General features: G+C 52.9%; 339 protein-coding genes across 339 annotated transcripts in view, besides 1 other annotated feature; 175 read left to right on the forward strand and 164 right to left on the reverse strand.

Moving 5' to 3' along the window:
- Positions 1 to 739: 739 nt before the first annotated feature.
- Positions 740 to 4926, forward strand: PG985_012168 (uncharacterized protein; the record flags this gene model as incomplete). The annotated part of the gene is made up of 3 exons (XM_066831935.1): positions 740 to 759; positions 1040 to 3674; positions 3730 to 4926. The coding sequence occupies 3 exons, from the start codon at positions 740 to 742 to the stop codon at positions 4924 to 4926; spliced, it is 3852 nt and encodes a 1283-aa protein (XP_066679985.1).
- A 5268-nt stretch (positions 4927 to 10194) lies between these two features.
- Positions 10195 to 11406, reverse strand: PG985_012169 (uncharacterized protein; the record flags this gene model as incomplete). The annotated part of the gene is made up of 2 exons (XM_066831936.1): positions 10195 to 10957; positions 11045 to 11406. 2 exons carry the CDS (start codon positions 11404 to 11406, stop codon positions 10195 to 10197), a joined length of 1125 nt encoding a protein of 374 aa, XP_066679986.1.
- Positions 11407 to 18113: 6707 nt separating this feature from the next.
- PG985_012170 (Acyl-coenzyme A thioesterase 8) lies at positions 18114 to 19788 on the reverse strand (the record flags this gene model as incomplete). The annotated part of the gene is made up of 5 exons (XM_066831937.1): positions 18114 to 18161; positions 18237 to 18387; positions 18631 to 19277; positions 19539 to 19625; positions 19684 to 19788. The coding sequence occupies 5 exons, from the start codon at positions 19786 to 19788 to the stop codon at positions 18114 to 18116; spliced, it is 1038 nt and encodes a 345-aa protein (XP_066679987.1).
- Positions 19789 to 20490: 702 nt separating this feature from the next.
- PG985_012171 (P-loop containing nucleoside triphosphate hydrolase protein) lies at positions 20491 to 21639 on the reverse strand (the record flags this gene model as incomplete). Its single annotated transcript, XM_066831938.1, has 1 exon — positions 20491 to 21639. The coding sequence occupies one exon, from the start codon at positions 21637 to 21639 to the stop codon at positions 20491 to 20493; it is 1149 nt and encodes a 382-aa protein (XP_066679988.1).
- Positions 21640 to 22895: 1256 nt separating this feature from the next.
- On the forward strand, positions 22896 to 24026 carry PG985_012172 (P-loop containing nucleoside triphosphate hydrolase protein; the record flags this gene model as incomplete). The annotated part of the gene is made up of 4 exons (XM_066831939.1): positions 22896 to 22975; positions 23036 to 23234; positions 23335 to 23639; positions 23738 to 24026. The coding sequence occupies 4 exons, from the start codon at positions 22896 to 22898 to the stop codon at positions 24024 to 24026; spliced, it is 873 nt and encodes a 290-aa protein (XP_066679989.1).
- Positions 24027 to 24647: 621 nt separating this feature from the next.
- On the reverse strand, positions 24648 to 24933 carry PG985_012173 (uncharacterized protein; the record flags this gene model as incomplete). Its single annotated transcript, XM_066831940.1, has 2 exons — positions 24648 to 24743; positions 24829 to 24933. The coding sequence occupies 2 exons, from the start codon at positions 24931 to 24933 to the stop codon at positions 24648 to 24650; spliced, it is 201 nt and encodes a 66-aa protein (XP_066679990.1).
- A 64-nt stretch (positions 24934 to 24997) lies between these two features.
- PG985_012174 (uncharacterized protein) lies at positions 24998 to 26295 on the reverse strand (the record flags this gene model as incomplete). Its single annotated transcript, XM_066831941.1, has 3 exons — positions 24998 to 25171; positions 25207 to 25980; positions 26056 to 26295. The coding sequence occupies 3 exons, from the start codon at positions 26293 to 26295 to the stop codon at positions 24998 to 25000; spliced, it is 1188 nt and encodes a 395-aa protein (XP_066679991.1).
- A 741-nt stretch (positions 26296 to 27036) lies between these two features.
- PG985_012175 (myosin heavy chain) lies at positions 27037 to 34388 on the reverse strand (the record flags this gene model as incomplete). The annotated part of the gene is made up of 3 exons (XM_066831942.1): positions 27037 to 27525; positions 27579 to 33872; positions 33927 to 34388. 3 exons carry the CDS (start codon positions 34386 to 34388, stop codon positions 27037 to 27039), a joined length of 7245 nt encoding a protein of 2414 aa, XP_066679992.1.
- A 1266-nt stretch (positions 34389 to 35654) lies between these two features.
- On the forward strand, positions 35655 to 39541 carry PG985_012176 (uncharacterized protein; the record flags this gene model as incomplete). The annotated part of the gene is made up of 3 exons (XM_066831943.1): positions 35655 to 36474; positions 36535 to 39219; positions 39321 to 39541. 3 exons carry the CDS (start codon positions 35655 to 35657, stop codon positions 39539 to 39541), a joined length of 3726 nt encoding a protein of 1241 aa, XP_066679993.1.
- Positions 39542 to 40531: 990 nt separating this feature from the next.
- Positions 40532 to 41194, forward strand: PG985_012177 (uncharacterized protein; the record flags this gene model as incomplete). Its single annotated transcript, XM_066831944.1, has 1 exon — positions 40532 to 41194. One exon carries the CDS (start codon positions 40532 to 40534, stop codon positions 41192 to 41194), a length of 663 nt encoding a protein of 220 aa, XP_066679994.1.
- A 593-nt stretch (positions 41195 to 41787) lies between these two features.
- Positions 41788 to 42638, forward strand: PG985_012178 (uncharacterized protein; the record flags this gene model as incomplete). Its single annotated transcript, XM_066831945.1, has 2 exons — positions 41788 to 41831; positions 41924 to 42638. 2 exons carry the CDS (start codon positions 41788 to 41790, stop codon positions 42636 to 42638), a joined length of 759 nt encoding a protein of 252 aa, XP_066679995.1.
- A 227-nt stretch (positions 42639 to 42865) lies between these two features.
- On the reverse strand, positions 42866 to 43343 carry PG985_012179 (uncharacterized protein; the record flags this gene model as incomplete). Its single annotated transcript, XM_066831946.1, has 2 exons — positions 42866 to 43099; positions 43242 to 43343. The coding sequence occupies 2 exons, from the start codon at positions 43341 to 43343 to the stop codon at positions 42866 to 42868; spliced, it is 336 nt and encodes a 111-aa protein (XP_066679996.1).
- A 1316-nt stretch (positions 43344 to 44659) lies between these two features.
- Positions 44660 to 47527, reverse strand: PG985_012180 (histidine kinase group protein; the record flags this gene model as incomplete). The annotated part of the gene is made up of 1 exon (XM_066831947.1): positions 44660 to 47527. One exon carries the CDS (start codon positions 47525 to 47527, stop codon positions 44660 to 44662), a length of 2868 nt encoding a protein of 955 aa, XP_066679997.1.
- Positions 47528 to 48987: 1460 nt separating this feature from the next.
- PG985_012181 (bactericidal permeability-increasing protein) lies at positions 48988 to 51219 on the reverse strand (the record flags this gene model as incomplete). Its single annotated transcript, XM_066831948.1, has 1 exon — positions 48988 to 51219. One exon carries the CDS (start codon positions 51217 to 51219, stop codon positions 48988 to 48990), a length of 2232 nt encoding a protein of 743 aa, XP_066679998.1.
- A 5199-nt stretch (positions 51220 to 56418) lies between these two features.
- PG985_012182 (methyltransferase domain-containing protein) lies at positions 56419 to 57739 on the forward strand (the record flags this gene model as incomplete). The annotated part of the gene is made up of 6 exons (XM_066831949.1): positions 56419 to 56439; positions 56507 to 56616; positions 56688 to 56812; positions 56876 to 56998; positions 57056 to 57116; positions 57178 to 57739. 6 exons carry the CDS (start codon positions 56419 to 56421, stop codon positions 57737 to 57739), a joined length of 1002 nt encoding a protein of 333 aa, XP_066679999.1.
- Positions 57740 to 58818: 1079 nt separating this feature from the next.
- On the reverse strand, positions 58819 to 60828 carry PG985_012183 (uncharacterized protein; the record flags this gene model as incomplete). The annotated part of the gene is made up of 5 exons (XM_066831950.1): positions 58819 to 59581; positions 59633 to 59974; positions 60024 to 60429; positions 60485 to 60618; positions 60677 to 60828. 5 exons carry the CDS (start codon positions 60826 to 60828, stop codon positions 58819 to 58821), a joined length of 1797 nt encoding a protein of 598 aa, XP_066680000.1.
- Positions 60829 to 67070: 6242 nt separating this feature from the next.
- PG985_012184 (uncharacterized protein) lies at positions 67071 to 73756 on the forward strand (the record flags this gene model as incomplete). The annotated part of the gene is made up of 9 exons (XM_066831951.1): positions 67071 to 67265; positions 67330 to 67386; positions 67440 to 67527; positions 67593 to 67658; positions 67712 to 67914; positions 67991 to 68231; positions 68295 to 68647; positions 68702 to 73482; positions 73621 to 73756. The coding sequence occupies 9 exons, from the start codon at positions 67071 to 67073 to the stop codon at positions 73754 to 73756; spliced, it is 6120 nt and encodes a 2039-aa protein (XP_066680001.1).
- A 1508-nt stretch (positions 73757 to 75264) lies between these two features.
- PG985_012185 (uncharacterized protein) lies at positions 75265 to 77036 on the forward strand (the record flags this gene model as incomplete). Its single annotated transcript, XM_066831952.1, has 4 exons — positions 75265 to 75580; positions 75679 to 75818; positions 75882 to 76067; positions 76095 to 77036. The coding sequence occupies 4 exons, from the start codon at positions 75265 to 75267 to the stop codon at positions 77034 to 77036; spliced, it is 1584 nt and encodes a 527-aa protein (XP_066680002.1).
- Positions 77037 to 77609: 573 nt separating this feature from the next.
- Positions 77610 to 80099, reverse strand: PG985_012186 (uncharacterized protein; the record flags this gene model as incomplete). Its single annotated transcript, XM_066831953.1, has 5 exons — positions 77610 to 79027; positions 79082 to 79142; positions 79196 to 79450; positions 79517 to 79902; positions 79994 to 80099. 5 exons carry the CDS (start codon positions 80097 to 80099, stop codon positions 77610 to 77612), a joined length of 2226 nt encoding a protein of 741 aa, XP_066680003.1.
- Positions 80100 to 80532: 433 nt separating this feature from the next.
- PG985_012187 (Molybdopterin biosynthesis MoaE) lies at positions 80533 to 81184 on the forward strand (the record flags this gene model as incomplete). The annotated part of the gene is made up of 2 exons (XM_066831954.1): positions 80533 to 80662; positions 80712 to 81184. 2 exons carry the CDS (start codon positions 80533 to 80535, stop codon positions 81182 to 81184), a joined length of 603 nt encoding a protein of 200 aa, XP_066680004.1.
- A 3031-nt stretch (positions 81185 to 84215) lies between these two features.
- PG985_012188 (uncharacterized protein) lies at positions 84216 to 86791 on the forward strand (the record flags this gene model as incomplete). The annotated part of the gene is made up of 4 exons (XM_066831955.1): positions 84216 to 84467; positions 84528 to 85546; positions 85608 to 86064; positions 86123 to 86791. The coding sequence occupies 4 exons, from the start codon at positions 84216 to 84218 to the stop codon at positions 86789 to 86791; spliced, it is 2397 nt and encodes a 798-aa protein (XP_066680005.1).
- Positions 86792 to 87712: 921 nt separating this feature from the next.
- PG985_012189 (dolichyl-diphosphooligosaccharide-protein glycosyltransferase 48kD subunit) lies at positions 87713 to 89311 on the reverse strand (the record flags this gene model as incomplete). The annotated part of the gene is made up of 4 exons (XM_066831956.1): positions 87713 to 88135; positions 88186 to 88901; positions 88967 to 89077; positions 89170 to 89311. 4 exons carry the CDS (start codon positions 89309 to 89311, stop codon positions 87713 to 87715), a joined length of 1392 nt encoding a protein of 463 aa, XP_066680006.1.
- A 713-nt stretch (positions 89312 to 90024) lies between these two features.
- On the forward strand, positions 90025 to 90345 carry PG985_012190 (uncharacterized protein; the record flags this gene model as incomplete). Its single annotated transcript, XM_066831957.1, has 2 exons — positions 90025 to 90214; positions 90302 to 90345. The coding sequence occupies 2 exons, from the start codon at positions 90025 to 90027 to the stop codon at positions 90343 to 90345; spliced, it is 234 nt and encodes a 77-aa protein (XP_066680007.1).
- A 521-nt stretch (positions 90346 to 90866) lies between these two features.
- PG985_012191 (uncharacterized protein) lies at positions 90867 to 98866 on the reverse strand (the record flags this gene model as incomplete). The annotated part of the gene is made up of 5 exons (XM_066831958.1): positions 90867 to 90899; positions 90967 to 95252; positions 95305 to 95782; positions 95834 to 96225; positions 96286 to 98866. The coding sequence occupies 5 exons, from the start codon at positions 98864 to 98866 to the stop codon at positions 90867 to 90869; spliced, it is 7770 nt and encodes a 2589-aa protein (XP_066680008.1).
- Positions 98867 to 102374: 3508 nt separating this feature from the next.
- Positions 102375 to 104034, forward strand: PG985_012192 (Subtilisin-like proteinase Spm1; the record flags this gene model as incomplete). Its single annotated transcript, XM_066831959.1, has 2 exons — positions 102375 to 102746; positions 102820 to 104034. 2 exons carry the CDS (start codon positions 102375 to 102377, stop codon positions 104032 to 104034), a joined length of 1587 nt encoding a protein of 528 aa, XP_066680009.1.
- Positions 104035 to 105025: 991 nt separating this feature from the next.
- Positions 105026 to 108124, forward strand: PG985_012193 (uncharacterized protein; the record flags this gene model as incomplete). The annotated part of the gene is made up of 1 exon (XM_066831960.1): positions 105026 to 108124. One exon carries the CDS (start codon positions 105026 to 105028, stop codon positions 108122 to 108124), a length of 3099 nt encoding a protein of 1032 aa, XP_066680010.1.
- A 689-nt stretch (positions 108125 to 108813) lies between these two features.
- PG985_012194 (uncharacterized protein) lies at positions 108814 to 111574 on the forward strand (the record flags this gene model as incomplete). Its single annotated transcript, XM_066831961.1, has 4 exons — positions 108814 to 108897; positions 109145 to 109527; positions 109609 to 110916; positions 110995 to 111574. 4 exons carry the CDS (start codon positions 108814 to 108816, stop codon positions 111572 to 111574), a joined length of 2355 nt encoding a protein of 784 aa, XP_066680011.1.
- Positions 111575 to 111944: 370 nt separating this feature from the next.
- On the reverse strand, positions 111945 to 112757 carry PG985_012195 (uncharacterized protein; the record flags this gene model as incomplete). The annotated part of the gene is made up of 1 exon (XM_066831962.1): positions 111945 to 112757. One exon carries the CDS (start codon positions 112755 to 112757, stop codon positions 111945 to 111947), a length of 813 nt encoding a protein of 270 aa, XP_066680012.1.
- Positions 112758 to 114712: 1955 nt separating this feature from the next.
- On the reverse strand, positions 114713 to 115186 carry PG985_012196 (uncharacterized protein; the record flags this gene model as incomplete). Its single annotated transcript, XM_066831963.1, has 1 exon — positions 114713 to 115186. One exon carries the CDS (start codon positions 115184 to 115186, stop codon positions 114713 to 114715), a length of 474 nt encoding a protein of 157 aa, XP_066680013.1.
- Positions 115187 to 116372: 1186 nt separating this feature from the next.
- On the reverse strand, positions 116373 to 117844 carry PG985_012197 (aspartic peptidase domain-containing protein; the record flags this gene model as incomplete). Its single annotated transcript, XM_066831964.1, has 3 exons — positions 116373 to 116887; positions 116951 to 117445; positions 117499 to 117844. The coding sequence occupies 3 exons, from the start codon at positions 117842 to 117844 to the stop codon at positions 116373 to 116375; spliced, it is 1356 nt and encodes a 451-aa protein (XP_066680014.1).
- A 1490-nt stretch (positions 117845 to 119334) lies between these two features.
- Positions 119335 to 119736, forward strand: PG985_012198 (uncharacterized protein; the record flags this gene model as incomplete). The annotated part of the gene is made up of 1 exon (XM_066831965.1): positions 119335 to 119736. One exon carries the CDS (start codon positions 119335 to 119337, stop codon positions 119734 to 119736), a length of 402 nt encoding a protein of 133 aa, XP_066680015.1.
- A 691-nt stretch (positions 119737 to 120427) lies between these two features.
- Positions 120428 to 121265, reverse strand: PG985_012199 (uncharacterized protein; the record flags this gene model as incomplete). Its single annotated transcript, XM_066831966.1, has 2 exons — positions 120428 to 121162; positions 121224 to 121265. 2 exons carry the CDS (start codon positions 121263 to 121265, stop codon positions 120428 to 120430), a joined length of 777 nt encoding a protein of 258 aa, XP_066680016.1.
- A 342-nt stretch (positions 121266 to 121607) lies between these two features.
- PG985_012200 (alpha/beta-hydrolase) lies at positions 121608 to 122675 on the forward strand (the record flags this gene model as incomplete). The annotated part of the gene is made up of 3 exons (XM_066831967.1): positions 121608 to 121999; positions 122063 to 122449; positions 122510 to 122675. 3 exons carry the CDS (start codon positions 121608 to 121610, stop codon positions 122673 to 122675), a joined length of 945 nt encoding a protein of 314 aa, XP_066680017.1.
- Positions 122676 to 124765: 2090 nt separating this feature from the next.
- Positions 124766 to 125883, forward strand: PG985_012201 (uncharacterized protein; the record flags this gene model as incomplete). Its single annotated transcript, XM_066831968.1, has 2 exons — positions 124766 to 124943; positions 125006 to 125883. The coding sequence occupies 2 exons, from the start codon at positions 124766 to 124768 to the stop codon at positions 125881 to 125883; spliced, it is 1056 nt and encodes a 351-aa protein (XP_066680018.1).
- A 307-nt stretch (positions 125884 to 126190) lies between these two features.
- On the reverse strand, positions 126191 to 127409 carry PG985_012202 (uncharacterized protein; the record flags this gene model as incomplete). Its single annotated transcript, XM_066831969.1, has 4 exons — positions 126191 to 126700; positions 126818 to 127089; positions 127139 to 127301; positions 127356 to 127409. The coding sequence occupies 4 exons, from the start codon at positions 127407 to 127409 to the stop codon at positions 126191 to 126193; spliced, it is 999 nt and encodes a 332-aa protein (XP_066680019.1).
- Positions 127410 to 128122: 713 nt separating this feature from the next.
- Positions 128123 to 130042, forward strand: PG985_012203 (uncharacterized protein; the record flags this gene model as incomplete). Its single annotated transcript, XM_066831970.1, has 7 exons — positions 128123 to 128347; positions 128402 to 128497; positions 128550 to 128613; positions 128725 to 128886; positions 128948 to 129162; positions 129212 to 129700; positions 129767 to 130042. 7 exons carry the CDS (start codon positions 128123 to 128125, stop codon positions 130040 to 130042), a joined length of 1527 nt encoding a protein of 508 aa, XP_066680020.1.
- Positions 130043 to 131569: 1527 nt separating this feature from the next.
- On the forward strand, positions 131570 to 131962 carry PG985_012204 (uncharacterized protein; the record flags this gene model as incomplete). The annotated part of the gene is made up of 1 exon (XM_066831971.1): positions 131570 to 131962. One exon carries the CDS (start codon positions 131570 to 131572, stop codon positions 131960 to 131962), a length of 393 nt encoding a protein of 130 aa, XP_066680021.1.
- Positions 131963 to 133638: 1676 nt separating this feature from the next.
- PG985_012205 (uncharacterized protein) lies at positions 133639 to 134199 on the forward strand (the record flags this gene model as incomplete). Its single annotated transcript, XM_066831972.1, has 1 exon — positions 133639 to 134199. The coding sequence occupies one exon, from the start codon at positions 133639 to 133641 to the stop codon at positions 134197 to 134199; it is 561 nt and encodes a 186-aa protein (XP_066680022.1).
- Positions 134200 to 134698: 499 nt separating this feature from the next.
- On the reverse strand, positions 134699 to 136384 carry PG985_012206 (uncharacterized protein; the record flags this gene model as incomplete). The annotated part of the gene is made up of 2 exons (XM_066831973.1): positions 134699 to 136093; positions 136157 to 136384. 2 exons carry the CDS (start codon positions 136382 to 136384, stop codon positions 134699 to 134701), a joined length of 1623 nt encoding a protein of 540 aa, XP_066680023.1.
- Positions 136385 to 139879: 3495 nt separating this feature from the next.
- Positions 139880 to 141070, forward strand: PG985_012207 (uncharacterized protein; the record flags this gene model as incomplete). The annotated part of the gene is made up of 1 exon (XM_066831974.1): positions 139880 to 141070. One exon carries the CDS (start codon positions 139880 to 139882, stop codon positions 141068 to 141070), a length of 1191 nt encoding a protein of 396 aa, XP_066680024.1.
- Positions 141071 to 141458: 388 nt separating this feature from the next.
- Positions 141459 to 143650, reverse strand: PG985_012208 (sphingomyelin phosphodiesterase asm-3; the record flags this gene model as incomplete). The annotated part of the gene is made up of 2 exons (XM_066831975.1): positions 141459 to 143437; positions 143491 to 143650. 2 exons carry the CDS (start codon positions 143648 to 143650, stop codon positions 141459 to 141461), a joined length of 2139 nt encoding a protein of 712 aa, XP_066680025.1.
- An 8652-nt stretch (positions 143651 to 152302) lies between these two features.
- Positions 152303 to 154143, forward strand: PG985_012209 (uncharacterized protein; the record flags this gene model as incomplete). Its single annotated transcript, XM_066831976.1, has 5 exons — positions 152303 to 152408; positions 152466 to 152522; positions 152676 to 152747; positions 152895 to 153143; positions 153428 to 154143. The coding sequence occupies 5 exons, from the start codon at positions 152303 to 152305 to the stop codon at positions 154141 to 154143; spliced, it is 1200 nt and encodes a 399-aa protein (XP_066680026.1).
- Positions 154144 to 155448: 1305 nt separating this feature from the next.
- Positions 155449 to 156416, reverse strand: PG985_012210 (uncharacterized protein; the record flags this gene model as incomplete). The annotated part of the gene is made up of 2 exons (XM_066831977.1): positions 155449 to 155990; positions 156086 to 156416. The coding sequence occupies 2 exons, from the start codon at positions 156414 to 156416 to the stop codon at positions 155449 to 155451; spliced, it is 873 nt and encodes a 290-aa protein (XP_066680027.1).
- A 6924-nt stretch (positions 156417 to 163340) lies between these two features.
- On the forward strand, positions 163341 to 167470 carry PG985_012211 (PAP/25A-associated-like protein; the record flags this gene model as incomplete). The annotated part of the gene is made up of 4 exons (XM_066831978.1): positions 163341 to 164520; positions 164572 to 164643; positions 164707 to 164925; positions 164982 to 167470. 4 exons carry the CDS (start codon positions 163341 to 163343, stop codon positions 167468 to 167470), a joined length of 3960 nt encoding a protein of 1319 aa, XP_066680028.1.
- A 1215-nt stretch (positions 167471 to 168685) lies between these two features.
- On the forward strand, positions 168686 to 171658 carry PG985_012212 (uncharacterized protein; the record flags this gene model as incomplete). Its single annotated transcript, XM_066831979.1, has 2 exons — positions 168686 to 168719; positions 168849 to 171658. The coding sequence occupies 2 exons, from the start codon at positions 168686 to 168688 to the stop codon at positions 171656 to 171658; spliced, it is 2844 nt and encodes a 947-aa protein (XP_066680029.1).
- Positions 171659 to 173295: 1637 nt separating this feature from the next.
- PG985_012213 (uncharacterized protein) lies at positions 173296 to 175081 on the reverse strand (the record flags this gene model as incomplete). Its single annotated transcript, XM_066831980.1, has 2 exons — positions 173296 to 174979; positions 175038 to 175081. The coding sequence occupies 2 exons, from the start codon at positions 175079 to 175081 to the stop codon at positions 173296 to 173298; spliced, it is 1728 nt and encodes a 575-aa protein (XP_066680030.1).
- A 4831-nt stretch (positions 175082 to 179912) lies between these two features.
- PG985_012214 (uncharacterized protein) lies at positions 179913 to 180446 on the forward strand (the record flags this gene model as incomplete). Its single annotated transcript, XM_066831981.1, has 1 exon — positions 179913 to 180446. The coding sequence occupies one exon, from the start codon at positions 179913 to 179915 to the stop codon at positions 180444 to 180446; it is 534 nt and encodes a 177-aa protein (XP_066680031.1).
- Positions 180447 to 182927: 2481 nt separating this feature from the next.
- Positions 182928 to 184442, forward strand: PG985_012215 (uncharacterized protein; the record flags this gene model as incomplete). The annotated part of the gene is made up of 2 exons (XM_066831982.1): positions 182928 to 184268; positions 184374 to 184442. 2 exons carry the CDS (start codon positions 182928 to 182930, stop codon positions 184440 to 184442), a joined length of 1410 nt encoding a protein of 469 aa, XP_066680032.1.
- A 397-nt stretch (positions 184443 to 184839) lies between these two features.
- PG985_012216 (uncharacterized protein) lies at positions 184840 to 187317 on the reverse strand (the record flags this gene model as incomplete). Its single annotated transcript, XM_066831983.1, has 1 exon — positions 184840 to 187317. One exon carries the CDS (start codon positions 187315 to 187317, stop codon positions 184840 to 184842), a length of 2478 nt encoding a protein of 825 aa, XP_066680033.1.
- Positions 187318 to 190132: 2815 nt separating this feature from the next.
- On the reverse strand, positions 190133 to 191025 carry PG985_012217 (GTP-binding protein RHO3; the record flags this gene model as incomplete). The annotated part of the gene is made up of 3 exons (XM_066831984.1): positions 190133 to 190608; positions 190712 to 190812; positions 190973 to 191025. 3 exons carry the CDS (start codon positions 191023 to 191025, stop codon positions 190133 to 190135), a joined length of 630 nt encoding a protein of 209 aa, XP_066680034.1.
- A 3547-nt stretch (positions 191026 to 194572) lies between these two features.
- PG985_012218 (uncharacterized protein) lies at positions 194573 to 195070 on the reverse strand (the record flags this gene model as incomplete). The annotated part of the gene is made up of 1 exon (XM_066831985.1): positions 194573 to 195070. One exon carries the CDS (start codon positions 195068 to 195070, stop codon positions 194573 to 194575), a length of 498 nt encoding a protein of 165 aa, XP_066680035.1.
- Positions 195071 to 196429: 1359 nt separating this feature from the next.
- Positions 196430 to 197631, reverse strand: PG985_012219 (uncharacterized protein; the record flags this gene model as incomplete). Its single annotated transcript, XM_066831986.1, has 3 exons — positions 196430 to 196521; positions 196611 to 196950; positions 197032 to 197631. 3 exons carry the CDS (start codon positions 197629 to 197631, stop codon positions 196430 to 196432), a joined length of 1032 nt encoding a protein of 343 aa, XP_066680036.1.
- Positions 197632 to 200673: 3042 nt separating this feature from the next.
- PG985_012220 (uncharacterized protein) lies at positions 200674 to 201054 on the forward strand (the record flags this gene model as incomplete). Its single annotated transcript, XM_066831987.1, has 1 exon — positions 200674 to 201054. One exon carries the CDS (start codon positions 200674 to 200676, stop codon positions 201052 to 201054), a length of 381 nt encoding a protein of 126 aa, XP_066680037.1.
- A 1842-nt stretch (positions 201055 to 202896) lies between these two features.
- Positions 202897 to 204345, reverse strand: PG985_012221 (lactonohydrolase; the record flags this gene model as incomplete). The annotated part of the gene is made up of 5 exons (XM_066831988.1): positions 202897 to 203139; positions 203209 to 203374; positions 203423 to 203643; positions 203709 to 204121; positions 204339 to 204345. The coding sequence occupies 5 exons, from the start codon at positions 204343 to 204345 to the stop codon at positions 202897 to 202899; spliced, it is 1050 nt and encodes a 349-aa protein (XP_066680038.1).
- A 1042-nt stretch (positions 204346 to 205387) lies between these two features.
- PG985_012222 (uncharacterized protein) lies at positions 205388 to 205840 on the forward strand (the record flags this gene model as incomplete). The annotated part of the gene is made up of 2 exons (XM_066831989.1): positions 205388 to 205591; positions 205619 to 205840. The coding sequence occupies 2 exons, from the start codon at positions 205388 to 205390 to the stop codon at positions 205838 to 205840; spliced, it is 426 nt and encodes a 141-aa protein (XP_066680039.1).
- A 379-nt stretch (positions 205841 to 206219) lies between these two features.
- Positions 206220 to 207624, forward strand: PG985_012223 (uncharacterized protein; the record flags this gene model as incomplete). Its single annotated transcript, XM_066831990.1, has 2 exons — positions 206220 to 206492; positions 206557 to 207624. 2 exons carry the CDS (start codon positions 206220 to 206222, stop codon positions 207622 to 207624), a joined length of 1341 nt encoding a protein of 446 aa, XP_066680040.1.
- Positions 207625 to 208833: 1209 nt separating this feature from the next.
- Positions 208834 to 210784, reverse strand: PG985_012224 (laccase-1; the record flags this gene model as incomplete). The annotated part of the gene is made up of 4 exons (XM_066831991.1): positions 208834 to 209182; positions 209241 to 210033; positions 210099 to 210658; positions 210723 to 210784. 4 exons carry the CDS (start codon positions 210782 to 210784, stop codon positions 208834 to 208836), a joined length of 1764 nt encoding a protein of 587 aa, XP_066680041.1.
- Positions 210785 to 212827: 2043 nt separating this feature from the next.
- Positions 212828 to 213391, reverse strand: PG985_012225 (uncharacterized protein; the record flags this gene model as incomplete). Its single annotated transcript, XM_066831992.1, has 5 exons — positions 212828 to 212957; positions 213021 to 213111; positions 213171 to 213200; positions 213252 to 213278; positions 213337 to 213391. The coding sequence occupies 5 exons, from the start codon at positions 213389 to 213391 to the stop codon at positions 212828 to 212830; spliced, it is 333 nt and encodes a 110-aa protein (XP_066680042.1).
- A 1284-nt stretch (positions 213392 to 214675) lies between these two features.
- On the forward strand, positions 214676 to 217107 carry PG985_012226 (FHA domain-containing protein; the record flags this gene model as incomplete). Its single annotated transcript, XM_066831993.1, has 2 exons — positions 214676 to 215872; positions 215935 to 217107. 2 exons carry the CDS (start codon positions 214676 to 214678, stop codon positions 217105 to 217107), a joined length of 2370 nt encoding a protein of 789 aa, XP_066680043.1.
- A 658-nt stretch (positions 217108 to 217765) lies between these two features.
- PG985_012227 (uncharacterized protein) lies at positions 217766 to 218695 on the reverse strand (the record flags this gene model as incomplete). Its single annotated transcript, XM_066831994.1, has 1 exon — positions 217766 to 218695. One exon carries the CDS (start codon positions 218693 to 218695, stop codon positions 217766 to 217768), a length of 930 nt encoding a protein of 309 aa, XP_066680044.1.
- Positions 218696 to 219473: 778 nt separating this feature from the next.
- PG985_012228 (putative COP9 complex subunit 2) lies at positions 219474 to 221007 on the reverse strand (the record flags this gene model as incomplete). Its single annotated transcript, XM_066831995.1, has 2 exons — positions 219474 to 220905; positions 220967 to 221007. 2 exons carry the CDS (start codon positions 221005 to 221007, stop codon positions 219474 to 219476), a joined length of 1473 nt encoding a protein of 490 aa, XP_066680045.1.
- Positions 221008 to 222029: 1022 nt separating this feature from the next.
- Positions 222030 to 223178, forward strand: PG985_012229 (uncharacterized protein; the record flags this gene model as incomplete). The annotated part of the gene is made up of 1 exon (XM_066831996.1): positions 222030 to 223178. One exon carries the CDS (start codon positions 222030 to 222032, stop codon positions 223176 to 223178), a length of 1149 nt encoding a protein of 382 aa, XP_066680046.1.
- A 471-nt stretch (positions 223179 to 223649) lies between these two features.
- PG985_012230 (glycosyl hydrolase family 3 N terminal domain-containing protein) lies at positions 223650 to 224312 on the forward strand (the record flags this gene model as incomplete). Its single annotated transcript, XM_066831997.1, has 1 exon — positions 223650 to 224312. One exon carries the CDS (start codon positions 223650 to 223652, stop codon positions 224310 to 224312), a length of 663 nt encoding a protein of 220 aa, XP_066680047.1.
- Positions 224313 to 225111: 799 nt separating this feature from the next.
- Positions 225112 to 225657, forward strand: PG985_012231 (Dehydratase aurZ; the record flags this gene model as incomplete). Its single annotated transcript, XM_066831998.1, has 2 exons — positions 225112 to 225279; positions 225394 to 225657. 2 exons carry the CDS (start codon positions 225112 to 225114, stop codon positions 225655 to 225657), a joined length of 432 nt encoding a protein of 143 aa, XP_066680048.1.
- Positions 225658 to 226058: 401 nt separating this feature from the next.
- On the forward strand, positions 226059 to 227238 carry PG985_012232 (PTK9 tyrosine kinase 9; the record flags this gene model as incomplete). Its single annotated transcript, XM_066831999.1, has 3 exons — positions 226059 to 226077; positions 226194 to 226777; positions 226846 to 227238. The coding sequence occupies 3 exons, from the start codon at positions 226059 to 226061 to the stop codon at positions 227236 to 227238; spliced, it is 996 nt and encodes a 331-aa protein (XP_066680049.1).
- Positions 227239 to 227539: 301 nt separating this feature from the next.
- On the reverse strand, positions 227540 to 228744 carry PG985_012233 (mitochondrial carrier domain-containing protein; the record flags this gene model as incomplete). The annotated part of the gene is made up of 4 exons (XM_066832000.1): positions 227540 to 227696; positions 227774 to 228482; positions 228565 to 228612; positions 228684 to 228744. 4 exons carry the CDS (start codon positions 228742 to 228744, stop codon positions 227540 to 227542), a joined length of 975 nt encoding a protein of 324 aa, XP_066680050.1.
- Positions 228745 to 230906: 2162 nt separating this feature from the next.
- Positions 230907 to 233191, reverse strand: PG985_012234 (WD40-repeat-containing domain protein; the record flags this gene model as incomplete). The annotated part of the gene is made up of 3 exons (XM_066832001.1): positions 230907 to 231685; positions 231837 to 231970; positions 232029 to 233191. The coding sequence occupies 3 exons, from the start codon at positions 233189 to 233191 to the stop codon at positions 230907 to 230909; spliced, it is 2076 nt and encodes a 691-aa protein (XP_066680051.1).
- A 2077-nt stretch (positions 233192 to 235268) lies between these two features.
- PG985_012235 (MFS allantoate transporter) lies at positions 235269 to 239723 on the reverse strand (the record flags this gene model as incomplete). Its single annotated transcript, XM_066832002.1, has 5 exons — positions 235269 to 236443; positions 236510 to 237209; positions 237261 to 237719; positions 237774 to 238555; positions 238625 to 239723. The coding sequence occupies 5 exons, from the start codon at positions 239721 to 239723 to the stop codon at positions 235269 to 235271; spliced, it is 4215 nt and encodes a 1404-aa protein (XP_066680052.1).
- Positions 239724 to 241384: 1661 nt separating this feature from the next.
- Positions 241385 to 242473, forward strand: PG985_012236 (uncharacterized protein; the record flags this gene model as incomplete). The annotated part of the gene is made up of 3 exons (XM_066832003.1): positions 241385 to 241554; positions 241597 to 242069; positions 242133 to 242473. The coding sequence occupies 3 exons, from the start codon at positions 241385 to 241387 to the stop codon at positions 242471 to 242473; spliced, it is 984 nt and encodes a 327-aa protein (XP_066680053.1).
- Positions 242474 to 243626: 1153 nt separating this feature from the next.
- PG985_012237 (uncharacterized protein) lies at positions 243627 to 245201 on the reverse strand (the record flags this gene model as incomplete). The annotated part of the gene is made up of 5 exons (XM_066832004.1): positions 243627 to 244160; positions 244232 to 244345; positions 244414 to 244505; positions 244560 to 244917; positions 244995 to 245201. 5 exons carry the CDS (start codon positions 245199 to 245201, stop codon positions 243627 to 243629), a joined length of 1305 nt encoding a protein of 434 aa, XP_066680054.1.
- A 1916-nt stretch (positions 245202 to 247117) lies between these two features.
- Positions 247118 to 249109, forward strand: PG985_012238 (uncharacterized protein; the record flags this gene model as incomplete). The annotated part of the gene is made up of 7 exons (XM_066832005.1): positions 247118 to 247316; positions 247366 to 247645; positions 247722 to 247812; positions 247867 to 247982; positions 248038 to 248311; positions 248390 to 248710; positions 248792 to 249109. The coding sequence occupies 7 exons, from the start codon at positions 247118 to 247120 to the stop codon at positions 249107 to 249109; spliced, it is 1599 nt and encodes a 532-aa protein (XP_066680055.1).
- Positions 249110 to 249229: 120 nt separating this feature from the next.
- Positions 249230 to 250630, reverse strand: PG985_012239 (uncharacterized protein; the record flags this gene model as incomplete). Its single annotated transcript, XM_066832006.1, has 1 exon — positions 249230 to 250630. The coding sequence occupies one exon, from the start codon at positions 250628 to 250630 to the stop codon at positions 249230 to 249232; it is 1401 nt and encodes a 466-aa protein (XP_066680056.1).
- A 973-nt stretch (positions 250631 to 251603) lies between these two features.
- PG985_012240 (uncharacterized protein) lies at positions 251604 to 253167 on the reverse strand (the record flags this gene model as incomplete). The annotated part of the gene is made up of 5 exons (XM_066832007.1): positions 251604 to 252033; positions 252354 to 252409; positions 252483 to 252549; positions 252621 to 252928; positions 253018 to 253167. The coding sequence occupies 5 exons, from the start codon at positions 253165 to 253167 to the stop codon at positions 251604 to 251606; spliced, it is 1011 nt and encodes a 336-aa protein (XP_066680057.1).
- A 12563-nt stretch (positions 253168 to 265730) lies between these two features.
- On the forward strand, positions 265731 to 266985 carry PG985_012241 (carboxy-cis-cis-muconate cyclase; the record flags this gene model as incomplete). The annotated part of the gene is made up of 2 exons (XM_066832008.1): positions 265731 to 265925; positions 266005 to 266985. The coding sequence occupies 2 exons, from the start codon at positions 265731 to 265733 to the stop codon at positions 266983 to 266985; spliced, it is 1176 nt and encodes a 391-aa protein (XP_066680058.1).
- A 141-nt stretch (positions 266986 to 267126) lies between these two features.
- Positions 267127 to 268417, reverse strand: PG985_012242 (uncharacterized protein; the record flags this gene model as incomplete). The annotated part of the gene is made up of 4 exons (XM_066832009.1): positions 267127 to 267285; positions 267383 to 267607; positions 267717 to 268104; positions 268176 to 268417. The coding sequence occupies 4 exons, from the start codon at positions 268415 to 268417 to the stop codon at positions 267127 to 267129; spliced, it is 1014 nt and encodes a 337-aa protein (XP_066680059.1).
- Positions 268418 to 269257: 840 nt separating this feature from the next.
- PG985_012243 (uncharacterized protein) lies at positions 269258 to 270169 on the reverse strand (the record flags this gene model as incomplete). Its single annotated transcript, XM_066832010.1, has 2 exons — positions 269258 to 270004; positions 270071 to 270169. The coding sequence occupies 2 exons, from the start codon at positions 270167 to 270169 to the stop codon at positions 269258 to 269260; spliced, it is 846 nt and encodes a 281-aa protein (XP_066680060.1).
- A 1094-nt stretch (positions 270170 to 271263) lies between these two features.
- Positions 271264 to 272028, reverse strand: PG985_012244 (short chain dehydrogenase; the record flags this gene model as incomplete). Its single annotated transcript, XM_066832011.1, has 1 exon — positions 271264 to 272028. The coding sequence occupies one exon, from the start codon at positions 272026 to 272028 to the stop codon at positions 271264 to 271266; it is 765 nt and encodes a 254-aa protein (XP_066680061.1).
- Positions 272029 to 273038: 1010 nt separating this feature from the next.
- PG985_012245 (pectate lyase-domain-containing protein) lies at positions 273039 to 273843 on the reverse strand (the record flags this gene model as incomplete). Its single annotated transcript, XM_066832012.1, has 2 exons — positions 273039 to 273387; positions 273458 to 273843. 2 exons carry the CDS (start codon positions 273841 to 273843, stop codon positions 273039 to 273041), a joined length of 735 nt encoding a protein of 244 aa, XP_066680062.1.
- Positions 273844 to 274975: 1132 nt separating this feature from the next.
- PG985_012246 (zinc carboxypeptidase) lies at positions 274976 to 276325 on the reverse strand (the record flags this gene model as incomplete). The annotated part of the gene is made up of 1 exon (XM_066832013.1): positions 274976 to 276325. One exon carries the CDS (start codon positions 276323 to 276325, stop codon positions 274976 to 274978), a length of 1350 nt encoding a protein of 449 aa, XP_066680063.1.
- A 956-nt stretch (positions 276326 to 277281) lies between these two features.
- On the reverse strand, positions 277282 to 278100 carry PG985_012247 (uncharacterized protein; the record flags this gene model as incomplete). The annotated part of the gene is made up of 2 exons (XM_066832014.1): positions 277282 to 278040; positions 278095 to 278100. 2 exons carry the CDS (start codon positions 278098 to 278100, stop codon positions 277282 to 277284), a joined length of 765 nt encoding a protein of 254 aa, XP_066680064.1.
- Positions 278101 to 279526: 1426 nt separating this feature from the next.
- Positions 279527 to 280630, forward strand: PG985_012248 (uncharacterized protein; the record flags this gene model as incomplete). Its single annotated transcript, XM_066832015.1, has 4 exons — positions 279527 to 279812; positions 279870 to 280141; positions 280193 to 280506; positions 280582 to 280630. The coding sequence occupies 4 exons, from the start codon at positions 279527 to 279529 to the stop codon at positions 280628 to 280630; spliced, it is 921 nt and encodes a 306-aa protein (XP_066680065.1).
- A 222-nt stretch (positions 280631 to 280852) lies between these two features.
- Positions 280853 to 281425, reverse strand: PG985_012249 (uncharacterized protein; the record flags this gene model as incomplete). Its single annotated transcript, XM_066832016.1, has 2 exons — positions 280853 to 281014; positions 281114 to 281425. The coding sequence occupies 2 exons, from the start codon at positions 281423 to 281425 to the stop codon at positions 280853 to 280855; spliced, it is 474 nt and encodes a 157-aa protein (XP_066680066.1).
- An 848-nt stretch (positions 281426 to 282273) lies between these two features.
- PG985_012250 (uncharacterized protein) lies at positions 282274 to 283870 on the reverse strand (the record flags this gene model as incomplete). The annotated part of the gene is made up of 2 exons (XM_066832017.1): positions 282274 to 283617; positions 283688 to 283870. The coding sequence occupies 2 exons, from the start codon at positions 283868 to 283870 to the stop codon at positions 282274 to 282276; spliced, it is 1527 nt and encodes a 508-aa protein (XP_066680067.1).
- Positions 283871 to 284789: 919 nt separating this feature from the next.
- On the reverse strand, positions 284790 to 285326 carry PG985_012251 (uncharacterized protein; the record flags this gene model as incomplete). The annotated part of the gene is made up of 3 exons (XM_066832018.1): positions 284790 to 284903; positions 284956 to 285099; positions 285141 to 285326. 3 exons carry the CDS (start codon positions 285324 to 285326, stop codon positions 284790 to 284792), a joined length of 444 nt encoding a protein of 147 aa, XP_066680068.1.
- Positions 285327 to 285819: 493 nt separating this feature from the next.
- On the reverse strand, positions 285820 to 287414 carry PG985_012252 (uncharacterized protein; the record flags this gene model as incomplete). The annotated part of the gene is made up of 3 exons (XM_066832019.1): positions 285820 to 286737; positions 286793 to 286847; positions 286906 to 287414. Coding segments are annotated over 3 exons (1482 nt in total), but the record flags the coding sequence as incomplete, so codon positions are not given.
- A 2521-nt stretch (positions 287415 to 289935) lies between these two features.
- PG985_012253 (uncharacterized protein) lies at positions 289936 to 291141 on the reverse strand (the record flags this gene model as incomplete). Its single annotated transcript, XM_066832020.1, has 1 exon — positions 289936 to 291141. The coding sequence occupies one exon, from the start codon at positions 291139 to 291141 to the stop codon at positions 289936 to 289938; it is 1206 nt and encodes a 401-aa protein (XP_066680070.1).
- A 1263-nt stretch (positions 291142 to 292404) lies between these two features.
- Positions 292405 to 293985, forward strand: PG985_012254 (homoserine O-acetyltransferase; the record flags this gene model as incomplete). The annotated part of the gene is made up of 1 exon (XM_066832021.1): positions 292405 to 293985. One exon carries the CDS (start codon positions 292405 to 292407, stop codon positions 293983 to 293985), a length of 1581 nt encoding a protein of 526 aa, XP_066680071.1.
- Positions 293986 to 295028: 1043 nt separating this feature from the next.
- PG985_012255 (uncharacterized protein) lies at positions 295029 to 295388 on the reverse strand (the record flags this gene model as incomplete). Its single annotated transcript, XM_066832022.1, has 1 exon — positions 295029 to 295388. One exon carries the CDS (start codon positions 295386 to 295388, stop codon positions 295029 to 295031), a length of 360 nt encoding a protein of 119 aa, XP_066680072.1.
- A 374-nt stretch (positions 295389 to 295762) lies between these two features.
- Positions 295763 to 296936, reverse strand: PG985_012256 (uncharacterized protein; the record flags this gene model as incomplete). The annotated part of the gene is made up of 5 exons (XM_066832023.1): positions 295763 to 295790; positions 295846 to 296441; positions 296496 to 296571; positions 296633 to 296734; positions 296788 to 296936. 5 exons carry the CDS (start codon positions 296934 to 296936, stop codon positions 295763 to 295765), a joined length of 951 nt encoding a protein of 316 aa, XP_066680073.1.
- Positions 296937 to 298005: 1069 nt separating this feature from the next.
- On the reverse strand, positions 298006 to 305924 carry PG985_012257 (Protein kinase rad3; the record flags this gene model as incomplete). Its single annotated transcript, XM_066832024.1, has 12 exons — positions 298006 to 300235; positions 300287 to 300770; positions 300829 to 301303; positions 301351 to 302592; positions 302638 to 302883; positions 302939 to 303415; positions 303472 to 303568; positions 303617 to 303772; positions 303825 to 304229; positions 304281 to 304555; positions 304604 to 305253; positions 305306 to 305924. 12 exons carry the CDS (start codon positions 305922 to 305924, stop codon positions 298006 to 298008), a joined length of 7356 nt encoding a protein of 2451 aa, XP_066680074.1.
- A 537-nt stretch (positions 305925 to 306461) lies between these two features.
- PG985_012258 (Cytochrome c oxidase assembly protein COX16) lies at positions 306462 to 306886 on the forward strand (the record flags this gene model as incomplete). Its single annotated transcript, XM_066832025.1, has 2 exons — positions 306462 to 306728; positions 306806 to 306886. 2 exons carry the CDS (start codon positions 306462 to 306464, stop codon positions 306884 to 306886), a joined length of 348 nt encoding a protein of 115 aa, XP_066680075.1.
- A 3569-nt stretch (positions 306887 to 310455) lies between these two features.
- Positions 310456 to 311088, forward strand: PG985_012259 (uncharacterized protein; the record flags this gene model as incomplete). Its single annotated transcript, XM_066832026.1, has 1 exon — positions 310456 to 311088. The coding sequence occupies one exon, from the start codon at positions 310456 to 310458 to the stop codon at positions 311086 to 311088; it is 633 nt and encodes a 210-aa protein (XP_066680076.1).
- A 3185-nt stretch (positions 311089 to 314273) lies between these two features.
- PG985_012260 (uncharacterized protein) lies at positions 314274 to 315603 on the reverse strand (the record flags this gene model as incomplete). The annotated part of the gene is made up of 2 exons (XM_066832027.1): positions 314274 to 315063; positions 315155 to 315603. 2 exons carry the CDS (start codon positions 315601 to 315603, stop codon positions 314274 to 314276), a joined length of 1239 nt encoding a protein of 412 aa, XP_066680077.1.
- Positions 315604 to 316107: 504 nt separating this feature from the next.
- Positions 316108 to 317038, forward strand: PG985_012261 (short-chain dehydrogenase; the record flags this gene model as incomplete). Its single annotated transcript, XM_066832028.1, has 4 exons — positions 316108 to 316290; positions 316361 to 316522; positions 316573 to 316943; positions 317005 to 317038. 4 exons carry the CDS (start codon positions 316108 to 316110, stop codon positions 317036 to 317038), a joined length of 750 nt encoding a protein of 249 aa, XP_066680078.1.
- A 1401-nt stretch (positions 317039 to 318439) lies between these two features.
- Positions 318440 to 319577, forward strand: PG985_012262 (uncharacterized protein; the record flags this gene model as incomplete). Its single annotated transcript, XM_066832029.1, has 4 exons — positions 318440 to 318461; positions 319003 to 319029; positions 319153 to 319427; positions 319482 to 319577. 4 exons carry the CDS (start codon positions 318440 to 318442, stop codon positions 319575 to 319577), a joined length of 420 nt encoding a protein of 139 aa, XP_066680079.1.
- A 1944-nt stretch (positions 319578 to 321521) lies between these two features.
- On the forward strand, positions 321522 to 323909 carry PG985_012263 (uncharacterized protein; the record flags this gene model as incomplete). The annotated part of the gene is made up of 1 exon (XM_066832030.1): positions 321522 to 323909. One exon carries the CDS (start codon positions 321522 to 321524, stop codon positions 323907 to 323909), a length of 2388 nt encoding a protein of 795 aa, XP_066680080.1.
- A 213-nt stretch (positions 323910 to 324122) lies between these two features.
- PG985_012264 (NAD(P)-binding protein) lies at positions 324123 to 324842 on the reverse strand (the record flags this gene model as incomplete). Its single annotated transcript, XM_066832031.1, has 1 exon — positions 324123 to 324842. The coding sequence occupies one exon, from the start codon at positions 324840 to 324842 to the stop codon at positions 324123 to 324125; it is 720 nt and encodes a 239-aa protein (XP_066680081.1).
- Positions 324843 to 326350: 1508 nt separating this feature from the next.
- PG985_012265 (uncharacterized protein) lies at positions 326351 to 327451 on the forward strand (the record flags this gene model as incomplete). The annotated part of the gene is made up of 1 exon (XM_066832032.1): positions 326351 to 327451. One exon carries the CDS (start codon positions 326351 to 326353, stop codon positions 327449 to 327451), a length of 1101 nt encoding a protein of 366 aa, XP_066680082.1.
- Positions 327452 to 329346: 1895 nt separating this feature from the next.
- On the forward strand, positions 329347 to 331112 carry PG985_012266 (uncharacterized protein; the record flags this gene model as incomplete). The annotated part of the gene is made up of 3 exons (XM_066832033.1): positions 329347 to 329634; positions 329705 to 330098; positions 330160 to 331112. The coding sequence occupies 3 exons, from the start codon at positions 329347 to 329349 to the stop codon at positions 331110 to 331112; spliced, it is 1635 nt and encodes a 544-aa protein (XP_066680083.1).
- Positions 331113 to 334441: 3329 nt separating this feature from the next.
- On the forward strand, positions 334442 to 336233 carry PG985_012267 (uncharacterized protein; the record flags this gene model as incomplete). The annotated part of the gene is made up of 3 exons (XM_066832034.1): positions 334442 to 335096; positions 335150 to 335943; positions 336012 to 336233. 3 exons carry the CDS (start codon positions 334442 to 334444, stop codon positions 336231 to 336233), a joined length of 1671 nt encoding a protein of 556 aa, XP_066680084.1.
- A 562-nt stretch (positions 336234 to 336795) lies between these two features.
- On the forward strand, positions 336796 to 337750 carry PG985_012268 (uncharacterized protein; the record flags this gene model as incomplete). Its single annotated transcript, XM_066832035.1, has 5 exons — positions 336796 to 336837; positions 336915 to 336949; positions 337015 to 337136; positions 337223 to 337399; positions 337509 to 337750. The coding sequence occupies 5 exons, from the start codon at positions 336796 to 336798 to the stop codon at positions 337748 to 337750; spliced, it is 618 nt and encodes a 205-aa protein (XP_066680085.1).
- A 308-nt stretch (positions 337751 to 338058) lies between these two features.
- PG985_012269 (uncharacterized protein) lies at positions 338059 to 338520 on the reverse strand (the record flags this gene model as incomplete). The annotated part of the gene is made up of 2 exons (XM_066832036.1): positions 338059 to 338245; positions 338354 to 338520. 2 exons carry the CDS (start codon positions 338518 to 338520, stop codon positions 338059 to 338061), a joined length of 354 nt encoding a protein of 117 aa, XP_066680086.1.
- Positions 338521 to 340183: 1663 nt separating this feature from the next.
- Positions 340184 to 340414, forward strand: PG985_012270 (uncharacterized protein; the record flags this gene model as incomplete). Its single annotated transcript, XM_066832037.1, has 1 exon — positions 340184 to 340414. The coding sequence occupies one exon, from the start codon at positions 340184 to 340186 to the stop codon at positions 340412 to 340414; it is 231 nt and encodes a 76-aa protein (XP_066680087.1).
- Positions 340415 to 340827: 413 nt separating this feature from the next.
- On the forward strand, positions 340828 to 343992 carry PG985_012271 (SNF2 family N-terminal domain-containing protein; the record flags this gene model as incomplete). The annotated part of the gene is made up of 1 exon (XM_066832038.1): positions 340828 to 343992. One exon carries the CDS (start codon positions 340828 to 340830, stop codon positions 343990 to 343992), a length of 3165 nt encoding a protein of 1054 aa, XP_066680088.1.
- A 1225-nt stretch (positions 343993 to 345217) lies between these two features.
- On the reverse strand, positions 345218 to 347959 carry PG985_012272 (uncharacterized protein; the record flags this gene model as incomplete). Its single annotated transcript, XM_066832039.1, has 3 exons — positions 345218 to 346140; positions 346221 to 346341; positions 346415 to 347959. 3 exons carry the CDS (start codon positions 347957 to 347959, stop codon positions 345218 to 345220), a joined length of 2589 nt encoding a protein of 862 aa, XP_066680089.1.
- A 428-nt stretch (positions 347960 to 348387) lies between these two features.
- PG985_012273 (uncharacterized protein) lies at positions 348388 to 350229 on the reverse strand (the record flags this gene model as incomplete). The annotated part of the gene is made up of 1 exon (XM_066832040.1): positions 348388 to 350229. The coding sequence occupies one exon, from the start codon at positions 350227 to 350229 to the stop codon at positions 348388 to 348390; it is 1842 nt and encodes a 613-aa protein (XP_066680090.1).
- A 371-nt stretch (positions 350230 to 350600) lies between these two features.
- PG985_012274 (uncharacterized protein) lies at positions 350601 to 354212 on the forward strand (the record flags this gene model as incomplete). Its single annotated transcript, XM_066832041.1, has 6 exons — positions 350601 to 350823; positions 351335 to 351829; positions 351893 to 352102; positions 352589 to 352600; positions 352655 to 353541; positions 353607 to 354212. The coding sequence occupies 6 exons, from the start codon at positions 350601 to 350603 to the stop codon at positions 354210 to 354212; spliced, it is 2433 nt and encodes an 810-aa protein (XP_066680091.1).
- Positions 354213 to 354454: 242 nt separating this feature from the next.
- PG985_012275 (acyl-protein thioesterase 1) lies at positions 354455 to 355329 on the reverse strand (the record flags this gene model as incomplete). The annotated part of the gene is made up of 3 exons (XM_066832042.1): positions 354455 to 354545; positions 354606 to 355039; positions 355135 to 355329. 3 exons carry the CDS (start codon positions 355327 to 355329, stop codon positions 354455 to 354457), a joined length of 720 nt encoding a protein of 239 aa, XP_066680092.1.
- A 687-nt stretch (positions 355330 to 356016) lies between these two features.
- PG985_012276 (Extradiol ring-cleavage dioxygenase- class III enzyme- subunit B) lies at positions 356017 to 357091 on the forward strand (the record flags this gene model as incomplete). The annotated part of the gene is made up of 5 exons (XM_066832043.1): positions 356017 to 356058; positions 356117 to 356289; positions 356367 to 356527; positions 356596 to 356912; positions 356966 to 357091. 5 exons carry the CDS (start codon positions 356017 to 356019, stop codon positions 357089 to 357091), a joined length of 819 nt encoding a protein of 272 aa, XP_066680093.1.
- A 910-nt stretch (positions 357092 to 358001) lies between these two features.
- Positions 358002 to 359441, forward strand: PG985_012277 (uncharacterized protein; the record flags this gene model as incomplete). The annotated part of the gene is made up of 1 exon (XM_066832044.1): positions 358002 to 359441. The coding sequence occupies one exon, from the start codon at positions 358002 to 358004 to the stop codon at positions 359439 to 359441; it is 1440 nt and encodes a 479-aa protein (XP_066680094.1).
- A 747-nt stretch (positions 359442 to 360188) lies between these two features.
- Positions 360189 to 361633, reverse strand: PG985_012278 (uncharacterized protein; the record flags this gene model as incomplete). Its single annotated transcript, XM_066832045.1, has 2 exons — positions 360189 to 361455; positions 361542 to 361633. 2 exons carry the CDS (start codon positions 361631 to 361633, stop codon positions 360189 to 360191), a joined length of 1359 nt encoding a protein of 452 aa, XP_066680095.1.
- A 637-nt stretch (positions 361634 to 362270) lies between these two features.
- On the forward strand, positions 362271 to 362824 carry PG985_012279 (uncharacterized protein; the record flags this gene model as incomplete). Its single annotated transcript, XM_066832046.1, has 3 exons — positions 362271 to 362282; positions 362344 to 362670; positions 362738 to 362824. The coding sequence occupies 3 exons, from the start codon at positions 362271 to 362273 to the stop codon at positions 362822 to 362824; spliced, it is 426 nt and encodes a 141-aa protein (XP_066680096.1).
- A 1222-nt stretch (positions 362825 to 364046) lies between these two features.
- PG985_012280 (uncharacterized protein) lies at positions 364047 to 367403 on the forward strand (the record flags this gene model as incomplete). Its single annotated transcript, XM_066832047.1, has 4 exons — positions 364047 to 364773; positions 364838 to 365801; positions 365970 to 366218; positions 366278 to 367403. The coding sequence occupies 4 exons, from the start codon at positions 364047 to 364049 to the stop codon at positions 367401 to 367403; spliced, it is 3066 nt and encodes a 1021-aa protein (XP_066680097.1).
- A 252-nt stretch (positions 367404 to 367655) lies between these two features.
- Positions 367656 to 369248, forward strand: PG985_012281 (uncharacterized protein; the record flags this gene model as incomplete). Its single annotated transcript, XM_066832048.1, has 1 exon — positions 367656 to 369248. One exon carries the CDS (start codon positions 367656 to 367658, stop codon positions 369246 to 369248), a length of 1593 nt encoding a protein of 530 aa, XP_066680098.1.
- A 607-nt stretch (positions 369249 to 369855) lies between these two features.
- PG985_012282 (NADH dehydrogenase- alpha subcomplex- subunit 2) lies at positions 369856 to 370377 on the reverse strand (the record flags this gene model as incomplete). The annotated part of the gene is made up of 3 exons (XM_066832049.1): positions 369856 to 369956; positions 370044 to 370150; positions 370292 to 370377. The coding sequence occupies 3 exons, from the start codon at positions 370375 to 370377 to the stop codon at positions 369856 to 369858; spliced, it is 294 nt and encodes a 97-aa protein (XP_066680099.1).
- Positions 370378 to 370924: 547 nt separating this feature from the next.
- On the forward strand, positions 370925 to 371769 carry PG985_012283 (uncharacterized protein; the record flags this gene model as incomplete). The annotated part of the gene is made up of 3 exons (XM_066832050.1): positions 370925 to 371148; positions 371375 to 371527; positions 371607 to 371769. The coding sequence occupies 3 exons, from the start codon at positions 370925 to 370927 to the stop codon at positions 371767 to 371769; spliced, it is 540 nt and encodes a 179-aa protein (XP_066680100.1).
- Positions 371770 to 376683: 4914 nt separating this feature from the next.
- Positions 376684 to 379407, forward strand: PG985_012284 (Chitin synthase regulatory factor 3; the record flags this gene model as incomplete). Its single annotated transcript, XM_066832051.1, has 3 exons — positions 376684 to 376942; positions 376997 to 379201; positions 379271 to 379407. The coding sequence occupies 3 exons, from the start codon at positions 376684 to 376686 to the stop codon at positions 379405 to 379407; spliced, it is 2601 nt and encodes an 866-aa protein (XP_066680101.1).
- A 1065-nt stretch (positions 379408 to 380472) lies between these two features.
- On the forward strand, positions 380473 to 380997 carry PG985_012285 (uncharacterized protein; the record flags this gene model as incomplete). The annotated part of the gene is made up of 3 exons (XM_066832052.1): positions 380473 to 380517; positions 380575 to 380779; positions 380876 to 380997. The coding sequence occupies 3 exons, from the start codon at positions 380473 to 380475 to the stop codon at positions 380995 to 380997; spliced, it is 372 nt and encodes a 123-aa protein (XP_066680102.1).
- Positions 380998 to 381753: 756 nt separating this feature from the next.
- Positions 381754 to 383251, forward strand: PG985_012286 (Ribosomal lysine N-methyltransferase s.t1.c11; the record flags this gene model as incomplete). The annotated part of the gene is made up of 2 exons (XM_066832053.1): positions 381754 to 381873; positions 382028 to 383251. The coding sequence occupies 2 exons, from the start codon at positions 381754 to 381756 to the stop codon at positions 383249 to 383251; spliced, it is 1344 nt and encodes a 447-aa protein (XP_066680103.1).
- Positions 383252 to 383823: 572 nt separating this feature from the next.
- Positions 383824 to 385002, reverse strand: PG985_012287 (RRM domain-containing protein; the record flags this gene model as incomplete). The annotated part of the gene is made up of 1 exon (XM_066832054.1): positions 383824 to 385002. The coding sequence occupies one exon, from the start codon at positions 385000 to 385002 to the stop codon at positions 383824 to 383826; it is 1179 nt and encodes a 392-aa protein (XP_066680104.1).
- A 2026-nt stretch (positions 385003 to 387028) lies between these two features.
- Positions 387029 to 387562, forward strand: PG985_012288 (uncharacterized protein). Its single transcript, XM_066832055.1, has 4 exons — positions 387029 to 387063; positions 387155 to 387266; positions 387344 to 387373; positions 387515 to 387562. Exons 1-4 carry the CDS (start codon positions 387034 to 387036, stop codon positions 387553 to 387555), a joined length of 213 nt encoding a protein of 70 aa, XP_066680105.1. The 5' UTR covers positions 387029 to 387033; the 3' UTR covers positions 387556 to 387562.
- A 405-nt stretch (positions 387563 to 387967) lies between these two features.
- PG985_012289 (uncharacterized protein) lies at positions 387968 to 390156 on the reverse strand (the record flags this gene model as incomplete). Its single annotated transcript, XM_066832056.1, has 4 exons — positions 387968 to 388167; positions 388265 to 389719; positions 389783 to 389971; positions 390033 to 390156. 4 exons carry the CDS (start codon positions 390154 to 390156, stop codon positions 387968 to 387970), a joined length of 1968 nt encoding a protein of 655 aa, XP_066680106.1.
- A 1136-nt stretch (positions 390157 to 391292) lies between these two features.
- Positions 391293 to 393514, forward strand: PG985_012290 (uncharacterized protein; the record flags this gene model as incomplete). Its single annotated transcript, XM_066832057.1, has 5 exons — positions 391293 to 391401; positions 391465 to 391547; positions 391606 to 391701; positions 391764 to 392265; positions 392325 to 393514. The coding sequence occupies 5 exons, from the start codon at positions 391293 to 391295 to the stop codon at positions 393512 to 393514; spliced, it is 1980 nt and encodes a 659-aa protein (XP_066680107.1).
- A 423-nt stretch (positions 393515 to 393937) lies between these two features.
- Positions 393938 to 394430, reverse strand: PG985_012291 (uncharacterized protein; the record flags this gene model as incomplete). Its single annotated transcript, XM_066832058.1, has 2 exons — positions 393938 to 394256; positions 394369 to 394430. Coding segments are annotated over 2 exons (381 nt in total), but the record flags the coding sequence as incomplete, so codon positions are not given.
- Positions 394431 to 395811: 1381 nt separating this feature from the next.
- On the forward strand, positions 395812 to 397443 carry PG985_012292 (MYB DNA-binding domain-containing protein; the record flags this gene model as incomplete). The annotated part of the gene is made up of 1 exon (XM_066832059.1): positions 395812 to 397443. The coding sequence occupies one exon, from the start codon at positions 395812 to 395814 to the stop codon at positions 397441 to 397443; it is 1632 nt and encodes a 543-aa protein (XP_066680109.1).
- Positions 397444 to 398446: 1003 nt separating this feature from the next.
- On the forward strand, positions 398447 to 399544 carry PG985_012293 (40S ribosomal protein eS4; the record flags this gene model as incomplete). Its single annotated transcript, XM_066832060.1, has 3 exons — positions 398447 to 398460; positions 398619 to 399041; positions 399193 to 399544. 3 exons carry the CDS (start codon positions 398447 to 398449, stop codon positions 399542 to 399544), a joined length of 789 nt encoding a protein of 262 aa, XP_066680110.1.
- Positions 399545 to 404353: 4809 nt separating this feature from the next.
- PG985_012294 (glycolate oxidase) lies at positions 404354 to 406319 on the forward strand (the record flags this gene model as incomplete). The annotated part of the gene is made up of 5 exons (XM_066832061.1): positions 404354 to 404653; positions 404714 to 405116; positions 405207 to 405425; positions 405477 to 405875; positions 405946 to 406319. The coding sequence occupies 5 exons, from the start codon at positions 404354 to 404356 to the stop codon at positions 406317 to 406319; spliced, it is 1695 nt and encodes a 564-aa protein (XP_066680111.1).
- Positions 406320 to 407562: 1243 nt separating this feature from the next.
- On the forward strand, positions 407563 to 411579 carry PG985_012295 (uncharacterized protein; the record flags this gene model as incomplete). The annotated part of the gene is made up of 1 exon (XM_066832062.1): positions 407563 to 411579. The coding sequence occupies one exon, from the start codon at positions 407563 to 407565 to the stop codon at positions 411577 to 411579; it is 4017 nt and encodes a 1338-aa protein (XP_066680112.1).
- Positions 411580 to 412199: 620 nt separating this feature from the next.
- Positions 412200 to 412888, forward strand: PG985_012296 (NAC domain-containing protein; the record flags this gene model as incomplete). The annotated part of the gene is made up of 3 exons (XM_066832063.1): positions 412200 to 412260; positions 412364 to 412537; positions 412659 to 412888. 3 exons carry the CDS (start codon positions 412200 to 412202, stop codon positions 412886 to 412888), a joined length of 465 nt encoding a protein of 154 aa, XP_066680113.1.
- A 428-nt stretch (positions 412889 to 413316) lies between these two features.
- On the reverse strand, positions 413317 to 414788 carry PG985_012297 (uncharacterized protein; the record flags this gene model as incomplete). The annotated part of the gene is made up of 3 exons (XM_066832064.1): positions 413317 to 414185; positions 414249 to 414538; positions 414619 to 414788. 3 exons carry the CDS (start codon positions 414786 to 414788, stop codon positions 413317 to 413319), a joined length of 1329 nt encoding a protein of 442 aa, XP_066680114.1.
- Positions 414789 to 415402: 614 nt separating this feature from the next.
- PG985_012298 (60S ribosomal protein eL24) lies at positions 415403 to 416279 on the forward strand (the record flags this gene model as incomplete). Its single annotated transcript, XM_066832065.1, has 3 exons — positions 415403 to 415453; positions 415723 to 415866; positions 415992 to 416279. The coding sequence occupies 3 exons, from the start codon at positions 415403 to 415405 to the stop codon at positions 416277 to 416279; spliced, it is 483 nt and encodes a 160-aa protein (XP_066680115.1).
- Positions 416280 to 417503: 1224 nt separating this feature from the next.
- Positions 417504 to 418224, forward strand: PG985_012299 (redoxin; the record flags this gene model as incomplete). Its single annotated transcript, XM_066832066.1, has 3 exons — positions 417504 to 417627; positions 417734 to 417936; positions 418051 to 418224. 3 exons carry the CDS (start codon positions 417504 to 417506, stop codon positions 418222 to 418224), a joined length of 501 nt encoding a protein of 166 aa, XP_066680116.1.
- A 989-nt stretch (positions 418225 to 419213) lies between these two features.
- PG985_012300 (uncharacterized protein) lies at positions 419214 to 419778 on the forward strand (the record flags this gene model as incomplete). Its single annotated transcript, XM_066832067.1, has 2 exons — positions 419214 to 419314; positions 419388 to 419778. 2 exons carry the CDS (start codon positions 419214 to 419216, stop codon positions 419776 to 419778), a joined length of 492 nt encoding a protein of 163 aa, XP_066680117.1.
- Positions 419779 to 422117: 2339 nt separating this feature from the next.
- PG985_012301 (uncharacterized protein) lies at positions 422118 to 423582 on the forward strand (the record flags this gene model as incomplete). The annotated part of the gene is made up of 3 exons (XM_066832068.1): positions 422118 to 422303; positions 422362 to 422779; positions 422855 to 423582. 3 exons carry the CDS (start codon positions 422118 to 422120, stop codon positions 423580 to 423582), a joined length of 1332 nt encoding a protein of 443 aa, XP_066680118.1.
- A 1155-nt stretch (positions 423583 to 424737) lies between these two features.
- On the forward strand, positions 424738 to 426599 carry PG985_012302 (Pantothenate kinase; the record flags this gene model as incomplete). Its single annotated transcript, XM_066832069.1, has 3 exons — positions 424738 to 425121; positions 425258 to 425540; positions 425680 to 426599. The coding sequence occupies 3 exons, from the start codon at positions 424738 to 424740 to the stop codon at positions 426597 to 426599; spliced, it is 1587 nt and encodes a 528-aa protein (XP_066680119.1).
- Positions 426600 to 427581: 982 nt separating this feature from the next.
- PG985_012303 (uncharacterized protein) lies at positions 427582 to 429151 on the reverse strand (the record flags this gene model as incomplete). Its single annotated transcript, XM_066832070.1, has 2 exons — positions 427582 to 428196; positions 428267 to 429151. 2 exons carry the CDS (start codon positions 429149 to 429151, stop codon positions 427582 to 427584), a joined length of 1500 nt encoding a protein of 499 aa, XP_066680120.1.
- Positions 429152 to 430068: 917 nt separating this feature from the next.
- On the reverse strand, positions 430069 to 430671 carry PG985_012304 (uncharacterized protein; the record flags this gene model as incomplete). Its single annotated transcript, XM_066832071.1, has 1 exon — positions 430069 to 430671. One exon carries the CDS (start codon positions 430669 to 430671, stop codon positions 430069 to 430071), a length of 603 nt encoding a protein of 200 aa, XP_066680121.1.
- Positions 430672 to 431288: 617 nt separating this feature from the next.
- On the reverse strand, positions 431289 to 432057 carry PG985_012305 (uncharacterized protein; the record flags this gene model as incomplete). The annotated part of the gene is made up of 2 exons (XM_066832072.1): positions 431289 to 431498; positions 431596 to 432057. 2 exons carry the CDS (start codon positions 432055 to 432057, stop codon positions 431289 to 431291), a joined length of 672 nt encoding a protein of 223 aa, XP_066680122.1.
- A 1190-nt stretch (positions 432058 to 433247) lies between these two features.
- On the forward strand, positions 433248 to 434207 carry PG985_012306 (uncharacterized protein; the record flags this gene model as incomplete). The annotated part of the gene is made up of 3 exons (XM_066832073.1): positions 433248 to 433701; positions 433811 to 434040; positions 434124 to 434207. 3 exons carry the CDS (start codon positions 433248 to 433250, stop codon positions 434205 to 434207), a joined length of 768 nt encoding a protein of 255 aa, XP_066680123.1.
- A 2531-nt stretch (positions 434208 to 436738) lies between these two features.
- PG985_012307 (uncharacterized protein) lies at positions 436739 to 437975 on the forward strand (the record flags this gene model as incomplete). Its single annotated transcript, XM_066832074.1, has 3 exons — positions 436739 to 437600; positions 437688 to 437793; positions 437873 to 437975. The coding sequence occupies 3 exons, from the start codon at positions 436739 to 436741 to the stop codon at positions 437973 to 437975; spliced, it is 1071 nt and encodes a 356-aa protein (XP_066680124.1).
- Positions 437976 to 438026: 51 nt separating this feature from the next.
- Positions 438027 to 439484, reverse strand: PG985_012308 (uncharacterized protein; the record flags this gene model as incomplete). The annotated part of the gene is made up of 2 exons (XM_066832075.1): positions 438027 to 438219; positions 438280 to 439484. 2 exons carry the CDS (start codon positions 439482 to 439484, stop codon positions 438027 to 438029), a joined length of 1398 nt encoding a protein of 465 aa, XP_066680125.1.
- A 3643-nt stretch (positions 439485 to 443127) lies between these two features.
- Positions 443128 to 444144, forward strand: PG985_012309 (Ras family protein; the record flags this gene model as incomplete). Its single annotated transcript, XM_066832076.1, has 6 exons — positions 443128 to 443157; positions 443264 to 443296; positions 443401 to 443459; positions 443548 to 443728; positions 443787 to 444019; positions 444078 to 444144. 6 exons carry the CDS (start codon positions 443128 to 443130, stop codon positions 444142 to 444144), a joined length of 603 nt encoding a protein of 200 aa, XP_066680126.1.
- Positions 444145 to 444958: 814 nt separating this feature from the next.
- PG985_012310 (uncharacterized protein) lies at positions 444959 to 445960 on the reverse strand (the record flags this gene model as incomplete). Its single annotated transcript, XM_066832077.1, has 1 exon — positions 444959 to 445960. One exon carries the CDS (start codon positions 445958 to 445960, stop codon positions 444959 to 444961), a length of 1002 nt encoding a protein of 333 aa, XP_066680127.1.
- Positions 445961 to 446853: 893 nt separating this feature from the next.
- On the forward strand, positions 446854 to 448475 carry PG985_012311 (uncharacterized protein; the record flags this gene model as incomplete). The annotated part of the gene is made up of 3 exons (XM_066832078.1): positions 446854 to 447104; positions 447158 to 448370; positions 448431 to 448475. 3 exons carry the CDS (start codon positions 446854 to 446856, stop codon positions 448473 to 448475), a joined length of 1509 nt encoding a protein of 502 aa, XP_066680128.1.
- A 302-nt stretch (positions 448476 to 448777) lies between these two features.
- Positions 448778 to 449348, reverse strand: PG985_012312 (uncharacterized protein; the record flags this gene model as incomplete). The annotated part of the gene is made up of 2 exons (XM_066832079.1): positions 448778 to 449027; positions 449146 to 449348. The coding sequence occupies 2 exons, from the start codon at positions 449346 to 449348 to the stop codon at positions 448778 to 448780; spliced, it is 453 nt and encodes a 150-aa protein (XP_066680129.1).
- Positions 449349 to 451198: 1850 nt separating this feature from the next.
- Positions 451199 to 451966, forward strand: PG985_012313 (uncharacterized protein; the record flags this gene model as incomplete). The annotated part of the gene is made up of 2 exons (XM_066832080.1): positions 451199 to 451595; positions 451701 to 451966. The coding sequence occupies 2 exons, from the start codon at positions 451199 to 451201 to the stop codon at positions 451964 to 451966; spliced, it is 663 nt and encodes a 220-aa protein (XP_066680130.1).
- A 172-nt stretch (positions 451967 to 452138) lies between these two features.
- Positions 452139 to 454475, reverse strand: PG985_012314 (uncharacterized protein; the record flags this gene model as incomplete). Its single annotated transcript, XM_066832081.1, has 1 exon — positions 452139 to 454475. One exon carries the CDS (start codon positions 454473 to 454475, stop codon positions 452139 to 452141), a length of 2337 nt encoding a protein of 778 aa, XP_066680131.1.
- An 857-nt stretch (positions 454476 to 455332) lies between these two features.
- PG985_012315 (Coenzyme Q biosynthesis protein CoQ4) lies at positions 455333 to 456310 on the forward strand (the record flags this gene model as incomplete). The annotated part of the gene is made up of 1 exon (XM_066832082.1): positions 455333 to 456310. The coding sequence occupies one exon, from the start codon at positions 455333 to 455335 to the stop codon at positions 456308 to 456310; it is 978 nt and encodes a 325-aa protein (XP_066680132.1).
- Positions 456311 to 456626: 316 nt separating this feature from the next.
- PG985_012316 (uncharacterized protein) lies at positions 456627 to 457249 on the reverse strand (the record flags this gene model as incomplete). The annotated part of the gene is made up of 3 exons (XM_066832083.1): positions 456627 to 456909; positions 457045 to 457160; positions 457226 to 457249. 3 exons carry the CDS (start codon positions 457247 to 457249, stop codon positions 456627 to 456629), a joined length of 423 nt encoding a protein of 140 aa, XP_066680133.1.
- Positions 457250 to 457635: 386 nt separating this feature from the next.
- Positions 457636 to 459099, reverse strand: PG985_012317 (uncharacterized protein; the record flags this gene model as incomplete). Its single annotated transcript, XM_066832084.1, has 1 exon — positions 457636 to 459099. The coding sequence occupies one exon, from the start codon at positions 459097 to 459099 to the stop codon at positions 457636 to 457638; it is 1464 nt and encodes a 487-aa protein (XP_066680134.1).
- A 2494-nt stretch (positions 459100 to 461593) lies between these two features.
- PG985_012318 (uncharacterized protein) lies at positions 461594 to 462914 on the forward strand (the record flags this gene model as incomplete). The annotated part of the gene is made up of 3 exons (XM_066832085.1): positions 461594 to 462039; positions 462164 to 462217; positions 462269 to 462914. The coding sequence occupies 3 exons, from the start codon at positions 461594 to 461596 to the stop codon at positions 462912 to 462914; spliced, it is 1146 nt and encodes a 381-aa protein (XP_066680135.1).
- Positions 462915 to 463332: 418 nt separating this feature from the next.
- PG985_012319 (uncharacterized protein) lies at positions 463333 to 464146 on the forward strand (the record flags this gene model as incomplete). Its single annotated transcript, XM_066832086.1, has 2 exons — positions 463333 to 463510; positions 463611 to 464146. The coding sequence occupies 2 exons, from the start codon at positions 463333 to 463335 to the stop codon at positions 464144 to 464146; spliced, it is 714 nt and encodes a 237-aa protein (XP_066680136.1).
- Positions 464147 to 464533: 387 nt separating this feature from the next.
- On the reverse strand, positions 464534 to 465794 carry PG985_012320 (protein phosphatase 2C family protein; the record flags this gene model as incomplete). The annotated part of the gene is made up of 3 exons (XM_066832087.1): positions 464534 to 464937; positions 465004 to 465174; positions 465269 to 465794. 3 exons carry the CDS (start codon positions 465792 to 465794, stop codon positions 464534 to 464536), a joined length of 1101 nt encoding a protein of 366 aa, XP_066680137.1.
- Positions 465795 to 466368: 574 nt separating this feature from the next.
- Positions 466369 to 468667, reverse strand: PG985_012321 (kinase-like domain-containing protein; the record flags this gene model as incomplete). Its single annotated transcript, XM_066832088.1, has 6 exons — positions 466369 to 466887; positions 466949 to 467029; positions 467409 to 467511; positions 467683 to 467782; positions 467895 to 468060; positions 468215 to 468667. 6 exons carry the CDS (start codon positions 468665 to 468667, stop codon positions 466369 to 466371), a joined length of 1422 nt encoding a protein of 473 aa, XP_066680138.1.
- A 600-nt stretch (positions 468668 to 469267) lies between these two features.
- PG985_012322 (uncharacterized protein) lies at positions 469268 to 470455 on the reverse strand (the record flags this gene model as incomplete). Its single annotated transcript, XM_066832089.1, has 1 exon — positions 469268 to 470455. The coding sequence occupies one exon, from the start codon at positions 470453 to 470455 to the stop codon at positions 469268 to 469270; it is 1188 nt and encodes a 395-aa protein (XP_066680139.1).
- A 1904-nt stretch (positions 470456 to 472359) lies between these two features.
- Positions 472360 to 473357, reverse strand: PG985_012323 (uncharacterized protein; the record flags this gene model as incomplete). Its single annotated transcript, XM_066832090.1, has 5 exons — positions 472360 to 472541; positions 472595 to 472700; positions 472751 to 472796; positions 472858 to 473035; positions 473090 to 473357. 5 exons carry the CDS (start codon positions 473355 to 473357, stop codon positions 472360 to 472362), a joined length of 780 nt encoding a protein of 259 aa, XP_066680140.1.
- Positions 473358 to 473777: 420 nt separating this feature from the next.
- PG985_012324 (aspartyl-tRNA synthetase) lies at positions 473778 to 475629 on the forward strand (the record flags this gene model as incomplete). Its single annotated transcript, XM_066832091.1, has 3 exons — positions 473778 to 474551; positions 474607 to 474900; positions 474952 to 475629. 3 exons carry the CDS (start codon positions 473778 to 473780, stop codon positions 475627 to 475629), a joined length of 1746 nt encoding a protein of 581 aa, XP_066680141.1.
- A 671-nt stretch (positions 475630 to 476300) lies between these two features.
- On the forward strand, positions 476301 to 476516 carry PG985_012325 (uncharacterized protein; the record flags this gene model as incomplete). The annotated part of the gene is made up of 1 exon (XM_066832092.1): positions 476301 to 476516. One exon carries the CDS (start codon positions 476301 to 476303, stop codon positions 476514 to 476516), a length of 216 nt encoding a protein of 71 aa, XP_066680142.1.
- Positions 476517 to 476530: 14 nt separating this feature from the next.
- On the forward strand, positions 476531 to 477968 carry PG985_012326 (uncharacterized protein; the record flags this gene model as incomplete). Its single annotated transcript, XM_066832093.1, has 2 exons — positions 476531 to 476811; positions 476897 to 477968. 2 exons carry the CDS (start codon positions 476531 to 476533, stop codon positions 477966 to 477968), a joined length of 1353 nt encoding a protein of 450 aa, XP_066680143.1.
- Positions 477969 to 478395: 427 nt separating this feature from the next.
- PG985_012327 (ER membrane protein complex subunit 1) lies at positions 478396 to 481376 on the reverse strand (the record flags this gene model as incomplete). The annotated part of the gene is made up of 2 exons (XM_066832094.1): positions 478396 to 478437; positions 478500 to 481376. 2 exons carry the CDS (start codon positions 481374 to 481376, stop codon positions 478396 to 478398), a joined length of 2919 nt encoding a protein of 972 aa, XP_066680144.1.
- A 488-nt stretch (positions 481377 to 481864) lies between these two features.
- On the reverse strand, positions 481865 to 482110 carry PG985_012328 (uncharacterized protein; the record flags this gene model as incomplete). The annotated part of the gene is made up of 1 exon (XM_066832095.1): positions 481865 to 482110. One exon carries the CDS (start codon positions 482108 to 482110, stop codon positions 481865 to 481867), a length of 246 nt encoding a protein of 81 aa, XP_066680145.1.
- Positions 482111 to 482263: 153 nt separating this feature from the next.
- On the reverse strand, positions 482264 to 482840 carry PG985_012329 (uncharacterized protein; the record flags this gene model as incomplete). Its single annotated transcript, XM_066832096.1, has 2 exons — positions 482264 to 482753; positions 482785 to 482840. The coding sequence occupies 2 exons, from the start codon at positions 482838 to 482840 to the stop codon at positions 482264 to 482266; spliced, it is 546 nt and encodes a 181-aa protein (XP_066680146.1).
- Positions 482841 to 483225: 385 nt separating this feature from the next.
- PG985_012330 (FAD-binding domain-containing protein) lies at positions 483226 to 483612 on the reverse strand (the record flags this gene model as incomplete). The annotated part of the gene is made up of 2 exons (XM_066832097.1): positions 483226 to 483474; positions 483562 to 483612. 2 exons carry the CDS (start codon positions 483610 to 483612, stop codon positions 483226 to 483228), a joined length of 300 nt encoding a protein of 99 aa, XP_066680147.1.
- A 165-nt stretch (positions 483613 to 483777) lies between these two features.
- Positions 483778 to 485171, reverse strand: PG985_012331 (uncharacterized protein; the record flags this gene model as incomplete). The annotated part of the gene is made up of 3 exons (XM_066832098.1): positions 483778 to 484425; positions 484499 to 484976; positions 485128 to 485171. The coding sequence occupies 3 exons, from the start codon at positions 485169 to 485171 to the stop codon at positions 483778 to 483780; spliced, it is 1170 nt and encodes a 389-aa protein (XP_066680148.1).
- Positions 485172 to 488293: 3122 nt separating this feature from the next.
- PG985_012332 (aldehyde dehydrogenase domain-containing protein) lies at positions 488294 to 489721 on the forward strand (the record flags this gene model as incomplete). Its single annotated transcript, XM_066832099.1, has 1 exon — positions 488294 to 489721. The coding sequence occupies one exon, from the start codon at positions 488294 to 488296 to the stop codon at positions 489719 to 489721; it is 1428 nt and encodes a 475-aa protein (XP_066680149.1).
- A 421-nt stretch (positions 489722 to 490142) lies between these two features.
- Positions 490143 to 490829, forward strand: PG985_012333 (uncharacterized protein; the record flags this gene model as incomplete). Its single annotated transcript, XM_066832100.1, has 2 exons — positions 490143 to 490341; positions 490411 to 490829. The coding sequence occupies 2 exons, from the start codon at positions 490143 to 490145 to the stop codon at positions 490827 to 490829; spliced, it is 618 nt and encodes a 205-aa protein (XP_066680150.1).
- Positions 490830 to 491141: 312 nt separating this feature from the next.
- PG985_012334 (D-arabinitol 2-dehydrogenase) lies at positions 491142 to 492343 on the reverse strand (the record flags this gene model as incomplete). The annotated part of the gene is made up of 2 exons (XM_066832101.1): positions 491142 to 491439; positions 491532 to 492343. 2 exons carry the CDS (start codon positions 492341 to 492343, stop codon positions 491142 to 491144), a joined length of 1110 nt encoding a protein of 369 aa, XP_066680151.1.
- Positions 492344 to 495480: 3137 nt separating this feature from the next.
- PG985_012335 (uncharacterized protein) lies at positions 495481 to 497256 on the reverse strand (the record flags this gene model as incomplete). Its single annotated transcript, XM_066832102.1, has 1 exon — positions 495481 to 497256. One exon carries the CDS (start codon positions 497254 to 497256, stop codon positions 495481 to 495483), a length of 1776 nt encoding a protein of 591 aa, XP_066680152.1.
- An 812-nt stretch (positions 497257 to 498068) lies between these two features.
- On the reverse strand, positions 498069 to 500359 carry PG985_012336 (hsp70-like protein; the record flags this gene model as incomplete). The annotated part of the gene is made up of 5 exons (XM_066832103.1): positions 498069 to 499147; positions 499229 to 499607; positions 499679 to 499844; positions 499930 to 500107; positions 500317 to 500359. The coding sequence occupies 5 exons, from the start codon at positions 500357 to 500359 to the stop codon at positions 498069 to 498071; spliced, it is 1845 nt and encodes a 614-aa protein (XP_066680153.1).
- Positions 500360 to 501394: 1035 nt separating this feature from the next.
- Positions 501395 to 504629, reverse strand: PG985_012337 (glycoside hydrolase family 47 protein; the record flags this gene model as incomplete). The annotated part of the gene is made up of 2 exons (XM_066832104.1): positions 501395 to 504358; positions 504417 to 504629. The coding sequence occupies 2 exons, from the start codon at positions 504627 to 504629 to the stop codon at positions 501395 to 501397; spliced, it is 3177 nt and encodes a 1058-aa protein (XP_066680154.1).
- Positions 504630 to 507188: 2559 nt separating this feature from the next.
- On the forward strand, positions 507189 to 508196 carry PG985_012338 (uncharacterized protein; the record flags this gene model as incomplete). Its single annotated transcript, XM_066832105.1, has 4 exons — positions 507189 to 507242; positions 507316 to 507692; positions 507762 to 507835; positions 507889 to 508196. 4 exons carry the CDS (start codon positions 507189 to 507191, stop codon positions 508194 to 508196), a joined length of 813 nt encoding a protein of 270 aa, XP_066680155.1.
- Positions 508197 to 510669: 2473 nt separating this feature from the next.
- PG985_012339 (uncharacterized protein) lies at positions 510670 to 511039 on the forward strand (the record flags this gene model as incomplete). The annotated part of the gene is made up of 2 exons (XM_066832106.1): positions 510670 to 510782; positions 510853 to 511039. 2 exons carry the CDS (start codon positions 510670 to 510672, stop codon positions 511037 to 511039), a joined length of 300 nt encoding a protein of 99 aa, XP_066680156.1.
- Positions 511040 to 517504: 6465 nt separating this feature from the next.
- On the reverse strand, positions 517505 to 518856 carry PG985_012340 (uncharacterized protein; the record flags this gene model as incomplete). The annotated part of the gene is made up of 2 exons (XM_066832107.1): positions 517505 to 518104; positions 518173 to 518856. 2 exons carry the CDS (start codon positions 518854 to 518856, stop codon positions 517505 to 517507), a joined length of 1284 nt encoding a protein of 427 aa, XP_066680157.1.
- A 10-nt stretch (positions 518857 to 518866) lies between these two features.
- PG985_012341 (uncharacterized protein) lies at positions 518867 to 519507 on the reverse strand (the record flags this gene model as incomplete). Its single annotated transcript, XM_066832108.1, has 2 exons — positions 518867 to 519166; positions 519235 to 519507. The coding sequence occupies 2 exons, from the start codon at positions 519505 to 519507 to the stop codon at positions 518867 to 518869; spliced, it is 573 nt and encodes a 190-aa protein (XP_066680158.1).
- Positions 519508 to 529104: 9597 nt separating this feature from the next.
- PG985_012342 (uncharacterized protein) lies at positions 529105 to 531531 on the reverse strand (the record flags this gene model as incomplete). Its single annotated transcript, XM_066832109.1, has 3 exons — positions 529105 to 529394; positions 529509 to 531165; positions 531301 to 531531. The coding sequence occupies 3 exons, from the start codon at positions 531529 to 531531 to the stop codon at positions 529105 to 529107; spliced, it is 2178 nt and encodes a 725-aa protein (XP_066680159.1).
- Positions 531532 to 536431: 4900 nt separating this feature from the next.
- Positions 536432 to 539978, reverse strand: PG985_012343 (uncharacterized protein; the record flags this gene model as incomplete). The annotated part of the gene is made up of 2 exons (XM_066832110.1): positions 536432 to 538356; positions 538409 to 539978. 2 exons carry the CDS (start codon positions 539976 to 539978, stop codon positions 536432 to 536434), a joined length of 3495 nt encoding a protein of 1164 aa, XP_066680160.1.
- A 739-nt stretch (positions 539979 to 540717) lies between these two features.
- On the reverse strand, positions 540718 to 542061 carry PG985_012344 (lipid-binding protein; the record flags this gene model as incomplete). The annotated part of the gene is made up of 5 exons (XM_066832111.1): positions 540718 to 541349; positions 541437 to 541620; positions 541688 to 541821; positions 541872 to 541932; positions 542005 to 542061. 5 exons carry the CDS (start codon positions 542059 to 542061, stop codon positions 540718 to 540720), a joined length of 1068 nt encoding a protein of 355 aa, XP_066680161.1.
- Positions 542062 to 544073: 2012 nt separating this feature from the next.
- PG985_012345 (uncharacterized protein) lies at positions 544074 to 547715 on the forward strand (the record flags this gene model as incomplete). The annotated part of the gene is made up of 3 exons (XM_066832112.1): positions 544074 to 544670; positions 544725 to 545831; positions 546117 to 547715. 3 exons carry the CDS (start codon positions 544074 to 544076, stop codon positions 547713 to 547715), a joined length of 3303 nt encoding a protein of 1100 aa, XP_066680162.1.
- A 1240-nt stretch (positions 547716 to 548955) lies between these two features.
- Positions 548956 to 550697, reverse strand: PG985_012346 (Serine/threonine-protein phosphatase PP-Z; the record flags this gene model as incomplete). The annotated part of the gene is made up of 3 exons (XM_066832113.1): positions 548956 to 548985; positions 549057 to 549209; positions 549267 to 550697. 3 exons carry the CDS (start codon positions 550695 to 550697, stop codon positions 548956 to 548958), a joined length of 1614 nt encoding a protein of 537 aa, XP_066680163.1.
- Positions 550698 to 555433: 4736 nt separating this feature from the next.
- PG985_012347 (uncharacterized protein) lies at positions 555434 to 556468 on the forward strand (the record flags this gene model as incomplete). Its single annotated transcript, XM_066832114.1, has 1 exon — positions 555434 to 556468. One exon carries the CDS (start codon positions 555434 to 555436, stop codon positions 556466 to 556468), a length of 1035 nt encoding a protein of 344 aa, XP_066680164.1.
- A 3803-nt stretch (positions 556469 to 560271) lies between these two features.
- Positions 560272 to 561216, reverse strand: PG985_012348 (uncharacterized protein; the record flags this gene model as incomplete). The annotated part of the gene is made up of 1 exon (XM_066832115.1): positions 560272 to 561216. The coding sequence occupies one exon, from the start codon at positions 561214 to 561216 to the stop codon at positions 560272 to 560274; it is 945 nt and encodes a 314-aa protein (XP_066680165.1).
- Positions 561217 to 563287: 2071 nt separating this feature from the next.
- Positions 563288 to 564253, reverse strand: PG985_012349 (uncharacterized protein; the record flags this gene model as incomplete). Its single annotated transcript, XM_066832116.1, has 2 exons — positions 563288 to 563632; positions 563786 to 564253. The coding sequence occupies 2 exons, from the start codon at positions 564251 to 564253 to the stop codon at positions 563288 to 563290; spliced, it is 813 nt and encodes a 270-aa protein (XP_066680166.1).
- Positions 564254 to 566520: 2267 nt separating this feature from the next.
- Positions 566521 to 567636, forward strand: PG985_012350 (uncharacterized protein; the record flags this gene model as incomplete). Its single annotated transcript, XM_066832117.1, has 1 exon — positions 566521 to 567636. The coding sequence occupies one exon, from the start codon at positions 566521 to 566523 to the stop codon at positions 567634 to 567636; it is 1116 nt and encodes a 371-aa protein (XP_066680167.1).
- A 253-nt stretch (positions 567637 to 567889) lies between these two features.
- Positions 567890 to 569885, reverse strand: PG985_012351 (uncharacterized protein; the record flags this gene model as incomplete). Its single annotated transcript, XM_066832118.1, has 3 exons — positions 567890 to 567998; positions 568061 to 569685; positions 569781 to 569885. 3 exons carry the CDS (start codon positions 569883 to 569885, stop codon positions 567890 to 567892), a joined length of 1839 nt encoding a protein of 612 aa, XP_066680168.1.
- Positions 569886 to 572129: 2244 nt separating this feature from the next.
- PG985_012352 (putative cyclin-dependent kinases regulatory subunit CKS1) lies at positions 572130 to 572568 on the reverse strand (the record flags this gene model as incomplete). Its single annotated transcript, XM_066832119.1, has 3 exons — positions 572130 to 572192; positions 572259 to 572403; positions 572459 to 572568. The coding sequence occupies 3 exons, from the start codon at positions 572566 to 572568 to the stop codon at positions 572130 to 572132; spliced, it is 318 nt and encodes a 105-aa protein (XP_066680169.1).
- Positions 572569 to 574452: 1884 nt separating this feature from the next.
- On the forward strand, positions 574453 to 577205 carry PG985_012353 (bromodomain containing protein; the record flags this gene model as incomplete). Its single annotated transcript, XM_066832120.1, has 6 exons — positions 574453 to 574545; positions 574910 to 575004; positions 575102 to 575821; positions 575875 to 576133; positions 576186 to 576741; positions 576793 to 577205. 6 exons carry the CDS (start codon positions 574453 to 574455, stop codon positions 577203 to 577205), a joined length of 2136 nt encoding a protein of 711 aa, XP_066680170.1.
- Positions 577206 to 577994: 789 nt separating this feature from the next.
- Positions 577995 to 579478, forward strand: PG985_012354 (uncharacterized protein; the record flags this gene model as incomplete). Its single annotated transcript, XM_066832121.1, has 2 exons — positions 577995 to 578273; positions 578351 to 579478. 2 exons carry the CDS (start codon positions 577995 to 577997, stop codon positions 579476 to 579478), a joined length of 1407 nt encoding a protein of 468 aa, XP_066680171.1.
- An 817-nt stretch (positions 579479 to 580295) lies between these two features.
- On the reverse strand, positions 580296 to 582865 carry PG985_012355 (uncharacterized protein; the record flags this gene model as incomplete). The annotated part of the gene is made up of 2 exons (XM_066832122.1): positions 580296 to 581076; positions 581130 to 582865. 2 exons carry the CDS (start codon positions 582863 to 582865, stop codon positions 580296 to 580298), a joined length of 2517 nt encoding a protein of 838 aa, XP_066680172.1.
- A 2302-nt stretch (positions 582866 to 585167) lies between these two features.
- PG985_012356 (uncharacterized protein) lies at positions 585168 to 590354 on the forward strand (the record flags this gene model as incomplete). Its single annotated transcript, XM_066832123.1, has 2 exons — positions 585168 to 588565; positions 588620 to 590354. The coding sequence occupies 2 exons, from the start codon at positions 585168 to 585170 to the stop codon at positions 590352 to 590354; spliced, it is 5133 nt and encodes a 1710-aa protein (XP_066680173.1).
- Positions 590355 to 591062: 708 nt separating this feature from the next.
- On the reverse strand, positions 591063 to 593903 carry PG985_012357 (uncharacterized protein; the record flags this gene model as incomplete). Its single annotated transcript, XM_066832124.1, has 2 exons — positions 591063 to 593591; positions 593673 to 593903. 2 exons carry the CDS (start codon positions 593901 to 593903, stop codon positions 591063 to 591065), a joined length of 2760 nt encoding a protein of 919 aa, XP_066680174.1.
- Positions 593904 to 595140: 1237 nt separating this feature from the next.
- On the reverse strand, positions 595141 to 599817 carry PG985_012358 (hybrid signal transduction histidine kinase K; the record flags this gene model as incomplete). Its single annotated transcript, XM_066832125.1, has 2 exons — positions 595141 to 595227; positions 595312 to 599817. 2 exons carry the CDS (start codon positions 599815 to 599817, stop codon positions 595141 to 595143), a joined length of 4593 nt encoding a protein of 1530 aa, XP_066680175.1.
- A 4885-nt stretch (positions 599818 to 604702) lies between these two features.
- On the forward strand, positions 604703 to 605626 carry PG985_012359 (uncharacterized protein; the record flags this gene model as incomplete). Its single annotated transcript, XM_066832126.1, has 3 exons — positions 604703 to 604947; positions 605002 to 605298; positions 605368 to 605626. 3 exons carry the CDS (start codon positions 604703 to 604705, stop codon positions 605624 to 605626), a joined length of 801 nt encoding a protein of 266 aa, XP_066680176.1.
- Positions 605627 to 606097: 471 nt separating this feature from the next.
- Positions 606098 to 607929, reverse strand: PG985_012360 (Beta-glucuronidase; the record flags this gene model as incomplete). The annotated part of the gene is made up of 3 exons (XM_066832127.1): positions 606098 to 606995; positions 607072 to 607699; positions 607761 to 607929. The coding sequence occupies 3 exons, from the start codon at positions 607927 to 607929 to the stop codon at positions 606098 to 606100; spliced, it is 1695 nt and encodes a 564-aa protein (XP_066680177.1).
- A 1653-nt stretch (positions 607930 to 609582) lies between these two features.
- On the forward strand, positions 609583 to 611282 carry PG985_012361 (Glutarate-semialdehyde dehydrogenase; the record flags this gene model as incomplete). The annotated part of the gene is made up of 2 exons (XM_066832128.1): positions 609583 to 609714; positions 609804 to 611282. The coding sequence occupies 2 exons, from the start codon at positions 609583 to 609585 to the stop codon at positions 611280 to 611282; spliced, it is 1611 nt and encodes a 536-aa protein (XP_066680178.1).
- A 424-nt stretch (positions 611283 to 611706) lies between these two features.
- On the forward strand, positions 611707 to 612945 carry PG985_012362 (uncharacterized protein; the record flags this gene model as incomplete). Its single annotated transcript, XM_066832129.1, has 1 exon — positions 611707 to 612945. One exon carries the CDS (start codon positions 611707 to 611709, stop codon positions 612943 to 612945), a length of 1239 nt encoding a protein of 412 aa, XP_066680179.1.
- A 253-nt stretch (positions 612946 to 613198) lies between these two features.
- On the reverse strand, positions 613199 to 614172 carry PG985_012363 (ribosome recycling factor; the record flags this gene model as incomplete). The annotated part of the gene is made up of 2 exons (XM_066832130.1): positions 613199 to 614030; positions 614096 to 614172. The coding sequence occupies 2 exons, from the start codon at positions 614170 to 614172 to the stop codon at positions 613199 to 613201; spliced, it is 909 nt and encodes a 302-aa protein (XP_066680180.1).
- A 1181-nt stretch (positions 614173 to 615353) lies between these two features.
- On the forward strand, positions 615354 to 616339 carry PG985_012364 (Isochorismatase hydrolase; the record flags this gene model as incomplete). Its single annotated transcript, XM_066832131.1, has 3 exons — positions 615354 to 615650; positions 615713 to 616171; positions 616280 to 616339. 3 exons carry the CDS (start codon positions 615354 to 615356, stop codon positions 616337 to 616339), a joined length of 816 nt encoding a protein of 271 aa, XP_066680181.1.
- A 3330-nt stretch (positions 616340 to 619669) lies between these two features.
- On the reverse strand, positions 619670 to 620080 carry PG985_012365 (uncharacterized protein; the record flags this gene model as incomplete). Its single annotated transcript, XM_066832132.1, has 1 exon — positions 619670 to 620080. The coding sequence occupies one exon, from the start codon at positions 620078 to 620080 to the stop codon at positions 619670 to 619672; it is 411 nt and encodes a 136-aa protein (XP_066680182.1).
- A 2941-nt stretch (positions 620081 to 623021) lies between these two features.
- Positions 623022 to 624783, forward strand: PG985_012366 (NCS1 nucleoside transporter; the record flags this gene model as incomplete). Its single annotated transcript, XM_066832133.1, has 3 exons — positions 623022 to 623300; positions 623383 to 623599; positions 623687 to 624783. The coding sequence occupies 3 exons, from the start codon at positions 623022 to 623024 to the stop codon at positions 624781 to 624783; spliced, it is 1593 nt and encodes a 530-aa protein (XP_066680183.1).
- A 1188-nt stretch (positions 624784 to 625971) lies between these two features.
- Positions 625972 to 627442, forward strand: PG985_012367 (uncharacterized protein; the record flags this gene model as incomplete). Its single annotated transcript, XM_066832134.1, has 3 exons — positions 625972 to 626023; positions 626131 to 626658; positions 626718 to 627442. The coding sequence occupies 3 exons, from the start codon at positions 625972 to 625974 to the stop codon at positions 627440 to 627442; spliced, it is 1305 nt and encodes a 434-aa protein (XP_066680184.1).
- A 1563-nt stretch (positions 627443 to 629005) lies between these two features.
- Positions 629006 to 629023: a sequence feature (Short protein (PG985_012368, KAK7914665.1) was converted to a misc_feature.).
- Positions 629024 to 629191: 168 nt separating this feature from the next.
- Positions 629192 to 630257, forward strand: PG985_012369 (NMRAL1 protein; the record flags this gene model as incomplete). The annotated part of the gene is made up of 4 exons (XM_066832135.1): positions 629192 to 629272; positions 629334 to 629471; positions 629550 to 629601; positions 629674 to 630257. Coding segments are annotated over 4 exons (855 nt in total), but the record flags the coding sequence as incomplete, so codon positions are not given.
- Positions 630258 to 631274: 1017 nt separating this feature from the next.
- PG985_012370 (TOS1-like glycosyl hydrolase-domain-containing protein) lies at positions 631275 to 632777 on the reverse strand (the record flags this gene model as incomplete). The annotated part of the gene is made up of 3 exons (XM_066832136.1): positions 631275 to 631899; positions 631957 to 632480; positions 632544 to 632777. The coding sequence occupies 3 exons, from the start codon at positions 632775 to 632777 to the stop codon at positions 631275 to 631277; spliced, it is 1383 nt and encodes a 460-aa protein (XP_066680186.1).
- Positions 632778 to 637774: 4997 nt separating this feature from the next.
- PG985_012371 (uncharacterized protein) lies at positions 637775 to 639076 on the forward strand (the record flags this gene model as incomplete). The annotated part of the gene is made up of 1 exon (XM_066832137.1): positions 637775 to 639076. The coding sequence occupies one exon, from the start codon at positions 637775 to 637777 to the stop codon at positions 639074 to 639076; it is 1302 nt and encodes a 433-aa protein (XP_066680187.1).
- Positions 639077 to 639968: 892 nt separating this feature from the next.
- PG985_012372 (importin-beta domain-containing protein) lies at positions 639969 to 643148 on the reverse strand (the record flags this gene model as incomplete). Its single annotated transcript, XM_066832138.1, is given in 3 exon segments — positions 639969 to 642544; positions 642556 to 642922; positions 642984 to 643148. 3 exon segments carry the CDS (start codon positions 643146 to 643148, stop codon positions 639969 to 639971), a joined length of 3108 nt encoding a protein of 1035 aa, XP_066680188.1.
- A 703-nt stretch (positions 643149 to 643851) lies between these two features.
- Positions 643852 to 646024, reverse strand: PG985_012373 (importin-beta domain-containing protein; the record flags this gene model as incomplete). The annotated part of the gene is made up of 5 exons (XM_066832139.1): positions 643852 to 644431; positions 644496 to 644779; positions 644890 to 645621; positions 645764 to 645824; positions 645888 to 646024. 5 exons carry the CDS (start codon positions 646022 to 646024, stop codon positions 643852 to 643854), a joined length of 1794 nt encoding a protein of 597 aa, XP_066680189.1.
- Positions 646025 to 647616: 1592 nt separating this feature from the next.
- PG985_012374 (uncharacterized protein) lies at positions 647617 to 649029 on the forward strand (the record flags this gene model as incomplete). The annotated part of the gene is made up of 1 exon (XM_066832140.1): positions 647617 to 649029. One exon carries the CDS (start codon positions 647617 to 647619, stop codon positions 649027 to 649029), a length of 1413 nt encoding a protein of 470 aa, XP_066680190.1.
- Positions 649030 to 650176: 1147 nt separating this feature from the next.
- PG985_012375 (uncharacterized protein) lies at positions 650177 to 651221 on the forward strand (the record flags this gene model as incomplete). The annotated part of the gene is made up of 2 exons (XM_066832141.1): positions 650177 to 650590; positions 650676 to 651221. The coding sequence occupies 2 exons, from the start codon at positions 650177 to 650179 to the stop codon at positions 651219 to 651221; spliced, it is 960 nt and encodes a 319-aa protein (XP_066680191.1).
- An 11-nt stretch (positions 651222 to 651232) lies between these two features.
- Positions 651233 to 652177, forward strand: PG985_012376 (uncharacterized protein; the record flags this gene model as incomplete). The annotated part of the gene is made up of 2 exons (XM_066832142.1): positions 651233 to 651543; positions 651604 to 652177. The coding sequence occupies 2 exons, from the start codon at positions 651233 to 651235 to the stop codon at positions 652175 to 652177; spliced, it is 885 nt and encodes a 294-aa protein (XP_066680192.1).
- A 5207-nt stretch (positions 652178 to 657384) lies between these two features.
- PG985_012377 (adenine phosphoribosyltransferase) lies at positions 657385 to 658425 on the forward strand (the record flags this gene model as incomplete). Its single annotated transcript, XM_066832143.1, has 2 exons — positions 657385 to 657928; positions 658280 to 658425. The coding sequence occupies 2 exons, from the start codon at positions 657385 to 657387 to the stop codon at positions 658423 to 658425; spliced, it is 690 nt and encodes a 229-aa protein (XP_066680193.1).
- A 1444-nt stretch (positions 658426 to 659869) lies between these two features.
- Positions 659870 to 661645, reverse strand: PG985_012378 (uncharacterized protein; the record flags this gene model as incomplete). Its single annotated transcript, XM_066832144.1, has 3 exons — positions 659870 to 661036; positions 661089 to 661287; positions 661350 to 661645. 3 exons carry the CDS (start codon positions 661643 to 661645, stop codon positions 659870 to 659872), a joined length of 1662 nt encoding a protein of 553 aa, XP_066680194.1.
- Positions 661646 to 673436: 11791 nt separating this feature from the next.
- On the forward strand, positions 673437 to 675918 carry PG985_012379 (uncharacterized protein; the record flags this gene model as incomplete). Its single annotated transcript, XM_066832145.1, has 4 exons — positions 673437 to 673931; positions 674001 to 674189; positions 674242 to 674596; positions 674654 to 675918. 4 exons carry the CDS (start codon positions 673437 to 673439, stop codon positions 675916 to 675918), a joined length of 2304 nt encoding a protein of 767 aa, XP_066680195.1.
- Positions 675919 to 676619: 701 nt separating this feature from the next.
- On the reverse strand, positions 676620 to 678527 carry PG985_012380 (lysyl-tRNA synthetase; the record flags this gene model as incomplete). The annotated part of the gene is made up of 1 exon (XM_066832146.1): positions 676620 to 678527. One exon carries the CDS (start codon positions 678525 to 678527, stop codon positions 676620 to 676622), a length of 1908 nt encoding a protein of 635 aa, XP_066680196.1.
- A 609-nt stretch (positions 678528 to 679136) lies between these two features.
- Positions 679137 to 679520, forward strand: PG985_012381 (protein transporter tim10; the record flags this gene model as incomplete). Its single annotated transcript, XM_066832147.1, has 2 exons — positions 679137 to 679234; positions 679322 to 679520. 2 exons carry the CDS (start codon positions 679137 to 679139, stop codon positions 679518 to 679520), a joined length of 297 nt encoding a protein of 98 aa, XP_066680197.1.
- A 2380-nt stretch (positions 679521 to 681900) lies between these two features.
- PG985_012382 (adenylate kinase) lies at positions 681901 to 682710 on the forward strand (the record flags this gene model as incomplete). Its single annotated transcript, XM_066832148.1, has 1 exon — positions 681901 to 682710. One exon carries the CDS (start codon positions 681901 to 681903, stop codon positions 682708 to 682710), a length of 810 nt encoding a protein of 269 aa, XP_066680198.1.
- A 1710-nt stretch (positions 682711 to 684420) lies between these two features.
- PG985_012383 (mannan endo-1-6-alpha-mannosidase DCW1) lies at positions 684421 to 686382 on the forward strand (the record flags this gene model as incomplete). Its single annotated transcript, XM_066832149.1, has 1 exon — positions 684421 to 686382. The coding sequence occupies one exon, from the start codon at positions 684421 to 684423 to the stop codon at positions 686380 to 686382; it is 1962 nt and encodes a 653-aa protein (XP_066680199.1).
- A 710-nt stretch (positions 686383 to 687092) lies between these two features.
- On the reverse strand, positions 687093 to 688304 carry PG985_012384 (ER lumen protein-retaining receptor A; the record flags this gene model as incomplete). Its single annotated transcript, XM_066832150.1, has 3 exons — positions 687093 to 687809; positions 687878 to 688231; positions 688290 to 688304. The coding sequence occupies 3 exons, from the start codon at positions 688302 to 688304 to the stop codon at positions 687093 to 687095; spliced, it is 1086 nt and encodes a 361-aa protein (XP_066680200.1).
- A 2303-nt stretch (positions 688305 to 690607) lies between these two features.
- PG985_012385 (uncharacterized protein) lies at positions 690608 to 693121 on the forward strand (the record flags this gene model as incomplete). Its single annotated transcript, XM_066832151.1, has 1 exon — positions 690608 to 693121. One exon carries the CDS (start codon positions 690608 to 690610, stop codon positions 693119 to 693121), a length of 2514 nt encoding a protein of 837 aa, XP_066680201.1.
- A 771-nt stretch (positions 693122 to 693892) lies between these two features.
- On the forward strand, positions 693893 to 696255 carry PG985_012386 (AT hook domain-containing protein; the record flags this gene model as incomplete). Its single annotated transcript, XM_066832152.1, has 5 exons — positions 693893 to 693902; positions 693954 to 693993; positions 694055 to 695729; positions 695784 to 695954; positions 696016 to 696255. 5 exons carry the CDS (start codon positions 693893 to 693895, stop codon positions 696253 to 696255), a joined length of 2136 nt encoding a protein of 711 aa, XP_066680202.1.
- Positions 696256 to 697739: 1484 nt separating this feature from the next.
- On the forward strand, positions 697740 to 698041 carry PG985_012387 (uncharacterized protein; the record flags this gene model as incomplete). The annotated part of the gene is made up of 2 exons (XM_066832153.1): positions 697740 to 697817; positions 697943 to 698041. The coding sequence occupies 2 exons, from the start codon at positions 697740 to 697742 to the stop codon at positions 698039 to 698041; spliced, it is 177 nt and encodes a 58-aa protein (XP_066680203.1).
- A 1406-nt stretch (positions 698042 to 699447) lies between these two features.
- PG985_012388 (uncharacterized protein) lies at positions 699448 to 700182 on the forward strand (the record flags this gene model as incomplete). The annotated part of the gene is made up of 1 exon (XM_066832154.1): positions 699448 to 700182. The coding sequence occupies one exon, from the start codon at positions 699448 to 699450 to the stop codon at positions 700180 to 700182; it is 735 nt and encodes a 244-aa protein (XP_066680204.1).
- A 625-nt stretch (positions 700183 to 700807) lies between these two features.
- PG985_012389 (uncharacterized protein) lies at positions 700808 to 702511 on the reverse strand (the record flags this gene model as incomplete). The annotated part of the gene is made up of 2 exons (XM_066832155.1): positions 700808 to 702349; positions 702422 to 702511. 2 exons carry the CDS (start codon positions 702509 to 702511, stop codon positions 700808 to 700810), a joined length of 1632 nt encoding a protein of 543 aa, XP_066680205.1.
- A 673-nt stretch (positions 702512 to 703184) lies between these two features.
- PG985_012390 (uncharacterized protein) lies at positions 703185 to 704162 on the reverse strand (the record flags this gene model as incomplete). Its single annotated transcript, XM_066832156.1, has 1 exon — positions 703185 to 704162. The coding sequence occupies one exon, from the start codon at positions 704160 to 704162 to the stop codon at positions 703185 to 703187; it is 978 nt and encodes a 325-aa protein (XP_066680206.1).
- A 912-nt stretch (positions 704163 to 705074) lies between these two features.
- Positions 705075 to 705801, reverse strand: PG985_012391 (40S ribosomal protein uS17; the record flags this gene model as incomplete). The annotated part of the gene is made up of 3 exons (XM_066832157.1): positions 705075 to 705143; positions 705202 to 705440; positions 705624 to 705801. 3 exons carry the CDS (start codon positions 705799 to 705801, stop codon positions 705075 to 705077), a joined length of 486 nt encoding a protein of 161 aa, XP_066680207.1.
- Positions 705802 to 706644: 843 nt separating this feature from the next.
- Positions 706645 to 711271, forward strand: PG985_012392 (Spc7 kinetochore protein; the record flags this gene model as incomplete). The annotated part of the gene is made up of 4 exons (XM_066832158.1): positions 706645 to 706851; positions 706925 to 709870; positions 709929 to 710550; positions 710607 to 711271. 4 exons carry the CDS (start codon positions 706645 to 706647, stop codon positions 711269 to 711271), a joined length of 4440 nt encoding a protein of 1479 aa, XP_066680208.1.
- A 2482-nt stretch (positions 711272 to 713753) lies between these two features.
- On the forward strand, positions 713754 to 716061 carry PG985_012393 (uncharacterized protein; the record flags this gene model as incomplete). The annotated part of the gene is made up of 3 exons (XM_066832159.1): positions 713754 to 713831; positions 714150 to 715021; positions 715212 to 716061. 3 exons carry the CDS (start codon positions 713754 to 713756, stop codon positions 716059 to 716061), a joined length of 1800 nt encoding a protein of 599 aa, XP_066680209.1.
- Positions 716062 to 718798: 2737 nt separating this feature from the next.
- On the reverse strand, positions 718799 to 720436 carry PG985_012394 (uncharacterized protein; the record flags this gene model as incomplete). The annotated part of the gene is made up of 1 exon (XM_066832160.1): positions 718799 to 720436. One exon carries the CDS (start codon positions 720434 to 720436, stop codon positions 718799 to 718801), a length of 1638 nt encoding a protein of 545 aa, XP_066680210.1.
- Positions 720437 to 721097: 661 nt separating this feature from the next.
- On the forward strand, positions 721098 to 722007 carry PG985_012395 (uncharacterized protein; the record flags this gene model as incomplete). Its single annotated transcript, XM_066832161.1, has 4 exons — positions 721098 to 721655; positions 721717 to 721775; positions 721831 to 721895; positions 721952 to 722007. The coding sequence occupies 4 exons, from the start codon at positions 721098 to 721100 to the stop codon at positions 722005 to 722007; spliced, it is 738 nt and encodes a 245-aa protein (XP_066680211.1).
- A 381-nt stretch (positions 722008 to 722388) lies between these two features.
- PG985_012396 (kinase-like domain-containing protein) lies at positions 722389 to 723756 on the reverse strand (the record flags this gene model as incomplete). Its single annotated transcript, XM_066832162.1, has 4 exons — positions 722389 to 722963; positions 723022 to 723147; positions 723209 to 723440; positions 723514 to 723756. 4 exons carry the CDS (start codon positions 723754 to 723756, stop codon positions 722389 to 722391), a joined length of 1176 nt encoding a protein of 391 aa, XP_066680212.1.
- A 1286-nt stretch (positions 723757 to 725042) lies between these two features.
- PG985_012397 (LETM1-like protein-domain-containing protein) lies at positions 725043 to 726602 on the forward strand (the record flags this gene model as incomplete). Its single annotated transcript, XM_066832163.1, has 1 exon — positions 725043 to 726602. The coding sequence occupies one exon, from the start codon at positions 725043 to 725045 to the stop codon at positions 726600 to 726602; it is 1560 nt and encodes a 519-aa protein (XP_066680213.1).
- Positions 726603 to 727008: 406 nt separating this feature from the next.
- PG985_012398 (uncharacterized protein) lies at positions 727009 to 727526 on the reverse strand (the record flags this gene model as incomplete). The annotated part of the gene is made up of 3 exons (XM_066832164.1): positions 727009 to 727036; positions 727122 to 727248; positions 727325 to 727526. 3 exons carry the CDS (start codon positions 727524 to 727526, stop codon positions 727009 to 727011), a joined length of 357 nt encoding a protein of 118 aa, XP_066680214.1.
- A 367-nt stretch (positions 727527 to 727893) lies between these two features.
- On the reverse strand, positions 727894 to 729954 carry PG985_012399 (uncharacterized protein; the record flags this gene model as incomplete). The annotated part of the gene is made up of 1 exon (XM_066832165.1): positions 727894 to 729954. One exon carries the CDS (start codon positions 729952 to 729954, stop codon positions 727894 to 727896), a length of 2061 nt encoding a protein of 686 aa, XP_066680215.1.
- A 1426-nt stretch (positions 729955 to 731380) lies between these two features.
- On the forward strand, positions 731381 to 732625 carry PG985_012400 (glycoside hydrolase; the record flags this gene model as incomplete). Its single annotated transcript, XM_066832166.1, has 1 exon — positions 731381 to 732625. The coding sequence occupies one exon, from the start codon at positions 731381 to 731383 to the stop codon at positions 732623 to 732625; it is 1245 nt and encodes a 414-aa protein (XP_066680216.1).
- Positions 732626 to 732809: 184 nt separating this feature from the next.
- Positions 732810 to 733742, reverse strand: PG985_012401 (uncharacterized protein; the record flags this gene model as incomplete). The annotated part of the gene is made up of 2 exons (XM_066832167.1): positions 732810 to 733241; positions 733308 to 733742. The coding sequence occupies 2 exons, from the start codon at positions 733740 to 733742 to the stop codon at positions 732810 to 732812; spliced, it is 867 nt and encodes a 288-aa protein (XP_066680217.1).
- Positions 733743 to 735793: 2051 nt separating this feature from the next.
- On the reverse strand, positions 735794 to 737578 carry PG985_012402 (uncharacterized protein; the record flags this gene model as incomplete). The annotated part of the gene is made up of 3 exons (XM_066832168.1): positions 735794 to 736887; positions 736965 to 737327; positions 737404 to 737578. The coding sequence occupies 3 exons, from the start codon at positions 737576 to 737578 to the stop codon at positions 735794 to 735796; spliced, it is 1632 nt and encodes a 543-aa protein (XP_066680218.1).
- Positions 737579 to 738690: 1112 nt separating this feature from the next.
- PG985_012403 (vacuolar protein sorting-associated protein 9a) lies at positions 738691 to 743648 on the reverse strand (the record flags this gene model as incomplete). Its single annotated transcript, XM_066832169.1, has 3 exons — positions 738691 to 742808; positions 742861 to 743299; positions 743355 to 743648. 3 exons carry the CDS (start codon positions 743646 to 743648, stop codon positions 738691 to 738693), a joined length of 4851 nt encoding a protein of 1616 aa, XP_066680219.1.
- A 595-nt stretch (positions 743649 to 744243) lies between these two features.
- On the forward strand, positions 744244 to 745413 carry PG985_012404 (uncharacterized protein; the record flags this gene model as incomplete). The annotated part of the gene is made up of 1 exon (XM_066832170.1): positions 744244 to 745413. One exon carries the CDS (start codon positions 744244 to 744246, stop codon positions 745411 to 745413), a length of 1170 nt encoding a protein of 389 aa, XP_066680220.1.
- A 649-nt stretch (positions 745414 to 746062) lies between these two features.
- On the reverse strand, positions 746063 to 747581 carry PG985_012405 (uncharacterized protein; the record flags this gene model as incomplete). Its single annotated transcript, XM_066832171.1, has 2 exons — positions 746063 to 747218; positions 747277 to 747581. 2 exons carry the CDS (start codon positions 747579 to 747581, stop codon positions 746063 to 746065), a joined length of 1461 nt encoding a protein of 486 aa, XP_066680221.1.
- A 4589-nt stretch (positions 747582 to 752170) lies between these two features.
- Positions 752171 to 753293, forward strand: PG985_012406 (peptidyl-prolyl cis-trans isomerase h protein; the record flags this gene model as incomplete). Its single annotated transcript, XM_066832172.1, has 5 exons — positions 752171 to 752208; positions 752427 to 752452; positions 752685 to 752830; positions 752888 to 753025; positions 753093 to 753293. 5 exons carry the CDS (start codon positions 752171 to 752173, stop codon positions 753291 to 753293), a joined length of 549 nt encoding a protein of 182 aa, XP_066680222.1.
- A 930-nt stretch (positions 753294 to 754223) lies between these two features.
- Positions 754224 to 756030, reverse strand: PG985_012407 (uncharacterized protein; the record flags this gene model as incomplete). The annotated part of the gene is made up of 3 exons (XM_066832173.1): positions 754224 to 754915; positions 755115 to 755744; positions 755817 to 756030. The coding sequence occupies 3 exons, from the start codon at positions 756028 to 756030 to the stop codon at positions 754224 to 754226; spliced, it is 1536 nt and encodes a 511-aa protein (XP_066680223.1).
- A 654-nt stretch (positions 756031 to 756684) lies between these two features.
- On the reverse strand, positions 756685 to 758279 carry PG985_012408 (vacuolar protein sorting-associated protein 33; the record flags this gene model as incomplete). Its single annotated transcript, XM_066832174.1, has 2 exons — positions 756685 to 758093; positions 758195 to 758279. The coding sequence occupies 2 exons, from the start codon at positions 758277 to 758279 to the stop codon at positions 756685 to 756687; spliced, it is 1494 nt and encodes a 497-aa protein (XP_066680224.1).
- A 669-nt stretch (positions 758280 to 758948) lies between these two features.
- On the forward strand, positions 758949 to 761870 carry PG985_012409 (centromere protein Scm3; the record flags this gene model as incomplete). The annotated part of the gene is made up of 1 exon (XM_066832175.1): positions 758949 to 761870. The coding sequence occupies one exon, from the start codon at positions 758949 to 758951 to the stop codon at positions 761868 to 761870; it is 2922 nt and encodes a 973-aa protein (XP_066680225.1).
- An 839-nt stretch (positions 761871 to 762709) lies between these two features.
- PG985_012410 (uncharacterized protein) lies at positions 762710 to 764296 on the reverse strand (the record flags this gene model as incomplete). Its single annotated transcript, XM_066832176.1, has 6 exons — positions 762710 to 762820; positions 762885 to 763304; positions 763359 to 763553; positions 763717 to 763895; positions 764018 to 764059; positions 764224 to 764296. 6 exons carry the CDS (start codon positions 764294 to 764296, stop codon positions 762710 to 762712), a joined length of 1020 nt encoding a protein of 339 aa, XP_066680226.1.
- A 1403-nt stretch (positions 764297 to 765699) lies between these two features.
- PG985_012411 (uncharacterized protein) lies at positions 765700 to 766433 on the reverse strand (the record flags this gene model as incomplete). The annotated part of the gene is made up of 2 exons (XM_066832177.1): positions 765700 to 766329; positions 766395 to 766433. 2 exons carry the CDS (start codon positions 766431 to 766433, stop codon positions 765700 to 765702), a joined length of 669 nt encoding a protein of 222 aa, XP_066680227.1.
- A 625-nt stretch (positions 766434 to 767058) lies between these two features.
- On the reverse strand, positions 767059 to 768057 carry PG985_012412 (proline-specific peptidase; the record flags this gene model as incomplete). The annotated part of the gene is made up of 2 exons (XM_066832178.1): positions 767059 to 767311; positions 767387 to 768057. The coding sequence occupies 2 exons, from the start codon at positions 768055 to 768057 to the stop codon at positions 767059 to 767061; spliced, it is 924 nt and encodes a 307-aa protein (XP_066680228.1).
- Positions 768058 to 768750: 693 nt separating this feature from the next.
- On the reverse strand, positions 768751 to 770129 carry PG985_012413 (uncharacterized protein; the record flags this gene model as incomplete). The annotated part of the gene is made up of 2 exons (XM_066832179.1): positions 768751 to 769943; positions 770000 to 770129. The coding sequence occupies 2 exons, from the start codon at positions 770127 to 770129 to the stop codon at positions 768751 to 768753; spliced, it is 1323 nt and encodes a 440-aa protein (XP_066680229.1).
- Positions 770130 to 771282: 1153 nt separating this feature from the next.
- On the forward strand, positions 771283 to 774018 carry PG985_012414 (uncharacterized protein; the record flags this gene model as incomplete). The annotated part of the gene is made up of 1 exon (XM_066832180.1): positions 771283 to 774018. One exon carries the CDS (start codon positions 771283 to 771285, stop codon positions 774016 to 774018), a length of 2736 nt encoding a protein of 911 aa, XP_066680230.1.
- Positions 774019 to 775044: 1026 nt separating this feature from the next.
- PG985_012415 (uncharacterized protein) lies at positions 775045 to 776389 on the reverse strand (the record flags this gene model as incomplete). Its single annotated transcript, XM_066832181.1, has 3 exons — positions 775045 to 775533; positions 775586 to 776051; positions 776109 to 776389. 3 exons carry the CDS (start codon positions 776387 to 776389, stop codon positions 775045 to 775047), a joined length of 1236 nt encoding a protein of 411 aa, XP_066680231.1.
- A 3439-nt stretch (positions 776390 to 779828) lies between these two features.
- On the forward strand, positions 779829 to 781662 carry PG985_012416 (uncharacterized protein; the record flags this gene model as incomplete). Its single annotated transcript, XM_066832182.1, has 4 exons — positions 779829 to 779890; positions 779961 to 780045; positions 780092 to 780586; positions 780661 to 781662. The coding sequence occupies 4 exons, from the start codon at positions 779829 to 779831 to the stop codon at positions 781660 to 781662; spliced, it is 1644 nt and encodes a 547-aa protein (XP_066680232.1).
- Positions 781663 to 782416: 754 nt separating this feature from the next.
- On the reverse strand, positions 782417 to 786343 carry PG985_012417 (uncharacterized protein; the record flags this gene model as incomplete). Its single annotated transcript, XM_066832183.1, has 1 exon — positions 782417 to 786343. One exon carries the CDS (start codon positions 786341 to 786343, stop codon positions 782417 to 782419), a length of 3927 nt encoding a protein of 1308 aa, XP_066680233.1.
- A 4455-nt stretch (positions 786344 to 790798) lies between these two features.
- On the forward strand, positions 790799 to 792237 carry PG985_012418 (cutinase palindrome-binding protein; the record flags this gene model as incomplete). Its single annotated transcript, XM_066832184.1, has 2 exons — positions 790799 to 792017; positions 792080 to 792237. 2 exons carry the CDS (start codon positions 790799 to 790801, stop codon positions 792235 to 792237), a joined length of 1377 nt encoding a protein of 458 aa, XP_066680234.1.
- Positions 792238 to 793879: 1642 nt separating this feature from the next.
- PG985_012419 (uncharacterized protein) lies at positions 793880 to 794128 on the forward strand (the record flags this gene model as incomplete). Its single annotated transcript, XM_066832185.1, has 1 exon — positions 793880 to 794128. One exon carries the CDS (start codon positions 793880 to 793882, stop codon positions 794126 to 794128), a length of 249 nt encoding a protein of 82 aa, XP_066680235.1.
- Positions 794129 to 794715: 587 nt separating this feature from the next.
- On the reverse strand, positions 794716 to 795720 carry PG985_012420 (ClpP/crotonase; the record flags this gene model as incomplete). Its single annotated transcript, XM_066832186.1, has 1 exon — positions 794716 to 795720. One exon carries the CDS (start codon positions 795718 to 795720, stop codon positions 794716 to 794718), a length of 1005 nt encoding a protein of 334 aa, XP_066680236.1.
- A 2058-nt stretch (positions 795721 to 797778) lies between these two features.
- On the forward strand, positions 797779 to 798303 carry PG985_012421 (uncharacterized protein; the record flags this gene model as incomplete). Its single annotated transcript, XM_066832187.1, has 1 exon — positions 797779 to 798303. The coding sequence occupies one exon, from the start codon at positions 797779 to 797781 to the stop codon at positions 798301 to 798303; it is 525 nt and encodes a 174-aa protein (XP_066680237.1).
- Positions 798304 to 799194: 891 nt separating this feature from the next.
- Positions 799195 to 800392, forward strand: PG985_012422 (uncharacterized protein; the record flags this gene model as incomplete). Its single annotated transcript, XM_066832188.1, has 5 exons — positions 799195 to 799237; positions 799545 to 799715; positions 799835 to 799977; positions 800070 to 800123; positions 800219 to 800392. 5 exons carry the CDS (start codon positions 799195 to 799197, stop codon positions 800390 to 800392), a joined length of 585 nt encoding a protein of 194 aa, XP_066680238.1.
- A 968-nt stretch (positions 800393 to 801360) lies between these two features.
- Positions 801361 to 802638, reverse strand: PG985_012423 (uncharacterized protein; the record flags this gene model as incomplete). The annotated part of the gene is made up of 1 exon (XM_066832189.1): positions 801361 to 802638. One exon carries the CDS (start codon positions 802636 to 802638, stop codon positions 801361 to 801363), a length of 1278 nt encoding a protein of 425 aa, XP_066680239.1.
- Positions 802639 to 803450: 812 nt separating this feature from the next.
- On the forward strand, positions 803451 to 804281 carry PG985_012424 (uncharacterized protein; the record flags this gene model as incomplete). The annotated part of the gene is made up of 1 exon (XM_066832190.1): positions 803451 to 804281. One exon carries the CDS (start codon positions 803451 to 803453, stop codon positions 804279 to 804281), a length of 831 nt encoding a protein of 276 aa, XP_066680240.1.
- A 1084-nt stretch (positions 804282 to 805365) lies between these two features.
- Positions 805366 to 806412, reverse strand: PG985_012425 (uncharacterized protein; the record flags this gene model as incomplete). Its single annotated transcript, XM_066832191.1, has 1 exon — positions 805366 to 806412. The coding sequence occupies one exon, from the start codon at positions 806410 to 806412 to the stop codon at positions 805366 to 805368; it is 1047 nt and encodes a 348-aa protein (XP_066680241.1).
- A 6060-nt stretch (positions 806413 to 812472) lies between these two features.
- On the reverse strand, positions 812473 to 815869 carry PG985_012426 (Conidiophore development regulator abaA; the record flags this gene model as incomplete). The annotated part of the gene is made up of 3 exons (XM_066832192.1): positions 812473 to 814997; positions 815088 to 815348; positions 815425 to 815869. 3 exons carry the CDS (start codon positions 815867 to 815869, stop codon positions 812473 to 812475), a joined length of 3231 nt encoding a protein of 1076 aa, XP_066680242.1.
- Positions 815870 to 816748: 879 nt separating this feature from the next.
- PG985_012427 (uncharacterized protein) lies at positions 816749 to 819504 on the reverse strand (the record flags this gene model as incomplete). Its single annotated transcript, XM_066832193.1, has 2 exons — positions 816749 to 818227; positions 818455 to 819504. 2 exons carry the CDS (start codon positions 819502 to 819504, stop codon positions 816749 to 816751), a joined length of 2529 nt encoding a protein of 842 aa, XP_066680243.1.
- A 1223-nt stretch (positions 819505 to 820727) lies between these two features.
- Positions 820728 to 821124, forward strand: PG985_012428 (dynein light chain LC8-type; the record flags this gene model as incomplete). Its single annotated transcript, XM_066832194.1, has 4 exons — positions 820728 to 820752; positions 820820 to 820881; positions 820936 to 821005; positions 821060 to 821124. The coding sequence occupies 4 exons, from the start codon at positions 820728 to 820730 to the stop codon at positions 821122 to 821124; spliced, it is 222 nt and encodes a 73-aa protein (XP_066680244.1).
- Positions 821125 to 824083: 2959 nt separating this feature from the next.
- PG985_012429 (uncharacterized protein) lies at positions 824084 to 824974 on the forward strand (the record flags this gene model as incomplete). The annotated part of the gene is made up of 3 exons (XM_066832195.1): positions 824084 to 824247; positions 824484 to 824518; positions 824796 to 824974. 3 exons carry the CDS (start codon positions 824084 to 824086, stop codon positions 824972 to 824974), a joined length of 378 nt encoding a protein of 125 aa, XP_066680245.1.
- A 3839-nt stretch (positions 824975 to 828813) lies between these two features.
- PG985_012430 (uncharacterized protein) lies at positions 828814 to 831046 on the forward strand (the record flags this gene model as incomplete). The annotated part of the gene is made up of 2 exons (XM_066832196.1): positions 828814 to 828987; positions 829223 to 831046. 2 exons carry the CDS (start codon positions 828814 to 828816, stop codon positions 831044 to 831046), a joined length of 1998 nt encoding a protein of 665 aa, XP_066680246.1.
- A 4948-nt stretch (positions 831047 to 835994) lies between these two features.
- On the forward strand, positions 835995 to 836831 carry PG985_012431 (uncharacterized protein; the record flags this gene model as incomplete). Its single annotated transcript, XM_066832197.1, has 1 exon — positions 835995 to 836831. One exon carries the CDS (start codon positions 835995 to 835997, stop codon positions 836829 to 836831), a length of 837 nt encoding a protein of 278 aa, XP_066680247.1.
- A 1118-nt stretch (positions 836832 to 837949) lies between these two features.
- On the forward strand, positions 837950 to 839047 carry PG985_012432 (uncharacterized protein; the record flags this gene model as incomplete). Its single annotated transcript, XM_066832198.1, has 2 exons — positions 837950 to 838681; positions 838748 to 839047. The coding sequence occupies 2 exons, from the start codon at positions 837950 to 837952 to the stop codon at positions 839045 to 839047; spliced, it is 1032 nt and encodes a 343-aa protein (XP_066680248.1).
- A 1337-nt stretch (positions 839048 to 840384) lies between these two features.
- Positions 840385 to 841235, forward strand: PG985_012433 (uncharacterized protein; the record flags this gene model as incomplete). The annotated part of the gene is made up of 3 exons (XM_066832199.1): positions 840385 to 840428; positions 840612 to 840888; positions 840987 to 841235. 3 exons carry the CDS (start codon positions 840385 to 840387, stop codon positions 841233 to 841235), a joined length of 570 nt encoding a protein of 189 aa, XP_066680249.1.
- Positions 841236 to 843548: 2313 nt separating this feature from the next.
- Positions 843549 to 843794, forward strand: PG985_012434 (uncharacterized protein; the record flags this gene model as incomplete). Its single annotated transcript, XM_066832200.1, has 1 exon — positions 843549 to 843794. The coding sequence occupies one exon, from the start codon at positions 843549 to 843551 to the stop codon at positions 843792 to 843794; it is 246 nt and encodes an 81-aa protein (XP_066680250.1).
- Positions 843795 to 843902: 108 nt separating this feature from the next.
- On the reverse strand, positions 843903 to 844589 carry PG985_012435 (uncharacterized protein; the record flags this gene model as incomplete). The annotated part of the gene is made up of 1 exon (XM_066832201.1): positions 843903 to 844589. The coding sequence occupies one exon, from the start codon at positions 844587 to 844589 to the stop codon at positions 843903 to 843905; it is 687 nt and encodes a 228-aa protein (XP_066680251.1).
- A 1084-nt stretch (positions 844590 to 845673) lies between these two features.
- PG985_012436 (Cullin-domain-containing protein) lies at positions 845674 to 846607 on the forward strand (the record flags this gene model as incomplete). Its single annotated transcript, XM_066832202.1, has 3 exons — positions 845674 to 845728; positions 845883 to 846037; positions 846356 to 846607. The coding sequence occupies 3 exons, from the start codon at positions 845674 to 845676 to the stop codon at positions 846605 to 846607; spliced, it is 462 nt and encodes a 153-aa protein (XP_066680252.1).
- A 92-nt stretch (positions 846608 to 846699) lies between these two features.
- On the forward strand, positions 846700 to 847576 carry PG985_012437 (uncharacterized protein; the record flags this gene model as incomplete). Its single annotated transcript, XM_066832203.1, has 2 exons — positions 846700 to 846838; positions 846891 to 847576. 2 exons carry the CDS (start codon positions 846700 to 846702, stop codon positions 847121 to 847123), a joined length of 372 nt encoding a protein of 123 aa, XP_066680253.1. The 3' UTR covers positions 847124 to 847576.
- An 85-nt stretch (positions 847577 to 847661) lies between these two features.
- On the forward strand, positions 847662 to 847877 carry PG985_012438 (mitochondrial matrix Mmp37-domain-containing protein; the record flags this gene model as incomplete). The annotated part of the gene is made up of 2 exons (XM_066832204.1): positions 847662 to 847726; positions 847754 to 847877. The coding sequence occupies 2 exons, from the start codon at positions 847662 to 847664 to the stop codon at positions 847875 to 847877; spliced, it is 189 nt and encodes a 62-aa protein (XP_066680254.1).
- Positions 847878 to 848950: 1073 nt separating this feature from the next.
- Positions 848951 to 850489, forward strand: PG985_012439 (uncharacterized protein; the record flags this gene model as incomplete). Its single annotated transcript, XM_066832205.1, has 3 exons — positions 848951 to 849129; positions 849323 to 850163; positions 850223 to 850489. 3 exons carry the CDS (start codon positions 848951 to 848953, stop codon positions 850487 to 850489), a joined length of 1287 nt encoding a protein of 428 aa, XP_066680255.1.
- Positions 850490 to 851172: 683 nt separating this feature from the next.
- On the reverse strand, positions 851173 to 853707 carry PG985_012440 (uncharacterized protein; the record flags this gene model as incomplete). Its single annotated transcript, XM_066832206.1, has 7 exons — positions 851173 to 852208; positions 852271 to 852682; positions 852736 to 852901; positions 852949 to 853110; positions 853163 to 853261; positions 853319 to 853529; positions 853586 to 853707. 7 exons carry the CDS (start codon positions 853705 to 853707, stop codon positions 851173 to 851175), a joined length of 2208 nt encoding a protein of 735 aa, XP_066680256.1.
- A 4119-nt stretch (positions 853708 to 857826) lies between these two features.
- Positions 857827 to 858225, reverse strand: PG985_012441 (DNA-directed RNA polymerases I/II/III subunit 10; the record flags this gene model as incomplete). The annotated part of the gene is made up of 3 exons (XM_066832207.1): positions 857827 to 857878; positions 857980 to 858066; positions 858131 to 858225. The coding sequence occupies 3 exons, from the start codon at positions 858223 to 858225 to the stop codon at positions 857827 to 857829; spliced, it is 234 nt and encodes a 77-aa protein (XP_066680257.1).
- Positions 858226 to 858811: 586 nt separating this feature from the next.
- PG985_012442 (uncharacterized protein) lies at positions 858812 to 861863 on the forward strand (the record flags this gene model as incomplete). Its single annotated transcript, XM_066832208.1, has 4 exons — positions 858812 to 858832; positions 858906 to 859183; positions 859240 to 860036; positions 860089 to 861863. 4 exons carry the CDS (start codon positions 858812 to 858814, stop codon positions 861861 to 861863), a joined length of 2871 nt encoding a protein of 956 aa, XP_066680258.1.
- Positions 861864 to 862644: 781 nt separating this feature from the next.
- On the forward strand, positions 862645 to 864052 carry PG985_012443 (uncharacterized protein; the record flags this gene model as incomplete). The annotated part of the gene is made up of 2 exons (XM_066832209.1): positions 862645 to 862844; positions 862987 to 864052. 2 exons carry the CDS (start codon positions 862645 to 862647, stop codon positions 864050 to 864052), a joined length of 1266 nt encoding a protein of 421 aa, XP_066680259.1.
- Positions 864053 to 864469: 417 nt separating this feature from the next.
- On the reverse strand, positions 864470 to 864951 carry PG985_012444 (uncharacterized protein; the record flags this gene model as incomplete). The annotated part of the gene is made up of 4 exons (XM_066832210.1): positions 864470 to 864542; positions 864636 to 864706; positions 864789 to 864863; positions 864943 to 864951. The coding sequence occupies 4 exons, from the start codon at positions 864949 to 864951 to the stop codon at positions 864470 to 864472; spliced, it is 228 nt and encodes a 75-aa protein (XP_066680260.1).
- Positions 864952 to 865447: 496 nt separating this feature from the next.
- On the forward strand, positions 865448 to 866345 carry PG985_012445 (uncharacterized protein; the record flags this gene model as incomplete). The annotated part of the gene is made up of 3 exons (XM_066832211.1): positions 865448 to 865553; positions 865612 to 865744; positions 865799 to 866345. 3 exons carry the CDS (start codon positions 865448 to 865450, stop codon positions 866343 to 866345), a joined length of 786 nt encoding a protein of 261 aa, XP_066680261.1.
- A 1395-nt stretch (positions 866346 to 867740) lies between these two features.
- Positions 867741 to 869081, forward strand: PG985_012446 (uncharacterized protein; the record flags this gene model as incomplete). Its single annotated transcript, XM_066832212.1, has 2 exons — positions 867741 to 868438; positions 868508 to 869081. The coding sequence occupies 2 exons, from the start codon at positions 867741 to 867743 to the stop codon at positions 869079 to 869081; spliced, it is 1272 nt and encodes a 423-aa protein (XP_066680262.1).
- Positions 869082 to 871081: 2000 nt separating this feature from the next.
- Positions 871082 to 872077, forward strand: PG985_012447 (uncharacterized protein; the record flags this gene model as incomplete). The annotated part of the gene is made up of 1 exon (XM_066832213.1): positions 871082 to 872077. One exon carries the CDS (start codon positions 871082 to 871084, stop codon positions 872075 to 872077), a length of 996 nt encoding a protein of 331 aa, XP_066680263.1.
- A 1041-nt stretch (positions 872078 to 873118) lies between these two features.
- Positions 873119 to 873664, forward strand: PG985_012448 (uncharacterized protein; the record flags this gene model as incomplete). The annotated part of the gene is made up of 1 exon (XM_066832214.1): positions 873119 to 873664. The coding sequence occupies one exon, from the start codon at positions 873119 to 873121 to the stop codon at positions 873662 to 873664; it is 546 nt and encodes a 181-aa protein (XP_066680264.1).
- Positions 873665 to 874958: 1294 nt separating this feature from the next.
- Positions 874959 to 875819, reverse strand: PG985_012449 (uncharacterized protein; the record flags this gene model as incomplete). The annotated part of the gene is made up of 4 exons (XM_066832215.1): positions 874959 to 875334; positions 875408 to 875560; positions 875636 to 875721; positions 875799 to 875819. 4 exons carry the CDS (start codon positions 875817 to 875819, stop codon positions 874959 to 874961), a joined length of 636 nt encoding a protein of 211 aa, XP_066680265.1.
- Positions 875820 to 876571: 752 nt separating this feature from the next.
- Positions 876572 to 877453, reverse strand: PG985_012450 (uncharacterized protein; the record flags this gene model as incomplete). The annotated part of the gene is made up of 3 exons (XM_066832216.1): positions 876572 to 876849; positions 876905 to 877000; positions 877054 to 877453. 3 exons carry the CDS (start codon positions 877451 to 877453, stop codon positions 876572 to 876574), a joined length of 774 nt encoding a protein of 257 aa, XP_066680266.1.
- Positions 877454 to 879096: 1643 nt separating this feature from the next.
- Positions 879097 to 881658, reverse strand: PG985_012451 (uncharacterized protein; the record flags this gene model as incomplete). Its single annotated transcript, XM_066832217.1, has 1 exon — positions 879097 to 881658. The coding sequence occupies one exon, from the start codon at positions 881656 to 881658 to the stop codon at positions 879097 to 879099; it is 2562 nt and encodes an 853-aa protein (XP_066680267.1).
- Positions 881659 to 887081: 5423 nt separating this feature from the next.
- PG985_012452 (uncharacterized protein) lies at positions 887082 to 888253 on the forward strand (the record flags this gene model as incomplete). Its single annotated transcript, XM_066832218.1, has 2 exons — positions 887082 to 887189; positions 887462 to 888253. 2 exons carry the CDS (start codon positions 887082 to 887084, stop codon positions 888251 to 888253), a joined length of 900 nt encoding a protein of 299 aa, XP_066680268.1.
- A 619-nt stretch (positions 888254 to 888872) lies between these two features.
- On the reverse strand, positions 888873 to 891010 carry PG985_012453 (glycerol: H+ symporter; the record flags this gene model as incomplete). The annotated part of the gene is made up of 5 exons (XM_066832219.1): positions 888873 to 888979; positions 889062 to 889923; positions 889983 to 890564; positions 890621 to 890688; positions 890755 to 891010. 5 exons carry the CDS (start codon positions 891008 to 891010, stop codon positions 888873 to 888875), a joined length of 1875 nt encoding a protein of 624 aa, XP_066680269.1.
- Positions 891011 to 891964: 954 nt separating this feature from the next.
- On the reverse strand, positions 891965 to 893200 carry PG985_012454 (uncharacterized protein; the record flags this gene model as incomplete). Its single annotated transcript, XM_066832220.1, has 1 exon — positions 891965 to 893200. One exon carries the CDS (start codon positions 893198 to 893200, stop codon positions 891965 to 891967), a length of 1236 nt encoding a protein of 411 aa, XP_066680270.1.
- Positions 893201 to 895652: 2452 nt separating this feature from the next.
- Positions 895653 to 896808, forward strand: PG985_012455 (alcohol dehydrogenase GroES-like domain-containing protein; the record flags this gene model as incomplete). The annotated part of the gene is made up of 2 exons (XM_066832221.1): positions 895653 to 895822; positions 895878 to 896808. The coding sequence occupies 2 exons, from the start codon at positions 895653 to 895655 to the stop codon at positions 896806 to 896808; spliced, it is 1101 nt and encodes a 366-aa protein (XP_066680271.1).
- Positions 896809 to 897540: 732 nt separating this feature from the next.
- On the forward strand, positions 897541 to 898361 carry PG985_012456 (uncharacterized protein; the record flags this gene model as incomplete). The annotated part of the gene is made up of 3 exons (XM_066832222.1): positions 897541 to 897853; positions 897963 to 898047; positions 898103 to 898361. 3 exons carry the CDS (start codon positions 897541 to 897543, stop codon positions 898359 to 898361), a joined length of 657 nt encoding a protein of 218 aa, XP_066680272.1.
- A 2049-nt stretch (positions 898362 to 900410) lies between these two features.
- Positions 900411 to 902191, forward strand: PG985_012457 (transcription factor IIA; the record flags this gene model as incomplete). The annotated part of the gene is made up of 3 exons (XM_066832223.1): positions 900411 to 900530; positions 901099 to 902054; positions 902107 to 902191. 3 exons carry the CDS (start codon positions 900411 to 900413, stop codon positions 902189 to 902191), a joined length of 1161 nt encoding a protein of 386 aa, XP_066680273.1.
- Positions 902192 to 903371: 1180 nt separating this feature from the next.
- Positions 903372 to 904199, forward strand: PG985_012458 (Trans-aconitate 2-methyltransferase; the record flags this gene model as incomplete). The annotated part of the gene is made up of 1 exon (XM_066832224.1): positions 903372 to 904199. One exon carries the CDS (start codon positions 903372 to 903374, stop codon positions 904197 to 904199), a length of 828 nt encoding a protein of 275 aa, XP_066680274.1.
- A 14602-nt stretch (positions 904200 to 918801) lies between these two features.
- PG985_012459 (WD repeat-containing protein) lies at positions 918802 to 920680 on the reverse strand (the record flags this gene model as incomplete). The annotated part of the gene is made up of 2 exons (XM_066832225.1): positions 918802 to 918926; positions 918988 to 920680. 2 exons carry the CDS (start codon positions 920678 to 920680, stop codon positions 918802 to 918804), a joined length of 1818 nt encoding a protein of 605 aa, XP_066680275.1.
- A 997-nt stretch (positions 920681 to 921677) lies between these two features.
- PG985_012460 (uncharacterized protein) lies at positions 921678 to 924045 on the forward strand (the record flags this gene model as incomplete). Its single annotated transcript, XM_066832226.1, has 2 exons — positions 921678 to 922146; positions 922202 to 924045. The coding sequence occupies 2 exons, from the start codon at positions 921678 to 921680 to the stop codon at positions 924043 to 924045; spliced, it is 2313 nt and encodes a 770-aa protein (XP_066680276.1).
- Positions 924046 to 927628: 3583 nt separating this feature from the next.
- PG985_012461 (uncharacterized protein) lies at positions 927629 to 929960 on the reverse strand (the record flags this gene model as incomplete). The annotated part of the gene is made up of 4 exons (XM_066832227.1): positions 927629 to 927817; positions 927881 to 928061; positions 928151 to 929200; positions 929317 to 929960. 4 exons carry the CDS (start codon positions 929958 to 929960, stop codon positions 927629 to 927631), a joined length of 2064 nt encoding a protein of 687 aa, XP_066680277.1.
- Positions 929961 to 937830: 7870 nt separating this feature from the next.
- Positions 937831 to 938550, forward strand: PG985_012462 (uncharacterized protein; the record flags this gene model as incomplete). Its single annotated transcript, XM_066832228.1, has 1 exon — positions 937831 to 938550. One exon carries the CDS (start codon positions 937831 to 937833, stop codon positions 938548 to 938550), a length of 720 nt encoding a protein of 239 aa, XP_066680278.1.
- Positions 938551 to 940684: 2134 nt separating this feature from the next.
- Positions 940685 to 942256, reverse strand: PG985_012463 (kelch domain-containing protein; the record flags this gene model as incomplete). The annotated part of the gene is made up of 1 exon (XM_066832229.1): positions 940685 to 942256. The coding sequence occupies one exon, from the start codon at positions 942254 to 942256 to the stop codon at positions 940685 to 940687; it is 1572 nt and encodes a 523-aa protein (XP_066680279.1).
- A 2085-nt stretch (positions 942257 to 944341) lies between these two features.
- Positions 944342 to 946719, forward strand: PG985_012464 (uncharacterized protein; the record flags this gene model as incomplete). Its single annotated transcript, XM_066832230.1, has 3 exons — positions 944342 to 944550; positions 944625 to 946571; positions 946632 to 946719. The coding sequence occupies 3 exons, from the start codon at positions 944342 to 944344 to the stop codon at positions 946717 to 946719; spliced, it is 2244 nt and encodes a 747-aa protein (XP_066680280.1).
- A 143-nt stretch (positions 946720 to 946862) lies between these two features.
- PG985_012465 (uncharacterized protein) lies at positions 946863 to 948464 on the reverse strand (the record flags this gene model as incomplete). The annotated part of the gene is made up of 1 exon (XM_066832231.1): positions 946863 to 948464. The coding sequence occupies one exon, from the start codon at positions 948462 to 948464 to the stop codon at positions 946863 to 946865; it is 1602 nt and encodes a 533-aa protein (XP_066680281.1).
- Positions 948465 to 949563: 1099 nt separating this feature from the next.
- Positions 949564 to 950973, forward strand: PG985_012466 (uncharacterized protein; the record flags this gene model as incomplete). Its single annotated transcript, XM_066832232.1, is given in 3 exon segments — positions 949564 to 949762; positions 949819 to 950234; positions 950245 to 950973. 3 exon segments carry the CDS (start codon positions 949564 to 949566, stop codon positions 950971 to 950973), a joined length of 1344 nt encoding a protein of 447 aa, XP_066680282.1.
- Positions 950974 to 951932: 959 nt separating this feature from the next.
- PG985_012467 (uracil-DNA glycosylase) lies at positions 951933 to 953244 on the forward strand (the record flags this gene model as incomplete). The annotated part of the gene is made up of 2 exons (XM_066832233.1): positions 951933 to 952309; positions 952434 to 953244. The coding sequence occupies 2 exons, from the start codon at positions 951933 to 951935 to the stop codon at positions 953242 to 953244; spliced, it is 1188 nt and encodes a 395-aa protein (XP_066680283.1).
- Positions 953245 to 959440: 6196 nt separating this feature from the next.
- Positions 959441 to 962728, forward strand: PG985_012468 (uncharacterized protein; the record flags this gene model as incomplete). The annotated part of the gene is made up of 3 exons (XM_066832234.1): positions 959441 to 959639; positions 959702 to 962551; positions 962622 to 962728. 3 exons carry the CDS (start codon positions 959441 to 959443, stop codon positions 962726 to 962728), a joined length of 3156 nt encoding a protein of 1051 aa, XP_066680284.1.
- Positions 962729 to 964401: 1673 nt separating this feature from the next.
- PG985_012469 (uncharacterized protein) lies at positions 964402 to 966382 on the reverse strand (the record flags this gene model as incomplete). The annotated part of the gene is made up of 3 exons (XM_066832235.1): positions 964402 to 966042; positions 966108 to 966264; positions 966327 to 966382. The coding sequence occupies 3 exons, from the start codon at positions 966380 to 966382 to the stop codon at positions 964402 to 964404; spliced, it is 1854 nt and encodes a 617-aa protein (XP_066680285.1).
- A 5739-nt stretch (positions 966383 to 972121) lies between these two features.
- Positions 972122 to 976167, reverse strand: PG985_012470 (transcription initiation factor TFIID subunit 1; the record flags this gene model as incomplete). The annotated part of the gene is made up of 4 exons (XM_066832236.1): positions 972122 to 972233; positions 972498 to 972707; positions 972770 to 972826; positions 972878 to 976167. The coding sequence occupies 4 exons, from the start codon at positions 976165 to 976167 to the stop codon at positions 972122 to 972124; spliced, it is 3669 nt and encodes a 1222-aa protein (XP_066680286.1).
- Positions 976168 to 977656: 1489 nt separating this feature from the next.
- PG985_012471 (uncharacterized protein) lies at positions 977657 to 979427 on the forward strand (the record flags this gene model as incomplete). The annotated part of the gene is made up of 3 exons (XM_066832237.1): positions 977657 to 977827; positions 978112 to 978246; positions 978312 to 979427. 3 exons carry the CDS (start codon positions 977657 to 977659, stop codon positions 979425 to 979427), a joined length of 1422 nt encoding a protein of 473 aa, XP_066680287.1.
- A 464-nt stretch (positions 979428 to 979891) lies between these two features.
- Positions 979892 to 981394, reverse strand: PG985_012472 (uncharacterized protein; the record flags this gene model as incomplete). The annotated part of the gene is made up of 2 exons (XM_066832238.1): positions 979892 to 981273; positions 981343 to 981394. 2 exons carry the CDS (start codon positions 981392 to 981394, stop codon positions 979892 to 979894), a joined length of 1434 nt encoding a protein of 477 aa, XP_066680288.1.
- Positions 981395 to 981964: 570 nt separating this feature from the next.
- On the forward strand, positions 981965 to 982717 carry PG985_012473 (uncharacterized protein; the record flags this gene model as incomplete). Its single annotated transcript, XM_066832239.1, has 1 exon — positions 981965 to 982717. The coding sequence occupies one exon, from the start codon at positions 981965 to 981967 to the stop codon at positions 982715 to 982717; it is 753 nt and encodes a 250-aa protein (XP_066680289.1).
- Positions 982718 to 983060: 343 nt separating this feature from the next.
- Positions 983061 to 986751, reverse strand: PG985_012474 (MICOS complex subunit; the record flags this gene model as incomplete). Its single annotated transcript, XM_066832240.1, has 7 exons — positions 983061 to 983108; positions 983174 to 984940; positions 985008 to 985136; positions 985964 to 986257; positions 986317 to 986535; positions 986602 to 986621; positions 986676 to 986751. The coding sequence occupies 7 exons, from the start codon at positions 986749 to 986751 to the stop codon at positions 983061 to 983063; spliced, it is 2553 nt and encodes an 850-aa protein (XP_066680290.1).
- A 1208-nt stretch (positions 986752 to 987959) lies between these two features.
- On the forward strand, positions 987960 to 990135 carry PG985_012475 (synaptojanin-1; the record flags this gene model as incomplete). Its single annotated transcript, XM_066832241.1, has 2 exons — positions 987960 to 989894; positions 989965 to 990135. 2 exons carry the CDS (start codon positions 987960 to 987962, stop codon positions 990133 to 990135), a joined length of 2106 nt encoding a protein of 701 aa, XP_066680291.1.
- Positions 990136 to 992302: 2167 nt separating this feature from the next.
- On the forward strand, positions 992303 to 996055 carry PG985_012476 (uncharacterized protein; the record flags this gene model as incomplete). Its single annotated transcript, XM_066832242.1, has 1 exon — positions 992303 to 996055. The coding sequence occupies one exon, from the start codon at positions 992303 to 992305 to the stop codon at positions 996053 to 996055; it is 3753 nt and encodes a 1250-aa protein (XP_066680292.1).
- A 1667-nt stretch (positions 996056 to 997722) lies between these two features.
- On the forward strand, positions 997723 to 1000036 carry PG985_012477 (uncharacterized protein; the record flags this gene model as incomplete). Its single annotated transcript, XM_066832243.1, has 2 exons — positions 997723 to 998090; positions 998239 to 1000036. 2 exons carry the CDS (start codon positions 997723 to 997725, stop codon positions 1000034 to 1000036), a joined length of 2166 nt encoding a protein of 721 aa, XP_066680293.1.
- A 143-nt stretch (positions 1000037 to 1000179) lies between these two features.
- Positions 1000180 to 1004201, reverse strand: PG985_012478 (uncharacterized protein; the record flags this gene model as incomplete). The annotated part of the gene is made up of 3 exons (XM_066832244.1): positions 1000180 to 1003772; positions 1003834 to 1003917; positions 1003991 to 1004201. 3 exons carry the CDS (start codon positions 1004199 to 1004201, stop codon positions 1000180 to 1000182), a joined length of 3888 nt encoding a protein of 1295 aa, XP_066680294.1.
- A 957-nt stretch (positions 1004202 to 1005158) lies between these two features.
- Positions 1005159 to 1006872, forward strand: PG985_012479 (permease of the major facilitator superfamily; the record flags this gene model as incomplete). Its single annotated transcript, XM_066832245.1, has 2 exons — positions 1005159 to 1006019; positions 1006102 to 1006872. 2 exons carry the CDS (start codon positions 1005159 to 1005161, stop codon positions 1006870 to 1006872), a joined length of 1632 nt encoding a protein of 543 aa, XP_066680295.1.
- Positions 1006873 to 1007591: 719 nt separating this feature from the next.
- Positions 1007592 to 1008191, reverse strand: PG985_012480 (uncharacterized protein; the record flags this gene model as incomplete). Its single annotated transcript, XM_066832246.1, has 1 exon — positions 1007592 to 1008191. One exon carries the CDS (start codon positions 1008189 to 1008191, stop codon positions 1007592 to 1007594), a length of 600 nt encoding a protein of 199 aa, XP_066680296.1.
- Positions 1008192 to 1008261: 70 nt separating this feature from the next.
- PG985_012481 (uncharacterized protein) lies at positions 1008262 to 1009034 on the reverse strand (the record flags this gene model as incomplete). The annotated part of the gene is made up of 4 exons (XM_066832247.1): positions 1008262 to 1008329; positions 1008548 to 1008621; positions 1008696 to 1008793; positions 1008918 to 1009034. 4 exons carry the CDS (start codon positions 1009032 to 1009034, stop codon positions 1008262 to 1008264), a joined length of 357 nt encoding a protein of 118 aa, XP_066680297.1.
- Positions 1009035 to 1010795: 1761 nt separating this feature from the next.
- On the reverse strand, positions 1010796 to 1013495 carry PG985_012482 (Protein sel-1-like 2; the record flags this gene model as incomplete). Its single annotated transcript, XM_066832248.1, has 4 exons — positions 1010796 to 1011166; positions 1011223 to 1013178; positions 1013235 to 1013384; positions 1013468 to 1013495. The coding sequence occupies 4 exons, from the start codon at positions 1013493 to 1013495 to the stop codon at positions 1010796 to 1010798; spliced, it is 2505 nt and encodes an 834-aa protein (XP_066680298.1).
- Positions 1013496 to 1014134: 639 nt separating this feature from the next.
- Positions 1014135 to 1015368, forward strand: PG985_012483 (WD domain-containing protein; the record flags this gene model as incomplete). The annotated part of the gene is made up of 5 exons (XM_066832249.1): positions 1014135 to 1014441; positions 1014504 to 1014603; positions 1014658 to 1014724; positions 1014786 to 1015126; positions 1015179 to 1015368. 5 exons carry the CDS (start codon positions 1014135 to 1014137, stop codon positions 1015366 to 1015368), a joined length of 1005 nt encoding a protein of 334 aa, XP_066680299.1.
- Positions 1015369 to 1015404: 36 nt separating this feature from the next.
- PG985_012484 (uncharacterized protein) lies at positions 1015405 to 1016278 on the reverse strand (the record flags this gene model as incomplete). Its single annotated transcript, XM_066832250.1, has 2 exons — positions 1015405 to 1015837; positions 1015905 to 1016278. 2 exons carry the CDS (start codon positions 1016276 to 1016278, stop codon positions 1015405 to 1015407), a joined length of 807 nt encoding a protein of 268 aa, XP_066680300.1.
- Positions 1016279 to 1016741: 463 nt separating this feature from the next.
- PG985_012485 (uncharacterized protein) lies at positions 1016742 to 1017952 on the forward strand (the record flags this gene model as incomplete). Its single annotated transcript, XM_066832251.1, has 3 exons — positions 1016742 to 1016790; positions 1016853 to 1017005; positions 1017075 to 1017952. 3 exons carry the CDS (start codon positions 1016742 to 1016744, stop codon positions 1017950 to 1017952), a joined length of 1080 nt encoding a protein of 359 aa, XP_066680301.1.
- Positions 1017953 to 1018477: 525 nt separating this feature from the next.
- On the forward strand, positions 1018478 to 1019137 carry PG985_012486 (uncharacterized protein; the record flags this gene model as incomplete). The annotated part of the gene is made up of 1 exon (XM_066832252.1): positions 1018478 to 1019137. One exon carries the CDS (start codon positions 1018478 to 1018480, stop codon positions 1019135 to 1019137), a length of 660 nt encoding a protein of 219 aa, XP_066680302.1.
- A 605-nt stretch (positions 1019138 to 1019742) lies between these two features.
- PG985_012487 (uncharacterized protein) lies at positions 1019743 to 1020347 on the forward strand (the record flags this gene model as incomplete). The annotated part of the gene is made up of 3 exons (XM_066832253.1): positions 1019743 to 1019764; positions 1019842 to 1019874; positions 1019941 to 1020347. The coding sequence occupies 3 exons, from the start codon at positions 1019743 to 1019745 to the stop codon at positions 1020345 to 1020347; spliced, it is 462 nt and encodes a 153-aa protein (XP_066680303.1).
- Positions 1020348 to 1020827: 480 nt separating this feature from the next.
- Positions 1020828 to 1022483, reverse strand: PG985_012488 (uncharacterized protein; the record flags this gene model as incomplete). Its single annotated transcript, XM_066832254.1, has 2 exons — positions 1020828 to 1022359; positions 1022423 to 1022483. The coding sequence occupies 2 exons, from the start codon at positions 1022481 to 1022483 to the stop codon at positions 1020828 to 1020830; spliced, it is 1593 nt and encodes a 530-aa protein (XP_066680304.1).
- Positions 1022484 to 1023637: 1154 nt separating this feature from the next.
- Positions 1023638 to 1027372, forward strand: PG985_012489 (uncharacterized protein; the record flags this gene model as incomplete). The annotated part of the gene is made up of 4 exons (XM_066832255.1): positions 1023638 to 1023768; positions 1023789 to 1024143; positions 1024199 to 1026349; positions 1026401 to 1027372. 4 exons carry the CDS (start codon positions 1023638 to 1023640, stop codon positions 1027370 to 1027372), a joined length of 3609 nt encoding a protein of 1202 aa, XP_066680305.1.
- Positions 1027373 to 1027802: 430 nt separating this feature from the next.
- Positions 1027803 to 1029847, reverse strand: PG985_012490 (RNA polymerase I specific transcription initiation factor; the record flags this gene model as incomplete). Its single annotated transcript, XM_066832256.1, has 2 exons — positions 1027803 to 1029554; positions 1029617 to 1029847. The coding sequence occupies 2 exons, from the start codon at positions 1029845 to 1029847 to the stop codon at positions 1027803 to 1027805; spliced, it is 1983 nt and encodes a 660-aa protein (XP_066680306.1).
- A 421-nt stretch (positions 1029848 to 1030268) lies between these two features.
- PG985_012491 (S-adenosyl-L-methionine-dependent methyltransferase) lies at positions 1030269 to 1031866 on the reverse strand (the record flags this gene model as incomplete). Its single annotated transcript, XM_066832257.1, has 7 exons — positions 1030269 to 1030284; positions 1030356 to 1030590; positions 1030647 to 1030754; positions 1030831 to 1030957; positions 1031024 to 1031175; positions 1031271 to 1031409; positions 1031483 to 1031866. Coding segments are annotated over 7 exons (1161 nt in total), but the record flags the coding sequence as incomplete, so codon positions are not given.
- A 624-nt stretch (positions 1031867 to 1032490) lies between these two features.
- PG985_012492 (pescadillo) lies at positions 1032491 to 1034518 on the reverse strand (the record flags this gene model as incomplete). The annotated part of the gene is made up of 1 exon (XM_066832258.1): positions 1032491 to 1034518. One exon carries the CDS (start codon positions 1034516 to 1034518, stop codon positions 1032491 to 1032493), a length of 2028 nt encoding a protein of 675 aa, XP_066680308.1.
- Positions 1034519 to 1035115: 597 nt separating this feature from the next.
- Positions 1035116 to 1036470, forward strand: PG985_012493 (GPI transamidase subunit PIG-U; the record flags this gene model as incomplete). The annotated part of the gene is made up of 2 exons (XM_066832259.1): positions 1035116 to 1035278; positions 1035347 to 1036470. 2 exons carry the CDS (start codon positions 1035116 to 1035118, stop codon positions 1036468 to 1036470), a joined length of 1287 nt encoding a protein of 428 aa, XP_066680309.1.
- A 578-nt stretch (positions 1036471 to 1037048) lies between these two features.
- Positions 1037049 to 1038662, reverse strand: PG985_012494 (folylpolyglutamate synthase; the record flags this gene model as incomplete). Its single annotated transcript, XM_066832260.1, has 1 exon — positions 1037049 to 1038662. The coding sequence occupies one exon, from the start codon at positions 1038660 to 1038662 to the stop codon at positions 1037049 to 1037051; it is 1614 nt and encodes a 537-aa protein (XP_066680310.1).
- Positions 1038663 to 1039416: 754 nt separating this feature from the next.
- On the reverse strand, positions 1039417 to 1040863 carry PG985_012495 (uncharacterized protein; the record flags this gene model as incomplete). The annotated part of the gene is made up of 2 exons (XM_066832261.1): positions 1039417 to 1040555; positions 1040719 to 1040863. The coding sequence occupies 2 exons, from the start codon at positions 1040861 to 1040863 to the stop codon at positions 1039417 to 1039419; spliced, it is 1284 nt and encodes a 427-aa protein (XP_066680311.1).
- Positions 1040864 to 1053610: 12747 nt separating this feature from the next.
- On the reverse strand, positions 1053611 to 1054895 carry PG985_012496 (uncharacterized protein; the record flags this gene model as incomplete). The annotated part of the gene is made up of 2 exons (XM_066832262.1): positions 1053611 to 1054362; positions 1054658 to 1054895. The coding sequence occupies 2 exons, from the start codon at positions 1054893 to 1054895 to the stop codon at positions 1053611 to 1053613; spliced, it is 990 nt and encodes a 329-aa protein (XP_066680312.1).
- Positions 1054896 to 1055255: 360 nt separating this feature from the next.
- PG985_012497 (uncharacterized protein) lies at positions 1055256 to 1058254 on the forward strand (the record flags this gene model as incomplete). The annotated part of the gene is made up of 3 exons (XM_066832263.1): positions 1055256 to 1055305; positions 1055371 to 1057719; positions 1057777 to 1058254. The coding sequence occupies 3 exons, from the start codon at positions 1055256 to 1055258 to the stop codon at positions 1058252 to 1058254; spliced, it is 2877 nt and encodes a 958-aa protein (XP_066680313.1).
- Positions 1058255 to 1061372: 3118 nt separating this feature from the next.
- PG985_012498 (uncharacterized protein) lies at positions 1061373 to 1062350 on the forward strand (the record flags this gene model as incomplete). The annotated part of the gene is made up of 3 exons (XM_066832264.1): positions 1061373 to 1061563; positions 1061647 to 1062059; positions 1062115 to 1062350. The coding sequence occupies 3 exons, from the start codon at positions 1061373 to 1061375 to the stop codon at positions 1062348 to 1062350; spliced, it is 840 nt and encodes a 279-aa protein (XP_066680314.1).
- A 2223-nt stretch (positions 1062351 to 1064573) lies between these two features.
- On the reverse strand, positions 1064574 to 1066210 carry PG985_012499 (uncharacterized protein; the record flags this gene model as incomplete). Its single annotated transcript, XM_066832265.1, has 5 exons — positions 1064574 to 1064657; positions 1064714 to 1065122; positions 1065177 to 1065464; positions 1065512 to 1065795; positions 1065914 to 1066210. The coding sequence occupies 5 exons, from the start codon at positions 1066208 to 1066210 to the stop codon at positions 1064574 to 1064576; spliced, it is 1362 nt and encodes a 453-aa protein (XP_066680315.1).
- Positions 1066211 to 1066824: 614 nt separating this feature from the next.
- PG985_012500 (60S ribosomal protein eL20) lies at positions 1066825 to 1067831 on the forward strand (the record flags this gene model as incomplete). The annotated part of the gene is made up of 3 exons (XM_066832266.1): positions 1066825 to 1066828; positions 1067251 to 1067612; positions 1067673 to 1067831. The coding sequence occupies 3 exons, from the start codon at positions 1066825 to 1066827 to the stop codon at positions 1067829 to 1067831; spliced, it is 525 nt and encodes a 174-aa protein (XP_066680316.1).
- Positions 1067832 to 1068300: 469 nt separating this feature from the next.
- Positions 1068301 to 1070772, reverse strand: PG985_012501 (uncharacterized protein; the record flags this gene model as incomplete). The annotated part of the gene is made up of 1 exon (XM_066832267.1): positions 1068301 to 1070772. One exon carries the CDS (start codon positions 1070770 to 1070772, stop codon positions 1068301 to 1068303), a length of 2472 nt encoding a protein of 823 aa, XP_066680317.1.
- An 817-nt stretch (positions 1070773 to 1071589) lies between these two features.
- Positions 1071590 to 1072306, forward strand: PG985_012502 (GNAT domain-containing protein; the record flags this gene model as incomplete). Its single annotated transcript, XM_066832268.1, has 1 exon — positions 1071590 to 1072306. One exon carries the CDS (start codon positions 1071590 to 1071592, stop codon positions 1072304 to 1072306), a length of 717 nt encoding a protein of 238 aa, XP_066680318.1.
- Positions 1072307 to 1073001: 695 nt separating this feature from the next.
- PG985_012503 (uncharacterized protein) lies at positions 1073002 to 1073552 on the forward strand (the record flags this gene model as incomplete). The annotated part of the gene is made up of 2 exons (XM_066832269.1): positions 1073002 to 1073071; positions 1073125 to 1073552. The coding sequence occupies 2 exons, from the start codon at positions 1073002 to 1073004 to the stop codon at positions 1073550 to 1073552; spliced, it is 498 nt and encodes a 165-aa protein (XP_066680319.1).
- A 945-nt stretch (positions 1073553 to 1074497) lies between these two features.
- On the forward strand, positions 1074498 to 1076516 carry PG985_012504 (hydroxyproline-rich glycoprotein DZ-HRGP protein; the record flags this gene model as incomplete). The annotated part of the gene is made up of 2 exons (XM_066832270.1): positions 1074498 to 1074743; positions 1074909 to 1076516. 2 exons carry the CDS (start codon positions 1074498 to 1074500, stop codon positions 1076514 to 1076516), a joined length of 1854 nt encoding a protein of 617 aa, XP_066680320.1.
- Positions 1076517 to 1077746: 1230 nt separating this feature from the next.
- On the reverse strand, positions 1077747 to 1079555 carry PG985_012505 (uncharacterized protein; the record flags this gene model as incomplete). The annotated part of the gene is made up of 1 exon (XM_066832271.1): positions 1077747 to 1079555. One exon carries the CDS (start codon positions 1079553 to 1079555, stop codon positions 1077747 to 1077749), a length of 1809 nt encoding a protein of 602 aa, XP_066680321.1.
- Positions 1079556 to 1080416: 861 nt separating this feature from the next.
- PG985_012506 (DNA polymerase ligase-domain-containing protein) lies at positions 1080417 to 1081956 on the forward strand (the record flags this gene model as incomplete). Its single annotated transcript, XM_066832272.1, has 2 exons — positions 1080417 to 1080956; positions 1081018 to 1081956. The coding sequence occupies 2 exons, from the start codon at positions 1080417 to 1080419 to the stop codon at positions 1081954 to 1081956; spliced, it is 1479 nt and encodes a 492-aa protein (XP_066680322.1).
- A 184-nt stretch (positions 1081957 to 1082140) lies between these two features.
- PG985_012507 (RNase P subunit p30) overlaps positions 1082141 to 1082293 on the reverse strand; it is a gene marked incomplete at both ends in the record, with an annotated part of 1071 nt that continues 918 nt past the window's right edge. The window contains one exon of the mRNA XM_066832273.1: positions 1082141 to 1082293. This exon is cut by the window's right edge and continues 918 nt beyond it. Within this exon, the coding sequence (XP_066680323.1) occupies positions 1082141 to 1082293 (153 nt within the window).

Raw genomic sequence — 1082293 nt, forward strand, 5'->3', positions numbered from 1 at the left:
TGTCTCTCTATGTATCAGGGCTATCACCAATGTACAGACGCTACCTACCTTAGCTGGGAAAAAAGTACGGGGGCCGTGGATGCCGTCATGCGTACACCCGATGCAACGGATTTGCATGACTCGTAGTCGCATTCTGGGCTGAGGGCTGGAGCTGAGAGCCAGGACGCAACGTTAAAAGTGACTGAAATATACCTAATATCGTTGATAAGGATACACACTCATCTATCTACACCTGTATTACCAGAACTTGCAAAGTATGACGACAGTCTGGGAACGAATTCGATTGAATGACAGAAATTGATCAAGTGTTTGTTTGTCGCACAACATACCAAGACGGCGACTCTGCAAATGCACGTAGTCCAACGGGGAACTATTAATTTCGTTCTCTTTATCTTCCTGCCGCCAACCAACTTGAGCCAATAAGGACCGCAGCGACAGCTCGCTTGGTCCGTGCCATGACGTAGAGGGGCAGCCAGCAGCCCTCCCGCTTTCCATCGATCCTCATATATCGACCTGGCCCTTTTACTCCACCACTAAGGAGGGCGGGCACCTGGACCGACATAGCACGATTCAAAGACAATAGGCAAGGCAAGCCAGCAACGGTCCTCATCCTTTTTCTAACCTACTCCATGGCTTTCGCCGTCATCTCCCTCGCTCTCAACATTATTTTTTAGACTTGAACCCTCCGCTGTTGTTGTTATTGTTGTTGTCGTGTCTTGTACACACCCCATTCCAGACCATGTCTGATGCCGGGGATAGGTGAGTACATATTCAATTGCCTCGCTCCGGCCCGTCTTGTCAAATCTACCTGCGCAACGCACGTCAGATTTCAAAACCTTATCATGCTGTGTCTTCTGATCTCTGGGCGGCGTTTTGGGCGTTGCCATCGTCTGGGTTCACGCCTATGTATCTGTCGAGTCTAAGTCTACTGTACTTGTTAGACTTATGGCGACCCAGAATAACTCAAATATCGGGCGGAGTGCCTTGCGGCCCTTGCCAAGAGAGCCCCAGAGCTAATTCATGCATACGTGGTAAACAGTCAACATAAGCGCTCGCGCTCCTCCGCCCTGAACCTGCTGCGTCGCAAAGACAAAGACAGCCGCTCAGCAGTAGGCGACGACGAAAACGCCTCCGAGGACGCCTCTTCCAACTTCGCTTCTGGACTCGCGTCCCGTCCAACCACCGCCCAGTCGCCCATGGGCCCTAGCCCCTCAATCAAGGGCCACTCGTCCAAGATGTCCCTCGCCCGAGTGCCGTCCCAGCCGCAGCAACAGGCTGCTCCGAGCGCTTCAGTGGCCCCCAATCGCATGAGTATGGCGGCCGGCGATCGCACATCAACCATCGAACAATCTGTACGCAAATTCCGTATAGTCGAGGCCCTCCGAAGTGGCAATACTGCTGCCATCTCCAAGGCCATCCGCGAAACCTCCGAGAATGCGAATCGAGCCAGCATCTCCTCTCTGGGCGCTGCAAGCGTAGGGCCTCTGGAGGATACAACCGTGCTGCATCTCGCCATACAATGCGCCGAGGGCGACGTCATCGAGTATGTCCTTTCGGATGGCGCCGGTGTGATTGATATCAACGCTCGGGATAAGGACGGAAACCTACCCTTGCACATCGCTGCAACCCAGGGCCGCGCGAGTGTGGTACGCCTACTTTTGGAACAAAAAGACATCAACGACGCCATCGCAAACAACCAGGGCAAACTGCCGCTCGACGTGGCCCGCAACCCCGACATCTTCCAGATGCTCCAACTCTCCAGGACACTTTTCGTGCAGGACAAGGTCAAGCAGGTTCAAGATTTGGTGAAGAGCGGGGCATATGATACCCTGGGCGAGGTTTTGGAGGAGCCCCGCGTAAAAACAATCTTGGATATCAATAGCATCGAACTTCCCTCCGATCCGTTGGTTGTGCAGGCCGGAGGCACTCTTCTTCATGAGGCCGCCCGTAACAAGGACGTGAAGCTCATCCAGGCCCTGTTGCTCCACGGTGCCGATCCCTTCCAGCGGGATCGCAAGGGCAAGCTTCCCCAGGATGTCACCAAAGATGACGTAACGCGGGCCATGCTGAAGAAATCTCCTGCAGCGGTGGCTGCCCAGCGCGGCATCCAGGAAAAAGCCGTTCTGGGCCATGTCGCCTCGCAAGGAGGAGCCGCTCCCGCTGCTTCTGACTCACTGGGCAGCCGAGATCCCACCATGAAAGGATACCTCAAGAAGTGGACAAACTACCGAAAAGGCTACCAGTTGCGTTGGTTCGTGCTCGAGAACGGCGTTCTGAGCTACTACAAGCACCAAGACGATGCGGAAAACGCATGCCGCGGCGCCATCAGCATGCGGATCGCAAAACTCCACATGAGCCCCGATGAGAAGACCAAATTCGAGATCATCGGCAAGTCTTCCGTCAAATACACACTAAAAGCCAACCACGAGGTGGAGGCGAAACGATGGTTCTGGGCCTTAAACAACGCCATACAGTGGATGAAGGACCAGGCGAAGGAGGAGGTCAAGCAGAAGGCCCAGAAGGACGAATTCCTCCGCCAGGCCAAGGATCAACTCACAACCACCAGATCAGCGGACCCCTCGATCTTAGAACCCGCTATAAGCGAGTCTCCCAGCGTCGCCGATAGAAGCAGTGTCCAGCTGTCCCGCATGCCATCGGCCGCCAAGGCCTCTACCTCACGTGTCGGGCTATCTAGGGCGAGCACCACGGGCAGCTTAGAAGACGAGTTCGCCGACGCTGCAGGGGATGACATGTCCAAGGCTCCAAGCAACGGGGGCACGCACGCTCTCCCAGGCGAGTACGACGATGACGATGAAGAGGAATCGAGTGGCGGCGGTGAGAGGCCTACCGCGAGTAAAGATGCATTCAACATCACCGCCCAATCAGCCAAATTACAGCTTGATACTCTTGCCCAGGTCAGCTCCGCATTGCTTGCAGAGGCCACTCGCAATCCAGACATGGCAATTGGTGATCCCAAAGCTTCGCAAGCTCTCATGGCGTACGATGCGGCCATCAAGAGCCTTAAAGGCCTTATGGGCGACCTGTTGAGGATTTCAAAAGACCGTGACGCCCATTGGCAGTATCGCGTAGATCAGGAAATCGAGATGCGTCAAATGTGGGAGGAAAGCATGGCCAAGGTCGCAAAAGAACAGGAGGAGCTTGAGGAGCGGGTTGGGAAAGCTGAGATGAAGCACAAGATGACGAAGAGGGCTTTGCGTGAAGTGATGGAAGGCAGCAATAATAACAGCCGCCCTGTCAGCAGTCACAGCATTGTGGTCCCGGTACCTGAAAAGACGGCAACTACCGAGGAGGGCGAGCCTGCTGAGCCTGCTGAGCCCGCTGAGCCCGCGAAGGCTACTGAGCTGGTCCCGCCCACCACGGCTGCCGCGCCTCTCAAGGCACCGCCGATGCTCAGACGACCGACCGCTCTGTCGCAAGTCGTGGACATCTCCGATGACTCGGAGTCAGAACAGGAGGAGTTCTTCGATGCGGTAGACGCTGGGGAAGTCGATGTCGAGCCAATGCCAGCCTCGGAGATTTCGCAGCTCGACAGCCAGCACGAGGTTGTTGTTTCTGGAGCGCTGGACATTAGCAGCTCCTACAAGGGTTATGAGAACGGCATACGAAAACGTCTCAAGATCGATGCAGACAACAGACCGAAGATTTCTCTATGGGTACGTTCTGGATACGATTCCGCAGTTTAGAGTGACCGACTAACGCGCATTACAGGGTATTCTCAAGTCAATGATTGGCAAGGACATGACGAAGATGACGCTCCCTGTTACTTTCAACGAACCTACGTCCATGCTCTACAGAGCTGCCGAGGACATGGAGTATGCCGAACTCCTGGACCTCGCAGCAGAGCGCACAGACTCGGTTGAGCGACTGCTGTACGTTGCCGCGTTCGCCGCCAGCGAGTTCGCCTCCACTATTGGCAGAGTTGCGAAGCCTTTCAACCCTCTCTTGGCCGAGACTTTCGAATACGTACGGCCGGACAAGGGCTACAGATTCTTCACCGAGCAGATCAGCCATCATCCTCCGATTGGAGCCGTACACGCCGAATCTGCAAACTGGAGCTACTGGGGCGAGTCCAACGTCAAGTCCAAGTTCTACGGAAAGTCTTTCGACATCAACCATCTGGGCACGTGGTTCGTCAAAATGCAACCGAAATCGGGTGGCAAAGCGGACTACTACTCTTGGAAGAAGCCCAACTCTGCTGTCGTTGGTATCATTACGGGTAGTCCCACCGTCGACAACTACGGTCCTGTGGAAATCAAGAACTGGACAACGGGCGAGGTGTGCCATCTTGACTTCAAGCAACGTGGATGGAAGGCGTCAAGCGCATACCAAGTTGCTGGCAAGATCGTGGGCCCCGACGGCCGGGTGCGCGTCAGTATCGGCGGACACTGGAACTCCAAGATTTACGCTCGCTACACGCCTGGCTTTGAGGCGACTGTCGAAGAGCCGGCCGATGGTGGAGCCGCGATCCGCGGAAGCATTACCGACACTAGTAAAGCCTTCCTCGTCTGGCAAGCCAACGAACGGCCACAGGGCATCCCCTTCAACCTCACTCCTTTCGTGCTGACCTTCAATCATCTGGACGACAACTTGAAGAAATACATTGCAAAGACGGACTCGCGTTACCGACCAGACCAAAGGGCCATGGAGGATGGCGAGTACGACATTGCCGCCACAGAAAAGGAGCGCCTCGAGGACGAGCAGCGTCGGCGCAGGAAGGCCCGCGAGGAGCGCGGCGAAGGGTACAGCTCGCCCTGGTTCAGCCAGGCCACGTGTGAGATTACGGGCGAGTCCTACTGGAAGTTCAACGGCGAGTATTGGCAGCAGAGAGAAAAGTTCGGAGAAGGGGACGAGCATGCCTGGGACAAGCTGGAGCCTCTGTTCGTCGAGCAGCCGGAAGAGTCATAATGGGCGGATGGGACTGGGAGGCTACCGGGGCTTATGTGCCCCAAGTCAGGACGGAAGGAAGGCCGGGAAGGCCAGGAAAGGGGAAAAGAAAACCTAAGTGCACATAGACCCGCTGGGTCATATTATTGGAAGAGTGTTGACGGGACGGGTTTAGTATGAGGCTCGTGTATATATCCTATACCAAGAGACATTCTTTGTTAACCATCTACCCCTCTGGACCCCTCTTGCAAGTAAAAAGCACATGTTGGTGTTGGTGGTTGGTTTCCTCCCAAATCTCATGATGCCCATTGGCATCGTAAACATGGTAGCATCAAATAGGGTTGGTGCTTGAGGTGTCGTATTATGACAAATGACACCCAAGGCTATGGGCCACGGTCAGTCGGGGATGATCGACGGTACAGCCGCGGTTGAGGGGACCCTTACTTTACGATGCATCTTTCTCTTGGCAAATTCCTAACAAATGTACCTACGAGGTCGCGAGAAGTTCCTCCCTTGCTTTTCCCCAAAGTTATGCAAACAAAAACTGATCTCACCCGCCGAGGTTTCTTCTCTTTGTTTTCTCTGTTCCGTTTTTCTGCGGCGTCGTCATCTTTGTCATCTTGCGGGGAGACAGTTGGCCCCTTGGCCGACTCGGCACGCGGATTTCTCTTGCTAGCCGAGCCCGTGTACGATCGGAGGGCATAGTGAGGCTTTTGGGGGGACACGCAACTTGAGGGCTTGGGTTTCCGATCGTCTATGTGGGGGTCAAGGGGGGAGCCGCTATACATAAATTTGGGCTCGGATTACGAAGATGGTCAGAAAGCGAGACCGGGGCCCTGAGTGACTGGGTAAGGTATGCAGAAGGAATCACTCACTTAGTCAAAAAGGCTTCTGTCTTATGTAAGTATATGTTATGATGCTGTAAAAGAAGGGTCGTGGTTTTCGGATCCGATTTACTACCTGGAAAATACCGTGGCTTGCATAACTACTTGCATCTACTCACAACATACAATACCTCTACTTCCCAAGACAAAGTACCTACCTACCCTACCCCGAGCTGTCATGGCAGACAGGGGTTCGGTGTCACAGCCGCGTCGACCCAACGACTCGGGGTTTGATAGAATCCGGCCGTGCTGCTCCCTTCTAGACAGGTACGGATTTATCCAGGGGCAGGGTTTTCCTTCCCGGAATTATACGTAAAGCACACACACATGCACGCAAGCGAGAAAAGGCGGAAGGATGATCTGCGCAACGTTAAAATGTCCGATGTAAGTGGCAAGTACAATGCATAAGTTGGATATTAGATTTTAATCCTTTCTTGAGTCCCAAACCACGTTTTCAGAAATTGCATTTTCGTTTTTCGCCCAACCCGTTTTAAGAAAACAAGGGCTAGTTGTCGCGGCGGCGGACGTATTTGGTTTACTTGCCCGTCCGCCGGCTTCGCCCAGGATGATGACACTACATCGGTGCTTCTTACTCTGCATAATCCCCTCATCCCAGCAGCATGTATCTCGGCCACGTTATGCTGGTACGCCGTATTCAAGGGCGTTGACCCAGCAGCAAATGGAACTCAAAAGACGAGAAGGGTTTCATATTATGTAATGCCGGTTCCTCGCTTACACGGGTGATTGGTCATCTGGATAAGGGACGGACCAACAACGTGCTGTATACAAGTGAAATTAATAACAGAAAAGAATGTTCCTTCCGGAGGAATTAAAAAGTCAGCCACCACGAGGGAGGATCAATTTCCCCGCGTCTCTCCTTGCCTGCTTTTTATTCTTCTGTTCCTCCGGAGTTAAGTGGAAAGTTGAAGCTGCTGGCAACTAGAGTGAGTCGGCACCGAGTGCGTGCAAGTTCAAATTTGTCAGCGCGCCCAAGTCGTACTCGGGGGGTATTTACTCGGGCCCACCTCCCTCTCTTGTTAGAGACAAGAACGTTGCCGAAAGGAGCAATGTAAGCTGCCAAGCCCAGGTAACGAACTGCTAGTACCTGGTTAGACAGAGGCGCAGTCTTTCTTGGATGCGTCTTGGTATTGATCGAGTAATCAATTAGGCACCGCGTTTATGACCGCGTTACATACGGTTTTAGCAGGTTAAATGCCAAATGCCAAATGCCAATGGCTCGGGTGGTTCTTGGTTTGGGGGCTGTGAACGGGGGACGGGGAACGGGGTTGGAGATGACCCTCCCAGCCCGAATCCCGTCCGCGTTATGCAAGTCTGCTTACCACGCTTACTTCTATCCGTCTCGCGCTTCGTAGACTCTAGGCAATGAATTGGAATAAAATGCAGCAGATAGGGACTTGACCTGGCATTCGCGCATGTATCTGTATCATATCGTTGAAAGGCTGTGAATCGCGAGGCTTGTAAGATCGCTCTTATCTACGAGCCGATCCTCCTTCTATTCCTCCTACTACTGTGTGCGTGATATGAGGTAAGTGTGCAGATACGCCGGTCATCAACACATCGTGGACCGGACTTAAGAAGTCTTACTTGTCCGTGCCTACCCTAGAACAACCATGAAACTCGCGATATACCAGGAATTGTAGATTTGAGCATGAGGAAGATATTGCCACTTTGCTGATGATCCACGGCCGTATAACGAACGCTACATACTGCTGTGCTTGCTGTTGCTATGGCCAGGAGCCTGCTTAACCTGCGAGTAAGCAATGCAAGGAAGGGCAACTATTCCCTCTCCCCAAAATCCACTGCAGATAGATGTCTCGCTCGATCGAAAACGTGTTGCCTTTCCGCCACGGGCAAAGGATGTATATATTAAATGACGATCGAATCAGGACAGAAAGCATTGCTGACCGTGCAGCCATGCAAAGTAGGATTACCCGCGCCCCCCTTTCCTTATGATTACGGGGGTGGTGTGTGTGTGTGTGTGTGTGTGTGTGTGTGTGTGTGACAGATAGCACAAAAGATGGATGGTCGTCCATCCGATTTCCTAGTGCAGGTAATAATAATGCAAATACTCCAACCGTTTCCATTAGCTCGGCTCGCGCCTTTGATTACCCGCGTTACTGCGTTGTCACGAGTTGCAGCAAGGAACCCTTGAAGATCGGCGTTGCGGCCGGGGGTGGGCGGGCTACTACTGTATGCGAACCGCTTCCGACCAAAAGTTACGAGGGGATATGGGCTCTTGTTAGCTGTTGTCATCTACGCCATCTACTCGCGAGACACAACACTAATGGTCCATGATTCGCGATCAACTCATTTCGGAGGTTTTTTTTTTTTTGTTTTTGTTTTTTGGATTCACGAGATATATGGTACAGCCTCGTCGTGGCTATCGTATTTCGAGTAGTACAGAATTCGAGTGCCAATGATCTGGGGCGGCTGCGCGGGGACGGATCCCAAACCCGAGTCCGAACGGGCGGGACACAAAGGGGCGAGCGCGCCAACAAAACTACACGGCATGTAGCTACATACATACCCTGCCTGCCCTTACGCCCTTACGTCCTTACGTGGGACCCCTCGACACCTAAGGTTCATCCGTGTCGTGGCTGGGCAGGGAAGCTGAGAAGGCATAAGCCATCTCATCTCGTAGGTCTTGGTTGTACATATTTTTGTGCATTACTGTTGATTTAGTCGGGTTATCGGGGCATTTCCTCGTTCGCATAGTTTATATCCGTGTCGGTCTCCGACAACCCCCCATCCCCCATCCCCCGCCCTTTACTGTACATGCCAGTCAGACTTCGAGCCCAGCCATGCCCAGCCCCTCGGATCGACAGAACGGCCCAATACTAATGCCAAGAATAATGCCTCATCCAGATTGAGCATGGCCAGAGCTGCGTAGCTACCCCTACCTCATTGTTCGTTCGGGCGGTGTGATTTGCCAATTACCCAAACTCTCTTTTGCCTCTCCATCTTCTATGACCACATACTGTAACCTACTGTACTGACCTGAGTGTGACCTGCGTTATCTTTTCTTAGTGGTAGATGCCTACCACTACATACCAATATGGCGGCGGAAATAAGTAGTACCTTGGAGCATACCCGCACTCTTATATAACCCCGAGCGGGGTTTCTCGCTCGTCATGCCAGCAGCGCAGCAAGCGACCCGACGGGCACCAAGTCGTCCAAAGCCACTTCCCGCGTGTGGGATGGAGCGCCCACAGTCAGCACACCCGCGCATGTCAGCCCTGCTGTTTCCGGTCCACTAGTGTACCCGTGTGGCATGAAATGGGATGGGCGGTCCCATCTTATGTACATACGTAACAGCATGCATACCGGTACAGTAGTAGTAGGCAGCTGGGGTAAGAGGGGAGGGGTAAAGGTGGCTCGAAGGAAGGGGAAGGAGTATGGCATGGCATGGCATGGTATTGTCCAAAGTCTCGCATCAGAAACCAGGAATGGTGAAAGCGTGGCACCCAAGCCTGCCAAGATCTTCTCGAAGGCAGGTCATTGCCCCTGGGGATGATGCCAAGTCAAAATCCCAATCTCTCTCATTGGCTCATCTGTCGCCGAATCGCATAACACTCGCGGCGTACCTCTCTCCCGTATTACACGTCCATCCCGTCAGACGGTCGACAAGAGATGAGGCGAGATTCCTAAGATGAGATGATGGTATTGAAGAATGATGCTCGCCCGAGTGCGAAGAAGCGTGCGTGTGGCTTAGAGTCAAGATTTCTGATCTCACTTATACACCGCTTCGCAGGATGTATTTTGCGCAATCTCAGCAGAGACAGAAGCTGGAGATAAGCGAGGTCCTTTGGAGGTACTTTTTTATTTTGGAATGATTGAGTAAGCACGCCCAGAAGACGCCAGATGCAATCCTTCCCAGGGGTGGTTCATCCGACCTTCAGAGCTAGCAGTGGTCAAGGGTCAAGGATCAAGGGGGCCGAGTTTGTTTTGTGACGGTTGATGGTTCTTGAATTCAGGGTCTCATTGAGTCATTGCTGTACAACATGCGACACCTATCGCGTCTGCTATGTAAAAAATGCCGAAAGAGGGCATCGATGGTTCCGCCAGCGCCTAATGCTAAATGCACTACACTCCGTTTTTGAAGGCCCAGCAGTATCGTAAATGCAGTAAATTCGGAGACGCATTGAACATTTCGTCAATCCGGCTGAAATCTATTGGCCCTTTTGCCTCACAAACCTCCCTTTACTAGAGAGTAGCTGGGTGACCTCAAGCCGTACGTGTGTGTTGTGTGTGTTGTGTGTTGAAGTGTGATCCGTATCCTGTAAACGCCCATTGCCTTCCAAGAAACCCCATGTGACCAAAGACGTAAAGTGACGTAACCCGTAACCGTATCTATAATTGCCATCCGAAAAATTCCCGTCTAGAATCAAGACCGAAGTGACTCCATATTGTAACCCGAGTATATCATCGGATCTCCGACTCCGAGCATAACTTCAGGGTTGGGACACGAAAGCATATGGGGCTTGATGGTGCCAAACTCCGATTCCACCAGGCCTTGGTTGAGCATCATCTCGGCCATGTCGACGTCCATATTTTGTATATATTGCGGCGGTGGCATCTCCATCGAGCCAGGTCGCGTCATGCTCCACGACGGGTACGAGGTAGGTCCAGTAGGTGATTGCACAGGGAACATGGCGGCCGCGGGGTCGAAATCCGTAGTAGGCACGGTATTCGGGTCGAAGTCGTTGTAAGATGTAAAACTTTGCGGAGAAAGCGTTTGGACGTTGTTGCGACCGTTCATCAAGACCTTGCGGTAGTCCTGTTCGAAATCGGAGTGGTCCAATTCAGAGGAGCTGGCCCGGTCGGTGCGGTTGCCCGTTGAGCCCGCCTCGGACTTGACCTCGACTGCTGCCTGCGATTCCCTTTCCTTTTGCTGGACTTCTAACTCGGCAGCCAACTTGGCCAGGCCTGCTTCATCCTCGGGAAAGACTGAATGGGGTGGTAAATCCGCATCCGCATTGGGGCGGATGCATCCGAGCTTCGTCGCAATATCATGTATGACAGGTTGGCCTCTGTCATTGAACTCGGGCTCGCCCAAATCCCATTGCTGACTACTCCGGACCATGGCGTACAACTTGTGTACGGTTGCAATCAGTGCGAACTGAGTGTTCTCTAATACCTCGGCGTAGCTGATGGGAACTTGTTAGTAATTGTCCACGTCTCCGTCTTGTATACTTCAGATGCCAATGCACCTGCGTCTAGTGTATAAGACTCACCCCCTAGGTAATTGCTTGTATTCCGTCTTCTTGCGTGTTCCGGCTGTGCATACCAAGCCGTCGTCCTTGCACCTCTTACAAGGGAACTCGCCGTCGCACTTGGTCTTCTTCATTCGACAGCGTTCGCAAGCCTTCCATACCCGCTTGTGTCGGTCCATGCCGGAGCCGCTGTGCGGCGAAAGGGGTGAGTGGTCGTGGACGGGCGACTGGGTGGCGTGGGTGTTTGAGCGTTTCGCGCTGCGGTGCGCCGGCTTGGTGACTTTGGAGCTGGTGGTATGCCTTCGTGCACTGCTAGAGCCGGAGCTAGTGGAGATCTTCAAACTGCTGTCCTCCATTGGAGGCGTTGGCATCCCTCTTTCCATTTTCGGCGATCCTAACTGGGTGGACTTTTAAATCGTGAAAGTCTTGGCGGGGTAGATTTTTGGGGGGCGTGTAAGTGCGCAGGTGCGTCTGAGCCGGTCCGGGGAGGTATATGGATATGTATGGTCAAGTCCCAAAGCTATAGGAGTGACAGAACAATAACACTTATTAGATAGACGGAAAGGCTAAATAAGCGAAGAGGAAGAAAAGGTTGAGAAAGACCAGAAAGAAGGGGCAGGGCAGGTAGCTGGTTGATAAGTAACCCAGACGTCTGTGTAGAAAAGAGCCCCGGTGGAATATGAAATATCGAATAGTTGGATTAATAATAGACCCAGCAGGCGCAACCAGGCTAATACGTGACGATTAGGTGATGCGGTGCGCTCGAAAACCCCGAATCCTCTCTCTTCAAGTACCTAGGTAGTAGACCAGGGATGGGGACTGGCTGACCATCAGATACCCAGAATGGATACAAATGGGAATAACGAGGATGTGAGGAGCTTGTATGTGGTGTAAGAGAGTCGTGGGTGTGGGTGGGTTTCTGCGAAGTAGCTTCAGAACCGACTCGAATGGGTTGGTTATGTCCGAGGCGCGGGTCGAATCTTTTTAAACGCTGACGGTAGGATGTTCGCTCTTAAGTCTCCGAGAGCGAGCCTGGAGGTACATGAAATGTCGAAGGGGAAAAAAAAGCAACCCACTCCGACTCTGGAATACGGAGCCTGTTTTGGCAACTGATCCTTGTTGGGAACTTGTGCCAATATGTCAAACTTGCTGCATGTACACTCTGTACTGTGGGATCTTCGTCTGGCAGTCACCAAGAAGGGTTGATCACGAACTGGTCCCGGTGCGGATGTTTGGCGCCAAGCAGATGAGATAGTATGCGAGTAGGTATGCAGATGTGATTATAAGGGTCGTCCTTGGGCTACAGTGACGAAATAAGAGATAGGAGAGGGCCTGGGAAGGTTTGGTGGAGCGGTTGAGTGACAGAGTCTAGGAGTAATAGGCTACAGATGCCGGCAGGACAGTTGGGAGGATGTGTTTTCTGTCATGGCGTTTCCATCATCTTATATTCGGCACATGTCAACGTGTCTAGTGTGGCTTTGTTGATGCCAATGCCATCCATGATGATGCATACCCGTGAGTACGTATGTATGTATGTAGGCAGGCATGTATGTCTGTAGGGCATGGCCTTGGGTCCTTGGGTATACCTGTATAGGGTAGCAGTCGCGGGCGAGGACGAGTATCGACGGCCGACCGTTTGCGGGCATCGTCGTGGCACCCCTGGCCCGGATGTGATTTAATGTTTTATGTAGCTCTCCAGTCGAGATATGCAAGAGTACGTCGCAGGTACAAACAGAGACCTGCCATGATCTCCATTTGGAGGATCTAGCACTACTGTGCAGGACGCAGCAGATCCCTGTCGTAGGTAAGCCTTGCTTGCAGGGAGCAGGGGCCAGGAGGAAAATAGGTGCCAGCTTAAGAGTCCGAAACAACGAATCCCATCAGGAATCAATAGGTGGTCGCAACCAGTGGTAGTAGCCGTGGAACAGCTCGCGCTGCGCTGTACAATCGGTGAACGGGTATCGGTCGACTCCAAACACCGATGTGAGCAGCGGCCAAAGATCCATTCAATGCATGTCATGCGCCTGATTGGTTGATCTCGCAGTCAGCAGGCTTGGAATGGTAGGGGTGGACTGAATGCCCCAGGGAGTGGTAGACGGAGAACACAAAACTTAACTCCATGGCATAGAATAGCCCAATTGCCCAGGCAAGAGGGCGGGCAGTTATCCTTCCGACTCTTACTCGTCAGGGATTACATTGTGCCGTAATTCCATTGCCTATCAGAGAAGGGAGCTTCAGTGACGACATGATGTACAATGGTCGGAGGCAAGCGTTCTTCTCTCGCTCCACCGATGCAAACTTTGGTAAGACCGGAGGAACATTGCTACAGTACGGGCGTACATAAAATCCCATCCCACATGCTGTCAACTTGACAGTCAAACTGTCAAGGAAGAGGAGAGGAGGAGGTACCCAACAAGAATAGTCTAAAATATGCAATTGAATTGAATTGGGACAAGTGGGGTTGTGAGTGGGTGAACAGAGTCCAGCGGTGGTGGAAATGGTTTCGTGACGGTTACTTACGCCTGCAATTGTGCGGCCGCACAGCATTACAAATCTTCATCTACCACTAGCTATGCCTTATGGATAGCACAGGCGTCTCGGCAGGACTAGCTCTTCCTTTTGGTGATGCCAATCTATAAGAGGTAGGGCAGCCAGATCAATCATATTGTAGTGAATCATGACCGGGTAACATCTTCTCCCTCTAGAATTGGAATTGGGTGCATGCCCCTGAAGAGGGTGGGAGGTTGTACATGTCAATGGATGGATGTGGTATGCAAAAGAGAAAAAGGACCCAAACCCCACCATCCAAGAAAGGTACCATACATTAGGTACGGAGGTAGATAGCGATGTCTTCCCTCGAGCAGTGCAGGAGTGCAACAGTCTAGAGCCTTCAGATCATTGGCCTCGATTGATGCTCGTACGAGTCAAGCCAATCAGGTTTGTGACCAGTTTCGAGAATTGGCTGGGTGGTGGGTGACCTGAACGAATACTCACCCCATTTTCCCGAACCCGACCCCTCGTACTTCTGCTCGTACACTGCGCCTTGTCCTTGACCGTCGAGTGTTTTCCCAGGAGCCAGGCATAGTTCCTCGGCATCGAGACTATTTGTCAATAGAGTTGGCTCCTCTCACCTCTTGCCCAACGGACCCAAGTTTACTGCAGTAGTTACCCAACCACGGTGGTGGGGGTGAGCTGGGCTAGCCCCGACTAGAAGAGCGGAAGCCGTTCCGTGCATCATTTCACGGTAGTTATCATTAGAACAGAACTTTCTTCTAGTCGCCAGGTGCATGACAAACCAAGCCCAAACAGCCAAGCCCTATTCACTTCTAGCTGGCCGCTATCGTCTTGACAACAACTCGAGGCTTTCGTCCCATGTCCTTGTCGTCCGTACTGCTAGGTTGTTTTACCACGCCCAATGGATTATTGCCTCGACCAACTCAGCATTCAGAGTTCCACTTGACAGGAATCACCGCAGGGCGTGGCAGCAGGGGTAGCCAAGAAGCAAAATTAACAAATAAGAAATGATAGTCATCAGTTTCTTGGCAGCTTGACAGGCCATGATATCATCGTCACCTCAAGCCGTTTTCGTGAACGCTACAGAGATAGATTCGAGAAGCAATACAAGCGAAACTTCGCGCCTCGCTTGCTGTAAACGCGCAAGACCATGTTGCAACGGCAATTGCTGCCGTATAGGGAAACTCCATCACGAGTTAGGTGACTCTTTCTTTTCAGAAGTGGTTTGATCCTCATTTTTAGCACTGCATTTCACCTACGGAGTACCTACAGTAGCAAACCTCGGCAGGCGAGACTTGGTGGGTCTGTCCTCGAATCGATCGGCCGATGGGTTACAGAAGCCACGATTTTCTTCGATGGGGTCTTCTAGAAGCAAGAGTCCGAACTACTGTCTGAACAGGTCGCCAGGGTCACATTTACCTACATACCTAACCTACTATAAGAGCGAGATGAGCGAGAAGCCCACAATATCTTCGGCTTCTACGAGCTGCTGGGAAATATCAGGATAGCCTTTCTTGGTTAACGCCAGCTCCGGAGCACATTCGGTTGTCGGAGCATGATATGAGACTGCATATCGGGACCGGCGCGGCAAACTTTCGGACAGTAACAATACATTCGTATGACTATACGACATGCAGTTCGAGATGGACAGCTAGCAGTTGGAGTAGGTAGTAGCACTCAGCCCAGGGGACCCCCAGCTGGTGCATTCTGATGCGCCCTAGCTAAAGGGCAGCAGCGCGCTTTAATTCACTCATCTGCTTCCCACGTTGGCGTGCGCACTGACGAGGGTAGGCCCTGTACATTCTTGAACCTTCAGCCCTGTATTGTAAGGGTTTCCATAGGCGTCGCAAAGTTGAAAAAGAGATCAGGGCTCTCGGGGGGACTATACTGTGCACACGCGCCAATGATCATCTGTGCTATCATCAATCGTCGCCATTCCCGGTATGCGATCCGTATGCCCGTCATACATAGATATAGCACGGGGGTTAGACCTAATCTGGACAACAACGGCGCGAACTCCGTGCAGAGAGCCGCGACGATGCAGCATCATTATGACTCGAAGAGTCGGCGACAAGAGATCAGTTCGGAGATGTGGACGGTCACGCAAAGCGGGTGGCGGGATTGGGCAAGGGAGAATTGGGCATAGCGCAGGCAGTTCAGTGCCAGAAAACCAGATAGCGCATACCAAGCGTCGTGGTCGGGCCCGGCTTAATCTCGCGTCCCGAAGATCGCCCCGACAAAAGGCGCCTGTCTCTAGCAGGACCCCCCCTTTGAAACCCTTAAGATCTTTTCGGGGATCTTAAGGGGATGCATGGCATGAACACATGGGCAAATGGGAAAATAAGGGAAGGGGAGTATCGAGAAAGGACAGTGAGAGGACAGAAAAAGCCTCACCACCATGCGTCAAGCCCCTGCAGGGGAGTCATGCCATGCCAACCAATATTAATCTGATCCCTTGTTGCGGTTCGATATGGGGAACGCTTGGTGTTGTATTTTCAGGACGCTCTCCGAATCTCCGGGTCCCCTTGCTTACAATGTGCCCACGGGACAGAAGGACGTATTTCGGGGTTTGGCTGGCTGCTAAACGCCGTTCGGGTTGCACATGCTTACATACCACCACCGATCCGCATGGCTTGGGTGTGCTTTTGGGAGGTCTAGACGATCAAACTAGACTCTGGACAGCCTAGCCGGTCTAGATAGAACCGTCATCATCCTGGCTTTCCTGGCTTCGTCTTTTCGCGCGCTCATGATTCCGGCGTAAATCACGGCCGGACCGCACTCGTGCTGTGCAGACAGTGCACAACTGGTGCATAGCGGGGTGCATAAAATCTGGAGAGTACTGGTCGATACAAGAGCGCTACTAGGTACCAGACAAATGGTATCACGTCCTCGCGCCCACACTGCACTTTTTAGCTTCAAGGACTAGGTACCGTCCCGACATCAGACCTGGGCCTGGAATTCAGCAAGCTCCTACCAAAAGGCTATTTCTGTCTCGGGATCTACGACTACTTCTTCGCACTTACACGTCACAGTCACAAATTGAGGAGTCGGGTCATGCTGGACATTGACAGACAAACAGTACTCGGGGCAGACTCTCCTCCACGCATAGGCAAAGACCCCCAAAAAGCTAGGGTTCCCCTAGTACGGAGCTTCCTTTATTGAACCCGCCCAGGCAGACAGGCACACTTAAGGAACAGCCAGCCCTGTGACCGGCAATCATCTCTCCCCTTGAAACAACCAAGGACAAAGCTCGAGCAGAGGGGGGGGGGAAAGGGACCTGCAAGTGTGTACACTTACATGCGTACAGCCTCGTCATACCCCTGCGCCCTCCAGCGTGACGCTTTTTCATGCAAAAGAAGCGTCGATGCGCTGTCGCGTCGCGACAGTACAATCAGGCACTCTAGAGGAAGACAAAACATTCATCCACTAGAGAGGGTCTACCCGCCTTGGCAGGTATGGAAGGAAACAAGGCTGAAGGAAGGATGGTGCCAGCTCCAATGCCGGACGACCATGATATGCCCGAGGCTGGTTTTCCGCCTTTATGCTGGTGACTGACTCGCAGTCACGGCAACTGTTTGAAGCCTTCCCTGGCCCTCGTCACAACAGCCGGCTGCCGGCCTCAATGACAGCATCGCAGTTGTCGGTCACCACTCCGGGATCGGCAGATCTGCATTACCAACTTGTTTCCCATCCAAGATCAACCAGCAAAATCGCCGGACATTACTCAGGGTTTATGATATATCGTCTCCAGCCTGACGTATATGCCCCCAAAACATAGAGTTCATGTCTCGCTCCTTGTTACGATTTTTTCGTTATCACCCTTGTTCGTTTGCTTTTTCTGTTGGACAAGACCTCAACAGTTCATATCCCTCCCCGGCGTTGCTATGAAGTTGGCAGTTCTGCATACGATTACGTACAGCAGCCTCTCCGCGACGACATTGCCCCATACCAGACCCTGGCACAGAGCGTGCATGAATCAGATATCAGAGATCCGACCCTGCTCACAGAGCGAGAGGGCCAAGAAGTCCCCGTCAGGTACTATCTGCTGTATCACCTCATGAGTATACTTGAGTGACCTCGAAAGATAGGATCGTGACTTGCCATTCATTGATGTGGGCCCCAGCGCCAGCTGTGCACTTCCGCGCCGGAGCAACTTCCGCAGACCCTGGCCAATGATCACCGCCAAACAACGTCACTGGCTGCATACGCACACGTAGCCCCGTGAGACCACACCCATTTCCTTGGATCAGAGTTTTGTGCTTCGTGGATATGCACGTGGTATGCGGTGTTGACGCGCGCCTAAGCTTTCGTATGCCTGCAAAGGGGGCCGGGGTGTGACGTCTATGATGCTATTATGCTACTTGGTGATACAAGAGAAAGAAAAAAAAATGCGCGCAAGCAACTCTTGATGCCCTTGGGTGGGTTCCGCGAGCGTTGATTTTGCCTGGGATACAGACTTGCGTCAAACCAGATAAGGAGCAACCGATCATCTATCTAGTCTCAATACCAAACCGGTAATCGTCTTGCGCAATGGTAAGTTCTGAAACAAGAAAGGGAAAACTGTCATACTCTGTCTCTAGAGCTTGGCTTTGGCATCTTCCTTCTGTTTGATTCGTACGACACCCTATAGAAACCGGAAATTTTGTCAGGATTTCCGTAGTGTAATGCGTGAATGGGTGCGCCGTGGGAATGAACTCACCTCCTGAAAGCACGTCGCCAGTAATGTGCCGTCCTTGCTGAAGAGACGCTGGATAACCACGCCGCGTCCGTCGCCGGACCAAGGACTCTCCATCTCCGTGAACATCCACTCGTCGGCGCGGACCTTCTTGGGGTTGTGGAAGTATATCGTGCTGCAGATTCAGGAATGGACTTATTAGCATGCGTCTCTTATATGTGAAATCTAACACTGCTTCTCAGGCCTCTGTCTGTCGATGGACGCATGAACGACCACAACAATGAATACCTCTGGTATGCAGAGCAAACACTCTCCTGCACCAGCCGATGTATGCCGTGTAATGACGGGAACATGACTGCGCAATGAACAGGAGATGGGGAGGGGGTGCATGTAAATGACGCGAGGGTCTGCTACTCACTGGTCTAGCGACACCATCATCCCGATGGACGGTTGCCCCTCCATCTCCTCAATCGGGCCCTGGCCCTCCCACTCGTTGAGGGCGACGGTGCGGTTCCGGACGTGCTCGGGGACCTTGCCGAGGTCCTCGTAGGGGAAGGGGAACCGCCAGAGACGGTGGATGCGGCCGACGGTGCCGATGAAGTGGCTGTCGCTCACGTAGGCGAGGGCGCTGAGGTGGGCCTGGTGGCCGCCCGCCTCGCTGATGCGCCCGCGGGCCCGGACCCAGTGACGCGTCTTCTTGCGCTCGGCGGGGCCGTTCCGGTCCGTCACCTCGATGCGGTAGGTCTGGAAGGGGCTGTTGCCCGCGCCGCCGGAGCCGCCAAACTCCTCGTCGTAGTCGTCGGGCGGCGCCGTCACGCCCTCGGGCATCGCGGCCGCGTGCCGCACCTGCTCGGCCCCGCCGCTGCCCGTCTTGGTGAAGGACATGGTCACGGTGAAGATGGCCTGCCCCCGCTGGCGGGCCTGCACCGTCCGCGTGCAGAAGGACCGCCCCTCGCGCACGCGCTCCACGTGGTACAGGATCGGCGTCGAGCTGTCGCCGGCCAGGACGAAGTAGCAGTGGTAGGAGTGCACTACGAAGTCAGCGGGCACCGTACGCTGTGCTGCCTAGAGGGACACGAGGGTGGGTTAGTCTGAAGTAGTAATTGCAATGCAAGGTAGAACCTCGCCCCCTGATCTGCCTGATGCCGTCTCCAGCTGTCAGGTGTCTGCCATGGGCCGATAAAGGTTTCCGGCGCGTCGATGATTTCATCTTTGGCTAGGAAGCGCGGGAATCTTGCCGACGGCCATGAGAGTTCCTTCGGCCATGCTTCTTCTTCTTCCTCCCGACGTTTTGTGCAGCACTTAAGAATCATGCGTTATACTTACTGCGAGCGTCTGCGCTATAACGGCACCGCCATATATACCACGGGCCCCGGGCGGATGCCACAGCTCACGGGTATTTGTGAAGATGTCCTGTGTGCACGTTAGTGCTCGTGGAAATGACAATAAGAAGTGCTGGATAGCTGCGTACTGGGCCGATGACACTCAAATCCGTTAGTTCCAGAGCATTCTCGATCTGCGCCTTGGTTGAGTCCAGCGGCGGTGGCTTGACGAGCGTGGGACGGTGTTCCGTCATGGTGGCTGCACAAATGCCAACAAGTAGCTGCTACTTCAAACAGGGTAGGCTTTTCAACCGTCGCTAGGTCCCTGGAGATATTGGGTATTTATCTGTTGCCTGACTGTTTTAAGAGGGACAGTCAATCGCCTCTTTGGATGATTTGACACTGGGAGACGTGAGCTGAACGCGCCGCGCTAGGCCTCTAGTTATGCGCTGAGATGGCCTGACAATCGAGCACGGCCGATGATGAAATGGAGCAAGATTACAATGTGTATGTACGGGTAATTCTATGTCTAGCGAGAATAAGCCGAGATGGTTAAAGAGATCCCAAGGAGTGACTGTTTATTGACAAAGTTGAATACATGTTTCTAAACTTCTATCCGTCCATGAGATGACGGTCGGGCGACAGCCGATCCGTTAGGCGTGAGATTTTGCCGAGGTTCGATCGGGCGCGGCATCCCTGTCCAAATCGCCAATCGCCGTTTCAGCACTCCGGCCCAAGCACATGAGAATTGTCAATTGGGGTGCATGCGCATATGCTAAAAACAACAAAGGCCATGTGTATTTGGTGACTTCGCGATTGTTACACACTGGATGCGTCTGCTGTTTGTATGTATTATATGTCTGTTTTTGTTTTATCTTTAATATACACAATTTTGGTCTGAAATGGGAAATATACAGGCATCAACAATGCAACACGGTCTCTAAGTAGTACATAGTTCATGCTCCGCCGTCTCGTGCCGCCTTCTTAGCGAGACCTCTGACCTTGCGCGCCTCTTTCTCACGTTTCCGCGCCTGGTTCATACTGATCCTCTCGTCTCCACCACCGCCAGCCTGTCCCTTTCTGGACCAACTCTGCAGGCTCTCGTCGTCGATCTCGTCCAGACAGAACTTCCCCAGGTTGCCCTTACGGAACTGCTGCACGATCCAAGTCGCTGCGAAGTCCCGAGAGGGCGCGCCGCCCTTCTCGAGCTTGCCCGTACGCGTCGCGACGGCGTCTAAGAAGTCGGCCGCGCTGTTGGTGGGCGGGCAGAACTCTCCGTAGAGGCCCGGGTCCCGCAGGTTCATGTGGAACAGCAGGTAGTCGGCCAGGATCTCCCACGGCACGACGCTGTCCTTGACGCAGCCGACGAGGCTGAGCTTCAGCATCGCGTCGACCTCGCCCACGTAGGGCACGAAGACACCCGGGGTGTCGACGACGAAGACACCCTGGTCAATGCCCCCCTCCATGTCTTCCGCGATCACGCGGACGGGCGTGGACAGTTTCCTCGTGACGCCTGGCTGAGCGCCCGTCCTCGCCGCCCTGGCCTTGTTCATGCCAACCTGTCGCATCGAGTTGAGCAGCGAGGACTTGCCCGCGTTAGGCATGCCCACGACCAGGGCGCGCAGTCCCGTCAGGGTGTCTGCGGACCTGGCACGATCCTTCATGGCGTCCAGCAGCGACTGTATCGACTTCGGCTGGGTCTCATCGGTGAAGACGACGTGCGTGTTGCTAGCGGTCACCTCGTCGGCATCGAAGGTGCGGCCGCTGCGCTCGGCGTGCCATTTCTGCAGCAGGTGTTTCTGCTTCTGCTTGAGCCGCGACTTGTTCGAGAAGAAGGTGAGGCTACTCTTGGTGTAGACGATGATGCGATCGCGCCCGGCGAGCGACTGTTCGAGCAAGGGGTTCGTGGACGTCAAGGGGACCCGACTGTCGCGGCATTCGATGACCAAGCCGATGTTGGACAGGATCTTGCGCATGGAGTTCAGGGCGCCTTGGTGGTGGCCCAAGAAGTAGGATCGCACGATGGAGGACGAGACGTCGAAAGTGGCGCGGGGAACAAAGCCGTTAGCCACGGATGCGACCGCCGTCTTAATTTGAGCAGCCATGGCGGCTCTGCGGCTCAGGGAGGTTTACTGTGATATGTAGCAGACGGTGCGATGTTCATGGCTGATCGTATAGCCTTGCATTGTAAATGGCTTCTTCATCCACAAAAAGACCTGATGCTAAGTACCGCTGCGGATAACATTTCTCTTGACGCAACCAAGAAATTATCATCACTTTCAGTACATAGGACAAGGATTCATTGATAAGATAAGGGATCTAGTTTGCAGGTACCCAGTAATACCCGTAGCAACCCCGCTAACCACTAAGACGGGACCGCTTCCTATCATCGCTCTGCCTTAGACGAAGCCAGGTACGGAGTATTCAGTTACATGCTCTACGTCACCCGTTACTTATGGTCATCATCCGGACACTCTTTTCCTTTCCTTGACCACGTAGCATTCGGAACAATTCGACTCTTATCTGGAGGCCAATGGATCGTTTGGCCCACGTTCTCAGTGCTGTAGGGGAAACAATCGAGGCTTTTGTAGGGGACTCGAGTTAGGTCAGTGTCAGCAGCAATGGAGGCTAGGCAATAACATCCACGCTGTCAGTTCCCAGCAGCAGGCGAGTGCGACTAGTCTCGGATGATCTCTCCGTGGCAAGGACCAGACAGTCACCCCCTTGCGGAGGATTTCAACCCTGTTGCCTTTGCCAACGATGCATCCCACACGGACAGACTGAGAGCATCTCCTACGCTAGTGCTGATGTTGCAACCAATTGCCAACAGCATGCTCGGGCTATGTTGCCACCACCTTGTTCTATCACAACATGATGGACTGGTTCACGTCGGTACCATGGCTCGCATTCTGATGTCAAGCCTGGTGCCTGGAAAGGTGACGGGCGACCCTCCCTTGCTTGGTAAAGAAATCTTGCTGTCAGCACTTGCTGGAAAGGGGGGTTCATACTCCGCTTCGACATTACCACGACCAACCGTGGCGGTTCCGTTTATACGCCATGTGCTGTGCCCCTTAAAGTGACCAGCCCCCTGGAAAAAGTTACAAGAACTACAATTGCGTGACGGGGGGTCATTTGATGCGAATGTAATGAGCTCCATGGTTTAAAACGCTGCAATGGCGCTTTTGTTTGGAAGCTGGACGGACGACTTGTACATCTTACAGCTACCAGCAGGAAAGCACTGGTTTACCATCGAGTATTGTCGCTCCATAGCAGGACTGCTTCCAGCTACAAACACGTCGGCCCGTCAACCCCCAAGCAATATTGTCATTCGAAATACTTCTACAAGCAGAGAACATCAGAAATGCCTCGTCTTATTGACCAGTTGCCCGAGCCGGCTGCCAAGGAGCAGCCCCCCAAGCTCTTCGTGATGAGCGCTCCTCGGTAAGATATCGATTTGCATACGGAGGGTCATTCTAACTCACGCCACCGCGCAACTACCAGGACGGGCACCTTCGGACTATATAAAGCGTTCAAGATGCTCGGCTACCGCCCGTACCACATGAACGAGGTCTGCGAACACGGCGTGTCGCACACCAAAATCTTCCAGGAAGCCATTAAGAGCACCCACCCAGCCTATGCCTCCTCCGAGACTAAGCCCTATAGGAGATCCGAGTTTGACAAGTGGTTCGCCGGCTACGATGTGAGTTCTTCCCGAGCGCGCAGACGTGAACCGTTCTTGCTATAGATAGTCTTCTTTCTCCCTCTCTTGTGCCTCCGTCGGTGGCTTACCTCGTCCATAGGTCATCATAGAAATCCCCTCCTTTCTCCTGGATGCTATCTATCAAGCCTACGGCGACGAGCCGGACGTCCGGTTTCTCCTGACGGAGCGCGGCCCCGACTCCTGGGTCCGATCCGTGACCAGCGGGCCCGCCGAGCTCCTCACCGCCTTGGACCAGCCGGGGCCTCTTGGTCTGTCGCGCCACTTCGACGCCTTCAACGATGAATTCTTCAGCCTCGCTACTCTCATGTACGAGTCGATGGCTGAGGGCAAGGGGCCGAATGACCCGGGCGCACAAGACACGCTGCGGAGACATTACGTCAAGTAGTAAGTGACTATTATTTATCCGCTCCCATCTGCCAAGAGAGTGTGTGTGTCACCACAATGCATGAGGGAGTTGTGGTATGCTAATTCCGTAACCGTAGCATCGCCAAGGCCAAGGCTGCAGCACCTCCCGGCAAAATACACGTCATCAAGCTAGAGGAGGGCCTCGACTGGGACTCCATCTGCCCGTTCTTGGGCCGCGAGGTCCCCGGCGAGCCGTACCCCCGCGGAAACGACCGCGGAGAATTCAAGCAGATCATGGGCGCGTTTATGGCCCCTGGGATTAACAAAGCCATCATGGGCGTCTCTGCCGTGGTGGTCCCGCTGATTGGTCTGGGGGCTTGGGCCCTGGTGAAATATGGTCCGCTCTTTATGAAGAAAACGACCTAATGTAGGTTCGTTTTTAATGGAAAGGAACACCTTGTCTAGGATACCTTGGATACCTACCTTGTATGAGAACGGGCCTGTGTGCCTGTCTCGCAGAGTTCAAATGCAAACTGTTGTGATCACCTTGAGCCTGGTGACTCTTGTCGCAGTATATCAACTGGGCATTTTAGTAAGACAAGGAAATACTACTTTACACCTTCGCAACACCTAAGATACATGCCAGACTTGTCTACCTCCCAAACTACCGATCATCAGTCAGAGTGCCACTTCTTCTCATAACCCCTCTTTCCGCCCCCAATCCTATGCCGGCTGCCCCTTATCTCTGCCCCGTCCGGTCCCCGGTCCCCATAGCCTCGCGAACCCTGGTCAACTCTGGCCCCGTCATCTGCTCGGCTCCTCCTGTTGTGACCACGGTCCATAGAGGCACGATTATATCCTTGATACCCAGGGCCTTCCGAGGATTCCGCTGCCGTCGCGGGAGGGCGAGCGGAATACTGATTCGGACCGTCGCCCCAGTAATAGTACAACGCGCCACCACTGTACATATTGTTCCGTCCCGGGTCACTTCTAGAAGGCGGTGGCATCGGACTGCTCATGGCGGGCTCACCGGCATCGGCGTCGGAATCATGCCACCGCCGCCGACGCTGGTTCTCGGCATATTTCCAAAGCGCTCTGCTCGCCGGTGCCGTCGGTGCTTGCTGCTGCTGCTGCCACGAGCCCCTATAGCCGGGCTTTGATTTCATCAGTTAGCCAAAACTCGGCCATTCGTTGCTTTGGCAGTGGGGATGATGACGAGTCAACATACGCGCGGCGGCGGCTGAACCGCAGCGGCCCGGCCCGGCTTGCCCTTCTTTGGAGCCCGGAGGATGCCCCGTACTGGCCCCGCCGGCTTTTTAGGCGCTTTCTTCATCGGAGGGGACGGCAGGTTTTGAGACGAGAACCGGACGTTCTTTCGGGCTTTCTTGGATTGCACGCTAGGAGCCGGGCGTGTTGGGGACGGGATCGCCGGTACAGTGCCGCCCGATGTCTTCCTCGGGGTTGGTTTCGCGGCAGGTGCGGGTGCTGTTCCGGGGCGTGCGCGCGTCGCTTGGTTGCTGCTGGTTCCCGGGCGTTGAACTACGGGCGGGACTGGCCTGGGCCCCGTGGGTCTTCTACCTCTTCTTCTGCGAGACCGTCTTCTTACTAGCAGCCCATCGATATCTCTGACGTCGGGACGAAGGGGATCAAGGTCGCTGCTCTCCTCGGAACTAGAGCCGGTACTACTGCTGAAAGTGCCGCTGCTACTGCTGCGGCTGCTGCTGCTGTCACTAGTGGTTGTGGTCGTACTGCTGCTGCAGTAGGAAGAGCCGTAACCGCGATGCCGGGACTTGGAGTAGAACGGCCACAGCTGCCACATCTTCCGGGTGCATATGTTTCTATCGACCAGAGCGGATGGATCGCCCCTTTTCAAGTAGCGCTTGATCTCTCGATAATCATCTCCTCCCGCGTCGGCGGGCCCGAATCGGAGACCGCCCTTGTCGCACGAGAAGAGGTTGAAGGAGAAGAGCTTCCGCGGCCGGGGGCTTCGCGCCTTGGTGCACTTGCTGCAGATGCACTGCAGATCCAGCATGTCCTGGTGATAATCTTGGTTCATCCGGGCGTTCTCGTTCTTCCACACATACTTTGCTAGCCGCTTCGTCTTCTTATCTGACTGTTTCTGCAGTCTTTTGCCCATTTTCTTCATCTTCTTCCTTGTGGCCCGTTCCCTGTGCTTCTTTCTCTCCTTGCTGCTTCTACTTCTCACGGGGATGTAGTCTATGTAGCGCGACTCCTCCTCTGCTCCCTCTGGCTGCTCCCCATCATCGTCAGTCGACGACGAGTCCTCTGGCAGTATCTCGGTAGGGGCCATCGCGTCTCCCGGCGCCATCCCGTAGTCGGGGGATGCCGGGTACGAGTATGACGGGTAGGTATAGTCCCACTACAGCAGTGGTCAACAACTACTATAATACTGCTTATGCGAGGGCGGATAGTGTTCTTGGCGAAATATGCTTACGATGCCATCTTTAGGCTTGAAGTAGTCGCGGAGCTTGCCGCTCCAGCTCCTCGAGTCACTTGCCCCCTTCTTCATGTTTCGCCGATCTACTATCTCATAGTACTCAGCGTAATCGTCGCAGCCTGGGCAGAGGCACTGCCTGCAAGTACAGCCACCGCGGTCGGCGTACGTCGTATAGTACTTGCCCCAGATATCAAAGATCTTCTCCCCCTGTTTCGGGTGCTTGAACTTGGCATACATATGATAGAGAAGCTGACGTGGAATCTGTCGTTTTGGTTATAGCAACTTCTGAACAGTAGAGGATAGTTGGAGATAATGATTTTATGGTTCGATTTAATGAAACTCCTTCTCGTTTCCATCTATATCACAAACATGTACAACTGTAATCGTCCTCGCAATGGCCCCCCTTCATGACCCGACACAAGACGCATTCAAGCCCACCCAAGCTATTCGTGCTGATTGCCTCACACGCGAGCCTCACTTCAAAAATGTTCGTTTTCCGCTCAAGGAGCACGTGTGAACTGATAGCCCTGTTTCGGTGAGGCTCTGATAGTGGTGCGGGAGAATGCCCCGAGTATGTAGGTCATTAAGCAAACAACAAGCACTTGAAGTGAAGTCGTAAAACAAACGTCTCATCTACGATGGCCGCTCACCCCCAAATGAAGATGACTGACTACCCGATGGGAAGTCCCTAATCGAGTATTGGCATGGCCCACAAAAATGCAAATAGGGGGTGTAACGTAGCACCAGGCTTCTTCTGCAGCCTGTCCTAACAGGTAATTCATTATCAACCCCCATGTCTCTCTCTCTCTCTCTACCTCTTGTAACTCATATCACAATGATGTACATAAACATGTTACACGTAGCCCCAATACCAATATGGCATACAATCATCCTTCGAAACGCCCTTAACAATGCCCATCCCAGGTATCGTATCATCTCATCAGCGTAGCCTCGCTCGCCTCATAATTAATGAATCAATCACAAAAACCCCTTGGTCAAACTGGGTGCCCGACTGATGCTGCTCTTGCGCTTGGGCACCTCAACTCCGGTCCCACCCAGGCTCGCAGTGTCGTCGTTCATCCATATACCTGACCTGCGCCCGCCTTCAAGGCCGGACATACTGAGTCGTACACTTCCGTTGACACTGCCCTTCTCCATCCGGAGGCCCTTCCATCCATCTAACTCACGTTCCAGCCTCAGCGCCCTCTCCTTTTCTTCTTGGAGCTCTCTCTCTGCTCGCCGAGCAGATATTTGGTTGGTAGACTCCGAAGCTTGTAGTTCGTCAATTGTCTTCAGGAGCTTCTCCATCTTGTCGCGCAGTCTGGCGGCATCCTCGGCGGCTTGGGTAGCCTGCTTGTCTTTCCGATCAATCTGTGACTGCATGTCCTTCACGATGCGGTCGACATTGCGAACTGAGCGTTGCGACTTGGATTTCTCAGTCTCCTGTTCTTCGAGTTGTGACTCAAGCTATATATTGTGTTAGTATGTGATTATGTTTGTGTGCGGATTGGTATGCTCACCTCTTGGATGCGTTTGTGCAAGAACTTAATATCGTGGCTACTGCTCGAGTAACCTTTCGTTTCCAGGTCGACCAACCGAACTTGAATCTCGTTTAAGCTCTTCTCCAGCGCAGCCTTTTGCTTCGTGAGTTCGGTACCGATCTCGCGCTCGACTGCAATCTCCTTCTGGAGCTCATTCGCCAGAGACTCGGACCGCCTCATCTTCTCAACAGCCGCAGTCGCGATATCCTCCTGTTGTGCCAAACCGGATTTCAGCTCGAGGATGACTTTGTCGGTGCTAGCAGCATTGCGAAGCGCCGGGCTTTCACTATTGGCTAGATCGTCAAGGCCTGCCTTGGCCTCCTCCAATCTTGCCTCAATGCCGCGCTTCTCGCGAATAAGGCCATCGCGTTCTGCCGTGATATCGTCGACCGAAGTTCGTAATGTCCTGACTTGAGACAGCAGCGAGACCACCTTGGCTTGAGCCTCGTTATGGGCAGTAACAGCTTCATCTCGAGATGCAACCACATCCGAGAGAGTAGATTCGAGGCGTGCCTTCTCCTTTGACCAGGTTGAGCTGTTGAGGACCTCATCATCCCACTTCGACCGTAGGTCATCAAGCTCCTCGCGCAGGCGAGTGATCTCGGATTGCTTGTAGAGCTTCTCTTCGCGTGCGAGGTCGAGTTCCTTGGTGAGAGTGGCGAATTCGGCTTGGTACTTCTTACGTGTTTGCTCCATACTTGATTCCTTGTCCTCGACGTCAATAGCTCTCTGGTTTCTGTAGTCCTCAAGTTCGTGCTGAAGTCTCTTCTTGGCCTGCGTGGCGGCTTCGTGGTCAGTGGTAATGTCCTCGAGCTTCTCCTCCAGTCGCTGGTTTTGACGCTGCAGGTCTTCTAGAGTACCATCGATACTCTTCTTCTCTGCCATCATCTCAGCACATTGCTCATCTGCTTCCCTTGCTTGGGTCTTTGCGAACTGCTCAGCCCGGGTAGCTTTCAGTACAGCAATCTCTGCCTGTTCAAGCTTGCTGAAGTACTCGTCGGCTCGGCTCTTATACAGGGTGAGGCTGGATGTGACATCCGCCAACTTGGAAGACTCGGCATCGAGACGAATCTGGAGGTCTGCGAAGTCCTCTAGCAGTTGGTTACGACCAGTCGCTTCCTGTTCCCGGGCAAGACTCATCTCTTGGAGGTCAGACTTGGTGTCGCGGAGCTCCACCTCGAGTGAAGCACGTTCTCGTCGCATCTTCTCGAAATGCTCTTTGACGTCCGTCAATTCTGCGACAGCGTCATTATGGCTGTGCAGCAATGACCGGCGCGAATCTTCCTGACTATAGACAAGATCGAGAATTTCTTCGTGCGACTTGGCTTGGAGGTCTCGCAAAGAAAGGTCTCCGGTTCTAATGGACGATTCCAAATGGGAAACCTTCTTTGCTGAGTCGTCAAGCATATCGTGCAATCTGCTGTTGGCCTTCTCCAGCTTCTGAACCCGGCGCACAGATGGACTCTCGCCAAACACATCCTGATCTTGGGTCGGCGTAGATCTCTCAAGTTGACTTTGCAGGTGGCGGTTCTGCATTTGCGTCAGCTGTAGCTGATTCTGCAGCTCTTCAACCTCAGTCTTGAGATCTTGGCGGTTATTAAAGCTGAGAATGTCTGCAGTCTTGTCGGATCTACCGGAATCCTGGACACCATCGTTATCATTACCGAGGCGGCGAGTTGGGGTCGTTGCGCCCGAGTGATTCCGACCATTAAGCTTAGGGCGTCTTTGTACCGGAGAGCCATTGAATGGAGCCTCGTTAGGGTCGATCTCCTCCAGTTTCGGTCGCGTTGCCATGTCGTCTGCTCTCGAAGCCCGCATCTCGGCCAGCTGAGCCTCGGCATTGGCACGGCCTGCTGCCTGTATCCGCATGTTCTGTTGCAACTCCTCTATCTTCCTAATCATCTCGAAGTTCTTGCTCATGATCTTATCATGGCCACCTTCTGCTGGAATCGGAGGAACAATTTCGGGATCCACGGCCTTCAATACGCGCAATAGCTGTGCACGAAGTTCTTCGATCTCCTTGCCCCGTGAATCAAGAGTACCTTGCATCGTACGGACATTCGTTTGGGCTTGACTGCGCAATTGTCGTTCTGATTCCAGATTGCGGTTCAGCTCTGCCAGCTGCACTGTCGACTGCGAGGACATCTTCTCGGCATTGCGGTTCGACTTAGTCTCTTGGGTGATCTTGTGATTGAGATCCTCAAGGTTGAGCTGGAGCTTTTCAACCTTCTTCTCAAGCCCGGCGATCATTAACTGCGAGTCTCCGAACTGCTTGTTGAGCTTGCCGTTTTGCTCTTCGAGTCTTGCCTTCTCACGCTGGAGGCTTGTGACCTGCCCACGGTTGGCTTCACTAGCCCTCGAACTCGAGCGGGCAATCTCAAGACCTTTCTGCTGGATCTTGTTGAGGAGGGCGCGGTTATCGTTCTCAGAAGCCGTAAGGCGACCTTTAACAGTGACCAACTCCCGTTCCAGTCGCTCTTTGGCCTGGTCATTCTTCAGGCCAAAGTCACCAGAGTCGATCATAAACTTGTTCAGGTCCTCGACTTGATGGTTGAGCTTTTCGCATTCAGCCTCAAACCATTTGAGTCTCTCGTGAGAAGCGTCAAGGTCTCTTTGCAGGCTCGCCTCCCGCTCACGCGCGGCTTTGGTGGCCATGCGCTCCCCTGCCTCTTCTGCAAGCACCCTCGCTTGTTCTGCCTCGGACTTGGCCAGGCGAAGCCTTTTGATCTCTTCCCGGGCTTCGTCACGTTCCTTCTCAACTGTTGCGCGAGCCTCGATAGTACGGCGCAGCTTATCCTGTTGCAAATAAAGCTCCTTCTCAATCTCGATCTTGTGTTCCTTGAGCTGTTCATGCTCCTCCTTCAGAGACTGGAGTTTGTGCTCTGCTAGGAGAGCAACATCGTCACGCGACTGGCGCTCTCGGCTGAGGTCCATCTGGATCTTGTACAGCTGCTCCTTGAGGTCTTTGATTTGTGACTCTAGTAGCTGTAAGTTTTGGTTCGCTTGGGTATCCTCAGACAGCCGGGTCTGCAGGAGTTGTTTCGCATCTTCTGCTTCTCGCTGTAGCTGAGATTGCTGGGATTTCATGGCCACCATTTCGGCTTGGACTTCACGGAGGCGACTAGCGGTCTTGTCCTTCTCAGCCAGAAGAGTCTTCTTCTGTTCCTCAAAGCCTCGTTGCTCCATCTGAAACTTCTTATTGTCACTGCGCAGAACCACGAGTTCGCTTTCCTTCTTTCGCACGAGATCCTCATAGTCAGTCGAAGTTTTAGATAGTTGAGACAGTTGCTGTTGGACATCCTTGTTTTCTCGGGAGAGGTTTTGCTCGCGAGACCGTAATGTTTGAAGCTCTTTCTGGGCAGTCGCGAGCTTGAGATCGGAATCCTGGTCAGACTTGAGGAGCTTGCTTTCTAGGTCTCGCACTTTGCGATCCTTGAGAGACAGCTGACTTTGTAGCATCCTCACTTCATCCTCGAGAACCTTTTCTTGCGCACTCCGGTCGGCTTGCTTCTGAGAAACCTCGCGAATCTCAGCTTCCAGGCCATTGACCCGCCCGTCAAGAGATGTCTTCTCTTCCTCCAATCGAGCTATCAATGCAGCAGCCTGTTCGAGCTGTGACCGGTACTTGTCGACTTCGGCTTCTGCACGCTTCTTGGCATCAAGGAGGTCGTCAAGTTGGTCTTCGAGCCTCTCCTGGTCCTCGATAGCACCCGCTAGCTTGTCTTCGAGCTCAACTTCACGCTGTTGGAGTCGCTTGAAGATTTCCTCCTTGTCTAGTGCCAGTGCTCTCTCACTCTCGAGAGTCTGCTGGATTCGCACTAATTCAGTGTGGCAATTGCGTCGTTCATCTTCCAGACGTTGGCGGTTATCTGCTTCTTGTTGCATCTGTTCGTTAAGAAGCTTGATCTTTTCGTCTCTTCGCTTTACCTCGATAGCTGTACGAGTTGTGCCCAATAGGGGCTTCATCTTAATAAGAAGCTGCCACCATGGGTTTTCGCAAAGGTCTAGGTACACGTTGAAGTTTCGCTGGATGACTTGGGTGGCCTCGGTACGATAAAGACGTTTGTAAGCTGCACGTCGTTGGATGTACCCGCGCGCAACAGATTGGAAGCGAGACATTATCTCGGCGATCAGGGCATCGCGCTGCTCTTCGAGTTCTGCCAGCACTCCGGCTCGGAAGAAGACTTTAGTTAATCCCACTCGGTAGAGTGATTTGTCCAGGGAGAGCTTGCCAAGGATCATTGCAGCGGCAGCCTGTCCCTCAACATATCCTTTTGGCATATCCTTGCAAAGGACCTCGTACCGTTGGCGGAACTCGGCGAAGGGCAAGCGGTTGGGGAAACCGGTTCTGGCAATTCGAATGCCCTCGAGAACACCGTTGCACCTGAGCTGATCCAATACAAGGAGCGCATTAAATTGCTTTGGGCGCTTTTTGTGATTGGGCAGTATACATCGAACGAAATGCGGGTGGGTAGAGTGAAGTTGAGCCATGAGACTGGATAGTTGTTCCTTATGTCTCTGAGCTACAGTACGGAACAGCCCCTTCTTGACTCGGCTGCGGGCACCTCCGGTGTCGTCTTCAGAGTCTGCGCAATCTGCGAACAGGGTCGCCACATGCTTATCAGTGGAAGCGGCCAACAGTCGAGTGATGTTGTCGTTCAGCGGGTCCTTGTTCTTCTCCAGCCAGCCCTCGGTCGAATATTCGACTTCAGCAGCATAGTGTGTCAAGATGAAGCCGTGCTTAGGGCCTGGTCTTGAAGTTCTATACTTGTTGGATTTCCGGTCCCAGAGAGAGTTCAGCTTTTCAGTGAAAGACTTGTCTGTTGCCTTGGGCATGACGCAGTCTTCGTCGAGACATGAGAAGATACCGATGGGATTGGGCAACTCGATGAGATCAATCGTGGGCTGCAGATCACGACCAAAATCAATAAATTTCCATTCGATCTGCTCCCGGGCGTACTCCTCTTGTTCCAGAACAAACATATGGTGGTTGAAGAACTGCTGCAGCTTTTCATTCGTATAGTTGATGCACAGTTGCTCGAAGCTGTTCTCCTCGAAGATTTCGAAACCGGCAATATCCAATACACCAATAAAGTGGGAATCATCCAGGCCCATGCCAGAGCGGTCGAGTTGGCGGTTAATTCTCGTAACCAAGTCACCGAATCCACGCTCGTAAATACCTTTGGCGAGCGCATCGATGCTGAGTCGCACCTGATCAGGGGTCTGCTCTTTGGTAACCCACTCGCGGCCGGCCTTGACCTTTGGATGCAGCAGGCCTTGCAAGAATGGTTCCAGCGGGATCCCAAGGAGCTGGCACACTTTAGCCGCAACCTCTTTGGCATCCGAGGCGAGCCGCGCCTGGTCGGCCATCCGGCTTTCCTTGATTACCGTGACATTGCCAAGATGCAAAACTGCAGCAATGGTTCGTAGTATGGAGTCTTGCTCTGTATCGGAAAACCCCATAACGTTGAAAGCTTCGAGCAGAGAGTTCCATTCATCGTCGTCAGACACTCCAATAATGGTATCATGGCCGTCTCGAGTGTAGGCGAAATCTTCCACTCCCATCCCGTCAAGCAAGTAGTCGCTCCTCATTTTCCGATCGGCTCCCTTCAAAAGCTGGTAGAAGATGTGGTAATTTCGCTCTTGAGCATTGATATGGACAACTCGCGACTTTTCAAGTAGATACCAGTCGATGAAAGCACCGGCGATTGCGCCCGCGCGGGTGAATTCGATTCTGATAAACTTTCCGAATCGAGAAGAGTTGTTGTTCCGGACCGTTTGGGCGTTTCCAAAGGCTTCCAGGATCGGGTTGGCTCGTAGGATTTGTTGGGAGAGATTGGAATGCTGCCCGCGGCTCTTCACAGGAGAGTCCGAGTGAGCCACTGCCGCCAGGTATTGGATGACCTTTTTGGTGTTTTCTGTCTTGCCAGCACCGGATTCTCCTGTAACCAGGATACTCTGGTTCTCGCCTTCGTCGACCAGATTCCGGAAAGCTTCGTCCGCCATGGCGAATATGTGGGGTTTCGTGTCATCGCGGTTCCGGCCTTTGTACATGTTGACGTACTCGTTCGTGTATATCGGCAATGGGCAATACGGATTCACCGTCACTAAGAAGAGCCCCGAATAGGTGTATATGAGATCGGCGTGGTACCTCATGTGGAGATTGTACACTACCGAGGCTTCGTTAAGGTGTGTAAGCTCGGCCATGTCGTTTGCCTTGTCGAATTTGGCAGGGTTGACCTTATCCACGCTCTCGGCCTCGACCTCTCGTTGCTTCACGTCGGGTTAGCAGGTGGATGGTGATTAGTGAGTCGACATTGGACCTACGCTGCCATCGTCGCATTGGACAAGAATCTTGCCGTCCTCCAATTCCTCGACAACCCAGCCTTTGACAAAGGCGGCTTGCGGATCCTTGAGCCAGACGTATCTCTTGCCCGAGAAGTCATTTTCTCCCTCAATACCTTTGACGACATCTATACTCCTCCTGAGGTCCTCGGTTTTGATGAACGAGGGGGCGAATGTGGAGGTGCTGGGTGTGCTGCTGCGGGAATCGCTGCGAAATTGGCGCGGCCCGCCGCCGCCAGCTGCTGGTGGTAGAAAGCCGGGGGGCATAGACGAGTGAGACTGGGCTCGAGCATGGGCCGGAGGCGTCGTCTTGCTGGATAACGGGGAACCGGGAGAGAATATTGAGGATTTGGGCCTGGCAGCCATGCCGATACTGCCGACAGGACTCGGGCCTGGCGACGTCTGGCCGGCCCGGGCGAAAGGGTTGTTGCGCCGCTGCGACATGGCGGGCTTGTCGAGGGCAGGCTGAACTGGTTATGCTGTGGTATGTGTTAGGTTCAGCAAGCGGCAGCCAACTTGGAGTTGACTAATTCCTCCTATGCAGGTCCTGCGTGCGCCGAAATGCAAAAAGGAAAAGAGATGGCGGGTATTGCAAAATCATGTGTCCGCTGCACCTCGAAGGCCATGAAGCGGAATGACAGGTGGTTTCCAAACAAGCAGGTTTCTCAGAAAAAGCGAAGAGCTATCGTCAATGTCATGGTCCTCGTGAGTGCGTAAAGTGGTTTCAATTAATTCATTGGCAGTAGTCCGGGTAGGTAAGGTAGGTGTGCAGATAGGGCGGCCGCGCAGAGAAGACTCTCAATCATCAATTGATGGGTGGTCTCCCAAAAAAGATCCGAGATGATGTCGGCCCAAACTGTTTACAGAGCAACCGATGTAAACAATCGAGGCAGGTACACACCGCTTAAGGTTAGTTGGGTTAGTTGGGTTTGGATTTGACACCATTCGGCCGCCGTGCCTTACCCTGCTTGTCCTAGCTGCCCCTCAGTTTGCGTTCTTATGTATTGCTGCTGAGCTCGAGATTCTGCCCAGATCGCCTCTACTGGGCATTTTGTCTAGCCCGATCCGTGCTAGCACCTTTTATTTCAGCTACGGTGACGCTGCTGACTAACGCCACCCCAAAAGCTTCACGTTTTTCCGACTAATTTCCATGTTCGGGCCGCCAAGGTTCAGAGGCTGGATTGAATTTCCATTGGCGATCAAATTGTCCGTTCGACCAACACCACACATCATCATCAACGCGAGGGCGCATAGCACATGTATAACGCGCCAAGTTCATCTACCCTGGATCCATCTCCAGCTTGTTGCTGAAAGATTGAGACGATCGAGTTGTTCTTGCACAAACTTGCCTCGACTGATCCATCATCGCGTGGACACGACTTCCCTACTACCCATCTGTAGTGCCCCAACCTTTTCCTCGCGCCATCCACCCGGTGAACGAGGCAGCCTATCCCACATCGCGGACGGTTTTGCCGTTCACTCGGGAATTTGCCATGCACGATCTGTCCATACGAGGCTTGAATTGTTTATATCTGACAAACAGGATTTATTGATCGCGACATTGGCGGACAAACAAAGAATTCATCCTGAAAGAATTCACGTTATGCTGGTGGCGGCGTTCAATTATAATTAATTTTGCCTCGCCGCGGTCGCACTGAATCTCGAACATCCCCTCCCCAATCGAATATCGTTGCACAAACATCCTCGAAGATGTCGCAACCGCCCTACGCGTATGGCCAGTATCCCGGCCAACAACCGCAGCAGAACTATCCCTATATACCGAACACCAGCCAACCTCCGGGTTTGTCCTACGGAGCAGTGCCACAAGCACCCAGTTCTGCTTTCATTACGGGTAACTTTGCTGCTATCAACAGCTCATTCGAACAGAATGGTAGCAGAATACCAGGTCTGGGCATGAGTGGTGGTTTCCCCTCGTCGGTAGCTGCGCCTTCCTACCCAGCTGTGAATGATTCGCTGTGGCGTCAAGGGAACGTGAGTATGCTCAAGGGCGCTCCTGCTACTGCTCCCGCCGTCATTCAGCCGCAGAAGATAGTCCACCAGCAAGCTGATCTCCAGGCTTCTGCTCCTGCTCCTGCTGACGCCTCACATTTCGGAGTTCGCTCTGCCCAAACTGCTGGCAGTAGAGATATCCTGGAAGAGGGGGAACTAAGCGAAGGCGAGTTTGAAGACTTGTACGAGCCAAGACACTCTACCAATGCTACAAAAACCAAGCCTTCCCAAGCCTCCAGGCCATCGAGCACGGCTCTTGACAATCAAGGCAGTACGGGCGATGCCGATGAATCCTCCATCTATGACACGGGGTCCAGCAAGGGAGAAATCAACAATGATAGTACTTCGGCCTCGCTCCCCGCCGTCGAAGAAGATGATGAGGAGTATTCACCCGGTGAGTATGGTGAGTCTGATGCTGTGAGAGTTAGAGACCGCTCTGGGTCTTATTCGCCATACCTTTCCCCAAGAGAGGTACATAAAGATGCCCCCACTATTGCTAGGGCACCACCCAGGACAGAACGTAAGTCTATGCAAGTCCAGTACACTTAATTTCTGCCTTCCTCTAACTGACATGATGCAGGCACCGTCTCTACTCCCAATCCTGTACCGTCCACCACTCGAGGCATCTCCTCAGCACACAAACCTGTAGGGCTTGGGACACCAAGTGGGCAAACGTCGAATCCAGCACAGTCGCAATCTGCATCCGGCACGCCCTATAAGTCGGTAACTGAAGCGAAAAAGAAGGCCCAGGAAGCAATTCTGGGGCTCTGGCCTCTGAAGGTTCGATATCAAAATTACATCGACGAAGGGGTCGACCCAGAGGTTGTCAAAACCTTGTTCGCAGAATTGGGGCTGGATTTGCCAGTGCAGAAGGCGCCCATGCCAGCTGTGGATTCAGGCGCCCAGAAGGCCCGAAACACTGCAATCCAAACATCACCTTCGGAGGTTACATCATCCGCACTCCCAAATCGCAGTGCCAACCAGCCTGTCAGCAAGCCATCCAGTGCTGGAAGTGTCAACATGGCCGACAAGAAGGCGGAGGAACGGAAGGATAAGATTGCGCGTATGTTGGCAGAGAAGAAGCAGAAAAGCGTTGCTGCACAAGATACAACAAAGACTACGGCATCGATTTCACCTGTCGTCGCAGCTGTTCCGGCCCCGAAGCCTACCGAATCGTCCCCGGCGCAGCTCAAGGCCAAGACGAAGGCCGAAAACACGTTGAAGCTGCAGCAAAAACTTGCCGCACTTCGAAAAGCCCAAGAGGAGGCAGAAGCTAAGAGAAAGCAGGAACAGACTGTCCCCAAACAAGTTCCAGCCAATGTGGCGTCGCAGGTGCAGTCTTCAGATAGGTCCGCACCCAATTCTGCGGCCACAACCACGCCGCAACGATCCGGCCAGAATTCGCCCAAGGCCGATGCGCAGGCTGGGTCTCCTCCAGCCACCAAAGTTGCCGGTCTTGCTCTGCCCACATTATCCCAACCAGGCGCGCAAGCACGCACTTTGAAACGACCTGTCGCGTCCGATTTTGATGGTTATTCCTCTAGTAACAGTATGCTTAAACGTACACGTACGCAGGAGCGGTTGATCATTGACGTCAGCGACGAAGATGACGATGACGACGAAGATGTTGAGATGGATATCGGGTCTCCGATCGACGGGCCTCCTGGTGCTGCTATCCAAAGTATGGGTGGCGACACCCCCAGCCGGCCCAACTCGCTTGGGACATTTCCGCCTTTGTCAACTGCTCCAGCATGGCGGCACAAGTCCAGTCCAGTCCAAACTCCTCCGGAGCATAACCACAAACTCGACCATCTTCACAGGCAGATCGAAGAGGCCAAGAAGAGAATTGCAGAGGCTGAGGCCAAGAAGGCTGCTAAAAAGCCTAATGGTTCAGTCACCCCAGTGATTGGCGCTACCCCGGCCCCGGCATCAAATTCTTCACTCAAGTTGCCGAAGCTTTCTGAGCTTGCCAAGGCTACCCAGAGGGCAAAGAGCGAGAGGCGTGAGAGAATTACCAGTTACCACCTACCCATCGTTGATGCTGCATTGAAAGAGAAGCAAGATAGGCTGAAGCAGCTTCAGATGGAAGCGGCCCAGGTGGAGCTCGAGGTACAGGCAAGACTCGAAGAGCGGAACAGACTCAACGCCGAGGTGGACGCGCTGAAGGACGCAGATACAGACTCGACCAATCCTATGTTCCAGTCTCCACTCCCAACGCCAGATCAGTCTTTTGCCGATGACTACACTCGGTCCCAACCTGCTGCCCAGTCGCCCATCCCAACTGCAACTCCCCGATCTCCAAGGATACCTGAAGCCAACATAACACAAGCTCCTACCTCCGCTTCAGTAACAGCAAACGTCAACACCACGCAGGACCATTTGACCAAGGAACCGGAATCTCAACCCGAAGCAACAGAAGAAGACCCGGCCTCTTGTAGTGACAAGTCTGATATGGACATCGATTCGTCTGATTCATCCAGCGATGAAGGAGAGGATATGAACATCGAGCCGGTCGAGACTGGTGAATCAGCTGCCTCTTTGATCAAAAAAACCAGTGCCGCATCAGTAGAGCAGGCGCCATCCCACGCCAAGGAGGCTTCGAGGGCTTCTTCGCAGGAAGCCGCGCAAGAGAAGGAGATGGATGAATCGGACACAAGCCTTTCCATGGCTGGGTCACAGTCTCAAACGGCCATACAAGTGGCCAACGATGCCGATGCGTCGCTGCAAGCTTCCGTTGCTGACGTATCGGTCGATGAAGAGGATTCGTATGAGCCGGTGCTGGGCCAAATCTCGAGCACTGACAAATTACAGGGGTCGGATGAGGAGGATGGAGAGGTAGATACCCTCTCGTCGTTGTCGCATATGATTCTCACCGCTAGTCAGATCCCCGATGATGATCCATACGAGCCGAGCCCGGCTCAGCCCGTCGAAGCAGCTTCCGAACCTAACGCGAAAGCTACCAGTGGCGAAGTACAACTCCGCTCACCAGGGGAGCGCAGGCTACTAACCATGGCACAGGCTGAGGAGCAATCGCCCACCTTGTCGTCAAAGGATCTGCTGTCGTATGAGAGCCCTCTGAGGTTTTTCCGAGCTTACAGGTTCCACCCAAAGTATATGAAAGAAGTACGCGGGGGTCTCAGATCCAAGACGTACAGCTCGCGAGTTGACTGCAACACTCCTCTTTGCCCATCTTCTGAAGAGCGGAAGTCGTGCCCCAACGGGCCCAGCTGCCAGTACCAGCACTTTTCCGACATGCTTGCCTCAGGTGAGTCAAGGCGGTTTAATATACGTTGCGCTGCACACCACCTGGACCCCGGATGTTTCCCCCCTTTGGATGACTGACCTCAAACCTCTGCTGGATTCTAGACTCGGACATCATTGCCTCACTGGGTTCCGTCGACTCGTACAACGGCGAGCAAAAGGGGCGCTTCATTGAAGGCCTCAGAAAGGTCCTGAGCGACCTGAAAAGCGATTCCAGTCGTCTCAAGGACTTCGACTCCATCACATCTGCTATCCTCCAGTATCGAAGACAGTTCTTTGGTGGGGATGAGACGAAAGTGTTGCCACTTGAAGGTGTCGCCATCTAAGTAAACGCAACACCACCTAACTTGACAGATCTGGTAGCTACCGCGCTATCCCGAGCCTTGTAGTATTATCCTCCATTCAGCCACCCCCAACCCCGCCCGCCCCGCCCCTTTTCATTTGGTCTGCGGCATATGTCGCGTGTGCAGTCTCAGTGCGGACGAAAGTCGCATACGACGCGCTGGGTCGCCAGCGGCAGCGTTTCTTCGTAGATGATTGCATTTTGGCCCATCACGGAAAGAGTTGGAAGGCGTTGGTATTTATGGTTTCATCGATACCCCTGTGCAATAATGTCAGCGTACGTTAGAGCAGCTTCAGCTCCTCTGGGATTGCAGTTCCCAGGGTCGGGCTGGTGAAGAGGCCGGTTTGGCAGAAGAAACAAAGAAAATTCAAGGGGAGAGCCATGACAGAAAGATGCCGTGAGAGCACAAAACCATTGAAGTGAAGACGACGGAGGCAGTTGTAATGTGTACCCGGTACTGGACAAGATTTAGGGCTCCAGCATGCTTTGCAGGAAGCATTAGGAAGGGGAATCGTACACTGCTTAGCTACTGCTACGATAGGTGAGACGATGCCGCCCGGGGCATAGACTATCCCAAGGTGAAGCCATTCAATAATAATATGTTCTGAGATCTTGTTCTCCAAAAATGGATCGGTGAATTATCAATTACTGGTCTTGTTTCTAATGGCATGGCGGACGTGTAAAACCAAAGGTTTAGAAGCCCATGTAGGTACGCCTGGGCCTTTGTAATAGGCTCTCTGCTAGGGCGGGACGAATGTGTGTACGCCCTGCAACTGATTAACAGCCATCGCCATTACTTTCCATTAAACCAGCCCCCACTGCCATCATTCTTTCGTGATTAGGCCATCAAGTATCAAGCAGAAAATATTAGAAAACGCCAGAGGCTTCGTTTTATCAATCGCTTGTAGTGTTTCAGACTCTACCTCCACTTTTAGAAGGAAGAAGTGAATACTTAAACAAAAAACAAAGCACCATGAAGCCGACCGAGATCCCGCTGGGCCAGGCCCCGACCTTTGCGGCCGAGACCATCCCCACGCCCACCTACGGGCCCGGCGGCTCGTCCACGGCCATTCTCTCGACCGCCATCGCCGCGCCGCCCGCGGCCTGCCTGGCCGTGGTGCTGGACCCGTCCACCTACCCGTCGTGGAACAAATGGATCCCCCGCGCCGTCGTCGAGACGCCCGCGCCCGCGTCCGCCCTGGACGAGGTGCCGGCCGCGTTGGCGCCGCACCTTGCTGCCGCTGCGGACGGTCCCCTGCTGCTACTCGGCACCCGGTTCTACTTCGAGGTGCACATGGACCCGGACAGCGCGTCGTCGCGGACGACGCATCTCGAGGTCACGCGGCTCGAGGAGTTTGTGCGCGAGGACGGCGGGCAAGGTCGCAAGGGCCTCCGCGTCGCGTGGAAGACGCAAGGGGACCCGTGGCACGTACGCGCCGAGCGCGTCCAGGAGTTCGTCGAGGACGGGCAGGGAGGGTGCGAGTACTACAACTACGAGACGTTCTACGGGGTCCTGGGCTGGACTGTCCGGGCCTTCGTGGCGGGGCCGCTGAGCAACGGGTTGCGGCTGTGGATGGAGGGGGTGAAGAAGGAGGCGGAGGCTAAGGTCGCGACGACGGTGTCTGCGGATGCATAATGAGAGGATGAGAGCCGTTTAATATGTTCAAACTCGTTTGTTGAACGACACTTGTTGAATGGCTTTTGTAATGTTTAGCGGTGTTGCGACCATCTTGTCACTTCAAGAGCTAGGATGATGAGATTCGTGACACGCCAGTCCCAACCGTACTATACTTAGCAAACCATACAGTTCAAATCAGCAAATACGGGATGTGATGCTTGACATATGAAGAAGTATTAACAGATAGCATAATCGAATGATGCATTACTGGAAGTAGCCCAGCTACGTATGAGCCACTCCGCTACGTACAGGTCATGTCGGCATCTCTCTTTCGTCAGATGTATCCGGCGTGCGGGGCCGATTTAGAAGCTCCGGCTCACGTCTCGGGCTAACGGCATGTGACGATCATCCCAAGCTTCGACAACAACAACAACAACAGTGTGGTTCCACGTACATGCAATTTACTTGTCTCATTGTCGACACATATTACCTACCACTCGTTAGACGTTAACTTGATGATTAGATCTGTTGTGTTCTTAAACTTTAGAAGCTTCACAGACAGTTGCCGTTCCTATTCTCAGACTCGCAAGCTCAGCAGCATGGCCGCCACGATGTCTCAACAAGACATCATCAAGGCACTTCAGGATTACACAACGTACGTACGGCTCACGAACCAGCCGATCCACCTCTCAAATGCCGTACAACTCAAAACGTATGACCACTCATGATGCTTATCAACCATACCAGATGCGATGTCTCGGATGCGCTCTGCAAGCTCAAGTACCACAACGGCGGCTTCCTTCCTGGCCTGACCATGTGGTCGCCCCAGCGCCAAGACGGTCCCACCAAGATCGTGGGCCCGGCCTACACGGTCAAGTACGTGCCGGTAGACGACCCGGCGCCCAAGCATCCTACCCATTACGTACGTGCCTCGACTTTCGTCTCTTATCTTCCTCGTCCCGTACGGAACGGAACAGCTGACATCAAAGACACGCAGATCGATAGCGTCCCCGCCGGAGCCGTCGTCTTTGTCTCGGCACCGGCTGGCACGCCTAATGCCGTCTACGGCGGCCTGATGTCGACCCGGGCGCGGGCTCTGGGGGCCGTCGGCTCCGTCGTCGACGGCCGGTTCCGCGACGTGCAGGAGCAGCGCGCCTTGGACTACCCCGTCTTCGCCCGCGACGTCGGGACGGCGCCGCCGGCGCCTCTCCTGAAGGTCGCGGGGGTCAACGTGCCCGTCACGCTGCAACAACAACCACAGGGCGAAGAAGGAATGCTGCTGACGGTCCGGCCGGGCGACTACTTGATTGGCGATGTCAACGGTGTCGTGGTGTTGCCGGCCGAGGTGGCGGAGCAGGCTCTGTCACTCATGAGGAAGCAGGTCGAGGCGGATGAGCAGATGGCCGTGGCTATCCAGGGGGGGATGGGATTCAGTGAGGCTAGCAAGAAGTTCCGGTCATAAGGGCGGAGTTTGGCACAAAGAGGGAGAGAATGGATTTCCGCGTAAGTACAAGACTCCTTGGACACATTGAAGATGTACGTTATAGCGTAGTCGGGCAGTGTGGGATTTATTCTTCTATATTGCGTAGACCAGGAGTCGAGAGGTCTTGATGTGTTTCATGGCTAAAACCATGGCTTCCCATTCTACTAATTTTTACTGGGATCCCCTTTTCCTTCCATACTCTTCTATCACAGGCTGGCCCCGGCCTCATAGTACACCGTCATGACACCCGAGGGCCCGCCTTGAATCCCGAGACCCTTGGCATAGCTCTTGAGCGCGGCGTGGGCCTCGCACTGCTCGTCATAGTACCGCATGTCCTCGAGGCTCGCGAACTCGGCCTTGCTGACGACGGTCCAGCCCTGCGACCGTGGGTCCTCCATGGCTTCGCCGGCCGTCATGTGGATGATGTAAGGCTTGCCGTCCTGTATGTTCTCAGTAAGGGTGTTTGCGTGCGTATTGTGTGTCAAAAGAATGAACCGGGAGGGCAGGTCACGAAGGCTGGGTGGGGGCTATCAGGAATATGACACTCGTTAATCGCCGGGCATCATATTATCGTTGACTGACCTTCTTCTGATCCTTGAGCAAAGTCGCGTATGCGTCGATGAGCTTCTGCTGGGCCGTGGTATCGGGCAGCTTGAACATGGTGACTCTGTGGACGGGCGCCATCTTGGTTCGTGAGTTATAATATGTCGGTTTGTTTTGAACAACGTCAAATATGTTGTGAGCTATGAATACGATGCTTGGTTTATGTCTGCTGGCTACTTGTGTGGATGCTCCTCATAAGGTTTGAAGGGGATGGGACGGTGTCTTTATATACCCAGCGGGAAGTGAACATATAGTGAGCTGTAGTTGGCAATTTTACCACCTGCTACTCCTACCTACATCCTTCGAATCCTCCCCCCAGTCCACCCGGTCCCATGGCAAGGAAGGTGTGGCCTACAGCCAAGAGTACAAGGCGCCATGTTTTCTTGGGCCTCGGGTGCTGCTCGGACGGACGCCTCCAACGAAGGATAATTTGGGATGGATGCGCGTAGTAATGCCCGGCCCCCCCCCCCCCCTGTCCTTTATTCCCCTGCGACGATAATGCACGCTAATCTGTCTTACCCGAGCGGGATGCAGATCCATCCCGTCTCTGCGGTGTTCGAGATATGCAAACGAGAAAACTATTAGTGGAAAGAGAACACCACGTCATGTCGACGACTCAACTCGCAACAAGCCCGGAAGTAAAGCCACTGTTTGCATGGCGCGCCTGGGATGCCAGGTGCGTGTCCCTGCAGTAGGCGTAATCTGCATGAAACGGGTTAAAGATCGTCCCGCTTACATGCTTAGACGCTCACACACACACCCACGGACATGAGTGTGGGGGTTCGCCGGACAGGAGGGCGCGTGGCATCGGAAACACCGTCCTTAGACGGTGAGAAGAGAATCCGGAAACACAGCATAATCCATCGCCTAACCTTAATCCTGCCAGACTCTGGCAGGCAGCTCTTGGGGGAGGCCGATGAAGAAAAAAAGAGAAGCTCCGGTCGCTATGGTGCGGGGCCACGAATACCAGAGCCCCTCGGCGGTTCTTGGCATCGAGAACAAAGAATGCGTACGCATCGCCTCGATAATATGGTTCAGAATATTTCTTATTCACCAGTGGTCTTCCCATGAGTACAAGAGTCAGGTACAGCTGCCAAACCATTCACAGCCACATCAAATCTTCTTCCACAGGATGTACATCCGCACGCCAGTATACCCTTCAATCAAGCTCACACATCCATATCGTCGTCCCTGCAACTGCATATCCTCGACTTTCGCACAGGGGTATCTAATCAAACAGCAACGCAACCAATGCAGTGTTTTGACTCTCCGTTCCTGTAAAATATCGGGTTTAGACCATCTAGATGTGCAACAGCCCCCTCGATTCTCCTGAACAGCATCGGAATTCCGTCCCTATGTACTGATAGGAAGCCCGAAGGCATAATAATAGGCAGCACTTACTTCTCCATATCCTCCCCCTTTTCTTGCTTGCTCGTGTTCAGCCTGCGTACCGTCTTCTCCATCGTGGTAATGAGCTCCGGTATCCGATACGGCTTCACCAGAACGTCATCGCATCCCGCCGCCTTGGCCTCTTCGATCTGCTCCGTCCGCGCGTTGGCCGACACCGCAATGATGGGAATCCGAGGCGACTTGAGCTTACCCTCCTCTTCCATCTCCCGAATGTCCCTTGTGCAACTCAGCCCGTCCTTGATTGGCATCTCCATGTCCATCATGATCACCGACAGGGGGAAGTCGCCTCCGCGGCGATCCGTCTTCTCCAGTAACTCCAACGCTTCAAGACCGTGGTTCGCAACCTGCACGTTGTAGCCCCTTTCTTTCAAGGCACGTTGCGTGATCCTTTGGTTGACGAGGTTGTCCTCCACTATGAGGACCCCGTGGATCAGTTTTTCCTCTACAGGGGTACCGTCGTGAGTGAGCATGGTCGGCGTGCCAGTGGGAGTCTTGAGTATCTTCTCGAGATTTCGGTTCGTTTCCCGGGCCTCCTGAGCTGCCGCGTCGCTGGGAACGTGCGCCTCGATGTAGAAGGCAAATGTGGATCCGTGGCCAGGTTCCGATGCTACCCCGATAGCCCCGTTCTGCATCTCAGTCAAGCGTTTCGATATGAATAGGCCCAGCCCAGAGCCGCCGTACTTGACGTGAGTCTTGGGTGACGCCTGGACGAACCGCTGGAATAATGACTTCTTTTCGGCATCATTCAGGCCCTGCCCGCTGTCCTTGACTTCGAACATCAAGAAGGTGCTCTCGACTCCAATCTGTACTCGCTGGGGTTGCTGCGGCTCCTCCAACGTGCGTGGAATAAACTGCACAGATGACGTTCCATCTCGGGGCCGCCTCTTGGAAGCGCTCATTCTTATCGACACTTCCTTTTTGGCCTGGTTTTTGGTGAATTTTAACGCGTTGGTCAGGAGGTTGATGAGAACTTGTTTGAGTCGCGAAGGATCGAGGTCGAGAAATTCGATGTTCAGCTCGGTATAGGACGGGTCCACGGTCATCGTGAGGTTAATGTCTACGCTCCGAGCCTCTACTCGGAACATGTTGAACGCTTCCTTTACGATCAAGATGGGATTGACCGTTGTTGGGGTCACAGACAAGAGGTTGGAGTCCATTTTTGACATGGTTAAAATGTCGTCCACGATGCGACTCTGATGCTGAGTACAGCTTAGAACAGTCTCGGCACTCTCGATAGTATTTTGCACCAAGTACGAGGCTCGCGAAATGTAATCTGAAACCGCTTGAGTGGCCGACTTCTTAGGGAGCTCAGAACGCAAAGTGTTGAGCAGCTCACTCACTTGGGTCTGTGAAGCAAGGATGGAGTCGCCGCACTGTATGATCGCACTCAGGGGGTTCCTGAGTTCATGGGATGTCATGTCGATGAAGTTTTCTTGTTGTCGTTTCGACTCAATCGCTTCTTCTTGTCGCCTTATAGCTTCCTGTTGGCGGCGGATGGCCTCTTCTTTGTGCTGTCTCTCTGATGCAATCCGCCAGTTGTGCAGAGACATGTCAACTAAGCAGCCGGTGAAGGTCTGGATAGTGTCTTCCGAGTTCTTGACGGGCATAAAAGTCGCTGATGCCCATCGCGGCGCCTTGATCTCATTCCCGGAGCTGTCCTTTTCAGTCCAGGTTTTCTTCAAACGGATCTCGGCTCTCTGCTCATTGCGGCCACCGGCCACCAAACGGTCCAAGGATTGTTGAATGAGCGGCAGGTCCTCCTCGACTACACAGGACTCAAAGGGTTTGAGAGAACCATTGGCAATGTCGGCCTTTTCCAGGCCACACATTCGGTAGAATGTGGTGTTCGCCCATTGCAAGTGGCCGGCCATGTTCAGTTCATACATGCCAACGGTTGCTGATTCGGCCATCTCCTTGAAATTCTGATGCTGTTGAGCATGGCGCAAAGCCTCCTCGAGCGCCAACTTGTAGAGGGTGACATCCGTTAAACAGGCCAAGACGCGCACAACCGTGCCGTCGGGCGACAGCTCGCCCTTCAGCGCTGCGGATATATAACGCGTCTTGGGCTTCTCTGCAGTGAAATCGAGTCCGGCTTTCTCCAGGCTCGGAGAACTTCCAATGGGAGGGTGCAGGGGGTAGTCACTATCGCCGCGAACGCGGAATTCAATGCTGACTGTGCCCGAGTGCTTCATTTCAGACCAGGCTCGAGTTAAGTTGTGCCTGTCTTCCTCGAGGATGCGATCCATAAAGATTGATGATTCAAGCGGAGTAGATTTTGGTACTCCTATTATACGATACCACGCATCGTTAGCAAATGTGATGTTTCCTTCGCGATCCCCAAAGCAAGCGCCATTTGGAATGAACTCGGCAATGGACTGGAACTTGGCAATCGACTCATTTGCCTCCTTGGTCTTGACGGCGATCTGCTCCTTGACGAGGGCCTTGTTATGGGCCACCTGCTTGTTACACCCCACGATGACCCATTTCTGGCGGAAAGGTGTACGCGACCAGCAAATGTCGTGGTGCATAAAGGTCTTGGACTTCGTGTCTCCATCTAGCGTGTCGTTGCCTCCGATCCAAGACAAGAATCTCCCATGGCCACTGGTGGTGACCCTGAGCACTTCCTCGTGCAGACCCGGTTTCGATTCAAGAGCCGGGTTGACATGGACGACGTTGAGCTGCAGGCCATGCTGGTCGTCTGCGTCCTCTTGGCCCTCCTGGGCTTGTTGGTTTTGCTGGTCCTGCTGCTGAGGGGCAGATGCGGATTCGATAATCTCGACAATAAAGGTCGGCCGAATGTCGTTCGCTAAAACTTCTACGATAGTGCTATCGAGACGGGTTTCGGACTGCGCCATCATGTCGTGACTAGCGCGGATAATCGGGTGAGCATGCAGCGGAGCAGGCGAAGATGCATCATTGAACCCAGGGTAGGGTCAGGATACAGCGCTCGCCATGCGCCAGCCCCGGTTGAGCTGGGAAGAGTTCGTCGTGGTGGTTGTTCGTCTGAGAACGAGAGAGGGGAACGGGAGGGAGTGAATGGTGGCTTGGCCGCGGTAACATGCACGGGGACGCACAGGCACAGAAGAAGTATGGTTAGTCGAGCAGAGGTGACGGGAAACAACTCAGGGACGGACGGCAGGCAGAGATAGGTTTGGAGGAGTTAACAAAATGCGGGTGGTGTGCACAAATTCCGAGGTGCCGGGGCGTGCCACCACAGTGGATCAGTGATCAATCAGATATGTCAGGTAGACGCTACTTTGCAAGGCTTGGCAGACCTCACTGGACGATGATGATGGGACAAGGGGCCGAGGGGGGTAAGAAGGGGGGGCAAGTCCAGGACGCTACCCACTGTTGATAGGTGGACTTCAGGGTGGGCCATTATCTCCTAACCTCCTTACGCAGTGATTACCTTCCATGCCTTAGCACGCTAGGTCAGCCTAGGTGGAAAACTGGCTGACAGGGTACATGGCACAATTGAAGTGGAAGGAGGAATGCGCAGTGACACACCTGACAGCAAGTCCGGTGGCCCGCGTGCTTCTGCGCATGGTAACCCAGCGTGCCAGTCAGGGTCTGCGAGGGGTGATGTTGTAGCGCTCAGATCAAGTGCGCTACTAGCGACAGGGCTCCTTAACGTGCCTTCCCTCGTGCCTGGCTGCGCCAAGATACTGTGGCGTCCTTCTAGAGGAGTTCTAGAAAGAAAAAAAAATCCAATCCTTTCAACGGCCATCTGAAGTCATGGATTAGGTTATGTGGTATCTCCATGCCACAGCACGGCGATGCTCCATCGGTACCAATCATTTCGCAGCTAGTGCTGTGGTTGACCTTTGGTACGATGCGGAAATGTGATGCGAGTTCGTCAAGTGCATCTTTATGAAAATCGCAGTTGCATTGGGGACATACCTACATAATTCATGTAGCAATTGGTGGGAACTGAAAATGTCAGCGCAAGTAAATGGGGACCTCAATCAAAACTAGCCTTGCTTGCTAGACGGGCATATGTAACACTTCCAATAGTGAGCACACGGGCATCTCGAGTTCAGCGATACGGGAAAACGATTGAATTGAGAGACCAGGCTCTCTTCCCACCCGACTCCTCAGTAATTAGTACTTGATGTATTGTACACAGCATCATTAACTCCATGATAATTGAGCCCAAGCAGAAATCCCATCAACGCCCATAGTACCGTAATCAAGCTCCGAATGACGTAACAAGGTGGGTGGATAAGCATTCGAGTATTTTTTCTTTCTCTCTCCCTTCTTTTTAATTTCAGTAGGACCACGGCAAACCAAAAGCCGCGCAACTTGTGGTGATTCCTTAAGTAAGCGCTCGCACATGGGTATCAAAGACTTCGTTGCGCCAGCCGCCAATCTCGTACTCTTCGATCCGGTCTTTCGCCCGCTCTGCCTCTTCGTGCCACAGCTTCACAACACTGGCAGGGGTGTAGACACCCTTGAAGACGCCTTTGCCAGGCTCGTCGACGCCTACTCGCGTGTATAGATCAGGGTCTTCCTCTGGTAATATCCTTGTGGCTACTGCCTTAAGGAATGTCATCAAGTCGTCAGGGTTCGAAATCCTCGTTGCTCGCAGCCTCTCTCTGGCGTACAGTAGCTCGCGATTGGCCGCGTGGAGGAAGTCGCTAATGGCAGAGGCCATCTGTACCTCCATAGTCGCCTTCAGTATTGGCCGGAGCAAGGGTTTGATGAGCCAGCCCAACCACGAGAACCTGCTCTTCTTGAGGCTGTAATTGAGCTTATGCACACGAACACGAACTGCCTTCAAGGTTAGAATTTGCTCCAGACGTTCGCGGCAAACCTCAACCTCGAGGTGAACATCGATGCCGCGCTCGTCCAGGGCAAACCCTGCTATTCCCTGGTCGGCAAGACGGAACAGCCCGCTGTGGGCGCGCAGCCAGAACCCCATTTCATCCGCGCGGCAGGAGAGACCATCAATCTTGATCAACAGCAAGTTCTTGGTGCTCGTAGCGGTGCGAAATCGTGCCTTGCGAATTTCAAAATCGTTGTAGTTTTCGACTTTCAGTCTGTAGGGTAAGAAGGATGTATGATTGACAGTCTTGCCCGGTTCGACAATTAGATTCTCTAGAAGCAGATCGATCTGTGGTGTGCTGACTTCCAGGCGTGGGATTGGCAAGTATTGAATAGCAGATATCGCCAACGGGACGAACACACTGAGTGCATCCTGTATCAAGTCGGAATTGGCGGTCATATCAGTGGGCGATAAGACACCGAAGATGCGAAGAGTCGTTGTCATCAAGTTGTGAACATCCTCGTCCCTGAGAATACTCTGGTAGGTAACTGACAGCTGGTGCAGGAGCTCGTCAGCGTCATGGCGTAGGCTGCCTTCTGCCCCGATCTTCTTGCTCTCCTCGCGCAGGTCTTTTAGCTTTTGGTCAGCATCGTTGAAGAACTCGGGATCCGTGAGGAGACGCTGTAGACTGTCGCCCAGCTCCTGCATGAAATGTTCGAATTCGGGGTCCTTGTCCTTATGAGCCATGACCTTCTTGAAGAGCTCTTCGCACCGATCCCATTCCTTCTGGTCGCCAAAACTCGTGACGAAAGCCCATATGTTCTTCATGGCCCGGTCAGTTTCCTGATTTTCGTGGACGTCGTCTTGAGCAACCTCGGCAATCTCCTCAGCTGCCCGGGAGTAGACCATGGCATAACGCTTGATGAGGAGACCAAGCGTGGATACAGAGTCCGAATAATCCGTGCGCTTTCGGAGGTTGAGAACAACCTGCTGTAGTCGTTTGAGCAAGTTCTTGCCCTCGTCTCCAGATAGCTTGTCTTCTGCGCTTTCTACAGCGGCCTGGGCGACATCCTTGCCCTTTGCTGCTACGATATCGGCAACATCCTCCACGTCACCCTGCAGTCCCTTCCCGGACGGTGTCTTGCCATTTGTCGCCGGCCCATTCGGCTTTGCAACGCCTGCATGCTCCTCGGCAGAGGGCTCGAGTTGTTTGCCAGCTTCCTCGGCGGCGGAACTCAAGGCGAAGGCCGAGTCCTTGAAAATCTCCCGGCCCACAACGCCGAGGTCGCCAAGGAAAACGCGGAAGTCGCGATTGGTGAAAAGTAGCGATCCAACGGTTTGCAGACTCTTGTAAGCGGCGGCGGCATCGGCCTTAGCCTTGGATTTTTGGGCCCGAGCCTGCAGGTCTGCGACATCTACCGAGATTCTGCTCTTGGTCAGGAACCAAATGAGATCCTGCAGCTGGTCCTGGTTGTTCTTGTTTCGTAGAAGCGTGATGAATTGGTGAAGCCACTGCTTAGTGAGGCGTACCAGTCGCCTGCCACTGTCTGATAAGTCTGGATTGTCGGGATTGAGGGCATCGCTTGCCATAAGAGTGCGTAGGTTGATGATTGTCTGTTCGGTGCTGGGCATGTATCCTCGAGTCAGGGCCCGTATCATCTGGTAGCTGTGGAGCTTGCGCTGAAGCTCCCGTTGAAGATGTGTATCCTGCTCATATTGTGGCAGAAGAGGCTCGCGCTCGGCATCGCTGCCTTTGCCCCAGCCAAAACAAGAAGACATCATTTTGGTAGACGCGGATTGAACACACAAATGTTTGTGCGATTATCGCATTGTTCTCGATGGTGATGTGCGTGGGAGGGCGTTGTCTGGTTGTTTTAAGAAAGCATGTCGTATGGGCACATGCTGTTCGACAGCTGCATCCATGCTTGTAGCTCTCACAATGACGTACGTGGTGGACGAGTGGCTCAACTCTCAAACTGGTAGCGTTGGCCAGGGCGGACATTATTGGCCGGACGGCATGCGATCCCTGTCACGACTCACAAGTTCGACGTAGCGCTTCGATTTCTAACCCCATGCCTACTGCCCATGCCGCTAGGTTCGATGCTGGATGCTAGATGGAATAGTGGCTACCAAGCATGCATATCTGGTTCGCGATACAACTGCTACGAGACGTCGTCGGCGATTTCGAAACAAAAATAGACATTGTTTCAATTAACCGATCTTTTTACAGTCATTGTATGCGTGCCAAGTGCGACATTGGAGCGTGACAGATGTCTACAGCATCAGCAAAGGGCCGAGAAGATCGCGTCCTGCTACACCACTAACGATACAGGCTTGTAAATTTCGAGGTCCTTCCAACCTTCTCGGACTACACACGACTGCTCGGTTCTGCACAGCTTTGACGATATCATCGCACAGGTATATAATGGCTTGTGACTCGTAGATCGCGCCAGGATCTTACCTTCTCCGCCTAATCCATCCGGGGAAATTACTGCGATTGCCTGTAGTCCTAGGGAATCTACTATGAATGCTAGCTTGATTCATCCATCAATAGCATGTCCGAATTCCCAAAGCATCTCGTCCTAGACAAGGCATCTCATCGATAACCAACTTCTCTGCACCATGATTTTCAGTCCCGACCTCGTGAAACCCATATCTTGGAGAGTAACACTGGATTGATTGAACCAGTTTGCTTCAAAATTCGAAGGGCGACGGTCAACAAAACAAATCGGATGCAAACAAACGACCGCATATTATGATATCGCGACAGTAGAGCAATCTTGTTGTATGATGGGATTCCATCAGATGACAGACTCCTACGTTTGGCGTCAACCATGTCTGGGACATACCATGGCCGCTTCACGACATTAAGTGCCTCTAACGCTCTTCTTCATGACGATGCTCGAAACACCGAATCATAATGAAAAGATGGATTGCACGAAGCAATGATGACAACAAAAATTCCACCGAATACGACCCCGAAGGATAGTATAGGAAGAGAGAACGCCGCGCTGTGCAATGCAGGTTCCTCAACCTGGCCCAGGGAATACTTGATCTCCCCAAGCCCCGGCAAGGTAAGTATGAAGAAGGAAAGGGAAAGAGAAGACTGAGAGAGTGGGAGGGGAGTGAAGTATTTATAGCCCTTCCAAGGGCCTCGGTGGGGCCTGGCTGATCCAGGCTACTAGGTGGGTGTCTCAGGTAGGTCCACTAAAATTCATTTGAGCTCTGTGGGTGCCTAACAAGCTCAGGTAAGCGAATTTTCTGATTGGCCAGTAAGAGCTCTCAATTGAATTGACAATCCATCCCCAGTGCTGCATATCTCGTTGTTTCCTACCAGGTAGCCAGGAAACAAACAACCTTGATAGGCATTGGCAGGTGCCTGCCTCACTTTTGAGTCATGCTGTCAATGACCTTGCCTTCAATTGCTGTAAGTTGTTGTTCCCATGCTTATCGCAAGGTCTGGACTACGATTGCAACTGCCCCAGGCAACCGAAGCAATACATACTGAATCTTCTATCTAATTGGCCTCCATCTCGGTGCACCTAAGACAGTGAAAACTTACCCACAATCAAACACGATGGTATTTCCAACTCATTTTTGCAAAGGGCCACACAGGCTCGGCAGCGGGCAATTAAATGCCATGTGTGCAGAGTGACGATGACAATTGCGTACATGTAGGTCAACATTAGTTTCAACGTTCTGTCATCTAATCTTCAGGGCATGTCTCCCGGTTGCTGCTTACTCGTGGAACAGCCATCTGATGGCCACAGCTCGCAAGCCGCAACACCACCTGGCACATGGTGACGACGACCAGGCAGTTCCAATTCCCTCTTCATGGCTGTCATGTCTCTTCCACACCGTAAAAGGAATAAGTGGCTGTATCCCCCCCTTTTGGACGACCTCGGACATCGCTGGATGTAGCCTGGTGGTACTGACCCAAGACTAAGACGCATGGTGAACTCATATGTTGATCAACTGCGGCTGCCTTACCTGAAGTGCCCTTTCGTATCCCAACGAGGTAAATCGCAACACAAGACCATTGACGCGGCGCGCCCGGTCTTCGTGTATGAGATCCTTTGGTAGAGCGATGCTCTATTCCCCCTTCCCACACCGTCACTGTTGTATTCGTTGAGCGTTATAAAGCCAGAAATGGGCTTGGGCACAAGTATCCAGTCCATTTTTCTACCCACCTACGCGCAGGTGTCACGACTTACCTCCATGGCAGAATATATGGTGAGAAACGCCATTAAGCACCTACGAATCAATGCGAAGGTCCGAGGCCCTGAGTTAGGTGTCGGTCAGGTTTCAAGCGCGACATGCATGCAGGACACCATTCTAACCGCTGGTCTAGTATTCGCTACCTATGTACGAGAACCCATTGTTGGTACGCTACTCGGTAAGATGAGCCGAGCTCAGGTCCACCGATTCGGGAGCGAAACTTCATTCCAGCTATGGCAGCCCCATCAACCACGACTATGAGCAATGGCCTAACGACACGGGCGCATAAGGCACGAAGACGTACACAGCGAAGATGCAGGCGCCTAACAGCATCAAGGCCTACCAGAACTGGCGGGTCCAGGGTAGCAGTCCATTCTTGTGGCCATGACTGTCGTCGATACAAACTGGGGATGATTGGCTGACCATATTACATATGCAAGCATGGCGGTCGCTTTGGCTAGTCAGCTGCATTGCCATTCAACTCAAACGCTCGCCACATCATCAAGGAAATGAGCCATGCTGCATGCAGAAAACCAACAATGTTAACCTCCTGGACCGACTATATCCTCGACTCACCACTTGGTGTCCTTCCATCCAAAAGGGGCCCATGTATTATATACATACCTACCAAGCCCGTAACTGCATTGCCTCATCGCTGACTCCAATTATCATCACAACCTTAAGCATGGCGAACTCACCTCTCTCTGGGAGCAATCTCCGACAGCGATCTGCATCCATGCCAACTCCTACGGCCCTTCTCCGAGTGAAAATTAAACAACCAACTCACCGGCGGCCACGCGGCCTGCTGCCAAACTATCGATAGCCTCCGCTTTTCGGTATTGTACACCGGTTATTTGCTGGTATGATCGGTCCTACTGCCTGTATCGGGTTGAGTTGGCGCCCAACATCGCATTTTGGGTTGGCTTCTCGTTGAGTCACGTCGGCCTTCTCGGCGTATACGCCAGGATACGGCGGGCCCTCACTTCAACCCTGGCCACACGCATTGGTCTCGCTTGCGAGGTCTTGGGATGCGCCGGTCGCATCTTGAGCGGAAGAACCAGTGGGTCGAAGATGGGTTTCTCATGCAAACCATATGACTCATTATTGGCCTGGCCATCGTGGTCGCCGGTGTCTGCTTCTGCGCCCTGAAGATTGTGTTTACACCTTCGGATCCGAGCACTCGAGGCTGAAGTGGGCATGTACCCTCGCTCTGATAGGTGCTCTGGGCGGAAGAGGCAAGGCCAGATGATTTACCAATAAAGGGCGGCTGACCGCGTTAGGCAGTCCATTTCTTCCGACGTTGTCTCTTCAGCCCGCCGCTAAGTGGGTGGCGGCAACCTCACGCCGGTTGTCTTCCATACCCGGCGATGAAATGGGTACTGGCTCGCTCAAGTTGCGTGGGGTAGCGTGGCTTTAGATCAGAGCCCAGCTGCCGTCGAGATTCGCAACCCCTTTATATCCAGAGCCCGTGTTATAGATTTCGTGGTATACACTTTCGCCAGCTTCCGGTGCAGTACGCTTCGCTCCACCGAGCTCGGCTGCCAGCGGCAGCTGGACCGTCGCCCTCATACGCGAGCAGGGCCTCTAGTATTGCATTAAAAAGGGCAATGAACGCGGTGTCTTGTGTCGTTCTCGGTAATTCACACCCCGTGACCTGTTTTGGTGATGTGATAGGTAGCCCCGCTAATGGCGTGAAAAGGGATGTTTTATCTACTACTGCTGCCCGCAAGATCAAGCCGTTGGCGCGCGTAGAATCCACCGACGTCGAGAATAGATGGCGATATAACAGTTTATGCCAGACTCTTACAACCCTGCAGATAGCATGCAGCCATGGAATGACACGCCTTGCGATAAGAGAACTGCGCCAAAACTTCGTGCAATGAGCGTGGAAGACATTATTACTAGCAGTTGTTTGAGAGTTGTCGTCCGATCATAATTCAAAAATGACGTGCACCATGCTTCAACCACGTGGGGGGCGCGACCCGCGGCCTTGGTTTCGGGTCCCAGGGGGTTGGCTCTGCAGGGAGATAACCAATCTCGTCTTCTCATGGCACCGGACCTGTGGCCGCTGTACTTACGTGTATCACAGGTTGAGGAATCTACCAAGGCATAATTGACTACATGCCCAACAACTGCAATTTGCATAGGTAGGTACATTGTTGGGCAGAGCGACATGTTACACCAGTAAATTGCAAGCTGATGAACCATCTACTGGAACAGGCAGTCCGCAAGTGCTTGTGTCACGAGTCTAAATTCCCTTGGCGACATCTGACACCAACTCCCGTGCTGATTAGGCCCTTCTTATGGCGGTGCCAGTGATAAGATTTCACGTTCTCGGAAGTGGTAGGATACAATGGGAGGCTAGCTGGCTGTCAGAGATGGAGGGGGTGAAGCTCCCTCCATTAGTTAGCGTGCCATCTAGCGGCAACTCGGCGAGACCCAAGACTCAGTTGTAGTCATCATAGGTAATGGATCGGTACAACGAGGAACTGCGACCGACTCCGGGCCATTCATGTCCACTTTCCAGAGAGACAATCAAAGACAGTTTGGGTCACTGATAGCAGTGTTTGATATTTCTATGATAGAGGAAGAAGAGCAACGAACATCGGCGACGACTTATTGCTGTTGCGTCTCTGATATGCTGTCCAAGGAAGAGGCACAGTAGCACCATCTCTGGCCATCCAGAACTACCCCTCTTGGCAAGAGGATCTGGTTTAGGCCTCATGCAAGCTGATCCTCCCGCCAATAGTGACTCCAGAAAACATGGACGAACCCGCCGGCAGCGTAAGAACCCGAAACACCTAGCCTCTTACGAACACCATGAGCTGAATACTACATCTTACGAATGCAGGATGCCACCATGGTGGATATGGATATGAATCGCGACGCAGAAGCCGACCAAACGACTGACATTAGCGAAAACGACGACAAAGACTCCGCAGTAGAAATGGGAAGTCACGGGTAGGTGGATGCGTGTTGTCCCTATCGGCGCAAACTGAAAAAAACGTATGGTGACTTACTGCACGCGACAGGACGTCAACGTACTCGATGACTTCGAGCGTCGCAGAGCGGTTGGAAGAGAATGGCAGGACATACCATTCCTACAAGGATGGGAAGTACCTACTTCCCAATGACGAAGCCGAGCTGGATAGACTGGGTATGCTGTTTTTCTTGATATTGTATGTTTAATGCCGGACGACGGTTCTCTGACCAGCAGCAGACTTGCAGCACAAGATGTGGGAGATCACCCTCGACGGCAATCTTCACTTGGCCCCAATAGGGCCGTCGCCTCACTATGTTTTAGACATCGCAACTGGTTCGGGGATCTGGGTGATAGACTTCGGTAAGGCGCCGTCTCTTTCCTGCTAGGCTGGGCCAACCCCATCTGACGGCAGAACAGCGGAGGCCTATCCATCGGCTGTGGTGATAGGGACAGATCTGTCATCCATCCAGCCAGAATAGTAAGACAACCTGGCGCAGAGGACCCCGAAGCGACGAGCATTGACAAAAGCCGCCAACTAGCGTACCACAGAACTGTGAGTTCCTGATCGATGACGCCGAGGACGAGTGGGAGTTCTCGCGGCCGTTCGACTACATCCACGGGCGCGCGTGCGCGACGTGCTTCAAGCGGCCGCAAGAGATCTTCCGCAAGGCCTTCGACGCGCTCCGGCCCGGCGGCTACTTCGAGATGCAGGACCTGAACCTGCAGACGTCCGAGGACGGCAGCATCGAGGGCACGACCCTGAAGGTGATCCAGGACGAGATCCACGGGGCCCTGGCCTCGGTCGGCATGCGCTGGGATAACGTGCCCAACTACGCGGCCTGGATGCGCGAGGTCGGCTTCGAGGACGTTACCGAGGTCGTCCTGCGCTGGCCCAGCAACCCCTGGTGGCCCGCCGACCCCAAGGAGAAGACGCTCGGCACCTGGTTCCTGGGCCAGCTCCAGACGGGCCTCCTCGAGAGCGTCACGACGCGCATCTTCATGACCAAGCTGGGCTGGAGCAAAGAGCAGCTTGACGAATTTCTGGCGAGGGCGAAGCGCGATCTGCAAGACCCCAAGATCAAGGCCTACTCTCCCGTGTGAGTTGGAAGGTGGTCCTCCATATGCTATTTTGCTTTTCTCCCTGGTGCATTAACCGGTGTCGAATTGACTAATGAATGGTGGCGTCGAAGGATCTGCTAACAGTTTTCTCAAAAGCCACGTCGTGTACGGACGCAAACCCCAAAGTCCTTCGGTAAGCTTGACCAAAGACCATGTCGAGGTCGACTAAGCGACACTTGCAACCAACGGATGCGATTCCATTGCAAGGGGACAAGTATGACCCGCCACTCCGATTACACGTGGTAAACAGGAAGCAGTGCTCCTAACCAATTAACCCATACTACTCATGACCAACGTTACTCCTCAGATATGGGATTTTGGGAGAAGATGGCACAGGGCGGTGTTGAGCCGCGTGTCAACGCGAGCATGCATGTGCCTATATATATAGATTTACCGATCAATGTTGGGCGAGACTCTGCCAGGCTACACAGTATCACAGGCAGCAATCACATCATCCCGCCCGATGCAGCCATCCATCCCCCCTCGCATCTAGATACTCAGACGCGCATATTATGGCGAATGGCAGACCGATAGGCCACAATCAGGACAATTGCAGCCGGCGTTACCTTGAGCATTTCTTAGATTGACCGCACGCCTAGAACCACATTGCCCAGGGCCGTCCTGTTGGGGACATACCAGACTTTGCATGTCGGATGATATGGTGATCAAATTCCTAAATGATCAGCGCATCGGTGTTTCTATTTACGGCAATGGACCTCGAACAGGGGTATTGATCCATCGAATCTGCAAGTGTATACACAGAAATGTGTCTAGCATACAGGACAGTTTATGTACAGCGAAGTTCTCATATTTGCAAGTGTTCAGAGAAATGTCAATCCGTTTCGTCAATCCCAGCAACTGGACCTCTTCGCGCATGCATGACAGCCGGCCTCAACTTCGGCCTCTGCCCAAAGATCCATCCCCCGACGTTGGCCGGTGAAGGCAGCATACCTGTTCTAGAGGAAACCCCGACAACATTGAAACTCCAGGACAAAGAGTGAGCCACCCAAATGCATGCATTCAAGACTGGCAAGACAATTGTACATCGAAGACATGTCTCATCACCGGCGTTGATGCGACATGTCTTCGAGTTCTGTCTCGCTCAGAGCTCCGCGAGGTGTCTCCGATTCCTTGTTAGTCGTCCGTTGAGCGCGGGGCATAGGGGGCGGGTCGCGCTCGTAAGTGAAGAGGCTTGCGATGACCCCAGCAGCGGCTAGATAGATGAATATCTTGAGATCGTCGACGAATGCAGCGGCATAAACACTTCGAACCAGCTCCTTGGTCGCTGGCGTCAGAACTGCTCCGAAAGCAGGGCTCTGTTGCAAAGCCTGCAACTCCTTGGGATCCAGGTGGCCGGTGAGCTTGTCCTTCACTCCATGGTTGAAGACCATGCTGCACAGCGCGATGCCTATGGCACCACCTAAGACGCGAGCCTGAGCAATAGCTCCCTGGGCGACGGCCAAATTACCGTGGTCTACGTGCACCGACGTGAGCATTGTGGCAGCAGCAAATGTCAGACCGACACCAAGACCGAAAATAGCCTGGTAGCCGTACTGGGGCTGAAGCGAGCTGTTCATTTCAGAGAAGGTCGAAAGCAGCCCAACACCAACAAGCTGAAGGATTGCTGCAGCAATTAGCGTGAATGAAGTGTTGTTTCGCTTGGATGATATAGCGCCAGCCAGGAACGATCCAAACGCGCAAGCGCCTAGCATCGGCAGAAGATGGACGCCTGCCATCAAGGAGTCTTCTTCATTGATGATCTGGAACCGCTCTGGTAGGATGATGATGGCGGAAAGGTAGATGAATCCAGTGAGTAGAGTGAAGCTTGATAGACGGTTAGTAACATTGAGGACATCTGGAAACCGGCAAACTTACATCAGGGCTGCCATGTATGGCCGGAGAGTAACGAGCTTAGACGAGAACAGAGCTTGTATGCCCATGTATTTCTTGGTTTCCAGCAAGTACTCCCAGACTGCAAACGCTACCCAACACATGGCTGCTATTGTCAGTGTCGCGACGATCACAGGGCTGGCCCAGCTTATGTTGAAAGATCCGGCTTGCTGAAGAGAGAAGACCAACAAAGTCGAACCTGCGATGACCAGGCAGATGCCTGGTAAATCGAGCTTCTTGTAGGTTTCGTTCATGTTTGATCGCGGGCCATCATGGCTGGGCCAGGCAAGTACAATTCCCGCCAAAGCAACGGTACCGAAGGGGATACTGGGACATCATCAGTCAAGTTGAGAAGCAAAAGGTTCCAAACACTCACTTAATGAAGAATATCCATCTCCAAGAGGCAAGGTGTGATATTGTACCGCCGAGTACAGGACCAAGAACAAACGAGACCGCCAGGGTCATACCGATGAGCGCCCCCAGAAGACCTGGCGAATGCTTCGGGCCAACCTCGAAGAGCCCGATTTGTGCAAGGCTATAGAGACCGGAGCCTCCGATACCTTGGAACGCGCGGAATACGATGCTTTGACCTTGGTTAGCGCATTCGAAAAGGGGTGTGGGAAATCGAAAAGACATGGAGTCATACAGCTGTGTCATGTTCTGAGCCAAACCGCATCCCAGCGAAAAGCCACCGAATAACAACCAGGAAAGTTCGACGAGAGCACGGCGGCCGTATATGTCGCTCAGCTTTGAGAATGCGACCGCAAAACCTTTAATCGCCCCTGATGTCAGTGTGCCTCTTCGTTGCTGGCTGGATCCAATCGACTATAGGCTTACCAAGATATGCGAGCATGTACGAGAGCGCAACCCAAGGAACAGTAATGAAATCTTCAAGGTCGATCGAGATTGACACGAGAGATGTCGAGACGATCGAAGCGTCGAGACTTGAGAAGAGCAAGCCGAGAAGGAGACTATCAAAACAATTAGGACTTCCGGAGATTGGCAAGGGGTGTGTCGAGGGTGCAGTACATGGCAACCAAGATGGTCTGGCGGAGGGGACTCAGAGAGTGGCCATAGTGGTGGTCTCCGTTGGCGGCCGAAGACGAGTGCAATCTCTCCTCCATCGAGTCGGTGCGGCGTAGGCCGGGGATTGTGCCGGTGTCGTCATATCGAGCAGCCATGATGCAAAATGGTATTCTACAGGACTCGGGGGATAACGGAAAAAGGGACTCGGAAGTTTCGTGGTGACAGAGTTGTTGTTGGCGACAAGCCCTGTGCTGCGTAGTAGGTCCGGAATCCAAGTGGCAGATTTATTATTTGTCCCCACGCAAAGCAAGTACCCAAGGCTTCCAAGGTGTCGCCGTGCCGAGAACGGGGCTTCCCGCGGGGCTTCTCGTGGCTGGTAGGCAGACTCGGTGTTATGATGTAAGGTTAGTCTCGGGGGGCAGTTGCTCGGCAAAAGGGCAAGTAGGACCGGGTGTGAGTGTGACGATGGCACTTGCAACTTTTAACAATGTGGCGTGGACCGCTCTTTACAACAAATAGGTAGACAATCTCTTAACCAAGAACAACAACTCTGCTTAAGCCTAAAAGCTTGTATTTAGTTATGGTGAACACATGAGAGAATGAGTAGTGTAGTGTATTCAAGTCGGTGAAATCGTATCACTTTATTGCATTACGCTGGCACGCTTGGTCAGCTCAAAGACTACTGAGTTCAAGGGTCATAGATAATTGGGAGACATGTTGCATGGACATACATGTTGCCGAGACACCCATAGCCAAAGGAGGATGGGAAGAAATCACCATATATGTCAAAGGGCGTCGGGTGATTATGAGAGGCTAATGGGAGGATATATGTTGCAAGATGAATCAAGGCTGGACCAAGACAAGTCACCTCTATCCCATGTGCGTGAACGTTGGTGCTACGCCCCCAGAGGCAGAAAGGAGCATTCCAAAACGCCCCCTCGTACTTCGAGCCAAAGAAATAACGGGCTGCCAGAGAAAGCAATGTTCCACGAGCAACTTACAGAGCTGATGGCGGATACTTGTGAAAGGTGTGACGAGACATGGAAGCCGGCCGAGACGAGGGAGGGGTGGCTCGGGAGAGCAACGAACAATGATGGCCTTGACCGGCGACTTTGAATGCTATTTCATTGACACTTGGCGTTTGACTACCTGAGGTAGAGAATGAATCATCACGTTTGGTCTGATTTCACCCTTCCGAATCTCATGTTGTGCTCTTTGCTTATATCATGATTGTGCCTCAAAACCAAATCAACCATGAAAAGGACCTTAGCTTTATCATTAGGATGGCAATGATAAGTAGAAGTGAGTTGCTGCGTGCTTCCACTTTGAAATGTCAGGCAAACCCCAGTCCCTAGGAGGGGTGCGCATAGTTTCCTTGCTTTCAGCCTGTCCAACTGCATGACAGCAGACATATGCCAGATTGAGAACCTACCCTATCCGTGGACGCACTCTAACCACCCCGGGCCGTAGCGGCAGGCTTGATCCAGCTTCTTTCGAGACTCATTAGTCCTCGTCCGCCCCGGAGCCATGTGGTGTTGATGCATATGTGTCCCGCAGTCGACTGAAGTATCGAGGAAACCTACGAAACACAGCATCCATGATCTGACACCCATATACATATGTCCCGAGAAATGGGAACCTTCATAATGGTGTGTGTGTGGTATTTGCATGAGTGGCTCAATCCAAAGGCACAACATAAACATGCTGCTAAAGACGACCCCTACTGCCAGGCGTAGAGCGCTTGAGTGAAAGAGATCAGGCGGGAACCCGCGCGTGTAACGTGGTACAAAGCACAGCTGCATGACGACGCAGGCATTTGGATGCGCCAGGTAGCTGTGCTGCCACCCAACAGAGCAAACTACAAACAAGATAGACGAGAGGATCCCTGAGGCTCCCAGGAGCGCCACACCGCCCTCTGACCGACCCAGCCTCGTCAAGACACCCAGTCAAATCGTATGCAAGGGCCGATGCGACGGTCGGTCCGAGCAGGAGGGTCGGCTTCCCTGTGAGTCTTTGCTGAAGATGTCGGCTAGCTCTCTCCCGTCTTCATCTTAATATGGATGAGGCAAGGTGCTTCCGAGACATGAGGCAGTTGGGTCGCGGTGCGGTATACCGTAGATTAACTGCAAGCTTCCTTCCCTTCTAACCAGACAGCTGAGCTACATTGATCCATCTGGCATTACAAGGGTGGATGGGGTAGAAGCCAACATCGAGCAAGTTTTGACATCCATGACTGTGGCAGGAGCGTCGGAACTCCCGACTTATGTACCTTTTGAGCTTTCGGCTCACCCATGGGGCCGCAAAACAAGAAGTCAAAGGTGACTGTCCAGCACGTTACATGTAGGTTGTTCGAGAGAGAGTCCTGGGCCAAATTGTGACACTTTCTGTTGTGATTTATGTGCATGTTGAACCCCAACTCGACTTGGCGTGGGCCGTCTCGTCGTTTTGGTCCAACAACGCCGTAAGGCCGTGTAACACACCACCCCCAGCTTCAAGATCGAAGGAGATTGGGAGAAGCCTCATGCCACTTGTTGGTCGAGATGCGGGCTTGCATTGCATGATACCTCAGATCCGATAGGGGGATTTCAGCTCCTTTCGAATCTCCTGAGCATTTTGTGGTTGGCCTAAGCGATACCCGAACTTGGAGGGGCGCTTGCACCTGCTGCACATAAATAACAACATAGATCCTGCAGATACAGAGACTGTCAAACTGAGTGGGGTGCATTGTCTTTCCTCGTCTCTCTGCACTATTGAATGCACGCAGTCATCACGAGTGTCAGACTTCTTCAATTCCATAGGGATGACAGGTAGCTGCTGCTTTTGCCAAGATATGATTTGGGCCGAAGCGGTATTGGAAACTCCCTGGTCAGTAAAAGCAATACGTGTGAAATAGCACGCGTGCAGTGTGTTTTGCCCAAATCTTGGGGACGGTAACGCCCGTCTTGCTGATGTGAGATTGCGTGAGCCAACGCGAAGGATGAAGATGTCAGCACTACAACACCCGCCCAGCCGTGCTTAGCGCTCGCTTGGCAGATATCCGACATCAGGTCTGGGAGGGTGATGGTTAATGGTCCGTGATGCAACAACAAGATAGACGACTGATGCAGCTATCTTGCTTTTTTTACCGCGGCATGAGTTCAGCTGCCACCGATTGAAAAATCCTCCAATCTGTCATCTTTCAAACTGAAAGTTAGGAAGCACTGGACTTTTTGGTTGGTCATTTTTTACACCAACCCCCTTCAGTGACCACAACGTAACTTTCCAGGGCCCTGAAGAAAAAGCACCCATGCACCCAACGACGAAAATAAATGAAGATTGAAGAGCGGCTGCATTGTCTTGTTTACTTCAGACAAGCAAAATCTACAGATCCTACACTGGCACCATATGCTGTGATTTGTAGGGGCCGTACCGTGCCATTGCTGATCGACATCAATGTGTCTGCGACTGTGTGAGCCTGTAGGCTGGTACTCCTCCAGGATTTACAGCCCGAGGTGTTCTTTCCATTTGGCCGGAGCCAAATGGCAGCAACTGTTGTGGTATGTTACCTCCCAGCATGTTCGCTCATGCTTCGCTGAGACCACACACAGTGTGATCGCTGTTGTAGATAGTAGAATTCTCCAGCAAGCATCTTGTGGGAATCTGCATCATGCTACACGGCCTCATCGCCCACGGATACTTTAGGGTTGGCGCAAGCGACGAGAGTAGCTTACCAGTGCCCAACATCCCAACTCTGCGGCCCATCTCCTGTCGCCGTGGTTGCTGTATGGGAATCTGTATGCAGCATCCCGAGCTAATAATGGGGGGACATCAATCGCCCAAGTACCTCCTTGGCCAATCTGCGCAACCACGATACTTTCTTACCCGGAACCCAACAGGCCGTTTGAAGTCTTAACCCTTGACAGCCGCACACCGCACCAGCCTTGGCTAACAATAACAGCTGCCTACAGCATGCTTGGAACTACAGCTTAAGCAGCAGGTGATGTGTTGGCTCCACACTGAAATATCGGTAGGGTGGTCAGATTATGCAGAATCCTTCCAACATGGGGAGCCAGCCGGCGGTTATCCGACCTCGACATAGCCCACTATTGCTGGCTTTGGTCATTGAGATGATGTATGAGTGTCAGCGTCTCGCCGGTCACTCCACTACTAGGTATACACTGCCAACAACACTCAATGTGGGCTCGGGCTCGTGCCAAACCCCATCTTCCTCTTTGTCTGCTTTTATGGGACTAGGCAAATGGCGCTGGCCTCTTGGGTTATCTGCCGACTTTCGGCCATATGTCTGATATCGGGTTTCGGGAGAGATGATGCGGCCAGACCGACTCTGGTGAGGCTACTCTGGTGCTTCACCATCACTGGTTCATCAAATACCATGTGGCAATAGTTGTATTCCGTTACAACCAGGCCCTAGTCTGACTACGACCCTCCCCATACTTCCTGTTAGCTGCGTCAAACGCCACAGGCTCTGCCAAGGGCGGGAATTCCATATCACCCCAGGCATCATGGCCACCACACTTTGTAATATGAAGATGGGATTGGGTCAGCGTTCAATACACTGGTATCTTACTTGCATGCGCACGATTGCTTTGATCTTTCATTGAATATACGGGTGTAAAGGCTTGGTTTACTTGCATCGTCCTATTAATATCGCTGGTCATCACAACAGAACTTCCTCCTTTTAATATGCAAGCGAGGCTTTGATCATTGAACCACATCGATCGGTCAGCACTCACATCACAGCTTCGAAGGAGGTTGTGAAGGAGGACAGTTTCGTGAGTACCCCCCATGTAATTTTCAGGCTGAGTGGCATCGTTTGTTGCTGGCCTCCAACTTCACCGCTCTTGTTGGACCAGTATATGCCGTGTTTGAAGACCTGAATAACTGGCCATGGGAAGAGGTATCCACAAGTCGATAGATACTAATCTTTGGCAGAACTGAAATCTCGCAGCAGTTGGTTGTTCGGCTCCATGTTTACAGGCTGTCACAACCAGGCCGGCCTGATCTTCCAAAAGGCCAGAGACTTGCTTCTACACAAGAAACTCCCTTGATAACCACCCTTGCACGACATAAAGGCCTCACGGTATATAAAGGGGCTGTGTGGAAGGTTTCTCCATATCCCATCTGGGCAGGCTATCGTCCATTTCGCCACTCCCTGGTTGTGATTCTACTGAAGGTGTTGAGAACACGGGCATGGTGGCATCTCGGTCTATGGTACATCGGCGAAGCTCAAGTAAGTCTTCGTGTTGACCCAATTTTACCCTGGTCTCCAATGACTGACTACCTCCCGCCTTCAAGATTTCGGGTGACAGTTCTTATGCTTACTTTTGATGATACAGACGACTTGGCCCAAGATATAGTAGGCTTTGACTTATAGTCGATTCGAGAGATCTTACCTCCGTCTCGTAGTATACAGACGTCTCGGTCTACGGGGAAACGGATGAAAAACCAGCATTCACTCTTGAAACGAAGGCGCAATTACCGTTCGAATTACCTTATCACTGCGTAAGGGGAGTTATACTAGACTCACTGCCGACCACGTGAGTCGCAAGGTTGCTTGGTTTCAGGTTACTAGTCAATGCATACCCTGAATTATCGCCGACCCCTATTCCATTCAGCTATCATAAGAATAATCATTTACAGTGCCCGGACAAGAAGACCGCGACACACTCTTACTCTCTCACACTCTCTTCACTTTTGTTCTTGTTACTGAACCCGTTGGAGGTTCTTTTCTAAGGAGGCCTATTGTATGTATCTCCCACTTGAACACTTCAGTCCCAACAATCGCCGACCCCTATTCCGGTTGAGCTTCCCGGCGAGCTTCCCGGTGAGCTTCCGGTGAGCTTCGGGGTGAGCTTCCCGGCGAGCTTCCGGTTGAGCTCCGGGTGAGCCCCGGCTGACGATTGAGCTCCGGTCAGACTTCCGGTTGAGTAACCGCCCACTCCCTCAAAGAGTAGCTCTGCCGCCGCTGGACCCTAGCCCATTTTTTTTCATCGTCACTGGAATTTTCACGATAGTACTCCAAAAACTCCAGCCCACACATCGTTGACCCCTCTCCGCAATTGTTGTCGGAGTAATCACGTACCATCCTTAGCAGAGGTACCTAGGTCTACGCACCTTCCACCCCGAGAATTCTGTAACGAAACTGACCTAGAGCGCCCTGAAATTCCCGCTTTTATCCATCAGAACACACACATGACCAAGACCAGACGACACACTTGCACACACATGACCCGATTCCTCTTCGCTCACCCCAACCCTTCACTGTACCAGTGAAATTCCTCCTTCATCTCAACCACCCTCATGTTGTCCCTACTTGTCAATTCCTGTATACATCAAACTGACATTCGTTAATTCATTCAAGCTCGCCTGCGCTTTCAAAGGCGATCCTCAGTCCACGATGGCTCATTCCGAGCCGGACAAGATGGAGCCCATTGCCGTCATCGGCATGGGCTGCAGATTTCCGGGCAACGCAACGTCACCCAACAACCTCTGGCAGATGCTTGTATCCGGAGAGAGTGCTTGGTCTACTTTTCCGGAGGACCGTGTCAACATCGCCAGCTATTTCCACCCCAGTGGCAATAGACAAGGCAGCGTAAGTCTCATTTACAGGTTCCCTCTCCGTACCACGTACCTCGACAACCTAACGTGATCACCAGATTTGCTTCAACGGAGCACATTTCCTCCAACAAGATGTGGCAGCTTTCGATGCGCCGGTACGTAGAATGCAAAGCGCCCTTGGTGTGGGAATCAGACCTAACTTTTCCAGTTCTTTTCCATCCCTACTGATGAAGCCAATGCTACTGACCCGCAACAGCGCATGCTTCTCGAGGTTGCCGTTGAAGCTTTGGACAGCGGTGCGTCATTCCATTCCCACATTACTCCGTATGTCGCATATGGCTTACTGACATAACCAAAATAGCTGGAGTTGATCGAGATGCCTTGCGCAAGTCAGAGACAGGAGTTTGGGTCGGCTCATTTGTCAAAGGTAATTGTCCGATCGTGTCATTACCCCCTGGTCCTGTGACTTACCTCCTCTAGACTACGAACAGATTGCACTACGTGATCCTGATGACTCGCCGAAATACGGCGCAACGGGCAATGGAATTGCCATCATGTCAAATCGCATTTCCTACTTCCTTGACGTCAATGGCCCAAGTATGACAATTGATACTGGCTGCAGTGCCAGTCTGGTCTGCCTCCACAATGCCTGCCAAGCTTTGCGCAGCGGAGAGATCGACATGGTGAGTCCTCAATGCATTCGTTCTATAACAAAGTTGTATGTTGATTCGCAAAATGTCTCTAATGTTCTGCTCCCAGGGATTGGTTGGCGGTGCTGGATTGATTCTAACCCCTAACACTATGATGCCGATGACTGCCTTGAACTTCCTGAGTCCAGATGGTAAGTGCTATACCTTTGATGAGCGGGCCAATGGCTATGGCCGAGGAGAAGGTATAGGCATCATAGTGGTGAAGCGTCTATCAGATGCTATTCGCGATAATGATAACATTCGCGGCGTCATTCGCGGCTCTCGTGTAAACCAGGACGGACGCACCTCAGGTAAGCATCTACATCCTACACCCGTCAGATTATAGTTGTTTTCTGACCAGAGCGGAATCCTAGGCATTACTCTACCCAGTGCTGAGGCACAAATTCGCAACATCCGCAGCGTCTACGATCGTGCCGGCTTGACTCCTGACCAAACCGCATTCGTTGAATGCCATGGAACTGGAACGCCAGCGGGTGATCATAGAGAACTCCAGGCAGTGTCGGAGTCACTTTGCCAACAACGCTCAGCCGAAAGTCCTATATACGTAGGCTCTGTTAAAACAAACGTCGGCCACTTGGAGGGATGCGCAGGCGTCGCTGGCATGATCAAATCCATACTCAGTCTTGAGCACGGTATCATACCTCAGCATTTGAACTTCCAGGCACCAGGTAGTCACCGAATCGATTTCGCTGAGTGGAAAGTTAAGGTATGTTCCTCGAAGCCTACCGCTCTCAAGACAAGTTACTGATACAACCTTTAGGTGCCTCAGAAGAACACGAAGTGGCCCGTTGATGGCCTCAGACGTGCCAGTGTCAACTGCTTTGGATTTGGAGGCACTAATGCGCACGTTATTGTCGATGATGCTGCCCACTACCTCTCATCACGCAACATGACGGCGCACCACAGTTCTGCTATCTTTCCCGAGGACTCCTCGAAGGATCCTTCGATGAACCCGACCGTGGTTTCAAATACCCTCAGCCAGATTAAGTCTCGAGCTAAGACTATAAAACTAGTCGCGAAGGGTCAGCAGATCCCAACACAGGATCGCAAGTCGCAGCTGTTCGTGTTCTCGGCTCATACAGAGCGGGCGCTTCTCCAGCTACTCCAGAACCAGGCCAATTACATCCAGACAACGGAGGCCAAAGACTCTGTAACGTTCATGGAGGACTTGGCCTACACATTGGGATGTCGCCGTACCAAGATGCAATGGAGAGTATCAGCGGTAGCTCAGAACCCTGAGGAACTCGTCACAAATCTACGGCACATCACCAAATCCGACTTTGTCCGGCTGCAGGAGAACAAGTCCCCGCGGATTGCTTTCGTTTTTGGAGGCCAGGGTGCGCAGTGGTTCGCTATGGGTCGAGAACTTATGGCCTTTGACATTTTCCTCCAGTCCCTGGTATCGGCTTCGCAGTTCATGGGTCGCCTCATAGGTGACCACGTGAGCTTACTGGACGAGCTACTCCGAGGTAAAGACTCCTCCCGGATCGATGAGCCCAGGATCGCCCAGCCAGCTACTACAGCTATCCAGGTCGCCCTGGTGGACCTGCTTATGTCATTCTATGGCGTGTCTCCTGCGTTCGTAGTTGGCCATTCCTCAGGAGAGATTGCAGCCGCTTACGCAATGGGGTCAATTTCTCGCGAGACTGCTTGGGAACTAGCATACTGGCGCGGCATTTGCGCGCAGGACATGCTGGCGAATGACGATGAGGAACACAAAAAAGGGCGAATGCTTGCTGTTGGCCTCTCGAAACCTGCCGTTATGCCTTATATTTTCCAGATTGACAAAGGCAAGGTTGTTGTTGCTTGTATCAACAGCCCGAATTCTGTCACTCTATCGGGCGACGAAGAAGGTATCCTTCAGATCCAGAGCTTACTCGACGGTGACAATATCTTCAACAGGCTCTTAAAAGTCGAGACCGCCTATCATTCCGAGCATATGCTAAGATGTGCGGGGAAGTACATCGCATGTATCCGGCACCTTCGTCCCCAAGAGCCCGCGATCGCCACCGTACCACACCCCCATCTCGCTGGTAATATGATAACAACCGCGGACATTGAACCTAACCAAGCGCGTCGCGAATCTATTCCTTCGGATGAAGTCCCGATCATGTGCTCATCCTTGTCCGGAACTCCCGTTTCATGGGAAGACTTGACTCCTCAATACTGGATGGGCAACATGGTTTCTCGTGTACGGTTCAACGACGCGATGACCGCAGCACTTGGAGGATGTGGTCAGAAGAAGCCCGACGTCATTCTCGAAATCGGTCCACATAGCGCGCTTCAGAGCCCCGTCCAGGAGATAATTGAGTCGATGCAGTATCGGGGCCCGAAGCCAAAGTACATATCCATGCTCCGTCGAAACAAGGATTCCGCCGTGACAGCACTATCAGCCATTGGAGAACTCTGGTCTCGTGGCGTGAGCCTTAGCATGCCGTGGGTGGTTATGAGGAACATTCAATACCACCAGCCGAAGGTTCTGAATGATCTCCCAAACTACCCCTGGAACCGGGAGACGAAATACTGGTTCGAATCACATCTTTCTCGCGCCAACCGGTTCCAAGTACACGGCCGGTATGATCTTATCGGTCGACCCACGGCAGACTCAATCCCGTTCCAGCCCAGATGGCGAGGCTTCTTACGTCGTTCGGAAAACATTTGGACTGAACACCATCAAGTCCAGAAATCGCCTATTTACCCCGCGGCCGGAATGGTGGCTATGGTGCTTGAGGGCGCGAAACAGCTCGCACAGGGGCCCTGTGAAGGCTACGAGGTATCGGAATTCAGAATTGAAAAGGCGATGCTCATACCTCTGACCGAACGAGGGCTCGAGTACGCTGTGAACATGAGTCTCCGTGAGCACGCACCTGCCAAGTATGAGTTCTCCATCTACTCAAAGCCACTTGATGGAGCCTGGCAGCAACACGGCACTGGGTTTGTCACCATCCATCCCAACGCCCAGGTCACAGACCAACACTACCAGGAGTACAGCGAAGTCACGGAAGCTACTGACGAGAAGGTCAACCCTCGACAATTCTACGAGACCTTAGAAGTCATCGGAATGAACTATGGTCCCCTTTTCCAGAACATAACCTCCCTGTCCAAGGAAGAAGGTACATGTTCGTATACCGTATGTATTCCCGACATCAAGTCTTCGATGCCTGCTCAATTTGAATACTCTCACCTGATCCATCCAGCAACGCTGGACAGCATCTTCCAGACGGCCTCCAGCCTTGGTGATGGCTCAATGGTGCCTTCCTATATCGGTAGCCTTTACGTGTCAGCTCAACCGCAACCTCCAACTGAAGCAGGCAAGGAGCTTGTTGGATACGCCAAAGCCGAACGTCGTAGTCCACGAGAGGCTTCCGTGACCTTTGTTGCATCCGACGAGTCTTGGAAGCTCAGTCACGGAGAGTCGGCATCCAAGGCCCTCCTAGTGGTAAAGGATGTTATATTCACGGCTCTGGAATCAGGAAGCACGTTCCTTCCGAACCATGCCAATCTATGCTCCAAGATTATCTGGGAGCCCGCGGAGTTATCGCATGAAAGTGTCGCCCTGAAGGAGAATAAAGCCAAGGAGCAGATAATCAAGCTGCCCGGCGCTATTGTGATTCTTGTCCCCAACCTCATGAGCCCTCTCCTGGCACAGCTCTGCTGCGACCTGGCTGATCAGATTCACTGCCAAGTCCAGACCCTAGCAGCCGCCATAGAGCAAGGACAGCCCGCTTACTACATCTCTTTGCTTGAGATGCTGACCGAGCATCCATTTGTTTGGGACTGGTCCGAGCAGGACTTCCACGCCTTCAAATCCCTCATCATACTGTCACGGGGTATCTTGTGGGTTACTCGAGGCTCCCAATTCGAGGTGGCCAATCCGCGGGCCAGCCTTGTTCAAGCGCTCGCCCGAACCATACACTCGGAGAATCCACAGAAGAAGATCGTCACCCTGGACCTGGATGCCCATACCGAATTCGACATGGACTCCAGGTCCGATACAACCGTGCTTGTCTCCCCAGGAATGGGGGTAGAGTCCCTCCCAGATACCGAAATGGACTCGACTTCCGACTTGTCGCCGGATTCGCCTTCACACCCCGTTGTGGAAACGCTTACAGACATGGAACCGGACTCTCCTTCGGACTTTTCCGTGACCTCGACCTCAGGTGGCGAGGTGAACTCCATTTCGGGTACAATTGTAGACCTTTTCACGAAAGCATTCACAGGCCCGAAGGAGGTGCAGCCTAGGGATGTCGAGTATGCCCTTCGTAGAGGCCAGATCATGGTACCTCGACTCGTCCCCACGGAGAACCTGAATGCCATTGTTGAAAATAGCATTTCGATTGCTCAAGAGAGCATCAAGTCCGTCCGCGATTCGATCCGCCCTGATGCCACTTATGTTCTTGCCGGACAGGGTGGTCTGGCGATGGAAATTGCCAAACTCCTGACTAAAAACGGTGCACGACATATTGCACTGCTTTCGCGATCCGGCGGCACCTCGGACGAGTCTCGAAGCCAGGTCGCCTTCCTGAAGAAGCGAGGTGTCAGTGTGAATGTATTCAAAGTCGACATTTGCAACATGGCTGCTTTGGAGCTTACAGTGAATACAATTGAACAGACCATGCCGCAGATCAAGGGTATCTTCCAGTGCGCTGCGACAATCCGCGATTCGGTGTTCGACAACATGACCTACTCGGACTGGCAGACCGCGATCCGCCCCAAGACGATCGGTTCTTGGAACCTCTACAACCTGTTTCCCTCAGACCTGGACTTCTTCATCTTCCTGTCCAGTTCGGCTGGTGTGATCGGGAGTCGTGGTCAGGCGAACTATGCCGCTGGCAACGCTTTCCAGGACGCTCTGGCACAGCACATCAACGCGACCAATACACGGGCAGCATCCATCGACTTGGGGCCCGTCTTGGGCGCGGGCATGTTGGCCCAGGACCCGCGTACGCTGGACATGCTCAAATCAAGCGGCTTCTTTGGCATCCGACTTCAGGACTTCCTGTGCGTCATCGAGCGCGCCGTTGCGGGATCCACGACCGCCACTGACACTTTCCCCTCTCAGGTCGTCATGGGCGTCGGAACGGGCGGCCTAATCCGCCAGAACAAGCCGGCGGACCCATACTGGACCCGCACCGCGCTCTTCTCGCGACTCAACCTGGTTGACTTTCCCGAGGATGACGGCTCACTAGAGCTTACCGCCGGAGGAACAGGCGAGGAGCAGCAGAGCGTCAAGTACCTTCTTGCACAGGTCGAAGGAGACGCCGACGAGGCGCAAATGATTGTCAGCAATGGACTGCGCAGCATGATGGCCCAGAGCATGAGTCTACGGGGTGGCGCCGACGAGGTGGACGAGGGGCGGACGCCCGCGGCTTACGGCGTGGATTCGCTCGTGGCGGTCGGTGTGCGCAACTGGGTGTTCCGCGAATGCGGAGTCGACGTCTCCGTCTTCGAGGTCCTCAGTGACATGAGCATCTATGACTTCAGCGGCATCATTGTCGAGAGAGGCGGTTTTGGTGGTGGTGGTGCCACGGAGGAGGATCAGTGAGTCAGCAGGCACTCACCGGGAAACCAACCAAACAAAAAGACAGCCGGTCGGCTACATTCATTGCAACAATGTGGTGGTTTGCAATGTGCGAAGCTGCGTACAGTCGTCTGTTGCCTATATAATCCTGCGTGTAGGATTGCCACTCTTGGGGGTCGTCCACCGGAAAACGCCAAGGAGATGCTGCTTTGCGAGGAAAGAAAACGGGACTTGTTGCAGTTGATGTTTGGCAAGATGTCGGATATTGGCCCAAGGGCTGGGAACAGAGGCTGATGGTCACTGTGCGTGGGCAGATCGAGCCTTTCCTGCCTTACTACATGTACAGAGAACCGGGAGAAGTTGTGTGTAACATGTAGTACCTACCAACCAATGCATTTGCTATAGTAATAACTATGAGAGTGAATGTGCACTTGATACGAGGTTGGGCTTTGCCGATGAAGCCAGCCGTTGTGGTGAATGGGAATAAGTGCAGGAAGTTGACTACTTAGTATACAGGGCCTCGGGGCCTTTTGACACGACATGCACTGCATCTGCAGCTTTAAAGAACACCACCCATCTGACCCGAGCCTCTTGCCACACAGGACGGAGGGGTTTCCGGGGTGAGGTGCAGTTCTCGGCTGCCTAAGCGATTGGAGAAGGACCGGGGATCTGCAGTAGGAGTTGCTATTTGCAATGCCCCTGCAGCTGCAATTACTGTTACGTCAACAGGTGGCTTGCATCTGCATTTGCAGAGAAGGCTCGATTAGGAAGACCCTTTTCCCTCTTTCTTCTTCTACCTGAAATTAGCCAGCTCACCTGCCGCTGCATGTTCCGCCACAACGACTAATATTGTGACCTTTTCGGCATACTCTCATCATGATGATGGGTGAGTGTAAATGAGCCAGGTAATGGATGGTAGATGGGCTCGCAATCTGTTTCCCATGGCGACCCAGGGCAATTACGACCGATAGCTCAGAATAGGTACCTACTTTAGTCTTGGCCGCGCCTGCGATGGGGAAGGAGGGAAGATACGGAGTACGTAGGCAGGCAGGCCTCTCGACATGGACCCTACCAAACTGTGTTGACCAGGGTCGATTACCAGATCCAGGAAATCCCACATCACCAAGTCTGTATGTCAGACGCCTAGAACATATTGCCACAATCCAGACATTTCTTGCAGTGACTCGAAATGTAACCCATACACCAGATGCGCAAGAAACCTATGAGGATGACAAACCCTCCTTCATCCACCCATCCACTCGATCTTTCGGTAGTACACAACAGAAACTGAGACGCGTTGCTTGGTATCTTGGCAGAGTGCTCCCGTGGTATGATTTTGAGTGTCACTTAATTGCTGCTTTCTTGACATCCCACGGCCAAATCATCGGGTCATCCTCCATAAACTCCTAGATGCTGGAAGATGGTATACCTGAATGTACTTCTAGTGTTTAGTCCTCCTGCTTCTTATCAGAGGCCGCGCAATCGTATTTGATTCACCCCGGAACAACAACAATATTGACAAGTGACTTCAAAAGAGGTCCTCAATTCGGACTGCATTGCCCCTCTCACTAGACCCAGTTCTTGTTCGATCCGAAAGCTCCCTTCACGGAATTCTTCGTCGCTGGAGGTTTTCACCACCTTCGGGTCCTGTGTCACGTATTCGGGGCCCCCAATCTTACCGATCGGCACCTGGGTGATTTGGGGGATCGTTATGCGCTAAGACTTTTCGGCCCTCCGTGTCGTCGATCCCCGCTGCTACTTACGGACCCGGCCTCGAGGAAGAAACACACGCCTTCGTCGCTATGCAGGTCCATGTCTTCTTCGCGTCTGTAGTGGGCGTGCTCGCCACCACCGCTGCTGCTTCCGCCCAGCGGGTGGTATCGTTGAACATCAACAAATCTCCTGTAGACCCGCAACTGATACGTCGTCGACGGGACATCGGCAGCTATTCCCAGGTGGTCACCAACAATATGTCGGCTTACAGCTACTATGCTGAGGTCACCATCGGAACGCCGCCGCAGCCCATCACCTTGGTTCTTGACACCGGATCCAGCGATACCTGGGTGGTCGACAAGAGCACCGACGGTTGTGAAGGTGGAGATCTATGCCTGACTCCCTGTAAGTGATTTTGCCTTGCTATTTCGTGGATTACTTTGATCCATCCGCTCACTACATACATTTCATATTTGCCTACTGATACCATTCTATCGTATTAGACAACTCTAAAGCTAGCTCCACTGTCAAGATGTTGGACAACACTCAATTCGAGATCACATATGGTGACCAGTCAAATGTTTCTGGTACCTGGATGAAGGATAACTTAGCCATTGGCGGCGCTGCCACCAAGAATCTACAAGTAGGTGGTCAACTACAGCACATATACTCTTGTGCTTAGAACTAAACCAGGGTTGAAAAACAGATGGGTATTGCCACCACCGTGAACAAGGTCTACACAGGCATCCTGGGTCTGGGCCTGCGAGCGGCTGAAATCCCTCCTGGGAACTACCCCAATATCATGGACGTCTTCTACGACCAAGGTCTTATCGGGACGAAAGCCTTTAGTCTGTATTTGGTGAGCAGTTTTATCGACAAATTTGAGATTATTGTCAGCCACTGACTGGTTGTCTACAAGAATGCAGTAGAGGCGCCATCCGGGACCGTACTGTTCGGCGGCATCGACAAAGCGAAGTTCACGGGCGAACTGCTCGCGGTGCCCCTGGTGCCGAATTCAGCCACCCAGAGTTCCTCCTTCTACTTTGTCACCCTGGACACTTTTTCCATGACCTTCGGCAATGGCACGAGCAGCGAGCCTTTCTCCGGCGCCCCCAGAGCCGTCCTGCTCGACTCGGGCGCCACGCTGACGTACCTGGCCAACAGCACAGTACAGCGCCTCTACAAGGCCCTTAACAATACCGTCTTCGAGGACGGAAGCCAAGTAACCCAGGACGGCGAGCTAGCCTTCGTGAACTGCGATCTGCTCGACCACGAAAGCCCGCTCAGCAAGGCGACGTTTGACTTCCGCTTCGGCGGACCCAACGGCCCCCTCATTCGCGTACCACTGAACCAAATGATCATCGATATGCGGCCGTACGGCGCCGAGCATCCGAGAGAAAAAGCCTGCATGTTCGGCATCGTGCCTAACAGCGACCCAGAAAGCGAGATATACATCCTAGGTGACAGCTTCCTGCGAAGCGCCTACGTCGTCTATGACCTGGCCAACAACCAGCTCGCCCTCGCGCAGGCCAAACCCAACGTGACGGACGAGTCCGACGTCGTCGAGTTCAGCAAGGACGCCACCGGCATCCCGGGCGTGTCGGGCGTCGTCGACGGCGTCAGCGCCACGCAGACGGCAACCGGCCTCCCTAGTGGCGTGGGAGCGAAACCTTTGCCGACCGTCACTGTCACCGGCAGTATTGGCGCGGGAGATGCTGCGGCGACGAGCGCTACGGGCAACCCCGCCGCGAGGTCAGTACCGGGACCGGACCCGTCAGTGCTAGGCATGGTCTTGGCGGTGATACTGACGACTGGATTCGGCATGCTTACCGGAAGTATGTGGTTGTGCCTACAGATATGAGTAGATGGCCGACAAGGGAGGCTTAAAATCTTCAAAATGGCTGTCTCGTGGTAATGCGGAAATGCGGCATAAAAGGGGTGGCGGACCTGGCATTTCGACTGGGATACGAGATGGTCTAATGGGTGGGCTGCCTGGATGGATCATGAATTGGCTCTTCCCGCAAGAACCGCGTTGCCTTCGTTCTACTGTGTAAAAGATTTGCGTGGCTCGTCTTGATTGCGTTCCCTTGATACCCTAGTTTTCCTATTAGAAGTGCCCTCGTAACAAGCTTCCATTCTGTGCGTTCCATCCGCGGGTATTTGCCGTAATCCATTTACTCTCGTTCTGAGAGGACCCCTATGAAGGCTCTCGGAGCAGTTTGCACACAAAACTAATACAAATGGATCGAAACTTAAGAGCCACTTGATAGGCATTGTGATTCTGCTAGACGACCTAGAAACCTCCTTAACGAGGATAACAGCTAAGTAGCCTATCCGACAGTTTCCAGTCAACACCCGGAATAAATAATACATCTAACTATACGTACAGCCAGCCATCAGCTAGGCACCCATCGTCAACAGCCACGAGAAATGCTCAACCCATCTTCTCGTACCGCTCCCTTGCCTTATCCTTGGCCTTGGCCACGAAGTCGGAGTAATCGTTCTTGGTTGCCCGAGCCGCCTCCTCGGCCGCATCCCCGATCTTGCCACCCTCGGCACCCAGACCGACACCCGGCGCATACGCCGCCGTCTCAATGATGTTGGTCCGACCGGCGCCTTCGGCACCGAGGCCAGCTCCCGCGCTCCAGCCCATCTTGGCCAGGAGACCGGCGCCCTTGGACATGGCGGCCTTGCTCGGGGTCGGCTCCTTGGCCGGCTCGTTCTCCTTGGCCGACGACTGCGGTTTCTTCCGGGGCAGATTGTTGTTATTGGGCTTGGGCTTGTTCGGCTGGTTGTGCACCAGCCGGCGCTCCTTGGCGCGGTCGCGGTAGTTGGAGGTAGGTTCCTTGCCCACGGCCTTGAGGTCCCGGACGGCCTTCAGGACGAGGTTCTTGTCTTCGAGGTTCTTCTTGTGGAGGTCGCTCATCTGCTCGTGCCGGCGAAGCGAGGGCTCGCTAACGAACTTGCGTCTGCAAAGTAGACAGCAATTCCGGTCCAGATCGGCGTACGATTCGCTGGGCGGCGGCGGCGACGGAGGGGAGTCAACAGAATGCGAACCGATACTATTTACCCCTGTGACAGGAGGCCCCTTCTCGTTGTTATCGGGCTTCTTGGCTCCATTCTTCGCGCCGCGGAGCTCTGCGTGTTTGTTTGCCCATTTGGCGAGCTGCGGGGCCATCGCGATGACCTTCTTGCCAGTGGGTGCAGTCAATTCTTTATCTGCTTTCCGCTTCTTAGAGTCCTTAGCAGATGCAGCTTGTTCTGACCGGGGCTCGTCGGTCGATTTTTCCTCGTATAGATTCTCGCTGAAGATAGTAAACTCGCTGGCATACACCGACGGGTTCCAGTAGCTGAGAAGCAAGGATGGGTTATGAGATACTGTGAAGGTAAACTTTCGGTCCTGGTCGGTTACAGGCTTGAAGTAAGGAATGAAGACCCCCGAATGGATGTATGCCACCGTGACAGGTTTGGAGCCGATGGTGAACTGGGGGGAAGCGTTGAACTTGGCCATAGCTGCCCGTGCATCATCCAGAGTTGCGAACTCGGCGAAGCCGTAGCGGCATCCGGCATCGTTATATCTATCTCGGATCATGAAGACTCGTGACAGTGAGCCTGGCTTAGCTCCGAGACCTGTGGTGTTGCCAACAGGTGCGGTGCTCTTCAGTTTTGGCGGCGCCCCAGCCGCTTGCTTTGGCTCGTCCTCTTTGGCAACGTAGAGTTTCTTGACGCCAACGGCCAAGTTGTTCTCGCTGATTGTTGGTGGCAGGTTGCGAATGACTAGAAATTGAGACGGCGTCTGTTGCGGGCACTCGTCGCTCTTACCGTCCAACTGCATATCGGCCACATTTTCGGCTAGGCAGGGTGGTAAGTAGTCTGCTTTGTGATGCCGTATCGTGGAATTCTTACATGATCTAGGGGCTTTGCATTGCTTGCATGTTGCTCGCCGTGAAAAGTTCTCATAATGGCACTGGTCCGGTTAGAATGTGCCACAAGCTGTTACAATCAGAGTTGGATTCTCACCATAGTGCATTGCCAGTCGTCTGGATTGGTAGGCTGCCGACGTTCTCGGCTGTATGCAATGGGGACGTATGCATTAAAGCCATCAGCAGCAGTGAACTCAAGAGCAGGATAATGCTTCTCGAGGAAGTCGATGGAATCTTGGTCCGACGCGAACTCAGCGAAGGCGTAGCATCGACGATCACCGGCTCTATCGTCAGACTTGATCCGAACCTCCACCAAGCCACTAGCACCCAGGCCTTTCATGATACTATCCACCTTTGCAACTGTTAGCAACATCTATTCTGCAGATGACATGTTGAGCTGATGGGTGGCAAAACCTACCTCCTGAGAGCTTATGTTTTCGGGGAGATCATCCATCTTGATAGTATGGTACGGTCGGCCAGGTCCCGATCGGTATCCTCCATCTCGATAGTACGCATCGTCGCCAGCTGGCTCTGGCGAAGAATATTCCCTTGGGCTCCGCCGACCGCGCGGTGGTTCGTAGCCTGGTTCTGTCGCGCGGTCCTCACGGGTGTTCCCAGGCGAGTGGCGGCGACGATAGCTTCTGTCGCCGTAGCCGGTTTCGGAGCCGCCTTGGTAGCCGCCGCGCCCTCGATCGTATCTCTCTGTTGTTCCCGCCGCGTGTTCATAGCCGCGGTCCCAGTCACGGCTGCGATCCCGATAAGAGTCGTCCCCTCGCGGAGCTCTGGGAGGCGATCTGGAAGAGTCTTTCCCCATAGGAAAGTCAGCTCAAGCTCAAAAAACCAAAATGTCAACCCAGCGACATTACACAGTCCTCCACAGGCGATTCGTTTTTACCATGCCGCGAACGATATTGGCCGTCCCTCGAGGAAGGGGATCTGCGTCTGTAACCGCTGCCGCGCTCGTCGCGTTCGCGCGCCGGGTGGTCGTAGTCGTCGTACATGATGACAAATTGAGAGCCGGTCGCGTCCTCGTGGCTTCTATGTCGATGAAAAAGTTGCGCGCATTCTTTGTCGCAGTTGGCAGGCCGAATGCGCAGCGCCTTGGTTCTGACGGAGGTAAAGAAACTCAAACGTTTGGGGCAAGCAGAAGGTTTCTTGTCTTGCCTGCTATTGACGGTAGCTGAATGCACCTACAAGCTCGGAGTTACAGGCGGCAACCACCGGTGGAGCTTGACGTCGTTGCTTACCTAAGGACCACCCAATGCGCTTGTAATGACTGATACGTCCAGACGCAACTCTTGTTATATAGCCCTGCTCAATCAAACCACACTTCCAAGAGCGGATATCTATATTTTGAGAGCTGCTGTGAAAATCTCCGGTCAATATTTCATCTACGAGAATTCAATTTGCGCAAACTCGTCTCAGAAGCTCCCAATGGATTCTCAAGCAACAGAGACCCAAGGAGAGGGGTGTTACGTCGGTCTTACTCACGACCACCTCAATGCGCAGGATATCATGGATCGTGTGCGCAGTCCACAGGCCGGTGCCATAGTGTTATTTGCAGGTTAGTTACACCGTCTTTTTGAATGAGTATGGTGTAACACAATTACCAGGTACCACCCGTGACAACTTCGGAGGCAAGCCCGTCAAGGAACTGCAGTACTCGGCATACAATCCCTTAGCACTCCGGACGATGATGTCCATTTGTAAGGAAATGCGGGAGAAGCACGGCCTCAAATCAATAGCCATGGTACATCGGCTAGGGCCGGTGCCCATTGGCGAAGAGAGCATATTGATCGCCGTCTCCTCGCCCCACCGGCAGGCGGCCTGGCGTGCTGGCGAGGAGGCTCTGGAGGAGTGCAAGTCACGCGTCGAGGTCTGGAAGCGAGAGGAGTTCGGCGGCGATGAGGGAGGGGTCTGGAGAGCCAACAGAGATGGCTTGCAAGGCGACCAAATTCCAGCCTCGGATCCCACGATCCCGCAAGATAGTGGCGAAGGGCCCTTCGGCCCGGTGATACGACCGAGGAGGCCTGGAGAGAGGGGTCATGGCGCTGTCGTCAATCCCAAGCCCGGCCAGCAGGGCTGACTGGGTGGAGATATGAGCTTCATGAGATAGGCTGAAGCAAAATCAATAGACAACCACAAGATAGCAGTGTTGCCACTTCAAGCTCGGTGGGTTTTCTTGACCCAACCAAGCATTGATACTAACGGACAAGGCAAGGGTGACAGGGTGCGTCGTATCGTGTCACTGAACATCTCAGGCGCCAGGGCGCCTTAGCTCGAACGCGAAAGTAATTGAGACAGCCCGAGACGACTGTTCTACGGGGCCCTATCCAAGGAGCACTGCCCTTTCTTGCATGAATCCGCGTGTAGGGATACTCCGAACCCAGGTAATTTGGCACCCAGTCGGCCATATCTCATGAAAATGGACCTGGTTTCTTATCAGCAGCATCCACATCTCTAATCCATTTCCCAGCCAGCTGGATAGGTATGCATCCATGGCCGGAAGCCATGGCCTCCTGGATTATACATCCCTGTCAAGTCCGGTGTATGGTGTCTGGATCAATGTGTCAACGACCATGTGTTGCCCTGTTGATCTGTTGCGCTGAATAATCTATGGTACGCGCGGGCTATGCCATGTGGTCTAATCTCTTTGCGTATGCGTGGCGATTTGGGCGCCAGTAAACTGGACAGTCAGTGATATTTGTGTCATGGCATGAGAACAATTTGACGAAAAAAAGGGATCGGTATAATGGGCAGAACGAAACAATCCCAATCTATTAACCGCACATACTGTTGTCGTCGTCGCGGACTGGGAAGCAACCGCTTCTCCCATTGCGGACTCGCCACTTGCCCCGATGTTACTAGCGAGGCGGTTTAGTACAGGCCGGGAAGGTGTGACAATCATGAACGACCGTTGGTTGTTCTGGAACCGCCAGAGAAACGAATCACAAAACTACCACCAGCTTTGTATGCCCCCACGATGAAGGTGGTCTGCCGCATACCCGGGTATAACCCCAGTGGTAGCCTATTGAAACAGAGCATCCCGTATCTGAACAAACACATGCAAGTTCGTAGCGACTAATGAGACACCATCCAAATCAGGTAATATCCTGAAATGATACTCGCGGTTCTCCGTGGTGCTAGATACCACATACTTCGCGATAGCCCAATTGGGCCGGAGAAGTTACCGCTTGCGAGTATACAGGGGTGCTCAATGATATACACGTAGCCTACTGGGCTGACTGTAGACCACGCATTGACGGACAGCCTGACCAATGATTCGGGCAAATTGCTGTAGCAGGGTAGGCAATTGCGGATGGAGACAGGATGGGCGTTGAGCCAAGATGTCAAGAGATCAAGCTTTTGGAGGCGGCCGGGTGTTCAAACGGGTGGTGGGAGTGGTGAAGCTTGCCTGTTCTTGGGACCTTGGCCAGTTGGCTTGTTTGCGGAGAACAAGGGTTGTTTTAGGGGGCGTCTCGCTGTTGTTCTGTAGAAGTAGTGACATTCTGGCCTAATCAACACTCGCCGCTAAAACCTGGGCAACTAGCTGCCCGACTTGGCAAGTGGGATGGCAAAAGCTTAGCCACTACATTCACCGTGATATACTCGGTAATAGTATCTTTCCAACATATCGCGATATGATATCAAGGATGCCAATTCCTCCAGAGCCCCTTACATTAGATGATGTGTAAGTCACAACTCGTCACAATTGAAATCGTGCAGAGTATCGACAGGGAGGGTCCCAGCTGATCATATTATACATGTAAGTATGACAATCCGCCTGTGGGTTGCTGACCACCCGCACTCTTACCTCGGTTGGGTCATATCTGAATCCTTTGTGTATCTGGATCGGCGCTAGTCCGCCAGGTATCGTAAAAAGTCCATGTCAGATGTCGGGTTCCTTGATAAGACACGCGAGGGGAGCAAGGGAAGGGGCAGATTCCAGAATAGTCGTGGTGGGGAGTGGTTGCCCGTGTTAGTGGAGATGAGATAGGCGCACCTTTTTAGCCGGCCTTTACTTTTGCCGAGCGTGTTCTCCTTGAACTCGCATTGATCTCTACGTAATTCTGGGTGAACATGGAGGGTTACTTCACTTGTTGTTCGACTTCCTTACTTCTTTCAATCTAGTGCAACAATGTTACTGGCTGCTGGCTAGGCGACATGTAGACTATGCATCCTACATCCAACAATTTGGTCAAATACGACGCCAGTACGCCTGAAGTCGGGCCACCCTTGCCCAGGGCCCCAGGATCCAGCATCCAGTATCCAGCGTCCAGCGCCGTGCCGTGCCCATGCAGAGAGATAAGCACCATATCTTGCAGGGGGCATATTCGCTGGGTTTTCCGCACGAGGTTATTGGCTACTGGCACGATTGCTTCTCTTTCTTGCCACATCCCGGCCTCGCTCGCTGCCCTGTCTACCGTCGAGTCAGGGTAATTATGATGCTGTGTCTCAAGTCTTGTGTAGGACGAACCAATGGGGGGGGGGGCAAGACATGGCAATAACGAAGGGGCTGCAGAGTGTCTGTCTGCCCGTCTTCCCAAATAAAGCTTACCTTGCCTGTTGTCTCACCATACCTCGCAGGCAAACGCCTCTTCCGCAACGATTGAGAGCTGAGTTCACAATGCCTAGATGTATGCGCGGGCATGCCCCTGCTTGTCGAAGGGGCGACGGCCTTCTGCTTCCAACCCATTTAGGAAGGTATTCTATCCCTGGGACCAAATCGCATCCTCCGAGATAATGGTAATATGGGGTACATGTCCAGATTGCGGATTGTGGCGCCAGCAACATTACATTGCGGGCTCTTGCGGCTGTCACCGTGACCAGATGGTAGGTATTGTATTCACCAATTCCCTAGAATGCTACGATCGGCAGCCATCCGGCATGCCACCCTCCAGGTTGACACCCCTCATGCACCTGGCTCGGCACCATGGCCCCCCCGGTCTCGTTCTTCTTTAAATATCTAAGTCATAATCCCGTCGCTGAATCAAAGACCTCGCTCGAGACCTCTGCCACTTCAACGTGACTTGGTACCGCCAGTTTCGGGGATTGTTGCTCGGGCTTTTCTCTGTTCCCAAATACACCCATTGGCACGGTGTATTGGAAGAGCAAACATGTCTTTCTTCAACCTGCGCAAACGTAACGACCACTCCGAGGTCACTCCGCAAAGCGGCAGTGACGATGCCGGAGCCACCGGAGTCGAGGCCTTGAACCACCTCCAGACTTTTGAGAAGCTGCACAAGCTCGACCCCAATCTTCCACTCGACGAACTCAATGATGTCGGTGCCGTTCTCGCCACTGGCAACCTCGAGAAGGGTGTCGAGATTGAAGCTACGCTTTTGGAAGAGAACAGCCCATATCCGGAGGTGAGTAAACTGTCTGCCCTGCGCCGCTAAAACTGTCCATATGCTTATACGCTCGACCAGGTCCGCGCCGCTGTGAGAAACTATGACGAAGACATGCCAGCCAACACCGTCCGCGCCTGGGTTATCGGCATGCTTCTCTGCACCATTGGTTCTGCCGTGAACATGCTGTTCTCATTGCGAAATCCCGGCGTCTCCGTCACCACCTATGTTATTCAACTTGTTGCCTACCCTCTCGGCCTTGGCTGGGATCTCATCTTTCCTGATCGAGTCTGGAATGTCTTCGGCCTCAGGTTCAACCTGAAGCCCGGCAAGTTCAATTACAAGGAACATGTTGTCATCACTGTCATGTCAAACGCTGCTTATGGCGGCGGTTTCCTCTATGCCACGGATGTTTTGATTGCCCAGGAGTTTTACTACAAGCAGCATTTCGGCTGGGGCTTCCAGCTGCTGCTTGGAATCACCACCCTCTGCACAGGATTCGGCCTCGCCGGCCTCGCCCGTCGATTCCTGGTCTGGCCAGCAGCCATGATTTGGCCCTCCACCCTCGTGAACGCGCAACTATTCTACACACTTCACGACCGCCCTCAAGTCGACACGTCGAAGACCAACGGCTGGAAGGTGGGCAAATATAAGTATTTCCTGATCGTCTTCGGTGCCTCATTCGTATGGTACTGGTTCCCAGGCTGGATTTTCCAGGGCCTTTCTTACTTCACTTTCGTCTGTTGGGCCAAGCCGGACAACGTCGTTGTGAACAAGCTCTTCGGAGGCCTCCACGGTTACGGCCTCATTCCGTTGACCTTCGACTGGACCGTCATCAGTGGATACGCACTCAGCCCTTTGATTCCGCCCTGGCACGCCATTGCCAACACACTTGCCGGTGTTTTCGTCATGTTCGAAGTCGTCTCGATCGGTCTTCACTTTAGTAACGTGTGGTATGGCCAATACTTTGTACCTCAGTCTTCGTCCTCATTTGACAACACCGGGGCTAAATACAACGTATCGAGGGTACTGGACGAGAACTTGCAATTTGTTGAGAAGGCCTATCACGAGTATTCTCCGCTCTTCCTCAGCACTCAATTGTAAGTGACACGGGACTCTGGTTTAATTCTACCAGAAATGGACAAGCTAACCTCCGTGTAGTGCCCTTTGCTACGGACTCTCATTTGCTGCGGTTTCCGCCGTTATCGTCCACACGGCACTCTACCACGGCAAAGAGATTTGGGCGCAGCTGAAGCAGGCACGCCACCAGGAAGACGATGTGCACCAACGCCTGATGAAGAAATACCGTGATGCCGAAGATTGGTGGTACCTTGCCGTCTTCCTTGTCATGATCGGTCTCTCCTTTGGTGTTGTTTGCGGGTGGCCTACCGGATTCCCGGCCTGGGCATATGTCATTTGCATGATCATCCCGATTATCTGGACCATCCCCATTGGCATAGTGCAGGCTATCTCCAACATCCAAATAGGCTTGAACGTCCTGACCGAGTTCATCATTGGCTACATGTTGCCGGGACGTCCCTTGGCCATGATGATGTTCAAGAACTATGGCTATCTGTGCATGTCACAGGCCCTGTACTTTGCCCAAGATTTGAAACTGGTGAGTTTTTCTAGTTTCTTCATGTTGACTGAAAACTCCTACTAACCAGCTTCAATAGGGGCATTACATGAAGGTTCCTCCGCGTGTGATGTTCTGGTCCCAACTTGTTGCTGCTTTCTGGTCCGCCATCCTCCAGATTGGAGTCATGAACTGGGCTCTGGGCAACATTGAGGGTATCTGCACTGACGATCAGAAAGACTCGTATACCTGCCCTCAAGCTGGCGTTTTCTACACAGCCTCCGTTGTGTGGGGCGCCATTGGCCCTGGTCGCATGTTCAGCCCTGGTGCGATGTACGCCAACCTCCAGTGGTTCTGGCTGGTTGGTGCCATAACGCCCGTCATCACCTGGTTCTTCGCCCGTCGCTACCCCGGGTCCTTCTGGCGCTACGTCAGCATGCCCCTGTTTTTCGGCGGCTCTGGCATGATCCCGCCTGCTACAGACTACAACTACATTAGCTGGGGCATCGTCGGTCTGACGTTCAACTACTGGATCCGGAAGAAGTGGAACGGTTGGTGGCTGCACTACAACTATGTCACCTCGGCTGCCCTCGATTGCGGCCTCATCGTGGCCACGGTCATCATCTTTCTCACCTTGCAGCTTACCAACGCCACTCCGCCTCAGTGGTTCGGCAACCTCAACGTGTTTGAGAACCTGGACCAGACGGGCAAGGCCATCAGCATGCACGTAGCAGACGGCGAGACGTTTGGGCCGGCTACCTGGAAATAGAGCGGAGTTTTTTCTTCTATTTTCCATTGCTTCGGAAGTGGTATCCTGGATAGAACGGATACGGATACTTAGGAGCTCTAGGTAATAATAGTTGCCTACCGGTGTGGTGCAGGTCAGCGATTTATTCTCTCCTTGGAAAACGGGTCGACCGGCCGGACAAGGTCCTGTTATATAGTGCGGCGCAACTGTAATGAAAGTGCACATACATTCTCATGCTTTTCCTCTTGCCCCTTCTTGAAAAAGGCTGTAATGCTAAACAAGGCGCTTACCGTCGAGTATGGCTCTCCCTTCTACTTCCTCGCACCCATGGTCATTCTGAAGTCCTCATCGTAGGCATTAGTAATGAAGGGCATTGCTTTTGAGTCTTGAGAAGTCGAAAATGCTTTACTTTGCTGACTGCTTTGGCTAGTCAAGGGCGTTTGAGCCCCACGTAATAATCGACGGCCAACAAAAACAGCAGAATGACTATCTATCCTGTACTGTGCCGCCAATCGCGTGTATCTTGAACCTGCACCCTCTGAGATTTCCGACCATCGATTCGGACCAGAAGTCTTTACCAAAGACATAGCGCTGAGATCGTGGGTGATTTACACCAGTGTCGTCAGTTCACTAAATGGACCTTGCCCGTTTGTCTTTGGGTTATTTATTACAATACGGCACGATCTCCGCAAGGCTAGCATCGAGCATGGCTTCGGTACACAAGTATGTATGTGTTGTGCTATCCATGACAGCAACAGTGGTTTCATGTCATTCCTCTGTATTTAGAACCAGGCTTTTTCTCATAAATTTACATGCATCGAACCACTTTTCTATGTGACCCGATACTCTCATACCAGCGATATGTAGCTCGTATATGCTCCTTGTTGTGGTGAGAGAACCCGATATCCCCGTTCTCCATTATCACACCAATGTGTTGCACGATTACCTGTTCTTCTTGCTCTCCCCCTTTCCTGCGGGCTTGCTGTACAGCCAAATCGCAACAAAGAAGAGCCAGCCGGTTACGGTAGCGCCGATGCCCGAAATCCAGGGCCAGGCACCACTGATCGCGTAGCTACGAGGCCACTCGTCGTGGGCAAAGTGACGGACGGAGACGGTGTTCTTCTCCTCAATGTTGTTGAGGAAGGGTCGCTTGTGGTTGATCTTGAAGTTGAAGATACCGTGTTGATCAGGCAGCTTGAAGTTGGTGCTGTATGTCGTGCTCTCCTCGGAGCTGACTGTGGGCTTCAGAGACAGGCGATGGAAGGGCGAAAGCATGCTGAACTCGAGCTGCAGATCGTCCTCGGCTGGCACCTTGAAGGCGGCCCAGTGATCCCACTCGTATTCGGACAGAGAAATTGAGTAGGTCTAGGGCACGTTAGTGGTATTTCATGTGTCGTGCTTTGAGGTTTACTTACCACATCGTTCTTGATACGATAGATCTTGGGGTTGCTCTGGTTGCCCTGGCCCTCCTCGTTGAGGTGGTGCTCAATCGAGTTGACCTTCAGGACACCGATCTCATTGAAGGTCCAGCCGGAAACTCGCTTGGCGAATTCACGGTTCACGGTAGCAATAGCCGCCTTCCCGTCAACCTTCTGGACCTTGGCATCGAACCACTTATCACTCAGCATATCGGCGCTTCCGATAACGGTGAGGCGCGCAGAGTTGCGGGCCTGGACGGTGGTGACTAGGGAAAGCTGCTTTCCGGCCGCAAAGAGGTCATCGCCCAGGACTTCCGACTCCTCCTTGGGGTTGTAGCTGTAGGCAGTGGCGGGAGCTCGGAGGATAGGGGTGAGGAGGGCGCCGTTGCCGAGGACCTGGCCAATGGCCTGGGGAAAAGCGATGACCTCATCATTGGGAGTAGCGGGAGAGAAGAAGTCCTTGACACCGGGGCGCAGGGCGCCGGGCGTAGGCAGCAGCAGCACATCGTGCTTCTCGTCGGCCGAAGTGACGTCGTAGTTGAAGTGGTCAACGACCAGGCCAGTCCTCTCGGAAGGAAGGTGGATGTCGAGCTCTGAGAGGGCCGCGACGATGGCGGTAGGAGCCTGTTTCTGTGCTGAGAGGGCCAGCAGGATGTTGCCCTGTGCATCGATAAACTTGAGCAGGAGGTTGGCAGTCAAGTTGGGACCGAGACCTGGCAACAGGCTCATGTTAGCAGGTGTTCCCTAGCAAGGCCAATGCTCGTCTGGGTGAGAATACCCTTAGCTTTCGTGGGGAAGAATAGAATGTGATCGTAGGATCGCTCTCCCAGGTGGAACAAGCTTAAAGATTCGCTCTTGGGAGTCTCGTATGTGACCTCGAATCCCCGACCTGCAAGATAGACAGTGAAGTTAGTATATCGGCGACCAGTCTAACAAATACATATAGATAGTAGCAAGCAAGGGGGGGTTTTGTTTGCGCACCTTCTAGGTCGCCCAAGAACTTGGAGTAGTGAGCCTTCTCGGCGACATCTTCCAGGACGACGAGGAGCCTCGAACCGCTGGAGCTGATGGCCTGAGCAACAGCTGTGAACAGCAGCAGGAGGAAAGAGGTGAGGGAAGTCATTATTGCTCAATGTCTATACCGAAAGAGAGCGAAAGGAAAAAAAGACAACGAAGCGACAGCTACAAGTTGCTGCGCATTGGATTGAGCGGATTGAAGGTTCTAGGAATCAATTCAATGGGCGTGAGGAAGTGAGAGAGCTGTCTCAAAAGGTCGTTGTTCATCGGCATACACACGCACACACCCGGTCAATCTACAATCTATCAAAGCTGGGGAGCTTGGGTCTTTGGTGGTGGGCTGTGGTCTATCTGGTCTGGCATACGTAGCCCGTTCCTGCCAAGACTTTACTTGAGCAAAGTGGCATGGATGGGTAGGCGGGCTGGTAGGTGAAAGTACTCAAGTACCGCCTGTTAGCGCTCCTTCTGACGGCTGAACACAGGCCCTTCTCCAGTTCTACCAGACAGGTGCAGCAGCAGCAGCTATTTCTCCGGCATTTTGCCAGACAAGGCCGACCGACCGACCGACGACGGGAGCTTCCAATTGACGATTCTCTTTGGAGATATCAGTTGAAACGAGCTGCAATCCACGCCAGCATAACACCACATCCCCCACGTCCTTTGTGCGCCATTGCAGCAGCCCAATTGAGTACGTCCGACCCTTCTTTGCCCTTCCAATTGGTCCGGCAGACTGGCACCTCGTCTTGTCTTCCTCCGCGACGACCAATTTCCAAGCAAAAGCTAACCTCACGACGTCGTCGTCGCGCGCGCCCAACAGCAATGTCGAACCCTACACCACGCTTCTGGGCCGGCCCCCTCCGGTACTTGCGCTGGTCCGCCCGCGAGCGCCCGGCCTACTTCTACTCGGTCGTCATCGGTGCCGCCGGCCCTCTCATGCTCGTCACCGTCCCGCCGATCCAGTCAAGACTCGGCTACACGCGAGCACCCCCGGTCCCCATGACATACCCAAGTGCGTTCTTACTGCTTTGCGGAATCGCATGCCTTTGCCGCCCCCTTTGTAACGCAGGCACAAGCTAACAAATGCGCATCGCAACAGTCCCGACGGGTCCCCGGAAACAGTTGAGCGGGTACGACGATTAGGTGAAAAGACGAACAAAAGGGTGCATGGTGAAATTCCGCTAGGGGCTAGCAACGATATAGGGGGGCCGACAGGGAGCAATGCTTCTCTTGTACATACGATACCGATGGTCTTGCTTCGATGCTTGGACTTTTACGTGCGCAGTGGAAAAGGCTGGCCTGCATCGACACAATGGAACGGCGACAACTCCAAGCGTTAAAAACACGAAAGATCTGTTGAAGCCAAGCTAATTGCATTTGCACGAACCAATGTATTGTTCCGCTGTTCATACGCCTCGCTCGCTATATGTGAACACTGCTCAATTCCTTGGAGAGGGGGGTATCTCGACTTGCCAACCATCTATTTCTCTTTGAGCAGAATCGGTTGTGGGACCTCATCATCAAATGTCATTTCCAACTATATGAAAAATGCAGAATCTCCCTCTAACGCCTTGCCTTCTATTCCTGCATGACTAACGCTCATAGCCCCTTGTTTTTTGTTCAGATGTCTAGTCGGAGCAGGTAGACATCCACTTGGATCTGTTCTACTTCTCCCTGTGGATCAGATTCCACTCATACTATTAGGCACGTTAGCATTCCATCACGCAATCATGTGGTGGTCAAGACTGTTTGTATTGCACTTACCACGCGGCCGTCATCGTCACCCGTGTAGACAAGCTGCGGCATGGGTGTGATACAAGTTATGGCAGCCTCTGTGTTGGCCCTCGATTCGCTTCTGGCATCGGCATGGTCGAGTTGTCGGATCAGTTCCAGCGTCCACTTCCCATTCTTAATGGTTCTCTGCCATATCTTCACTCGACCTCTCTTGTGGCCCGTGAAGACGAGGAAGCTCTCCAGCCACTCACTGCCCGACCCCTCGTAAAAAGCGCAGGATTGAATAAAGTCATCATGCTCCTCGCACACGTTCTGGTCCAGAAGGAGGTCGCCATTCACAGTGTATAACACCACGTTTGGCCCGGAACAAAGCATGATCTCGCCCGAAATGTCGTTGATGCGTGCACATTCGACCGCGCGGTTGCTGGGTAGTTTGCGCACGAACTCGAGCCTATTCAAATCCCATAGGAAGGCGTGGCCATCCAGCGAGACCGTCAACAACGTGCTGAAAGCCTTGGAGGCTGCAATGGTGGTGACTGGAGTCTTATGTCCGAACAGGCTTGACCGATTCGCCAGTTCAACCGGCTTGCCGGCCGCTGTTTGAATGCTATGAACAGACACTACGCAGTCCTCTCCTGCCGTCACCAGCGTTTTGGAGTCTGCAACGAAAATGCACGAGATCTGACCCGTGTGTAGATTTTCATTCACCCCTGCTACCTTCCTGTTCTCAGTGAAGTAAAACCGTATGCTGTGATCAGCATAGCCCCATTCCAGGTACTTGTCAAAGAACGGGGGAAGATTAAGTCGGAACGGCGACGAGCAGAGCAAGCGATCTAATTTGGGGGAATAAATCAGAGAGGCGACTCGCTCATGGCTCTCGAGCAGAGGGTGTGGGATCCGGGAGAGCGCATAGCTCGTAGTGTCGAGCCGCTTGGCGGGGAACTTCATATTCTCGCGCCCAGGGTGAGGTTTGGTGAAGACTTGGTGAGGTGTCTGCCCGAAGTTGTAGATGACACTGGTCGCATGCTCTCTCTCATCAGCACTCGCGTTGTCGAGGTCCATGGCACCGCGGTAGGAGAGAGGCGAGAACACGTTCACATTCTGCACTGCAGCCTCCCCTAGTTGTTTGTAGCCAAACACCAAATCTATCCAGGACTGGAGATTCTGGCTGACGTAAGGGCTTTCGAGCGCTTCGCGATGTTTGGCAATAAAGATCTTCGGGTCTCCCTTCGCCCAAGGCGGCAGAGCAACATCATTGACCTTGCCTCCTGATCCCTGACGAGTACCAAAATCGTAGCCATTGATATTGGTCAAGAAATCGGGTAGATAGAAGAATTCCGGAATCAACTCGCGCACATCAGAGCCTCGCTCACGCGACGCGGAGTGCCACGTCCTTTCCACCGAGTAGAAGAGGCGATCTGCATGGTCGAAAGTTCCTCCTTGCATTGTCACATGGGACTGCACGAAAGGAGGCAGGCGGATCAGATAAGACGCCACCACCATGGCCGAGGAGTAGTGTGTCCCATAGTGGAAAGGGGCCTGGTCTTCCATCTCTACAGCCGCATTATACCGTTCCATGGCGTCAGAACGTCTGCTTGGTGTCTGGGCCCCCATTGGCTTAGATAAGTCTCGGTATGTGGCCGGGTCTTCGAGATCTAGTTCGTCACTGGTATAGTCTGCCAGAATCCAAGGGAAGACAGGATACTGTGTAAGATCGTTGAATGTTCTGCCTGCCATTGTGTTGACCAGCATTAGGTAGTGAAAGTTTGACATTTCTCCCCTTTGCCACTTGCGCAGCGAAGGGTTCCATGGCGAAGAGTTGAAGAAGCCTCCGAATTTGGCCCCGAGACCTTGTGTCGGTTCTTCGTGGATCTTGAGGGACTCAAGCCGCCAGGCATCTTCTGGGTTTGGAAGCGTTGCAGCTCCAGCGGTGTGAGGCGTTTTACTCGCCAGCCTGAGATACATGTCATCCCTGATTGCTGGATTGATGGTGGTAAGTAAATAACTCCGCCCATCCGTGAAGAAAATTTCGATGGCCACATCACGGAACAAGAAGCGGCGCTTGGATACGCTGATCACATCTTGCCAACGCCAACTGCGAGAGTCCTGTGCCCCCCGCCGTGACGAGAAGCCCTTGGTGTTGGTCTTGTCGTTGGTGATGATTTGTACGAAAGGATCACGGTCGCCAGGGGCGGCCTCCCAGATGTTGACGATTTCGCCTTCTGTACTCTGGAAATAGTTGTCCATGATGTACAAAGCGTTCTTGCCGACAAGCAGAATCCCCTCACAGACCTCCAAGCCAACAATGCGCGAGATGTTGTATACTTGCTGGACAAGATCTCCACTTTCCAGGCGACGCATGACCCTACGGTTTTTATCTTCAAACGCTTCGTCGGGCTCAGGGTCGTTGGGGTCATCTACCATTTCAAAGTCGTCGTCTGGGGCAACTGTCTGCTCTCCTCCTTTGGGTTGCAGAGAGGCTTCGCCGTCGTTATCACCTCCAGAGTATCCTTGGGTTTCGGCAGACGACGCTTGTCCACTTGCCATGGCATCTGGTGGTCTCGAATTGGCCACATTGGCACCCGCGGCAGGAGTTGTAGCGGGAGGAATCCCGCGAGTTGACGCATCAGTGTTTCTTCGTTTAGGCTGGAAAAGCTCTTTTTGTGGCTCTGTGTCGGGCAGCAGGCGGGCACGCATCCTGTCTCGACCCTCAGTCCTATCAAGCTTCCATTTGATGACACTGTTTTGCTGCAGCACAGCCCCCGGGCGTGTTAAATCTTGGCTCATTCTCAGGAATTCCGATGAATGGAACAGTACGTCGTCCTGCTGATCTTGGAGTAGCCTTTGATGCTTGAAGTGTTCCGAGCCATATATCGACTTCATCCAAGCAGAGTTGGTCATGTCGTGGCGTAAAACTGCACTTTCCTTTTCAGCATTTTCTAATTGCCACCGCTTGAGTACCTCCCGGCGCTTAGCAAGACGGGACTTGGCGGTTTCAGTCGTTCTAGAGTTCTCCAGTCGTACGAAATCCTCCCATGAGCGTGAGAGGCCGTTGACAAACAGTTGGTCAAGAGAGGTCCTGTGCTCCGTAACCCATGCAACGAAGCTTTCGTTGTCGAGTTCTGTCAACTTTTCAAACTCTGACACTAGGTCTGTCTTCTCTGTGGAAGTGAACTGCTCGAATATGCCTTTACTTTCTTCCGGCTTCTGGACAAGCATAATGCGCCAGAGATTGACTGTTGCGAGGCTAACGGCTTCACGCGTATCGACAAGTTTGACGTAGAATTGAAACCACAGAAGCTTGGTGTTGTCATCGTCAACAGAGAGTGAGTCCAAGATAACCATCTGCCAATACAATATCTTGTTCAAAGACGAGATGGCCTCCGAGTCTGAGCTTTGCGGGTCATCCATTTCGGAGAGCTTTAGAAGCACCAACCTCAGGAATGATGTTCTGATGGTGGACACGGCCTGACTGCAAAGTCTGACGCTCTTAAGCTTGGAGACATCCGGCTTGTTGAGATACTCCAAGAAAAAACCGAGGAAGTCGAGCATTGAATCGGCCCCGTTCATGAACCATCCCTCAAATATGGCTTCTACCATGTGCAGACTGAAACGGGCCATGTTGGTGAGTACCCGAGGCTCGATCAGCAGATTCCAGTCGAGTTTGATGGTGTTTGAGAGATGAAGGATAGTGCTGCGTAACACATGAGACTCGAAGTATGCCTGGTGCTCTTGGAAGCCCGGAGGGACCTTCAGAAACAAGCCAAAGCCAGGGAACTCCTTGCGCTGAAAGAGCTGGTCCAAAAACACGTTGACAATGAGCTCCATAATACCTTCGAGTACTGCATGACTTGTGTTTTGCGAATTCGTCTTCTTCTTGGGAGACATGGGATGTGTTAAGCGGGCAGGGCTAAGCTGGGGCGGCTTTTGGGAAGTCAGCAGTACAAAAGAAGATGCCTTGCGAAGGGGCGAGCCTCGCAAGCTATCATTCGATGCTTGCAATGCAGTGTCGACAGCCTTGGAGGTTCTGACTATTGGTGCTGGTGCAGAAGTGCCGCCTATTGGACGTATCATTACGTCACCGCCCTCGAATGTCAACACCGAGTCTCGAGATTCGAGCTCCGTTTCAGGACGGACAGCATCAGTACTGACGATAACTGGATACAAAGCTGCCAGAAGTAGCTTTACGTATTCAGAAGAAAGCGCAAAATCCTTGAAGTTCATCGACCGGCTGTGTATATCGGCCAAGAAGCGAATAACAGTCTGCAAGACAGCTGCGTTGCCAGCTACCTTCTCTTGGGTAGGCTGTGGAGTTTCTGGTCAAAAGTTAGACGTCGAGAAAGCACAACGGTAAGGGGGGATACTCACGCCTGCTTTCCAGCTCCTCAGCGAGTGACATAGATCGACCTCGAGGCCGCCCCTTAAACGTACTCGAGTTGCCAATGGTCCCTATCGGCGAGGCAACTTCGCGAGGCGAAGCCGGATCTTCTTGATTCCGCAAAATGTTCTTGAGGCCTATCTGAAGCATGGAAGTAATGATCGGCAGTGTCTCCGGGTACGCGATTTTGCATTGACCAAAGGTTTCAAGCAGACTGAAGAAGTCGAAATTCTTGTCGAAGTCTATCTCTGCGACATCGTACCCAAAGAGTATACTGAAGCAGATTGGCCAGATTGTTGGGATGTCCCACCACCTCTTCAGTCTATGGGCCATGATGTGAAAGCCGCCTGATTTGCCAGAGAATTTTCCCGCGTAGCTTGAGCCGTGCGTGACGATTAACCTTGCGAGTATCTTGCTTCCATACACGACAATCTCGGGGTCATTTTCTGTGAGGAGATAAAGCAACCACTGCGCCATCGTCAGTGTGGAATTACATGTTGGCATCCTGGAATCAAGTACCTTATTGGTTACCGTCTTGGCAAATCTCCGGATGTAGTTGAGGTTTCCTTTCTGGCATAAAAGCTCGCTGTACATCTTCAAAATCTTGACACCGACCTGCTTCCTGTTCAAAGTTGTGTTGAGGACGTAACCCGCTCGGCTCGTGTCAACAACAGGCCGAGTGGGAGTAGCGGAAGGTGGTCTCGCAAGGGTTGCAGAGCTCGGTTTTGGCGTCCTGGGAAGAGATCCGGGCGAGGCATGGAAGGCGTAAGTGATGAACAAGGCGAGTGACCGGTGGACCTCGGTGTTGTAGCTGCACTGTACCAGTTCTTGGAGAGCATCAATAAAGAATGGCACGACCGCAACAGCTAGAGGCTCAGCCTTAAGCGCGTCCAATAACCGTTTTACAACACCTTATAGTTTTAAGATTAGCCACGAGCAAAAGAAAGGTCGGAGGGAGAATGGCGACTTACGCATTCTCAGGAGTCTTCGATTGTTGTACTCGTGATACTTGCTGTTCCTTGCGAAGGTCACGAATTGCCTATAGTACAGCTCCTGTACAATAGGCACACATCTTCGCCAAACATCAAAATCGACTAGCAGGATACGATATGCAAGAGGATTCTTGATAATTGAATTCAGCGAGTTTTTGTGATCGTAACCCACGAAGTCAAGTACGAGGCTGAGAAGCTGGAAACTCAACCTGTCCTTCTCCACATCGTCCAGAGAAAGACGAGCAGTAATGTTCTCGGCCCCTGTAGGTGCAAGCCCGAGTTTGCATTTCAGAAGCATACCCATAATGTTGTAGCCACTGCACCTTTCCATTGCTTCACTATTTCGCCAGCTCGAATTCACACAGCGGAAGACCATCTCAACAGCTCGAATAACGGACTCGGCGTTTGATGCTCTATCGACAATCTTCAAGGCTAGAGGGGTGAAGCCAGCAAGTTGCCACATGGCATCATCGAGATGTCGAGGCAAAGCAACGACGGGTTCGCCGGAGAGAACAGCGACGCCACTAGAGCGAAGGAGGGCATCGTTGACCGATGGCAGGGCAGTATTGATTGCGATACCAGTACCACTCTTCATCGTCATCTGACCCAGCGCATGTGATGGCCCACGAGATAGTGCGCGGAACAGTTGAGAGTCACTAAAGGAGTCCCGTTCTCTGATGGTTGAAGAAGGCATCAAGCTAAGGAGAAGCCTATTTTCTGGCATAACATAACCAGCTTTGTCTCTGATGACTCTAATCAGGTCGGAGCCCTCCTTCCCTGCGGTAACCAGATCATTTCTCAGACCCAGGTGCGCAGAGGCTTCGTAAGTCTGAAAGGCGCCAAGACAGTCTTGGAAATTGCCCTGATAGCGCGGCCCGAGACGACTAGGAACAGCCAGATAATCGTCACTCAAAGCTTCCTCGAAAAGATGAGCAGTGGCTACAGACCACTTGGAGGTGACAACCCCTGCACCGAGATGGGATGATAATTCCCTAGGAGTGCCCAAAAAGGCCTGGACTGGCATTGTCTTGTTGTTACTCGAAGCAAATGAAGCAAAGCTTTCTGTGCTTCCGTTCGCCAGGGGTGGAGGCGATGGGAACGTTGCTTGGAGGTGTTCTACAAGTTCACCATCCACATATAGGTAGGCTTTGTTCGCAGACATCGTCTTGCGGCGATGAACGAGAGCTATGTGATACCATCTCTTTTCCTTGAAGGCGAACGACTTGAACCTAACACTCGGCCTCCGTGATGTGACTGATGTTTGCAGGATGAAGTTCTGTGTGTCCTTTTCCAGATACAACAGCAAGAAACATGTTTGTGTTGCGTCAAAAACTCCGAATATCGTTGTATGAGACTTCGGGTCGAATTCATCCACCCGAATCCATGCCATGAACGTGTACCCATTCGATGACGAAGGAGGAAAAGATCGACCGAGACTGGGCAGATCGATAGAGGAATGGCCATGGAGTGAAAGATCAAACTGTATGAAAGGAGGATCTTGGTGCTTCTGTACCATCTCCAAGCAGTGCTCGGAAGCTTCTGGTGACGAGTTCATGAGCAGCGCCTGCGCATCGGCGAGTCGCTTCACTCCAAGAGACATCAAGGACCTGCATATATCCATAACCAGCTTGTTTTCTGCCCCGCTCAGACCAGCACTACTGTCAAAGGAAATCGCAAGTAGACGAGAATGCACAGTAGTGTCGTGTACCAAGCAGAGGTTGTGCGTTGAGGCCGTGATTACCTGCGCAATGACGCTCAACACTAACAAGGATACTGTTATTGATTGCGAATCTGCACCCTTCGGCATGGAAATCCAGAAGTCCACAGCCGTTCTGATTGTCTCGGGATATTGCAATTTGGTCGACGGCCCAATAACTGTGCGCACTGCATCCTGGATTAACGCTGCCTGCTCCTCGGGATCGGGCGCTTCCTCGTTTCTTGACGCATCGTCGCCGAGATCGCCCTCCCCAATGATGACAGGCATGTCTTCAAATATTGTCTTTTGGCAGAAATCAGCCAGCGTTGGCATTTGTAGTGAGAAGGCGAGCAGTTTTCCGAAGAGCTGGCTGCTAGTCCAACAGTCCAGATCACCACCGCCAAGCCCAATGCTTGCTATCGACTGCTCTAATGCTTCCCAGCCGCCACTTTCGACTCGCGTGCGGAAGTAGCGCATGTTCCCTGGGTGGGCGTTGAATGCTACTGATAGCACACCAAGCACTGCATCGAGTAGGCGAAACAGGCTCTCTTTCTCATTTTGACTGTGTTTTTGTGGGTTGTAGTAGCCGGAATAGGCCCGGAGGATATCGAACAGGCGCTGGAAGCCGTGGAGGTGCCGGAAGTCATCTTGCACGGAGCTCGGAGGTTTCGCTGCAGTGAGGTGCTGCTTGATTTGATCGAGGCGGGCTACTAGTTCTTCTATGTTGGGATATGGATCTTGTTGAGTCGATAGCGCGGCAGCCACGGAATCGAGCAGCTTCTGTTGGACCTCCAGTGCCTTGGACACGGACGAGGGCGTGGAGGCCGACGTGGAGGAACGGTATCTGCTTGGTCGGGTAGACATGCTGTCTGGCTCATCGGCGAGATCGGGGTTATCGTGATGGGTGCCTGCTCTTCATGATTTACCCACCCCGTTAATTGCACCCTGGTTTGGGCCTTCTCGACAACCGATATTCCGCAACATCGATAGGCGAACCCGCTATATAATGCTAGAGGTAATGCTGCTGAAATGCGACGATTTAGCAGGCAGGCAGTGCTAAGGGATGCTTTTTCAGACAGGCTCGAGCAAACAATCGACGTGTCGCAGCGGGGGGCACCGGCGCCGGGCGCGAAACTCAATGCAGACTACAGAAACAGATATGACGTCGCTCGTGGCCCTCCAGAGCAAGAGTAATGATTTACTGGAAGAGAGATGCTGGCGTTGAACACAATCGCGTCGTGGTGGGCCGGTGCTTCTGGTTTCAACGAGATATTCAAAAAGTGTCAGCCTTGAGATGTGTGGCTTGTGCTGCCTTGTTAGGTGCCCAGGTCATCATCCATCCCACTTGTGCTAAATTTACAGCCGCGTTCGAAGGCGCGCGCCCAGCGACCCCGTATTGACATGGATTCGTCCAGGGTTATCGTGCAGATCCGCCCAAGTTCTTTGTTACATGCAACCTCAAATGGAACATGATGAGTGTCGAGTGTTTATGGCCTGGTGTTTCCAAGAAGATTAATAGGCTCCTTGTTTCAATCCAAGTGTTGCCAGCTCCGAACCAGACCCCGACCGTCCACTCACCATACCACGCACGTGCACAATAGGTAATCGTCTCGCGGAGGAGGTAATGGACAATAGTCTATCAAATGCTACAGGTATGACAGACTCCGACGATCCTGATTTGAGTTGCGAATGGAACCTTTCGGCTCTAGGAACTGCATGCCGAGCTGCATGCCTCACATACATAGTTTCCTGGGATTGGACTCGTTGCTGCAAAGTGGACCGCAGTTCATCACCTTATGTGTTGAGATGCAACCTGTGAGCCAGCCCATAGGGGTGCTTGACTACAATGTATTGCGATGGGATGAATCAGGACTTGCAAACCTCTTTACAAATAAGTAAGGTACAGTAGATTTGTAAGAGAGTGCGCTCCAGAGGAGGTTGGCATTCACGGCAACTGGAGCAATTCCGGAATATGGCGATCAAAAGACTGGCTGTTTCATCGACTGAATACCTACATAGCTGACAGCAGTCTTAAAGGCTGGCGATGGGATATAAATAATACTTACCGACAGTGACGTATCACAGCTGCCACGAAAGCACCAGACCGACTTTCATATCGATAGTGCCAGCGGTCGCACAGTCCATTCCCCTTTTCCGAATCACGCCTCGCTTCACCTCAATGGTGTGCTATTAATCATAATTACAGCTTCAGGTCGGTATCTGGTCAAGCTGTCAAGCTCCCCCTTGTCAGTCGTCATCCGGAACACAAATGCGCAGTTACTAAGGCAGCCAGCCAGGCCGCGTCAACAGAGGCGATGAGCCCCACCATCCCTCAAGTAAGACCTTAACGGAAGACGGATAAGACAAACATGGGAAAGTTGCACACGTGCCAGGGACCGAATGACCGTATTCTGTATCAATAGTTTGGACGTGGTTTCCCACCCTCAGCTTGTCAATCAAGGAGGTAGGGAGGCAGGGCCACAGGAGAGATATCACCTGGCCGAGCTCGGAGTCCGCATGTTGTCTGTCGATCTGTCGAGGCGAGCTAGGTAATAATTAAAGACAATACCAGAGGGGAACTGTCTCTGGGTTTCTCTAGGCAGGATTGGGAAACGCCCAAGCTTCCTATTGTGTCATTGCTTTTACCTGCCTGGCAACACAGTCAGCCGCCGTCTGCCATACCAACCAACATCATCAAAGCTACTGGTACAAGTATCGCAAGATCAAGAGACCGTAGGTAGTACAACGTAGCGCATAATAGGACATCTGCTACGCACTTCAATCTTATCATTCCCGGTAGGAAATGTAGCATAGTATAGTTGGTTTACAAGCAGCAGCAGCAGCAGAGCTGTAGTTTAGCTCGCTGAACGCAAGTTTACAGTATGTTAGGTACATAAGCAAGCAGCAGTGGAATAAACCGTACTCTGTTCATTGGCAGGCAGCATGCACCTATGTTGGCTGCATTTCCCTTACTCCCGATTACATAAAGGGAATACATGAACTGTAATAATACCTATTAAAACTCCTTATTTTCGAAGGAGACTTGACCGGTTCATTCACGCAGGGGTTTGGTGGGTGGTATTCCAGGGTCCAGAGCACATCTCTGGGCTACATAATTAGCCACAGATAAAGCTCCGTTCGATCTTACATGCCCACTTGCGGTCTACGAGGGCATGACGTGTTAAAACAATAGAACGATGTCGGCCTCCCGAGGGCAGCTGTCTGAATCTCGAGGACCATGGTAATTCAAAATCAACGGAGGTGTTGTCAAGCACGTCAGTAAGCCATAATATTCACCAGCATGTGTGTCTGCTCCCGCGCTGGCTTTTCTTGTACGTAAAACGCCAGTCAGGTACAGCATTGGGCGGACGCAGCTAACGCGGGCAAGCTCCAGGAGGGCTCCAGATTCCAGAGCTCCCGTTGCTCCCGTATCTTATCGCTGTGCATTGCCTCGGAAACCTTCCTAGCGTTTAGCTGCGGCGCCAAGCGAGCCATATCAGGTCACTTGTGTTTGGGGGAGTGCGTACCTTAGCGAGGTACCTAGGTATCGCTATCCACCTATGATTGGTTGATTGATAGCCCTGCACTGGCCGAGCCTGTCGCGAGCGAGCTGCTGCCTCTTGCGACTCGCCGTGGCTGATGGCCTGACTGGGTTGCGCAGAGATTCTGAATATCATGAACTTATCCCTCGCGCGACGACGGCCAATCTTGAGCGCCCTTACCGTAGCATACGCAAATGGAACCGTCCGATCCGAGTCAGACTGCGTTGCCGTGAAGAATTCCAGCATGCCGCGATCCCCAGAAAGGCCGCCGCGCGCTTTGGGGAAGCTTGAGTCAGTCTGAACGATCGCAGAGGTGCTTACCGGATGCGGCTTAGTGATCTATTAATGCTAGCGCAGCCATTCTTCCTTCACATCCCCTTCTGCCTCACTCTCCACAAGCCCAGCTGCGATCTCCCCTGCCCCCAGTTGTTATCTTGCACCCGCCAGACTGCCGCTACGCAAGGTGCTCCACTCTCTTGCTGGGAAGCAGCGTCACACGCCCATCGACCTGGACGGAGCAGGAAGGCAGCCGACACACACCACTGTGCGCCTTGCCTTTATCTGTGAGCATCATCTTCCTCTTTCCCTCTCTTCCCTTCCTCCCTTCTTCTCTCCTCTCCATCTCCATCATCAATCGTCATCTATCTCATCGTATCGTCGTTACATTAACTTTGTAACGACTTGTTTACTTGGGCATCTGCTGTTGATTCCCAGGCTTTTCTTTTCCTTGATTCCCATTGCTTAGACCTACTAGACAGTCGCAGGTAGACTTATCAGTTGGTCAATCCAGTTTGCACCGCACCTACACCCACCCTCGCAAACCATCCAACATGAGGGGCGTCATTGCTCTCTCGCTGGCTTGCGCCGCCAGCGCCGCCCCGTCCTTCAGTTACGAGACGATCCACGATGGAGCTGCACCCATCCTGTCGTCGTCCAGTGGCGACGAGATCCCCAACCAATACATCATCAAGTTCAAGAAGCACGTGACAGAGTCATCTGCCTCGGACCACCAGTCGTGGATTCAGAAGATCCACGGCGCCCGCGAGGATGAGCGCATCGAGCTGCGCAAGCGCGGCCAGTTCCCCATGGTCGACGATGTTTTCAGCGGCCTGAAGCACACCTACAAGATCAGCGCCGACTTCATGGGCTACTCTGGCCATTTCGATGAGGACACCATCGAACAGGTCCGGAACCACCCTGATGTGAGTACATTCCCACACCCACCCCACTGCCAATTTTGAAAGGCAATTCACTGACATGCGCTTTCTCCCACAGGTCGAGCACATCGAGCGGGATCAGATTGTCCACACCATGATGTCGTCGAAGGACGAGCCCGAACTCGAGAAGAATGCCCCCTGGGGTTTGGCCCGTATCTCCCACCGCGAAAGCCTTGGGTTCGGCAACTTCAACAAGTACCTGTACGCCGCCGATGGTGGCGAGGGTGTTGATGCCTACATTATTGATACTGGTACCAACATTGAGCACGTCGACTTCGAGGGCCGTGCCAAGTGGGGCAAGACCATCCCTAACGGCGATGAGGACATTGACGGCAACGGCCACGGAACTCACTGTTCCGGTACTATTGCTGGCAAGCAATACGGTGTGGCCAAGAAGGCCAATGTCTACGCTGTCAAGGTCCTGCGCAGCAACGGCTCCGGTACCATGAGTGATGTGCTCAAGGGTGTCGAGTGGGCTGCCTCTGCCCACATGAGCACCGTTCAGGCCGCCAAGGATGGCAAGCGCAAGAACTTCAAGGGCTCTGTCGCCAACATGTCTCTTGGTGGTGGCAAGTCTCCATCCCTGGACCAGGCTGTCAACGCTGCTGTCGATGCCGGTATCCACTTCTCTGTTGCTGCTGGCAATGACAACCAGGACGCTTGCAACTACTCCCCCGCTGCCTCCACCAAGGCCATCACCGTCGGTGCCTCCGACCTCGGTGACAACCGTGCTTACTTCTCCAACTGGGGCAAGTGCGTTGATGTCTTTGGCCCCGGTGTCAACATCAAGTCTACCTGGACTGGAAGCAAGACTGCCATCAACACCATCAGCGGTACCTCGATGGCCTCGCCCCATCTGTGCGGCTTGACTGCCTACTTCTTGTCTCTCCAGCCCAGCAAGGACTCCGAGTACGGCATGGCCGACATTACTCCCGCCAAGCTGAAGACCAACCTGCTCAGCATTGCCACCAAGGGTGCTCTGTCTGACATCTCCAGCGGAACCCCCAACCTGCTCGCCTTCAACGGTGGCGGTAGCTCCAACTACAGCAGCATCATTGGCAAGGGTTCCTACACTGCCAAGAAAGATCAGTCTGAGAAGACTATCACTCTTGAGGACCTGGAGAAGGCCATCGAGAAGGACCTTAACGTTGCCTCCGGCACCATCGTCAAGGGTGTTTCGTCCTTCTCCGACAAGGCCGAGAAGATCTCGGAGAAGATTCACCACATGGTTGAGGCGGAGCTCGAGCACTTCTTTGAGGAGTTCGAGTCCTAGGTATCGGATGGCGCTTACATGCCCACAGAGCCACACTTGTAATTTTGCCTATTAAAGGAGTTTACATACGTAGTCTGGTTTCAATAAGTCGGGTTACGTTACTGGGTTGTAAGGACTTCTCCTTGATAGTTTCTTAGGTTTTTCTTGCTATACGGCAAATACAACAAGATTGAATAAGATGAGACTTGAAACTGCGTGACCTAACGACCTCACCTTTGTGATTTGTTTATTGCGAACTTGCTTGACGATCAGTACCGGTTGGTGGGGGAGGTACGGCATACGTCAATCGGTGTGGATCGAATTGAGTTCAATACATGTAAATTGGTCTCAGTGCAGTATGCCCTGTCTATTTTCCCCCATCTCCCAACCAGATATACTGACCATACCCTTACCCATTTAGAGGTACCACTGCTCAGGCAATCACAGATGTGCCAATCAATGTCTGTGTACTCGATCAACGATGTCTGTTGGTGATTGTTTTGTGTTCGTCTACGCACGCGTCGAGGCAATGGAGAAGGGCACAGACAGACAGCATCAGTCTATGGCGGCTTCCTTGGGAAGCGAAAGCCAGGATGGAATCGACCAGCGTCCTTTCCCTCTCTCTTTGCAACCGACCGAGATGTCACTACACAGTACCTTCCATTCACATGCGGCCATCAATTGGAAACTCTGCCCGCCTCTGAATAGGGCTATCTTCGGAGCGAGCTGCCATCTCTGAGCCATTGCTTCTTACTCTAATCCATGCATACTCACATCATCTTACCACGAGTGCAGACAGTTTCTGGCTTGTGAACAACATCGTTGCGTCCCAAAAACCGGTCACTAACCTTTGCCGTCTTTTGGTTATTGTGCTGCTGCCAACTCGAGTCGTCTTGCTCCCCCTTATCTGCATCATCCGTTATACGATCACCTCCGTATGTTGAGGGTCTTTAATCCGAGCATCACTGGGCACGACATCTCTCTAATAGCAATACTCGAGGCTCGCGTAGCCATGCAGCGACGCAACAGTACCAAATCTGGCGCCCTTGATCGCAGGAAGTCAATTTCTTCAGTGAAGAGTGTCCAGCTGCTTCATATGTCTACGGAACAAGCTGAGCGAGATGCTCGAGTCGCTGCCACTCAGGCATTTCGCCAGGCGAGAGAGCGCTCTGCTACGGAGTCTGCTTTGTGGCCACCGTCACGCCAGCCCACCAGGCCGAGCCTGGACCGGCACTATAGCTCCCCAGACCGACGGAGCAACGAGTCTGGCAGCTGCAAACAACAAAGTGTGCGCTTCGTCAAGCCGAAGCTGTCCGGGGGCTTGGCCCAGCTACGAAGGCAACATGACAAAACTCCAACAAGAACATCGGGCACGGCAAGGCCGCGAACTTCGGAAACCGATGCCCCTCGTCCATGGCCAATACCCCACAGAACATCAACGTCCAGGATGACTTCTCCTGCCAAAGGTACTACAGGTAACTACATCGACGCACTCATTACTAGCGAGGAGTACTATACGCCTGAAGATAACATCGCTTCCGAGCCCTCTTCCTACCGCCGCATTCGCAAATCAAGATCACTCTTCTCGAGTTACGACGGGATAGCGTTAGGAGCGAAAAGCCCAGGGACCCAACTCCCTGAGAATCTGTCACCGTCGTTTGTTAGTTCCGCTTACTATCCGCCAGTCGAGAATGTTGGGCTTCCAACATTGAATGCCCCTAAGTCGATGAGCTTCTTGAAGAGCCGTCGTGAACAATCTCGGCCGTTATCCGCCCGTCGCGATAGCATGCCCCTGGTTACGAGGGCAGCCAATGCCATCCCACTGCCATCGACCATGGAACAGTCTGTGTCGTCACACTCGTCTCAGCATCTCGGCTCTAAGTCTCATAAAGCAGGTAAAGCATTCAGGAGAACTTTGCGAGACACAAGCGATACTACCGAGTCAGAGAGCCTCAGTCTCACCGAAACTGTACCCAAAGACAAAACCATCGGCATAAAAGCTCGCAAAGTGTCGCATACCTTGAAGACACGGATAAAGAGCTTTTTCAATTTAGCAAAGGCCGATAATGACGAAACAGACTTTCCGCCACAGCAGATCGAAGCCCAGAAAACTCACGTGGTAGAAGTAGAGAACGAAAACCCAGTCACTCACGCCGCTCCATCGGAAGACGCAGCTCTTTCTCGGGTGACATCGGGGGTCCCTTCGCTTCACGCCGTACCGTCTGAACAGCAGCTGAGATCACAACAAGTGAGTCTGGAGAGTCTTCGGAGCGAGAGGAAGCTATCAGATGAAAAGTCACGGGTGACTAGTTGGACCAATTCCGATGTCCACACATCGACCGCTACGAGTAGCCAAGGAAGAGAGTGGGAAAAGCAAAGACTGTCGGTAATCAAGGAGAACGGGGCACATATCTCTTCTGCGACATCTCGACGTCCGGACTTGGCTCGTCAGTGGACAGAACGGAGCCCCTCCGCTAACTTCCCAACGGAAGAAGTTCCAACCGACACATCCGCCAATGTGGATAGCCAGAGGATTTACTCGGCCTTGATGAAGAGGCTCAGCGAGACTCGAGAGGCCGCGCTAGCTCTGGAGAAAGGAAACAGACGTGGCCTCGGACAGTCCTCAGAGGACACTGCTTCACTGAGAAGTTCAGTGGCACCGACCATCCGCCACGTCGTCTCGGACGAGAGCATTGGACAAAAGGCAACCGACGTGGAATCAGGTCCAGCATTTACAGAAGACCACAGGCCTAGTTCTGGATCCTCGAATGAATCCGACTGTGATACACTCTCACACGCACACCAAGCAGAAATTACGTCTAGCCAAGCTGGTGATGCAGAGGACGCCCCTCGAATGCGAACTTTGTCGGCTCGCCCGTCGGCGTTCTTTGGGAGTCCAACTTGCCATCTCTTCCGTACCCAGAGCCCTTACCGGAGAGCACTTCAGGGCTCGATTTCTACAGCAACTGACCTAATCGGCTCTCCCAAGTCATCCGAGTTCAACCCATTCATGCCGTCGTTGAATAACTTGCCCATTCGCAGCGTGAGCAGATGCGACTCGGATGTAGATGGCAAAATGCACTACTCAGAGAGTATCTACTCCAATGAAGAAGCAAATTCTAGGCCTACCTCTGATACCCGTCCACTGATGGACAGTTTTCCCAGTCCACCCAATAGTCTTGGGGCAGTGACAATATTTGTTGATCCACCAAAGCCGCAAATTCCCCCCAAATCCCATCGCCGTCTTACTTCTACAGCCAGTTCCGTCGAATGGAAAACATGGTTATCTGCCAATGTTTCTAAGCTTGAAGATTCGGCACTCGCAGACGACCAAGGTGATGGTGAACAAGACCTGTCCTTGACACGATTCCCACCAGTATCTGGTCACCTTAGAGAAAAAGCTCAGATCAGCGACTGCGACGAGGAAGACGAAACTACAGAGCCCCTTGCCCCAAGCCAGTCTAACAATGCCCTTGGGAACTTGGAGCTGCACGCTTTGAACAACGCACCCCGACCAAAGCCGGTGATGGCGAATATGGACGCTCTCTCAGATAAGGAGAACAAGCCCCCACCCATCCCTCTGAAGAGTGCACTGAGGTCGACCCCATCAGCAGCAAGTCTGGGATCTAGCACGGAAAGATCTTTTGTGTCAGTAAATGAGTCAGGGGAAAAACCACTGGATACTAGGACACCTAAGCCGTTGACGCATGCTCGACCTACAGTTCCGTTAGGTCCTCAGCCGCAAAACCGAACACCATCACCTGTGAAGTTGGTGAGACGACAGCAAAAGTCCACAAATAATGCTGCCCATGGGCACATGTCTGGTATCGGCGAGGCTGTTGAAAAGCAATTTGGGAAGGTGACCCAGCCGCCAAGCTCCAACAATCTACCGACCGGTCAGGGGGCGAGAGGGAGCGAGAACATCTACCCAACAAGGCATACAGTTAAGAGCGAGCACTCAGAAGGGCAAGACAACTTATCGCAGGTTTCAAAGGAGAACACCGACCCCCAGGCTATGGGGAGCAAGCAGATGGTTGACCTGTTCCTGAGCAGCCGGCGGAGAAGGATCGCTGGCAGCGATGAAGAAGGCCATGAGCCCGCATTCGTGTGAAACAGATATCATGGTTGAAGAGTTGGATGTCGGTAGTCTAAACAGTATATCTTGATTAGCTCCTGGAGGATAGGAGGAGGCGTTATGATTCGAACATTCTTTAGTTGGGGCCGTTTTGGTTGCAGAAGGGGGTGTATTACAATTGGTGGAATATTGCTGGGTTATTCTTAGCAAGCCATCGGCGTTGGAAGCAGATTCTCAGTGTGGTTATGCCTATAATAATAAACAAACTTCGAAAATCCCCCAACCACAAACCCTCCCTAAGTATGCGAGATCCAGTCGATCCGCCGTTTCAGGCTGAATGCTGTGATCTCGGTAGCTTAACCGGTGCCCTGATTTCCCTGATACAGTACTGCGGCCAATCCTGCGCGAACTCGATATTGCTATTCATTTAGACTTGCTCGGTTTACGACATATCGCCTTCGGTTGCACAGGTAGTTACCGACCGATGATATCGTAGGTGCCATTCGTTTAAACTCGCCAACATGGAACGACGACAGACTCCAACCCCTTTTACCTCGCCAGTCGTGGAACTGGAATCTCTGCATACTTAGCACTCGGTACATTGAGCCCCAAAACGGGTATAAGTAGGCTGGAGGTGTCCTAAGAATTGCGGGATATCTCGTCGTTCATGAGTGCCTGGGTTGCTACAGATAATACCTACTCAAAACAACAGAAAAGTATCCACCATGGCATTACTCTTGGTAGCAGGTATCATCTTGCTGGCGGTCTCTGTATTGGCCAGAGACTTCCCCGACTGCCAGTCCGGGCCTGTAAGTTGTGTGACGTGGCGTGGTATCTGGCATATATTGTTTAAGTTGTGATGGCTGATAAACAGTGTTAGCTGTCGACCAACAAAGTATGCGATACGACTCTCAGTCCTTGGGCCAGAGCTTCAGCGGTAAGTCCCAATTTCTTGTTATTGGAACTGCAAGCCCCTCTACATGTAGGATCATCAAGCATTATACCGAGAATTTAGACTGACTAGCTGGGACCAACGCAACCCCTCCCTGCCTACAGCTCGTCGCCGAGTTCACCGTCCAAGAAAAAATCGCCAACTCCGGCGACAATTCCCCCGGGGTTCAGCGCCTGGGCCTGCCGGCCTACGAGTGGTGGCAGGAGGCGCTGCACGGGGTGGCCGGCTCGCCCGGTGTGAGCTTCGGCGGCGGCGGCGGCAACTTCAGCTACGCGACGTCGTTCCCGCAGCCCATCACAATGGGCGCCGCGTTCGACATGCCTATGATCCGGGCCGTGGCCGACGTCATCAGCACCGAGGCCCGGGCCTTTAGCAATGCCGGCCGCGCGGGGCTCAACTTCTGGACACCCAACATCAACCCGTACCGCGACCCGCGCTGGGGCCGGGGTCAGGAGGTCCCGTCCGAGGACGCCTACTTCGCGAGCCAGTAGGTGAAGCACGCTCGCCACCTTCCAGGCTTCTCTCCTGTTCTCCCCCTCTCGGTGGCTGCTGACGCCCAAGATGATAGGTACATCAACGAGCTGATCCCCGGGCTCCAGGGCGGTGGCCCTTCCCGTGACGCCGACAACCCGTATTACAAGCTGGTCGCCACCTGCAAGCACTACGCCGGCTACGACATCGAGAACTGGCAGGGAAACCAGCGGTACGGCTTCAACGCCATCATCACGCGGCAGGACCTGCAGGACTACTACCTGGCCCCGTTCCGGGCCTGCGCCCGTGACGCCGACGCGCAGAGCTTCATGTGCAGCTACAACGCCGTCAACGGCGTGCCGACGTGCGCAGACCCCTGGCTACTGCAGGACGTCCTGCGCGACCAGTGGGGTTTCTCCACCAACGAGGACGACGGCGAAGGCGACCGCTGGGTCACGTCGGACTGCGACGCCCTCAAGAACGTCTGGAATGACCACCACTACGGCGCCTCGGCCGCCGACGCCGCGGCGCGGAGCCTCAACGCGGGGACCGATCTCGACTGCGGCAGCTTCTGGCCCCAGAACCTGGCCGCGGCGCTGCGTGACAACCTGACGACCGAGGCCGCCCTGGACCGGTCGACCATCCGGCGCTACGCCTCCATGGTGCGCCTGGGATGGTTCGACGCCGCCGCGGGCCAGCCCTACCGGCGGCTCGCCTGGGCCGACGTGGCGACCCCCGAGGCCAAGGCTCTGGCACTGCGCGCGGCCGTGGAGGGGATCGTGCTACTCCAGAATAAGGGCGACAACACGCTTCCCCTCGGCTCGGAGCCCAAGAAGGTCGCCGTCATCGGCCCTCTGGGCTCGGCGACGACTCAGCTGCAGGGAAACTACTTTGGTCGGGCCCAGAGCGTCACGAGCGTCGTGGCCGCCTTCAAGACCGCTGGTTGGGATGTCTCCGCCGTCCAGGGTACGACCATCGCCGGTTCCAGCACCAGTGGCTTCGCCGCCGCCGTCGCCGCGGCCCAGGCAGCTGACGTGATCGTCTACGTGGGAGGCATCGACAACACGCAGGAGTCGGAGACCCGCGACCGAAACGCCATCACCTGGCCCGGCCAGCAGCTGGCTCTGATCAGCCGCTTGGCCGCCGTAAAGGAGGACAGACCCCTCGTTGTGGTTCAGCTGGGTACAATGGTGGACTCGTCAAGTCTGGTCTCCGGGAATGGCACGGTCGACGCTCTGGTATTGGCCGGCTACCCCGGCCAAAGCGGCGGGCAGGCGGTGGTGGATATCTTGCTCGGCACGAGCGCGCCGGCGGGGAGGCTGCCCGTTACCCAGTACCCGGCCTCCTATGTCGACCAGATCAAGATGACCAATATGGATCTCCGTCCAGGGCCTGGGAACCCTGGGTAAGTAGAACCAACCACCATATCACATGCCGTCTGAACCAATAGCAGATATGCAGTACTGACCAAAGACCATTTTAGCCAAACCTACAAGTGGTACAACGGCACCACCGTGTTCCCCTTCGCCCACGGCCTGCACTACACCACCTTCAACGCCACCTTCTCCAACCTCAACGCCCTGCCCTCGACCTTCTCAACCGCCGACCTGACAAAGACCATCAACTTCAACGTCACGGGCCCGCCGGGCTCCGGCAACTACCCGGACCTAGCCCCGTTCGCCACCGTGTCCGTGACCGTCTCCAACACCGGCACCAGCAACGTGACGTCCGACTACGTCGTCCTCGTCTTCGCGCGGGGCGAGCACGGCCCCGCACCCCGCCCCAACAAGAGCCTCGTGGGCTTCGCCCGCGCGCACGGCGTCGCCCACGGCGCCACGACCGAGGTCGCGCTGCCCCTGACGCTGGGCGCGCTCGCCCGCGGCGACGGCGGCGGCAACCTCGTGCTGTGGCCGGGCCGGTACACGCTGGCGCTCGACGTGGACGAGCGCGATACGTGGGACTTCGAGATCACGGGAGACGAGGTGGTGCTGGAGAAGCTGGCGCCGGCCCGCGTCCCGGACGATGGCGGCGACGGGTTATCTACCAGGAGGCCAATGGCATAGGTCCGGAAGGGCATGGGTCTCTATGTTGGAGTGAGTCATGTGCTGAGGTAAAAAGAAAAAAAAGTAGCCCGGTGAAAGTAGTAGGGATCAAGTAATGCAACGAATGTTGCTCCAGTGCGGTGGCGTTTTGAGTAGCCCAGGCAGTGATGTTACATTGGAGTAGTTACTGGAGAATGGCCATCCAACTGAGAAAGAATGACATGGGACCATAGCTCCTCGTGAAGGTGTATAATTGAAACGAAAAGCCACATATATCTGAATGCAACATACATATTGAGAGATAGTGCCGAACAATCCCACGTACAATTGCCTTCCACCATCGATATAAACTTGTATGTCTTTTTTGAGACTTCCAGGAAACCATCTTGTCTCAAGGGTTCTTTACATCTACCACTCGCTCCGATGCTGCCGCAACGAAACGTACCGCCGCCATAACGATGTTCTTCCAGACTGCAAACTCCCCTTCGTCACGAGGGGCGTAGATCAAGACGTAGGACCATGGCATCCCGGCGGCGGTCTTGCTCCCAGTCAGTGGGTGCCGCTCGGCCCAGCCCAGCTCAATAAGGCGCGCCGCATCCGTCAGACTGAAGATACCGTGTGAGCTGCCTTCGCGATGGGGGTGAAGGAACTCCCCCTTGGTGCGCCGGAGCATAGGCGGGATACCATCATCGCTGATGTCGTCTGCAGCCAGCCACAGCGCATTATGAGTGCGACCCTCTAGCATCGACGGCTCAAGTCGCAGCAGCGACGCGTTGGCCGCCACAACAGCCGCGACGAACGCCTCCTGCCTCGCGAACATGGACGCAGTAGCCTGCTCCGTTATCTGGCGCTGAGGAATGACGTATGAGGGCACATCTGGCCTCGCACCGGATCGGGGCGGCGGGAGTGGTGGACCATCATCACCGTTGCTGAAAAAGGAAACGTGGCCCAGGTCTCCGTACATCGGCTTTTGGTCCTCCATGTTGTAGGGCGCAACGACGCGGACGTCAAAACGAGCAAAGGGGCGTGCGAGTATATTCATGAGCCAACCCGTCACGTTGTATGGCACGCCGCCCGGTCCCAAGTCCAGCCAGCGGCGGTAGCTATCGACGCCGCGGTATATGCACGCGGCACCGATGAAGCCGAGCGCCAGTTTGGCCAAGCCGGGTTGGTCTCGCGGGTTCCAGCCCACACGGAAGCTCATTTTGATGCAGAATGTAGTGTGACTTCTTTGGCAAGATATCTGAGAAAAGGCTGTGAGAGCGAAAGTCCTCGATTTTGTTGCTGACTGGTAGTATCTCGCCAAAGAAACAATCGGTCTTGCTGTGCCGTTTGCCGCGTGAGATGGCTGTCGGTTGAAGAGTGGTAGGTTTCCGTAATCGTATGTTGTCGGTTGGGGGAGTCCGCCACATGTAAGCCCTAGCTTTCCCTAGCTACCCCTCCTCAAGTAACTAGCCAACACGCACACAATCTACTATCCCCCAATCACTTGGTGTTAGTAGAGTGGTCTGGGAATGTGGACTCTTATATGCCTTGTGCTCGTCGGCCGAGCGAATTCCTGACGGCTCCGAGGGACGATAGGGGTCGGAGTCGGGGTAGAGGCTGGGGTCAATCTGGAGCAGTGCCAAGCCACACGGGCGGGACGACGTATGAGGTGCCTCATATGCCGAAGCAGACATCGGCTCGCCTGCGGATAGGACGATTGGCTTTGTCTCTGGGACTCCAAATCTGATATATGGCTGCTCCTCTGTGAGATTGATGAGTGAGGGCGGTAGCTTGAAAAACGGCTTGCCTGGGCAAATTTTGGACTGGGTATCATTTGGCGGAAGATGCCCCCCAAAAGAGACAGTGCAATGGCTTCTCGCATATCTGCATCCCTAGTGCCGAATTCATACCAATTGGTGAGATAACTCGAGGTCTGTTTCTCGAGAGCGAAATAGGACGTCGAAATTGTGTGGTGGCCAAGTTTGCATATTGGGCGACATCACAAGCTGTGAGAACGGGTGCTTGTTTGAGCGGGAGGGAACCCCCCTAGCGGCACCCCTCTAGATCTTTAACAACTTCGATAGCTGTGATCGAATATCAAGATCGAGACAGTCGAGCCGGGAATGTGCGAGAATACGCGGGGCCGTCTTATCGACCATTGGAAAGTTGTAAGACGTGGTTAGTGTCGCGAAAAAGGTGCGCGTTGCGATAGAGTCCTGACGGTTCTCTTGTTACGTGAGAGGACAGAGCGTTCAATGCTTTTGATTCTACATGGATTGCTGTTTGTAAGCCTTTCGCGTATAGTTAGAAGGCAGTCACGCTGGTGGAGACGGTGCGGTTGCTTCGAATGTTGTTAGCATTTCAAACTCGGAGGAAACAGCAGTGCAGCACATCACGTACAAGTACAAACCATGAACTATCATTGAGCATATGATATGAGGCCTGCCTAACAACAAACGGCAAGCACATCCTTGTATTCCGGGACTACTTGTGCGAAGTTGTACTACGGTTTTAGAGCATGGCGTCACTGACGACTACCTACTAGATGCATGCTACGATTTACTTTCACGATGTCACAATGGAAGTCACAAGTCAAGTACGTTTGGTTTGTGTGAACAAATTGGTATTGAAAAAATAAACAACTAAAAAACACACAGTATGAGCGACTGTCCCCAAGAGGAAGCTTCTTCGGCACCAAACCCCTTGAGACCATTTGCATCGCTGATTTCCTTCATCAAATAATCCAACATCCCAATCTCTAAACTCTCATGCTCCTTGTACCCTATATCTCCAAAGAATGTGTGTGTGTGTGTGTGTTGTATCAACAACTTGTGGTATATTTGCCTGGTTGGCGAAGTGAATTGGAGATTGTTTGAAAAACAGTATAGGGTGTGTGTTTGTTTGTTTGTGTGTGTGTGTGTTGGAGTCGAGAGGCAGAGAAGTTGTTTGTTTGCAACCAGGACTTGAAGTGTGTGTGTGTTTGTGGATGTGGATGTGTGTGTGTGTTATGATGATTTGGAATGCAGTCCATGTCCATCAGGGAGAATTGTTTGAAGGACAGGATAGTGTGTGTGTTATGATGATTTGGATTGTAGTCCATGTCCATCAGGGTGGTAATTGTTTGAAGGACAGGATAGTGTGTATCTGGAGCGTGTGTGGTGTGGTGTTGTTGCTTCACAGATCGTCAGAGACGTCGACCCATTCGCTGTCTTGTGCTAGCTTAGCTTCAGTTTCAGCCAGCTTCATTGGGTACCACATTTCCCTTGACAGTTGAGTCTGAGGCACATGCTCTCCATTGACAATGTCGTGAGCAAGTTCAGTGTGCCAGACCACAGCCTTCTTGGGCTTGTCGTGGTCTTTGGTTCCCTTGGGCTCTTTGAGAATGCTCTTGGGAGTGGTTGTGGATTTGGTTGAGACAAGAGGTTCCCACTTGTTATAGATGATACTGAAGTCATCGCGGAATTCAACCTCAAAGTCGTCATCATCAGAGATCTCATCTTCTTGTGGTAAGAGAGTGTTTGTGTAGTAAGAGGGACGAGCCAGACCGGAGTTCTTGGTTCCCTTGTGTGTAGGAGAAGTAGAAGCCAGACTGAACGCAATGTTCATGACAGAAGTGGCAAAGTTGCCGTTGCTAGCAAAGGTGGCCATCTTGAAGTTCTTGAAGTAATCAAAGAAAATGCAAGTGGAGAGAAGCCGATGCTTGAGGTAGCAAGAAAGTAATGCTTGAAGCAAGGCTTGGAGTAACCAGAAGCAATGCTTGAGCTTGAAGTGGTAAAGAGTAATGCTTGGTATAGCAAAGAGTACTGATGCTTGAAGCAAGAGTATAAAGTAAGAGTGTCTGAGGTCTGGTGTCTGGTGTCTGAGGTCTGAAGATGAGAGCACTTGTCTGATGAAGAGGGAAAAAAAGAAGAAGAATCGAATTAAGCTGGGAGGAGGGGAGGTATTTATAGTCCCCAGAAAGAGCCCTCATTACTGCTGCCTTGACTCACCCTTTACTCTAAGTTTTCGAGTTTTATTAAACAAAACCATTCTTCGGGCCTCTACCATGGTTCCTGTCGAAGACCCGGGTCTCGTGTTGACTTGGGTTCAGACTGCTCATGGTTTTGTGCTCGCTGATGACTCAACCAATGCTGCGAGATAAATATAATTTCGGTTCAATTGGTTTTATCTTCTCGTGACGTCTAGACGAATAGCTGCACTGTTGAGACACGTCCTTGGCCCCTGTTTGTGTCCTGATCTGGCATATGTTCTGTGCGAGGACGATACACTACGGAGAATTGGATGACTGTATGCATTATTATACTAGCGGCTTGAAAGGGCTTCAAAATGGTTCTATAAGCATGTGTTACGATATGATAGCCAGTATATTATACTATACTGAGTGAGCGTTGAAATAGGGGGGCGGGCCTAGTGTTTTGGGGGATCGACGTTAAAGTTTCCACCCCCCTGGGTCAACTATCCGAATATTATGAGCAAGTTTCTTCCCCTCAGTATTGTCCAATTAGACTTTTCGGGCCTGGGGTATTGGCCCGTGGCCCGACAATCGAACCTACAGTATAGACTTTTCGATTATGACCAGATTACCAACCTCCCAATTTACAAAAAGTGAGTCATATAGTGGTGATGTAGAGTCATCTGAGGCTATACGGAAATATTACCGGGTTGAGCAAAACTATATAAATACGGTTTGAACTCGGGCCTCGAACAGTGAAGACGAGATGGAGCCGTAGAGAAATAGTCACACTGAGAACGAATATATCGAAGTAGGTAGCGACACACAGTACTAATTAAGGAACCCGTCTTATTTGATATTAACACTTTCTACTATATGTAATTACAGTGGTTTCGCAGCGAAACCAACCTGCTGGTTGGCGCCGTGAAACACGACGAACTGGGACTTCAAGAAGATGTCGCCATAGATGGCGTATGGAAACCCGGATGGGACCTGTTGGATGCCTCCGAAACACGTCGTGGCAGTCTCGAAGGAATTGCCATCGACAGGGGCGTACTTGATAAAGTCGCCAGGGATGACGCCACGATAGTCCCCGATGACAGCCGTGAAGTTCGGCAAGGACGTTGAGCAGGGAAACGTGTACCCGCCGGCCCTGGCGTTGTTGGTGGCCCCGGAGACTTTGGAGTAGTAGGCCGCGGCAATATCCGCGGGGATCAGAAGCAGAGTAGTACCTGTGTCGGCGATGGCGGCGTGCGGCGCAGACACAGTGGCCTCATCGGCAATGGCAAAGCCTGAAGCCTCAAACTGCCAAAAGCCAGTTGAAGCATTGACGGGGACGAAAGAGATATCGCCGGTAAACTCGCTCCGGTCGATGAAACCGAAGTTGTAGTTCCCAGCTGGTCCGTACATTAGTACGCTTGTTTTGTTTTGATGCAGGTTGGATGTCGGGTGAAACTTACCTTCGCCTTTCTTCAGGTTGGCAGTGAAGACTGGCATCGCCAATTCATTCAATGCACCGTCGAAGAACGTCTTTTGTTGGGACGGACGGACGGTATTGATGTTGCTGAAAGCCAGCCCGAGCAATCCATCCGTGCTTGCTCTCTGCGTGAATTGAGCCGAGACTTGTCGGGCTGACTCGACGGCTTGGTTTTTGACTGTCACTCCTCCAATTGTGACCGTGTCTGTATACACATTGCCGCTGGAACTGCTACCGTCGCCGTAGCTAATCGACCATGAAGCACCCGTCATGAGCTGGGCCGTTGAGCTCTTGGAGATGTCATAGATGGCCTGGCCATTGACTTGCGACTTGGGTGTTTCCGAGGAGAACACCCACAGGTCCGAAGAACCCGTGTCGAAGTCCAAGTTAAGCGTCTGCGGAGGCGTTCCAATCTGAACTGGACAGAGGTACTCCGAGTCGAAGAGTTCAGGTAGAGCAGCAACTTCGCCTAGAGAAACTGTCAGAATCATTTTTTCGGTCGTGGTACAATTATGTTCATTCTTCACGTACCTTGCCCGCTCGTTGAGTTTTTATCATCATTACCTCCAACACCGTTACCAGCGCCGTTGTTGCTGAGACCCAACTCCTCCAGGAGCTGCTCTATAGCAGCCAATAGATCATCTGGAAACGCGACACCATACTTCGAGTAAGCCCTTGCCAATGCCAATGATCCTCTTCGTATACCGGTATACTTCTGGTTTGGCTGTTGAAGAACTCGAAAGGTCATACCACCGAGAGTCGTGATCTGGAGAATCTCTTCCAGTGTTAGGTGAGCGGTGGTAGTGGTAGTGGTAACCACGACATTCTGAGAAAGAGCGGATGCTGCAAGGGCAGCAATTGTGATGAACTTCATCATTATATCGTTGAAATGGGGACGAGCAAATGAGCGTGAAGAAGTGAAGGGCCAAGGTCAAAGTATTAGTCAAGTTTGTATAGAGCCAGCTCTTGCTACCAAGAGTCTTCCAGTGACCACGATATGATATCGAGCCGGCGAACGAAGACGAAGGAAGAATGGACGAATGGCGTTTCCCGTCGTCGCAGAATGCAGAAGGAGAGAATAGACAAGCAAAAAGACCCAAGGCCTCTCACGGCAGAGACGGCAGCCATTGTGCATACATATAAGTACGACCACTCGTTTCAAACAACCCTCGGCACCCCGGACCTCATCAAGGATCGCAATGGTACCGACGGGATCGATGTGTGAGGACTATCGGCGGCGGTTCGAGGCCAAGCCATCCATCGACAAAGCTTAAGCAACCTTGTAGGAAAGCTTGTTAGGCGGGTACTTAGCAGTAGGGTGTCTTGCTTGGAAACGAAGGACAGGGGCTGCATCTGATGGCAGATCATTGATTGGTTTCTGTTACACAATCCCTGCCATCGTCATGCCCTGCCACTAGGAGTCTCGAATCGCTGCCGACAAGGCAGGCTTCTCCATGTACGCAGAGACCGCAAGGTCATCAACGGAATTGAATTGAAGCCGAGCCATCTTCTGTAATTGGCGATACCAGATGAATGCCAGCTCCATGGTAGTTTCCTTTTCGTTTGGTGCCTTGGAGAAGATTCAAGAGGTTTGGCATACCTAGCAGCTCGGAAGACGAAAAATATCTGGAGGCGACCGCTGCGTCCCACGGAATATGTAAGATCAGCCTAATATAGTTTGTTGTACGGGTAGACATCGTAGCTTGTGAGCTGGAGATCGCCAAAAACAAGAATATGCAATCTACCTTATTGACTGGTCGAACTGCCTCCCGAAGCAAACGACTAGGTACATCCCTTTCAAACTAGATGCGGGGTACGATCTCTATATAAGATCGTTTACGCACCCACTTGATGTTGGATTATCTTCATTGTCGATTGACTAATATGTCATCCTCCTATCTGCTTAGTGCCCTTCTATTATGGCTCGTACGAAGCAAACAGCAGAGAAGTAGGGAAAGGGGTAGTTACCTGGACACGACTCTACCTACCACTTGAGCAGGAGTGGCCAACATGGCCAGTAACCCATACGGATGTGCATGTCGGCCCCCTTGAGGTCGTTGAAGGTGTTTCGAGGGTATCTTTCCTGAGTGGCCTTTCGTAAACATAGTCTGGCGAACGCTGGATAACTTGAAGAATTCCAATTCCTCTGCTGCCTGCGCCGATTTCTTGCAAAACCTGCCCGAGAACGACGGTGTATTGTAAGATTTTTTCGAGTCTGGCTCAGCCCTGAGATACCTGACCTTGGACAGCGCTTAATCGTCGACGTCACGATTTCTTACCTTTGAACATATCCACCAGACCCCGAAGGCGGCCGTGGAGGGCCGTGTGACCTTCACTGCCTTCCTAGTACTGCAGAAAGACGATTCAATGAAGCAGACGTGGTACAATAGCATGAAAGATGTGTTTGGCCACTTCCTCCCTCGCGGCACTGAGTCTATCAAATTAAAGCACCGTTTCCGCTGGCAATATTTGACCGTGTGGTGCTGGGTGTTTGCGGAAGACTACCGGGTGGAGAACAAGTTTGGGAAGCTAGAGGAAAGCGAGCAAGACTTCCAGGGTCGGACAATCATCTGCGAGTTTCGCCTCTGGCCACATTCGTGTGGTGTCACTCCAGAGGACGAAGAAGCATCGGCGACGGATCGCAGGCGAAGGAGTCGTGGGACCAGCGCAATTGATGCCGCCGGTTACGTCCTGGGGACAGAAACGTCGGGATATTCGAGAAGTGCCGCGTTTCTGGCCCTCCGAAGAGTGGGATCTAGAGGACCTTGAGTTACCGGGATGAATTACTCGAACGTGGCGAATCGGCAGGATAATGAATAATACTCAGTAATGATGCCTCTGGAGCAGAAAAATGCATCGTACGTATCCAGGCAGGCGCGTACTGGCCTACGATACGACAAGACACTGGACAAGATCGCGGAGTCGGAATCGGACGAAGCGAGCGTCAGATCAAGTATCGGATCGTAGTTCTCATCAAATAGTGCTTGATAGAACAGCTCACCAATCGTATCGTGGATCGACAACGCGGCGGACGGAAGCACCTTGAACCACAGCTTCCGGGGTACCCGGCAATGACATGACTAGTGGGGGGTTTCGGTTCAGACGACGATTCAGATTGAACTTGGAGGCTTTAGAATTGAATTGGAAGAAAAGAGAAACCGAACCACTGCCACAGTCAACAGGTTAATAACGTCGAACTCGCACGCCAGATACCCGAGACCGAACGGCAGTCTCCGACAATACCTAGGTAGGTATTCTTTCCTTCTACTGAAACGACCGACGACCCGAGCTTGGACGGTAACCAAGGCAATTGCTCACATCGTCTCTGTTGATGCCGTGACCGAATATCTCATGTGTAGGGCAGCCAAAAAGTTAAAAGACGACATACAACACCGAGGATTCCCAGGTCGTCGCCGACCCTAGTACTAGCGTAGACACCTTATTAATTAAATGACAAGTATTAATTAAATGACAAGTATCTATAGAGCCATAAAATAACCAACGCAATTAGTTGCGTAACGGTCGGGTTCGAGTAGATAGCCTCCCTTTCTATGAGATCCGCACGCTGCTCGGACTTGATAATAAAAGCGTTGATCACGGTAAGAAGCGACACAGCCTGCAGGCTGTCCAGCCCGAACTCGAAGAGATTGTTGTCATCCTCGAGATTGGCAATGTCTAGGTTCTCGGCTAGCGTGTCGTAGATGATCCGACGCAGCCGTCTAGTGGCTGCACTGTTTACATTGCCATTCGCGCCGTTTATGGAACCATTCAACTGTTGTACCTGTTGCGTAGTAGTATCAAGGGCCGAAGAAACAGTTGTCGAGCGGAGCTGGTCAGCGGCCGCCTGCAGTGCCGCTGCGAAGCGATCCAGGGCTGCCGAAACTTTGCGCTCGACGATGGCCTCGATCATGCGGTTCATCTCGTCAGATGCCTGGGGCTCGCCGCCCTTGGTTCCCCATGATTTGGCCGGGTCGAATCGCGACATGCGCTCGTACAGGGCTTTGAACTCGGCCTCGTACAGCTTGAACACGGCATGGCGCTGCACCGTGCCCTTGCTCGCGTGCGGCAGGGGCTTCGCGGGGTCGGTAAGGATCACGAATCCCTTCATGATGCGGCCGTGGGCGGGACAGTCCCGGTTCGCCTGGGCGACGCTCGGCCAGACCTGGTCGATAAAGGCCTGCTCCGCCTCCGGGCCCTGCGGGTACTCGCGGGGTTCAGGGGGGGGACGCCTGGAACTGGCCCTGGCCGCCGATGACGGCGGACCGCACGAGCGGGTGAGCCCGGATGGTGCTCTTCATCGTGGAGGGTTCAGCTTCTCGGCCGTGTTGAAGGAGATGATGTCGTCTGCCCGGGCGCGGAACCGCCGCAGCCCAGGCTTGACGGGGTGCGGCTCGAAGAAGCCAGGAGTTCTGAAGTCGCACACGGCCCACCAGAAATCTGCCCCCTTGCATACATCAAATAGTTATCCCTTGCCTTAGCCCCGCTCCCAACCATGACCTCACATATGATAGAACCAACTGAGAGAGGCTTTCTTCGTTCCTGACTTACTTGGAGGCGGGTTCCCTTGGCGTACCTGTCTTCTCGCTCAGTCTCAGTCAAAGTACCATCACCAATTGCAATCCTTCTGATTCCATTTCAACATGACTTCCACTGTCGCTCTCCCCTCCAAGCCAGACGCCACTTTGGCCTATGAGCTGATCCCAGGAGACGATGCAAGCAACCTGCTTGTCGTCTTCTTGAACGGCCTTGGTCTCGCACAGGGCGTTTGGAAACCGACCATCGAGCTCTTCCGGCAGTCGAGCGTTTCCCCAAAGCCATGGCTGCTCACCTACGACCGCTATAGCCAGGGCGCTTCGGCCCGAGATCCTCGAGAGACCTGGCCAACCAAGGATCCCGGCTACGCCCACACGCTGGATGATGTCACCGACGACCTCCACGAGCTGATTCATATTCTATCTCGGGATCGTAACTCGCGCATTATCTTCGTGAACAACAGTATCGGTGCGCACGTCGCACGACGATATGCTGATAGGTACTGATCCAACACTTTGCTGGTTCAACTCGCTATGGCTAATTGCTTGTGCCTTCGAGCTAGATACCCTACTGTCGTGGAAGGAATCCTCTTCCTGGACTCCAACCCGGGCAACACTGACTATGAGAGCATCTGGCCGAACCCGAAGGACCCGTCCTTCAACCTGGAGACCATGGTTCCTCCCGGCACTGCGCGTGATGTGTACCAAGCCGCCTACACCAAGATGACTACCATCTTCTCACCCGCAGCGAAGAACCCGGAGGGCTTTGACCGACGGGAGATCAAGAACATGCTTCCTGACCCATCCAAACCCAAGCTGAAGGGATCCAAGACATATTCGGACAAGGGCCCTTGGATTACCGTCGTCGGCCATGAGCTTGAGCAATTCTCCAAGGAAGAGTGGGTCATTATGAAGATCCCTATTGGCATGGCTGCCATGTACACCCAGCCGTGAGTGAGCGCCTGATTTCTTACGCGCATAAGCGCCCACTGACCCCGGCACGCAAACAGTATGTGGCAGAAGTACAACGAGGGTCTCTGCCTTCTCACCGACCCAGACCGGGCCAAAGGGCCACTGATCGCCCCCGGTACCGGACACTTCGTCCAGAAGGATAACCCGTCGTTCGTCGCCAAGGAGCTCGAGGAGCTGGTCAAGAAGGTGGAGGGCTCGGCTTAATGCGGCAAGCGCGGTGACGGGAAAAGCTGCAACGGCTTCCACGCGGGGACTATAGTTAAGATTTAATTAGCACAGCGTCCGCTTTCAGCGGAGGGCAAGAATACACCAGTTCTCCACGGCCACATGCGTGTTGGAAGTTGGTGTATCTAGTGCATTTCCCGCAGAACGAGAAATCTGGGTCGATGTTGGTACGCTCAACCAAGCTTTCCCCTTCCGGGCTTGACTGGTATTGGCTCCGTCGATCTGGTCTTGGCTGTGGATGGGTGAGCAGATGCCTCATCCGGTGTATTCCTCCGGTGTATTCCTCCGGTGTATTCCTCCGGTGTTGGTAAGCAACACCGTCTAAGTGATGTTATTGCGCCACGGGAGCGCGGATGGTAAGTTTTTGGCCAGTCGACGTCTGCGCCTCCGTTTCCTTCACTTGCTTTTCTCAGCAATTAAGTAGACACAGAAGTACAGATGGGCACTGACTAGACTCAGGGAACTGTCGTGACGCGCAACAAGGACGTACGGGACTCGATCGCACTCGTGGCACACACTAGCGTCTCGAGCCTCTCCATCTTGTTCGCGCGGGCGCTCCTCACCTCCCCGCAGTTGCCCGACCTATTACACCGGAACGCGTCGCGGCTCACGGCGGCGTACGACCGGGTGTAGGCGCTCTTCGAGGACAACGCTATCGAGTATCTCCCGTGCGAGGCGGCGACGTTCGTGCTGGCTCGGCTGGCGCCCCGTAGCCAGACGCGGGCCGACGAGAAGGCCGCCGTGGCCTTCTACCAGAAGCGCGGCGTCCTGTTCTTCTCGGCTACGGACGACGGAATGTCCCCATAGTACAAGGGCTGGATGCGTGTCTCGTTTGCTGTGGAGCCGGAGAGACTGGAGATTGCCTTGGGTCGGATAAAGGAAGCCTACCAGGCGTATATGGCCGGTGGCTCGGTTTAGGATGAATGTATCCCTCTTCCTCTGTTCGATGCCGAGTTATTAGCTTAATAGTGTTTGAAAGCTATCTGTCGACTCAAGTACCACAATCTATCTTCAGCACCACCTTAAACAAGAGGTTCCCTTCATGGTAGCTCTCGCGTCTGCGTGGTGATGGTCAGATCGTTAACACGGTTATGGAACAAGGACATCAGGGCAAGCTCTTAATAGTATTTCTCGAAGTTAGCAGATGACACGAACTTTTCCATCTCCGACCTTCAATTGTCATAGCCGATCCGAAAGTGATGGGCTTCTAGTGGCACATAGTCGCCCATGCGAAGTTGAAGATGAGCATCAATTATGAGTGGCTCCCGTTGATGGCGGGGGCGGGGCACTGACCTCATTAACGGTGCAAGGCCCCTGTAGCGTTTGTGTCGTTATCAATAATCTGTACACTTGCAAGTCGAGGTCATTATTCACACTGCAATAGTGGACTAGGTATATACTATGTATATCTAACTACTCGAATGACGCTATTTGAATTGAGAAGAAGAAAAAGCAGATCAAACCTGAAGAACATGTCGATAAGGGTGCGAAAAGCGACTGTGTAGTGGCATATGATGAGGTCTTATGGGTACAAAGAATTCCACTGTATTGTCTTAGAAACTTGAAGGCTTACCTGGGCACCTAAAGATTGACCAGCCAGTTGGCTTCGACGTTCATGGTTCTCCAACAGTGCCCAAGGACAGTGGCCTGAAAGTGCCTTGGTGCTAAAAAATTTAGCTTTGCCACGACAGCCTTCGCTGGGCGATTGGTAGGCAGCCCTTGTTACGCGTACCTTGTCATCCAATGTGTAGGCGTCAACGGTATCTAAAACCAGGCTTCTTGCAACTTCGAAGCCTGAGTTGTCGGTTGTGCATCTCCTTCATTCACAAGACAAAGAGCTTGCGCAACAATGTGATGGTCTTGTCGTTCTCAACCAGCCTGACTGAGTTTTCTTCATTTCTCTGTGTGGAATTTGATTCTCTCTTGTTCAGTTGGTGTCGGTGGCTAGGTATTTAACGCAACACCAACAGCACCATTTGTGCTCTAACTTCTCTCCGGTCTGGACACCGGTGTTTGCCCGTATTCACTTGCATCCAGCAACAGGCTCCGTTGGCTATTAGTTCGTCATCATGCCGGAAGTCGATCCGCTCATCTTGTCGTTCTCGCATCTTGCGAAACTTCCTCGGGCGAATGACGCACTCCAATCGCTCAAGAAGATTGCGTCTCTCGTCAAACCTATCATGAGAAATCGCCGCTGGAAGGTCAAAACTCTTGCAGAGTTCTATCCGAACCAGCAAAACTTACTAGGTTCGCAGAGACAGATTAGTGATTCCTGAAAACCGCGACTTGGAGGTGCTAACATGATCCAGGTCTGAATGAGGGCCGCGGCTACAAAATATGCCTTAGACTGCGGTACCCGGGCGACCAGAACCAGTTCTTGCCCTTCGAGCAAGTTCTTGACACGATGCTCCACGAGCTTGCCCACAATGTACATGGGCCACATGACGCCAAATTCCATGCACTATGGGACCAGTTACGCGATGAGCACGAGTCGCTTGCTATGAAGGGGTACACCGGAGAAGGTTTTCTGTCAGATGGCAAGCGGCTAGGCGGCAGGAGTGTGCCCATGCAAGAGGCCCGTCGTATGGCTCGCGCCGCCGCCGAACAGCGCCGCGTTCTCTCCTCAGGTTCGGGTCGGCGGTTAGGTGGGCGAGCTGTCGGACCCGGCGAAGATATCCGCAGGGTCATTGCTGATGCGGCCGAGCGTCGAACCAAAACTCTCAAAGGCTGTGCTAGTGAAACCCTTAAAGAGGATGAGGTCCGCGAAATTGCAGCAACGGCCACAAACAACGGCTTCCGTACCCAAGCAGAGGAAGACGCCGCAAACGACGCCGCCATAGCCCAAGCCTTGTGGGAGCTTGTTCAAGAAGATGAGAAATCCAAATATGGCGCTTCGTACGTGCCACCGTCTGCCGACAACCCTACTGGGAATGGTGGAGGCACGATACTATCGGATGGCAACACGGGGGCGCCGACGCAACAGCTGACGGGCCAGTCTCGGCCGCCAGCAATCCCATCTTACTTCGCTCCAAAACCAACTTCTTGGGCTTGCGAAGTCTGCACACTGGAAAACCCCTTGAACTACCTTTGCTGCGATGCTTGTGGAACGGAAAGACCGGAGAAGGTAACTCGCAGTCTCGTCGAGCGTGCAAGCAAGCGACAGCGGGTAACCATTGATCTAACTTGACCAACTCTCGTCTCAAACATGCGAAGGGGCTTCAGGCCAAGGAAAGTTGGCTTCAATCAGGTCCGTCGCCTGTGGAGTACTCCCACGACCTAATGAACTAACGACTGATGAACAACCTTGATTTGATTGATATGGACTAGGTTTGCACCGTCTACTGTACGATGCAGCTTGATCAGCAAATTTGGCCCTTGAGTTAGGCCTTATTGACACTTCTATGGGTGTACAATGCAGAAATTCACGCAGAGGTATAGCGTATATGCAACTATGTTAGCTATGGAGTCAGGGGTATGCAGTCAGGCCGAGCCATTCAGGCGCCCAAGGCTTCTCTGCGGCTCTTGCTGTCAAGATCCAGATATGGGGCTTCACCCAATGAGCAAACGCGGTCACCAGCTCTTGCTGCGTCATAGTCATAAGTTGCGCAATGGAAGGTCGATCTGTTATCCCATATGGCACAGTCATTCTGATTCCATTTGAACCTCACCTGGGCATCATGGTTTTGCGTGACGAGGTTGAATAGGTAGCTGAGCAGCATGTCGGACTCATCCTTGGAGACGCCTTTAATTCTCTTGGTGAAGCCTTTGTTGACGTACACTGACTTCCAGCCAGTTACTGGGTTTGTACGGACCACCGGGTGCTGAGTGCGCAACTCTCCACCCTGGTTCAACGGGGAGCCGCGGATGCCCTTTCGAAGGGGATTGCCGAGTCGCTCGGCCTCGTCGTTGAAGAAGGTCGCGTCGTGTGTGGCTGTGAGGCCTTCAAGGAATGCCTTCATCGGGGCGGAAAGACGGTCGTATATTTCATAACCCGAAGCCCACATCTGGTAGTGGGGTTAGCTATGTGATCTGAGTATATCCTCATCGCGGAATATACTTGCCGTATCACCCCCTGTCTTTGGAAGAGTGTGGATTTTGAGCATGGCATAGTCTGAGGGTACCTTTTCAAAGGTAATGTCTGAGTGCCAGCCCGCGCTGGCGAAGCGGCTCACGTCACTGAGTTGATGAGTCAAGCCGCCACCTTTCTTCTGCTTCTCGCTCGAGATGACACTGATCTGGTCTCCCAGCTCACTGCCCTCCTCAGTCAGAGGATGAACATGGAGGCTAGAAGATTCAGGGCATCCAGCCAAAGTCGAAAGACGCACGATGAAATCCTTCATCTCAATTGGGGTCACATCCTGGTTTCTCAGAAAAACCACGCCCCGCTGAGAGACTTCATTGTATTAGCGTGAGGCTCTGCGGAACCTGGCAGGCGCGCTTACTGGTTGCGGCGAGGTCTTTCATGTGCTGGTCGTCCCATTTTAGCAGATCGCGAATCTGCAGGCCGTAGAACTCGCGGCCAATCACAGGCGTGAGATCATTCTGCTCGAACTCGTCTAGGGTTCCAGAGTAGACAAGTGGTTTTTGCATACGGGTTCGAGACCCCTTGCACGTTCCATTAGTCTTGGCCTTCAACACAGTTACCGGTCAGATTCTTACAGGGTGGCCTCCGAAGAGGTTGCAATCAACGGGGTCGATGCTGACGGAAGGCATATTTGGGAATTGATAGCGGTGCTTCTTCGGTATGAGTTTAGATGATGAAATCGTACCCCTGATCTTGCAACATAGGATGGGACCAATGAGGCGTTCCGCTTTGGGCTAGTTGCTCGTCTACTTCTGTGTCTTGGGCGAGGGCAAGCAAGGAGCCGTGCTGACCTATTTAACTCCATGGGCCTGGGCTGCATCGAACGACATCCGGCTCCATGATGTCGTGATCGTAGCTTCCGAGATAATCCATGTCTCCGAGGATTTCTCCGTGGACGGGAACCCCGCAATCTCGGGGTAGACCCATCGCTTCATACCCAATCACGCTAGCGGATCATGGGATATCCTGTTTGGGAAGGCATATGATTTGCTCAGAGAGCCGTGAGGCATGGTTTTCGTGTCTTGGATACTTGACAGCCATGGATGTGCCAGTGGGACAAGCCGCTAGCCCTTGCCTCTTGAAGCTGAGGTGTGATTTGTTTGGGTTAACGTCATGACACCCCTGGAATATATCCAACAACCAACGCGTTCTTCCTTATGCCGCGGCGCGCAAGCCGCATCAGGTCTAGACCCCCCAGCGAAATGGTATAACTTGGAGGGCGCCCGTTGGTCGATGAGCCTCGGTCTTCAATTGCTGACTCGGAGCAATCAACATCGCCATCTCAACCAAGCGGCTCGACTCAGGGATCGAATAGCGAACCGCGGTATTACCATCCGGCATCATGGGAACCGACGATATCGAAAACCAGCCGAAAATCGACACCGAGTCGATTCCGAGCAAGTCACAGGTTGAAGCGGGCCGGGAGAACCTTCATCATGCCATCCGACCTCATCAGAGCTACGAAGGCGGTCACCGGTGGGATCCGTATGTCACCTGGACGCCCGAGGAGGAGCGAAAAGCTGTGCGGAAAACTGACCTGATGCTTCTCTCATGGCTCTGTGTCATGGTCAGATCCCCACCCAGCGCATACCTCGTATGATTTGTGCTGACACTGGTCCAGTTCTTCGGTCTTCAACTCGATCGTGGAAATCTGTCCAACGCATTGGCGGATACTTTCCTGGCGGACTTGAAACTCACAAGTGATGATTACAACAATGTCAGTCTTGTGTGTTAGCATCCAACCTTGCAAATGTACTCACATCCACTAGGGCACTACAATTCAGTTGGTCTGCTTCATGGCTGCCGAGTTCCCCGTCCAGTTCCTGACAAAACGTACGTTATGCCACACCGAATTCGAACCCGGACTGATTTAAGCAGGGTACGGTTTCAAATACGTGCTTCCTACGATGATGATTCTCTGGGGGACCGTCTCTTAGGCACAAGCCTTCATCACCAACAAGGCATCCTTCTATGTCACACGCGCATTCATCGGCATGTGCGAAGGTGGCTTCATCCCGGGTGCCATTCTGATGGCAACTTATTTCTATACGAGTCGGGAGCTGTCTGTCCGCCTTGCTGCATTTTGGTCCACTCTGAATGTCGCCCGTAAGCATCAATCCCGCGGTTGCCGTCTGGTTGCGCGAGTTGTCACTAACACAATGAATAGGGGTTATCTCCGCCATTCTCGCTGCCGGTATCCTCGAGATGCGAGGAGTGGGAGGCCATCCGGGATGGTTCTGGCTGTTTCTGCTCGAGGGACTCCTGACCGTGACGATCGGTATTGTGTCTCTCCTCTTCCTCCCAGGATCCCCCACCGCTACCAAGTCCATCCTCTGCCCAAAGCCTTGGTATACCGAGAGAGAAGAAGTTATTATGATCAACGTGAGTTGGCCTGCATTCGATACAGCTGTGTATATACTGATGGTTATAGCGTATCCTACGAGATGACCCCGCGAAAGGTCTCACGGCCCTCCGAGAACCTGCCACCTTCCAAGACGTCAAGGATGCTTGGTCCGACAAGTCGGTCTGGGGCCTGTACTTCATCGGGCTCATCGCCTACATCCCGGCAACGCCCGTCCAAGCCTACCTCACCTTAACGCTCAAGAACTTCGGCTTCTCGACCTTCGCCTCAAACATGTTGACTGCCCCCTCGGCCGCCATTCAAATCATCACGATGCTGGCGCTCGCATACAGCAGCGAGTACTTCAACGAGCGTGCCTTCCACTGCTTCTTCGGCGAGTTCTGGCTGGTCCCCCTCTTCACCGCTCTCCTCACGATCCCAGATGGGGGCAGGGATTGGGAACGCTTTACGTTGATCACTCTGGTGTCGGGCTACCCGTACTTCCACCCCATCGTTTCGTCCTGGTTATCCGAGAACACCTTTGACGTGAAGAAGCGCGCCATCACAGCCGCCACATATGTAAGATCACAGGTTCCTTTTCACACCTTCCACTGAGCTAGTACTAAAACCTTACCTGTTTCCTAGAACGTCATTGTGCAGATTGGCTCCTTGATTGGCAGCCAGATATACCGCACGTGGGACAAGCCCTACTACAAGACGGGCAACAAGGTTCTCGTTTCCATCTGCGCGCTCTCGCTGGTGACGTTCCTTGCCCAACGGCAGTATCTCGTCCACCTCAACAAGAAGAAAGAGAAAGTTTGGAATGCCATGTCGTCAGAGGAGAGAGCAGCGTACCAAGCTGACCAGGAGGCTCGCGAAAAAGAAGGAAACAAACGGTTGGATTTCAGGTTCCAGTACTGAGAATTGCGGACATTGTCCATATTACTTGCAATGTGAGCTCAGCAGTCAGCCAGCTGTTTAAATCCGCCTGGCGGCAGATACTCCTAGTAAAACTTGCAGAACTCCGATTACATACTCACGGGCAATATGCAATCTCGTTGTTTATCATGCCCTTAGATGCTTCGTAGCACTTGCACTATCGCGGAGTGCGGCTTCGTTTCTGATCCAAGCGTTGTAGACAACAACACCCAGTGCCCACTTGGTCGGTCGGTAGGTGCGGGTGGAGTTGTTGATCTTTCTTTGTTGTTCATGGACTAGCCAACAACAAAGGAAAGTGCCTTCAAGCAATTGAAATACCAATTTGGCAGCATGATGGACTTGAAAGAATCCTGACTGTTTCTTGTCATAAAGTCATTGTCGTCCATCCACATGTTCTGAGAAGCTTCCGCCAGACAGTATATGATTAGGCACGTTACTCTCCATTCCCGCAATAACAACATACGTCACCCAGGCATCACGGCTTATTCACGACTCTTATGATTACGGTCGCATACATTCGGTGTATATTCCAGCCTATTCATTCTATTCGTTCATTCTATTTTCTTCTACTGACCCATCCCGAAATGATCATCACAATATCGAGAGGTTTCGTGTGCCGGGTTCTCATCCCTCTTCTCATCATGGCGATCTTGGGTTTCGGCGCACCGATACCTGAAGACACTTTTAGCTCGAGCCCAACGACAGTTACGACGACACCGCCGCATCGTCACAGTGCGAGGGAAGAGGTTTGGTCGGTGATTGCCTGGCCGCCTCGAGACGACAGTCTGGCATTCTGGATTGCCTTTCTCAGCACTATCCCGGCCTTGCTGCTCATGCTATCGAGCTGGACCCTCTGGTGGGTTACCACGGGGCGGAGGAAGCGTGACAACTGCTTTTGATGTGGCACGAGTGGCAAGGTCGGACCAATACAAGCCAGGCGAAGCTGAAGTTCAAAGGGGGTGCCACGTTCATGACCAAGCCGAGCAACGCGATTCACCTTCTCGGTGAGATTCGCACTCAGACAGACCAGCGTTTCAATGGCGAAAGGGGATGAGCAGGGAGAAAAAGGCACGACTTGAGGAGAACCAAATTGAGCAATGATGATATTTGGTCAATCGCGTCGCACAAATGCGCAAAAGCCAAAATACGATTCGAGCTCGGAATGCCGAGAGATTTCGATATCCTCACAGCGCCATTATGGTTCGCTGGAAGGGGGTTGAGACAAGCGATAGATGTGTCTTACATAACTTGGGGCGAGAGATTCCCATGCCAAGGCCCTGAAGATCACCATATATCCCTTGGTGGACACAACTGGGACTCGTCATTCGAACAGTACGCATACAGCTATGCATATATAGCGACAGGGTGCTTTCACCAGAATCGACAATTGAATTAATCAAGCCAGTTCACCCCATTCTCTCGTTCATTCATTTTGCAACTAACTACGACTACTCCTCAATTTTCACTTTCGTATAAGCAACTGCCTCCAAGTCCACTCATTCATCCACCATGAAGTACTCGCTCGCTCTCATCGCCACCGCCCTCTCACTGGTCGCGGCTGCCCCTGTCCCCGGCCTTCCCGGCATCCCCGCTCTCCCTGTCGACTCTGTGCTGAACGAAGTCGGCAAGTCGGCCGGGCCCGCGCTGGGTGAGGCCGACCAGCAGCTCGGCTCGGCCCTCGGCCAAGTCGACCATACGCTGAGCGAGCCCGTGCCCATGCCCGTGCCCGACGCAGACGCCGCCTCCACACTTCCTGAGGGCGTGGCCGCAAGCCCCAGTGCCAGTCCCAGCCCGATCCCGCAGCCAAAGCCAAGCGATGCCGGCTCGGACGGCAAGGAGGGTGATAAGGGTGGTCTGCTAGGAGGGCTCGGCGGAGTCGGCGGTCTTCTTGGTGGGCTCTAGGGTATTCGCAGGTCTGCTGCTGTTGGTGAGTATCCTATATGTATATCTATCTGGTACATAATCAAAGTACTGACTCCTCCAAAGTAATTGCCTATGTCCTTGGATAAGATGGCAACTCTGGCCAAGCCGAAGAAAACTTGTCAGGAAAGGTTGATGAGGGGGTCTAGAATCTGATTCAAGGCCAGACAAAAGGGGCAAAGAGCGATGCGACTGTGCGGTGTGTGAAAGTTTTGAACGGTTTCTGCTGGCGCAATATCATTATCTGTTGGTTTTAAATGATAACATCTTTTCGTGATCCTCATAGTGCAAAAAGAGTTGCTTTGTCCAACAACATCCACGCAAGAGGACGGATAATGTGCTGCCACCATTCTGAAACCCATTAGCTATCGCCAGTAACATGATTTCCACCCATGTTTAAATCCCACTTGATTGTGTTGATACCTATAAGCCATAGCCACTTTCCACTATGTGGCATGTAGCCAGCAATGTGCTCGTGTAGCGTCTGTACTGGATGACCGTGTGACGGGCCTGTCAAACCGAGGCTATCTGTTGGAAGCATCTTGTCCTTCGTGTATTCACAGACTGGTGGCCCTTGCGGGTTTTGGGGGCTTCGCAACGAGGTAGCCATCCATCAGGATTGTTCAACATGCCGGCAATGCGAACCAACAAGCCTCGACAGAAGAATTCCTACCGTTGTTGCTGGGAGTGTCAATGATATGTACAAGGTCAAAAACGCTCATGTTTGGGACCGCAGCAAGTTACGATAATAATTCAAATGCAGTAGGTAGACAGACTTTATTCAGTATGACGAAAGCCCGATTGGCACTTGTTCTATTAGAAGAAAAACGGTCACCAGAAAGATGTCCATTCAGACAAACAACGATGTTTCCGTATTGGATGGTAGGTTGAGCTTCACTTGGGACTCGACTGGCTGTCAATGATGGGAAATATTTGTCGCACACGTTTTGCAGGATTGAACGCGCACCAAAATCTCCCAAAAAAGAGCATCCGATGGCTTTCAGGCGTGCAACTATGGTGAGATGCATCCTCGTGCGCAACAGAATCGACAAAAGCAAGTGATGGGGACCGCTAGAATGAATCAATGAACGAGATGCGAAAGGGGAAAAAAAGTGAAAAAAAAAATTGGTAGCTATTCTTTGATTGAGCGTGTCATCCTTAGTGCAGGGGCCATGCTACTGTATGAAAGTTAGTAAATTGTCACAAGTTGGATTTGAACGTGGGACCTTGCGGTACTTACATCTTCTCTGTATCGTTTCAATAGACCAAATGCCCGAAGGCGAAAGAATTAAGTGTCATTTAAATCTATATACCTAAGCCATTGGTGCCAAAAAGAGTAAAGGTGGGGCTAGTGTAGCTTAAGTACATCTTACTTATCCACCCACCTAGGCTTTGGTGGACCCTGCCACTTACCTCTGTGATGGACCTTGCTTACATCGCTCAATACTGTGCATAATCATTTGCTCTTTGTCTGGAATTCTGGAAACGGACACTACTACCCCTTCACATATACTTCGCCTCGTATCATCTCTATCGATGGATAATACCACTTGATCACAATTTTTGTGATGGCGGGTAGAAGAGTCACTGCTAGTTTGCGCCGTGCGCAAGGTCTATCATCAACGGTACAGCCCAAGACATCGAGTTTCAAAGATCCCATGTTCTTCAAGTCTCCATCCGCCTTCGAAGCCTGGCTCTCGCAGAATCATGACATCGCGTCCGAGGTGTTTGTAGGGTTTTACAGGAAACACTCGGGAAAGGTGGTCATGACATGGTCCGAAGCTGTCGACGAGGCCCTCTGCTGGGGCTGGATCGATGGCCATTGCAAGAGCCTGGATGGCGAACGTCACGTCAGGCGCTTCACTCCCCGAGGAAAGAGAAGCCACTGGAGCCGGGTCAATGTAGACAAAGTCGCCACTCTCGAAGCAGCTGGCAGAATGCGCGAGCCAGGGAAAGCGGCGTATGCGCTTCGTACTGAAGACAACACGGCTCAAATGAGCTTTAAGCGCGAACCATTGGCTCTTGATGGGGAGTCTGCTGCAAAGCTAGCTGCAGATGCAGCTGCATCCGAATACCTGGAGCAATCCCCGCCCGGCTACAGAAGAACCGTATTCGACTGGGTAATGTCTGCGAAGCGCCCCGAAACTCGCGAGCGCCGCTTGGCCGAGTTGATTGAATGTTCTGCCCAGCAGCTCAAAGTCAAGCAGTTCAGCAGATGACTGCATGCCAATTGTGACAAGCAAAATACCTGATTTACTATTGAGTCCAACACTGCTCAACCACGAAGAAACAATGGTCGCCCCCTCGTTACAGTTTGCCGGCAAGGTGTCCTGGTCCCCAAAGCATAAACGATGCCCTGCACGCCTTGAATGGCGACTGTATCTTAAGAGGTTGGAATTGGTGACTGGAATCGAATAGCCTGTGAAGGATTAAAGGGTCGAATTCCAAGCCGGGCCATATGTAAGTTGCCTACACTTTGAATAGCTGGACCTCAAGGCCTTAACACACATCCTTACGCATGAGTATCCTGGTATCGCTCCCTACCTAACTTACTCAACGCCTACCTATCCTAAGCGACAGCTGGATACTAAACATGTTTCTTACCAGTTCCACTCACAAATTTCTTCACAGATACACGCATCGCCTTTCAAGCAATAGCCTCGAGGCACCGGACCCTACATTGCGGATTTCAGTTAGTGTATGTATCTTATTGCTACACTACTGCAGTATGGATGGCCCGATCGTATTAAAGAACCGGCAGCGCTCTTGTGTATTGTGGTCCACCGTTTCCATGGTCGTTACGCCTTCTGTCTTGAACAGCAATCGCTGCTGCTCGGCCCCTGTCCAACGATCCCATTGAGCCGAGCCGGGATATCTGTGCGTGTTCGGATCCAGCGTCCGGATAAAGCTCGTCCAATACGCTTGGATCACAGGAACGACTTGCGCGTTGATACCTCCGGGGAAGTAACTCTTCGGTGCATTCCCGTTAACGCTTTCAGGCCCGAAAATCGCATTCAACTCCGCCACATGTGGTACCCCGAGTCCTTGATTCACTTCCGTGGGGTCATGTACATCGTATCGGTAATTCCATGAGTCTTGCACATCGCAGGACTCAATTTTCGACGAGATGTACAGCCCAGGACACATATAGCGCATATCACCGTACGCGTCGCTGACTTGCCGCCAGAAACAGCCTGTGGCCGGACACGAAGCGTTCAAGTTCGGGTAGAGCTTGTTGATGGTGGTGAGCTGATCACGCTTCAGATATGGAAACTGGTTGTGAAGAAACTCGTCACTCTGCCGAAGAGTCGAGGTGTCCCTCGGGGTGAAAATCGTGCCCCCATTTGTGTCGTCGCCGATTAACATGGGCACTTTCACAAATCTGCCTTGTGCGTACGCGTTGTACGTTACGTCGTGCAGGAGATCGCCGTCCACCACCGGATTCCACGTAAAGAGCGGTGGGCCGCTCGCGCCTGGATAGGGAATGTCGTAGTTATGGGCCTGCAGCTGGAGTGCCGATTTTGATCGCAGACAGGCCAGCGAGGAGGTGACGCTTCGATCCTGACCCTTGGCACAACCCAACCGATGTGTGAAATTGTCGTACTGGTACTGCGACTGCTCAACCGTCAACACAGTCGCGAACGAGATGGATTCCGCCGCTGCGCCATGAAACAAGCCAAAGTCTTTCCCTCCGTATGCTGCGAGCTGCAGGCTGATGCTCGCTGCGCCAGCTGAGGCGCCGCCGAGGACGACATGTTCTGGGTTTCCGCCGAATTTTTCGATGTTGGTCTGCACCCACTCCAACGCCTTTCTCTGGTCCCGCAGGCCGTTGTTCGGGGCAATCATGTCACCATCAGTGATGAAGCCATACGGGCCCACGCGGTAGTTGAACGTCACAACGACGATTGAGTGATTGCTCGCGTGGATGAGGCCATGTCCATCCAGATTCGGATTGCTGAGCGCATTGAAGCCGCCGCCTTGGATGAAGAAGAACACGGGTAGCCGCGAGGTCGTGCTGGCGTTCGTTGGTGCAAATACGTCGATAAACAAGCAGTCCTCAGACGTTTTGGGATCCCTGGGAGAGGCCCCGGTGGCCAGACAAGATTTCCCGCGCTGGGCTGATTGTTAGTCAACGTGACTTTCGGTGGATTTTTGTTATGATGTTTTCGCACTCACCTGAAATGCTGCCTGTATCCCATCAACGCACTGTGGATCTTGCGGCGGCTTGAACCTCAAGTCCCCCACGGGTGGTGCTGCAAATCGCATTCCCAACCATCTGGTGATTCCATCCTTGGCGTTGCTTTTGCCCTCGTACACGCCACAATCGGTTGGCACAACAGTCTCGACGCCCAGTGTGCAAGATACCGCGAGGCTCAGAGCCGACAGAACGAAATTGACCCTCATTCCGACAATTGCAGACGCGTGCTATAGTGCTTCTGGCAGATCTTGAGAAGAGAGATGACGGGAACAGTAAAATAGCGAAGTGTTTCCCTCACCGATCATGCCTATGCCTTTTGCAATCTCTCCGGATCAATAATTACCGTATGGAAGGGAGATTTCCGAGTCATTGTGGCTTGAACTGCCGATATTTATTCACCTCTGAGACACTGCCCATTCGCAGGGCAGCTCTCGTGTTGTGGGAACGGCATTGAATACATTCCTTGAATACAACACGGTGAAATGAGCCTCTGCTGCAGGAGTCACAACTTATCAACCCAGCCCAATCTTCGGCTTCCCGCGTTCCGGCCTTTAGCTTGGACCCAGGTCATATTTTCGCAATAGACGTCCGCATGGAGTCAAAATGCACTATACGTTCGCTGCATACCTAGTCACATGCATGCATGGTATGCATGCAGTGACTACTACCATACAAGTGGGGATTCCGTGGCTCGAGTCGCGGCAGTTGGTTCGCATGTTGTGCGAATGTAACTAACGCAGCCACCGCCATTCTGGTGGGAAGGGGAAGGGGGAGGGAAGAAATCTGGCAACATGGTTGGCAATACAAAGTTATCGTAGACCCGTCTGGGGGTAATTTAAAGTCGCGATTACATCTGCGGTAGGCGGGCTGAAAGGGGTATCCGATCGGCAATTGGTTATGAGTGGCTGATGAGGTTATAAGACAGCCCTGGCTTTTTGTCAGAAATCTTCCGATTGATTGCCAACGGTTCTCTCCACTCCCGCAAGCGGCTGTCCGTATTTATTGAGAAGAGCAATATAAATAACAGATGCGATCCCCGATCCGATCCGATCCGACCCGACTCTCCCTACTGCAAGGGACTGCCGTAACACCAGGTCCTATTTTTATCACCGCGATGCCGCCCCCGATGTTCGGCGGAAGGCCTGGTGGCTTCGGAGCCCGATTCCTTGGCATCTTACATCTCGCATCTCGCACCTCGTATCGGTCGTCTTGTGAATGTTCCTGGGTATCTGTGCATTGTCATATCATGATATGAGCAGCTGGAAGTACTCGGGTTCAACCGCAGTCTGTACTACTCATCCCATTGCCATGCAAATTGCAGAAAACACACGTTTGCCTGTGACGGCATTCACTGTAATACCTTCTCCGGAGGACAAGATGGTACAGCTAAAAATAGAGCTAGATCTTAAGGCATCTCGTGCCCAGTATCAAGAAGCGTAAACCAACCACTACACACAAGTTTCTCATGGTTTCACCACTTTGGGCTCGAGACCATTGCTGGCGAGGACAAAGCAAACATGTGGTGATGGTTGTTTGAGACCGTGCCGCGCCAGGAAGAGTTGGCGGCAGTATTCGTTTCGGCGAACTTTCAAGTTGACTTGTTTGGGTATGGTCCTGGTCATAAATGTATGTACACCTATCACTATCAGAGGTCTTGAATAGGATATGTAACTCTGTCCACTGTAGTTTTCTACACGAGTCCTGGATATTTTTATATTCATATCATGAATTCATCAATGGTCTAGAATAGAAGCCGCGAAATTCTCGAGACAGTGAGGACGGTAAGTGTTCATGCTACCACCATGATTGGACAGGATAGCCTATGTGTGGCAGGTTAGGCCGCTCGAGCTGTCGAGTACATCACAATCATGGATATGCTTCTTTGGCATAATTATTTCAGAGTGTTAGGCGCTTTGGGCTTCCCTTTCCCTGAAGCCAGCGAGACCTGATATTCTCAAAGCATAAATTTGGAACGTAACCCATTCGTCAACGTTCCTGATAGAGGTAAGGGGTTATTGTCTTCAATATTATTACTCAAGCAATGCTTTCAATATGACATCTAACAGAATATGTCTGATTCCACTTTGAAGAGTCACCAAAAAATGTGTAGTTCTCCCAAAGATGTTTCAGGGGCAGGGGGTCATCCAGTATCTATGTAGATTGAAGCTATCTGTGCCAGGACCCTTCAACTTGCTTGAATAATAGATACCACCAGCTGGCAAACAACAGGAAACACATGCGAAGGAAAATCACATTTGAGGCTCAGGGCCGGACAACTTTCACTGTCAAACGTCAAACCCGGCCGAAAGGAAATGGGCGCCTTCGGTTCATCCAGTACGAGTGCAACCCCCACGCTCTGGTGTTCAGTGTGGCGGGACGATAGGTAAACATTAGGTTGTGATATGATCAAGAAGAAGTTGTACTAGCATCTGAAGCGATATCTACAGCCTATTAGATCCATTCGACGTTGTCCTGCAGCGGTCGTCGTTGCCATGTGGTTGATGACAACTGAGTCTAGATGCAGCCTCGGCGGTTTTAGTACAAGTGCGATGTTTGGCGTCCGACGAGCTGAAAAAAAAAAAAAAAGCTGTCTAGTTCCTTCACTACCTTCACTACTTGCCTCAGGCAGTTCGTCACACTGAAACATTCAGCTCCCACTACATAGTATTTGCCATTAAGTGCTTTCAATGCACGCAATATTACAGCCATGCTTTCGTGGTCACTGTGAATGGGATTTTATACTTGGATCGTTTCTGTCATCAATCCGGGGCAAGAGTTCTCATCATTTGGAGCTGGTAGAGTAAAGCAAGCAGCAAGGGCACGTGCCGGGCTCCGAGCCTGACACCCTGCGGAAGCCACCGATGCAGCTAATGGGCAAGCAAGTACTGTTAGGTGTAAGGGTTGGAGGCTAAAGCTGACATCCTTGAAGCACCAGCTCCAATGGGAGAAGCCGCATATCTAAGTGACAGATGAACACTAAGATTCCCTCTCGGCTTCATGTACAACTACAGTTCGAGTATTACGGTAGATAAGTTGACAAGGTCATCGGTGATTGCCCACGATGCAAGTGGGCTACCCTGCGCGCCATCACCAATCGAACCGCTAGTTAGTGGCGACCCACGGATCTGGTTGCGCTTCCAGGTGAAAGTTCCGCAGAGTTGGCCCCGCCTCGCTGCCACCCTTTCAACGCCTGGCGCATTCTGAGTGCGCTGACAGGCCCAGCTAGCTCCCAAGCTCCCCGGCAGGCCCTACAGGGAACGGCGCAAAGTGGGCTGGAAGCATACCTACCATCCACTACGACCGACCCAGACCGAGTGGATAGCGTTTTTTTTTTTCTCTTTTATTTTTGCTCCTGGAGATTGCATGCTATGAGGAGACTACCATTTCATCTCGAGTACAAGAATCGTCTGTTCGTCGGTCAAGTGGAACGTCGGTGAACTTTCCCAATCTTTCAAAGCGCCCAAACTGATTAGATGTGCCTGGCTTCTATCTTACTATCAATCAGCATCAACTGGAACACGGATTGATGCGCAGTGCCGCATCACGGTAATACAGCAAGCGACTTCATAGTCTTTGCGCTTGCTTTTGGGGACGCCAGAAAGACTTAATTAACCGACAAAACTGCTGCAAAAAGAAAGCAGCATAATCTATTCAAACCACCTTTAAGGATCTCAGCGAACAGTACCGGACGGAAAAGGAACATGGAATACGACAACAAGAATGCTAATGCCCTCGGTACCACCGTGACGGCGACGACCGGAAGCCATGCCGGCACCGAGAACCCCGAAGTCATCGAGACGGCCATCCACCAGATCGAGGCCAAGAGGGTCCATTGGTATTCCTACCTGGCCACGGCCGACTTTTGGTTGGTCGTCCTTCTAGGCCAGATTCTGGCGCTGTGCATCACGGGTACCAACACCTTCTCCACCTTGCTGGTGAACAAGGGCACTTCCATTCCCGCCTTCCAGACCTTGTTCAACTACGTCCTCCTCACCTTTGTGTACCTGAGCTACACCATCTACCAATATGGTTTCAAGAAGTGGGCCAAGGTTGTCGCGCGTGATTGGTGGAAATATGCCATCCTCAGCTTCTTGGACGTCGAGGGAAACTATTTCACGGTACTGGCTTATCGCTATACCAACCTCCTGTCAGCCCAGCTGCTCAACTTCTGGTCCATCGTCATGGTCGTCATCGTCTCCTTCACCCTCTTGAAGGTGCGTTACAAGTGGGCCCAAATCGCCGGTATCCTGGTTGCTTGTGGCGGTATGGGCATTCTCCTTGCTAGCGACCACATCCAGGGCAGCAACGGCGGGCCTGGTGAGAACCTTCTCAAGGGCGATCTCTTTGGTCTTGCCGGTGCCACCCTGTATGGGCTTAGCAACGTGTTCGAGGAGTGGTTCGTGAGCAAGCGTCCCGTGTACGAGGTACTCTCGTTCCTGGGACTGTTTGGAATTATCATCAACGGCGTGACGGGCGCCATCTTCGACCGCACGACCCTCTATGGCTCCACCTGGGACGGTGATGTTGCCGGGTACCTCGTCGGCTACACCTTGGTCCTGTTCATCTTTTACTCGCTGGCCCCGTTCATCCTGCGCATGGGCTCGGCCGCCTTCTTCGACATCTCGTTGCTCACCGGTAACTTCTGGGGCACCATCATCGGAATCCACGTCTTCGGCTACGCCATCCACTTCATGTACCCCATCGCCTTCGTGTGCATCATCATCGGCCTCGTGGTCTACTTCTTGGCCGGCAGCATGCTTGGCGACTCCAAGAAGCCCTGGCTGGGCGACAGCCAGGCCGACGGTGTGGCTGGCTTTGGCACTGCCAAGCTCAAGGCTCTCAACCTCGCTAGAAAGCAGGGTCTTGCTGCTTCTGAGGGAGATAGAATTTAAACACTTCATTGCTTTCAACAGGATATCACAAAAAGCTAGAAGGGGACTTCTCTATTTCAGAGACACCATAGAAAGTCGATGTTCGTCTTCTCAAAGACGAACCCATCGGCTTTCTCTATTACATTATCGATCATTACGCGATCACGAAAGTTTACATGCAAATGATACCATCTTAATACTATCTTATCACTTTATACGTCACTCATCTCGTGTTTCTTCTCTATCCTCGTTCGCACGTTCGGAAGCCATTGGATATTGTGTGTCTGCAACTTGAATGAGCTCGCCAGAGCAGGTTTTAACTATCTCAATTCTAACCATTCTCAGATGAACATTACGGGATTAGACTAAATGCCATATGTCATACTCTCATGATGCTACCTAAGCTAGCCTAGAAGTTCTTCCCAAAATACGGGCTCTGCACCGAGCCAAAGCCCTGGGGGCAGAGCCTGCCCAGGGGCGCGGAACCGCTGCGCATGTAGCAGACCTTGGCCTCGGCGCACGCGTCGCTCGAGCAGTTGGGGCTCCGGACGCTGCTCTTGCCCTGGAACCCGTTGACGACCTCGACGAGCGTGCGGTTGCGCTCCATGGCCTCGGTCACGCGGTGCCAAAAGGTGCCGTTCAGGGGCGCGTCGGCCGGCCAGCCGGCCTGGGCCCCGTACGCCTCGCGGGTCGAGTACTCAAGCTGGAAGACGGGCCCCGCCGGCGAGGCCGGGTCCAGCGACTGGAAGGCGTCGACGTCGGCGTAGAAGGTGTAGGCCTCGTAGACGTCCCAGGTGCCCGTGTCGACCTCGTAGAGGCGGTAGCCCGAGTTGACGTTGGTCAGGGGCGTCAAAGAGGGGCCCACCCAGGCGCTCGTGACGGCCGTTTCGGCCGAGCGGCCGCCGGGCCCGGTGCCGTTGCCGGCGTAGAACACAAAGGCCTGGTCCTCGTGCGTGTGGCCGAAGAAGACGCCGGCCACGACGTGCGGCGAGTACCGCTCGATGATCTGGTACAGCAGGTCCGAGCCGTTGGGCATCGGGTTCGTGCCGTCCCAGCCCGACAGCACGTGGCTGACGACCCAGGCGCGCTGCCCGGCGTCCTCGGCCTTCTGCAGCTCCGCGATCAGGAAGGAGAACATGCCGCTGAAGTCCGGGTCCGCCGCGTGCAGGTACGCGAACGGGTTGTTCTTGTAGTACAGGTCCCCGTTCAGCGTGATGATGCGCAAGCCGCCGCCGCTCATCGGGGGCACGACCGAGTAGGCGGCGTAGTGCGTGGCGGCCTCGGCGGCGGTCGCGTTGTCGAGCCAGCCGTAGTAGCGCCAGAGCGACGAGACGTGGTCGTAGTTCCAGGACAGCTGCCGCCCGAGGGTGCCGTTCGGGCCGTCGAGTCCGTGAGGCGCGTCCAAGTTCTCCGGGCTGGTGTCGTGGTTGCCCAGCGCCGAGTAGACGGGGCCGCCGATGTAGCTCTTGAGCATATGCCAGACGGAGAGTTCGATGTCCTCGATGTAGTCGCGCGAGATCTCGGTCTGGGGACCGTGGGCGACGAGGTCCCCCGTGTAGAGGGCGAAGGCGGCTGGGTTCTCGTTCGAAGTGCCGGTCAGAGGCCCGATGGACTGGAGTGCCGCGAGGGCCAGGTAGTAAGGTGAGTCGCACCTGTAGTAGCCGTACAAGGGAGCTGGAAGCTGGATGGGAGCGGCGGCGGCGGCACCAGCACCACCTGTATGCGGTCCAGAATGGCGGCAGCACATGCTCGATGTGCAGTTAGCTTCGGAGCCAGCCTCGTATCGTGGATCGAGGTGCAGATCGGAGAGGTGCAGGACCTTGACCGTCTTGTTGCTCCTTTGTGGCTGCTTCACCTGCAGGGGTTTGGGCTTGGGGAAGACGGCCGTGAAAGTGTCCGTCTTGTTGGGGACCGGGCAGTAACGGCCCAACGATGCACAGATGAACTGGCCATCCAGCCCAGTGACCTCAGCATGCGATAGAATCTGCGTCCAAGTGGCGCCGAAGCTGCCTGCTTCATACTGTGTTTGACAGGTGCTGTTGGACGCGAACCCGGTCTCTTTGCAGAACGCGACCATGGCATCGGGCAAATACGTCGGGGCCATTCTGGCCACCATCTGGCCGACGGACAGCGCAGCAACACATTTAGAACAGTTGGAAGCCAGGCCAGTATGGTTCGCCTTTACGATGCCCAGTATCTCGAGCTTGGCGGCATCAAGGACCGCTGCGGCGCTGGTTTCGTTCAGATCGGCTGAAGCTTTGGGGTAGTATACCGGATCTGTGTCGTGGGTGGGGATGTTGAGGGGATCCGTAATGCCCATTCCAAACGTCTTGTTCAGGACAGGGTCGTACAGAGCTGGCTGGGGTTCCTGTGTTGGACCCGGCTTGACTGGATGATCGATTTAGCACGCGACGGAATGTTCCATGATCCAATCCACTCACCGTAATAGCTGGAGAACACCGAGGTCGGGAAAGCCGCTGGGACAGTGAAGGAAGCCAGGCCCGGCATCGACACGTTGGCCGTTGACGCCAGGACGATTTGAGCCATCGCCAGCACAATGACAGTGTGGCCAATGGCGGTGCAAAGCTTGGATGTTGCCATGATGTTGCTAGAGACGGCCAAACGAGAATACACCCGGTACGGAGCATGTCAGCTCAGGTGCTTTCCTTGAAAAAGCAGGGTCTGATGACATATCCCCCCTCGCCGTTTCCTCCTCATTATATACCACCTGTAGGGTTGATAGGCGAAGATAGATATGCATGTTCCACGCATCGATGCATGTATGACTGGGATCCAGGTCCGTTGTGTCTTAGTTCCTCGCACAAGAAAAAGGTTTTGCAATTTCTTGTCTGTGTCTGTATGACCGCCACATAGTAGTACATGTAAGCAGGCAGGAATAAGCGACAGTAGCGATTGCAAGTGCAGCATCTAAAAGTCGAAAACGTGCAGGTCATGTCGCCTCGCATTGGTCGGTTACTCGGATTATACCGACAAGCCCATTCGAGCTAATAATGCGCCCATCTCACGGCGCCGGCCCCGCCAAAACTGACGGTGCATGCCACTCGGTAAGCCAAATTGAAGGTGCAGACCTCGGCCGGGTATGCTGGGTAACCAGACCGGACAGGATGCTGTGCACGGGTGCCGTCGAGACCGCGTCCCGGGGCTTGGAGGCGTACGATCTCTCGGGTGGATTTCGGTCTAAGACTAGGCCGTGGAAGGACAGGAGTTGCTCAAGGAAGAAGCTCATCTTCCCCAGCCCACTATGCTAGAGTGTATAGGTGACCATCTCAAGTTACCTCGAGATATCCAGGAGTGGGTGCCCGATACACCTGCGTCATCGAAAGCACCATACCTAGGCACGAGTGTATGTGTGTAAGTGATTTCGTGACACCGCCATCATGCGGGGAAATATGTTCTTGACCAATTTCATCCGGGACCAGAGATCCTTCAGACCCCCGGTGACTACAGCTTCTGCCACAGGCAAAGCAAAGATGTGTCAAGTCTCGAGCCATGTTCAATACTATTACCTTCTTTTCCTGGCACGGAGAGGTTCCCTCTGGGCCACTGCGGCGATTCAATCTGCATTACTGATCGGACTTTGCAAGAGAGCCGCCGAGTGGGTAGAGCATGCGCCGGGTAGTGGGCCTGGCAGCGGGAGGAGGCGTACGGACACTCGTCCATCCGGCCCCGGCCGAGTCCGAGACCCTTCGGCAGTTGCCAAGCCTGAATATCCCACATCTATACTGTGTCCCTTCTCCAGCAATGGCTGGCTGGATACCTGAGTGGCTGGGTGGTTCCATCTTACATAACCAGTCTTATGAATATTATTGGCAAGGCTTGCATCGACTGGCACGAGCCAACCAGACCAAAGGTAGCAGGGTAGAGAAAGTCTCGTAGATGCAGCTCGCGTGGTCAGAGGGCTGGGCTGGAGCCCTCCAGCCCTCCATCGCCTCAAGAGTATGGATGGCTAGGTTCTGTTGTCGTGCATGCAATATTGAAGTTATTGGGTTCGTGTCCACCTATAGGGAAAAAGTGCCAAATGGTTCCCCATGTGAGGTTGGTTGAGTACTCCGCCGTCGCCGCACACATGCATATTTCACACCATCCCGGTGGGACAGACAATGAGATCGTTCCACTGGCCGCCGAACTGACGTATGCTTGCCCATCCAGCCTTGCACTTTGCTGGCAAGCGCCAGCCAGCCGGTTTCTTTCCCCACCAACCTGCCCGCCTTTTCGCCTTCATACTCACGCCACACGCGAGCGAGCAAGTGTATATATACACCGGAGCGGAGAGGAAGCGGTAAGTATCACACCGTTCGGCTGCGTCGGGGACCCTAGGTACATCGGTGGCAAGCGCCGCAGCCACCTAGGAGGTTGCGGACCCTTTTCCTGCTCGGTTGAAATCCGGCAAAGGGATTCATTAAGTAAGAGGAGGAGCCATCGTCATGTAACCCTCAATCACATCCTCCCGCGCCTGGGAATGGGAAGGGGAAAAGCTTGGGCAGCGTGGAGAAGATTGTGCCACCCACTGCGAAAGAGGGGGTCAAGTTTAACGGAGCGGGCGGGTTGGCCTGGATTACAACCAGATTTGGGCCGGCAAAAGTCTTACCCTCCTCTCGGCTCGGAGGCATACGTTGCACACTTGCGCGCACATATAAAACAGATGGTTGGACTCGTCACCGTAGCTGATAATCATGATGATGGCAATGATGATGCTGTTGATGATGTGGCCAGTCTTACCACTGCCCACCACATCCCCTTGTCAATTCTCACAAAGAAGCTTGCCCTGCCCGTGGGGTCAGAAAAAGATGGCCATCGTCTCATGAAGTCTGCCTTGGCAAGTGTTCGCGGGAAGCACCGGGATGTCGGGCAGTCAGTCCAGTTGATGGAAGTAGTAGAATGGCAACAATGAAAGTGACCAAAAGCAAACGCCTGCAGCAGTTCTTGGTAGACAGACGGCACGCACGTACTAGGAAAGGCTAGACTGATCGGTGCGATACATATGTACAGTCGGGGTTTGTGCTGACTGCAGCGGGCGAATTGCATACGGGCTTACTTGGGCAACTAAACCTACCTCCCGACCTACCGTTTCCCTGATAATGCGACTTTGGAGCGAAGTCGACCCGACTGCATGTCTCACTTGACTGAGTCCCAGTTCCGTGCCTCTGGGATTGGGTACATGATGTACCCAGACGCACGTGGTTCTCCTACTCGCCGAGCTAGCACTGGCGGCTAACGAGTAGAAGCAAGGCGCCGCTCACCCACTTGCCATGCTCCAAGGCCGGTCGGTAGGAGTTGCCTACCCTTTCAGGAAGCTGAATATGTGCCTTTGCCTGTTCCTTCATTGTTCTTGGTGTTTTCTAGTGTAATGATGACAATACTACGTAGCAGTAGTTTTGTGTGATGGACTGGCCAACGGAGCAGCGGGATTGGATCGGGGAAAAGCAGATCACCACCGAGACTTCCAAGGGCGGCGCCAAAGTTCTTCTTCTCCTGTAAGCAGATCCTTAGGTTTGTCCCTGAAACATTCGGGCAGAGAGGGAGAGGGGGGAGAGGGGACGCTAGACGACGGCCAGAAGAAGAAGAAAGGGTAACCTCATGCATGATCAGATGTCAGCCATGGCATACGGTTTCCTGAGAGGGCTGAGGAGCAAATCTTATTATACTTCTTCATACCTGGCGCGGCCAAGAAAGAAATGTGTGGAGAGTGGGATCCATCATGTTTACTTCTACTCTATCATGCCATGTGAAAAGTCATGTAGAAAAGCAAACAATTTGAGAGTCTACCTGCGTACACCTTCATGTACCTTGGGCAGGCAATAAAAGCAACCGCTACCTCAGCTGGAGTGCCATACACCAACAAGCATATAGAGTTGGTCAGGCGGCGTTAGTGGCATGCAGGACTTGTTCCCAAGCTTTCGGGACTTTTATTACCTATTTCAAAAGGCAAGCCTCCCCGGAATAACGAATGAACATACACCGTAGAAAAGGTAGCAAGTAAGCTTAACAGCCAGGCCAGACAAAGCATGCATCCTGTCCTAAGCAATATTCTGGAACAGGTGGGAATGTAGGTCTGCATCCGTACCCAGAGGTGACGTAGTTTGCCAGGCCTAGCTCGCCCGTTGTGTGCCGGCCCTCTTGGATGGAATTCTGGAAGATTGGTGGGGTTGGGGGGTTCCTCCAGGGCTCCGCGGCGGCAACCATTTCCGACAAGAGCGTCTGCTTCCGTCCCGGAGGACCTCTACAGTGGCAGATGGAGCACTCCGAAGCCTGTCAACTGTCTTGGGTGGGCAACAATCCCCGACTCTGGGCCTTGGATCACAACTGGTGACCGGCGACCGGGACCCAAACGCATCATCTCATCACATGCGACAGCTTGGTTTTATTCCGTGGTTGGGGAAGGAGCCTCCTGGTTTATTGGCTGCGCAATAAATTGGCATATGTTTGTCCTGTGTCTCGGCCCGGGAGGCTAAATGGCACCTATTGCCCTGTAATGCCACAATTGAAGTGAGGGAGAGGAGGCCGAAAGCCACTCGCCCCCACGGGTCAATCATCATTATTAATCTTGTACAACATACGATTGGGCCCCATTGGCATCCAATTTATTATTAGCTACAAGGAAGGCCTTGCTTGCAAAATATAATGGGGTAAAAGCTATGTGTTGGCGATTAGATCGCGTAACAAGTACAGGGACAAGCGTCCGGCTAGACCAGGAGCTGGGCCTGGTGTAATTCTCCTTGGCACGATGGGCCGAGACGGACCAGAGAGCGAGCAGCCACTAGGTCCGCGCCAGTTCGCGTGCTCAAGTCGCCAGCCTGGGGTGGTGGTGCAACGGGGCTAGATATGAAGGGCTAGAGAAGATGAAGAATATGCATGCGCTTTATTTTAGCTGGCGACGGGCAAAAACCAGCACGTACGACGCAGCTGTGTAGATACAATGCAATCCTGCTCTGCTCCTCCGGTACACGGGGCTGGGCTGGAGGGCTGCAGATGGAAAAAGGGGCTGGGTTACCAACTTGCGGTAACGATTCGGTGCGGGGGACTACCGACCATCTGACGATACAGAATGTGACGAGTGGAGGGGACAAATAAATTGACGTTTTGGCCCATTCAATGGCCATTGGATTGGATCAGTACTCCGTACCGGCCAAGCTTATCACCCTGCAACCTGCCCGTGCAGTGACCAGGTCGAGGAAGGGCCAGATGGCAATCCTTTCAGCCTTCACGCGCCTTCTTCTTCTTCGCGCCGCTTCAAACGGCAGAGGCGCTCGGGGCGTTGTGTACCCAGAGCCAATGTCCGGGGTTTTCTCATCACATGCAACATTGATACATACATACATACCTACCTACCTTTAATTGTCGATGGAAGATGCTAATTGTTATTCTGTCCAGCATCAGGACTGGTGTTAGAGGATAGATATGTTCAATGCTAATCTCCTTCGGAACACGTTAGCGCGTAGAGCAGCGGCTGAGAAGGCTAAAGGAGAGGGCCAGAGTGCCGTCAAGGACCGGCCTTTGCCCTTGAATGCTTGGGTGCTGGCCTGCTTACGTACTACGTGCACTTATAGTCTACACCCGTACTCCGTACTGAGGTCATGATTCCGAATCCGTTGGCGTCTTCTGCCCAGGCTCATCAAGTACCGGGTCCATAAGCCGGGCCGGCGAGATAGATACTGATGAAAGAGAGAATTGCAGATGGAAGAAGAGCGTGAAGAGAGAGGAGAGAGGAGCCAATCTCCAACAACGGAAAGCATTGGCCTGTCTCTCTAGCTCGCCCGTCCACGGCGCCCTGGTCCACAAGCAGCTGGCCCGCATCACTCAATCAGCCGTAATGACTGGCAGATCTAGCGGGAATGACTAAAAGACGCTGCTTATTCCTACTGCGGACACGCGGGCGTCCTGGAAATCTCAGCCGATGGGTGTAATTAAATCCTCGCTCCATGGCCGATCGCAACCTAATGAGCCCAAGCGAATTGCTGGAGGCTACACTGATTTTTGTTGTTATTACTTTTCTCTTCTCGTGTACATTGCCTGCCAGAAGCTAGCAGAACCTCTGGGCGAACCACCCGGTGCGGTGCGATGTGTGGGTGGGAGCAAGCATCCCATCGGCATTGTGCGCGCCTGGTTGGCGACTTGAGACGATACTGTTTCTGCTGTGGTCGGGTGCGACGGTTCCAACAGATTGGGTTCCTGCCTGTTTCTCGATACCTGATCCTGATCCTGATCCTGTCCCGACCTACAAGTACCTTACCTTGACCTGCCTTAGGTACTGTATCATGCATGTAGACACCTGCTTTGCAGTGCTAGCCACATAAGCATCATATGTACATAGACAGGTATGGTGCAGCAGCAACAGCAGCATCAGGCAGATGCCAAATCCAGGTATGGATATCGAACGGATGGCCTGTTACGGGCAGCGGTTGCGCCCGCATTCTTCAATTAGGTAACAGGCTAGGATGGGAGCCACCGGCAATGTACAAGTACTACTCAACCCATGTCTGTACACAACACCTACCTACACTACATCTTATCAACTCCAGGTCCCTTTCAAAGCCCCTTGGTGCTGACTACCCTGAGTATGTATGTATGTATGTATGTATGTATGTATGTATGCACGATGTCAAGATGCAGGCGACCAATTTGGGATAGGGAGGGCAACGTTCGAGAGGCCTGCCTTGCACCCATATTGGCGTCACTCAACGACGAACTACGAAGAGTGTGCACTTGGTCAAGCCATTCAGATCCATTGAGCTGATTGCTTCTAGTGTTGGTCGATGCCTGTAACTACATGTACACCCATGCACACAACGTACCTCACAGCGGAGGACGGATTCAGGCCTCATTTGACTCGAACATCAACCTCCAACCTCCGAGGGAACACACGATATCCCCTTAGATCTAGAATCCATGTCCCCCCTATCCTTATTTTCGTTGGGTTTGTCATCCAACGCTGCAAGACAAGCTGCCAAGTTCTCCGTAAGAAGCAGGTGTGCGCGGCTTGTTGTTGCTCAGGGGAAAATGAGACCGGCACGTCCCTCCGGTCTCACAGACAATCACAACAACATCAAGGGACACCCAGGCCGTTGCCTTCATCCCGCTACGAGAATCCCTCTCTCAGGTATGTGGCACAGTTGAAGTAAATAACAGCGGGTAGACCTTCAGGTTTCGATTGGTTATGTTGAACAGCCCGCACCAGCACGACCAGCTATGTGATGTGCATTGCCATTTCGGAGGCACCAACGCCATCCTGGACGGGAGGTCGAGCACACTGCACTAGTAAATTACACCTCTAGGTAACCTCACCTCTAGAGCCAATGTTCTCCTTAGGCACTGCTTCGTACCGGTACTTGGCCAGCACTCATATTGAGTGGAAGCTAGACAGGGACTTCTCCACAGACAAGTAATTCCACACGCTCCTCTCCTTGTAAAAAAGATAGCGGGCTCCCCACCCTATCCACTTTTAAATATCCATTTGGGATTAATCGTCGTGGAATCGAGTTGGAGAGGGAAGAAAAAAAAAAAGTTGAGGAGGGGGTTTTTTGTCCGAGTCTACAATTGTGATTGCATTTCAAGAAAAACGATGGCACGTCACGTACATGCGTACATGAGGAGGGATTCCAAAAAGAAAGTCGACCATCATCATCACCACTTACTGCTGCCACTATCACCACACATCACCACCACTACCAACATAGGTGAGATGCGTTGCCAAGAGAAAAGAAGTAGAGCAAGCAAGTAGAGATAGGTAGGCAGACAGATGTAGTAGATGGTATTAGCAACGCATTTAATTGATTTTATCTTCACCCTTCCGTGCCTATCAGAATCCAGCATATCATCACACCCAACATAATCAACCCACGGGCCTGCCAATTCTCGACAAGCGTTGTTACGTTCTGTTTGCCAGAAGGCCACTCTCAGTCACTCCATCCAATCCATTACAGTACCATAGTGCCGCACACATAGCAACCCCATTTTGACCCATGCGGTAGATCTGCTGCTACAATCGTCGCTTTCTTTTACTCCGATAATTCCCTCGGCAGGCGACCAAAGACTTCTCTACTTTTCGAAGTTCCCTTTCTTTCCCTCCCCGTCTCGTCTTGGACGTCCGTCACCCTCTTTGAAACCGCAACCCCCCAAAATCCTCACGGCAGTCTTGCCCCCCTTCTGGTTCTTTGTCGCCCACTGCAATCTCTGAGATTTCCATCTGCAGACCTTCCTCCTACCGGGTATCCTCTCAAGAACAGCGCACCGGGTCTTCTGACAATCCCTTAGTTGGTTTTGATTGTACGAAATTCTGCCTGCCTCGTAAACACTACGGCTACCACCGATAGCGCTTTGGTTGGCGACGCCGTTTTATAAAGTGCAAGCCGTTATTTATTTTTTTATTTTTTTGAATTAGGAACAGCTGCTACTGTATCCTTTCAACGGTTAAATTCGAGATTTCCGGGCTTCTCAAGTATTTTTGGTAAGTGGCATCCCACTCGCGTGCGATTGATGAGAGACATGATTTCTTTTTATTTTTACTGTTCCCCCTTCCAAGTTGTGTCCTAGTACCAAACAGCGGGCAAAGGGGAAAACCAGTTGCCTGTACATTTTTTTTTTTCTCGTTTCCCCCCAAAAGGCGGCAAGCGGCGTGCGCGCGTGTGTGCGTGGGAGAAAGGCCTCAGACATTTTTGTCTGAACCCAGGAATTGCTACAGAAAACAAACAGCCATTTGAATTTCTGCGTCATTTTGGGGCTTACACTTGGGGCAACTCTTCGCGTCGCGTGCAATTAAGCCAAACCAGCACGGCAGAATCCAGTTCTGAGGCCAAACGACCAAGAGTTCTCTTTTTTTCCCTTCCTTGTAGCAAGCGCATCGTTGGTCGTTCCCTCAGCAGCCCTCTGGTACATATACCCGATCGCGGTGGATTCACCCTGGCGCCGCTGCTTGACTTATTCGTGCTGCGTACCCAGTGCTATGCCCACTCTTTTCCCACCGATTTCTTCCCCTTATTGCATATTCTTCAGAAGACTAACATTCGGTCTGCGAAGGGGATCCTTACGAAACCGACAAACTACCTACCGACCTTTACGACTCGCGTAGGAAAGAGGTGGTCGACGAAAGCGAAAGGAAGTCTCACGCCACTTCTGCTTCTTAACCACCCCGAACCGAGAACCGTCCATTCGAGTAGCGAGTATTCGTTCGCCTCTCGAATTTCTTTTGGCAGGCAGTCGCAGCAGCAAGCAGAAGAGAAGGGTCTCGATATCGACATGTCGCAATACTACGGCGAGCAACAGTGGCCTGGTGCAGGTGCTGGTGGTCAATCAGACTGGAACCACCAGACACCGCCGCCGCCTCCTCCGCCCGCCCGGTCTGGTGAGTTGCGGATGATTCAAGAATTGGAAGTACGAGTTGACTGACTGTTGTTCACAGGCGCAAGCTCGACCGTCCCGCGCGAAGAGTTGGCTGCGTTCTCGCATCAGATAGAGGGTACGTCGAAATGGAGTCCTGGTTATGATGGAATTTGCGCGATACCTTCCCCGCACGAACCACGATTGCTTGCTACTTGCTGCACCATGCGAGGCGGTGTGCCTCAGATGCAGATGTCAAAGGGAGTCACCAGCTAACGATGAGCGCTTACAGAGGTCGAACGGGCCATCGACAATCTCGTTAAGAGCGGAAAGATGTTCTCTGGTCCTCCGATGCCCATGCGACGTGAGTTGGTCCCCTTTCAGCAGGGCCCGAATTCCGGCCGATTCCCAACCCCACCCTCACGAGGACGAATGTCGGGTTCGATGATGGGAGGACGAGGACGCGGCCGGGCATTATGAGAAGGATCAATGGTGGCTAACGGGATTGCAGACGGCCGTGGCTCTTCTGGACCTAGCGGATCGCGTCATAACTCGGTCGGCGGAGAGTTCGGAGACGCGCGCCTGGGCAGTGGCAGCAGCCACTCCGGCGGCGGCCTGCAGAACTTCTATGCTGCCCAGCGACACCAGTCATCGCGCGGTTCCAATGAGGCTGAGCAAATGATGCAGGCAAAGCGGAGATTGGCAGCCCAGCGGGAGCGAGAGCTGCGCAACTACCATCAGGAGCAGCAGTACAACCGAAGTAGGCCGCCCTCTTCTGTATAGCACAGCCAACCCTATCTACCTACCTATCATACCACAGACGAGTCGCAGAAAAGACAGTGTCGTGCAAATTACAAAAGAAAGAAAGAAAGAAGATCCCTCAAGGGTGGAACCAACTGTTTTCTTTCCTCATGTTGCTGCAAATTCGAGCAAATTTCGTGTTGATGCGTCTTCTCCATCTGCCTGTTACCTCTATTTTCTATCCCAATTCACCCCTCACAATCGTCGACGGCTTGGAGAGTTTACACTAACTAGAGTCCGTAGCTGTCCTATCTGACGTGTCCTACCCCGCCAAACCGGAACGAGCTCTCAGCCCTGGCAACATGTCCGAGGATGAACGCCGCGAACTGATCGCACGTCAACGAAGCGCACTCTATGGTGGCGAAGGATCTTACAGCGAGAATGGCGGATACGCCGACGAGGCCAATGGTAGTCGACCTGGCGGACCTGGTCTGTCCACCGGCCCTTCCAGCCACCGAGGCCCTTCCCCTCTCGCCTACGAATATGCGCGTGGCGGCCCCGACAACCATGGACAGCTTCAGGATCTTCCGGGGTCCCGAGCCAACAGCAATGCGAGCCCTCAGTCCAACCCGGCCAGCAAGGGACCTTTCGATGCCGCCGTGCAACAAGCCAACCGCACCAGCAACTCGTCCCCCGGCGGGTCTCCTCCTCGCCAGGGAGGTCCCATGGGCCAAGGAGGTAGTGCTGTGGCACCCATTGGCACTCGCCCATCTGTCAGCGCTCAAGCTCAGAACCCGGCGCTTAACAAGCGCTCCACCACTCCTTTGCCGTCCCCATTGAGCCACGGCTTTAATGCAGCGGGCCATGGTGACGAAAACGGACAAGGACTTCCGACCTCTGGAGCCCCTTCCAACCCGCCAAGTGCTACACCAGACGGCTACAACCGGTGGGCCAACGGATCCGGTGTCTGGGGCAAGCAGTCCTCCGGTCTAGGTGTCCAGGCCAGTGTCTGGGGTTGAGTATTGGTTCCATCACCGTTGAATTCGAGCACCGCCTCTATCGATGACATTGACGACATTGAATAATATCATTTCCAGCACAAAACACGGTGTTCAGGTCAGTCGGGTTTCATGCACGAGGGAAAGCGTTGCCAGCATCAGCATGAGGTGTTCAGGGCCCTTTTATGGAATACGGAAATGGGGGTTTGATTCAGACCTGGGCGGGCATTCCCCTGATTCGGAGTTATCTTTCGCTTTTCTCTCTTCTTCTGCACTGGAACATATTCGGCCCATGTCGGCCGACATGGACGTCCAGACCCCAATCCTCGATATATAAGGGTCTTGTCTAGTCGATGCGGCATGTTCTGGTTTTTGTTTTCTCCCTTTTCTTTCCCTTTGTTCGGTCGGAAGAACCAGTGGTGGGGTTTTGAGGATATGAAAGACTGAGATTATTGATTTTTGTTACGGCTCTGTTGCGTTGCGGGGACCCAGGAAAGGCATATGGTTAAGGAGTCAACATGTTGTGGATTCGATGTGTTTTCTCGCGTTGGCTAAACCCGGACGGAAAGGAGTTTGCTCATCACTATAATATTGCAGTACTGGGAGTTTGACAGTTCTTTTGGGGCAGCGTTTTCCCACAACACAACAACAAAACTGGCGGTAATGGGTTGTCGTTTTTGTTTCTCGGTGGTCACGAAAGGGTTGGTTTTCTCTAGCGTACGCTTGTTTGTTGGCATGGGGCTCGTTGTAAAGCATTAGGAGGTATCACTTCTCGGTCTGCGCGTAGGGGAGTTTGGTAAGCTCGGGGGGGCTTTTGGCAAAGAAAATGGATCAATACACACTTTGGGGCACCTACACGTCATTGGTCTCAAATGCTCTTGAAGGTTGCGTGATACATGGCACTCAGTGTCCCGAGTTTTCAATTTAAAAAGGGCCGTCTTGACTACGTTGCCTTGGGTTTGATCCTTCGGGTTGGTCGCAAGATCTAGGGTGTAACGAGGCATCAGACAAGCTGAATTTAACTCCTGTGTTCCGTGTTACGATAGGTGGTGAAACTTGATCCCTCCCGAAGCCGAGATGCTAGTGTGAGTGAGCCCGTCCGGAACAGCGGTATTGCAAGCAAGCCGGGCGATGAGGAAATGTAATAGAAACCCCGAAATTGCATTTTGCAGTTGGTACGCCTCGCTCTTAAATACAAAAAAAAAAAAAAAAAAAACAGATCCCCTCGCTTCACCCGAAATGTTGTACAACGCCAACATGCATATACACCTCTGTCGTGGCCCTCTTTAGTCCAATCCAGCCGGACCAGACACCGGAGAGGTACGATCAGAGACCCAAAATCTGGACGGCGGCGTCCAGATTCATGACATCATCTGCCCTTGTAGCCTTTTCGGCATACACAACCGTTCCCCGGCCATCAATGGCGAACACGCCGGCCTGCTGCCACTTGTTTCCCAGCGCCGTACTGGGGCCCTCATCCTCCAAGTCGTCCTCGGCCCCGGCCCCTCCTTTTGTGTTGCTGTTGTTGTTTTTGTTCTTCGCCGCACCCGCGCCCGCACCGTTGGGCCCCATGCTCTCCGTCCGGTTGATGGACCCCGCGACCTTCTCGCCGAGCCACCCCTTCTCCTTCCACCCCTGCGAAAAGGTCGTGGGGTTGAACATGTACCAGACGGACCCCAGTCCGAGCCCCCACGCCGCGTAGATGGCCCGGTCCTCGTCGATGAGCACTTCGACGTTCCACGCACCGCCTAGCAGGTCCATCCACTTGCGCGTCGCGTCGCGCGACGAGTGCGAGACGGCGACGCAGGTGATTTTGCCCTGATGGCGGTTCGCGAGCGCGCGGAGGGCGAGGAAGGACTTTTGGGCGACTGTTTTGCGTTTTCATATTTGGGTTAGCTTCCATCTGGCTCGTCCTTGCATATGGGGAGGGGAGGGGAGGGGGGATGGATGCGATAAAACGTACAAGCACAGCCAACGCAGCGCAGGAACAGCACGACGATGCGCTTCCCGCCGCCAAACTGAAGCTGCCGGTCGCGGTCGAGGGGCGCCAGGTCGCCCACCTTGGGGCACTCGGCGGCGATGGGCACGGGGGGCGGGAGGGGCGACAGCCAGGCCTGGGCGGTCAGCGGGAGCTTCTTGACCGTCATCCACTGGGGCCAGCCGCCGTTGGCGGACTCGTCGGGCTCGGGCGCGCCCTTGGAGCCGTTTTTGGGCGCGGGCGAGGAGAAGTCGAACGTGTCGCTCTTGATGCCGACCTTGCGCATGGCAAGCTTGGTCGTGAGGCTGGAAAACATCTTGATTGAATACTTATCACGGGCGGAATATATTCGTTGATCGTGTAGTTCTATGACGAATGGGCAATCCGTATAGTGGTGGTAGCTACGAGAAACAAAGACGCAAGGGATCGACTCGAGTTCAATTTCCAACCCAGCGGTAGATCAATAAAACAAAGAAAGAGGGAAAGGCATTCACGTGGGCAAAAAAACTTATAGCGAACAACAAAACACATAGCGAGATATCACCAGAGAAAGAGAACATGAAACAGGCCTCGGTTGACCTGTAATGGCACGAGGCTGAAACATACGCGCTGCTAGCTGTGGTTGGCGTGCTTTCTTTCGCCTGCTCATTCGGGGCCTTTTCTTTTACCGCCCTCTACCCCTAGAGCCCTAATGCTCATGAGACCCTAGTTTAGCCACTGCTCTCCGAATCGCGTCGCTACCAGCTTGGAGCTTGACACAAAGGAGTCGTCTCATCGCCTCTGCTGTTCGAAGTTGTACCAGATATCCCTGAGTTCTCCACCCGTCCGAGAACCCCTGTGGGGGGATTGCAGTTGGCAGATGGTACTTGTAGTAAGTAGTAAGTAGATGGTCGTTGGCCGCTGCGCTGCGGTCGGTGCTTTGCGCCCTGACCACTCCCCCAACCCCTATGTAACATAAGCCAATTGGCTAGGTAACATTTGGCCAGGGTTTTCTCAAAAAGCCCAATTGGGGCGTCAACGGTCGCTCGCTTCCTTCTTAGCCCCTCCCTTGAGCACTAAACTTGGAGATTCGGGATTAGAGTCAGGGGAGTGACGGAAATGTGGCGGGGCGGCTTTTGGGAGGGTCACATCCATGATTGATTCAGAAGCACCCAACCTGCGCCCGAGAGTGATGCGCCTTGCTCGGGGCGCTGACGTGTGAGCCCTGGTGGGCAGCCTGGGTCGTTATCACCAATTTGGGACGAACTCCGTCTAATGGGGTCTGTCTGGATCGCCTATCATTTGGTTGAGGCTGCCCAGACCGGGAGGAGCTGTATGTATTGTAGTTCTAAAGGCGATGTGCCGCGGTCGATGCGCGATTGGTCAAAGACGAGGAATAAGAGATCAAGCCAGCCATGCCGTGATGATGTTGACGGGGCACCTGGAGGTCCGTTCAATACGTTCATGTAGGTAGTATGGCGGCTCGTGCCGTCTCGGAGGCAGATGGCCCGGCTCCTGAGTATCGACATGACCGGCCTCCCCTCCCCTCATTCGGCAACGAGGACGGACCCATTCCAAGGCATGAAGTCGGGGCTGTGGACGTGACAGCAGTAAGGAGGGAAAGTCGAAGATAAAGATGATAAAACCTGTTCAGTGTTTTTCCCCTTCCTTTTTCTCCCTTTCTTTTTTCTTTTTCACTTACTACAGGTGGAAACGGCCTTAGCCAGCAAACCAAGTAAACGCATCTGAGAGACAGTGCAGGCCCAGAACCCCCTTGCTTGAAGTATCGAGTTGCTCAGAGGGATTAATCTTAGCCTGGGCCTAAAGAGTCATAATGGTCCTTCCGATTTGCTTACTCCGTACCTATACAAGCAAACGTGGGATCCAGGGTGCACCGCTCAGTTCGCGATGCACAATTCTTCAGTATAGAAGAGCCCGCGAAGCCGACTTGGGCTAAGTCTGCAGCAAGCGCACGCGTCTAGGTTTTCGAACGACCGGACCGTCTAGCCACGGACAACCCATCGTATATAGATTGGACGACAACGAGTGACGGGGCCAAGTCAATATAAGTCTCCTTCGGGTAAAGAGGGAATTCTGGTCTTGGCAGCCCATCCGTAAGGGGTATTGTTCTCGACACAATTTTTCCGTGTTTTCATAGTGATGCAAGGCCCCCAAGAGGAACCGAAAACGTGCGGATGATGCTGATTTCCAGATATAATTAGAGGATGGATAGGGCGAGCCCCCGGCGTATGGGTATTTCACCGGGAGGATGACCAGAGGTGTTACGAGAAAATATCACGTGGACCCGAAAGGTCTAGATACAAGGGTGCCTTGGTGGATGGCTATTTACCCCGGATTCTGAGAACCTCTTCTAATTATGGAACACGGCAAGTGGCCGCACCTGCGCGCAGATCCTATGTTAGACAGCTATGGCCAAGCTCTCATATTGTCTCAGTTCTTACCTTGTGGTTGTAGCCGTAATACATATCCATCTGTAAATGATGCGGTGTAGATAGCCAACGCGTTTGCTCAGTTTAAGCCCTACTACGTGCGCTGCGGACACAGGCAAGGGTGCAACGGAGACATTAGCTGGACGACGAGCGCATTGCTCGGCTTGCGATCTTGGCTAACCGATTTGGTGGACAGGAATGTCAGCAGGCGGCTTTGGCCCAATGTTATGTCTGGCATACGAGAAAAAATGCAAGGCGGTTCAAGCTTGTCAAAGTCCCCTGAGCTGACCGCTGTACGCAAGTGCCTCTTAGATCACCCCATCACCGTGGCTCAGAATGGTTAGTGGCAGTACTCCGATGAATGGAAATCGGCTTGGACGACTAAGCCAGACTCCGACCGTTGCTTTTTCTCGCGCGACGATACTATCAAGACCGAACTGACATCAGATCGATCGTTGGCTGAGCAAGGCGATCTGATGGTCTGCTGATCGAAGTCCTGAAGCGAAGATGGCTGAGAGCGAGAAAAGTACCGGGTTTACAGGAACAGCCAGCATCATTCGCCCTCAAGGCGCCAGTGACGTTTCTCGGTCGTCTCGCATGTTCAAGCTGCGGGTGGCTGTCAGCGTCTTCCGCACACTAATGCCTGAACAGATAAGTGACGTCATGTGAGACAGGCTCGAGGAGGATGCTGTGTATCCTCTCTTCAAGTCAGAATATTTGGCTGGTTATGCAGCCGCTGATCCCATTGACCAGGAGAATCGAGACTCGACCAGAAGCAATGTCGACCGAGGTTGACGAAGTGATCGACTAAACATGCCGTGTAAGGCGAGACCTGGCAAACCGAAGACCAGAAGAAGCGAATAGGAACGACACCAAAGACTTGCGCTAGCCCCTTGTGTTGGGCTGCTGACGGTGATGAGTATCCTCAGCCTTCTTAGTCGTATGAGCCTGTGGTGGTTGCTGACGGTTCCACGAACTTGGTAAGATGTGCAGGACAGTCTTGGGATTTGATTTGCCAACCTAGGCTGCAGAAACTGTAGGACGGCATCGTTAAGCGTTAAAATCTGACTGGCCGCTCATTTCTCATGCAGTGTGTCTCTGCGGATCACAGGGCAGGACGGCTGAGAAAACTGGATGGAGGCTGAAGGAGGTCGAAGGCAAGCAAGCAGATGATTGCCGCGGCCGAAAGAACGTGCGTCGTTGCAGGTGGACCATTGCTGGGGGGCATTGGAACGAACCCTCAAGAATCATCACTCATTGCTGAGAGAGTACCTACCTCGAAATATATGAAAAGTGAACGGCCATATTATATTGCCAAGACAGCATCAACTGTGCCGGCCAGAAAAGACCGGATATCGCGATGCATGCCAGCGACCGGTTTGACTGATTGTCGGGTACCGATGTAGGGAGAGTAAGCACTTGGCTAAACCGACCCGCCTCGTCGCTGGTATGCATGCATGCATGCATGATATCAGACGAGAGTTGAAGGAGCCAAACAGGGGGGGGTGACAGGAGTCAGCAACTTTTGGCAGTGATGGCTGGTTCATCCCCTGGGATTCGGGACTTTGGGTAACAACAGCAGGAGCAGGAGAAGGGGGGGGAAAAGGAGTTGGGAGGTGGTTTGAGTGGGGAGCAACTTCCAGTCCATGGTAAGATTGGAGTGGCTTGGGTTGAGGTACTTGAGATGCAGCTGGCTGGAGCTGGAGCTGGCATTGAAACAGTTCACCATGATGGGCCAGGTCCGGGGCATGTGGAATAATGTCTCGGTCGAGTGGTGACCCAGACGGGGACCGTTCAGATCAACACGACCCTGTCGCCAAAAAGAAATGATAAACCCACCGGAGTTGCTGTGTCAGTGTGCCTTCGAAAATAGAACATCGACCAAGGAAGTTCCGGCTAGCCCACTTGTAGCCATGGGCCTAGTTGTAATGTCGATAATGCATGCCTGCTAGCTGGGGTCTCTCGGGGTCTCTCCATCACGGAAAGTAGGTGTTCGTATGGATGGTGGAAGGATGAAAGAAGGATTCGGGGAATATTGATCGATCTCAAGCTCAAGGGTTCAATCTCAATCGCCATTTCCTTGCGATGGGCATTTCGCGGGTTATTTCAAAAATGCATATCTAAGGAACAAGGTAGGCACACATTTCATCGCTGAACACGACCGTTAAGGAAGGTAGGTACATACATATATATACTGCAGGTAGCTTTGCCATTGGATACCAACCAGGCGGGGGAGACGGGCACTACCATTGATTCCCGTGCCCATGATGACGATGACTGCTCTGTCTGGTGAAAGTGAGAGAATTTGTTTTTCTCCTGGCAATGTTTGGCCCAACCAACCGCATGTCATGTTTCGATGTTTGACTTCCAGCCAACTGCGAACCTCCTGTCATTTGGCAGATTGTCCCAAACTCTACGGGGAATTTGTCTCGGTAAATGGTGCTGCCATTCATCATGATGGAAGCATGGCACAGCACAGACTTGGCTGGCCGCTCGTGCTTGACTTTGCGGCTGTCTCCTCTCCTGCCTCTGAACGTTCTCAAGGCGTTCCTGATGACCTGATCTTTCCCCTCGTTCGGGCTGGGTTGATCCACGGATGCATGTCCAAGTAAAAGTCAGAGTCGTGCCCTGCTTCCTAGGCGGGCTTGCTTGCCCTTTTTCTTGTCCAACACCAATATTACTATTGCCGCCCTATGCCAGCTAGGGAATGATGAAATTCTGGAACGATGAATTGGCATTTCCCGGCAATAAAAATACATTGACGTATAATGTAATCGCAGGTACCTTGACACCCCATGGCATAAGAAGTACCTAAGGCATTTTGGGTACCTAGCATGCTTATAGACCCGGCACCTAGCTTAATTATCAATTCGATGACCAGTGGAAATGGCACAACCAACGTTGAAATGTACCATGCCTTGTACATTGTCCCCTCAGCATCGGCGCTGATTGAGTTGGGCCAACTGGCCCCAATGCATACATACCTATATTGTATACCTATTGTTTTGCCCCAGGAGATGCGAACACCATGCGTGGCAAGTCAAGTGGTGACAACATGTTTATACCAGGTTAGGAAGAGCACGACAGTGGCATTGCTTCATTCTAAAGGGTTAAGGGTTCCGGGGGGTTCGGCATTGTCCAAGCATTGTTCAGCACTGTCCAGCTGAGTCGGCTTTAGCATACAGCCCCCCCAGTGTTTGCGTGCATGCGTCCTGACTTCATTGCTGCCCGGGAAAAACCACAATTGCACCGAATTCTAAACAGTGTTTGATATCCGTCCTATTCACTGTCAATTTAGCAATAGTGCTGCATCAGTCGCCCCGTTAGCGCATCGTACAGGCTGTACGTACCTATATGTAAATGGCGTGGGCAGACTACCTAGTCTGGTCGCGAGAGCCAGAGCACGAGCACACAGCACACGGAACTACTCGTTTCCATACGGGCACCGCTGGGATTTGGACCCCTTCAATCAGTAGGCAGGTTAGAAGCGTAGCAGTCAGTTAGTCCATGTCGTTCGTGACCTGGGTGTGTAACCGTGCCCATTCTGATCCATCCGTCCATTCATCCCCCCATTTGATCCAATCAACCACTCATTCACTTGATGTGACTTTGCCCAGGGCCTACCTACCTACAGTACGTATCACGTCTAGTTAGTCGGGGGTTCTTGTTCGTATTCCACTACTTCCTGGAGACCGTCACACACATTCTCTCTCTCTCTCCCTCTCTCGTCGTCCTGTCCTGTCCTGTCCTGTCCTGTCCCGCACGCAACCTCTTATTCTCAGAAAGTCGATAGTCGCCCTGAGAGTGAGGCGTGGCACATTCTAAACTACTGAGAACGGCGGACGGCTCGAACAGCGGAACACATAGCATCTTTCTTCCCACCATCAATTTGCCCCGGGCTCCAGGCGCCTCGCGACAACCCACCCCTATAGAGCATACCACTCTCACACTCTCCCACCCACAATCCACGCCCCAGCACATACACACGTCGATTCGTGTTGTTTGTTCCAATCGTTGTTCCTTCCTTCTTTGCACCACGTATTTCAACCCTTCGCGTAGCACCATTTGCTGCCCATTCACTTCTCTCCTTGACAGGCTTTGCTAGGATGCGATAGAAGGAAGCGGCGTGCATACTACCATTCGGCCGTGTTCCTCGACTTGACAGTCGGACGGCACCCCTTTGCGAGCGCTCTTGTAGCAACCTCGGTAGACGAGCGAACGATTCGAAACGTACTTATGTCCTTAGCTCTCCTCTTTTCTTAGCGACCGATACACTTGCATTCCCACGCGTATATCGATACCCTTCCTCTCGGCGACGAAATCATAGCTGCAAACCCCCCGCAGGAATTGTGGAATAGTTCCGAAAAGAGGCACAGGAAAGCTGAGCAATAGAGTGAAGTAGGAGCAGAGCAAGCGCGCTTTGGTTCCTGACGACCCCGAGGCGAAGAGCGTCCAGTGTATTTGGTCATTGATCCCGAAGCGAGTGCCGATCCTCCGATAACTGGGCTTTTGGACTGATCCATACACTCGTTCGAACTCCATAGTCTAGGGCTACTGTTGCTGGTACCTACAGCACCATTGGCTTTGGACCACCAGCAATCGCCGCTGAATTCGGCCGATCTCATCACGGGAGTCTACTTGGCCTTGCCTTGCATTCACTCATCTTGACAGCGGCTCGGCGATTTCTAAAACAGTCGTTCACCAGGGGCACAAGTCGAATCACTCGGCTCGCCGCGCTTTTTCCCTCCCTGCCTTAACGCCGATTGTCTTTCAGCTACAAAGGCTTTAATTTAGCCAGTGACCAACTTTTCATGGACGCCAGGCCAACCACGGCAGACTCGAAACATCATTATCCCCCAAAACTACTTTGGAGTCGCTCAACGTCCAGTCCTGTTGTCCCGAGACTACACTCTGTTCTCTCGCCGACACCCCCTGCCTCGGCGACGCCACTGAGCCCCGCAGCGTCGAGCAAGTCTCCTCACGGCGGCCAGCCGCATATCGACTTGATCCCAATCCTTTTCCCACAACAGTCCTCGCTGTACCAAGCCCAGCTTCTGCAGTACAACAAACTCATTGCGCCTAGCAGGGGTAGAGGAGGAGGAGCAGGAGGCCTACAAACGCCTCCGTTGCCGCCCATTCTGTCGACACCCACCATCCACATCGGAGGTCATCGATCTCGTTCGACGTCCAAGGTGCCGTCGAATAAGGACAAGGATTCTACACGCTCGAAACCGGGCTCGCAGACTTGCCATGGGAATAGAGGCGTGCAGAATTCTACCAACAAAGCCGGTTGCGCTGTTATAACAGGGAAGGAACCTTCTGCTTCCCTTTCCATCCCTTCACCCTCCAACAAGATGCCGCAAAAACCGCAGGCACGGACAACTGCGGCACCGTCGGCACCAGCGCCAGTGGCCTCCAATCCGAACCAAAATCAAAAGAAGCAGAATAACCTGCCTGCGCGCCCAACCGCCGCCTCGACGTCCCCCGCAACGCTCGCAAGTATAGCGCCACCAACGCACTCGAATTCGGTGCCCTCGACGCCCCATCAGCACGCGCGAAAATTCTCCTTCGAATCGCGGGAGCCATCGCCGACAGCCAATCATGGTCATTCGCCGCGCTCGGCGTATTCAGAAACCAACGGTAACCTACCCTCACTAAGGCCTTTACCTCCTCGCAGTGGAGGATGCCAATACGAGACTATACCGGAGCGCTCTCGGCGACGAATGCCGTACAGTATAGGGAGCGACCGACTAGACCGATCAGATCTATCCAAGGTCCAAAGCAAATTGAGCGAAGACGTCGAAAAGAAACTCAGCACAGACATTGAAGAGCTTTACGATCGGTTAAAACCGACGGAGGGAGTCGAAGTGAAGCGAGGAAAGCTGATTCAGAAGCTCGAGAAACTCCTGAATGACACATGGCCGGGTCATGATATACGTGTCCGTCTTTTTGGATCATCGGGCAACCTGCTGTGTTCAGATGATTCTGATGGTAGGTTATAGGATGTTGCCTACAAGATAATCTTGTGCTAACTAGGCTTAGTGGACATATGTATCACAACCCCCTGGAAAGAGCTCGAGGGTGTCTGCATGCTTGCAGACCTCTTAGCTAAACGTATGTTGGAAACGCTCTTCCTTGTAACTTGACGTCATCTTGGCTTGTGCTAATTCCTTCCAGATGGGTTCAAGAAGGTGGTTTGCGTGTCTTCTGCGAAGGTGCCCATTGTGAAGGCATGGGATCCTGAGTTCCAACTTGCTTGCGACATGAATGTCAACAACACGCTCGCGCTCGAGAACACTCGCATGATCCGGACGTATATCGACATCGATGACCGGGTGAGGCCCCTGGCGATGATCATCAAGTATTGGACACGGCGGAGAGTGATGAATGATGCTGGTAAGTGGACACTTCTGGCGACCAAGTGATAAAACGGGTGCTAATAGATATTGCAGCATTTGGTGGCACACTCAGCTCGTACACGTGGATATGTATGATCATCGCGTTTCTACAGCTGCGCAAACCCCCAGTGGTTCCCGCCCTTCACCAGCAACTTCAATATAGGCTTCCGAAGAAGGAAGGAGAGCCAAGTCCTTTCGCCGACGACGTTGAAAAACTGCGTGGCATTGGTGCCAAGAACAAGTCGACATTGGGTGAATTGCTGTTCCAGTTCTTTCGATTTTATGCTCACGAGTTCGACTACGGCGAGCATGCCCTGAGTGTCCGATCCGGAAAGCTGATGAGGAAGACCGAGAAGAAGCACTGGCACCTGGCCATCAACAACCAGCTGTGTGTGGAGGAGCCGTTCAACACAATGCGCAACCTTGGCAACACGGCCGACGACACATCGTTTCGTGGCATCCATCTCGAAATACGCCGCGCTTTTGATTTGGTCGCAGAAGGGAAATTGGGTGAGTGCTGTGAACAGTTCGAGTTCCCGAAAGAAGAGGAGCGGATATTTCAGAAGCCCGTCTCCGCACCCCGGCCTGCGCTGCTTAGAAGTGCGTCGCAGCAAAACAACCGGGGAGGACGAGGCGGCAACGGCAGGGGCGGGAGGCAACAGGGCCAGTACCGAAACAACAACCACGGAAACAACCGCAGAGCATCATCGAGCACAGCATTTGATAACGGTGCAAATCAGATGTATTTCCCGGGTTATCAGTTTGTCGCGCCGCAAGATGGGATGGGATACATGTCACAAGATGCACTGGCACAGACATTGTCAGCTTTGCAGCAACAGGAAAACAACCTTCGTTTTCTGCAATACACTCAGAACCAAGCTTTCGCGCAACAACAGGCCTTGGCACATGCGCAGAGGATGCAGGGAGGAAACGCCTCACAGCCCCAGACGTCAACTGAGAGGTCACGAACAAACTCGATCGAGAATCCACCTCTGACGGCTCCGCTGCGCCCGGAGATGTACTACTGGCCATGGCAAGGACAACAGTTCTACGCACACCCAGGCTTCACTACCTATCCATCATCGCCATCCAACGGCCAAAGCACCGAGCCCCGCCGCAGCCCTCATAGAACGGTCGCCGCAAGCGAGACTGGGGCAACGGCCTCTGGAAGCTCATTGCGATCTCAGTCTCAGCCGGCGTCGCGGTCATTATCGGTCGCGCAGCCTATACCGGGTGTGCCGGGAGTTCAGCCTGCTGTGAACGGAGGGACACCAGTTGGTGCTGTTCCTTCGCGGCACGCCAAGGCACGACCCATCCCCAGCTTTATACCAGATGAAACGACTGATGCTGATGCAAACCGAACACCAACTACCACGCATGCCTCGCCCGCGGATGATAAAAGCTACGGTTACTACCTCGATCCTAATGGCTCTACCAGGGGGCCAGTGGCCGTGACAAACGGAATGCCCGCTTTCGGGGACCTTGGTCCTCAGGGGTCCAATTCAGGTCGGAGGCGACTTTCGTCAGACCAGTTTCCGCACAATATCTTTGACAGGATACAGAAACGGACGTCGCGTTCTCCATCTCCATTGGGTCACGGTAGAGCCTATTCCGTGGGGACCAGCCCAACACCGCTAGTTGCGTCGACGTTCCCTGCAACGGCCAACAAACCAGTTCCAGATGGGCAACCGATAGTTGTTAATGGGTCAGGGTATAACCCGACAGCCTCTACGCCGAAACGTGAGCAGGCAGTACCGGCAGGAATGCCTCAAGCAGACGGATCTTTCGAAACCCCGCAGCAGGCGACCCAACCCCGAGCAAATGGCATCCCATTACAAGCACAGGCGCCACTAACCCAACCCCTGGCACCCTCTTACACAACTCCTCCGAATCCAGAGCGCCCCCTCGTCGTTAACGGTTCTTCATCAGCTTCGCAACCGCCCAATTACGTGCAGTCAGCCCCCCGATTTACGAATGACATAGTGACGATGACATCTGATGGAACACTCGGTGTCGCCGCCTACTCGCCAGAATACACAGGTCCCGTCATGGATCCCTCGGCTCCTTTCCCCAGGTTTAATCCACGCGGTCCACCAAGCCAGCTTATTGCGCAGCTTGATCTGGCCACTGGAGAAAAGACGCCGACCACGGACTTGCAGCACCTGTCACCTGTTTACGAGACGGTGACGCCTTCGCCCACCTTGACCCGTCGGTTTGACTTGCCTCTACACCAAGCACCAGTTCATACAAATGCCCCGGTTCAAAGTCAAGATGCCAAGCCGGAGACGAAGGCTAAACCAAAGCCTCGGGCCGACGTGGCGCCTTCCAAGGCCGAAGCTGCACACTCAACGAACCCCAGGATTAACGGTCTTGCGCGGGAGAACGGACACGCCAAAGGGGGCAAAGGAGAGCACGAAAACGGCAGTGGTTGGCAGAAAATCCCAAAGGGTCGGAAAAAGGCCGCCGAAGGGAAGAGCAAGCAGGAGCTGTACCCGCAAAGTGAACAGCCACCAAAGAACGATCTCGAGAGAAAAGGGGGCTGAGGCATTGGCTGTGGTCCGCCTGTGAATGCCCTTGAACCTCCAACACAGCCCTCCATTCTTGGATATACGACATATTTGGCATGTTCATTTGATCATGGCATACACGGTCCATCTTAAAGCGCCTTGAAGATATTGGATGGCGCTTTACAGTCCAGGTTACTTAAATCAATGGCCCAAAGATACCTTGAACAAGGATATGACGAAGGGTCGAAGACACGTCCTGGAAACAAAGCCCCTGGTCGTGTCGGCGATGGTCGGCTCAGAACGACAGACGTGACAATGACTTGGCTGATTTGACCAGCCGTGCAATCATGGAAGGGGCGGAGAAGTGGCATGCGAGCCTTAATATGGCATTTTTCACGTCAAGCAAACCTATTCGGTACTTGGTGCCAGTTACGGAGACTGATGAATTTCGGATGTCAGCTGACTTGGTTTGACGTGAAGGCGTGATTCTGAATTACGGATCTTGGAGGCAACAGGGGGTTTATAAGCAACGAAGGGAGCACGGAGTTGTAGGGCTTATATATTATATTATTGTATGATTTTGAAGAAGGTGGCTGAGATATCCCGACAGAGAGAGAACGACAGAAACGAGTCGTCTATGGGAGGCGACGAAAAAGCATGCAGCGAATGGAGCGCAACGATATGGTCATGGCCTCAGGTTCTTTATCCTAGGCAAGTCAGCATGCGGCCGCTGGTTTTAGCAAAAAGTTCCCTAAAATAGACGGACTTATAGAAGGCGTAGGTATGGAACAAAAAGCAAAAGCAAGAACAAAAGGCAAAAAAAAAAATTTACCAAAAAAAATACCAAAACAAAACAGCCCTGTATATACAGCAACCGGTGATAACCTAGACTGAATGAATGAAGCGCTTTGTAGTCGTAATATGATTTAATAGCAGCCCCTCGGGTTTCTCTTGGTTACCAACTGCCAACCCATTGACAGATGACGGCCACCTGGCGATTTCAGTAGACAGAGTGCTGGGTCATCTTAGGTATGCATACTTACCTAGGTACGCAACTTGACCTTCCCAGCCATCAATCAGCAGGCAGCCAGGCCAGACAGAGGCCAAGTATCTGTCGCCATCCCCTTCATTTGCAGTAAACTGGAGTAGGATACAGTTGAAAAGTGACGACGCATATAACTTCTCCCCATCTTTTCTTTTGCTTGATATATTTAGAAAGAGTCATAGCGACAGAGTGATACTGAAACCACCATGTCATGGTCGTCTTCGCTGAGTTCGAACGCGGGTCCTAACATAAGACTCAGGACTCGGGATCGCACGAAACCCTCGGTAGAGAAATGGCAAGTTGGGTTTGTCAATAATACTATTCATTTCGTGGGTGTTCTCTCATTTACCTCTTCTTCTATATCTTAAGCCCCGACGCCCATCCCTTGGGCTCAGGCGTCTTTCCCTTTCGTGGCCCCCATTGACACTTTTGTGGCCGAGCAGGCATCATCATCATCATCACCTGAAAGCCAATCCGGCTCTGATAATGACCAATTGGTCATTCGTCCTGATGTCACAGCTTTTGCAGCCCCCTCGACTAGCTGTAGCCAACTACTCAGTTGCACACGGCGCCTGAACTCAACTCTCAATGCCCATCATACTGTAGACGCCGCTTCCCAAGCTTACAACACCCTGGGCGAGACGCCACGGCTTCTGTGCGAGGCTCTTTTGAAACCTCCCTCGGAAGTGCCCATATTAGGCCCTCTTTCTGACCTTGCGGGATTGGAAAACAGCTTCAACAGCCTGAGCCTGGACCTGTCTGATCATGGCGGGCAGTCCAAGGGTAAAAACCTGGCTCGGCACAACGAACAGGGGAATGCATCTGCCTACTTCCCCGAGAAGTATTTGGAAGCTATGCGCGGTTGGAAGACGTGTCTACGGGATCTGCACGACCGGCTCCAAGCTTCGCTATTAAGCACTTACTCGACATACGAGGAAGAAGTTACAAGCTCTATGGCTGAACAATTGTTCAATAGCGATGTGTTCCGTGCCGAAGCCGTCCAGAGAATGAAGCAGGCAAAATCCCCGTCGTCTCGATCGACGCGCGGAGACGACGGCCTACCCACCTTCGAAACCCGCTTCTGCACCTATGAGAGCGTCAGGCAAGACCTGGCCTACGTTCACTCCCTGCTTCAACTAGGTGAGTCTGGCATATCTCTGGGCAGGGCCACACAAGACATTACCATATCGGAGAGGGGCGACGCCGTGCTGGAGTTTGCCAATAATGAATCCGATAGTCACCCTGTCCTACGGTTCAGAGTCTTGTCGCATATGTTGTCGGAGACCTCGCCCCTTTTCGCACGCATCTTCGAGTCTGTTGTTGGTGGTGATGACTCAGGTGATGTGCTCAAGGAGGGTTTTGTTCCGGGCTTGCCCCAAAGCCCTGTCGAGTACACCTGGTGTGATGGCGCTCAAACAAAGCTCTATCGAATGCCTCAGCTCGAACTGAACGCACACGGGTCGTTTGAGCTCTTGCTGCATGCGGCCCATCTACACAACCAGTCGATCCCTCGGGAAATCGAGTTTGAGACCTTTGTCGCCCTGGCCAAGGCTTGCATGCGCTACCAGTGCACATCCCCCGTTGAGATGTTTGTGGAATACCGCTGGCTACCCCAGTGGATGCACAAGGCCATCGACGACATGCCGGACGGGCTGCTCCTGATCAGCTACGCGTTTGGGCTCCGTCGCCTGTTCACGCGCATGTCCAAGACGGCTATTCTCAACGTCGTCGACGAGGACGATCTGCAAGCGAAGCCCTGGCCGCAGAAGATGAAGGACAGGATCTGGGCCGTCCGCAGGGCCAAAATGGATCAGGTATTCACTTGCTGTAGTAGTGCTTTGCAGGAATACCTGCGCGGCCCAACGACGCCTTCCGGCACAGGTGATGGCAGTGATGATGGAGGTTATGACAAGATCCCAGCTATGGGTGTAGGAGTGGTGCCCTCGTCGAAACCGCGGTGTCCCAAGGGCAATCAATGGTGCGACGCCATGAACCTGGGTTGGCTCATGCTGGTATTTGCCCAGCAACAAATACTGCCGCACATCATGCAATCGCCTGCTGTTGCCCACCTGCCACCACCTCCCGGGCGCAGTCTGAACCAGATCTTTGATAGTCTACGAGCCATCGTCAGCACGCCGCAGGGACATGGCGGCGTATGCGAGTACGCACCCGTCTTCCGCAGCGCAATAAACGACATCTACAACAGCGTGCAAGGCCTGACTCTTTTCGAAGTCAACGGTCAGCATGGCTGGGCCCTGAGTCGGCACAAGATCGACCTGCCCCAAATCACATTCACGGCGACGAAGATTGCGTCCCCACCGGCTGCCGCCGCTGCCGCCGCCACTTTTGCTCCCACGACAGCGGCGGAGGCGCGGGAGACGGCGATGGCGAAGGTGGCATTCCGGATCATGGAGTATGTTGATGATCCGCGGGACCTTCGTAGCGTCGCCATGGTTTCCAAGGCGTTCTACGCGGCATACTACGCAAACGCAGGTGATCTCTCCCAGCGTATGGCTGCTGCCGGATCGAAAGACGTCATGGCGCCGGCACTGTCCAACAGCCACGAGGAGAGGGCGCTCATGAATCACGAGACGGGGATAACCAACAACGACCTTCCTAAGAATCTGGCTGTGTTTGAGGCTGATGACGGTTTCAGGAGAGACCAGCAAAAGGTCCTCGTTATCGATGACGGGGATGAGGAGGATGCCGACGACAACAGCACGACCGGAGATCATGACCACTTCTTTACGCTTCCACCTTCAGACGTCCACGATGATGACCGGCAGCAGCAGCGCACGACCAAAGTGTTGCGCGCGGAATCCGAACGGTTACTGTGGGCCGCCCAGGACAATAACGCAGATCACAACCCTCCTGGACCCGCCGTTTCGCTTTACCCCACGAAGCTTCTTGACTCGGCAACGACTGTGAGTGGCAGTACAGGTAACAGCAGCGACGGAAGAGCACCACAGATTGGCCAGGTATGGAAGCCGCGAAACGAGGAAGGGACCGAGAAGTTCCTGGCGAGCGAAGTGGCCTTGCACTTTGCCGCCGTTACTGCTGCTGCTGCTGTCGCTGTCCCGATCGAAGTGGCACCGCCGGTGGAAGACAAGAACCTAGTCGTCATGGAGGACAAGAACTTGCGGGAGCAGAGGGACCGCAAGGTTGGCATATTGTTTTAATCGCCCGTTTGGATTCACCGACTTACGAATATCATTTCCGTTTGATGGCGCAGGCGCCTATTTGGGGAGAGGCATAGGCGAGGTGTGTGTGGAGGTACAATTCCTATTATATACCCGTATACCCTTATGACTTACTGTATTATACATTTGTACCAAGTGTATTGAATCATGACCAATAGATATTAGCCATACACCACGTGCTATATATAATATGCATATGCATATATAGTAATGCAGGGGGCATGACCATGGGCGAGACTGGTCACAGGTTGCAACATCCGTGTGACTATGTAACAAGGCAATCTTTGACTGCTGGTATATGCACCTGAATATACATATATCTATATCTACATATCTATAATGCACGTAAGACTATGTTGCACACATGAAACGAGTGGGTACGATTGGCTCGCCGTCGTCATGATGCCTGTCTGCTACCCGTGCGCACACCAGCAAACCAGCGCGAGCTAAACAAACACGACCAAAGAACGGCCGGCGATGGTTCGGTGCGGGTTTTCGCGTCGATCCTCCGGCTGTCATGTCCGATAGGACAAGGGGGGGCTCGTGCACGCTTTTTTTTTTGTCTGTCTCTTTTTCTCTTTCGCTTTTTTTGGCCCTTCCCTCTCTTTGCCTCTCTTTGGTTATTCATCGCCCCGTGTCCTCTCCCTTGCGCCTCATGAATTCTCCGACGCTGCCCTTCTAATGTTATATACGTGTAATCGCTTACGTACAGCTCGGAATAACCTGGTGACCGGATTTGTGCCTGGGAGACGGAGAATACAGTCCGTCGCCCGTCCACGGGGAGACGAAGAGGAAGGGGAAAAAGGGTCGTCGGTTGTGTTTGTGCTGTGGAGCTGTGGGGGGTCGGCTACGAATGACTACTAATGATAGTAAAGGAGGAGCCAACGACCACCACACCCCCCAGCTCATAACGCGATGGATGGGACATGGCCACTGGCCAAGGAATGTCGTCTTCTTTAACGGTCTTATTAGGGCCAAAAGCCTTGGAAATTCTGTCCTACGGGAAATTTACCTGGGTCGGGACCATGTTTGACTTCGGCTGTCGGCTGGTCGTCATTGGCAATTGCGGCAAGTGCCGTCAGTAATAGTCTTTGATGAGTTTCAGTGCGGGTACCGCGTCAGGTGGTGCGATGGACTGACTCCTCTTCAATGGATCAAGGCACACAGTAGTACATGTAGGCAGGGAGGCAAAATGATAGATAGGAGTTTGGAATGTTGCATTCTTCGTCTCCATGGGTGAGTGGGAGCTATATCTATATAATATATGCATCTGTAGCATTAAATCCATAAAGTAATGATCCTCGGGAAGGTTGAGGTATCCACCAACTCGCTAATTCGTTGACAAAAAAGACATTTCCCTCTAGGCGGGACCAACAGTAAAAGGGAAATAGGTATCAAGATGCAGCCGCTTTGTAGCGTATAACCGAAGAGAGATGTATGTGACCAACCCAATCAACACCGAAATGCATGTCCCTCCCTGGCATTCGAATCTTCCGTATGTACGGCCGTTAGTATTGTGACGATATGAAAAGATATTAAATATAAAATAAGATGAGGGGAGGCCGTTGTCTAGCCTTCAGGGGGCCCAATCATTCAAGCATAATGTGGGGGTTCTTCTAGATGAACCCAGTGCCGAAATCGTCGCCCACAATGGCCGGGTTTCGTAAGCCGTAGAGCGGTGCAGTTTTAGGGGGTGATTCCGTCCGTAAGCTCGTAGTGATCGTGATTTCCGTCGTCTTGACCGGCGTGCCGGGCCTCGCGTTGGCCCCGGTCCACGGTCGGCTGAAAGATGGGATGCCGAATGGCGAATCGGAACGAGCATCCGGTAGCTGAGGAGGCCTCTGCGACGCACTGCCCGACGATAGCGGCCAGTTCCTGTGTGGAGCGTCTTCTGCCAGCGCAGACCAATCCGGAAGATCACACTCGTATTCGGACACCTCGCTAGGCTGGCGAGGTAGCTTGGCCGAGGGCAGCGCTGGTCGTGGGCTGGCAAGGGGCCCGCTGAGGGGAATCACCGGGCTTTCTGGTGACTGGGGTGGCGACTCGTAAACGGAGCTGCTGTAGGAAGCCCGCACAGCCGAGTGGGTATATTGGTGACGGCTTTGGCGGTGGAAGTCTTTGCTATTTGACCTCGATGATCGAGTCAGAGCGGTGATGGCAGCAGACACTGGCGGTCCAGTTGCTCGTCCGGGATACACACGGGGCTGCGTCAGACCAAATGTAGGACTATGCGGTGCTACCTCGAAAGACTGATGCGGCAAATCAAGATTGAGTGCTGCCGGTCGTCGATTCGTCTGCCTAGACTCATAACCACCCGATGTCTTGGGACGCTGAGGCGGCAATGAGCCATCAGTCATTGCGGGGCTCTCAACCTTCATCTTGAGACTGCGCTGCCTTGACGCCCCAACCGTCGCCCTATCCCGTTTCGCGTGAACATTCTGGATTACAGGCTCGGCCCAAGTACCCGCCGACGAGCGTGAAGCATCATCACTGGTACGAGATATTGAGAGAGGAGGTGATGGGAGTGAATTAGACCCAAAGGCACCTGGAAATACTGGTCGGGCCTCGTTGGCTTTTGTGGCATTCCTGTTGGAGGCTGGACTCGGTGGCCGCTCATCTCCTGCACTGGTTTCAGCGAATTTTTCGATGCTGAAGCAGGAGTCCAATTCCTGTGTCGTTCTGATATTCCGGTTGATGGACCGAGGCGGGGAAGGGGGGTTCCTCCTCAAGGGGCTCCGGGCAGGCAGGGCCGGTGCTGTAGGTAACGGCGGGGCGGCAAGGGTCTCTCTCTTTGCCAATGGTGACGGACGAAGTCCTTGAGTGGGCTGGACAATGGCCGAAGCAGACGAGTCGCGCCTGCCAAAATGGATATCCAGAGGGTTCACCCAGGCCTTTTGTCTCGCCGATTTAACTGATGAAACGCTTGGCCTCCGTGACCCTGACCCAAGTGCCGGGGGAGCTGCCAGGTCCGCAAAAGAGCCGTTCCATGGTGAGTTGAAGCCGGCCGTCGGTTTGGAGAAGGGTGCATATGAAGTGGCCGGACGTGATCCCAGATCGTGGTAGGCAAGGGTGGCAAGGTTATGAGGCTCATTTGTATAAACAGACTTCTGGCCAGCAGACTTTTTCCGTCTATGGAGTGAGTAGGACGAACCAGGCCGCACATTTGTTGAGTATATGCTCGCCTCGTATGTCCCAGGGCGCGTCAAATCATTCCCAAAGAATTGGTCGTTATCCAGTGTGCTCTGGTCGATCTTCTTTCTGGACTGTGAGTCGCGGTGGTCGTTGTTCTGACCAGATTTCCTGGAAGATGTTAGTCAGAATCGAAGTGAGCAAGCATCAGTAGCATTGGAGATCGCACTTTTTCTTATCGCCACCGAGCTTCAGCCCAAAGAACGAGACCATGATAGCTGAAATGGGGCAAAGGACGATGACCAGGTTATAGGCGTGCACGTCGACAGTACAGGCCTTGATTAAGCATTAAATGAGTGTTTTTGTAGGAAGGGCGAGTGAGCAAGTCGGTCAGCTGTCTCCTCTCCGAAGGCCAGCCTCTTTGGATTGGATAGTAAAGAGTAAAAAAAGATCTGGGGGCGGGACGGAGAATTCAAGAAGCAAAAACCAGAATGGAAAATGGATCTCGAATCGCGACTAGGTCGGTTGAGGAGAGGGCAGGCAAGGGTCCGATGTTGATACTAGAGAACCATGTCGATCGTAATTGCGGTCCCCCAACCCAACGTCATAAGCAGTAGAGGCTTATAATAGCATCCAGATATCCCCTTCCCCTGATATGGGAATCCTGGGCTCGTTTCAGAGGTTCAGGTGAAGGATTGGCCACTTGGGAAGAGAGATGTGACAGCTGGTTTTGGTTGGCCACACGGCTTGGTGATCTGCAAGTCGCGGCAGGTTGTCGAGAGATGGTAATTCGGAGTGAGGTCCGCGCCGAACCAATGTTAAATACGAACGACCAGGGTGAGATATCGAAATGGTCGGGCCTAACAACGGCTCTGGAGGAAGCTGGAGTCTTGGCCTCCCTTGGTCGTCTCTTCCTGTATCCTACGCTTTGGTGAAGGATGAAAAGGCCTATGGCAGGTATAAGAAAAAAAGCAGTCTTTGGGTGGTCGAGTGCGCCAAACAGCAACCTCGCTCTTCCTAACTCGACAACCGGGCGGATCGGCAGGGCATAAACACAGACGGCAAAGAGAGTGTGGTCATAAACCCTTGATGCGCGACGATGCTACATTAATAGAGCACGCGCCCATTTGGACTGAAGGTATCCCGGGAGATTGGCAGGCTCAATGCGGCATCGTGTGGCTAGCGCAACGAACTACCGCCTGAGCGGCGCAGCCGACAAAGAAGGAAAAATACGCTGTGGGACTGGCCAAGCAGACTTGCGATGTCAAAAAGATGGAGAGAATGCAACCGTGCTGCTGGGTTTTCTCTTCGCCCCCCTCTTTTTCTGCTTCTTCACCTACAGTAGGTACTTACCTACCTGCCTAGTAACCTGGCTGGCTTGGAAGATGCATGGCTGAGTAGATTTGGAAGGTTTTGCTTCTTCCTCGTTTTCTTCCTTCTTCTGTTGTTGTTTATTGACCCCCAGCCATGGACAAGATGGCTGGCGGAGAACCCCCGCCGACCAACAGTGTGTATATTTCCGGGGCAGAAAGACATCAGCTGCCATTGAGGCTGACAGTGCGCTGACAGGCCCGGTAGATAATAGGGGGTTATATAGGGCAAGGGTGAAGAGATAAAATGCATGGGTGGCAGCCGGAGAGGGGTTGGTGACCGGAGAGGTTGCCAGAGCCACCCTGCCAGAGCAAGTGGTGGTGGAAGATAGCAGTGTCAAGGACATGGACTCCAACCTGAAGGGGCATGGCATGTGACCAGTCAGGTCGGTTGCTTGCCGAGCCAAAACAGCCCCCACTCGTTTGTTACTGCACCTCTTCTTAGCTCAACCAGAGTGTCTCCCGTTCCTGTGATTTTGCTTCCTGCTCAGACTCGTCACTCAACCAAAAGTCCAAAGTTCCTGTTCAGCAACCCCCCGGCACCCAGCGCCGTTGCTGGTGCTGACGCGATTAGTCTGTACTTAAGAGAGGGGTCCCCCAAATTAGCAAAAGGACAGAGTTCTGGGGCGGCTGTCCAAGCTTCTAGATCCAATTGTCGTAATCATAAAATTAGGAACAATTTTGGACAGCAGCCAGCAGCTGCATGCCCTCCTACAAGCCACAGGGACACAGGCAGCAGGCTCAGCACGTACAGGCGCTTTGCTGGCGTTCCCTGTTACCCCCGGTATCCCTGCGTCTCCAGCGGCTGACTGGCTGGTAAAACTTCCTTTTCTCCTAACCACCTGCATGGAAAATCGAAATCAAAGACACCACCTACCCCACTATCGTGCATCAAATATCTTCTGGAAGGAAATTTGGAAGCAAAAAAGGAAAGACGAAAACCAAGCCGAGATGATTCATGATCTCATGCTGCATGTCGCTGTGCCACGCTGCCGTTTCTTTTCACCGCCTATCAGCCTGATCAAGGCCTTACCGTACCTGCCTGCAGCAACTCCAGCTGAGACAGCACTGCCGAAGCTGGCCTAGGCGTGTAGGGCCAATCCCACGCTATCGACCGCATGAACTGCTTTTTTAAAGGTATTGATTACGCTGCTTGTTTATTACTGCCTAGACTATGCTCGGGTGATCCGCGCCCGGGGCGATTGATTAACTAGATGTCTGCATCGGGCTTGGTAGAGGTCAAGGCAAGACATTGCATGGACGATACAGGCTAAGATCTCAGGCACGCCCCAAGCTAGCGACTAGCTAATCCGCCTTCGTACCTAATGTAGATAGCCCGCGTCCAAAAAAGACCCTGATTGCTGGCGCGCGCGGGGTAGTAGCGTTCGCTCTTGTACCGTATCCGGCTACGTGGACTGGTGGCAATCGTCATTGCTTTGCTTTTCGCTTGTTATTACTACGATCCATCCCGCCCAGCAACGATCAGCCTGTATTTTTGTTGATTTCCAAGCTGCCTTGTGTTAAAACGGATGCCAATCCGCCCGCTTGTTGCCAACACCGGTAGCTTTCAGCTTCTGACGCCGACGCGCTAGGATGCCCAACGATCACGATCATGGATTTTGCTCACGGTCATGCTATCACGGTCCAAGTTGGATCGCTCGGTGTTTTCTTTCTTGCATATGATGTGTGCGCAATGTCTATCGTCGTGTCATAATAGTTTCGCAAGGTGGAAGCTTCAGCTAGACTCTTGCATTGGCCATCCTGTAAAGCCGAAAGCCATGCCCGCAATCCCCAGCTCCGCAGGGCAGTAAGATCTGGCATTGTACTCACTCCGCATAGAAAGATACCATAGTGAAGCCAGTCTGTCGAGACGAGGCATTTACAGTCAATACGCATCATGAGGAACCGGCCGACCTGTCTCAGGCATATGCTGAAGGCAGCGCTTGGAGTTGCCTTGGCCCTTCAAAAGCTCTACCCTCTAGATCTTGGACACATAGCACAAATCATAGCAATCTAGACCACAGCCAGAAACAATATGGGATTGGATATCTTTGAGTAGCAATACTGATTCTGCTGGGTGATGGAAGCCCTTTCGGAGTCAATCGTGGGGTGCTCGAAGAAATACACACGATACGGTAGATGTTCTCGCATCATTCATCAAAGGCTGCCTGCATCTTTATTAGTAAGCAATACTATTCTCACGTGCTTTCTAACGTTTCAATATTTCTTTGGATCTCCCATTCCAACATACGGGTGCTCCCTGAGTCTACGAGTTTGGTAAGGGGTACGCTGCTTACTTTCCACCAGCCTCTGTGCTCCACGGCTACGTTGACGGTCTCGGTGCTTGGCCAAGTGTAGTTGGATACCCAGTAAACATGATGTTGAGCGGAAGTGCCTGCATGGCTTCAATCTGCTCCTATCTCCCCCGAAGTGATCAATGTCTTGATGTCCAGACTGACGGGGATATGGGACTACTCGGCACACAAAGAATCTATTCTTGGAATCAATGTTCATGATAATGGTCCTTTCAGATAGTTCCTAGTGATAATATGAACACATGTCATAGCCCACCTAATATTTTATACAACAAAGCTTTCTTCCATGAGCTTCCATTTCAATAGGAGAAATAGATTGATGCTTTGAATTTGACTCGAGTACTTAGATACCCAGCAGATGGCACTCATTTTATGTTCAATCTTATCCAGCCAGTCATTTTTTCGGTTCTCCTATCTATGCTTTTATCAATTTTGGTAGGAAATAGTTACTATCTCAAGTGTTAGATAGAAGTGAGTCTGTGCCGTTGTTTCATATCGTGGGCCAAGGAATATTGTCCAGTGGGGGAAACGCAAGAGCCGCAAACTCATGTGCCGATGAAATCAATCTATATCTGATATCAAAATAATCACCTGCTGCAATCAAGGTATAAGAAAGTATCCATCAGAAGACAGGGAGTCCAAAAACTTATTCAATACAGGATGATATGGAAGCTTTTGTTGAGTTGCTGGTTCTCACGAGCAGCGCCGACGTCCTGAACTACTACTCAGACAGACAGCATTCCCGGAGATATCGTGGAGTTGTATGAAGCTGTATTAGAAATTGGTTATCCTTGCTGGAAAAAAAAAATACAAAAACGCAGAAGTGTCACCAACATGACACATATTCCAACAAGTAGAAAGGGCAATGGAAATATTTGATGCCAACATGACGGAAATTGCAAGTCCCTAGAGCAGGAATCTAGAGAAGTGAGCACTGTCGGGCCGCATACAACGAAAGTTGTATCCTTGCTCTCGCCAGTTTATAAACAATGCTTGCCAAGTACGATGAACAAGGGAGTCAAGTGGAAAGGGAAGACATTATCTTGAATGCTGGTGTGCCAAAAGTCGTGTGTCGCCAGAGTGACAATCAAATCACCTTTTCACTCACCTGATAAGAGGTGCACACAACAATCACTGCAGGACGCTCTATTGAACAGTGAATTAGGCGTGTGACCTGCCCAAGTGAAGTTTTAGGCAGGGCAATCAACGCTCAACCAGCAACCACAAAACATCCTCCCCCCAGACACCATCCATCATTCATATTTTTGTTCTTGGGCATACCATTTCCACTCCAGACAAAACACAATCCTCACAACTCCCATCACCCAACACTCGGCATCGCTTTGCCTCAAACCACACGCATCTTGCATAACACCCAAACACCCAACACCAATCACTTCACCTACACCATCAACCAATATGCCTCCCAAGAAGAACGCAGAGAATGGTGACGCCAGCACTGCTGGCATCTCGGGTGTGAACTGGAAGCTCGTCGACGCCGTCTTCAAGTTCTGCCCTGCCGGCGCCAAGCCCAACATCGACTGGAACGCGCTGGCCCTCACCACCGGCCACAAGAATGGCAAGTCCGCCCGCGACAGCTTCCGTTCCGCCTGTGAGAAGTTCGGCTGGTTCAAGGCCGCCGAGGGCGATAACTCCGCTGGCGCTTCCGCCCCCGCCTCTGCTGCTAGATCCGCCAAGACCACCAGTGCCCGCAAGAAGAAGGCCGCCCCCAAGGACATCGATGACGATGCTTCTGACGACGAGGTCGAGACGCCCACCAAGAAGCGCAAGGGCAGCAACGCCACCAACGGTCTCGAGACTCCCATGAAGAAGACCAAGCTCAACAACGGCGAGGCCAACGGTGAGGTCAACGATGAGGTCAAGGAAGAGGTCAAGGAGGAGACCACCGAGACCATGGATGTTGCCAAGGATGAGCATGATGGTGAGATCTGAGGATCTCACTTGCCACCAAGGACATTGGAATGGGGTTGGTTAATTCTATTTCCTGGCACAATTTGATATTGAACGATGTCTCTCAGCTTAAGACGCTGGAGTATTTACAGTCAAGTGGTTGGATGGTGTCCCATAGACGGGCTTAACTCAACGGGAGACGACATATTCTGGGGTTTGACTTAATGAGGTACCACTTGATCTGATGATTTCTTGCCTCACTCACATGAAACTCGCCACACTTGTTCCAGCTTCATATGTGATTACTTTGCTCCTTCATTTCTCTTGTTGCCTAGTCAGGTTCATGCAGTGAACCAAACAAATACCTGCCGTGAATCGAGAGCAAAGAAAATGGTTGACGTACCCCCAAAAGCTCTGGCTCTGTAGAGATGCCCTTGCTTTCTAGCATCCAATAGCCACGCATTATTATTTCTATTCGTTGCCATTGCCGAATAGAGGCGTCCAGTAGCCAAATGTGCCAAGACAGGCGTGGGCTACGTCAATCGACATTGTTCTACTTACTTCTGAGATCTTTGAAGCCAAAAGAAAACAATACAAATGCAATTCAATGTAGAAAATTGGCAAAAAGAGAAACTCATGATTCGGCTGGGGCTCGATCCCAGGACCTTCAGTGTGTTAGACTGACGTGATAACCAACTACACCACCAAACCAGTGATTATTTGTTGAGGATCGGCGACGAATGGGAACCTATATTATAGACTGAAGCGCTCTGGAATGTTTTGCGCAAAACTGGAACTAAGCCAACCGTCCGTTGTTGGTGGTATGGTCGGCGTCGGGTTCGCGGTTTGTATGAGAATGTGCTTGCTGTAGATTATCATCGTGGTGGGCGACGCTCTCGACCTCGGCGTCCACTGAATCACTGCACCACTCAGCCAGTGGATATGCGCCGTCAGAGCATATGATGGCAACCTCAACTTTTGTGCCGTAATATCGAGAAATAATAGCAATGCGGCAACTGGTAGAGTCGTGGGACGGGTTTTGTAGAATGCGAGTGTCCAACGTATGAGGGATGGGATCAATGGATGTCGGGATTGGGAAACAGGTAGGTCCAGGCCCCGCCTGCCAAAGTGACGTATGTACTCTACATAGGTACCCTCTTTACTCGGCACAACAAAAGCAAATGCCAACAGCCAATTCATGCAGCACTTCTCGTGCCTGAAATTCAGGGACGTAACAGTGTGCCATGGCAAATACCACGTCGGCCTGGCTTCGTAGCAATATTCTCCACCTCGGTCCCCTGGGCCTCCGTTTTGGCCTGTTTTCCCACGAACAGGCGTTTCTTAGTCCCCAAACCCCGATCGCCAATCTCGGAGCCCCGCGCTCCAGGCCTGATCTGGACTATCTTGTGGCCATGAAGCATTCGGATGTCGAACGACATGCCCTCCGCTCCGGTCACCATGATCATCAGAGGAGCCATAGCCTTCTGGGATGTCTCAATTCTGGTAGCGACCCAAATTCTCCGCCGCCCTACGCAAGGCCCTACTGGTTTATACGAGTTCTGTCGTGGGAACTATGCCATTGGTGCGCGTGGACATGGAGATCCAGTTCGTGTCCTGTGCTTGCAATGCACCTCTTTAAGTCCCGAGGCTAGGTAGCATTGGCCTGTAGCCATGAGGAATATGCCAGTTCGCCCTGCATACCATGCCCCAACTATGCCCCAACAAGTAATGCGTTTGCCCATCTCTGGCTATACCCACCAATAAACACAGAGCCCAGGCCTGCCCCCGCGGGGACCGACAGTAATAAGGAAACATTGAATAAACATTCGATTATATGCGAGTATGTAAGGAACCCAGCCCCCGTCGTTGTTGACGGCATGGGACTTGACTTGAGTATCTGCGCTCGAGTTGTTCCATGATGGTCTCCCACAAGACCGTAATCGTACTGGCGGCCAGCTTCGCCCAAGCCGTTTTTGCTGCAGCGCCCCTGTACGGCCAATGTAAGCCAACACCAGGCGCCAAATACCGTCGAGTTCGGCAAGACCAAGTATTGACATCTATCAAGGTGGCGGTAGCGGTTGGGGAGGCGACACCACTTGCGTGTCGGGATCTTGCTGCCAGGTTTCCAATGAATGGTAAGTATAGGGAAACGACATCGAGCCTCGTTCGCACCTTGAGTCGACAGGAGCATGTGTTGATCTGATGTCTTCTAGGTACTCGCAATGCCTTCCATGCAGCGGTGGTGGCGGTGGTGGTAACCCTGCGCCATCTCCATCTACGACTGCCGGAGGAGGGGCTACTACGTCAACTGTGAGGACACCAGCTGCCACCGGATCCTTCAACAACCCGGTTCTATGGGATGACCTTGCTGATCTAGAGTAAGTCAATGTTCGCAATGTTGCAGTGCCAGGACGTTATCCTCTAGTAAAAGAGGTGGGACTCTACATGAGATGTTGAGTTGCAAATCTAACAGAGCACAGCATTTCCCGTGTGGGCGATGCATTCTACTACTCGGCATCGACCATGGCTTACTCACCAGGGGCTCCCATTCTTCGTTCCTACGATCTCGTTAACTGGGAGTACGTTGGTCACTCTGTGCCCAAACTGGACTGGGGCTCCAAGTACGACTTGGCGGGCAACACTCGCGCCTACGTCAAGGGCATATGGGCCTCGACTATGAGATACCGGCCCAGCAACAAGAAATGGTACTGGATCGGCTGCATCGAGTTCGGAAAGACTTACGTCTATACCGCCCCGGACGTCACCGGGCCGTGGTCGCTTGCGGGTACCATGAACACCTGCCTCTACGATGTCGGCCTGTTTATCGATGACGATGACTCCATGTATGTGGCTTACGGCAACACGCTACTCCGGGTCGCCAAGTTGGCCTCCGATGGCCTGTCCATTACCAGCGACCAGCAGATCTACGATGGCAACAGCGGTGGCCAGTCTACCCTTGAAGGAAGCCGCATGTACAAGCGCAACGGGCAGTACTACGTTTTAGTGACACACCCCGCCAACCAGGAGTGGACGTTGAAGTCGAGCAAGCCCCAAAGCGGTTACAGCATCAAAGTCCTCGCCAACGCAGTCCGACCTCCTGTCAGCGGCGGCGGCAACCCCCATCAAGGTGGACTGGTCGACACTCCCAACGGCGACTGGTACTACATGGCCTTCGAGGATGCATACCCTGGAGGCCGTATCCCCGTCCTGGCTCCCGTGACATGGGGCTCGGACGGCTTCCCATCTCTGGTCACATCGAACGGTGCCTGGGGTACGAGCTACCCGATACCACTGCCCGCCAAACCTGTCGCCTCGTCCATCGGGACCGACTCGTTCAACGGCACCGCCCTCGGCGCGCCATGGGAGTGGAACCACAACCCGGACACGAACCGCTACAGCGTCAACAACGGGCTCATCCTGCGCACCGCGACCGTGACCAACGACCTGTACCAGGCCCGCAACACGCTGACGCGGCGCATCCGTGGCCCCGTCTCGACGGCCACCATCGTCCTCGACACGGCCAACATGGCCGACGGCGACCGCGCGGGGCTCTCCCTCTTCCGCGACCAGACGGGCTGGGTCGGCGTCCGCAACGACGGCGGCACCTTCACCGTCGCCATGGTCAACGGCATCAACCTCGACAGCAACTGGAACACGGCTAGCACGGGCACCACCTCGGCCACCGCCGCCGCCGTCAAGGGCAAGATCTGGCTGCGCGGCACTGTCGACATCCGCCCCGGCGGCACCCGCGTCGGGCAGTTCAGCTACAGCACCGACGGCACCTCGTTCAAGCAGCTCGGTAGCGGGCTCACCCTGAACAACAACTGGACCTACTTCATCGGCTACCGATGGGCCATCTTCAACGTGAGTAATTCTAATTCTCTTCTTGTTCTCTGATAGGACTCCCTTTCGTCTTTTCATTGGCCCCGATGAAATCGACCGACTAACTGACTGGGTCTTGTTATATAGTACGCTACCAAGGCATTGGGCGGCTCTGTGAGCGTGGCTTCGTTCACGCAGACTGTTGCTAATGCTTGATTGGGATATGTTCTGGGTGGCACCGGGATATCGCTTCTGCAAATCGGACATAGTTTTAATTCTACGCTCGTCCATCTAGCGAACCATGTAGATGAGATATTTTGGTAGATGAATGCACATATATGTGTTGTGGTCTGAGCCCAAGATCCAGAGCAATCCAATGCGATTTGCCAAGTTTTGCGAAGCTGAAGGGCACGGAACGCATCATAAAATCAAAACATTGGACTTCTGATGACTGCTGGGTTAATCATTCTCATTAAGCCAACTAGGGCATATCATCACTAAAACCAAATCATTGGCAATTTCAGGGGGGTATCTACTCGTCACATGCGCCATTCCCATAACCGCTGAGTCCTCATCGCTTACTCCCTCCCACCTGCTCAAACACATTCATCTATCAATCAATGACCTTGAGCATCTCATAGGCCTTGTGGCCGATTGCTCTCTTCAAGGTGGTCATGGGGTCCATCTTCTGCTTCTTGCTTGGGCGTTTGGCCTCGACAACCTCGATTCCGTCCTCGTCGGTGGTGGTCTCGGGCACAGGTTCTTCCTCCTCTTCAGCGTCGTCAAACGAACCGTTATCCAGGAACACCTTGAGCATGCCCTGGGAGTACCCGCTCACGATCGCGGTACCCTCCTGGTCCGCCGTGACCGGCTTGGGCGCAGTGGGATCGCCCAATTCGTCGGGTTCGTCCCATCCACCATGATAGCCGGCGCGACCTCCGGCTAGGTTCCAAAATACCAGCTCAGGCATCTCGTACCCAGCATCCGAGAACTTCTTCTTGATCCGCTCATACGACGTGCCCCAGCAAGGACTGTCAGTACTGCGGGTGCCACGATAGTAATCATAGCCACTCTCGGCTTGGTTGAACTGCATGTCACTGAAGACAAAAATTCGTTTTACCATATCCTCTGGCTTCAGGTTGTTGCGTAGGGCCATGGGCAGGACGAGGTCCTCGAACACTGCCACGAAGTTGGTACTTCCTCCCCAAGGCGCTCTAGACATGTCTGCATATTTCTCACGCAGAGTCTTAGTCAAGTCTACCTGCTCCACGGTGGGACTCTCAGAGAATGTGATAAAGGTCCCACCGAATGGGGGCGCTGTAACTTCGGCCAACAGCAGGGAGAGACCAATGGAACTGTCCATTGGACATGTTCGGTCGGCGAAAACTGGACTCGACATGGAGCCAGAGACATCACAAACAGCCATACTGGACTCGAGGTTTCCCGAGTCCTTGATACGCTGCACCAAGCTTTTCCACTGGCCATCGACGACTTTGCCATTGAGTTCAGCCATCTTAGCCTCGACAGCTTCCTTGACACTCTTACCGGAGGCGCGAGTAGTGTGGCCGCTCTCACGTACTGCTTTGATCAGGGTAGAAGGCAGCAGGGTCGCCCCACTGATCTTGGCCTTCCCTTCTGCTACCTTGTTGATGTACGTCTCGAAATGCTCCGTATCCTTTTCGGCAAAGATCCCAGCGTAGTTGTTCATCGCAATCGATGGCACGCGATCGTATTTGATCTTGTCCAGTGTCTTGGCACTGAGGTGACGCTCGACGATATCAAGGTGGCCGCGGAGAGCAGAAATATCCTTGCGGTAGGCCTCTCGAGCATGGCGGAGGCAAATTTCGCGGCCCATCCCTTGCAAGATATGTTCGGGGTGCATCAGCTCCGCGATGGTAGAGACGATAAAGGTATGTTTGTCGTGGAATCGATCATGGGAAGGCGCCCATTTTGCACACAAGGAGATGCGTCTTTTCGCTTTGGCATCATCGCCACGAAGCAAAGCCAAGTCAGACTTCAATTGTTCGGAAAACAGTCGGGCAATGGCCATGTGCAGAGCTCGATGGACTGGTTTCTCGTTGAAGGAGGCAGTGGCACGTTCATGACGCTCATGTCGAACTTCATGTCGCTTCGTTTTGGCCTCGGCTGCATCTACATGCTTCTTCCGGCCTTGTTCATGCTTTTCCCGTGTAACGTTCAGGATATCCTTGGGATTGGCCAGGACAGTCAGCTGCTCATTCACAGACAGAGCAAGGATATTCAACAGGTCTTTCCAGTAGCCGTGGGAGACGCCATTCTTGACATCGAAGGCCGAGGCGTCTTGGTCATCTTTGCCGTGCTCAGGCTCCACCATGACAACGTCATCGCCCTCCCCTTCTGGCTTCTCGACCTTCTTCATGATTACAGGTCGACTTAGCCAGCGTAGGTTGGCAACCAGGGTAGAGGGATGATATTGAGCCAACCAACCCGCACAACGGTAGAACGTGGTTCGCGAAGCCTTTCCGAGATGTATCGATCGGGCGTTGTAAATGATCTTGAGTGTCATCAGAGGATCTTTCTGCCATGACATGTTGAGCAACTCGTACAGACGAGGGCCAGAGATGACTTCTTCCAGCTCCGCGAATAGGTCAAGAAGGGGTTCCTTGGTGGAGCGGAATGCTATATCGTTGTTCTCGGTGCGCATGAGGTTTTCGCTGTCTGCTTGCTCCTGTAGCTGTAGCTGCTCCTGCTGCTTTCTGGTGTCTGCCTCATGGGACAGGAGGCCCTTCATGAAGGGTTGAGTAGGTGCCTCATCTCCATCTGGCTTCGTCACGGTAGCATTAGCTGGACCATCGTCAAGGCTCAAGCTCTCGGTGGCACCCCGCAGCTCTGCAGTGATTGATGGTGGAGTTAGGAGGGTGAAAGACTCAGACTCGGTCTCCTTCTTGTCTGCAGGCTTTGCAGGGGCAGAATGACTGATCTGTTGTCCCAAGTCTCTCTCAAGGAAGCCATTGAATTTCGTATCAGAAAGAGTCAAAGCAGGATGAGAGGGGAAGGTGATGGGGAATGTGTATTGGAGGAACCAAGCCTCCTTCTGCGGCTCGGATTCCATGGTCTGTAGGTCGCTGGGATGACCGGCAACCTGAAATGATAGTCGGACAGCGGAAGCAAGATATGGCTTCGGATGTGAGAGATATCTTGGCCAGATCTGCCTGTACGCACGTAACCAGAGTGAGCGAGCTACTGGACTTATCAGGCGGTCGAGCAAGTGTAGGACGAGCAACAGTTAGTTGGCTGAGAAAAAAAAAGAAGAGAACCAAACATATTAATACGTTGATCAATGTCGATGCAGCATGTCAAACAGAAAAATGACCTCACCGATTGACGTTACGCCGATCCAAAGTTCTGTTTGCTGTCGGTACCTTCACTTGGTAACCTCCCCTTTGAGTCACTCGCCGAACCCTTCCTTCCCCCCTTTTGATTTTTGAGGGCTAACCTTAGTGGCTGGGCTAACAAACAACCAGCAGCTCTCTGCCTAGAGCGACCCACACACGGCGAGCCATTTGGGGACAAAGACCGTCGTCATATCCTGCAGCCAACGTACAGTGTGCAGCAGAAAAAAGAAAAGAGAAGAAGGAAAGTTGACAGGTAGCATACGGATATGCTCATGTCAGTCATTCGGTTACCTAACTTCCTAGCATGGAGGCTTCGATTGCGCCAAAGTACGGAGTTGGAGTTGTCGCAAATCTCCCTCTGCCACCCGACGGCTTCATGGCCAAGCACCCCTGAGCAAAACATATCTGCATCATATCTTGTACACTTAAAAACTACCAAGGCAGCGCAAGACTTGCAAGGCCTGGATCTCAATGCATACCGAAGGTGATAATAATACAATTGCATGTTGTATGTTTGAATAGGCAATCAACTCCTAGGCACTTGTCATCTTTCTTGAGGGGCAAGCCAGGGATACTAAATGGCCATGGCCCCAAACACACGCTACACCCAACCGTGCAAGGACAGTGTGTAAACCCAACCGAAAAAAAAGACAGACACGGCTTTATTGTAGATTCGAACACGGGAACTATACTGCTACCCGGTTTCCATATGAAATGCCATGATTACTTCCATTGAGCCATGTGGTAGAGTCACGGGGGACAGGACGATCTGCTTGCTACACGGCCGTCACCCTCCCGTGAAGGCCGGCCCAGGCAAAACTTCACATGTCATCGTTCTTGATGGCAAAAAGCGAAGTTGTTTGGTGTCCGAAGACGGTGGGATGTTCTCAATGCTGAAAACTGGCTAGCTTTTGTGAAGCTACTTCGCTGAGAATATCTCGTTTTGTTAAGAATTATATACGGCTACCTACCAAGACCATTTTCCTAGCTGGCGGCTCTCCAGGCTACAGTGGGTGGTGGGTCGAGCAAGCCCCAAATTCTACATGTGGCTCTAGTTCTACAGCCAATCAGGTGTAACACTTTCGCCAATCTTGGGTCATTTGATGAACGTGATAGAACCGGCAACGAGACCCAGAGGAAAATTGGATGGCGTCACAGGTAATCTCTATGCTCAAGGGCTTGGGCACGAAAAGCCTGAAACTCTCCCAATCAATGATTTCCCAGAAGTAGGACGAATATGAAGCTCCGTGCTGCCTGTGTACTTACCTAATTGCAATCACTTGAGTCAACGAAGAATGCAAGATGAGTAGGAAGTAAGCACATCCATGCATGTGGGACACACGAATGTCGATAGAAACCAGACCATGTCCACCTCCTGCTCCAACAGATCAATCATATATGACAAGTTATATGTTACCAACATTGGCTGCGAGGCTATGCTTGTTTCGACTGAATATGGAGTAATGCGGGGGGTTCTCTTTCCAGCTTTTGCATCGTGCAAGACTGCAAGGAAGAGACACGAGTAGCAGATTTCCCTGGGCATACAGGTAATACTGTGGAGCCTCGACTGAAGCTTGCGAGCATTGGGACACAAAAAGCTGGCCGCTCCATCTTGTAAGATCTGCTCTGCTTTACCAATGTTAGGCGCGCTACCTACTTACGTCCCATTATTAGTGAATCTGATTTTCCGTTCAACCCCAGGGTGGGCCCGGGCGTTGGACAGGACAGTTGTTACCTGAGCAATGCGAAATCCGTCTTTGAAAACAGGAATCTGACAGATACAGCCCGGATGAGACAATATCAAACTGATCAATTTCTTCGAGGCACAGGCGGACGCGAGACATGAGTGGAAGTCAAAATCGGGTGTCATTGATACATCCCGAATTCAATCCGAACACCCGACACTCGTACCACTTAAAAAGACAAGGTTGTTTGTAATTTGTCGCATTCAGTATCTGTAGACCTCGCCCTTTTCTCCGACCAACAGTCGTACCAGTCGCCTAAGGGGAAGGGCCCCTTTCCCCCAAACACAAAATCCTCGATATAGAACAAATGAGAAGCATCAGACCTGCTCGGTTTGATCGCTCGCCGGCTCTTCACTTCAGTGACAAGTGGTGCCCCAAAACGCAATAACGGGGAGAAAGTGAACAAGAGTGAAAAGAGGGGGCAAAAGGAACACTTGTATGACCGCTTGCTCTCTCCTTTTCGGCCCCCATCTCGCCCTCTATTACAAAAGAATGGTACTTTGCGTGGAAATGCATATGTGCAAGGCCAAGTGGATATATGTACAGACGAAAAAGAGGCCATCCTTTCCGGAAAGTTGTATAGGGCAAAAACGCTCGCGCAGCAAAACAAAATAGAAAGAAGAAACCCCGACAGACAAAACGCCACTGTGCTAGTGGTGACACAACTTGTCCATATACACATGGTCCGCTGCCCCATGTCCCTACCAATCACCTTGGCTTTCAGGCCCGTCTGTTGCCAGTCGTGAATGAGGGACTTCTACACCAGACTCGCATGTCTTGGCGATGCCTACATGATGACACACTTGGAATCCTTTTCGCCGCTGGGCTTCACGCTGAGTGCTACTCGCGCAGCTTCTGTGAATGCTTCATTCACGCCCCGGTTCTTCATCGCCGAGCACTCCAGGTATCGCATGGCTTTAATCCGTCGAGCCACCTCCAGGCCTTGGTTGTAGTCGATCATCGGCTTCTTCTCCCGTTGTGCACCGTCGGCAGCTCCGGCTGCAGGCTCGTCTTCGTCTTCGTTGTTTTCGCGCAAGTCGCACTTCAGAGCCACCAGAACCAGCTTGACTCCGGGGCAGTTCTCTTGGATCTCTCCAACCCATTTGCTCTCAACGTTTTCCAGGGAGTCTTTGCTGTCGACACTGAAGCAGAGTACTACCACATCTGTGTTATCGTAGGAGAGACTGCGCAGTCTGTCGAATTCTTCCTGTCCGGCTGTGTCCCATAGCGACAGTTCAATATGGACACTGTCAACGAAGATATCTGGACACCCACCAGTCAGCAACGGTTCCATCATTGCGCGTATTGGCTTTCTTTCCCAGTGCCCTCTTCTGCCAAGGCATTGTTCATATCATTTGCGACATACCGTGTACGTAGTTCTCGAAAACAGTAGGCTCGTAGACAGTCGGGAAATAGCCTCTCGTAAAGACGTTGAGTAATGATGTCTTTCCGCTTGCACCATCGCCACTTTCGCAAGGAACCAATTGTTAGCAATCTTGAAGCCGGCAGGTGTTGGGGATTGGTGGAAGATATCGCGTGCCCATGTTGACCGAGAAGGCGGTACGCGAGGGATTGTCGCCGAGGGCATGTCGCGGGGAGCATTGGGGCCGCAGGAGGGAGAACATACAGAAGCACCAGCTTGCGCTGGACCGTCTTCGAACCACCACAAAGAGCAGGCATCTTGACCGAGTTTAGAGGCGAGAAGAAGAAAGGATCTGGCGAATAGATCTGGAAGAGCGGTATAGAATGAAGCAGTGAGAATAGTTGGAAGCAAACAAGCGTGACTGTGACTGTAACAAAGCCGGCGAGTGAAAGTTGCTTTTGGCGTTCGGTCAGAGTGCGCGACGTTGCCCTGCGTGTGAACAGAACGAGAATCGAAGAAAAAAAAAGAAAGTGAGCGTAGAGTGGCGGTCGAATCAAGCCAGCAGCGAATAGCAGTTGGTTGATTATGCAGTAGCCGGGCAAGGTCGGTCGGCAGCAGGTGTATGATATAATCCAGATATGATCGATGTGATCAATACCAAAGATGATGGGGAGGGATTGGGGCGACGATAGGCTTCCTTCACGATGGGGATTGAGGAAAGGGAAGCAGGGGGGAGATTTCGAGGCGCATGGAATCCATCAAGGAGCAGTCATTCACCTGTCGCTTCGGCATAAATGAAATCACCCTCTGGGCAAGATCCAGCGCTAAAGTGGCTTGCGCCAGGCTTGCTGCACATTGAATGTCTAAAAAAGTAGGCACTCCCACGTACCACGCCCAAGTACCAGAGGATAGGCCCCGCTGTCAACCCCCCAGTGGCCCCCCAGTGGCCCGCTCCCACCCTTGCCAGTCATCTCTTGGAGTCTTAGAACGCCACGCACGAGCCAGCCTCATGCACCTGCATAACCCTGAAGGAGCCCAAATGCCAAATCCCGTCGCCCACGAACCCATCCACTTCTTGTCTGCTTTTCTAGAATATAAGGAATACAACCCAATGGCCACAATTAATATATATAAGGCAGACCCAGCTCCTGGTGCCGTGGCTTCGATCGGCTACCAGGGAGCACGTCGCCTGGTTATGCTGGTCAACTTTGGTCAACTTTGCGACAGAACTCGTGTTCTCGGCGAGAAGACCACCTGCGGTGCATGCAGTGCAATGCAAGAACGCTGCTAGTGGCTCCAAGGAAATTGGCTGTGTGTCTGTTGTCGATGGCCTGCTCCATGGCGGCCTCAACCCGCGGCCTTTAGAGTTTGTCGAGCTCAAGCAGCAAGTGAGACGCGAAGTGAATATTTATCTGATAATTGTCTCAACAACCTGCACAATACATACTACTAGTCGTAGTGTTGATAGAAACAAACAAACAACATTGATGTGTGAATATTGATATTGCGCCGTAGGATAGGAGTCCCCGGCTCGTGTGCCCATCAATTGAAACGGGGTTCATCTCTTCCCTGTGATTTGTTTGGCCTTGATCTTCAATTGCCCTACTTACTCGATGATGGATGCACCAGTACTACCAGCCTGCGAACTGCATGTAACGCGCAACAAGCAACGATGCAGACATGTGAAGTAACATCTTGGCACACCTTGATGGGTTTGATTAACCTTTGTTCTATCTGAAGTGATGCTACCTAAGGTTCCATTGCCCTCTGGTTGCGCAACTTGAGTTGAGGTCAGTCTCCAAACCTAAGGTACCTTGAGCGTCAGCCATTGTACCGTGAGGTAGGGGTTCCAGTCTGCCAAGTCTTTCAACCAACGGTTTGCCAAGCTTCAGCTGCACAACTTGGCCTGAACATCTCTGTAGATATCTGCCAGGCTCCCAGGGCAATAGACGAACCATGACCAAGTCTCAATCTCGGCACGTCATTCTCTTCGGGTGGCTTCTTACGTAAACTCACCTCCGATGTAGATCCCCCACCTGCCACTGTAGCGGCGCTACCTGCTGCTGCTACCGCGACACAGGGCTTGCTACCACTGGCGGGCGGCTAAAGTATTGATGCTCAAAGCCTAGCCCAAGGCTTAGATCTCATACTAGTTCCACGTCGCACATCATGGGCTGCCGCCGCCTGCTCGCCTGCTGCTCTGAGTGGCCCGGATACGGAGGCATCTGCCGAGTCGATCGCCCGTTCGCCCGGTCATCCGATGCCCAATATCTGAGGAGATCGTCGATATCTCATGAGCCTCTCCGGATGCCAGGGTCTGGTCCGTCCAGCGAGCGCATTTTGTTAGTCTGGTGCTATATGTAATATTGCCGTCTATGTTACTTTTAAGACAAGTAGAATGGACAGAATGCGACATCGTCAGCGGCTGAGGTTCCCGAAAGTTACCACGCGCCTCCAAAAGAATCAGGGAAAGCGGGCATCGTGGTGGTATCCTGACTCCGGACTAGCACCTCGGTCGCGCCTTAGGTACACCCGACAGTGATGTACACGAGTCATTCGGCTCTTGGTGGACTGAGAGAGCGGCCTCTAGTTCATTATTGTAGTGTACTAGAATATTCAGTGCAAAGGGCCTCGAATGTAAGAACTGTTTCGAAACATCAACTATGCTCTTGTCATTCAAACCGCCAGATACCACCTGCTGTTTATATTTTCAAGGCCGGGATCTCCTGACAAAAAAGATTCGAAACAATATAGCTTCTGGGTGGTTTCCGAGCCCAGACGCTCCAGTCAGTGCATCCATATGCATTTGGCGTACCTGTTCCACTACGACTTCACGTTGCCCTGCTTCGGTGTCTTGATGAGCACACAGCCCCAAGCGTGCGGCATGCTGCGTTCTAGGTGCGTTATATTCAACTACAAGAACAAGACACAACTATCTGTACACTAGTGCGCCCGAGACAGACCTTCTGATAGATAGGCATCTGTATGACGAGTCTATGGTGAGTGAAAAGGGGCGCAAGTGCTATGTCGGTCTAGATAATCAGAAAACTTTAGGGGTTTCTATACTTATAGTTTAGCGGAGGAAAGATGAAACACAACATCGACTAAGCAATTGAGACATTCGAATGAGAAGGCGCTGACAAGATACATATATAATACTTTGGGAGGTGACAGCTTGTGGGCGAAGACAGGGCCACGTTAGGTGAGATATGTGTACAATGGATATCGTCAATCCTTATCTGTTCATCCAAGAGACACCCTATTGACTCTCGGTGTCAGTCTTTCCTCTTTTAGGAATGAAAAGGATGTCACAGGAGGGAATAGACCGTGCTTATACAGTACCCGTTGAGCTTTTCACTCCAAGATACTTAAAATAGGATAAGTATGAACAACCGCCGGAATAGGGATATGGCTGAAACAATACGAGCTTATAAACTCTATCTCTATAACGCTTATTCCATGCCTGTAAGTGTACATATCAGCCAGCTCCCAAAATTCCGCTGCTTTAGCTTGTTCTAACCAGGAACCAATGGGCCTTGTGTGAATCCGAGTTCAAGTGGGAATTCCTATTAGACTACCATTTCACGTTGTTATTCTGTTAGGGAGATCTTTCCGTGGGAATGATCCGCTCTCGCAAGGCTGGATATACTCGTCTAGTCTCAAGCTAAACCCTAGTGAAGGCTTGTGTTATGTACATGCTATAGTTCTCTATAGAAGCATATTCTATAATAGTACCATTATCTCCCTACATAGCCTTAGCTTAAAGGCCAGTTCTCATTCTATATACCGGATATCCCCTAATTATTAAAATTCAACCCGTTATGTTATAGTAGATATATCCTTGGAAAGATACAGGATATCTTCCTAAAGTTCAGAGATGACAGCAGCCCCGATCAAAGAGAAAAAAAGGAGCACAGCAAGCCCCAAAGCAATGGCCTCGAGAGCCAGGCCGATGATGACAATGATGAACAGAGCCAAGCAATTCTGTGCCAGCACCGTCTCGCCCGCGTGGTTGAACAGCTGGTGCCACTCCCACGCGAACTTGGCCGTAAGGCAGTCGAAGACCAGCGCCACGATCGCGAGGGACCCCGAGAACCGCAGGTAGGCCTTGCCAGGGGGCGATGGGAGCAGCAGGAACTTCATGGTCTCCCGGACGTAGGGGAGGATTACGTGCATGATGCAGCTGGCGAGCACGAGCCCCGTATGCGCGGCGTCGGAGCCCAGGCCGTGCTCCTCGAAGTACGGCTTGATGCTGTTGTTGGCGACCCCGGCGAAGTAGGCTGGGGCGCAGGCGAGTACCGTGATCCAGGACAGCTTCCACAGGAAGGAGCCCCAGGGCCTCGACTCTCCCGTTTCAGACATGATTGTGTAATCCGGTCTTTGGTTACTGTGAGAGCAAGGTGAGCACTTCCTTGCTGCCTGGAGCTGAGTATATTTAAATACGATATTCGAAGTGGACCGGAAGGTCGATGACGTTGAGCGCTAGGTTATCTAAACTTCTATTCTTCCGCTACGATTGTCTCCGGCATGAGACAATATATAGGAATTTTGGTAGGTGTCACCGAAACCGTACAAAGAATGAACCTGCCATTCTTCAAAGACATTGTTGGTTGTTGTGTCAAGTGGTGTCAAAGCACCATTCCAAGCTAATTTAGACCACTTACGTTCAAAGAAACTTCATAATAGATCAAAGCAATGCTGAGGCCTAGCGGATTTATCGGATGAGCCTCCATAACGCTAGACGACTGAGAAAGGGACATTATGACTGTCCGTCGTTGATAACATAATCATGTACCTCCCTAATAAGATTCAACAGGCTAAGTAGGGGAGGAAGAAGGGGTATTCACGTTGAACAGGAGCTTTGGCATACCAGTCTTTACCCTTATGAAATGCGCATACCCTGTGGCCCTCGTTACTTATACACATTAACGATCGTCACATACAGCGATGTGCAAGTTACAAGGCAGCACCTGAAACCAACCGGATTACTGCGATGATTCATATAAGAGAAAGGGGGGCTTTAGTCAATATGAACACGGCCAGGCTGTTGCTTGGTAGCTCAGTTCCGCCAGTTCCGCGGATCATATCCCCCTCCTACCATCCATAGTCCACCGTGAAGCTACTCAGGAACCAGCTGTATAAAACAAAAGGCATAAAAGGCACGGCAGATGTTGCATAAGAGCATAGCAACAGCCCAATAAGACGCCATTTCCCTTTGTAAAAACGGCGCTCTTCTCAGGCCTCGGGTGCTTGAAGAGCAAAAGGGGGTTTCTTAGAAATTCCCCCCTTTGAGTTGGATTGATACAATAACGAGGAGGTTTGCAGTATTTGAAAGCCGCTTCGTGTAATTCACGGGTGATGATACAACCGCATGGTATATTTACGAGTATATATGGCGAGGTGATAGTTGAACCGAAGATGCTCGGGAAATGCCGATATGGACTGTTTGTGGTAGATCGCAGTTTGGATGCACGAACACAAATACTCGCTACGAGGAGCATGACTGGCAATGGTTTTTACAGATTGGAGAAGACCATGATAGCGCAGGGTCATCCCTTTACGTATGGCTGGGGCCAACGTCGGTCAAATGACTCGGGAGACGGACCGTCAGAGTCAGGCACACAATCAAGCAGCAAACAAGGCAAAGAGGTTGGTCATTGTAGATGGTAACCATCAAATTACATTATGCATTACAATTCTAATATTGCTTTGAATCATCACCTAGTATGTGTATCGGTAGCACATAGCACCGTCCAAAGTGTCGATGACGTCGCGGACTCTGACGTCGGGCTTGATACCACCAAGAGAGATGGCTAATTGACTTGATGTTAGCATGCGCGCAAGGACAAGTGGGGCTGACGATGACGGAAAGGGGTATGGAGGTTCAATTGGTGGAACTTACGAGTGTCCATGGTCAGGGGAGAGCCGTCGGCGGTGAGACCGCTGATGCTGGTGCGGCGGGCCGGGTCGGCGTTCTGCCACACGCGGTAGACACGGTCGATGTAGGAGTGGTGCATGTAGAATGCGGGGTCGGAGGGCGAGATCTCGACGTACGCCATGGTACCGCCGATGCCGTTGTGGCCGTAGCCGTGGGGGCCGAACTCCCAGCAGCGCTCGAAGTCGGGGTAGTTGCCCATGCCGCGGCAGTAGTTCTCGAAGTCCGTGTTGCACTGCTTCGTGTTCTCGGCGGTGCCGTCGCGGGAAACGCAACCGCCGCCAACCTGCTGAATGCCGGCAAATCTCTGCAAGACGTGTGAGGTTAGCATACCATGTGGTAGAACGGCATCTTGGCCTAAAGGGAGGGAGGATATAAGGAAACTTACGCCGTCGTTCAGGCACCCGTGCATGGTGCCGAAGAAGTTAGGGGAGAACATGTCCAACTGCGAGAAGCGGCCGGCATCCTTGGTCTCATCCCACCACACAAAGGCGCGGTTGAAGCCACACTCCTCTCTCAGGACCTGCTCGAAAGCCCAGAGGAAGTAGCGGTGCCACAGCAGGAACTTCTGGTTGTTGTGGATGTTGGGAGAGAAGTTGCGGTGGATGACGGCAAAGTCCTCGAAGCGGCTGTTGGCCCCGGCGATGCGGGCCGGCCTCGTCCGCAGGCACTGGATGGAGTCGACCAGGGCGTGACGGTCCGAGTCGGAGTAGTCGCGCCACTCGAAGCGCACGTTGGGGTTGGAGGCGCAGCTGTTGACGGCGTTAACCTTGAACATGGCGTTGGTCTGCGCCTTGGGCTCCTTGTGGGAGACGGGAGCGTTGATGGGCGGGAGGGTGCCATTGCTGAAGGCCTCCTTCATCTGCTCCAGGGTGAAGAGCTTCATGGTGTGTCCGGGGTCCTTGGGAGCGGTAGGCTCGTTCGGGAGGGCCAAGGCCGAGACCATGGAGGCGCCGAGCAGGGCGCGGGCGACGACGGGGAACCACATGATGCCAAGCTTGAGATGGGGATCCGGGCTTGAAAAAGAGGCAGCGAGTGTTGAAGAACGAGTGGATGGCGAACAAGTCCCTTCAGCTGTCTCCAGGAGGCGGCGCCATGCCGACCTTTATGTATGCCGCCATTCTGCAGCCCGATGCGCCGAGGCGGCTCAGCCAGCTACTAATCTGCCGTTATCCCAGGCCCATCCCAAGCCGAGCAGCCCGTAAGCTCGTATTGTGCCAGGCTAGGCAGTGTAGTCCCATGGAGCCAAGATCAACTGACAGTTGACAGAGCTAGCAACTACTTGCGTACTTCCTGCTAGGCGCGAAAAGAACTAAACTGCACAGGACCGGAGCTCCCAGTTTCCCAGTCAGTCAATCTCATTTCCGAGTCCCGGGCAATGCACGAACCAGGTTGGGGAGTGGGCCGGGAGGAGGCCGCAGGTAGCGAATAGAAAGCGAGCGTAGTCGCCTGTTTCCCGTGATCATTGTTGATGCTGGGAGGTCTAGCACCGAACTGGATTGCTGGCTAACCGTCGACCATGCCCGAACAAGGATCCCATATACGAAAAAAGATGGCTAGTGCGCCCCCCCATCAGCTTACGGCGCATCGTTTTACGAGCTTCTGCATGAAAAAACCAGACCATTGACATCGTACCACGCTGTTCCCCTTAACTTGTGTTGTTGTGCATCGAAATTAGCTGTCCTATTTTCGGCATGACAGCAATGCTGCGTCATTTTCCAGCCCGGCTCCTAGTGCCTGTTGGTTTCTTCTTTTTTTTTTTTCTCCTTCTGTAGGAAAGAGTTTTCCCGCTCGGCTGGGCCAGGCTAACGGTCTGCCGGCGATCCCCTTTTCAGCTTGGCGTTTATTGAGCTGCATTGGCGTCGCCCAGCTCTTCAATAATGCCAACTAGCACCAGCCATCGCAATACCAAACCGCGAGAAAAAGAAATCAGCTTATCGCATCTTGTTGATGTTTTTGAAGCCGTTGGACGGCCGGTTTCCTCGGAAAACGCCTCCCCCGCACGCTGAATTGTCCCCGCGAGCTTGGTTTTCCCCCTCCTCCTTGGCAACTGGCCAGCGCTGGGCAGCTCTCGTCAGCACTGGTCAATAATGGACAGTCCTGGTCTCCATCCTCCATCTGCCATCCTACCTCCCACTCCTGTCAGTCAGTCCACCCAATCCACCCAGTGGATAATGACTCGATCCCGTAGCGATCTTGCCGACCTGCCGGTCATGCCTAACCCACAATATCGATAGCGCCTGGACCTGACTTATTATAGACGACAGTGCGATTCGGTGCGTCTCTAGCGTTCACTGGGTGGATGCAAGCCCAAGTGGTTTCCTGTTTTTTTAAACTTGCCCCTTGCATGAATTGTTTAGCTGGGAAACGGCCAAACTCCTCATGTAAAGCGATGTCATGGACCGTACAAGTACTGTAAGTTTGGAATAATCCCGTAATCCCGAGCACCGCGCCGAGCACTAATTGGAGTCTGGTCTTCCCTTCCCGACGCGAGGGACCTACTAGCATGACTGGACTGGCCGGCATCCAATATACTTGATGACAGTCTAGTAAGCAGTTACCATGCCGCACTGCTGACTCGTCTTCTCGTATCCATCTTGCGGTCAGATTGTCACATTGCAGTTGCCGGCGTAGTGTGCTCAGCATATGCACAGAGAGTGTGTGCTGGGTGTGGCTTTTTGGGCGACCGCCACAGGCGACCGTCGGAACGCCCACGCCGGAAGTAAGCAGCATAGGGATGAGCCCAACGCCCGACTCACAAACAGGGTCCATGCAAGTCAGTCAACATGGCAACGTTTCATTGATTAGTGTGTTTTTCACCGGCCGAGGTTGGTACTTGCTTGGTTGCTTCCATGCCACAAATTACATAATCTGGAAGAACATGGCTTGACACAGGGGCTGTGCCATGATGGTTTTTACATGAGAAACTAATAAGGCCAGACGATCTGACCTGACCCGCGAATCCAGTGCGCGATTGTGGGAAGCATGCATGAGATTTGCCTTGTGGCTTATCTGGTTGACTCACAAATATTGTTTCTCTCTGGAAGATGATCGTTCGTGAAACGTTCCATGTGGGAGAAGGTCTCGGGGTTTTTTCTTTTCTTTTTTTCTTGATGGAAAAGCAACTACTTCCTTCTGAGCCTTGTGTGAAATGCTGTTTTCACGAAAGAAACCTGCCCGCAACTGGGCATAGTGTCAGTGCCGCCCTAAGGGTCTCAAGGCATACTGATAGAAGGCATAACCATCACTACCAAGAGATAGCTGTGCTGTAATGGTGAATTGTTATAGACTCGTTGCAAACAGGATATTTGCTTGCTTTTTGGCCAACCTGGTGGCGCACCAGGTTCCCCTCACTGACGCTGGCGCCTGGTTTGATTTTAGGGGTAAAGTAATTCCGAGATATCGAAGTGATTGCCTTCAGGCTCGCTCCCAACTGATCAGAGAACTACGAGCATTACTTTCAGTGGTCGTCGAATCTGCTTTGCACCGCGTTTAACGATATAAAGGCTTTGCAGCCAGCAAGCAGTCATGGTGCCTCGAGGGCCATTGGTCCCAACCCGCTATCTACGAGGAAATATTCTCAGGGGATACAATCTTTGGAGTCACGCCACGAACCTGGTACGGGACTGTACTGTTCCTGTGCGAGCGAAGTCGACAGAACTGGTCTTGTCTTTGTACCATAGCGACGGCGGTGCCGAATTACGAAAATCCGACGCCCTTGTGAGCTTGTTGAAGTCTCACACAGATTACACCGGGCCAAGATCCTTTCAGCTCAGAAAACCCCCTTCCAACATGTACCCTACCCGAAATAACAGTGCAACGAAGATCCTGCCTTCATATTCGAGAAAAATCTCATCGAGGTGGTACTCCACTAGAGGCCCGGCAAGTCCAGGAAGTGATGGGGCTTCTGTGGAAATCAGCAAGTTCTGGGACGGGCTTCGCCTCTTGTTGAAGACGGCGATACGACAAAGCAGATTCGAAACTTGCTGTGGTGGATGATCAGACAAGTCATATAACCGGTCGGGTCCAGATGTACGACGAAAAGGAGCCCGGCAGTCGTTATTTTCGGGGTTCACAGGTCTATGGTGTGGCTTCCGCGGCCAGAACCAAGTTGATGAAGTACAACGAGACGGTAGAGCGCGCCCACCTACTCATCAGCATGCACCAATCGACATACGAGAAGCTTGCCGAACTCAAGAAAGAGATGCTGCGTTTGGACCGAGCGTTGGAAGAGTGTCAGAGACGTCTGCGTGCCAGGGAGGCTGAGGATACAAAGAAGCAAGACGAAGTAAAGAGGCAAAACGAAGATAGTCTCACTCCTTTCATGATCCCAGGTTCAGACCCCCGAGAACACGACGGATGGGGCCATGGTGGTGGCTTGATAGGCGACTTTGATGCTGGGGTTTTCTGAAAGCATGGTATATCGAGAATGCTATGCTAGTAGGGAATCAAAGGAAAGGGTATCATACATGACCTGTATTTAACTGATTCGTACCTCGTCGGCACTCTGTGCGCAATACAATTGGTTTAATTGGAGATACGTAAAGGATGAACATGAACTCTTAAGTCACCACACATGCCACCTCCCCCTTAGCCTGGTTTCTCTCCAACAGCTACCGCCCGCCAAGCAGCTTCAGCAACACGTTCTCCTCGGAGAACTCGTGGAGCCGGGCCAGGTACTCCAGGCTACGGGAGCGGAGGTGGAGGCCAACCTATCTGAAGGAGACGGGGCGACCCCCAGGTGGTTATAGCGGGAGAGCTGGATCCCTTCTACCGAGACGGTCGAGGCGCCGGCGTGTCGGAGAATGGAGCGGGTCGTCGAGGGGTTTGTCGTATTGGCCGACGAATCGGAGCGCCTGTATGGCAGTTAATCATGTCTATACAAACTCCGGGCCAGCAAGATTCTTCGGAGAATGAAAAGTTACTGTAGCGGCATTGTTACCTCGCAGAGACCGCCATCCTGCTCGTGGGAACTCTCCCTGGGCTTCCTGATGAGCATCGTCCCGTTGTTGTATGACAGCGTCGATGTATTGCGGCCTTGGTTGAGCCAAGCTTCGGGGAAGTGACTGGGCGCTCCAAAGGATTGCTTTTGCCAAGGTTGGCGGTCCATATAGACTCAAGAGACTACTAGAGAAAAGTCTCAGGTAGCCTGCACACACGGAGATACGCATCCTGTCAAATGCTGCTGCTGTGCCATGACTGGGGAACGAACCGACGGGCTTGTACTACTAACACCTACATCTGATTTTGTCAACGTACCATATGACTATAAGCTGACCGCATGTGCCGTGAAACGTTGAGCTGAGACACGGATATTTACAAAGCACGTAACACCCGAGATCTGTTGGCTCAAGCAGTATTGGCCGATTAGCTCTCAGAGGGACACTGCACCAAGTAGAAAGAGAAGCTCACTGCTGAACGAGACTACATGAAAAATGTAAGAACAGTTTGCGGTGGACCCTTGAGTACACCTAGATCCAAAGCTGCAAAAACAAAAAAGGAGGCCCATATAATGTCGCGAATAATCCTGTTCTCCACACCCCCTACTTAATATCCAGCAATATGACCACCAGCTATCTAATAGGCGAAATGTCTTCTTAGTGTAGGTACTTTAAGCATCAGGAGACAGGCAAGCTAATAATAAACCGTTGTAGGGGATAACGAAAAGACAAGTGTTTTCAGGGTGGCGCCGAGAGCGCAATATAGGGAGCAAGCATTGTAAGATAATCTATACTTTGCATTGAAGTCCCCATATTCGGTTAGAGACGGTGTTCTGCGGAAAACCCGACAAGCCACCGGTATATAATTCCAAATCAGTCAAGAAATATTTGCCTTCGGGCAGTCTGGCCGTGTGGCATGACAGAAAAGTTCGGACCCCTGCACTAAAGAAAGTTTTTGAAAAGTTCGAAACAATAGATCAAGTCTGAGAACTTTAGATATGAGATTGCAACACTTTCAATTCCGGGCAAAAGCAGTAGTAGCATTTCTTTTTCTCCTCTACGTTCTTGAAATACACGCAGTCCAGCGTAGGGACAGTCCGCAGTGATCCCTTGGGGGAAAGCGGGATGTGGCGCTGGATGGTGCTGAGACTCGAGTACTAAAGTGCAATGTGAATACCGATACAATAAGATATTCTTTGTCTATCTACCATTTCTGATTTCTATACCCAACTCAACTACTACCAACCCCCTGAACGTTAATGCGCATAGTGGTTCGTAAGTTGACTCGCCACTTAGTATGGTATCATCCCCGTCTAGCTCAAGTTAGGTCCGTTCAGATCAAATTCGACCTTGGTGATGCCATTGATACCGACCAACCACAACGTATTCAGGTCGTCTCCCGACCACTCAATGTTCTTGACAGGATGGCTCGTCTGGACCCTCGCAATCTGGTTCCCAAACCCATCGGTGATGTCGACGCCCGGGGCCAGCCCGCCGGTAATCACCAAGTAGCCATTGTGAGCGGCCTTGAGCCCGTCCGGTGCGCCCTCGAGGGCCTAGAAAATGGCGCGCTTCCCCGTGATGACGGGGTACTTCTGGGGGCCCCAGCGGTCAACGTCCAAGACAAACACGGTGCGGGCCGCCGTGCTGTTGAACTGGATATAGATATCGCAGTTGTAGAAGTCGCCCGCACCGCGGATCGCCACGGGACTGTAGCTCTTGAGGCCGGGGCCGGCGATATAGAGCGTGACGCCATCGTGCGAGAACTGGATGCCGTTCGGGTACTGGAGGCTGGTGTCCACGATCTGCACCTAGCCCGTTGAGGGCCGGAAGCGCCACGTGGCGAATTGGATTTGCTTGGGGGCGTCGGACACGCTCATCGCGTAGGCGTAGTCGATGTCGGTGATCCAGATGTCGCCAGTCAAGGGGGCGAGCGCCAATTCGTTGGGCCCGGCGAAGTTGAAGCCGTGGTAGTTGTTCAACAACCACTCGGCCTCGAGGGTCTTGGGGTCGAAGCGGAAAATCCCGGCGTGTTGGGACAGCGAGCTGTTCTTGCCATGCTGTCCTTGGGGTTGTAGAGGCCGCCCGTAGGTTAGATGGGAGGGTCGGTCTCGATCAGTGAGACCGTGGGCAAATCTTGGGACAGGTCTAGCCTCAGGATAGACATGTTTCCCGGCGGGCCATCTTGCGTGACGAAAAGCCCATTCATTTCCGGTACAAAGACGGGGACTTCGTGGATGACGTTGAGCCACCAGATGATCCCACGCGCGATTTTGGGAGCCCGGCCAAAAACCTCCAAGCCGCGCTCCTTGTCGAATAGTGCAAATTCGGCATTTCGAACCAGCTTCCACGAGGGGTCATCTGGGACCTTGGTATCTGTGTAGCCAATGGAGGGATCAGGGTCCCGGGGAAAGGTAGGTGGAAGGTAAGACGCGTAGCGGTTGGCGCAGGTAATATTGGCAGTAGTTGGGTCGCATGTGTAGGCCAAAGGAACCGGAAAGTTTCGCGTAGTTTCTTGGGTAAAATGACCAGTTTCAGCTGCTGTAGTTGTAGCAGTAGCAAGCAAAGGGGGAGAGAAGAGTCAAAGAACAGTGCGTGTTGCTGACAGCAATTGCTCTGTGACTGGCTAGTAATTGGAAGCTACACTTGGATGCCGACAGCTTGGAAAGGAAACAGCATCTGTGTCTATTTCTTTTTCACTACATAGGTAAGTACATGTATACAGCGGACCCAGCCATGCGTGCATGTCCTCTACCTTCCATTTTTCAGCATCAGGCTCCGGGCATTCCAGGTACATCACGAGTTGAACGAAACCGTCACAATCCTGCATCATTGATGAGTAATCCATACAGTCACCGTGCTGGTTCTGTGTGGTCCTTTCGTGTTCCCTTCGGCGTTGAAACAGAAACTCAGACCAACGATTCGTGGTTTACAAAGCCTCAATAAACGCCACCATGCAGTCAGCAGGCAACATCCAATCGCCTTATCGGCCGTAAGCACAACCTGGCCAAGATCTCGGGAGCAGCCGATGAACCCGTTGCTGCAATATCCTCGGATTATCAAGCGGACTGCGTGCCTGCTCAGTCTAGTTTTTGGGTAGTTTTGTGGCCCATGATGATGGTTGGAATTGATGATTTGAACACAGTGCAATATATGGGCCTGGTATTATATCGTCATTCGATTTTCCTACAGAGAATGTGCCACATTCGTGCCTAATGGAAGAACCGATATAACCGTGAAACGCCTAGGAGAGAAAATCCTATAAGGATAGAGACGCTTCCATAAGATTGTATGTAGAGGAAATTGCCATTCTCGACGCCAATCAGCACACCCGCCAGCGGTGACCCTGTAACACAGGCTAGACTGCCCACGCTGAAGACCATGCCGACCCTCAGGCCCATCTTGCCGGGGTCCGTGGCGAGACTGGACAGCGTCAACGAGAACAGCGTCTGCACCGCATTCGAGCAGACTGTCAGTATATACGCTCTCCGGGCTTGCGGGCGATTCGGTGTGGATCTTACATAGAAATACGTAATACAGAGCCCCCATAACGTAAAGAGAACCCCCACAGAGAAGTGTGCGTAAACTGGTTCCTTGAACGCGGACAATTCAATGAGCGGCCGTCTGTCAATCTTGAAGCTTCTCGGCCGGTCGAGACTGAAGATGAGGGCCGGGTTAAGCAAGACCATGAATCCCATAACTCTTATGGTCCGGGGGGGGGGGGCGATTCAGTCGGAGGGTTGACGGTCTATCTGCGTATTCGAGATCATTCTGGCATCACTATCAACGGCCTGGTCTTTGACGATGTTGTTTGCATCTCCGACTGGGCGTACAGCCAAGGCCTCGTTGACATGGCCAGAGAGCACGGCCTGGACAACGTCAAGCTCTGACGAGTCATGGACAAGCTGGGCTCTGTACACGGAGGACCGCACGCTCGATAAGACGCTCTACCTCGGTCATCACTGCCGCGAAGGGCTGCTCCTCCAGTATGAGAAGACAGAGCAAGAGGTGCGCCAGATGATGAAGGACGACTAGGACACCCTGTCGACCTATTGCGGCTTTATCTGCTTCCTCGAAGCGGACCTCGAGTTCAGCCCCATCACGGCCAGCTCCAAGGCCATCAGCGGCTCGCAGTTCCGCAAGACGGTCAAGAAGGCGCCCATACAGATGATGGCGCGCGACGGCAGGCACGGCCACCTCTACTGCGCCGCGAGAAGTCACCGCTTTGGGACTGGCTCGAGAATCTGGCAGGGCTGATGGGGGTGCACATCGCTGGCCCTCTAGAGACGCAGGGCTTTGCTAGTATCTACTAGAACAGTACATTTCGATATTGTCTACCGCTGATGTATTGATCAATACCTAATGTTTATTTTGAGCACTTTGTAAGTACCGGCTTTACGTAAGATTTTAGAGTTCATATCTGATGGTATCCTTCTTTCTGGGAGTCGTTTGTTCCTGCCAGCGTTCGCTGGAATCGAACCGCAAATTCAACGCCCAACAAAATATGAAAGAGTATCATTATGAACTCATGCCGATATCAACTTCAGCACAACTTCAAGATATCTTTGTACCACTCTACTACAGCTGCAGTAGCTATACGGTAATTCCCTACCAACTTTGATGAACATCACTCATCATGGCGTCACCCGGGCTATCAAAACTCCCGACTGAGGTTTTAGCGGGCGTCCTGGGCCCATTGGACTCGTCTGAAGACCTGCGAGCCTGTCTGCACGCATCCCCAATTATGTGGCACAGCTACATGTGGAAGCCACGGACCATCCTATCTGAGGTCGCTTGCAGGTCGATAGGCTACGACTGTTTGAAAGACGCGTTGGCCATTATCCGATTCCCAGAGCTCTCCACTGGTATGAGCCGCGATCAGCTGCGCTTCCAGATCGCGTACTATTTGGTTAGGGGGGGTGGCTTCGCGGAATCCCCAGCTCACATACAACGAAGCTAAATTGCTTTGCCAGCTAAACCGTGTCATCATGCGGTTTGTTGGCGATCTCGTGAGAAAGGCTAGGGGTCCAGACAGGATGGATGCCTTGGTGCGCCTGCCTTCCTGGGCACACCCTTCCTTCCCGCAGGGGTTACCCCACGACACGGAGTGGCTTGATCTATCGAAAGCTGAGTTGACGAGGTACAAACTAGCCTTCCTTCGCCACGAGATTTTCCACCTACTTTGCGTCCGCATAACGTCGGCCGGGCTTTTCAGCGTGCATGAGCAGTCAATCCTCTTGTTTGAAAGATTGGAAGAACACGAAATCGTCGGACTCGGGGCTGTGCATTTATACCTAAGACGCTTGCATGTATACATGTTGAGTACTCTCGAAAACGTGACGCAACAAGCGCTGTGCAAAGCTTCACAGAGATACGTCCGAACACACCCAGAGCCCACTTCGGATGTAAAGGCCTCAATAACAGATATTGAGCAACAGCCCCCAACAGACATGATCAGTCTGGACAAAATCGTACGAGATTTGTTTCCTCATCTCGATGAGCTCACGCGAAACTATCAAATCAAGACTATGGCTGAGCAAGACATCGTCACAATCTACAAGCGGATACGTTCTGGCCCTGAAAGATTTCGAAATGACCTTAAAGCACAACCTCCTCGATATGGTCTTCCAGGCATCGATGCAGTTTGTACCATACGCATCGTGCGACTTTGGCAAAGCACCATACGCACACCATCGAGGACGTTCCCTGGCCCTACAAAGTCCTGGACGGCAGGGCTGAGACCTCGGGATTATATTTACATCCATCACTTGATCGGGATCCCGGTCAGTGTCGGGTCGTACAAGTATCTACCATCATTGTTTTTTGCAGTACGAGGTTGGGCTTTCCTTGATAATTGCAACATGAGCAGTATACAACCAGTGCGGGATTTCGAGGGTTTACGTACTGCGATAAACACTCTGAGGCGGCAACACGAGGAAATACAGAAGTCTTTCATTGCAAAATTCGATGGCTTATATATCACAAAGAGCGACTTGGAATCATTTCAGCAGAGATATGGTATAACCAGCAACCAGCGTTGACCGGAACCGAGGCCCGAAAAGGAATGGTTGATTGTCGAGGCGACCAGAAGATAGCGACGGGTGGAATACTTTCTATAGGCTTAATAATTCATCTAGTACTACCCCATTTTCAAATTGATGCACTGTGTTCCTTTCATTGACGCAAACCCAAGACTCTAACAGCCCATAGGGATCAATGAGGAAGGGAAATCTATTATATTAAGAGCAGGTAAGTGAGGCCACTTGAAGGAAGGTACCCAGCTCTCCGTCAATGATCAAATAGGGGGAATCGACTACGTACAGGACATAAGGAAATACGTACTTACACACTCCCGGCAGTGACAGTTAAACTACTAGCGGTGAAACAGCTCCGAGTGAGGGCCCATCTCTGCGATAAAAGAAAGCCTGGAGTGAAAGCCTGCCGAATGGACGTGTTCTAGGTTCCCACAGTTCTTTGTTCGAAGTCAAGCGGGAGCTACGACCGCCGCTCCTCCAGATCGGGGCCCGACGGCATCGTAAGTAGCGAGTCACCAGGGGCAACTTGACGAGCAGCACACGAATCGAGATTCCATACATAGGATCACCGTACCCACACACCATCTTGTTTTGTGTCGGAGCGGAGAGCGCTACTATAGTGAGACAAGCTGACCCGGGTCCGGTGGGGTGGGGGAGAGGGAGGGGCGGGGGCGCTTCTTCTTTTTATTCAGGGCTGCCCGATAGAGTTTCCTTCTTTCTTCGAGTCATACCCCTGAGTGTCTCGGAGCCCCAAGTCGATCATGGGGCATGGAGCATGCGCTCGCAACGGGATTCTCCCCCAAGCGCAGGTCGGCGGCATAGGTTTAGCTCAGTCTATTTCGAGCGGAATCTCGGTCGAGACCGAGGCACCGAGCGGCGGTGTTGGATGCAGGCAGGCCTGTTCTACTGGTAGAAGGGGGGATACCAGCTTGCGCTCTCAGACTTGAGTTTGGCCAAAGAGTGTGATTTGGGTGTCTGCTATCATAGCAATAGATCATATCCAGTCTACCAGGGACCTTTAGAGACGAGTTTCGTCACGAAACATCATTCCACGGCATAACAGACAGAGGCAATATAATCAAAGCCGTTGGAAATGGTTGGTGTTACAAAGTTATCTAGCTAACTACTATTGATAAGATGATACAGCATGTCGATGCATGCGAATATATACAAAGAAGAACAAAAAAAGGGGGGGAGGAAATACAACGCGCCACATTAGATACCACTGTCAATCTGGTCCACCACCGCCCTCGACGTGAAATCGTCCCACTCCCGGCATGTTTGGTATATGCTGTCGGGAATGTCCAGCTTGGTGAGCTCATGCGCATCAAACACCAACTGGGTGAAGAAGCCTTGAGCCGCGTGCCACGCGATATGGCAATGGAACGCCCAGAGACCGGTGTTCCACGTGTCAATCTGCACCACGAGATGCCCGCCGCCTTGTACCATGTGCACGTCGCGGCGCAGAGGGTTGTTGGCGTTGGTGATCGTGGAGCCATCCCACTTCCCGGGTCCCTGTGAGAGGATGTACATCTCCACGCCGTGTGCGTGCATGGGATGGGGGCTAATATGTCAGTCAGCAGAGCGTCTTGGTGATGGACAGGTGTAGGCATTAAACTTACGCGATAAGCGGGTTCCAGATGTTGATGCGGATGGAACTGTTGGTGCCATAATCGTAGATGCCGGCTGCCGATCCGAAAGAGGTCAAGTTATCCTCCTTGGCCGCGAGGAGGGTCGGGTGGTTGTAGTCCACACGCGGTGAAACGCCGTCAAAGGTCCACAGGAAGTGGTCCGTCTCGTTGATGATGACACCGATGTCCATCTCCTGGGTGAAGGACGGCTCGGGGACCTTGATGGGGTACACCGGCTGAGTGAGATACAGCTCGTCGTTGGCACAGGTGTTGGGATCCTCGTCAGGCCATGCCTTGCTGTCGGGCAGTTCGTTCTCATCAGCGTCATCGTACAAGATGGCGGCCTGCGCAAAATGCTGTTTGGCTACCGAGCAGGGGCTCAGGGTCGCCCGGAGCCAGAAGGCCGAATCGGCCTTGCCAGCGTCGGCCTTGACTACGACATCGACTCTCTGTCCGGTGCCAACAATGACTACTTTGGTGTCATAGGGTATAATGGGGGTGAAGTCGTTGGCGATGACCGTCATGGTGTGTCCATCGATCGAAATGCGTTCAGTGCCCTGAGAACCAGTGTTGATGAACCGGAGGCGATGAGTCTTGCCCTTCTGAAACCGGAACTTGGCAACGCCGGCATGGTTATGGCAGGGCGTCTTGTCGTCCTTCGCGACCGAACTGCAGTTGAACATCATCTTGCCCTGAATCAGATTGTTGTCGGATATGGTTTGACCGCGGAACCCAGGCGCCATGATGTCCTCAATAACCGAATGGTAGTCCTTGTGCCACCAATCTACCGCGTGTTATTATTAACCCTTGCACGCTGTTTGGCCAATTTAATGCAATAGGTGTACATACCGTTGACCATGATTGGACCGACATCAATGTCGTAGTCAACATGGTTAGGACCGTAAATCACCATCGGACCCAAGAGACCTCCGGCATATTGACCCGAATAGTGGGCGTGATACCACGATGTACCGTAGAGCGTAGCTTGGACCTTGTATGTGAAGCTCTTGCCGGGCGCGATAGGACATTGGCTTACGCCAGGGGTGCCGTCCATCCAAGGGGTGTCCTGTTGGAGAAATCCATGCCAGTGCATTGACGTGCCCTCTTCGTCGCCAGTGATTTGGTTGTTGACCTTGACCTCGATGTAGTCACCCCAGTTGGCTTCGACCAGAGGACCGGGGAACTGCCCGTTTACCAGCAGCACCGACTTCTGGTACCCATCGGGTGCTATTACGTCCCGCGTGATGTTGAACTCGTAATGCCTTGTCACGCCTGTCGTCGGGTAGTCGGTGTAGGCATTGGTCCCTTCGGCTGTCCTGTCTCCCCACGGGGCGACGCCATAGCTACCGCCCTTGCTCATGAGCCACATCGGCAACGTGGGCAACAACAGGGTACCCCATAACGACTTCCTGCACCTCGTTAGAGCCCGGCCATAGGACGCGACGGGAAGAGGCAACGCGTGCGTGTGCTTACAAGTTCTGTTGCTCTGGGGTGATGGAGCCCAGCAGACCGCTGCAGAGTGAGAAGAGACCCATTGGCACGGTTTCTATAGTAGCCTGATAGCTTCACAAGACCCCTTCAGACGAACACGGATAGAACGATCCCAGCAGGGAATTGAGCCAAGGAAGTGGAAGATGGGATGGCATTAATATCCCCGGACCAGCGGGCCTCTTGGGGGTTATGTTGACCTCGCATGCACCCTGCTGAACCGCTCGGCAAAGACAGCCCTGAGCAACAACATCTGTTCGCGGTAGGCACCCTTTGCCAATGGACAAGCTTTCGTGTCTCGGAAACACGAAGGATACGCGGCAAAGTTTCTATAATTGAGGTTGCCTTTGCTCACCTTGGGCGATTTTCGATAGCGTAGCACAGTGAGACAACCGCCAAAGCCCCAGTGGAAGATCGACGCGACTCCTTTCTTTCTCAGCTCATAGGGTGGGTTGCCCGGTCTGCATACTGCCCTGAATTTCGTACATGCATCCAAATGCGACATCCATTCTCCCGAACGTCTGGTCCGGACCGCGGGTGTGCACCGCCGGACCTTGATCAACCGCTGACCACTACACCATGAACCTAAGAAGCAGCGTTCAGGTGGAGGGGGGGGGGTCAGCCCTCACCTAAAGATATATCGGCGAGGTCGTGGTGCCGAAGGCCGGGGTCCTTCATGCGTAGCTGGCGATATACCGGAAGCCAAGGTTTTACCTATTCAACCGGAAAAAAGGAAGGAAGGTTCGCGTTGGTTCTTCCCGGGCAATTTGCTTCTTCGCTGCAGACTTGAACATCCCGCGCGCCACTCATCTTGTAGCCATGACGACCAGGCACGAGACAGACTTGCTTATCTCGAGTGGTATCGATACCATGGGGTTATCTTGTGCGATACTCCTTTTTGCCATATCATATTGGAATGCGCATGTGTGTTGTCGACATAGGTACCTAGACTTGACCTCGAGGCCGTGACTTCCCGGCATCGCCCCAAATGGCCTCGTACCACTTGGCCGCCCCTTCTTGCTTGAGAAGTGAGTGTCTTCATGGGCCACGTAGCTGTCGAACTGGTTGCTTGAAATTCGACCAAGTTTTAGCTGAGACATGGTCGCGCTTTGCTCTTCCGTACCTACTTGTAAGGCGAGACGGTGGTGTGCAACGGTGCAATCACGTCAGAACGACGACGGAAACTGCTTTTGTGCCTTGCCCCCTTTCTGTTTCCACCTAGCCCGTTGTGACGGGTCATTTGATGGAGTGGGCGCACACGGGAACTCCAAAGTTTGGTCTGCAGGTTGAAATAAACTACAACGATGGGTCGACGACAGTCGCGATGATTCCTACAAAGGCCTGCGGCCCATCATGACAAACCCAATACCGTGCAATCAAGTCGGATTGGATGGCAGCGGGTATGCAAGCTGGGGCTGAGCGCATAGACTTCACAATAGTGTTCAGGAACCAAATGAGCTGTCCGTGTGGCAGAACCACTCATTTCTACATGTATGTACCTACCGCTGCCACCACCACCACCTCGTCCCTTAGCCGAGACCGTAGGTTTTCCTCGTACGTTATGCGGTTAGATGCCATCTGAAGTCTTTCATATTCAGATGATTCTTATCAGCCCTAGCATTGGGCGCTGTCTTGCATTGCTTGCAGCCACTCTACTGGCTCCTACCACGGCTCTTTGATTAATAGGCCGCCACAAATCTGCCAATGAGCGTGCGTGCATAAAAGAATATCCAAGATTTCAATGTGGCTGTCTGCGTAATGTTAGCTGGGAGACTGCCAAATTGCAGCGACCAATGCCAAGTAATAGTTGACTCAGCTGTTGTACAGCATTCACAATCACCAAGGAGATTATTGCAAACCCTTGCTGTTGTTGCGTCAATAAACGGCCATTTCCTGCATATTTTGACTTGACGAATGTATTGCTCGCAGTCTTGCCCTTAAAGGCCTCCCTACACTTCTTTATGGTACATATATTGAGAAAAGTACAAGGCCAGTCGGCTGGCTGTAGTGGGTTCTGGGATATCGTCGCTGCGCGGATACCGTTAATCGAATATGTAACATCCCAAGAATTGTTGCGCATCAAGAGAAGCCTATAGTTCCCGCGGTCGGTAGGCTCTCTGGGCAGCCATAATGTAGGGTCGTCTTTGTGCGCGGAGGAAAGCTTCGTTTGCGATGGGAGACGCATCGGATCGAATGACACTGCCGATACCCATGAAGAACCTGTTGCATAAATTGGTTAGCAGGGCGGCACATGGCCATAGAGTAGGCGCAGCCAGTACTGACCCAAAAGTTGCACCGGATCCCGCCATATACTGGCCCAATGTGCGCATGATGCCATTTGCCCCCGCGCCGTATCGGAAGATATTCACAGTTCCTGTTGCGACAAGTCAGCTCACCCGAGGGCCTATCATTCGGCCGGGCTACCCTGCGTACCGAAGATGAAGCCAATGATGACGCCGACAGCTACAAGCCAAGTCAGCAATGCTCGGTCTCAAAGGCGCCTATGCTACTGACTTCCGCCCATCATGCCACCCATTTTCACTGTATGCGACGGTTAGCTCGAATGATCGGTCAAAGGGCGCCACAGTCTTCTACTGACTCTTGTCAAAGGCCGATGGGCCGGCGGAGGGACCGTGACCGACGGGTACAGGCATGGTTGCTGCTTTCGGGAGTCGATTGCTGGTGAAATAAAAATTTCCTTGTAGAGTGAGCGACCTCGTTCGCGCAATTCAGAGGTTCTTCTTCCCTTCCGGTGGGGTTCTACAGCACTCTAATCATCAGTGTCCGGGAAGAGCTTCGGAAATCTTGAAGCACGGGCCAGCGAGGCCTGACAGTTATTGGGCTTTCTCCACAGAGGTGGTACGGCCTCTACCAACATCCGCCTTTATAGCGGGCCTGGTTTTTCTTAGCCAACGGGTCGGCTAGAGGCACAGAGGCACTTGGGAGGTACAAATGCAGACGTACGTATGTACATGTAGTATTAATTACCAGCATCTCCAAGCTCAATGTAACGACCCTTTTGCTTTTCGGGAAAATAGCCTTGCACATACGAGTCTGTAGCTTGATGATTAAGCGGTTCGATACAATGATGTTAGGTAACCGCTGGATAGGACATGTCGCGTACCAGCCGCGCCTGTTGGGTAGCGACAACAAGTCGCTGCAGTTACTGGAGTCAAGCAGTGGCTGACTCGCAGTGGTTTCATCCAGAAATGCCTTCCAATTGGGTCAAAAGATACGGGATAGCGGCGGTCACGTGAGGTGCTCTACCCAGGGCTCGGTAATGACTTATTTTCCCACTCGAAGAAACATTAGCAAAGTTCCTAGAGAAAGGGACATCGTTGATCAATCCTAGTTCCGGCATCTTAGTCGGGCCACCAGGGAATTGTCTGATCTGTCCATGCAGATTGGCAATTTCAGAAGTCAGAAGGAGGGAAACGCATCCCGCTTAAATTTTACGAGACAGGCAGAGAGGCGACTGGGACTGGATGGGTTGGGGTGGTGGTGAGACGACGACTCCCCGACTCCCAGACAGCCCCCCCATGTTTGCTAGGCTAGTAATCACAGCAGGTGCCATTGCCATTCTGGCGCTAAAGAAATGAGCCTCGAACCTCATTTTCAACCGCACCTCTTCGCCAGATCTCTATTCAACTCCCCATAACGCGAGTTACGGCATCCCGTCACTGCGACTCTTGGTTTCGCTTCTTTCCGCATCCTTCTCAAAATCCCTTTTTACACGGTCAGCATCGAAACTCGGGTCGCCTGGATGGTGGAGAGCCCTTCTTTGACGACATCATACATTCATTTCCCTCCATCAACACCGTCACGACGCTGTCATCACCAAGCACCACGTTCGGTTCCTTCATCCCCGTTTTCTTCGAAACCATTGCCATTCCGCTCCGCAAATCCGCCCCTCGACACGACAACAATAACCACCCCTCATGACCGCGGTCGCAAGCCCCCCTACTCTGGTGCAACACAATCGGCCGGCATGGGGTATGAATGGTCACGGTGGTCAGACTCTTAACCAGATGAATCCGGAAGAGCTCAACCGCATGTTTCTGCCTCGAAAGAATATCCAGAGAACAAACTCATCCTCATCCTTGTCCTCCAACGCATCCAACTCCTCCACCTCTACCGTGGTCGGTCCCAACACCCAGCAGCCCTCCCAATCAAACGCGGCAAATGGCGGCGCGTCTATGTCCGCTGCCGGGGATCTGAGCTCGTGGCCCAATGCTACCGCCGCCAGGAAACGTCCCCAAGGCAAAGCTCCTTGGCCATCTTCGAAGCCCGAAGGCCAATCCGATTTTTCAGCTGCAAGATTGGCAGCGCGACCGCAGATGATGCCCGGAAACGCCAATGGGGGCCCTGTAGGGGGCGGGCTTAATGGTACCTCCTCCATGCACTCGCCTTCGCCCATATTGCAATCGCAAGGGCAGATGGCGAGCCACTCTGGTATGCCGCGCCCTATGACCGAAGGCGCCCCATCAGGCGGTCAACCTGTACTATATCTGTTGTCGTTGAATGGCACCTTCGAACGCAAGACCATTTCCGTTCCTTTCTCCCCTGACACCCTTAGGATTGGTCGTCAGACGAACGCAAAAACGGTACCGACCCCCATCAATGGCTTCTTTGACTCCAAGGTTCTGTCGCGGCAGCACGCAGAAATCTGGGCAGACCGTCAGGGCAAGATATGGATTAGAGACGTCAAGTCGTCCAATGGTACATTCGTCAACGGGACACGGCTATCTCAGGAGAATCGCGAGTCGGAGCCGCACGAGCTGCAGACCGGCGACCACTTGGAACTTGGAATCGACATCGTGAGCGAAGACCAGAAGACGGTGGTTCATCATAAGGTGGCTGCCAAAGTGGAACATTCCGGTTTCCTGAACGCATCAAATAACCTATTGGACATGAACTTCGGCGACCTTGACCCGGCGAACGGCTCGATGATGATGCAGCCAGTTGGCGGCATGCCATACAGAGGGCGCAACGGAAGTCAGGCTTCCATGGCAAATAATGGGCGCATGATGCCTGCAGGCGGCATGATGGCAGCTCCACCAAACGGAATGGCTCATCAACGGGGTGGCTTTTTCTTCTCGCCCATTAGCACTGAGCAGATTGTAAAAAGGCTTCAGGTAAGTTCATTGAGGCTAGACGCGTACTCGGTTTAGTACAAGCAACTGACCCTTCTTTCCAGAGCGAGATGCGCACCGCGCGTCTTCAAACTCAAGATCTCGGGCGGACGAGCCAGTTCATAAGCACTTTACTATCCCACGACGACATTAAAGACATGGAGCAGCGACTAGAGCCGGCCGAGCCACCCAGACTTCAGATGTCCAACGGTGGAGGCAATGCCATGCCTTTTCTAAGAAATGACAACAAGGCACGGTTTTCTGACCCTCCTGCCCCTCCGCCACAACAACCTCTCCCAGAGAAACCAGATGTGCCATCGCTGAAGCGTGGTACAACAGAGAGACCCAAGGTTCCTACACCTAATCCTGGTGCCTCTCCGATTCGACAAGATGGCAACGTCAGCCAGATTCTTCAACTTACAGAAGCGCTTAACGTTGCGCGAAAGGAGATAGAATCACAGACATCCCGCATGAAGGATCTGGAGGAAATGTTGCACCATGAACGACAAGCGCGAGAACTAGCGGAGGAGTTAGCCAAACGACTCGAAGACGCTGCTGCGGCGAAGGTAAACGGTGCTCCGGTGAAACCAGAGGAAGATCAGTCAACCCTGGAACAAGCGTTTGAGCCACCCGTTGAGATTTTATCCTCTCCTGATGTGGAGACACCGACTGGCGAGTCCGATGCAAAGCCACTACCTCCCCAAGTTGACGCTGTGGAGGCATCTGCAATACATCTGCACAATCAGCTCGAGTCAATGGTCTCGGAGATTAAAGACCTCAAGCAACAGCTCGACACTTTCAAGCAGCGTGCGGAAGTGGCCGAAAAGGAACGAGATGCAGACCGCCAATCTTTGGCCGAGATGGCTCTGCAAATAAGAAAGGATGCCGAGGCGCGAGAGATTCTTGCTCGCGAGAAGTCACGGTCCCGATCAAACTCACAGGAAATGCACAAGTTTGAGACAGGCAGCGTTGCGTCGGATGAGTCGACGCTTATCAGGACACCTTCGACAAGTTCAAGTGGAGGTCAGGTAACTCCTGGAGGATCTAGTGAACCCCCTACATTGTCTCGGGCGAACACTATAACGCCCAGTTCTAGCCAGACAGGAGGTCTTTCTCGTGAACAAGTCTTGGCGCATGGCCTGCCCTACACATCCATGATCGGTGTGGTCTTGCTGGGTATGGGCCTCATGGCTTATATCAACGGGTGGCAGCCTCAGCCTTCTCGCCTTGAGCAATAGAAAAGACACCTTTTAACGACATTACGACTCATTGTTATCACACACCGGACGCCTGGTCACTGCGACTTGGTCTCCACTACGACAACATAGTACATCATACTGCCGATTTTCTTTTGTGGATATCCCATATGGCATTTGCCTGGCTGATTGTTTCGTTCTTCTGGTTGCCTTCTGCCTGCATTCTGCACCTTCTAAGCATGACGCGAACTGGTTTCCTGGCGCAGCGGTCCTTCTCTTTTAACGTCGTGTTGCACTGTACGAAAACGGGGTTTTCTTTTCCTGGATTATTCATTACGGAACAAGGGGGGCGATACGGTCGAACGTCAGATCGGAGTGGTCTTCAGAAACAAAACAGGTTGGCTGGGACTATGTAATCAATTGTCATTTATGGATTAGATTGCGACCGGTCTACACCATCGAAGCTGTCCACCAAAAGATCCAATACAAACACACCTGTCTAGAGGTAACGGCGCTCTAGATTGTCTGCAATACCTATTTTGCTGGGATGGTTGAATGAAAAGATTGGCACGCAAATTGTATATTAAGACTTACCTTGCCGTATTATGACATGGTCCCTGATTCACTATTGCTTGATTTGTATATACCTAGTCAGTTACCTGAGGCCTACCTTTATTCGTTGACTCCGCCGTCATTTGTCTCACTGGCCGCCAACGACGTTGCAAGGCTTGCTCAGGGTGAAGATGAGGGGCGCATCGTTGATCGCGCAGATCCGCCGCAGCACGTCGACGAACCGACTTACCTGGTCCTGGGTGGTGGGGTGCTCGGCGTAGTTGAGCTCGTCGACGATGACGACCAGGCGCCGCCAGCCCCAGCCGTCGGCGCCGGCCTGCAGGCGCACGCTGCCCAGGACGTCGAGGATGGCGAGGCCGGCCTGCAGGCTGCCGGGGGACCCGCCCGCCGCCAGCGCGTCGAAGGCCTCCTGGGACAGGGCCGGGCACGACCGGATGCCCGCGGCGGGCAGCAGCCGGCACAGGTTGGTGATGAGCGACGCCATCAGTTTGATGAGGGTGGATTCCCAGAGGTTCGCGGCGAGGATCGGTTCCAGTTTCGGGCGCACGCGCAGGGCTAGGATGTCTTGCGAGCGCAGGTACGTGGCCAGCTCGTACCCGGCTAGGGCTGCGGTGAGGTAGGTGCCGGTCGAGGGGTCGCGCCGGCCGCGGGGCAGGTCTTCCTTTGTGAAGACGAATTCAGGGGGTGGCGGCGGCTCTGTCGAGAATCGTTCCCGGTAACGAGGGGAGGGTGTCGGATGAAGCGGGTATGCCGTTGGTATTGACGTGAAGGGGGATACGGGTGTTCCTGCTGGTGTTACTTCGCCCCCTCCGCCTGTCCGTGGGGTGGTGATGTCGATGGCTATAAGAATCTCTCGGAACTTGGAGCACCAGTAGGCTGATTTTGTGATGAGCCTATCCTTGGCTTCTCCGTCCGCCCGCGCGTAGTCGCCTTCGTCTTGGAGCGATTCCTTATAAGATGTTGCCCCTAGTTTGGTCTCGAGCTGCTTGGCCCGCGCCACGAGGGTCTCTCGGCAGGTGCGGAGACCTACCAGAGACGCAGCGCGTTGAAGGGCCATTATAGTTCCCGAGAACTGTCTACGTCCTTCATACACTGCAAGTATCCTAGGGGGGAGAAAGAAGGAAGGGGGAAAAGCCACGGCGTGGTCGATCGTATCTCTGAAGTGGGGACCTGCCAGCAGAACCAGAAAGGAGATCAACGCAGCAATGAAATCTGTGACCAGTATTAAAGAGTGACGCTGGTTGGAAAGTTGTCGCGCTGTCCACCACGTCAAGCGCCTGACGTAGCGAGCGCTCGATGCCCGGGTCGTGTATATATAAGCCGTCAAACATGGAGAACAAAGAGACAAATGATTTGTTGACTTTGGCCATAATACACATTGTTGTTTACAAGACCAATCTTTGTCGCATTTACCCGACACAGTTAGGGCGAATCCTTCGAAAGCCGGCCACTACGCGTGTGAATAATGCCAACCGTCTTTGAAGACCAGATCCGAAATCCAAGGCATTTTCGAGCCAAACGAACAAAGATGCATAAAGCCTTACGAGATTAGACAACACTGAATAACTCAGATGCTGTTTTGGTGTGAACTCGAAATCTCGCTTGTGTATTCCAGATCGACCTGGTAGGTTAGGAACATTAGGACCAAATGGGCGCACTGGATTACCTCTCGTGGTTTATACCCGGTTTCACCGGGTTGTATCATTAATCGTAACATCTACCTGGTTTGGCGAAGCTATTTTCATAAGCGTACCCCATAAGGTCATTTGCTTCTTCGTTTACAAATGTTGGTTTGCCGTAGAGAAGCCGCAATCGGCCCATCACCCATTATGCCATCATGCTGCTGTAGAGGCCTTTGCCCTTATGCTTTCTGCCGCCAGGGACACCCATGCCTCTAGCTCTTCCCCATCCACAGAGTACATGGCGCTGCTAGGGAGACCATCATCGGGCAAGTTATGGTCATTGGACTTGAACCCATCCTCGGTGAATATGGTCGTGTACAAAGACGAGAGCGCTGTGGACCAAGCGTTCAGGGCTCTTACTCGCTCAGCGTCGGCATTTGATTCGATCTCCAGTGTGCCAGCCTGCTGATCAATCTTGCCACGGATCTTGCCATCCACGATTAAAAAGCCGAGGATGTCTTGAACCTCTGCATCGGAAATGTTGAGTTGGCGGGCGATCCAAGCAATCTTCATGCGGGTGTAGGGTGCAATTAACTTCACTACAGCCTTGGTTCGCATGTTACGGGTGACCTCGTCGATGTTCTCGGCGATGAAAGGGTCAGCCAGAATGTCCTGGTTCTCGCGGAGCACCTTGGCGTACTGATGCATATCGTCTCGCTGGTATGCGTCGACCAGGTTGGTCATGGCAGCGATGCGCGCATCGGTGCGATAGGGCTTGATCTCCTGCGAGTCAAACGGGTTGATGTCCGACTTCATGAGCATTGTCGTGAGAAGCAGGTACTTGAGAACCTGGATGCGATGCAGGTCGCCAGCCTCATCGTAGTTCCGGAAGGATTCGAAGAAGTCACTCTGGGCATCCTTCCAGTTCTCTTCGCTCATATGCATTTTGCCACCGCATTCACGGATGATACCCATGATTTTGGGGTGGGGCACTGCAGAGCGAACCTTGAGCGCCTTCTGGTACAGCACCTTGAGCTGCTTGTTGTTTCGTGTTTCCGAGTACATCTGAATCTCCAGCGCATATATCTCGAGCGAGTAGGTGCCCTTGCTCGGATCATCGGATCCATCCTCCTTCTGGCAAGCTCGCTGCAACTCTCGCAGCTTCTTTGTGACGGCCAGGTAGTCTTTGCGGTCGAGTAGTAGCTTGGCCAGTTTGATGTTGGTCTTGAGCCAGAGGCGCTCGTTGTTGGTACTCTGGAAACAGTCGAGGGTGAGAGAGTAGAACTTCTCCAGGCATCGCTGGGCTTCGGTATTCTCTGACTCCTTCTCGACGAAGTCCAGCATGTTGGTAAGGGACTTCTCGGAATAATTCCGCGTGACCGACTTGACGTAGGTCAGCAGCTCTGTGTAATGCTCGACCGCCTTGTCGTAGAGACCCAGCCTGAACTGGAGCTTGATGGCTTGTTTCAAGCCCTTGAAGCCCCAATCGCCCTTCTCCTCCTCCAGAGACGGTATGGTCAGGAATTCCTCGATGGCGGCTTCGGGCTCAGAGCCCTTCATTTGCTTGGCATTGTAGTATTTGTTCTCGATGTCGACATCGCCAGAGTCTTGGTCATCGTCGTCGTCCTCGTACTCGAAGTCATATCTAGGAACCCAAGAATCAGCTTGTGGCATGGATGGCTGCAAGGAAAGTGATTGCGACTTACTGCTCGTCATCCGACTCTTGCATGAAATCGTCGTCCGACATGATGGCGGTGCTTCTGGACAGGAATTGCTGAGGCAAATGTTGCGAGTTGCACAGAAACAATTTGTGTGTGAGTAGCGAGTGGTGCTGTGCGTTACTTGGATCAAGTACCGTGTAGTGAATAAAGATGAAGACGACGGGAGGATGAGGCTATCGGAAGCTCATAATCTTATCGGAGCTTTGCATTCCCTGGACCAACTGTTTGCGTTTGCGGGGCTGTAGAGGGGCAGAGGAAGGGAGCTGACTGCAGCCTAGAACGCGCTGATCTACCAAACGTCAGGCAAGCAAGTACTTCATGGTTACCCAGACACAATGTGCGCGGTTTAACTGATTGTTCAATCCTGACTGCCTGGATTCTTAATTGTCGCATGAACTGCGCAATTCTATTATAAGAACACCTAAAATTGCTGGATCATTGCTGTCTTATGTGCATGTATAAACAGTGACAGCAGTGACGCATAGAAACGAAACTTATACAAGAGCCAATGAAGACGATCAGAGATTGAACTGTGTAACAACACGTACAGCAATTTTCTAAAGGCAGTACTGAAGATGACCACTAATGCATATATAATTAAATCTAGGTATATTGATTATTTGATTGTATTTTCATGCTTGCCTGCTTGTATTACCCCGGAAATGAGTACGGCACTGGAGGAAGGATGCAGGGTTGGGGGTCTTTAGTGCTGGGCAACAGTGGGCCCACGCCTCTAAGGTTTATTTCGTGGGGCTGGCAGGCCGGAGTTACCCAAAGGTACTTTATCTCAGGTGGCGCCTGGACTTTGTACATTTGCCACGAATAATTCTCCATCCATCAACCTTTCGCTTCATCAACAACCTCAGCCCCGGCTCTCGTGCAAGTCATCACCGCAATCGACCCGAAGCCATTATATTCAGCCTGAAAGCGCTGCTCCTGACCAGCCAAACTTGCGACACGGCGACTTTTCCAACTGGCCTGACGCCCTGCCGCGACAAGCACCTGCAAAACACATCACGAACCTCACAACAACCGCAACACCGCAATCATGGGTGGTGGCGATCTGAACTTGAAGAAGTCATGGCATCCGGGTTTGATGAAGAATCAGGCCCGTGTCTACGACGAGGAAAAGAAGGCCCTCGAAGAGAGAAAACGCACTGAGCAGAGAATCCGCGAGCTCAAGGAAGAACGGGCCAAGGAGGAGATCCAAAACCAGCTCGAGGCCGCTGGTAATCGCAAACGAGTCGATCGGGTCGACTGGATGTACAGTGGTCCTAGCGATACTGGCGGAGGCACGGCGGAAGAGTTGGAGTCCTATTTGCTGGGAAAGCGAAGGGTCGACAATCTCATCAAGGGTACCGATCATCAAAAACTGGAGAAGAATGCTGGTGAAGAGAGTTTTATGGCGTTGCAAAATGCCAATACCGCCCGGGATACCGCCGCCAAGGTTCGAGACGATCCTTTGCTCGCCATGAAGAAACAAGAACAGGCTGCTTATGAGGCCATCATGAAGGACCCGGCAAGGAGGCGTCAATTGCTTGCCACTATGGGCAGAACGGGGGAAAGCACATCAAAGAGCAAGGAGGATAAACACTCGAGACGCCATCGCCACAGACATCGGTCGCATTCCAGGGATAGGGAACACCGTCGCCATCGCCATCACCGCTCTGATTCGAGAACCCGCGATGACTCTAGGGACCGGGAGCGAAGGCATAGACGTCACAGATCTGGCTCGAGAGACCCTTCTCCACGCTCACGTAGCCCGCGGCCTTCGAGATCGGATGAAGACAGATACAGGTCGAGGAGGAACCACTCCGAAGAACGGGCATCTGACAGGCCCAGAAGGGATGGCTCGGAGCGCCGAGATACCTATGACCGAAGGCCCCATAGGAGCGATCGGGATCATATCCAGCGCGGCAGGCGTGACGGCCCTAGACACTCGAACAATAATGGGAGCGGGAACAGGAACGAGAACGGCGGTAGTTCGAATGCCGAGGCTGAGCAAGAACGAGCGCGGAAGTTGGCTGCCATGCAAGCCGCGGCTTCGGAACTGGACGAGGATCGCGTGAAGCGATTGGCAGCCTTGGAAGAGCGTGAGCGCTTAGAGAGGGAAAAGGACAACAAGGCAAGGGAACGATCTGGTAAATATGCGGATCAGGAGTTCGTCAACGGCCTCCGCAAAAAGGTCTTCAACTAAGGATCTCTATACCAGAGTGATCTGAGACCCTAGATTGCTCAGATGTTGTTGTTACACAGATTTTCGTACTGATAGTGTTGAGATACCCCTTGAACACGCTGAGACACAAAGCACAAGCTTTCGGATTCCTTTATTTTGGAGATGACAGTGTACTGTTATGTTTGATAGTCCAATTCGGATAAATCGGATACTGCCTCAGAGACCGGCTTTGAGCTGCTAGTCAATGAGAAATGACGGTCTTGAGGGCCGGTTTTATGCAAGCCAGCATTCGGGCTGGGCGAGAACGACAACCCCGCGTGTTTTAGCGGATGCTCCATGCAGCTCTTTCACCAACAACCCATCCCACTATCTGGACCATTCACAGGGAATGTATAGCTCCCGGGTCGTCCCCTATCGTTCAATTTCAAGCAAGCCGCTGTCTCACAGTCTCTAAGGACGGGAGGAGATATGGTACTAGAGGCAGCCTCAGCCATGGCCGCAGGCAGCAGCGACTCCATCGAGGCGGATGCCGAGACGGTCTTTGAGTACCACAAGATGGCCATGCAGCTGCAGCGCCCCGTCGACGCCGTATTCTGCCTCTGCAGCCTTGACGTGCGCGTCGCCCGCCGCGCCGCCGAGCTCTTCCTCGAGGGGTACGGCGACCGCCTCATCTTCTCGGGCGGCGTGGGCCGTCTGACCGAGGGCCGGTTCGCCAAGCCCGAGGCCGAGGTCTTTGCCGACATCGCGCGCGAGATGGGCGTCCCCGCCGAGAAGCTCGTCGTCGAGAACAGGTCGACCAACACGGGCGAGAACGTCCGGTTCGTCTGGGACTTGTTGCAGCAGAGCGAATTGGCGGTGCGGTCGTTCGTCCTCGTCCAGAAACCCTACATGGAGCGCCGCACCTACGCCACCTTCAAGAAGCAGTGGCCCAACCCCGAGACGGCGATCACGGTCACGTCGCCCCAGCTCGCCTGGGCCGACTACCCGGACGCGAACAACCCGCGCGGGCTTGTCACGAACATCATGGTTGGCGACCTCATCCGCATCCGCGAGTATCCCGCCAAGGGGTTCCAGATACACCAGGACATCCCCGATGATGTTTGGGAGGCCGGGCAGCGTTTGATTAAAGCAGGATATAACAGTCATTTGCCCTAGATCATAGATAGCCAACCAATACATCAACGTCGGTTATTACACACTGAATATGCCGTGTCGTTACGTCGAGATAACTACATGTAGCTTGCAATTACTCGTTGCTGTAAAAGTCACTCATGCGGCACATGCCCTTGGTCTACGCCGCCCCTCACTCGGGGCATATCTTTTGCTGAGTCAACAGAACAAGAGCTCACTGACACCATCGTCATGTACGAAGTCAACATGGAGACCGGGGCCCTTCGCCTCGTGTGGCCAGCAGCCAGCGGCGGGCTCTGAGTGAGGAGCTTCGAGGTCGGCTCAGACGGCACCCTGATGACAGTACAAATCCAGTGCCCGCGACCCAAACGGCTGGTACTCTCTGCTCGTGGCCCAGAGACTAGGGCGAGGGAAGGTCGCTGTCGGGAGACGGAGGCGGCCATCCCGATTGAGGAAGCAATCAAGCTGTGTCATTTGGGACGAATGGAACCTCAGTACCGCACCAGAACACTTTGTTGGATGGGTGCACAGGGGGTTGAAATACCCATCACCGTAACAAGGTGCAGAACATGATGGACCGGGACGACGTTTGGCCCGACGTCGGGACTCTCTACCGCCGACGCGGGAGAATCAATCGTACCGAGCTGGGCAGTTGGCGATTGTGTGGTTCGATGTAAGGGGGGATGTATGCATGACGGACGGAGGGGGGTTGACGATCACCTATGTATAAATATAGGAGTCAAACTACTCCAATAAATTCAAGTGTTTCCAAACCAGCAAGAGCATACCTCTATCACAGAAAACACACACATACCTACTCGAGATGGCTGATGTTAAGCCAAAGCAAGGAGGCCAGCCTCTGAAATTCACAATCACCCACTACCGCCTCCCGCAACATACTCACGAGGCTTTCATCAAGTGGATTACTGAAGAGCACCTCCCACTTGCCCTTCCCGTGCTCAAGAAACACGGCGCTCTCGGGTACTCTCTGGTAAGCAGCAGCTTGGAGTCCTTTTGAGCTACGAGATTATTACTGTTGCGGGGTTGGAAACGATCAAATAACAATCTCTTGAGTCAACTCACTTACACGCGTATCTCGATGCAGTTCATCACGCCCGAGCCTCTCAACGACGGACTGAGGGCGCTCTACAAGGACATCCGCCCCACCTGGGACGTCGCCGACTACGACTGCGTGATCGAGTACATTGTGCCCGACACGGAGGCCATCCAGAAAGTCATGTCGGATCCCGATTGGCAGACGTCGGTCAAGGATCAGGACCAGTGGGTAGACGTACCGAAGGCCCTGGTCTCGCTCGGCCATCATGTTCCATTTTTGGTGGAGGGCGAGGTGGTGAACATGCCCAAGTGAGAGAGAGAGAGAGCAAAGGTGTCCTGGGTATTCCAAGTTCGCAGGGTATGAGCTAGGCCAATAAAAAGTAATATTGAAATTGAATAGAATTGTTTGGCGTTTAATGTTGAATATACCGTTTAATGTAATGAACGTGAGGTTATACTTAACCCACCAAGCACCCAAGCTCAGGAGGGGCCCTGTCAATGGCGGGGCAGTTGGACGTGTAGTGCATTGCACCACCAATTGCAAGAGCTTCGTATGCACTCAAGGCATCAACCATCAACCCTGCTCCTCGTCCGGCCCTATATTTCAGACAGTAGGCTACATACATGCCCCTTGCAGATGGACGATTGAGCCCTTTCTTTCTTCTATTTGCTTCATCTTTCAAATAAGCCCGTTGTCTGTCCAGTAACCCCAAGATGCAGTCTGGAATCTCAGGTATGTCCAACCAAACCAGCAGCAATCCCGCCCACTTTCCTTAACCCGAGAGCTTGCTCCTTGCTGTGCTGTTGTCGTCCGTCCGTACTGTAATTGACACGCTCGCCTACCTACAGCTTCGCAGGAGCTGGTCTCCGAGTTCAACAAGCTCCTAGCCGACGACTCCCTCTTCGGCCTCCTCGTGACCATCGAGTCGGAATCCCTGCAGCCCGTCCAGACGCTGCCCTCGACCTCGAACGACTTCGCCCAGAACCTGGCGCAGCTGGAGCCGCACCTGCAGCCGACCGAGGCGCTCTACGTCCTGCTGAAGCGGCACCCGGACGCGCCGCGGCTGATCGCGGTGTCGTACGTGCCCGACTCGGCCAAGGTCCGGCAGAAGATGCTGTTCGCGTCGACGCGGCTGACGCTCGTGCGGGAGCTCGGGTCGGAGCACTTCCGTGAGACCATCTTCGCGACGACGGCCGAGGAGCTGGGCGCTCAGGGCTTCGCCAAGCACGACCGGCACGCCGAACTCGAGGCGCCCCTCACCGAGGAGGAGCGCACCCTGGGCGAGGTCAAGCGCGCCGAGGCCGAGGCCGGCGCCGGCACCGGTCAGCGCGAGATCCATCTCAGCAAGAACATGAACATGCCCGTCGCCACCGACGCGCTGGTGGCCCTGAGCGAGATGGGCCGCGAGCAGGGCCGGGGCATCGTCATGCTGGTATGTCAAGATGCACTGCTATATACTGGAACCAGCCAACTAACAACTGATTCCTTTTTTTCTCTCAGAAAATCAACCCCCAAAGCGAGGTCGTCGAACTCGTCCCCGAGCCTGGTAACCCCTCTTCCGTTGCGGACCTCGTGTCGACCATCTCATCGACGGAGCCGCGCTTCACATTCTGGCGTTACAAGCACACGCACCAGGGCACCGAGAGCAACCCGATTCTCTTCTTCTACACATGCCCCGCGGCGGCCGGCAAATCCATCAAATTCCGCATGATGTACCCGCTCATGAAGCGGGCCGTCCTCGCCGTGGCCGAGGGTGAGGCTGGGCTCCAGGTCGAGAAGAAGTTCGAGGTGGAAGAGCCCGACGAGATCACCGAGGAGACCATCATGTCCGACCTGCACCCGCAGGTCGAGGTCAAGACGGCCTTCCGTCGACCCAAGCGACCCGGCAGGTAGACAAGTGTATATCCATGTGTTTTGTGTGGGCTATATAGATTTGACATGCAACTGCTAGCTAGACTAGAGAATGTGCCATGCGGGTGACTGTCCACCTCTGCGTAATAGACTTCACTGAATTGACGACGGGAAAAATGAAATGAGCTGATTCGACATTTGATATATGCATCGGTGTCTAGATCGTGGAATGCCTACCTGCAGAGACTCTAAATGCAAATACAACGAAAAGGACGAAAATGCTATCAACGTGAGAGCACGACCACCCATGCCAGATGCCCGACTTAAGCCCCACACACCCCCCCTACTCTTCGTATTTGCCGCCCACTAAGATAGCAGGACCTTTTCTTTCCAACTTATCCTTCAAATATTCATACACAGTGAAAGTGACTGCCTGGCCCGGGGCGACACGCATGATTCTTGGCGTGATGCCCTTGTAGAACGCATGGAAGCCTTCTTGCCTATCATTGTACAAATACTGTCAGCAATTTCTCTCATTGGAACTTCATCAGAGATGAGTAACAGGGCGAAAACTCACTTGAACATCTCCGCGGCGATTCTGGATATCCGCTGCATAGCGCTCACGCCCTCTTCGGCCGGCGTCTTTTGCAGGCGCGTCTTGATGGTATCAATGGGCGCGTTGCTCAAGGGACCCATGGCACCCGACACCAGACCAATGAGGGTGGTCTGGTAGTTGGGGAGGTTGCCTCCCTCGTACTGGGGCTGCCATTGGCGGAGGACCTCCTTGAAGTAGGTGTAGGCCGTGAAGTTGACGGCCTGGTTGCTGCCCTGGCGCAGGGCCGTCAGCGACACGCCCCTATACAGGGCGCCGGGCCCCTCCTCCTTCACAACCGTGTACAGGGCGTGCGCGGCGTTGCGGTACTTGGGGATGTCGAGCGGGTCGGCCATGGAGTGGTGCTGGGCCTGCAGGCGGATCTTGATGACCTCCATGGGCGTCACGACGGCGACGGCCTCGGTCACGCCCGCCGCCAAACCCGCCATGAACGTCCCTTGGCCCGAGATGATGCCCGTCTGCTTGTCGGCCATCTGCTGCTTGTACCACTCAAACGACGTGAACCGGATCGCCATCTTGGGAATGATGCCCGTCAGCACCGCGCCCAGCCCTTTGTATAAACCCAGCGGCGTCTCGCGCTTCGCGATCTCGGTTCCCGTGCGCAGGAAACCGCGCTTGGGCGCTCCCGGCATCCGCGCTCGCCGCGAGAGCTGCATGCGGACTTTTATCGTATCTGAGACAGGAACGCCATGTCAGTTGCCGAATCACAACAAAACCAAGGACCGAATCGGCGGAGAATGGGGGCAAGTACTAACCCAGAGGATGACACGCGAGGGCCTCCATCATTCCTGCTCCTCCACCAGCTATGACGGGACAATTTTAGCGAATTTATTCAATGGTAAGTGCGCCAGCAGGGGGTAAGGATTGAGCTCACCGATCAAGTTCGTCGCCGCCGACGGCGGCGACTTCCCATCGGCCTTGACTTTGGTCGCCATCGCTTTCTGTGTATAACTAGTCTTGAACCAAGACTATTCCGAACCAAACTTGGGCTTGCGCCCCCTTTGCTTTAAAATTCCCTTCTCGCTGTTACGGTAAAGACACCCAATGCAAGGTGCGGTTTTGGAGAAAGGGAAGTATAGTACGTCGCCGCCTCAGTATGTGTCGCTGTACGTATGAGAAGCCCACACAGTTCAAACAAGCAACGAGATGCGGGAACAGATATTCAAATGCTATTGAGCAAAGGGCGCAGAGAACCACCGTTGAAGCAAAGCCACTTGCCAACAGGAGATGGTAAACAGGAAGATCTTGAGCCGAGGTATACGCCAAGGGCGGGAGGTGTGTCAAACGACCAGAGAGAAGCAAGACAGCTTCGTCGACGGGGTGATGGGTATGGTATGGTATGGGATAGTACTAGAAAAGGGACCAGAAGGTATCGAGCAGAACCCGGGAGGATAAAGAGGAGAATAGCAACTGAGTTGAGGGAACCGCCAGAACTTTAAAAGTCGCAAGCAAGAGAGTGACTCCAACACCGGGAGGGCTCTAGTGTAGATCATATAGGAGCAACTCGCCTTCAGACGAAGAGCCGAGCCTCTGGGCAATGACCTTGCAACCGAATCGGGTGACCAGCTAGGGGGCCCAGCTTACCCAAACGCCGTGGCTCCTTTCGGGAGCCATTGCCATGTGTGACCGTACATAAAATCTATGTAGCTTGAACATAACAGTGCTCTCCAAGCCTGCATAGTAGCAAGCTGTCTCGACTCACTAGCATACCCGCGGCTCCTGTGTGGAGAAAGGGCAGTCGGTAGATCTCGTGTCAAAGGGACTTTAACCTACCAGATGGCCCTTGCCAAGTGATTCTCCGCCCGACTAACAATTGATGTGCTAGGCGAAGAAAATGCGACGTGACAGGAGCCCAGCCCGCCCAGCCAGTCCCCCGGTTCTGAAGCGGGAAGAAGTACATAGGTTGGCTAGGTTTGGTTTCGGTCAGAGGCGAGCGCGCATAGCCGGAAGCCCTTAGTTCGGCGGACCGGAGCTCAAACCAAACAGAAACAAATGACAACCACAGCTACAAAACAAGGACCAAAAAAAGACGACGTCGCCCAAGTCTTTTCATTTTGCTGTTGATGCGCAACCCCCAACTTCTTGATTCGGCCAAGTCTTCCCAGTGCCATTGGCCTCTGAAAGGATTGCTGTCGCTCAGAATGCCGCCGCCTTCCAGCCCTATTGCTGAGGTCGAGCCTGTGATTACGCCTGACCGAGAATGACGTTGTGTCGTTCTATTGCCGACAGAGAACCGAGCTTGTGATTTTGCGGGGAAGCCGTAGCTAGCCCCTCCCCCTAGGTTGGCGGCTCAGCTCCAGATTCCAGCTCCCTACTAGACTCCTTATCAAATAAGACCTAAAACACACACCCGGCATCTTTATTGCCCGGCTGCTTCCGAGGCAGACTTGCAGACTGCGTTACGTCGGTAGGTACGACATAATCTTTTCTGGCTGCTGCAAATCCTGTGCAACAATTGGTTGATGGAATGCAATATGCGCCCCTCCAAGCCTCGGTACTTGACCGAGGTTTCCAAATAGCGATGAAGTCAAGGAGAGAACCGGAATAACCATGTCACCATGTCGCGATGACTCCTTTTACCTATATTCTATCTAAACAAGAGACTCTGTGTTTTCCTACTCAACCGTAGAAATATGTATCTTCACGTGAAAGACTAGCCGTTGTGCGAGTCAGATCAGCTTCTATGTAGGGAACACCGACATGTCCATTTCACATGTCATGGAAGTCAAAGGTTATTATCGATAATCGTTCAAGAGTTGTAGCTGTATTATGGCAAGGAGCTAAATCAAGTAGCTGCTTTTTTTCGTCGGGCTGATGTTACAAATCATGAACTCCTTGACACCCATACCATGTCATCATTCCCCTGTTCCATCCCTATAAATCCATTCCCGTGGAACGCCTTGGTCGGTTTCTGTATCATTGTCTCGTTTACAATAATAAGCCATGTACCGACGGTCCCCAATGACGCAGTCCACTCTATAGAAATTTCCCGTCCGTGTCCAACCAAAGTGGTATCTTTAAACGCCGAACCCATTCTCATCGAACCAAGTCCGAGAACAAGAAGAAAAAAAAGGATCAAAGCCGAATTGGCCGCCTTTTACGCAGGCGTCCCCAACTGCTCTGCCTCCGACGGATCGCTGTCGAACTTGTAAAGTCGTACCTCGCCGTCCTCTCCGCCACTCGCCATGCGGCTATCGCTCAAACCGACACATGTAACCGGGCCCTGGTGCCCCGTGAAGGTTCTTTCGCATTTGCCCGTCCTGGGGTCCCATACCTTGACCGTCGCATCGTTCGCGCCGCTAACACAGCGGAGCGAATCACCACAGACACCCCAGATGCCTTCGACGTGACCAAAGAAGGTACGCAGACACTTGCCCGTTGCAGTGTCCCACAGCCGCAGCGTGTTGTCCAAACTACCCGTAAGCATGAAGCGCGGGGGCAACGGACGCTCCTTTTGAAGTTCGAAAACAGATCCGTATGCCTGTCTTGTCTCGTCGATAGCACTCTGAGACGATGATCCCATACCAGGGCTGCCGCTACGGCCGCTAGTCGAAGAAGCAGCGTCATTATCAGCCAGATTATCGTCTTCGAACTCGAAATCGTCAGGCAGCGGAAGCACCTGCTGCACTTGCCCAACATGGGCCTCGTAGGTCTTGATGCATGTAGCACTATCAATATCCCACAGCTTGACCGTAGTATCATCTGAAGCGGAAAGAACGGTCCTGGAGGCGAGATCAAGCTTGACATGGTTGACGTAATCTTCATGGCCGCGCAGACAAAAGGATTGTCGCGTCTTGAAGTTGAAGATCTTGATCGACTGGTCCATCGATCCAGAGGCTAAGTAATCGCCGTCCATGTGGACACTGATCACACCTCCTTGGTGATGTAGAGTATTGATGCACACCCCGGTACGCCAGTTCCAAATGCGGACAGTGTTATCGAGACTGCCACTGACAAGTAATCGGTCATCAAACTGCAAGGCTCTGATGCCGGATGTGTGGCCCCCGCAGCGTTCGGATGACATGACCTTTCTCGATATCCCACAGTTTGATGGAGGAATCATAGCTTCCAGTTGCGAGGACATTATCATCGAATTGTAAGCATGTTACACCATTCGTGTGCTCGCCGCGGAAGACCTTCATGGAACAACGGCCATATTTCCTGCAGTGCATTGTTAGCGGCTGCACTGAAATTACACAACAGCACGGGGGAAACATACCAATTGGATCCGACCTGGAACCGTTCTTTGTATACCGTCTTCCAGGGCCGGAATTTGCGCTCAGGGCTGGGACGCTCATTATGGACGCATTGCCTCTTTGCTCTATCGTCGTCCTCGTGGGATGGTGCCGATCGCTTAGCTGGACTTGCTGCGCCAGTCGCGATATTTGTATCGACGTCGGTCACATCAACAACCCGAGCCTGGTTTTGTTGCTCTAGTAGGCGCTGTTGTTGTTTCTTCCAGTCTCGTAAGCGCCTTTTTTCCAGGCGTGGCAAACCCCAACCGCATGCGGTACATTTGCGGTCGATATGTTGTTGGCACATGTGGTGCCACACTTGGTCGTCATCGGCCAACAACCGCCAGCGGCGGCTGACCTGGGCCGCTTTGCACAAAGATACACAGTCAAGAGATGACAGGATTTTGAACGAGAGCTCGGTCGGCAGGGCGGAGAGAAAGTCGATCTTCAGCTGTTCGGACACTTCCCGAGATACCAGGGACAGTTGAGGGAAGCAACACTGGGTGACGATGCCCTGCAACATTAGATCTCGGTGTTTCGTGGGTGCCGCTGAGAACAACGACCAGACATGGGCAATCGCTTGCTGGTCCGCCGAGGGGAGCATCTCCATCTCGCTTTGTATCAATGCCATCTTGTTTTCGTCGGCGGCCTTGCGGCACTTGGAGTCCGGCGCATGTCGGTAACAGAATTTGCTGTTCGGGTCTTTATTATCCTTGATTCTTGCCAGGGCCATGGCCGGTGTGTCAGGCTTGCCGACAGGCGCATAGATGCCGGGAATGTGCTCCCTCAAGAAAGGCGTCACAGTCTGGCCAACCGCTTGTTGGGACATATTGGACATGCGCGAGACGCCGTCCTCGTGTGGTTTCCGCCTATCGCAGTTGTTGGTGGTGGAATGGTGGGTTTCGCCGTGAAGGTGGTCATCTACCGGTCTGGTACTCGGTGAGGGGATCGAGGAGGTTGGCGACAGAGGGTGGTGAGATCGAATACCGTTGGAAGACGAGATTGCGGGCACAGCTGAAGCAAGGGTTGCGGCATCAGTCGAGTCGCTGGGGCGTAGGCTGAAATCATATTCCGTAGACGGTAGCGTGTCATGGCCGTTGATCCATGGTAGTGATGTTGCATTGTCCATCATGGAGGTTGCATACATATTGAACATAGTAGAGCGTTATTCTGACTTCCCCTGAATAGAATAATGTCTTATGTATTCATCGCACGCGGGCTGAGCCGAGCCAAACGTGTGGTACCTTGGGGGCCAGCTGGGATATGTACCCGGTCAACCCTAGAGGAGGAAGAATGACGTGCTTGGGCCAAGTTTGCACAGCGGTATGTCGAAAGGGATGGTGGCCAGGCCGAAGGGATTGCTCAAGTCGACGGTAGACGACAACCCAATGGGAGGAGCAATAATCGAGACAGCTGGAGAAATGGGAGCGGGTGTTTGCGGCGGTGTGTTGTTCAAGAACAAGCCGGAATGGGATTCGCAATTGGGCAGGTATTCTTGCGCAATCGGCAGCACAGTAATAAGCTCTGATTCGGCAGCACTGGACCGTTCTTTGCCGTCCAATGATGCGCGGAAGTCGGAGGTTGAGGGCGACTGGTGTCCTCTTGCTACTTGGCTGCAGAAGAAGGGACGGAGATATATGTCGTTCGTTGGTGGGCTTGAAGTCGGGAGGAGAGGGGGGAATAGATGTGGTGTTGAATGGCTGCAGCTTCTTGCTCTGTTTTTCGGTTTGCTTGACTGCTTCGAAGTTGGGAACTATGGATCGTCTGATGACAACCTAGGACCTGACGTTACTTACATAAGGTTCGGTTGGTCCAAAACTGGGGAACTAGATAGCACGCAATAGGATATCGACATGCCACCAGGCAGACCTAGACCGTGAGCCAACAGCGACGCTTTGAGTGACAGGAGACAGCCCAGCTACGCTACATACAAAACTGTGCTGCTGGCGCTGGCTACGTACGAAACCTGAGAAGGCGGTGGGATAGGATGCGCGTGTTACTGGTAGGGGTAAACTGGGGCCTGTACCCAGTTCTACCAAATTCTCGGGTGCTGATTCGAGTGTGCGTCTCTTTTTGGCTCCTTTGCCGCACAATGGCGTGCTGCGGCCCACTAATGATGAGCCTTGGAAAACGCCTGGAAGAGATACATTGGCGGGTATCGGTGAGGCTAGCCGTCCAATTCTCAGCTGCACCCCAGAAAACACCACCTACCAGCCTAGTGCCTAGATTGTGGTAAGCCGTGAGAGAGACCCTTTCTTCGGGGTATCGAGTATGCATGTCCACATTTCGGGGGTTAGCCTAATCTTGCCAGCTCTATTGGGCAGCCATTATCATTTGCGTTTCAGGCAGTGGGATCGGGTGCTGAGGTCCTCTCCAATAATTGCTGGGGAAGTGACAAGAACATTACCCTGGTATCGCTTTCTCGCACAACTTCCCATGTCAATTGGTGGCTTACCTAACGCCTGATCTCGCCTGCAAGGTACACCGACAGCCTCGACCGATTGCCGCTGATAGGGTTGTAGAGCCGGCACTTGGGCGGCTGTCGGGGCGGGAGTAGCGCGGCCATGGAGCACGTGAGCCAAGTTGGGGATTGCGCCATTCGACCATCCTATCTTATTGCCTGCCGGCTTCGATAGCCCCTTGAGAAGAATCAACAGATGTGACCGCTAGCGAGCTCTGACAATCTTCAGATCACACCATCTTGGCCCGTTCTCATATCTTTGAGGGTGCACTTTCACAGTTAGCCAATGAAGAGAGCAGGAACAAACGCAAGCCATGCGTGTCCCGACAGACGATATCGGAGTTTATTCAAGAACACGATTCGGTTGCCATTAACCATTACACAGTAAGCAGTCTACATAGTTGTTAACTACCCACTCGTGTCACGACATCACGGTATGTTCGGAGCGCAGACAGGGTCAGGTCTGACTCCGTCAGTTTCTTGTCAGCCAATGCATTATTACCATACATTATTTCCGACCCATCGGTAATAGTCGCATTGCACGACATGCACGATTATGGGAGCATTTCAAACTCCATCAAGGTGGTCATTACCAAATCTTGCTCCAGAAGCTGACGAGGACATGACATGGTGCAATGGATGTCGCAATGCAAGACCTGATGCAGGTAATCTTCAAACTATTTCGTAATAATATAGCACGCCATATTTTCGGATTCCTGAGAGATTTCTTACATTCCAAGAAGGTGTGCTCAACCACGCTGGTTCAATCTAGCCAATACGGATCCAACCCCTCAAGGAACCCCAAGTCCACATTGATAAAGCTCTTCCAGAGATCAATCTCCCTCAACCACGGCTTCGTCTGAATGGCAAAAGTCATCGCGACGGCGTTCCTGAACAGCTCGGCCTCGTCGGTGCCCATGACCAAGATGACCTCGCCGCGATGCTGGACGCGGTCGGGCCCCAGCTGGCGCCGGAGCAGCTCAACGCGCAGGTCGGTGGCGTGGTACATGCTCCACTCGCTGACCATGAAGTCCTTGCAGATGAGCTTCCACTGCCAGGTCCGGCCGATGGGGTCCAGGAACATGAACAGGGGCCGGTTCTGCTCCCCGATCATGAGCGGGTAGAAATGCGGCGCCGACCACAGCCGTAGCACCGCGAAGCGCGACTGAGAACCATGCTTCGCGACGAATGCCCGGGCCAGGGGGGCCAGTTCGGGCCACTGGTCCGGCCGCAACATGCCCGTGTCCCAACCTTGCTTAATCTGCGCAGCACCTTGGCGGTCGGTGTAGTCGATGAATAGGTCCAGCTTGCCGGGGCGATGGGGCTCTGTATTGGCAATGGCGTACCCAGGTACGATGGCTGGGTGCGGTTCGACATTAGCCGGGGCAATGACACCGGCTCTGTAGAGCTTGGCGATGATCGGACGAATGGCGATGCTCCATTCCATAGGAAACTCCGCCACGTGCCATTTGTTGCGGCTGTTGCAGTGTTCTAAGATGGCGTTCCATTCCTTCCAGAAAGACTTGGGCCGCGTTCGGAAGCCAGTGCGCGTCCGGCGATCGGGTATCGTCTGCGCACGCTCCTGTGGTCGGAACAGGGCAGACTCTCGAAACTCGGAGCCGGCTGCAGAATCCATGAATGCGGTGATTGGGCCCGCTGCCTCCACGTTCCTGAAGTATGGGGCCATGCATGCTGTTGCGTGAACAAGGTCCTGGACAATGAACGAATGTGGCCATGGGGCTTGTTGATCATGGTTGTAGCTTGAATATGCGGCTTTGACGTCGAGCCAGTCCATGGTCCTGACAATGAACCAGAACATTTCTTTGGTGTTTCCTGCTGGCTCGCTATTCTGAATAGCCTCGATCATTCGTTTGGACACGTCGTACTTTTCCTGTGCGCCAGGCTCGAGGTCTCCTAGATGAAATCCTTGTTTCAAAGCTGCTGCTCGTTAGCACTGTTGCGGACAAGGAAAGGGGCACAGTGAAGGGCTGAACGGGTCATTACCAATACCGCGGTCTCTGTCCATGATTTCCCGCTCTTCCGCGGCCTTGTATCTGTGGAGGAAGCTCTCCTCCCTCTTGAATTCCGCCAAATACATCGCAGTCCTTTCCAAGAGTCGCTTCTTCTCCGAAGATCGGACGTTTGGCATCACCTCCTGCTCAGCCACCGTCCAGATTGGAGGGAGCTTCCATATGTGCTCCCTCTCATCCTCCATTTCATCCTCCATGTCATCCACACTCGACGATTCAGTATCATCAGAACTATACTCCGAACCCGTCAACTCTTTGTTAGTTGGTTTGTACTGCTTCAGCCTTCGAGCCAAGAACTGAAGGTACGTTTTGCTCCCCACTTCCATTTTCGTGACGGGGTTGGTGATCTCCTTGAACGGTACGTTGCGCTTCGCAGAAACGAGTTCATCTGGGAAGAGGACCATGTCCTCCGCGACGTCGGCCTCAGAATAGAACTGATTGGAGGGCCCACCGTGCGAACCGGAGTCGTGGATCTCCTGGTTGCCTTTCTCGTCCCATACAGCGTACATGTTGCTTGGGTCTGTGACAACATCCCACATGCTCTTGACTTGCTCCCCTGGCTTGATGGACCGCATCCTCTGTGTGTCTTCCTCGCGGGTGATGCTGCGCAGGAATTTCTCCTTGTTCATGTACATATCTGAGAGCTTGGTCATACGAGCAGCTTTCCGAAGATCCTAGTGACTGTTAGCCGCAGTTCTAGTTGTCAACAAGCTTGGGAACATTACCTCAACAGTCGTGTTGTACAGTACGAGGGGGCGTTCTCCCGGTCTGAAGTCCCAGATCCAGACCTCATAGTAATCGTCAAAGTTCAAATGGAAATCCCGAAGCATCTCAACTTTGAAAAAGTATGAGGGTCCAACTTCAAGTATGTTAGTCCATTCGGATTTGTTAGCCCGTCCGACTCCGTGTTTTTCTCGCCATGTCCAAAGTTGGTTTTCCTCCGGCGAGGTGATTACCTCGCCGGTTCTACCGTCACGGACCATGATGAGTAGTTCTCCTGCTCGCATGATACAGTACTGGATAAAGCGGCGCGTCACCGAATCGTTGCGTTTCATATGGCCGACAATGACGTTGCGAGTCTCAACCATGCTGTGCTGTCGCCTCACACCACGCTGGCGGTTCCCCACTTCGTTGTGGTGTGTCCTCTGCATGGCAGTGAAGTCCCTGAAATATGGAAAGAAGTTCTATCTTGAAGTTAACACACGGAACCGCATGCTTCTAGAGGGGAAAGCACTTACAAGTTCGTTTAGTTGACTGATGAGTTTGTCGGATCCAGCGTTCACCCAGTTTGAAGCTGGGAAGTATTGCCATTGGCATAAGAAGTTCAGCTCAGAAAATTCGTCCCAGTTGCGGCAAAGCTCCATGGCGTGCTTGAACTGGCAATCTTTCGCCATGATAGAGAAATGTAGCCAACCACTTCGAGACATAGACTTCTCACTGGCATAGTTCCATATACTCCGTCCACATACTCGGATCTTCATTTTGCGGTCTGTTTGGTCCGGGGGCGGCTCGAAATCGTCTTTCGCCTGTGACCCCTCTAAGGTTGGTAACACTTTGGAGAACTTGTCAAACATCGCATAAGGGTCCGAGAGATGTCCGTGACGCCTCTGGCGCATCAGGATCTCCTCAAGAGTCTCTCGTTCCTCTTCTGCTTCCTCTTGGTCTTCCTCCTCCGGCTCGTCGCCCCTGAAGAGATCAGCGCAAGCGTCACGGAGGTCCTGCAGAGTAGGTCGTTCAAGTTTCAGGCACAAGTCTCGAAGATCGGCATCGACAATCTCGGGGTCCTCCAAGAACTCCTGGATACTGTTTGCCTTGAGTGCTTTCGGCAACAGAGCCGTGTGTGAAAGCAGGATTCGACAAAATAGGAGTTGCTTAATCTCCTTGATATCGCGAATCACCTCGGCGATTTCGTCTGCGGTCATCGGAGCTATTCGCTCAAGGGTTTCGAAGGGGTTCTGCAGAGTCCCCACGATCATCGGCCCCTCTACGTCGTTCAAATTTCTCTTGACCCCAGACTCGACTATAAGGATGATTTCAGGTCAGAAAAAGAAAAAGTAAAAAAGAAAGCTGGGTAAGACCAAATACTTACGTCTTGTCCTTAGCTCGGATTCTGTCTCGACATTGGCCTTTTGTGGCTCGTATGTGTTCTTGTCGTTCTCGTCAACGGCCATGGCTAACACCATGTCTTGGCCGCCCATGTTCTCCTTTTTGTCATCCGGCGTTTTGTCGTGACCAATCGGTTGCTTCGCCTGGGAGTTGGCGTCGGGTTTGGTTGCCTTTGATTTCGATTTCTTCTTCGCTTTCGACTTCTTGGCGGAGCCCTCCGCCACAGGGGCCGGCTGAGTACTAGACGATGACGCTGGCGCGCCATTCGTGGGATTCGCACTCGCGGTTGGCTCAGCCTTGTCATCCAGAAGCTCCAGCCACATGAAGTGTCGGATAAGGTCGATGTATTGTTGGTGATCATCGCCATCTTCGATAGGATCCCAGTCCTCGATGTCTTCCTCCTCGTCGGGGCTCGTGGAGGCCCGGCGCTCTTGGTACACAGCCTCCAGGTAGGCATCCTGGCGCTTCTTCTCGTCCTTCTGGCGCTTGGCCTGGAGTCGGGCCTGGACCCTCTGGTAGTGGCGGCGGAACATGGCAGCTTCCGCCTTGACGCGCTTCTGCTCCTTCTCGCGGTTGACCTCGTCGTCCTCCTGGACCTCGCGGACCCAGTCAAACCATCTCTCCTTGTCGTAGAGGACCTCGGCCGTGCGCTTCTCCACGCGCTCCAGAGCGCGCAGGACCACATGCCGCCTGTTGGTCAGGCCGTCCAGGTAGGCCTGGTGGCCGTAGTCCAGGGTCAGGGGGTAGAAGTGTTTGTGGTGCAACTTCCTCGCGTCGATGACCTTGCCTAGGAGCACGTAGAGCTTGAAGAGGTGGTCGTGGATGTCCTTGAGCACACCCTCGTCCCCCGCCTTGTCAAAGTCATCGTTGGCGAGCGGGACATCGGCGTGCTGGAAATATGCTGGAGCCTGCTCCGAAAGCGTGTCAAGCTTAAGATTGCGGCGTTTGTATCCTTTGTACAGGCCATAGCACTGCTTTGCATGGAACCTGCAGAGCAGGTTGTTGGATACTATAGCCGCCTCCTTGCAGGCCTGCCCGTCGGACAGGTTTAGGGCCTGGCACACCGCAGACTCGGATGCCATTGTGCATCGCAATCTCAACCTCGTAGGACTCAGAGTAAATAGACCTCTTCAGGACATCCTAGGTAGAACGAATACACATAGGCATGTTATCTCGAGTCGCGTGAGGTAGCTGTGCTGCAAGTCATATGAGAGCTCGCCTACCCCATACGATATCTGAAACGCCAATCTAGCTTCCTGTGAAGCTTTGTGACGCACTGACGCGGTCGGATTTTGGCGCTGTGGCCCGAGCTTTGATAGTTTAGCTTACGTCAATCCACGCTCCAGGTGGGATATCACGTGTTGACTATAATGCCCCCGTTGATTGACCCAATCAGAACCTCTCTTCTGAATACGCTCCGTCTAGCTATAGCAATGTGCGTGCATCCTATGGCTTTCACTGGACATTGCCACAATTAGGCGAGAACTGCTCTTGTATTCCTGGTATTCCGGATAGGATGAAAAGTGTCGCACGGCATAGGAAAAACACGAGCCGTACCCCTATTGACCTGGGCCATTGGATATTCGAATAGGGGTAGCTCATATACTTGCGTCTCGAGCACTCCTTTCTGAAAACAAACGGTTTATGCAATATTAGGGATCTTGAGCGCCCTATAAAGCTATGTTTACTTAAGCCAAGACCCTGCAGTGAGTCCCAAATCTACCCCTATCGTCATCAAGTCGAACCATATATCGTTTACCTTTTCTATTTGTTTTACTTTCCCGGTTCCATGGCCAACTTGTCTTCAATCCCCTTTTGCCCGTTTGATTCGACAACACCTGCGCAACGCGTAAACACCATCGAAGGAAACAACGCCCACAGCGGAGTCTCCTTCTGGGATACTCAGAGCTGGGTCGCTAAAGAGAAGAGTAGCTCCAATCCACGCGATACGAGTTGCCGGCAAGAGTGTGGACAAACCCGGGGACCATGTGGATTGTCAACATTCGAGTCTCCCGGCTATACTCGGGCAGGTGGCTTTTCCACGGAACAGACGTATCCATCAAGCCATTTCTGGCCAGGCAGCCTCTCAATACGTGCTCGGTTGTTCAACTGAACAAGGGTCAGTAACACACTCGATTGACATGCGGGCCCGATCTTGTCTTGAACTCCGAGGACAGGCGGGACTTACCGTGGTCGGTAGGGTGTTCCCGTGCCGCCGGGATATTGATAGGCCCCACTGGCGGGGACCTGTTAGTTGGTTGGCCAGAGCGGCCAGGACAACCCTTCCCTCCTTCCCTCCCGTCCCCATCTCAATACTACTATATGCTACGTATTGTCCCCTGTACAGTGCAATTAGACGCGGTATATCTGAGCTTTTGTACAACTTCTTTGATTCCTCACAGCCCCAGATCCTCTTATTAAACTTCATCATCAGGCGTTCACTCGAGTCACGTACGCGGCCGAGCCTCCCACCGGCTTGGTACGAGTCATGAGACAGTGGCCACCCCTGACGGGAAATTCCCAATGCGAACAGATTTGCATTCATGCATATCGTGTCCATACCCAATGGACAGAGAAGGCCGAGATTAAAGCCGCGCACGCAACTTCTCAAATGAGTATATAACACAAAGCATAGCCGTTCCTGCAGTAGCTCATCGCAAACGGGTGGAAAGCGCTGAATTCATCACCACACTGTTCATCTACACAGCACTACCAACCTAAGTAACATCGCTTGAACATCAACATGGCCAAGATCCCGCTGCGCGTTGCCGTCACACAGGCCGAGCCTGAATGGCTCGACCTGGAGGCTGGCGTAGAGAAGACATGCAAATTGATTGCCGAAGCCGCTTCGTACGGCGCACGCCTGATCTCGTTTCCCGAATGTTGGATCCCCGGCTACCCGGCGTGGATTTGGTAACTTATTCCCGATTTCCGGAGCACGTCCTTAAAAACCAGGTATTTGCTAACATGGGGGGGGGGGGACTCCAGGGATCGGCCAGTGGACCCGACGATGATCGTGCCCTACACCAAGAACTCGCTCGTCATCTCGTCGGCCCAGATGGACCGCATCCGGGCCTGTGCGGCCCAGCACCAGATCGTCGTGGTCTTGGGCTTTAGCGAGAACCGGAACAACTCCCTCTACATCTCGCAGGCCATCATCGGCGCCGAGGACGGCGAGATCTTGGCGGCCCGGTCCAAGATCAAAGCTACCCACGCCGAGCGCAGCGTGTTTGGTGACGCCTCGGCCGAGTGCCTCGACAGCGTGGCCGATACCTCTGTCGGCCGCATTGGCGCGTTATCGTGCTGGGAGCACTGCCAGCCGTTGCTGAAGTACTACACGTGCTCGCAGCGAGAGCAGATTCATGTGGCGGCATGGCCACCTGTCTACCCTCACCAGGGCCCAGAACTCTACTCCATGTCGCGCGAGGGTACGTATTTTCCTTTCCCCGTCTGTCAGACATCTGGAGCTATGAATTCTGATCATTCTATAGGCATTGAAACCCTCTCGAGAACATATGCCATCGAGTCCCAGACTTTCGTATTGCATACCTCGACGGTGCTGAGCAACAAAGGCATTGAGAGAATGAAGACGTCGACCGGTTTGCTCATGGCGACGCCTGGCGGTGGCTGCTCCGCCGTCTTTGGGCCCGATGGCCGTAAGCTTTCGGAGGATATTCCCGCGACGGAAGAGGGCATTGTATATGCGGATCTGGACCTTGACCAGATTATCGGATCAAAGTCGTTCCTCGATCTTTGCGGTCATTACAGTAGACCCGATTTGCTGTGGCTGGGCGTTGACAAGAATATGAAGACACACGTGAAGGACAAATAAGCTTGATATATCTCTCTGGATGAACTGGGGTCACAGTAGCTACACCGAGTCCTAGTTAAAATTGATTATCACTCAATAGCCCAGTTCGGATGCGAGCTTACCATTTTGTCTCACGAGTAATATTGTCACACGCAGATCCAACAGTCACTCTGCAGGACCAACTAGGCATGCATACCGGCCCAACGGATAACTACATTCCTTGACGGCTACGGCGCGTAGGATCAATATCCAGGTACGAGAAGGATGTACCGATCTCGGCCAATTTATATATATAGCCTCACTTTCACACATCACGAAGGGAGACAGAACCAGAGCCCTTCTAAGTGCCATAGTCAAATATTAGCTGAATCAGATACAAGCCCTACAAAGCCCTTGTCACAAGTATGGAATAAAATCACATGAGCTTTTTCAACTTTCACGTTTAGACGAGACTGGCCAATCGAATAGTGTCCCCGTCAGCTGCTGAATTGTGGCATCACTCACGCTCGAGCCTCGACGTCCGTACGGTGCACGCCCACGAGGTCTCGAAGATATCAAAAGCTGCCCAACGACCAAGGTGTTGAAATCGGCTGAAGTGCATGGAAAATACCCAATCGAGAAGCTGCAAGCCGGCCGGAGAAGGAAATATCGTCTTTAATTTCTCCGCCACAGGGTCTCCCGTCCCTCCCGCCCTTTGCCGTCTCGCTATGATTCTAAGTCGTAACCCTGGTTACTCGTGAACCGTCTTCCGTATTGAGCATGGTCTGGACGCGTGTTGGACCGCTTCGAGAAAGGTGGATCGCCAGGTTCAGGACTCGACACAGGGACCAACGTCTCATCAGGTCGGCCGTGGGCAATCTTGAGGGCGAGGCTTGACTCGCGTAGATTGACTTTTTACAAGGGTCGCTCCTTCACGTCCGCGGCGACCCCGCAAAATCAACCAGAAGTCTGGTTCGGGCTGTCAACGGGTCTGTTGCAATCGAGACCACGATCCTAAATAAAGGGAACAAAGAGGAGTAAGGCCCATGAGAACAGACGGGCAAACATAAGACAAGAATGGGCGAATGTACGCGCCAATTAATATGTAAATAAGTACATTGATATAATGAATACAGATCGATTCACCCAGAAGACCCCTGAAGACCCCTCAGTTAGAAATACACTTCATCCGTTTTCAATTATCCCAAGGGTGCTGCATCTTGCGTCGTTCTTGGGCCTCAAACTCCTGTTGCCGGGCCGAGACCGATGTCATGACCGTCTGCTGCACCACTACCACCTTATTGTCGTGGCGCCTTGCCGGGGATCTTCCCTCTCTGGAGACGGAAAGAGTTCGGGAGAAATTCGGGCTCCGGTTATTCGCATTGGTGGCGGCAGCGGCGATGGCAGCGGCATCAGCCTGGTTCGGAGGCTCGATCATCTCCTCCTGGCTCTCCGATCCGCCGACCTGGGTGATGCCCAGCTGCGTCAGGCTGTAGGGGTCCTTGGCCTTCTTCGACTGCGTGCCGGATCTGAGCTCGTGGCTCTCGCCTGGGCCATCCTTCTGCTTGTAGTATGAGCCCCCCTTGCTGGCACTGCCGCTGCCGCTGCCGTACGCCGCCGTCCAAAACTTGCGCCCGAACAGGGGGTACACCATCGGCGCCTGGGTCACGACAACCGCGATGAAGTCCTCGCGGATGGACCACAGCGCACCAGCGCTTTCTGATTGAAGCTGTGCCGCTTTAATTAGCAAACTTGACCTCTTATGGCTCTGAGTCGGCCGTGGTGGCTTGGAAAACTTACGATGAAGATGGAGACAATGCGAAGAACGGCAGCAACCATGGTAAAAGCGCCAAGACCAAAGAGGAAAACCAGACCCGTCTTGCGGACTGCGGTTGTTTGCATTTTGGCGAGAACCTGATTTATGCGTCAGCGCTGTTTAGTCGAAGAGAGCCCTAAAGCCCGAGGGGGTAACCAATTCGTACCGGGATAGGCAAGCTCAAGATACACAGATCCGTCGCCAGATTGAGACAAAGGACGGTGATCATAACCCAAGGGTTCTGTGGCACACAGAGGTCTAGAAATGCTGTCAGATGGAGAATAAAGAACACTATAGAGGGTGAATACGAACGTCCTGGATCTGGCAGAATTTGCCACATCTTGGTGGTAGGCACACAAGTGGTATAAACGGTGAGGATGCCGGCTATGCCTGTAGCTCCGATCCCACCGATAAGGAGTAGGATAAGCTTCTCCGTCCAGAGGCCACGTACGAGACGGCGGTAAAAGAAGGCCATGCACAGCTTAAGCGACCAGACTATGCCCATATACAACGTCTCGCCCACCAAGAATAGCTTGGTGCCATACTCGTATATTGCGTAGTCGGACTTGGGCAGGTTGATCCGATCCTGCGGACTGAGTTGTGACGTATGATGGCCTTGAGCGTCGAGGATCAAGACATGACCAACGACTGAAACGGACGTGTAGATGATCTAGTGAGAAATTATCTAGGTAAGTCTCTCATGTTATGAAAGGGTGTATGAGTGCATGTCGGTTGATGTTTACTCACAAAGACCCAGACCACGATATAATCATCTGGCTGGAGACCCCGGAATCCCACCATCTTGATGCGGACGAATAAGCGGCAGATGATGAGGCAGCTGCCAAAGGCGTAAAGGGTCCAAATTTCGGTGATGGCGGCGTGTACAGCAGCCAGTATGGCCGCCTGCATGGCTGCTGCAGCCTGTGCTGCCTGTGCTGCCGCGTCCACGTCCATGGCGAATGATGTCTTGGTTGCCCTGGTGGAATTGTGGGATGGATTGATTCTAGCGAAGAACAGGAAACGCCGGTGGGAATGGATCGAAGCCACGCTCCATTGTTGAAATACTTTCAAGGACGAGGCCGAGGGATAGCAGATAGCGATCCTGTTTCCCGAACGAAGCTCCTGCAGGACGTAGATCCATAACGAAGGGTATGGTGGTTTCAAAGGGGAGGGGGGGGAGCAGTGATTGTTAAGGGTTGCCTGAGCTCACACAGATCTCGTGCCCTATACAATGTACGATAGTCGGATGCTGTTGATCGCTACCCGAGTTGGCAACCCCAGCTTCGTGCGAAGTGGTGCCTGAAACCAGATTCGCGATATACCGCTGTCGGGGGCAGGCCCGGGTCGAGTCCGACTCGAAATACCCAAGCCGGGTCCGTAAAAACCCTGTAAACCTTAGCACCCACCGGCCGGGTTCAATAACAAGGACCAGAACGGACCTCGTCGCGGGCCTCGGAGTGATCAATTTGCTACGGTGGATCCTTGCATGAGACGCTAGGCAAGCCAGACGGTTGGGGGGTCCGGAACTTCCCTATGTCTACGGTGCCAAGTAAGCAATAATAAAGCGTCGGAACGGCCTCTGATTGCGATCACTTAACGCGGGACATATCGTCGGTAAATCAGGAGATTCTAGGTTTGAGTTCCAGTCGGCCCTTTCCCCGGTGTTTGTTGAAAGAAGGAGGGGACATCCCATAAGTAAGTACACGAATTATAACGACGTCCAGGCCTGCGCCCAGGCCTGCACCCAGATCTGCTTCCGGATTTGGGAAGAACTTCCCGAGATTAGCGCGGTACCTTTTTTTTCTTGGCATAACTTTCCGCCTCGATCCTAGCTCCTTGACTGCACGTCAAATCCGATACCTACTTATACTTGCACTTGTTGTGGACGGCGCGGTAAGATTGCTTTTCCGGCAGTATGTGTTTTCTCGACCCGCTGCCATTGCCATAGCGTAGGTAACTCCAGCTCTGCAGTAGACGGCACCTTCCTTGAGTTGCTGCATCGGTTAATCCTTGCAGGGCGTTTACAAGGTTCTCCGGCAGCCTGGTCAAGTTCTTCTGGGCTGGATGACGGCGCAGTGAAGTCGTCAAGAGACCGTGTCTGCCATAACATGTCATGGCGCGAGGAAGACGACCGGAGCCCGCAGAAGTGCCATGGTCAATTCTTGGCCAAATCATCACCAAGCCCTTACTGTCCTTGTCAAATATAAGAACCTTTGAAAACAGCATTTGTTGACGAAGCTCATAGTTGAAGTACGTGAGTCAGTGTCCGTCTATCCGTCCATTTGACCCAGGTTCCTAGTCGAGCAGCCCCCGACCCTCCCATATACTGTTAAGCGCATTCCACCGTCGTACCACTACGTCCGTGCCCCCGTTGACGTCGTCTTCCGTGATAGTCTAAGTGGAGAAGCTCAATCTCTTCGTACTCGAAGGAAACTGACGTTTTATACACATGTTGATCCAGGCGGCCCTATTGGCCTAGAGCTGAGTCCCTGAGTCAAGACGAGTTTGACAAAGTTGCGGGTGGTGGATGCGTGGGAAGCAGCCAGTCCCGTCCGCACGGCACGCACCGAAGAATGCGAACAATGTTCCAATAACCTAAGTAACCTGCAGGATCTAGTTGCTTGACGTGGAACGATGGTGACATATCGAATCCACGACTTAGCGAAAGACGTTAGGGAGTAAGTATGTCCGGCAGGAGGAACCCGGCATATGGGACAACGTAGATAAGCAAACACTGCCGGCTGGCCCGCATTCCTGGCTGCAAATGTCTACTATAAATATTATCATGCATCACCCCCTTTTAGTATAATCCCTTGGCGAGTAGTTGCCACACTGCTACATGCAAGCACCATCATCTCTATAATACCCAAATGGAGAAGTTCGAAAGCGTCTTCGCTGTCTCCACAGCCAACATAACACAGGACTATCACGATGCCAGATCTTGGTCTCCGACGGCCCTGTGGACGGGCTCTGCATTATCCTTCATTCTATTCCTGTCTGCCTACCTCATAGTCAACAAGGCCGTGCATTATCCGGTCCCAAAAGGGCCAAGGAGCCTCCCGATACTTGGTAAGGCCCACCTCTACCCCGGAATATATGTACCTACTTTGAAATCAAGTCCCAACGCTCAGTGCAATTAACCCACCACGCGCAGGCTCATTCCCATTTCTGACACATTATCCCAAGCTCACCCTGAGCCGATGGGCGCAAAAGTTCGGTCCCCTCTACTCCATTTGGCTGGGCAATCAACATGTTGTCGTCATCTCCAGCGCGGAGGTTGCCAAGGATCTACTGGTAGCAAACGGGTCCATATTTTTGTCCCGCAAAGAGATGTATATCAAGAGCCAGCACATCTTAGCCGGCCGAGGAATCACTACCACGCCATACAATGATACGTGGTAATTAGGAACCCACCCCATCTTCTCAGAATGGAAGAAAGCAAGATAGTTGGAAGAGCTGACCAAAGAAACACAGGCGGAAGCATCGCCGCATCACGAATGCTTGGCTGCAGCAAAAGGCCGTCAGCAAGTTCACCGCAGTCTTTGACAGAGAGGCCAACGACATGGTCAACTGCCTCCTGGAGGCGAGCTAAGGCGGTACCGCACTGGTCAACCCTCAGCCCTTTGCTGGACGCTGCTCTCTCAACAACATGTTGACAATCGTGTTTGGCATAAGGACAGCATCGGTAGACGACCCGCTCGTAGCGACGGCATTACGCCTAAGCCGAGAATTCATGTAAGTCAAAGAAACTCCGTCGAGATAAAACGCTGGGATCTCACGCGTTGTACAGGAACTGCACGGGACCCATGTCGAACATTATCGACTTCCTACCCGTGCTCAGGATCTTCCCCTCTGAGATGCGCTCTCGTGCTATCAAATTGCACCGCGACCTGGTCGAAACATACGGAGGCATAATCCAAGACATAGATAAGCGTAGGAAGCGGGGAGAAAAGGTCCCAGACTGTCTAGCAACGACACTACTCCAGATGAAAGAGGCGGAGAAGCTGGATGATCTGGACCTGTCCATGATGGCAGCGGCCTTTATGATTGGGGGCGTTGAGACGGTACGATTGATGCTGAATGCTCCTTTACTCTCCAAACACTTTTGGTTGTGCAAACTAACATGATATAAAATTTTATAGGCAGCATCTATCACGCAATGGTTCTCAGCGCTGATACCGTCGTATCCGGAGATCCAGCGCCGCGCGCAGGAGGAGCTGGACACTGTCGTTGGTAGAGACCGTCTGCCTGGCATCGAGGATGAGAAGCACCTCCCGTACTGCCGCGCTCTCATCAAGGAGGTCGAGCGGTGCTACAACCCTTTCTGGTTGAGCACGCCGCACTATACCACCGAAGAATTTGTCTACAAGGGGCAGCGTATCCCCAAGGAGACAATGGTGGTCCTGAACACCTGGTCGATCCACCACGATGAAAAGCGTTACCCGGACCCGGACACGTTCAATGTGAGTCTGCACATATTTGCACGTTATCATAGCCACAAACAAGTATGGGCTGTTCGGTTCGCTAACAAAAATGGATGATAGCCCGATCGCTACCTGCATGACACCCTGACGTCGGCGCAGAGCGCCAACCTGTCCGACGCCAGCCAGCGTGACCACTGGGTATTCGGGGCGGGACGACGCATCTGCCCGGCCATCAGCGTCGCTGAGCGCGAGACGTGGCTTGCCATCTCTCGCATCCTCTGGGCGTTCGACATGGAGACGGAGACGCCAGGCGTGCCAATCGACCTGAAGGAGTACGATGGCCTGTCGGGCCGATCACCCCTTCCCTTCCGGATTCGCATGAAGCCGCGGCATGAGAACGTGGAGCTGGTTCTGAAAGCTGCCGTGAAGCCCCAATGAACAAGGTGTTGGTAGGCTACTTCTCCCATCAGTCACTTGGCTCAGCATACATAAATCAATGACCCAAAGCTGTAGTATAAATTTGAGTATCGCTCTTGTGAGATTAAGCGGATGATACTGTCATGATTTATTGATGCTCAGATCCTGAAACTTGGTATCGAAAATTGTGAAGGCCCCAAGATCGTCGAGCCATTCGTAAGTCTTGGCCCCGGGATGTGACCCCTTTAAATCCCCCATGTGCCTGATGGCACGGGCCGCGCGCTTCCTAGTCTCGATATCAGAGGCACGAAACACGACAAAGTGCGTGGCAATCAGCAGTGCGCTGCCGAGGGTCAGAGGAGCGACGTCCCAGGCCGTCTCGTTCCGATCGGTATCGTCCGTCCACGGCGAGCATTCCAGAGACATCTGCGACCGGTTCGCCGAGAGCACCCCGACGACGGCCTCGCAAGCCTCCACCATCTCCCTGAAGAGCGGGCCGAAGCGGGCCATCTCGCTCCGGGTGTAGTTGTACGGCATGGAGTGCGCTTCGATCAGCGAGCCCCGGGCCTCTATCAGTTCGGTCATGCTCAGTACGTAGCCGGCCAGATCTGTTTCGGGTCGGGGCGCAGCTGGCCCGCTCATGAAGCGATTCAACATCCTGTTGGTGTCTTCAACTCTGTCGATCAGAGCTGCGTGGCACTTGACCTGGGCGGGGCTCGACCAGAAGCGAACATCACCCTTGTGGGCTCGGGTCTCGTATATACGAGTGAAGGTGTGCCAAACACATCGTTGGACGAGCGAAGAACATGCCTCGTGGGAATGTTGGTGATCGGTCTCATCAACATCGTCCCTAGCGCGATGAGGATGGACCGGTAGGTTTGGCTGTGAAGCGAGGATGAAGCCGCTGCTTGTGTCACTGTGCTCGAAGTTCTCGAAAAGCTTGAGCAACAGGCGCATCTCCCGCCTCGACAGCAATTGCATTCGAAACCCCTGGTCGTTGACCCGAAGAGAGCCCAAGTGCCTGAACAGCGCATCCGGGAGAGTGTCGATTATTTTGGCACCGCTTGTAAAGTGGCTGTAAGCCGCTGCCTTTTGTCCCCTTATCATTTCGGTGCAAATAAATACGACGCAACATAGCAGGACTACTTCGACCTGTTTCTCTCCTGGACCAGCGATGTATTTCCGCAATAGGTGCATCGACTTCCCAAGTTGGTGCGTAGTGAATATGTCCAACTCGTTCCTTTCTGCAACGGACAAGATCGGGGATTGTTGATGATATCGACGGTAGGATGATCCGAGTGCCACGACGGCATGCTTCATGAAGTCATGATGGAAGGCAGCCCGGGGCACCTGATTGTCCCAGAAAGAGGCTAGATAGGGCGAAGAAGAGAAGGACCCGCCAGTCTTGGACCTGAAGAAATGGAGGTATAGCCTTTCTTGCTGGGAACCACCAATTCCGGACACCAATGGTCGGAGGACTCGAAGACCGGAGCTGGAGCTGGCCGGCTTGACGTTGGAACGGTTCCGCCACCGCTCGGGCATCGGGGTGCCGTAGCCATCACATTTGCGGCCGGTCGAGGTACCTGCGCTAGGTGAGCACGAGATTGATTGGATGGAGCCGTGGAGGAAATTGGCTCACATCGGAGACATGCCGGATGTGTTTCGTCGCATTTGACCCAGCGGATTCTGCAATGTTTGGTTCGCAGGGTAAGCACTGGCTTCATCCGCTAAATGACATCGGACTCATCCGACTTACTTGCCTGGTGATTAAGGTTGTCAGTTCCGGCACGCACGCACCCTCATGCTACATCACGTTACACACGGCAAGTACTTACAGGTAATGCAGCCCGCTTTGGTCCTTGTAAAACCTGACCATTTTCTTCCCGGCGACCCTGAAGTCTCGTTCATCTTGTCAAGCGATCGCGCCGCAGATGATACCTTCAAATGATGTCACTTCTCAATCCTGGTAAAGCTGTCTCGAAGAAATTGGGTCGACGTTACACAAAACAATCCTTTGAGGGAAGCACCTGTGAGAAATAAGGGAAAACGCCACCTAGCCATGGCGGCCCGTCAGCAGCGGGGGTATGTTACATGGGTCATGAGGCCACGAGTCAAGTAAGTATCTATCCGCATTGCGACATGTCTTGGCAATCGATGTACTTTGATATACAGTATTTGACTTGGAACGGAAAACGTCAACTTATACTACTATTAGTAATTATAATAGGTTCTATAGATATAGGGTATTTATAAGTTGTAATACATCAAAAGGAGGATGTAGGTATCGTAAAACTCTCCGTGTCATCTCATTTCGACAACATGCGAGATGGCCACACAAGTGCAAGGCTGTCATCTCAGGTGTATTTAGCAAACCACATTTCCCCACACATTATAGCTCATACCAAGGATCCAAGTGACACTTGCTCATCATACAAACGAGTCCGTAGTGCATCCCTTATTTGGATCCGGCCCAAGGTGCTCAAACAAACGAAAAATCAACGCTCCTCATAAATGTCTACCTACTGATTTCAATCTGCCGACTGACCACGATCCCCGGGGACTTGGCTGCTTCGTTCCTCCCCGAAACGGAACCCGATCTCGCCATCTTCTTCTGGCTGTCGATTTCGTCGTTGTCGAAAAGGCTGTCTTGACTAGACGAACCCCCGTGGATTTTGCATGTCCTCGATTGTGTAGTAGTGGTCACGCCGTCGCCGTTCGTACCACTGGTACCAGCCCGCATCTCGTAGTTGTCGAAGGACTGATAAGGATGCTTGTTGCTAGGAAGGCCCGCAGCGGAAGCGCCGTAGCCGGTGGGCTTAGAAGAGTCGTCGGTGCCGCCCAACGAGAGCATCTTGCGGAAAAGGGGCCGCAGGGTAGAGAGGTTTCCAACAAACACGCCGACGCCATTCTCGGCATATCCCCATATGACAATATTGGAAAGCCCGCTGCGAATCGGTAATTAGCACATAGGTATGGTGTGAGCAGAGGAAAACAACTGATACTTACAAGAGATAGTCGTCGGAGTTGGTCAGGTTCACTGTGTACTTCAGACGAATACAAGCAGATAGGGACGCACTACGATCTTGGTCAGCAAAAGAAGTAAAGTCGCAAGTCGCATCGCATAAACCTACAAGATTCCGAGGCCCAAGATGGCTGCCACAGACACCTTCGCGTTTCGGTTGAGCTTGACGTTCCACAACAGAGGAATGGGCCTATCATCGGTCAGTACAACAGGCGATAAAACGTGAGCAGGGGGTTCACGTACATGAGAGCGGTAGCCCAGTCCGTGAAGATATTCACGGCAGTTGTCGCGTAGTAGATCTGGAAAGAAAAAGTAAGTATGGCGTCCCATTTTCAACAACAGCCGATTACTGAGCAACCAGGGGCAACCTACATCAGCAAGAATAGCCGGGTCCTGGCAGTGGGTTCCTTCGGCCATGAGTTCGGAATCCCAAGCGGCACTGGTCGCGTGATGTTAGTATTGTGTAATGAAAGCGATGACTTGTTGCCAAGGGTAGAGCCGAGAACTTACGACACTGGATTGCATTGAAAGATGATGTACAATGCGGCAATCAAGTTCATGACGGTGAACATGGCCATGATGCCGTACTGCGCATAGATGTACACCTTCCTGTTCTGCGCGATCCGCACCAACATGTAGCCGATCGAAAGTTTGATGGGAATGATGGTGACGCAGTAGAAGACCTCGAACATGAAGAACCAGAAGAGCCCTTTTTCCATGTACTGTTCGTTGCCTGGCTGCTGAAGCCTGAACGCATGGATGCCGACTCCGTTGAAGGACGCGACCAGACAAGATATCGACAACACCGTGAATGGGAACTGGGCAAGGAAGTCAGTGGGCTGGACTCCACGCTGCAATAAGGCCGAGGATATAATCTCATCACGAAAAGAAGACAAAAAGGACGTACCATAGACACCGCCATGAGCCAATCCTCCATTCCCCAACTTGCCCGGGTGACTCTGCAATACACACGCATTCCGAAGGTGAGGAACGCCAAGAGGATCAAGGTGACCACGGTGCCCGTGACATGCGGAGCATCGTCCAGGAAGATAGTCATGATGAAGGAAGCAACCGGGCCAACCAAAAACAAAAGTCAATATAGTTCAACCGCCAGGAACCAAAAGTCAAATGCCAGGAGAGAATCAATGGACGCGCTCTGGGCAGATCTTGAGGGGAAACTGTGCGTTAAATTCCGTCAAAATTCCGGGGTAGTCTTTTTCTTGAACTCCATGCGGCCGGGTAGTCGACAAACCTTAGCAAGTCTGGCACCCCGTCGACATGCGCCGGTTGAATCTCGCCCCTTACGAGCGAGCAGGGAGGCCGGGTCTGGTCGTCCTCCACTATAACCCGGTCCATTATTATGATATCCATCATCCGCTATATCCACCACGGTGCATATCGTTACAAGGATCAATGGGGTAAAAAGGGTCGCCAATCACCCGTTCCCATGGCTTAGGGCTATCTCGTCGTCAGCCATACATGCCACGAAATCGCACGGACATGCTTAGGGCAATGTCTCCGTATCGACTTTTCCAAGTTGCGTCTACCAAGAGATCCCACATCCATCAGCCCTAGAGTTAGTGGTTAGTTGTTCGATGCTTGTTGTTGGCGTCGACCAAAATCAGCTTGGCGTGCGACTTCACAAGGTCATATTTCCGAATCCGGCGCAGAGGCCCGACTCGATCTGCAGTTTCAGCTGTACCTCCTAACATTGACCGCATTGGAACCACCAGCCGTACGGTAGCGAGAATAGTGCATACCCTACTACCAAAAGCTTGGTGGCTTCTCTCAGATAGCAGAATGCACCTCAAGTAGTTCTGTATGTAATTTTCAGGAGGAGTGGACGGGCCATGTTTGGGGGTTAGCTTCTGGTTAGCCCCTCTCTAAAGCCCCTAAAGCTGCTACAGGGACTCAAGGTCCACCATAGCGCCACTTGAGCTGGTACCGGAGCATTATGCGTTGTGGTTTCCCCCTGCATCTTGGCAGGGCTCGCTGGATTATGGATCAGGCTCCAGGCCCTTTTTGCCCACAGACAATAGGTACCCAGGATAGGACGGATCCAGAGGAGGGCTGCCGAAACCCAGTAGTTTGTCTCGAAGTCCGATTCCCCGTGGGAAATCGGAAATCGAATTTTGATGCTTGGGAAAGAGACAGGCAATATTCCCTTTCGGGCGCGGTCGGGGTGGTGTGATGCGATATCACGCCTACCCGTTTAATAAAAAAGAAAGACCATAGTCGTTCGTTCCATGCCCTCCTTTTTGCCGTTGCCGTGGGAGTGGAGGCGTTCGTAGGAAAAACAAACGCGGCGCAGCGTGAAAGGAAAGGGCGATGTGCACGTCGCAACTTCCGCGGTCATCGTTCGCTGCTCAATGCGACAGTCAGAAAGAAGCCCAAGTGGGTAAAGAGAATCGATGGGTCTTCGCAAAGAGTGGGACCGCGGAATTGGCTTCGCTAGCTGAGAAGAAACACCGCGTGTTCTGCCGTTTCGCGATTGGAAAGGCGGCCATGCATCCGCATGAAGGTGGTTCCGTCGCAGAAGTGTTGAAATGTTTGCAGTTGGTAAATCCATCTATATCACAACCCAGATTCCCGCGCGGGGATCCGTTCTACCCGGCCGAAATCTTGATTCATTGTCCTGCATATTTTTGTTTGTTTGCAGTTGCGATCCGCGAAAGATTGGCCGTCTTGACAAATGGAAAGGGGATTCCGCGTTACATACTACTAGGGCAGCTGCGAGCCTACCCACTAAACCGGAAATTTATGACGTATAGAAGCAGCCGCTATTCCCAAATGTAACGCTCCAAGAGATTTGCTTCGCGATCTTGGTATCAACTTGGAAGCTTCTCCGTTGTAGTCGGTGGCCGTACCCATTCCCATGCACCAAGCACCTGGTCCCGTGCCTGATCAACCAAACATCCATTTCACAGGTCAGGCCCAATCACCAACGGTAGTGCGCCATTTGTCCTCGATTGACGGTCTTGGCTGATTCTGGAAGCCACTGGCCACCTCCATCCGACGGACATGTCCGTAACGCTCACCCCTTGATTACGGTAGCCAATAGTAGCGCCCTGACGATTAGGTTAGGTGTTATAGGCGTGGTTTCACCACGGCAAAGGACCCTTTTCCCGTTAGAGGGCACGTGATGGGGAGCTAGAGAAAACGGCACAGCAAGTCTGCGGCAAGGAGTTCTAGCAATTCTAAACAGCTCGCTTGCCAGCTCCTGCTCCAACCCATAATACCGCATATGCACTAATTGCCAGCTACTACCTACCTAACTAGGGCAGTGGGTCGGAACGATACGACCTCATCAAGCCTCATGTGCGATTGCTAAAACACGGCAGTTGTTCCCCGAGCAATGGATCGAATACAAGTATAGAGCAGCCTTTCTCCATGTCGATAGCGGCAGACCCTTCCCATATTACCGCAGGACTGTCTCGTAACCATGGAGACCTAGGGGTAGAAAATCCTTCAAAGAAGGTAGTTGAAGTGTACGTCTTCTGATCAACTGACGATTCAGGAAAGGGTTCCGGATCCGAAGCTCAGCATCGCACACATACGGGATGGAAGATATCCTTCTCTGGGGTTGTACAGTTGACGGTTCATGCACCAAACCCAGACTATCCAAGACCCGTGTTTGGGGGACTAGGAGATTCCAGGCAGGTTCGTGCCTGTGTCGCCAGCAGACTTGGCAATCGGGCCTGGCTAATCTCTTAAGCCCAGCACTACCGCGTTTAGTATCATGGGGCTTGCCACTTGCTTTGTCTTGTGGCCAAACGAGAAATTGAGCTGCCCTTTTCTGCAGCCTAGGCGACGGTACTAGCCTCGGCCCGGCAGCCTAGCTGACTTTCGAAAGACGCTGCCAGCGGGCCACGAGACCAAATCTTCGAGCAGAGAACTGTGACATTACCCTCGGCAGACTAGATAATATTTTACGTGTTTTATAGCCATACCTAATATTATTAATTAATTAATTAATTAACTAGCGTACCGTTAATTAATAAATATTACCTTTATTATTAATTTAATATTAATTAATTAATAAAATAGTTAATTAAAAAATATTAATTAATTAATAATTAATTAATTTATATTTTATAATAATTTTTAATATTATAATTTATATAAAAACTTTATTTTTAATAATAATGTTAATAAAGCTTTATTTTTAACGATAATATTAATAAAGCTTTATTTTTAAATATAATATTAGCGAAATTAACGAAATTAAATTTAATTATAATAATAATAATAAATAATAATATATAATAATATAATATAATAATAATAAATTTAAAATAATTCGAAAGATAATAGCTTAAGGGATAATAATTCGAGGGATAATAGTTCAAGGGATAATAATTTAAAGGATAATTTAAGAAATAAAGCTTAAAGCTTTAAAATTAAATTTAAAAAGGTTAATAATTTTATATTATAAAGTTATTAATAAATCCATTAATAAAAGATTTAAAATAATAATATCCTATTAAATTAATTTTTAATTCTATAAGACCGGCTTTTAATATTATAAAAATTTTAATAGATCGATTAAAGGGGTATAAATATTAATATATTTATATATATATAAAGAGATAAAGAAAGAGAAAAAGGCGTTAATTAATTAGTAAGTAAAATGGATTTAAATAGTAGACCGTTTTTACCTTTAAAGATCGCCTATTTAATTGAGTCTAATATTTAATCTCTTTTTATTATCTATTTTATTTAAATAGGTCCCCTTATTAAAGCCTATTAAATACTAATAATAAAAAAAACTTTTAACTATTTTTAATTAATTTATATTATATTTAAAGGCAAACGGCGTGGAATATCGTTATAAATATTTATTTTAATTTTTTATTATTTTATAAGGTTTATTACGTTTTTATTTAAGCGTTATATATACCTTTATTTTATCCGTAATTTATATATTATTATCTTTAATAAAAAAATTTTAAAAACGTCTTTTTAATCGCTTAGGCTTAATTTATAATATAAGTCATATATTACGTTAAAGAATATATTATATTTTTTAAGGTAAGATTTATATTGATTTATTTCTTTTATAGTATTAATATTCTTTAATTAATTCTTTTAATTTATTTAAGGTATTTTTCGATTTTTAAATATTAAATTTATAATTATAACTTTTTTATTTAATTAAATAATTATATTTATTATATTAGCGATTAAATTAATATTTAACGATTATTTTTAATTTATATCGAATTAAATCGTTATTTTATTTTATTTTAATTAATTTTAATAGCGGTAATATTTATTTAAATAAATCCTCTTTTTAAGGTATAGGCGTTAAATATTCGACCGATATAATAAGGTGGATATAATAATTATTAAGGAAGTTTAATTTATATATTAAAGGGTTAATTTTTTTAAATATAATTTAAAGTTCGGATTTCTATTAAAAGAATTTTTATAATAATCTTTTAAATAAGTTATAATTATAATAAAGTTTTAAATAAACTTTATCGTTAATAATAAAATTAATTACGTAATAATAATTATTATAACGGTATTTTATTACAATTATAATAAAGTTTATAACGAATTTAATATTTTTATAAATATAATCCTTTATAAATTTTATATCGGTAAAGGCGCGTTCTATTTTACTAGTATTAATAATAATATTTATTAGACCTAGGAGTTTATATTTAAATAATTATTTATATAATATCAATTCGATTATTTATAAAAAAGCGTTATTTAAGTTTTATTATAGCGTTAAAATAAAATTAATTTAATTATATTTAAAGTTTATAAAGTTTTAATATTAGATTATTAATTTAACTTTTTAATTTTTACATTTTAAAAACTTATTACTTTAAAAATATTAAATAATAATTATAAATAAATTAATTTATAATATAAATTAAAAACCTTTTTAAAAATTATTTATAAATTTTTTATCGCGGTTAAAAATAATACCTTTCGGAATTCTTTAATTATATATTATAAATATAATTAAAAAAATAAAGTTTTAATTCTTTATTATATATTTTTCGTTTTTAAAAAATAAATAGAATTCGTTTTAATATAAAATAAAAGATAATAAATAAAACATTAAAATATATTATATAAAGTTTACTTTTAAATTATTATAAGGTTCCTTTTAAAGTTATTTTAAATAAAACGATAATAAAGTCGATAATAATAATTTATATTAATAACGGGTTTTTACGTTATATTAAAATATAATTTTTAAAGTTTTATTATTTATTTATATTATTAATTATATATATTAAATAATATACTTTATATTCCTTTATATAATATTTCTTTTATTTAAATATAAAATCGAATAAAGAATTTATTATATATTTTAAATTAAAATAATAATAATTATTATATATTATTTATAAAAATTTATATATTATTTTATAAAGTATATATAAATATCTTTTTCTTTATATATTAATATTATATAATAATTTATATTAGAATTTAAATAAATAATTAAAGCGAGTTATATTATAATAATTAAATATTATATTATTTATAATAATATCTTTTAAGTCGTTAATTAATTTTATAAATTTAATATTCTTTTAATATACTTTTATTATATAGTTTTTTATTTTTAATTTTATTAAAATTTCGATTTAAATAAATTATATTTTATTTAAAATAATTAATTTATTTATTTATTTAAGGGTATTTTATTTTATTTTTAATTAATTAAATATATCGGGAATAAAATTGATTTTATTTATTATATAATAAATTTAAAAATTATATTAAAAAAAATAAATAAAAGCGTTTATTAATTTTTAATTAAATTTATTTATATTTATTATATTTAAAGTAATTTAATTAAGGATTCCTTTTATTACGTTATAATTTATTAAAATAATTATAAGGAGGTTTATGGATTATATTATAATTCTTATTTATTATATTATTTAAATAAAGTAAGCGATTTCGAGTTTAAACGGTTTATATTATATTTTAAAATATAATAAATAATGATTTAAAAATATAATAAATAAGATAGCGTTAATTAAAATTAATAAATTAAATTATTATTTATATTTATCTTTAATATAGAATAATATAATTTCGAATTTTTTTTAAAGGATTTATTGATTTAAATAAATAATTACCGTTTAGGATTTTAATAATTTAAATTCGTTTTATTATATACGACTTTTTATAATATTTTAAATAATTATAATTTAATTTTAATCGAGGTAAATAATATAATATTATAATAAATTTATTTTTTAAATAAGTTTTTATTAATTATTTTATTTTACCTTTATCCTTTAATTAATAATTTAATTTTCCTTTTTTATAAAGGTTTAAATAATTATATATAATAAAGAATTAAATATTTAAAAATTTTTATATTTTTAAAATATTATTTAAAGCTTTATAAATTAATTAAAAAGGTTAATTATTTAATTACTATAAGATATTTTTTAATTATATTAAATTTAAATATATCGATTTTAAATTTTAATAATTCGATTAATAAATATTTAAAAAAGGATTTTTTTAAATTTATAGCGATATTTTTTAATTTAAATAAATTAAAAATCGTATAAATATAGCGAATATAATTTTTAAAGGTTTTTAAAAAAATTATAATATTATTAATAAAAATATAATAAAATATCTTATATAATTTTAATAATTTATTTATAAATCGTTATATATATATTATAAAATTCTTAAAACTTATAAATATTATCATCGATTTTTTAAAACCTTTATAATTTATAATAATAAATTTATTTTAAAATTTAAAGTGGATTTAGAATTAATAATAGAATTAAATTATATTAATAATAATAATTTATCTGCGATTGTAAATATTATCGATTATTTTAATTTATAATAATAAAGGATAGGAATTAAATATTATAATAGAATTAAATAAATAGAGATTAACGATAATTTTTATTTTTAATTCGTTATAAATATATTTTTAAATAACGAATAAAGGAATAGTAAATAGGTATAGTTTATCGATTTATTTAAACCGTCCTTTTTTATATAACGTATTATAAATTTTATTTAATATTTATTAATCTTTTTAATTAAAGGAATATATATATAAATTTAATTTTTTATTATATTAATTTTTTATTAAGGGAATTTTTATTTAATAATTTTTAGATATATTTACGGTTTTTTAATTATATTAAATATTTAAATACTTGTTAATAACCTTAATTAATTTAACGGTTTAAATAAAATTAATAGTATGTATTTTTATTTCTTTAAAAGTTTTTTATTTAGGAAAATCTTAAAATTTATTAATATCGAAAATAAAATATAAATTCGTAATTTTAAATTTATTAAAAGCCGAGTTATTTAATAAAGAAATTAAAAATAAATAATTATCGAAATTTATAATTATATTAAATATATAATTAAATATAAATATTAATAAATTTATAAAAATTAAATTTATAATTAATATAAATATATTGATTTTAAATATAAATAAAACTATTTTAAATATAATAACTATAATAATAAGGTTTATATTAAACTTTATATTAATTAAAGTAAAATAATCGATATTAATATTAAATAAAGAAAGCGTCGTTAAATTAATTAGAAATTACTATATAATCGAAATAATAATTATATTTATAAAAATTAAAACGGGTTTTATATTAACTTCGACTATCGCGGCGATAATTATTAATATAATTATAAAACCTTTTTAAAAAATATATAAAAAATTATAACCTTTTAGGAATAATTTATAATTTACTTTAATATAAATAAATTTTCTTAAAAATAAAATAACTTTAAATTTATTAATAATTTTATAATTATATAAATAAGAATAAAATACGGCCTTAAATAAAGATATAAAATTATAAAATCTTTTATATTTAACTTCGTTTATTTTATAATTAATATCGATTTAATATAAAATAAAAAAATTATTAATAAATAAAACGTTAAATTAAAAATTATTAAATATTTAACCTTTTATAATTATTTTATTAAAAATAAATTCTTTAATATTATTATATTTTATAAATTAAAGCGTAAATTTTATTTATTTATTTATTTTAATTTTATTTTTATCGATATTTTATAATTTATTAAACCTTTTTTTAATAATATATTCTAAAGTTTTTAAAAATTCCTTATTAATAAAAATTATAAAGGTTTCGCTATTTAAATATATATATATTATATCGCTATCGAAGTTTATTTTAATTAAAATACGAAAATAAATATAATCGAAAAAGATAGAAAGGTTATTATTTAAAATAGGTAGTATTTCTTATATAATAAATTCCTTTTTATTAATATCGATTTTCGATAAAATTTTTAATTTTTTAAGGTTTATTTTTAAAAAATTAAATTTTTTAAAATTATAAAACTTATTATATATATAAATATAATTAAATAATATATTTTAAAAAGGGAATTCTTTCGTATAATAATAATATATTTATTTATTAAATATCGATAGAGTAAGCATATTTAATCCCGAATATTTAAATATATTTTTTTTAATTTATTTTTTATTATAAAATATATTATAACATTTAAAACAATTTTTATTTTAATTAAATATAAGGTATTTATATTCGATATTATTATTATTATTAAAATTTAAACTTTTTAATATAATATTATTTTTATTATTATTTATAAAGTATATTTTTTTATCGTTATAATTTTAAGAATTAATTTAATTATATTAATTATTATAATTATATTTATTATTTTAATTATATTTATTGTTTTAATAATTATTTATATAATAAAAGATTAAGTTTTTTTTAAAATATTTTTTCTTTATTTGAAAGTAATATTAATTATTTTAGTTATTTTTATATAATTATAATAGGATATTATAAGAATTATATTAAAGGGTATAAAAGTTAGAATAAGGAAATAAAAATCGTAAGGTATACGATTTAAGGTATAAGGTTAAGGATTAATTTCGAATTAATATAGGTTTATTTTTATTTAATTAATTATATTAATTAAATCGCTTTTAATTATAATCGTTCTTACTTTATTAATTATATCGATTATTAATATATTAATATAATTATAGGAATAATTTATAATCGTTATAAATTCTTATATATAAGTTAATATAATATAAAAATATAATACTTTTTATAAATATTATTTATTTAAATATATATAAATAGAATTAATTAATAAAGGTAGTTATAAATATTATTAAATTTTAACGTTTATTATAAATTAAATTTAAATTAATATAGTGTAAGTATTAAAATTATAATTATTTAACGTTTTTATTTAACGAAAATATTAAATTATTTTAATAAAATATTATTTTAAAATATTTATATTATTAATTATTTTATAAATAGTTAAACGAATAATTAATTATTTTTTAATAATTTTATAAGCGTTTAATTTAAACTTATTATAAAAGATATTTATTATTTATATTAATTCTACTTAATATAAATTATTTTTTTAAAATATAATAAATTCTTTATTTTATTAAATTAAAGCGTTATTTTTAAATAATATTTCGAAAATAATTATAATTTAATTTATTATAGGATTATTTAAATTATTTATAAAATTTCGAATTTATATAAAGAACGAATTAATATTTAAAAAAATAATATTCTTTTTATTATATATAATATTTAAGTTATTAAGATTATTTTAATTAAGATTAAAAATTCTTAAATTTTCGCGCTTTAAATATAAATCTAATATCCTTTATATTTTAAATATTAAAGGGTTAGTTAATGATAAAGGTAGAGGTAAAAGAGGGGGTAGGTTAAATACGAGAGGAGTATTTATTAAAGGCGGTAGAAAAGGTTAGCTATTAAGGTTATTTCTTTTATTTATTAATATAATATTAATCTTTCTATTTATTTCGTTATTAATTTTATTTCTTACATTTTTAATTTTTTTAAATAATATAATTTAAAATTTATTAAAGGTAATTTTTATATTATTTTAAATAATTTAAATAGTATTTTATATAATATTAAAGAATTCGTTAATTAAGGTTTTAATATAATTAATATAATTATTAAGGTTTATTATTATTTCTTTATTAGCGTTAAATTTATAATAAATATAGTTAATAATTTTAGATTTATTTTTTAAGTTAATAGGTCCGCCTTTTTATAATTAATTCGAAGCTGATTTTAAATTTAATAAAATTATTTAGTCGATTATCGCGCTTTTAAAATTAAAATAAATTATAAAATAAGGAAACGATATTTTATTAAACGCGCTAGGTAATTTATTAGGAACGGTAATGGAAGGTATTTTAAGGAATTCACCCGGTATCGAATCGAATATATATAATAGGTGGATTTATAATTAAATAATAAATAAAAATAAAGATAGGAAACGGATATAAAACGGGAATAGAGGGATAAAAATATTAATTTTTTAATATATCGAAGCTTTAATTAAAAGAAAAAAATATTTTTAAAATAATAAGATTATATTAATAATAGTTATTAGAATTTTATTAATTATAAAAGGAAATTATAATATTTATAATAATAATAATAGTTATTAGAATTTTATATATTAAAGTTATTTAAGATTAGGTTAATATATATAATTAATTAATTAATAAGAATATTTATTAAATTATATTTACGGAGTTTTAAAATATTTAATTAATTAATTCGTTAAATCTAATTTTTCGGGTTATTATAAATAAATTATAATTTAATTTCATATATTAAAATTTTAATGAAATTAATAATAATATAAAAAGTATATTAAGTTTTTAACTTTTTAAATTAATTATAAATATAAATAAACGTTTTATAAAGATATTATTATTTAATAAATCGATTAAAGGGGTATAAATATTAATATATTTATATATATATATAAAAATAGAAAAAGAAAAAAAAGGCGCTAATTAACTAATAAATAGAATAAATTTAAAAGGTGGACTGTTTCTACCTTTAAAAACCGTTTATTTAATTAAGTTTAATATTTAATCTCCCCCCACTATTTATTTTATTTAAGTGGGTCCCCCTATTAAGGCTTATTAAATATTATAAAATCGATAATATTTTAACTTTAATTTAATTATATTAATTATATTAATTAATTAATAATTAAATAAGTTTAATAGTTAATTAATAATATTTTTTAATAAGTTATAATTAATTTATTAATATAGGAATATAAATTAATTAATTAAATATAAAGTTAAAATAATTAGTTAATTAATAACACTAGCTATACCTATGTGTATGTAATCTCCAATCCACCCCTTAAGCGGACATCCATTTTCTTGCTTCACTTTGGTTCGATATGGGAGGACGTCGACCCGATACAAACGAAAGGCTTACGGCGAGATAGGATAATCCCAGGTACAGAAGATCCAGCATGTTTGATCTATGTGGATCGATAAGCTGTGACGCGTAGCTACCCACATCGAGTGTCCGTTACTAATCTGCCTAGCAATTTGATATAGTGTAACTATTCTCTATGTATTGCCAACGAGCAGTGAATGGGCAGGACCGCGGCTCTATACCAGGGCAAGCGCGATCAAGTGTTATAGAAGTTTTCTTAAATAATCCTCAATGCATACACTGCTACAATATGGTCGTTCTGGAGGCAGAGTGAGCCTCGTGTCTCGAGGAGCTACACTTGTCTAATGTCACCACAAACTTTTTGGTGAAGCTCGAGTCGCAAACTTCGCATGCAATAACTCATAATTCTCGCAATATTTATAAGATAATACAACTCATGAATAAGATGAAGTGATGTTTCGATGCGGCTTAATTAACTCTGCGTCGATCAGCTGGTCACTGCCGTGCTATAGCTGTTCTATATTTAGCACTCGCGAACAATATAGTCGCTTCCCTATTTTTTCGCTTACTTCCGGAGCCATATTCTACAACTTGAGCAGTGCCAAGATACAGGGTGACATCTACTGTGATATAGCACGTTCTCGCAGGTTAACCACATACCAAACGCCTGTACCCTCGATAAAGTATTGGTTGTCGGCCGGTCTGAGCTATCCTAGGCACAACTTGAGCCATCGCCATACAAACACTAATACAAACAGCAGAGGAATTCCTCCTTAGCCTTGCAGAAACCAACTAGCAAACGTGATTCAGCCCGTGTCGGCGTCTAGTACAAACGGGCATGACCAACCACAGCAAAACAAAACACCAAAGAACCAACATGATAATCCCTGGGGGGGAAAAGGCAAACAACGATACACGGTCTGATGACCTGATTACGCAACCTGTGTAAGCGTGCAGTATGTGAGGTAAGATAGCAGCAGTGAATACTACCATCTCCAGAGAAAACATGGAGCCCAACATTAGCCGTGCCAATCACAGCGCGCTCATACTCCATATGTCTGCGCCTCTGCACAAGCAGCTGGTTCAGGACTAGTTGGTGGCACATTGGAGTACGAACGGGTGATGGCAACCAAAGGAAGGGGCATAAGCCATGGAATATTGATTACCTGCCTGCAGTTGCCTCTCCCCACTCCGGGGCGTCCCTGCCTTCCGAGTATCCCGACTGCATAATCCTATCTACCCCAGACCGACCCCCACGGAGAACGGAAAAGCGAGTTTCACAACCACTCCTCTACCTTAGTTCCTCCCCTTTCCCCCGCGACCTTTGATGCAGGCAAAAATGATTCTCATGAGATTGTGCTTGTCACCCTTCGTCCTCTGGGCGTCAGCCATTCTAGCAGCGACTCATCACATGCTGGTTGGTACTTTCTCCACCAACAGCATCTACACGTTCACCTTCGACGATGAGACGAACCAACTCACCGAAGTGGCCAACACATCGACCCCAGTCGGCAGCTCATGGCTGACCCTCAGCGTAAGCTTTCCACTCCGCAAAGCATCAGGAGCTTTTGCTCTACGAGCCTGTCGAGTTCTAACGGGCCAATAATCTCTAGAAAGACAAACGCACCCTGTACGGCACCGCCTGGGACGTCCAGCCCGCCGCCTTCGTCAGCTACGCGGTCGACGAGGGTGACAACCAGGGCCCCACCGTGAGGCACCAGGCGACCGTCCTGGCCGGGGGCAACTGCACCGGCTCGGCCATCTCTGTGCTCGCGGCCGTCGACCCGCCGTGGACGGTCTACGGCAACTTGTACTACCGGGACGCGCGGTGCGCCACCGTCTTCTCCGTGGACGCCGCTAACGCCGGCGCGCTCGACGGCGGCATCGTGCAGAGCTACACGTACGACCTGCCCGGGTCGGCTGTGCACGGCATGACCTGGAGCGCGGTCGTGCCCAACGTCGTCTACTCGGCCGACACGGGCGGCAACGCCGTCTGGACGCACGCGCGCGACGGGACCACGGGCGCGCTGACCCCAGTGGACAAGCTCGTGTTGCCCGCCGACCGGGGGCACTGCGGGCCCCGTCACCTCGCGGCGCACCGGCTGGGCCTGTACCTGTACGTGGTATGCGAGGCGAGCTCCAAGATCATCCAGCTCCGGCTCAACGAGGACGAGTTCGCGACGCCCAACGCGACGGCGGCCGACAAGGAGTGGCCCATCTTGCGCGACGGCGAGGACGCGGCCGACTTCTGGGCCGACGAGGTCCTCATGTCGGCGACGGGCGACTTCATGTGGGCGTCCAATCGGGCCCACGACACCGGCCGCCAGGGGTACGTGTCCGTCTTCGCTCTGCAGTCCGAGGACGGCGACGTGGCGGCGCAGATGTTCTTGCAGACGACGGCGACGAGCGGCGGGTTCGCAAACGCCATCGCGCCCAGCCCCTTTGACGACCGAGTTGCCGCCCTCACGGAGAATGTCACTGGCTCGGTGGAGATCTGGCGCGCGGCGGACGATTACCGGTCGGCGAGCGTCGTGGCACACCTCGACCTCCCAGACGGTGGCGGATGCTGCGCCAATGTGCTATGGTATTCATGAGCTTGTCCGTTTCGAAAGTCTCACTATGAACGAGAGAAACATCAATGTTGCTTGATAGGAACATGCTCAGGGAGGCTGGATGATCAGCCTTCTAGGCTAACAACAAAGGTGCATTGTATGAATCTAATCGCTGCCGCCTATCTATGTCCAGTTCTTGTAGGTTACGTTCCAGTGATCAGACACCAGACTGCCTGTCGAACTGGGCTCGAGCAGAATGGATCTAGCTGTAGCGTCGTTCCTGTACTGCCAGTTCAAGTAGTTCACGACTGCTTTGCTAAATTTGCCTCCATTGGTGGCGGACTAAGCGAAGTTTGCAGTCAGCAAGATGTTGATCAAAGCGGTAGTTGCGGCATCCATAAATAAGGGGACAGCCAAGGAAATTCCGTATTTCACTCACGTAAGTTCCGCCGTGCCCAGTGTCAAGACTGGCCTTGTAGGACGGGAGGCCCGCATTCAGCAGCGCGTAGTCCTTCTCGGCATTGGGGTATCCCATATCCTTGGGCCCGCCAACGAACCAGGCGACAGGCACCTTGATCTCCGACAGTAGATAACGACGGTCGTCTTGGAAGATGCTAATATCCAACAGTATGATACGCTTGACACGCTCATCATGGTATGATACCTAACCATGTATTAGTCAGCCATCCTTGTCATTTCTATAGGAAGAGAGATGTTCGAATGCTTATTCGACGTAACGTTGCAGGGGCTAGTGAGAGCAGGGAGACACATACGCTCATAGCCTCCAACCCGCCGCAGGAGTGGCCCGCCGCCGTGATGTTCTGCAGATTGATGGTGCCGTACTTGGCGGCGCCCCCCTTCATGGCCCAGTCGATGCTGTCGCGCGCGTCCTGGACGCGGCTCTGTCCGTTGGCGCCGCCGCCGCCGTTGGGCGGCCCGTCGGCCGCGACGACGTACCCGTGCGACGCGATCTCGGTCAGGAAGTTGCGGTACGTGGACCCCACCGTCGAGCAGCCGCCGTTGCCGAACGCGATGAAGGGCATGCTGACGTCGGCGCCGGGCGGCTGGATGGGCGCGTAGATGGTGTGGTTGGGCAGGTCCTGCGACGTGGTCATCTGCGCCGGGTACGGGCCGGAGCCTTGGGTGACGGCGCCTTGGCCCCTGTGTTATCCGTCGGTTAGCACTGCGCAACAGAAATTGGATCAACAGAACGGGAGTATATGGTGGCTTACCTTGGGGACTCGCTTCCTGTTGCTCCAGGGTTGTTACCAGTGCGTTGCAGGTAAGCCGCGAGGTCAGGGAGGGAGATGCAGAAGATACCGCCTGCAATGGTATCGTCGCCCGTGGCCGGGAAGTAGCCCGGCTTGGGCACGAATGTGCCCGTCTGTCTCAGCGATATGGGTGCAGCAGGGTTCGCCAGAGCCATGTGAGCCAGCAGGCCGGCGACCCCTAGGCGGTAGATGTTTGGTGCCATATTGGTACAGTATCAATGTCCTGTGCTATAGTTATGAAGCTAGGATGCTTGCTGGCTTTCTGTACAGAGGCGTGGGCCATAACCAACCCACCGAGATCAACTGAGTATATGTACTACCCATCTCTGCAAGAGGATGTGATCCGTATGAGCCCGTCCTGCTAAGTTGGGCATGCAGTTCGGCACTCGACGCGGGGTCGCTACCTACACGAAATGTCAGTCTATATCGATGCATTTGATTCCTTCCGTGCCGCATGGGGAATGATCGGCGTCATCCAGGAAAAGACGAGCATCCCGCCTAATTGCTTGGGGCTCCCAGATCTCTGATGCCCAAGATCCAATCAATAACATAATCTTAGATCATGCATGACCGGTAGTCAGAAATGATTTGTCAGTTTCTTTTCCTGTGTTGTATCTGGGCCAATGGGTAAATCTGCGGGTGAATCTGGAAATGGGCGTTGCATTACCAGATCTGTTTTTGGAGATCAGATCGCCTGGTTGTCTTGGCATATCCAAGATCGGGGGGTTACTGAGAAGCTCATTACCGGTATTGAGAGCCGTGGCTTTTTGGTTATTTCTGTTCAGTTGGCTACGTTGGTCTACTGTATCACGGAGCCGAATGTAGCAAGAACGAGGTCGGAATTGATTTCCCGACAATGGAACAGAGATAGGTAATTAACATGAACCCATATGGCGGATAACATTCCAAGCATGTGGTTACGCACTTCTTCTTTGAATTGTCGTGGTCGGTGGTAAGGCTGTCTCCTAGAAATCCAGCCTTGACCTGAACACTGTCTCCCTGACTCGAAGCCTTCAGACTCAGGGGTCTTGGCCGCACAGCTGTCAGATCTTGCCCTCGCGCCTGAGACCTTCCCACAGTGCTACCGCAGCCAAGCATTTGGCATCGCGAGCCCCTTCTTTCCAAAGATCCTTCAGCTTTACTAGCTTCAATGTGATCTTTTCGCCATGATCCCTCAGCCCGGTCAACTTGCCCGTCCAGCCCCTCAATTGCTCCCTTGGCACCCGCCGCTCGTGCAGATAGATGGTGATGTGCTCATCACAACCACCAGCAGACGGATACATGGCAGCCGGGAGGCCCTCGTCATCCTGTAACTGGGCACTGGCTTCACCTTGAGCCAAGTCGCTCATGCACGTCAGCTCAGAAGACTGTAACTCCAAACCTAGTTCCTCCTTGATCTCCTTTGCCGCCGTGCCCGCGAAGGATCCACCGTCATCGACCATACCGGCGGGCAACTCGACGAACTCGAGGCTGCCGGCTGGGATGCGGGCCTGCACGGTCAAGATGACATGTCGCTCGTCGTCCTCAGCCGCGCTGCCCCGCTCGACGTCGTCGGGGATTAGGATGACCAGCATGGCGACGCTGGGACCGCGGAGGAACACGCTGGCGGGCAAGTTCTCGCCCGCGGCATTGGAGACATCGGCTTTCAGTTTGAGAAAGCCCAAGCGGCTGCCCCCGAAGAGATCGTAAGACTGGACAGTAATGCTACGAAGCGAGTACGGATCATCGTTGAAGGGATGGGTGGTACGCGACTGCAACTTTAGCGACCGCTGGACGGTGCCCAACCAGTTCTAAATCAAGCGTCAGTCAAGGGGGTAATTCAGATGCTGGGGTTGAGTTACGACTCAGTGACTCACCTGGAAAGGGGGAAAAGCAAGAAATGTTGCCTTTTCTAAGCCGTCGGGCAATGTAACGGGAATGCTGGATTGCTCATGGGTGATATTGAAAGATGACATCATGCGCCGAGATCGATTGGCCGGGCTGGAGAGACGGAAGTTGAGACCTGCTGGGTACGAATCCGAATAGCTATCTCGGAGCACCGACCTGGCAACTCGTGGCGCTCTGAATCTCGAGCTCAGCATAAAGGGTTGTCCAGTGGTGATGGTGCTGGTTGTACCCTCAAGTATGTACTGGGTATCATTGTCTCCCGAGGTCCGTTTGTACATTAGGTATGTAGGCGCCTGTATTGCCCCACCAAAGCTCCAAGCACTCAAGCATTGGAATGTAAGGGCACAAGGGCACTATTCAATACCTAGGTACACATCACAGGAGACTTATCAATCGAATAATAGGTTAGTCAATGAAGTAATCAATTGGCCAGTTTTGACATTTGAGGATTATCCAAAGTACATAACCACACTATTATTATATTTCGACACGTTCCGGACGTTACCTATGTCCACCGAATCAGCCGCTTGGTTGTTATAGGGAAGTGCCGGTCATTGTAGACATCTCCACAATACATCCACATAACGGGACTGAGCAGGAGCAATTGGAACTTTACGAAAAATTTATCTAAAAAGATAACGTGCATTAAACACTGTATATATCATGTCAAAACGGTCAAAAAGGCAAAAGAAAAACTCCCATACGGGGAATCGAACCCCGAGCTCCGCGGTGAAAACGCGGTATGTTAGCCGTTACACTATATGGGACTTGTAAAGCCGGTGAGCCAACCTTGAGAAAGAAAAGCCTTATCATCAACTATAATTATAGCCCACAACTCTACTTCACAGCGGCGTTTTCCTTGACCTCTGCAGGTTCTTCTGATGGCCAAAAATCTTGACCCTCAACACTTGACTCAATCACTTGAAGATATTCCATAAATTTTATCGGCGAAATGACGACGCATGGTGTGCGAGGTCTAGGTAGTAGTGAGCTTGTGCTGCGCTCATCGGGATTGAGTGCGCACACAAATTGATACATTATAACCATGGCTCTCAGGCAAGTGTATTCTATTTCTTGAGGACCTGGAAGTTATACGCCTGTTCCTATATCAATCTGAATTGACTTTGGTCGACTTAAGAACGCGTAATTGAGTCAACCCATCTCAGACCAGCTGACCCCCACTCCGCGTCTTCACAATCTCGCCCGTGGCATTGCGATCCTTCATGAGGTAGACGTACGCCTCGGCCACGTCCTCGACCATGCCCGCGACGCCGGTGGGCACCTTCTCGGCAATGCCCCGCATCATTTCGGCCTTCTCCTGCGCGCTCAGGTCCTTCCAGAGCTCCGTGTCGACGAACCCGGGCTCGACGGCATTGACGCGGACGGGCGCGAGGTCGAGGGCGAGGTTGCGCGTGAGCGCGACGATGCCGTTGGCCACGTAGGCCATGAGGGACCACCCGCGGCGCGGGCGGTCGGCGATCCCGCCCGTCGAGAGGATGAGGCTCGACTCGCGCGTCTTGGGCAGGCGGCGCGCAGCCACCTTGCCCAGCACCAGGGGCACGACCTGGCGCATGTGGCTCGCGCGGCGAATGATCTCGGGCGTCAGATCCTCCAGGGCGCTGATGGTCAACCCGTCGGCGGCCGTGTAGACAACGTGGTCGACGTGGTCGCCGGCTTGGTCGAAGAGCGCCTCGAGGTCCTGCTCGACCGTGTCGCGCGACAGGTCGCAGCCGAATCCGGCGATCGAGGCGGAGGGGTAGAGCGCCCTCAGCTCATTGACGGCGGTGTCGGCCGAGTGCTGCGACGACCCGGCGATCGTGACGCGGGCGCCGGCCTCGATGGACGCCTCGGCGGTGCCGCGGCCTAGACCCTTGGTGCCGCCGATGCAGAGGACGTGCTTGCCAGCCAACTTGTTGTACTTGGACATCTTGGAAACAGACCGAGATTATAACCAGGTTTATTGAATGTAGGGTTTCAAAGGTAATAAACCGTAGAAGGAGGGTTTTGATGTATTTTTACTACTTCTTGTGACAGCGGCATCATCTGGCGACGGCCTGCAGTATTTATATGCAACGTCACGATGCCTTGAGGATTGATAACCCCATTGTTCTGCCGAGTATACCTACTTACTCATGATGTCAGATAGCTGGCCCGCCTTCGTTTTCGGAGTTTACCCCCGCTTGATGGCATAGAGCAATAAGGTTGTGGTCTTTGGCGCAAGTTGATGTGGTGTTGCAGTCTGCATTATTGCCGTCTTGGCTTATCTCAGTGGAGGTCCGGGTAGTCCGGCCGGAGCTTGGAGTCGACACTGCATTGTTGGGGTCAAATGATACATTCCGTGCTGATGTATTTACTAAGATTCTGCAACAAACTGACATCCTTATCAGCCTCTTCGACAATAGAGCTGTTCAGCTTCTCGACCAAACTCCGAGGCGGATGTCTTTACCTCCGAGCCGAGTTGTCTGGAAGCACTGGAACGCGTAAACCAGAACAATATCCGCTATCACCGTGGCCTAATTGCTGCTAGCAACACAAATTCCGTCACCGTAGTTGCGACAAGCTTGACTTACCAAATCGCTATGTCCGAAGCGGGGATGTCGCCATGTAACACAGTGGCTGCCGGGAAGGGATCGCGAAATACGGAACATGTGCAGTCACCAAGCTAATTTGACATGTGTGTCGTTAGCGTTGCATCAATCATGGCAGCGGGCCATAATGGTATAACGTGAGCAAATGATTTCCATGCCGTGTACATGTGAAGCGGTTATATTTGTATGGGCAGATAGACCAGTGCCAGTTGGGTATGCCAATATATACAGAGAAGGGCCAATGGACGCATCTTGTGCGAAAAGAAAGTTAACAAGGGTCACCAGAACTCTTCGCCCGACGGACTTGCGCTGCATTCCCAGCAAACGTCGAGCGACTCAGCTAATGTACTTAGCAGGCCTGGAGGGCGCTGTACTTGCAGTGGTCGCTGGGCCCATTGCCGATCTCCTTGGGCTCGTTGCCGGGGGTGGTACCCTCGAACTCGACGCAGATCTTCTTAACCGAGCTGGCGCAAGTGCCCGAGATGTTGGCGACGTCGCCCTTGTTGGAGTTGATGCCGACCAGCACCTTGCCGTTGTAGGCCTTGACGTTCTTGACGTTGACGTTGCGGAGGCCCATGGTCTTGCAGTTGCCGCAGCTGCGGTAGAGCTTGCCGAAGTCCATGACGGTGAAGCCGTCAATGGACACGGTGCCGAGGCCATTGTGCTGGATGACCTTGTCCTCTGCGCCTTGCGCACCCCTATTATCACAGAATTCGTTAGCCAACTATACGTCGTAAAGGAATATTGGCCGTGCTTGTGGTAACTTACCCGCCGATGACGCTGGCGTTGCCATCGCCCTTAAGGCTGAGGGCATCCTCGCAGACCTTGGTCCACCAGACGTTCTCGATGGTACAAGAGCCCTTGCAGTGGACGCCCTCGATCTGATCCGCGCCGATGATAACGTTCTTGAGGGTAGCGCCGTTCTCGAGCAGGAACACGGCATCCGAGTCACCACCTTCGGCTTGGCCAGTGCACTTGACGCCACGGCCATAGGTCTTCATGCCGCCATCAAAGGTGCCCGAGATAGTTTGCGGCGCCTTCAAGGTGACGGAGCCCTTGGAAGCGGGAATGGGGAAAGTAGCCCGCTTGTCGAGACCAGGGCTGGCGATGGCGGCCGAGGCGCCCAATACAGCGAGAATAGCGGAAGACTTCATGGTGCCGATAAAAGATTGGATAACTGGGAAAGACTGTCAAGTTGTGGGAGAAAGAGAAAGCACGGCAAGGGATGAATGACAGAGCCAAAGGGCTGTTGTGGCGCCGCTTCTGCTTTATATCACCTCGCGCCAGTCTTTCTCAGGCCCCGGGGGATCGTCAGCAAACAACGCCATCTCGAATCGAGTCTCTCGGACCTCTTCAAGAACCTAGATGCCAAGAAGTCCTGCCAAGCTTCCAGGAGACTGCTTCTAGGGGGTGTTGCCTGGTTTGTTGCTGTTCATTCGTGGAACAGCCCACGAGATGCGGCTCCCTGCAGGGCTGCCTGTTTCTGGCGCTGGCAGCGGGGATCCGCCGAGCTGTTTAGAAGCATGGCACGACTCTCAGGGTCAGGGCTCGAAGGGAAGATCTTGGCCTGTTCCTACGGAACGGCTCTCAAAAAGAGTGATCGGGTTCCACCAACCGGATCTCGACTATGCTGGGGAGTGGCCGGGGTGCAACTGGTGCACTGGGAACTGCCAAAAGGGGAGCCGAAACGGCCAGGGAAAGTGCTACTGGTATTCGCAATCGGGCTACTGGCCACTCGACCCCAGGAACTTTCCATCTGATATTCGAGATGATCGAGACGCGAGGACGCCCATCCCATGATGATCGCTTATTGCTTGGGTTGTCTATTAAGGGGTGGGTGGGATCGTCAGACGATCCTGGAAGCGGGCGATCCATGCATGTTGATTGGTGGAAATGGGCAATAACGAGTCGTGACCTGGTTGAAACAGAAACTCGACAGGACCTGAAGAAACCAAATATCGATAAGTCAAGGAAGCCGAGGAGCTGAAAATTGACGAGCGCCGGTAACTGGTAATGATGACATCTTTCCTTTGCATCGCAGTACCCGTTGGTTAGGAATGTTGGATATGAGGGTTCCTATTGTCGAGAGGTAACTCTGCCTCAAACTGGTTGTGCCAAGATTGACATAGCTTAGGCGTCCGTTTCAGCCACGCGGGGTGATATAGACTCCTGGGCTCAATCTGCTGGAGAGCTTTTATGCACCTTCCCGACATTACGTTTCTCCTCATGTACCGAATATATATGATGTCTATTAGTAATTATATATATCTCTTTTTAGTCCTATAGTTACAGCGAGCAAGCGACCTCGTTTCCGAGACCGATTTCCGTACTGGCCATCAAGAACTCCATGTACCCTGCCCCTGTCTCCAGCATGTTCAAGTGGTACTGGTCGGCTGTCGGGTAGAAAGGACAGGATGCATCCTTGTTGCCGAACCCAAATTCGACAGTGAACCCATGGACCAGGTTCAGGCTGGGGTCCGCGAAGTGTCTCGAGTACGAGTAGTCGTCGCTCGCGCCCGAGGTGGGATAGAGGTAGGCCGCCTGCTGCACCTCGTAGTGTCTGCCGGTGGCCGCGTCCATGGCGTTGCCCGTCCGCATGGCCGCGTACACGTTTTCCGACCAGTCCTTGCTGGGGCTGTATTCGCCATACACAATGCCCTCCGACGGCTTGTCCGGCATGACGCCACGCGCCGCGTCGTAGGTCGAATTGAGGAAGTTCATGCCGGGTTTGCGCGCCTGGTTCTCGTCGCTCCCCCAGCTGTAGAGCACCACACCGGCATAGGAGTGGAGGTCATGGTACCAGCGGATATTGGGGAACGAGTCCATAACCCATTTGATGTTGCGCGTCTCCGGTTCCGAGAAAGCGCTGGCCCCGGAGAAGGCCTCGCTCGAGGGGCTCCTCGATGCGACGTTCGGGGCGACAGAGGACTCGAACTTGGTCGGGAAGTCCCAGAGAAAGTCGAAGTTGCGGTTAAGATCAATACCGATCGACCGATCATCTCCAGGCGTTGCCGAGGCGGGGTTCCGATTCTTGCGCCAGCAGTTGCCCTGGGCTTGGTCGTAAGCAACACCATCAGGGTTGCTAAGAGGCACGAACACAATGCCAGCTTCCAACGCCCGGCTGACATCGCAAGCTGAGTAGGATCGTCCGCCGTACCTCAGACCTGTCCCGGTTTTGTTTGCGTACAGAAGGTCGGAGATGAAGTACAGAAGATTGTCTGACGAGCCTCTCTCGCGCGCATGGATCGCACCATTGAAATAGACGTGATATGCCTCGGAACAATTTCCGCGTCCGCCCACTTTTCCGCCATACATGGTTGCGTTCGCGTATGTCTTGTGTGGCATTGTGAATGTCTCGATGCCATACTCGTTCACCAGGCCCTTCATTGCGCTCTCTATCTCTTCGACGCTGAGAAGCGAGTCGAGCATGGTTCCTGGCTCCTGGGTCCCAAGGCCGCGAGGGACCTTAGCTCCTCCCTCGAAGCGATCGCCCGATCCGATGGGAAAGCCGGTGTTGCCGCTCTCTTGGCGCCGATAGAGATGTCGACTCCCATCGCCAGTCTCCTCTCCATGTAAGAGGCAGGCAGATACTAAAGGCGCAAGGCCGCCAGCTCCAAGGATCTGTGTTAACTTCATAGTGGCAGTAATTCAGCTGCTTGGAAAGAGGGAGGAGAATGGGCGATACTCACGCGCGCCACGCACGCTACTTTTATCGAGAGACATTGCCAAGCAGCGCAATATGACGCAGTAAGCGCATGAGATTACCACAACCAATCGAGCGTCGTACAACATCGCATGATAGACAACAAGGTAAAATTAAAGAAGCAATTACAACAGTGAAGATCATTGTCCCCGCGGCTTTATCTCCTTTAGGCAGTTGGTTGGAGTTGCCAAGGCGACGACTGCGCGCATCAATCTCGCTGATCCTGGCTGTCGGGTGGACTGCTGAAGCTCTGAGCAAATCGGCTCAATCGGATACTTCTCGACTACCGGTTGGCTCGGTGTGCCTGATAAGAAGCAACGGCAATATTACGGTGTGCCATGCCGGATACAGTGCATGATCCAGAAGCCTAGGAGTTAGAATACAACGTTCCGTCGTATCTTGCTTCTTGTCTCTCACTTTCTTCGCCGGCTTGCTGGCACTTTCATTGACTGAGCACTTGACTGTGAGACCATCTGGATAGTTACCAAAGATGGGCCTTCAAACGCCAACCATTTCCCATTTGCTCAGTTTCAAATGACTTGAGGGAGATATTTTATCCATTTTCTGAAGTTGCACATACTTGAAGACGCGATATATTCCCAAACACTATTTGTTGAAGATAAGAATCCATATCCGGAATCGACTTGACATTGTCACCTAATCTAATCTTCGAGGATCCAGCTACGGCGATACACCCATGATATGGCTATCAGATTAAGGCAAGACATCAAGCAGCAAGTCAAGTATCTCGCTGCGTGGCTCAGGGATCCAGGCTGTGGCAGAAACACCAGCAACACGATCACCTTTCGTCAGTGGCGGCGATACTCCCGACCTGCTTTGAACTTATTTCCCGGCGTGAAAGCAGCGCACCCTCTTTTAGTGAAGATTGCTACTCGCTTGGGATGACCCAGAGTTGTCGATTGGGCCCTGACCATGGGGCCCCGCGTTGTTGCCGTGGGCGGCTGCCTCTTGCGTACGGCGTCCCCATTCGAGGCGGGCCGAATGCAGTCTCTGTGCTTCCTCCTGCTTTTTCTCTCTCTTTGCGCTCTTTCGCATCCTGCTTCTTCCTCTTCGCACCCCACCATGCCCAGGAGCCAGGTCCGAAGCAGGCACTTGATGCTGTCTCATGGAAGATTTTGCCGGCGTTGGATCTCACGCAATCCAATAAACTCTGGACCTTGGCCTTCACAGAGCTGCCACTGTTGAGAATCTGCGTGAACACCGACTTGATCTCGTTGCCGACAAACGTGGCCCCCGCGCAAATATGCTGGAACAGCGATGCAAAATGGTCCTGCATGAACTTGGCCCCGAACATGATATTCACGCCCGCTAGCCCTTCGCTACCCAGGAGGTCACTTACGTAGAAGTCATGGCGAAAGGTTTGCGAGCAGCCCTTCAAACGGAATGCTACGCCATTTATGATACCCCTCATGGGCGTAGGATTTCCCGACACATCATGCAGCCCGGGATCTTCGAACTCGGTAGACATGTCCTTGAATCTACCTATCTGCTTCGCATACTCAGGGGACATGATCAAAAAGTCTGTCGGTCCACTCATTCCCAACCCGGAGTCGAGGTCGGCCAAGGCAGGCACTACCAGCTTGCCGTTGCTGTCCGCGAAAAGACAATCACGGGCTCTGAAGAAGTCCTGCAAATGTTCTGTTAGCAGTGCTAGTATGCATAGTGTGAGACAAGGACTTACAGGCATTGTGTCCTGGCTCTGGTGTTTCCAATACGCATTGTTTCTACGCATGCCACGACCACGTCGCCTGGGAGGCAACTCCTGAGCTCCAGGAGCTGATGAGTTCAGAAATGAGTCGAAATGGCTCTCGTCAGGGTCCGGGGCCCACGTGAAAGGTGTGTCCTTGCTGAGCGCCTTTGTATCTAGGGCCACTTGCCGGAAGGCGTTCAGCTTGGCCAAGTGTTGGTATAAACGCCCCGTCCCTGGGACTATATCAGACGCCTTAGAATACCACCTGCAGCTGATGGAAGTCCATACTTCTCGATCCCGTATGTCGTCATCGTCGATTGCCATTCTGTACCGCCCAAGATCACCCAGGTATTCTACCCAGGTAGCCTCAAAGGCTGGCACCGTCTCATAGAGCAGAGCCATCTTTGAATATGCAAGATATATGATTGTAAGCATATGCTCGAGCGAAGAAGGAAGACGGTGTCTGAGAAGTTCGAGGAAAGCGTGGATGCCGTGCTTCCACAATCTGCCTGGCATGTAGTAATTCGCACCGAGCCTGCGTGATGCAGAGCTCGCCGGCGGATATTGCGTTGCGAGAAAGAAGTCATGGTGTTCTTGAAGTAGCGTCCGGTGCAGAGCAATGAGGGCTTGCCACTGTTCGTTGTTCAGCTTGGCGTCTTGGTTCTGTCCACGATCCTGCGCATTATCTACTTCGATACATTTAGACTCTACCATAACGAGGCCGGCGTAGATGCCTTTGACTTCGGCGACGAGTTGCAAATGGTCGACCGGACGAGGTTTAAGCTGTGGTACATAAGTCTCATTCTCGTTAGAAACGTCTAGTAAATCGTCCTGACTAGATGGTGCAGGCTGCGAAGGCACTATTGGCTCTGGTCTTTTTTCCCCGCGTATGCGTTGTGAACTTGATGGGCCTGGGTTATTCGGGTTCCATATCTTCCCTGCCTGTGGTGTTCTGGTGAAATGGGTGGTGTGGCTGGGCTTGATTCGTGAATGAGGATCCAGGCTGGAGTCTCCCACCCGTGGATTGGAAGATGCGTTTTCCAAAGCTCCGTGGTCTTTCATTGCGCCCATGGTGTGCCTGTTGTTGTCTCCATAGATCGCCTGCAATGGACGACCCTGACAGGAGCGGGGGATTGGGCTTATAAGATCGCACAGCCTACCAAACCAATTGCCTGCCTACCTGTATCAATGGCCATGTTTGCTTTTTAGCCTACCAGTCTGCCTGGCCACGTCATCAGAGCCTCACCAGCCAATCTTGCTGGGTGGCTGCAGACTTTCCCTTGAAAGCTGAGGACCACAAGGTAAACTTCAATGCCCTGATCGACAGGTGGCCTTAAGCGATAATAACTGCCAGTAGGTACATTGGATGTAGTACCTGCAGAGAATACTTTCTTGAATACAATACATCAAACATCGTTGAAAAATGAAAGGATATGCCAAGGTCGCATCGTTCATGGGAGAGCAGCCGGAGGCGGCCATGGTACGAAGATTTGCAGATTTGAACCTCCAGAATATCCTCTATCTTCAAGCCGAAATTGTTGGATTAGAAGAAGGTCTGCGTCGCATTGAGACTGAAAATGGTTGCAACGAAGACATCCACCTGGATTGGTACAGCCTTGCCCATGCGGACGTAACAGCCGGTGGCGGCCAGGAGGCCAAAAGACAGTGGAAAACGTTTACGATGCTTCGGCAGCGATTGAAAGAGTACAGTTAGTCAGTCAGTAGCAGGACTATCTACTGATTTCGCTCACTGAACAGCCATGCAGACGAAGCAGTCATGGAGTACTGCACCCTGTCACAGCTCCCCAGACCACCCCCTCGGGATGTTCAAAAGTTCGAAGAGTGGCTCACACGACCCAGGCTCGGCGCTGTGTATCTCAGGGGGCGTGATCGCAATGTTTGGGCTCGCGGCGAGGATCTCATGTGGCTCCAGCGCTCTCCTCATGGCCACCGCTTCTCGGGCTTCATCGCGCGCTACATAATCCCTCTATATTATTCCATATATGAGAAGTTTACAGTCGGTCCCCGTCCTTTCAAAGTGCAATTCTTTTCCGTTTGCTGATTCGAGTGACACTGATAACCTGGCCAGAATCTCCGGAATAGAGGCTCCCAAGCCAACACGACCCCGCTAGCTTCGTCATCTGCGCCCTCTGGCTCTTCCTCTGTCAACCCAGATGCCAACGGAATCTACTCTTATGACGATTCGCGCATCGTCGCGACAGCGAACCTGATAGGTACGATCGTGGCCTCAGTCCTACCGGTTCTGTCCATCGCCATTCTATATACCATACGGAGCATGGCGGTACGACTGGGGTTCGTTGCGCTTTTCAGCGCCTTGTTTTCGACCTGCCTCTGGTACATGAACGACGGGAACCTGGTAGGAGTGTTTGGCGCAACATCCGCGTAGGTGCTCTTCTGACTCCTCTGCTGACTCGATGGCCTGTTGGTTTGCTGCAAAATTACTGACGTTTTGCTCAGCTTTGCCGCTGTCCAGGTCGTCTTCATCGGCACCAGCGGCTCAAGCTGAGCCCCATCTGTAACGGTCACATTTCATCATGAGCATAGTAGATGTATACCGCTCATGTCGGCGCGGCAGTGCGTGTTGATGTGGGGGCATTCTGAGCGAGGCTGCCATGTAACTAACTACCTGCCCTATACACATGTCGAGCCGCGAGTGTCCACCCGGAGACACCTTGTCATCTGGGGACTTGGCAGACCCATAAGACATTGGACGACAGAGCCCTTGGAATTACTGCCAATGTGATGGTTTCCCGTCGCGAAACCACTTCTGCTCCTCATCGCTTGGATGCTGGGGTGGCTTAATGCCATTGATCTCCCACTTGGCTCGATCCGGCTCCAAGACATTATATTCCCAATCGTAGCTCTTTTCCTCGATATGAGCTCTCAGTACCTAAAAGGGAAAGGTGGCAACATTAGATCTGTCAACAACGTCACACCAGCAGTGTAAAGCTGGCGGATGAGGGCTGCAAAGAAGAAACGTGGTACTCACATTGTCGATCCTCTCCAACATTGCATTGACCTTGTCTTGATCCTCATTGCAATGGATCGCGATGTGCTGGATGCTGATCCGGACGTATGGCTTGTCCCGTGCTACCTGCCCTTCGCCATATCCTGGCAGCCTATTCGCTGGCGCACCGCTGACAAAGTAGCTACCAGCCTGCATGGGAAAGAACAGGACGTTGACGTAAAAGGCGGGCAATGCTTGTGCTGCGTACAACTTCGTAATATTGCCAGCAAGCCACGTTGTATCCAAGGGCCCTGTGAAGGCGTCCATTGAATGGAAGATCTCCCAGAGCGGCATCCTGAGAGTCAGTTCTGACGGGTTGCTAGAAAAGGTCGTATGATTCGAGAGATACAGAGATCCCAGAATGTGCACAGCTTGCCGAACGGATCCTTATTTCAAAGCAAGACGGGTTGCAGTCCCCCCTTATATAGATTACTGTGCCGTATTCGTGATATTGAATGATGGAAGCTATCAGCCCCCCTTGTGTCACTTCACTGACAACTTGAAACCAGCTCAGGCAAACATCAGTCTGGCCTAGATATATCGTACGATGATATATGTATTGTAAAAGTATGCATCAACTAGGAAATAAAGACTGCGTCGATGAGAGACGGTGCAGCCGGAAATTGGTATGGCGGTTTGCTCGCTCACAGGCGTAGGAGTTACCGGCGCTCTGGTCTGAAGGATCTTATGGCAGACCGCTGTTGGAGATTATCATGTCATCTCTTCGTGCAATTAATTCACAAGTGGTTTGGAGAACAAACATCGTTCTTCCCTTACAGCCCAGCCCAGGACGGCGCAAACGGCGACGTAAGCGACGTTGAAAACACCATGCAGGAACCTGAACTCGATCCGTACCTCGACCCTGAAGGTGTTTGGCGTACAGACGTTTGCACCGTGATCATGCGCGCATGCAACTTGACTGGGCGATCGGTTTGCAACCACTTAGCAAACCACCAAGTTCAACTGGTTCGGTCTATCCGGGAAGTGGACTCGGTCAAGTACGCTGCTATTTGCTGTTTTCATCATCGAGCATCAAATAGAGTATAGTCAGCAATCTCTTGAGACCCAGGAATCGGATAATTCTCAATGTGGAAACCCGAGGTTGGTTAACGTGCACGAACTGCTTGGGCCTAGCGGCCGCTTTATCTGTATTTCTCGTGGGCAGTCGCGTCTTTCAGCATCGCCTCTACTCGTTCTATCGTGGCCGCATCATACAGCTCCTCAGGCTCCTTGCCTCCCTTCAGCACCTGCTTCTCGTGCTGCAGTGCCTCGTCCTTGGTCATGCAGACCAGATCGCCAAGCCTCACGTTAGACGACTTCTGTGCGTTTTCACCATCGCCGATCTTGATCAAGGTCGAGCTCTTGGGGTTCCGCCACCGGATGAGATGCAAACGATTAGTTAGACCTGTAATGGCGCTCCGACCCCTGAATACCTCCTCGGTCAGGAAGGCCACGTCTCCGATGTTGATGGGTATCTTCAGCCCCACGGCAACGCCTGGATCACCGCCAGCTGCATAACGAACCACCTTCTCCTCGGTCGACTGTAGGGCAGCGAGCATTCCATCGTGCATCTTCTCACGACCTCTCGCAGGTAAATAATCCATGGGGTAGCCGGTAATGGAAAGAATAACGTGGTTTGCTACAGTGTAGCCAAAGACGGCCGGCATCGTGCCCAAGACTGGTAGAATTCGCGCCCGGAAATCGGGCAATGGGCCAAGGTCTCCAACTGTTCCCTTCTGGAATTCGCCCTCGGGCAGCGGTAGCAACTCGGCTTTGCCATCGCCTGTCTTCTCGGTCGAAAAGACCGTGGGAATGCCGCTTGTGATTCCCAATAACTTGAGACGACGTCTGGTAGCCCTTGATAAACGATCATCTGTGCTGTTTCCAATATCTCCCACAGTAATTCTTGTAGGGTCGCTCTTACATCCCGCACCCATAGCAGAGATGACTGGTATTTGGTGGTCGTGGCAGTATTTCAGCAGCGCGACCTTGGTGTCAATGTTGTCGATGGCGTCAATGACGTAGTCGGGCTTTTGGCCATTCTCCTTCCAGGGCTCGAGTAAACGATCCGCAGCCTGGTCCCAGAACTTCTCCTGTCTGAGGTCGAACTTGGCCCATGGTGTAATGGCGATTAACCTCCGGTAAAGGCATTGCACTTTGGGTATTCCGACATCGGCCAATGTAGCAACGGCGTGTCGGTTGAGGGAGCTCAGGGTGACTTGGTCGAAGTCAACGAGTCGCAGCTTGGACACGCCCGATCGCGACAAGGTAGCCGTCGCATGCGAGCCCACACCACCGCAGCCGATCACTACGACAAAGGATTTTCGGAGTTTGTCCAGACCTTCGGGGGTCAGGAACACACGGTTTCGCGCCAATTGTTCGAGGATTAACTCGTCATCATAGTCGCCGGCCTGCGCACGTCGCGCGAGGGCTTCGTTACGTTGGTCTTCTTTGTCGGAAGCCGAGGCACCGCCGTAGTTGGTAATCTGTTCGGGTTCGAGATCAGCTTGCGTCCAACACCTAGCAGTTCGTTCCGCAAAGGGCACGCGAGCTCACTTTTCCTACGTCTCTCCCCTCGGCATCCAGTGACGGTATCGAATCCTTGAGCTTGTTGATGCGTTCGCTTCTCTGTAGTTGTTGGTAGCTCAGAATAGCGCTGGCAACTATGGCGCCAGAGACAATCGCCGTTGTCGCAAACTGCACCTTCGGATTCGAGGTGGCTTGCGAGAGTAACGACATTGTGTTTGGTATTCTCACTTGCCAGAAACAAATCTAGAAGTGCATGACTGGGAAAGAACAAAATCTATAAAAAGCAAAAGACCATGGGATAGCCGCCAAAAATGTCTATAAATCACAGACATACAGTATCTCGAACCACACTCTGAGTCAATGTTCGAACCGACTGTGGGTGGGAAATTTGTCTAACGCGGGACAATTCCGTCAATTTTTAGGTGGGGATCGGTACGCAGTTGGGGGGGGGGGAGTCTTTGGAGCGTCGGCCAATTGCTGCTGATTACTCAAGCCACAAAGCAGTTATTTTCAACCGACTTTAGGCAACAAAAGAGAAAAGGCTATCCTCCATTGCGATAAACAACCTTATTTACAATGGCAAGTTTGGCAGTCCAGCATTTAGTGTTGTGTGAGATTAAGCTACTCCCTGCGTGTCACACTTTGTAACCCGCCTCATCTCCAATTTGTTAATTCGATCGACCATCAAGGCATATGTAGCCATCTACGGTCCGAGGTGCTACCTGAGATGGCCATTTTATTCCTTCAAAGCACGCAGCTATGTAAGCGTAGCAAGAAAATATCTGGGATGTCCCATCGTTGGGTATTGTATTCCATCTAGGCGAAATGGCCAACAGACGGCAGGAGCTGCTTGCTGCCAATCTTCTTTGACTACCTAAAATATAGGAGTCGAGCATCACCATCATCAGTGTAAGATTTCATGTCGCCTGTGTTTCGGACACTATTAGCTTCTATCACATATACTCTTTGTGGTACACTTGCGCTATCCTGCTAGAAGATGCTCGCAGTAGTATCACAGCTCCCACCCCGAAATCATTTATGACGTATCCATCATCTTATCCTAGTATTCACACGTCTACATTTTGATTGCGCCCCTCAAGCCTTGCTGACAATTTGCTCCTGTTGATTTTTATATCCAAACCGCCAGGGCCTGCTCCACGACGATTGGCGAGGACGGCGACGGCGAGGGGCTGGCGCTCCTGGATCCGATGACGCTGTAGGCGGGGGAGACGGCGGCCGGATGCTGTCCCGAGTGAGTAGAAGCAGAAGAAGAAGCGGAATAAGCCTTACTTTACCTTTCTGAAGACTTCTTCGTCAACGGAAGCTATACGTGCATGCCGGGGTTCCGTAAATGCCGCCGGCTTCTGACCACGCCGTGTGGGGCCATCGTCTGCGATACCACCGCAGTCGGTGTACAGGTCCCAGTGCTCAGCCCGTACCTCAACAAGGAAGGTGATGGGACATCGGTGGCGTCATTTACCGTGAGTATGCCCATGGTGCAGGTGGTCTGGAGGGAAACTGACTTACCAGCGACCACGAAGTCGCGGCCGTCATCGACGACAGCTGTTACACCTGAGACCAGTACATTTACTGCAGACACGACCGTAGCTGGTCTTTCTGAAGGAGCCAAGATCGAGATAGCAGTTGGTGTGCCCCTGGGCGCCATTATTGTGCTCATAAGCCTCGCCTTTGTTTTCGTGTGAATGCACAGGCACCGGATGGCTGCGAAAACGGAGAGCAGACATCAGCTACCTGATGCCGGAACACTGCAGAAGCAAAAGTACGAAACGCATCAGAATGGGCAGTTGCCAGCGTTCCCTCCGCTCGCTGAATTGTCTTCAGGGCATACTGGCCCCTTTACGACAGTAGAGTTGCCTGGTATCAGTCGAAAAAGTCGAAAGGGGTCCCCCAAATATAGACCACGACTTTTTTCACAGCTCAGCGCCGGCTGGAATCTGGTCGGTACACGCAGATGAGCAAATTTTGAAATAATGAAACAAGAGCAGCAAAAAGCCAAGCGTCGACACTGTGAATTATCGTATGTCAAATATTAAGACTATAATAGATAAAGTATACCTATGTGTTCATTGTCATAGCATATTCGTCCAATATATGGAACATGTTCATCCACAATGACACCCCTGCATAGAGGGCATGCTTTAGATTACCACACCGCTGACCTCGAAAGTCTGCACCTGGTTCTTGGCGAAGGAAGCCTGGAACTTCCCACCCTTCAGAGTCGTGTCGCTCTGCTTGACGTACTGGTCGCCGCTGCCGATCTGGGTGCTCCAGCGGGGCACGGGGGAGCCCTCGGTGCCGGGCGTCTTGAACTTGGACAGGTCGAAGATGAGGTTCTGCGCGTTGCCCCAGTTGACCGCGACAACCACCAGCTTCTTGGCACCGGCGTCGTAGGCCACGACGGTGCTGTCGTTGCCGCCGTCCAGGATCTGCATCCCCGGCTTAATGTGGCGCGAGTATTGGGCGAGCACGTAGTACTTCTGCGACACGGCGCCGAGCGTCTTGGCGTCGTTGTTGCCGTCGACTAGGCCCCAGCCGCCGCCGTCAATGACCTGCCAGTAGACCCAGGCCGTCGGGTGCAGCCAGCGGAAGTCGAGGATCAGGTTGCTCGCGAGGTCCGAGCCTGTGTCGTCGGCCTTACCGTACTCGCTGTTCCAGAGCTTCTTGCCCGCGCCATGCACCGTCGAGTACAGGACGTCGCGCTTGCCGCCGCCGTACTGGTAGCCGTGCACGTTGACGCGAGCGACGCTGCCCGCGACACCCGCACCCGCCAGCGCATTCCAGGTGGTGATGGCCTGATCGTACGAGTTCTCGTCCGAGGCCGCAATCACCGCCGAGGATAGCCCGCGGTTGTCCAACTCGGTTCTCAGGTTCTTGATGAGAGTCGCTTGCGTCGAAGTGCCGAAGTGGCATCCCTCTTGCGTACCTGACTTCCCGTTCCACCACGAAGCCATAGGCTCATTGAAGGGCTCGACCGCCTGGAACTTGATATTCCAGTTATCACTGGCATGCTTGGCAACCTCAGCCATGTAGACAGCAAACTGCTGGTAGTTCCACGTCTGTGGTATCTAGTGGTTAGCGATGCATTTGGGGTGGCTTGCTGGAGTTACTGACCTGTAGGTTATCGCTTCCTCCATTGTCTGAGCCTGATGGATTATGGTTTGAGCACCTTCCAACATGATTAGCGGATGTTGCGTAGAGGTTTACAGGGCGAGAGGGGGGCTTACATCCACCACATCGGGGAGTTGGAGAAGAGCTCGAAGACGTCGGCACCTCGATCGCGTGCCTTGGTCAACATGCTCCGCTGGTTGGCGTCAACATTCCAGTTCCAGCTTGACGAAGCAGGATCGGCACTGTTCCAATCCGTCCAGAAGCCGTCGATCTGGCGGGATGCTATCATCTTGGGCGACACCACCATGCTCTCGCCGTTGACGCTGTTCTTGCTGCAAGCACCGGCATTGTACCGTGCGATGTTAAAACCCAGTCCCGGGACAGTCTTGCCCCCGAAGTTGACAGCCTTTGTCGAGAAGAACAGGTCAGCCAAGTCGTCCCGGTCTCCGAACGCGGCGGCCCACCAGGCCAGGGAGGTCCCCCATCCTTCCCACGTTCCCCAGTTCGTCGATGGGTTGATAGTTGCGGTCGCGTCTGCGGCACCCTTTCCGTACAGGTCCGCGGCCAGTAGCAGCGATAACAAGCAGCGACGAGACATGGCTGCAGCTGTGATAGATCCCGCGTACTATTAGAGGGGAGCACCAACAGCAAGGCAGCAGTGGGAGAGACTAAGTTATATAGACGACTGCCGAATGGAGAGCAACCGACTCTTGATTCCCTAGTCTAATAGGGCCGAGACCATCAGGCAAGATGAAAGCAAGTGCCCCCAATGATGCATTGCAGACAGCGAAGCCCACCACCTATACAACTGTACCGCTGGCAAGGCATTGCTGGACAGAACCACTTGGTAGCCACTTAAGCGTCCGTAGGGATCTCGGTAGTGGTTGAGATCCTGACATGTCGCAACCTGCGGAGTAAGCACCAGGGATGTTTTTCCGTCAATAAACAACTGTCGTAGCAATGGAGGGCCAAAGGGCAAAGGGCACGCGGTCTGCATTTAGGGTAGCATCGTACTTGTAATCATGGCAAGGATCCAGGTTAAAAAGGGTCTCGGTCTCAGACATGCGTCCCCACCCAGCACGGGCAGCGGCATATGCTTGATGCATCTGCCCAAAAGCAAATAGGAGCAAGGCGAGGTAAAGACGTCTGGTCCAATATTGACCTGTTGTTGCATGAAAGAACGCTAATAATCATCATTAACTATGTTAACCGATCAACTCAATGGTCTTCGCCCTCTCTCTCTAGTGCTGAGAGTTGCCTAATTGAGACGGGCGCTTGTAAAGTCGGGGAAGCAGGAGCCGCTGCTAACAACCTTCCACGTCCCCCGATCCACGAGTCGGGTGACGTTTCACAGCCGTTGCTGGTTAACTTTATTCCCCAGCTGCACATTTGGACCTTGGTAATTGGCCTTGTAACCAATAGCGTGACCAACTGTCAATCTGATGTGTCTCGTTACCGATGCGGCCCACCCTCGCCGTTCCAAAAAAGGCAACTCGGGAATCCCCAGACATCGGTCAGCTGTGCTAGTCCTCACTCCGATATTGCAACTCTGAGCGGCCACGTTCGAGTTTGATCTGGCATTGCAATGATTCAGTATGTACAGACTGTAGAGGTACATGAGACACATACGCTCTGCAGCCGAGGGAAGAACCAAGCCCGGGCAATCCTATGCTGGCATCTCTCGTGGTAGACCTTGGCCACTTAGCTCTGGCTTCACAAACCCCTCCTGTTGTGCGCCGCTCATATGTTGAACTAATTTCTGTGGATCGGCCCGGCGATGCTTTCGCGCCAAATACCATATCACTAGATAAGCGACGCTGACGACTGCAAGACCGGCCCCTACCCCTATTCCTGCTGCTGCCCCGCCAGACAGACCACTGCCACTACTTGAGCCACTTCCGAACGATTGCCTCGGGGGGCTGGCAGTAGGGGTATTTGTTGTTGTTGTTGTTGCGGTCGTTATCAGGGGGGACGAGCTTATCGATGATGCCGAGCTCGATGCTACCGAAGTGTACTGAAAGCCCGATGCTGGCATGCAAAATATGGCGTCAATTCCTGAGGAGGAGGAAGGTTGAACGTGTCGTTGGTCTGCTGGGTGTAGTCCGGTCACTTATCGGTATCGGTGCCGCAACATGCCCAGAGACTGCTAGAGGAGTTGTAGACGACATCGCCGGTTTTGTGTCTCTCTAGTCTCTCACATAGCCAATATCAGCTCCTATTCATTCTGCAACCCCAAAAGGGGGTTCTTTGATGCTGATCATCGAGAGTTGGGAAGAAGTGGGAGTTTGTCTATAATCAAATGCGGATAGACATACGGCATAAACGACTACAGAAAGGCTCGTGGAAAGACCCATCGGTACACCCTCCCACATAGTAGCCACTACCGCCTTGTTGTGAATGTGTGTAAGCACACAGGCCGCCGGGGAGACAGGTGTCATGCCGTACGCAGCATGCCACGACCGGCGTCGTCGCATTCACCGGGCCGCACGGGTATAGACCATCGTTGATATAGTTGGCCGGGTAGACGAATGACCAGCACACAATTATAGAAGGACTATCGAATTCGGATTGAAGAAAAGATGACGTATGTATGGTGGACGCGATGAAGTAACTCGGTGGCTTTCTAACCCTTTCTGTGAGAACCACTTTGGTTACGTTACACGAAAGCAAAATGCGAAGCCTTATATACCTGTCACGATTTGGGCTCTGAATCGACGACAAGGCTGCCTCGAATCGCCACCCATAATCCACGCTTATTTGGATGCCATGTGTGGTTCCATACGAGCGCCACTTAACGATCATGATATGTTGAAAGTCCCGACTGTGTACGCCCGCAGCGCCTAATCAGTCAGGCTTGCCAATCATGAAAAGTGTTGCCCTATGAGCCGACTCTGCGCCACCTTTGCAGGCCCCGAGGCTCCCCAGCTCATCCTCAGCTGATCCTGTTATAGTCATGCATGGACAGCATACTGGAAATCAAGGTCATGTAAATGCTAGAAAAGGGCCTCCATTGACTCGGGAAAGTATATTAAATACCGGGTAAAAATTGGCTTGAAGGGAAATTAGGTAGGCGGTATGGTATCGTAGTCGTTAATCATAAAAAGCAATGCACACCGAGCATTCAACACCGTGGCAAAGAATGTCGTTTAGACGGCCCAGTACACCTTGACCTCGACCTTCTCCACGCGGTTCTCCCAACCTGCAAATCTAGCCCGACCCCACAGAGTGACGATATCCCCCAGCTTTATAGACCGCACGAACTCTCCGTTCCCTGTCGCCCTGCCACGTCCGCTCTTCTCCAGATCTTCTGCAGCACTCGAGTCGGGGTCCACATTATCGTCCCAGCGCCACACAACGTGGTGCTGTTGCATCCCTGGAGTAGCGACTTTGTTGGCTTGTACCATGTGGTCGGCAGTCGGGTGTAGGCCAGGATCATAACGAGGTGGCACGGCTGCCCCGTCGTTGCCCTCATCGGTGAGAACCACGGGCCATACAGGTCGCACGGCGCAGGAGCAGATGCGGGCACCCTTGCCCTTGCCTTCTTTGGCTTCTCCGTCGGTTGAGTATGACGGGCAATTCTCATCGCATTGCGCCTCGGCATCGAAGCGTTCCAATCCCGCGTCGAACCACGTCCATGAATGCCGGTAAGTACCTTGGTCGCCGGGGTTTCCGCCCCAGCCCTGATCGCAGCTGCGAATATTGAAGACCAGCTTGCGGACGGGGTGATTCGAAACTGGTGGCGGCTCTTCGACGAATTCACGGAAACAATCCGAGTCCAATTCCCGTCCTAACTTGTGGGGAAGGGCCTGTGTAGAACGCCAGGAGTCGTGGTTGGGTGGTGTCCAGGACGACAAACCCATAGGTTCTGTGCGGAGTAAGAATTTGTTCTCGTCATTCCCACTACCTCGAATTCCCAAGACCTTTCTTGGAAGGGCAGAGTAGTCGGCAGTCACTGAGGTGCAAGGCCAGTACTCGGCTTGGTCGACAATCATGTCGGCCAGCTCGAGAGGGAGGTTCCCAGCTGCCATGAGCAGTTTCTTGACGGCCAAGACATCTGCAGGGCTAGCTTCGCACTCGGTCGTTGTATCGTTGGTCTCGCTCGTTGACGGATGCGCGGTATTGTCCTCTCCGTATCGGAAGGGGGGTGGGATTGGATGCATCTTGCTGGAGCCTCCTCGGCGATTGGTGAAGACGGGTCTGTTGGTGGAGTTGTTGGAATTGCGAAGCACAGGGCCGAGGGTTACAAATTGGAGAAACCTCACAACGACGATGAAGATAATGAAGTACGAGAGGAAGGTAAGTAGAGGAGATGGCCAAATTCCCAGGTTCGAGGTGGTGTTGTAGAGCGCCATGTTGACTCAAAGGGACGGGGCGAACAGAACGGATGTTCGATAATGAGGTCACTCCTACCCTGGATGACTGGGGACTAAAACACCCGGCCGTGCTTCATGCAGCTAGACTGAGTAAATTGGTAGGTGCGCCCAAATCGTGTTGGCGGTATGCTTGACATCGATATGGCGGCTCTTGTTCATTCCAAGTCTAGAACAATGGAGATCATGTATACTTTATATTAGCCAAGGCCGTATGACGTTTGATTGGTGTGCTACCCCAATGCCGCGTCAGTACGTGGTACATCTTAGTGGTGCTTGTAGCGCACCCTCACAACGAACCGCCACTAACACTAACACTACATGTACGGAGTATCCTGTACCTACCTGATTGCCTGGTGGCATGTATCTTTACCCCAATCACTGGGTTATCGTGGCTTTACCCCGGATTCAATACTCAAGTAGACAGGAGACTCGATCAAGCTAGGCTACCATTCTTCATAACATTAAGCCCTGTGAGGGTCTAGTTCTAGAACTCATTTCAGTAGGGACATTAATAAGACACCGGACTGACCAAACAGCTATGCTTTTCCCGGCAGCTGGCAATGAAATAGTATAAGAGTAGGTAGTAGTTAATCGAGTTATTACACTGGTATCCATACCTACTATATACCTCGGGTGTTTGTACTTAGGTATACTGATGATCGTATTCGAGTGCTTTAAGCATCGACAATCAATCTGGCTATTCCGGTGTCTATTCAAGTCTGGCTGGCCTATTTGGTGGGGGCGGGGTTCTCACAGCCATGTTCGATCTCTGGTCTGGTCGATCAGGCATCTCGGTCTGGATATTTGTATAGCGATTATACTGTTTCCGATTGGGCTACATATCACGAATAAGTTCTCATCCTTTTCTCCAATGTGCGAAACTGCTCTTCTAAGTTAGGCACACGTACGCGGTCGTCGCCAGCAGCTTTCAACGAGGACCGCGGCGTAACACCAATCAGGTACTGCACATGTGCTACAACGCGCGGGTGTAATGGGCTGCATTAGCGTACTGGCACAGCACGTGAAATCTCGTCATCGCTCCCCGATCGGAGCTTATGGGGTCTTATGGAGCTTGAGCTACTGCGCAGCTCTAGCACCTACTGACAGTGCTGACAAAACAACCAGATCTTAGAAATATGGAATTGAGTTGAAAATAAATAAATTCCATACCGGAGGTAAGCCCTCGAAAAGAATGTCCAAGGATACCTAAGAAGTCAAATCAGGCCTTTTCCAGTCGACAATATGAGAGCGCAACGGTTTGGCGCGACGGCCCTCCGTCAAGCATCAGGCCTGCTCCTGACGAACACCGAGCGCACATCTTCCCAGATCGTACGATCACGTCTTTCGCCGCACCGAGTGGCATTGCTTTCCTCATTGCCCATACGGTCGCTTCACTCGCAAACAGTCAAACGAAATGAAGCTACCAGCTCCCACGGGGGCGAGGCCTCCAACCCAGCCATGGCTTTTCCCTGCCTCGACGCCCTCGAAACCAGGTCCGCCACTCTAGAGGCGCGATCGCTGTCGACGGGACCCGAACCCGCTTACACCACCGGCGCGACCGAAGGATTCCACTGCACAAAGCCCTTGCTGCTGGACTGGGGCGGCGTGCTGCCGGAGTTCGACATCGCCTACGAGACCTGGGGCAAGATGAACGCCGACAAATCCAACGTTATTCTTTTACACACGGGCCTGTCTGCGTCGTCGCATGCGCACTCGACCGAGAGCAACCCCCAGCCGGGCTGGTGGGAAAAGTTCATAGGCCCCGGCGGCTGCCTGGACACGGATAAATACTTCGTGATATGCACAAACGTCTTGGGAGGATGCTTTGGCTCCACGGGCCCCAGCGGCATCGACCCGGCCGACGGACAGCGTTATGCGACTCGATTCCCAATTCTCACTTTGGAGGACATGGTTAGAGCGCAGTTTCGCTTACTGGACGGACTCGGAGTGGAGAAGCTGTACGCGAGCGTCGGTTCCAGCATGGGAGGCATGCAATCCCTGGCAGCCGGAGCCTTGTTTCCCTCGCGAGTTGGTCGAGTCATTTCCATTAGTGGATGCGCCCGGAGTCATCCGTACAGCATTGCTATGCGCCACACCCAGCGCCAGGTGCTGATGATGGACCCCAATTGGAACCGGGGATTCTATTACGGAAGAGTGCCGCCGCATGCTGGCATGAAACTTGCGAGAGAGATCGCCACTGTTACATATAGATCTGGGCCCGAATGGGAGCAGCGCTTTGGCCGGAGGAGAGCAGACTCATCCAAGCCACCGGCGCTGTGCCCTGACTTCCTGATCGAGACCTACCTAGACCACGCCGGAGAGAAGTTCTGTTTGACATACGACCCCAACAGCCTGCTGTATGTCAGCAAAGCAATGGACCTGTTCGACCTTGGTCACGAGACGCAGAACGCAGCTGCTACGCGCCGCGCCGAGCGCGCCGAGCAGATAGAATCCGGTGCCAGCCCGGCCCAACCAGAAGCGTCCTGCAGTCTTACGTTACCTGAGTCCCCGTATTTGGAGCAACCGGATGCGAAGATTGTCGATACGACGACGACGCCCATCGAGGTCGCATCGCGACCGCCCGATGACTTGATTGCGGGACTGGCGCCCTTACGGGACATCCCGACCCTGGTTATGGGTGTTGCTAGCGACATACTGTTTCCGGCTTGGCAGCAGCGTGAAGTCGCAGATTCTCTGCGCATAGGAGGCAACAGGAAGGTCTCTCACGTCGAGTTGAGCGAGGAGCAGAGCATGTTCGGCCATGACACATTCCTGCTCGACCTGAAGAACGTTGGCGGCAATGTGAAGAACTTCCTCGGCTGAACTGAAGCCTCTAAGCGAGGGCCTTACTTGTCCTAGCCAGATCGGAGAACTTGTATATGAACTGATTGGATTGGACTTTCAGGCCTGAAGTGACATTCTCATCTGAAACCCCGAATGCTGTCTGGACTAAGCCATCCGAGGTGAAAACCGGTCTGGCCTAACGCTTGTGATAGTACGGGACCACCAGCGCCCAAATTCCAGGACAAAATGGCGTTGCGGTGTGTTTCGCCTGCATTCGCGAGACGCACGATACCACTCTGTGAATGAAATCTGAGCTGACTAGACGATGAGAGCTATTTTTGGCTAACAATTAATATAAAGTATACAACATTAACCAATTCAGCCGGTGAGGCCTAGGCTATTGTGACAGAGACTAGCCCCAGAGGTCTTCCCTAAACAGCTGGTTTGAGAGGAGAAGAGCAGGTCTAGGTCGCGTAGGGAATGTAATAATCGTTTCTTTTCTTAAGAATTGGGCTTATCCAGGATCACGGATAGCTCGGGGTCTAGACACTTGCCTTTCTGAAGCCGTCCCGTGATAATCGTCAACAACTCAGCACCTGCCAAGAGCAGTCTTGCGGAACGACGTCTTCTCAGTCCCAACCGGGCTAGAAGGGTAATCGAGGAATATGGTAGAATGTGATGTGCAGAATGCTGCACCAATTCATGTATATAAGGCCTCAAATTTAGGTTCTGCAAGATGTCGATCACAACCCCCTAAATGTCGATATGCCTACAATATAGTTATAACTTAGCGAACACAACCGGAACCGGCAAACTCGCGAGACATGCAGCTCTTGTACATAACCTCTCTCGGTGGCCTCATGGCGTATGCTACTCCAGCCCCCTGTCCTCTGCAAGCAAGTCCACTGGCTGACAAGGAGTAGCCTCGCGGTAGCCCAGGGAATCACCCTGACCCCGACAACAGTCACCAGGGGTAAGGCGTCTTGATCAATCCCAACCACACTCCGAGGGATAGTCCAGGGCCATTCGGAACCCTGACGAAGTTAGTTGATCATGTCTGTAATAACACTTTCTCGACACCATCAACAGGCGGCACAACCAAGACGGTCTTTGTCCCTACGACCACCACCAAGACCGAGACGGTCTCGGCGACCGTGACCAAGATCTCCGTCACGACAACCTGCAAGCCAGCGCCGACGGACTGCCCCAAGCTTACCTCGACGGGGACGGCGTGCCGGTCGTGCTTCGTGCCCGACTGCACCGAGACGGTGCAGACGACCAAGAGCTGCGGGTGCCCGGCCGCCATGCCCACGACAACGGTCAACTTCCCCTGCAACGACCCGGACTCGTGTGGGCTGATCGGCTGCAAGACGCAGTACCAGATCGCCACCGAGGCATGCTGAGGGAGGAGGAGGGGCAGCAGCAGAAGCAGTAGCCATCATTGCTGTTGTTTGGAGTGGAAAAAGCAGACGAGGATGAAATAGAAGCACGTGGCTAACGTGTTCCAGGCGGAAGGTAGGTAGTTTAGGGAAGATAACACAACAAGTTGGCGAAATGGTGTGCTTCATACGCAAATTGATTGGCTATTCCTATTAATACATCGGCAACACTTTGTTTGCCTCCTTTGCTATTCTCGCAGTAAAGCAGAAAACCGGCAGTTCTGCTACCAAATGTGACACTGTAATACATTTTAAGCAAATGGCATACACCACAAGAGTGTAGTGCAGGAATCCCCCATCGAACCAGCGATCCAGTGCACTCATCCATGCGTCTACTAGTACAAAGCTTTCTGCGGGCAAAATGAACCACTCAAGCATTAGTCCTCGTCCTCGTCAGCTGCCTGACTTTGGAGGGTGTCAGCTTCATGTTCAAGAGAGTACTTTTCAGGAGGTGACTTACGACTTTCGGCTCCGACTGCGCCTAGCTGTGACTGGAGCAGTGTCGGCGCTGGAAGCGGCAGAAGGCTTGGCCTTGCGACCGGCTTTGGCCTTGACCTTCTTGGGAGCTTCCTCGACTTCTTCCTCATCTTCGACGGGAGTAGGGGCTTTGGCGGCCGCCTTCTTGCCTCGGCCCTTCTTGGGAGCCTCCTTAACCTCTTCCTCATCCTCATCTTCGACAGGAGCAGGTGCCTTGACAACCGCCTTCCGGCCTCGACCCTTTTTAACTGGCTCAGGTGCAGGCTCGGGCTCATCAACTGTCTCTTCTTCTTCCTCCTCTACCTCTTCCTCGACCTTCTTGCGTCGGCCAGCTGCCTTTCCCTTGGCTTTAGCAGCGGGCTTCTCCTCGGCGGCAGCCGCCTTCTTAGGTGTTGCCTTCTTGGCCTTCTTCTTGGCGGGCTGCGCTTCCTCATCCTCATCCTCATCGGCCTTCTTTCGGCCACGCTTAGCCTTTGGGGTAGGCTTCTCCGCTGCACCCTCACCGTCTTCATCCTCCTTCTTGGCCTTCTTAGCACGGCCACGAATGGCCTTCTGTCGAGGGACATTGAACTCCGGATCCTATACGTGTGTAAGTACTGGGTATTGCTACACGAAACACATATTTTCACTTACACCATTGAAATCCTCGGCAGGAATATGACCTTGCTTGACGGCTTTCTTAATCTTCTCCTGAACATCGGGATGGTCGCTATAACAAAGGGAGTTTCAATAGCCGCTTTTGCCGGGAGACTACCGGACTCAATACTTACTCGAGGTCCTCCCAGCCATCAATCATCTCCCACTTGAAATCGTCACCGCCGTCGCTAATGCTCTCCTGGAGGTTGGTAACCTTCAGTCCAGAGACACAGCCCCTGTAAATCACGGTCAGGATAGATTCAGTACACCAAAACAGACATGGGCTCACCAGTGGTTCCATTTCCAACTGGCATGGCCGTCGGGGATGTCGACCCAGACGCCCCAACGGATGTCACCCTTCATGATCTTGTTGCCTTCTTTCTTGCACAGAGTGTCCTGGCACCCGGCACGGTTGTTGGGAGAGATTTCTATTGGCATGGTCAGCAAGATTTGTGTTGACACATGGGCAAAACAATGACAAGATGGAAGGGGTCTTCATGACGAAATCGGCATCTAAGCCGGATCAGAAACCCCCAGTCGCGAATTTGCTGACATTGCAAGGCATCGCAGCTTAAAAAAGAATAAAGCAAGAAGAAACTCACCAATACGGTACGACATATTGCCAATGGGATTCAAACTGAAGCGTGTTTAATTTGTATACGATTGAGTATGACACTCGCAAGCCCTCTGCTGTGTTGTGTGCTGCGGGATGGAGAAGGTTTGGGGGAAATGGTCTGAGAGCAGCAAGACGCGACGCGGGAAACCTCGCTCTCAAGGGCCAATCAAAGATGGTGTTTGCGACTCGATCCAATAGATTTCTCTTGGGATTATCTGGAACTATCAGGCCAGAAATAAAAAATCCGATGCCTGGGAAGCTTGAAAATCAAAAGAGAGATGGTGAAAGGGTGGAAAGAGGTTGGTGGGATTTATTTGATGAAGTCAATGGCCCGGGCTGTCTGAGAAAAGGGTCTGTGGTTTAAGTAGGTCAGGTAGGTTGCGAAAAGTCGGGGGGTTTTCATTCAGACGCGTCGGCCTCTACAAATTCCAAGGCAGCAACCTGCAAAGGGCCTACCAACATGCTAGGCAAGCAACTCAACTGGAGGCAAGGCAAGTGTAAGCTAATTCGACTGAAAATATTTTAATAAATCTCGAATTGATCAGGCTCTCTAAATTTACTCAATTTTCTACACCATGCAGACATAAACTGAACGTACTCAATGCTCGATTTTACCCTGCATCTCAACCTGGAAATGACGTATTGTCACGCAACGCACCCAAGCTACAAACTACAGCGGACAAGCACCAGCTGCAGGCCTGCCAATCTTGCTCAACCCCTGAATCCACCAAATCAAACCACAAGGACAGCTCTTTAAAAACCACAGTGCCTTCTTAGAATGCTTCCAAATTTTATAAATATTACACGTAGCTTTGCTTTATGATATGATAACAGCCATCTTCTCGTGATTCCTTGCCCTTCAATTCTCCTACCCCCGCGTCCTTTCCCAGATTACAAGAACGGACACCAACCAATGTACATCGCTGACAGATTCCGAGGATTGACTGCCTGTTTGATAAGCTCTTCAACCTGGCCCTCAACCCCCAACGGGATACTCTCTTCTGGTAGCAAGCCTCGCACTTTCCTTCTGATGCTTTCTACCACGCTGGTTGGGTTCAACTTGACCACCTCGTTCTTGCGCTTTTTATCACGCTGCAGATCTAGTGTCGGGTCATAGATGAAGGCTTCGAGAATCGTCATGAGTGTCTCCTCTTGCTGCCTCAGGATACTCAATGTGAGTTCCGAGCATTGGCGGAAAGGCCCTTCAGATCCGTACACCCCCATTGCCGCCACCATGTTGTGAGTCAACCGGAACGGAACACGTTCGGGCTGCGCAAACGTCAATCCCTTGTCGAACAGGCAGTTGAAGTCCACATGAAAGATGCCGCCGTTGCCCTCCTCCAGAAGGACGTTTTCGCCATGCCTATCACCCAGCCCCAAGATGGTCCCAACCATGGACATGACCGCGCATGATCGTGTATACTTCAATCGTGCAGCAAACCATGCCGATGGGTTTGGGAACTGCGAAATGAACCAGTGCGGGAGCACCGGAGGGAACTGTCCTAGTACTTGTTCGGTGAAGATCCGTATATTCTTATCGCCAGTCACTGCATCCTTCATCTGCTGTGCGAGCTGGTTATAATTAGGTCCAACACCGCGTGATCGGTAAATGACCAGAAGGATATCTCGTAGAGTCTTGAGCCCGTCTACCCACTCAATGATGCCACATTCCTCGTTCAGGGGTGTGACAGCATAAGTCCTGATATACAGTTGCCGCCTGCTGGATTCAGCATCGCGCTTGAGTGAGCGATTGATCATGCTGTTGAACTCCATCAAGCGCTGGTCGGTCCGCAAGTCGTCTTTGGGCTTTATGAGCAGGCCGTAGCTCTTGCCGTTCGACCCTCTAGCTGTAAGCTTTCGTGGCTTGGCCAGCGACCCAAGCACCAGAACATCGTCCAGGAAGGAGTCGATAGTAATGACATCACGCGAGAAGGCCTTATGCTTCTTGACGTTGTCTGTCAGGGTAGGGAGTGTGGCTGTGAGGCAGGTCTCAATAGGCACCACCAATGGGCAGGGCGTGCATTTGTGGTTAAAGTTGAGGTCTCTTGTGATGCTCGCATGTGTCGTCCTGTTGCTTTGGAAATCCCCGTTGTTGCAAGCAAGAAGTAATTGGTCTGCTAGCTTCTCGCCCATGCGCAGAAGAGTTTTGAGGTCATACGAACCACCTTCGACCTTCTTCGATGTACCTCTCAACTTTTGGACGATTTGTTGCCCTCGCGCTCTACGTTCCGAATTAGCCTGCTTAGAAGTGAGGATGGCAAAGAGGCTCCAAAGGGACTGTTTCGGATGTGCCTCCACAACCTTAATGATGATTGACTCGAGGAGCATGAAAACCTCATTGTTGGGGTGTGCAATCCGGGCAACAATCTGGGGCAGTGCCGTATAGAAGATGTATGCAGGCATGCGTTGTATATACTTATACAGGTAGGAATGGAGCGATTGGAGCTGCGTCTTTCGGCGGTGGTGTAGCTCTCGCGAGATTGATACCTTGCTCGCAGGCGCCTTGTCTAGCTGAGCTCCAAGCTCAAGCCAAAGCGTAAGGATTCTCGGCAGAGTCTGGTAAAGGTATTTCGTGCCGTAGTTGAGCGACCGAATATAGTTCTCTATGACCAGTTTTGCCGTCTCACCTGTGAGAAACTCGTCACTCTGATCGTCCGGCTTGAGCGTCTTCTCCGACTCGAGTACCTTCTTGTAATGCCGGCCGAGATGATAATGGCCCTTTTCCCACGTTCCGTAATTCTTCGGGACATTCTGGTACTGTTGCCGTAACGCACTGGCATGTGTCTGGCCAGTTTCGTCAAGCCATTTGGCTAGGAGCAAATGCGCACGAGCAACCAGCATATTCTGCTGTGTCTCTACACTCTTTTCGAACGACTCTTCACTGACAAAGCTCTTGTTCAGGAACACGTTATTGGAGATTGCGCCTTGCAGTGTCTGTATCGCTTTTCGATTATGACCTTGTTTCCACAGTAGCCGAGCGTTCTCAATAGTGGCCGAGTTGTCGCCGAGTTGGGATGCATGTAGAACAGCATTGAACGACTGGTGCATCGAGTTGGCTTTTCGCGCAAGCTTTGCACTCAAAAGCCACAAGGCTGAGATATCTAGGTCGCTGAAACGAGGTCTTTCTAAGGGTTAGCTATGTGGCCATGATCCGTTGAGGATGAGAACCAACCTCTTTAACTCCATTGCAGCTCGTCTGATACCAAGAACATACTGCTTATCAGCCACATACGATCCTAGGACTTCAAGGCGCCTGTTCAACGTCTTGAGGGTATCCTGGGGATGCTGTCCCTCTTCGTTGTTGACCCCAGCAATGAGTTCAAGATCAGTCAGTACATGGCATTTCAACATTACTTCGTGGAAAGCATGAAGAGAAGACGTCGCCGTGAAGGTCATCGACGACCCGACTCGGTCTCTCAAAGTCCTGAGGTCTTCGATGAACTCCTTCGTTCGACCAGCTTGGAGATGAAGAAGAGTACGTGCAATGCACACGTTGAAGTTTTCCGTCCAGTCTCCTTCATATCTAGACACGAATCTTTGCATCGTCTGCCACCTTCCCGTGGCCCATGAAGCTTCCACTGCGTACGGTACTATTCGGTTGATCGTTGTGATGGCCGTATGCTTCTCGATGCCTTCGACGTAGTTTAAGAGAACATCTAGGCACACTTGTCAGTGGACACCGGTAAAGAATGGCAAGGGGGGAGCGTCTCATACCATGCTGCCCAGACTCTTTGAGGCAAGTGAGGAGGTCAATCTGAATGTCAATATTCTCAGGATTCTCTGCCAACTTGATCTCATACCACGTCTGAGCCTCGGCCCATCTTCCTGCTTTGCGATGACTAAGTATCTGCTGATTGATGTCCAGCACCTTCAAGTGAGCAGATATTCCCTCCAAGCCATCAGGCTCGTCGATTTGAGTATAGATTTCTTGGAGTCTCTGAAGCAGGCGTTCCCGTTCACCGCCGCCCATCGCACATGCTTCGACCTGACGAATATGCTGCTCGAGGTGGAAGAGAGCCCTCGAATAAGCTTTACACTCTACTGCTCGTTTAGAAATGAGTTCGGCCGGGATGGAGTCGAGAATGATCTGCACCCTCTGCATGGCAGCAACTTCATCGGCGTTCTGGCTCGGTTTGGATCGCATGGATTGTAGCCATCGCATCGCATAATCAAGAACTCGAAAGATGGCCTACACATGTCATTACTTGTCTTCTTGTGGAGAGGTTTGGTTCTTACCTCGTAATACAATTTCTTCTCTTCTCGTTCGATGTAGCTTGCGTTGTCCTGGACCTCGTGTTGCAGGACCATAAGCAGCTCGCGAAGCACGTTATCGCATACTTCTCGAGTATCTTCTTTGCTTATAATAACATGAAGAACCAGATACGGGAATAGGAACTCAGCGGTCGATAAGTCTTTGATTCGAATGACATGGCAAAGAGGCTCGAATATGAGCCCCGAAAAGACGTTTTGCGGGCGACGGAGCAGATCCAGAGCAAAATTCCGCATCCAGGTCGCATATGGTCTGCCTTGGCGAAATATAGGGTAATCTACCTGTTGTTGCGCCATCGGACCAAGTCTGTACCTGGAGTTCATGAATGGCACAATAACCTCTCTCGTTTGATCCGACAGAGACAAGAATCTTCTGTAAATGCGTTCCGCATCTCTGGTAGAGTTTCCTTTTGCCAATCTGATGGCACTGGCAATGTCGCAACGTTCTAGAAGCTCCTGCATGGCATAGGATAATAGCCCTTGTTGCTTGGTGTCAGTGGCTGCGAGGAACGATTTCACGAGTACGTCTTCCAGTAGGCGTAGAACGAATTCGGTAGTTTCGCTATGGTCATCGAAGTTGCTCAGGACGACGAGATGGCGTTCCTCGCGAACGGTCTCGACTCGGTTCGGGTCAAGACACCCTACCAAGCCAATGCTCTGTGTACATAGTTGACTGATCTCGTTCTGTTCGCCTGCATACCTCGAGGCACAATCAAGTAGCGCACGCGTCAATGATGCTATAACTGTGTCAGGTTGTTCGCTCACCGCCGAAGCCTGGATGTAGTCTTGCTGCCTCTGAAGGTACGAAGTTAGCTCCCTTAAAGCCTGCAGGACCACGCCAGAGTTCTCGTGTTGCACACGTTCAGCAAGCAATTTGAATGCTGTTCGGCTGTCGACAGGCTTTCGCAGTGCGCTCAGTCTCCCTTCGGCGTCTGAAAGATCGCTAATATGACTGAACGATGGAAGCTTGCTGATATTTGCTGAAAGAACGTGCGAGTACTTATCAAGCAAGAATTTGATAAGCCCTTTGCATCCCAGTCTAGTTGGTTCGTCAAAGAAATTCCAGTAATGATTGATGATGAAAAAAGTCGTCTGAATCAAGTCTTCGACATCGCCTTCATCCAAGCTAAAGATCATGGCGGACCAGCAAGAGAATGAACACGCCCGTAGCTCATCCTGCCCTATAGCAGAAAGGACGCATGCAGATATCTTGTCAAGTTAGTTTTGCGCTTCACATGAGCAGGTCCAACGTACCTGAGGTCTCGCTATGTTTATGAAAGTTTTCCCTATTCGAATCATTTCTTCCATCGCCTTAATGCAACGTTTCTGCTCGTCGATTCTAAACGTTGTCGAACGAGAGTTCATTGGCTCATTGAATATATCAGTCAGTCTGGCCATCATGCCAAGAGCATTCTGCGCAAGAAAGCGTCCCGTTGCTGCCTTCTTCTGTCTTGTATCTCCTTGGATTAGGCTTGTCATAAGGGTAAAGGCGCTTCTGATCTATTCGCAGAGTCTATGTCAGAAAGCGAAGGGTCATTTGAGTGCCACCACTTACATGTGTTTTTCGCGGTTCATCCGCATCCCCAGCAGCTTTGAGTAACTCCAACGAGGTCATCACTGGCTCAATCTTGAGTAGGTCGGTAAAAGCGAGCTCGTCGAAATGAGAAGATATTTCTCTGAGCGAGTTCATAGCGTTTTCGGGAATGTTTTCTGTATCTCTGACCAACAGAAACGCCAAAATCGGTCCAACATTGTCAACGTCGAGGCACGGCTGCCACGAGTGGGATTCTTTGCGGAGATCAGCAATCTTCTGTATAACATCCCGTTTTCCTGCGGAAACCAGATATGGTAGAGCATATTTCTGGGTGATCATGACGAACTGAGCCACGTTCATCTCTAGCATGTCAGCAAGTAAACTTGCAGTCCTGGGCTGTGATGCAAGTTCTTTGAGGGCACTGTAAGCGAGAGACTTCCAGTACGGCTCGAACAATTGCCGCGTGGAAGCACGCTTGAAGCGAGCAAGAGAGATAATCTGTGATGCGGGCAATCAGCTAGGCGGCATTGTCATTGGTACCTTTGGAAGCGTACCTCGTTAAAAGCTGATGCGGATGTGATAGTCCCAGCCGATCCCAGATACTCTACAAGCTTGTGCAAAACGAGGCCAAGGTTGTCATCGGAAACGACACTATTTCGATTAGTTACACGACACGAGAATGTTCCGAGAGATACTCACCGGCCAAGCTGAGACCAAGCCATCATACAGGTTTCGGTAAGGTGAGGGTCCGAAATCTGGCATAGCACTGTGATCGCGGGACCTAGCGTTTTCTGGGCTACATGTCTTTGAGCCTCTGGGAGAGAATCTCCTGCCAATAGTGCGGGAAGGGTACGTCTGCATATGCATTAGTCTCATATGAGTGTTGCCTGGGAGGATGTCATATTACCCGGTAGCGATTCTCAACTCTCTAGACGAGCTGTTCAGCGACTTGAGACACCATAGTACAGAAGCAGACGTGTCAGCATCGAGGAAAAATGCCTCATCCGAATGTTTTGCGAGACGCCTTAATGCCACCATTGCCGTAACCCGAGGTTCCCTTGATTGGTTGAAGCTTGGTAAGGCGACTAGAGAATTGAAGACAGATAGCACGGTCGCCTTGACTCCCTTGTCGCAGGATTGAGGTACTCTCTTCTCGCCTGCCGATGTTTGGCAGAATAGACATGTCAGTTCCGAGGGACAATGACCCGGTGTCGATGATGGCTGCAGTGTGTTATCAGCGGCACAGCACATATAACCAAGTAGATGGATTAGAGAAACCCGGTCTGTGTCTTGCAACCGAGGAAAAGCGCCCCTGTACAGTATTAGTGGCATTGATCAATCAGAGAGAGGGGTTTATATTTACAGAACCAACTGCTCCAAATTGCTGGTATCGTCATTTGGTTGGCATCCCAGGAGGCGGTATAACTCTTTTTGGATGTGAGACTGAATTTGAGGTTCGGAAGTCACTTTCCGTCTTTTGGTCGGACGATCAGCCGTCGGAGGATCAGAGGAGCCCAGGCTCAGAGATTGTAGCTGACGACGTAGCTGTTTATCTTCAAAATTCTGTGGTTGCAGGTCCTCGGTAAGGGTGGCTGGTTTAGTAGTCGACACAACATGCCGGAGCAGCTCTAAACTTCGCTATATCATGGTCAGTGTCTAGCCTAGTCGAAACTGCTATGAACTCACCATTGAATCCGTGCCTTCCATGAATATGGCTCCCTGCATTGATATGGTTTCAAGCGCGGGAATCAGCTGAGATGCTACCAACCTTGCCACCGGCTTATTGCTTAGACACTCTTCTGATATCTTGAGAATGACGGTACATAGCAAGTGGCTTGCCTTGTCTCTATCTAACTCCCAGTCCATCAAATACTCAAACTGTTTTGACAGGCCAACAGACATGGATATGAGCAAGGCGAAAGCCTTGTATTTGAGCGAGTTATCAACAAAGGCTGCATCTTCGAGCATAGTAGCTACGCGTAGCGTACTTTGCAGTATCAAGGGAAGGCAGCTCGAGCTGTTGCCACGCCACCAGTCTTGGTGGTTTTGGAGTCTCGAGTATGCGTCAAGTAACCATGGAATAGGCTTGGTAGTTGGGGCGATACCGAGCCCAGGCTTTTCGAGGCCCAGCGGGGCTGACAGGATAGATACAAGACTGCAGATATGGCGAAGAGCGTGAGACCATGTCAGCACCTTATATGTGCATTGCTGCTGGAGCCTCTCCAGGTCAGTGGCGGCAAGCGATTTCAAATACGCATCTGATGGTAGCCGCAGACGCAGTGGTATATCTTTTCCCGAGCGGCTTACCCTGCTTTCGCGCAGATGTCCCAGGAGTGCTATCAAGAATTGTCAGTACTTCGTGTAGCATATCTATGATCATTGTCATACCGTCAAAATTGTTCCTCATATATTGATCCAGTTTTGAGGCAACAGGCCAAAGAAACCCATTTTGGCCGATGACTATGAAGAAGTCTTGAAACAGAGATTCAATGGCCGTAGTTAAGTTAAGGCACTGGCTATGCCCCAGCATCTTAAGCACTCGTGGCAAAATCCATAGCCAAAGGGGTTCGCTGCCGCGGAACATGAATGACGCATCAGAAGACGAGAAAACCAAGACCTCTGGAGTCTCTCTGACTGTCACTTTCAGAAAGTTAATCGCCCTCAGCGCCTCTGAATGCAGGTGCTCTCGGTCGGCGAATGGATCGTCCCATTTCAAGCCTTCCAAAACCACGCGGGCGAAGACATATATCAGCATGTGGTTGTGCTCAATGCGGTCTTGATGAGACTCCAGGGTCTCTGGGTTGTTCTTCACTTCCTCAATCACGCCGAAGAGCTTCTTCAGCTCTGCAGTCTCGTCGGGCCTCGAAGACCTCGTGGAAGCCGAGATGTTCTCCACTAGTTGAGCTGCCAGTGTAGAGGGCGGTGGTCCATTGTTGACAGCGCCATTACCGAGGCTCTCTCGGCCTGGCTGGCCATTGCGACCGTGCGACGTCGGTGCCATGCTCATGACTGGGTGAGATCCAGGCTCGGCGGCGCAACGATGTGATCTGTCCGCACTTGGTGTGAGTGTATTGGCACGCTTGAACCAGAGCCACGCGTTAAGTGGTGGGTAGGTGGGTGACTGCCAAAAGCAGGGTCTAACGCGACATCACGTGAGCTTTGGGTAGCCCACCGCTTATGTAAGTCTGATGATCAACTTGGTAGGTTGGAAAGACTGGAGATTGATCCGAAGACCCTTGGAGACTGGGCTGAACATGCGCAGTTCAATTGAAAGCTCGGATCTTTTGCACTGATGTCACACGACTTTTTGCTTTACAAGTAATCAATGTCCCTCGTCGCACTGCCACACTCATAACAAGAATCAGAGTTGTATCCTGGCACCCCGGGACCAAGCAAGCTGAGGATCGACTGTTCCTTATCTTCACGACAACTGCCCCAACTGCGACAAGGGTACGCGCAACGTCACCCGAACGGCTGGAAATACTACACAATTGCGCGCGATCGCATAGGCACCTCGGAGATTGGACTGCCTTTTTGCAACAACATGGCCGTCTTCCCGAACAAGAAATTCCGCGGGTCCGGCGAGACGAACACGTTCGCCGCCAAGTACCGAGCGCTCATGGCCAAGCGTCCGTTTCTGCTATTCGGCTTACCCTTCATGTCGATCATCGTGGCAGGCTCCTTCGTGTTGACGCCAGCCACCGCCGTCCGCTACGAGAAGCACGACCGCAGGGTGCGGCAAATGACTCGGGATGAGGAGCTGGGGGTGGGCAAGGCAGGCCGCAAGGTCAACATGAAGGACGAGTACTACGTAAGTTTTCTCTCTGCCAGCCAACACATGGTCGAAACGTCAGCGGCGGTAGACTAACTACATGTCACCCCCAACAGAGGCTGGCCGCCAAAGACATCGACAATTGGGAGAACAAGCGTGTAAAAAGATTGCCCGGCGAGCACGATGGAGTGTTGTAATGAGACCATGGCGTTGGATCCAGTGCTCTTCCCCGCTCGCTCGAATGAACGCTCGAAATACGGTCGACTTTCCCCGGGGTCCGGGTGCAGATGCCGTGAGATGGGGAGTGCTCTCCATAGGGCGGGCGCCTCCGTGGCATGATAACTACGAGTAATGGCCTGGGTCGACTGGGCCTGGCTATTCATTATGCCGGCACTGGCATCCCGACGACGGTCCAGCCCTCGAGTATCGACTTACGACTCAGGACAGTTTGTCAAAACTTAGTTATTCCCAGCGTCGCTACCCCTTTGGTCGAACTCAAAGTTCAAGTAGTCTCGCGAACAATGGAGCGCGCAAGCATCATTGGCATGGTAGCATCGCAGCTACCTCAACGAGCTCTACCCAACTGGTGGATCTCAAACGGTACGCGGGCGAGTTAAAGCTTTCGACGCCCGGGTCAACTATGGCCGGGCGATGATGGAGTGCCGCTGAATAGTGTTTTCATCGTTGCCGCTCCGCGCATGCGGTCTGGGGAAGGGCTAACAGGCACAGCCCAACCGTCGTGGGCTGGCGGGCTATCAGTTCCAATGGCGTTTGCAATTGAGTTTCTGTTCCTCTTGTGTTTGTGCTAAGACCCAAGGCTCCCAGTTGATGCTAGCAAGGTCCACCGCAGAGAGGCTTGTGGCTTGGTTGTTTTCCAGCGGATTGCCGGCAAGTTTTTGTGCGTACACTTCATTGATGATGACTGCATATCCGCCTGAAGTACTCCGTAGTGGCTGTCAATAGCTGCAAGAAGCCGCAAGACTCACGTCATCAACGGCATTGTGCGAAAAAGAACGTGGTCGCGTCGCATAGATGGCTATCAAGATGTAACATTGCATTTCAAGTTTTAGTAATAAATACAGTACCAGTACACAGCCCAGTTGCCGATGTAAGCGCGGTCGAGTTTCAACAGACAGCAAAGCCCCTCGGCTCCCAACAGTCGGGTGTCATCTGAAGTTCGGATGATGGGACAAAGTGGCCCCTGTGGATATCCATCATGCTAGTATAGCTCGGAGAATAATAGACAACGGTCTGTGGTTGGATGGACGAAAAACGTAGCCTTATCACTGCCCACTGCTCCGGAGGACGTCTCTCTCACGTCGTTGGTCAAGCAAGACCGACCAGAAAGTCTAGTGCCACGGCGTGGTGAGTTAGTCCTGGCTGAGCATCTCATCCTCCGCTGAGGCTGACGTGACTGCTCGTTCACAGCTGACCATTAAGGTTCGGTCGTTGTCAGTGGCAGATGAGAAGGTTCTTCGTTTTTCCCAGCATCCACCACACCTCGTCAGAACCTCCCCCGTGGGCCTTCTTCTCTTGTCTCGCGGTTCCGACCGAAAATCCTAGTGGCAATTTGCAATATTCGGGCGCTCGTAAGGTGTACTCGGGGCGATCTGGAGGGAAAAAAAGAGAGAAAAGCCACTTTATCAAGCGGTAGTTACAGTCGCATCGTGCCGAGCATCCATGCAAATCACCAGATCATACCCTGCGCGGAGTTAACTCGTATTTCCCAAGTGGGCTATAGTGGCTATTTTCGGACATGGTGTCCATGCTCTCTTCTGGTTAACTCGGAGACTTCGGCATCCCGAATTGAAAAGCTCATGTGTCTACGGGAACGCCGGTCTCACCATGGAGAAAACTTTTCTTCTTCGTACCCGGGAGATTGGTTGGCAAAGGTGCGACAAACAGCAAAATTGTATTGATATCTTCAGCTACTGCCATTGTCTATTGTTCATTTGCATACGAGAAAGGAAAAAGCAATAAAGGAACCTGAAAGCTGATGGTTGCAGGCCGATGGATTATTGCACGGCTACCACATTCCCATTCTATGGTGGTGGTCGGTCATCGGGGCAACAGAAACCGGGTTTGACCAATCCAACAAGGGTGGTGCCTGGTTTATGGCCGCCGAAGAAAAAAAAAGAACCGGGGATTTTCTTCCAGAAAGCTTGGAAAACACCTGAAGGAGCTCCAAGCTTGGGTGGAACCACGACACCCTTCTTTTTTTTTTATCCTGAAGATCAGCGCAGGGGGAATGGGTTCGGTGGGTGTTGCGCTTCGCTCGCTCTGTTCCGACGCAACACCTGTTCTACAGCTGGAATGCATTAGGCACATTCCAAGGCACGGCCAGGAGCATTGTGGGTGTGACTTCACCCTCTCCCGGAGAGGCTGTTCTTGGCCCTCGCAGCGTTGCAGCTGCACCCTGCGACCATTTCCCTATTAATCCAACTCCGATAAGCATATTTCCGTCCGATTCATGCTGTCACCTTGAAGGGCGGAGGCGCCCAGTTTTGTTTCACCAGAAACGCTGCCTGCCCAGCTGTGCAACTGACCTGAACTCCCCCGCACCGTGATCAAGATGCTAGTATACGTACCCAAGATCTACAGATCATCGACAGTGATTGAATCATAAGGCAGTGCTTCTGGGACCCCTATTCCCCTTTCATGCTCATTTCATGCTACGTAGCAGGCTGGAGCTGCCATCAGCTCGGTACCTAATCAACTGTCCCGACCGGATGAGTCGAAGCAAAGTTAAGGGCTAATGAATACGCGGTCGCGAGGTTGTTCGCTCGCTCGCTCTTATCAATTGTTCAACGGTATGTAGGCTGGTAGGCTGGTAGGCCGCTAGGGTAGTCCTCCTCGGCAAAAGTTCCATTCACCGCTCAGTTCGTCCCATTTCCAGCCCTGGGGTAACCTGGGATGGGATGAAGAATTAGGCTTTTCCCAATGGTCGAAACCGTATGTACATACATGGAAGCCGGGCTGAGGGGTTCCTTGGCTAGCAGGTGCTGAAGCCTGAGTGGGTGGTGCGGCGTGCCTGCGTGCCTTTACGAGCAGGGGGGCTTGCGAGGCTAGCGAGTCTATTGCGTTATCCGCCCACTTGGCCCTACACCACCCAACACTGAACAATCTCGGCCGAAGTTACTGAGACAGGCGCTCCACTTGACTTGACATGACTATGACCATGACAGGACGAAAAGAAAAGCCCAGCAGGGCCAGAGGGCCTGAGGACAGGCACGCACCAAGCCGGTACTCGGACTCGGTACAGTACATTGTTGTGTACAAGGTGGCCCCGAGGGCACATAACTCCGGCACCTCGAAGAAACTGGAGTATGACGCATGCGTTCATGACCGGATCGAGACTGGGGGGGCTCGGCCATCGCTCGTATACCCACCATCCCAGGCAGTACCCAGAATGAGAAAGCGAGCGAGCAGGGGCGCATTAAGCTTCCGTGCCCACACCAGATACGCAAGTGCTAACGAAAGACAGCTGCAAGGCACCGTTTCCTCGTACATTCTCACATGTACCGACTGTCTAAGATCTTCAGGCACCAAAGTGGGTTGCACTCGAATATATATGCAGATGACCTGCCGCTTCTTCTGCACCCCGGATAGGTTTTATTTCCATCAACCCAACCGATATAATCTGGCATCCGGTCTTATATAACCCTAGTCCAGCCATACACTTTCTCCCCCTATATATCGGGACTCTCACACACACAACCCCCAACCCTCTTCACCAAGTCGGCTTATTACACCCAACTCTCTCAAGATGCCTCTCATCGGCAAACGTAGCCTGTCCTTCAAGAAGTCAAAGGGCAACATGCAGAACAACCACCAAGTCGAGCAACACAACTTCCACACTAGATCTATGAGCACATCGAGCACCGTCTCACACGCCTCGTCGACGGGATCCAATGTGAAGGCCGACTCTTATAACCCGCTTTCATTACACCCACCTCTGAGCTTCAACACATCTCCCGTCTTGCCTGAGTTCGACGACGAGAGCAAAGCTCACATTGAAGGCTCAGGTCACAGCACACATCTGAGCCCTGAGGACTTCCCCACACCCACAGGGGAGTTCTACTACAACCAGGACTGCCGGAGGAAAACATACGTCTACGATCAAGCCGTGCAGTGGCCATTGAAGGACTGGCAGGCTGTCCCTCCAGGACTCGCCCAGATGGATGAGCAGGAGCTTGCTGCCCAGACTACACCTCGCCGGCTCCCCAACGATCAACGCAGACCACCCAAGGACAGCAACATGTCTGAGATGGAGATGTTCGTCAAGCGAGGCGAATGGAAGCGCAAGGGCATCGTCTTTGGGCTCGGATCCGATCACGAAGATGAGCAAGAAGAGCACTTCGAGCTACCAGAACAGGAGCCTCAGTTCGAGTTCTTCTAGGGAACACATTCCTTTGATTTTTTATTTTTTTTTTGTTTTTATATGTTTTAATCTGGCGACGGAGCAATCGGGTGGCTTTTTCCTTCACCCCTCTTACGACACGACCAAGACGACTTTTACACGATACCACGAAGAAACTGTAATTCTATTTTATGTCTTGTTGGACACTGGGGACAAAGGGCGGCTATCAGGCCTACGCATGTTGTATCATTCTTGTAATATCACCTAGGGTTGGTATCGACCGGGCGTACAGGAAAAGATACCTATTTGATTTGATTATATATACATGTAGAGCTACTAGCTGGCTACAAGCAGAGCAATCTCACGATTTCACAATAATTATTTACAATTATCACTCCACGTTCTACCTCTACTCACTCGGTGACTTGCAAGTACCGTTGATGACCAGTGACCGATTTCCACCCTTATCAATGATAGTCATTAACACGGAGTCGCCTTTTGAAACAGACCCTCAATCCATATGCAATCCGCACTCCCGCACTCTTGGGGTGGACGACGATTACGTCAGGATAATCCGGATCGTCGGCGCCCTCTATGTAATGCTCAGTCAACTTGCAACGGGAGTTCTAGAATTTTACGTGACTGGTGTGGCGGCGCAACCCCATCATTCGTTGGAGACGCCACCAGCCCGTGTAGATCGCAATATCAGAACGCACCCCTCCATACCCTTCAAAAATCTCGAAAAGTCATTGATCGACCAGATAGACATCTTCCGCTAGCAGGCTGCAGTCCGACGGCAAGCACTTTCTCACTAACCGAGTCACTATCGGAAAGCCGTTGATGATGCCTAACCTCAACTGACAACCAGCTCCAAGCGCTACATCTTCAATATATTGAATCCGGGGTAAAGAGATGCACGAAAATCTCCATTACTGTGCTGCGAGAGGAGATTAGCCGTCGATACGGAACGCACGCTTACTGCTAGGTGGCAGGTAACAGGAGGAGTCACAATATCGATCGCAATTTTGCACACCAAGACATGCATTTCTCAGCGGGCCTGGGCGAGAGCGGGAGAATCCCAGCACTGTGGTCGAGGCCAGCAGGATCCGAATGATGGGGTTGGTTAACCGATCGCGGACACGGCAAGGCTAAGAGTAGCTAAGACGTATAGTCAGGTCGCTAGCACCTCCCCAGCAGACTTAATGTCATGAGGTCTGCTGATGTGTTTCACCCACGCGCGTGATGGATTGATCAAGAGAGCAAAACTTGTTCATTTCTAAACCGGCTTGGTGTGCGAGGGCCGGGCTCCACGAGGGAAAAAGGAAAGACACGCATTCCACCCGGAGGCCAGCGCAGATACAGTAGACACGCAACGGGTGCATGGCCACATGGCAGTTTCCCTCTAGCGGTTCACAAGCTTAAAGTACTTTACTTTTTTTTTTTTTTTACCCCTGAGTAACCGGGACTTAGGCAGTCGTACACCCGCATAAGGTTCTTGCAGCGTAAGACATACGCGGCAAGGCGATTCCCACCACTTCGTTTTTCTCTCTCTGTCCTTTGCTCACAATTCACGCTGCAACAGGAGGCCACGAGGACGAATGTCTTGTTTCATGCTTGCGTCTTGCTTGATCTCACTTCCTGATGAATGCCGTGGCAGGAATGCACGCACTCATGCAGCCAGCAAGCTCTCTCCCTCTCTCCTCTGCACCACGAGATGTCACTATTCGGATGCTTGCATCATGCAGTGTCCAAACGGGCTGCCCGTGCCCGCCATCTTCACCAAAAAGACTAATATAAAACCCGACTACAAGTGTACGTTACTCAGCAGCTTGCCCTTGTGCAAGGGGAAACGCACTGGCGCCAACGACGTCAAGAGCGGGAAAGGAGATTATTCGTCCAACTAGCTAGTCGGCGCGCCTGTGCCCGACCAACGCCTTTTTCCAGTGTAGCGAATAGATTGCGGCCTAGCATCATCGAGGAAGAGCCTCGCACAGACGGAACCACCCAACCATGATGGATGGATAGAAGAACAGATGGCATATCTTGCCCCGAAAGTACAGACGTGAGGTGAGATAAACCAGATGACACATCCCTCCAAACTTAACAGAGGTACCTATCTATGCACATGATGCACATGCACGACAGGAGAACATCAAACTTCCGCATCCAGTGATCGGAGATCAAACTTACGACAAAATAAAAACGGACTTGCTCGGCACAACCCCGACAGCAACCTGGTAATCTTCAACGTACAGTTCTGACTCGGGCCAAGACCGAGCCACTGAGCTGTCCTGGAATGCTGCTCATCCTGAGATCGAATGGCTGGTGCAAATCAAGCAGGTTTTCCCATACGCGAGATCCTACGTTCAAGCAAGGGAAAATGTAAAAGGGCTGAAAAGGGCCGTCTCATGTAACAGTTGATGCAGTGACGTCCTCGAGACTGACCTAATTGGCCGCAGCTGTATCATGCAAATTGCTTCCGCAGCCGCGTCGCTCAAGGGGTTGGCTCTCATGAAAACTTGCAAAATGTGATCTCGATGACAGTATATATCGGCCCCAGATAGATGTCTTCCTTGAGTGGCAAAAGAAGGCTACAAGGTGTTTCACGAACGGGTTCTTCCCACTCAAAAGCTTGGCCCCCAGCCCTTAGTCTAGGAGGGAGCAACGTTATTGCCCTTGCTGTAGCTCTTTTGCTAGACTACTCTACCCCTGAGACCATCTCGCCAGTCCGGCGCAGCGCCGTCTCGACCACTAGCGTCTACACCGTTTCCGCCGCCTCGGGACACCCAAGCATAGCGTATCACAGCTTCGGAATCACGCCTCACGCCTTGGAATAGACAATTGCCTAGTGTCAAGTGGCAGCCGGCCTGCCAGCGCCACCCGAGCAAACAGTCGAATGGGAACGCGTTCGTTCGTGTCTTTATCGTACGAGTCAGGCAAATACATAGACACAACGTGGTCTATGAGGCGCACATCTGGCAGGAGTCCATTCCAGGATCCGCGACCAGTACAAAACACCATCACGATCGGACGGGCTATCGCAAATCGACCGATCTCGATGTTCACTTCTTGGGTCGACGTACAATCGGTCAAAAGGCGTTTAAGTTGACTCTATTGGCATGCAAACCAACTGCTAGTGAGTGAGGCTGTCGACAGAGGGGCAATCTCGGTACCCGAGCCCCTGGATTTGACAAGTGCATTTGATAGAATGGATGCAGCTATCTCTAGTCTTTCAGACCCAGCGATGAGATATCCGCACTGAGCTCTCTGCCCTGGACCAACTCCGCCATTACCTTTCCAGTTCCAAGGGACATGCTGATCCCCCAAGGGCCGTGGCCAGCCGCTAAGTAGACCCCACCCTCAGCGCCAGGCCGTGTTCGCACACTAACACCCAGATGCTCGTCGGGTATGCGCCCGATTATCGGTAGCCCGTTCTCTGTCACGGGCCGGAAACATAGTCCCTCCCGGGTCACCTCGAAATCGTCTGCGGCTCCCTCTCGGGCCAGTATCTCCCGTGCGGTGCCACGGAGCTTCTCTATCGCTGACTTGGACATGTTCGCCCTGGAGTCTGTAGCGAGCTCGGGCAGAGGCTCCGTGGCCGAGTTCAACCCGGCGAGGTAGATTTGGCCGCCTGTGCGCGAGAATATCTCGGGAGAGTACCCTGGCTGGGTTGTCATGAAAACTGCATGGCAACCATGCGATTCTTCGTGCTCCTTGGTCCATTTGGGCGACTTCACAACCAGCGAATGCCCTGCGAGGCTAGTTATCGAGAGTTTGTAACTCGAGGTCGGAAATAGCGTTTGAAAAACCTTGGGTGACCAGGCACCCGACGTGATGATTACTCTGGTGCACGGTATATCTGTCTCCGTGCTTGATCGAGTGTCTGCAATGCATATGCTGGACACTTCGTTGCGCACGTCGGTCGAGATCGAAATAGCCTTGGCCGGCTGGTGCAGCTGAACGCCGAGGCTGAGGCATTTCTGCAGAAGGTGGTGCGAGAGCTGGAGAGGATCTCTGGTGTAGGGTTTGGCAAGTAAGTTTTAGCTGCCGAGTTTCTTCTGAGAGAATCGAATCGCTGCAGTGTAGAAAACATAACAACACTCACAGCTGAGCCACCGTCCCTTCGTCGCTAATAACCTCGACGGCGTCGCCATCTTCCCTCCTCAGCCACGGCGGCGCGACTCCCTTGGAGGAGTCACCGCTGGCAGCTTCGGCGCGGCTGGCTCCATCGCGGCACCACACATCGACTTTCTCTTTGGAGTTCGTCGGCGGTGACAGACTGATGGAGGTGCTTCTGGCATAGCCCCACTTTCCAGCGCCGGAATCCTTCTCAGCCAGCTTCCGATGCTCCTCAAAGCTCAGCGCGCCCAACTCAGCCGAGGCAGGAGAGAACCAATTCTTAGCAAGAAAGCCGCCTGCGTAGCCAGACGCCGATGCGAAGAGCTCCGGACTAATCTCGACCAAGTGAATGCTAGACGGAGGCTGGTGTTTGGCGAGATAATATGCAGTTGAAGTGCCAATGATCCCAGCACCCAAGATGACGGTGGCCGACATGCTTTCGGGGAGTTTGTGGCAATGTGTAAAGGAGAAGTGTCAAAATATATCACCGAATAATAATCCTCCTGATTCATCCATCTGACTTTACCGTATTCTAGCGAGACCCAATACAGCAAAGAGTTTGGTAAACTTGCCGACCGGCTAATTATTGGTGTTTAGTCTTAAACTGCCTCATTTTATGATTGAAGGAACATGGCATCCAAGAGACAGCGAGGTCTGCTGAGCTCTTTTAGCCTCCGTATTAGGAGACGAGTGCATGTATCATGCAACTGATAACTCACTACCCCGCTGTCGTCATTGGATCCAGGGGGCTCACATAGATCCGATAAGATAAGAAGACACGATCTCTCGCCTGTGTGTTATGTAAGGACTGGTCTGCCGTACCCACTAGAGACACTTCACTTTTCCCAATGACTTGGAGCGATTCATGGATGCTTGCTTAACCGTTTCTTTTTCTACCATAAGACTCAACACTAACAGCATCATAGCTGACCAAGAACCATGTCCAAAGCTTTCATCGTTACAGGCGCCAGTCGAGGACTCGGCTTGGCAATCGCGGAGATTCTGCTAAAGGCATCGCATAAAGTGTTTCTGGTCGCACGGTCGGAAACGGACCTGCAGAAACTGAAGGAAAGCCATCCGCAGGCAGTTGCCTACATGGCTGCCGACTTGAGCGACTTGAGCGTACGGTGATTCCTACTCAGAGCTTCGTCTTTCTCACCATTATCAAACCAACTACTGACATAGTAATCAGGTGGCCCCCAAGATAATTGTAGCGGCACAGAATGCTTTTGGCAAAATCGACGGACTTGTCATCAATCACGGAACCTTGACACCACTCACAAGAATCGCTGATAGCAATATCGAGGAGTGGCGACAGGCATACGATATCAATGTCTTGAGTGCTGTAGCATTGGTGAGTAACACCGAGCGACCCTACTACAACCCAGGCTTACAACATCCCAGGTCAAGGAAGCTATTCCTGAGCTTCGAAAGTCGAAGGGACGCGTGGTGTTCATCTCCTCCGGAGCCGCCACAGGTGCATATGCCGCCTGGGCTGCCTACGGAACAGGGAAAGCCGCGGTCAATCACGTATGTGCGCATCTAGCTGTTGAAGAGCCCGACATTGTGGCAGTCGCTGTGTCGCCGGGCAAAGTCGATACAGCAATGCAGCAGCAGATCAGAGAGCTCGGAGGCTCTGGTATGGAACCTGGCCAGCATGCCAGCTTCATTGACGAACATAAGCAAGGGAAGCTTCTGAAGCCAGAGCAGCCAGGCACCGTCATAGCAAACCTCGTCGACAATGCGCCTAAGGAACTGAGCGGGAAACATTATCGGTACGCGTAATGCGATGCGCCCTTGCGAAATTGAGAGACAAGGCCGACTAACTCTTCACAGATGGAATGCGACCGAGATGTCACCATTTCAGTAGACCACGTACTTGATACTATGTCAAAATGTCAGCATAGATCCCACAGCAGTAGCGTCCAAAAGTTGACAGAAAAGGGGTTTGCTTCAGCCGAAAGATGAAAATATATTTATTCAGCATAGCGAATGCTCAGGTTTAGCATGGAATATAGGTTCGTCATCATAAGCAAGGTGGGTTTGGGGGATCAGTAAAGAAAAAGATGCGTCTGCCTTACCTTACAAGGGGTCGTGACAGCCTAAATGGACACAAATAATGTAGTCATGTTGAACTTCATTATGCTGCTTCGCTTCTGGCTATTAGCACACCGCTCCACACCAAGCGCTTTAAATATCCTCAATAACCAGTAGGCCAAGTCAGGTATTGAATAGAAGTCCGTCATATAATGTCGGTATTTGATAGTACTTGAATATTGGACATCATGTAATGCCAGGTGGTGTTCGCGGGAGGTCGGTACAACGTACAGAGTGTAGGCTCATGTTGGTTATAGGAATCTGTAACCCGGCTTGTTAATATAATGACCAAACAGCAGCGGGACCATAGTAGTGCAGAATGAAGTTGCGAAAAATCAGTCGGTCATTTGGCGTGACATGTCATTCACCATGGGCCATGAGGCGAAGGTAAGACTGGGGCGACAACCTTATCATCATATAGGGCGAGGGAGAAAAGGCAATGGGTAGAGGCAACATACTGTTTAGCGAAAAGTCCCCAAGTGCAGACAGATTGTTAGCAGCTGGGGACGATCGCGACATTGCGCTGCAGAGAACAGAGCATTTCACACAAGAACGTCGCACATATGAGTGCCATCTCGCATATCTGCTAAGAATGATGCAGAGTCGTCCGAGGCAAGATAGCCATGGGAAAGACGGAAGAGGGAGAAAGATGAGGGATCGTTGTGATGGAAGGTTGAGAGATATGTAGGTAGCAGAGAAAGAATCTAGAAAAATTTCTGAATTTGAAGGTCGCGCCAGCAGCGCCAAGCCATTTGAGGAAGCTCGCCCCACCAGAAATCTAAGCTTGCGCCACAGCGGGAGCCCCCCTGCCCCAGCCCAGCTGCCAGCAGTGTCAGCCACATGCACCTTGAGCGAAGCCTACATAAACACTCTCTGATCCACCCACTGCCTGACTGCATACCTTGTGTAGTTGGAGCAGTTGGCACTTGCAGCTCATCTATCGATTGCGATTTGATGCATACAATACAAACAGCCAATATCAAAGACTCGACCTCAGCCCGTTGTTATTACGACGACCACGCAATTCCAGCAACATCTCGCCCCCCGTTTGTTTCAACCAACATCACATTTCTTCACTTGCCCATCACAAGTCTGGTAAATTCATTCTAGCCAGATATTGTTTTTTGAAGTCTTTATCGGGCCCTCCAAGTCGCAATATCATTCACAGCCCAACATGTCGGATCACGAATACGGAGGTGAGTTAGCCCAGTTCATGTCTTGCTGTGTCGAGTCTGCCTGTTTGCTCTGCTGTTTGTTCCGCATTTGGCCAAATTGAATGCCCGATCATTGCAAGTGCACACAAGGGAAGTCCCAATACATGCACCACCGTTTGCTCCTGGTCAGTATTTTTCCCTTGCGGAAACAAAGGAGGTCTCACTTTGGGGTGTGCAGTGCAGTGCAGTGCAGTGCAATGAGGTGGTGTTGGTGTTCGCATACCTCCGTGAGCACATATACATAACCACACCTCCTCAGCATCTTGCGACTGCTCCCATTCAGGGCCAGAAAGCCTGGCCCATAAGGTCCTCTTATTATCACCAACAGTAACCACATCCCATAAGGCTTTCTCTTTCTTTGTCTCTGCTCCTCACCAAGCGCTTCACCATCCATTCAATATGCCCCACATTTCACATCAAGACAGCTATTGGATGAATTTCGACAATGGCATTGGTTAATTCTCTCTCCCCTTCCATTGGCCTTTTTGACTCGTAGGATTTGATACTGACGATTAATCTCCAGGCAACGATGATTTGTCTCTCCCCAAAGGTACGTTGCGCACATTCCAATGATGACTTGGACAAAGCTTGGCCTTGGCTGCTGGCTCCCCTATCGTACCTTTCGTACTGTCATGTCCCAGGTCACGAAACCATGCTGACACTGTCTCTACAGCCACTGTCCAGAAAATTGTGACAGAGATTCTACCCTCCTCGACTGGGCTAAGCTTCTCGAAGGAGGCTAGGGACCTATTGATTGAGTGCTGCGTGGAGTTCATTACCTTGGTTTCCTCCGAGGCCAATGAGATCTCCGAAAAGGAGGCCAAGAAGACCATCGCATGTGACCACATCACCAAGGCTCTCGATACGCTTGGCTTTGGTGACTATGTCCCTGCCGTGCTCGACGCCGCAGCTCAGCACAAGGAAACGCAGAAGGTGATCAAGAATATTGTAAGCGAGCTCTCCTCCACAACTTCATGAAATATATGCTGATCCAATACTTAGCGGACGAATAAGTTTGAGGACAGTGGTATGTCCCTCGAGGAGCTGGAGCGACTACAAGCAGAGCAGTTCGCACAGGCAGCAGCAAGACACAACTGATGCATGCGACCTCTGAGGGATTTCAGGTGTTCGGTATTCATCGTTGATTTGACGGGGGGGCATTGCATGGCGTTTCATTGAGCGTAGGAGCGGGCTGGTATATCAATGGCGTTCTCGAGTCGGTTTAATTGATGAATAATACTATCATCATCACAATCCAAAGCTTGATAATAACAAAACTCTGGGAATCAGTTGTGTGATTGCAGCCTTCTTTGGGGGGCCTTACTCACCCAGCTGAGGTAGATGCATGCATCTCAGAGGCCACGACAGGCGCAGCCGGAGATATCCATTGCCAAATGGTGCTACTACGTGTACTCGACAGCGGCAGAGGGTTTCTCGTCATCGGTGGCCTGCTTCATTTTGTAGTGGTAGCTCGGACATTGAGACTGATACGCATTTTCTTCCACAGACGTGGAAAAAACAATAACTCAAATATCCATTGGTCGTGCAAAGCTCTTTTCAACAAGCAATGGAAGCAAGTAGGCTTGAAAATACCAGGCGTGGGTGTCCCACCTATACACCTAAGCAGCAATGGGATCACGATTGGTGCTCTGACCGATGCGATATGATGCGACGCGATTTTGGCAGAAATATGTACATGGAGTCTGGTCTGGCAGCATCATTGATAGTTGTTACTAAGCCTGTTTGGACAATCATCACTGAGAAGCAGGGAGGCCTGCAAGTATGCGGGAATTTTGCAGGGCAGGTGTGGTGTTTTGGCATTTCATCATTGGTTGGAAGGGAACTGGAAGGGGACACTGGTTGGCCAGGCCTGCGCCGAGCTGTTCACCGATGCTGCAGTGCCTTCGCGGCACTGACACGGCTTCATTGTGGGGAGCTCGAGTTTTAGCTTGGAAGGATGTGACTTCATTGAAGAAAAGTCTGTTTGACCCAGCCCAAAAAGTTAGACCGATTGTATGGGCTGAGCGTTTGCTCAGCAGGGCCGACCCCGACGTCACCTGCGAGCGAAGCAGCCTGCAAGTGAGGGGTTTGTCATGGATAGAATCAATCAGTTGCCCGATCATTCGGAAAGAGCAAGTTGCGTTCTCAAGAGGAAAGGAGTCATCCAACACTTCAACCCAAAATACTGCTCAATACGAAGTAGGAACATGACACATACGTAGAGACACACGGCAAGAGGGAGCGAGCTTTGACTTAGGTAAACTTTTCAGCCCTGACTTCTGGCCGATCATCCCATTGGAAGCCTCAACCCAACCGAATCCGGGAGCTCTTAGTTGGAAAGTAGCCAGACCCTGGTTCTGAACTTACGACATGGTGGTTTTGTTGAAAGTTGAAACTGCCCCGCGATCGCCGATAAGGCCGATAAGCAGCTCTTGCCTGCAGCAAGTGCCCAGCTATTTGCGTCACAGCTCCTGGGCCCCTCAATCAGCCCGAGTTCAGACGGTGGTTGCACTGCAGCTCTAATTCGGAGGGTGGTGTGTCCCTTGGTTGCGGCAAGTACATATGTGTAGCATTTCCCATGAGAAGCTTTTTGGGCGAACTCTCACCTCATGTAAAAGTTAGAAATAATGAATTCTTCGTAGCAGGTGCAGCTTGACTCATTAAAGTATCTTCTGTTGGTCCGAGATTCGCAAAGCAATTGTCTCGCCAATCCGTTTGTTCCGCTGGCGGCAGTCGCGATCAGCACTTGTATGATAAAAACATCCCAGCTTACCCGACTGGACTGGAAGGCACCTTCCCTCTCTACCGGCATAACCGTTTGTAGGTACGACACGATAATCGCCTGATCTTTCAAATTATTCCACTGGTCTTTAGGGAAACCGCAATGGCCTAACTGTTGTTTTGTACAGGGTGCCCCACCTCTCGAACGATCAATCCCACCTATTTACCTCTTCCCTCGCGCGCCAACTGAACCAACTTCCTCTCACCTCCATCCTCCCACTTCCCACTTCCCACCACAACATCCCGCAACACCACATCACCATGGCGAGCGAACCAAAACAGAAGATCGCCGTCATGACCTCGGGGGGTGACTCCCCCGGCATGAACGGTGTTGTTCGAGCTGTTGTACGTATGGCCATCCACATGGGCTGCGATGCATACTGCGTCTACGAGGGCTACGAGGGCCTCGTGCAGGGCGGAAGCTACATCAAGAAGACTGAATGGGACGATGTTCGAGGTTATCTTGGCATCGGAGGTACTTACATCGGCACAGCACGCTGCATGTCCTTCTACGAGCGTCCTGGACGATTGACTGGTGCCAAGAACATGATTCTCAACGGCATCAACGCCCTCATTATCTGCGGCGGTGATGGATCCCTCACTGGTGCAGACAAGTTCCGTGCTGAGTGGCCTTCTCTGGTCGAGGAACTCGTCGCTACCGGCCAACTCACTCAAGAGCAGGTCGACCCCTACAAGAAGCTCAACATCGTCGGCCTAGTAGGTTCCATCGACAACGATCTCTCCGGTACTGACGCCACCATCGGTGCCTACACCGCACTTGCCAACATCTGCGAGGCGGTTGATAAGATCGAATCCACTGCGACCTCACATTCCCGAGCTTTCGTCATCGAAGTCATGGGTCGTCACTGCGGCTGGCTGGCTTTGATGGCTGGTGTAGCTGTCGGCGCCGACTTCATCTTCATACCCGAGAAGCCAAGAGAGGACAACTGGCAGAAAGAGATGTGCGAGGTCGTCAAGAAGCACCGTGACTGGGGCAAGAGAAAGACCATCGTCTTCATCGCTGAGGGTGCCATGGATCGCCACGGTTCCAGGATTTCACCCGATATGGTGAAGGACCTTCTCGCTGACAAGGACGGTCTTGCCCTCGACACACGCATTTCCACCTTGGGTCATATGCAACGAGGTGGTGCGGCATGTGCATACGATCGTATGCTGGCAACCCTTCAGGGTGTGGAAGCCGTCAAGGCTGTCCTGGATGCCGCACAGGCCGTGAAGGAGGGCAAGCCCCAGCCCGAAACCTGTGTCATTACGATCAACGAGAACAAGATCACCCGCCAACCTTTGATGGCTGCGGTAGCTGCAACCAAGCAGGTTGCCAAGGCCATTGAAGCACAAGACTTCGACAAGGCCATGTCCCTGCGAGACACTGAGTTCGCCGAGATGTACAGCTCCTTCATGATGACCACTGCCATGGGCCTGGATACCAGCAAGCACGTTTCTGCAGACAAGAAGATGCGGATCGGCTTCATCAACGTCGGAGCCCCTGCTGGTGGTATGAACGCGGCAGTCCGGGCCGGTGTGGCCTACTGCCGCTCACGTGGACATGAACCTGTTGGAATCTACAACGGCTTCGCCGGTTTCGCCAGACACCACGGTGACAAGCCCGAGGGCGCTGTTCGGGGCTTTGACTGGCTCGAGGTTGATGGTTGGGCCAGCCGGGGTGGCTCAGAGATCGGTACCAACCGTGAGCTGCCGGAGGAGTCGGGCATGGAGCTCATGGCGAAGCTCATCAAGCAATACCGCTTCGATGCTCTCTTCCTGATCGGTGGTTTCGAGGCTTTCCACTCTGTCCAGCAACTGCGCAACGCTCGAGAGACCTACCCCGAACTCTGCATTCCTATGACTCTCCTTCCTGCCACCATTTCCAACAACGTACCAGGCACAGAGTATTCCTTGGGATCTGATACTTGCTTGAACGAGCTTGTCGAGTACTGCGACGTCATCAAGCAGTCCGCCTCAGCAACTCGCCGACGAGTGTTCGTGATCGAGACTCAAGGTGGCCGATCCGGATATGTCGCAACCCTCGCTGGTCTTGGCGTAGGTGCTTCTGCTGTCTACATCCCTGAGGAGGGTGTGACCCTCGACATGCTCGCAGCCGATGTTCGCAACCTCAAGGAGGCGTTCCAGAAGGACAAGGGCCGTTCCAGGGCTGGTCGTTTGATCCTGGTCAACGAGAAGGCCAGTCGTGTGTACGACGCCAGACTCATTGCCGATGTCTTCAGAGAGGAGTCTCATGAACGCTTCGAGTCACGGGATCTCATCCCTGGCCATCTGCAACAGGGTGGCATTCCTTCAGCCATGGATCGATGCAAGGCCGTTCGACTTGCCATTATGTGCATCAAGGAGCTGGAGAAGTTTGGCCCCAAGCCCTTCGAGAACCCCGACAAGATCAAGAACGACCCTTCAAGCTCCTCTGTCATCGGTATCCAGGGTGCGCACGTCACGTTCACTCCCATGGAGGAGTTGGAGACCAAACACACCGACTGGAAGAACCGCCGCCCCAACACGGCTTACTGGACCGACATGAAGGACGTGGTTGATATTCTGGGAGGTCGTCCAAAATACCCCAAGCCAGAGAAGAGCTTGTTCGGTCAGATCGCGAAGGATACCAAGCGTGGACTGGTTTGATTAAGGAGATGGATTCAGGAGATGGATTCAGGAGATGGTTTATGTGATTATTACACTAGCTTATTGCGGTTATGCCACTGGTATGTGGCGGTTACGACACGGGTATCATATCTCCTGTTAGACGAATATTACGATTGCACGAGCGTTTATGCTATTTGTTTGTGACTGTGTTCCACGATATCCCCTTTCCATGCCAATGAACATGGTCACCTTTCAGAAAGGGACATTATCCCCAGTATATTGGAAAAACTTGCCGGTATCCTCCGTCTTTAAGCCCGAAAGCACTTCCAACACACCTCTTGCGCTATCATCGACCTCTACCGCCGCCTCTGGCCCTCCCATTACCGTCTTCACATGTCCCGGGTCCACACAGACAACCACGGCCTTGCCTCTCAACTCGCGTGCTTGATGAACCATCAACATATTGAGCGCGCACTTGGAAATGGAGTAAGGCGTCATGGATGGCCCAATAGTTCGATTTGATAGCAAGGCCAACGAGCCCAGGCCCGACGAAATGTTGGCAATGATAGCGCTGCCTTCGCGCAGGTATGGCAGCAAGGTCTGTGTGACCTTGGCAGGACCGATGACATTCGTCGTCATGTGGGATAAGAGCGAAGCACCGTCGAGATTCAGTCCGGTCTGGCCTTGTGACTGCTGGATTGCGGCGTTGTTAACCAACACATCGATTTTCTTCTCTCCAAGTATTGGTGGGATGGCCAGCGCAAGGGTCGCGATGGAGGATTCAGAGGAGATATCGCACTGAACGATATGGCCGCGTCCCTCGCTTTTGGCCATCACATTCTGGAGATCTGATATGTCGGCGGACGTGTCACGCACCGTGCAGACGACGGTGTTGGACGGGTTGGCCGTGAGCTGTCGGGCATATTCCAGGCCAATGCCACCCCGGGATCCAGTCACAACGTAAACGGGCATTGTTTCTGGACGAGAACAGTCGGTTGCGGTATACTCTACTGTCACTCTAACTCGGCATAAACAAGAAACAAGACTTGGTCGGAGCGAAGAGTAACGAGTAATGAGAAAGAAAGCCAACTTCCCCGCCTCTGAGGATGGGCATGCGGTCCCGATCCCCTTATGTACCTCCCTGGAAGCTTCCACTAAGGGGCGTGCTACCAAGCTGAGAAACTCGAGCTGACTCAAAACCCACGATGGCTGTTAGAGCTAATGTATAAAGCTGAGTACGCGCATTGATGGGACTGATAGGGTCCGCCGTCCGGACCTCCATTGGAAACTCACAGACATCATGAGTCAAGCATCGTCTGACCAGGAAAAGCCACCAAAGTCCCGCGGCGAGAATACGGATACGGCGGGCTTGTTACCCTTGGGAGGTAGTAAATATGGGGATATGACCGGCCTCCATATATTGCTCTTCTTGCATAACCTATCTCGTACGGAGGATACGAGGGATGGTATCGGGACCTTCGGCCACATCTACGCGAAATCGTGGCTTCTTCCCAGTTGCGGCAATTACGCTGCATCCATCCAGACCTCCACCGCTTGATGTCTCCCCAGGATGCTCTTGGGCTCAAGACTCGGATCGGTTTGCTCGCCATTGGGTCGATAGGCCGAGCCTGACATATAATATGAGTGCCTCGGGGAGATGGTTCAGTCGTCCCATTTTTGGCGTAACACGACATTGGATGTGGCTCGGTCACTCCGGGATGCGAGTTGGTCTGGGATGACCGCTCTGATGGGCCGCTGAGAAGGAACCTCGGAGCGACAAAGACCCAGCTCAATAATATTTCCTACAGAAAGATGTAAAGAAGATGACGCCTTTCTGATGTTTTCAGGACCCTCACGCTGATAGGGAACCTATGACAACCCGGAGAAGGGTTGCTACGAAGACATCGCGTCCGCACTGGTTGATCTCTTCGATCATTTCATCTCCGGACCGCCGGTATCTGTTAGCCGGGAATGGACGGGCGGATTGTTGACGTCTTTCGTACTTTAACAGGACAAATGCAAATTACCGCGGGAAGCACCTTGTTGGATTACTTTGGTTATATGTAATTTATTATGCTCCCTCAGGGTTCATATACGACCACGCCGTCATCGACCAAGACCGATGATGCGGCCCCGGTTACATATGGATGATATACCCCGCATGATGTCCGGCGGACTACCATAAAATATTACCGGATCGGCAACATCTTCCGTGGCAGCTTTCAACCCGGATGCGACGCTCGGCATGTGGCGAGCTACATGATAGGCTGCCACCGTCATCCACATCTGCAAATCAGCCACTCGGCAAGGGTGATCTCGGCATATCGTGGGGTAAAGATACCAAGCCATGTTGCGTTGGAGAAAAGATCTCGCTACTGCCAACCGGATATGTCATATATGGCACTTCAGAATCAGCAGAAGAACAGTCAACGGATAAGGTTGCTTCACTCAGTCAATCGCATCTCTGTTAGATTCAAAACATGGCGATCCCAACAATACTCGTAGCTACCTCACGGCTGTTACTCCTGTTACTGGCCACATACTCAGACGGCGCAGCCGCAATTCCGCACACGCAGCCTCGTGCCTTGTCTTCTCCTCGGCAATTAGACGCAGATAGTCACTGGGAAGCCCTGCCCTCCTTGCCCCGGGGACCCAGACAGGAGAACAGCGTCGCCGCGCTGGGGACCGACGTGTACATCCTCGCCGGCATCACAAGCGCTGCCCCCAATGCCACCGCATTCCCCTCGCTCCAGCTCGTGCAGGCCTACTCCACCGAGAGCCGCACCTGGCGCCGCGTGGCGGACGTGCCCACACCGCTGAACCACGCCCACCTCGCGGCCGTCGCCGGCAAGCTGTACGTCCTCGGCAGCCTGACGGGCAACGGGCCGTTTCTGCCCACAGGCATTGGCTACGAGTACAACGCGGCCGTCGACGCCTGGACGAGCCTGTCCGACATGCCGGCGGGATCGGAGCGCGGCGCGGGCGCCGTCGGCGTCTGGAGGGACAGGTTCGTCGTCGTCGCCGGCGGCTTGCTCGACAATAACCCATTCACGGGGATCCAGACCACCACAGCCGCCGTCTCCGTCTTCGACGCGCAGGAGGGGACCTGGCTCCCCGAAGAGGGCTGGCCAGCACTCCCGGACGGCGGCAGGGATCACGCCGGGGGCGCCGTCGTCGGGGACACCATGTACGTTGTGGGCGGGCGGCGCAGCGGGCGAACCAACGTGAAGGGGGACGTGTTCGCGCTGGACCTCTCGGTGGCGGCGCCCGAGGCGAGGAAGTGGGTGCCCAAGGCCGGCATGCCCACGCCAAGGGGCGGGCTCATGGCCGCCGCGGTGAGCGGCAAGATCTACACGTTTGGCGGCGAGGGTGACGAGGCGCAGGGGGCCGGGCCCGGCGGCGTGTACGACGAGGTCGAGGTCTACGATACGGCGATCGACCGTTGGGAGAAGCTGCCCAGCATGGCGGCCCCTCGACACGGCAGCGGCGCCGCGGCGGTGGCGGGAAGGATCTACATCCCGGGAGGCGCCAACCTGACGGGACCAGGGGCCACTAGTGTGTTCGATGCCTTCAGTCCTTAATTGTTCCAGGCATCGTTAGGAAAGGGAGTCGGGAGTCGGTATAGCCCTCAGTTAGTTCTTAAGTGGTGTGGTTGCTTTTGGCCCCCTCTTCCCCCAAACGGTTCTCCATGACCAAGACTTAGTCGCATCCTCTTAAGCAGCAGAGGGGTCATATTCCTAAGGTTTGGGGCTGTAGCAGAAGACCCTTCTTCTAATTGGTCCTCTGTTCCATGTTATACAGCATGCTTGTACTGTGCCTAATTGGGGGTGTTTCGGGGCTTTCTTGACAATTAAGGGCAGTTGAACAAGCTAACGAACGCTGTTGTGACGAAACGGTAGGGAGCGGCCACGCCTAGCTCATGCCACTAGAAAGATACCTGTACCCTCCTGAGGCTCCTGCTCTTAGAACAAATCAAGGATAGGTAGATAAAGATCAGAGATTGTAGCGCGATTGCGTCAAATTTTACGGGGAAACTGAACGTGGTGTGATGTTATGGGGTGAGAAGTAGGAATGCTTGCTGGTTTCATCTCATTACCGTAAGTCGTACAAATGGGTGGCTTGGCTGCACCTAGTCGGGCCCGGGCAAAATGACCAACATGGAAGAGCTATATCGAGAGCAGAGCCTGTAGAATGCTTTGAAGATCGCATCAGCTATTGCCACATGTCGACCGATCTAGACATATATAGAAACTGCGTTGATGTATGCACATCATCTGCGGCGCAAGGCTCCGAATGTATCAACTGTCAATGGCACCATGTGTTCAGACATTACATTTACTCCAGATTCATCGCGAAATTGCAATTACAGAAATCGGCATGGCGGTGGAGACTCCCAAGACTTTTGGGTGGAGCATGGCCAGCATTGCTTACTGTGAGGAAGGATCTTGGGGGCCACAAGATGCTGACATCTCTCCGCTTCTCATCTCCATCTTCTTATGTGTCTGCCTGCCCAAAGGTCTCGAACCGGCCACTCTTGTCGATAGTTTCGCTCACGATAGGGCAGCTATTCCCGGGTCAGTATGGCAGTTTCTCGCAATGCTAGCTGCATCAGGCAAGGATCCCCTGTTTGTGTGTGCAAAGACCCTGATAATGCGCGGAATTACTGCGTTTCTACTTCCAGCTTGCCACGGAGTCTCTCAAGTTGTATGGCTGGTATCTGGTCTGATGTGTTTGCTGTAGCAGGACGCAGCACGCATCACAGGTCCCTACGACGCTCTGTTGTTGACCTGAATTTGTGCTAGGTATCCGTATGATGGCGATCAAAAAGGCACTATTAGATCTCAACAGGGGGAAAAACACAGATCGTCTGTGACACTCCCCATTGGTATAGCAGGCTGGGAGGATTAATCTTAGTTGTCGTTGCTTAAAATAGCTATTAATGCTGTCTTCTTTTTACCGCCCCTGTCTGCCCTGATCCATCAAACAGCCGAGCCAATCACGGACGCCGCCTCCCAACGTCTGCACCGGCTGCGACAGCCTATTTTTGCTGCTAGCAGGGCTGAAAATGCCTGGTCCGTTTGAGAACTTGCACTCTTCGTATATTCATCCAGTGATGGAGCCCGCTATCGCCGCCGGGGGCCCGCTGCGGCACGAGAAGAAGTTGTAGTAGTAGTAGCGCCCGCGGGAAGGATGGGATGGCGTGAGGCATACATATTGCCGAACTGAGCCACTCGAGCTGAATTGATCGACGTTCTTTCGTCGGTTGCGTTCTTTTCTTTTTCCCACTGTCGCTATTCTTGTCTTGTCTTGCTTGCTGTGTTGTTTTTCCAGCTCGCTAGGTCGTGAGTCTTATTACTATATCGACTCGCTCGCTCTTCTCGACTTCTTCGTATACCAAGAGTGCATTGTGACCTAAACAACAGCCCATCCGTTCCCACTGGTACACTAGTTCCTGCTCAAGGAACGCGTTGTCAAGATGGGCGCTCCTATAGCTCGCTCTTGGAGTCGTGCGCTATTGCCGTTGGCTTTACTGGCAAGCCAGGTTTCCGCTGGTGCCATAGCGGCATGGTACACTGATCGTATGGGCGCGACCCTGTTGATGCAAGACGACGAAACTGGCCTTATCCGGTACAGCTTGTGCAACAGTAACAGCACACCGGTCCTGCCCGAGGACAAGTCCATCACTCTGCCACTGTTTGATCCGAAACCCAAGAAAGGATCGGCGTTGGCAGGAGTTGGCTGGTTCGACAACACTCAGACCCAGGTAAGTGCTTCCATCAAATGAGAGGAATCGCGGCATTGCTCGTCATCAATGTGGTCTGACCCTCGTTTAGGCTTCCATCTGGTTCCAGGATGAGAATGACGATATCATCAACTCCAATCTGCACTGCGATATGAACACCGGATATTGGTCACATGGTGGCAGTTATACAGTATCTGGAGGCGCGAAGTCGCCGTCCCCGAATACAACCCTAAGCGCCGTTGTCTTGGGATCAACCACGGGATATCGAGTGTTCTATAGGGACACGTCCAACCACCTCCATTGGATAGGGTACATTCCTGGAGCATCGGGATGGTCAGAGTACGGAACGCTGTCGAATGACGAAATGAAATCGAACGCCATCGCGGCAGGCTTTACCGAAGGCAACAACATCACCGTCATTACGCCGAAGAACAACGAGAACATGGAAGTCGTGAGGCTGAATGACGACAAATCGTGGCACATCAGTGAGTTTCTAACCCCGTCAGCCCACCTAACGCGAGGCAGCATCGGCTTACGCGCCAGCAGGTACCTTCCCTCGCCTCCTGAGCTCGTCCAACGCGACCAACGCGACCAATGCCGCCGACTTCCAGCTCAACAACAAAAACACACCCAACTACACGCTGCCGGCGTGGGACGGACAGCCGAGCACCCTGGGCATGCACATCGACAGCAAGTTCATGCGCTCCGTCTTCTACATCGGCACCGACAGCGAACTCTACCAGGTCTCCGACGCCAAGGACAGCTGGGCCCTGCTCGCGCGACAGGACGCCAAGACCTGGCCCAAGGCCGACAGCCCCAAGGCCCCGCTGGCCGTCGCGAGCAACTACGGCAACAACGAGCTCCGCCTGTACTACGTCAGCGGTGGCCAGGTGGTCGAGGTGAACGGGGACGGACGTAAGTGGCAGGCAGCCAAGGTCCTCCCCAACTACAACAAGAGCATCCAGGTGGGAACCTCCTCGGGCAACTCCTCGTCGAATGCGGCGGACGACGGAGGCGATACGGGCCTTTCGACGGGCGCCAAGGCCGGCGTTGGTATTGGTGTGGCGTTGGGCGCCCTTGCTGTCGGCGGCGCCTTCACCGCGCTGTGGTGCATGCGGAGGCGACAGAAGCGCACGGAGGCGGCGGCGCTCGCGGCCAACCAGCATGGTGGACCTCCCGCGACTGGATACTCCCAGCAGAACGCATACGGATACCCCCAGCAACAACAGTACCAGCAGCTGCAGCAGCCCGGTGTAGGAGGAGTAGCAGGAGCGTGGCCGGTGCAGGACTACGGCGCCCAGCAGCAACATCAGCAGCAGCAACAGAACTGGGGAGGACCGGTGCACAACCAACACCTCGAAAAAGTACAGAAGCCCCCCGGCGAGCTGGACAGCCCCCCAATTTACGAGATGAACAACCAGCAGCAGTACTTCGAGATGGCGGAGAGCCGCCCGAGACATGAGATGATGGGCGAGGGCCATTACCGGGAGGTGTCTTGAAGATCATATTGGCTGGGCGTGGTTTTGGGGGAGGATCGTCGTGTTTGGATTTGCATGATACACACATAATGCTCGGCGTTTGGTGGTTTTCACGAGAAAAGGAGAAGGAAAAGGGGGCATACTGTTTCCGGCAATTGTTACTCACGCTTGTCCCCTGCAGTTTCATTTCTTGTACGAATGAAAAAGTACTTTACAAACATGTACACGGTCGATAGCAATACTCATGTTGTGTTCATCGCATTGCTCGTGATAATCTGCTGATTCAACGTTACAGCTAAATTCCAGTCAACTTCCACGTGTCTTCTGTACCCGGTTCTTCTGTCGTCTCCTTGAAAAGTAGACACTAACCCGTACACTCACTATTCCTCGAGAGATGGATCTGATCTTTTGACAACATGTGACATCTCAGCCAACAGGCCACTTGTCGTCGCATCAGCCGCGTATTGGTTCTGACAGCTTCCGCACATGGCCAGCTCAGTCTTAGTGCCACGGGACTCGTAGATACAGCGTGGCCGAGTCTTGCAGAAGTTCCAATCGGACTTGAACGTGCGGATGGTCCGGCCGCATTGTCGGCATTTCACGACAAACTCGATATATGTGCACATTTTTTGAATGTGCTCTAGGGGGTGACGCCCTGATGGCAGAAAATCCTCGGAACAAGGACGTCGTCGCTCTGGTTTAAGTATGAGGTCTATCGATGCGTATGGAAGCTTCTGGATCTTTGTAAGGGGATGTCTTCCTAACTAGAAAGTTCGGCCTGCCCCAGGGCTCTCTTATCATGCATGCATTTATAACCACCAATCAAATATATAATGACATATGTGGTGTTTGAAGTGTTTTCTACACATTATGACAGTTCCTTTATTCTTTTGTTCGATGGAAATGGGGTTTCTTTTGTTAAAATTAACCATGTAACGACCGTGCTGTTTGTTGTGAGGGCGGCTGTTTGGTGCCCCACGACTTTGCCCACTTGATAGATGGATCTCAGCTCGTCCCACTTCTGTCGTATAGGGAAAGAAAAAAAAGACTCCAAGAGACGGTGTGCTGTCTCGCGGATGGTAAGTACGGAAAATCGAGACAGAAATCACCGCCTCGTTGTCAAAGAGCCTTGAAAAAACCCATACGCAGGGAAGGGATACCCGTGCGTTGCGGGATCCTTGGATGCCTGCATCGGATCATGATCAGACGCACATGTCGTCATGGCCAGGATACATTGTTCTTGCAAAGGGATTTGGGAGACACTACGTCTCTTTTGAAATTTACTTCTTTTAATAAACAACGAGGAACTGAGTCTACTAAGTTGGTCCAATGCGACGCTGTTCGGTTGATCGCGTGAGTATAAGCAAGAAAGCTGATAGATATCGTGAATGCAACGCCCGAAGATTCCAGACCCCTCCGCCCTTAGTATATGCTACCGTGACATTGGAATTCTAGTAGCCGCGGAGTTGTGACGTAATAGGCACTGCGCCCAATCAAGCTTTTGGGTAGGGAGTAGGTGGTAGGGGTCCGCGCCGTCTGGAGACGACAAGTTCGGTACAAACCTGATCCTAAAACAAAGACCCATGGCATGGGCTGTGTCGCAACTGCAACTGCCGCGGGCGGGATGTGTGTCAACGAGCGGGAGGAGGGATATGGTCACAAATAAGGAGAAGTCCATTGTACGGTTGAGCCGCAGGTTCATTGAATACCCATCTCGACTGGCCCGTCGTGATGAGGCTTTTGCGTGCCTGGTGGTGGTGCCCAAGTCGCAGGTTGCCGCTCCTATGGGAAAGCCGCACCATCCCGATAGGATTTGCTTCTAATGGCCGGGTTGGGTGTTAACAGAGGTTAGCGGTTAGCGCTCGACCATCCGGTTGGGTAGGCACCGGTTTGGCTTTGCATGTTTCGTTGTTGGAGAAACCTTTTGCACATGTCGCTCGCGGACTCACTGCTAGGCTGCACGCAGACTGGTATTGATCGTTAGGCATAGTTGTCCCCGCTTCTCCCATCCCATTTCAGGCTTTTCCTCTACCACTACCTACAGAATAGTCTCAGCAAACAAGCACTGCGACTACATCTGGCCGGGATGGGCCTGCCTAGAACGTGCTCCCAAGGTTAGAAACGTGCTTGACCTCGACTGACTCCTGTCACCCGCAGTCTGTAGTTCATTTCATTTTCACCGCTTGCGCTGCGATGCGGCGAAGCAGGCTCGGCTGTGTAAATCACAACTGCTGAGTCGAGAGATGCAGTTCTGCAGCCCCCGACCCGTTGGGTGTTAGTTGCTTTTCGAGGCCCAATCAGAGGCGCCCTGCTCGAGTGATTCCTCCCTCTGCCCTCCCCCCTCTGTCTGATGGGCTGGCTTCGCCGAGACCTCACGGGGCGCTACCCACCAACAACTCAGAGCCTGCTCCAAAATGTTCACAAGATGAGATCAAGCGCACCGCCGAAAATTGTCATCAAAAGCAGGCAGGCAGGCCAGGCAGGCCAAACATTCAGGTCGCCAGGGAGGAACACACGCCTTTCCAATTTGATATGACTTGTACTGTAACAGAAATACGAGGACAAACTGCCAATATCAAGTATGCAGGTTGCAATGCATGCACATCATGCACATTTTACTTGCCTCTTCCTGGGTCTTCTTACTTGGTGACGGCTCGGTAGATGCTAATGCAGCCAATCGAGCGAGCGAACAAGTTGGCCGGGCCAGGACGCTTGAGACTGGAGGGCGTTTGCGAGAAGAGCCCACACATTGCCAAGTTCAGCCCCCCTCCTGCCCCCTCGATTTTCTGGTCGCGGGCCCTATCTCACCCAACGAGCAAGAAGAGTCAGCACTTGCATGTAGGATGACGACGTTCTTCCTAGTCCCTCTTTTGGACGACTCCCCATAAGATCCTACGCCCGTCCTTGGTCGGTCGCCCAGCCCACTCAGACTAGTCGTACTCACCCGAGCCCAAAACTGACCAACTGACATCCGTGGAAGCTGCCTCGAACTTTCCAATCGTCTCTCGCGGCCCTTGGCTGGTTTTGATTTTTCCCTTCTACATATTCCATTGAACTCAACCAGCTTGGCTTGCAGTTTGTTTGCTTTCCTCGCTTCACTGGGTCTCCTTCTAAGTCTGCAAGTAGACTTTGCCGGTGCACAACACTACGCTATTCTCCCTGCCCGTTGCTGCTCACCCGCCTAGCGCACCCGCCTAAAACCAACCCCGCCGTGCGTGCGGGACAACTGTCGAAGGGCCAGCCCGCCTGACCGCCTGCTTGCTTGCTGAAGAACACAACTCGATTTCACGCCTCCGGGAGCATTCTACCAGATCACAACCTTCAAATCACCCTTTTCAACTCTCGGCAACATGTCCACCTACAGAACCGGTGGTGGCGCACGCCCGAGGGATCTGGATGATCGCAACTATTACCCAGCACCCCCACGTGGCGGTGGTGGTCGCGACTATGACGACTTCTACGACCGTCAGGAGCGCCGCAGCTCCCCCCCGCGGTCACGGGCCCCTGTTCGCGATTATGAAGATACGGAGATCTCTGTCGGCCGTGAATCGCGCACACCAGCCTTCCTTCGGGACGAGGGACGTCGAAATGAGGGCGCAGGGCAAATGGTCCTCCGGGCCAGAGAGATCGAGACGGTTGACCGCCGGAGGCCTCGTAGTCCTAGCCCAGTCCACGTGCATGAACGTTACATAGAGCGTGAACGCGATCGGTCTCCTGCTCCTCCTTCTATGGCCATGGAGAGGAGACCACGATTCATGGAGAGAGAGCGGTCGCCCTCGCCTGGTACCATGGTCCATATCGATCGTCACGAAATGGTACGACGAAGGGAGAGATCTCCTACCCCAGAGCGGGAGCGAGAGCGTATTCGAATCATTCAACGTGAGAAGGAGAGAGTCCCCTCGCCCAGCCCCTCACCGTCTCCCCCGCCTCAGGCAGCCCCGCCAGTGATTCGCGGCCCGACCATTGAGCGTGAGGTGATCACTCATTACCGAGACATTGACCATGGTAAGTATGCTCGAGAACCCGGCCAACTGCGTCAATTTACTGACATTGTATAGGCGTCATCAAGGCCCCAAGCCCACCGCCTCCGGCGCCCACACCCCGACCAGCGCGTACCAGGGAGCGTGAAACTGATATCGACATCTATACTTCACGGGGTGAAACCGAGGTCGACATTACTAAACGTACCCGTTCTCGGTCCCGACCAAGAGAGCGGCCTCGGCCTCAACCTGCCAAGCAGCCCTCGTACTACGACGACGAGGTACTCGTGCAGAGCAACCGGAACCGACTGCAAGTCGATATTGATCATGGTCATCGCCGCGCGCAGTCTGCCGCGCCAGAGCGCCGTCCCGACTACTCGGATGAGGCAGACTACATCACCGGTAAGATTGACTCGCGAGGTCGTATGGGCGAAGCTTGGAACGGAGCCACCAAGGACTGGTCCATTATCGATGTGCCTCCCGGAACCGAGAGAGTTCAGATGGACGGTGTAGGCGGTGGACAAGCCGAGGTGACCTGGCAGCGATACAACGGTGTCAGACGATCCAAGTTTGTCCCTGAGCGCGAGCCCACCGTGGTCAGCAGTGCCAGTGAGCCGGTCTCGGACCGAGACCGGTTGAGCGTGCAGGTCTATGACTCGCACAGAGACAAGTCGCGAGATCGCGACATTGTGGAAGACATCCACGACACGCGCATCTCGATTCGGGACCGGGATAGGCCTCGCCGCAAGAAGGAGCAGGAGATGTGGACCGAAATCACCAAAGATTTGGTGGTGAGAGAAGCCATCGAGAAGTGTGGCTACGAATACGAGGAGACGGAGTGGTTCTTCTACGTCATGCAGTACCTCAGATATGTAAGTTCCCTTGCGTACCACCAACCTTTCCGTGGCCGTCTAGGAGACTAATCATTTTCTTTCTCCAGGAGGATGTATCGGAGCTTGTCAGCATCTCGGACCAGATCCGGAGAGCCCGCAGGGAAAGGGCCCGGGAGATTGAGTGGGAGCGTGAGAGCAGAGACCGGTGGGAGCGCCGCCACCGACACCGTCGTTCGATGGGCCGGGACAAGTACGACGATGAGAGGGAGAGAATCGTCGAACACGAAGTCGTGTATGACCGCGCGCCTGTCCGTGGTTACCTGCGCTAGGTTATAATTTTCTTGTCCAAGCTGGGTCGTTGTGCTAGAAGTGTCGAAGGAAACATGATGTGTGTGTGCGCGCGCGAAACGGGCATTTGGCGTTCTTTACGACTATGATGGAGGATTTCTTCTTTACGAATCTTACGATATGGCATAGCGTGTCGGGAGCTATCTAGGGCACGGAGTTTGTATAGAACTTATGTAGCTATTTAGGCGGCTTTTGGCTGACGACTAATGACCTCAATTCACGAATGAAGCCTCTCAAAGCGACTTAGCTAGACATGGAATGAGCAGTGACTGAATGCTATAATTAATCGTACAAGACTATCGTGTCCGTAAGGTATAGTCAAGAATACTATCAAGTCAAGCTTGCGAAGTCGGTGGTCACGGCCCCAGAGATTTAGAGGATCATATGTGCCTGACCTCATCACCTGCTCGCTTGCCCCACCGCTTCTCAACCAGGCCCTTTCTCATTGTGATCATAGTTCTCACATCGTTTCCCAGCGGTTCATACTCGAAACGGTCATCCGTAGGACTACCTACGTGCTAGTTTCTTTCTCACCCTTATACGATGTCAGCCAACGATGCCAAGGTGGTTTCGACGCAGCCACTGGTGGGTCCACCCGAATTCCAGCCCGGCATAGCCTCTCGGGACTTACGATAACTGACCTAAATGCCTACCTACGAAAGGACATGAACGATGCCCGGTGGATCAAATTGCTGAAGTAATCTCATCGAATCTCTGTGTTTGTCTCCGTGTAGCGTCCCGAAAACTAATTTGCTCTCCCAGGATCGACTACAACGATGCCCGCGGCAAACAGCGGACGTGGGAGACGGCCGAGCGGCGCACACGGCCCAAGGGCGGGGATATTGACGGGGTCGGCATCGTGGCCATCCTGGAGAAGCCGACAGGTCAGTCTCCCTACCTGGCATTGCCCTCTTTGACACTCGATGACAACACTGGTTGGCTGACTGCTGTTCCCGAGTCTCTATCGCAGGCCCCGAGATCGTGCTCCAGAAGCAGTTCAGACCTCCTATTGACAAGGTCACCATCGAGGTCCCGGCCGGCCTGGTCGATGAGGGCGAGACGGTGGAGCAGGCGGCCATACGCGAGCTGAGGGAGGAGACGGGGTACGTGGCCGAGGTCGCCGAGACTACGCCGATGATGTTCAACGGTAAGTATTTCTCTCCTTCTTTTGTGTTTGTTTATGTATTATTTATCTGTTCGCCGAAATGCATATGCCGACTCCGAACTAATCATTTACTTTCCCCCTTTCCTGACAGACCCCGGATTCTGCAACACCAACCTGCGGATGATGCACGTTATCATCGACATGAGCCTGCCAGAGAACCAGGATCCCAAGCCCCAGCTGGAAGAGGACGAGTTCATCGAGGTCTTCACCACGCCGCTCAAGGACCTCTGGGCCGAATGCAAGCGGCTCGAAGCCGAGGGCTACGCCATCGATGCGCGGGTCGGGACTTTGGCCGAGGGTATCGAACTCGCGAAGCAATTCAAGCTATCGTGAGCAAGACTGCTTGCAGCAACCACTGGAAGAAATTCGATCGATACTTGCGTGTAGAAGAATATAGACTTATAGATAAATGGGGATATCACATTTTAGCGACGCGAGTTGGTAGAGATCAACCACTGAGTACCGCGGTTTGCTGATGTATATCCCGAATGTTCAGCAGCCCAATTCGCAACTTTCTGTCTACTTTCCCAAGCTATAAGAACAAGCAAATATACTGTCATCGAAATGAGCAACGAGAGGCATCTTATAGTCGTCTTCACCACAGGTTCTTCTATCGGCAGCTACCATCATGTTACTGAGACTTAAAGGAGAGAGGCGGCAGCAGCAGCAGCAGCAGCAGTGTTCTGACGTGGCGCCTGCCCCTGGGACCCGACGGCACCATCACCCATGTCATTCTTGTCGACTGGAGGTAGTACCTCAAGTGGCTCTTCCAGTATCCGGACCGCGTCCACGGCTGCTGCAACCTTGAGGTCGACACCGAACACGTTACTTCCAACGAGATTACCAAGGCGTTCACGGCGGTCATAGTGAGTGCTTCGCGGGCCATTTCAGGTTACTTGGGGGTCGGTGTGCTTATATCGGCATCAGTGACCTAACTAGTAATCGTAGTCGTCGGGTCGTGGAACCCGGCGACCCTGTCGTCCAGGCAGAACTTCTCTGGGTTCTGAGACGTGTGGCGGCACCCTGCCCACGGCGACGGTGGAGCATGTGAGCCCGTCTCCCGGAGGAGTTACACCAGGACGAGGTTCATCTGCACCACACATCGAGCGTCAAGGAGTGGAGGAACCTGGAGCTGGGGTTGGACAGCTTGTGGGAGAGAGATCAGCCGGAACGTAAGGAGCCCGGTTTGAGGCTCGCGGGGGAGGTGTAGGGAGCCTGTGGATGTGAATAGTCGGGTGTGCAGAGAATGTTGATCCCGGGGAATTCGCGTGTGTCGTGATTGGCTTGCTAATCTAATACAGCTTCTTGCCTTGCAATTGCCTTGCTCCAATCGTCTCAATAGCCTGGGGCGATGCAGATTTCCACCGCTAACACTTGAAAGATGACATGAGACCTGACACAAGGTAAGACGTATGCGTGGTGGCCAAGTGGTTCAAGTCGGATATATATTATGTGACGAACAGTTCAATTGACGTTGTTTTGCTGTATATACACACGTTGTAAGTGTTAACTAGTATGTGCATACAGAGCCTAGAATTTGGTTAGGTTGCATACGGTTGATCGGTCACTGTACCTCCACAGGCCTGGCACCACTGATTGACCGAAAACGACTTAAATTAAGGTGAACGTTGGAAAGAAGCTGACTGTGCCTGTTGCACTATTGCTGAACCAAAGGTAAGTGTAGTGAGGTCGATTGCTATGGCTCGTCTGCAAGCCCCCAGCTACCTTATGTAAAAGAGGTAGGTATGTTTGAGGCTACCCTTCAAATGTTAATCAATATGCTGAACAGCCCCCAAGCACTAGGGCCCCGTCCTTGAAGTTGAGTAAGTAGGTACTTTAGCCGCATGCGGCTTAGGCGACATTTGACGTGACTGCCTGTTCTATTATCAGATCTAAGGAATGGGCGGGGTATGCACTCATCCCACCGTATGGAAAAGTTAAAGAGCAATGACGCGCTAGATAAAGACGCGTCTTCATTATTGATGTATTTCAATGATTGCCTAGAGGTAGACTGGGTTTCAATGCACAACGACCTGCCAAAGGTAAGTTCACTCTCACAGAGAAAGCCTCGGCACCCAAAACGCCTTCTTGCCTGCCATTGACTACGTTAGCTTCATATGGGCAGGTGCTTTTGAATAGGTACCTACATAAGGTAATCTACCTGCACCTTCCATCCGTCCATGGGTTTAGGTATTCCATTACCACCAGCTGACTGTCTCCATTGCTTACTTAAAGTTATAATTTCCGGCAGGCTATCTCACCATCAGCCAGCTATCCCATTCGCTAAATTAATTATTTCATTGTCCTTCCGTCGACGGTCGACGGTGAAGGTTACATACCTGCTCTACTTCCACTATAAATTAGGTACATAGGTTACATACCTCATGTACTTACGTAAAGGAAGTAGCAGTAGGGGAAGTGCTTAGGCAACCCGCCGCCACTTAGAAGGTTCAAACCGTACCTGGCACTGAAGCTGTAAAAAGGCTGGGGTCTACAGCAACGACACGGGAAGAGGCGAGGCTGCAGTTGCCCCCAGGTCTTGGCACATGGTTGTCTCTCAACTTCCCTTGCCGTGCTTGTCTAATCCCTTTGTTCGCCATTCATTGTTTGTGTACAGCTTTTGAGGACACCAGCACGCCGGCCGAGTGCAAAACTCCAGCTCAGATCTAGCCTGTCTTATACGCATTCTGCACGAGCGGGAGATCCGGGCCTCGTTTTGTTCTATGTCCGTCTAATCGTAGGACGAGGAGGAAGAGGAACCTCATCATGGCACAGCCTGGTCGTCCGCCTGTCCCCATCTGGGTCGAGGCAGAGCCCGCTGCAGCAAGCGACGAAGACTTGAGGGACGAGCTGCAGATGCAGGAAATCTTCCTACAGTCTCTTGCCGGTACACCTGAGGATACACCACAGCGTCGGGCAGAAATCGAGGCTGAGATTCTTCGCGTGAAAGCACAGCTTAGGAAGCTCCAGGTTGCCAGGCAGAATCAAGGTAGGTAAAAGCCAGCCAGCCCTCTCTTCCCTTTCATTGACCACCCGTTTTCGTCTTTGTGAAGCAACATTCATTCCCTTTCACACTGCAATTGCATTCACCTCAATCCTTCTCTATAAACCACCTTCCATCGAAGCTTGTACCCATCTACATCTGCCTTACCCTCTCATGTATCGCAAGCGATAAGGCAGCCCGACTCAGCCTCTGACTACATTGTTGTGCTCCCCACCTGGCCGACATATTCTTCCCACCATATTCCCTCTTCATCTTGCACCGAAGCTTGTGTAAGGTGTACAATTTCTTCTTATCTTTCGAGTACCGCGAAATGCCTTCTTGACTCGTGTCTTTACACCACAACTAATTGTTTCCTTCTCGCAAAGGCGGCTTGGTGCAAGCGTTACACAGAACAGGCACCGACACCATGGGTGGATCAAGCAGCGACGAGAGTGCTCGTCGCACCTTCCCTGTGCCGAATCAGGAAAGCGTCTCTGGTTTGCCTTTCGATGGCGAAAACCTCTGGGATGAGACCAGCAACAGCAACAACGAGTACGCAAGCAACAGCAACAATGAATACGCCAGAAAGCGTACATACAGCACTCACATTGACCACGGATCACCTTCTATGCCAGAGTCAAAAGCACCGCGTTTTGGTGAGCTGTTTGGAGATGTCAATGAACATGAGCAGCGCGAACTTGCGTTCCGTCAGAGACGGGAACAAGAAGAGCAAGACGCCGCGCTCGCTCGTATGATGCAGGAACAAGAAGAGGAAGAGGCACAAGAGTCCTTCTCGCACAACGAGTTTGAGAGCCCATCCGGCCCCAGCAGCCATGATCGATCGCGTCAATACCAGCCAGCCGATTCACCCGAACCTCGGATGCCTGGATCCTGGAACATCGGGGAGGACAACTTTGTTGATCTCACAGACGATCAACCCAATGATGGGTTCGTTCCTTCAAGCAGCACCATAAATATGCATGCCAGGGACCTTGCCCACCATGCTGCAATCCAGCGGCAGCGGCTTGAAACCAATGCTCCCTTTCCAGGCCCGTCGGAGAACAGTACGTCTTCTCGTCAACGCCCTGGATTTGTCACCGACGGCACCACGAGCCCTCTTGCCAACGGAGCTTACGCCAATGGAGCTAAAACCTCCTCGGTCTATCGCCCCGGCACTTCGTCATTAGCCGACATTGTTCAGCGTACGAATAATTACGATTATGCCAGTGGCACCAACGAATATGGAGACCCACTGGATAACCGAGTGTTTATTCCATTTGGTGACGACGATGAATCAGACCAAGTGAAGGCGCTCCTGACGAATATTTCGACTGAAGCAGGCACTGCTGATGGTGACAGCACACCTGCCGCTCTCAAAGAGCCACTGTATAAGCATCAGCAGATCGCGCTCAAGTGGATGAAAGGAATGGAAGCCGACGAGCATAAAAGGGGCGGCATACTCGCGGATGATATGGGCCTTGGCAAGACGATTTCATCGCTCGCACTCATCGTCCGGGATCGTACTCCAGAGCACAAAATTTACCCAGGTCGCGGGGGCACCAACATTGTTGTCGCACCGGTATCGCTTATCGCCCAGTGGGAGAAGGAAATCGAGAGCAAACTTAAGTACCCTTATTCCCTCGCGGTCTGGAACTACCACAAGAAGAAGCTGCCCTTCAGTCAGTTGCGCAAGTACGATGTTGTGCTGACCTCCTATGGCAAGCTTGGCCAAGAGTACAAGGCCCTGGATTACTTCACCAAGGATAAGACCGATAAAGGCGAGCCGCTCGACAAGGATGTCCTAGCAGAGAAGTTTCCTTTCCTCTGCGCCAAACAAAAATTCTTGCGTGTCATCGTCGACGAAGCACAGATGATCAAGAACAAGAGCACCCAGATGCACCAAGCAGTTTGTCGTATTCCTGCAGAGTACAGATGGTGTCTCTCGGGTACGCCAATGATGAACAGCGTGGATGAAATGGGCTCTCTGATCCATTTTCTGCGAATCAAACCCTACAATGACCCGCAGGAGTTCAGGCGGAAGTTTAATGCGTTGTACCCCAAAGGCAACAAAGGCTTTGATGATCCTGCCAGCGTCATGAAGTCGCTACAAGTATTGCTGCGTGCCATCATGCTCCGGCGCACTAAGACGTCGATGATTGACGGAGAACCAATCATCACATTGCCGCCCAAGACGGAGATTACCGACCATGTCATTTTCAATGAGGATGAGCAGCAATATTATGATGATCTGGAGCATGCGTCTCGAGTGGAGTTCAGCAAATACTTGAGAGCTGGTACCGTGGGCAAGCATTACCAGTACGTCTTGGTGAAGTTGCTACGTCTGCGTCAGGCTTGTTGCCACCCGTACTTGCATATAACCGACCTGGAGTTCACCAACAATGCTAATTCGGAGACGGATATGACCACCCTTGCAAAGGAGATCCACTCTACGCGGGTCGATGCTCTCATGGACGAGGACACACCGTTCCTTTGCCCTATCTGCTACGAATATACTTGGAACCCCTCGATTCTTGTCCCTTGCGGCCACTACGCCTGCCATGAGTGTCTCCAGCTTCACGCGAATAGCTCGGAGCAACAGAGAATTGAAGGTGGCAAACCGAGGTGCATCATCTGCCGTGCCGAGTTCGACATGAAGAAAGCCATCACGTATAGCGCTTTCAAGGACACGTTTATGCCAGAAACTGGCGATGCTGAAGCTGGATCCCCCAAGGACGCCGGTGCTGAAGCTGAGGCTGCTGACTCTGATGAGGATGACTCGGATTCTGAAACTGACTCGGGAGAAGACGAAGGTGACGATATTGACGATCGCGGTAACCTGAAAGATTTCATCGTGGATGACGACGATGACGAATACAAGCCTAAGCCACGTAAGGGCAAAGGAAAGAGCAAGGCCAAGAGCAAGGCCAAGGGCAAGAAGAAGAAGGCCAAGAAGGAGGAGGATATCCAACCCCACATGCTTGCGAAGTTGCGCAAAGAGGCTTCTCGCAACGTCGATGCACACAGGAAGTACCTCAGTTACCTCACCAACATCTGGCTGCCGTCGGCCAAGATTGACAAGTGCCGTCAGCTCATCCAGGACATTCAGGAAACTGGTGAGAAGACAATCGTCTTCTCGCAGTGGACCCTTCTTCTTGACCTAATGGAAGTCCCTTTGAAGGAAGATGGTCTTCGATTCCGGCGTTACGATGGAGGCATGTCGGCCAAACAACGCGATGAGGCGGTCCAGGAATTTGCCGAGAACCCCCGCATGAAGGTTATGCTTACTTCACTGAAGGCTGGAAATGCTGGTCTGAACTTGGTTTGCGCCAGCAGGGTCATTATTATGGATCCTTTCTGGAACCCTTTCATCGAGAAGCAGGCTGTCGATCGAACCTACCGCATTGGCCAGCGAAAGCCCGTCACGGTACACCGGATCTTAGTCAAGGAGACGGTGGAGGACAGAATCATGGAATTGCAGGAGGAGAAGCGCAATATCGTGGAGGGTGCTATGGACGAGAAGGTAGCCAAAGATCTTGGCCGTCTCTCCTCGAACGACCTGGCCTTCCTCTTTGGCGTTGGCCCCCGTCATTAAGGGAGAAGTCGGCCCCCGGCCCCTCCTTCCCCAACTGGAATGTATAATAAATGTAGCTAGTCTTTGCGGTTGCCTTGTTATCAGCTAGTCTTTGCGGTTGCCTTTTTCTCTCAGCCCAGTCTACAGCGAGGCGTTCCCATGGTTTGCTTGAGAAACAGAGATGAGTAGCAGAGATGAGAAACAGAGATGATTATGACCAATTCCATTGTTTGACATTGATTGTGATAATCGCTATCGTTTACCCCCTCGTTATCAGTCGTTGATTCCACTGCTAATTATCCCACGTTCCCAGCTAATCCGTCGCCATAACCGATTAATACAAACAGGTACCTTCTCACTCAGCCGTCAATTCATAGATTCACTCTAGTGGTACTGTGTCCTTTCAGGATAATTAGTGATGGAATATGGTGCATCCCAAGAAGTGCCATATGTCCACGACCGCCCCAATCCATAAGTCCTCCCGGCGTGCCTACACGTAGCTTGACCAAAACCACTTAGACACAAGCTGGACGACATTGAACCGAGTCTTGGACTCAATTCCTCATTACGCTTCACGTGTTTTTATATAGGCATCCCGGTTACAAGCTCATAATGGGGGATTTTGATTATCTTTATCATTCATTGCTATGCTCACACCAAGGAGTCAAAGGGGCGCCGCGGGCCATTGCCTTGAGGGGTCTATCTACTCGAAAGCGCCGTGTACTCCTTGACCAGATATCGTATGTATCATTCATCTGTGACCAAGCCTGTAGAGTGAACTTATGCATTACCCAACGACAGATCTTGAACACACCTGAGATCACTCGAGCTACATCTTTATGCACTTTCAAGATCAGCGATTGGTCGCACAGTTTCGCTTGTGCACAAAGCAGTACTTAACCACATCTCCAGCCTCTGAGCTGGTTGTTCTGTTCATATACGAACAGAGAAAGCGATGGTTGTTGTAGGATCATGAGTTATGCAGCAAGGTATTACGACTGAGCCCATCAGATACGGCTGGCCGAACAGAGCTGTCCAGCCAGCAGCCAGGATAAGATGCTTTGTCCAAGGAATGTTCGGAGCTTGGTAACTCCAGCCTCTTGACATGGTAAGGGGAAGCACACCTGTCCCAGGCACTGAACCATGAGTGCTCAAAGGTAGCGATGAGGCAGCAAAGTCATCAAGGTCGGGCACCGTGCGCCAGAATCTAACACATAAGCCTCTTGATTTCCCAACAAGGGAGGTTTCAGGTGGCCAGGATGCTTTTCCCGCCATCAGCTGTGATGCGAGCACGAACTCTGACCCGCATGACCTCGTGGTGGAGCTGCTTAGGCGTGAGGACTTCTTCAGTTCCCCCGACCTTCTTTTTCTCCAGACCGAGAATCGCGCTGGGTGCAAAGAGGAGGGCGTCTCCGGTCCGAAGCTTGACGATGTGCGACATCATGTCGTTTGTAGGGTCATCCTGCGATATATGGATACCACACAGCCCCCCGTATGATACACCGTCCTCATCTGTGATATAATCATCGTGACGCTGTTGTTTTTTCTTCCCTTGTTGCTGTTGCTGCTTGACAGCCGAAGAGACACCGGCGAGATGGCCTTTGAGGACACGCAACCAGTCGGGTGATTGGAAGTGATGCACGATCGTGATGCTGCACAGGTCGAGGAGCTTGGGCGAGACGGTGGGCTCCTGGGTGGAGATGAAAGCCCGTGCACCGAGGTGGCGCTGCAGGCGGATCGTAGAGAGCAGGGAATTCGTCAACGTCTGCGCCTCGGCCGACTCGCTCATGTACTTGTGTGCCTCGTCCAGGGCCACGACGCGGCCGATGGACGATGGCTGCTCCAGAAAGAGCGACAAACAGATGTTGAAGAGAGAGCATGCCATCTCGGCCGTGACGCAAGGGCAGGAGAGGTCGACAATGGTTAGCTGGCCCTCACAAGGCGTCCAAAGAGTTCCCTTCAAGGATTTGCTTGGCTTCTCCCGAGGGTTGACTTGGTTCGTAACCATGAAGCTTTCCAGCGTGTCGAGACGCTGTTGCAAGGGAATCGACTGCTGCTGAGTAAGGTCCTCTCGCGCCAGACTGTTCCTAAATCTGAGATAGTTGAAGTCTGCGCCACTCTTCTGCTGCTCGAGCCGCATATCTCTTAGCAGTCTCTGAATAACGTGCACTAAGAAATCATCTGTTAGCAGCAGCTGGGTGAACAAGTACAAGAGACAAATATGGGAAACCGAGCTATGGGGGTCTTACTATAAAGCGGCATTGAACCACCACCCACTTGCATCAAGTCAAGCATTCTCTTGGTGTTCAGATCTGATTCCCTCAACCGTAATTCTTCCACTGATACACCCGGGAGCTTGCTGTACGTTCTCTGCACAAAATGTATTAGCCAGCCCATATTACGCCATTATCAACGACCAACGACATCACCAAACCACACTTACCCTCATTGTACGGATGCTCGTAGGCGCACAAAGCACCCTGACCTTGATATCAGCACTAGATGCAAGATAAGCCGCCTCGCAAGGAGTTGCGCTGGCGTCAGAAACAAATGTGTCGTAATGGAACACAATTCCAGTCAAAGGATGTGGGAGTCGGCCCAATTTGGATGGCATCAAGCAGCCCTCCAGAAGACAGGACAGGGTGTGGCTCTTGCCCGACCCCTGTTGGCCGCAGATGAAGATGCTCGAGGGACTGGCAACGTTGTAGAAGATGCGGGAATCCGCAAAGCCGGGACCATATCCTTTTTCGTTGTTGCCTGCGAGGAGAGCATACTGCGGGAAGGGTGTCGACTTGGAGCTCTGTCGAAGAGACCGCGCATGCTCAAGCACTGGATGAGAGAAGACAGGGGCGGACATGATGCCCTTCATGTCGTCGTCCTCGGGGCGTCGCGTGAGTAGCTTCAGATGGTAATCGAAATGGGGGTCACCCTCATCAGAAATCTCGCTGGAGGTCACGCTTTCGTCATCACTCTCATCATCGCTGTCCTCGAGCCCGTCTGATGTAGATGTACTGTGACGGGCATTTCTGCTTTGTGTCGACAAATCTGCGGCCCGCGGAGCAGGCTGCATAGTTTTGACCAAAGGCCCGCTGCTGTCGGTCGCAGCAGTTGCTTTCGGCCGGGGGCTGGGCTTGGCTGTGACGTCTGGCCCCTTGGCCACTCCCTTGGCCATTGTCGGTTTGGGAGAGGTAACCGTAACAGGGTTGGATGATCCCGGAGTTTTGCGAGCCTTCCTTGGCTGCAGCCGTCCTATACCGACGGTCTCTTCACTGTCCGATGATGGGCTGACAATGCTGTGGTTCTCATGAGTTTTCGCTAAGACTTGCGAAACAATAGGCATAAGTGAGAGGTGAGCTGACGGGGCTCCTTGGTTTGCTCGTGCGCTACTGTCTTCCACTTGACGTATAGCTGGATGCTGGCCATTAGCCGCTGGTTTTGATGCAGTCGCTTTCTTGTTGTCTGGGATAGAAAAGGATATGTTCTTTTTCGTATCCTTCTCCTGGGGCCTGAGATTCAAGCTCAATGGCCCAAAGATAGGTTTTGCTGTGTTGGCCGGTGGGGTTGGCACTGTGGTTTCCTTTTTGTCCCGGGAAGCGAAATGAAGCTTGTCTCCCTTCTCCTGAGGAGCACTATTCAGGCTCAATGGTCCAAAAAGCGGTCTTGAAGCGGACGCAGTAGTGGTGGCATCAGAAGACGTGGATGTGGCAGGCTCTTTGGCGGCCGGATGGGTGCTAAGACCGGGTGAAGACGGGCCACCTCCAGCGCCGAGGGATGCAGGAAATCTTGGGACGGTTTCCGCATTGAACTTGAACTGAGGAACAGTGACTGCTTTCGCAGGGCCGGAATTGCTGGAAAAGAAAACAGTGAATGGTTTCGCCGTTTTCTCGGGAAGCCTGTCTGGCGAGGCACTGTTTCTTGGTTGCTCACTTGCACCTGGACTACCAGTGCCCTTTGGTGCCTGACTGGCAGACTCCCCTTGGGACGACATGGGGAATTATCCAGCAAACAAGCAAGAAGAATTTGCAGCAAAGGTAGTAGGAGTTTTCAATAATTCATGAAGTGTAGGTAGAGGACAACTTTAAGAAAAAGAAAAAAAGGTTGACTAAGCAAGGGACATATATGAAAAGCAACACAGAATCCGACGGGGGCCGCCCATGCCAACACGCGGTCACGAAACGGAGCATGGATTAAGTAGCGAAAGCCCCACGTGCAGCCCCCCACGTCTTCTACTCACTGCAAGCCGATGCTCGAGTCTTCCAATAGAGAGTTACGAACCATGCAATCTCTTGATTGATCTCAATAATAATGAAAATGTCTGAGAGGGGTCAAACCCGTACTTATTGAACTTACTACTTGGATAGACTGCCAACCCTCGTGGATCCATTGATTTTTTGATTTTCTTTTCTGTTTTTCTTTTCATTGAACATCCTCCTTGCTCTGGAAATACTTGAGCACGAACTCTTCCATATTCTCTTGCGACGAAACGCCAACGCTCCAAGTGCGCCGTTGGGTTTTGGTCTTTGCGACAAGCTGTGTCCCTTCGGTGCCTATGGTAAGCTCCCTGTCTGACGCATCTACAAGCGCAACGCCGTCCACGGCATCGCCCCAGCCAAGCTCCTCCTTCGCCAGTTTCTCCGAGGTCAACTCGAGCAGCCTTTCGACGATTGCGCGGATCGTGGCTTGTCTGACGTAGTGTATCGCTTCATCAACGTTCGGGTACGTATCCGACGAGGGGTATAGGTTGACAAGGGGGTTCTGTGGGCCAGGCAGTGAGATTTTGAATTGCGTAGCATCCAGTGACAAGAAAGCCTTTGCGCGTAAGCCGATGCGAGTTTCCGGCGTGATCGATATATCAGCTGAAAACTGCTGAACATTGATGGTGTTCAACATAAGCATCTCTGCTTGCGAGAGGGCGTGGTCCGTGTCGGCTCGAGACGGCGGCTGCAAGCTAAGGGATGGCTGCGTTTTGGTGAAGCTTGCTGAATCGAAGCCTGCAGCATGCAAAGAGTCGGTCAGACTACTTATGAATCCAACCAGCTTGTCGTAGTCGAGAGTAAACCGATATCGTGAGATAAGGGGCCGTAGGAGGTTGTGAGGTGGGTTGTTGCGTCCATGCTTCGGTTGTACTCGTTTGCTGTAGTTTTGACGATGTGCGGCCATCAGAAAGAGGTTGAGGCCTTGAATCGTGAGCTCTGCCATTTGGTCGTAAAGGTTGTCCTCTTCGGGAAGTTCGGGTTCCGCAAGATCCTCCAGGCGTATAATCACCCTTGTGCTGGGGTTTACATTGTAGGAAACCTGCGAGCCGTCCGACTGAACACCAAGAGAAAGAAGCGTACGTGATTCGCGACTAATCTCGTACCACAACTCCTGTGCGAAGATGGTGTTACGGGCCTCGAGAACCCGGTCCTCCAGGCGGCTGTTGTCCGGGAGGCTGCCGGGGAGACGTGACCGCCCGACGATCTTGCCATCGACCTCGATAATAGCGCGCGCTCTCTGAGAGCCCCTTCCGGCTTGCCCATGGTCCAGTCGCGCACTGCCGTCCTCATTTCGTACCAACCGCGCGATACTGCTGTCTCTGTACATCGGGGCAGCCTCGGCAAAACCAAAACGAACGCCGAGACCCTTGCCAACCATGGACGACACGGCCCAGCCACTCTCACTGACGGCAAGTACATCGGCCCAGTACTTGGTTTCGAGGGCGATCTCTTTCTCGAGTCGCTCAGCTGCCTCCAAGACAGAGCTGACCATCTTGTTGGTGCCCATCACTCTCCATCCTGTACCCACGGCCAAATCGTCGGCTTCTCTGGCGGGTGTGATGTTGGACTGGTGCACTTTCGATGAGCCCAGAGTGCCGATTCCAACCAGCTCACGCAGGGTGGGAGATAAGGTCGTGCCAGCTTGGTTGGGCGTTTCCTTGGAAAGAAGAAGAGAGACCAGGTCCAGATTCAGCATAGCCGATTGATGCGCCGCCTCGAGGTTTCTCAGAAAGTCGTCGCGGGCCTCAACAGCCGTCTTCTCTTTCTTGCCGTTCTCGGCCTCGGTGTCCGATTCCGAGTCACCTTCGGGGCTGCCCTGGCTATTGTCCAGGTTGGCAGCTCCTGCCGCGCGCGCCTTGATATCCTCGACGAGGTCGGCTTCCTTGACATTGCGGAAGCCATTGCGCTCGGCGCTCACACGCTGCACGAATTCTTCAATGTTCTTGGGCTTCTTGTCGCCTTGAGGCCATGGCCTCAGCGAGAAGGGAGATTGATGTTCCATAAGGTCTGATGCTTTGATATGGTGTTTCGTGGTGGCAGTGAGCTAAGATGCAGTTAATGTTCAATGAGGATACGGCAGGTGGGAACTTTACGCTCATCTAAGCAGTGGGCCAGTGCGTGGGAGGGTCTTGGAATGGGGAGTTTTAGCATGCGGCACTCGCTCAATTCAATTGCTGCAGTCGGCGCTAAAGAGGCAGCTGTGCAATCATGTGGCACCATTCAATCAGCGTGGCACCTTGCCTGGCATTTTACCTCCTAGGTATCAAAAGCAAACCATGTTCATCCTCTTCAATGTTTCTCTTTTGACCAGCATTATCATTTTGAAGCTTAGGAGGTAGGGAGTGGCCTCCTTTAATGGGGGATACTCTAGTCATGCCCTTGATAAAACCCGCCGCAATTGTCGGCAACACTGATGATGACCTCGCTGTGCTACATCAAAATTGCCGGGTAGCTGAAACTATGGGCTCAGGAACGCCCCTGGACCTGGTGGGGTTTGATAATGGAATGATCAGAGACCCGGTTCAGTTCAACCTGCCGCAGCCCATCACCGTTGCCTTCTTCGTCAACATGAAGAAGCATACGCATGATGTGGCCGGTGATGCCCCCTAAGACTCACCGTCAGCGACACCAAGGCGCGGTGCGGACCTTGAAGTTCCTAAGCTCTATTTGGGATAGAGCCTATTATCAACATGTTTAGTATTGGGGAACTGTACTGGCCGGATGAGAGAAGTAGATATAAGCTTTATTTGTTTGCCCTATATCAGTTCTTAGCATGCTTCGTTAACAGAGGTTGGTACTCCTCACAGCATGCACAACTAACGTCCAAAGAACAAACTGTTACAATTTTTTATGACTGTTCGTATGCTTCCAGCCCCTGACATCGTGCAGTCGCTATGCTTTCACCGATCAGAATGTCGCTCGAATCCTGAAGAGTGACTGGTAACCCAAACCTGCGGTCTGGTGTGCTGGGCTTAAAGGTGAGGCTTCAGCCCATGAAGATCATTGGAAGTGAATACAACCGTACACCCTCAAAAGGCTTTCTTTTCACTGCATTGGCTCAAGACACGCACTGAACGAGTCACAAACCATATCCTGGACAATGACAGGGTTCAATATCCACGAGTTTTCATCACTTGAAGACAGCGAGAAGAAGCTCAAGCTAATCCGCGAAGCCGCTGACATGCAAGCCGATGGTTCCTTTGAAGATAAGTCCTATCAGGCAGCGTTGGAGCACGGTGATGATCCGCAGGCCCGGGATGCCCAGCGGACCCTAAAACGAGCGACAATGATGTATGATCTCAAGTTCTCCCGCAACCGTGTCTACTATGCAACAAGAGAGAAAGACAGCAAAGTCGTTGGCTGTGCGACTGTATTATTTGTCAGCGAAGAAATTCTAGAGAAAGAAACAAAAAACTTGAAAGAGCCTGACGGTACTCTCAAGGGAAGACCTACCCGTCCAAACTCACCGCCAGGTGATGAACATGAATACTGGATCGACCTCTTTCGTTACATCTTCAACGAGGCGAAGATACTCAAGATGACCAAGGACACTTACGTCAAGCAAAGAGATGCCTTGGGAACTCTGGGCAAGACATTCTATGGTGAGAGGTCACAACTCGCTTCTATTGAAGGCATCAACAGGAGATAAGCTGACAAGGCCTTAGATATTGGTGACCTAGTGGTGCATCAAGATTACCGAAAGCAGAATATCGCCACGAGAATTATAGAGCATATTGTCAAGGTACATGGAAAAGACCACGTCATCACACTGGAAACAAGTTCAGGCCATGTTCAGTCCGTTTCTAGCAAGCTTGGTTTCAAAGAGTTTGACAGTTATCAGGTCGCTGACAGCAATGGGAATACGGTCAACAGTAGTATGATGTGGAGGGAAAAGGGGTTTCTCAAATAGGATATGCCGTAGCATTACAAGAAGACAGGGGGGCAACAGCAAAGACGGGCATAAGGAAGGCAGTTGCAAAAGAGTAACTCTGGTTTTACGGGTTGAATACTCCGGCAATATCATTTCATATAAAAGAAAGGCTGTAGAATAGAGTTTGAGATAACGAAGAAATCACATATTGTCGAAACTGAAAATATCTAAAATAAATAAATAAACTAAATGCTCTTATTTCCTGGACAATTAGAGACCTGGAGGTAAACCCCAGCCAGGAGGAAAACGTGGTAGCTACTCTTCACTCTTTTTATCGCTATCATAAAGTTATTGTTTATATGAACTGAGGGCAATGTGGCTACTTAGAAAAGGAGATTCCAGGTGATCCTTAAACTCTGTTTTACCAGGGCCACATCTTTCCATAAACCAGGTTGAGGTTCGTGTGAAAAACACATAAACCATTTTCTAGTTCTCGCCAAGTGTAAGTATAAATGAGAGCTATAGAACAAGGAATATTCATAATGGTGCCAGCCAGGCCACCCAAATCTACAGCATTCACAAAAATCCCACCACTTTCGAAAACTGCCAACACGGTCATTTTCGGGTATCCAAAAGATTCCAATGAAGACATCCCTTGCCCCGGCTACCTCCGTTGGCCTGTCGGATCTCCCAGTCGAGCTTGTAGCGCATATCCTGGGTTACTTGGACTCGTACGAGGACTTGGCGACTTGCCTGTCGTCGTCGGCGGTCTTTCTGGACGGTTTTTTGTACAGGAGGAACACCACCTTGTTTAAAGTAGTCTGCAGGTCCATAGGCTACGAATGCCTTCCCGATGCTCTGGCCATTGTCCGCTGCCCTGACTTTTCCGACATCACCGACCGCGACGAGATGCGCACCAGGATCAACAGCTATCTCACAGACCGCGCCTCGCAGGATCCCTGGCCCTGCTCGCGCAAGGAAGTCGTGATGCTCTGCCAGCTAGATCGAGTCATTATGCGATTCGTAGACGACCTTGTGAGAAAGGCCAAGAGCGATAACTGGGCTGCAGAAGAGGGTTGCCTCCCGCATTGGGCCGACTCCTCCTTTTCCTATTGCGGTACCGCGAGCCAGGAGTCGACCCGTCCTGCTATCACAAGAGCCGAGTCGACTCGGTACAGGCGAGCATGGCTCCGCCACGAGCTATTCAACAAGGTCTTCATCCGCAACAGAGCACCTAGTCTTTTCCGTAGCAGCCAGCAGTCCAGGTTATTGCTGGACGACCTGGAAATGTGGGAAATTGTCGGGATCCAAGCAATCCATATGCATCTCAAAGATCTTCATATGATGATGTTGGACTCCCTCTACGACGAGATACAATCTTTATTGCTGAACACAGCTGCACAACCCTCTATCCCGGGCAGATTGAATTCAGGCCATGACCAAGTAAGCAACCATTCAGAAATATACCAGGACTCCGATACCAGGCGTGAATCTAACTAAGCAAGCAGGCAAATATGGTCGGTTTGAGGGACGTTGCAGATGACGTATTCCCTTACCTCCATTGGTCCACCCGGTCAGAGCTCCTCAGATCCCTCGCTGAAGACGACATTGCCTCGATATATAACCGGATTCGCTCTGGCCATGATGGTTTCCGGCACGAGCTACGAGTGAGAGGATCTCCTCTGCGACACAATGATATCATGAAGGCTTGCGCATACCGCGAAGAGAAGCTTTTGCGTGCTGGTCACACGCCGTCGGCGACGTTCCCTGGTCCTACCGATTCTTGGGAGGCAGGGTTGAGACCCATCAACTCCATTATCGTCCATGAAAGGGTCGGGAATACAGATATTCGTGGTTTCAAATTTTTCTCATTCCCGTGTATTGCAACCAAAGGCTTGGTCTTCTTGGATGGCCCCATTGATACTAGAGCAGCTTTCAGAGCAGAGTATCAAGTATCAAGCGTACGGGAGCTAGAAGCCCAAGAAGACAGCTGGGTAGAGGAATTCGACGACGAGTACAGCGCTTTTATTGAAGCGTTCAATGGCCTCTGCATCAATAAGGATGTCTTGGCATCATTTCAAGCCAATCATGGCGCGACCGCCAACACGAATTGAGCCATACACAGGTCTGATGATAGAGCCTCATCCCTCAAGACAACCCAGACATGTCGGTGAGCAGAGGGTTGTGTTTACTGGTTTCTAGGGTCGCCCATTTGATCATGTCACAGAGCCCCCAACCGCACGAGTCAGCTATAGGTAATTCAAGTAATATATTGATCTAGGGAATGCAACAAATGTATCGGGCACACATCTCCAAGCCGTCGTGTGAACCAATGACAATGCTGTTGTAGGTCTGACTATTTCTCATTTTCGAGAGCGGGCACACATTTGCTCAGGAAGTTCTGAACCTCGTCAAGCTCTTCCACACAGGCCGAGTGGGCCATGTTGCTGGGCCATGTCAGCAAGATGTGATCCTGGTGAGATCATACGGATAATTGGATAACTTACGGGTACAGCGTGAAGGTCACCTTGAATCCCTGGTCTTTGAGAGCCTGCGAGGAGTCCTTGCCAAACGCAGTCGGCACCACGGGATCCGAGTCACCATGGCACATCAGAATAGGGGTCTCGCGGTTGAGATCGTATTCCTTGAGGTAATCGGGAAGCTTGTGGTCCAAGGGGAGCCACGACGACAGGCCAACAATGCCGCCTAGTTTAACGTTGGACGTGAGTCCTGTCAACAACGACATGGCGCCTCCCTGGGAGAAACCTCCGAGGACTATGCGCTCAGCAGGGATGCCACCGTCTATCTCGGCCTTGACCAAGTCACGGAGGTAGTCGCGGGTCACTTCGATGCCCTTCTCGTCCTGGTTCCTCCGCAGGTCATCGGGTCGACCACCGAGGGCGAAGATGTCGAACCAGCCGGGCATGCGCATGCCGCCATTCTATAATACGGTGACACATTCTTAGGAGAAGAACAACGACAATGACGACAACAAACGTAGACGAATCAAGCATGGAGACAATAGCGGCCACTTACACATGTGATGGGGATTTGAGGGGCATGAGGCAAGATGAACTTGACCTCGTCCAGCTTGGACCTGCGGCGCCAGTTCTCGACCGCATCGGCCCATCCGTAGCCGGTGTCGCCAAGGCCGTGCACGAAGATGACGGTGGCCGTGTGCTTCTTGGCCGGAGGGAACAGTAGTGGGGGCAGCCGCCGGAGAGCGCTCATGGTGGGCGAGAAGGCGTCGGGTTCCGGGAAAGCGGGGAAGTTGAGTAGTTGTTGGGCGCTTACTAAAGGCAACAACACCAACGCAAGAAGCAAGGCGAGACGAGGAATGAAAGTGGATTGGTAAGGCAATGTGATCATACACGCAGGAGACTCGGGCCAAAGATAGTTGTTGACGGGGAGCACTGATGCAGTGGTGTGATACTGGACGCTAGAGTAGAGGTTAACTGCCAGTTTGATTCTGTCGCATTCCAAAAGGCCCCGCGCTCGCTCCACTTCCGTTAGCACTGGAGGGGAAGAGCCCTGGGCAGAGCCACGGGCTGGCTGGCTTATCCCACCGGCGGAGAGTCAGGAGGTTGCAGCTGACATATCCTTGGTAATCAGGGGGAATGCATATTCTGTAGTATCAATTGCAGACTTCGGATGGTTTGTAACAGACTCAACACTCAACAGGATCTATTTGAAGTTTCCTTTCCCTCGGTTGCTGTGTGAATGGATCCCATCAGACAATTCCGGAGGCCGTTTTTAATTCTCACGGTCGCCGTAGTGATTCTTGCTATTTTTCTACGCTCCAATATAGCCTCTGATCCGTTGATGTCCAATTGGATCCCAAAACCGATTTCATCCCTATTGGGTATCTCCTCGGCTGCGAGAAAATCGTTGACAACTTCCAATTCCTCGATTCCGACAATGTCGGGTAAAACGCCAGTATATTTCTTCAGCCATGGCGGTGTATGAGCCCTGTAAGCCCCTTCTGCATTGGAAGAATGTCGTCTAAACTCTAGCGCAGCCCAATGTCCAGTACGAAACCAGGCATCCCGTGTTTCCCGTGCTCCAAGCGATTGGACAAGAGATCACGCAAAATGTAAAACCGAAAGCTGTAGTTGTATTTTCGGGCCATTGGGAAGCGGACCGGGATGCTATCGAGGTCAACACTGCCGAGCATACAGACTTGATATACGAGTAAGTCCAGCCCTTGCATATACCCGGGCATGACCAGTACTCGGTTGCACATGTACTCATGGAGGGTTATTGAGCAGTTTTTACGGATTCCCTAAACACTACTATGAGGCGAAGTACCCGAATAAGGGCAGCCCTGAGTTGGCCTCAAAGATCATGGGTCTTCTGTCGAACGCCGGCATCAAGTCCAAAGGAGTGACCCGCGGGCTCGACCACGGAGTCTGGTCTGGTTTCAGCGTCGGTACGTACTTTCTTATACAGGCTGGCCTTCGGAATAGTGCCTATTGAACTCACGTGTATGCTGTCTAGCTTTCGATCCTGAGCAGAACCCTTTGAACGTGCCGCTTGTCCAGGTGAGTCTGTACAACAATGAGGACCCGGACATGCATTACCGCCTGGGTCAAGCCGTCGCATCGCTGCGAGACAAAGGCGTCGTCATCATTGGCGCCGGCATGTCGGTGCACAACCTGAGAGACATGCGCTACGCCATGTCCAGCCCCATTCCACAGCGGTACACGGTGTCGTTTGATGAGGCTCTGAAGGAAGCGACGGAAACGCCGCCAGCGGAACGCCAGGCACGTATGGCGGAGGCCGCGAAACGACCTGATGCTCGAGAGGCACATCCCGTAAGTACACACCTGCTGGCTCGTTTCAAGAAGCATGGGTTAATATTCTTCAGCATATGGACCATTTGATGCCGATCTACGTGGCGGCCGGAGCTGCTGGTGATGACCCGGGGAAGAGAACCTGGACTCTGCACGAAGGCAGTATGGGTTGGGCTCAGTACAGATTTGCGAGTTCGTGAGTGCGTCGACCACATACAACCTGTAACCTATGGATTCGCATCTTTGGGATTCTCGTCCAGGATTCAAGTGTATGTAGTCTTGTGGGTATTCAGACATCGTAGGAGCCGCCTTAGAAGCCGCTTACCGAAGTGAAGTTCCACTGGAATTAGCGAATTTCTACAAGTAGGTACTCCTTATGAATGTTTCTATTTTTGTATCTCAGGTGCTAATGCACTTTACGTTAGCGCGGCATGACGTTGGACAGAGAGTGCGGGAGATGGTAAACCCCCGAGAGGTTTGTATTTTACGTGGGTAGTGGGAGTTTTGACCTTAGCGAAGATTTCCAACAGCACATGTCAAATCACCGGCAAGATGAATATCTGATCTAGCCTTCTCAACATTCTTCGTATGTACATATCTCTGCTGCCCAATTAACGAATGCCATACCTACAGCATGCCTTATCTCATAGCCATGTGGACCAAGTCCCCATTATAAGATGCAGATGTCGATTGATCACAAGGCAAACCCATCAGCAACTGTCAGGTGTGTAAGTGGGGAGGCCAATCAACAGTAGGCGTGCATGGAACCAGGCCCAGCTTTAGCACCGAAAGTTGAGGCTTTGCTGCACAGATATCAGGTTGAGTCGTGTCAAAACTGCTGTCAAACCACCTTGAACACTTTGAGGTATTTATTAATTGCTCTACTGGCAGACGAAGTCTTGTTGCGAGCCCTTTAATAAAGTCGACCGCCTCTAAGTATTGTTGTCGTGCAACAGCCAGGTTCTCGAGTCCATTGCTCCATCAACCCCCTGCGTCCCCATTCGGCGTCTCCAAATGCTAAGATAAACAATTACCTACCCACCACCTGCACCACCTTGCCCTACCGGCCGCCTCTTCCAAACGAAGGAACCTCAGCCAACAGCACCCACCATGGCGTCGCCCGTCAACGACCGTCCGCCCTCTCCCTCGCCCTCTCAACTACCCCCCATCCCGGGCTCACCGACTTTCACCTATGCATCGACGGCGAACGTGCTCTCGTCCTACACCTTGCCCCTCCCACCGCCGCCGCGGCCGGCGCACGCCATCCTCACCAAGGCCGACCTCGAGGCCAGCCAGACCGCCTACGCCGATCTCCTCTCGACCGCCAAGTCCTACCGCCAGGCCCTGGCCACCCTCTCTACGACCGCCTCCGCCTTCGGCGCCTCCCTCGAAGCCTGCGCCCGCCTGAAAGAGTCGCGCGCCGACGCCCTCGGCCCCCTGCCCGGCATCGGCGGCGGCGGCGGCTGTCCGAGCCTGTCCAACTCCTACACTACCAAGCAAGGGTCCTGCACCGCGGACCTGCTGCTTGGCGCGAGCGGAGTCCACCACCTGGTCGCGAACCACCAGCAGATCCTGTCCGAGACGGTGTACCGCAACTTCGAGGTGCCGCTCCTGCACGAGCTCGACAAGTGGCGGGCCGCCATTGACGACGAGGACGAGCGGTACCGGCGCGAGGCGGCCGCCCGGAGCCAGGAGATCCGGCGGCTCGAGAAGGAGGGCCTCAAGCTGCACAAGCAGCGCCGGCGGGACGTCTCCAAGTTCCGCGAGCACCTGGTGGAGCTCACGAGCCGGCTCGACGGCCTCACGACCCTGCACGGCGACCATGCTAGGACCTTGCTGCGCGAGAGCCAGGAGACGAGCGTCAAGATCCTGGATGCGAGCTGCAGCCTGGTGCGGGCCGAGGTGGACATCTTCGAGAGCCTGGCCCGCAAGGGCTGGAGCGGCGGCGGCCTGGACGAGCTCCTCGAGAAGGGGCGGGACCTCTTCGCCTCCGAGGACGACGCGCTGGTCGGGGCCGGTATCGTCGGCAACCCTGGCGCCCACAACGGGGTGGACGGGGCGAAGCTGTTTAGTATACTGCCGCCTAAGAGCATACTGCAGCAGGGCGACTCGGAGTCCGACTCCGGGACGAGATCGGGCAAGTCGCGGGGCCACGGCCGTACGGATAGCCTGCTCGTCGAGACCGATCGGTACCAGAGCCTCACGGGCGCGGTGGAGAGGGAAAGGGGCGATAACGAGAGCATCTTTTCCGAATTCAACCAGAGCCGCGGCGTCCGGCCCTTCAGCCCACAGCCCATCAGACGGAATCACACGGACGTCATCTTGGACCCAGACTCGTTGTTCTTGGGCGACGACGAGGGCGAAGGGGCTAGAGACGTAACCGCGCAGAGCCTCACGCTAGAACAGCAGAAAGGCCGCGAAGACGAAGAAAGCGATGAGGATGGGGCCTCGCCTTGGAAGCACGAGGGGCTGCGCAGGGCCAGCGGGGGGGACACATTCTCCGGGCTCGACTGTCAAGGGCAGGACACGCAGATGGAGCTCGACCGATAAGGACGACAACAGCTCTGAAACGGAATGATGCTATTTGGCAGAGAATTGAGTAGAGTATTGCATTGCATACCGACATGCATGCTTCATGCAGAAATCGCCCCTTACGAAGAAACGGATCAAATGAAGGACATGGTCATGGTTGGAGTTACTAGCAGATAGAGATTACAGGTCGCTCAGTGCGACGTCTTGTTCAGAATTGGGAAGCCTTAGAAAAAGGGCCGGCATTCTTAATTATATACCCCTTTTATACAATATTCGGTTAAAAACACAGAGAAAGCATCGCCAGAGTTACACGCTCTGGGCACTTACATGCTTATGCCTCTTAAGTGTGACCCCGTGGCATCTTGGCTACTTCCACGCCATGCTAGCACACAGATGGAGAGACAATAATCTGTAACATATATGGTGCCTGTCTATCGGGAATATCTATTGATGACGTGCTCCTTCACGAAAAGCTTGTGTGGAGTTTTAGGTTCTTGTTACGAGCCTGTTTCGCTCCTTCATCCTCTCATGAATTTGATTAAGTACTCTTGAGGCCTGTCCCCTCCTACTGCGCCATTGCACACAAATCAACCAGCACAATGCTTGAACTCCCCTCGACGCCTGTAATAATGCACTTTTTGGGGATTGTTTGAACCACACTCTAGAAAAGTCATACCGTAGCGAGCGCCTCGCCAAACTTCTTGCCGAGCAACTTGGTAGCAAGCATGTATTGTAAGCAGCCCCTGTATCCGGGTAAAGAACTGTCTAGTCATCCTTATCGGCACTAACGATCTCTTTGCCAAACAGTCCAAACCAGCTGTCCAGGTAATACATAACTCGCCAGTACAGACTCGCCCGGTTGAAGTCAAACTCGCCGCTTTCGAGTCGCGGCACCTCGTCCCCGATCATGCTGCCGCTCAACCACTTGATTAGAGGAATGCGACTTGTCAGCCGCGCTACAACGCCGGGCTGCGGCAGTAGGGCTTGGTCGGCCGATATCACCTTTATGCGGCGAGCTTCGGGGATGCGGCGGCAGTACTCATTATTTGTGGCGGTGGTGATGGCGCTCGTGGACTCGACGGGTTCGTAATCCGCCGCCCGGGAACCGAGGTAGGCGCCAGTGACAGTAGCAGTGGACGCGGTACCGGTCGTATTGGAAGACATGGTGGCAGAATCGATGGTGTGGGTCGAAGTTTGGGACTCGGGCGGCGAGCCATGCAGATCGAGACTCGAGTTCCGACCGACAGCTGGGGTACCGGCCAGCCACGACTTGGGGAGGTTCGATGCCGCCTTGCCGTTCTGATTGCGCGAGGCCGATGGGCGGCGTCGCTCACCGCGGAACGACCGCGGGTTCGGTTGCTCGTCTTGCAACATGCCGGCATTGCCTTCCATATCCATCACGGCAGCGTCTTCCTTAGGGGGCATGCCGCGGTAGGCCTCGGCGAACACCAAGTGACCCATGATCTTTTGCGGAGAGGCGTAAATAGCAGACTCGGCCGCATCAGCCGATTCGAATGTAACCTTAATCCAGTGTTCTCCTCCATCCACGCGGTTCACCTTTGTCCTTTCCTGAGGCGTCAGAGCTCTTCTCCTGGTGAAGGCGGAGTCTCGCAGCTCCGACTTGTACCGCCGCTGTTCGATGGGTGGCTCGCGCGAATAGTCCTCGCATATTCGCCCAGCCAGCTGTTCATATTGACTTATCGCAGCATACTGCTGCGCCGAGGATCTGTAACCCCTCAAAATGACCTCTGTGGGTTCCTGAACAAAGCGTGGTGCCTGGGCCGCCACGACAGCATCATCGGGAGACACGGCCTGGGAGAGGTAGCTGGTTTTTCGTTGGGGGTTGTTCGACGCGGCCGCGGGTTCCTGGCTGGAGACATAGTCGGCGAACAGTTTGTCGGCGCCTTGCATAGTCGCATCTTCGCGTTTCGGCGGCAAGCTGCCGGTCCTCGATCGCGACCTTCTAGTAGACTTGCCGAAGGAGCCAGACTCGGGAACTGCACGGCGCCGAGGTGCATCTCTCTGTCGGTCGCTGCTAAAACCACACGCACGGTTGTAAGTCAAAACGGCCTGGGAAACGAGGCGCGAAGTACCGGTTCAGGTCTGAAAATCACGTACTCTGGGAATATCATAGCATATGGTCTCTGGATCCCATCTTCGCCGGTGTAGAGCTCGTCATCGGGGACGTTGTGTAAGATCAAGGGAGGCATTGTGTTTTGACTCGGGCCACCTGAGACTCGTGATTGTTGACTGCAGCGACTGGGTCTCGATGCCGAAGTCCGACCTATTGGCAAGATGCGTCTCGAAATCGCGAGTTGAGGATTGGGCTAGAAATGTTATTTGGACGAGACTAAGATCAGGGTGGAAGGGGGCTGCAATAGTATGCGACAGGATGCGTTCAACCACTGCCCTTTGACTTTGGCATTGATAGACATAGAATTTCTGATTTGGAGAGCAATGGCGGAGGCTAAAACAAACTTGTACCTAAGCCCAACCGCCCCAGCAACCAATGCATATGGCCAATGGGGGAGTACCCAGGTACTTTGATTGTTGGAGTTGGCAGGGGTCGGGATGAGTGCAGGTGTTTTTGGCAAGTACCCGAGCGCCGGTGAACTGCTTTCAGAGGTACCTGGCAGCAGTTGCTTCCCAGCTAGGTAATCGGCAAGGCGGCTGAAGCTTCAGTGGGGTAGCCGGGACATCTCTTAACAGACCTGGAGCTGTAGCTCCTCCAACGACATCATCAGACTTCCAACTTTAAAGCTCCATCTATCCGTTGAACCTCTTCCCAGTATCATCAACTACGCCCCTCCTCATAACCAACAACTCGGCCATCCCACAACCTTCACAATGTTCGGATTCGTATGTTCAGGATGCTTTACTTCCAATTGGCAAGACTAGAAACTAACCATTGGTCTTGTAGCGCAAAACCAAGGACATCATCACCGTCTTCCACAAGGCGAGCTCCCCAGCTTCCATGAGAGTAACGACTCTCCTGAAGCAGGTGTCCGCCAATACCGCCGAGGCGGCCACTGAGGACCAAGCCAGCGACCACACGCACCAGACCCACCCCAAGCGCCCGGAGTTTGACCTGAACATCACTGAAGATGCCCCTACCTCGGATCAGCTGCAAACGATCCTCGAATACGTGGGACAGAACAAGATCAGCACCGTCATCCCTGGAACCAACAGCACCAAGGATGCTCTGAAGAAGTTCAAGGAGAGCGCCGACAACTTCAAGCGGCCAGTGGTAAGTCTCTCCAGCTTTCGAAGCTTTCCCTTTCTTCGCCTGTCAGCGGACTAATACGGGCCAATAGATTGTGGATTGGAACAACGGACATGCGGTTGCCAGTGAGAACGAGTCGGAGATATTGAAGATGCTGGATAACCTGAAGAAGGAATAGTAGATATGCTTTTAGCTTGATACCAATAACGAAGTACAGCCAGGGCTGTTTGCCTGCTGTGTAAATTGCACATTTCAAATATCTATGAATCTTGTATCCAAAGTTTCTTCTTACAAATCGCCAGGGCTAATGACCGGTCTAGAGGGTTCATGGTATGGCAGGAGTCTCCATTACGGCACTGATCAGGCCATGCCCGGGTTTCGTGGTCCTTATTGCATTCAACTTGATAAAATTGGCAGCCGTATCACTTCTTCGCAGTTTGCACTTTTCCACATTGCCAAAGAGTAAGGAAAATTGGACACATAATATACATTTGGATAATGGAAGCATCCAGGGGACTGGGTACTGGAGCATCGCCTGGATAACAAGCATAGCAACTTTGAAGGTGAACAGTAAGGCTACAGGATGCTGTGGCAACACAGGGGATTGTCCAAAGATCAGTAAAAAACCACATTGGCACTCTACAGGTAGCGGTTGAAGATCTGTTTCCCTGGTGAAGTACCCCCAGCTGTTTAAAGAGGTAGCTGTTCCCTTCCACCTTTCCACCTTTCCACCTTTCCACCCTTCCACCCTTCTACCATCCATGATCAACAAACCCTCCTCTCAAGAAATCCTTCGGATGAGAGAGACTGCTCGACAATACCTGTCAAATACAAATTTTGTACGGTACTTGCCAGATCTATCTTCTCCTGTCCCATCCTCCTCCTTAGCCCTGGCTACTGAGCTGTTGGTATGTCAAGCAAACCCTCTCCTATCTAGTGATATCAAGGTGACTTGATTCACATTTACCTTCACATCACCATCGCCATCACCCTTCCCATAACCACAATAATCTGGAAGGGAAACAGCCGGTACTGTTGCCTTGGCTAGTGCAGTGTTTTTGGACCGCCTCAGGTTTGTTCTCATGCGTTTTTCTTGATCAAAGTCTTCAGCTTGATCCATACACATTGTGCTCACCCGACCTTCACTCCACAAGCTCCCATCAATGCACCACGCACAATAACCATCAATCTGCCAACACTGCTTTATTCGGTTCACAAAAGGACATTGCACGACCTCCTCCCGCCTCCCTCCTTCAGATTTGGCATATCAAATTCTCGCCAAACACTGGAGCTAACTCTCAAGAATCAGACCAAGCACTTGTACAACAATTCTCACTTCACCTTCTTTTGTACGACACTCAACCGCTCCCCCATGTTCATCGGTGCTTTCGTCGTTCACCATGGCGTCGTACTTCAAGCCCGAACTCAATGCTAGGGGAGGGCTTCCTTCTGGTCGGGATGCTAAGAACTACCTTGCACTCGAGCCGTCTATGGATTTTTTCACAGAGGCATACAAACACTCACCAGCTCACTTCTCAACTCGCATGGGCACAAGGCCACGTCGTGACCCTGACATTTTCCCCACTCCCCGTCGAATTACTCAATGGAGTCATACCCAAATCAAGCAGGCCGCAGACACCATTCGCACGTATTGCTTCCCCATCTTCAAGCATATCAGGCAGCCTGTGTCCTGGGATGACCTTCACAATTATTGGGACACCAGTGATCTATGGGACTCCGGCGCTCAGAACCTGTGGAATGTCCTGCAGCATATATACTGGGAGACCCAACGTGAGTTGCCTGAGGTCACTGCAGAAGTTCGCACCTGCGTTGAAGAGTGGGCAGGTGTACTGTTGAAAAGCCCTAAGCGCCAAGAGAGGCTGTTGAAGTGGGAAGAGGACGAAGATGGATATGATATCCTTGGTGTGTTCCAGCCGGAAGAGTTGAAGGATCTTGATGGCCTGGATATGTACTGGCTTTCTCTGGTACGCGATGTCTTAAAGTGTGCTCGTGGACATATCCGCCGAGGCACATACTGCCCTCCTCGCCCGACAACTCACAAGCCAGCCCCTTCTTCCACGACAGAAATGGAGAACCGCCATGGGTTCGCTGGTTCTGAATGGAGCTGTAAGTCCATGTGAAAAGACCCGAACAGTATAAGTATGCTTTGCTAATCGCAGTCGTTTTCTAGTTCACACCACCGGCCAGCGCCCCCAACCTGCTGTGGCACCTCAGGAGGACATGGACGTGCAATGCAACAACGGAGAAGCCGCCAAGGAGACATGCGTTGTCGATAGAACCTCAGCAGCAGCTATCAAGGCTAGGCGTAGCTCCAGTGCTGAGGGTGCTTCCGACGGTGAAAGCACTCTTGCAACTGTACTGGACAAGGCTGTGACAGATTCGGAGACACAGGCTCATGACAAAACGCCAAAAGCCAGTACTGCTTCACTGGGTACCCCCAACGCACAGAACCAGGTCCATCCAAGAGAAGAGGTTCACTGTAGCGCTTCTCATCGGAGTGATTTGGTTGTACCACCCTTGACACGGAACAGCTTCCATGTAGCCTCTGCTACCCAAGTCTTCTACGACAAACCCACAAATGCCCCGGGCGGCCTGTGTACTCCTGATGGCCAACCGAACTCGTTGTATTATCCTAGAAGCTCGGCATACCAAGCAGCACCACATGCAAACGGCATGAGAGGTCCAGGTGGTCATCAGGGATTCTCATCTCATGCACATAAGCATAAACCCCGTCAACCATCTGAGCTTCCTGTTGAGCCTAGATACGGAGTAAGTACCACCTATTTTGGGTCAAATGGATCAAGAGCTCCTGTCACTTCGGCTTACGGCAATGGCTATGCCCGACCCAACAACTACTCACAGTACAATGGCAATACCACTTATGGGCCAGTCTTTGTGCACCAGGGTCAGAATCGTTTCGTTAAACCTCAGTATCCGCCGTCAGCACCACTTGGTGGCCTGCCTCAGCAAATGGCTACAGTACCTCAGGCTGGTCGTCAGACTGGTAACCCAAGACATCAACAGGAAGGCACTGGCTTTTGGCCACAAGGGTCTAATAGGCATCAGTTCACAAATGGCTTCCACCAATTGCCAAATCAACAACACGCAACCTGTCACCAGAATGCCACACCCCGGTGGGAGTCTAAGCCAAGCGGCCATGCTGATCAGCCTTCAGCCCCTCGAGTCTAGGAAAACCCTGGGGCTGAGTATGATCAGATCAATAACCGCCAACGGATGCCGTCGCAGTCGTTCAGTTCTGCAAGCCTTCGCAGTCATAGGGATACAATCTCTTCTGTTCACAGCGTCTCAAAAGACCCCGATTGCTTGAATGCTCACTTACGCAAGACGGCGGGCCCCTCTCACCAATACAACTACGTTCCTTGCTCTTGTGACTTTTGCGACACCAAGGATCGCACTCTTTATGTCGGTCCCTTCCAACCAGGAGAACTATCAAGCCCCGATTGCGAGAGGAAGGTCTTTAATGCCTTTTCTAACTTTGGCGAAATTGAAGACCTATCCATTACCGTGTCCCGTCAGGCCGCATTCGTTAGGTAAGTGATGGTCTGCGATTCTCAACTATTCTAACCTGGTTTACTGACAATGGCTCCAGATTCACGGGACAAAACCCAACACATGAGGCCAAACGCCATCTCAATGGCAAAATATTCGATTTCTGTGATCATCCTATCAGAGTGAACCATGCTCATGGTTCCCAGTTCTCCAGAACATTCCAGCCCAGGGGCCCCAAACTGCTGAACAACCCTACTTTGAATGAATTCGACGTGTCCGGTGCGGCTCGACCTGCGCATATCGTTGCCAAAACTTGGACAGGACCCCCTCATGGACAGGCAAAGAATGCGTTACTGGCGAAGCAATCTGCGTCAGTACCAGGAGTCAACGATGTCTTGAGTCACATGGATCATCCTTCCTCGATTGATGAAAACGCCAAAGAAGATACTGTAATGCTATCAGGCGCGACATCGCCAGGACAGGGTGGTATTACTCAATCGGCTCCTAAGATTGATGAAGAAATTGTCACAAGTCTGGATACAGATAAAGGATTTGACAAGCCTTTGGACGGTGTCTGCGATGTGGCCATGCTGGATCAATCAGGGGAGGCTTTGGACCATGGCAGCAAGAACACCAGCGAAGACATGATGGTCGCCAGTATCCCCAATTCTGATATTGAGCACGATGATGCTGTGGATATGCAGGAGGGACCAACCTCATCTCAACTATCCAGTCGCACCATAACTCCAACTCCCATACCAAGAAATCAACAAAGTAGCAGAGCCCTTGCCTCCCCCACCGACAATGCTTCGGATCAGCCATCGGAGGAACAAGAAGACCAAGCCTCTGGCGCTGAGGGCCGCATTCTCGATTATGGTACTGTAAGACGCTATCTGAACAAAAGGCCAGTCAACTACCAGCCCATACCGATGGACTGGGCAGCATCACCTTCTGGCAATTTAGGCAATACTTGCCAAGCTACTGGATTTGTTGACGTTTCCCCTTCTGGAACCCATAACTCAACATTTCCTATTCAGAGTGTCTTGTCTCAGGACATTGTTCAGTCGAGCCCGCACAAGAAAAGGAATGGAAAGGGCAAGAGTAAGGGAAAGCAGAGCCAGCAGAAATTGCACGAGAAATCCAGCAACTACGTGCTGCCGGCCGCTTTCTATCAGCCTCAGCCTCCTGGTGCGGCTCTCTCCCAGCAGCTACCCTCCCAACCCTAGAATGGTTCGAGAAATACTGCCGGAGCTTCATTGAACCCCCAGGGCTTTGACCTGCATAACGAGCATTCCAGATCTCCCCTGGGAAAGTTCTCGCAGAGACGCCAAGGATCCGGTTCAACCCAACATATGCCAGGTCCTTCACATGAACACCATGCCGATGCCCTCTACAGTCCCTCCTATCTAGGTCCCATGGCTGAGAGGCCACTTGGTTATTCTACGTTTGGCCTTACTCCGCCTGGCTCTTCAGTCGCCATGTCATTCACGTCACCCGGAACGGAGCCATTCCCTCCTTTCAATGACCATGACTATCAGGACCCGGCTCCTCGGATGGCCAGGCGCTCACCCAGGACCCACGAAGATGCAACGAAGGTCGTTGACGGCGACAAGAAACGGAAGTCGCACACCCTGAACCCGGCAGCGATGGAGTTCGTTTCGCCCACCCGTACTTCAGGTATCATACCTGCGAACGTTGGTGGACGTATTACTACTCCATTGCAACTCTCCCCTGTTGTCCAATTGCCAACTCAAGCTGTTTCGCCAAGTTCTAAGCCATCTCCTAGTGTGGATGCACCTACGTCAACAGCTGAACCAGAAAACACCGATGCCAAGAAGGAAGGACAGAGCGCGACTGAAGACTTTGCTTCCCCCAGTAATCCTCAGAAGTCCACAGCTGATTCTACCATCCCAGCGGACAAGACTGGCCACGCAGAAGAGCGAAGTGACCCAACCAAGAAGCCTGCTAATATCTGGACAAAATACAATCAGAGCGAGAAGGTCAAGAGTCATGCCTCACAAGGAAGTCAATCCACAAACAATGATCATGATGAGCGGGGCCAAAAGGACTCTGGCAAAAAGACAAAGTCGTCGTCGGGGGCTAGGCCAGCAAGTCATGCAAACGACAAGGCAGACAAACAACAGCAAGATGACAGCCAGACTCAGAAGCAGGATCAGGCTGGGAAGAAAGATGCTGTTCCTAAGGGGTCTAATGCCAAGGGTAAACCTACCACCAAAGAGGTACCTGCCAACCGGCCTGTCGTCCCTGGCGCTACGTGGGTAGAGACCGAGCCCAAGAAAGCGTCAAAGAAGAAGAGCACGAAGCGGCATGCTCCGAAGGGCAAGACAACTGCAAAGTCGGCTGGCAGCAGTGTTACTTCTGCACCAACATTGTCTCAAGAACCTGAGATTAAGGGAGAACAAGATTCGGGTTCTCAAGCAACAAACGGTGAAGGTGGATCTGATAACAAGTCTAAGGGCAACCGCAAGGCTGAAGCTCAGAGCCAAGATGGCTCCGAGAGAGCCGTAACTCCAATTCCAAAGGACACCTCGGAAGCTGCTACCACAGCTCCAACTGGAACTGCAGCTGAGGCCAAGAAGCCGGAGAATCCTGAAACCCAGTCCGCTGAAGCTGTACATCGTACTTCTAAGGAGCCTGCCACCAAGAAGGAGAACGAGAAGAAAAATTTCCCTTCTAAACAGGCCAAGAAATCAAAGGGAAAAAAGCAGAAGTCATCCGCCGCCAACCAGAATGCTGCTTCGCAAGACAAGGATCAGGCAACCCCGTCCGCCGCTACTCAGGCTACTACCAACGAGAAGGCGGAAGTGGACCGTCGTGACACGATGGTTTCTCTGAGCCAGGCTGACCTACCCTCTGTTTTTGAAGAGAATAACAGGGCGGGTTTGACTTCCTCGGGTACCAAGACCCCAAGTCTGCGCGATGCTCCTGCCCCCAACAACTCTCCCTGGAGAAAGGATGGCAAGAATAAGGCATCATACAAGAATAAGGAAGAGAGCACCGACGTCCATCCCGAGACTTTGCTTGAGGGCGAGGAGCGCAAGGGTGGTTAAACCCTCACTCGACTCCCCCCTTCCTTGGTTCTCCATGGCTTGGATCATGGGAAACCTAAAACAGTGCTGGTGCCGAAAAGAGAATGGGTGTCGCTGATGATTGCATTATACATACGCCAATTCCGTTCATGAGAATGCCAGATACTCATGCAATGCAATGAATGGCCTTTGCAGGATCCAAGCATTTGGACATATTTCAGAGAAGGATACCACTGCGATTTGGTAATTCTCTGAACACAAAAGAAGAGAAGCAAAGAAAGGAGAAAAAGGAGACAACAAGATATGGCTATTGTGTTAGAGTAGATTTCCTTGCATGTCCGTAGTTGATAATGGCTATGATATACCCCAAACCTTGAAATTCGCAATCCGGCTGGTGATCGTTGTCAGGCACATGCTGATCAAGTTAGATCGAAAGACTCCCGAACAGAGCAGGTGGGACAAGCTGCTCGCAAGGCACTCTATTCGCACAGGTATCGTAGTTTTTATAGACAATGAGGGACTACGCTGCCCTCTCTCTATGGGTTTGCGTGCCCCCTTTGGATCTGGTTTCGGATGCTATTATGGCCTTCCATTTTTGCCTCCCCCAATATAGCTAGAGACAATTTCCCTAAGATGCGGCGGACTCGTTCTTGACCAGCGTCGTCACAGTGTCCTCAATCTGCTTATCGGATAGACCCTCCAGGCTCTGGCTCGTCTCCTTTCCAAACTCTATGGCCTGTCGTTAGCATGCGCTACGTTCGGGTGGATGTCCAGCCCGCAGATATCGCGTAGCTGGGAGCTACTGGTATGACATACCGTATCTCGCAAACACCTTGGGCAGAGTGCCAGCTGCTTCGCGCATCATAATGGGGGTCTGAGGGTTGTTCTTCTTCATCGTCGGGTATGCGCGGAGCAGAAACGATCTGTGGATATGCCGTATTAGTTAAGCCTCTTGTATGGGTGCATCTTCCTCTTTGCGCTGCAATTGGCCCCTTCCGGGACTTGCACGGGAAGGGATTGGGAGAGTCTCGCGGGCGCCGTTATCTTCCGTCAATTGTCCGTACCTGGTGGCTGCGCTGTGCTCGCCCGTCTGGCAGAACAGGAAGCGGACCTCCTTGAGGCTCTTGGCGAAAGCGTATTTGCCCGACATGGTTGCGCAGGCCCGAATGGGGTTCTTGAGAAGTGTGCTGGGTCGGAAGGTAGAAACAGAGGTGGCTTTGAATAGCTTCAGCCAGGCGTTAGATCCGATACCCGAGCTTCAATTGACGTTGACTGGCTGCTTAGCTGCAAGGCTTTGCATAAAGATTTTCCGGAGCTCAGTGTTGCATAAAAGCGAAGTTTATGCATTTACAGCACCACACCACACACACAGAGACGCTTGCTGACCTCATAGTGACCGATCCCTTCAATTGGAAGTCAGGTCCACCAAATTTTTTGGTGAGCCCGATTAAGTCCGGCGCAATCCCTGCCATTGCTGCTGTGCCCGACCTATCAAATTGTCCATCGGCCTGGGCTACCCTCCATTGGAAATCAGCTACTGCTTCCTGCTATCGGAGTCCCGTCAGTCCCTTCACTTCCCTCCCTCTGACAATTCTTCGGCGCGACTCGACGACATCAAGCCCAACTCTCCACTCTCCACCCAAACCCCGACAAACAATCGGTTTCGAGCGAGAGCCATATACAGAGAAGAAACAGCAATGTCGGCGACCACCACCACCCTCTTCCGCGCCGCCCGGCCGGCCATCTTCCAGCAGGCCGCTACCCGAACCGCCTTCACCACCGGCCGCGCCAATGCCTTCCGCAACTTCTCCCAGAAGGCTGGCCGCCGGTACCAGAGCACGGCCGCTGGCGAGGCGCCCCCGGCTGGTTGGTTCTCGCGCATGTGGAACAGCCCTGTCGGTTTCAAGACGGTTCACTTCTGGTAAGTCTTTGGCTGGAGATAATGTTTGCCGGTGGCCATGGATTCCGGAAAGAATGGGTGGAATACATGGAGGATCATGTAGAGCAGCAACCCCTTGGATCCTGGAGCGGCAATGCCAAGCAATGATGTCGCGGGCGTCAGTGGGAGAATTGAGACATTCATGGCGCATGGCACGCGAGCACTTTTAGCGAACCAACGGGACATGATGCTGACATCAGAACTTCAGGGCTCCCGTCATGAAGTGGGCTTTGGTCATTGCGGGCATCAGCGACTTCGCGCGCCCCGCTGAGAAGCTTTCCCTCACCCAGAACGCTGCCTTGACCTCGACCGGTCTGATCTGGACGAGATGGTGCACGATCATCACCCCCAAGAACTATCTGTGAGTTCTGCCCTCTCTCGTCTTAGCTCCGCGTATCTCTATTCGGAAATTTTTGCTGACAGAGCGGGCTTCTGCACAGTCTTGCTGCTGTGAACGGTTTCCTGGCTATCGTCGGTATCGTTCAGTGCTCGCGTATCGGCATGTACTACCGCTCCCAGAAGGGTCTTCCCGCTACTGCCGATGAGGTCAAGGAGGAGGCCAAGGAGAAGGTTGAGAAGGTCAAGGATGCTGTCAAGTCATAGATCGGGTGACGATATATCGGCAAGCACATACCCATCCAGGGCAACTTTCTTTAGACTCCTGGGGCCAGAATTGGTATTTTCTGCGCGGCGGACCAAACCGAGTAGTTTACAAGGCACGTCACTGCGCATGACGACACGCACGTATGCCGTCTCAGCTTACGGTGCGGATTTGCATTAGACCTTTTCTTAAAAATGATAGAGGCCGGGACATCTGTACAGTACTGCAATCCACTGTTAATGCATTTACTTTCCAAAACCTAACACGCTCTTACGCATCAATCGGCTTCCCACTGAGATGAGATACTACTCCGGCGAGAGAGCGGACGCGACATCCGTGATTCATGGCGTTGATCGGAACGATATTCACTAGGTAGTGCCGCACCTATCACCTGTATCAGAGGTCGCCTGACATTGTCAACCATGAGAATACCCGCAAAATCTTGTCCGTTTTCAGCCCCTGCAAGTTTAAGAAAGCTCAATGTACCTTACAGAGACTACGCCTGAGCTTGTCTCGGGCATAGGGATTGCTATGGAAGGAGAATTGGCCAAGGGCCGGACCGTAAAGGCGGAAGGCTCCTCCCGTGGCTGGTTCATCCTCTCATGGCAGTTTGGGACTTAGGCTACGGCCATTTCAATTCTAAGGGGGCGGATTATGCCCATGTGCGGGCGTGTTCATGAGGGTGCCATAGGGGTAGACTTTACCAAGATTCCCTCCCATGGGTCATGATGAAGACGTGCTCGACTTTAGTCATTAGAGACACTATACTGGACTGGATGTTATTGGACTACGCCGTCTTTTTTTTTTTTTCTGGCGTGACCGGTTGCACGCCGAAGGACACAGCTCGCTAATGGTCAGAAGGAAGCCAACCTGTCCGGTCTCGTAATATGGGGGTTGAGCCCCTTAGTATGAACGAGGGACTATACGAATGACTAGTTGTCTAGTAGCGACACAATAGTGCCAAGAAGCAGAAAAGGATACTTCATCATAGCGAATATAAACTTGCTAGTATATTATGCATGAAGCTTCATTGACTGCTTGATCAGATGGCAGACGAGTGACAAAACTGAAACCAAGCAGTATTGTATCACATCCACATTAGTTGAGATGGCAGCTTCGGGCGATGCGCACCCTGCTTGTACTAAGGGCGAGCCTGGAGAGCTGACCACTAGGAAGTCGTCGCCGGACGGACACGGAGCGTGTTGTCGATTTATATGATGACCTATATTAATGGTATGGGCCCATATGCTCTGAAACGCCCCCCTTTTCGCGCATTGACTCCCAACAACCACGAACAAGACTGAGAACCCACGTACGATGTTTGTTGTTGAGACGAGGTAGCAAATTTCTACCACGGCTGTCATCGCAACGGTTAGCAGTTCACTCACCCAGCCAGGATACACCGGCCGCCAATGGCTAAAGTATGTAATATGCAGAGCTGAACATATCTGAGCAAAACCTCGGTTTTAGTTACCTATAATCATCGAGCCTGGCTGGATATTGATAAGGACTAGGTAGTTGGAAGATGATAACTTGATCTGATCGAGAGCAGAATCGGACGGGGTGATTTGTGATACTACATTGAAGGTTGTCGCATCGACCAATAAATAGTAGGGCCGACATGTGATGAGCACAGGTTGGAGTACTTACACCAACTGTATTCGGCATTTGACTCTATCCGTCCTCCGGAGCCATTTGTTGTGAATGATATAGATTCTGGCGCCGTGATCGACTTCTACCACTACTACTATACGATGTGGCGGATTCTGGAAACCCATTAGTCCCCTTTATTAGTGCCCCCAGATCTATCCCGCAACTTTGTGTTTTGGCCACCTGGATCGTTTCTCGCCGAGCCTGCGCAACTGTAATTTTGAGCGCATGCAGGAACGCGGCAGACCTGCATTCATCGGTAACGAACGAATCATCGTGAGCCATGTCGTGTCTACCAGGGTATTCTGTTGCGGCTGGCTGGGGCCAGAGATGCAGCCTGTTGCTTTCTTCTGCGTGTAGCCAGCCAGCCTCGAGTCGGTCGGAGGAGTATGCAAATAGTGAAATAGTAGTACAAGTACTTCAATTTGATGTGGTATTACTGGCTCAGAACCCATGGAGCCTGGGTGTCATTCGAATACCATAGCTAGATTGTTTCAACGGGACCCCGTGCATTGAGCGCAGTGCAAACGCCCCAAACGAAGTTCGAGAAACAGGCTACAAGCGACCTAATCATCATTAATGTGTAATGCCGTAATCTTGACTAGTTTACACTGCCCGTCTAGCTCCGACAATGGTGGGAATCATCGTGAGCCAATGACTCGAGCGGAAGCCGTTGCCACCTGCAGAAGTCAGCCACAATATAGTAGTAGCAAGGACGCTGCGCCCTCTATGCCGCCGCGTATATGCCGTTATATAATGTACAGTACACGATAAGCTAGTCAAGGGAACCTCAGCCCAGTCAACCAGCCAACTTGCAATCTAACAGGGACATGCCCCTCGAGTAAAGTGCGGGACGGAACTGACGATTTCGCTCTCGGGGAAATACCATTCAACGGCGGTGAAATTATGAAATCGTGATGCAGCCGTGCGGTTCGGTAGTCCAATAGGCTAGGGCGAACAGATCTCTCTTTCTTTCGCAAACCCTGACAGAATATGGAATGATGTTTTAGAGGAGGTCTTACGTACGTCTGGAGAAGGACGTTCTGGGCATCGGATCCCCGGCACCCTGCCCTTCCGCGCGTGACGAGTGCCCAGCGTGCATCACTCAGATGTTACCTGCTAGAACGTGTAGGAAACAACAGAAATTTCGGGGGGTCCTGGAGCCAGTACTGCTGGAGCTACGCCCTTGGCCCTGCTTGCTCGCACTCGCAGGGGGTGCCACCAAACGATGCCCATGTCAATTATGATACATGAGAGGACCCTCTCTGCCACCTTGACGAACACTCGCCCGCCAGGCTAGCACCCGATATCAGGAAACTAACTCAATGCACTGGCATCAAGCCACAGAGGAAGCTTGATGGAAGATGAGTTTCGGGATCGAAGCGGCATCATTGCACTAGAGAGGTAGCCAGTAGCTGCCGCCCCGAGGACCGCCAACGCAAATAGATACCTGGTTCGGAGCTGGAACATGAACTCAAGCGTGGTCGTGCCTGTGCTACTATGACCGAGCTATTGATCCAGATCAAGACCAACGTTGAAATAAGCTGGAAAAACAAAAACGGCTTTCGGTACTTGTTGATTGCTTGCTTCGCCCGTTACCACCGTTGATACAGGTCACATTAAGAAAGGTAAGACTCCATACTGTAGCCGGAGGGGCAGGGCTAGGTACATGCAGACACCATTAGTGGGGTCCTCCAGTCCAAGATACTTCGAGGGTCTTGTCTCAGCTGCAACAGGCCAGTCCAGAAGGCGAGTCGAGCATCCATCTCTGACTAGGCTACTAGGTGACCATTGAACTGAGGTAAGAGGGTCCGGCAGGTAACAGGCCTTACCAGGGACGACCTATCTACTATGTAAGTACATGCAGATACTTTCTATTATAGTAAGTGCCTACAGTACCTAAGGTAGTAAGCAAAGCGAAAGCTGCAAGTTCATAATGACAGCCAACACACACTGATAGAACACAGCACATAGCGAAGTACATAGCCTCCAGCAGTGCAGTGAACGACTCGCGGTAGAGTCGGCACCAGGTACAGTACGTAATGCAACATGCGGGCTGCACGGCTCATGGATACCCCTTCCCGAAAGCAGCGGTAATAAGGGCGCTAAAGCGCTTGCTTTTTAAGAAGAAGCTGGGGGCGGCCAAGGGGGCGCTGCATGCCTGCCCGCCTGCCCGCTAGGGGTACCTAATGCCTTCGTCCGATGTTATTATTACTCCAACCGTCAGTTCAGTCGGTCGTCGTCTTGCAGCATAGTCTGGCCGAGTCCAATCTTAACTTTGCCTGTTGATCGGAGCCCTCATCGCAACTTTTTGGCAATATTATTATCTGCCAAAGCATGCCCTCGATTGGTTGCGACCAAGCAGACACTTCTTTTCTTTGCCTATGACTTGTCGGCTGCCGCCCACAACGTTACAAGTGCTCGCCTTTGTCAGCTGTGACTTTGATTGCATTGGTCGTTACATACTGAGCCATTGTGTATCCTAACTAAAACGTACACAAGACCACACTAGGATCCTCATTGTTCACCCACGTCCAATCCATCCAGTTTCGGCGGCAGGCCATCTCGCTGCTTCAACTCGCTCCTCGTTCGACTGGTCGAAACGAGGGCCAGCTCTACCCGTCCCTCAATTGAAGACGAGAATTGCACCTGCTCATTAGCATCCGCATTCCTTCATTTTATCATATTGGCGGTAGTGCAATCAGGTACCCCCACCTGACAACACCACGCGCCAGCGCCCCAACCCGGCCAGTTGGCATCCTCAAGGCCTGCCGAAACTGGCGATCATTATCGAGGCGAAACTACTGGGTCCCAAGCTTGGTTCCGCACTCCCTGCACCGAACTTACATCCACCTGGCGAACCTCGGATCTTTGCGCGCCAAACCTTTTCCTTCTTCTTCTACTGACATTTCACTGCGAACGCGCACAACCCCAGAAACACCTTCCTGAACCAACAGATGGCTGCTCGCCGCTAAAGGCTACGACTCCGAGCTCTCCCCCGAAGCAGGTCTGCGACTGGAGGTCGATTGCTGGTTATTATCGGCCTCTGGCCACAAAGCCCAAACGAAGGGACAAGGGAACGTTGCCGTCTATCGACACATAAATCATGGCATACCCCGGGGCCCAGCGACCATACGCTGGCATGGCCGCGCAACGACCTGCCCCGCGCGGTGGTGGTGGAGGAGGAGCTTACCCAGGTCCTCCACGACAGCAGTTTGACCAATACCAAGACGATTATGGTTACGACGGCGGTTTTGACGATTACAATGATGGATACGGTCCTCCTCAAGGCGGGAACTATGGACGAGGAGGCCCTGGAGGATATCCGCAAGACGCTTATGGGCCGCCACCGCCGGGTGGACCGGGCAGAGGCAGACCGCCACCACCGATGGGCGGAAAGGGGAGGACCCATGATGCGAGGAGGTCCGCGAGGCGGCGCCCCAATGCCAGGACCTGGCCGTGGTTATCCTCCCCCTAACCGAGGGGGTCGACCCCCTGATCGATCCGCTTCGTCAGACCCATCTAGTAAGCAGGTCCAAACCTGAGCGTACTCGGGCTGTCTTGACTAACCGAGCATAGTGAATCGCCAAGCGCCTCCTATAATGAGCCCCCAAGAACGAGATTTTGGCGGAAGTAGCTACCCAGTATTCCCAGGCCAAAAGCGAACATCCGACCTTGACGAGGAGTCGCGCATTCTTGATAGCATGCAACAAATGGATCTCAACGGCCCCGGCCCTGGCGGGAACAGACCCGCGCAAAGACGCCCGACTATGGAGGATTATGGTGGCCGTAGGCCTTCCATGGAAAGTCAACGCAGCCTGCCAAGAGGACCCCCTCCGAGAGGATACCCCGATCCCAGACGCGGGCCCCCACCAGAGCGAGGCTTCGGCGGGTACGAGGATGATGGATATGGGGCACCTATGTCGCCTAACCGCGGAGACTTTGGTCCCCCTGAGCGCAGTATGACGATGCCGAACAACATAGAGCCCCCTATGGGTATGCGGAATGGGCCTTTACCAATACGAGCAGATAGTGCTCCTTACAGTGGGCCACCTGGACGAGGCCCCCCGAGACCATCAACAGCACAAGGTAATCGCCCGCCACCTCAAAGAATGTACCCGAACCAAGGGCCGCCTGGACCTATGAGACCTCCAGGACCGCCAGGACCGCCAGGACCTCCGGGACCCCCTGGGCAGTTTGATCAAGGCTATGATTATCAAGCTCCACAACAGGGGTGGGCTAACGAACCTACGGTACGAGCATCATTTGGAGATTTCTACGACGCTTATTACAACCCGCGCGAGAGCGAATTTAACCCCCAAGGTCCCCCGAATGGTATCCCCGACTTCGATGCAGCACCAGATCATGGTCCTCGTGCCTCGTTTGACCAACACATGCAACCTGGCCCTCCGGCCGGCATGGCTCAACAAAGCGGCCCCATGCGCTTTCCCGAGATAAATCGGACAAAATCACAACCGAATTTGCGCGAGCCTCAGGCTGCCGTCTTCGAGATGGCCGCTGAGATGCCACCTGTTCCCAATGGCGGTTTCCAGGCATACAATGGACAGCCTATGCCTATGCCTATGCCTCCTCATTCTCAGGCTGGCCCCGGAAGTGGACACCCAGCGCCAATCCGTCCTGGTTTGATGCCTCACTCGATGGTTAATATGAATGATAAGCCTGCTCCCATGCGTCAGTATAACGGTCCCCCGCCTGCGGCAATCGGCGCTCAGGGGCGGCCCCCGCCAATGCCAGTGCAGAACGGTCCGCCTGAGCCAGTCCCGGTTACGGTGGAGGAATTGGAACGACTACGCGCAATAATCAAGTCCGATCCAAATGACCAGGGAGCTGCCTTGACACTTGCGAAAAAGCTCGTGGAAGCAGCTGATGTCCTTGTGCCGAGACTCCCAGACCCGAAAGCAAGAGCACGTTCTCGAGAGCGCTACGTCGTAGACGCCCACAAGATTCTAAAGAAGCTTGTGAGCGCCCAGAATTCCGATGCCATGTTCTTCTTGGCAGACTGTCAAGGCCGTGGTACATTGGGCTTCGAGCCTGATAACAAGGAGGCCTTCACTCTGTACCAATCTGCCGCGAAGCTGGGTCACGCTGCAGCTGCATACCGTACCGCGGTCTGCTGTGAGATTGGGCATGATGAGGGAGGTGGTACGCGTAAGGATCCGCTCAAAGCGATTCAGTGGTACAAGCGAGCCGCGACGCTCGGCGACACACCAGCGATGTATAAAGTTGGCATGATCTTGCTCAAGGGACTGCTTGGTCAACAACGAAATCCTCGCGAAGCTGTCGGCTGGCTTAAGAGGGCAGCAGAGCGTTCGGACGCAGAGAATCCACATGCTTTGCACGAGTTGGGTCTTTTGTACGAGTCGGCACAGCCGAACGACACGATCCTGCGCGATGAGGCGTACGCATTCACGCTATTCGAACAAGCGGCCGATTTGGGTTACAAATTCAGCCAGTTCAGAATGGGTTGCGCCTTTGAGTATGGCCTTATGGGTTGCCCCGTTGATCCGCGAGCGTCCATAATGTGGTACTCGCGAGCAGCAACTCAAGAGGAGCATCAATCGGAACTTGCATTGAGCGGTTGGTACCTGACAGGCAGCGAGGGTGTCTTGCAACAGAGCGATACCGAAGCCTTCCTTTGGGCCAGAAAGGCAGCGCAGGCCGGATTGGCCAAGGCGGAATACGCCATGGGTTACTTTACTGAAGTCGGTATTGGTGTGCCCGCAAACCTGGAAGATGCCAAGCGTTGGTATTGGAGGGCGGCTGGTAAGTTCACATAGCCTTATCCTGAAGTGACAGTACGTCATAGAAGACTGAGCTAACTTTTGCTTGCAGCCCAGGATTTCCCCAAGGCACGGGAGCGTCTCGAAGACCTGAAGAGGTCCGGCAAGAATGGGCCCGGGCGTCCCCGTGAGCGAATCTCGCGAAGCAAGATTGGCAAGCAGCAGGAGGGCGAATGTTCGGTGATGTAGGGCGCCCGGACATTGCCAACACCGCCGCCTCCGCTAGACGAAGCTGAGTTGGCCGCTGAAGCATCCAAAGCCTTGGACGACGTATTCCCAGCTCGCAAGACCTCACTGCCGACGCGCAAAAGCTCAAGCACATCGTTGGGGGGATAAGTGCGGCCGCCCTGGCGACCCCCAACGGGGGCTTGTCTCGCAAACGCCGCTACACGATCCATTCTGCGACGCTCGGCCGTCGTTCCGTCGCGTAGCTTCGAGATAGTCTTTTGATAAGACGCCAATTACATGACTATGATACCCGGTGGATCTGGATCCCAGCTTGATGGCTTATCTATCAGGGCTGCCGCTCTAAGCTGGCGTTCTCGAGTGGTTGCGATTTGATTCATTTGCTCTACCTAATGCGCCACCACCTGTTGTCGAAGGGCACGACGTTTTCCATACGGTGGGCGAAGTTCGCGTACTACAATTTGCATAATACATGGACGGGCAAAAAGAGGCATCGACATGACGAGACGAAGAGGGCGTTTGTAGAATATCAATGTTTGGGGTTATTTCCGGGTCTTTCTATCTTGTAGGACTAGTGGTACTCGTTAGGAGGTTGTTTGCCTCCTTTACAAACGATAGGAGAAGAGCTGAACAATACCAGGTGTCTTGTTCACCCAATCCTGATACCTGTTATGAATTCTTAAGAGATGTTACGTGCAAGTAGGTTGTCTTGTCGGTCAACTTAGGTACCATATCGCAAGAGGCACCGTTTAATAAAGTCACGCCCATGCACACACACAACATCGCAGGTAGGTATGTGAGTAGTTTCAGCCACAGCATTGGGCTACTGCCTTATCGATAAGAGAGACCCTGGATTGGGCGGGAATATCGTCATTGAAGACTGCTGGTCTTCTCGAGGCGCTACTGACATCCTACATTACGTCTGAAGTACCTGCGCTGCCCGACGACTTACTAGGACCAGCATTGCGACTGAAGCGCAAGATTATTTGAGCCGGCACACTCATCACTGCGTTCTGTTCGGAAAGCGCGCGACTTGCAGCAGCGACGCCTGGGAGACTCAACGCAAAAATGGCCAGAAAAGGAAGCTTAGGCACTTGGCTGAAGATGCTGGCAGTGTGAGTTCTGACGCAATTGCGCTTTCGGACTTGCACCGTCGAATTGCTGACACAGGATGCTTGTTGCGGGAACAGAGGCACCGTCTGCTGCGTCGGCGGCCCGGCGCTCGTCTACTACGTCCAGCCGACCGACGAGGAACTCTTCAAGCGCTACAACCCGGAGCTCCAGAAGAAGAGCCTCAACCGCCGGTATGAGCGGCAGAAGGAGTTTGACGACTTCGTCACGCAGCTCAAGACCGACTCCAAGGACGACCGTCATAGTACGCGACACCCACAAAACATCTCTCTCTAACTCTCTCTCTCGCATTGGATCACGAGGGGTTGGCTTGCTAATCAACGTTTTGTGAACTAAACAGTATGGACGGTGCAAGACGAAGCGAGGAGGAAGTACAGGGAGGAACGGTTACGGGAGGATGCGAAGAATGCGGCGGAGGCAAAGGCGCGGCAGGAGACCTTGCGCAAGGAATCGGGACTATGAACTCCAGTTCCAGTGAACGGGATACCCGGGGCTAAAAACATATGTAGGCGTTCGTGGGTTATAGGTGCCGACTCAACAGGGGCGATTGGCATCTGTACTATAATGTACCGTGTATTGTATCATACATAACCTACCTCCTAAATTGTATGGAGGCTTGTTGCGACAGACAGCCAGCCAGCCAAGCCGTGTTCGGGACAGGCATATTCAACACTCTGGTCCGCACTTGCTAATCTGGGGAGGAGGGGCCGGCAAGTGGCCTCCTAGTCGATACCGCATTGACGATGTAAATGGATATTTTCTACTCTGCCAAAATGTTCTCTCTTTTTCCGTTCATACCTGCGTAGCAAAGCCGAGAGGAGCGACGCTTCGCGTATCTATTACACAGCCTACCCCGGGCCCCGGGTGTGCAAGTGTGGCGCAATCAGCCCACTCCACTCATCCCAAGTCGGTTGTTTCTAAACGAACAGTAGCATGAAATGCAAAATGATGGGCCGTGGTCACAACGACGATGTTATGAGTGCAGTCGGTTTGTTTTTCTGTGGAAGAGCGATACTTTTCATGTCCTGGGTCGGGTGCAGCTCATCATCTCTGCAATTCGCTCCGAGTATGCCAGCATCCAGATCAAGAAAATTCGAGGACAAAACTTATCCATGAACGAATCAGGCAGTTTCTCTGCTTCACACACACTTCTGCGCCACAGTGTCTCTGGCATTGATACTTACACGCCCAATCTACCACCAACCAGCTCTCTCGGCCATGGAACCTCACGAGCAGTTGCTGCAATGGGCCGAGGCCAAAGGCGTCAAGCTGGACGGCATAGCGCCCCAGCGCCTGCCAGGTCGCGGAATGGGTATAGTAGCTACCCGAACGATCCAAGTGAGTAATTATTTGCCCGACTTCTTGTTCATTCCGTCTTCGTCTCTGGCCTGTCATATGTCTGTCTCACCTAGTATCGAATGATACTTACTGATGATGATACCTCTGTCTCGCTTACTATTTATACGCTATACTGACACGTGCCATATGAAAGCCCGATGAGATCCTTCTGGAGGTCCCGGCAAAATGCCTGCGCAGCATAGAGACGGTGCCCAAGTCGCTGTCCCGCCGCCTGCCCCGGGACATCTCGGTCCACGGCCTGCTCGCTGCCGACCTGGCCCTGGACTCCAGCGACACGTACGCGGCCTGGAACGCCGTGTGTCCCACGCCCGCCGACTTTGCCAGCATGCCGCTGCACTGGCCTCCGGCACTCCAGGAGCTGCTCCCCGGCCCGGCGCGCGCTCTGCTGGCGCGGCAGCGTGCCAAGGTGGAGCGGGACTGGGCCGCCGCGTCCAGGCTGTTCCTTTCCTCCTCTCCTTCTTCCCCTTCTTCTTCTTCCTCTTCACCTTCGCCATCTGACGCCAATGGCGATGATACCGACAAGAAGACCGATGGCGCAGCAGCAGATGCAAACGCGAAGAAGCAAAGGTTCATCCACGCCTGGCTCCTCGTCAATACGCGCACCTTCTACCACGAAAGCCCCCGCCTGCGACGCCGCGCCAAGGAGGACCGCATGGTGCTGCAGCCCGTGGCGGACCTCTTCAACCACGCCGGGTCGCGCACGGGCTGGTGCCACGTCGCCTTCGACGCGGCCTCGTTCACGGTGCGGGCCGACCGGTGCTACGCCGCGGGGGACGAGGTGCGCATCTGCTACGGCCGACACGGGGGCGACCTGCTGCTGGTCGAGTACGGGTTCGTGCTCGGTAGCGACGAGGAGGAGGGGGAGGATTGGCTGGAGGAGAACTGCTGGGACGAGGTCGGTCTCGACGACGTCCTGCTGCCGCGCCTGAGCGACAGCGCCAAGGACAAGCTGTCCGAGGTCGGCTTCCTGGGCGGCTACGTGCTGGACGCGGGCACCGTCTGCTACCGGACCCAGGTGGCGCTGCGGGCGCTGTGTTGCCTGCCGGCGGGGCGGGAGGAGGAATGGCGGCGGTTCCTCGAAGAGGGCGAGGACGCCGACGCCGCGCGACAGGGTGAGATAGACCAGGTGTTCATCAACCTATTGGAAGAGTACCGGGTGCAAACCATCGGGAACACGGTAGCCAAGGTCGCGGCGATGGACGGTGACGGCGACGAGGAGGGGAGGGGAGGGGAGGGCCCGTCGTCCACCAAGGCCCAAAGAGAGCTGCTGTGCAAACGATGGCGGCACGTCGATAGGCTCGTCCGTATCACCATCGAGAGGTTAGAGGGCGAGACAAGCATGAATAAAACACATTGAAAGATCAGCCATGCGGCCCCTAGAGTATCCTATGATCGTCGACTTGACCATGATGCCAAGACGTCTACTGCCCGTCCGAATGTTGTACTTACATATTAGCGATTCATGAATAAAGGTACATACCAGTTATCCTTAAATCCTATGTCCTATTCATAGCTAATCATCCCACTGCCAACAATTCTATCGCTGATTGTTTTACTGTTAGCTATTCCGATTGTCATCACCCCAGTGCTAGTAGATCCTTTAGTCAATCCATGATATTCAACCAAGACCAAGATTTGACATAATCACGTCAAAGTACAGAAACGTAGAAACCATTAATCTGATTAGTCTATATGAATCAGAACTTGCAAAAACCCTGTTGTAAACGCCGTTCCTGCTGTATAACTCCTCCGGGTTTTAGCCATCACGAGACCGACCGGATTTCTGGAAAATGCTCCAACCACGATGAAAGCGCCCTAGCGATGGGACTGGCCGCCAGGACGAGGCTCGGCCTGGCGGTCGGCTTGACGGTCAGGTAGGTTCGGACGCGCCGGCAACACCACGCTGGGTCTGAGGCCATTTGGAGCATCCTACTCCCCACGTGGTCTCTTTGCACCGTGCGGGTTCTGCTGCCATTCGTTCCCTCCACCCCCAGACTGGTTGGCGCCGAAGAAACCGGGGTTGAACTGAGGCTGCATGCCTTGGAAGCCTTGCATGGCACCACCCATCATCCCCATTCCGCCCATAGCTCCGGGCATACCCCCAGGCATACCGCCGGGCATACCGCCGGGCATACCGCCCATGGGCATGCCTCCCATGTTGCCCATTCCCATCATGGCGTTGTTCATTCCGCCACGGCCACCACGGCCCATGCCTGGGCCACCACGCATTCCACCGCCCATCATGCCACCTCCGCGGAAGTTGAAGTTGCCTCCCATGTTGTTTCCGTTGCTGAAGCCACCGCCGTTCATGTGGTTGTTGTTAAAACCCATGCCCATATTGCCTCCGTTGAAGTTGCGATTGTAGCCACCCCGGGGGCCATTAAAGCCACCGCGACCACGGAAGCCACCGCCGCCACCAAAGTTTCCGCCCATATTGTTGTTGGAGTTGTGGTTGTTGTATCCACCGGCGGTCGAGCCTCCACGACCACCTGCCTGATCCTTATGACCACGAGTCGGTGCATCCTTGGGCAAAGTCCTAAACGGGTTCGAGGGTCCATGATAGATGACAGACGGCTTTCGGTTGCCAGGAGCAACTTCCCACTCATCAAACTCATGCTTGCCAGCAGTGGCTGCCTGCTGCGACGTAAAGTCCAGATACACCTGGCCCTTACTTTTGCCGTTCACCTTGTGCTCACTAAACGTGATGTCTTTCAGCTCGGCTTCCACGCCTGCCTTCTTGACCAAGCCGCGTATATCATCGTCAGTTGTCCACCACTGAAGTTCGGAGATCAACAGGGCGTTTGTTGCACCTGGATCAATAGGTCTGTCGTCTGAGCCTTCCTTACGCTTGACGCCCTGGTGATGCTGCGTCTGGGCACCTGCCTCATCGTAAGTGTCCATGCCGTTTTGGGCTTCACCCTCGCCGTGGTAATCGTCTTGGGCATTGTTCTGGGCATGTGCTGTGTTGGAACCGTTCGCCACAGTCACCGTAGCGTTGGATTCGTAGGCTTGGGCGTTGGTATCCTGTGCGGATGAAATATGGCCACCATGCTGCTGGTCAGCGGAACTATCTCCGTAGATATCGATCTCGAACTCCTCCTCGGCCATTTTGAATGTCGTTCAAAGGTGAAGTGAGGTGAGATGGATGTGATTCAGTTACGATCGGAAGGTGCGAATATAATCAATAAGCACCCCGTTGGCCGAAGCTCCTTTCCCGTTTCGTACGTGGAGCTCACTGGCCTTTTTTGCCAGCCTTGGGGCAACAAAGTAAGTAAGTACTTGGTAAGTGCCTCGGATGGATGCTTTGTTATGATCACAGACGCTGGATCTTCAGAGTGTGAGTATTGCACTGTATTTCTCGATGTAAATACAGGAACGGCCTGTTACCCCCATTCCGTTATATCAGTCTCAAATACAATGGCCAGAAGGAAAGTGAAATCTCCAAGGAGTACAAGAAAAACAAAATAAAAAGACAGATTCGCCAGGAAGGTAGAAACACAATACGTACACTCCAAGCTTCTGAACGGACAAGCACCAGTAGGTTGTCTCCTCTGCTTCTGCTTCTGACGACAAATGGAATGCTGGCAAGACGAAGCTCTGTACTTGCAATCTTGTGGCCCAGAACGCGCTCGGCTCGGCTTTTGGGAGTTTCAACTCCTTCGTTGCGTAGCTTCAGCGGCAATGGTATGGTACAAAGTGTGCAGAATAGGGCTGGTTTCTCTTCCCCTTCCTCTTATGAAAATAGCACGGGATCTCGAGGGTTCAAAAGCCTCAAGCGCTGGGAAGTGACCTTCGAGTAAAGATTCGGCTGGAAATGACTTGGTCGTTCGATCTCGAGTTGCTTTTCCAGAATGTTGTTAGTCAAATGCCCAAGGAAGCAAGTCGACGGAATGAAGTGAAGCGCTGCAACGGCACAATAACTGGAGGAGCCTTGAACTTACAAAGACCTTGGAAGACGTAGAAAATAGCTAGAAGTACAGAGAGGCACGAAGTTCAGTAGATGCGCCGCGCAGGACAGTCGTTCTTGGCGAATCTATAGCAGGCGCAGACGTGCGATGTTTTGAACCGTCGACTGCGGTGTCCGCCTTCGGGTGGAGGAGTGTGGCGAAGGGAAAAAGGAAAGCGACGTGTCCGTCTGAAGATGGCGTCGTTGTTGTTGGTTGGGTGTCGCAGCCGATGTCAGGCTTTACTTACAAAAGCTGATGTCGGACGACGGGCAACGACGGGCTTATGGTCATGGATGTACTTGAAGCTTGAGCGCCGAGCTTGGGCTCTCAATCGAATTGGAAAGACCCCCAAATGCTAAAACCGACCCACACATAAGGGGCTCGCTCACTGTTCGGGTAGGTACGACGCTGGGTCACTGCCAATTATCCCTGTCTATCAGGTGCGCCTAGATATGTACCCAGAAGCCTGCCCTCTAGGTGATGGATTACTGTACAATGCCCATATCCGGAAGAAACCAACCTGTCGGCTATTCATCGAACAACTTGGTGTATCACACAGTATCACAGCAACTTTATATATCCAATTGCGTACCTACTTACCTAATGTATTGGTTGAACAAGACAGATACGACTTATGTACATAACTACCTAGCTTCTGTTGCCCCTTGGGTCAGGTCAATACGAATGACTCTTTTGCCACAGTACTACTAATGCGCAACCGCGGGCGAATATGTAGGGTGTTATGCGATTATGCCGTTGACACCTTATTGCCAAGCTGCTCCCCCCATCCGCGCCGCTACCTGTTCGGGCCAACCAAACAGAGGACAGAGGGCCACCCGCCTGTATGGGGTGGTGTGGGTTAATCAATCGATAAGGCTTGAGCTGGCCACGGCTGGTGGAAGCGGACGGTTAGTGTACCTAACATTGAACCTACAGCCGCCGCCCGCCCAAAGCCCAGTGCCAGGGTAGCAGCCAGCAATTAAGGGAAGGAGGCAATCTGGCCGCATCGAACAAATCCCCATTAAAACTTATCGGAGAGGCAGCTTGCTCGACCATTTACCACCACGCGACATACATCACCACTTAATTATTCCCACGTAACACACCATCAACGCTCCTTTCACATACCTCTCTCCTCCGCCTCTTTTCCATTTTCGTTCCGCGCGACAGACCACATACACACATCTCCAACATGTCTGACCAAGTACAAGAATTCCTCGACGTAAGGACACATCCCCCTCCTCCCTGCTGCTGTTGCGAAAGCCGCGAGATTGCGCCGCACTCTGTGCACTGAAACTAACAAGCGGTCATAGGTCCCGCGCGAGTTCGTCAAGGAGGGCACCCAATTCATGAACCGCTGCCAGAAGCCCGATCAAAAGGAGTTCGTGCGCATCTGCCAGGCTGTTGGTGTGGGTTTCTTGATCAGTAAGTCCACCCCCGGACAATCCAAAGGCACATGTCCAAGCGAACCATGGTTTACTAACTGCTACTTTCCCTTATAGTGGGCGCTGTTGGCTACGTCGTGAAGCTGAGTAAGTCGCCCCCCCCCCCCCCGGAAACAGCCCGATACCTGTCGAGAGTTCGCCAATGGCGATGCTATATCTTGGTTTCAACGACGCCCCATAATGCATCGCATGACTTACACAATGGCATGCTGACGTGCTGAAATTTAGTTCACATACCCGTCAACAACATCCTCGTCGGTGGCGCATAAACTCGGACACGATTTGGAGGAGTATTGGAACGAAACGACCTGGAGCGCGATGGTCAGAGCCTTATAGGAGAGGCATTGGTGCTCGCAACAAAGAGCATAACATGGAAGGCAGCAAAGAATAACGCACAGGCATGGCCGTCTTGACGGGCGAGCCGCCTGGCCTGACCGACACGACAATGGGCTGGAACGATGGGTTGCATATGAGCGCACGATCGTAGCAAGCTAGCCAGCCAACAGGGCCAAAAAAAAAATTACACCCTTGATTTGTTTATCCTGGATTCGTCTATTAAGCCTATATACGGTTTCGTACCAAACGAAGACCCTTTTGTTGAACTCTGAGTTTGAGCTCTGTCGTGCCCGAAACAGAGAGCGCATGGTTTTTGCCACACATCAATTTAGTATAATATCAGCCTTATAATCGGCCAAAGTCGACACCAAACTCATCCTCCTCTTCGTCCTCATCATTATAGAGGCTGGAATGATCGCCGATTGGCTTTAGCCGGTCAGTATATGAGAGGCCCATTCTCGGCTCGGCCTCGTCTCCATGAGACTCGTTAAAAGAGTGAACCGATACGGTGCCTATCGCATGGTCTCCCCCGTTAAGAGCAGAAGCTGGAAGTACAAGGTTAGCTTGCTTGTTTATGGGGTTCCTATGACTCCCAGATCTCACGAATGCAGGGGGAATGGTAGAGAGGACATGGGTACTCACCAGCAATGAATGGCGCATTGGGGTGCCAACTGGCATCTCTGACGCAAGTGAAACCACCCCGATAATTTGAGCCTCTATGGCGATGAGGTCTGATACTCCGCGGCAGGGTTTCCCTCATCGTCGCTTCTTGCACGTCGAGTTCTCCTGCCGGGGTACCGTCCAAGTTGTAAATGTAAACCTTGCCGTCGTAGCTACCGGTGTAGACGTATCTCGAGTCGGTGCTCCCGGGCGGCGAGAAGTGACACCGGATGAGGGTCCGCAGGATCCTGTGGCCGCCGCGGAAAGTGACCACGGAGTTGTCGTTGGGGTGCGGGAACCACGTCGTGTCGTCGTACGATTCCCAGCGGTAGTCGAAGCCGGTGCCCAGGCGGGTGTGCTGCGTGGGATCCATCTCGGAGAACTGGGCCGAGGTGTACATCTTGCGCAGGTCCCAGAGCTTCATGCTCTGGTCCTTGCCGTTGGACAGGATGTATCGCCCGTCGCCTTTGCTGTCGATGTACGTCAGGCCCTCGATGTGGCCCACGAACGCACCGGCCTCCCGCCCGTTGCCCATGCTGCGTCGATCCCAAACCTTGATGGTCGTGTCGTCGGATCCGGAGTACAGGATGTGCGGCGACTGTTTGTCGGCAAAGCACACGGCATTTACGTGGTTCTCGTGTCCCCTGATCTGGTGTAGCACGCGGCGGGATTCGATGTCGTAGACCACTATGGAATCGGCGTTGGTTCCGGCGACGAGCTCGCGCCCGTCTCCGGAGAATCGGATCGACCAGATACCAAACGCGCTGTGCCAACCGTTCCCGCCGGGACCGGCACTGGCTAAATTCAAGGTGTAGGGGTCACCAGTGTCGTTAGGGTCTGTAGGCGCCAGGCACACGTTGCTCTGGATCGAGGTATACGCGAGCCATTTATTGTCTGGGCTCAGCGAGGCATCGGTCAGAGTCCACGAACCAAAAGGAAACGTGACGGTCTTGTAATGCCTCCAGTTGTACGGATTTGACGTGTCATACATGCGGACCCTGAAGTCCTTGACACAAGAGTAGAAAAAGTTGCCGTCGTCGGAGAACTGGCCCGAATATACCGGCTCTTGATACTTGATGACCATCTCCGCATCGGTGGTGGGCAGCATGGACTGCTTCATCATCGACTGGTTGACCCGTCGATACGCCGGCCCGCCCACGCCCAGCTCGCGGTCGAGTATGCGGCGTGCCAATCGCTTCTTGGTCCTCAGGGGGTTCGCCGACAGCTCCGTGCCTCCGAATTTACCCGAGTTCATGAGCTCCTGGCCTTCCTCGCTCGGGTATTTGGGAAACCGGTCCGGGTCTAGGGGGCGGCGGCGCCGCCGCCGACCCCATTGCATGTCCTCGTCATCATCGTCGTTAGAGAATATCAGGTGTCCCAGGTTGGAGTTCCGTAACAGCGTGATCACTTGAGCCTGCGAAAGGCCCACTTGGTTGTCTGAGTAGATGGTTCATGTCAATAGATAGTCCTAGCTTCGTCGTGGTAAGCATGGTGGCGTACTCATCACAAGGCGGATTAACCGCTGCTGCATAGTTATTCCCGCCGCAGCCGCATTGCCGTCCTCTTCTTCTTCGTCATCGCCTTCGACCTCAACTAAGAATCGGACGTCGTCGTCGTCGTCGTCATCGTCCTCCTCCTCGTCTTCTTCTTCGTCCTCGTCCTCGTCCTCATCTTCACCCTCCTCGGCATCTACCTCAAAGTGTCAGTCGGGGCCCTCATAATGTCGGGTTGGCAGCAGGATGCATTGTACCGTGGAACTCGTCTTGCTCGTTCTCGTAGTCCGGGTCGGCGTCTTCGTCGTGATCGTCTTGGGCGTCGTGGAATAGATCGGCATACCGTTGGTGGATGTCATCGGATTCCGACGGCGAACTCATCTTGCCCGGAGCTCAACGGGTTACCTGCACCGATGCACACAAGACCGTGGTTGCTTCAATGCAGTTGGAACAGTCTCACCATGAAACTAGCAGTGGTATGGGAACTGGTTGAATTGAATACCTAATCTGCCAGCAGATGCAGTCACCCAAGTAGTAATAGTATATAGTGACAAGTGAGAAGGAAGAAGGCGACCTCGAGTCTCATGATGACATCGACCCCCGGATAGATACAGCGGGGATTCCGATAGCTGACTTATCCGCAGCTATGCCATGCAGGTCATCGGCGTTACGCGGACTTAAAGTGGCCCGGAGGTGGGGTTTTTACCCGACACAGGGGCAAACCACCCTGCCACCTGCCACCTGCCGCCTGCCACCGTTGTTACAACAGCTTCACGGATATTACAAGCAAAGCCGTAGCTGTAGCCTTGATGGTTCCGTCCAGATAATAACCCGTAGCCGTTGCTATCAGATCTCGGACATATCTAAATTTCGCGATCTATACGACAAAGGTGTATTTTAAGAGCATGCAGTCCAGTCGGTACAGACCTCTGGGGCAGTCGTCATCCAATCACGTATTACTGCCGCAACCTAAATGGGCCTACGGTCAGAATTCTCGCAATATCCCAGCAGTCCGGCCACTTGACGTAAAACCCCGTTAGGAGTCGCCCAGAGTATAATACGTCCCAACAGTCTCAGGCAATGTGTGCGTTGTCTAAGTAGGGGCAATCATTTGGCGCAGCAATTGTCAACTGCAGTAGATCGGTATGGCCATCATAGAACTGGTCATATATCGTATCCAGCCGGGTCCGATCTGCTTGGCCTGGCTCTCTCCTCATTTCCACAGTTCTTTGTTGTAACAGGCTCCCTTTCTTCTGTTATTCTGACTATTCACAATATTTGCATCCCAGCTGCCTACGCAAGCCCGGTCAATTTAAGATGACACTGTTGGTTTGCTATTCGTAGCAGTGGCGGAGGCGGACACTGGTTTCCCGACTTTTCATAGCTGATATATCGCCTTTGTTGTTTATATAAGAGATGCCAATTCAATATGTTATAAAGGGGAAGGCGGCCTCATCGGTCCACCAAACTTTGAATCGACAAGCCTGTTTTCGAAGAAGCCGAATACCTAGATAAAAATGCCCGAGACATATCACGCATTGGTCCAGCCCTGGAAACCAAAGATGCAATGGTTCCCCATCATGATTTTCGACGTCTTTCTGGTGTTGGGAGCACTCGCTTTTCTATGTGAGTCCAATCTGGTTGTGTTACCTACAGCAGTGCCCTTCTGATAGTCAATTGTTCGGACAGTTCTCGCGGCCTTGGCTGTGAGTTTACAAGGCCGGCCAGCTCTGGAGGGTATTGGGCCTGCGGTCGAAACTGCCATGACGCTGGTATGAAAATGCACTCACCTTCTCGCATACTGTCCACGACTAATCTCTGGGTGAAAAGGGGCCTACCGTATTTCCTATTCTCTTTGCCGCCCTTGTGGGTCGGATGCTCAGGCATCTTGGCCGGTACTACGTCGAGAGGGGACTTAAAATGAGAGTAAGTCGGCTGCCGGTCACGAATCATGGATTTACAGCACTGCTAAAATACAAAATCGCCAGATTTTATGGCGCCTGATGAATATTCGCACTGTCTTTGACTCTGTCACCAGTCCGTTCCAGCTCCGCGAGATCAGTGTTGTTGCTGTGCTATTGATAGTGCTCTGGTCGCTCTCTCCGCTAGGAAGCCAAGCCGTGCTCAGGCTGGTTCATCACTTCAATGAGACATCTACCGAGATCGTTCCATTGCGCTATGTAGACCTGGGACCGGGAGGGAGCCTCGTCGTTCGCAATTACTACCTGTACCTCTTCGAGACCGAGGTCCCCCTGGCGGTGGACTACACTTTTGGGTCGGCTCTTTTGCAGAACCAGGAGGTTAAGGAAGGGCCCCGGGACAACTGGGGCAATGTCAAGATCCCACGCATCGAGCGACTTGACGAGTCTTCTGCGGACGATGAAGGTTGGCTTCAAATGTCAGACCATAACCGAACTGCCGAGACCTATTCAGCCCTTATGGGGATTCCAATAGTGGGAATTCCCCGTCAAGGGAGTGCAAATATGTCATGTAAGTTTCCCTCTTGAACTGGACTCGATTTCTCGTTCACTAACTTTCGACTGTTGTAGTGGAGTCGTCTTATGTCTCTCTGTCATGTGAACCCACTGCGATATTGCGTGACGGACCGCTTCAGTACGGCCTCATAGCTCGTTGCGACGATTGCGAGTATGATGGCATGTTTGGTACTGCGGACCAAGAGAGTGGTCGATCGAACATTTTCCTCGGTTATAGTGACTTGAGCGAGACGGAGAAACGGAACGCTTCGTTCACAGCGCCGCGGCGCATCACGTTCTTGTCTGGCTCTGGCCAAACGGTACCTTTGCCCGGCGAAGTCGGCACTGACTTCAATGTGACAACGTCCACCACATGTGCAGCAACGCAATCCCTCGTCGAATCCAAAGTGAGCTGCGAGGATGGTGCTTGCATGGTCACTGCCATGAGGTGGTCCAAGACGGATTTGCGGAACCCCAATTTCACAGTGTTTGACCATTGGGCTGTCGCGGTGTTGGAGCAGATTTCGAAACAGTTCGTGCGGTCTCGCAGTTTCTCTCAATCCTCGAATATACTGGAGTACTTCCTCAACGATTCGTCCAAGATACCCGTGTACGAGGTTCACAAGTTCAATCCCAGCGCCAACAACACCCTCGTGGACCTGAGCCGCGTACCCAGCCAACTCGTCGCCGAGCGTGCCGCCATGGCTCTGAACACGTACATCCAGCTCTTCTATGCGCCTATGGCCTTTGCCGGGGACCTGCCGTCGGGGAATCTGAGCCTCTATGGGCCGGACCACATCCCCGCCAAGGGAGTCGATATTATTGACGCCACCTTTGCCGGCAACTGCAAGGTGAACACCAGCTCTTGTTTTCCGGGCCATCTCGAGAACACTCTTTTCTTCGGGGCCTCCGTGAATGCTGTGGTCACTCATAAATCGAATCTGTACAAATCAAATTGGCCCTGGATCAGTATTCTGTTCGTGGCATCGACCACGCTCATTGTGGGTGGCATCGTCGGTATCGTCCTAGGAGTTCAAGCCAAGGCTCCTGATATGTTTGACCCGGTTGTAGGTCTTACATACCACAACAAGCACCTGGGCGCCACAGGGTTGTCGGGTCCACTTGACGTGACAGAGCGGGCAAGATCGTTGGGCGATGAGGTTGTAAGACTCGGCGATGCGCAAGCGGAAGACACGACAGGCAAGATAGTATTCGGAATCTCAGCAGAGGTTGGTGAGTTGCAAAGAGACAGGTTGTATGTGTGATGGATTCAATGGTGATAGCAGGGTTTCTTCCATTACTTATAGGAGGAGTTCAATAACATAGCCAAAGGGTTCTCGACATCAAGGTAACCATGGACACAGACAGCACCCTTGAATAGTTGATACACGCACTCTTTTGGACTCTGAACTGAGTTGGTTTTCAGGCAGCGCTCGAAACTTCTTTAGAAACTCGCGATGTAAACTCATGTAGAATCTAGTGGCCATCGCTTAGCTCGTAGCGAAGCCAAGCCGGCCCGGTGCGCTTTACTGCACTTTCTTTGTGGGCGACGGAGACGGCGGCGGTACCACGCCAAAGAGACCACACAGATATGCCGTCCGAGTCAAGAACAGAAAAGCCTATAGTCATAATCAACCCAAGGTCAGGTGGCTTCATAGAAGGGATATTGAACAAAGCGCTCAACTTACCGTTGCTCCTATATTTCCCCAGGTCATAGCATTCCAAGTCGAGAACGCCATGAACCGTTCATAGCCGAGAAGATAGGCCGTGATGCCAATGTGGCCTATATCCGCGATCCATAGTGCCCATAAGTAGTTACGGACAACCTTGAGCTCCGTGGTCGTGTAGAGGACAGCGACGCCCAGAATGAAAAGTAGTCCATAGGCGTTTCCGAGCTGCAGTGCGACCAAGCGAGCATTGTCGTTATGGTGAAGCAGCTGGGGCGAGTCTATCTGCTCCTCGATGAACCAGTCTGTCGAGATGAAGGGAGCCACGCAGCCAGCGATGCTGATTGTATGGTGCCCGGCGATTAGCCATCTCTATCCCCAAAGCCCACCCGGCACTCTCCTTGATATTGGATATCAAATCAGCCGAGTAGGTTCAGCTTAAACGTACTTACAGTGAAAGTGGTTCTATTACGGTAAATACAGCACGCGGAAACAATGGCAGCTGAGAAGCCATGGCTGTTATTACCTAGGTAGGTAGTTTTATGAGGCGATCTACAGCCGCGGCTAAGATGCTGATAAGAATATGCTTCGAGAACTTCAGTTAGTCAAGAGACTACCATGAAGTCCATAGGGGTGTTGAACCATGATTGAGCAAAGGAGTGGTACAGAGAAGGAAAATAGCATGCACGCAGTTGCTTGGTATGAAATCAAGGTAACTCTCATACACAAGTTGTGTGTGTAATATAACAATTCAACTCGCCGAACACCAGCTCTTATTGAACTCACGCAATGTAACCAAGTTCGTTGGACTTCTCTGGTTTTGGACTAAGTATGAGTCGTGGTCGAGATCCCAACCGGCGGGTGTGTTAACGGTGCAGTCCTGCTTGCTCTGTCCAATGCCGATCAATTGAGGTTCTAGGCTCTTTGCTTATATTAGCCGCCTGCAGCAGGTCATTGATGGATATATGTGAACTAGGATTTCGGTAAGGCTGTAATGTCCAGCCCCGGATTCTTGGAGGGAATACCAAGACAAAGGCGATATTGACAGGGGTGGATCTCTTAAGATGTTGGCTGCCTAGGGGCTAAGCTGCATGGGGGGCTAGCACCTAAAATCACAGTCACCTCAGTTACTGACCTTAGCACTTCGGCCCCTATCCAGCGAGGGGTAAGAACCTAAGGTTAGCTACAAAGTAAGTAGCCAGACTGCGTGGTCAGCGCGCGCCGAACAGGACCCGAAGAAGGGCATCATCATGTTATGTCCTGTCTACACCACGCTGCCAAAAACCTGCCCATTTCGTACTTCAACGTCCCCAGATAAAAATTGCCTCATCGATGCCATAGTCTTCGCCAAATCCACACCTTTCTTCATACTTGTCCATTGAATTTCGGTTTTGTTGATTTGAGCAGATTGCGAAGTACCTATCTGCTCGACCGTTAGGCTTTCGGCGTCTGCCGTATATCCCACGTTGATGTTGTTAATGGCGCCAACCCCCCCGAGGTCCAATCCTTCATCGCCAGCTCCGCTCCAGTCAACAGCTGTTCGCCAGTCTCCATGGAACCTCGTCCATATTGCTGGGACTCTCAAGAACTGCCGGTGCCAGAACTGGTATCATTGATGCTCCCATGAGGCAGCCGTTCTTGTGTCCATGAAGGTAACCCTCACTGGGACTGTTGGACTGACTAGGCGACCGAGTTGGCCCGATTGTGGCACTCTACTGCCTGAGTACGATCCTGGATCATCTCAGCCAGACTAGGTACTGCGAAGTTGTATGACCACATAGACCTTTTGTCCCGTACTTTCCATAGTCTTCCCTACTTCTTGCTGAAACACATGCCCTTCATTCTATGTCTTTCTTCTCCATGCTTTACGTCAGATGTCAACCGAAAATGCCGCGATGGCCACTATCGAGCCCCGATTGATACACCTCCTTAACGAATCAGAAGCTACTCCGCGACTTCACCAAGCCGAGCTCCCTCCCATCAATGGCTTCAGTTTGCCGAAGCCCTACGGTCGCCTACACCCCCCGCCCGTCGAGCTTGATTCGGGCCAAAGAACAGATGGTAAGGATGGAAATGGCGGGCAGCCGGCAACGCAGTCTCTGCCTTCTTTGCTGTCTGTGACCGAAGATGGCTTCCCGAATGCAGTCTTCTCCAGGAAGGATGGTGGATTTACTGTCGATCGAAACCTCTCGCACCATATCTCCTCGCAAGAGGCCCGACCCCAAGATATCAGACCGTTCTTTGACGGCACGCCCGAGACATCCGAAGAGCCTTCTACGAAGAAGAGGCCGGTCAAGGATGATTTCGTACAGCTGCCACAGCCCCTGAAGAAGCAAAAGGCCGCCTCACCACCACACATGTTTCCTCCGATCATTGTTGGGTTGCTTGAGCCGCCACCTCAGACGGCACAGCCCTTATTCCCGCCGATCTCCTCCGGCTCCTTCGATGATCGCCCACGCTCTGAGCCACCGCAGGCACCACACATTGTGAAGCCGCCGGATCTGAAGAACACAGTGCCGGAGGAGAGGGGTCTCGCAAGTCCGGCACCTGACTCGGAGCCCGGATCCAGTACGAATGGTAAACCCAAGAGGCGAGCGGCCAAACCGCGAAGGAAATGGTCTGAGGAGGAGACCAACCACCTGCTGCTAGGTGTGTCGAAACATGGCGTGGGAAGATGGACGGACATTCTAGAGGATACCGAGTACAGTTTTAACGATCGAAGCGCCGGCGACCTCAAGGATAGATTCAGAACATGCTGTCCGGAGGAACTGAGAGCGGGGACGAATCGTAAGGAGAGGCCATACTTAGACAGGCCACAGCTTCCTGCCACAAAGCCCAAGCCCAAGAAAGGCCTTATGTCAGAGAACATATTAAATGAACCCGAGGAGAACGCTGAAACCGAGATGGCTTACACAGTCCAGAATGATGATGATATCTTACCGAAGCAGCGCAAGAGTCGGGCTCATCGCAAGAAGCTTGAGGATTTGCGCGAGCTCGGCATCAAGGGGCCGTTCAAGAAGTCTCAGCGGCGTGGTCGTCGGCCTTTCTCGGAACAGGATGACCGGGAGATATTGCAAGGCTTCGAGCGGTATGGTCCGCAATGGACCAAGATACAGCGAGACCCTCAATTCCATCTCTCGACCCGTCAACCAACCGACCTGAGAGATAGGATGCGCAATAAATATCCGGAGAGATTTGCCAGCGCCGAGAAGACGACAATGCAAGTCAAAGAGCCAGGGCGAGGCAGTCTGCTCGAGCCATGTATCGAGATGAACATCGAGAACTCTCTTAACAGATCCAAGTCATCGGTGCTCGAGCCGCAATTGAACCGCAGCAGTTCGAAGGAGGACATGCCAAAGTGGCCGATCCCTTCCATGCATCAGGACAGTGTAGATGCATCCCAAGCGATATCCGGCATGTATTGGAACGATTCGGCTGGTACAGCTATGGACATTGCGCGATTGATTATAGAGGACACCACGCAGGAGAGCATGCCGTCATCTCAAGATAAGCGCGGTCTTGGGTGACATACCAGTACTCCGTTCCATAACGGTACAACTATGGACACGCTTGGCCCAGCACTAGGAGGCGCGGTCCTGGATGCAACAACGGTGCTCTTTCCCAGGGATTTGCAAGTATGGAGACACTAAACGGTTGTGTTTTGGATGAAAGGACAATTTTGATTTATGAAAAAGAATATCAGGTATGAACACGCTCAGCTCAGCACCCGGGTGGTCTAGCCTACAGGCCGCGGAAGGTGGAAACCTTCTCAGATTGGGAGCAAGGCGCAAAAGCTTCTCAGAGCAGGTGAGAAAGAAGCCGGGCCAGCAGAGATTGCTCCACGAGGACAGAGCACAGATCTGGACTTATAAGAGAAAGTGCTGATGACACCTTGGGGCAACGGGAATCAGTATCTCGAGAATAGTACCCAAAAGAACATCATCACGTTATAACGCCGTTATATCGTTATATTGCAGACCGTCGTTCTCCCAGTAGCTTTATCTAGAGACAACTGCTGTTGTGTCATACCCAAGAATCGCATATAGCAACTTGTGGTCAAACACCATCCACAGTGACTGTGCACATGAGTCGGAGCTCTTCAAGAGGTGATCTATCGATGTTACCATCCATATCTTGGTGTTTGTTTTACCTGAAGATACTAGGTAGACTCTCCCTATAAGAAAACACATGGGCCCCTCTATCTTAATAGATAAATCCACTTGATGGCCCGCTACATCGGTCGCGCATCTGATGTACGTCAATTGATGGAATGAAAGAGACTAGAGACCGGAGGAATGATGCCCCGCAATTTTTCCGGTTAAACTTAGGAGAATGCTGTGGTGCCCTACCCTAGATCGAGAGGCTATTGGCCAGACCTTGCCAGAGTGGGGCTCACTGACCTTCCAAAATTAATTTGTCAAGCACTGCTTTTCGACCCTCGAACTTTTCCCATCAAGCCGGCTTCACTGATCCAGAGACACCCCTTCTCACGACCAACGATCAACGATCAACTAATCCACAACAGTCAAGATGGGTAGAGGACCGTAAGTACTTCAATCCCAAATCACCAGCATTGAAAGCCCAGATTCGTGTGGTCGGCCGATGGCGACTGCTCTGTTTTTGCAGTCTCCAAGGCCTTCGCGCAAACCCACTACGATCTCGAAAAAAATATTCCCGATGCTGATACGTCCTTCTTGAATAGTAAGAAGCACCAGAAGCGCTTGAGCGCCCCCTCGCACTGGCTTCTCGACAAGCTGTCGGGTGTCTACGCCCCTAAGCCCTCGGCCGGTCCTCACAAGCAGCGAGAATGCCTGCCCCTCATCATCTTCCTGCGCAACCGTCTCAAGTACGCCTTGAACTACCGCGAGACCAAGTCCATCATGATGCAGCGTCTCATCAAGGTTGACGGCAAGGTCCGCACCGACATGACCTTCCCCGCCGGCTTCATGGACGTCATCTCCATCGAGAAGACTGGCGAGCACTTCCGTCTCGTCTACGACACCAAGGGCCGCTTCACTGTCCACCGCATCCAGGCGGAGGAGGCTGAGTACAAGCTCGGCAAGGTCAAGCGCGTTCAGCTCGGCAAGGGCGGCATCCCATTCTTGGTTACGCACGATGCACGAACGTAAGTTCTGTTAGCCATCATTCAGTCGTTGGATCAAGCTTTGGTCGAACCACCCGTTCGCGCGGATATGGAATATATGATCGATAAGGAGCTTTGAGACGATGGCTGTATGTATCCCACACCCTAACTTGTTGCTAATGTGATTCAACAGCATCCGCTACCCCGACCCTTCCATCAAGGTCAACGACACTGTCAAGATCAACCTTGAGACTGGCAAGATCACCGACTTCGTCAAGTTCGATACTGGTGCCATCGCCATGGTCACCGGTGGTCGCAACATGGGTCGTGTCGGTGTCGTCACCCACCGTGAGCGCCACGATGGTGGTTTCAACATCGTCCACGTCAAGGACGCCATTGACAACACCTTCGCTACCCGTGAGAGCAACGTCTTCGTTATCGGTTCAGAGAAGCCCTGGATCTCCCTGCCCAAGGGCAAGGGTGTCAAGCTCTCCATTGCTGAGGAGCGTGACCGCCGCCGAGCCAACACTCTGGCCGGCCACTGAATTCTGGATTCGGAAAACGGGACATGAAAAATGGTTGACTTTTACTTGCATGGGGCTGGAGTCTACGGCATGAATGTTTGTGCTTTCTACTAGGTAGTTTGTTCATTGAATGGTCCAATGAGACTCAATTGATACCTGAAGACCAATTCAGCCCCGGAGAAGAATCTGAATTATGAACAGTTCGTTTCGCTCTTGTTCCTCGGTGACATGAATACTACACCAGTAGGGGCTTTGTCCATAATCGCCTTGCCTGGGCGCCTCGTAACAGTGCTAGGTTCGAAATTGTCCAGATCAATTTGCTAAATGAATGTCGTAGTACGACATGACACGGCATCGCTCTCCTCACCGCCAAAGGTATTATTTATCATTTGTGACGGTGTTGGCTTTGCGATATGCAGCTTCATGTGCGGTTGGCGCCCGCCCGTTTGTCCAACACTTCTCCTGTAGCAAAGTTTGAAGCAGAGGGAAGGGCCAGTGTAGCGCACCTTATGGGCATTTTGCTCGTCACACAACATGCCTTATTAATAAGTCTCGGGGTGCAGAAGGTCAAGTCAGAGCCGCATTATAGAAAAAGACAGGTAATGGATGCTACCGAGTACGTCCGATGTGCTAAATCTAGGCAACCAAGTCGCGAGTGTGTTTTGCCTGGAGCAATCTGCATGCCGAGAAAAGCGGCGGTCAAGTACCTATATGTTTCCTCATACACGCTCTCCTCGCAACTACTTCGCATCAGGCAGCAAAGAAGAACATGCCGGGTCCGTCTCGTGATCATCTACTGGCTTGAGGGGCGGCTATCATGCAGCCCATATGGCTGTTATGGCGGGCTGCCCACTTGCCCGAGTAGTACAATCCTATGGGTAGGCAGGTTCAAGTCTGGCCGGTGTCATTTTCGTCATATTCATCGTCGTCCTCGTCCACGGCGGGAGACGTCTCCGTCTGTAGGTTGTCCCGCGATTGGTTGCTCCGATACGGTCGGTGGCCGGAGCCAAGCTAGCCATCTTGACTGGCTTACCCTCCCGTGCCTTAGAAGGGAGAGGAGGTGTGTGTGTAAGCCTCGGGGAGGGCTGGTCAATTTCACCAGAGGACCTTCCTTGAAACAAGTGTAAAAACGCCAGCTACAAGAAGATCGAGATGATCGTGCCACCTTGTCAGCCTCAGGCGATCAGTCAATGCACCCCTCAAACCCCGTAGTTTCGGTATAATGCCCTGGTGGGGGTACAAGCTGGGCCGGCAACACCGAGTGGCCCAATCGTGGCCGTTCGGTAAACGTCCTTGTGCTGCCACACATATACCGACAACACTACACTCCATACGTTAGGGGCGTCTGGCATTACTACTATTGAGAAGCGGATGATGTAATCAATGTGATAGTGGTGTGCTAGCCTATACGTGTATACAGCATATCACGCACACACATTCTCTCTCCTTCTCTCTCTCTCTCTCCGTGCGTGTTGTGTGGCTTGCCTGGGTTGAGGGCTCCGGCTGGGTGGGCATCGGCAGACTCTCCTTCTCAAGCCTCGATATCTCACGGTCTCCAACGCTTGGCAGGCTTGCGTTACACAGCTCTTCCTCGAGAAGGAGGTCTAGTACCGTCGGATTCGGCTGGCAAAATGCAAGGCGACCTTCTAGCAGCGCTATCACCTACATACATACACATGCTGTATGACCGACCGATCATCTTGGACCCGTCAGGGACCATAACGCCCCGTACCTGGGACGGCTGAGATGTGCCGCAGCAAGCAAACAAGACTCGGGTGTCTGTGCCGCCTCTTTCTTCACCGGTAAATTGTGCGCCCAAGTCCACCATCATGGCATCGGGCATGCAGTGAGCATGACGGGATGATTCCTAACACCCCCAAGATAAAAGCCGGGCTTGCGTTCATGACCTATTCGTCTACCAAAATTGGGCGTGTAATATTTGATAGAAGATCCCCTAGTACTCTGAGACATGACTTCGGGTTACCGATTTGGGCAATGCCAGCAGTTCTCGTGATGCTAGAACGGCGGGCTATCTGATGTGCTGAAGAACATAGGTTAGATGATATTTGCAATGGAACCATCTGGCCTTCCATCGCCGCACCTTACCCGATCCTCAGTTGACCGCCTCCAGTATGTAGCTAGGTAGGATCGACAACACACACCCTAGTTTCCCTTTTATCCTTGCCTCTTGAATGTCGGCTCAGATCTGCTGCCCTAAAACCTACCACGTCCTATGCGAGTTGCCTTGGTAAATACTCCCTCTCGAGTTGCACTGCATACGCCATACGCCAGGTGCTGAACGCCGATGCCAGTAACCGTGTTATTCTGGGGAAATTGGGGCCCAAACCTCGCCCCGGCCGGAATCGGCTAGGCAACCAGGTCAGCACCACAATATACCACGACCAACAACCCCTCCTGCCTCCATTGCCCATTTCCATGGACCGTTCTGGGATCCACATTAGGTATCGTCGGCAACATCCAACTTCACCCGTCGATGGTGTCTTCGTTCTCACGTTATATACTCGCACTAGAGAATGTCACGAGCCTTTCCCTACCGTTGATTTTTGCAACGCTGTGTTGCTCTGACATGCAGATGAATGGGGTTTGTCCATGACCCTGTTGATGAATGTTGCGTGCTGACATTCTAGCTACATACTTTTTGAAACCAGCCATCGTGGTATTGCTGTGTTCGTCGCGGTGCAGGTAAGTAGGTGGTCATCATACTGGTCATCACTGACTGTCACTTACCTGCATGTGTACAATCACTCTCAGAGCCCACAGAGCTCATCTGACCCTATAGCAAACGCTCTAGCAAGGGATTGGGTGGAGTATGGGGCATGGGGCGGCGTGGGTATACCCACTCATAGAGCGAACTATTCCATCAGATGCGGGATGTTTGGAGATATCGGTAGTCTGGTATGTGGTATCCAGGCTGCCAGGGCTGAGGACCCAACATCGAAGCCGTACATCTCGTTCTTGGTGGGCTCTACACTCTGAAAGACGAGCACGCCACTCATTTTGGAGGAGGGGAGCAGGAAGCAAACATCGTCAAGCGATGGAGTTTGCTGGATACTGGCCTTTTTGCAGTCGTGTACGGTTCTGATGGGTGCCTATGAACAGATTCCCGGTCAGCCGTCAATACCGCACCAGAAGGCTGGCAGTTGGGTGCGAGTTTATCAGTATTTCGACGATGCCAAGCCCGAAGCTTTATGGCTCAAGCTGTCATTGACGGGTCTTTGCTGACATTGGTCGTGTATGCAAGCCGTTGCACCTAGCCAGAGATTACTTACCCCTCACTCAGCACACCCCTCCTTCTCTGCAGCATCCCCCATTTCTCCATCCTCCCCACTAAGACATGACAGGCCGACTTGGGGGAAGGAGCTAGTGAGATACATCAATTAATTGATGGCAGCTAGAAAAAAAGGCTTCTCAACGATGTTTCGATTTTTTCCCCCGGAGCTGTCTGTCACTTTGTACCACATCATTCCCCGAAGACTAGGATGAACCTACATGCCAGCAGAATATCCTTCATGAGCCATTACATCTATAGCATTGCTGCTCTAGGATGTTCCAGTGGACAGTTGGCGTCCCAGAGGCCGTCACCATAGCCAATACTGCCAGTACCTATGAGGGATGTGGTGGCTCGTAGGGACACGACTTGACTCAAGTGCTTGGAGTCGTAGGTAAGCCTAAGGGAGGTGGTGCATAATCCAACGCGGGCCGAGACTTGTTGATCCAAGGTACAAGGCCTTTACCCCCCGGCACAGATTGCTGGTGGTTCCGCGCTTCACTCCATCGTCACCCTTCGTCGTGTTTACACATGGCCCGATGATCACGTCCCGCCAGCAAACATCTATTCTTCTAAGATCGGAAAAATTCCCCTGCCTGTTGCTTGGCAGGGCTTCTTCACCGATATGTCGGGTCTTACATGTCGCCACGTGTGTGTTGCCCGGCGGGCAGCCTGGGCAGCTCTGGCAAGGCCATCTCTTGACCTCGTTCTCTACCTACTCTCGTGAACCCTGTCTCCCTCGGGGGTAAAGCTACCAAGTTTCTATGTATATATCCTTGGCCCAAGACCTATGCCCCCAGCAAGACACCTTCCCCTTTGCAACCGTCATTGGGGGCCTTCCAAAGTATATCTCCCCAGGTGACCGACCACTGATTGGTTCTCCCTCGGCTTAGATCCTCCTAGCTTACAAGGAATCCACTCAAGTGCTCCTAATTCTGCATTGGTCACCGATTCGGAAAGTCGAGCCCATCAGAGGCCAAGCGCCCCTGTCTTGTCATTTTTGTTACATGAGCGTCGTGTGCGTCTTGTCCTTGGGGCGTTATTTGTCTCCATCGTGGGTGGCGGCTAAGGTCGTGTGCTCGCTGTCTTCTTTCCCTTTTTTATAGATTGTGTCACACTTCGAACCTGTTGCATACATACCTATATATTTTCAACTTATATGTCCCTTATACGAACAATTCCTGCAGCTTCGGTCACTTCTAGTCTATCTCAGACGGGGTTGATATATATTTGTAAGCGTGCCACGTGCTCTACTTCCGCTGCAGCCTTCTGTGCCAAGGTCACTTACACCATTACTAAGTTCCGTTGCCGGCTGTTCCCTTGTTTGAGTACCTGCGTGGCAAAGAAGAAGTCGGGATAGGGTCTCAACGAGTGGCCTCCCTTCTAAGCAACCGAGAAGGCAAAACGGGGTCTAGAATGACAGTATAGCCGGCTCACACCGTTACACTCCTTGCCGCAGTCGTCCATTGGCCGTGAGTGGCTACCTATATACGACCTTTGCGGCCTTTACGGCCTTTACGACAACTTGAACGGTCCTCTGCATGTCGGCCAAATACTTTGTCAGGCCCTTCATGGGCGCTTGGCGTCGCTCCTTTTGCTCCTCAGCATCGAGAAGAACGGCAAACGGCGGTGTTAATGGCCGTTTTCACTCCGTTCCCGGCTCTCAGCAGGGTCATCCAGCCTGGTCCGGCCGTTCTGTCGTTGCCCTGTCGGCTACTGCTGGCCTCCTTGGTTTTACTTTGGCTGCCGCTGGATTCGAGGCCCCAAAGCCCCGCCCAGTTGTGCTCTTTGATACCAAGATTCCTTCACCGGAGTATGCTTCAATGGAAGAGATGGAAGTGGTATGTAGCTTGGCTCCTTATTAGACCTTAGTAGGGTCAGATTGCTCACACACGTTGCAGGCACTGAGAGAAATCCGCTACGAGATTGGCGGAGAGGAAGACATCATCTCCACTGACCCGGACGACTTGCACGCCCATGGCTACTCTGAGTGGTCGACAACGAACCCCGACGGGCTTCCTGTGGCTGTAGCTTACCCCAGGTCTACTCAGCAGGTGTCGACCATCGCCAAGATCTGTCATAAGTACCATGTCCCAATCATTCCATATTCAGGAGGCTCGAGTCTGGAAGGCAACTTCTCGGCACCATATGGCGGCATCAGTGTCGATTTCGCCTATATGGACCAGATAATCCAGTTCAACAAGAACGACATGGATATTGTCGTTCAACCTAGCATCGGATGGCAAGATTTGAATGATCAACTGGCCAGATTGGAGAGTGGACTCTTTTTCCCCATTGATCCAGGTATGTCGCCTCGGTCATAGAATTCAGAGGATCACATGCACAAACTCGCAATCTGATATGGGATGATTAATCTGACTTGCCTTGTTGTAGGCCCAAGTGCTAAGATTGGTGGCATGATCGGGACAAACTGTTCAGGAACAAACGCAGTCAAATACGGAACCATGAAAGACTGGGTGATCAATCTTACAGTGGTGCTTGCGGATGGTACAGTCATCAAGACACGCCGAAGGCCGAGAAAATCTTCGGCTGGCTACAATCTCAACGGAATGTTCGTGGGATCTGAGGGCACGCTCGGTCTTGTGACAGAAGGTCAGTTTGTAAAAGGGGATGCTTCCGAACACAGTACTAACTAAGCTACAGCAACGCTGAAGCTTGCCGTTGTTCCCGAGGCTCTTTCTGTGGCTGTAGTGACGTTCCCTACTATCCGCGACGCTGCAGCTGCTGCAGCCCAGGTCATGCAAACTGGAGTCCCAGTGGCGGCCATGGAGATCATGGATGAAGTTCAGATGAAGGTGGTCAACTTGGGCGGCGCAACTGCACCACGGGTCTGGAAAGAGGTGCCGACCCTATTCTTCAAGTTTTCGGGAACCAAGGCCAGTGTCAAGGAGCATATTGGTCTAGTTCAAAACATCACGAAGTGCCACAAGGGTGGAAACTTTGAGTTCGCAAAAGATCAGCGTGAGCAGAAGCTGCTCTGGTCCGCCCGTAAGGAGTCGTTATGGTCCATGCTATCTCTCAGGAAAGAGGGCGAGGAAGTCTGTAAGTCTTGTAGTCTCTGGTCATGCCTACCAATCCCATTCCGATGATCATGTATTAATTGCCATCATAGGGAGCACCGACGTTGCAGTGCCCTTCAGTAGACTGGCTGACATCATTGAGATCAGCAAGAAAGAGATGGACGAGCTTGGTCTTTTTGCCAGTATCCTTGGGCACATAGGCGACGGCAACTTCCACGAAAGCATCATCTATAACAGACAGGACAAGGAAGAGCGGGAAAAGGTCGAGATATGTGTCAAGAACATGGTCAAGCGAGCCATTGACATGGAAGGGACATGCACTGGCGAGCACTCCGTCGGCTGGGGTAAGAAGGATTCGCTGCTCCTGGAGGTCGGTCCGGAGACGCTTGCTGTCATGAGACAGATAAAGCAGGCACTTGATCCGCTATGGATTATGAATCCGGGCAAGATCATGGATCTGCCCTAGGGTCGTAGGCCACTGAAGCTGTCTGCCGGCCGGCCTGGGACTTACCAGGCACACTTTCCCAATATAAACATCCCATATCAACAGCTCACACCCTCGGATATACATACTAAGCGGTTTCCAAAAGAAGCATTGATACAGCACGTGTACAAGCACATGCAAGATAAGCTTTTCCACGGTGGCTGCTGACTCAAGTTCGGGCGCCCTTAAACTCCTTCCAATATTGAGCATAATTATTATAATATGTTATGAAGACGCTGAATATCCTTTGACAGTCAGTGTATACCCAAGCTGCTATACGTCTGTATCCAATGGTCAATATGTTCTTAGTGATTTCACAGCCCGGTTGAAAAGATGATAGGCAAAATCGGACATGGCTCTCTACATCTCTATGCGTAACTACATGCAATTACCAATATCAAAGCCCACCTAGATAGTAAATACACCAATGGGTTTTCAGGTCTTTGCTGACCGCCAATATTGAATACAGTTGCATCATGGGTTGAATTTAGGATATGCCTTTCAAGCAAACATTCACTTACATTACGAAGCTGCAGACACCCGAAACAACAAGGTGGATAAAAAGGCCCTAATGAACAAACACTGGCGTCTCGTCCCTCTCCGATGAGTCTCTCACACCTCGGCGATCTTACCGATGACAATGTCTCCTTTGGTTACAACGATGGGGGAAGCACTGTATAATTCTCTGAGAAATAGTGGACGAGTCATCAATGCCCTACTGAGTCCAGTCACTTTCTCCAGTTAACAATTCTCGACGAGAATCAGAACCAAAAGTTGAACCAAACAATACATTGATTGTGTTCACCCAATTCGTAAAGCACAGCACCTAGCTGGTTCTCATTTATGCACATTCCCTTCCCTCTTTATTTCCCCATTCCTACTTGGGTACCTTACCCTCAGCTTCCTGAACGCTCCTTCCTTCTCGACCAAAGAAGAGGCAAAACAAAAAAAATCCCCCAACCGATCAGTCTCAATTCACCTGCACCACTCTTTAACGAAGTGGTGGAAAGAGGCATCTCCTAGGAATCGAAAGCTCATCTGGTGGCTTTCACTAGGATGGGCATACCGAGCGAACTGAAAGCCATGATAACACCTTACCTCCCAACTTTTCAGACATTCATTTGACCACAATTTACCTTCATTAACAACATAACTTACCATGAACATCGAGCGTACCAACATGGACAATAGCAGCCATACGCCAAGCCGCCCTTGGAGGCGAACAATGAATCAGTCCGGGCGACTCGAAAACCATGCCCAGCACCAAACATCTTGGAGAGAACGATCCGAGCTGGCTATGCGGCTGCAGAATCTCCCATTTAACGTGAACCCGCAAATTCTGCGGCAGGTGTTCCAGCCATTGGGTGACGTCGCCTTCATTGAAGTCCTCCCAGACAAGCGTGATGCAAACAAGAAGGTTGCGATAGTTCGGTTCTCACCACCACCTCAAAATCCCTTCTGGCAGAGTGGAACCATCATTATCGATTTCTCACCTCCGGTTGAGGTACCAATCAGATGCCTTGATCCTCGGCGACCCGAAATGATCAAAAGCCCAGTGACTGGGCTAGAATTTCCCGCGAAGATGAGTATCCGTCTTGTCGGGCTCGAATTCGGCTTCTTTTCACAGGAGACTACCATGGATGTCATGCGATCTATCCGGTATCCTGCGGATGTACCCTTGGTGTTTTCTCTGTCTGCGGAATTCAAGTTCAAGAAGCTGGAGATCGCGTTCCCCTGTTCAGTCCCGAGCCCACACAGCACCAGCTCCAACGAAGACCTAGACGGCTCACCCGACTCGCGACAGCACAAGTATAAAGCAGTGATCCAATTTAGCCATCTTGCGAAGATATACTGCATTGTCAAGGATAACGGCACCGAGGATCTGATCATACCTCTAGAGAGCCCGCCAGCCTTCCACAAGTACAACCCACATATCGTCACGCGAAGTCAGGTCGACGAAACCCAGACACGATGGGGAAACCATGAAGCTTGGCAAAGAATAGGTACCATCGGGTACGAGTCCAACTCAAGAGATGAGGTCACGTCGTTGAAACGACCGAATCAATTCATTGATGTCGGCCGCTGGACCACTTATCGACTGACCATGGATGCCGGCAGTAAGGCTATGTGGCAGAAAATGAAGTCTGCTCTTTCTGACTTCAACATCCAATTCACTGAAGTAAGCGAGAAAGACTTCAAGACACGACCCGGTGTCCCTTCAAACCTATGGGATATGATTGATGCCCCGACATCTGGTACAGCCTCTGGTCTTGAGCTTTTGCATAATGCCGAGAGTATTCATCTCCCCTTCGAGATCCGCTATCAATTGGAAGCTGCTATATCCCAGGGGGTTTTCACTGAGCAGAGCATCACCCTCGAGTTCCTCACGGAGCTTGCGAAGCTGATCCCAGCCCCTGGTGCTGAACTGGACCCCGAGGCCGTGACCGGGTCAAGCGAGCTTTCACACTACGTGAACACTTGGAGATACATCAACAGGAGACGTTTCAATAAGGCCAGGAATCTTCTGGAATATGTCACAGACGGCCACAAGCGTGTCTATGACCCCATGACCGTCTTAAGAAACGGTAGTGCTCTAACTTACACACCTGGTTTCAGTTATGAGCATTGTGCTTGGATCAGAAAAGTCGTCGTCACGCCATCAACAATGTACCTCGGATCTCCAACTCTGGAGGTCACAAACAGGGTCCTTCGGCAGTATGAGGGCAATACCGATCTCTTTCTGCGAGTCCAGTTCACAGACGAACAGACTGAAGGCCGTCTTTCTTCAGACCAGGACAGCGAGAAGAACCATCATCTCTTCAACCGGGTTTTCAATACCTTGCGAAACGGCATTCGCATTGGCGACCGACACTACTACTTCTTGGCTTTCGGAAATTCACAGTTCAGAGAGCATGGTGCTTACTTCTTCTCTCCCACCGGGGCTCAAAGCTGTGATGATATTCGGAACTGGATGGGCAACTTCGATCACATCAAGGTCGTCGCCAAATATGCCTCTCGCCTTGGGCAATGCTTCTCCACAACACGAAGCCCGAAGGGCATAACCGTTGACCATACCCACATTCCTGATATTGAGCACAACGAGTGGTGTTTTACCGACGGTGTGGGTAAGATAGGCACATATCTAGCCAAGGATATTGCTGGGCAGCTCAAAATGCTGAAGAAGCATGGTACACCGGCAGCTTTCCAGTTCCGCATGGGAGGGAACAAAGGCATTCTCGTTACATGGGATGACGCCAAGTGGAATGAGGTCCAGATCCGTCCTTCACAGAACAAGTTTACGTCTGTGGCCAGAAACATCGAGATCATCCGACCGTCGCAATTCTCGGTAGCCACTCTGAATCGCCAGACAATTGCAATTCTGAGTTGTCTCGGTGTTCCTGACGAAGTATTCCTGGACCTGACTAAGCATCAATTAACCGACTATAGACTTGCCATGGATGACCAGGATACGGCCCTGCGGTTGCTCGGTCGCTTCATAGACGAGAACGGCATCACCACCACTCTAGGGCAAATGATCCGCGATGGCTTTATGACAGTAAATGAGCCCTTTGCCATTACCGTCTTGCAGCTGTGGAGAGCCTGGTCCATGAAGCTCTTGCGTGAGAAAGCTCGCATAGTTGTCGAGCAAGGAGCATTCGTTTTTGGTTGCGTTGACGAGACCAAATCTCTGCGTGGCCACAGAGATGCCGAAGAAGTTGATAAGACCAAGAACAAAGAGACGCTCCCGCAGATCTTCTTGCAAGTTCCCCAAGTTGATGAGCCCGATAACTACCGCATCATTACAGGCTTATGTGTCGTTGGCCGTAACCCATCCCTGCACCCAGGCGACCTACGAGTCGTTGAGGCCGTGGATGCCCCCAAGCTTCGGCATCTTCGCGATGTTGTCGTGTTCCCAGGCCAAGGCGATCGAGACTTGCCATCAATGTGTTCTGGTGGCGATCTAGACGGAGATGACTATTTCGTATTTTGGGATCCGCGGCTGATACCCAGTGAATGGAACCACCCGCCTCTTAATCATGACGTGGTCAAGCCTGAGGAACTCGATCGCGACGTCAGAATTGACGACATTATTCGATTTTTTGTCGAGTATATCAAGAACGACTCGCTCGGAGCTATTGCACATGCGCATGTTGCCCTGGCGGACAGGCTTCCTGATGGTCCGAAATCCGACGTTTGCATCGAACTGGCCAAGTTACACTCGAATGCAGTCGATTATGTCAAGACCGGTCGAAAAGCGCATCTGAACGCGAAGTTACGACCGAAATTCTGGCCACACTTCATGGGCAAGCCAGATAGAAAATCATACAGGTCCAACAAGATCCTGGGAAAGCTCTACGATCTCATCGCGGCTGTTGATTTCACACCCAAGTACGATAGTGCCTTCGACCAGCGTATCTTACGCCGCTACAAACTGAGCGACGACCTGCTTGCCAAAGCCCGACGTATCAAGTCGCAGTACGATATTGCCATGCGAAGGGTCATGAACCAGAGAGAGATCACAACGGAGTTTGAAATCTGGACCACATTCGTCATGACCAAACCCCGCATAGGCACAGAATACAAGTCGCAGGAGGATATGGGCACTGTCATGCTTGGCTTGCGCGACCGATTTGTGACGGCATGCCGTGAAGAAGTGGGCGCAAAAGACCAAGATGATGGAACACAGCTCTTATACCCGTTTATAGCGGCAGCTTATCAGGTCACTTGGGAAGAGGTACAAGTCGCTCTGCAGCAGTGTGAGCAGGTGAATCTGGTTGCCGGACAAAAGATCCCCAAGCGGCGTAAGATACCTGAACAAATGCCGTTGCTCAGTTTCCCGTGGCTCTTTTACTACGAACTGGGCAAGATCGCTACGGGCAACGATGTCAATGCCTTAGAAGTGGACAAGATAGAGGTGCCCGAGATAGTCAAAGCCGACGCATTCAAGGCTGGTGGACCGCCTATCGTCGAACTCGATAACGGCAAAGTCATACACCGTGGGCAAGAGTTATTTGTCGGAGCCTTTGAGACGAGTGATGGGAATTACACCAGCGATGAGGACGAGGCATCTGAAGGCACAAAAGCAGAGACACCGGACCGGTTGACTTCGTCCAGTGATGAAGTCGTCAACACCCCCGCCACCCCCAGCGACGACCCCGAAGAGGTTGATGACCTTGAAGTGGAAGTGGAGATGGAGGAAGATGACGGCGGCCTTCGGGCCTTGGACCGGTTGGGCCTATGATATTTCTGCATCGCAAGCCTGATTTCACGAGGAGTCAACTATTGCCGCCATATGCAGTATAAATAGAAAAGCGAGTAGTCAGCGACCAGCTTCATAGGTTAATCTGGAATCTTGAGACCACTATTACTGTCTTCCCTAAGGTGTAGATGTAGATACGAGATAAAGATGAGGGGTGGTGGGGCTCCACAGTGAAAGATTGCATAGAGTAAAGCTGAATCAGCATGGGCCAGTGGTAATGTCGAATTATGCAGGAAGTGGGGCATATCGCTGTAGCAGAAGCGGGAAGAGGGTTGATCCACAGGGCGAGCACGCACATTTTGGAAGCTCTGGAGAGTCGAAGAGTTTCGAGCCTCACCCGCCCCGATTGACTGATTGATTGACTGAGAGCTATTCCCGACGAAGAATACGATTTTACGGCATATAATAATATCTCTGGGGTAAGTGCTGCTCGATTTGCCTGGCTGGCTGGCCTGGAACCTGAGTCTTTCTGTTTTCCTTGGGGGCGTCCAATTTCCAATCAAACTACAGAAACCCCAGCTAACATATTTTCCTCGCTTCCCAAAGCCTCGCTGGAACCCCGCGCAATTCCTCTTTTTCGACCACAGCTCATTTAAATCAAGATGGCGGACGTGCAGGAGATTCTCAAGAAGAAGTTCGGCGGTGCTGCGCCTTCGCGAACTGGTATGTTTAAATATTGTCATCGCCATGCCGACCCGAAATCGCATTGCGAGGAAAGCAGAGCCAAGGCAGGCGGGCATGAATTAACCGCTGGAATTTACTACAGGTGGCAAGGGCACCCCGAGACACAAGCAGAAGCGCAACGTCGCCCGCAGCGCCAACGATGACAAGAAGCTCCAGGCTACTCTCAAGAAGCTGAACGTGCAGCCGATCCAGGCCATTGAGGAGGTCAACATGTTCAAGGCCGACGGCAACGTCATCCACTTCTCTGCCCCCAAGGGTATGTAAACTCGCCCACACGCCCACACACACACACACACCTACGCATATTCTGTGAAGGAGAACAATGTGTTCCTGCCAATGTTGTTGGGAAAACATGGACTAACCCCGCCGTGCCACAGTTCACGCCGCCGTTCCTGCCAACACCTTCGCCATCTACGGCAACGGTGAGGACAAGGAGCTCACCGAGCTTGTCCCCGGCATCCTCAACCAGCTTGGACCTGACTCCTTAGCCTCTCTCCGTAAGTTGGCTGAGAGCTACCAGAGCATGTCCAAGGGCGAGAAGGAGGCCGATGACGACGACATCCCCGACCTGGTCGCTGGCGAGAACTTCGAGAGCAAGGTCGAATAAATATGACCCCAACTATCTGTTCCGAGATCCCCCACGCGGATACGCATTCCCACTTGATCCGGTCTCTGGACGGAGAGCATTGACAAACGGAAAGGTATTGGTCTACGCATAAGGATTGGGGTCATATGGGTAACGAAAAAGGGACGAAGGGTTTCTCATCTTTTAAGGGCGAAAGCAGAGGGATGGAGTCTGATACACCTTTGATAGTTATGATCGATTTGTCATGAACTGTCGTCTTCTGATGGGGGGCTGCTAGTTTGTATTTCCGACACCACCGGCATGTTTCGTGTGAGGGAAAGGCAATCTTTTGGTCATGTGGCTGTAGCTGAACAAGCTCCGCTGGCCATCTGAGGCTTGGTAGACGGAGGATCGATACCAGTCTTGCTAAGAAAGAAAAAATGAAATTACGTTCCTCAATATGTACTTTTCTACAAACTGAAATCATTGTCTCCCTCGTTATTCACCCAACCCTTCAGGGCAGCCAAGGTCGCCTTGTTTTTAACGTCCCTCCTTGGCTGCAGCATGCCCGATTGCTTCAGATCCTTGTAGTTCTGGGCTGCCAGGGTTTTCTGTACCCCGACAAGACCTGCACCTAGTATAGAAGCGATTTCGACCGCGAGCGCCCACATCTTCCTCCGTGAAGCAAAGCTCGCGCCTCGCGGGTCAAACAGCTTCCGGCCCTGCAACGTGCCGCCAAGGGACGCCTCTTCTAACCCACTGGCCGTCCATGCCACTGCCAAGTTACTCGCCGCCATCTTGTTCGCGCCAGCCGCCGCACCTCCCAGCGCTAACCGGTTAGCCACACCGCGCCGTGAGTACGCGAACTCAAGGTCTGTGGTGTCGACCCGGAACGGCGCGAACCTGTAGCCTCCGCGGAACAGATCCGTCCTCTCCTTCATCGCCGCCATGCGGCCGGAGAAGGCCCTCTCGCAGCCCGTGGCCGAGTGCTGCGATGAGGGTAGAATCAGCGTGGTCAGGTACGCGTGCGTCGGGCTCACGAGAAGCGAGGCGGTCGACGACAGCAGGCTCGTGCACTGCCGCAGCGCCAGCTTGTCCGAGCACGACTTGGAGAGCGTCGTCGGGGCGTCGCCTCGGGCTGGCTTGCGGCGGACGACGCCTAAGTGCTGGAAGTAGGCGCGGCCGGGGAGAACAGGGGCAACGGGAGGGGAGTCGGCCCTTGGCGTGGTAGTAGTAGTAGTAGCGGTATCAGCGGTGGGAGTGGCAACAGGAGAAGGGACTTCCCAGGGGGTTGCATCGGCTTGGGCGGCCATGGTTAGTTCCATGGATGCATCACCGCCTGGTGTCATTAATGTTTGTTAATGGGTCTCACAACGAGTTTTGTTTACGGATATAGGCTTACAAGGTGCTTCGGAGCAGTACATGTGCAGCTTGACATCCTCACGCCAGGTGAATGGTTGACCACACCAGGGAGTGGTTGTGGTAGACGACTGCAGCAGCTCAAGCTCGTCTACGCGCCGCCGCCGTAAGAAGAGGGACTCGGCCTCCGGTCCCCCTTCGGCCAAGAGCTTGCACTCGTCCAGCACGAATCGGTTGAAAGCGCGGATGGCTAGCACCTCGGCGTGCCAGTCATGGAGCACGTTACCCCGGGCGAAGGGCAATTTCGCCTGAGGAAGGCATTTCATACCTGTTCTGCGGGGAGACAGAGAGAGATGGGTTCAGTAAAGATAGATAGGTCACTAGGAATTATTGATGTCTAGAGTTCAGCTTACGCAAGTGACAGGCATCGCAAGTCGTCGCCCCCTCGAAATTCGGCCACGATGCCGCTCAGGGGCACCCATTCGTGGAGGCCATTTTCGCGCACCGGCGGCTTGCGCTTCACGGGCAGCTTCTCGTATTCCTGCAGCACGAGCGATGCTATGATGTCCGGGGTGGCACTCATGGAAGCATGTTCTATCCTTTCTGTTCTCCTGCTCCTTATGATAATCAATCCCCATACAAGCTAGGAAGACGAGCTGAGTTGTTGTTCGGAGACTCTGATGTCAGTAGGTGGGTCCTTCCTTCCACTTTGCTTCGAACTTGGCTCTATAAAACTCTTAATAAAATGTAGGCATCTGACTGGCCTACATGCACCAATTTCGATGACAATATTGGCCTGTAAGCACTACATACCCAATGGTTCCTGTCCTTTTACCTAATTGCTTTGAGCGAAATATGCTACTTGGTACTTACAACTAACCTCAACCTGTGCCCGATGAGTGGAAAGTTAGGGTACTAAGGTACATGCACTTAAGCGAAAAGCCCCAGCCACAGGTAGCCCCACGCCCGAGCCGCACGCCACACAGCACGGGTTAGACACTGAAAAACTAGCCGACCCTAATAATTGCCTGGCTTATCCGATCCCACACATTCCCAGTGCAAGTCGAAATTGGAAGAGGCCTGGTCAATTTGTGGACGTCCAACAATTCCGTGTGACATTTTCCTTCAATCCGACCACGACGACCAACTAACCCACCACAGCCCAATTCCCCGAGCGTTCTCGACAAATCCGCCAAAATGAGAACCTACGACGATTCCTTCTCGGGCCAGAGAATCTACCCCGGCAAGGTACGACATATCATATCTCCTTGCGAACGTTGATGATGGATGGACGGAAAGACCGAATAATTGGGTTAGAGGACAGGGCTGGAGCGATGCGACACTGCGGCGGGCTGATGGTTGCGATGGTTTACACTGGGTCATCTTACCACAGATGCTCTGTGAGGCCCGGTTGTCGGTCTTGAGCTGTGTGCTGTTCATCGCCCCAGCCCTGGTGATGATGGTTTTCATACAAGAATAATGGACAAGATGCTAATGCGAAACCTTCCGACTTACAGGGTAAGCTCTACGTCCGTGGCGACAGCAAGATCTTCCGTTTCCAGAACGGCAAGTCCGAGTCGCTGTTCCTGCAGCGCAAGAACCCCCGTCGCATTGCATGGACCGTTCTCTTCCGCCGCCAGCACCGCAAGGGTATTTCTGAGGTACGGATCCATCACCTGGCCTTCATTTCCCCATCGAGGTTCTCATACGTCATTATGCGATATCTCTTTGGGGAATTAGGGCCATGCCGCTTGGCGGAAAGATATGTGACTGACACCCACTACAGGAGGTTGCCAAAAAGCGAACCCGCCGTACCGTCAAGGCCCAGCGTGCCATCGTTGGTGCTTCTCTCGATGTCATCAAGGAGCGCCGTTCCATGAGACCCGAGGCCCGCTCCGCTGCCCGTTCCGCTGCCGTTAAGGAGGCCAAGGAGAAGAAGGCCGCTGCCGCTGCCAGCAAGAAGGACGACAAGGCCAAGCGCGCTACTACCGCCTCCAAGGGCCAGACCTCGCGTATCGTTGGCAAGCAGGGTGCTAAGGGCTCGCAGCCCAAGCCCAAGGCCACCACCCGATAAACTATTCTGCTAGCAATGGAAATGAAAGCGGATTCAGATGGTTGGCTGGCGGTCCAAAGACATGTACAGGGCGGCGTCTAGGGTGGGCATCTTCGACTTTGTTGCTTTTCGGCAGACACAAAAATCAGCCACCCACTACTACATCTCTTGAGTCGTGGCATGCATGCATGATGGGTTTTTCTCACGGGATATGAGATTTTTTTCGCTTAGGTAGCTAATAAGAGCCAGCCTATGCATACGGTCTACATAAAAGGCTGCTCCCTGAAAGCAATGTGTGGCTATCGAGACCAGTGATGGCTGCGTCGCGGCTCGGCCTTGGGTGCTCCCGGATACGCATTCCACCTTTACGCTTGGAGATGTCGGATGTAGAAACCAAGCTCCTGATGTTAAGATTGGTTTAAGCATTGCACAAATCCCGACAGAACCTCCCGAACTGGCCAACGCCTGCCAGGAATATGAGTCAATGTCTCCCTATGCCCATGGTTTCCATATTGTGTACTCTCCAGATGGGCTATGGCGGTGGTTCATAGCAGGTAGGTGGAAGCGCAGCATGTAAAGTGAAAGGCAAGTGAATGCATTGCAGCTTAGTTGAGCTACCGCGTGGCATGGTCAACACTAGCAGCTTACAGTATGTAAGCATAGCATGCATAATGTGAAATACGTATCGGTGTTTGAAAGGCTTGCCAAGTCACAGCTATTATATTCAACAGCTCTCTTGATAATGCAAGGTACAGCACGAACAACTGGGGCTTCCGGGGGCCAGCTGAAGAAATAGGCTCGGCGACAGCACAGCAAACAGCATTGCGCCGGTGCGGTCTATTCCCGCTCCCGAGGTCGGCATTTGCACCCTTGATTGGCGCAGGCAAATGAGATGGATTTGAGCCTTTGTGGACCCGTGCGAACCTCCGTGCCCCGCGGACATGCGATGACGGCATTGCAGCTCTAAAACACCGAGAGAGCTACCATAACACAGGACACATTTGCCCCACCTACGTGCCAATGGAAACATTGGAGGGGTCCTTGGACATGGTCGTAGAACGGCAACGAAACCGGGCTACGTTTCCGCTGACAAAGTCGCGGCTACTTAAGGACAAATATAGGACGAATATAGAGTTCTGGCCTTTCCCCTAACATTTCTCGACTCCCTGACTCTTTGACTCGCGAATACCTCACTTACCGATTGCCAATCCACCACCTAAACCCTTCCAAAAACAAAACTTCAACATGCCTGCCCTCAAAGCCGGAGACGCCTTCCCTCAGGGTGTTACCTTCTCCTACATCGCGCCCACGCCCGAGACCTCCGAGGTCACGGCTTGCGGCATTCCCACCAAGTACGATGCCAGCAAGGGTACGTTCTCTTTTCCACGTCAAAACCCCAGCTGGCCTCGCTTTGTCGAAGGGGGCACGCAAAGCATTGCCAGCATGAGCTAACTCCCCTTGCCTTCGACGTATAGAGTTCCAGAACAAGAAGGTCGTCCTCGTCTCCGTCCCCGGCGCTTTCACCCCGACCTGCCAGGCCGACCACATCTCGGGCTACAAGGCCAAGTTCAACGACCTCAAGTCCAAGGGCGTTGACCAGGTCGTCGTGATCGCCTACAACGACCCCTTTGTCATGTCCGCCTGGGGCAAGGCCAACAGCATCCAGGACGAGACCATTGTATGTTTCTCTCTCGCCCTCTCTCCCATATCTTCCCGACATGGCGCCTTCCCTCCTGTTTCAGCTTTTTGAGGATCGAGCATCTTTGCTAACCATCGTGGCTTTGCTTATTAGGTCTTCGCCTCCGATGACGGCACCGCTTTCAGCCAGAGCATTGGCTGGACCCTCGGCGAGCGCACCGGCCGTTACGCCATGATCATCGATCACGGCAAGGTCACCTACGCCGAGAACGAGCCTGGCAAGGGCGTTACCGTCTCGGGCGCTGACGCCGTCCTGGCTAAGCTGTAAGCTTCTCTTCGGTCAACCAACATCGAAGGACGCAACAGAATAGTCTCAATCGAAGAATGCATCGATAGCTGAGCCTTTTCCAAGACGCCAGTAGTATGTTCTGCTCTGTGGCTGTTGGAAGAGATGATGGCAGTTCACATCGTGTCGCCAATGATAGCGCAAATGATGGGAAGCTATTGCTCAGAACTATCGGATAGAATTGATCGAGACGAATGAGTCCATGAATAATTAAATAAATCACACCATTTCAATAACAACCGAGGCACTTTTCGCTTGTGAATTCATTATATAAGGTTGCGTAGAGATATCTACGAGCTTATTGTTTATAAATGTAGCCAAGTTAGGTAGAAATACGTGCGTTGTTGGGATGAGGGGTACCATAAATTACCTACGTAGCTTGCTCCCAGGTCTGACGATATTTTCACGTATTTTGGCACTACTCGCAAGGGCGCATTCTGCGCGGTGTATTTTAATATTGCTTCCATCGGACGAGTATAGGCTTCACGGGGTTTGAAAGACGCTGGTGATGAACCCGAATGTCCAAGCTTGCACGCCACGCACACGCACGCCTTTCAATTGATAACCCTACGACACTTACTTACTCATGCATGTAGTCGACTAATAGGTAAGCAGCGCCCTTCGTGTGACTTAGGTGGACCAATCCCGGAAACCGGCCAAATCCCGACACTACTCTCCCATCTTTCAAACGACGAGACACCAGAGGGACCAGGGAGGAATCCCGAAAAGAAGGAGAAGGGCCCGCAGGCATCGCTCCGGATTCTTATAAAGTTCGAAGACGTCACGGCTCGGTTGGTGGAATCTATTCGGCTCTGCAGGATAACGGTCTCTCCACTAGGCAAAGGGATCATCACACACTACCTACTTTAATCGGTTCTTCTCCGCTCCACCTGCATCGACCATACTATTGGGAACAATACCCCGTTTACCGGTCCGGAGGTAACAAATTGCAGAGCAGCAAACTACATATCATGTCCGCCGAAAAGCAAGGAGGGAGACCACCGTATCCGCCTTTCACGGCGGAGACGGCGCAGATCAAGGTGAAGGCTGCCCAAGACGCTTGGAACACCAGGTACGCAAACCACGATTGGGGGTTCCTTATGGGGCGGCGTTTCCACTAACACGAACGTCACAATAATGAAAAGAGACCCTCACAAGGTCAAGCTTGCGTACACCGAGGACTCGGTCTGGCGGAACCGCGACCAGTTCCTGGTAGGGCGCGACGCCATCGCCGAGTTCCTGACCAAGAAGTGGGAGAAGGAGAACGGGTACCGGCTGCGCAAGGAGCTGTTCGCCTTCACGGACAACAAGATCGCCGTGCAGTTCTGGTACGAGTGGTTCGAGGACGGCGAGGGGGACGCCGGGAAGAGGCAGTGGTGGCGTACGTACGGCCTCGAGGATTGGACCTTTGCCGAGGACGGGCTCATGCGGAAGCGCCAGATGAGCGGCAACGATGTCCGCATCGCCGAAGAGGAGCGCTGGTACAAGGACGGGGTGGATGTGAATACCGTCCCGATCTCGGAGAAGCATTGGTAAGAAGGGAGCTGGCAAAACTGGTAGCAAGGGATATCGGCTCTGGCATTGCCCCGATTGCGAGGGAGAGAGACGAGACTGTAAGAAGGAATGAGAGAATTCGAATAGTAGCGGAACGGCTGAAGCCCTTCCGTCATTGGCTTTTCGATAGTATTCCTGTTGGTCACCAAAATGGTTGTAAGGTCGGCCTTAGCCTTGCCATAGCGAGATAGCCCAGAAACAGCCTGCGTTACACTCGGAAGCCACCGAAAGAAGCTCGTGACGGCCCAAGGGCTTTTACTTCTTCTGGATGTCCCCCTTTTCTTTTGTGGTGTAGCGGCCGGGGCGATTCTCCCAATGTAGGAGGGGTAAGATTAAGCGGTGGAAGGGTGATATTGGCCTCTTGGTATCATCTGTGGCTTTCGCTTGGGAGCGAATATTGCTTTTATTTTGGTTCAGGGGAAGAATTGTCGAAGCGTCTGGGTATTGGCGATCCCAACTAGGTAAACTTCAGCCGTTGCTAGCCCCCAAAGCAAACCCAAGCTCCTGGTAAGCAGTAGCCGTCGTCACCTTCGCCAAGAGGATCAGGTAAATGGGCTTTTTGATCTCGCCTCCGGGGGCAGTCCGGGGATTCACAAGTTCCTGTGGCGTCTATACTAGCCACTGCGAACCGAGACCTGCATGGGGGAGTATACCGATTAGCTAGAAGCTTCATTATGTAATTCGACAGGCAGCTGCCACGTCTGTATTGCCATGCAGCGTGGTCAATTTGCTGCAGTTCTGTCGAGCAAGCCCGGATTATACATCGAGAAAGTTGATGACAATGGTTACGACCAACCAGTACTCCATGTTCAAAACATCCAACATGTTGCCCAGGGCCTTGGGGTGCAGTAGCTGATGCTGAGAGGCCAAGACCTGGAAGATGGATCGGTCTCCCCACACTGGGAAAGATCGATCTGGGCTTTTGGGGCAGGGGTCGTGGCCACGCTAAATCCCCCATTGGATCCCCCGCTCTCAGCTTACACCTCCCTAAGGTTCCTTTTGCCCCTACAGCAACCTCTAGGAAGCTCTCGTTGCGGCCTTGGCCAGGCCTTGTGCTGAAAGGTTCGTTACTCTGAATTGCTTTTCCCTTCCCGGCACAACATGTCACTACATGTGCCACTGAAGCGCACAATCCTTGAGAAAATCATGATGTATGCATGCATGCAGTGTGGTGTTTTCCACCTCAATGGATCCATTGCCGGATTCTGCAGCTGATCGACCCAGGGCACTACCTACAGTCTCACCTTACCCTGGTTTGACAACCGCGCAGGGCTAGGCATTCGCGCATAGGGCAAGCAAGTGCTTCATCGAGCGGGTTGACTGCCAGTACTACAATGTAATGTGATTGGCTTGCTACTAGTAACCGGTAGATCGATCAGATCCGGTATTAGTGGTAGGTTACTGGCTCACCCTGCGCTGTCGGCACGCAAAGCTAGAGGCATGACTAGTATCGGCCATCCCTCTCACACTACTATACTATTACCGCCGAGATTATATCAGCCTCAACCACTCATGGGAGGCCACATATTTAAACGACTCAGTGGCTGATGCTTTGTTTGGGTCCCGGATCAGCTCCCCTCGGATGGTCTTGCTGTTTGGTGTACGATCGTGACAGCTTTGGCACGTACCTGGCGTCCGCTAGCCTATCTTCAGTAGGCCAATGTCTGTCTAAGAAAACAATACTTCTGCCATGGCCAAGATCACATCTTGCAAGGGAAACCTTGCCGACAGCTCAAGTCGGTAATGCTCCTTGATGCCGGCGAGGTATCTATCGTTGGCCACTGCCTTGGGGTGCGTTTCCTGCAGCACCTAAGGCGTTTGTATACCCCGAGAGGAGGGCTCAAAGTTGCTCGAGGGCAACCTGCCACGAGCCCCAGCGATCAACACCCATTCGCGGTGAATACCCGTTCTGTCCAGCTTAGCTGAACTGCCTACGAAGACGCGAAGCTGAAGACCAGAGGCACTAGGGGGCTGGAGCGAGCAGCCGGTCTGGAACGTCGACGCCTCCGTCTGGAATCGAACTTAAAGAAGACCTCCATGCCGCTTCGACCGTCGCTCCGCTTCACATTTCTTATGTTCTCAAAGTAGTTCGATAGTCGATCAACATAAGAAGTAATACTACTAGGAGCGGCGGGGTTCCTGCACTAAACCCTATCCCTTCTCACATGCCATTGCCACGTTCTCATACATAACCAACCCTTCGTGCAGATCCGGCTGTTTCTGATAGGTGTCGATCATCCATCTAATACTTTCTATTCGCTATACTGAACTCCCCTGTCAGCTTGAGACCCGCAGTCAGAGACGACGATCCCACAGCCAACATGGTTCTCTCCCTCAGCTACCGCCGACCTCAATATGTGCGTCGCGAGACCCTGGATCGCCGGGACAGTGATGTCTCGGGTAGCGACAAGGAAGAAGCGTCCCTTAAATCGGGACGATCAAGCGCTTCTGCAGGAGTTCCTGATGCGCTTGCCTTCGACAAGATCATCAATGGGGGCACTTGTCCGGTAACATGATCGCGCTATTCCCTCTTATGGGTTGGCATTATACTGACATCTCATCCAGCCATGCACGGTCCGAGACTTCATGAACTATCTCATCTACATCGAGCACGCAGCCGAAAACCTGCAGTTCTTCCTCTGGCACCGCGACTATGTCAGGCGCTTCCAAGAAGTCAGCGCATCCGATATCAACCTGGCGCCCGAATGGACACAGGCAATGGAGGATGAAGTGGCGGCCAAGTTCCAGAAAGACGCCGCCGAGAAGCTGAGGAGGGAACCCGAAGCGGCAAAGATCTTCAAGGGTACCGATTTCGAGAAAGGTGCCGAAGCGGCGATTGAGAGCAAAGACCCCTTTTCGACACCCCCACGTACGCCTGCAGATGGTGACGATGCGTCGACTGTGTTCTCGGGCTCACAGGCGACAACAAAATACCGCTCTCAAGCATATGAGGCGTTCGCAGCTGCCGGGGCGAAGCAACCATGTAAGTTATGATGATGATGAAAAGCGTTGCAGGCCAGCAGAACGCATGCTTGATGACTAACTTCTTTCCTTCCAGTCTCAATTCAACCTTTCAGAGAAGAGATTGATCGAGTCATCGCGACATACATAGCCGACGATGCGCCCCGGCAACTGAACCTTTCGGCTCGTGAACAAAAGGCTACCATCCATGCCCTTGCTTATACCACGCACCCATCCGCCTTCCGCCAGATCGCGCGCACCATTGAGAACAGCTTACGGCGGCAGGCCCACCCCAACTTCATCCGTTGGTCCATCTGCAACGGCAACCCGGCCCGCGTCTTCTTCGCCCGGGCCCTGGGCGTCGGTACCATCCTCCTGGCCACCATCGCGGCGCTGATCCTGGCTTTGAGCCGCGTAGGCCGCGGCTGGCGCGCACTGGCGGCCATCGGCTGGGTCATCGGCATCGCGACCCTCATCGCGGCCTACAAAGGCATGTGCGTCGTGCTCCACGGGATGCACCACCGCCACGTGCGCCCTTGGGAGCTCTTCGTCGAGGGCGACGGCGAGGACGAGGAGGCCAGCCTGAAGAAGGGCAGTTTCGAGTCCTTTGGGTCCTCGAATAGCTACGAGGACGAGCCCTGGATCGTCAAGTACGAGAAGCGCAACGTGGTGCGCAAGGTTTTCGACCGCGAGGTCTGGATCCAGGAGCCCGCCCTCCGCCAGATCCAGGACACTATCTTTATCCAGTCCATGCTGGTCGCCCTGTTCGGCGCCGGTGTGTTCACGGCCATCTTTGTGGCAGTCCCTGCTGGGAGGTTCTTCTAAAGTTGGAAGAAAGGAATATTACGACTATAATCGCTGTCAAGGGAGGAAAAGTGCTTCTTTCACTTAAAAATTAATTTTATTCGTTACTTACCCTCGTTTGATCCAAGCAAAGCTTCAGCAGAAGGGTAAGTCAGGTTGTGTTTTGAAGGGGGTAATCTTTAGTTCAGTGTCTCTGACCCCTTTCTTTCTTAGGGGGGACGTCATACCTAGAATATCTACATACTCGGGTGACCCTCCGGGTTCAACAAGAGTCAAGATTACCCAAGTTTTGGAGAACCTGTGGGCACGAAAACTAGCCGCGTTACGCAATGCAATAAAAACAGGCTATTGTTAATACAAATCAACCATGGCGCACAAAGTTTGACGAAATCATTTTGTCTCGGATCGGACTCGAGCTGTTCTGAGTAATCCCCGACCCTAATGCGAATGCCGTGGCAGCCGGCGTACGCGCGTTAGGATCTTTTGAGAAAATCAGCTGCAGGTAAGCAGGGGGGAAAAGGCTGACACGTAAGGCGGGTGAGGTTCCATATACATCTACATGTAGTCAGATGGTGCTTATATAGGCAACATATGTAACGTACGTAGATTGATGTGCTTCGAGCAGTCAAGTCCTCCTGAATACTCAGAGAAGTAGACAATTAATTTGTTACTGTTCCAGGCTGGGTCACACAGGTCCCGCAGGCGCGGAAAGATCCACCGACTGCCCCCGAAAACCGGTGCATTTGCCCTGTAACCTAGCACGAGAAATTACAGTGAATAGGGGTCTCGGTCTGGGGGGCTTGCGCTAAATGACGTGAGAAAACGTGGGAATCTAGTGGTTCGTTGGCCCGAACGTGCAGCGCTTTGCAGTGCTTGCAGCGCAGGTGGCATGGAACATGGGGAGACGGGACGACAATTTTAACATCGACAAGCAACTTTCCTCTTACACAAGATCGGGAATTTGGATTGGCAGTGAGAAATAAAACACCGTCCATGCCGCCGTAAGCCTCATACCGCTTTTTGGGCATTTCAGCCCTTTCTCCCTTCTCTCTTTTCGTCTTCGACTCCCCTCCCCACGAACCGGTTGATTCAATTCAAATCGAAGCCGAGGGAACGAGAAGAAAAATTACCCCACCGTCCGTCCACCGTCCCCCCTTCGTCGCAAAAAGCCCCGCGATGCCTGGACCCGAGGAAGCGCAACCCGATGCGCAACCCGTCGCCGACGCGGCGCCTGTCCACGGCGAGAACGAGAATGCCGCCGGCGATGACGGTGCCAACAACAGCAGCAAGTCGGCCGCCCAGAAACACACGGCCGCGGCCGCTTCCACAGACTCGCTCACCGCGTACCGGCGACCGCGGACGATAACGAGCACGGCCGAGATCGACAGCACCATCGGCCACCCGGGCTCTGTGCGCATCAACGTTAAGGGCGCATTCATTGCCGACAGCGCAGAGCCGGCCACGCCCGTCAGCGGCTCGCCCGTCGGCTCCAGTTACCACGAGACCAAGGACATCCGGCTGCCGAACCACACGGCAGTTGTTAGTCACATCGCGGCCGATGTATGTACCACTACTATTGCAGTGTCGCATTGATCATGCGCGCATCCTTTGAGGAGGAGGAGAAGAAAAGAAACATGCCTCCCAATCATACATACTGGTAGCTGACAACGTGCGTTTGCGTTTCCTCGTTTCAAAGATCGGGGGTTCGCTAGCCAAGCTCGTCTACTTCTCCCGCGAGGCGCATTCGACGGAGCCCGGCGGCCGGCTCAACTTCCTCAGCTTCGAGACGGACCGCATCGACGACTGCATCGAGTTCATGAAGCACCTCAAGGACAAGCAGTTCGAGCTCAACGGGTCCCGGCCCGGCGAGCTGCTCGTCATGGCGACCGGGGGCGGCGCGTACAAATACTACGACAAGATCCGGGAGCGGCTGGGCGTAGACGTTTTGCGCGAGGATGAGATGGAGTGTTTAATCATTGGTTAGTCTCGCTATTGCTTTTCCCGCCCTCGTCTTCGCTTTTCTTCTGTCGCGGGCGGGCACTCTTCCCCCCAAATCCCCTTGCCCGCCGCCGTGGTGGTGTAAAGAGGGCGCGGCTGGCTTACCAACGGCACTCGCAGGGCTTGACTTCTTTATTACCGAGATACCCCGGGAGGTCTTCACCTACTCCGAGACGGACCCGATGCACTTCGCAGAACCAGAAGAGAACATATATCCGTATATGCTGGTGAACATTGGCTCCGGTGTAAGCATACTGAAGATATCTGGGCCGAGGACGTACGAGCGTGTAGGTGGAACCTCGCTGGGCGGAGGTACGCTCTGGGGTATCCTCTCTCTCCTCACCCCGGCCGAATCGTTTGATGAGATGCTCGACATGGCCGCGCAGGGAGACAACTCCAAGGTCGACATGCTGGTGGGCGACATCTACGGCACAGACTACGGCAAGATCGGCCTGAAGAGCTCGACAATTGCCAGCTCTTTCGGCAAAGTCTTCCGCATGAAGAGGGAAGCAGAGCAGGAAGCCGAGGACAGTGGCGGCTTGTCCAATGGCGATGCTGACCACAACGCCAAGCAGGAGGCCAACAAGGAGGCCCCAAGCAGTTCCCAACCAGCCGAGGCTCCCCGCTCTGCACCCATAACGACGGAGGAGGCGATCCGGAATCGGTTTGACTCCGCCGATATCTCGCGGTCGTTGCTGTACGCCATTAGTAACAACATCGGCCAGATCGCCTACTTGCAATCACAAATACACGGCCTGTCGCGCATCTACTTCGGAGGCTCCTTCATCCGCGGGCACCCGCAGACCATGAACACTCTGTCGTACGCCTTCAAGTTCTGGAGCAAGGGCCAGAAACAGGCCTACTTCCTCAGGCATGAGGGTTACCTGGGTGCCGTGGGCGCGTTCTTGAAGAAGCAGCCCCGGAACTGGGGTCGCAGGGGAAGCTTCGAGGAGGGCGAGAGCCTCGAGGCCAGGCTACGGGTACGGGTTGGGGCAGACGGGGAGGCGCCCGGACACGGTTCCGAAGAGGCTGTGGCCTAGGAGTAAAAGCAGTCAAAAGGAAGAAAAGAATAGCAGAGAGAGATTGCAACGCCCATCTCCAGCGACCAAGTTACACCCCACAATTAGGGACGTAACGTAGATCTTTGCTGTTGTATGTCGGCTAAAGCGTCTGTCTACCTATTGGAACGTACCACTTCAACGAATGTACGATACTGGCCAGGATCCACCTACTATGTAGCGTAAGTATAAGTTAGACTCTCATGGTGGTCTGCAGCTGGTGTATGCAACTGGCACAGACGCGCTCCTGCGGCATATGTACTTAAGCTGTATTGCACAAGCGCAATGGCATGGAAATAAGGACTTGGCATATTTACATAAGGTGTAGATGTGGGTAGGGTTTATGACACATGACTGGTCGGTCAGGCCTTAAAAGCAAGAAGCGCATGTGAAGAATAGGGGGTTCAAACTATCAATCACACATAAATACGTACCAGAATAGCGTTGCGTGCTGCGTTCCAAGCATGGTCATGGGTAACTAGACGTAGTTTAGGAGGAAACAGTTTTGAAATCAGTAATATAAGGGAAATCATTCAGCATCCTGCAGGTTAGAAACCAATTCTCAGAGGTCCTGGGCTCCAAACTGCATGCATTCCTCGTCAGCCAGAGGAAATTCAGAGTGTACGACGAAAACAAGAAGTCATAAAGAGCGTAGATTTGTTTTTGTCCATAAAAAGGAGCGACAATACAAAAAGACCTTCCCGCCCGCGAGCGCCAGGGGCATGAGAAAAAGATTTTGGCTCAGCCCAACATCGTAACAAAGTACGTGCCACCAAGTGAATGACTTTGCAGAGAACCGACCTCATGCTACCGGCAAGCCAGGGATTAGACCCCAAGTATGAAAAGTAAAAAGGGAAAGACAGAAAGACACGCGCCTAGCCAGCCTTTTATTGAACCGAACCTAATCCTCCTACTGTGAAAGCCCAGATGCTAACCTCCCATGCAGTGCGTATTAGGGGTTGTTTCATATGAATGGCGCGTCAGATGGAGGAGGCGTGGAGGGCAAGCCATGCTGCAGTAGCGATATGCTCTCTTCATGCGTAGGCATCCACTCCGCATCGATATCCATCATGGAAGGGGAAGGAGTGACGGGCCGAGTTTCACATGGTGGTGTCGGGTCGGGTACCATAAAAGGAGATGGGGAGGCAAAGGTACGGTCGACGGGCCCAGGAAGGTCTGGAGAACGCAACCGTGCGTCCAGGCCCGGGATGAGTGGCCAGTCGCATACCGACTGATAATCCTCCTCGCCGTCGATAGCGCAATCACCAGAATAATGCTGCTCCGAAGTTGAGTCCGGTAACGACTGCTCGAGTACCAGTGTCAACGACGAAGGTTCGGGGCTTGTGGGGGATGGGGCAGTAGAGTCGAGATCGATGATCTGTACCTCGTCTGCGGGCGCCAAGCGACAGTGCTGGTGGTTTTTCAGGAAGCACTTCGTGGGCTGGATGTCGGTGAAAATGCAATGCTCCGAGTGTTTCGAGCCGCGAGGACAGTCCTGGTCTTGCAGATGCCGATGCCTCGGGTCTGGGTCCGCAAATGTAGGAGCTAGGTCGGGGTATCTGCAACAGAGTCGCCGCGCCTGTAGAAGAATATTAGTAAAGAAGTCGGCAGGGACAAAGCAGGGCCAAAAGACTTGAGAAGGCACGTACACGTCGGGACGTGGAGAGTGGCCGGTGATCGAAGGGGTCCTCAGACAAGTAGTCATCATCGCTCAAATCACTAGAGCCAACGCGGCTGTCGTCGTTGCTCCAGTCCGACGCCGCCGGTTGTGGCACCTCGAGGTCCTCATCAGGGGTTAAGCTCGATTCCGGAAGAGCATCCAGCCGGAAAGGGGAAGTGAGGAGGCGTTGCACTGGCGAGCGGATGCAGTCTTGTAAAGATTCCCCAGGAGAATCCAAAGCTCTTTGGTCTGAGCGAAATGATTCGAATTGAGCATTGAATTTGACTTCCTTCTCTTTTTCGCCAAGCTTACGACAGTTCGAAAGTCTCTTAATCTCGACCCATTCGGCTTTTGTCTTTTCAGGACACCCTGGCACTTGTGTTATGACGTTAGACCTAATGGTCTTTGTTGAACCAATCTGAACTTCCCCTGGGGCATCGTTCAAGATGGTAAGCAATGTGCCATCGGATTCTTCGAGGTGAGGGACCCAGCAGATTCTCGCGCACTCAGATTCCATGGGTTCATGCGAGGAGAGATCGACGATGCTAACAGGAAAGGGGTGTTCGAACTTGATCTTCTCCTGCATCACCCATATTGGACACGGGCACGACGGCCGAGATGTTTTGATAAGTATGCCATGGGCCTCGGCAAGGTAGGGCGGTCGTGCACTACAGACGGACAAGTCTTTGTCGTGACTGACAAGATGGACGCCGAGTCTCACTTTTCCATTGAGAAGACGAGCCGTGCAAGGTGCCGCACGATTCCTTTGTTGTAGGACAGGACACTGGACTGGGGTGTGGACTCGCTCTTGGGAGTATCTGGATAAAGTCCGATCCCAGTAGTAGTCGCGCACTCTGACATGGTACATCGCCATGGTGTCTCATATAGTTGACGGGAGACTTGAAGCATTCATCGACCAACACAACCGGACACGAGGATGGAAGAGATCAAACAAGGTGGGGGCATTCACCACGATATTATACCACATCATTTTCTCTGAAAGCCATGCTTGTGAACATAAGAGGCAAGACCATGGGGTTGGTGAGACACACGATGTGTAGCAAAAAGAAAACAAGTTTGCCTTGGTCCACGATGCAGACAGACATCGTCTTGCATGTGTGCCGGGGTTAAGACTGGTGGACTGGTGGCAAATGCAATATGAAGTATACTACATACTTGCGTCCAAGGAGGTCGAATGGTTCAATGTACCCCGATCCCCCATGCGCAGACGGCTGAAAAGCAACACGATCGAAATCATGTCACTTCACGATCTTTCGAACATGTTGTAGGCAGCGGGAGTGGAGAAGTCGGTGCGGTAAGTCAACCCTGATCAGCCTTGGAGCGGGACGGGGAGCAAGCGTGTATGGCAGTTGAATGGCCGACCCCTTGGCTACAGAGCAATATGGCTGCAGGCTGGGTGGGAACCAATCCGCCAGATTAGACCGCTTTGGGAACGCATAGCATTACTAGGGGAGGGGAGGCGTTGTCTTCCAGGAAGGTATTGTTTGGTCACAGTGCGGATTGCTGACCCCAATCCAAGTGCTGTCGCAAACGCCGAGGGCGCTACCAAGTCGAGTGCACCATGCGAACCTGATGACATGTTCGCGCGGCATGTAGAACTGGAGGCGTCCTTTGCAGCGCAGTTGCTGGCAGTATGCTGAAGATTGTGTCAGCAAGAATGCCTTCCATACCAAAGCGTAGAATACGAGAACACGTACGAGAAACACAAGCATTGCCAGAAACCAGTGACCAGCTTTTAGTCGTACATACTCGTTGCATTGCCATAACGACCTACTTGGTCTTCTCAACTTCCGTGTCCGGCTTCTGTTCCCCCTTGTCCTTGCCGTCCTTCTTGAAGAGCATCTTGGCGACCCATTCTTCGACCTCCCTCTCTGCTTCTTCGTCCGTTCTGGATCCGTCTGCTCCCAGGGTTTTGCGAGCCATTCCTCTCAACTCTGCTACGGTCGATACGTCGAAAGCCCAGGACAGCCCGCCAGTCGTCATTATTCCGAACCCGAAGACGTTCAAGGTAGCCAGACCCAATGCTTCTACGGCAATGAGAGAGTTGTCCCCGTCCAGCTTTTTCACGGGGCTGTTGCTTGGTATGAAGAATCTCGGTTGCGTTATTTGGAGTTTTCGGGCGACAGCTCGCTTCGTAACGAGGCTGGAAAGGGTGAGGAAGACGGCACCACCGAAGAAAAGACCGAGTTGCTTCATTGACCGCTGGCTGAAGATAGGTGTACGGGTGTCGGGTCGCGTGCTGACAGGTTCCTGTAGCGTAGTCGTCTTCGTCTCAGGTACATTGGTTCTGTTCGCCGTCGCTGTGGGTGCCGCCGCTGTGGATGCCGTCGCTGCTGGCAACGACTCGCTTTTGGGATCTCGGTCATTGGCCATCGTGAAAGTTGTTCCAAATGACCACATTGTCTAGCAATTCTGAGAAAAAAAGCCGCCGGCCGGTTCTGATAAACCCTTGCGGGGATCGTGTTCGTGTGTGACAGGTAGCGGCCGAAAACAACGCGCGAATCGCTCGGGCAAGGTAAGGGTAGTCACCCAGAAATCGATCGTCAAGGGTCTATTAGACAAGACAAGCATGTAGGTATTTCGCAAAAGTCAATGCCTTCTTTTGGGTTTGAGACCCACGAGTTCTTTGCTTTGCGGACTTAGATCCGGGCAGATTTTCTGGGGAAGAGCGGCTAAGGAAGCTACGCTCTCCACTTAGGCGAGGTCCCAATTTTTTATCTTCTCAGTCACTCCGGAATCATATGTAAATGATCGGTGGCTAAATCCTTGTGGCTGATGTGACCCTTTAAAGCCACTGTTATATTTTGCATGTACCTAATAGCTTCTTGTCGCCTCTTATATAACTGTTTGGGGGGGTTTATTATGTTGTTCGACGATTGGTGTTTTTTCCCGTATTTGACTGATGAACCTGTTACAACGTAAAATCGTATTCCACCTTGCAGAGTGCTAGTTGCGTGCGAAGGCGTCAAATCTCAAATCGGCTCTTTATCTCAGGCCCCCTTCTCAGGCCCCTCGCCGCGGTCAATGGCTCTCTTTTGACGACGGAACTCTTCAAGAACATCGGGAAGGCGCTTTCGGTCATAAACCGCGAGACGCTCCGACTTGCGTGAGTCCAAGATGAACTGTTTGAGCCAGTCCTCGTTGTTGAGACTGGCTTCGATCTCCTCCCACCACTCGGGGTACTTGGGCAGGACGAGCCACTGTATGGCGACAAGTTAGTCATTGGTTGACCTCTTTCGATGCTTTTCCACCGGATGACCAGAGAAATGATTGCGTAGGGGAATTGGGATGCCATACGAATATACGAACAAGAAGGACGAGGCAAGCCTTGGCATATTGCAATTTGATGGTCAACCAAGCATCTTCTGCCCCTCTGCTGGCTATAGGTGCCTCTGCGGCCTTCACCGGCACTCGGTCATCGAAATCACGAATGATCATGAGTTGCCTGAGAGCATTCTTCAGTTGCAGGAATGGTTCCTGGAGGCTAGACATTGGCCCAGTCGGTTGGTTGGATGCTTTGGCGTAGGCCGCTCTGAGATGGCCGTCGATTTTCAGGCAGAACCGCTTCCGCTCAGGTATAAAAGCAGAATGCATGACATTCTCCCGCCAGCTCATGATGGTCTGTTCCATCGAAGCCAACTCTGCTGTACCCTTGAGTTGATAATGGGATTCGCTGCCGGATCCAGCCGAAGCTACATGCTTCTTTAGTTTCTTATCCGCTTTGTTACAGTAGCGCGTCCACGACATGAGTTTGCTCATCTTTGCACTCGAGTTGATATGTGACAAACATGGATGATGCAATGACGGAATACTTGCAGACAAGGAAGCGACACAGATCCCGTATATGTGCAAGTGGAATCTCAGAAAAGGGCTGAGACTGAGATACTTATCTGTTATGATACTCGCCTGGTGAAAGATTACCGTAAAATAAGCAAAGAGCTAATACCGTAGCTTCTCAGCTTTTTTTTTTCCCCCTTGAAGCTGCGCTTTGGCAATGGCCCAGGGCATCGTGACCAAGGCTGCCAAACTGCAAAAGCAAGTATTATTACTTACATGTACCCCAGCAGGGGTAGAGTTCCTCAACGGCTACAGTATAGCATACTGTCTTGACTTTTGACTCCGAGAACCTGGATTCATGGAGCTAGCTGAAGCCACGCAGGGGGGTACAGAGTGCATTTAGGAGGGGTGAGGGGTGAGGGGGGTGAGGGGGGTGGCAGATTGGCAGATTCGATGACTGGCCATTATTGCATGAAACATGCGTTGAAGACCGGTGTCCATCCAGATGCCAGGCGCAGTTGCAATGATATGACAGCCTGCGCCCCTGTTGCATAAGGGAGCGTTTGTCAATCGCCATAAGCTGTCAACCCCGGATTTTGGTAAGACTGCTGTATCAAAACGTGGCCACCTCACAGCAGATCATGCCCATGCCCATGCTCTATGATCAGATCATACTCATACCATAGCCTGGATCATAGCTTGTAGCAAAAGCCAATGCATGTGTGGCTGCATCATCAAATATGTAGTAGCTAGGCAAGCACGTACATCGAAACAGAATATGAGCCATCACAGGCCTGAAATCGTGCAAATCTTACCGAATGTTTTTCTTTTTCCCCGCTGTCTTTCCGAAAGACAGCCATTGGCTTCGTGAAGAAGTTGGCAGTTGGGATAAGGGGGCCCGGTTAATGTGGAAACAAGATCGGCATCGAAAGCTAGCGTAGTGCCGCTTTCCCCGGAGGGCGGTAGATCCAAAAAGGTTGGGCAGGCCCGTTAACCTGGAACATCCCGATTGCGATTCGTCCAAAGCACCAAAGCTAGAATACCGTGTAACACTCCATGACTGGGGGTTGAAAAAAGAAGAAGAAGAAAAAGAAAAGCATTCGTGATTCCGCTCTTTACTCTGCCAATCCGCGAACGAGCATCGTCACGATCGTATGAGCGAAGTGCCAGCCATGGCCAAGACCAAGGGTTCCAAGCCCAATAAGCGGGAGTTGGAGCAATCAACAAAGGCTCCCAGTCCACCTGCGCCCAAGTGGCCTGTCTTCAAGCCTGCTCTTCCGGTGACTAGCCTGTCGCTGGAGGAAGCACATCCCGCGTTCCGAGATAAGATTCTGCTTGTACGCAATTTCTTTCCCAAATCGCTCTGCCGGGATTATATCACTTATCTGCGGGGGCTACCCTTCGTCACGACACCAGGGCGCCCAAAGCGCGGTGAGGCTGTCCGGGTCAACGACCGGTACCAGATCGATGACCTTCAATTTGCCCAAAGGCTCTGGCTCGAGACGGGGTTGAAGGACCTCTTGCTAGACGAATCTGTCAGTTCGACATGGAATGGCGAGGTCGTAGGGCTCAACCCCAACATTCGAATCTATCGGTACTCGCCAAACCAATTCTTCGATGCCCATTGTACGTCGGTTCCTATCTATCTGACCCGTCTGTACCTGATCTCAGCAGGCCAAGGAAACGAGCGGCTCCCAAGTCGGAGTGTGGCCGAGAAAGCTAACATCTCAACCAGATGATGACTACAATTTAGTGACGCTACCCTCGGCCACTGATGATTCTAAGAACATCAGCACCAAGACTACTTGGACGCTACTGATCTATCTTACCTCAGCTGCAGAAGGTTGCCGTGGGGGTGAAACCGTCTTTTACCCCAAAGATCGCAAGGTGGAGAGTGAGGCGATCTCGGTTTCTCTCGAGACCGGGATGCTGCTTCTACATAAACATGGAGACGACTGTCTACTGGTACGTTGCGTACTTCGCTTGATCAGACCATATCCGCATTACATATGCAGCACATTTTTGCTGACCAACCGTACGACCACTAGCACGAAGGCCGTGAAGTGCTGGAAGGGGAGAAGTGGGTAATCCGTACCGACTTGTGCGTCAAGAGGTCGATCTCTGTTACCTAGCTGCCACGGAACTGCCTGTTTAGGCGATGGCTGCTTCCGGCATATGTCCTTGGATGCGCCCATGATCCCATGATTGCATCTATGATGCCAGGAGCCTTCGTGTTTCCGAGATGGGTACAGCAGCCGATGCTATGGGATGGTGCCTACGGCAAGAAACCAAAAAGGAAACCGAGCTGATCTTGGCGATCTGGTTTCCAATATGCATGGCTGGTGTATATGTACGATCTATCAGCTTGCTCGAGGCCTTTCATTGGACGGTAGCAAATACCTCATCCGCGTTCTTGGCCGTCGAATCCACATGTTTTTCGGGCAATATAGGTTCGCGAGGTCGAAAGGGATGAAGTACCCTACGACAACCCCCGCTCCTGTTTTCGGTGAAGACAAAAAAGCAATTGCCAGAAGGAAGCCATGCTACATACAGTATTGTTGTGCAGATTCTGATCTTGATCCAAGCCGCGTGGTCTGCGCAGTAGCCCGGTAACTAACATGCGGTGCTTATGCCCATGTCCCAGGATCGAGGTAGGTCGGAAATAGTAGTTTGTTTCTGCGAAAGCCGCCCAGGTGGGGAGCGCAACTGATGGCGCTATAGGCGGTAGGCGGAGCGCAGCGGATGGCGGCGCTGGAGTAGGTATTACAGGGGCGAGCTGCATCGTGTTGGAAAAAGAAAAGTAAGCGGAGGAACATCTCCCCTCCTCTCTCGCTCTTCCCCTCTCCTGGATCCGTAGCCTGCCGCCACCATCTTGAATGAGCGGCTAGACCACATCGCCTTCTTCGTTGCTTTTCCCGCTATGGCAGAGTATGGCAATAATGATTACTGATCTCAGGCTACGGGTGCATGTTCCCGTACTGTGTGTTTTCTCACATCTAGAGTTGCCATGCTTAGAAACGTCCGATTATGGATGCCACGAGCCGCTTTCTGCAGCGCATCAACGGACATTTCCGCCGATTTTTCTGTGCACTCCGGCCGGCTTTGCCTCATGAGCAACCTGGTTGGTCGAATCTAGCCTGACATTTCATCGTCGTAGTCCCTTGATTGATCATATTCAACACCCACCAAGCCACCCGTTCGCACACAATTCGAGACCTTCTTTAGCAGCTTCAAGTTATGGCCCAGACTGGGCTCCTATTTCAAAGTCCCAGGTCTTAAACGAAGAGTTATACTGCCATCATATGATTTAGGATGTGGATAGGGGGGTTCTAGGCATTTAAGTCCACGATGTTTGAGACATGGAGGGCAGGGTAGCACCAGGATCCTAGTACGGGAACTCTCATTGGCCCATGGCATCTGGCATATCGTGATGTCCTAAGGAGTACATCGAAATATGTCTTGGTAGTATAGTGAGTTAAATCTGGAAGCTGTCATGTCGTCAAGGGCACCCCTACACGCAGGTGGCATTGCCTTGCCGTAACGTAGATCGAGTCTGACTTCAGGATCGCGATCTTTACCCAAGCAGCAACATATCCTGGGCATCGTTCCGGTCTTTGCTTTAGTATGGCTCACCTCCATACGAGATTATTGCTGCAGTACATCGATACTACCCCTTTCTCTTCAGGGCGTATCATATCCAATGTCGGTTTTGGGCTGAGAATAGCCCCAACTACCATAGAGGGTACAGAAAGAGAGTTGTTCGTGAACCGAAGTGATGCATAGAAGGCTTCGGCTTCACAGGCCACTCTAAAATGCCAGGTTTAAATACGTAGTCTCGCCTCGCTATTTACACATTGGAAAATATAACCACATAGCCTTTGCATGCAGATAGACCATACAATGGCGATCTTTAGAACTTGTGGTGCGTTTTTTGATAACATGCTGTAGAAGCATATGGGTATCAGCTAGAGATGTCTTAGAGCGTTGGCTAATCAGCTGTAGTAAAATCCAAGAAAGAGTCCCGAGGGCGATATCTCTACGGGGTTGTCCCGTATATATGAACGAAGCAAGACCAACCCAGCTGTAAAGGTTTGGCAATTGCAGTGCGAACTGAGGCCATACCCATATAGACTATACAACTTTGCTACCTGATGTAGAAGACCCATCGCTTGTGGCATTTAAGATCCTTTGGTAGCCTGTCTAATATCGAAGTCGCATGTCGTTGAGTGACCGAAAGCCCCAACCCTGTGCAGAAGGCTCTCGTGCTCCTACGAGGGGCGCCACGTCCGTGTAATGCTTGGGAGATAAAAGTATACGAGTTCCCCTATTCGGGTTCCTGCTACTCGGACAAATGTAGCTCGTGTATCTCTTTTACTGTGCAAACTAAACTCAAGTAAGCTCACCCAGGAACCGAGACGTGTTTGAGATTTACTCACAACTGGCCGAAAGGAATACTTGTCTACAGAATGTCCATGGCAAAGTTAGGGGGGCGGAGGATCGGCCCCACCTCGAGATTCCGGGGTAGCTCTGAAGCTCCCAGGTGGGTGCGTCCGCCCGGGCCTTTGAGAATTTCCCGCGAAACGTCATTTTCTCAATCGAGCATCACACCACCACCGCGAATACCCACGCTCCCTTCGGAAACCAGCACCTACCGCCCGTCAATATGAAGGGCCCCAGCTGGTCCGTCAGGCAATCGCTTGCCCGGCGGCTCGAAGCCTCGTTCAGAGCCCCAATTCAAAGTCACAGCAGCCGCAGCAGCAGCAGCAGCAGCGCCACCACGACGACGAAGCCGTCCTCTTTCGTCCTGCGCAACAAGCTCACGACATCGCATTCGCCACTCCACCGACCGCGCTACTTCTCCCAGACCCCGCGAGGCCGAGCCCAACAACCGGCCGAGGACCCGAACTTCAGCTCGATCCTCGACAACCCGCCGCAGCTGGTGCGGACCGGCGGGCGGAAGCACGGCCTGGGCCTGATCGTGCTGGCCATCATCCCCGTGACGGCATTCCTGCTGGGGTCGTGGCAGGTGCAGCGGCTGGGCTGGAAGACGGAGCTGATTGCCAAGTTCGAGGACCGGCTGGTGCGCGAACCGCTGCCGCTGCCGCCGCGCATCGACCCGGACGCCATCCACGACTTCGACTTCCGGCGGGTCTACGCCCGGGGCCACTTGCGCCACGACCAGGAGATGCTCATCGGCCCCCGCATGCGCGACGGCGAAGACGGCTACATGGTCGTCACCCCGCTCGAGCGCGACACCGAGGACGGCGGCCGCTCCGACAAGGGCGCCGCCACAGTGCTGGTGAACCGCGGCTGGATCAGCAAGAAGCACCGGCACCAGGCCGCGCGGGATCCCGCTAGTCTGCCCACGGGAGAGCTCGTGGTGGAAGGCCTGCTCCGAGAGCCCTGGAAGAAGAACATGTTCACACCTGACAATCGTCCCGACAAGGGCGAGTTCTATTTCCCCGACGTGAAGCAGATGGCGGAGTTGACAGGCAGTCAGGCCGTTTGGATCGAAGCGACTATGGGTAAGTCTTGATGTTTTGTTTCTCTTGTCATTTCATTCATACAGTGGGTATCTATTTTGGCTATCCTCAAGCTAACTGTTGGTCCAGAGCCGGGTCTCTTGGAAGTCATGGACATGGAGAATAGGGGTGTCCCAATTGGCAGAGCCGCAGAAGTCAACCTGCGGAATAACCACGCCCAATACATCTTCACATGGTAAGCACTCAGCACCTTTCCTTGGCCATGAATACTTCGCACAACCCGTCATATCCCAATGACACTAACATGCCTGTAGGTATGGTTTGGCTTTTGCCACGTCCATAATGCTCTATATGGTGGTCAAGAAGCCACCAACAGATATCTCCCGTCGGGTTCGGATGAACAAGGATTGGTCATGAGCTTCCAGAGTTTCGCTGTACAGTATTTAAAACACGGCCATAAGTTGGCCCTCATGTAACATCATCCTCGGCATCTTCTCGCGCATTATTTTGCGACTTCTTCCTCGGACCCTTTATTGGCGGCGGAACCGGCATCCGCAGCTCCTGTAGCAGTTCACGGGGCAGATGCCGTTGTGCCAAGGCGAATGGTGTAGTGGATGAGTTTGTTTGACGTTGCCTGTAGACCAGCGCGGTTAGATTATACCTAGGAAAGTCGTGGGATAGGGGCAACTCGACCAACCATCCTCAATGGGATTGGACATACCTGCGCATGAGAGTCATCATGTCACTCTCATCAATCGTCTTTCGCCCAGCGTGCTTGGCATACGCTTGCAAATCATCGCCTAGCTGCTCGAGAAACCAGTCCGTGGCCTGCATAATCGCATCCAATGTATCTGGTGATATTTTGGACTTGCCCATGCCAGCCGTTTTGGCAAACGTTGTTGCCAATCTCTTCACTACTCCTTGAGGTAATGATGGGTATTCAATGCCGTGTTTAGAGATCTTCTTCCCGGGCTTCTTCTTCCTCGCGGTCTGCGGAGACTGCGGCCTTTGATCTGTATTATCTCCTATCAGAGAGAGCATGGTGTCTTCCGGCCGGTTTGGGCTCGGGCTATCATTGTCGGAATCCATTAGACCAAAAGGTTCATTCTCATTTTCGTCATCCATCTGTTCCTCCATCGCAACCATTTCATCAGAGTCTTCTAGGAACATCGGCTCCCGAGCAGGCGAGGATTCCACTGCCGGCATAGCAAATGTACTCTCTTCGGGAGGATCTGGGAATTCTATTGGCGGGAAAAGGCTGTCGCGCCCTATCGTTGGATCTTCCATGACGGGAGGGGGAAAGAACCCCGAATCGATTCCGATATCATCGCTCTGTATATCCGGACCATGGTAGTCGCTTTCTCGAACACTTCCAAGGCTTGGCCGACCCGGCGGCAGCTCCGTGTACGCTCTCCGTGGCAATTCGATTGACTGGGCGGTGTAGTCCTCGATGCCACTAAGCCGAGGGGGCTTCAGTTCGCTGTCTTCGTCGTCATCCTCGCGCAGGTTGAGCGAGAGCCGGGGGCGCTCTATCATGAAGTCGTCGGAATCATCGTCAAAGTCGTGGCTTTCGTCCTCTTCCGCAACAGCGGGCAATGATGAGTTGTTGGCTCCCGGATCTGAAGGAGACGAGGAAGAGTGTATTGCCTGGGAAGAGGGCGCGAGCAGTCGACTCAAGGCGCGCAGCGGGTCGCGGGGCGTCTCGCGCTGGTCCCGTATGCTGCGGCGGCGCTCCTTGCCGGGGGTGAAGAGCGCCGTGCGCCGTTTCTGCAGGGCGGCAAAGGCAGCTCGGCCATGGGGCGTGGCGCCGCCGCGCCGGGCAGACGCTGATTGTCGAGCCGAATTAGGATCCGCACTTCGGGCGCGCCGGTTAGGTGTTTTCGCGGCGGCAGCGCCCGGCGTGCTGGGTGGTGCTCGGTCGGCCATGCTGGGGGCGCCCGACAAGGAATGATAGTGGTTTGTGGTGATGCGACTCGGGGCGCGGCAGCTTTCGAAACCAAAGTTTACATGATTCGCAAGTCGGAGATGGGATTATTGGCACGAGGACCACGTGGGCATTATCAATGTGCCCTAGGTAGGTAGCTTGAGTCGCTGATCTACATGTATGTACCTGTTATGACGATCGGGATGGTGGGTGTTCTTAGTAGGCCCAACGCGTCTCGGATAACCACTTTGGTTTAGACGCGTCTAGAGTTGCTTGGTTTTAGCATGTGTAGGTGGACGGACACTGATAACGATACAGAAGTGGGGTACTACGGTACGACTCGCAGGTTGAGGGGACGATTCGAAGAATCAATGCAGCGTACTTAAAAGTGTGTAACTGCAAGTATGTACATAAGATTATCATGCGGACAGGTGGAATTCGTAAAAGCCAATTGGGATCGCTTCCAGCCAGTAGCTGGACCTCATGAGTGGAGGGCAGGGCTGACCGAGGACCTTTTTCCTTTAGACAAGCACCTGTGAAACAAATTGTGTCGAACTGTTTCAATCCGAGAGTCTTCTACCTACGGCACCATCTTTGGAACCTCCCAGCTCTAGGCTCTTTCTACCTCTGGTCTTGACATGCCAGCTCAGCGGCAAGAGGGTGTCGAGTTTACAAGGAATGGGTATGTCGGGAACCACAGGATGAGCGAGTCTCGCTATGGCCTTTGGGGTGTGACGAATGTCAAAAGCAACCCCCATAGCACGAAGAGCAGCAATCTATTCTCAGATCTCACTTCCACCGGTTATTGCACCAGTGAACGAATCATTAGTTGGCCATGGGCTACGAAAATTCGATAGGTGACATCTGCAATCCGTCTCTGGGAGACAATCGTCCGATCATGCCAGCAGATCTGGTCATTGAGTGGCACCCACAAGCTGTGGTGCACATGTTTTTGCGACAGGAGCATGAAAGCCGCCCGGCCGGCGTCTCAACACCTGCTGTCAACAATGGGGCACTACCAGGGAGGTTTCTCTGGATGCGGAAGCAAACGACCTAACCAGTACGTCTAGGCCACTCACGCTCGAAGGACAGGCATGGATTGGGAGACCATCCAGCATCGCTACGCTTCCGCCAGTGCGGTACATGGCACATGGCTTGATGGCATATGGCAGGCACATGGCTTGTTCTGTCCCCACTTGATGTAAAGGCTCCGGAGACCTGGCCCCTGACGGGCACAAGAGCCTTCGGGCGTCGCATACATCAGAGACTGGACGTTACAGAGCTGCATCAAGTGCGATGCCTGAGCTCAGTCCGCCCCGGAAAGTCAATGTTGGCGCCCTATGCTGTGTCCCTCGTGGGTTTTTCGGGGTCCGGTAGACAGAGAGTATGTAGTAGATGGATTACTGGATGGATGTCTTTGGAAGACAATACCGCCTTATCTCCTTAGCGTCGGTGGCACTGTAGTAGCAGCTAGCCGGCCAATAACTTGGTTGATATAGCTGAATTCGGCCATGTTTCGAGAGTCAGATGAATCAAACTGGCTGGTTGCGGCAGCACGGGGGTTGGATGGTTCAAGGGCTTCCCTTTCTCCAAACAACTGGTCCCACCCACTCCGTACATAGATTCAGGTATCTCGTTGCAGTGATAAGGGGAATTTGTTCCCGTCCATCGCTTGCAGGATCCAAAACCCCCCCAAACCCCCCGAGACTAGACACGAGCCAGCCTATCATGAGCGGCCTTATGGTTGGACAACTCTAACATGACTTCGGCGCAACGCCCTGCGAAGCAAACCAGAATCTGTTACGGATGTAAGGGGACTCGGGCGGGTGTGTCTGACCGGAGCTATCATCCCTTGTCCTATCGATCCATGAGAAACATTATCGTGGGTTCTCCAGAGCCATTGGAGCGCGACCCGCCGGTGGCCCTGTAGACGGGAGGTCCAAGCTACCAATGTAAGTTCAGAAGTAGGTTCCAAACCCGAAAACACCGCCCATCCCTCATATCATATCCACCCATTCCCAGGCTCGCTTGCTTCGCCCTGGCTCAACGCGGCTATCTGTCGATATTATACCCAATATATTCACGGTTGCCTCTCTGCAGTTCGTGATCAATTGTCCGTATGTCACCCTGAAGATGAAACCAATACCACCATCTGATGAGCCTGTACTTATTTCGATCCCGCCAAAGTACGCATCAAAAGTGGCCACTGTAGCTGTCAAAGATCAATCAAAATCCATAACGGCAGGCAGGTCTTGGTGGTTGATTTACACTAACCGGAAAGCTTCCACTTTCATGATTGATGTACTTGCATCCCGACTTATTTTAGGTACCCAACCACGACCGTTAAACTCTAGGTACCTATGGATGCAGAAGGTTGCACCACTTGAACGTACTTGCATAGATGAGAGGCATGACGCTATAGTCGAAGTCTTTGCTCATGACATCGAATAAGCTTGTCCTTGTCCTGTATGGAAAATACCTTTTTATAGTCTCGCATGTTTATCATGCTCGTGTTTCTCGGCTGCAGCGCCGGCATGCACTTACTTGACTTCTTGTAGGTATGTGCAATCTAAGTGAGGTCTTAGCTATCCCGACATAACTAGCAATATCCAGTAGACAAGATATTGAGCTTGGATACGAGACTATGTGCCTATCTCATTTTCTTTGGTATCAGTGCCTACTTGGTACCTACCTTGAACCTATCTGCACCTCTCCAGCATGTACTTTGTTCAATGTATACTATCGCTTGCATTCTATGTAAGTCCGAAGTGCATTTCCAGTAGTGTAAGTAGCTTACCTACACGAGGTAGCCGTAGATTGCACTGGTTGTCGGGATACCTACCAGTGAGCATTTGAAGAAAGCAAACCGACAGCTAAAGGGCGGTGGACTGGTTGTGGAACCGCTTGACCACTCCTAGCCCGTTCCAGTCTTCCAACAATCCGATTTCCTACCAGGCCGTTCCCAGCCCAGTCACCTACCTAACCTACAGGGCTACAGTCCAGTAAGTACATGCGTTGGCAGGCATGTTGCGACGGGGTCGCTGAAACCAGCTCCCAAAGGTACCTCGTGACTAACTGATCCTGCTGCAGATTTGGGCGTGCACTCGTTATTCCGCCAGGTACCCGGGCGCACTCCCCAGGACTCTCTTTGTCTTGTTTCTCTCCAAATCCATTGATCCAACCCATTGACACCAACCTCCATCTCCATCCTGCGACCCCCCCTTCTGCGACGGCACCAATTCCGAAACAATTGCAGCAGCAGAGGTGCATTTTAGCTAGCGGGTTGATCGTCTGGTAGCTGCACTGCTTTTACCTCTTCCTTTGCCGAACCACTCACCACTGGACCGCCTGCATACCTTACCTGACCATTCCTACCTACTACAACATCCCTCGTCCCTAACCAGCTTTTTTCCCTTTTTTGCTAACCATCGACGAATCTCTCTCTCTGTCTCCGTTGCATTGTCTTGTCTGTGAAGCCAATTCTCTTAATACGTCTTTTTTTGAGGCCATATCATTCCGAAAAACGATCGCGGCTTGGTTTCTCCTGCAAATCGATTTTGCCCGCCTTTCATCGTCGCATCCTACTCGAGGAGAAAGGAAATTCGAACCGCCCTTCCCACGTAGATCCAAAGAGCTAGCCGAACCATGGCTGCACCAGGAGTACAATCGTTGAAGGTATGCATTTTGCAGTGTTTCGGTATTTGATGCTGGACAATCCAACCAACGCGATGCGTGTTTACGTTCGATGTCGAGGCATGGTAGCTGACCCCGATTCTTCTAGTGCGTGGTCACTGGTGATGGTGCTGTCGGCAAGGTACGTTACTGTCCCCGCCCCCTTTGTTCGAGGAACCGCAAGGCAATCGTTTTTCGACGACTCGGTCCGCCTCGGCGATGCATATGGATCTAACAACCCCCTAGACATGTCTTCTGATCTCATATACAACGAATGCCTTCCCAGGCGAATACATCCCCACAGTGTTAGTCTCCCCGAGCCCATCCGGCCTGCAACCGGATACACACAGGATGGAGGAGTTCATTAGCTAACCTACAAAATGACTTGCACAGGTTTGATAACTACTCCGCTAGTGTAATGGTCGATGGCAAGCCCATCAGCCTGGGATTGTGGGATACTGCTGGTCAGGAAGATTACGATCGCTTGCGGCCTCTGTCGTACCCCCAGACCGATGTCTTCCTCATCTGCTTTTCCATCGTCAGCCCGCCATCATTTGACAACGTAAAGGCCAAGGTTAGTATCTCTTCTTTCCTGGTACTCCAAAACACGGGTGGCTAACGCGTCTCAACAGTGGTACCCCGAGATTGACCACCACGCGCCGAACATTCCTATCATTCTGGTCGGTACTAAGCTGGATCTTCGAGAGGACCCTGCGACGATGGAGAGCTTGAGATCTAAGAGAATGGAGCCTGTTTCGTACGACCAGGCGCTGGTGTGTGCCAAGGAGATCCGTGCTGTGAAGTACCTAGAATGTTCTGCCCTTACGCAGAGAAACCTCAAGAGTGTCTTTGACGAGGCTATCCGGTTCGTAACATGCCACACTCTCGCCTCTCCCTGGCAGCAATGACTAACTTCGTTCCAGTGCTGTACTTAATCCGAGACCTCAAGTCTCTAGCAAGCCCAAGAAGTCGAAGTGCACTATTCTGTAGAGCCAGAATGGTGAACAAGCCCTATCAACACTAGGCAGCCATGAACAAGAAAGAAATATGCAAGAAGCGATGAGACGGACCCACGAAGCGAGCATGCTGACGACATTCGGCACGATTCCCAAGTTTTTGATAGGATGATAAGGAGCGGGCCAGACATCTGATATTGGTTTTTGTCGCAAACTGCGTCAGTAGTTGCAGGCGTTTTTTGGTGGATATCATACTAGGAAAACGACGGACATCTTCTCCAAATGAGGGAATGGAACGACGTACTACTTATTTGTGTTATTTCACGTCCCTTCATTCATTTTCCCGATACCCGTTCAGTCGGCGGAGTTCTCTCTACCTCTACATACCCCAATGTCCTCTGCCCCTGACTGGATGATCTCTCGATCGACGGCCAAATCGTGGAGATGTATCTGGGAGCTTGGGGTCTCTTTCAAAGGCGTGGTTGGGGAGCCACTGCTCCGTGTATAGAAGCGAGTTGGAGTTGAACACCACATTTGATTCCCCCCCGATCTTGGTCATATCTGGCGGCCACGATCCCCGATATCCTCTAGGAAGATTATAGTCTTTCTGTTGATGGAGAGCTTCCCAGCTAACTGGTCGAAGGATATGCAAGGTCTTCTTTTTCAAGTTCCGTTTCTGTAGATAGCACATATGCACGAAGTAAAGAAAGAAGAGAAGATGTTACAGCAACAGCCTCCTATTCACGTGTTTGATTCAAGAACGTCTGGTAGCCGAAGTCGTGAACGAGGATGGGTATCTATTATAAGAGTTCCTGTAAACAAGCACCAGCTGCGTTTTTTTACATGGTCTAATTCCTCTTCGGGACTCGAGCAAGCCGACTAGGATGGACACCGTTTGCGTCGGGCTTCTGGGCACCCCCCTTGAGCAGACGCTCCTTCTCCTTCTTAATCTTCTCGATCTCCTCTTGTTTGGCGCGGCGGTCGCGCTCGCCCGTCAACTTCTCGTTCTTGGCGCGGATGCGCTCCTTGCGATAGTCGGTGTTGCCACCGCCTCCCGCCGTCAGCTCGACGTTGATCTTGCGCTCGTCGTCCTTGGGTCGGCCGCGGTAGTCGCGGCCCTGACACGTCATGGTCGAATGGTGCAGCGTCTTGAGGCACGTCTTCATGTGGTCGTAGCCGGCGAACTCGACGAAGGCAATGCCCCTGGACTTGTTGGGGTTCGCCTTCTCGTGCAGCAACCGCACCGCCGTGGGGTGCACCGCCGAGAAATGTTTCTCGATGTCGGCCACCGTCGCGCTGTAGGGCAGGTTGCCCACGAAGACGATGAAGCGCGAGGCCTTCTTGGTCTTGGCATTCTCTTGGTTTTGCTGTTTCTGCTCGGCCGTGTTCTCCTCTCCATCTACTGTTGCGGCGGCTTCCTCTGGGTTTTCGGATTTGCTGTCGTCGGCGGACTTCTTGGCCTTCTTCTTCTTCTTGCTCTTTTCGGACTTGGCGGTCCCGTCTACTGCCGCAGCAGCATCAGTTTTGGATTTGCTTGCTTTCTTCTCAGACGGTTTGCTGTCGCCGTCGTCCATGGTCTCGTCATGGTCTTCACCGCCAAAGGGGGCCGCCTCCTCGTCGTAGACGGCGTCCAGTGCGGCGGCTTGGTCCTCGCGGCTCTGCTTCTTGTGCTTCTTCTCCTTCTTCTCCTTGCGCTCCTGCTTATCCTTCTTGCTGCGCTTGGTGTCCTTGGCCGGCGCTGCGTCCTCGTTACTCAGACGCCGCCGTTTCTTGGATTCGGTCTTGTCGCCGCTGCCGCCGTTGACCGTGGCCATGGTGGGGTTCTCCTCGGTGGTAGACTTGCGCTTCATGGTTGCAGCTTTTTGTTTGCTGGTTGGTTGATTGGGGAAATGGGTTTGAGTGTGCAGAAAACGAATATCTGAATCCCTTGTCTCCGGTAGCAAGTACAGGTGTTTTTTGTTTATTTTAGCCGGTAGTTGTTGGCTGTCTTGAGAACAAAACCTGCTTGGGCGGCCAATAAGTCAACGACAGGGCAGGGTGTAGATTGTTATCGCGACTTTGGGATATCAGAAAATTTTAGCGGAGCCACTGCCGCTGTATCTCTGCACCTAAACTTCTCCAGCCAGGGTCTCGACTCCAGTCTCCTTTAGTTGCATAGCAAGATATGCTTAGCTTGAGTGCATATTCTCTTCTCATGCCTCAAACTACAACCGCCATTCACAAGTCTTTAGAAAGAACCATTCGATTCACTACTTATGTGGTATTCTAAGCCTATTGTAAGGCTAGGTACATGTGGATAAGTGCGCGTGGTGTCAGTTACAATAGCTACAGTAAACTTTCATTCACAACCCTCCATTCTTCTGGTCGATGTGGATAGGTGCATACCGTGCATGTAAGTACCAACGGCTGCCAACAATACGCTAAGCGGCATATGACAGGTGGCATCTCACTACGTAATATCGCAACAGCTTTGACTTCAACAGGCAAAGCATGCAACCCAGTCTGGCTTACATGATCGATCCAAGGAGTCATCGTTCCTTGCTAAATTCAATATTCCCTGAGCCCCTCATACTAGCGGCGATACCTTGCCAGGCCCTACCAAAGTGCACATAACATCTGAGGGCTTCTTCAGGCAACTTTACATCACAGTGCTAGCCGGCATTCCAAATAGTGGGGGTCGCCTTGCACAGCTACTTGTATGAGCTCATACCATACGTGATAGCTCCAGGCACCCTGATCCAATATGTTCTTCTCCGGGACCCTGCAAGAGGGCATCTCTAAAGCTCTTGAGCAAACCAAGAATGTCGTCTGTTTTGTGACCGACGAGGGAGACGGAAGCCAACAATGGGAAGACGAGTTCCTCGCGGAACCCACCGTCCAGAGCGCCTTGGATAGCTACGCTGTCGCCCTACGACTCAAGGCAGGATCCGAAGAGGCCGGATATCTTGAGGCTCTCTTTCCTGTCCCACGGAAACCTACCTTGATAGTCATCCAGTACGTTCTTACATTTCTGTCTGAATGTAAGTTTTACTAACTGTTGATGTCAGGAATGGTCAGCTCAGGGAGTACATTGCCTCGGGCACCTCGAAAGATGAGTTTATCAAACGACTCCAGAATGCGCTCGGATCTTCATCACCACAGGCGGCACCTGCCACCTCTGGTTCATCCTCATCGTCGGCGCCGCTGAACACTTCACAGCCCGCCGCTACCACTGATGGCAACCTCTCTGATAATCATCCGCCGCCAGTGTATGGCAATGACGATGACCTCTATGATGACCCTCCGCCCGTGGCATCGTCCGCGCGGCAACCTCCAGCGGCACCGTCCGTGCCCGCTGTGCCTACGCCGTCCTCTGGTGAACGTGAAGCTGGTGTGCAATCCCGGGCTTCTGATGAAACCAAGCGTGTCGAAGCCGAGAAGCAGGCGAAAGAGAAAGCGGCCAAAGCAGAGAGAGAGAAGCGTGCCAAGGAGCGCCAGGATGCAGCGCATGCTGGGAATGAAGGCCAGGCCTCCAACCCTACTGCTGCAATGTCGAGCTATGCTCAGATGATGCGCCAGAAGAGGCAGGAGGCGAAGGAGGAACGCCAGCGCATCCTCCAGCGCATCGAGGACGATAAACGCGCACGACGGGAACGTGAAGCGGAGGAGAAGAAGGCGCGGCTCTTGCTGGCCTCGGTAGATCCCGACGCGGCAGCATCGAGCACCAATGCGGCTGCAGGCCCGCCGATTCCCTTGCCTACCCGCGGGGGTGGTCCTACTTGCAACCTCCAAGTCCGTCTCTTTGATGGCTCAACGCTGAGGGGTCGGTTTCCGAGCGACCAGACGCTCGGTAGGGAAGTCCGTCAGTGGATTGACGAAAAGCGTACGGACGGGACCGATCCTTACACGTTCCGAATCGTGCTTACGCCGCTTCCCAATAAGGCCATTGAGCCTGCTGAGGAAAGTGATATGCTGCGGGATCTTGGCCTGGCACCTAGCGCTACGCTCATCTTGACGCCCGTGGTACGGGTTGCTACAGCGTACGAGCAAGGGGGTGGGTTGCTGTTACGTGGATGGTCTTATCTATATGCGCTGATAGGCATGCTATTCTCGCCTTTTGCGCTGCTGTTCCGTGGAAGACACAACGACAGCCATGGCGCATCGCGCGAGAACATCCCGCTGGATGATCTGGACGCGGACGGCTCATCGAGACAGAGGTTCAGGGGCTTCCGTAATCCCGAAGATGAACGCCGCGACCATCAATTCTACAACGGCAACTCGGTATGTAATCACCATGATACCTTGGGCAAAAGGAACAAGAATGTGCTAATTTTTCGACAGCTGAACTTTGAGCCGCGAAGAGATGACGAGGGGTCAGATACTTAGAGGGTGGTTTGACTGTTTGTTTGTGATAGGTCTAGGGGCGACTGAAAGACCGTGGGGTATTTAATCCTATTATACACTGAGATGGGAATGTTTGATATCAACGCGAACCCAATCCCTACCGATCCTTAATAAGCCAGAGAACGATGCAGGAAGGCACCTTTCATGCATAATCAATGTAATGCAAGCCCATATGCTATAAAGCTTCCGTGAATGCTGTCTTCCCATTTATATCAAGGCTTCACTAACTGATCCTTGCCTTCGCAATCCTCTGTCTTACTCCCTCGCCAAGTTGCTCTGATAGCTTAGTACGGGGCGGCAGCAGCCTGGCAAGCCTTGAGCTGCTCGAGGTACCAGTTGCAGATCTGCATGTTGCCATTGTTGTCGTCCATGCACTTGGTGAAGTTCTGGGTGGCAACACCGCAGTTGTTGCCCCACTGCTGCTGGTGCTGGTCGTTGGATGCGGCCTGGGGAGAAGCCTCGGCGGGTGCGGAAGAGCCTCCGCTGAAGAGACCACCGATGGCGTGGCCGACTGACGAACCTACTGCGACACCGCTGCAGAGGGAGATAGCTATGTCAGCGCATGACACCTCTTGACTTGAATATAGAAGAGGGAATAATCTCCAGATGGTGGTAGTAGCAGTAGTAAAGATTAGCCGAGGGTGTGACTTACGCAGCTGTGCTGGCCATCTGGCCGAAGAGACCGGGACCCTGCGAGGCCTGGGGAGCGGCGACAGGAGGCGCCTGAGTGCGCTGGCCCTGGGCGGGAGCATATGTGGCAGCAGGGCGGGTTTGCTGCTGCTGCGAGGGCGCAGAGGGAGCGCGGCTGACGGTAGGTCGGGTCGCAGGGCGGCCGGCGGATCGTTGGCGAGGCATTGTGAGTTGAGGGTCTGATTGATCGTTGAAGGGGATAGAGAGTGTGCGTGGGTGGTTTTGAGTGATTGATTGAGAGAAAAAAGAGTGGTTGACTGCCTATGTTCCTTGGTGGCGGATGAGGTGGGAAAATATGTCAGTAGGCTGGTCGGCTCGGGGCAAGTCGCAAAGCGCAAAAGCGATGCAATTATTGAAATCAATGCTCGGATTTAAGCGTGCCAAGAGATCGAGACGGGGAAAGTACGGGGTGTTGCACTAAGTCTAATACCCAATCAGGGTGTCGATTTTAACCAGCTGCATGCAGAAGCTAAGGTTCCTGTGTACCGACCTGACTACGATCCCCAGGGAACTTCCGGAATGTTCCAAGTACAAACTCGTTCCTAGTGTTAGTATGTGGCAAAACAGCAGGAGCCGCATGCTTCAAACACATAGTTGCACGGCAACAACTTCAATCAAGACAACCCTAGAGCTACGGATTAAAAAAGAGAAGATGAAAATTAAAAAACGTATGGGGTTATCCCCTAACGAAGCAACGAATAGCCAGGATGGCAAAACAAATGCTGTGTGAGGGAATCGAACCCCCGCCTCTAGCTTGGAAGGCTAGAATTCTACCACTGAACTAACACAGCGACAGTTTATTGATGAAAAGAGTTGGCGTTATGTTCTTCCATATCCAAGGCGCACTATGCCTAGCGGTGGGTTGCTCAAACTACAACGACATATTTGACAACCCGGCTGGCCTCTCTCTTTATATTGGTCGAAGTTGAGTCAGAGAACCTGAGTCCTTTGGCTGCGTCGAAAGCGTGGAGCAATTAGCATGCCCGACTTGTTCTTCCCTCCAAGAGCCCACGCCTGAGATGCCTCAACAGCTATCTTAGCATCTGCTTGGACGTCAAGCACCTCTTTCGTACTAGAACCATGCATGCTGCAAGCCCATCACACTCTGGCCTATTTCGGATTGCAGTATGACTATTGCACAACAGATGAGTACGTGTATCGCCACTCTTGTTCGTCAGCCACGGTTGCATGGCCCTGCCTTGATTGCGGATACCAGATCTTTGGCTACCTTCCATGATTTGTAGATTGGAAAAGACTGCCATTTGATAGCTACTACTGACACTGGATGAGAAAGCGCACACTGCGGTATCACGATTGAAACCCGTGATATTAGTAGTTTTCAACACGGGCAGTATTGCTTCGTTGGAGGGGGGTTGGATGTAGCTGAAAGCCAATAAAGTCACCTTTCAAATGTTCTTTATATGGTTGATGGAGTGCATCCGATCGCCATCGGACGCGATGTCTGTTCGGTATCACAAGTCGGCGATCGCTCCACCGCCTACGTGATACTGCCGTTACGTGAGATCAGCCGACGGGATTGAGAAGCGCTTCAGGGGACCCTCGACGATTGTGCACGTGGGTCATGTTGACAGTAGTCTCGGCCTTTCTCGGTGTCCCTTATACGACAAAGTCTTCACGAAATGGGGCATGTTTATAACGCCAATGACGCTCATTGGGTGTCAAAATGGGTTTGGTCCCGTGTCCCAATTCCAAGTGGCCACGAAAGTGAGGCTCTGGCAGACAGCCTTTCTCATCAGTTATGCAAGTATGACCTTGGCATACCACTTGCCCTTGCGAAGTTCGCAGGTTGACTGGCTACTGGTCCAGCTCAGGTTGGGTTCATTTCATATCGGTCCTCCTGGGGATACTTTCTTTGGCCCCTGTCAACACCACCCTCCCTGTGTCATTAGTGAGGTAGAAAACCATATATAAGGACGAGTAGTATCCTCTAGAGCTATGGATAATGGTTTCGTACCGTCTGGCAGTTGTATCTGATATCACACCCACTATTCAGCATGACAGTAGCACCCGAGATACTTCACCATCCGCCCGCTGGGTTTCATATTAGGGAAGCCTCGAAGGATGATGTCGAGAACCTTACGAGCTTATGGTACTCCTCTTTCAACCCATCGCATACCTTCTGGGACGTTGCGACTCCTGATGATGCCGTATCCCGCCGTTGGTGGAACGACACCTGGAGTTTGGGCCTCCAGGCCGGGCCGGACGTCTTGAGAACCTTCGTGGTCGAGGACCTCGCACAGGGCGGTCGCCTGGCAGCAGTTGCGCGCTGGAATGTTCCGCAGGATGGAGGTCGGCAAGACATACCTCTGCCGGAGTTCCCAGCCGAATGGGACACCGAAGTCACCGAGGCCCTTTGGGGAGGCATGCCGCTGAACAGGCGGGAAGTCATGGGTCAAAGACCGCATTGGAATTAGTATTGGTGTCGCCCCTTTCTCTGCATTGACAGAAGCTCCAGTATCTTATCATGTGCGGCTCTCTAACACTCGTCCCCTGAAGTGCTCGAGTTTCTAGGCGTGGATCAGGATTACCAAGGCAAAGGACTCGGCTTTGCTCTCCTCGACTGGGGATGCCGACAGGCCGGCAAGGCCGGCTTGGAGGTCTACTTGGATGCCACGATCAAGGGCCTGCCTTTCTATAAGAAATGCTGTGGTTTCGAGGAAAGAAAGCCCCTCGTGATGCCGGCTCGTCCCGACACATATGGAACTTATGAACTAGTGGCGAGCGTGCGATTGCCAGGCCCCAAACCCTTGAAGGATGAGTAGAAGGAAGATATACTTCACGCCCCTGACAATATCAACATCAAGAAGGTACGAAATATATGGATAAAATTGAAGCTCGTTTCCATATTCTGGTAATTGGTATGCATTACCACCCACTGATGGCATGCTCATGAATCCAGGAGCCGGGCGGGTAAATTTACCACTGCCAGATAGATCATGAAATAGCAAAAGCCTGGATAACCTCTGGTCGTTTCTTCCATACCTCGCTCGTCATCTTCGCGATATCCAGGTCATGTACATAGCACTCGCCAATCAGTGTCCAATGCTGTTTCTGCGTCATGCCGTCCTCGCTTTGCGATTGGCGAAGGACGTACGGCGTGCGGCCGCCAGAGAGAGAGACCACAATGTCATCAGTTTGTGTCTCTTGAGGGCAGAGACCAAAAGCGCCTTTCGCTGTCTGGAAGAAGCATCGGCCTTCGGCAAACTCACACATCTCTGTGAATTTCCTCGAGTTGCCATGTTTTGCCAGCTTTCTCAATACCCCTGCCGCTGGTTCCGGAATCCACTTCATATTCGGGTCGCATTGGCTGCATGCCCAATGCGCCGCGAAATGGGACATGGCCTCGACATCAGAGCCTTCTTCAACACATTTTGCCGGCGTAGCAGTAGCGGCTTCACTGTCGCCTAGAGTGTCTATCTCCTCAAGCTTCAAGTCGCTAAGAGAACAGACTAAGTCTGTCAAAGACTCGTCGGTGCCATCAAACTTGAAGCGTACCTTGAACCGCCGACAGATGAGTGCCTCGATAAAAGCTTGTAGGAGACTCTTACCGCTGGGGTACGGGGGGACTTGGAGCTCTGCAGGGAACTTGATCTTGACCTGCTCAGGATTTCCCTCTCCGATGCCCTGGACTGCCCCGAGCAAAGAAGCCCATGCTACGGGAACGCCGTCGTTTAAAGAGGTAGGGGGCTGGGTGTGGTAGTTGAACTGGCGGATATCGCTCTCTGAAAAGTTCCATCGCTTGAACGGCCACTGCACGCTTTTGACGCTGTCGATGTAAAGGCCGCGAAGTGAGAGTACAGCCGAGTCGACAGGCTGGTCAAGTATCTCGACGTCGATAGGGACTTGGCACACGGGAAGCGTCTGGTCGAGCCGGAACAAAGCGGTTTTAGCAGACACAGGGTGCTCTGCATGCCACAACGACCAGCTTGGATGATCCGGCGGAGGTTTCTCAATGATATAGCGTGACTGTCCGTTGCTCAAGGGCGGCTGGTTTTGCGCCGAAACAAATAACGTTTTCTGGGCAATCTGGTTGTTCTTGTCGACTTCTTCATGACGAACACCCAGTATGTCAAGTGACCGGTGGTCGATGATCCATTGTCTTGTGACATCCTTCCATACGTCAGACGAGCTTTTGGCATAGTCGGGTTTGAGTCGGGGCGGCAACGCCTCGATGTTGTAAGTCTCCTCACCAAAACTGAGCAGAGCGAAGATCTTATCTCTCGGATCGGTCGCAGCGAAAGCTCGGCTTCGGGCGAGGATGTCCAGTAGTGGAAGGTGTGGCGGTGATGGCGTTTCTTCATCCTTCTGCTGCCCTCTCTGGGCTGCGAGAAGTTTGGTCCAAAGGAACGGCGGGAGCCTGTCGCGCAGATCAAGGCTGCCGGTCAACGCTCCGGCGTAGGAACGACTGTTCTTGACGGCCGTACAGAAAAAGACGAGAATGTCAATCCAATCCCGCTTTTGGTCGCCGCAGTAGACGATGGCCTTCTTGGCATTCATCACCTCCTGTACGACCCAGACTCGTTGGAACCATTGATACTCGAAGAAGTCTTCGGCAGCCAGACTCAAGTGGACGCGGAAGAGATTCTCGCCCTCCTGCTTCCCGTCTTTGGTCCCGAACGTGAGACAGTCGACCAGCCCCTGTACATTATGCTGCGGAGTCAAAGGCCCAGACATGCCACTCCCTGGCAATGCCTTCTCGATGGCAGACTTCAGCATTCCCATGAGCTGCCAGATGCGCGTGAAGTTCTTCTTTTTGTTCTCCTCGCCCAGAAACACAACCACGCAGCTTGCGCATCTGTAGACATCTACCATGAAGGGGATGGCGTAGTTCCGCTCTCGTATACTTCCTTGGTTGATGCAGAGGGCGTCGATCCAGATTACCCGCTCCCGGTCCGGGTACCGGAGGTGCTTCAGTGCGAGGTTCAGTGATTTTGTGATGTTGAAAGTCTGCTCATCGCCGCCCTGGCCCTCCGAAGCCGCGCGAGGGAGATCTGTATGATCATGCCGCAAAGTGATAGTCACCGTATCTTGCAGGTCGCCCCAGCAGTAGGAAAGAGCCTCAAAGTCCTGCTCGTTGATTGGCGTAATGTGACGCCTGAGTGTGCAGTGCAATGGGTCATCGAGAGACCCCGGTGCAATGGATATGAGACGGATCTGTTTGCTGGAGTAGTCCAGCGGCCTATAGAAGGTGTAGTCATTTTGTACCTTCCACTCGGGGTCATCATCGGGGTCGATCGCAGGCCTCGAAGGTTGATCTGAATTTAGGACCATTGTGTGGATTTGGCGAGGCTCGTTGCCGCTTACACCTGGGCTCTACTTAGAATACCCTAAGTTCCACCTACAGGACGAATGAAGAAGACGTAACATTGGAACATATTCGAAACAATTCAAGAAATTTTATGTAAGCCTGGGTGGGGTTACAGGAAGCTGCGCCTCGTAAGATTGGGACTAGTGCTGCAGAGCAGCTGTGATGGTCAAAGAAAAGGGATGTCAGTGGGAGACTACAACAAAGCTACTAGTACGCTCTATAGGCCGAACTAACGATTCATGAATAGGTGGCTATATATAGATTACTATAAAGCTAGCCACATAGGATGTCTCTAGAACGGCCGGAAGGGCGCCTACCGTTGGCCCACGCAAGTACTGTGCTATCGTAACAACATATGTACGTATGTCTCAACAAGAATATGATACTTGCCTGGGAACGATGGATGCTCTGGTCCGCGGCGTCAATACCGCCGGCCTGGTCTGGGGTACAATCAACCCGCCAATCAAGCTGAGGAGAGGTTACACATGTTGGTTACCAGTCTTGGTCAAAGGAACCCCCACACAAACCTAGACCCGGATATAACGGAACCGCCGTAGATCGTTCGGTCAGACAGGGCGAGATTGGGTTACTTCCACGGGGTTTGCCATAGCTCCAACGCCGGAGACTCAGACTGGTCCGATGGCAATCGAGCGGGCGCCGCGATAAGATAAGGAATTGTTGTACGAACGCAACATGAACAGAACAGGCGATGGTCTTACGACGGTCGAACAGCTTCAGACATTTTGTTGATTGCTCGGCAAAAAGAACTTGGACTTGCGTGCATACGTTCGAGCCCGAAGCTGCAGGCAAGCAAGCCAAGATGAAGACCCCAGCAGCAAGTTCGGTGCATTGCCTCCTCCGGCGACCCGCTGCCGCACGACCGAGTAACCCCCAGTTCGCAATCGCAACCTCGATAATCACCGCATCCACATCCACATCGTCGTCATCATTGTCGACATTGGCTACCAACAACTGTTCCGCATTCCACATTCGGACTCGCCAGCAGACTGCCCGAGCCTTCTCCGTCCTCAACCGCCCGCCGCCCAACTACCCGGGCCATGTGCCCCTCACCCGCATCGAGCGCGCGGCCCTCGCGCTGGGCTCCGGCGTCCTGTCGCTGGCGAATCCGTACCGCGGGGACCTGATCGCGGTGTGCGGCGAGGCGACGGCGACCCCCTACTTCATCCACCGGCTGCACCGAGCGATGCTGGCCTCGGCGACGGGGCGGCGGATCCTGCGGGACCGGCCGCGCATCACGTCCAGCTCGCTCGACCTGCCGCGGCTGCGGGCCCTGCCCCAGAACACGGTGGGCGGGACGTACGTGGCGTGGCTGGACCGGGAAGGGGTATCGCCCGACACGCGGTCCGCGGTGCGCTACATCGACGACGAGGAGTGCGCGTACGTGATGCAGCGGTACCGCGAGAGCCACGACTTCTACCACGCGCTGACGGGGCTGCCGGTCGTGCGCGAGGGCGAGGTCGCCCTCAAGGCCTTCGAATTCGCCAACACCATGCTGCCCATGACGGGCTTCGCCCTGCTCGCCGTCGCCACCCTCAAGAAGAGCGAGCGCCAGCGCTTCTGGGACGTCTACGGGCCCTGGGCTCTCCGTAACGGCCTGCGCAGCGACGAGGTCATCAACATCTACTGGGAGGAGGAGATGGAGACGGACGTCCAGGACCTCCGGCGCCGGCTGGGCATCGAGCAGCCGCCCGACCTGCGCGACATCCGCAAGCGTGAGCGCGAGGAGAGGCGGAAGCAGAAGCAGGGAATGGCGGGCGCGGCGGTAGCTGGAAGCTAGGCGGGTAGTGAGCAAGCAAGCAGACACATTTATCGGCAGACCCTTACTCGGGCGAGTTTAGAGAAACTTGTACGATGGGTTTACGTGTATACGACACACATGCATTAGTATCGGTCACGGCAGCCAGGCATGCGTGATCCATTATACTCCTTGTATTAACGCAATGAATTCCATATGGTATCAATCAGTAGAGCGTCTCTATATGCACTCTCTCGACCCCAGAGACGTCATCGGCGATTTTCGTTTCTGGTTCCCTCGCGCTATCACGCGTGTGTATAAATGGACAGGTGTGTCAGAACTTCTGCCTCGCACCCTATTATAAGTCGAACAAGTCATCATCGTCGTCATCCCAGCCCTTGCGCCGCGACACCACAATCTTCTCCTCCTCCCGCGTGTCGGCCACGGCGTTGAGCAAGTCCTTGAGCTGCTCCTCGGTCACCTTGGCCCGCAGCTGACCAGTCTGCGCCAGCATGATCAAACGGTTCTCGACATCGGTGGCGCGCGACTCCTTGACCAGCCGGATACGGCCGAGGCGGTCCGCGGCTTCGGGGTGCAGGATCTGGTTGAGGATGGACTGTCGGGCGGCTTCGGCCTCGGCTCTAATGCGACACACGTATTAGGCATCAGCAACTTGCTCCTCGAGAAAGGCACGCGCGATGCGAGGAAGCAAATTGCCCGCGGCAACTGCACGTCGAAGATGGCCATGGCCAATAGAAAAGGGAGACGAAACTTACTGTTTTTGCTCTTGTCCTCCTCCCTGTTGGCCACCAGAGCCTCCGCCGCCGCCGCCGCTCTTACTGCCACCTGCCCCGCTTTGCGCCTTGAGCTGCTCAAGGCGAGCCTTTCGGATCTACGGCCAGGAAACGCGTTAGCACATGATACACCGTGATGCACGCCAGGGTTAGGTAGACCTACAGCTTCCAGCTCTGCGTCGGCCATTTTTGCTTTTGATGTGTGTAGTCTTGCAGGTTGATTGCGGTTTGGGTCGGGAATCGTACGGGCAGCTTAGCTACCTAATCCTAGGTGCTTGGAGAAAAAGTTATGGTGGGGTTGGAGCGACCAGGATTGATGACATGGCGATGCTGCCAATGCCTAACCTACTTCATAGATTGAATGGACGGCAACCTGACCAATTGCAGCAATAATTCAGCAATAGAATCCTTGGGATTGCAACCACAACGAGTCTACACATACCTAAGTTGATGACACCATTATGCCCTCTATAGTTACAATCACTGCAATCTTTAATCAAAGAAACATCGTACATTTTACTGCTTTGAATTTCCCAGGGAGTCTGGGCTTGGTATCTTTATTTTTTCTATCCTCTAAGCTTTGTGCCGTGGTTTCCCATTTAAATATACAAGCCGTATAGGCTCTCCTGGCTCGCCTTCGGCAGTGACCTTATCGCTGTCCATCATATATGGAGAGCGATACATGGGTATATCCACCTGAATCTCTTCATCTTTAGCTTGTTTCCTGGCCTCAACGATGGCCGTTATCGTTTCTAACACCTCCCTCCGCGCTCCTGTCTTCTCAGCTATCCGAGCAAAATATCCATTGAACTGAGTCATTGGCACCCGGTGTCCATCTCGAAGCAACTTAACCCAAGGGCTGGTGCCATCATGCCTCTTCAGAAGTTCGAAGGCTCGCTGCTTAAAGTTTCTCCCCGTGAAGTAGGAAATTACCTCGGGGCTTTCCTGGAGCTCGGGCATCGAAGCAACTATGTACACCAACTCGTTTGTGAGTTCGTGCCACAGCCCTCGCGCAGAAGGGCTGCTTAAAATTCCAGCATAAGTGAGTCCCAAAGCAGCCGAGATGCTGTTGGTTACCGTAGCAAATACCATCCCTGGTAACTTCTGGCGCAAAAAGTGATCCAACCTCATGGGTGATACATTGAGATCTGGGGCGCCGGAAAGGAGCTTGGCCAGATGTTGAGTTCGTGTCTTAGCAACAACTGCTGGCCAGTGACTAACATCTATGGGTGTATCGGCATCTTCTGCAAGATGTTCTCGAGGTATGCCTGTGAGACACAGCCGCCCAGGACGCCTCAATGTTACTGAGAAAGTCTTCGGTTCCGCATTATACCTAGAGAGCTTTTGGCTCATGGTGCCGAGAACGTAGGTTGGCCTCGTATCTGGGTCCTGAAAGACGGTTTCATTCAGGTGTTCCATGACACCCATCCCATCGCCTATCAAGCAAATAGTCGTTTCGTGGTTGATGAGAAGATTATTGCGCGCGAGGCATGACCGCACCCCAACGGAATCAGTAATCACCAGGTTCTGGATAGGCCCAACTTTTGCTAGTCCAACCGTGGCACCCGTACGCCGATGCCCAACATAGTACGGCTTTTGAATCTCGGTCTCTGTGACCGCCCCATCCGCATTTTGCATTACCAGCTTTCGGCCTTCATTCCCCCAAGCTGTGATTGGGTCCGGGTGCTGGAGTAAAAGTTGCGGAGGAGGTACACCGGGGGCATTCGACAAGCAGTGCATCAAGTAGCGAGCCTCTCGGTTGAAACCGAGCACGTGAACGTGGTCTGACAGGTTCAGGGACTCTACAGCCTTCTGATAGGTAGCCGAGCCCAGGTCCGTCGTGATGGGCACCTGCGTGGTGCGCGCCGGTCTGGCCGACGTATCTTCTGGAGGCGCTCGGTAAAAAGGGACGTCGAACGGGTTTTCTTTTGCTCGAGGCTTGGAGGAGATATTTGTCTGTTTCAAGCTCGGGGCGTGATACAGTGGCGGATCTAAATGGAACGCCTCATGGCGAGAAGACAGGCCCTGGATGGGCATGGCAGCTGCGGTGAGGTGCTTGAAGGCCCCCCGGCCCACGGAGACGTTATCGCGGTTCCATCGTGGTGCTCTGTGAGGTATTCGCGCTGGAGCCCGCGAAAGCGGCTGTCGAAAAATGTGGGAAGACAGATTGAAGAACGGGAGGCGACGGAGTGGGAATTGTCATGTCCTGGTCATCAGGGCTCGGAACCGCGTCGGCTCGCGGTGGTTGATTAGGTTGTCGTTAAATCGGGAGCCCCCAACATCGGAATGGTAAAAAAACAGGCACAGGCGATCGCGGAGAAGAGAAGACAAAAAAATATAATACAAAGACCAGGTGGCGTGGCGCAAGCACACGAGACACCCCGATAAGCTAGGGAGAGACGAGAATCCGTTAAGAATATCTCAATTGTCATGGACTAGATTGCCTCATCACAGAAAGTCGCTCTCTCATGACGGCGACATATTTTTTCTAGAGCGTCCAATCCCGGGCCCAAGGGCCGACCCAGGCCTCTGCAAAATGCTCGGGGTTAATTGGGACAAGGCTTTGGGACCCCGTTTTAAATCCACATGCTGATTGAAGACAATCAGCCTGTTTTGATTGGCCAATTGCTAGTAAGTTTAGTCCGTCTCTGACTTAAGTCATGTAAGTGTCTTCCTCTTGCCTCCTGAACCAATTCATCGGCCTACGACGTCGGGTTTCAACGAAAGAAAGAAAAATGCAGCTGATTTCTATATACTTGTCTTGCTGCCTCTACATGCCACGTCTCTATGGGAAGGCTCGGCTGGAGATACTGCGCGAACCGTTCTCACGGTCTTGGCGACAGCTATAATTCCCGAAATGATCCCCTGAGCCCAGCATGCATTGCCGCCGACTTCAAGGCGTAAATAGTTTCATGTACCGATGGCAGGATCCCTTGTTCCCTCCTTAACCGCGGGAATGGCTTAGCATGGCTGGTGACTTGTAGCGAATGTGGCAGTAGCAAACAGCGCAGGAAGTACGCAAAGTCCTCTGGTTGCATCACAGGGTCAGCTCTAGGCAGGGTCTCCGGAATGAGCTTGAGGATGCAAGGGAAGTATGTTGTCTGCGTTGATACTTTATGCATGTAACAGCGGGACAGGCACTACAGAAACTCTGCAGACGATTGTCAACCCCATATCAACGCAGATTCATGGATTTGGATTACATGGAGCCGAGGCAACCTGTACATGCAGGCCATGCAGTTCCCGTGATCCACATAATACGATAATCTCAACTTCCATTATCATGAGTTTCAAGCAAATACTTGTCACTTGAGTATTCACCGGCCTGCGACCGATCATCGTTGGGTAACGGGAGTTGGACGATGAGCCGAGAGTTCGGCTATACATTGAGTCTTCTGCCAACTTATGTACAGTCCGGGGCTGTTAAAGAAAGCCGTGCTCTGAGGAGCTGGCTTCTTGTCCTTTGAGTCGCGAACTTCCTTCAACAACAAGAAGAAGACTGGCGAGTCTTCCGCATCAAACTGATCCGTGGTGACAGTCAAGTTGATCACTCAAGGCAGCTCTTGGCCACGAGTCTCTGGAGATAGGATCGAGTCAGTACACAACGTAGTCGTGAAGCTGGTTCCGTAGGGGTCTCACGCTGGCAGACAGGCTTCGAAGCCAAAATAGCACCTTGAGAATCAAGAGAATTTTGCCACATCTCGACCTCGACCGTAAATTCGGGCCATGGCGTATCGATCACGATCCTTTCCACGTCGCTGGTATTCCACACCATGGTTAAGCCATAGCTTCCGCTCTTCATGGGCACAATATTAGATGGCCTGGCGAAGACAATCTGGCATGAGAACTCACAGAGCGCCCCCAAAAGGAGCAGCAAAGGTACCGAACGCATCGTTAAGGCTGGCAACTAGAATGCCCGGCTACGAATGGGTTTGGTCCTCGTGTGAAATACATTGCTTATGTCAGAGAAACCAGTGCAGCTTAATCTTGATTGGTATGAAAGAAGGAATGGGTGCTATGCGGCCATGTTTTCTTATCACATTCAGTCGGACTCGAACCCAAGCCTCAAGTGTGAGCCTGAAGTCCGGGCCGGGAAGAGGGAGACTGCAGGAATGTACTTAACAGGAGGGTAGCGACTCCCAAGGTCGCACCGACGACCCAACGGGATGGGTGGCAGTCTAGTAGTATGCAAGTGCCTTCCAACGCACCAATCCGATGCAACGTACCCCTACATGGAACCAACTAAACGCATGAGTTTGAGCAATTATGTTGGTTCCTGACGTTTGGCATGGCAGCTTTAATTATCTGCTCCATTGGGGTCCAGCGTCAACGAGCACAGCAAACAGCAGAGGTACAGCACCCCATTTGGCTGCCTAAGGTTAAATAATGGACCGGGGTTTCTTGGTGGCTTGTCACATCCATCTGCCCTCCCAAAAGCGAGCGCGTAGAAAGGTAGGTATATGACCTGGCCATGCTGTTCAGCGAAAAAACAACGGGCTTTTCCGCCTGGATGGCTCTACTTTCGCCAAAAATGGCCCAGTCTTTGCGAATGAGGCAGATCGGCCTCGGCATCGCGACATTCGTTCTCGCCCTTCTTTTCCTACTTTGGGCACCTGCTAGAAGCAGCGAGTACCAACGCAAAACGTACTCGCCTTCAATCTCAACTCCTGCTCCTTCTTCCTCCGGACAATCGTTCGGCCCCGACTACCACGGGCAATCGAGCCCTGCCAACATCAATCGAGTCACGAACAGCACATTGGGTTTCTCCAAGGTTTTTGTGATAGGACTCCCCGAGCGAACCGATAAGCGCGATGCCATGACCCTCACGAGCTCCCTCACGGGTTTCAGATTGGAGTTCATTGATGGGGTGAAAGGTGAAGCCGTTCCGGATAAGGCTATACCCTTTGGAAAGAACAGAGACAACCTACCAAATACCTACCTAGGCAGTTGGAGGAGCCATCTGAACGCAGTAAGAAGGTAAGCTTTTTGCGCCAGCGCACTTTGACAGCACAATATGGAGAATGATCTGAGCAGTGGAGAGAATCCCATCATTGCTGTGCATTGACTTGGAATATCCGGATGCTGACATGCCGTATGGCAGAATCGTCGAAGAGGATTTGGATAGTGCCTTGATAATGGAAGACGATATGGACTGGTAAGTACGACTCTTGGCATGGATATCGCTCTTTCTGACTTGGTTACATAGGGATGTGAGACTTCAGTCACAACTCGAGACTGTGGCCAAAGGTACCCGTACGCTTCTTGGTTCGGGCTCGAAACCAAATTCACCATATGGAGACGGCTGGGATCTGCTCTGGCTAGGTCACTGTGGTGAGATCTTCCCGGAACAGTTGGACGAAAACAAAGGGGAACCTCTGTATCCCAAGTTTGTCATTAAGGACGACAAAACGGTACCACCACTCGACAAGATCACCGGTCTGGTTGACTTCAAGAGCTACCCCGAGTTCACTCGATGGGTTCACGTGACCGGCGCACCCATCTGCAGTTTCGCCTACGCGCTTACACGAAGAGGCGCCCAGAAGGTGCTGTTCGATCTCTCAGTAGATCGGTTGGATGCCAACTTTGACAACGCTTTGGGGACCTTTTGTCGGAATGGGGGCTCGAGGAAAGGGGATCCTACAGGGCTGAACGCAAAGTGTCTGACAGTTACACCTCCCGTCTTCTTCCACCACCGGCCAAAAGGTCTGATCGGTGCTGAGAGCGACATTGTAGACCATGGAGATGAAAGCCAGAATATACGCGAGAAGGGCACATCGGAGAACATCATGTGGAGTGCGCGAAACAACATCAGGAACATGTTGATGAATACCAAGATGGAAAGCCAATTTTAGCAATGATAGAATCAATACAAGAATCCCGCCACGGGACGTTGAATTAATTGGTAGGATTCGGAGCTCGGCATTGAGGCTCAAAACTCCACCCTTGGTATATGTCAAAGCGAAACGCTGCGCGCTACGACGAACTGGTTGGTGATGCCCCGCCTAGACACTGAACTGTGCTTCTAATGTACCCCAACTCAGGTACGTCAATAAGCTTTCCAGGGGATGCAACAAGAAATTCTGCCAGTAAAGACCGCTAAATTTTGTCCCTTACTGGACTGTAGCTTAGCGGGCGTATGGAATGCAATGCGCAACGGCCGTATCGATCTACACATACCCTACATCCAAGTGGTTTTCGAGCCCTCAGTTCGCGAAGTCTTATGCAAAACAAGACATACATCTGCAATCGGCATTAAAATCACTGCACACAATGGACGTCACTAACATCCTGCCGCAATTGGAGCGTCTGGATGGAGACATTGACAACCTTGAGGAGGCTTTGCAGCCCATATTGAAAGGCGTGTCGGATCTCTCCTCCAAGCTGCCGCTTCTGGAAAAGGCGAAGCTCTACGTCCTCGCGACCTATGCATTAGAATCCATGCTGTTCTGTATGTTCTTCCCACCCCCGCTCCGCAGCAGCGAATGGCTGGCTTCTACGCGCCGGCATATGTCTTCTTGCTAACCATCTTTCGTTTGCGCCCCCGACAGCCTCCCTCCGACTCAACGCCGTCGACGCCAAGAACCACCCGGTCTTCAAGGAGCTCACCCGGGTGCGCCAGTACTTCGACAAGATCAAGAACATCGAGACCCCGCCCGAGAAGCCCGAGGCCACCCTTAACAAGGGCGCGGCCATCAGCTTCATCCGATCCGGCCTCGCCGAGAACAAGGACAAGGACGTCAACGCCAAGCTCTCCGAGATGATCGCCCGGGAGCGCGCCAAGGCCGCCATCAAGGCGGCCGCGCAGCAGAAGGCGCAGGCGCAGCAGGCCGGCACGAAGCGCAAGGTCTCGGATCAGGAGTCCGAGGCCTCCGCGAGCGACTCGGAAGAGGAAGGCGAGGAGGACGACGACTCGGAGGAGGCAGGAGAAGCTGCTGCAGTGGTGGCCGCGCCTGAACCGCCCAAGAAGAAGTCGAAAAAGGAGAAGAAGGAAAAGCGCGAGGGCAAAGCAGAAAGGAAGGAGAAAAAGGAGAAGAGCGAGAAGAAGGACAAGAAGAAGAAGTCGAAAAAGGATAAGAAGGCATGATAGAGGATCCCGGTCAGCCTCTTCGTGGCCTTGTCTCTTTTTTCATGGTATCCGTACATGGCCGTTTTGGCCCGGCGAAGATACGGCGTTGTGGTTACTTAGCGTTTTGGTGGCATTGCATTGGCGGAGTTGGGGCGTTCTTGCTGATACCAGCCTGAGAAAGAGTCTTTTATTCTAGAATCCAGATATGCATCTTTAGAGTGGTCATGAGATGGACATCGAGTTTATGCTATGTCTTTGGACCTCTTGCGTGCCAGATTCCAGAAACTGCGTTGAACGGGGGGTATCTATGAAACAGTTATAACATGTACAAAACGAAATCGCCCAGCGTACGAGCCGTATTGGAGTCTATCGTAAAGGTTACAGCTGAGGCTCAACGCTGCTATTTTACTCTGATGGCAGTGGGACTTTTTGGTGAAAAACAACCACTTTAATGGTAACATCGTCACCAGGCTTCCGTGTCTTCACCTCTTCCATGACATAATGACTCGGGTCCTCTACACTTGAGTTCGACAGAGCCTCCAGAGTCTTGGCGACAATCCATTCGTTAGTCATGCCCTTGATGGCCCATACTCCATCAGATGCCATGATCATGAAGACATCGTCGGGCGAACGTCTGTGTGAGATAACCTCGGGAGTGGCTGTCAGGTAGGGAGGAGTTTCCAAGAGATGATAGTAAGGGGACATTGTTTCGTGGTAAGATAGGTGGCCCTTTTTATTCAGTCGGGCATTGCCGAATACGTATTGGGCAATGTCAGTGGACTGGTTTTTGTAGAACGAGTCCCCAAAAGCTATAAGCCAGATTCAGTAATGCAAGACATGCGTTTAGTAGGGTGTGGAGGTCAAGGGGAGCTTACAGCGCGTGAGAGGCATCATGCCAAATAGACGACCTCCTGTAAAGGGATCCATCGTGTCATTTGGATGCTCCTGTCTTACTCGAGTATACTCGACTGGGTTGTGTCCGTCTTGGTCAATTGACAACGGTATGACCTTGACATCCTGTGCGCGCGCATCTCTACGGGCAAGGACTGTTTGTAACTCAGGCAGTCAGCAACCGCTGTTTCTGAGTCCCTTACATGGTTTTGGAAATAGGCTTGTACAAGAACTATATTTGCGACTTACCTGCTCTGCAATCGCCCAAGTTGGCAACATGGATGTCAGTTTGATCAATGTAGGCAACCAGGGCAGTGCTTCCTGATTTCGCTCGCAAGGCCAATTCCAACCGGGTTTGATATTGGAGCATCTGCTCGACAGCTGCTTTCTTGGCGACGTCATTGCGTTGCCGAGCAAATGGGAGGTTGTAGCGAATGCTGGACAACACAGGCGCGACGATGGCCTCCGCCAGTTCGACAATGCCACGATCAACCTGCTCGAATGAACTGACCAGAATATTTGGTATCCATGAAGAGACTGTCGCTGCATTTTCTATATGTTGTTGGATGGTCGCGGGGAGGGCGCGAGAGATATACTCGGATGTCCATGGTCCACCGTGGCCATCATACACGCCCAGAACCCGGACAGGGGCGCCATTAAGAAGGAAGGTATCATCGTACTGGCGATCTTCATTCTTCTCGTTCGGGCGACTAGAGGAATAAACCAGGACTACTTGATCTTTGTCGTTCAAGTTTCCTTGGGAAGTCGGCAACATCGCTTCAATAATTAGACTTCAAAGTCCTTTGTATGAAATGACATTAAAAGAAATCGAAAGCATTGCTGAGCTCACGTCGAATCAGAGACATGAGTGGTTTGCCTGGTTCGAAGTCCTGATGGATGCACTTTCACATGGACTTCGTGAGTATTGTAACCTAAGGGACTAGATAAACAGAGGTATTTAGCCTAACCTAGCAGATTTGGGGCGCCAACAGCTCCAAGTTCAGCTAATACCGCATGTTGTTGTTCTTTTTAGCGCATCTAGGAGTGGCCTATAAACAGAACGCATATATAATACTAGTGGTATGAGTGGCGCCTGTTCAGAGCCATCCCCAAGTGTGCAGAATTCAATGGCATATCATCTTGACTACATGTTCAGATGCTCAGTTGCATATAATGCATGATATCCATCTCTCTGTTGGCTACATTGAAGGTTGGCTAGCCCTCTTTCCTGTCCCTCCATCGATATCTTGATCCCCTTGATGAGATCAATAGCCCTAAATTGCTCCATAACAGGTCGGACAGTTAGCAGCCACGACGGTTGTATAAGCGGTGAACCCCTATCCCGCCAGTTACAAAATCTCGTCGTCAGATTGCTCGGCTTGTTCAGCTTGGCCAGCTTCCTCAGCCTGTCCAAACTCTTCTTCTGGCATGCCAAAAGGATTAGGAGGAAACGGGTCGCCCAGCGCGGGTCCCACGTCCGGCGACGGCGCAAACAGGTTCCACTTCAGGAAGTCGGCGATGGCATCGTTGGTCTCGGAGGGCGCGCTCGCGAACCGGTCGCTCTCGGGCGCCGCCATCATGCGCATGGCGTCCTGGCAGTCGTCCACGAGCTCCCGATGGTTGGGGCGCTCGTCCGGGCTGTCCGCCAGGCACCGGGCGACGAGGCGGCGCAGCCACATGTCGACGTCCGGCACCGCGTCTTTGGTGTCGCTGTCGTAGAGGAGCCGCGAGCCCCAGGTCGACAGCGACGTGGACGGTTCCGTGACGTCCAGAGGCACCGTGAAGGGGGTCGGGTCGCTGGGGTACTTCTTCATGATGAGAAAGTACATGACCTGTGAGACGGGTTGAACCGTCGCGGCTCGAGTTAGCTGGGGTATTCGTATCTAATACTGCGAGTTATCTGCTTTAAAGAAGATGGTCATGACGTACGCAGCCTACACCCCATATATTGTTGAAAGGGCCAACCGAAATATTGTCCTTGGGCGGAACCCATTTTTTGCGACCTTGCTCCTGTGTCACATCAGTACACATCTTAGCCAGTTGACCCCATCTTCCCAAGATGATTTCTATCTTCAGGTACACTCTTAAGGGGTACATACTGGTGCAATTGTCTCGGATCTGCCTCTACCCTTCCACCATGTAAGCCTAGTATGCAGCGCATTGAGTCAGTTCCACAGAGTTGTCTTGTTCACCTATCCGCCGTCCGAGGAAAAATTTGATGCTCACTTCTCTCGCTTCGTATGATATTGGTGGATATCGTCCGCCATGCCAAAGTCGCCAAGCTATACAGTCAATCGTACGAAGGTCAGCGATACCGCTTCCCCCCTGAGCATTGACCAAAGGCCGAGGGACAAAAAAGCCATCGTTGAGTAGGGAAGTCTCCACATACCTTGAGCCGTATACCGAATGGATGCATATCCATAGGGTCCTTCTCATCTGCTATTTCTAGGTAGACTGCGTTGTGGAAGGAGTTGAGTGGTGAGCACGGGCGACTTGACGCAGCAAGGTATTAATACGAAGATTGAAACCCACTATTTGACGGATGAATATCGAAGTGTAGAATATTGTAACCCGTTGTTGTTCCCCAGCCATCCGTCGCGAACATTGGCGGTAATTGTTCCACCATGTCTGGAAGCGGTAGCCTCATCACTCCTATTTCATACCGTTCTTTGGCTGTCTCGATAGGTTCGTATGGAGGATCGGGTTTACTCTTTTCAGTTGGCGGATTCGGAGGGTCAACCATGCCGATGCATGCTCGGGTGACTGCAGCAGATGTCAGAAGAGCTGTGTAGGTCTAACCCGAGGGAGGGAGAATAAAAAGGAGGAGGGGGTTCCTCTGGGGCAAGTATGGGAATGCCCCAGTCGAGCTACGTACGACACAAGAGAAAGCTCCAGAGTAATCGACTTGGGATAGTCTTCTCTTTAGGTAGCTTATCATTGATAAAGTCCGACAAGGTACCGCCTTGAAGATACTCGAGCGTAAGCGTTGGGGGATTGTCCAACTTCTTCCTCTCCTCTGGCTCGACATACACGGGTATTTCCTGGACGATATGCATCGCTCTGCTAAGAGTCTACGTATCGAAATGTCAGCTAGGAAACTTCTCTAATAGATCGTGTGAGAAGATGAAAAGCGGTCAAGTCTCTGTTCGACAGAGAAGAGAAATGCTTGGAAGGGGGAACAGGGCGAGCATTTACCCGAAGCCATCTTCGTTCCCGCCTGATGCTCGCATTCGCCTCGCGGTAGAGAGCTCTTTTGATCACAATGCGGTTCGCCAGTTTCCCGTCTGTGTCGGCCTCCCCGTACAGCATGGCGATACCGTACCCTCCGAAGCCCACCGTGGTGATCGGAGCATACCGCCGCGATTTCCAAAACACCTGCTTTAGCTCGTAATACCGTTGGCGCGCCGTCGCGAGCTTCCCCGTCGGGTCAAGTTGCCACGCTTCTTTTAATGTCAGCTCCTCGGGCTTAAACCTGAAGAGGTCTATTGCTTTGATCTTCCTGGGGTCTAGCTTAAGGAGGTCTTTTGCTGTCGGAGGCGCCGGAATCTTTTCGGGACTTTTGCCCTTCCCGGAATCCTTGTCTTCGGAACTGGTGTCTTGCCCGGGACTCTGTTCCTCCCCGAGATCCTTCCCCTTCCCCTTGTCCATATTGTCCGTTCTGATTGCTCTCGCCTGAAGCTATATGTACTGGTGAGCCGGGGGTCTCTAGAGAACTGGTTGCACTTTAACCGGGGCGTTGTGTCTGGCACTGTCTATGTCGTGACGCCTTGTGATATCGATGGGATTCGGAGTTTGTTTTTCGGGCGATGTCAATGATAAATGTCTAGGTGTATGGCGCAGGCAGATACATTGTCTGCTTGCGGGTGGTTGACAAAGACATGTATGGTGTTGTCGCTGAACTAAGACAATAGGCATCCTTTGTCAGCCCCCTTTTCCTGGCCACGCCATGACTTCCTCGCCAATCGGTAATCGAACACTCCCCAAATTGGTCCCAACACGCCATCGAGTACTGTCTCGTTATCAAGTTATTAAGTGCCCTCACTGCCTGTAAAATAATTTGGAAGTCAATTGGCAATTGCCTGATTGAATGCCTTAACTGTAAGGGGAAAAAAGAGAAGGGGATAAAACGAGACCAGATTGGCAAATTTACACATACCGTCACTTTCCAAACAGCCGAGATTCGGCTTAGGACACATTAATCACATTATACATTATATTTGTGCTTTGCCAACTATTATGCTTTCTATTTTAAGAATTCGTTTTTGTCTTAAAAATTGATTCCCTTCGGGAGCCGGACCGTTGCCGTAGATGCGACTCGGTGCTGCGGCTCGTCCTCGTCGTGTTGGTTGTACAGTCGGCCGGCGGCATGTCACCGGGCAGCTCGGCCACGAACGTCGTCGGCAGCTCGGCCGCCTGCTCGCGCGTCTCGAGCTCCATCCACGGGTGCGAGTCCGGCGGTAGCTCGTTGATCATCGTGGCGTCCATCTCGTTCACGGTCCCCGAGTCCAGCTCCGTCGTGCTGCCGCCGAAGCCGACTGTGCGCGGCGTCATGGGCGACACCAGGGCCGTGCTCGGGACGCCGTCGCGCAGGAAGCCGCTCTTGGCCTCACTCTCCACGGGAGACGTCAGCTCCTGGGATCCGTCGTCCTCGGTGGGCTTGACGTAGTTCTTCTTGTAGTGCCGCCGCCATATGAAGAAGGCGAGGAAACCCAGAGCCAGTGATAGAAGAGGCACGGCGACGCCCACGGCAATGATGACTCCCGTTGGTATTCCCGTCCGGCCGTCGTTGCCTGGCCCAGCTGCTGCACCGGTCTCTCCTGCGCCCATTGGAGTACTGCTTCCGGCCTGGGCCGCGCTTAATCCATCACCTGTCGCAGTCGGCATGGGTCCGTTGAATTTAGATCCTGGCACCGTGGGATCCGTCTCCAAACTGGGTAGATCGGAACTCTGCCAGCGAACTTGGATGGCATACGCCATCGCGTCTGTTACTGTTGTGAGATATGTGTTGCTCCCGTAGTTGTAGCCTAGAAAAGTCGTCTTCCTTCCAGTGGCGATACATTGGCTGTAGATCTTGTCTTCGTCGGACCCCGTATAGCAAGTGTAACCAGTCGGGCAGCAGATGCGCGCCGTCTCGCCCGCCATCACCGTACCGCCGTAGAAGGGCGTTCCATTGGTGTTGCCGGCCAGCGTTTTGGGAAAGGCGCAGCCCTCGGTGTAGCCAGCTGGGCAGATGCCCGGCGAGTAAAAGCCGTATTTGTAGTCATAAAATCTGTTGAAGTCCGGTGGCATGCATATCGATGACGAGAGCGCAGGTGTGTCCGTGTACATCCATCGCCCCGGTGCACAGAAGTCGGGTGTTGTGAATATGGTTGTGAGAGGCCCCGCTTGTCGAGGCAAGGTAGCCGTTGCGTCGTCCTCCGTCGTGGTAGTAGCCATCGTAAACTGTGGTATGGGCGTGCGTGAAACTGGGAAACCCAAGATCGCCGTGGGCCAGCCAGTGCCGAATGTTCCTGCTGTCCGGCTACGAGCTTCGAAAGTCCTTTCTGGGCCACGAATCGAGTCGAAGTGGTTGGCAGCGGGAGATCAGGCGTTGTCGTCGAAAAATGGGAAAAGCGAAGAGCAATGTTGACGGAATCCGATGCCGTGCACAGGAACGAAGAAGATGGCCTAGGCCAGCTAGGATGAACATTTCCCGGACTCACTTCTCGTGGACAGCAGCGAGCCGAGCCACTAGCAAGCGAGAAATTGCCAGGGCAGTTGGCGAGTCGCGGTGCTGGTCGCGGTGGAGACGATACTGTAGGCCTCCTGAACTAGGGGGCTCTCCGCCGGCGATGCTGTCATATCAGAAAGATTGTATTGGGCACTTTCGCTGGGATTGCTCAAACTGCCACTGCAACCTCTCGGCCATTCTGATCGGATTTGTTTTTATGGCCGAGGCACGCCCATCGCCGGCGGCCATCCACCGTCCTCCCCAGATCCCATTACTTTATAATTCCCATGCGTCTTTAGTAGTCTCTGATCTCTCTCGATACCCCATCTCTCCATGTCGTTGACTGCCAGAACCTGGGTAGGCAGGAGTAATAAATCGGGTAAAACGCCCCAAGCAGTCATTAAACAAAGTTCTCGGTGCCCACAGCTGGGTAGACGCTAGTGCTTCATCGGGTGACTTTCGGATCATCGTCACCAGCTTTCGTCATCTATTGGACGCCTGAGCCAGGCGGAGCCGCTATAGATCGAGACCCGAGTGCCGAGTGGAATTGGCCCAATACCTGTGCGTCGCTTGATTTTTCTGTCTGGTTCAGGTGCCAGCCCAGTACAGAACCCAGTAGTCACAAACAGCTACCTACATAGGTAGGGCCCGGCACTTGGGACGAACTTCTGGACGAACCAGGGACTGCCAAGCCGGGACTCTCAAGTCTACCACAGTTAGCTAGTCCTCGCTGCTACTGTCGGCTGCTCCGAAGCGAGTACGTCCGGATGCCGGAGTCTTGCTTACCCGAATGAGCGAGACGTTCCGTTGAGAATGTCACCGCGTCAAGCGCATTGACAACACTAATACTACCGGCTGTCAGGGTTTCAGATTTCGGGAACGAACCCGAATCACAATTGAGCTTTCTACCTAAAAGATTTCGGGGATGGTTGACGGGTGTGGCGCTTCTCGTTACTTGGCCGTGGTATGGTGTATTTACTTTTTCGGTGCGTAAGCCGGCCGTGGAACATAACTAGGCAGGCAGCTCCGCAGCTCCGAGAGCACCGCTGTCACAGCCGATTGCCACCATCTATCCCGTCATCATATAGTCTACCGAAGCAAGATGTTCCATCACTCGCGTAAATCCCATCATCATCGGCTATCATGGCGCCGACTGTCCCAGGACTATAACTGAATAGACTCATCGCGATCTTGCTTAGTTCAGAATTGCAGAAAAGAACAGGGCGTAGAGAATTCGTCCAAAAGCAATTGTATCACAACAATGTCTATTAACGTGTGATGTTGGTGGTGGATAACGGGAGGAAAATGGTTTGTTAGAACATCCCTCCGGTCTGGCTCCTGTATCTAACGTGTAAAGCATCAGGCAAAAAGAACAAGTAAAATATACGCCCCTTCTTTCCTAGCAAAGATGATCGAACCTGCTAGTGGAGGAGGTTATTGCGACCATCAGTAGTTAATAACGGAGCAATACAACATGGGCTCGTCCCTTCCAGATAACATGCCCACCCGGCCTTAGGACAGCACTGGTTCGTCTTCATACTTCTCAGGGTATTGCTATGCTTTTGTTGATCCCATAATTCGCCAAACGCCGTGAAAAAATGTACCGCAACATGAAATGAGATGCCCGTGCCTAGTAGAAGATGAGCTGCAGTGGCTTTTCCGTCGCAGCATACCTCTCCTTGAACTCCTTCCTTGCCAGCCACCGTACCAGAGGCATCAAGGTGTCCTTCATATCAAGAACACCTCTCTTCTTCTGATCAATGTGAGATGCGTCCACCACCAGTCTTTCGAGATTTGCCAGAGACAGTGACCCTAAGCTAGGTTTAGATTCAATCGATATTAGATGGATTTTTGATGCCACTTACCGTTCTCAACGAGATCGTTCAGTCTAGCAGGCGTTCCAACGGCCATGCCTGTCCGGTGTTCTTTGAGGTGCTTGCTAGCTTCATCAAGCTTGATATGTTTTGCGAACTACAATGGGGTTAGCCTCAATCCAAACGCTATTGGGGTGACCAACTTACCAATTTCGCGACCATGTTGCCCTTCGAACTGAACTTTCTCGCGGATCTGAACGTATCTCATGTCAGCCATACCAGCCACAGGTTGGGCTTGATTACGAGCCACATACCTGACAACATCTGCGGCTCTCAAACCAGCGCCGGAGATAATGATAGTATGAGGCGATCCCTTCAGCTTAGGGGCTTTCTTCAGCTTTGCGGGCTCCTTGGTGAATTTCTCAAGGAACTCTGGCAGCTTTTCCAGATTTCGAGGTTCTTGCCACGATGTGGTGTCCATTATGTAGATGGCTAGTTTTTTCCCGTCAGTTGCGGCTCGACACAATATTGGAATTGGACACAAACGTGAAATGTAAAGGTCCGCCAGCTCAACCGGGCTCAAGTCGGATCCAAATCTGCTGGTCTTTTGCGCCAAGTAGTCTGCAAGAAGTTGGGGGTCCATTGCTGCAATTGCCTGGTTCACGCCGGCTTCCGTATCCAGCAAGCTCTCATCCTGCTGGAACCCAGCCTTGCGCTTCTTCCGCGAGCCACCACCTTCATCGTTGAGGCTTCTTTTCTTGGACTTGGCCTTAGAGGCCATAGCCTCTGATTTGGCAACCTCGTTATTAGACATGTTTGCAGTTGTTGATGGATGGTGCAGGTTGCGGTATTGACATGCCAATTCTTTGATGGATTATTGGCTGGACGGCGATGCGAGCTAGAGACACGCGAAAAATTGCTATAGGCGGTGCACTGATGCAAAAGTTTTTGAGTTTTGAGTTATCGGGGAGATGCATTTAGCGTAGCTGTCAGTCAGGTACCAGTCCACTTTTCGACCCCTCCAAATTTTTGAGGTTCCGATGCTCGAAGCGAAAGTAACCCCACGCTGGCCGAAGGAGTCACCACCCATCGAAAGTTGGTCGTGAGACGATATCTTGGTTTCCTCGTATACAAACGCATAAAAGCACGTTTGGCCACACTCGATTATTTCACGTAGCAGTCGATCTGCCATCTTCCTGCGAACATCACCAATTACATTAACTAATTGATCGCCATGTCCGAAGCCCCTCCCACCGACCCGACCCAGGCCTCGGGCTCTGCCCCTCCACCAGCGGAGGGTGCAGGTGAAGAAGGTGCTGCCGCCCCGTCCAAGAAGGGCGCCAAGAAGGCCGAAGCCAAGGCAAAGAAGGAAGCCGAGAAGGCGAAGCGAGCTGCAGAACGAGCTGCGCTTGAAGCTCAACAGAAGGCTGCTGCTGGCGGAGGTGAGGATCTGGCCAAGGACAACTATGGCAACATTCAACACTCTACCAAAGTCGACGCCGAGAGAGTCAATCTGAAGAACCTCGGCGAGGAGCATTTGGGCAAATCGATCAAGCTGCGAGCATGGATCCAGAACTCGAGAATGCAGGGAGCCAAGATGGCTTTTGTCGAGCTGCGAGAAGAGCGCAACTGGACGATCCAGGGTGTCATGTCCGTTAACCCCGAAGGCAAGCCTGTGAGCAAGCAGATGGTCAAGTGGGCAGGTGGCCTGAACCTCGAGGGCTTTGTTCTGGTTGAGGCCACTGTTCAGAAGCCTCTTGAGCCTGTCAAGAGCTGCCGCGTCAGCAATTACGAGCTTCATCTTACCAAGTGCTACCTCATCGCATCTGGCCCCGAGGTTTTGGGAATGACCCTGAATGCTGCCAACAAGGCTATCTCCAGCTTCGACGATGAGGACCCCGCACAGGATGCTCCTACCGAAGGCGTCAAGGACCTCAGCATCACCGAAGCTGCTGGTGCGCCGTCTGCTACACTGGTAACGCATCTCAACAACCCGGTTATGCACAAGGTGAGACCAATACATTTCAATTTGATCAGTATAACAGTTGCTAATTCCATGATAGCGTGCACCCGTTCAACAAGCGATTGCCGATATCCGCATGACCGTCCGCAAGCTGTTTGCACAGTACCTAGAGGAGAGAGACTTCGTCCAGTTCGAGGCCCCATGTCTCATTGGTGCTGCTTCTGAGGGCGGCGCCAATGTGTTCCAGCTGCCTTACTTCGATACCTCGGCCTGCCTAGCTCAGTCCCCCCAATTCTACAAGCAGTTCGAAATTGCTGGTGGCCGTAAGCGTGTGTTCTGCATTGGACCTGTATTCAGAGCGGAAAACTCCAACACGCCCAGACACATGACCGAGGTACGTCGTGTCGTTGCTAGTCCATAGGAAGTATAGCTAACAGCCCTGCAGTTTACTGGTCTTGATATGGAAATGGAGATCGAGGATAGCTACGTTGAAGTCCGCGACATGATTGAGGGCTGTCTGCTCTACATCTTCCGTGGTTTGAAGGAGAAGCATGCTGATGATATTGCCCTCATCCGTGCCATCTACCCGTCCGAGGAGTTCCTGCTGCCAGAGGCAGGCAAGGAGGTCCGATTGACCTTTGCCGAAGGCCAGAAGCTGCTGCGCGAAGAGGGACCGGAGGAGTTCCGCAATGTCAGTGACGATGAGGACATGAGCACCCCGCAGGAGAAGGCACTGGGTGCTTTGGTTCGCAAGAAGTACAACACCGACTTTTACGTACTCGACAAGTTCCCCGAGGGTGCCCGTCCTTTCTACACGATTGAGGATCCCGAAAACCCCAAGGTCACCAATGCCTATGACTTCATGATGCGTGGCCAGGAGATCCTGTCTGGCGGTCAGCGTATTCACACACCCGAGCTGCTGGAGGCAAGACTGCGAAAGAAGGGAATTGACCCCGCAAGCCCTGGTATCAAGGAGTACGTCGATGTCTTCAGATCCGCTGGTGTCCCGCCTCACGGCGGTGGTGGTATTGGTTTGGACCGTGTGGTGGCTTGGTACCTGAACTTGCCGAGTGTACACTTGGCTTGCTTCTACCCTAGAACCCCCAAGAGACTGCTGCCATAGAGATCCAGTGCGCCCAACGCAGCCCTTGGGCGCGAATCGAAGCTACATGATATATGAGAAGACGATATTAAAAAAAGAAGAAGAATACCAATTGTGGAGGTCAATTTCTGATTATCCTAACTGCCCAGCTCGCACAATTACTATAACTGTTAGACCTACCTACATTTGAATCGCAAGCTGCCGCCATGTCGTTATGCAAGAGAGTGCAGGGCTAGTATGCACTGCCGCTGTCAGCACATCATGAAAAGAGGCGCAGCAGAGAAGCTATAGCGAATCAGCTCTTGCACGAGAACCAGCGACTCTGACTGGTCACTGCTGACACAAAAAAGCATATGCGATGAATTGATCGACGATTCTCCGCCGCTTCTTCTCTTCTTATCACCCGCCGTTACAGCACACCTTTTACCCAGCCTTCGTAGACTTAATTGCTTCCTCCGCCGCTTACTCTTATACCTTTCGATTCTTCTCTCTACAGGATATTTGCGCATCCATTGGTAAGTTTGCAGGCTTCTCTATTCATTCTCCTCGATAGTGACGTCTCTCTGTCTTGTGGGCGGTGGATCTTTTGAGGCTCGAGGATTGGGGGCTATTTCGGGTTGTGGTTTCCGGCTTGGGCAGCATCGAGCTTACTGGCGGTAATCTTTAGAGAGAACGAGAGAGAGCAGTAGCCCATGTCCTCGAGCTCCAAGAACCACCATACCAAACCGGGCTCGTACGGGATTGAGTATTGGAAGAGAGACCCGAGCCCCCCTGTGTCTGAGACTATGCAATACATGCACCACCGAGACGTTCCGACCTCGAAACAGGTGCACAAGTCCAAGGCCACATCTTCTATCTCGCGGTCCATCTCCCGATACCAGGAGTCCTCCTCCAAGAAGAGCAAGTAACGAGATCTTAAACAATGCCTAGCAAGTCGCACAGGAACGGCAAGCTCAAGCGCCAGCGCCTGCCCGCCAGCGAGGGGTCCCCCTCTCCGAGCCCAGGGCCGCCGCTTTCGTCATCATCCGAAAACCCAGCCGAAAGGTTTCGCCAGCTTCTCCGTGACCATGTGATGGCCAATTCGCCTGCTGCTCAAGACTCGGACAACCTGGCTTGTCCCTTTGTGAAGCATGACCCTGGTCGCTATGCTTATGTCGTGAACTCGTGTACCGAAACGGGGTTCAAAGATGTCGGCAGTCTGAGGTAGGTGTTGCTTCATACATCTTCCCTTGTCCCCCCTACCTCCTCTGAAAGGGCCGAATTGAGCAATGATTTTTGGCAAAAATAGGGACCACATCAAGCGAGTGCACTCTCGCAAGTATGGGTGTACCGAATGTTATTCTCACCGATTCAACTGCGGGAAGAAACACCTTGTCCAGGCCAAGGCGAAGCACCAGGGCCAAAAGGAGTGCAAGGAGTCAAGGGAGAAGTTGGATGACCGGGATGATGCCTCCGAACCCGAGTGGATGACCGAGGAGCAAGAGAGAGAATACGAGACGCTGGACCTACGGAGGGTTCGCCTCGATAATCTCAAGGAGTCCTTTCGGGAGATCTACACCCACCTGTGGCCCGAATCAAAGGCGGACGTGTCGACGATCCCTACACATTGCTACGGGCCGGGGTTCCTGGTTTCCACGTTCGTGATTGACCAGATCTTGGAACAACTCAACAATGGCCAAACGAGAAGACCGACCTTGGGCCGTCTACCAAGCCAACAGCCGCCTTGCGAGCAAGATTCGCCCGAGACCGAGGATACAAGCCCGCAACCGCCCGAGGAGAATCTTGCCTGTATACTAGAAGCGAGCGGATTTGCCTACTCGGCCTACGTCCCTGACCCAACACCAGGGGCCTTCATCGCCAGTAATAATAACAACGGCAGCAATAATTACCCGGGCAATTCTTCCATGTACACCAACCCTCCAGAGACATATCTGTCACCAGGAAGCTTTTACTCCTCCCAGCCGGTCCCCACATTCGGCGGCAGCAGTAACGATCAATTCATCATGAGTAGCCCCGCTGCCCAAGACGAACCCCGAGTGCCGCCCTTCTCCTACATCATCCCGGAGTCCACGGGCCCGTCCAACCCGTCCAACCAGGACTCCGCGTACGGTACCAACCCACCGGACGAGAACGAAGGCTACAAGACTCAACAACCACAACACTACCATCCTCACAACTCCGCTTCCTTCCAAGTGACCAACTGGGCGGCGCTGCACCACGCAGGGCCGTCTGGTCCCGAACAAAACCCACCGGCCGGCGATGATATCCACTTGGACGAAGAGGGCGCGGGGGACGAGCTAGGCAGTTATTTCAACAGCTATTTTCCCCCAACGGAAGGATGCGTTTCGAGGGGGTTTTAGGTAATGCATCACGCTAATGTATGTTGATGTTGGCAAGTAGGGTTGTTATACGTATTCACGAATTTATGCCACTTACGCTCGAAACATGAAGCTTTCGCACATCTATAGATAATATAGTCAGAATTGATGTTGGTGTGATGTGCTATGCGTTTCAATGTGTTAACTATCTGAGTTTATGCGTAACACGTCCGATGCAGAGCCCTGATCAACCAGCTTCGATAGGAAGCCATTACACTGGTCCCAATTTGGAGCATGTCAGCCGTCACAATGCGTGTCGTGTTCACCAGGAATGGACTGGCGAACTCAAGTAACGTTACATCTGTTTGATTCTAAATAACCACAACTAAGGAGACTATTTAAATGTTCTACACAGTCAGCTTTACTGCCAAGCTTGTGATAAATCCCACCAGCAAGCACAATGCTTTCTCTATGAAGAATACCATCTCATGTTAATCTGCTTTCTCCGCACCTATTAAAGTGTTAATACCAATCTTACTGTAGAATCAAGGGGCAGGATTTGGGAGAACTTACCATAGGTCCCAGAGCCATAACTCCGGCAGTCAAGGCCAGCACTGTGCCTATCAGGGTAACCTTGTTGAACCCCTTGCCCAGGATATCGAAGGGCAGACTCGGTGTCATCCGAGTGCCGAAAATGTCGAGTCCGTAAGCAAAGACGAGACTCGTGCTTTCCAAATTGGCGGGCGCCGTTATGATTTCATTGATGCCAATGACGTCCCGCTCGTGTGTGATCATGAACCTAGGGTCGAGGTCCACCAGAGGGGTATACTTGGACAAGCCCTCCTCGAGCTCCGCCGGGGTAGGGTCGCGGCCAAGCACTCTACGAGGGTCGATCACCATCCGCGGGATCCCAGTGATGGAGTGAGCGTCGGAGGCGAATGCCAGCAATTGCCGGGATGTGATACCTTGTCGTGTTTGGGTCACGGCAAGGGATCTGATAGGACCTGAAAGCATGAACGTCTTAGAGACGGCTGCCGGGATAACTGGCCCAGTCGGCTGGTCAATTGGATTAACAGGGGAGAAGTTGGCATCGTCTCCAAGAGCTTCCCCGAGCGGTCCACGATCGTTGGAGATGTCTGACTCGTAGAGGTCGGTGATAGCCAACTGGTAACCCTTGACGGACTGTGTTTCCGAATCTCTAATCGCGTACTGGCCAAAGAAGGAACAGGCAAACCAGTTCTCGGAGATGGCACATGAAATATCCTTATTGGGGTCGACGCCTCTGTGAACAGAGGATGTCAACACTTCGCCCGATACTGAATCAAGGAGGTAGAGTGTCATTGTGGACGAGCCCTCATCGATGGCAGCCACTACCAGTGTGTTAGGGTTGAGGTACTTGTACAGCACGCTGCGGTCTCCCAAGACACGACCAACAGAAGCGATCGGGTCATGGACCGACCTGGTAGCAACGTGCACGATCTTCTGCTTTCCAGAAGGGGAGAAAACCCAGGCAGGCACCTCGACAGCCTGCTCACCTTGGGGCTGGAAGGTGATACCCTTGAGCTGATTGCCAGCCCGGACAACAACTGTCTGCTTTGGCGCGTACGCGAGAGGAACCTCAGCAATCTTGCCGTCGATGCCAATAGGGAGCAACCATGGCCCGGCCGCGCTATCAACAGCAGCAACACTTTGAACAGGAGGCCAAAAGCCAGGGCCCATTGTATCCACAGTCTTGCCTGTGTCGGATTTGACAATGATGTACTCGCCATCGGCACCACGAACCGTGATCAAGCCCTTGACGTCATCGGCGTGAATGGATTTCACGTCCCAAGGCAGGGTAGAAGGGGTTTCCGATGCAGACTTGGACCACACAATGCGACCTTGGTTGCCCGCGTCGAGAGCGTACATCTTGCCCCGTTTTGTAGCCAAAACGACCAGCTTGTTAAGACCAAAGTTGTCCTTTGTCAACGTAGTGCTGTCCTTTGCTGAACCCTCTGAGCCCAGGATACTGCTAAGTAGGCGCACGGGAATAGACTCTAGCCAGGAAGGAAGATGCTGAAGGTCGTCAACGTGGCGTTTGACTCGGTGGATATAGGCCTCCAGGGGGTTGCTATGTGCTTCGGCCTCCAAGGTCTTGGCTAAATCCTCGGATTCGGGGATTTCGGCCCAGGTTGCTGCAACAGCACCTGACAAGCCCTCGGGTCGAGTCCAAGCCACCTCACCATTGCGAATCATGGCCCAGTCGTCAGTGTCGGTAACAACGGCCGATCTGACAGCGTAGGCGCTTTCCGACTTCTTGATCACCTCTGAGACGGCATGCAAAGCTCCCGACTTGACGTCATTGCCCTTCAACGGCCAACGACCGAGAATTCCATGGGAAAGCGAGGAAGTAACAATCACCTCGTCAGGGGTTACCCGAGTGAAGTAGACGTTTGTGCCAGCAGTGCTGGTTGAGAAAGCACTCTCGCCATCAAGCAATGGGAAATCATAGGCCTTGGTGACTGCGTTGGTCTTGAGGTCCACATGGAAGACATCGGCTCTGTTCGCCGTTTTGGTGCGGCTCTGGACGAGGAAATGGGGCTGTGACTGGATATGGTGAGGTGCATGGATTTCGATACTTCTGGTGTCGGCGACAAGAGGGAACTCTTGCTTGTTCTTGTTTCCCAAAACGTTGACCTTGAGTTTGGTCAATGCGTTGTCGGTCCACGCGACAATGGGCGCAGCGGAGTTGGCTCCGACGAACATGACATCCTCGGGTTTCTGTACCTCGCCCTTGGTGCCGATATTGATCTCGTCCAGTCGCTTGCCAGTCAACGTATCCAACACGGTCACCTTCAGGCTGTACGAGAGCAGCGATCCGTGCAGACTGACGACAAAGACCTTCTCGACATTGGTGCTGACCTGGAGGGGAATGTCGTCGTTGACAGCCCTGAACTCCCAGACAACGTGGCCCTGGGTGCCGTGTATTCTTCTGGCGACCGTAGCGCCCTCCTCTTCGTACAAAGCCAAGACATCCTTGTGGTCGCTCTCGGTGAGCTCCATGATCTCGAGATCTTTGGCCCTGCCATCAAAATCCAACGACCAGAGGTTACGACCAGTGGGGGCGTCCCAGGCTTGGGTTGAGCTGCCCATAGCGCTCGCGACCCAGGTGGCATCCTCGCCGGCGCGCAGGTAGCCAGCGCCGTTTGTGATGTTGCCTTGCAGCAGCTGGCGCCATACTACGGAGCTGGTGCTGGGGTTGACGGCTCCGAGGACGCCGAGGTCACTCAAGGTGTAGAGTAGGCTGGCCTTGTCCTGTCGTCGCGGTCGGTGGAAGAAGGTGGTTTCTCGCTGGGGGACGCCGAGCAGTTCGTAGTGGTAATCTATGTGGCCAACTTCATCTTGGAAGACTGCGCGCACAGCTGCGGGCAGGGCCAGCAGCACCGAAAGCGCGGAAAGTGGGAGATGCATCTGGGTGAATTGGCTTGTGGCCTGGATCGGAGGCCGTCGTTTATTGAGCTGCTCTCATGGGACTAAGGCGATGTGCTCATAAGTAGCAAGCGCTGTGTTGTGAAACCGCCAAACAATCGAGTATGGTAGATGACAGAGGCCAGGATGCTGCTACTGTCCACTATCAACAGCTTGCAGCCAGCACTGCTCAATTGACGTCGACCTCTGTAACCTGGTAGTCCAGCCGCTAATTGCATAAACCCGCAAGGTATCCATGTACTTCTTATGAATTGTGCGCTCGGGCCTCATTTACTCCGACATTACCATAGTGGTACAGACCATGACAATATGGCGAACTCACCTTGCATCTTTGCTCTAATTCATTCACGTTGGCAATGCTGTACCTTTATGTATAGTGAATATGCAGGAGAATGAGTAGCAGCCTTTGATGGAATCATATGGTCGGTACTACATATACTATTGATTGTATCACAACTATACGTGTCATCCTATTTCATCATACCATCAACCTCCACAACGCTTCCATTCATGTACCTTGCCTCATCGCTCATGAGGAATGCGACCACATCCGCGATCTCTTCGGGAGTCCCCATACGGCCGAGGCTGTTCGCCTGTTCCATCTCCTTGAGCGCGTCGTCTGTGCCCTTCGCCACACCGGCATTCGTAGGAGTTGTGATGTAGCCTGGAGCGACAACATTGACTCTCACTCCTTTGGGTCCCAGCTCAAGAGCCATGGCTTTGCTGAAGCCGATTACCCCTATTCATCGGTATGATTAGCCAGCGTAAGTATATTTGCAGAAACTGCCAATGAGTGCTGCGTGGATCAGATCCCATCCGATATTCGGGCCTTGTTTTCACTTTGCGGTTCATGCTGCAAACCAGTTCTTTCACCTACCCCATTTCGTCGCACAGTAAGTGGCATATTCAGCACCTGCCCGCACGCCCAGGATCGAGGAGACGTTGACGTAGCTTCCCCTCGACGCTGTCACGTGCGGCATGGTAACCTTTGTCACGCTGAAGACGCCTTTCAAGTTGACCGCCATCAGCTTGTCGTAGTACTCCTCCGAAACCTCCGTCAGGGGGAAGGCCGTCGGGTTGATGCCGGCGCAGTTGAAAACATGATCGATGCGGCCAAGGGAAGCCACGATCTCGGCCACGCGATTCTCGACATCTTGCGGTTTCGAGACGTCAAGGGTCTGAGAGTAGTGCTTGCCGCCGCACAGCTCGAGTGTCTGGGAGATGCCTTCCTGGCTCACGTCCGTTATCGCGAGTGTTGCACCTAGGCCATGGAGCTTGATAGCCGTGGCTCGACTGGCCCCGTGCACATACAGATGAGTATAAGTAAGGACTTCCAGAGGTAAGCGCTCCACCGAAGCGCTTTTGGGATAAGACTTCTATGATTACTTACCCAATGCCACTTCCTGCGCCCGTCAATAACACCACTTTACCCGATAGACCTGCCATTCTTTTTTATTTTGAATCTGTTCGAAGCTATATCCATCTGGCTCCTGCCTGGGTGTCGGGGTTGATATACAGCCTCCAACAGCCGCCTCCAATATGGTCTCCAACAATTGCCTCCAACGATAATGTACCCCACATCCCGTTGTCGGAGACCGCCGGCAAGTGTGGGTTAAGGTTAGAAGCCGTTGGTTACGTTATCTACTACACGCCTGTAACATGCGTAACCGGCTACCAATGTTCAAGTACGCATTCTAAAGAGACTGTGATCTAAGTCTCCTGTACGAGGGTTTTCTGTAGACTGAAACACCATACAGATCTACGGTGACATCTTTCCGGGGGCTGTGGCTCTTTCGTAGCTGGAGAAAGAGTGTAGAGTGTGTCAAACCCACTATACAACCTGCTTCATATTTCGCCTACAACTCAGCCGAGTACCTCCTCGAGCCGAAACTGTGTTGAGATATTCCGAAGCGTGATCAACACGACACAATCGAGATCCAATCTCCTGCCAGCCCTCATTGCCAACACAGGGGTGACACCAGAGCACATCCTCAGGGTCGATGGCGCGCTTGATCTGCGCCAGACGGCCATAGTTCTCGCCCCAGAACTCATTTTGCCAGTCGGGGTTCCCTGGGTTGTCCTAAATAGGAACTTACTTAGTACCAAGGAGATAACGACTGCAAGCCCTCTCTTTCTCTACCTGGCCGGAAAATAAACGTGCACCCACCTCGTTAACATAAGCTCCCATGTCAGGAGATAGCTCCTTCAGGGGCTCCATGGCGTCATTCACCTTCGCCAAGGCCTCCTCGCGAGCCGTTATATTCAATGGCGGGAATGCGATACCATTTGCTGTACGATTAGTCAGCGTGGTAGCCTGTTGCTTTCTTCTGTTCTCAACGCCCATGGGTGGATATCCGGACAAGAAACATAAAAGACAAGTATACTAACTGGCATAGACGATAGCCTTCCTGAATGCCGGACAAAGGGCATTACCGCCTCCCCGAGGCTTTGCATTTCGCGTCCCACTGCCCGTCACCAAGAAGGCCGTGCCATAGCCGCTGGGGCTCGACAGCGCCTTGAAGGCCTGTCCCAACTCGGCTGGGCCCGCTGCCGACAACGATGATGCATCCAGCAGGCGCGAGCCAACATACTGGTCGAGGCCGGAGAACACTCCCTCGTCGTGAGCATCGTGAAAATAGTCCAGATACGTCCGGAAGGCGGTGACAGCCGGCGTGGGTATGATGACGGCTTCCGGCCACACCTTGCGCACGTGGTCGAGAATCGGCTCCCAGATCGCCAGCATCTTGGCCGGGTCGTCCGTGTCGGGGAGAACGAAATTGCCGTCCCAGACATCGGCAATCACCTTGGACCCGTTGAAGTCGACCGACATGCTCGGGTGGACGGTGCTGTACCCCGCCACGCCTTGGCGGTCAAGATGGGGGAACTGAGAAAGCACGTAGCCGAGCATGTCCCAGAACCACTCCTTACCCGCCTCGGGACTGGCGATCCACAGATACACGCGCAGCATGGAAGGGCTTGGATATGTTCGCATCGTCACAGAGGTCATGACCCCAAACGTCGAGCCACCGCCCTGGTATCATCACCATCATCGTTAACAGACTAGCAGCCTTTGGGAAAAGGGTAGCAGGGTTTCCCCGACTTACACCGCGCATGGCCCAGAACAAGTCCTGGTTCTGGCACTCGTTGGCCGTCACGATGTCTCCCATCGGGGTGACGACCTCCATTTCCAGCACCTGGTCGGCGCCCAGGCCGTACCGCGGTGCGAGGATGGAGTGGCCGCCGCCGGTGAGATAGCCTCCCACGGCCACCGTCTTGCTGGCCCCTCCGACCACGGTCCGGTTGATCTTGGCCAGCTCCTCGTACACGGCCCCCATCTGCGCCCCGCCGCCCACGGTAACCGTGTCCTCGTCGATGGCGAACGAGCAAGTTTGTGGACGGAAAGGGGCAGCGCGAGGGCTGATGGCCTGCATGTGGTGGACCCAGATGGAGAGTGCGCCGGGCGCCGTGGACCGACCCTGGAAGTCGTGCCCGCTGCTCTTGATCACCACTCTGATGTCGTGCTCTCTTGCTGCGTATTCATGGTGCCTTAGCTCGTCTGCGCTTCGCTTCCCGCAGGCATTGCTGACTCACCGAAGATCAGGCCGGTCTTGACGTGCTCTGCTGTCGTGGCATTCATCTAGATTCGTTGGTATCAGGACGAATCACTCTAACACATACACGGCTTCTTCTCTCTCTGCATCAGGTGGGTGTGGGTTACGTGGATGATACTTACAACAAGAGCCGGATACCCTGCAGAGCTACACGGATATCGGACATCGGGAAGGCAGGTATCGTTCACGTACTGACTTGCCATGCTGGAGACCGGGTCGCCCTGGTGGAACTCGGAGGTCGACCACCCTGCGGCGACCTTTGTGCATTGGTTAGGGTCAAAGGTTGCTTGTCCCGGATGACACTATACGAGAATGTATCAGCTCTTTAGCTAATCTCGGTCCTCCGCTGGGGCTCTTCGACAGGGACGTAGTGGTCCAGACTCTATTGTCCTGCTTTGCGCAAAGAGATATACATACCACAGCTGCCGGAGGAGATGGCTGCATCAGCCTTCCTCCGACTGATAGGTTATACCTAGCCCACTCTTCGCCAGTCGGCCAGCCGGGGAGCCCGGGCGCGGCTTTACATGCCATCGGACCTGTAAGCTGTAGACTTGCATCACATGTATACGTATCCAGAAAGGTCGAGTATAGGTTGATGGAAGCAAGATTCCAGTGCGAGTTCACCGCATAAACGAGAAAAATACACCAAATGGCCGGCTGGAGAAACCCCATCGTGTGTAATCTGGATGTGGAAAGTATACTGATAGCTCTCGTTTTTATCAACCGCTTGGTTCGTACGGATCTGGAAGTGTTTGCTGGCAGGGAATGCTTCAAATGCTTGATATAACTATGGTATGAAGTATGCTCTTTCTTTTCCTTCGGCCATAATGTAGAAGCCGCAGCAGGCTGTTTGTACTCAGCGCAGCGCCAATATCTGATGATCGAACGCCATTTCGCCTGGCTATGATCAAGATCCTCGATGCCATCTACCCTATAGAGACACGAATGTGGTTCATGGTGTTGTCCAGTTTCCTAATTAGGTATTATGCCACGAGACGACGTGCGGTCACTGGCTATGTGGCAATATGTGGATAGCGTAAGCAGTAGCGATACCGTATGCCATGCAATGCTGACGGGCAGATCAGCATTACCCGAGCAGCTCCATCTCGTTGTGCGGCTCTTCGGAACGCATATTCTATTTTGCGCGAGACGACATGGCCAGACTATCAATGACCGCATCAGCTTCAAAAACGCCTCCCCAGAAATCTCGTTCTCCTGTCTCTTCTTCCTCCTGCGGAAGCGGGCGCACCGGTCGAGGTGTTGTTGTTGAGCTGCCTAGTAAGCAGCCTACCGGATCCGCTTTCTTTGCGTACCCGAGCCAATCTTCCGTGTAAAACGCCCACTCGCGGAGCCTCCGTTCGTAATTTGGCATTCTAGATCCCTTCTCAGCACGAAAACGTTGCCCTTCTAGATCTATTCTCCGTCGGCTGCCTTAGCAGTAGGCGAGCGGTCAAGAAATGCGCTTGTCCTACAGAGAGTAGCCTGTCCGAAGGTGATGGATCAGGCTGATAGAGCCAACAGCGCTTCCGGATATTACACCCGGCGAAGGGGGGATCGGTCCCCGACTAGCCTGCTCCGTAGAACGATTGTTACCTGTTACGTATAGGGCTGTTAGCCAAAACCCACCTCAAGATGGGGTTTCCTGGGTTTCCAGGACCTGTTGAGATGCACAGTGCCTCTTTGGGACTTGATGATGATGGATAAGCATTGATACCTGCGATCACATGCAACATCGAACCAAGCAGTAAAATAAGTTGCATTACATATTCCAAACCATGATGGCCATTGAATGGGCTCATCTGTCGCACCGATCAGGTCAACGAAGGGAAGTGGGCAGTTTCTTGCCTTCTCCTCATTGACGCCAAGTATTTCAAGGAGGCGTTACTACTATGCGTTCAGTGGTCGAGACCGAGGAACCCCTCCCTCCTTTTTTTTTTTTCTTTCTCCCTCCTTCCTTGCCTTGCCTTACCCTTGGTGCAGTAGTGCATTTTAAACGACGCTCGCATTAAACTATCGGCGGGGTAGGGCATCGTTGTCAGTTTCTCAGGCAGGCCCAAAAAAGCTAGGTAACCTAACTGCTGACCTGTCGCTGGAAAGGCCAATCCCGTGTTCATCGGGCCGACGCAAACGGGACTATCTGTGCCTGCAACTGCCCAGCTTTTGGACAACGAAGCGCTTCGAAAAGGGAAGGCGCGCGCGACGAGAGAAGAACCATCCCAACAACGGGCAACTTCTAGGCAGCGGGGCGGGCAAAACGGGGTGGCGTTCTGCTAGCTACCTATGTATGTACGTAGTCTGTTGCAGGTAAGTCGCACTCTAGCCCCGACTCATGCTTGCCGGATTGTCTCTTTCTTCCTGACTGATCGATGACTGACAACGAGCTGCAGGTGTGACACATGACAAGACCGTCACCGTGGCTTTTTGGCATCTTTCCTCGCCTTGCCTTCCCGTTCCGGCCTTTGCCAATCTGCCTTTGGGCCAAAATGCCGATTAGAGTCGCCGAACGTGGAGCCCTACCCATTCCACCCAGCGATCCTGCCCTGCTGGGATCTTGGGGCCATGGCGTTGGGTCCTCGATAACCGAACTACAGACTGCAATAACGTCCCTGAGCCCTCTTTAATCTTTAGTGAAACCCCCCGGCACTCCACCCCCAGCTTGACCGAACCCTGAGACGGGTCGATTCGTATGGATATGTTTATGTTTGGTTGATGCAAGCCCTATCGCCGTGTCTCACAAGATGGACTCTGAGGGGGTGCGGAAGGCGGCTCCCGGCGAGATTTGGAATCAGATTGGTGGCACTGCCACAGCGTTCATGGTACAGCGACGACCCATTTGCCATATGATATAGGTGGCACGAAAGCGATATTGCGTAGATCTGGACAGGGTGCAATTGAGCGGTTGGCGGGCGGGAGGGGAAAGAAATGGAGCAGAGCTGAAGGGTCGGGGGTTTCACGAACCCCAAGTGGGGTATAGAGCTCGAGATAGTGCAGATGAATTGTACGACTAGCCAACCACCACCCCTCCGGCTCTGTCTCGATGGAGAGGAACCTTGGAAAGGACTGTCTTCGCGTGTGTGTGCGGTAGGTGGTATGCAGAGGCTTGCATATAAGTATGAATAAGCACCGCTCGTCAAACTTTCTTTTTTTGCTATTATAAACCCATACCAAGCATACTTTAGTCATCTTCCATATACCCTATCCTCATCCCAAAGCCCATCTCGTTTTCAGACGAGAAAATACCAAGCCCCAACACCGAGTAACGTCTTCCACACACATAACATAGCAGCCATGGCCGACTACGTGGTACCCTTCATCATCGACGGCAAGGAGGTCCGGCCCTCGGCCACCTTCGATGTCGTCTCGCCCGCCACGGGCAAGCTGCTCCACAAGTGCGGTGTCGCCACCAAGGAGGACGCCAAGGCGGCCGTCGAGGCGGCCAGCCGGGCCCTGCCCGCGTGGCGCGACATCACCGTCTCCAAGCGCCGGGACTACATGCTCAAGACGGCCGAGATCATGGAGAGGCGGCGTGACGAGCTGGCCGGCTACCTCATCGACGCCACCGGCGCCGCGCAGGCCTGGGCCGACTTGAACATCGACGGTGCCATCGACCAGATCAAGGATATCGCCGGCCGCATCAGCTCCCTCAGCGGTGCCGTCCCCTCCCTCGCCGACCCCACCCTGGGCGGCATGGTCCTCAAGGAGCCCTTCGGTGTCGTCTTTGCCATCGCGCCCTGGAACGCCCCTTACATTCTCGGAGTGCGCTCCGTCCTCCAGCCCATGGCTGCCGGCAACACTGTCGTCTTCAAGGGCTCAGAGCTTTCCCCGGCCGTCTTCTGGGCCATCACCAGCTGCTTCCAGGAGGCTGGCGTCCCTGACGGTGTCCTCAACTTCCTGTCCACCGACCCCGCCCACGCCGCCGAGGTCACCAGCTCCCTGATCCAGGACCCGGTCGTCCGCAAGGTCAACTTCACCGGCAGCACGGCGGTCGGCCGCATCATCGGCCGTCTCTGCGGCGAGAACCTCAAGCCCGTCGTGCTCGAGCTTGGCGGCAAGGCCCCCGCCATCGTCTGGGAGGACGCCAACCTGGACCTGGCCGCCGAGCAGTGCGCCCTCGGCGCCTTCCTCTTCTCGGGCCAGATCTGCATGAGCACGGAGCGCATCCTGGTGCACAAGAAGGTCAGCGCCGAGTTCCAGAAGAAGCTGGCCAACATGATCGAGGTCATGTTCCCGGCCAAGGAGGACGCGCCGGTGCTCATCAACAGCAACGCCGTCACAAAGGTCAAGAAGCTGCTGGACAACGCCGTCAGCAAGGGCGCCAACGTGCTCGTCGGCGACTTCAACGCCACCGAGACCTCGGCGACCCGCCTCCGCCCCGTCGTCATCAGCAAGGTCACGCCCGAGATGGACATCTACCAGACCGAGTCGTTCGGCCCCTCGGTGAGTCTGATCGAGATCGAGTCGGAAGAGGAGGCCCTGCGCATCGCCAACGACACCGAGTACGGCCTGGCCGCCTCCATCTTCACCGAGGACCTGCGGACCGCCCTCCGCATGGCCAAGGGCATCGAGACCGGTGGCGTCCACATCAACAACATGTCCGTCCACGACGAGGCCAACCTGCCGCACGGTGGCGGCAAGAACTCGGGCTACGGACGTTTCAACACCACTCTCGGTCTCGACGAGTGGACAAAGGCCAAGGTCATCACCTGGAGGTCGTAGAAGGAGTTCCCTACTCGATGGTATAACAGGATGGGATAATTAAAAAGCACAAATGATAGCGATGATAGCGACAACATGAAATCAAATTTACATTCAAATACTACTAAGGACTGTTTCCCGCGTGAAATTTACATATTTCTTATCTACCAGGAATTTCTTATTTCGCAACAAGTCAAGAAGTATCGTCTCACCACATGTTGTAACCGCCTAAGGTAGCTACAGCGGCCTAATTCCGTCCTGACGGGTCGAGTATAGCGCAGCTGAATGGCCCAAGCTCCAACTTTTCCATCTAGCAGCGGAAAACGTCATGGAACATCATTTATAGATGCAGTTCCCTATACTTTTTGCCCGTTTGGTTACCTCGTAAAGACCACCCGACTTGGTGCCCCAATTAGAGAGCAATTCAATTAACTTCTACACAATGGGCTCGAAAGCCTCCAAACCCGTCCAAGCCGCGACGCGAAAGTTCCCCTCCCGCGCACCGGGGACCGCGCCGCCGCCGACCTCGTTCAGCCGCCCGGCCGCCGCAGAAGCCCCGCGGAATCCCACAGCAGCAGGAGGCCAGGCCAGCAGTGATCGCCGCGCCGTCTCGCCGAAAGCTTCCCTGAACAAGAACGACGGTGAGTCTCTCCTCTCCTTTGATTCCACCAGTGGCAATCGACCATCCGCTAACTCTCGGTTTTCTACAGCCATTAAACAAGATGCCATGGACCCGAACCCAATCACCGACGCCGCCTTCTCCCAGCGCCTCCGCCAGATGGGCATCGCGACGCCGAACCCGACCATGTCTAACTCCTCGACCGCCTCTCCGATCGCGGGCACCTCGTCGCCCCACGACGCCGCCAGCAGCAGCAGCAGAGCGCCGTCGCAGCAGAACACGACGCTGAATGCGCTCGATGCGCGGCGGCGGATCCAGGAATCGGTCGATGTCCAGTCGCAAAACCCGTCGGCGGGCAGGGAGTACGTGGACGTGGGCGTGCTGCGACAGATCCTTATGATGCGGGACCGTGGGTTCGCAGCCCCAGATATCGAGAAGCGCCTGCGGCTCAAGAGCGGCGTGGTCGCAAGAGTTGGGCCGCCTGGCGTGATTGCGCCGTTGTCATTATAAGAAAGAAAGAAATAAAGAAATGCATACCATTTGGCATTAGCATACGCCTCGTGAACACGGTCACAATAAAAAGTAAAAAGTACAAATAAAACATAATCAAGAAAGACCTTGATCAACCAATTGGGAGTTACTAGGAATGCTTTAATCGTGTACAACTAAGTAAGTTTATGTTCATGAACATATCAAACATCCGTCCAAGCTCCCTTTCAGTCACTTATTGTTCTCTTCATGGACACCTGGGGATACACTCCCAAACTCCCAATGACAACCGAAAAAGGGGGCCACCCCCCAAACAACCATCACTTCGCTCGCTTACCAGGCGGCGTGTCCACCGTCTATCCTCAGGTCAGCACCAGTCATGAAGCGGCTGGCGTCACTGAGAAGGAAGACGGCGGCGCCACGGTAGTCCTCGGGCTTGCTGAGCTTGTTGAGCATGTTCTGCTTGGGCCACTCCACCTCGCGCTCAGGGAACTTCTCGAAAAGCGCCTTGACCATGTCTGTTACGATGTAGCCGGGTGAGATGGTGTTGACCCTGATTCCGTGCTGGCCCCACTCGGAAGCGAGGTTGCGCCCGAGCTGGATTACGCCCGCCTTTGAGGCGTTGTATACGCTATTATGGTTGATATTGTAAGCGGCAAACCTCGCAATGACGGAAGAGGTCTTCCAGGGGAAAAGACTGGAGATAGGTGGGTGATTCCTTACGGGCATATTAGTCCCCGGTTCGCGACAGTACCGCTCATGCTCGCGATAAACACCAAACTGCCCTCCTGCTTGAGCCGTACCATCTGGCGGGCCACGGCCTGGGCCGTCATCAGTACTCCCGTTATGTTGATCCCCAGCATGCGATCCGAGTCCTCGGCCGTGTACTCGAGCGCCGGGGTCTCCTGCTGGATACCGGCGGCGGCGATGAGGCCATCAATGCGCCCATGCTCGTCTGCGATTTCTTGTGTGACTCTGTTGATGTCCCCCGCGCCGAGCCGCACATCGATCTGGTGGTAAGTCAACGTGGTCTCGAGCTCACCAACGGCACGCTTAGCCACGGCGTCGTACTTGCTGCCTGCCGGGGGCGGCGCTTGTCGGTCGAAGACATGAACTAGGGGCGGAGGGAGGGTCAGGTTAGTCTTGGTCACGAGGTCCACGTGTAACCCAAGAAGAAAGCATAACAAAGCTCTGGAAGCAGGTTGGCTCTTACCTTTTGCGCCGGCCTCCAAGAGAGCTTCGGTTTGAACCAACCCAAGCCCCTGGGCACCACCCGAGACGATTATAACTTTATCCTTCAGGCTGAACTCGGGGAGCAGCGCCTTTGGACTGTGCTTGATGGGGTCCACCGTTTGAGGCGCTGGTGTGCTGTGGAACGTTTTGGAAAACTGTGTCGCCACGGCCATGTTGCTTGTAAGGGATGTCATAGAGACCCTAGGCATGAGATGAGATAGCGGCGCCCGCACTGTTGAAGCACAGCTTAGCCTCCCAGCTGGGAGAACATGGCGGTATAACCTAGGTAAGACCCCTGACATTGTGAGATAGTTATGTATATAAGATGCAGTAATGCCTTCCTCTTTCTTCTCAGCCGTTGGTATATATCAAGCAAGAGTTCCTGGGATTAAGTGAGGGAAGGACGAGGAGAAAGTCAAGTATTCAAGAGACATCGGCTTTTATACTTTGCACTAGATCGGATACCCTTGGGGGCAGTAGCGCAGTTGAGATCAGACAGTGCATGCAGAGCCAGACGCAGCAGCGTGACCGACAAGGGGCGTGAAGAAGCGCCCCACGATGGTCGTGTCGTGAGACTCCGGGGGGAAGATGGGGCATAAACATCTAGTCCGGTCGACGGGGGCCCGAGGAGTATCCGATCTACCCAGTGCCCATTCATATATAATAAGCCCGCGGGCTCTCTTTGCCTCCCTTGACCCTGGTCCCGAAAAGCAAGCTCTCCAGATGGGGGGACGACCCTTCTTAGAGCCGCCAAGCCAAGCCATTGTGACCAAGAGAAGCGACAGGTCCCCTCTACCTTGGATCCCAAGGCCGACTCGCTCCTTTTCCCCCCATGTTGGCGTGCCCTCTTTCTCTGTTGCTGTAAATTTGTATAGGTAGACGGGAAAATCTGGGCCGGACTAGAGCTCCGGTGGCCGCGAGTGAGGGGCGGTGCTTGGAGGTTGGATACATGTATCTACCGAGCTTGGGGGAAACGAGTGGGACTCGCCTCGATAACTCAACCCAGTCTGGCACTGCAGCGGAAACACAAAACGGGCGTACTCGGTATGAAGCCGGTCTGGTCTTGACGTAACGTGATAACTGACACACATAGATCCATTCGCTCCTCTTTGGTTCTGGCCTGCTCGAAAAATGTGTCCACAATCAAGACTATTGAGGTCACAGACGCATCAGAGCGATGAAGGCAGATCCATAGATGAGGAAAGAGGAGGTGGGAGATCCCAGGTGGCGGGCGGGTTGCCGAAAAGGGCAATCCGGGGACGAAGGAGGTCTGAGGCTGCCAAGACAAGGCAAGTCGTGGTGTAACATTCAGTATGGGGGGGTTATTTCTGGCGTTCCCCCCAATGAAGCTCCCCGTACCGGGGGCACCAATTACATGTCGTATATGCTGCAAGTAAGCGCACAAATAACAGGAAAGCCGGTGAATGCAGAGCGGACGCCTGGATGGAACAGTACTATATCTCTGAGGGTGCTATATCAACATCTTGTTGAATGCAGGTGTAACAACATCGAAGGAGATTTGCGCAAACAGGGGCAGAAGGGCGAGGTGGTGTAACCCACTAATTGGACGAGCCTACATGCCACACTTGTAGCGGGTAGCCTAGGCAGTTAGGGCAGTTAGGCTCGAGATCTGGGGGGACAGAACCGGGGGGGGGGGGGCTTGGGGTACAGTAGGAGCAACCACACCACAACCCCGCGATGCCCGCCCAATCCCGCAATCCCGCAAGCACCCCCTTGACGTATCTCGCGTCGTGATTGCTTCCATGTCGGATCCATTATGTCAAGAGTCAAGTTGCTGCAGGCCAGCTGACGAACTCATGGCCGCGCATTCTCCAACCCCGTGTGACACGGCATCATGCCGGCATGGGTAGTCTGTTCTTGTTTTGCCAGCCAAGCCATGCAGAACCCTCATCCACCTGCATACATCAAGCCTGCATTTCTAGTCATAAGTCCCTTTTCTATTTCTCCCCTTCCCAGACCATCCCCCCCTTCTCCTCATCCACTCGTGTGTCTCCTTGCACCGCATGAGCCTGACTATACACAGCATACTAATCCCGCGGGGTCAGTCGGTTTGCGGGACGCCATCCTCACTGTGCTAACAGACATTGAGCAATGTTGGTCTCAACCCCCAAGACTTGCCTATTATGTAGGTGCTTGACTATAAACAGTATGTACACGCGGGCTTCGGCCAGTTCGAAGCTGTTGGTGCAAGGATGCTCCAGTAGCTCGGTGGCTGGCAATACAATTGTGTATATTTGGGACATATCAATCAATGACAATGAAATGCATCACCATATATTTCAGGTCTTCTGGTACTTACATACCCCTCGAAGCACGTAGAGGAGGCGGGAGTGGACGATTCACGCACCTATGTATGCAACCTGTCTGTGTGCACGCTTCTGCACGGAAGCGACTGTGGTACAAAATGCGACTTCGGCATCACGGCAGGCAACCTGTATTTCTATCGATTCGAGCCTTCTGCTAGGTAGATACTTGGGACAGAGTAGAGCCACTACCTACTGGCAGGCAAACAGCACTATATTGTTTCTCATGTATTATTGCAAGTTGCTTGGAAATAGTACTGCCGACTGTTGTGGTGGCCGATCACAATGGAATAATTAGCCATGCCAACCTCAGCTCATCAGAGTTGATATCCATCCCCCTTGGCCTCTCAACCAAATACGGCAAGACCGGCAGGCCCAGAACTGCTCAGATGCAGATGTGCGTACTGTGCTGCTTTTCTTGCTTTCTGTTGCTTCCTGGGTCAGGCATGGGCTGAGACTGTTGCGGCTCTGCGTACGGACTGGCCCGCCGTCCACCGTTCGGTCATACATCGGCCGCTCTGGCTACCTGTAGGCCTGCCGTCCTTCTTAGCAACTAAAGTATCACGCAAAGAGATGGCTGTAAGCGAAGTTGCCTGCCCAGGTTTTGTCCCGTCCCCCGCATTGTCGACCCCAAGGACCAAGGGAGCCTGGCCGGGCCTGGCCTTCGGTTCCCCTGTCCCGAGATACAACGCCGCCGCTGTGTCTGGTAGGTTCGAATTCATAACATACCAAATAATCGCCCCCTCTTGAATCATTGCACTTTTGGGCCGGCCGGGATGAAATTGACACTGTCGTTTACGAACCGCACATTTTTTAAGTCTGATAGAGAGAGAAGTACACCAAAGAAAGAAACACACCACCTTGACAAATTCCCTTGGCCGCCCGTGTATGTTTGCCGAAGACCATCCTGGGATATAGCATAGAACCTTTACCATATTGAGCCAATCACCCACGTGTGCTCCCTCCCTTGGGGTATACAAGTTCCGCGAACGCCATCCATACCTAATTGCCAACCACCACGGGGTTGCCTGCCGCCTCCATATCGAGGAATCCCTGTCGTAGAAAGACAAGCGAATGGCACAACCCCTTATAATACATAGTACACATCAGTACATTTAAGCCTGCTCGCCATTGCCGCTAGCTCCGTTGGTCGTCCCCTTCGGCCGACCTGTAATATCCTGCCAGGTGGCGCCGAACCTGCGACCCGTGCTAGCCAGCAGGCCCTCTTCCTCATCAGCTTCGGCATCCTCATCGAGCTGGTTAACGTTGAGCTTGGGTGTTCTGAATAGGCTCGTCAGGAAGACCACCAGGAAGATGCCAAGGAAAGCGAACTGCGCCCAGAAGTCGACCGCGCCGAACACAGGCCAGTTGAGCGTGATGCGGTTCAGGAAAGTGCTCATGACGGTCGGCGTGCACGTCTGGAATGCATAGTGGCGATCCACCCACTCGGAGCAGGGCTTGACAGCCTCTGGGTGGTCCTTGCAGCTCGGCTGTTGGTCGAGGTGGTGAGGCGGCAGGTCGCAGAACATCTGTGTGCCGAAGGATGCATATTGTGGCGCGACAAGCATGGCAATAGCGTAGTTGATGGCAAGAACCATCAATGCCAGCATCACGGTCGCAATCAGCAGTGCCTGCGGGGCAGTCTTACCCTTGCGAATCTCAAAGATGCGCAGCCAGAGAAAGCGAATGCCAATCGTGGCTAGTCCGGAAATCGAACTGCAGAAGAAGAGTAGGATCAACAGAGTCATCAGGACGTAGTCAACAGGGAACGCCCTTGCCGTCTGCACAAAGATCCAGTTGATAGGCTGGAAAACGTTGATGTGAGCCAGGATGTAGCCACAGTGACTCTTGCAAACCGAGTTGGCGGCCTTGTCGATGCCCGTGATGAGCATCGACACCCACACCAAGATGCAGACTAGTATCAGCAGCAGGCCGCCAAGGAGCTTGATAGGTCGGAACACGGCTTCGACCTTGTTCCATGCTCGTACAAGCCAGCTCTTTCCTTCGCCTTGCGCTTCGGCGGCAAGTCGTTCTCGCCGAACCAAAGTCCGCTCTTCGCGGACCAAGGCCTCCAGCTCCCGTCGATCCTTCTGTGACATACCTTCCGCGCGACCGGCGCTGCGCATCTCTAGCTGTCTCTGGCGTTCGCGGTTCTGGTCCAACTGAGACGCCGTGTTCTCGGATAGCTGCGGAGCCGAGATTGACGGTGCAGATTTAATGAAGGATACGGGCATAAGGGCGAGGCCGGATCCCGTGTATAGGATGTAGAGGATCGTGCCCAGGGTGACCAGCAGCCCCAAACCAAACGTCAGTGCCTTCTCGGCATGGTTCTCGTCAAGCAAGCGCTTGAAGAAGTCGAGATCAAGATGTTGGCCACCTTTGCTTCCCGCAGCGGGCACGAAGAATCCAACCAAGAAGAGAATGACGACCAAGAGGGCGAATGCGATGGTGTATTTGGCTGCGCCCCAGAGCCTGCTGCCTAGAGTCTGGTGTCCCTCTTGTTCTTCTACCTCATCGTACTCTTCATACCAGAAGTAGGAGAAGGGAATGACGACCATGCACAGCAGGGCGTCGAGGCTATACAGACAATAGTAGACTACTTTCAAAGTAAAGAGGATATTGTGGACACGAGAAGGTGTCGCCCAGTCTTTCTTGATGCCGTTCGTCGAGTCGGTCGTGGCGGATACGAGGGCAATGTCGACTGGGAGAAGGAAAACGGTCGCCAGGAGCGCTGTCAAACTCAGGATTGTAACGGTACTAACGATGGCAGAGCGTTCGCGGTGCGTCTGCCAAGTAAACGTGACTAGAGCTGCAGCGATGAGGGCCACGCCGATGGCTACGGCGTATGCCACCCAGATCAAGCTGACCTGCACATAGCCAGCGCTGGCCATGGTGGGCTTGAGTGGATAGACGGTTAGGACCCGCGTCTGTCTGCTGCACAAATGAAGAGAAAGCCAGCGATAGAGTTGGTTGGTCAAGAGCGCTCGTTGGAAATATGTCACTGTTGAATGACTCGAGAGAGGTTGGGAAATCCGACAAAATGAACCCAAGGAGCTGGATCAGTGTTTGTTTGCTGCGTGCGCTGCGCTTGCATGGCTTCAAACAGTGACGTAAACAAGGCGACACAGGGATCCCCCCGGCAATTGCATAAAGCCCGATATGGGCTGGACAGCAACCCGTTCGCTCTGCATTGGGCATTATGCACTAACCTCCACCATTCTACATAAGTAAATGGCCAATCCACCACTCCACCCCACGATGAGGTCTCTGGAATGGATTTGCACAGGCGCAGTCACAGTCGCAGTCACAGTCACGATAGGTAGATAGATAAGTTGGAATTCTTTGTTCATACTTTGTTTGATTCATTCGTTCGGTTCTCCCCCTTTGGCTTTCATTCTTGCTTCCTAGTCTACATTGCAGGCGCCAGAATAAACTAAACGGAGGAGTATAGGAAGGTTGGCGCAGCGAAATCAAAAGAGCGCAAACCCATCCTGCATAAATGACTTTTAGGGCTCCCTCAATTCATTCCCAAACCGCGAGGAGCAATGGAACCCATTTTCTTGCCCTCAAATGCCATCCATCGTCTATCACGTATAAAGATGAGCGTAAATCATTACTGGGCTTCTCTTGAACCCAGCCATAGCTCGTCGAGAGACCCTCTCCTCCCAGACCCTACTCCCCAGAAAATAGAAAGTGTGTCCGTTTATCGGGAGGACATGGCCTTGGTCACGAGGCGCTTCAGGGCAAGCTCCTTCTTCTTCAGGTCCTCAGCAGAGGAGTCCTCGATCTCCAGCTGGCCCATGGCGTCGCTGAGAGACTCCTCGATTCTCTCCTTCTGGCCGCGCTTGAGCTTCAGCGACATTGTGGGGTCGGAGACGATCTCCTCAACACGGCTGATGTAAGACTCGAGCTGCTGCTTGGCCTCGAAGCGCTTGCTGAAAGCATCATCGGTGGACTTGAACTTCTCGGCCTCGTTGATCATGTTCTCGATCTCAGCAGACGAGAGCTTACCAACGGAGTTGGCAATGGTGATGTTGGCGCTGCGGCCGGAGGTCTTCTCAGTGGCGGTGACCTTCAGGATACCGTTGACATCGACCTCGAAGACAACCTCGAGAACGGGCTCACCGGCGCGCATGGGGGGGATGGGAGCCAGAGTGAACTCTCCGAGGGAGGTGTTGTCCTCGCAGTTGACACGCTCACCCTGGTAGACGGGGAACTGAACGGTCTGCTGGTTGTCGGCAACAGTGGTGAAGGTTCGCTTCTTGATGGTAGGAACGGTCTGGCCACGGCCGACAACGGGAGCGAAGATGTTGCCCTCCATGGCGACACCAAGGGACAGGGGAACGACGTCCAGAAGAAGGAGGTCAGAGGTATCGGCGGAAGTGGCCTTGCCGGAGAGGATACCGGCCTGGACGGCGGCACCGTAGGCAACAGCCTCATCGGGGTTGATGCTCTTCTCGAGCTTCTTGCCGTTGAAGTAGTCGGACAACAGCTTCTGGATCTTGGGGATACGGGTAGAACCACCGACAAGGACAATCTCGTCGACTCCGCTCTTCTCGCAGCCAGCGTCCTTGAGGACCTGGGCGACGGGCTCGAGAGTACCGCTGAAGGCCTTGGCGTTCAGCTCCTCGAAACGAGCACGGGTGATCTGGAGGAAGAGATCATCGCCATCGAACAGCGAGTCGATCTCAATGGTGGTCTGAGCACCGCTGGAGAGGGTACGCTTGGCACGCTCGCAAGCAGTTCGGAGACGACGCAGGGCACGGGCATCCTTGGAGATGTCTAGAAAGTATCAAAGTCAGTAAAGAGGCACGACAACTAGAGAAGGCATCTCATGTGGGACAAAGGACTGAAAAAACTTACCCTTCTTGGTCTTCCGGGAGAACTCCTTCTTGCAGTGCTCGAGGAGGTTGGTATCGAAATCTTGACCACCCAAGTGGGTGTCACCGGCGGTAGCCTTGACGGTGAAGACACCACCCTGGATGTTCAGGAGGGAGACATCGAAAGTACCACCACCCAGATCGTAGATGAGGACGTTGCGCTCCTTCTCGGACTTTCCGGAGCCGAGACCGTAAGCGATAGCGGCGGCGGTAGGCTCGTTGATGATACGCAGGACGTTCATGCCAGAGATGGCACCGGCGTCCTTGGTGGCCTGACGCTGGTTGTCGTTGAAGTAGGCGGGCACGGTGATGACGGCCTTCTCAACCTTCTTGCCAAGCTTGACCTCGGCAATCTCCTTCATCTGTAGTCGCACACTGTTAGTGGTCTGTGGCTGGCTGATGCTGTTGGGCAGAACTTTTTCTCTGTGCTTACCTTGGTGAGGACCATGGCAGAGATCTCCTGGGGGGAGAAAGTCTTGGTCTCGCCGAGGTACTCAACCTGGACCATGGGGTTGGAGCCCTGCTCGACGACCTTGAAGGGCCACGACTCGATATCCTTCTTGACGATGGGGTCATCGAAGGGACGACCGATCAGACGCCTGTTGGAGGGGTCTTGTCAGCAAACCATTGCACTGGGATATGCAGAAAAGAAATTTCCGTGAGGGAGGAAAAATATCGGCTTACTTGACATCGAAGACGGTGTTGACGGGGTTCATAGCAGCCTGGTTCTTGGCCGCCTCACCGATCAAACGCTCCTTCTCGTTGAAAGAGACGTAAGAGGGGGTGGTGAAGCTACCCTGCTCGTTGGCGATGATCTCGACATTGGTACCCTCGTAGATGGCAACACAAGAGTAGGTCGTGCCTAGTAAAAACAATCATCATTAGCGACGCTGTGTTTGTTTTCTTCTCGGGTCTTGTTTTGCATTTGCAAATGCTGCTGCTTGTCGTCGCAGCAGCCGGCGCTGCGACACTTCGCACACAAATGCCATGTGCGTTTGCGCACAGGGAATTTTGTCGAATGTGGGATAAATGTGGGCGGCGGGCACAAAGTGAAATTGGTGGTGAACATACCCAGATCAATGCCGATGGCACCGTCGTAAACTTCGTCAGCCATTATTGCGACTGTGATGTTCTTCTCGTTAAAGATGGGAAAGATGAGAGAGAACAGAAGAAGGGGAGTGGATTGATCAAGAGGGAAAGGGAGACAGTCGACGAAAAGATGCGCCTCGGAGGAGTACAGGAATTATCTAGATTTTGAGGGCCTGGTATTTTTCTGCCGAGTGGTGGTGGGGCTGGTGGTAAAGAAAAAAAAATAAGTTGCGACCTGCTCTTCAGGCTTATCACACCGCCACCAACCCACTCTCCCCTCACTCACAACCCAGGCAGGCCAGCCAAATTTTCAAAAAGAGGCCCGTGCTTTTGCTTCTTTTTTCCCTTTAGGCGGGAGGTGGGCGAAGGAAAAGTGGGAGAACCTTAGCGCTCAGGCTCTGATATCTTATCCAGAGAGAGCGGGCCAAATTCAACGCCTGAGACTGGTGAGGGTGAGAGGGAGGGGCATGCTTGCTACGCCATCGACACCACTAAATTGAGGCGAGCTCTCAATTCTGCTCTTGTTGAATATTCGATGCTCACTAGCTTGGACCCTGACTCGAAAATTTGCCCTGGCCTGCGTTCCCAGTATTTTCATGTTACCACTTCATATCCACCTCGGTAGTATACGGGGTTCCCGAGTCCATGCAAGGTGCATGCATCCCTTGGAAAGAAAGGCATATCTCATCAGCATTTCCAGGCTGTGAGAGCCGAGCCGAGACCCCTCAAATTTTTCACATTGCACGACCGCTCTCACATGGTGGGAGGAGCGGCGAATGGGGATTGACTTCGGGTCGGGTGAGACAGCCCACCTTAGCGGCCCCGGAGTAAAAATGCTTTTCACAATATCACAGCAGCGACTGGCTCCAGTCACTGGCGCATATGCGCTTCGTAGAGCACGGCGTGTAAATGCTGTACGTGCTGTGCAAGTAGTCTAATAGGACCGACCCATCGAGATAAAGAAAATGCAAGACGTGACTTCCCCCTATGCTGGATGCAAGAACCCCTGAACGCCCACGCATGCCTTCAATCGCAAGACTGTTTTCCTCGCTCACCTCTGCTACAAAACAACTAGATTCCCAATCGTCAAGCCCTGGCTCTCGACGTGGTATCGCCTCCGCAGTCCCAAACTTTTCGCCTTCTCGAGCGCTCGATATGTCTCGTCGCCGCCCCCTACCATGACCATAGCAATGGGGTTGTGACGCAGTATGCCTGCGGGCGTCTTTTGTAACTCGTCCAGCAACGGCCGGATAAAGTTGAAGCCCCATGAATTGCCTTCTGATTCATCTTCCTTATCTTCCGAGACAATGATGACCAGCTGTAGTGCGTTGCGATTAGGGGCGAATGACGGGATGTTCGACAATTTCTCCGAGAAGGAGCAGCCACCTCGCCTCATGACAATGACTTGATGTGCTTTCGCTGCGGCATCCGGAAGCTTAGCCCGGCATGCCTGGTCGGCGAAATAGACACGACCCCAGGTTAGCGAGTCGATATTCACGCCTGTGACCGGGTTTGGAGCTTCGCGCACGTCAGGCAACGGTGCTGCTCCTAGACCCGCAGGAAGAATAGCTGCAAGCTCTGTGTACTCATACTCCGGCTTTCGAACTGGTTCAGGGGCAAAAGTGGAGGCCGGTTCGCGCAGAACTGAAGTGATCTGCTGAAGAAACGAGCTGAAGATATTCGAGGACCCAGGCGAGCCAGCCATATCGATAGAAGACTGTACTCCAGCCTGTGCCTTGCCTTCAGATGCACTAAAGTTCGCCGGGGTCTCGATTGGTGGTGGAGGGATCTCCGTTTGCAGCAGGATATCGATACTGACCGAATCCCTAATTCGATGGAACAACGGGTCCGACATTTCCGCAAGAACATCCCTGGTAATGAATACCTTCTCGTCGCGACCCAAGGCTAAATGGCCAATACTGGAGACTCGCCATGCACGGTCGATGTAGTCGGGAGGCTCTTCGAGAACAAGTGTGATTTTAAGACCGTTCAAGCTGCTGATCGCAATGCCATCACTGCCCATGCGAACGAGATTATGGCCTCCAAACATAAGGCTGAAAGTATTCCCTACAGAGTGCTGGGTATTGGTGGGAAACTCGATAATAGAAGTATGTTGCTGCCGCATTGCCGCGCATGTGCCATCGGGTGGGAGCATTGCAGGCGGCAATGTCCACGGGAATACCGTGTGGTTGGACCTGAGTTTCAATGCAGACGCTGCCGACTTTTCATCGAGTGCAGCCGCAAGCAATTCCTGGTCTGGTATGGCGTGTATGTTAGGAATGTGGTGTAGGCGGATCAAGCTGGCTGCGTGATAGAAATCTGGCCGAGCAGCTGTGGCTGATCCAGACAGAGGAAGCTTTGGCGGTACGGGGCAAGAGTTGGTATACTTCTCGTCATAGTAGGGCATGACTCCCTTCTCGACAGCCTTCTTACTTGCCTTGAGCTTCCCTGCTTTCCGTGGAATGATTAGCGGGTGCCCTTCTGTGGTGAATACATAAGGCGCATCCAACTTGTTCAGCGGATGGTCCGAATCGAAGAGCAGATACAGGTACTTGGCAGTCTCCCCTAGAAAGAAACTTTCCATTCGATCGCTCTTCTCTCCAGTCCTCACATCCTGCAACCCAGACCAACCACACTTGGTCCAGCACCGCCTTCTGACATCTTTCAAGACCATCTCGCCGGAATACAGGTACCACGGGTCTTTAGTAGCACGATAGAGGTGGTAAGTGGATTCGATGAATTCAGGCCGGCCCGGCCACCATCCAAGCCCGCCTTCAACATGGCCGTCTCGGACGGACCAGCGTTCCGGCAGGGCCGAATAGCGAGTCCATAGGGCCGTGTACAACAGATGTGTACCGATTGCTTCATCCAATTCCCCTGCAAGTGCCAGCAAGCCCGAATAGTAAGCGCCTAAGCTGTCTATCCAATACGCTTGGGGCGAGCCCGTCGAAATGTGAGCGTTGATGTAATGCGGATGGTGCACATCGGAGTACAAATGTCGCTTGATGGCAGCATGAGCATGATGCCAAGCCTCCAGAAATGCATCAGCCGAGTTGTCCTCATCAGACAGCGGCGTGTATAGAGAATTGGGGTCCAGCTGGCTTCCGTAAGGGGCTGGAATCGGCATGGTCCGGTTCGGTAGCTCGTGCCCCGATAGTAGAATGTGGGTCTTGAGGGCGTATTCAAAGAAACTGTCGATGCCTGCTCCTATTCCAGAAAACCCCCCTATCCAATGGCCAGCTTCGGCATCCACCCCGGCACCGATGAGGCCAATGTTACTCCTCCTCGACCAAACAGCCCAGAAAGCTCTCTTGGCGGCCTGCTCGAACCGGGGATCACCCGTCAGGCGACTGAGTACGGTAAACTCGAGAACCAAGCTTCCTGCACCAGCGCTGCAGGTCTCCGTGATTTCCGGGAATCCGTCCTCTCCATTTGGGTGTAAACTGACGTTTTCGTGAAGAGGGGAATTCAAATAGAACGGGATGCCGTGGCGTAGATTAACCCGCGGGTAAGGCATACCCGTTTGTGTGTAGAAAGCCGGCAGCAAACGCTGGGCCAAGTCGAGGGCTAGACGGAGTAGCTGGCCATCATACTTGAAGCCTCTGGGCCAGATGATGGGGTTTTGCTCTAAATCGTCGCCGCTTCTTCGAGGGTCGTATCCCGCAATCGGCAAATCTCCAACAGCGAACAAGTGCGCACTCAGAAGTCCACCAACACCCCGGATAACCGTTTCGAAGACCTGAACTTTGCTGTCCACATCGAAGCCCCTTGCGCGAAGGCCCTGACCTGACCGACCGTGCCGCCCATCCCCATATTGTTCTACCAATGCAGCAACGCCTGCTTGGAAGTCGTCTAAGGCTTTCGGCCCGGTGTCTCGGTCGTCGGGGGGCGCAGAAGCAAGGATGGCCAATGTCGAAAGGCTGTCTATGAGGGTCAGGGAGTAGTTTCCCAGGACGTCGTTCAGTGCGACATTTCGTGGGTTTTGCGCATCGCGGGTCAGTGGTGTGCATGAGACAGGGCGTAACTATTAACATGGATTTTAAGTAAATCAGACCGTCCTCCTAGTGGTGGCGGGTTCATACCTCATCTTCGGGAAATGCGATATGCATGTAGTTGTCGAAGCCGTGATAAAACATGTCGACCGTCTCGTGCCTTAGTTGCGCAATGTGATCGGGGTGCATAGCCCCCACGGAGAGCAGCCATGTCGACAGGAAGAGGATGCATAGAGAAGTGCACCAAGCACGAGGCATGCGCCCCGATGCATTGTGGTTGGAAGCCAACGTGCAGCCGGCCATGCCTGGCAAGGGCATTACCGGCAATGAGTATCAAGACGATACATGTAGAAGGATCCGGTAGAGAAACGCGGCGGGGGATAGCCGGTAAAGACGAGGTCGCCGTGAGCAATACCAGTAAAAGGCAAGCAATTGGGTGTGGAAAGTCGGTGGTTGTTTAGGAGGTATTGAAGGGTGCAACTGTAGGTGAACAACTCACGAGACCACCACCATCTGGACCTTCCATAAGACCTTCCATAGCGTCAAGCTTTCGGAGTAGTGGGGGGCGAACGCTGTTGACCAACCACCAAGCTTAGGCGGGTTTTAGGACAGATCGCTGCACTGCACGCCATGCCCGTCACTGGCCTTTGAAGATTGAAGAGTGGGCCGACCTATCACAGCACTTGCTTAATAAGAGCATTGAATTCAAGCATAGAGACGTATGTCCTCTGGCCTCTTGTATTGCTTTGGTGTGTAGTGAATGAATCAATGCTTGAATAGTCACGCTTGTAAATATTGAACAAGATAGGTGGCTACCTATGATTGTCAACCCAATACTGAAGACTTAGGTTTACTAAGTAATACAAAGACTCGGTCGGCCTCGAGTGTTTTTTGTTGCCGATTTGAGACTTGTAAGCACTTCCTGCCGCCGATCTGACAGGGGTGGACTAACATGGTAAATGCAACATCGATATATCGATACTCATGATTCGGGATAGATGTAGCAGACAGCTTCATTGTGACAAGGCAAGCTTTTCCCAACTTTGATTCAAGGTTTGCGAGAGCTATCTGCGCATCTCAAGAGTCGCTAGCTAATATCAAGCGCATTATGCTTCGCCCGGGAGCGAATCAAGAGTAGACACTGCCAGGTCTCGAATGCTGCCAACTACGGCAACATTGGTGAACGATTAGACTCATGTGTAATACTTTACGAGTGTGAAATTTGAGGTTTTCCAACATCTGTTCTCGGATGATTTCACTGATTATGTTCCCGGGCCATATCAAGGCAAACATCTTGAACATTTGAGGATCTTGCAAGCAATGAATAACATAAACCCGGCATTTCGGATACGGACTCTGAGCTATGTCTAGTATGCCTAATCCACCACCACATCAAATCCAACCCTCTCCGTGGTCCTTTTTTTTTTTCCCTCATCCACAAGGAGTTCTCATCCTACTGGCTTCGAGAAATAGGTTGCAGGCGTATTGTACGACTTGGTCCAATCTTACAGGGGGGCGACGGTTGTTCCTCATGGCACTGGGATCAAATTTCCAGAGCCTTTCAGACCACCAAAGCTTACTGTCACATCATACTGAAGCAAGCACCTAGTGCAGCACCGTTGTGAAACGCCGTTATGGCGTTCATGCATCGATGCCTTACTTAGCCAATGGCATCCAAGTTGGACAAGTTGGGCGAGGATTACTTACATACTCGCTTTCCGAACCCTTGGACCGGTTTGCTGCATCCTTGATCTATCTGATGGTCTAGACCTAGTACCCCACTCGAGATCGGTCGAGGCAACACATCAGCGTCGAGAAGTGAGCCAGTTGAGAAGAGAAATATTGAAACGGCCATGGGTCTGGTGGTGGACGATTCTCAAAGACATAATAAATCATATCCGCTATGAGAAAACTGAAATATCGCAAAGTTCATCTAACCACATTTCGAGTACTTTTAGACTATAGATATCTACAGCCTATTCACTGATGTTAGAAAGACACAAAACAATGAAGCCTCGATTTCGGATTTGATGCGCCTTTGAAGGACTTGGCTACTCGTATCACTTATCTCTGGCATGACTACAACGGAAATCAATTTCAGTATTGCCGGCTCGACATGGACACGGAATTGATATGAGGCAAGGGAGGGCATCTAGCGAACTTACGTCGGATAAGGACTCCTCTCCTCGGCGGACCTTGGACGCAAGACGCAAGGGTCCGACTTGCATATATCGATATGCCGGAACCCAGCTTTGGAAGAAAACGTGCCTCTTAGCCTCTTATATTCTGAATACCCCCGAACCGGAGGGGCGGGCCGCACACTCTTGAGCCCGTGTTTGCCATAGCGAGCAAAGCAAGGGACGAGCCTGCGTAATTTCAGAATATGTACGTCTTATTGGAGGGAAGCAGTATGTCATGTGTTCTTATATAGTGTTTCGTTCTCCCCAAGCCTCCATGGTCGAATATGTCAATTTTATGTCCCCGTACTCAATTGCTCTGACATCCCAATCGCCAGCATTCGCTTTCCCCCGCATGCGACCAAGTCTTCAGCATGGAGTCGATACCAGGTGTCCCCCTATTACCCCAGAACAGATGAAGGATGATAAACGTGCTGTGATCATCCATTCTTGTGTCTGGCTGAATGTGGTCTCCACCATGTGCCTGGTCCTACGTCTCATGTCACGTCGAATCCAAAAGACGAGGCTTGGGACCGACGACTGGATTGCCATAGCTGCACAGGTATTCAGCTACGGGCATGCCGGAATCATGATAACGAGCAAGTTCTGATCTTCCGCGGTAGCTTTCTGGGATTTCGATACTGACGAGAGAGCAGTGGCCGCCAACGGCCAGGGACAGCACACAATGACAGTTATCATGAAACCCAATGCTACCAAGATCCTCGAGCTGCTGGCCAAAGTTAGAATATCCCTTCCATCAAATACAGGCCTGATGTCTCTCTGATACTCGCCATTTAACTAATACCGACCAGTGCGCTTACGCGCTTGCAATCATCGGTGTGGCCACGCTCTGCTTGGTGAAAGCCTCAGTCCTCGCACTATACCTTCGCATCTTCCCCCAGCGGCATATTCGACTCGGTGTTTATATAATCGGGGCGGCTGTGGCAGCCTATTTCGTTTCTTTCGAAATAATGTTAATCTTTGGCTGCAGACCGATCTGGGTAGGATGGAGCAACAGTCCCAAAACCACATGCCTTAACCCGTCACGCTGGTTTAGCACAACCAGCACTGTCATCGATACCGTTTTGAACATACTCATTCTTGCGCTACCAGTACGGGTCATTGTTCATCTTCATGTTAAGAGATGGCAGAAAACCGCAATTATAGGGCTTTTCCTGCTCGCTGGTTTGTAAGAAACTCCTGTTACTTAGTTGCATACTTAACGCATATGAATAGGTCTATACTAACATCAACGTAGGTCAACTGCTTCCGCATGGGTTCGATGGGCGGGAACAGAAGATTACTTCAAGGACCCGAACATTGACCAACTGTGTAAGTGCTTCTGGTACAGCCGGCGTGGCGCTGTGAGGCTAACCCAGTTGCAGATGATGTCAACCTGGCAGTGTTCCTCGTCTTGGAAACTGCTACTGGCGTGATGGGTGTATGTTTGTCAACCATTACCCCCATACTCAGCTATTTTACCCTTCGCATGGGCTTCAAGCGGGCATCTGTGGCTTTGAAAAAGGCAGATGTCGCTGGATTGGTTACCATCGGTGGCAGCGATGGCAGTTTAGAGGGTCCTGCATCCCGGCCTGACTCTAGACCCCGTCTCTTCAGCCGACGTACGGGAGAACAAGATACTGTTCTTGGGCATCGTCACTCGGTTCCGGGTCCCACTAGTGGAGCCGTCTAGGGCCATTGCCAGTGGACATGGGCGTAGGGTTGACAAGCTATCAACAAGCCAGGCTCTGGGACGAATCGGTAGTCGTTGGCTAGATTATTTGGGAGACTGTACTCGAAGGGTGTTATTCGTATGAGTTTCGCGATGGCTTGCAACTGTATGTTGCGAAGTCTTCATCATGCCCAAGCCTGGAGACTTGCTCACTTACTGATGAAACGAGATCACATGCTGTCGACCAAGGTACAGGAATGTTGGGGGCTGACAGCTCGAGCTTATACGTATTAATCAAGCTGTTTCTAATTTATACCACTGGCCATTTCGTCATACCAACGGCTTAAGCCAGGCGAGCTTATGCCAGCTATGCGAACCGTGCTTCATGATTGGTTTATTTGGAATGCTGTTTGAGTCAGAGAAGAAAGAATCCGATCCCGAGGGGATGGGTTGCTCAGGGGCATCAATTGAATCAATGCTCAAACATTATATACACACGGATCAGTCTGCATCACGCCAGAAGTCGCTATGGCTCTTTAACGATAATGGCTGAAATACATGTTCTGGGGTAGCAGCACTTAAAACATACCAGGAACTACATAATCGAAGATTATTTCTATCGACCATCCGTTCTCGTTGAACTCCCCGTGAATGTGAGCAGAAACTCGATAAGTTGCTTTTATTCGTCCCAGGAATAGCTTTTGTGAGCTGATGTAGTTATCTCTAGAGTGACTGGTCTATACATAATAATGCAATAGTAAATATCATCTTAGAGATATCCTTAGATCCTTTATCGCATCATTTCCTGTCGTGACCCCGTCTGCAACTGCGAATTTGCATAGACTGTTCAACTCCCATTGGACCCTCCCGCATGTTATCACTAGAGGTCTACTCGACCGTGACCAATTCGATGACAGCAAAAGCATGGACAGCGGCAATATAATAAATTGCCATATCTGCTAGAAGCTACTAATAGTAGGTAGCATTGGAGCTGTGAGTACAAGTCGAGTCAGGGGTACATCAACGTTAGACTCTTGACACTCGGCACACCCCAGACTCAAACGTTCCCCTATTCTGCCAAAGAACTCATTCCCAGGTCTCATGAAATCTGCATCGCTCAATGACCGAGCCGCGAGGGACGGGCCAGACTGCGCGATACCCAATGTCTTGTCAAACGTAGCCAGTGCCTAATCTCCGACCTATATCAGCATCCTGAAGACGGGGACAGTCTATCGAATATCCATAACAAGTTGCGCTGCCGTCCTCTTTTGGGCAATGGCCATTCAATGACAGGGGCAGGGTGGTGCGGCGTGATATCCTAATAGGGCAGTCTGTTGATATGATACCCGTCACTGCCTTCATGCCACTGGAACAAAAGAAGATGTTTCTTGCCACGGGACTCATGTAACTGCGGGTGGAAGTAGCCTCTCTTAACCCGAACCAGGGGCAACAATGTGCCACTATGGTTTGGATGTGCTTGATGACGGTATTGATATAAGTACTTGAGTAGACATGGAATCAGTCAGCATACAGACTAATATCTCAAGGCATTCACGATAACAACATGTGACTTACAAGCTGAGGCCATGGAGGAAGACTGACTAAACTCAACCCAGTTTCAAGCACGATGCTTCCCGACCTTTCCTAGTATCAGAAGGAGCAGCCGAACAAGCTGTCTGTACGAGCCACATCATCTGAGCGATCGCAGCACTCGCAACACCCCTCGCCGGTCTCATCATTGCACAACCATCAAGCACTCTTAGAGCAGCTACAAGTCGAAGCCCATATACAGCCCATGCGTTATCATGGTATTGGATCATCTCCCAACCCCTGGGCAGGAAGAGACTCACAGATTTCTTGAGGTTGGGCAATGCAAGTACGAGCAAGGGTTGTCCATCTCGTCATGCCTGCTTCATACCACGCGCCATTCACCTTCTATACACAGCAGCAACCGGTTGGCAGATAGCCAAGATGACAGCATCACTGCGTAGCCGCGCCTCCTCGCCTACCAAGGCGCCAGAAGACATCAAGACACAACATGACAAGCGCGCACAACCAACTGCCAACCACATAAAGTTCCCTCCCCGGATCAGACACATCTAGATCGCCAGCTTCCAGCAACGAAACTTCACATCTCGGCTCTACAAGCTCACATGCCTGCTCGATCACTAGGCTGCAGCCATATCAATGGGATGGAAATACAAGAAAGAAGTGGCTTAGGCCGAATACTACGGCGTTATTCTCAAGCGTTCTGGAGGGGAGTTCGTAACGGCATAGCTCCGCCCCCTTTGGCGCCTCCCAACGACATCTTCCTACTAGCACATGGAAGAAAGAGAGAGAGAGAGAGAGAGAGAAAGATACTTTCTAATGCATTGCAAATTGCCGCGTATACCACAGCGATACTTGCGCCTCCGGGAAGATACAATCGACATGGACTTCGTTGATACTTACCCACGAGGGCAGGCAATGGGATAGGCATGCACACTTCGCCGTCATGTGGCCATCTCTCGATCCCATGGATCCCGGGAGAAGCGGTCCCAATCCCCTCGTAACGGTATACAGACTGGAACCTGAGGGCCGATGTCTCGACCCATACCTCGAGAAGATGTGTGTCGACATCATTGGAAGCTTCTTGGTCAAGTCATGATCGACCCACTACAGCATAGTCTCTACTTAGAAAGGCCGGTGCCTGGTCCGAGCAGCAGAAGCAGCGTGGTAGCCCTGGCCAAGGTCTTCTAGCCACGGATGGACATGACCGCACTGTACGAGAGGCATTAGGCATTGGCATTCCGCACAGTTCAAAGACGCCAATGATGACAAACGACGGAAGGACACTCGCAATACCGGCATACATGGCCAGCTAAGCTCCCATGACACCCCTTGGACAATAGCGTCAGAAAAACCAATCTCGGCCGACTCTGCTTACGTACCTATGGATGGGCGCGGGTGGTCCCCCTTAGAAAAGAAGGTTGGCGTCTGCGCCTCGGTCATAAGCACTCAAAACCGATTAGTGTGCGTCTGATCATTTGCCGGGCTACAAGAATGGGCATGCGTGTAACGTGGAGAGAAGCTGCTGCGGCAGCGGGTAGAGTTACCTTGCATGCCCTTGAGCTGTAGCTTGCTTGCTTGCTTGCTTGTCCTCTAGGACCAGAGAGCGAGAGACAGACGGAGAAAATGAAAGTCCACACAGTGTAGGTGGCAACTAGCTACTAAACGAAAAGACAAAAAACGGAGACATGGGCTACAACTGGTCCTGCCGTCAAAAAGGACATCAACTGCTCTGACTGCATACATGCATCAAAGAACATTGCATTGGATAGTTGAGGCGACTACCCGAGCTAGCCAACCTGCTCAAGCTACTGGCGTAGCCTTCAAGGATGAGGTTGTCATTTTCTTCTGGATCTAAAGATCCCAAATTTCGGTAAACTGTCCGCGCCCGACAGGCCGGTTAAGCCCACTAGCCTGAAGAAACCCTGGATAGGGCAGTAGATAGGGGAAGGAAGTGTGGGTGGGATGGTGGGTAGGTAGCAGGGAGACGAGGGCGTGGGACACTGGCCTTTCACACCGCGTCTCTTGAACCGAGTGTTACGCAGAAGCTCTATGAAACGGCGGAGGCTGAAAGAAGGCCACTCCCCTCTCATTCGAACGTGCTAGCAGCAGGCGAGCCTTGCGTACGGGGGTCGAGGTAACGGGCTCGCGTCAAAAGAGGTAAGGGAGAGCCCGGATGTAACTATTCTTAGATTGACACGGGAATAAGTCTCCACTCAGAGAGATATACCTTGACACACAGCCCGACAAGGAGGAGACCACGAGGGCCCCGGTAGCAGCGTAGTAGCCCAGATGCGAATTGCCAGAGTACAGGGGACGAAAAAAACAACAGCGAGAGCTCTTCTAGGGCTTAGCGCTTCTCGGGTTGATTCCATCCATATCGTACCAGACCAGACCAGGGGCCCCGGATGTAGTCGTCAAAGATTATCCATCACTGCCGTATGCCGCAACCGAGATAAGGCGCGATGGAAAGACCGCACCACAGAAGTTGAATTCTAGGACTTTGAGGATGGACTGCTACTTCTGTCACTTGCCCACAACGTCTGTGACAGTCACGGCAAGTCGTCACAATAACCTCTATCTCGAGGCGCCGTGTAGCAGCGACGGTGAGCTCTATCGCCCAATTGGCAGAGCGTTGTATTCACATTGCAGATTAGGGGGGGTGGGAAGGGGCGTTCGACGGGCCGCCCTCTCATCCTACTTTCTTCTTTCCACTATTTTCCCCCCCTTTAGCTCCTCCTACCGTCTTGTGTGTGTCATTTGGAAGGATCCCAGTAGCCGTTAGAATAATATAATGCATCTTATTCTGTCGCAAGTGGCATTGGATGGCTCGGGTGCGTGACGTTGTGCATCCCAGAACCCCAAGCTCCATGGAGCTCGACAACTCGGGATTGGACGAGAACAGTTTCGCTGCCAGGAAGGTTCCCCAGTCCCAGGGGGGTGGACTCGAGTTCCGGCTCTGCTGACAACAAATCACAGTTATCCATCTCCTCTCATCCAATACATCGCCAATGCTGTGCAGACACCGTGCAAGGAAGTAGCAAACTTGACTAGTCAGTCATTAGCAGTAGGGCCCGCCCCTAACCGTTTGTATGGCTTCTGTTAATTCGTGGAAGACTCTGCGATCTGGATCAGGATATGCTTGTTTGTTCTTTCTGGCCTGAGGAAGGCGGCACAAACTTGCCCACTGGGGGGAGCCCAAGGTCCCAGTGGCTCGGGGTACAACTTTGAGCTGCATATCCCAACCGGGATTTATACATACAGACGGCGATATGCAAAGTCTGAACCAATCGAGCGTACGGTACCCAGGACGCGCAGTACTTTGCAGGACTTTAGGACCCGTCCCCTCGGCGTCTGGACTAGGTATGTCATTCAGGTGGCGAGAGGATTAACACAAGATCCATATAATGCTTGCGACAGGGAACCTTGGTCTATACCTTGAGTCAGCACAATGGTGACGATCGACGCCCCGCGAATCATGAGCCAGAACCCTCGACGTTTCCTGGTCTGTGGTGTCTGGATAATAACGGCAATGCGGACCTCAGGGCCAGTCCTGAACCACCACCCAGCTTCACTTGCTGCTGCTGCTACTGCTGCTGTTCCTCGGCTTTCATTGGTGCTGACTGCATCACCAGGTGTACACAATTGAAAGTACATCAGGTCGATTCGGGAAAACTGAGGCGAAGTCGCATAGGGCGGTGCTATGTTGTGTGACATGACACCCTCGACAACGCAGCAGCAGCAACGACAGCTGTTAAACCTGAACCTTTGATCGGCCGAGGATCGACGGAAGGATTAACAAGCCGGCCGACCAGCCTCCGGTCTAACCAGGCAGCTCTAAGCTGTCAAGGGGATAAACAGACGACTGCGCTTTTACATTGCAGCAGTAGTGCCCATTTGATATTAGGATGGAGCGTGTTGCGCAGAAGCGGCCCCAGCTAGGGCCAGCAAGGGCCAGGACAAGGGAAATGGAAAAGGAATAGACTCTCTGGGGGACAAGGTGTGCTCAGACCTGATAATGGTCTTTCGTGGTCGAGAAAAGGACGGCACCCAGCACCTTTCTCAAAGGACATGTATTTGCATCAAGGTCCATATCAGCCCTGTCGTGCCGGCGTAATTGCAGGCCCTGCAAAAAGGATGTACAGCCAGCGTAGTGGGCTGGTACATTTGCTTGCTCCAGTTGCTCCGATTCCTCCACCTCAATGGTAGGGCCGGTGTGAGCAAGGTGAGCGAGTGAGATGAGATGCAATGCGATTGCGATGCGATTGTGGGTAGCAAGAATTCCCCGTCATCGTGCTTTGATGATCCTGCCCGATATCGATTTCCACCCTGAACCTACTATGCGCTTGGGTAGCCCTACCAGGCCGCCAAATAAGGTAGCCAGTTCGGACCCGAAAACGCCTGGGGGGGGGGGGGTTTTGCTGCTGCTGCTTTGAAGCGGGCCAGCCCCTGGCAAGCAGCAGGCAGCAGGGTAAGAGAAAATGGCTGCGCATGTTTCGTGGGGCGCGCCGGCGGAACAGCCCTGCCCAGGTCCAGGATCACCTCCTCCGAATCCCACTCCGACTGTGTTTTGTCCATCATCCAGAAGTAGCTGATGCAAGAAGCTTGGGCGCTCTTTCCCTGGCCGTGCTCGGACAGACGGCAAACGGGTGGGCTATGTCACCGTCAGCACCTTGATCAGTCCCATGCGAACATTGTATCCTGGTTGGCTGGTCCGTAAGCATGTATGTAGGTACCGTTCCAGAGACGGTATCACGCTTACGGCTTACATCACGTTTTTACCGCCATGGGTGGTAAGTAGTACGGTACGCTTCGGGTAAGAGGGACCCCCGGCTTCAATGTTTCAATGGTTACATCAGATGCATACTTGACCTAAGGTGGGGACTTTTATATCACATACCTAATACATAGCACGGGATAAGCAGGCCTGCGACGTCAAAGCTGCCAAGCGGAAGGTGTGTGCTTTGGGGGTCAAGTGGTAAGGCAGGGGATTGAGGAGAGACCACATGAAAAACACTTTTGTGACGAGTGCGTCAATCCTGAGTATGGATTGCTTGCTGTTGATCATCATGCCAAAGATGCAGTGAATAATTGATTGATTCCGTCCCCCTCAGCAACCCCCCAGTCTTTCGTCGCATTGCGTGCTTTTTTGCAATCAATGCTCCTGGCTATGGCTCGACTACTGATTCGTGCTTGAACGTGGAGGAGATTGAATGTGTGCTCTATGTATCCAAACTACATACCTAGGTGACAGGAACCACATACATTCCTGCCTAGTTCCGCATACCTTTCACATTCACCTTTTTGCATGGTTCCCCCCAATGGGTCGGTACGGCAGGCATGCCCGGGCGTGGTAGTGCCGCATTGCTCGCTTGGTTCTATAATTTACCGGCGGCGTGGGTGCCAGCGCTAAGGTGAGCAAGCAGCCCCAAAGAACGAAAGAAAAAGGCCATAGCAATAGCAATAATACCTACCCAGTGCCGCGGGAGGTGGGAGGGAGATGGAAGGTAGGATGGGAAAAAAGACGCCGACGCGCGCGACAGTTAGGTATCATCACCATCCTGAAATGGATGGTTTGGCGAATGAATAGCCTGATTCGTCACCTTGCCCCATCAAATCGTACGTCTCTGCCTGCCACCCATCGCCTTGTCAGTCTGGGTCTTCCCCCCGACCCGTCATTCTGCGGAACAGCTACCGTGATCCGTACCGTGTCGTGTCGTGTTTGCCCTCCCTCACCCCCTCCATCACGGTGCTGCTGGCTACAGCCGAAAAGAGCGAGCGAGCGAGCGAGAGGGAGAGAGACAGAGAGACAGAGAAAGAGAGCCCCTCGTCCTGTCATCTATGCAATGCTACCTACAGCCTGCGCGGGGGTGGATGGGTGGGTGCCTCCTATAGCTTGCTCGTCCACTCACTCTTCGGCAAGTTGTACCCGCCGCAATGGAATCGGACGCAGAGACGAGGGTATAGCAAGCACAGGCAGCAGGTGTGCAGCCGTGCAACCAAAGTTTCAGTCCTGGGCCAATTCTGCCCAATACGTGTGTGCCTAAAAGTCTGGTAGCTACAGCTGCCTGCATCATACATGCAGACAGAGGTGGACGCGTTGCAGTTCGAGGGCAGGGGCGAAGGGAGATAGTCCAATGCTTCGGCAGAGGAGAGATGGATATGGAGAGAAAGAGAGTCTTGCGTGGCCATCGCGTCTCTGTCTTTGCCGCATTCGCACTTGGCTCAGGCGTGTTCAAGGTTACTCGCACCTTACCCGAGTCACTGGATCCGTCCTGCACGTGGCCCCAAACATACAGTTGTTGATGAAATCTACACACGAATCCTGCCGTTGCCAACCAACTAGCTTCTGACTTGCCGATTATTGTATGCAGGGAGAGGGAGAAAGAGAGACTACAACGACCTCAGCCTTCACTGCCGGCCGAGACTACCTACATACTTGTCAGAAAGGAGCTTGTATCACACATGCGGATATGGCGCCGCCACCACCGACCCCCCTCGCCTCGCCCCTTTTCCTCCGTCATTCTTTGCGCAACCGCTGCAGATGTTTGCTACGCATAACGCCCTCGGTTCATTTCCCTTTCCCACCCCAGCCCAGCTCCCCTCAAATGCGCGGAGCGCTCAAGAGGGAAATGTGCCACATACATTTCTCACACTCTCTCATGTACGATCCAGGCCCCTTGTTTTCGTTCTTCATCAAACGTAGGAGTGGGGAGGCCCCGTTGGGCTGTTTGCTACGTCCTCGCAGGCTACTACCTATGCAGCCTGTATCTATCTCTGACAAGCCACACTATACACACCAATGGAGATGCAGACATGGTTTTGATTGGCACCAGCTTTGGAGCACAGACAACATCCATAGTACGATTTTCTTTCATAGCTCGTTCATAACCCAATACCATGCGTCTCCTTTTCATTTGCAAGCACAGGCACCGATCAAGGGAAGGGCAGACAGACAGACAAATACGGTGCGCTGTTCCCAGTCTTCGGGTCCCGGGTACCAATGAGCTACTAATGTACACCGACTCCCACGCAAGGAGTTCGAGAAAATTGTTAGCGTTCCCATAAATCTAGTCTTCAATGAAAATCCGGTACTGGATTGATTCATTTGCCCTGAGTCCAGGGCCAGGGCCAGGGTCAGGGTCAGGAACTTCACGGCAAGTTCAATTGGACCACAGTACGGTGTGTATCTTTAGGGGATGAATCAATGTACTTCAGTTCGCTTAAAATTCTTAAAATTCTGGGTATCTGAGATTGGAGATGGATTGAGTCTATCAATTCGTTTCCCCTGTGGCAGGTTTGCCAATGTGCATTGCTCAGCTTTTTCCTGGCTCCATTGAAGGCAGGCCTTCGGACTGAACAAAAGAGAAAAGAGAAAAAAGAAAAACGAGCAGAAAAACCAGCAAGTAGTGATTCGATTGCCTCCCGCCTCCCACGCCTCGTAGTAAAAACAACCTCAAAGGAATGGTAATTGAATGACAAACAAATGAGCCTATATAGTCATATAGGACTAGCCTCCCCAAGTAGAAAGATAGATTGGTATCCAAAACGCTGTTGAATTCGAGTAATCCTGAATGTACAGAAACGAGGTATCTTGCTAGGGAGGAATGAAAAGGGAAAAAATGCAGAGAATTCGGGAGTGATGACCGCTCTATGAAGGTGCCTTGAAGCTAATGTCTCTGATCGCCAAACTTGTCGATGGGAATCAACAATGACTGTGTAAACGCCCTTACGCCCCGGTATGTGATGATTGGAAGGAAATAGGCTGGTTTACTCGAGTACTAACGCATACGAGGGCGCTGTTGGTTGTTAGATAAAACCCCTTGGTGTTGAGGCATGTAGATGGTATGATTTTGTTGGTGAATCATTTGCTCGCAAGCCTGGCGCGCGACTTGTTCGCTCCGAGACTGACCCATGGAGGTCTCGGGGCTAGATTGAGGATATAGGGCCCGGCTTTGGGGGATGTCTTGCATTGAAGAGTCTGGCTCGGGGCTCGGGGTCTCCTCCTTGAGGTAATGGGAGAAAAGCCGCTCGTCATCTTCCTCGCTGAGCTTAACTGCGTTGTGGTGTTCAAGTCCACTCATATGCTGGTCCTCGTCGTAGATTAACGAGTCGCCCAGGTACTGGTTCATGGCTGCTGGGTCATTTAGATGGTTGGTAGTACAGCTACGGCGGCGGCTGTTCAGCTTGCGACGGCGTCGAGCTTTCTTAGGGTCGAACTCCGGATCAAATGCGTCAATGCCCATTTCGATCAGTTGCTTCGCAACGTGCGGAAGCTCAATCTTCCAGTTCTGACCCCCTCCCAGCTCGCGGAAGATCTTGAGGATTTCGGAAAGCCGGCGGTTCTCGTATTCTTCCTCAGCTCGGCGAAGTAATTCTTTCTGTGGAAATGTGAGTTCATTGCCAAGGCGTGGAAGCAGGCATTAACCAAGGGACTTAAATTACTTACTTCACACTCCGGCCATACAGCGTGTTTGTGTACGGCGCGTACTATTCGCATTTGAAGGGCTGCCCGGTCTAATTCGGGGTGGCACTCGCCGAACTCCTTGGCGACTGATTCCCACATGGACGTGCCCTTTTGGTCGCCGTATTTGTACACGAGGTCGATGAGGTCGCGGTCCTCAGGTTTGGCTTCCTCGTTGAGGGTGATCCTCTTCTCCGGGGGCACAAAAGCAAGTCTGCGTGGGTTACGGGGATCCGACGTGGAGTTGGCGCCGCTGCCAGAATCACCGTTGTTAGAGCCTTGCTTAGACTCTCGTCGCTTCCTTTGCCTCGGCTTTGGTGCCTTTCTGTGGGACTTCGCGGGGGCGATATAGTGGCTGGGGGTGATAGGAAGGTACTGTGTAGAGTTGCCACCCAAGTTTCCCATGGGATGGTATTCATGCATGGACGGCATGCCCGGTGTGCTTTGGAGTATGGGAACCGGTGCTGACGTTGTCGACATACCCATTGGAGGAGAGGAGAACATGGCGTTGCTCCTGAGAAGGTCGTGAGGCTCCACGTGTGGCAGCGTCGTGTTGCAGTTGCCGTATAGGCCTGTGTTTGTCAATGCAGGAGAAGATATATCGTCTTGTTGTCCTGTCTCCGATACGGTGAAAGCACCCCAGTAGTGCTGCTCTGAGGAAGGCACCATGTCCGCCCCTTCAGGGGGAATGGGACGTCTCGAGTCCATGGATCCCGAGCATGCCAGTGTTGGCTGAGCTCATGTCCATGGGCGACGAGGCCTGGCTGGGTGGCATGTTCATCTGCTGGGTTGTGTTGCTGAGCCAGCCGCTGTCACGCCGCGACGATATTGTAGGAGTAGGCTGCTGGGACCTGTTCACTCCCTGTGGGTACATGTTCGCCATCTTGTTGGTGGTAGGGTCTTCTGATGGAGAGCCAGCCCCGGAAACAGGAGTGGGAAGTGAGGAATCATAGGCCATATATGTGCTGAATGGGGAGACCTGGAGGGGAAAGTGAGTCATGTGTACCGTCGAACTTGGAGAGGATGTTGGTAACTATATAGACTTACGGTAGAGTAGGCCACGACCTGGTCTTGGGTGGTATAGGCAACCGTCGTTGGTGTGGACAAGGGCCGTCCCTCTTCAGGTAGACTCGACTCACGCGAACCACTGTCGCTGGATCGAACCGGCCTCGGTTGTAGATGTGGGTGCTCACCCATCTCGAGTTTGATGGCTAGGCGGCTGTGCTCGTACAGGTCCAAGTTATCGGATGAGCAGTGGTCTCCGTCTGAGGCAGCACCGAATCGAGGGGTGACTGATGCCTGAGGTACGATTTGGCACATGGATTGAAAGTAACTTCACAAAACGGAAGTTGAGAGTCTTGTTGGGGGTTCAAATACAAAAAGTTGGGACGAGTATGTCTTGAGAGTGTCAAGAGCAATGCAAAAGTGAGCATGAGAGAGGATGGATTATATCATGAAAGAAGGAAGCCCGGTATCCTTGGGTCTTTGTAGGTCATGCCGAGGTGGAGAAGATAGCAGTGGATTGGATGCTGCTTGAAGCTACTTCGATGTGTTGCCTTTCAAGGTGATGTTCTACTTCCGCGGTACATGCAGGGGTACCAGCTCGAAAGATGATCATGTACCGGGGAAGCTACAAGGGTCAACAGGGGTGAAAGCCTGAGGGGGGAGGGTAATGGAGTCTGGCCATGCTTTGGGTACATGAGTACTCCAGACTATACAAGCCCCACACCCAAGGTACAGATAGCCGCTGTGTGGTCACTTGGGGGATATACGTCCCTCATGCGTCGACTTGTGCAAGACTGACATATACACAAATGATGGGGGGGGGGGTTAGCTCCCCATGGTCCCCACGCAGGCCTGCCGACTTGCTCATCATGAAGCCGTAAGCGCCGGAGACAACCATCATTGGCATGGCCGAACAGGGCTTAGCAAAGTTTGGCGACAAGTAGGGTATACATGTGCGGTAAATCAAGACCACTTTGGGCAGAGAGAGCTTCGACTTGAACCGTACCAGGGGAGACGTAGGGCAGACAGGGTAGTATATCGAGTGGTAGACTGCTCCACTGCCCGTTTATCTCAGCCAGGATATGCAAATTAAGCGCAATGTATCCCTCCATCATCGACTGACGGCACCGAGAAACAGCACACTGTGCGTGGGTATCCACATGGAACCCTGGAGCCCTAAGTCCGCGGTGCCAGGTACTTGACGAGCAAGGAAGCGTTGCTCAAGACCCGTTGTGTATATGCATGTCGGGCTGGGTTATGCACGGTATGTACTAGTTCTCGACCCAAGGACGTGGTGTATGTAGCTGGCGATCATACACAGCATGCACAGCCTGCACGGCCGCTGCGACCTGGAAGACCTATACAAGAGAGCAAAAATTCTAATCTGGATTTCATGCATCATGGCTACCGCAGACCACATTATCTCTCCGATTCAGTAGGCTGTGGGCGTCTTGCAAGCTTCGGATGGACAGGCGAGAGAGGGAGAGATGTACACGCATAGATGGTTCAAGTGGGAGGATATCGAGGGCAATCTTGACCACTTGGCACGGGATGCTGTCCAACGGCTGAAGAAGTCGGGCAAGACGGCACTGCATTTTCTGCATGGGAGAAGGAAACGGGAGGATCAGGGCCAAGCAGCACCGTTAGAGAGCGTGGGAGGGAAACCGGCAAAGGGCGAGGAGGGAACTGGACTTGGACTAAGACGGATAGAAAGGACAGGCAGGCCGGGTACAAGGATCATTGGAGACGGTAGCAAGTCTCTCCATTGCGCCTGTCCAGCCGTGACTGGATAGATTTCTTTCGGCTCGAGGTTGCGCGACCCGCAGCGAGCTGAGATTGGTCACTTCCGATGTGGCGGCATGCCTGACACTGCGCCAGACACGGTCTGAACGTGTGTTCCTGCAGTCGAGGCAGCTCCACTAGGAGCGCTTATTAAGGAATGAGTATAGTCGCTGGTTCTTGTGTCATATACATTGGAATGAGGGTGAGAAGCAAAAGCTGCAAACCGAAACTGCGGACAGGGTGAGTGGACGGCCGTATCTTCATGATGCGGCTGCCAAATTAGTTAGCTCTCCTGCGAGAGCGAGAGAGAAGGAAAGATGTAGCGAAAAGTCCGGCGGAACGACGGAAAAAGAGAAGTACAGGCAGGCAGGCAGCCCCCCCCCCCCTATCACACACACACGTTTTGCGTGATCCAAGTAGAGGATGATGTTCCGGCGGAGGAATCTGGCTGGTAGCTGGTAGGCAGGGCAGGCAGGGCAGGCAGGGCAGGCAGTAGTGGGCGGGCATCTGGGCGGGCGAATGCGGCGAGGGTTCGCTCGACTTCACCCCGTCCAAAAAAGGCCACTACGCCCACTGCGCCCATCCACTGACTTACCAGATCCAAGGATACATCAGAGATTCTAACATGGTAACCCGCCCAGGTAGGCAATCATCAACCCTCCAAGGTTCGTGGGTTAAACCGAAAGTGGTGTCTGTGGTGTCAGTGTGTGGCTTTCAAAGGATGTTCGGGGGTTCGTTAAAAATGGATCAACGAAGAGGGACATGGGTCGGGGGGCACACGAGTGGGACGACGCTATCTCGGTTTGATTTGATAGGACAAGGCCCCTGCCAGCCCCTGTCGCTATATTTGCCTTGTCGAAAAATTGGATCAATGTCAGTGTCAGTGTCAGTTGTCACTTGCTGTGTGAGAAGACAGACGGACACGCAGGGAGAGAGATACGACATTGAAAGGACAAGTTCAATGCGCAGGACGTACTACTACGGGCACGCGTACCGAAACGATCCTACCTCCTCCATGCCCAGATACCCTGCCGCATTATTACCTGATAGCTAGCTATAGTACCTAGATTCGGCCTTACAAGGAGTCGATCAGGTGGAGGAGGGAGCTTGAGCCATCCATCTACCACCCATGCCGGGGAAAGAGAGAGGGTGGATAGGGAAAACTGGAGATACGGCCTCCCTCAACCCTCTGCTTGTGCCCGCCGCTGGGCAATGTTGCATGGGCTGTGCCACCGCGCTCTTCGTCCGCGCACCTCGCGGCTGTAAAAACCATCGATCCCACTCATCTACCCACCACACACACATACTAGGCGACGGCCCCATAGTTGCATTCAAACTAGCTACATACGTACCGGGATCTAATAAGGGAAAAAACTGGCGGCCGGTCGCAAGCGAGCCAGCGAACGCTCAAATGTGTGATGATGTGTCTCTGTGTAAATGTGATATGGAGTCTGCTGTCCCAAAACGAAGACTGGACAGGGGACCTTGGATGAGGTGTTTCCCATGGAGCATAGCATAGAGTACCGGATACTGGCTGCTGCTAGTTTGGTAAGAGAGCGAGTGGTCAGCGCCATCTGCAAAACATTGAGCATACATACATACATACACATTTACTTACTCCGTACTTACACTATAATCGACACAATCTGATCCACCCTGTCTGTGGTTGCGCGACTGCTGTCGTGCAAATGCAGAGAACAACCCGTGGCACCTTTTTGGGGGAGCGTATTAATCGAAAGGGCCGTATGTATGGCACAAGCACCTCAATCAGGGAGGGCGGCGATCGCCACCAGATGATTGACGTGGTTGAGAAGTCGACGAGAATGGAGGTCTGTGACGATGCCCTACTCACGCCGGCAACAAAGAGGGCATGGATCACCCAGGGGCTTAGCCTTATTAATCCATATAATTCCTGCCCTGCAATAGTAGACCAGACCTGACCAGACCAGACCAGACGGAATCGCTCGAGCAACGTTCGGCATGTACCGCCAAGTACCCCGATACGAACAAACAGCGCACGATAGACGCCGCCGCCGCCGCATCGCCGTTAGAACAGCGTCTATTAGATCGCGCGTGTAAACTCTGATTGAACCAACGGGTGGCACATGGACACGAGCATGTCGTATTCATGTGGGTGGATATATCCAGTTCACCTTCGAGTTGCGTTATCCAGATTATCGGGTCTCGTCGCCGGGGGGTGTGTGTGTGTGTGTGTGTGTGCAAACACCACTTGCCTACACTACATGCTACTGCCTCTTATGACAGAGTGGTAAAGGCCGAGTAGGCGCCCTGGTACGCAAGAGTGCATGAACTCGGGAGCCAATGCGGTGGGATCAACAAGCTCAGAGCTCGTCGACTTTGAGGATCAGATCAGATGCAAGCAATCCGCATAAGAGCAAACAGAGAAATCCGAAGAGGGGGGCAAAGGGAGCGAAGTATCACACTACTGCCATTGACTGAGGATGCCAGTGCCGAGTGGTGTCTGCAACAGATTACCTCATTTCTTTACTGCTGCACTCTGCAATTTACATCACAACGAGGAGACAAACTCGGGCTCTGTATAGTAATCAGGCCCGCGAATGGGAAGCGACTCCTGGCCATGGCATGGTTCGCGGGAAACGGGCACCACAGCTAGGCAAAACGGGCAAGGCAAAGAGGAGACATCAGCACCCAAGCGGGATGTGGCTTCCTCTACCCGCTCCTTCCGTCTTGAGCCCTAGTAATTGATGCTAAATAGGTGGAGCGATTGCCAAACTCGCAGAGGTAGGTTTGTATCATGGGAAGTCGTGTATGGAAAGTACCTAACGTATACAGGTATCGCGTCCAGGGAAGATCCGGAATGCACGGAACTCTTTTCTAGAGCCCCAGCACAGCAGCAGCAGTGTTCTTTCTGTGCCCCAGTTCTACTTCCAGTTCCGTTCCAGTCCCATGTACGTACGTACATACGTACAAAATCGGTGTGAGAGGAAGCGACGGGGGATGGGTACAAGGCGGCCAGTTTGCAGTGTGCATGCCATCATGTACAGCTGATGTAACGCATGCCATGGGCGCTGCTGCGAGTTGAGAGGGAAAACGACCCGCGCTTAATGCGACAGTACTTCCGAGTGATTGATCGACCATTAAGTCGGTGGAACCCAAGAAAACGCAGAAGCTAGCATCTGGGCCTATCAGCATCCGTTCCAGCTGGTCGGTTCACGCTAAGAGATGGGAGGTGGTGGGGTGGGGGCCAAAGCCGAAAAGCACCTGCAAAAAAGCACCTGCAAAAGCACTGCAGGCACTGTGGCACTGCACTAGCCCCAGTCCTCTCAGCCCCATGGCCAATGAGGGTACTTGCTGCCGTGCCACTCCCACTGCGACATATCTCAGAAGGTTTGCACGGACGGAGCAGCAAGCAGATTAACCGCGCAAGCCCTCCCCCGGAGCCATCGCGTGTGAACGGTGTCCTGATTGGGCCCCCGCCCTCGTCTTCCTCGCCATGGTTTTAGGCCGTCTTCGAAACACCCGCCCCAACGGCGACAGAACCAACGCCCTCTCTCACTGTTTTCGCGCCATGGCATCGTCATACCACTGACCCAGGCGCTTACCAGACGCAACGAAAGACGCGAAGAAAGATCTACGGTGCACGGTGTCCCTCGGGGGTATGCTTCTTGGCCTCTCCAGTTCTCTCGTGATGAATGAAGCCGGTCTGGCTGATCGTACGCTGCTGCACGCGGTATCCTGGCCTTAGACTTCTCATTATGCATGCCTGTACGTGCTCGTGCTGGGCAGAGACGGGGAAGTTTCCGCATTGACCAGGGACTTTCGGGCACACGCCGGCTCTGTACGAACTCGACTCGCCTCATGGCGACAACCGGCGACAAGCGCGCAGCTCACATAGAATCCACCTTGGCAACTTGGAGTAATGAACTGTAATGAAATGACAAGTCTCACTTCACGTCGCTTATTTCTATGGAGATAGCTAAGAGAAGGGAGTGTTGCCGTGCTTGTCGGCTATTGAGTCGTGGTTGGTACACACCCAACGCCGCACTAAGGATGTGTGTACATAAGCAATTGTACATGGAGGAATAGGTAAGGTATGTACAGAATCTTCCATGCCTTGCTTCCCGTCGTGGCTTGGTAACATCGTAATCCGTTCCACCATACCGTCTCCCCTGGTGTCTCGGTTACCGTTTGTTGCTCTTAGGCAGGTACGGTCTGAGAAGAGAAAGATACTTCCTTCCTTGCACTGCAATCCGTGTGCTTATCTCCATCCAAGCATCCATAGCTAAGGCACGGAACCGCAATGAATAGACCCCTTGTAGATGCAGAAAGTAGAAGTCACCTTGCCAGTAGGTTAGGCCACCAGCAAGAGAAGTGCAACGTCGAGTTCTCGCAGAAACTCCGGTGAGCTTACCGGATGAGCTCGTCTCGCTTCCCGTTGCGGCCAGTTTGGACTTTGTCTTTTGGAATCTGTACCATTGCCGAGGCTGGGATATCAGATTCCGGAATGAGAAGATCATGGTGAGAATGATAGCATACTCAAATGGAGCTCACGATCGTATTGATGTGCCCTCCCCCTCCTTTGTGCTGCACAATCATCAGATCCAGCGTGGCTACAAGGAAAGAGCCGACAGTAAAGGGAATTTTCCCTTCTCGTTCACCAACAGCCCTTCCGAATTCCTCCCCCGCAACCAACACACTGAACAAAGAATGCTAATCCATCGAGTCCTTGGTTTGGGGGGCATCTCGCCGGTATCTCGGCTTGTCATCCATCCATCCTTAGTGCTGTGGAGGGAAGAGGGTGCTTTCCCCCCTCCCCCCTTCCCCCTTTCCGCTCTGGGTGGTCTGAAGACGCAGCACCTTCGCAGCAGGCTTGGGCACCCAATGTGCCCCTAATGCACACACAACATTGGCTCATCTTCTCGACACTAGAGCGAATTGCAGGGTGACAGATGGATAAGAGATGTGGAGTAGCTGTGTAACAGTTCACATTGAGCAATGCGGATGCGAGCCCATAGGATTGAATAACACCTACCCTGAACTTGCATTCGCCTCCCCATATGCCGCTTGAAGAAATAGCTCTCTGTATGTAGACATGGCCAGTCAGACTCCGAGCCTGTGGTGTGCCCACTCCCCCCCCAATCTTCGCAATGTCATGGGGGGTAAACTGTGATGACAGTTGACGGATATTGTCACTGGGCAGGGAGGCGGTATACTTGTCTCCTCCGAGACTAGTACCATTGTGCCAGTCTCCTTGTACCTAGAACGTTCCCATGGAGGTGATCCCCGTGGGGCTAGACAGTGCGGAAGATGGTGCTGCGGCACCCTCTCCTGTATCCTGTCTGCAAACGGACGTCCAAGGTCAAGGCCGCCTCCCGGCCAGTGAGCTCGTTGCTTCTGGCCAGGCATGTTGCGGCACCACTCGACGCCTCCGGCATCCATACATACGTACCATGCGTCATACGGGGAATAGAGTGATGACCCTATGGCCTGCATTTGCCACGCCTCTTCCTCCAAAGGGGCCGGGGCAGCGCCCCCCTGAATGACGATTCTAGAGTTGGAGTCACCGGTCCTGGACGCGCATTGGACAGGTAACCCTCGGTCACACTTTCATTAATCTGCAAGTCGGCATTGCCATCGTGGCCGTGGAAGACCGATTGAGACTGAGGGCTGCTGGCACATGCGACCCGACCAAGAGGACCCGTAGAGGCAGAGACGACAAGGCACAATTGACGGGTCGGGCGAGGCTGATTCCGGCGATCTCCTCTCTGGGGTGGAAACCCAGGCTGCAGACCCTGCTTTATAGCGCTTAGCAGCGACGGGGGGAAAGGTTGTTTATCCCATCTCAATTCGTTGCTATGGGTGCTCAGCGGCCTCTCAGGCGGCCAAGTGGGCGGCGGGAAAGCGAAGTCGGCCATGTCGAGGCCCGCCCGCGCCCGTATCGTCAATTCGGTATGGTCGTTTCAGACCACCCCAGAGGAAACCCCCGAATCAGGTTCGGGTTCCCTCCATTTTTTAGCTGCTTACCTACGCTAGACCTCGAACCCGCCTGCCCGCCCCAAACTCTGGTGCTGTGAATGGCCATTCTACGGTCTACGCCTCGGGCCCCACCATGTATGTGGCCGTCTGAGCGGCCGGTCGAACAGCCAAAGAACAAATCTGATGATTTGACGAAACCCTCAAGAGCCGACGTCTTATGAGGTGTATTGGTAGCAGGTAGGTAGTGAGTATCCGCATCCACATTCACCCCTGTCTTTTTACAGTTCGCAGGCCTCGACTCTTTCTCGGCCAATTTGTCCAGATGTCAATGGCAGGTATTGGAGATGTATCCCCATCCCCACGACATTGGAGCCGGCTGTCTGCCCTACCCGGGACCCGCCCGGTCTGGGGCCAATAGGCACCGAGATCGCAGATGCACGAGAGAGGCAGAGACGGGATGGGCGTATGATGATGAATGAGGGAGGGACGGAGCTTCGTGTGGAATTGGCAATTCGAGATGCTGCTGGAGATGAACGTCTCCCCCACCAATTTCATGACGCATCTTTGTCCCTTTTCTCAAAGCTCCAATCTGCCAATGAATTGTTCAGGGCGGCATCACTCTATCACGCCCTTCGCGTCGTCCGCCTTCATCACACCGTCCAATCGCTGCAGGTGCTTTTGCAACCTTTTCCTAAATTCCCTCCCCCGTTCTCCTGCATTGAGCCATGTGGGAACCCTGAGGAAGCTCGAGCATGTCAGACTGCAGTCATCCTTCATCCATCCCATCCATCCTCGACTGCAACATGGGGGCAAGAGGAAATAGAATGTCCGGCGCCCGTCGCTTCTGAACGAACGGCACCATTCGATGCGACCCTGCTCACCGTTGATTGCCTAATTGGCGTCATGGTATTCGGATTCATCTAGCCGGCGCAACCAATGGCAGGCAGTGGGCCATGGACCAAGTTGGTGCGCGTTGGCTTGGGACGAAGATTAGGTTCAAAAGGAGTTTGTTCGCACAATATGCCCACAGCGGCGTCTATCGCTTACACGATCAAATGAGAAGCCGCGATCCCCAATGTAAGAAATCAAACTAAAATTAAAGGTTTTGAGAAAAGGAAGTCAAAGGCCCTATGTATCCTAGACAAATCCTTTCCTGCGACGAGCCGGGCCTTGCGGGATCGTATCGCCCGTCATTGGGCTTCCTGTGCAGGGAATAAGAGGCGGTCGCGCGGAGGTGGCGCTCTTGTTTGTACGCCAAGTAGTTGGGGTTTAGGGTCCGATCCATTTCAACGGGTTTCCGACAGAGCGAATGCTCACCAGACGACGAGCGGATGCCATGTGATGTCAATTTTGGGATGGCTGCAATGCGAGCAAGTCGCATGCATGCGACACAATTGACACCTGACACCTGTTTGCTTGACACTCACTGCCCTCTCATTAATATGGCCATTAGTATCATCGACAGCACCACCATTCGGTCCTGAGATCATGCCTAAAATAGTACTTGGAGAGGGTGTGCTGATGTAGGACGCACATGTTTCGACTTTGGTCACAACATCGAAATGGATGTCTCTGGCAGGGTCCCGAACGGCACCGACAGGCTGGTCCCGATGCCCGTACTCAACCAAAGAAAGTACTGTTTGCTCTGAACCCACGCCTCGGTGAGAATGACTCAACAGCTGCATTGCTCCGATCTTCATACAAATACGGTGCGGACATTCACTCGACTACTACTGGAAGCAAAGTGTAATGGACGTTTATTGTGTATAAGTAGACACCTAGTTATCTCATAAACCCATTCATTACATGCAGCAAATTGGCGCTGCCCATCAAATAGAAACCCCCCTTGATGCCCGGCACTGTATACGTGATATGAAATGCACGACGCTCAGAAGTGGCGTATCGTGTCTCGCTCCCAAAAAGAAGTAGCCTTGAAGGAAAACCCTTACTAAGGCTCAAAAGCTGGCCTTCTAGGAGATATAGTATACTAACAGGGTATTAAAGCATTCTCCATAAGAAACGAACCCTCCGTAGCCAGTACATCGTGCAGTTAATAAAAGCAATTTCCCGCATCGCTAATCATCCCCAGTTAGTCTTACGCCAGTTGACTTGATCTGTTCATCAAAAGGCTCTACTCCGAACTAGTGTCCCTGGAAAGATTGGGTGTTTTTCCTACATTCCCTCGAGGGGCGCGGGCAAGGAGTAGTTGAAGTCCAGTAACCCTTCTACCATCCAAGTTTGAGGGTCAAAGAAATCGTAGTTCGAATCACTTCCGTATCCGATCCCTGCAAGCATGCTGTTGGCGCCCGCATTTATGCTGCTGTGGGCATTGGGCGTCAAAGCGCCGTTTCCAGCAATGAAACTCGTCACGTTATTCTGTTGAGGCATCAGGGTGCTGTCTAGGTGGGTTGAGGATGCTGAGGACTCGTTAGCCGAGTCTGGATTAGTGGCTTGTTTGAGGGCTACGTGACGTTAGCCAGGCATCATCCGTTAGGGGTCTTGGCCAAGAATAAGGAAAGGGGGGATGGAGGGGGAGGGGGCGGCGGCAGAATGCCATATGGGTGATAGGTACTTACAGTCAAGAGTACCACGCCCTTGAGCTTGGTACTCTTCCCTCCATCGCCAGATGGAGTCGAAGACGAGGCTCATACTGTGCCTGCAGCGCACTTTCAACTGCAGACTATCATCGATCTCTGTAGGGTCCCTGTCGTGGTGAGCATTACTGTCCACCCGGGCGCCATTCCACATCTGGACCATAAGCTCTGCCAATCTCCACTGAAGATCGTTGTCCACGACGCTGGTCTTTCTGATGGCTTGGATTGTCTTGTGGAAAAGACTCCGTCCCCGCTCAAAGTCAACGGTAGTCTTTGCGAAGAACGACCTGAGTAACTTCAGAAGCGCGAACCCGGCAGCCACTAACATCTGTTGAATATAGTTGGTGGCAAAGCGCAGGATTTGGTGGTTGCTATCTTGGAATAATAAATCAAGAAAGCCCGACACAGCTCGCCATAGACCCATCAGATCATCCATGTATCCGGGCGTGGCGCTCGAGTCGAAAAACCCAGCAAGGCGCATGTGTATAGCAGCTGCCCTCAAATGTACCTCGACAATGGGCGAGAGGCGCTGGGAAAGAATAGACGCTTGCAATTCTTGGTACTCCCGACGATATACTCGCATAAGCATCGCGCGATGCTCATCACCAGCCACACCTCGCGGATCGCTGGCGTTGCTATACATTTCCTTTGAGACCTTGTCGCAGAATCGCTCAACCCGGAGTCTGGCCTCCAATTCAGGAGACAAGGTAAAAGGTCCGTCCTCACCGGGGCGAATAGCAAGTGTCCAGTCATAGAGAGTGCTGGCAGGTTGGCCGTAGCCAGTACCTATGGATTGCGCAACTATGTTGCACACGGCCCAGGTGGTAACTCGGTCATGGAGCTGATCCTTGTTCAGTTCCACAGACACTCTGGAGAAGTCCTGGGTATGGTTCGGACGATGTAAGCCGATGCCGGTGGCAGCCTTCATCATCACACCACACAATATATGTGACGGATCTGCAGTTGTAGTGCTCGTTGGCAACGGCCATGTACATATTAGACATAAGGCTTTGACAACAAAGTAACTGTTGGGTACATCGCCGACCGTGCTCCAGAGCAGACGATGTAAAGGCCCCCCCGCCAATTCATGCAGAATGCTGGTCCGCGTACCGTTACCGTAGCGCCGCGCCGCTATGGCTACAATGGACCAGAATAGCAATGCATGCTGTTGGAAATAGAGGTCGGGTGACTGTTCCGGGTTGAGGAAAGGGAGGAAGGGGTGGTAGTACGCAAAGAATTCCTGGAAGAGTCCATTGACGTCCTGCTCGGTCAGACGAACTGTTTCCAACTCGTAGGCGTAGTGTGTCGGAATGCTATATGAGCCACCCCTCTTAAGAGTGAGGAGGGAGTTTACAGCCTCGTCGGAACCCATGAGAGAAGGGTTGCGGGTATGGGAGTAGTTGCTGTTAGCGACGGGCGACTGGAGTTGGGGGGTCATGTCGTCGTCTTCGTCCATGACATAGCCCTGGGCCTTGGCTTGCTGCATGTTCCGTCGCAAACGATCAATCTCCTTCTCCATCTCGGCGTGTTTCGATCGCTTGCCTATGCGCTTAAAATTGGACTCGATTTTACACTCGAGCTTCAGGCGATTACATCGCGAACAGCTCTGGAAGGGATCTTGTACAACATCGCACCGCAACTGTATTTCGAGAGTGTCACTGTTAGCCCATTTTTTGCTGGAAAATATATGCGCGCATGTATGTCTTGGGTTGAAGTCCTACAGCTGGGTTGCACAATTTTGTAGCCACACCCGTCGTCCACGTTTTTGACTCACTTTCTGCTGGCGACATTCGTTACAAGCGCGCTTGACGCCCGGTTGTCGCTTTTTCTCTGGTTCTAGAAGGGATTGGTCATCGTCCATGCCAATGCCGCTCCCGGGGCTGCTGTCCAGGCCACCGATGCTGCGCTTCCTCTTAATCGCGGAGCCCAGGCCATGGCGGGCGCTGACGGGCGATGTAGGACTCAGCGACGCGGAGGCGGCGCCGGTGATGGAGTGGCCATCCATACAATTGGACGAGGCCGGTTCGGCCGAGCCAAGGAGCTTCCCGTGAGAACGTGGTATATTAATTATTGGCGGCGTTTCCACTTAAGCCTACAGACGAACCAGCAAGGCGCTGGAGTTGGAGGTCCGAAGTCGCGTTGTCTGGGATCGAATGATGGATAGTCGAAACGCTGCCGAATACGGAGGGAAAGTCGAAATGGCGGGCTTGAGCGGGCGGGGTGAGGAGCAAGCGACGAAAAAAAAAAAAAATACTCGACGCCGAGTAATTGATGTACTTTCCTCTTTTTTTCCTTTTCTTTTTTTGCGCTGCTATCCTACCTACTTGCTTGCGCGCTGCGGGGAATCTTTAGCGTAACTGACCCTAGGTCAGCCCGGCTTTTGCGCCCAAGCTCCTTCCCTTCACTTGGGAAAAATTCGACCGCTCACAAGACACAATCCTCTCGACTTAAGTGGGACAGCCTTCGGATCATTGTTTCGTTTCGCCGAAGTGCGGGGTTCGTTCTAGGATAGCTCCCTCATGCTTCAAGCGTTGAGGTACCAAAGGGAAAGTACAGCCGACCGGGTCTGCCCTCCAGTCCAACAATGATGTCGTGACGGAGAGGGACGTTATGTTTGAAGGTGTACTACCTAGTAGTTTTCCTGCCTGTAGGTAGCTGTTACGCCAAAGTCGTCACCTAATGAGACGCCTAGAATGCATTGCGCAGTTCATTATGGTTCACCCCCGTCCGTTCTAAGACATGCAAGTAGGGTCCGGTTTAAAGTAGCATTAGGTTCGGAACACTCCGTAGGCGTGGATTCCATTGACACATTTCAACCCGCTAGTGACTGTGAGAAAACGGAGGCATTGTTGAAAAGGCGGTGGCTCTCCTTTACCTAGACACGTGGAATGCTAATGGATTACTCTAGTTGCTATTTCCCCAGATATATACTGGAGATACGGAGTATATAGTACAGATCTACTATGTTTATGTACCTACTGTTTGGGATCTTTACCCCAGATGCTAAGAAGCCCCTTCCAACTGATGTTACATATGTAACTGTAGAGCTAGCACGAACCCCTGAACTGTCAAGCCTATTCTGTCTGCTATATGACTAAGCAGGATGAACACCAATGGCCCCGATCCTGATACCAACAAAAGGCCACTTCTGCGAATGCACTCAGATGTGCTCACCTGAGCAGTCTGCGAGTGGACTGGTTGGCAAAGAGACAACCCATTTGGAATACGAAAGTCGGTAATGGGAGGCCCGGGAAGCAGCCCCCTATAGACGCACCTGTCAAGATAACTTGCATGGAAATGGACCGGGAAAGGCAAGAGGCCAGATACGGCTCTGTTTCGGGGATGTTCTAGCAAAGTATGGGCGGACATGGTGGGAAGGGACAGCATAGAAAGGGGCTTTCCTGCATACGCCCTCGTACAAAGTACCTGCCACATCGAAGCTATTCCACCTCCTCGGGACCACTGGCTAGTCCTTAGCCTTGGGCAAAGGTCTACTCGATGCCTAGAGCTCGGATGTGGAAGGTCCCAGGACTTTGTCGCCATCAAATCAAAGCACCAAGTCGGTACCGGGTGACCTTTGATCGCCCCAGTAGATTCGTCCAGTGTATTTGGCCGAAGTCCAGTCCGACACACACCGTCTCCCCATCTCGCTAGGAGAAAAGGCTGCGTCTGGTGCAATGATCTTGTCACCATGGATCCATTCTGCACGCCATAGCCATACCAAGATGCCATGAAGCGCAAGTCCAATGCAACCATTTGCGAGTTATCACCGCAGTCAGTGTCTTGAACAAGACTGGTTGACTGAACATCTTAGACGCAAGGGTCGTCCAAGGTTAACACCCCTCAATATCGGTCTTTGCAGCGGAGCATTTGCCACTTGGGTCTTGCGCAAGGTGAGATTCGCAATGGCACGTTATTGCATAGATGGGTGTCCCGCTGTCCTGGAGTAGTCGACGACCTCGGTTAGTGAGTGAACCAACCCTTGGATCATGGATATCTGATGAAGCCAAAGAGATCCGATCCCATACTCCGGTTCCAAGACTTATGCGGGATCTGCTTTCGAGCTATGTTGGCTTATGGTGGAAGTAAGGCGGCAATGTAGAGATTGAGATGGAATGAACGAGTCCATATGCAAGGAACGAGACAAGCCGTGTTCTGATTGGCCAGATTTGCCCAAACCTAACAACCGCCAATCTGCAGGGAATTGATTTCAATGCCGAGAACGAGCTTACCCTCACCAATTCAGAGAGAGAATCCCGATGAAACCATAGCTCGTCAATCATTCAGTCCAGAACCATCGTCACATCAATCGTGCTCTGGCTTCTCCAGTATCGCGAAGTCACCAAACAGCAGGCAATCGAGAGGTTCCCGCCCCGCACTACTAGAGGAAGTATCGAACGAGTACCTGGGAGACATTGGGTACGCCGCTTATCGCGGCTGCTTCTGATCATCATCTGGGTTGTTTGCAATGTCTTCCTCGTCAGGCGCGGTGACGCAGCCGAGACCTCTTTTCAAAGGCCGCTTGACGCCAGCGCGAAAGCCCCCAACCGCCACTGCTTCGTATACAGTGTCGTCTGCAGGACGCAACGAAGTAGCCTTCAGGAAGACCTCCAATGTGCAGGAACCTGGTAAGGGCTGATTCTAAAGTGAACATTTTGCATCGGTATGTACACCCGCTGACGGTATATCGAACAGTCAAGCCCACGGTCATACGTTCAAGAGCGGTAGCTCAACCCTTCGTGGACCCCAATGTTTTGGAGCGCCGCGTGCGACACCATAACATGCCACAATGACAAGCTTGATAGACAGCTCGTCATCCAGCACACGCAACGTTGTCCAGCGCCTGGGGCAATGTCTGTGGCACCGTTTCACGGTCGCCATCATATGGGGAAGCAGACTTGGTGAGACCTGGTCGGCGCTGGATGAGTGTTTGGCAATGCCGTCGTATGGATATCCGGCCGGGAGCTGACGTCGGGGTCCGTCATCCACCACCTAAGCCGGTCCGAGATTGCCGTAGGATCGACTCTGACCGAGTCTCGGGTATTGCTCCGCCCCCGCTTGTCACACACTTCTACCTTGGTTGTCTCCCCTTTTGGGGGCGGAGAAACACAAGGGAACCTCTCGTGGCGCAGCAGTTGCATTGCACACATTCTGGTCTAAATAAAACGTCGTGCATTTGGAGAACCGCACACAACATACATCATCGCACAGCTGGCCCACCACAACTGCACAAGCGCGATTTCTCGCCCACGTTTTCTTCGTGCTACTGGCACAGTGTTACACATCCACCCGATACTTGATTCCGACATGTCGAGGATGGTATAAGATAATTATCTTAATTGACTAACGACTGTCGCACAAAGGGGTGGCAGTGCTCGGAGAGACTCTTCGGAGGGATTCGCGGTACGGGGCCGCATTCTTGCCGCCCCTGTTCCAGTGTCCAAAGGATTCTGCAGCGAGCATCGGATGAAGCATGGCACAGAATGCCGGAGGGATTCGCCATAAGAGACGATGGTGTAGGGATTGCTTGCCCCATCACTCAGTGGCCATGATGGTTACGGTTGTTTTGAGCAGGATTCCCCCGAAGGTATCGTCAAGTACCTACTTATTCACCCCCATCACCCCTTGAAGCGAGCCATTGTAGGCTGAGGGGCCTATACACAGGCCCTCTTCAACGCAACGGTACACCCCTGTTCGATGCTCATGGTACTCGCTACTGTGTAACCTGTATTACGTGAGCTATACCGATGAAGCACCGGATCTACTAAGAATAGCCAGAGATACTACCATACCACGTGGTGGTGGAGTGGACCCCAGAGTTCACTATGCTGGCACCGGAAAATGAGCGCTGGACGGAGTCATGGGTCGTGATGAAGTCCTACGATCTTGTAACAGGCAAGAAGATGCGAGTGCGAAGGATACTTCCGCATCGATGCTCATTTCCCTGGGGTCTGCGTCTGGGTTGCCACGTGTTTCGGTACCTTTATGATCCATCTCAGATTTGTCATGCATGTCAGTGTAATGTACTCGCCACCAAGATTATATTAACATTGTATTGATATATATCTTCATGCCCAAGATGCGTGACGAATACCTGCAATGAATCATCCTCAACATACCATAAGCTCGGGATAACCTTCTTGTCTCGCAAGCATGATGAACACTTCTCATTAGGAGGCTTACGTTATCTCGTATTTAGACTAATTTGTATGATTTGCGATATGGCAAGAGCAGAGCCAGACAAGCAGTCACGGAAGAGGGCCGGGTTCAGGTTTCATAAATTTAGATCAAATAGAATACTGTATCTCGATTTTAGTAGTATGTGCACATATTGCTATCACAAAAAGAAAATGTCGAAAGAGTGGGGGAAATATTAAAAAGCTAGCATCTCTTGGTTTCGATCCAAGGACCTCCGGGTTATGAGCCCGGCGCGCTTCCCCTGCGCCAAGATGCTTTTTTGACTTTGCTGTTGTTGCTGCTTGACAAAAATAACGCTAAACATATTCTTATTATGTGGTGGTTGACGAGGTGTATGCCTTATGGATGTTCTACATAAGTTGGGATCTATGGTGATAGCCATAAGTGTTTTGTGCAGTGTAGGTTGTGAGTCATATGCTCGTGGCTGACCAAGGTACTGCGAGATAAGCCCTTGGGTATCCTGAAAGGAGTGGAGAGTTTGCGAGAGAAAGACATAATACTCAATCAGACGTCGCAGTACTGTAGCTCTGTGTCAAGTCATATAAACTGATTGACCGGTCTGGGTATTGCCAGTGTAATGCCACTGGCCCTTCAACCTTTCCTCAATAGCAAATATGGAGCTACCTAGTCGAATATGTACCAGTATATAATTGTTCTATACACCAACACATCATTGCTTGAAGCATCGTGACATGCATCTATAGTACCTAGAGCGCAAGTGTCTGAGCCAGCGGATCCCAAACCTCCAGTCCCACGCCCGCCACAATGACCTTGTCCTCTGACAGCTGTTCCAGATCGCCAGCATCGGCAATGGCGCTGTGGTGGGACTCTAGCAGCTGGACCTTCGCCTTCGCGGTCGCCCAATCAAGGACCCGCCATTTGAGGACCCGCTGGTCATTGCTTATACTGACGACTGTTGCCTGGCACTGGTCGAAGCGGCTCTTCAAGATAGCCACGCCTGTTACTGCCGCCCCGTGCGCTGGCCGTACGATGTGTTTCTTCCCGAATGCCAGCTGGTCCGACTCGGAATCCCGGTATAGATGCGAGAAGGCTATGGCGTTATCGTCTCCGCCCGTGGCGAGAAGATATGACGGGAATGCCGTGCCAGTGGTTTGGCGGATATCCAGAGACTTGATCGTGCTTTGGTGTATCCTGCTGATGGTAAGGGCAGTAAATTGGGCTACATCGCCGCCGTTGAGAGCTAGCGAGATAGGGGCTTTCCATATACCGACATGGCCATCCGTGGCAGCTGTCAGTATTTCCAGGACGGACTCGTTGAAAGAGAGGTGGCGAAGCTGAGAGAAACACGCGCCAGTATAGGAGCCCCTTGCCAACAGACGGAATCCATTGCCTTTCGAGTAGCTATACGTCTGTAAAGTCGAATCCGAAAGGGCCATGGAGATGGCAAACGAGCTATTTGCACCGACGTCTTCGCCAAAGAGTTGTATGTCAAAGTCCATAATTCGTAGATCGCCAATCTCGCTTTTGTCAGTGAAAGTAGCCTCGCAAACCACTGCCAGGCCCAGAGGGTCGCTCTCTAGCGGGGTGACCTTCCAGACAAAGAACTCCTCGATGCCACCACTGCTGAAGAGGTAACTCTGCTCATGCCATCTGAGCGTCTGGATCCCGGTAGTGTGTTTCTCCAGGATAGCGATGCACCGCGGATCCCTGCCGGGGTCGTAGCGCCAGAGCCGGATATTGGTATCTTCAGCACCGGTAGCCACGAAAGCACCAGAGGAAGCCACGGCGCGAATTTCGCGCCCATGGCCCCCGGGTTTCAACGTGCTGTGCGAGGCTTGCAGTTGCGAGAAGACGCAGAGCTGGGAGCTTTTGGTGAAGACAAACCTGCATCCTTCCGAAGAGGCAGAGAGCGGCGTGCAGGCGAACATTCGGTGGGCGCCACCGCAGTCGGCCGTCACAACCTCCCGGCCCTGCGTCTCGTTCCAAACCACGAAGTTCTTGCTCCGGAACCCGCAGAGCATTAAATCTTGGCTCCCGTTGGGGTTTTCGTAGAACCACGCACTCTCGATGACGGGCCCAAAAGGAGGCGAGATCTCATGTAGTAGTATGCCTTGAAAGTGCTCGTCTCCGATGGAAATCCTGTGTACCCTGTATTTTCCATCGCGGCTGGTCATGAGAATGTCCATAACGCCTTCGCTCATACATGCAGGAAGTAGTGAGATTGACGTGATTGCATCCTTTGTGGTGGCTTTATACTGGCACTCGAGTACACGATATTCCCTTTGGCGAGGTTTTAGTATTGATAGCCGGCCATTTCTTGACCCCAAAATGACGTGCTTATTACAGATAGCAGCAGTTGTAACAGCAAATCCTTTCTCCAGGGCCAATTCTGTCTTTGTCACTTGAGTGTTTTCTGTGGCGCTGTCCATGGTTAGGAGAATCGCAACTGGACTCCCAAAAGCAGTGACAAGAAATGATGGGGAGTCTGACGAGGCAACTGACGGCTTGTTGTCATTTGAAGACGAAGAAATCTGGGTATATTTGGTCTTTCTGGAAAGATCAAACAAGCCCTCTACCTTGCCAGAGACCTGTGCGATTGGTTCAATGACCGGAACTGCATGATCGCGGTAGAGGTATACAGTGCCCGATGAAGTACCTATCAAGGCAGTACCTGGGCTGCCCGAGCTTGCAATGACCGTGTATGAGCGCAGAGACTCGCGCACCTCGGGGTACGACAGGCACTTCGTCCCATGATATCTCTGGCTTGAAAACACCTCGGAAGAGGCGACCAGAGTTCGTGATGGCAAGTAGGCTAGACTCTGAAACAAAATTGAAATGGTTGAAGGTTTCCTTGACTTTCCTGACCTTCGACTTCTTCTTTTTCTTCTGCCCTTCAGGTGCTTGGTCAGATGAGACTGAAGAGGTGACTTCTGATGTGGTGGTAGGGGCAGGAGGCTCGGGAGACTCCTCGAAGGGCACTTCGTTGAGACAGCTCCTGCTTGCTTCTTGCGAAGCTCTGATGAGTGATATCCGACCATCCGAGCCTCCCGTCGCAATCAGCAACCCGTAGGCATCATCCCAAGTCAGTGCACGGGACCATATATGCTTTCCGCTGTGGTTGTGATATGTGGTCTGGTGTGAAAGTCGCGTTAACTGCTTGGGGTCAGCAACGGTTTGGCCATTGCTCTCGAGAGTCTTCACCGAGGGCTGTAGGTCATGAAGGGACATGTCCCATTTCTGTACAGTCGCATCCTCCCCAAAGGACCATATGTCAAGTGCAGCCGTATCGGACGGCCACTCGGGCATCACTTGAAACGAGAACTCTACATGCCAGATCCTCGACGCATGTCCCATAGCCACAGCTAGGCACCTGCCATTCGCTTGACCTTCGCCGGTAGCCGACACAAGGCTGTCCCCGAACCCGGTCTCACGCGCAGCCGAGAATTCTTGGAGATATTGGGTACGCTGGCTTGAACGCTCTCCGCGGACCTCAGTGATGTCCCATACGCGTATCGTCCGGTCGTCGCTGCAGCTTGCGAGCAACGTAAGGCTTGCCCCATCGCCGGCTGGGATGGAGTGGGAGATACTGACTCCAAAAATCGAGCCTTCGTGTCCGGAGAAGACGAATATGATTTCACTGCTCGGTTCAGCCGACTGCCCTGTGTTGAGGTGATGCTTCCAAACAACGATTTCACCGAACACCGTGCCTGAAGCGATCAGGATACAGTCAGGGGACTCCCATGACAAGGTCCCAGAGAAAAGCATCGGTCTGGAAGGCGAAACCGGTCTGTCAAACGTGATGGCCCCGGAGCCATGCCCAGCCTGTCCCAGAACCAATTCATTATGTGCAGTTACCAAGGCCAGATCGTTGCTGTCGTAGGGCGACAAAATGCCATAAAGCACCCGGTCAGGGGCAGTCACCTCGTCAGGAATTCCTGATGGGACAACGCCGGCAACAAGTCGCTCGATCAGGGCCTGGGCTACCACCGAGACAGAGGTGCCGCCCCAAATGAGAACAAGTCGCTGTTCCCGATCAGCCGGGCGCGGCGAGACGCAAATTCCGTGAATTGACTGCGACTTGAAGATAGGGGCTTGGCCGCACAGGCGCGAAGACTCGACATCGTAGACTCTCAGGTGGTTGTCTTCGCCTGCAAGAAGATAGCGCCGTCTGTCGATACCCGAGGTGATGAAAGAGAGGGCGGTGACTGGGTTCAACACGGACTCCCTATGCAACTGCAGTGCATGATGGACATTTTGCCCCTTCGAGGCATTGTCGAGAGCGCACGTGGACATTGGAGAATGACAATTGCCTTGCTAATGGATCGCAGCCGATTTGAGTGCGCCAATACCTCCGATTTGCCTTGTCCCTTGTCCTGCTGTTGATTGACTCGGTTGTGCCTATTCCCTCGTCATTGTGCACTGATTATAGTTGGATATACACATGAATCTCTACCTTTCAATAGCTTTTAACACCTGCTTTCCATAGTCATTACTGTTTTCAGTGGTGTACTTAGTTATCTCGTCACCAGGCGTGTGGGCATGAATTTATTTATGACGGCTGTCGTGCAGCCGCTATTGCTCCACAACACCTGTCACGCATCGCCATCTCTACATAGCAGGACCCAGCAATACTTATACTGATTTATTGCGGACTCAAACAGGAGCATAGACAGGCAACCGTTGATCCAGGTGTCTCTGACACCTATTTTGTATTTTCATTGGTTGTAGATGTAAAGAAACTTCAAATTATTTGTTTTGGGGTGAAAAATGGTAATCATACAGAACGGTAGTCATCAACCAGTGACCACCTGATGAGAAGAGTCCGCCGCAACGAATCGAGTTCTCCAACACCCTATCCCTAAACACCCACCAAAGCTTCCCATTCTTTCCAGGAACACCCAAAGAAAACAGCCAGTTTCGATTTCGGCAAATGTCGATATCATTGTCTTTCGTGTCTCTTATTAGACATTACTATACCCGTTACTCGTAAGATCCAATCCAAGTCTTGAACTTGATTGCCCTGCGACATGTCCTATGCGGCCATTGCCTCGCTTCTTCCACGGTGGTCTTCACCATTGAGGCCACTGTCGCTGTCAAGAACCGAGTGAGCACGTTCATCCTCCTCGTCCTCGTCATCGTACTCGTGGTTCTTATGATCGCCAGCAGCGACCCACGAATCCCGATCGTTGAGAGGAGCATCCTGGCCCGAGAGATCTAATCCTTCGCTACGAGCCTTGATGTTGTTCCTCCGCCTCGTAGACAAAGTGCGGGCTCGAGTAGACAGCTTGGAAGACACTGCGGCATTGGTAGTGACCCAGTTGGTGAGGGCATCCTCGCAGTCTTGAATGATGGCCTTGCTAGCTTCGTAACCGTCGTAAGCAGCGCGGGTCTCACCGGGGGTGACGGGCGTATCGTCAATGAGCTCGAGGAGGTGTTTTCCAAATCCGGCAATGATGGCAACCTTCTCGCAGTGCTCGCGCAGGGCGTCAAACTGGTACGTGTAGGCAGACTTTATCTTCTCACGTGTGATGTTGGACAGTTGTGCCTCGGCAACAAGCGACTCAGCTTCGGCTCGAACGAGTTCCTGCTCAAGGACTACAATCTTGGGAGAGTTGGGCTCCTTGTACTTGAGCTGGGCAATGTTGTCGGTGATCTTTTGCTTGCCTGTTGGGAATTGGTGTGTTAGCTTTGACACTGATGTGCAGCCATACTAGATGACACTCGTGTCACCCAGTGAGAATGGGCACTTACGATCTCTGCTAGGTTGCACCGAAGCTTCAATGTTTCTGATGCTCTTCATGGTGACTCGGTACTGGTCATAACGATCGACGTACTGATCCTCCAGTTCACCGATCTCGTAGAGGAGGACACCAAGCTTGTCTGTCACGTCCGAAACATCTTCGTCACCAGCTTCACCCCAGATGGAAAGTTGTTGCTGGATGAGGCATTAGCGATCTATTCGACAGCGAAGGACGGATTGAGCAAATGCGACTGCAACATACTGCTACCTCCATGCGTTCCTTTGCGACGGTTTCCAAGGAGCGCATCACGTTCTTCTCCATCTTAACGAGCTGTGTCAACTTCTTGGCCAGGTCGGGGCCGAATGCGCCCGCGGCGTTGCGGCGGAGAGCATGTCCTACTTCAAGTTAGTTGTTTGCGACATCATTGCGACAGGATGCGACGCACCAAATGTGCCCTTGCCAAACAGGCGGCCGGCCTTGGTGGTCGAGGGAGGGGGAGGGGGGTTCTAGCCGGTGCATTGCGTCAGTGATGTCTTCTTCTACATTTGCAATGATTCAGTAATCCAGGGGTGCCATACCTGGATCTGCGAGGCAGTCGGCGCCCTGGTCTGGCGCATAGAATACGTGCGGTGCATCTTGGTGAAAGTCGATATTGTTCAAGCGTAGTGTTTGTACTATGCGGCTGATCGACAAGCGGGAGGCCGGGGGCGTGGGTTGAAGACGAAGGGATCTTTGATTGTGGTGACAAAGGGGTCTTGTTGATGTGCTGCAGTCGAATCGCACAGCTGGAACAATGCGAGGGCTCCGGGTGAACTTATGTCGATCAAAAGCGGGCTGCTTCTGTGGGCTGGACGTCGGCGGATCAGTTGCGATTGAGATAGCCGATCGTATCAGTAGTGGCAAAGTCGGCGCAGGGCAGGGTAGGGTATATGGGGTATAAGTATATCTGTAGAAAAGTGAGGGAGAGATTGTGTGTGTGTGTGTGTGTGTGTGTGTGGTATGCGAGAGAGGAGAGATGAGGGGTGGTCTTGGGCTGAGTTTGTAGTGATGATGGATCGTCAATGTTATTTGTTTGAAGCAGCAGTGGGAGGGCGAGAGCTGTAGGTAGCGCTTTGTCCACAGAGAGGTAAGATAGGCGACCGCTGACAGGACCACCCCAACTCAATCAGTCTGCATTGATGGAAACGTCGGGACGGGAAGGCATTGGTTCCTACGTCATCATCATTGAAAAGGGAAGAGTAGCGCTGAAACGGCGTTGGACTGAGTCTGATCCAGCGGTGATCGAGTGGGCTGTGGTGCTGCTAAGTGCCGATCTGCCTTTGATTGGCCCCTTGCCATTGGCTCAACTGAGCTATCCAGGCACTTACTCTAGGCCTTTCCAATACATACCGAACCGTAGCATACCGCATGTCCCGCACCGTCCAATGCGGATTTGACACCATTGATTCATCCCATCACCATAGCAATGATGACCTCGTTGGGGTAAGACAAGAGGCCGTACACTTGTCCTGATGCGGATTTGAAAGGATTAAGGGGCACCATTGTACGTCATCGACCTATTCGCACACAAAAGACATCTGCATTATTAGTACTTGACGGATGGTTGCCAGCCGGTCGACTGAGTCTGGCATGGTCCAAAGGGAAAATCGATACATGGGCAACAATCCGTAATGGAATGAATGCAATTCCTGTATCAGAACTGCATCACTATCATCGAGAGCGCACGTCATTGGGGCACGACCTCTAGTCATAACAACAGCAACTCAAGGGTATCTATCTATTCAAGTAACCAAGATTCCAAAATCCATGTTCTAGTCATAATAGGGACATTAGTTGGATCAAATTAACGTTTCCAATGGGATAAGGGTAGGTATTGAAGCGAGACGAGAAGCTTCAAGTCAGCTTGGGTTCTTGAGAACCTGGGGTATCAGTCAGCTCTGTAGCCACACTAGAGGTGCCTGCGCCACACCCGAAGGTGACCAAGAAATTAAATGGGCCGACCGTGAGACAAGACGCGGTTGCTTCGCGTCTCCTGACAAAGTGGCTAGTACTCCCATCATCTTTCCGCCGCTGAGGTTGACGATCACCACTGTCCGGCCGTTCCATTAATGAATATTTTTATCTAATAATTCGCCAAACGTCAAAAAGGGACTGCCTGCCTGCGCGTTTTCTCTCCAGTCTTGATCAGCAGGTTTGATTGTTGTTATACACACTTTCTTTACTTGGACATTTCCATCCCTTTGCAATCAGGGTTCTCATCAAGGCTTTCTGCTTTCTAATCCAATCTGCTACGGAAAGGCAATAGCATAGTGTCACTACGCGATTGATCCTGAAAGCCGGGACTGGTCCGTTATCATACGTGCAATCCGTTGCAGGTCGTATGCCATGAACTAGATCTTGGGACTTTTCCAGCAGTTCTTATGCACATCTAGACGTAGTAAGCTGGAGATGAGGCACTGCGGACATTGATTGGTCTTCCCTCTCCCGTACTTGGCGCATCTGTCAGCCTAAGAAGTCGAAAGAAAGCCAGAAAGGCTCGCAAGGTTCAGCCTCGCATCTGTCGGGCCACTGCGGCGTTGAAGTTTATTTTATCTCGACGCGCTGGTTCCCCCGATAAGCCAGCCAGGCGTCTTTTAGTTCAGACGAAATGGGGCCCGTCCAGGACTCAATCGACCTCACCACCCTCTCTTCTACTGACGAGTCTGAGAAGGTGGGGGTCGCGTCCCGTACTACACCTCGGAAGCAGACTTCGCAGCCGTTTTCCCAGCCCGGTTCTCGCAATCGTAAGCCCGGGACTCCGTCTGCACCAACGGCACATGTGCCTGCAGAAACCGCCTTGCCCACTACTGCCTCCCCCTTGCGCAGTAACAGAGCTTCGACGCAAAAAGTCAAGGAAGAGACCACTTCAAACTCACTACCTTTAAGGGCCGGTGTTGCAGGCCAATTTGGCCATCCCGCCATGTCTCCCCCAAATCAGCAAATTCATCAGCATGCCAGTCACCGGACCCCCAAGGCTCACACGCCCAAGAAGGCCGAGTGGACTATCGAAAAGTTGGAAAAGCAGCTGAGGCAGTTCAAGAATGAGATAGAGGACGATGGTGCTCGTTTAACTGCGCGTCAAATCCACTTGGCTTGGAAGAAGGGCGCCCCGTCGCATCCCGATATCGCCAAGAAGAACTGGTTCTCCGAGCTCAAATCCAAGCCTATGGAGGCCAGCAAGGGGACCATGAAGTTCAAAACCAAGGTATGTAGCACTCTGAACCCAAATGCACAAGTACAGAAGCTGACGTCGTTCTAGCAATTGGGCCCAGGCCGTATTGGCAAACAGGAAAAGCGAGAGCACTTCCAGGTGATTTGCCTCAAGACCACAGTTGAACCTGTCCCCAACTACAACTTCCATCACGTAGAGATCCAGAAGAACATCCTGTCTCCCAACACTATGCTTAGCTTTGTGCCTCATCTGCGAGACCTAGCAGATGAGGAGGAGCCCCAATATCGGCGATGGCTCGAGAATCTGGAAAGCATGGACAAAACCTCTGGGTTTGCTACTCTCAGTCGACCAGAAAAGGTCCACAAGACCATGCAGAAGGAACACGGCACCATTCTCTTGCTGTATCTGGACCACTGGCTAGACAAACTCGGGCTGGAGAATTGCACAAAATCTACTCTAATTCGGTACATGGCAAGCCAGACCGATGCAGTGACGCCCCAACAAAAAAGCAGCTTGCTGAACTCCTATAACGACGATATTGGATCCCCACGAACAGCGAGAGCAGTCAGCATGTTTACCGAGGCCTTCGACAAGGTCTTTGACGCGGCAAAACTCGACAAAAGAGCTGTTACTTTGCGTGACGTTTTGTTACTCGATAAGTCGGTCGATACTATTGTCGACACCAAGAAGTGGATGAAAGATACCCCCAGCCAAGTCAAGCCTGTCGTGGAGGACACAACCGTGGAGTCTTTCCTTGAAACCTACGCATTACTTGGCTGTTTAATCTGCTGCAGTCACTCATGCGAACACGGAGAGTACGGTGTGGATAATGAGAGGAAACGATTCTCTATCGAAGTTGTCGGCGGCCTTGAGCCTTTGCTTCGCAAGAAGGCCATCGAGGCTGCAAAGAAAGACGGCGGTAGCCCAGTGGCTCGCAGAGCTGAAAAGCCTTGTGGCCAGGACTGCCATGTGTATGGACCGCGTGGCACAAGGGCAAAACCATGGAGCGAGACCGAAATCATGCTGCTGAAGACCTTTGTTGCCACTCTCTGCGATACCAACATTCCAGTACAATGCGCAACAGCCGTGGCAACCGGCAGGCCCTGCTGGGACGTTAATCGTCAATTCGAAAAGCTTGATCTCAAACCCTCGCTTGAGTCACTGCAGCCGCAGCCACCAGTGAAGGCCAAGTCCGTAAGCTGGTATGATCGCCACAAAAAGGTGCTGATAGGCGATTGGCAAGAACAAACCATTACGCATGAGCACCAACGACGAGATCACTTTGACCCGTGTTCCCACGAGGGGCCTTGTAATAGTCAATGCCCCTGCGTTCAGCACCGCGTCATGTGCGAACGCTTCTGTCGATGCACCGCTGAAACGTGTGCCATCAAATTCACTGGTTGTGCTTGTCACTCCCATGGGAAGTCCTGTCTTCCGAATGCAAAATCGAAAGACCAGAAAAGCTGTATATGCGTGCAGCTCAATCGCGAATGCGACCCAGTTCTCTGTGGCAGTTGCGGTGCCCTGGAGCGCGCAAACCCCCGAAATGCAGACAATGATCACCTCTATGCAACAGGCTGTCAGAATGTTGCTCTTCAGCGAGGCAAAGCCAAGTCTCTCATCCTCGGTAACTCCATGATTGAGAACTGTGGCTACGGTCTCTTTACGGCACAGGACATATCTCAGGACGACTTTGTCATTGAATACGTGGGTGAGCTGATCAGTCAGGACGAGGGAGTTCGTCGAGAGGCTAGGCGTGGCGATGTGTTTGATGAAGAATCGAATGCCTCCTATCTGTTTACGCTACTCGAACAGGAGGGCATATGGGTTGATGCGGCTATATATGGAAATCTAAGCCGATACATCAACCATCAGGATGATGGTGACAAGCGCGGATTAGGATGCAACATCACGCCCAAGATCCTATACGTCTGCGGCGAATACCGGATCAAGTTCAGCGCGATGCGTGATATCAAAGCCGGCGAGGAACTCTTCTTCAACTATGGTGAAAACTTCCCTAACCTAACCAAGAAGCTGCTCGACGAGCAGAAGGAGGAGGAGGAAGGGAAAGAGAAGGTCAAGAAACGAAAAAGCAAAAAGGAAGACGTAGACAAGCCCAAGAAACCCAGGGGCCGCCCGCCTAAGAAGCGAGGGCCCAAGCCAAACAACAACAAGAAAGCGTTTGCAGCGGCAAAGGTCGATTCGGATCTGGAGGACGACGATGATAATGCAATGGAAACACAGGCAGAAGAAGACCCGTTCAAAGACGAAAAGCCAAGGAAACGCAAACGCGGCAGGGTCGAGGACGAGTCGGAGGAAGAAGAATACCGACCCGCAGCAGTCGGTTTGGATGCCTTAGCTCGTGGTGGTAACCGGAGACGGTTCAACGCCAAAGCTACCAAAGCTGAAAACCTCTTCACCAGAGCCCACATTAGCAAAGCCACCCGTCCTGAAGCTTCCACTGAGCCAGAAACAGACGACGCCCCTCTGCAAGCTACGCCGAAACGACGCGGCAGAAAGGCACGCAAGGTTGTCACGGACGATCATGACGATGGGGAAGGTCACGAAAACGCCCCAGGTGCGGGTGCGGGCCCAAGCGCGAGCGTCAGTGCCAGTGCCAGCCGTCGTAGTGGCGGCAGCCAGCGCTCTACCCGTCGCCATCCGGTAATCAACCGCCCCGTGATGGGTGGTAATGCCGCCCACGACACTGATTCGGACGAGCATGAAGATAACTCGCCTAGTCGGCGACGAACCCGTAGGGCCGTCAGGCATAACGCCCTCGAGTCTAGTCCGCTTTCGGTGCCGGCTGCTGAAGACGACATCGAGCTGGTTGGGCCACGCAACATCAACAACAACAATAACAACAATAACAACAATAACCGGCGTACTTCCGAGGTCAACGACAGCGAAGACGACTTGAGTACCCTGGGCGGCGGCGGCGGCCGACGTAGCCGTGGACATGGCCACGCTGGGAACGAGGACGCGGATGGCAGGTCCCGGGGCGCAGACGACAGCGACGGCAGTAATGTTACCGATCGCACCCGCGTCCGAAGACTTCCAGCGAGATATAGCGACTAGGTGCGGCGTAATCTTGTTTTAGAGAGACTGTCTAGAGGAGGGACCGGCTTGTGAACAGAATACCAAAGAAGTTACAACACCACCACGTCCAAGGGGTGAGTACACGTGCTTCATGATTGCTACAGAATAGACTTTCTCTATGGGATAGGGGCCGAGACTGAGGAGAATACGATAGGAGAGGGAGGATGAGAAGAAGAGGCAGGTTATGTATGCCTAGTGGCTGTACAGTAGTGTTATCGTATAATAAAGAGCAGCAATTTCCTTTAGACATGCAAGTTCTATTTCCTAGCGCTCAAATACTATTGAATTATGCTACTAGAGGCACAGAAACAAGAAATATGTGAATATCCTTGGAAGTAATACTGCAAATTATTTGGAACAACTTGGCTAAGAGAGCATTTGCGAAGGAGTCATCACCGAAAATGTATAAGAGCAAAGATGGATCTAGACACCAAATTTTCATTGGTTACTTTGTCACTCCAGTTGTTTATAGAATGAGGAACAAGCAGCGTCGTCAGTCTATCCTCTTGAAATGGAGGGAGGAGGATAGGTAGTAAGAAACTCGATTAGTATACATCATCAGCAACACCAGGACCCGATTCATCTACAAGTTCAACGCTCCAGCAGCCTTATCAGTCACAGCTTTCGGCCTCCCCCTGCCCTTCTCTCGTAATGCTTCGCTATTTGTGAGTGCGAAATTCCATCTGGGCATTTACGTTTGCCAGCCAACTGTCCCTACCAAAAAATGCCTTGCTCTCTCTCTCTGTGTATGGACGGATCGTACCGTAACGCCTAATTTCCACCATGGAAGGGACTGCAGGACAAATTCTTCTACTGCAGTGCGACTCCTGTATGCGTATGTATGTGTGGAAAGCATGCCCACTCTCTACCGACAGGACTTTAGGGCAAAGTGAGGAAAGGCCGTTCCAGGTCTCCATCCTCGCTATTGGACATGGATTTCTACGTCCATGCCCAAACTGTTCGCTGCGGTGCGCTCGTAAGTTGCCGTAGATCCAACTCGGCTAAAGATCGTCTGGCGCCGCCCCTGGGTCACCGAGTGCATCATGAAACATGATACACCCTGATCTACTTGGGACTGACTGTGCTCTCCTATTTCAAAGAATGTCCGGATCCGTACACAAGTGAGTTGGGTAGGGCCAAGCTCATAGACAAGGCCATGGTCGTTCGATACCTCGAACCAGCGCACATCTGTTCAAGCTCGTTTATCAATGAGCTTACCCTATACGCTCTGGGGGTATACGTTCGCAGGCTACGGAAACCAGGTCAGTACAGGTGCTTGCTACCGGTCGTATGAGACACGGTCGAGAGTGCTGGACTTACAGGACTGTTAAGCATCGTGTTACGCTTGTTCCTTCCTTTCTTGATGTGACTCTTCAAGGCCGAGGAGTCCAATGGCTTCAGTAGTTCGAAACTACACAGGAGCTCGGACGACACAGACATGACGGCCCCCCAGTTGTCAAATTCGCCACAATACTAAGTAAAATGGTTAACGGTGCATCACTCATACGGTATGGGGCCATGGGAACTTACGTTCGGTGCGCTGAAGACTGTAACAAGAACCCTGTCGTTAAAGAACTCGTACCCATCCTCGACCACCATGTGGGCTCGACAGACTAGATCAAAATCGTGCGTAGCCAGAAAGTCTGTGATGACCTTCTTGCCAAAACAGTAACTCACACCACGCTCATTGGCCTCCCAGTCTTGTTCCATGTCTGCCGGGTCAGACCACAGAAGATCGTTCAGGAGACCATAGTCGGGGACGTCGGTAGGCCGCGCGATGTTTCGAATATCATCCATGTGACTGAGAGCTGGCGACAGGCCTCCATGAACACAGAATATCTTTCCCGCAACGATAGCCGCAATCGGCAGGGTGTTGAAGCAGTCTATGAACGTCTTCCAGATCTTCACGTTGCAACGGCGCTTGCATTCATCGTAAAACCCGTAGACTCTGGTGACATTGGCGCATTCGTGATTACCCCGGAGCAGGAAGAAGTTCTCGGGGTATTTGAGCTTGTAGCATAACAGCAGAAGTATCGTCTCGAGCGACTGCTTGCCGCGATCGACGTAGTCGCCCAGGAATAAGAAGTTGGCGTTGGGCGGGAATCCGCACATCTCGAACATGCGAATCAGGTCCGTATACTGTCCGTGAACGTCTCCCACAATCTTCACCGGGGCGTCTAGCTCGAGGAGAGCTGGTTGTGAAAGAAAGCACTCCCTCGCCCGTTGGCAGATCGCGACAATCTCGGCATTCTTAAGGCACACGCCCTTGGTAACCTTTCCAGCATACGCAGCATCCAGCAGTCGCTTGATGAAGTCATCCAGATCAATATCCTTAATATCCCCCATGGCGACCCCTCCGGGTAACGTCTCGTCAGGGTTTCCTTCGGCAGAGGCACTGGTGGCATTGCCGGTCACGTTGTCCCTTCTGACCAATATGGATTGGCCTGGTTTCCCGGGTATTTGGGAACCGGGGTTGACGCCGCCCGTAGGAGGTTGGTCTGACACGTGGTCAACTTCCCCGCTAGCCTGGGCAGCGGTGATGTCGGCGTGGCCAGCCTTCATAGAAGTGGAATGTATGGGGGACGGCGGGGGTTGATCTTCGTTGATAGGAGACGTGAGGCCATCTGGCGACTGAGGCGACTCAGGAGAGTCCGGAACGATAGTGGAATCTGGGCGGCTGACCCTCGAGACACCAGATCTTGCGCTTCGCCCAGACTTGACGGATGCGGCGTCCGACTTTTCGGCGGCAGCAGTAGCCGCCGCCGCATCGCCGTTGGACAGCAATGCCGAGTTCCTGGGACTGTCTGTTTTCCCACCTCCGGGGATTTTGGATCGCAAGGAGCGAAAGGAACGGGTGGAGTCCTTGGTGTCGGATCTGCTAAAACTAGGATAAGACTGCAGGTTATCTCCGGGGCCGCTGCCCTTGGAGGAGCCTCCTTCTTTGGAGGTTTGGTTTCCCATAGTATGTTTCCCAGGCGTCTAGCGAGTACAGGATTGTATGTAGGAGGCCGGAGGTGCGCTTCGTGGTCCACCGAGGGCTATCCTCACAGCCGACCGCTACCCGACGTCGGGGTGACTCGACGAGATTGTTGCAAGATCTGGGGAGTTGCAGGTCGGGTTAGGGAGGGTGAAAGAGCCGTTCGAGGGCGGAGAGGATGAGGGTGATGGAGGAGACTCGAGGCGCCGTGATTGCGTCCGTGGTTGTAGATTGGCTGCAGCAAAAGAATCGAGGTAAGTAACTTGAACTTGAGCGTGCATCAACGGGAGACGGTCGGCGCCAACTACGTGCGCAGCAGCAGGACGGAGTGGGTAAATCCGCGGCCGGCGTTCATGAACAAACAAAGGCACCAAACACAGGCAGACACTGGATACTGGCAAGACAATCGGATGCTCGTGTTGGGCATATGATCGAGGTTTGGAGAAAAGTAACCTACTGCTAAGAGTGTATGTGTACGTGTGAGGCTATGACGATGTGGTGGGTAGTGTGGTGTGGGAAAGTACGGGTTCCGGCCGAGCAAGACACAGTAAAAGATTGGGTTGGCGTATTTTCCAACCTCAGCCGCATTCAACCGCGTTGTGTGGGGTGCGAGAAGGGTGCGAGGGAAATCTAGGCCTCTTGGGATTGCGTGATCGAGGGCGTGGTTTTTGGGCTGGATGGATTGCCGGATTGATTGAACAGGACAAATTGTTCAGATGTTCTGTTCTGCTTTGGCTGCGGCGCACCCAGTGAAGAAGATTTTCCACAATCAGGGAGTCAGTCAGTAGTATCAAGTGCAGAACAAAGCGGCAAAGACAGCCACTACGACTACTACTACTACCTCTGGCTACTCAACTCGAAAAGAACAAGAGGAGGAGTAAGAGGGGCACAAGGACGCCGGAGTCCTTAGCGCGGCTAGGCACGATACACTGGCGAACCCCTTCCAAAGCCCTGCCGGGGTGCGGTTGGGATGCTAGGTACTGAAGCGTAAGCGGCCGAGCGTCCAAGATGGTCTGGTCTTCGTCTTTGGAGGAAATGCGGGGAGAGCAAGAAGGAGCACTCCAGGCGGCGGTGCTAGAGATCAATCGGCTCAAAGATGCAGATCAGGGAGAGAGAGCGGGAGAGATTGGAGTGAGGGGAACAGAACAATTCTCTTCGGAGAAAGAGAGAGAAAGCGAGTCTTTGCTGATGAACCGGGCGCAGCGCCAAGAGCCACGATGAACCGAGTGCGGTCTTCAATACAGCAACAGCAGCGACGGCGATAGTTGGTTGGTTTGTTTAGTGTTGGCGGCGGGCTCCCGGATGACGAGATGTTGCAGCCAAGTCTCTGAGCCCGATAAGCTGGGTAGGTCGCTGGCTGCTACAGCATGTGGTGAGCGCCAAGATTCGAGGCTATTGGTCTCGCCGCACGTATGTATGACATGCACCGGGGTGTTTTTGACGAGGTTGTTGTGGTTGTTGTTGCTGCCACTGTCGCTGTTTGTCGTGGGCCTCTCGAAACGCTTACTACGTACTTCGGCGGTATTTGAGCAGTAAAAGTGTCCGTTGGGCGAGGTTTGCGCACACGTACACACACACACACGCCCGTCTCTTGTATTGATGGCAAGTCCCGCGACGGGCGTTGATCATTTACCACTTAGAGGTCAAACCTACTTGGCAACTGGTATAATCTTGACACAGTCCTTATCACATAACTGAACTATTGATTGGCAACCAGATGGGCGAAGGACGCCGCCGCCAGAATACCTACTGAAGACGACAGACGGCAGAGCACCTACACTGAGCATGACCCGCCCGCCATGCCCCCCTGTCGGCAGTCAGGCTTCACTTGCTGTCAAACTGTTCCCGTTCATGCCTGATGCAGTTTCCAGACTTGGGCCCACTGGAGAAAATGTCCCACCAATGTGGATTCTCCAGGCGGGGCGGTTGAGCCTCTACAGCCCATTTCCCCTTCACCGAGTCACATTTGGGATTCTGGAAGCAGGAAAACAATCGCCAGAAGCGTCGAGACCGATTACCTGTCACCCGTCTACCTCGAATCCATAAGCGGGAACGACCCGACTGGTTTGTCTGCCACGACCATCTGCGATGGGCAACAATGCGGAACAATGAAGCTTGAGCGACATCGTGTCTTGTGTGTCGTTGTTGATGCTATTTTCGTTCTCTCATTCAGCCACTCATCGCTTCTGGGTGAGAAGTCGGAAGCTACCAACTCCGACGCTTGGAAATACCCAATGGCAACACAGCAGCATGACTTGCCGTTGCTGGTTGCTCAACGGTTGCTGCTGCTGCTGGTCCTTTGGAAGGGTATCGAACAGAACCGCGTGTGGACCTGATGATCATGGGTGGTGCCGAGAATATTGAATAGCTAGTTCCCTACACAACCAGAAACAAAAAGTTCAACCAGACTACCTCGTGTATAGTGAGTGTAGTCACGCGACGCTAGGCTCATGGAGTCTTGCATGCATGGACCCTGGACGTCCATGTGATTCAACTTCTCTGCCCAAATGCCACCGCGGACTGCATGTAAATATCCGTTACTGGCTGGGTTTTGCTTTTGCTTCATTTTCCTCCGAGGCACAAGCTAGCAGGAATACCTATGTAGATATGTGTACGTGGCCAAATTATTGCGGTTGCAGTGAGCGCGGCGATCTAGAAGTCAAGTATCCTCTTGAGTGCGAAAGCGCTGCTTGCCGTACAATATCGAGTAAGTTCTCCTTGGTGATGCAAAGGATGTGTTGGTGTAGATCAACTCAAGGTCTGAAGGAACATGAGTATTATCTCTTTTTTTTGTTTTGGTCTTACAAACGGGCGTTGCTGCGCTACTGCATGGCAGGATACATTAGAACTGTACTTAGCTGGTAATGCTCTATGCAGTGCTGACGTACAGAAAATCCGACTGGTCGCATCCAGAATCGAGAAGGGCTGCGTCCCCGTCTGTCAACTAACTTTGCGGCAGCACGGCCGCGTGTGTCTTGTGGCAAACGTTTCCGGGTATGGAAATCGCTTTTCTACATTGGTCTGGTCTTACCAGGAATGCTGCCGTTGTTATAATAGTGGCTAGGTCGGGATTCGTAGATATATGTAGTAGCCATCCCTATAAGAGGGGCCAGCTATTTTTAGAGGTACGGCGGCGGATTTGTTTTACTTCGAAATCGTGCCCCGTCTGTGCATTCTAAGTATGACGCCCTTCAGATAGATCACGGACAGCGGGCTACAAACTACTGAACTTAACTGCACATTTCATGTCCTCTAATGCCCGCAAAGGTAGCCCATCTCTTTTCGTGTTTTCGAGCGCAGATTGGCTGTTTCGTTGAGCTGAGAGCAGCTGGGCTGACTGCGCCGGCTTCCCCACCGATGTGCAAGCCGCGTAACTTCCCAGCCATCTCTCTCACCACCACCGCCAGGAAAACGCCACTCACTTTTATGGCCGGCCAAGTCCCTGGCGTATGTTGGAAAACAAACTGTACGCACGCAGGATGCACAGCTCCTTCTTTTGCTTCGCCGATAAACCTACGCGTAAGAGGCATTCGTTACAACAATGATTCAACAAATGCAGTGCCAGAGATCTTATGCGCTAGTTCGATGTTGCTGCGAGTATGCGTGTTCTTTTGGAAGGAGTGAGTGTAAATAAAAACCAGAGAGAGAAAAAACTTTGTAAATGATCAGCATACGTCCACCTCCACAAACAGCTGATCCTGCTGTGCCGCCCTAGCAACCACGACTCGCAACACACCTTCTTGCTTCCCAGGCCTCCCAAACAGACAGACGTCATGCAGCCGTGTTTCCAAGGGTCCAAGGAAGTGGCAGCATCCAGTGTCCAAATATCGGGACGTCCAGGAAAATGGTTACAGTAGATCCTCCTCTTCTCTTTGGCCCGAGTCGAGGGTTTCACCATCATCCGGACACCGGACTAGTGAAAGGCCAGAAGGAAAAATCCCCATGCACTTTCAGTTACGTAGATAGGACCCAGGACGGGTGGGTAAAAGAAAAACCGTCAGCTTGGTCATCAGTGGTAAATGAACGAAGGAATCGTTCAATCTCTGAGACTCGGATGGCGCGTCAAGGGACGCCGCCGGACCGGGTTGGCCCTGCCTGGAGCCAAGCGCAGGCAGGCTAGGATCGCCTCGGATTCTCCAGAAAACTCTCGTCGCGGGCTGGGCTGGGGGGCACAGAAAGGGCACTTGTGCAGTTGGGGGGGCTGTGAGTGCAACCAAAGTGACGTTTCTCGATAGGCTAAACACTGCCAAGTCATCCACATCCAGGCTGAGGTGGGCAAATGTGGGCAAGCAGGAAGACAAACAGGCACTGCGCCACGCTTATCACGAAACGAATGAGGAGGAAGAATGAGCGTGTGCGTGCGTATGCTGTGTGTAACTGTAACTCGCCGTCTGGTTTTCGTTCTTGGATTAAAGCCGTCCCATCCTCTTGCTTTTGCATCCTGGATTACTCTCTGCTTTCCCATTCTACTATTTCTACTTCTCCAGAGTTTCTTGTTGCCTGTCGTCTTCGAGAAACAGAAACTCCGTCCGTCCATCTACATTCGTTTGGATCAACGACTTCGGCGAACCCCTCCAGAAAACCGCCCACCCACACACTCGCTCGCTCGCTCGCTCCAGGTATTATTGTTATTACATCATAATCACCACCTGCGACCACCGAGATCGACCCACCTAACTACCAACTACCCGTACCTCCCACAAAGCACAACAACTTTACGATGGTCAGCGTCGGGAGAGTCTTTTGCGTGGCGCTACCGTTTCTGCTGGTAGTCGCTAGCATCATCTGCTTATTGATTGCCGGCCTCACCGGCGTGACAAACACAGACCTCTACCTGTTCCGGGTCAACACAACCGGCCTTTCCATCAGCCCCGTAACGGCAAAAGGTCTGCTAGACAAGGCCAAGGGCAGCCGCGATGTGGACGAGACTGTGCACCAGCTCACCAAGGACCAAGCTATCCCTGCCGGCACTGACGCCGCCGCCCTCCTGAACACCAACATCACCGCCGCTGACCTCGGCCTGGCGGACCTGTACGATATCAACCTGTGGGGTTTCTGCACAACCGGTCAAAATGACAAGCGCAACTGCACCAAGGCCCAGTTCGACTGGGCTTCAACCTACTTGAACACGTCCAGCCTGACAACGGTTGGCACCGCTATGAACGTCAAGGTCGATATCCCCAAGGAATTGGTCAGCTCGCTGAACGCCTTCAAAACTGTGACCAAGTGGACCGAGGTCGTCTACGTCATCGCCATGATTGCTCTCGGCGTTGAGCTTTTGTTTGCCCTCTTCACCTCGTGCTCACGGGCAGTGAGCTGCCTCACCTGGGTCATCGCCGGTGTCGCCTCGATCGCCGTCTGTGCCTACGCCGCGCTGATGACGGCCATGTCCGTCGTGGTTGTCGGTGCCGTCGAGGCCACGGCCAAGTGGTACGGCGTCAAGGGCAACGTCAACACGTCCTTCCTTGCCGTTACTTGGTTGGGCGCCGCGTTCGCCCTCGCCGCCGGTCTCTTCTGGGTCTTCACCATCTGCTGCTGCAAGCCCGAGAGCCGCTCCCGCTCCCGCTCGCACCGTCGCAACGACAGCGAGCAGGAAAAGTTCATCCCCAACGGCAGCTACGCGCCCCTCCACGACAACCGTGGTAGCTACAACGCCGGCTACAGCCACCAACAGCAGTACGGCATGCCGCCGCACCAGTCGGGCGGCATCCGCCACCACGATCTGGCTTACGAGCCCTACAGACCCGCCCACTAAAGGGGGGAAATGCCTAATGATGTTCGCGTGTGCCGGGAGACAGCGATAGCGCAGATCCCGCGATGCACGGAACAACTCTAACGAAATCACGCGTGCATTTCTTCGGCGTTATGGCTTGGATATGACGGTTGGGAGTAAGGCAACATATCAGTACATCGGATTAGCATCCAATTTGGATGCGGAGGGGGGTTAATCGATCCTTATATCCTAGTTGTTATGATAGAGACCAAAGGTCCATTGAAGTACAATTATAAACATACATACCTATCCATTTCTACGTCCTATTTCCATTGGTGATTCATGAACTCGGTATTGCAATAAAGCGCAGCGTAGCCCGTTTCGTAACTCATCATGGTATAAGAGTTGCACAATGTCAGACTTCCTAGATGTTACGGATCATTCTAGTAAAACATCATCGTCTAATCTTACTAAGTCCTTGGGCGATGCAATCGTGAATCATGTAACTTCTCAACAGTGTGGTAGGAGACAGGCAATCGTGTACTGTAGTGTCAGTAAGTTCAACGGTTTTCTTATCGGATACATACTTGACTGCGCTACATTAGTTATCAAGTAGAATCCATCCCATTAGGACCTCTAATCACCACGTTGGGTAAATGGACTTTCTAGTTCATGAAACGGCCTCCTGTTCGGCTGAAGGCTAACGGGTCTCTGATGCCGAGCAGTCGCTAAAGTCGCTAAAGTCGGCTGTGCAGCCAAGTCATTCATCCCCCTGACCTGTCAGCCTATCTAGTCCTCAAAGTAGGTAGTGGAAAGAGCCCAATCACAATGTCAGACGTTGTCTAGGCCCTGGGAACAGGAATCGGAGATACGGGTTCATGGACCCCTTTTCCACCTTCACTGCCACCACTGGCTGTGATATCTGCACTTCGATAGTGTGGTGTAGCTGCCATACTCACCCTAGGGATGCACCAACGGAATGGAGTATACCGTTGAATAATTTGGAGGGAATACTCATATAAATTGAATCTAGTCCATATTGCCCCTTGACTTACAGCAAGATGGGCGACCTCATTTATATAGAAACTAACACACCAAGCATAATACGATTCATTGGGATTAAATCTAAACTTTTACTCATCGTGCTTCTCTAGGCCCGCTAGAGGAATGATAGGCGTGGGAAAGGAATGAAAACCAAGTGTAACTCAGCCCAGAGTTGCACAAGTGGTTGTGGCCCACATCCTCACCAAGGACTTATATCTATGTTCCTCCTTCTTTCCATCGCCTAATCTCTCGGCTTTACATTCAAGGCTATTCAAACCTTCGACGACATCCCCTGCACAAGCTGTAACGCTCGCCTTTGCCTTTCGGTCTGACATCAAAATCTGAGTCGGTCTTTACCGCCTTACAGCCGGAGCAGTAGAGGCTCTTGTGTGTCGCGCAGAAAGGTTTGGCCGGGTCCCAAGCGGAGTCAGGAACCAAGTTCATGCATTTTCTGCATCTATTTAGTCCTGTGCTCGGGTTCGCATCCGCTTTTGCTGCAAGCACTGGTAGCTTTTGCGCTGCCTTCTGGGTAGGTGCGGGCGCCGGGCGGCTCGCTGCTGTCACCGTGCCTGACACGGACTGGCTCTGTGAGGGAGCTGTCGGTTCGGGGGTGTTGTAGTTGGTTCGGGATGGCTGGAGACTACGCAAGAATTCGGAACTGACAGGCATGTCTGAGTGTAAACTTCCACCGCTGCTGCTGCTGCTGTGGTGCCGATCATGGCTGCTGCTACTAGCTTGTTTCTTTCCCTGATTATCAGCCATCGCGAATATTAAGGCGAATCGTGGTTTATATATGTTCTAGTAGTCGGTCCTGCCGTGCTGGTATCCAAGTCTGATGGACCATCGCATACAGCCCATGGGTCTTGGGCGAATCTTATACAGCGCCTCATCATGATACTAGGATGCTCGTCATACACTGTAGACAAAGAAGTAAGTTCCACCAAGGTGGGTGGTTTAGGGGGAAAGGTCAGCTTGCTAGGGAGGCTCTATGTTCGAGATCACTTGAGCGCTCCAACAACATCGCCAGAATAAAGACAATGATGGTTCTCAACACTGATATCTGTATCAAGGGTGGTCATCATGGCTGAGCAGGTGGACGACTTGTAGTGATCAAAGCGGACGTTGGTAAGAGAGCTGTTCGTGCGGACGGACGATAAAGGAACAGCCGAGACGAATGTTCATCAGGTGTTGGTCCGTTGGAATTCTCTTTCATGAAAGGGAGCATGTTGCAGCAGCTGCAAATACATCTCGAAGTTCAGGCAGGGGCACTATACTCAGGGGCTACGTTCCTCTGGTGCACATCTCCCCTGCGTCGTTGACAGGAGCAATTTATAATGCCAGGTGTAAGGAAGGCTCGGCACTTAGCGGATGGGGTACGTTTCTATTCACCGAAATTCCCTATGTGCTGCACCCCTAATTCATTAGCTTTTAGCTTGTTAGCTCCCCAACTTTTCGTTATCAAAGCTGATGGTGTGCTGTTGGAAGTCCACCTGCATGTAAACAGGCCACTCAGATAACCAAAGGGTTATATGTCGCGCCAACAGCAATAAGTAGGACCCCAAGTTCGAAATCTCGGAGAGGACAAGCATATAAAACCTGGCCAGCCTTGTTGTTTACAGACGACCATGTCACTTTACACAGATGTCTCCCCCGTAGAGCTGGGCCATTCCTTTGGCCATGGCTCTTGCCTGTCCATATATGCTTCCCATGCCATCCACCTGAGGGTGTACCTGCACTTGAATGTAACAAGTTCTACTGTAGATGCATTGGCGTCTATTCGTCCATATCATACCGCCTCTCTGTAAGTCCAGTGCTACCTCAAACTGGGCGCAAAAGCCACTGGAAAAGATGTCGTGTATGTGCCCTGAATTGCACACCGTAGTTGTATCTACGTTGGAAGTGAAAGCGTTACCCTATAGCATGCATGAAATTTGTCAATATGACAAGTTAATTATTCTCATGACACTTTGTATTACTCGATAGACTACCAAGTTTGAAGACTGGTTCAATGTGAGCCGATTCTCTCGTTCCGTACATTGCCAGTGTGGCAAAAACGATGCTGGACAACAACTATCATTCTGAAGCTAAGTTTGGTACGAGTCCGTTGCCACCCTTGCAACCACTATGGACCAGAACCGCACTCAATCCTGTGTGTAGGCCTGAGTGTTGTTGAAAGATAAGGCTTGGGCATACACTTTCTCTGGCCTCATCGATCTCTGGAGGCATGCCCTCGCTGCCGCCTTCTCGACAATGACTGAGACAACGCCTTTCTACCTGATTCGATGGGAGAACCCCCGACCGATCTTATAGCTTACCACATAACCTTGTACGATATATGGCCTGAGATGTGGAGGACTTGATGAACACTATCCGAAATAGCATCGAAAAAGGGGGCTTGCCAATTATTCACCAGCGCCCATGCATATATGCTCTGGCGTAATCGTCAATAAACATTAGACATATCATACAAGCGAATGCCCTGGTTCAAGTAGCCCAGTTGTGGTACTAACAAGACTTGACGTCGTATATGCGTGTCATTACGACGAATTTGAACAAGCACATTTACCAAACTGTATAACCCCGGAGATGTTGTTTAACGTTATTGGAAGTAAACAGGAGTTGAACCAGCACTTGAAGTCACTTCTTCAGGGGTTGAAACTGATCTTCCCAAGGGAAATGTTATTCTGAATTGGCCACCAAAGTTGATGATTCTACTACGGACTCCCCATCTAAATAACCCATATTGCGCCGTAAGCTGACTTAAAAATTACCATACGGGATATAATACCGGGCCGTCTTCGTTATATTACTCCGTAGTCATTGCTACCTTGGACTCGTCGGAAGGTTTTGGTATTCCTATCGAAAGTCTGGATGGCTTCGCGGACCTCGTCCACATCCTTCGTCTTCATGTCATGTTTTGAGGTTGACCACTGACGCATTTCCGGAGTCATGGCAACAATGTGCATGTGGAAGTGTCCAACGCTGTGATCTGGAAATAGATGTAGCCCAAATTTGAAATTTTCAACTTTGAGACGGTGTATTTCTTCCTCCAGCTCCTTGTAGTGTTTCTTGGCGAGTTCGTGACCTTCCTCATTTCCTGTCCTATCATATCGTTCCTTGATGCGGTTCAGTTGGTGCCGTATCACTTTTCCCCGAAACTCTTGACCGGACCAACTTTCCGCGAAGAGTTCTTTAATGTCGTTCAAGAGATGAATTTTCTCTTTGGGCAAGGAGACCCCATTATAGATCCGTTCCCTGGTCAGACCAAGCAGGTGAACAGCAGACATGCCAGCAGGTGAGGAATTTCCAGGGTACTGGGCTATGTCGAAGGACGCAAAGTTACCGACAATGAGGACGTCTTTGTTGCTGACGAATATGTTGTCCACATTTTTCGGGTCGTCAGCGTAGCCTGTGAAGGCGGTCGAGGACTTTACCCAGTTGCCTTCGAGGTTTCCGCCTTTGTTGTAATGATATGGCACAGAATTGGCAGGACCCTCCCTGCGACCCTCAGAATGCGCATCTGCATCTTCCTTCTCAATGACACTGTTAGAATGCGCACCCGCATCTTTCTTCTCAATGAGACCGAGTTTGTTATAATACGCATCCACATCTTCCTTCGCATAGGGACGACTCCAGAAATCCTTGAACTGCTTCTGGATCTCAGGCTTCTTCTCTTTGAAGTCATACTTCAAATCCTTGCGCTCCTCTGCGTACATTTTATCGAAGTCCACTTCAGAGTCCCCCATGGTGTTGCTATCTTTGGAGTGGCTGGGCGTTTGTGGCTGATGAGAGGGGGTTTCCATTGATGAAGATGCAGGAGCGGGTTTGATCTCCTCCCGTTTCTTGGGCCAAAAGAATGCCATGCTGCTTTTTATATGAGAGATCCTGTTAGGGGCGTTTTCAGGTAAGAATTCTGGTCAAGAAAAGTCACATACACGACGGCATGTGAAAGCGGTATCCCTGTGGAACAAACAACAAAGAGAAAGAGACAAGATCCGGCAAACGTAAAAAACCAGGCCCACAAACGGGCGCGCGCGTGTCTCCCTCTCTCTCTAATATACCAACAAAGAGGTAACGTAACGCACGACAGCAGAAGCGGCCCAGGGCATGGGGTCAATTAGAAAGCCCTGGATCGAGGCTGTGTGTGTCTGTGACAGGCCGGGGGAGGAGGGTTCAATTTAAAAGGGAAGCGAGCGCAATCACCTTGAAATGGGAAAACACATGAAGCTGCTTTTCTCTTGGCCTGAAGGTGTGCTATCATCAGCTGCTAGCGCTTCATTAGTCGCCTGACGATGGCTCTTGGTTGTCGAGGTGAGAAGGTGAGCCCCACGAGGCTGTGTCAGCTGCTGTTCTTCCTCTTGCTGCTGCTCCTGCTCCTGCTGCTGCTGCTGCCTGTGCAGGAGTTTGTCCGGTGCACTTGGGGCGGTAGTAGACTCAGACATGGAGGCTCCGGGTGTTCGTCTAACGGCTTTAAGGGAAGGGATCCTGGGTGTTGGCTGTGGAGGTAGGAAATAGACTGGGTGGATTTGGGCAATGCACTCTAAATCGAATGAATGGAGCAAGCGAATCGGTTATGCCTTTCCCCCCAATTCAATTGCCAAGTAACCAAGTGTAAGAAGTGTATTGGAAGCAGGTACGCTGGCTAAGCAAGGTTTGGACTAGACTTAGAAACAAATAGCCGCCCGACAACAGAAAACCGTTTGTTTCATGGCGATGCGATGAGATGCGATGAGATGCGACAAGATGCGACGAGATGTGGTGGGGGAGAATGGATAGAATGAGTAGAGGAAAAACCCGACCGGATGCGACCAGCTTTCGCTGTTTGCAGACGTCTTCTGTTGAATCACTTGCACCACCTCAGCTCTAACCTATCAGCTCGACTCAAGGCTCAGCATAACTGACTGCAAGCGCTGGCTGGGGGCTGGGCAATGTACATGATGTCCAGTTCGGCCGTTGGTGCTACGTACAGCAGGCCCAGATAACCCATAACCTTAGGTACATACACTTTACGGGCAAGGGGCAGGTGAGTTCTACATGCATTTCGAAAGGTAGGTGGGGTAATGTCGGTCAACAACGGGTTTGCCCACCAGACCCTGGGCGACCAGGGGGTGACCAAACCCCAAGGTTGACAGACAGTATGTAAGGCTGACTGGACTGACTGGACTGACTGGACTGACTAGACTGACTAGACTGACTGGACTGACTGCCCCGCCTGCTGATATAAATGGAAATACTGGCCAGCACTTTCATTGTCCAAGATCTCACTTGCAGCTACTTTAAGTCATCTTATCTTATCATTATTGACATTTGTTGGGTATCATCTGTCTACTCATGTCGTAAGGCCAGTTCTCCCTCACTCCAGAAACCAATGCAGTATATCCCTGCCCTGAAATCACTTGAACGCCAGCGCAATCTCTCTTTGCTTCGCCCGCAAGTCTCGGCGGGATTGCCTTCCAAGCCTGACTCCCTTTAGGCACGGCCAAGCATCCCTGGCGTGCATAAGGATGAGTTGGCACATGCCTCGCCTTGATTTATCATCGCCCACGTCAAGGGCATCCATTGTTCATCAGCTCTGTTGCTGAACACCATTGTGTTGTACAAGAACTGGTTGGGTTCCGAAAGACAAACGAAAAATAGAAGCGCGTAATAAAAAATAAGTCAACGGTGGTCGTCGCAAGGCTGCTGGTATGCCATTGACGCGGCGGCGCACCCGTAAGAAGGAGGACAGACCAGTGCAATCGAGCGCACAAGAGCCGTCCAATTAAGGTATCTCTCAGTGAATCCACCGCTAGGGTCGGTGGGCCCAGAGCTCGACAATCATGTATCACGACCAGCTTTGCGACGGATGCTTCCGATGCGCTTCTTCAGGCCGGTAGCAATGCGCTTGCCAGGCGAGCTGCTGCTGCTGCCGCCGAACGGGGAATCCGTGGCCGTGGCACGGGTGACAGAGCCGGACGGACCCTCACCGAAACTCGAGCTGCGGCTACGCTGACGCACCATCACATCGCCTTCCTTGGAAGGAGATGACTTTGAACTACTTCTGGGCTGCATCTCATAGATACCAGGTCCGTCGCCAACACTAGCAGATTTGCCATGCTTAAAGGCTCTCTCGAGGGTGTACGAAGGCTCCCCTTTGCCCTTCAAGTCATCGGGATGATAATCCTGGTAGGATTTGTTAGCTTATGATAGTGCAGTGATTTTCATGTGGCTTGTGTCAGACTCTTCATCTTCTTCAGCAATAGTAGAGATGTTGCAGTCATTGCCGGGTCCCATGTTTGTGCGGATGGGTAGTATAAAGGGATTCTGCTGACTTACACCATCGTCGTAGCGTCGGGATGGGCCACCACTAGCAAACCGTTCCCGCTGCAAATCTGTGCCTTCCTCGTAACTCATCCGTCTACCGCTCATATCCGACATTCCCGGGGGAATGTTAGCAGTGCCATGCAGAGGAACGTGCTTTGTGAGCGAGTCCTGCACAATCTCTTTAGGCGTGGCTTTCAGAGCCTCCTCGTTGGTGCTCTTCACAGCTTCGAGTGGTGCGTACTTCTTGTTCGCATTGCGCGAAGCCAAGGTTGCATCAAAGGGGCCATCATGATGGTAAGAGTGTCCCAGTATGTTGTCGAGGGTATCGATAGGATCAGTGCCAGGCAGAGTATTCTTTCTCAAGTGATGACCACGGTTGGCAACCTTGGTCTCTCTCTTGATCTGGTCCAGAGGACGATGCGACATGTCGCCCGGGAACCGCTGGCTGAGAGAGCCGCTTCGACCCAGAGTGGTAGTCATGGTATTGGATCGCCGAGTTGGACGTGTATGTAAAGCTGGTTGAATCACGCTTTTAGATCGAATAGGCTTGGGTTGCTGAGGCTGGGCTTGCTGATTGGGCTTGCGTTCTCTAACAGACTCTCTGCGAATGCGTTGTAGTGCTTCCTCTGCTACTTGTTGGGTGTCGTCGTCGTAGAATTTGACGCGATGAGCGTTGGTGTCGGTCTTGCAGGGTTGAGGTGATGACAGAGGAGGCTTCACAAATGGACGACGACCTGGGCCTTCGAGGTAATTAATATCGGGATCTGTGAAGGGCCCGTTCACATCTCTCTCAGCCTAGTTGCATGCCATATGTAAGCCTACATCATCTTCTCTTCCAAGCGGGCAGACAGAGCGGCTGCAGCAAGGCACACGCGTCCCTCCGTAGCCATCTGCAATCTGCAAGCGGTAGTGGGTGTTCCGGGTGCCAGTTGGGTGGGTGGTTTACTAGGGGTATGATGTAAAACGAGAGACGGAAGCAGGGACGGTTCGGCACATCATCAGGGAGGGCCCACCGTGACGCAATGGGTAACCAGGGGTCCCTTGCTGAACATCAATGTTGCAGTTGGCGGGACTCACTCCCCTTCTGCGACAAGCGACAATGACGTCGGCCCAATTAGACAGCTGCCGGCGAGTGGTGCCAGTGGGCCATGGGCAGAGGCTAGCCAGGACCCTGTGTGCCCAAGCCGTGGTGCGTGGTGCAGATATTAAGATAAAAGACGCGCGAAAGGATTGAGCGCAGAGATGTAGTGGGACGTCGGGTGGGAAATGTCCACAGGCGGAGAGGACAACAGATCGGAAGAAAACGAGGAAAAAAGTGATGTAAGGAAGTGCACACTTACCTGGGCTTTCCAGCGCTTTTCTTGCGCCTCCATGCTCTGGATTTCGGGATCGTTCGCTTCATTCATATCGCTTGTAAAAGCCTTTCGCACAGATCGGCTAAGCCGTCGAAACACCCCTGCCTTCTTCGTCTTTTGGGTGATGGGATCGGGTGTGGCTTGACTGTTATCGCCGACGGCATCACCATCATCGGCGATGCTTTGGTAGACACTCTGTCCTCCAATGGCGGCGCCAAGGGCACCATTGTCACTGTCTCTTTTCTTGTGCGAGGCCATCTTGTTAGAGCTAGCTTCGATGCGACAAGGGGAGAAATGTGTCGGTGGCAGTGCGATATCAGACGATGGGGGTTCCAGGCAGGATCGATACTGTATTGATGCTGGGTCGCAAGTGGCAGCGACGATGTAGTCCAGATTGGGATCGCCGATGCCTTTTGTATACCGCTTTGGTGTACTGAACTTGCCAATTTTAAATGCAATTAAAGACGGTGAAAAAAAGTCGGCGATCTGAACGAGGAATTTCTGCCAGAGGGCACCCGCTGCAGTACTGTTGATTTGGGTTACCATAACGGTTTCCAACCACGGGACCTTGTCAACATTGAACGAGAGCTCTTAGCAATCTGTGCAGGGAAACATTAACATTGCACATTGGGTTCTAGGTGCCTGGGAACCGATTGTTTTTAATAAAAGGCCTTGAATACTTCGACGCGATTTTCTAGGTGCACCTGCCAGTTGACTCATCACTTGCTATTCACCCCGCGTTGACGGATTGGTTCACATTTGTCTACGTCTACATGTATCTATATCAGAGATCTAATATTGACACTCCGGGCATTATGGCCCGGTGCTTCGTCAGGGTTGGCTTGAAGCTTGGTTCAAGAGCTGGGTGCATGTAGTCGGATAGATTTGATTGATTGACTGTGTGTTTTGCAAGGCGAGTAAAGGAGTATGGGAGTGTGTGAACTTGACATACGAGATGTACAGTGCTGTTTTTTCAGGCCACCTCCAAGTGGCTACCAGATTAGAAGTTTGAGTCGATCAATGTGAATCTCCCCTAGTGTGTGGAATTGTGTAGGGAATTACTAAGCTGATTCATCTGATGTTTACATCTTCTTCTCCAACCTCCATCACCAGATCTTAGCAGTAGCAGGCCTAGCGAAAACCAGCCCTACGACGTCCATGCTTGTCTTGTGGGCCTAAAGCCATGTGCCTGGCAGCTTTAAAGCAGGGGCCAACGGGCGCTATGCAAGCCACTTTTTGGACTACAACCGGCTCAAATCACCTATGTTAGCACGTAACAGAAACGGCCCAAGATCACCAGCTGTTCCTATAGGTATAGCATGTTATAGCATCGTAATCTCTGCGCACCTCACGCGAGAGGTACATCCACCATACCAAACCAACCGATGTGCCATGGCTCTATTAGTAGACTACTCATCCTCAGAGTCGGATGCAGAAACAAAACCTGAAACCAAGAAGCGCAGACTTCAAGCGTCACCATCAACTGACACTGCTCAGGATAAGAACAAGAAAGCTACAAGCACCACTGTCACCAGCAGCTCCGCCACATCACTATCGAAGGTAGGAGGCTCATTGGCATCAAAGACCACCCTGCCCCCGCTCCCAAGTGCCTTCCACGACCTCTACGCCTCCACAGTCCGCGTAAGCACGCGCGACGACCCGGCGCTGCACCAGGGCCGCAAACGGCAGAACCCCCACGTCGCGGGCCACTGGCCGTCGCACCTGTACACCGAGTGGCACCCATCAACAACAGGCGACGCCCCCGAGTACGAGACCCTGACCAGTCTCCTGGCCGAGCTCTCTTCCGCCGTCGCCGCCTCCTCTTCCTCCCCTGACCTGGACCTGAAAACGTTCCTGACCTCGGATCTCGGCGCGCCGCTCCCATTGCACATCAGTCTGTCCCGCCCTCTCTCCCTGACAACGGGGAACAAGGACGACTTCCTGGACGCGGTGCGGGCGTCGCTGACCCATGGGCTCGGGGTGACGGCATTCTCGCTACGCCCGACGGGACTGGAGTGGCATCGCACCGCGGAGTCGGCGCGGTCGTTTCTCGTCCTGCGGGTCGAGTCGGTGACGTCGGAGACATCCGAGGAGGCGGGCAGCGGCGAGAAAAAGGAGAAGAACCATGAACTGACGCAGCTGCTGCGGCGGTGCAACGGCATTGCCCAGTCGTTTGGCCAGCCAGCTCTGTACGCCTTTGCGGGTGGCAGCGGGGGCAACGACGATGGCGGAAAGGGGGGAGGAGAGGCAGGTGGTGGCAGCAACCGCAAGACGAGGATGAACGTGGGCGATGCGTTTCACATCTCGATTGCTTGGTCTTTCGAGCCGCCCACGGCCGACCTGATCAATATCACTCGGGAGGTTTTCGAGTCCGGAAGGAAATCATCATATCGAGACAGACTTCATGGCATGCGGATCCGTGTGGATGGGATCAAGGCCAAGATTGGAAATGTGGTCACACACATTGCACTGCCCGAGGTAGGAACGAAAGGCCTCTTCGGTGTATAAATTCTTTGCAAGCATGAATTAATAAACGTGCGTTCAAGACGTGAGGACAATTGCTCTAGGGTTTTCAATGGTCTAAGTGTCTAATTTATAATTATATAAACTCAATACACCACTTAGGAACGCCAAGAACCCCCGTAAATGGAATACAGTAATGAATATAAGTCTAAACGCTGCGAACTCCGGTTGCCAGTCGCAAGGCATGCACGCGGCCCATAGTTACAGAATATGATTTTGGTATCAGCGTACGGGCCTTTCATAGTTCATCCACATTTGGCCGTTGGAAACTCCAAACTCTTGGAGTCACAGGAAGGCCGATATAAAATTCCCAGAGCCGATTGACCTCTTCGAGGACTATCATATACCTGTCGTCCATAATTAGTATGTAGCTAATTGAATATCATACCGAGGAGGACTGATGACTTACAAGTTCCTGGGAAAGTTGATCCAGCCCCTAATGACAAACTTGAAGGTCTTGAACACACGGTCAAACTCAGCGTTGAACGTGTCGCCGACCGTCGCACCCTTTGGCTTCTCTTTCTGCGTGTCATCGCTGCCGGCCCATTCATCGTCTTCTGCGTCCAGTGGCACCTCCAAGGGCTCGACAGGTCCAGTGCCAGTACCTACCGCATGCGGCTTCTTGGCCCGGTCCGGTATGGCACTCTTCTCCTCCTGGGACCCATCCAGGAGGTTTCGGAAGTATCTGACGTGTGCCATAGAGTTGCTCAGTCTCGAGTAGGTGTTGAAGAGTGCTACCAACTCTGTGCGCTTCAGGATGGGGACTTCGTTGCTTTCATTGTCGAACTCGAACAAGACCTTGAGCGCGGTGCCGTAGCCTGCGGTTTGCAGTTTCCCCCACAGCCGACACTTATCGCAGCCGACGCAGTCCATGATGCGGCTCACGTTGCGGAATCGGTTTCGGAAGTCCTCCTTCAGGGATGGTCCTTCACCGTTCTTGAACATGAGGCTCTCGTCAAAGATTTGGGGTACGCTCGAGGCGCCCTGTGTGACTGCGAGGACCTTCGCCTTGGTGTCGGCATCCTGGTCGCGGTCGCCCGTACAGTAAGTGTAACCCTGGAGGTGAGGACCGAGCTTGGCAATGGCACGCGTGAGCATAGCATAGTTGAAGTACAGGTTAGAGAGGCGTTCTGGGTGGGTGTGCAGGCGATGGTAGTAGCACTGAAGGTTGGGTTGCCATTCGCCCGTTGTCTGGTTGAGGTATTCCCAGCAGATGTGAGCGGAGATGCTGGTGTGCATGCCCGAGACGACCCGGTAGAACACCCGCTTTTCAAGGCATTCGTCTTCGTATTCAAGTCCTGCCGACCCCGGAGCTTGCTCTTGGTTGTTGAACTGCTGCTCCAGCATCTGCTGGCGACTAGCATCCTGCAAAACAGCTCGGAAATCGTTCGCCGCCGGACCCTTGGGAGCCGAGGTCATACCCAGCGAGGCCGAATGCGGGAAAGAGGACTTCTGGAAGCAGTTCTCCCGATATATGGCATCCCATACCATCTTGGCGCTGTCTCCGGTGTATCCTGTGAAACGTTCTGGGTTCTGAACCAGGGAAACGTAGTCGCCCTTGGCAGTCGCGCTCTCATCCTCGGGAACACAGTAGTCTCGTTCGTCGCACTCGTCGTCGTATTCCACCACGCAGCTCTCGCCGACGTTGTCGCCCAACAGTCCCTGAAGTGGTTTTTGCGGCCGTTCCTTTTGCAGCTTCTTGCCTGGGTGCTTCGCCAATGGGCCTTCCAGCTTTCCAAGCTCGCTCGCCCGCCATATCTCGGGTATATCCTCCTCGTTGTCCAACGTAGCCACGGCGCAAGCCTGGTTGCCACACATGGCATCCTCGTCGCTCCAGAAAGGACATGCTTTGTTGAACAGGTTCAGGCGGTAGTGGGAGAAGAAGTCGGTTTCGTGTGTGAGCGCGTCGACAGACGGCTTCACCTTCTGGTTGAGCGCATCGAGCGTGGAGTACGAGGCGCACGCATCAGAAACGATAGTCTTGGGGGAAATCTGCCACGAGGTTCGGTTAGAAGTTTGGTCCGCACGATGACGCTGAGATGGTGTTCCAGCGACAGCTGACGCAGCTGCAACCAGGCAGCTAGCCAATAAAAGGGAGAGAAGCATATGATAATTTAAGTGCGACATACTGCGCAACTGTCATCTTGAGCTATGGTGCTAGAAGGTTTGCACTGGACAGGCGCACCCCACAGCGTGAACAAGGACAGATAAAAGTGTTTCGCAGCCGGCCTCATGGCGGGCAATCGATCCGCGGGACGGCCGGATAATATATGTGTGTATGCAACTCCTGAGAACAGGTGGTGGGTAGCAGAGTCGTATGCGGAGGCCGGAAGCTGGCCTGTTCGGCGATGGTGGTAAGGGAAGTCGGTTAACCTAGAATTTGGCTGTAACAATAGATGAAACGAGGTTGCATCTACGCTTATGGATTCGTATGGATCCCGGGGTCAAACTGGCCACTCTAACTTGGCCAGACAGAAAAAATGATTAGGTAGGTAGCGAATGGAGGATAGTAAGTGCAGTGTTGTAGGACAAAACGGGCAAACACACGCGACTGCAAGATGACTCCGAGCCGAATCAAGCTTAATCGGAGACGCGGACGAGCTTAACCTTGTGATGGGAGTTGTATGTATGCAGACCAAGAGTTGAACGGCGGGCGACAAGTGGTTTAAATTGAATGTCGCTTTCAGGACTGGACGTTTATTAAAAGAATGATCTACATGGCTATGTACATGGGTGCCGGGCCTTACAACAAAACATTGGGACAGAGTGAACGTGTTCTTTTGCCTCTGCCGGCTTACCAAGCCCCAAACCCGTCAAAGAATTGATATGGACAATATACTCTCCCGGCGGGATCCTTCGCCATTGGATGACATGGTTCGATTCATGGTCCGATCTACTCTTTGCGGAAGGCGGACCAAAGTCAAGTGCTCTGCAAGTGCCGTCCCGTATTGCGGGAGAGGCGAGAGATTGGTTACCTCTCCTGAGCCAGCCCAGGAGCCAACGTCCTTGCCTGCTTGCTTCCATGCGAGCATGCTTCAATTCTATGGTATACGTACCTCCAACAAGTGACAGCTGGCTATAATTTCAGCCGGGACCCATCTCGCATTACTGTATGTACCATTCATCCCTTGACGGAGTACATAATGGACCGTTAGCCGAGGGCCCCGGTGCTTTAAATAGCACCTGGCCTTTGGGGTTAGTTTAGGTATATATATTCATTGATGGGTCTTGCATTACTAAGGTCGTATCTGTAGGTACGTCAATCATCTTCTAGGTTTGTTATCTACCCATGTAGGTAATACCTGCAAGGTATGTGACAAGCTCAGCAAGTGAACAGATATCCGGCTCTGATTTCTCTTCTTGTTTGGAATGATGGCGGATCTCTACGAATGGTTCAACCGCATACTCCCAGGACCACTCCTACGCAGTCCCTGCATGTGGCATTTCCACCTACACTAATCAGGTAGGTAGGGGCACTCTCTCTGGCCACATCAAGAATGGATGCTCTGAAATCTCGAGTTTCGGCTGCCAAGACGAATGATGATGACATGCTTGTATGCTCATCGCCGCCAAAGTCAGCTACAATATATCACATTGATCATATCCGGATACAAGACTCAGATTGGCAATTTATTACGCAACCATTCCATTCAGATTGCTATGGATTTCTCTAGTATTAAACCAAGCACAACTCGGGCACGAAAACCGACTTGCCTAGGAGTTATAGAAGGTGTCTCGGTGAGGATATAAGCCTTGTCGCTTGGGTGCAGGTGTGCCGGCGTGCAGGTACCGCCGTGTTCAGAGCTGACCCAGATGGGATGCGGGGCAGTATCAACGATCAACAGACCCCTCCATCAAGGGACGGCCAAATAAAAATAATTAAAAAAACCACCTTTTGCCAAGACGTCCATTCCATACATCCTCACCTTGAACGCCAACCAAACTTGAGCCGAACAGGTCCATCTTAACTCCAACAAGCCCTCTCGCACATACGCCTGAAATTGGACCTAAGTAAACCATTGCTTCCTTTGTCCCTAGGTTAGATGAACCCTCTCGATTCGTCGCCGAGGACCCCGCCATCTATCCATCAGACTTCTTCCTCATACCGGAGGATGGACCTCCCTTCTGGTTGGTTCAGGTATAGTATCTAACCTACACTGAGCGTCGTGTGAAACGAGGAACCTGTCGAGAATATGGTGTCGGAAGAGCGAGTGATCAAAAGAAGAACAGCCGTAAATCGTCTCCAACCATTACACCGTAAAAATGCAAATGTCGCTATGCAGTCGTCGGCTCTAATTAGAGTACAGAGAGGAGGAGAGATGTTGAATAGTGTAGCCGTGGCGGGGTGGTCATGTCGCAGTAAGTGGATCACTGAGGAGGTTGGTAATTGAGCGGTCGCCTAAGGGGAAAATTCCGCCTCGTAAGCAATGAGCTCGCGGGTTTAGGGGCACAGGGCGCGGGCAACGAAGCCGGCTGACTTACTTGAACAGTAAGATGTGAGGCTCTGGTTCGTGGACCTCATAGTGTTCCCATCCCAAGCTCTGTGTGTGCGCTGCGCGTTAGCCGAGTCTGTATTCCGGAAGATGAGCACTGGGGAAGTGACATACCTGGGTGATACCGATGGCGCGCCACTCGTCCTCCCACAACAGCTTTAATGTCCCGTGAGACGGATCGTGGTAATCTTTCGGGATGGCCTTCAGCATGGCCTTGGGGAGCTGGACATGTCGATACTCGTACTCGCTGTCCGAGTAGCTGGAAAACCGTTGTTAGTAATCGACGGGTTGGTGCCGTTCGTAGGTAGCCTTACCGAGCAGAGTAATGGATCGAGTCGATGAATTCCTCCAGTCGCGCTCGCTCATTGTCGCTGAGAGGCCGAGGGGCCTTGTTGCGACGGCTCGTGTCGATATCCATGGGCATCTTGACTCTCTGGTTGCTGTCGCGTGGGGATTTGGTGTTGATTGAAGTTACAGGCTTCAAAACCTAGCGCAGACTCGGAGCTGCCACAGCGACCCAAGACGAGGGAACAATAAAGCGCGAAGACGGAAGCGGATGCGCAGTCAAGAGGTGATGCCAAAAGGGGGGTCCAACCAGAGGAGAAAACGGGCCGGGGGCTGTAGGGAGGAGGCTGCTGGTCGAGTCGCGTGGGGTCGTCGAGACTTTCGGACGAAGCCTCTAAGAGCCCAGCCAAGTCCAGCGATTTAAACCAGGAAAAAATTGGCAGACGATTTCTTGCCTCAGAAACCAAAGGTTATGACCTGAAACATACACGGAAAAAAAAAAAAGAAAAAGAAAAATCGAGTAACGGAAGGGACGCTGAGGATATGCTTCTGGCTAAAGGACCAGGGACTTGAATGAAAGAACGAGTCAGTCGCGAGCACTTTGGTATCTGCGGGTGGTGTTTCTGCTCGAAAATGAGAAGTACGGTCAATCCCAGGCTGTACTTTACACGGAAGTAGTAGTTGGGTTGTGGTTGAGTGTGGGCGGGGTGATTTGACTGGTCCATTCCCCAATTGAGAAGTAAACATTGGGAAGACGCACTAGCCATCCAATGATTCCAGCCGTGGGGTTTCTCTTGCAGACGGTCTGTAGCAGCCACAGTCATTCTGCATTTGCAGTGCATTTAACCTACATCTACTAGGGAACGCAATCTAACAACATCAATGGGCAATTTGTTGAAGAGCATGTGCTTTAAGGCACACATATGCCAGCTCGGAGCAGAGGCAGACTGCACATAATGCAATGTACTTACCTAAGGCAGTTTACCTTTTGAGAGAAGATTCGAAACATCCACCTGGTGTCACTTATCCTTCACCCATATGCAACAATGTACCGACCTACATATCTACCTACATAGGTAGGTATTCATTTTAGGGGCCTCTGACTCTGAATATAACCTACATACCCAAGCCACATGATCTTGAGATTATCTGTGAAGTGAGCATGTTCCTCCTCTTGTACATTATGCAGAAGCAAACCATGAGCTCATAATCCCGGGCGTACCGAACACTAAAACATAAGATATCTACCTGAAGATGTAGTACTTGGATTTATCCATCTATCTAGTTTTGCATTCTCAAATCATTCCATGTTTCAATTAAGGATAGAAGATGCATGTACCATAGGTAGAGCAGGACTTGCCCGTATAACAACTGCCCGTACAAACATTTGATGCACAGGTCTTCGCAACCTCAATATCTTGCCAGTAGTCAAGTGGTGTCAAGCTCCAAGCCACAACCAACATCCACCCCTGTGGCCGTGACTAGAGCAGTTGGCAAGAATTAGCCGCCAGCTGGCAATGTCCGGCCTGCCTTGTCCAAGGTACAGCCAAACTTTCTGTCAAGTCTTGGTTGGTGCAATTGCACAGTAATGCGGATTTGCTCCAGGCTACCTGTGTAGACATCTCCATTTCCATTTACATGCACCTACAATTCAATTGATTCATGCACTTGCGCTTATAGCGTGCGGCTCATGTTTTCCTTTGGAGGTTTGGCCGACTCTGCAAGCCTGTACCACACGTACTGGAGTTATTAACCAACTGGATTGACCCGCCAAGCAGCACCCCCCCAGTCAGCAAGCAAGCATACGCACTGCGACTACCACCACCTCAACCACTATCCCATCGCAACGCCAACCAACCGCTCCGATCGCGTGTAAATCGTCGCGTCGCCGCATCGCAACCCCCATCGAAGGCGCATTGCTCTCCTGCGGTTCATTCGCCGCGAAAACCCTTGTTTGTAGTTTTACCCGCTCACGCCTCACCGGCCACTGCATGCCTTTACGACCAATTACAACCGCGTGAAGATGGAAAATAAGAGGAAGGCAAGCGGTGCTAGCGGTATTGAGAACGGAGCCGATACACCAGATCGCGCTGCAAAGCGTCGCAAGCTGCAAGAGGTGAGCCTCGACCTTTTTATTTTCTCACTCGGCGCAGAACACTTTTGATGGTGCGCAAACTGTCCAAGTGCCCATTGAAGAAATATGCATCAAGCACCATGGTTCCGCCTGCCTGCCTGCCCACCTATCTGCCTCGTCGCAGCCCAGAAATGAAGACGCAGCTCTTCAAGTTGGAAGAGTCTGTATGAAGAAGGGAAAAGATGGGCTTAGTACCTAGTCCAAGCACCGTCTTCCCCATTCGTTATGTTCCTTGAACCTCGAAAAACATAATGCTCCAGTCTACACTTGTCATTGCTAGCTGCACGCATTGCATTTCCATTTCCCAACTCCAGCAAGTCAACTAACACCGCCATCCGCGCTCTAGGAGTTTGGCGATCTCACAAAAGGAGAGACTCCCCAGTCTACAACAGCATACGGACACAGCATCCTCGAATCCATCAGGAGTACGACAGACAAGAAGTACGTAAATGAGCCCTGCAGCCCTGCAGCTTGCCTCAATCTGCACGTTGCATTCATTGCATAGCTCCGTAACTAACTGCATATCTCAACATCACAGTGGCCGCAAGGTTGCTCCCTTCTTTGAGAAACTCCCCAGCAGGGCCGACGACCCAGAGTACTACAAGAAAATTCGCCTGCCACTATCGCTCCAACTCATCGAGCGAAAGCTGAACAAACACGAATATCCCACTTTATCTTCCCTCGAGGGCGATTTCAAGCGTTTGGTCTCTAACGCCAAAGAGACCAATTCGCGCCAGTCCGAAGTCTTTAGTGACTCTGAACGTGTGCGCAAGGCTGTTAGCAATCTCATGGTCAAGTATAACCCTGCCTACAAATCCGGCAACTACCAAGCAGTGGCAACTCCTCTCCCTCCCAGCCCTGGCCCAGAGGATGCCGAAGACGAGGAGGACGAGGATGATGCGCCTGGCGAGGACGAGGATGACGACGAGGTAGACGCTACTCCAACGAAGGCGAACGGTAAAGCAGCCGCTGAAACAGAAGAGGACGAGGATGCCGAAGGCGACGAAGAGGAAGATGACAATGAGGAGGATGAAGAGGATGAGGAGGGTGACAACGAGCCGGAGCCTCTCCTGACCAGTGGGAAGAGGAGACGTGGGGGCAGACCTACCAGGAATGCTGCTACACCCCAGGCCTCTAGGTCGGCATCTACTCAAGGCAAGGGTATCGACACGTATGACGGTATCTCCTTTGAAGGCTTAACCTTCCAACAAGCTCAAGAGAAGATTGTCGGGGATGCGATACGAAAGAAGGATGATAAGTACGGCTCCCTGATCTCCTCCAAACCTTACGCGTGCTGACCCTGGACAACAGCGATTACAGCTATTTCGATGCCTTCATCTACTTGCCTGCGCGGTCGCTCAAGGACTACTACGAGATCATCGCAGAGCCCATGTCTCTGAAAGCCCTTGAAAAGCAAGTTCGCGGTCAACATGGCCGGGGTCAGGCCTCTGGTGTCAGTGACTTCAAGTCGTGGGCGGCATTCGAAGACCAAGCCAGTCTTATATGGAAGAATGCGTACCACTATAATGAAGATGGAAGTGAGATCTTTGTGATGGCGCAGGAATTAGAGGTATTTTGTCTGTATGGCCACCAGTTGCAGCGCTTTTGCTAACATATTCTAGGAATATATGAAGGGTCTGATTAGTGAAGCTAAGCAGCATGTGCAAGAGCCCCCTCAACAGCAGAAAATCAAGCTCAAGGTCCAGAACGCCGAGAAGCCCGCCCAAACGCCAGTGCATCCTAAGAAGATCACCATCCACGTCGGTGGAAAGGGCAGCGCGGCCGCGTCACCAGCGCCTGCAACCAGCCAGACAGGGGATAGCGAGAGTACTCGGAATGGCACCCCGATTGGACGGAACCCATTCGCCGGATCCAATCCTGCCCCGGTCAACCCCAGCCAGCTGGAAAAAGCCCGGAGTGTCTCGATATCGGGGGCGTCGCCGAGCCCATCAACAGCTGTGGCGCCGACTGGCGTTATCAAGCCGGAAGAAGTTGCTAAAGCGTCACCCGCCATGTCCGCGCAAGTCAATGCTATGACAACGCAGCAACAATTTGCTCCTTTGTCACAGTCTACACCTCCGCCGGCACCTCTACCCGCCGTTGCCCAGCCTCCGCCACCACCCAAGCTGACGGCCGCGGACATTCTGGAGGCGCAGAAGTACCGCCCACGACCAATCAGTAAGTTCCTGTAGTTTCACCTGACCATGCTGTATGCTCACATAGAAACAGAGGAATTTGAGGCTTTGATGCCGAGGTTGATCATCACTTCCCATCCACAATTGCAGCTCGAGAATCGACTTGGCATGACGATTCCTGCAAGTCCCGCAGAGACGCAGCAAGAGTTTGTGTTCAACGCGCCTGCCAGCTACTACCGCCTTCAACTGCGGCCACTGGTGGCTCCATTTCTCGAGGCTCAACAACGCGAGTGGAAGCTCAATGTTATGCATGACTTCACACGGGTTTACCCCAGCAGCGTGGAGAGACGAAATGAACCCGTGTTCGATGTTAACCTGCGTTACGGGAGCAACCGGTTGGAAGTGAACGTGGTGGCGGCGTCACCCAAGGGAGAGAAAGGACCGCATGGTGTCGGGATGGAGATGGAGAGACTTGTAATACACTTCAACCTTCTGAAGCATCACTAGAAGGACGTGTGTGCGCGAAAGAAGAGAAAAGTACCTCTCATGCTAAGCTTCTCAGTGGCGTCTGGGGTTGCTGGTGGATTGTGAAAAGGCCAGGGATGGGGCTCTGTACTCATATTTGATATTCCTCTACGATTTGCCACTGGAGTTGGTGGACGATGTTTAGTAGATATAGCAAAGTCAGCAGAAGCTGCAAGAGTTTTCGGCATAGCCAAATGCGCGTTAATTGATCTTTGACTCCATGAGTACTGGCAATGAGGAGATGTGCAGTGCTGTTTTTGTCGTATTAGGGACAATTGCTTGATATTGACATATAATAAGGATACCATCCTCCTTCACAATCGATCAATGAGAGTTGAGAGCCCTTCCCCACCTACTTCAGTATACCAACAGGGTACAGGTATAATCGTCGTCATAGTGCCAAGAACCGCCTGACCAGGCCCGGGAGAGAGAGCTTAAGCGGTTCGGTGGCTGTCCCCACCTGCCCTGATTCCCTTTGGAGCAGCACTCACCCACCCACTGGAGAGCAGGTACCTGCCATTCATGTGTTACGCATGCGCCGACAGCTCATTCATCATTGTCCCTCCAATTCGAAACCCGGGAGAATTCGACATACTCCCCAAACATCCCGCTCAAGCGTCGTTTGAACCTACGCACGATACGCTGACGTCCAGGCAACCAGATTATACTACCTAGGCTACATCATTCCCTTGACCGCAATCACTCAACCCACTGCTGTTAATTGCTCGCGACCCAGAAGAAGCCGGCCCAGACCGGAACCCCACGCAAATCATGGCGGTTATCGATCAGCAGGACAACTTCTCCAACATATCATGGCACAGCGACCAACACGGCGAGGACGCCGCGGCGGCCATTTCGAGCTCATCAACGCCGACTTACGAACACAGCCATTCCGACTCCTCGCCTGCGAGTCATCCTGAAATGGAGGGGAACCCCGAAAGGCTGGATCCTGGTCTGTCAGGCGATATCCTCGAGTGTGCCGTATCAGAACCGCGGAAGGAGAGCGACGGCACCAAAGACGCTTTCGTATCATATTTGGTCACCACGAGTGTAAGCTCCCCCATCTCTTGACTGGAGTCAAATCGCTACATATGACATCCAGAGTGCTGACCGCCGCCCTTGCACAGTCAACTTTCCCTTCATTCCAAAAACCCCAGTTCAGCGCTCGCCGCCGCTTCACCGACTTCGTGTTTCTCTACAAGACCCTCTCCAAAGACTACCCAGCATGCGCGGTCCCTCCTCTGCCCGATAAGCAGCGTATGGAGTATGTCCGCGGCGATCGCTTCGGCCCCGACTTCACCCACCGCCGCGCGTTCTCTCTACAACGCTTCTTGTCCCGCCTGACGCTGCATCCGATACTGCGACGGGCGCCGATATTCCACACGTTCCTCGAGTCCCCCGACTGGAATGCCACCATGAAGAGCCGCTCCGCGCGCACGAGCGTCGGTGCGGACCCTGGCACTGGTGGCGTCTTCGATAACTTCGCTGATACCTTCATCAATGCCTTTACCAAAGTCAACAAGGCCGACAAACGCTTCATCGAGGTGCGGGAGAAGTCGGACAAGCTGGACGACGATCTGGGCCATGTCGAGAAGGTTATCGCGCGCGTGGTGCGGAGGGAATCGGACCTCGAAGCCGACCTCCATGACCTTGCCGAGCAGTTCCAGAAACTCATCGTCCTGGAGCCCGGCGTCGAGAGCAATGTCCATGCTTTCGCAGCCTCCATTGAGGACACCGCGATGGGCCTGCGCAAGCTCAAGGACCACACCGACCAGGACTACCTGGGCAGCCTGCGCGACATGAGCGCCTACTCTATTGCGCTCAAGAACCTCCTCAAGGCGCGGGAGCAGAAGCAGCTCGATCACGAGCAGCTGACCGAGTACCTCAACAAGTCGACCCTCGACCGCGATAGCCTGGCGTCGGGCTATGGTAGCACGGGCGCCGGCGGCTTCATCCGCAGCAAGATCGAGGACGTACGGGGCGTCGACCACGAGGCCAGCCGCCGCGAGCGCCTGCGCAAGCTCGAGATCCGCATCGACGAGCTGACGACTGAGGCCGAGCGTGCCCACAAGACGAGCGAGATGTTCGACGAGGAGGTGGTCAAGGAGGTGGTGGACTTTGAGCGCATAAAGCGCATCGAGCTCAAGCGCCAGTTCGGCGGCCTCGCAGACGCCCACGTCGGCTTCTATGCGGATACCATTGATGTCTGGGAGCGGTACGTCAAGGAGATGGAGGGGACCGTGTCAGCTGCGTGAAGAGCACAGCAACAACATCAGTAGTATGTATCGTCATCATCCACCCGTACAGCGTGACGTACATACCTTTGGTGGGCGCAAGGGATTACTGGAAAACGGGGATGAATGAATGCATCAGGGAAACAAGCCGTATATTGAATGAATGAACGGATGGAAGGATGGATAGCCCAGGAGGAACCATGTTAATGAAAGACCAATGGCTGGCTGAAATGGCAGGATTCCATGCATTTTCCATCTAGCAATCAAACGCAGTTCTGTCAGACGAAGCGGACGAAAAGGGGGGTTTCGGTTGACCGGTCATGAGTATGTTTATTGTGCACGTCTTTTTGACGGTCTGGGACAGAAGGCCGCGTGGAGTTTTTAGGTAGGTTCTTTGTTGTTCATGTTCGTAGGTAGGTAGGCTCTAGGAATTCAGGGATATTGTCGTGTCTATACTGCGAAATGCTACATGACTTACAACATTCTGTTCAGGGTGACTTAACTTCTTCGGGGGGCTCATGCGAGTAACATTGTAAACCAATACACGCACGTGTTGCTGAGAACTTCACACTATAGCATATGGTATGCACATCATGTTCAAACCGATGGAGTTAGAAATGCAATTCAATAAATGCTATAAGACATCCAAAAACGCCATGTAAGTGCTGTAGGAGCGCCGAGGTTGTGTGGTGCTGAAGACCGGTTATTTCCGAGACCAGCCAGTTTCCTAGGAGAGTCGTGCTTGGTTGGACCTCATTTTTGAGTCCTTGTTTGACAGTAAGTTGTACACAAAGCAATTCAAACAGCAAGTATGCATTCGTACGAACGCCGCCGCCCCTTAACGACTGCTGCCTCCTAGGAGTCTCGAGTCGCCTCTCTTCTCGTTTGTGACCTCTTCGTCGTCATCATCACTGGATCCCTCGCTGTCCAGGTTCCTCCTACTCTGGGTCTGGGGCGGGATGGCCGTCTCCTGCTCGTCCTCGTCGTCGCTGCCGCCTGCGAACGCGTCATACAGCTCACCGCCACGCGTACGTCGCTGGCCGTTCTTCTCGCCAGCAGCACCCCCACCGGCCAGTCGCTCGCCCTCCTCCTCGTTCAGCAGCTCAAACTCGTATGCGTCACGAGGGCTGTTTCGGAGGCGGCGGCGGCGCATGACATACCACCAGATGCCCAGGCCGACCATAAACAGCACAATCAGGCCCATGGCGCCGTAGATCCAGGCCAACGTGTGCGGAGCCGCACCAAAAGTGGGAAGGAACGACGGGAGCCAGGTGCTGGCGCTCGTAGTGGCGGCCGCAGCACCGCTCGTACCGGTAGGAGTGGCCATGGCAGGCTTGGTAGGGCGATTAGGGTGATCGGATGGCAGGTCAGTGGGATGGATCACAGAGTTCGTAGCTTGGGGATCGGCGGGAAGCGTGGTCGTGGCCGCCGCCTGAGTAGTCGTCTCAGCGTCGTGGTTGGCATCCTCTTCCTCCGTGGGCATGGGAAGAAGCTTGGCCTTTGCAGGGTCAATGGACTCGCCCCATAGCTTCAGGTGCCAATCGACCCAGACACCGCTATGGGCGTTGACCTTGGTGTCGCGAACAACCACCGTCCAGGTACCAACGCCTTTTTCACCCCTGTTCGTATGTTAGCAAACAGCATATCCCAACAAGATCACAGCTGCACTTACCAGTGTACTACGCTCATGAAGGTCCAGTCGGCGTAACCTTCCTTGCTGTCGTCTAGCTTTCGAGTGGCCGAGAGGTGACTGACAACCTTGTCCGGGCTGATTAGGTCCACGCTGAGATCGCCACGGTATTCATGATCGACATTCATGGTCACAGTGACATGCTCGATTTTCTCCAGGTTGGCATCCTTCAGCATGTCGGGGGTGACGTCGAAGCTGACGGCCAGGCCCTTCTCACCCTGGGGAATGGGTTGACGGACATGGATCCAGGGCGAAAAGAACCAAGCTTGGGGCTTGACTAGCTTCCATGTTTTGGCAGTTTCCACAAGCTTGTAGCTATCAACCTTGCCATAGCCGAAAGTGTGGCTGAACTTCTTACCAATGCTGGTAGTCTGCCAGTCATACTCGGGCTGATCAACGTCAATGGGCACTGCGCTTTCCATAGCAATGTACTGCATGTCACGCCAGGTCAAGTCCTGTCGGACTTCAAAAGCCAGCGCAAAGATACCGGCAGCCAAAGGGGCTGCAGCAGAGGTGCCTCCATGGCCGTTGTAACAGTTGTTCTCGCCCACGTCAGTTGTGTGGATCGCGTCGCCGTCTCCACTGCTGTAGGTAACAACAAGTTGAGCGGAGCACTTTTCCGAGTAATAGGGGTGCTGTCCCTTACGGTCGACGGCGCCAACAGTGATACTGTAGATGCTATTCGTGTAGCCATCGAAGTTACAGTTGTCTTCGCTTGCGGCACCGTTTCCACTAGCGAAAACGTAAATAGAACCAAGACCGCCCCGTCCATTCTGGATACCGTTCAGCATGGCAGCTCTTATCAGAATACCTGGCGCATCCATAGATCGACCATCGTCAGGTGGACCCCACGAGCAGGAATAAATTTGATTGTGCTGGTAGTCGTAGTTCATTGCCAGGGCCTCGTCTTGGTCGGTGATCAGCTTGCTGAGAATGCGGATACCGGCGATCTTGGAATCGTATGCGACACCCACACCGCACACGTCGTTCCTGGCGGCGGACACTTCACCAGCGCAGCGGGTGCCGTGCCTGTCGTCAGACAGCGTAGGGCGGGGCTCGGGGCGTTGATCGTTGTAGTCGTAGCTTCCTTGGGCATAGTAGTTTGGCTTCAAATCGTTACTGTACATATCGAGGCCATCGTCAACAATGGCGACGGTGGCGTTCTTTCCTGTGATGCCAGAGAGCCACACATCCGTGACGTTGACATCGTGTCCCAGCTGGACGGGGTTGAACAGATGCCATTGCTCTTGGAAGATGGGGTCCGCAATCCCGAGCTGCGACATGACGGACTTCTGGCGCGCAATGGCCTGCGCATTAGGCTCCTTACCACGCGGAGCCGGGTAGAAACCAGCGGGACGCGGAGGTATTATTCTCTTCTGCATGGGTTCGTGCAGTTCCTGTTTTTGGTGGAACTTGATTTTGTCGACTAGGTCGTCGCCGCCCAATGCTCGTTTCCGCTTACGTTCTTGCACCTCCCTCTTGATGATGTTCTCCTCCTGTTTGACGCCTCGGAAGATGTGGTGATGGGCGAGCTCGCCCATTGGTCCCTCGTATCGGAGGCCCAGTCGCGCAGCGGCATGCTCGGGCTGAACTCCGCGGTCGAGATGGACAACATAGTAGTCGTTGGCATCGTAGTTGCGAGGGCGTAGCGATCCAGCGGCGGATCCTAGACCAGCCAGGCCGCCACCAATGAGGCCGAGGACCGAAGAGACCTTCATGTCGGCGGGTGTGGTGTTGAAGCAGTGTTATTCGGAGTATGTGCACGATGACACCGTCGTACAAGGAGATTTATTGAGGACTCTTGCCCTCGTCGCAGGATGCGACAATGGAGAAGGGAGCAGATGCGTGATGGCGGTAGCCACGAACCATGCAGCAACGTTGCGAGTTCGCCCCTTTGATTAGTATGTATGTAAGATAAGGGAAACAATGGAGATGGTCGAGGTGCTGATTGTCCACATGTATGCAGAACCGAGAAGTCCGCAACAGCTAGCAGTGATTCTCTGGCATCCGTCAGAACCAAGAGAAGGATTGGTGAGAAAGAAAGTGAACGTTAAAAAAGAAACAGACGTATTGCGAAACGATGAGATCGGAGAAGGAAGGCTAGAGCCTAGACGTACCGCGTACAACGTACTGGACACTTTGGTTAGGTGTCGTTTCACAGGTCGTCAGCAGGGAGAGAGCGAAGACAAGACCCTGCAAATCCACAGTGGCGCTAGGACGCTGTGGCAGATTGAACGCTAAAACAGGAAGCTAAGCCTCAATACGGGCAGTCTTCCTTCAGGGGATTTCGGTCGCAACCTCCACTGTACCCATCTCAACACATCTGCAACTCCTCAAACCGAAGGCCTATGGGGCCTGACACATTTAGGGTCAATTGTCGCAACTCTATCTAGCCATCTCCTAAACCTTGCTATGCGTTTCAAGTTGCTCGTCCCGTACATAGATACAACCCGGCTTGTAAAAACCCCAGATCCCACGTGAAGCAGACGCCATTGAGAAACATTGTGTTTTAGAAGAAACCCGTCAAGTGGTCAGCGGCAGCACCAGCACTATCCGTACGCTACTGTCTGTTCTACGTGTCCTCACTCAGCCTCAGGCGGATCTCCAGAGGGTTCTTACAACCAACTTGTCCATGGATTTGGGAAAGATGGGACTGCCGATCTATATATAGGCTATAGGGGAATCCTACTCCTGAACCAACTGGATACCGACACAGATAAAAGGAGGTTTAAAGTATACGAGGCAACAAAAAGAGCTGCCTACTGTTGACATAGGCCAAGAAAGCTCAATGGCAAGCTAGACACATGTACAAAGCTGACGAATGCCTTGGCCACAGCTAACCCATTACTACGGTAGCTTGAAGAAGGCGAGGCACGCAACAGGCATCGTTGGTATCTCAAATAAGTTGCAGGCCGTTGCAGAATGCCACCATGATTTGAGTTGATCCTGACCGCCCCAACAGAAGAGCCAGAACCCGACACCCGAATGCAGGCGGATGTTCCCGTCCAAGTATGTAAGTGGTAAGTCTATACTTAGCTGCATTATGTATCTGCTGGCGGGCCGGTCAATTGATTCGTCAATGCAGGCGCAAAAGTCTATGGGGATGGCAGAATATAACGTGGAAAGCGACTCTGCAAGAAGTTTGTCCCTTTTTAAAATATTTCCTCCCTTTTCTCCGCGAAAGAATGGCAACTCACCCTATGCTGTCGTCATTGCAAAAAGTAGAGCGTTTGTTTGTCGATTGCCAACCACCGGCTTTTCTATCAAGTTGAGCAGGCACCATCTTCGTTATGATAGGCTAGCTGCAACTACCCTCGTCGGGCAAAGTGCTTGCAGGAGTCCATTTTCGCGGCGATAGCCAATGTCTTTCCTGTGCCTGTCCCGATTGTCCCAGCCGTCGGGTCTGAGACCTTCTCGCTTCGTTGCGGGCTTTTCTTCTTCTTGTCCTTGGCCTTAGAACCTAGAATATAGTCCCCAAAGATGAAGCTATCATTATCCCCCAAGCAGGGGTACGGGACCCGCAACAGCATCTACCCGCCTCTGAACACAAACAAATCGCAGGTTTTCTTCCAGGGTCGATGGTACCTGCCAGGGTAGCAAGCAAACCACCCAACCAGCTTCGTTGCACACTCCCCATGTCCCGCCGGAAGCTGGAGCATTGAGCGGTAGTCGTCGATGTCAACCTCTTCCTTTTCCCTTGGGTACACGCAACCTATAATCCGTCCCTTACTATTGCTTGCATTCAAAAGGGCATCCCAGCCGGCAGCGGAGACGCGCGCGCGTGTGTGTGTTGGCATTGCATCCATCTTTTTTACTATGGAAAGCCCCATTGATAGTCTGCCCAGTCTACCCAGTCTGCCCAGTCCGCCCATCCAGCACCGAACAGCGCACGAATTATAGACAAGCCGGACCAACCATAGCGATTCTGGTGTATTGATACCCAATCACAGCTTCGCCTGACCTTCTTTAAGCGTAGCTCTGCTGGCCGAGCCCACCGGAATCTTCTGGCTCGCACCCAGAATGGCAGGTCCAGCGCCCGCTCCCTACTGGGGCAAGCTACCCGTTAGCAAGGTCCGTCGAAGTAGCGGCGACGATTATAGTCCGTCCCATAGCCGCAGTCAGTCGCTCGACGTTACCAGCCATCCTCAGCCCAGGTCGAACCGCACTTCCCTGCAGACTTCTCATACCGATGCGCCCACCGATCTTTCATATAGCCCCCTTGCCTCCCCCGTAGCTTCGACCTTTAATCCCGTTGGTCTCGCCCCTCGCCCGTCCTCGCAGTCTTATCCGCACCACCAGCCTCCGCCCGACGTAGCAGACCGGCGCAAGAGACGAAGTGCGCGCAACCAGGACGATTTGCTAGACGACACTGCCAGAGCGACACCTCCTGCCGCGCCCGACGTACCTCGAGCACCTCCGAGCAGTTACAAAGACCCGTATGGCAACGGCCGTGCCTCGCCTTACACCTTCACCGCCTCAGGTCAGCCGGGCCCACCGCCGTCTGCGCTTCAACGTTCCATGGCACAAACACGAGTCACGGATGCCGATGTAGATATACATCGCAACTACCCCTATGCGAGACAGCCCGGAGATCCCGAATTAGAGTCCTCGCGCCAGGACTTTGATGAGGAGGACGAGCTCGCTGCTAGGCGCGCAGCACGAGCCGCTAATTCCGGGGCAAGAGGGGACGTACCTAGAACACACTCTACGAGACAGTCGGCCGGCATGGCTTTCGACGACCCCAGCTCCTCGAGGAGGCGGGGCTCGCAGCGCCAACCTTTTGCAGACGACCGATCGCCCCTGCAAAAGCTCGAGCTGACACTCGACAGCATCACCAAGGAGGAGAAACGAGCACGGGTTGAGGCTGCCGAACGTCGTGCAAGAGAGAAGGCTGCTGCCAACGCTGCTGCTGCTGTCGCTCAACCCGACACCGGTCGTAGTGTCAGTCAGCAAGCATACCAGCCAGGCCAGCAGCAAGTGCGGTTCAGGAATCGGAGAGCGTCGGTCGGTCAAGAGGACCAGCGTAAAGTTGTCGTCACCGATCCCGTCGAAGCCATTCCGTCATCGGCGACGAAAAGTGCCTTCGCGAAAACCCCCTCGACACCCAGATCGCAGATCCCTGTGCCCAAGAATCGCAATATCCCTGCGTCTGAAAAGTCTGATCTCCCACAACGCAAGTTAAGCTTCCGCGAGAGGGCTGCCAAGAACGATGTCAATCTGCCCGTGGGAGGTGACGCTGCATCGTCCACGCCATCTCCAAACACCACGCCCAGTGGCGGAATCTCGTTGACGCGCAATGGCAGCAACAAGCTGAAGAAGAACCCGCCGGGCGATCCGTGGTATGGCCGGCGCGTAGAGGCCGAAGAGAGATTTCCCACGGTCAAACGTCGTAATGATGAGCCGGAGGAGATGCTGCAATCGGCGCGCTGGGCTGGGCACAGACCTCCCGCCTTTGAGGATGATGACTATGAGAGACCTCTGGGCAGAGACAGGAGCTATACTACTATGGAGGCGGTGGACGATGATGATCTGTTGCGAGCAGGGGCGCCTGTTATTGGCGTGAATCGATCCGTCTCCCTAGGACCAGATGGTCGGCCTCCGCCAAGTGTTAGGCCATTGCCAGTGCCACCAAAACCGGCAACTACGAAGTCGGTCAAGTTTCCTGATCAGGCGTACGGCACGCCTCTACATGCGGAAGACGACCAGGACAAGCCTGAGCACTACCGCTTCCGCGACTTCATGCACCATGAGAGCCTCCAACCGGGACATGGGCTGTACCGGCCGCCAGCATACCTGGAAGATTGGAGAAAGGGCACGGTTGGCACTCTGGGTGGCGCGTTGTTGGACATCACAGCTGAAGTGCCTGCACCGCCTGAGCCATCTGAGATTGATCTGCCTTCCGACGCGCCTTGGTGGGAGGGCAGATCAGGGCGGAGAGGCAGCATGTCATCAAGGCCCAAGAAAGCTGAAGCTTTCGACGGTGAATACGACGAAACTCTGGCGCCAACGCGGTTTAAGCCACCGCTGCACCTGAAGTGCGGCCCCTTGTTGCGATACTGCGGGCTTCGTCACGAGAAGACGCCCACAAGGAACAACCGCAACGGTACAGTCATGGACAAAGAGATCTGGAGAGGCAGCGTCATGATCGTTACCCAAGACGCAGACTCATCTTACGACATCGTCCCTATACTGCGACTCTTCGTCCAACCCATCGAACTACTGCCACCACCCCCGGAAGAACTACGCGGTGGGCAAGCGCTGCAACCAGAATATGTCGACCCCATCGCGGGTATACCAAAACTGGGACGAAAGGGGGAAACCATGTATGTCAGGCCTGTGGAGCACCTCGAGGAGGCGAAGGATATGTCGATGCTGGAGCCCGATGACGGGCTTTTCGAGATCACCCGAAGTGCGCCGAACTTTGACGGTACGCCTGCCCCTCCAGGCTCGTTTACGGAGCGCAGAAAGCGCATACAGGTGGACGGAGAGAAACTCGGAAAATACCGAGATATCAGGGGTTTCAAACTTCACAAAGAGCGTGGTTGCACCTTCTGGCGGTTCAATATCGAAGTGGAACTCCGGGAACATCAGCAACGCATTGCCTACCGGATCAACAGAGGGCCCTCGCTGGGTTTCTGGGTCCCTGGAAGGGGCCAGGCCATGAACATCATGTTCCACAGCTGCAACGGCTTCAGTGCAAGTGTGAAGCCTGATGACTTCAGCGGTCCTGATCCAATGTGGCGCGACGTTCTGAACAACCACCAAACCCGACCGTTCCATGTCATGATCGGTGGTGGCGACCAGATCTACAACGATGCGATAATGAGGGAGACCAAGTATTTCCAGGATTGGCTCATGATCAAGAACCCGCTGCACAAACACAATGCACCCTTCACCCCGGAGATGCAAGACGAGGTGGAAGAGTTCTACCTTGAACGCTACTCCATGTGGTTCTCTCAGGGCCTGTTCGGCCTGGCAAATTCACAGATTCCGATGGTCAACATGTATGACGACCACGACATAATCGACGGATTTGGTTCGTATCCGGATCACTTCATGAAATCGCCAGTCTTTTCTGGCTTGGGCGCTGTAGCATTCAAGTACTACATGCTTTTCCAGCATCAAAGCTTGATGGAGGAAACTGAGCAGACCGAACCAAGCTGGGTCCTGGGTTGCAAGCCTGGCCCCTATATTCAGGAGCTGAGCCGCAGTCTTTTCATGTCATTGGGGTCAGGAATGGCCCTCCTGGCAGTCGATGCGCGTACGGAGCGCACGAGGGACGAAGTTGTGAGGGAAGACACCTGGAAGAAAATCGTCGACAGGTGTTATGCCGAGATCGCCAAAGGTCAGACCCGGCATTTGTTGGTTCTTCTTGGCGTGCCAATTGCCTACCCGCGGCTGGTCTGGCTTGAGAATATGTGAGTCAACCTCCAGCCCACAGCCATATATGATTGTTCACTGACCTTTTCTAGCTTGACGTCACGTCTGATGGACCCTGTCAAGGCCCTTGGCAAAGCAGGACTTCTCGGCAACCTCTTGAATAACTTTGATGGCGGTGTCGAGGTCCTGGACGATTTGGACGATCACTGGACGGCCAAGAACCACAAGGAGGAGCGTAGATATGTCATTGAGGATCTTCAGGATCTGGCTGCGGACAAATCTGTGCGCGTGACTATCCTCAGTGGCGACGTCCACCTTGCTGCCGTCGGGCAGTTTTACTCCAACCCCAAGCTGAAGCTTGCTAAGCACAAGGACTTCCGCTACATGCCAAACATTGTCTCGTCGGCCATTGTCAACACCCCTCCCCCAGACCTGATGGCAGATATCCTCAACAAGCGCAACAAGATCCACCACTTCGACAAGGAGACGGACGAAGACATGATACCCCTCTTCACCACTGGCGTAGACGGGAAGCCGCGCAACAACAAGCATCTTCTTCCCCACCGTAACTGGTGCTCCATCCGCGAATATGTCCCAGGGCTCACACCGCCCTCGACGCCGCCGCCTGAGGACTCGGAGTACACTCTCGATGCCACGCCCGCTGGCAGCAAGACCAACATTTTCCGGAGGCTCTCGTTGTCCTCCAAGAACCGTGGGCCAGCATACCGTCCTGACCTCCTCGAAGAGAAGGACCGCTCCCGGCCTCCTATGGCCAGCAGTGGAGGGCTATTCCGCAGCCTGTCGCGTCGTGCATCAATGTCCGACCCGGAGAAGCGGCCAGGCAAGCTCATGCGAACCCTGTCTCTCGGTCGTGGCGATACGGCTGAACCCAAGCCTGGCTTCTTCGCCCGCCGGTTCTCTACCAGTAAAAAGCGGGACGATGGCGGCATCAATGGCAGCTGGGGTGACGACAACTACAGTGAGGAGGCCATGTACGACGATTACACGCCGCCCCCGGCCCCGCTGCCGGCTCACCAACAGCAGCAGAGGCGCAACCGGCCCACAGCCATGGAAGGCGCTGGCCCCAACAACGACAAGCTGGCGCGCATGGGTCTTCGGGGCGGCGCTGGCCACCCGTCCGAGTTCGAGGTGGGCGACGACGCGTATTTCACCGCTCGTCCGCCGCAGCGGTCGTACACCCAGCCCGCCGCTCACACCATGCGCGTCTACACGCCGTCGCCGCCGCCCGGCATGGAGGGCATGGAACGACCGCGGCCCTTCCACCGCACCCCGACGGGCCTGAGCGCCAAGCAGCTGCGCAAGAACCCGCAGCGCTACGAGGTCGACGTCGAGGGTGGGCTCGAGATCACGCTCAACGTCGAGGTCAACGCCCGGGACCCCGCCGGCATCACGGTGCCGTACCGTCTGCTGGTCCCGAGGCTCGAGTACGAGTACCAAGGGGAAGATCCCGACGACGAAGAGGTCGAGGAAGCAGCGGCAGTAGCAACGGCAGCAGTGCCGAGAGACTACCCCTACGGTGATGAAGCGGCCATCGACGACGACGAATACGAGGGCGAGGACGCCGGCATCGAGGGCCCATATCAAGCACAGCAGCCGCAGCCGAAGCCGGCGAGACGTGGTAGCATCAAGCGCTGGTTCAGCGGCCGGCGCAGCAATAGCATGAGCGAAGGCGCCAGCGGCGGCGATGCTGGTGCGTACCGCGATCATCGCTGGAGCGAGGACCAGTCGTACGGTCACAACAGACCCGATCCTCGCCAAGTGGCCCAGGCGCATTCCGAGTACTGGAACAGGCCTGGCCACAACTAAGATTGGCAACCCCCCTTTTCTTCTTACATATCTGGGGATGAACGAGCCAGCCACACATGCACACAGAAACTTATGGCATGGCGCTCGGTTTCAGATATGCTTTCTGGGTTTTAATGGGGTTTTTAGGCTTAACAAAAGGGAAGAGAAAGGCGTTGGCGGTTTTAACTGATTTCCTTTACTCCTTGATTCGTTTTCTTTCAGCGGAGGAAAAGATGCGGATGAATAGGGGTTTTATTAAACTTGTTACGTCTAGTGTATGAGGTTTACGACGATGATAACGTTATGAGAAATGTCTTATTACCTGGGGACTTCAATCTTGTCTTCTGTGTGTGACGAAGCGTTATTCGTTCATGATCTATCTCATCTTCTGTTCTCCACCCTGTTCTTCGGATGCTGTGTCTTGCTGCTGTGATTCCTATGTTCCACTTAAAGTTTGCTCCTAATAGAAATAGCAGTAGCAATATATCTACAAGCACATTTACAGAGTACCAGTTATGGACTAGGTTCTTCTCCTATCCTCATTGTAGGCGATTGGATTTCATGCAAACAGAGATCCATTCCATTCCTCAGATTGTCTCTGATACAGTCTAATATATCTATGTATAGTATACATACCGAATATTACAACCTCCTGTGTATATTCTCTCTTCGAATCTTCGATAACTCTATCACGGCCAAAATGCTAGAAACCTCCTTTTTTTTTCCCACTCACCCTTGCTTCAGCAAAACGAATCCCGTCGTGTCCCGATCATCCTGGATCAGCCGCCCCCACTCGAGCAGGAGCCGGAACAGGTAAACCTCCATGTCCTCGCGGCGGATGGCCTTCTCGGCCCACTTGCGCCCCTGCTCGGCGATCCAGCGGGCGTCCTCGACGCGGTCGGCCATGGCGTCGCGCTCGCGGCCGTTGACGCGGCCGCGGTCCTTGAGGCCGACAAAGTAGGCCAGCGTGCTGTGGAGGCCGTGGAAGCGCAGGTCGACGGGCACAAAGTGCGTCCAGGGCATCAAGCGCTCCGTGTACCACTCGCGGAAGATGCTGCTTAGGAAGGGGACGCCGTTGGAGCGCAGCGCGGCGAGGAGGCGGGGCGGGGGCCCGTCGGGCCCGTCGAGGAGCATCACGTAGCGGTGGTCCACCGCCATGTCGGGCTTTTCCTCTGGGTCGGTGGGGGGTCCTACGAAGCCGAACTGGGCTTGGGCTAGCTGGCAGGCCTGGTCCTCGCATTTCTCGGGCGCCGTGAAGGATGTCTTGATAGTAAACAAGTCGTTGGCTTCACTCGTCTTCACCGTCTCATAGGCAAACTTCAGGTCCTTGCCGTAATTGTCTCCGACCAGCAGCGGGCCTTCGTCGGCGGCGCTAGCATTGTTTGTGAGATAGACGAGCCGGCTACGTTGACCACCGTGGAAAGACTGGTGGGTCATGACTTCCGTTAAGGGCTCATCCTGCCAGAAGAGCGCATTGGTCTTATCATCAAAAGTGGTCGTTTCCTGCTCGTGCTTGACATTGGGGCGGAGCAAAGGTATGATGATGTCGTTGAAGGTGTCGGTCTTCGACCGGCTAAAGATGGGTAAAAGTTCCCGGTGAAGCTCGGAACGATGTGGCATAGTATGGAAGTCGTGAAGGTGGAAAATGTCAGGTTGATGGCATGGATCCAGTGCCTTTCGCCAGCTGCGAACAAATACGCCTTGGGTGTGTGGGTCGGCACAGGAAGTACAGAGGTCTCGCGCATTCCAGCTGACCCCTGCTCTCGTCTTGGACCCTGGAGGGCAGGCCAGAGATTGGAGGTGATGGAAGTCTTCTACCGAGACGTACGATCCTGTCTCTGAATTTGCACGCAGCTCGATGTTGGAAGCGGCCTGGTCGTCCGCCACCTCGGGTTTGCCAGCGTCGCGTTTGTTCATCATAGCAGGCAGAAATTTAGATTTGGGTGCAGTTGCGGACTGCATGAGCCGACGAACGTCACTGTGTGGGACAAGCACCCGTGGTCTTTCGTTCAAGTTGACCGGTATGGACATTTCCGGCAGGTGTTCCGAGAATGTGGAGATGATCGAGACCAGATCGTCCAGTATCATCTGATGAGAAGGGTCGGCCGGTTCATTGTGCGAGGCTTTACCCCTGAGTACCGTAACCACTCCGATATCTGGCAGCCCCTTGGCTTTCTCTATCGCGTCTCGCACCTTTTGAGGGCTCATCCCCCAAAACGGCAGTATGTCTTTCTCCATCTGGTCATACATATCGACAATGGCGGCATTTCGCTGTCGGGAGAAATCAAACCACCGATCGAAACGAGGCGGGGGGTCACGGCCATGGTGCCGTTCTTTGTACTCCTCAACGGCAGTTCGGAGGGTCGTGCTGACACTCGCATGACGGAGCCACCGGTCCGACTCAACCCTGTTTTTGTAGATGAACTCGTCCACAGGATGATGCTGCGCCGGCCTATTGCGCACGGCTGAGGTGATGATTGTCGCAATCAATAGGACAACCATCAACAATACCAGAAAGCCCCTCCTGATGTACACCACGGAGCGCATGTTGTTGGCGTAGGCGAATATCGAAAAGCCTCCCGTAATCGTGAACAGCGCCACTAGCGGGGGCCCTGCCGATGTCTGTTGGTAAGTCCCAAGCAAGAAAATTTGCCGCACCGTACTTGCTGTACCGCCGATATATGCAATGATGGATGTTGGTTCGAGGGGCACCGACTCGACGATCCAGAGCATTGCTGCGATCAAGAGCACGCCGAGAACGAGGCCGGTGCTTAGAATATCGAACATGTATAAGGAGTCGACGTATTGCACAGCCTGCCTGTCCAATATTGGCCCTTGTTGGGCAATACGGGCACCTACCCACAGGACGCCCGAACCGAGACACGAGATGGCCAATATGCCACTCAGTATGCGCAGTCGGCTTTTGGTAGTTTTGGCCCAGGAGAGCACTCTCCAGGACATGACCAAAATGACGGCATCAAGGGATACGCCAGCCCATTGCAAGAAGACGATCCAGCGGGGCTCGTCCAAGACAGGCGAGCAAAAGTAGGAAGACCCGTATGCCAAGCCGGCCGACTGGTAGACGCCGATGGTGAAGACCAGCACACTGCTGAAAAGCCAGAGCTGGGACGTCTTGACCCACTGCGTGAACTCCTCCCTTATTGTGATCCAGGGATCCTCGGGTTCGTCGGATGTGGGCACTGGTGCCCTCTTCCCAAACAACAACTCATATCCTGCCAGGAATACGGGCAAGAAGACCTAAGGTTGGGGTGAGGATGGTCAGAGAAAGAAGCAACTTGATGATGAGCAGAGCCCCTCATGGACTGACTGTGGACATACCTCAACACCCTGAGCCGTGCACTGAAAATCGTACACAACCTCCTGGAGAATTTCCAGTCGTATCACAATAAGAATTATGATGCAAGGAAGGTAGAAGCGGCGAGGCCGCTGTGGCAACGACGACCTGAAGCTCTTGAAGGGAGCACCAGAATCTGCATCTCGGATTTGGTAAGTGTATGTCTGCCAAAAAGAGGGCTGGGAGGCCAATTGATCACATACCGAACCTTCCATCATTGCCGGGAAGGCGTTTCGAAAAGAAGCTTGCAGAGAAAGCAAGGGCGCCAGATATCGACAGCAGCAAGAAAGCCGAGAGTCTTGGTCTGTCTGTGCCCGGCGCTGGTTAGCGTGACGGCCAAAACGGGCGGACAAGTAGTGAGGTAGGCTGGACATCCGTTTGTACGCACCAATTAAGGAATGTTTGTCCACCGAGTAATGTAACCAAAAGAAACACGCAAGAACACTGCAATCATAGATGGTCAGTATCAACGTAGACGCAACAGGTGCAGTGGCATGGGGTATTGATGTGTAGGTACTATATATGTCTGGATTGACCCCAAGCAAGGCGCATGCATATTCAGGGGGTCATTCGTTAAGGTCACGACGTCAGTCAGGTCACTTACCAGACAGCTGTCAAGCGCGAGCTGTATGCACTTCTCTCATCCGCGGCCATTGCTCGGCTGGCACCCGGAGCCAAAATGAGGGAATGGAGGAATCGTGGTTCTCGATAATATTGCTAAGTCCCCGGATCAGTCTAGTAGGGCATGTTCGAATTGGATAGGGCCCGTCAAACTTGAGGCTTGAACTTTGATGGCCCCAGAAAGCACTGTTGCCGGTGAGAACTTAGGATGCAGTAGGTTACTAGCTGATGGCACTGACCAAGACAGTATTTTTGATCTACCACACTGTGTTCTATACTGTCATGGCCACGTAAGAACAACTGAGGCTCTCTTGGCATACATATCAATATATAACTACTCGCATACACAAACAAGGGTTCTCTGCGAACTTCTTATTTCATCTCGACATTTTGGGGGCTTTTGAAGCATTCCATTGCTAAGTGCCTAATCTTCGGCCTACGACTGCAAGTACCTGACCATTCATATACAAAACCCGCAAATCCTATGTGCGGGTAACTTGATTCAACGGCCAGTCAGTCCCAACAGCTAGCTAGATGCCTAGGGTCGCCCTGCATCTACCCCTTGCTTCTATTACATTTTAAAGCGATCAGTCCATGATATCCTTCCGCGTGCTCATCACACTCCATTTTGGTGCCCTGCTGGTTGGCTGGGCACATCAAATCTTGCCGCCTCCTGAACGCCTTGCCATAAATATATGCTCCGTTGGAAGCCAGTTCTGGACCTGGCAGCCATGCAACCCGTGATGCAATAGTAAACAAACATTAGAATTCGATAATGATGTGCACAGGAAGAGAAAGGGGGGAAGAACACCATCCAGCAGTGGCTTTTTCCTACTTCGTTGACGGGAACTTGTTAACCAACTCTTCGATTCGTGGTATCAGTTCCGGCATACGGAACGGTTTGGAGATCACATCGTCCTGCGCGTGTCTTGTTAGCAAGATGCTTTGGATACGGAGGGAAACGACGGGTGAAAAGGGGACACCCAAAAAATAAAGACTTACAACTCCTGCGGCCTTTGCGTCTTCGATCTGCTCCGGCCTTGCGTATGCTGTAACAGCAATGATGGGTATGTGACTGACAATGGTGCCTTCCCGCTCCAGCTCCCTGATCTTACGCGCACAGGTCATGCCGTCCATAACAGGCATCTCTAGGTCCATCAAGATAACCGAGATTTCGTTGCCTGTCCTCTCCATACCAGTCCAGTATCTCGATCTCTTCAGCACCTCCAGCGCCTCGCCTCCGTGATTGGCTACTTGCGTGTTGTTGCCGCTGTTGCGTAGTTGTCTCTGCAGCACCTTCTGGTTCACAAGATTATCCTCCACAATCAAAACATCAAAGACACGTTGGCCTCCAGATGGTGTCGATGTTGCTGGTCGTGCTGGGGTACTTGGCGATGATGCGCCTGCTTGTGACATCGGTTGTATGATGGGCGCCTTGGCTATGAGCTTCGGCTGTCGGTTCTCGATAGTCGTGGACGATCCGGGGGCCCTTTGCAGGGGTGGCGCGGTCGCTACAGCTTGCTTGTCGCCCGGTCCCCCCGACTTACGGCTCCGGACATAGAATGAAAAGGTGCTACCGACGCCCTTCACCGAATCAACTCCGATCTGGCCTCCTTGAAGCTCCGTGAGGATGCGAGAGATGAATAGTCCTAGACCAGACCCACCGTACTGGACGTGAGTCCGGGGCGACGCTTGGGAAAACCTTTGGAATAGGAGCTTCTTCTCATGTTCATCTAATCCTCGTCCGGTATCTTGGACCGAGAAGTGGAGATTGATCCTGTCGCCCTTACCCCAGTCCGCACCTTCGGTGAGTTCCGAGGTGCCTGGGCGATCACTAGGGAAGAAGCTGATGTCGGTATCGGTCCTCTCTGAAATGTCTATAGAAGCATCCAGGGTGACGACTATAGACCGCTCCGGCCGCGCGTTCGTGAACTTGATGGCGTTGGTCATGAGGTTGATTAGCACTTGGAGTAGCCGCGAGGGGTCCAGTCTGACCCAGTCCACGCCCAGATCCAAGTAGCGATTCTTCACTTGAAACTTCATCTGGATGGAGTTGGTATTCAGTTCGCCCTCAAACATCTTGAGCACACGCTGAACCACGGCCACAGGTTGCACATCGACAGGCGTTACTAGAAGCAATTGGGAGTCGAGTTTTGACAAGGTAAGAATGTCATCGACAATACGCTTCTGGTGACTGGCGCAAAGTGTGATTGTGTTTGCGGCCTCGAGGCAACCTTCTAAAGCAACCTTCAGGCGCGCCACCTCGCTGTTATATTCTTCCAGTGATCGATACTTCGCCAATGTGCCCGATATCTCGTCGGCACACTGGAGAATGGCGCTAAGTGGGTTACGCATCTCGTGACTGGTGATATCGATGAAGTTTTCCTGCTGCCGCTTCAGCTCCACAGCTTCTTCGCGCCTCTGGTACTGGATTTGCTCCGCCAGCTTCTGCTGCGAGATATCGGTGATACACCCAAATATACCCTTGATGCTTCCATCTCGGTGTCTCTCAGGGTACGCACTCATGAGCACCCAGTTATTAATAGCGCCACTGGAATGGTCGCGTAAGCGCTTAAAGCGGAATTCATGGGTGATGGCCATCTTGTCATCGAGCATTCTTTTCCAGATCTGCTCGAGTGCTGGCCTGTCCTCATCGCTGACACTATCCATCCAAGTGTTCACATTGTACTCAGACCTCGGCTGGTGCTGTGATACCTCCCACCACATCTCGTTGCAGTAGTTGATGAGACCTTCATGGTCGGCAATAAACATACCCACGGGTGCGAACTCGGCCATCCGTGTGAACCTAAGCTCGCTTTCTTCCACCTCCTGAGTACGCAGATGCAATTGCTGCGTCAATTCTTGGCGATCGAGCGCCGCTAAACGCGCTGCCCTTTGTCCGCGCTTGATCTCCTCCTCGAACAAGACCACGGAAGCCATCGAGGTAGCCAATTGGCGGGACAGGAGGTGGATAAATAGCTTGTAGTCGTCGTCGTAAGGTCGGCGCGGGTTCACGCCAATAACGATGAAACCAACGACGCTGTCGCCTCCGGTAGTAGGGTGTATCGGGAAGATCACAATGGCCTGGCAGTCACCAGAATCCCCTCGGAAGTCGAAGCCGATCATGAGATCTTCTGCAAGAGTTCCGTCATCTTTGGATAACAAGATTGGAACGCCTGCTTGTGCCATAGAGTCTCTCATGTAAGGAGCGAAGCCTTCAACACTAGTTTTGAGATCCAAGGGACTGATAAGGCAGCTGTGCCCACTAGGAATACCAAGGGACGCCTCAAGAACAAGCTGAGGGGGGTGCGACAAGCTTCCAGAGTGCATCGACGACATGTCACTTTCGGAATCGTCGGATACGGAGTACACCATCACAAACGGGATGTCCTCCTTGTTGAATTCTAGGCCTTGTTGCACTTGGCTCCAGAAACTCTTCACGTCACGCGCCAACGATGTCTTCTCGCCAACCTCCCTTAATGTAAGCATTCTTCGCTCTGCAACTTTGCGCCGCGTATTTTCGAATGCAGGGTTATACAAGCCAACCACCGATCCCTCGTCACCTACTAACGGTACTATGGACCACGAGAAGAAAGCTTCTTCCTCGAACCCGTAGCGGTTGATTAATAAGTGATCGTCGTTCTTCATGGTAGCCTGCCCCGACTTCCAGGCCCCTTCAAAAACATGGGCGACCTCGTCCCATATCTCGTGCCAGGCTTCTTTGTAGCTCTGGCCCATGAGGGCGGGATGCTTCTTGCCTGCCAACGGCACGTATGCCTCGTTGTAAATCGCAATAAACTCGGGGCCCCAGTACATTGCGGCGGGATGTGGACTACCCATAACCATGTTAGCCATGGCACGCAGATCGGCTGACCATGTCTCTGTGGGACCCAAAGGTGTCGACGCCCAATCTCTGGTCCGGGCAAAAATGATATGTTGAGGGAGGTCCTCAGTCAAAGGGATCCTAGTCCAGTCAAATGATGGTTGTTCCGTCCGTATCGAAACAATGTCAGAAGCATAATCGCTATTCCGCCGCATCAGATATGGCTCCCCGGAATCACTGCCGACAACTGAGCGGGTTCGCTCGTCTTCATCGAGGCTCGCAAGGGTGCCAAAGTAGTCAGGGGCATCCGGAACCACAATATCGCTCGGTGTCTTTGGCTGGGCATTTGGCGTGGCACCCTGCGTACGAGAGTCGATACTTGTCTCTCTTTCGAGCTGCGGCTCTGGCGATGTGCGCGCTATCGAAGCGGCGCTTCTATTGGCGCTCACGAACCTGAAGCGGTTTCTGATGACTGAGCAGGTCCACTCGATTCCACCATAGTGGAAAGACGGCATGAAGCAGTCCAGTCCTTCGGCATTGGTGCCGCCATTCTTGACCCAGGTTTTGAAACCCTCAAACTCGGCCCTAGCGTCCGAGCCATCCTGAAACTCGCCAGAAATCAAATAGCGAATGCCGTCGGAAACCTGGAGAGCAGGGTTGGCATATAATACGGTGAAGGCCGGCGAAGAAGCGCTGAATGCATTTGCGCTGTCGACAATGAAAGTAGGACGGTCATCTCTTTCGAGGAGTTCCACGATGCCGATGCCTTGCAATAACTGTTGCGCAGGCGAAGACGCTTGGGCGTCTGGGCTTCTGGCAAGGGTTGCCGCATCAATAGATGACCAGCTACCAGGTGTGCTGGAAGACCTTGCGGGACTTGCCGAGCTGACAGTTCCTCGCGCAAGCTTGAGTGTCGTCACCTCAGCAGAATCCCGGACGCTCCTCAACATGGTTCCTACAGCCTCCGAGCCGGAAAAGCTAGGGGGTCTTATCATGAGAGGCTTCTGCTTGTGCGAAAAGAACAGCGGCGACGTGACGCTCTCGAGCTTCGGGGGTATTGCTGGCTTTGCGAATTCGCCGAGGTCGATCCTACGCGGAGGGGCTGCGCGGGTTCGCGATCTCTTTGTCGGTGGCTGCTGGCTCGTGTAATTATTAGGGTCACTGAGATCCGATCCCTCTTCATCTGGCGAGCGCTTGCCGGGTACCGACAAAAGTGTGTTGGCCGAGGAATGAACTACTGTTGTTGGAGACGAGCCCACGGTTGTTGCCGTATCGATTTCGGTTGTCGTAACGATAGAAGGGCGAGTCGCCTGGTCGCCCAAAGGCGCAGTTCTTTGTTGTGTCGTATTGGCGGGACTTAATCCATAGCGGCTAACCTCCGTCACCCACTCCTCTTCCACCACCTCGTTACTAACGTGGGTTTTGCCGATCGCGTCCGTATAGACCTGTTGCCGATGAGTGGCCGATTGTGACAGGGGGCTAGGCACAAGAGGTGCCGTATCGGCGGCAGAGGTTGCGATTGGGAGGTTGTCGGGTCGGGCTGTGGTGGGGGACTTTGGATTGTTGGTAGCGACAGAATGGGTGGGAGAAGCGCCGAGGGAGGAGGAATCGGCCGTCGTGGCAACGTCAATGTCCCCCCGGCTAACAAGCAAGGGAAAATCGACTGGGGCTTTGTCCAGATTCATAGAGCAAGCCAGCGGTGAAAACCCTGTCACAAACTTTTACATCTGAACGGCCACAAACCCCAAGATCCGCCTGACTGGCTGGAAGGGGGGGTCAGTGTGCTGCTGTAAGCGTGGGAAATCGACGATTTGGGTGTGCGATTCGCTTATGAAAGATCGCGGCAGAGAGGGGGGGCCAGCAGGAAGAAGCTTTGGGTCGGACTACCTGGGCATAAGCCGCCTAGGGGGGTGGTCAACCGCCAAGTAAGTAAGATAGTGGACAAAACCTGTGGCTAAACGGGGCCGTCAACTACCGGGGGGGAGGAGATAGACGCGGTGCACCGGGTGCAAGATAGATGGGTATTAGTATGTACGATGGATGCAAAGAAGACTTCCGATCTATGCTGAAAGTAGTGCAATCGTCCGTTAACCCACTCGACTGGTACGTTGGTAGTAGGGGGAGCAGCGGATTGTCCACTATACTTGCCCACCCAGACTGTAACCCAGATACGGTAGACCGAGCCGAGCAGCCCAAGCCCGAGCCAGGTAGTGTGGGAGGTCAAGCAATTGGTGAGAGGCCTGCTTCTCCGTAGCAGCAGAGTAGCTCGGGCAGCAGCAATCGCCTGCTTTGATTCAGCCGAGGATCAAATGGAAAATGTGGGCTTCGTTTGGTGCGATTTGCAGGGACGTTCAAGTGCCGTATGTATGCTCCAGAATTCCATCAAGATCTGACTGTGTGGATCTTGCAGCGGCTGGTATGGGATTGGATGGCAAGTGATACAGAAGGATGTAACAAAAGCAGGTATGTAATGAGTATGTGGGATACAGATTTGCGATTAGTAGTGGTAGTAGTAAGTAAGTAGCAGTGAACGTCTAATCTGCAAGCGACTAGAATGCGCGGGCCAAGGATGGTGATCTCAACGTCTTTAGGGGATCCGGTTGCGACGACTATGAGCCATCTGCTTCGCAATCCGATACGTGTAGGTAGACAAAAATCGGCAGGTCAGGAGAAAAAAGACAGAGAAAAAGGCCATTAGCACTAGGATCTCGTAGAAAAACACAAACAGCCTTTGCACGTTTGCAGGGCAAGGTGCCTGAAACTTCATCCGCTGATCAGCAAAGGTAGCGCAATGAATTCGGTGAAGTGTGTGCAAGGGTAGGTATTGATCGGCATTGTCCAGGCTGTTCTAAAAAAGTGGCTCATAATCGCTACCGGCTTACCATGTGCGTGCTGTGCGACCTACTTTGTACTCCCTTCTGCGCCTGTGAGAATTCGCCTGGTTGCCAGCGATTACCAACCCAATGGGAGTCAGCCACATAGGGAGCGTACGTACGGAATAGAAACACTTATTACTCCTACTCGTTTACATGGGGAGTGAGGCATTGAACGGCGCTGCGTTTCGCAATGCGGTACAATAAGGCACTCGTAGGATGAGACCAGTTGTTCACCGCGTCCACCGCACCATGCACTAGGTTACGGAAGAATGCAGTCAGATCAAGCAGCTCCTCCAAGTCATAGGGGACTGTGTCGATCTTCTACCGATCTGTGTCATGAGGCTTTTGCACTAAAGCTAGCTAAGGTAAGCACAGTATCGTGTGGCTGCCAATATGTACAGTGCAGTCCCTATAAACACTATCGTCGACTCGTGGGTGAGTTGAGCGAGTCGCATCATTTGTCAGCACCACCATGGAGCATTGGTTCCTTCTAGAAATTCTGGTACATAGATAAGGGAACTTCAATTGCATCCGCTTATGCTCTATGTATTGGCGAGGAGCATCATGGGCTTGTGCACATTATTAGTGTGTCCATGGACGGGACTATAATTTTTTTGAGTGGCATGTTTAAAGAAGGTTTTCTTACAAGAGTCATATGGGAAGCTTTCGACGTAATTCCCACCTTATTGCCGACTTGCAATGCATCGCCAGGTTCCGAGGATACCCACGATAGGTGTTGTGTCTTGTTCGTGTGCGACAGGTAGGCATGTAGAAATATTGCAGAGTTGCAAACGTAAGCGTGCCCAAATGCCATCCGCGCCAGACATGGCAATCCTATAAATTCCCATTCACTCGGATCGGGCTCCACCACCAATGCTCCCGTTTCATGCAAGTCTGCCACGATAGGGCTTTGCGCCAGTATAGGTTCATGTGACAGCATCAATATATCTCAGCTACTGATCTCGTCATCAGCCAGGAATTGCGACACCACGTAGGCGAATCCTCCCAGCCTCCGTTGAACTCAGAGACCGACCACCCGAGGCTCGGGTCCCCATCCGGGGTGCCCATATTCTGGCATGCATTTATTGGATACTAGCATCAGGGGGGCCCAATTCTATGCATGCGATCGTCGATCTGCTTAGCTGCTCGGTCTGGACCAGTCTCTGCACCACGCCGAGACCAAGCCGTCGTCGCACGCCCAAGCACGGAGGTCAAGCCGTCGGTCGCACGGCACCCCAGTACCAATTCGTGGGAACCAAAATCAGGGCCGGAGGCCAGCCCGCCCTCACGCGGGCAGAAGCCACAGAACAGAACCACGGACCCGGGAATCCATGCAAGAACGTTCCATGACCAACCAGGAGCCAGGAGCGCGCCGTTCAGCTCCAAGGCTGATAAGATGGCAACCCACCTTGGCCATTCTATACTGCTCAAGACATAGCTGACGTGAGTATGTAAAGAAGCACACACTGTACCGACGGCACCCCACTCACTAAAATGGCTACCGCCAACCTCTCATATCATGTCGTATCAGAAAATCGTCTTTTTTTGGTACCATTATATGCGCCATCCACTTGCACATCGACTGACGGGGACCCTAATGAACTATCGACCGTATATTTGCTGTTAGCAGGGTACGGTACGGGTTGTCCATGGGAAATGACCGTTTCCATTGGCAAGCTCCTGGCTTGGCCCTGCTGCGCCTGTGAGATTCTGTCGCCGTACGAGCAGATCGAGAGGCGACGTCTGACACGATACTGATTCATAATTTTCACTGTAGTCCTTTTGTTGGAAACCTCGAAGATGGTCATTGGCTCTAGCATTTCGAAACGGAATATACCCCTTATCTGCTTATGTCTTACTGCAATGAAGGCGGGGTAAAACATCCCTTCAACTCGACAACCACATTCCATTAATTAACGAAAGTCTGCGGTGTGCTAGGCTTCAATTATACCTTGTTATATGCAGATACATACCTGTATATCATATATATAACAATCACTCCGTACTGCCAGAAGAAATGGCCACTTCATCAAAATAGGTCAACAGGAGGGCTCTGGTGCTAGATTTCTGACCTGTTGCAGGACGATCGACAAAGTGCAGGCGGCGCAAGCTTACAGATTCCCACGCCCATGTGACGCAGCTCGGCTACAGCCTTGAAGATATTTCCGATTCTCCGGCAACTGTTGAAAATATATATGTGTGTGTGCGGTCAAGCTATTAGCAGCATGTCAAGTTGTGAGCTTGATGGAGGGTAGTGGGGATAAATATAGAACTACGCTAAGTAAGGTGAACTGCGAGGCTTTGGGGTTTGAGGGGTTCGTACTCCCTTCCCAACCCCCAAAGGTCTTGGGATGCCTTCAATCAAACGCGAATCGATCCCTACAATCTTCGTGCAGTGCAACATATAGATGAATTGGCATAGTTGGCTAAACCCGACACTATGGTCAATCCATCCTGTAACCGCTGCCAAACTGTAAGTAGCAGTGAAGCTGGCCTCGTTAGTAATGTGCCCATTCCATTTGATGCAACATTCTATCTTTGGTCGTCCTGTACAACAAAATTGAGGCCAACACCAGTTCCGTTTTGAAAATACTGCGTGCAGCCCTCCGTGGCAAACAACCAACCCGCCTGTGATCGCAACTGCGCACTGCCTTATGGAAACGATCCACCAAAATGCGCTCATAAGGTGTCTCTTGCTCCACCATCGTGTCATTGTGCAACGATTGATCAGATTTTGGCAGCAGTCATCTGCGAGGTGCGAAGCGCTTGCCGCTACATACAGGGGCCCCCATCACCAACTCGAAGCCCAGCGCTTCGGGGTCAAGGGCCCCCTTAGCTGGGAGGAGCTTTCCCACTTGCCGAGCCTGTTTGGGTAAGACAGAGACAGAAGAGGGGGGCCCGGGCGGGAAAGGTTGGTTGGAAGATGCGGTGGTGTGCAATGCGACCGGGCCAATGAGGGCTCGGCGCTGAGTCCGACAGATGCACAGCACCCAGGACTTGGTGGTGAAGCGGGCGTTCATTGGCTCTGGCAAATGAGGCGCCCTGCATCTCGCGAGTCCCTTATTCGCATCCATCCCAGCACACTACTAAGCCGAGGGTTACATACGGGGTCGTGATTGGTCGTCTCCACTCAAATTCCCCGGCATTTCCTTGGAGTCGGCGCTTACAGCCTGCGTGAGACCTCAATCTCATTGGCCTCGAGGAGCACTCTATCACCATGCAAATCCCATCCGTGATTGACCTGCAGCGCGTCCTTCCGCCGCTATTGCAGTCAGTTGGCTGACGTCCAGTTGGTTGGTAGTTGGCCTTAAAGGGCGGGAGGCCATCTCTTCCCGCCCGCCCCCGACTCTTCCTCTCCCCGTGTCTTATGCGTGCCTTGCTGGAAATCTTTGCCGCCGTCTCCTTGCCGTGATACCCCAGCCTATGCTTCCTTTTTTCTCTCTTTATTCTCTTCGCCTGCGCTGAAAGCTCTTCGATGTAAAAGAAATTCCTCCGACTGCTGGCAGCCAGCGAAGACAAAAAGTCTCTTGATTGACAATCCACGAATTTTTGGGGTATCCCCTCGCAGAGGCTCGATATACGCCGGAGCTAATCGCGAGTTGGACGAGAAGGAGAGAGGGAAACACGCCTGCGCCTCACTCCGTACACCTTTATCCCCATTGGTTTGCGGGCCTGCTGTTCGGCGACCTCCACCATGGGCTACAGAATCCTGCACCGGGAATGGCGGTCGATTAGGGCGATGTGGTATGTGATGATACTCGAGCTGCTAGGGACTGTCGCCGTCCTGGCGCTTTTCGGCATCGCACAGCCGGATCTATACCGGACACAGTTATGGCGCGCCGGCGAGCAGATGGGCTTCAACTCGAGTCCCAACATCGTACTATACGCCTACGCCAACTATGAGCCGTTGCCGCACATACCATTCGTCTGGACCAGCACGTAAGTCTTGCACGCTGCCGAGGAAGCTAGCAAAGTAGCTTACACTTCAGCCAGTTTGACAAACTTCAATGTCGCCATCTCCGTCATCAGCCTGTTCGTCCTCATCGTCAAGATGATCGGCGTCATCATGCACCTCTGGTACCCCTTGCTTGCGCTGGTATTCAACATCTCGCTTGTCGCTCTCTACGCCGCGAGCACCTACGGCCAGGCCGGGCCCGACTACGCGGACCCTACCAAGCCCAGCCCTGCGGCTTGGTACATCGCCAAGTCTTGCAGCGTCGTCCCGAACAAGAGCATCCAGAAGTCGTGCAACTTGGCCAAGGGCACCTTTGCCGCCACCATCATCATGCTGTAAGTTCCCATTCATGGGTGTCCCCATCGTCAAGTATGTTCCTCTCTGACATCATATTCCTGCTATAGTACGATATATTTGGTGAACTTGGGCCTCAACATCTGGGCCATGCTCCCAACCGACAAGAAAAAGAGCTTCTACGAGTCCGACGAGGAGGAGGACAGCGCTTCGGGCGCCTCGGCTGCCCAAAAGGGCAACAGCCACTGGGAGATGCACGGCGTCCCGCCCACGCCCCGGACAGGCGGGGTCGCTCAGCCATTCACGCCGCGGACGACGGCGTTCAACACGTTGGAACGAAAGCTTCCTCTGAGGTCACAGTACTCTTGAGCAATCGTCGATTTGGTAGTGGACGAAGAAAGTAAGAAGAAAGAAAGAAAGACTCCCCTTACAAGTAAGGCGCAGAGCATATTTATACTACTGAACTATATACATAATTTTCCTTGTGGTCAACTCGGTGCGTGGAGTTATCGGACAAGATACTGGATACTTTGGGCTGAGTGAGGAGCAACAGGCCCGCCCGTTGGAGAAGCAATGTTCTCCTGCGATGCGCACCCATTCGTTTGTAGATGAGGAGCGGGTTTAAGTGGCTTTGTAAGAATAGCTAGTCGGAATTGGATGATCTCCAAATGAACCAGAACGACATTACGATGGGGTGGCTAAATACAGAACAAGTTGCCAACCACAGATGGTTTCAGTACTATATTGGTCTTTGTGTGTACCATGATGCCCTTAGGGGAACCTTGCCACGGACATACGTTCAAGTATGGAAAAATAGAAGAAACTAAGTATGCCGCAGTATCAAGCCCTCCTTATCCGGCCCACTCGGCTCGGTCGATCCAGTGTCTCGTCTGCCACCCCCAGCGTTACCACAACGGCCTGCGAGTCCGGCACCGCGATGACCAACGTGCCGTTCTGGACCTGGAGCGTCTCGCCCACCGTCACGTTGCCCAGCCGGACGGGGCGCCCCTGGTCCAGCTCGTAGTTATAGCTCCAGCCGTCCCACGTGATACCCGTGATGGCGTCGCTGCCGTTGGCGTACAGCCTCTGGACGCGCGCCGTCGTCACCCCGCCGCCGACGGTGAAGCTGTAGGCCCGCGCGGGCCGCTGCGGTGGCGCGCCCGAGCTACTCGGCCCACCGGTACTGCCGTCACACCCGCAGTCCGTGGCGTGTTCTTGGTTGCTACTGGTGTTGGTGTAGTTATAGGCGTTCATGTTAATGATCATGACGCGCTTCAGGGTGCCGCCGACGTACGCCGCATAGGCGGCCTCGGTGTCGCCGCCGGTAAGGGGCAGGTGGGCGACCCGGACGGGGGCGATGCGCAGGTTCCCGAGAAAGGCGGCCACGGCGATGTTTCCGTAATAGGGGGCCTTGGTGCCGCGAGTGGCGCGCGGGGTCTCGACGGGCTGCCACGAGGCATACCGATAGTTAGTGCCCATGTGTATGTGCACGCGCTGGATGTTGCGGGCGGCGCAGTAGAGCGCAAAGTCGATGCCCCACAGCGCCGCGCCGAAAGAGTTGGACAGGCCCGGCCGCCCTTGGTTGTAGAGCGAGTTGGCCTCGCCTATGATGTGAGGTACGCCAGGGTTAATGGCGTTGTACTCATCAACGTGCGCCTCGACACTGAGGGTCGTACGTGTGTGGTTCATCAGCGTGCCCTGGAGCGTGACGCCCGGAGTGGCGGCTCCGCTGATGTAGCTGCGGTTTCGAGGCATCAGTATTGCATGTAGCTACCGCGAAGGTATCGATGTTGCGACAATGAGGCTTGGCTTACTTGTGAGAAGAGAAGTACTTGATATTCTGGGTATTATCGAGCCCATTTGCCCAGGTTAACGGAGCCTTGAGGTGGTTCGCAACACCGCCAAAGGACGGCGCCATGTACTTGTACGTATCAATGAGCGCCAGGTCCGGGCAATTCTTCTGGATTACGCTCTTAATGACGGCCACGCCGTCGAGCCACTCGTTGACATAATCGGACTCGTTGTAGTTGGAGGGCCTCACCGGCCCTTGGGCACTCGTGGCGAACAAGTCGGCCTCGTTTCCGTACTCCCACACATAGAGCTTGTCAGTACCGAGCGCCTTACAGGCAAGTTCCGCGGTTTGGGTTAGAGTGTTCTGGACTCGGGGGTCGTTGTTGCCTCCCATGTTAAAGCCGTGCGAAAACTTGACGTTGGGCCATGTGCTATAAGACTCGAAGAACGAGGGGCCTATCTCTATGGTCGTTGGGTAGTCCGGCGACCTGGTCACATTGACCGTGCCGTTCAGAGCCACCGTCAAGTTCTCATTGTAGATGGCATAATCTTGTGTGTTGCCACCAACCCGTATGTACGGCTTGTCGCCTTGCAGATAGCCAATATTGTTCAGTAGGTTGTCCGAGAAGGTGTTCGGAGTACTCTTGTTTCCTAAACTGTATATCAGTCGTGGCTACTATGAGACTTAAGGCAAAGATATTTGTGTACTCACCAGCAAAGTCGGGAAACGATGAGAACTCTATGGAGTAACTGAGGAAACCATCCAACGGAGTTCCTGACTTAATATCTGCGGTATCAAGGCTGACTGCAAGACGTCGTACATGGCATAGCACAGCACCGGCACGGAGCAGCACCAGGCCTACATTTCCTACAAGTCTCATGGTGTCACGTTTGCTGGCGAAGCTGGTAGGATGAATTTCCACAGAGCAACTTAGCAAGTCTTCTCCGAGGTTGTTGCAACCAAGAGAAAAGTGACTGGCAGCTGGCTAAAGGCTGCGTCGCGAGCTTTTGTGTGGTGCTACCCTGACGGGATTTCATGAGGTGGCGGGCGTGGACACGAATACCTACGCCCATCGCTCTTTCGCGGAATATGTCAGCTAGAGATCCAAGAAACCTGGTGTGCACAATGACCGGATCGACACATCATATGTCATATTAAAGCATCTTAAGACTTCCCAGGTTTATACCAGCTTCCCAATTGGAGCAAGTAAGGGTAACGCGCAGATGCCGCCACCATGCCCGAGTGCGGGGGATCAAAGCATTTGGTTCGCCTATGGAAGGCGGATGGCCGTGACTCCGTTGCAATGCGGCAAATAGAAACTTGCATAGAAGCCAGCAGTCTTCATCGCAAACTGAAACAGCCACACGAGGCAGTCATAGCGATTCGTGTGGTTGGGACGATAATCACGTGGGCGGTCCATCTAATGTTCGGACAGCTGGATTATTCAGGCCAAAGGATAGATGGAATCCTCTCCTATTGCAGTGGTGACCCATCTCCTCGTATATGTATGCTAGGAACATATGCTTGAGTTTAGGAGTGTGGAAGGCTTCTTCCTTGGCCTAAGCAAAGCCCAAACGCATCACCCGCCGTTGAGTTGCGCGGTGATTAGGAATGCCGCCATGGAGGGCGCGCAAACGCATTATCGATTATTAAGATCGCATTCCCACAGACCAGATCTGTGGAAGGTAATAAGCAAGCTTGTGTATTCAACAAAGAAAAGAAGAAATCCGGACATGTCCGATTATTAAACAGATGCTGGAGATGATAATGCCTCTAGGAAGGGCCCCTGGATGCCCAGCCAAGATCAAAGATAGCGAGTATATACCTAGATAGATAGTCTTGACTCAACCGCAGTGCCCTTTTCCTGTACCACGAGAACAGCAGGTGTATGCGACACAGGAGTCCGACTTCGGATAGAGAGCGTTTGTTTTCCCTTGTCGACAAACGCCCCGGGATGCGGTACTATTACTTATAGCAATCTCACTGATAAGCTTAGTGGAGTTGATTGTAAGATAGGAGTGCGACGATAGCCTCATCATGCTCCCCGTCTAGTTTGTAGGTTGTGGCCTACAGAAGAAAGAGACGACTACTGTACCTATCGGCAATGTCGCGAAGCCCCGCCCGGTTCTCAGCATGGACCTGCTGTATTGGGATATACTACCCCACACTGAGCTCCTCAATCGAGGGGCACGCCATTGGAGAGCTCCAGTCCTCTCTGGCGTCTGGTGTCAAATCAACGTCACTTGTCGCAACCCTGTTGCCCGGCGGTGTTTGTCTCTGGCCAGGCGCTGGAAGGATACCTACCTAGGCTGCCTGCATGTTCAAATGTTGCTTGTTTCCCAAACCTTTCGGATCTTAGCTTTGTCGTGGAAACGGTTCCAGTGATTTGACCCATATACGTCCGCCTCGGTAGTCTTGCCCGCAATCTTCCCAAGTAGATGTTTGCCTCCGCCCATCGGCTTCTTGTCTCCTAACTATTAATTGGTCCCGTGTCGCCCATTCGCGTCGTGCCTGGATTACTCCTCCTTTCACCATGAGTCTCCTGCGAAGCTTGAACAAGACCATCGCATCATCCGCCAGATATCCCATCAAGTCCAACTTCCAGAGATCCACGCTTCCATTAGTACTCACCCGCCTAGCTTCCAACATGGCGTCCGTACCCAAGGTAGGTGCTATAACTAAATCCCCGGCTGCCAAGCCTCGATAAGTGTATGTATGTGTGTGTAGCTGGCTAACCACTGCTGGCGCAAACAGTTGAAGGACCCGTCGCTCTTGAAGACCGACGTGTGTTACGTCAATGGCGAATGGGTCAAGGCCGCGTCTGGCAAGACGTTCGAAGTTCATGACCCGTCGACCGGCAAGCTGATTTCAACATGCCCCGAGTTCGACAACGCAGATACCGAGAAGGCTATCGAGGCGGCGTCCGCTGCCTTCAAATCATTCAGACACAAGACGGGCCGTGAGCGATCCAGGATGCTGCGCAAGTGGTACGATCTGATGATGGAGAACGCCGAGGATCTGGCGACGCTCATCACCTGGGAGAACGGCAAGCCGCTCGCGGATGCCAAGGGCGAGGTTACTTATGCCGCCAACTTCTTCGAATGGTTCAGTGAGGAAGCCCCCCGCATCCACGGCGATCACATCCCAGCTTCCATTCCTGGTAACCGCATCGTTACCATCAAGGAGCCGGTCGGTGTTGTGGGCCTCATCACACCGTGGAACTTCCCCGCCGCTATGATCACTCGCAAAATCGGCCCGGCGCTGGCTGCTGGCTGCACCACAGTATGCAAGGCACCCGGCGAGACGCCTTTCACCAGTTTGGCTCTGTGTGAGTTGGCGCATCGGGCTGGGATTCCCAAGGGTGTCGTGAACGTCATTACGACCCTTGAGAACACCCCTAAGATCGGCGAGTTGTTGACAACACATGAGACCATCCGGAAGGTGTCTTTCACCGGCTCGACGCCCGTGGGAAAACTACTGATGAAGCAAGCTTCATCAACACTGAAAATCATGTCCATGGAGCTGGGCGGAAATGCTCCCTTCATCGTATTCGACGATGCTGATGTGGACGCTGCTGTGGCCGGCGCCATTGCGTCCAAGTTCCGTTCGTCGGGTCAGACGTGTGTTTGCGCCAACCGGATTTACGTGCAGGAAGGCATTTATGACGAGTTTTCCAAGAAGGTCGCCGAGAAAGTCAGGGCCTTCAAGGTTGGCAACGGTTTCGCCGAGGGCATCACCCACGGACCCTTGATCCACGACCGGGCTGTGTCCAAGGTTGAGTCTCATGTGAAGGATGCAGAGAAGCACGGGGCTCAGGTACTCGTCGGCGGACAGCGACTGTCTAATGTGGGATCCAACTTCTTCCAGCCCACGGTCATCACCGGCATGACGAAGGACATGGCTATTGCCACCGAGGAGACATTCGGTCCCGTCGCTGGCATATTCCCCTTCTCGACTGAGCAGGAGGTCGTGGATCTCGCCAATAAGGCAGAGGTTGGACTTGCAGGCTACTTCTTCTCGCGTGACTTCCAGCGCATCCACCGCGTCGCTGAGGCTTTGGAGGTGGGCATGGTTGGTGTCAACACTGGGTTGATCTCGGATACCGCTGCGCCTTTTGGTGGCGTGAAGCAATCTGGCTTTGGTCGCGAGGGTTCAAAATACGGCATTGACGAATACCAGCACATCAAGACGGTTACCTATGGTGGAATGGGACAACCTCTTCAGAGCAAATAAGAATCAGGCAATGAACATGTGTTAATGAAAGAAACTGTTTCCAATATCACTCCCTCGGCATCTCAAGCGATGATAGCGACAACTTTGGATTTCTCGTCTGATATGCAATCAATGAGACTCTTGAATATGTGCAATAGATATCAGGTACAGAATGAGTATTAAATCTTTTGATTGATCCTATTTGCAAGTAGATGAACTTGAAAACAAAATCATGTCGTTCGTCTTGCACGAGTGTATGAGGCCTATTCAATATCGGTCTAGTTGAATTGGCCAACCTAATTGGCTGCCCCCGAGCCAATCAAAAATGGGCCCCAGTACCCGTCAACTTTTCGAGCTACTCTCCAATTCACCTCGAAATTCTGAGCCCTGCAGCAGGTGAGCCAACATCGAGCGAGTACAACGACGCCCTGTCCCACCCCCTCCAATGCTCCGAAACCCTCTACAATCCGCCGCCGCCCGCGGCGGCAGGCCTGACCTGCATCGCGTGGCCGACGGCATCGCCACTTCCCTCCGACAATTCTCCATCGCGCAGGCCCGTTGTGACGACGAACCCCAGAGACCCACTGGCCGCCAACGCTCGGCGATGGCCGTCAGGGAGCTCTTCTCCATGAGCCAGGAGGACCGGTCACCAGGCAACCAGTCCGGCGATTCTCCTTCTGCCTCTACACCACGAGCCGGCCCCGAGGCACCCAAGGTCATCAGTGTTGGCAGTCTACGAGGCGGCACCGGAGGACGATTCCTGGGCACCAGAAGACTGATGCCCGACAGCTCTGCGACGGAGACACGGCCAGGACCCGGCGCCGGCGGCCCTGGCGGCGATGTGATCCGCGGCGGTCTGCCTGGCGGCTTCCGTGGCCGGGGAGCAGCAGGAGGAACAGCGCGCGGAGGCTTCGCCGGCGGCCGAGGTGGCTTCGTGGCCAGAGGAGGTGGCTTCGCCGCCAGAGGAGGAGGCGCCGCTCGCGGACGTGGAGGAGCCATGGCAGGAGCCCGTGGCCGTGGCGGCCGCCGCCGAGACGACGACTCCGACGACCGGCCGAGCCGCCGCAAGGACCGCGCCAACAGGGCGGACGAGGACTCGTACAAGCGGTTCGCCGCCAAGGACTCGGAAGACCCCGACTACGACACCTGGGCCGAGCCGCTCGAGAGCGGCGTCGTCCAACCCTACAGCCCCGCCTTCGACCTGATCAACGACCTCGCGGGCTACGCGCCAGCCATCGCATCATCGACCACGCCCCTGGCCCAGCACGCCACGGCCCTGACTCAGGCCCGCATCCTGGGCGGCGGGCGGTCGTACAGCCCCGGCGACATCCCCTGGCCGGCGGATGCCAAGAAGCAGTACACGGAGGGCCACGGCATCTTCTTCCCCTCGGAGGAGATCAAGACGTTCGTCAGCCGGCGGGCCGAGATGGAGTTCAAGGCCCCGCCCGCCGAGACCAAGAGCGCGATCCTCGACGCCGCGCTTCTGGGCAAGTACGACGGCCCCCAGTTTGCGCAGCCGGGCGACCATGTGGGTAGCGTGAGGAGCTACGTCAAGCGGGAGGGCACGTGGAACGCCGCGGCAGAACGCAGAATCGAGGCCAAGATCAAGTCGATGTTGCCAGCCCAGCAGGCGGCCGCCGCAGCTCGCCCAGCTGCTCCTAAAGGCAAGGACGCCAAGGCATAGGTAGAGCTCCCGGGACCGCGGATACTGGGAAGGAAGGTTGGGGCTATAGAACGATTCACGCATGTAAGACCAAAGCGGAAACATTGTAATATCATAAAGACACAATATGTACATACGCAACGAGTCGCTGCTTGTATAGTACCAAAAATCCCAATTACAACCAAACCAGCTACTCCCTAAACTTTTTGTTCTTGTATTGTTTGAAAAAGTGTCTCCCGCACATGGCTACGGAGTCCCAGTAGGTTGTCTACTCCTATTTTGCCTCGGCAGCCTTCATGGTCTCCTTCTCGGCCGCGTCCACCTTGGCGACTTCAGCCTTGATGACCTTGTCCAGCTCCGTGTCGGCCTTGCGCTTGGCGTCGGGCAGCATGGACCCGTCCTTCTTCCAGGCGGCGTGCAGCTTGTCGCGGCGCTGGCGCACGTCGCGGATGCGCTCGCGCCAGTCGTGGCAGATGGCCTTGACGCGCTTGGCCAGGTCCTCGCGCTTCTCGGGCTCGACCTTGATGACGAGCTCGAGCTCGTTGTCGGGCGACCGCTGCGGCTGCTGGTTGAAGTCCCGGTGCGTTTGTATTGCGCTCATGATGGGCTTGATGTAGGCCTCCTCGTGCACCAGCAGCGAGATCGTCCGCCCGCCCTTGGGGATCACCGACGCCAGCTCCCGGATCGGGTACGACACCGACGACTCCTTGCGGTCCGGCTGCACTTTGACGGCCCCGATCAGGTCCGGGTTGAAGCGGCCGCCGCCCTTGATCTTCTTCAGGGACTCGTTCGCGTGCGAGGAGAGCTTGGCCAGGCGCGATTCCACGTCGGCGAAGTCGAGCGCTTCCTCGGGCGTCGGGGTGAGGTGTTGGGAACTGCTTGCGCCGCTGGAGGTGCTACCGCCGCCGCCGCTGCTTTTGCCTGAGTCGGCAGCGGGGCGGGCACGGGCTTGCTCCTTCTCTTCGCGGCCCTTTTTCTTGAGCCATGTCGGCGTGGTGTGGAGGGAGCGGTAGTGGCTCAAATTTCCGGGAGTGGTGATAGGCGTGGTAGATGTGGCAGCGCCTCTGATAGCAGCAGCAGCTGTTGGTCTTGCGCCGACTTGCAAGCTAGGGACTGAAAGATCAATAAACGGTCCTCTGGGTGGCCCAGCGAGTCAATTGGGCCGGCTTACATGCTCCGCAGCTCACACTTTGCACTGCTATGTCGCAGGAGCGCTGCGACGGTTGTGGCACTCGTTCTGGCTGTCATGATTCTGAGCTTTTGAGAGCTTCATGTCCCGCCATGCCTACCAACCTTGAGCTAAAGCACCCTTACGCTCCATTGTTAGCTCTGATAACAGATAGTGGGATGTGGCTGATGCAAATACGTCGCTGTGGCTGGGAGCCCAGTGGATTTTCCGCTAGCTAGCCCCTGGCTCTAGAACAGCCCCTGGATCCCCAACCCCTTGACTTACCACCCGCTTTCATTGTATTCATTATAATGCATCTTTTTGACCAGCATCGTCATCTCCAGCGGTCGATTGGCCCAGCGGTTAAGGCATCTGCTTTACAATTCTTAGTTACGCAGAGGATCGCAGGTTCGATCCCTGCATCGATCAACTTTTTTGCATTTGCCCTGTGGCATCCTGGAGCTAGATGCAATTTATGCGCATCTTTGAGCCACAAACGCTTATTCTTCGACCGACCCTGCCTTTCTTGGATGGAGAACACGCTCAAACTTATGTATACATCCTATATGTGTGGTAGGTTTATGAAGCTAGCCCTGCCCGAAGAAGACATGATATATATATAGGGTACCAGCAGCACTCCAATGCTTTCTTATATTCGACACGCAGCAGTTACTGTCAGTCAGTAATTACCATTAACGAATCTATGGCTAGCTATGCCGCCGTTGGCTGTTCCGGCAATAGCCAGTTATTTTATCGCCCCTTGGTGTCTCATTAGTGACTGCCCCTTATTATGTGAAAGGGTATCACGAGGGGTTACTCTGCTGGTCCCGTACATGTATGAAATTAGGTCACATGGGTAGACATAATAATCAGATCATGAGCCATTTATGTCATTGGCTCCAATACCAGTGCTAACAGACTTGAATGCATCGACAGTAGAAAACCACTGTCGTTGGATTTCTATCTAGAATAAGAACTACCTAGACACTCACTGGCTGGTTTCACCAGCTCGAACTGATGGCGGGGTACATTATCAAAGGCGGGGTGACTGTTTCCCGTTCTTGTTTCCGGCAACTTACTCGACTAATACCCGGAGTTCTCAGTCCCCTGGCTGCGATTCATACATATCAGACCCCTCCTGGACGGCCTTAACATCTGTTGTTTTCCAGGTCTGTTAACTGTATCAGGGGTTCGTTGAAATATAATACCCGGGAGAGTATTCAGAAATATTTATCCGTTGCCTTAATAATAGCAAACAAGCATGGCTCCAGACTTATCATTTGGCCCGCAGGGTGACCAGTGGCATTACATGCGCGACACCAAGACGTATGACCTAACACGTGGGAATATCCAAGGTTCCGAGAAGAAGTTTACCATGGCTACGACACAGGGCCCTCCTGATACATCTATCACGATCGACCCGGCGCAGTCGGCGCTGGTGGTCGTAGACATGCAGAACTACTTCCTGGATGCTCGATGCCGGACTTATCCTGCGGGCTTAGCTACGGTCGAACCGATATTGAAGGTCATTGAGAAATGCCGTGAAGTCGGGATTCAGGTACGTCGTCGCTCGGATGTGCTCAAGGGGATGCCAAGCCCTGATGGCGCCCGTGTGGACAGGTAATCTGGCTCAACTGGGGCCTCAGCGAGATCGACCTCCCCGCCATCCCGGCCAGCGTGCAGCGCAGCTTCTCGCGAACCCTGATCGACCCGTCGCACAGCCCCGTCCGGCACGGCCTCGGCGCCGACCTGGGGGACGGCAAGGGGCAGGCGCTCATGGCGGGGGAGTGGAACGCGGAGATCTACGCGCCGCTCGTCGCGGCGGCGGCGGTCCGGCCGGAGGACGCGCACTGCGCCAAGGACCGCATGTCGGGGCTCTGGTGCGAGTCGCAGCCGCTGTGGCGCCACCTCGAGGCGACCAATACGAGGACCCTCTTGTTCGCGGGCGTCAACACGGACCAGTGCGTGCTGGGCACCCTGACCAATGCATACAATGCCGGGTGGGATTGCGTGATGATCGAGGACTGTTGCGCGACGACCACGCCGAACGGCCAGGGCGTCTGTTTGTGGAACGTGGCTGTGAGTCTAATTCTCCATCGCCGGCACGACATATGTGCAGTCGAGATGCCCTCCCCCCTCCCACTAGGTAACATCGAAGGAGACAAACGTATGCTAATGCTTAGCTAGAACTCGTATGGGTTTGTTGTCGATAGCAAGTCATTTGCTGACGGAACCCTGGCTCGGTGATGAGTAAACGAGGCCTTCTAGACAGGCTCGCCCAGGGAGGCCTGCAAAGGCACACGAGTCGTGGCATTGGGGGTTCGAACACCTGTAGCATGACAATCAGAGCACATCGAAATATCTATCTCATCTCAAACCAGGTGTCCCCATGTAAGATTTGTTCGTCACAATGTCGAGTTGACTCGAAACCAAGTCGGCTCGCATGTTGTAATGGAAATGGTAAACGTGCAAAGCTTGATACGTACGAGCTCGGTCGTTGCAGCCCACCTGCATGCGTCGTGTTTGCGACCAACTCGAACATGCCGACTCAGCAAAGAGGTTTGCTTACTCGCCTTCCATTTTGGCCGAGCGGGTTTCGCGACATCCTGCTATCGCTTATGACCTCTACTGCCAAAGTCAACAGAGCCATGTGGTGAGCGCCGCTGAGACCGTGAGTAAGCCAAATGCATGGCCATCAAGGCTCCAGGACCAATGCTTGGCCGTGTTGGTGCCAAGCTTTGCTGGTCGCGAACGAACGATTTGAGATGGTATTCGGTCCGCTTACCGGCACGATGGTTCGGATTGTGTTCACGTCCGGCGGGTCCGTCATTTGGACATTTTTTCGTTCTCCACTTGAGCCGGGAAGGGCTTCTCCAATCTGAACCTTGTGCCCTGCTCACTCGTGAGGAGGAGGCTTATCTTCCCGAGGCTTTGTTGACATGTTCTGGTCCATAGCTCGACCTTCCAGATGTAGAAAGTGCTTGAGGCTCGTATGCAGCGTCGCGCGGAGACAGTGGGATTGAACGCGGGGATCTGATAAGGAACTGCAGACCATAATGCTCTACATATGCCATGTATGAAATGCTGTTCATGCAGACACGAGAAATGAGAGCCAACCATTTGTTCAAAAGTGTCGCAATAGTCCTGTACTATGTCTGTGCATGTGTAGAGTCTAGACGAACGAATGGGAGCAAAGTTCAATTAAATAGCGTGGCCCAACGATTGGTCCAACATCTGTTTGACCGACTGAGTGTTGGTGAGTGTGCTTTCAATATTGCTTGTTGATCCTATCCTCCTGGACCGATAACCCAGCCATCATGATTCTTTCCGGACGACTTATGATGATCACGGTGAACAATATGTGCAAAACTCCGTTCAATCCTCGGTTAGATTGCTATGGCCCCTCCAACTAGAGTATACCACTCCACTCGTGATGCTCAACTCCATATCGGTAGTACGATATTGGCTGGTTTCTTGCAGTTCGACAATGGATCGAGTGGGCCCCTGTCAAAAAACCGAACCCATGTCTCTTCTGCTACCCCGCCAAGCGCAACAAGATAGGTAACATCGAAAATGCTGAACGCCGAACGGCCCCATGTCTTGGATGAAAGAGCCTCGCTGGTTGTCGTGATTCTCAGGCGCTCCGTGTAAATCGCAGGCCAAGTCAGAACGCCGGGTGAAAATGCTGCAAATGCTGAAGATGCCTCCAAGCATGCGTTGCTTTGGGGCCGGAGTTGCCAGGTGAAGGCAACTCAAGAAAAAAGTTGTTGTGTCGTAAATGTCGTCAATTCGGTTGTCTTGGTCTTTTCATTTTTGGATGTAACATCAGTATCATCCTGAGATGATGACCACCTCTCCTTTGCATTGTCCGTAACTGCAGCATCGCTCAGGAGGAGTGTCGCCTTTCAGAATGGCATCGCGAGTAGACTGTCAAGAGAAAGTGGTGTTAGTCCCTGATCTCGGCTAGCAAATGAGCCTTGGCTTAGTTGGACGGCTTACATCTGGGCATGTAATCGGCGAAGCTTGCACCATAGCGCCAAGTGAGAGAGTAGCCGCAACAGCAGAAAGCAGCATGTTGAACCTCATGGTGAATAGGTGTCCGGGTGGTATCAAGCGATTGTGATGTGTTGTGTAGTCGACCGGCTGGTTGTGGTAACGACGGAATCAAGATGGGCAGTTACCAGTGGGTGGTGTAAGTCGGGTACTTATTAATGTGATTAGATGTATGTAGGGAGGGTATGGCTGTGGTGTCACTGGCTCAAAAATTACAGGTGATGTAACGAGTGTATTGCCAGGCAAACAAATGACGGGTATGCGAAACGACAATAGACAAGCAGAGAGTTCCACGAATGAAGGGGTCGCAGAAGGAAGCCTTCAAACAGCAGACATGCTTCTAATAAATGAAGCCCAGCAGCAGCTCAACATCAGAGGTGAATACAAGTACACGCAAATGAATTTAGTAGGCTAGCGTGAGCAAGGTTGCCATTCGTATCCAGTAAGCTCCATACGTTGGGTGGGAAGGGACCCGTTGCGGCCGGGGACTAATTGGAAATAGGCATAGAACGACTCAACAGCCAATGGTGCCTTTCAAGGGTACGAGTAAAGTGTGCAGGCATGTTTTGTTACGAGGCAGCTTCTGTGTTTTATTTTTGCCATGTGCGCTTTTGCGCGCCGCATCGTTGCCGGGCGGTGCGTGAGTAATGCGTGAGTAATGCGTGATGGCAGATCATGTCTGACACTGGCGCCATGGCCAAAACAGCACAGGTGTCCAAGTGGCCGTTTCGTAAGGTTTCCGTCTGGTGGTGGTGGTGATGATGACGGTGAAGTCCCCGGACGAGATGGCGACCCAGCTGGCTGGAGACTGGCAATTGCGCAATTGGTTGTTGCATAAGAACGGCTCTTGTGGCGGCGTGGCTCATCAGTCGCAGCCAGCCCAGCCCGCGCTCGGTAAGCTGAATATCATACACGGATAGCCCGACAGCCCGAAGGGGGCCGCTCGAGAAACCAAGCCGGATGAGGGTTCTTTCGCTTCCACACGAGGTTCCCAGTTGCTAGGCTCCCTAGGCCGTACGAGAATAGCAACTCGATAGGTCGTATTCTTTAGCACTCGAGCCACCAACCTGATACTACCAGCCCTAAACAACTGGACTACATACTTCGCTACTTGTTTTAGTCATTTCAAACCGAGTGAGTGCCAGTGTGGCTGAGGGGTCGACGTGTGCCCAGCCTGGTGACGTTCAGATCTACGGTACGGATAAGCTTATTTGGTCCGAGGTCGTAATTGAGAGTTCTAGAAACCACCTGAGCTTCAAATGCCTATCAGCTCCTCGTCAGTGAAACGCTTCTTTTTCACCAACCGTCTCTAGTTATTCGGCACCTGCGCCTGGTCACACTTTTAATTACCAGGCTCGCAGCCAAAGCCCATCGAAGTTGGAATCCAAGAAAATCAATCGGCAATGTGCCGGGTAACCGATATATTCCATTTTCCTTGGCTCCTTGGCCAAACTCTTTCGATGGGGGCCGCCACGGGCTGAGAGCACCGGCACTAATCGTTGGTTCGGATAGAGCGGTTGCTCGTCAATCCGGCGGCGATTTAGTCAGTGCTTCAACTCCACACCACTGAATCTCAGTCCGCTGTGGCTTCAGCAGATCCAGCAGCTTCTTGCTTCTACGGCTCTGGCTTGCGCTCTGTGCACGGGCGCACATCATAGTTCCGCCTCGAAACATGTCCTCAGGAGCGGATGGTGTTGGCAAGATCGGGAGTTCCGCCCCGAGCGCACCAAGCAGTTGTTTTGTCGCATGAATGGAAAGAGGTTTGTCCAGACTGACAAGATAGGCGTCACCAACTTCCCGATGTCCATGTTTCTCGAACCAGCCCTCATTAGTGCAACCGTGGCCTTTACAGCTTTCTGTTATCCTGCCAATGGAGGGAAAGCCAACGACGTTTAGTTTGGCACCACGAATGAGAATATCAGGCGGCCATCTCATTTCGACTATTTGCCGTCAGCCCGGTGGCTCATCCACTTTCATTGCTGAATTCGTGGCCAAAACCCTTCTTCTGTATGGTGGATCTCGCCAGCCGTATCACCAAAAGCCGGCGGACCCTCGGATCGACTTCCTGGGTCCCAGCAAGCTTAGCCATACGCAGTTTTGACCAGCAACTTCGACCGAAGCGAGTGCTTTTCCTTGGCTCAAGTGCCCTCGAGACAACTGTCACATTGACAGCACCGAGGCGGAGTGCTCTGCTCGTTTTACCCTCGCAGCCACCCAGCAGCTCGTTCGCGCTCATGTCGTGCTTGTTCTTCGAAAGCATGCTGATCAGGTTCTTGTGCAGCATCGGTAGTTGCGGGGTCACCTCACAGCATCTATCGAAAGTTGGGTTGCTAAATTACCTTTCTACAATGCGGATCTACAAGGATGGGATCTATTCGCCTGAATGCCGCTCATTCGTTTCAATATATCTTTCCACCCGTGGGAATGTTTTCATGAGTCTCTTAGCGGCCCTCAAGAAACCACAGTCCCTATCAGTTCAAGCACGCAAAATCATGACGCGACGAACAACACACTGCTCCCTCGGCTCGGGGGATGTATCTAGACAGGTCGAAAGACTTGTCTACACGGTGGAATACCCCCGAAATATGCCGGGCCAATTCAGCTGACGCGTAGTTTCTGCAGCCCCTGATTTTTGTTCAATATCGTCCCTGAGACCATGTTTCAGAGGGTTGGTCGCGGTAACTATTTAAGCTTGAGAGGAATCACGGGTAACGACATGTTGGAGCAACGTTTAGCAAACATCGCCTGCATGTTTTACCACTGCTCTACAACCACCGTCAGAAAGAGCTGCCGTTCACCACATCATACGATTGTCACCACGGCAGTGACCAAGATGGGAGGGGGTTAGCTCGCGATTCATTGCCCAGGATCCCCCCGCTAAATCAGCAGGCGGCAGAGATTCAGATTGATGATGATGACTTTCTTGAGAGACCCGCCAGTAACCATGGCGAGATGAGAAACTCAGCGGCCATGGACAACTCATGAAACAAACGTTAGGTATGATTCCGATCTCGCCGGGCGATTCCCGACAGAAAATTCACCGACCCTTGCGGAAGAAATCTGCGACATTCAAGTACTTTACTTGCGCCTCTTTCCTCTTTGCGCCTTCCTATAAAGTCGAGTCGCAGACGATATATGGATAGGGGCGGCGGCGGCGGCTTCTGGCTGGGCGCGCGTTCATCCGAAATTATGATACCGCAAGACAAGTAGCTGACACTGCGGTGTCTCCATAAGGGATGTTCACGGGGTCGCAACGAGGGTGTACTTGTCATGTTAGGTAATACAGCCTCTACCGACCATCATCCGCGTGTCCTGTGGCACACAGCGTCCCCGGCTGCTGTGGCATTCTGCACAGCAGATTGGCGTAACCTCCTCGCATGTTAGCTGGGTTGTGTGCAAGCAACCGATCTCGACAGGATGAAATTAAGCGCCCAGGATGGGCTGTCGACGGAAACCTGGAAACTCGTTCGCGAGAAGTTGCGCGCTGAAAGGTCGTGATCTACCAGTCGTCGGAGGTTTGCCTCGGTACCACCACCAAGAAGCAGACTGGCGGCGCTAGAAAAGAAAGTCCATCTATTGGAATGTGTGCACCTTCTTGACTTTATCTATTTAGTATTGGTAACACCGATACGGGCCCGGTGCCTGCTTTCGATGTTGTCTCAGATCTCGACGAATCTGATGCCGGAGCAGAGAAATATCCAGTCCCTGTTACCCAAGAAAGGGGAATTGTGACGCAGATCGGACCTTGGTGCCGGACGGAGTAGTCTACTGTACTGCGCCGATGGTAGCAGGCGCCGTATATGGTCCCATCTGATCCCATCAAGTTTACTAGGCGAAGTTTGACAAGCTTACCTCGTTGCGTCGGCATCTGGCGTGGTGGCACAGGGTTGGTATACACATGACGCACTCTCCCTTGTGTGTTCGCGGCAGACCTGTCAAGGGCGAAATCATGCTGATAAGAGCAAGCTCCTGACCAAGGTGTTGTTGTGATTACGAGTTGGACGTGTAAGAGATAAAGAAAAGTCCCGAGCGCAGGCGTTCCTCTTGTGGCATGGATTTGGTTGTTATTTGTCTGGAGCTCGCTCGGCTGTCGACGATAAGGCAAATGTTTCGGGTGGCTATAATCTACCCGATTGGGGTGGAGGTGAGTGGTGGTGTAGGGATTGTAAGGATGGGAGAGGGGGGGTCCCGGCAATTCCCTGGATACGCATCCCTGGCAACCCACCCATCGACAGGGGTGTATATCTTCAAGCTGCAGCTTGCTTATCTCCATTCGGACCTCCACAACTGCTGAAAATTTACTGCATTGCATTATGTAGTTCCCATTGCCATCACAGCCCTAATCAAGCCAATTGAATCCCACTCCCGAGTATCTCGACGGCAGTATCTGAGCATGGCCCATCCCGGGAGAGCTTGGCCTCCGCAAACCATGCAGCCCGACCCCCTTCCACGCATACGGATGTGGCAGAGCCCCCAATTACATATGTAGGATCACCAGGGATACACGTCCGTCTTCGCTGGATCTACATATATGCTCACCATGTCCGCTCTCCTTCCTGTGGCAAAGTACATTATTTATAAAGAGCCCTCGGCCTAGAGTCTCATAACCTATCGGCGCCTTCCGGATCGGCCGAGACTCGTCCATCTAAACAATAAGCTCCTTACAATAGCTGTTGAGCATTGTGTCATTGAGTCAGTTTTCGGAAGGTTGAGAACGCGGAAGGAGTCGCCTCACAAGAGCGACCCGATCATTTGAGAACAATCACATTGACGGTGCTTGTTGTCATCTGAACCCGTCTTCCAACCCGGGTTGTTACTCATCGGCCGACTTATAAGGTCAAGGCCCATAGCAAACCGAAACCAAATTTTCACCACCATGGGGCTCCCAGTAAAGTCCAATCATGATGTCGAGAAGTCAAGCACCGACAGGGACACCGGGGCCGGGACCGACACCGAGGCATGCTACGTCGGCAGCAGCAGCGGCAGCGGCACTGGTCATGGCAACGCGGTGCCCGAGGAGGACTTCACTGCCGGCGACTCCTGGTACGCCAGGGTCCAGAAGATGGCCGGCAAGTTGGGCGTTGAACAGCGAGGTATTGAGCGCGTGCCCAGCGATGAGCGGACGAAAGAGAGCATGAGTGAAGTCGGGACCATGGTGAGTAAATCGTGTTGTTCCTGCTCCTGCTGCTGGCTGTTAAGTGGTTTTATATAAATGCTAACCAGACTGCATTGGGAAGTGGCTCTCAGCCAACATGGTTGTCTCGTCGTTCGCCATCGGCGCACTGTCCCAGCCCGTGTTTGGACTTGGTTACGTCGAGACGGCGCTGACGATTATCTTCATCAACGCGCTTGGGGTCCTGCCCATCTGTTTCTTCTCTACCTTCGGACCCCGTTTCGGCCTGCGTCAGATGGCGCTATCACGGTTCTGGTTCGGCTTTTACGGTGTGAAGTTGAGTAAGTCTTGCTTGCCTACAGGCGCTGCACGTTCCTTTGCAGCTTGTTATCACAAAAATGATGTATTGATCTAATCGTTTGGCGCAGTTGCTTGCTTCAATATCCTCGCCTGTATCGGATGGTCATCTGTCAATGTCATCGTAGGCGCGCAGCTTTTTCACGCCATCAACCCTAGCTTCCCAGGCTGGGCCGGAATTCTGATAATCGCCGTCGCTACTTTGATTATCTGCGTCTTCGGATACAGGATTGTGCACCTTTATGAGCGATGGTCGTGGATTCCTTGCTTCATCATATTCCTTATCGTCATAGGCGAATTTGCCCACTCTGGCCAGTTCAGCAGTGGCCTGCCTCTCGCGACAGGCGCAGCTGAGGCTGGTAGCATTCTGTCCTTCGCAGCATCCATATATGGCTTCGCTACCGGCTGGACCTCATATGCGGCCGATTACACGGTCTACCAACCCGTCAACACGAAGTCAACTTCTATCTTCATATGGACTTTTGCTGGCCTCTTCCTTCCCCTTTGCTTCACGGAGCTGCTCGGCGCCGCCGTCATGACAGCGGCCAGCTCGAACCCGGTCTACCAGGCTGCTTACGCCGAGTCAAAAGTCGGCGGTGTGCTTGCCGCCGTGCTGGTGCCGCCGCTGGGGCGGTTCGGCGAGTTCTGCCTCGTGGTCATGGCGCTGTCCATCATTGCCAACAACTGCCCCAACATCTACTCGGTGTCGCTGTCGATGCAGGTGCTGGCGCGGGGTACGCAGCGGGTGCCGCGCTTCGTGTGGACGTTCCTGGGCACCTGCATCTACGTGGCCATCTCTATCCCGGGCTACGACCACTTCGAGAACTGGCTCGAGAACTTCATGCTCCTCATCGGCTACTGGCTCGCCATCTACGAGGGCATCTCCCTGTCCGAGCATTTCCTATTCCGCCGCAGCTACGACGGGTACCAACCCGAGGATTACACCGAGCCGGGACTCCTGCCACCCGGATACGCCGCCGTCTCCGCGTTTGGCTTCGGCATCATGGGCGCGGTGCTGGGCATGGCGCAGGTGTGGTTCACGGGCCCTATCGGCAAGCTGTGCGGCGCCGAGGCCGGTGGCGACATAGGGTTTGAGCTGGCCTTTTGCTTTGCTGCGGTCTCGTATTCTGTGCTCAGGACTTTCGAGAGGAGTTATTTCAAGAGATGAAGAAGATACGTGTGTGTTAAAGATATTTATTTGGATATCTTTCAGTCGGCTGGCGTCTCTAATTATACTATGTAGGTTAGTGCCTGGGAAAAATTGGCTGCAATGATTAGTATCGCTCTCTTCTCTTCTAGAAGAATCCCATAGACATAGGCTCGATATACAGTCTTACCCCTGTTTGTTTGTTAATTCATCAGATGTTTGCGCAGACCCTGTGAGTATAATTTATGCGGCCGAAGTACTTCTGAACTCTTCCGTATACCCTCGATTTATCGATGTATCGTCTATATTCGTAAAGCCTGTCGAAAATCGTCCAAAGTCCGAAACGGTGCCCGTGAATTAACAAACTTACAGGGGTAAAACTGTACAGAGAGAACGAATTAGGAATACATGAACGCAAGGGACATCACTGGATTACTGTTAATCAGAAGGCACGTGTCATTGCCGCCTCGTTCTTGTTTCATGTCCCGGAAGAGACCTCTTCGAAAAGGGCATCGATACGAAAACGGTAGTTTGTTTGACTGAGTGACATACATGTTTGTCTGCATGCACGTACGTATGAACATTGGGGAGTTCAGGGAGTGTTCAGAGGATTTAAGCATTGAAGTGGGAAGGTACATGTACCCAAGTACAGTCACAGAGCAGGGCACCTGCAAGGTCACATGATCCACCACAGCCGTAGCTGCCAATGAGAGGCATTCTCGTAGTGCCGAGGCACTTTCACAAGGGAGACTCGGTCGGGAAAGTCGCCTCTTGGCTCTGGCTCACTCACTGGCCAACTCTCCGCTCCGCAATCAATGACGGGGCCCTCTCAATGACCCCAGAACTTCTTCTAGCCGTCCTTTGTAAACCTCTGACCCACACCCTAGACTCCGGTCGTCGACTGACATTCCCAGCCTTCAACCAACGACATACATTTCCTTAACTTTCGCAGGCATATCGGAACAGGCGACTTTGCCTCGCTTTGCTTGCACTTGCAATCCGCTTCTTGATATCCAGCAAATCTCTTTGTGCAGGTTGGGTTCCACCGAGATCAGGCACAAATACGCGAGTCGCTTTGCGACAAAGGCCGGTGGCCGGCAGATAAACACCTCCGTTGGACCTCCTGGTCATTCGACGGCCTGCGACCTTCCAATACGACATCCTCGCCCGACTGGATCAAACTCGGCATAACACTTCTAAGTGCACGCAATGGCCTCGCCCCCTAAGCCGTGGGAACGAGGCGGCGCGACAAGTTCTGCCGGTAGGTTTCCTTATTCCCCCGTCGCTCGATTGACCGTCGCCAGGTCGTGCACCTGACTTCGAGCTATTTGCGGTCGTGTTGGTTATTGAACATCGCGCTGATTGCAGCAGCAACAATGGCAGCTCCATCTCCCACCGCATCCGGGGTTTCTATGCCTGCGGCTCAGAACTCCTTATCCGCACCCTCGTCTATCTCCACGGCAACAGACTCCTCTCCCGCCATACCACCGCGTCCAGACTCTCTCGCCTCGTCCGTCAACCAAAACGCTTCTGCATACAGTCGCCTAGGAAGCTCTCCATACAACTCTACGTACTCGTCGCCCTACAATAGATTTGGTGGCATGGGTGGCTACGGCTCAAGCATGTACGGCGGCGGCATGGGCGGCTACGGTGGCTACGGCGGCATGGGAGGCATGGGCATGGGCGGCTACGGTGGCTACGGTGGAATGGGAGGCATGGGAGGCATGTACGGCGGTGGTATGAACCCGAACGACCCGAACGCCAATAGCCTCACGAACACCTTTAACAACAGCACCATGGCGACATTCCAGATGCTCGAGGGCATTGTTGGTGCCTTTGGCGGCTTCGCCCAGATGCTGGAGAGCACATATATGGCGACACATTCAAGTTTCTTCGGTACGTGATGGAGTCTACGTGTTCATACGGCATTGGATCATCCACTAACACCAACACAGCAATGGTATCAGTCGCCGAGCAGTTCGGCAACCTTCGTGACACTTTGGGCTCAGTTATGGGCATCTTTACCCTAATGCGTTGGATCAGGACACTCCTTGCGAAGATCACGGGCCGGCCACCACCTGCCGATGCTACCGCACTCACACCCGCTGCCTTTGCGCGATTTGAGGGTCGAAAGGCTCCTCCGGGTGGCGCGCCTGCACAGCCTAAGCCCAACCGGAAGCCCCTGGTTTTCTTCTTGCTTGCTGCCTTCGGTCTCCCCTATGTGATGACCAGAGTGATCCGGTCTTTTGCTGCTTCTCAAGAAGAAGAACGAAAGCGCTTAGAAGCAGCCAACGCAAGTGATGCAACCAGCCAGCTCGAATTCTGCCGCGTCCTTTACGACTTTGCCCCACAGACTGGAGCGCAAGGCACCGACCTAGCCGTCAAGAAAGGCGACTTTGTAGCTGTGTTATCGAAGAACGATCCCCAAACAGGTGCCCCAAGTGAATGGTGGAAATGCCGATCCAGGGACACCCGTGTTGGCTGGTTGCCTTCCACATTTCTCGAGACCGCCAGACGGGCGGGCCAGCCCCTGGCTGCTATCAAGGCAGCTGCCAGCGAGCCTGGAACTACTCGCACCAGCTCTATTACTAGCGCTACTGCGCCGATGCCTGCAGCAGCAGGTGGCAAGCCGAACGACGCTACACTCGAGGGCTTCCAGAAGTCACAGTTTTATTCTTAGAGGGACGATAACGGCATCATTACAGTCGTTTCGCCAAAATAATATTGACGAGCTGGGAGCATCACGAAGAGACGCGCATCCCTCTGGTTCGGAAGGCGGATTTGATAGGGCACAGGGCATCAAGCTGGCAGAGGATGGTTCAGAATATCAGGGCCACTGTTTACGGCTCCCACGCCTTATGAACCTCCGATGATCACTGCCTGTATGTGTCCCTGGGTTCGTCTAAAACAATACGATCAACACCCTTTACATGCCACACGTGGGGAAAAACTGAAGGTGGCAGGTTGATCACTACACGAAATGGGGCGATGGGTATATGTCGTCCTAGTTTAATTTTGCATTCAGCGATGGGAATTCTCCTTTCTTTTGTTCTAGGGCACTTGCTTACGTGTGCGACTGACTCTGAAGCAAGTCGCGGTGACATTCTGCAGGATGGCCGAGTTTTAACAGCCAAGAGGTGGCGGTTTCCAAGGCAACGGCCATTGGGCCGACGTATCCTTTTATTCAGCTGTTTATGTACAGATGAGTTTTTAGCGTTAGAAGCGGTGTACAAAAACGGGTATCTATACAACTTCACATCTATCATAAATCCTCCTTTCAGGAACTGGTCCGCTTGCTTGGGTGAAGCATCGCAGAGATATGTTGGTCGGTTTGGTTGAGCCGCTTCCGGCAGTTTAGAGACTGTGTTCGACCACGAGACGCGCTTAAGATGGATTTACTGATGCACCGATCTTCTTATGAGAAGCTGTCTACTGTAATTAAGCGCGTAGACTGTTCCAGCCCATCCATCCCCCGCAATTGGTGTACCAGTTGCGAGCACACTCGATCAGCATCATGTCATGCTGACAGCAGGTCATTTGACCAGTTGATTCTATGCAACATAGAAAGGCGACAGGCGTGTAGCTCTGTGCTGCTGTCCTCCTGCGCAAGCCACATAGCCTTGGCGTTCAGGTCATCTTCAATAATGAATTGCTAATCAATCGCTAGGCCGCGGTGCTGAATAATCGTTGTCTGGGTAGCGCGGAATCTCGCGGTCTTCGCTATTAGCACCCTTTCCGGTCTACTCTTCCCCCCACGACTTTCATTAGTCACCTTCGGGCGGTGCCTTTCACGGGACGCCATGATGATGCTGCTGCTTTGCAACCCCCCTCCGTATCCGTACCTGTCGGCTTTTGAGTTTGTGACGAGCTTCACACAGAATAGTCAGCACCTGCAGGCATTCTTAGAACAGCCTTAGCAAGCACATCAACTCAACCGCCTCCTTCTATGCATGTAAATATAGCACCTGTCATGTCGCGTTTGAGACGTCGATGTGTATATAAACATCAATAGCATCGCTTGGTTTACAAGATCAATCAAATAACGCTGAACACATTCAATCGTCACCATTTCGCATCATCTGCTCAATCTGACAAGAACACCGACTTACAACAAACCATCACAAAGTCTTCTGTGTATTCTAAACTTGGTATCAAATACCCATCCCGTTGAACCTTAGCTTGGAGACAGTTACCTCTCGCCATATCCGACCACCTATACCCCTTTTTGATCGAATCCGACAGAAATCGCAACTATGACTGACAAGAAGCTCATCACTGTCTTCGGTAAGTGACTTACTTCCCTCCTGGGACATCCTGTCAATTCCCAAAGAAAAGTGAATACTAACGTCGAGATCTGATAGGCGCCACCGGCAACCAGGGCGGATCCGTCGTCCAGACCTTCCTCCACGATGCCAAGCTCAAGAACGAGTGGTCCGTCCGGGGCGTCACTCGCGACGTCACCAAGGACTCATCCAAGAAGCTTGCCGCTCAGGGCGTTGAAGTCGTGTCGGTGAGTCGCCTTTTTGCAGGAGTCTCGGGTAATGGGCATGAATACTGATGGTGGTGACCAGGCCGATTTGAACGACAAGACGTCTATTGTGGAAGCTTTGAAGGGGTCGTACGCAGTCTTCGCCGTCACCAACTACTGGGAGAAGATGGACGACAAGTTGGAGGTGCAACAGGGAAAGAACCTTGCTGACGCTGCCCAGGTATGTGATATTATTGGCTATGGGCGAGTAGGGTTACCAAAGCCGCGGCACGATTAGCTTACAATGATGTTGTTATAGGAGGCCAACGTGGAATTCCTGATCTGGAGCTCCCTACATAACGTCAACAAGCGTAAGCTCTTCCTTATACCCCTGAGAGGTCATGTATGTCCACACTGGAACTAACACTGGCTTCACGCATAAGTGTCAAAGGGAGCACTCCCGCACGTCTACCACTTCGACAGCAAGGCGACAGTCGAGGAGTATATCCGCGAGCTGGGGATCGCCGCCGCCTTCTTCATGCCGGGCTTCTACATGAGCAATTTGCCCGGCGGCAACTTCCGGAAGTCCGACGACGACGACGACGGCACCTGGACCCTGGGCCTGCCGTTCCCGGGCCAGACCCAGATCCCCATGTACCACCCGGGCGACACGGGAAAGTACGTCAAGGCCATGGTGCTGCACCGCGACGCGGTCCTGGGCAAGCGGTTCCTTGCCGCGACGGCGTACATGACGGCGGAACAGATCGTCGCGGACTTCCAGGAGCTTTTTCCATCACAGACGGCTCGTTACTTCGAGGTGCCCAAGGACGCGTACTTCGCCGCCCTCAAGGGGGCCGGACTGCCCGACTTCGCCGCTGAGGAGCTGTACGAGAACATGCGCCTCATGAGCGACTTCGGCTACTACGGCGGGGACTCGCTCGACTGGACGCACGGGCTGATTGAGGACCCCCTGACGACCTGGAAGGGGTACGCCAAGACGGCGCCGGCGTTTGCGGGTCTGAAGTAGGGAAGCGCAAGGAGGAAAACAAGTCAAAATGGTTATGTATTCGCAGAGTGAGGGAGTGGGAGAGAGTTGGTGCAATTGTGAGAGAATGACGGGGTGAGTGAGAAACTGGAAAGATATCATGAAGAGTTATTATTAGGAGAAGTAGTATTTGTGACCAACAGAATTTGTCCCAATTGCCCATTCCTTCACGCAACCATGAGTTCTTGATGTTGGACGACTAGCGACGGACGCCATCAATAACGGTCTCTACATGAACGCTATCCGGTGGCAATCACGAATCCAAGCGTCTCGCTCCTAGGAGATGGCGAGGCGCAGCATCAGGGACCGCTGGAATGGGCATCACGAAGCTCCGCCACGTTTTGGTCTCACGAGCCAGCAGATATGGGGACCGGTCTCGTTTTGCGATATTGAAGATGGGTCAGTTATTACGAACATCGTCCCAGTAGCAGATGATTAGCAAAACGTACGACAATGAACACATTCGCGAACTGTTCCGTCGACAGTTATTATCCCATCATCCAGGAATCAATTACTCCATCTAGCAAATGTATATCTTGCCAAATACCTTAGGCAACTCTTTCAAGATAACCCAGGCTTATACTCAGGCCACTGAACAAGAGCGATGAGGCCAAAAACGAGACCATTATACGCCACCAGGAATAAAGAATTGAGTTGGCCCATGGGCAGATTATCACAGCGTATTCCAGCAATTAGTAGTTCTTCTGTCCAGAGAAGTAAGCTTCTTAGAACAGGCTTTAACCATCATGTCAATTACAGGGTAAGGATACACATAAGGCCAGGATTGCCAACACGGCTAAAATATTTGGGGAAATCACATGTATTCGCTCGTAAGGTATATGAATATATAGGGGGTATCTTGAGGGGGACAGGGCAAGATATCCAAGAATAAGCAAGAAGGTTTTTTTGTTGAATGGGACAAATCAAGAACACACGCCTCTGAAATAAAAAACCGCTTCTTGCCACCTCCGGAATCCAACGCGCAGCTCCGTGTATCCCTTAAACGGGGATGGCCATCTTGCTGACACTGCCGGGGTTCTTGGCGTCGTCGGCAATCATGGCCTCGACCTGGTCAGAGGTGAGGGCGACGCTGTGCTCAAAGTCGTCGGGAAGGACCTTGACCGAGGCGCTGGAGTGGGCCTTGGAGAAGATGACGGCGTAGTTGGCGAAGCCGAGGGTGGGGCGCTTGATGTAGTCCGAGTTGCCAATGGAGTTGGTGTAGTGGAAGGTGGACTTGCACTTGGTGTCACCCGAGGCCAGAACCTCGATGACGTCGAACTCGCCGCAGCCGGACTTCCAGCAAGAGCAATCGTTGTACTGGCCGGTACGGGGGATCTTGCCGTTCAGCAGCCAGCAGGCGGGCATGTTCTTGTTCCAGCCCGTCTCGCCGTTGTCCGGCATGGTAAGCCTGAAGGTGAAGACCTTGTCCGCACCCTTGAAACCCTGGTAAGCAACAGTGCCGGGGCGGTAGTAACCGCAAGTGGCATCCTTGTCTGTGCAAGGCTTGTCGGAGAAGATAGCAATCTCCGTGGCATCAGGAATCAGGCCGTTCTTGAGCACGGTAGGAGATGCCGCACCCTTGGTGCCATCCTCGCTGAGGTAAGACAGAGAGTTGCCCCAGGTCCTGCAGATAGATTAGATTAGACATGAAAGCGAGGATTGGACAAGGGGAGCCTCTTACTTGTCCCAAACACCGGATCCGTCGCCACCGTAGTTACCCAGGAAAGTGATTCCATCTGCCTGGCCAGACAGAGCATCGTAGTATCCAATACGTGCGTAGTCCCCAGCGGGCACGCTGGAAGTGTCGGTCTTCTTGGGGGAAGCCTGGGGGTACGAGGAGCCCGACGAGCCCGCGTTGGGGGCAGAAGCAATCTTTTCCGACTTGACGAACTTGCTCGCTGCGACGTCGACGTCGGCAGCTGCCTGGGCCGCGGGCGCGGCGACAGGGGCAGCAACTTCGGGAGACGCCGCACCCTTTCCATCCCAGGTGTTTGTCCAGGACACATCCTGGCCGTTAATCTTGGCGTGGACAGTGTCGCCAACGGCGCGCTCCTCATGGCTGTGCTCATGCTGGAACTTCTTGTGGAGGTGCTGGTGGCCGTGGCGCTTGGAGTGAGGCGCAGGGGCGTCTCTCTTCGAGTTTGCTTTGGGGGTGTAAACAGCCAGCTTCTGGATGGTAGCAGGTCCACGCAGGTGGATAGAAAGCTGAGAGCAAAGTCAGTCCCGTGTGTCTTGATGCCGTTGTTATTGTTGTTATTGTTTGCTTACATCTTCATCAAAGGGGGCGATGGGACCGGAGAAGGGGACGTCCGCGAAAGTGCAGCCTCCATCCTGGGTCATGGAGGTGACAGCCTTGTAAGTGCCAGCAACATTCAAGCCATCGTACTGCAGAGCCTTGACGGCCGTGCAGAAGAAGTTACCACCCTCCTCGTTACATTGGCCAGTGTTTCCGGCAGAAACGGTCGTAGCCGCAGCAGCGGCAAAGACCATGGAGTACTTCATCGCGAGTAGGAACTAGCTTGGCCTGTTTCCAACGTCTGTTTGCGTGCTCGAAATCCCTTCGAACAAAGGCGAGGTGGGCTCTTTCCGAAACGGTTGTCCAACGTCGCAAGCGAGGCTGGGGTTCTTATCTCTTGACGTTTGAGGTCGACAAGCAGTAGTGGCTAGCCGGTGAAATGAAAGTGGCAATTCAGGTGGTCAGCTGCAACAAACAATGAAGCAGTCGGAATTGCGGTGGTGAATATGTTAAGGAGCGACTTAGTGAGAAATATCACCGGACAATGAGTGGACGATTCGCTTCCGTCAAAGAAAGGCGAACAGGTTTGCTTTTGGTGCGAGACGAATCCACAGGCCGGGGAAACGAAGGGGGAGGCGGGAGGAGAGTCAGATATACAACACATCAAGGAGGGATAATAGCGAGATTAAAGATTCTGGACCAGCCAGGGAACCCCAAGTGGGTAAGCTGATGCATAGCTTGTGCTTGCGATAGTACTACTAGTATCCGTAGTACCTGGCGATTGTTGTCGACACACCCTCCACAGGCGCTCCCCTCCGCAGCTCCCCCATTCCAGTGCTCCCTGAAGCCGTTCCATTGGTCTGCGGAGGCAGGGAATGGGCGTGCTGGCCAGACCAATCTTGTGGTGGTTGCTTGGCGTACAGCAGGTACCTGCGTCGGCAGAAGCAGCAGAGACATGTGTATCAGAGCGGATTTGGGTGTGTGAGCCAAGTCACTCTGCCCTGGAAATCATCAGGGGGATCTACAGACCACTTAGCCCTCGGGCACTGGGATCCGGTCGATAAAACGGCGCCATCTAAAATCACAACGACCAGGGTCGCAGGGTCGCTGGGGGTAAACCACCAATGGGATGTTATCTGCCCAGTCTCGAGAAAGGCACCAGAAGACGCTTCTTCAGGTGGATCGGGCCCCGAAGATGCTGAAAAAAGGCCTGACTAACGGGCCACAGACTGCAGGCTGGGCAGATGAAACGATAGGTTAACCCTCCTGGTGCGGCTGGTGGCACACCCCGTGGCATGCCAGTAGTACGGCTACATAACTTTGGTTGCATGCAATTCCGTTGGAATGCAAGGCACCCAAAGTGCCAAGCGCGAAGAAGAAGAGACGAACTACCGTTACTGACGCTGTCCGATTCGGGAGGCCAAGCTTTCGTTATGTACGATTTGGATGGGCGTCTCCAGCAAAACTCCAGACCAGATCAGCACCACTTTCCGGCACCAGGACGTGCGGCACAGCCTCCCATGAAGTTGGAACTGGAGACAAACTGGAGAACAGACAGGGGTTGGGAAACACGCAAACAGGTGGCCGATCCGGGTCAAGAACAACCCTATTGTTCTGTGCCGTATCGACAATCTCATTCATGCATGCACATGCTGGGGCTTGGGGCACAGAAGAAAGAGTGGAGGAGATACGAGAGCCACTCTCCCACTCTGCAATGCCAAGAGGGGGTGGTCCGAGTTTGGCTGTAGGTCTTTCGCCAAGAGAACAGGCCAACGATGCCTAGAACGTGGTTGATTGCACCGCAAGATGAGCAATGAGCAGAAGCGACGAGGACGATTGAACAGCTGGAGGGTGTGGGGGTAGGGAAAGACGCTTGTGAACTCTCCCCAAGTCAGACACTCCAGTTGTGTGCGACCAGACCGCACTGATTCCCGTTGCAGCACATCGGGAACCAGATCTTGTCCACGGGCTGACTTCAAATGAGTTGTTGTTGCTCACAGGCTGCATTCGTTGATGTTTGAACGGTGGCTTGGTGGACCAACGGTTTTCGACTATTCGAGAACCAAACCCATCCGTCGACGGTCAGGGGTCGACATCTAATCTCCAATGTCGCCATTTCGGATTTGATGCTTTTCTGGCTTGCTGCTTACTGTAGTGGTACCTACCTGAGCCCTGAGCCTACCTGAGCCTGCCTAATGCGACACCATCTAACCTATCTGGATCAGCTATCGCGCTCGTGTGGGGTCCCGCTCATCTGACAATTTAAATTGAACTGCACCGGCGCCGTCTCTAGATTGATTGCCTGACCTCCCCCAGCTGCTGGCTGCTTTCTAGATATGGCACTAGGACGGAGGCTTTCCCAATACTTACATCAAATGGTCAGTGTAAGTGGTTGACTTGCGCCGAGGGTGCATGTTGACTGGCTCTGCTGGTTGGTGTCGAGCTTTCTCTCCCCTTCACACTTCACCGACTGAAGGAAAAGAGTATAGTACATCCTGACTCGTGGGTGGCGCAAGGTATGCAACGAACGACAAAAATTTGAACAGAAAAGAAAAAAAAAAAATTCTTCCTGCATGCCTCAGATACCCACCATTGCCCACGTCATCACCGCCGAGCCGATGAGTTCTTTGTTCTGCAATGCGTCTTTTCGATCTCGGCGGCTTTCTCCATCGTGGACGCGTACGATACGATACAGAGGCTGCGTCGCAACTGCCGGGACCTGCAGCGACGATCGCTGTCCGTATAATTTTAACGTACAACGACCCGGTTTTGGAACATGGGAGATCGCGAACAGGCATATGGAAATCAAGTTTCATGGTGCCACTAATAAACAGCAATGCTCCTGCTGCAGTAGTATACACAATATAACACAGTTTCATGGCAGAGTTTCTCGCGCCAGTGCACGGCATGCAAGCCCTGAAGGCTGTTGCCGCGTGGTCGTGAACGGCCGCGTGCGTGAGCGTGTGCGTGTGCGTACCAGCTCGGCCAGTGCCTAATGAGGGTGTAAGTGTGTAGCCGGGTCTGATCGCTGCCCCTCTCGGTCAAGAGTTTGGTCGTCGCTCGCGTACGGCATGAAGTCGTGTCACTTTGGTTGCGCGGTTCGACCACTGGCATTTGATTGTTTCCTGCATTCCCCGCGGTCAGCCAGGAACGTTGGGTGGCCGTCTTGTTGCTGCAGCTACTTGCTTAGCCGACATGCCTCCTCCCGAACCGGCGGACGGTAAGGGCAGCTTCGAGCCCGCCCCCTCGACTCCTGGCTTGAGCCGTTTACCGACTGGCCCCCAACTGTCTCGGACCCTTCTTTGGACGTGCACGATTATGCTTCGTCCGGTGTATTTCCTGGGTTCCACCCCACGGAGCGGACATCGAAGCGTTCTCTTACTTAGGCTTTTGCTTTCATCCGATTCCAATGAATGCCATCTAGTCTTCGCCGCCTGGCGCGCGTCAAGCGCATGCGACTTGGTGTGTAGTAGTAGTAGTAGTAGTAGTAGTAGTAGTAGTAGTAGTAGTAGTAGTAGTAGTAGTAGTAGTAGTAGTAGTAGTAGTAGTAGTAGTAGTATTATCGCATCATGTCGTCCTAGGGATATTCTGCTGTTTACCAGTGGCGTTATCCCGAGTCAGGCGGCATGAATGCAGACACGCCACCACCACCTTTCGCGGGGTCCGGGCCATTACTCGCGGGTCTACTGCATGCATTATATCTGGGTTCGGGGGCAACATCGGCGAACTGTTTTCGGTACTACGTATATGCAGGCGAAAATTTGCCATCTCGTCTTTGGGATTCCCACAACCAAGCCAGGTTGGTTTGCAGAGCTCTGAAAGGTATCTTGATTGTCCTGGATTCTGGATAATGACCGTTCCGGCGTCACCAACACTCCCGATATTACCTTCAAAGGTCGGCGGAGCACGGCGTGGATATGCTGTTTCTTCCGTTGGTAGACTGTCGTGCAACATTTCACCGATGGGATGGGCTCGAAGATGTGTTTGACCCAGCACCTCAGTGTCTGCTCCTGACTTGACACTCTTAGAGTATCGTTCTCCTGAAATAATAAGGTGACTGTTGTGTTGCTTCCCATTAATAATAGATCTCGAAGCACCGATCGCACAAGATATGGAGGCAGCGAGTTCGCTGGGCTGCCGACTTCATTTTGAGCACGTTGGTTACTTCGACAACACGACTGTGCGATAAGCCGGTCCTTGCTGTGGTTAGCCTGGTGTTACTCTTTGGAGACACAATAAACTGTCACAGCTCATCCGAGATGGAATGTAACAGACTTGAAATCCCCCCATCCACCACTTACCACCAAAGGATTGGCGAGCGGGTAGTTCTGCCGATGCTTACCCTGAGACTGGAAGGCATCCAGCACGAATGTTATGGATGTTCTCTGGCTTTGGGACACATTGGGAGCTAAGCGCATATCAAAGGGTTAGCAACTTGACTCGAGAATCCCGGCCATGTTATGTTGGCAGGGTTTCGTAATGGTATTCCTCGGACTTGTTGTACAATCAGGTTTCAACAAACCGGAATTATTCAACACTTCGCAGCTACTGCAAATTACACCCAGCTGTGTTTATAGCGACTGTCTATCGACTACTAATTATTTCACCGTTACAATTGTCACCTTGTTACTACTAATTTTGTTAGTAATGATTGTAACTAATAGGTGTGATATTGCTGCTGCTGGCAATCCCACTGCTACTATTCAACCCGGGACAGCCTATTCCAAATTACACAAAGGCTTATCTTTAGGGTTTATTCTATCTGCCATATATCTGCAATTGGCAGTCCATTGCCTTATACAGGAAGAACGATGGCAGTCGCCCGGGATCTTGAGCGGCTCATGAAGGGTCACAGAGGAACGAAACTATCATCGAACTTATGCCTATACAGACATGACTCCCTCGACCCAATACCGGTCCTTGTTGTAAGCAGGTACTTTCGGGAATTGCCAAAAGAAGAAATGAATACGATCTTACCTCATCCCACTAAGTATAGACTGGAATATCATGGCCAATGAATGGACCGGCCAAGGCTGACTACAGATGACTACGTGGCGCTAGTGAGGGTGCTTAGCCTCCATGATGAACATCATCCTTCGTCGAAACACCATGACACAAGAAGGAGGAACATCACATTTGAATGGTAACATCAATAGTTGCGTTCTTTTACTTCTGCTTACTGAATTCTGCCACCCGTCCCCAAGCCTTTCATCCGGACCTGCATCGGTGAGCTTGCATCACCACCACCACCACCGTCGTCATCATGGAGGCATCTTTGGGCCTGGATGATCCTCTTGATCATGACTCCATCTACACGGACCTCCTGGAGCCCGACTCCATCCGGCTCCTGGAGCTCTACCCAGGCCCCATGCGAGCCATCCCGTTGATGGGCTCGCTCATCGTAACGACGCTGCGCGACTGCGAGGCGGACCTCGTGAACCGCTACACGGCGCTGTCCTACGTATGGGGCGATGGCGACGACGCCGACCTGGCGCCCGCAGCAGCAGACACCATCATCCTGGCCGGCGGCTCCCTCAAGCTCGGCATCACGGCGAACCTGAGCGCGGCGCTCAAGGACGTCCGCCACACGTCCGAGGTCATGACCGTTTGGATCGACGCCGTCTGCATCAACCAGGCCGACGTCGAGGAGCGGAGCCGGCAGGTCGACCTCATGGGCGAGATCTACCGCAACGCGGGGAGCACCATCGTCTACCTGGGGCCCCTTAACCCGGCCGTGTCGCTGCTCTTCGACATCGTCGTGGAACGAAAGCAGCAGAGGATGGGGCTGCGGGAGGATCATTCCCCTCTGCGCGACGACGGAAAGCAGATGGCGACGAAGGAGGTCGGTGATGACGACGACGGCAGTATTGGGCTCCTTCGCCGCGCCGTGGAGGAGGACCTGAGCGCGTACCCGTGGTTCGGCCGCGGCTGGGTCTTCCAGGAGCTCGCGCCCTCCAAGGACCCGCGCATCCAGTGCGGCGAGCGCCGTCTCCCCTGGGACGACCTCCTGGGCGTCGCGCGGCCCTTCCTTGGGAGGACAGAAGCCACGCGCCGCCTGCAGGCCCTCGACGCCGTCCATAGAAGCAGCAGCGCGCGCTCTGACAAGGACCTGTGTAGTCTGATTCTGGCGCGGAGGGGGAGCCACGTAACGGACCCCCGCGACCTGTTCTTCTCGCTCATGGGGCTCGCCTCGGACCGCGAGACCTACCGGAAGTTCCTGGTACCCGACTACGGCAAGCCGGCTAGGCAGGTGTACATCGCCGCCGCCCGCTACATGAAACATAAGCTGGGCCTGTCGGGGTTCCTACACTCCGCCTTCGCCCGGCCGGCGGCGAAGAAGAGCAGAGCTCTTCACCTTCCTTCGTGGGTACCGGACTGGGAGGTTCAGACCATCATCCCCACTGCCCAGGAAACAGAAGAGACGAAAAGTGAGCCCACCGTCTCATCGTCCGAACCGCTAGATAAAGGGGCACTCCTCCTAGTCGAACAAATCGAAGAGTTCGGCAAAGTCGAGCGGCTGACAGATGCGTTCCAACGGGGTGCTTCATGCTTCCCCCACAATTGAATCCCGGGAAGGAGGGACTCTCGAATTCGGAAAGCGACTGCTCAGAATGGAACAATTCCATTGGCCCAGTCAAGAACACCGTCACTACCGTAGCAAACCCCCTCGAAGCTCCCGAGTGGCCGGAGCCCGACGACGCCAGATTTCATTACGCGATGGCCGCAGACCCAAGCCAAGAGCCACTTCCAACCCCAACGACATGCCGCTTGGCTTTGGTAGTAAAGCATGGCGGTCCAGATGATATCGACAAGTCGTCGTCTACTTATTACACCGTTTCCGTTCCCGTTAGTGTGGCCCTTGGCGATTCTCTTATATCATTCAAGAATCCCTCGTTCGATACGGTCAGGTCGGCAGCCAGGGAAGAGGATGTGATCTATGGCTTTCGGCGCCCTCTGAAGGGGAGTCCTGACAGGATTACCACAGAATATGGCGAAGCTCCGCTTTACGAGCTGGCAGGAATTCACCCTTGTAACCTTGAGCTGATTACAATACATGGTAAGACTCATGATAGAGGAAGTTTGATCGCTTTCTATTAGAGGATCTCTATGATCACTTCAGTATCATTGCTATCACCCCAATATATCATTCTGGGCACCTGCCGTACTTCAGGACCTTCCTCATCATTAGCGTCGCATGTCGACGATATATCACATGAGGTACCGGCGTTAGCATTTACTCTTCTTCAAGTGATAAGGCGTCTCGAGAGGGACCAATCAAATGTTTCTCGAGTAAGCGGTCATTCCATCCCTCATGACACCAGAATAGCGCGGAATAAACACTAGAACAGGAAGGAACAAACACCGAAAGTCGTTTATAGGGATTCCGTAATTCAGCACATGTCACGAAAGGAACTGTGTTTATAACTTCTTATTTTGCTTCTACGTGGGCCTAGCAACTAAGAACCAAATCCTGTAGCACGATTGAAGCTGCCCAGAACATCGGCATCAACGTTGATGAGATAGTTCTCTTGAAAACTGGGGCCAGTGCGTTGTACCAAGCTCTCCAGACTGGTCTTGACATAGTCGAGACAGTTGACATTTCTAACCGGGTCGCTCGTCAACAGCGATCTCTCTCGCACGTCTTTGGGCGTGTCCCATTCCGTTGCCTCGGCTGGTGCCATCATGACGGTGGCGTCTACTCCTGGGCTGTCTTCCTCTATAACCTGAGCGAAAACTCCAGTCCACATCGTGAAGAAGTCCTGTAGCTGTCCCAGCACAAGTTCCTGCACGGGCTGCCCCAGTTCGACCAAACGAGTCAAAGCAAGCAAGTTCAGCTTTTGACGCAGAGTGTCGGCCATGCAGTCAAACGCGTAGAACCACTCGGCACTTAGCCAGGGCCAGACCTGCTCTAGCGGGCCAAGCGAGGCCACCAGTTCGGCGAATATAGCAGGGTCGGCCAGAGCTATGCGAGATAGGATGGAGAAGTAGTCCGTCAACGCCAAGTTGCTCACGCGAGGCTGCCTCCTTTTCGGCCCCGAGGTTTGTCGAGCCTCGTGTGCGTCATGAATCCCCTCAAGCATAAACTTCAGAAATCCAGTTTCAACTAAGTCCTGACAGATGAGCTTCAGGCCATCGGTCCCGCCAAGCTCATTAGCACAACGGATCAGAGTCTCGGTGTACTTGGTGGCGATCGCGCATTGCTCGCGGCTGGTGGCATTATAGGTTGCAGCCAGGCCTTTGAGCAGTGTTTGTCTATGCTGGTTGTCGAGCACCGCCTCGGGTGATAGAACAATATAAGAGCCCGCAATGGTAAGGTGGCTCATGTGGTTTTCTGTGTGGGCTTCCAGATGCCTAACGGCATGGGGAATCAGGCCAAGAAGTTCTTGGGCCAAGGGGGGCTCGCTTTGAAGTAGAACATTAGTCCACAGCTCGAGTGCCTCCTCTATGAGATAGACGTAAACATCACTGCCCTCTTGAACTGCTTCCGCAATCAAAGGTAGGATGATATGATGGAAACGCCGCGAGCCGTTCTTCATGGACATAACCAGCGATTGCAAGATGGTCAACACGGCTTGTTTCATCATGAAGCCGAGATCTCCAGCAGAGGCCCATATGTTTGGGAGGGCTGACATGATCATGTCAGCAAAGTCTGCGATGTGGGTTTCCATCCTCTCTATGATGACTTTTGTCGTATTCAAGATGGCCAATTTTGTCTCGTCGACTTCCACTTCACCGAGCAATTGAAGCAACTGCCCAAGTACGTGTTTCGCATACGGGTGGAACTCTTCGCCGTTGAAACCGAAATCATCAGCCACCCATTTGAATTGCCTGGCTGCTGTGATGCGGACAACAACATCGTTGTACTGATCTTGGAGTAGAAGGTGGTTATAGATCTCGTATATCAGAGGGCGACTCTCAGGGGCGACGCGAACTGGCACCCATTGACTTATGAGAATTCCAATTCGTCGTCTTAGGATTTTACAATGTTCCCCTGTCTGTTGGGCATCAGCTGGTATTGTTGATCTTAGTAGCTCATCAAAGCTGAAGTGCTTTTCTACATGTGCCGCTGCCAAGCCTATTGTGTTGTAGATCGCTTCCTTGACCACGTTATCGTGCTGAGGGTTCTGGAGGGTTGCAAAGTAGGCGAGCAAAGGCTCCATAAGCAGCTGCTTGTAGTAGGTGAGTAGTTGCTGCAAGAGTTGTTCTGCACAGGGGCGGACCTCCCACTCCCATGCCGCACCTTGAGCCTCTTCTTGTTGCTCCCACTCCTCAGGATCCTCTTCCCAAGCGTCTAGGTCGGCTTTCCGGAAGATCAGAAGATGTGAAATGATCAAGCTAGTTATTTCAATAACCAGCGCATCTGTCAGTAGTCCTTGCTTCACCGATAGAATCAGTGCCGCCTGTTCTTCCTTTGTTTCTTGAGAACGGTATTTGAAAGTTTGCTGAGGTGCATGGACCATTCGCACGCATGAGCGAAGCAACAGCAAGCCTTTCAAAGCAAGTCTTTCGAGCAATGGACCCTCGACCTTAGATTTGTGGCCGACACCCGTGGTTGAGCTCGATCCATGGCGCAGTCCCTCGGACTTGTTGAAGACTTTAGCAAACTCGATTACAAGTCTCCAATATGACTGGACAAGATCGAACGAGTTAGGCAACGAGGCAAAACTCGCAGGATGATCGTTGGCCATATCGACATGAAGCTTGGAAAATTGCATGAGATGTTTCCCGACGATGTCCATTATTGGTTGCGGCAGCTCGTTTCCCAGGGCAGCGGATCCCACCAGCTTCATGAATTGTTCCCGCGACAATTCCCATGCTGCTTTGACAGTTTCGTCTCTATGGGGATATTCATAGCCAACTATCAACAGTCTCCGCAGAGCTTTGAAAGCGACCAGACTGTTGTGTATAGCCATACCGACTTCTTCCTCTTGTATTCTTCCCGTCTCGACAGCTGATATCCATACTGCGGAAGTCTTGGAGTGTATCTCCCCAGAACGAAGACAAGTTCTGGGGTAACGGACTGCAGCGCTGTCTGCGACTTACGCAAGCGAGCCGTCCCGAGCTCCTTGACGGTGCGCAGCAGTAACAGAAGAGCACCCGCGAGTTCGGCTTGATTCCCATCTTTCGTTTCGCGAAGAAGTGATATCAGATTTGGCAGAGCCTCGGGCCAGGCTTGGGGGTAGTCGATACGAATAATCTTGGCGGTGACAAGAGCGTTGTGTAGGGCAAGTTGCTTTTCGGGTTCGCCGACAGTACCGGAGAATAGCTTAGACCTGATCTGGTCCTTCTTGGCCGGCTGAATAGCATTCTTCAGGGTATGGTGCCGCCAGTACTTGTCGATGCCATTCTTGAGCTGGATGATGGCCAGCAATCGTATGTCGTGAGGGAGGGTTCTTTCGAGGAAAACCATCTGGGAAAGGAGAATAACAGGTTAGCTAAGCACACAACAGTCTGGACCTGAGCAAGCTTACCTGCAGGGCAGGGTAGTAATCCTCGTGCACTTCCCAGGAAGTGAGCTGCTGGCCGGCAGACTGGCGCTGGCTGAAGTCCTGAGATGATGCCAACTGGAGGGTGCGCCATAGCTCCTGTAGACTGAGAGGGCTGGCCTCGCCAGCTACCTCGATGGAAAAACTCATGTTGCGACCAGAGATCAAGACTCAGCGCAGGTGAGGCTTGTGCCAATACTGGATGGCACGCCCCTGAGAAGGTGAGGTCTATTCCTGCGGTCGCTTGATGGGCAAAGGAATCGATATTGGTCTGTTTACCACACCCAAGTTCGTGCAACTTTAGACAACATGAAATGGCGGGGCAGATGACAGTCAACAGTGGTGAATCGGGGTCCAGCACGGGATGACAGCTTAGGTGGGGTCCAGCGCCTTAAACATTCAACGCGAAATATACCGCGTACAGTGCACCTTCCTTCCCTCCAGAACTCAGTCTAAGGAATGAGTAAGTAAATAATGGATCAATCCAGGTAACGTCACTTTGGAGAGTGTTCCAATGAACATTAAAGGCTGTCAAAATATCTGCATTAATATATGGGCTGAGGTAAACAAACGTACGCTTCATATGCTACACGATATTTAGGCCCTTTTTGGTAGGCAGTATGCACTTAAGATTCTATCGGTTCAACTCATACATCAACGGATTCAGGGAAATTCCCTTTCGCCATATATTGTTTCTGTGTATATTTGTACGGCATATGATGAACGGAAACGAATATGTATCGAGAGTCCCATGCAATAATCGTGCATTCGCCGATATAATATTGATCTAACCCCTCTCTGCGACATTACAGTCAAACAAGGATACAACAAAAATTAGGTCAACTGGCGTTTGTCACACTGACTCAGATGCGTTGACCGTTTGATCGATGGCACGCACCCAGACATCCAAAGTGCCCAATCCACTGAAGTCGGAGAAATCAATTGCGGCACTCTCCCCTATGGCATCCTCAGCTGCGAAGCCGGGGACTGGCGGCTGTATCTTGTCCTGGGAGGGCTCGGGCGGGTCCGTGGGCGGCGACAAGTATTCCGCCACGACGTCCCGAAGCTCTTCGGCGAAGCCCCGCGAGACTTCCCAGATCTGCGCGTGCACGGCAAGTACCCGGGCGAGCATGGTGAGCTTTTCCCGATAGACGGGCGTGTCGAAACCCTGGAACACGCACGCATCTAGATACACCAGGGCCATGCACCGTATACTGGACACCAGCAGGGGCGAGAACTTCCCGAGGTCGAGCGGCTTGCGGAAGAGCGCGAGCATGTCATCCGCGGTCTGGATTTCCGTGTTGATCGCGTGCCAGCCGAAGCACTTGACCTTCTGGGCGCCCACAGAAGGGCCGGTACTGGGGCCAAGCGAGCAGCTCTCCTTGAGGCTGAGATTGTCTCTTGCGACGTTTGCTCGGATTCTCAGCCGGGCACTACACCAGCGCATTAATGCCTTACGATGTTGCACGAATCGAATATCGGACACAAGCAACTTACCTGTGAGCTAAACCAATTGTCTGCTGCAAGGCAATGTCGACCGAACCTTCGGAGTTTACCAGGTTTAGCTTCCACGCTGGTATCTTGAGGAGCCAGTCGCAAATGAGGGAGTCTGCCCGCTCGAAAAGGTTCTTCTTCTTGTCTTCGGGGGCGTTGTGGTAACTGAGTACGTATGTCGCTATGATACGGCACAGGTTGATCAGATATGCCAACGACGAGAACTCCGCCGTGCCGAGGGCGCTATGTATGTCATACTGGACCAAAGACGTTGGCGGAGGTATGTTCTAGCTCGACTGAATTAGTCTCATCCAATTTGTTTGTTTATTTCAGGGGATACTGAATGATTGCTGCTTCAATCCCTCCCTACTAAGGGAGAGTGAGAGAGAAGACTTACCCCTGATTCGTACTCCCACTCGTCACAGGGCAAGTCCACATCGCCTGGGAGATCGCATAACTGTCTGTTATCGAAGACGTCGCGGCAAACATGCAGCCAGTAAAGACCCCAGTATGTCCGCCGATAACTCTCAGCAACGACCGGGTCAGGGGCTGCCGCAGCGAAAGCTTTGTTATGCATCCCCAATTCCTGAGCTATTGTGTTCGCACGATGGAGCCACCCACTATAATATGTGAAGGTTGTGTTTCCGAATGCTGCGAGACTCATGATGAGCAGCCCTTGGACTGACTGTGGCGTAATAGGGAGAGGAGCGCAGGCTGCAGCATAGGCCGCCTCTCCCAGCTCGTCCGATCGGGTCTCCGGCATATATAAGGAGCCGATGTAGTTAATGGCCATCAACAGGAAATGCATAGAGCAGGGATCCGTTATGGCTTGGTCTAGAAGAGACCTCTTTGGTAACACGAACGGGTGTGCGACGTGGAAACAACTATAATAGGCATCGAAAGGGGTGTGCTTCGCAGGGGTTCCTGAGTTCAGAGTAACGTGCACTGACGGATCCCAGCCCACCGAAATGCCATCTTCAACATCACGTATTGGGTTGGCTATGGGAACGTTGGTAGCCTGGGTCTCAAGCTCAGCCGATTCAACTGTAGGTATCACAGCTGGTTTGTCTGATATCAGACTCCTTTTTTTCTGATCGCGGATACCCCGTCTGGATTTCGCGTAAAAGCACTGGCTCCAGGGTCAGCACCTGGCGTCTTAAGTTGCAGAATGCCATTGCTCAAACCAGTGCTGCCGGGATATTCAGAAGAAGAGCCGGTATCACATTCATGTTGTGATGGTCATATAATCTCTAGATGGATGTGTAGCTTACAGGCTTTCCTTCGTTGGCGCATCTCTTGCAAGCAGGCAATGTAGCGTCGCATTTCATGTGCCTATGGCATCAAGGGTTAACTTCGCTTCTTCTTGGTTCACTCGTCACAAACTTGATCACTCACTTCGAGCGGCATTGTACACAAGCAAGCGAGACACGGATGGCTGGCCTTGGGGTGCGAGAACTTGGCCTTGGGTCAGAGCTATCTAGCGTGGAAGCCTGGCTCTGAGAATTTGCCGTGGTCTTCGTGCCCCGTGTCATGGCGAATCGGCCCCGGCACAAGGGCTCGCGAAGCGTTTCCAATGCTCGCAGAGTGATTGTCTGTATCTCGAAAATGGTTATAAGCTTGAGGTGGTTCTTGGACAACCAAGTGTGGTGCGACGGGGAAACGGCGATGCTTAAGTAAGATGATCTAGAGCGGCCTTTCAAGGAGCCTGTATGGGTAGATTTATGTCTGGGCCTGTCCTGCAGGTTCATCGCCAACATGCAGATGTCCAACGCATTCTTGCTGTGCACGCTGCTGCATATTTGATGACATTGGATGCGGGCTGGCCGGATCTTGGCGTTTGACACCACAGGCGGCCGCCAAAATGGCGGGAAGAGGTTGATACCGGCGAGCCTCGAGCTATGCGGGGGAAGTGTAGGGCTGTCCATTTCGATATGGCCAATGAAGGTGGTGCTGAGATTACATACAGGGGTGGGGGTAGCAAGGTCAAGAGAGTAAGACGGATGACGAGAAACACGAAGAGAAAGAGAGAAGGTCAGGTAATCAGGCTGCTGCGTATCTGAATGGTCTTGCTATAACACCCATGTCTCTCCGAGACAGCAGTGGTAATGTAGGTGCGTGCAGACTTACATATGTACTTACCTTCCTATAGCTTGCATTGAGACTGTTGCCTCGGTTTGAACGAAGTTCATGGCTGAAATGCCCCTTGTTCTTTATATCGCCATTTCTATCGCATCACCTGATAGCTGCCGGTCTACCCGGCTCATACCCAGCCTCAGTTTTGTTTCTGGTTTTGATAGTAGATAGCAAGCATGCCCTCAGAAAACTGTGCCATCTCTGCCGTTTCTCGGGGGGGGGGGTCCCGTCACCTATATTCGTTTCTTGCAGCGAGAATCTTGAACAGGCGAGCCTTGCAATACGACGATTATGCAACATTTCAGCCCTGAACGTCGAAGCAAACTTGCACAGCCTTCTGCTCCGAATGAAGCCAATGTCCCTACTACTTGATGATGAGACGGTACTTACACATACACTGACCATAAGACCCCCCTTTTGGGATCTTCGCCATTGGCCGGTATCCCTCATCAAAGGTAAGTACTAGTGGTGACGCTGGATTTTGAGAGATGCGGTGAGACCAGCCCTGTAAGATAGACGACAGAGTGATATGTCTTGGCTTTCAGTGTAGTCCCAAGCCGCTGTCTAGCGTCATCAAGTTAAAAGTCCGCAGCATAAATCATGAAGCGATTAGCTGCGCATGTAAGACAGATAAGTGAGCTACATTGATGCATGAGATGCGATTTGCTGTACACCTCTAATTCAACATTGAAGTTGTAATACATACCGGAGTGGTGGGTCGCATCGAATGCATGGGCCTTACGTAACGAGGACCAGCCTCCATGATCGGTGCCACCGAGGTCCGTTAGGACAGGACCTCGGTCGATTCGCGATTGGCGCCAACGGCCAATACTACTTTCGACCCTGCGTCACCACCACCGCCAAACTGCCTGCGCACAACAACACAACTGTCGCGTCTCAACCATTTACAAGCCTCGTTGCACGTAAAACAATGCCCGCGGGATAGCACGAACCATCATCTACGAACATTTAGCCCGGCAATGCTTCTTCGATGAGCTCCTCCAGCAGCTTCGCGCAGGCGCAGCAGCGACTGGCTGCGCGCCGACAAGCCCGCGAACGAGAGAACCAGGCCCGCCTCATCACACGACGCGAAGAATCACAAGCCTGGTCCCGCGCCGCCAAACTACCTTTCCCCCTCAACCGACTCGGGTCCTCGACACTCTCGGCTTGGGACGTGTTATCCTTGCGCGAGGGAACGAGGCCCTCCTTTCGCGTTGGTCAGGTTGACGCAGAGCTCCTCGACGAAGAGCTTGTCGAGCTTCTCCGCGGCCAAGTCGGCGATGCGCTCAAATACCTCGGAGGCAACATAAAAGACGACTGGTCGGCCGAGATACTTCTGGGCCTTCGCGCCGTACTTTTTAAACTTACCCTATGGGACCACGATGCCACGTACGGGGCCGCTCTACAGAATCTCAAATACACGGATGCGCGACATAACTCGCCTAGCCTGTCACCACCGAGCAAATGGCAGAAGGTTCTCTATGGACTTATCACCGTCGGGGGCAAATACGGATGGACCAAATGGGAAGATTGGCTATTAGACCAGGACAATGGCTATGACGCACCATCACCGCTGGTACAACGACTGTCGGGCATCACCTCGAAACTATCTTCTGCACACTCAGTCGCAGCTTTTGCTTCGTTTCTTGTGTTCTTGCTGCATGGGAGATATCGAACACTTCTTGATAGGCTCCTGCGAATACGACTAGTGCCGCCGACTAGCCAAGTCAGTCGAGAGGTCTCGTTTGAGTACCTCAACCGCCAGCTTGTATGGCACGCTTTTACAGAGTTTCTACTTTTCGTACTGCCACTTGTTGGCATTAACCGCTGGCGTCGATGGCTCTCCCGCGCATGGAAGAAGACGAAAGATATAGTCCACATCAGCTCCGACGACGCAGGCAGCGGCAAGCAGGGCGAATATGCGTTCCTGCCCGAACGGACATGTGCCATATGCTATCAGGATCAGAATAGCGCCACATCGGAGAACGAGGTCCTTGCCGTGGCAGCATCCAGCGGAGTCGTCGGGTCGGCTCAGACCGATATCACAAACCCTTACGAGACGATACCGTGCGGTTGCATATACTGTTATGTCTGTTTAGCAACCCGTCTCGAGCGGGAGGAAGGCGAAGGCTGGACTTGTCTGCGCTGCGGCGAGTTGGTCAAGGAATGCAAGCCATGGAGCGGGGATGTGTTGGAAGAAGTGGCCAAGGAGCCATCTTCTTCCCCCAAGCGCGTTGGCTTTGCTGATGAACTCGAAATGGCTGCGCCAAAGGAGCGCGACCTGGAAAAGTCAGACCACACCATCAAAGGTGATCGCAATGATAGTAATGACAACTCGGCAGATACAGATTCTGAGATCTACGAGGAAGAGGAAGAGGAGTTGGGCGGCGATATTAATGAATAGAAAGGACCTTACGATGAACCAGCATTGTATGGCCAGTTCTCAGGCGACCTCGCTCTGCTTGAGCAGCTTATTGGGTCGGAAATATTGCAACACTTTGTACCAATATAATAATTTTCACTGATGCACACTGTTCATCTGTATCGAAACCCGATGTATTACCTAAGAACGGTTATACTACTCCGACCCAACTCCTGCGATTTCATTCAAGGCCATGAGGCTAAGATCTAGGTACATATTGGAGGGTCTGTCTAGCTTGTTGTAGTGTAGCTGAGCTAGCTGCCAAACTTCAAAATGGAGTATGCGGTGTGATGTTGATGAGAACGGTGTGCCTGCAATGCAAAGCCGACGTACGGGTAGTCCGTTGCTGGTAAACTCTACACCCAGCCTCTTATAAAGAACGCTGTGCTCTTGCTGGATCGCTGATACTGGCTTGATACCATTATGGCTCTAACAAAGACATGGCGTCCATAAAAGGAAACCCCATATATCGAGCAAAACCGAACGCGGAAGGAGGCAGACAAGGACCCCACTAGGGGCCCTGCCTTAAACACGCCCAGCGCTCCGGTGACCTGCAGCCACTAGACCCCAAGCAGATTGCAGGCAGGCAGGGTCTCTGCACTAAACCTAGCAGCGCCCATTAGCGTCATCGCGAGCTGTCACGAGTTAAACATTTGGAGCATCGGTCCATCCCGAGCCCCAGTCAACCAAAGCCGCTTGGCTCACCGATACCTGCTTTCCTGCGGCCTGAAGGACAAGATCCTCGACCAAGGAAGACGCACAGCGAAAGCGACCAAGAAAACGCATTCTGCTTTGTTCAGAGCTGACCGCCCCCCGCCCAGCGCGCTCCGAGTGCCGGATTCTCGTGGGCCCTGCTTCGTGGACACGAAAAACTATTGAAGAGCGCGTACTGGAGCAATGTAACATGCCCGACTGCTGTCTCCCCAACCTATCACGGCAGCCACAAACACACGGGCCCTACAGTATAACCACATAATTGCAATTCTGGAAAATCTCGGTTCGACAAGGCCGCACGAAAAGAGGGAAATTCAGAGAGCGAGCAACGAGCGTGAGGAAGCACCGGGAAGCACCAGAGTAGTATTAGTCGGGGGAGGAGACGACATTGCCACACAGGGAAGGGAAGAAGAGAATGCCCGAATTCTTTCCCTTCATCCCCGGCACCGAAACCTCACGGACAGCGCACCAGCACGCCTCGGACGCCTCGCCGCTCCTCGGCCGGTTTCGAGCTGTGCCGCGGAACCAGCAGCGCCGGCACTCCGCCTCGGCGCTGGGTCTGCTGTCCAACGGCAGCGGCGGTCGCGGCAGCGTGCACGTCGGTTATGGCGCGCTGATTGCCTCCGAACTCGGCAGGGCACCGGACGACGACGATGATAACGATATCTACGACGATAGTGACGGGGCAGGCCGGGCGCACAAGGCGTACAGGCTGGTGCGGCGCAATGTGGAGGATCTTTTCGTCGCTCCACGCCAGACGGCGGTGAAAAGGGTCGTGGAGAGATGGTGGACACGCTGGGGAGTTTTGGTCTTCTTGCCAGCCGCCTTGGTAAGTAATTCAGGCACGGGGCACAATGGCCTTTGCATCATCCCGCAAACTCTAACTAATAATAAACGCTGACGGCTGTATACAGGCTGTGGCGTGGTGCGCTATTCCCTTTCCGCAGTACCCTCTCCGGCCTGGCGACCCGGATCGGGATCCAGGGCACGGCAATAACCACCAAACCCCCGGACACGGGTCCGCTCGTGTGCAGGTCAACTTTTGGTTCTTCCTCTTTGTGTACTACGGCTTCTACAACCTCACGGCCTTGATGTGGATCACCAAAGTCTTCAACATCTACAGTCTAAATTGGTGGCCGTCAACTTTGGGCTTTCCCTTGACAATTACTCTGATCGCGATCTTGGGCCTTGCCGCACCGATACCTGTGTACCTGGTACCTGAGCTTAGATTTCTCACCATCCACAACACTGCATGGATATCATGGACCTTTATCATCATGGCCATGCCGGTGGCTATTGCTTTTGCATCCTCATGCTGCACGAGCGGCATCTCGGCCTTCGAAATTCTCTGTCTGAGACGCAACGCATCTTCACCTCATCCTGGTGGACCAGTGATGGTGACAGCGTGGCTGATCGGAGCCATCAACGTCGACGTATGGGACGCAATGACTACGCAATAGATCCGGATTCCATGCTACGGGCCCCTCCGTCGCAACGAGCTCGCGCGTCGGCGATAATGCGCCGCCGCTGGCTACCGGCGAGCTTCGTGCGATTTGTGTGGTTCTGTCTCGCCCTTCTCGTTGGGCTGCTGGCTTATCTGATAGGAGAAGCCTACGCCGAGATATACCTTCGGACCTTACCGCACAACAACCTGGAGACTGTCGTCTATGTGTATAGCTGGGTCATAACTGTCCACCTACTCGATGCGCTGACCGGCTGGATTCTCGGTGTTAGCGAAGGGGAACGAGTCGGAAGCTATCCCTTAAGCTGGATATTTAAACTGTAAGATATGGTTGATTGTTGCCCGTTTTCTTTGAGATTTGCTGACCAATTGCTTGTCAGATACTTCATGTTGACTTACCAGACTTATGTACGAGCTTTGTATGCACGCCTGCGCTCGCCATCCCAGTTCATCTTGCTGCAAGCGCTCTCGTCCACTTCCCTCATCGTCTTGGTCCCCGTAACCATGAGCATGACGTATCACCGCGTCATGACGTTCCTCGGCCTGACCACGCAGTCGTACGCCGCGTACCAGAAGCTCTGCATCCGCAACGTCTTCATCCGGTTCCTCGCCGAGAACGTCAGCATGCTGGCGTTCCTGGGCAGCATCCTGGTGCTGCACTTTGGCTCCAACAAGCACGTCTACCCCTACTTCGCGTTCGACGACCCGGACGACATCGAGGACGGCTACAATTTCGGTTTCACCTTCTACGCCTCGAGCATCACGTGGGCGTGCGAGCTGGTCGCGGGCTTCTTGCTCCGGGCCCTCATCCGCTGGTGCTTCGGAGTCAACGCGAGCGTCGAGGGCAAGCTCGACCTGGCCGTCTGGCCCGAGCTGCTACCTACGAGTATGGCGGTCATGCTGCACGTACTGCAGAACATGCTATTTTCCATTATTCGCCTGCATTTTCATTGATGGGGGCGGGCCGGTTCGGGATAGGTAGTCAGTTTAGTTGGGTGAAGACGAGAACAAGATTCGCCGAGAGGTGTAAAGTTGGGGGAAATATTTGGGGAAACAGTTTCCGGGAAATATGTGGTAAGAAAAACAATGGTTGTTCGTCGCTCGGAACGGAGGTGAGGCTTGTGGTTGGTGTGTACAGCCGCCGACGTGGGAATGACGTGTGTGAGCAAGTTCTCACCGAAGGGGGAGCTGGCGGCTAGGGGAGAGGGTTGGCATCCGTTTCTGTCTATCGCGTTATAGGTCTCCCACCGACCCGTCCACCGGTTGCGGGGTGATAGTGTATTATGATGGTGGTGGTACTGGGTGGTGGTGTGCAATTGGGGGAAGCACCACCCTCTTCGTGGCCTTTTGTGTTCTGTTTTTTTTTCCCCCTTTGGAGCTGGACTTGTTTTTGATTTGGTCGTTCTTGATTACCTATTGTTGTAACTTTTCCCACCCACAGCAAGCATGCACAGAATGCCCGTCCAAGGTGGCTGGACTTACTAGAGATGATACCCCCTTTTTTTCGACTGGTTCACTTGCTTTCAGACTGCATAAGATATCCCTGCTTTATTTAATCTAGACATCCTGCCGCTTTGCAGCCATTCGTTGCCACCAGAGATGGAAACCATGCAATGCATCTCCCAAGAGTGCCGCATCGGCGTGATACGATAAGAGGTTCGCTCGATCATGTTGTTTGTTTGTCTGCCTCGTGTATGTATCGTGCACCTCCTAGCGAGGCCGTTTTCGCAGATATGCGCAATCAATAGATGCGAAAAGGTTGCCGCATGGGATGATGGACCGCCAAGTCGAGCAGAACCGGTTATTGGTTGCTCGGGAATTAATTGACCTGGGATACGGAAGGAGATGCATGCCAACCTTGGGAAGGGGGCTACACATTCACAACATCTCGCCCCTCTCAATGAAGGAGGGCCCATGTGTCGTACGCAACTACACACACATACTTATCACACCTTTACGAAACCGCCGATGAGAAGGAAAAGATCATGAAGGGGGAGGAACCTTTTTCGAACCACAAGCAGACCGGTCCACGTCTCGCAAGACGCGTGGGCAAACCAACTCCAACGGGCGGGAAAGTGGCTATCCAATCTGGGCGATCAGAGGCGTCGATAGCAGATTCACAATCATGTTCTTCCACCCAACGGGCGTGCTGTGTGGCGTCTATTATGCTGTGCGACTGCTTCCCCAGCTTGAAGCAATGCCTCTACATATCACTATCCCATACTGGCGCCGGGCTACACAATGCAAACATGTTATTCATCCTCATGCATGGTCGTGAGGGTGTGCTTGTCAAGTCTGGCTGCCTTTACCTCAACACATGCAAAAGCATACGAGTGCAAGGGATGGAATTGCAATATTAATACTTACCTTGAAGGGCATATTCATGCCACAGATGGGAAAGGGTCCGATCAGGCGAGCCCCATGAATACATCAAAACTCTCTTCAGTGTCGTCCCGACATACAGCGGTGAGTATTTTTTCCTGACTCGCGCATGCTCACTAAGATAGTTTGGCTTGATAACAGTAACTCATCAGCAGGCTTAGCCTACATAGCACCTCATTCTATTCAGCGTGCGAACATTTCACGTCGAGAGGTCTGGATAAAGCGTAAAGAGAGAAATCCGAAACTGGGCATAGCTTGCGGCAAGGTCGATTCAGGGGCAGGTACATAGTCGATTTGCGTCGTTTCGGAGTTTGCGCCGAAATGATATACTCTCTCGTCCCAAAGATTTGGCAGGTATAGTCGAAATGTCCGTCTAGGTGCCCGGAATTGCAATGTTCCGTTCAGGTACGGAGCCAGCCACGCGTAATAACCATCATGCTTCGCCTTTACTTGAGATGCAGAGAAAGAATAATGCATCAAAGTGGCGCCTCACCCATGCCGAGACATGTTTTCGGACGGCAAAGATAGCAATATATTATGGCCTAGTAGAGCATACGGACTTGTATACTGGGTTTAGAACGGTGTTGGGTTTCGCTGGTTGGACGACCGGGACATTTTCCCGGACAGTAACTCATCCCCCTTTGGATTCAATAATGTGTGACTTGGCGTCATGAATCTGTCGAATGATAAATTGATACCGACTCCCCAGCATCACGCAATCACTGTACGAGCAGCGCTGTGTGTATGGTTACAGCGCTCTGTTGGTCGCAGGTCAGGTCGGTCTAACCTAGTGGTGGGTCGGCTTGGTTTGGGTGTCGCGGTTGATGGTTTCAGCCAAACCCGACTGATCAAACAACAACGGCGACTTTCTCGGATAACCCGTTTCGTTTCTGAGCTCTGGGTGCGGGTATATGCCTTGACTTGCCTATGCCCCTTCCTCCCCAACCCCCGACCATACCTCCGTACTGGCTGCTCCCTTTCATCAACTCCTCTTATGGACTCATGGGTGCAGGGAGGCTTGGGTGGCATGGTGGAGCGGATGCGCAAGCTGCATTCTAAGCGCATGCAGTGCAGGTGTTGAGCCCCACGTAGGGCGTCAAATCAAAAGAGCAAAGGGTATGCCAACCTAGATTAAGGGAGGACAGGAGGGTGTCTGGAATCTTGCAGGGCATTGCATCTAGTTGGGTGGAGATATGTAAGTATGGACGGGACGTTGACGTTGGTTGGAGTATTGTCATGAAAATCCGCAAGCAGGAGAAGATGCCATCCACCCACCCACGTCTCTCGATGGCGGGGTTGATAAGATAAGTCCCGTACTGCAGGCCGACTGCAGATGCCTACCTGAGGCCCTACAGTAGCCGCACATGGAGTAAGGTACCTACGATGTTCAGCAGAAAGCTCGACTGACAGGCCGACGGCCCATCAATTGATCGACTTCTTCGTATTGATTTGATAGATAGATAGGGTTGGGCATCTACGCGCCATGTCTCGTTGGGGCAATGATATGACAGTGGCTCCCAGATCGTATCCTGGCGTCTCCGGTACCTCGGAAGGCACAACTGGAACGACAGCCCTAGCCGAGTCGCGGCAGCTCTGCTGGACTCCAAGAGGGTTCGAACTCGGTTTTGCCATCTACTGGAACAGGCGGCACCCAGCGAGAAGCAATGTGGATTGTCACATATCCCCAAGGCCTCCCCGTTGTTTCAGGGCCGCAAACGCGCAGCCAGGAACAGCTGTTGCTGGTTGCTGACTGACGAGGCCTAGAACGTGTGTTCCTCGCAAGCTGCCTTTGTTAGAATGGTCCAGGTAGGTAATTGCGGTGTCGATCACTTGGAATGGGTTTTGCTCCGGTACGGGCGTGCTTGTTCTTGTTGGTGATGAGTCACTCTCGCTCGATATAGCCGGACCAAGAAGGTAGCCGACAAACTGCCGCGGCACTGATCCCGCCCACCTCACTTGCTTACGGGACAATGAAGGCTGTCTCGTGTTGCGTTGCACATGCTTTCCACTCCCTGTATGTGGTATGTCGTAGTATGTATGGAAGCCTTTTAGAAGCACCTCAGGGAGCGTCTGATGAATCCGACTTACCGCCTCTTCGCTCTGCTGTACATAGGGGTGCGATTGGAACCTTCTGGCCGGTAGGAAACACACTTGGCGATATCAGGGCAAGTCGAAGGGCCTTACCGAACGACTTCGTCCAACGACAGAAGGCCGGCGTCGACCGGCCGCCCCCCAGACAATATGTAGTATGAAGTGTGTCAACAGATAATCCTGGGTGAACGAGTAAATGGCTTGCAGCAAATTAGGTCTCGTTGGGTATGGCGTGGCTTCAATCTGATGGTGGGGTTACCTTGGCCCGCCCCCCTGCAACGCCCACCACCTGCGCCCACGGGGATACACCATTTGTCGTGACGATTACCTGATCCGAGTTGAGCAGGCCGGCGACTCCAGCATATGTAGCATGGTATCGAGCGTTCAAGCCGAACCCATGAGTAAAGTCCAGTGTTCTTGGGGAGCTCATATTGACCGGTACGCAGAGAATATCAAGGAAGCAAGCCCAATGGCCCACGAAGTGGTTGATAGCCGTAGACCTGAGGTCTACAAATAAGGTGGGAGTCAGGAAGGACTTGGAGCTACACCACATGGAGGTAAGACGGATGGCAATAGGCAGGTAAGTACATGAGTCCGACCCCAGCCTAACATCCATGGGAACTCCAGATAAATCGGCGCTTGTACGGTGATACTCTATCGAGATAAGTGTCACTTGTCACAGGCCAGAGAATTTGTGTGAAGGGAAGCGAGCATTTCCTGCTAGTTCCCCGGTGACCTAGATCACACAGTCACCGTCTCGCACAAGTATCTGGTGAACAACACTCGGTCTGATATGGCAATGCCATTGGCCGGGAGATTCCCTGGACTGTCGAACTTGTTCATTGCACATCACATCGCCTAAGAGCTAGGTTGGTAGGTATGTAGGTAAAGTAGGTCTCCAGGTATACGATGTTAGGTAAGTAAGTACTCAACGATGAAGAGGTTGACTGACTGAGACGACGCACGAGCAGAAAGCAGCTCTCTCTATGTACGCCGCGTAACCCCCCCAATTCCACTTTACTACCCCTCCCCACCACACACCCTACCAATTGCACCTCTGCCCCTCACCTCCCGCACTGCGATCAAGCAAATCACTTCCCTTAATTCTTTCTAGGCTTGAATATTGTACAGGATTATTGCTTTTCTAACCTCGCCCGTTATTCCAATTGACTTCACTACGACTGTACGTACAGTAGTTTACATCCAGCTTCCCAGTAAGTACATACATATTTTGACGTTTTTTTTTTCTTCTTCTCACATACCCTGGCCGCCTTGGCTTGCTTGCTGCTGCTGCTGTCGCTGCCGCCGCTGCTTGCTTGCTTGCTTCCACCCGTCAAGATCCCAACCCCAAGCCTGTCCGTTGCTACCATACCTTACCGTAACCGTCACTCACCCAGCCCGGCTACTAGGTTGACACTCCCTCTAGCATCTAGCAAGACCAATGTAAGTGACCTGTCTCACTTGAGCTTCCCGATTCTACTCCCCTCCCCCCCTACCGCGTACCTTACCACCCTTGGGGTGTGCGTGCGTTGCATGTGTGCCTGCCTGCCTTCCCTCCCCCGGCGGCTTTTCGTGCCACACCCCCGAAAATTTTCATTTCCTAAGAAGGCTACAGATATTGGCTTGGGCACTCATATCCTTCGGGCACTCCTCCTTCTCTCCTCTTCTTCCCCTTCCCTTCCTTCACCATGAGCGCTCCAATCCCCTCCGGTAGCGTAACCGACCCCGTGGCAACAAACTCCAGCAACGCCCCTGATGCCTCGCGACGACAGCCCACCGCCCCCTCCTCCGGTGCCACCGAACTCGCCGGTCAATCGCTAGGCGCGTCGCAGGCAGACCGCGAAGAGACCAAGAAGCGCGTCATCGCCGCCCTGCGTTACTTCCCGGACTGGCCCACCCCCGGTGTCAACTTCATCGATATCCTGCCCATCTTCCAGGACCCCAAGATCTTCGAATCCCTCCTGCAGGTCCTCGAGCTCCAGATCCGGGACTCCTTTGGTTCGCTGCCCGATGTCATCGTTGGCCTCGATGCCCGCGGTTTCCTCTTCGGTCCCCCGCTGGCCCTGCGCCTCAACTGCTCCTTCGTGCCGGTTCGCAAGATGGGCAAGATGCCGGGCGAGTGCAAGACTGCATCTTACATTAAGGAATACGGCGAGGATTTCTTCCAGATGCAAGTAGATGCTATCAAGCCCGGACAAAAGGTCCTGGTAGTCGACGATATCATTGCAACTGGTAAGTCTGATTTTACCCCTCCATGATCGTATCGAGGTCGAGTGTTATCGTCCCAGAAAAATGGTTCACGATAAGCATGTGCAAGCATGTTTATGTGGGCAGCTCTCCACAACTGCGCAAGAACACCGCTTCGGAGCCCACCTGTTCAAGCCAAGCAAGTGCTTGCCATTTGCTTGCTGGGTCATGAACCCGCAATACTTGAGAGGTGGCCCAGGTTGTTACGACTGTGGCCGGGTGGAAAGCATGACTTGAGCTATGCAGCCGCCTGTTCACGATTGCGCATAGCATATGGAACAATTGATTGGACCGACCAACAATACCTCGCAGAACTTGACTGACTGTTCATTTCAGGAGGTTCTGCCGCCGCCGCAGGGTCGCTTGTCAGCCAACTGGGTGGAAGCCTAATGGGATACCTGTTCTTGATTGAAATCAGCTTCTTGGCTGGCCGAGCCAAGCTAGGCGACGTCCCGATTCTTACTCTGGTCGAGGAGAAATAGGGCATCGACCTAATCCTTCGCCCCTGACGACATTGGGCATCTTCAATATAACGAATCTATTCGGTTTGAGATTTCTTGCACGATGTTTGCAGAGTATAAAAGTTATTTACAGGCTTTCAATATGCAAAAACAAAAGATAGAGGAGGTGGTTGTTTTCTCTCTTGGTCTGCGTTTGAATACGATGAAGCAGTCGACTGGCCCGTTGGCTGGCATGATGGAGGAAATAGAATGGGGGGGGCACGCTTTAGCATGGGCTGGCGTATGGAGTTGAACTCAGGCTTCGAGATAGCAGTACGTTCTGTGGTATGCCTGCTTGCTACGTAACCACTAGTACATAGAGGAAAGACGTGTCATCGTCTTGGAATACTACGCGCACATCACCGCTTTCGCGGATGAGTTGCTGAAGATCAATACCGCCGGTCAAGCTTATAGTCAGTCTAAGTGCTGTTGATTATATCGGTATAGCTTGCAGCATGCATTTGATGGCCTCAATTCGGCTGCTATTACCAACGCTACTTCAGGCCCAGGTGTTGAATCCCCCAGCAAGTACTCAAGTGGGATAATAGTCTGATGAGCTGACATTCCTGCTAGGCATGAGAACCTTCCAAGTCAAATAGACACGACAGGCACTCGGCTAGCGAGATTGAGAGTATTGGATTTTCGACCAGGCACGTACGTACAGCACAGGCATCCCAATACCTTGCGCAGGCATCGTAGCAGTTACAGGGAAGGAACATTCACAGTCATCATTATGGAAAGCAAAGTATTCATGTCAACGTTTGTATTAGCTATTAGAGAATGATTCAGTTGTTATATACTGCACCCTAGTGGCGAGTACACAAGCAAACTGCATTCGGAGACATGCGACTTCATATGCTCCTCCAGTCCACCTCCCATGCCATCGTCAATTGAGTTTTCATAGTGTTTTTTTCTTGTTTCGCTGGTTTGTGTTGCTTTGTCCATCTTTCGTCCAAACGACTGGGTATACTGGGTATCAGCAGAGAGTAAAGGAAACATTTTGCGCAAAAAGCAGATGGCGTATGCATCGTCCCAACAAGGTGCATGCAAAACAAGCCTGGTGACTTCAAGAAAATCAAAAACCACGAAAGAAAATAAATCAAAGCAGGCCACCTTTCCAGCGCATCGCTCCAAACCACGCTCCAAGATCAACGAAAACTTCGAATCGCTAGGGGGCAATGGCGTTGTATTGACGAGGAAAGGTGGGGTATCAGTATAGGAACCAATTTCGACATGGGTATCTCGATGGAAATGCAGATCCGATCCCGACCAAACCCAACGTATTGGTATGACTCTCTAGAAAACATCGTAAAGAGATCCAAGGCTATTGCCGCGGACCAGGCCCAGAAGATGAGCCAGATTTGCCGGAAGGCTTGGGAAGCTTCTGGACAAGCAGGCTACTAGCAAGGCGCGTCTTGTACCTCTCCTAAGCGGCAGCGGGAATGGTGCTGGGAGTGGAGGTGGCCAGGGGCTTCTCCTCAGTGGCGTTCTCCTCAGCGGGGGCGGCAGCGGCCTCGGCAGCCTCAGCGGGCTTCTCCTCAGTAGCGGCAGGGGTAGCCTCAGTGGTCTCAGGGGCCTCAGCGACAGCCTCCTCGGTGGTCTTCTCAGCGGGCTTCTCGGTGGCCTTGCCCTTGCCCTTGACAGTCTGGCGGAGCTTGGAGAACAGAGGCGAGCCGGCCTTCTTCTCACCCTCATCCTCGGACGTAGCGGTCTTATCCTTCTTGCCGAAGTTGAAGGGCAGGCTGGACTTGCGCTTGTCGCTCTTAACATCCTTCTTCTCGCCGTTGGTGGCGGCAGCCTCGGTGGCCTCAGCGGGGGCAGCAGTGGGCGACGCGACCTCAGTAGAGAGGGGCTCACTAGTCTCCACAGCGGGGATCACGGGAGCGTTCTCGGAGACGGGGGCGGCCTCAGTAGCAGGGGCAGTCTCGGCGGTGGGGGTGGTGGCAGTAGGCTCAGCGGTCTCAGCACGCTTCTTGCCGAAAGACAGACTGCCGAAAAGGCTAGCACGCTTGGTGGGGGTAGGCTTGACGGGCTTCTCCTCAGCGGCGGGGGCGGCCTCAGTGGCAGCAGCACCCTCAGCGGCGGGCTCGACAACAGCGGGCGTCTCGGTAGCGGCGGCACCCTCCTCAGCGGCCTCAGGGGCAGCGAGGGTCTCCTCGTTGGTAGCAGCCTTCTCCTCCTTCTTGCCACCCAGGAGGTTGCCGAAGATGGAAGCTCGCTTGCGGCTAGCAGATCGACGCTTGGGCTCCTCCTTGGCGTTCTCGTCCTTCTTCTCGGCAGCAGGCTCGACGACAGTGGGGGTCTCGCCAGTAGCGGCGGCACCCTCAGCGGCAGCGGGAGTCTCTTCAGCGGCCTCGGTCTTCTCCTCCTTCTTGGCGGCAGGAGTGGGCTTCAGGGTCTCCAGGGTCTTCTTGTAGGTCTCGGACTCGGTGACGGTGGTGGCAAGCTCCTTGGCCTCAGCAATCTTGAGCTTCAGCTGGGAGACCCAGTTGTCACGGTCGGCGGTGTTAGCAGCCTTGAAGGCGTGCTTCTGGCCCTTGGCAACGACGGTGAACTTATTCTGACCCTCAGTGGTGGGCTCAGCGGCATCGGCCTATTGATTGTTAGTCTCGTACTTGGCCGGTAGCAGTGATGATAATACATACCAGAGGGATGATGCCGTGGGGGGTGGTCTTGTCGGCCTCCTTTCCGTAGAACATGAGACCCTTGCCGGTCTCGGTGGCCCAAGAGGCGACGTGGTGGCCGACCTCGGTGGCCTTCTCGCTCTTCAGGTAGGCAGCCAGCTTCTCGTGAGAGACAGCCTCGTTGCCGAACCAGAAGTGGTACTTGGAGAACATCAGGTTCCTATGTCGGAGATTAGCTACGCTGCCTTGGCATCGTACGAAGTAGCGAGCATGGTGACTTACTTGGGGAAGCCGGCGCCGGCACCCTTGTGCTCGAGGGTGCCCTCTTCAATGGGCTTCACCTCCTCGTTCTTAGCCTCCTCAGTGGCAGCCTCGGTGGTCTCGGCGGCAGCAGCCTCAGTAGCGGCAGCGGGCTCCTCGACGGCAGTCTCGGCGGCGGGGGTCTCAGCAGCAGCGGCAGCGGGCTCTGCGGCGGTCTCGGCAGTGGTCTCGGCCGGGACGGACTCCGTGGCAGCAGGCTCGACGACGGCCGGGGTGGTCTCGGGGACGACCTCAACGGGCTTCTGGATCTCGGCCATTGTGTATTATGTTGTTGTGGTGAAAAGAGATGGGGTATCAAGAAAATGGGGTATCTCAGGAGAAATAAAGAAACACAACAAAGTATCTACTGAAGCAAAGTAGTACTCGATGTGGTGAATGCTGGTTGGGGGATGTCTGTCGATGACTCCTAGCAGACTCACAACAAAGAGGTTAGATGTAGAAGATGGGTAGTGAAGGAGGGGTGGGAAGGAAGATCCTTTTGACTTTTAATGAGTCGATTATTGATAGAATGAAGAAGGGAGGGAGGGAGAGTGCAAGCGTCAAAGTCAGTGTTGCCGCTTTCTATTTATTTGCCTGTCTCGCAATAATAAGGAGGGCGTACCGTAAAGGGCAGCTTTCTGTTATTTTGCGGGACCAAGCGAAAGATGCCAGGAGGCATGTACATGGGAGGGTAGCTCGCCTCTTAGCGCAAGTACCACTACAAGGGTCGATGCCATTCTGTAATTGGACCGGGACTGGGGTGCTGCAGGTGGAGTCCTTAGCTGTTAGGGGTGGGTCGTCCATTCAAGTCCAATCCAGTGCCACCTCCATTCTGAGTCCTGCACTGACTTGACTGGACTCCTGGCAGGTGCAGACAGACCAAGAGGGCTCGATTAATTCATTTGGCCGATGGGCTCTGGAGTTCCCATCGTTCATTGGAATACGTCCTGACTGCACGAATAGCTAGGTATGTAGGCTATAGGAGGTACAGCACTACTGCATGGGATAGGCACTCAGTAGGGTAACCTCAGGGATGAGGGCAGAATGGGACCAAGAGAGAGAGAGAGCCCGGCCGGCAGACAGGGCAGACCAGACAGGCACCGTCCACCACACTTTTGATACATCAGATTGGGATGAGATGGAGGGGGGGGTCGTTCAGCGTTTGTCGGCCCAGCGTTGCTTGCGCTGGTGCTTGCTTGCACTAAAACTCAAAAGGCTAGAAGCAGCATGTGGTTTGAAGCAGCAGGGCCGCCCCTAATGCTATGCTATGCCATGCTATGCCATGCCATGTAATCACTATGCGCATACATGCTGCCATCGAACCACCACGCAGCCGACCCCGTGATGCAAGCCCAACCAGAGCAAGGTAGGCTGAGATCATCTCGCTATTGTCTGGTCCGCAACCAGATCGGCCTCGAGATAGTAATATATTAGTTGTGCACTTCCTCCATTCCACGCTCCACAATGCCGCCTTCTCGTCGTCCCAATCTCCCATCTCTCCAGAATGAGCTGCAGGAGGAAAAAATACCCCCCATGAGTAACACCCACCGCGCCCACAAGCGGCCCTGCAGTTGCTGGGTCATCGTGCGGCGGTGTGGTCCGTGCCGGTTGCGATTTTCAGTTCAGAATTACTCAAATGAAGCAGCTCGGGCAGAAAAGAAATTACAAGGTCGTTAGCAGTGTCACCGGCGACATTAACCTGAGCAGGGGTCGCGGCAAGCCAAGACGCCAAAGGGGGATAACGAGCCCGCTACTATTTCCTATTTCCCTTCGAGAGAACAGGAGCCTCCTTTCGAACAGAGAAAAAAAAAAGGAAAAAAAAAAAAAGGGAAAAATACAGACACGTCCAATTGATCAAGCATGAAGATGCGCCACAAGGTGCCCTGGGGATCGATGCTTCGGGCCCTTTGATTGGAGAAACGAGCAGCAACGTCGCTTGGGGACTTGTGTTTCACCGTCTTCTTCTTTGTCATTGAGCTACCCTGATGCTGGTGATGTTCACGGCAATGTGGCCCCCCCTCCGGCTGCCGCAGGTAGAGTGGCAGTGGGAAAGAGAACGGACGGACCAGGCAAGCAAGCTACAGGCAAGGTAGGTCTCACAGATCGAACGAGAATGCGGAATGCTGGTAACCTACTTCCCTACATACGGTACATGCGTACACAATGGCTGTACTTCGCATTTATGCGCGCAGCAGCGATCAGCAAACCGTTGATTTTGGTATGTAGATTAGGTAGATGACTGCCCATCCACATGCACATGCTGGCCCAGGTACCAAGAGGTACGACTATCTGTTATGTTTACTGCTAGGCATGTATCCGTCTCATGGAATGAAACGACAGAGGAACATTATTATTAGCGGCCTTGCCTTGCTGACGTTTGGGCCTTGAAACCTTATCATGGTTCCTTGACGACGCGCATAAAACAAGATATTCTTGTCCATTTGGCTGGCTTGACTCGGGCTCCAACATCGGTCGTCTTGCTGGCTGACTGACAAGAGCCTGCTGATACTACACTTGATACGACGATATGGCCTCGACCCAGGCAGCCAAGCTGTTGCTTCTCTTGCAGCACAGGCGATGCGCCCGAGTCGTCGCCCTCTCATTGATGCAGTCAGTCAAGTCATTCAGACAGGCTGACGCTGCTCTAGCCTAATTAAGGGTGCCATCGATAAGCCACCCATCCCTGATTGCGAGCCTGCTTGCCAATGGAGGGCACACACAATCCGGTTGAATGCCCTACTCTCTGTGTGTGTCGATAATTCAGGCAGTGAGACGGGATGTCTGCTGCTGCCGCTGCTGCTGCTCGTTTCGTTTGCGCACAACGTGCATGTACTCGCAAGTCGACTGCCAAGTACCGGCATATGTATTTCACCACCTTACATGCTGTCGTCCAACTAGCAGCAAGTGTCCCTGTACTTGGCCTTACCCTGTTTTTCTTCATGCCATGCTGGGCGGGCAGCGGGTTGCATCTATTGCACTAGCGCTCCCTATTGGCCGCTAGGGCACGTTTATTTCGACGCTACAGCTCCCTCTAACCTGCAGTAGGCCCGTACGCCATGTGACTGGAGATTTGCTTCTAAAATGAGGGTGGATAAATTTGTCGTGATCAATTTTCGACTTGTCGGTAGCCAGCCAAGTCGATCGACAGGACCCCTTCACACCTGGCCCTCGCCGGTTCCCTCGACTGAACAGTGCTTCAATAATAGGAGGGAGAGGCTGCCAATTGTAGGGCTCCTGACAGGCAACCCCCCCCATCCAACCCCCTTCAAGGGGAAAAACGTTGAATTTCGGCCTGGATGCCGGACAGTGATATCAGTAGCCAAGATTTGCCTCAAAGTGTGGGCATCGGCCTCAATCACCAACGGGTGGTTGTCGGGGGTTTTTTTTCTTCTTTGTTTGTTCCTTTCCCTCTTTCCCTGGTACTGGCTCATTGCTGTGGGTTTTAGTCCACGGCAATCCCTTCTACAGCAATTTCCATGTCATGGTTGCGGTTACGTACTCGGGCCAGAACTCGGGCCACACTGGCAGGACTCGGGATGCCAACTGGCCAACCTGGCTGCCAGCGCAGAACGGCGCTTGTCGGCGTTGTATTCTAATCTGCTGATCTACCTCTGACAGTTGGTCTTTTCTTTTCTGCTTCTGCTGGAGTTCTATTTTGTGGCCCAGGGAATTGCATAACGAGGAGACAGGCGAGGTCCCGTAGTGGATCGTGATAGGTTCCCTGGTCCTTCTTCGCGATATTGTAGGATCTCCACCCATCACCGCTACTGGAGCTGGTCTTTTATTTTTCCTCCCCCTTCCTAAATGAAGGGGTCCAGCCGGGCGTCAACCGGGAACTAGCCGCTCGAGATACATTGCAGCTGGAGCACACCCCGAATCGACCTAGCCATTACTCACGCTCGCCATCAGACGATCCCTTTCACCCCGCCAATCTCATATTTTTTTTTCTTCCTTTCAGCGCATCAATCGTTTTTTAGTCCAACGTCTATTTCACGTGCCAGCATGCGCAACATGTACTAATCAATCAAGCGCAAACTCTGTCCACGATGCATGCTATTTGACCTGTGTACCCAAGGGAGAACGTCCTGAGTAATGGAGTAGAGAGAGCATGCTGTCACGGCATGAGTATGCAAGCTACCTTGTTACCAGATGGAACCTGGGGCTAACCTGCCAACCCATTTGCAAGAGGTAGTCGGGCCTTGAGAGATTGCTATATATATTTAATGCGCCCATCCCACTTCCCGCGCTTACAGAAATGGTTTGTCTAATGGCGTACATACTATATGGGTTGTACTACGACAGTAGATGCGATTGCAGTTCCACTTCGTGGCCCCGGGTGGAACCGTCATCTAAAAGCCCAAGCTGCCTGCTGCACCCGCCCAACAAGTATCGTATAATTGATTGGCGTTGGTCACAGTAGCTTAAGCGACTGGCGGCGAATCACCCTGGCTACCCTAAGGTTGAGCAATCGTTTCATCTCTCATTGACGAGCTAGAGCTGCTAGCCTGAGGTAGCAATTAGTATAGCCAACCCAACCTCGAGATATGCGGTTCGGAATCAGGAGCTGAGCGGCGTTAACCTGGCTCAATGGCTACAGGACCCTGTTGTGTCATCCCCCCTACCCATGCCAGATGACACAAGAGGATAGACGCAAAGCTGCGGTTACCGTCCTCATTAAATATGTATACCGCCGTCGCCATGAGCGAGCGGTCTCGACCACGTCCTCTGTTGCGCGCCAGACAGTAGCAGCAGCTCCAGCCTCTGCCTGCCTGTCTACCGAATGCGACATCGTGGCCACCAACGAACGCCCCCTTCCGATTTTCCGTGGGACTGGGAGGATTACCCTTCCAACTGAGCAGCAGCCCAGTGTCGGCAGCACTCCTTTCGGTCTAGCGACGAGAAAGTTGAAGGGTACAAATTCCTGCCCATCGGCACATGCTTCCCACAGGAAGCAAAACCACAATTATCTTTGCCTTGCAACAAGCACACCTACTACGGCCAGGCCCCGGCCCACTATTATGTCCTGCATTCGCTGAGGAAGGCCCGCGGGCGAGAGGAGAAGCTGCCCGGACACGCAAGCTTTTGCCGGATAGGTGACTGCTGCTGTTGCATTGAAGAGCTCCTTGCGGCGAAAGCTGAGAACGGTTTCGCTCCGTATGGCATAGCTCTGCTTTGGATCACGAGGTCGTGGGCAGCCACGAACCTGGCTCCCCCACTGGCCACTGGGATTGGACGGGATGCTGCTTGGCGGTTTCCCCCTGCCTGTTCCGACCTGTTACCTCATCGGAACCCCGAATGGCCTCAAATCGATCGATTTGCGACATTGCCGCCCAAGCCGACTCTAGCCCGGGTTGCTTTCTATGCTTTTCGGTGATCTTCGCCGTCCGCTGGCCAGGGACAAGAGTTGCGGTCAAAATCAGGTTTGCAATCGCTGGGTCCAACCCTACAATCTCGAATTCCTGAAAGCTCTTGCTGGCGGCCCGGGTGTATGCCTGTTGGTTGATGGCCAGCTTGCTTGTGCCTACTGGATGATCCACCCCCCTCTTTCTTATAGTGAATATGCTAAACCTGATAGCATGACATACAGTAGGGCTATAATTGACTAAACTCAAATCGAAGGTGAGGCGGGTGACGTGTGTGCTTCTTGTCCATATGGCCTATATGTCCGCAATGCGCGTGTGCTTCTCTCTTTCCAAAGCTGTTTTGGCTGAAGATTGTATTACATAGCTCCGCTGATTAGTTAGTTTCAGCTGTCAACTACACATAATAACGACGTCGATCAGGCCTGAGGCTAGCCAAATTGCTTAAGACTTCACAATGCTCAAGTAGTTTCGTGAAACCTCCAAAACTCTTATTAATACCGGCAACTGTTTTTTTACTCCACGTCTGATGCTGGGTAAAGCACGAACGAGATGCCTCATGCGCGGGCCGGCCTGACCTGGCCAACACGATTCGGCAGGCCGAGCACGCTGGCTATTGATTAAGAACTACCTACATGATGATGGATAGTCAGGGACAGGGTTTTGGACTTGGAACGGGTATAGCAAGCTGCCCATCATCCTCCGCAAGCTGCGAAAGTTTTCATTGACCCGGTGCGTGGGATTGGCGCAAGGGCATGGGTGTCGACTGTGTACGTGTAATTCAATTCCTCTAACCTAGCAATTTAGGTATTAGTATCAAGGCCCGACATCTTTTGCAGAACGCATGGCCCCAACCCCTAGGGAAAAGGTCACATCTGAGCTTCGAAACCTTCAACTGAAGCTCACCTGCTGCTTTTTATAGTCGTTGCCCCATTAACCTACGACCCTCCCGGAGTCTCACTTACGTATTCACACTTCCGGTAGGTAAACTTTTATAACTTCCCAGATTGTGAGACATACATGCGGGCCAAGCCTACCAATGCGACAAACCGAATAGTTCTTTTTCTCAAGTCCACATTTCCGCAGAAGGGTCGCAGTCCGTGATCGCTCTCCGCACTCTGCGCGTCCCGAGAGTCGAGACTAAGTATAGTATATATCAAAATACTCCAATTGCTCTGGTGACTCAGACATCTTCCAGGCGGAAATCACGATGCAGCCCTCGCATCGCTTATCTCTACACATTCGTGACTCTCCTTTTCCTCCTGTCCGCAGGGGAGTTTTCCTCCATCCCCGCCGGTGTGCTACGGGGGGTTAGCTAGCTGATGACTAGTTGGATCAACGTCGTCGTCGTTATCCAAGACCGGGATCCCTCCCCCCACCGGCGATCATTCGGTCAGTCACACGCTCGCTCACCCGTCCACACCCTGCCTACCCTGTCTTGTTAGTGGATTTGTTATCTACAGTATTCTCTGTCGAAAAAATGTTAGGATAGACGGAGATAGATGGGCAAGCACCCAAGCATTTCTGCTGTTTCCAGGATAGCTATATGGTACTGGGAGAAGATGTCCAGGTATGCCATTGAATCCCATGATATGCTATGATATCCCCCGCTTTCCTGGGATGCCTGATGGAGGGTATCTGCACGCGAGATGCATGCCCCCCGTGATGACGATGATACTTACTTATCAGCGCTTCCTCTTCTCGGCGCACACCCAAGATCGCCTACCCTTGTTACACCGTCGACACACACATACACAATCAAGCACGCGCACATCTCTATTGCTACATGGGTATGGTGAGGGAGGGGCAAGAGGAGGACGCACAAGCCTACCTACACCCGCTCCGCACCACACACGCCCCGTGCACACGAAGCAGCGTGGTAAGACATCATAGTGGGTTCCAAACAACAACTGCCATCCGGGGTATTAGTGTTAGGGTATCATCTGTCAGTGTATCGATTGATGGCCCGGTTGATACAGTACTCCTCCGTCCGGGGAAAGAGCTGTATAACTCCCCTAGTAGCACCAGCGCGAGCGAACCATGTCACCTCGTTCTCGCTTGGACTTTCCCGCGGACGTTTACCTATCGCAAATGACCTCTCACACCATCTTGCGCGAGTTGCCAAACGGGCAACGCCATGCCTTTCCCGTGTTTATTTGCTGCCGTAGCTGATAGCGAAGGGTTCGCCAAAAGGGAGATAGACATCCCACCCAGCACCCAATGAGGTCACGACATTGACCGCCATTCCATCGTCCCATTCCTCTCTCTCTCCTCGACATGGCAGCCCGGCAATTCCACGGGGTTCCTGATCGGGATATCATACACGATCGATCATGGCTGTTGTTCATGTACTTTGCTTACACATCAGCGATCAGACTTTTGGTATACTGTGCGATCCACGCCGATGAAACGTCTTGTTTTCCTTCATTTCACCCCTCTGCAGTCACCCTATAGAGTTCGGTCACCGACTTTTTGGCATCCCGCGGTAGAAATGAACCTTTTTCCCCCGTGCCATGTTGGACAAACATGTCTTCTATGCTCCTCGGTACTGTAAATTAAGCGTCCCGAGACGGTCCGCAGTTTCCGAAACTGCTTGTTCTCGTTTCGATCTGGGTAAAATACTTACACGTCCTCTCGCCGTTGGTCGTGGCCCTTGCGCATGCACTCGCTGCAAGGAAACCGCTGCTCTGTCCGTGCCGGCCGGGTTGGTCATTTGCGTCGTTGTCGCCTTGAGCAGAAGCGCCATCCATGCTTTTTGACGTCCCGGCGCGTCTTATGACGAGTATTCCATCACAATGGCATTCGGGACATGCGGGAACAAAGCGGCAGGCGCTGCGCATAAACGAAGCAAGCTCAGCCACTACGCCGCCTCGCTGTGCTATGTATGGCAAACCAAGACTCGTGGTATTGTATAGTATTGGGCCATCTTTCTGAAGGATATCTTTTGGACAACACCGTAGTGTTGTAGCATAGTAATCAGCTCTCGCAGTGTATTCCATGCTTCTCCAGTGGCCATTCAACCTAATTCAGGCTGCTGTTCCTTCACAGCCCACTGATTATTCCACTATTCCAGTGATTATTTCGCGTTATCCCAGTGCCTCGGGGGATCATTTCGACGTTTGTTCGAGGAACTACCTTATCCCCTCGTGGGACACCCTGTTTATCCCGAGGAGATTAATGCTGACGCCGAGAGCTGGTAGTTAAACAGAGTGCCTCCAAGCTGATCACGGCGAGTTCTCTCTCTACGAGCAATCCGGCAATGCCCTATCCGTGTTTCAAATGATAAAGTGTGGTTCTAGGACATGCCTGGCTCTGGCTTGATGGCCTAAGAGGACTTTCTCACCATGGCATAGGGAAACAGTGGGAGTACACGAGCTCGAGGCTGAGTTTCCGGATCTAAGGCGAGACTCCTGCAAGAGCATCGCCGGTCTTCACTGCCTGTATTCTTCTTCTTCTTCGAACGTATGGTTGCAGACTTTTCGGGTATATGTGTTATCTTGATGCGTGTGTAAGAAATATCGCTGTCTGCTGCTGTAAATGTCCATTCAGCCTCTTGTACTTCAGTCTCGTGGGATCCATGGGTCGTTGCCGACGTGACAGTAGGTAAAGATTGCCTTGAAGATTTGTATGCTATTCTATGTATATTATGAGAAGGCAGTTTCTCCACAGGCTAGCAAGCAATACAGAAGCGTAGGTTGCGCTTTGGCATTGGGGGATTGCTGTTGTCAGTTGGTGAGCATCGCCCACTGCATGATGGCAAACCACGCCATCTCAGCCCGCCGTCGTCGTATACCTTCTCTTGTCAATTGTTGTCTCTCTGCCTGCCATCTTGTCCTTCCATCCATCAACAAGGTGGTCACTACTATATTGGTGTCAGATTTCGTATCTGATCTGCATATTAACTGCCGGGTCTGACGATCATGGTAAGCAAGTCTTGATTGTATAGTCGACTGCTCTTTGAATGATTTACTGCCCGGGTGTCCTGTCTAGCGATAATGGAAGACCGAGACGTGAGTCTAGTTTGAGCTGTCCATCGCATCAAGAAGATACGGTCATGAGATGACTATCGGCTCCGTTATATAAGAAAGGAATCTCGATCGTCGTAGGAACAAGATCGAGTAACCCATTATATACGATTAGACGCTAGAATCGCAATCAACCTTCATACCTAACTCCGTCACTCAAGTTGGCGTTGGATTAGCCTATTCTATATGGGCATTTGCTCTGTTGACCCTGTTCATGAAGGGTACATATATGTTCTCAACCTATCTGCTCACACTGAGCCACTGTGCTTTCTTTTCAACATGAACTTGTTCAGGGGCTGGCTCAGCAGTGCTACGTACTCGGTGTCTTTCTGTACGGCAACGCTAGATGGTAGATCCACGCTCTCGGACTCCCAGGAAGACAGAATCGGATTTTATGGGCATTGAAGTAAGTAGAACATTCAAGACGGTAAAACACCCGGTGGTAAATTGATAGGGGTATCGTCTCCATAGCCTATGCATTAGTTCTTCTCCGGTACGGCCTGAAAACTTACAATACGAAGCCGAATGCAATGTGATCGTCGCTAAGGGGACATCGCCGAGCCAGCCAACCTCCCTCGGGCTTATTGAGTCGCCGCGGTGCTTTCCCCGTAAGAAAACCTCCCCGTGCAATAATAAGCCTGACACTACCTCTGGCGTATGTTTTCGATGTCTTGCCGCTCGACAGTCATAGAACAAGGTCTTGAGTGGCTCCCACAGAGTTACAATCTTGGATTTCTTACATTCATTTCCACTCCTTCCTCGTCTGGTAAGTTCTTGAAGCACATTATTCTCAAAACACCACCCATTATCGTCAACTTTTGTGCCTTCCTTCCCTTCCCACATAACCAACCATTGCTATCGAACCCATCGCCGAGCCTCGTCGACGACTAACACCTAGTCGATTTGGTTGTTCAACCCTGACTTTCGCCAAAGCAGTCACTGTACAAGTGCCACTCTTATCTTGACCCTATCCTCCACATTGTCGGCTGTGATTTATTCCATCTTCTTCCGGAACTTACCACGCCTCTATCCAGAACACAACACTCTTCATATGCTCACTTCTCCAGTTGTATTCAACACATCCGTCTCTCGTAAAGCCCCACGTTTAACCCGGCCTACATAAGTGTCTCTCGCTTCCACTTCTCTTGCTCCAAGTTCTCTTGCCTCCACCACAATTACTCCCAGTTCTCTTGCTCCCACCCATAACTAACTGCTTCGACCCAACCCAGTCTATTTGCTCTTACGCTCTTTCAATCCTTCACTCTACCTTTAAGTCAGTAGACTCAACTCAAGGTAAGCATTTGTTCTTCTCGCTACAGACATTCAACACCAGAAAATATCTTTACCCCGTCATCCTGTGATGGTTTGACCCTTTGCTAAACTCTGCCACCTACCCCTTCACTGGTACACAGCATACATATTTCTCTTCACCTCCAGTCCTACTCAACGCTTCGACCCTCAGATCGAACAGCCTTTGCCCTTGATTTTCTCATCCATCGCGGTTAGCCCTTCGCTCTTTGCATCACCAGCCTTACCAGTCTCGATTCCCACAGCACTAAGCCGAAGCTCAGTCGTTCAGGTAAGAAGACATTGTTATTCCTTTTTTCCATATCACCAACTCTCGAAGGCATTTTGCCAAGGTACAGTATGTGTCGCCCCTTGACACTTCCCATACAAATCCACCCCGTACACCTTCTTTTCCAGTCCAAATCCTCTCCGTCCAACCTATGATCCTACAAGTCACCTGCTGGCTACCCCAGAACCCTGCTGTTACCATTGAGTTCCTGTTGAATAAACGGCGGGGCAGCTACCGAATAATCGCTGAGTATCTACCGAATAATCGTTGGGTACCTACCGATTAATCGTGGGGCACCGACCGGATCAATCGTGAAGCTCTTGCCGGATAAGCCGTGGGGCTCTTGCCGGAAAGGCCCGGAGCTCCTGCCGAATTTTCCGGAGCTCCTTCCGGTGTTCTCTCTCGGAGGCCCCGCCGATCCGACCGAGACTCTTACACACATCCCTGCCCACCTGCCCCGAGCCAACATCCTCACAACAACTCAACCCTACCCTCACGATTTATTTGATCGTGCCTCTGAAACCTCAACATCGTACCTGGAGACATCATCTTTTCACATCACAACTTACTTCTTTGTCTGCATAGACATTCAACGCTTGAATTCACAGCAACACTGAAACTAACAATAATATTTGATAGTTTCTTGCTCACAACAGTCGTCTGCCTCACAGGTAAGTTAAATAAACACCTTGGACCCTGGTAACGCCTCCAAGATTCACCTTTCTTCCTACCTTTCCTCTCCGCCAGACCAAGTTTGTTCTTTCACTTCCCCTCTACCACAGGCAACTCACGAATCCTCTCCCCTTCACAACTTCCGGTACACATCTCTCTCTGTTTCACCAACTTGGGTCTCTCTCGTTGACGATCTGCCTTCTTAAATCACAAATTCCCATCTCTCAATCTTCAACCATCACCTACCCTTTCACCATTACCAACTCGGTCTACATTCTCATTAACAGTGCCAAGGTGAATTTCCCTTCACCTCGACCTTGGCCCTTTACTCTTCAACCCCCGACATTCAACCCTCGCTCTTCATTCTTCACGATCAATGCTCACAGTCTGATTAGACTTATCCCTACTCTCACACAATATTTCAGTAACCGCTACAATGGATAACGGATACTGCATTTACCTCGAGCAACTGGCGACCGCTCGCCTGGTCATCACCGGAGACGGCTCCTACAATGTCGTTTCTGGTGATCGTAGGGACGAACACCTCCCCACCAGTGAGCAGGCCGCTCGTGACTTCTTCTTGGAGTCTCTCTGGGCTCAGGGCGAGCACATCAAGAACCATACTTGGACCACTTGGCTTGGCGGACCCGATTTCGGCCTCACGGCCCGTCCTGACCCGTCAAACCAGATGTACTACTGCCGACTGTGGCCGGTCGAGGAGTCTCTGATCGAGCGCGGCTTGGCGGTCCGACCTCAGCCGGAGGACTTGGAGCGTGAAGTCCGAAAGTTCAACATCTCGTTGAACCCGAACATCAACATGCCACGCACCATGGCTTGGAAGATTGACGACGACCGCAAGGAGCCAACTCCCGAAGAGGAGGTCGCCCTGCGCCTTGCTCACTTCCCGAACGTCCCCGGCCTTGTAACCAAGGTAAGTTATCGCCTTCTTTCTTGTTCTTCCCTTGTCATAGCGCTCACGTCTTACTAACCCCTTTCGCAGGCTCCCATGGTACTCAGCGGCAACAGCTTCAAGATGGCCACCAACACCGAGCACTGCACGTTCGAGAAGGTGATGGCTGTCGCAGAGCTCCGAGAGAAGATCCTGGAGCATCATCTTGGCCAGTGGCAGTCATTGAGCAATCTGGCCAGAACCAGCCAGACGATGTTCAAATACATCGAGTCTATCTTCGTAAGTAATTGCCGGCATTGACACTAGAGTATACATGGCTAACATATCAAAGGCCCACTGGGATCTGACCAACCAGTGGTTTGGCGGCTGTGACCTGACCCTGGACGTATACGAAGCCCGGAAGTACCGAGGAGCCTGGTCCAAGGATCAGAAGACGCAGGCCAAGCGCATCCTCCAGGCCACGCATACGGAGGATAAGCAGAAGAAGCTGCAGAAGGAGAGACTGCTGAACTCGACCAAGTATGTGTCGGTCCACCCATCCAGGGAGCGTCACCGCCAGGACTTTGGCAAGAAGACCCTGTCTGGTGAGAAGGTCGGCAACACCGAGTGGTACGATCATAGCGATTCGTACCCGGACCCCATGAACGAGGACCCGGTGTTTAAGGGCGAGAGCCATATCAGCCTCCGTGAGTTGCCTATTTCGAGAAGTTATCAGTTGTATCGGACTAACAAGTTGTGTGTAGTACGGAGTGTTTACCGACATGGGACGAAGATCCAGTACCTTCATCTTCACAGAGTCCCCTACCTGAACGTGAGCGCAGTGAAGGCGCTCGTCCCGTCAATGCCCAACCTCCGTGTCTTGGGGATCTACAGCTGTGATCTTCTGAACTTCTCACATACGAAGGAGCTCATGAACATCGTCATTGATACCAACAAGATGAACTCAGCACGTCCCCCTATCGACTTCGACTACTATCCCCGATTCCACAGAGGGCCAGTTGAGAACCGAGTTGGCTCGTACGGTGTCTTCTGGAACGACGTGGGTGGCATCAAGACCCCCTTGGCCGTGGCCGCCGGTCTTTTGAGCATCATGCGGGTTGCCAAGGATGGAAACATCAACCTTGCCTCCTCTCGCGATAAGGCATTCCATAAGTGGCTGAACGACTTTCCCTGGGAGTTCTGTACCCTCCCCAGCATCTTGGCCAGCATCGCCCGGATTCTGTATTTTGAGGGTCAGTATGATCGTATGCTCAAAGCGGCATACAGGGAGCGATATGGCAACAATTGGAAGGCTCTCGTCAGCAGCCAGGAGGTGGACAAGGCCTTTTTGGAGAAGACCTTGCACATGGATCTGTACATTGCGGTCCTTGGAAAGCCTCAGAAGCAGGAGAAGATGGACAAGATGGACATGTTCACTTGTGCCACTTGCGAAGAGAAGCTCCTGGCTGGCTTCTTCAAGGAGGACCAGGCACAGCGGGCACCTGACAATCGAAAGTGCCACGGCTGCGACCTCCAGTCCGTCTTGCAAGCACCCACGCACAACTTCGGAACCCTTCGACGCACGATTGCCGCCGTGCCCTGGTACTGCCGCAACCGAACCACCGTCGACAACCTGCGGGACCTCTTCCGCAAGGGCTCGGCCCACGCCAGAATCTGGCAGCCGAGGGTTATGCAGGTCTGCGAGGCCTTGCGCGACGACGAGCCCCAGAGAGTCAAGGCCAAGCTGCTTGAGTGGGAGGAGCACCGGGACGACTTGATCGAGGAGAAGAGCACGTTCACCCGGCAGTACCAGCACCGTGCCCAGGATAAGGCGATGGGCACTGCCCAGGATAGCATCAACGAGTGCAAGACTGTCCTCGGTGAGCAGGTGCTGCCCGCCACGAAGACCGCGGAGGCCAACAACTGGGACGAGATGCGCCGTCTGTACTGCGTGCGCCTCGCTCTGGAGTCAGGTCGACTGGGTAACCTTGGCCCTCACATGGGTCTGGGCTGGGAGAAGTGGATGTGAATGAAGCCATTCACTATGTACGACATCATATTGCAAACTGATTTCCTAGCGTCAATTTCCTCAGATACCCCAAGATGGCGAGGATTTTACTCAGGGGCGGATGAGGCTTTATTTCCGGGTCATTTCACTTAGCTACAGATAGAAAAGGTCTCCCACGAGGGATAGACAGCAAAAACATGGCTTTGTATTATAGAGCAAAAACTTCTCTGAATGCGGAATAAACGTGAACGTCCAAGTAGTCAGCTATTCCATTGCCCGCCAGCTATTCCACCCCAGTCGGTTATCCTACTCCGAAGCAGCTATCCTATTGCTGACTATCTCGTCTCTGATCATTATACTCGTGCCCATGCCGTAATCAATGCCCTGAAATAAACATCGTTGAGTTTACTCTACAAGTGCCTTAGATATGATGATGGCTTCAGCGATGGAGCTTTGCAGGGTCAAGTGCTTCAATTTTAGACTCGCTACAATACGCCCTAGTGATCAGGGAATGACCTAATGCGTCAAGATTACTCCTTGCTAATTCGTAGCATCAATCTACTAAGCCGTGAAGAAAGAGAAGCACAGGTTGGGCGGCAGCCTGGGCAAGATATATGTTAAGACAAGAGGGGTATCTTCGCAAGTCGACTAGAACTCTACAGAATATGGTATGGTACAGCCCAGGAAGGCGAGCCCAATCATCCCCAAGGCCTTTCGTCCGTTCAACTAGTCCTCCTCGACACTTCAGTAGCAGAGACGACATTCCTCATATTACCGAAGGTGAGCGTGTCGTTGATCCTGGCGGCGCCCGAGAAGAGCATCACCAACCTGTCGATACCGCAACCCCAACCGCCCGTGGGCGGGAGGCCGTGCTCCAGGGCCTGAATGTAGCTCTCGTCGACGACGGCCTGCCCCTCCTCTCCGAGCTGATCGCCATCCCGGGACGCGACTTGAAGCTCGAACTTGCGCCTCTGCTCGGCGGGATCGTTTTCCTCTTCGTAGAAGTTGGCGATCTCACGGCCGTGGATGAACAGCTCGGCTCGGGCGGAGACGAGCTGGCCTGTTTGGGGACAGGTGAAGGATTTGGCCAGCGGCGACATGCAGGCAGGGTGGTTGATGATGAAGATGGGCATCTTATGTGAGTGTTTCTCCAGATACGCGCCAGCGAGGTTATCGAGGAGCCTGTTCAACGTGATCTTGGGAGGCACAACATAGTCTGTCTGTGTGCTGATCATGTGAGATACTTGGCTCAAGGCGTCGGGCGAAGACAGATCTGGGAACTTCACGCCCAGCGCCTCTTCTAATGCTGGCAAGAACTCGAGTGCCTTGAAGTGGCGTTGTTTAACCATCGGAACATCTGCATCACCCGCTTCGCCCGCATCATCCGCATCACCCGCAACGTCCGAACCCTCCTCTGCTGACGCCTCGAGGTGCTTCAAGGCAGACTGATTGGCGGGGCCATATTTGTTTCTGCGGAAGTACTGCAACTTAGGTGGTTGGAGTTTTGTATACTTCTTTTCTTTAAGTCTGTGGGTGAACTTGGCCAACTCCGAGATGAGGCGGGTGGTGAAGACCATCAAGTCATCAAGGGTCATGTAGGTAGAATAGAACTCGCACATGGTAAATTCGGCATTGTGAGTCCCGTCCAGCCCCTCGTTGCGGAAGGCAGTCCCAATCTCGAATATCCTGTCGAAGCCACCCACGACCAAGCGCTTCAGCCACAGTTCCGGAGCAATCCGCATGGCCAATTGCTTGCTCGGGAACTCGGTGGCGGACGTGAGAAAGGGTCGAGCACTGGCACCGCCAGCATAGTCGGCCAGGATAGGGGTCTGTACTTCCAGGAAGCCCTTCTCGACGAAGAAGCTCCTTAGCCACCAGATCATCTCGGATCGAAACCGAAGGAGCTGCTGGCTGCGGGGGTTGACCAGAAGATCAAGGTGCCGGTTCAGGGCCATGGTTTCTTCATTGACGAGCTTGATCGGGATGGGCGCCAAACTCGGGCTCAGCAGCGAAGGTAGCCGATTAGCCTTCAACGTCAACTCCCCAGCCGGAGTCATCGTGGCTGTTCCGATGACCGAAACACTGTCACCTCGCAGCAGTGCACGCAGCGCCTCCTTGTACTGCTCTACGGGCACTTCAGGGATATTCCCGAAGGCGAACATGACTTGGACGGTTTGGAACTCATGTTCTATGGTAATAAAAACTAATTTGGAGCTCATTCTCCTGACGGACAAGATCCGGCCATACAGGAGCACCTCTTCGTCATCCTTAAGGCGGCCGTTCGCGTACCATTCTCGAAAGCGATGCACAGTCAGCTTTGAGGGACCTTTTACATGGTCAAGACGGGGGTATTGAAGCGCATTCAAATCCCTCAGCTTTTGAATCCGTGTGTCAGTCGCCCTGGATCGCGCGGCTGACGTTTGGGCTTCGGCCTCAGCAGCAGGGTCCTTTTTGTCCTTTGGCAATTGGATTGAGTATGGTCTACTAGATGGCACCAGCCTGAAAGGCGCCCGAGAGGCATGATGACGGGGGCACTTGGTGGAGAGAATTGTATAGAAGCGACGGTATCCAGCTGTGTTAGTGACCGGCACCTGAGAAGTGTAAGGCCGGAGAATCTGAGAGAACGACATGGCCTATATCTGAGCAACCAGCAAAGTTAGAACGGAGCACAGCTAATGGTTTGCAAGTTGAGAGGAGGAAAAATGGGAATCAGATAAGCTGGCAAAATGTGATCAACCACCACCGAAGTGGTGTCAGTCGCAACGGTTCTAATGTTAAAGCAGGATCATCATGTAAAAGAAAAATTGTCGTGCACACAACGTGTTGAACTTACATTTTACGCCAGGCCTCCTAGGCTTTCTCGATATGGTTATAGCATATCAATTGCTTGAGTATATCCTTGAGCCTGTCAATTGGCGTGGATGTGGGTGAAGCTTTTATGGTTGTCGGCAGGGACTTTTTCCCTTTTTTTCTGCCATGACGTCCGACCCGGCCCAATGTTATCCCAGCATTGACTGGATCCCGCCGCCTGTTTTCCCCACCGCCTGCCTCTCTCGAGCTGCCATGCCGCATCATTTTGTACTATCAGTCCAATTTGATCGTAGCTGGGAGCTTGGAGCTACAGCAGGCATTTGCGTGTAAAAAGATCATCATTCTCGATAATCACCAAAAATTGCTCTCCAGGCCTACCAACAAACTCGAATTCGTTTCCGTGCAACCACCCGCAAATCATATACAACATGTCGTTCCTTGGTTTCGGCCGTCCCCAGCCCTCGTCGGCGGAGAAGATTGCCGCTGTGGAGGCAGAGATGAAGCTGATGTCCGATATGCTGAACCGGTACGAATTGCCCCCCTCCCCCCAATTGTCGCAAGCTTGCGCACTGCTTGTGTATGATCATCCGCTTATACCTACCTCTTGTAACAGTCTCAACCGTGCCTGCGCGAAGAAGTGCACCCCCAACGACTACCGCGAAGGTGATCTCAACAAGGGCGAGAGCGTATGCCTCGACCGGTGCGCCGCCAAGTTCTTCGACGTCCACTTGAAGGTGTCAGAACAGATGCAAAACGAAGCTCAAGCGCGCGGAGGCGCCGCCGGTGGTGGCGGCTTCGGACTTGGAGCTTAAACGTGGGATTCAAGAGGGGACCGGAAGGAATAATGACGGCTCTCGGGGAGGCCTGGGAGGTCCCAGATGCAAATTGCATCTAGACCTGGAAACGAACTGTATGATATGGGGTGTCGGGTAACCTATTCGACACACTGCCGCTGGCCCACAAACAGTGGCCATGTATGTATCTATGACTATAGAAACTCGGGCCGGCCATGGGAGATTCAAGGTGATGTACACTATTGCGATCTTAGGCCAGGATCGGCCCGGGTAATTGGATGATTCCTCTCATCATAGCACTTGTGCGAGTACGCTTCGTTGCTAGCAAGCCACCAAATCATGGTGACTAGTTATGCAATATGCTTTGCAGTCTTCGAAGTCCCCAGCCTGCGTTGCCTCGTTCCCCATGGCTCTGGATCAACATTTATCATACTCGGTGACTATTCAGAAATCCTCATTGCAGTATTCTGCAAGAAGAGCATGGTGCTTAGAATCATCTTCCATTAAGATCTCGGTGTTTGGTTCATACGTTGTACACAAACTTCAGGTCTTGGGAGGTAAGATGTATTACCGTCGACCACGATTAGCATGTGTGGCTTACATCTTGATATACATACTCATATATACGCAAGCGCCACTCACTGAACCCCCCTAGTGTTGGCGCAAAGTGGCGGCTGAATGGTTGTGAGAGATCCAGGGTGACTTGAATTTTAGTAGAGCGTGACCGCCTTTAGATGCCTTAGAAAACCAAGACCGCAAAATGATTATCCATATATATGTGTGTGTGTATATGTAGGGCTCTGAAAAGGTCGCGCTTTCTTCTTCGGAACAATGCATATGGTGGCAGCCTGTCCAGCTAGGGATCTAGTGACATGCGGTGTTTGGTCAGCCCGAGCTGACGGGTCGGTAAAGGCCAATGTCCGGCATGATACTATGATGCCATCGCCAACCGGGGGCAGGGGTCATCCAGGTCAATGGTGCTATAAACACCCTCGTGTTATCCAGTGAGGCTCTTTTACCTGAAGCAAACTGTCCAACTCAGCCGCAATCCTCGACTGCAAATATAGGACTTCTTGGTAGTTATATCAGAAACACGGCGGATATTCCGGGGGTCACTGGGCACTCAAAGCAAAGTGTGCCAAGGTAAGCGATGCCTGCCTCGACAACCGTAAGCCCCGAACAAGCCATTGGCAAGGCAGGCCAGCCACTTCGTATCGGTAAATCGAAAGATAAGGACATGCAGCGTTGGTGGCCGGCCAGACCTGTGAAAAGGCAAATTACAGCAATACACACAGGGCTATGCCACCAGGCGAGAGCGAGTAATGAGATGCATGCCCGTAGAATAAGCATGTAAGATAAGGTTGGTAGAGAGATGTGTATATCTTGGGTAGTGCTACACGTGGGGTTGGTTCGGCAACTTCCTAAGTCCGTAGGTATGCTTGATATGTGCCCACCAGTTCTGGTACTACCTACGTCGAATTGCCTTTGCATATTACCATAGACCATGGCATCATATCTTGAAAATATAAGAAATTGCATCAAATAGAACTAATATGTTTTATACTTGCTCTTGTGGATGTTAAAGCCACAATACTCAACTACCATGGTCAGACCTTAGTGCTTGGTGCTCTAGGTTATGGCCGTTAATCGGAGGGCCTTGTACAGAATACGCTTCTACAGAACCACGTTCAAACAGGCTGCCCACCTCTGCCCCCCATCCCATGTCAAGAAGCAAGCACCACTGGATTACAAACAAGGCCGGACCTGACTCTAGCCAGTGAAGGTGCTCTGACAAACCCCCACAACGACAAGCCACTAGTAATCCTCCAGGCAATCCCGCAGGAACCGGCGCGCTGGTCTCTGTACGTTTAATCGTTGAGGCCCCACGCTGGACGCCTTTGCTCGACTCTCCCCCCGTCACCTATCCTTCTCCCCGACCTTTGGCACTCTCCCGCTCATATTCCTAACTCTACTTGGAAATCACAGGTGGTGAATCTTGGTCCATCCCGAATCTTCATTTCTACCTCGATCACTCTTATTCAATTGTTAGCGGGCGCTACGGATGTTTCCTAGAATATAAACTTAGAACATTGAATCTCCAGGGTCTCTTGCTCGCTCTCACCATTTTATTATTCAAATTGGCGTGACGTACTATTTTGCCCCGCTCCCCAACCAAGCGGGTACCTGCACAAACCCTTTCAGTTCGCCATTGCCAATATCGACTCCGAGCTCTTGGAGCTTTCTCGGAATTTCGTTTTTATTCGGCCAAACCCCCCATTGAGCGCAACACACCGCAGACTGTCCAATCTTGGGCGCATCGCTGCCCCTCCCTCGCTCCTACTCCTAAGGCCGACCGACCGCGACTTATCTCCCGCCCACCCAGCCGCAGTCGCATACGATGCGCCTCCGCAAGGCCGCCCGTGTCATCCTCGTCGGCGCTCCGGGTGTAGGAAAGGGCACACAGTCCGAGCGCCTGCTCGCGCGGTTTCCCCAGCTGTGCGCCATCTCGTCAGGGGATCTCCTGCGCAACAATGTCAAGGAACGGACTCCGCTCGGCATCAAGGTCGAGAACACCATGAAGACCGGTGGGCTCGTGTCCGACAGTCTAATCCTGCGGCTCATCACCAACGAGCTGGGCCAACGAGGCTGGCTGTCCGGCGGCCGATCGAATGTGATGACCCTTAATTCGTCGTCTGCCTGCGGCATCGCCGAGGCCTACGAGGACTCCGACCCCTTCATCTCGACCCTCGATGCGAATCCCCATGCCGCCGCGACGCTGTCTGCTCACGCGTCCGAGGACCCTACGGCTTCGTTCCTCCTTGACGGCTTTCCACGCACGGCCACGCAGGCCCAGAAGTTAGATGACATTGTGCCTATCAACTGGGTGGTTTCCATCAAGACACCATTTGACGTTATCCTGCAGCGTATCGCCAGTCGGTGGGTCCACGAGCCTTCTGGTCGAGTCTACAACACGGCTTTTCACGCGCCCAAGGTGCCCGGTATCGATGATGTCACGGGCGAGCGTCTCGTGCAAAGGTCTGACGACAAAGAAGAGGTTTACCGCTCCCGCTTCCAGAAGTTCCAAGAGACGAACGAGCCCTTACTCGAGCATTACGCCAAGAAGGGCGTGCTCTGGGAGGTCGAGGGCATGAGCAGCGATGAGATCAGCCCTAAACTTTTCCGGGAGTTCGAAAGACGCTTTATCTAAAAGACTGCAGCGTGTCTTCAAGAATGCTTTATTCAACAATTGTTACTGGACGTTGCAACGGTATACGGGAAACGGAGTGGCCTTGTCGAGGGACAACCCGACATTCTACATTTGTAGCGCCACACGGAGTTTGGGGGCATGCTTTTGGCGGTGAAAAGGTCGATGTTGAACGACCTCTGTATGAAACCTACCTATGTATATTTTGGATTCGGCGATGAAGCAGTTTCGCTTCTTGCTTACATACCTATTTGCCCATGGTGATCACAATTTGGACACTGGCCGCAACTAATTTGGGAACATCGTCGCAACCAACCCTTTGATGGTCCCCCCTCTACATGCGTGACTGTCGCTAATACAGCCACCTAAAGAAAACCATCCACATAACCTCTGCAGGCTGTGACCAAGCGAGTTGATGGATAAGATTGGAACATCTTTCACGTGTGACTCTGGCCCACTCCCTGGCTTTTCCCAAGGGTCTGCTGCGTATTCAGTAGTACGACGAAGCGAATCGCAACTCTGCCTATATAGCTGATCCTCGGCATTGCTCGGTAATCGGAATGGGGTCACACAACCATTTCCAGTGTAAAAGGTGGTCACCCAATGAGCAAACACTGTCCGATTCACAGTCTCACAAATCACCCGTGCTCTTCCATGCTGACTGGTTTGTGAGACTGGCTTGAATCCATGCAACCTCATTGTCGAAAGGATGTCGATGATGGTGCCTATACGGTCTGTACGGCATCTATCTACCGACCGTATAGAGATGGACTTGCGATTGATCCTGAAGTCTATAACCGACACCGCCCCTGGCGCAAGTTTCCGTTACCCCGCAAAAGCTTAGTCCAGGGGAGGCGAAATATTAGTACCTACAATGACATGTATGTACCAAGGGCCAGCAGCCAGTCTGTACGTCAGCTCAAAGCCATCCCCGGATTTCTGCCCAGACTCCAGATTAGAATCTCTGCGTGTCGCGGGTGACGGGCAGCCGAAAGACTGGAGCCGTTCAAGCCGTTTGCCGTGGAGGGTCAGGTTGAGCTCCACTGCAACTCCACTGGGGGGTTGCTGCTCCTGCATCTAGGGGATAGCGCATTACGTACCATCTGGCAAAAGGCAGGTGGGATGGAGGAATATAGCCCAGACGACGCGAGAGGTGCATGACATGCGACACACACCACGCACAAGCACATACAGAAAGTGCAAGATCAGATTGATTGCTGTGGTTGGTGGCTTCTTGCATTTCCCGATCGCTTCTTGCGCAACGACCGGCTACCGGCTTAAACAGAAAGACGTGCCTACATGATCCCCTTATCCAATGAGCATCTCTACCAAATCAGCTCACACCATCCCATATACATCCTGACTTCTGACTTGTCTGAATCATTAAGACAGACAGCCTGCCTACTTTAAACCGTCTGGTATGATACTTGAGGCTTGGCATCCATATTCTTATTGGGCCGTTTTCTCTCTCGGCTTGCATGTTTCGAACTCTTGGACCGGGGTAGCCTGACTGTATCGCCTCCTCCTCCGCCTACTTCGCCTACATCGCCTCGAAAAACCTGGGCACCCGTCACTTGCCATGGCATAGGCTCTGCTTACACCTGCTCGACTTCGCATCGTTTTGGCTTTTATTCTTTTTCTTTTTTCTCTTACCCAACTCTATTGGCCTTGCTTTTTCCATCTCGTCGCTGCATTGCATTTGAACCTGCCAAAATGGCTCACGCTGGACTAGCCCACTTTTGGCTGGCCCTGGTGGTTTTGTCGGGGTTTCTTGGCCATGGTGCAATCGCTGCAGATTCTTTACTGGGGGAGAAGTGCTCGATCATCTCCCCGGGATATAAGAGCTGCGATGCGTCTGCATTACGCGAGTTCGTCCCTGCCGCCCAATCCGCTGCTGCCACTACTCCTGAAAAGGGGACGAAAGACCGAGCAGGTGGCGGTTCGCCGGATCTTGAAGTGCTGGCCGAAGTACTGAATAGCATAGGGGTCCTGCAGACTGATTACTTTGCCCAATGGCTGGGAAAGTGGCCGGACTCGATCGACTGGACGGGGGCCGTCATGGGTACCCATGTCTCGGGCGCATTGAGCACCCTCTCCGAGGCCTTCCCGTTGTTGAACTCGAGCGACGGGGGCGGCCTCGAAGACTGGAAGCTCAAGGAAAACCTTATGGAGGGGTATTTCTCCCACATTGTCGCTTACTACTTCGGAGAGGACCACTTTGCCATCCGTAACCAGGCCTACGACGACATCCTGTGGGTTGTGCTCGGCTGGCTCGAGGCGGTCCAGTTCATCAACAAGCACACGGACCTGCACTACGAGCTGAACGCCCAGGATGCTCTCTGGAATGGCTCTGACGTCCTCGACAGCATCGAGGAAATTCTCTCCAACCAGACGTGGCACGGCAATGAGTGGATCCCCGGCTTTTCTCATAGGTCCCGCGTCTTTTGGGAGCTGGCTTTGAAAGGATGGGACACGGAGTATTGCGGGGGTGGCATGACTTGGAGCCCTCACTTGCTGCCCTACAAGAACGCCATCACCAATGAGCTCTGGATAGCTGGCTCTATCTCGATGTATCTCCACTTCCCCGGCGACGGGAACCCGTCACCTTACCAAGTGAAACAGAACGCTGCTGCTGGTTCCGGCTCCGACCGCCCCGTTTCCGGCTACAGGAACTCCAAGTTTCTCCAGGCTGCTCTGGACGGGTATAAGTGGCTGAACGGTTCGGGCATGATGGACGACCGGGGACTTTACACCGACGGCTTCCATGTTAGCGGCATACTAGACCCCGAAAATAACAACACCAAATGCGACGAGCGTGATGATATGGTCTACACCTACAACCAAGGCGTGATCTTGACAGGCCAACGGGGGCTCTGGGAGGCCACAGGCGCCCCTTCCTATCTGAGCGATGGCCATCGTCTCATCCAGAGTGTGATCAAAGCGACTGGCTACGACCTGAAGCATGGGAAGCCCATAGACGACCCATCTCAGACTCGTCCACACACCCTTCCGCCCTGGCACGGCCTCGGGCGCGTCGGTATTCTTGAGGACCCCTGCGATGCTAGTGGCACTTGCAGCCAGGACGGCCAAACCTTCAAGGGCATCTACTTCCATCACCTGACCACATTCTGCGCGGCTCTCACAGCTCCCATAACCTCTGAAGACCCCGAGGGGGTGAACAAGAAGGTGGACATGCAAGCGTTTACGACGGTCAAAGAAGCGCACGAGGAGGCCTGCGCCAGCTACGGCGGCTGGCTTAAGCACAATGCCGACGCGGCGCTGGGAACCCGCGACAAGAACGGCAAGTATGGCCAGTGGTGGACGGCCAGCCTGCTCGAGGATTACGACGAGGCCTGGCCGACGCTGGAGACGGACGGGATCGATCACGAATCGATCGGGGTTGACTACCGCAACTACGGCGTGCCTAACGACACCATGTGGAGGCGGCCCCGCGACTTGGTCCTGATCCCCAAGCCCGACCTACCAATCAACATACCCACGACGGACGCGGCCGATGGTGGCCAGAAGCCCCTGAACCACGTACCTGGGACTAAGCGTGACTCACGCCGCAAGGAGGATCCCAACGATCGAGGCCGTGGCCGTACGGTCGAGACCCAGGGTGGCGGGCTGGCCCTTATGAGAGCATACTGGAGTATAGTACATGCACCGCACTAGATGGATATAGATGGCAACGAGGTAGCATGATGAGACGAGACGAGGCATGTTTTGCGTACGCCGATAGAGAGCTCCATGGTGGACCAAGAAGTACATAAGAAAGAAACAGCAAGAGAGAGAACGCGAGCGCGTGTGTGTAGAGCATTACAGAATATACATATTTGTATCCCTAAAGAAAACCGTCCCCTTAATAATAGCAGCATACGTTCAGAGTCCACATAGACGTAGTCAAACGTCTACTTCGCCGCATACTGATTCATACATTCCTTATCATCACATCGGGTCAAATCGTATTCACTTGCAGTAGTGCGAAAAGCCGAGCTCGTACTTTGCTTAATTCCTTTCAAAAACTTACAGTGAGTAACCAACTAATAACTAACAAAACTATTGCCAGAAGTGGCCTACCGCGGTCCTCGTCGAGTGTGGCCTGCGGTTGCTTGGAACAACCAATCGCCAATAGTGGCGGGCTCAGATGGATCCCCAGAGTCCGCTCTCGTTGAAAGGTGCTGTGGGCTTCTGGCTTCTTCCCTGAAGGACTTAGTGTGCTGGAAAAGGCATGTAATCAGGTATGTTTCGTCTTCCTATGATAGCTGTGGTGTGGTGCTCATGTCCTGCGCGGACCCTTTCGCCCCTTATCTACAATATTCGTAACACGTCGGCATCATCGAGTTTTGCTCGGCATTTTGAGCCTCCCCGCCCAGCCTTTGTTCTTAGCTGTCGCGCCACTCGCTACCGTTGCTGACGCCGCTGGGCCCGTCGGCTGGGGTGGTCTTATTCTTGCGGTTGTTGTTCGAGGTAGATGGTGCGGCATCGTCTTCGTCTTCGTCGTCGAGCGCCCTCGCCAGCTCATCGGGGTCCTTCATCTTGGCGTCCGGATCCACTTCGTCGTCGTTGAAGCCGTCCTGGCTAGGGCTGGTGGCGTCATGCTGGGGCAGGGTGTCGTCCGCGCTGATCGAGATGCCCCGAGTGCCCCATTTCGACCGCCGCGACCCGGGGGCTCCGTCTTGCCCGTGGTCGCCGTTGGCGCCGCCGCCGAGGGCGGGCGCGCTCTCCTCGTCGTAGGACTCCGTCTCAGCGAAGCGCTTGTTACCGAAGATCTTATTCAGCAGCCAGCCGTGGCGCAAGTCGTCGGCGTCCACCACCCCGCCGTTTCGGAGCTTGACGCGCTGTCGCGTGTAGTACACCCAAGCGAAGTCGACGTAGAGAGCTGTCTGGATGATGCCGAAGATGACGGAGGTGGCTCGGGGAGAGCGGTCGTTCTTGTCCAGCCCGCGCCATATCCAGTTGATGATGTAGAGCGCTCGGTACGAGCCAAGGGCCAGGATGTACCCAGAGTCGATTACGGTCGGCACCGTCGTTTGTCGAAGTAGCAGGAGCTGTGGGAGGACGCAAACGGACTCGAGAATGAGGGAGAAGTCGACCAGCCACTATAGCAAGAATTTATGTGTCAGTCGGCGTAATGGCATCGGCGTTGGTTAAAAGGACTGTATCTTACTCCGCTGAAGGACCATTTGGATTCAAAGATCATCATGACGAAAGGCGACAGAAGCAGAGATACTCCCAGCACGCCGGCGCCCAGCTTCCAGGCTACCTCGCGCTCTCGGGTCCGCGGGTACCGCCATCGCATGATGGCGATGATGTAGAAGGAAGAGAGTATGTAGAATATCTTAAAGAAGAGATTCCAGATGTAGCTCTCGCGGAAGATGTCTGTATACCGGGAACAGAAGACGACGGCGTATAGCACCTGTGTGATCATGGAGACGCCTTCGGAGCTCCGATTGCGGTGGATGGCGAATATAAGGATGCATTTCGAGAACAGGTGGGAGCAGTCGCCCAGGATTCTGAATATCTGCCAGAGAAAGCTTTAGATGGAGGTCTCCTGAGAGCTTTGCAGTCGCCGAACTTACATTCCAACCCCCCATGGTGTCGGTCGTGGTTTTGTGCAAGGCGGAAGCTGTTTCGAAGCTTCGATGCGGGATGGCTAGGTAGATGGATAGATGGAGACCAACTGAGCCTCGGCAACCTTCAGGCAAGGCTTTTGCTTTGCAACCAGTGCAATTGCGCTTCTAAGAGTAAAAACGGCCGTTCGGGAGGAGGGGGAAAAAAAGCTTGATGAGGTTGGATTTGGCTCACCCCCAGTGAAGTGCTGCCTGTTGTTTCAATGAACACAATGGAGGCAGGTGATGCGAGGTGGTTGTCGCGCTTTGGCGGGTACTATTACGTGGACCCTTTGGTCTCCATTATGGGGGAGAGCTCCCAGCTGCTAACTAACGGACCCCTGCTAGCTCAGCTGAGCCGCGTCCTTGATGATGACGCCACTGCACAGCACAGTTCTATATTCAGCTCAATCCAATCTGTATGGGACTCGTCCAGGCATCGCTAATAACAGCACATCTTTCTCGCCAAGCCTTTTTTTTCTTCTTCTTCTTCTTCACTTTCTGTTATCGTTACTCTAGTACTGTAGATTGTATTGGGAATGTTACTTCGCCTTATCGTAGGATCGATTGGAGTCAATGTCATTGTACATTGTGGCTCCCGGATGGAAGGTGACAAAGCTTACCTAAGTAGGTACTTAAGTACCTAATCGACCATCCATCCCTAAGCCACCAACGCAAGTACCTAGGTATTAAATTGCCAAACGGAAAAGCAGTCTTTGCTGAGCAGGCATTCCGTCTGTCCTGGCGAATAGTCTCTTCTCAGCAAGTCTATATAGTATGGAGTGTTGGCAAACAAGCTCCTATAGCTGCCTGAACTGCCGTTGAATATTGGTTGTCCGCATGGGATGTAAATCGCAAAGCATGTATGCGTAAGTACGTAGTTTATATCGACTCCATGGGCTGTGATATTTATTCAAAAATGGCAAACACCATCTGGACTTCCTATTCGCTTTGTATGATCCGCTGTTTTCTTTATACAAGCAGTGGGAAGATGAGAATCGCAAGGCTCATTCAACAGGAGAAGCAACACTGCTGGATGTGTATAACCAACAGCCAACCCCAGAGTATTCGACATCTGACTTGGCGGTGTCTCTTACTATATATGTTAGTGTGAATGGATCTTTGCGTGGCTTCTTTGAGCTGTGTGCCTACTTGGATTACCATTGTGCCGAGTGTTATAATGGTTTAGGCTGTGGCCCAGCCCCTGGCCCATCTGATTCGGCCACTTTACGATTCATTATACATTTAGGACCTTTGTATAGCAATATCAAAACGTAATTCAATTCAGATATGAAGTCGTCGCATGTTCGTCGTAGCTTAAGGGCTCTTTTACAAGTTACGAAGTGTGATGTGGAGCGAAGTTGTGTATGGTAATAATAATGATGAGAGAATGTGGATGGAGATGCAACAACATTTTGCATGATACGACCTCTTGCAGACCATACATGCTTGATTGTACTGCTGGAAAATCCATAATGTAACAAGAATCGAAACAAGGCGCGTCTCTTCCTAATCAGTATTGTAGCATCCTTCAACGTGACACCAGCAACAGCCCCTGAGCATGGCAGCACCTTGATTGTACAAATCGGCACATGGGTACTCGGTGTTCGTTATCAGTCTCTTGAACGGCTTGCTTATGAACTCGAAAATCGCAGTGGGCCTACTGTGCTGATACAGCTTGGAAATAGTTGCGTTATTACCACTGGGGCCTTTCTGCTCCCTTCTAGGTAACGGTCGCCTTGCCATCCTCGACAAGTGATCACTGGACAACCACCAAGTCCTATTGTTGACAGAGGAGTCTCCATTGCGGGCGAAACATAACAACCAACAGCTGCACACGGTCACGATTTCCTGTATCAAGTCACCTTGTTCATTGCGGTACCGGTTGTAGGCACGAACTGTTTTCTACCTCCGCCTGCTTCTCTCCAGAGCAACCAAGTGCTCCCCCGCCCCATTTACGCAGGCTTCACTTGTCGCCCACTCCATTTGCTGAGGCCAACCTGAGTAAAGTATCCTGCACTCAAACAACACCTAGCTGCTGATGCAACCCAGAAATTCACCTCTGACACCTTGGACTGCTGTGATTTTCCATGAGTTCCTTGCAGCATACATAAACCAAACAGTGAGTGACCAGATCCTGCCGAGTACACCTCCCAAAAAGAATCGACTTGCAAGTCGCTTCCTTCATCAAGCACTCACTGATTTTTTTCTTCGTCTGAACAGTTCAGAGCGTATTAAGCGCTTCCACAGCAGGAGCGAATCGTGATATCGTTCTTTCCACCGTGAAGATGTGCCACATCACGAGGCTTCACTGCGAGGTCTGCGAGGCCAACTCGCGGCACCTCTTCCTTCCCTGCGAGGATTTCCTCGCCGACAACTTGAGGGACGAGAATGGAGAGGTCAAGAACCACATCGAACCTGGCAAACGCTTCTATTGCAGCGACCTGAAGTGGCCACCGCATCCCGACCTAGACGTTAGCTATTGGGTCTGCAACGCTTGCTTCGAGTTGGGACGGCAAACCTTTAATGACAGCATGAAACTCGACGCATATCTGAACGACCCAAGTAATTCACAATCCCACTACGTCAGCGTCCTACATAATACGCTCTTGAATAACCGCAGCGATCCGTCCAGGGACCAGAGGGCTGAACCTGGACTGCGCCATTTGCCAAAGGAGTTCGAAGACGCGTCAGACACAACCCGTGAGAATTTGGTATCGCTCTATGGCAACAAGAAATTCTCCGACCAACTCTGGGAAGACCGTGTTGCTTCCTCAGGCGGCTGCTATATGACCGTCTGGATGCCATGTTGCCCTGTCTGCAAAGATCCCATGACGAAAGGTCGCAGAAGTGGCATCGTAGATGTTGAGATCGAACCCACTTCGGAGCTTTGGCGATGGCTGGCTGTCCATCAGCGGCTGGCGCCAGAAGAAGCCCAAGCCTTCGAGATCAATGTCGCCACAGGCTTCCTCAGCAAGGTCTGCGCTATCTGTCGCAACCTGGAGATCGTTCTGCGCCAGCAAGTTCAAGACTACTTGCAAGACACCACTCGTCCCCGTTCCTGGGCGATCACAACGTGGCTTCTCAACCGAGGCATGTCGGACAAGCCATTCTACGACTTCATGTTCTTCAATGTTGGGCTCCCTGACACGATGCCTCCTTCCAACAAAGAGATCATGAGCTTCATGGCAAAATCCTGGGAGAGACTCACCAATGGTCTTACCTTTGGAGACTGCATAGTCGATTCGGATCCACCTGTGTCATATTCTGCACCACTGACCCGCCATCGAGAACCATTGCTAGATCTCGATCAATGGGTTCAACTTGTTGATCCATATTCCGACAAGGAGCTCAATATCAATCACCCTCCCCAATCTCTCGATGGTATGGCGGGGTCCGACGGTGTTGCTTCTTTAATATCTAGCCTGCCTGCCGGCGGTATCTCCGACATCGACCATGACCTTGGCGCAGGCGCCGAAGATGATGACGGGAAGAACGGCGAGAATGCTCCAGTCAGGAGTGATGGGTCTGGCATTGATCCCGTTGAAGAAAACGACGATGACAGCGTATCTTCAGATATGTCGTACACCTCGTACGAGCCCCCAGCCGATATGCCGAAGTTCCATTTCGACGCCAAAAACAAAAAGCCAAAAGAATACATCATGCCCTGGAGAGGCTTTGCTAATTTGCGCAACTCCAACACGAGTGAACCCTCCGGCATAAGTACAACATCAATGCTGGAAAGGATTGCCATCGGATCAATGGACCCAATCATTGCATTATGGCATATTCTTGGTGGCTTCATCAAGACCCTTTCCCCGACCAAAACCATAAAGTACTGTGGCCATTTAAGAGCAGACTGGGAAGAGGCTCACAGAATGCTGGGCACCATCGTAAAGTTTGCTGCAACAGTCCGGGAACAACCCAAGAAGAAGTACAAGCACAGATTACTGCTGCCAGGGGACCAGCCCAACAAAAAATTCGAGAAGATTCTCGACACTCTTGTAACGGATGTGGTACGCGAATCAGACTACGAAAGCGAACGTGTTCGCTCTGACATATCACAGCTCCCACTTAATGTTCTGGCTTACTACCATCGATCGGTTGCCGAGGGACTGCTCAACCTATACGGGCCTGAGATGACCTGCTCCGAGGGAGAAGATGGTAGCCTTCTTGTAACCGTCCAGGGCGCGGCTATTCATGGGGAATGGGCAATTCAGCACTATCGCATACCCCAGCAATGTCGACAACTTCAAGTCTGGAAGTTTACAGGCCCATCCTTCAAAGAATCGTTCGCGGCTGCAGCAGAGAATGGGGATTTCGTAAATGTTATGCGGATGTCCTTGTTTGGCGAGGTACCGAATAAAGCGATGCATAGAAAGCGTCGTGCAAATGCCCACAGCAGATTGCAAGAGACCCAAGACAGGGAGTCTCTTTCTGTATCCAAAGCCAAGGACAAGGATGCACTGATCATACCAACCCTGGCAAACGGACACAAGTCATCGACGAAGAAGCGCGTCCACTTTGCTCCAAGTCCGAATCTGGTGGAAGAGGCCGAATCATCCAGGCCAAGTTGGGAAGACGACCAAGACGCCTCAGGGCCATCCGGTCAATATCACATCAATGGTCCTGTAGAGGATGAGGACGCTGCAATGGCCGATGCTGACGTGATCGATTTGGACGATGGCGAAGGAGCCTTTGTCCTTTGCAATAAGGGAGGATGGCACTACCACGACAATCATGGAAGCCCCATGGGAGAATATATCCCGCTGCCAGGTCTCGGGCTCGAGCTCGAAGAGTGAACCGAGGATGGGGTGGACTGCGCTGTCTTCTGAGCAAAGCTGGTTTTCGTACGATTCGCATTTCGTGCATTTGAGACTTTGTACAACTAGTCCACGGAAGCTTGGTACCGCGTTGTGTTTCTGTCTGCTCTGAAGAGGAGACCAGCTTGCATTGGCTTTTTTGGGGTGTATGGTATTCAGTTGGTTGTCGTCCCTCGACGACCTCAAGTCTTTCTATCGTTCCAAAATGAGGCAATAGAGTAGACAGTCAATGGAATCGCCCCCGTTTGATTTCGGAAATGTTGTCATTGCAAAGGTGACTCGAGTCCAGGTTGTTACACTTACAGTGGCTTGCCGACGTAGATTAGGTATTCAACTCATTCGTAAAGTAGGGAATGACTGCTGAGAAGGAGGGCCATGGGCCAAGTACGGAAACGCCCCTGTCAGAATAGAAAGGAAGGATGTAAGATCTGGTACACAAAGAATAATTTTCACATTCAATCTCTCAAGTGCTTGCTTCTATGTGTCAAATTGAACTCAACTGAGAGGAAATCAATTAACCGGAATTTGATGTTGGAGACCATTTAGGATATCGTAGTCGTGCCTTCCTGCCATATGGAACGCATCTTGCCTGCGCCACACTTACTCAAGTAGACAGCCACACTTTGACCCTCAATCCCACGGCGCGCTTTCGACGCGTCTATAGCATCATTTGTTGACGACGTCTTGGACGACTCAAGACAAAATAACTTACACAGCACCTATGGTTCCTTGAAAATAAATCTATGCAGAATGGCCGAGAGTGAGTCCAAGAGATACCAACCAGTCATGCGCGAGAACTGACACTTCCTAGGCCGCGAGGAGCGTATGCAACAGCGCATGCGCGGGGCAGGGTGAGTTGCGATGCCCTCTGTTTGCCAAAAGACACCTGACTGATTTTGCGGTCGCGCACAGACGACATGAAGTTGCAGACGAGTCCTTTGGCCTGATATTACCGGTCGAGGAATCACCCGAGGCGTCTTCGCCTGAGCCGCCGACGCCTGAACTGTCGACGCCTGAGCCCGCTGCTCCTGAACCTACTGCTCCTGAGCCCGCTGCTCCTGAACCCGAGCCTGAACCCGAGCCCGACTTGTCTCTCCAGGCAGCGCCTGAAATCGTTCGCGAATCCATACCTCGTTCAGCGCCTAATACGTCCGCCAAACGACGACCCGCAAGTAGTGGCACGCCTCGAGCGCCTCCGCCGCCGCCGCAACCTGTATCGGATAGGACCCGTTCGTCTGCTCGATCAAGGCCGTCTTCGCAACCGAGCAGCAGTCGTGCGCGCCCAGACCCTTACGCCATCGAACCAGAATCGCCATTACTGGACAGGGAACCGAGATCAGCATCGCAGCCACAAGTCACTGTTGAAGAGCCTGGCGATGCAGGTGATGCTACGGCATCGGCAGCTGCGACGCTGCGACCTACCTCGCGCGGGTCCATTTCATCGCGACTCTCGAGCGGCGGGTACAATGTGGCCGAAGAAGTGACGGAGAGCCCCGCGGACGCACCTGGGAGTGGTCACCGACGCCGAGTTAGGATCAGCCAGGGCTTGGCGACACAGAGCGTGCAATTACAGAGGGCGGTGCTGTTGGAAGAGGAGAAGGGCCATGGCGGCGAAATGACCACATCTTCTCCCTTGGCGCGCAAGACACGAAAAAGTGCCGCAACGACACGGACGAGTACCAGGAGTGCCCTGGCGGGGTCTCCAGATCTTGGTGAAGACCCAACACCGGCGAGCAGGAGAAGCGATAGTACCGTACCAAGCGGCTCGGCTGGCTCCAGCGGAAACCGGCGTCGTAGTCCACGGAATCTGGTACCCACGGATCCAGTTGAGCCATCAGTTGAACCATCGTCTCCTATTCCGCAGGCGGAGAGTCGACGGAAAGCGCAAGCCCAGGCTAAGGCCAAGAAGTCCAAAGTAACAGAGGCGGTTCCCGAAGAAGTGGTGGAGGTTCCGCAGCCCAAGCCCAAATCGAAGGCAAAACCCAAGCCTAGGCCCAAGTCGAAGCCTATATCCAAGAGCAGCGAAGCAGTTGATGAAGAGGCTGAAGAAGCCGAAGAGGTGGCAGTTGAGGAAGTGGCACGCCGCATTGGCCGGAAACGCCCTCGAGGTAGTCCAACGCGAGAAGAACCCTCAGAGCCAGATGTCGCTGAGGCAGAGCCTGAGCCCCCAGCCAAGAAGCGTCGGCAGAAGCGCTCTCAAGAAAGTCCCGCGCAGCAGTCACAGCCTAAAGCTCCCAAGGCCAAGACCAAGGCGAAGGGGAAAACTGAGACCAAAGCCCGCAGACGGCGGAGCGACGGCGAACCCATTCCCATTGGTGTGCAGAGATATACCAAGCCCCAGCGCGTCAATGAGGATGATAGTGAAGCGGATATTCTTACCTCTGAGATACCCTTCACCAACCGTGGCGGCGTAAACGTTGTTGATGTCATTTCTCAAATATGCGAGGAAGTAATCGAAGCCAACTTGGCTACACTACAGGAGGCGGCGGCCAATGCCGAAAACGCCCCTATGAAGAAAGAGTACAGGACTAAGTTGCGAGCATTGGAGGCATTCCAGGAAGAGTTACGGACTCGTCTTCTGGAGCATGTAAGTTCCTGGCTCTTCTCTAAGAGTATATACAAAGACGACTAATATCAACAGACAATTGCCTTGGATACAATGCATGCACTTAAGAAGCGGGTGCGATCTATCCAGAAAGAGAAGATTTCGCTACGTAACGAGATTCTTTGCATACGAGCAGAGAGAGAGCAGGTTGCTCTCAAGATGGATGCTGTACGGCTACGGCACGAGGTCGACAGCAAAGACTCTCTGGTAAGCAGCCCCCTCTTGCACCCCCGGCGGTGCTCGTTGCATTGTCTAACTATTTCATCAGCAACAACTGGGCTTATCGGCTTCCATGCACGATATAGAAATGGCCATAGACCAGGGCCGCTCCGCCGCGGAGCTCACTCCTGGCGAGCAGAAGATGGCCGAGCTGGCCAACCTAGAGCTTCTGGTCTCGCAAGTAGCCAGCCAGGCGTGCGCGGGCGGAGATGGCAGCGGTAACCTGAGGCAAATCCACGACTTCAATGCGTTTCTGGAGCGCGCGGCGGCGGCTCTGGAGATGAGATGATGACTGCTACCTGATGATGAGAACATGTTTTGTTGTACTGCCAAATGATACCCAAAGGACCCAGCCACCGACACTCGTCGGAGGCAGTCTTCTATGCTAGTTGAATACATAGATATAAAACGACCCAAGCGCCGAGTCAGGGTATGTGTAAGGAAGGATATTGTTTCCTCCGGGAGCTAAGCAGTGTACGTGGCGGGACCTCATAACCGAACGTTCTAGGTAGCTCTGGAGGCTGTGCACTTGTTCCTTGAGGCTGGCGCAGTTCGATCTGGTGCTGGTTTGAACAAAACCCGCAACCCGGCGGCTTGGACGTCCTAGACTCCGAACATACTGGGACCGTACCCAATGTTTTGTACGCTGGAAATGGCGATTATTTAGTTCCTGCATGATTATTTTGGGTGCCAATCTGAATCTGCTTGCCGTAAGCCGGGTGTTCTGTTTGCTACTTCCTACCTATTAGTAGCTAGCCGGTCGGTCGGTGTAACATATTGCATTGGGAGCAATCAAACTTAAATTCTTCGCAGATGGCTTCCACTGTTCCGCTCTCAGATGCCGAGTTCCGGGTCGCCGTGCTCACCACTCCATGTTGGGGCAACCTGCACTGTTCGCTCTGCCGCGCCTCCTCTGTTGTTCCGATGTTTTCGCCTGTTGAGGAAACAAAACACTTGAAACTATTAGCACACTCGTACTACCAATTACGCGTTGCGAGGTGCCGACTGTTCCATGGTATCAGTCGAATTCGGGTTTACGTACGCCAATTGGGCCGGCAGGACGGTGAACCCGCGCAGCAAAAGAATGGACGGGTCACGGCCCACCCGCATTGACATCTGGACCCTGAGGAACCCTCAATGACAGCTAAGCAAAGCAGGTTTAAGGCAAGATAGCGAATCAAGGGTCCTCGCCTCCAACGCGTGTAGCCAGCGCATCGCCATTGGCCTGCGGGCACCGGTATATTCACTGCCACGCCGAGGTGGCTTGGCCTGCAGGATTTGGATGCCATGCCGGTCCAGCCCACCCCTACCGTCGTAGACCAGTCTGTGTTAGTGTTGACGTTGGATCATAGGTGGCTGACTGACCTGACCAACTGGTGAAAATCACGCACCATCATCGCCAATGGTACTGCTAGGCGATCGGATGAAGTCTAGCAGCAGGGGTAAGCGCTTGGTCACGTCGCAGTACCTTTGCATTTTGACGCGGGAGAAAGGAGGGAAGGGGGACCTGTAGATGCCATTCGCCCTACTGGCCAGTTAAGGTTTCCTCCCATCACACACCGCAATTCCCCCAAGTTGTCCCTGCCCAAGCTTGCTTGACTGTTGCCTTCCCTCCCTCTTCACATATAAAAATACTTGTTACCTTTCCTGCTTCGACTAAACCCACTGTCTTCTCCAACCCATCGATCCTTTGAACAGTCGCAAGTGTCAAACTGCCACGTCATTCCATCACAATAGCCATTCTTTACCTTCAACCATCCACTACCGTTCAAGATGCCTGCCCCCATGGAACCCACCCAGCAAGCTCCTATGGACGCTTCCCCCGCCGACGGAGTCGTCTCTCAGCAGCCCGTGAGTCTACCTACCTTTCCCCTACCAATGTCCTGTGGCTTTGGGCTCCTACTGCCCGAGCCCTGACTTGACCCTTCTCCCATATCCCTATGGATTCCAGACTGACCCAAACTCCTTTCGTGTAGAGCGCCGAGCCCCAACCTGACATGAACCTCCGTGGTGGTGAGGAGGCCGGCTGTGAGATCTGCTGTGGCCTGTGTGCCTGCGAAGAGAGCTGCTGCTAAGAAGTGGATCGACTATACCAATAACACCATATTTCACGACACTATGAAGGGGCATTTACGGGGGCTACGCACTGCACATCGTCGACATTAACAGGAATCAGCGACGGCCTGGGGTTTGATGTCCGTGGTCTATTGGCAGGAAAATGCGGGCTAAGGGTACCCGGAACGACTACATGTAGTTTACGACAACGACCACTGTGGTTGAAGCTATTGATGATGAAAATGACAAACCATTATACAAACATTTGGTCTCGTTCCGGTGAAGTCGTGTGCTGGCATGGCAACCGACATGTACTTGCGCTATGTTTGGCATCGATGTTCCAGTCATCAATGGCCACGTTCCCAATTGCGAGGTACCGCGTTTCACATACGAGATGGTAAATTTCCGCGAGCATAGAGCGTCACAGTCAGTCTTGGGTAATATTCACATGAACATTGGCAAGAAAGCCAAGATGCAAAAGCCAAGGGTCCAGTCGAAACAAGCCTTTACCCCAGACTCGCCAAGGCGGTACAGAACACTTGGCATTACTTGGCGAGCTATCGCATTTCCTATTTGGGAAAACTACCACAGCTCTGTCTCATAGGTAGCGTCAGGTTTTATGGGCTGGCTATTATCTAGTGGCTTTTGTCAACGAGTTGGCGAAACATCTCGGGCAGATAAAAACCTAATTGGAATAGGTGCACTAGGTGCCAATGTACCAAGCCGGGGAAGAAAATGATAGCCTTAGATGAGTAGAACAAGGACACTGCGCGTCCCATCCATGGAAAGAAGCTGTAGATGTATTGGCCATGGCACTCCATTTTCGTGACCATCTCTACGCGGCTGCCCCCAGTGACGCTATCTTCTGTGCTACTGGTAGTACTTACTGTCAATGACGATGGGGACCTATAATTAGGGCATACTTCACCAACCGTCGGCGCGCGAAACCTATCCGATGCCAAAGACAAACACCGGGAACCTCCGCAACCATATATGCCTGCCGGTCTCTGATCTGGCTGACTGAGCATCTCCAACAATGGCAGCACTAGCTCTAAGGTGGTGTTGTTTACCCTTACTATTACTTGCTCTCAAGGGGCGCAGCTGTGCCAGTTGCGTGATGGGGAAAGAGGTCCACGGAATCGCAAAGCTGCAGCACTGAAGCATACATCGCGTAGGCGAACTATATCTCGATGGACCCCTCCCATTCTTGACGTGGAAGGAGCCTGGCTCGCGGCGCGTGAAAGCCTGCTAAATGTTTCTTCTTCGAGTAGACTGCTTAGCTGTGTTTCTTTCTATCAGTAGAACTGGTCTTTGGCGTCGCGGATTCCAGCATAGACGCGCTGCGATCAATTACCACTACCTATAATCGCATAAGGGGCTTCCGCTTCTACTTGCGTTTTTCGGGTAATACGCCCGCCTTCCTCCCATGGCGACGCAGCAGCAAAGCATGGCGACGACGAAAAAGGTGCAGTTCGGGCGCGACCACTACATCAAAACCACGACAAGGTCCTCGTCTCCGACGATAGGGAGAGCCATACCTCTCACGCCGTTTTGCTACAGCAAACCATTTAACAGCGTCAACAACACCAATAGCAATAACAACAGCAACAGCAACAACAACAATAGCAGCAGCAAAATCACCACGGACAGCCACAGCAACAGGGGCGGCTTGTTCTTGGCCAAGATCGAGTACTACAACCACGACCCGCGCCAGCGCGACTTCTGCAGCCTCGAAGCCATCGACCTCAGCGGCATCGCCACCCGCACTCCCTCCCCCGCCACCACCCCCAACACGCCGCCGTCGTCCACGTCGGGCGGCCCAGGCACGGGCACGTCGCCGCCGTCCGACATCGTCGAGGCCATCGAAGCCCACCAGCGCGGGCGCATCGAGCGGCTGTACCCGGACGCCCCCTCGGGCGGCTTCACCGTGGGCCGGGCGCGCGTCTACTGGAACCTGAGCGCGGCGCACCCGGAGATCCCGGGGCCGGAGCTGACGCAGCTACCGCGCGACGAGGTCTGGGAGCAGCTGGAGCTCATGAAGAACCGCGGCTACGTCGACTGCATCCACATCAAGATTGACGTCGCCCGGCGGAGCAAGGAGCTCGTGCGGTACGTGGTGACGCCGGCTTCTTCTTCTTCGTCGCCGTCGTGGCAGGTCTGATGGAGTGGAGTGGAGGAATGAACGAGGAATACGACAAGTCTCAATGTTTTGGTTTAGGTCGTATCTTTACGTGACATGTTGCACATTCCCTTATGTATATATTGTATGCGGTCGTCGAATATAAACCACTTTGCTTGTCTTGTTAATACGGTGCTAGGCACCATCAGCGTATGTGTCCAGAATATTGTGCCCACTGTTCTCGGTGTATAACAGCATGGATGACTTCACATGGCTCCCTAAGTAGCTACTTTGTTTGTTTCACGCATAGCAGCCATCAGGATGGAGCCAACATGACGTTAGGTCTGCAAGGGTTCCCCGACATTCATTCAGATAGACTCATATCCGAGTTGGCCACGTGAAGTGGAGTGTATTGTACATGAGAAGATAGAGCGAGCCACCTGCTCTCTGGGAATCTTTTATCCCTATGGAAGTCTCCCCTGGTGACCGCGTCTATACGTCAAATCACTACCGCCATCATAAAGTATGCATCTATTGCCCCCGATTCCCCACCAGAACCTAATAAATCCTTATAATGCAAATGCGCTGTTGAAGCCAACCCGAGATATTCAGATCCCCTTTCCGTACTCCCAAATGCAAAGTTGATGTATGCGACAGAAAACATGGTCTATAAGGCATCCGCACCCTCCAATATACTCAAAGCACCTCCAACCAGATGAAGACTGCCTGTGATGAGAGCCTGCACCGTCTCGCCCTCGCCTACGCACTCGCCCAGATTTCGGACGTAGTTGATGGCCTCCTCGATAGTCGGTAGCACGACGACCTTTGTTTTGGGGTCCAACGAGGACCATTTCTCGGCAAACTGGTGCTGGGCGGTCAGAGCCTCTATGGCTTGAGAATCGTACTGGTGGTTGACGAAGTCGCGTTTATACCCCGTAGCGGCGTAGGTGACGTTGGAGCAGAATACCGCATGACCGAACGAGCCTCCATCCTGGGATGCAAGTGCATCCACCATGCCCTTCAAAAAGTCGACTGCTTCGGTCCGCCCCTGCTGGTTGAAGATGAGGGCTTTAGGGCCGCGCTTACCGGCGCACTCGCCAGCAAACCACTTTGTCGCCATCTTCAGACTATCCACCGTGTGCGCGCCGTCAATGTGCCATGTGATGGGTCCCTCGGATTTCACTTCACACCTGCCCCTCCAGACAACCTGTTCCAGGCCATCTACAAACTCCTTTGGCAGCTTGTCCGAATCAGGCTTGAAATTGGGATCAAGCTTCTGTAATGCGGTCTCTGCCAGCGCCACCCCTAAACTGGCGTTTTTCTTCTGAAACGCCGCGTTGGGCCGCACATTGACCCCCTCGAGTCTGGGGTCGATGCTCAGGACTTTCAGGTCTACCCCTTTTTGCTGGGCCCGGTCCTGCAGCACTTCGGCCGCCTCCGGGACTTGCTCGATCGTAAAAGCCGCGCTGCCCTTCTTCATGATTCCCGCCTTGTGCCACGCGATCTTCTCGACCGTGTCGCCCAGCGCGAACACGTGATCGATACCCAGGGTGCTGATGGCTGTCGCGACAGGCCTCTCCACAATGTTCGTCGCGTCGTACTCGCCTCCGATGCCTGTTTCGTACACGGCGACGTCCACGCCCTCCTGCAGGAAGAGGTGGTAGCTCATGAGCGTCAGGTAGCGCGCATAGATGGGGCGCGTCGGCGTGGGTATGTCTACCACCGAGCTCGGCGCATCACCAGCCCCGGCGGCATCGTTGTCGCCGGTGGTAGGGTCAGGTTTGGCTTTTTCTTCTTTCTGTTTACCCTCTGTCTCTGCTTCTTCGGCTTGCCCCAGCATGTCCCAGACCTCGAAGAAGTAGCGCGCGAACAGCTCCTCGCTGACGGGCTTGCCGTTGATGCGTATGCGCTCGCGGACGGCGATTAAGTGGGGGCTCGTGAACAGGCCGATCTTGCGCGGCACGCCGTGGGAGGTCTGATACTGCTGCAGAATCGATGCGGCGAAGGCGCAGGTGCTGCCCTTGCCCTTGGTGCCCGCGACGTGCAGGATATTCAGGCGCTCGAGGGCCGCGCCGTCGCCGTACCCGATCCGTCGCAAGTACGTCCGCATCTCGGCGATGGACGTGGCGTCTGGGCGGATCCCGGCTTTGCGCCGGGCTTCGATGATGGCATAGGGAGTCTGGAGCGAGTTGAGGGCGTCGATGGCGTCCTGTTTTTGTCTGTGAGCAATCCGTTTGCTTGGAGGTTACATTCTTAAGCGGTCGGACCCCCCCTTGCTTACATTGTAGGTTCTTCCAGTCTTTTGCGCAACCTCGACCGAGGTTGCCGCCGCCGCCGCCGCCGCCGCCGCCGCCGTTTCAGTAGTCGCCATTGTACGTCGAGGACAGGGCATTGTCAGAGTACGGATTGGAAAGGCGAAGCCGACTATACAACGAGACACATGACGCATCCCAAGAAATGGCTTTTAGGAACACAAGCTCATTATGTATGCATGACTCGGAAGGTCAAGTTAAACAAGCAGTTAACTTTGAGGGCAAAGACAAATTGATATGATGAACCTGTAGTCTGTAATGCCCCGCTATCCGCTATCGGATGACTGGTGGGGCTAACCTCAGTTGAGGCATGATACTCGCTGCTTTTTATATCCAATCTGTCACAAGTTGCTGGGCTATGGTAGATGTGACTATGTGTTTTCTTGAGTTGAATTGGTGCCCGTTCAGGTATATTTATATATACTACGAACAAGCTCCTTCTGATGAATGCAGAGGTAAGTATGCCTGTCAGTGACGTCAAATTTTTCCACGGACTTTCTTACAGCTAGATGCCGTGGGCGATGCCTCGGGTAGACTGGAGTAGAATATACCTGACAATCTCTGACCCCACCGGCATACTTTGGATGAGTGTTATATTGATCCGGCGTTTGCTTCATAGTAGTACAGTTGATTAGATTTGTACATTAGGTGGTGAAGATACCAGGTTCTGGTGCCAGCGACGGCCACAGAACATAATGGGCAGGCCCAACAATATGGCTCTCAGAGGTTGACCTATTGGTCTTTGTTACCACTGCCCTTGAAAGTACCGACAACTTTATCCCAAGCTGTTGCCTCGCCCATCTCTTTCCTCCTTTGCCGCTCGAGCTCCTGCTCCTTGTAGATACCCTGCAACCGGGCCGCAGCATCTTGCCTGGCCCGGATCTCTGCCCGAATAGCCATCTCTTCCGCCATCTGATCCTGCTCGTCGACCTTGGCCACCCGCTCCTTAATCATAGCCTGCTGCTCCTCCGTCAGCTCTTCCTTCGCAGCAATGGCCGTAGCCTGGCCCAGCACGGGTTGGCGCGGGACCAGAGGCTGGAACTTGGGGATGGGCCGGCCCTCAGCGCGAGCGGCCTCGACCTCGGCCTCCTGAGCCTGGAGGCGCTGGTAGAGGGTGTCGGCGTGCATCTGGATGTCCTCCTCGACCTCGGGGCTGCGGTCGAGGGTCGAGAGGTAGCCCAGGGCCTTGAGGAGGCGCGTCTGCGTGTTGTAGCACTTTTCGAACTTGCGCACCTGCGTGCGACACATGGTCATGCGCTCCGACCACGACGGGTTGTTCATGCACTGGCGCCAGTCGACCTGCTCGAGCGCGCAGTTCTCGAGCGCGGCGCGGCCGATCTGCGCCTTGCGCTCCTTGTAGCCCTCGAGCACGTCCATGATCTTCTCCTGGTCGCTCTTGGTCTCGGCCTCGATCTCGGCGAGCGGCCGGTACGTCTTCCAGAGGTGGGCGTACCGGCCATCTTGGAACTCGGACTCTTTGGGTATTGTGGGTTTCGCCTCCTCCTCTGCCCATCGCGGTGCTGACGGGGGCGCGGCCGTGTCTAGGTAGCTCGGCCGTTTCGCTGGTGCGGCGCCGGTGTCCCGTGCTTGCTGTTCTTGGGAGCCATATTTCACTGGCGATTCCCGCTCCAGATATTCTCGTAGCTTGGGGTCGAGCTTGTGCAGAGGATCTTCGCTCTTGGACGGCCAAAGGCTATCCCACCAACCCATTGCGGTCGACTCTATAGCTTTGTCGATTGAATATCGAGGGACTTGACGCAGGTAGGGATAATGGCGGCGTTGTCGGATGCGATTGAGTGTCCGTTGGCTGGCAATTCTCAGAGCATCAAAAAGTTGTCATTGGAGTTGCCTCGGAATTTGCCGTAACTTGCCTATAGGTCCGTATCGAATCCGCTGAAAAGTTGGCTGCCCTGAGAAGTACGTGCGTCACTTCGGCGTACACTGTGCCTGCAAGGCTGAAGGCAAATTATTCCGGCGAAATAATCTACATTGATGAATTCTCTAAATGCACGAATCTCTTGATATTGCTTTATTGATTTGGGTAGGCACTGTTATTGTAGTATTGGTTCGTCAAACTGCAAGTCTACAACATCTTGCCTTTCTATCTTGACTTCGGTCCACATAGCAAAATATAATTCTTGGCAACCTGCAGATCACGAAACCGTCATTCCAGTCCTCGTGACAGCAACGGCTTGGTCGCATGACAGGTTGAACGATAGTAGTGTGGAGGGTTGCTCGGACGATGAGTATGATACAGCATAACACTTCACAGATTCCAGAAGGGTTTTGACCGGGTGCAATCATCAAATGTCGTTCTCATTACGAACTTTTCAGACTGCCAATAACAACACGTTGAGACGCCAGAAAATCGATTCTATGCCCGCAAAGCCCTTGTTGGCCGTCCAGACCTTCCGTCCATACTCGTGTAGACATATCACCACCGAGAAGCCAATCGTAAAACGTGACGGGTATTGCGTGGTGAATCGTTTTATTTCAGAGCTGCCGAATTTCGCATCTGTGTGCTATAGCAGCCACCATAGTAATCCGCGTCCCAGTTCCGAATCGCAGAACGTGAAGTACCCTCATGCAAATGACGCCTATGATGCCAAGGAAAGACCCATTTTAGAACTTGCTGAACGACTTGACAGCCTTGCCAGTTCGGGGCAGGACGCGCAGGACGTTGAATCGAACCTAAATAGTGGTCAGTTTTTTTGTCATCCAATACGTTTGGATCACACAGAGGACGTACAGTCTTGCTGAGAGGTCTGCACTGGCCAACGGTAACCTGGTCACCCTCCTCAACACGGAAGGCGGGGGAGACGTGGGCGGCCAAGTTCTTGTGGCGCTTCTCGTAACGGGCGTACTTGGGGATGAAGTGGAGGTACTCGCGGCGGATGATGAGAGTTCGGTGCATCTTGGTGGAAACGACGGTGCCGGTCAGGATACGGCCACGGATAGAGACGAGACCGGTGAAGGGGCACTTCTTGTCTGTGGTTCGCGAGGCATGTCAGTTTCTGTCGTCGCGCCGGATTGTCCATGTCCTCCCAAATCGATTTCGTCGTGGCTTGCAGGTGCCAGATTCCAGCGAATTTCGCATCGCTGACACCTGGGGAAAATGACACCGAAACATGTCGCATCGCGTGCCAAAACGTGATCGCTGCTCTGACTTACCGATGTAGCTGCCCTCAATGGCGGTCTTGGGGGTACGGAAACCCAGACCAACGTCCTTGTACCATCGGCGGCCACCCTTGCCAGGACGGGCACTCTTGGTCTTGACCTTGGAGTTCTGGAAGATGTGAGGCTGCTTCTGGTAAGCACGCTCCGACTGGACGGTCAATTCGGTGGCCATTTTTGCGGTGGTTGTCGAGTGTCGTCGAGGCGAATTGGTCGTTGATGGTTGAGTGTGTCGTGTACCTAGGCGAAAAGTTCAAGATTGAATAATGGAAGCTGTCTGTGGATTAATTTTCCATGTGGGCAGAATTGCCCTGAAAGTGGTAGTGCGTTGCCACAAAAGGTGGCTGGGCGGTGTGAATGTGGCTGGAGCAAACCCATCCAAAAATTTCCCAGGCCAAGTGCGCTTAGTGCGGGGTCCCTCTTTGGACTTGAGATCAATCAGCGGTTTGGGGTCTGAGCTTTCCAATCAATCTAATTTGGATGTGATTGAGTCAAGCGCCAATCAAGGTCCGCCACCACTTTGAAGAATAGCAGTGCCTTTGGGGGACTTGGAGTCATTTTTCCTCATGTTTTCCTATAAGTTCTCTCAAGCCACGCTGATAGCTACCTAGCTATGAGATATCGTATCGTGTCACAAAGTGCATGCAGTATTGTCCATTGCTTTGAATCCAATTTCTCATACGTGCAGGTTATTCATCTTTCAGGAGAAGCTGCTTAAGGCCAATCAATGCTTTGATCAATGCTTATGCTTACTTAAGTCATTGGCCCAACTTCTCCTCTCCAAAAATAAGATCCTTGAACATTCACTCACTTGACACACTTTTTGGTATGTTGCTGTGGGGAACTATGCCCGAACAGGAAGTCATGTAAATAAACCGACGATTGACGCGCCCACTTGTCGCACGCGGTTGTCCCTCACACTAACAGGTGCATCGTTACTTACGATTTACCCCCCAAACCAAACCGAAATCATATTCCCCCAGAGATTTGACGACACCTATTCTCTGATCACTTCAACATGGGAGACGTAACCCTGCCACCGACGAGGCGGCCTCGTAAATCAACCGGCTACTCGCCCGTGCGAAAGAGAATGGAGAAGGAGAACATCACCGTTGACGTAGCTAGCTCTTTGGCTGGTAATGGCAGCCGAAAGAAGTCGCGTAGTAAGAGTATGGGACCTGGGGGCCTGGATGTTCTGAAGTCGGGATCTGGCAACCGACGAGTTGTAAGGATCCATCCTCTTGTTGCCCTCGTGCAGTCTGCGCCGTCGCGTTGATAAGTAGCTAATGTCTCTATAGTCTCTAGCAGCGCCTGCCCGCCCTCCGCCGCGGTCCATCCTCAAGCCTACAATACCGATCCTACCAGAGATTCCTCCTCATAAGCCAAAGTCGAAGATAGCCCAGCCATCTGCGAGAAATCAGGGCGCCGAAAATATGCCCAGTCCTTTTCAAAATGAGGACTCGAACTCCTCAGGGACCAAGATCGCGTTGCGCACAGAGGAAGAGCAACAGGCTGCTGCGCGCGAACGGGAGGAGAAAGAAAGGCGCGAATTGGAGAAAGAGATTAAGGACCGAAGAGAGGCGCGCCGGAAGTCACTGGCTAACAGAAGAGTGTCATTCGCGGCGGAGGCTACTTTGCATACATTCCATGAGGTCGAAGAAAAGGAAGAATCGACAACCTCTACTGACTATACACGACGAGCCTCCTCACTGGCTGCACAGCCTTCGGCGCCTGATCCAGACCCGTCAGAGAACGAACCCACAGACCCGCCGTCCACTCCTCCGGAACAAGTCGAAGAGCCTATTCCTGATACACCCGAGCACCAGCGGGACCTGCACCAGAAACAGAACCGTAGAAGCTCTGCGCTACCTCCGATGAGCTTCAACAATGGTGACGATGACCATACGATTGCATCGACTATCTATAGTTCAGACTCGGATGCAACAGACGGTGCGACGGAGATTGACGAGGAGATACACTCCGATGATGGCAGCGACTCGGATGCCGATGGTACGACCATGGACTTGGTAGTCGATGAGGTGACCGGCACATCTGTTGCATCTGGCATGACAGCTCGCTCGGTATCACCTGACGATACCAATAATACGCTTGACGATGCCCTGCGACTTGCCAGCAGACAGGCCCAAACGCAAAGTATTGATGAAGAGGAGGAAATCATTCCGTCTTTCGGCTGGGCTAGAAAGCCGGCCCCTAAGAAAGATAGTCCTGAGCAACACCAGCCGAAACAGTCCTACTCGTCATACGATGTACCTAATGAGGATAATACAGTGGATCAGAGCGAGATGGACATGGACATGGACATGGATTTTACCAACGCGATGGGTGGAATACTCGGAGCAAACAACGCCCCAGAAGAGGGTGCCTACGATGATGAAATGTCTATGGACGTTACGAAAGCACTAGGGGGCATCTTCCCGCAACAAGTGGCTCAACCTATGCGGAAATCCTCCAGTCCTCAACATCCGGGTGAAGATGATACAACCATGGATCTCACCACGGCCATTGGCGCCATTCGCAACAACAACAACGTGCAAGATTTCGATATGGAGAGTAACGCTGGCAATGAGGACATGTCCATGGAACTCACCAATATCTTGGGGGCAGTGTTGCCTTCGGGGGCAGGGGGGTCGAGCAAGAGGAAGTCTCTTCCATCCCGCCGCCGGACTCTCACAGCGGCAAATGATGAAAGTACGATGGACATGACGGTTGGCTTGGGTCGCATTCTACCGACAACCCAAGCTAAAGAGGATGAAGATGAGGAAGATGAGGAAGAGGCGACGATGGGGATGGATATGACAATGGCCATGGGTGAAATCTTCAAGGGTCCTTCCCCAGTCAAGGACCGGACACAAGCGAAACATATGATGGAGGAAGAAGTGGACAGGGCTGACAGCGCCCCTATGCTGGCTTCGTCTTCCCCAATGAGACGGCTATCGGCGGGTGCTGGGGGTTCTGCGCCCTCCGAAAAAGCGAGCACCGGCGTTTCCCCTTTCCGCGCAGTGGGCCTGCGTCGCAGCACAAGCCGGAGACCCTCTAATGCTTCCAACGGCAGTTCCCCTATCCGTCAACTTTCCCCGCCAAAACAGCCTGCTCCCGTTATCGAAAGCAGCCCTGTGGCAAGCGTTCAATCATCTCCTCTGAGAACGCCATCACCAGGAAAGCCGTCAAGCCGAACGCCTTCCCCGCAACGATCGGCTATCACCAGAGGATCTCTCAGAAATTCTCTGTTTACGAGCCCCCAAAAGAGCGCAAACGTCTTCCAGCAAGATCCCTCAACAGGTGTCTCAACGCCACGCATTGTGCTAACCCCTCAGCCCCGGCGAGTCTCTGGCATTGGAGCTGACCGTAGCGGATTGGGGTCTCCTAAAGTCGCTGCTCTTTTTGATCGTCGGGAATCCATCGGCGATTCTGCTAGCAAATTTGTCCCCGGTAAAACTGCTAGAGGTGTAACGTTTGCCGACCCTCGAATTATAGAGGTTGAAATCGACAATGAGCGCCAGGCAGAAGAGGATAGAGAGAATGGCCGAAGTATACTCGAGCGAGAGGCCGACTGTGGTGATGATGACAACACGGCCACGCTCAAGGGCATGATTGCCAGTATGTCCCCCAAAAAGAACACCCAATTCAGAGGCCGCAAGAGTCTACACGTTGGAAGTGCCAGGGGACTGCTAGGGAAGCGTCCCGCCGAGCTGGACGACGAAGACGAAGAGGACAGGGATGGAGTTAAGAGACTCAAAGGTCATCAAGGAAGTCCAGTCAAGAATATACACTTACATGCTCCACCGACCGTGGCTGAGACGACAGGGCGTCTCACGCGTTCCGCAAGCCACTCTCTGGAAGAGACTGGCAGCAATGCCATCACGCCATCGATGTCATTCTCGCCTTTGGCAGGCACTGGAGGTGCAGCCTCTTCGCCTCGTCATCAAGGCCGCTTCAAGTCGGTCGAAAATGATCAGCCTACGGACACCTTCAACTTTGAGGACCCTCCTCGTCGCTCAGAGCGAGACCTTCTCGACGATGACGATGAAGAACGCATTCATCTGCAGGATTTCCTCAACATGACCAGTATTCGTTTTATGGAGCTGACGACGACAAAACGGCGGCATACACAGGCCCCAGCTGCGTTGAAGGATAGCACATTGCACAATGTGGACGATGTGTCTCTGGAGAGATGTATTGTCGCTGGTGCATGCACAGTCCCGATGCTCGAGCTATATCAGCACGTAAGTCTACTTGTTAATTCAATTTTTCGAGAAAGGTATGCTGACATTATATGGACAGTCATGTCGTGAGTTGAAGAAGTACATTTCCGAAGGAAGACGAATTGTACATGAGATCGAAACGGAAACCTTTGACGAGAACCCTCCCTTATTCAAGGAATACATCTCTGCCGCTCCAGACTTCAAGCTCTTGATGGACAACCAGTTCAAGAATGTCAAGACGCATGCACGCCTTCTCAGCAAAGCCATGTGGTATGAATGGCGGATGAAGCTGCAAGATGGTCTCAAGGAAGGCTTGGTTACGATCGCCAAGGACATGGAAGATGACGAGCAGCTTCTTCAGAAGCAAGAGAACATGCTCAATGTCACCCTTCCCAGCCTTGAGAAAGCATATGAAGCTTTGGAGCAGGAACACAGTAGCCTGCGCTCCGTTGCGGAAGAACTTGCCGACTGTGACCCTGAGGAGCTCGAAGCCGCCAGGGCTGAACTTGAGGATGTGGACTCGGACGTTGCGGAGAAGATGCGCAAGATTGAAGAGTTGCAACAGGTTCTTGGGGAAACCGAATCAACCATTCAGGATATGGTAGACCGCAAACAAGAGTGCCTCGCGGCCATCGAGGAAGCCGAAAAAATCCGGGAGGAGTGCAGGGGATGGAGTTCCAAAGAAATCAGCACTCTCAAAGGTAAGCTGGAACCCCACGAATATTTACTCTTGCACGCGCTAATGATACATGCACAGTGAAAGTTGATGAGATTGAGAAAGAGCATGGTTGGACCATCGCCGGCATCTCGGGCACAACGGTCTCGATGACGTATCGTCGCGAGATTGAAGTTGTCTTCGACATCAGGGCATTCCAAGACGCTAAGACAACCTCGCACGTCGATCTGTGTTATATTGCTGCAGGTCGCGAGAAGAACTCGCAGCCTAAGACTGTTGAGAAGGACTTCTTCGTCCAATGCATACAGGAATATGTCCGCGGCCTCGTACAAGCTCGGGCAAAGATCTCCACTCTGCTCCGTGCGATCGGTGCGGCGTGGGACAAAGCCGACGCCGCTGCCGACAACATCCGCCTTCTCAACTGCACTTTCCCGACCGAAGTTGCCAGGACAAGCGACTCGTCCATCGCGGCCAAGATCGACATGTTGCTCGTACCCATGCAGACGAAGGTTCAGCTTACTCTGGGTCTTGAAAGCCAGCCTGCACCCGATGGAATCGAGTTCCGCATTGTGCCACAAGCACACGTGGTCTATGGCGAGCACTTCAAGATTGATAAGGTATGCGAGTACCTGTGCACCAGGCTTGGAGAGCGAGTCACCACAAAGAAGGAGAACGAAGCTGTAGAGTCGTGGAGTGATGTCGTCGTCGAACTGCATGAGCGACTGGTTGCCAGAGGTCGGAAGTGATGCTCTTTAAGGGCTGGAGTACAGGATTTTATGAATTATGAATACTTGTTGCATAGTTAGACTGCTTCCGGCCATGCCATGATGAGGGAAGCGTCGGAGTTTTGTATTGACCTAGGACATTTCTTATGATACCGCCTTTCACCTTGTCATGCTACCCTGCCCAACTGGTTTGATGTGTTTCTCGTATGCCTGCCGACCTGTCCTTTGATGTCAATATCAGAAGCATGGAATCTGATCTAGAGATGCCGAACAGTGCGTAGATGAAGCCAAGTCGAGCAATGGGCAACATTATGGCAGCAGGGCCACACGTAGGATTACTGCTCAACGTAACATGGAGGCTGAAGTATCTGGCATCGCCCTCCCAGCCGGAGTCAGGTTGGTAAATGCCAACCAATCCTCTGCCCATGCAAAAGAAGCATCGGGGAATTATGTGAGAAGGCAAGCAGCAAACCACAGAATGGCATCTGAGAATAATCAAGCTAGGAATAACAACTTTGGGGCCAAGTTACCCCAAATCTAACCCACATGAAGGGCCTGGAGACTGCTGGTTGCGCGGTTATTAGAATAATTACAGCCATCTCATTAGGCACAGCGACAAGATGTCCGTAACTACATGCATGTAGATATCTACTGTTAATAGTCACCTTGTATGCTTTTGTCTGGAGAGAAACCGCTCTTGTAAACAAAGCATGGACGTCATATGTGGGCGGTATCCCCGTGTCCATATTGGAGCGGTCTACGCGTAGTCTGGGTGGCAGTTTTCAACGAGCCTTGAGACAATCGCCATTGATGGCCTGAATCACAGAGTTGGCATCGGTTGGGCCGGTTGAAAACCGGCGAGTCAAATGGGTTTGTCCATGGGCAACCAATGTGATGCTGTCGTAGCTGTTTCTAACATCATGATACTGCCCATGTTGCCTCTCACTGTTTGCTGGAGCAAGACATGGATGTCAATCACCGGCGCGCTTCAATTTCGGTTCACAGATGCGTAGATGTTTGGTCCAATGGATTCCTGTGTGGTAAACATGGCATAGGAAGACCTGTCTGGCATCAGTTGCGCTGCTCATAGGAGCATGTAAACACATGCCCATTCAATTCGCGTCAAAGGACTGTGAGCAGCTCCCGTCGACATCACTGATGCGTAGGACGAGTTCACAGACAAGCAGTGGCTAGATGTTGTGATGTGACATTGCACGGGTTCTGGTACAACAACAATTCTACATGGCATGCTTGGTCACCACGGCTCTTCGTATGGCATGGCAACTACATCTCTGCTACAACGTAGATCAAGATATGCTATTTACAGACAAGACAGCCGATTTCCTGGATGTGAGACACCTGCTCGAGGAGTGTGCCAAGCATAATCCTAGGCCATCACGATCATGTAGGGACATCTTGGGTAGTGTCAGTCCAGCAGTGCGCGGGATCCGGTTGTTCGAGTCTCTGGTGTAAGAACAGGATACCATTGGTGTGGTGTGCATGTTGTTCTCCATCACCTCATGTCTATCACTCGGCATTTCCAGGAGAACACTTCGTCTGACATTTCTGGCTTCCCATAGGCGTGCCACGGCCGGTATCAAGGCACCACCACACACGTTGGCATCCAGCCTCGAACAACTTCACGAGTATCATGCATGCAATCTCGAACGCAGAAAGCCAGTCTGCTTAAGTGACATATGTCCATTTCCAATAACTACCTAGTAACCTACCTATGTGCCATGTCTTTCTCGGCCCTATGGAACATCGCTATCGCCACAGGCTGCCTGGTAATGCCAGCCCAGGACTTGACCCGATAGGGGGGAGGCCCTCCAAGTGCGGGATTACCTACCTGATCAAAGTGCCTGCCCTACCTGAGTGCCACCATACCGGGTAGCCTGATTGCTAACAAGCTGCCAGTGCGAGCGAGCGTTGCCCTCTTCTGGAGTTACTGGACTGTATCTTGGTACCTGATCCCTCGTTGCCTGACAGTCAGTAGCCCTTTTCCATAGCAACCCCTCCCCACATTGGTGCTGCTCCCCTGAAGCACCCAGCCATCTACCCAAAGTTAGGCATTATGGCCCTAATCGTCCATGGCAACCATCTTGATTACCCGTTTGGGAAGTAGTGAATGTACCTTTTTCTGCCTGCTGCTGCGGTGGCCCTCTGCAGCAAATAAATAGCTCTTCTCCCTCCAGAATTTCCAAAAATTCTTTTTCCCTCTTCCTTCCTTCCTCCCTCGTCCCGCATCACTCTTGTCTGAACTTCACGCTCTCGACTTGATCATCCAGCTCTTACCAAGCTCGACATCTTTTCACTTCCTGAACGTTCACACAAGCTTGAAGCTTTCTCTCCCATTGTGCACTTGATCTTGTTGTTGTTACCATCATCATCATCATCAGTCACAATGCCCTTCGCCACCATCTCCTCCTTCTGTCGCAGACATGTGGCTGCCACCTTCATGTCTTGCGACCATCTTCTTCTTCTCCTCTGGGCATTTGTCACCATGCTCTTCTGTCAGCCTCTCTGGTTCGCCTTTGGTCTTCTCTTGTTCTCTGCCGTTGAGCCTCTTGGCCTCAACAAGGTATGTTTTCCTTCCTCGTTTCTCTCAACTTTTCTTATCCAACCTCATATTCATACATACATACACCTACTCATCCCATCTATTGAACACATTCCATCATCTGCACTTCCTATTCCACTTTCCAGTCATCATATCTGGATCTGCTCATCTCCAATGCCAACACACATCCTATGCAACTGGATTGATTCCATCCCATCTCAATGTCAACTCCCTTCAACTCAATCCCACCTCCCCTATCCGAATTCCCCCCTCACCTCCATCAATTCATCCTGCATTTATCTCTACTTGTACATCAACCTCTGACCAAAAACACTTCAGGTTCCTGATGGTCTGCAAGTGGTTTACCCTCTGCTTCGTGTCTTCCTCTTCTGGACTTGCCGCCAGCCCAAGGTGATCTTCTTCACCCTTCAGGTTACCTTCTTCGCCCTCGGGCCTATTTTGCTCGGCTTGGTCGCTGCCTCGATCTGGGCCTACCACATGATCTGCGCTGCCCCGGCCTGGTTCTATGGGAAGGTCCGCACCAGCTGGTCATGTCGCTCGTCGCCTGTCAACCCCCCAACAGACGAGCAGGCAGAGGTGTCGAGGTTCGCTGTTGTCGACGGCGAACCTACGGTACAGGTCGCACGGGTCCCGGTCCCTGTCCCTCCTCAGCCCAAGCCTCTCTCGATCGCGGAGCCTCCCTCGAGGCGTGTAAAGTTCGAAGTTCGCCAGCGTCAGCAGCCACGGACTGTGACCACCTTCTCGAGGGGATTGGAGGCCTTCCAGAAGAAACAGAAGCGGAATCCTCTGATGACGCAGTCTGTCAACCCCCACGCTCCTGGCTACCGCCGTCCCGATCCTTGGGGCAACGTCTCTGCTGGCCTCAACCCCGACTGGGTCAAGCAGCAGCGGCAACGGGGTATCGACAAGATGGACAAGCCGAAGCCCGAGCCCGTTCTTCGCTCGGATATCTTCAAGGCTGATCAGGCCCACGGTTTAGGTTGGTTCCACCAGGTCAACAGCGCCCGGCAGGGAGTTGAGATCGTGGAGGACATGCAGTCTCTCTCTGGTCCCATGCTCGCCCCCGCCCCTGCCCCGGCTTATGTTCCTGCGCCTGTCCCTGTCCTTGCTCCTGCCCCCGCTTCGGTCTTCGCTCCTGTCCCTGGCGCCTTCTCAGCTCCGGAGGTCTCATCTGCCGGTCAATCTGCACAGTTTCCTGTCACTGGCCAGGGTTAGTTCCCCTCGGCCACGGCTACGAACACTGTCTCTGATGAGCCTGCCTCTGGTCTGCCTGATCCCGCTGCTGCTTCTTCGGTCGAGCCCAATGCGACGACGACTTCGTAAGTATTTTCCTTGTTGAACCCCATTTGACTTAACTGTGTTCTAATGTTTTCTTACTAGTGTGGAAGCTGATGCTTCAAGCAACGAGGGTCCTGTTGTTCGCTCCAGGGCACCCTCTCCTCAGCTCGCTCCCACCGGTCCTCCCGCTTCTGCTTCTGCCTCTGCGTCTGCGTCTGCTTCTGCTTCTGCTGACTCTCCTGACGCCCAACCGGCCAGTCAATCTGTGGATGCCAAGTCCACCCCGGTTGTGTCTCCGTCGTCCGACACTGGCTCTAGTGGCAATGTCGCCGTTGATGTCAAGCCGGACTCTCAGACGCCTTGCCCTTCCCCTCGTTCCTCTCGTTCCTCTCGCCCTGCTCCCAAGTCCAAGTCCGAGCCCGAGCCTTCCTTGTCTGACTCCGTCTCTGACAAGGACGATAAGGAAGTTACGAACGAGGACAACGAGATCATTCCGTTCAGTGCCAAGGACAGCATGAAGGAATGGGCAAAGCAGGCGCAAGCAAAGCTGGACAAGAAGAAGGCTGCCAAAGCCGCTGCCGAAGCCGCTGCCGCCGCCGAAGCCGCTGCCACCTCTGCTGGTCCTTCGTCTTCGGCCTCTGCTGGTCCTTCGTCTTCGGCCTCTGCTGGTCCCTCATCTTCCGCCTCTGCCTCCGCCTCCGGACCCGACGACAACGATCCAGATACGTTTGAGAATCCGGATCTGCTTGACCCGTCGACTTACGGTTTCTCGGATGATGAGGACGGCGAGGGCGATAAGTCCGAGGACACTTCAGCAGCCGCTCCCCCTAAGGAGTCAGAGCTCAAGTTTATAGGACGCGAGTACGAAGCTTCCAGCGTACCTGAGCTGGCTAGCGAAGAAGAAATGAAGAACCGCAAGGTCCGCAAGCTTCCTCGTCGTCTTCGTCGCTAAGAGCAGTAGGGGTTCTCTTCCTGATGGCTGATTGATGATGGTTAGGGCCAACGCGCATGTCTGGGTCCAATCCCCATATATTGTTATTGGTTCGACCTGAAGTTGCCTGAAGGTATACACACATACTTCCCCTTCTGGTGGGACGAGGTTGAGACTGGTTGCACTTCGGGTTCGATTCCCGTGCTGGGTTCAATCCCCGGCGATATTTGATGATGGATTTTCATGTGCAACTGGGTTCTTCTGAGTCTCACCAGCCGCCACCACCCTGCTGCCTCTTATGCCAGCTCAGCTTGACCGGATTCCATGGTCGACTCTCTACGCCCTCTTCTCGACTCTCTTGGTATTGGCTACATGGTTTCCTGTTTCACGCTTTACTTAACGATACGATTTTCACTAACCCAACAGCCGGAGCCAGTCATGTATCTGCGTTGCCTTTGATCCTTCTCAATCCCATCCGTCAAAGCAACTTGATATGGTACATCTGCTCCGGTCCTGCGTCGCACTGATCATGAAAGCGAGGAACCCTCCCCATGGGGTGAAGCGAGTAAATGTCGACACTATGCAGGCTCACGCCAACCACGTCTGTCAGAGCATGTAGACCCCATTCCCAGAGGGCGAGTGCGAGCAGGTGGTAGAGAGTTCTGCTGGGACGCCCCGGGGTTGGTCCTGGCAAGCTCTCGCCGGCGAGCATGACGCGCACTCGCTAACGTCTCGATTTGGATGATTCCTAAGCTGACTGGCAGTCGTTCTATATAACACGACTGCTTAGATGGCAGGCTGATAAGCCGGGCTTCCATTTCTTGGCCGTGCGCGTCGCTGTTGGTTTGGTTGTTGCATCGTCATCATCATTCTACTATTCTTGTTTGGTTTATTTTCTGTTCGGTCTACATCACACATTCGACAACCCTTTCTTTTCGACATTCTCGGCGTTTTTTTTTCATTTCGGTCTCTTCATGTACAGCTTTCTTTTCGACAAATCTCAACAAGTGCCTCCGGGTGCACCAAAAAAAAATTGAAAACAGAAAATCGTCCAAAAAAGCGGTTAGCGGGGGAGATTGGAACCGGGTTGATGGACTCTTTCTGGCGGCTTTGGGATTTGGGTGGCAGCAGCGACCATTGCCAAAGGATCGAGGGCGAAGTCTTCTTGGGACCTATCTGAGATCTCAGCGCCGTATTTCCTAGCGTCTGGTGGTCTGTTGGTTCTTGTAAGTAGTCTCCTTTCCTTTCTCACCTTCTCCCGTCGTTCTCTACTAACCATGACTACACAGGCTCTTGTTCCACACCACGTTATTTTTGGGTTCAGTGGCCCGGTTTGCGCCTTAGCACTGCATCTGGCCGGGCTCACCGGGGAAGGGTAAGAGCAGTGAATGTCTATTGGTCGCGTGCAGGGGGTGTGTGGTGTTGTTATCGCGTGGCCTCTAGACGGGATTTGTTCATGGGGAGCGAGGTTGCGTTGTTCCAGCACCTCTAATCATTGGAACTTTGGCCCAAGGCGCAGCTCTAACGGGCACTGCTGATGGGTGTACGGTCTATCTGGGTTTTCCCGGGGCAGTTCGTCTGTCTCGGGGTTTTCCCCTTTCAGCTTGATTGCTAGTTCGTCCAGCGTCACGCAGAAGGATACACAAACAAGGGGTGGGCGATGGGGCATCGATGTTACAGGGAATCGACGACGGATGGTCCGAACTGCGAAAGGAAAAAAATGGGAATCACAAAAGAGAGCTTGAAAGAGGTGTTCCCCCTTCGAGGAGAAATAAGCACAAGGAAATTGTCTCGATCGGATAGCATTCATGTGTATTAGGTCAGCGGGTTGCAGAGTAACTGCAGCAGGCATGTCCCATACGTTGAGGGAGGTGGAGCGCCAGCTGCTAAGCGGCGACGCTGGACGTTAGATATCAAAACAAAACAAACAAGGGGTTAACGACAACATACAGGGAGTTACAATTTATCCATATTTAGACCACTACATTATGCTTAGAGAAATATATCAGGATTCTCCTCGATATCGTGTGGATGCAGTGAATCGTCTGCTTCAAGTTCTGGCAATCTGAGATATGTGATCACATCCATCGCCAGAAAAGAGGCCAGGCACCGAAAGAGACAGACATCAAGCAGATGGATCGTTCCTGGATTGGCGCATCTTGGTTTCTCATGGCGAGCGAAGCGTGGTTCAAGGAGACAGATACGTAGGCAAGCCCCAGAATGTCCCGAGAGAAGGGTCTACATGAGACTCGAGCGGTTTGTAAGTTAGGCCTACGAAAGATGATCGGTTGACTGCTGTGTTTATCTCAATACGTGTATACGATAGAGGCATTGGCATGGACAGGCTGCCATTTGAGAATGTGACATGGGAGGGATATCTGTGCTGGTTTGAGAGAACACTTGTTGGATTGCAAATTATGTAGGGCATATTATGAAGAAGGGCATAATCTCACATCTGAGGTCAAGTCTTCACTTGGACTAGTTCATATCGAAAACCAACTTAGAAGGTAGCCAAGGGCTTGGGTCATGAGTTGACGAAACTAGAGCATGTGTTGCTACATGTACGTATCAGATAGATTCTGCCGATCTAACATCCTCACGCCCTCGTGGCATTTGAACGACCAATCTTCGCTTGAACACGTATGCTAAGGAAAGCTTTTCCTAAGCCAAGTCACGTACAATGCTACATACATGTGATTGGGTTTGAGGGTTCGCAGGACCGAGAATGGGAACTGTGCCCATCTCTCAACAACATTGATCACCGAGGCTTGATCTTCGTCCACCCATTCGTGCTCTTCTCCCGATCCTTGCCAGAAGAAGCGCCGCCAGCCGCTCCGGGGGCCCGATTGGCATGGGCATCTGAGCCTGCGCCACCGCCCTTAACCGTGTTGACGCTCATGTAGCTCTCGAGGCCGAACCGCTGCGGCCCGGGCTTCGCGCGCGACCGCGGCGTGCCGCCAATAAGCACTCCATCGTCGAGATCGTTGGGACCGAACTCGTCGTCCTCGATCAGCTCCCACTCAGGCGCGGGCGCCTCGTTGACGAGGCGGGCGCGCAGCTCGTCCGCCAGCTTGAGCGGGTTCGGCAACTTGAAGTACTTGGTGAAGTCGTGGCCCGCGGCGCCGCCCAGGTACGTGTGTGCCGTGCCGTGGGACCACTGGCCCATTCTGGGCGCGGCCTTGTTGATGAGGTCAACATTGTTCGGGTCTCCTTCGCTGTTGTTGTTGTCTGCCGCGCTGCTACCGCGGCGCCCGGGCGACGATGACTCCGGGTCGAGAATCAGCTGTTGGCCTGGCTGGTTCCGCTGGAGAGATGAGCCGATAAGGAGGTTGTACAAGTTGCGACCCATGCACGAGAAGTCTTCGAAGCTGTTGCTGTTGTCGCCGACTGTTATGCCCTGGGTGCGACACAGCCATACTATGTCATAGGCAAGGAGGCAGGCACCTTCAGTGCATGAGGTGTACGTCGGAGAGTCCTCCTTGGCCAGTGTTGAGAGGGGTTTATCCAGAAACAGGGGCCTAGGATGGGGTACGTGGCTGTATCCCCGGTCTCGGGGATCGTTTGGTAGCTGCGAAGAGCCTGGGAAGGGAACCTGGCCATGCTGGTAAGACGAGACAAGGGAGAAGATGGTGGGCCTTGGGTAGTCGTTGTGTGGCAAGGTGATTTCAGCGGGCAGGCGGATGTCAAGGTAATGCGCAGCGAGCCATAGAAGATGTGCAACGTGCCCAAGAGACGCAGAGACATGTTCAGGAGAGGTGCTGTTCATGTGGTGGAGATCGACAATCTCAATGCCACCAATCTTGTATTCGAAGCGTATGGGATTTGATCGCCTGGGACCAACCGGAACGCGCTGCAGCCGGTAGATTTTGGCCACCTCTGTGCACAGGGCGGCCCGATACTGTGTCATAGCCTCATACTCTCGATCCCACGAGTATTTTGTCATCTTGATGGCCTTCTTTGCCTCCTCCAACTCCCTGGCCCTCCTCGCGGCTATCCCCTGCGATACCGACGCAAGGTCCGCTTTGCGGCGCGCCAACTTGGCTTTGCGCATTTCAATATCACTCTTTGCTTTGTCAATATCTTGTTGCAGTCGTTCTGCGGTCGCAATGATATGCTCCGTCTCGTCTCTTGCCTGCTCAGTCGCCGAGACGCACTGATCCACATATCGGCGCGTAGCTCGAATAGGAGTGGACGTCGCCGATTCTGGATCGCTGCCTAGCTCGAGGGCGCTGATTTGACCGTCCAGCATCGTCGTCTCCATCAGAGCTCTGGCGTGCTCTATACGACCCTCGTACAGCATGTTGCGCGCATCCATGGCGCAGTAGAAGGGAAGCCGTTGTGGGTGATGCCGCCGCTGGCAGACATCGCAGCTCACAGGCTGGGCCCGATGGTCCATGGTGGTGGCAAGTTCCGATGGAATGGAATCTGGTTTGATCCACGCCTTCGTGGACTTCTAGAGTATCAAGGTATTGATAGGCGACCTGCCATTATGGTTTGGCAAAACGCGCGGGTCAGTTTGGCGACAAAGAAAGCGCGGAATCGGCTCGAACGTGATCGGAATTCCCATATGCCCATGAGAGGGTGACGTCGAAAAGATACGAAGGTACAAGCTCTTATCGGCTTATCGGCGGCTCATCCCCAGAAAGGCATGCAGCCAAGAAGTCGGACCCCTGCAGGGAAGTCACGCTTTGGGCAGCGACGCGTCCACGTCTTTCTCAATTAAAGAGGCAGGTTTAGGGGTTGTTGCCAACGGGTGTATAAAGTCGTCGGGCCAGGTGCTTTCACATTTCGGCAGGAAGCTTCGCGTTATATGCGAATGAATGTGGCCAGGTCCTGTGAGCAGTTTGTCTGACTACGGTATTCCTGCAACTTCGCCAAATTTCTAGTCACGGGGTCCCATTGGTCACCTGAGTGAGGCATCCTGGCTGGCTACTAAAAACAGCCTGCTAAGTCTGACAGGTAGAGTCTGCGTACTCTCAGAACGTACTAACCGTTCGTCTTGAGATCGCGCAAGATCAAAAGTCTCAAGGTATTCCGGATAGGAGGCTTCCCTAACCATGTCGGAATCCACCACACCACCGCCGCTCTCCACCGTCAAGGAGTCCTGGAGCCAAGAGGAGATGGCTGCAAGAGAAGCCATGAACGACGTACCAAGCTACGAGGGTGATGGGGAGCTTCCCATGCCACAGACTGCGTCACGGCAGTCATCGCGCCAACATTCGCGACAACAATCCCGTCAACAATCCCGTCAACCATCGCCAGACAAGTCACCCAAGAAGTCCCCAACCAAGTCTATAAGTAAATCGCCAACCAAGTCTTCAACCAAATCCCCAGTCAAGCCACAGGTCCAGGCCAAGCCCCAGCCGCAAGAGGATGATGAAGATGAAGAAGCACCTGTGACGCAGACCCGGGTGCTGGTGGACCGTCGTCAAACACGTACTCCTGAGCCCAAACAGCGTCGGAGTCAGCGAGTCTCGGTGCAGCCATCGCCCAGCACGCCCGGGCGCATTGCTCCCTTTGACTGGGATGACTTCGAAGCTCGCTACCAGAAGGCGCTTAGCGAAGCAGACGAAAAGGAGAAGGCTATCTTGGAGGAGTTCGACCAGCTGGTCAAGGTTCGTCAATCCAGTTTGCTTGCTTACCTGCCGGCATTCTAGCTAACTATAATCCTCATAGTACTTTAACGTGTGGGCATCGGCATCATCGAGCCACGACAACGAGCGCGCGGTCAAACGGTCAGTAACTCTGCTTGTCGTTATATACTGCTCATGCGACTAACATGCAATCCAGGCTGCAAACTCGTACGCGATTCGTTCATCTTTCTGAGCAGAAGCTGAACCAGAAGAAAGAACACCGTAAGTTCTCTTCATATCCATTCGCATGTAATATGTAGTACTAATTATTGTTACAGTGTCGGAAGTTGTCAAAGCCTTCCAGAGTGCCCTGGCTCTCCTTAGTGCGGCTTGACAGGCCACAAATAACGCTCTAATAGCGCTGGCTACTACTCAACCGACCGGGATCCCTTATTGTCTGCATTGCTTGCTCGCGGTACATTGGCGTTTGTATGAGAAATGAAGATACGAATTATGAGTTATGAATGTGTACTGCTAACATTTGGTGATTGGTCTAGAGGGGATGCTACCGATGACGCCTTTGTCTACGATGGCCCTCTTTCGGAAGTCGGCACACAGTGAAGACTCGCATGATAGCATATCGCTCTACACATTCATTATTATGTCCAGTGCAGTTTATACACGAATGCCGATTGTGCTTTACCACGAAGTCATCCATCCCTACCCGTGTGTGATATACCGAGTTTAGTTCAGCTGGGAGCCCAGCCTGTCCGGCTCATATCGCCAGTGAATCAAACCCCTCTATAAGAGCTTGCATCGCATCAGCTACGGACTTGTTCGGGTTGCTGGGCTCAAGGATGAGCTCTCGAACCAGTCTTATAGCTGCCTCGTCTGTCTCATCGAGGTTGCTCCTGGGCATATTATTCCTGTACCACTCCGCCGTCCGCGTGCGGATGGCTTCCGTAGCAACTTGTTCCATATAATGCAGGCTCATTGGATCTAGGTTCACTGATCCCATACTGGGATCTATGACTCTGTACAAGTCCAGGTCCAACCTTGGGTCATACTTGAGAGTCATATCGGGGTCGCGGCCAGCAAAAAGCAGCGGCTCTAACTCCTTTGGAAACAGGTGCATGTCAGTAAGAGAGTAACTCATAGCCCGTGATCCTAGCCGATAAGGTAGTTGCGAACTCACTTGAGGGAGGAAAGCCAATAACTTTTGGATTGCGGCATTCCATGCGTACACTGTGGGGGTGGCTCTCTTCTCCACGCCGCCCAAGTCGATCATTTTCAGTATCGGCGTTATCTCGTGTTCCAACAAGTCATCGCTGGAAAAGTGCCCGAACATCACTACGGGAGATCTTAGTCAATGCGCTGCATCCGCTAAAAGGGATGGTTGCTAACGTACCATTCTGCGAATGAATATCTGAATTGTATAGGATGTAACTGGGATAATCGCCCTCGATGGTTTCGAGCTTGATGTTACCTGCTGCATAACTGGTGGGCCATGACAGAGCAATATGCATCCTGATGACTACACCGATGGCACGTCAACTCTATGCAGTCGCAGTGTTACCCGTGGAGGGGAAACTTACAGCACATGAGGAGCCTCCAGATGAGTCGGTTGGGCAGTGGTGCCGAACGACCCTTGGCCCGGGTTATGAATTGCTCGAGGGTCCCGTTCTCGAGCCGTTCCATATATACCCAACCTTTGACGATGGAGACGGCTCCCTGGGGGACGGGGTTATGGAGCGGGTCGTCCGGAATCTCAAATCTATTCACCACGTGCATCGCCGCTTGAAGCGCCTGCCACCATCGGTTACAAATCTATACCAGCTACGAGCGTACTTTGCACAAGTCACAAGGCGGTAAAGATATATATATGGGCGTCTGCACGAACCTTTAAGCTTGCTTCTTCCGTCATGAAGTTGCGTCGAGCCCGCGCTGGTACATCTTGGACAGCCTCAAAAGGGATCTTGACGATCAACCGTCGTGTTTCGCCTTCGCTCGTCGTCTTGAGCTTGTAGACATGCCCCAACGCGCCGTTGCTGACGAAACACTCCGTCGCATAGCGCCCGTCTTTGTCAAAGTAGAGCTGTATGTTCTTGGCGGCTTCCACGGGGTCCATCCGGCGATGAGACATGTTGAGAGGGCGGGCACAAGGGCCTCGTATCAGGAAAGAGAGTAGCCCTCGCCAGGACTATCACAGGCATCGAGTTGTGTCTCCTGGGAGGTAGGTACATATACTACAAAGTCAAGGAGGCTCCTCCTGGCCTATGTATGATGCTAAGCAAAAGGATACGGGCGCAACCCATAGCTTTTGTATTGCTTCTTCTTCTTAAAGTGCATTTTGGCTCCCGGGTATATTGGTTGCGAGGGCCATGACAAGAATGAGAAGATGGTTGCGGCCTTGGTGCTGAAAGACAGGACAGGAAACAAAGGCCCCTCGCGATATCAATGCACATCATCTCCAGTTCTCGCCCCTGACACGCAACCTGTACTTCGACTATGTCTCTCTATATGTTGCTGGCTTCGACTACAATTTCTGATAATAATAAGACCAAGAGAGCAGATGACATGACGCTAGTCAAACATAACAATTGTTATGCTTTCTAAGCAAGCTAGGAGGTATGCAAACCAGAGGCCGACTCGGACGCTTGGTAGTAGACTGGCTGCCCCTTAAAAGATTCCACTGTCCTGAGCGATGTTCGGAAGCCCCATCCTGTCAGGGCTGCTGACGTGGCTGTAGGTTTGGTAGCACTTGCAGCTTGCAGTTGAAAGTGTGGAAGGTGAAGATATAATGGCGCCAGGATCCATTTTTAGGTTACAATGACATGGAATCTTTGCGACATGACGGGAGTTTGACTGGAGGAGCAAAGTCGGTCTTTCTATAATCCGAAGGTCGGCCTGCGATCGGACAAGTCGGACTTACGTCCCGCTAAGTACCGGGGTACCTCGAGACGCATTGAGAGTCGCGCATTCTAGACTCGCAGTGGCGTGAGGCAGGAGCACTGGGCATGTATCGAAATGCTACGGAACAGGTACAGAAGGTACCTGCCTCCTGGCTACCTGTCATCCCGTGGGTGGAATTAGCCGAGCGTACCTACGTGTAGTACCTACCCTGGAAGGAGCCAAGCGAAAGATGCCCGCCCATTTTATCAATCACCCTCAACAAGCTTCTCGATTCTTTCCCATTCCTATTAGTAGTACATCTTTAATTCCGACCCTCCCCATACCCAGTTCTATCACACCTTCACATACATACTCAACCTGTACTACCAATATTTTCCAGATTTTTAATCCCACCCTTCGTTCAACCCAGCTTAGTACGAGCAGCCAGTCCCTCCTTTTTGTGCAATCCGACCACATCCACCGCGCTCTCGACTATGAGCGCATCATCCCACGTTGCCCGCCGGGCAGTGGCCCGCAATGCCTTCACCCGCACAGCCATACGACCTGGTGTCGGCCTGGCATCTCCCCCTTGGACACTACTCTCGCAATTCGCCCGCAAACACATATGCGCTTGCACTACTGATCCGCAATGTTTCTACCGACCGACACACCACGGGACCCCCCGGCGCCCCGCCGCCAGGATTCAATGTAGAGGAGGCTAAGAAGCCGCTTCCCAAGGACGGATCCAAACCCGCTACGACGTCAGCCGCGGAAGCCAAGAAGGATGGCTCCATCACAGCGCCTGCCCACGGCGAGTCTTCTGCCGAGGCCAAGACGTTGACTGAGCTTTCGGCGAAGAAGGAAGTCGAGGCTAAGGGGAAGGAGGAGAAGCAGGGTAAGAAGTTGACCCTGGGCCAGAGGATTAGACACGAGATTCAACATTACTGGGACGGCACGAAGCTGCTAGCAACCGAAGTCAGAATCAGCTCAAGGTTGGCCATGAAGATGGCTGGCGGCTACGAGTTGACACGGAGAGAAAACCGCCAACTCCAGCGAACCGTTCAAGACTTGGGCCGCTTAGTCCCCTTCTCGGTCTTCCTCATCGTGCCTTTCGCCGAGGCTCTCCTTCCCATCGCTCTGAAGATCTTCCCCAACCTGCTTCCCAGCACATACGAGGGGCAGAATACCAAAGACAAGAAGGCTGCGACCCTGCGGGCGACACGGAAAGAGGTTAGCGGTTTCTTGCGCACTACCCTCAAGGAGACCGGCCTGCCTCTGACCGCGGCCACCGCCGCCAAGGAGGAGTTTGGTACTTTCTTCCGTAAGCTGCGCGCGACTGGCGAACAGCCCACTACTGAGGATGTCATCAAGGTCTGCAAGGTTTTCAGGGATGATCTGACCCTGGACAACCTCTCGAGGCCGCAGTTGGTGTCCATGTGCCGCTACATGAACCTGAACACGTTCGGCACTGACATGATGCTGCGCTACCAAGTCCGTCACCGCATGCGACAAATCAAGCGGGACGACAAGGCCATCAGCTACGAGGGCATCGACAGCCTGAATGTTGCGGAGCTCCAGATGGCCTGCGCCAGCCGAGGCATCAAGACACACGGCGTCTCCCCCGCTAGGTTAAGAGAGGACCTGCAGTCGTGGCTTGACCTGCGCCTGAAGCATGGCGTCCCGTCTACGCTCCTGGTCCTTAGCAACGCCTACCACTACGGCCAGAGCGCGCAGTCCACCGGTTTCGACGCCCAGATCGAGGCCCTCACTGGTGTGCTGTCCTCTATCCCTGAGGAGCTGTTCCACGAGATCGAACTCGAGGTGCACAACGCCGAGGGTGCTGCCACCAACCGCCAGCGTCTTGAGGTTCTCAAGGAGCAACAAGAGCTGATTGATGAGGAGAACGAGCAAAACCAGGAGAACCAGGAGACCGGTCTGGCGACACCCAGAGACGTGGAGGATATTGATGAGAAGGAGGAGCGCCAAGCATCGGCTGATCAGGCCGGTGTGGAAAAGTCCCAAGTTAGCGAAGCCGTGCAAGCTGAGGCTGACGGCGTGGCTGAGAAGAAGCTTGAGGCGAAGAAGTCCGACAACTAAGCGGACCGGCCTTAGCGATATGACCTTTGTATTCTTAGGATACTGCATCCCGCTCTTTCCTTTTGTTTACTGTGTTACTACTACACTACAGCGGAATCCAGAGAACCCAGGGTTCGTGTGTCCATGGCGAGAAGATGGGGGACTTCTCGCGGAGTTAGCGGAATTGGGCATTGTTATTATAGATTTGAAAGACACATCTCTTGCCACGATTACAGAGGATATATCAAATAGACTTAAAACCCTTGCCTCCTACATTACTTACGCTTTTTTGCCAGTGGGAACAAGCTCGGAAATGGTTTGCTTGCATGACTTCAGTCTATGGGACAGAGAGGATAGCCAGGTGTGGGAAAATTCGGCTGGCACAGATGGCGTACAACGCTCTAGCTGCATTCGAGGCACACGAGATTCACACCGAGCGATTGATTCCAATAGAGCTATGGCAATGTATTGTTGTGCTTGGAAAAGCGAATAGCAATGTGTCCAAGTAATTCCCTCGACCAGACAGGTTAGCTGACTAACCTAAGCTCATGTCCACCGTTGTCCAGCCCCCAGACCTCAAATGTGTGCAACCCTCCGGCCTTGGCCCACGACGCCAAGCCTTTGGAGCATGCCAAGACCGTTCCGTGTAAATGGATCCGGCCAGATACTAATCATAGTTTTTATTCGAACGATCATGTCCCTTCAGGCAGGTCGGCGATGTGCTTGTTTTTCCTTTCACACACGCGTAAACACACACATGGAGAGAGGGGGCAAGGGCTGAGCGAAGCGGCGTTTCGTTGCAAGTCTGCCTCCGCAAGTTGCGAGCTGCGATATGCATCGGTTGTACTCATAGTCGTATCGGAAGCGATGTGGTGGAAGTGCGTCGTGCCCGGCGACGTTGTAGCAGAGGATGGCAGGTGTGCTTGATGATATCGTCTCGACCATATTTCTTGCGCGGGTACCGCATGTGCCGCGCAACCCCCCTCTCCTCTAAAGCTGTAAGAGTTGCACGAACAAGGAATAAGCACGCCTCTCAGACAGAGAGGAAGGGCATAGCACGGTATCGAGCATGACTTGCGATAATGGCTACTAGCCGCGGCAAATTAATGCAATACCAGGTGAGAATATCATCAATGCCAAGCGCCCTCATCCCTGAGCCATATTTATTGCATATTATGGCCAAAACCAAGACTTCTGCGTCATGAACCGACCCCCGAGCAGACACGTAGTTCAGATGATAGAAGCACACCGTAGGTGTCATTCCAAAAGTCACAAGCTCATCAGTTCTGAAAGCCAACACCAACTTCGTTTCTCAAGTAGGTGAGGCCTCTGCAGCAGGTCTCCACTTGGCAATGTTGCCCATGAGATCGATCTTGGCATTCGCACACGCCCGCACCAAAGGCGCTATGCCATGGATGTGCAGCAGTTCTTGCGCCGTGCTGGGCGGGTTTAGGGCCAGCTGCCTAATGGCGGCATCCGAAATGAGTGGCGGGCCATCTGGAGAGCGTTGCTCCGGCGGGAGCTTCGAGATAACCATGCGGCTTAGGGCCGTCAACTTCTTCTCGAATATCATGGCATCTTTCGACAGGGAGGGGGTTGTGTCTGGACGTGCGCGCAAAGGAGTCGAGGCTGATGCCACTGGAGCTGCTGCCGCAGCTTTTGGCGGCGCCGCCACATTGCCCCGTTCCCCCAGTTTTCCAGGCGAAGGACGACCCGAAGCATCCTCGGCCTGATTTCTCTGAGGTGGAAGTACATCACATCGTCTGCGCTCGACATTCTCTCTTGGGGGTGACGGGATGGGCGAGCCAAATACTGACTCATCAGAGGAGGAATCTTCCCGGGCTCGCTTGTTTTCGTCGGCAGTCATGCTAGCATCCGCCATCGAAAACGACAAGCCTGTGTTCATATGTGGCGTTGGCGGTGATCCCTTGAATTCCAAACTCTGGCCTACACGCTTGACGACGTTGGCCTTGGGCGTTACAGGCTGCTTCTGTTCGGCCAATGGCACTCTCTTTTCCTTCACAAACGTTCTAATGATGTCCAGCCAGAGCTCTCCGTACTTCTCTACCTTCCGTGGTCCTGTCCCCCGGATTTTGAGCAGTTGTTGTTTCGTTGTTGGACGCCTAGCGACGAGTGTCTCGAGTTCGGCATTAGTTGCCACGCAATACGCGGGGACCTTTTCTGCCTGGGCAGTTCGTGTCCGCTGCGCCTTGAGAAGTTCGTGTAATTCTGCTTTGACGTCATCACTGAGCGCCGTTTCTTCCAACTTTGGCACCTTTGGGCTACTCTTCTTCGTGTCGGGTGGAGCAGCACCCTCCTCGGGCCCCTTTCGCTTCTCACCGCGATCTGCTGTTTTCTCATGAGATGCGCCGGCCTTTTCGTCTCGCTTCTCAATGGGTATGCCTTTGGCTTTACGAAAGAAATCTGGTGCGGTGTAAATGCCAGCACCGGGCCGTTCGGGCCGTAACCACACGCTACGGTTGTTCATCATACCACTCAGCCGGTCTTGGACGTTGGGATATTGATCCACATGCACTGGGAGCGTCGGTACAATGGCCATGGCCAAGCGCTTGGCGTTCATACGGTGGTATAGCATGAAGCCAGCATAGGCGTCATCGGCCGCGTAGGTAAGCTGGTCCCGGTTCAAAGGTTTGCTCCAGTCACTAGTCCTCGTCTTGCCCTTCCAGAGGGGAAGCCCCAGGTGCTCTTCTACTTGCCTGGCGAGTCCAACAAGTTTGGTAGTGATCATGTCGTATTCTTCATCGCCATACTGTACCAGGTTGTGCAGGTGGCTCAGCTCGAAAGCCCCCTTGGGCTCGAGCTTGAAGAACTGGACAAGCCTTGCAAAGTCGGCATTCATGACGCCTACGCCAACTTTAGAGATTGAGGGCGACTCTAGTACGGCCCGCAAGGCAGGGGCAATGAGGTCGTCCACGGTGGTCCCCTGATGTAAGGCAATATGAAAGAGGGCGATTCTGCCTTCGCTGGCCAGCTGTATCAAAGCTACTTTGTTCTTGAGACCGGTGCGCTTGTGGGCGTCCCAGGGCCACTCCATGTCAAAGCCGACAACAGGCAGGCCCAGAAAGAACTCGGCGGCCTTCTGAGATTGCTCCTTGGTGGTGCAATAGACTAGGGCGGGTTTGTGGCCTTGCGCATTGCTATACCGATAATAGTGCCACCACTGGCGCTGGAGCTGCTGCTGTTGGGGCGACCCATTGTAGCTACCGGGGGCGGCCTTGGGGATGGGGGTCTTTAGGCGATAGGACAAGGGCCAGGCAGGTTTCTCTGCGGGCGGCTTGTGGTTTGCAGGTATTGATGGCGATGTTGGGTTTGGCCCGCCCGCAGGCCCTGGTTGTGATTGGCTCGACGACATGTTTACGAGTGCCGACAATAGCCATGAACGAAGCAAGACATACTCAATCAATTGGCCAATGAAATGAAGAGTGCTATGGAAACAAAGGGTTAGTAGTAGGTTACAAGCAACAAGATCGATCTCGGTTGCGTGTTCCGGGCAAATAGGTTGAACAAGAACCCCACTCGGCTCGGGCTGATCTGGGTTCAGGCCATCTTTGAAACCCTTGTACCTTCTCCAGCGCCGGGCTTTTGCCGACTTGCTGTCAATACACTTGGTGCCCAACTTGAGACGCCCGCAGACTTATCTTCTGGGAATATATCAATATCGATACAGGACTGCTAAAAATCCCATCAATTATCTCTGTTTCCGGTCCTCATTTTTTTCCCCCGTGGCATGGTGAAATTGCATTGTGAAAGAGGGGGCTTTTCCGAGGTTTCATCAGAAATCCAGCCTTAGCATTAGCGCCCCCTGCACTCTGCCCCGTACAAGTAGATCGATACGCGCTGGGGCGGTGGGCTCAATGGAACCCTTTAGCGCGCTCACCTCCCAACGTCCTCCATCTCTTGCTCCGTCCTCATACATTAGAGCCGCCAACTTACACGTCTCTGCATGTAAGCCCAAGGCTTGCGGTCACGATGTTACTCGATCAGCTTGCTAGTTTCTCATGATTTCATAAATGTTATTCAAAATCGACTGATCGAATGCGTTATTTCTTTGGCCAACCTTGTGCCTGGCCACATTTTCATCATCAAGTAACATCGTACACAATCAGCTACTTTCTAAAGTCACACCAACCTCTCTATCCATTTCTCGTTGCTTTCCCGATCAGGAAGGGGAAAAGCTTGTAAGAAACGCAAGTGCCACTGCCGCTTGTCATGAAGGACGTCGTTGCTTCCCGGGCTGTGGGACTGGCAGGGCCGGCGCCGACTTTAGAAGTCGATGAAGGGAGCTAGAAGTGAGGCTCGATCTTTGACAGGGCCATCCTCATGAGAGCCAGTCTGCCAATTTCACCTCAACCTCCACTCATACATACATAGGCCTCTCTATCTTCGTGAAACTGACGCTGCAGACCGTCGCGTCTATAGTGTGTGTTGCGGGTCAACCGTCAACTACAGCGTGCCCTGCCGCCCATTGGCATTGAAGCTAAGAAGTCACTAGCACCGACGAAGGGGGCGGGAGGGGCTTCAGGTCTCACTAAAGCGCATGAAATTTACCTCTTGCTCCTTGCATCGGGTAGTGAGTAGTAAGACCGGTCAAACCGGGAGCCAAACATTAGCGGTGAGGTTCGGTGCCGTTTGGTTGAAATTGGATCTGCTATGTGTAACGCGAGAGAGGGTAGCGTATACATAAGTATGTATACAAGTGCAGGAGCATTTCCCTTTTGGGGGGCAGCGTTACTCATCTTAGATATTCACTCCTTTATATCTCATAACCAGTCGAGAAGATGCGTCTGTCCACTATATTATACTCTGGCCTGTTAGCAGGCGCGGCTTCTGCTGCACCACCGCCCCCGTCGCCGCCGATACCCCCTCGGGGACCCCCCGGGCCTGCAGCCCCGGGTCCTCCGGGTCCTCCAAAAGACGAGTTCCTTGACTGGAGGACATTCAAGGGCAACGGCGCCAACCTGGGCGCCTGGCTGGCCAAGGAGAAGGTACACGACGTGGAGTGGTGGAGGTCGCTCGGCGGGGTGGCCGCCGAGACGCCCGACGAGTGGACGCTGTGCGCGGCGCTGGGCGACGAGTGCAGCGCCGTCTTCGAGGCCCGCTACGCCTCCTTCCTCAACACCAGCACCGTCGACGCGCTGGCCAGCGTGGGCGTCAACGTCCTGCGTGTGCCTACCACCTACGCCGCCTGGATCGACGTGCCCGGGTCCCAGTACCACCGCGGCAACCAGCAGAAGTTCTTGAGCACCATCGCCAACTACGCCATCGAGACGTACGGTATGCACGTCATCATCGACCTGCACTCGCTGCCCGGCGGCGTCAACGGCCTCGACATCGGCGAGGCCCTGGGCCACACGTTCTGGTTCAACAACCAGACCAACCTCGACTACAGCTACGCCGTCGTCGACGCCGTCCTCGCCTTCATGAAGAACAGCGGCCACCTCAACTCCTTCACCCTCTCGCCCCTCAACGAGGCCGCCGACAACCTCGAGAAGTTCGCCATGCCCGAGGGCCTGTCCCAGGGCGCCGCCGACTGGATCCTCAAGTACATGAACGGGGTGCTGGCCAAGGTGGACGCGGTGGACCCGCGCATCCCCGTGATGCTGCAGGACAGCTTCCAGGGCGCCGCCTTCTGGGCGCCCCAGTTCGCGCCGCGGCCCAACCTGGTCATGGACGTGCACGTGTACTATTTCGCCGTGCCCGACGCCTTTGCGCGCTACCTGGCGCCCAAGATCTGCAGCCAGTCGCGCGTCGTGGCGGCGGACAAGAAGTTCCCAACCTTCATCGGCGAGTGGGCCCTCCAGGCCGCCAACAACAACTCGCTCGCCGTCGACCAGCGCCGCGCCCTCTTCGACACCCAGCGCTTCGCCTGGCAGCGCGACGCCAGCGGCGGCGCCTTCTGGAACGCCGTCTCCTACTCCGACACCCCCGTCGACGGCGAGGGCGTCCAGAAGGACTACTGGAGCTACGTTGACCTCGTCAACGCGGGCGTCATCACCAAGCAGACCCCGTCCCGTTTCTGCTAATAGAACCGAGGGTCTCCCAATCATACCAATAGAAGTAAAATAAAGCAAAACAGGCAAGACAAATAGGACAGGGGGGGAGGGTAAGGGCATAGAGGGATGTTGTACAAATTGAAGACCTATCGTGGGCCATTTCGTCCCTCACTTAACTCTAGTTCAATACACACAACAAGGACCCTGACAATACTCAGGGACCCGCATCTCCCATCTGGACATCGCCCTCGTACTCGGAGGTCATTTCTCCCTCCAATTTCAGCCGCTTTATGCCAGCACGCAAGCGGTCCTGCTCGTCTTGGGGAAGGGGCGGTCCCGTTGGCTCCGTCAAGTCGTCGTCGTCGTCTTCTCTGCCCCGTTTCTTGTTGGGCTGAGAGGAGGAGACGACACCGTCAGCCTCGCCCATCTCTTGGTCTTCCACCTCTTCGTCTGCCAGCTCCTCATCACTTTCCTCCTGGTAGTCTGTGTCGCCGGTGTTGGCCTCAAAGCCGGCCTGGTCCTCGATATCATCGTAATCTTCGGGCCCGGCATCCTCTTCCAAATCCAAATCCCTTTGTCCTCTGCTTGTGGCCTTGTACTGCGCGATGAGGAGGACATCGCGATGGTGGTGTCGCTTTAGATTATCCTATCATTCTGCCCGTCAGAATCCAAGTTGAGGGATATGGGATTAACAAATTCGCGTTTTACTAACCTCGAAAGCGTCAATTGATGTGACAAACTCGGACTCTTCGTTGAGAATGGGGTCTGATACAAGGAACTCCCGTCGCGCTTGCATCAAGTACACCACAAACTCCAAGACGACCTTACTCGGTATATACCTGGCCCAGGGTTGATATCCATCCACAATGCGTTCCCAAAATTTGTCAGCGGTCTGGGAGCCGGCATCCTCATGCGAAATCTGAGCAGCGCCATCATAAAACAGCCCCGGGAGCTTTTCGAGGATGTGATGGCGTTGAACACGTTGATCATCACCACGCAAGGCCCTTGCGAAATAGGACATTGCAACATTGCCAAGAAGGCTCTGAGCGGTGGGCGAGTCGAGGCACATGCCTTGCTTGGGCAAATTTTTCTTCAAGTCGTCGGCTTCTTGTGACCACTTGTGTCCGTATCGTCCTTTTCTGGTCATGGTGCTGAGACTTGAATGCTTGGCGGGAGGATGCGAATCGGATGATTGTAGTCTGAAGCACTTCGTCCAGGGAGGATATGTACAATGATCAGCGCTTTTTCCTACAGCTGGATGAGAAAATGTTGACAAGAGCACAAAGCATTTGTGGTTGGCAATCCGAAGGTACTTCAGCTGAAGAAGTATCACAAGCTGCCAAATGAGACAGTGATCTCAAGGTGTATGGTTGGTGACCGGGGAAGGGTGAGTAAAACGTGAACTTGCTTGGGAGCATGCTTTTCTTTCAAGAGCTCTTGGTAGATGATCTGCAAAGGTAAAGAAGCTGCCGCTCGAGGTTCTTTTTTCTTCTTCTTTTCCTCCCCAGCCTAGGAATAATCAAAGGCTCTCATAGTTACAGAATTGTTAAGGAGGGCTGCCAATGGCATTCGCTATAGGAGAGTATCTCCATAGGTAATGTTTTCGCAACAGTCCACTGCACGCCAACCAAGGTTTTATAGAACTTGGTCAGGTTGGTAAGAGTTTTGGCAATTGGAACTGGTGATGTAGTTGCTGCGATCCTAGAAACAGCTTCTAATAATAAAAGAATACCTTAGGGAAGAATCGCCACCAGGCTAGAACCGTGAGCTTAGCGAGATATAAAAGGCGAGAGAGACTGTATAGAAAATAACAAAAAAAAAAAAAAAAAAAAAAAAAGTTGATACAAGGCCTTCTCAGTACCTGTCATCCTGGATAGGACGATTCCCAGGAATTCTTGACAGCCATTTCAACCGTCTGACGACTGCTCACATGGTTCTAATCCTCATCTAGACATGGTACTGAGCGCCCGTAAAACCCCCTAGCTCCCCACAGGTCACCGTGCCCGGTCTCGGATTCGAACCCATATCCTCCTCGAGATTCACTTATGGTTTCTAGGCGCAGACACACTGAGCCACCAGACCGGGCCGGCTGGAAGAAACTCGATCTATTACGAGTTATAAAGGCAGGGCTGGTCGGTCAGTACCTGGGTAGGTCACCGGGCTTATTGTCCCGAGCTCATTGTTGCCTCCCCCGTCTGCCGCCCCCTCCCACTCCCCTCTGCCTGCTGCTGGGGAGCTCACTCTATTCCAATGGTACGCCATTGGCATTTTTCTCAATGATGCCGCAAGTACCTACCTCGTGATCCTCATAGTGGTGGTACAATAAAATTCAGCTGCAGAGCACAATATCACAGAAACACCTTGGACAGTGATGCTTGACAACACCACAAACACATCCCCCCAACTCAGCACATCGCCATCTGATTCAGCCAAACTACCGTTTGCCCAGATAATCCCCAAAGTGGTTGGCCATCATTTTAATATGGCTCAACTCGATCTATCGAGAACTTCGCTGCCACCAGCTGTCACAACCCGCACCTCTCGATATGTACCCAAACCACAGGCGCTTCGTACTGACTGCAACGAAGCGCTTTATCGAGGCACCGTCACACCCGACCCTTGAACATCCTTTTTTTTTATCTCATAATGCAGGTACTTCCTCGCAAGCAGGAGGGTGCTTTTGGTAACTGTAAATATCAACTTACACGAATTGAACGGCATTCTAGCAGGGCACGTATGTTCCTGCGTACCCAGGTTGCATTTGATATTAATGATGACCTGCTCACAATTGTTATCAAGGCAATACTGGCAATATCTACACCAGAGTTGCACAGGCAGCTCGTGATGCTGCTATCGTCAGTCAATTCATGTAACACCGTTCGACCCCCCAAAGCCAGGCTCATGTGCCAAACCACTCTACAAACTGCATCAACCAAGACCTGACGGTTTAGGCTAGGGCGTTTCAAAAACCTGACATGCTCAAGATGGACTCTGCAAAGTTGAAACGTTACCCTTAATGCCATCAATCAAAATACTTGTTATGTCGAAGCGTTCAGGAGGGCCCCACTCTTCCCCCTATTTTCCTAATCAAGGGCAACGGTTATTGTATGTGTGACTTCGTTTTATTTTTATTAAATCGTACCAGAATGCACATCTTCCACGTCTGCCCGCCTGCCAAAAACGCCGCGCCCCTCCCCATCACACCAAATCCAGACAGTCGAAGCTGACGCCCGCGCTCAAGAAGCCGCTCCCCCGGCTCCCCGACACGACGCTGATCGTCAGCACCTGCCACTGCGCCGGGTCCTGCACCCACGCGCTGGCCGGCACGTCGTACGTCAGCATCGCGTTGTTGCCGCGGTACGTGCCGACCGTGAGGCTGCGGGTGCCGGCCTGCGCGGTCGCGGGCGGAACGCGGCTCTCCCAGCCGTTGACGCGCACGCGCGGCCGGCCCCCGATGTAGGCCTCGGTGATGCCGATGCGCAGCTGGTGGCCGGCGGCGATCTGCTCGGCGCTGAGCTTGAAGTACACGACGTGGTCGTTGTTGACGTCGACCCACATGTAGCCCGGGAAGATGGACGCCGTCGACGTGCCCACGATGTAGTTGGACGCGTCCCAGGGTGCCAGCCGCGAATCGGCCGGGTGCATGTACGTCGGCTTCATGGGCGTGTCCGCGAAGTTGAGGAAGCCCTTGGGCGTGCCGTCCCACTCGCCGATGCGCCAGAGGGCCGGCACGTCGGCCGGGTCCGCGCAGGTGATGGTGTGGACGGCGGCGCCCCGGCCCGCCTCGACGGCCACGGAGCTCGTGTGCACCTCGAGCTCCGACTTGTACACGGTGAGGGTGTAGGTGCCCGGCAGCACGCCCGTGATGCTCCAGGCGCCGTTGCTGCCGGCCGTGGCCCAGTACTGCGCGTCGGCGTTGGACAGGCCGACGACGTAGGCGTGGCCCTTCTTCATGTTGGCGAGGCCGATGCCCGTGACGTGGCCCCGGCCCGACTGCGGCACCCAGCCCTCGATGCCCAGGTTGTCGAACCAGCCCCAGTCCGCGCGGCGGGCGAACAGGTTGGGGCTCGGCGGCTCCCCGTTGGTAAAGGCGAGCACGGTCGGGCCCTGCAGGCCGAAACGCTCCGGGTCCGTGTGGCCCATGTTGTAGTGGTAGATCTCGTACAGGTCCTCGCCCGTGAAGCTGCCGCGGCGCACGAGCGAGCGGAAGAACGGACCGCCCGAGGCCTTCTCGTGGTTACTGCGGACCATCCACATGCCCGCGTTGCCGTTGGACTTGCCCACGTAGTCATCTGTTTGGTTGGGATGCCATGTTAGTACAAATAGATAGATATATAGCAGGTATGTTTGGAGCGCAGCCGCCACTTACAGTCGATAGTCCGACCATAGGTGTTGCCGGCATAGTGCTTGCTTTCAGTGAAGCCGCGGGAGTCCTTCATGACGTCCGAGGCCTCGATCCATTCACTGCCATCGTCGTAGTAGTCGGCGTCCTCGGTCGAGTGCGGGAAGATGTTGGCGGGGAAGCGGACAATGTAGCGCGAGACGGTGACCGAGGCGTCCTTCTTGTTGGTGAAGATGTAGACGTTGTTGTTCTTGTAGCGGAAGACCAGGTAGTGCTTCAGTGTGCCGTGCATCACGCTGACCTTGATGACGGGGTTCATCTGCTCAATCGTCACCGTGCTCGGGCCGAGCCCGATTTCCACCTGTGTGTTCTTGCCGCCGTATCCTTGGTCTAGTAGTAGTAGTAGTATAGCGAGTTAGTACGTAGCCACTGCCATTCCCAGGGACTCTCTCTTTCTGTTACTCACACTCGACTCCCTTGAACTGCATCGACACAATGTCTCCGCAACACTTGCTGACCTTGATGACCAGGTCCGCGCCGCTATCGATCACATAGTTGTTCCCATCGTCTGACCAGCCAAAGCCAGCGAGGACCGCGGCCGGCCACACGAGAAGAGAGTAGAACAAAGCGAGGAGAAGCATGTTGGTGACGATTATTCCGAATTAGTCCCGATTAGTGACGCTCACATAGAGGAGGCATGAGCATCAACAGAAACTCGTCAGGCTCGGGAGGATGTTCGAAGGTTTTATATCCATGTCTACAACTACACACGGAGCATCACCACTGGCACCGATAAGCGGCTCCATCACAACGGTCCTGCTGCTGTAACCGCCCAGTCGATTACTCTGCCGACATGCAATTCGGCCTTTCTATAGATCAAAGGGGAATCGCAGGTCCCCATCGAGTGGCACGGGCACCCAGGTTTCATCACATGTCGATTTATTCTTGGTAACCAATAGCATCAGTCAGATGTGAAAGCGACGATGGGGTCGCACCGCCCAACTGTCTACCGTTCGTGATCGACTCCTGGGTGCATTCGGCAACGCTAGCTAGGCATGGTTAGACTCCGCTATTCGTCTCTCCACCCGGAGGCAGAGCCGACCTAGATCCAAGGCCGTTCACAGGGGTTGCCGTATCAGAGTCGGATTCTCTAATCTCTACGTCGGATGATGCGGAATGTTAGGAAGAACTCTCATTGATGTATGCCGGTTGAAATACGTCACAGTAGAAAAGATAAGAAAAATTGGTGCATGGCGCCGAGATCCAATTGTGGTGAAGACACGGGTACAAGTTGATTCAGGGGGTTTCAGCACGAGGTCCTGAAAAGAGATCTATCTATGTATCCATATCGGATTATTAGTCTGGCACTGCATATCAACTCTCCGTATTTTTGGCCATTGCCAGCTGTCAAAGGGAATATCCATGACTCCTAAACAACATCAAGGCGAAGGCTCAGCAATGTTGTCGGGTATTAACAGGTATGATCCGAGATGGGACCGTTAAAGCGTAATCTACGAACAAGACCCACAGGTGGGACTCGCTCCCACCTTGAGCCTCAAATAGTTCAGCTTATTTCAGCTCACCCAGAGTTCATAGCTAGCATCACTATACTAGCCGTCATTCAAGTCAAGTTCAAGCTCGATAAATGCTAATGGGCCAAGGTCTTTGATCCCCTATGATTCGAACACTAGGTGGTGTGTATGTATTATGCGCGTGTTGTTGTAACCCAGAAAACAGGACTGCACACGCCAGCCTACCCATCAATAGGGCATCTGTACTCTCTCTCGCGCCCATACTCGTCCACCGAGCGAACATGGTGATCCCCTTGTTGCGCCTGAAGAGAATCCAAGCAGCTCTGGTGGTAGATGTGTCTGCATGCCAGTACCACGAGCGCACCTAGCGGCTGCTGCCCGTTACTTTGCCGTTGCGCATCGGCCCCATGAGTATTACCCTGCGCGTCTTCCTCCTCCCCGGAGGCCTTGGCTTGTCCCTCGCTGCTACCCCCAGCCTGGGCGCTGTTTCCCTTGCCCTTATCTCCCCTGGTTTCTTCCGCGGAGGACTCGGCCTTGCCCTTGCCCCTTGCCGTTGCTGCCCCGTTGCCAGCTTTATCAGCTTTCCTTTCTTCTCTTCTGCGGTCCTCAATCGCCTGCCGTTCTTCCCAGGCTTCGAACACATTGCCCTGGACACCAGGTCCCCATAACCTGCGACCGCAGGCCTCACAAATAGACCCCTTAGGTCGCCAACCTTTCTGTCTCAACTGTACAGCTTGCTGTACGTTAACAAATAGCTGCTGTTCTAACAGCCGATTCGATAACTGAAGAATCGACTCTTCGTAGGCGTAAGCAGAGAAGATGGATGTCAGCACAGCTCGGAGGTCTGCCAGGTTTGGCGACGTTGCCGCGGCCTTGGTTAGGAACGCTCGCAGAATACGGAGGAAAGTCAGTGAGCTGCCAGAAGAAGACAAAAGTCTGCTAGGGTTTGGCGAAGTTGCAGCCGGAGAAGAAGTCGCCGTGAGGAGAGCCGTGAAGGTGTGCTGGACCAGCGATCGAAGGAGCGTCAGCAGCGCCTCTGTGTCCAGAGTTTGGCAACCCGCAGATTCGGCCTTGGGGGAGTTATGGGCGTTCTTCGTCGGTTCGATAGCCGTCGATAGCCTACGCGTAATCTGGACCGTGGTATCAATCAGGTTCAACCAGAGGAGTTCCTCAGGGCTTAGCTCGCTCGAAGCGGGCGAGCTTTGCCGGCGTTGCAACGAATTCAGCTTCTTCGCCGTCTTCATCTGACCTTGGCATAGCCAGATACCGACATACGTATACTTCTGAAGACCCTTCAGGAGGTCTTCGGCGGCTTCTTGCGAGTCCATCGCCTCCGCATGGGTAAGCCCTGCAAGAAGCCCCTGCAAGGCGGATTCCAATGTGGTTAGATGCTTGGTCAACCGTTGCATAGCATCCTGCACATGGCCCTCTCTCGCCATGAGGATGACAGCAGCGTCAATAACACCAGTGTCTTCCATTGTGGGCAGTAGTTTGTCAAGTCGAAGATTTGTGCTCTGAACAAGGCCAACATAGTCTGATACGTGGGAAGCATTATACCGACACATGAGTCGCACATACTGCTCAATGAACTCGCGGTTGAGTGTACTCTTCTGGTCGTTTGGTGATTCATTCGGTTCCAGTAATGCCCTCAGGTACTCGTATTGGAGATCAGAGCCTTCCGGCAGCGAGTCAACAGTATGCTGATGCAGTTCGGGAGCGTAGTTATCAAGGCTGCATGCTGCTTTGACTGGATCAAGACTGACCATGTCGCTCGAGTGTTGTTTGAGGACTTCGTGGATATCATGGGTTTGCTTTTTGGTGAGCCCAGCATGTGGCCTAAGGCACTCGGCGATGCATTCAAAGACCTCGCCTTGCCCCTCGGGATCTTCGAAATAGGTTTCGAGCAGCTTGCCATACTGTTTCTCGCTTTTGTAGATGCGCTTTAATATCCGATAGAAGCCTGCCTGCTTGAATAATGGCATCAAAGGCGAAAGCTCTGGTGGATGGTAGATGGAGAGCAGATATTCTGCGCTGAGTTGGGCATCATCTGCCAAATCTCGCCCGGGATAATTGCATAGGCCAGCCACGACTCTGTTCAGGGTAGAACCAGGGAGAAGCAGATACTGAGGGAACTTGGGTAGGTTGCGCGCGATGAACATGTCCAGGTAAATGGTATCCTCCGGGGCGAAATCAGCAGGATTCATGAGCTCCAGCAGGATAGACACGACATATTGTCTGTCAACCGTCAGCCCAAATATTTGTTCTTCGGGTAGATCCAACCCCGTGCTCCCGTTCAACTGCTTCTCTTGCGCATCGTTCAGGAAAGAGTCCTCAAACGCTTCATTTAGCGCACTCAGAAAGCTTGGGGCGTCAAACTTGAGTATTAATCTCAAGTATGGAAAGGAGGGCTCCTCGTTGCCAGATGGTCTCGTCAGAAAGAACTTCTTGCTGCCTTTGGGCCACTCGATGGTCTTTCCAGAGAAGAGAAACCAGTATAGCTCAGCCTTTGCCTGCGACGCCTGTGTGTCACCCATCCTCTCGCTAGTCGGGTACACCCGTCCCGTTAGGGTGTATGAAAGATAGGGGAACATCTTCAGCGCATTGACACTGAATATCTCGTCGTTCATGAAGTTATCAGAAGACGCATAGTCTCCGTTCTGCATGAGTGGGACCAAAAGAGCAAGTAGATCGATGAGCGGCGTGATGTAATCGCTCAAAGCCTGATTCCACACGTAGATTAGGGCATCGTACAGGCTGTGCTGTTTACAAAGCAGGGTAATCTGGTCTATATCGAGCGTTGCCGTATCCATGTGCACGATCATCTCTTCGAGGCGGCTCTCCCAGCCCTTGCTCACATAGTGGGTGACCATGGCTTTGACAGCGGCAGGAGGCACGGTTGTAATGGTCTTTTCAAGGATGTAGGGTTCCAGTGTCTCGAGAAAGATGCCTTCCACGTCGGCGTCCTCATACCATTCGTACATCTCGTCAAAAAGGAACTCGCGATCGCCAACGCTCTGACAAGCGACAAAGCATGTCTCGGCAAGCTCTTGGAGGTGCTGGTCGCTGATCGTGGCCTTGTTCTTCTGCCTTTGGCCAAAAGCGTACTTCAGAGATGCGCTCATGATTTCCAATAGCTTGTCACGCACCATTTGGTGCCGTAAAGTTGTGTCTTCTGGCAAACCTATCGTTAATTTATTGGCATCGCCGGTGAAGTAAGATGTTGCCAACTGTATCGCGACCACATAATCGCGATTCTCCATCAACGCGATTAGCCGGTCTGCCCAGTTGGACAAGGCCCCGATCGATACTTCATTGAAGCCTAAGAGGAATATACGCCCCTTGTAGGTCTTGAAACTCATGAAGAAGGCATCAGCTACGACGCCATGCATTGAAGTATCTTCTTCATCCAGCTGCTCTACCAAGACATGAAGTTGCTTGGAGAAGAGATCCGCATGATAGATAAACTTCTGGACCATATCAAACCCTTCCGTGACTCGCATGGTTCGATCTTCTATCACGATAAGCCGTTGCGTAATTGTCAAAACAGCGAGAACAGAGCGGCTGAGCCACTGCACGGCGACTATAGATTCTTCGCACTTCCAACGGCTCCGCGCTTTGAATTTGAGGTTTGGTGCCTTGTCTTTGTCCTCGGAGGGAATCTCATCCACATCCAGGACAGTCAGAACATTGGACCAACAATAGACAAGTTTGACTTTGGACATGGTGCTGCCTGTATTGGGGTCGGGAACCTTCAGTTTCACCGCAGGAAACCATGCTAAGCATCCGCTCATCGCGCTATGATGAGCTACATCCTTCGGCCTAGCAGACTTGTGCTGAGTCTGGGCTATCGGGGTAGTAGAAACGATGACCAGCAGATAAGGAGTCAGCATTGCTGTTAGACCCAAGGAGTCTGCTGCCGTTTCCGTATTTCCAAGTGGCAGCGAGGAGAACGCAAGGACTGTGCTGGGCTTCAGGGGTTTCCCGGGGGGTAATGGAGCATTGGGATAGCGCCCAAGGATCCTGACTGTCTTAACCGTTCGGCCTAGTGCTCCGGTGCCCCTGGTCGCTAGGTGAGAGAATGCCATGCCCTTGTCGTCAGCAGACACTAAGGCTGTATGCCGCGTGCCGAGGAAACCAATGTGTGTGATTGCTACATTTGGTACATGCCCATCGGCTGTCCGATTGTCCGCTTGGGATGGCTCAAGATGCGGGATAGTGAGAAACGGCCTAGATGCTCGGCTAGTATCCCATGTGAAGATGTTGCCATTGGCATGGCCGCCAGCAATCGTTGTGTGGTCTGCTGAAATTGCTATGGCCGTTATGGAGCCGGACTCGACAGCTATCTATCGTCAGCAGAGACAAAATCACTCGTAAGACGCGGTTAAACTCACCTTTGGTACCAGGGCCTATAATCATCTTCAAGTTTTGGTTATAATCAAACACCAGGATTATTCCCTTGGTGGTCCCCAGGACTATATGGGCCGAGACAGCAAGACATGTCGGCGACCCAAAGTTCCGCTTGCCGGCTTCGGAAAATGCCTGTCCATTGAGTTTCTTCAGTCTTGTCCAGCGTACGACCTCCCATGGCGGAGACGGGGTTTCGGTTTCGCCAGGGTCGAGGGCGAGCTGGCTGGTTACGGACACGGTCCTACTGTGTCCAGTGAGATATGCGGGAGAGGACGGTCGCGGGCTCAGGTTCGAAGGCGACGCAATTCGCGACTGAAATCTACGATCGAAAGGCCTGAACGAAGGCGAGGGGCTACTCAAGCCGGGTCGCGAAGCTACCGAGGGCAGGATGCTGCTGCTAGGGGAAGAAGACAAGACGGAGCCCTGAAGTATATGTCAGCACACGCACTCTATATACGCAAGTAGCAAGCTTGCTTACCTGAATTGAGTGTGCGTCATCCGGCACGGAGAGCAGCGACTCGATCGGACTGCCCACCCTTTTAGGCAAGCCTTCTGCAGACCCCGACTCGGAGGTATCGTCTTGATCTCGGAGAAGGTGACGGTAGCGATTGGCCAGGGGGCCATTGTTCTCTGGCGCCGGGGCAGCGGCATCCTCTTGCCTCTCCTCCTCCAGCACCTCTGCTAGGTGGTCTTGGTCTCGGTCTCCCTTTATGGTTTCCTCATCGCTGGAAACATTGTCTCCTGGAGACAGGTCTAGCTGATCGTCGTCCATAACTCGCGGGCATCGTATGTCCTACCACTCTGCAAACTCATTGGGGGCGCATTATTGGTCTAGAGGCAGCACAGGTTCGGTTGAGATGGGATTTATTGCAAGTTTGGCTCGGGTCTGGGAGGTCGTGGAGATGCGGTTCGTTCGGCGGGTGGTGTGGGAGGACCAAGTCGCAAACACTATCAAGCAAACAACGGAGCACCGGAGCAGTCACCAATGTTGTACAATTGAGAAGCAACCTATACTCTAGGGTTTGGGGCACAAGAAGCTACACGCAATGAACGTAAGTTGCGTATGAGGTAGATTCCAAGCCGTGCGCGTCGTTGGACGATAGGCAGAAGACAAGAGCTAAGCTTAGCATCCAGGTAGCAGAGACAGCATGCGATTGGCGTTGCCTTACAACTGGTGGGTTGGCTGGGGATGCCTAGGCTGGGGGGTCTCGGCACGGGTGGTTCAGTGCTGATCCAGCCACATGTCAAGCTACATCATTGGCCAGTGCACCAATATATTTTAAGTTACAGCGACCGCCGCCAGTTGGGATGCGACAAACCGAAAGCCACCGCGAATCAATCTCCATCAACAACAACAGCAGCCCGTCATGTCTTCTATAGGACCTCAACTACCACCACACCTTGCGAAGCGAAAGCGCTCAATAGACGACAACGAAGCAGAAGCTGGATCCCCACCAGCCAAGGTCCATGCGACCGGACCACAACTACCTTCAAACCAAGATGAGATCACACTAGACGACGACGACGATTCCTCGGGAGACGATGATGCCTATGGTCCTACCATGCCCAAAGCCGCGGCAGCGCAACCAGAAAGCAGCAGAAAACCGTCCATTGGCCCTACAATGCCAGCTTCAATAGGACCGGCAATGCCGCCAACAGCGGCCTCCATAGGCCCAGCCGCACCACCGCCGAGCATCGGTCCCTCCGTCGGCCCTACCAACGCCGATGAAATAGACCTCGCAGACTCCGATGACGACGACGTCGACGACGCTCATGGCCCAGCACCACCCCCCAGCGCACCCCAACAACCCAAACGCATCCAAGGCCCCGCGCCGCCGCCGGGACCCCTCTCGGAACGCCCCCCGAACCCGCCAGAGGACTCGGACTCGGAATCAGACGACGACGACTACGGCCCCGCGCTGCCCACGTCGAGCGCGCACCAAGCGCGCCAGTCCCAAGCCGCGGCCGCCCTGCACTCGGCCCGACAGGCAGCGGGGTCAACGGCGCCGCAGCGCGACGACTGGATGCTGGCGCCGCCGACGGGCGCCGACCTGAACCACGCGCAGGACCCGACCAAGCTCAAGGCGCGCAAGTTCAACTCGGGCCCGCGGGCCAGCACGTCGGGCGGCGGCGAGATCAGCAGCATCTGGACCGAGACGCCGGAGCAGAAGCGCAAACGGCTCGAGGACGCCGTGCTGGGGCGGACGGGAGCGGGTGGCGGCGCCGGGGCCGCAGCGGCCGCCTCCTCTGGCCAATCGCAACCGCCCAAGACGCTGGAGGAGGAAGAGCGCGCAGAGCGTATCCGGAACAATATTCAGAAGGCGCGGGGGCCAAGTCTGCTGGAAGCGCATCAGCGCGGCGATGGGAAAGGCAACGCTCGCGCCATCGAGGAGGAAGAGGACGACCCGAGCAAGCGCGCTTTCGACAAAGAGAAGGACATGAAGCTCGGGGGTCGTATAGGCAACGCGCAGCGAAACGAACTGCTGAAGCGGTCTGCTAACTTCGGCGACAGATTTAGTAAGGGCAAGTACCTGTGAGTATAGTTAGGAACAGAGCCCCTATCGATCTTGACATGCGCCAGTAGCCACCACGAACGGGTAGTGAGTGAGCATGTGTCACGTGCGGTCTTTCCACAAGGAGCTGCTCGTGCACGCTTCGCACTACAAAATAGAAGTCTACAGATAGTAATCACGGCAAAAGACCAACGACGGATGCTTGTACAATCTTCAAATGTATGATTGTAAAAGATGCGCTAGATCTACTATGTTACTACCTAGAGTCGCTGAACTCCGTCCCTGCTTGACAATCGCAAGGAGAAAATGAAAGGATGCAGATCCTGAACACCGTTGCCCCTGAATTGATGCACCCGAAGCCTCGGCATCGATAAATAATAGGTATGTGGGCGACTTCCAAAATCGAGGCAAGCATCTCGCTACGATATGCGCCCACTTGCTCCCTGCCCCTTCCGCCCGTAAATGCCGCTCTGTATGCGTAACCAGAAGGGAGTTTAAATAATGCGAGTGGCGAAACGTCGGGAGGACGCCCAGCACATTGGCCGCAATAATAATAAATGCCACTCGAGATAAAACCCAATTATGCCTGCGTCATTTGGTTGGCGGCTCGTAATGGTCGTGAGTTGATATACAAGAGTAAATTCTTAAAGACTTGATACTCTGCATGATACCCCTAATTTGCGGTATTGCTGGCGGGTGCCGTCCCTGCCTCAAGTTGGGACGGGCTTGGCTGTGCATTGGTAACAGGAGCTGCCCGACCTCGTCGCAGAGGGTCAATACGGCCGCGGAGCCTGCCGAGAAGGCCCCCGTTCTCTGCAGCTGCTGGTGTCTCCGTGGTTGTAGCTTGACGCTGTGGTTGGGAGGATGTTTGCGTCGTCCCTCGCTGTCCCGACCGATCCCACATCCTTCCGAATAGGGAGGTGCTGTTATTGCTATTGGCATTGTCGTTCCCTCTCCGCGAGGCCGAGTTGCGCGGCGTTTGCCGCATTGGCCAAACCCCGAAAGTCCTTTGCGGTGCCCGAGGCAAGTTCATGCGACCGTTGTTGCGCGAAGGATCGGTACCATGAGGTGACGTCGGGTTCGCTTGATCGCCTTCAGCCGGCGCCGGTCTGGGCTTTGGTGTGTAATAATCAGCCTTGCAAAGAGGGCAGCAAGCTCTCCGGTTTGTCAACCAGGGATCAAGGCACACAGCATGGAAGGCATGACCACAAGTAAGCCCGCGAACATCGTCGTCGTCCTCCAAGGGGTCGATGCAAATAGCACACGAGTCTCCTGGCGTGCTCAACATCTCCGGGGGTAACGCAGGATTGATGTGCTCGTCATCGTCCTCATCGTCACTGGCGTGAGCTCGGTCGGGATCCTTCGTAAGAATGCTTCCAGCGGTTTGTGTCCTGGCAAGAGCGGCGCCGTCTTCTGTCGCGTTCTCGGGCTTCACTTCCTTGGCTGTCGCATCTTCCTCGCCTTCTTTTCGCGTAGCAGCACTCGTGTCAGGTCTAACCTCCGCGGCATTGTTGGTCTCTTCCTTCAGAGCCACTTCGGGTACAATGCCTTCCACGCTTCGCAGACTGCCGGCACGACTAGGCGGTGCCGAGACACCACCAGCGGTTGGAAGCCCTTCTTGTGCGCGAGCGGCAACCCAACTCTTGTACTTCATCATAGGGAACTTCTCGTTGACCTCGTCCATAGTCATGAGCTTCTTTTCCCGGCGTCGCCGATGGGGTCGTGTAGGCATGTTGTCCATGTTGATCGCTTCGCCATTCTCGTCGAGTCCTCGCAATTGACGATTTCTGGCATTATACCTGAAGCAGTACTTGACTCCAACGATGATCCTATAGAAATGGTTACATGGACGGACATATCTCCCAACGTGAGTTCCTAACGGCTTACCAGAGATTGGTGAAAACTACGCCAAACCCCAAAGCAACGAAGAAGAGCAACGGTGAGCTTGTCGCGCCGGATTGTTGGTTGTTGTTCCCGTCGCCAGTGCCTAGAGGAGAGGGAGCAGCCGATGTTGTTGACGGCTCCGGCGAAGATGAAGTCGCACTGCCGGTCGGCGTCGCGCTGCTGAAGACGCTCGTCGCGCTGGTCGGCGATGATGCTGGAGGTATGCTAGTAGGTTCAGTGACCTGCCGAATGACGGCTCTAACCACTGCATGGGCGCCCTGGGCGAGGGCTTCCTGGACGACGGCCATGATGATAGAAACAGACAGTCGTATTTGGCGTATCCAAATAAGAATTAGCTATAATTACCGGCGAGCTGATTCGAGTCCGCTGGGCCGAGGAATAAGGTGTCGCAATTCCAGTCCTTCCTATAGAGCCTCGAAAGCCATTGAATTTGGTGGTGTTTGTTGCTGCGAATCTTTTTGTTCTGGGCCAAACGAGAAAGAAAAGCGAACTCCTAAGGACCGGGTGTTTCGGACCACCAATTAGTCGATTCGGCTGGCTGCGACAACGACAGCAACAGCGACAGCGACACTGAGTGACGGTTGTTAGCTAACTATATGAAGAGTCACAGTGAAGGACAAAATGATAAAATAATGAAAATAGTCGAGAATGATGAAAGTGGTAACCAGCCCATCCGGTACAAAGGCTGGAGAAAGGTGGAGAAGAATGCAGAGTGAGGACCGGAGGGGAAGGGAACATATGATGATGACAGTCTGATTGAAGAGAGACGGGCGAAGATACATACAGAGAGGAGTTTTTGTGGACCACCGCTTGCGATGGTTGGAAAGTCGTGGGGGAGGGAGGGATGTGCAGTAGTTAAGAGAAGAAACGGACAAGAAAGGACGGGAAAGCAATGAATACCTAGGTATGCTGTGACCTGACCTGGACAACAACCGTAAGATCGACTGACTGAGGTGCTGGGATGGCTTGGGTGTCGGGTGTGCAGTAGGTGGGCGTCTGGAGCGTGAAATCGGCTTCGGACTGGACGGGGTCAGGATTACACCAGGATAACTTAGCAAGGCCAGCCTGCAGGGACAGGGATCAGGGTAGGGGCGATTTGTTTGAACGGCTGAACTGGAATTGGGGTGAGCGAAGGAGACTCCTCTGGGACTGGCTGGACGGAGGGACTGGAGGGACTGACTTGACCTGGGAACTTGGTCTTTAGTAGGCGGTCGTAGCGGAGTGACCATGACATGACATCAAATGGAATTGCGGGAGACGAGCGAACAACATAACAGCTAGCTGGATGGAATCTCTTCTTTCCCTTCCAAATTTCGAAGGAACTAATTACGTTAGCAAGCAAGCAAGCGTCCGCAGGTACTTTTCCCCCAGTGAGTAAGAAAGCGCCGGCACGCGCAAAGCAAAGTGAAGCGAAGCGAAACAAACCAGCCCGTAATGGATGATGCTAAGGTCGTCCTTCTGTGACGCCGCTTGTTGCTTACGCTCTCCGAGCCTCAGGCCTCCGGGGTGGCCCTCTGATCAGCCAGCCTATACCCGATATGCCAGATGTAGGAGAAAGAATGGGGTCGAAAAGCACAGTGGCCCCTCGAGTAAGTCCGTTTGAGGTCAATAGTTACAAATCCGGCTGTTTCCAAGCTAGGCGAACAAAAGGGCCAACTCGAGTGCATTTCGGCGGTTCCTGGTCTGACAAGAGATTTCTTAGCGACTTCTCTATCGCCTATCGAAATACACTAATAAAACCCATGGCCATCGAATGCATCTCCAACCCCCCAGTGGTTGCTACCGCAGGCGGATCTGGCTATACAACGGGCTCCGAGCACCAGCAGCTGGTTCATTTACGCTGAAACCGACTTACTCGTAGCAACGGCTTCTTGAGAATCAATATCCCGGTCGCCAAGGTCGGCCTACAACAAGGAGCGACATCATCTTTAGCTTCGACCGAGCATGCATCCGTGCTCGTTGCTTGGGTAAAATTCTAAAAGTCGCATAGTATGTACCTAACCGCCGTTGCTTACCTACCTTACCTTACCCTTCTGGATCTTACCTAATGATGTCCGCATATCTGGAAGCAACATGGTCCAGCAGGGTGACTTGATCGCCAGTTTCAGATTTCCAAGCTTGGCAACAGAAGATATGTACTACTAGAAACAGGGAGAGGGTCCTGGACTTGCGTTTCCCGGCCGAGCCCAGCGAGATGCAAACCGGGCCGGATATGGGTGGCCTCGCACAGATGCCTTGCGGTGAAATCCCCCTTGCTTTAATATACTTAAACTCTGTCGGCTTGCCAGCTGTTCCTCCCGCCGCATAACTGAGTGCGGCTTTGCCGGATGGCACAGCTGTGATCAGGCAGAAAGGAGCATGGGGATTGAAACGGATCAAACACCCATCCATGGTGTTCCAGCCTTCCAGGCACTCGTAACGGCAGCCGTGTTGCCGTGGTACATGTTGTCCGGGTCTGGGGGTCGCATTCCGGGGAACACGACGACAAAGTTTCGAGCTTGCCTGTGTTTTAGAACAGACGAACAAGGCACATGGCAGGCCGACTCAAATGCCAGGCGGTCGAGTCAGTGTACGGCTGAACAGCGGCTCGATGCACCAATAAGGAAGATTTTTGGATATTGATTGATCGCGGGTCAATAAGACATGAGTGCCTCAATTACTAAGGCAACGTCGCTAAAGTCTTCCAATGAATCAGAAATTGGAGGACAAACACCAGAAACACCAACACCGCCGATCTTCCATGCCTCCATCAATGCAACGACAAGGCAACGGTGACAGCATAGTAGTACCACCAAATCCGTCCTGCCGTGCGGGCTTGTTCAACTAATGAATTCAAAACCCCAGCTATCTTCAGGGTCTTTCTCAGCGCATGCAAGAGTCTACCGCTAATAGCACGATCTCGGGCGGTTAATTGCATTGAGGCGTCCGTGGACTATTGCATTTATGATTTACCCCCTGCAAGGCCCAGCCGTTCGGGAGGCGCTACAATAGCTATGTATGTACGGAGTATGTACGATACGTATGTAGAGTAGTACAATGGGTTCGTAGAGTAATAGCCGACCCGTCCTGGTTTACGAACTTCGGGCCATCAGGTCTCAAATTGACAGCTTTGTGCCACGACACCCTCCCGCGCAACCCCCCCTTTTCAAAATCTCTCAACGGCCCCTAGGCCAGAGTTGCTGCTTGTGGCCAAAGAAAATCCTGGGCATTTGCATTGCGGTCGCGCGCTGATGGACCACCCGGCTTGTCAGCTTCGTTAGCGTTGGAGCTACCCAGCTTGACGCGAACGACAACAAGAGGATCGATCCTCTAGCCAAGGCAGGAAAAGAAGATATCATTTGGCTTGCGCCACGGCGCCCAGTCTAGGCCACGGACGCCCGCGTCTTAAGATCCGAAGACGGCAATTAGAACGGCGGGCCAAGCAATGCCAAGGAACGGAATTGAAGAACGGCTGATATCACGAACCAAACTGCTCTCACAAACTGCATGTCGAACACGGATGGTGGCATTTAGGAGGAGAAGACTATAACTTATACCTATAAAATGGCTTCGTCCCTTAGCTGCCATACATGCAACAAGTTTCTTCTGATGTGCCGTCTAGAGGTTTACACGACCCTACAGACACCAGAAACAGCGTCGGTCAGATTGCTGACACGACAGCGCCACTGGACGCAACTTAAGAGGGAGTTTTGTCACCGAACATCACATGCGTTGACAGAGTGCCTGTCCCCCTTTTGGAAAGGGGCTCTGTCATCAGATAGAGTGAGTACGGGATGCCAACAAGGCTAAAGTGAGGCTCGGTATGGCATTGCCCTCCATGAGGCATACACACACATGCACACATCAAAGCCAGTTGCATTGGTTGATTTATGCCTTTTAGCCAGTAAGGAGTGTTGCTTTAATTAGGTGTGATGCTAAATATCTACCAACCGCGACTGCCGGCATGATTTGTCAATATTGGCGGCTGTGTGTATGCGGCATGTTCCTGGATGCATTCTTGACATGACTTAAGCTGGGCACAGTTACATCGTCGGTAAGCTCGCATGCCTCTGGTGATTAGTGGCCAGCGAATGAGACTGTGTTTTCACAAGGCAGGCACTACATGTGCCAGTTAATCGGTTGGACAAGACCAACAAGCCGCCACTCATCGATGTCGAAATCCCCTCGGGCTACCAAGGTGTCGTCTCATCGATTATGCAGTGATGTATCGGTATTTTTGGTCCTCTGCTTACTGCTTTGCTGTCGATCCCGGCTTTCCATTCTCGGCACCCGGCACCGGCCCTGTCAGTTGGTGTGCAACATGAAGTCATTTGAACAAGATGGGCTCACGATGCCGATCCTTCGGCATACTGGCTGCAGCCATGTTAAGCAATTACTCAAAGTAGCCAAATACAGGTTGTGTGTGTGTGCAAGTGTCAAGGTGTGCAGGTGTATGTGGCTAGTCGACGTTAGGTCGGCGGGGACTCCCAAGCGACAGCGAACCATCTAACACAGAAAGACTCTCCAGATCCATCGGGAGATCCATAGTGACCTGATGCTGTCAATCGAACCGAGATTCCAGATCCGTGATTGGAAGCCATCAAGCGCGCAGATGGACTGCCAGTGAAGAAAGGATCAAGCATTGGAGACTCTGCCCAACCCCGCGCTCGCTGTATCCTCGCCGACCCCACAAGCACAGGCACACCCGCCACGCTTAAACTGCAACTTCCAGCAAGTTCAAGTTCGCAAACGGAGCAAGTGGGGAGCTTTTTCGGCCTCCATCATCCCACGAACCCGAAGCAAAACCGACCCTCAGCTCGAGACCACAGCGGCCGCTTCGGCTTGGAAATCGATATTCCGCTGTCAAACCCAAAGATCCAACACACAAACAGACAGCATGGCACCCACACAGCTCCCGGCCTCAGGCAATCCCTTGTAAGTCACCTGTCTACTGCATCTAGTGCATGGTCAAGAGACCCCTCCCTTTTCTTGCCCTCCCCCCTTCGTGGTGGTGTTTATTCGATGGTGTCATCCCGGCACTTCCTTCCATGCGCTGGTGGCTGAGTTATCTATCTTACACTTACGCGTTACCAAATGGTCTTAGCCACGCCGAACATGCCGGAGCTAGAACTGACAACATCCTAAACATGCAGGGTTTTCTTTGACATCACTCTCGGAGGTAAGCTTGGCGACATCGCGAGATCATCTCACTTCTTCTGCCCACTTGCCCCATTGGGATGGCGAATCCGAATGCGATTCGAGGAGTTTCAGCTTGGGGTCGTCACGTGACCAACACGAACGACCGTTCTTGGCCTGCGTCTTCCTACACAGCCGGGATGGTTATGATGATGCGGACATCAGACCCTGATAATGCTCTGACATCTGGAGCTAACCTACTTGGCCTCAAATAGGGGAGCCGCTCGGCCGGATCTCCTTCGAGCTCTTCAAGGATGTCGTGCCGCGGACGGCGGAGAACTTTCGCCAATTCTGCACCGGCGAGTCCAAGACCCCCATGGGCAAGCCCCAGGGATACAAGGGTTCCAAGTTCCACCGTATAGTAAGTTCAGAAGCTGCCGGGTATTGTTGCCTGGGCTAACCATTGTGAATCACACAGATACCTAGTTTCATGTGCCAGGGCGGCGATTTCCTCAAGGGCGACGGCACAGGCAGTACGTGCATTTACGGAACCAAGTCATTCGCCGACGAGAACTTCACCCTGAAGCACGAGCAGCCAGGACTTCTCTCCATGGCGGTAAGTGGGAATCGGACCTCTCTGCTTGCTCTATTGACTCCTGATGCTAATGAATGGGGAACGACAGAACGCTGGTCCCAACACCAACGGATCGCAGTTCTTCATCACCACCGTGCCTACCCCTTTCTTGGATGGCAAGCACACGGTGTTTGGCAAAGTCGTAGACGGGATGGACGTCGTAAAGAAGATGGAGGCCACTAAGACTGGGTACCGCGGCAAGGACGTCCCGAACCTGGACGTTGTCATCGCTCAGTGTGGGGAGATGTGATTGTGGTCCTCGATAGACTAAAATGCTACGAGAGATAGGGGTGACGAGGTTGTAAATTCCCGAAATAGATTTTGTCATTGCAGTCACGATGATAATCCCATAACTTCATTTCTACCAGAGATTACCAACCCAGATTTTGGTGGGCCACCAACGAGTGTCATGGCTTCTCAACTGACCTCAAATGTGCCCACTCGATCACAATGGGGGTGTCGATCCAAATGTTCCCCTGGAAACCGATGGCCGCGCTCTTTCAGCATAGGGCGCATGGCATACAGAAGGAGTAATTGATCAGATCGTCAACCATTTTCGCCGATATCCACGTCGTCACTGTATTCGCAAGGGTGGCATAAGCGGCAGCTTGGTCTATTTATATTCGAAGTTAGACATTGATACAACGAATCAGATCTCTTCATAATTCGAGCCCCTTTTCTTGAATTTATGTAATACGTGAACAGTACTGTTACTGACCTTATGCTACACATTTCAGAAGGCTCAGATGGCCATATACTCAAATTGTTCTCATCGCCTCTTGCCCTCTCAAAACTCATAAATCAAATGTATCATTTCAATGTGAGAAGTGTGGCAAGTGTAGGCCTGAGATACATTCAAAATAGGAGTATACATGGTTTCTCAGTGATGTAATTGCTGCACGTTGCCATATTCCCTGGCTAGCATTTCGTCAGTCATGTCAGCATTTAAGGCCACCGAAGACATATGTTAAATGCAAATCAAAGAAGCTCAGTCTATATTCATGCCAATCTATCTAGTGATTATCTAAGCAAGCAGTCCGGGACATTCTCATCGGATAGCTATAACTAGTCTGTAACTGCGCCCTATTTACATAATCACAGCTATATACATGGTGCTGGGCGTTCCAGCAACGACCCTATTAACCAACTTGTTCACCTAAGGGTTTTGTTATTAATCACATCATAGGACCCCAGCCCGTTTCCATATGTAACTGCCACCACCGAGAATAGCCGTGACCCCGGTGAACACAATGAGCCCCCCGTATCCCGAGCCATAGCCGCCCGCGGCCTGTCCAAGCCACGGGAGCCCGTCCAAGAGCCCCTCGCTGAGAGGACCAGAAACAACGTTGCCGATGCCGCGGCCGGCGGCCAGCCAAGCGAATACCATGCTCGTGTCAACCGGGCCGTACTTTTTCTTACCGCTGCTGTTGTTACTGTCATGATTACTATCATTGTTGTTGTTGGTATTGTCGCTGTTTGACGGCGACGAGACAGCGGCATCGACACTGCTGCCGTGAGCATCGTCGCTCGCCGCCGCCTTCTCCATGACGGCGCGCATGATGCCCGGCCAGGCCGAGGTGTAGGAGCCCGCGAACAGGCCGTACAGGAGACAGAAGGCGTAGAGCCCGGCGAGCGAGGACGCGAGGCCCCAGACCAGGAACACGCCGAGCGCCGCGCCCGCCGTCGAGACCAGTATGCACGTCACGACGTGCAGGCGGTCCGTCAGCGAGCCCATGGCGACGCAGCCCACGACCGACGCCACATTGACCAGGAGGACCGTCGTGGCGGACGGGAGCGACCCAGAGGCGAAGACGCTGCGGGCGTAGGTGGGGAGGTAGATGGCTGTGGGAGGTAAGGGGCACTTGTCAGTAACTAGTACTTATCCGTTTGTTCTGATAGGAGACACTTCAATGTGTGCATATAATTAACCGTAAAGTGAAAATGGGGCGTTTCGTCTTTAATCGGTAAAGGGGCATGGCGATATAGGCGCAAGTGATTTGCCCGGACAGCCTAAAGCCTTCATACTGGGAGCGATGAAGGGTGGTGTACAACTAGCAGCATCAAAACTCACCTGGCAGGAAGAACCCGGTAGCCTCGAGGATGTTGAACGACTGGTACACCAAGAACGAAGGCAGCAGCAAAAAGTTGAAGTTGAACGGCCGGGCCTTGTTCGCCCCCGTGTTCTTGGAGACGGGCACTCGCGGCTTGATGAAGAAAGCCAAGGGCGCCGTGATGGCGAATAGGAGGCCGGCCCAGAGGCGTAGCGTGGTCTGGTAGCCCAGCGCGCGCAGCAGGGCCTCGAAGAGCAGGGGCAGCACGACGCCCGCGATGCCCGTGCCGCTCCACATGATGCCGTAGGCGAGGCCCTTGCGGCGGACGAACCACTCGTCCAGGTACAGGATGCAGGGGGCGTAGGCGATGCCGCCGCCGACGGCGTAGAGGCAGCCCTGGAACGCGATGAGCTGCGGCACCGTGTCGCAGAAGGACGACACGGCGAGCGAGATGCTCATGACGAAGAGACCGACGATCGGGGTCCAGCGCGCCCAGCGCGCGAAGATGCGACAGAGGCCAAAGGTAAGGGGCGCCGTCAGGTACATCAGGCCCATGGCACAGGTACCGATAACGGAGATATTGGGGGACCCCTCGAATGGTGCGTGGGTGGAGTAGTAGTCCTGGAAGATGCCGAAGGCGAAGGGAAAGCCTTTGCGTACCGTTAGCTACAGGGTTGCCATAATACTTGACGGGACTATTCGATGGGCAAAAACACTCATACCCCAAACCAGTGCTTCGATGGCCCAGGCGGCCGCGAGGAAGAGGTATGCATCTTTACCCCTGTCAACAGGCGGGAGCCTATCGACATGCGCAAGAGATACATGATCTGGCTCTTGCTGTATGGATATTTGGCTTTCCTGGGCCGATATGTCCCCGAGTGGTCTATCGGCCATAGGCCTCGAGACCGGGACCAACTCAGTCGATGTGACTATCATGGTTAACGCCTTGACCTGAACGAGACAACACAGGACTCATACAGTCATTCGAGGCTTATAACTGAGTATGCAAAAGTAAGAAGAAGCAGAATGAGGTCGAAGAAGTCCATTCTTGCAAACATGGTGTCTGATGACATGTTTTAAGTTGGATGCTGGCTAGGTTAGCATCCGATAAAGGAGCTCAAACCAGCTAAATCTGGTAGCGCTGAGAGGCACCGGGACTATCTTTCTTAACCTGTGTCGGCTCATTTACCCATAACCGCGCCCTTCAGATGGAGTATGTAGATGTTTCGGCGGAGATCTGTGGAGTAGTCTCCCGCAGCGGATCGCTTACAGGCGGTTCTTGGCTCTGCGCCATCCTTATCAAGCTGCCATAATCCGTACATGATTCGTAAGCCCAGTTCGTAACATGACCATCGAGGTTCAGCACTGAGCTGGGTCGTTCAATAAGTGGTACACATATAGCATATATCACTATCATTACCAATATTGAAACTTTGGTGCATGTTGCTGGCAATTATGTTAATTTTTGCAGAGAGTATTGATTAAAAGGGCTAACCGCGTATAAAATCAGTCGATCGTGAGCTGATTGCTTCTCTACAGTGGACGCCATAACTCCACGCCATCCCAAAGGAATCCTATCCATCTATCTCATCACGCCAGGCTTCGCCCATTGGCGTTGTGGCTGACATTGCTCGCGTGTGCTATTAGGAATTTGCAGCAGGTCAGGGCAAACTTGCAGGCCTTGGTCCAGCTATCATCGTTGGCAATCCCGAGCTTGATGCTGAAGTGCCCTATTCGGTTGTCGCCGATCTTGTCACCTTCGATCTTGTAGGGAAGATCCAAGGGCGTGGCTAGGTAGTCGCCTAGCTCGTTGACTTTTCTCGTCTCGTGGTGGACTTTAGCCCCGAGCTGCCTCACTAGTTCAAGGAACGCCATCATCGCCGTGTCGAACTTCCGATGCCACAGCAGATTCAATGGTAGATCTCCCGAAGAGAAGAGGTCGAGAACTTGCTTCTTGGGAGCGGGAGGAGGACCACCTCGAGAGCCCAAACGGCTAGATGATGGCGAGGGGTGATCATAACGGATAATCTTGGACGTCGACCCCATAGGCAAGGGGTCGTAACCGTCAAATTTGAACTCCAGTTTGTCGGCGACTGTGACTACCAGCAGCAACGCTTGTCCCCAGGCCGCATTGATCTCGGGCCATTCAACTGGCTTGGCAGATGACCGACCAAGCCTTAGACCATTGATGGTGGCAAAGTTACCGTCGTGATGTATAGAAAAGGTATCGTTATAGACGTTTGCTCGCTGCAGCTTAGTAAGTAGCTGAGAGTCGTGGTCAAACTTGGAGTTGACGCTATCCCTCTCGTTCTGAAAGTAGGAGAGCTTAGTGCCAAACGAGTTCCGCTCTCTCCAGAACTCCTCTTCTTCTGCATCGAGATTTCTTGATTCCTCCTCGAGGACGGCCATTTCTCGATCAAGGGCTTCTTGCTCGTGCTCTAGCTTGACGAGTTTGTTCAAGGCTTCTTCCTGATCCCTTTTGGCCTTCTCCATGGCCTTTTCCGAGGCAGAGATATCTTCTTCCGACGGGACATCAGCTTGAACTTGCTTGAGGTAGTCGGCGAACATGTTCCTCTCCTTGATGGTGCTATCCAGCCTCTTCTGCAGCCCTTCGACGAGCATGTCGGTGCATTCGACACATACCGGATGGTCGATGTCGGAACGGGCAGAGAGGATCTCGAAGAGCTTGTTGATGCGCTCGGCCTCGTGAGGTTTGCCAGTGTTGACCATGGTGCCTGAACCGTTTGATAAGGAGGACTGGCGACGCTGCTGGGGGCTGGAGTGATGCTCGTGCGAGGGCGTGAGCTTTGGAGGGGCGAGTTGCGACTCGGTTAATAGGATGAAAGACCCATCGCTACGATGAGCAGTCCCCTGCTTCTTAAACAAGGAGTTCGTAGTGTTCTTGGAGATTCTATCGTAGAAACCTCGTCGCTCTGTTTCCTGGGGGTACGAAGGTGGTGCAACAGTTGGCCGCTTGGATTGTTGTTGCGACGAGGCAGCTATTTCCAAAGTCAGCGACAGTCTGGCTAGCCGACCCGCATGAGTTGGGTCGGAGTCAAAGGGCAAACAAGGCAGCCCGGACGGAATGACGGGAACAAACCTATGAGTAAATCATATGCAGCAGGGTTAAGCTCCGACAAAGAGTTGTCGAGCTTAAGAGGCGTGCGACACTTCTGGCAATACATGGTCGCTGGAGTCCATGCTAGACGATGGCACGATACGGTTGTAGATCGACTCTTGTCGAATGTACGTCAAGATATGGATGCCGCGAACATGATAGATCGGTGGAGATGGTGATAGAACTAGTCGAGGCCGAAGTCGAAGAAGATAGCTTTCAGTATGGTCGCATCGCAGCTCCTTGGTTAAACATAGATTGAAGCTTGGGAACTTTGGGAGCTGCATGTGCTTCCCGGAATGCCGTAACTAACGTCACAACCCCCACCAACCCTTTTAGCGGTACCACTTCACGGTACACCTTGAGTATTAGTGGCTCGCAGTATGGAGAGGATGCTGCATGTCACCCCCATTACTTTTTTAAGCAGCCAAATTGATTTGCTGAATTGTATTGACAAGTTGAATCCAATGTTGATTTTGCGACCGTCCCGGCAACCATGGGCTGTACCTTGCTTTCGAACCTGCGATCACTTCTGATCACCTAGACTTGAACAATTCCTAATGCGCTCTGGCGGACAGAGTAGCAATGAGCTCAATATATAATTTATAATCTTCTTTTCTCTTTGCATCGTGAAGCGGATTCGTTTGCGCCGGTGACCGCGACCGCAACCGCAACCACCACAGCAACAACAATATGGAGCCGCCTGCAAAGCGACTCAAAGCCGACCGACCGCCACGCGATGATCCCCACGACGAAGCCAATGACGATGAGCTATGCTTGCCCCCGGGGGGAATTCGAGGCTCGGCAGGACCCTCTCTACGAGCTGGATAAGAGCAGAGCAAAGGCTGTCTTTAAGCTCAAGTCTCGCTTTGAGTCCATCTTCGACAAGTACGAGCGAGACTTCGATGGCGAGGGCGACGAGGTCAACCTGCACACCGGCGAAGTCATAATCAACAATGGGCATCTGCAGTCTCTCGAGGACGAGCAAGACAAGGAGGACCTGTCGGCCGACGAGGAAGAGGAGGAGCGCATACTGCAGGGCAAGAACCCACCCTCCACGTCGACATCCTTCAACTCTGGGCAGTCGACGTCGTACAATGCTGCATCACCGCTGCAAAACAACTGGGCGCACCCTCCAATGCCCAATGCCGACCTCCCAAGTTTCTCAGGTCTATCAATAACACCGGCGCAACACTATGGGATGCTGCACCCTTTTGCGGCGTTCGCCCCGGCTCCGGTAGACCCCATGTGGCAGACCCCGGAGCTTCAGATGAGCGGTCACCAGGGTCATTTTGGGCTTTTTGGAAACGCATATAATGGACAAATGAACCCTTTTCAAGGTTTTGGTTATGGAGGGAGTATCGGCCGTACACTAAACCGCAGAGCTCCGAGGAGGATCGCTACCGCCAAGGAACTCGCCGTGAGGAACCGACAAGATGCTTTTCTTGGGGAAGAGCTTGCTGAGGATGAGGGAAATGGCGGGTTTCAGAGTCACGGGGACGAAGGCGAGGACGAGGGCGAGGGCGAGGGCGAGGGCGAAAGTGCTTTGCCAGGCGTTGCCAAAGAACACGGCAGGCCCGAACAACGGTCATCAGAGCCCACGAAGCAGGGCTCACAGAAACGTGATTCAGTTCCTTCTGCTACGACATCAAAAACGCACTTTCCGAGAAGCGATTCCATCATCAAAAAAGGCAGGCCCACTACAGTTGACGCTGTCCAGTCAGGAAGTCACACATCGCCTGGGGTTTCTGACAAGATCTGGGTTGGAGACGTCACTTCCACAAAATCTCCAGATTGTCAAGCGCAACACAAGGAACATTCTGTTGCACCGACGAACGAAGTAGTTCAATCCGCAGGAAAAACAGATAACCCGCATATACCCGAGCAAAGTTCTTCCTTTGTGATAGAATTGCAGTCAGCGCCTGGGGGTGTTATACCTCCGAAGCAGTTGGTCGCAAAGAGGATTCGCAAAGAAGAAGAATCACTGCAAGAGGTATCAGACACCGCTGAAGGGTCCCAGAGTCGGCGCTCTGGGCGACCCCGCGCAAAGCCTGAGTTCTACGGTGATGTCTCCTGGCTGAAGACGAGAAGACCAAAGCCCGATCTAGAGGCAATACTGGACCCGAATCCAAACGAGGACGACGATATGCGACCAGAGGCAACAGGTGACGAGCTAGACGTTGAGACGGCGATGCTAGATGCCCCAAACGATACAGAATTCTTGGCCGAGGAAACAGCTTGGGAAAATCCAGAGGACCTCCAGCCCGGCGACATTGGAAACAAGGCCTTCATCGAAGCTGCGGAAAGCATATTCCTCTCGCGGTCCAACCATGTCACAGAATCACCGGAATGGGCCCGTGAACCCACACCGAACAGGCTTTCGGAACTACAGCCGGAAGAGACAGTAGGCAGCGAGCGAGCCCATCCCATTCAACAAGCGGAGTCCTTCTCCAGGAACCAGATAGACCCCTCTTACGACTTTTCGGATGACAATGATATGTTTCAAGACCCGGAGTCTCCGAAGTTGCCAGGAGAAGTAGAGCCCGGCATCCGCAAAAGTCCGGAGACCGAGAGCGAAGGCCTGGACTTGTCCAATGGCGCTACAGGACACGCTATAATACCAGAAGCCGAGGGAAGCTCAAATACCCCGACTAATCTGGACGAAGAGGTGTCAGCGGTGGAGTCACTATCGACGGCTACAACAGTCGAGACTACGGAGTTATCACGGAAACCATCATTGTCCGAAATAAACATCGGCGAGGCCACCCACGTAGTCTTGGAAGAGGCCGGGGAAGAGAAGAATGCCCGAGCTGCAAGCCCGGAGATTCTCGTAGACCGAACCGCGATCGCCGCGGGCGAGCTAGCGAGCCGAAAAGCGAGCCCCGAGGAACACGAACATGACTCTTCGGGTCCTACGGGATCCTCAGAACCCCGAGAACGTGTCTCTTCACCTCCTTTGGGCTCCGAGCTATCACCCTCGCTGTCTCGGGCAAAAGCCAAACCGAAAAGACCCCAGCCGGATTCCGCCGCCTCGCCTCGGACCCCGACGAAGAAGGCGAAGACGAAGCGCACGCTTGATAACGAGCGAGGAGAGCAGAGCACGAAACAACAAACCGCCACCAGCTCGGCGACCAACCGCCTCACAGCCTCGGCCAAGAAACACGCCCTAGCCTCTCTTATCCCCGACAACTCTGACGACGAGGACGAGATCAGCATCCTCGCCCACACGCCCACATCCTCGCGGCACGCCGACGCCGCCCCGCCATCGTCCTCGCCCCTGGGCAGCAACGCCGTCGAGCCCTTCACGCCGTCGTCGCACAGGGCCCGCAGCAACCGTAGAAGGAGCCTAGGAGGAGGATCCGCCGCGGCGGTACGGCAATCGGGCTCGCGTCACGCACCCGCCACCGACGCTGCCAGACGGAGGAGCAAAGCGGGCCATCGCGCGGCTGCGGCTGCGGCGACCGCGGCGACGAGGACCACGGCTGTTAGCTCCCCTCTGCTCCAGCGCGTGCTCAAGACACCTCGGACTGCTCGGAGATACCACAACCCATCGTGTATGGAAGAAGAAGGACTGGTCCGTACACCCGGTGGGACCATGAGACGCTGCGGCGTCGACGGGTTTGTATGCGATCGCGATTTCTGCCTGACCTGCTGTAAATAGTCAAGAGAAAGGACAACCCACTTCCACTACATGTAGGTATGTCACTGACATGCCATTCATTCCCAAGTATATATATTAGGGGGCCATGCCGATATGGAGCGGCTCAAAAAGAGTATGGGCCATGTATCCACCAGCCGCTCAAGGAACCTTATATGATCCAAAGATGTGCTCCGCTGCTGACCTGGCTTCCAGTTACCGGACCTTTCTGTAAGAGGGGGCATTATAGTATCTACAAGAGGCCACTGCAGACAGCCATGGTATTAATCAAAAACGTTCAATTGCATTCATTACCATACTACTAGAATATGCTTCTGTGATGTTCATATCATGCAGCAGATTTTTTTGTCTGCCATTGGGCGTTGGTCAGCGATTCGTGGGCCGTTAACAGTTACGCAGAAAGAATATCGTGTAATGCAATTCTCCTGGAAGCATGCTTCTTGCCTTTGACAGAGCCAACGCCCGACGCCATACAGTGTCCGTCCTCATTTGTCCAACAGCTGACCCCTGAAAACTGCCTCACACCAACGCCTTGAATTGCTCTGTATCTCATTGTCGTGAACAGTCACGCAAAGGCAAATAAGTATTCCAAGTTCGAAGATACCATCCGGGACCAGATAAATCCGATCGAAAAAAGGAGACGGCTGCGTCAACAAGGCCAATTATTCACAGGGAGGGAGATGCCGATTTGGGTGTGCATCGAGTGCGCCTCGACAACGATCGACTCCGATCTAGCACAATCAAAGATGCCTTATCGTGCTAGTGGCCAGTGGGGTATCTCGAGAAGAAATGGCCTAGAACGAAACCGGAGATTTCTTCATGATCATCGTCAAAGCAAACTCTCAGGACGCAGAGCTGACGGGCGCTCCGTTGAGGTAGCCCGTCAATGTGGCCTCATCGCGGATAGGGGCGAAATAGGGGTGGGCCATGGCTTCCTTGGCAGTCAACCGCTCCTAGAAATGAGGTTAGGAAAAAGTTTGCATATATTCAACAGCATTGTGTTTTGTTGGTTCTTACCTGGTGGTCGTAGCGAAGCAGCTTGTCCAGGAAATCGATGGCCTCGTTGCTGACGAAGCGTTGGTTCTCGCCATTGACAAAGCTGTGCCAAGGTTTCTTCTGGAATCGGCCCAGAATGTCATCGTATTGAGGATCCAGCTCAATCTCATACTTATCAAGATAGTCGAACAGGTCATCGGTACCGAGAACCTTGGCTATCTTGACGAGCTGGTCCGAGTTACTCTGACCGTGGAAGAAGGGCTCCTTGCGGAAGATCATCGAAGCGAACATTGCACCCAAGCTCCACATATCCAGGCTGTAGTCGTATTCTTGAAAGTCTACTAGCAGCTCGGGTCCCTTAAAGTATCGGGAAGCAACGCGCACATTGTACTCAGTACCAGGGTGGTAGAATTCAGCCAGACCCCAGTCGATGAGACGTAACTAGAACCCATGTCAGCTGAAAAGAACGGTGAAACAGGCAAATGGGCGACATACCTTTCGGTTCTCATGATCGATCATAACGTTATGAGGTTTGACGTCTCTGTGCATGATGCCCTTGCTGTGGCAGAAATCGAGAGCCTTCAGAAGCTCGAAGATGTAGTAGCGTACATCGATATCGTTGAACTTGGGGTAGAGGCTCCGGAAGTCCGTGTTGTTCACGTACTCGAAGATGAGCGACGGGGTCTTGCTCTACACGACAGCCATAAATATAACCCGTTAGCCATCGCAATCAACACATATAGAGCGAAGAACACGCTCGCCCACGGCCATCGTTCCAGTGGCAATGCGCTTCGACTTCTACGAAGACACAAGCGACTAAGCCTGGAGCAGATTTACTAATAAGAGTGCTCACCTGACTATCCCTGACAACATCGAGCAAGGCAACGATGTTGGGGCCGCCGGACAGATTCTGCAGAATCTTGATCTCTCGCTTGATCTTCTTCTTCTTAACCGGCTTCAACACCTTGATAACGCACTTCTGGTAGTTAACAATGTTAATGCCCTCGAAAACCTCCGAGTACTTTCCGCGGCCTGTATTTTTTTTTAAAAATTAGTCGTTTGTCAGCCCATGTCAAGAGTCGGGCGATCCGAGGTCGCTACAATAGCAGAGCCATGTATAGACATCGCAGGGTCGAATAGATCGTGTCACGTACCAATCTTCCGCACGACCTCGTAGTTTTCCAGGACGCCCCAGCCTAAAGCGAAATATTAGCCAGATGTTGTTGGTTCGGTGAGTGGCCACTTGAGCGGCGAAAGAGTATCGGGGCTTGCGAGCGACGACAAATCGAGACGCGCGTCCGATCCGGCTGTTGATGTATATCGCATCCGAGCCGGGTTGCGACATGGAACTGCAACTCACTGATATTAACAGAGTCATAGTCCCAATAGCTTCGGGGCATGGTCTGGTTGTAGTCTGCGTAGACTCGAGCCATGGTTGCGGCTTGGTGGTGGCGCTCACCACGATGCGGATCGAATGTTGTTTACGACGGGCGGGACGGGTCGGCCAGGACAGGATAGAAAAGGAAGGGAAAGGGGAGGAAGGCGATGCGATACGGTGCGATGCGATGCAAACAGGATAATTGTTTGCCTCGTCGCTTGGCGGGACCTGGGTTGCTGGAAGGAGGGGTGCCGAGCCTTCACGATTGAATCCAAGTTCAGGTTGAACCTTAGGTAAATGTCAGTCAGGCTTTCTCTGGACCAGGCGGACCAAAAGCAGCCAAACTTGCTTGGTGGGCTGTGAGATAAGGCAGGGAAGCACGGGGAAGGGGCCACCCCTCCAACTGTCCAACGGATTCATCCAAGCGAAATCAGTGCGCGCTACTGGGCTCTACCTCTGGGCTTGCATCGTGCACCCCACACCAATCTGATGCATTTAGCACGTACCTTAAAAGCATGTAGTCCAGTAATCCCGCGATTATGCCCGCCCCAGGCGAGCAGTGGATGTTTTGTGCAAGGCTGAAAGCAAAATCGAAGGCAGACAAGCGTTGTTGAAGAATTCAGATATTTTATAGAATTTGTTGCATTTAAAAACATAGGCTCGAAGAGCCTTGTTGTTTTCGAAACTCATGTCTGGTATCAGGTCAAAGGATACCTATCCGAACTCTACCTACGTATTCGCCGACAACCTACATCACCATTTGATGGAAGTGCGCCATGCGCGGTACATACCGACACCAGCTACAGGCGCAAGCGGTGATTCATGGCCCTGCATCACACCAATTATATACCTAGCCACCAGGAACTACCAACTTACTGGCTCTTCTTTTCCTTGCGGAGTCACTGTTCTCTGTTGGTAGGTGAGTTGACCAACACTCTGATCACTGCCATTGCTAGCTGCGTCACCCACCTCTTCCGAGACACAATTTGGAGCCGTCGCTGCTAGAGCTTGATGCTGCTACTCAAGGCGTTGCTTGCGATCATCGCCAGAAGGCAGGCTTATACAGGTACTAGAGGCTTTCGTTAACAACAAAATTTCTCAAGAAAAATGGTTCACACGTAGCGGGTGGTCCTTGCTATTTCAGAGAGAAGATTAAGTCGACATACGTCCGGTCCTAGATCAGATAGTCACCGGTAAACCAGCTTCAACTGGCCCCTAGCTTTGACTGACCTGGCCAAAACTTCTGGCTAAGGATGACGATAAAAGGTTTCATCATGCGAGGCAATATCGGGCAAATTTGATGGGTGAACCACTGACCTTACTGTAAAGTATTGTTTGTGTATGTATCCAGCCATTGTAGGCCTCGGCCGCTTCAGTTAAGGGACAACGAGGTACACCATGATATGTTGTAGGTGGGCTGAAACCGGCGTGGTGGCGTCTTTTTGAGCGATAGTTTTGTCAGTCATCATATGATATCTTCCGACGCTGTGTGGGAGCCCCAGCACCGTTGCCGTATTCAGGTTGCGGCGCATCCTCGTAGTCCAAAGAGTCCATCCCCGTCTCGACCTTGTCCCAGGTTCGCTTGCGCAAATCTGGCTTGACGTTCTTCTTGAACCAGCCAGGCTCGTTCTGCTGAGAATTGTAAGCGGCGTTCCTGGCCTTCTTCTTGTTCTTCCGGGCCTTGCGCCTCTTCATCGCCGAAGAAACAGGCTTGGGCGTGTCGGATTCCAATTCACCATCTTCGCTGGCGGATGCATGCAGGTCCTCGTTTTTCTTGGTGAAATCCGTATCTGGCGGGCTGGTTCTGCTTTGATCGTTCAGTGATTCGGAGCTCTTGGTACCGTTGGCTTTCTCACGCCGCAGAGTCTCAAGCTCCGAGTGCCGAAAGATGGCGATTTGTTCGTCGGTCAAAGTACGCTTGACTCCATCCGAATAGTATCCCAGGTCGTCCTCTTCCTCGCCCTCGAAGTATTCGTCATTAGCGTCGTACGTGCCATCTGTGAGTGCCGTTGGCTGGATAAAATCTGCCGAAAATTGCTGGAGTGCAGTCACGGAAAAATGCTCAGCCTCGAATGCTGCTATGTCTGCCTAGAAGGTAAACCGATCAGCGAACCAATACTGGCTTGGACTTTCCACGCGCGGAGAAAACTTACTTGGGAGACATTAGGTGGGCAGATTGAGCCAGTAGCCATGCTGTTTGCTTCAAGAGGCCGTGATCACCCAGCGCAAGAAGGTAGGGAGCATTGGTGAGATTGATGGATGCTGGGCCTGAAGCTGCTGGATGTAAGTTGCTAACAAAATCAAGATGCCTGCTTATTAGGCGCGTAGGCTCGTAGGCAGAGGCAGGCAGGGGAATAAACGACCGCAGGGGTTCATAAGGTCCCACTTTACAAGCGGAACTGGCCATTTGAACCATTGATTGATTTAGGAAGGGACCCCGGACACCGGATCTGACGTACCACTAAACTACCTAACAGAGGCAGGTCCGTATATCCATCACTACCCATCATTGTTGGAGGAACCCATATCTCACTCGAAGTTAAGGAAGCTCGATGAGCGAGTTACACTTTTGTATGTCACGAAATGTTGCATTCGGCCTTGGTAAGAGCTTGCGGTAAGTTATATGTAGCGAAGTTATTGAGTGGCCTTGGCCCGCTGCATATGAATACACGTCAAGTTGATGAGTCCAGCCCAAGTCGGATACCTATCGCCCAGTCCCAAGCTCCGACCAATCGTTCGACCACCGTCAGTGTGATCGCGTAAACGTTGTACCGTCAGCTCGTTCTTCGATGACATGCCTGGAGTAGCGCCATGAGTCTAAGCGGTAAGAAAAGCCTCGACGTGTCGCATATGTTTCTGCCGCTGGTCAGTATGCGAGAAGTGCGCGGCGCCGTCCAGTGTGACCCATTTCACTTTCTGGATGCAGTCAAAGAAAGGTTGCATCGCCACATCCTGGGCCTCATCATCGGATCCGTTGATCAAAAGGGTAGGGACGTGGATATTGCCCAACAGCGGGATACAAGTCCAGTCGCGAAGCGACCCGGAGACGTATAGCTCACTGGGACCGTACCTACGCGTACAACGTCAGCGCATCTCCCTACCACGTGTCTTTATACCGACGATGGTAACAAAAGGTGAGGCTCACATAGTACCGTACGTTGTCGGATCCTTGGTAAACCAGTAGAGTGCAGCCTGAATCTCCTTCGAAGGCCAAGGCCGCTCCAGGCTGAGATGTCGCTTGTAGAAGACCTCGATGGCGGCCTCATATTCGGGACTCTCAAAATCCCCCTTCTCTTCCGCACGGCTTAGCGTGTCTTGGATGTCCTGTGGGAGCCTGTTCCTTAAAGCCGTGATGCCCACTCGCCACAGATCCATGCTCGCCAGGCTGCTTGTGATGATGAGACGTCGAAGGTTCACCGCGCGCGAGGGCGTCCCGGCCCATTCGGCCACAAGCATCCCGCCCCAGGAATGTCCATAGACGTCAATGGGTCGTTCTTGGAGCTCTAGGTGGCGAATGAGGTTGTCGAGTTCGTCCATGAACAGCCCGACTGACCAAAACTCCTCGTCGCCATCTTTATCTGGCAGGTGCGTGGACCGCCCATTCCCGATCTGGTCGTAGAACACCAGAGGCACCGAAGGGGCAAGGTCCGTCAGTGGCAGCAGGTAGTCATGACATGCTCCGGGTCCGCCATGGACTACGAGCAAAGGTGTCTTGGATGCATCGAGTTCGCCCACAATCTTATACCAAGTTTCGCAGGGCTCTGGAAGGCCAGCGACCTTGAAGTCAACGGTCCCCTCTTTCATGTATTCCATCATTGGGAACCTTTGTCTTCGAAGTCTTGAGTGCGACTGGGGAGGGGAAAAAAAAAGGAAAGATCAAAGGAGCACCGTGAAGAGCTCAGATGTTCTGGTATAAACCGAAACAACACCTCTGCTGGTCAGACTTACCTTTCCCTTACACTACCTTCATTACTGAGGGGACTTTGTTGGTCATTATCGCTTCCTTGCTGCAACTTGTCATCCACGCCCCTTATGTGCAGGTAATCGTCCGTCTAATTGCTCCGACTGTCACCCTGCCACATAGCACACACTCTGATAGGTGGTTATCCGGAACATATTTCTTCTTCTTTCGCCACTTGACCCCTTTCCCATCCGCCTTTGAGGCTAGTTCAGTATTCGCGTGTAGCAAGTGATACGGATGCGGCAAAGCCCGTTGTCCATTGTTAGCGGGTATCAGGAGCCATATCATGCATTATTTCGATGGCCCATTCAGTGTTATTTCAATCGCTTTTGAATTCATTCAAAACAATGTCCACATGAGTGGCTTACATGTACACCAAAAGCCATGGCTGCATGGCAGTTTCGCAGTTCTCCCAACGCCGTGTACAAGAGGAGAAATATCCCGAAGAACCCCCTTAAAACGCCGGACTGCCTTACAGATATGTAGCCGTAGAACGCCGGATTCCTTACCTCGCCAAGCTCAGTACAAAGTCACTGTAAAACCCGTCCTTATAAAACAATCTCCCTGGCCTCCTGTAAGCGGCCTTCGCTCGGGCAGTAAGGACACTTGCACTTGTTGTTTTTGCATAGTCTCTGCAGACTCTCCCGAGCAAGTACATGTCCACAAGGGAGCATCATGGGTGGGTTGGCGTCGGTGGTCTGCTCCTTACTGACAGGGCATACAAAGATAGAGTGATATACCATGCTCTTTGGGAGCGGCGTTTCAAAGGCCAGCTCTTGGTCTGTGGTCCATTCGGTACCTTTACCCTTGACTTTGTTAAGGAACTTCATAAGCTGCGGCAACGCTATTGAGCCCGCGGTGGCGGCAACGTAGAGGGGAGACTCGGCAGAGAGTCCGAGCAGAGAACAGAATTCGCGAGTGAATGACGCCGCCACCTCGTCGAATGCGAGCGTAATGTCAAAAATGGCACGGTATGGCGAGGCTCCCAGATTCGAGGAGTACACCATAGCGCAGCTCAGCTGCTGGATTTCTCGCAAATGGCGCTGTTGGAACCGGCCGAAATTGTCTCGAGCATACTGGAGCGCTCCTGATCGTCCGTTGGCCGGCGTATCCGGCAGGCCGTTCACCTCTGGGCCCTTGAAAAGCCAGATGAATTGCAATTTACAAAGCTCAAACTCGAGGTTAGAGCCCCTGGCTTCTAGCTCGGCGCAGTTGGCCCGCGCCCATGTTATAGCCGGTAGTAAGTCATGTGATTTGAGAGAAGAGAGGATAGAGTACATGGATGCGAACGAAGCTTGGAGGGCCTCCGAGTGAAGGGCCGAAAGCTCAGAAGACGGGTCGGCATCCACTATGGGCACATCAGTGGGGGTGGGAGAGCGCGGTGATGTTGGTGAGGCAAGCGTCGCCGGAGAGAGCTGGGATTGGAACTGCGCCATGGAGCTCTCTTCTTGTGGTGTGGCCTCGCTGATGAAGGTAGATGCGACACCAAACTGTCCTTCCCGTAGTAGGTGCATCGCGATGGCACGGTTTATGAGGTCTGGATGCGCAGCCATGGGGTCATGCTCTGTGGGCAGAGTGCCCTTGATGACCTTGTCATTTGTAAATGCTTGCTGTAATGCCTTCCCAAACTTATTCTGGCCCTTGTGTACACTCTTCAGGTCGTCGTTGACGGCCTCCAGGCCTTCCCGTATAGGGTTTTGCAGCTTCGTCAACGTAAGAATTGTCGTGTGAGGGTCGTTGGCTATGGAACTGGGAATTAGCATAATGTCGAGTTGGCCGGGTCAAAGAGCTACCCACCTGATTCTGCCACTCTCTGCCTCGCTTCGGTTAGTAAGTCGATGATTTTGTCGACATCGTCTACCGCTTCGGACAGTCTCGCCGACTTGGTCAGCTTCTCCAGCTCCTTCTCGAGTTGTAGCATCGCCATTTCGCCGCTGTGTGTGTAAGTAGCACTGGGAACGTTGTTGGTCGGTCGATCGCTCTTGTACCGGGAGATGGGCCGTAGTCTGTTCGGCCTCTGGCGCGCCCGAGACAAAAAATCCCGTCTCTATGCAGGAAGTAATAGACGACCTCTTGGGCGAAAGGGATCGAACATAACGGTGTGCGTAAGGAGATTGTTGAAGCTACTGGATCGACCTGTACCGGGATCGGAAAGTGTGTCACCGATGGCGTTGGAGAGTCAGTTGTTGTGCTGCGGGCGTTGTTAATACCAGACAGCGCTAATGGTGGCGCTCTCCGTGCACCTATCAGCTCAGTTGATTCCACTGTAGGTACCTAATGTTGTCGTAACCTACTTCTTCACCCACGTAAGCTTCTGTTTCTCATTCACGACAGTCTCCAATATTCTTAAATCATATTATTACTGTCCATAATGACGTGACATGCCTACATAGAGGTGCGTTCACTTGTAGATACTGCCTAGGCGGATCGTATCTTTTCCAAGCGACCACAATGTTAACTCTGGCTTTTCAATGTTCTACGTTGCTGTGTAGCGAAACACTCACCAATATTGAAGTCAAGGGGGTAGGTGAGATATACGTACCTCCCTCCAGCCGGGTGCTACCTCTATTCGGCATTTGGCTTCAGTTATTGGTGGTAGATTGACCTGGGGAGTCTCAAATTACGCAGCGTCCCGGCAAGTCCCTTAAGTCGGAATGACGCATGCACAAACATCCAGTGGACATGGCCCCCAGCACCCCGCCGAAAGTTAGCGTAGCTTCCACCAACAAGATGCAATTCCTTTGCTGCTAACCTTACTTCCGGGCGGTTTCAACAGGGAAGCTGCCACTGTCGTATTCCAGATTCAGCTCTCCCACCTACCTGGACACGCGCCTGAACTGCAGGGAATACAATTTGGGGGGCTAAATCTTCACATGCTTCAAGGACCTCGGAGGGAGCTGGGACGTACAAAGAATAATACTTCATGAAAGCCGGCAGTTGCCTCCAACTTCCTGCAACCCCTTTTCGCTTTCTCCCTCCTCCCTCCAGCCAGACTGCGAATGTCTCCCCAATAATGACTACGTGCGGGAAAACGCAACCGAATCGCTACGAGGCAGAGACTCTCGCAGCAACCCCGAACCATGGCGTTCCGGTTCCCAATGCCGACGTCCGACGCCAGGATTCATAGAGAAGAGGATATCACCCTCTTGCGAAAGGCTTCGCAAAGAAACAACAACCCCCGGGCCGGCCAACAGCAACTAGACGGCACGGTCACCCCTGCCCCAGCCCCCGACTCGTCGCAACCTATATCGGCCGTTGAGCCTTCTCCGCCTACAGGGCCGCAACGCCGCCGACTCGTTCTTGCAGATCCCGTCGCTTTTAGATACCTGGAAGAAGATCAGTCTGTCAATGTTATCGAACGGAAGAGTGTGCTCCGTGGCTACGAGCTGTATATGGTGGAACAGTGGGCTTGCTCACGGTCGTCTCCTACGTTGGTCATTGTGACATACACAGGCGATGAGAAGCACTCGGTTGTGGTCGGCGTGCTTGATGTCCCCCAGGATGAGAGTACTTGGTCCCCAAAGTTGCGAGTCTATTTCAAGGCCATCCAGCAGTTCCATGCGCGGCCAAAGGAAACTCCCCTGGGGGAGCTGATGTTGACCAACCTGAGTAGCTTCCCATCTGCTCTGACCGTGATACCAGTCCCGGATGGAGACATCAACCTACATCGCCAGGAGTTCATCGTGAATGAGGACCTCAAACGCTTGGGTTGCTCCGGACGTTCGGGCATGAATCTGTCAGAGCCGACCCCTGCCGCCAAAGCCAAATTTCTGGAGCTATACAGAACCAATGAGAAGATCACATTTGCCGAAGCAGTCATTGAATTAGTAAAGCTGTGTCAAGTGGCCTTGATGATGTTTGGCAAGCTGGAGCAGGATTACATCGATGGCCTCTTATGTGACGTGACCGAGACCGCGATTGGGGACTGGTGGACGGAATTCGGAACTGAATATTACAATATCGAACCTACCGATGGGATCCTGGGTCCAACTACTGTGGCTGCGTTGTTGGGTCTTTTGATGGGAGCCCGTAATCGGCTCAGCTATTTCGGGGCGCCCATCTCGAAAGACGTCTTCGACATCGATGCTACCAAGCGAGGGATCAGCTACTTCCAGAAATACCAAAAGCTGGAAAGAAACCGACGACTGGACAGGCAGACTTTGCACAAGCTTCATGGCGTCACTGCAAAGGCCGCCGCTGGAGAAGGTTGGGGTGTGCAGAAAGCCGTCAAATCCACAGTCACAGAGATAGGGGGCAAGAGGGGAGAGCTTGTATTGGGAATGGTGGGAGGGCGAGATAAAGGTGGTATAGGTGACATTGAAACCCTTGATCTGGAAAGGTTTATCAGTCTGGCTCACGGTGAACGAGCGAAATGGCTCTGGTACGGGAAACCAAAACGGACAGCAATCGAGCAGCAAGAGCGGTCGATGCCAGATCTTCCTAACATGCTTTTTGGCAAAGAAGACCAGGCGGATCCGGTCAAGAGGATGCACTCTGCCCCTTTGGACGAGGAGCCTGGCGCGCGCCGGAAGGAAGACTCCCCGGCCGTCTATTCTGCCGGCACAGTCCCTGGTTCGGCCACCAGCATTGCCGCCGATAGCCCTGGGGAGAAGGATGCGCTCCGTAGAGGTGTTTTTAAGAGCGTTGCAGGAAAGATGAGCGACGCGCGGTCTGGTCTCGGACGTATCAAGGACACCATCTCTGGCGCAGGTGGCAGAGGTCATGGCCCCCGCCCCTCTCAGGACGACTCGTCCGGGACGCCCGGGTACTCAGGGACTGACAACTCACTTCTCTCACCGACATCGGGTCTACTTGTAAGCCCTACACCTACAGGTATTGGTAGAGCCTTCACCTGGAAGAATAAGCCTGAGGAATATCGAGATGGGTTCAGAAGAGATCCCGAGAACGCGCCATCAGCACCAGTCTCGGTTGGAGGATTTGAGCAATTGGATATGATCCCCGATGGATCGCCAAGTGTTATCCAAGAGGGCGACGGAAAGCTGGTCTTAGATGCTATCGCCCGACAGTCACAGATGTCAAAGAGACGTGACCAGGTCGCCAAACTCGAGTCGTCAGTTGCCGATCTGGGGAAGGACAAAAGAAGAAGTCTCCAAGGGCCTGCTCTGGGAATCGTGAGTCGCCTGGACAGTTCGGTCCTACAGCTGCACCGGAGACACAGCGTTGCTGGACTGGAGTCGCAGGCATCGCTACTCAACGAGCATCGATGGCCCCGACGGCTCTCCTTCGGCGATGCGGAAGAAGCAGTACTGACATGGACTGAGCTCGCCACCCTGGACGGCGAGGAAGATGGAGGGGAAGATGACCGGAACGCAAGTCTGGACCGCCAGGCCGCGCTAGCCGAGGTGGCGCGCGGCCTGTACATGAACGTGCACGGCATCGCGCACGGCATGCAGCCCTGGGTCGAGTCCAAGGTAGAGTCCATCGCGGCGCTGGACGAGCGCTACGCGGCGCAGCAGGAGGAGCTCCAGGCGCTCTACTACCAGCTCATGGACGCGTACCGGCGCGCCCAGGACAACTCGCAGGAGATGCTGGCCGGCGAGCGCGCGGAGCTCACCGAGGCCGTCAAGGACGTCGAGGTCACCATCGCCAAGCTCGAGTACGAGATCAACGCCCTTGTCTCCCGCGTCGCCGACGTCGAGGACGGCGTCGCTCAGTTCGAGATCCAAGTCGACGCCGTCGAGCGCCGCGCCGAGGAGCTCAAGGCCCAGCTCGAGACGGAGGGCTGGCTGCACTGGGCCGTCAGGACCCTGACGAGGATTGGCACCGGCCCCAATATTACGCAAGAACCGAGGTGAAATGCATTATATATATTCTACAGCTTGCATTTCCCCCTTTCGTTTCTTTTCTTTTCGTCCCCTTTTCTTCCTTTCTCTACTTTGTTTTGTTATTAGACATATGGGCCGGGCCAGCAGTACGGGTAAAGCATAGCCAATACATGGCAAAACGGTGTTTGGGAAAGATAAAGTCGTCTAAACGGCAAGTTTGATTATTTATTATTATTATTAGTATGTTGAAAGCGCAGATACCCACCCCCAGTCTATGGCTGCCTCGTTGCGTAACCAGTTTGGTCTTATAGTCTCTTAGTAATATTACGACATGTATCCTGCTTCACGTAATACTTCTACAGATGCAACCCCCAGACTAGGGCTGACCACCAGTCAGCATTCTAGAAGCTCTCTCTCTCTCGTAATATATCTGAGTTGTCGATCGTGTAACATCAGTTCAGTGCCTGCTGTTCAGCCCGTCTTGTTGACGTCAAGACCAACGCTCTGTACGGACAGAAACCAGTACTATGCTCCCCATTTGCACGCTTTCAAAGAGTGTCAAGTATGATCAATGATAATCTTCAGGAACTGTAGTTTTGTTTTGTTTCTTAGCATCTACTTATACGCTCCATCCAATCCAAGCCAGTTTTATTTTTAATACACAACTAGACATAGACAGATAAACGCCAGTGTAGATACTTCCAAACACTTCCTAGCACCAGCCCCTGCCTGGTATCATCGCCACTAAATGAACGCTCGTCTGGACTTGTCCAGCTTTAAAACAACAACATGGGGAATAAAGCCTGCAGAATATTCCATATAACTCCGCCCCCCTCAATATTAAGGGGCTTGAACCAAAAAGATCACTCGCTGAACTCCATGAATTGGTAGGTGCCGGGGTTTGTTCCTGCTTCCCCCTTTATCACGCTAACCCGTGAGGCCTTCTTGACCAACATGGTCGGATATCTGTGAGAAAATGCAAAAGGAGAGTCGTGAAGATCGTGCGATTTTGTACAGGTAAAAGCACTCTTTTATGTCCTGCCCACCCGATCACGCCTAATCGATGGTCATCCTGCTCGGTAATTGCGGCTTGACATCGTTCATCGAGTAACTAGCCTGGTCCTTGTCCATCTCACGCTGCGGTTTGGTCTCGAGGTGCTGCTTCAGGCCGGCCCCGAAGTTGAACATGCAGATCATGGCGTTGATGATAGTCAGAACGATGAGGATGATGGTCAGGACGGCAAACGTAGTCAGCGACTTCTTCACCGACTTGTAGAAGTCCCTGTGCGTCTCGTCGTAGATTCGGGACAGCTTGAAGATGAAGTAGGCCAGTCCTCCAAGATACAGGATGATGACGGAGATCATGCCCCATTTCCATTCTTTGCGAACGAACACTGCTGCGGCAAGCAAGATTGCGATCGTAACAGGTACCGCTGCCGAGGTCAGACCGAATTCGGCATCCGTCTTGCCTCCGACAATGACAAGGAACTGAATCGTGAATCCGAGGAAAAAGAAGAAATCGAACTTCAAGAGTGCGATGTAGACCTGTAGCAAGTTAGCAACGCAGTTCGCCCGCAATCCAGTGTGTGCGCCCTACCTGATAGTACAAGAACCGCTTCTTCATCCGATAGTCAGCTCCTATGTGCTTCAGGATATCCCAAGCAAATTCTTGGTACAGCTTCCAGGCAATGAAGCCGAGACAGATGCTGGTTACGGCCAGAATAGCAGGAACGGCAACCAGCAGAGGTTTGACGCTGCCCCAAAAGTCTGCTTCCTCCATGGCGTTCTGGTCTTTGAGGATGTCGACCGCCTCTTTGATTTGGTCAATCTGAATAGCTGTGTATACTAGCAGGGCCACGTTTGCGATGCACAAGCCAATAACTTGAATGGTATTCTTCATGCGTAGCGCGTCCCAGCAGAGCAGCAGCACGTAGAGGAAGCCGAAAATGAAGAGGGCCAAGAATGTAGGAATCGTCTTGAGTTGTGATTGAACCTGCTCATCCGCTTTGAATTGAGGCTGGGTCATGTCTTTGAGACTGACTTGGAACTTGGCGAACGTATAACTGCAATCGCGTTAGCCATCAGGAAAATGCTGCGAATGATACCTAGAAAGAACCTACGCTTCAAACACAATGCAGAGAATGGCCTGCAAAAAGGCGACGAGCAAGAAATATCGCGGCCATTTCTTCTGAAATATTTCGCCGGTACCCTTGACTAGGCTGCCGCCACGACTGCGCTTGGCCGACGCAGCCATCCTGGGGAAGGCGTCGTTGTACTGTTGTTGGGCGGGCTGCGCTTGTCCTGGTTGTTGCTGCGCGGGATACTGGGGAAACTGGGAAGGAGCAGAGTACTGCGGATATTGCGCGTACGTGGATTGTTGTTCAGAAAAGCCCGGATCCATCTCGAGGAGAGATAGGCGCGGATTTCGTTCGGTAGCCAGGGCGGGCAATTGTGGGAATTGACTCCTCACGTAAGTTGAGGAGTCCAATCCGATAAATAAAGAAATGCAGGCTCCGGGGCGGATGATTGGACGTCGGGGGACGTTGTCGCCAAAGGTGCGCTGGAAGTCTCGTTGGTTGTTTTGTGTCTCACGTTAGATAAATTAAGGGAACCCAAGTGACTGGCGTGCCGCTATATGAGAGGCTAGGTAGAATGCAGAAGAAGAATGTGACGGATGGTATGCTGCTGCGTGGCGCGTTGGCCAGGCTTCCTTTGACGGAGATATTGTTTTTCGGTAGCAGATATTTTAGGTCAGACAGGAAGGAAAGGACGATGAAAGCAACGACGAGACGAGTAAGTCGACAAGATGGTTCTTGTCGCTGACCCGGTGCTGCGATGCGAATTAATTAGATGGTAGCTGATGGTTGGGTCGGCTGAAACAAGCTGAGGAGTTTGATCCGTAACGAGGGTGTTGCTGCCAGGGGGGGTTCGCCAACTAGCCAGACAAGACACCAAGTGGAAAGTTGGAAGTCCTGCTTCGGGGTTTCTGTTTCTTTTCCTCTCGGGCGTGCGTGTGCGTGTATGAGGTTGATGTGCACACAGTCAATAGAAAGGAATGGGGTCTCTTGGTCTCTTGGGTCTCTTGGCCTCGGTCTTGGAGTGTGTGAGGTGAGGGTGGTCCTTAAGCGAGCGGCAAATCCTATGCAGCGATGGTCGTGTTCTTCCTTATTGGAGAAGGCAGGTATGTATGTACGTCGACGTGCGTGAGGGACGGAGAGACGGAAGGGGGTCGTCTGTCTTTCTCAACGAGGGTGGTGCCAATGTCTATACCCAATTGCGGATGATGCAATTTTGGGGGAAAAAGAGGGAGGGATGGGATAGGTTGGGGAACGAGTCACGAAAGAGCGGACATCAGCCCTTCGAATGAGGCTATGCAAAAGCGTTTTTTAGAAGATAGAGAGAGCTGGGGAATTTCACTAAAACAACAAGCCATTCAGAAGAGGCTGTGAGAGAGAACACCTTGAATGTCACGACTGATGAAGGCATGGGAAAAGGGCTGTGCTGGATTAATGTTACTGCTGGAGGTCTGGAACTGGGCACCGTCAGGGCACTACTGGGCTGCTGCGGACAACAACTGGGCCCGGCGTATCCACTAATTTTCCCCAGGGACTGCCCACGGAACCAAGGGAACGTGGGCTCGTGGGCAGCCCAGTCCTTCCGCTTACGGGCTTGACAGGGGGTGGGAAATAATTATTGGCTCCTGCCTGCCGACCGACCGTGTGAGAAGGACCAGAGCTGGACTGGCCTACTTTCCGGCCCGAAGGCTGGCCATTTGGTGAGAAGAGCAGAAAAGAGCAGTGCCCATGGTCGCCGGGGCAGGCTAGTGAGGCACTGTGCTTCCCCCCGTCCGCACCTCCTGGCAGTTTCAAGATGCATTTTAGTACGCACTCCCGTCCTCACATTGAGACCTGGAACTTGCAGGGGCCAAGAAATTCTTGAGAAGTGGTCGTCAGCTACCATCAGAACACCAAGATTGAAGCTGGAGAGACTCCACTTTCGGCTTCCAACTTTTCCCTCACTTTGCTTATTTTGAGGGTGTCAGGCTCTCCAACTTTTTAGCTGCGATGCGATGCAGTCGTCGGCAGAGAGTTCGAGGTCGTGCTCCTTCACGAGGTACGATGCATGCGGTGGTGGCTTTTTGCCCTGGTTACCCTGGCTTGTTGTCCAGGAGCGAAGAACCCTTGAGAAAAAAAGGCAAACCACCCCCCCTAAGCCCAATCCATCAATGGCTTGTTGTCACATTTACCCGTTCGGGCCCAAGCCATTGTCACGAGTAGAAAGTCCGTCATCTGGCGTGTCCGATAACCCAAACTTTGTCGGTAAAAAGATCCGTGTCTGTACAAGTTCCCTGTTGGCGCGAGCAAGATTGCCGATAATAGCACACAACCTGGATCTCATGTTGCACTCTCTGGTCCTACATGCGTACTATTAAACCCATACCGAAATCATATGGTTATCGCAATGATTGCCGTATATATCGATATGGATCTCCATACGGTTTGATTGCCTCCCATTGATTATGGGACTGATCTGCCTCTCGATTGATGCCTTCGCGCACACGGCATAAACGGCAGCGCATCTTTTTAATCGAAGATCAGCCGGCGTAAGCAGCGCGGTCCCAGTGCCCGCCTGTATCACGGAGAAGCCCCTAGCCCAACTCTTTCTAGGGGCGGTATAGACCGAATAGGGATGTTCCCTGCCCGTGTAGTCGAACCAAGCCGTTTCACTCCCAAGAAGCCGGGTCAGTGAAAACTTCATGAGGAGAGAGATGCCTCTTCCGATACGCGCAGGTGCCGACGTTTTACTGTACTGGTGCCGATTACTACATTTTACAAGTCAAGTAGGTGCAGACACAATTCCCACAGAGACCTCTCAGCAGGGCGAGTCAAGTACAAGCCCTAGGTTATGTATTCTGTTGACTCGTTGTGCGTAGTACCAATGCAATACCAAGAGAAATGTAGGTATCATCTGCAAAGGTCACATAGTCCGCTATTCGTCCAATATTTACTAGCATAATAGCATGGTATTCGCGCCCGCAAAGAGCAAATTCTTGATACGAAATTCGAATATGCACTCGTTGCATCGCATCGCGCCGCATCACACAAGCTGGAGTGACTGACCTAAATTTGGAAATGAGACGTCGTAAGGTGGTGGTGATAAGGAGGCTGATCTAGCGCAAGGAGTGTGTCGTGGTCCCTGCGGGCCATTACCTGGCAACCTAGGCAATGCCAGTTATGCGGCAAAGCATGGCAGCAGTCTTCCTGGGCAGGACAAACACAGCCTCCCGTCAATTGCAGTCTGTCGTTCGTCCGTCACGCCATCGGCAGGCCCTTGGCGAAACTAATCGATCATCAAACAACGCGGCATCAGACTGCTTTTCTCTCGATTATGCGCGGACGCGCAAGGCGCACATGTAGGTTATCCAGAGCTTCTAGAACTTTTCTGTCTAGAACACCTTCTGGCTGAGTAATGAATCAGCCTTTATTGTACGGGTACCTGTATCTTTTAGCTGGGTCGGCAAGTAGCGGTACAGTAGCAGTACTTAAGGGTAGGGTCGTAGGGCCTGCCACTGAGGGAGCTCGGAATTTAGGGGACCTCCTGTAGCCTTTCCACTCAGTAGGTACCTAAGGCAGTCGGCCGGTTGCGGGCTAGTAGGTATGGATGTTCCCCACATCAACCCAACCATTGCAGCCAACGCGTAGGCGCGCGTCCACGATCTGCGGCTACGTCAAACGTCAGCGATTTCAATTCGGCTGTGATGCATTTTTGGTAGCCTTTCGCGATATCCGTCAATCTTCGGCAAGCCCAACGCTGAGGAAAGCATAACCCCATAGCCCAACATGATGGACATCGATGAAGATGACCTTTTGAACAATGTCGCCGCTACTGGCACCATGGACTAGTAAGAAAACCAATCATGTCCAACAAGCAAGCCCTTCATTAGAATTGCGGCTCTGACGTAAATCCACCAGCTCCATGTGGCCAGCATTGTTGCCGCGCATCGTATCACGAATAGAGAAGGTCCGCAATCAACAGGAGAAAGCTCCAGACAGCTTCGTCGCTTGCCAAATTCACTGACATTGACCTGGGCCGCGCTTGCTAGATCGCCCACGATGACTTCCCCATACCGCAGATGCCGTCGGCGCCGGCCGCGACGAATATGACTTCCATGGCGCATCACCCCGCCACCTCGGACACGGAAGACACCGAGAACTTCCTGGCACCGCTGCCATCCTCGCCCACCGAGCCGCCCAGTACCACGTCTTCGCAAGAAACGAACAAGGAAAACACTCCCGCGGCACCACGGGCGACCGCGCCAGCGCAACCAGCCGCCGCCGCCGCCGCCGTCGCGGATCCGCTACCACCCGGCACCTTCCCGCCCCAGGTCACCGCGATGTTGAACGAGATCACGACGACCCTGACGTCCACCTTCCCGACCTACCCGCCGCATTCCATCCAACGGCTTGCTGAGCTGGTACTAACACCGAAACACCACTACAAGTCGCTGCCGACCTATCTTCACGCGCTGGACCGCGTCGTGCACGTCACCTCTGGCCTGAACGTATACCCACTTCCCCGGCAATCCCCGATGCCTCGAGTATATCGCTCCTGCCCAACGGGGCCACGGACGCCATCTTGCCCTCGCCTTGGGCCGCGCCTGGCAGCGACGAGGCCCTCGGCGGGGCCCTACTGACGCCAATCCCCTGGCTGCAGCACGGCTCGCAGGGCCAGGGGGGCTTGTCGCCGACATCGTCGCAGACTGATTCATCGAGTGCCGCAGGAGACCGCGCAAACGATTCCGAGGGAGAGCTCCGGACGGAGAGCACCGAGACCATCGACGGACCGAACGGCATGGGCAGCATCGAGACCGTCACCGTCACCGTCAACGGCGTGTCCTCAATGGGCGCGCGCGTCGGCGTCGGCGTCACCCAAGGGGAACTCCTCCGCCAAGAACAACGCGCAGGCGTAGTGCCCGTGAGTCAACTCGTACCAACCCACCATATCCACCCCGGACAATTCCAACAGCAGCAGAGTACTCAACAGCAGCAACAGCAGCAACAACTGGAGCAGCAAGACCAGGACCAGGACCCGGGCCAGCAGCAGGACCAGGCCGGCGATGGCGCCTCCCCGACCACCACGGCGACCATGGCAGATGACTCCTCGGTGACCGCGGAGAACAACGAGGGCTCCGAGGACGACGGCGCCGAGCCGCCCGTATCTGACCGCTCCGAGGACGAAAGGCCCCATGCCCGAGGCCCCGAGGAGATTGGCGCCGAAGACATGGGCCCGCAGCGCGAAAGCAGTTCCTCGACGAACTATGGCGGTGGCGCCGCTGGCCTGGATATGCACGGAATTGACGTCGAGGCCGCGGTAGGCCGCAAGGCCACCGAGACGCGCACGTCGCCCGACACCGCCTCCACGGCCACCGTCACCCCCGATGCCGAAGACGCAGACAACAAGGCGGGAAAGGACGACGATGAGATGGAGGGCGTCGAGACTGCGGTCGCCGAGAAGGCGCGGTCGTTGACGCCCAAGCGCGAGGCCGAAGACGACCTCGAGGGTACGGGCAAGAAGCTCAAGGAGGACCCCGAGAAGAGCACCGCCTCGCCCAAAGAGGATGATGACCAAATCAAAGTTGATGAGGAGGAAGACGCCGCGAAGGCCAGCGCTTAGGGGTATGTGGCCATTCCGAGTCGACTTCTGGGAAATCAACACTTTTTATGAGTCTTGAATGCAGAATGCTTGTTTGGCACCGCTGAGGAAAGGGGGCGACGTTCGGCGGCACGGCGCGCAAGTGTGTGTGGTATGGGTACTGCGCTTCAGCTGACTGACGGCCGGGGAACGTGAGCTCCAACCCGTGTAAAATTAAGTCTGAATATGGAAAACGATGCGGGATCGCGTTGATTTTGATGAGATACCAATCGAGAATGATAAAACGCCGAGACGCCTGTGTTATGAGTGATTACACAGGTACAAATGCAGCGTACGTGACGAGATCATGCTAAATCAATACTACATAGGTAGCTTAAAAAGTAGTTGCATGCGACGTGCAATAGTCGATACCTCTTACTGCTCAAAAGTTCATGTCACGATCTGGGAAAAGCCAACGGGGCAGAGTGTCATAATCATTATGTATTTACTGTTGATTTCCGGCTAATGCAACAGCTCGTGAACCCATATCTCATAAATATAGGTTACGTTTGACTCCGGAAGAGGCAAAGTCGCCTTAGCTAATTCTGAACAAAGATACATTCCCTGGCCTTCCCTCAATAGCTAAGTCAAATCAAATCAGCAGCCTATTTTCGTGGCAACGCCTCTCGCAATGCAGCCTGCAACAACTGTCTCCTAATTGCACAGAGACCAATGGAAAATGGAACAACTCCCAAGAAATAGAGGCTGCTGGGAATGTTGCTCTCCAGTTGTCTCCTCAGAGCACTGTTCTAATGCTCTCCCTCTTAATCGTGGAGTTCTGGTGCTCATCACGCCCGACGCGGTAGAAGTAGTCGCAGAAATCGGAACATCGCATGTAGCGGAGGAACTCCTCGTCATGGGTGATGATGATGAGCTGGAAGTTGGCCTGTGAGCGACGGTCGTTGATGAGATTATGCAGGGACTCGGCCAAGGCTCGGATATTGTCGCTGTCGAGGTTGGTAGTCGGCTCGTCCAGAGCGATCAGGCCACAGTTGGAGCCAAAGGTCTCGGCGAGCGCAAGGCGGATAATGATGGATGCCAGTACCTTCTGGCCTGCAGAGCATCGGCCGCGCATGTCCATCTCGGTGTCCTGCTTGACCATACAGACCCGATAGTTGTACGAGCGTCGACCCGTCGTGGATTCGTTATCTGAGCGTATAAGAATCGTGTCAATATCCGTACCCTGATACGTTCTCTTCCACAGGTCGCCGGCTATCCGGTTTACGTCGTCCATCTTCAGCGAGTGGTATCGCATGATGGCGGAGTCAAGTGCCTGCCCATAGAGTCCCAGATCCTCAATGGCGGCTTTCGTCGTCTCGACTTTGACGTGCGCCTGCCGGTACCTCCTTGCTGCATGCTGGTACTCCGTTTCCCATTTGGCCATCAGGCGGACCAGCTCGGTATCCTTCATCGTCATCGCTCCGTTTTTGGCACTTTGTTCGGCATTGACCTTATGGCGCTCTGCTTTCATGCGAGCTTCCTCCTGAAGCAGCTGCTCATAATCCTCGGTGACATTGCGGGCCTCCAACTCGGCGATCTCGCTTTTGAGGGTTCCAATTTCACGAAGGCTCCTCCTGTAGTTGAGATTGTCCCGGATATTCTGCTTCTGTCGATCGCTGTTGTTGATCTCTTCCCGGAGTTTGTTGGTGCTCGCAGCAAGCTCCTGCATGTCTTTCTCAATGCGTGCCTCTATTTTCTGGAGGCTATGGATCTCGCGATCAGTTGTCGCAAGGAGCGAAGGTCCACCACGACTAATGTAGTCCCGGACGTCATTCTCGACCAGCTTTAGCTCATTGACAGAGCTTGCGAGTTCATCACGCTCGCCGGCGACCTTCGACTCCTTCTCGTGGCCGCGCTCCATCACATCATTACGAATAGCTCTTGCTTTCGCAATCTCCGGCTCAACCTTCTCCAGGTCCTTGTCAGCTTGAAATATGATCTCCTTCTGGTGAGTCAGATCATCCTTGTGACTTTGGATCTGGTTCTGAAGGTCTTCCCGCCGCTCCAACTGACGCGCAGCGTCGCTGACCTTGTTTACCAAGCCACTCCGGTCTAGTTCGAGGGAGTTGATCGAGTCCCGGATACGCTGCCTTTCTGTTTGAAGGGCAGTCAACTTTTTCTTTACAGATCTCGTCTGTTCTGCGCATGTCTCCTGCAGCTCGCGAATCTCCTCGGGCGTGCGGGTTGCATTGCTTGACTGTTGTTGGGAGAGGATCCTCTCCACTTGGCTTTCGGCTTCTGTGATGTCCTGGTGAGTGCGTGCAATGGTCGAGACAGTTTTGGCCATGGAATCGAGATCTTGACACTCTTCTTGCTTCTCTTTTACAGCTTGATCGAGTTCTTCAAGCGTTCTGAGAATGCCTTCCTCTTTCTCCTTTAGAGCCTGAATCTGCTGTCTCAGCCCGGGCTTCTCGGCTGAGAGGCGAACATATGTGTCGTACTGAGGTCGAACCATGCGCAGGCTTCCGAGCTGCTGCTCGGCAAGGGTCAAATCGTCCTTGGTCTTCTCCTTTCCATTCTCATTCAGGCCGTTCTGTATCTGCTCCATCAGCTTGTCTTTCTCTCCAACCGCACCACCGAAGGCGCGATCGCAGAGTAAACATTTATTTTTCTTGTTCATAGCCTTTTGACACTTGACATAGAACTCTTTCAGATTGTCAAATAACGAAACATCCTTTTCGAGCATAAGGACTGCCTCTTCCTGTTCCTCAATCTCATCGGGCAAATTATCCACATTTGGAGTGTCATCCGGCTTCACTTCACTCAGTGCTTTGCACACTGCGGCCTTACACTTTTCCAGCTGGTCGTTTTGGCTTTTGGATTTCTCTTCGAGGCTTCTCAGGCCGAATTGTGCTTGCTTCAGATGTTGGTCCTGCTCGTCCCTCTTGCGTGTCGCCTCCCCCAGGATCTTGGCTCTGTCTTTCTGGGCACGATGAAACTCCTGCTCGATGGATTCGGGCTTCCAAGAGGAGATGATCATGGAGGATATCTTATCGCCCCATGTGCTGGTGATTGTATCCAGATTCCGCCTCTTCTCGATCAGTTGCTTCTGCCGCAGGCCCAGCTGAGCGCGATCGTCGGCTGATCTTGTGCACTCAACCATCTCACGGCCAAGTCTATCGTTTTCGGCCTCCAACTTGACGAGCTCATCCGATTCGTGACGAATCTTGACGTCGAACTCAGCCGTTTGGAACTCTTCATTGAGCTTCTGGAGCCGTTGCTCGACATCCCGCAACTCGCCGTCCAGAACAGCCTTACGGCCTTCATCGACATTCAGCACATTCAGTTGGGCCTGTAAAGCACCAACCCTCTTCTCGACGTTGCCTATTCTCTGCTTGGCAAACGTACGGTCTCGAATGTAGCCCGCTTTGCGTCCTTCGCATTCACTGATGGCAGCTTGTTTTTTGTCTGCCTCCTCTCTGTTTTCTTTCTGTAGAAATTCAAGCTCGCGTCTCTTGTCGTTGAGGATTTTCTGGATGCGCTCAGAAAATTGATGGGCTTGCTTGTCATTGAGTTGACCGTCGTACCCGCGAATGCCGTGCAGGTTTGCCGCTTGTTGAATCAAGTCTACGCGCACCTCAAGTTGCCTTTCGTATTTATCCTTGTCGGATTGATGCTTTCCCCTTTCGGACTGTTTTGTGCCGAGTGAACGTCGCGACTGTGTCAATTCCTTTTGCAGCTCGGCGTACTGCTCCTTGTTCTCCTCGAGCTCTGTCTCATGCCTTGCCACCTTCTCCTCGAATTGTGTCAGGTTTTCCTCTAGCCATTCATCAGGCTCGCCTAGCTCCTTGATGCTGTCCTTGAGCTCTTGAACCGTGGTCTGGCGGAATCCCAAGTGCGTTCGTTTGGTCCTCAAGTCTTGGATGATTTTGCCAAAGCTATCGGCCTGTTCCCGCTTGGACTGGGCTTTCTCATCGAGTTCTTTCACCCTAGCACCCATTGCTTCGCTGTCCGCACGTAGCTCTTCGATCTCGGCCTGCATTTCTTCCAAACGCCTTTCGCATTCATCTGCTCTCTCTTTATTGTCCTTTTCGGTCGACTCGAGCAGCTTGAACCTGTTCAACTGTTCTCCGTGCTTTTTGCGGATGACCTTCAAGTTATCGATTGCCTTGATATATTTCTGTGCCTCGAAGATCTCATCGAAACGTTTCTTGAGGGCAGAGGGCTCGCTCATAGGCCATAAGGATTCGTCCTGGTGGCAGAAAATGACCGCATCGAGGACAGCGGGAGCAACGTTCAGTGTTTTCGGGACCATCTTGTCGATCTGGGCATTCTTGGACGACGACACTGTTCTCTCCCCATCCCTATTAGTGGTAAACGAGGACTCCAGCGTTTTCTGCGAGCGGGTGGTCTTCTTGACGGTAAGCTGAATTCTACGCGAGACGACATGGTCGGCGTTGGGAGGCGTGCGGAACTTCAATTTGACCTGGGCGAGGACTTCACGCTCGCCGGTTAAATTGGGATCATGAATGAAAGCACCGCCCTTGCTGTTGGGAGGAAGCTCGCCCGTAGTAGCATACTTCAGACACTCGATGATGGTCGTCTTGCCTGAACCGTTGTAGCCGACAATCAGGGTAAGAGGCGTTTGGAATTGAATGGATTGGGGCTCGTCAAATCCGAATGACCGCACGCCCGATACCAATAGCTTCTCTATGCGAGACATGTTGGTCTTTGACAGGGCAAGAGACAAGGTTCACCTCTTTCTGGTCACGAGGGCAGCGTATCGCGGTACTCTGTGCCGATGCAAGTTGGCGCCAGTAATACGACGGGTTTGATGGATTAAAAGCGTAAGTTACGGTACCATCTCTAGAAGGTGCGTACGGAATACATGAGCTGCTTTGTAGATGCCGCGTCCTGCTCCCGCTTGAAGCTTCGGTGTTGTATTCGTGGCGTTCAATGCTGGTCTGGAGTCTGGACTCTGGAGTTCAGATGAGTTCGTTGAACAGGTCACCTCACATAAAGTTGCATTGCAAACGCGTGCTCGGGAATTTTGGGGTGGAAGACGCGACTTCCCTCAGCGCCTTAATGGGCAGGCAACACTGACCAGACCCTAGCAGCAACTTGTCACCCCGCATATCCCGGGCCCGCAGGTCGCTAAAGCAAGCACTTGGCACCTAAAAAAAAGAAAAAAAAAAACACAAAAAGTACCTGCATTCCAGATTTGTGGTTGATAGTAGTATAAACAGGTGACAGGTTGGCAGGCCAGTAGAGCAGGCCAGCCAGCGTCCGTACAACAAACAAAAGATACTATTATTATATATCCTGTATATTTCCCTTTTTGACCGATTCAAGTCGTGTCAACAAATGATAACTGATACAATCTGATGCACAGGCATTTTTAGCCAAGTGTACGCATTTATATATGGGTTGGTTCACTAAGATCCTTCGCCGTGTGCAAGATGTTATATTGTGTTTTTGTATATGCAACGTGCTCTACTGTTCCCTTTTACTGTATCATCCACATGCCTTCCGTACTTATTTTACTCGCATGCAATTCAAGTGATGCCAGTAGACTCATACTACAGGGCCAAGCAAGTCATTTTTCATATTTAAGGGTTTCTTCAAATGTTGGTCCGCCTCTTCAGGTCGAGACTCGGGGTGTTGTTTCTTTTTTTGGGTGGCTGTTAACCGTCAGTCATGGTTTCCATATTCTCATTATATCGAAGCCTTCGAAAGAGCTCCCTGCTGTCTACTCCAGGCCTCGTTTCCTTAGAGGTAGCTCGTCGGCCTCCGTAAAACATCTATGTTGGCGAGCAATGCATGCTAGTCAGCTCAGCCAAATGAAGGTGAGAGTGACTAGTCTACTCAGACAAATAAAACCAAGTGCAGCAACCCCTTTCGTTTAATTGAGGCATGGCGATACCATTTGGAGAATGGTGGCAAGCACCAGACAAAAATTGCTCGCGATGCCAGGCAACATGTGTGGTTCAACATGTAAAGGGTCTTTGGAATCCGTCCCATCGTAGCTTACCGTATCGGAGCCATATTGTATGTAGTTGAGAACTAAGTGTGCCAACCAAAGGTGATGACACCAGAGGCGACACTAATTTAGGTAGGCCTCCTCTTCAAGGAAGACTGCGTATTGTCTAACTCCTCTTGCAGGCCCCAAAGGTACTTAGAGAGTACCGAGTACGTATGCGGCATGCCCGTACGTAGTTGTCTCAGGCTGTGTTTGTAGATATAAGGCTGAGAATCGAAGACGCTCGTGCTGCATCACAGAGCAAACTAGTATAGAGGTCAGAAACAGTGTCTCCTAGCACACACAAAACTGTAGAGTATAGCAGCGGATCTGCATAGGCTGGCCCAGGCTCGTGTATAATGCCACGCTGGTCACCTCGATCAGCATACATGAGCGGGGTTTTTTACGGGTTGTCCCAAACTGCTATCGCGGGTTCTTGGGCACAGAATGGCAAATCCGGTAAAATCTACGGGCGTCGGGGTCTTCTGGCCAACTTGCGCCAAGTTCCGGGAGCGGGCCGCGAGTCTAACGAATGGTTTCCCGCTTTTCACCTCTTCACGATACCACCATGCAACGTATTTTTGGTTCTCAAGTGGCGATAGGATTCGACGCAGCCCAGTTCTCGAGTTTATAGGAAGCACCAGCAATGGAATCGCAGGTTTGCACTCATTCTATCACTGGCAAGATGCATTGCGCGTCCACTGGCGATCCAAAGACAGAAACCCTTGCCAGTTCTGTGATCTGCTGTCCGTGATGTCACATGTGGGGGTCGCTCCCGAATTTCCCGGATCGTCGACAATCTATCACCTGCAGCTTAGCAGAGGTAAGTTGCCCGGCTTGCCGTCGCATATTAGATCCGAGAGTCAGATTTGATAGATTAGGTGCCAACACAGCGGGTACCTGCTATAGATTCACGGCAGTATAAGAGTAAGGAACGCAGGTACGGGTCATGATCTTGAGTGGCATGGTGAACACGCGGTACTAGGTACCAGATGCTTGGATCAGAACTCCTCGCAGTACATGAGCACCAAAGACGAGAGTTGCCTGTTCCTATGCATCGCGACTTTTCCTGCAGTGCAACCCCTTAGCAGACTGGCTGGCCCATGTGACCAAATCAACCTGTTTACAGTGTCTTTTCACGTCATCTGTGTACCTGAAGTCCGCATCTTGTCGGAGCTCGGTATGCTGCCATGTAAGTCGTCCCTGTCAATGAAACAGGGCTCGTGCAGACTCCGAGTCAGGTCTCGAGGTAAACATCCGCTGTCAATATACTGACAGCCGGACCCCTAGTAACGTGTCTTTCTCGAACTATAACGAACTATAAGTATGTAGGGGACTCGCGTCCAGGTAAAAATGGGGTTTGGCATGTTGGAGATAAACAGGAGACTTCTTAAAGCCAGGCGTCGCACCATAGGTTAGGTAGATACATGTACTTGGGTAGGTTAGAGACAAATGCCTTGAGATGTAGGTAGCGCGTAGGTAGTCTTGCAGCACATATAGTCGATATCACTACCATATGCATAGGGGAGCTGAGATTGGACGAAGATCTACCAACCATGCTTGGCTTTGCAGATTGTTCTCATTGCCGGATCAGCCAGATCAATCGTGCATGGTTGGAGGTGGTACAGGTCGGGAAAACCAGACGGGTAGGACGGACGCCCAGAGAGGTGCATACAGCTGCACCACCACCTTCTTTGCTACACTTGCACTGATCAGGGATCTGTCCGTCGTACATGTACTTCACACGCATAGATCTGTGTCTTTATCTTGGATGGGGAAATGTCCCTCCCAGCATATTCTTCCCTCTCAGTATCATCCCGCTCTGCTAATGATATCACAGCTCTCGAGGGGAAATTCCCTTTTGTCTATCGCAGAATTGTCCGCCTCCCCGCCGCGGCCCCCCGCCGACCGACGCCCTGCCCCTTGATCCTAGCACTCAGTTACCCATCCAGACCCATGTGGTCGGGAGATAGCGGATTCGAGTCATTGGCTTGGAGCAAACGCTCCGGCTTCTTCTGGTAAGTCTTTAGGAAACCGTGCGAAATCAATTTTTTCCATCGGCAGTTTTTTTACGGCGACGGAGCCAACTGTATCCAGGGCATTTCGCGCCCCCAAAAATACGAGAGCAGATAGCCTCCAGCCGAAAGAAGAAACGTGCGCAATGCTTGGGATACATAGTAGTAGAATGTCTGACGGAGTGACGTATGCGCAGATTCCTTGGAGCCTCCAATTTCACGTACAGTACCTGGCAGTATCATCAAAAGACCATCCCGCCCATGCCAGCGACAATAATAACAGGGTCCAGCTAGGCCAGGTCATGAGAGCACCCCCGTTCTTATTCTTGCTTTAGGGGATGCAGCAGTCAGTCACAAGCCGATCCTCTGGCTATCGAGAATTCAAGCACATTTGAAAATCCCATCCCATCCCTCCTCTCTCCCCCCCTACTCCACCCTTTTTCTTTGGCATCTCTTTTCTGCTGCCCATTGACTTCCAGGTCCCCTGCAGCAGCTTCGCTCATTCACACAATAATAATCTTTTTCTTTCGAGCCCCAGGGTTTTTTGGTTCGGTCCAGTCGGAAGCATACTTCCAAGCCTGCTCTGCATGTTTTTGGATCGCTAAGAAATGAGAAGGTCTGGAAGCCAGGCGCCCCTTACGTCAACCCCAGTATTTGGTGCATGCAGTGCAGTGCAGTCAGTGCCTGGATACCTTCTCGAGCCGGCCAGACTTCAGAGGAGCCGGTCGATTGCTCTCCCACAATCGCAGCAGAATACCACCGTCAGTTGCGCCGGGTGGATGGAGCGCTGGATTTCCCTGTGAGAAGATTGCCCACACCGTCCCCTCGTTACCGCCAGCAGCGCCGCTGCCATGATGAACCACGGGGCCCCGCCGCCTGCGGGCAGCAGCAATGGCAACAGCAACAACGGCAACATGTTTAGCTTTTCTGCGCCGAATGCGATGAGTGTAAGAGAAAACCAAAACACCTTTAAACCCGTTATCAGATACTTCCCAACCCTAATGTTCCCCTTTTTGCCGTTTGCGCTTTGTCCCTGCCATGGGATACCAATGGGACGCAACGCATGGCTGTCCATGCCTATGCACCACCCAACTCATTCAACGATCCTAACCTAAATAAGCAGTCCAACCCACCACCGCTCCAAATGGCAGCAGCCGACAACTCGAACGACATGATGGACCTGCTCAACAGCCCGATGTATTCGAATTTCGATGCAGCAGCCGGCATCCCAATGAATTTGGACCTCGATCTCGACATGCCGCCGCCTCCACAACCCTCGGCATACGCGCCCAGCTCAGCCAACTCGAACGTGCCCCAGTCCGCCACGGGTCAATCCGAAATGGAGGACAGCCCGGCCGCCCAGTCGAGTAACGGCTTTGGTACACCTGCCGCGCAGTCAAACACCGCTTCTGGGAACAACACACTGACCGAATTCACGAAGCGACGGAATTGGCCCGCCAAGGTCGTCGAGGAATTGAAAGACTTTTTGCAAATCCTGGATTCGCACGGGAGGATTAAATACGTCTCCCCCAGCGTGACGAGCGTGACGGGCTACCAGAGCGAGGACGTTGTCGAATCGTTTCTGAAGGACCTGATTCACCCCGACGATGTTGGCACGTTTACGTCCGAGATGAATGAGTCGATAGCGACCGGCCATCCTCTGCGAATGTTCTATCGCTTAAAGAAGAAGGATGGGCAATATGCCATTTTCGAGTCGGTGGGGCATGCTCACATAGCTTCGGCCAAGTTCGCGCCCAACCCGGACAACCAAACGCCCTTCTGTCAAGCGGTTTTCATCATGTCCCGGCCGTATCCGACACGGAATGCCCAGCTATTAGACTCCTTCCTGGAACACAAGATCGAGAACGAAAGGCTGCGTAGGCGAATCGCCGAGCTGCGTCGGGAGGAGGAAGAAGAAGAGGCATCGCAAAAGAGCTGGTTGGCCGGACAGGAAGCATCGGACATGACACCTTCAGAAGATGTGCAGTCATCCGTCGGCACTTCGTATTACCAGCCCACACAGCCGGATACCAGCTCGATGCCTCCTCCAGAGCGACCCTCTTCTCTGAGCATGTCGCTGACTCGAGAAAATCTGGAAGGTGCTAACGCCGGCAGCCGTTCCGACTCGATCAAGGATAAAATGGCCAGATTCGAAGGGGCGTCGCACACGGATACCATCGAGATGCTGACCGGACTTCGCTACGTCGAAGGGGAACGGAGTCGTGGTATCACTACTGGCAACCACAGCCCAACCCTCATCAGGGGCGATGCTGGGATTGCCATCCCCATTGACAGGGATCCTAGGACAGGCGAGAAGAAGAAGAAGCTCAAGGTTGCGGAGGAATATGTTTGCACTGATTGCGGTTCGTTGCCAGGCTTACTCATAGTACTTTTTGTTCGGCTCGCTGATCTTCTTACTTCTCAGGTACTCTCGACTCGCCCGAATGGCGGAAAGGTCCCAGCGGGCCCAAGACGCTCTGCAATGCTTGTGGCCTGAGGTGGGCCAAGAAGGAGAAGAAGAAGGGCACCAGCAACGGGGCTGGTAAAGAGGCGCCACAGATGCCCGCCGTTGAGTCGCAATGAGAAGCGATGATCCTTCCACACACCGGAGCGACGTAAGACGGTTGCTTGGGGGTTAATGACTATAGATCCTTTTTCAGTTTTCCAGCGCAACAGCCTTTTTCACAGTGCGGGAACTCTGACTTTACAACAGGAAGGGGGTTTACGGGCAAAAAGCCTGGAGTTCAAGGCGCATACAGGGCGAGGGGTGAGGGTTGGTTTGGCCGGCCATATGCTTTGACGGTTTACGACGTTTCAGAGATTTTTGAGATACCTTTGCTGGGTTTGTTCCGTACGATATCTTACGAAGTGCGTGCTGCCCAGCAAATCCGCGTCTTTGCCAGAAAATGTAACGGCGGCTCGCTAGGCAACATGACTTTCGAATTATATATGAATTATCAACTCTGCCATATTGACCAGACTTGTTGGGGATTTCCACACAACGACAACGGGGGACAGTCCCATATGTGATGTTCGTCGTCAGTCACTCAAAAGGGGGTGGTTGACGACCGAGCCTACGGCTCATGGCAGTTACTGCTTTTGTCGAGACCTCGCTCTATATTCCAAGTGTAAGTGCCAAAAGTCAAGGATCGGGGCAGTATCTATTTGGGTTGTTTCCTTGTGTCTAGCCCTCCTGGTATCTTCAGCCAGGATGGCTATCGATCTCAAGTAGATATATATGAACATATATAATTTTATTTATATTTTCTGTATTTCTATGTGCTGTGAGGGTTACATAGATAGGTTGACTTACGAATTGCCTACTTCCATCATTCCGGTATGGCATCTTTCGAATCTTTCAAGCCGAGAGGCACTTTATTGATCGTGCGATCGGGCCCCTGGCGCGGTAGGCCTGGTTTCATTATGGCATCATCGCCCTGGTCCTCTTTCTGCGAGTTGCGATCCGCATCCAGGCCCAAGGGATTCGTCGATTTGCTGGCGATGACTACCTCGCGTGCCTTGCGTTTGTATGTAGTGGCCTGCCTCTCTTCTCAAACCTAGCTGGCGCGCGCATTCTGAAGCCTCCTCCTAAAACAAGCTGCGGCTAGCCCTTTGGCCACCATGGGCGTCGTGAACCATGGCCACAACAGTATTGCCGCAGCTGGGAGCGTTCGGTCCCGCATCCCCGCCGAGCTCCCGGGCCAGGCTCTGGCTCTCTCCACGGGCTCTAAGTGGCTCCTCGTAGGATGATTCACCTACACTTGGTTCATCTGGGCCAAGAAGCTGCCGATCATCTTCCTCTTGAAGCGCCTCACTCGTGGTCTCGCCGTTGAGAGGGCAATTCTTCCCTTCATGGCACTGGTTTTCACGGGTTACTTAATCATCGTTATCAACGTCATGTCGTATTGCCGGCCTTTCTAAAAGTATTGGCAGTTCACCCTGATCCCGGAGGTAGGACTCCATACTTAATCAGGTTCCTAATTGGGTACGGTGACATGCGTTTACTTATTTCCAGACGCAAACAGGTAGATGCCACCCAGACACTCCGGGCTTATACGTCGCTGTTCTGGTAATGAATATAGTTACGGACGCCTGCATCGCAATCATACCCATCGCAGTAAGTTTGGGCTATAGTGTATGTTCACTCGTACCTCGCTCGGTTGACATATATTCTTTTCTTGGTACCCCTATAACAACTCATAAAGCTAACACCACATCTGCAAAGATGTTCCGCCAGGCTCGGATCCACCGGCCCAAGGAAATCGGCATTGATGTGGTGTTATTATGTGCCAGCGTCTTCACTATGGCTGTCTCCATCCTCCGCGTCCGCTACTCCATCAAGTCGGTAAGCAAGAGCGCATATGTGACGACGCTTGGCGTCTGGTCTTCTCTCTGCTGCGGACGACAAACGGAACTGGCGGACTACAAACACAAGCTGGCCAGGTTCCGCCACCCCCGTCATAGGGATATGTGATTCAACAGCGATAATACCACCTTAAACGTGGAAACCTCAAGCACCGATGTTATCAACCCGGCACGAGTCTATACGTTTACTGTTTGAAAGTAGGACATGGTTTTATATAGCCTGTATGAGTCCAATGATGCTCAATATTGGTTGAGGGAATGTAGCATTTAGGTGTAAATTGTGCGAGTCGCCCATACAGGAGAACACCTAATGGGAAGTTAACAGGGCAGAGTAGTGCCCTTACCTACGCACCTTGTTATTCTAGCAGCAATCTAGTGATCTCATCATATTTCCACGTCTGTATCGATGAAACCAGTCGAACGAGTTGCGAAATAGCTAGTAACGAACCCTAGTAACGAACCCTAGTAACAATTTTGCGCCGGGTTGCTACATACCTAATCGTACATGCATAGCAGCTATTCAAATTCCCAAGCTACTAGCTAGGTAAGCCCTCCGCCGAAACCCCTTTTAGAATTACACAGACGAGGGAAAACAAGAGCAACTTGGCCCCCAATAGGAGAACACAAACACCAGCTTTGATGGTCATGGGTTCCGATTAAAGGAAACCAGGAGAGGGGGCAAACCCCGAAGAGAACTCATAGTTTACTCTTGAGCCAGCTCATCACACCACCACCACCATCCTCCGTCGTTTCCGTCTTCCTTTGCCCCCACCAGGGCCACACGGCGGGTTTGTCCGTCTCCCATCTGGCCTCGAACCGCGGCCCCCTCTTCTCGAGGAAGGAGCGGATGCCCTCGCGGGCGTCAGCGCCGCGAAACAGGTCGAAGAAGACGCGGCTCTCGAGGCGCTCGGCCTCCTCGGGCGTCGCGGGGCCGTGGTAGAGCATGTCGCGCATGGCCTTGGTGGCAACGGCGCTCGTGTTGGCGGCGATCTCCTCGGCCAGCCCCAGGGCGCGAGCCAGGACCGCGCCGGGCTCGTCGAGGACCTCGGCGAACAGGTCGCGGACGGCCGGGTCCGAGGCCGGGTAGGTCGCGCCCGTGGTGACGAGGGTGAGGGCCCGGCCGGGCCCCAGCAGCCGCGGCAGGAAGAAAGACGAGCAGCCCTCCATGTTGATGCCGCGCCGCGCGAAGACGAAGCCGATCTTGGCGCCGCCGTGCGTGAGCCGCGCCGCGCACGCCAGCGTCATGGTGATGCCGACGCCCACAGCGTGCCCGTTCAGCGCCGCCACCACGGGCTTCTGGCAGCGGTGGATGGCCAGGCTGACCTGGGCGCCGCCGTCGCGGTGCGCCTCGCGCTGTCTCGCCAGCTCCTCTAGACTAGGCGGAGAGGAAGAAGTCGCAGTGGCCGTCGCCTCCGTGTTCTGAGACGCCCCGTCGAGGTCCATGCCCGGGCAGAAGATGCGGTTCCGCGGGTCGCCGCCCGTGAAGACGATGGCTTTGACGCGGGGGTCGGTGGACAGCAGGTCGAAGGCGGTCACTAGCGACGACACCATGGTGTCGGTAAAGGCATTGTTGGCCTCAGGCCGGTTGAGGATTACGAGGATCACCGGTGTGGGCACGGGGGCTGAGGCCGGGTGGTGGGAGAGTCTGATCTGGGGGAGCGGGTAGTCATTGTAGGAAAGCGGGTGGCTTGGAGATGTCATTTTGTGCAACTTTATGATGGGCAAGTAAGTACTATACGGCACTCCTTATGATAGCTTCAAGGGTTGACTCTTATTGTTTTGATTGTCTCCTGTCGGCACTAGTAACGCCATATACTCAGATTCGCGGTTACGTAGATGGCCCAGTAGAGGCATGTTTGCTTAGTTGACGTCCCAGTTGTGTGGTTGGACATGCGGGGAGATGTAGCCGATGAGTTGGGGTAAGCAGGGTGCCGAGGTTGAACAAAGATGCAGGATTGGGATTGGAGTTGGGATCGGGATTTGGCCTGCATGCCCGCATTATTCTAGAAGACCGTCACTCTTGTTCGAAAAGAGATACTGAGATGCTCGTTTGCTCCACCTCGAGCTCTCTCTGGTTTGCCTGGTATCTGTAGCCGCCCATCAATATCCCTTCGCCCACGCGCGCCAGTAAGAAGGCGGTTCGCAGACAAAAAGAAGGTGGTGTTGGTGTTGGTTGGTTAACTAACTGCATGGCACGATCTGATGCTACTCTATTTTAAGACCACTCCAATCAACTACGGCAGCGAGTCAGTCGGACCAATCATTAGCCGGTGCTTCTAGTGGCAGGGTCGGGTCACATTGCATCCTCACCTATCGATGGATGCACTGCAGCTTCCGAAGGTAAGGTTATTTTCCGTTGCAGAAAGGAACATGACATGCCCGGCATTTTACTCTCGAGTCGCCGCTTCCCGACGCCAAGTCACCACGACCAGCTGACTTGGCCGATTCGATGATTGCCAATCGTTACATATATCGACGATGGTCTGGAAGGAAGGGCTGATTGAACCAAGCCTTGCGCAAACATCATTTGACAGAAGTGCTGAAACTGCGCTGTCAAGTCAGTCGGCCACAAGGGGAGATGGGCATGCTGATCAGGGACGGGACTGCTGCTACTTGTACGGAGTACTGCAGAACCCTTCTGGTGCCCATTGATTGCTTCTGGCCGACTCTTGGAGCTGTCTGTCTTTTGACTGTCCGAAACGATGTCCCCGACTTCCCGCATAAGCTTATATCTCCGCATCGCGCACTTCATCTCATCTTTGGAGGGTCCAGTTTCTTTCTGTATCATTTGACACTGACCAGAAATAGATCCAGATGCGATCGCGGCGACAGACGTGTGGTTTTTGCGAAGAACAAGCAAGAGAGAGCTAGCTGCCAGTTGCGACTTCAGATGCACTTGGGGCTTAAGTTGGGATAGGCCCGGCAATAACGCGCCGGGGCTTGATAGGCTTTTTTGACACAAGCCAAGCGTCGAGACGACTAGGACGGGGTCAGGGGCCCCAGCAACAGCACTGGCCCGGCCAATGGCAGGCCTGGATCTCAGTAAAAGCAAGCACCCCTGTCAACCGCCGTGCCTGATCGATGCTTCAGACGGCACTTCGACAACCCGAAAACATCATGGCGAGTGCCCATTTCGAGCCATCCACCAGGCCGAGACTTGGCAGCCAGCGTGATTCGATACGACTCTGGACAGGCCATGTTTGAGCCAGCTTCCCAAATTCCGTCTCGCTCGCCCGCCCCCAGCACTCCCAGCGGGGCCATGCTCCAAGTGCTCTCTGGGATTTGGGCTTGCCGGGCGCGCTGCAGACACACACTGCCCCGTTCACCGTCTATCGCCGTTCTCTGTGCCATGCTAGTCGTATGTTCGCTCCATGGGCGCCGGATCATCGTGAAACTCTTAACTTTTCTCTCTCTTCTCTCTTCTTCTTCCTTCCTCCTCCCCTCTCTCCCTGCTATCAGCAATACGGTTCACTCGCTCAAGTTTGGCCTCTTCCTTATTCCTTTTTTTTTTTTTTTTTTGACCTCCTACCGATACGACTGAGTCGATTGCGGAGTTTTCCACTACTGCCAACTAATCATTTGGTGATCTATTCTAATTTCCTTGGCTGGCCAATCAATCTTTTTGTATACGCCCCCTCTTGCATCCACGGCGGCTATAAGCACGAGTTCGAAAGATTTCATAAATTCGGCATCAGCATCTATCGTCAGACTTCATTCCCACCCAGACCGAAAAGGCAGGAAAGCAATCTCGCCAACGCAATGGCTTTCACACCCGTCACCCTGTTCTACCTTCTGCTCTCGCTTCTGAGTCTGCAAGTCGCGGCCGAGTCGGTGGATGTTGTGGATGGGTTGGCTGCACGACAAGCACCCGGCGGCGGCGGCGGTGCTGCCCCTGCCGGCGGCCAAGTAGGCGGCTCGGTGCCCACGGTCGTCTCGTGCGCAGAATACTCGCGGATAGCCAACATGACCATCATCGGCAAGAACTCGACCTACCGTGCCGCCTTCTTGCGCTCCGGCCCCTTCGGCACCGACCAGATGTCCGGCATTGTCGACCAAGCCGCTCCTCTCCTGCCGCCCCTGACGCTCGACAAGACTCTCAACCAGCAGTGCGGCAACGCTACCGCCATCGCCCTGGCCGGCGCCGAAGCCAACTTCACCCAGGGCATCGTGGCCGATTTCACCATTGCTGAGGCTCCCGGTATTGGCGTGGAGGGCGTTTCCACCCTGATTATCGTCGCTGTTCTCTCCCTATTCATGGGTACTGTTTGGATGACGATGGAGTAAGCTTACGACGATGTATGCGCGAGCAACATGGAGGGGGATGGAGGGACAGAAGAGTTACCTTGGCCACAGGATTCATGGCCATCATTCGGTGTTGCAAGGCTACGGCTAAGAGCAAGATGGAAGCGGAAAGTGTCGAAGCGCGACCCCAACCCAAACCAAGCCAGGTCGTGTTGGACGCTTTGTGAAGGAGGGGAAACAACTACAATAACCTGATTATACCACTATTTTAAGACTCTGCTACAAGCAAGTGCTGCTGTATCCGAAAGCGGGACACAGCACACGCTCAAATCGATGTTATACACATATACTTGGAGTCCTGACCTGTTAGTGGTATTATGATGATGCATGACATATATACACGGGCTATGGATTCAAGCTTGGTCATGTTCAGTTTGGTCTGGTCAGTCGTATGAGATCAGATGACTTGAGCGTCACTGAGACTGATCCAGCGCTTGTTATCAATGTTTTGGAGTCATCATGGCCGTATTTTGCAGGTTGAGGCCAGCCCTTGGTACGGGTGAAGAGGTAATATGCTTAACGGATTTAAAGCATACTCTCTTCAAGGTTATCGCCTTTAGAGTTATGTTGGTTTAGTCTAAATTGCTCCCGCGAACAGCCCACATGCGCTGGTCAGTGGTCACTGTTCCAGAAGGAGGGAAGGCCATTTCCATGCGAACAGGGATATCTGCTTCAATGCTGTTTCATCTCCGCCGTGCGGGGCCCATGACGCACAGGGGTCCAGAGTATCGTAACTTGCCAGCGCAGCAACAAACAACACATCATCTTCTGCTTCAGTCATTCACAGTCAAAAGATCGCTTCTCGTTGACCATCTTACACATTCCAGCAACAAAAGAAAACGCCAGTACACATCACCCTTATATTCAATCAAAATGTCCTATTCCGGTGGAGACAACGGTGGTGAGAGACGCCAAGGTGAGTTACAGCAGCAGCAGCAGCAGCAGCAGCGGCAGGCAAAACCCCCGCATTGCCTAGTCCTTCCGGCACCCCCTTAAAATCACACGGCAAACACGGCACAGACAAGCCCTTCAGAGAACGGACTACTGACACTTGGCAACGCGCCCGGCTTACACAGATATCGGCGGAAACAGTATGTACCTACCTTATCTTTTCGAGACAGGAACTCCCGACCGGAACCAGTAGCCAAGTAGGTAGTCAAGAAATTTTCCAACTAACGCGCGGGGGGGATACCCCAACCTTTTTGGCGTAGTGACACACGGAGGCTCCTACCCCGCCGGCGGCTACGGCGCCGATGATGACGACTTCTCCGGCGCCGCCGAGCACGCGACCCGGGGCGCCGGCGAGTCGACCGACCCGAGTCTCTTTTCCACCCTGCTCGGCGCTCTGAAGCAGAAGAGGCAGAGCTTGGCCGACCAAGAGGTCGACGAAGACGGTACGTCAGTCCGGTGGTGCCCCCATCCGAAAAGAGAGAGAATGTGGAGATGAAGAATACCTACCTACCGGTTTTATTGAGGAACCTCTCGTTCTAACCATGTAAATCTTCCTAAACAGACGCGGTAAAGCAACACAAGAAGCACTACAAGGGCGACGATGATGGATGCGGAGCCGACGAGGCCAACGACCAGAGCTTGGGTGCGGCTGCGGCCATGCAGGCGCTGAAGATGTTCACGGGCGGCGCCAGTGACAACTCGCAGGTAAGCAATCACTACCCACCCACATACTTTACATGTCCCATTCTTGGGAGAACGTGAATCATTGAAAACGCATGTACTTACTCCGTGCGCAGCAAGGTAACAGCCAGAGCGCCTTCATCGGCACGGCCATGGCCGAAGCTAGCAAGGTACGCATTGCCTACCCCTTTTCCTACAGATTTCCTCAGTCGTTCTTTACGGGTGTGAGGTTATTAGGAAACGAACTGACAATCTCCTGATACAGCTGTTCGACCAGAAGGCCTCGCAGGGCAAGGTCTCGGGCGACGCCAGCAAGGAGTCTACCATCATGCAGGCCGGCGAGCTGGCCCTCAAGATGTACATGAAGAGCAAGGGCGGAGACGCCGGCGGCTCGTCCGGCGGCAGCGGTCTGCTGTCCCTGGCGTCCAAGTTCATGTAGGCTGGGCCTTGTCGTGTACTTGCTCTCACTCACTCACTCTCTCAGTGAGGTGAGTGATGATGATGACTGAGTAGGGGGTTGCATTAAATAGTACCCCCACCAGATAGACTGTTCATGATCGGAATAAAGCCATGGCTCAATTATTTGTGTTTGTCGCCCAGGAACCTACCCTCGTCGCCTCCAGCTTGGATGACATCGTGTATACCGACCCAGCTTCATCTTTACAGCTACTCTACTGCATGGTGAAATCTGTGAGCTGCCTACGTTTACCACACAACATGCCTGCAACATGGGTCCACAAGCTCGCATTTCCGAGGGGTTAAGCCTCGTGGACCAATTCGTAAAATTGCATGAACCCTCAGGAAATTTCAACTTTTAAGAAGTGAAGAAAAGAAGAAAAATAACGTACGATCAGGTCGGACCACAACCTATAGATGTGGTTTGGCGTGCCATTCAGCCCCCTCAGCCCTGCCTGCACCCGTCAGCACTAGACATAATCGAGTTAAAGTAAGTATTATTTATAGAAACCTGGCAGACTGCCCCCCCTACAGCTTGGTTCGAAGCCGTCAGCACTATAAGAGAGGCTCATGCCTAAGTTACACACCGTTTGTGAAGCTATAGAAAATAATGCCCTTTGATCTTTTCTAGCAAGGCGCATATAATTAATGTATTCCATTCAGCAGCGGCGGCTTTCTGTGGCAGACTCCCTACTCGAGGGAGTCGAGATACCAGATGCACGACCCCTTGAGACCAAGCCCAGGTCGCCGACCCCGGCTCAGTCGTATTACTACGCCGTAGTTACGACGCTGTTGGTCCTGATCCCGTCCATCGGACTCGTCATATGGGCCACCCGGGCCGGCTCCGTCATCAGCCACAACTACGGGCTCGACTCCCAGCCGTTGGGGGGCCGACTGAGCCTGGTCCAAGCCAAAGCCATCGATTTCGTCTGCAGCGCGCTGATCGCCCCCTTAATACTGGTCGCCGTGAACTGGTACTGGTTCTCCGTCACCCGCGTCACGGTCCTGAACGACGGCTCCACCAGGGCGATGCCGCTCGCCGCCCTCGTCGAGGCCAGCCACACCGACACCGGCTCCTACAGCCCCGTCAAGCTTACGAGCCTGGTGCGGAGCGGCCGGCCCAAGATGGTCCTGCTCGGCCTGCTGGTCTTCCTGTCGGCCGTGGCGCAGACGTGCTTCAGCAACGTGATCGCGTACGAGGCCCATTCCGTCAGCGACGTCGAGTCCGCCCCGGTCCCCCTGAGCGCGCTCGTGACGGGGCTGCCGTCGTTCATCGGGTCGGGGGACAGCGAGGCCGCGCAGGACCGGTCCATGCACATATACAATTTCACGCAAGCCCAGCGCGTCAGCTTCATGAGCCAGGCCACCTCCATGCTTTCCGACATTGCCTTTGCCGGTTCGGCTGGGAAGCTCGGCAGCGACGGCACGTACGTCGGCATGAATGCGACGAAAGCCTCGTTGGACCGGCTGTCGCCCAACATTACTGGGCTCGAAGGCGTGCCGGCGTACCGGATCTCGATACACTGCAACGCTGCGCCAAACGACCACGTTGGCGTCACCAAGTTTACTTACAACCAGGTCACGGCTTCCACCCTTGTCGACGACAAGGACATATTTCAGGCCTGGTACGCGGGTCAGGTAGATGCGGTGACCAACGAGTGGGCCGACTTGGAAAGCTGGCTTGCCTTCAACTACAACTACAACGAGACCTACTTTTTTCACATGATGCGCTTCAATCAGTCCAACCATACCGAATCCTCCCCCTATGGTACAATTACCTACGCTGCCCAAAACATGACCCAGTTCGGGTACCAGGGCACGAAAGGAATCATGAGCAGCTGGGGCTTCCGGTGCAATCTTCAGCGCGAGTTTGGCGTTACGAAGTTGAGCCGGGATCGCGATTTGAGCTGGCGGCGGGAGGATATATCCTGGACCGGGAAACAGGAACCCATGGACTGGCTGCTCGGAGACTGGCAATTGGCCTTGAACTACCGATCCCCAGCCTCGATGGGTGGCCAGCCCGGACTCGGCCCGGCCCTGGCGGAGACAGCCGTGCAGATAGATCCCGAGACTCATGGGTATAGCGGCAACTGCAGCGTTCGCATATGCCTGGACTACCGCGAGAGCATCTCGAACCTGCTGTACGCGGCTGGCGAGATCGAGCGCCTGGCCTACGAGACCCGCAACACCAACGCGAGCATCAGCCTCGGAAAAAGCGCTGCCACCCATGCCGTGAGAGCGACCATCACGCGCGACGCCTACCGGATGACCTACGTCCCCCTGCTCCTGTTATGCGGGCTCCTCAGCGCCTTCATGGCCGCGCTGATCCCTTTTGGCCTCCTGGTGCACGGCCGACGGACCAACAGCGTGAGGACCTGGAGAGAGGTCAACACTCTCCAGTTGATGGCGGATACCGTCACGGGTCTGCGCGATGAATATCTTGTTGAGCAGATGAAGGCGGCTGGACCGAATGGCTCCGGCAAGCTGGCGCGGACCGCCAAGGTCAAGTACGAAGTACTCGGCGGTCAAGAGGTATCGCTGAAATTGGTGGACGACTCAAGCAAAGACCGGCACATCTTGGTTTCTGGCGAGGATACTGAGGTCGAGTCACGACAGTAGCTCGGATGCGTAGTAAAGCCAGACCTCGAGAGATACTAAGTAGCATATGCATTGATAAGAAATGTACATGTCCCCAACTCATGTGTATTGGAAGACCTTCATCGTCGATTTTGGTGAGCTAACAAATTCCACGAATGAGAGACCGACCAGCCGAGTCGCTGCTGCCTTGCCCATTACAAAAGGTAACAACATCACAACCAATCAACTTCCACATACCAAGTAGACTTGACGTCACTCCAACTCGTATGCGTTACATCTGATGGTTGTAGGACTAGCAGTGTCAGCTCTCCGAAGACGGATGCTGCTATATACCTATCCATTCTCTAAGGGTAAGATTCTGGACGAAGACCAACTGCCGAGGAATATGTATCATGTACAAAGCACCACCATTACCACCACAACTGCCATTCACCACCACCACGATGCCCACAAGGCCAGCCCCCCTCATCATATTCCCCTCTGAGCTACTGCCATCACTTGCCAACACTGCTGGTACCGCCGAGCAGCCGACAACGCCAGCAGCACTGTTGTTGACCCGCATCGCCCAGGAGAAAACCTACAGCTTTTACGGCCCTTTTGACGCCGCCAGCCTTTCCGCGTCCGCGGCGGCGTTCATAGCCTCCAACTCGGACAGCGACGCCATCCCTCTCGCCACCATCCTCAGCCGCTTCCTCGACCACGCCCAGCAGGACTGCATTGCCGAGGCCGCGCTCCCGGACCGGCCCCAGATAGCCCAGGCCTGCTGGCTCACCGTGCGCATGTTCAAGCCCTCGAGGGAGTACGAGGTACCGCGCTGGCACCGCGACGGGCGTATGTTTGCGTGCTCTTGCTCCTACTTGGGCTCAGAGGACGAGGAGGAACTCCAGCCATCCATTCAGGGGGCACGACGACAGCAACCGCATTCCAAGTATGCCGTCACGCTGCTGGGCCCCGCGACGCGCGTCTTGGTTCCCAGCGGGGTGGTAGACGAAGCCCTCGCCGCCGACGTGCAGAACCGCGGGGGGCTCGACGATGAGTCGAGATCGAGGGTAGAGCTCGCCGAGGCAACGAAAGGGTGCGAGGAGTACACGGTGCAGCGCGGGCAGGTGATCCGGTTCTCGTGGGGTCAGGACGACTCGCCCGTGCATTCGGAGCCGGACTTTGCGGGCGAGGACCGCGTCTTTGTCAGCGTGCTGTTTGGGGGCGAAGAGGAGATTCGGGGTATGTGTCGGTTTAGGCGGGTGTCGTTTGGCGTGGTGGAGGTACGTGGCTGAGGGAATAAACAGAGGTTCGGTGAGGGGGGTTGTGCTGACTCTGTCTAGAAGTGTTGAGATGACCCGAAAGTGAACAGCCTTTGGATATGGAGGGTGCTTTCCGAGGAAATGGTTCAACACAATGAAATTGAGGGGTTGATGTCTTGAGCTGGAGGCTGCATGATGGTCTCGACCGGAATACTGTGTAATGTCGAATATTTCTGATATCTAGGGAGTGGCTAAATGACGAGTGTCGACGGCGCGTGTTGACTTCAGGGCAATTCTACTCGGGCTATCAACACACAGTACTGTTTCTCGAGAAGAAGTTCGATCCAGTATTTCGTGCATTTTGGCAGCATACATTTGCACTTACAAGATCATTCATAAGCATCAAAATATCAACAAAAATTTCATGCAAGTACGAGCACATTATTCACAAAGATACTTAGAAGTTGCAGAAATTTCCCTATATTTCCATTGAATGAATCGTCGCCGAGACTAGCTCGGCCGACTGAATGTGTACGAGCGCACGAAATCTGTGCAATCATGAGAAGTATGTACTGTCCGATCTGTGTGTACTACCAGAACGCCAAATCCCCTTTATGTGCAATGACAAGCCGATGCCATGCAATGAACCGTTTCCTCAAAAAAGCAAATGTGGGTATCTTTTTTCCCCTTCTCTCAAATGAAACGCCTTCCGGTATGCCTCCCTAAGGCCCCTTAGCCTGTTCCGTTCCATTGTCGTGCCAAATCATTGTCGTGATGCCTTCCGGGCTTTGCCAAGTGGTAAAAGAAGATCCCTAGGCTTTCCCCGGTGACCAATCGTCGCCTAACTCTATTCGTGCAGCGTGTATCTCGTGGAATATGAACATAGAAAGTGAAGAAGAAGTACTGCTGGAAAATAGTACAGTGTAGGTGAAAGGTAGGCGCGAGGTGCCTTTACTGGGCCCCGGCATCCCTTCGGGCCTTGCCAGTAGCGCGGACCTTCAGGAATGGCGTGACGGAAGCGACAGGCACATTGCTTGTCGGTGCAGCGGCAGAGCTTCCGGCCCTAACGGAAGTCTGAAGTGTCGAGGCGGTGGAGGAGCTTGTCTGTTGGTTGTTGTTACCGGCCGTGACCGTCTGGTACTGAGTAACCGTAGTAGGGGCGGCCGTAACAGTAACAGTCTTGATGCCATTGGCGCCGCCGGTAGGAGAAGGAAGGTAAGACCCGTTGCCAGTGGGGATTGGGGCAGGAGCGACGGGGCCATTGCCACCGCCGGCGGTAGGGCCAGTGTAAGGAGGGGGGAGAGGCAGTACCAGAGAGCGTCGAAGCCTCAATCAGGTTGTTGACTTGAGATGCGATACCCATTTTCCCGGCATTGCCCTTGACTTGCTGCTTGGCAAACTTGATACCGTGCTTGGCAGAACTGGTCTTAGCAGAGGCGGGCCCAAGCTGGATCTCGATACAGCTGGTGTACAGCTCGGGGACGGTGCCAACCTCACCAGGCTTGAGGGGCCAGTCCCACACCCAGTAAAGGGTATACGTGCCGGATTGGGGCAAGTCCTGGGGCAGCTGCACATCCGACTGGCAGGAGAGCTCCTGAAGCCCATACTTGCCCTTGCGCTCCATGGCGATGGGGAATTTGGGTGCATCTGCGCCTCTGTCCTGGAAGCATTGGCCGTCATCATAGTAGTGAGTTGCCAGAAGCCTGCCCTTCTTGTTGCCTCCACTTTGGTCGACGTTCCACTTCTGAACATCGAGGAGCTTGTCGCCAGCATGTTGCGTCATGGTACCGTAGACATGGGTGAGACCACCGCGGTAAGGACGCGGGGTGAGGTCGGGCTGTGTTGTGTGACCGTTCTCTTGGTACATCAGAGCGACAAAATCGCCAGCTGCAGCTTGAAGAGGACCGTAACTGGAGTTGAGGTAGTCACCCTGCGTGAACTGACGGCAAACAGGAGGGTTCGTCTCAGGGTTAAGAATCTTGTTCTGCACGTCAACGTCTGCGAAGCTGGCATCGCGAGGCTTGTAGCCAAGAGCGTAGCCGGGGTTGGGGGCAAACGAGCCATCCGAATTCATTCGGAAGACTTCCTCGATCCAAGAGTGGCCAATGGCAACTCGAACCAAGGTGAGCATCACCAGAACTTGAGTTAAACTGAAGTAAGACATATTGACAGTGTCGGTTGAGACCAGCTCAAGTCTTGTCGAAGTATTGTTTCAGTTGTTGTAAGTTGAAGGAAATTCTTGCCTGCGAGAAGAAAAGAAGAGTACCAGAGTCGAAGTATCGAGAAAAGAAGAACCGAGGAGATGGAATAACCTCGACGATTCTGTCAAAGGTCGAAGTCGTGCCCAAAATAAATATCGGGTGCTGAGGTGTGTTTTGTGTTGGTGTTGACCACTTTTCGTTGAGAATGCTTTGTTTATGTGTTCCAAGGATGTTTTCCTTGTCCTTGTTTTGATGGTATTGTTTTTCTTTGAGATCGAAAGAGAGAAGAATAGAACAATCGAGGGAATGCAACAACTTGTTGTGTGCAAACCAGAATTAAGTAAAAAATGACGCCCAGCGGAATAACACGCACAGCGTTCAAAGTCAGGCCAAGCTGAGTCACGAAGAGAAATAGGTGAAGAGATCCTTTGTTCGACTACAGCATCTTTGAGGGAAGTGGCGGGACAAAGGCCGTGCTGGCGAACAACGTGAGCGGGTGGTCTAGTCGTGAGGACAAGGTGAGGGTCGGGTGAAGGAGGCCGTGGACTGTCGAGGTCTAGATGGGCTGGCAGGCGACCGTTGCACACAAAGACGGGAGGTTTGGTTTGGTGCCGGGAAGCTGTGGCAGATGAGGAAGAAGGTGAGGGAGATGTTTCTTTGTTTCGGCGCCCGATGAGATCTTTCTACTCATATGCCCGCACGATACGATCGATATGAATCTAGCCCTGTCAATAAGACTGATGGCCATTCGGTATTACAGTGTTGTATTTTTGTACGTGAGGAGCCCTACCTACCAAAGCTGGGCGGAGATGACTCTGTTTGTGGCCCCTCTTTACGATTTACACGCGCAGGAGCTGTCGATTCCTACCCAATAATCTCGAGGCGGGGACTCAGGTTCAACTCCCAGGTCAAACGCCCAAGATGAAGACGGGTGTATGTACATTAGGTTATGGAGCTTATGGAACTTATTTAGCCACATTTCTCAGATCATGGGCCTCGAGCAGCCGCCGTCCGAGACCATATCCTGGCGGCGGGAAGAAAAAGGAACATTGGCAAAGTGAGAAGAACTGTCAGAGAAGTGATGGTGTGGGACAGCCCCTGCCGGGGTTGCAATAGGATATCGGACGACGATGGAGGCGACTGGACGAGATTGTTTCTAGCCTCTTTTTGCTGGGGAACCGACTGGCGGGGCTTGTCCAGGGTTGATAGAGATTCATGCGGCTGCAGAGGGACGAATCGCCTCAAGCTTCCGGTGGCTGCTACACAATTTGACAGTTCAGCATTAAGAGACTCGAGCTTGTCGAGGTCGTCGGTCGTCGTTACGCTGGGGGCTCCGCTCAGTGGAGCTGAGACTTGTGGGCGGCGGCAACGCGAGACGGGGGAGGACGAACAGGGCCCAAAGGTCGATCCCGTCCCTCATCCCATCAAAACCGACTACGGGCGGCTCCCAACGCTTGATTAGGCTAGAGCGTGTCATCTGCAAGGGCATAATGCGATCTAAACAAGTCTTGTGAAGCACGGGGCAGCTGGCGGCGTTCGAGAATATGCAGGTAACCACATGGGCAACCAAACAGGAAGGTACCGTGCCAGCCAGATTGGTAGGGTGTGGTACCTCGAATCCAGCTCAAGCTCCAAAAACTGCAAGAGCTCCCCTTCGCTTAACCGCCACACACTCACAAAGGAGGCTCTTTTCATCCCGCCCACTTACCCCACTTTGATGTTTCTCCCTTGCACCTTCTTCCCCTTCCGACGCCTGCCATCCAGTCAATGCAGGCTTGTATTTATTCGCCGTGACGCCCCCGGAAGGGACTTGCTACTGGCCGAGTGGTATTGAATGGCTGTAGCATCAACGACTCTGCGGCAGCTAGCCAGTTCTTGAGACCATTTAATTTACTTCCAGTCCCAATTGCCAGAGCTTGTCGTTTGACCGTCGTGCTATTCTAGGCGGTAGACCGACGATACCTTATCATACCGGCTGTTGTATTACCTCTTGAAATCTGCACATACCCGTTTTACTTTTTCTTTTTTCTTTTTCATTTTTGCGCCGGCGACCGCCCGAATCTACCTCGGTACACCACAACCTAAGAAATGAATTAGCCGCAGTGCAGCAGATCTGATTGTCCACAGACGGTTGCTCTTCTCTGGTTGGCTCTGTTGGCGCCGTCTTGGCGGAGCAAGCGAACTTCCCGGCATTTCCATTCTACCTCTTTCTCTGCTAGTCTTGCTATTCCTGATCTTCTCCTGCCTGGATTTGCAGAAGCTCCATATTGTATCTTTGCCGCTGCGATGCATCTATAGTTAGTACATTAAATCAGGAGTCGGTCTGGCCACCCATACATGTGGGATTCGTACGAGACATATTGGCGCGCCGCACTTCTTGTCTAGCGGCCGTGGACTGTGGAGCCGTTCCCTCAGCATGGAAAAAGAGCGCAGATCATCCCACGATCTGCTTGCCTGTACAGTATCTGCATTACCCGGTAAGAGCAAATGCCAAAAGGAGAGAGGGTCAAAAAGACGAAGCAGCCACTCTGCCGTGGTCTGCCGGGGACACGATTACGCTTCCCCTAGTGGTAGCTCCATCAGCTGAGGCTTTCTATGCAGTTACTTGCTTCTTACATATGTTGGGTTCATCCCATGAAGCGGCGACCCTTGAGGTTTCTGACCCCCCTGGCTGTTGTCTTGGCTTTTGCAGTGCCACAGAAACGAATGTTTCCTCCTTTATTCGCCGGGGCTCACAAGCGGGCCAATGACAAATGAGTCTCTATTTGTAAGGGTTGCATACATAATGAATTATTCGACGATGAAAAGGGATAGAGGCGACTTCTCTACTGCTAGGATAGCTCTTGACCCGGCTCATCGGTTGCACTAAAGTGACTACAGTAGTTGGTCCATTTACGAACAATAACTGACTTTTCAGACTTGTGGTCGCTGATGAGCAAAATCACTGCCGAGGCTGGAGGCGATGGCCAAAGGAAATCCCATAATCACATTACACAGTCTGCCTCACTTTCAGTGATGCGATAGTATTACCGTATTGGGAAATCCGGATCCCACTTGTCGGTGTTGCACCCAATGTTATCGCAGAGTGGAGTCCTCGGCCTGAGTGGCCGTGGGTTCTTCGTCTGATGTTGGCTGCTGCACTCCTTGTTTCACGCATGCCTAGCAGCTGGAAAAACTTTCCCCAGATTGAAGAGAAAATAATCATCCGGTGTCTCCATTTCACATTGTTGATCTCGGCGTGGATCTTCGAGGACAAATGTCCGATTGATTCCATGGAGACAGGCACGCCATACATACATAGAGATGAACCAGTTGGTATCGATTCCTGGGCGCGCAATGACGCGAGCAGAATCGAGTGACGGTCTGGTAGCGCCTAGGTCGATCGTGTCTTTGTCTCCTTCCCTCGGCGCGCGGTTCTCGCTTCTCGGCGCCTACAGTCGCAGTGGTGACGGACCGAAAAGCGCAATACGACATGTCAAATAGGTGACATTGGTCATTTGTCATGTGCTGCCACCCCTGTCCAACGTAACCTTATCCGGCGTGAAACCAGAAACGAAAAGACTTGAGACGATTTGCGTGGGGCGCTGGGATTGATACGAACAACGTCCACCTGAGCCAAAGCTTGTTGGACTAAAAAACAGAGAAAAGGACGATTTGCACAAGGGATTCCACTCTGGCGCCAATTGTTTCGTAGATCCTCCAGAATGGGTAACACCAGGAGTGGTACAATGGTCATTGTGTCTCTTATTAGCTGACTTTGGTCCCCATCCATCTGCTATTGTACATGGTAGTGGTAATCGAACCGCGTAAGGGATGATGGATTCGGTGGCCATCCAGGACGGACCCCTCTCTGCTCTGCACACCCTGTGGCGGGTTAATCGGAAGTTTTCCTGGCGATTGCGACATGGAAGCGCTACCATGAAGCAAGCCATCCAGGATTTCCTCCAGCCAACTGCCGCCGACGGCAAGGCACCCACTCCCCGGGCCACTTTCGAAGTCAAGATGTACATCTTACACACTTACACCTCGCAGCAAACTTCTGCTTGATGTTTCCCTCTCTTCTCTCCTCGCAGGACCTTGCAAGAAGCGGGTACCTGGGCGTCATATCTGAACGGACAAGGGTCGCACATCTGCTTGCCTGTCTTTTTTTTCCAACGCAGGTTTGCCCATCCGCGTTCGTTCACTCGTGACGAGAAAACCCACCGGGCTCCTCCTTAATCGACACAAGCGAAGAGACACCGGACTCGACTGGGAATTTTCTAGCGAATCCACGACGTTCTCCGGGGAGTAACCGAGGAAGCCATCCAATCCCAAGAGAGAAGAGGAGAGGCAGACGAAGCTGAAGGCCGGAGAAGGCCGGAACAACGGCCCGAAACGATGCAAACCGTCCAGGTCATGAGGTGAGGACCATGCTATGTCTAGATATTCAGTTGCGGAGTCGCACTACAAAGTTGATATGTGCCATGGTATGGTCACAAGCTACGTCTGCATAGTGAAGGAAGAAGCTCGGGTAGCGAAACGCACCGAGGGATGATGCCGATTGTCGGACAAACAAATGATCATGCTGGAGGATCTAGGCTTGCTACGGCTTGCATGCGGGAATGCATCGTGCATGGCACAGCCGAACATGCAGTCAGCTTCTTAATCAACTAAGCGGGCGTCACATTATATCACAGTTCCTTGCTAAATGATTGAGAGATATCTAATCTCTCAAGCAAACCCCAAACGAGAAATAGACGAGCAAAGAGGGGTTCATGCTCATAGTGGTGTTGGTCGGCGCTTAAGTCAGAGAAAATGGCATCATGGGGTGGGTCAATGGCCTTGGAATGCACGGTGAGATGCAGTCTGCTGTTCAAGCTTGGTTGATTAATCATAAGGTAACATACTCGTATATAGCGCCAAGAACAATCGCCTGGCTCCTTTTTTTCTAGTATCCAGAAGAGACAGAGAGTGTACGACAGAGAAGACGTGAGTAGAAAAGAGAGGATTTTGCCCGAGAACCAAATGCTTGTCTGCCACCCCTGAAGCCCCCCTAATAATAAACCCGCACATTCTTCTTTCCCGGTAGCCCACACCACTACACCGGAAAAAAAAGGCCACCTTTTTGCCCGGAACGGAAGGAATAGACAGAAGTAAACTAACATACACACACACGCCCCCCACCCATTCCGCCTGTATAGTTTTCGACCCCAACTCCAGCATCGCCTTCCTTCACCTAGGTCTGGCTAGCAAACAAAACGCTCCCCGGGATTAACCACATACCCCAATATCCATGTAAACGTACACTAGTCGTAGTCGTAGTCGCGGTAGTAGAGAAAGAACATGCCCCCCCTTCCCGCCCTGTGTCCCAAAGAAGTAGCAATAAGGCAGATGAACGAGAGGAAGAAGAAGAGAGTTCCAAAATAGATCAAAGGTAGCATCATGACCTGATGTCGTTTAGCTCCCCCCGGGAGGCGTATCCAAAGAACCCCCACGTATTTCCCATTCCAATTGACGCCATCCGTTCGCCGGTAAAATCCGCAAAGAAGTCAGATGATCGAATATTCCTTCCTCTTTCTCTCTGACCCGGGGCTGTTGTTGCTCAGCCCCTCTCTCCATGAATGCGTGCAGATGCCGTAGTGTGCCAATCCCGCCCAATCCCTTCGAACTCCCAATCGAGAAAAGTATTCGTACACCTGGGAAACCTACATCCTCACACCTCCGAAGCCGCTCGCTCGCTTATGCAGTACGCCAAGGGCTTCCTTCTCCTCGGTGTCTCCTCGCTTCCTGTTTGCTTGCGTGCGTGCGTGCCTGCCATCCTGCTTCGCATGTCGCGGCGAGGCCATGGACAAGGAGGGTGTAGCCGCTGGGCGAACTTCAACGCCATTGGGCAACGACAGACCACCATAGTGCATGTATAGCCATGGTTCTAACCACTGGGACGGATGGATGGATGCCGGGGTGTGGATCGAGAAATATGTGCTTCCGAAGACAGGTAGCTGGCTGAGCTAGCTGAGTCTGGGCTGAGAGCGCTATCCCAGCATCTATGACATGAACGGGGGCAGCGGTGCGTTCTGATGATGATGGTGGTCCCCATCCTCGATCATGGCGGCAGCGGCGGCGGCCGGCCGGTGTACTAGCTTCCTGCGCATAGACGCATGCATGGCATAGCCATTGGTGTCATCCTCGTCGTACTTATTGCTGTTGTTGTTGTTGCCGCCGAAGCCGACACTGTGGCTGCTCCGGCCGCTGCAGCTGCTACTTCCGTCATCGTCTAGGTCGCGCGTGCGCTTGCGGCCCCTAGTAGTGGAAGTATTGGTATCTTGCTGGTCGAAGGACGCGTAGAGATCGTGAGACTGATGTTGGCTCTGCTGCTGTTGCCCCTCGTCCTTGATCGTGACTGAGAACGAGTGATTGTATTGCTGTTCGTCGTCTTGTTGCGTCTCTAGCTGTTGCCCGAGATGCTCTTCGTCCCACAGGCTACCGGTGGTGGTGCCAGTACTGCTCCCTATCGACATGGACCTCCCGATCTCGTCTGTGAGACTTTGTTGTTGTTGTTGTTGTTGTTGCGGGATTGCCCACGACCGTTGTTGGTCGTGGCTAGTAGATCCGGGTACCGTCGCCCAGGCGTCCGGCACAGCCAAGCCCCCTTGTTGCGTGGTCGAACCTTGCGCGGCCCACAACGTGTCTTTGCCGCCTTCGTGCCAGGGTGTGCCATCGCGGGACTGCGGGTGACTTGCTGCCGCGTTCCATGCCTGGCTTTCCATGGACGCCATATCATCAGCGCTCATCGACCAGCCGCCAAGGCCATTGTGGTGCTGGCTACCGTCAAACGACGCCGAGGCCCAGTGCGGCGCATCGAGACCCTGCAACGAGTCTCCTGCCGTGACGCTCGCCGATGCGGGCCAGGAGTCATCAAACGAGGTGCTTGCGGGAACGCCAAGACCAGACAGAAACGAGTCGGTCGCCGGATCGGCTGCTCCGCCGGCACCTGTAGAGCCGTCCGACGTCGCGAAGTTTAGGTGTAGCTGTAGGCTATCGGTGCTCGTGATAGTGGCGGTGTCAAAGCAGCTGCTCGGAGCGGGGTAGCTGTTGGAAGGGAGGCAGGCAGTTGGCGGCGGTGTGGCCAGGCCGTTCGAGAAGCCATCGAGCATGTTGAGGTTGGCCAAGTGTGCGTGCTGCTGCTGCTGCTGACTCGGGAGGGCGAGGCCCGACACGTCGTAGGAAGAGCCAAAGTTCTCATGCATCACGGCCCCAAGATGGTGCTGGTAGCCCGGGTCCGGCGACATGATGCTGTCCCTGGAGACATTGGGAGTGCCAGGCAGGTAAGCCCTCTGCTGGTGGTACTGGGACATGGGGTCCAGCTTGGACAGGAACCGCCAGGTCGTGCCCGCCGCCACCTTGGACGGCTCCTTGGACTGCTTGCTCTTGGTCTCCTCGACCTTGGCGCGGACGTTGGAGAAGGTCCAGAGCACCACGGAGCGGCGGGTCCAGTTGGGATCCCTTGAGCCGTCATTGGGCGCCGACCAGATCTCCTGGTACATGGCAATCTGCTCCAGCATATCGAACGGAGTAGGGAGTTTCGAGCCCTTGCCGCCGGCGCCACCTTCCCTCTTGGCTTTCGACTCGCTGCCCCTCTCCATCTTTTCTCGCTGTTTCCTCTCCCGGTCTGCCGAGACATATTTGGCAAGCCGACAAAAGGTATTAGCCCAGCTCGTAGCCGGGAAGTCGACCTCGATCGTGTCACGAGCGTTGCCGCGACGAGAAGGACGACACGTGTCGGTGTGGTCCCAGAAGGGAGGCTCTGATGCGTCGAGGTACAGCTCCCGGGGCTTGACGACACAAGTCGAGGAACGCCATATGTGGTTGGCAAGCTCCGGTCGGCTGATATGGAACTCGACTCTCCCATCCAGGTTGGTACCCACAGGGAACTGGCTCGTGCCGTGTAGGTCCAGCACGACCTCCATGTGGATGATGTCGCAGGGACCCATGACGCAGCGCGCCGTTTGCTCATGCGAGGGGTGCGTGTCATCGAGGGCGGCCGTGAGCTTGTCTCGTAGTTCTGGGAACCGATGGTCCCACTTGGACGAGATATCCCGGACGGAACTGGACTCGGTCTGGGTCAGAGACTCGGTGTACTCGTGCAGCAGGTAAGTCCGGGGCTCATCCCGACCGCCGCGGTGTACATCACGCTTGGTGTTCTTGTTGCTGTTCTTTTCCAGGTGAGGGAAGTCGCCTTGGGACTCGAGCCGGGTGCCGTCAGGGGCATAGGCATCGGCATTCAAGCACTTGCCATCCGCAGTGAAGGCTTTTCTGCAGTCCTCGCTCATGGTAATTTCCGAGTGAGATGTGTAGATGTGGCAAGTTTTCGGCCGTAAGAAAACTTCCGAGTCGGCTGCGAGGAGACGGGCAAAGTACGAGTAGTTCGGCCGCTCTTCTGGCAAACGCCCCTCTGCCAGTGCAATAAGGACGCGGTTGTTCTTGAATGACTTGGTCTCGCCTTCTTCTTCCTTAAGGGGTCTCCGGTCCTCGTCTTTCTCGTCGTTCTTCCGAGGGAAGAAGAAATGGACTGTAAAGACGGATGCCATCAGTCAGTTGTGTACTGTAAAAGGGCAGGGCAGTCCGAGCTATCTGCAGGGTGTGGGTGGGTGTTACTTACAGACGGGAAGTGTCGTGAAGAACCCCTTCAATACCTGGATGTGACTTGAAACCTGCTTTCTCGTGCGGTACTTCGGGTGAGCCGCCGGGCGGCCATTACCCTTCTCACGGTCCTTGCCCACGGGAACTATCTCCCCGGGGCTTGGTGGGAAGAGAACCCAGTGGCATATCCACAAATATTCGCTGATTAACATATTACGGCCATACAGGGTGCCCTTTGAGCTGTACTTCTGCCTGCCCATTATCGGTACAAGGAGGATTGCTTGTGTCCGCGTCAGCACATTGACCAAGCACTCATGCTCCCCCTTACTTGAGGTACGATTATGCAGAGGACTCACCGTCGAGAAACGCATCTTCGAGATACATCGGCCACTTTGGGTCGTCACCTTCTCTTTCTTTTTGAGCCACTTTGGTCCGATAGTCGTGGAAGTGCTTCCACGCGTAGATGGGGTTTCGGCCACCTCTTGAGTGAGCCATTGACGAGTCCCGCAGTGATACATCTCGATGAAACGACCGCCTAGCCCGCAAGCTAGTCCCGTACGCCGAAGTGACAGACTGTGTTGGAAGTATAGGAGGTGTCGGGATGTGTTGGACTGGAGGCGAGAGAGCCAACGGGCCCTGATGGCACAAAGCCAGAGCAGAAATGTTCTGCGGCTGAGCGTTGCCTGTGGATTCGCCGAGGGGGGTCCTTGATGGCTGGATTACTTCGTGATGGTTGTCAAATGCGTAGTCACCACTAGGCGAATACCTTTGAGGGGGGAGGGCCTGTCTTCGGTGCTCCATTATGGGCTTTGTTGTAGGTCGAGCACCTGAAGAGGAGAAGAATGCTTCATGAAAGAACTGAGAATCCAGACGAATGCCTCGAGACGGGTCAAGAACGCTGGGAAACAGGACCAGATATGTAGAAAGGAATGGCAGTGGCAAAGATGTCACTAATTGTTATGAACCAAGTCGGTCCCCCGAGCATATCTCAGGCATGGAGGAAGAAGGCCACCCGACTTATAAGAGGTCTGAACTGTACAGTAGGTGACTTAACTCGGTCTTCCCTATGTACTTAGGCTATCGAGAAAAATAGCAATTATTGCTGCTAACAAACACACACCCTAGCGACCCCACACACAGGAGTTATCAAGGGAGTCTTGAGGAAAGCTCCGAATAGTACACGCGCCACCACACGATGAAGAGACCAAGTAACTCTTGGGGGGGAACTGTCCCGGTTGGCACGTAACAAGACCAGGATGGACACCAGCGAGAAGAGACAACAACAGTCTTACCCAAGAATGCTCAATTTTTGACGATACCGACAGCCAGTGCGAACTCGGTCCGGCAAGAGACAAATCGTTATACTGGCGGCGGAGCGGAATGCTGGTTTGATGATGTACACATACAGTTGAGCAAGTGTCTGGGACTTTGGTACATAGGTACTCAAAGTAGACACAGATACTCGAGCGAGCGAGGGGGCGATGGGATGCGACCCGCACGAGGGGCCACCCCTTGCCAATTCCGTTATTCTGGTTCAAGGAACTGCATCCGATTAAAACCCCCTGCACAAGGGATAAATACGCAATGGACCATGCCCCTACCAAGGTAAAAGAGCGTGGCCATGCCCTTGCCGACTCGACAAAATTAGCCCAGCGATGCATAAGTATAGACACACTTGCTTCAGACTTCGCCGTCCTCGTCCTCGCCCTCGAGTGTGATCTTCTTCCGGTCCTGCCCGGTGAGCTGCTGCAAACGGACCTTGTTCACCTGGCCCGCCACCTTCTTCTGCATCTTTTCTATTTCCATTTCGGGATCAATAGTATCAGCTTCGGCGTATTGAATCACCAGTCTTCTCCCCAATAAATGGGTGTCCTGCAGCGCGGCGACTGCATTCTGTGCTTCGCTTGGACTTGTGAACTCGACGAAAGCGTACCCACGTGATCGTGAGTTCATGTTCTTGGGCAGGCGAACTGCCCGCAGTTGGCCATAGCTCGAGAAGAGTGACCTCATGTCCTTCTTCGTTGCTTGGAAAGGGACATTCTTGATCAGTACTTTGCTGTGTTGGTTTGCCAATTTCTTAGCATTGTCAGCTCGTCGCTGCTCCTCGGCAGCGTCGTGGCCCCGATGCGACAGGCGCACTTGGAGCTTGTGACCTTGCAGTTCGTAGCCATCCATAGACTTCTGTGCAGCCTCGGCAGCCTCTTTGGTGGTCATCTCTATGAAGCCGAAGCCCATGCTCAGGACTCCCCTCGTAGCATCGGTCTTCGTCTTGACATTGGCCGATCTGAAACCGTCCAACTTGCCAAAACATTCCACCAAGTCTGGTGTCCTGGTGGAAAAGTTGAGGCCTTTGATAAACAAAGTGCTGGTTTCAGGCTCAGGGTTTTCAGTACGATCAAGCAACTCCGAGGCGGAGAGTTTCTCCTTGTTCGCTTCACCACTGGCCTTATCAGACTGTTGTTGCTCGGTGAACAGCACCTTCGGGCCCTTCTCTAGGAACAATATGGAGTCTTTGAGTCTACGATACGCGAGCTTCGCGAACGCCTGCTTACCCTCATTTGCATGCGCAAATTGTACAATAGCGATAGTACCAGTAGGAGGCATCAATACCTTCAGAACCTGGCCATGCTGCTCAAAGAGTTCCCGGAGCTCCTGCGGAGACGTTCCATAGGCAAAACCCTTGACCAGGATCACCGTGTCGCCTCTCTGGGTTGACTTGAAGCTGTTCAAATCAATGCCCTGAGAGAGGAAGTAAGCCTTGGTATCATTAATTGTCGATGCCTCGGCCAACGCTTGCTTCACGCCCGCATCTGCACTTGTAGGATCTAGGAGTTCGGACTTGGAGACACCAAGACGATCAGCAACCGAAGTATTGACCGCATCCTGGCTCATGTATAGAGTGGACCAGTTGAACTTGGATGTGGATGCTTGAGCTTTCTTCCGGATCTTGGCCTGTGTCTTGAGCGGCAGCTTTGACAGAGCAAACTCGTCCAGGTTGTGATCGCGCTTGCGTGAAGCAGGGAGTACATGGAGAAGTCTTCCCTGAAACGTAGCCCCATCAATGGCCTGGAACGCCGCCACAGCAGACTCAGACTCTGCAAATGAGACAAAGGCCATACCCTTGTTGTTTGCAGAGGAACGAGCTGTTGGAATGTGGACCTGATAGATATCTGACGTTAGCAGGAATGAATAGTAGCCAACGGCAGTGCGAATATATCAATACGACATTATGCGATCAGACTCCAATGCATCTACTAAAATACTGGCTCCGGAATATCATCATATACCCATTAGGTATAAGCTGTCCCTATCAGAGGTTCATCATGCGAATTGTGGTGTTTTCCACCCAAAGAAAAAGAGAAAAAAAAAAATCGGGATGTTCTCACCTCTTCGATCCCCCCAAAAGGTTCCAAGTACGCCTTCAACTCGTCCTCAGTTGCAGTATATGCGATATTCCTCAAGAAAAGGCGCCGTGATTCACGTATTGTTTGCAAGGTATCCTTTGCGCTGGATACCTGAGGCTCCGGTATGGGTTCCGGTTCTCCATCACGTTCGGTAGAGGGTTGTGCGATAGCAGCGGCTGGTTCCGGCTGCAGCTTTTGTGGTTCTTGACGCATGGGTTGTGATGGAGCCAAGAGCTCTGGGCTGATGTCGTCATCATCAACCAGATCAAGCAAACGATTGGTCCTGTTCCTCAGCCATTCGTCGTCAGTAGCGGGGGCAGTAGTCGCAGCGGGATCGTTGGACTCGTCGACCTCCATTTGTTGCACGACACTGTCGTCAGTAACAGGAGCAGGCGCATTGTCTGTGGACGTCTCCTTGGCCATGGGAGGCTGGGTGGGTATTGATGCTGCTTGGTCTGTTTGGCGTGACACTCGCTTGGCCGGCCTTTCTGGAACAGCTTCGTACTCATCGTCGGATGCGCCACCATCGATCTTGGGTTGATCAACGGTAGTTGGAGTGTTGATGGTCAGGCCATCCACATCCATGCCGTGCACCAAGTTCGCCGAGTTCTTCGCATGCTGCATGACATTGAGATACTCTTGAAACTTGGGGTTCGACTCATCCACTACATCTCGTTTTCGTTTCTTCTCATTAGTTTGTGAATCCTGCTCACTGCCTGGCTCCGGCACAGGCTTGTTTGATACAGCAGTTGGGTGTGTGGTATTGTAGCTGTTGTGCTTGGTCTTGACGAGGGAGGGATCGGATACGGGTTTCGCAAGCTCGACCGAGATCTTACTCATCCGTATGAAGGACTTGTTGAATAGCTTGACAGCCTGTCTTGCCTCTTCGGGGGATGCATATCCTACAAAGCCAAGTCGACGATTGGGTATTATCTTGATATCTGTGATTTGGCCTCTGGAGAAATGCTTGCGGAAGTCGGACTCATTGATGGTTGGGGGCAGCCCCCTCACAAAGACGCGAGAAACGTCCATGATAGTAGCAAAGAAAATAAAAACCTCTTCTCTCCTCTCTACTCGAAGCTCTTGGTCCAGCTGAAACTTAGAGTAGGAGACTGGGAAGAGAATGAGAGAGAGGACAGGAAAATTACATTTAACCCATTGGGGGAAGACTTGCGATGCATTGAAGTCCTTGTAGCGCTTTTCTGGAGATGAAAAAAAAATGTTATTGGTCCTATCAGCACGTGCTTTCGCTTATCTGGAATGGGTCCCGTCAAACGGCTGCCCCTCCAAAAGCTCAACCGTAACCAGCTTAGATGATCGGCATTGGTCAGTGTGCCAGGCAAGGCTGGAGCGAAAGGGCCTACCACCAGGCTCGCATAACTCTCCAAGTTATCCAATACCAATATATGTAATTATATATAAAATGTTATTAATGATATGATAATCCAAATGAAGGACAAAAGTCGCGGTGGCTTGCATGGTTCTTTTCAACTTATTTCCCGACCGTTATTGCCTTTGTTGACGATTGGCCATGTTGGCCGTTTCCGTGGTGAAATTGGCTACCCCGGGCCTTGTCAAATGCTGCTCACCGCCTGCCAGTTCGAGTTGCACTTGAAGCTGAGCTTCCAGACAAACCCCTGTTGTCTCGGTAGGTTCTGGATTAGAAACAACCGCCTTGTCTGTGATGATCTCGGGCGCAAGCGCTTTGACAAGCTAAACAACTATTGTGACTTAGTGAAGCGGTCAACACAACACGATTGCCGTTCCTCAGCAGCTGAAGGCCTTCATGCGACACCCACGATCTGACAATATCCTTCGGTTCCCCCTCTCAAGATAGTGTTTACCATTCCGTCCCCATCCACTCTCTGAAACCAAATCGCCGTCGCGATACTTCTGTGAGTGCCAACCCAGCCTGATCTGCAGTCGACTGATTCTGCCCAAAGTTTTTCAAGATTTACCACTAACCTTTCGTGGCTTTTCCATAGGGCAGGCATTGCATCCGATACAACTCCGTCGTCTCTACCCGAAATCGCGAATATGTCCGACGAGAAGATGTCGCCTCCTCCCGCTGGGAGCCGCGACAAGCTCGAAGGTTGGTGCTCCTCCCTTTGTTACCTCGGCAGCCGTTCAAGAGAAGTGACTGACCATCAGAGCAGCAACGATCAAGTCCGCAGACATGGTGGGTCGCACGAATCGAGCAAACAAAGTTGCTTCACTTTCTTGGGTTTGTGCTGATGTCAATATAGACGGATGACATGCAAGCGGAGGCTATCGATGTCGGTACGTCAACAAATCGGACTCATATGCCTCTTCTACTGTATTGTATGCTAACGACGATTGTTTGCAGCCCAGGAAGCCATGGGCAAGTTCACCATCGAGAAGGACATTGCCCAGCACATCAAGCGAACCGTATGATTGCCATCTCGAACCATCGTTTCCCCGACCCAGCTAACATCGAAGTAGTTCGACGACCGCAAAGGACCGACGTGGCACTGCATTGTCGGACGCAACTTTGGAAGCTACGTTACTCATGGTTCGTTGATGGTCTCGTGCAATCCACCTTCTTGCCATGCTAATTGTACAACAGAGACGAAGCACTTCATCTATTTCTATCTTGGCCATTGCGCCATCCTTCTCTTCAAGACGCAGTAGACCAGAATCTTGGGAAAGGACTGCTCGCGCGATGTCATTCGGGCCAAATGGAGTTCAGGTTGGCGACGCTCAGGTGCGTTATTACAGGGAACGCTACAACGAACGAGTATTCAGTATTTCGCAGTATTTTGCAACAACTGAATACAGCTCACTGAGCAAACGATTGCGGCGGATTGGGCGGTAATGTAATCGCGTTCTTCTCAGGGGTCAATGGAAGAAAATTGCCTGATTATACGGTCATGTACTGCGTGAAACGTACGTGCAACTCTACACTGCTGGTGGTCAAAAAGGAGATGGAAGGAGATGGTCTAGATGGTCTAGATGGTCGGAAGATCACCCAAGGGAGCTCCGTGAAATACTGCCTTATCTGGGAGATCTACGACTGTCTCCGACATCATTTGCCCAGATCTGAAACCAGTCGCCTAGTAGCCCAGATCCGTGAAAGTGCTGCTCGTTTCGTCCGAGGGATGGGTGATTGCCATCAACCCGGGGTTTTGTCTGATATGATAACCTGGGTGAACTCCTATCTGGTGGCAGAGAGAGATATTACCGATATTAGAAGCAAGGATTTGTCTCGCCGCCACAATAGTGTAATCCAGGTAATTCTAATTGGCCTGGCCCGCCATGTCTTTCCAGGGTTCGCTAGCATATGTTTCAGATGTGAAAGAAGTTATCGGTAATAACTTAAAATACCTAGAGATTTCACCATCACGTCAACATGCCTTTCCAACCGAGCGCTTTTTCAGAAGACTCCTCATCAATCTAATTGACGATCAGCATTGGAACAGTCTCTCGGCATGATCCCTGCAGAACTAGGAACGGGAAACTTGCCCCCGCCAGCCCGCTTGATCCTCTTTCCAGCTTCTTTGCTGCAAAACGGCAGACAGGTACGAGAAACTACGTGTAGAGCCAAATAGATTAATAACGAGTATGATCAGCAACCCCACCACCCCGCCCCTACATATGATTTTGTTGTTAGCCGTATTAAAGATGCGATTGCCATCACGATCGAGGTTGCGCCTGTCTCGAGATGCTGATGCAATTGCTCGCTCTCTCTTACAGTCCGGCTCTTCTGGTTCGGAAATAGGCAACTGTTAGACAGCCATCCGCCATCTGGTAGTCGTTAGGGTTGTTGCAGTTTGAGACGTCGCTTTGCCCCTTTGGGGGGTCGATTTCCTGGGCGATCTCCCCAGTTTGACTCGAACAGACGACGAGTACAGAATAGCCCGGAAACGCCAGGAACCCTAATATGTAGCGGTCAAGTTTAAATTCGGATGGACGGCGTTGAGGTTCGTGCAGGATCAATATTCAATGCTAGTTGTACTGTTGTGGCATATTCCACGGTAAATTGCATGTGTGCATATCATATCAACATCGGCCCTGTTGAGGTGTTCTGGTGGCAGGTGGTAGGTGGTAATTCTTGGCCATCGCGGGGTGTCTTGTCCAAAATAGCAATCATTCCAGTTTCGTTCTTTGGGTCGCCACCAGCAGCGCCTCTTCCTCCATTTCAACCTCGGACTGGCAGTCCGTTGCAGCCTGACCTGCCAAAATGCCTCCTCCCTCCGACCTGCTCGTCTTCATGCAACTTGAAAATGTAGTCCAGACCCACACCACATGCACCATCTACAACATGCATCGACGAGGTAGATACATTGCCGACGGAGCTCGCTCTCTCTCTGGGCGGCTTGGTCCGCCCAATGACGGCCAGATGCAGAAACCACGCACTTCGCACGCGCACACACACTCTCTCAGCCGGTCTCTTTGTCGTCACATAATGTGGATAATGGCCATGCTTAATATATGGCTTCTCAATCGTAGTCGCGTACAAACGGACAACATCGGGCACAGTCGGATCATGGAGGGCGCTAGGTATTGTCGCTCTCCCGCCCGCACCGGAGTCTAGAGCCCATGCCTCCGGATCCAGATAGGTGCGTCTTACATGGCATACAAGCAGCAGCATGGAGGGGTCTGTGAGGTACATACGACTTGTCCGAGTCAGACGCAGTGTCGGGGTCCCCTTCGCACGTACTTTGAAGTCACCTTCACACAGCAACTGTAGCCGCCGCCCATGCTAGCGTGGACCACCGGTCCCAAATAGGCTGGCCGGAGCACGATCGCTTGCTCGTCTGTGTGAGAGTGTGAGTGTATCTGCTACTCGCCAAATCGATCGACTGTCTGGTACCACAACGTACATGGTTGCTACTGCTACAGCTACGACTACTTACCGCTCGCATAGAGATTTTTAGTTGCCCTGGAAGGAAAGAAGAAAATGAACACCGGCGTGGAAAACGGTTGTGCTCCGATTAGATCCTGCTTGGGCTCAGAGGAGGAAGCCTATATCCCATGACTAACTTACCAACACACCTGTGTATATGTGTGTGATGTGGTAGGACATATGGGCCGTACATCATATTGCAACACTTGACCAGGGGTTGGCTGCGTTCTATTCGGCCGTCTCCTGCAAGATCAGTCGTACAACGTGCGCCCTACCAACAGTTCCGTGGTTCGTATCGGGCTTCCATTTCCGTCAGGTCACCAAGTCAGCACCAGACTCGATTACGTTGGTTGTGGCGTACGTAAGTAGGTAAGTATGCCCTACATGAGCATGAGGTACGCATGTTTGTACGTGGAAGGCACCTTGCGAGCGTCGCCGAAGTGGTCGCAGATACATGGATACCATACGCGATAGTAAGACATCAGAGAAAACATGGCAGAGGCGGCAATCTGACTTATTCTCCATGCCGGGTTAGAACATCTGATTGTTACCGGGGATGCACTTTTGCTTCATTTCAAGACAACGGCTGTCCATCCCGCCCCTAAACTGCAGCCCATCATCCATCACAGCCAACATAGTAGGTAGTAGATACGGATACCTAGTATGCATCTATCTCCTCCTGTACCACTTATTAATGGCCATCAATGTGTGTGGGACCTTTTTCGGTATGGGTCCGTTGTCGCCATGGCACCTGCACCATCCACGTTGTCTGGCCGTCCGTCAAGAGGTTCATGTGCTTATCCCATTCAGGTTCACAGCACGCCGCGAAGTAAGGGGACTTTGCCTGCCCCCACGGCACCGGCGGCGGATCTACTCTGCAGAGCAGTTCGCGAGCGAGAGCCCATTAGGTACGGATCCATGCAGAGGGAATCAATCAATCGTATCATCCAGCTACAGCACCTACCGATATTCTACCTGCTTACTGCCCACCCTACCCGTTCTGCGGAGATGCATGCATCAGCTCGGGGTCTTTGGTTGCGAGTGGCCGAAAGTGCATATCCTGTCCGCTTAATTTGTTTTCCCTGCTCTTGTTACAAGCAGAGCATGGAATTGAATTGAATTGAATTCAGCAACATCAATACAGACTTCGAGGCAAGCGCGCGTTCGGCGGAGGCTTAGGTACGCACGGCTACGGCACCCCCTTCAGTGTACGAGTGATACATTAGGTATCCGTGATGAAGGCGGGGCAGCGAGACCTCGTCTTCCCAGGTTTGTCATGGGTCGTTGAATGGACGGTAGGCAGTACGGTTTCCAACGTGGCGCATCCACTAACGATCCTAGGCAATAGGTTAGGGTGCTGTGTCGGTCCCAGCCATCAGGTACGCTGTCGATACATCCGCCCATCCACTACTGTCCAAGTCGGGGATCGGTCGCGTCTTATTTTTATTTTATTTAGTAACACCATTCGAGAAGCGCCTCAGGAAGCGTCATCGCCGCGAGAAGCTGCTCACCTTCACCTTTGCCAGTCGGGCCTTTGAGGCTTTCAAAGCGCTTCAAGTCAGCTCATGTCCAGGTAAACATCGTGCAACACATTCGGATGGTTTGCGCCTACGAGAGACGGCCACCGGCTGGTGACCTCGTTAGGGCGGGCTTTCCTCACCTGATCTCGCAGGAGGTTGAGAGACATTTGACCGTCTTGGGGCGGGCCGTTGCCCGTACAATGCGCATTTTAGTGATGAGCGCAGGGCCGTTTAGTATGCCCGATAGATTCACTAGCTAATCGCCGAGCCGTTGTATCTCTTGCCTGTCAGGGAACTCCAGAAAACGACGAGTAAAACATTTCTATTACCCTCATTTGAGACACTAATAAGAGAGTACTTTACTATCCATTCGTCGGCCGCTGGCCGCTACATAACCCGAATTCCTAGTGATACAGTGCATTTCTGGGTGCACATTATACGTAGCACAATAACAGCCTTTCAGGGGCTGACCGGAAGAAGCCCAGGTTCCTGCTCCCACAAAACCTTGAGTTGTTGGACATGAAGCAATGTTGAACCCAAAGGATCCCGTCAACTCATTCATCTCCTTTGCTGTGTCGGCCGGGGATGACTGGGCTTATCCATCCATACCTGCCTGGGTAAGTGGAGGGAGAGAGAGAAGACCCTGTCTGGCCAATCAACACTGGGAGATGAGATCCTGCGTGTGCTGGACCGGGCCATGAGAAGTTCTTCATCAGATAATGTGACGACCCTGCTCTACCTCGAGGCCATCATTCTTTTTTCGCTGCAACCGCTTGCAACATATTAATCTGCCGACAGTGCTAACAAGGCCTATCAACAAGTGATCTATCGACGAGTCCCCTGGTATTGCTATGTTAGTGAAGGTTTGACTCGTTTCGTTGTACGGCAAGCCTCTTGTCCCGTGGATTCTCTTACACTGTAATCAAGTGCCAGGGTTCAAAGATGTTTCAGGCACATCGTTGGTTGACATAATTTATGATTAAGTTATGCCTGGTCCTGGCTTTGCACTATATCCACCAATCACGATTCCACTTTTACGTGCCCGGAGAACGGTCACGAATCGATGATTGGCAGCCACCATTACGGCTGTAGATGTTTACTGGCGGTTTCGAAATCCACAGTTTGAGCGAGGTAATATGTATGCAACAGATACAGTAGGTTGGTATCGATGGGCATTACCTACCTAATACATCTACATGTGTATTCCCGTCAAACTGCGGCCCTTCGCTCGGACACCATTAGAGGAAGTAAGTTGCTACTCGCCGCCCCAGCCCGTTAAGCTTACGATCTTGACGGGTTTGGACATGATAGTCACGGGTTGCTGACCATAAGAGGGCTCTCTCGTACAGACACTACGGGCACTAGTCGTAGTGCCTAATCCCGAGCATGTCAACTGGTGGTGGTAGGGGCAGTACTCGGCAGGTACTCTGGGATAGGCTTGCCTGCGTGCTGCTCGTCTGCTGCTGGAGAAAGCTGATGAGAGTGTGCAGCACAAGACCAATCAATCCGGCCAAGTGGGCCGGCCGGCTTAATCCGTGGGCAGTACTTCTGTGTGCTGCGCTGTCGACTGTCCGGACTGTGCAGCCGATGGAAGCGGGCGTGTATTTCCTTTTTTTATTATTGTAACTCTCTTAATACCGAAAAGGAGGCAGGTTCCTGTAGCCCACGGCCAGGACGCCTCAAGAAGCGGTCAATTGACACGTTCGAATCGTCCCGTCGGAACCCATTCGTATACATACTGACAGGCGTTGGCTGACAGGGCAGACCGGGGGATGGCCACCAACGACATCGCCTCACACATAGTTCGGGGGAGGGAGGCGGTGGGCGGGCGGCTTGGCTGGCTGTCTGGTGCTGAGTGGGACACGCGCATTCATGATGACTGAAGACGACCATGATGTAATCAATGAAAGGGAGTCCCTTGGAATCTCTTCATTTTTATGCTTATTCGCTTCTAAATAGCAGTACGGAGTAGTAGCACATGCCGTGGTTTGGTGTGCCTTGGCCTGTAAGTATGTATGTAGTTTGGCGATTGAACTGATTAGGGGGTAGTTTCACGACTAAATAACCTGGCGGTAGGCGGGGCATCATTGCGCTTTGGGCTTTCTTTTGCTCCTTCTAGAGAACGGTAAAACCGGGTTAAGGTTGTCAGGGCGCCTAGATGGGTATATCTCAATTGTACTTACTTTTCCAACAGCCGCGTTTCCGATGGGTATATGTACCTCTGCGGCGGGCGTGCACGATTGATCAGGAAAGACGAGATGCCTCTACAGAACCTATATCTATCTATGTATGTAGGCTGTATGTTTCTGCTGTTTATCTAATTAGGTAAGAGAATGGTCGGCTGCTGGAAACGAAGGGGCGGAAGAAAACACACAGCCCAGTCTGATAGAGACGGGCAATTCCTCTGCGGGTTGGCAGAATCCCATCTCTCTCTCTCCCCTGTCTCTTTGTCCTGTCTCTCGCATCACGCTAGCCACGACTGTGACAACGACTGCCCTCATTTGGGTCAATGGTCGTTTAAAAGGCCTTGAAGTTTGGTCAAATCGAACCAACTCTCGCATAATTCATGTGAGTAAGTGGCTAATACGGAAGAGGGTACATTTCATACACGTAGCGATCATCATCAACAATCGTTGAAACGCAGGGGGGCGTTCTTCTGGTCTGTCTACTTCATACCTGGGTATTGAAGGTACATTCGATTGCCCCAGGCCATGCTTGCTGGGCTGGCTTTCTTTTGCTTTGTGTACCAAGCTTTCCACCAGATCAAGGTCAGGCGAAGGAGAGAGCAAAGAGCATCGTTGAAGGAAGAGAGAGGGGGGGTAGTACACGGACACAAAAGCTTCATAATACGCAAAGATTGACTGACACAAAGAGTTGATATATGCATGAACAGTAGTAGTAGCTTGAGGTCAGTAGCACCTGCTGGGAGGGGAGAGGAAGCCAAAATGCATACCACATACACAGACATCAATTTGATGGATGCTATGCAGCGGTAGCACCAGCACCAGCACCAGGCCAGCACCAGCACCAGCACCAGCACCGCGCATCAAATCAGACTAATAAGGTTGGCTTGAACGCTGCTTGACTACCTCGCATACAACTTACTACAACCATGTACAAACACGACTTCCTGTTCTGCAAGTGATTAATTCGCTGTACATCCTTGGTAATGCCTGCCTACTCCAAATGGCTGTTAGCTGGTCTGCATCTGCCCTGCTGCTCCCGTACATCCAAGACCCTTGTCCTGGGTGGTGCCTTTGCTGGGGGCTTGGGCAAGAGAGTGCTGAGGGAGCTGGGAGCACTGCAAAGGTCGCTCTGTGCAACAAACCACTACAAAGTGTACCTGGGCAGTACTTTGTCTTAGGCCGACCCACTTGTTCTTATGCAACTCAACTCAACTCAACTCACGCTCTTGATCCACCATCCACCATTGATCCATGGACCATCCATCCATCCACTCACCCCGGGCTGACTTCCTTTCTCCTCTTGAGTCTTGGACCCAAAGGGACAGGACCCGACCCGTACAACCTCTCTCTCGCTCGTACTTTCTAACCTACCTACCATAATTCTGCTTTACTCTTCTCTCCTACTACTACTACTCTACTACTACTACAACAGCAGCAGCTTGAATACCGAGCCCTTTACCATTCTCTACTTGACTTGGCTTTTCGTAACGAGTGGTTTCCTGCTTCTACCCATCCTCTGTAATTTGCTAGCCAAATTCGCTATTAGCCTGATCATGTAACCAAGCTGCATTCGAGATCGACCATTGTCACGCAGGACTCTCCATAGTCTGGCTGGGTGCAGAGTGCAGTGCAGGTGCAGGTCCTTCTCCTCGAACGAACCTCAACCGGACTCCTCAAATCCCCATCCTCGACATTACTTGCTTCATACATTAGTTTACGCCAAACAACATCCTTCCCTCCCCCTTGAGCTCGGAGCTCACCTCTCAACATGCCGGCGCTCGCGATCCCCGATACGGGCCTCCAGCTGGAGAGCCCAACCAACACCCCCAGTTCTATGCCAATGCAGGCCTTTGGGCTTGTCCTAAATGACGATGTGATTGAGGACATGATTAGATGTGTACAAAATGGACAGAACCTCGAATTGTGCTTAGGGAACAATCCGGTAAGTTGTTGTTCAGGTGTTCCGCCCAGGCTCTCCTACTATTGTTCTGCCAACAACAAGAGCGAGGAGAATGGGCAGCACGCTCGTTCTTCTCGCTTCATGATTGGATTCGCACAATCGTCCTGTTTGATGCTCCCAAGTCCTCTACATCGTGGTCCGGAGAATAAATCTCTCTTCTTCATCTACATCCACAGACTCTTGTCCCCAAACCAGTGCTAAACAACAGTACCTGCAGAGCCTGCGATACGGCAACCAAGAACACGACATCAAGCCGACACCCAATTCCTGCGGCTACGATTTATTCCTCACAAACCCTGCCGAGTCGGCGAGCAAAGCGCAAAAGCTGCCAAATCCTACAATGTCGATCTTCAAGAGCTACCCGTCGATCGTGCCGGTGCAGTCCACAATTTCGGTCCAGAAGGTCACCAAGGCAGGCAAGGGAGGCAAGGCGTCCAAGATGCTGCCGAACGGCAAGAATGCCATGTCGTCGGTGTACTCAAGCAACAGTACGACAAGATCGCTGCCTACAAGTCCTGCACCCAACGGTGTCATGTCACCATCACTGAACCCGGCTTTCACAGCCTCCCAACAAAAGCTCGAGAAGAACAAGGAGCAGCGCAGTGTCATCGTGCATGAACTAGCCGTGCGAGACCAAACCCCAGAGCACCTGAAGGGGAAATGGGGTGGAACCGAGTCTGAATTCAAGGATGTCCTTGGCAGGGTTGCCGACCTGATCAACGGCAAATGGAGCATGAAGAAGCAATTCTGGAAGGAGCTCGACGTCTGGAGCTACGAATACGACTCACAGGATGAGCGCCAGGCCGCAATCGACAATGCTATCAAGCAATACGACAAGCAACGCTACAGTTCTACCGCACCCGAATGGGAGCGTTTGTTGAAGAGGACAGACCGGGGCAAGGGTATCGTGCTGAGCAAACTTCAAGATCGGCTTGCGAAGGGCAATATCACCCCTGTACCCAAAGCCCCCAAGGCAGAGGATGCGGGCAAGAATAGCAGCGATGAAAGCTCCAAGACAAAGGGCAGTGAAGCTATGGCCAGGTCCAACTCGCAACCAGTCGCCTCGAAACCGAAGACCAAGGTGAGCGACCGAGAAACACAAGCAAAGCGCCTGCTGTCAAACAACACCAAGAAGCCAGCTCCGCCAAAGAAGTCGGCACCCACGAGTAAGCCAAAACCGACGGACAAGGGCGGGGCCAAGAAAGTACTGTCGGCGGAATTCGTGCAAGATTCTTCAAGTAGCGAAGATGAGGTTCCCCTGTCCGCTTCCACAAAGTCGAAACCCGCCGAGAAGACGACGGACCGGACGATCTCGAAGTTGGCAGAGAAGATTCTTGAAAAGCCCAAGGAATCGCCGGCACCAGCACCTGTATCGAAGCCCAAGGCCAAGCCGGTTGTAAGAGCACCAAAGGCAGCCCCTGCCAAACCATCTGCAGGCACTTCGAAGGCGGCTTCTAAGCGGTCTCGCGAAGAGGAAGATAGCAGCTCAAGCTCTGGCGCACCGCTCGCCAAGCGCTTGAACAAGACAAAGGAGGCGCTACCGAAACCGTTGTCCAACGCGACAACATCCCTGAAGCACCGCCAATCCGATGCAAGCCAGAACTCGCGGGTCACCGCATCGTCAAATGTGTCTTATAAGAGCAAGAACACGTCACCGGCAAAATCCTCACCTTTGGCATCTTCACCGCCGACCAATGCCTCCGATTTCGACGACGATAGCCACGGCCAGAGCCAGAGTCAACGGCAAGCTGCACGCACGAATGGTATCTCGAACGGCGCATCCGCTGTGTCAAAGAAGCGCAAGGATTACACGCGAGACATGGAAGTCGTGCAGCCCACGAAGAAGCCTCGTGTGAGTCCGTCAGTCTTGAAGAAGGCTCAGGATTTCGAGATTTACTACAAGAGATACGAGACTCTGCACCACGAACTGATCTCGGTCCGGGATCCACCGCAAGAAGACCTCGACAAGCTGTTGAAGATGCGCGCGAGACTTGCGAACCTGAAGGATGCCATTTCACAGGAGGTTTCCGGTGCCGCATGAGGTGTGGGCGCATAAGCACCCAACAAGAGAAGGGATGGTTGATTTTTAGGGCAACCAGTTTTATATTGGAGGCGAATCATAGAGGACGGCATTTTCATTTTGGCTGCTGCCACCGCCCATGACGATCTGGGTTTGGGTGCCAGCGGCAGGTTAGCATCATCATACAGCGACAATAGGGGGGAGAAAGGCCCTACATGCATATTTGTTTACCTGTTTTCTTTTGGAATGGAACGGACACTCGGAACGACATTTGGCAATTCTCGAGCATAGGAGTCACGGCGTAGCACCTACATGGACCAGCGATTTTCTCCATTTCCATATACTCTCAAGGCGTATCTGCTTTTTCTCTCCTTCTCTCCTTCTCTCTATTCTTTTCTTTTTTTTTCGTCAAGGTGTGTTTGTCACCATCTGCATTACCACACAAGGATACAGGATCTGGAATGGAAAACATGCAGGTACCAGCTTTTGCATCAAGGGGTTCCTGCACGACGTGACGCGATGATGGGTACATGCCCCGGATATAGAAAGACAAAGGCCGCACGCGAAGCGGAAAGTCAAGCGAAACATGAGGGAGGAGAACACAAAGACGAAGCCTCTCGCCGATGGGTGCAGAGCAGCATTGCGATTTCATATTTTTCACATTTTATCCCCCCCTCGGTTGCGGGTGGCAACCTGTCAGGACGCACTGTCGGCCGTGATGCCGATAAGCTATGTAGCCACAAATCTCTGATATAATTGCAATACCACATGAGATTCAACTCGCCATCGAAATCTGGTATGCCCATGAATAATGCAATGGAATGCCGTGCTGTGTGATGAAGAAGATGGCCCTGCATGTGCTGACGTATGCTGTGCTCGCTCACCTTGGGTCTCGGTCTTGTGGTCTCTCAACCGGCGGACGCGAGCCAAGTTGGTTCTGCTTACACCCAAAGGGGGGTCGGTCGGTCGCACACGAAAGCGGATTCCAAAGGGAATGGGCTTGGTGAGTGACTTACGTATTTGCTTCGCCGTACTACAAACACTACGATTACGTACGGGTAGAGGAAAGGGCGGCGGCCATGGGGTTGGGTTGGTGGGTATCTCTGCTGGAAAGGGTTTCAGATGAGTGCTGCTGCATGGTCTTTTTTGAAGTCATCATCATCATGGTTAGTTATATGTATGCAGCGGCGCGGCCATGGAAGGAAGGAGAGAGGCAAAATGTCTCGAATCCTGATCCTGCCGAGTCTATTGATGATTGCGGGTACGGCGGGAAACGAGCGCGCGACCCTGCATGCGTCAAGCGGCGTCATGCAGGCAGCCCAGCTGCTGAGTGAGGCAGGCCGCAGATCATTGCTACTGCCGCATTCGGCATATTTGGTTGCAGGTCACGTACCTTACCACGGCGGATGAACGACATCTTCTGCCTATGTAGATCCAACGACGAATGGCCTAAAGTATCGTCGTCCCCCCACACAGAGAACCAAGAGAGCCCGGGCAGGCAGTCCATACACCGGTGCTGCGCTGCTCACACATTACGAAACGATTGGGGGGTGGGGGGGGGGGGCATATACAAGCACCATCCGCAAAATCGGGTCGCCGCACCCGTGAGGGCCCAAATACCTGACACGAGAGCAGCGAACGCAGCAATAGCAACACGAGCACCCAGCATTCTTGACATTACAAGTCTGAGTGACACTGCGTCTCCGATATAAACAAGAAGCCAGGGAGAGTAGACCGTACTGGGCCTATTCTCTTTCTTTGCATACTAAGCAAGCAAGAGAGCAAGCCTAGTTGTGTATCGCATGCGAGAGGCATCGGTAGGTACTGAAAATAGCTTCGACAGATGCACGATGCTGCCGCTGTTGCTGATGCGGGACACAACTACAGGAGAGGAGGCGAAGGAGCTCGAGGGTGTGACAAAGCAGACCTTGGCAACCAATCGCGCTTCAGAAGAGCTGGTAGATGGGAAGACGACTAATGCCCCTACCCGTACCCGCATCCGCTCGCTTACATCTGGGGCCGGGGAAGATGACGGCCGGCCGGCGAACGGAGGCTGAAGAGCTCTGAAGACCGACGACTCTGGAAAAGGTGTCCAGCCCCCCTTGAAGGGCACTTTACCTGACACACCACATACATTATCCTACTTCCCCGCCGAGCCGGTCGTGTGGTATGTGTGCTATGTATGGATTGGCGCTGCTCTGCCCCCCTCCTCTCGCCCCCAACTGCATAGTCCGCATACCTGGCGTATATTGGGGCCACCTTCCTATTCAAGCCGTCGTTATTGGTCCCGGCAGTTCGGTAGGTGCACACACACACACACACACACACTCGGCTGCTTGCACACACCGAAAGGATCGCGAGTGCCCCCGACCTGTGTGCATCCGGCCTAGGGCCTGGGACAGGGTACTGTCAGGAATATTTTCCCAGTGCGAGCCCGAGTTCGGTGCCAAGGCGAAGACTTTGGTCCAACTGAGCATATCTGCCCCAATGTACCATGAAATGGGTATTAGGTAGTAAAAGATCCGCTGGAGTCCAAACCCCATCCCCTCTCGTGTCGGCTGTAATCGCGGTTATGGGCTGTTGTTGTAGTTGCAGTTGTCATCTGCCCAATGGTGGTTCGGCATAACTCACTTAGGTAATGCAGAATAATAGAAGCAGCCGGCTCTCAGCTCTCCACCGGGATCGGGAAGCCAGCCGTGGGGCCCTGGCGTCGTCGCATGGCTCGGCGGGCAGCGGCTGGCGGGCGGCGGGCCTACTACAGTACCAACAGAGGCCGAGGTTTGGTAGGGGTTGTGGAAAGCAAGGATAGAACGGACGAAAAGGAACAAAGAAGATCGTCGTTTCAACCCACGCGGGGCTACACGAGAATGCCTGGCTAGACAGGGGAGGGGCGCATGGGCTTTCGTTGATGATCAGACGATGCAGGTCCGGTTTCCTCATCGCATGCAAAGGCAGAATAACGCCGGTTCGTCGTTGGTTGGGCGCTTAGCTTCGACAACATGGAGTTGAGAGGGGGAGAGGGGAGAGATGCTCCGCCGCCTTCTTCCTGGAAAGTTAGAAGCAAACAATTGCATGTAGGTCGGCTTGACCCAGCGCTCTGGTAACACTACAGCAAAGATGGGCCGGATTACTCATATGGCTCGTATACCTCATTGGTCACACGGAACCAGGAAATGTAGGCCCAGCCAAATTGAACCGACCTCCTCAACGGGCAGGTATTGATTGAAATGTGGTGACATACATGCATACCAACACAGCCATCTATCTCGCCAGGACACCGGACCCCGCCAACAACAAACAAAAGCATGGATGCCAATCCTATCTGACTTCATACACACGAGCGGGGTCCGAAGAGGAGACGAGAATGAGAAAGAGAGGAGGGGAGCACAAACCTTGAAAGAAGAAGAAATGCAGAATGCACGGTAGCAAGCAGCAGCAACAGATGCATCGATGTATTTAGCAGATATGCCTGCATGCACGCAAACTGCAAACCAAGCAAGCAGAGCTAAGCGAGCAAACAATGTTGAAGCTAAAGCAAGCAGGAAAGTGCGATGAGATTTGGGCACATCCGTTATGTAGCTCCCATCATCGTTTACCTATGATATGCAGGACGCGCTTAGCCAGGGTGGTATATGCACGCATGGCGCTTAGGACGGAGCAGCTCCTGGGGTATGTCATAATCTGTCTGATAGCAATGAGTATCTGATCCTATTAATAACACACACACACACACACACACACACACATTGCTACGCCAGGCAATCATCGGCATCATGACACCCCGGTCTTCCACCAGGATGATTATACCTCCGGGTGTCGGCATCCAACTGGGCTGTGTAGGTATGTATGTAGGATGAATATGAGAGATCCGTGAGCAAGGTATGCACTGACACACCTCCTCGCCCATCCATCTAACTGGGCAAGCAAGCAGCAGAGGAGGATACATGGCCCTGTCGGAAATATTAGCGGTGTTCCAATAAATGGACCGAGAATGGGTAGGTAGATCATATCTCATAACTGGTATGCTTGCTCCCCAGCTAAATCCACCAGCATAGCTAGATAGGCTCAAGGCAGTACAGGCCGGCATCGCGTATGATTGATTCCCCATCCAACCTCCCCCGCCCCCTTGCCGTGCTCGTCGCATGGTGTTAGCTCATGTAGTGGGCTCTCTTGCCATCGCTATGGAGGTCGGTCGATCACCATGTGGGGATACACAACGTGCTGCCCCTGTACGGTTCGTGTAATGGAGCCTACTGGTGTGTGCGATGGTGTTGGAAGAAGCTCTGGATGATTCCTTCTTCCAACATCCATCGCCACCCCACCCACGCTCGCCTCCGTCAAACGGTACATCTGTGAGGTACAGGCCCAAGTACCACGACTTGCAGTACAAGGAAAGCTACAACGTGGTGAGGTAGGATAAAGCGGCTTCGCACATGGACGACCATGCACGTGGGCTTAGATGTGGCCTTCGGCCCGTGGCTGGCTGGCTTGCTCGATAGATGTATGCTGCATAGAGACCATGTACGGCGAGGGGTCTGAAACAAGTTGGGTATATGCCAAGCATCTCAAACCGTGGTGGTCGCCTTCCCATCTCTTGGAGGCTATCGCTATTGCTACATGCCGCTCCCCGAGCTTGAAGGGCATGGTGCTGAGGTAGTCATTCCACCGCCTCAGTGCTTGGTGCTTGACGGTCTACGTTGCCACACGTCCAGGGAAACCACATAGCATACAAATCACACACATATTATGGCCTGACAAACTTCGATAGGACGTAGCCTAGTTTGTTAGGCATATGATGGCAACATCAGTGAGGAAGAGCTACTCAATGGACAAATCGCTTTTGATGATGATCTCGTGGCGTACACTGGATATCGTGGGATACAAATTGCTTTGATGACCTTATGTTGATAAATCAGCGTTCACCAGTAAACCCATCTCAAGCCTCCCATCTGCGACCAACGACAGCAAGATGGCAAGAAAGCAGCAACAACCCAAAGACATGAACCCAGACCAGTACGGGTTCCCGCAGTTCCCCATGCCCTTCAGCCCAAGCCACGGCCACCACATGCCCGTCCCCTTCAATCACTTCCCGTCCTTCGGCGGCATGCCTTATGTGAACCCCAACGGAGCCCCCTTCGTCATGCACCCGTTCGCCGGTGACCTCGCCAGATCACACGCACTTGCCAAGAGGGACGACATCAACGGCAATGCGGACGGACGGCGGCCGCGAGGCGCCGTCAATGCACCATTGGACGACGACAGCAAGCCTTCAGCCGCAGAGCGGCTCTGCGCCGCTGCTCGCAAACTCCACGAGCAGATTAAGGAAAGTATCGAGATCTACAAGGCACTACAAGAATTCGACCAAGAGGTCAAGGAGGTGAAGGGCTACGTTGGCAAACACATCCTTCAGCAAATGTGGGCCAAGAAGGTGGAAAAGTTCCAGAACGACAAGACTGAAGAACTGCCACGCAAGAAACTTTCCAATCAACAAGAGTACCTGACCGAGCTGCTCGACGAGACGGATGCCGCTGCTCAGGACCTACTTCCTAGCCTTCAGCTGGGTCGCCATCAATATGACTGTCGGAAGACAATCCTCGACCAAATCCAACAGGCGGGAGACCGAGTGCGGGAATCCTCGGGCAAGGCTAGCACGAATAAAGATGCGTACGATGATCTGATGAAAGACTTGCGGTCAATTAAGGCTATGACACATCCGAAGACGTCAGCTATCTACGGCTTTGAAAAGCCAGATGTCGAGTTTCAAGACCAAGAGGACGTTCAAGATGACAACGATGACGATGCTTGAAGGCAAGGCATCAATGCCCCAGGAGCGGTGCTAGGCATGGCTCAAGGGCGCGATTGGGTGTTCGCAGAGGGATGGAGGAAATGTGTGCATTTTCAGACGTTAGCAGTATCCTAGATCAAGTGGGAGGGAAAGGTGTCTTTGTACCACGTACCTAGAAGAAAAAGAAGGGTGAAGCATCGTCCTCATCAGAGTAATCAGAATCGAATTGTAGGCGCATGGTCCCCCCCGAAGGAAAGACTGCCACCCACGCTGCGTATTGCACTCAAGTGATTTTGTACACACAATCTTCAGAACAGCTCTCCCATAGGGTACACCGGTCGCCCCCCGTCTTCTCCTTGCGGATATGCACGGGGGTGCCGGAGCCCTGTTTTCTGATGCCCATTCTAGACTTGAAGAGTCAAGCCAGGTCCTTACGGACAGACCACGTCAGATCCCACGCTGGGCGGGCGACTGGTAGAAAGTGAAGATTACTCCGAATTTCTCATATGCAATGGCAAGGCCTGGAAACCTCCCAAAAGAAGGGATCCAGGCCGAGAGACTGCTTGCGCAGCCTCTCTGTGTTTGTGGCATAGAAACGCAGCGTTGATGAGGACGATGCTTGGGGAAGGAAAAGGAAGGAAGGAAAAGCAAGAGTCACCCAAAATTCGATATTTGAGGTCAAAATTGCATGGAGCAAGCAGCGGCAGTCAAAAGTGGATCAGTACCAGCCAGCCAATCAGAGCGGCTGATTGCGGTCAAGTCTGGTATCAGTGGACCCTGGGACCCTTAGGCTGCTATTTTCTCTACAGTAGGTACCTTCGTACCTGCCTATAGCGGCTTATGGCTTCCTCCCGAGCAAGTCGGCGCCGCCATTTGCCTTTTTCTCGGAATACCGTATGATTGATTGACTCGATCTGACACGCTAATCCAGTATCCATCCGGGATGGCATATGGTCTAGACCTCTGCTGTCCACATGTAGGTAAATAGCCTCCCTTGTCCGTTTGCGCCGCTTTCTCCTTCTCTTCTCCTATCGTCTTTCTTTCTTCCAACTCTAATTCTCCTGTCTCCTTCTTGAATCTCCGCGTGCGTGCCTTTAAGAGAGAGAAAAATAAGAAAATTAAACACAAATCCCTCAAATATGCATACCTCTCCGGCAGACTACCCTCAAGTTTGGCAAAGGCCAGCTTTTGAGGACTTATTGGCATGTCTTCAAAAACTACGTGTCGATCCACCAGTTTGGAATCCCAGTTCATCACGCAAGATCATTCTGAGGGACCACGAGAACTCTGCGGCGTTCCGCCGCGAAGTGGCGGCTTATCTCGGCACCATCATCTCGAGCAGTCTCAAATGGATCGACGACGATGACCAGAAGGAGATCTTGTGGGAAGAGGCCAGCCGGCGCTTGTCCGAGCGGTGTGGCAGGGCCGGTATGGGCGAGATCACACGGAGATGGCCCTTCGAAGATGCGGCATACCCACCCTTTGAGCTGACAATCCGTGAGCCCCCTATTACTGGCGACGCTCTGGGTTTAAAGACATGGGGCTCCTCGTACGTCCTTGCGCAACAGCTGAGCCGGATCGCCGCCGGGCCGCTGTCGCACTTGTTGCCCGAGACGGCTACGGACGACTCCGTCAATGTGCTGGAGCTTGGGTCGGGAACCGGTCTCCTCGGCTTGGCAGCAGCCGCGATCTGGCAGACAGGAGTGGCACTCAGTGATCTTCCGAACATCGTACCAAACCTTGCCTTCAACGTCGGCGCGAACCGTGCCTTGATCGAGGCCCGTGGGGGTCGAGTCGAGGCAGACGCATTGACTTGGGGTGGCTCGGGCGAAGATGATGGTCAGCTCTTCGCGAAGAAGAACCAGTTCAAGGTTAGATCGTAGCCCAATGCACACCCTGAGGATGTATATTGACCATTACTTACCAACCATATACAGATCGTGCTGGTAGCTGATCCGCTGTATGACGATGATCATCCTGTGCTGCTCTCGTCGGTTATTCAGGACCACCTGGCTCGTGACAGCGATGCCCGGGCAGTCGTCATGGTACCGCTGAGAGATGCAGTGACGAAAAAGCTCCTGTCGACCCTCCGTGTTCTCTTGTCACAAGGAGACAACCCGGTGGTGTGTTTGGAAGAGGACCTTCTCCCTTGCCAAGATGACTGGGATGAGAACGAGGAATCTACTCAACTAGAATGCTGGTGGGGTATCTTCCAGCGGCAGCCCATACAGTGTTGACACGACAGCAGCGAACTACCACCCATGGTTCAGACCGGCGTAGAAAGGTGTTGATGACGGACAGTTATGATGATTCTTATGAATTCTAGGTAGACTAGACTAGAGCGTGGCATTGCGACAGCCCGATAATTCTGCTGCATAGATAGATGTTAGACCTGGGTAGAGCCATGGCGTAAAATGGATTAGAGCGCGATGATTTCCTTCACCTTTTCACCTTTGCCTTTCGTACCGTCCATTTGCAGTCCCTAACATGATCTGGAACTCTATGTGCTGTGTTATGCAGGATGGTTCTCTGTTTGTACCTAGAGTACCTACAAGCATTTGGAAGGAAGGACGGATCACTACGTACGTGGATTAAGCGAGACATGGCAGCTGTATGGATCCAATATATTATCACAATACTCTATTTATCGAGGCACATTAATGAGTGACACTCTTGGCCACATTCCTCTACATCAACGTTAGAAGGAACACCAAGATGTAGTATCATGGTTGAGATAGAGAACCTAGTAGCCGTAGATGAGATTGAATTCCAAGTATCACAAGACCAACTTACTCTTGGCTCCCCGGTGTGAACATACACTTATCTGAGATGCCGTTCTTGAGGGGATTGCCAACCATCTACCACGCAAAGAGGGCATCAGTTTCCATGGACAGGATTATCCTAGCTGGCACAAGGAAAGGACTTTGCCGTCACCAAGTCGACACAAGTACGTACCTCAGGGCATCATTGCGCCTTCCTTGATTAGCGATTAGCGGTATTTCGACGGCTCGTTGACGTGCGCGTCACGAGGCTCGTGCCTATCGGGCAAGTTTCGCGGTGTCTGCCCGCAAAGTTGCCCATGGCCGTCACTAAAACGTGACGAGTGTCTATCGAATCGATTATTTCGATTATGCCGATGATCCGATAATGGCAGTATACCAAGCAGCATTCCTTTAGAACAGAGACTGGGTAGACAATCGATCTGGACATGTATAAATAGGTCCCTTCTCCCCTCAGTGAACCTTTCTCTCTCTTCTCTTCCTTCTTCTCACCATCCAAAACATCTCTTGCTCATTGCTCTTCACCACCATCCAAAACATTGCTTTCTCATTGCTCTTCACCACCAGTCTCTCTCACATGGTAAGCCACTACCTACTCCAAGACAAGGCACACACAAGCATACACCTTCTTTCACACTTCACTTTGGGAAGTAAAGGGAAGATGGAACATGGTCTTTCCTAAGTCAGGGCGTAGGTAAAACCCATGACCTTGCCTTCTTATTTTCCTTTCTCTTTCCAACAACCATCGCGTACCCTGACATACACCCAGCACTCTTTTCATCGCACAAGACACCATGCACTTCACAACCTGCTCCCTCGCCACCTCAACATCGCTGCCGTACTGACGCTACATCTCCAATCCTCTCATAGCCATTACCTGGGAACTGCCTGTCGAGTATATCTTAGGCTAGCAGGCCCCGAAATGTGCTACCAACCCACTGCGGTTTGATCTGTAAACTGTGCCCTGGTCTGGGGTTGGCTGTAGGCCATATTCTGGCTGCAGGATACGCTCTGGCTACAGGGCACACTCTGGCCGTCGATCTCGCTTTGAGCATGGGGAGAGGAAGCCGAAGCGCTTCTTTACAGTCGAGGTCCTCGCCGGATCCAAGACCTGGGAGAAGGCCTTCCAGCTGCCCCTCAAGGAGGCTCAGGAGAAGCACTACACGGTCCTGTACGAGCTGGAGTCAGAGACCAACAGCGAATTCGAATTCCAGGCCCACCTGGTCCTGTTCCTGGCCATGTACGGCGTCACGAAGCTTCCAGAGGACCAGTACTGCTTCGCCACGGCTGCCGGTCCGGTCCTTGTTCATGCTCTTGCTCTCCCTCTTGCTCTTGCTCTTGCTTTTTCTCTTGCTCTGCTCTTGCTCTTGCCCTGGCGGATTACCGAGGCGCACAGGACTACATCATCGACCGCCTGAGCGTCATCATCACCCGCTACTTCAACCGCCTGGTCACTTGGAAGTCGATTCCCAACTTCCTCACCCGAGGAGATATCGACAAGCTCTACCTTCTCGAGATTAACGAAACCTACATCGCGTACAAGGACTCCAACATCCGGGGCAAGAAGTTTCCAGAGCGAGCCACCAAGTCAGGTTCTGCAGGTAGAGTTGCACCGCGGCATCTGCTCAAGATCAATGGCAGGTAAGTATCTCTCATTTGTTCACAAAAGCATCCGCTTCCAAAGGTTCGTTGGTTGAACCTTCCTTATCGCTCTCCACTTCCCTGTCATGCTTGCCTCGTCTGGGTCAGCATCGCCATCTGTGACAAGAATGGCATTTGTAAGAAACCAACTGACATTGGCGTATGAGCAGACCAGAAGCGCAAATGTGCTACAGGAAACGATACGGGCGTCTCACACCTTCACTTGCAGCAGCCTTTCAAAAGGCAAGTTTATATTGTCCTGCTGGAGCGGCCTCGCATAGCAAGAAAGCCTGTTTCTGCGAAGATCGCCGAAGAAATAAACTAGTTTTATGGCAGAACGGCCTGTTCCTTCGAAGAACGCCGAAGAAATAAACTGGTTTCACTGTGGATTGGCTGCTCAAAGACCAGCAAGAAATATCTGAGACAGTGAGACAGTTGAAAGAGATGTCAAGTGATAAGTGTATGTATATATTTACTTGCATGTTTAAGGCGGAGACACTATCCCATTCGCAGGAGAGTGAGCCAGACCAGTGGTCATATTGGCATCTTCATTTACATTGTCCACGGAGATTTGCTAACTTGGGTCTCTAGGCACTGGTAGCTCTCGCCTCGGGTGTTACATGTCATGTTGCGGCAGAATGCAACGGAACCCTTACTGGCGCTGGTCTGTTTTTGGAAGTTGATGTGTGTAGGGCTCAGTAGCTCTCGCCAGTTCTGAAAGTAACAGAGTACCCAGTGGTACGCGCATATTCTGGCAGTAAACTGTCGCCTGTTTTCACAACTAACAGCGGAAGCACTAGAGGCGCTCGATTTTCTTGGAAATTAAGAGACCAATGGAGTCAGTGACTCTTGTCTGTTTATGAACAACAGAGTGTCAGTGGCGCTCGCTTGCTCTGGTAGTACCAGAGGCTATGGCAGTTCTCCAAATAGCCCTTCTACATCATCAATCTCATGTCCCTTCCCGGGCTACCCCCCTATGAGAAATCACTCGGTGTCAATGGCATCAGCCCTTTGTTTGATGACGGCCAAAGGGCACAAGCATGCAGAGGGCCAAAGACCAACTTACACTTTGGTGGCGGGTAAAGTCATGGCGGCTCTCACCTATATCGCCGGTACGACTATACAGGTAAGTACCTGCCTATTCAACTTTCGCAGGTGCTCTTTCCCAACGAATCCACTGACAAATTTTCTCAAGGCTGAATCTGTTGTCCAAGCGGTTCATACCAGATTGTCTATCAAACCAGAGATTGAGATGGTTTTGAGCTTCGACCCAGTATATACTGGCGAGCCTACCAAGGATCCCACCCCCAAGAGCTGAGCACCAAAACACCAAAACCCGTGGCCTCAAGTCCATCGACACACAGGACTTGAGAAATAACAACAAAGAAACCTCGCACAATAAGCAGGATCAGCAGAAAGACGGTGCTAATCAAACTCTATCAGCTTTGAGCAATTGTGGTAGCAACTTCCTTGTGTATCGAATGAGATACACGGTCGAGTACCTACACCAACCAGTCCAGTTGGGATGGTGCTGGAGCAGGCATGCCCACCAGAATACCGAGGGACACTCAAAGAGGCACTGTATACGATCCATCCGCTTCGTGGATGATTCTTTGCTACCGGGCAGTTCAAGAAAACTTGAACACTGGCAATACTGTGCCACCAACAGCACCAGCGGGGGGAACTGCTGACTATTATCTCCACCTCCATACCATGGTGAGCAAATCCATCCTTATCGACCCAACTCCATATATGCCTCGATGACTAATACATATCATGGCTTCAGGAGGTTCAGGAAGTACCGCCCTGGCATAGGCACGCAGACTATGACTGTGTGTTTGGTTTCTGGACGAGGAACTTGAGCCAGTCTTGGAGCAGGCCGACGTGCGCCTCGGCTATAGCTCTGAAGGTGGTTCCTAGGCTTTTGCCAACTGATGCCTCAGTGGCTCTGCAAGCGCTTTTGCCAGCCTTCGGCTCTCTCTTTTGTTTGACTTCATAGCTCTCTTTTGCTTGACTTCATAGCACCCCTTTCGCCCTCGGCTTTCTGGTCGTTTACACCAAAAGGCCGGGCACTATCGTCAGATTGGGTAGTCTACTCGTTGGAAATGTTGGTGTGGTCACGGCCCAACGTGGCTCTGGATACAGACCAGTTCTACGCCATCAATCTCCATGCCCGTCTTCCGAGCATCCACGAAGAGAAACCTGATCGCTCTGCACTGCCATGCCCTCAACTGAGAGACTCAACAGTCGCAGGTGGATGAAATACTCATCTCCTTCGCTGAGACGGCACTGCAGGTCGTGTCGCTCCGACACCATCATGGCCCATGTCCAGCAGTTCACATTCTCTGCGCCGCCGACGTTCGGCAAGGACGAGCAGAACCGGTTCATCCCTGACGTGCATACCAAGTACACGCGCGCGCTGATGCTCATGGACAACACCACCAAGAATATGCGTCAGATCGATGCCGCCCTCGGAGAGGAGGTATACCTCTTGGAGGCCAACGACACCTTCATCGCATACGAGAACTCGAACATCCGAAGACGAGCATATGACTACTGGTAGAGTCAACCAAGTAACTAGCATACGCCGGGAATGGTCTGCACAGCGCCCGAAGGCAATGTGAGAGATATTTAGTTGCCGATCTTGCACCGAAGTGCGCCTTCGCAAACCTCATCGCCCTCCACTACCCTGCCCGCGCCTGGGGAATGTTCCAGTCCCAGATGGATGACGACTTGGTCCGCCATGTCGGAACCGCCTCCATGTCGTTTCAAGGTTCTCGTCTCGTACCCGGCCTCTAATGCGGGTTACGATGCCGATGGAGAGTCCGACGATGATGGTCCTGGCTTGACCCGCACTCCGGCCTCCAGGAAGAGTGGCAGTTTCTCGGGCAGCGCCGGTCTCAAAGCCGGAGTAGATGCGCACCCTCTCCGTGCTCAACGACCAGGAGAAGTAGAAGTACGAGGAGGGACTGCGCGGCCTGTACGACCAATGGAGAAGGACGGCCCCGAGACGCAACCCCACCAGAACGCGAAGCAGAAGATCATGGAGTTCTCCCGCATGGTCGCCCAGAAAATCAACACTATTTGGTAGCGTCAGCAGGGCGCCGGTGGGCAGCCTGTGAACACGGCGAACCGTTTCGCCTGAAGGTCCATCGTCCATCCTAGATATGGTTGCTTGTGTACCGCCTAGGGGGCCCGGCAGCGAGTGCTTCTCGCCTCGCTCGCTGCCACCATGGAGCGGACCAACAGCCTTGCCCGTCGTGAGATCAGTAAGATGAAGCACGCGCAGATGAGGCAGTATGGCCCTGGCAGACCCGCCAGTCAGATGCAGAACATGCTCGGTACTGCTCACCCTCATCACGACAACCGCACCATCTTCAACGACAACATGAGCCGGCTGAGAAAGGTATGGCAGACCCAAGAGGCCCCGCGCATGCAGCCGCCTCCCCAGGAGGTGGCTCATCCGCCGATGCAGATGCAGCAGCCAAGGACGGGTGGACTAAAGAAGTCTGATGTCATTCTTTTTGACATATTGTGCAAACCATGACGGCGCTTCAAGAACTGGGGGTCTTCGGCCGGACCCTCTTGATCTGCAGCATCATTTCGGCACCCATTACGAAGATCTTTTGTCATAAGCCGACTCTACATCCGGCTGCGGGAGAAAAACTTGGCCATGCCTGGTTCTTCAAGGCCCAAACGATGATTCGAGCGAGACCTACAACGACTCTCTCAGCCCGAGAGGTCCTGAATAGCTGGCACCCTTGGCATGATGGCCTTGCCGCCCAGACCGGCACATGGAATTTCTCCTGCTAACCACTGCCCCTATCGGTGTCGCCGACAGTGACATCGCCCGGCACTCTGCTGCTCTCCATGGCGGAGTTGCCCCCCCTCCCCCTTAGGGCACCTGCGTTATGCTTTAACAGATGTTCCGCCCTCCACAGGGTCGACAACAAGAAAGAGCTCTCCCTCCCGACAACGACGGATGAGCCGAGGACCGTGGCCGTTCGGATAGCACGGAGTTCGTCGCCGGTCTTGGCTATCCTACAGCCGATTGTCGCCCTTCTCCTGCCGAGGTGGCTCCTGCACCGCCTCGAGCATGTTCTCGTCGAAAGTCATGCCTCCGGCAGCTTCCAGTAGAAGCGCACGCCGTTGCTGAGCGCGAAGTCGCGCCCACCGGTCGTCATGATGGTGCTCGAGCTTGCGACGAGAGGCGCCCTGGCCGATCGAGTGGAAGGCGAAGATGATGCTGGCGAATCGTGATGGGTGCAAGGGTTGGTGATAAGCTCTAGTAGACAGTCAAGACGCTGACTTGACAACGTCGTCCTCTTGCCCGGTTGGTTGGAGCACTGGCTGCAGCGCCGTGGCAACGCGAAGGCGTCGCTCGCAGTTCACCTAGCGGCAGCTCAAGTCGACTCTGCGCGGTCACCAGACCGCCATACACCATGGCTCAGGCCAACACCGCGGCCATGATGGCCTTGCCGCTCCGACCGGCACATGGTATCTCTCCCGCTAACTTCAACTCCCACCCCCAGCCTACTATGGCCCCGAACGCAGACGAATTCGACTTGCAACAGGCTATAACACTCCCCGGAGGAAGCCACATCCCTAAAGCGTTTATCCCTCAACAGAAACCGATGCTGGCCTCAACTAGGGGAAGTGCACCCTACTTTCGATCACTATGCCGAGCTCGGCATCCCGGAGACGGCTTCGGCCCAGGAGATCCGAACTGCGTACCGTCAGCTTGCCCTTGTTCGCCATCCTGACCGAAACCCCAACGACCCGACCGCCACCGCTTCCTTCCAGCGAGTAGGTTTTTCCTGTTCCACGAGGCATTCCTTCAAGTATATTTGCTATGTACAGAGCGGAGGTACTAATCCATAACGTTGGGAACAGATCCAAGAGGCCTATGAGACACTCGCAGATGCCAACAGCAAGGCAATCTACGACAATGCTCGTGCCCGAGCCCACCACCAGGCATCCGCTTTCGATACCGGAGGCGAAGCAGAAGAGGATCTCGGTTCTTGTTCTTATAGCGACTTCTTCGCCACCTTCTCAATGCAAGGGGCCAGACCGTCCCCCTACTTAGGTCATGAGGCCGGTGAGAACACCGGATGATTCCCCTAGAAATGGAAGCGGCTCGAGTCCGCCCTACGCGACATCCACGAGAAGAACGCAAGCGGCCTGTCATTCGAACAGCTGTACCGCTATGCCTACAAGATCGTCCTCAAGAAAGCTGGTGATCGTCTTTGCGAGAACGTGAAGCAGTTTGAAGAGAGATGGTTCACAGACAAGGTGTGCCCTCGCATCTTTAAGCTGATCTCCAGAAACCTGGTTGCCATGACCCTCAACGATGTCCCTGGCTCACCTCGCGAATGACCTCGGTGGCCTGCGATTTCGCACAGGCGGTAGATTATATCTTACGTCGGTATTCGAGGGGGCGGTAGAGCCCTGGTCACTCCGGCACCACCATGGCCGGTCCTCTATCAGAGTGGCCCTTGGCAAGTGATGCCGGTGATGCTATCATCGACCGGGCCGCTCTAGAGCGCCCGCAGTCTCGAAGCAACTACACCACACAAAGTGGACGTCGAACCCCCATGCCCCGTGCCAGTGATACCCCTGGGAGATTTCACGAAGATGACGACGAAGATTTACGCTGCAGCAAAACCCATGATCAGCTACCTTGGTGATCCACGCATGGATTCTCCCACCGAGAGCCCTCGGAAAGTTGCCAACATCGTGGACCACAACATGCAAAACTTCCGTCGCCTATACGCTCCGCTGATCGAGTCACTTCCCAACACCGAGTTCGACGACCCCGCTTGCAAGTCACTGGATTGGATCAGTACCCAGAAGAACCGCGTCATGCCAATTCGCCAGGATATAACCCCATAAGACGCGGCGGGCGAAATGGTACGCGGGGTGGTGCCTACGGATATGTTTGCTGCGAGGCGGCCGCCCAAGTGCAAAAGGTGCTACCCTGGAGCTACCCTGTAGGTTATCCGTCTGTCTAAGGCGTTCCGTTCCAAGCTGTACTTCAAGTACTAGGAGAAGAAGAGCCGCGCACGCTCTCCGGCGTTCTTTGGCGGCGTTCTTTGGCGTTCTTCGGCGTTCTTCGGCGTTCTTCGACATTCTTCGGCGAACAGGACGCGAACAGGACGCGAACAGGACGCGAACAGGACGCGAACAGGACATCTCTTCACACCTGGCCAAGAATCACGGCAACGGCGCCTACCAGCGCGACCAGAACCGGCGGCGAAGGGGTGCGGCGTCTTTCATGTGTCCGTGAGCCGCACCTCGCCCTCGAGTACCTGGCTGTCAGCTAACAGCGCTGCAGAGATGGTTTGAGCCGTGATGCGGTCCCCCGCGGACGACAGACAGGACCGTGTCATGCGCAATTCGCCAGGACATAAACCCGATCAAACGCGGCAACATGGTCCGTCGTCTTCCCAAGGAGTTCCGCTCTAAGCTGTACTTCAAATACCAGGAAAAGTTCATGTAGGACTCTGTCTCCGTCAAGTCCAGCCCTGATGGTATTGGCGTCGTCTATACCGTCAAGTTCTCCCCCAAGGAGGGCGGACCCGATATAGTCCGCAGAATCGATCGGATGGCCTTCAGAGCGAAAAGTCACCTGAAGGTCCACCTATAGCCTGCTGTCTGGTGGGATCTCCAGCTGTCATAATACTGGATATCTTTCCTTTTTCGAGGTATGTTTGGTGCCACACATCTTTGTTCATCGAGTGACTAGACCATCGCTCCTGAAAGCGGGTGGTCGATATAGTCGAATGACTGACCAAAATGCATAGGCGAAGGACAATCAATGTGCAACAAACAGACGGCATTCAGCCAACGACATCCTTGGGATGGCCTGTCTAATTATATTCCTATTAACAATAATAAACGCGCAATAAACTGGACAAGAATCGCCGAAGAACGTATACCCTACCTCCTAAGAATCGCCGAGAACTCGTTTCAGCTATTTCATATCGCCGAAGAACCTAGCTAACATTGAATTCAGCATCTATAAAGCAGTTATACTCACCACGCCTGCCTCGCCTGCAGTGGGTTGGGGCTACCGCTGAGGCTGTCCCTTTCCCTCTGCTTCCTCCCTCCTCCTCTCCTCTCCTCTCCTCTCCTCTCCTCTCCTCTCCTCTCCTCGCCTCGCCTTTCTGTCACGGTGTGCAGGGGATGGGGTGAATAGCTATCGTCTCAGCTAGCAAGGACAAGTCAGTATAAGTCGGGTGGTGTGGGTGGCACTCGCCTCGTGTGCATCCCAATGCATTTTGACTGATGTATGTATAGCTCCCGCCTCATTTGGTCACGCACAGCTCAGTTCAAGTCAACACGACATGGACTAACATTCAATTGCGCAACAGGCCGCTGCGTTCACTCTCTCCGGGCCGGGTATAAATTGCCACGTGCCTCTCTACCTTCGAGAGTCTCTTCTTCCTCTAGACCATCATCTAGATACCACAGTATACCATCACCAACACCACCAGCCAAACAAGCAAGCAAGCAAGTCTTCAGTCCCCTAGGTACCACCATATACCAACAGCAAGGGGAACAGCAGCAGCAACTCAGTATAGTCTGTACTAAAGAGTATAGCGCCGCCAGCATCCCCACATCAAGCCACAGGTACCGCCAGATACCAGCAGCGACAGTGACAGCGACACACAGCTTCAGTCGAAGAGCAGAGAGAACGAAGAAGCAGCATAAGCGAAGATGGGAGGTACACGATCCTACACGAACGAGCAGATCCAGTTCGTCTTGGACGCCTGGATCGATGGCAAGAAGGCGCCGGAGATCGTGCAGGCGTACCGGCAGGCATTCGGGGATCAGAGATTCGGCGTATCTCAGGTCAAATACCTGAAGTCGGCATACGGCGAGGACGCAGAGTTCGGGTAAGTTTTCCGAGATCCTTCCTCAACTGACTCCAGTGATGGGTAGTCCTCACGCCCCCTATGCCTAACCTCTTATCAAGAAGAGGACCCCCTCAAAGCATTAAAGCCACTCCACTCCCCATATTTCCACACTCTTACCCCTTGGCCATTATCATTGGCGCATACTCGAGTAACTAATCGTGTCTCTCCGCAGAGTACCTCTGGTCAACAGAGTAATGCGACCCTCCTCTGCGACAGACAGCGCCACCCACTCTGCCCGCACCCTGGCAGGCGCCAGTCTGTCGCAGAGAGGGTACGGCCGGCCCCAGATGCGACCCGTCGTCCTGAGCGCAGGCCCGACGAACCAACAGTTGCCAGCGAGCACGCAGCACCAAGCCGCTGGGTTCCCGGCACGACTGGCCTCCGAACCGGCCCCCCTGGCGACGATGCCAGGCTTCGACTTCGGCGGCCCCTCCTTCTCGGGCGGTGGCGGTCTCGTTGCTGCTCCGGGCCTCGCCGCCGCGACCGCTGGCACCATCCCAGCAGCGGCAGGCATGTCGACGACAGGCGGCAGTAGCGGCCCGCGAAGCGGCCCGTTCGGCGCGACTCGGCCTTCCCATGGCCCGGTCGCCCAGAGTGGTGGCCCAGGGCACGACACGGCCATGACCGGAAATGATTCAATCATGATCCGCAGGCATATGTCGGGCCCCGGGGGCGCCTTCTGGGGCGGACCGGGCCAGGGCGCTTCTTCACTGGCACAGAAGGGCGCGGCTGGCATGCGCTCCGCGACAGCCCCCTTTGGCAGCACCAGCGGCAGCACCCCTGACGCGACCATGCAGATGACGGCGCCCGCCCCGACTGCTTTCCCGGGTTCTTCCGCCGAGCTCGCCGGACAGGCACCAGCAGGCGGCGACGAGAAGCCCTTCCCGCTCGCACCGGCCCTGAAAAGTGGCTTGTCGGAAGACTGGGTCGTTCTGTCTCCCCGCGCAGGCCTCAGCGAAACAGGAGAAGAAGACATGATCGGTTGGCACAGCAAAAGCCACCATGGCTGCCCCGTAAGTTCTTGAGCAACCTTCTACCCATCGCCATTCAAACTAACCTGGGTGTTCCACAGATCGAGGCAAACCACCGCCACGACGCGGATGGCGGCATCCACTTCGGCGGCATGCGCGACCTCCGCCACGCCATGGCAGCGCACCTCTGCGCCAGGCTCGAGGAGGTCTCGCGACTGGAGCGCCACGCCCAGGGAGAGGAGGAGGAGCAGGAGGCGGTGATGGAGGAGCAGTACGAGGATCGCTCCGGGTTGCCCGAGCCTACGACCGCGCCGGGCTCGGTAGCTGGCGAGAGCATGGCGATGGAGCCGTGCGAGCTGGAGGGCTGAGATAGTTTAGATGCTGGACCATCATAGAGTGGACGCCGAACTCCCATGCTTCGTTCCAACGAGGCTCTGCGCTCTCATTCTGTTCTATCGTTCCTGTTCCACCACCTCCTTAATACAGCAAAGGTTAATCTTCATTAAGTCTAGTTCGATCAGTCGTGAACAGAATCAATATTTCCCCGAACGAGAATCAGTCTATAACAAACTCAAAAGCTTTTAATAATCTTGAAGCAGCTTTTTGCGGTAATACTCCTACGCCATTAGAAACTTAAGGGGTATACTGAATCAAGAAAAACGATGTGCCGTATATATTGAGGAGATGGCCATGCTGATATAGTAAATATGTCCCCCGTGTTGGGTAAATCGAATAAACAACTCCTTCCTGCTTTGCCGTAATTAATAAAACCGACGAAACGCAAGGTCTGCTTACAAAAAGTCTATAGCCAAACCACCCAGCCTTATATACGCCCAAAAAAAATCCATCCATAAGGGTATCTTCAGCAGAGAGGGCTGGAATGAACAAACAAAAATCAAGCGTTGACAGAAGTGTACGTTGGCTGTCATCCAACATATCGAATGCGCCGGGGATCCCTCGTGGTTTTCGGCTGTGACCGCCGCTTCCTTTCTTTTCGATGATCGAGAGTTGTGTGTGTGTGTGTGTGTGTGTGTATGTACGCGCCAGAATCCTAGACCGATATACTGACATTCTTTCGAGTTTCAGCTTCATCCATTTGGAAACCGAATACCAGTTTGAACAGCTCCCGCAGAAAGCTGTATTGGCCAGAGCGATGGGTCATCCATGTTATACTCTTCGCCATATCGTTGGCAGTGACTCGTTTCCCTTTGGATGGCAACGTTGATGCTTGTCGAAATGAGGAGTCGGCCACCACCAGGTTTTTGTAATTCTGTAGCAATGTGGTGTGGGTCGGCAAAGAGCCGAACGAGCCCGTGGGCAATGACTTTACGAAGGCTTGTAGCGAAGCAGCTCCATTGTGGCCCTTGGCCCCCTCGTCTCGAGAGAAGCCGACGTTCATAGCTGCTTTCAAAATCAGCATCTTGAGCCGTGCGATATTGACATCTTCTGCTGTTGTCGCCGTGGTCGCGGTACTAGATGTCCTCTGACTACTCTGGGAGTAGCTTGATAAATTCGATGCACTGCTGGACCAACGCCCACCACTTCGGCTGTTTTCTGTCCCGAAAACCATAATGTTGGGGACTTGTGGTGACTGGTCAGGCGAAATGGGTGTATCTTCGAATTCCGTCACCGGCGTTTCAGGCACTGGAGGGGGCTTTTTGGGTTTGTCCTGGGGAGCGCTTCTTAGACTCTCTCTTTTAGAGCGGTTTGACGTCCGGCTTGCCCTTCCATCTTGTTCGCGGTCGCTGGTCGGCTGGTAGTTGAAGAAGTTCGTTTGACTTGGTCTCGGAGTGCCCCTATCCGGCCGTATTTGTGTCCAGCCTTCTCTGAATATGTCACATAATTCCCAGCACGCTTGAACGGCCGAACCCAGCAATTCCTCATCAGGCACCTTCCCATCTCTCTTATTCTGCCGAATGCTAAATAGCATCTCTGCAAGCGACCAACAAGCGCGGAGGAGCGAGTCAGTTTCCTCAGCAAGCTCGTTGCGTTGTTTCATGAGCCGATGGCATAGCGTAATATAAAAGTCCAGAGTCCTTTCACGGAATGCCTCTGGTAGGTTGCGATTATCCTGAGCGCTATATAGACTAGTGCCGATGTCAGCATGTTCATTCGGGGTCGACTTGACTGGAAAATTATTTTGACGTACTGGTTGTTTAGCTCGAAGCTTACACGCAATACTGAATCTGCAGTCTCGTCCTTTCGTTGTCTTACATCGAAAAGTGCCTGGCAAAAGTCCCGACACAGGTCAAGGTTGACTCTGACGTTAAAAGAAGTATCGTCCTCGTCCCGGTTGTCATAAAGGCGTTGACAAAGTTTCCAGCAGCATTTCCATGCTCTTTCGTGATCATCGGGGGTCCCTGAAGTGATGAAAACCCGTTCGCGATGGTGGGTGCTGAGAGTAGCCAAGGTGTTGCATAGTGTCCAGCATTCTCCAAGAGCCGTCTTGAGCGACCTGATGTCCATGTCCTCGTCCCCGCTGGGTGTGACAAACTCGTCCTCGTAGTCAGCCTCAGTCTCGGGCTCGGCGTCAGTCTCCGGCTCCCTCGATTCTGGAATGACTGCTTCACAAGTAAGTATTGGAGGGACCAAAAAGGTAACAAGGTTGACCTACGTTCAAGACTGCTAGTGCTACTTGAACGGATCCTAGACGCATCGCTCAGGGAGCACTGCACCTCTTGGAGGTTCTGTGCTCTAGGGGTGGCACCCTCGAGACTAAACCTCGCAGGTTTGACATCTGTCGAGATGGGTGGTGGTGTGGGCAAGCCTGGGGATTTCGCCTATCTAATATGAGTACATTATGCGTGATGAGGAGAAGAGTTCATACCTTTGAAGAGTGGTCGTTCGGTGGTGGAACATTGATATTCTCGGGTTTTGGCGAATTCTTGGGCGACAGATTCTTGGGTGATAGATTTCTAGGCGATCCGTTTTTGGGCGGCTGTTTATCCTGAGCCGCTTTGGTTTGTGGGACAGTAGTGTCAGAGGATGCCTAAATATTGCAATTAGCGACCGAATCTTTACCTCGCCTTGGATGTACTCACCCAGCTCTGAAAGCTCTCCGGGGCATGTATAACCGAAACAGCCTCTTCACTCAAAGACTGCCGGACTTGGTCCGTTATATTAGTTCGCAGCATCAAGAGCTGCTAAAGTTAGTCACCAATGCCATAAAACGCAGATAGTTCTGTCAACGGCCTTACCTGCGGCTGTGGTTCAGAGTGCTCCGATGCCGACTCAAGTTTAGCATCGTCAGACGCCTCATCTTCTATTTCTGTGACTTCTGTTCCCACAGATGTTACCGGGGAAGGGCCCACGATATCACTGGGACTCATCAAGTGATTGTTGGCCGACGAAGCGCGAGCAATGGAAGAGGGGCGGAGGGTGTTCGACTCGACAGAACCGACAGACGACCTAATCAAAGCAACATCAGCAACCGGTAGGCTGTTACCGCAGCTCTGATAACCTACATTGTGCGATAGTGTGAGTGAGGGCGCGGCGACTCAGGCGAAGAAACCGGATACTCGGTATGAGGCGAGAACGCAGCTAAAATATTTCCGGTCGTTGACTTCAACGGAGCCTCGAGAGCCATGATTGTCCCACAGCTTGGTGAGCGAGGTCGGCAACTAGGTCGACCTTGTTATAAACCAACGAGTTAGCCACCTGATTCCGAGCGGACCGCGTCTCTTTAAACCAAAGAGATGGCCGAGAGCCCCATATAGCGCGCTTAAAACTAAGCAATTTCTGAATGACGACCGTCGGGCAGGGCCATCGGCTATGCCTTGCGCTTGGTCTGGGCAGGCGGTCGCGGAAAAAGAACGTCCTGGGAAGCTTGGTCGACGGAGACGGTGGGTAGACTGATGGCGGAGTGACAGGATGGGTGTTAGTTAAAGTTATGGTATCTGATCACGGTCCGGATAGCTCTAGTTGGGCAGAATCGATCGAGTCAGCCTATGTCGCAGTCAGTGCATAGGTCTTCTTTCGGGCCGGATGGCTCAGCTAGTATCGAGCATGCGCAACTCTATAGTCGACAGGGTCAAGCTATGGTCCCGGGTTCCTCCCGGTAGGCGCGCTCGAGAAAAGCAGGCAGCAAAGCAACTTACAACTAGCTGGTCAATCGTGACGGGGTTCAAGGAGGGGTCGCAAGGTGCTGCTCCACTCAGTGGAATCTCCACTGGATGCGGAGTGGAATCTGACGGGAGTTGGATGGGAGCTATTAGGGCTGTTGTCGAGGCCGGTGGCAGCGTCTATAGCAAGATGTGATAGCGAGCCGTGATGTGTGCGAATGGTGGTTAGCCGCCCCTCCGGAGCTTTGAACTACACACAGCAATAGAGAATCAATCGACCTGCGAGAGCTTTTGTTGGACCTGATGAGTGGCCACTTCCTTGGAATTGTGGTAGGGAATAGCTTGGTTAGTTAGAGCTTCTTAATTTTTTCCCAGGAAACTAGAGATGATGCGGTACAGTCGCCCACGAGCTTGCAGATGCATGTTGTTCTTGGGCGCAACATTCAATCAGCAAGCCCGGCCAGTCAGAGAGCAGCAGGCCGATCTGACGGAGGATGGGCGAGGGTCTTGAGTGGGTGGGCTGCATGGAGTGGACAGGGCCTCGGCGCTTAGTAGCTGTGGCTCGCTTCAACCGGCGAGTCACACGCATGGATTCCCATATATGACCCTGGTCCCGAATTTGGGCTCAAGAAATCTGGACGCTGGCCATTTGCCATGCGAGTTAGCCCTTGGAGCCATGCTAACCAGCCTGCCGGGGCAGAAATGTTTCAGGGTTGATTGCATGTACGGACCAATGGGTATATGCCATGATAGCACTGTTGTTGCGGCGAGATGCACGTCCTGAGTACATACCTACACCATCTCCTTCCCTAAAGCGGTGGCACGAACCGGTTGCAACGGTCATGCCCGGCTCGTAAGGATCGACTTTGCCGGCCTTGAACACATACTCAACTATGTTCAGCCTGGAGACAAATATTCACGAGTCTGACGTCGCTTGACACAACCTTAGGTTTTGGGCCCCCTTCCCCGTAGAAACCACTTAATATTTGGTTCAAACCTATCGACGCCCTTGCCTTAGCTGTGCGCTGTCCGCTAATATGACTGACTCCTGTCAAAGCAGCAAGGAAAATGCTGCAAATCTTGGGCGGATAGGGACAGCCTTCTGGATGGAGATGCCTCTCGACAACGACCGGCTACCGGGCAGGAAATGGAGTGTGAGCGAGTTCCCCTCATCACCCCCAATTCGAAATCCGAGTATCTGGGTAGAGCGTCCAGGCTATTTTAGAAACCACTCTAGCCTTAGCGTGCCGCGGGCGGGACACCCCAAAAAGGGTCCAAGCTGCAACTGCGACAAGTTGAGCGGCCACGGGCGCCACCGAACAAAGAAGAAATCATGTATTGTAATCTGCATTTCTCACGATACACGACTTGAGATAGTAGTAAAAGAAGCAAGCTTCAGACGCCGTAAGCAATGCATATTGGGGCATGTGCTTGTGGCATTCGGTTACAGGGAGGCGTTACTGCCTCTCTAAAGACCTGTCACTGGAAATACAGCACCTCCCAACTCAAACACATGTAGGTACATGTTGACAATGGCAAAGGCTAGAGTACACATGCAATGAGTGGTAAGGTAGCTGTCATTATTTCGAGCGGTATAGTATCTCAACTGAGAAAGATTGTGGCTATCAATCTTCATGCTGATAGTATAGCGTAGCAACAGAAAGCAAGGCCCGCCCGCCCCTTGCCCCCCAGCTTAGTGCCCAGGGAAAAAAAAAAAAAGGCATCCAACGAACTATTCGTTGTCGATCAAGTTGTCCCACCCAACGCCAAGGGCAGGCCCCAAGCCGTCCATTGGCTATCGAAGATGATGTTAGAGCTGACAAAGGTCAAGCTGGAGGGGTAGGCATGAGCTGATTAGGACTCACACCGACAGACGGTGGCCGGGAGCTCCATGTCTCCCAATCAACCACTCAGGCGCAAGAAGCTGCCCAAGCTTTGGATGCTTCAGTAAGGCTGAGGACGGCAATTGCAATTCTGCAATCTCATTGAGTTGGGGGCCATTGGAGAGCTAGCAACTAGCATGGAAATTCTTTTCTTTCTTTCTTTTTCTTCCGAAAGATGGTGGTTGCCATATCCCTTCAACCACTACTCCCGATGCGGACAGCAATCGCATGGGTTGATCGACCAAAATATGCCTTGACTCGCTTGGCAACCAGCGGGATTTGAAAATAGACGTTTGCTTTTCTCCCGTGAGCTGTTTTGCAAAGGAGTCAACGAACATGCAACATGGATGCCGGGCTCCTCCTCCTGGGGGGCTTTTTTGACGCGGCTGGGGTATTCTTCCAGAACGACTAGCTGCTAAAGGGTGCCTCCGCTCCTCAGACGTGCATAGGCGCCGTGCTACGTCGCCAACAAGGCAAATGCGCCGCAACTCGGGGTGTGTGTCCTATTAGAGCCATCGGGCTGTATTAGTGAACCGCCTTTTTTGCACCACTAGCTCCGAGTTGGCCGCCAGGATAATACGCTTATGTGTGTATGTATGTGCTAGAACCAACAACAACGTGCCGCCCCCTGTGATCTTGACGATGTTGTCAATCATGCACTTATCTGTTGGTAAGCGAAGCATCCTGGCCTATGAGGGAGTGTGTTAATACCTGGGCCATGTCGCAACGGAATCCTCCAATGCAGATACGCATCGCGGCAAAACACATGATATGCTACAAAATCTCCGATGACAAAAGAGTGTCATCAGCCATCTCTTATTCTGGCTACTATGATGGTGGTCCCGACCAAGTAGGATCGAGGTGCCCATCATGCGTTACAAACCGAATGAGGAAACCTCCGTTGAACCCACGCTGATCAAATACTACTGTGATGGTACATTTCCCCGATGCGTATGGAGTACTGCTATTCGGATGCGAGAGTTCGGCCCGAGCTCACCATTGATACGCTTCCAACGTTGCTACTTTTACAACGACTTGTATGGCCTCTGCCTAGATTGCAACACATCCGCCACGCTGTCTGTAAAAGCAGCAACGAGTTCCGCCCTTCAGTCTGGCCCTTCCGTAGTACTCTCGTTTGCATGAATCTGCCTGACCCGAACGTCTGGTACCGACCACAATTCTAGGCAGCATGTCTATCAACAAGAGGCGGTGAAAACACGGTCCTCATGAGGTAGATTTATGCATGGAAGCTGTATTCCAAAAGAACTGTGTGGCAAGGCGACTGCACTCCTTACTCTGTAAACAAGTCACATGACGGCAGTGTCATCGACCATTCCTGCGGCCTGGCGGTCAGAGAGCATTGCATTCTCGATTCATCCCTGTTTCCATGCTTTGGGCCGGCTATGAGAAACCACCTCTATCACCTCTGCCATGACCGCAGTAAAGGCGGGAGCCAGGGAGTGTGGCTACGGCCGACCCTTCCTTCGACCTCGGCCTTCCGGGCGGTCTACGTCAAGCCCCCAAGAGGAGTCCTTAATGTGGAGTAGATATACAGCCGCCGATATTGATCCTAACATTGAAGGGATTCGCTGGCACCGCGTCTATTTCGTAACTCGAAAGGATCTATTTGTCTGCCCTTTCTCGTCTACCCAAAATCCTTAGACCATAATGCAAATCGCTTGACCGAACGCCTATTAATGCAGAGTGCCTGCGAACAGGCAATGTTTTCGTTTGGCTTAGGTTGAGCCTGTCATGAGCCCCTTAAACTTGAGCAAGCTGGATCTTCTTCTCGTTTCGGCCATCCGGAGTGTACCTGTTTTGATGAATGTCAGCGCCTATCGTTCCGCCAGGGGCAGCATTTTCGAGAAGCCAGTCATATCGACTCGATCTTGCCCAAACAGGACGAGCGCGTACTTGAGGAGTTTCTCGATCAGGTCAACGTGGGTCATGATCATGCGACGGCAACAGTATCGCTTCAGGCCAAGCTGGTCCATGGCATCACTGTAGTGGCTTGTTAGCAAGCAAATCGCCGAGGAGTGGGTAAAGTGCTCGTTTGATGACCTACCCATCGGGAGTGCCCTCGTCGATGAGCTTCAGGTAACGCTCCCACAGGTCGCCGGTGACCTTGCCGCAAGAGAAACAACGGATGGGGATAATCATTTTGGCGATTTAGGTCGATGAAGTCTGGTTGCGATACGTTGGGTGAAGGGCGTGAGGTTGACTGTGTCGCGTGGTTTGACGTACAAAGAAACCCAAAGTCTTTCTTCCAGAATGCGACGACTCACGGATAAAACTTTGGCTCGCGCATTGGCGTTGAACCACCGCGACCAGTCAGGGATAAGATAAGCAAAGCCAATCAACTTTTTACTGGGCCCTTCCTTACCTAAGCATTCATCAAATACAGCAGCACACTTCCGAAATCTGCATTCATATAAGTCAAATAGGTATTCTATATTTGGGTTGTTACTTTAAAAACTGCAACGTGATCTCCTTACCGAGTTTCGTGGCATGATACATATTGTAGTACATCTCCAAGAGGCCTCATCTATTTGGTTGCGAACGCCATATGGCCGCGATGAAGTACCTGCCCCACCTCTACCGCCCTGTGCAGCGCGATAAGCCTATCGCCAAACTGACTCCAGTTATTTTTCTGAAATGTTTTACGGCCTGCACTCTGAAGAGACAAAGATCGTGCATTTGGATGGCCTTGTAATCGGCAAGCCTCTCTCATCTCGCCCTTCCCACAATGGCTCCAATAATACTCGAGGTATGTCTGCAAAGCCTTCAATTTATGGACGATATACTTGTAACCCAATCAACTAACACCACGTTCTACTCAGGACGAGGCCTTGGCGGCGATCAAGAGAAAACGGGAAGCCAACGACTTTGGCAAATCAACACCCAAGAAATCAAAGTTGAAGCACAAGGATGTCGTCCGCAACGGGACCCCCTCGGTGCAAACACCTGCAAAGGCTGAAGTTGGAACTCCCATCCGAACCCGAAAGAACAAAACCGACAAGAAGCTGGGCGAGGGGCTAGTGGCGGACGCATGGAAGGTGTCGCAACCCATTGGAGGGAGGATGCTCGATGTTGATGCCATCATAACCGATGATGAACAGTGGGTTACTAATTCCTATGTACCACTCTATAGGATCGACTAACAATTCTACACAGACATCTCGTCCTGGCCTACAGTGCCTCTATTCAAGTCTACAGCACAGTTGACTCCCTGCTGATCCGAAAAATCCCTATTAAAGTCACGACAAAATCGAATGAAGATGAGAGCATTGTCGCCATGCGTCTGTCGCGAACCTCCCCGAACATGGTATGGGTCGCATCATCTGCAGGCCGCATATGGAAAATAGACTGGACGACCGGCAGCGGCTCTAGTGCCTGCCTCAAGCTGGAGTGCGACCTCCTTTCGGATCTCGAGGTCGATGTCAGTCAAGTCGGAAGCGATGCCCAGGATGTTCTCTTGGTGTCCGTGTCCATGGAAGACAAGTGGCAAGTCTTGGCCTGTGACGTTCAAGGCCTTCAGCTGCAGGCTACCAAGACTGTTGTGGATAGGGCAGCACCTATACAAAATTTGAGATTCCTTTGGGACGGTCAAGTTCTGGCAGCTTCGTCAGGAAAGGATATCATTATTGGTACTCTGAACTCGCCACCCGGGTCGCCTTTTTCGGAGCACTGGTACGAGGTGTTCATTATGGACTGCAGCGATGAAATCACCTGCTTGGATCTTCGAGTTGCGCAGCGTGTTCACCTGACGAAACAATCACAGGTCGAGACAGGCGATCAGCTCGTCCTTGATGTGGTAGTTGGCTGTGCTCGTGGTGGGATCTTCTACTACAACGATATCCTACCCCAACTGCGGTTACTTCACAAGTCTGCAAACATCACGAAGTCGCTTCAGCCACGAAGGCTTCATTGGCATCGAAAGGCGGTGCACGCCGTAAAATGGTCGCGCGATGGTGAGTCCCTTCCAATTTCTATAGCTTCGGCGTCTCTAACCAAATATTTTAGGCAATTATATCATATCTGGTGGTTCCGAATCGGTCCTCATTCAGTGGCAGCTCGATACGAACAAGCGAGACCCCTTGCCGCATTTGGCAGGATCTATCGAGAACATCGTAGTTTCGACCAAGGGATCATCGTATGTTGTTCATTTGGATGACAACTCTACCATGGTTCTTTCCACCGCGGAGATGAAGCCCATCACCTACGTCTCTGGCATCCAGACCCTTGTTACCCCACCGCCTCCGTCCAAAGACAACATCGTTGCTCGCATCGGCAACCAGAGGCTTCGATCTGAATTCATGAGGATACCTGCGACGATCGACCCGGCTCACCCAAGTCACCTTCTTTTAGGTGTTGCAAACGGCCAGCAGATTGTTGACACTGGGGCTCCAACCTCGATACCCATGCTGCAAACGGTGGAGATGAGCACAGTGCAGGGAATTGCCAAGCAACCGTTGACAAGAACCCATCCCACAGACGTCAACATAACGCCCAAGGGCCAGCCTCTCACAGAGCCTCGGGTTACTCAGCTCGAATCGTCTTTTGACGGCAAGTGGCTCGCTACCGTTGATGAATGGATCCCGCCGTCTAGAGACGTCTCGGTGCTCGACACAGCGTCCGCAGAGCGACGGGAGGTACATCTTAAGTTTTGGATGCCTGGGAAGGAAGATAACATGTTTGAACTTGTTTCCCGCATCAACGGCCCTCACTACACAGGGCGAAATGAGCACATCCTCGACCTGTCGGCTGATCCAAGCTCTCACCGATTCGCAACTCTTGGTGAGGATGGCGTCGTAAGGTTTTGGCAGCCCATGGTCCGCGAGCGCGATGGTCTCGTTGTCAAGAATCAAGCCGGTCGGCAAATGGAGCAATGGACCTGCACCCATACAGTCCATCTGCATGAGACGAAGCCTGTTGGCGTTACTACGAATAGCCCCAACGACCTGTCAGCGCGGAGTGGAGCTCTCTCATTCTCGTTAGATGGATCTACTGTAGCGTGTGCTTTCCGGAACGGCGCAGACTCTGCAGTCTACCTGATCGACACAGGGTCGGGGCGTGTGATGGATTCCATGGATGGGTTCAGCCGCGGTGACATCCATGCCGTGCGAATCTTGACGTCTCAGCTGATCGTGCTTAGCGATGATCTGGTCGTATACAACGTGGTTTTGGATGAGTTGAGCTACGGCATACGACTTAGCGCGGATGATAGCACCGCAAAGTCTTCGCTACTGATTCCCCAACTTGCTGTTGATTACGCGTCCGAAAAGTTCGCGGTCGCAATGTCGCGGCCCGGCAAGCATGGAACGATCCGTTCGGAGCTGGCTATATTCGGTCTCGATCAGAGCGAGCCCGAAACAGTGGTGAAGTTCTCGTACCCGATTGTGTCGTTGATGACAGCGCCTGGCTCGACTGGTTTTGTGGTTTTGGATGCTGCTGCTCAACTATGGTCCGTCAGCCAGCGCAGTCAGACCGGGTCTGTGACGCTTGCTCAACCACTTGCAGACATTAACTTGGACAAGGTGGAGGAGACGGCGCAACAGGTTGATTCGAAGCCACTTGCCCTATTCAACGATGCTGAAGAGGCCAGCGATGATGAGATGGAATTAGATGGGCCCGAGGAGGACGCAGAGATGAGCGATGCTTATCCCGTGGTTGTGCCGCCCCAGAAGCTTGCGGAATTGCTGGATTCTGCACCCGTATATGCTATGCCTCCTGTCGAGGACATGTTCTACGAGGTTGCCAAGTTATTCTCAGCCAAACGAAATGTCAATGGCTCCTAGGATTACAAACATATCCAAGGACTGCCGCAAAGTCGCCTCTATTGCCTTTCTGCGAGCCTGGGAGCTGCGTGCCTGCTGTCCATTGGCATATGAGCCGCCTGAGGGTCCATACTAGACCAGAGAGCGACAGTGCCATAAAACCGTCTGGTGGTATGGCGAGAGCCGGAAGACCCCTTGTTTCAAGGCATATGCACTGCATGTCTCCACTCTGTGCCAATGACCCAAGTATCATTCTCGCACACCCGAATACGGGTGTATGGCGTGGAAAAGGCGGACTTTTGCACTAGCCAAGGTCGTGGCACAGCCAAAGGTGTTTGTCGAACATCTCTGCAGGGAGGGAGAGATCTTAGTCGTTTTAATGGGCACAAGCTGTAACAATATGCTCGGCTATAAGCCCTTCCCCATTGAATTTGGGATGTGTTGATTGGTCAAAATCGGCGTTGATAGTTAGTTGTCTGTGGGGTAGTGTGGTTCGAGCCCGAGGCCGGTGTTAGCAATTACGCCATTTCAAAGTGGCATGAGGAGTGCAGCTCCGCGAAGCTTCGCTCTTCATAGCAATGGCAATCTAAAACTTACCATTTTTTACTCATCTATCCCTTCTTCTTCTTCTTCATCGTGCTTATAATTTTACTGCTCTATAATCAGCTTACCAGACTTTTATAAACGCTGTCTCTGTCTCGGCTATGGTTATGATCTTATACCGAGTTTGAAGCAAAGCGGCCCAATCCTTCTCTTCTTGCCTGACCCGGTGCTACCTATGAGCCACTGATTACACAAGAAGATGTCGTTCACCGAGATTCCAATACTAGACATGGCCCTCGCAAGGGACCCGGCGACCAAGCCGGGCTTCTTGGCTGATTTGCGTCACGCTTTGATGGAGGTCGGCTTCTTATATCTGAAAAATGTCGGTATCTCCGATGAGCTCTTCGCCCGGGTCATCAAGGAGGGCAAATCGTTCTTCGAAATCCCGATTGAGGAAAAGTAAGTATCTATAGTGTATAACTCTGCCCACCGCCCCTGATATTCCTCCTCAACTTGAAGCAGCTCAAATCAAATGGTCCAGCGGGTCATATCTCCTTTCTATTCTGGCAAATGCACGTTCGCTTACTTCTACAATCCACAGGCTCAAGATCGAGATGAAGAACGCCCCCTCGTTCCTGGGCTACTCACAGCTCTCGGCAGAGATCACGGCGGGCCAGATCGACCACCGGGAGCAGATCGACCTGTCGACGGAGCACCCCGTGCCCGGCCCGGACGCCCCGCGCCACCACAACCTGCTGGCGCCGAACCAGTGGCCGGCGGCGTCGGTGCTCCCGGATTTCCGCCCCGTCTTCACCGAGTACATGTCCCGCATGGGCGCCGTGAGCGTGCAGTTCACGTCCCTCATCGCCGAGGCTGTGGGCCTGCCGTCCGACGCCTTCGACAAGTACTTTGACGGCCCCGGCGCCGTCGACCAGCAGCATAAGCTGAAGATCGTCAAGTACCCGGACGTCGCGGAGCTGGGCCTCCCTCCTTCGTCCTCCGAAAGCGGTGCCGGTGCTACTCAAGGTCAAGGCGTCGGCCCCCACAAGGACTCCATGCTGTCGTCGTACCTGCTGCAGGCGAGCGCGCACCGGGGCCTGCAGGTGCAAAATATGCGCGGGGAGTGGATCGACTGCCCGCCCCTCGAGGGCACGCTCGTCGTGGCCATCGGGCAGGGGCTCGAGGCCCTGACGCAGGGCGTGTGCTGCTCGACGACGCACCGGGTGCTGTCGCCGGTCGCGGGCGCCGGGGCGCGCTACAGCATCCCCTTCTTCCAGGGGGTGCGGGGGGACGCGACCTTCGCAGACCTCGAGTCGGTCGGCGTCGAGCAGGTCCCGCCGGACGTCCGGGACCAGCGGCGCCAGGTGCTCGAGGCCAACGGCGGCGGCCGGCTGGACGATGTGGAGTTCACGTTCCGCGGGGGCGGCGTCGCCAAGACCCTCGGCGAGGCGACGCTGCGGAACCGGGTCAAGAGCCACCCCGATGTGGGCGAGCGGTGGTACCCGGACATCTTGCGGGACATTCGGGAGCAGCAGGCTAGGGAGGCTAGGGAGAAGAAGAGCGAGGGCGTGGGTGCTGCTGCTGTGGGGAAAGGGGCCGATGGGGCAACATCTCGGGCTCAATCACATGCGACTAATAATAGTACTACGGCAGTGGAGGCGCACTAAAAAGTGCTGGCGGCAGGTACAGCAGTATAAAATCAGAAAGAGACCCTTTGTGTGCTCCAGTTTGGTAGGCTTGAAGACCTTCGGGAATTACGCAAAGTCAGGAGAGAGTCGTACGGTCTAATCTTTGTTCTCGAAAGCACTACCCCTGTCCACCTTCGAAATTTCTTCGCTAAGGTCACTTGGAAGGAAGGGTTCCCTCTCGGTGTGCCATTTGGGGAAAAATCATGTATTTCGTAGACTCGTCAAGTGATTGATGGCCTGCTCTAAAAACGCAGCCCCGGGTATACGCCATTCGCTATGTCAGTTCATTTTCTTGCGCGCAAGGTGTGTGAGACTGCATAGTCCTCCCAACATTGTCATCGTCTTAAACGCAGACTACCCAGTCATGCAAGCGCGCACGTCGTCGCGGCCATTCCTCTATTTCGCCTCGTAGGTAGGGAAGCAGTCGGCAAGGGTTTTGCTGTGCTTGTTGGTGGCGTGCTCGGTGAGCCTGCAGTGTGTGGTATGAAAGTCAGTCCATCTTCTTCGCTTTTCTAGAAAGGGGGTACTAATAGGTAGTAGGGGGTGTTTATTTATAACGTACTGAGGGGCGCGAGTCGTCTTGAGGAAGGTCGACTTGCAGATCACGCACTGGATATCCATGGCCTGCTGGTTCTGTAGATGGGGACAAAGAGGGATGTTCGATTAGCCCACGTTCTTCGAATCTGGGGAGATCCAGCAATGTAGCATTACTTACGACCTTGAGCTGAGACTTGGCCGCGCCCTTGCCGTCCTTCGCGTTGCGCTCACGCTTCTGCTGTGCCTTGGCTCCCTGTACGGCGGGGTTGTCAGCGAAAAGTTTCTTATCTTCAGCTCTGTCGCAACCAAATGCCCCGCCAAATGGCACGTACGTTACCCATCTTGTCGGTTAAGGTTGAATAATGTGTGGAAATATGGGGAAGACTGATGATCACTTGTGGTGTATCGTGGCGAAAACAGTAAGCAAGTTGCTGGATCTAGGGGACTGAAGTCGGAGATGTCTGGCGTTGGTCGATCGAGGAGAAAGGATGGGATTTTTCTCACTGGCGCGAAGAAACCCCTTCTAATAAACCCATTTCAGCGCTTCTAAAGTCCGGGAGATCGTCAGGTCTGGACCGCCCAGGTGGGGTTGAAAGCGCTGTCAGCGCACGGGTCTTATTCGCTGAGGCTACTGGCTACTGCGCCTGCTGAGGCTGGTGAAAGCCGCCCACTTTCACCATCAAGCCCCAAACACCAACTCTCAATTCCAGCTGAAGGACGCTAACATTAAAGTGGTTAGGTACTTGTATGTACTTTGCTTGAATATACCCGTTCAAGAGCTTGCAAGTTTGACAACGCCCGCTTTCAACATACATATTTCACAACTGCTTTTTCATCATGGTGCATAATTCCCTGCGCTGTGCGAACATCTCAGTAGACCAATTCAGGCAGTTGTTGAGCGAGTACGATGGTCTGCTCGAGTCTATATCCACTACTAAACCCAGTAAGCCGAACTTGGCCTGCCACTCACCATTGCACGCATACCAACCAACAATCTGTAGCCAAACAAGGACAGCAGACTCTTGCCGAACTGGACAAGTTCCGATATGAGACCGCTGTAAAGCTGTTCGGCTCGGAAGAGCCAAAGCGTGCCATGCAACATGACGATGTGAAATCGCTCGTGGAGTGGAAGTTGTCAGTAACAGCCAGAGCCTGGTATGGTATCAAGTAAATGAGACTGATCGGCAGTGACAGGCGTCATGGAAAGTTCCGCCCAACTCTCATGAAACTTGTGGCCTCCAATGACACCGACTTCGTCAGCGACACTATTGCGGGAGCAATGAGCGCGTACTGGAAGGCCCCTGATGCCTCCAAGGCACTTGATGGTATCGCCAAGCTGAAGGGCGTCGGACCGGCCACTGCGTCATTGCTCTTATCTGTTCACGACCCTGGCAGTGTGATCTTCTTCTCGGATGAAGCATACTACTGGCTTTGTCATGACGCAAAGATGTGCCCCATCAAGTATAATGCAAGGGAGTACCAAGATCTCAATTCGGCCACCCAGAAGCTGGTCGAGCGCCTAGGTGTCAGCGCGACTGATATCGAGAAGGTGGCCTATGTTGTGATGAGGAAGACTCATGATGATGCAACATCCCCACGGCGAGAGCCATCCCCGCCGCTATCTCAACGGGGCAGCACACCGTCTGGGGAAAGGGGACATAAACGGAAATTCGATGGTGAAAGCAAGGACGTTGCCCCTCCGCAATTGAGACGCAGTCAGCGAGGGAAGACGTGATCCCAGTCAGTCTGCAGGATATATACCTGATTTCAGGCGGAGTTTCACTGCCGGTGATAACCGCAGGATCAGCCCTTCTCGCATCTTGGGCCACCAACTCCGGCATCTGGGCAGGGGAAGCTATCCGCTCACCCCAATAGGGCTTTTAGGATGAGTCTTTTGGGAAGATTGATTACTTTCCCTCCACTTTATTGATCTGGTTCTTTTTGTCAGATACCACGAAAGTATATGCTCTTAGCAATTTGCAGGCTGTGCTAAACGACCAGAAACGCCGTCGGTTCTACTCGCGGAGGAGAGGAAGAAAACCACGATGCAAGGAGGTGGTCGGTCGCCTTTCCCCTTTGCATTTCTGGCTGCTTCGGAAACTGAACAACCAAGCATGCCGAGGGTCCGAAAAAGAGCCCGGCATGATCGTCGCCCGCAGGGTACAAAAGCAGCCACGATGATAAATCATAAATGGCAGTGACTTTGGTGTATGTCGGACACCCATCCCCATTTTTCGGGACAATTCCTCCTATGTGGCGGGTCCCAATATGCCTGACCAAGTGGTCGGACCGTCAGGGGGGGTCCAAGAAGAGAAAAGAAAAAAACAGAGCTGGAGAATCTATCGCTTCTCGGAGAAGAACTCCTAAAAGTGGAGGGCCATGGACCTGTCAAACCGATGTGGTCGTTGAGCCTCAATCGGGCCCCCCCTTCTAGCGCTATTATGGGTCGTGGGTGAGCCCAAATCGCAAGGTGACATCATCCAGCAAAAGTTTGATCTGGGATGGCTTTACATGATTCAGGAACAAGAATCTCTCTTATTGTTTCACATCGACGATCTAGATGAAACAATATTGACCCAACTTTTTTCTTCTTCCAATTCGCAGTATGGCCCGTCGGTTGTGCTATCTCACCGTCCAGCTACCGGGCTCATCTGTCCGTAGCTCTTCGGATCTGCATCATCTCGCATTTGGGTGCTGGGCCGTGACACCAAAGACAGATACTGGTCTCCACTGAATACGGCGGCAACTTGATCTAGGGGTGTAGTGGTATCTTTGGTTTGACCCGGAGCTGATTCTGCGCATGCTAGATCCCGCTGGATCTACTATAACTGGGTATGGGCCCATAGTATACCCTATGTAAATGGTGGTCGGGTGGGTGCGCTGATGGTTATGGGTGAAGATAGGCGGGATATTTGCTCCGTCACCTTGGGCCTCCTCCTGTCGTGGCTGTTGCATTTTCAGTATTTATAACTGACATCCCAAGCTCTGTAATTTTTGTTTCACAGTCTGGAACAATCTACTATTCAGAAGGAGCAATCCATCATTTACCTAATATACTTGGCCATCTTGTCTCCATCTTCAAGCTTACTTGTCACGGATAATCGACACGCCCCTATCTATATACACACCCATGGTCGAAAACAGTCAGCAGTGCTGGTGGGCCCGCCTATACCAGAAGTTACGACCATCCAACATCAAGCCAGAGCTTCAGTGCACGCCCATCGGCAAGGTCCAAAGCCGTAATGGCGGCCTCTACCTCCTCGACCAGTTCCGGGACCGGATGCCCATCGGAATCCAGCACAACATCGTCGCCTCGCTGTCCGAATTCGTCGGCACCTTCTTCTACATGCTGACGGCGCTCGGCTGCACCGCCGTCGTGAGCGCGCCCTCCGAGGCGGAACAGAAGGACGGCGGCAACCTCGCCGCCAACCCGGCCAAGTTGCAATTCATCGCGCTGGCTTGGGGCATGTCCATCGCCGTCAACGCCTGGGTCTTCTTCCGCATCAGCGGCGGCCTCTTCAACCCGGCCGTCACCTTCGCCATGTTCCTCATCCGCGCCACTGGACCGATCCGCGCCCTGCTCATAGTTGCGGGTCAGATGCTCGGGTCCATTGCCGCGTCCGCCGTGATCCGCGGCCTCTTGCCCAATGGTACGGCTTCCGGCACCGAGCTGTCGGCTGGCACCTCGGTTACCCAGGGCGTGTTCATCGAGATGTTCCTCACGGCCCAGGTCGTCTTTGCCATCTTCATGCTGGCGGCCGAGAAGCACCGGGCTACCTACGTTGCCCCTGTGGGCATTGGACTTGCCGTGTTCATCTGCGTCATGATGTAAGTTACACCGTGGTCCACTTAACTAACCCCCTTTCCTGGTCTGGTTGACTAACATTCGAAATCCAGGGGTGCCTATTATACCGGCGCTGGCCTCAACCCGGCGCGCTCCTTTGGGCCGTGCGTGGTGTCGGGCAACTTCCCGCCGTACCATTGGATCTACTGGGCGGGCCCCTTTATGGGCAGCTGCCTCGCCACAGCCTTCTACCTGTTGGTACGGAAGCTCGAATACTGGACCGTCAATCCGCACGCGGACGCCGAGTCGGGCCTGGTGGGCGCCTTCCTGTCGGGCGACGACCCCAAGAAGCATGACAAGAATCGGGGCGAGATCCACGCCGAGAAGAGCAAGGGCGAGCTGTGCGCCGAGACGACGCGGCGGAGCAGGAACCCGACCCAAATGAACAGCCGCGACGACGATCGGAACAAGAACAACGAAGACGCAAGAGAGAAGCAGGCACGGCCGCTGCCCAGCGACTCGCCCGCCGAGGAGAGCACGACGACGCTGCATTCGACGCCGGCGTCGAGCACGCGGGGCGACGACACGGTGGTCGAGAAGCGGTTCGCTGCGAACGAAATCGATGCAGAAGAGGCTCGAGTCAGCCGGGTGCCGAGCCCGGCATCACATACTCGGACTCGCGAATGAGAAGGACGTCATTCGTGGGTAAGGAGATGGAATAGGGATGGATCGGCAGCGATGAATTACACTCTCTGTCTGGCACAGATTTCTTCTATGGCCATGCGCAGAAGGTGTGCAGCTGCCCTGTTTGGGTCCTTATGACGAAGTTACGGGAACAGTCCGTTTTTCTCTCTTTCTCTCTCTTTAGCATCTGCACAGCGATTTATTAGCGGCATCATTTGGATCATTTGGTTATATAACGAATCTCTAGAGGTACTTTGGCATTACATTGTTAGATATGATACCACGGGCTTATGACGGAGTTAAAATGGGTTATATATTTGTTTGGGAATTTTCAATACATCATGCATTGCTTACATGTGGTATTCAAAAGTTCAGTACAGTAATAGTGTGTTACTTCGCGCCATGCTCGCATTCGTGGCTCACTTGCATGGAGCCCTGCTTACCTACTACAGTCGTACGGCAGTCATTGGATCGGGTATTGATGTTGAAAACTTTAGCATAGCGTCTTTGCTCATTGATCTGAAATGAAGAATCTTCGCCTTGGCTCTCCTCTTCTACTTCCGTATCAAGATCCGCTCACCGAAAGGTCTCGCAATTGGCGATCGGCATCCAATCGGCGGCTCGAGTCCAATGAGGGCGTCATAAACGAGAGACAGGCCACTGTATGCTCGTCTCCCCTCGGGCATCTCGCTTCTCCAACTTCGGGACCGGGAGACCACTTCAACCCCCAAGCCCCCACAGCTCCCTGCTTGCTCTGCATAACGGTAGACATAGCCCCCAAATCATGCCCCCTCCCATTTTGCCCCATGCGACCAAGTTCAGCCAGAAAGAAACCAGCAAAACGCCGATGTTACAAAATAGCTTGCTGAAGAACATTCGCAATTCGGGTTTGGCCGAATTGACAGTGGTGAGGTTCTTGTCCCATCTTTCTTCTGCTTTTGGCGTCTGGCTGTTCATTGGAGCCGAATTTGTTCCATGCAGCAATCAGTGTCAATATCTTATATCAGATGTGATGTACCTAATCTATACAACGTTGCTAGTGCGAACCATTGACTACGGGGTAAGAACAGGGATGCTACCCGAGACCAATCCTGCCGCCCAAAGCCTTACCCGCCTCTCCTCATCACTCAAATTATACGAAAGTTGCTGGCTGCCAAGACGTACGGCGGTCCCAGAGACGGCGGCTTGACGGCAAAGGGGACCATGGTGTTATTATGGGTGTGGCAATGCAGCAGCAGTAGCCGTGGGCGAGCCCTACCACTGTTGCTTGCTCCATGGCTCTGTGTCTTGTCCCGCAAGCTCTCTTTGCATATTATGACCAGCCAACCAACCAGAGAAAGGGAACCCCCCAAAAGAACTTAATCAAGAGGCCATTCCCATCTGTCTGAGTAAGCTAATAGAGATGGGGTTACACTGTCCTCGCACAGACAGACAGGCGACAGGATGCGTGTAACTCCGGCCCTTATTCCCTCGAAATAGATTGGGCTTGGCAGCAATTGCAAGCATCCTGATTTGGACAGGGCCACTGGGTGCCCCTGGGGGTTTGTCAAGGATGAAGTGGGCTGGGCCAAGTATATGGAGATATTAAATACCTGTGCTTGCCTGTAGCAAATCCAACCCTCAGTTTCTTAGTTTTTATTCTAGCTACGTACTTATGCGGATCAAGTCGGTTACTGGTCTGGTCGAACGAGGTTGACCATTACTCTGCCTCCAGCAACCCGGTCTATATACAGTCATGGCTTTTCCTTAAACGACGGCCCGAGTCTACGCATAGGTATCAACGACGCAGAGGAGAAGGAAGGATAATCTATATAAAGTGCCAGTTAGTATAGAATGGGGTTCCTCTACAACTGGATCAAGCCGAGAACCGCCGCCGCCGCCGGGCTTTCCTCTCGACAATGGGGACCGCCCCGGGGAAACCCCCCTCCCGGGTCTTGTCGCTACTGCTGTGAGTTTTCCTACTTGCCCCCGATATTGTGTCTGCTACCTATACCGCGATCGCGATGGACCTGTCTAATACCTCGTTGCCCCTTTACGTTATAGACGTCGCGAGAATGACCGCGGAGACCATGGGCAAGGTGCCCGCCCTCTGCGCGCCCGAAGGCCAGTTCCTGACCAACTACACGGGCTGCGTGGCGTGCGGCGAGGAGCAGCTACACAACGGCAGCCCCGACAGCGGCAGCGGCTGGAGCGGCTGGAGCCCCTGGGGACCCCCGTCCACCGGCGGCGCGGCCGCGGTCAACACGACATCGCCGGCCTACCTCAACCCCGTCTTTGGCCAGTACCTCGGCTACTGCAACGTCAGCGACGTCCAGGTCGTATACACAGTGACGGCCGCCTCCAGCTCCAGCTCGACTGAGGGCAGCGGCGCGGCGACGAGCTCGATCGCGCCGACCGTGGTCACGACGGACATCGTCCTGGCGCACGACTTCACGGCAGCGTCTTCGCAGGCGGGACCCGCCGCTACCGTCACCGCGGCGCCGGGCCCGAGTCCCACTTCCTCGACACCTGCTCCCGGGGCTGCAGTCAGTGGCGGCGACAGAGAGTGGATCGCCGGTCCCATTGTGGGCGCGGTCTTAGGTACCGCGCTCATTGCCCTCTCCATTGTCTTCATAATGTACTACCGGCGGCGGAAGAAGCGGAGGATGACGGGCGACCCCGAAGGACCGAGCACCCCAGATGCCGGGCCAGAGGTCCAAACACAAGAATATCAGCAGTCGTTGGGGCAGAAACACGAAATGGCGGCCCAACAACTAGAGAAAACACAGTTACACTCGGACAGCATGACGCCGAGGGCGGCGCCGCACGAGCTCGAGGGAGAAGGGAATATATCCCCGGAACCGTACACTGAAAGGACGTATGCCGAGTTACCAGGACACGAAAATTATCAACGCCATGCGGAAAGAATGGAAGACCCTCACAGCCGGTCGCCTCATGAGCTCGCGGGAGGAGACCGGGAGCGTATGGGGGTAATAGGGAACAGGAGTGAGCTGGTGTAGCACACACCAAGACATGTACTAATCCAAGATAATACATAAGAATAGCACGTACATATTGAGCCATCATTGGTGTAAGTGATGGAGTGAATCAACTAAGCCAGGAACAGAAATCGTGTTCACTCAGCCGTAACAATAACACCCAATTACCGATAAAGAATATATTCGTTCTAGTCAACATAGACATCAGCCCCTAAGCTGCCATAAGCTCGAACATCATTGCAACGGTGAAGATCATGGATCCGAACTACAGCTTTGACAGTCAAGTGCTGACCGCATATTGAGACGAGAAAGAGGGTGTCACACAGATAGCAATATGTATTCATGTCCTCCCTAAGACGTGCAAATGCAAGGCTGTCTCCAGACCACGGTGCTCTTTAACTTCTTGCCTCCTCGCACAGCCTGAGACAGTGGGGACAAGATCATCGTCAGCGCCAAGATGCATTGCGACCAAGTAAATATGGAATGCTGCAGACTCATTGGTTCGGCATGTAGGGAGGCAGTAAAGCTCATGCACGTTGCGACCCCCCTCATGATATACTGCGGCACTTATAAACAAGAACGCTGGAACTTCTGGTCTGAAGATATGCCTGGTCAAGTTTCCCATCTACTATACCTCCTTGAAGACAAGTCGACAGTTTTCATAAGTCATCCTCAAACTGCAACAAACGCCATGTCCGATTTGCCTGGGAGTGGGACAATACCAGCCATGTGTTATGGCATGTGTAGTAAGGCATCGAATTTTGACATGATTTACAAATTCTAGAATATTATGCTCATCGTTTGTAAATAGATGAAGCCTACCTTGAAGCTCAGAGGCAAGGGAAAAGTTCACAATTTTGTAATCCGAACAGCGCCTTTCAAAAGAACTACGCTCAATGTGTATCATGCGTTCAAGCGCACAACATTGCAGCTTCCAACGAAACGTATCTGGCACCTCAATTTGATGCATATCTGAAGTTCTGTGACATCAAAAGTGTGTTGGTGACAGTCACTTTGAGCGCGCCGGTTGCCAACACAGTACTTTACGAAACCAAGACGACGATGATTAGCATACCCGGCGACTTCACTACCAACACTACAGCCCAATCAAGCATCAACAACGCTACAACTCAAACACCAAACCTGAACAGCGTCCCCACTACCACTGCTTCCACCCTCACAACGATTGTATCTGGGTCAAGTACTAACAGCGACCTCCCAACATCTGCCCCGGATAGTGGAGGAGCACATCAGAGTCAAGCGTGGATATCAGGACCAGTCGTCGGCTCCGTAGCCGGCGTGGCTCTCATCCTGGCGGTGGTAATTATTCTGATCCGAAGGAAGAGGAAGGCGAGGAAATCACAACCTTGGGGCGACACGGGAGACAAGCCACAGCTCCATTCAGATTGCATCCCCAAGCCGGAGCTGGAGAGCAGCGAGAAGAAGGCGCCGGTCGAGTCACCCGTACCGAATGTTGCGGGCACTGCTGGGGGGCCTCACGAACTTCCCGATACCCGTCACCCAGTCGAGCTGGAAGTGCCAATGAGCACCTCAGAGGCACCATCGGGGGAACATGGCACAGCACCCAATCCGGAAGGCAGAAGCTGACGGGAAGACACTGAGGATAGCATACACCGTACGCTGTGATTGGTAGCAGGGGGTTCGATATCCTAAGTATTTTCACGCACCGGCCCAATATAGGATATAAAACAGATATGTATCACGTACATGATAGTCAGTCACGGAACCGGAATATGCTATTATACAAGTACGGCGTAGTGAATCGTGACAGTCCGATTCTCGAATGGGAGCCAGGGATCTACGTGGCTTGATCGAATGAAGTCTTGTACCCGGCTAGGAAGCAGACTTAAAGGAGGTCAGCTCACATGTCACTGTCCCACGAGTTCGAGAACAGCGAGTGAATGTCTCCCGTCGAGCTATCCAGTATATACAATTCCAGAGCTATCGATAATCCCAGAGCTATCGATAACCCCAAGCAGGGGCTTTGTGAACTGCCTGATCCGCAAAGCTTAGCGAGGGAGTTGGAAGTAGCAACGATAAAGGGGTGAGTAGGGTGGAAACCGACCTAGAAACCGCGCGGCCCTGAGGAAGACGGGATGAGACGTCATGAATAGAGGTGAGCTAGAGGAGATTGTACGCTGAACAATAAGATCGAAGCAACAGTCCTGGCGTGACTCTGGGGTAAGAAATAGCATTCCACTCGGCAAACTAGAACACAGTTAAGACTATGCCATGTCTACTACCAAGACGTCGGCGCTTAGGCCATTTGAAGTCGGTAAAGAGATGAGCCCAGGAAAACCCCTGAATAGTGTGGACCGAAGACTCCAGAGGTTAACCTAAATAGTTGAGAGTTTAGTCACCCAGCGGAATGACTCAGGCGTGCAACGACAACTTGCTACAGTTGTCATGCCAGCCCAAAGTGCACTTCGAGCAGGGTCACCAATAGAATTCCTGTAGTTAGTATAGCGCCAGCACATGAGTCAATGATTGGCTGACTTGATAGCTCATCTCGTCACTCCTCGAGTTCTTCTCACGTCCAGATGCTCTTCGGGAATTGCAGGAAACATGAGACAGCATGTAGAAGTTTTGTTGCAAACAACAGAAATATTGTGAGCATATATGCCCTCGGCATTCATGGACCAACTGTCCTTTTTGTCCTACAAATACAGATACATATAACCTTGAACGCCTCCGCCTCGCCCGAAACAATACCTCGCTTGGCATGTCACGCGACCATACTTCAGTAACCTCGGTCACATCTGCCGTGTCCCATACCAGCGTGTGATCGTAGCGCGCACATTCTTTTTTCGTTTTTATGTGTTGCTGCTAATTCGTGCTCAACCACGAATTAGAAGGGTGTATATAGGGTCGGTATAGTCCTCTATTTGTCCTTGCGGGTACCGGCGGGGGGCTGGGTAGCTCCGTACTTCTCGGTCAGGTCGTGGTACTCCTTCTGGAGACCCTCGGACTGCTTCTTGAGGGTGGCAATATCGCGGTCCTTGGCCTCAAGCTGGCGGCGGAGAGTTCCGATCTCACCAGCCTCACCGGCCTGGGCGAGCTTAGAGCTCTGCTTGGTGTTGCTGTCGGTACCCTCGTACTGCTTGACCTTCTCCTCCAGGCGAAGGACATCGAGGATCATGATGTAGGTGCGGTTGAGGATGAGCGAGAGGAACAGGGTGAAGCCGCAAAGGTACATGTTGCGCTGCGAGTAGAACTTGCGTGCCTGGACTTCGAGGCGCTCGTGGCCCATGATGGCGCTATAATCATTCTCAGGTCAGCATCCAGTAATCTACGATGGGCCGGTCAGTAGGGGGGGGGAGAAAGACTTACGCGCTACCCTTGTTAGAGTCGGTTGCAGCCGCCAGCTCGATCTGCACGCGGTAGACGCGGTTGACACTGTCAATGAACAGGATCAATATGAAAATGAAGGTAATCTTCAATCCATATTGTAGCTTTGCCACGAGTTTACTCTCCGAAATGAAGCTGGGGATGGCGTTAGCAGGTGGTCAGACGGCCAATTGCCGTGAGTGCCGCGGCGTAAGATCGCTGGGAACATACGTAAAGATCTTTCGGCGGACCGAGAAGGGCATGGGGACGATGAGCCCCATGAACAGGGCCATCTCTGCCACAAGGAGCACAAAGACCTGGTTTGTAGCATGTTAGCATTCCCATCTGCGACATGGCTTGCGTTGAAGCGGGGTTGAGAGCAGGGCAAACCCACAAGAGAGTAATAGAGCGTCATCTTGGCTGTGTGTGGTGTTTGTACTGCTGGATGGTTTGCGGTGCGAAGGCCAGCGAATTGGTGGGATGGTTGAGTCCTGAAAGACTTTGGGGTGGTGTGGTTGCGGGAGAGGATGTAAGAAAAGGAAGAAGACAATGGATTTTCTTCTTGGGTCTCCTAGAAATGGATTTCTTCCGGAGTGTGTGACGGCAGGGAGATGGGGAAAAAGAGCCTGGGCTGGGTGATTGGGCGGATGCAGGACTTATGTAGCCCGGGCGGTTCGTGTGTAGAAGTACTTCAGAATGACAACAGGCCCAAAGCTGTGTGTGTTCACTCGGACTTGGTCCTCTCTGGGTGCTGGGCTTTTTCCAACGCATACGTAACGTCAGGTTGTGAAAGAAGCTCCAGCCCAGCCCACTTCCTTAGCCTGGCTAGCAATGGAAGCTAGCTGCTACCCCGGCACCGCGGGACAGTCAACAACGTCATACGTGGCTTCGATCTCCCAACCCTGCTAGCGCCCCGAGCCAAGTGCTATGCCGTCTGTGGTCTATGTGGCTGAATGCAATCAATCTTCAAGTCCATATCTTCTTCATTCAGCTCAAGGGTACCTAACGTACTGTAGCTACAAATGCAGTTTCCCAGCTATCTGATGAATACCTGATTGTCATTTCACATCCCCTTTTCTCGTCCTAGTATTTGTGCCCCGTCCCATCTAGTAATCAATATCTCCATTTCGCGGCTAACACGCACCCTCCTATCGCCGACCAGCAGATTCATATATGTCGGTCCTTATAGTACTGCCTCTCGTTATAATTCTTTCGATCAGCAGCGCTGCGTTTTGGGAGCGCCAAGCTGCTTGGTGGGAATGAGCCAGCTGCGGCCTGAATGCTGGATGTTGGGCCATTAGCCTGGTCATCGACTCCAGGATCAGGGGTAACGAAAGATCTCGTGGTCTTTGGATTAGGCACTCGGCTGGGGAGTTCTTCATCAAAATCGCCAGTCGAGTCACTGTCCTCGACGCCAGACTGTTGCACGGTTGCCGGGCTCATTCCTTCATGACTTGTTAGTTGTCTGGTCTGAACACAGCTGGCAGCCAGCCCACTTACTAGATTTCTTGTGCGATGGTTCGCAAGATTTGGAGTTGCGAGAGTCGCCTCCAACATTTGCACCATCAGGAAGCGAACCAAAACTCAGTGATCGCTCTGAGACACATGTAAGGAGACAGTACGCCAAATACTCTGGGACATATACATACTTGTGCTGGCACTGTCTTTGACCTCTGAGAGCCGTAACGTCGGCTCACGACCTAAAATAGGCGACGGGGGTCCGGATTCCAAATCGGAAATATTTGGTACATGTTCGCTGGGCTCAGGAACGCGGGCTTGTCCAGGGATCAAAGGGATCAGCTGGGCAGAATCAAGATTCCGGTCGGTCTCGATCAGTACAGCGTAGTCGTTGCGGATCTTTTCCAGAGTTGTTTGAAGCTCTTCATGAGCTTCTTTCTCGATTCTTTCAAACTCAGAGCTCATCTGCTTTTGGAAATCGAGATAGGTTCGGCGTTGTCTGACCCGGATCTGTAGAAGTTTCTCTTCTTCTGCCTGATTCATTGCGACGTTGCACATCTTTTCGAAGTTGTAGTCTGGACGAAACTCCATCTTGATTGTAGACAGGCAACTCGTAGTGGGACAAGATATTGCAAACCAAGTAGATACCTGTCTACAGGATGGATGCAGTACAAACAGCGTGCAACAAAAGATAAGAGGAGAGTTGGGAGAGTGGCACACAACCAAAGCGAGTGGCACTGGTGTGAAAGTGCAATACCTGGCAGCTTCTCAAAAGGCGGATGCCACGACGAACTTCTGAATATCGGATCCCAATTAGGTAGATAGGTGTGTGTGAGTAGGTCAAGACAACTGAACAGATGCACCTATCCGTCTGCGAGGTGCGGGATGAGCGCCGACAGGTATTGGCGGTACTTTCGTAGGAGAATTTTGGTCTCCTCTAGGCGCTTGAAATCAAAATACCAGGCAGGCATTCACCTCACGTGCTACTGATAGGCAGAAGGAAGTGGGTGGGAAAGGTCGCGATCAAAGCATAAGAAAACTTAGGACGATGGGGAAGCGACAAAAGGCACCACCACTACTACACTACTTGTTTGTGCAACAGGGGGACGCGGTGAAATGGAAACCACGATGGTACGATTGTACTTGCCTACCCCAAATCGTTTCTGCCATACTGCAGTTTGCACTGAATGGGGAAGAACGAATCACATTCAGTCCCAACCTAGGAAACTCCCAAGAAAACATTGAAGGAACAGGCGTTTCTAGCCATGAGCAGATGCATATCGGTACCTGCTTATTATGTACGTGGGTCAGTGCCCTTACATGATATATATCAATGTATATATACATATATATCATGTATTATACGAATCGGAATATTTATTTTTAGCCGTTAATGACCCAGATACCACCACACTTAGAGATATGCTGTTCTTTTAAAATACATACATAGGTAATTACCCACGTCCATATTCCGAAGAGCTTGCCAATTTCTCGAGCACAATGGACGGGTAGAGTTGACAATTTTTGATTTTCTGGTGTAGGATATGCCCTAGGAGGGAGGATCCTCAGCACGCGTAATGAGGGCGAAGCTAGCTAAGCAAGCAGTTTGGATGGAAATCTCCAGAGATGATATCGCACTAACACGTAACCGTTGTCTTTCCAAATGCCTCCAACTCCTTGCTCGTACTACTCAGGAAAAAACAAAACAAAAGACCAGATCCCAGAAGGCCTATATGATACACATTAGACGTTCCCCTCCCGCACATACCATCTTCACCCCTGAACAGGGCGCCATCTCCTTCTGTGCCAGTAATAAACAATATGACCATATCTTCCTGCCCCTTGGCCTTACTCATCGCTTCTTTTCCAAGACCACTTCTCCTCCAGGAAATCAGTCCAACGACTCCAGCATCGCCGAGCCGTCGCGCAACCGATTGAAATGCAGCGCTACTGCAGTAATTATATATGTAGCGTATGGGTATCAAATTGGTAGTGATGCAATAAGCAAGTATGAATGGATGCTATTAAAGTGGTGACGGGGCGCGTTGGGGTCAAGGCTTCGAGACATGTCGCACGCTGCCTACACAGCTACCCAAGACTTCCACAAACGCCGGGTGATTTTGGGTTCGGTAACTAAGCCGTGTCTCGGATTATGTTGATTATGTTGTTCGCCATGATATTGGCCAACGACAAAACGCGTTTCAGGTTCCATGCCTGCCCGGGTTTCGTGGGTATTAATAGCGTCTGTGGTCGTCCAGGCGCCTTCCATCCAAAAACCTTGGACTGCGCTCATCATAATATGGCATTGGAGCCTGTTGTTGCTTCCTTGCCTCAAATGCCAAACGCTCCTCTTCGTCCAGGGCAAATGCCTTTTTCAACCACCCAAAGGCACTTCTCTTCTTCTTGAGGGTCTTACTATCGCCATTCTCCGGATTCAGTGTGGAGACGTTGCTCAGCCTGCTCATGGCCATCGCAGAGGATGTGTTATTTTGGTGGGGGCCTTGGTGGTAATCGCGGGTTGTAGCCGATGTATGTGGTCGGGGAGCCACCTGGCTGACGTTGCCCGAGGTCCAAGGTCGCTGTAATGGGGAATGTGGACTGGCCTGGACTGGCCGGAAGTGATGCTGGTGGTCACTTAGCGGTGATGGGAGTGTGTTTCCGTGCAGGAAATTCGGCGGAGAGAGTTGGCCGAACGAATCGCCCGTTGAGTGAACCTCGCCCACGGAGTGAACCGTTGGCCGGCGTTCCCGATCCGAGACGTATACCGAGGTTGTGTTCTGATAAGTCGAAACCCGAGGCGGCGGAGGTGGTCTTGGCCGGTTTGTATTCCTCGGCGGCAATTCGATGGATACGGGAGGGTTACTTCCTTTGAGAGACAATCGTTGCCGCAAAGACGTGCTCCTAGGGCGCTGTTCCTGCTCTTCTTCTTCTTCCAATTGTTGGGGAGAAGAAACGTTGCGTATCATTGGAGAGGGCAGAGGCTCGGGCGGTAGGGGTGTATATGTGCGCGGTTGAAGAATGTACAAGCCTTGGTCTTGAGTGGGACTTGGGGCTCCATCGTCGTCGTCGTCTTCGTCGTCCAAGGAAAACGATCCGTCGTCATCGTCGTCATAATCTTCATCTTCACTGTGCACTATGATTGGCTCCGGCGCTATGAGAATCTCCAGTGTAGGGCCACGTTTCATGGTAGACTCCCGTTTTGTGGGTGGTTGATAATAAGTCTGCGGCAGTGTGTCCTTTGCGGCTGGAGACGACGGCGGTGACTTCTGCGAGGGGCTCTTGGGAGATGTTGGCGCTGAGTGTGCTTGTGACTGAGCATCGGAGCATGGCCTACTTCGGCTGGACTCGGTCCTCGGGCTCGATCTGCCTGAAGCTTCGGAAGCGTGAGAGGAATCTGCCGAGTACCGACCACTTGCGTGGGTGGGCTCAGACTCCGGGCTGTGCAAATCGTTTGTGTTGGCTGGCTTGAGTACGGGGGTGCTCGTATTACTTGCACGGGGCGGTTCAGGGAATGAATCCAGACCAAACTGCAATGGCATCAACGCACTTGCTCGCAGGTCAAGCTGAAGGAAGGCATCGCCCTTGCTTTCGTTTTTGTCAATACTCTCCTCGCCAACGGAGCTCTCTTCCCTGGGATTCTCTTCCCTAATATCCTCTTGACGAGGGACCCCTTCCCGTAGACCCTCTTCCCGAAGATCATCCACCCGAAGATCCTCCACCCGAAGATCCTCTTCCGCGGGGTCATCTTCTCCGAGATACTCGTCAAGGAAACTATCGTCAATGGGGTCCTCTTCATCGAAATCCTCTTGATCGACTTCACTCACGCCGGCAATGGTCCGCCTGCTAACCTCGCCGGCAAGCTGGTCCATTTCAGCCACCATTCGACTGAGGGTTGCCAGCATGGTCTCCAGGTTGGTGGAGATGTCCTGAAGGTCTAAAAATGCCTTGTACCAACCCTCGGCGTTACCTTTCATGGCATCGAAAATCTCCACGACACTCGGCCTCTCCTGCCGCCATGGGCGTGATTGCTGATCGTTCAAATACATGGCGAATTCTTTGGTGGCTTTCAAACCTTCTTCCACATCATCGAGATAGGCTTCAAGCGCGAGAGACGACCTGAGGCAAATGTGCTCGATCTTCTCATTGCCTGTGACAATCTGCAGACGGAAGTCGCGGTCTTCCAGCATGCCCTCAAACGTATCGCGGTTTTCCATGGGCAGTTCCAGATGCTTGATTCGATCTTGCACATCGGCAACGGCGGCAGTCACATCGTCCATGGCGGTCTCGAGAAACTCGTCTACTTCGTCGATGTGGCCCTGGAGAATATTGACGACCTGAATGTTGCTGTTGGCCATGCCACCGAGAAGAAGATAGACGCCAAACGAGATCTGGGCCATGAGTTTCCATAGTTCGTGGTGGACATGGCCGGGTCGGTGACGCCACAAGTCAGCTGGGAGGCCTTCATCTGCAGCAGCATCTAGCAAGTATGCTCTACGTTCATCTGCATTCCCGAACTTGAGCCTCGGTTTCTGCTCGGCGCTGTTGGTAGTAGCCTCGACTAATGACTCAGCGAAGGGTGCTTGCATAGCCGCAATGGGATGGGCCGGAACGTTGGCTGCCGCGTCCTCCGTTTTCTGCTTCAAGGAGGCTTCGTCGATGGGGTCGGCATCGGCAGTGGTGCGTTTTGGGTTTCTGCTGGGAGGCTGAACTGGCATTTCGTCGTCGTTTTCATCTTCAGAGTCGGAGAGGAGCATAACTGGAAGGTCATCACCTTCGAGAGACAAAGGAAGTGCCATGGTGCTTAAGAACTGTCGTTAAAGTAACCAACAACCAACCGAGCAAGCCCTTTTACGGCATACGATGGCCCACCGTCCTGGGCCACTGGTAATGTACAGCTGCAGAGGTGCAATCTTTGTGTGTAGGGAGCCTAACGAGGGGTAGGATTGGTAAAAACCGACCAACAACCACTTGCTTTCCCGGCGGTAGGGATCAACTGTAAGCTGAGTGGCGGGGTGGGACTTGGAGGTGTCTTTGTGAGACCCTGTAGAACCCCGACGCAAATATATTGAAATGCTGACAAGCGACAGGATAGTAAAACCTCGGGCGTAGAAATGACTGGTGGTAGCGGCGCGAGTTGGGGTGATTTCGAAGTATCGGATAATATATCGTTATGGCAATTGATCGGCCTTGGGCTATAGTGCGTGCGTGCGTACGTATATGAGCCCCGAGGAACAAAATGTAGATCACCGCAGGGGGGGCTCCTGGTTTATTTGGTGCCCTTCGATGCCGATATCAAGGCGTTTCCAGCCAGCTAAACACCGCCATTCGAATATGCGCTGGAATTAAGGAATATGGTCGGCGAGCAAGCGTAGCGGTCGTGGCGCTCCTTTTCGAGGTTGTGAGGTAACTAAGCCACGAGCGAGCAACGACTCCGATAAATGTCCTGTTGCTGGTGTGGTGTGGTGTGGTGTGGAGCGGAGTTTTGTGGACGGGGGGTAACAGAGGAAGGAAAAATATATATAGAACGAGTGACTAGAGCGAAAAACCTCAAAAGGGCGAATTGGGAGAATGAAGCCTTGCTAACTGTTCACTAATGGTAAGTGTGAGCAGGATGCAGAGTCTCAAAGGAGAAGAGGCGGAAGATAGTGGCACGAAGGGGAAGAGAGAAAAGCGGGAGAGCAAGGAGAGGGAATCGAGCAACAACAACACCGCCACCGGAGAGACAGGATGATGGGGTTTTGCAGCTTGGCATCCAAGTAAGGTAGAGAGGCAGGTTAGGTTACATACCTAGAGGGCTAGCCGCAACTCAGCGACAGTACAACTGGGAACTTATTAAAACGCAGGAGCCGAAGTAGATGCAATCCCGGGTGAGACGGCGGGCAGGCGGGCTTGGGTGACAAACAGTTAATAGAAGAAATGACAGGCCATAATATCATCTTCAGAACTCGGGCTAGTTATTCCACCTTACCACGTATTCCACCAACCCCCATGATCCATGACGGACCCCATCCATCCATGTCGATGGAGACTGGCTGGTGCAAATCTATATCTATGTACAGTAGGTAAGTACCTGCCTGCCTATCCTAACCACCTTTGTTTTTTTCCTTTTGGACCTGTCTGCTGCCATGGGGAGGAGGCTAGGTAGGCGCTGTGCACTTCTTTTCGCAACCTTCTTCAGCGGTAGCATACGCAATCTTTTTTTAGGCCTGCTTTTATGTACGGACTTTGTCCAAGGGCCACCTTCTGGGCGCACCTGCGAAGAGACCATTCCTCTTTTCGATAGACCCTTGACCAGTTTGGGACAGTCGGCGGCCCGGGTGGCTTGGAGTTGTGTGCGTCTAGTCTCTCTAGCCTCTCTAGAGAGTCTAGTCTCCCTGGAGCCCCTGGTTGCCCGTAGCTTCTCCACCCTAATAGCGCCAGAGGGCGAGCCACCGACTCTAGAAGGAGGCCAGTGGTTTTGCCCACCGGCCTCCGAGCTCAGTGCCCAATATCCACCAACCCGATCAATTAGAACACTGAAAGGACTTCTTCCGGTCTCGACATTTTCTCATCCCCTGAGCCGAAGATCCCTGGGGACGTGGGGAGCGGTCGACGACACAGCCTGGCCATTAATAAGCCGTAGTGATTATCACTCATCGATCGGAGGTGTATGTGTGTTTGATTATGTGCAGAGTTCGGCCGTCGAATTGGACGCAAACTTCCTGCATCCTGCTAGGTACAATCCACGTGCATGGAGGAATTTCCAACAACCAACGGCTACCAACCCCCATGCCCCCTCCCTCCTCCTCCCTTAGCGTCGAGGCCCCTGTGAAGCCCGCTCTGAACGGCCCTGTGCCTGTGGAATTGCTAGGAATGGAAAGCCGCGCTCAATTCGCGGATCCAGAGCAGTGCTCCTCCTACGCGCACAGTTTCTAAAGTCAAGCCCTATAACCGCCGAACAATAATATAACCGCCGCCGCTGCATATCGAAGTCCAATCTCGGGTGCATTCTGACAGGAGTTTGTGTATATGTTGCGGCCCATCCACAGCAACTCTAAAAGCGGTGACAGAGAGATGGGCAGAGAGAACCTTAGGTTCTCACATGCGCCCTAACACATGCATGTACAACGCATTCTCGAGGTATTTGATACATGACACATAGCCAGTTGCTCAAATTGATGCGCCCAACCGCCTGGGTTGCCAGGGCACGAGGCTGGACTACCGAAGATGTAAGATGCTGCAGCATAACAATTTCCCGTGCCAGTCCCATACTTTGCTTTTCCATGGGTGAACGCCCCCGAAGGCCTTACACTTGTCACCCGAGGGCAGCCGATTTTTACTTATTTCACTGCTTGGAATGGCGATGGCGAGCAAAAGTCACGAGAACTTTTAATGACCGACTTCCTTATTCAACAGTCTGATCAATTGCACACAGGTTTATCCGCAACGCGAACACGAACTTGTACTAAGTGATAATGTTGGGTTTCAGGTCAGCTCTGATCAGCTCGTACAACACTTCTGGCTCCTTAGGAGGTAGGTACCTACCTTGGCGGCTGAGAACTGACCGACGGAAGAACTTCAGTTGAATGATGGACTTACCTAACACACTCTGAGGTTACAGGTTTACTTCGCCCTGACTACCTGACACCGTCGCGCCCGTTACTTTTTGTAGCATCTCCACACGGATGGCAACGGGGAGCAGAGCGGGTCTTTCTCCGTGTCCTGTCGATGTCCGAGGATGATGGCGAGGCGAACCGTTATTAATAACCTTTCTTTTGGCGTTGATGAATTGCTCCATCCTCTCTCGGTGTTCGTGCAGGGAGACAATCCGATGCACACAATTGATGATCATCTAACAGATGGAGACAACCAGCAGTGTTTGCACATTAAGCGTACTATCCATCGTATTGACCGGCACAAATAGTGGCCAATATTTGCAAGTCCCGTCACTTGCAAGCTCATTTACTTGCCTCAATAGTGGCACTGGCCCCGGAAAGGCCCCATAACATGGTCCCCCGAAGCCGTTGCTACATTGCTACGTTAGGTCACCATCCATCATGCTTTTTGAGTTACCCAAATCATCAATCTGCCGGCTCATCTTTTTTCGCCCCTTTTCCCTGCCAAATCACAAGAATATCAAGAAGCATTTTAACAGGTACGGCTTGTTGCAAGAGAACGATTCCGCAAACACTGCTCCTCGTCAACATGGAATAATCGTCCCTACAGATCAGGCTGACGCGGTTCGTCTGCTCGAGCTCACGCCTAGGATGTACCTCTGCCGTGCGTCCATTCCAACAATACTGCGTGTCGATGCTCCCAGCGATGGCTGCTGTTCAGGAGCCTGGCCTGCCCAGATTGATGAATCTGTCAGCGCCATACTTGACAGCGCCACACGGGCGTGTGGGCGAGTTTAGGCTCTGAGTTTGCTTCCTTTGGTCATTTCTTCATCTTGTCAACCCATCAACGTTCTTAGCCAAGTGGCGTTCTCCCGGCATGGAAAGGCTGTGGCTCCTGGAAGCTCGACCACGCCTCATACGTTTCAACCCATGGTCCGTCTGGGTGAAGGATGGCCTAGCAATGAATTTGGCATATCGAGCGTGGCGAGCGTTGATTCTGTGGCACAGTGACACTTGAAGTTACAAGCTTGATGAAGCTGAGAGTTTTGGTGTGTGCCAGCTAGCCCCTGCGAGAATAAACCGGCCAAGTCTCTTCAAGAACACGCAGTTTTACAGAATATTACTACAGTACGTGTAGTATCCGTTCATTCCGCCGCTGTAACCTGAAGTAAGTGGAATAATCAAGACAGGTGCTGTCAATGGAGAAAGTACGGTTCATTCCTGCGGCCGCTTGCCAGATGGAGATTGAGCCGATGATACTACCTATTCTGGGAACCGGCGATCATTAATTACCTACTTGTAGTTGGCAAGGAAGAAGACCTGTCCACAGATGGACGCGCCTTGTGTATCTGCTAGGTTGAGATACTGGCAACCAGGATAGCGCAACGGGCATCTCAAGCAGACGCACGCACTCGCCTTGCCAAATCCCTGGGAGCGTTTCTAGTGGTCTGTAGTCACGACATAGTGTCGGTTCTGCGCGGCTTGGCCGCGGGGCTTTTGACAAAGAATCCACAATCTGTCTCACGGTTTCACCGAGCTTGAGAACATGTCATCTATTAGACACTTGTCACGGGAAGATCTGTAGCAGGGCCAACCTTGGTCCCAGTAACCGCGATCTGCTCATCGCAGGTGTCGAGAGTCATGAACCTCAGGGCTGTGCGCTAAAGCATAACCAACCTTGTTTCTACTTTCTTGGGTAGATCTGGATAGATACCTGCCCGATACATGTCGTATTAATATAGGTCTATTACTGGATGCAGTATATGTTGCCCAGGGAAACACGTTGGTTGGTACAGAGTATAGAGCTTCACATATAGCAAACCAGATCACAACTACTACTACTTAGCAACCCGTCTTCACTTCGATTGATGGCAACCACGATTGCCCCAAGCACTGAGGGTGCAGAACTGCAACGCAGATCCGCCCATATCTCCGGGACGGGGGAGGCCCGCGAGAACTGCTGGCCTAGCAAGGAAGGTCCAGGTCCCTTGGAGTTGCTGCCCTGACTGAGTGGGCCCCCCCCCTTGCAAATGAGACTTGACTATTCTCGGCCACCTCTTCGTGCAAAGACCTGGCATTGCCGTGTTAGTAACCAGGCCAATCCCAAACCCCAGCATCGTAAAAAAGATTGAAGGAAAAAGAAGAAGAAAGAGAAGGGCCATTCGAAACAACCTGCCCCTTCCGTGTATCACCAAAAATCCTATTGGAATAGTGAAATGCTAGATGAGCAGAGACATGACCAATAACTACTAGAGGAGTAGTGTCCGCCGTCCAAACTCGTGCACGACCGTTTCTTGTCAGTCTATATTGCCTGTTCGCGCTGTTTGTTACCGGTCTGTCGGGACGGCTACCCTCTTTCGACTTTATGCGCGTGTGCGTGCCCGTACGATCTGAGGTCAGCTCGCTCGCTATTTTCCCCCCCTTTCTTTTTTCCCTCCCAGCTTCACACGGCGCAGCGCAGCCGTGCTAACATCGACAGCCTTCTCCCAGGAATCCAAACAACGACACCTTCCATCAGCGCAAAGTCGACTTCGCCAGGTTCAATTGAGATTTCCGACTTGCATACACACACTCTCTCTCTCACTTTGGGGCTACCAAAGTAGGGTAAACGCGGCGCCGAACCAATGGCAAAGGCTTTTAAGTTCGGAGACGATCTTTGGGATCCGTCGCATCGCTTCGAGACGTCATGGCTGGTGTCGCCTTACGTCTTGTTTGCCTGTAGAGCAATAATTGTACGTGGAAAGCCAGGAGGAAGGGTGGACGACAGAAAGAAAAAAGAATTTCCCCCGATATTACATGTGTTTCCCGTTTGCGAAACAGTCGTTTAAGACGGAGGCGCAACCCCACGATTTGGGACCGCGATCGATCTTGACGATCTGTGACTTAGCGTTTCGCAAACTGGTGGCAACTGGCTGTGCATGTCGTGCGCGTCCCGACACAATTCTTGTGAATCATTATACTGACATTTCCGGACGTCCTTGTGTTAATTATCTTTGTGTCACAGTCGCTCTACACCTTCACGACCCTCTTCTTCGTGCTAGGCTGGAACTGCACGCACCCAGGCCCGGACTCGACCTACGCCTGCGAGGCCTCGGCGGCCACCTTCTCCTTCTTCACGCACCTGACGTACTGGGGCCTGGCCTTCTACTTCCTGGTGTCCTCGATCCACACCTTCACCTACGCGCGCTGGCATGTCGCTCTGTTGGACAAGTGGCCGCGCCCCCTGCAGGCCCTGCACGCCTTCTACTACAGCACCATCACCTGCTACCCCTTCCTCGTGACCATCGTCTACTGGGGTCTCATCTACGGCGCCCTCCCGGGGTGGTTCCCGGACGCCTTCGGCGCCTGGAGCAACATCGCCATGCACGGCATGAACAGCCTCTTCGCCCTCTTCGAGATCGTCGTCCCCCGGACCAACCCGAGCCCCCTCGTCCACATGTTCTGGCTCATCGTGGTCCTGGCCCTCTACCTCGCGCTCGCCTACGTCACCAAGGCCACCAAGGGCTTCTACACCTACGCCTTCCTCGACCCGTCCAAGCAGAAGAACGGTCTTGTCGCCGCCTACGTGTTCGGCATCGCCGTGGCCATCCTCATCGTCTTCATGATCGTCTGGGGCCTCGTCTGGACCCGCCGCTGGCTCACCGAGCAGAAGCTGGGCATGGAAGGCAAGTTCGCAAAGGGCGGCCGTCCCATGGCCACGACCCACATCTCGACCTGGGAAGACAACCGGGAGGACCCGCACGAGATGCACAGCACCACGAACTTCGCAAAGAGAAACTCTGGGCGCTTTTCGTGACGAGCCAGGGGAGTAGAGAGGTTGGCAGGGGTGTCGTCAAGAGAACTATGAGTCTCAAGAGTGTGTATGATATCATTAGATATGAAGCATATCGGAATGGCGTTATATGGCCTTATCTGGGGCTACTAGGCTTCGAGGGTTTTTCCATCTTATAGGGGTTGGTTGGTTGGTTTGCATTAGAGCGGCATTTCATTTATATCCTCTCCCCTGGAACTTTGTTGCAACTGAATGGGTTCAAGTACTTTAATATCCGGGGTTCATGTAGAAAATTCCTTGGTGTGGGATGCGACTTGCTTGTTTATAACGTCGCGAATGAATATATCCATTCAAAACAAACGTTTGTCGTACCTCGAACTATCTTGCTATCAAGGTCAACGGCCAGGGGGCGCATGACGTATGCCCAGAATTACTAGCAAAGGCTCGAGTTGTTGATTCGCGGAAAAGTCAAGTAGAATAAGACCAATCAGGAATGTGACTTGATATCAATATCAAGGAGATGTGTGCCCCTTGTGTAATTTCATAGTACAGTCGTCACACTATTTATTCATTATGTGTACATTCGCATTTCTGATACGAAGCACCTTGTCAACGCCGCACTTCCATCCCCTGTCAAATCTCATTAACCCTTCGTCATGATTCCACGTCTGAGTTCAGACTCGCGAACTTCTATCATCAGATGGCAGCCACAGAAAAGGGCAGCGCAGGCAGACAGGAAGAATGTGAAGCCTTTGCAAGGTGTTAGCAGAACGCCATATTGGAAATGACACAGCAGGGGTACGAGTCAAGTATAACGGGGGAGAAGACTTACCGAATAGATCCTTAAACATACCGGCCAACACCTCTCGGAACCCATCCACGCCAAACGCAAACCCGACCAAGTTCGCAGCCATCATCATGAGGATATTGAAAACAGCGCCACAAGCCTTGGCCATGCGATAGAGTGTTGGCCAGTTCTCGAATTTGCGCTCCGGGAAGAACGCTCGTCCTATCATCTCAGGCAGCATGAAAAGGACAATGAGCCAGCCCCAGACGAGCAAATTCAATTGGATATCGTGCCAGAGCGCTACAAAGGTGAACGTCAAGATGTAGTTGCCGACGGAGCGAATCGCCGACGTGGCATCTTTGAACGACGAACCGCCAAGAGGGATATACAGATACCGCGTCAGCCAGCGGTTATAGGACCGATGCCAAGATCTCCAGAACGCAAAGGTGCTGTAATTGTTACTTACGCACCGCAGCATGTTCTCTGGGGGGTCGATTCCGTCGATGAGTGCCCACAAACGAAACAGACGCCACGGCAGCAGGAGCTTGAGCCAGATCATGTGCAGGTTGAAATACGAGAGCACACTGAGCTGTGCCGTCGAGTACTCGTTCCATCTCGGCTTAGACTTGGCAATGGCTTGAATGTAGTTAAAGTGCAGCATCAATTCCATGGCCAAAAGAGTGCCTAGGAAACGGACACCATAGCGGATGGTACGCGGTGTTTCAATCGTAGCCGGTCGATAGCGCAGCTGCGAGATGAAATCATTGAACGTCATGATAGGACCAGCGAGGTACAGGGGCGCATAGATGGCGTAGGCGACATAGTTGCGGAAGCTGAAGTCTTTGGCCTGTGCTGGGATTCCAACACGCTCACGCTCGCTCAACGACGAGGGATCGAGTTGCTTCTTCTTGGGTCCATCAGCGTTGGCCATGTCAAGCAAAGAATTGAAGTGCAGTGGTGACTTACCTCCACGGGGCTATAGCTTCTTCGATCCAGACTCCAATAGTAGTCCATGTCGAAACTTATGAGTCGGAGCACAGTAATGTTGAAGAGGATCTCCCATCGACTCATGATGCCTCCGTAGCTGTCAAGCCAATGTCCCCAAACAATGAACGATGACGGCTCGCTGATCATCGACTCTTGCGCCCGACCGAACAGGTGGGTGGCCATGATGCCAAACTTGAACCCCTTGGTCATTTCATTGGCGAACAAGATACCAACGTTGAAAACCCAGGCCGCAAGTGGGATGTATCTCCGTGGGAGTGTGGTCGCAAGTTGATAGTTGATATACAAGATGGTCAAGACCTTGAATGCAGAAATCCCGTGCAGGATAATAAGAAAGAGTATGGCGAAGGCATAGTCGAAGGAGACTCGCTGGTCCAGCCTCAAGTCTGCTTCTTCTAGGGTTGGCCGTGCCGAGGGGCTACCCGAAGAGACTGGGTGTATTATCGAATTGTACAGCTTTCGCAAGAGGGGGTGGAATACGAGGAGACAGGCCAGGTAGGGTCCATTGGATCGAAAAGTGTGGTATTGCGCATCGGAAGTGTCCTGTGCGATACGATGTCAGCGGCGCGATGCCACATGGTTTGTGGGGGGATACTCACGATCTTGCGCCCCGGTACCCATCCCGGGGACAGGAACCGTTCAACGCTCTTGAAGTGTGGATTCGTCGCTGTACGATTGACAGTTTGTCAGTCCTGTGTCAAAGATAGAAAGATCCGGCGCATGTATTGCTTACCGCTGGATGCATCCCATGCCACCCAGAGCATGTAGGGGATGACATAGCTCAGGATAACATAGTACATGATGAACTCGGGCGAACGCCATCGTGATGGCTTGGACTTGCCGCTGTACCTGTTTGCTCTTTCCTGGTTGGCTCTCGTATCGTTTCGCGACTCTATAATGGTCTTGTAGGGTGTCGTAGAGTCGGTCGTGAAACGAGTGTCGAGGGTGTCGAGCTCGTAGAGACTACTGAGGAAGGACAAAACACCCATTGCGACGACAGCACGGGCGTGCTAGAAAGAGAGTGTGGATAAGTCGAAGGCCAAGCAGTCGAAGTTATACGCGGGCCATGGGGCAAGAGGAAAGAGAAGTCAAAAGATGGACCGTAGGCCGCCCTGTTCCATGCGGGTTTTGAAGGAGAGAAAGTTGACGTCGCGCTGGCATCCCGAAAGCCAAAGTTCATGCATGGATGCGATTTCAGTTATTCCTGGACACACAAACATGAGATTCTTGCTAGGGTGGGCAGTAGTGTGCAGCTTATCGTCCGCTGTGCCTGCAACTTTCAAGCCAATTCCAATGGCTGCCTTGCAACTTTCCAGTGGACCCAGCGGACCCCCACTACCTTGAGAAGCACCACCTAAACAAAGGCGCCTCGGAGCAAACTGCTTCTGCGACGGGCCTCGAGCAGGTACGAGCCAGGCGCTAAAACCAAAACCCCCTGCTCCTGCTCACCTTAATTTTGTTTATACCGACCCCTGATTTGCAGCACGTCAATCAAAATGCTGGGCAACGCGGGATGATGTCGAAATAACGGGACGTTCGTCAAATTCTCGTGCTGCGGCAAGGGGTACATGTGTTATGTATGTATCTTATTCTATCCGCCTCAAACGACGCGGCAAACACTTATTGGCATCCTGCCAACAGACATCGATTTACTTGATACACAGGTTACTTTACGGGCTGGCTCAACCGTTAGCATTGCATAAAATTAAAATTTCAAGCCCAGATTCTGCTTCAATCGCGAGTACCGCGGCACACAGCTCAATGTGTTATCATGTGCTCAGACATGATGGCATTGATACCCGCGTAGTCCAATGCAGTGTTACTGTCTGATGTTGTAGGACGATTAACGAATTATAGTATTACTAGATTGAGTATGATGAGGACACCACGTCGTATATACCGGCCCCCTGAGTGGCTAACTTAAGAGTTATGGCCCCGAGAAATCAATCGAGCCGTTGGCGCCAAGCATGGCAATCCGGCTTGAAGCCGCCCTGGAAACTGATATAACTGAGCCCAAACAGCCAGATCTCGTGGTATTCGGCATCCGGCCGGCCTCGCCACCTGCGGAAACCGAACCACGTGTCATCGCACGTGTCGCAGAACCCGATGGAGTCCTTCATGTCGCAGCAGCCCCCTTCCGACCTCGTCCCCCTGGTTGATGTGAAGACGTCTCCCTCGCGGCGGCCCAGGGCAGCCACCGAGACCTGTGCGCCGCCGTCCGCCTCGTGCAGGTGCGGGCAGTCGATGGAGTCGGCGAGGTCGACGATGCGCTCGCTGTTGAGGTTGACATGGCCACAGATGCAGTTGGTGGACGCGGCCTGGAGCAGGTCGAGCTTCTGGCGCAGGTGGCGGGCGTTGAGCGGCTCGTCCGCGGGCACGATGCAGACGAGCTCCTCGAAGTAGGTCGACAGCACGATGGCCCCGTCCTCCTCCATCCCGACCGTCACCTGCGGCATCATGGCCTCGTAGTCGAGCCGCGCGCTGCGGTCCAGGTGGTGCCGCGTCCCCTTGAGGTGGCTCTCGTCCTCGCACCGCAGGATGACGCCACCCCCGCCCGTCGGGGCAAAGAGCCGGGTCCGTGGTGGCAGGGCCTCCTCAATGGCGCCAAAGTCGATACGCTGGTGCCGGCACAGGCTAAAGGAGCCCTCCCGTCCGAGGCACAGCCGCTCGTGGTCCCGCGCAGCCCGTTGCCACGGCGAGAATTCATTCCGTGCGTGGGTGGTCTCGCAGCCGCTGCAGTAGTCGGACGGTTTGGGGATGAACGAGTGCCTGGAGGATATGCTCGCCGCTTCTACGGCGGGCGGTGGTGAGTATAGCACGGGCGGTGCGGGAGCGACCTCGTCCTCGGGGATCGCGATCACCTTGGGCGTTTGTTTGGCTGGTGATCGTGAACGGGTAAATGTGCCTGTAGATGATGTTGTAGAGGCGGTGCTCTGACGGCGCCCCTTGCCTTTCAGCGAGGCGTTATTCCCTCCTCTGTTGAGGTCCGAACTGGAAATCTCGGACAGGACGTCTCCGTAGGATCGAGATTTCTTTGTGGCCGTAGACCCCGCGTCCGCGCCTTTGCGCGGTGGTGTAGCGCTGACGCCGCCGCCATCTCGCTGGACAAAGAGGACACTGCTACGACGGTTAGGGATTTGCGAAACTTTGCTACCGAGCAGACTGATGAGTGATTCCATGTTTGTAAACTAGCAGTCCCATGTTGAAGTTTAGAAATGTTTCCCGAGGCCGAAGGAAGAGAGAAAAGGAAAACAATAAACATCGGAGCCAGTATGCAAACGCGGCAATCTCAGGGACTGCGATGATGCTTCAGTCGCGGGGTTCAGGGGGAAGGGGACGTGTGAGACTATATGAACTCTATATGATTTCGACATCTCTAGTGCAGCGCCGCACTCAGACACCGTAATAGAAACATTTCACCATCATCTCCTCTCATTACTCGGCATAGGTAACCGGGCACTGCAATGGTAATGGACAATGCATTGGTGGTGGGATGTTGGCAACCAAGCATCCCAAGATTCCTCACAGAAGTAGGCGACCTGGAGTGTAACCAACCAAGTCACTGGGACAGTCGGTGTTTTGTCTTACTTTATATTCTAAAACACTGCAGACCTGCCTCTTATCGAAAATACAACTCGACCACTCATGCATAAGATTATCTTCAAATGACTTGACTAATGTACTGAAATCAAAGGCGCGCGCGACGTTTACGACATCGGGATCAGAAGACACTTTTCTGCTTGCCGGCTCTTCTCTGTAACCAAACCAGTGATTGGGTTTGGATGCAAATAAGCTATGGAACCTATGTCTGTCGTATTTCATCATTCTGCGGTTGCGAGATCTTGGCCATGGTGGTTGTCGGGCGATGAATAAGCTGTGCGACAACGTCTCGCCGGAAAGGTCATATGATTCCCATAGTATGTAGTAACAGTACATAATACATTGAATACGAATGGGCGTCGTTGATCTCTTGATACAGCAGACGCATGCCCCTATCTGCACGTAGAAACCCGGCAGCACATCCAGACGAATGCACACCTGGTTCATGCCTTCTTTCGAAACCTGTAGCATGACCCCTTTGATATGGTCCTTCCTTTGCCGCGGAGAAGGGATCTTTTGCGAAATACGGTCCATGGATACGATGTACTCCAACTGACCGTGTCGCATGATGTAGATAGACTTCGGTGCAGATACTTGCGTGTCACCAAGAGAGAAAGACGACTGCCGCCGACTTTGTTTTGCTTCTACTGGAGGACCCGATGAAGATGTGCTTCCGAAGGTCCTATAGATTGGGGATACAGGCAACTCTACATAGCCCCATGTGTGTCGTACCGGTGTATATACTCACGTTCACGTGCAAAGCAGCAAGTACTCTAAGATGTATGTATGTGGTTAAGAGACGCACATGATCCACTACTGCCAAGAGAATGACAGACACACGGGCAAATGCTGACAAGACTGATAGGTAGTCAAATGTGTGCCAAAAGGCATTAGCTGGATGGTGATAACAACACCGAGGGTATCGCGATATGCCACGCCGTGCTACCTATCGCTTGGCGACTTCAAGATGCCACACGTTGCCTACATGTTCACCGCCGATACCCGAACAGCCAGCAAATGGCACACTGCATGTCTATTTTTATGTTGCATCTCCGGATCCTTTACCCTCCAATCGCCATGCTATTGGTGGACTATGTTCAGCTTAGGCAGTCTGAAGTAGATGAACAGGTCGAATGTGACCTCCGGACCACGTGCGGAGGACAAATCAGAGACGGCTGTCGGCTGTGCGGGCTTCTAGAGACGTTTGGGCAGGAGCCACCTGGGTAGACCTTGGTGCTTGGGGCCAGAACATAGCAGAAGCTTCAACAAGGTTAATGCTTGGGCGGCAAGCGGTGCAACAGCAGCAGCAGCAGCAGCTGACTGCCTGCAGTGGTGGCTCCCTGGCTCCTTCTCTTACTCAATAGCGTGTGTACTGTACTTGTGGTGGGGGTTTTACGACACGCTCCCAGTATCCCGTCTCCAGCTTCCGGTATCGTGACCATTGGTGGGGATTCCAATCTTGCGGGCAGCGGGCAAAAAGTTGCGGGGACTGCCGGACTCGCTCTGGGGTGATTGGTGCGCTAGACGCAGTGGACCCCGGGGTGAAGCTCCCCGAACGTCATCCTTCCCTCCCACCACATACTACCCCACATACCGCCAGCAATATCGAAAGCCGCTTCCAATGGCTCGAATCGTTGAGCCGGTGCAGCCACTGGGTACCGCACGCTATATCGCATTGCGGGCTATTGCTTGCTGTACGGAACGGCTGTCTGTTTACAGTCTAGACTTGCCTAGAAATGTCCGAGGGCCGGCCGAAGTCGCGACGCAGTATCCCTGGTGGGAAGATAATGTGGGAAATTTCACAAACAGCAGCAGCTAGGGTCTAAGAGAAAAAAAAAGGGCTCCTTCCTTGGATATAACGAGAGGTCCCCTCCCCTCATTTCAAGCTGGTGGAATGGTGGGGGGAACACGTAACTGACTGTCTTCGCGTCTTCTTTCACTCCCACTCCATTGTCAACACAAACTTCTTCGACTTGAGAGAACCAATTCCGTCAGTACCGCTGTCTGCTTGTTGCCTCTACCGCAGTCGACATGAGCCCTCTGGAGATCAAGCCGTCCAAGGCTAACATCGGTGTCTTCACCAACCCTGCCCATGACCTATGGATCAACGAAGCTGAGCCCTCGCTGGAGAGTCTGGGTAAAGGAGACACGTTGCAGCATGGCGAAGTCACCATAGCTATCAAGAGCACCGGTATTTGCGGGTATGTATCCCGGATCCCAGAGCCTCTCAGGTCGATTCTTACCCATCCATGGCAGATCTGATGTGCATTTCTGGCATCATGGATGTATTGGTCCCATGATTGTCGACGGCGACCATATTCTCGGTCATGAGTCTGCCGGTCAAGTCATTGCGGTGCATCCCTCAGTTACCCACCTGCAGCCTGGAGACCGAGTCGCCATTGAGCCCAACGTCATTTGCAACGAATGCGAGCCGTGCCTGACGGGCCGTTACAATGGTTGTGAGAAGGTGCAATTCCTCTCAACGCCGCCGGTTGCTGGTCTCCTGCGACGATACGTGAACCACCCGGCCATCTGGTGCCACAAGATTGGAGACATGTCATATGAGAATGGTTCAATGCTGGAGCCTCTCAGCGTTGCCCTGGCGGGTCTGCAAAGGGCTAAAGTTGGTCTGGGCGACCCGGTGGTCATATGCGGCGCTGGACCCATCGGTCTGATTACGCTGCTCTGTTGTAAGGCGGCTGGCGCATGCCCTCTGGTCATCACAGATATCGACGAGGGCCGATTGAAGTTCGCCAAGGAACTATGCCCATCGGTGATAGCACATAAAGTCGAGCGCGGGACCCCGGAAGAGGCCGGTCAAGCCATAGTGGCATCAATGGGAGGCATCGAGCCGTCCATAGCTATTGAGTGTACTGGAGTGGAGAGCAGTGTTGCTGCTGCCATCTGGGCCGTCAAGTTTGGCGGCAAAGTGTTTGTAGTGGGCGTTGGCAAGAACGAGATCAACTTCCCATTCATGAGATGCAGCACGAGGGAAGTTGATCTCCAGTTCCAATACCGATACAGCAACACATGGCCTCGCGCTATCCGGCTGGTGGAGAACGGAGTCATCGACCTCTCCAAGCTCGTAACCCACCGTTTCAAGCTGGAGGATGCCCTTGATGCTTTCAAAACGGCAGCGGATCCCAAGACTGGAGCGATCAAGGTGCAGATTCAAAGTTTGGACTGAAGAGGTGGATAGGGTAGGAGTTGGGGATTTGGGGGTGGGAATGCGGTGCTTGACGTACCGAAGTTGGGGAAAGGGATGGATGGATCAAGCTGAGACTTGTGTGCGCTTAGCCAAATCTTGACAGAAGACTTCTAGACTTACAAGTTTTTGCTACATGTATAGAGCTAGCCTAGGGATACAACTAATAACCTACCTATGGAATGAAAAGTTCTGTGTGACAAGATGTACCTCCTCAATGTACCTACTGGTAGGTAATCCTCATCAATTGGTGGGATGGACAGCATTGAACGCACACGAAAAGTTACTGTATCATTGATCACAGCTGAGCAGGTAACAAGGCCCGCTGTAAGTAGATGACGAGAACGAATCAAACGTCTGTTGGGATATGATTGGCCAATGCCTCAGCTTTTAGTGGGATCTCCCTTCGACGCCTTGGCCGCTGCCCAATCTTAGTCAGTCTTAGCTCCAGCCGGGTAATGGATGGCTCTTTTTTGCCCATTAGCCCCAAGCGTGAAATTCCGAACTGAACGAACGACCTGCTGCAGAGCTGTTTTTTTTACCAGAGCTTCCTTCTTCGTCTGTGTCGTCGTTGTTGTCGCCGTGTCTTGATTTCTTCCGCCCTCCTACTTTACACCCGCCCGCCTTTAATCAACCGCCTTCCAGACATCCTGTCCGGAGCCGTCTGCGAGCACACTCCCTCTCTATTTTAATCCCGCACAATCAATTGACACCATGTCGTCAATGGCTCTTGCGCGACCCGCCATCCGGCAATCCGGAAACCTGAGCCGCATGGCCGCCCGGAGATTCGAGTCCAACACCACCCAGGCGAAGGCGACCGAGGCTGCGAAAGCCGCAAAGGAGTCTGCCGCGAAGGCTTCCGCTAAGGCTTCCGCGAGCGCTTCCGAGTACGCCGCCAAGGCGCAACAGGGCCTTTCCAGAGTCTCCTCGGCTGCTGGTCCGGCTATCACGGGTGCTGCGAAGGGACTTGCCAACTCTCTGGGCAAGGTTGGCGGACGAACGGGCAAGGTGGTCGGCTTCGCTGAGCGTACGTTGCAAGAATTCCGAACCTGATGTCGAACTGGATCGTCACATGCGTGCCAACGCACAAATAGGGATAAATGGTCACTGGATAGTGGAGCTGACTAAACGCATAGGACAAATTCCCCAGGTCCTCTACTGGGGGCGTGTCGGCTCTGAGCTCGCCAAGATTGTCTTCCGCAACCAGAAGATGAGCCCGCCGTAAGTTGGCAGCCGTGGGTATTGACGCATGCATTGATGCTGACACCTGTGATAGTTCCATGCAAACTTTCCAGAGCTACTACCAGAACATCCTGAACACCGTTCGCAACCCCAGTGCTCTCGCGCAGACCGCCTCCAAGGCTTCTCAACAACCCGCGACCATGCTGCAACAGCTCCGAAACGTCAACAGCGCTCAGCTGATTGCTGGTGGTGTCGTGGCTGCCGAGTGCCTCGGTTTCTTCACCGTTGGCGAGATGATCGGCCGGTTCAAGATTATTGGCTACCACGGCGAGCACGTTGCCGAGCACCACTAAATGTTGCGATTATGAGAGAATGGAGGATGTATACACAGTATTCCCCAAGCAATTTCGGGGCTATTTCAACCGCATTCTTGGGGGAAAACTAGACACTGCAAGTAGTGATGCTTGTTAAGGGGTGGTGATACTACAATTGGCAAAATCCCGGGCAAAGACCGCTTTCCCGAGCGCATAGACTGGGCATATATGGTCATCCTCGGACCAATGCCTTTGGGGGGCTCTGTTCTGATCAGGAGGAGTGATCGATCGTATTGATCGCTGAGGTCCCACGAGTTCGACCTTGTATATTGGCACGTTCTAGACCTTGGCCCCTCTCGTACTAGTTTCCTTTGTCATCCTGTACAATAACGAGGGCAGCAGAAGGTGCATTCGGCGAGGAATAAAATAATCAACATAAATGAGCTAGATTTATTCTTAGCCTCGACGTACATATTGTGCCAACTTGCCCTTGACGATCCCAGCTGTTTCTTGAGCCAATACTCAAAGGTGCACGACGATCTCTGAGGGCATCCTAGACGATGCGTAAATGAGCAGGTACTGCTACTATACCTATGTGACCTTGAAGGGGAATATATCTACGTAGTACATCTGCGGCGGGCATGGCAGCAACTGTTCATTATTTTCGAAGCTGGTAAACAGGTAGCCCCGTGCCCCGTTAACGATTCACTAATTACCCTAAACGTATTTTCACTCGATGCGTCAACCATTCACGCATTGTCTCGATTTGATGGAGGTACATACATCATAAGTCCGGTTGAGGTTCTCCGGCTACGGGGTTTACAGAAGCGAGCCCCCCTGGAAATTGTACATGGCATGCAGTTGCTTGTCTAGGTTTGAGCGAAGAGAGAGAGTGTGCTGTAATTTATTTCGGCTCATGCATTTATTCCCAGGCATAGCTGCGAGCAAGTTGGTTGATAGGCATATCACAAAAGACCGTATTCGCAGGTGTCTCGTCAAAGCAATGGAGAACGTTGGGCATCCAATTTGCGACCACTGCTAGACTGAACTTGCAGCTACAGCCTGTTGACCATCAAATACGTTACAGACCATCAGTGGACGTATTCTCAGTCAGAGAAATACCGTGCCAATACTTGCGGGTGGTTCTTCCTATACCCAGATAATGAAGCTTGCTGATAGGTATAGATTGGTGGTGTAGGTTAATTTTGGATGCAACAGCTTATGGCCCTGGAAGTGGGATCGCATTGAAAGCCACTGCCGTTTTAACATGCACGTAAAGTACTTACATAAGGGCCCTGGCATCTGCCATTTAGATGAGCTTGATGCCATGAATAAGAATGGGGTACACCATTAAACTAATTGAATATACCAACAACCACATTCTTCTCGACGAGACGCATTCAGTCTGCAAAGTCCATTCTCGAATCAATACCATTACGATTCCGCCCAAGGGATGCCCATGTCATTCGATTGTTGGGCTACGTTGGCCTGTGCTTGAGCCCCCCCGATACCATTGAAGGTAGAGCTGGAAGGAACGAACCAACCGGAGTCACGTGTGCTACCTGGGAATGCTTAGTTAGTTCAGCGGGAAGCTGACGCAACTTAATCATCTACATCTCACTGCAGAGTGAACCGGATATCAACGACCTCGTCAAATCCGGCACTCCACAACGCCCAACAACCGCGAAATTCATCATACGTTACGGGAAGACCCCAAGGAAAGCAGGAATAATCAGGTTACCAGAGGCGCGAGTCTTGCGAACGAGGTGTGCCTGGAAGGAAGGGAATATCGAGCGGTTTCAACCAACCAACCCGACTTGGTCCTCGAACTTCTTTACCACTTACTTCCGAACGAACCGACCTACTGTTCGCGCGCGCGGTTTGTCTACGCATCTTCAGCAGCAACGATACTTCACCTACGTTGTCCTCGAATTAAAACATCCAGACGAGCACCGTAAACCCCATGCGCATGGAACGGGAAGAAGCGCACTTTAGGTGAAGAACAAAAAACGGCCGTTGGCGACAGCGCAACTTGCAGCACCACGTATCCCTGGACACCCTGGACTTCTACTCCAGTTCACGTCCAAGATGTCGAATTCGGCTGTGGGCAACGTCTACCAGCAGATCATTGCGGATGTCATCGAGGCGTCGCGGGTCGATTTGGAAGAGAATGGCGTAGACGAGAGCATTCTGGACGAGTTGAAGCAGGTGAGCCATCCATCCAACCTTTTGAGTCATTCCGCCTTCTTTTCCCGTCTCGCAATCGAGAATTGTCCGAACCGTACCAAAAGAAATTGCAATGGAGGAAAAAAAGAGCCATTGATACAACCTTTTCTTTTATCTCCCCCAAGTTGGCCAAAGTAAATGGTGGATGTTTGATGTCGCCGATGCTTTCCTTTTTTCCTTCTGTTCCGATGAGATTCCTTTGCCAGCCGGTTTTCGGTGTTCTGAAGGGAGCGGCCAGTTCCAGCGAGACGAGGGGGGCCCAGGCTCTATTTGGGGCTTTTTATGTGCCTGGGCTGTCCGCTAAAAAAAATTCCCGTCCCCATTGGAGCCTGGAGTGAAAGACCCTGACCCTGGTCTTGATTGGCCTGAGCATCAGTCACAGTCACCCATCATCCTCTTTTCATCCATGCAAACAGCACATCACGTGGTACCCTTCTGTGTATCTCACAGGCATTTGAGCCCGCTGCATAGTATAAGCATAACGTGATTGGTCTCAAGTGTCGATTTTTCGATGCTTTTCAATGTCAAAAACTAACCTTGTTTCGCATAGGGATGGCAGCGCAAGCTCACAGCACAGCAGCTTGCTATCTTCCCCTGGGACCCTAAGCCGGACCCCCCTGCTCCAACTCAAGCACCTCCGGCCCAAGCAGCCCCCAATGGTGGGAACCAAAGCAACCAGGGCTATATGCAGCAGCAGCAGCAACAACAGCAGCAGCAGCAACAGCAGCAGCAGCCCTCTGCTAATAACATGCCGTACCCTCCTGCTGCTAACAACGGTGTTTCCGGGGATGCCCACATCAAGGCCGAACCCGGCGTGAAGATTGAGCCCGGCACTGAGCAGACCGGAGCTAGTCCCCAGGCTCAGGCAGCACCTAATGACGTTGTCCAGCAACGACTGGCTGCTAACCTCAGGAACCAGTTTGGCGAGAGAGCTAGTGACACCATTAAGAACCTGCAGGCTCATCCTCAGCACCCAGGTCAGCAGAGACCTATGGGTCAGCCAACTACCCAAGCCCAGCAGCAGGCCAACGCTCAAGCCCAATACCGTCAGCAGATTGCTGCTAGTACTGCTCAACACGTGCAGGCTGCGCAGAACGGTCAGGGGCAGTACCCACCACAAATGGATGGTACCGCAGAGGAACAGCCCTACTCCGGTGTCCTGATGCAGAGAGGCACCGATGGCGAAACTACCGAGCTGGGCCGTGTTGAGATTGACCGTATGCTACACGCTGCCATCGAGGCCAAAGCCAAGAGCATGGAAGGCGGTGGGCTGATGCTGCCATTGAAGCGGGCCGCAAAGAAGCATAGGCCCAGTCAGCAGATGTCCTCCGCAGGCTCTGGACCTAGTCGATTTGACGGTGGAGATGACGAAGAGGATGATGATGAGGCCATCAACTCGGACCTTGATGATTCTGATGATAATGGTGACGAAGAGGACGACGATGAAGACGGTGGTCAGATCATGCTTTGCATGTATGACAAGGTCCAGCGCGTGAAGAACAAGTGGTACGTTTCTACGCTCTTGTGGTCGAGGCTGGTTGTTCTAACTGTATTACAGGAAGTGCGTTCTGAAAGACGGTGTTCTCAGCGTCAATGGCAAGGACTACGTCTTCCACAAAGCCACTGGCGAGTATGAGTGGTAACTGCTTGGTGGCGACGTTCTGCTGCAGATTGGCAAGAGAGCGATGTTTGATTATTTGTATCATTGGATTACAGCGTCACCCGCCCTGGCCTGGGCTCCCCGGTCAGTCACGTTGTGGAGGCAACTACTCTGCGAAAGGGATGCAGCGTTTCTGACCCCCTCCCCAAAAGAACTTGAGGATTAGGACGAACACGTTTTCACACATGCTTGATGCCCCCAGTCCCCAAAATGCGATGGGGCACATTTGGCCAGAAGAGTGGGATGGGACTCATCTGCAAACATTTCCTTTACATCATAGCAATAAATAGTATGCCTCTTTGCTTGTTACCACTTGTTTTAGGCTGGGGTCAGGGATGGGCGGACGCTGCCAAACAAGTCATAGGGGTCCTGCGCAGAAGAGAAATAATAGAGCAAATCATTTGTCCCCATGGGACCCTTTGTGCTGCCGTGAATTGTCCACCCAAGGCTGCTTCTGGCCGACGGGCCACCCGTCCACCTTGGACCTCAAGGCCCTTGTAAGGATCGCGGTACATAGCCTGGCAACTCATATCTCCGCCTTGATCTGTTCCCAGCATTACCCCTATTCGGCTCCCATCGAGTCCGACAAGAAATCACAGCTAGTGTGAGCACAGCTGTGAAAAGATCTCAGTTGGGCCTTTCTGGCTCTTCTGTCCCATCCTACCACGCCCACGCCCTACGACCCGGGAATACAACAACAGCATCATTAGTAAAAGCAGAGTGTACAATGAAACATTTAGTCCCGGGACATGCAGATGTGGCAACGAATACCACGAGAGTCCCCTTTAGGAGTTTGGTCGCGTAATAGGCTCTGTTCGAGCTCACGTATGCAAACTTCCACAAGCGGTTGGATGATGCGACCACCACTCCCCTTCCCATGACCATTATCCAGCCCCCCCTCCCCTCCCATAGGCATCATCTTGCGGCGTCCGCCGCGAAGTCCTTCTTCTCCCAGTAACACTGAACTTTACATTCGCTCTTGCGAAGGAAGCCAATTCGATCAAAGGTGGTCGCGGCGTGCTTGGTATTGTATAAAGCGTACGGTGTGGACCGCTGCAAGTCTTGTTCATCTCCAGGCCTTGGTCATCACACGCAATTCCTATCCTCGTACCAACCTGTCATTTTCAGAGGCTTTTGTCACAAGGAAGACTTTACTGCGCGTGATGGCGGAATTTAGTTCTGATGAACCATCCGTGACCAGCCAGTCGAGAAAAGAAGGAGGAGAGGGCGGATCGTGGTCTCAGGCTGCACCCCATTACGCGGGTCGCCTGGCCACCAGCACCGTCAACGCCGCCAAGAAGATGGTCGACATGGCCCTCGAGCTGAAGCCGCCGGCGACGCCGGCAGAGTCCTCACAGGCGCCGTCCCGGGTCCTCGACGCGGGCGCCGGCTCGGGTGCCATCACGGAGACAGTGCGGGCCCTGGACCCGGACGTGCCCATCGTGGCCGTGGACAAGGCCCCCGGCATGGTCGAGTTCCTGGCCCGCAAGGACATCGCGGGCGTCACCACGGGCGTGGCGGACGCGACAGTGATGGTGGATCAGGGTCCGGGCCAGGGCCAGGGGCATGATGAGGTCCTGGTACCCGAGGGCGGCTTCACCCATGCCTTCGCCGCCCTCGTCGTGCAGTTCTGCGGCGACCGCCAACAGGACCTGCTGACCGAGCTGTTCCGGGCCGTCGTTCCCGGCGGCGTGGCGGGGGCCTCCATCACGCGCGACATCACCATCGGGGAGCCGTGGCACCGAGCCTGCGAGCGGCTGTTGCTGGCGACACCCGACAGCGACGGCCAGTACCGGCGGTTCCCGACGCACGACGCGCCGCCGGCCTGGATGTCGACCGATCAAGTCGAGGCCGGGATGCGGGCCGCGGGGTTCCGGGAGATCCGGACGGCGTCGCTGCGGCTCGAGTTCACGTGGCCCAGCGCCGGGGACTACGTGCGGTTCTGGTTCGAGGGCGGGCACCCGGGGCTCCGCAAGGAGATGCGCGGTTAGGAGCGGCTGGGCCGGGACCCCGACGAGGTGCGGCCCGAGGTCGAGAGGGTCGTTCGGGAGGAGTACGGTGGGGGGATCCTGCGGTTCGGCTGCGAGGTCGGCATCGTCGTCGGACGGAGGCCTGTGTAGATATATGGCAGCGCAGGATACCGGAACGATAAGGAAGCTACCTCGTAGTCAATACACCATGGCTCTATGCTTCTTGCTCTCATACGGTCGATGGTTCTCATACTTAAATTTTTATATTCCTAGATATCCTTACACACTGAAAGACTTCCTTACAGCTCACGGTATTCCCCTTCGCGATCCCGAGTTGCTTTACTTCAAACTTAGAACGTGACTATAACTAATTCATGTGTCTTCTGGATCATCTGAGTCCGTCTTAGTTGAGTTAACTAGCTAATCGGGCGCGTGGCCAACCAGGTCCTGAGGCCGTCTTCCAGCATTTCACGGCGACATTCCACAGGGGCAACTTCCCCAAGTGTTGGATGCCCCACGATGACCAATGAAGGCCTGGACACAGGCTTACCTCATGCTCAGGCCATAAACAGCCCGTTATATCAGGTTTCTAATAAATTACAAGCTCGATCAGAGGCGGGATGTGTGATTCAGGGGCATACTCAGCTCAGTCATATCATATCATCCCCTGGCCCATCATGACCTATGCAGCCTACTCGAACATGCAGAAGAAGAGTCAGTCTCATCTCAGTCTGGTTCGATCACATGCCTCCTGTGCCCCTTCCAGCAAGAAAGAGCCCAAGAGCCCAAACCGCGGTTCTCTCACACACACATACATTGAGGCCTGACCCCATCCCCGAATACCTGTGTATGATATGCAGCAGTACGAACGTGCCTCATCACAACTCAACTATGACCAAGCAGGCAACCCTGACCGAGGCCAATGACCTTTCCCCCCTCCCTTGTATTTCCTTCCCAAGTAGATTAACACGGCGGAAGCCAGCAAGACTCCGCGGCGGCACTGACTCACTCCAGCTGCAAGAAGCTGTGTGGGTCGACCGGCATGTACGCTCGTCAGTGATTCGTTAGGTATTTTCGGCGACTTTACCAAACTGTCGGGACAGGACTCGTCTGGCTCCACTGGAGAGGGGAGGCGGGCAGGTATATCACATTTCCAATAATTGTTAACCTGACCGCTCCCTCTCTACGTGTGAAGCAGGGCGAGTGGGCGCGGGCGCGGGCGCGAGAGAGAGAGACAGGCTTGGCCGGTGGCTACTCACGAGTGACAGCTCACATTGTCCATTTTGTTTCCCTCTCTCGGGATTGCGCACACTCGTACCACATGCCTGTGATCCCGGTTCCGGGCTAGTCTCCGGCACTTATGTATGCGCAGTGGCATAGGGCCGTGGGCGACAACAAACGTAGACGTTTCGTCATGTACAGGAGGTCAGGGAAATCAATTTGTGGGGTCAGCTTGTTTTTCCCCTTCAGGCAATTCCCGGTGGTATGGTTCAGGGATGCTGCCTACTAGCAGCTTGTATCTCTCCCTTGCTTCAACTGACAAAGCTTGGCATCAAGGCCGTATTTATGCCCAATAGCATACCCGCATATAGCTCGGCTTGCAAGGCGACTGCTCACCTGTGGCTTCGGAGCCCTGTTTTCTTCTGGGACCGGGATGCTGGCCTGCAGACTGTTTTCCTCCTCGGCGCAACCGTACTGAAAAAGGCAACGGCTAGTTTGCTGGCAGCCGGTACCATTGATCAAATGAAATGGAAAGAAAAAGCCAGTGGCGAGGTCTGGTTTCACGGGAACGCTTGATACAAGCTACGGGGCGGTTTCCTCGGCGTAGAGTAGCGTGACCCGTCTTGTTGGTATCGAATCAGGGGCTTACACACAGTCTGGTCCCCCCTTTTTCAGCCTACCGGTAGCGGGCACACTTGTCGACAAGGCTTGGTGCATGCCCACCCGATCGGATCACAGCATCGAGACTGTTTGCTGCCGTTCTCGAAACCAGTCCGCGTCTAGTCACCTGATATGAGCTTTGCTGTCTGGCTGCGGTACCCCCCTTCAAGCGGGCGGTCCGCCAATGGCATCCATTCCTGTCTGCCGTGCTACGCCCATATGAGTACCGACCCACCTGGGGTTGCTTTGACGGTAGCTGATCATGATTATATTCCTAGGTGAGACAGCAGCCGACTCACCGGGCTTCATTGTCCCATTTAGTAAGCACATACGCCTGTGTCATCAGAAATCAGGGACCTAATACGAAGTTAGAGCTCCTCCATAATTGAGTGAGATACGTCTTTCGTTCACCTAGAGCTGGATCAGTATCATCGCAAGCGAGTCGACCACGACAAGATGTACGTACCTACTTACCATAGGGCTACCTTCGTCGAGGAAAGGGGCGTCGAGACTAGTGGTTTGGTTCCAACCGCTTGGGTCTTGAAGCAAGCAAATCATGGTATGGATCTTTCTATCAGTGGCTTGGCCTCAGAAGTACTCTGCACCCTACGGGATCCAATCCGTCGGTTCGAAAAGGGCCTGTGCTTGCGCTGTGGGTGAGCTGTCTGTCGCACAGCAATGGACGAACAGAGCCGAGATCAGTGTACGAACCGTATACGTGCATTGGGACCTGGCAAACCAAAGGCTGACTGGTATCACAAACAAGCAATCGGCAGTAACCTCGCGGTACTGAGCACCATCCCACAATGCCTCGCTGCCCCCCATTGAAACGTTCGCATCACCACCCTTGAGCCGAACCCCAGACCGGTCGGCGCGAAGTACCTCACTGGCGCACCCAACCAAAGGTTTCCGGTAGGAGAAACAACGAACGGTTTCCTAGAGCTGGTGAGGCCGACCTGTAGAGCCCTTTCGATTGCATCATTTCACCACAGCGGTTTCAAAGGCGAGCAGGAGAGTGGGAGAAACGGGTCACAGAAAGCAGGAGATTGCACTGCCGTGTACCCATACACAAATCATTTCCATGGCCCTTTCAATTCGCTTGATATCCCTTCCCGCTAAGTCTTCGGATCCAGACAGTCGGGTCCCTAGAGATTGGCTTGAGCAGGGGAATGGTGGTTACAAGGAGGAACTTGGATGTAGCGCTGACTCGATGCCTGTCGAGATTCTGACTTGCCAAATCGAGTAATATCATCAAGCCCCAGCCAAGTACACCCGCGGAGGTACCTCTTGATGGTACACAGCATCCTGGCGAGTCGAGAAGCGAGGGATAGGAGCCCGGGGAGGCCTATTTCGACATAGGCTGGCTCCTAGCGTGCCAATATGCCGTTGGCAGCAGTCCATGGCTTCTGCCCGTGGCCTTCCGCGTCGGACGAGTGTAGTGACGGAGTTGTGGGACTTGACCTTATGTGTCCAGCGTCCAGAATGAAATCACCATGGTGTGTTGTTGGCTCAGCCTTGGTCTCCCAACTGCCACCAAACCCTGTCCCTGTCTTTCCGCAACGTACCAGGAAGCCTGTTTGACATTCCAGCAGCGCAGAACAAGATGCAAGATACGCGCAGAGTCGCTTTTGAGATCTTCTGGCATATGCAGTCTCCCTAGATCACGCTCATGGCTCATGCGGGAGCTCGAGGCTGCATACAGTGTGAACAGACGGTGTTCGAGCGCGTTCGCATTGCCTGTTCCTGAAGGTTTCAAGTGGCAGGGACGTGGTCGCAGTTTCATGATCGTCCATAGATTCCCGCTGCTGCTGCCAGGGCCCCAACTCCACTCATGCAACGAGCAACAGGGGTGTATGCACGGAGTAGAAAACTGGCGAAATTCACCACCCAGAGAAGACGGTTTGTGGACAGAACAACAACGACCTGTGGCCGGGCGAAACTTCCTAGGAGCCTCGTCATGACTTCTCTCTGGATCGCACTGTGGGTGCCCACTTGTAACCGACTACCCGTTGAACTGCCCACATAAAGCCAGCCGTACTCGGCTCTTGGAATGGACAGTAGACAAGGGGAGCCAGTAACCTGTCAGTCGCTCTTCTCAGGTTCAGCCTTGGGTGCTGGCAATCTCGTACGAATGATTGCCAACTCTTCAAGGCCATCAGAGCTGTCAGAGCTGTCAGATGGAGATGGATAGAGTAGCGACAGTTTCTCTCAACAACTCTACGGCAACCCATCATTCAACAATCGACGGTAACGTTTGATGAAGCGTTGGCCGCAACGTTAGCCCGGCTCTACCTGCTGCTCACCTCCTGCGACTCCGCTCGACAAGTGATTCATAACATCTGTCGATTGCTGCCGTACGAATGCACAGTCTATAGCAAATGACATTCAGCTGAGACCAGGTGGGTGCCAAAGGCTGTGGCCCCTTGACGTCGCCGGTATTAACGAAACGAGGCTTTTTCTTTGGGTGGAAGCGCACACGTCGCATGCATTTTAGTGGTCTGCCCCTGGCTGCATGAGATACTCATGTAACAATGATGGTTGATATGCCGACGTTTCGTCACTTTCCCTGAATTGGCAACTGAGCCGAAATACCCCGAGACACCCCGAAATAATTGAACCACCGTGTCGGGTCGGGAGAATGCGCGGCGGTTTCTGCGATGTGATGAGTGGTGCTGGCACTTTTGTTGGCGTCGTGCTTTAGTAAGCCATATTCCTGCTGTCGCGATGCTGTAGTGGTAGAGGTAGGTAATGATCAACCACCACCAATGAAGCCGGTTGCCGTTGTGGTCACACAAGTGCCCATCTTGGTACCCTCGTTCAGAAATTGGTGGAACAACAACACCGGTCGAGCGTCGGATCACTCGCGACAATATTTTGGCGTCGTGCCAACAGATCCTTAGATGTCACGACTGGTGACTGGGGTTTTGAGCCAGCTGCAGGAGAGAAACCAAACTGGGCTGACACTGATATGGTAGGTCTCAAATGTCGTTCGAACTCCGCAATACGTAGACCTGCGACTATCAACAGCCGTTTAAGAATAGTGGGTGCCTACAATATCGTGATCCATCGTGAGGAGTGCAGCTGCTCGCCAAGGGGCCAGCGGATCAAGTGCGGTTTCCAGAGCCAACACTGAGAATGCACGCCTCACACACTCCCACACGCACTTTTGCGTGAGATATGCACGTAGATGTAGGTACTTACATAAGGGGTTGCCAAGCTCGACAACCACTAAAGCAATGCCCGTCATAGCGCGGGCGGAGTCTAGCCAAAAAGCGGTCTAGATTAGGCACTACTGAGGTATGCTATTGTATCAGCCCATGGAGAGGCAGGAGAACAGGCGTATCGGGCAGTTCTTTCCCTGCGTCATTGCTGCACTAGGCCAGCCAACCCTGACTCGTGACACCAGCAGCGTCCCGCAAGTTGAGGAGAACTGGAGTAGAAATGCAGATTAACAAGAGATGTTCTCCATCGGCAATTTTCCGACCATGGAGACCGGCACGGACTGCAGCGTTGCATTTAGCTGGATGGTTTCTACAAGAAGGCTTGATCCAACAAGGTGCAAGGCTGCTCGGCCAGGTGGGCGCGCGAATCTGGGGCCAGCCTGAGGTAGGATGGCTTCTGGGATGGTGGCCTCAACCCAGACAAATCGTACGAGTCTGGGAACACGAGGCGGCATGATGAGGAAGGGCAGTCGAGTCAAATGGCCAACAGGCCAGACAGGGCAGAATGACGTCTGGACGGCTCCGGAGATCAGTTGCGTGCTGGCAAGAAGCCGCCTTCGGGAACATTTCCACGTACATACCTACCTAGTTACTACATACTACGGAAGGTAGGTAGTCCACTTTTCGAGACGCCACTCGACAAGTACCAAGGTCTGCTGAAATCACTTCATGCATACACCTAGGTATCTGATATGCCCGCAGTTGGGTCCTTCCTAGAATGCATGCATAATTATATGTACGCAGGCTGTACATCAGAATGACCATGTGAGAAAGTAGGTATGCAATATTAGGCATCAATCTGATATCCAATATCTTGAAGGTGGCTGGCTCAAATTGCAAGCAGAAGTAGGTACCTACCTCAAAGCCTATCAAAGCTCCAAGTAAGCTGATTGGTTACCGCCAGAATGGCACGCTAGTGAGCGACCAATCATGAAGCGGACTTGCTCATCTCAGCCCGCTTATATCCGTGAATCCTGCTCGACTTGCCCGGGTGGTTCATTGGGGTTGAAGGTTGCCTCGATAAAAAAGAATACTTGCACCCAAGTCTAACTTTGCTTTTGTATGGCCAATGGCTGGCTGTGCGATAAACACGAGTGGTAGTCTGTTGGAACGCGCGAGAATCAGGGACGAAAGCGTGTCAAACACACCAGCCATATTAGGTCACAGTATTGGGCCTTTGGACAGGCGCTCGGCATGCGACGACTACGTGTCTGTCTTGTTGTCCAAGTAGGATTGCCGACCCTGATCGACCATATTAATCAACCGGCGACTACTGATGGTACGTTATTTAGCGCTGACCGTCTCTGCATGAAACATTGAGCCGTGAGACATATCCATCGTTGATCCATCGAGGGGCCTGTTGACTCGGTCGGTGTGGGTTTGCAGGACGTAAGCGCGGATGCTGCGAACGTCGCTCGTTTAAGAAATCCTACTAGGCGCACTGCCGCGGCCATTGCTTGCTCCTCCCTGCTCACACCCGTTTACCATCCCCTGTTGTAGGCAGACTCGCACAGCGGGGGGGGGGGGTTCCGGAGAGCTCTCTTGGAGAATGCAAAGGAGCAGATTGGCGTCCGTTCTATCGCATGGGACGGAGCCGAGGAGTCGGAAGGTCTGTACCCGACCCTGCAGCGCAAATTACCCTGTCCGGTCAGCTCCAGAAATATATTCCTCAGCCTGTCCGCTTTTTTTCTCAATTGAGCCGATCAGAACAAGCTGAGTTGTGTTTTCCCGCCGCGCGATCACTCACCAAAGACCCAGCCCGATGCACATGAGCTCTCTGGAATGCACCTTAATCCTCATGGCCTCTGGCGGGACCAGCTTGAAGCGGTGTGGTGCATAGTTCGAAAAGGTTGAGATGATCCACCCATCACCGGTAGGCCAATGGACAGGGCCGCCGCAAGATGATGGCATACATCAACGTAGCTCAGTCGCATCGAAGCTCGAAGCCCAACTACATATGTATTTTTTGCCATGTACAGGGTAGTTCGTGGCATTGGCAGGTCATGAACTCGCCTCAAACCAACAAGGATCCCAAGGCCGTGACTGCCCAAGGAATACCGCGATGAGGTATTACAGACGATTCAATCGATGTCCAGAAGGGCAGTGATGGCCAAGTAGGTAGGTATTAATACAATCATAGCCAATTTCCGGAATACGCGATGCTGCGGTTCACAGCGCCTCCCGTTGATATGAGAATGAAACGGTAAGTAAGTCAAATTGTGGAAATCATAAAAGACTTTTCCTCTGCAGGCATTCGAGGGGCTTTTCGTGACCAAGCAGGTCGCCCAGAGTTGAGGTATGTCCCGATTGATCTGATGCGTCTACACAACGACGTGTTCAGGACATGGATATGGACCGAGTGAACAAGCGCATGCTTAGGCTTACGTATGGATCACGCATCGTCGGACTAGATATTCGGCGGTTGGTTCCTCGCCTGGAGCACCCCAACCCGACCTGGGTCTTGGAATGACACGCAAGCCGGTGTTGTCGACATCTCGAGGGCTGATGCGGTGGCCTGGCCGCTGCTCATACTGATATCACAACACCTGAGCTAGCTAGATATGCACGGGTGGTCGCATCGTTTAGGTCCGCGATAGGTCCTTTTGCTTCACCAGGAAGATGCACACAAGGGGCCGGGCTGGAGCTGTATTGGTATGCAGGTTGGGCCAGTTGCGGGGGATTGAAACGAACCTCCCGGAAACGGCTTGAGATAAGCCATGTAGGCAAAAGATGGACAACAAACCTTTAGATCAATACTTTTCTCCAGTCTGAACTCTAGGTTGTTTAAGCGACTAGCGGACTTCGCTACTTGAAGGCAGTACCTACTGTCAATGTTTTACTACGCACCCCTACAACGTCGTACTTGCCATTTATTGAGCAGAAAAACAGTTGAATGGGTTGTGCCATCAGGCCAGGTGGGTCAGTACCTACCCTGTCTGGGCAGTCTAGCCGTGAACCCTGCGCCCAGGGAGCCAGGCTTGCTTGCTACATATGTAGCTAAAATGGTGAATAAAACATTTATTTCCTAGCGAATGTACATAATGTACCGCATATTCAACCATAGGTAATCGATGTATTGAAGAGTTGGAAGACAGTGGAGACGAGAACCTTATCCACACGCGACTAGTAAACTCGAGGTAGGTACTTCTTATTTGAATTTGTATGCCTACTGGTAGTCATGTAGATAGGTACCTTCCTCATCTTCTATTGTTCCATTCAACTGCAGGCGTCGGTGTTTACCTGCTTAAAAGTAGGTAAGGTAGGCCACTAACTTCCGTCCATAGCTCGTCCGAAACACACTTCCTCCAAGGCCACCCGCGCAGGGGTCCACCAAAAGCTAAAAGACAGCACTCCAGCTGCCAGCGTATATATTAAAGGAACACATGCAAGCATGCTGTAGAGTGCGACTACTTACTGCACCGACTGCTGCCATATCTCCAAAACTAAAACTCGCTTCATTCCACACTCATTTACTAAATCATCGCCACTCCTTCAAAAGCTTCCTTGACCCGCCACCAAAAACCACTGTTGTTCCGCGAAGCAAATCTCGCCATTACGCTGCCAGAATCTCGGCATCTATTCCCTCTACATACGGCCCTGCTTTCCTCGATTCCAGGCTTGTCGTTGTGGTCTTATTTGCTCGTTCGAATGCACTTGTCGCGGAACTTGCTCCGAACCTCATTGGCGCGTTCCAGGCAATAACCTACGGGCAGCTCAGGCTACCCGGTCCAGGGAGCTTCGCAGAACTGGCCCCGGCCACCTCAGCTTCCTGCAATTATGGCGTATAGCGACCATACTCCTCCTGAGTATGTTGCTTCCCAAACCCCCACGGAACCAAATTGGCATGTACCAACTTACTTACTCTATGTCAGCATATGGGCCTTGGCTTTAGATTGGGACACGGTGAACAAACGAGGTTATGGTAAATATGGCGATTGTCCTTTCCCATGCGACGATGTGAGTAGTTTTCCGTCCTCTACGACCAAGGCGCATTCGTAGGCTGACCGTTTACAGGAAGAGCAAGATAGACAAGATATACAGCACAAATTCTTCACGGTTACCCGTGAAGATAATAATGATGATCCAGCTAGAAGACGCTCGGTGAATGGTCTTCACGCTCGTCCCCTGCTGTGCAATGGGCCTCCGAGGATACTCGATCTCGGGTGCGGTACGGGTATCTGGTGTATTGACATGGCTGAGTATGGAAATTTCCTCGCCCTCGCCAACCGACCAAAACTTGACTAACTGACGCAATCCAGTCTATATCCTGGAGCGAGTGTCCTTGGGTGGGACCTAAGTATGAGGATGCAGCCAAAATTGTATGAGTCCTGCCCACATACTTCAAGTCTTTGCTAATACTGCTCCAGGATGGCCACTGGTATGCAGTGTCTACCGAAGGATATAACCGACCCAACATGGGATCTTGAGCCGAACTCGATGGATCTCATTCACATGCGGCTGCTCGGAGGCTGCGTGCCCGACTGGGGTACCGTGTACCAGAACGCCTTCAAGTTAGTCACGGCTCCTGTTACTGATTAGAACGGTGCACTAATGGTAGTCTCAAGGCATCTGAAATCCGGTACCGGTCTTTTCGAGCATATCGAAATTGACTACCGTCCTTTCAGCTCTGACAATACATTGCCCGAAAACTCGAGCATTGAGTATTGGACGAAAGAAGTGTACAGGGCTTACGAACAGTACGGGAGACCTCTATTCCCCCAAAATGACCTTCCTGCTTTGCTCAAGCAGCTTGGTTTCACGGATATTACACACGAGGTACAGGAGATACCGTATCATCCGTGGCCCGAGGATGAGCGTCTCAAGAACATTGCACGGTGGTTCAACTTGAGCATGCAATCAGCCATCCCCGCTATGTCATTAGCGCCGTTGACTCGCTATTCCAATTGGAGTTTGGAACAAGTCGAGAAGCTCAACGCGGAGGTCAAGATGGAGATATGTATGCGGCCCAAGAGGTTTTCGTGCCGAATGTGAGTACCGACATTAGCGTCCTGATGAACAGAATTACGTGTGTACTAACCATGTCGCAGGCATATATGGCATGCAAGAAAGCCATAATTGCAAGGCTACCAAGTAGCTCGAATTTTCGCTTTCATCGTGGCAACTGAGAGTGCAAATATCGCAGCCAAATGTGTGGCCCAGGCTGCTTTCTGGGCACCGTCTTTCGAAAACCCGACTGGCACGGTTAATCAAAGGGACCTCTGACGATGCTGTATGAGGCAGTAGGCACACCTATCCTTTGAGCACCGGCCAGGTCGGTGAAGGTCAAGCCGTCGCCGGGATCAGAATAGGAAAGCCGGGATTTCAATGTGGTCAACACCACGTGCGCGACTGCGATCCGTCAGCACCGTACATTACTCGACCTGGCATATCTCCAGAATTATCACTGGTCCTATCAAGCCGAGTCTCACTGCCTGAGCCTGATGGCTACCGCAAGGTCTATCGTATCCCGGCAAGCATGCACCCGGCATCTTGGGACTCGAGGGCCTCCATGGCGTAGCTCTACATGGGGCCGAGATTTCACCAGTTGGGATGGATGCATGCGTGGCGTCTTCTGCATATTCATGCAACGGCTTCAAGGGTACCATTCCGGAGAATAACGCAACACTCGCTCATTTCCACGAATGGGCGAGCCCAAGGTATTGCTTCTCTCCAAGGCAGATGCCACTGGGTCCCTTCGTTGCCACTGCCCATGTCATACTTGCAAGGAACTCTGCAGAAACTGGCAGTTGCTCAACGACAGGTCTATCGTCCGGACTCGGCTCGAGGTGGTGCGAGGTTAGGGGAACGCCGCGGACAGGGCCTAATTTGAGAGGTGGAGATACATGGCAAAGTGTTGGGCGTAGATAGACTCGGCTGGTGTCATACTTGATGCTGTATCCGTGTACAATGGCCATTGACCGGCCAACTAAATTGCATTGTTTGTTTTCCAACGTTGTTCCTTGTACGTCGGCCTCAATTGCGGTTGTGTCGGGGCCAAGACCCCTCAGTTGGCCTCCATGGTCGCCCGTCACGGCCTGATAGCAAGCTCATGATCACGAGCTAGAAACGCCAAGCCCAGACGCTTTCCTTTTTGAATCTCACCTTCATATAGATACCCTTGCTACCGCCCAGGTACTATTTACCACGTCACCACACGTCACTACGCACTACCATGACACATCATCGGCAAGGCGTGGCTTGAGCAGAGCGGTCCTCAAAGACCTTCAGATAGCTGCTTCATCGTTGCGGGTCATCGCTTACATACAGGGCTAGCTTCATGGACGCAACCTACACCCCTGAAGGCTGAAGGGGAATCATAGCCGCGGCCGCTTCAAAGGTTACTGGCTAGTTTACGCAACATCCTCCTGGCGCCGAGGGACCTCACTAAGCGCGGCATCACTCGGATTCGGCCTGTACACAAAAGACATATGATATGGCCTACTTCGAATGCTGTTCGACGAAGCAGAGTCTATCCCCGCAACTTTGAAGACGAATCATGAACGATTCTCCACACACACACAACCAGAGCCTCGGGACTCGGGCGGCCACTAGGTCCTTTGTGTGATGCACACTGCTGCAGCAGAAAACCTGCGAGAACAGTTGTCAATCACGGTGTCGCACGACGGGCCAGATCTCCCCGTCCTTCGGTCCAACCCCCTTCTCTGGGTAATTTATCTCCCTTGGGGTTTCCAGCGGTGGCTATGTATTATGCTCCTCCTTCCTGCATTTTCCGTGTAGCCGTGCCCCAGTGACGGGATGGGAATAAGGGATGCGTGCGATTGCGGCTGGAAGACGCAAGTGAAGTCCCCCCATTATCCCGTTGTCTCACCCGGGCGGGGGAAATCTGTCTCTTGTCTCACCCCATGCCCGTACAAGTCGTTGATACCCAATCTCTTTTGTACCGACAGGAGAGGACGGGTTGTGGAAGAGGGGTAGGTATGGCTTACTGGTGATGTGATGTCGTACTCGGAAAGAAGTTCCTTCCTGCTGGCTCATCGTCCAAGCCTATCAACCAGCAATCGTGACATCGGACTACGACTCCACCCTTTACATTGCATACGTTGACCGAGAACGAGCAAACAAGATGATTCCACGTAGCCACCGCAACAAGGGGCTCGCTGACCTGAGTTATCATATTGCTCCGTTCTTGCTCCTTTCTTCCTTCCTGGCCTCAGCCAGCCCCAAACGGCGGGCCGGCAGGTGTACATGCGCCTGTACTCACGAGAGAAAATCCCGTTTATGGCTTTGGGTGACGATGTACCCTGAAGTAGCATTCCCCTGACGGCTTGATCACCCGCGGTGGTGAATCCGGTACCAATTTGCAAAGCCTGGGATCCGCGGATGTGGTAGCAATGCGACCGACCGGTAAAGGATTCCATCGTGGTGATTGGTCTGGGTCAGACGTTATCTGTGCCCCGAAGACACAGACCGAAGCAATATATATACATATGTATATATGTAATCATGTAATCATCTATTCGGATCTGGTATCAAATAGGAGGCTGTGGCAAAAGTACCGCGTGAAGAATGCAACGGTACAGGATAAAACGAAGCGAGAGCCATACAAGAAGACTGTTTGCTACAATGCATCCTGTCCATTTCCGAGAGCGATTGGAAAAAATGATAAGGAAAGGCAAAACAGGCTCTGGCCATTGCACGATGACGGTCGGGAATTGCCCACCTCCCCCTTTTATTTTTGACGCGCACACATATTACGGCTGCCTGCATGGAGGGCTGCTATAGCATCGGGTTTCCCATTAGGTCAGGAACAGGAACGCAAACGAGACCTGCAAAAAGTGACATAGCCAGGGCTGTCTGATCTTCTGTCCGGAGTAACTCATGTACCTATGTCTCTCTCTAGTGCATATCGGCATGCAGGTCGGGAAGCCGAAGAATGGGCCGGCTTAGACAAGAAGCGGAAGAAGCGGTTGCGCCTACTGCGCCTGCTGCGTCTCTTGTGGATGGTGTCACACAACCACACGCTTTCCCCCTTCTTGTCGGTAAGCAATACCAGAGAGGACATATAGACCTACTTCCCAGCCGCTTACTCCTTTTGGAGCGAATAGGTATTCATCTTCACACGCATACGCATATAAGCACATGCATACACAGGCAACACCGCCCTCCTCTCCCCCTATGCGGCGACGCGCGTGTATCGCCAAAGGGGTACTTTTTATTCACCACCTGACCCATGCATGCTGCAGCAAAAACAACAACTACTACAACACCCTGCGACGACAACTTTTTGGATGGGTTTCTTACTGCAGCAGCAGCAATCAGCAGCAGCGTACACATAAGACGAACATGTAAGCAAAGCAACGCAAAGTAAAGCAAGTCACGCATGAATCTCATGTCATCATCCTGCAGCCATCCGTCAGACCAGACCATCAAACCACAGCGGGCCGCCAAGAGGGAAATATACAGCGCAGTTCTGGTTTACTGGAAAGGGGGGTGTGTGTGGTGACTTGGTTGCATTTCCCCCATTCCTTTTCCAGACTAGCCAAGCCTCCCTCCTCCCTCAATCTCTCCCCCGTTTGGTCCCACGGCCGTGATACTCGAAGAAGGACTTCATATCCTATTGGCCGATGCACCTGCAAGGCAAAAAGTCTGAAGGGGCCCCCAGAAGAGAAAAAGAAGCGGCAGAGAAGGACGGAGGATGCGCATATTACTAGCCACACCAGACGCGCGCGCGCGGATCCTCCTCCATCCATGACCTACTTGCTTGCTGCAAGTTGCTTCTCCAAGCAAACGGTGTCAGATGCCACTGTCTTTCCCGGATGTGGAAAAGAAGGTTCGGAAACAAGAAGGCAATAAGCAACATGCTACACATGTGTATTGATGTGAGACCAGCAGCGAATAAGTGATGACTGGAAATGACGAGCATCTTTCGCACGCATAGATCAGACACAAAGAATACTGGCCCCTGGATACGCTCTTCGCTAACGGAGTCAGTAATCAAAGAGACCGCGTAACGGTGTACATTGGTAGGGTCGGGTGCCAATGGAATAACAATACCTTACGGAACCAAAAGACGACCATTTCTGCCCTACGCCGGCCGTACATACTATGCAGAATCGTGCGCAAGACTCCAGGAGTCCTTAATTTTCATTATTAGTCTTTCATTGCTATCTACGGGGGGACAGGGGAAGATTGTTCAGCAGAGAAGGCATCGAGCCCTATGTAAACGCCATATGTCCTGAATTTTCCTATCATAACGCCCCCATGTGTATTCTATAAGTACATACAAGCAATCGAAACAATCTTATAAACTCCAACGGATGGTGGTATCTTTGTTGCCCCCTGGGGCGTTGCGTGCCTGTGCTGCGCAATAATCGTTTCTCATGACCAAGCCAAAATCGGGGCTGATGCTGTATCCCAACTCCTCGCTGAAAATGACTTAAGGGCTTCAAAACCGCAGTACCGGAAATGCCAGAATGAAACCGTAAATACCTACTGTTGTTCTTTCTGTTGACGTGGGATCTGACATTCACACTTTGTTTTTTTACCGACCATGGGGGGCTTTATCGGATAGTCATTTGCTTGGTCATCTCGGCCTTGCCCGAGGAACCGCTGGAACCACTGACACCGGCAGAGGCGCCAGCCTTCTTCTCGAAGACCTTCCAGAACTTCAAGCTCTCATCGGCAGCTAGTGAAATACGTTAGCGAGGGGGTTCATGTTATACAGGCGTGGAAATCAGCAAACTTACCAGCAGTGGCAAGCATCTGGCCATCGGGGCTGAGGCAGCTGTGGAGGACACGGCTCTCGTGAGCAGGGATCTCGACGTTGCGGACCAGAGTCGGGTAGCTCCAAATGCTCAGGGAGTTGTCGGGGAAGCCGCTAGAGCTGACAATCTCCTTGTAGCTGGTGCTCCAGCGCAAGCTGGTCACCTGGGAACCGGTGTCGATGCTGTTGACGCGAGCACCCGAGGTGGTGTTCCAGAAGTGGATGTGGCGATCGTAGGAGCCACCTCCAGTGGCAAGGAGGTTGGCGTTCCAGGGGCACCAGGCGAGAGCCTTGACAGCAGCCTTGTGGTTGGTCTTGGTGAACTTGGGCACAACCAGAGATCGGGCATCCCAAATCGACACCAAGTTGTCATTGCCGCCAGTGGCCAGCTGGGCACCATCGCCACGCCACTCGAGGCCACAGACCTCGGAAGTGTGGGACACGAGCTCGGCAACCTTGTGCTCGGCGATACGAACATCGTGGTTGAAGACGAGACCACTGCGAGCGCCGGTGGACAGGAGGTGCTTGTTCCAACCCATGACACCAACGCGGGTGTCATGACCGAACATGCTTCGGATCTTCTGGCCCTCAGCCACATCCCAGATCTGAACCTCACCAGTTCCAAGGCCAACACTGACGTAGGCACCATCACCAGACCACTTAACGCTGCTGACGTAGGTATCAGGGTTGGTCTCGAGCAGGCAGCTGACACTACCCTCATCGGCGGACCAGACGTAGACGTTGCGCTCCAGACCAATCGCGACCTGGTTGCCACTGCTCCAGTCAAGGAGGTTCAGGTAGTAGTCATCGATGAGACCTGGGGCGTCGAGGACGCGCTCAGGGGCGGTTGCCACGCGGCGGCGGAACTGAGCCGGGGCGTTGGCGGCTTTGAGAGGTCGGTTGTACTGCTGTCTGAGGTCGATGGGCTTGGACGACTCTGGGGGAGCAGGCTTGAATTGCAGGATGCGAGTGTTCAGGTTGACGCCGCAGGCATTGGCGAGCGAGTCTTGGTAAGCGACGCTGTTGGGCGAGGGACGCGAGTACGAGGTGGCATCGTCGTCATCGTTGATGTTAAGGCCCTCAAGGGCGGCGATGGCCTCGTCTGCAGCGGTCGAGAGAACGGCCGAAGCCTCGCTGATGCTGGACTTGGGTCGCTGCTTGTCTTGGACATCGAGCTTGCCCGAACCAGCATTGGAGATGGCAGAGCTGTTGCTGCGGTTGGGAATAAACCGATCGGCAGTGTATGTGATAGTAGTCTTGCTCGACTGTTGCTTTCTGAGGGAAGCCTTCTTGCCCTTGCCACCACTGGATTTACCGGTACCGACGAGGGTGAAGTCGGAGACGCCGAGCTCGAGGGCTTTGCGAGGAGTGGAAGTTTCGCGGGCAATGTTTGACTTGCTCGACTTGCCGGGCTGCTTGGGAGAGTCACGGTGCGACCTTGACGAAGCCTTGGCGAAGTGTGAAGAGAGGTTCCCTCCGTAGACGGACTTGTTGGAGGGACGAGTGACGTCACTGGACTTTCTCTCGGGTGTGAAGGGAGACGAGCCGATGTTGGAGGCCGTAACTTGGCGTTGACGAGGCGACGGAGTCAAGGGCATGCGACCGCCAGCGGTACGGGAGTTGAAAAGTCCCGTGTGGGACTTGAGAGGGGTGGACACTACGACTGAGGACGCCATGTTGGCTGTCTAGTATCGGGAGTGTGCGTTGGACAAGTGGAAGCTCCGGAGGAATCGAGCGAGTTCCAAGAGACTCAACCTAATGGTTCCTGGAAATGTTGATGTGATATCAAGTTAGTAATTTGTCGTTGTTGTGCTCGATGAAATCGAAGGCTGCCTTCACGGGGAACGGCTCAAGTCGGGGCAGGGCGATCAAATGGCTGGCAAGACAGCGATGAGATCTGGTGGACCGTGGTTGGGTTGGCTTGTGAAAGGCGTTGATAGTTGTTGACTCTCTATAGCAATAGAGAGTTACAGGGTGTAGAGAGTTTGGTTTAGGGGTGTGTGAGATGTTGTCTGTAGCATGAGGGAGGGAGAGTAGTAATGGTTATTCAAGAAGTCAAGGTGATGAACTTATACGTTAATCAAAACAAGTTTCCGCTTCTGCGCATCTTGACCGGGCAACCGCAGGGCGGCAACCGACCAGCAACCCAAAAGTGAAGTGGGGGGAGTTGGGGACCAAGACCCTTGCACGCATCCCTTAAAAATGGCACGTGCATCTGTGGCTCGTGAGCTACGTACTCAGCGCTGTGGCTTGCGTCTCCCTTTGCCTTTCGGTACCAACGACCAACTAGCGAATGCCAAGTCCGGCGCGCTAACGATAATCAAATGCTGGAAATGGCCTGACCTGATCACAAGGCAAGGCTACCTACATACCTACATACCTACCTACTGACTGACACTCTTGTGATAACGTAACTCAAAAAGTCCCACTGGATCACCCCAGCCTCGACCGACACCACCGAACCGCCAGCAACCGCTACCGAGCCACTCATTCTTTACATTCCATTCCATCACCCCAGTTGCCGTCGTCGTCGTCGCCGTCGCCGCCGTCGTCGCACTCGGCGCCCTCTGTCGCTTCCCTTCGACGAACGCAATGCTTGCATAACGATCGACACAATCGCGCCTGCCTTTGTGTCTGCCTGCCTTTGAACCTCCAGCATCGCACCGACCCGTTATGGACCAGCAATCAGCCAGTTGCCAAACCTCGCTCTTTGGCGGTCCTCCGGCCCCGACCCCGGTCTCAGCCTCGTCCTCTTCTGTATCGACAGCCCTCGCGCTCCCACCGCCTGAAGTCCCCTTGCCGCCATCCGCAGTTCCATCTTTCTCCCCAATGGCGTCCAACGCAGGGACTCCGGCCTCCGTCGCATCCTCCAACAATACCTTCGTCATGCCCAACTCTCCGGTCAAGGGCCGCACCATGATTGACGGAAGCTATCGGCCAAAAGTCACGAGGACCCTTGGTTCGCGACCCGCCTGCCTCGTCAACGCCTCCGTAACCTACTGTGGCAACAATCATATATACGCCTTTGGCGGCTTCGACCAGTATACCGACGAAGTCTACAACCACGTCTTGAAGTTAGACCTTATTAGCCACCAGTGGAGTCTCGTGGACAACTTTGGCGACATCCCGGGGGTCAGGATGGGTAGGTCTTGTCCGACTCGCAAACTCTGTACTCACCCGCTAAGACATGATTTCAGGTCACACCGCGACACTATACCAGGGCGACAAGCTGCTTGTGTTCGGCGGCGAAAACGAGCACCGCACCTACCTCTCGGATCTGATAGTGTTTGATCTCAAAACGGCGCACTGGATGCAGCCGCATGTGAATGGCCCTGTTCCCAAAGGCAGAGCCCGTCATGCCGCCGTTCTGCACGAAGACAAGTTATTCATTATCGGCGGTATTACGGGCCATGATAACTACGTTCTCGACGATATCTGCTATCTTGACCTCAAGACCTACACATGGTCCAAGTCTTGGCGCTTTGTAAGCCGGTTTGACCATTCCGCCTACATCTGGGGTGACAGGCTATGGGTCTTCGGCGGTCTCAGCGAGGATATGGATAAGACTGGGGATCTGTGGTGGCTCGATCTTAAGGGTAGTCCTGCATTCGAAACAAGTCCGCATATGGGCGTATCAGACAGGCACTCGTCTGGTAGTCGAACAACGGGATCGCCGCGCCAACCATACTCTATCAGCAGCCCCACGGTCATAGGGGCTTCAGGCTACGCCGCCAATTCTAGGACGGCACAAGTCAACACCCCTTCTTTCCAACTCAAGACATATGCTCCCATGGCTCCTGGGTCAATATCGGCAATGAAGTTCGTTTCCGGCGCCAATGTTCCGTCGCAAGGCGCTGGGAGGCACTTTCACATCTATTCAGCAGGAACACTCCTCGACTTTGTAACTCCGGCAGCTACCATAGCCCCGAAAGAATGCTCCTTATCCTCGCTTGACCTAGGAGCTTTGCGATGGCAGAAGCTAGCTGAAGGACGGGAAATTTTCAAAGCAGGTTACGATTGGCACTACTGTACTATGAATGAGGATGGCACAAAAGCATGGTTGCTTGGCTGTCCCAAAGACAACTCGGGCCATGATATGGTTCCTGCAGTCTCTGAAGAATATCTGAGCGACATAGTGGAAATCGATCTTCGGCGGTATGGTTTCTTGGGTAACAACGCCCCAGAGCCCCGAGCCGAGTCATCCCGACCCTCCTTCCAAAGGTCACATGAACAACCCTCGAAAGGCCTAGGAGCTGATCTTGCGAAACTGTTCAACCAGCCGCCTGAATCGAACAGCGGGACCGACTTTGTCATCACCGCTTTGGCAGGAGACTATGAGGATGATGATATGATGAGTGCAGGCCAATACAGGACCAGCGATGTTCCAGCTGACCAGAACTGGCTTTCCCCTGATGCGCCGACATCGCCGCCTATCTATGTGCACAAACTCATCCTTCAAGCTAGATGGCCGCACTTTGCGCGGATGTACAATGCTCAAATGGCCGAATTCCACACCAAGAAGATGCATATTCCCGAGCCGTACAGCGTGGTGAAGGCGTTCCTCAACTACCTCTATACGGATAGTATCCACGCCGAAGACGGCGTGAACGATCTTGCCGATGTCGCAGGATTGCTGGTCATGTCGAATATCTACAATATCCCCCATCTCCGCCTCCTGTGTGTCAACAGGTTGGCCAAGGAGTTAGATGTTCTCCACGCTTGCATTATCTGGTATTGTGCAGGTTTGGCCAACGAAGAGTGGCTGAGGAAGAGGGCAGCCTCTTTCTGCCTTACGAACTGGGGAAGAATAGTCCGTACGCAAGGGTTCCTGCGACTTCCACGCTCCGCCCTCGTGGAGTTGTCGCAGGAGATTGACACGGAAGGCCGTGTCATCGGTGGAGAGGAGCTAGAATATGTCGATGGAAACTATGGCAATCGTTTCGACAACTCCAGCATGTCTCGCAAGGATAGCGTCAGCAGCGAGCGTACGCAGGCTTTACCGTCCGACATTGACGACTCTGAAGGCATGGATCTTGCTTAGTAAGCCCATCGTCCTGGACTGCCGCAGCAAGGCGGAGATCTGACAGAAGATGTAGGTGCTACCTCGGACAGGAGGGGCGGTCGAGAGTGGCGGACGGTGAGGGGGACGGTGAGGGGTAGACGGGCATGATTTACATTTGATGAGCGGCATGAGCTATGAGGGATTCTGCATGCCAGACATGCGCCACTACTGTCTGGAGACAGCCCATATCTTTTGCTTACGACGGTGACATTTAGCTAGGAGTTGGGAAAGGGATTTGGCATATGCGGGGTGGTTCACATGTTCACCACAAGGGGGGACGACGTTCGAGAATAGGGGTCCTTATCCACAATGATCATGTACTACCATACTCTACCACGCTTAGCACTGCCAAGATGGATACATAAAAGTGTCGCTTCCTGCTGGTTTCTGGACGCACTGTACAAGTAGATTTATGTATGTAGTTAGACGCTCGACCCGTACTAAATAGCAAGCTGTTAGCTCGACCGACAAATCAGAGAGAGACCCCATCCATCACGCGAAGCTAGGGGCTTGGAAACGTCCAGATGTCCAGATTTGATCAGCGTAGCTAGATGACGAGGAGGGGATCTTGGTTTCGGACGCAGATGGACGGGCGGGCCTCAGGGACTCCTCTCAGGGCCCAAAGTTTCAAACTCGTTTTCGTCAGTATCCACGGCGCCGTCCATGGAGACCCTGAAACGGGGACGATGTGGTACGGGAGTGGAGGGGGAGGAGGAGGGGGTGTTGAAGGAGCGACACGCGAGGGCGAGAGGGTCTAGGAGTCTAGGAGTCTAGGAGTCTAGGAGTCTAGGAGTCTAGCTAGCTACAGAGATCAATATAGCAATTGCCGCGCGAACCTGGCGCTCCGGCACTTTTTTATTTTTGGTTGAAGGCATTGATGATTTACTTTTTTTTTCTGGTCCTATGGCCCCACGCCCGCCCGCGCGCGGAAAAAAAAAAAACGAAATAGTGAAGGAAGGGCGTGCGTTAACCGGCGAAAATGCAACCGCAGGTCGCAGTGGCTGGCTCGTGTGTGTGCCAAGTGAGATGAGATGGAGATGGATATACCGGGATAGTAGTAGTATACTGGATCCCCCAAGGTGTATTCTGTACGATGACAAAGCAATCCAGTTCTTTTTGAAGAGAGACCCGGTGCGGAACTGTGTTGCGCAGTCAGCGGGGAGGGGCCATATTGGGAAAGGGTCCATTACTATTGGTTCAAGCAGCTCTTTCCTTCGTTGAGCCTCCCGCCTCCTCCTCTCTCACCTCTCACCTCTCGCTCTCGCTGGCTCTGTCGCTCTCTTGCTACATACTACTCCGTACATATCTCCATTTGGGCCTCCATATATCCATGTGTCCATATATTCACTAGTACCCATGCACTCACTCTGCAACTGCTGCTAGGGTGGAAGAGGGGGGTGGGTGGGTTATGTGGGTGTGGGCGTAGATGTGATGGATTTCTGATGGGTGTCGGGTGAAATGTGGCGTCAACAAGCCATGCGTACCATACAGATTGGAAAAACGGATTCTCCCAAATTTCGGAAGATCGCTAGTGACAAGTGAGAGGGCTGGCGGCGGGCGGCTCTCGCTGTCTCTCGGTCAGTCCAGATTCTGACGGACTCTGGTCCAGCTAGCTACTGTATGTCAAGCAAAGTCCGAACGAAACTCCAGCTCCAGCTGGCTGCTCGCCGTAGCCAAAAAGAGGAGCAGGAGAAGCGCACACCCACAAGCCATGCTTCTTTCTCCTCGCTTGCTCCTCCTACAGTAGCAAGCCCATTTGCCCCTCACCTATCTCCCCCGCCCAGGCGGCGCTTGCCATGCCCGTGGTGATATCTCGGGGGGACTTGGCCATTTGAGACGTAATAGCTTCGGCTCTTTTAAGGATATTTGGTTCAGCGGCAGATTGGTAGTACAGTACGGTAGTAGCAAAGAAACAGCAAAGTGGCGGCACGGGCTGGCCTGGCCCCCCAAGGAGGGGGATTACAGTAGTTTGATTTCATGGGATGAATTAGTTCATCCTACTATTACCCTGGAGAAGTGAGAACAACTGAAGAAAAGGAGGCAACGAACAAGGACAAGTCTAGATGTTTGTAAGGTACATAGGTAGTCATCCATGTGTAATGAGAGAAAAAAAAGGGGGCGCTGGCGGAAGCGATCTATAGGTCCTGGGTCCAGACGAAGGGATCGTGTTGCGCGGCGTCGCTGGAAAATAAAAGTACATGAGTTCGAGAATGAAAGGACGGGCCAATAAAGGTTCAAGGCGACGTTGCCGCCTGGGCGCCGGTAGGTGGTAGTGGCAGTGGCAGTGGGCAGGGCGTCCGCCACCGACCCCTGTTACTCAATAGGTAGCTAGTAGTCGGGTAGTGTGCAGTCGCTACACGCTACATGGCCACGTCCATGTTTCTTGAAGTCCTCGATGATGATGACGAATGAGCGAGGCGCCTGAACACTCGGCTTGGGCTTATGTTGTTCCTTTTCCCGAAGGCGGACCGGCAGACCCATGCACTCACAACTTGAATTGCATGTAAGTATCATCGAGCATATGCCCATGTCCATACCGTATCCATAAACATGCCGGGTTGGATATGTCGTTGCGGCCGACACACCTGAGGATGGATGGATGCGAAATGTACGTCAGTCACGCTGGATGCACAGACATTGGTGCCTTGTTGCTTGGTTACTTCCAGGTAACGGCCTGGTCGTGCATGGGACACAGCTTGCTGCAAGCCCCGCGTTAGCGTCGGCCAGAGGGTGCGCAGGCTTGCAACGCGAGTCATTGCTTGTACGGTGGGTTACCGGGTTATCGGTCCACCTTCATGAACACCCATTGCCGAACTTCCAGCCTTGGAAACTTCACATGATGAAAATCCCGTCGCACTGACGTAGGGGAAACATGCTCCCGGCGGCAACTCAACATTCCACGCCTGCGTGCCCGCAACTTTGCATATGTTGCAATGCATGAATGAGCCTCTCTCTGGCACGGCACCTACCGTACATGGTGGCTCTGGGCCAATTCCGCAGATCCGAGATGTCACGGTCCATGCCCGAAGTAGATACTGTAATCGCTGTGGATTGATTCATGTCAAGAACGCCTATTTGCTTTTGTTTACATACGTACAGCAGAAAAGTAGAGGAGAAAACCGAGTTGAGAGGATTGCGCGCTGCCGGTGGCCTGGCACTTCGGCATAACGCTGCGACAACATTGAGCAAATGAAAACATAACAAAACAAAAAACTTTTAATAACCTCCATCCCTTCCTCACCTCACTCATATAAGGTGTTTTCGTATACCGAGTGATGCAAGCGTCAAGTCTATCGGGGTATATACGGTAATCCACCGTTCAAAAGCAATCTCGAACGCCAGCCCCAATGCATAATAGAAAACATGACTTTTCTGAGCCACAAAGTGAGGGCCTCCGAGGCCGCGGCGAAAAGGGCCAGCTGTATCCAGTCTATGTGCGAAATGTCTAATTTGAAGGAGAAGCCCGGCGCGCGGGGCCCTTCGTGTCGGAAGCACGATCGAGCGTCGCTGCTGGGGGTGACAACCAGTGTCATGCGATGGTGTCGTCGAGCGACGCACCCCATCACATCTGCATCTCTTCGCCAATGCCGGGTAAGCCCTGGGACATGTTCATGTTGTTGAGAGCGCTGAGGTTTAGCGTGTCCGGTAGGTTGAGGTTCATGGGGTTGCCAGTCGCATTGCCGCTGGCTAGCGAGGCCTTCAGCTCTGCCATCTGTGCCATGGCTTCGCAAGGTGGTGAATGTAGTTTGTGCTGCGGCGCTTGTTAGCCTCTAGATGACCCGGTAGCCGCCGAGGGAATAAACTCAAAACTTACGTATTTCAGGCCGTTCAGGTTCTTATATCGCTTGTTGCACCATTCGCACTTATGTGGCTTCTCCTTCTCCATTCCCATCTCGCCGGGGTAGGGAGCCGATGTTTCGGGATTGACAATGGAGAATGTGCCATCTCCGTTTTCGTGCAACTGTTGTGTTTGGTGGCCATGTTGTTTGTGGTACCTTGCATAATCGATTAGCAACCGCATTCCAGACAAGCTTACGGGACAACCAAAGAAAAAAAAAAGGAAAAGGAGACAAAGGAAACTTACTTGAGACCGTTCTGGTTCTTGTACGCCTTTTCGCATCCAATGACAGGGCACTTAAACGGCTTGTCTTCCTCGCGTGGTATCATGAGGCCACCCGGGTTACCACCAATCGCTCGCTGCAGCATGGCCAACTGTTGAGGATCGGTAATGTCGCTGAATTGGGACTGATCCAGGCCAAATTGCGCCATCTGCTGCTGCAGAGCTCGCTGTTGTGCAGAAGCTCCATTAGGGCTGTACAGACGCTTGGCTGGGTCGTCAATGAAGAAACCAAGATCCTGGGAGAAGTCGCCGAAATCCGTGAGGTTGCCCATCCCGCCGAGACCATCGTCGACGCCATTCGGTTGCTGTGTGGTGAGTGTCGGCGTGTTCACTGACGAAACCGTAGGATTGTTCTGGAATCCGAACCCAGTCGTGCCAGGGGTGGACGGTTGCGAGGTCCGAAGGGCCTGTTGCTGCATATTGGTGCCGTTCAGGTTCAGCTGCAGCTGTGGCCGTTGCTGCTGGCCAAACATTTGTCGGGTTTGTTGGATGGTACGATGGGTACTGTCGTCAAGCTCCATGTGTCCAACGGCGTCTTCCATCTCCATGTCGCCCATCGCATCAAGGTCATCGTGAGCTTGCACATTGAGTAGCTGCGACTGCTTGTGGGCTGAGCCGTCCAGCCCAGAGTGTTGCCGGCCCATCTGGATGCCCCCAAAGCCCAGGCCGTTTCCATTGCTCGCAATGTTGCGACCTTGTTGGCCGAGGCCAAACCCGCCACTGGTGGGTGCAAAGTTCTGTCCGTTGTGTGCTGCACCAGACAGCGCGGAGCCAGATCCCGAGGGTCTGCTCATCGACAGCCTTTGGCCCATGACATTTGTCCGGTTTGGTTGCACATTGTTGTTCGTGTGGACTGTTTCATAATGGCGTAAAAGATCGTGCATCGTATCCAATTTCTGATCGCAGCATACAAAATTGCGCAGGTATTCGGCCTCCATCTTGGGGATATACGACGAAGAATGGAACGAGGACGAAGGCTGTCCGCCCGTAAAGGGCGAGCCAGTCACCATGAGGCTGTCGCAGAAGTGTCAGTGGACGATGCGACTTACACGTCAAGAACTCTATGCTCGTGTCTCAAACACAAGCAAAAGCGACGCGGGGTTGTGGCACACGAAATGGCAGTAACTTACTCGTCACGAATGAAGCTTCCGACCGACAAACCTCCCCAGCTCATACCGTTCATCAGGCTGCCGGCGAGACTTTCGCGGCGGCCGCGTGCCTGGTCGCGGTTGATGTTCATGGAAATGGGTTTCGGCCCAGCGCTCACAAAGGAGTCATGGCGACCACGGCCAAAGGCCGTTTCAAGACCGGGTGTAGTCATGTCGAGGTCGCCGTCTGTGTCAGCTTGGATGTAGTCGGTGGTGATGCCGTCAATAAAGCCTGAATTGCTGTGGACCTGTTTTTGGAGGGGGTTGTGGTCACTGCTGTTGTTGTTGTGGTCAAAGTCGTTCAGAGTGGTGGGCGACTGTGACCGCGAAGAACGGATATTCGGGGTGGCGATTTTGATGGGTTGTGACTTGTTAGTGGAGGAATGGGCGTAAAGCGGACTGCTTGTCGAGTCGACAGGCGTCGCGGGCTGTGGTGAGGGCGAGGGCGAGTCGAGAGAATGTGAAGAGGATGGTGTAGGAGCAGCAGCGACGGCGACAGCGGAATCGCCTGCAAACGTATCGTTGCTGGTGCGGCTGGCAGACGGGTGTTCGGGGGTGTTATTACTTGGACTATTTGTCGTGGAGGTACCCGTCTTGCCTGTCAACCAAGAACCTATGCCTCTCATGGCAGCGATGTGGGGTTCCTCTGAATAATATACGGGACAGAGGCAGCGCGCGAGGGAGTGGGAGAGAACAGAGCGAGAGAGGAGAACAGTGAGGGTACAACCAGTAGGTCGAGAGCGCTAGGGCACTTCTGGAAAGTAGTACGGCTGCTGATGGAGGTGCAGTAAAATCGCCAGCGGCCTTTCTGGTTCGTAGGCGGTGCCAACCAAGGACAACAAGAGCAGAGAGATATACTATCCAAATCCCACAGTCCGCTCTGATAATTCACTGCAGGTAATGTGTGTGTGCGCACCGGAAGTGAATAAGAGGAGGCGGAAATAGAAGGATGGGATGCGAGGGATGTCGACTTAATGAGGTATCATAAGATGTTATGTAGGTAGGTCTGGAAGTACCTCCTGCACCTGCACGCACCCCCTGCAATGTGAATTACCACTTATGGGGGGTTAGGCTTTGGTGCAAGACGGGTCACAAGTACGGGATCTTCTGCTTGCTTCTCGCTCTACCGTGCTTGTACCAGAGCCAGGCTCGGACTGAAAGGGAAAGTACTTCCCAGGACTGGATTGGCAGTGTCAGGATGGGGTTCCCTAATTGTGGCCGCCGTAGGCTTTACGAGGGAGGCGGTCGGGGTTACTGTAATCGATGGATGGATATGAGCAGTTATGGGGTATGTGTAATGGATAATTGGGCTGGAGGGAAAATGGAGCCGTTTAAGCAGCAGCGGCGGCTTGACGCGACTAAATTTCCAAAGGGTCCAGGTCCAGGTTCAAGGTCCAGGGAAGTGGCTAGTTGACCACGCCAGCAACAGCCCAGGATCAAGGCTGTTCGCTCGTCGTTGAGTCGCAGTGGACTGGGAATGCACAACAAATGTCGGAAGGGGTGGCGGTGGCAGATACTCGCTCACTCGGCACGGGGCAACTGGGCAACTACGACGGTCACCTGGAGTGGTTGTGCGACGTCGACGGGACAGGAGCTCAAGAGAAAAGCAACACTCTCCGAGCGGTTTCTGGTCTGGGCTCGACAGGTGCCGGGAGAAGGAAAGAGAGGGGGAGAGAGTTCATGATTGCACCACGGCCCCGAAACTATCTGATTACCCCGTCTTATAAGTCTGGCAACATGTAGCAGTACTGGTCCCAGCCGAAGGCAAAACAAGAACTGGAGTGAGGACTAATGTAATCTGAGGGTCCGTGGCTGCAGATGCCACATGGGAATTGTAACCTTATTCCTATAGGTGACTCAAGTTGGTTTGCCTCTAACTTGGGTCTTGGTTAATCGTGGATTTTCGAGTACTTCTTTTTAGATGGGTATTGTAAGCTACCTAGGAAATGGTGAAGTCGGCTATCTAAACAATGGGCGCAAGCGGCACTTGCTGCTGGCTGGCTCATGCGCCAACGACATGTTAGGACGATCCCGACCCTCAGAGTCGGCGGGCGAGCGCTACTGCGACGCAAGAGCCACGACAGCCTGTCCTTGGGTTTGGGACGAGATGAGGAGATAAGATGAAATGGGGAACTGGAGCTGGAGTATACCGTACACGTACCAGCTGGGTGACAATGTGGCGCTCAAGTTTACTTCGAGTTGTGGAGATATCTGTGTTGCGCGTCTCGTGGGCTCAGGTTGCTCTTGTACAGTATAAGTGCAGATCTCACAGTATCGTGAGGGAGAAGCAGAAGGTGAGGGGAAGTATATGATAGGCAACCACCCCCATTGGCAACCGGACGGATCGGCCGAGTCTCGAACATACGAACGTCTTTCGCCTTGGAATCGACAGAGGTTCATTGACGTTCGATGTCGTAGCTTCAACATATGCAATCGAGCCAGGGCCCAGGGGGAGACTGAAGCCAGCCAGCCGGATTCAGCTACGGCAGCCAATGATCTGCTGCGGGCCACTTTTTCGTTGAGAGAATCAAAGAAGCAATTTCTGGGTACCTACACTATGGACGCAGTAATATTTCCCCAGAGGACGGATGGGCGCCTTGGCCCAAGACAGCAAGTATCGCCAACTCCCCTTGGTCTATGATGGTGTTGACGTTTGAGATGCGCAGAACTATCAATTGCCAATTATCGTCAAACTTGATTGCCTTCCTTCCTGACTCATGTATGCATGTCAGATGCAGAAAGAGGGTGTGCAATCACCGTGTAGTGTCAGTGTGTCAGGGTTACACTTGGATTATGGGCGAGTCACTTATGATCAATTTGGTGGTGAGACCCTCATTCATGCAAGTAAGCCGGGATCCCGGGAGTCGATAATTCCTCGACTACCTTGTGCCTTGGACTGGGCTGGGAGTCGATCCGCGACGACATCATCCCGCCTGCCCGTCTGCGAAGCTGCCGCCGGTTTTTGGTGATAGACTTTGGAGGGGGATCTACGGATGAGTCGATCAGCACTCGATTACATCAGTATGGCACCGCCGGTACGAGGAGCAAACGACACACCAGTGACCACGGTTGGGGGTAAAGAGGGCCTCTCTCCATGAGATGCGAGACGAGACAGCGCTCGTTGGCTTTCAAGTGACGATGGGATTAGATATTTCCCTGGGTCGGGTAGCATGCGCCACTAACCCAACTGAGGCTAGATTTCAGTGCTACGGCAACCGTTAATGCTCCTCGAAATTACCACTTCGGACGAAACTCTCCACAGCCGGCGACTCGACAAAGTTTCTACTATCACTGTACTGAATGATTATGACTGCATCAACTGCCGCTGCCGCCCCTCGGCGGGCGTGCGCATATCCGGCACTTACTACTACAGTACTTGCTCTCAAGCGCCTCTACAGCCCTAGGGAGGTAGTATCGCCTGCCAGCCTGCCTCCCTTGAGCGTCCTCAGCTTGGTTCTTAGGCCGCCATCATGACCTCTCCGCCCAGAAGAGAAGAATCCCTCGCGCGACGTACTGTTACGTCAAAGGGTAGGAATTGGCCCGACTGACCGGCATCATCTCGATCTCTTTTTTCGCACAATCCACTCAAATGCCCTTCTCCAAGGCTTCTTCACCAGTGGACTACCGGCCGCTTGACTCATGGGGCTGCATCGACTACCAAGTTGGGTTCTTGTCTAGTGGCCTTGACAGCATGGGTCCTTTACACCCCATTGGCCGAAGCGACCCAGCCATCCAATCCAGCTAGGCTGAGCTAGTCGCGTGCTTGCGGCCCCCAGTAACCCAGTTGCCATCGCTCGCCGGCTATTACTTAACCTGTAGCTGAGGTACTTCGCAAACATCACGCATGTTACAGGCTGGCCAACACCAGAACCCCCCTGTAGAATGCGTGGAATGCGTGGAATGGGAATGCACATACCACGCAGCCACGATACATACCTACTTAGCAGATCGCACGCGCGTGCGCAAGTGCCTACCTACGGCCTCGCCACGATTCCAGGTAGCTTCGTACCTACTTATTTACTGAGCAGTCATTCAATTGTAAAGCTGATTCAGCACACGAATAGCTCGTGCACATCTAGCCATGCGCGCTCCGAGGGATTCTATTTCCGGTAGTGGCGTCGTTGGGCCATCTCGTTCCGCGGAAACATGGCCTAGGACCGTAGCCGAAGCAAACAATTCCGCTCGCGTAGGCACGGCGGCGATCAAACGGGAACGCCATCAAGGACGCTGGGCGTGAGGCGACACTGATATAAGCCCCAGTCTAGTCGGATCCGGTTCGGCCTAGGGAATCATAGTACCGCCCCTCGCGTCTCTTAGCACCGAGGCTTCAGTTGCACTCATCATACACCGGAGCTGGCAAGTCGGTGCGACGCTTTAAAGGCTGTTGGCAGCCGGATCGGCCTGTAACCCGCTCACGGGGCTTGGGCACCATGATCATCAGGAGATGACCGAGAATCTAACGAGGTTGCAAGTGGACCACGCAGACACCGTTTCCTGTCCATCCTTGGGCATCCTCGCATTGTTACCTGCTTGCGTAGAGAGCGCCGCGAGACCTGGCGAGACGATGCAAAGTGCCCATTTCGGCCGCTGGTGGGGTCTTTTGCCCGTCATTCTCCTCTCTTGACTTGCCCTCCTGGGGGGTCCCAGGCGTCCACAAGGATCAGCCCTCGACGCCGACCGTCAAAGGAAATGTCATTCACACAAGCGCAACCCATTCCCTGCGACGCAGGAGACATTTCTGGTCGCCAATGCATCAACCTGATTCAACAATCCACCTGCAAATCCTCATTCTACCATATCAGCAAAGTGTCCTGTCACCTGCAGATGCCGTAGCCGCTCGAGCAATAATGATACAGTAACTTGCATCTACGGGTAACCACAACACGATGCGAGCCAGTCAGCGGCTGAGCTGGCGCTGCTTAGACGCTCGGCATGTACCTAGTCGGGAAGACGGGAACATTCATCCATCCATTCGTCCATCCGCTGCTGTCATCAGTTGCTGTTCCTCGGAACGCTTCCATCTGTGTATCGGACAACGGCCGGTCGGCATTGTCGCCTCAACCCGGTTGACAGTAACCTCCTGTCGCGAGTCCCGTCTCAAGAACTATGTGTATCCGATCGAATCGCTCTAATCCCGAGGAGTTTGGCGCCATTTCTCAATGCTGATCTAGTAATATCTGAGATGGCTCCATTTTATATCTACACACAGGTAGGGAATATCAACTGTAGTACGGAGTAGTAAGGTTTCTTATGCGGACCGACGGACAGCCGGAGTCTGCGCAGATCCGTTTCGATATGCACTTGGCACGTCCACAAGAAGAATTACCCTGCAACAGACCCTCCATTACAGAAAAAGAAGAAGGAATAATTAAGAATTAATAAAGCAGAAAAAAAACGCCTTGCTTCTTTGCGGGAACTTCACCGACAGGTTGACATCACCGTCTGCTGGCCTACCCCCTCCCACCCACCATTTACCGCGGGATCCCAGACTCGAAACTCGATGCGATTGATCACAAGTAGATTGCGCTTGAGTAGTTGCATGTTCACCGCCTTTGGCGTTTTCCCGCTTCGGCAGCGCGGCAGCCACCACTGATGGTGGGTAAGTCATCTCCCGAAGTGTGTGGTCATTGTCCAAAGGGAACCCTAAGCAGTGAGGGGAGAAAAGAATAGAACAGAAAAAAAGAAATAATGAACAGCCTCTGAGAGCTCTCTCAGAGTTGTGGGGGGTTTCCGCATTGTTTACTCCTCCAGCAGCCAAGCCGTGTTGCCTTTTCGTGCTAGTCCGCCGCTCAAAGGAGCATCATGACCGTTGTGGCCGTCGCGAGACTCGGCTGGGCACAGAGAGAGAGAGCGCAGAGGAGGAGGCACAGCGGAGAAGGATGATGATGAGGGGAGTCCAGTGGATGCTCTGAATGCTGGCTCCTCCATGTGAACATGGAGTCTGTGAAACGCAATGGCCGATTCGCTCCGGCCGATTGATCATTGATGGAACTTTTTTGTCTGGCCGCACCCTGGGCGCCCCCTCACCGAGCGTAACCTCGTGGAAACCATCGTGCCGGGACGCACCAGGTCATCACACATTCACAGGGGCTCCATAACCGTTTTCTCGGCGGATAATGGACAATGCAAACACGACAGCCAGCGGCGGCTCTTCTGATCTCGTTTACAGGATATGCCTGGGCAATGCTCACTAGTGGTAGTGGTCCGTCCTGTCCCTGCATAATCGTGACCTTGCCAATGCGTGCGTCTCGATCATTATCTCCGGTTAGCACCTATATACGGACCGTTATTTACAGGGAAAGGCTACTCCTCCTCATTCCAAAAAACCAAGAAGAAAAGAAAGAAAGAGAAAAAGCCACATCTATCTAACGGCTTTGCGGGTCGCTTGAGTGCACTTCAAGGCAACCAGGCATAGGTACTTGTCATTTTGCGTCACTGTCGATGCGGGCGGGGACTCGACGTGAGGCTCCAGGACATGAAAGCCCAACAGACAGCATGCTCTACAGTTTTGTTTTAACTCGCCATCGTCAGCCATCGATGTACCGTATTACCCCTGGTCAGCAATATTGGCTAGCATGATCATAACACAATTCAATCAGTCGCTTATCCCGGGTTCCAGATGTACACATCTCACTCACCGATAATGAATACAAATTGCCCAACAATATGTAAATATAATACGCACTACATATTACAGTGGCACTTGACTACGTAAATGCGTGAATGCCCACCGGGTATGACTCGAGGTCATACTGCAGCTGCTGCGATCATTGTTGAGTGCCGGCTGGCATCTTGCATGCGGCTCCAGCCAACACGTTGAACAACATCCACTCAGCCACGTTCACGATGATGCTTTATGGCGGTCAAAGAGTTTTGAAGGGGCTCGTGGTCACACACACCGCATGCTAGGTGTTCTTCTCAAACACAACAACACTCAGGGTCCCTGTCTGGCCGAGTCTCAAGTCCCAGGTCCCAGACCCGACCAACCAGTGGCTGCCGAGGCATGTGGGATTTTTGGCCTGGCCCAGGATCCCATCACTCGGGTTTGGCAAGGTACAGTGCTGGGAATCAGCCTTGCCGATGGGCGCCCGCAGTCTCGCCGAGCTGCCGGGTACCCTAGAATTTTTCTAGAAGCCCACCCGCCGCCAGCCATCCAGGCTACTGCTTGTGCTTGAGAATTTGCAGCGGCTAGTTCCCTTCGGTCCCCTTCCATTGCCGCACATTTGGGTTCACGGGATCCTGTCCAAATTTCGCAATGAGCTACAGTATGTGTTTGCTTCAGGTCCCCTAAAAGGTCCCTTGTCTCCTTGATTGCTTGGATGGGTCTCCTTCCCAATTGTTGTCACTTGCCCTCTCCAGTGTTCAAGTCGCTAAACAGCCACGTACGATACAATTTTATGGCGGCAATTGCCGCAATGCCTACCGAGACCGGCGAACCAAGGACCGCGGCGTTGAGTCCGGGCCTGGACGCCATACATAGAGGCAAGGTAGTCCCAAGCTGATGCAAACGACGAACGAACTGTGAGATTCTAGGTTGCGCCGTAGCAGTTGAGTAAGACCCCATCATTTGCTTGCGCTTGCATGCAATCTTCGTCAATATGGGTGAATATCTCCGTAGGAGAAAGCGCACCGAAGAGCGGCCTCTCCGGATTCTGTCCCGGGACTTCGCGATAATGGGCGCTTGTTCCCGCCTAGTTGTCGCAATGCGCCGCCCCCGGGTGGCAGATTGATTAGTAGATTACCTTGTTTTCCTCCTGGTAAGCAAGAGCAAACGCCGAATCACGAACCAAACGGCGAGGCGCAAAGAATTGGCTCCAATTGCAGCTGTCGGCCAGTTGGCTCAAGGCGGAACGGCGGAGAGCGGCTCAGTGCTGCGCCAGCTGTCAGCTCTCGGTGTACGCTCGGCATTTGAAAAAACGAGAGCGCGAATGCGCCGGTCAAAGCCATCATTCGATTATTCAATTACATCATGCCAGGTTTTGGGAGCTACACCAAGCTCCTGGGAAAAAGGTCTCCCCAAACTTACTCAGACCCCGTCAACCGACGAAAACCTGTCCTAGAACTCCCGTCAACCTAAAAGCCTCCCTTCTTCTGCAGTAGTAAGCTGTCACTGCAACGCAACTCTTACGATCTTGTTTCATTCTGCATATATAGGTAGATCTGGTTGCAGCTGAAAAAGACCCTGGCCATTGTCCATTACCCCCCTACAGCATTTTTGATATCGTATCAACTCTTTCTCACATCATACCACCCCTCCGCAAACCACATACGCCTCGACACAAAACGTGGGGACCAACTAACAGCTCCATCTCCAACCCCACGTTCATCTGACGATAATCGTTCGTACACCAGAATAACCCATCTCAATAGGGGTGGAAAGAAGGATAACAAGAACCGGTCGCTGCTTTACCTGGTTTTCCTCTCGTCGAACGTTCACAAGTCGATTCGACACTACCCGCACCTCCCCAGAATCGCCTAACAAAACACCCCGCCAAAATGAAGGTCGTCTCGCAAGAAGAGGAAGCAGCCCACTACAATGAGGTGCTCAAGGGCGGAGTTATCGGAGGTGGATTGGGCCTCGGCCTCGGCCTGCTGGGCGTGATTGGCGCCTCGAAGCGCTACCCGGCGTTCAGGGGCCTCACATTGCCCTTCCGCTCCTTCCTGGTGTCATCGACCGTGACGTTCGGCGCTATGGTCAATGCCGAGCGCTACAGCATCGAGTTCCACAAGCTGAACAACCCCATGAACTTCTACGTCGATGAGGCCACCAAGGCGAACCAGATCGCCGACCAGCAAAAGACGACAACGGAGCGCCTCAACGACTGGGGCCGTGAGAACCGCTACTCGATCGTCTTCGTCTCATGGCTCGCGTCCATGGGCATTGCCGGTGTCATGGTCGGCCGTAACAAGTTCCTGTCCACGTCGCAGAAGCTGGTCCAGGCCCGTGTCTATGCCCAGGGCCTGACGCTCGCCGTTCTCATCGCCACTGCCGCTTTCGAGACCGCCGATGCTCGCTCCGGCCAGGGCCGCTGGGAGACGGTCAAGATGCTCGACCCCGACGACCCCGAGCACAAGAAGGTTATTGAGAAGCGCGTGCACAAGGAGGAGTACGAGGGACAGGACCTGTGGATGGACATGGTCGCCGCCGAGGAGCGCCGCCTGGCCGACCGTGAGAAGACGAAGGCGGCGGAGGGCAAGGAGGGCGCCCGGAAGTGAGCGGACTCGATTAATCGATCTTGCTTCGAGTAACAACCCCTCGTGACGAATGGAAGGCTATGCACATTCTTTGTGAGCAGCAACTCACCACGCGAGTGGCATTTTCATCGTCGGTGGGAAATCCCGGGGGGAAAAAACATAATGCGGCATTGCTTTACATGACTTGGAGTTAGAGGTTTTGCTTCTCGCATGACGAGGGTGGTTGATTCGCTTCATACCCTTTTTCCATTTGTTTGTATGTTAGTCATTTCGGTGGCCCGCCCCTTTATGGCAACAGAATTGCTCCAAAGGGGGCGGGCTGGAAGAAAAACGCAGCCAAGATAGACAGACCTGCGTATTGTGCTGGATAATCATAGAAGAATTGGAGAATGGAAGAAGTGCAACACAAACGTTGCACCCATCATGATCGTTGTCCCTTTCTGTTCCTCAAGGGCTGCCTGGCAACAAGTATGGCGCAGCAGTGAATCTCGTCCGCGTAGTATTCGGCCCACGGGTGATCGAAGGCCATTGCAACAGTGTTCACAGCATGTTGAACATACCATCTAGGTAAAGGCCGACCAACGCCCATACTCCCCTCGAGTGATATGTTGGTACACATATGTCTTGTCAGGGCCAACTCAGAATATCAAAAGGTCGGAGGATGAAGAGATTCTGTCTACGGAAGTTTTTAATCAATAAACACAGAGTGTTTCTAAGGCGGCGGTGACTTATATATTCACACATATATCCAAGGGGCCTCGTTACACCAGTGCTACGGTAGATGGTGGTAAGATCGCGAGATTGGCGGGCGGCTGCTACCATTCAACGACCATGGTCAGATGATGTCGTATCATTCATCTGGTGGGTATTCTACGCCAGATCATTCCATGTGAAAAATTTCCACCCACAAACTGGAGTCTTTCTACAGCGCCAGTCGCCTGCCTCTACATGTGCGTACAATGCGCACGGAGGAGAGGAAGTGGAAGAAGAGGAGGAAGGGAGGGTCTCTCTACCCTGGGTGGGCAGACAAGGCAAATACGTTGGGCGGAATTACGATGGATGAGATGATCTGGTAGGAGGGCAGAAAATCTTTCATTTCGTGAACTGGCGACTCGACCGCGTCAGGACTTCTTACACTTGGGCGTAGATGCCGGGAAGCGGACTTGCTTCACGAGAGGAGAGAGGTGTGCGTGTCTTAGAAGCAGAGCATACATACATGGCTGTCTGGTACGTTAGGTGTCGTTTCGTCTCGTTTCTCCAGCACAGAAGCCAGGCGTCAAGGCAGTACCACGTTAAAAGCGTATTATGTCTCAAGAAACGACCATAGGAAAGTTCGTTTGTTGACCTCAAGCAAGCCTCTGGATAGAGATATCGAGACCGAGTGACCGTAATGTAACACCTGTTCGAAGAGACAGACCCTTGAACCTTTCGGCATTTGTATTGTCATTCTCCCAATATCCTTCATCCTTCTGTTGCTCTTCTTTCACGGTATACAAAAGGGGCATCAATCGTTATAAGTAATATCATAATTATACAATTCTTTCGGTTCAGATATCGAAGAAAGGGGTATTTCATAAAAGATGTCCCGCTATTCCATCAATCGTAAAACGCTCCTCCCCATCCCTCCCGAAACACACATCAATGATACCTCCCGACAGACATGGTGTATCCAAAAGTAAACAATAACTCGTTGTCTCCCCCCGTAGGTAGTCAGCTGCTACTCTTCATTTGACTTTCTGAAAGGCGCGTGTAGCAGCTGCTTAGATCTTGCTCATAAATGACACAAACGGACAGCAGCAGCATATGGCCGCACTTTCCCGTTGGGTCCGCTTGCTCTCACCCATCAACCCCTTTCCCCAGAGTCTAACCCTTTCGACATAAATATCATAGATAGTACAATCTAACAGGTCTGTCAAGTCCGTTATGTAACGGAGCAGCGGCTGAGGCTTCTTGTATTCGCGGCGTAAGCATTGTACTCCAACAGTCGGACGTTGATGAGCTGACGCCCCCATTTGTTGGGTACATGATACACCCCAAAAGAGGGCGTCAGCTCCGACTCGAGCAGAGTTTGCCCAGCATGTCGTCAGAGGTTATAGCTTCGACTCGAGTCCGATGGTGAACCTCAACATGCCCCTTCATTGCCCAACCTTATCCATCACACTTCAATGGTGAAATGGCTGATCTGGGAGTAATAAGCATGCACAGCCAGCTCCAGCATCCAGACGTCGCTGAACACTTCGCTGCCGTCGAAGCCGCCTATCACCACTAGGCGACTGTCGTATAATATGGTGCCGTGGTAGCCTCTGCCGCTAGGCGGCAGACCGTATATCCTCCGCTTGTCCCACGTCATGGTCACCAAGTTCAGGAGCAAGACGTCGTTGGAGTACTCGTTCCCGTCGTGGCCTCCTATCACGAAGAGGTACGACCCCACGATGGTGGCCGTGTGCGAAAGTCGCCGGAAGGTGATCGGGATGCTCACGGCTTTCCACGCGTGGGTATCGACGTCATAAACCCAAACGTCGTTGAAACATTCCCCGCCGTCTGATCCGCCGTAGATGATCAGTTTGCTGCCGACCATATTCGCGGTGTGGTACCCTCGTGCTTTCGGTCGGTTGTCCCGAGCCGCCGTGCTGTTGGGGCTGCTGGTCGTGGGGCTCGAAATGAGTTTCCAGCTCATCTTGGTCACGTCGGAGACGTCAAGCCTCCATATGTCATTGAGCGCGCGGACGCCATCACCGCCTCCAAAGACATAAATACCGTTCTTGTACAGGCATGACGTGTGCGCTCTTCTCGGGCTAGGCGCCTTCTCCCCGACTATTTTCGGCCGATGCCACCGGAAGTTGACAGTGTCTAACACGTAAACGTCGTTGTAGTATGCTGGACCGTCACCGCCGCCAAATATGACCAGTTTCTTGCCTACCGCCGTGCACGTCATGGCCCGCAGCGGGACAGGGATATCGCCCACCGTATGAGGGCTACTCCAGTGGAAAGAGTCGGCGTCCAACACGTATAGCTCGTTGAAGCAGGCCCGGGAATCGCAGCCTCCAAAAATGTAGACATTGCTTCCAACCAGTGTTGTTGTATGGGCACGGAGAGGCGTGTGGGCAGCTCCTGAGACGGGGGCTCGCGACCAGTACATGCCGGACGAGGGAGCAGCGGGGACATCGGGCGCCGTCGCGGGGTCTTGGAGGGGAGGGAAGGCCGTGTAGGGCCCACGTGCGCGGACGGCCTGGCTCGTGGTCTTGCGTGGAGGGTTTTCTTTGACTGCTGCGGATTTGCTGACAATCGCAGATGTGGAGCGCAGGGCTAACGGGCGTCCCGTATCACTGTCTCTGGCCCGACCTCCACCCTCGGTTGACGAGCCAGCATATATATCGCCCGAGGAGCGCGCGCTGGCGCTGGTGTCACCATTGGCAGATGCCGTCTTGAAGACGGGCGCCGGCTGCACCGGCTGTGGTGGTAGGGGTGCTGCGTACGACGTCTTGGCCACTGACGACTGGGAGCGCTGCCGTATCGAACTCTCCGAGGCCTTGCGCCGGCCGCTGTGGCTCTGGCTCTTGGAGGACAAATGGCCTGGCGTGTGACTTCGTATAGGGAGGGCGCGGTCGAGCGATTCGTCCTGGTCCGAGGCTTGGCCCTGAGCTGTGGCGGGAGAGGGAACTTGGATCTTTTGGGAGCGCACTGTCCGAGTCTTTGAGGATGAGGAAGGGCGGGAGGTGTCGGCCATGGTTGTTGATCAGCAAGCTGGGACGGGCGATAATGACATGTCGTTACCCCTGAGTGTAGAAACTCGAAAAAGAACGTGATTATGGTTGCAATAACGAGAGGTTGCTAGTGTATCGTGACAGCAAGGCTGGGGGGCAGTCTTGGGGCGTTACGAAACACTGTAACCGGCACGCGACGTCAATGTCAACAGGGGGCTAGACTGCGACAATGCAGGATCCAGCGCAGATCTCTCACCAAGGAACCCGGTTGGCAGAGGGGAAAAAGCAAGAAAATCAGAAAGAATTATTCGACGCCTAATCTGGTCTGGACATGGGAGAGAAGCTGGAAAGAAGGAAAGAAGAAAAAGGAGTATCGACGGTGTCAATGCGTGGCAGGCAGACAGCAGCAGCCGCAACGATGGTCTTCGCGTTGGTCTGGCCTGGCGACTGGAGTACTGGCAGACTGGAGTCCGAGACGACTGGAATGCATGGGATACAGCTGTGTGGTTTTGTTTTGACCTGTTGGGCCCCTCCTCCAAATCCCAAACCACAAGTCGCAGCGAGATTGCGGAGACGCTTAGGTGCAGTGGTAGAGGTACAGTAGCAAGACTGCCGAAGACAGAGAATAACGGATACAAGGATGGATTCACTGTGGATTGGGGACGGTTGGTTGAGACATTTGAGAGGACGGCCAGGACACTTCCAGGGCAGCCAAGGACAACAGCCAGGGGGCTTGCTGTCAATCAATGTCATGTCATGTGCTCTTTGGGCTCTGGGCTCTGGGCTCTGGGCTCTTAAGGTACCCTACTTCGATTTATTCAGTTGAGTGCTGTCAGTACTGGAGCTAGCCAGCTCAGCCCGGTAGCGGTAGCAAGAGGTACCTACCCGAAACTGCAGAGTTGGACTTAAGTAGTAGAGCCGGCCCAGGCCCAGCCAGCCCCTGCATGAAGCTGATGAGTCTTGCTTTCATCCCGTCTAGACGGGTTGTACCTATTACAGTTCTGGAATTACAGGAGCTGAATGACGCTCTCGGACTCTGCTCTCGTCGTCCACCCCTCCAATGTTACATTGAACGTGAGAAAGAGCCAACTATTGATGGCCGTGCCCACGATTTGGCAAGGAATCTGATCGATGAATGTCGATGCGATGTTGATGCTGCTTGGTGTTGTCCGCCTTTCTTTCGACTGGGGGAGATCGATATTGGCATTTCGTGGTGCGCGGCACACATGTACACAGGTACATAAAGCAGAGGTTCATCCATTTCATGCTGGGAGGTAGGCAGTAGGTGTCCTCATTGATGAGATAACTCAAACATCCATCCATGCCATGCCTGCAGTACCTATTACAGTCAAGTACCTGCCTATTCGTCCGACGTTAGTAAAGTCTTCCCGCTGGAAGTTACGTTATCAAATCGAGCTTGGGCTAAGACTGGTGTGTTTTGTAAGGTGACGGGCCCGGAGCTTAAACGGAATGTTCCGAGCGCACCGTTACCGAGATTCCACGATGGTAATTTGAGGGTTGCTATTTTGCATCCACTCCAGCGCTGCACGAGTTGGAGGAGAGAGTTTGGGTGCATAAAATTAGGATTTGTCGGATCCGGGCCTTGGAGCAAATATTACCTTCACCTGCATACGGGATGCTTGGAGACGGTTCCTGGATGCAACCTACTAGGCCACCTTTCCCCAAATCCATCAACCTGCCAAGTACGTGTATTCATTCGGAAGGTGGGGTAAGGTTACAGGGCAGTGATCGAGCTAGGCACTCAAGGTTGGTGTGATCAGTGACACTGGCTGGTTGAGGGTGAGGGAGTGCCTGGGCCCTGTATCTCTGGTGGTCGGATGGAGGAAAGCTATCAATGTTAAATTTGAATGGGGCACTTTAATCGATTAACGAGAGGTACCGACCAGACAATGTTAGGTTCACAATTACCAGCTTAGTGTCCAAAAAAAATACGGCCAGTACTTGATTGATGCACGCTACTGCTCAATCGACCTGCAGGGTGGCGGGCTTGAAAATTTATGACAAAATTACAGTGGCATAGCCAACAGCGTTAGGAGATCTCGGTGCATTGAGGCTCTAACACACACACCCCTAGCAAATAAAATACCATGGCTAACGAGGGGCCCTCCGACATTAAGATGGATGATACGTCCATACCCTTGGATGGTTCGCTCCATCCAGCAAGCAAGCGGGAAAATGACAACGACGAGGTCACCCAACATCAAGATGGAACTGAGGGTCCAGCATCTAAGAAACTCAAAACCCAAGATGGTACCGTCGACAACAGGAGAAGAGGCTTCGCCGCCATCAAGGCCGAGTGAGTACCACACCCTCTTATGAGCCTACCTGCCCATCATCTGAAGTATGTACCGAGTATGCTAACTGGTTCAGGTACCTCATCTCCAATGAAGTTGCTCAGACAAATGTAGTCGACGACGATGCAGCTGAGGGATCCATCAGCACCGGTGACCCTGTCAATGGCAAGCCAGACCCTCGCGGTGATACTCGCGGCGATGCTCGTGATGACAGGAGCAACGGCAAGAAGGAGAAGCCCCGCAAGAAGCAGAAGGGTCAGAACAAGGACCGCCAGTATGGTCACTTCTCTGATGCCATCAAGCTTTGCAACAGTGTTGCCTACACCAATGAGTTCTCACCTCGAGAGTGCAGATTCGGGGAGAGGTGCAACATGAGCCACAATCTGCGTGGTTACATGGCACAGGGACGGCGTGAGGATCTTGACACCCTCGGCGGAAAGTGTCCCGTATTTGAGTCGTTTGGAAAGTGTCCGTCAGGCTGGAAATGCCGTTTTGTCAAGAGCCACTCCGAGGAGATCGAGCGCGAAGACGGACGGAAGGAGCTCGTTCTCAACGGTGCTGGCGACCCCTCGCAGCCTTTCTCCGGAGACGACGACGCTGCAGACAGGCGCCCAGGGACAGTCAATGCCGTTTCCAGCGACCAAAAATGGAGCCTCGCAAAGAAGAAGGCAAACTTGGAGAAATCCGACAAATACATACAGTGGCTCAATGCCGATGCTTCGCGTTCAAGGGACTTCCACAACAGAAAGGGCGGCCACAGCACCGAAAACCAAGAGGATTCGAAGACAGCTCGTGAGGAATTCAGAGCCCAGTTCGTGGACCCGCCGCTCAAGCCCAGCGAGAAGCGCAAGATCTACTTTGGTCGCGAGACCCCAGTGCTTGCTCCTCTGACTACGCAGGGCAACCTCCCTTTCCGAAGACTCTGTGTTGAGCTTGGTGCGCAAGTCACGTATTCGGAGATGGCAATGGGCATGCCCCTAATTCAGGGAGCGAAGGGGGATTGGGCTCTTATGAAAGCGTCTACGAGTGAAATCTCCCCTCCCCGGTACACACCCTCGGAGGGCTCGATCGTCAAGGGATACGACAACTCGAAGGATCTCAAATTCGGTGCCCAGATCTCGGCCAACCAGCCCTGGATCGCAGTCAAGGCAACCGAGGCACTCACCAGCTTCCTGCCCCATCTGCGAGTGGTCGATCTCAACTGCGGATGCCCCATCGATATGGTCTACTCGACAGGCGCTGGTTCCGGACTTCTCGACGCACCTAACAAGATGGAGCGGATGATTCGGGGAATGAATGCTGTTTCTGGAGAGGTGCCCATAACAGCCAAGCTGCGTATGGGCGTCCGTGATGCTAAGCCGAACGCAGCCAAGACCATCGAGAGACTAGCCTTCGGCGGCGAGGAACAGCGCGATTTCCTGGGGGCCCCTGGATGCGCCGCCGTCACGCTGCATGGCCGAAGCCGTCAACAGCGCTACACAAGAAGCGCCAACTGGTCATACATCGCGGAGTGCGCTGCCATGGTCAAGTCCTACAACCAGAAAAAGGACGACCTGGCGGATACCGCCAAGGAGCCCGACGCCAACACTCAGGCCAACTCGGCTGATGGCAGGATGTACTTCCTGGGCAACGGCGACTGCTACTCGCATGTCGACTACTTTGATCACGTCGATAACGCCAAGGTCGATAGTGTCATGATTGCCCGCGGTGCCATGGTCAAGCCCTGGATCTTTGAGGAAATCGAAAAGGGTCAGTACCTCGACAAGTCCGCCACCGAGCGCCTGGGCTACATCGAGAAGTTCTGCAAGTTCGGCATGGAGGCTTGGGGCTCCGACGAGCTGGGTATCGGGTTCACGCGGCGGTTCTTGCTCGAGTGGCTCAGCTTCACGCACCGATACATTCCCATCGGGGTTCTGGAGCACCTCCCCCCTAGCCTGAATGAACGCCCGCCTGCCTACCGGGGCCGAAACGAGCTCGAGACGCTTTTGGCAAGTGACAACTACAAGGACTGGATCAAGATCAGGTAAGCATGCAAATCCCCTATTAGGAAATCTGAAGAGCTAGACGCTAACCCCGGTTTTAGTGAGATGTATCTTGGCCCGGCCCATCCTGGTTTCAACTTCCAGCCCAAGCACAGGTCCAACAGCTACGAGATGGAAGCAGAGGGTTAAAAGTTCGGAGAAGGTATTCTGATTCTGTATAATGAACGGCACGACCTTTTTATTATGTCATTTGCTCATGAGATAGATGTGACAAAACAATGCAGACTATCTAGTTAGTCAATTCTAGGGTTCAGGAAACAGTTGGAGTCTTTCTACACGCCACCGAAGCCGTAGCTCTTGACGCGACTAAAGTAGTAGGCCTTGTCGTTCTTCAGCTCGAAGGCGCCCCAGTCGTCCGTCAGCCGGTTGTAGCTCCAGAAGCCCTTCCAGACCAGCTTGTTGTTGCGCGCGCCCTTGCCGGCGCTCTTGAGGGCCAGGTCCATGCGGTACTCGTACTTGGGCCCGACGGCGCTCTCGGTCTCGATGAACAAATTGCCCTCGAGCTCGGCGAGGTCGACATCGGCGTCGGGGTCCTTGTCGAGGGCGGGGCACGACAAACGCCAGCGGCCTTTGCGGGCCTCAGCCATGACGGCGGTGGGCAGGTGGGTCATGGCCTTGTTCTCATGCTGGCGCACGAGCTCCTTGGTGAGGCTGTGGACCACGTCGGCCGGGTCGGCGGTCGTGAGCAGGCTGATGACGGTGCCGTCGCGGAAGAAGCGCAGGTAGCGGTAGTATGTCACGATGTGCACGGGGCTGTTCCAGGTGATCTGGTTGCCGGTCGAGTGGCCCTGCCGGATGTAGTTGACGGTGCTGATGTAGCAACCGTTGAACCGGATGCGGGGCCGGCGGCGCCACATGTTCTGCCACGAGGACGCGTACAGGCTGCTCCGCACCAGCTCGAGCGTCGTGGCCTCGGCCTCGGCCTTCTGGTGCTGCCGCAGCTCCTCCAGGCTCAGGAGGTTCTCAGCCTCCTCGAGGGTCGTCGCGGCGTCGCGGCTCAGGTCTTCCCAGGAGATGCCCCGCTGGAAGTGGTAGACCATGGCGCCGAAGCCGAACTCTTCCCCGAGACTGACGCGACGCCAGATGCGGTCCTCGGTGGCCACCAGGAAAGCGAAGCGCTTGCAGACCTGCGACAGGCGCACGAAGTCGGCAATGTCCAGGAGCGCCACGTCCCGCAGGATGTGCACCAGGATCTCCTCGGGCAGCGCCGACAGCGGCGAGGGCGGAGGCGGCATGCCCTCCACCTCGGGCGGCGCTGGCTGCATGCTCAGCCCGGCGAAGCTAGCGATGAGGTCCGGGAGCGAGAGGGGGGGTCCATCTAGGGAATGATGGGCGGTGTTCGGAACCGTGACGGCCGCATTGGACGGGTTGGGGGCCGCGTTTTCAGGGGTTGGTGCTGGTTGCTTGCCCCACCGGCCTGGAAAATGCTTGTCTCGATAGGCCCTCTCGACGTGGTTGTCCAGCCTGAAGGCGCGGCGGTACAGGTGGAGACTGTCGCCAAGCTTGCCGGCGGACTCCTTGTCCACGGCCTTTTCATAGAACTCGAGAGCCGTCTCTGGCTCTTTCTCGGTCTCTCCAGGGCCCTGTTCAAACGCCGCCAGCGTGTTAGGGGTTATTGCCGGACCGGCCGGTTCATCAAACGCCTGGCCTCTGGTGAGATCGTCATCGTCTTCTTGGTGCTGGTGCGATGCAATCTTAGAGGCGATTTTCGGGTTTGTGGACGGTTCAATCTTCCTGGGAGGAGGCGGCGCTCTAGATGACGATGACGAAACCGCCTGTGCCTTTGGCCGTGTGCTGCTGCTGGTGGCCGCGGTTCTGGAACGCGCCACCTCAGCTCGCCATTGTTCTCTGAAGTTCTCTAATTCAGACTCCATATTGTGCAGATTTGTATTCCCAAGATCAGGTTCAACATCTACTGATACTACTGATTCTACATGTAGGCCCTTTAAAGCAACTGATTATGTAATCTGAACCCGCAGATCAGATGGGAGTCATCCGGCGAGGTGCTGAATGATGGGAGGCTATGCTTTATCTTATCGGTCCCAGAGCGATTATGTAATCGAAGCGTGGCTGTCGCTAGATTGATAACCCGGCAATCCGGAAACTTCCGGGAAGAGAGATTGATAAGAGGTCGGAGTAGGATAGGCCAATCCATTCGACATCGAATGGCCATGATGCATCAATTGACAATGGATCGTGAATATTGCATACATGCATCGTACTACACCCCTCAAGCCGCACGTCTGGTACAAATAAATCTTGCCCAGAATGACCTATTCTTCGACTACATGTATCCTAAAAGGCTGCTATTGTAGTAGTACACGCACTACCCAAACGGTGATTATTGGATGGGTACTCCAACGGATTGATTGACGGATGACATCATGACCTGGTTTGGATTGCTCCTTCTGATGATGGCCGATGGTAGTTTGGGGATACTAATGAGGGGGGATCTCCAAAGGGGGATTGTGTGGCGATGGATACCGTGACTGATCTTGGAAATGCCCGCACCTTTAATAGAGTATTTGAAGAATCAATTCGCCGGTTGTAGAAGAACAACAACAACCTGCTGGTTCCTGACAGAATCCCGTTAGTCAGCGTGGGATTGACACACGCCTTTTTGATCCCCCGCTGATACCCGCGAATTCCATCCCAGCGGGTCCGAGGTCCGCTCACCTTTGGGGTTCCTGCAAGCTGCACTGCGCAGCGCAGAAAAAAAAGTCTTGGCCCGAATTACTAGTAGTAGTACACACGCCGGCCTGGGGAATCCAGTCCGCAATCGCTCTGTACTATCGCCATCCTTGACCCTTTTCGCCGTTGCCTTCATGGCTCGCCCCCTCACCTGAGCGAATTTACCAATTTCCTCTTTCTTCCTCAACATAAAGCCAGACTGTAAAACGAATATACTCCCTCCCATTGTCCTGCGACTAGACGAAGCGACCCTGCCCGGACAACCCGGGGGTCGCCCACACGATGAGTAACGTAACTCAGAGCCTCAGCAGTGGCCTGAATCACGACAGGTTCGAAGGCCATTCGCGGCACCCCGAAGATGCTTTTGTTGGACAGACCATGGTCGCGTCCCAAGATGATGAGCCCGGCGCCCCCGTCGAAATCACTCCCGGTCAAAAGATGCTGTCTGCCATTTCGGGCAGCTTGCTCACTTCTATGCTGAGTGCGTTGCTGCCGTGCGACCCAATGCGCAAAAATTTGTATGCTAATTTGGAATAGTGACGCCACTCGACGTAGTGCGCGTTCGCCTGCAATCCCAAGTCTCGCCTCAACCGCAAGCTTACACGGTCGATCTGCAAAAGCTCGCGACCTCGACACCGAATGTCTTCCGCCCTTCCAATCTCGGCGTCACGGCCTGCTGCCGGGAGGTCTTCTTCATGAACAACAATGCTGAGGCGTGTATTGCAACAAATATAGGAGGGGCGCAGGTGTCTGGTGACTGCGCAGTGGAACATGCGCAACGAAGAACGTTCAACTCCACTTTCGACGGCATTAGGAAGATTGCTCGCAATGAGGGGATCACAACACTTTGGCGGGGTCTCTCGCCGACCCTGCTCATGGCCGTGCCAGCCAACATCATTTACTTCACAGGCTACGAATGGCTCCGATACAACAAGTCGAGCCCCATAAACAAGGTCAGCTCAGACACCACTGCACCCCTCTTCGCGGGGGGCTACGGCCAGAGTGGTTGCGGCTTCGGCTATCAACCCGATCGAGCTTTTCCGCACGCGTCTGCAGGCGTCTCGCGGAGCCAATGCGACAAGCGCCATGGCCGAGACGGTCAGCGGCGTGAAGGATATGGTCGCTCAACACGGCTATCGCTCCCTCTGGCGTGGTATCACCTTGACGTTGTGGCGCGATGTGCCTTTCTCTGGCATGTACTGGTTCGGATACGAGACTATTCGAGGGAAGCTTACAGACATGCGGGAGGAGCGCCGTGGTCGATCGGTTTTGCCAGAAGAAGGCTCCAAGACACGCGCCCGCAGTCGGTCCCAGAGCCGGGAGAACCATACGGCAACCTTCTTGGATAGTTTTGCCGCCGGCGCTGTGTCCGGGGCGTTTGCGACTATTGTCACAATGCCCTTTGACGTTGGCAAGACGAGAACACAAGTCTTCCGAGATGGATCCAAGCAGGCCGCGACCGGGGCCGCGAACTTGGCACCAGAAGAGCAATCTATGCTGCGGTTGCTCCGACACATCATTGCCACCGAGGGCGTGTCGGGATTATGGAAAGGCTGGTTCCCGCGCGTCCTCAAGGTCGCGCCCTCATGTGCTATAATGATCAGCAGTTACGAAGTGGGCAAGCGAGTCTTCCGTGGCATCAACGAAAAGAAGGCCAAAGAGCAGCTCGGGCGCGAGACTCCGAGCCCCTGAGGCAGCCACAGCATCTCCCCACTCACACCTTGATTTTGTTGCATTAGCAGGCGTTTTCTTCAGACTTTTTCACACGATACCTACATCAGAAGCGTTGGCCGGCTTACGGATTGGAACAAAGGAGTCCAAATAGATGTTGGGAACGCGAGTATTCCGGATAGATGATGACTTCATAGACGGGACATTTAGCGTCCGTGTAACGATACGATAAGTAGTATACCTAGATATGTTTGTACACTAGTCGAGAAAACCCTTAGCAATTGAGATGCTCCATTGCCCATCTCCTCTAATGAAAAACACCTATAGTTCCGCTCGACAGACTTCTCACCACATTTGGGTCGATGATTGCTTGATTGCTTGATTGCTTGCTTGCTTGATTGATTGATCCGGGTCCTGGGCATGGCACCCTTGTGAACCGGAGCTTACACGATCTGGAGTACGGATACCTACTTAATCTACCTACCTAACTTAGGTTAATGCAAGCACTTTAGCTTACCGCGGCCGGTTCGCGTTTCTCACACGAACTGAGCTCCACGTCGCGTCTAAAACGCGCTCTGACGTCGATAATCCTAGCACCACTTTCCCTACAGGCTACAGCTACGTGTAGGTTACAGCCTCCCATTTTCTCCTCTGCTACGCTACTTTACGCTACGCTACGAATCCACACACCACTTTGTTCGATCTAAATTGCTGTTTCTCTTTCCCCAGATCCAATTCTCAGTTTCAGTATCCACGATCCACGATCCTTTCGGCATTTGCCCAAAATAAGCCAATTCAAAATTACCTTCTCACGGGTACATCGACGTTTTCCCTTCGCATACTCCTCTCCCTCCTCAGCCTACCCTTACCAATACCCACAAGGGTGTATCACTTCTCCACGGGCGCTTACGCTACGGCCCCGGTCTGCTCCAGAGAAGAATAATTTCCGTCCGTCCTTCTCCATCTCACACATTACCGCAATGTCGACATTAAAACGAAAGGCGGCCGCCGCCACAGAGGCCAACAAGAAGTCGAAGCCCAATGCCAGCATCACATCCTTCTTCGGGGCCCCCAAGCCCGCCACCGCCAATGGCGTCTCCTCTTCCTCCTCGGCAGCAGCAGCTGCTGCTCCTGAGCCGCCGGCACTCAAGTTCGACAAGGCCAAGTGGGTGGCCAGCCTGAAGCCAGAGCAGAAGAAGCTGTTGCAGCTCGAGATCGACACCTTGGACGTCAGCTGGCTGGCTCACCTCAAGGACGAGATCATGAGCAAGGAGTTTTTGGATCTCAAGCAATTCCTCGAACGCGAGAAGGCTCAGGGCAAGAAAGTGTTCCCGCCGCAAGAGGATATCTACTCATGGTGCGTTATTGCTCTCATTCACCGTCTGCCTTCTTTTTCTTCTTCTCTCTCTCACTCCCACTTCTCCACCGTGACCACTTGCGTAGCACAAAGTTGATTAACACGGGTTCTTTCCGCTCTCCAGGTCCCGCCATACCCCCTTCCACACCGTCAAGGTCGTCATCCTAGGCCAGGACCCTTATCACAACGTCAACCAAGCGCACGGCCTGGCCTTTTCCGTGCGGCCCCCGACAACGACGCCGCCCTCGTTGCGCAACATCTTCATCGGGCTCAAGAAGGACTACCCGGACTTCGTGGTTCCCGACAAGAACGCAGGCTACTTGGTCCCCTGGGCCGACCGCGGCGTGCTCATGCTCAACACGTGCCTGACGGTGCGGGCCCACGAGGCCAACTCGCACGCCAACCGCGGCTGGGAGCGCTTCACGCAAAAGGTCATCGACCTGGTCGCGGCCCGCCGCACCCGGGGCGTCGTGTTCATGGCTTGGGGCACGCCGGCCGGCAAGCGCGTGTTGAAGGTGGACCAGAAGCGCCACCTCGTCCTCAAGTCCGTCCATCCCAGTCCCCTGAGCGCCATGCGGGGATTCTTTGACTGCGGACATTTCCGCAAGGGCAATGATTGGCTCGTCACGCGCTACGGGCCCGGTTCGGAGATCGACTGGGACCTGACTCCTAAGAAGGCACCGGCGGCAGCCGCAGCGCCGGCAGCAGATGCCAAGGCTGAGAGCAAGGTCGAGAGCAAGACCGAGAGCAAGATTGACGGCAAGGCCAAGGGCGTTGATGAGGTAAAGGATGAGAAGGAGAAGGAGAATATTGTCCCTCCCCCTGCCGTCGTGGTGTCGGGTACAGATGAAGAAGAGGACGATGGCACTGTGCAGGAGAAGAGTAAGGTGTTGGACAAGGCGGGCGAGAACCCGCCCGTTGGAGAAGAGAAATGAGGATTCTCATCTAGAGGGTGTGCTTATCAAAAGCACTTGAGGCATAAGTGCGCGCGGACAACCCCGAGTGGAGGGATTCGCCCACGCGTACACGCACTCCCAGTCTCCAGGTCTTGGGGCACTGGTCATGACGAACTACATATAAAACGCACGAAAAAGGTTGGCTTACGATGTTTCCGCCCGTTCTGGAGTAATAAGGGCAAAATTTGCATGCGAATAACGATGATGGGAACTAGCGGAAATCAGGGGGGAAGGGGATGTGTTCATACACACACACAATGTATCATAGGTAATGGGTTCGATGATTGGTTCTGGGGATACTACACTTGACGGTCCATCGACGGCTATAACGAAAATAGTGAGCTCTATAATGTTGCCCGATCCGGGCGGGCAGCTTTGCACATACAAATGACGCTTCAATGCAAGAAATGCCGGGTATATACTGTGTTTACGTGGGTTGAAGTGATTTATTGGACTATGTTGTCGAGATATGTATGAGACATGCTACAATGATCGATCACTGCGCTAATAATTCCTCGGAGTCTGGTCGCCAGATTCGCGTTTATACCATCGATCAAGCCTGGCCTGCTGTACGTGTTATGCCTGAGGCAAGCCAGGACTGCCTGCCAGCAGGGCTATCGTCTTGAGCTTCTGATGGGCGGGATACAAATCATGCTCAGTGGTGAGTGTTTGTTTTCGGTCATGAAAGTGTAGGGCTTTGCCGCCGTTGTTTCCTTCTCTTCGCTTACACTACTTTGTGGTCGACAGATCACCCTATGTGGCTTAGAAGATCGGCTTTGCACCAGGACGGAGACCGTTCAATAGCCTACGTAGCAAGCCATACTGAAGCTTGGTAACTCGCGTGTTTGGCTCCGCGGGGCTCATATATCGATACTTTTCCCCTAGGCTTATCGCCCGCTCTGTCCTCCATCTCTCCATACTCATACTCCGTCCATCTACTTTTATCCCTTGGTAGAAAACCTCCCTGATAGTTTCGGATCAACTCGATCTGGCAGTCGAAGGGGGACGATGAAATAGAAAAGATGAAACCGTACGACATTGCAGCCGTAACGTGGCAATGCCAGCAGGCAACCGTTGGTCCATGGCGGGTTACCATGTGATTCTTGTGTTCCATCACAGGAAAGCAAATGTATAGACAGCCGGTAGGACTCCCAAGTCAAGCATATCAGGGGGTGACGCAAGGAGGCTCCAATGCCGAAAGACAACCTCGCATGCTACGCCCATCTACATGAGCCAGGACAGCCAGACTGGAGTGTAAAACAAACGAGACTGTTTCGCAACGCCGCAAAGCGAACAAGAGGAGTAAGTACACGTCGCAGGCGAGCACCTCGTTTTGATAAGCGTTATTTGTATCCCACATGCCAACTCCTCGTGACCTTTTTTGCCCGCCCGCCCCCCTTTAAATGAGAACAGCTCTCGAGACAGTATAACCTAGCGACATTGACGCAATGTGGACTGCGCACTCAACATGACCTCCATTACCGATATCACAGGTGGGGAGACAATGAATATTAGATTCGAGTGCCGGTATCCGAAGTTGCATAGTGTGACCTGTGTAAGTCGTTGAGATTTCCCACAGATGACATGGCACCTTCTCCTGGACAGGAAGAGTATATCCTACAGTCTGCCGTACCATGCGGCTGTTGCCCAGCTGGTCGAAAGCACGGGTAGATTTGTGAGTTTCTCAACACCGGCTAATTGTCAGTTGCCCCGTGGCATCGAGCATATCGGTACTTACCTTGATGGCGTCCCTAGTCCGTACTTGCACTGCGAAGAGATGACACTTGCTCACATAAGGGGACCCATATCTTGTATACATCTTCGCCTATGGTGTCCATGGGGTACGAGGTCCCATCCTCCCTGACACAAACTCCCCACGACTGAAAGTTCCGATGAGAGAGACCATGGTAAGAGGCGGTGAAGTGGGCTCACAGACGGATTTCAGGGACCAGTTACCGGGCCACCTGCACCACTTCAGTTTTGGGGGTGTCATTTTCGTCGTGATAGTACGGTGTGAGGTCTTGCGGACCCTTTCTGCCAGATACAGCACATCGAGTGAGACCGGAGTGTACAACTCAAGGTCAGACCTGGTGGTGACCTGGGCCCGGGTGTACAACGGGGGATTTCTATCACTGTCTTGGAATCAGATAACCTGGCGCCTCTCCGCTGTCCAGTTATCTCTACGAACCCAGGCGAAGTTCTAGATGGGCTACCAGGAAGGCGCGACTAACGTAGATGAACACGATGACGGAGAGTAAAAAGGGGAGCGAACCACCCCTGGTCAGCTGGAGATTATCTAAGACATGCTCCATGCAGATTAAGGTGCTTATAGAGCGTACGCAGATCATGTGCAAAATCAGTTGCCATACCGAGTTGATTGGTTTAATCGAGAAGAGGGAAAATATGATGCATGTAAGTGTGAGACATTGAATAATGAAGGCGGGCTGAGCACGCCATCTGAAACCAAAAGTCCCGGGAAGCTGGAATGACTAACCTCCGTCCTCCTGGGTTAGCGATTTTTTGCTTCTTAGAACCACCGTGCGATATGGGCATTTACAGTCCCCCCCTCCCCAGCTTTCTGACAAGCTGCCCAGCTGGGCCGGCTGTTGAATACGAAGAGCAAAGGAAAAAGAAAGAAGGAAAACGAACAAGGAGACTTCATGAAGATTGCAACGTGCTTCCTGGGTGCTGTCCAATGAAGTCGGGATGATGAAACGAGGGCGACATGTCAGATTTATGGATAGCATCATCTGATGATTTGATTGCCGATGGCCCCACAGGAGGGACCGTCCTTGCTGTTTTTGCTTGTCTCGAAAAGGTTTATGCGGCAACGTGGGATTTTTCGGAAATACAGTCAGTCTGTCCTGTGCCTGCCAACTTTGGGAAGACAACCCCGCAGGACTCGGACGACGATGCGACGGTGCTATGTTTGTCACGACTCGCTGCAACTGGCAGACTGGTAGGTGGCCGTTGGCGGTGGAGCAAGCCGACGACGGCGGCAGATCCGGAGAGCGGACGGGCTGCGAAATGATCAATGGCACCGGCACATAAAACCATTCGGAGAGAAGGGACGTAGTAGAAGACAGAGACGGCAGAATCCTGGGTCTCGTCGTTGCACGGCCGTGCCCTGCAGGTTCCTGAGATGCACAACCGTATGTGACGTGTGACAATTCACAGTATACTAAACCAACCTGCAGGCACTCTCGCCCCGTGGGTCTTTTACTACATACAGTCTGTACGCATCGGAACTTTGAAAGCTTCCCAGCGGCGAAGCGTGAATAATCTCTCGAAAACGTTTGGGCCCTCGATTCGCCCCCCGGGGCGACGACGCCGGTTAGAATGATGATGATGGATATGGTAGTTGGTTGTGCAGCCTGGCGTCGATCGCTTTGAACCTTGAAAGCTAAAATGGTGTGGTAGATCGGTCTTGAGCATCAACACGGATGACGCACCAGAGAGCCCTCGCCTCACCGAACCAACCTGTCTAATACAGTGATGCTAAAAGGGCAATGGTATTGGGCAATACCCGTAGGGCTCGCTAGACTACTATTCGCCCGACACGTTGCCCCATACGATGCTGGTGATTCTGCCGGCGCGGGACAGATAGACAAAGGTGCGTGCCCCGCGTCCGGAATCTCGTCTACAGCAGATGGCAGAGCCTAGACAGGGCCATGCCATGCCCTGCCATGCTCTGCCATGTGTGCGCGTGTGTGTTGTGCAGTCTGAGCAGGATGCCAACTCATACAACATCTGGTCTGTCTTAACCATGAAGAAGGGCATCCCTTGGAGCCAATAGTCATCGCCAGACGGCCGATCATCAGTTTGATGAGCTGTGTGCTTCATGCATGGCGGGCTCTCGATTGGGCTGGGAAAAGGGGCTGGGGTGGGGACGTGGTGGGGGAGCTGGCTTGCATACTTGTAAGTAGTGTTGGCGTTGGCAGCTTGCAGTGAGTGACACCAGTCACCAGTGAATAATAAGAATAATACTTCCGTGTGTCTACGTTACCCCGGTGGTTTGTTCGTAATGTTCTTCTTCGCCATCGTCGATGGAAAAGAAAGCCGCCGGCTGATGACGAGACACCTTCCAGCCGGTGCATCGAGTAAAGTAGCTGAAAGGCAACAAGTTTATGCACCCTTGTTAACGCCCAGCAGCAGCAGCAGAGCTTCGATCGTCATGGACCGTCGTGCCAGATGCAGCAGATTCACGGACTGACTGCCTATGGCGTGCAGGAGTCGTACGAAGCACTCTGCAACTGCAGTGCCTGCATACTGCGCGGCAAAAAAAATGCTGCTCATGGCGTCATCGGAAATTGAGCGTGTTACGGGCCAGGAGGTTGAAGAGATTGGAGCTCCCAATGTCGGTGATACCGGGGACTGCATTCTCAGATTGCGCCTGACAACTGCAGTATGTATCATTCATTGCCAGGCTGCTGCAGTCGGAACTTTCGTATATTCGGGCCTGCCAACTTACAGTTTGTTTTCGTGCAGTGAGTTCTTGCAGCGTCAATATATATTTTGACGAGAAGTGTCGATAGAGTTCAAGACAATTGGTCAGGGAAATAGTGAAAGAGGCTTGAGTATACTAATAGGGAGATAGCGTGCGTTATAGGACGTGGTAATTTTAGATCCTTGCGACAAGATTTTGGGGGGGACTTTTCAGCCCACTGGGGGGTGGAAAGTGAGAAATGGAAAAAAAGACACCCCGTAATGCTCTCGGGCACAGAGACGAACTATGCCCCAAAGCGGCTTAGAGCCGAGGTTAGACAAGCCATCCTGAAGCCCATCCTCCAATTTCCTGAGCGCTCGCGTTGCTGCTTCTTTGCGCCTCGGCCCAAGTAGCTAGGAGCAAACAAAGCAAGGAGTCTTGGGGACGCTTGACGGGGCATAATAAAACCTAGCCTTGCATCAGACCTTTGCTTGTTGTATCCAGCTTGCTTCAATGGCCCTTTGCTTAACGTTGGACACATCCCACCTCCTGTCAACTACCTAGCAGGGCCCTCCAAGAAGAAGCCATGTACCTACAGTAGTCACTGGCTGCTAGCGGGGAGCAGTGGCCGGCGCCTCCACTGCAACAGGCCGGGACAAGAACGATGCATGTGTTTGTCGAGGCGCCTTGCCCCAATTAGGTAGCACTTTCAATATCAGATTCAGGGGATTGTCGGCTTACTGGGATCTGGACCAATCAAGGCGGTCCTTGATCAGCATCCATTTCCAGACGCAGGAGAAGCATCAACCACAACCCAGCAAGAAACACTTTGCTGGCCCATCATTCGTTCCGCATCCACATCCACACCCCCCCGGCCTGAGCTCGACAGGACTTGGGTGGGCAGGCCAAATCGAAACAATCTCTAATCTCTCCTGGTTGCTTTGCGCGCGGTGTGTGTGATAGGAAGAGAGCGACGAGGGGAGAAAAAAAAAAAAAAAGACGAGAGCTACATACTCTAAAATAACAGGGTAGGGGGGTTATTGCTCCCATCCATGTTCGGATGCCTCTCTCCCCGTCACACTACATACATTGCATACTACCTACACAGTAGACAGAGAGAGAGTACTTTCCCATCCGTCGTCAATACCCACCCCTCGCAAGTCTATGTTGTCGGCTTCTGGTTTTGACTTCGACCCAATCCTTTCTTTATTGAAACCTACGCGCGTTGGCACCGAGTACCTCTTATTCAGGGTTTTGTGAAATTGCTTGATACTTTTTCATCTTGACCTGCCATTCGCCGTCCCGGGCCGCTGTTGATTCGTTCCTTCAAGTCATTTTACTCGTTCGGTCGTTCGTTCCGTTCGTGCTGTCATCCAGCCCATTTTCCCCATCAGACTATCTCGACTTTTATTTACGGGCGACAGACGCATATTATCCCGGTCCCATACTAGACCAACTATTCTGCCAACCTGTTCCCAACCTAATCCCTTCTCCCCCATTCGATTCAGCTTTACGGGAAGCGACGACCACCCTTTTTTTCACTTCTTCATTGATGTCATTCGCGTTTCGCCAGTCGACAGTAAGCACTTCTTCGTCTTCTTCGTGAGAAGACCAAGACGACGACGACGACAGGCTCGCCCGCCCAAAAGTGCAAAAGTACAGATTACACGGGAAACCTCCCTTGCTACAGTGCTGTACATTTTAGGATAAAAAGAAGCCCCAGCCGCCGTATCATTCCAATCCGCGAAAATGCCGGGCCTCTTCTCCCGAATTAGGGGCAAAGACGGCCAGGGAAAAACAAAGTCCAAAAAGGGCGCCAACGCCGACGACCTAACCCACCAATTGCCCCAAAAACCAACGTGGGAAGACGCCTACGTGCGAACCTCAGTCGACCCAGAGGAAGTTGGCGAGCTCATTCATGCCTGTACCGAGGAGCTCAAGGCTAGGGGTACGTTGGAATTTGTTTACTAATCACCTCGGTCAGAATAACCACACGCAAAGTTTACTTAGGACTGACTTGTATGTCGCAAACTCTAGCTCTCGACCTGCCGTTCCTTCTTTTACCTTTCCGACCAACATCGGACCCCAGCGCGGTGCGCAATTTCATCCGACACTTCTTCGATGGCGCCCAACCTTCGCGGGGCGAGTTCCTCGTCCAGGAGCTGCGCATGACGGAGCCTATGGTCATCTCTGGTGTACTCAAATGGAGCTGGAGTCGACTGCAGGGCGGCGTGGTGGGATGGGACGCCTACGAGCTCTTCAAGGTCGGGGAGCAGGACTCGAACATGGCCCGCGACTCGTTCAGGACATTCATACCCTTGAGTGTCGACAACGAGGTGCGCACCAGCATCATTTTCGACTACTTTGACCTGCTGTCGGCGGTGGCCGCGCACGGTAAGATGAACGGCTTTGGCGGCCGCAAGCTCTCCCGCATGGCCTCTTGGTGGGCTTTCGAGCACAAGGATACCGGCAACGGCTTCGAGGGCGGCTACAGATCATGGCTGACCGCCGCCGATGCCACGAGCCACATGTTCTTTGCCTATCTGAGGTCACTGGCGCCGCAACCGACGCTCGGGGGCATCTCGATGCTTCCCATGTCGTTGCAGAAGCTCCTGCAGGAAACCGAGTACCCCCCACAAAAGCCGTCTCTCATGCAATCCACTACGAATAGGGTCGTTATGATTGTTGACTCGGTGTCGCCTACTCCGTTTGCACTGCTGCGCCGCGCTAACCATTTCCAATACCGCGAAAATGACCGAGCGTTGCATCAGTTCTCCGAATACGATGATCCTGTAAAGGCGCTTACGGAGGAGTGCCGCCGTGTCCTGAAAGCCATCTCCCTTGCAAACCAGAAATCGCAGGTTTCTAGCGCGAAACATTCGACTGGTCTGCGGGACGCTTCGTGGTCACGATTTGAGGACATCGGGTTTGGTGGAGCCGTCGAGGAGGAGGAGGAGGAGGAGCCCAGGCATTCTCAGAGCCAGCCGCGGAACGTTCAGGGGCTCAGGTCAACACCAGCCTCAGGCGGAACCAACCTGGGACGGCCGACCACTCCCTCGTGGGCCGATTTCTTGTCATCCGGCTTTGTCGACGATTCGCCCAACAGTCCCTCAATGCTGCTGCCTCCGGATAAGGTACTCCCGCCTATCGACACCACTGTTCGCCAGCGGAGCTCCCAGTCTCACAACCCACGGCTTGAAACCAACCAGTTCTTAGAACCTGGCGAGTTGGCAAACATCACTAAATTCGACTTGGACGAGGCTTTCTGGTGGGTGTGGATGAGCAGCTTGGCGCCTGAAGAGACCCCCGATCGAAAATCCGCCTTTGGTCGATGTGCTGTAATAGAAACGATCATCCGCTCCGGCCGCTGGCTTGTCATGGAGGAGATGGTCAAGGGGGCCGCTCCGGAGCCCGAGGCTGGTGCATATGTGGCGGAGAAGAAGGGACTTTTCAGCTGGACTAAGCGCAACAAGGATAAGGGTATATCTCGCAGTAAGTCGGTAGCGGGCAAGCGCGCGCTTGAACAGCAAGGTCAAATGAACCCTAACGGAGGTCTGAGCAAGACGAGCATTGGGCCGGACCAGCAAGCTAGGATCCAAGCTGCCGCGCAACAGCTGCAGGCCAAGGAGCACCACGAGATGCAAAACGCGTCTCTTCCGATGCGACGCGGACGGACAGATACCGAGCTGATGAGGGAGAAGACGACCAGCATTCTGACCCTACAGCCCGCCGTCATGAAGGAGGCTTCACCCGCAATGAAATGGGCCAACAAGTACGACAAGGATGCTATTAGAGAACAGTATCTTGGCAGTGCCGATCTCGGTCGTGGCCTGGGACAAGCTACCATGCAGACGAACGGACACTCGGAGAACAACTCGATGACCAACGGCTCGCTCCGTCCCAACGCCCAAACTCAATCGCCCTATGCGTCGCCTCAGCCTTCACCAGGATTGGCACCACCTCCAGGGGCAAGCCAACACGAACAGGCCAACGGATCTCGCAGTAGGACGCCTGAGCCTCCTCGAGATTTCGACCGGGAAGCCGAGGCTTCTCAAAACATACATCCCCTTCAGAGGCCCGGGGCCGGGGCCACGGGACGTGATTCCCCGCTGCCGCCACCTCCGCAAGACTTCGGGTCGATGGAGGCAGCTCGATCAAACATGATCTCTCCTGAACCGGTAAAAATGAGCCCGGAGAGCACTAAGAAGCAGAAGAAGCTCCACAAGGACAAGGACGAGAAGAAGTCTGGAGGTGGATTCCGAAAACTCTTCGGCCGCAACAAGAACCGGGGGTCCAAAGTTCCGGATAACGCTGCTAGCGATGTCAACAAGATGATTGCGGAAGCGCCAGCAGCTGCTCCTGAGAAGCGACATGAGCCTACTCCACCCGAGCCTGCCGCGGTGTCAGCTCAGGAGCATCCGATGGAACCTATCGAGGAAGCCACCCCAACCCCTACCCAGGCGGAACACCACAACGCTGAGCAAGCATACGAGCCCTCAATGGATGATAACATGTCCCGGGTTGACACGGCGGACGCGGCGGAGGCCAGTCATGCGTTTTCTCGTTTCGACCAAGGACCTCTTCCCGATCAGCCGGCGTTTGTTCCCGAAGTGGACGGCAGTGATGACGAGGCAGCCCCTCCACCTATCGCACGTCATCCCAGCAACCAAGGGCTCAGAGAGGAAGCCGAGGAGGAGCATGAGGAGGCTGCGCCTGGGCCTGGTGTGCTAGCACAGGACCGATGGGCACAGATCAGGAAGAACGCAGCTGATCGCGCCCGACAGAGCGAGGATCAAAGCAGCAGGGGTGGATATAGCAAGGCAACGACCGACGGTGACGACGAGACAAGCGGCGAAGAGAGTAAGCAGACTGCCCCCTTCTTCTACATCTAACATATGTACAAGCGAGTTTTGCTAACAACAAACGATAGCCATCGAATCGCGCGTAGCTCGCATCAAGGCTCGTGTTGCTGAGCTGACGGGCAACATGGAAAACACGGCCGCGCCAGAAACTCGAACTCCTCCTTCTCGACGTTAGGGACGGATATGGGATGATGATTTTGTGATGCACCTCGACGGATAATACTCTTTTGGAATTCATGCCCTGTTGGGGGACCTGTCCCCCTTCTTCCCCTTCTTTTCCCTTTCCCTTCCGATCTACTGGGTTGACGCAACGCCACAGTCTTGACGTTCTGTTGACGTGTCAAGCTGGCTGGCCCGGACCGCCGGGTGTGCCCTTTGTCCCCCCTTTTTTGTCCATGCTTCTAATTTTCCCCCGACACATCAAGATTTGTCACCAACCACACGATGATACCACTAGAAAGCTTTTTGTCTGTTTGTTTTTTTCTCGATATACCAGCGCGCCTTGCCTTGCCCGTCCTTGTGTTCTTCTTTTTCTGTCCCCTATTCCCATCTACACACACAAAAAGGGGCCCAAGAGTGAGACAAGTTAGTAATCGTCCACTGGGAGCGGATTTGTAGCAATAATATCTTTTTCTGATCGTACTCTTCGCGTCGCTCTGCCGCGCCGGCGTGGATTAGCTAGCCTGCGCCTTATGCAGTGCCAATGTGACTTCTCTTGAATACAGAGCCCGCTAGGAAAGCAGTATATGATGCCATAGTATGTCCCTAGTTCTTGAGAAAAAAGAGCAATGTCGTTAATGTTGGTTGGTATGTATATGTGACCGGGTTTCGACGGGGTATGCATGCAACCGTAACAAATAGAGTCACGCTGTCGGCAGCCACCTTCCTCCAAGTCGGAAGTTGTTATCAGGATGCAGGCGCTTATTCTTTCTGTGGAAAGGAGCAATGTCGTGGTAGGACGGCGAATTCTCATTCAGGGCAAACTCCCTTGGTACTGTTACGTAGGATGATCATTGCTGTTGCTTGTAGCTAAACAGCCCGTGGCAAGCCAAGCTTATCCCCTGAAAACATAAAACGTCAAGGAAGATAGGCATATAGAAAGACAGTGATCACGATTTTGAACAATACGGCAACAAAACCATTCTCATTGTATGCGAAGAGTAAATTTGCTCCCAAAACCGGTAGTAAGTCCCCAACATATACGTAGATAAAAGCCACAGCGGACGAAACACACTCGACCGTTCTAACGTACAACCTTCTTCTCTTCTCTGATCGAAGATCGAAAAACAAGAACAAGAACAAAAGCAGAACCAGACAAAGAAACGCCATGATAACGCCCAACCCAATGCGCCCACTCGTAAATTCATCTTTTTTCGCCCATGCCTTTGCAAATGCAAGCATCCAAACATCGTGAAGAATGTGACAAGAGCCCAATTTACTTGCGCAACTGAAAGCCCTCCCCTCTATTTATCAGAATACTCGAGCCCTGATTACAATCCACACACCAAGATAGTCCGCTGTCGGACTACAAACCAAATATAATAGCAATACCAGGACGCCATACAATGCTTCGGTATCCAAACGAAGGTTCAGAAAAGAGACAAGCGAACATCGCTCGTGCGGTATAAAATGGCAAACCCCGACAAAGCTCATGGGATAATCGATAAACACGCCCGCCAAGTGGATCGAGGCCGAATGGCCATGCTCGCGTACCGCTTTTCGAAGGTATAGAAGTATGATGGTGTTGATGTTGTACAGTCCGCAGGAAGAGATGCGGAGAAATGTGTTCGTTAGGCGGCTGGGACGACAAAACGAACAGCCCCAAAAAGGAAAATATGCCGAAACAGTCTAGGAGTCAACCCTCACCCTCTTGGCTTCTACACCTTCTGGGCCATCAGACGAGGGCCCAGCGGTGTTGATCTCGGGGCTCTTGCGTTTGTGAGGGTTCTCGTCCCTTAGAAAAGAGGGACCAGAACCATGCACAGGGGTGGCGAAATTCAGGGGGCTTGGAAGAGTGTTGCTGTCGTTGCCCCGGAAGTTCCATTCGGGATAGAAGGTACTGGGGCTGGGCAGAAACTCGTTATTGAGGAAACGAGAAGGCAGGGCGGAGACAGGGGTATCGATGTTCATATTGTTGTTGGTCTGGGCCTGAGGCAGAGGCCTTGCGAAAGGATTTGGGGGCCCTGTTGCGCCCGCAGAAAGCAGTGCAGAAGCCGACGGAGACGGTGGTGGAAGAACAGGGCCGGTGCCGTGCGATTCAGCATTACTGCGGCGGTTGGCTTGTGTTGCCGCTTCTGAATGGTTTGCTGGCGATGTGGCTGAATCTTGGGTGTTGCTGCCGGCTTCCGAGGCCTCGTCGGGAATCTGCACTTTGAGTTTCGGCCTCGGAGCACCGCCACCCACTCTCAGACTATTAGATCGCGAGGGAGGAGTGAAAGTAGTCTCGGGAATGGAGCCAGATATCGATTTCCGGGGCCCAGGACCCAGATTGCTTGGCACATTAGATGTGTTGGATCTTTGGGGCGGTGGCGGCGGGGAGCTGTGGTCGTTATTCCGCTGAACAGCGCCTACATCCACAGACTGAGCCCGGTTACCTCCCGCGCCAGGTTCATCTTTAATGGTACGAGGCTCTGCGCCGAAGGACTCGAGGTGCTGGGACAGAATAGAGCGGTTCTCGTCTATAGGAGTGAAGATACTGTGCTGTTTGCGCGCTGGTAACTTCTTGATTGCGGAAGTGGTATCGAGAAAGCGGTTCGGTCTATCAGGCGCAGCATCAGGTCTAGGCTCCATTGGTGGCAAAGGCTGCTGTGGCTCTTGTTGCGGCGGCGGCGGTTGCGGAGGCGGGTGGTGCTGAATCTGCGGCGGCTCGAGGTGCTGAGGTTGCGGTTGCGGAGGGGACATGTGCGGCACAGGTTGAGGCTGCTGAGGAAGCTGTTGCGATTGAGGCTGCGGTGAGGCTTGCGGGCGCTGCATGGACTGATTTGGCGGGGGGCCTTGTTGGTAGCTGGGAGGAGGAACCGAGGAGCGCCTGTCTTCCATATACTGGGGCATCGGAGGTTGCGGCTGCTGGTGGTGCTGGGGAGGCGGATACGGGAACTGGGTTGGCTGATGGGTGGGCATATGCGGTATGCTGGACATGCTGGGCTGGCCTTGCGGGTTGTAGATTGCGGGCTGGGGCATGTACGCATAGCCGTTGGCGGGCGGTCGTCTGAAGTCGGTCCTCGAGGAGGGTCGAGATCCCATCTGCGGCTGAGGGGTGTGGCCTCGGGGCACAAAGGGGACACCGTTGATGGGCGGCGAGGCTGACGGAGTATGTCCTCGTAACTGTGGGAAAGGCGGGTGCGCTTGCGTCTGGTAGTGAGGAGGAATCATCTGCGGTTCAACGGAGCCCTCGTGGCCGTGAGGCGGCGTGGCGTCACCATCTTCGTCGTCGTCGTCGTCGCCGCCATTGAAGTCCGTCGGACCTTTGTGCTCATTGGGCCCACCGTGCTGCAATTGGGATTCTCGTTAGTTCGCCTTGTGCGGCCGTGCGATATAGAGGAGCAGATACGCACATATGTGTAACGCGTGATCAGCTCGCGCATGTCACCCGACGAGTACTCGTAGAGCTTCTTGTTGCTGCCGAAAATGAAGACGGCCACATCGACGGAGCAGAGGACAGAGAGCTCGTGCGCCTTCTTGAACAGACCACCCTTGCGCTTCAAAAAGGTCCTGTACGGCGGGATAAGTCAGTCTCGGCCGGCAATGCGCGCGCGAGTTGGGGGTAAACCTACACTGAGCGGTTCCTGTCATCCTTGATCGCTTTGATCTCAATCTTTCTCCGCCCCATCTTGGATTAGATGGCTGATTTGCCGGGGAGACGGACGAAAGAGCGCGGCGTTCCGTGGGGCTATATAGACAATTGCGACGGGAGTTCCGCCGGGGTTGGATTCGTTCTAGATCCCTTCGGGGTCGTGGTCGCCCAATGCTGCAGTTGCGGTCGGGAAGACTGGTGTGTCCTGGTGCAGGCAGAGGTCGAATTGCGACGGGCGGCGGGCGAATATGGGTATAACGAGGTGCCGGGGAGATGGCGCGCCGAAAGGTGGCAGACTATGGTCGGGTGGGCGCTGTCAAACCAAGCTCTAACCAATGCAATAAGAAATAACAGAGTTTGGAACTAGTGGAAGCCGGCCTTTTTGACTTTTGGGGAGGGCGATGGACATGCAGATGGATAGATTATACAGGAACAACAACAACAAGCCAAAAAAGTGAAGTGTAGGTAGTATGGAGAGAGATCTATGTATAGTCTGTGTGTGTATGTATAGAAGAGATAAAGATAGAAAAAAAAAAGGCGACGACCTTGCTAGCCTTGGGGCCAAGGATGAATAGAAAAGAGCCCGTTGCGTACGTAGTCTTGTGGAGAGAAGGGAGTGTGAGTGTGTGTGAGAGAGAATAGAGGGAACGGGTGCGGGTCAAAACATGAAACGGGGCTTGATGGATGGGAGAGGGACAGAGAGGCAGGAAGTCGAGCTGCGCACACGCCTGCTTTTCAACAATTCTCGCCGGATCACCACGGCGCGCTCCTCTCTCGGTCGGGTGCGCGATGTCTCTTTCCTACCGTCTGTCTGCAGAAAGGAGTTGGTGTCGTCGATGCTCGCCCGCGGTCGCGATAGAGATAGATACAATGATACATGCAAACATCAAAAAACGCTATGTACTTACAGACGTCGGTGCTTGTGCAGGGCGATGGGGCTGAATTGGCTGGTTGATTCTAATAATAGATGGATCGTGTTCACCACGTCTTGTCACTTGCTCGGGATGGGAGCAGAGAAAAAAAAAAAAAAGAAGACTGGAGGGAATGGGAAGGGGGGGAACGGGGGGGGAGCGAGGGCGGGGGGGTTTTCGATGGACACACACTCTGGTCTGGCTCTCACTCGCTGTCTCTGTCTCGTCGGTCGCTGCTCATCTCATCAGGACAGACGCCTCGAAGAAAGTGGGCGGGCCTGAGGTTGGCAGCAGCAGTACGGAGTAACAACCTATTGATTGATTGATTGATTGATTGATGAATCAAGTCGAGTCCTACCCAGGGCCGCCGAACATTACGCATGTATGTACAGTACGGCGCGCATGTACCTGCCGGTGCCAGCAGGCTCTGGTCCTAAGCTGCTGTAGCCATCGGGGTTTGCATACCACGGCCTGCCTATCCTGCCCATCCTGCCTATCCTGGGACTCTGTCCTGCCCTCTAGGTTAGTCTCACACCGTTTCTGTGCTGCCAAGCAAATGCAAGCTTGAATGAGGGAGATGGAAAGTGCCGTCCACGGATTTCAATTGGGCCAATGGGCAGCGAAGGGGGGAATAGCCTGTCCACCTTTTCTCGACTATCCCGAGAAACCGTTGCTCCGAAGTTGCTTCCATGCCCATGTTCCACTCCCCACCTTCTCGTAGTGGTTAATGCATTAAGGCTAAATCCCCTCGAGACTACCCTGGATTGGGATAACACATGAACTCCAGCAAACCCAATTCTTCAGGCGTGCCCACTATACTACTACACATACAATGTGATACTCGGTACGTAGGTATGGCTGGAGGTGGATGTGTAACAAGGTTTTTGTTCTGCTCGCTGGTTTCGGTAGCGGCTCCTGGTGGCTTGTCAGCACTGGTCACCACCAAGTCCGTGATGTGACAGATGCGGCACTGCGGCAGGATCCCCAGCAAGCCTCGATCCATTTGGTCCTTCTTGCGATGTACACACCACAGCACAACGGGCAATACACAACGGACACTGGCTATTGATCTGTCTATCGTCTTGCTGCTGCCATGCAGTCTCCCACAAGAGCAGCCGTCCTGGTGGGTTAGATGATTATGAGACTCGCATCAACGTTCGACTGGGCAAAGCCAAGAGAGTCTCTTTGGCTCTGCCCACTCTCCGCAACCATCGTCACATGCCCTGGAAAGCTACATGGTGGATGCCAGGTACCCCTAGCATTGCTTGATGACGGTTGTCATGATGTGACCTGTCTGCACGTAACGAGAACCGACCGGCTATGTACCTGACTGATCCTCTTCGCCATGGACACAGATGACTAACCTGGCCCGGGGCAGACGTTACCTTCAGCCTTACCAATCAGCGACCGCCGGGTTCTGCAGCTTAGTAGATGCATCATCGCCTGTTACCTACTTGCATCTTGGTTGCGAAACATGTCCCCAATCACAGCCGAGACCCCTAGAGCCTCAACGGTGGCTGTGTTTATTTTTGGGAATTCAGCATGCTTCTCGAAGGTTTTTCCTCCCCTGGTGATTACTCTTCTTCAATGACCCTGACAATCTTCACGCGGTTCTCCAATCTCCCCCTTACTCCCTTTTAGAACCGCGCTGTCTCCTCGGCTTCCAGGATGAGAAAAAGGCATACCATTCCGGCCAATAACGACAGGACGGACGTCTATCACCCCACCACGGTTAAGCGAGACCTTGCTTGAGGGTGCTCGATATAGAACGTTTTCGTCATCTGGTGACCATGTTTAGATATTCTGAAGCACGGCAAAGGGACGTCTCATTTCTCTGCTGACGTGCGTGCGGTGCGGCATACCCAACCGAGAACTCGCGGCCCAAGCAGAGACGACATGTTGCGTAAGGCAGGTAGAGGTAATGCAACCGTCGCGCTCTTGTCACTCATGCATGGGGCGCCGATTGAAGGTTGTCGTTGACGTTGGCAGGTCTGTACCACGGCCTGCACCCAGAAAGACTCCGGTCCCGAGTAAGCAACAGACATCGGTGCCTGCATGGGCCCTGCAGCAGATACACCAGAATTGGGGCTTGATAAACCTTCAACTATAGAGGGGTGGGTGCCTTTCTGGTCGGCCGGCTCGTGGTGTCATGTCCCGGTATGGCTGCATTGTTCTTACGATTCGAGCATCCCCATGGGCCCAAAGTTAAGCGCCGGGCGTCCATGGGACGCTAGAGGGATAGTTGGCCAAATGCCTTGCAGTATTGGGGACGTCCTAGAGATGCTGATTGGAGTTGTGCAGTAAGGAAAGGCAAGGCTAAGGTATGTAGTGAGTGGTAGTAGTAGCAGATTCCCACCCCCGCCAATCTGGGAAGGGTTGCTGCCAAGCCCACTCACATACATGCATACTTACATAGCACAGGCACAACACAACCACGCGATGATGATGCCGTTGCTAAAAATAGCTATTTATAGAAACAGAGCAGCAGCAGCAAGCAACAGTACCCCGCTTGCCTGCATCGCTATGTCGCACAACTTTCTCACCTTCGTCCCCTTCCGGCCAATTAGCCCTCGAGCGCGCCTGGCTCAGGTGGGTAAATTAGCCCTCCAAGCCCGGAAGCCAAGCCCTCGCAGCAGAGAAACGGCCGAGATGATCCTTGCAGGCTGGCAAGCCATTCAACAAGAAACAACTCCTTCCCTGCTCCCACACACTATCCAGGCCAACGCTAGCCCGGGGAACCTAAACAAACGCTCTCACACACTTCATTTTCCAATGGTTCAGCTTATGCGCACAGCAAAGAGCTTGTGATAGCGATGCAACGCTGATGCCCGGGATGGCGAGTGAGATCGTGAGTGAGTGAGCCCAACACCCTCTTGTGGTTTGTCTGTCTCAATGGGAATCTCTGGGCGGGCCCGATTCATGGGACCGAGTCATTTGTGTTGCGCTGGTCTCCATCGAACCTCCATCTCCGGATCGACGACAGCCGGACAAACGCCTATGGTCAAGGGGATTATAATATCTTACATGTATGTACGTAGTATTTTGTTCGTGGCCCGCAGATAGGCGGCCGTCAAGTTTGCCTGCCTTCGGGATTCGTAAGGTCTACCGACCGAACGGCGCTGGCACACCCACACCGACCTAGTCGTTGGCTTCATTCATACATACTTACTTGATCACATCACCCCAGATTAGCCGCCCAAGTGGGCAATATACATGTACGTAAACCAACTGACTGCAGAGATCAGCACACAAATGAATGTTGTGATGTGCTATATATTCGGTCGCATATTAATATGTACATATATCCAACGGACCGGTGTGGATCAGCTGCAATCCGGGACACCAGGTTTCTGACCAGGTGAGGGGGGAGAACGGGGTTCGCTGGTCCTATCCAACCTCGGAGGCCAACCAGACCAGAGAGAGTATGTGTGTGGATAGACCGCTGTATTGATTGTACTTTCGGTATTTGACGACACATACATATAATCTTACCCTTGCTAGTATATCACCCCTCGTTTGTTCCACGGAATCTTACGTACGCGGGTTATCCCTCGGCCAGCTCCTTTCGACCTCGGGTAGGCGAGGTTCCGGCTGTATGTACTGTCAAACTGCACACCGCAAGAAGAAAGCGAAGGAAAAAATAGGGTAGGTAAAAAAAACCAACAAGAACGAAACGAAATATGGGCATGGCTTACGGCAGACAGGCAGGCTCGCAGGCTCGCAGGCAGGGTAGGTAGTAGACCTGGGTGATCAACATCCATCTCCAATTCCATGGAGCACCCGGACGGAGATGGGATCCCCAGCCGGGTAGGCATCCTGCATATCTTGTGTGCGCCCGCGCGGCGCGGGGTATTTTCCCAATAACATCGAGATCGTAAGCTGGCCTAATTAACCCATTATCTGGATGTGTGACCTTGCATCAGCATCAGCGCCAGTCAAGAAATCCTTTCTGGGTGGTGGTGGTGCAACTTGACCAAGACAAGACATGTCGACATACAGGCTACATCTCAACTAGGAACATATGCACCCAACGAGCAGGTACGGATTGGATACATGTACATGGAGTCGTAAGCTGCCATCATGGGATAATACACTCCCGAGCTGCAGGAACCGCATCCCTCGGGTACTATGTTTAGCAATGGTAGACCTGCATGCGTTTCTCGGGGCACCCTATCTGCACATACACGCTAGGCGCAATTGCGATGGTTATCGACTTTTTTTTATATGCATGCATGCTAGCTATCTATCCCCGGGACTATGGCTATCCATATCACACAGATGAACGGCTATCAGGGCGGGCACCACCACCACCAACGCCGCAACAAACAGACAGGGGTTTATTCCTCCCATCCAACCGCATCCGGGTCGATACCGGACTAGACCTTGGTGATCTGTCTCGGCAGGAGATCTTCACAACTCTCGAGATATAGTATGTTTTAGGCGCTCGCACCCTGGCAAAGAACCCTGATGACTACAGCTGGCCAAATATATCACCCAGTCATCGGACTGCTTACATTTCTGGGTATCATGTTTCAACAATACGACTAGAGCTATATCTGCACTACCGTTATTGCTTGTGTGTATTAGTGGTGCTTGCTGTCTGTAGGTGAATTCTCTCATTGGACAGCAACCTATCATGATGCTTTCCAGTAACCTACTACTTCGCAAGTGATCTCAGTAGTGTTACATCGTGGGCCTCACGATGCAGAGAGAAAAGGCCAAGGTCAGAAAATAATAAACCTGAACGCCAATTTTGATGCTTGCCCCTTTCCATGCAGGTACCCTCGCTTCCATATTTGGGTCATAATCCATCCTAACCACCAGCCTATCATATGCCCCGTGAGCATGGAAAGAAACTCGCTCACTAGGGGGAGACTGCTGAACCGCCAGCCGCCGGGGCGCTGAAAGAACCAAAGCCTCCGCTGTCATTGGCGCTATCGGGATTCGTGATGGTGCCGTTGAGTAGAGGACATTTGCTATTAGTCCACATGAGTTAGCGACGTTGCTGACCGCAAATCTCTGAGCGATGAGATATGGTGAAGGAAATGGGGGGAAAGCTCCTTTCCCCCTAAGAGTACGCTTCAACTAGAAGCTGCCACTAGGCGATCGAGTAAACAAGAGCAGCCAAGGGACAGTCTCATTTCTCGCAAACATATGCCCCCGCGTGGGACAAACCCCAGGCATCTGAGGTGGAGGGAAACAGGTCATTGAAAGTTTCGGGATCGCATCGATGGACAAACCTTTTATTGGTCTTGATGTGTCCAACCTGCCCACAGTTTGCGCACTTCCGGGTCGTGCCTCCTGCCGTCTTATCGGCAGAACCAGACGGATCCGGGGATGCTGCATCGGGGTCGGCCACGGCATTTTTCCTCTTCTTGCCCTTGCCCTGTTTCTCGCGCACTTGACGTCGATCCTGATTTTTGAGCAGACGCGACAACTCCTTTTCGACACTACACCATGTGCAGGTCAGTAAGCAGATTCACACATATTGGAAATCAAAGGGGCAACTTACAGTTTCATACGCTCCCTGTCGGCATCTGCATCACCAGTAGCCTTGAGGCTGTACACACTGTACATCTGTTAGCAGAGATCCACGACAAGAAGGGCCGCCAGCACTTACTCTCGAGAGGTTTCTTCCGTCTCTTTCCTCAGTTTGACGTAGTTTCTGATGACAGCAGGATTGTCTAGAATGACCGTCTCCGTCCTCTCGTTGCCATCCTCGTCTCGCACCTTACGGTTGATCTTCAACTTGCGTTTGTTCTGGAGCCGGCTACCCGTGCTAGTGCGTGAGAATTGGCTGCGCCCGTCATCGACATGAACAGCTGGCGTGTAGTCGGATTTCCTAGTGTTAAATCGATCATCTTCATTGGTTGTGTCCAAGACATCCGCGTCTTCGTGTGTCGTAGGATCTGACAGTGTAGACTTCTGTCGCTCCCAGATGTCACCGATAGCAGCCGTGTACATGTCGTGCTGCTTTTTCACATTGTAAGAATGGCCGCCGTTGGCTTTGCGCTCTTTCTCAATAGCATCGGCGCTAGTAGCAAGTGGCCCTTGTACAGCGTTGATATAACCTCCCTTCATGGACGTTTTGATGAAACTGAAACCGAGACCATGGCCTGTAGGGTCACCCTCACCATGGAGTGCCACCATGGCCTTTTGCGCACTGGCTTCGAGGAAATTGGACGTGAGCTTCCAGGGTGCCATTTTGATAGCCAGAGGCTCCTCAGCCCCGCCTTCCTCCTCGTCATCCGCAGTGGTAGCGTTCTTTCTGTTCACGTCGTAACCGGCGGCTTGTAATTGCATCTGTCCGATTTGCATGGCCTCGATCAAGCAGACATCTTCAGGTTTGATCATGGCACGGATGTCCTTCTCATCCATCAGCGACTCGCCTTCTTTGAGCTTCCAGGTCTTAGAGTCACGGTCGTAGGCCAGGAATTCTTTCATCTTTTGTCTACGTTGTGTTAGTTCGTACTTCTCTGCTTTCTTGTCTGTGAAACTGTAGAAATGGTCTATTCTCTGAGAAATGTCTGTCCCTCGTCTGTTTGGGGGGACGGGGAAATTGTATATGTGATCGTTAATGTTGACGCACCTGTTCTGTGGATCGAACTTGTCAAATACGTGAGGTGTGATCTCATGAATATCAACGTCCTGTGTTGGCCGTTTTCTCATCATGCGATAAGAGATCATCTTCAGTCGGTTTTTGGCCGTGCTGGTGACCTTGCGGGCGTGGGGACCGGGAACCTCGACGGAGGGGAATGTTTGGCCCACAACGTATATGTGATCGATGGCCTTCAAGTAGAATCGTGGTCCATCATGAACATTAGTACTAAAGCCGAGAAGGAAATCGTTTGGCCGTGGCTCATGTTTGAAGATGGGAGCCCGGTACATCTCGTTGTGAAGTGTTGGGACGGTCTCGCCAGGCTCGACCTTGCCAAAGATGGAGAACGGTGACTTGTCTTCAGGCATTAGTATGTGCGGCTCGCCAATGTCAGCCTTGGTCGTCTTGCTATCTTCCTCTTTGTCATCTTTGCGACGATGATAGTTGATCACACGACTTCCCATGCCGAAGTTGGATAGCATGACGGGCGCCTGCTCCGAGTATTCAAATAGCACAGCTGACGAGTTGTCGTTTAGACTTAGATCCTTGCTAGTCCTGAAGATGTCCTGTACGCTCCTGTTCTTGAGCTCTTTCCGCTTCGTCTTGGAATGCTTCTTGAATGTGATGGCACTCCGCACAAGCTTTTCCAAATCGAACTTCTTCCGGTGGTGCTCCCAGAAGTTGCCCTCAAGCTTCGTGCGGTAGAAGGGGAACGTCAATTTGAGAGCTGGCAAACTGTGCTCCACCGCAAGATTTCCAAGTGTAGCTCTGACCTTGCTCTTGTTATTAGCCTTGAGAGCATTGTAGGCTTCATCGTTGGAGATGTTGAAGCGAGCTTTGACATCCCTGCCAAGTTGCCCGTTCGCCATACGCGTCGTTTTCTCCTCGATCCTTGGGCGCTTCTTGGGCCGGTCAGACTGCAGATCCTCTATGAGCAAGAAAGGGTCATTGAGATCAAGTCGAACTCGCTGGCCGAAACGTTTGGTAGCCTCGGTAAAGTTTTCGATGCCAGACGTATCAAATGACGAGATATCAGGCAGACCAATCTCAATCTTCCGCTTCTTCTTAGGTTGCTGGCGGTCGGGCTGCAGGAACTCACGATCCCAGTCATCCATTTCTTCATCCTCATTATGCGGAGGTGTGACAAGGCCATTTGCCCTATCTAGCACTGCCGTTGGATCGTGGACATTGTCCCAATCCTCGCACACTGTCGCGATCTCGGTCAGGGTGTAACCGCCGACAGGCTCATTTTCATCTTCGGAATCCGATTCTGGCTCTTCCATGTCCATAGCGATGGACCCCATGAAGCGACTCCATTCACTTTCCTCGCCATACTGCTGCTGTGGCCGTTTCTGTGTTGCCGCAATGGTACTGTCGGAGAGACGGAACAGCTTGGCAGAGTCGCCCTCAAGTTCGAGCTCCAACTTGGTAGGAACCAGAGCAGGCGGGCTCTTGACCGGTTCTTTATAGCTAAACTCAGCCGGCCATTCCTGGAAGAGCTCCCTGAAATAGAGGATTTTGTGAGGTGCAAAGCTGGGAAACTTCTGCTCGAGCAGTTCGTCGACATTTTGAGGCGGGACCGGAATGGCAGAGTGGTCCTGACGGCTCGATTGTTCATTGACCCAAGCGCTAACACTGCTTTCCCCTTGTTGAGGGAAGTTGAGGCGCATACGCTCCTCGAAAGACATGTTATTCCAATCATCATCGGTAACGTTGGCGTCGACTGGAGCTGCGCTCGGTGCAGCAGGGATAGAAGAGCGGTTGGCTTCACCATCAGTTTCGCCCTTGAGGTCGCGCTCGTCTTCTTGCGTAGGCTGAGTTGGCGGTTCTGTGGTTGGCGGGGAGGATGGGATCAAGTTATCGTCGCCATCACCAAATAGGTCATCAAACCCGTCATGGTCGTGGTCATGACTAGTACCACTATCTTCGGTCATGTTAGGAACCTGAGACATGCTAGTATCAAGGTCCTTGCGGGCGCCATCCTCCGAAGCGATGTCATCGTCACTGATATCCTCGTAGTCGATGGCGTCGTCAGCCTTGTCGGTCTGGTCCAGTTGCTTGTCACCGAAGCCCTCCAGGTTCAGTTTTGCGCCTTGTCCACCGCTAACTCCAGCCAACATCGTCTCGATCGCCTTGTCATCTTCGTCGGCTTGGTTTGACCAGTCGATGGTATCAAACTCGGGGGAATCTCGTCCTTCGGCCTTGACACTTTTGACAGGCTGGCCGTTTAGTTCACTGAAGTCTTCTGCCATTTCCACATCCTCAGCACCTGCGAAGCCGTCAGCGGCCAGCATGTCAAGTTCGTCGGACATGGCGTCGAGTTTCCGTTCCTCTTCACAGTCGTAGCCCTCCTAGAAAGTCTGGAACCACGCGCGCGTGACCTCGGACAGGTCGAATTATTATTTCATTCCGAAAAAAGGCCGAGATTCGTGTCGCTACCATGGAAGCTGATTGTGTCGGATTAGCGCGATGGTTATCGGTTGTGGCCAGCGCAGCCAGAGTCGAGAGATGGTTGTAGGCACCGCGTGAATCGACTAGGTTAATGTTGAATGAATGTTGGAGAGGTGACGAGAAGTGGCGCCAAGACCTTGAGTGGAGTTGATGGTGCCTAGACAGCGCGTTTTGACACTAGCCACCGACCCACTGATCCGGGGAACAGCAGTGGGAATTGGCAATATGTGGCTGTGAAAGATGTGGCTAGGTAACAACTGTGGATGAGCACATCATATAGGATGAGCAACTAGGAGCTGGGTAGGTATGTTGATGAATTGATGCTTGCACTGAAGTCACCTGTAAATGCAATGAAGGGAATGAAAAATTGGAACTGGACGACCTCCGTTAGCGTTAGCGAGAAACATTACGAAGTTGTTGCCAAGGTGTCTGGCGACAATGCAGAATCGAGGTGCATGTAGTGAAACGAGCGGTGATAAAAGTTGATTGTCTGATTGTTTGCTAGGAGGTACCTGACAGCCAACACATCTCACTGACTCGCCAATGATTGATTGTCGTGATTAGGTAACCTAGGTAGGAAGGTAGATTGATAACGCAGCTCAGTTTCTCCCTCCCACTTACCTCGGTCCACTTGCCTGAGGCCTTCCGACAGTTATATAAGGAGTAAAACCGGATGGACAGCAACGAACTAAAATATGCTGCCATATTAAGATCTAGACTTTAATTGGTAGCCTGAAGATCAGGTCCTTCTCATTGCCTAGCCAGCTGGTTGAGTTGAAATTGTAACGGCTTGACAAAGGAAAAAATCGGGCTCCTGTAATTCACGAGTTCCGATCAAAGCGAGGGGTCAATCACGACTGCAAGTGTCAATTCGACTACCTATGCATCTTCCTGAATGTACGTTTTGAGGTGGGACCTGTCACGACATGGTACCCGTACATACATATGTATGTATGTATATGCACACCTGACAGGCATGACCTCAGGTATTGACATTGACATAGAGTAATAATATCACACACGTGGGTGAATCCAACTCTGGATCACTATAGACGAGAGTGGAGTCAGACCCAGCCGTGCCAGGCCTCACAGATAGCAGACAAGTAAAACATTACCTACCAACTACCTAGACCGGCCCTTGAGGCTAATAAAAGTAGGTAGGTAAAAGTACATGTAACCAGCGCCCGCCGCTATCGCTGTCCCAATTCCCATTGTTTCCTTCCTGGCTGGTAGATACCGTCTTCTCACGACCGTTCGACAGCTTGGAATTCTTTGACCGTACTTGCCTCCATTGGTCTTTGACATTGCGCCGAACCAGCAAGAACGCGCGCACACACTTGCACACACACAATGGCAACAGGGGAGCTGCTAAAGGCGCAGTATGTGGGCAAGAGCCTGTATAACGTCCCCACCCCGGCCCTGGTGCTGGACCTGGCCAAGGTCGAGGCCAACTGCAATTTGATGCTGGGTGCAGCTCAGAGGCTGAACCTCAACTGGCGTGCTCACATCAAGACTCATAAAGTAAGTGCTGGATTGTTTGTACATGCCTATCACAACCTCCCTTAGGAAGCAGCTTCACAAGATAGGAAGCGTAGAGGGCTTCATCTGCCTTGCGACATTGTAATGCACCTTATAGGCAGGCCTATAGCTTCGAGGCAAATCACAGCTAAACTCATGCCAATTGGAAAGATTGACTGATTGCCCGTGTCATTTGGGGTAAAGGCTGGCTGGATGGATTTTCCTTTTTCTCAGCCCCTTGAATTCTAGGTCAATGAGCTAATGCACAAGTTATTACCTTTGAGTAGACAATTGAACTTACACGGCTTCAAGTTGGAGACAAAAGCAGCACCCCTGTCAATATCGCCGTATCAACCTTAGCTGAGGCCGAGAACATCGTACCGCTTCTGAAGGAATACCAGGAAAGCAGCCGCAAAGTCAATGTAGGCAAATGCCCACGAAAACCCCCCTGCTCATTCGGTACCAGGGCTCTAACGTGTGCACATAGCTACTTTTTGCCTTCCCGATATACTCGACATGTGTGGACCGCCTGGCCCCTATATCAGCCCAGCTCGGCCCCGGCGGTCTCTCCGTAATGGTCGACCACCCCGACCAGATCAAGCACCTGACCGCTCTGGCCAGCAAGTCCGGAAACCCGCCCTTGGTGTTCCTGAAGGTCAATTGCGGGAGCGACCGGGCCGGCGTGATCCCGGACACCCCTGAATGCAACAGCCTGATCGACAAGCTTCTCGTCTCCGAAGCCGTAGGATGTTGCGAGTTCCTGGGCGTCTATACTCATACCAGCCAGTCCTACGACACTCGATCAGACTGGGAGGCGCTGGAATACTTAGGCACCGAGTTCGGCGCCGTGTACCGAGCCGCCCAGGTCGTGCGCAAGGAACGACCGGACCACCCCCTCATCATCGCCGTCGGTGCCTCGCCGCAGGTGACTTCCTTACAGCACCCCGGATTCAGCGAGCCGGCCCCGGCGTGCGGTGACGCGTCAACGCCCTCCGAAGCCCTGGTCAACAAGATGTCGCATCTGATCGCCACGCTCAAGGCCGAGAATCTGACCCTCGAGGCGCACGCCGGGGTCTACACTACCCTGGACGTCCAGCAGCTCGCCTCGCACGCCCGCTCGTCGGACTACCTCAACTCCGCCGCCCTGGCGCTCACCGTCCTCGTCGAAGTTGTCTCGCTGTACCCGCAGCGGAACGGCGCCAACGGCAACACGGCGGAGGCGCTCATCAACGGCGGCACCCTGGCTCTGGCCCGCGAGCCCTGCAAAGACAAAGGCTCGACGCCCGGGCAGCACTACAGCGCCTGGGGTCTCGTAAGCCCCTGGAACTGTGGAGGTCAGCCGGTCCCCGGGCCAAACTTCCCCGCCGAACACGAGGGCTGGGAGGTCGGCCGTGTCACCCAGGAACATGGCATTCTGACGTGGGCCGGTGCGCCCGAAGCACAGCACTGCGCCCCCCTATACGTCGGCCAAAGATTACGGGTATGGCCAAACCACGCCTGTATCACGGGTGCCCAGCATGGCTGGTACCTTATTGTGGACAGTCGAAATAGGGGCCGTGAGGATGAGATCGTCGATGTGTGGCCGCGTTGGAGTGGATGGTGATCTGCTTCAGGATTTGCTATACGGAACCAACTAGACTGGCGGTATTGCGCACCAGTTTCGCCGCTAAAGCTCTCAAAACCAGTCAGGAGGAGGTCGAAGAAACGTCATTGACACTAAAGATCTGCTTTTCAACATATAGACGGACAGACCACGGATATGCATGCCAAAGAGGGCGACTGCGATTTCATAGACTACCCATGATGCGTTATTCTAACACCTTTCCGGTGTTCGATACAAGTAGGTATACAGCCTATTACTTTAGACAAAGTAGGCTGCTCCTAATCTAGTTATACTCCTTCATCTCAGTGACCTTTTTACTCCAAACGCCATTACCTCCGGAAAACGCATCTCACTGTATCAGATATCGAGGTAAAGAGAGGCTCAGCGGCGATCCATAACATCGACTTTTCTTTCTTGGGACCATACTCCATCTATTCTCAGCCCCCTATTCCCCAAGAAACGCTTTACTTACAACGTTTCTCCACGATGCCAGCGCCGTTCTCGTCGTACTCCTTCTTCGAAATCCACATTTGGTGGAATGTACCTAAGCTTGCCAGGATGGAGCCGCCAATCCACGCTCCGAACCGTCGTTCCGTAGTAAGACCAGCCGCGTGCAACTTGACTCGCATACCGGGGTACATGGTCATCAGCTCGTTGTTCAGGCGGTCATTGAACCCGTTCAGCAGACTCGTGCCGCCCGTAACAACAATGTTGCCGAGCAAGTTGGGTCGCAAGTCCACGTCCACAGCGTTAAGGCAGGCGCGGATCAGCTCAGGAACCGTCTGAGCCTTGGTAATGCGCTCTTCCTCCGAGGTCGTAGGGAGTTGGGCGGTTTCGTCCCACATGCCCTCAGAGACGCGGAATCGCTGCTCGCGCCACATCTGGTTTGAGCCGTCTGGCATCTCGAAGATGCGGCCGGGTTGCGTCTTGACAAGATCCTCGTTTCCAGGATTCGAGTAGCGTCCAGGGCCACGCCATACCTCTACCACAGACTCCTTGTATTCGGTAAGAAGACGCTCATCCTCATAGGCACGGTACGAGGGATGGAGATCGAAGTTGAGTTTGCGGAGGATGGCTTGGCTGGGTGCGCCGGCATCGACTGGGACCTTGCTCTCGATCATGTAGCTAGGTCTGACCTCAATCTTGGGGTCACTGCTGTCAAACATGGAACGGATCTGGTTAGAGAGCCAGATACCCCCAACATGCGACTTCTGGATAGATCGCTTCAGGATCATGCCGTCATGCACGGCAGTGACGCTTGTGTTTGCGCCTCCTACATCCACGACCAATGCGCTGGCCTTGCCCGCAGCAAACGCCGCACAGACTGGTGTTCGCGACAGCCAGAATGCAGGGCAGCCCCAGTTCTCCATGGCGATTTCAATAGCCTTCTCCCGGGCCTTACCCTGGTTCCAAGGCGCCTCGGTCATGAGCAGCGGGCTCTCGGCAAGGGGCTTCTCGGCGTTCTCGGCGTTCTCAGCAGAAACGGCAGCATCCTCCATGGAAACATCGCCTTCACCGTCCGCGCCGTCGTTCAGGCCGTTCTTAGAGGGCTGCGTCTGGCGGCGTTCGGGTTGCAAGCGGTCCAAGAGCATGGCCTCCCACATTTGCACAGCTGTGTCCCAATCTTCCACAACGGACTCGGTCCTTGACATGTGAGTCTTGACTTCGAAGTCGGGGCGAGCGTATATGAAATCATCGCCAAAGACGTTGCGCGAGCCCGAGGCGGCATTGGTGTCCTTGATGGCGCCGTAGAAAGAAGGGAGCACCGATTTGGGTACATCTTCGCCCGCAAATCCGGCGCGGGTTTGGCAGTATCCTGCATCGAGGACGAGAGCTGATACTTCGTCTGTTCTTGGTGATCAGCGTCCACCTCTTTATCAAATCCAAAAGTGAGGCTGGTATTTTGACAACATACCTCCACCGTAGATATCAGTCGGCACAGATGCCGTAGTGAGTGGTTGAGCCATGATGGCGATGTGTTGCGATTGATTCGGTGGTCTTGCTGCCTGTTGTGTGTTGGCTTGGCAATTGCAAGAAGGCTGGAAATGCTTCGCGGAGTTGGGAGAATCGCAATAGCTTCGACTTGAACCGCGTCGCGTGGCTGGTGCGAATTGGAAGTGGCAGGCAGCTTGAGTCTTAGCGGTTGCGACCTGCTAACCAGTTGGAAACCGCCGGGTCCGTGCACTCGATAGTTCCTAGTCAGGTACCGCGCAGGCATCCCATATGTATTCCTTTTGGTAGGTAGCGGGGGAGCTGCGATTGATGTTCAAATGCGACCCTCGTCTCGAATCAATGGCAGTCGGGACCCGTGAAGCTCGAGATCTGATTTTTGAAGCCAGCTCCTGGCGCTTTGGAAAATAGCACAGAAGCCGGCTATTGGTGATGATCGTCCAACCTGTCTGAGGTCTAGTCCTGCGAACTGCGCCAATCGATTACATACCTACGCCTTGAATTGGCTAATACTTGGCGGTGGTCTACGGTACATCCGCGCCCACACCATTCAACCGCTGCTGCCAACCTATCGCAACCCGCCCAGCATGTCCGACTTCTCCGATGAAGACCCGGCGCTCGACTTCCCAGAGACGTCCTCGGAAGAGGCCTCGTCGGACGAAGAAGCCCAGCCTTTGCCGCCCATCTCGTCCAACTACTTCGCGCCGCCCTTCTACGGGCGGCCGCCGACGCCGCTCCCGCCCTCGCCCTCGCTGACCTCGCTGCTGCGCCCCTCGCGGCCGACGACGCCCGACGCCTCGGACGACGAGCTGGAGCCGGTGCCGCGGGCGGCGCCCCAGGTCCCGACGTACGAGTACTACGGCTTCGTGCTGTACCTGTTCAGCACGCTGACGTTCCTGGTCTACCTGCTATGGGCGTACCTCCCCTCGGCCTTCCTGCACGCCATGGGCATCTACTACTACCCGAACCGGTGGTGGGCGCTGGCCATCCCCGCCTTCCTCGTCATGCTCATCGTCTACATCTATGTCGCCCTGGCCGCCTACAACGTCGAGTACCTGACGCTGCCCCTAACGGACCTCGAGACCATTGTCGACGACGCGGCTAACGTCGCTACTATCGACTCCCGGGGCCGCATCCGGGGGCAGGGGAGAGCTGCTGCTGCTGATGAGAAGGGCGCCAGTAAGCGCCACCAGATGCCGGCGAGGGATCTCGATTGGCATCGCATATGGAATAGGGGCACCGACGCGGTCATGGATGTGCCATTGGCAGGCGTAAATGAGGTTCTTTACGGAGGCCATGTGAGCTATAAAGATGAGACAGCTAGAGAAGCTAGTGGTTGAATACAAGATACCAGACTGTATGATTGATCATATCACTGCTGCTGCATCACGTACGGCGTTCAGGTTTTGGTTGGAGACCTCGTTATGAAGTATACTATGACCCAGACCCATTATCAGCCCACAAACTGCAGTCTATAAGGATACCTCATTTGTTGCTCTAGAAACACAGGACATTCACCAATAAAGCGAGGTCTTCCGTTCATCTTAGGCATCATGGTCTATTCATATTTTCTATAGTACAGACTCCAGGGCCCCCATTCTTCATCTCTAGAGGCGTATCCGCCTCATGATACGCTTGAATGGCAAGTATACAGTCAACATAGGGAACCTTTACAATTCGTAATTACTGCTCAACCTTGAGACTTTGAAGTCTAGCCTCGGTGGAAATAACCTGCAAGACAGTTGGTTAGAATATGATGATGGTATACCGAATGAGAAAACTGTGAATCAACTTACGTCAAGCGCCTGCTGGACTTCGAGAACCTTCCTCACCTCGCCGAGCCAGTCTTTGCTCAGAGTCTTGGCCCAGCCCTGGAGCCCGTTCATCTCTCGCGCCGCACGGTCCAAGTCACCCTCTTCGAGATAGGTTTGTGTCCTCGTGAGGATGCTTTCGACATCGTCACCGGCCGCGAGTCCCTGCTTCTTGAACATGACCTTGCTCAGGACATAACTGCTGGCATGGCTGGCCACGCCAGCATCCTCGGGTAGGAGGCTAGCCTTGCGTACTTCTGAGGCCACACGTCGGAATCGGTCGATGAGCTGAGAGGGGTTGCTGATGCCGCGCTGGTAGGAAGTAGGGTTGATAGATGCGATAGCAGCGTTAACGACCTCATCATCTGATGCAATTGATCGGAGGGCAACAAGTTCGCGGACGAAAGGTCGGGGGTGCTCGGAGTCTTCGAGGCTAGCACGAACAGCCTCGACAGCGACATGGAGTTGCTGTGTCCGGAGGTTCATGTCCACCACATCGTTCCAGCCAGTGGTCAGGCGCTCAAGCTCCTTGATAGCCCCGCTGAGCTGGTCCAACTTGCCCAAGCGGCCCTGGCGCTCACTCTCGACGCTTTTCTTGATCTCCGACTGGAATTGGCGCTTCAGCTGGACGGCCTGTTCAAGCAGCTTGTTGGTAAGCTTCTGCTCGTTGACAAGCTTCTCACGCTCCATCTCGGTCTGGATGCGTGAGTTGTATGTTTCGTGCAGGCGCTTGATCTCAGCCTCGAACTCTTCGCGCCAGGCGCTCTCCTGAGCAATCAAAGCCTTCTCAACACGCGCTACAAGCTCGCTGGCAGCTGAGTCAAACTCATTGACTTTGGAGGCAACCTGGGAGGCAGCTTCCTCCTCGGCCTGGGTCTTCAGAGCGCGAATCTTGGAACCTATCTTGTTAAGCTCGTTCTTAGCCTTTCCGATAGTGGAAGAGAAGCGGTCGTCCGAGTTATCGGCGTTAACCACGGTGATGATATCGTTGAGCATCTTAACCAAATCCTGAACCACGGGGTCCTCGGCATCCTTGACTGTGAGGGGATCGATAGGGGAAGCAGGCGGGAACCGAGAAGGCTCGTCAACTTCGGGGGTTTTGTAAGAACCCGCAGATTTTGTTTGTTTCGTGGGTTCAACAACCTTCTCAACAGCCTTCGCCGAGGCGTCGGACACAGGCTTCGACTCGCCCTTGCTCTTAGTCTCTTTCTTGGGGGAGGACTTGCCGACAGCGCTAGAGGTCCTCTCGCCGCTGTCTGCAACTCTCCAAGAAGCTCCGCTTTGGGGACCGACCTTGATCTCGGCACCAGCATCCTTCGGTCGCGACAAGCTGCCAGTCAGACTGCGCGGGTATCGCTTCTTAAGGTCCAACTCTTCGAAGTAAAGAACGGCCTGCTCGCCGAAAGGCACATACTCGGTGAAGAAGTCGTGGAAGTTGTCACTGATGCGCGAATACGCAACACCACCGCCGAACGTCACAGTGCCAAGAATCATAAGGGTAAGGACCAAGTTGCGAAGACGGCGGAAGAAGCCCTTCTCCTTCTTGACCGGCATAGGCGGGGGCGTAGGAAGCTTTGCTCCAGTCGCTGCTGAAGACGCAATGGCCTCGGGCTCGGGAGGTGTGAGAGGAACATCCTTGGCTGCGACCTGGCTTTCTGTCTTCAGCGAAGGGAGTTCGCTGGCGACCGAGGTTGTGGTCTCAGACTGGGGAAGCTTCGAGTCGTCTATCTTCTTGTCGTCGGCATAGAATCTCTGCATATATTTTGGTCAATGACATGTTCGTGGCAGCAGATTTGGGGGAATTGCATCATCGTCGTACCCTTCCAGCCACGCGGACAGTCGAGGCAATTGCAGGCTGCCATTGACGGGAAACAGCAGAGGCAATGGGCGCATTGCCCACTGCCCTTACGGATCGCAAGGAAGACCGCAACATGAGGACATCGAGGAACTGTCCAAGAGAGCAGTTGTGGTGGATAGACTGGTGGTGTTGTTGCACTGATTGAGGTAAAAACGCTGTGCTGCTGGGGAGCTCGGGTTCGGTCGACAGGCTATGGAGCTTTTTTGCGTTGCCGGTGGATCCCGGGCAGCAAGTACACAGGTACAAGGTATTAGCCAGGTCATACGTAATGCAGCAGCGGGCAGTCTGGACTCTGGATTGATTGAAGCTTCCCGTCGCCAGCGGTTGATAATTACATTTGGCAGATTAGGCGTGACCAAATTGATCTGACGATGCGGGCTGCTGCTTCAAAGCTACGGACAAACGAGGCAACTCTACATAAGAATGGCACTATTGCACGTATCACTATCGAACGTATGTTCATATTGATGAAGCAGGAAAAGGTCTGGTAACTGGCCCCCGTCGCCATTCATAGAGCCATGTAGTAAATGTCACCCCATCCCCATCGTTGCTTTCAACCATGCATAAAATTCAACTATATTCCCCAGATCGTACAATCATACAGTCGTATTTACTCCAGGCTATCCACTGTCGTTGGGTCTCCGGTGTATGTTTTCATGAATTGTTTGTTTAACTGCGATTTGCCAACCTCTCTGCCTACTTGCCTACCTAATCAGACAATAAATGGATATCAAACTCGAATCAACGCAGTGTATTATAAAGCCTATGCCGTCCAACCTCATCATACTCCGATAGTAAAGAGGATACCGGATCTGAGTCGGCAGCTCTCTCGTAGAAATTCCAAATGAAGCCTCCTAACAGCTGCAAGCCCCCCCGGCTTGTGTGTTTGCGCCCTCACCGCTCGCCCCCAGACTCACGCCTCCTGATCGCTGTCCAGGTCGGCTATGTCTAGGACCGACTTGGTCCAGCGGCAGTTTCTTGGCGATGGCTGTGAATAGCTCACGCACATTCTCTGCAGTCTTGGCCGAGGTCTCGAAGAATAAGAGACCAGCTTCGTTGGCGTACGCTTCGGCATCCGCGGCGGGTACAGCCCGCTTGTCGGGCTGCTCGGTCACCAAATCCAACTTGTTTCCCGCAAGTGCGATAATAATGTTCTCGTTCGCCTGTCGCTGCAGCTCCTTAACCCATGACTTGGCCTTGTCCAGAGAAGCCTATAGCAGAAAGGTTAGCCTCGCTCTTCTAGTCAATCTCTTGCTAGGCTATAACGCACAGCTTGTGTGATGTCGTATACAACGACGGCGCAGTTCGCGTTGCGGTAGTACATAGGTGCCAGGGACTTGTAGCGTTCCTGGCCTGCCGTATCCCAGATCTCGAACTTCACGGTGGTGTTCTCATCCAAAGAGATGGTCTGTGTGAGGAATGCAGCGCCAATGGTGGATTCTCGGTAGGAATCAAACTGGTCCTTGACAAAACGAAGAACAATCGAACTCTGCCCGTATAGAGTCAGTAAGGATGGCTTGAGATTTTCGCATCAACCGAGAGGGCCGTTCGTTACCTTGCCGACTGCGGATTCTCCTGTAAAACGACATTAGCACTGAAGCGCAATGCAGGCGTCAGAATGGGACGTACCTAGTAAAACCAGCTTGAACTGCGCAAATCGAGCGTTCATTCCACGCGCAGCTGCTGGGCCACCTCTGGTCGACATTGTGACGATGAAAGAAGGTCGGTGGGTTATCTAGGTGGGTTGCGACGGGTCGCTTTGTTGTGAAAGTTGTAGGATTCTGGTATTCCAGAGGCGAAGAGGCAAGGTTTCGTTATGGGCGTAAGGAGAGAAGAAATCGTTCTTTGTTGGTGAAGGTTTGGTGATGAAATGCCGTGTAAGTGTAGATGATTTCGTTTGGGCTGTACTTAGGATGGCCGTTATTCAAATGTGACTGCCTTGTTGAAGCTTCCGCTGTTCCAGTCTTCTGTCTGGCTGAGCAACTGGCCCACGTCAGTTGGATGAATGCAGGTGGCGCCCGGAAGTTCCAATGGTCGCGGGTGTCGGGTCCTTGCGCTCTGGGTGCTCGGTGCGCTGCTTTGCGCTGAAGATTATCGCTGTTGGGGGGGATTACCTACGCTCCTAGCCACACACTTATGAACATGTACCTGCACTAAGGCAACAGGTGACGAGTAACTCCAGACCCCAATGTCTAAGCTCGATGTGCTTCCAGCATATTAAATTGCCCAAATGTTCTATGAGCCACCTTCAATATTACCTAGCACTGCCTACAGTTTGTACCAACAGACGGAATATGTCGGCTCCAAACTACCTACATAAAGTCGATAGGGATTCAAGCATCCGTACTCGGCTTCGTCTGTAAATATGACCACCCCCGTTTGCACTTGCTATGTATTTTGTAAATGCTGTGAATGTAAAGGAGACTACATTGATGTACTTGCCTTCGGTGAGGAATGAATGTCCGTCCGCCACCTAATCAATCAAATGATCCACGTGCTGCTGCGTCGATGGGCATCTGCACAAAGATGTGGCTCAGCAGCAGACGCACACGCACACTATGAGGTCACGGCCCGTGCTGCTTTACTCGGGCGAAAGCATCCACTGAACGCTAGACTGGCATCACAAGCTTGCCAGGTTTCCCCATCGCAATACGTCCAGAGCACCCCCTGGAAGTCAATTCGTGTTAATAAAGTCAGGGGATCGTGGCAGCATTGCTAAAGAAGTCAGTAGCTACTGCTCCATCACCAGGCTACAACACTTGCAACAAGTACTTACCTACTCACAGTTCACTTTGTACAACGACCCGACAGGACTATGCTCTAAGGAAGACCGACGCACTTGAACACACTCCGCTATCGCTTCTGTAACCCCGGGCAGGTCCAGGCCATCAACGCCCGCCCATCACCGTCACCATGAGTCTCCCCTTTCGCGATATCAACGTCCAGGTGGCGCCAGAGTCGTATACCTTCACGTCGCCCTCCTCTCCTAATGCGCCGGCTCTGGTCATCGACCGTCCCACCGGGGATTTGCGCTTGAGCGAAGGAAGTTCCTATCCCAACAAGCGCATCACCCGTCAGACCAGCGTTGCTGGCATCCTGGGCATGATTAGGTTGAGACTGGACAAGTATGTCATCATAATCACCAAGGCTCAGCCCATGGGTCGCCTCAAAGGCCATATGGTATACAAGGTCATCTCGACCGACTTCCTGCCCATGCGCGAGCGTCAGATACGAGACCCGGACGAGGACCAGTTCCTCTCCTTGCTCAAGACCTTCGTCATGACAGGGCCCATGTACTTCTCCTATTCGCTCGACCTCACCAACAGCTTCCAGCGACAAGCCAACATCGACGTCTCGAAGCCCCTATGGATGCGAGCCGACGACCGTTTCTTCTGGAATAAGTTTGTCCAGACGGACCTCATGGAATTCCGTGCGAGGGGCAGCCGGTCGCAGCATGGTGCTCAGCCTGCTACCGACCCTTTCATCCTGCCTGTCATGTGGGGAACTCTTGAGATTCGACCGACCACCCTCAAGGGTCAGCCTCTGACCATCAGTCTCATCACGCGCAAGTCTCGCTATCGTGCCGGCACGAGATACTTCACTCGAGGACTCGATGCAGAGGGACATGCGGCCAACTACAACGAGACGGAACAAGTGGTCATTCTGAACGATACAGGAAGTGGCATGGGCGGATTTGCTGGGAGTACCGACATGCAAAGCGGCAAGCTTGGCGGCTCCGAGGGCAAAGAGATGCAGATTCTCTCATACGTTCAGACCAGAGGAAGCATACCGACCTACTGGGCAGAAATTAACGCTCTCAAGTACACGCCAAAGCTGCAGGTTAAGTCATGTGAGATGGCGCTTCCCGCGGCCAAGAAACACTTCGATGAGCAAATTCGAATTTATGGCGATAACTACTTGGTCAACCTGGTCAACCAAAAGGGGCGGGAGAAGCGCATGAAGGATGCCTACGAGGAGATGGTGTCAACACTTGTAACTTCGCCCAAGGAAGGTACCAAGGCTGATGCTAGGACGGATGAGAAGTTCCACGTGGTTGAGCCTAGTTCTTCGAAGCAGGAGTATGACCGCTTGCACTATGTGTATTTCGACTATCACCACGAAACAAGGGGCATGCAGATGCAACGCGCGATGCTACTTGTCGATCAGCTCAAGGATGCATTGATGGTACAACAGTACTTCCGCGGTGTTGATATGCCGGCCAACGGAGGCTTGGAGACGCGCAACTTCCAGACCAGCATCGTGCGAACCAACTGCATGGACTCCTTGGACCGTACGAATGTCGTGCAAAGCATGCTGGCCCGCTGGACTCTGGACCGTATGTTCGTGGACCTTGGGCTTCTGCAGCGCGGCGAGGACTTTGCCACTGCCGACACGGAATTTTACTTCCTCTTCCGCAATATCTGGGCTGATAATGCCGACACTGTCTCGCGCGCCTATGCCGGCACAGGTGCAATGAAGACAGATATCACCCGCATGGGTACACGCACTACTGCTGGCAAGCTGGCAGATGGTAACATTGCCGTCACTCGCTTTTATCTCAACAACTTCCGCGATGGACCGCGCCAAGACGCATTTGACCTATTCTTGGGGGCTTACGAGCCCTCGGAGGGCAACATTGGCTCCTCCCTCGTCTTTGCGGACCGTAGACCGGTGCTCATTCAAAGCATTCCCTATGTATTTGGCTTCAGCGTTTTCTTCATATTCTTGGCGCTGTTTACACGCCGACCTGCCGACGCTTCCGTCATCACCATGCGGATATTCATGATGTTCTGGACAGTCGTTGCCGCCTGGTGTGGTCGCTTCATTATGAGCAACGGCATGCTATATGTAAGTCCACTTGAGATGGTTGCTCATATGCGATATCGCAGCTGGCGTAGTGTACTAACCTCCTCTACAGGTCAACTGGCCCAAGCTGAACCCCCGCCCGTGGGCTGTCGAAGGCTACCAAGACACGATCAGCAAGATCAGGAAGGACAAGCTGATCGGACCGCTAGTGGCGAAGCACGAACGGGGTTTGAGCACTGCAAAGTACCTCAGTGTCGAGGAGGGGAAGAAGAGAATCGAGTAGGGGAAGGTGGCTGTTTCTTTTGTCGGGAAAGGAAAACTTGCCAGGGTCATTCTTTTTTCTTCTTGCCTTCGATGCTCTGAGGCTGTGTAGGGTTTGCCGGGTTATAATACATTGTACACTAAGTAATTAATAGACCTTAACAGCATGTTGCTCGACTTTTTCTTCTATCTGGCGGCTCGAGAACGTGCCGCGAAATCAATCACCTTTGGTAGGCGACATGAAATCACGAGAATTACCGTCCTCTATAGCACACATGCCTCAATGGAAAGGGGGCTGTATGAGAGTACCGTCATCCATTCTAGGAGTTTCCGTTAGACCCTCCTGAAATATGTCTTTTATTCCTGTAAGAGTAACACTGACGCCAGGGGTCGACAGGTGACGACGACACTATCCAAGACCTTGACCTAATGCGAGTAAATCGAAACTTGATCTGTCCCATTTTCTGCCACGAGAAGACCACATAATGTAATTTGCTTTCACTATATCCTTTCCAAACTCATGCCAAATACATTTCAATACTTCCCAGAGCAAACAACACGAAGATGACCAGAAGCGTAACAAGGAATCCAATGCCGCCGATGGTCGAGAAAGAGAGCGGAAAAAGAAGAAGAAAGATGAGTAACCGTTGCGTCATATTCGTCATGGCATCCAGAACGGCGATAGCCGCCGCAGGACAACCAGGCAAGTGCTGTGCTCAACACAGCTTCTATGCGTGTCAGACAGTGTAGATAGTTGCGGACCGTCTCCCCGTTGGAAACGTTAGAATCAGATTTTTCCATTCGAGTTAGATGTGCCAGTCCTTCATTTCACAGAAGAGAAAACGGCCCCCCGGGCAGATAGAATCGGGTATTTCGAAGGATTGTTTCATTCTTACAAATACTTATGGCCGATGGATCGCGCGAACGCACCATACCCTTCATCCGGGCGAGGTCATACCAGCTTCGGAAGGTCGTTGTTCTTCCACAACTGTTTGTCAGGTCCGCTGAGCCACATGTTGCCCGTATGCTAATGCATCGTCTAACCACGCGAGGGTCCCAGTTCTGACTATGCAGGTGATCCTATTTTGCGCATCTGATACTGTAGTACTAATGCTTCCCCGAAAGTCATGGCATCAATACAACTTGGTCTGGCTCAAATCCCGCCAGTCACGGTCATAGACAGCTCTGTCTGGGCTTGGTGAATCTATATTGACCTGCTCCCGCAGTTCTTTTCTAAGGAGACTGAGTTCGGCTTGCATGCGTAGTAGAGCGAGAGTATTGAGATAGTAGAACCGCTTGAAAATGGCGATCTCAGGGCGCACTCCCACCAACGTCGCCATATTCGGAGGGGGAGCATGGTGAGTAACATTGCATCTTCCAATGTCCATTGTGCATCTGTGGCCTTTCGTTTCGAATGGCTGTTGATGACGATGAACAATCTACTTGCGCCGGCAACCTGCATACGAGGTAGGTATGCCGCATTGCCTTCCCTTTAGAAATCCAGGTTGGGCGTGCGATGCATCGATTCTCCAGTAGGGATGTGGCATATCATCCTGGCCGGATGCTACCTAATCGATCAATCCACGTGCGTTCTGGAAGGTTGAATTTATACCATCCATGCAAGTATGAACTATGTCTGTCGGGACTTTTGTGCCTGACTTGGTAGTATGTACACAAGTATTACCCATGGGCCGAGGATCCCAGCTGGGGCGTGGCAGAAAGGGGAAAATGAGCGACGGAGGTGACGCGCGCAACTACCATCCCACAGGGTACCTTAGGTACTCTTACTTACACAGCCAGGAAATGAGTGCCGTGCGCTAACGTTCTCAGGCGACGCCAAAGGCCTCTAACACATGCCACTCCATAAACGTCCACATCCATTTGTCTCGCCTGTCTGGTTATCACGCCAACGCATTTGCGCTGGTCACAGTATTTGGGGGCTCTGCATATTTCATTAAACCCCCCTTCACATGGCAATCTCGTAATCTGCCACGCCGTATCGTCCTGCCGCAACCTCCCTTTTAGCATATCGCCCATGTCTCTAATCAATTGAATTGCGTTTGGACACCCAGAGAACATGCGCCCCGGCTTCCATCTTCCGCACGGCCAACGTTCTTGAGATACCACCCGCAGCCTGGCATGCGACTGATTGGAACGTAGTCCTTCGTCGGTCGGCCGAGTAGCGCGCCATGGCAGACGACAATGAGAGCCACAACTTCCGTGTCAAGACCGCACCGCGCCACTCCAAATCCTCGACGTCCCGATCCAGACAGAGCTATGGCAGCTACGAAACGGGCGAGTCAAGCGCCGATGCCAGCGCCCTATACGACTCATCCCCGCCAGTGATAGACCCCGACGCCAATGACGATGCGCGGAACAGACGCCGATCGTATCGGCCACGGCCTTCAGGGGGCTTTCTTCTCCCGAATCCAGTCACAAGCGATCGTTCCGCCCGGCCCCGTGAAAAGACCCAGCCACGTCAAGATGGGGCACGCAGGAGATCCAAAATACCTGTGGACAGTCGGCGGAAAGGGAAGAGCCCTGTGGGAGCTACGTCAGACAGGAGCGATTCCGGCTCTTCTTCGACTTTTGACATGGGCGCCGACACGAAGGATATGGAGGGGGATTACGCGGGGTCCCGCCGTCGCCAAGAGCGTCGTTCAAGTCCGAATGCGCGCCCAATGTCGTCTTCTCGCATCCCATCCCCAAGGCCAAACGCTGCTCACCTCGATATGGACTCAACCCAGATCGTTAATATGGCTCTGAACCTCAGCGAGTCGAGGAGGATGGCCCAACGAAGACACGTCTCAACCCCGGCGCCTCCACGTCTTGCGCCGGTTCCTGATAGCCCCAGCGGCGGAGGGTTGAAGCAACATCTCCAACAGCAAAGACGAACTTCTCGGAACTTGTCCCCACAGCCTGAAAAGAATGCTCCTTTGCGAAATATCTCGACCTCCAATCCCCGTGTCAACAGCCCTCTGCATCAGGCTACATTCGACCCTGATGGAAACTACACATATCATTTTTCCGCATCGACACTCAACAGGGCCCAAAAAGCAAAAGAGCATTTTGAGCTCATGGCACAGCATAGACGTCTTCTACAGTTGATTCCCCCGTTGGACCAGGGCATACAACAAAACAGTCGTCCATCGACGTCTAGTATGCCAAATTCTCCTACAACCAGCACTTCTCCCCAGAATCCCTTCAACTCCAACTCGTATGGGCCACTGGGCCGGCCTTACAACCCACTACAGTACATACGCAACCGGAAGGTTCGGGCAAGGGAGAGGAGAGCAATCGATGGCGAAGCTCAAGGCTTCTCCGATGTGTCCAAGGTCACAGACTGGGTAGACCAAGCTGCTGGATGTGCGGCTGCCTCCCCATTCATGCCAGGACCCGTTTCCATACCCCCTTTTCCAGGTGCGCAGATGCCACCAGGCTCTCAGCAGCCACCGTCGAGCATACCCGTACCCGTTTCAGCTACCGCCAAACCCAAGCGGCCTAGGATCGACTGGATAATCGATCCGGCAGATATGCTTGCCGATGTCAATTGGCTAGAACAAGACGACAACAAATTCCTGATTGAAGATCGAAACTACGCTCGTATACTCCCCACACCAGCGCCCGCTTCATCGAAACCCTTGTCGCACCAGGAAGAAGAGGCTGCGGCGGGTTCTTTACGCGCCCGCCAAAGCTACGAACATGGCCATGATGATGTCTCGGTTGAGCCAAAGCCTTCGGACTCTAACGCGATATCGAAGGCGGACACTGACTTATCACATACAAGTGCGCGCGAAAGAGCTAGACATAAGCTTCATGAGCTCAGGGGCATGCATCACCGGCACAATAGTTCTGTGCATAGCCATCATGACTTCCTCAATTTTCGAAGAAGTTCATTCTCCGATACGTCTGAAAGCGAGACTGATCGCAAAAGGCGAGGGCGGAGCGGGACCGTCAGTGCTGATAGCAAGGCTATTCTAGAAAAACAGATGAATGAGATGATGGCACGGGAGGCTCTGGAAGACCGGAAACGGTCTCTTGACGAGGAGTCTGACAGTCGCAAACAAACACATCCAATTCATGTGATGCCCGACGGGTCTTCTGACCCTACATCACAGAGCCACGCCCGTCTAGGTTCGCGGACAGAAGATAGGGGAGACCCGGAGAAGACTATGCGCGCTCCGGTGAGGCCAAATTCTCCAGTACGATCGTTCCGCGAAAGTCTGGAAGTTCCTGGCTTCGGCTCAAGGTTCTCGATGGACCTGGATAGTTCTGCGCCGCCATCGCCAGACCTCAAGCCAGTGAAACGACGCAACAACTTCATGTCAGGTATCGGAATGGACCCATCGCCACCAAGCAGCCGCCCTTCATCGCCCGTGCGCAACCCCTTTTCGAAAGTGAAGAGCATGTTCCGTGATCGGAGTCGGGAACGGGAACGGGAACGGGAAAAGGACAGAGCTGACCCGGTAAGCACCATCAAGGAGGAAGGTTCTGATAGCCCCATTGAGCCAGTCGCATCGTCCACTCTCTCTCTTTCTACAGAGAGCCTTGGGTACATGGGGAGGAGGTCGAGATCACGCAGCCCAGCGCCGAAAATAACTTCACGCAACACTGGCGAGAGTCACAAGTCCCACAAATCCATGGGCAGTCTCAGGCTGGGACGTGATGATCAAATTGGACTGCGAACCATTTTCAAAGGAGGTGCGAAGATTGATGGAATCATTCGCGGCGGTGTATCGAAAGTCTCGGACATGCTGTGGAAGAAAGACCAAGATGATGATGGTTCAACGTCCGATACATCTAGCGACGAATCGGAGCAGGGGCTCTCCAAGGGAAGGTCTGGAGGTCCCGAGGCCATCTTGCAGACGGAATCAGCCCTGCCCCAGGAGAACAAACAAGCGAAGAACTACCTGGATGTTATGCCTACCTTCAAACCTGCATCGGACGTGGAAAAGCCAGCTTCTTCTGAAGCCGGTGCACTGGACGTCCCTGTAGCCACATCGCCCCCAAGTCGTCGTTCAACCCGATTCGACAAACTCAAACCTCCACGCATTGATGTGGTGAGCGCCTCGCCGGGACCGTCACCAATGGCGCAGCTGAACAACAGCGATCCTTTTGTTTCCGACGTGTCCGAGTCGGAATCTGACGGACGGAAAAGGGCTCAGATGGTTGACGGAGTGCAGAAGTCGTCTGGCCAACTCAATAACGCTGTCATGGGCGTACCAGCACTCTCGAGAATGCAGCGCGACTCCTTGGCTGGCTCACGTCATTGGTCAATTTCAGATCAGTCGTCGGCACTGCAGCGGAAAACGCAACTGTCGAAGCGGGAAGCTGCCCGCATTCGTGCTCTTGTTCTCTCATCGGGCATTAAAGCTATGGAAATTGCACGCCGCTTCGAAGAACCGCGTGCGTTATCTACGCTGCAAGAAACGCCTGCTGGCTTATCGTGGGATGACTTGTCACGGTTTACTCCTGCAGAACAGGCCAATCTCGCGGTCTCCCAGCGAGACCTGTATGCAACCAGTGCGCGAATCCTCAGCTCCGGTGTTGAGGCGTCCAGTTTCACCCTCGAGAAGCAAATGCATTCCTTTGCGCAGAACCAGGTGCGACGTTTGCATGGGCGTGCCGACGCGCTGCACCAGCGCATCGCTACTGAGTTGATTGACATGACGCGGCGTGCTGCTGACGATGCCGACGAGTGCTCTCGGGACATCAACGATGGGCAGCGGCTCAAGGTCAAACACGTCCTTGACGTGATTGACAATCTGATGCGGCGCAAGCGGCGGCGCTTCAGATGGGCGAGACGTGGCGGTTGGCTCCTGGTTGAGTGGGCCCTGGTCGGGCTCATGTGGTACGTGTGGTTCATTGTCACGATTGCCAGGATCTTCATGGGCGTTGGTAGCGGTATCGTCGGCGTGGTGCGGTGGCTGCTATGGCTATAAATGGCCGCTACGAGATGTTGGAAACGAATTGCGGACGGGAAAGACTCTCGGAAGATATATCCCGGCCTTGTCGCTGTTGCGTTCACGAGCAATTATTACATGACTGTACACCTTTTCTTTCGGTTGCAGTTTGCCTCTATTTTGTCATTTTTACTTTTTACACCTTTTTGCTCCTTTTCTCTTTCGTGTTTGTCTTTTACTTGTACTACAGCATCAGCTCCGGCGTCGGTTGGGTCACATGGGTTCAGGAGTAGCCAGCCAGCATTAGGTCGTATTTTGACGACAGGAGGCTACGGGATATATCCGTGCCTGATTTTAATCTATTAGAGCTTGGATGAGCAGTACAGTTTGTAATCAGAACAAATACCCCCTTTCTTCATGACGAACGAGCCTCGCAAATCCGGCAATGTCGGCTCCCGCCCGCCCATGATTGGTGAAATGTGCACTGCACTCTCCCTTTATCAGCAGGACATCGAGTCGACTGCTGAAGCCCGAAGTAATTAGAGTTCGAAACGCTGTTTCTGTCGCTGTACTCGAGTACGAAGACTGATAGCCACCTGTGGCAGACATGCATGTTTCACCGCCGTTGTTTCGTACATCGGATGGCAAAGCTTATTGCTAACGGTTCGACGCCCTCAATTCCTGCTTGGGGAAACGTAGTGGCACGCTCCCACTACTGATCAAGCTTGTTCTCGCAAAGGGACGAGGTTCTAGGCAGCAACTATTGCGATAATTGATTCTCTAGGATGAATGGAGTTTCGGCAGGTTCCACGCATCGAGAAACCGGCCAAACGTAACGATGTCGTTGGAGGCAGCTACGACCATTAAGTGTATTCGACCCAATACTAAAGGCAGTTGCGAATGGCAGTGGCGACGGTGCCTGAGCAAGTGTGGTTTGAAGTGCCTTTGGCTGCGGCTTCAATGTTACCTAGCCGTGTGACCCTGCTTCTCACCGAGCATATGTTTGCACAGGCTGACGATCAAATGCAAGGCACCAACCATCTACCAGTGGACGGCATCGGAACGGACCGGTCATATCATTTCGAGAAAGAAGAGAAAAAAAAACTTTGGCGAACTTGAGTTTTATCTCGTGGCCGAACTGTATCATGTTAGCAATTCGAAGCTCTCCAATTCCGATGCAGCACTTAAGCTTCATTGACCAGCAGTCAAAAAGATGAAGCACAGTGTTATGTTGTGTCATGGGGTCTCCTGGTATATCCAGAATTTCCGGCTCATACCATGGTCCCAAATATACCATGGGCAGCTAGATCACGTCTATCGAATCTACATACTATGATCGACCTCCGTGGCATTCCCATCAGATGTAAACTGCTGGAGGCTGAGGCGATAGTCCACATGGCGTATGGTTCGGCGACTGGTCGCAGAAGTTGGCCAAGATCTGTGCACCATGTAACCACTAACGACTTTGATGGCGCTCCGCTTCAGGTATTGTCTGATAGATGCCCGTCTATTCTTTCGGATAGCTCCTGTCTGGTACAGCCATGCTTCGAGGCGCGTCTGGACACGGGTTCCTGGGGGCCAGGCTTTCCGTCAGAAGGACGGGCACCTTTGCCATATGTAGCCCAGGCAGTCGCCATGTGCGTATCGTGGCGAATCCCCTTGAACGTTCCTGAGATGTCGCACTGCCCACCCATACGCTATCAACCATGGACAACGGATCAAATGAAGGGGGCGCTGTGGCCAAAACAGTCAGTAACATTCGAAGGCTCTCCTGCGACTCTTTGAGAGCCAGTATTATCTTGAGAGATCGCCTCAAACGCATCAGATACCAGCCTCCGTCAGCGCCAGATGTGCTCAAGGACTTGCGGTCCTTGGAACAGATTCTAGAAGATACCGTCGACTTACTCAACAAGCAAAATGATACAGCGACCGAGCAGCCCAGGCTGGAGATGTCGCTCAAAAGATTGGAAACCGACCTACAAGACTTTTTGAACCAAATGAAGGACTGGGTCGTCGATGATGCATTGCAGCCTTCTTGTGGTAACCAGTGGAATGATTTATTCAAGCGGATCCGGTACGCGGGCTATCGAGAAGTCTTTGATGAACTAGCCACCAAGCTGTCTGCACACCGCGCTGTCTTATGGCTTCATCTTACATTTCTTGGAAGGCATGTCCTGGCCACACTCCCAGACTCTCCAGGTTCATGTTCTGACCCGCCTTAGATTTTATAACGAAATAGCGGCCGAGAAGTGTGCCCAGTTCGAACAGAGATTACAACAGCTCGAAAAGGAGGTCGCTTTTGTACCAAACGAGGTATCAGACATTCTGTCTAGTTCAGAGAGCCCGAACTGGAGTTCTTCTCACAATGCGGGAAAAGAAGACGGGAAGAGCGACTTATCCTATAGCAGCAGGACCAGTATGCCACGCTACGGGCCTGGTACGAACAATATGAAACCGAAATCATTACGAGATATGGCTCAGAACCCTATCGCACCCCAGGTGTGTCACTGGAGTTGCGATGAGCTGAATGGCATCGACGATGTCTTCGAGTACCATGGCACAGATGGATACTCCGTCTGCAGACTCTGCAGCTTCAAGTTCTACTGGACGGACGACGATTGCTTTATCCGACAAGGCCAACACCTGGTCAAGCGTCATGCCTTCGGGGGTTGCGAAGGCCCTGCTGCTTTCGAGAACAGAGGCGATTTCATGAACCATCTGGCAGTCTCCCATAAGATGATGGTTGACGACTTCAATCGAGGGTCTCCAAAAGAAGGGTCCAGCAAGCCGTGGATTGATGGGCTCTTCCGCCGTTGGGGTTCCGCCCCTAAGCCTTCGGACATTCCCATCACCAGACCCGATGACACCTCACAACTTTCCTATCCCGTTTTCGTGATTAGGTTCCTCGATGAGATATCCAGGATTTTGCAGGCATCAGGTCTGATGCTGCGCTCTGACTACTATTGGGTGCCAAAGGGAGAACTGACCGGCCATCCTTGGAACCGATCCGCCTGCGTGACCGAAATCTGCAATGCCTTGGCCAAACTAGACGATGATGAAACGGCCCGGACACTGGGTTGGCGCGAATACTCCCGTGTTTGCTATACGATTGGCTGCCTGGAAGAAGAGCTGGCGATAATGGGCCACGAGGACTTGTTGACGCTCGAGTCCTACAGATCCTCGGCACATGACGCCCTCTGGCATTCAGTAAGCACAGGCAATATGCGATCGGTGATGCACCGGGTCAACTCGTGCTGGCAGGTGCCTCTGCAAGACAAGAAGTCTCCGGTGTACTGTGCCACGCTCCTGGACGCCCTGCGCGTGCAGAACCATGCTTACGACCGAGCCGAAACCTTCAAACAGGCGGGGCCCCGCGCCATCACGAGGATGCTCGAGTGCCTCCAGACCGAGATCAGCCGGTCGCCCGCCGCGAGCCCCATGGGCCGTCTCCACGCTAGAGCTATCAACATGCCCTTCCGGCTGGCACGCGACCCTACGTTGGGCGCGAAAGAGGCCCGGCGTGCGCAGACGCTGATACGAAAAATTGACGAGTGGATGATGGGTGTCTTTGTCCACTCGATCCCGCTGCGGCGCGTGCTCATGAGCGGCAAGGCCATTCCGGAGCTCGCCTCTACGATGCCAACGTCGTGGGCTTTGAGGATGATGGAACACTGGGCGCCGGCGTCATCGATGATGCAAACGGAGCACAAACACGAGAAGGAGGATGAAGGCGGCGGAAGAAGCCCCATCCCTGGTCTCGGTTCCTATCCCGACTCGGCCTACTCGGTGGCAACTATGTCGTCGATGTCTTCCTCGAGCGGAACCATCCGCGTGAAAAGGCTCACGCTGTTTCAAGGTTCGCCCGGCAAGCTCCAGAAGAGCGCTGCGCATCTGGTCTGCGAGGTGGAGCCCGACGTGAGGCCGCTAAGTTCGCGTTGCTCTACTTATTTCTCGAATGACACTACTGCTTTTGGAGAGGGCAGCCCGCAATCGAGGGTGCTTACTTTGCCCCCGGACTGAGAGAATGCTCGCCCAAGTGTTGTTTTGTGCAAAAAATATATACCAATGTATCTACAGTATCCTGTATGGAGTGGTCTGATTGCTTGGGCACCTATTTCTACAACTGTATCGATATCATGATATTGATTTAATACAAGCCTTCTTCAACCCAGCTGGTCGTGCTCCTCGGCATGGTGAATGGCCTTTGCATTGTCGTCAGGGGTACCCCAGCCGCCGCCTCCAGGGGTATTGATCTGCATGATCTCGCCGACATTCAGGCTCACCACCGCCTTGCCGCCGATGTTGATCCTCTCCAGCGCCCCCTCGTCGTTGAACTTGTACACGTAGTTGCGCCCGGTCTCCCCGGGCCCACCGCCCGCCATGCCGTAGGGCCGGTAGACGCGGCGGTCGCTCAGGATGCTGAACTTGAGCGGGACGCGGGCCTCGATCTCGCGGACGACGCCGTCGCCGCCGCGGAACCGGCCGACGCCACCGCTGTCCCGGCGCACGCCGTAGCGGCGCACCAGGACGGCGGTACGCTTCTCGATGACCTCGGGATCCGTGTTGCGCGTATTGGTCGAGTGAACGTTGGTGGCCGACTCGCCGTGCCAGCCGGGCCCCGCGCCGACGCCGCCGCCGAGCGACTCGCCGTAGTTCCAGCCGGGCAGGATTTTCGCGGGGTCCGCGGGGTCGCGGCCGCCCATGCCCCAGCCGAAGCTGTTGGCGCAGCCCTGGGAGGCGGCGCAGCGGCCGAAGGCGCGCAGGATGGCGTCGACGACGCGCTGGCTCGCGAGGGTCGAGCCGCAGACGGCGACGGCGGGGGTCGGGTTCAGGATGGAGCCCGGCGGGATCCGGATCGTGACGGGGGCCAGGCAGCCCTCGTTGAGCGGGATGTCGGCGTCCACCAGGCACCGGATCGTGTAGATGATGGCCGAGTGCGTGATGCTGACGGGGCAGTTGTAGTTGCCCCACGTCTGCGGGCCCGTGCCGGCGAAGTCGTAGACGGCGGACCCCGTCTCGGCGTCGAGGGTGATGCGCACGCGGATCGCCGTGCCGTCGTCGAAGTAGTCGGTCGCCTCCAGGGGCGCCCCCTGGTTGGATCCTGTCGTCGTCGTCGTCCGCGCCACGCGCTTGAAGAAGTCGCGCACGGCCACCTCGGCGTTGGCCTGGATGCCGTGCATGTAGGTATGGACGACGGAGAGGCCGAACTCGTCGCACAGCTTCATCAGCAGCATGATGCCGCGCTGGTTGGACGAGATCTGCGCCTTCAGGTCCGACAGGTTGTCCGCGATGCGCCGCGTCGCGCTGCAGCCGGGGAACTCGCCGGCCCGGGCGAAGGCGGCGCGCACGTCGTCCTCGAGGAAGCGGCCGCCGCTCACGATCTTGAGCGACTTGATGTTGATGCCCTCCTCCCACAGCTCCTTGCTCTCGGGCATCATGGACGTGATGCCCTTGCCGCCGATGTCGGTGTGGTGGCCCCGCGAGGCCACGTAGAAGACGATCTGGTCGTCGAAGAAGACGGGGCTGACCACCGTCAGGTCGGGCAGATGGGTCCCGCCGCATTGGGGGTGGTTGGTCAGGAGCACGTCCCCGGGCGTCAGCTTGCCCTCCCACAGCCGGTGCTGGTACTGGATCGCGAACTGCATGGAGCCCAGGTGGATCGGGATGTGGGGGGCGTTGGCGACGAGCTTGCCGTCCGGGGAGAAGATGGCGCAGGAGAAGTCGAGTCGCTCCTTGATGCTGGTGGAGATCGACGTCCTCTGCAGGGTGTTGCCCATCTGCTCGGCGATGGACATGAACCGGTGGGCGAAGACGGACAGTTGGATGGGGTTAATCGAGTCCGCCGAGATGGCAGTACTGCCGGCGATCGCCGACGAATCATTCTGCTGCACCTTCTCCAGAACGACGTGGCTTGATAAGATGTACCCCTTGAAGCCGGGCTCCACGAAGATGGTCTGAGTCTTGTCGATGACTAGAGCTGGTCCCTCCAACACCGAGCCTTTCGGGACCTTCTCGAGCCGGAACACGCCCACATCCCGCCAGCCTCCACTGACGTAGACCCTTTGCGTTTCTTCCGCTTGTAGGGTGTCGTTGCTATTCGCGGCCAGCGCGGCTAATTCCTTAAATGGTGACTCGTCACGTACGACGGCACCGGCCGATCCCGTACCCCTGACCTTGATCGAGTCAATGACAATGTTACGGTTCAGGGTGAACGCGAACTCGCGTAGGTGATGGGCTATAAACGCAGCCCCATAGTCCTCGTCGTCGGGTTTGGATATCGTGATAGCTGTATCGGTACCAAAGTACCGGAGAACCAGGGACTCGTCGTAGGTGATGGAGTCCGACTCTGCCCCCTGAGACAGCAGCTCGGCCGAGACCTGCTGTTTCAGCCCCTTTAGCCGGTCCCGGATGTGGCCGAGCGATTCCATGGTGAACTTGCCGGCATACGGCTCATAAGACTCGTGTTGCAGCTCCGCCTGGGAAATGCCGTACGCGGAGAGCAAGGAAGACCACTTGTGGATCAGGATCCTCTTGACGCCTAGCTTGTCTGCTATCGAACACGCGTGCTGGCCACCCGCGCCGCCAAAGCTGACCAGGTTGTGCCGCTCCGGCGCGAAGCCCCTGGCTTCGGTGATGTTCCGGATCGGCCGGCTCATGGCCTCGTTGGCGACGTTCAGGAAGCCCAGCGCGACCTCTTCCGCCGTGAGGCTCTGCGACGTCTGCTGATTGAACTCGGCCGTGATGTCGTCGAATTTCGTCACCACGACGTCACGGTCGAGCGGCTGGTCGGCGTGCTCCCCGAAGATGGACGGGAACGAGGACACCACCAGCCGGCCGAGGAACAGGTTGGCGTCGGTCACGGTCAGCGGCCCGCCCTTCCGGTAGCAGGCGGGACCTGGATGCGCGCCTGCGCTCTCGGGCCCGACAACGAGAAGACCGCTGCGCGCGAAAAGGATCGAGCCTCCGCCGGCGGCCACGGTGGAGATATTCAGCATCGGCACCGCTATTGTGCGACCGGCTATCGTAGTCTCGGTGAGATGGTCGTATTTCCCGTCGAACCGCGACACGTCAGTACTTGTACCACCCATGTCGAATCCGATGATCGGCGTCCCCTCGGCCTCGTCGAAACACGAGCGAGCAATGCCCACCACGCCACCGGCCGGGCCGCTGAGCAGCGCCTCGTTCCCCTTGAACTTCTGCGCCTCCTTCAGGCCGCCGTCGGAGCACATGAACTCGACGCGCTGCGGCAGCCGGGCGAAGCCCGACTCGAAGTTCTCGACGTACCTTCGGATGATGGGGTACAGGTAGGCCTCGGAGCAGGTCGAGTTGCCGCGGTTGAGCAGCTTGACGACGGGGCTGGTCTGGGCCGACGTCGTCACGAAGGCGAAGCCGACCTCGCGCGCCAGGGCCGCCACCGCGTCCTCGTGGTCCGGGAAGACGTAGGCGTGCATAAAGCAGATGGCCAGCGACTCGAAACCCTGGTCCCGGAGGCCCTGCAGCTGCTGCCGGACCTGCGCCGGGTCGATGCGCTGCAGGACCCGGACGACCTCGCCGCTGGGCGTGGTGACGAGGTCGGGGTCGTTTTGCGAGGCCGCCGCGCTCCGGTATATGGGGAAGGGGTTGAGGTCGTAGTCCTCGATGGTGACCCGCTCGTCCACACCGATGACCGTCGCGTGAAGCGCCTTGGGCTTCCGGACGTTGAGGTCGAAGAGTTTGGGGCGCGATTGGTCCCCGATGACGCAGACATCCTCGAAGCCTAGGGCGGGTTGGAGTCAGCCCCTCATCTACTCAACAAGTCTGGTCTCGGCCTGCATTACCTTTCGTTGTCACGAAGGCGAATTTCTCCCCTTTATGCTCAAGTAGTGCATTGGTGGCTACCGTTGTGCCGATCCTGCAGGCCGCTATGAGGTCGGTCCATTAGCCATGCTGCAACCACACAAAAATTTGCCGAGTGGAAGCACTGGAAGTTCTCACCAATCCTTGATCCATCCAGCTTCTCTCCTATTGGGATGCTCCTATTCTCAACCACCTCCAGCACCCTCCGCACAGCTTCGGTTGGCGCATCTCTGTAGTTTGAGGGATCTTCAGACAATAACTTGAAGATGATGGGCTCCCGACCTTCGACTTGTGCCACCACATCGCAGAAAGTGCCGCCCCGGTCTATAGCGACTCTGATGTCTGCCATGTTGGTGTATATAAGACCCAGAAAGCCAATATTATGGCGTTTCCTAACTTAGCTGTTGCGCGTGGATGATTACACCACTAACCACGCACTGGACAAGCCAACCACGTTGTCTGTCTCTCTTACAGCAACGAGAACGTCTTCGAGAGTATCTAGTTACTAGTAATCAACCCGGTAAGGCTCATCTTCAACGATCACGTCTTCAGCAAACTGCATGTTATCATATTCATAATGAATAGTCTGGTCGGCAATCGTCCGCTGGTGAGGTATTAGACGGAAAGTCTGAGCGGAGTGAAGCCCGACCCGCTCCCGCTAATTAAGGTTACAGTCCACTGTTCACGAATTTTCTCATGCCGATTCTTCTTCCCTCTGCCGGTCGCAGCTCAGTTGACGCCATTGTCGATCAGGCAATCAACATCTGTCTTCCGGATAGCAGCAAGCGGCAAATGGAGTGAGAATGCCATGTTGATCATATGAAATTTGCGAACCCACTGTGGTTCTGTGGTGCTTGGTGCCAATGCCCATCCCAGGGAAACCCCGACTAACGGTATCTACCCCAGTTTACTGTCGGGGCATGGCCCGACAATATCTACCCAGTCGAGTTAAATCCCCCACCAGCTGGGCTTGCCTTGCGACCCCAGCGCCGTTTTCTTCGCCGGGGGAGAGCCAGACTTTCGCCTCCCAGCCTAGTCCCGGTAATCTGGCTGGCAAGTTCGATACGGCAAATGGCTTTGTTGTGATTTAGCCCCGGTATGATACCATTGCCGCTTGTCCTTTTGCAATGATTCAGCACGGACAAATAGGCCCGATGGATAGTGGCTAGCACGGGGCCGATTCTCTTCATAAAGCGACCTTTTCGTCCATCCTCCTAGCCGCCCCCCTCGACGGCCGGCCATTACGAGAGGGAAATCCGAGTCTCGCCAATCTGCGCTGGGTGCCCACTCACCTCCCACCGCGCCCATGTCCGCCCCCATTGAGGAGATTCAGGCGGCCAAATTCGCCGGCGCCGACGCCCACATGGGGCCTCCCTCGGCTGGCGAACAGCAGCGACGACACGATGATGCCCCGGCGGCGGCGCCGACGAATGAGAAGCCGTCCAGCTCCCACAATTCGTCGGCCGACGCCCGGGACGAGAAATTCGCCGGAACCACGGCGTCGGGCCCGGCGGAGGCTGCGCCCCATTCGTCGGGCTCAACCAAACTGTCGGGATGGTTCCACTGGCACGAGCCCGGCACGAGCCCCGAGGAAAAGCGGTTGATCTTCAAGCTGGACTGGTTCCTCCTGTCCTACTCGTGCCTCTGCTTCTTCGTCAAGTGGCTCGACAGCAACAACGTCACCAACGCCTACGCCTCGGGCATGCAGGAGGAGCTCGGCTTCGGCCCGGGCAACGAGCTCTCCTGGATGAACACCTACTTCAACATCGGCCAGCTCATCGGCGCCCCCTTCGCCAACCTCATCATCACCGTCGTGCGGCCCCGCTATTGGCTGCCGTTCTGCCTCACCTGCTGGTCCCTCTTCGTGCTGTTCCTGTACAAGTGCAACACCGCCTCCGAGTTCTACGCGCTGCGCTTCTGCATCGGCCTGTTCGAGTCGGCGGCCTGGCCGGGCATCGAGTTCACCCTCGGCTCCTGGTACCGGAAGAGCGAGCTGGCGCGGCGGTCGGCCCTCTTTGTGATTTCGGGCGTCCTGGGCCAGATGTTCTCGGGCTACCTGCAGTCCGCGCTCTACAGCGGCATGGAGGGCCATGGCGGCATGTCGGCCTGGCGATGGCTGTTCATTTTTGACTTCATCCTCGCCCTCCCCGTCGCTATTTATGGTATTGTATGTTTTTGATGCTCCCCTTTTTAGAATTGACGTATGTGGTGGTCTTTGTTTGGGAGTTGACTAACTTTGCATTTCCTAGTTCTGTCATCCCGACACCCCCCACAACACCAAGGCGTGGTACTTCAACGAATGGGAGCGGCAGCGCGCACGTGAGCGCATCGAGGAGGAAGGCCGCATGCCCGTCGGCAAGCTGGACCTCACCGTCTTCAAGCGCATCTTCACGAGCTGGCAGGTCTACGTCTTCCCGCTGGGCTACGCGCTTTGGAGCTTGACCGCGGGCTCGTACGTGATGCAATACTTCACGCTCTACCTGAAGTCGACGCACTGGTTCACGATCCCGCAAATCAACAACATCCCCACGGCCATTGGCGCCGTCAACTTCGTCACCATGCTGACGACGGGCTTCGTCGCCGACAAGATCGGCCGCCGCGGGCCCGTGTGCCTGGCCGTGGGCCTCATCCTGATCTTCTGCTACTCGGTCCTGACGGCGTGGGAGGTGCCGCACGGCCTGCGCATGTTCGTCTTCATCGCCATGGGCACGTACGGCTGCTTCACGCCGCTGCTGGCGAGCTGGTGCAACGAGTGCTGCGGCGGCGACCAGCAGAAGCGCGCCTTCGTCCTGGGCCTCATGACATCGGTGGGCGGCGCCGTCGTCATCCCGTTTCAGCAGCTGCAGTTCCCCAGCTCGCAGGCGCCGCACTTCAAGGCCACGCACGGCTGGGGCAGCGCGCTGGCTTTCGTGGTCGCGCTGACGCTCTGGACTGGCTTCGGCATCCCGCTCATCCAGAAGAGGCAGGCGAGGAAGGTGCAGTCGGATGAGTATCAGTCGGAGACGGAGGTGGATGTGTGATGAGGACGATGATATCACTGGTCTGTCTTGTCATGTTTTATTAATCTATTTGTATTTATATAGCGAAACTCGGAATATTAGAACGGTTCATCAAAATTAATGCGTGCTGAACCCTTCACAGCAAGGGACGGTGTGTTTCCGAACCAAGTGGCAGTCTCGGTCGCATCTGCATGCCTGATTGAGCAAAGTACGGCTTCATCGCTTATGACACGTTCGGGATCCTCGGAACGGCCAAGATTCATGTATTTGTCACGAGGTAGTATGGAGCCATGGCGATGCGGCCCGTTTCTTCTCGTGATAGGCCTGTTCTACTGTTCCTCTCCATGCGTTCTTATTCCCTGCCCTTCTGAACGAAGAGATGAGTATTGCATGGGCAGTGTCGTTCAACAGGAAGAATGCATGTCCCGATTCATTACTAGAGGAGCAGCATCGGTTTCAGTGGAAAGAGAAACCAAAGTAGATTAAATATTAACACTAATAAGTAATGATTTCTGCAGCCATATCGTTTTCTCTGCAAAGCCCCCTCTCCAAATGAGATACAAACTGATTGATCATGGATTCTTTTCTCACCCCTTTTCTTGACATTCGAACGTCGAAGAACACAGGACAGGTAATGAGCGGAAGTATGTAGAACGTGTGCGCGGCAATGGGTTGCCTTTGAGGGCTGGGGAGGAGTGTTCCCCGGTGCTCGCACACCACTCGGCGAGAAGGCGGGATCATCAGTTCCAGCCGCCACCGTAGCCGCCGCCGCCATATCCGCGGTGACCCCCGTATCCGCCGTAGCCGTGATGACCCCCGTAACCACCGTAGTGGTGGCCATAACCTCCGTGATCCTCGTCACGCTTCCCCCAGCCGCCGCCGCCGCCGCCGCCATAGCCGCCGCCGTGGCCACCGCCGTAGTCCTCATCGCGCCTGCCCCATCCTCCGCCGCCACCACCATAGCCGCCGCCGCCGTGGCCACCGCCGTAGTCCTCATCGCGCCTGCCCCATCCTCCGCCGCCACCACCATAGCCGCCTCCGCCGTGGCCTCCGCCGTAGTTCTCATTGCGGTCTGTTTGCCTCGGTATTAGTGACCTGAGAGTATCATCGTGGGAATTGCAACAAACCATAGCCGCCGTGGCCACCACCACCGTATCCGCCACCACCGTGGCCTCCACCCCCGTATTCCTCGTCACGTTTTCCCATTCCTCCGCGACCTCCGCCTCCGCCTCCACGACCTCCGCCTTCGCCTCCTCCCCCACGGCCTCCACCTCCGTTTCCGGCACCTCCATTGCCGCCGCCTTCGTTACCACCTCCACCGCCGCCGCCGTATTCTTCATCGCGCTTATCTAATCCGGTACAGGTATCAGTCAGCAACGAGCACTTTCAGTCGATACGAACGAGAACGCGTCAGGGTGCGTTACCGCGACCACCGCTGCTGTGGCCGCCACCAGAGCCAGCGACAACTTGTCGCTTGGCTACCGGGGGTGGAGCAGCGCACGATGTGCCGGCAGGAGTAGGTTTTGGTCGTGGTGGCACGTTGGGACCGGCGACTTGTCGCTTGTCCCAACCTCCACGACCGCCGCCACCACCACCACCATAACCATCGCCATCCGCGGCTCTTTTATCTGATGGGCGCCCCGTTGAATGTAAAATCATCAAGGAATCAGGAGATGTGTGTCATGGTTTTGCTTACCTTTGTTCCAACCACCGCCGTAGCCGTTTCCCCAGCCGCCTTTGTTGTTCCAACCGTTGTGGTGGTCCCAATAACTGCAAGTACACACGTGTCAGCCAACAGTTGCCATGACAAGCGGGTGCGGAAAGGGTGTGGCGGTAGTACTCACTGGTGGTTTCTGTGCCAATAATCGTCTTTGTCGTCGTTTTGGTCGGTGTTGTCTGCGTCATCATCCCTCTTAACAGCCAAATTCAGGGGCTCAGGGGTCTAAGAATAGCATGTCAGATTTCCATACCCAAGTCATCACAATATAGGTAGAAGTGAGTGAGGGAGTGACTGAGTGAATGGGCAGATAGGCGAGTATGTATCGCCATCCCTGAAGATGACTTACCTCGGGAGCGGCGGCCCGCTTGTCGGCGGCGGGCTCGACTCCATTGCCGGGAAGGGGGTTGGCGATTGCGTTGGTGCCCAGGAGGAGGGCCGCAGCCAGAGTCTGTTTCTTGACCATAGTGAAGGTAGGAAGAAACTCGTATGATGTTTGAAGTTATGTTGGATGCAGGATGTAAGAGGCGTACTAATGGTTTTTCGCAAAGACCATACAGAGATTCTGTTCTGGTCTAACTGATACCATAAGGAGAAAAGGAAGAAGAAGAAACACATCTAGACATGCGTTCTCCCCGACTTAAATATCCGTTGACATAGCCAGAGAGACCCGGGCTCTCATGACTGTTCCTCTTCCAGTCGACGTTCCGGGTTTGATGGTGTGTACCATGGTAGTCCCTCGTCTCTTCCATCCATCCATCCATTCACGTCAAAAGCCGGTCATACATGAGCCCAACCAAGGCATCTCGACGCGGCTGCGAAGCATCTAGACCGCAGGTTATCCTCGCCTGGGGAACCAGAGCCGGGTGACCGGAGGGCGTAGCTCCAACTCTCGTGGCAGACGAAATGCTGACCAGAGTCTAGAATTGAGGCCGTGAGCACTTGTCGAGAATAGATGACAATCGTCTTGGAAGGCTACGTCGTAAGGCGCGTACCAACGGTTAAGGCTGTGGTCCCCCCTCCCCCTTTCCGCAAAACCCGGCGCCAGCAACACGCGAGACGGCAGTCGATAGAGTTTGACGATGCGACGGCACTGCGGACAACTGCGGAGGACGACGTTAATGTTTAATGTGGCCGAGGTCTGGGTGGAGTCCCCTGACCCGGCGGTTTTATTATTGTCGATCTCCGCCCGAACAGAGTTTGCTTAGACATAACGCGGTGTCTGGGGCCCGTGGTGGGACCCGTGGCTCTGGCACTTGGGTCATCCTGTTGCAATGACATGGTGGGTAAGGGATCATGACGAAACTCGGCCGGACTATCCACCTCCCCCGCGACGATTCCGCCCCTACCCTCCTTGCCCGTCTTGGCTGCTGGTTGCAATCAGGGTAGTACTTAGAGTTCTGCTGCTCCATGCTCTGCTAAGAATAAAGGGTTCAATCCAGTTGAAGTTACCGAGAACATCGCCAGGCGTCCCCCCCTTTTCCTGACGACCCAGACATTTGGTTTTGGGTTGCGATCGTCCGCATCAGTCACTTCTTAGACAGGGCTGACAAATCCACACAAACGATCTGGCCCAACTCGATGAAGCTTATACATGCTTCGGAGCCGGCACTACCGGCTGGGGAAGCGAGGCTCGTCTCCTCATGGACATCCTCCCCGTCGGGTTTTACGCGTAGGGCCGTTATAAGGCCGATGGCCAAGGTTGGAATGTCTAAGCCGTCCAGGATCGACGCGCCTTTTCGTAGGCATGATGACGAGAGTCTCGGATCAATAACCTATGAGTCCTCTTACCAGTACACCTCCAGGCTCCAGCCTTTGTGATCCCAATTACACAGCCTCTCCTGAATTAGTTGCGGGTGTTCCGGAGTGAGGATGACCTATCTTCACACAACATTTGGCACAAGGTTAGTCTAGGTCAGTTAGTGATGACAAGGGCTGATGCTCGAGTATAGAGCTGTCGTAATAAAGTGTCATGACCTTATAGCAAATAACTGCTTTGACGTCCCAAAGTCTAAGGCGGACGAGGCCTCAGCCTCCAGCCTATCCGCCAAGTCACAGCTGGGGCGAGATCCAGGTAAGTCTTGGCTTCCAGTACACATCTGGGGCGTTCCTCTTGGGTCATTCATGGATGTTAGTCGGTAGTTGACCGAAGGGCGTTAGACTTTGGAGTAGGTTGGTTGTTGTATCTCAATTCGTGGTAGTGTATGCTATAAGTTGGGTTTTTTTCTCAGTGTCCCACCCCTCCAATACCCCATGGCTGAAACTGGGGATCTCCAGGCCCTCTAGGCACTGGCCCCGGATGCGGTGGAGGCGCCATCCCGGCAGCTCTTGCTGCGTTTTGTTCGGCTTCTCTTTGAGCACGTCGACGCTGCAGCCATTGCCGGTAGAATAGCAGAGTGACGACCAAGCCACACAAGGCCAAGATGATGAGGCTATCGATGATCCCCTCCAACTCGTCGAATTCCTCCCCAAACGGTTCCCCATCGCTCCCTACGATGTTCTCATCATACATGTCATCGTACCCATCTTCATAGTAAAGATGCTCATCCCTTAGGAAGTTGTCGATCCATTCACTCGGGGACCAAGTCTTCTTCGGCGCTAGAGGAAACCATGTTAGAACTACGTTGAGTTTCAGACGGGAAGAAACTGCTTACCTGGCTCATCCCGGATAGAATTGATCTTGCCATGCGTGAATGTATTCCACGCGCTGCGCATGCGGAGCTTCAGGAGGCTCAGCGTGACAGGCAAATATGCCTCGTCATTCGTCTCCAAGGCCTGATCGTAATACCGCTTGGCCAAGTGGAAATCTTGAACCAGCCCAACGCCGTTCTCGTGCATCCAACCCAGATTGTAGAGAGCCTGCGCACTTTGGAGATATTCTGAAGCCCCAGAATAGCACTGGGCAGCTTTGTCGGCAGCTGCTTCGGTGCCCACACCATTGAGATAGTAATCGCCCATCTTCACTAACGAATCGATGTTAGCCTGTACGGCTGATCGGGTCCAGTAGATCAAGGCAAGTGCCGAATTCTGCAAGAGGTTGGATCGCGGCGTTGGCCGCTTTAGCCACGACGGGACCGTGAAACTTGACTTCATAGTGTCCAGCATGTAGGCCACGTTGTTCTGTGCCTTTTCGTATCCTTGCTCGGCAGCTAGAACGTAGTCCAGCAAAGCCAGTTCGTAGTCCCCGTCCTCGTAGGCCTGGTTGGCTTCGGTCCAGGATGACACAAACGGTTCGGCTTTCTCAGCAACGACCTTGTAGTACTGCATTGCCAGATTGCAAGTCTTATCGCGGCCGACTCCATGGTGAATCATCTCAGCGAGATAGTACTGCGCTTCGATGTTACCGTAGCGCGCAGCAGTCTCGAAGTAGGAGCCGGCAATACGTAAATCATCAGGGGTACCTTGGTCAAGATGAAGAGCACCCAGCACAACTTGAGCGGGACCGAAATCCGTCGCTGCGGCTTTCAGTAGATCTGTGGCCCTTTTCAGGTTCTTTTCGACCCCGTAGCCTTTCAACAACATGAGGCCTAATCCCCACTGCGACTGAGCATCGCCATACTTGATGCCGCGCTCAAACCACTTTCTCGCATGCTCGAAGTTCTGCTTGTACTGGCCACTCTCACCTCTCAGCCACATACGGCCGATATAGCCAGCAGCTTTTCCCGCGTACTTGTCCAGTCCCGGCTTGGCGTTCTCGGTAGTTCGGCCGTCCTTGGCGCGCCAGAACTTCGTGGCAACAGCCAGAAAATAACGCTTGGCCACATCGACATCCCTTGGAAGCCCGCGCTGGCCATCGTAGTAAATTCGTCCCAGATTGAAAGAGGCCTTGAAGTCGCCCTTCTGCGACATCAAGTCGAGGTACTCGATGACGTCGTCAATGGAGGCGTAGGCGTCGGAGCTCACGCTGTGCTTCAGGGCATTGATCCCCGAGCTGACAAAGCTAGCCCCTTCTCCGTAGGCGCCGCCATCCTCGTCAGCGATTCTGTAACCTTCTTGGACAATCGACATGCCGCCGGGTGGCCCGGACCGAATCCAAGCCATGGCCTTGTCGGCGACCCTCTTATAATACTTGCAGGCCATGTCGCAGTTTTTCGTTACACCAATGCCGCTGTGGTGACGGGCCGCTATAGTCATCTCCGCTCTCGTATGACCTTGGTTCGCAGCAAAGGTGTGGTACAGCAGTGCCTTGGCCTGGTCCCTTTCCACGGCGTCGCCAAGTCCCGTTGCGTACATCAACCCAACCATATGCTGGGCGGAACTGTTTCCGTTGACTTCGGCCAATCTCTTGTTGTGGTCAAAGGCGGCCTTGAAATTCCTGGGGTGGGAGAAGTTGCCAAAGAAGTTCAGCTGGCCGAGGAGGTAGATGGCGTCAGTGTTGTTCTGGTCGGCGGATCGCTGGAGCAGCTTGACGCCTTCGAGTAAAGGTCCGCTGATGGTGGTCGCCGCCGCCGCCGGTTCCTGGGGTGGTGCGCTGGTGCGCAGGCTCGGTAATGCCTTGAGCGCAAGGTTGAAGATGGATCCGAACATGCCCGTTTGTCGTTTCGTCTTCCGGTAGAAGGGGGTCTTGACCTTTCGGAACTCGACCATGGCGGCATCGACTAGCTCCCATCCTAAGGGTCTGTTAGTCCTGTCTTCTATGCCATGCTCTCTCTTCGTCAGGTCCTACCATTCTGATACGGAGTCCAGCCTCCCTGGGCTTCGTAGCCAACATTCGTTTGCGACTCGACTTCGTCAGTGGGGAGCTTGTCGGTGGAGCCATCTTTACCGAGAACTTTCTGCTCGGTAGCATACGCGATGGCGAAAACCTGCAAAAGCACTGTGGGTAGAAAGGCGAGAGGTCAGTTGTGTTTGCCCCATGGAGAGAGGGTAATGGTATATGAACTAGGGCGTGGTACTTACGGAAGACCGCGAGAAGCCAACGCCTCATGATGGCTAACTATGCTATATGCGAAAGGTAGAGAGCTGTAATTGTGTCATGGTACCTGGTAAAATGCCCTGGAAAATAAAAGCGAGAGGGGTGAATGGTGTTGGTTGCGTTGCCCGGAATAAAACGTCCAACGTGGTCACTTTGCGATTATCCGGAAGTTGAGGCGCCTGCTTATTTGACTGCTATTGACAAGCAGCAGCTGTGCTGGGCAAGCTGTCCTCAATGCAATGACGGGCGCGACGTCAGCCGAACTGAACGGCCAAGCTCACTAATCGACCAGCTAAAACCCGCCCGACGATTGGCTGTTGGTCCCTAAAGCATACCGTACTCAATAATATGGGGCGGTACGCCAAGCTGCCAAGCACCTTCTAGGCGGGCAGCGGGGCAGGCCGACCCTCTATTTTTGGTACTGGAGGCTCAAAATAACTTGAATTGAATGAATTTTATAGAGGTGAAAGGCAACTGACTGGCTATCGCAAAAGTTTATGCATACCAAGTTTTCAGGTTCATAAAACACAACAGCCAAAAACCTGACTGTCTTACTGCGGTCTTACATTCCATACCATTTACTTGCCTACTCACGTATTGGACCATTCCTACACTGAAGCTGCGGGAACTCGCAGAAGCATCTGAGAAGCCATGTTCAACCTGTCGTGTGTAGATGGGTTCCGGTATCCGGGCTTAGAAGAGGTCTATGTCCTAGACCTATTACCCTTGGCCCAAGGGCCCGCCACCATTTCGTCGGACCAGAAGCTTTGCGCCTTCAACCCTCTCAGTCTTAGACCTGGTCCGGTGACCACGCTGCAGACCAAGCATGGCAACCTCACTTGCGCAAAGGCTTTCGACCTGGTTGGGGCTGTTGTCTGCACGGCTGGAGAGGACGGCAGTGTCTCGTTATGGGACCTGAGGAAAGACCCACGAGAGGCTGAAGTCGCTCGTTTGACAGGTACAACGAAGATATGACCTATACGAGGGCAGATAGTTACTAACTAACACGATCATATACAGACAGCCAAGCGCCTGTACTCTCGCTGGCTTGCTCAAGTACAGGCTTCTCTGTTGTGGCGGGCACTGAGCTAAAGAACAGCCAAGCATCTATACTCATCTGGTGCGCGCACTTGCCTTCCCGTACGTGAAGGTCATTTTACTTACAAGATATCAGGGACGTACGCTCCACGCCTACACCGCGGCATCAGTATAAGGAGGTTCACAGTGACGATATTACCGAGGTGAGCTTGGCTAGAGAGTCTTATCATTCAAACGGATATTCTGACTGACAGGGTAAAAAAGCTGAACTTTCACCCTACAAACCATAACATTCTTCTATCTGGTTCAACAGACGGTCTGGTCAACATCTATGACACCCAGATCACTGATGAAGACGAGGTTGTGATACAGACGCTGAACCATGATGCTTCAATACACCATGCAGGCTTCCTGAACGAGACCGAGGTATACGCGGTCTCGCACGACGAGAGGTTTGCACTGTACAATATCGCCGAAGACCAGGAAAAGGGGTCAGCAACCAATGACTTTGGCGACATGCGACAAGCGTTGAACTGTCAATACATCGCCAATGTGACTGCCAAGGCTAATGGTGCAGGAGCTGTCATTGGTGCCGGAACTCACGAGTAAGTCAAGTACGCTGACGGCATAATATTCTAGCGCTGACAAGTGTGCTAGGAACCAAATGTTTGAGATGGTCCATCTGACCAAGGGTACCGAGTGGGCGTTTGATAAGGAGAACAGCGTGGGACTGCCTGGCGCCCACTCCTCCGAAATTGTACGAAGCTTCTGCTTCTATGACGAAGCACAAATGGTCTTCAGTGTTGGAGAGGACGGATATATCAAGTCATGGAAAGCCGCAGCGTAGCTTTGACCTACCCATAAATCAAGCAATACAGACGCCTCAGCCAAACTTGTCATGCTTGCTCTTGACCTTGAGCATAAGCAGTTGTTCGTGGTAGTCGCCTTCCCGTCGCGCCCGCTTGAGGGTTCTGACTTCGTCTTCCTCAAGTCGCCTGCCCACTGCCTCTTCGAGCTCCTTGCGACTGATCTTCTCCCGCGCCTTTTCTTCCTTGGTAGCCTTCAATTTGGGCTTGAAGCGCGCCTGCATGCGGACCCGTAGTGTAGTGTCAAAAGTGATGTCAGTAGCATCGCCACGGACTTCTGGCGCAGTATTGGCCTTGGTAGATTCTTTGACAGTGAGAAAGGTGTCGCGCAGTGTTTGGAGCTGGAAGGTGCCTGGTGTATCAGTCGTAGGGATTGCGTTCCAGGTCTCAAGCGGCGAGACAGCCTCCGAAGTCGCGCTGAGAATGCCGAACTTGTCGCAGCTAAGATACCTGATTGGTTTTGCTCGTTAGTGACTTGAAGAAGATATAATCTGATTTCTTTGGGGGCGCTACTCACTTCTTATATCGACCCTTGAATCGGAACTGTTCGGTGCCGGAAATTTTGTTGGCGATCCAGACCTGGCGCACGTCATGAGGTTCTGACGTATCTGGGTTTCCGTCGATGATGTTCACGACGGGATCCGTGAACACGGTGCCGTTTGCGTCGCATGCCAAGCAAGTCGGAGGATCTGTCGGGAGCACGAACATCACCGGCCCAACAAGGTCGCCTACAGCGTCGGCAGCGACCCAACTGTCATCGTCGCCTGCGTCTTCCTCGGTTTTCGCGACGGCGCGCTTGGTTGATTCAGCTTCGGCATTCGATGATTCAGCTTCAGTTCTCTTCCGCTTCTTGGGCTTTTTATCGCCCTTGAATGATAATGGCTTAACCATACTGGGGCTCGTAGGCTTGCGGCGATTACAACTAAAGGGTGTCAGAAGATGTAGATGCAAGTATGCCAAAACGGTTGCTGGAAGCTAAGCGACTTCAGCTGGCCGTGGTGGGGCCTTGACGTTGGTTTAGCGGTCTCCGATTACCTAATGCACCCTGATAGGCACTACCCAAGACTTGATCCAGGGTAGCAACCAGACCCCCTGTTAGGTTATCTGTTGGTGCCAAGGTGCTTTCCCCAGGTCCCGAAAGATGCCGCTCCTCTTTTCGGATAACATCCTTACTTGGAGCGCCAACATGGAAAGCCGACGGTTTCCTGTGGACGCTCGCGTGACACTGAAAGGGCATTCCAGTACATAATTATCTGCCTCCGAGATTCTGCGTTTCGGTTTTGGTTCTTCTAGGTTTCAAATTACGTTCCTGTTTTCCCAGTCCCGTCAATACGTCTAGATAAAAAGCCACACTATGGCAACAGCACAGCCAGTCGTTGTTTCCTTGAAGGATCTTAAGAATGGTAAAAGGCCCGATCCACTTGGGGAGCCGCACCTTTAGTGGACTGCACTCACACGATAACAGGAGATATCTCGTTCGAGACTCTGCAGGAGGCATTTGGCCCAGAGTCACTGGGAATCTTGGTAGTGAAAGATGTGCCCGAAGAGTTCGCTGGCCTGAGACACCAACTCCTGTCCTATGCTTCGTACATGGGCAACCTGAGCGAGTCCGACTTTGGTATGAATCACCGTCTTCTAAGTTCTACTGGGTAAATGCTTATTGAATTCCGCTTTACTTTTGATATAGAGAAGTTTACAAATGAGGCTGCCAAGTATCTTGTCGGGTGGTCGCTCGGGCGTGAGCAGTTGAAGAACGGTGGAGCAGACGACCTTAAGGGGTCTTTCTACGCAAACTGCGCTTTTTACGTCGACCCCAGCCGGGAGGCCGCCACGCCCACGGAGCGCTTCACTCTGAAGGACTTCCCCGAGTATCTGGCGCCCAACTCCTGGCCGCCGAGCGAGATGCTGCCGGGCTTCAGGCCGACGATGGAGCAAATGTGCCGACTTATCATCGACACGGCCGTGCTGGTGGCCAGGGCTTGCGACAAGTTCGCCGAGAAGGAGATTCCCGAGTACCCCAAGTCCTACTTGGAGAAGGTCGTGCAGTCTTCTTCCACGACAAAGGCGCGTCTTTTGCACTACTACCCAATGACGGAAGAGATCATGAAGCGCGGCGATGAGGAAGATAACTGGTGCTCAGTCCACAAGGACCATGGCTGTTTGACCGGCTTGACGTCTGCCATGTTCATTGACGAGCTGAAAGTCAACGCCAAAGTACCAGACCTCAATGGAGACGTTCCAGAGAGACTGCCAACCTTGGACGAACTCACACAGTCGCCAGATCCGCAGGCTGGGCTGTGGATCAAGAACCGAAAGGGCGAGCCGGTGCAGGTCAAAATCCCCAGAGACTGCATCGCCTTCCAGACCGGAGAGGCACTCGAGAGGATCACGCGCGGCAAGTTCAAGGCCGTGGAACACTCGGTACGTGGAGCATACAGCAAGGGCGTTGCTCGAAACACTCTGGCCGTCTTCACCCAGCCGAATCTAGAAGACGAGGTCGATCTAGACCAGCACATAAGCTTTGGCGATTTTGCCAGGGGAATCATTGCCAAGAACACAGTTTAGGTGCTCACAACACAATGCAAATAAACATCATCCTCATCGAAGTATTCTTATTGCTTGAGAGGCCTATACCTTCATACAAACCATTGTAGCCTGTTGCGCGGCGGGGCCGATGTGAACAGACGTTGACATAAGACTACAACATGAGAGTCAGTAACACGCGCGTTGCCAATGATTTGCAGAACGTAAGGCGGGAGCAAAGATAAAGGGGCATGTTTTGAACATAGTCATTCTATTGGTTTTTCTGACCATGTCGCGTAGTTTGGGACTGCGTGCATGTGCAACTATGGAATACTTCAATGAGGCAAGTATGGTGGCATGGAATGGCATCTTGCATTACTACCCCGCCACCTGAGTGTGAGTTTAATCAGTAATCGCGTCATAGCCTGCAGATCAGGTGGGATAAGAACGAGGACGTCCAATTCTCTCCTCTCAACCATTCTACCCCTCTACCTGTTAAGCAAATTCGAAGAAATTAAAACCAAAGCGAACAGCAGCAGACACCAGTAACGACACCAACTCGAAACCATGGCTGTCCCTCCCAAATACGCCGCCCACAAGCTGCGCTTCCGAGCCCCGGCTTCAGGCGAGACCGCCCCGGGTCTTAGCTCCAGCATCCACACGCTCGAGGTGTACCTGGACTACGTCTGCCCCTTCAGCGCGAAGCAGTTCAACACACTGTACCACACGGTGGTGCCGCTGGTGCAGGGCAGCTCGGAGTGGTCGGCGGGCATAGAAATCATCTTCCGGCACCAGGTACAGCCGTGGCACCCGTCATCGACGCTGACGCACGAGGCGGCCGTCGCGGTGCTCAAGCTGGCGCCCGAGAAGTTCTGGGCCTTCAGCGACGCCCTCTTCCAGCAGCAGAAGGACTTCTTCGACGTCAATGTCGTCAACGAGTCCCGCAACCAGACCTACAAGCGCCTCGCCAAGGTCGCGGCCGGCGTCGGCGTTGACGAGGCCAAGGTCTACGGGCTCTTGGAGATCAGCGACAAGCCCGGCCCGGACGGCTCGCTCAACTCTGGGAACCAGGTCACCAACGACCTCAAGGTTTTGATTAAGATGGCGCGGTTGGTGAGCATCCACGTCTCGCCCACCGTGGTCTTCGATGGTGTTGTCGCGAATGACATCAGTTCAAGCTGGACGAAGGAGCAATGGACCGAGTTCTTGACGAAGAACATTGTTTAATCGACCGATGCTGCAGGGGAGTTCGGAGCACAAGACGTCAATGACTACAACGATTAATGCGATGGAATGGAAATGATAACAAAAATATTATTGTCCTATTTACTATATACTTCATGGGTTCCAATGTGAATTGTCCAGTCTATAATAGGTCTGCCCAGTGAGTGTCTGTCTCAACCACATGTAGCATTTGACAGCAGATGCGGCATGAGCAGTTGCGCTAAGGCCAGCACTCAACAACCCTGTAAAACTCAGAACAGTAACACACGACATCTCAACTCTCAGCAGAGATTGGGGATAACGGCGTATCCCACAAATCTGCCAACATGGTTCTCTTAACATCGCTGAGAAATGCCGGACAATTAAGGCCCCTGGGTTTGCGGTTGTGTCGTACCTCGATTGCCCCCCGTTGTGTGTCGTCGCGCAGTCTCACCCAGCTATCATGTCGACGGCTTGCATCCACTACGGCGACAAAGCCGGCAGCTAATGGCTTAAAGGCGGCTCCTGAACGGAAATATAGTAAGGCCCCTAGTATTCTCTTTAATTTTTATACAACTGTTCCTCTGCTGAGCGAATCGTAGTGTACCCAGAACGACTTTGCATCTACCATGCCGGAACAGGCCGAGTCACGTTCCTAGCATGCTTAAAGCTGTCGACCATTTTTGTTTTCGCCTTCTTCGGCTTCGTGGTGACACCCACTTATATAGAGAAGACCGGATGGGGTGACACAACTCTACGAAGTAAGAAATCTTCACCAGTCATCAGACTCTGACTCCGCGGAATGCTGACACAAGCCGATTCTACAGCCGTAGCCGCCGCCATCGGACCCCTGGTCATCGTGGGCTACCTGACGTCGCCCTTCGTCTCCTTCATGCACCTGCGGCTGCCGCCGTTCGCCCGGGTGTCCGAGGAGGCCCTCCGCAGCTTCGTCCGGCGGCTGCCGGCGCAGGCGCAGGCGACGGAGCTCGACATCACGACCATGAGCGCCATCGCGAAGCCGCGGGTCAGCAAGGTCAGGCTGTCGGAGCTGCGCCCCGCGAACCAGCGGCTCGGCATCGTCAACTACGTCCGCGACACGGCGGCGGAGAACACCACGCGCAAGTGGTACAACTTCCGGGCCGTGGGTAAGTTCAATGTGCAGCACAACAAGTCGCCCAGGGTGCGCGGAGTTTGGGAAGAGATCGCGGCCATGATAGCTAAGCAAACGGCTTAGCTCGTTCACCGAGGAAAACTTGGGTGTTCGATTGCCTTTCGACTCAATGCCTCCCTCCCTGCTGCAGTTCTTCTGGCTTGCCGGGGACAAGACAAACGCAGGCTCGGGACCAGTTCCCAGTGTGTTTAGATTAAATACGAAGGTATACCCACGCAACTCGAAAAAACGCATGTATATTCATGTACAATGTACTTATAAGCATTCAATCTCGTAGCCTTGAAACCAAGCATTGCACCTTTTGGCCTTAGTAAACACTTCACACATCACATTGAGAGAATACATCTCCAAGGTGTGGCCAAACAGATAGGCTGAACCAACGAATCTAATCTTGGCTGTTTGTCTAGGCGTGACGTACGCATCAATAATATCTAGAGTTCGCTTTGTAGCCCCTATTACCATACAGGCTGACATAAATACGCCTATAACAGCAACCCAAGCATATCCATCAACTCCTTAACGCCACGAATTTGCAAACGAGCTTCAGAACACAGTTACCGCACTAACGTAACCGTTCTTGAGCACTTCGAACACGAGGCCCGGGAATCCAAACAGGGTGGTTGTCGAATCCTCATTGCCATCAAACTTCTTGGCAGCCATACCGCCGCTGCTGTCTTCCCAACCACCCAGGAACTCACAACTACTTCCCGGACTATCTCCCCAACCACGGTTGAGAACCATGCCGCGCTGTCGCTGGTTGACTTCGGATTCCGACTTGAATGTAGTCTTCCATTCTTCCCGTAGCCGCTCTTCAAGGTCGTTGAATACGGTCTCCGAATTGGCGACTGGATCCGAGTCTGAGGACAGATAAGGGATCTCCCATCGGCAACGGCGATGTCTGTTGAAAGGATAAGATCCAGGTACGTTGGAGTGGAGCACCAGCTTTGTAGCAACAAGTCGATCCGGCATGTCTGTTTTGATTGATCTTTCTCCGGGCAACGCGTCCCCATTCGACGCTGCCGCACGGGAAGGCGGCGGTCGTGAAGGCAGTACCGGGGGTGAGACCAGTATGTCAAAGCCCAAGTAGAAGTAATTAAAGAAGCACTCTCCAGAGACGTTTCCAACGAACTCTTCCTCGATTGCTTCATCCTCCGAGTCATCAGAGCCTGTCATCTGAGCCGAAGACTGATCGGTGTCTGTGAGGTCATCGGGTCGTTTGTAGTTGCTACCGGTTGACCTGGACCTACTGTGGCTGGCTGTGCGTGTCTTGTGGATATACATGCGCTGGTCGTTTTTGCGGTATATGGCATCCGGAGGGCCCAGCTCTGCTACCAGCTCCTGTGGCGTCGTATCTCCAAGTATCACCCAAACAGACGAGTTGGTCCACTTCTTGTAGAATTGTAACCGACCTCCTCCATGAATCTTTACTAGAGAGATCTCGTCGGGAACCACATCCTTACTCTTGCTGAACACGAAAGCCGACTTGATGGTTGGGAGCACATCAGTCCACAGCGACTCGCGAGCTTCGGCCCACGACTTTCCGTTGAAGATGGCCATGGAACAGGCTGTCTGACTGGCAGATGATGACAGAAGTGCTACGACATCCTTGTCCGGAGAGTACATGTCCTCGGGCAGCGGGAAACTAAACGCAACCCCGGGGTACGATAAGACGTACGTTCCAACCCCATTCATGTCGCCTTCGGCGGGTGGAATGTATTCTCCGGCATAGGTAGGTCCCATCAAGCGGTGATAGATGGTTCTGAAGCCTGGGCCTGATGATGACTCGGCACCCAGTTTGGGAGATGATATGCCCTGACCAGGCAGAGGCGGCGGTTTCACGAGCTCCTTCTCAGACTGTCCATATGTAATGCGGTTCTTGGTAAAGTCGATGACTTCGATAAGCCTCAGGCGCTGTTCGGGTCCGTCGAAGCGTAGTCGGATGCCGTTCGCAGGCAACGTTAGGATTACGGGTTCGGTCACGGGTTGCGTCGGCGAATAGACTAGGTCAAGCTTCGGAAAGCGCTGCGGCTCGGCTTTCAGGCGAGTCAGAATGTCATGAAGTGAAGCACCAAGCACTTTGATAAATGTTAGCCGTCATTCGTCCTAATACCGACGCAAGCAGCGCAAGCAGAGCTTACCCATGAACCCCAGAGCAACGCCCGGGTGGAGCGTCGCGGTGAAGATGGCCGCCGCCGACATAATAGCAGCAACCGGGACTAGCACCGAGTCGAGCTGGGCTCTAGGCAGATGGGAACAGAGATCGCGGCTACAGTCGCAGTGATGGTCGCTCAATACAAGGCCAAGATGGGCAGGCAGGATCGAGGTTTATGCAACGATGTTGAAATGAAGGTCGTGATGAATATTACGTGACAGGATACTGTCGGTGCATCCTAGAGTCTAGGTACTTCCAGTGGCCTAGTAACTTGCTTGAGGAATCAATGGAAAGCAAGCTGGTAAAGCCTTATGCAGAGTCATACCTTGTTTGCGGAAGAAAACCAGCAATCAGCCGGTTAGAACAGGCAATAAGTACCTGTAACTAGAGTTGGGGATGACTGATTTACATAAGGGGTGAGCGGCATGCCAGGCGCCGGCTCAACATCGTCATTTGACGTATCGCACTGCCGCGGCCGGAGGAGCTATGGGGTCACGGGCCAGTCCCAGCTGTCCTTTGACTGCTGGGAAATCGATGCTTCCTGCAAGGGGAGAAGGGGAATGGGGAAAATGGGGGGTGGGCAGAAGAGGGGTCACCAGGCGCGCATAAGAATAGCGGCCTAGCATAGCATTGCTTCAGCCGTAAGCCCGTCCCGTTAACCTTAGGCGTCAGGTCAGGCATGTGTGTAGGTACTGTACTCTAACTCAGGAGGAACATGAAGGAAGAGAGAGGTACATGCATGTATGCTCAGCTAACCCCCACCTTCCCCGATAAGCACCCAGGGTAATGCCAAGGCCAAACCCCTGCACCGATAATTGCCACGGCAATCGCGAGTTTATGTTATGAATTTGGGAGATGTGGAGAGCCCGGATCGCGACTCCCCCAAGTGGATAGCATAGGGATATGCAGTGGGACGATTTGAATTCGGCCAGCAAAGCCGCGCCCTGACCATTGCGTGCAGGTTAATTGATTGATTTGATGCTCAACCTTACATTTTCAGCCATAACATCCGTGCAGACGTTACCCTTCCCTAATCCTACCTTTGTCAAATCTTGTTTGCGCTTCCCAATCAGTCCTGTTGCAATTGGCGACAGTAGCTGCGCGCGAGGCTGTCTTTTTGGAATTCGCCGAGTATCTCTCAAACTCTTCAACCGCCCACAATCTGACCGCCCAACATCATCGTCTTACCTCTGCTGTCACCATGAATAGCCGCGCCACGCGGGGCGAGAGGCCCTCGGCCGCTCCCACGCGAACTGGTGCTGCCGGGCGCGCCAGCGCGAGGCCAGCTAATACTGGCACGCGCGACAGCACGAGGCCAGTTAACAACCGAACGTCCGCATTACGACACCCAGTGCAGCAGAGCGCCGCCCCTCCTCCCGTATAGACCGCACTGCCGCGCCCTCACCCGCCCTGTCGGTAGCTTCCACCCCAAGTGCCAAGCGCAAAGACCGCGAGTTCGAGATTGAGGGTATCGGCGAGGAGACCAACATCAACGTCGTTGTACGTTGTCGAGGTCGTAACGACCGCGAGGTTAGTGAGAACAGCGCCGTCGTTGTCGAGACCCAAGGCCGGAAAGGAAATATCGTGGAGCTCTCCATGGGGCCAAGCGCCCTGAGCAACAAATCATATAACTTCGACCGCGTCTTCTCGCAAGCAGCCGACCAGGCTTTAGTCTACGATGATGTCGTGAAGCCCATCTTGGAGGAGGTAAGTTAAAAATACACCTGCCCAGAGAAGAAGCCTGGCTAACGTGCCTGCCTAGATGCTTGGAGGATACAACTGCACCATCTTCGCCTACGGACAAACAGGAACCGGCAAAACATACACCATGTCTGGTGACATGACCACCACTTTCGGCATGCTAGCCGATCAAGCGGGTATCATACCGCGAGTACTCCATTCGCTGTTCAAGCAGCTGGAGGAGACCGATAGCATTGTCAAGTGCTCCTTTATCGAGCTTTACAACGAGGAGCTGCGCGATCTCATCACCAAGGAGGAGAACATAAAGCTCAAGATCTACGACGATACATCCCGGAAAGGCCACGCTACAACGGTTGTGCAGGGAATGGAAGAGTCGCACATCAAGTCAGCAGCAGACGGCATCAAACTCCTCCAGGAAGGGAGTTTGAAACGACAAGTTGCTGCAACGAAGTGCAACGATCTGAGTAGTCGCAGTCATACAGTGTTCACTATCACTGCTTGCATCAAGAGGACCGGAGAAGATGGGGAAGACTATGTCAGTGCTGGCAAGCTCAACTTGGTGGATCTTGCTGGCAGTGAAAACATCCAAAGATCTGGTGCCGAGAACAAGCGAGCGGCCGAGGCTGGCTTGATCAACAAGAGTCTGCTCACCCTGGGTAGGGTTATCAACGCTCTCACCGATCGCAATTCGCACATCCCCTATCGAGAATCAAAACTCACCCGCCTGTTGCAAGATTCGCTCGGAGGACGCACAAAGACTTGTATCATTGCTACGATATCTCCCGCCAAAAGCAACTTGGAGGAGACTATATCAACACTTGACTACGCTTTCAGGGCCAAGAACATCCGGAACAAGCCGCAGGCCAACCAGATGATCAACAAGAAGACTCTATTAAAGGAGTTTGCTTACGAAATCGAACGCTTGAAGGGCGAGTTGATCACCACGCGGCAGAGAAATGGCGTATACCTATCGAATGAGGCATACGAGGAGATGACTGTCGAAAGCGAGTCGAGGAGGATTCAAACCGAGGAGCAAGGCGCCAAGATCGAAACCCTAGAATCGAACCTTCGTAACAAGATCCAGGAGCTCTTCTCGCTTACGTCAAATTTCATGGGGTTGAAGGAGGACCACGACGCGACAAGGTCTCAGCTCGGTGAGACGCAGGGTGTGCTTGATCAAACCGAATTGGTTCTGGAGGCGACGCGTAAGTCGCTTGCGGAAGAGAATCACATTCGCAAGGCGCACGAGAAGACAGAAGAAGAAATGCGGGCGGTTGGCGGTCAACTGATTTCGACACTTCAGAAGACTGTTAGTCACGTCAGCGGCTTGCATGCCAAGAACAAGCGAAAGTCGGATATTCAGGCCTTGAATCGGAACAACTGGGGCACAGCCCAGGAGCAAGTATCTGATGTCACGTCATTGGTTGAGAGTCGGGTGGATGAGTTCCGCGGCGAGCAAGAACAGCATATCTCTAACATCTCAGAGAGGATGCAATCATTTGTGCAGTCCGAACTTCAAAAGCTATCCTCCACACAGAGCTTCCTCGAGACCAACCTGGAGCTCTTCGCCGAGTCGAAGAAGGAGCTTACAGAGCGGAAGGAGAGGTCGAAAGAGGAGATGGACCAAGTCCTCGAAGAGATCCAAGAAGTCCGTGACCACATCAAGGAGAGAGTTGGCGAGAGTCTCCAGACCATTGCTGGAGCTGCCGAGAAGATTGCCCAGGATGTGCTAAGCGAGTTGGGTGCCTTCCACAATCAGCTGCATACGTCGTACGCGTCTCTCGGAAAGGACTTCAAGGCGATATTCGAGGATTTGCTGAAACACATCACATCTCAAAAGAAGGAATCGGATAGTCTCCGGGCACAGCTTGAGGAAGCCAGCGAAACGATTGTCCTATCGAATCAGTCCATCTCCAGCAGGATCCAGGAGGTCATCAGCGAGGAGAGGCGCCAGGCTGCCGAAGAAAGGCAAGATCTGCTACTGCAGATTACCAGCCTCATCAACTCTCAAGCCGAGCTTCAAGAGTCCCGGCTGGCGAACAGAGCAGCCTCGATCCAGCAAAGCATGCGTGAAAACAACAGCGTATTTGAAGGCAGTGTCTCGAATTATTCGCAGGCCATGGATGGCTGGAGTGAAAAGGAAGGACAACTCTTGGGCGACGTGGCCAAATCGCGAGACACGATGAAGACGAAACTGCAAGATGATTGGAACGTAAGTGATTTTGTCCTGCTCCATAGAAGATGTGTATTGACAAGTTCCCAGGCTGCGAACAAATACAGCACCGCCATCCAAGCCACAACCAAGTCGGTTCATGCTCAGACTGTGCGTGTTGTGGACGAGCAGATGACGGACCTGGACGAGCAGATGACGTCGCTTGATGACTTCGTGACACGCGCTAAGCTACAAAACTCGGAGCATCACAATCAACACGGTGAATCGCTACAAAGTCTATCCGAAACTGTTGAGGAGTCGTATGACAACATCGGCGCACACTTCAAGGGCACCTTCGCCCGTGTGCAGGAGCTTGAATCCGAGATGGGCTCTGCCACAGAAGCAGCCAGGGATGCCCTTGAACCCCTGGAGGAAAACCTCTGCCAACCGTTGTCCGAGTTGCGCGAAGACATCAGTGGTACTGCACTACAGGAATACAACCCGACAGGCGAGACACCCAAGAAGATGTCTTACGAGTATCCGAAAGACCTCCCGCAAACCAAAGACCATGCCAAGCTGATTGCCGAACTCCACGGGGCGCCATCACCTACTCAACCTGCCAATCCTCCGAGCGGTGTCTTTGCTGATGCGGATCTGGCCATGAGCGAGCACATGTCCCCATCGCATCGAGACTCTTTAGATGACCAGGTCCTCCCATTGCCAGACCGCAACCCATTGTCCATGAGCCTACGTGAGATCCACCCAAACGTCAACTCTACCGCGGCTTCGGCTTACAATCCCCGAGCCAGCACAACTAGCAGCATCAACGGATACAGTGTGGTTATTGGGCCTGGTTCACTTGCAAACGAAACCTCGGACGTGGACAGCGAGATGCCGCTTTTTAAGAAGAGCAGGACAACCCGCTCCATAGGTGGTAAGGGCAACAAAAGAAGTATATCCGCCCTTGAAGGCCGTGAGAATGTCCCACCTCCCATGACGGTTGTGGGATCGGGCACTGCAGGCAGGGCTGGGGAGATCTTCGCGCAGAGCGTCTCTAGGAGAAAGAGCCCCAGGCTGAATTAGATGGTCCACGGACGGAATATTGCCGATGGCGTGGCCGCCCAAAGTCTCGTACGCCGGCCACTGTCTGGAAGAAAAAGGGGAGTCTGAGTAGATTCAGGCGACGTTTTGAAGGGTGTTATTAGGAGTTGCACATAGGTTTCCTTATACTGTAAAGGAGTTTGGTGTGTTGGAGTATATGTAGTCGGTCACGGGCAGCACGTGTTGATAGTTTGGTGGCAGGATGCTTTTTTCTTCTGTCGATAGGGATAGCCAGTATGCTTGATACCCCCTGATTTCGCGGGTCTACAGTGTGTGTGTACATGCCTTAAGAATAATATCGATGTTTCATCCCCCGACTGGCTGTTCGTATAGTAGAAGATCAACTGTGACGAGTATCGGTCGGTACGCGGCCGAGGACAACCAGGTCGTGCGTGTGGCATACCAGATTTACTTATGGTCCATCCATACTACTATCGTCAGACTGCACCCTCTCACTGCTCTTGGGCCCGCCCCGTTTCCCCGGCCGCCCCCTCCTCTTCTTCTCGGGCGAAGCCGTCGAGGCGCGGCTGGCCTCGCCGCCCCGCCACCCCCTCCGCACCTTGATGGGCCGCAGGAAGCCGTCGACGTGCACGGCGCCCATCATCTCGTCCTCGCTGTCGATGTCCATCGGTTTCATGCCGTCGCTGCGCAGGCTGTGGATCTGCCGCAGGTGCCGGAGCAGGTTGGCGTTGCGGGTAAAGCCCTTCGGGCAACCTTCGACGGTGCAGAGGAACTGGGCGCCCCCGGCGGCGGAGGACACGGATCCGCTGCGCGCCCGGCCTCGCGATCGGCTCCGCGAGGGGGCCCGCGAGTCGTCGGATACGACGCTCGAGGACCGGCCGCGGCGGCGTCGGTCCTCTGCTATGTCGTCCTCGCCCTCCTCGGATTCCTGGTGGAGGAGCTGCGCCGTGCTGGGCAGGTCCATGCCCGGCGCGTATTGTTGTAGTTTGTCGGGCACGGCCGGGTCTTCGTCCATGGTCCGCAGCTCCAGCGCGGGGCCGCCGAATAGGTCGGCGCACCGCCGCGCGGCGCGGTCGAGGGCGGGTTGGGAGAAGCCTGCGACGGCTGCGGCGCCTAACACGTCTCGCCAGTCGCGCGGGTTATGGCGCCGTCTCTTATTCCTGCCGCCGGGGGTCCCGGAACGATCGGAGGAGGGGTCGCGCGACGCCGGGGCTGCTCTGCGCCGGGGGGCGGTCGGTTTCCGTTTGGGCTTGAGTTCAGACGCGTCGCTCTGCGGCTCGATGCCCGTCTCCGAGCCGTCGCTGAACACGGGCCTGGGCTCTTTGCGTAACCTGGCGACGCGGATTGCGTATTGCTTGTCTGTTTCTCCCGGGATTCGAGGGTACTGCTTTTTAGGCCTGCCTCTGGTCTTTTTGGGCTGGGGTTCCTTGGCTCTGTCTTCTCGAGACACGGTCTCAGGGTCCTCGGCCTCTCTGGACTGGCTCCTCTTCAGTCTCATAGCCAGAGCTGATCTGGCAGGCCTCCCGGGTGCTCTCTTTTCGTGTTGCGCGCTCCTTGTTGTTGTATCCGAGGCCATGGAGCTGTCCGACTCCGACTCCGACACGTAACTGACGACTGTGGTCCTAGACTTATGCAGAACCATCAAGGTAGCATCGAGCTTCGACAAGATATGCCTAGTCGAAGGCCGGAGTAGGTCGTAGGATAATGCATCGTCTGCGGACACAACAAGCTTGAAGTAGCGCGGTCCCGCCGGCACCGAACCCGAGCCCCGATCCGAAGAAGCACTGTCGAGGTCGGAATCAAGCTGCTCTTCCTTCTTCAGCGACGAGCCCTTCAAACCAGGCCGCGATCCCGAGACTCCGTCCGAGTCCGACTCGTCCAGCGCCGCGTGGCCTTCTTCCTTCCCGTCCGCGTCGTCGGGGGCCGCCATGATCATGTCGTCGTCTTGCCAAGGCCTTGCCTGAAACTTCTCCTTGGCCCATCTCAGCGCCGTGGCCGACACAGCTTCCTCGAGCGAAAAGCTTGCGGCACCTTCGGCGCCGGTGATGGGGCGCCTGACCGTGAAGCCGTCATCGCGGTCTTCGGGACGCTTCATGAAGTCGTCGGGGGGCACAGTGGCAGCGGGCATCGGCCATGCGGACCAGCTGCCGTGGGGTTTCCATTGATCCGCTCGAATGGCCTCGCCCGTCTGGGCATTGATATCCTGTGCGTTCCCAAGTAAGTAAGCCATGAACATGTCCAGTCGTAGAGAGAAAACAAACCTACCAGCTCGGGGGCCGGCGCACGACCAGAACCGTCCTGTCGCTTGAGGGCGAATGCATTGTACAGATGCACGGCGAGTTCACGATTCCGAATCTCTTCCAATGCAACGGAGGTGGCGATCTCTTGGCTGGCCATGTCCTGCCAAGTGGACGACGGCCCATCCCAGCGATTGGGGCGGTTGTGGCCATCCTCATCGGTCGACGGCTCATACTCATCAGACGAGACCGGTGCCATCGTGCCGCCAAGTGTTGAGTCCTGAGCGCAATTGCAGTAATCTTTGCCTACAGCGTCGCTCACTGATACTGATGGTTGGGCGATTTTTCTGGAAACGTCCGTTTGTGACGGTTGGGAGCCGTTTTAAGTGTAATTGTTGGTAGGATTGATCGGGATCCACTAAAGTTTAATATGTGTAAAAGGACTGTATGCCGCATAAGATTGGTTCTAACAGCAACATCGCGCTGTACAACTATAATCCCAAGCATCTTCTTTTCTCAAATACTTTGCTGGGCTCTATTGTATCAAATTAATCATTCTTCCCTCCTTGACATTCGGCAAGCTACCTCAGATTGACGGTTGTGTTGTTGCATCGTTGACCTAACCAGGGGAGGGTATTGTCATCTCCGTTCGGTGTGGTTTCCGGCCATAGACGACATATCTAAACCCAAATGTACCTGCTGTTAGTGACAAGACCTTGTTTACACACGTATCAGATGGCAGAACCCCAATATTCTCTCCAACTTACCCAGGAAAATATGCCTCGTAATCATTGATGTTGGTCTTGATCTCGTGCTTGGCATCCTCAATAATCTTCTCAACCTCCTCCGGAGGCAATCCCAGACCTGCTATCATCTTCAGGCCGATCCCTCGGGCCCCTTCGTAGATGTTGGTCCGCGTATAGTCGCCAATCAGCCTCTGACGAGGCTCCTTTGGCCACGTGCCGAGGGGCATCATGAACTTCCACTCGACAACATCAACAACTAAAATACAAAACAAAAGGTTAGAAGGGGGTTTGTGTTGCATGGCGAGTACTTACACCCGGTCTCTACAAGCCAATCCCTGTAATTCCTTGATACCTTGATGTCCCGGCCTTGTGCGGCGGCGCCCCTGATTGCGTGACTTGCCCAGTTCGATGCTGCCGAGCCTAGACGAGAGCAATATGTTTAGCCATGGAAACACATTCCATTTGTATCAGTGTCGTGCATTGTATTCATACTCACCCTCTAAAGACCGCGTGTTCGAAGTGAGCTCGAGGTCACCGTCCATGTACTCGATCCAACCCCCCTCGGAAAGGTTTTCGAACGCGTGTCTCATAACTTTGCGGGGGTCGTTAAAACATGTAAATACCTATGTAGATAAGGAGTAAGTTCTTTTGGTGACCAGTTGCACGATTGGGCATCCAAGCATGCATACCGCTCTCAGGTGTACGTAGTCAAACTTGTACGGCGGGAAAACCCACTCATCCTCCGAGTCTTCTTTGATGAACTCGCAGTTGGGCGGTGCGTTGGCTGGCTGAATCAGGCTCAGATCTGTCCCCACGACATGGCTGGCCGGATGTTGACGAGCTTCAAGTTGTGTACATACACATACAATGGTCAGTCTCTATACCTTTTTATCAGGGCGTGGCTTGTGTCCGGAGATAAGACGATCGGGGGATTACCGAATTCGTTGGCCCATATGCCTGTGCCTGTCGCCACATCTATCACGAATTTTGGCTCGCGTACCGGCGCCAGACCAAGCCTTCCCCCTAATACAAGCTCAAAAGACGCGTGCTGGAGATCTAACCGATCTTGCTCTGCCTGCAAAATTGCGGTAAGCGGTGACTTATTCATATTCTTGTATATCATGGTTTGTGTGTGTGTGTGCACTCACGGGGTCATTGGGTAGGAAATACCGGCCTTCTCGGAAAGACTGGTAAGTCCTCCCCGTTGCCTCCAAAATTGAGTCATGGGTCTGAACGGATGACCCGGAGGGGATTCGTACCAGTTCTTCTGGTATTTTGAAGCTGGACTGGCCGGCACATGCGGGCGCCTGAAGAGTATCTGGAATTGCCGGTAAGAGCTGCGAGGGGAAAATCGGAGCGCGGGTGGTGCCTGGTTGCACAGTATTACGGCTGCCGGAGGAATATCCTTCCAGTTGCAGCGAGAGATCTGGTGTTAATGCATACTCCAGGTTTGTGGCAGGCACCTGATTCTGGCCGAAGTTCTCAGGCAATTGGTATGACGAGAGGGGTATGCTCGCGGAAGAAGTGGTTGCCTGTAGAATTGTTGCGAGTTGATGGGCAGAGCCACCATCGTTGCCTTCAGCCAATGCTTGATTGCCATATCGCTCATCGCTTCCTTCCCTGGATTTATTATGCATCTTGGCATAGAGCGTTGCTTCCACTTGGTCTCTCGCACCCACCAATATCGAATAGATTCCTGTCGATTCTCGGTCCGGTCTGGGAAACCCTCGAGATATCCTGTCGAATGTCAAAGGGTTGCATTCAGCTGGGGCCTTCTCCAGGCGAGGGGCCAATAGTGTCCAGCTATGTTCCGTCCCATTCGGTCGGGTCAAGATGTTCATAAGCAAATCCAAATCACTGCCGTTGGGTGTCTGTCCTATCTCTGAATATTGGGATTTTGTTGCGTAGAATCTAACAGCCTATGCCGACGCCAATCTTGACTTGTTGGTTGTTCAGTTAGAGAACTCAACAACTCACGAAAACATGGATATTGGCGACATAATAGCATGGCGAGAATGAGACCGGGATTAGATTCGGCGTGCTGGAACGAAAAGTTACTCTTAAATCCTTCATTGAGACGCCGGATCAAGCCGTGCAAGTGTATATGAATTAAATGACATGAACTCCTCGAATAGTGCCTTTGTAAAACTCCACAACTATGCCGGCGCTTTTCTAGCCTTTTGCTTTTCCAATTTCCTTCTCTTCTCCCTCAGCTTCTGGTCTTCGGCGCTCTTCTTGTTGTTCGTGTACATCATCTGGTCATGCAGCTTACGCTTCTTCTTGCTGAGCATGCCCTTGGCTCGCTCGATGTCTTCGGCTTCCTCCTTAGCCTGGGCCAACAGCTTCTTCCGTGCATCTGCCTTGGCCTTGGCCTTCGGGTTCAGCGCAGGCTTCTGAGCGACGGGTTGCCCGGTATTCTCAGCGATAAGCTCCCGCTGGTGTTGAAGCTCCTCGGCGGCATCGCCATCATCCTCAGCGTCTTCACCCTCCGAAAAGCCACCAAATGTCTCGTCGCCTTCGCCGTCCTCTTCATCTTCATCATCCTCTGATCCGGCAACATCCATGGTATCGGCTGATGCTCCCTTGATTGCCTTGACAGCAGGCTTGGCGCTGGCCTCCTCCTCCTCTTCGTCGGCATCCGACTCAAGCTCCTCGTCGCTATCCTGCAGAGCTTCTTCCTCTGGCTCCTGATCCTCGAGGGGTATCGTGGGATCGTAACCACCATGGGTGCTCTGCACAAACGGACTCAAATGTGGGGGTAATTGCGCACCAGGTGCGTAAAGATCAGGCCGCTTCAACTCTTCGTCGTTGACACTATCCCATACCCACTGAGGCTGCACGTAGGTGCGACCAGGTACTCGCTGGTTCGGGCCCAGCTTCTGCGCAGACTGGTTATCACCGGCCTCCTGCGCAGCTGGAATAATTGGCCGATCCACAATCTGGTGGGTGATAGAGGGGTCTTGAGGGTCTGTGGTATATGCTCCATCTCCCAGCACGGCATCCCAACCGACACGCTTGCACCCAAATGCCTTCAAGATGAACTCCAAAGGTTGTCTAGGGGTTTCACGAGACAAGAAGAATGTGCAGTTTGCGAAAAGCGATCCAGGGTCCCCGCTAGAGTGTACTGGCTGAGGCAGTACGTCACCACCGGGGGCGGCAGGTTCAAACTTGTCAATGGCAGCATCCTCGGCGTCGGTGCTCGTTGTAGCCACATCCTGCTGACTCTCGACACCAGTATCCTTCATCTGCTTGATGAGCTTGTTCACGGCAGCCTGGGTCTTAGGGTCCGTGGACTTCTCCTCATCGCCATTGGTGATCTGAGGTCGAGCGGCGGCATCTGCGAGAGCCTTGGCGGCGTTGCCTTCGAGGGTAAAGGCACCCAACTCGGCGGCAGACTCGTCTCTGCCTTGGTCGAACTTCGGCGGGTAAACCAAGCCAACTCCACTGTAGAGCTTGAAGTTGATGAACTTGAGCAGCGTCATGTAGAATTGCACAAAGGTGCCCATGATCCGGAAGTCGATGTCGCCGACAACTCTTTGGTTGAACTTGTAGGGCACCAGCCACAGGATATCAACGCCTTGAATGGTGGCCTGGTAGTAGATACCCTTGATGGACAAGAATGACTTGCGCAGACTTTGTGAGACGATCAGGTAGTGCTGGAACTCGAGGCAGAGGCGCTCGCATCGAGCGATCATCTTGGCGGGCACAGCCGGCGTAGAGGGCAAGCTGGCAAACAAGAAAAGCATGGAGAGAGCGTCGTCTAGGTCTCTCAAAGCGTCAACGAAGGTCGGGTATCGTTCGCGGACAAGATGGTCGAGAGTGTAAGGGGGTCTGCCGGTCTTCTCGGGGCGAGCGGCATTGCGCTCAAGTCTTGCAGCGTCGGTAACATCGCCTCTTCCCAGAGCTTTGGAAATCTTCTTCTCCAAAGCCTTCTGGTCTCGGAACTTGGCTAGGAGCGGCTCGTGCAAGAGGTACTGGATGTCCTTGGCATAGTAGAACGTAGTGGAGGCGGTAGCGCTCTTGTTGGCCTTCTTCCGGTTGTTTGGCTCTCGGGGGAAGATTCCTCTCCAGATACACAGCTTTCGGAAGTCAGGCAGGCTGATTTGGAGCTTCCTGACTGCCTGGTTTCTGGTGATGTAGTTCTTGGCCGCACCGGACTGGCCCTTCTTCTTGATACGACCCATGGCGCAAAGCGTAGGACGAAAGTGTTTCTGGCTGGAAAATTAAAGACTCGTGGCGCGCAGAAGTGGCAGCAACTGTAGTAGCGCAACGCGTAAAGAAATGGGAAATTGATAATTCCCAATTGGAGGTTTGCTGCTTCTCACTGTCTGCAACTACCAAATCTCTCTGCAGAGAATCTGAGCAAAGCTGCGACCCCACCAAAAAGTTTGGGACGGCATCTCTCTGAACTTTTTTTTTCTGCCACTGGTATCGATCTCTTTTATCTTGACCGCCTTCCGGGGTATTCACTGCAAAAGCTGAGTCTAGTACCGTATTGGTTTAGGACGCTATTACGGTGCATCTCCCAATGGCCAATGGGACGGGGCCGTGGAAACGGAGGATTGGATCCACTCCGTTTCAATCGCTCGCAGCTTCCCGAGGGGCCTCTGAAGCTGGGCCTAGGGCGCTGGGCCAAGGACAGGCCAGGTTGTTGTTGCTCATTGAAGGCTCACGATAATCGACTTTCGACACGAGAACAGACCTGCGCTGCGTCACCAGCAGGAATCTCGTGCAAGTTTGGCAATCTTCATTCTTTCTGCCTATAGCGATGGACTTGCGTCATGCCCAAAGATAAGATGAGCTTTCAGGCGACGGCAGGGACAGCTGGTCTCTTTGTCGTCGCCGCAGCTCTCCGTCTGCTGCTGTTCACGGCCTTCCCTGGCCTTCCCAACCTACTGACTGGTCGCGTGGAGATCTCGACCCCCGTGACGAGCTTCAAAAGATGTACAGTGCTTCCGCTTCCTACACAGCAAGAACCATAGACCCGAATAGTCGCTGACTCCATCATACAGTGCAGGAGGGTCTGTTCCTCTATAATCACAATGTCTCTCCGTACGATGGTGGCGTCTACCACCAGGCCCCTCTTCTACTGCCGCTGTTTTCGCTCCTCCCCGACCCGTCGACATATCCGATATTCGCGTACATACTATATACCCTCGTGGATCTCTTGAGTGCCAATGCGTTATATAAGATCGCCGAGTCCGGGGAAGGGGGCGCCTCTCGCCTGTATTCCTCCCCGCGCAAGGAGAAGCGATGGAGCGGATACGTCGTGGCCGCTCTGTTCCTGTTCAACCCGTTCACCATTGCGACCTGCATAGGACGCCCGACCAGCGTCTTCACGACGTGCGCGATCTTGCATGCTGTGGCCAAGGCGCTCTCGGGCAACATCTTCACGTCGATGCTGTCTCTCTCTTTCGCCGCCTACCTCTCCATGTACCCCTTACTGCTGTTACCGCCGATGGTGATATTGGCCTATGACCGGACATACAATCCCAAGGCCCCGAAGTCCCTGGCCCAGCTCGCCGGGATGTGCACTCTCGCCGTAAGCGCCAGCCTGGCCCTTCTCTTCCTCTCGTCCTATGCTCTGACTGGATCGTGGGAATTCCTGTCCTCCACCTACGGCATCCAGCTGACCCTGACGGATCTGACCCCCAATGCGGGCCTATGGTGGTACTTCTTCACCGAGATGTTCGACAGCTTCCGTTCGTTCTTCCTCGGGGTCTTCTGGCTGCACCTATCGTCCTACACCCCGGCGCTTACGATACGGCTCCGGCAGCAGCCGCTCGCCGTCATCACGCTGCTGCTCGGCATCTTCGCCATCTTCAAGCCCTACCCCTCCATCGCCGACACGTCGCTGTTCCTGAGTCTGGTGCCCTGCTTCCGCCACGTCTTCCCGCTGCTGCGCTACAGCTTCGTCACGGCCTCGGTCGTCCTGTACGGCACCTTCCTCGGCCCGGCCTTCTACCACCTGTGGATCTACGCCGGCAGCGGCAACGCGAACTTCTTCTACGCCATCACCCTGGTCTGGAGCCTGGGCCTGAGCCTGCTCGTCAGCGACCTCGCCTTTGCGGTCCTGCGCGACGAGTGGGAAGTCGAGCGCCCCGAGATGCGCGGCAAGGAAATCCGGCAGATCTAGGAGTCTCTGGAGCAAACCCGGCAGAAGCCACTTCGTTATATATGGATATTGTTGGTGTTAGATCTGGTAGCATGGGCTATAGACGCACGCTACTTCAAGTCCCGGATGCTTTGAAGGACAAGAGTATTACATACAAATTCGACACAACATGGCGGGGCTTTGGTTCTTTCTCAGCAGTATCATGCAAGAAACCGCCAGGGAATTGAGCAGATGGGCGTGCCATTTTCAATATAACCAATGGCAACAAGAATCAACCAACTTCCCTCGAGCAAAACGCTACGAGGAAAACATTGCAAAGAAGTTCCGAGCAGTGCGCATCGGAGAGCGATAGACTGGCTGTAAAGTAGGTGCGAAAGGCATGCCTCTTTAACAGGGATTAGGGCATTTACACAATGATACTCTATATAAACCACTTCAAATTAGGGATGGATATACACCCCCCTGTTTAAGTCCTGGATGAGAAATAGTACAAGTGAAAGCCTGGGCAGTGTTGCGATACATATGCATGAACACTAGCTGGACCAGATATCATGATTGTTACGTGCACTTGAAGTATTTCATACAATCTACCTGAGGCTTTACAAGGGGGCGTCTGGCTCCAATACTCGCAGCAACGCGCCTACCAGATGGAGGCTACCTGTAACAAGAACTATCGTCATCTCCGCCGTGTTTCCTTGGGCTACTTCACTTCTTCTCACCTCGGAAACCGCGTCAGCAACATTGTCGCAAACTACCGTCCGACTATCCGGCGACAGTTTATTGAACGCCTGTACTCCGGCGTTCTGTACGGACATATCCCGTTCGGCCTCCTCGCCAGACCGCGGCTGCAGCTCGTTGCGCGTGAAGACTGCCTTGTCGAAAATAGCCGCGGCGCCTGGCGACGGTACGTTCTGCTGGATGCCGGAGTACAGGCCCTCCAGCAGCTTGGCGGCATCTCGCTCCTGCTGGTTGAACAGCAGCACGTGCCGAGCGTTTGCTGCGGTGCTGCGTTTGGAGGCAAACCAACGTGCCACTTCTCGCAGACTCTCGGCCGTGTGCGCGCCGTCTATCAGCCAGGCGACGTTGTCTTCTTGCCTCGTTTCACACCGGCCCCTGAGTCGAGCCTGTCGTAGACCTTCGGCAAAGCCCTCAGGGATGGAGCTGAAGTCAACAACGACCGTTGGCTTGTCATCCTTTGCTTCTTCCGAACCCGCAAGGACCCGGAGATGCTCCCGCGCCGCGGATATAGCGAGCGCCTGGTTATACTTCTGGAAGTCCCCCTCTAGGCCCCCGACCTCCGCGTCCGCCCGGACGCCGCCCCAGGCCTCGACGGCCTCGTCCGGCACCTCGACCAGCTCGGCGCCACGCTCCGCAGCCCGCCGACGCAAAACCTCCATCGTCGCTTCGTCGCCCGCGAGCCGGCGCGTGAAGCACCGCCGCCCCGCCTTGGCCACGCCGATCTTGTGCCACGCGATCTCGGACAGGGTGCCGCCCAGCATCCCGACGTGGTCGATACCCAGCTGCGTCACGACGCCGGCCGTGACCGCCTCGGCGGGCAGCACGTTGGTCGAGTCGTACTCGCCGCCGATGCCGCACTCGACGACGGCGCTGCGCACGCCCTCGCGGAGGAACGCGTGAAAAGCCAGGATGGTCAGGAAGCGGAAGTAGAAGGGCTTGGTCGCGGGGCCCTGCAGCTCCGCCTCCCGGAGCCGGTCGTTCTCCTTGGCAGCGGCCGGGTTTCCCGTCGACGAGGGCCAGTCCCCCGTCTTGCGGCCGAGCTCCGCCCGCGCCGCTTCCGTGAAGGCGTCCCATACCTCGAAGAAGTACCGCGCGAACAGGTCCGGCGCCAGCGGCTGGCCGTCGATCATGATGCGCTCGCGTACTGAGACCAGGTGTGGGCTCGTGTACGTGCCCACCTTGCCAGCGTTGCTGCTGTGGACGAGGATCGAGGTCAGGAATGCGCAGACGGATCCCTTGCCTTTGGTCCCTGCGACGTGGATGCACTGGAGCTGGGCGAGATCGCGCTGGGCGAGGCCGGTGCGGCCGAGCCAGGCAAGCATCTCCGGGATGGCGAGGGCATTGAGGTCTTGCGGCTTGCCGTTGTTCTGGGCCGGCGATGGGGGCAGTATTGGAACAGAGAAGAGAGACGTCACTGCCTTGTTGGATTGCAAGGAGGAGAGGAGCGTAAGCGCAGACTCGTATGTGCGCGCCATGATTGGCAAAGATGAGTATCGCCTCGTCGGGAGTAACCTCCGTGTAAGTGATAGGCTACTGGTTATTATGGGAGGTCTGGGTGTGGTCTGCCTGGTGAATACAATAAAGAGGCTAGCCGATGGAGTTCGGACCATTATTTGAGTTAAGTTCCCAGATCATTCAAATCAACATTTTTTCGGACCTGTCGTAATTGGTTCGTCTCCTCAATTGGCCATCTCGTCAATGTCTCCGGTTCGGAGCGTTGCGGAGTATGTGATGCTGCTGACGAGGGTCTACTCTGGCGGATGGATCCTTTCGCGAGTCAGATTGCGGTCGAATATCTCGACAGGTGCTGGCCAGCTGGCAGATTTGCCTGGACATAGTCTTGTGGCCGACTCTGAGTGTTTCCAACCACTTCTTGATGGCAGTTGTTTTGAAGATATTACCTGGTCTGCTAGATAGGAGATGGTGCCATTTTACAATCCAGTAGAGCCCGGAGTGGCCTTTCACGGATCCGACCTAGTGGACCAAGAGGGTAGCCGGTAATCACATAGTAACTGCGGCGTTTCAGGGTAACATTCATCAAATCGGACTCGTCTTCTGGGTCATTTCGCTTCGCTTCGTTTCTCATTCTCGGCATATATACTACACAACGCCCCTGATATGTACTTAAGGGGCGCGCCGTGCGTGTATGGCTGTTTTCTTTTCGAACTGGAAGAGTACCATCTGCCTCGGTCTTCAACGTATCGGGCTTCTACCCCTCGACTCTTGTACTCAAGGTTCAACGTCGACCGCAACCTCGACCTTTTCCCCTTGATACACCGTATCCCTCTCCATGGGCGAGGGGATCGGAGGTGACGCAGGAGACTCAAACCCAGGCAAGCTGCCGAATATGGTACCAATGTCACCAAACTGATACAGGCCAGCCTTCGGAGCATCCCACCGGTGTGAAGTGTCGCCAAATGGGGACAGGGCTTTGAAGGCCACGGCACCGCCCACTGCAGCGAGCCCGGCAACCGCTGCACCGACCGCGAACAGAACCTGTGTCGGATCGCGCGTTCCGTCGGACTCCTTGACACCATCGCCTCGCCAGCTCTTCCACGAGTCCCCAACACCTGGTATGTTCTCTGTGGCATTGTCAGCGAAGCGACTCGTCAGTGTGACAAGACTCTGTGCTGCCGGCCTGGTCCAAGGTAATGTATAACCATCCTTCCACTGGATGATATTCGTCTGCATAGTGTCGAGGAATTTGATCAGGTTCGCGCCGGCGGGATTCCTGGCCATGCATTTCTCCACGAACGGGTGCGGTGTCCGCACTCGCAGCAGTCTCAAGCATCCAAATGCGAGAAAGTCCAACGACGTCGGTTTTTCATCGCCCAAGAAGTATGCTTTATTGCCACGCAACTCATCCAATGTCAAGAAGAAGTCTTCGAGGAGACTCTGCAATCTAATGGCAGCTGCTTGCTCAGGCTGCATGCTAACGCTGACGCTGGGCCGCGTCGGCAGCCGCAGGAAACCCGTCGCTGTGACCGGGGCCGTGACCTTGGACTCCGAAGATCCATCTTCGGGATCGACGTCAGCAGCCAGGTGATCCAAGCCGAGGTGCTCCGTCTTTGCAATGGCAGCGGAGCGGATCTTGAGCGGAACCGTCCATGTCAGCGGGAAGCGGAGTAACGATGAGTAGGCGGGCCGGGTCAGCTCCGTCCAAGCGCTGGGGGATACATAGAGGAAGAAAGCCAGCAGGGCTGACCCGCGTGACGAGAGATAGGACGCGTATGCCAGGGCGTCAGCTCGCTGCGCCTCAGTGAGGTCATCATCTGCCGATGTGAACGAGGTATGTGCCGCGAGGTGCTGGACAATGTTCAGGTACCCAGAGATCCAGGTACCGGCATGGTGCAATGCGGGGAGCACGTCTAGGTACCGGGGTTAGCTACAGGAATAGACTTCAGTCGTAAGGCATATGGGGTTGATTCAGATCGTTCGAAACGAGCCTGAAGATGGTGGGGATGATCTCCAAGTAAGTTCGCCCAATAGAGGGGCGTGTTTGTCCGGCGAGGCGGGAATAGATAGACCTACAATCGGGCGAGACACTGACGTCGTTGCTGGCAATCAGAGACCATTCGCTTCGAGGGACAGCATGGTGCAGATACGATATGGCGGCTAAGCATTCCGGGTCAATAGAGGGAAGCCCAAAGGCTTCGCCCCAGACGTGAAGTTCCATGGGCGACGATGGCCTCTCAGGCCGGTGGCTGAACGGGTCCGAGTCGAGGCGGTGATCTCGATGAAGCCCAGAAGCTATTGTGTCCGAATCGGGTTATTGAAGTGTGATTGATGGCTGCCCAAACACACAACTATCGGACGTTAGCTTGAAGCAGCAAAAAGCAGGTTTGCTTGGTATCGTATTGGGCAGCTTGCAGTCAGCAGAGGCTACTGTTTTCGGTATAACCTGCTTCAGCTCCAGGGGTGCCAGTCGTCAAGTGATCAACCGGCGCGCAGTAGTGGTTGGACGTCCCAGGGAGCTGGCAAGGTCGAGCTCAGATCTTCCCCATCAAAATACAAGGGCGGCCTGCGGTTCGTTGTAGGTTTGCGGGAATGATTGCCAGGCCATGAAACAGGCAGAACCGGGCTGCTCAGCTGCTCATCGTGATTGGATCTCTGAGCTCTATCGCGTCGTTTCATTAAGTGTCAGTAGTGCTTCTTATCAGCACGTGGGTGTCTTTTGCTAAGTGATTACCCAGTTTTGTTCTCCACGATTCATTTGACGTCACTATTTCCGATATGGAACACACCTCTTTTTTTTGCAGATTAGTAAGGCGGCTTCCCCATTCAGCCTTCGCGCATCTGGCATCGCCATCTCCAATTGATCTACGACCACTAACCTCAACTTATGTAGGGCTCTGTTTTAGGGGAAGACATCGCAATTTGCCACTTGCTAAGCAGCTGTCCCTGACGATCAGGAGGTGGCGAGTCGCATTCTCGGGCCCTCGGGAGGGCTGAGAAGTTTAGAACCCTCTTGGTTCAGATGTCGCACCTGGGAACTCTACTTACACAGATATCCATTCCATCCGAGAGCGCTGGCCGGCTGGCTGAAGGCTATTATCACATAGCCATCTGCCCAACAACTGCCTAGTCCAGCACATACTCTACTCTATTCGGAACGCACCGCGAATCTTCCTTGGGCACGGCAAGGCAACGTACTATGCGGTCACTACACCAAGTGACAGGCCCTTCATGTTGTACGTGCACACATCGTCGTAGGGCAGGATGGCTAATAAGTAGGTAACCTAGTCCTGGTATCTATTTAGGCGGGCCCTGTCGCTTATTCTTGTCGGATTTCCGAGGCTGGAGAACGTAGTAGTAATAGGCACATCCATATTTTATGCTTTACGAGGTAATGTAGGTACTGGCGTGCACTACTGTACTGCCAGCCATCTCTCACGAATCGCAAGGGTTGGCTAGTGCAGACAGAGTAGGAGAACTGGAGGAGGCAGGCACGGCAGGAGTGAATTGATGTGCCAAAGCTACCCATGATTGTGAGACGACGTGGGAGTCGAGGTACCATTTTGGGTGCAATACTGTTGCTCTCCATCTCCATCTCCATCTCCATCTGTATGATACTCACTTTTTTTCTCGGTGTACTGTGGGAACAGCCGGCCCAGTCAAGCAGTGCAAGCTGCTTACACACGTTCCATGCGTGTGTTTCGCAATCCACATTAGGCCGTCTGACATGCAGGCGAACAGTCATCCATGCGTTTGAGCCTCATGAACCAACTTATCGTATCGTACATGTACATTACATATGTACGTATGTGCTACATTACATTTCGAGGCGCGCAAGTACGTACGATGGGCAGATTGACTTTCGAGGTGCGTCGGCTCAATTCGCGGGGAGGCGCCAACGCTAGAACAATTCAACATGACTCTGCGCGCCCGAAAAGAATTTCCTTCGCGTGTTTCGTCAGAGGCGCCCGGTCTTGGCCCTTGGCGACATGCGCTATGAACGACCAGCATTCCAAGATCAGACGGACTCTTCCCAGGCACGAACCTTAGTTTTGTTGGTCGTGCCTCTTTTCCCCTACCGTACCATCCAAACCGGGGCGGGTCTTGAACCTGGAAGATGTGTCGTGTGTATCAAATGCAAAGAACGGCGACCGGCAGCTGACCAAGGTCTTGGGGATGCTATGCCCGCCGAGAGTTCAGGTAAATTGGCCGAGCCATCCACGGTTGTTCGGCATGCATACCAACGAACGACGAGCCTGAATGGATAGGGCCTCTTTTCCACCCTAGGTTACCAAACTTCTTGTCGCCGGATCCATCCTTGCTGGATGGCCTGGCTGCTTCATCTCTTTCGGCCGAGCGTACAGAAAAGATACGAGGGAAGGTTTGAGGCCCCCAACCCTGCGCTTCTTAGACACCAGATTCAGGTACTGGAACCTAGTCTTCATTACTGGATTGAGTGCATGTTCCGAGGCTTGGCCAATGGCCTCACCCACTCACTCAGCAGCAAGCAACCAAGAAGAAACGGGCAGGGCAAGGGGGGGAGGGGAACGGACGGACTTCTGAATGTCAACGAGCGGACGGACGGACGGGTTTCGGCAGCTACCTGCAAGCCGATAATAGCATGATAATCGGGCCATCTCGCAAACCCATTTGCATATGCTTATGGTGGGTGATACAGCGAGGAGGACATGGCCTTTCGATAGATGGGACTATTGTGAATGCCATGACTCGATAGGCACAATATTCCGCCCTCTACCTCTTACTATGCACCTAGCTGTAACATACTACTCTACTACCTACCACTGCTACTCCAGCGACAAAGTTGCGATCCTGTTCTCTATCAACGATCGAACTAGGTAATGCTTCAATAAACATAGCGTACGCGGTAGCTAGCGCCAGGCTCGGCGCGGTTCATGGTCTTCCTGGCAAGAACCGATACACTTGCCAGACAAGACCCGGGCCAACTTTGCCAGTCAGGAACCAAACGGTTCTTGGCGTCGCGAAGGTGTTAGTGCCCAGACGTCCAGGCCCAAACGAGGCATCGGCTCGACGGTTTTTGTTACATGGTCGTTCGCCATTTGCTATCTGCTGCGTCGGCGGCGGCCGGCGATTGGACAAAGGGATTCTTTCGGGATTGACGCCAAAAAATTTCATCGGCCACGTTCGCGCAACCTACGGAACTGGGTCGGTGGCAGGTAAGCGAGTGTCCACTACACAACCACCCTCACACAGAATAGTAGGTTACAGTGAGCGAAATAACATGAAAAAAAAAGCAGAAAAAAAAATTAATGCCTTGACCAATTTTGATATCCAGGTTGGTAGATCCTACGTGCTCCTCATGCTCCTCATGCTCCTCCCGCCCCATCCCACTCTTCTGCCCGCCTACTGCGCCTACTGCCCGCCCTCCCCTCTCTTTTGCTGGCTCTCACATGCGCCTATCCGAGTCTCAAGTTTGCCATTTGCTCCTGCCTCCCCCACAGCAGCTGCTGCTTGATATTAGCTCCGCACATGCGCATGTATCAAATCTGTGATCATGATGTAACTCTGGATAATTCCTGTCGAGTGATGAGCCGCTAACAGCTCGACGAACCCCTCCCTCGCCATTTCCGAAAGGGCGGTATGGCTAGTGAATATGTATGAATGATCTGCTTCCCGCGGCTGCAGACGTCGAATTGGCAGCGCCGCATGTTGCATGTATGTACGAATGGTACGAGTGCACAGCGAAGGAGGGGTCGACCTTGGTATGCTGATCCTGATTTCCACCGCGCTCAATCAATTGGTAGATTGTCGGCCACCTGCTGCCCAATAGTAACCCGCATGGGGGTCCAGCGAAAAGGAAATGGAAGAAAAAGAAAGCGGCCGGATCGTCGCTGGCATGTATCATTTTCATTCAATTGGCTCCTGCCAGCTGCATGTTGGAATGAGGTGACGGACATGAAGGACCAGATTCGCAAGAGGGAACACGTTTCGAGATGATTGAGATTTAGATGGTGAGTTGGAATTGATTAGTATTGGTAATTGTTTGTTTTTTTCCCCTTGTGATCGTAGCAAGTGTAATAGTATGCTCCGTAACGTCATTTTCATTTCAAATCGTCGGTTAACCGATTACCAGTTGCCGCCAAGTAGAGATTCCCGACCCCCAGATGGTCCCAGCTTATAGTCCAGTAGTGTCCAATCATCACTCAGCTTCCCCAGGGGTATCCGCGCACGCAAGCCAATTCTTTGCAGAAGAACGCCATGACGATGCTTTCTATGTGTACATGTTCCCAAAAACCGCCCGAACACCCCTGTCGCCAAAATAAAAGATCCCATCCCAAATCATGAACCAATCGTCCCCGTATCCCGTTGATGGACAGTCGTATGCGCGGGTCCAGTGACCCTGTGTTCGACGTGACCATGTGTAGTATCGTACAACACCTCATGTCAGATGGAAATGACAAGGAGAGTATAAGAATCCGTTGAGCCAGCTCATAGTAAGATTGAGTGAACGGCAGGAGACTTGAGAGTGCCGTATCGAGAGCGGTTGAATATATGCGGGACGCCAGGCGACTTGCAATAGATGCAAGTTGCAAATGGTCGTCAGGTGCGCGCATGTGATCACCAAGCCGCTGTCGTGGTTGTCGATGGTGAGAGTGGAGGTTGTGATGTAACTCCTCCTCAGCCCAGACGGCGAGAGCCCCGTGAGCCTCTAAGAGATATGCATCTTAGAGGGCGATGGCTCGAAGCAGAAGAACCAGGAGATCGGTCGGTTCCAGTCAACCGATCCGTAAGAGAGTGATGACATTGAGAGTGTCGGTGTCCTCGTAGTAGTGTTTCGTTCTGATAGTGTGTGTGTATAGTTCATCGAAGAGTCCGATTTATATCTAGCCTCTCTTGGGCAGAGGAGGCAGAGGACGGTTTGGCGGCGGGCCAGGGGAGGGAGGCAGCTGCGAGGGGCGCTGGGCAGGCATTTCGAAGGTTGAGGTAGCCAGCTTGGCGGTTGGAGGTGGTTATACTAAGTGTCTTTGGTATAGTATAGCGAGATGCTGTCTGTCTTCCGGGCTATAGTAGCAACGGAAGGCTGTTGTTGATGGTAGGTAGGTATAGTAGTGGTAGAAATGTGTAAGTTGAGAGTTGGAAGCTAGACAACTGTGAAGATGTCGAAGTGATGTTGTTATATAGAGAAGTAGGCTCTTGCTTGCAACTGATGATGGTCTGATGATCCGGTGAATTGGAAACGAAACTGTCTGATGGTTAGAGGGGAGAGGATGCCTTATGTATGTAGGTAGCCGGCGGTGATAGTCATCTGTTTGTCCAGATTTAATGAAATATACTTTTTGGGCGATACTTCCAAGGTTGTCGCTAGCTCGCATCAAGGCTCCAACGGGTACTTGGGTACACCGCCAGACTTTGGCATTAGGTACAAGCCGGTTTGCAAAGCAGAGTACGGAGGTATCTCCACCGTGATGGTATGAACACGCAGGCCGTCTCTTGTGAAAAGGGTACCCCTGCAATAGCTCAGCTCTCACTGGTTTGACTGACAAAAATAATCTCCCTGTCCTGACAGGGGTTGTTAGTGTACGTAGTGACGCAGTTCTGTGTGTGTGCCACACCACCGCAGCCCGTACCTCTTGTACTGTACTTGCCAGAGGTCAGAGGAAAATGAAACAAGCATAAGCCCCTGGGACCATGTGCTGAGCCCCTGTCAGACACAACGACAATGTACAGTACCTGCGCCCGCATAGAGAGGCACTCGCGCAATGCTACATGCTGTTACCTCTCGCTCGCCCTCTCTGTCTCCTTGAAGCTTGGTGCTTGGAGGGAGGTTGTCGGTCGGCCGGTCGCCGTCGCCATGTTGGTCCCTGGAAGTCAATTTGCTCTAAGCGCAGAGACTAGGCCACTTCCTGACCGATGAAATTCTTTTACGGGATTTGCGAAATGGCGGTCGCAGTGCTGAGGATCCCGGAGGAGAAGAAAAAAAATCCAAAATTTCTGCGACCAGGAAGCCCATGTTGGTGCTATTCTGTAGCCTGGCTCCAGGCAAAGCTGGCAAGAGCGGCAGTGATGAGGTGAGCGCAGACCTGAAATGAGCGTCCCCACTTCGTAGAAGACTCATAGAACAATGAGATACCCACTCACTTTCCACCCTCTGCCCCAGATAATGCGCCTGAAAGTGGTTTTTTTTGCTTTCTTCTCGTCACGTCAGACGTAAGTAGGGCAGCATTACAGCATGCCCTGGGGAACGGGCGGGCCAGTTTCTAAGAAGGGCCGTTGATTCGTCCGCTGGACGGCATAGACCAGATCCATAGCACGACTATCATCATGTAGTGAGCGGCTCTGGATGGAAAGACGTTCAGGCCAACAACGGGTGGTCCGGAGTGACGTGAAACACGGGCAAAAGACTGATGGGCGGCTTCGCAAAGGCAAAGCGCCTCTCGTATGACAACCTGAATTGAACCCCCCGGCGAGACACCATACTGGTCGGCTGCCAGCTGCCTGTCTTGCTGGACACGACGCGACACGAAAGCTCATTAAAGTTGCATGGACCTTGGTAGGTCAGCTGGCCTCTCTGTAGCCTGCCTCTGTGCCCTGAAAACGGCCTCTGTTACAGGGTTGTGACCCCTGCCCGTACCTGCAATCGCATTCTTGCCTTGGAGGTCACGTTCAACAAACCAGGCGCTGTGTCTTGCTTTTTTGATAGCTTGTTTCCGCTTTTGGTTATCTCGACAGATCGAGATGTGAAGAAGCAAGTCGCCCTACTTCGGCGATCTGGTTGCTGGGCTGGCGGCTGGGAGGGGCTGGATGTCATTTGGTATTAGGTGTCTGTCTCTCTAGTAGTATAGTGCTTCTTCCGCCCGTCGCGTACCAGATACCTGGAAACTTCCAAAGCAATCAATGACTTCAACCGTGTCCGCAACCGGTAGCCCGGGACTGCCGAGTCCAGAAGCCCTTACGAAGTCTTACGTCGCCGCGGTGGTGGCGGGCTGGAGGTGGAAGAGGAGCAGGCAATTACATTTAGACAGCTAGCAACTCTGCGATGGAAGGTTTTCAGCTGCCCTTGTCCTTGTCCTACTAAGCAGCCTGTACGTACAGTAGCTCGGGTAACGTGGCCCACTCTCCAAGCTGATACATGTCTGCCGCGCACCGATACACCGACCCCAACGTCAAAAATGCACCTTTTGGCGCAAAACCAGCCATGTAATGCGATAGGAGGATTGATATTCGGGGATACCACTTTGCAACTCCAGATTTGCGCATCAGCGCCAGAAACGCCCCCTCAGTAGACAGCACATCATGTGAGTCACAATGAGCTGTTCAACGTATATCCCTCTTCGGATACCCTAAGGTTGCGGATGAATGTAGATGGAAGAGGGCAGGCCATTTTGCGCCGCTCATTGGCCAGGCCGTCTCGGCCTGCTTATTCACATGGCCGCAATCCCGGCCGCCACTTGGGAAGCCGGGCAACGGAAGAAGAAACGAGATGCACACATATCAGCTGATCTAGCCCTCCCACATTTTGGGCATGTACTCTACCTGGGTCAAATCAAAGTCTATACGACTGTATCTCGCAGGGCTGACACGATTTGCCATACCCTTGACCGACGTAGGACTGAGATGGAAATTTGCTGTCTGTGGGCAGGACCTACCAACTTGGGTTTCATGCTCCTCCGTACCGAATATTGAACCTCTCCCATGTCGCATGTCAGCACGTAGGTTTGGTCGAGAGTATCCGTAGGTATGTACGTACGATTCAATGAAACCCTATGCTGATATGGCAAGGGAACACGGGCTGTCTAAGCCTCAGTAAGACGCAACCCCCTCTCCCCTGTGCGCTTATGAGCTTCAATTTGCGACCTTATCATGGCTTTGACACGGACCCCCTTCGGGATGAATTGATTGACTCGGAGGCTGGTAACACCTTTGCTTGCGGCTGACTGCATGATTCCACCTGCTGTCTTGCTGCTCTAGAAATAGCCATAGTGGCTACATAATTTCGATGGCCACAGCCCGTCTTCCAGAGCCCCTTCCTAATGTCCAGCGGCGGGTGCGTATATAGCTGATGCTGAGGTTCATCAAGCCGTTACGTGCGCTAGCGGAGGTACGACACGGCCGGTAGTAGTACGTACGCAGCCCGTTGCCCATCTCTTGGCAGTCTTCAAAATAGCACACAGAGACGATAACCATCGAACGAAGACCCCACGCCTCCGGCATCCTGTCTAATGTCTAATAATACATTTCTAATACATTTGAAGACCAGATGGTGCACAAGGGGACATTTATGTCCAATGCTTCAGCCCGATCCTCATTGAGCCGGCTGCAGGACACCCACGATGCAATGATACTATTACACCCAAGCCTGATGACCGCTGGCGGACGGCTCGTCGCAGCCGCAATGTCACGAATGCCAGCCTCAAATGTTCTACTAGTGAACACGACATCGGTAGTTGTGGCTGCCCCCACTTCTGGATTATGCTCATGGTCAAATCACTGGCCCTGGGGGCACTGTACATACTCAGGAGTTCTAGAAAGGAGCACAGGAGGCCAGGAGGCAGGAGGTGACGCCGTCACTCCAGACGAGCTGGACCCTGAATTCTCATATCCCGAGTTTAGGGAACTGACATCGTACCAAGTGGGACTGGAGTGTTGTTAGCATTCAGTAGCCAATCGCGCCGGTCACGCCGCAGGAGACCGCACGCGCTACCCAACAAACGAAAAGCAAGGAAAAAGAGAGCGAGAGAGGGCAGAAAACCCCAAGATCAACTACATAACAGGCAAGCCATGTCCAAGCGCCAGATGTCAATCCTGCACAAGCGTGTGGAATACATACTAAATGCGGCGGTTGTGGTAAATTGCGGTGGAGTCGGCAAGCTCAAACAGCAATGCTCGTGGAGACGGTTCCAGCGCACAAATGCGCCGAGCTGGCAGATCATTTGTGGTTTAGCAGCAGAGGCTAGTGCTCAACCCATTTGCCACCATCAGGAGTACATGCGCCACTTTTCTGAGATGAAGCACGGGCGCTGCGGAGCAGATCGAAAAAAAGAAGGCAGGAGAGAATTTCAGACACGCAGGGTGGAAGGCTGGAAACCTTCTGGAAGGTTTCCATACACGGACCCATCTCGCTAATATTCCTGCAACGGCTTTGGAGTTTGAACGGTTCCTGAGTCTCGACTAGGGAACGATGTCGAGCTATCGGCACAAGCGAATGTCCCCATTGTTTCATCCCAACGTCTCCTGTTCTGTCCTGAGCCTGTGCTTGTTCGTTCATAATAATTCCCCTGAATACCCCCGAATTATCAATATCGCTCTCACATACACAAGCCGCCATGGAAATAAAGTGCTCAATGCGATACAGGATGAAGGGTTCAGCGAGTCGTTTGTCGTTTGCGTCAGGAGTGCACTGCCCCTGGACCGGATCGTCGAAACGAAAAGTAGGTGAACCTTCTCGTAACTGAGTCGTTCTCTCCTGGCTGGCTGCTGGCCCTGCTGCGCGGCCTTCATCTGATGTCCTGACAGCCCAGCCCAGCCCAGCCCTACTGTGTGAGGTATGTACAGTACAAATTGGACGATGCCTACCTCTCACCCAGCAACAACCCCAACCGGTCTCCCCAACCACCAACTCCTTTCGGTAGTTGAGCTCTGACACCTACTCCTAGCTAGTGGGCTGGCTGTCTCCCCCAAGGTGGAACTGAAAACCTGGCAGATTTCAAACTTGGTCATCCTCTCGTCTGTTATGGAGCAGTGTAACCGCACCTGGCTTTCGGAGCCTCAATCTTCATCTGATGTTGTTACCCACTTCAAACCTTAGTTAACCTGGAGTTTTCCGATGACCCAGGAGTCGATATCGTCACCGCTCGTTATGACAGTCACCACCTACACATGATTATCTGATAAGCCGGGAATCTCGGCTCCTCAGCGGGGCCATCGACCTGCTCCTGCGATGGCAACCACGGCATGCCGTAGGTAATCGGTTTTACTCAAGTTACAAATACGACTGCCAGCTTGCCGTCACAAGCTGGCGTGTCCCCATAAGCCTGCAATATCGTTTTAGGCAACCGCTTTCAGCCAAGAGAGGTATATATATTGTGCCTTTATAGCCGGCCTGCTGGGTGGTGGTCAGCTGCCAGCAAAATGCGTGTACATTTATGATGTGCTAGCCAGGCACGTTGTTTCTGATTCGTCCGTACGACGTGCTGAGAATGAGTCATCTCTGTAGTGTTGTACTCGTATTAAGGTAGCGCCTCTACCCCGGCCGTCCTGTCAGCTGACGGCAGGCAATCCTTGGTGTTTTTCTTCTGGTACTCCGTACGACCAGCGCAATTTGTAATCGGTTTTACGCCGTCATACCAAATTTGAAAGTGGTTCGACTATGGTACATGAAGCAAGCTCCCCACGAGAGAATATTGACACTGATTTCCGCGCATGCCGTACGCCCGACATATCCAGAATAGAAGAAGCTAATAAACCGGGCATGTCTGATATCATGCCTTGATACCGGCCTTGACGAGCCTTCCGAGACGTCGTATTCAGGCGGATATCTCGGTGATCGGCTCCATGTCGAGCTTGCTCAGCAACTTACATACTTCCAGGTTGCTTGGTGGGAGAGTCCTGCTGCCATGCGCTGCTCATCCAATGGCCAGCATTGTTGACGGAGATCGGCAAAAGCAAGGCACGCATCTTTACCACCAGATCATAATCTGCTTGTGCCGTGCTACCTACCAGTTGCTCCCACGTGGAGCAGCGGCTGGCTGCACTTTTCGGGATAAACCCTTGCAACGCCGCCGCCTGGGTTGGACTATTCTGGCAATCCGTTCAGACATGACCCAGTGAGCCGGGTGTAAATTACCTAAGGCCACATCCCACCACACCAAATCGGCGGTCAGCATTGTTTCGGATGCTACCAGCATCAGAACGACCTGCCGTGCCCCCCTTGGGCTAGTTCCCCATGGGAAAAAAAAGAAGCAAGTGGCTGTCTTGGGCGTGGCAGCCAATGGTGTACCTCTCTCATATCTTTTGGCTGAAGGTCGTGATCTCCCTATCAAGGCGCCAGGACAGGCTCCGGGCTCTTCGCTCGCAAAATCAAGACACAGTCACAACCATCTCGGCTGACGTCTGCGCCCAGAACGGCCTATCAACAGCCAATCACGCATGATCTTAGCACCACTGGCTGGAGACAGCTCCGTGATTGAGGGGCAACATCCCTGAAGTGCTTTTTGGGCCTGCTCAACACCTCGGTCTCGGTTTTCCGAAGCACTAAAGAAATCCAGAAGCCTTCCATCGTATGGCTCTGTCAGCTCCACAGGCCCAAGGCACCGGCTTGCAGGTAAGACACAGCGATCAAAGGCAGCCACTTGCTTGCTACCTCATGGCTGCAGCATGTTCTCTACATTCACTTCAACTAGCCCGGCTTCTAGCTCTATCGCCTGCCCGGTTTCCGCCAAAAAGGAAGTCCAGGCGTGGGCCGTGCTTTGGTTGTTTAGCCCCATGCAGCCCTTTGCTTACATTTATTGGCAATTCCAAGCTCTTCTTATCTGAGAAGGCGTGCTTACCGGGATTGTGGACAACTAATTAGGGAAGCAGTCAAGGGTCCAGGACTTCCCGTCTCGCCAGCATTTCGGCAAGTAACTCGCGAGCCATCCAGTCCCAAACAGCTGGTTAGTCTGCGAGACATCCGATGGCGCAGGATTTGGCGATCATTGAGACGTATCGGGAAGAGACAACAAAGCATAACCTGATGATTGTTGTACCGTATAAACAACAAAGTGTCCACGTAACCGATACCACCCCTACTTCGTTTACTTTCGGTCAAAGCATGGATGGGTATCTCGCGATGGAAAGAGCCAACTGCATGGGCTTCTGCATTTAGCGTGATGAATCATGATACAAGTAATGAAATAATGCCAGTCGTTTTGATGGCCGCGTGATCAGGCCAGCAGGGGGGAAGGGGTCTCAACCGGCATGCCGGCCGAGGACCTGTTTCTCCGTGCAAGATGCAAAGCCGGAGGGGTCGGCAGCCAGGCAGCAGGTAATTGCTACCGTACTTTCTGCTGAGCGCAAATAGCGTGGAGTTGTTGTTTCATTTTGCGCTGATCGACGCCGGGGTATCATATGATTGCAGCCATTGGACACGTACAGCTCATACACCAAGCAAACATTGCGGGATGGTAATGATACCAAATCCCTGCCGAATGGGCAGGCTATCGAATGATGTAGGGATGCCACTTATCTATTCCCGTCAGCATTGGCGATTGAGGGGGGGCTATGTGTAGGCGAGTTGAGGTAGCACCTATATCAATAGTCTTGTATGTAGTATGCACCCGTAAGCCTGCTCAGCTCGTGCGGCTTGGCCAACAGATATCAATCTAAATGTATGGTAATCTAATATTGGGGGGAGGAGGCGGTGGGCAACGCATCGGCTCAATGCTGATGAAACAGATCGACGACGACTTGCAAACCAACTGCAGCCCGCCCAGGCCTTGCAGGAGGGAGGCCTGCTCGGCATGCGGCCATGTACAACAATAACAGCATGTTTGGGGTGTGACGATGACGGGAAGGAATGAACTACTTCCCCACACTCTCTCTATCACACTCCACCCAAGGGTCGTCTAGCTTGATGTATTGCTTGGGATCTTGGTTGTATTTTGGTGTGTGACAGGCTGTGTGACGCCCCGTGTGACCTGTGATCCCCACATGAGCTGCTTGGTCCACACGACGTATAATTATCTCGTCTCTTGATTGGCGAATCCGGTGGCTTGGACCTTTTCCCATATCATCCCCATGCACAACATTTCCAGATTCGCAAGCCACTGACAAATCAGCTGAAAAAGTATTGAACAGGGAATTCATGATCTCGTTGGGGCCGCTCTTTTATGGATGTTAATTAGGGGCAATAACGACATAGTACGACACTTGCATTTCCAGCAGTAGTAGTAGGTATGTATGTAGGTTGTAGCAAACGCATGCAGGCGTCATGAAATTCCCATGCCAGAGATCACGATGTAGTAGTAGCTTCTGCTTCGGCTCCGGCGGGGACCTGGGTCGAAATGATAAAGTTCTCCATCATGGCTGAACCGCCGCCCTGTTTACCCTTGCCGATCGCTCCGCCCCCACCGCTTCCCGTTGCATTGCTCTGGTCGCGGCGCTTAACGACCAGGCAGAGTACTCGCCCGTAGATGGAAAAGCCCTCATACGAGATGTCCATGGCCAGTTTCTTTTTGTCATCCCCGTCCGCAGTAGCATCCCCTTCATCTGCCGCGGCAGCCTCCTTGCGTCGCTTGGCAGGGGGCTGGCCACTGGTTGTTGATCGCGCCAGGCCGCCCCCCTCGTTGTATGCATCATCCCCGTCCTCGTCCGACGAGGGGATAACCTCAAAGTCGCTTTCGCCCCCCTGCTGCTGGGCCTCGTCCTCGGCTTCCGCATCTGCCGTATTTCTCCGCGCCCGCTTGGGTCGGCTCCTAGCCGCCGCCGCTGCCGCAGCACCACCACCACCATCCGCAGCAGACGCGGGGGCCAAGGGGACCGCCTCCAGCGGCAGATCGTCGTCGCTCTCTTCGCGCCGGATGGTGATGGCCCCCGACGCTGCATGCATGTCCACGTCGAGGGGCGCTTCGTGTGTAGCGCCCACGAGGCGCCCCGAGTTGGACGTCAGCTTGGTCTGCGTCGTATCGTGGAAATGTTTGTGTTTCGTCACCAGCGAATGGCGCGTGGTGGTTTCGGTGAGGAAGATGGACACCTCAAAGTCATCTGTAGTGGTACCCCACAACCCCGGGATATGGTCAGTTAAACTGGGAATAACGTACATATGCATCTCCAACTTTACATCATCGTATTCGCTGTCCCGCGTTGGAGTGCAGTAGCCCAGGTTCTCCTCACTTGCAGATCCCATTGGGGGCGTGTAACAACACAACTGCCACTGGGGGCCGAAAACCCTCACCAATGTACTGTACATCGCGAGCTGCGAAGCTCTGATAGACAGTGACTTTTGGGAAAGCGGGAACGGGAAAGCATGCATGACTTGCATGTCCCAACACGGACTTACCTTCGACCACGAGATCCTTGATAGCCTTCTTTTTGGTACTGCGCTTGTTGCGGCTGCGCTCTCTCTCCTCGCGGAGCTTGGGCAGGACGAGCGGGCGTACGCTCTCAATCACCCTGGGCAGGACTGGTTTCCGCGGGTTGAGAAGCCAGCTCTGGGCAAGAGCCGGGTTGTCCAGGTAGATGCGGCATTCGATGACCGAGTACTTGGTGATGCGAAGATACCGCCGGATTGGCGCCATTATGAACTATGAGCCGCTCTCATAACAGACTCGCAAGATGAGATATGGTGTTTCGTGGCTATATTTCAACCATACCTCGTCATTGTCGATGACGGGTATCAGGGGAGTTGTAGCCTTGCATGCTTACATGTCGCTAGCCTATCCCATTCTGCCCTCTGATTGGGTCATATTAGCTCCCCCCCACGGTCCAATTCCGCTATTTTTTGGCTTGAGCTGCAAGAAATCCGATTTGCGGGCACAAAGTCAATTGAGAAACGAGCTTTTGCCCAGAAGCTCTGGAAACGATTAAGCTGCGCGCGTGACGCGACTGATAGAACCGAATTGTATACCGGGTGTTCTCGTCATGAGCCCGGCGTAGTCATGGCAAAGAAATGGACGGCAACCCTGCGGCTGCCAAAGTCCACCTTTCCGTACGCGACCCTCTGTGAAATAACTTCCCACGTTCGTTCTGACTGAACCGTTTTTGCCTGCCTAGAGCGAGACCTCTGCCCCAGCTCAAGGAGCAGTATGTCAAAAGATCTGCCGACGACTACTACGAGTGGCAGAAGTCGAACCGACCCGCGGATAACCAGTTCATACTCCATGATGGCCCCCCGTACGCCAACGGCGACCTCCACGTCGGCCATGCCCTGAACAAAATCCTGAAGGACATGATCATTCGTGTCCAGGTCCAGCAGGGCCGCCAGGTCGACTATGTCCCGGGCTGGGATTGCCATGGGCTGCCCATCGAACTGAAAGCGATCGAGAAGTCCGACGGGAAGCATCTGTCGCCGATCGAGACCCGCAAGGTGGCGCGGAACCTGGCGACGAACACGGTCGTCAAGCAGATGAAGGCCTTCCGCTCGTTCGGCGTCATGGGCGACTGGGACCGGCGGTGGACCACCATGGACGCGGCCTACGAGATCAGGCAGCTGCGGCTGTTCCAGAAGATGGTCAAGAAAGGCCTGATCTACCGGAGGTATAAGCCCGTCTACTGGTCCCCGTCTTCCAAGAGCGCTCTCGCCGAGGCCGAGCTGGAGTACAGGGATGACCATGTCTCGAACGCCGCTTGGGTGCGGTTTCCCGTCGATGAGTCTTGGAGAACCCATTCGCCTCTCGCTTCGCTTGCGGAGTCTGTCCCGCCGGCGACACGCTTGTACGCAGTCATATGGACCACCACCCCATGGACATTGCCGGCCAATCAGGCCATCGCCGTGCACGACGACCTCGAGTATGTCATCGTTGAGAATGATGGTGTGGCTTACCTAGTAGCTGCCAGCCGGGTCGAGTCCTTCTTGGCCAAGATACCAGGCAAGGTCAGCTCAGTGGCAATTCAAGGCCGCCAGCTGAACGGTCTGAAATACACGAACCCGGCGCAAGGGAAGTCGGGAAAACCCCAGCCCATAATACACGCCGATTTCGTCTCGGCAGATTCAGGAACCGGTCTTGTCCACTTGGCGCCGGGTCATGGTTTTGACGATTACGAAGTTTGCCGGGGACTCGGCTTGCCCATCACTGCTCCGATCAACAACGAGGGAATCTTCACACAGGAGGCGTACCCCGACGACCCCTCGAGGTTGACATCGGCCCCCTCGGTCATCGATGGTGCCAGTCAAGCGGTCATTGATTTGTTGGGCCAGGATGTTCTGGCATCAGAGAAATACCAGCACAAGTATCCGTACGACTGGCGGACGAAGCGACCCGTCGTTATCAGGGCCACAGAACAATGGTTCGCCGACGTTGCGTCCATCAAGGATGAGGCGCTAGCTGCTTTGGAGAGTGTGCGTTTCGTGCCAGAGTCAGGCAAGAACCGCTTGTTCAGCTTCGTCAAGGGGAGGAGTGAATGGTGTATCTCGCGGCAGCGTGCTTGGGGTGTGCCGATTCCAGCCCTCTACGACAGCAACGGCGCTGCGATTGTCAGTGAAGATATTGTCGGGCATATTATAGCCGTCATCCAAGAGCGTGGTATTAATGCCTGGTATATGGACGCTTTGGATGATCCTGCTTGGATCCCGGCGGACCTGCATGGCCGAGGGTACAGCCGCGGTACCGACACGATGGATGTGTGGTTCGATAGCGGCAGTAGCTGGAGCATGATGCCTGGTCGATCTGATGTTTGCCTAGAAGGCTCTGACCAGCATCGGGGTTGGTTCCAATCCAGTCTTCTCACACGTATTGCTGCTGGCGCGGTTGAAGGCCCAGACTTCGTAAAAGGGGCCCCTTTCAAACAGTTGATCACGCACGGATTCACATTGGATCAAGAAGGTAAAAAGATGTCCAAGTCGCTAGGGAATATCATGGAGCCGCATCAGGTCATGAACGGCACCTTGTTGCCCCCCATGAAGCTCAAGGGCAAGGCTGCCCAGGGACCGCCTCAATATGACGCTTTAGGCCCGGACGCTCTCAGACTCTGGGCTGCTAGCAGCGATTATACTCGAGATGTCGTGGTCAGCGTCCCTGTGCTTTCGGCTATTCATACTGCTTTGGTCAAGTACCGAACCATCATCAAGATGCTCCTGGGTTCCATGCACCAATCGGCTCGATCGGCGCCTTTGAGTGCCACAGACCATGTTGCCATCGTCCAGCTGCAGGACACCATGCGGGAAGTCGAGGTTGCGTTCGGCAATCACGAGTTCTACAAGGGTTTCAATGCCATCAACCGATGGGTCAACAACGACTTCTCGGCGTTCTATCTCGAGGCTCTGAAGGATCGGCTTTACTGCGGCGACGGCGGTGGTGTGCTCGAGCCCATCCTCAATGGGTTCCTTCGCATGCTTGCGCCCATGACGCCTTCGTTGGTAGAGGAAGCTTGGGACCACCGACCGGAATGGCTCAAGCAGGACGCGTAAGTAATGATCTCCTCATTGTTCGTGGCAGTTGACTAACCAAACACTTCTGGCAGTGCGGCTCTCCATCCCTTGCAACAACTCTACAACGAGCCACTCGTCGACTCTAGCCGTCTCACTCTGGACCTCGACACTGTCCGCAACGACATCCCTGTCCTCATGACAGTCCATGCCGCCATCAAGGCCGGTCTCGAACGGGCTCGCTCCGACAAGGTCCTGGGCCAGTCGCTGCAGAGCTCCGTCGTCCTGACCGTGCCCGACGAGGCCACTGGGGTGAAGACGGTGCTCGACAGGTACGCACAGGATCTGGACGCGATGTTCGTGGTCTCTTCGGTCGAGGTCAACGCGGCTATCGACGGCCAAGCCGCCTGGAAGTACGAGCACGAGATCGAGATCGGTGGTGGTGTCAAGGGCACAGCCACGGTCCTCCCGCCCAGGGATGCCAAGTGCCCTCGCTGTTGGAGGTACATCGCGCCGGTGGAGGATCAGCTCTGTGGGAGGTGCGAGGGGGTCGTTGGAAATGTAAGTGTATAATTATAGAACTAGAAATAGAAATGTATTAAATCCCCACCCCAACGTCAATGCGTAACAACAGGGGCTCGGAGCATTGTGTGACGGATATGCTGTAGACTGATATGTACCCCATTTGATGGCGATAGCCCTGCTTTTAGTATAGTACTTCCTGTATGTGAATAATCGACATGCCAGTTTATTCAATTGGATGTTATGTTAGTGGATTAAACGTTATGCCAATAGCACCAGGTGATCACCAGCATGTACAGTGCAGCATAATCTGGTGGGGGCAGCGCCCTCGCCATCAAGGGGTTATTGCAAATTGCCAAAAGTCCATCGAAACGCATATGAGGTGCATATAGACCCCGATGTGTTCTAGAGAATCTCGTCAAGAGCATGGCTCGAGCTTGACTTACATAAATAAACCCCCTGCTGAAGATTCACACTCCCGATATATCGGTAATTGGCCATGATAGCTACGATGATATGCTCACTGGTCACATCAAGGCCATTACCTCAATTGGTCTGGTGTGCGCTCAAATGTAGACAGGCTGTGGCATATTTACACCAGTTTTGGGACTATCGCGAAAGGTACTCGCGTGGGTATGAAGTATGCTCCTTGCTTCATCAGGTCCACGTGAGGAAACCAGGGGTTCCTGGTAGGATCTACCAAGTGACCGGATGTCACAGGCAGGATAGGTGTGTCATTTGATTGTAATCGACTCCCTGGAGGACCTTACTGGTTCTCTATGCTCATTTCATCTTGCCGTGAGCAAGTGTAAGCCCCCTTCCTGAATTGGCATATGAAGTTCGCTAGGGGCATCACGAACTATATTGAGGGCCTCCCTTATAAGTATAAGTACGCACACGCCGCCCATCTCTTGTACCAGCATAGATTATATCCGTGTCCCAATAACGCGAGATAGAAAGCTACCCGCGTATACCTGCGATAAGCGCCACACTGTATGCTGCAAGCCGCAACTCTCGCAGTCCTGGACTGGTAACCCGCCAGCAAAACCATGGCATCACCAAACCTTAGATGCCTCCTCGCCCACCAACCCAAGAAGCAGAGAGGCACCAGCCAGACTCTATAATCCTTGTTGACATGTAGTTCTCTTGACCGGGCCGGTGTAGCCTAGCGGTAGTATTCTTATTCATATTATACTTAAAGGCAAGAGGGTTCAACTCCCTCTGCGGTCACTTTTTTCGACCCCTCGTCGGGTCGCTCCCTTTTTTTTTGCTATCCTTTACTCCGGCTCTCGAATAATTGCTTCCTTAGAATCTCCACTCTGGAATGGGTACGTTTATACTATCCACGCATCTCGCTATAGTTGAATAGTTACCACTAGAGAAAACGTCCGCAAATAGTTTCGAGCCAATAGATCGCGTATAACGTCTGGTGTCTCGCATTTCTGTAGGACCATGTCCAAGTATAGTGATCAAGCAAGCACAATGTCTCTGTAGTCCCGATTTCACGCTGCAATGAGCACCACTCGTGCCGGCAATTACATCCTCCTTAGAGCGGAATTGATCACTGGCATGATCGGAGTCTCACGACGGTGTCCATCTCCTTTTGGTAAAGTGTTTCTCCCACTAGATTATGACGTACTGTTGCCGTTGGTGTAATGTTTATTCCATCAGATAGAATAATGCTTATCGGATGAAGTAGTCTTATAATTACTGACGGAAAGTATTATTCCAGAAGCGTGGAGTCTGACAGCGCTATAGGAAACACCATATAAGGCGAATGGAACTGGCAGTTGACACACGTTTGGTAACAAGAGTGGATGCGCTAGAAGGTCTATGGACTGTCTATTAATGCAATTCATCTCCGGCGAAATGCGGGCCATGTATGTAAGTCATATGCTAATGCGAGTTCGTCGCTGGCCGGCTTCGAGAAGCCTTGGGCCCCGGAAAGCGTGACTCACCAAAGGAGCAAAGGGGTGTTGTTGGTGTATGTGGCCATTAAAAAGCAAACGAAGAACCATGCGTGGAAACAGCGATCCCCGGTTCAAACAGGTGTGATTACTACATAACTCACCTACTACCTAGACTGAGCAGAAGCAAGGGTCAAACCCCGCCGCAAGCCCATTTCAGCCGAGCGAGTGTCGGATCGTTGGTAACGCGATGTGCCAGGAACTGTTAGCAAATGTGTTCTGAAAGGAGGTTGACAGTGGTGTAAGCACTAAAGACCTAACAATTGCCCGCGGGCGATGTGAATTCGCCTAGCGGGGCGACACGGGGGCGTAGGCAGGGGTCCGAGATCTGCAGATACGCCATCCACCAATGCAATGCCCTCAACTGGACTCGGCAACTCGTAAGCAATGGCTGCTGAGATCTATTCAATTGATCGCACCTGGAGGTTTGGCATATTATTCCATCTACTGTCCTGTCGTAATCAGGAAGAAATGGAATAATCAAGGCACGCACAGTACAGTCTATTCCAGCGGTTACTCCAGTGGTTACTTGGCAGGCAAGCAATCTATTTTGTTGTTGCTGCCTTTAGCAAAGACTTTTTCAAACGACACTATCAGCATGATCCCGGGCCGTGCCCCTGAGCCAAGGGCTTATCCAAGGCTTGGAGTCCCTGCAATGGCCTCCTTGACACTACCTACAGTGCACACTTATCCCTCCCGGAGGCGAGCTTTAGGTTACGTTTGGCTGCGTAGCCCATTAAAACACTGGGCCTCGAGACACCCGAACTCGCCTAGCCTCTCACGTGAGGTCGTGTAGGTATCGTACTTCGGCGCAGCGCGTCCCCCAACTATCCAGCGCGACTGCCTTGGGGCCTCACACAGGAGCAGTCGGTCGCTGCACTGTGAGCAGTATGGGCCTGAGAGTACTTAAGAGGCATCCAACCCATCAAATTCTTCCCTTCCAATTATCGAGGCCCTCGGCATCTCAGGTAGGCAGACAAGAACTCGTCGTCACACATCTCTTTTCCCCCTCTTTCTCAGTAATTCCATCATTTCTTCGGTGTAAGTCGCTCGCATGCTCCAAACCGCAATCATTTAAACCACGACATCCCCGACAATCTGCCTTCTCTGCGGTCGCTCTTCCGTGATTGACACTTCTGCAATTCGAAAACTCAATCGCCACTTGTAACATCAATCCGAGACACCTCCCACAAACCACCAAGATGTTCAGCACCAGCAAGCGATACGAGGCTCCGCCTAGCAGATCTTCTTCGAAAACTCACAAAGCCAGCAAATCCAGCACCTCCTTCAACAAGAGCCATGCTGGCGTCTCCAAAAGCCGTCATGAACCACGCCGCCGTCCTACGACGGCAACAATGTCGTCGACTCATGATGCATCCATGTCTCCCGCGAGGTAAGTTTGCCAATTTCGATATGATCGATATTTTCCTTCTTCTTTTTTTCATTCGCAGTTGTCTGATTCATTCATTCGCACAGCACCTTGACACCTTCCATTGTCACCCTCGTTATCGGAAGAGATCAACGCATCTTCGCCGCCCACGAGGATGTCCTTTGTGCATCGCCTTGGTTCCAGCGCCACCTGTCAGACATGTACATGGATACAGACTCGGCGAACAACAAGCGTATCTACTTGGCTGATGAGGAGCCTGAAATCTTCTCGTCCATCCTGGAGTATATGTACAAAGGGGACTACTATCCTCGCTTGGTCCACAACAAGAAGCGAAACTCGTGGGAGATTGAACAGCTTGAGAATGATGGCCGCGGCGAGTCCACCGTCTATCACCATGCTACCGATGGCGACCTTCTCAAGGATACTGTCATCTATTGCACTGCTGATAGATACGGGCTCGAGGAACTCAAGCGAATCTCTTTGCGAAAGCAAGGCCTCCGTAGGTTCTCCTCCATCGTCCACTTATTCGCTCAAATACTAACAACTATTCATAGAATCCGGTATTCAGTGCAGCACCATCCTGGCATCGGCTCGATATGCCTATGCCAACACGCCCGACACTGATTCCAAGTTGAGGGCACATTACCTTGCCCTCATCATTCGGAGCCGCAGCACGTTCAAGCGCAGTGGCACCATGCAGCTTGAAATGTATAATGGCGGGACTCAGCTTTTCTTCGATCTCTTCGTAGCCCTATGCAACCATGTTGATGACATCTCCACTACTTCGTAAGTTTCCATGCTATTTGATCATCGCCTTTTGTTTCTAATATGGCTCATAGGAACACCCCACGCAGCAACAAGCACTTCTTCTAGGCCACACACTATGGCTACTTTGCTGCGACCACGTCCTTCCATCTTGCTCTTACACACTTCTCATTTTACAGCGTCTAATCATCTCCTCGAAACCTAATGATTTATGTTCGTTTCATTTCTCTTCACTCAAGACTTGGGATTCGAACGTGGCAAGATGACGATACAAATACCACTTCACGGCGTACCGGTGTTTGGTCGAGCCATTTGGTGGGCTTCCTTTCTTTTTTTCTATTGACATTCCTGTACTATTTTATTGTCACTTCCGCGCTTTACCCAGTTGTCGTTGTTTCTGTTCCCGTATCCCGGCGTGGTATACGAGCGAGCAGGCTTATGGAGGAGAAACCCCTGAAAAAAGCATTTGAGGCGTTTTTGCACTTCTGTACGAGCTGAGCACACATTTCCTACACGATATCTTCTGTGAAGATACTAGGAACAATATTCACAGGCAAAGCCTGGAGGGTTTGATTGCATGATTATTGAGATTTCTAGACTGACGAGACGAGATACCTTGGGAGGATATTACGGAAGGAGTTCCTTTGTACAATTACCATTCACGACTGTCGTTGATCGTGTTTCACGCCCTGATAATTACGGATATCCGTACTAGCTAGATCATGGCCAGAAAGATTAACAAGAGAGCAACAGATGGAGTTCTACCTTCTCTGTACATATTCACCAAACCCTCCAAGACCACACAGAACAGATGATGCGAGGAGTGCTTTGCTTTTCCCCATCCTCGCAGTGTGTCCCAAATCTGGCTAAGACACATACAGCCCCTGAAGTCTGGCGGGTTCAAAGCTGCTTGTATTATGCTTTGTGGCCACTAGAGCCGGGCGACCTATCACTTCTGACGGTCGAGATATGAACTCGCGGCCTGATTCGCCAATGGGCAAGCCCATGATCCCGGCGGACCGTAGAAAAGTAAATGAGACAAAAGTTAAAGTGATTGCATTAGTGCACAAGATGGTGCTTGCTGATACGTATGGGGCGATAGCACTAAAAGCGCGTGTGGGACTCGGACCCCTCTCTCCCGGGTAGGCAGACAGGTAGTCAGCTTTCAGTACGTACGCGGATGGGCGTGTGCATGGGGTTTGCCGTTAGGCGTGAGTCACCGTGTGAGTAAGATGTACCTCTCGGGGAGTACATAGGCAGGCGGTGACCTCACAGTAATTCAGGGATACTTTAATGCTTGCCCGCCGTTCAATATGAATGCACATTGGTCAATACATATTTCGATGTAGACGGGAAGGGATCGAGTGAGTGAGTCGACTACCTGCAGAGAACTAGAAGAGAGCAATCACGCCTACCGAACGAAATAAGCAACCCGTTTCGTGATGTATCCATTTACGTGGTAATTAGGAAGCCTAGCAGTTCGGTGTGCAAGTGTACCCCATGCAGAAGCGGCAAGTGTCTTCGTGAAAAAGCAGAAAGGGAACGGGTGTGAATGTTGGTAGGGGTTACACAGCGGGCAAAGGAGACTTCACGTTACACATCTTCCCGTCACGGTACGGGAGAAAGACACCACTGTAGCAAGCAAGAAGGTGGGTTGCATTTCGCTTAGGGAAAAAAACAGGCAATAGAGGACGTAGCGGCCTACACACCGGTTTGTCTGCCTCACGCTTGGCCAAAATCCAACCCGCACCACATAGGCAGATGTATGGAAAACAATACATCAAAGTCAAATGACAAACGCGGAAATGATAAATGCAAACACGCCAGATGTAATCAGAGCATACTTATTTTATGTTGGTAGCTAGTTACTCACAAGATACCTTCCTTGTATTGCGCAATGCGATGCGGCTCGATGGGGCGTTGGCCCTCCTTTTAATTCGCCAGACGAACTGGTAAGAGTCACAGCGACATGGTCGCAACTTACCAAGACCCGAATACCGTATAGTTGATGAGCAATATGCTACATCTGGACTCAAAGAGATGTCCTCATAGTTCCAAGAACTGCTCCCAATAACCTCTTCCGGCACCGTCAGTGTCATATATCCTCAACATGGAAGGGACCGCCCGGCGAGGTATCACGTTTTCTGCATGACGCATCGCTCTAATTGGCAGCACGTACTCGAGTATTCATAAGATTGTCAGAGTCTTGTCGTCTTTGGAGTCACCGTACTGTATACACCCCCGTGACTCACACCCCCGTTCCAGGGAACGCGCCGTTCTTGCTCAAGACCACGAAGCCGCGTTCGTGAGCAATGTATCCTTTCATGAGGTTCTGCGGCAGTTGCATACAATTAGCGCGTTATCCAACAACCAAGCAGGGGAGCTTACCTTGTAGATCATGTTGGCTAGGAGACATTCCACCTCATCAGTGTCTATGTCTTGCCCGCCGCTCATGCGTATTGCCGCTGCGAATTCAGCGACCGGGATTCGAGTCCTTCGGACTTGTGCCTCCCCTTCAGCACCCTCTAAGAAACCTCCCGCTATGAAAACCTTGCGCAGCAGATTACGCAATGCAATATCGCGCCCGCGTTCCAAGGTAAGGTAGATACGTCGTTTGACAAACTCTTCCTCACCTTCCTGGAGAGCTTGGTGAAATCCACGGAGATCACCCTTCTTGATAGCTGTCGCAAGTTTCAAGAACAGCGCTTGGAGCCTCGGGAAGGGAGCAAGCAATTTGGCGCTAGGTAGCGTATGTGTTGTCAGGAGGTGGCACGGGATCAGGTATGTGAGGATGAGTCTATCAAGTGTCAATATCAGTCGGCCAGTGCTTAGGCGGATAGATCACGCTTACTCCATATTCCGAGTTGCGCCTTTATGACATAAGAGCCAGGCGAGGGTGAGATGCTTCTCGGCCTCCTCGTAGTTCTCCTCCAGGAAGGCCAAAACACCCTCATAGTACTTAAAGGTCACTTGCTGTGACTTTGGGAAGCTCTCGAAATCCGGCATGTCTCCTCGTCCAGCCGATAGCACTCGGAGCACGTTCTTGGATAAGGCAGCCGAGTTGAGCTTGAAGTAAGTTTTGAAGAGTAGATTGATGGCGTAGTAGATGCCCCATTTACGAGACTCGCTCAACGGTGCTCTGTGAGATGTTAGAGATGAGCACCTTGCGGAATCAGCGCCACGTACCGATCGCTCAGACACAGGTTGAAGATGCGGTTAAGCTGTCTGGCGCAATCCTCGAGCGACTTGTGTTTCTCAGTTTCTGGATCGAAATCATCCTGGAAATTGGTAACCATATCATCGCCATTGTTTCCTCTCTCCGCATCTGCTCGCATGGCGTAGAGACGCATGTACTTGCCAGCAACGTACAAGCATGGGATGGTCCAGTTCTCGAACTCATGGTTAGTGTAGCCGCGTATTATCTGGGACGTAAGCTCCTTCCAAGCTTCGTACACCGAGGTCCATGAGGTCTGTAGCGAGGTTCTACATGTCAGTTTCGTCAATCGACCAGAGAGGCTCCATGATGCTTCGTTGCTCTGGTGGGGGATCGAGCTAGCAATTGAGCCCCTTGTTGAAACCGCCACGTACCTTGACCCGACTCTTCCTCAAACCCTCGACAGCTAGAATCTCACCGAGAGCTTTCCAGTAGGAATAATATATTTCTTGCCATCCCACAGCCTCGTCTGACGATATGTTGAGTCGCGCCGACTTATCGCGCACGAACAGGAACTTCAAGTCGTCTTTGATAGTCTGGGAATTGCCGCTCTCCCAAACAGACATCAGCTGGGCGGCGTTGTTTGGGACGTCTGGCGTGAGAGTCTTGGCCAGGTCATTGCCCAGTTGACCGGCGTAGGCAGTCTTGAACTCCTTGATGAGGCTATCCATGATGAATGAAGAGTTTCAAGGATTGTATCGGCTGAGGCGTGAGAGCTGGTATGCTCAACCAGATACCGGCTATCCTCGTACTGCTATAGAGAATTAAAATGAGCTTGTGGAAATCCCGTTTATTGCAGCCGCATCTTTGTGTTTCTTCAAGGTATGTGGTCTCAAAGGCGTAGTTGCCTTAAGTGAGAGAGCTAATGTTCTTTGAGGTGCTGGACCTGCAGATTGTTGATTGGCTGGTGACAAACATCGGGGAAGGTCAACATCCACCCCATTCGCCTAGTGGTCTTGGCATTTGGGCAGCACCTTGCCGAACTACCAGCCACAGATACACCCCACTCTGTGGATAAGAGCTCAGCCACAAGCCACAGATAGAGAATGGAATTTGCCGAGCTGCCACTTGCCTAATTTTCCTTTGGCAAAAACCCTAGTTGGACACAAGCTCAAATTCTGAACAAATCCAATCTTTGTCCCCCAGGCCGAAAAAGTCACACTCCCCCAAAGCCGGAATTTCCTCCACAACCAGCCAGCAACGACGACGACTAACCAAAACACCGTCACAGTAAGTTGACCCTTGATTCTGTTCCATCGAGACTCGGTCGCTAACATTTCACAAGATGGGTAAGCGAATTTCTATTCCTCGATGCTAGATATGACTGGGGAAAGAGGTGGGATATTGAATGCGTGCTCGCCAACCCGACTTCGACAACAATTATTTCAGCAAACCTACCGACAGACAGACGAACCGCTGCGACGTCCGTTGCTCTCATCAGCTTGTATAGCCGACTCAGCATGCTTCCATTTGCAAAACTGATGCATAGGCATTGAACGCCCGAGCCGCTGCGGCTACGACGTACACTGCAGAAGGAACAGCGCGCGCAATGGAGGATTGTAGCACCGACAAGACACGCCCACTCGTTTACCTCACGCTTCGACATCGACAGCACGCACGATTCGGTAGCAGGGAGGGACTGCGTCTGGTCATATGATGCTTTGGTTGAATATTGAAGTGTTCAAATAACTAACGCCAGTGTCTCGCTCAGGTCGTCTTCAGGAGTACCAGGTCATTGGCCGCCATCTGCCCACCGAGAGCAACCCCACCCCCAAGCTCTACCGCATGCGCATCTTTGCCCCCAATGAGGTCGTTGCCAAGTCCCGTTTCTGGTACTTCTTGATGAAGCTCAAGAAGGTCAAGAAGGCCAACGGTGAGATCGTTGCCATGAACAAGATCGCCGAGAAGCACCCTCTCAAGGTCAAGAACTTCGGTATCTGGATCCGTTACGACTCGCGCTCCGGCACCCACAACATGTACAAGGAGTACCGTGAGATGTCCCGATGCGCTGCCGTCGAGTCCATGTACTCCGACATGGCCGCCCGTCACCGATCTCGTTTCCGATCCATCCACGTACGTTTTGGCTCGCTCGACTGGAAAACTGTCCAGAGTTTATGTACTGACCATGACTAGATCCTCCGCGTCGTTGAGCTCGAGAAGACCGAGGACATCAAGCGCCCCTACATCCGCCAGCTCACTACCAAGGGCCTGAGCTTCCCTCTCCCCCACCGCATCCCCCGCATCAGCACCAAGAAGATCTTCAGTGCTACCCGACCTTCCACATTCGCATAAATTGGGAGTTAGTGTCTTGCTGGGTTCTGGGAATGAAATGCAGGTGGTCATGGATCTGCTGGTGTTATTACGGTCTTTCGGAAATGTCATTACGTCAGCATATGCTCTCAATAGATAGAGCAGCAAATCAATGCCACCCAAATGAGAGATGGTTCGTTACGAAGTCAATGTGCTCTTTTCCCACACCATGTCCAACGTCTACTGGATGCCGAGACATGCTACATAACCGAGAATGAAGGGGTCAAGGGCGAATGGCATGAGGGATTCGTATAACAAAAAGCCGTCTATGCGACCGGCGGAGCGTTTAGGAAAATGATTTCCGAGAGTAACTCAATCAAAAAAATGTTACGATTTCCGCGAGTGCCTTGACACGAGACATATGTTCATGACATAATATTACATTCATTGTGGGAGATATCTACTCTTGGTACATTGACATTTCTATCAATCATCACCATAGGGCCCCATTTCAGCTGTCCTCGCTAGACCCTGTCCTGGATTTGTTCTCCGCAAACGTGTCGTTCATAAACTCGTTCCATACACCCCACGTCCCAAAGTCGAAACCGCCGTCCCTTGGCATATCGAAGTTGATGTTGTTCAGGCCCGGCCAGCCCATGCCGGGGTCGGTAAACCTGCTGGCCGGGCCAAGGTCGACGGAGAGGGGCGACATTTGATCCATACCAGGCACGACGGCGGCGGCCATGCCGAGGCCGTCGCTGCTGCTGACTCCACTGGTGTCCATGGGGACCGTCTGCGGCTCGGAGTGCATCGTATTGGCGGCAGCAGATGACGTGTCCATTCCTAACATGGCTGTGGACATGCTCGGCGTTGCCGCGGCAGGAGCGTTGACTTTGGTGCTGCTATTCCCATCAAGCCCGGCGTCGTATCCGGGCGTCGTCATCCAGGGCCCGGCCATCCAGGGCACCTCATCGTTGAAGCCGGTCTGCTGCCGCCACTTAGACTCCTGTTCCTCCTGGCGCAGCGCGGCCGTCCGGGCGGCCTTGGCCTTCTTGTACAGCTTGCGGATGGGCCGCCACAGCTGGCCGCGGCGTGTGTCCGCGACGACGTGCGCCCAGAGTGGGTAGACGATGTCGACGCTCTCCCAGGCCCGCTGCACGAGCGGGCCCCGCGTCTGGGCGCACAGCTCCGCCAGGCACACGGCCAGGGGGTGCCACTGCACGTACGTGTTGCTCCACCAGCCGAAGCGCTCGGCGAAGGGGGATTTCTTGTTGTGTTGGGTGATCTCGAGGACCGACACGGCCGTCTGCAGCATGGCTTCGCGCGAGACTTTGGGCCAGCGCCGCTCTCGCTGCTGCTGCTGCTGCCGCAGCTCGGTGCTGGGCAGTGCGATCTCTCCCGGCGCGGAGGCGACAGGGAGCGGATAGGAGGAAGAAGAGGATGCTGGCTGGGCGGGTGGGTTGATGGGGTATTGCAGGGCCAGCCAGAATTTGAGGTTGATGAGTCGGATGAGCCCTGCCGCCATGGCGGACTGTTCGTGGGATAGATCCGCGCTGGTGATATACTTGCTCTCGAGACGTTGGGCGTGCGTGATCATTTCGTCTTCCGTCTGCTGTGGAGGGGTGCTGCCCAGGGGTTGTGACTGGGATTGACCCAGCCACAGGAAGATGCTCGAGGATTGTGCCGTAGCTAAGGCGAAAGTGATATCAGATCCGCCTGTCCGCTCGACAAGGGGGCCTGCACTATCCGGGCCAAAGTCATCGTCGTTCAGATTCAAAGGCAAGCGCATATTAAGCATGGTCGTCGCGATCATGGCCTCGGTCCCTCGGTCTTCGGCTGCTCGCACATCAAGCACGACGATTTGCCAGAAAATACGCCGGCGCATCTCCACTTCAAATGGCGAATAGCCCCTTCCTTCGCCATCGCGCAAGAGACCCGCACCTTGTCCCAGGCGGAGGAGAAGCGCAGTCAGAGCCCAGGAGGCCCTAGATTGGTTGTGTACACGTAGGCAGGCAACATAAAGGAGCAAGGCTTGGAGGCACTCCAGGTCTGTACTGGTGAGATAGTCCGCCGCGCCAAGTGCTCGTTCAACTGCCAGCTGGTAAGTCTTCAACAGGGTGGCACGATCTTGGCCTAGATTTGTCTGGCACGCCTCTTGCGAAAGACTGGTAATAGCAGAGAAGTATATGGAAAATGTCAGCGCCTCCTGGGCCAGGGTGAGTCTTGGCAGTCCAGCTGGCAGCATCACCAAGATACTCGGCCTATGTAGAATTTTGAGTAATGGATCGACCCTGTCGAAAAAGACCGAAAGAAGGTATAGTATTTGTGCGGTAGCCGGGTGAACCAGCCCGCTTGATTCGGGCGATTTGCAGCCGACGAGAAGACCCTGCGAAGCGAAAGGTTGGGGGTTTTGCTGTCCCATAGAAGACTCCGGGCTCTCAGTTTCTGATTCCTCGCCCGAGTCAGTATCCGACGGCTGCTCCAAAGCCTGCTTCAGGCCTTCGACCTCGTGAGATAGATTCAACCAGAAGTCACCGCCAACGTAGCGTCTGGCTGTGTGTGACTCATTCTGGTGAGGTTGGTTAGACGCCTGATGAGCCCCTGCAGCTTGTGTCGAGTGCCCAGGTCGAGGTACAGATGGCGGCGGTTCAGCGGCAGACGTTGACGCCTCTGGAGTATTTGAGATATTGATATCCGATATATCGATATCCAAGTCCTTTAGACTTTGCACGTCCACCTTTCCCACTATGGACTCGAGACGGCTGATGCGGTTAAGTAGCTCTTGGTTCCTCGTCTTCCGCGGCCTTTCCATACGTTTGCGGGCGGGAAAGACACAGTCTATGCCCGACTTGGTGCAATGTGAGCACGGGTGCACGCGATTACATTTTATCTTCTTGGACCGACACGCAGTACAGCTCAGCTTGAAGGATGGTCTCGCTGCTGACGATGTACTCGGCCCAGCCGTGGGTGACGCAGAGTCCATGATGAGTGTGTTTCCGGCCTCATGTGCGGGCAAAAAGCTGACAACCGCGGGGCCCCGCCAAGAGGAGAACACCGAGTTACTTGAACAATAATAACTGATGACCAGATGCAGAAAGGCAATCTGCAATAAGAAGATTACATAATCTGGTAAGATACCGATACTTATCAACGGCAGTCGCACAAGCTGATGGCCGTTGGCTTTTGATGGTGGATGTGGGTGTATCTCGCTTTCCAACGGCTTGGCAGACTGCCTGGTGCCTGGAGCTACTTGTATTGAGAATCATTCCAGATTGTGGCATTGTCAATTTGTGGACCCCCTCCCCATGTCGTATGTAAACGCGCCAAATCGGTCAGGCTGCTTACTGGCTGCATCTCTGTATTTGGCCAGCATTACTATAACCTTGCTTCCCTTACGTTGCACCTACATATGTATACTTATACCTTGCGTATGCGCAGTAGACGGGAGCTAGGTGCGCACTCGGTCCATAAAATATATCAACTGACATGCTGCCGTTCTGACAGCCCCCTTCTTTATCGGGGGCTGCTTGTCCACGTTGACTAGTGGTAGCTCAACCTGCCGATTCGGGCCAAGTCCCAGGTCATCATCTTATGAGTCAGTGGTAGGTAAGAGCTGAACAAAGACTTCCACCCCCTGTACTACACACCCTGGAGTCATACATGCCTCTCTTATAAGAGGAAGACCATGGGCTCGAGTATACACCTGACGGGCCAAAAAGCTTGTGGTGTTCTTACTGAAATCTGACCCGGAAAGAAAGCCCAGTTGTAGCCCCTCACTCGTCTAAGACAAACAAACAAGAATGGCCTCCTCAAACATGATCAAGGTGAAAACCACCCTACCGAGGAAGCCCTTCCCGCCAAACACAGACCGGCGGCCCATCCAGACAGAGCGCCTGCTCATCCGCGCGCTGACCCAGGACGACCTGCAGGCCATGCACGAGCTGCGCACCCAACCCGAGGTCATGATCTTCACGTTGCGGGGCTGCATTGACGGCAACTTGGCCGAGACGCAGACGCGTCTTGATGAGTATCTACCGCCCACGGGAGACCGTCAGACGTACAACGCAGCCGTCTGCCTCGCGGCCACGGGCGAGTTCCTCGGCATCGGCGGCGTCCGCCAGAGCGCCTCGACCGTGCTCGGCTGGCCCGAGATTGGCTACCAGTTCAAGCGAGAGCACTGGGGCCGCGGGTACGCGACCGAGTTTCTGCACGCCTTCCTCGAGCACTGGTGGGCGCAGCCTCGCGTCGAGGCCGAGGTCGAGGTGGATGCGCTCTCCGTCGATGCTGCTGCTGCCACCGGCGACTGCGGCGGCTCAGAGGACGTGGTGGTGCCCGAGATGCTGTCGGCCATCGTCGATGGCGACAACCCAGGCAGTCTGCGGATCTTGCAGAAGGCGGGCTTCGAACGATTCAAGGAGTGGAAGGAGCCGGATAGTCGGGTCGGGCATGAGGGAAAGGACGTCACTCTGGTCGCATTTGCCTACTCTTCAAAGGGCAGGAAACTGGACGTGCAATGAATGACCGACTCTGCTGAGATTTTCTTCGACGAGGGTATACCATGACAACTTCTGGCCCCTATCAACTTGAAGTTACAAGTGTATGCACTACATGCTTTTGGTCTATAAAGGACATGGCCTCCCGCGACCAACTAGATACGAGAGAGAGAGAGATATATATATATATATATATGACTATACACACCAAGAGCCTCAATGTGCATGGAATGGCTGTGGCGGTATGCACTTGCCGACTCTACCGCGTGCCCGAAGCCGGACGCAAAGTCGTGACGTTGCGGCTTGGATTGGACTGGCATATGGATTTTGATACGACTGCAGTACCCCCCGGTCATTGAGCCGTGCGTTCAACCTTACATCCCAGAAAGAAATGAAACCAGGCCCGCTATGCCCCAGCATTTCTTAAATGACGATGAGAGCGGCGGACAGATCTTGCATATATCTCTAATAGGGGGGTGGTACAGTAAGGCAATCGTCATTGAGATAGACTACGTTCGGGGTGAGCAGCTTGTACAAGCGCCGTTTGGGGGACTACAACTACTACCTCTTTCTACAGAGACGCCGAAAAGCAACCCAGCTTGACCCAAGAGAGTGATATACGGCATACTCTTTAACTCTATCTCTATTTTATATAACTGCGATTTTCGTCTGCGATCTTCTTTATAGTCCAAAACAAAAACCACCCCACCCTTTCCAAGATGCAAACCTCACCGACGTCAGAGACGCTAATCGCGTCAACGAACATTATCAGCTCTGCTGTGATCGCCGGTAGGCTTTCGACGTGCATGCAATTCAAAGACACGGCTTTGACAGTTTGACAGGTGCGACAGCAAGTTTATCCGCATTTGCGGTGCCGGCAGTGCTCAACGCCGGCGCAACCACCGATGTCATGCTGCGCCAATGGTTCAGCATTTTCCACCGCGGCAAAATCATCCCCATAGCCGCCGTCGCCACGGGGCTCAGCCATGTCGTGGTGTCGTATGGTCGCTGGGCCGCTGGGCGACAATGGCGAGGCTTCGCGCTCGGGGGTGCGCTCACGGCGGCTCTGATCCCCTTCACCATCGCCCTCGTGATGCCCACCAACCGCGTCCTGGCGGCGGCCGAGGCGCATGGCAGTAGCAAGGAATCGAGGTTGAGCGACGATAAGGTTCGCCAGCTGATTAGGAGCTGGCGGGACCGGAACACCATCCGGTGCTTCCTACCTCTGGCGGGTGCTGCATTTGCGCTTTGGAATTTGGTCATCGTCTGAGCGATTGGATGACGATCCTAGTGGTTGATTGAACTTTGCGGTAATACTACTACATCCTTCTCCTCCTGCGCGGGTTTCAATTGAGAGGTGACGGTCTGCCGCCAGTTGCTACTGTGTGGAATTTACTACGGTCGGTATCCCCATCCGAGAATGGCCCAATCCACAGTTCTATTTAATCGAATAAGCCTTGCCAAATCCTCCGAACTGTTCAGCATTTGCTTGCCGATCTCTGCACTTTGTGATATTTTTGTACATCCGACGCACGGAAGGCCAGGCAGACAGAATCTTGGAAGGCTAGTGAAGTGACGATCTCTTCCAAGGATTTAAAGTGCCCGGGGTGCACGTGTCAGCTCGGATTGGGTACCTACTGGATTGGGACTTGTGGCCTCCAACTGGGCCGCCAACCTCTGTGTGAGTGACACACAGCCCGTCATCCACCCATCCACACCACCTCCCGCCAGCCAGCCCGCCAGCCCGCCATCCATGATGCCTGTTGCTGCTGCTGCTGCATGCGACTGCGACTGCGACTGCAAAAGACTGGAAAGTCAACAGGCTCACTCCTCTTCAACCCTCGTATTGCTCTTTTCCTCTCTCTTCGACTCCATTGGCGGTGCCCATGACCACCAAAGCCATCATCAATCGTCAATTTATGACTTTTCGCTCATATATCAAATAGACGATCGTGTTACCCAACCTTGAGCTTCTGCTGCGGCTGCGGCTGTCTCTCGATCGTGCTTCGTTACCCTGATGTGATTTGTCCTACCACCGGACTCGGTTCTGAGAGACAGCGAGAGAGCTCTTGCGACATTGCTGCACTGGGCCGCTGCTCGTTCTATCATGTTGCTTTTCATAAATATCGACCTTTACTCTATTCAATTGCGAGCTACAAGAACAACCGGTTTGTCATTTTACGCGCCTGGTGTTTAATGCTGCTGCCCCGGCAAGATGGCTGCCGAACAACCAAAATCAGCTGGAACTACTCCAACCACCAAGTCCGCGCCCGCGACCGCTGCTGCTGCCGCCGCCGCCGCCGGCACACCTCCACTCAAATCTGACCGTATCCCTCCACCGCAGGCTACGGCGCAGACTCCGCCCATAGACGGAAAGTCATTTTACGGATATCTCATCAAGAAGGATAGAACGCCCACGGAGCTGCTTGATGCGCTGCTTCGCGCCATTGCTAAACACATTGTAAGAATATTTGCCCCTCCCCCTCCCCCTCCCCCCCTCAGGTGGATATGCTATCGTTTCCAGTGCTGCTGGGTGCCCGATGCCTTGTACAACTACAACCAACCCGCCCAACCCATTTGCTGTCTGCAAACACATGTCGGAGGCTAACATTGTCGCTGTATCCAGATCGCCGAGATTGGCGATAAGAAGAAACAGATTCTAGACAAGACGAAACTTGCTGCATTTTACAAGATAGTAGGCGGCGACTACGATTCTCTGTTCGTCGACGCTCCCGACAAATCTATTTCGTACATATGGACCGCCCTTGGGGTGCAGCACATGCTATACCCGGGAGACAATGACTTTGTCGCGCCGTCCATTCCAGCGCTGACCCCGAAGGGCTTTGCGCGATGGCAGTCGCTCCAAATCCTGTTGGAACCCGAGGAGCATGTGCCGTACATCCAGTATGCTGTGCGCAACTGGGGACTGAAGCACCCCGACACCGGGGTGCCATTTCCGCCCGACCTGCCGAAAGAGGCTCTCCCTGCGAAGTGTGACCCGTTCATAGATGCGTGGCATAGAGGATGCGCCGAAAAGTTACGCCACGAAGCTGCGACCCCAACACCCCCACCGGCTCAGGACCCTCGGGTTCACTTTACTCACGTCCGCGGATCTCATACTCCATCTGCTAAGCCGGGCACTGGGAAGGAATATTTCGAGAGGGAACGAGCGGTTCCATTTACCCATTTGCCAGGGAGACGAGCAAATGCCGGAGCCCGCCAGGCACATTCACCGGATCATCGCCGTCATGTTAGCACGAGCAGCAGCTCACCAGATGAGCCTGCAGTACGCCGCCGGAGCTTCTCAGACTATCCTCCCTCATCTCCCGAGGTAGTTCGCCCATCCCCACATCTCGATCCACGACGTCCCGTTCCTCTCCGCAGGCATAGCCAAACGAGAAACCCATCACCGACCCCATCGGACTCGGAGTCGGGAGTGGAGCTTAGCCCCAGAATGAGGCCTGTTCCACCAGGACGACCAAAGCACTCGGTGCGCGTCTTCCCTCCTGAGGCGCCCCCACCTCCGCCGGCTGTACCCGGGATGCGGGCACACCGTACCGAGTTACGACCTCCCGAGTCTCGCCGCCGTAGCTTGCCGGGCAGCACGAGCCCGCTCGGCAGCATCCGGCAAAAGCTAAGTTCTTTCTTGCCCGGGTCATCCGAAAGGCCTCACAGCAGCTCTCGCGAGAAATCGCGTCCGGACCGCCACAGCTCGCGCCTCAGTAGGAGCTATTCGGACGAGTCCTACGCATCCGACTCCGGTTCCGATGTGCCGCCTAAACTGCACACCCGGCGAGACCGTGACAGAGACAGGCTCCGCGCACGGGACCGTGAGCGGGAGCGCGACCTGGATCGCAGTATTGAGCGGCAGTTGGAACGGGAGCACCGCGAGCGCGAGCTGGAGGAAGAGCGGGAGAGGAGGAGTAGGAAAGATACAACCTACATGCGGCGTCCTGTGCTGGATAGACGGACGAGCAGTGCGGCCGACGTCGACCGCCGCTCGAAGGAGTACGGGTGGGAACCCAGGGAACGGGACAGCAGGTTTCGGGATCGAGAGCGAGAGCGAGAGAGAGGCCGTGATCGAGCGCGCGAGGAAGACTTGCGACGTAGCTCGCACAGCGACGATCGGGACCGGAAAAGGTATCGCGACGGGGAGAGAGGCACCAGTCCGCTCGTGGTCGGGGTAGGGGGTCGAAAGTACCCCCCTGCCGAGTCGATGAAAATGCACCACTGAAACGTACCTACGTAGGGAAGGTAATGACGAGAGACGACCCCTGAAAGTGAGCGCGGCGTAAAATGGTGTTTGGCTTTTCTTTTTGTCTCACGAATGGGTTTAGGGAGGCGGTCTCCTTTATAGTGCGCTCGGTTCTCAAGAGAGGCTATAAACACCCTGGCCGTGGAGTATAGTATACCGTACTTTTCCATAGTCTCATTTTTCTCATGATCTCATGACGATATAGATATATAGAGGGCGAGAACGCTACTCAGTCACTCAATCGTTGACCATGCTACCACTACTCCTGGCATGAACGTCTGCTGGGAACGGGATCTTTTTTCCAACGGGTGATCATACATATATACTTTGAGGACTGGATAACAGCAAATTTGATTATATACATCGTCATGTCTTAATGTGCACAATTAAAATAACTCTCGTTGGATTTCATCAATCGAGTCTCAAGAGTTGGCACACGCAACTCTAGAGTGTCCGTCCTGTTGCCTTGGAACCCACCAAAGGCCCTCGGTATCCAGCCCACTTTCCCCAATCGATATCGTAACCCACCTTGGAACTTCAACGCTTGCCATGAAGGGGATGTAAACGCCTTATCTGGGCAAAATCCAGCGGCAATTTTTTCAACTTTACCACAGTTTCGGAGATGGTTGCTTGACTCTACATGACGTCCCATAAGCCACACATCATCATAAGCACAATGAGGCAAGATGGCCGAGCGGTCTAAGGCGCTACGTTCAGGAACCGGATCTTCTCAGATCTCCTCCACATCGTAGTCAGGAAACTGGCGTGGGTTCGAATCCCACTCTTGTCATAACTTTTGCACTTCTGATATGCTCACGAACATCCCTTGTCGTCTATGCATGTTCTCCTTTTTAACTTTTCTGCATCTGCAATGTTGCTCAAGTCGGTTGGATCCTTTGCACTCCAATATTAAAAGCTGCGCATTTTATTTTGTTCCGATAATGCATTCCCGTCGTCTTCTTTCTACGATAATGACTACTTCTTTATCCAAGTTAACCTAACACCATACCGCACAAGAAAGATGTGAAGCGGCTCTCGACTAATAATTTGTAGCAGGTGACATTTCTCACACAAATAGATGTTCACTACTGGGGTAAACTCATAGATCTGGAACCCAAAATATTACATTTTTCTCTATCGAGTCTATATCTAAAGTTTTCCCAGCCATTGCACGCTAACCATCTCTATGTGTGTATTCATGTAATCAAATCAAGCTGACGGTGGTCGCGAGTCCTTGACAGCCGGTAACATGATCCCTTCGTCTGAAGTTGACTCGGGCGTCTTCTTCACATCCTCCATGCCGAACTCGTTGTTCAGTTCTTCTCGGAGGGTGATCTCCTTCTGAACGAATGTGATCAGAAATCCCAACCCGGCAAACCCAAGGCCTACCAGCCAGCATGTGCGCAGCGCTCCGGTGAAGACCCCCACTACTTCGCCTCGGGTAGCTGGGTCTTCAATGGTGTTGAGGAAAGCGCCGGTGGCGTGCTGATAGGCCCGATCACCGGTCAAGAAGCTCGCGATCTTGGGGTCGCTGACCGTGGTCGCCAGGCGTCGGCATTCGTTGTTGAAGATGGCAGCTGGAATTGCTACGCCCCAGATGCAACCGAAATACCTAGCGAAGCTCCAGGTTCCAGTGGCAGTGGCGACGTGCTTCTCGTCCAGGGGTGCCTGGACTGCTGGCAGGAGACACCCTGCCAACCCGCCGCCGCCGACGGCGAAGAGGAGCTGGTAGCAGACCCAAGCCGCGACGCTCGAGTCGGCATTCATGATACTGAACAGGCCAAAGGCGATGATGCTGGCTCCAAAGCCGACAAGATGAATGGGCTTGTAACGCCCGATGGCCGAAAGCAAGATGCCTCCGGCGAGCGCAAAGAACAGACTGCCGGCGAAGCTCGGTAGAGTTGCAACTCCAGACTGCATCGGCGACTTGCCCAGGACCGCCTGGAAGTAGATCGGCAGGAAGTAGTAGGAGAAATAGGTAACGACAGCGTGGATGAAGGTGAGTAGGAGGGCCGAGGCCGACGTCCGGTTGGAGACGATGACGCGCGGGAAAGACGGCTCGGGGCAGAGCCGAGGCGTCCACTCGAACGCCGTGAAGAGGAGGATGCCGAACAAGCCGAGGGCCAGGGGCACGGCGATGTGGTACGTGCTCCAACTATACAGCGTTCCTCCCCACGTCGTGGCGATGAGCACCGAGACAATGGCGGCGATGAAGATGGCGTTGCCCGAGAAGTCGATGCGCCGCAGGCGGTGCGCTACGCTCAGGCTGCGCTCGTACTTGACGTTGAGGAAGAAGAAGAGGGCCACGAAGGAGGCCCCGCCGATGGGGACGTTGATGTAGAAGCACCAGCGCCAGGACGCGTGCTCCGTGATGAGGCCGCCGAGGAAGGGGCCGGCGGTGGCGCCGACGGTGGCGCCGAGCCCGACGAAGGCCATGTACTTGCCGCGCTCGCGTAGGGCGACGAGATCGGTGAGGACGGTCTCGATGAGCAGGTTGATGCCGCCGCCGCCGAGGCCCTGGAGGGCGCGGGCGGCGATGAGCATGCGCACGGAGCCGGCGCCGCCGCAGAGGCCGCTGCCGAGGGTGAAGAGCAGGACGGCGGCGAGCAGGAGGCTGCGGCGGCCGAAGACGTTGCTGGCCTGGGCGAAGAGCGGCAGGACCGCCACCTGCGCCAGCAGGAAGGCGTTGGGGATCCAGACGTAGGCGTCCCCGCCGCCGAGGGAGTCGGTGATGGTCGGCAGCGCGCTCGTGATGATGGTACCCTCGATGGCGGACATGAGGCCCGTGAAGGAGAGGGTGGCGATGATGGCCCAGAAGCGCCAGGTCTTCTTCGTCGTTGGGACGGCCGGTGGGGGTGGGACCTGGTCGGCGGGGACTGTCGGTGCCATCACGATCGTTTGCTGGCCGCTTTCTGGCCGGCCCGGTGCGTCGCCTGTGTGTGGTTGTTGGTTGTGCTCCATGGAGCTGGTGGTGGTGGTAGTCGTTGCCGTGGTCGTGCCGCCTGTGGTGTCTGGCATATCTATCTGAAGCTGAGAAGTTGTCAAGACTCTAGTATGAGGCGAAACTGGGTGATCTGATGATCTCCTTCTACTTCCAAAGATAGGATGATATCGTTCATTTTATAAATACCAGAGAAACCCTTTACTTCTTTCCTCGAGAGTATGGCGAGTGTAGCGACTATACGGCATTTCCATTTTGGGCCTAGCGTGTATGAATCATAATGAGAGGTTGTGAGCTCAGGGTGTTTGGTGAGGCTTGCAATTTCCCCCTGCACACCAGGTGGGAATTGCATGCTTCAAGTGCTTTGCTCTAGTCAGACACCCCGTCTTGGCACCCAGTAGAGATTCTTGCTGTAGGTATAATCAATACTATTCGAATTTTGAGGTTTGTGTTACGGCCGAGATGTGCATATCAGGTCGGGCTGGCCGGCCGTCACGTCCGCCCATAACCCAATCATACGTGCCCATACCCTTTGGTAGCTCTTACGCTGGGCATTTATATGCATGACTACGAGTACGGCATTTGCGGTCATACCGATTGACCTTGTTAATTCTCCCGTCGGAACCATTTGCAGCTATTTACCATCGCATGCTTCCGAGCTAAAAATAGACCATGGTGGGGGTTAACGGCCATCAATATCGTCCCTTTGTTTACACCAACAATATTTGACGAATGAGGCCGAGCAGACTACGGTCGACAGCGCAAGTTGAAAATTTCCTAAAGCGTGTCTGAAAACAGTTACTTGGGGTGCGACTGCTTCTTCCGCCTCTGTTCTTGTCCACATCTTGTTTGATGGACTTGATTAGACCTCTCTGGCATGTGCGGGCTACCAACAATTTCGGGAAGCCACACTGGAGTTTGTATCGACCTTGCAAAGAATGAAGACACATGAAGAGCGAGGCCCGTCAACAAATCCAGAACCAAAATGCGAAATCGCCAAACAGCGTGGTCTCGAATGGTCCATCGAAATCACTGGGTCGCCTCGGGATGCGACGACCGACAGTTCAGAGGATGATGGGGATTGGGGCAGTCCTCTCGCGGCCCTCCCGCAGAGTCAACAGCGGCAGCAGCCCACACCTGCTGCCGTAGAGGCAGGCGACGCCAAGATCCAGGACCACGTAGGCTACTTCAGTGGTGTCCTCAGCAAGGCGACCCTGTCTCCGTTCCCGGATCGCACGCCGCATCTGTCGGTGGCAGGGTACCGCAAGCTGTACGAGGAGAACTTTGGCAGCCCTCGAGGTGCCCACTTCATCGTTCACCAACACGACCATCCAGTCGCAGGAGTGCATTATGACCTCCGTCTTCAAATCAATGAGACCTCCAGTGCGTCGTGGGCCATCATGTATGGTCTGCCAGGTGACCCGAACAGCCAACGCCTGATGCGGAATGCTACTGAGACGCGGGTTCACTGCTTATGGGTGAGACCACTTCCTCGCCGCCTTTTCTGGTAGGTATTTCATCACTGACTCCACAATACAGAATCATCTCATAGAGACAGCCTCTGTCTACACCGGCTCGCTTCTGATCTGGGATACGGGCACGTACACGGTGTTGGATCGGAAGAGCAAACACGCGCCCGCGGAGGATCCTGACTCACAGGACACTGTCTCATCAGAGGATGAGGACGTACTCAAGCTTACAGAGCAGGAGAAACTCCACCGCGCCTTTCAGGACAGAAAGATCCGCATCCAACTCCACGGGACGAGACTGCCGAAGAACTACGTCCTAAATCTGCGCCTTACCACCCAGGAAGATGCCGCGGGCCGGGCCAAGGCCGATCGAAAACCAACGACACGCCGGCGACGGCGACCAGTCGTTCAAAAGCCCAAGAGTGTCGCATTAACACCCATGACTAGCTCTTCCGACAACGACAGCGACTCGTCGTTGCCGTCACAAGCAGACAACACCGAGACTGGGCTCAGTAAGAGGAAACGAGGGCCACCAAAGACGGACGGAGGAACGGTGGCCGAGGATGAAGACGCAGTGCTGGAGCCCGTCGAGGAAGCCAAGGCAGGTATCTCTGCCATGGAGAAAGAGCTGCGCGAGCTCGAGGACGAGACGGTGCGGCGGACGAACGCTTACATAGGGGCGACAAACACCATCAACAGCATTCACCAGACGAAGTGGTATCTGTCGCTTGACCGAGAAGCGTGCGGATTTGTCAAGAAGCGGCGGCAGGGCCGAATCGTGTGGGAACCGAACGCAACGGTAGGAGGGACTGGCCAAGAAGACGATCAGGGAACAGAACAAAATGGAGGCGACGGAACGAGAACGCACAGACTGAGGTTTCCCTTCTATGTCCAAGGCTCTGAAGTTGAGAGGAGTGTGGTAACGGGACGGAAAGGGGCGGATGTCTTGAAGGATGAAGGGGTTGTTGGATTCGTTCCAAGGAAAGGCTGGAAGGCCGTTCTGAGGTGAACACATTTCCGAATCCCAACATTCATGAATCGATCAACCGACCGTTCCACCTAGAAATACATGCCGGATATTCATGGCGTCCGCCGTATCGCAAGCGAAAATTCGAATTCAATTCAGGGTATCTGCCAAACGCCAACCTCATAGGCCCATGATAAGCCGGTCTATGTGTATGTCTACAATTCTACTATTTATTCTCTTCGGACGTCGTGGTGCCGCCATCCTCCATGGCGAGCTTCTTGAGCTTTTTGGCCTGCCTCTTGCTTATGGTGCCGTCACCAGGTGGCGCATTGCCGTTGCCACCGCCGCGGCCCTCGTTGGCGCCGCCTTTCCGCTTCTT

Source organism: Apiospora marii (assembly GCF_038362585.1).
Source record: "Apiospora marii strain CBS 49790 chromosome Unknown utg000009l_segment0_segment0, whole genome shotgun sequence".
In the NCBI taxonomy this organism is placed as follows: domain Eukaryota; kingdom Fungi; phylum Ascomycota; class Sordariomycetes; order Amphisphaeriales; family Apiosporaceae; genus Apiospora; species Apiospora marii.

Bases quoted from the DNA above. Each gene is read 5' to 3' on its own strand.
- PG985_012288 (XM_066832055.1), top strand. From the start codon at position 387,034: ATGTCTGACCAAGTACAAGAATTCCTCGAC. The intron at 387,064-387,154 runs GTAAGGACACAT...AAGCGGTCATAG, and splicing joins AAGTACAAGAATTCCTCGAC to GTCCCGCGCGAGTTCGTCAA. The intron at 387,374-387,514 runs GTAAGTCGCCCC...GCTGAAATTTAG, and splicing joins TGGCTACGTCGTGAAGCTGA to TTCACATACCCGTCAACAAC.